Source organism: Schistocerca nitens, chromosome 10 (genome assembly GCF_023898315.1).
Source record: "Schistocerca nitens isolate TAMUIC-IGC-003100 chromosome 10, iqSchNite1.1, whole genome shotgun sequence".
Lineage (NCBI taxonomy): Eukaryota > Metazoa > Arthropoda > Insecta > Orthoptera > Acrididae > Schistocerca > Schistocerca nitens.
Window position 1 is genome coordinate 36629540 of NC_064623.1, and position 840910 is coordinate 37470449.

Genomic DNA, 840910 nt, shown 5'->3' on the forward strand with positions numbered 1-840910 from the left:
GGTGACGTGGGGGCCGACAGACCACGGTCGTCGCGTAGCAGCAGACCTTTGGCGTGGAAGGTGCCGGGAAGGGGCATCCCGGGAGAGGCGCCCTTGACCAGCAGACGCCGAATGAGTAGGACACTTCTCCGGCTGGGAAGGGGGAGCAGCGCCCAGAGAAGGTGAGGGAGCCGCAGGGGAGGGGGGGAAGACAGGGGTCCGGGATTGGGGTAAGGAAGGGGGAGGAAGGGGTGAAGATGTAACTAAAGCATAACTAGATGTCATGGACACAGGGTGAAGACGTGTATACTTCTTATGAGCTTCTCTGTAGGTTGAACAATCAAGGGACTTACTCCTGTTTCTTCTTTTCCTTCTTATATACTGGCCCATCTGGTGAACATGGAGAATGATTGCCATGACAATTAACACATACAGGAGAGGGAACACAAGGACTCCCCTCTGGACTCCCCTCATGGAGTGGACGTCCACAGTCACTACAGATAGGGGCCTGCGAACAGCTGGAAGACATGTCCAAAACGCAAGCACTTAAAACACCTCATAGGAAGTGGGATGTACGGCTTCACATCACATCGATAGACCATAATCTTTACTTTCTCAGGGAGGGTATCCCCTTCAAAGGCCGGCCAGGATAAAGGCACCAGTATCAATGCAATTGTCCTTAGGACCCTTCTGAACACGCCGAACTAAGTTAACACCCTGCCGTCCGATATTGTCCCAAAGTTCCTCATCAGTTTGAAAGATGAGGTCCCTGTAAAAAATCACACCTTTAACCATATTTAGAGACTGGTGGGGGGTAATGGACACAGGAATTGTGCCAAGATGGGTACACGCACAAAGGGCCACAGACTGGGCAGCTGAAGCAGTTTTGATCAGCAACTAACATGACCACATCTTGCTCAGGGAGTCCACTTTGCCAAACATGTCTTGAATGTGTTCCACAAAGAATAAACGTTTGGTATTGGTGAAAGTATCCACCTCAGTCCTGGTGCAAACCAGATATCGGGGGAAAGGTTTCGCCCCTACCCGACAGGCCAGACCCTCTTCCCAGGGGGTAGCCATGGAAGGGAAGGCCGAAGGGGCAAAAGAAGCAGCACTCTAAGAATCAGTTCCATGCCAACAGACGACCGCAGAAGAATGGCCAGAGTTCTGGACCTGTATGCGTTTCATTTGCATAGCGTCCGCCCTGATATCACCCACTCCGATCAGGGGCTCTCCTCACGGGCGCCACCCAGGTACAGGAAGGGCCGTCTGGCACGGCGGCCATTGCCAGGAGTTCCGATGATCAAGGATGATGAGCAACCATTCCAAGGCTTTCATGAGCAGGTCACAGCTCAGGTATCAGAAGTGTGATCCCTGTGTGTTCAGGGGGCTCAACCATAAGGGTACATGGCAACCTCACCACACGGGGTGGCTACCGTGCTGGCTATGCACCCTAGCACCAGACAACGACGTGAAAGAAAAGTTGGAATGTACTAGGAGGGCACACGTCCTCTTCCCCAAATGGCTCACACTACGGAAGATAAATTTAGTGATGTAGGTCAAATCCCAGAGGGGGACCAGGGATTGCCAAAAGAAGGAGGTGATTACGCAACAAAGCCAAATTGTAAAACCAACAGAACCAGGAGGATAGTGGGGGGCCAACATAAGCAAGGACACCAAGAGAGAGAGAGAGAGAGAGAGAGAGAGAGAGAGAGAGAGAGAGAGAGAGAGAGAGAGAGGGTGAAGGAGCAAATGGTGAAGGGGAAGGAAATGCAGCCCTGGAAAGAAGGAAAGCTGCAATTGCTCGGGCCCTGTGTTCCCCACACACGTATCCACAAAAGAGTTGTGGATCCCCAGGGGGTGCTGAAGGGCATGGAAATAAAGTTACAAAGTCAGGTAATGAAAATCAGCAGGGGAAACTGAAGGTTTATGGTTGTAATGGACAAGTTATTGAAGTACGTGCTTTCGAATATCTACAAAGCAAGCAAACCAGGATAGGAAACCACATAGAAAAAATTTCAGACAGGGTAGAAAAATGGTCATAATTTTGTTTAGTGTGTATCAGGCAAATAACTACAATGAAAATCATAGTATACAAATATTGTCTACCAATTTTGATCTGTGGATCAGAATACTGCTTCAGGACAAATAAAGATCTGAGTCAAATACAAGTGACATATGCACTTTTTATGAGGGATTCTAGCTAAGATGAGTTGGGACAAAATAAGAAGTCTAAGTATGGAACTTCAGATTAATCTCAAAGAAAACAGAGAAATGGGCTGAAATGGTTTGGTCATCTTAAAAGAATGGCAAAACAAATGCTACCATGAGCAGCTCCGGAATGGACAAAATGTGGATGAAGACCAATTGCAAGAGCATAAACAAGACAGAGCAGGTGAAGGATGAATAAGGAGAGAGGACTACAATGAGCGTAAATGCTGAAGAATATACTCTTTAACAAGATAGGAGGCTTTGGAAATGAGTGGCACACGCACAAAAAATTCAGGAAGAACAATACAGCTAACATGCATTTTACCTGCAATTCTCATGTGCATCAGCACAACTATGACCCTTAAAAATTTTTGGTTAACTGTAAGAGTAAAATTATTACCAGCAGAAATACACAGCTATAAATGCTGTAAGAAATACAGTACAAACCACACAATGTTTTCAAAATAGCCTTTAGTTACTCTCAACAAACATTCCATCCAAACACTAATCACATTCAGTCTAGTTACACGGACAGATTATTCAACAGTTCACCCAATACTACTTCGACACACTAACAGCAATCAGCCACAGAACACAGGCAATGTCTGAGCTAAGATGTCAGCTACTGCACAATGGTGAGCAAAAATATGGAAGCATAGAAGTTAGGTTCACCATTTCACAGCACACCACAAACACCCTTGCAACATGGGACAAGACTGTACCTGCATTTTCCACACATATCACAAGTGTCCCAGTCTGAGCTGACAGGCAGACAGAAATGGGATGTCCTCATGGCAGTGCAGTTTGGTTGTATTGCACTGTGGTGCAAAACCTGAAACGAAAACCTCTGTCACCTCACAAGAGCTCCAAGCTAACTTAAGAGGTAACAGTTACTACAGCATGAAGCGCAAATTGGATATTCTAATATTTATACCTGGCAAGTAAACTACATAATTAACATTAACAACATGCTTTAAGTGGGTATCCATACATTTTTAAGTGTCATTGCAGATTCTTTTTACATCACCTCCAATGAGAGTGACCTTTCCAATTTGGTCCAGTGAGCATATCTTATCTATTCTTTGAACTCGCCATTCTGTATCACTACATTGGAACTTTTTCTGGTTAAAGTCCATGAATGTGAGAACAGAGTTCTTTGCCAATAAGTACTGTCAGCATGGCCAGGTCAATTTCCCCACTGGTGGATGCTGCAATATACATGTGGGAGTGATAAGTCTACAGTCGACAGGACACAAACATTCTCCTTGCGAGTGAGGTTCTTTGGAGGAGACAGTCAGTGTTCGTTTCCTGCGTTAACGTATGTGGTTTCCCTTTATGTAGTGAAATTACCCCGTAACTAAGTAGTGTGACAGTAGAAAAGTTTCTTTAGCTATTTTCCGCACTGTCTCGTATTGACATGTCATCTGCACACAACCTCTTCCGCAACATCGATGGCATCATCCAGAATATCAAGAAGGAGCTCGACACAATGCAGCAAATCGTTCAGTTCACAGTGCCACAGATTCCTACATCGACTTCGTCCACGACATTACGTTTCCAACTGCGCCGCGCGTACCAGCAGTTCCTGGATATTGCCTCTGACTACCAGCCCGCAGGACATGCCAATATCAGACCAAATGTGCTCCCATTTTCATCACCCGCGTCGGTGTGCCCCACCTACGAGTTTAAAACTTTCCGTTCGCCGGCTCTCGTGGCCCACCCGCGTTGCGGTTACAAATTCGGCCCCCACCTTTTGTTCCCCAACATCCAGAAATTTGGTTCGCTATTATGGAGAACATTTTCGTGCAGCAACAAATAGTCGATTTTGAACAGTTCACGCTAGTGATATGCAACCTGGATCACCATGCTTCGTCAGTGGTATCAGATATAATTATGCAACAACCCTCAAGATGGCGTTAATTTCGCATTTCACAAAACCTGTGGACTGGCAGATAACACAGCTCCTGTACCACGAGAAACATGGTGACAGGTCGCCTTCAGACTTTTACCGGCATTTACATGCTATGGTGGACCGTTCCGTGTTGTCAGACACATTACTTGTGCACATCTGGTAACAGCAGTTACCTCCGCAGGTGTCCTTAACTGCTTTTGAGGGCTGGCCATTAAGCGAGTTGCTGCAAGTGGCCGATAGTGCGCACTCCCTGCTCGACTTGCACAGCACAGTGGCCGCCGCCGCAAAAACTTCGGCCAACGACACCAGCTGAGAACGGCTGGAGCCAATTGATACGGCGCCTCCAGCTTGTGCTGCCACGACTGCATGACGAGCGCCGGACGTGACCAAAGATTTATGATCTCTCCGCACACACACACACACACACACACACACACACACACACACACAGTCACACACACACAGTCACCACCAGCCGACGTGCCCGCTGCATCACCCAAACAATGGCACCGGTTATTGCTGGTTCCACCAGCGTCTCGGCCCGCAAGCTATGAAGTGTTTGGCGCTGTGCTCGCAGCCAAACTCATCCCATGGCCTGCTTTAGGCACAGCCAACCATGACAACAAACAACTGCGCCTAAACTCAGACGCATGGGAGGAGAACACCCCTGTTTCAGCACGAGCCGCCTACATTATGCGGATCATCTTCTCCCACAGCTGTAGGGTACGCAGCTTAACTAAGACTTTTCGTTCCTTATAGCTCTACAGGATGGATGTTTTTGGTCGACACCGGCTCAGATGTCAGCACTCTGCCTGTAAATTTCTTCCCTTCAGACAAACGTGCCGAAGAGACCACTTTGAAAGCAGTCAACAATTCAATCATCCACAAATATGGACAGAAAACATTGGCAGTGGACATTGGGCTACCAGAAAAATGCAATTGGACCTTCGTTATGGCCGATATCGACCAACCTGTACTAGCTCCCGATTTCCTGGCAAAGCATGCACTGTCCGTGGATGTACGCAAGTCACAACTCGTCCATTCTGTCAATGGATGGGTTATCCCGGGAATACAAGAACGTCCAACCTCTCATGCATGCCCAAGGGTAGATATCAGCACACCCATCTTGGAGGACACCATAGCAACAAAGGAATCTGACATGCAGATGGCTCAAATGACATAACAGTTGAAGGCGCAACAGGCTCCTGCTCTTTCAACCGCAAAGGCGACACCCAAGCCACAACATGGAACAAGAAAGAACAGGGCGAAGCACGAGACGGTGCACCACATCCGTACAACTCCAGGCCCACCAGTCTCCTCACACGTTCACAGGCTTGCACCTGATCGCTTGCGGGAAACCGAGACAATTTTCAACGAGATGCTACAAGAAGTAACTATACAGCCATCCAACAGTCCGTGGTCCTCTCCTCTGCACCTCACCCGTAAAAAGAATGGGTCATGGCACCCGTGCGGTGATTATAGAGCTTTGAATGCCCTAACTGTTCCGGAAAGGTACCGTGTGCCACATATACAGGATTTCACCCATTCACTGGCTGGGGCGATCATATTCAGTGTTTTAGACTGCCGTAAGGCTTATAATCAGGTCCCAATGGCAGAGCAGGACATACCAAAGACTGCAGTGACAACCACATTCGGGCAGTTTGAATTTTTGGTGATGCCATTTGGCCTGAAAAATTCTGCCCAAACATGGCAATGGTTTCTGGACAGTGCGCTAAGAGGGCTACCATATTGTTTCGCCTATTTAGACGATATTCTGGTGTTTTCGGGGAATGTTTCTCACCATCAGAAACGTGTAAACGAGGTGCAAAGCAGGCTTAGTGCTCATGAAATTACACTTAACGAGGACAAGTGCATGTTTGCAGATCCCATGGTGACCTTCCTGGGTTGTAAATTATCAGCTCAGGGCATTTGGAGTAGTTGTGTACCCTACCCCGGCCTCAAAACTACCACGATCTCCGACGATTCCTAGGAATGATAAATTTCTATCGTCGCCACCTCCCTGGAACGGCAGCAATCCAGACGCCACTGAACAATGCCTTGGCCGGACACTCCCATGGACACCTGAGATGGATTCTGCTTTCAAGGCACTGCAAAACAGCCTTCACAACACAGTGGGGCTTGCACACCCTGCGCCAGGAGCTCAGCTAACAGTAGTAGTGGACGCAAGCCAAGTTGCAATCGGTGCAGCACTGCACCAGAGAGTGAAGGGTCATTGTCAGCCACTATGTTTTCTCACAAAACCTACAGACGAGTCAAACTAAGTGCATACAACAGGGAACTCCTCGCAATACATGAAAGTGTCAGGCACTTCCGCCCTTTCGTTGAGGGCAGGCAATTCACCATATACACCAACCATAAACCTCTCGTGGCAGCTTTCTACAAAATCATCGATTCATGTTCCCCCCGCTAGGCCCACCATATGGAGTTTACATGCCAGTTTTCGTTCAACAGACGTGCCTCACATCCATGGTGCCGACAACATTGTGGCAGACTATTTCTCGCACATTAACGGGATAAGTCCATTGTTGGATTATTATGAATTGGCAAGGGCACAGGCTTCAGACCACACAAGATGGCGTCGAGTGAACATTTTTCGTGTAGTAATGTCTCAATTTCTTTAGAAATTGATAGTGAGGTTTGTAAAATTTGCGTGAAGATGGTCAAAAGAGGTATCCTGCGTGCCGACTGCGAGTACTGGTACCACGATAAATGCGTCAAAGTCAATTTGAAATATATAAAAGACGAACATGACTGGACATGCTGACAGTGCTTCTTAAGTGCCGCAGAAAATGAAATAACGAACACGCTAAAGACACAATAAAAAATAATAAGCACGTTAACAGATGATTTAGTGTCAATACAAAATATCAAGAATTTCTGAGGAAATATCAAGAGTTGGAAACTAAATATAAAGCAGTGCATCGGAATTATCGCCTAACTCAAGACAACGCCGTTGTTAATAGTCATTCCGCGCAGATAATGTGGCGTGTGCCGAAAAAAAAAAAAAAAACAAGCAAGAATTACATGTAAGTACAGCCCCAGTGATACCATTATCAAACAAATTCTCGGTACTAGTATCAGATTGCGGTAATGGAACGGACATGAACGAACCAGAAAGTAATCGCAAAACTCTCAGTAAAGAACCAAAAAAGAACTTTCCAACCTTATGATGCACCAAAGAGCTGCTTCTGTATGCCAACAGTAATGAAAAATATCTATCCAAACATTTCCGCGAAAGTAAGCATTCAAAGCATTCAGTTTTCGCGAAAATCAAGCCTGGTGCAATGTTAAATGCAGTGGTGGAGAGTATTACAACAGAAACAAGTCACTTGAACAAAGATGTTCACGTTGTGATTACTGGCAGCAGCAACGAGGTATACAAAAATGAAACCAAGACAGCCCTGCGAAGCTTCCGTAACATTACCAAAACTATATCAAACGAACATTGTCATCACAAACGTGCCAGTGCGGCATGATTTACCACTGTGGTCGTGTGTAAACAAGGAGATTCGACATTACAATTCCGAGCTAAAGAAACTGTGTGATAAATTTAGCCATGTACATTAGATAGACTTAAGTAAGATGAGTCGTGATGAACATACAAAACACGGATTCCACTTAAATAGGAAAGGGAAGGACAAGCTAGTTTCCTCGCATAAGCAAAGTGTGCAAGAAAGACAGTGTGGAGAAAGCTCCAATTGCTCTGGGCTACAACCACGAGGCTTTTTTTAGAATAAAGGACCATAATAGTTTTCAGGGATGTATTTCAGATATTACTGAGTCCCGTTCGTGCAAAGAAAACTCAGGCTGTGAAATAAGTGATCAGTCATTGCAGGTCAGTTCTAAAAAACCATTCTGTAAAATGTTGTAAAAAGTGTAACTCAATTTTGATTCACGCAAGATGGTTAATAAACAAGAAGGGATAACACCCTTAAAGTTAATGCACTTAAATGTGCAATATCTCACAAACAAACTAGACATTCTACAAATATTCATAGAGGAACACTTGCCACATGTACTAGTAATAACGCAACATGGTCTAAAATGCAGTGAAGTAATTTATTATAGATTAGAAGGTTACATACTAGCAACTAGTTATTGTAGGCAAACCCATAAAGGTGGTGGTGTGGCAGTTTATGTTAATAAGGACATAGAAGCTAAAGAATTTCCTTTCTTGATCACCACACCAAAGAAGGATCAATTGTACTCTGCAGTAATGATCTTAAGTTACCAAAGCATGAAGTGATTGGAGTATATAGGCCACCAAATGCTGATGTAATGCTGTTTATGGGTAACCTTTGTAGTGTTATTGGTCAGGCTGGTTCTAATGACCTTACTTATATTAGGTGACTAATATAAATGCAAACTCAGTGATGTACTGACCTCATACAATCTTGTAAATATAGTGAACTCTGACACTAGAGTGACGGACACATGTTCCACTAGAATACATTATGCTATAATCAACAAAGATGTTTTAGATAAGGTAAGTTACAGTAACTTAGATTTTCTTTATTCTGACCACTTCTGTCAGGTGATAAAATACAACTATAAAGTTGTGCCTAAAATAACAAAAATTGTGCTACATAAACGAATGCTGAATACCTCAAATATTAATGCTCTTAAAGACAAACTAGCGAATGAGAAATGGGATTCTGTGTACCAGGTAAAAGGGTCAGATGAGAAATGGAATGAATTCTACTCAACCCCACTGCATCATTATGAATATAGTTGTCCAGTCAGAGAAATCCAGAAGGTAGTTAAACACCGTCAAAATGGAAGTAATCCTAGACTAAAACGCCCAACAAATCTGATTATGCTCTGGCAGCAAGTACATGATCTAAACCAGCTTTATGAAGCTACTGCTAGGCAGGTTTTCAAGGAAACATACAACAGGGCTAAGCAAACTTTTAAAACTTAAATTGTCCACCTAAGAAAGCAGATTAACAGCAAAACAATAGAACAGTCTGACAACATAAGCAAAGCATCTTGGAAACTGATTGACAAATACCGAAAAGGTCCCAACAAGATGAACATGGAACCACTCAGCATAAGACATGATGGTAACATTATACAAGACCCAGATACTATATAATATTGTTAATAACTACTACATTTCTGGTGAACAGTCAACCCATATTATAAATTAACAGGTAGAGACCCAATGCCATCTCACCCAGTGTATCGAATTTGAAATTGTGGAAGTGAACGAGCAGGAGATTCGAGGGCAATATACATGCTAAAGAAAAATTTTCATCTGGATGGGATGGTGTATCCAGTGCTATTACTAAAGCGTGCTTAAAAGGAATCTCTAAGCCTCTTACACACCTGATTAATTGCAGCATTAAAGAAAACATGTATCCAATGGTTCTAAAAATGAGCAGTGAAACCAGTGTATAAAAAGGGAAGTAAGGAAGACATCTCCAACTATAGACCAATATCATTAATTCCCACTATTAGTAAGATATTCGAAAGCATTATCCTCTCTCAGCTAAGCTGCCTTTTTCACAAAACAAACTGCTTGTAGATTCGCAGCATGGCTTCAGAAAAGAGCTAATTACAACCACAGCAGTTACACAGTTCATCCATGAAGTTTACTGTCTGTTGGACCAAAAGATGCAGACTGCAGGTATATTTTTGGACCTGACAAGAGCATTTGATACAGTGAACGATAGGGTACTTCTTAAAAAGCTAAAATCTTATGGTATTGGGGATCAAGCCATGAATCTTCTAACCACATACCTGCTGAATCTTATTGTCATACAAGCTAGATAATAAAATGATGAACTCCCAGTCCACCAGTGAACCTGTATTACCAGGTGTACAACAGGCCTCAATCCTTCGACCCTTTCTCTTATTTATATTAACGACATTGCACAACCCATTAACTCCCATATTGTAAGCTATGCAGATGACACAACCTCCTTCTATGGGAGTGAATCTAATGAGCTAGAATCTCTTACTACTAGTGGTGTAACAGAAGTAACAAAATACTTCAGTGAGCAGGGACTCAAGATGAATGTCACCAAATCTCAACTACTGACATTTAAAACGGGCAGTTCTCACCACAACAATATGAATAGTGTGTGTAATATCTCTGCAACAGAAAATGGTCACTGTAAATTCCTGGATATGTATGTTGATGAAAATTTGCGGAGGACGTACCACATTAATTTCGTATGCAGAAAAGTCAGTAGTGCCATATATCTCCTCAGCCAGCTCGCAAAGATAATTCCTAGCCAAGCACTGAAATTAGTATATTATGGAAAACTTTACCCCTTTCTCAATTACGGAATTGAACTGTGGGGCTGTGCAACTGATGTAGATCTAAAAAGAATACTACTACTACTACTACTACAGAAAAGAGCAATAAGACATACACATGGGATGGGACAGAGATTCATGTCATGAAATGTTTGTACAGCACAAATATCTGACAATATATTCTCTGTACATCTTCAAAATAGTTGAATTTTTTGTAAGTCAACTAACAGCAGCTATCAAGAGCAGTGATGTACATGATCAAAACACTAGAAAAAAGTAACTATTTCCGTAACAGAGCAACGTTAAAAATGACTGATAGAAGTCCATATATCAGTGGTTTGATTTGGTATAACAAGCTACCAAACTCTCTAAGAACGTACACGGGAAATGTTTTTAAAATAAAATTAAAATCTTTCCTAATAGACAAATGTTTATATTTTTCAACAAATTTTAAGATAGTGATTGTAACATGAGGCATTAGTGTATCAGTTGTAATGTGATAAATGTAAAAAAATTGACATTAGAAGCAACAGCTACAGAATATAGTGTATTTTATAAGTGTTAATATAACCATAGTATTAAGTCTGGCGTTTGCAAAAGCCATCATTACGATGGCTCCATATAAAGAAAATGTAAATAAATAAATAAATAGATGCACGGCTGCAGTCCTTGTTGGTGGACTCCTCCACTGGCCCACATTTACAACTTGCAGACAACCCCTGCAGCTGATTTAAAATATGGTGCGACACCTCCATGATTAGATCACGCCCATACATGACTCCCCAGTTCCGACGAAACATATTCGACAGCATCCACAACCTGGCACACCCAGAAACCAATGCCTCAGTGAAGTTAGTGACGGACCATTTTGTGTGGCCTTCAATCAAGAAAGATACACGGGAGTGGGCCCGCAGCTGCTATCAGTGTCAACATAGCCAAGTGGGATGCCATGTTCACACTCCAGTAGGACAATTCCCAACCCCAACAGCACATTTTGGGCATTTACACATTGACTTGGTTGGACCCCTCCCCCCTTTGGAAGGTTACAGGTACTTGCTTACTGCAGTGGATCGTTGCACACGGTGGGCAGAGGCTACACCAATCAGGGACATTTCTGCCAAGACTACTGCACGGGCATTCTTGGAAACTTGGGTAGCTCGTTCTGGGTGCCCATTTTTCGTTACCACCGACCAAGGATGCCAATTCAAGTCGACACTGTTCCTACAACTGTGGAAACTATGCGGCTTCTGAAGAAACCGGACAACTAGCTATCACCTGGCCAGCAACTGTTTGGTGGAAAGGTGGCACCAGACTTCAAAGGCTGCCCTGATGTGCCACGAGGACCCATGGACTCGTGTTGCCATTGGTTTTGCTGGAGTTACAGACCGCATTAAAAACAGACATCAGTTGTTCCTCAGCAGAGTTCGTATATGGAGAACCACTACGTGTTCCAGCAGAATTCCTCACACCAGTTCCTCTCCCAGATGAGACAACTACCCCACACCTCTTGCAACAAATGAGGAAGCAGGCAGAGATGTTACGTGCAGTCCCAATGTCTCAGCATGGCATGCACCCAGTGTTCATACACAAGTCCTTCGATACTTGTTCCCACATCATGCTCCGCACAGACCTGGTACGTCATTCTTTACAGCCACCGTACACTGGACCATACCAAGTGCTAGGACGGGGCACACACACACAATGGATATCCTCCTCCAAGTAAAGTTGACCAAGGTTTCCACTGAGTGTGTAAAACCCGCTTGGACAATGACACAGCCGACTGCAATCTCACAGACAACTTCAGACACAACTCGCAACGAACTCACACCTTCCGCAGAGCCAGACAGCTGTGACACACCGGAGCTCCACACCAGGGGACCTAATGCAGCCGCGGAATCATCAAGCAGCACCCACACCCGCACTATCTGCACTTGGGCAAGCTGAGAGGTGAAGTTTAAGTACCCCACCATACCAGGGAGGGGGGGCTGTGTGGGAGTGACAGGTCAATAGTCGACATGACACAAACATTTTCTTTGCGAGTCAGGTTCTTTGGAGGAAACAGTGTTAGTTTCCCACATTAACGTATGTATGTATTCCATTCATGTGGTACAATAAAAGTGATTATTCCCAGTATAAAATCCATGCAAGTGTTTACCTTTATATGATGAAATTACACCTACGTACATCTGAACTGAACTTGACATCTGGCTATGCTCCACATCAGTGTCACTACTATTATGTATCAAACTGCAATAGCCACCAGTTTACATATTTTATTTTCCCTCTGCTTCATGATCAACTGCTGATTAACACCAAATCGGGTATCAGAATGAAAACCCTGTACCAAACCACATTTATCTCGCAATATCATGTTTCCCAACAATCACAATAACTCATATTAGAAAATGTGCTTTGGAAAGAGGTTTTATGCTGTGTATATTTTTTGCATTTTCAGTTATAAACCCAAGATATTTAATGTGCTGTTTTGTGTTCAATCTGCAGGAATTATGAGCTTGCCTAATGGAACAGTGATGTGTCCAGATTCATGGGTCTTGTGCTAGGATTGTGGTTATTGGATGAATAGTTAATTATTAGATCAAGCAGTGACAAAAACCTTCACTGGCTTGTACTATGTGGCATGCTCACAGAAAAACTCACTCCCCATCAAGAGCTCTTATATTTGTGCAACATCTAACATGACACATATTTGTATGAAATTAGGAATGAGCTCTCAAAATCTTTTTACATTATGTATCCCACTATGTTCCTACAACAAATTGTACCAGTGATGACATTTTCAGGAGATCTTCAAAGTCTTGGGGCTCTACAGCATTTATAGATAGATCTTTTTCTGAGACAGACAACAGCTACTGTGAAATCACTAGCGACTCTGTTGTATCTTTAAGAAACTCAATATTATAGAAAAACAGACTTAACAAAATATAGGCCTACCACTCATTCAACTTAGTTGAACTTCACTATTTTAACAAACTGCTTGCTTTATTGAAAAAAGTCTTCAATACTTTGGCCTAATATTAGTGTCTCAACAGAAAAGTGCATTCAATATCTAATGTCAAAGCATTTGATTTGTGAAGATGCCTAATGTTTCTTGGGTTAACCATTTCTGAGCAGTTTCTTGTACCTTTAACAGTAACTGAAATGTGCTTGTGTGCAGTAACACTTTGATCAGTAACAGACATTAAGGTACAGCTGCATGAATAAGTGGCATACTGCTGTTTAACAAAAAACAGCAACTCCAAGGCACACACGAAAATGACAGGCATTAATGACTAAACTAACATGCCTTCAGCACAAGATGTGCTCATTTAACATGCAGATACATTACCGGTACATCGTCTGTATCTCGTCTGAGAAATGTTGACAGCATGGACAATCTGGAAGGGAAAAAAGCACAGATCATTACATTGCCACTAATGTTTGAACAGAAGGTAAAATCAATTAATCTTACCGACACTTTTAGCAGTTACATGCACAACTGCACAAAACATTCTTACATACAACATTTATTTCCACTGTGTAGCCATAATATTCATGGAATCTACTGAACAGGACCTGTGCCCAACTATTCATGCAGTCCTACTACCCAATTGTGAATTATTTAGAATAAATCAAGTACCAGTACATTTTAATTAAAGCCATTATTTGTCAAGAGACTGGATCAGCAGTTACTCTTATTGCACTGTATCAAAAGCTTTAATTCACTATGGTGTAGTTCACTAACGCTACTTTTGAGACATTGTTTACAGTATTTATAAATAATCCATTGAAACAGTTCCTGGTCAATGGAAGCCTAATACAACGTACATCCCTCTGACTAAATACTGTTCCTGATTTATATCAATGACAGTTTGCAACAAGGTGTTACTGTTTTCTGTGGACACTACCCTTTCTGTCAAAGGAAAAAAGTGCTCCACAAGCTGCAGCAGCAACAGAGGTGCTCTTTGGAAACAATGAAGAGTGGTAGATCAAAATTAAAATTTTCAGAGTAAAGACATGATCTTATATGCTGCTTCAGCAACACTGAATGCCAGGATAAAATGAAGGCTGTCAGACAGCTGAGCTTCACATTTCACAGCGAAGTATCAATGACATTTTGGAAAGTGCTGCTGTTTTGGTGGCCCTCCTATTGATAGACACAAATTAATGCTACAAAAAGGTGGTCAGGATCATATCAAAAGAATGGAGCACCTCCTAGGGAAATGATCAATTTATTCATGCTTCATCAATGTTGGAGAAACGAGACTTTCAGCAAGAAGCTGATGACATCCCATGGAAAGAGCAGCACTGAAATGCTAAGTCTGAAACACACCTACAGTGAAAGCAAAATATATATGAAGGAAAGTCCGCTGAACTCAATGCATACAAAAGGAACTTGGCAGGAACAATACCATGTCAGTTCTCACATCAAAAATAGCCAGACTGACCCCAAATTTTACAACCATTACATGAGAACAGAGGAAAGTACTGCAACCTGCAAAATGCTTATAGACTACATCACTGAAAGCAGGTAACGCAAGCAAAGCTATCTCAAACAAGAGACAGCAAAAGTTGGAAAAAACAAACTGGAAACAGCACAGATGCAGATCTGCAACTCAAAGGAACCAGAAATTTTCATGAATGAATACTTTACTTCACACTGCTAGGGAATGGCAAGAGAAATCTCCAGGTGTTTTACACCACATGGACTAGCCACCACTCACAATTGGGCCGTCTCCAAGAAAAGAAAATATGTAATTTACACAAAAAATCCACAGGCTTACACGATATCACAGTCAATGTCCTTAAATGCATACAAATAAAAACCCATCAACAGTTGTAATTAATGAACCTTACAATCTGATTGCTTTCCTGCGTACATGAAAGAAGCAGAAGTAATACCAATACTAAATTTTGGTGATGCAAAAAATTTAGAAAAACCACACACCAATTTCTTCATTATCTAGCATTTCTGAAGCTATAGAAATGATAATGAAAACTTGCCTAATTACGCACCTACATAAATACAACCTTCCCAGCAATCAACAATTCGCTTGCAGGACTGCAAGAGGTACAGTGTCATCTATAGTGCAGTTTATTGGAATTGCACCCTAAGCACTAGACAAGGGCAAGAAAGTAACAGGCATGTTTTTGGAACCCTTACTGATACTTTTAATTTGTGAAATAAAATTCAGTGCTACGTTGAACTGGTTAAGTCATTATTAGCAAACCAGATGTAAAGAGTTGAAATCTCGCACTTCTGAAAAACTAGTAGTAAAGCATTTATCTGATCCAAAGCATAGTAAGCATAAACATAATAATGGTGTCACCCAGAGAAGTGTATTAGGCCCAATCCACTTCTAAAATGTCAGGTATTGAGAAGAAATACCATTTGCTGATGGCAGTACCACAGTACCTACAGACAAACATTCAACAATTAACAATCTTCCAATAAAGCTCTTAGAGACTTCCACAACTGGTCGTTGGAAAAGGCAGCAACTTGTAATGCAGAAAAGGAATGCTCGCATTGGTGTGCAACATTTCTTGCTGCGAAGTAGCCCTATGATACACGCAGTCAATCCTCAGTTACAGGCTATTGTTTAGGGAACAAGTGCTGGGAACATACAAACTATTTTCAAGGTGCAAAAAAAGAAAAAAAAAAAACTGTACGAATAGGAACCAATAGTAGTAGTAACATAGCACTCTCAAAAATTATTCAAAACGCTAGTAATTCAGACAGTTCTGTGTCAACACATCAATCGCAACACAATGTATACAAGAAACAAGTCTTCATCTGTACACCACAGACAGTAAAGTGTATGGCCATGGAACCTAACCCACTGTTTACAACCGAACAAAAGAAACAATTCAAAAACCACCAACATTGTATTATACCATGGAATAAAATTGTACAATAGGTTGCCACAAGAAGTAAGAGATGTGAATGATCCGCATACCTTTTGCAGAAGACTAGAAAAGTATTACATTCTACTGTTCAACAATTTATGACACGATACCAGACAAGTATGGTTAAGTATATTTTAGATACCGTAATAGGCATGATTATTTTACTAAGAAATATTTGGCGACATTCAAACAGTATATATTGCTCTGCGGATGAATGTACCAACAAGAAAAGAAAAATCAACTGAAGACAGTATTCCAACGACTGCTCTACAAATTTTGAACAACTGCAACCGAATGTGCAGTGTCTGCCGTCAGGATTATTCAACTGAGAAAATTGCAACACGTTTCCAACAGCGCCCATAACACTCGGGAATTTTTCGAACAGGGACAAAACAGATCGGATCAATTTGTTTTTTTTCTGTTATATGAAAAACAATACTACTATTACGGCTATACATATCGGAATGTACTTTTGACATCTAGTAATATAGCAATACTGACGGAAGTTGCAACACATTCTGCAAAATTATCTACCGGTATGCAACTTTCTGATGACATCTACAGCCATCCTCACAAAACTTATATAATAGCATATGGAGACAAAACGGTGAGTCAGATACCGTACAGAACATTTGCGAATCTTACAACCTATACCCAAACATGCGACCAGCATTATTATTATTATAATAAAGTAAGTAACGAGAGAGACTTCACCAGATTCAAGAACACGTATGGTATCAACTATCAACAGTAAAATATGGACGGCGTTCTACTGCACACCAACTTACAAATTACCCACACTTTGTATACCATTTCTCTGAAGAAGAAAACTTGCAGAGCAGTACGTGGATAAAATCGTGCAGATGCTTACACTATTATTACAATACGGTTGAAGTATAATTATGAAATGAATGTGACGTAGGCTTTACAACGTTAAACATCGGCGCCCATTTCGATTTATTCACTTTTTCTAACTCAATTGAGGCTAACATAATTTATACATCTAGTAGTTAACACATGAACTCTATTTGCTATGGAATAAATATATATATATGCAACGCAGAATTACTTAAAATCTCCGTAATGGGTGAACAAAACAAAGCACAGCAGTACCGGAAAGTGTACAACTACAACCAATCCGAACTAAAACGCTATGAGTACACTATTTTCCTATTTCAGCCAATCGTCCTCTCTTTTTACTTACTGCCAATTCTTCGGTTCACCAAGTTGTAGTAACTCAACCATGATCCCTCGTTCACACTACGCACTGGCGGAGAACAAGACAGAATGAAACGTCGCGCTCCGCCTTGGCTGAAATCAGTGACTTAACTTTGCTTCAATGTTGCCAACCCTGTCGCCATTAAGCTCTGACTAGGGTGGTATGGGTCTGCTTTTCAGGGAGGCCACACAGGGACATGGGTTACAACAACGTATTTGGCTTTTTTTTAATAAAAATGTCATCTTATTTTCCTGGTAAAATTTTATTTATGACAGCGTCGGCGAAACGTGCTGATGTTGGCAACGACTGGTCGTGAAACAAATCATTAATGCTGATCCTGCTCATTGACTGACATATTATTGTGTGTATTTTCGTCTGCACAATTAATTAATTGATTGATTTTCCCCATAAAGCGAAAATTTCGTAACAAAACGTTTGCATTCATACGAACGTCACATAATTCCCAGCTATCAATGGTCGTTGCCAATTCCTGCACACTACGCTGCCGCAGTCTTATAATGCAACCAAGTTACGTGAGAGCACCAGGTTCGAACTGAATGTCAGGATTTCCAGCAACAAAAAATAGTAGCATAATGTGACACTATATTTTTCTGCCTAATTTTCGTCATGATGAACTTCATTCACAGTGACAGGGATGGGTTTTGTAGTTTTCTACTTACTACCACTTCAGCAAGGTCAAACAGTTTGTATTGCTGCCAGTATCTGTAGCGTACTATTGATCATTTCGAATCCTCGCAAATATAAAGGGTAACCCATATTATGTCGCAAAATATCATTGGTACAAGGAAAATTAAAAGATGCAAAACAAACACCCTATTTCCGAAGAAGTTTTTGTGACAGTTTTAAAGAATTTAGCGCTAACAACCATCTGCCAGTACAACAACCACGACTTTTAAAGTAGCAACGTTTTCATCTGTAACGGTTTTTTTACAACACAGCATTCAGAGTGTCTAATTTAGTCTCATTTATTATCAAGGTACAATCAAAGTTTATTACCATATAGGCCTACAATGACGTAATATTAATGTACCATATTTTTGGCAAAGAATTTTTGGGTCAACACTGTAATGTGGGACACAAGTGCATTATGCATAATAGTACGTCGTTAACTGTAGCCTTGTTACATGTAAATAACCAAAGCAGGAAGACTTCCTAGTATACTTGCTTGACAACTCTATCTTCCCTGCATTTTGATAAAATGTCATTTATGTTTTTCATTTGAAACTGCTAGATCATGAACTGACATAGAAACATATAACACTGTCCAAAGATCAGTACTGTTTACCGAAAATTACTCGTACTTTTTAAAGACTGTATTTCTACTGACACACTATAATTCTGCAGATTTTGACCCGATTGTTTCTTCCCAATTTATGAAAGAATATACTCATTAACAAAGCTAATTTGTAATGAAGTAATGTATATGTTTCCCGTACCAAGCGACGTACTGATAGTTACAAATACTTTTGGGACCGGAGAGCAAAAATATAAAAGGAAAGCAAAACAAGCAAGGAACGAAGGTGGTGGTGAATCACAACACACAAAAGAGTGTACACAGGCACTTTTTGTCCTTGTATCTACTTGACTGCTTACATTTGTTTATTACTACCAGCAAGTGCCATAGTTGGACCTCTGGATGTCAAGAGACAAAACAAGTTACGAACATCCTTTAAGAGCTATACTGTGATCAAAGCATTCCTCAGAAGTTTCCCTGTCTTGAAAGCATATTCAATGGCAGGAGCAGTCTGAATGTTAATCAGAAGTAACCAAACCATCTCTCATTCTGCCACAGTAGCTTCCAATAACATTTTGGGGAAGGAAGACTGATTTCCCACTGACAAAGTGGTTTCTCAAACATTTAAAAATGTGTTGGATCAGCTAGCAAAATAAGCTTCCTCTTATCATCAGGATGCTACCCAGAGTATATTAATTTCATAAACCTATCTACAGTAGTTTAGAACTCTAGCCATAGAGCTTGATTTTGCCCACACATATCAGATACCACATGATGAATTTTTCATACCGAATGCATCCCATTCGTTTACAAGTGCAAGAATTGTGTTTGTGTCATATGAACTTTGAAAAGAAGGCCAAGTATAATTGCAGCCTATTGCATGCTTCCATCTTGTAAAACAACCCAGCATAAAAACTAATGCATGAGGCTACATTTTCTGAACAAAATTTTGCAGGTGGTATACTAACATTACAAATGATGCAGCCAATGCTCGGTTATTACTCCAATGATGGAGTCAAACTAAACTCACTATCATAAGAATTGCATGTTTTACTTTTGGTAACATCAGATGCAGTTTGATCTTGAGGGAACCAATGTGTTCTCTCAGTACACCAGATCAAAACTTCACATTCTGTATTGTACACCTGGGGGTTCTGTCTGAAGAGAAAGGTCATTTGTTTTCTAGCACGACTTTGTACCCTGTTTTTCCACACGTTAGTCTAACTTTAGAGCTTCGTGCAATGTTTCATTTGATGACTTGCTACACTTGCAGGTCCCCATTGCTACAACTGAATTGGTATGCACCAAAAAAATAATGTAGAACGAAAAAGAACTTGTCATTTTCAGCAAAAACCTTTCTCTCCCTTTTCTGAGAGAGGGTCAAGTGTCTCTTCTAAACTTGTTTCATCCTGCACCTGATGTACAAAGTTCTTTGAGATTGTAACCTTATTGGCTGTTGTGGCCAAGTCACCTAGAGTAATACTGATCCTATGCTCTACTGAAACTGCTTCAGTTTATCAGACAAATGGGTAAAACATTGCCGTTTGCAAAAATAAAATGGTTTTAATCATATACTAAGTTTTGGTACTGTTGCATTAGCCACTAATTATTTCTCATTATACTGAAATAGACAAGTTACAGGTGAAGAGATCTCATAAAATCTGCAATTCATTATTTTAAATGACAAACAAAACCTTGGTAAGACAAATAATATTCCAACACTGTTGTAATTAAGAAGGGGGAAATTCTTGCTGTTATAGCCTTTGCCATTACTGTTAAGCCCCATGTGTGTAAGGCATGCTGTAATAATGCTGATTCTCAGGTTTAATTTAGGGACAGTTACTTAATGGCACAAGTTCACATAATAACTGAAAGATTGTTAGCAGATTATATGCTTTGTTGGTGCTACACAGTTTCATTATTTTGATCGAGATGAACTTGCCAAGTGAAAAACCCGTGCAATACAGACATTTATTTACATATAAAAGCCGGCTTTTAAGTTCTGTATTTGCATGTGTTACTGTTTGCTTCACTTCTCCTGTGTAATCCTTCACTGACTGTATCGATAGCAGTTTGTTTTATGATATATTGTGAAATTTCGAGCATCCGCAAGCTCTGCGATAAACTAGTGTTGTTATTGTCAATTGTAGGCTTAAGTTAGATTGTGCTCTTTAAAAATTTTTAAGGACAGTTGTTCAAAACAACCTTTCTCTAATTCATTGTCCAATTACGTGAGAAATAGGTCACTTTCAGACTGTTCAGACGCTTACAATACTATATTTTCGTAAGTCAGTGGTACGAGCGTTTTGGATATGTATTTTAATTCGTAGCACATCAGCATGTGTGGGTCAGAGTTCAGCCAAAGTATACATCGCACATGTATTTCATTGTGTATTAACGCAAATAAATGTGCGTTTTCGAAAATTTTTGGTAGGCCTAGCTACAATTCTCCTTTGTGTAATCAATGAGCAATTGGGGTTTTAATTACTGTAGCAGATATTCTAATTAACATTTTGTGTTATATCTCATTTTCCCTTAAAGAAGAGTAGTCATATATATTATCTGCATTTATCATAAATTAAATCTGTTTTCCAGTTTGCTAACAACTGTAATTAACATAAACACATTTTAGGAAACTAGAGAATTCTATAACATCTTTGTGTTGTCTCAACAGAAATCTCTTTTTGCGTATCTGCTTCAGTCTTTTTAGCTCAGATTAAGAAATAATCAGCAGGTTTAATTTATAGCCCTTTGTTCACTGACCTCCAATACACTGCAACAGCCAAAATGCAGCTCCACTGTGATTACTGTTACCAGACATGGGGTGAGTTGGTTGACATTTGTAAGCAGCTGGAAACCCCCCCGACTACTGTAAAACGATTGTCAGCTGTGGTGAATCAGTGTGTTGGAAGAGCTGCCGAGAGTTGTGTACCTATGGTAACTGTACCAGAGGTACATTAAGTACACTCCGCTGGTGTATATCTTGTCTCCTCTGCAGACAGAACTGCATCTGTCATTACTTGTCCACTTTCCTGCGAGAAACGTGTTAATGGAGGCTCTAGGCATCCTGTACAGGGTGGACATGGGTCAGAGAGGACTCAATGTGTTATATCAATCCCCATAACTAACAAGTTTAAAGTGCTGTCTTTCACTTAAACAAACTGAGCCAGTGGGACTCACTTCACCTGTTTTGGGAAAACACGAAAGGGTATGGGTCTATAAATCATTGGCAATCCAAATGTTTGGTGAATGATTGTATCCCTTCGGGAAATGCCAGCGAGGGACAGGAAAGAACACCAGGTGCACTCAGTGTGAGGCTATTCGAGCAGCCATTTAGGGAACAGAGTGCAACAAACTGCAGATTGCGGCACACATTGGAACACATGATGCCTTTCGTCTGGGCACTGTAGTGACTCTTGGGTCATTCCAGCGACTGGCAGAGAAATTTGAGGAGAACAGCCTTGTGCATTAAGTCTCAATGAAGCTCACAATATGCAGTACTGTCTCCTGAACTGATCGTGGCCATTCGGTTGTGAGTTGAATGTAAGGACTGAACCAGTGAGGCTGCAACTTCCTGAACCTGTGCCATGGCATTGTGAACTGCAGGGTCCCCATAAATAGGTCAGATGTGCACTACACAACAGAGGCTGCTACTCAGGTTACTGACTGTGCGGTGCACCCAAGAGGTTTTTTTTTTTTTTTTTTTTTAGATTAGACGGCTCTCCATCCAGAGGCTGTAGGAAACCCAGAAGTAAAAGTGCAAGACTAAAAGAAATGCCTCCCACAGGTGAGAGGTGGTAAACTGCCGAAGCATTCCTAACAAAGTGCCAGAGTTTGAGGTGCTCGTGAAAAGCAATGAAACTCAATGAAAGCTGCTTGAAACAAGAAATTGACAACAGTGAGATTTTTGAGGAAAAATTAAATGTATATCAAAACGATAGGCAAATGGGAAATGGAATCGGTGTGTTTGTCACTGTAGACAAAAAACTCAGATCCACTGAGGTAGAAACTGAAACTGCATGTGAGCCTGACTGGACAAGACTCAGTATCAGAGGTGGGTATAAAATGATAATTGGATCCTTCTCTTGCCCACCAGACTCGTCTCCTCATGCAACCGCAAAGTTCTGAGAAAACCTCAGTTCACTTGTACCCAAGTTCCCCAAGCACACTGTTATCATTGGTGGAGACTTAAATCATCCAACAATTAATTGGGGAAATTACAATGTTGTTAGTGGTTGGTGTGGTAAGCCATCCTGCGAAATTGTACTAAAAGCCTTCACTGAAAGCTACCGAGAACAGATATTTAGGGAACCCAGTCACAATAGAAATATATTTGATCTAATTGCTTCAAATAGACCTGACATCTTTGAGGATGTCCACAGCGACACAGGTATCAGTGACCATGACACGGTTGTAGGAACAATAATTACCTAAGGACATAGGACAAGTAAAACAAGTAGAAAGGTGGATGTGTTCAGTAAACTAGATAAATAAATCAGTTTGTATCTCAAAGAGGATCTTCGAACTTTCAGCATAGGGCAGGAGCATGTAGAGGAAGTCTGGCTCAAATTAGAAGAATAATTGACCACATGTTGCATGGATAAGTATTTAGTAGAGCAATTCACAATGTGAGGGAACCTCCATGGAATACAGTCACTGAAAGAAACTTCTAAAGAAACAGATTATTGTATAATAGGGGTGAAAAAAATTGTAGGGCTATCGACAGAGAGATACTGCATGAATCACAAATGGCTGTCAAGAGAGCAATACGCGATGCCTTAAATGACTACTGTAGCAGAATATTATCAAATGACATTTCACAAAATCCTAAGAAATTCTGGTCATATGCAAAGACTGTTAGTGGCACCCAAGTTAGTATCCTGTCTTTGGTGAATGAGACAGCAACTGAAATTGAGGGTAACAAAGCACAAGCTGAAATGCTTGACTCTGTAAATGTTCATTTACAAAGGAAAACCCAAGTGAATTGCCGCAATTAATCCTTGTACCATTGAAAAGATGAATGAAATAAGTATTTGTGTCAGTGGTTTTGAGAAACAGCTGATATCGCTAAAACTGAACAAAGCTCCAGAGCACGATGGAATCCCTGTCAGATTCTATACCGAATTTGTGTATGAATTAGCCCCTCTTCTCACTATAATCTGTCATAGATCCCTCAAATAAAAAACCATGCGCAGTTCTTGGAAAAAGGCACTGGTCACACATGTCTACAAGAAGAGTAGTAGAAGCGATCTACAACACTACCATCCAGTATCTATGATGATTTCTTGTAGAACCTTAGAACATATTCTGAGCTCAAACCTAATGAGGTATTTTGAACAGAATGGTGTCCTCAGTGCCAGCTAACAGGGTTTTCTAAAACATTGATCATGTGAAACCCAACTTGCTCTTTTCTCATATCACATATTGAAAGCCTTGGATCAAGGCAACCAGGTAGATGCAGTGTGTTTTGATTTCGAAGAAGCATTTGTCTCAGTACCGCAACTACACTTATTGTCAAAAATACAATCATATGGGGTATCAAGTGAAATTTGTGACTGAATTGAGAACTTTTTGGTAGGGAGGACACAGCATTTTATCTTAGATGGAGAGTCATAATCAGATTTATAAGTGTGCTCCAGGGAAGTGTGTTGGACCCTTGCTTTTAGTATTGTATATTAATGACCTTGCAGACCATATTAATAGTAAAATCAAGCTTTTTGCAAATGATGCAGTTATGTATAACGAAGTACTGTCTGAGACAAGCTGCATAAATATTCAGTCACCTCTTGATAAGGTTGCAATATGGGGCAGAGATTGGCAACTTATTCTAAATGTTCAGAAATGTCGAACTGTGCACTTCAAAAAAGGAAAAATATGTAGTATCCTATGTCTATAATATCAATGAGTCACTGTTGGAATCCACCAACTCATACAAATACCTGGGTTTAACGCTTTGTGGGTATATGAAATGGAATGATCGCATTGGTTCAATCGTGGGTAAAGCAGGTAGCAGACTTCGGTTGATTGGTAGAATACTGCGGAAGTGCAGTCAGTCTACAAAAGAGACTGCTTATTAATCAGTCATGCGATCCATCTTAGAATATTGCTTACATGTGTCTGAGCTGTACCAGATAGGACTAACAGGGGATATTGTATGTATACAAGGAGGGGCAGCACAAATTGTTACAGGTTTGTTTATTCCATAGAAGAGTGTCACAGAGACATTGGGGGAACTGACATGGTAGACCCTTTAAGACAAGTCTGCTCCGAACCATGGCTGGTAACCTCTGGTGGCACTTCTAACAGGAGGTGTATCAGCAAACTGTTTATATACAGTATGGTCCCCGTAACATGTGATGTACTTGTGGTAATAATGAACAGCCCCCAGAGGAGAGGTGCCTGCACGCTAAGGGTAAGCAACTCTGACAGTGAAGACGATGTACTGGCAGAATATATACTCGGCCTGCAGCTGATATACAATACCTGTTCCTCCTTGGACAGTGGGATTCGGCATCAGCGCACCCTGCTGGGCAACATGAGGGGACCAATGAGATGGGAAGAGTAGAGCAACTGTCACTCGATCCAAAGAAACTGTGGCTAAGGTTGTGAAGTGGCTGTTCATGGCCATGATTAGTGATTGCAGCAGTGGTACTGGAGGCACCTGACAAAGCTGCAAGGGCGAACTTTTGTGTTTGACTGAATGCTCTTTAAGGGGCATAACAGTAGTGTTAAGTGATGCTCCTGCTTTTGGACTGCCATGTAGTAGTTACTAATATTTCAGTTTGAATGTTTGTGCAGTTACGCCAAAAAACTAAGATTGAGTGCAGTAAGTGCTCTGTCATTATATTTTATCATTCTTAAAAATTGATCCGTATCTTAATTTCACGTGTAATTTATTTTTCACAAAGCAATTTCTTTAATATGAACATTAACTACAAACTCCGTCATTTGTCAGCGAGAGCTCCATTAGGCAACAGTGACGTTTTGCCTGAAGCACATTTTTATTCATTCTACTAAAATCAATGAATGTAATACAATTTCAGGTATAACGACCAGCATTTTAAACAGTTTCAACTGTTGTTGTTGTGGTCTTCAGTCCTGAGACTGGTTTGATGCAGTTCTCCATGCTACTCTATCCTGTGCAAGCTTCTTCATCTCCCAGTACCTACTGCAACCTACATCCTTCTGAATCTGCTTAGTGTATGCATCTCTTGGTCTCCCCCTACGATTTTTACCCTCCACGCTGCCCTCCAATACTAAATTGGTGATCCCTTGATGCCTCAGAACATGTCCTACCAACCGATCCCTTCTTCTGGTCAAGTTGTGCCACAAACTCCTCCCCAATCCTATTCAGTACCTCCTCATTAGTTATGTGATCTACCCGTCTAATCTTCAGCATTCTTCTGTAGCACCACATTTCGAAAGCTTCTATTCTCTTCTTGTCCAAAGTATTTATCGTCCATGTTTCACTTCCATACATGGCTACACTCCATACAAATACTTTCAGAAAAGACTTCCTGACACTTAAATCTATACTCGATGTTAACAAATTTCTCTTCTTCAGAAACGCTTTCCTTGCCATTGCCAGTCTACATTTTATATCCTCTCTACTTCGACCATCATCAGTTATTTTGCTCCCCAAATAGCAAAACTCCTTTACTACTTTAAGTGTCTCATTTTCTAATCTAATTCCCTCAGCATCACCTGATTTAATTCGACTACATTCCATTATCCTCGTTTTGCTTTTGTTGATGTTCATCTTATATCCTCGTTTCAAGAGACTATCCATTCCGTTCAACTGCTCTTCCAAGTCCTTTGCTGTCTCTGACAGAATTACAATGTCATCGGCGAACCTCAAAGTTTTTATTTCTTCTCCATGGATTTTAATACCTACTCCGAATTTTTCTTTTGTTTCCTTTACTGCTTGCTCAATATACAGATTGAATAACATCGGGGAGAGGCTACAACCCTGTCTTACTCCCTTCCCAACCACTGCTTCCCTTTCATGCCCCTCGACTCTTATAACTGCCATCTGGTTTCTGTACAAATTGTAAATAGCCTTTCGCTCCCTGTATTTTACCCCTGCCACCTTTAGAATTTAAAAGAGAGTATTCCAGTCAACATTGTCAAAAGCTTTCTCTAAGTCTACAAATGCTAGAAACGTAGGTTTGCCTTTCCTTAATCTTTCTTCTAAGATAAGTCGTAAGGTCAGTATTGCCTCACGTGTTCCAGTATTTCTACGGAATCCAAACTGATCTTCCCCGAGGTCGGCTTCTACTAGTTTTTCCATTCGTCTGTAAAGAATTCGTGTTAGTATTTTGCAGCTGTGGCTTATTAAACTGATTGTTCGGTAATTCTCACATCTGTCAACACCTGCTTTCTTTGGGATTGGAATTATTATATTCTTCTTGAAGTCTGAGGGTATTTCGCCTGTTTCATACATCTTGCTCACCAGATGGTAGAGTTTTGTGAGGACTGGCTCTCCCAAGGCCGTCAGTAGTTCCAATGGAATGTTGTCTACTCCGGGGGCCTTGTTTCGACTCAGGTCTTTCAGTGCTCTGTCAAACTCTTCACGCAGTATCGTATCTCCCATTTCATCTTCATCTACATCCTCTTCCATTTCCATAATATTGTCCTCAAGTACATCGCCCTTGTATAGACCCTCTATATACTCCTTCCACCTTTCTGCTTTCCCTTCTTTGCTTAGAACTGGGTTTCCATCTGAGCTCTTGATGTTCATACAAGTGGTTCTCTTATCGCCAAAGGTCTCTTTAATTTTCCTGTAGGCAGTATCTATCTTACCCCTAGTGAGATAAGCCTCTACATCCTTACATTTGTCCTCTAGCCATCCCTGCTTAGCCATTTTGCACTTCCTGTCGATCTCATTTTTGAGACATTTGTATTCCTTTTTGCCTGCTTCATTTACTGCATTTTTATATTTTCTCCTTTCATCAATTAAATTCAATATTTCTTCTGTTACCCAAGGATTTCTACTACCCCTCGTCTTTTTACCTACTTGATCCTCTGCTGCCTTCACTACTTCATCCCTCAAAGCTACCCATTCCTCTTCTACTGTATTTCTTTCCCCCATTCCTGTCAATTGTTCCCTTATGCTCTCCCTGAAACTCTGTACAACCTCTGGTTCTTTCAGTTTATCCAGGTCCCATCTCCTTAATTTCCCACCTTTTTGCAGTTTCTTCAGTTTTAATCTACAGGTCATAACCAATAGATTGTGGTCAGAGTCCACATCTGCCCCTGGAAATGTCTTACAATTTAAAACCTGGTTCCTAAATCTCTGTCTTACCATTATATAATCTATCTGATACCTTTTAGTATCTCCAGGATTCTTCCAGGTATACAACGCGGGTAAGCTACTACAAACAGCTTAGTGAACGCATTATTGAAGATAGATACGAAGCCCACACCTACTACAGTAGTACAAGTTTATATGCCAACTAGCTCTGCAGATGACGAAGAAATTGAAGAAATGTATGATGAAATAAAAGAAATTATTCAGATAGTGAAGGGAGACGAAAATTTAGTAGTCATGGGTGACTGGAATTCGAGTGTAGGAAAAGGGAGAGAAGGAAACGTAGTAGGTGAATATGGATTGGGGCTAAGAAATGAAAGAGGAAGCCGCCTTGTAGAATTTTGCAGAGCATAACTTAATCATAGCTAACACTTGGTTCAAGAATCATAAAAGAAGTTTCAACTACAAAAGAGAATAATTGCACTTACATTCTTCTATCACCTTTGAAGTGAATCCTTTTGTTTGAGAGATTATAATACTTATAATCTGCAATATTAATCAGTTTATACAAATAGAACCATTTTATAGTTAATTTGACGTAAAGTAAACAAAGTGTCTGTTCAGAAAAAGTGAGCAATAAGAACCATATTTGCTACAAAGCTACATGACAGGGAATTATGTACTAGAAACAGGACTCAGTATTTACACATGCAAAAATATTATAATCGAAAAATGCAATTGTAATCAAGTGAATATAAAGTTACCACAATAATAGAAATCAAACAGCTGCTATATACTAAAACGAAGGAGGCAGCAACTGGTATGAAAGTAGCAGTTTCCTTGCCAATCAATTACATTTATGTGGTATAAGCAGGTCTGGCTCCAGGATTGGGAAGGGGGAGGGCTGTCGCATGGAACCCAATATGCCACCACCCCCAAGGGGGCAGGTTTTTGGAGCAGTAAAATCTTGAATTTTAATATTGTTCTGAACAGGTGAATTAAACGATGCAATGAAAGAGTTGTGTAACTCCACGAAGTTGTGAGTATAAATTGAATATACAAATCATTCATAAAATATAGTGTCGTACTGGACCGAATTAACGATCTTGTGCCCAGAAAAAGTATTTTTAAGTTTACAGCCTAGTATCAGGCCATGTCTAATGCTTGTATCTTTTCAAGCCTTAGGTTATCATGGGTACATCTTGTGGGCCAGTTTGACATTGTAGACAATGTTCCATGTTCTGGACCATAGTTGCATTTGTTTGCATCATGTTCGAGGACCCACATAAGTAGAATTGTTTTGCACAGTCTTCCATGCATTCTGATGCAATTCAGTGTTCACCAAATGCTCCAGCTTGATTTATAGCACGGTGGTTTTTCAGGTCTCATCATTAGAAATTTCAACAGAGATGTACAGAAGTTTTCGGATGAAAAAGCAAACAAATATCTGCAATATAAGCTCTACGTCTACATCCACACCATTCATGTAGGTTTCATAAACTGACATACTTCCCTTCCAGATCCGCATCCAGCAACGTCTGTGGGTGGAGGATGACAGGGCGGCCGGTCGGTACCGGTAGGCCTTCAGGGAGAAGGTTTTAATGCCTGTGTGTTTGTGCTGTAATTATTCTAATCTTGTCCTCATTCCCTATGTGAGCAATATGTAGGGGGAGGGGGGGGGGAGAGTGTATTCTTTGAGTCATCATTTAAAGCTGGTTCATGAAAGTTTGTTAATAGACTTTTTCGGAATAGTTTGTGTGTCTTCAAGTGTCTGCCACTCTCGCACAGGTCAAATGGACCTATATCCATTTGTGCTGCCCTTCTCTGTACACGCTCACTATCCCTTGTTAGTGCTATTTTGCACTGGTCCCACACGTTTGAGAAATATTTTACAACTGGTCAAACGAGTGATTTGTAAGCCATGTCCTATGTAGACTGATTGCACTTCCCCGGTATTGGACTAACAAGAAGTCTACCATCTGCTTGAACCACAACTGAGCCTATATGATCATTGCTTTTCATATACTATTAAGTGTTACACCTGGATATTTGTACGAGTTAACCCATTTCAACTGTGAGTCACTGATATCATGGTCACAGGATAGTACTTTTTTTCGTTTTGTGAAGTGCACTATTTTACATTTCTCAACATTTAAAGCAAGTTACCAACCTTTGCAATACTTTGAAATCTTATTAAGATCTAATTGAATATTCATTAACGACAACTGCATTACCTGCAAAAGGACTGAGGTTACTAATAATATTGTTACGAGGTCATTAATATACAACATGAACAGCAATGGTCCCAAAACACTTGCCTGGGGCACATCCAAAGTTACTTTGACATTTGATGATAACTGTACATCCCAGGTAACATGCTGTGTCCTCCCTACCACAAAGTCCTCAATCCATTCACAAATTTCACTTGCTATCCCATATGATCAAACTATTGACATTAAGTGTAGGAGTGGTACTGAGTGAAATGCTTTTCTGAAATCAACGAATACTGTATCTACCTGGCTGCCTTGATCCAATGCTGTAAGTGTGTCAGTTGAGGAAAGTGCGACTTGGGTTTCACACGATCGATTGTTTCAGAACCCATGCTACTTGGCATGGAGAAAGTCATTCCATTCAACATACCTGCTTATGTTTCAACTCTAAATATATTCTACAACAAATCGGTGTTAAAGATATTAGACAACAGTTTTGTGGATCGTGTCTATTGCCCTTTTTATAGATGGGGTTATCTGTGCTTACTTCCCACAACTGGGAACGGTTTTTTTGTTTAAGGGATCTATAATACATTATAGTTAGAAAAGGGGCTAACTAGGCCACAAATTCAATATAGAATCTATTATGGATTCCAACAGGCCTTTGAGCTTTGTTCAGTTTTAAAGATTGCAGCTGTTTCTCAACCCCACTGAAATTAATATTTGTATCACTTATCTTTACAGTGGCATGGGGATTAAATTGGGGCAAGTCTCCAGGTTTTTCTTTTATAAAGGAGCATTTACAAACAGATTTAAGGATTGCAAGTTTTGCTTTGCTACCCACAATTTCAGGTCCTGTCTCATTCACTAGGGACAAGACACTAACATTGGTGCCACCAACAGCCTTTACATACGACCAGAATTGCTTTGGATTTTGTGACATGTCATTTGACAATACTCTGCTACAGTAGTTACCAAAGGCTCGACACATTAGTCTCGAAAGCCTAATGTCTTACATTCCGCATCTATGTATAGTCCTAAGCTTTGTTTTGTGCCTATTCTACAGCACTGTTCGTTTCTTTACAAGTGTCCTTATGGTGACTGAATACCATGGGGAGTCCCTCCCAGTATGAATTGTTCTACAGGGCACGTACATCCAGTGCATGGTCAACTATTCTTTTGAACTGTAGCCATAGTTCCTTTACGTGCTTCTGCCCTGTGCTGAAAGTTTCAAGTTCGTTATTGAAATATGACACTGGTCATTTATCTACTCTACTGAATATTGACATCTCTCTGCTTGTTTTAGTTGCCCTTTGTACTTTGCTAATTATTGTTGCCATAACCACACCATGAGCATTAATAACAGGTTCAATGTGGACATTCTCAAGGAGGTCCGGTCTGTTTGTTGCAATTACAGCCAATAAATTTCCATCGTGAGTGGGTTCCTAACTATCTGTTCCTGGTAGTTTTTAGGGAAGGCCATTAGTAAATTTTCACAGGTGGTGTCATCACACCCACCACAAACAGAACTATAATTTTCACAATTGGTGGTTGGATGACTAGTGTCTCCACTGACAATTATAGTGTATCCGGGGAACTGATGTACAAGCAGACTGAGGTTTCCTCTAATTTTTCAGTTACATCAAGACATGAATCTGTGGGTAATAGAAGGATCCAATTATTTTGTGCCCATCTCTGATACAGTGTCTTGCCCAAACACTTTCAGATGTATCTTCCATTTGTTTCTTGTCTACTGGAACAAATACACCACCTCCATTTCCCATTAGCCTTTCCTTTTGATATACACTTAAATTTTCCCAAAAAATCTCGCTGCTGTCAGTTTCAAGTCTAAACTAGCTTTCTGTACCTAGCATGATATGGGCTTCAGTGCTTTTCGGAAGTGATTTGAGCTCTGAATGTGTAAGCATATGTTTCTCATTAATTTTAGTTTGGATTTATTTGTTGTGTGATTCTTTTTCATTCCTTTACCGAATACAGATTTTTTGTATGGTAGTAATAGATTTACAATAAAATAGGTTGCCAAATGTTACTTGCCTGTTCGAAACCATTGGTTGTGATACTGTTTTACCCATTACAGTCTCTTGTTCCTCAAGACCCAAAGTTCAGCTATAAATCATTGACATAGTTCACATCATTTACATGCCTTTTGCTTTCTGCCAACATACCCCTTTACCACTGTTTATCACTGCTTTGAATGGCTCTTCAGTGCACAATGAACAGGTGTGCATTTCTTTCCTCATCTCTGTGGCGTGCTTTGATCATATAACACACATTAATATAAATGTCTAGGTAAGTATGGGTTTTCACGACAGCTGTCTCTCCTGTACATAATTTATACTACAGCAAGCCCTCAGTACAAAGTGCAAACCAACAGTGTTGGAAGTGCTACGACATCTCTGCTAGTCTCTACTCCGTGCTTGTTAGTGTCTCCCGAATGGTCACAGTGCTTCTTACTTTCATATCAAGAAGATGTAAAGTATGGTGTCTGTAAATAAGATGTCGTGTGTGAATGACATTGTGAAAAAGGTCAACCATTTCTGAAAACGCAAGTGCAAGAATGAAATGCAGGATGGAGTGGGAAGCCCTTGAAATTTTCACATAAGTTAGAAAAATCACCGGAGTTGGCACTGAGCAAAAGCATGAATAACTTCAAGCAATATATTTATTGCTTATTGTTAATACAGTATAGGGCTGCAGATTATGTTTTCTTCACATGCACCATCAATCAGGTGTACTCCATACCAGATGCCCGTCTGTTCTAGTCTGTCACCACGTAGATGGTACTCACAAATATGTACGTGTTCTTGCTTCAGCCACAAGACCAAAGAATGTCCATTCCACCTGCCTATAGTTATGTTGGCTGCCACAGATACTTAAACCAGAAACTACTTTCTGCTTCTGCGAAGTGCAAGATTATGCTGCACTTTGCAACAAATGCACACACATACCCACTGACCCATTTCACACACTTGCAGTCCATCACAAGCAACAGCTGCCTAGAGTTCTAACCAACTAGCTACATAAAGATAGACAGGTCAAGATGCTACCATATTTGAAACCAAGCCACCAAGTTCTGCACCATCATGTTGAGTGATACTAATTGTCTGCTAGCATGGAATCAGGTTGGTTCGTTATACAATAATATTTGCTGCTGCCACTGAATTTTTTGTTGCACACTGGAGGCAAGCTGCTACATTATTCTGGCCATTTTACTAAAATTAAACATGCACATTTGTGTAATTACTGATGCATCTTAACTTAGAAGTACTGATGGATTTATTTGTAACTTTTACTTACTTACTTACAGCTGTTACACTTCTGACTAATGACATTTCATGGGCTTTATACTACAAAATTCAGTCCTACATAGTATCAAAGAGGCTCTTGGTATTTATAGAGAACCTAAACCATAGAAGGTATAACCAAATATTTTAATACATTTTTTGAAATCTTCTTTATTGTTGCTTCTGAGGAGAATTTCAGATATGTGGGCTAGAGGGTTTTGACCTGGGTGCCATGCTTTGTGTATTGCTTTCAGCAATTCTGACTGAAGATAGGACTGTCATGTTCATGTCATATTGCATCAGGATTTTTGTTTCTCAGGAAAGAGCAATTGAAAGAACTACCAGGAAGGAAATTGGAAGTCTAACTATATTGAGCAGGCTGTGTCATGTTCCCACACTGTACTGGTTACCCATCATTTTAGGTCCTTGTTTTTCAAAGGAATTCTGCACAAAATAAAGAAAAAACAGAAGGCTAGCTTAGTGTTTGTAGACATACATAACACATACCTCTGGTATAGTTTACACATAAAATGTATCTTATTACTGACAGTGTATTGTCAATACATTGAGAGACACTAGAAAGGTTTGGCCAGACAGTGCTCCATGACTGCTCTGGCCACACTCCTGTGTAGTGCTTTGAGTGCAGCAGAGTGTGGACTGTACTGCTGGTGTTGATGTTGAGGATGAGTGGATGGAAGGCTGCAGTACTGGAAACTGCTAGAGCAATGCAGTTGCCTTGCATCATGCCAAGCAGTTTGATAGCAGAGCTGCTTGTGTTAAATTAGTGTTCTGCAGTAGGAATACTATGGTATCTATGCACTTGTCCTAAAAACTAAGAAACAGACAAGCCACATCATTCAGTGTGGAATGGAAATTGTTTTACTTGTCATATCACTTCAAGGCCTTGCAGAGTCCTTAATATACCATCACACCACTAGTGTGAAGTGGAAAAACACTGATTGGAACCTCATTACAACTCAGTCACAAAGAAGATAAAATGCACCGTACTTCTGATGAATACTTGCTGAATGAATGCTTGCTGAATTGAAGGTAGCCATTCGTGGAAGAACTCAGTCAAGAGTAAGTAGAGTAGTAACAAAATTTTTTTATGGTCAGCATTACCAATTTGAATACATTACTACTTATAATGGAAGGGAAGAATAATTTGGTAGCATACATGGAATACAAGATGGTTGCTATCAAACTAACATTGATCATGTGGGAACATGAAGTTCATGATATGGAACGTCCCCTGGAGCTCTAGATAGTCATTTGTGGACCAAATGTGATCATTTCTATTTTTGAAACATTTCACCATTAGTTCTCTAAGAGATTCCAGAATGCTACATGAATGAAGACATTTTCATTTAGTTGTCCGACTTCTCACTTTTCACTGCCGCTGTATCTCTACAATTCCAGCTTTAACTGATACACATACAGTGTAACAGTAGGTCAAGTGATCCATTTGCCCTAGCCAGGAATTTACAATACTTGTATAAAATGTTAGCGCAGGAGAAATCTCCTTGACTGCACAGAAAAGCCACTAAAGTTAATTCAGTGTGTGGTTAACATGTGTCCGAACACTTTATCCAATATAAAACAGAGGGCCACCAATGTTCAAGTAACAGATTTTAATCTGTTGAACTTTATACATTTGACCATAACATGAACCACAATTCCAGATGTATTATGTATTCTAAAACTGAAATGTATATAAATTTATAGAAACATCTCCATGTTACATACCTGAACACAAAGCTTTTAATTCTGCTCACCACTGTAGCACCATCTAATGTACTTACTACATCAAGTAATAAAATCATTGCTTTGACAGTTTAAGCGAGTTGAAAATAAATGATTTTTATGGCCTAGCAGGGAGTACATACAGATGCACAATACTTCTGAACACGTTAATTAAATTTCGTTTTCTGAAAACAAGTCTTGAGCAGCTAGCTTGGCAGCTCGCACATTTATTCCTATGTTGACCAGTCAGGTGTGGCAGCTGAAGATAGCAAAATGAAAGACAAAGTTTTAGTATATGTAAGTTCCAGTGTACAAGAAGAAAAAGAATGCACCCACAAAATTACAACCAATCTCTGTAACTTTTATTTTCTGCAGACTTCTTGAACATACTCTCAGTTTGAATACAATAAACTTTCTTGAGAATGAGAAGCTTAAGTGCATGAATCAGTGTGGTAAGTCAAATCTGTAATGCAGTTTCTCGGCAGCACTTCTGTGCATAATGTGTAATATTAATGGTCGGCATATGGCCAACAAATGACGTGCATGATCGGTCCACTCTACAGTTTCAAAGCAGGTTACACAAAATCTCTAATTATTAATTTTCTCTCTTAGTGGTAAATACATGTGTGCCCTACGATAATTTAAACCTATTTTTTAGTTTGCTGCTCCTTTTAATTAACAGCACTCCAGTTAATATTCTCTCATCAAAATGTATTTTTCTGTTACCACTACAGAGTGCCATACAAAATAGGGAAGATTTCCTTTTTTTAAATAATAATTCAGGTGGCACCGAGCGTGGGGGCTCAAACTAAAATTCATTAAGGTACATATCTCTTGTTTGTTTTACTGTTCATGAACCAACTGAAGCAGTGGAGTACTGAGGAAATAGATGTGGAAGTGGAAAATAGATACCTGTCAGAGACGATGAGCTTCACCTCCGCTCCACGCTGCACTTCTGCATAAAAGCTACGGTCGCCTGATTGTTGCAATCGCAGTATACTGAAGTAGTTTTACCCTGCACAGACACATCATTTTGTGCTCAGTAGAATTATTTTATTGTGCTTTCAGCATATAATAGTGTAGCTATTGTTGCACTGCGGCATAGAATTAGATATATCGCTAAGCCGCGTGCCAGCTGCAAGCACATTTCCACTTGTTACATTGAAATTATCTTGTTAATCTGCCAGTTAGGTAATTTCATTGTTGTTTCTATAAAGTTTTTTTTTAGTTACTCAGGTTATTGTGAAATAACCGAAATGAGTAAATTTGCAAACATGGACAATGTACAAGAAACTATTAACTAAGATGTTGCCGATGTTAGCAATGTTGCAGCTGACTTGTAGCAATTTGAAGTGGGCCAGATAATACAGCATGCCAATGGCCTTGCCGTAGTGATACCTTGTGAGGCAAACTGAGGAGCTACTTGATTGAGAAGTAGCGGCTCCGGTGCCAGCTATGAAAGTATTATGGAAGAAGTCTCAGCAATGCGAAAGGTCACTAAAAACCTGTTCGAAACAGTAACTAAATTAATGTGTGATGGCAGTGCTGTGCAAGACGCACAGAAAACCACTGAAAAGGTGATAGAATCAGTGCAAAGGGCACAAAAGAAGACGGACGAGTCCATTGCGCAATTAGCGCAGGCAGTAAATAGTTTCTATCTCGAACCAGATCCAGCTGCTACAACTAAAATAGCTGATCAAAGTGAGACTATAAATAAAAAATTCACAACTGGCTGAGAGAAACGGCTGATAACTCAGACGGCAAACCCTAGCGGGAATGTTAACGGTTAAAAATGGGCATTCCGTCAGGAAGTGGCGTACAGTTAAAACTAGGGCGCAAAGTGTACAAAGTGGTGGGGGAGCTCCACTTTTCAAATTACGGTCGCTAAAAAGTCAGTGCCAAATAGGTAACCTCGTTAAAATGACCTCCTCCCAGTGGGAGGGCCGACAGGGGTCTTCCAAGCCACTGGGGGAGGCTTAATAATCCTGAGCTTATTCCATGAAGGGAGGACCAATGGTGATGCCAAAGGGACACCACCTCCTGACAGACGGCAACACAGAGATCAGACGGAATATAGGTACTCGTGGGCTGAGGTACGAGGACTGCAGCCTCGGCAGCAGCGTCAACAGTCTCGTTTCCTGACAGACCGCCATGACCAGAAACCCACATAAACATCACAGTGGCTCCACCAAGAGTGAGCAAGTGACAGATTTTCTGGAGCCATTGCAGTACGGGATGGGCAGCGTACAGCACATATAGACTTTGAAGGCTGCTGAGAGAGAGTAAGCACAGAACACAATTGAAGAGTTGGTGTCACTGGATGTACTCTGTGGCCTGATACAGGCTGAAGAGCTAGACTGTAAATACTGAGCAGTGTGCTGAAAGCTGCTATTGAAAGCCACAGGTGCCGATGACGAAGGTATGCCCAACACCACCAACAGTCTGAGAGCCATCAGTCTACACAAACGTACTTTAGCAAAATTCCCATGCAAAGGTAGTGAAACTGAAGGCGATAGAGTGAGGCTGGAGTAGCGTCCTTAGGAAGCGAATGAAGGCCAAGGTTAACACGGGCCAATTCACAAAGCCAAGGTGGTCAAGTGTTCCCACCCACCGGGAAAGTTGGAGGTAGTGTGAAGTTAAGCCACCGGATCAAGTGCTGAAGGCAGACTCCAGGAGGTAACAGAAGAAGGACGCGCCTATACCTGGCGATCAAAGGAATCATCGAAGATTGGGGCATAGAATGGGTGGCCACTAGTGGCAGACAAACGGAATGCATACCTGCTGAGTACACAGTCACGGTGGTAGGACAGTGGTAGTTCAGCATACAGACTCTCAACCACGCTAGTGTAAAAGGAGATGGGGACAAACGGATGCCACAATGGTGGTCGATGTTGAGACGGCATAAGGACAGATGTGCAGACGCATAAACAAATCACCCATAGTCGAGTTTCGAATGGACAATGGACCGGTATAAACAGAGGAGGGTGGTTCGATCTGCACCCGAGGAAGTACCATTGAGGACATGTACGACACTGAGGGACCGCGTACAGCAGACTGCTAGGTAAGGTGCATGGGAGAACCGTGAGAGCTTCCTATTGAGCATGAACCCCAGGAATTTCGTACCGAATGAACGGAAGAGCAACAGGCCCAAGATGTAGAGGTGGTGGGAAAAACCAACTGCGCCGCCAGAAATTCATACAGACAGTTTTGTCTGTGGAAAAACGAAAGCCATTGTCGATGCTCCAGGAGTAAAGACGATCAAGACATCGCTGAAGACACTGCTCAGTGAGACTGGTCAATGGATAACTGCAGTATATGGCAAAGTCGTCAATAGAAAGGGAGCCTCAGATGCCCGGTGGGAGACAGGCCACTATAGGGTTAATGGCGACAGCAAAGAGGACGACGCTCAGGACGGAACCCTGAGGAACACCGTTTTCCTGGATAAAGGTGTCCAACAAGGCAGAATCCACACGCACCTTGAAAACCGGTCTTCTAAAAATTCCTGAAGAAACAGAGTAGGAGGCAACAGAAGCTCCACGTAAAGAGGATACTGAGCCGTGTGGCTCGATCAGCGATATTCCCGCCGCCGGTGTGGGCCATCTTTACGGCGGTGTGCGCAGAGCGCGCGCTGGCGCCACCTACCGGGCCGATCGGGAGCGAGAGGAAAAGCTGAGGAAGAGGGAGCGATTTTACTTTGGGACGTCGAGCAGTAACGGCATTTTGGGAAATGTGGCGGGCAGCTAATGTCCGGTGTCAGCCAGCAAGCAGGGCTGTTTACTCGGGTGACGGCGCCGTGACAAATATTGCCAGCGTGGAAAGAGACCTTACTGGGAAGCCGTTGGTGTTGTTTTCCGCTTGCTTCATGTCTCCTTTCATTGGGATCTGCAGCGACTGGCTTCGTAGAACAAGCAAGAGGGTAAGGGCCTTGCTTGTCCTGTAAATTGTGGTCGGAATCCGTTACTGGGCTCTGTGCGGTTGACTGTATTTTCATGGGCAGCCATCGCTACTCCTGCTGAGTGTGGCTTACAATATCTTGATTTTAATCGGTTTAATACGTAATGTTTAAAGGTATATGTGGTGTGACCATTAACATTTACGATGGCCTGGAGTGCTGAGACATTCCATTGTCGGTCCTTACTGTCAAGGTTTTACCGCCATTCAAAACAGTTTGCTGGTCCTTGTTCAAGTACCGCCTGGTTATTGTATTTATATCACACCACGGAGTTAAGATGGCCAGTCGTCATTGATATATATACTCCTGGAAATTGAAATAAGAACACCGTGAATTCATTGTCCCAGGAAGGGGAAACTTTATTGACACATTCCTGGGGTCAGATACATCACATGATCACACTGACAGAACCACAGGCACATAGACACAGGCAACAGAGCATGCACAATGTCGGCACTAGTACAGTGTATATCCATCTTTCGCAGCAATGCAGGCTGCTATTCTCCCATGGAGACGATCGTAGAGATGCTGGATGTAGTCCTGTGGAACGGCTTGCCATGCCATTTCCACCTGGCGCCTCAGTTGGACCAGCGTTCGTGCTGGACGTGCAGACCGCGTGAGACGACGCTTCATCCAGTCCCAAACATGCTCAATGGGGGACAGATCCGGAGATCTTGCTGGCCAGAGTAGTTGACTTACACCTTCTAGAGCACGTTGGGTGGCACGGGATACATGCGGAAGTGCACTGTCCTGTTGGAACAGCAAGTTCCCTTGCCGGTCTAGGAATGGTAGAACGATGGGTTCGATGACGGTTTGGATGTACCGTGCACTATTCAGTGTCCCCTCGACGATCACCAGTGGTGTACGGCCAGTGTAGGAGATCGCTCCCCACACCATGATGCCGGGTGTTGGCCCTGTGTGCCTCGGTCGTATGCAGTCCTGATTGTGGCGCTCACCTGCACGGCGCCAAACACGCATACGACCATCATTGGCACCAAGGCAGAAGCGACTCTCATCGCTGAAGACGACACGTCTCCATTCGTCCCTCCATTCACGCCTGTCGCGACACCACTGGAGGCGGGCTGCACGATGTTGGGGCGTGAGCGGAAGACGGCCTAACGGTGTGCGGGACCGTAGCCCAGCTTCATGGAGACGGTTGCGAATGGTCCTCGCCGATACCCCAGGAGCAACAGTGTCCCCAATTTGCTGGGAAGTGGCGGTGCGGTCCCCTACGGCACTGCGTAGGATCCTACGGTCTTGGCGTGCATCCGTGCGTCGCTGCGGTCCGGTCCCAGGTCGACGGGCACGTGCACCTTCCGCCGACCACTGGCGACAACATCGATGTACTGTGGAGACCTCACGCCCCACGTGTTGAGCAATTCGGCGGTACGTCCACCCGGCCTCCCGCATGCCCACTATACGCCCTCGCTCAAAGTCCGTCAACTGCACATACGGTTCACGTCCACGCTGTCGCGGCATGCTACCAGTGTTAAAGACTGCGATGGAGCTCCGTATGCCACGCAAACTGGGTGACACTGACGGCGGCGGTGCACAAATGCTGCGCAGCTAGCGCCATTCGACGGCCAACACCGCGGTTCCTGGTGTGTCCGCTGTGCCGTGCGTGTGATCATTGCTTGTACAGCCCTCTCGCAGTGTCCGGAGCAAGTATGGTGGGTCTGACACACCGGTGTCAATGTGTTCTTTTTTCCATTTCCAGGAGTATATATATATATATATATATATATATATATATATATATATATATATATATATATATATATATATATATATATATATATATTCACGTGCCCATTCGTGACTGTTGCTGCTCCCATCTGGGGATCCATGTCGAGCCTGTATTGGAAACAGCAGAACGAGCGGGCGTCCGTTTTCTGACCGTAGTTGTGCAATCTCACGAGCTTGTTTGCTCACATGAAATTTTATGTTATATGCTAAATTAACTGAATTATTTTGGTTATAACAATCACTGTCGTAATGAAAGAGTACATAGTTAAAAAATTTAACTCATTTCAGTAAATGTGTAATAGGCCATAAGTGCCGCGTTTTTATGAATGTTTAAAATTGAATTGTTTTCACCTGAATGGTAAATTTTAAAGATGTGTGGTAGTTTTAAACATTTGATGGTTTTATTTGTCAAGTTCTCTTGTTTAAAGGTACCAAATAAAATGTTAGGAGCAACTGTCGATGGGTGATTGCCTGATGTTACTTTGGTCCAGTTCTACCACCCTGCAGCCTATTGTGGTGAGTTTGTGTCGTTGCGTAAAAGGTGTAATTACTTGTTGTCTCGATAATTCAGATACCAGTTCTCCAACAGATGTCGTAGTCCTTTTCCAGATCGGAAAACACGACCACAGTCTATGTAACAAGATGGTCAACTGCAGAACGCTGCTCACAAAATCCACACTGTGCAGGTGTTGGTAAATTGTGAGACTCGAGTCACCATTTCAGCTGGCCATGAATCGTACGTTCCATCACGTTGCAAACACAGCTGGTGAGAGAGATGGGGCAGTAGCCAGATGGAAGATTTTTGTTCTGACCGGGCTTAGATATAGGTATGACAGAGGTTTCACACTAACGTCCGGGAAATGTGCCCTCTGCCCAGATGCAGCTGTATGTGTTAAGCAGAAAGTGCTTGCCCACAAGAGACAGATGCTGCAACATCTGAATGTGGACAGCGTCTGGGCCTGGGGTGGAGGATTGGGATGAACTGAGAGCATGCTATAGCTCCCTCATAGTAAAGGTGGTATTGTAGCACTCACAGTTCTGAGAAGAGAAGGGTATCGCCCAAGCCTCCTCTGCTCGTTTCCGATGGAGGAAGGCAGGGTGATAGTGGGAAGAGCTCGAAATTTGCGCAAAATGTTGGCCTAAGATGTTGGAGATAGCAATAAAGTCCTCAACGACATCTTCCGCTACTGTCAGGCTGCATATTGGCGAACGGATCTTGGTCCCATAGAGACGTCGGGAGTCGGCCCACACGACGGAGGAAGGGGTGAAACTGTTAAAAGAACTAGTGAATGAAATACAGCTAGCTTTTTAGCTATCCCGAAGAACGTGACAACACTTTGGAAGCATCGGTTTATAACGAATGCAGTTTGCCATCATAGGATAACGGTTAAAAACGAGCAGAGCACCTCTTCGTGCGTGAATGGCGTCGCAGCATTCCTCAGTCCACCAAGAGACCGGGACATGGCCTGGAAAAGACGAAGTGCGAGAAACGGAACATTCTGCAGCAGTAAGAGATATTCCACCTGGTCATCACAACTGGGGAAATCCTGTTCTTCCAAGTCGCCAGGGAGGAGTGAAGACGCCAGTCAGCCTTAGTAAGCTGCCATTTGGGTGTGCACACAGGTTGGGTAGGAGTCACATGGCAAATGGTCGCTCGAGTAGATATCAGAAAGAACGGACCACTCAAGACGATGGACAAGCTTGGCAGTGCAGAAGGATAGTTCCAAGTAGGTGATCGAGGAGTTGGACAGGAATGAAGGTGCTCCAGTTAAGGCAGAAGAGATTGAGTTGATTAAGGAGATCATCCGAGAGGGCACCTCTCTGACAGATTCTGTGAGAACCTCAAAGGGGATGATGTGCATTAAAGTAACCGAGTAGCAGAAATGTGGGAGGTAGCTGCCCAATAAGCTGAAGGAAGTCTGCCCTGGTGACAACGAATGACAGAGGGACATAAATGGTACAGAGGGAGAAAGTCAGGTGGGGAAGGAAAAGTTGAACTGCAACAGCTTGAAGTAGGGGAGATGCGTTGACTACGAACATCAAACCGTATGAACAGCATGATGCCCCCATGAGATGGAATGCTGACCTCAGGGTGAAGGTCAAAACAAAACGAGAAGAAATGTGAAATATCAAAGCAGTCGTGAGAACACAATTTTGTTTCCTGAAGGCAGAGTACAAGGGGATGCTGCGATGCTAAAAGCAGCCGTAAATCCTCTTTGTGGGACGGAAGGCCGCAAACGTTCCACTGGACGAGAGTCATGATGAGAAAGAGATGAAGGGGTGCCACCTTGGTGGCTGCCGAATGGCACCCTGCCAAGAGTCACTGCTACATGGCAGAAGCAGCAGGATGATCCTGTTCCATGGGGTACACGGAAGAAGCATCGACTTGCTTGTGCTGTCAGTCTGTGGAGTCCAACGCAGATAAACGGTTGGCGGTGTGCACCGGCGACACGGAGGCTGGCCGGGCTAAGGGATCACGTGACAACACCGTCAAAGAGGGTCTCCGAGTCGGCGAAGGAGAAGACCATTTGCCTTTGGTGGACTTCTTCGAGCCTTTATGGTTAGCAGAGGAAGACTTGGGTGGTGTTAGGCTGGAGAGAGCGAGGAAGTCTTCATGGGAGTACCCCTTCTGTCCTTTCTGGCCTACTGGTTGTGTAACTTGTGGCTTCATCCCTTGAGGCGAGAGCTTGATGGCTTGTTACACAGCTGGACTGGGAGATGGTGATGCTACCTTGACACAACCTCAGAGCTGAATTTGAGGTCGCGTGTCTGCGTGGCAATATCCTTCATGGAGCGAGGGGATAACAAGAACTATAGGTGCCAGACAGGATAACACAGGAATTTGCGACTAGCCAATAACTTACTAGCGACTGAGTAAGGAACTTTTTCCTTTACCTGGTTATCTTGGACAGTTCACTCATCAAGATACTAGGGACATTCCCGAGAAGAGGCGGCCTTCCCGCCATTGCAGTTGATACAACGGGAGAAGGAAGCAGACAGTCGCCCTCGTGCACATCTGAACCACAGGTTACACATTTTGTGGGTTTGGTTGAAACGATGACATTGGTAGCAGGGCATCGGGTTCAGAATGTACGGTCAGACTGCAATAATTTCATAACCTGCTTTGATCTTGGATGGAAGCACCACTCTATCAAAGGTGATAAAAAGAGTGCGGGCGGGCACTAACGAGGAATCTACCTTTTTCATCACCCAATGGACGGCAATGTCAGCTAAATCAGAGAGGTAATATTGTATTTCGGCCTCAGTCAGGCCGTCGAGCAGCCTAGTGTAATTAACTCCACAGGAAGAATCCAGAGTTCTATGGGCCTCGACACGAACACGGTAGCTGTGGAGAAGCAAGGCAGCAAGCAGTTGTATTGCTGGAGTACCGTAAGTACTATCCAAAAGCAAACTACCATTCCGTAAACGAGAGCAGGATTTCACAGGGCTGGCAACAGCATCAACACCTTTCTGAATAATAAACGTACTTACTGTGGCGAAGGACTAACCATCTTCAGCACGTGAGACCACAAGGATCCATGGTGCAGCAGGAAGGGTCTTTGAATCGTAAGCCTCATTACATATACATTTCGTAGACGATGTTTGTGAAGATGATTGACTCTTTGCGAGAAAATCCCCCATGATTGCCAGCATCTCCGATGGCATGCTTCTTCCAACTGGGGACCCCCTTCACAAGGGTGCGCACCTATCTTAGGTGATTATTCACACCTCAGGTCACACTTCCTGAACACCTGACAGAGGAACCAATTGGCAATTTGGGATGGTTGCAGCTCAGGTAATCACCCCTCCCTGGGCGTGGCCTGGACCAGGGGGTACGTGCGAACCCTACCTGTCGACGCGGAGCTGGGAATTACGCGTTACCCAGCCGAATTGCTTTGATTTACCATCAGTTTGCGAGCACCAAGAATTTATTGTGAGCACACAAACATGTCTTGAGTAGCCATGAAATTTTTTCTGCTTCGAAAAATGTATCCAATTTAGAAAAAAAATTCCTTGTTGCTGCCATTGTACACAAAAATCAGCTCTGTTTACTGTTTTTTTTTTGAGAAAAAATAAAGCTAGCATGAGCTATTATAAGTTTCTTAAATTCAGTTTCAACACCCCATAGCAAAGCAGATGACGCCAAGAGCACTCATACCTGGAGGCCGCGTTCGAACCTGCAGGCTTTCAAAAAAATAAATGAAATGTTGATGGTGATGGCCCTCAACTACGTACCCTCAGACTCAGAGTTGAAATATTAAAAGTTTTGTCTGGTTTCGTTGTCTTGGGGCTGCGATTCTTAGTTGCCGCAATACAGGCCAAATACTGCTGAGTCTACAGTATACGGTAAGAATACACACATGAATCGAATGGTCGAAGGTTTCTATCACTTGGTAATTGCGAATTATGAATGTAACATCGACGTTTATAATTGAAAGACTGCAATTAAATAAAATCTGTAGGTACTATCTTAACGACTTTAAATGATGAGTACGATATTAGTAGTACTTCTGAAAATGTGGTATATTTCTACAAAACATTTATTGCTGTCGATGGTCCAGCAATGGAATAAAATATAAATTGAATAACAGGGAAACAATAGATTCCTATTGCACATAATTAGTTATCAACGACAACATAGCTCGCGAGTTATTTACTTCTAAACGCGTACTACGTCCTCATTGCAGAAAACATGAAAATCTCACAAGTACCACAAGTCGGCACTACGAAATGTTTCTATCTCTCGCGACCACGCACAAACTGCTCCACTCCAAGTCTTTCCCGTGACCGTACGTCTGTTGCGCCGTCGCGTCCAGCACTTCCCGTGTCCTGTGCGACTCTCCACCACTGCCGCACGGCTCAGAACTCTCACGTGTCCTCTCCGGAAATGATGCTCCTTCCCAACCTCCATACGTTTCTCTTAGTAACGAGCGCTGTGTTTGGCTAGAGCGCTCCCGCCATTTCTCCAAGCCAGCATACACTAACAAACATATTGAAACACGTACGAAGTACTGGATTTACATTTAAATAACTCGAAATTAAATAAATATTCCTACGGCTGGACCATAAACACGCTCTAACACACATTATTAAACACATAAACAAATTAAATAAACATATATCAAAGGAAAAGCAACAAAATGTAAGCCAGTAGCCTAATGTCTTTGTGCTTTCTAAAACGCAGTAAATATTTAACCGATTTCTTCATGAATAGTATATATTGGATATAAACAAAGACTCCATTGCACCGCACTGTTCAGAACGTCCCCGTATCCTCTCTGGAAAATGATGCTCCTCCCCAACCTCCATACATCTCTCCAAGTGTCTTTTTGGAAAACGATCGCAGTGATTGGCCAGAGCGCTCCCACCATGTCTTCAAGCCAACGCACACTCACAAACATATTGAAACACATTCTAAAGACTGGATTTACATTTAAATAATTTGAAATTAAATAAATATTCCTATGGCGGGACCACGCTCTAACACGCATTGTTAGATACATAAACAAGCTCTCTGACAAAAATGTGAGGGGGGAAAAATCATAATGTGTATCAAGAAATGTCGCAGTCTATAATAGCTTTATAAATTCCTATTTATGCAACACCCTTGCACTCACTGTGGCTAAGATCTTTGACAATAACCTACAAGTTTCTGTATGAGCAACATCTTTACATCTGCTACATCTAAGTTCTTTGACCACAGCCCACATGTTTGTATGTAAACATAGTGTATTTCACGAGTGCACATATAGTGTAATATGAAGCCATATTTGGCAAAACTGAAATATGGACGTGCAAAAGACCATAAGTGTGTAACTAAGTGGCAAAACTATCGCCACAGCATAACTGTAATAATGGTGCTTCATCTTTATGTAAGTACAGATATATTTTCGTCAAATGCTGCCTTACCACTTACAATTGTCCCACTTGTATCAGTATAGTCACCAGCAAATAATTTTTTTGTATTTATACAGTGCTCTCCAAAAGGACAAACATGTACATGAATGTATAGACACCTGAAGATGGGCGCAAGCCTGAAACCGGTCATGTGAAAATAAATAACCTTTTATTGTGACTGGTAGCAGATAATTTTCTACACCTCATAAAGGAACAGTCACGGAGTTCGACAGCATCCACTATGGATAAAATCCATTAAATAAACATATATCAAAGGAATAGAAACAAAGGTAGGCCAGTATCCTAATGTCTCTGTGCTTTCTAAGACACAGTAAATATTTAACCAATTCATGAATAGAATATATCGGATATAAACAAAGACATAGACGAATAAATATATTTATACGCATGCTGCCCCCGTTTTTAGTGTCGCTGTGGGATACATATGGCCTGATGCGATTAATGGTAATCGGCCACTTTGACCTCCAAAAAAAAAAAAAAAATGATCGTATGGCATTGTTGGCCGGGAGGCCCCTTGCGGGGAAGTTCGGCCGCCGTATCGCAAGTCCTTTCTAGTTGACGCCACTTCGGCGACTTGCACGTCAATGATGATGAAATGATGATGATGAACACACAACACCCAGTCATCACGAGGTAAAGAAAATCTCTGACCCCGCCGGGAATCGAACCCGGGACCCCGTGCGCAGGAAGCGAGAACGCTACCGCAAGACCATTTACTGTTCAAGTTACATGCCTCTATTTCATCTACATCCATACTCCGCTAGCCACCTGACGGTGTGTGGCGGAGGGTGCCTCGAGTACCTCTATCAGTTCTCCCTTCTATTCCAGTCTCGTATTGTTCGTGGAAAGAAGGGTTGTCGGTATGCCTCTGTGTGGGCTCTAATCTCTCTGATTTTATCCTCATGGTCTCTTCGCGAGATATACGTAGGAGGGAGCAATATAATGCTTGACTCCTCGGTGAAGGTATGTTCCCGAAACTTCAACAAAAGCCCGTACCGAGCTACTGAGCGTCTCTCCTGCAGAGTCTGCCACTGGAGTTTATCTATCATCTCCGTAACACTTTCGCGATTACAAAATGATCCTGTAACGAAGCACGCTGCTCTCCGTTGGATTTTCTCTACCTCTTCTATCGACCCTATCTGGTACGGTTCCCACACTGCTGAGCAGTATTCAAGCAGTGGGCGAACAAGTGTAGTGTAACCTACTTCCTTTGTTTTCGGATTGCATTTCCTTAGGATTCTTCCAATGAATCTCAGTCTGGCATCTGCTTTACCAACGATCAACTTTATATGTTCATTCCATTTTAAATCACTCCTAATGCGTACTCCCAGATACTTTGTGGAATTAACTGCTTCCAGTTGCTGACCTGCTATATTGTAGCTAAATGATAAGGGATCTTTCTTTCTATGTATTCGCAGCACATTACACTTGTTTACATTGAGATTCAATTGCCATTCCCTGCAGCATGCGTCAATTCGCTGCAGATGCTCCTGCATTGCAGTACAATTTTCCATTGTTACAACCTCTCGATATACCACAGCATCATCCGCAAAAAGCCTCAGTGAACTTTCCAATTTAGGTTTACACTATTAGCTTTCTAAGACATGTAGATCGACAAAATCGGATGAACCGTTTAGATTTTGGAAATTCGTTGCTAGGTGTTACTATAAACTAATAAAGATATTGAAAATCGGATGGTCAGAACCATCGTGCAAATAATGGTAGTGTACATGTTTCTTTTTGAGGTATAATGATTCATCTGGCTACTATTAATTTCTATACGAACTTGAACTTGAAATATCGGCCATTAAGGTTTCACAAAGTCCGCCATCTTTGGTACTCCTGGCATGTCTCCTTCATCGACACAGCGTCACCATGGAATTCCCAGCCACACGGTTGGCCTGGGGCCCGGCTAAAGTTCGGCACCACGCGGCCACTGACGAACGATGGCCCACCGAAAGGCCCCAGTGTGGCCACGCCAACTCCGAACTTAGAATATTTTCAGGGCGCCACAACTCGCCCATTACCTCACAGTACTCTCAAATCTAGACCCCTTCCTCCCAACAACCTATCGTACGGACGAAAATCTTTTGATTGTCTTGTCTCTTTCCCAAGCTTTAGAGGTGCGACTTCTTAAGTAACAGAACCCAGTACGTTGTCCTCGATGGTGAGTGTTCATCGGAGGTGAGGGTATCGTCTGGAGTGCCCCAGGGAAGTGTGGTAGGTCCGCTGTTGTTTTCGATCTACATAAATGATCTTTTGGATAGGGTGGATAGCAATGTGCGGCTGTTTGCTGATGACGCTGTGGCGTACGGGAAGGTGTAGTCGTTGAGTGACTGTCGGAGGATACAAGATGACTTGGACAGGATTTGTGATTGGTGTAAAGAATGGCAGCTAACTCTAAATATAGATAAATGTAAATTAATGCAGATGAATAGGAAAAAGAATCCTGTAATGTTTGAATACTCCATTAGTAGTGTAGCGCTTGACACAGTCACGTCGATTAAATATTTGGGCGTAACATTGCAGAGCGATATGAAGTGGGACAAGCATGTAATGGCAGTTGTGGGGAAGGCGGATAGTCGTCTTCGGTTCATTGGTAGAATTTTGGGAAGATGTGGTTCATCTGTAAAGGAGACCGCTTATAAAACACTAATACGATCTATTCTTGAGTACTGCTCGAGCGTTTGGGATCCCTATCAGGTCGGATTGAGGGAGGACATACACTCCTGGAAATTGAAATAAGAACACCGTGAATTCATTGTCCCAGGAAGGGGAAACTTTATTGACACATTCCTGGGGTCAGATACATCACATGATCATACTGACAGAACCACAGGCACATAGACACAGGCAACAGAGCATGCACAATGTCGGCACTAGTACAGTGTATATCCACCTTTCGCAGCAATGCAGGCTGCTACTCTCCCATGGAGACGATCGTAGAGATGCTGGATGTAGTCCTGTGGAACGGCTTGCCATGCCATTTCCACCTGGCGCCTCAGTTGGACCAGCGTTCGTGCTGGACGTGCAGACCGCGTGAGACGACGCTTCATCCAGTCCCAAACATGCTCAATGGGGGACAGATCCGGAGATCTTGCTGGCCAGGGTAGTTGACTTACACCTTCTAGAGCATGTTGGGTGGCACGGGATACATGCGGACGTGCATTGTCCTGTTGGAACAGCAAGTTCCCTTGCCGGTCTAGGAATGGTAGAACGATGGGTTCGATGACGGTTTGGATGTACCGTGCACTATTCAGTGTCCCCTCGACGATCACCAGTGGTGTACGGCCAGTGTAGGAGATCGCTCCCCACACCATGATGCCGGGTGTTGGCCCTGTGTGCCTCGGTCGTATGCAGTCCTGATTGTGGCGCTCACCTGCACGGCGCCAAACACGCATACGACCATCATTGGCACCAAGGCAGAAGCGACTCTCATCGCTGAAGACGACACGTCTCCATTCGTCCCTCCATTCACGCCTGTCGCGACACCACTGGAGGCGGGCTGCACGATGTTGGGGCGTGAGCGGAAGACGGCCTAACGGTGTGCGGGACCGTAGCCCAGCTTCATGGAGACGGTTGCGAATGGTCCTCGCCGATACCCCAGGAGCAACAGTGTCCCTAATTTGCTGGGAAGTGGCGGTGCGGTCCCCTACGGCACTGCGTAGGATCCTACGGTCTTGGCGTGCATCCGTGCGTCGCTGCGGTCCGGTCCCAGGTCGACGGGCACGTGCACCTTCCGCCGACCACTGGCGACAACATCGATGTACTGTGGAGACCTCACGCCCCACGTGTTGAGCAATTCGGCGGTACGTCCACCCGGCCTCCCGCATGCCCACTATACGCCCTCGCTCAAAGTCCGTCAACTGCACATACGGTTCACGTCCACGCTGTCACGGCATGCTACCAGTGTTAAAGACTGCGATGGAGCTCCGTACGCCACGGCAAACTGGCTGACACTGACGGCGGCGGTGCACAAATGCTGCGCAGCTAGCGCCATTCGACGGCCAACACCGCGGTTCCTGGTGTGTCCGCTGTGCCGTGCGTGTGATCATTGCTTGTACAGCCCTCTCGCAGTGTCCGGAGCAAGTATGGTGGGTCTGACACACCGGTGTCAATGTGTTCTTTTTTCCATTTCCAGGAGTGTAGAAGCAATTCAGAGGCGGGCTGCTAGATTTGTTACTGGTAGGTCTGATCATCACACGAGTGTTACGGAAATTCTTCAGGAACTCGGGTGGGAGTCTCTAGAGGAAAGGATGCGTTCTTTTCGTGAATCGCTACTGAGGAAATTTAGAGAACCAGCACTTGAGGCTGACTGCAGTACAATTTTACTGCCACCAACTTTCATTTCGCGGAAAGATCACAAAGATAAGAGAGATTAGGGCTCGTACAGAGGCATATAGGCAGTCATTTTTCCTCTTTCTGTTTGGGAGTGGAACAGGGAGAGAAGATGCTAGTTGTGGTACGAGGTACCCTCCGCCACGCACCGTATGGTGGATTGCGGAGTATGTATGTAGTTGTAGATGTACTTCGGCTTTTCACCAAACCTGCGGAAATTTCAATTCTGAAATACAGTTATTCATAAGATTTAATATCCACTGTTTTGTAGCAGATCCAAATATTTTAATTTGTTCTGTTCATAGTTCATCTAGGACAATAGCTTTATCGTTCTTCATGGACTTGAATACTGTAGCCAGTTTTTGAAAGGCGTGGCGAGGTAGCCTTTCTCATCAGCATATCTCAGGAGTTTGAAGTTTTTAGATCTCCTTTTGGCAGTAACTGATGGGCAATTTGGTCAGGAGTTATCTCCGAGATATTAAGAGGAGCAGTGTCTGGGTCGTTGTTGAGGGCTTTCATTAATTTCAGTGCCCTCCGGCTGCTCTGTTTAATGTCTGTTCATCAAGTCCTGAGATACATTTCGTTCTGCATCCTCTTGCAGTATACATTTGTGTAAGATGACTTGGACTAATTTGACAAATTCAGCGATGGAATATTATTCTCAATGAGAAGAATGAGATTTCAGACGATCAAACGTATCCTGGGCAATGTTAGGAGGAATCCTAGCGGCCGATCCTTCCACTATGAGAACAAATAGGACAATAGTTTTTTTTTTTTTTTTTTGAAGCCATGCCTTAAACAGTATCAGTTAATATTGAAGCTTTTTCACTATACAGTAACTGATCGAAGGGATCCAGACGTAAAATGCGGCATATCCACCCTTTGCCTTTATGACACGTTGAAGTCTGCTAGGGACATTTTCAGTGAGGTGTCTGACTGTCACTAGCGTAAAGACGGTCCACAAGAGCTGAAACTGGAAAAGGTAATGATACTGGACGCTGAGGTCTGCAGCAGAGTCGAGGTTGTAACTCATCCGAAAGGTGTTCCATTGCGTTCAGGTCGGGACTCGGGGGGGGGGGGGGGGGGGGGAGGCCAGTCCATCATTCTCCATGAACCATTGCCTCACATACGCTCCTTTATGACAAGGTGCGTTGCCTGGCTAATATAATTATACTTTTGATCAGGTAGTGTATACTGCTTCAGGGCCGCAACATAACCTTAGTCAATTAAATGTTACATTACAGAATAATGGAGTAGCCTGTAACTAGATTCAGAACTTCCTTCCTAGCTGATAGAACTCAATATGTCGGTCTTACCTGGGAGAAATCGCCAGATGAGAAAAGTAAGTTCGAGAATACCGTATAGTATGCCATTCCAAACGTTTCAATCACTTCATTCAAACCTCACTTTCGCACTTCGATGAAGATTAGATTAGTTTAGATTAGATTAGATTAGTACTTGTTCCATAGATCATGAATACGACACTTTGTAATGATGTGGAACGTGTCAGGTTATCAAAAGGTATCTACACAAGATTTTACATTACACAAAATATTACATGACACTCAATATTTTTAATTTTTTTTCTTTTTTTTGTGGGGTTGGGGAAATTACCCACTTACTATACCCAAAAATTCATCTAATGAATAGAAGGAGTTGCCATTAAGAAATTCTTTTAATTTGCTTTTAAATGCTATATGGCTATCTGTCAGACTTTTGATGCTATTAGGTAAGTGACCAAAGACTTTTGTGCCAGCATAATTTACCCCATTCTGAGCCAAAGTTAGATTTAACCTTGAGTAGTGAAGATAATCCTTTCTCCTGGTGTTGTAGCTATGTACACTGCTATTACTTTTGAATTCGTTCGGATTGTTAACGACAAATTTTAGAAGTGAATATATATATATTGTGAGGCTACAGTGAAGATCTCTAGCTCTTTAAATAAGTGTCTGCGAGATGATCTTGGATGAGCTCCAGCAATTATTCAGATTACACGCTTTTGTGCAATGAATACTCTTTTACTCAATGATGAGTTACCCTAGAATATGATGCCATACGAAAACAGAGAATGAAAATAGGCGTGGTAAGCTAATTTACTCAGATGTATATCGCCAAAATTTGCAATGACCCTAATAGCATAAGTAGCTGAACTCAAAACGTTTCAGCAGATCATCAGTGTATTTTTTCCAGTTCAACCCCTCATCAGTGCATACACCTAGAAATTTTGAATATTCTACCTTAGCTACAGATTTCTGCTCGAAGTCTATACTTATTAATGGTGTCATTCCATTTACTGTGTGGAACTGTATATACTGTCTTTTGTCAAAGTTTAATGAGAGCTCATTTGCAGAGAACCACTTAATGATTTTCTGAAAAACATCGTTTACAATTTCATTAGTTAATTCTTGTCTGCTGGGTGTGATAGCTATACTTGTATCATCGGCAAAAAGTACCAGCTTTGCATCTTCGTGAATATAGAATGGCAAGTCATTAATATATATTAAGAACAGCAGAGGACCCAAGACCGAACCTTGCGGCATCCCATTCTTGATTGTTCCCCAGTTTCAGAAATCACCAGTTTTTTGCATATTATGTGAACTGTTTATTTCAACTTTCTGCACTCTTCCAGTTAGGTATGATTTAAACCATTTGAGCACTGTCCTATTCATACCACAGTACTTGAGCTTATCTAGAAGTATTCCATGATTTACACAATCAAAAGCCTTTGATAGATCACAAAAAATCCCAACGGGTGACTTCCGTAAGAACACACCTCGATACTGGTCTCATCATCCTTCATTTCATGATTGTAATCGAGACAGTGCTCGACGATAGCTGATCTACTTGGTTGTTTTAATCGGGTGTGTCACTGATGACCCTAGCATCTGCTCCACAGAGACATGCCACATTCTCATGGAATACGATACACATCTGGCTTCCAGAGATCTATGTCGACTTTAACACTACGAAGAAAGCTTTTTATCTTAGTTGAAGGGAGCAATATACACTATGTTTCCATTGGAGTCTACCAATCTTTCCGAATATTGGGTAAGCATAAAGTAGATAGGTAGTAGCTTTTGGTTTCTCTTGTTCAGTCTCAGTCTCAACCTCATTCTCAAGCGTTCTTGTTTGTGACTGCAGCGCCCTTTGCAGAATTATTGGTTTCCTGTCTTATTCGATTTGCTTATTGTGCGAGAGAAAAATGATTAACTATCTGCCAGTGTACATGACCTAATCTCTCTCATCTCATTCTCCTGGTCCCTACCACAGATAACTGATAGAGGCAACAGCATGTTAGCTCGGCATCTCTCAAATACTAGTTCTCTAACTGTATACACAACTACATGGAATGCCTTTTTTCCAAGGTTTCCCTTTACTGTCGACAAGCACGTTAGTTATGACTTCACATAAACCAAAAGCAAAAGCAAAAGCTGTCATGCCCACTTGGTAAAGACTCGAAACACTATACCATTAAAAAGTTGTTATAAATGACTGAAGCGATGTCATAAATTCACTGTTGTTGTTGTTGTGGTCTTCAGTCCTGAGACTGGTTTGATGGAGCTCTCCATGCTACTCTATCCTGTGCAAGCCTCTTCATCTCCCAGTACCTACTGCAACCTACATCCTTCTGAATCTGCTTAGTGTATTCATCTCTTGGTCTCCCTCTACGATTTTTACCCTCCATGCTGCCCTCCAATGCTGAATTTGTGATCCCTTGATGCTTCAGAACATGTCCTACCTACCTACAAACTGATAGTTCGGTAATTTTCACATCTGTCAACACCTGTTTTCTTTGGGATTGGAATTATTATATTCTTCTTGAAGTCTGAGGGTATTTCGCCTGTCTCGTACATCTTGCTCACCAGATGGTAGAGTTTTGTCAGGACTGGCTCTCCCAAGGCCGTCGGTAATTCTAATGGAATGTTGTCTACACCCGGAGCCTTGTTTCGACTCAGGTTTTTCAGTGCTCTGTCAAACTCTTCACGCAGTATCGTATCTCCCATTTCATCTTCATCTACATCCTCTTCCATTTCCATAATATTGCCCTCAAGTACATCGCCCTTGTATTGACCCTCTATATACTCCTTCCACCTTTCTGCTTTCCCTTCTTTGCTTAGAACTGGGTTTCCATCTGAGCTCTTGATATTCATACAAGTGGTTCTCTTCTCTCCAAAGGTCTCTTTAATTTTCCTGTAGGCAGTATCTATCTTACCCCTCGTGAGATAAGCCTCTATATCCTTACATTTGTCCTCTAGCCATGCCTGCTTAGCCATTTTGCGCTTCCTGTCGATCTCATTCACTGTATCTACACTAATTGTCACAAAACTCAGCACTGATGTAGAAAACTCAAGAAGTTTTGTACTGTTGCAGCCGCACTTCAGATTTCAGCCACGAGAGCGCAGCAGTGAGCAGTTAGGCAAGATGGCGACAGGTGACGAGAAAGGGTATGTTGTGTTTTGAAATGCATTCACATCAATCTGTGTAAAAGTGCAACACTTCAGAGCGAAATTACACAAGATCCACCAACTGCGAGCTCCATTCGTCGATGGTATGTGCAGTTTAAAATTTTAGGATGGCTCTGCAAGGGGAAATCAGTGGGTCGGCCTCCAGTGAGTCAGTGAGTGGAGAAACAGTTGACTACATGTGGGCGAGTTTCGCACGTAGCCCACAGAGCGAGCAGAGAGCTGAACAGACCATACCGATCGTTTGGAAGATCTTTGGCAAGTGACAGAAGCTGAAGCCTTACCGCTTGGAATTTGCTTCAAGCCCTGATTCCTGATGACAAAGTCAGACTTTAAATTTTCGGCACAGTTGCAATAGTTTATGGGAGAGGAAGTGTTTTGTGAGAAAGTAATCTTCAATGATAAAGCAAAATTTTTTGCGAATGGCACAGTGAACAGGCTCAGTGAGCGAATCTGGGGAACAGAGGATCCCCACACTGTCGTGCAGCACATTCCTGATCATCAGAAGTTAATTTGTTCTGTGCCGTCTCAAAGTTTAAAGTCTACAGTCCCTTTTCCTAAAAGGACCATTACAGGACAAGTGTATCTGGACATGCTGGAAAATTGGCTCATGCCACAAGTGGAGACCAACGGTGTGGACTTCATCTACCTACAGGTGACCCACTCCATCTTCATCATGATATTCGTGAATTCTTATTTTATTATCTTTCAACATGCTGACTATTTCGTCTCTCCTTGCAGCAGCTCAAACACGCTACCAGAACTGACATTTGGTAGCAAATGAGTAACGAACACATTCATCTCCTCATTGTAGTCGACAGTTTTTTTGACAGGAACTACATCATAGCACTGGGCATAAAACCGTTCATAGAGCCAGCATGAACTATGATCAGTCGCCCTCCTTTACCAGTTGGCACACTCATAGTTCTGTAACGCATGTCGTCTGTCCATATGACGGAATGTGCATGATGCACGTTGACCCATGTTTCGTCAATCCATATTACATTTTCCGGATTCACTGCAAGCAACTCACACAGGTAATGACATCTCCATGCTACAATGCCTCTGCGTTCCATTAGTACCTTTCGTCCTGAGAACTTTTTCCAACGGAAGCCAATTTTTTCAAAACAATGAAGAGCAAACCACTATCCGATAGTGATGCCATCAACTTTTTAAGTGTCGTATACTCCTTCCTGCTGTAGTACACGTATATGTGTTGCCTGATAGCACTTTCATCAAAGTTTTCTGTTTCACACAATCTCTTCCTTGACTTTCCAGACGTCACAATAACAGGGCTCGCAGCTGAAGTGGCAGCCTCTTTATGATTTGTGACTCTGTTCACTGTTGCTGTAGAGATGTACAATGCTTCTGCCACTCTGCCAACCACTTTACTCACTGATATCGGTAATTTCCAAGAATGATTGCCTATCGAAGTCGTGGGGTCCAAAGATACATATCGAACGTTCGATCGTAAATCGATCATGCGACTCCGGCGGGTGTTGTGATCAATTATTTGTGATCGTCATTTTTATGTTTTCCGTCGTTCCCTTAGTTGCTCCAAATTACATGTCTCCGCAAATTGTTTGTGTATTGTTAGGGAAACCCAGACGATTTATGTCGTTAGTGAGTGGGATGTCTGGTGTTCTTGACGTTTCTTCGGAGGATTCTCTCACACGGAAAAATCTAATTCCATGTTCATCCATCATAGAAAATTGTTCGACTTTTTTTCGCAAATATGGAGTACCACCAGACGGGGAAAGAAGGGACTGTGTAAACTGTCGTGTTTCGAAGTGTGTAAAACTTCGTAAGAACAGTTTCGATACTGAAATACCGATACAATTTCACTGCCGACTGTGAGGAAAACGAACGAGTATCAGGAAGAATACATGGTTCGACTCTTCCAAATTACCCATCCAGACCACCTTACTGGACTTTCACATGACGACAACACCGACGACGGGTGAGGTAAGTTGTCTCTTTTGCAATTACAAGTATTTTTGTAACGTTATTCGTTTGTCATTGCTGTGATGACCACTGTAAACATATTCACAACACCCGCCAGCGGAGTCGCATGATCGACTTACGATCGCACGTTTGATATGTATCGTTTGGACCCCGCGACTTCGATAGGCATTCTTGGAAATCACCGATATCAAAGACCTACCATTGTCCTTTCCCTTTCAAAGTAAACTCGCAATCTGTATATAAATTCGCGTCCTTGGGATTTCAGCGTAGCTCCTTTCCCAAAATCCCTCTTCTCTGCACTACAGGCAGCAATTTTCCACTTATACACACTTTTCCACTTATAAACATGGCAAGAAACTCACAGAAGTAATGGAATGCACCCGTATACACACGTACTTGAACGTAGCACGTGGCGCAACTGCCTGAAAGCAGCAACACTGGGGCGTTACCACGGTAACGTGAACAAAAGCTCACGATTTGATTGCCCGTCGTGGACGCGTGAAGGACGTGCGCCAAGGCTGCATCAACTGTCAGAGCTCTTCTCTCGCCGTATGGAGTATATAGCTCGTACGGCAGAGAGGTAAGCCAGCCCCAATTGAATGCGCTTGACGGTTGCACATCTGTCGGCTGCTACATTAGACACTCTCGTTGCGGTTTTGAGGCGGTTTCCCGCGCTCGTTTTGGCAAATGCTAGGCTGGTCCCCAAATTCTGCCTCAGAGAATACGGCTCACACACACAGTTAAAATACGAAAACACTTAGAATAAAGTTTACATGATCATAGGCATACGGTGCACAAGACTTCCCTTGACGACAATGCCATCTGGACAGGCAGCCTGCGAAATAGATAAATAATAATAATAATAAAGGTCTGGGAAGAGACAACAAAAATATTGGAATAAACTCTCTCGAATTTGCAGATGACTTCGCTATACTTTCTGAAAATGCGATGTCTGCTGTAACACAAATTTATCTGTTAGAAGAAATAAACAGTAAGACCAGCTTTAGAATGTCTGCAGAAAACAAATCTTTTATTAACCTTAAAAACATACCCAAGTTTCTGAAAACGTATGTTGGCTAAATTGAAAAGGTAAAAAAAATTTAAATATCTTGGGGAGACAATCCAAGAACATGGTTTGGAAAAATCTGTTATAGAGGAAAGGACACATGAAATGGGTATTGTTTTACAACAAAAAATATCCATTTAAAAATATAAAAATATGGCATCACAATATGTTAGTGAAGCCAGACTGTCTATTCTGAAGCGAATGTCTAGCAATAAATCACAATTTAGATAAATCAGAAATACTAAAAAAGCAAATCATTAGTAAAATATTAGGTCTACTGTAGTATAGTTTGTAAAGGTATGTATAGTTTGAATAATTTACGACTGCACGCAAGCCGTGCCCCCAGAGTATTTACCGGCCACCGCCGGTGCGAAACAATGTTATAGATTAATGTTTTGCTTTTGTATGGAGCCACAGTCACATAAAAGATTCTGAAAGATATAATCGCCATTTGACTAGAGCAGATCTACAGGTAAATGGCGGTTATATATATTTCAGAAAATGTTATAGATGTAATACGGACTGCAACAAGGCTTTACTCCTGGGATGTTAAAGGAGAGAAAGGATTCTTTCTGGAGATTCTCCTTGGAGAGGGGTCGCATTACATGAATTTGTATTTGTAAGAGACACAATTAGAGCAATTTTGTAATTGTGGACATATTTTTCGGACTGTGGATGAGACTGCGTATTAATGTTACAGTCAGTAGTAGGGAAAGCTATTTACAAACTATGACAATACAACTCATATCTGTTAAAAGGTAATTTTGCGGTATTATTCTTCAATATTCATGATTTTGTCTTCAATCGTATTTTCGGCGTTTTGTAGATACAAGGAATCAGTGGAAAGCCTACTCGTGGAACGAACCTGCACTTCAGAACTAGCCCTGTTTGGGGAAGTTTTGATATCAATGTACAATACAACAGCTATCATCCATTAGTCACTATGAGTGACACTCTTGCACAACATGTGGACTTCGTTCCGTCCATAAACTTGCAAAGTGTTTCCAAGACCAACTTGTACTTAGCTAAAGAACTGATCTTTACTACGTGATATTGTTACAACTTGGGAGGAATCCACTTTTGGGCCGATCGCATTCAGACAGAATACGTAAGTTAATAATTATAACAGCACAATAAGTCACATTCAAGACTTACTATCAAAGAGCAGTAACGTCTATTAAAAACCAACCATAACTAAGTTATCTCGTACTTTGCTATTTAATCAAATTCCAGTACTTGATTCCAGTACTTTGTCTATTCAGTGATTCTAAAACACGAAAAACTATGGAAGGTTGGAAATTACGTACTAATGGTGAAACTTATCAAATAATAGAGAACACATGAACAATAATGACATTTATATTGAATGCAAGACAGTAGATTAACCAAGGAGATCTTCAAATATTCGACAAGGTCAACGAGATGTTGGCTCCATGAAGCAAAAGAGGAGTTACAAAAAATAGTATAAAAGCTGAAGAAACAACTGACAGAGAAATGTTTAGTGAGAGAGAATTATATGTGGAAGGATTACAAGTTAAAAGAGTTGAAAGAAACTGGTCTGGAGTGTTCAGAAGACAGAAATAAGAAACATAGTGAACAAACGAAAGAGTACAGGAAGGAAAGAGGACAACAACGAATCAGGAAATGAAACTGGCGTGTGGTTCTTGGTTGTTCCATCCGAGAAGAAAAGAGAAGTTCAAAATCCTGAAAAAGCGGACCCTGTGCTAGATATGATAAATGCTAGGGGAAAGAAAGGTGATGCTGATCGTCCCGTTTCATATCGCTTCGCACAAGGAAGTATCTGATCTCGAACGCTCAGATGAACCTCCTCTTAGGGAGACCTTGTAACGGGACATCCCCCTCTAGCATTAGTTTTCCTCAACAGTAGTTGTCGATACCAGTATTGTTTTTCGAATTTTGGTTAGGTTACTACTATCTCATTTGATTTTCTGAAAACTTTCATGTAATTTTATACACAGTATGTAATATTTCAAGCTAAAATTTATGAAAAGGAATTACTTCATAAAATATTTTAGTTTCGATTTTATAATCAATAAGTACTAGTTCTGAATGTACAATTAAAATTATTTTTTTTAGAAACATTTGAAATTAAAAATTATTTGCACACGTAAAATTTCTATTATAAATTACACAATCCTATACTGTTTACTACGTTTATTTCTGGATTCATTTATGAAATAATAATCGAAATTAATAATGTATTGAAAACTAGTAGGAATTCATTTGTTAAGAAAAATTCTAAACCCTTTGGAGAATCGTAAGTTTGCCTCTGATGTGATCGGACGTATTGTTGTATAATCGGTGTGAACATTTGTTCATGTGAAAAATCAAAGTACTGTGTGATATACTAAAATGTGAGAAAGTCAGTGGAAAATATATTCACGCAAAAGTTCTGCAACAACAATATTCCAATTTATTTAGTTCAAACCATCTGTGAGGACCTGATGCTAAATTTTCAGCTTCAAGTATTAGACCCTTAGACAAGAACTGGTGCCATCTCAATATGACAAGCTAAGTAAACTTGAAAGTTTATTGTAATCTTCGCTCCTCTCAGATCTTCATAAAAGACTTTGCTTATTAATTACTTGGACCGGGCATTGTTTAATGTGGACAATAGATGGAAGAAGGAAGGAGGGGGGAGATTACAACTTGCAGTTTCAAAACCTGACGAAATTGTTGAACGTGTGCATGCTCTTGTGAGATTAGAGCAACATTTAACAATAAAGATAAAGGTGTGATCCGTTGAACTTAAACACTTCTAGAATACATCAAATTTTGACCGACGTTTTGATACACATGCGAAAGGTCTGTGACAAAATTGTGCCGAAAAGCACTGATCAGAAGGACAATCGAAGAAACATGTGCACTGATATTGAGAGGACTGCCAGTAAACACGAATTGTTCAGTCATGTGATCACATGTAATGAATCCCGGATTTTTTAGCATGATCCTGAGACAAAGTGGCGAAATAAGGAGTGGCACACTGAGACATCTCCTCGACCGAAAGAGGTCGAACGAGCAAATCAAGGATTAAAACAATGCTGATTTTCTGTTTTCAGAGTAGAGGTATCAAATATAAATAATTTGTCCATCCAGGATAAGCTTTCAGTCAAGTGTCTTACAGACATGTACTTGAAAGGCTTAGCAACAAGGTAAATCGAGTGAGACTGGACATTGCAGACAAGTGGATGTTGCACCATGACGACACCCCATCTCACGTGACCACTCCTGTCATGGAATGTTTGACCTCAAAAGACATTCCTGATGTTCCACAGCTCCCTTTTCATCTGATCTGACTCCTTGTGACTTTTTTCTTTTCCCGAAATTGTAAAATGTCTTAAAAGAACTTCTCTGCCGGTGTATAGCTGCCAAAGGGAACTTCTTTGAAGGGGACAATACTGTTGTTTGAAAGAAATGAAAACTTTGATTGATAAAAAATCAATCTCATTCCCATTCTCACACACCTCATACTTATTGGATACTCAGTTGTCTGACCTTGTGTGGGTACTCTTCTTGGCATCTTACTGCAGCATTATTGAAGTGTCACTCTATAGTGATTTCGAGGCTCAGCTGTGGTACTGTTTCCAACGACTCCACACTTGACTGATTTGTCTGATTCCTAGAAATTACTCATTTGAACTAATGGAACTGACTGTCTCGGCCTAGTGCGCTAGCCGCTTGTATACTGTTTTTTCAGGGACTTTTGTGCAACTTGTTCCCCTATAGATATTTTCACTTGACTCTTCCAAATGTCTTCCTAAGGATTCTTACACAACATTCTAGAAGGTCCATGAACATTTTGGTTGTACGCTAGCGTCCGCTAGTCACCTTGGTGCCGAGGTTGTTATCCTGATTCAGCCATTACAGGAATCTTGGCAGGCTGCGAGCAACCCTGGCTTCATATGGAACACTGCCCGCCCCTGGTAGCTGAGTGGTCAGCACGACGACATGTCATACCTAACGGTCCGGGTTCGATTCCCGGCTGGGTCGGAGATTTTCTCTGCTCAGGGACTGGGTGTTGTGTTGTCCTTATCATCATCATTTCATCCCCCTCGAGACGCAAGTCTCCAAAGTGGAGTCAACTCGAAAGACTTGCACCAGGCGAATGGTCTACCTGACGGGAGGCCCCAGCCACACAGCATTTCCATTTTTATGGAACACTGTTCCACTTTCTGACCTCTTCCTGCCACCATGTCTTGAGTATTATCTCAGCATTACATGACGTGCATTCGCACTTGCAAATATGGTCAACCATCAGCTGTATAATGGAATGACGCCTATGTTGATCTATCATGGACTAGGGACATCAGCTGGTTAAGTAATGGTCAATATTGGTGAAATTCTGCAACAGCTGTGTAGCTAAGATTTTATTTTATTTTGACGACAGCTGACAGGCCGTTGCTAACAAGTCTTCGAGTGAAGCACTTGTGAAACGTTTTGAATTCACAAAACCCAGGAAAATATGGCATTGTATGGCATTATAATTTATTTTGAGAGGTGCATATGGGGCTTGAAGATGGCACACTAGAATGCCGAAACTGGTTGTCGTCAAAATAAAATAATATCTTAGCCACACGGCTGTTGGGGAATTTTATTAATATTGAAAATGAAAATCTGTCTCGGATCGGGTCTTGAACCCGGATTTCCTGCTTATTGCAAGCGGCCACTTTGCCATTAGACTATCCCAGCTCCATTCACAGCCAGACCCAAACTTCCGTTTGACGTCAACCATATGTCTATAACCTTCACAGGCACATCAATTATTATATTGCTGTTCAGGGGCGACATTTTAACAGAAAGTCAGTTGCCTGGTATTGGCGGATGAGTGCGATATTGCAGTGTATGTGTTGTTCAGAAGTACGATGTAAAGTTTCTCCAGACTTCAGGCATGTCCGAAGGAACAGACACTGTGGCGATCACAGTCATTAAGAAATGGATTTGTCAATATGGACAACCATCAGCGGCATAATGAAAGACGACAATGAGAATTTGTGCCAGGTCAGTAGCTTATGATAAAGCACGTCCTCAGTACAAATTTACTTGCATTGTTCTAAAACCCATACCATTTCTCGTTTTACTAAATATCGATGACCTTCAAAAATTACATTCTTTCATCGAAAAAAATCAATAGTTGGTGGAGTTACACAGTAGATAATTAAGTTTAGCTTCATAACCATGCGAGAAAATACTCTCCTCTTTGTGTGCTATCATTTGCTCAAAATTTTTATGAATGTTGTGAATATGTCACTCTGGCTTTATTGCTAGCATGGTGCGATGGCAAATGAGATCTATTTTCTGGAGATTGGTGACATATAGAGATCTCCACCCAAGTCTAAAGAAAAATGCAGTATGTTAGCTAAATTTCATATGCAGAAACATATTATGCAATATGCACCAAACACAAAATCATAGTGATCCCTAGTTTTCATTGCAAACTTTTTCGAATTTCACGCTGTGCCTTACTTCCACATTGACTATTACCATTAACGAAATGGTGGGCTCATAATTAGGAACCTGACATATAAAGCTATAAATTACACAAAAATGAAACTTTTTTACCAAATGGTTTCTGTGAAATCGTTTGAGAAAGATTGCAGGGCTTACATCTCGATTCTGTTATCACCAACTGGCCGAAAGGTGGCAAACACTGACGGCCAGTAGTGGGACAAAGTAGACACCACACCACTTTCCATTGTTGCCAAATTATTCAAGGTGGCGGCGATGACGTCATCCACAATGACGGTCTGTAGACTTGACAACAGCGCATGACGTAATCCAAGATAGCAGCCATGATGTCAGCTGATGATGCAAGTACTGTTATCCAAGATGGCGGCTTTTGGTGGGAAAGTGTCATGCCCCCTGGTGGGAAGTTAGAATTTTGGAGGGAAGATATGTCAATTGGGCTATCACTACTAACCTAAGAAAATGGCAGGAAAACAGGTCACTTTGGCTACCTCCACTAACCTAAGTCATCCGACAGCCACCTCTTCCTAGGAACTGCTGGGAAGTTCAAATACCATCACGACAGTGCAATACACCATGGCTACATCCACTAACCTATGAAAATGAAGGGGAAAAAGGGTACTTTGACTACCTCCAATAACAAAAGTCATCCGACCACCATGTCCTCCTAGGAATTGGCTGGAAAAGGACTCGACCTGTGCGGGACATAATGCATGCACTAGTTATTCAAACAATTAGAGGCAGAACCGCCATCAAGTGTGTTCACCCCAAGGTCCAGAGTCCGACTGACCTAGTACACAGTACTGCCACCAGAGGCCGCTGTCATCCATTCTGTGAACTAATCCAAGATGGCGGTCTGTGGTGGGGGGAAATGGTAGGAAACAGTGTGGTCGCCATGGGGTTCGAAGTCCAAATGACCTAGTGCACAGTACTGCCACCATAGGGCGCTGTCATCCGCTCTGTGACATAACCCAAAATGACTGTCTGGAGGGGGAAATGACTCAGCCTGCATTGGGCTGCTGGAGAGAGGAGGAGTGTACTTTATTTATTTTGGAACAATTTATTTAGGGATGGATTTGAGATAGAATATTTATCACACTGACACAAAACACACGCTCTGACATCCTTGGGGCCATCCCACACAGCCTAAAGACCTGTAAACTGCTCGTAAATTACCGAAATAACGCTCTGCAGGCACACAAACAACTCCTAAATTACCGAAATAACTTCAGTACACAGCACACAGACATGTAAAGTGTTGTGTCTTGTTCATACAGCATAGACACAATGAGGTAGCTAGGTGCACGCTAAACTAACGCAGACGGGCTTGAAGTTCTGGAACATGAGACTTATTAATGAATAAGAGGAAAAGTACGTAGATGCGTTTAATACTTATCTTTATTCTCTTGTTGGAATACATCTCTCTTGAATATTAGTACGCTATTAGCACTGATACAATTGGCGCCTTGCTAGGTAGTAGCTATGGACTAAGCTGAAGGCTATTCGATTTGTCTCTCGGCAAATGAGAGGAAGACTTGGTACGTCTGGTCACAAGCTATGTCGTCCGTACAACTGGGGCGAGGTCTAGTCCGTGTCTTGTGACCTGCCATGTGGTGGCGCTAGGTTTGCGATTACACAGTGGCGACACGCGGGTCCGACATGTACTACAGGACCGCGGGCGATTTAAGTTACCACCTAGCAAGTGTGGTGTCTAGCGGTGACACCACATAAAGTCCTCCTAAATAATGCAGAACACTGATGTGCAGACATGAAATCAACTCGTAAACACAGCCTACAGACCTGCTCGCAAAATAATGCAACAGACACACAAAGAACGTGTGCAGGTACCGCCCACCGTCCCCTGTCCACTGCAACGCACAGGAGGCTACCGCCATGCTACCAGAAGTCATTATGCACCGGCAGCCCCCACGAAGTGACACAGCCACCAGCTGCTAAGCCACGCACAGGTGCCTCTTCGGGTCCCTCAAGCATGAGGCAGCGGCATCTCTTTCATACTTGACCCCTGAGAAATTTCTCTCCAAATATGTGATCACCTAGGTACCATTGCCAAATGCGACCAAATGGGAGCGAAGATCTATTTGTAAAGCGCACACAATCCAAGGCTGCACGCACGTTGACACCTCTGCAAGCCATTGCCAGACATAAGCCAGCATGAGTCTTCACTCTCACACCACTGCCGACAGCATGTCAAAGTCATCTCTACAGTTAAAGTTATTCAAGCGTTATACTGACATCACGTGCCTATCTAAATAAGCCCTTAGTCATCCTCTGGGCTTCACATGCATGTGTTCATTGCTGCTGGTGTGATCCCTCTGTGTACCTGCAGTCCAGCGAAGATCTAATTGCCGAGCGACTCACCCTCACAGGTGCTGCAGAAATCCGTTCCAGAATAGCACAGGGTGCATTGTTGCTCGTGATCCTAATGGGACATGGGTGACGTGCATACTGACATCTCAGATCGTGCAATGGAAATCTCTTCGACTGCTCAAGATTGTAATGGGACATGCATGATGTGTGGCTGATGTATCGCTGCACGTAGCAGTATGCCATTGCAAGTGCAGCCGTCTGAATGGAGAGGCCTGTTAGAGTGTAGGAATATAACTAACTTAACCGTGTTGTCCTCTAGACGATCAAATAGCGAACTAATACTTAATATGTGTTGGACAGCTTTCGTGATCAAGTGGAAATTTGAAAAGATTCGATATGGATGTGTGTTTGCACTGGGCCATTATTCCTACCCATGTAAATTGTTCGCTTGACTGCATCTTTGCATTTGACTTTTTTACTTAGTTGAGAGAAGATTGATTGTGGTTTGCACATCTAGCAGGTGGAAGACACGTTTGCCTGTTCTCTAGACATGAGAAACACCTTAGTTGCCTTTGTAAATTATAGGGATGATTTGGAATGTTCTAGATCACCGACATTGGTGTTCGTGAGTGGAAATATCAGTTTCCTCTATTTTTTCGAGTGTCCACATAAATGTTTTTGCAGACGTGACAAGTTTCTAGTAAGTCAGTGGTATACAGCATGCCCCCCCCCCCCCCCCCCCAAGTGAAGTTTTGGGTTTGTAGAGAAATAATTTCCAGTCTATATCTTTGGAATTATGTTGCACGAGTGATCGGTAGGATACTGCTGTGTGCCTGATATCGAGAAGTATCGCGAAAATGGTATAATATTATGGCAAACCATTTGCAAATACATGTGTTCTTGAAATCCCAGGGTCTCTAGATGGATGTAGAAAAGCAAGCAAGAAGGTCTGGACCAGAAACAGTAACACGTTTGTGCCGAGGATGAGCAAGCCCGAGTTTGTAGAACAGTTCGGAGAGTGACTTCTGTCCATTGAGGGCGCTCTGGTCACCCGTGGGCAATGTATGACCGCCGACCTCACAGGGAAATATCTAGTGCTGTGAGGAGTGTATACAGTGCTGTTTGTCTTCGTGGTATATGTAAATGATGTAAAAGGGCTGATTTTATATGGTGCAGGATATGAATTGTTTGTTTACTACATCGACACGGTACATGGTGATATAGTGCTGGGTTGGCGATCGGTTTTGCGCTCTAATATTGAAGCTCCTGTCCTCGGTGGGAGAACAGTGTAATTGAGTGAGAGTTTTTCAGTATTTGACGATATGTAGGGGAACTATACAAGGTTTAATTGTTGGTGCAATATGGTGATCTGTGTAAACTAGTTTTTTGGCACTGAAAGCGTTGTCCGCAGAATGAAAAAAAAGGCGGACAGTGCTTCCACACTGCCAACATGAGTAATTCGGCGGGTAAATTCGATAAGAGCCAATCGTAATGCGCAATTCATTCACAAGCCATCCTTGGTGCTGGGTATAGGAATCTCTACATAGCAGTGAGAACATTTGCATATGTTGAAAGCAGGAAGGGTAACAACACATGATGGACGGGGTGCCACATTAGGACCACGAGGAAGTATGCATTCGATGTTATTCTGCACTATTTTAGTCTACAGATTCTGTTAGGGCAAGAATTTCCATGCATTCAAGCCAAGACGTAATGAAAGCTCCTACAGAAGGGTACATAAAGTATTTCTGGAACACTATAGAATTTTCGAGAGTTCGACTTGGTTCTTATTTTAGATAGCCATGTGACTTCAGTATAACATCGAGAACATTGCTAGATGCACTTGCAATGGTATATAGCTATCCGCAGCAATGCGTCAGCCACACGTCACGCATGTCCCATTAGAGTCACGAGTGGCTGAACAGAATTCTATTGCATGATCTGTGACGTCAGTATGCGCCTCACTTATGTCCCATTGGGATTGCGAAGAACAATGCACCCTATGCTATTCTGGAATTGATTTCTGCAGCATCTGCGAGTGTGAGTCACTCAGCAATTAGGTCTTCCCTGGACCGGAGGTAGAGAGAGGGATCACACCAGCAGCAGTGAACACATGCGCACATGGCTCAGAGGATGACTTGGGGCTTATTTAGATAGATATGTGATGTGAGTATAACACTCGAAGAACTTTAACTGTAGAGGCGACTTTGACATGCTGTCAGCAGTGGCATGAGAGTGATGGCTCACGCTGGCTTGCATCTGGTGGTGGACAGCGGCGGTGTCGATGCGCACACGGCCTTGGAGCATCTGCCCTCTGCAAATAGGTCTTCACTCCCATCTGGTCGCGACAGCAACGGTGCCTAGGTGGTCACGTATTTCGAGAGGAATTTCACAAGTGTCAGGTATGAAAGGCATGCCGCTGCCTCATGCTTGAGGGACATGAATGGGCACCTGTGCATGGCTTGGCAGCTTACTGCCACGTCACTTTGTGGGAGCTGCCGGTGGAACCTGACTGCTGGGAGCGTGTGCAGTAGCCTCCTGTGCGGTCCAGTGGATAGGGGGTGGCAGGTGGTGCCTACACACATTGTTTGCGTGTTTGTTGACTATTTTGCGACCAGGTCTGTAGACTGTGCTATCCGACATTTGGGCAGTTTACGAGTTGATTTCATGTCTGCACATCAGTGTACTGCATTATTTAGGAGGAGTTTACACGTCTGTGTGCTGTGTACTGAAGTTGTTTCGTAATTTAGGAGTTGTTTGCGTGTCTGCAGAGCATTAATTTGGTAATTTACGAGTAGTTTACGTGTCAGAGCGTGTGTTTTGTATCGGTGTGATAAATGTTCTATCTCAAATCCATCCCTAAATAAATTGTTCCAAAACAAATTAAGTACACTCCTTCCTCACTCCAGCAGCCCAGCGCAGGGTGTGTTATTTTCTCCTCCAGACAGAAATCTTGGGTTACGTCACAGAACAGACGACAGCGCCCTGTGGTGGCGGTACTGTGTACTAGGTCTGGACACCCTGGTGAACACACTGTTTCCCCCCATTTTTCCCCACCCCAGACCACCATCTTGGATTATGTCACAGAATGGATGACAGTGCCCTCTTGTGGCTGTACTGTGTACTAGGTCAGTTGGACTCTGGACCTTAGGGTGTACACACTTGATTGCAGTACTGCCTCTAATTGTTTAAATAAATAGTGCGTGCAAAATAAAGACTTAATTCCAGCACAGGTCGAACTCTTTTCCAGCCAATTCCTAGGAGGTGGTGGCGGTCAGATGTCTTTTGTTATTGGAGGTAGTCAAAGTGCTCTTTTTGCCCTTCTTTTCTTAGGTTATTGGAGGTAGCTGTGGTGTGTTACATTGTCGTGATGGAATTTGAACTTCCAGCCAGTTTCTAGGAAGAGGTGGCGGTTGGATGACTTAGATTATTGGAGGTACTCAAAGTGCCTTTTTTCCCACCATTTTCTTAGGTTAGTGGAGTTAGCCGTGGTGTGTTGGATTGTCCTGATGGAATTTGAACTCTCTACCAGTTCCTGTTAAGAGTTGGCGTTCGGGTGATTTAGGTTAGTGGAGGTAGCTCATCTGCCCTTTCTTTCCCGCCATTTTCTTAAGTTAGTTGAGATAGCCCAATTGACTTATCTTCCCTCCAAAATTCAAAATTCCCGCCACTTCCTAGGAAGAGGTGGTGGTGGGATGGATTAGGTTAGTGGAGGTAGCCCAAGTGACTTATTTTCCCGCCATTTTCTTAGGTTAGTAGAGATAGCACAATTGATCTATCTTCCCTCCAAAATTCCACTTCCCGCCAGGGAGGCATGGAATGGGGGCGTGGCACTTTCCTGCCTAAAGCTGCCATCTTGGATATCGGTAATTGCGTCATCAGTTGACATCACGGCCGCCATCTTGGATGACGTCATGCACTGTTGCAAAGTCTACCAGTCGCTATCTTGGATGATAATATTGCCACCATCTTGAATAAAGTTGGCAACAATGGAGAGTGGGGTTTTGTCTGCTTTGTCCCACGACTACGGCTTCCTCTTCCAAACAAATGAATGAACTTGTCCAGCATTTTGTATGAGAACTGGTCACTGCACATCAGCCACCATATCCTGCACAGACTTCACGTGCCACTCTTTACCAGAGCCATGAGAGAACTTATTCACCGACTGAAAGCGATCATAAGATGATTAAGCACTCGTTGACAAATACAACTGATGTTATCTACAACATTCTTTCCAAATTGCTATGGAATAGACACAAATACGGTTCAAGACATGACAAAATTCGTTATATTTCATATAACTACCGCAAAAAAGCGAAAATTGATGCAATGTTCCAAATATATATTTTTTGTGCACCAATAACGTACAAGTAAAGACAACAACATACAGCAGTACTGCGGGTACATCATGCACTCCACTTAGCCTTATGGATCTGCTTACCCTCTGCCATCCTCATGCTCTACCAACTTATCAAATTTCCCAGGCTACTCTTTCTTCTTGAACACCTCTGAATATCCTATGTTACCCGTAAACTCAGCCCTACCCACCCCCTAGTTTTCCCACTGCTTACTGATCCTGGTACTCTGCTGCTTCTCTGCCACCATATTCCCCCAATACTACACATCCAAACGCTCCACATCCTGTCCCAACAAAACTCCAATTTTTTCCATTACCTGACCTCAAAGTCCCCCATGATATATACCTGTCCTAGCAGATCTAGGAGATCCTTACCACCCACTCCGCATCAGGACTACCTTCCCCTCCAATCCTCTCCACTCACTCCCTAAGTCTTGGTTCAGAACCATGTCCCTCTCTACTCTTCCCCCACCCCTTCTCCAAACATCCACTTACACAACCCTCCTCCAACATACAGGGTTTGTGTAAAAAGTAATGAGACTGAGCTTGTAAATCACAATTTATTGTAGGTTTCGCTATAACCACTAACAAGGGAACCTCCCCATCGCACTCCCCTCAGATTTAGTTATAAGTTGGCACAGTGGATAGGCCTTGCAAAACTGAACACAGGTCAATCGAGAAAGCAGGAAGAAGTTGTGTGGAACTATGAAAAAAAAGCAAAATATACAAACTGTAGTCCATGTGCAAGATAGGCAACATCAAGGACAAATATAGCTCAGGAGCGCCGTGGTCCCTTGGTTAGCGTGAGAATGTGCGGAACGAGAGGTCCTTGGTTCAAGTCTACCCTCAGGTGAGAAGTTTAATTTTTTGTTTTCAGACAATTATCTAAGTTCAGGCACTCACACATAATTAACTTCGCTCTCCAAAATTCCAGGACATGTTCAGATTTGCTTGGACATATGCAGGATTTGACGGTCTACACACGGAAAAATTTGAAAACGTTAAAAACATGTGTTTTGACAGAGCACAGGGAAAACTATACGACTGTGAAACTGTTGCATTCATTTGTTGCAGTTTATGTGACAAACTCTTATGTTTTCATCACTCTTTTGGGAGTGATTATCACATCCACAAGAAAACCTAAATCGGGCAAGGTAGAAGAATCTTTTTAGCCATTCGCCAAGTGTACAAGTTAGGTGGGTCGACAACATATTCCTGTCATGTGAAGCACATGCCGTCACCAGTGTCGTATAGAATATATCACACGTGTTTTCCTGTGGAGGAATCGGTTGATTTATGACCTTGTGATCAAATGTTTTCCGTTCCCATTGGAGAGGCACGTCCTTTCGTCTACTAATCGCACGGTTTTGCGGTGTGGTCGCAAAACACAAACGCTAAACTTATTACAGTGAACAGAGACGTCAATGAACGAACGGACAGATCATAAGTTTGCGAAAATAAAGAAATTAAAATTTTCACTTGAGGGAAGGCTTGAACCAAGGACCTCTCGTTCCGAAGGTGCTGACGTTAACCACGAGACCACGGCACTCCTGAGTTATAATTGTCCTTGATATTGCTTATCTTGCGCATGGACTACTCAGTTTGTATATTTTGCTTTTTTTTTCATAGTTCCACACAACTCCTTCCTGCTTTCTCGATTGACCTGTGTTCAGTTTTTCAAGGCCTATCCACTGTGCAAACTTATAACAAAATCTGAGGGGGGGTGCGATGGGGAGGTTCCCTTGTAAGTATTCTTCAATGTACGAGGGCGGTTCAGAAAGTAACCTCCGATTGGTCACAGTGCGGGTTTGGGGGGGAGTAGCGACGCCATCTGTGCGTTCACGCACTCAACAGGTCAGTCGGCAGCAAGCCGTGGTCGAGTGAACGTCGTACCTGCGCTAGTTTAGTTTTTGTGGCAGTTTGAAATGTGTGCTGCAATAGAAAACCCCGCCAAATGTGAAGTGCATGCTGTCATAAGGTTTTTTACAGCCAAAGGATATTCTGCAGCAGCTATTCATCGTGAGCTTTGTGCCGTGTACGGACCAAGAGTTATGAGTGAAGGAGTTGTCCGTGAATGGGTACGTTTATTTAAAAGTGGACGAGAAAACGTTCATGATGAAGAGAGGAGTGGTAGACCATCATTGGTGACTGACGAACTCGTTCAGACAGTTGATGCAAAAGTTCGTGAAAATCGACGTTTCTCAATGTCGGAGTTGTCTACTGGTTTTCCACAGATTTCTAAGTCTCTCTTGTACGAGATAGTGACAGCAAGATTGGGTTACCGTAAGTTCTGTGCACGATGGGTGCCCAAAGTTCTTACCGACCACCACAAAACTCAAAGAATGGCCTCTGCATTAGACTTTCTGTCACGTTATGAGGACGAAGGAGAACCATTGTTAAACAGAATCGTGACCGGTGACGAAACCTGGATTAAGTACGTGAACCCTGAGACAAAAGAACAATCAAAGATGTGGGCACATTCAAATTCGCCTACCAAACCAAGAAAAGCCTCGCAAGATTTTTCTGCCAGAAAACTGATGGCAACGGTGTTTTGGGATGCCAAAGGGGTGTTGTTGGTTGAATTCATCGAACGTGGTACGACCATTAATCAAGACGTGTACTGTGAAACAATAAAAAAGTTACGACGGGCTATACAGAACAAACGCCGTGGTATGCTGACTTCCGGTATCGTTTTGTTGCACGATAACGCCCGTCCTCACTCTGCTCGCAGAACAACGGCCCTTCTTGAGTCCTTCAAGTGGGACATTATCAACCATCCACCTTACAGCCCAGACCTGGCGCCAAGTGATTATCACCTCTTCATGCATTTGAAGAAATGGCTCGGGTCACAGCGGTTTGATGACGACGAAGAGCTCAAAGATGCGGTCACAGGCTGGCTCCAGGCACAAGCGGGTGATTTTTATGCAGAAGGAATTTCAAAGCTTGTGAACAGATACGATAAGTGCCTCAATCGCTATGGAGACTATGTAGAAAAATAGTGCAAAGATGTAGTTGTAAGATGTATATATTAAAATATTTTTATATAACTTGGTGTATTTTTTTAAATCAACCGGAGGTTACTTTCTGAACGGCCCTCGTATGATCCATGAGAGTCAATAACCCGCTACGTGCGAGATTTCCACATTTGAAATGCAGCCACGAATGCTGAGTCCAGCATGGTCTTCAAAGCCCTCGTCGTCGCGACATGGACCTCCTCCAGGGTCTCATGACGGTGTCGTTTCAGGGGAGTTTTTAGTTTGTGGAACAAAACAAAGTCTGACAGGGCCACATTGGGACTGTAGGGGGGCTGGGGAATCGTTGGAATCCCCTTCTTGGCGAGGTAGCTGGCCACCACGAAGCAGATGTGACTCAGTACGTTGTCATGCTGAAGCTTACAATGATCGGCGACGGCTGGCCTCACACGGTGGACCCCGGCTTTGTGTCTCTCGAGCACTTCGCAATAAAGAGCACCGTTGACAGTTTGGCCTCGGGCCACAAACTCGTGATGAACCGTGCCCCTGACGTTGAAAAACACAATCAGCGTTGCTTTCACCTTCAATTTGCTCATGTGAGTCTTTTTTGGATACGGGGATGTTGCAATGTGCCATTCGGCACTCGTGCACTTTGTCTCCGGGTTGTACTGAAACACTCAGTTTCTGTGTCTGGTGATGACGTTATCTAAAAATTGCGGATCAGCTTCAAGGCTCTGGAGATTGCCTTGGCAGGCGTCCACACGTGCTAGCTTTTGAACATTTGGCAAAATCTTTGGGACCAACTTGGCGCAGATCTTCAAAAAAGGGCTCTGAGCACTATGGGACTCAACTTTTAAGGTCATTAGTCCCCTAGAACTTAAAACTACTTAAACCTAACTAACCTAAGGACATCACACACATCCATGCCCGAGGCAGGATTCGAACCTGCGACCGTAGCGGTCTCGCGGTTCCAGACTGCAGCGCCAGAACCGCACGGCCACTTCGGCCGGCTGCGCAGATCTTCCTCATCGGCAATTCTTTGGTGATGATGTTGTGTGCTGTCATTTTGTCAAGTCCAAGGTCGTCTGCTGTCATCCTGACACTCGTCCGACGGTCGGTGTTCAATAAAACGCATACAAGGTCGATGTTTTCGTCAGTTTTGCTGGTTGACGGGCCCTCTTTAAAGCTCTTCACCCACCTGAAAAACTGGGTCTTTGACGGGCAGTCATCGCCGTAGTGTTGCCGACACATATCCTACGTTTCCGTATCCGATTTTCCTAGTTTCACACAAAAGTTGATGCCCTAACGTTGCTCGATACTTGGCTGCATGTTGCGTCACGAGCGACGACTACGCGACGTGAGCACTCAACGCACGATGCTGCCGAGGCAAGAGCCAAGAGCCAGCAGGCCACTGGCACGTCGCGCGTTTTCGGCCAGACACCCCCCACCACCTATCCCCCCCCCCTCCCCGCGCGCGCTGCGAAGTACAGTCCCGTCAGCAAAAAATCACTCTAATTACTTTTTATACAAACGCTGTACTACCTTTAAATGCTACATTACCATGTACCCTTCTCCCTGGTACCCTATTTCCACCCATCTCTTCTCTCATCCATATATCTCTTTTAATAAGTCACATATGGGCCTTTCCATTTTACCTTATGCAACTGTCTCAGTTACATCTTCATGTGTGACATTCATTTTCTATATATATACTAAGATGGTATCTGTTCTTTCGAACATGTCCGAAAGGACAGATACCATTTTATAGTTAAGGCTCACCGGCCACTTGACCAACTTCTTCTTCTGCACAAACAGTGCCCGAGCTCTTACGGGAACCGGCAACGCGCCGCGAGTAATGAGTATAATGGGCGGGGGCACTACGACTGTAGTGCGGGACAATACGTTGAGAATGTGGGTTTCGCGGGAGGCGTGCCAGAGATAAAGCCCTGCAGTCGCGCAATGCTCTGTGTCCTCGGTGGCTCAGATGGATCGCCGGCACGGTAGCTCAGCGTGTTCGGTCAGAGAGCCGCTTGGCCTCTGTATAAAAAAAAAAATGAGTGGAAGGATCAACCACCGACCTTGAACAGGATGTCTTGCGACGTCCGCTACGACCCAAACACAACGATCAATAACGAACAAAATGCAAAAATAAATAAATAAAAAATAAAAACAAAAATAAAAAATAAAATGTATAGAGAGTCTGCCATGTAAGCTGGAGATCCCGGGTTCGAGTCCCCGTCGGGGCACACATTTTCATCTGTCCCCGTTGACGTATGTCAACGCATGTAAGCAGTTAAGGGTGTTCATTTCATTGTAATTTCATTCATTTTCTGTTCATCTGTGTCTATATTTTAATTAATCACAGAATAAAGCTTTTGTATTTTAACTAATGACATTGACGATCTGTCTTTTTATTGTACAAAACGCTCGTTTTCGTCGAACACCACGTCCAATTTTCAAATTATGTTTCTTTTTTTTGTTTCATGTGTCTGAAGAGCGTCAAATTGTACCCGCTGACAACACAACGCGCTGCCCGGGAGATGAAATAACAACGAAGAAAAGTGAAACCCTACGAGTCACAGACGTTATTAGACGTCCTTAGACAAAGTTGGACCGGTCTTGGAAATGAATCAGGCCTAATATCAGAATATTTCGAGGAGTGCTACACACATTTAAATCAAATTTTGAAACTGTGGAAAAGAAAACTGAGAATGTACTACTGATTGCAACTTGGGAATATTGGCACTGTGGTAGACTGGAAATTGCAATGATCCGCACACAATAATTTTCTCTGTTAGTTTCGTGTAAAATGCCTTCCACTGCCGGAAAAATTCTCCGTCTTAAGGCTGAATTACGTTCGTCGTGCCGGGTGGAATCTGACGTATCTCTACTTCTTTGTCAGGGTGAGCTCGAAGTACAGCGTTTAATGAAACAGAACTTTTGTATGACCTGACCACGAATCTAGAATGAGAAGAGATTTCTTCCCGCAGAACGGAAGAAAAGTATGACGCATGACAACTGTAACGTTTAATTTCACATTTTTCCCGCACTCGATACGCGTACCAAAAGAATGTCTGTGTACGGCATTGTTCTTTTGACACTTGGTCCAAAACGTCCGGCTGATCCTTGAAGACATAGCTGACGCAGCAATGGACCATCCAGACTAATTATGGGCATTATAGTGTATGAATGTGACTGCATTCGTGGACTGCGCAGTCGCCGGTGTATGTTTTTCTCCTTTAAATGACAGTGTTATTACTTTTTGAAAACCGGACTGATCTGCATTGTAAACGTAAGATTCACTAAAACTAGCGATCTTATGCTTTGCATTCGTTGTGAAAGCTTCTATCATTTCGGTTTAAGGCTCTTCATTTTCCGACCTGTTCCTCGATACAATATTTTTTTCTTACCACATTTTTAGGTAAACTTTTGAAGCAACTAATCCAACTTTGAGAAGCTGTAAATTCTTTAGCGGCTATCGTGTTGGCAGTAGCTAACTACCAACCACGTAAAGTTGTATAGCTGACGCTAAACAGCTTTTGTCGGGCTTCGGTAAAAAGCTCAAAAAGTCGCAAATTTAACTCCGTCGTAATTTTCAGTCGACTCCTACGTAGTCCAGTGACTTCCTTTTTCGATCTGTAGAATTCAGTTCGAAATGGACAAAGCAATATTTACACTGAAAAGCCAGAGAAACTGATACAGCTGCCTAGTATCGCAGAAGTGCCGCAACACGACGTGACATGGACTCGACTAGTGTCTGAAGTAGTGCTGGAGGGAACTGCCACCACGAATTCTGCAGGACTGTCCGTAAATCCGAAAGAGTACGAAGGGATGGAGATCTCTTCTAAACAGCACGTTGCAAGACATGAGATATGTTCAATAATGTTCATGTCTGGGGAGTTTGGTGGTCAGCGGAAGTGTTTAAACTCAGAAAAGTTTTCCTGGAGACACTCTGTAGCAATTCTGGACGTGTGGGGTGTCGCATTGCCGTGCTGGAATTGCTCAAGTCCGAGGTAATGCACAATGGACACGAATAGATGCAGGTTATCAGACAGGATGCTTACGTACGTTGAAAGGTGGCTACACTGGGCCACAGCGCCAGAGATCGCGCTAGAGAGTATTGTTTCGCCGCCTCCACTGGCAGTGATTATTGAGATGTCGTAGTGGGCAGTGCTTGTCGAGGTCTCGAAGTAGTCAGTTCGTGTTGAGATGTGCTAGTGGGCAGTGCTTGTCGAGATGTTGTAGTAAGGAGTGCTTGTTCCATGTTTTATGCAGTTGTTTGATAGGATAGACAGCAGATGGTTCGAAGGAAATACTGTAATGATCAGAGTGCTTTTCGTCAGTATATATGAAGGTAAAATATTCTGTGTTTTTTTTTCATTATTTCAGTGTCTTAAATAATGCGTCATTACAGGTTCAGTCAACAAAGCATCTGGCTTGTGTTCTTGGATTAGAGTGTAATTCTAGTTTTCTTGAGTAATTATGGTATTTCTATTTTCTTTAATTAATTCAGTATAAATGATATTTAAAAATTCTTGTGTTGTTGAAGAAGAACCGTGCCAGATGCGTACGTTGAGTCATACTTCCACACACAGAACAGTTATACTTGTGCTTTGGTTTCGTAGGTTTTATAGTTGCTGGGGACTTAATTAATTAATTGTGTTAACGAAAATTTTCATTTCATTCTTTCTTGTTGTTCTATGCAGTCAGATAGCGTAATAATACTAGTCAGGGCCAACCGTATACGAGACTTCGTAATCAGACAGACAGCTACTAAATCAAAAAATTAAAATTATTTGCATTCATATTATAATTAAGCCCCCATGCATGTGGCGACCCTGCCAGGATCGTCCCTTGGAATTCTTCTGATTGTAAAAATAGTAGACAGTAGTATTGTTGTAGTAATTTGTAGTTTAGTAATTGTAGTCTGTATTGCATGTGTAGATTTGGTAATTGTCATTCTTCTAATGGTATTTTTTTTTCAGAATTTAATTTTGTTGTCTACGAGTTTGACAATTTAGTGCAATTATTTCAATTGTTCGTTAATCGTGTTTGAGGGAAACATTTCGTGTGAATGATATTGTTGGAGATAAAGAGTCATTGTGTGTAATTTTCGTACAGTGACGAGTTTTGTATATTTTGTAAATGATTACGCGATCAATGAAAAAGGCAAAAATGATGGATAGTCAGAATGACGAAATTGTTGACACGGCGAACTCGCCAACAGAGGAAAACAGTATCATGAATAATGAAGTGGAAAACAATTTAATAAGTCGGGAAAATAGTCCGGAACCATTTCAAAATTTTTCTCAATCAGAAAATTCACAGAATCCGAGATTAACGACAGAAGATTCTGGAATAGTATCGAACACAGATAGCTTTATGGCTATGCAGAAGGAAGTTAGTTTTGCGGGAAATGTTAGGGGCGAAATAATTTTGAACCATTTAATATGGAGCAGTTGATGGGTGCAATATTAAATTTGGGATCTCGGTTAGACTCACAAATGGGAACAATGGAAACACGGTTTGACTCACTGGGATCTGAATTAAAAAGAGAGATGGGAACTTTACGATCTGAATTAAAAACTGATATGGGAACAATGGAAACACGGTTCGGATCTGAATTAAAAACAGAGATGGGAACTTTGGAAACACGGTTAGATTCACGAATAGGGACATGTTTCAAAAATATGAAAGACGAATTAAAGAAAGAAATCAGAGAAGAAGTACAACCGATTTTGAATTCTCACAATAATAGATTAATTGTAGTAGAGATTAGACAAAGGGAACAGGATAGAGAACAGGAAGAAAGAGATCGCGTGATAGTACAAAAATTTTCAGAGTTAAATTTACAACGTGCACACGATAAGGAAGAAATATTTGACAGAATCGAGGAATCCGTACCAAATGACAATAAATAATCTAACACAACAATATGAACAGTTAACTAATAAATGTGTCAATACTGAAACCCGAGTCGCGACACTTACAGAAGACGTAAATAAACAGAAAGAACAAATAGGTGATTTATCGGAAAGAGTTGAGGAGATTTCAGATAAATTGACAAGTCTTAGTTTAAATGGGGACAGAGATTCAGATGATACAGCACCATTGCCATTTGCAGAAACCGAAGAGTACCAGAACATAAATAAGCATGTTGAAAATCAGGGAAAATTTAATGAACGTGTCAAAAGGGAATTTGAGGCATTACGAAAGCAAGTCAAACAAATTGAAGGCGAAATCGTAGGAAAGGACCGCAGAAGAAATTTAGTATCACAGATAGCAGAGGGCTTTGAAGAAAATAATTTGTTTCATTTACGGGATGCAACAAGAGAGCGCCAGGCGCGCGAACTTGACAATAATCGACATTCGGAGTGGGACAGACGCGGTAGGTCTTTGTCGCCACGAGGCGAAAACTTTGACTATAAACACTTTTTGACTGTTCGGAAATTTAAGATCTTCCGCAATTCTAAGAATGACATACATCCATGTGCATGGTTAGATCAATTTATGTATGCACTCCCACCAAATTGGCCACTAAGTCACAAACTGGAATTTATGTGTGGATATTTAGAAAACGAACCGGCGACGCGGATGCGTGCACTCATTAGAGATTGTAATAATCTGAATGATTTTTATCATGCATTTCTATCGGCATATTGGTCCGAAAACACACAAGACAGAGTCAAACATAGTCTGATTATGCAGCGTAATTTTAAACAGTCTGAGTTCCGCACGCCGGCAGAATACTTTGAAGACATGATTCGAAAGAATCAGTTCCTGTCCAACCCTTATAGCCCGACTGAATTAATTCGCATTTGTTTAACTAAGCTGCCACAATCCATAAGACAAATTGCTTTAGCTGGAAGATGTAAAGACGACATTGAGACTTTTAAGACTTTGTTACAAGAACTTGAGTATGACAACGACGACGGGACTTCTTGTAACTTTTTCAGTAACAGTAATTACGATAGATTTTCAGAGAAAAGGGATAGTGATCGGAACGGGCGTTATATGGGTAATTTTGAGAATGACAGACGTAACAGACAGGACAATAGATACCAGCCTTATGACAATAACAGACGTTCTAACAGAAATTACACAGACAATTATAATAACGGTAATTCGTACCGGAATGATCAATCATACGGAAACAGTAATCGGTATCATCAAGACAGAAATTATCCATACAGTAATAGAAATTCTTACTACAGAAATAACCAGGGTAGTAGGTCTAACAGTAATTTCAGAAGTGACAGTCGAAATTATACAAGAAGTAGTTATGCAGACAGACAGGAAAACAGAAATTTTAATAACAGACACAACCAAGAATTTGCATCTAACAGACAGGAAGGACCTAATTGGCATCCTCCGCGTGACAGAAATTCAGAGAGACAAGTGGAAATAGTAGAAATTGATCCGCGAAATGACGGGAATAATCAAAGACGTGACGCAAACAATCGACCATGACTTGCAGCTTCGGCTTCTGGCAGCAATATAGACGGTTCAGAAAGTAATGACACTACAACTTTACACTACGTACGCCTGGAAGATATGAGAGACATTTTGCTAGGCGAAAAGTAAAATAATGTAGACGCATTTTTACATCCTGTTATTGAAGTATGTGTGGGTAAGAATAAGTTCACTGCAGTTTTAGATTCGGGGAGCCCATTGAACGTCATTAGTGAATCAGTTTTTCGTATATGTGAAAGAACTATTGCCTGTCCTGTGTTACCTATTTCTAAAACTACAATTCGAGGAGCGATTTCTGGAAAAGGTGTGGAAGTTAAACAACAGACCAACCTAAATTTTATTTGTCAAGGATACGAATTGTCTGCTAATTTTATTATTGTTCCATTACTCAGTACGCAGATTATATTAGGTATGGAGTTTCTTAACACACATAAGGCAATTTTGAACTTTAAAGAAAGAAGTGTGAATTTGACTGTTGCCGGAATGCCGAAATGTTTGAAATTTTTCGAGTGTTTAGCAAGATCTGAATCAGATACAAAATGTTTAAGGTTTCTTACTTCTGATGTTTTCGTTGAGCATTATGACGACAGTGTGTTTATTCATGACAATGACAATAGATACAGAGACGCGATGGAGGATATAATTAGTAGCGAAGAATTAATTAATGAAAAGGTTAAAAAAGCTGAAGTGCCAGATGACGTTGCAAGAGAAGAGCTGCACCATATTTTGACTTCACATGCTACAGTGTTTAGTCATCACACAGGAACTATACAAGGTTTACAATATTTATTTAAAGTAAAAGAACACACACCATTTCGCGGGAAAACGTACGCTATTCCTTTGGCTTACTGAGACAAGGTTAAGAATGAACTTCAATACATGTTAGATCAGGGCGTTATTGAGCCAGCAGTCAGTCCTTATACGAGCCCATTACATGTCGTTCTTAAAAAGGATGGGTCAATTCGTTTGGTTCTGGACTCCAGACAGATAAATAATATTATTATTCCTGAAACTGACCGTCCACAAAATTTAGATGAACTTCTTCAACCATTCCATGGAATTAAAGTTTTATCCACGATTGATATGCGCGCAAGTTTTTGGCAAATAGAACTCCACCCTGATTGTAGAAAATATACTGCCTTTTTAGCCTTTGGTAACTGTTACCAGTTTCGGAAATTACCGTTTGGACTTACTGTATCTTCTGCAGCATTTATTCGTAGTTTAAATGAAATTTTACCTGTTTATCTTCGTGACAATATTACTTCATATGTTGACGATATTCTTATTGCTAAACGTTCTTGGAGTGAGCATAACAAAATTTTGGATTCATTATTACGTATTTTTGCACGAGTTGGCATGACAGTGAACTTGGAAAAATCTGAATTTGGTCGTTCTCAGGTGAAATTTCTCGGTCACATTATTTCTACAGAAGGTATTCTTCCTGATTCAGAGAAACTAGACGCTATTCGTAATTATGCTGTTCCTACCACAAAACGTGATGTTCGTAGTTTCCTTGGTGTCTGTAATTTTCTTAGACGCTTTGTTAGATTGGACAATTTGGCCACACCTCGTTTATGTGAACTATCTGGAAAAAATTCTAATTGGTGTTGGGATGAGGAAGCTCAGTCAGAATTTGAACAACTTCGTGATGCTTTAGTTGCTGCTCCACTTCTTTCACATCCGGATTTATCTAAAGATTTTTGTTTGGCGACGGACTCATCATACAAAGGCCTAGGTGCACATTTATTTCAATAGATAGAAGAAAACGGCGTTGTAGTACAGAAGACTATTGCATTTGGAAGTCGTGTTCTTTCTAAATCCGAAAAGAATTATTCGATTACGGAACTTGAAGCTTTGGCTGTTGTTTGGGCTTTCACAAAATTTCGCACATTTTTGTTCGGTGGACATACTAAGGTTTACACTGATCATCGAGCTTTGGAATTTCTTATGTCGACAAAATTAACTCATGGCAGATTGTCACGATGGGCGTTGTACCTACAGGAATTTGATTTTAGTATTGTTTACATACAGGGATCTTCAAATATTGTTGCTGATGCTTTATCACGTGCACCTATGGGTTTGAAACAAAGTGCTGAAGAGGACTGCAAAGAAAACCATTATTGTTTGATGTACATTCAAGGTGTTGCGTTCGAGAACTTTATTTCGTCTTCGCTCCAGGACATCGCTAAGGAGCAAAATAAGGATCCAATCTGGAAGGACATTAAGGAGAAGTGGAGGAGAAAGGAAAGCGTAGCGATTAGACAGCATTATTTAGTTCGCAATGACATTCTTTTTAAACGAAAATCGGTCGACAACTCTGTTTGGTTAGTTTGTATTCCTGATGAGTGGGTCAATAAATTGATTTGGTACACACATTTCAGTTATGCGCACTTTGGTCCCAGAAAATGCTTTCATAAATTACGAGAAAATTGCTACTTCAGTAATATGAAAAAACGTATTCGTTCTGTTCTTGCCAAATGCAAATTATGTCAACAGGCTAAGCCGCCAACTGTTTCTTACAGAGCACCGTTGTTTCCTATCATTCCAGCGAAATTAAAGGACATGGCTGCAGTCGATTTGTTCGGTCCAGTGGTTCGTTCTACTAATGGTTTTGCGTACATTTTCGTAGCAGTGGAATTGACATCAAAATATGTGTGTTTTACACCTTTACGCAAGGCAACAGCTCGTTCAGTATCTAACGCTTTCATCAAAAATTTTCTTAAAGAAGTTGGTCATGTTGACAAGGTTATATCAGATAATGGATCACAGTTTCGCTCTAAAATTTGGCTTCGTACTCTACGGCGTCGTAAGATTAAACCAATTTTTATTTCACTTTTTCACCCTCAATCTAATGCTTCAGAGAGATGGATGAAGGAAATCAATAAATTGTGCCGTCTTTATTGTCATCAGAATCACAGAACTTGGGATCGGTATCTTCATATTTTTCAAAACATTCTGAATGAACTTCCTAATGACTCAACTTCTTTACCGCCTCTATTGATATTAAAAAATAAAGTACCAACAAATCGCATTTCTGAAATCGTTCCTTTTCCGCCTTCACGGAAACTGTGGCATTCTGAAGTTGTCAACCTGGCTCTACGAAATATTGCGTCTGCGGCTGCAAGAAGAGAGAAATCAGCTAAACGTCCTGGTCGTTTAAAAATCTTGTCAGTTGGTCAAAAGGTGTTAATTAAGTCCCATCGTTTGTCTCACAAAGGGAAAGGCTTATGTCGCAAATTTTTTCTGCTTTATAACGGTCCATATAGAATTCGGAAAATTATTCATGATAACACTGTTGAAGTAGAAACTCTTAAATCTCGACGCTCTAAGGGAATACATCATATATCTAACGTTAAAATTTTTGTGGAATGACATACTTTTGAAAAAATTTTGTGGAATACATACTTTTGAGAAACTAACAGTTATACGTAAATACACGGAGAGTACAAGGCTACCGCGCCGTGTTCCGGCGGCGGCACGTACTCAAGGAACAGTCAAGTCTGCGCGGCGCACAAGGCAGTCGTTGACCGCAAACAATCACTTTCCACGTCACGCGCCTACAGCTGATCGAGCGCTCAGTGCGAATGCACTGACAGACGTAAACAAATACACAGTCTAATTTCTCCGACTAAATTCTGTATAAAGCTATGGTGACTTTATAAATTATGTTATTAACGTTCAGTATTTTTCAGAATACGGTTGTATAAAATATTTAAGACCTTCAGGTAAATTCTGTGTGTGTCCGACGTTAAGACGACTTGCTATGGAGAAAATTTCAGGAAGAATGTAATTTCGAAGAAAAAAAAAGTAATAAATTAAAAGGGGTAACTATTAATTGAGTTTATTTTTCAGGTAACATATTTCCACTTAGGTACGTACTTTAGACGTAATTTGCTGCTCGCGATTACGTGATTCATACTCTGTGCTAAATTTCATGTTCTATGAATTTACCTGTGAAGCGACGTGCTTGCGTACATTTACTGATTTTGACAATGTTTTATTAATGAACAGTGTTATTACTTGCGTATATTATGCATCGCTTGGCTGCTATGCTTTTTCACTGACGTCATATTTTTTATTATGTGCCTGCTGTGCTTATTTATTTAAATTGTAATTGTCAACTGATTAATTGTGCTGATATGGTTATGTATGTAAGTTATACTTTGTGATTTATCTGCTTGCGCCTTCATGTTTACTTATTAAGATGACACACGAACATTTATTTGCTTATGCTGATATGATGCTAATGACCTGTTTATTGTGTAAGATATATATTTGCTGCTTTGCGTATGGATTGCATATTTACACATTTCTGTTTTGTTGTCATAACTACTCTTCAATTTAGAATATAGCAATGCTGATGTACAGTGTACGAACATAGAGTTTAGGTCACACTATGGTATTAATTATAGATTGTTCACTTGGCAGAGCCTCGTTGTAGGGATTGTGCTGCATCCACCTGTTGACATTCTGTTCTCTACTGGTATATTTACTCGCTATTGCATGTTTTGCTTATGCTCAGTGCCTTATATTTTTAAGATAAGAAAATGAACTGCTATAATTCTACGAACGACATTGGTACAAGAAACTGCATAGAAGTCACATGAGCTGGAGGTTTTATGGAAGCTGTATAAATTTATGCTAATAGGAAGGAAGCTAACGACATGACATACCAACACTAGGTTAGACCATTGACAGTTATTACACTGCATTTTTCGTGAGTAATTGAAATAGGAAGTGACACTTGACACAAGAAATACTCCACATGTTTGCTTCTGTTTGCCATGATTCTTGAAGTGGTGTACACACTGTGAAATATTATGATCATTAACACTTCGTAATCGTACTTAATTACTGAGAGTTATTCGAACTAAGTCTGTTAGAGGTCATGTATGCATTTCTTTTATTTAAGGATGGACAAGGAACCAAAATGTATCTTATAATTTATAATGAGTAGAAAATTTGGGTCAGATGGATTACACAGAGGTTGTGTGTGGACACTGTGTCTTCGGATTGTATGGGATGATGAATTGAAGTTGCACTAGGATTTTGTCTGTACTTGTTCGAGGAGACTGACTAGAGGAAAGAGTTGTTATGGAAGTGAAATGATATTGGTGCTGAGGTTTATACGTATCGACGTATTGAAGAGGTATTATTGAAGTATTAAGATTAAGTGATGATTATTGGAGTTTTCGTGGACAAGAGGTAAAGTAAATGATATTGATGATAAGGTTTATATGTATCGACGTATTGAAGAGGTATTATTGAAGATATTGATGAAAGGTTTATATGTATCGACGTAAGAGGTATTATTGAAGTATTGAGATTATGTGGTGCTGATGATTATTGGAGTTCTGGTGGATAAGAGGTGAAGTAAGTGAGGAGCATATTTTTTTTGTTGGTCTATATGGAACAAGGAGGATGAAGATGGCAGACTAGAACACTCAAGTAGAAAGAAGATTGTCTACACACACACTTTATTAAATCACTAAGCAGTATATACTTTTTTTTTTTTGAGAGAGGAAGCATTTGCATATCTTGGCTCACTGACAGTTGTTCAGCAACCGTACAATTTGATCTGGCTTGGCAAACATTGGTCTTGACATGATGACTATGACGTTGACTAACTATTATTGACTGTTATACATTGCTGCCACTACTACTTGATACACATGATGAACATAAAATTTTGACAGAATTGCATTTACACAGTTAACACTATTCAATTACACAGTAGCACTAATGTGGATGAAAGATGAGTGAGTGTGTTTTCCTTTTCCTATCCCAAATTGGTACCAACCTATCTCCTAAATATTATTTTACTTGTTTGTTGTGGCTTGCACTGACACCCATAAATATTATAGGTTTACTGCTATTTGTGTATTGTAATAGTTAATATGACAACTACCTGATATCATTTGTGTGTTTATTATTATTTGTATGATGAACTGTCTAATTAGTGATAATGAATATTATGGACTGTTACCTGCACTTATTCAACATGGTGGATGCCACCTGGACATGTTTAATTTCTGCTGATGAACTGTGTGATTAGTGATAGGGAATATTATGGACTGTTATTTGCACTTTTCCTACATGATTGGTGCCACTAGCACATGTTTAATTTCTGCTGATGAACAGTGTGATTAGTGAAAGTGAATATTATGGACTGCGGTCAGCACCTGTTCAACATTGCTGGGTGCCACTGGTGGACTGCTTCTACTGAAATGATGTCACTTGTTGATGTCTGCACCTGCTCAACATTGCTGGGTGCCACTGATGGACTGCTTCTACCGAAATGATGTCACTTGTTGGTGTCGGCACCTGCTCAACATTGCTGGGTGCCACTGATGGACTGCTTCTACTGAAAAGATGTCACCTGTTGCTGTGTGCACCTGCTCAACATTGCTGGTGCCACTAATGGAACTGCTTATACTGAAATGGTGTTACTTGTTGGTGTCTGCACCTATTCAACATTACTGGGTGTCACTGATGGACTGTTTCTACTGAAAAAATGTCACTTGTTGGTTTTTGCACCTGTTGACCATTGCTGGGTGCTACTGCTGGAACTGTCAACTACTTGTTTCTTGGGCTATGGAAAGCGTTTATGTGAATATTTGTATAAACTGATTTTTTGTGTATTACTGTTTGTGAAAAGTTATGAGACTCTTACCTGCACATATTCGTCATTGCTGACGCTATTGATTGATCTGTTTAACCACATAATACTTGTGTAAACTTATGTAAAATCACATGTATGAAAGAATTTGTATTGCTTACTGTATTTTATATATTAGGTTATTGAAAGGTCAGTGCAAAGCCAAAATTTTATCTAGTTATATGATATTTACGCATTAATATTATCTTTTATTTTTGTATGTATTTTTTTGACGAATTTGGTGGTATTTTTACCACCAATGCTGGCAAAAATACCATCAAATTCTAGCCCGTGGAGGAAGGGCATATGAAAGGTGGCTACACTGAGCCACAGCGCCAGAGATCGCGCTAGAGAGCATTGTTCCGCCGCCTCCACTGGCAGTGATTATTGAGATGTCGTAGTGGGCAGTGCTTGTCGAGGACTCGTAGTAGTCAGTTCGTGTTGAGATGTGCTAGTGGGCAAGGCTTGTCGAGATGTTGTAGTAAGGAGTGCTTGTTCCATGTTTTATGCAGTTGTTTGATGGGATAGACAGCAGATGGTTCGAATGGAAATACTGTAATGATCAGAGTGCTTTTCGTCAATATATATGAAGGTAAAATATTCTGTGTTTTTTTTTTTCATTATTTCAGTGTCTTAAATAATGCGTCATTACAGGTTCAGTCAACAAAGCATCTGGCTTGTGTTCTTGGATTAGAGTGTAATTCTAGTTTTCTTGAGTAATTATGGTATTTCTATTTTCTTTAATTAATTCAGTATAAATGATATTTAAAAATTCTTGTGTTGTTGAAGAAGAACCGTGCCAGATGCGTACGTTGAGTCATACTTCCACACACAGAACAGTTATACTTGTGCTTTGGTTTCGTAGGTTTTATAGTTGCTGGGGACTTAATTAATGAATTGTGTTAACGAAAATTTTCATTTCATTCTTTCTTGTTGTTCTATGCAGTCAGATAGCGTAATAATACTAGTCAGGGCCAACCGTTTACGAGACTTCGTAATCGGACAGACAGCTACTAAATCAAAAAATTAAAATTATTTGCATTCATATTATAATTAAGCCCCCATGCAACGTATCACCTGTCAGAGTCGCATCTAGACTTATCAGGGGTCCCGTATCACTCCAACTGCACACACCCACACCGTTACACAGCCTTCACCACCCTGAACAGTCCCCTGATGACATTCAGGGTCCATGGATTCATGAGGCTGTCTCCATACCCGTACGCGACCATCCGCCCGATACAATCTGAAACGAGACTCATCCGAGCACGCAACATGTTTCCAGTCAGCAGTCCAATGTCGGTGTTGACGAGCTCAGGCGAGGGATAAAGCTTTGTGTCATGAAGTCATCAAGGATACACGAGAGGGTCTTCGGCTCCGAAAGCGCATATCGATGATGTTTCGTTGAATGGTTCACACGCTGACATTTGCTGATGATCCAACATTGAAATCTGGAGCTATTTGCAGAAGGGTTGCACTTCTGTCACGTTGAACTATTCTCTCCCATCGTCGTTGATCCTGTTATTGCAGGATTTTTTTTCTGACCGCGGCGATGTCGGAGATTTGATGTTCTTCCGGATTCCTGATATTCATGGTACACTCGTGAAATGGTCTTGTATAGGCGTTGTCTACCGCAGCGCCGTATTCTGCCTGTTTATATATCTCCATATTTGAATACGCTAGCCTATACCAGTTTCTTTGGCGCCTCAGTGTATTTAGATCCGTACTGACACGTAGGCGTTTCTTACCACTTTCGTTCAACCAGGGCATCGCCGCTTTTCTTTATCTGATAAGGTAATTTTAGTTCTGGTTTTGCTTTCGGAGATAAATGATGACTGTACGTGGCACTATCACCCGAAGAGTCTTCATGAGTACAACTTTCTTCACTTTCTTTGCCGTCTGTGGATTCGCAGACTGCAATATAAAGTGTTTCAGTCGTTTCTAGCCACATGTCTGCGCTATTTAATTGTACAAGCTCGTCTAGAGCTGTAGCTTCCATTTCGCTCATCACATAGCCTTCACACGTGTTTTCTGTTGATGACTTCATTTGGCGTCTGTTTGTATATGTGCACAGGAAGCAGCGAAATATTTAAAGGGTTCGCTATCATCTGTGAGGGGAGAACGAATGTTCTGTGTAAAGTGGCTTGAGGAGTATAGATGTAGAGGTACAGTAGATCTCTCACAACTCGAACTAGCGTCAGGACGATATATTTCTAAATATGTATCAGAAATTGAAAGGAGTTGCACCCCAAAAAACGAATATTAGTTCACCATTTTCACCAAAACCTTGTACCGATTTTCCCCTTTCGTGAACATTGCGACATGACTGCCGCATTTCCCGGCCATGAGCGCACAGGGGGTGGTCAGCTTTCTCTGCACAAAAAAAAAAAAAAAAAAAAAAAAAAACCACAGTCGTTTTCGTGATTTCGTTCAGGCGACTTCCGGTTCATTTCAGCAGCTACAATTTATTTTACGTGCTATTAACAATGGTATAAAAAAATCAGTACGTGTTTCGGCATAAGTCTGACCATTCCCATGTTAGACAAAATTTCTAGTTAGTGTGATGAATGGCAGCTAGCTCTAAACGTATAAAAATGCAAGTTAATGCAGATGAGTAGGAAAACCAAATCCGTGATGTTCGAATACAGCATTATTAGTTGTGTTGCTTGACATAATTACATCGGTTAAATATCGGACCATAACACTGGATAGTGATTTGAAATGGAACGGGCGTTATGGTGGTAGTAAGGAAAGCGAATTGTTGACTTCGGTTAAATGGGAGAATTTCACGGAAGTGTAGCTCATCTATAAAGGAAACCACATATGAAAAAGTAGTGCGACCCATCCTTGAGTACTGCGCGAGTGTTTGGGAGCCCCACCAGGTCGGATTAAAGAAAGACACAAACGGGACTCTCTGGAGGACAGACGCGAAACGCTGTCGAGCAAAGTTAGGGAACTGCCAATTGAAACTGACTGCAGAACAATTCTACAGCAGCCAATGTTCCTCTCGTGTAAGGACTTCGAAGGCGAGATAAGCAAAATTATGGCTCATGTGGAGGAATAAATATAGTACACTACTGGCCATTAAAATTGCTACACCAAGAAGAAATGCAGATGATAAACGGGTATTCATTGGACAGATATATTTTACTAGAACTGACAATGTGATTACATTTTCACGCAATTTGGATGCACAGATCCTGAGAAATCAGTACCCAGAACAACCACCTCTGGCCGTAATAACGGCCTTGTTACGTCTGGGCATTGAGTCGAACAGAGCTTGGATGGCGTGTACAGGTACAGCTGCCCATGCAGCTTCAACACGATACCAAAGTTCATCAAGAGTAGTGACTGACGTATTGTGACGAGCCAGTTGCTCGGCCACTATTGAACAGACGTTTTCAATTGGTGAGAGATCTGGAGAATGTGCTGGCCAGGGCAGCAGTCAAACTTTTTCTGTATCCAGAAAGGCCCGTACAGGACCTGCAACATGTGGTCGTACATTATCCTGCTGAAATGTAGGGTTTCGCAGGGATCGAATGAAGGGTAGAGCCACGGGTCGTAACACATCTGAAATGTAAAGTCCACTGTTCACAGTGCCGTCAATGCGAACAAGAGCTGACCGAGACGTGTAACCAATGGCACCCCATACCATCACGCCGGGTGATACGCCACTATGGCGATGACGAATACACGATTCCAATGTGCATTCACCACGATGTCGCCAAACACGGATGCGACCATAATGATGCTGTAAACAGAACCTGGGTTCATCTGAAAAAATGACGTTTTGCCATTCGTGCACACCGGTTCGTCGTTGAGTACACCATCGCAGGCGCTCCTGTCTGTGATGCAGCGTCAAGGGTAACCGCAGCCATAGTCTCCGAGCTGATAGTCCATGCTGCTGCAAACGTCGTCGAACTGTTCGTGCAGATGGTTGTTGTCTTGCAAACGTCCCCATGTGTTGACTCAGGGATCGAGACGTGGCTGCATGATGCGTTACAGCCGTGCGGATAAGATGTCTGTCATCTCGACTGCTAGTGATACGAGGCCGTTGGGATCCAGCACGGCGATCCGTATTACCCTCCTGAACCCACCGATTCCATATTCTGCTAACAGTCATTGGATCTCGACCAACGCGAGCAGTAATGTCGCGATACGATAAACCGCAATCGCGATAGGCTACAATCCGACCTTTATCAAAGTCGGAAACGTGATGGTACGCATTTCTCCTCCTTACACGAGGCATCACAACAACGTTTCACCAGACAACGCCGGTCAACTGCTGTTTGTGTATGAAAATCGGTTGGAAACTTTCCTCATGTGAGCACGTTGTAGGTGTCGCCACCGGCTCCAACCTTGTGTGAATGTTCTGAAAAGCTAATCATTTGCATATCACAGCATCTTCTTCCTGTCGGTTAAATTTCGCGACTGTAGCACGTCGTCTTCTTGGTGTAGCAATTTTAATGGCCAGTAGTGTAGGTTTTCCCTCGCTCTGTTTTTGGGTGGAGCAGGAGAGGAAATGACTAGTAGTGGTGCAGGGTACCCTCCACCAGGCACCATACGTTGGCTTGCAAAGTATGCAGATGTAGAAGTGGAAACGCGAAGGACCAATCGTAGCTAAATGAGGACGAAGCAGACTCGTACTGACGGACACGTAACGTGGGTGGTTGCAAAAAATCGCATCAAATCAGCGGAAGGAATGACTCGTTGGTGATGATGATGATTGCTTTGTAGGGCGCTCAACTGCGCGGTCATCAGAGCTAGTACGAAGTCCCAATTTCGACACAGTCCAATTTTTACACAGTCCAGTCTAGCTACTGTCACGAATGATGATGATGATGATAATGATGATGATGATGGCATGACGAGGACCACACCCGTCCCCGGGCAGAGAAAATTCCCAACCCGGCCGGGATTTGAACCCGGGACCGCCTGATCCAGAGAATCAATCGTGAGTTTCAAAGTCTCACCAGCAGTCCAGATAGCCAGTGACTGTGCATAGGGAGTTAAAAAGAATGGGATGCAATCGTAGAACTTATAATTGCTCTTCCTTTCAAACAAAAGGTTGTAAGATGTGTATATTTCTTTTGTCTATTGTCAACCCACAATTTATGAAAGATGTTTATATTTTATTAATAGGATTAAGTAGTAATAATTAATATTTGTCATGTTGGAAATAATTGTGGTAGCAGGGAATGTCTGCACCAAAGTATTGTTGGCAAGAGAGACAGCAAATTGATATAATTTTAAAAAGGGCGGGAGAGACAGCGTATGGATACATTTTAAGAAAAGAGCTGGAAAGATCGCGCATTGATACATTTTGTAATGGTAGCAGAGATTATCTGCACCAGAAAGCATTGTTGGCAGGAGAGACCGCACTTTAGCGTTCGTAGGAAGTCAGTAGTAAGCGAGATGTGAAGCGAGTCGGTAGCAGGTCTGAAGCGAGATGTTGAGAGGAGCGGTGTGCCTGCCAGCCACCAGCTATGATTTACAAGAGATTATAAACGGATGTACAGAGGCATCAACTAACTATTATCATAAGAGGAACTAATATTATTGAGTTGTTTTCTTTGCGAAACTCAATACTACTGAAGGTATGTTTGCACAATGCTAGCTGTAAGATTACCGTAAAAAGTAAGTCCCATTTGAACGTTTGTAAAATCATTTCATTACCAGCAGTAAATATTTGAAGAAACTTTCAGAATATAATTAATTTTTGCCAGCAATGTTGCATTACTGATTATAATCCATCCCAAAAACCATCAACGTAAAACTTTGCAAAAGTTTTATTGTTGTCAAGAAAAAGTGTAACTATGAATTACGTAACTTCAGTCAAATTAATTAACGAATAACGTCAGCTTTGCTATTAAAGAATAACGTCAGCTTTGGTAATAAATACAGCCACGTATTATGACAGCCCACCAGCAGTTAATAGAGTATAGTAAACCAGAGTAAGTATATTCATGTCGCAGTTCGATGTAGCAGTCAGATGGCGATCCAGTAACAGTAAAAAAAGTAAGGAACAGTTTTGGTTTATTGCAGATAACGACTGAGGGCCACGACGACGACGACCGATTCTATGTTTCGTCGAAATACTCAGAAAATAACTTTAAATAAGCAGCAATTAAATTTGTATGCGAAGATTGAGAAAGAGAATAAATTTCAAAGGGAAGATTTCATTTGTTATTATTAAGCAAGAGATAGGAATCCTTAGGAAAGGTTTCATAGGTTATTGTAGAAGGAAAAAAGAGAGATATAGAGGAGACGGGAAGGTTTCTCCACTATTCACATTATTTTGTATGTCCGCTGTAACTCTAATGGGAACAAACGAACCTGGCATCTATGAGGATGATCACATCTAAATTGGCTTCAATGACCACGAGGTAACTGTGCAGCAGTGATTACCAAAGTATAAAGGGAAACTAAGACAAGTACAAAGATTTATATGTTCTGCAAACTAGACATAGAAGAGATAGTGTCACACACCAACGGGGCACTTCAAACATTTATCTCTGGACAGGAACGTGTAGAATAACTGTGGCTCATGATTAAAAGAATAATTGACAATAAAGCAGATACACTATGTGATCGTAGGTATCCGGACGCCTGGCTGGCGTCCTCCATCGGTAATGCTGGAATTCAATATAGTGTTGGCCCACCCTTAGCCTTGATGACAGCGTTCACTCTCGCAGGCCTACGTTCAATCAGGTGCTGGAAAGTTTCATGGGGAATGGCAGCCCATTTTTCACGGAGTGCTGCACTGAGGAGATGTACCGATGTCGCTCCGTGAGGCCTAGCACGAAGTCGGCGTTCCAAAACATCCAAAAGGTGTTCTATAGGATTCAGGACAGGACTCTGTGCAGGCCAGTCCGTGGGAGGGATGTTATTGTCCTGTAACCACGCCAACACAGGCCGTGCGTTATGAACAGGTGCTCGATCGTGTTGAAAGATGCAATCGCCATCCCCGAATTGCTCTTCAACAGAGGGAAGCAATAAAGTGCTTAAAACATTAATCATTAATTAAAACTTCCGGGCTGAATTGCCGTGGTCCATATATAAAACTTCTTCTCCTTCCTGACGTTTCGTTGCCGGCTGCGGACAACATCTTCTGAGGTGAGTCGGCGACTGGCTGCTGGGCGCTGGAGGTCCCGCTTATATAGAGCGCTTAGATGGCGCCACCACTCGTCACGTGCTTCCGACTTTTAAACTATCTCTGGCTAGTGCCATCTCTCTCCATTACAGGGAATCGATTTTTTTTTCTTCCATTTATTCGTAACATCACGGATCGTATTGATAAAGTTTTGGCCAAGTGGAGACAATCTTTCGATCTACCAAGAAAATTAGTGAAAGTTTAAGATCGGTGAAAAACGCACGACACCCCTTAGCTACCCCAGGTTTGTATAAAATTCCGTGTAGCTGTGGCATGGTTTACATTGGAACAACTAAAAGGAGTGTTAATACCCGCCTAACGGAACACAAAAGGAACTGTAGATTGGGATAGACTGACAAATCAGCTGTAGCGGAACACGTTTTCAAAGACGGTGATCATGAAATAAAATTTAGTGAGACAAACGTGATAGCTAGGACCTCACATTATTATACCAGCATGTATAGAGAAGCTATAGAGATCTACAATCATGGAAATAAGTTTAATAAAAAGGAAGAAGGATTAAAACTAGACAAGATATGGCGGTCGACTCTGTACCAACGAAGTGACAATCGATTACCTGTAATCGAGAGAGATGGCACTAGCCAGAGATAGTTTTTAAGTCGAAAGCACGTGATGAGTGGTGGCGCTATCTAAGCGCTCTATATAAGCGGGACCTCCTGCGCCTAGCAGCCAGTCGCCGACTCACCTCAGAAGATGTTGCCCGCAGTAGGCAAGGAAACGTCAGGAAGGAGAAGCAGTTTTATATATGGACCACGGCAATTCAGCCAGGAAGTTTTAATGAAGACGCCGGCCTTGATAGCTTACATGCTGTGATAAAACATTCATGTTCGCCTGTGCTGTGAAAGTGCCACGCAAAACAACAAGGGCTGCAAGCCCCCTCCATGAAAAACACGACCACACCATAACACCACCGCCTCCAAATTTTACTGTTGGCACTACCCACGCTGGCAGATGACGTTCACTGGGCATTCGCCATACCCACACCTTACCATCGGATCGCCACATTGTGTACCGTGATTCTTCACACAACGTTTTTCTACTGTTCAGTCATCCAATGTTTACGCTCCTTACACCAACCAAGACGCCGTTTGGCACTTACCGGAGTGATGTGTGGGTTGTGAGCAGCCGCTCGACCATGAAATCCAAGTTTTCTCACTTCCCGCTAACTGTCATAGTACTTGCAGTGGATCCTGACGCAGTCTGGAATTCCTGTGCGATGATCTGGATAGATGTCTACCTATTAGACATTACGACCCTCTTCAACTGTCGGCGGTCTCTGTCAGTCAACAGACGAGGTTGGCTTGTACGCTTTTGTGCTGTACGTGTCCCTTCACGTTTCGATTTCATTATCACACCGGAAACAGTGGTCCTAGAGATGTTTAGGAGTGTGGAAATCTCGCGTACAGACGAATGACACAAGTGACACTCAATCATCTGACCACGTTTGAACTCCGTGAGTTCTGCGGAGCACCCCATTCTGCTCTATCATGGTGTGTTATGGCTACTGGGTTGCTGATATGGAGTACCTGGCAATAGGCGGCAGCAAAATGCACCTTATATGAAAAACGTATGTTTTTTCGGGTGGCCGGATACTTTTGATCACATACTTACGTAAATACCTTGCAGGACATTTCACTATGGAAAGGATGCCCCATGGTATGCAGTCAGTGCAAAAAATCTTGGACGGATGCCCCATGGTATACAGTCAACGTAAAAACTCTAAAGAAAAACAGAGACAAATACATAGTAGGTGCATAACAAAATATAGGGATGTAAGAGGTTCGTTCCAAAAGTAGTTTCGTCATTATTTTTTAAAGAGTCTATCGTACACCTGGTGGCACAAACAAACATATGAATCCACACCCGTTGCTGCTTCAACATCGGAATGGGCATCAGCGGAAGAGGAATGATGCATGCGCAGAGCGCCAAAGAAGAGAAATTAGCAGCAGACCAACGCGCACGAGGTTACTAAAGTACAAGGAACGGCAGCAGGCGAACGTGTACTGACAACGTGGTCGCTATTGAAACTGTTTGCTGTTGTTTGAATCAGCATGTGGGACTAGTATGTCCATCATCCAAGAACGCCTACAGAATGTGTGTGGTGAAGAGGTCATATCTCGTCAAATGGTTGGTCACTGGTGTTGCATGTTCAGAGAAGGAAGACTGAGTGTGCAGGATGAAGATCAAAGTGGTCGTCCCTTCACATCCACGAAAGAAAGCATCAGTGTTAGAGTACAGAACATGGCGTTAGTGGACAGGCACGTAACAGTGTAAGACATGGCGTCCACACTCCGGGCTTAGGGCCATCACATGCTCCATGAAGTGTTGGGTTAGCGAAAAGTGCCTGCAAGAAAGCTGACCCCAGATCACAAAGAGTTCAAGAATGGGTATCAGCAACGATAACCTGATGTGGTACGTGCCATAGGTAAATGAGTTCCTGATCAGAATCATTGTAAGACGTCGTGGTCTCCTGACCTTCATTGCTTACATATTCCGCTCTCATAATCATATTCCACACATCAAGACGCTTCATTCGAACCCAAACTCGATAAGATAAAGTCAATGTTGTATGAATTCATGTAAACGATATGCAAATAACTAATAAATCGCAAGTGCGCACCATGGTTGAAATAATCGAGGCTGGAGTACACACACACATTCCAGACACGACGGTCACAGGAGCTTTTAGTTCGAGAGAGGCAACCGCACGCCAGGAGGCCAGTCCCAACCCATCTACGTCGGCCGGTGGACGCCCATGGAGCAGACAGCGTTCGACCGAGGGAAAGGAGGAACGACCCCATGTTCGGCTTAAAAGCTAATTCCGCTACACTGTGAGGGAGCGGCCACTCTACGCATTCTTTACACATAGCACACAGTTTCAGAGATTTTCACAGGGAGACGGCAAACGCCAAACGCCAATACTACAGATTTCCGGATTGGTCGCCTTAAACGAAACGTCGTTCTCCCGTTTTAGAAGAGCAATGCTAATTGGCAGACGATATTTCTGACGCCTTGAGCTGAAGGAGTAATGGAAGAGACCGAAAGATATACCCCTTCACGTCTGGCGTGGAGAGGGGCCATTCCGTTGTCGCTCTTGGAGCGAGAACACGTAACGAGATCGTGCGCGCTCGTACGTGCACTCAAAGAGCGAAAAACAAGTCTCTCCTCAGTACTTCACTGGGAGAGCACCTCTGTCGAGAGCGAGTCAGAGTGTGACTCAATATTGAGTCCTTGCGATTAAGCGTTGTTCACTGTGTTGACCACCACACTTATTGTGCGGTGTGAACGGAGAAGGTTATAGTTAAATGCCTGCGAGCGAATTTTTGAGTGGCATCGCGGTGGACTGGTTATCTGACCGGTGTACCACGCCAATAGTTAGACTAGGGGCGAATAGGAATCCTTGACTTCATAAAGGCGTAGGGAGAGTTTGATTGGCGAAGGTCAATCCAGATAGAACGAGAGTTATCTTATTTGTCAGCAGCGAGCGGCGGAGACAGCAGTCACCGCAGCTTACGGTTTTGTGCGCTACAGATCTTGCGAGACCCATATTTCCTCCACAACAGTACACTTCACTGCATTTCATACGCGACAGCCTCGACCGTACCCAGCAACATTCTAATGGATAATTATTCAAGTTGAGTAGGCGTGGCTCTCAGCCATTCTGCCATGTCAATAACAATCTTAAACTTTGTATAGAAATTTCATTAGCGAATCTTATCCTTGAGAGGTAACTTCACATTCCGAAAAGAACCAGGAAATAACGTGTTCAGTTCGTAACTAAAAGTGCCATTGTGATTTCTCAGAATTTTTGCAAAATAAATAATAATTTTCGTTAGTTTCATGTTTTTCTTACACTAACTAGCACTACTCCAGTACCCAAGTATCCCACAAGTTACGTAAGAAATTTTGTGAATTTTTGTGTCATTTCCTTACAGCGGACGACTCCAGAAGATATTTATTGCTGAAAGTTTTTCAGGCATTTCTCTTTAGAACGTTAGGAGCGTCTGTCTGACTTCTGTAGTAGTGTGTGGGTGGAAATTGCACCTTGCAGGAGCCACATCTCAGTTTAATCCGTTGCGCAGAATGACAGAATAGCAGATCAATCCCACACTCACATCATCATAGGCGATGAGACATGGATTCACCACTCTACACCAGAATCCAAGGTCGCCTCGGTGACGTGATAGCATCCCAATTCAAATGAGGAAAAAATTGGAAGGGTCACACTCTACAGGACAGTTTATGATCACTGCATTTTGTGATGCGAAAAGTGTGATTCTCCCTCATTTCCTCCAGCATGGGACCATCGATGTGCCACGGTACTGTGACACACTCAACAACCTCAAGTATGCCATCTGATGAAAGAGATCAGTGTTCTTGACTGAAGGTGTTGTGGTCTTGGATGACAATGCAAAACCACACACAGGAAGACTCACACAGGATCAGATTCGTCACTTCGGATATAGAGGGTTTATCACCCAGCCTACAGCACCAATCTTGTCCCATCAGACTTTCACCTGTTCCGTGCATAGAAAGCTGCACTCTCCCGACGTCGCTTCCAAACCAGTGCTGAGCTGGAGCTGACTGTGAGACAATTCTTTCCATCGCAGTGCACCAAGTTTTACCAGAGTGGTTTGGTTGGTTGGTTGATAAGGGGCAGGGGACCAAACAGCGAGGTCATCAATCCCACTGGATTAGGGAAGTATGGGAAAGGTAGGCAGCTGTGCCCTTTCAAAGGAACCATCCTGGCATTTATCTGAAGCGATGTAGGGAAATCCTGGAAAAACTAAATCAGGATGGCTGGACGTGGGTTTGAACTGCTGTTCTCCTGAATGCGAGTCCATTGTGCTAACCACTGTGCCACCTCCCTCGGTCAGACTGGTTTCTTCAAACTGATTTCACGTTATGACAAATGTCTCAATGTCGGCGTTGACTATGTAGAAAAGCATTGCAAGGTGTGTAGTTCATGATGCCATGGTGTATTTGTTTTTGGCAACAAAGTTTCCATGTGAAAAACAGTAACGAAACTTTCTTTCGGAACATCCATCACAGATAGACACTGAAGGAAACACGCATGGCTGTCAAGAGGATAATGTTTGAAAACTTCAACCACTACCTTGTGTATTGTGTATTGAACCGAGGACCTAGAAACGACAGAGAGGCTTCGACCCGCCGTAGCCCTTAGTGGTTCACAACCCCACAACAGGCCACAGCAGTCCACTCACCCCACCACTGCCCCTCACCGAACCCAGGGTTATTGTGCAGTTCGGTCCCCAGTGGACCCCCCCCCCCCCCCTGCCCCCCCCCCCCTGCCCCCCCCTGGGAACGTATCGTACCAGACGAGTTCAAATGGCTCTGAGCACTATGGGACTTAACTTCTGAGGTCATCAGTCTCCTATAACTTAGAACTACTTAAACCTTACTAACCTAAGGACATCACACTCATCCATGCCAGAGGCAGGATTCGAACCTGCGACCGCAGCGGTCCCGCGGTTCCAGGCTGAAGCGCCTAGAACCGCTCGGCCACACCGGCTGGCATACCAGGGTTTTTATTCTGAGAAGTATACCTTCGTATGTATCCCTAATTAACAGGGATAGGTATTTCCTCGCAAACTTCCCGCGCTGGATGACAAAAGACTAAAATATGGTTGTTCGGCGTTCGGGAGAATCTGTAGAGAGGGAGAATATTCCGTGATTTCGAGAATATGATTCACTTTCTGCAGTTACGAGGGAGGGGAGCTAAGCTTTGCTGGGAAGCCAGTGGTGGAGAGAAGATGGTCTTCCGTTTTGAGCGCCCGTGTTGACAGTCGCTCAGTATCAGCTTTTGTTGTCTTTGCTCTCAGCAGATTTTATTGTTAGAACGGTAAGGCATTGTACTGTTGCGAACTTATACGATTCTGGACTTCGCCTATGGGTAGGGAGTCGTCGTTGAGTACGCAGCGTTCAGTCATTGAGAGCACTTCTGCCTATACTCACATTGAGGCATTATCTGAGGTCTGTCCTTGTGGCTGGGAGTTCGCGTTTCTCGTCTGTAGAACACAGAGAGGAGAAGACAGTATAAGAGTATACTAGTCAAATGACCGTCTTCTGCCGTACTAGTGTCTGAATGAGGTTTTTTTTTTTTTTTTTAATATTTTGTGGCTGGAGCTCTTCCGTCGTCGCAGACATGTACGAGAACCATCACTCCGACGCAGTACATACGGTGATATTGCTAATTGCCTCGGCTTATTAAGGCTATAAAGCTAAACAGCTGTGATCACGTAAATTTTATTTCCACTGAGGTTGCGCACCACTCTAGATCATCTTTGAAAGTAGTGTCTTCTAGAGTTTGGTACATAGATGGTTCAAATGGTTCAAATGGCTCTGAGCACTATGGGACTCAACTGCTGAGGTCATAAGTCCCCTAGAACTTAGAACTACTTAAACCTAACTAACCTAAGGACAACACACACATCCATGCCCGAGGCAGGATTCGAACCTGCGACCGTAGCGGTCGCGCGGTTCCGGACTGTAGCGCCAGAACCGCTCGGCCACCAGCGGCCGGCGGTACACAGATGATGTCAGTCATCTCGCGTTATTTATATTAGATAGCGTAGCCATAAAAAGGGGCAGATTTGGGCAACTGATCAATCGTATTAGTTAGGAAATTCATTTGTATCTCTTTATGTCCATTGGACATTGATATATAAACATTTGTAACAGATAAAGGGGTTTTAATCTACAATAAATGCATAAGCAGAAACTGCATTTATAATTTTGCAGTCACTAGTTCCCTTAATCATTCATTTATGTTTATGTTGTAATTTATATGTTAAAGAGCAAGTAGGAGGAGATAATTCACCATTAAGAGATTCTAAGATTTGCTTCAGAGGGTAGTGAAACAGGGCTAAATCTTCATTTTCGCATTCAGTATTTTCCGTTGCGCACATTCATTTTACACCCGCCTGGAGTAGCATCTTGGAAGTAGATTAAAAAACAGTATTTGATGAGACAACATCAAGAGGTATTGAACATGTAAAGTAATACAAGTACCAGTTAAAAGGAAGATTTCACAATTGTAACTACAGTCTATATGGATTACATTGACAATTTCAATAAAATAACAGAACTTAACGAATATAGGAAAATGGGGGAATATGTAGGGACAGACAATATAGGAACTAATGAAAAACAGAGAGGTTTATGCGAAGTTCAAGAGAGGGGAAGTATTAAGCTGTGTCTGGTCGTTTAAGATTATGTATGGACTGTGAGGTATATGTTTGTTAATTTCCAACACCTCCAGCCGGTTCAGCTTTAGGCCTTTGTTTGCTAAGTGAAAGACCTGAGACTCCGACCAACAGCTGTGGCCCTCACTCAGTAAGTGCACAGCAAATGTAGAGTCAGAATTCTGCAACCTCCTGCTGCGCTCATGTTCAGCCATCCTAGTTGCTATGTCTCTGTCTGACTGACCAATGTAAAACTTGTCACAATCAGAACAGGTAATTTTGTTTACACCACTGTTGGCTAATAACTGGATTTTATATTTGCTATTGCAAATACATTGGGCTGTGCTATTCTTAACATAGTAGGAAAGCATATCGTTTAATCGACGATGGGACATGATGTCTGCTGTGAATACGTAGCATGGGACATGTTGTTGCCTTCAGTCCTGAGACTGGTTTGATGGAGCTCTCCATGCTACTCTATCCTGTGCAAGCTTCTTCATCTCCCAGTACCTACTGCAACCTACATCCTTCTGAATCTGCTTAGTGTATTCATCTCTTGGTCTCCCTCTACGATTTTTACCCTCCACGCTGCCCTCCAATACTAAATTTGTGATCCCATGATGCCTCAGAACATGTCCAACCAACCGATCCCTTCTTCTAGTCAAGTTGTGCAACAAACTTCTCTTCTCCCCAAACATATTCAATACTTCCTCATTATTTATGTGATGTACTCATATAATCTTCAGCATTCTTCTATAGCACCACATTTCGAAAGCTTCTATTCTCTTCTTGTCCAAACTATTTATCGTCCATATTTCACTTCCATACATGGCTACACTCCATACAAATACTTTCAGAAATGACTTCCTGACACTTAAATCTATACTCGATATTAACAAATTTCTCTTCTTCAGAAACGATTTCCTTCCCATTGCCAGTCTACATTTAATATCCTCTCTACTTCGACCATCATCAGTTATTTTGCTCCGCAAATAGCAAAACTCCTTTACTACTTTAAGTGTCTCATTTCCTAATCTAATTTCCTCAGCATCACCCGACTTAATTCGACTACATTCCATTATCCTCGTTTTGTTTTTGTTGATGTTCATCTTATATCCTCCTTTCAAGCCACTATTCATTCCGTTCAACTGCTCTTCCAAGTGCTTTGATGTCTCTGACAGAATTACAATGTCATCGGTGAACCTCATCGTTTTTATTTCTTCTCCATGGATTTTAAAACGTACTCCGAATTTTTCTTTTGTTTCCTTCACTGCTTGCTCAATATAGAGATTGAATAACATCGGGGAGACGCTACAACCCTGTCTCACTCCCTTCCCTACCACTGCTTCCCTTTCATGTCCCTCGACTCTTATAACTGCCATTTGGTTTCTGTACAACTTGTAAATAGCCTTTCGCTCCCTGTATTTGACCCTGCCACCTTCAGAATTTGAAAGAGAGTATTCCAGTCAGCATTGTCCAAAGCTTTATCTAAGTCTACAAATGCTAGAAACGTAGGTTTGCCTTTCCTTTATCTAGCTTCTAAGATAAGTCGTAGGGTCAGTATTGCCTCACGTGTTCCGATATTTCTACGGAATCCAAACTGATCTTCCCCGAGGTCGGCTTCTACTAGTTTTTCCATTCGTCTGTAAAGTATTCGCGTTAGTATTTTGCAGCCGTGACTTATTAAACTGATAGTTTGGTAATTTTCACATCTGTCAACACCTGCTTTCTTTGGGATTGGAATTATTATATTCTTCTTGAAGTCTGAGGGAATTTCACCTGTCTCATACATCGTCGGCACTCAAAAGACAGAGTCCAAGGCAATGAGACACGAAACTCCCGTAGCTTTTCTACATCTTCGCTTTGGCTGCGCTTCCAAGCTTCTATAAACACACTGGAAAACGATGTGATGTGGAGAAGCACGTTCATATGAAGCTTTATTTTGGAGCTTATGTGGCGCTATAAATTGTAGCAATCATCAGAAGTGTAAGCCAGAAATATCATTTTTTTGTTTCCAAATGCTGCTGAGAGGCAAGTGAATAATTCTATGAATAACGAATGCTCTCTTTAGGAAGTTTTGGGAATTTGAGATGATGTTTAACATTTCTATTCATTCTTCGTATCTTCAGAATTTCTGTCCTTGTTGGTGCTACTTGTAGGGACTGGAGAATGTATGGTGGACTGGAGTGACCTTACCTGTCTCCACGTCTGCGGATGAAGTATTGCACAGCACTGTTTCCGTGACACGCAGAGAGAATCACTCACCTGCTGGACTTGCTGTCCCTAGACCGTGAAGGCATCCGTCTTCATCACGTACTGTACGTGTTCCTCACCGAGGTAATAAAATAATTAACAGAACAGAGATAGGGGGAAAGCTACAGTAAGTGGAAGACAATAAATAAAGCTTACTGTTGTGAGCTCCACTGCAAAATTCGATTGTTTTTAGTTTACTCCACCGAGCGGTTCTAGGCGCTTCAGTTTGTAACCGCGCGACTGCTACGGTCGCAGGTTCGAATCCTGCCTCGGGCATGGAGGTGTGTGATGTCCTTAGGTTACTTAGGTTTAAGTAGTTCTAAGTTCTAGGGGACTGATGATCTCAGATGCTAAGTCTCATAGTGCTCAGGGCCATTTTAACCATTTTTTGTTTTGTTTGCTCCACTGTGGAGAAAGTTAGTTTGTTTTGGTGAACGTTCCAGTCTAACATTCGCTTTCTTTTGCTCATCAAGCTTCTCTTCAATATATCAGCCTATCAAGACCGAAATATCACCCATTCAGTGAGATAAAGCTTCAACAGTTTCCTTGATTTTGGTCTGTTCGTTAGATGAGCTATGCCCTCATAATTTCTCTTTCTTCTTTTTTTTTCAGATTTCGACTGTATCGTATTCTTAGCGATAGGAACTACTGGATTAATCTTTGTCTCAATGTTAGACTGCTCAGCGTCATACGAATTCGCTTTTTGGCAGTCGAATTTAGTGAATGAGACCTTTTTCTTCGGGAATAGAGTCGATTGGGTTAACATTTCGCGCATTGCGGGATTGTTCTTGACACATGCGAGTCCCAATACCTTCAATGCACTCTAATTCTGATAACATATCAGTCATTATTTTGATTGGTAACCTGTAAAGGCCACCCGGAGTGGCCGAGCGGTTCTAGGTACAGTCTGGAATCGCGAAACCGCTACGGTCGCAGGTTCGAATCCTGCCTCGGACATGGATGTGTGTGATGTCGTTAGGTTTAAGTAGTTCTAAGTTCTAGGGGCTGATGATCTCAGAAGTTAAGTCCCATAATGCTCAGAGCCATTTGAACCATTTAACCTGTAAAGTTGTGCTTCTGGAATCAGGAGCCGGTTGAAATGGTACTTGAATTACGTAACCATTACGGCACCTCACCTCAACCTCTCGATAGCAGCAATATTCTACTGTGTTTCTGTAAAATAGTTAACATATTTCTGTGACAACATTCAGATTTGATTTCATTAATGTAGAGGTACTTCGATACATCGATATGCATATGTTGCAACGATATTATTATGTGTATTCCTTCTTTTGGCACTATGATCATTGACGTATTTGTAACTCTGATTTTTGGGCGCGTAAGCGGTTGTTAGAGAGTCAAGCTTTTTTGGTCGTCATGTTAGAAAGACGCAAATTGTAGTCAGTTTATGAAATGTGAACTTTAACAGTGAGGAAGATATTTTCAAGTATGTTTTATATTGTGAAGTGATGTTTTGGAGCGAGTTACGTGATATTGCAACAAAAGTAATAAAAAAGAAGTGTAACTTAAATTCAGAGTGCTGATTACTTTTTACATCACCATTGTCTTATCTTGCAAAAGTTTAATCTTCAAGAATGGTTTGTGAAGCGCATCTACAAAACTTTTGAATATCGCAGAATAACATCTAGGCCTCTTTGCATCCGAGCTTGGAATCATCACCACCTAGATTTTCGAGGATTGAGCCATGATTTCACAACGAGACCAGCGTGGGAAACACGAAAAGATGAGTGCCTAGTTTATCCATTATTTCATGAAATGACTTTATTAACTGTGCTCTAATGACACCTGCCACATAATATAACTTTGTTGTTACCCGAAAATGTTATATTTAGCAGCGTGAGCTACACTACAATCATAATTAATTTTTGACCTTTGTTGTGGTATGGTTGTTAGACGGTGAACCCACGTCATCTGGCCTAGACCCAAAGCGGCTAGGTAAATCCATCGTAAACATTGATATAGTCTTTAAATCATAAATAATTAAAAATAATCGCTCTCGGTTATTTAATGCAGTTAATGATCCTAAACGCTGCAAGACTAGCCCTCAACGCATGCAACATTGGCCGATCAGTTCAGTAAAACAGTCTCGTAGCACTTCCGGCAGCAATCCAACGTATAGGCTGTGCTCTCGAAGTAGCCTCCCTAAACCCACAACAAAAATTCAAATTAATGCTGATGCTAAAATTCTGAAAGCTACTGCTGTTGCTCGAAGTCATTATACTTATAGGAAAATTTCTATTGTTAATACTCAGTGCAGAATTTGCTACTGTGAAGTTTATAACAGCCGGCCGGAGTGGCCGAGCGGTTCTAGGCGCTGCAGTCTGGAACCACGCGACCGCTACGGACGCAGGTTCGAATCCTGGCTCGGGCATGGATGTGTGTGATGTCCTTAGGTTAGTTAGGTTTAAGTAGTTCTAAGTTCTAGGAGACTGATGACCTCAGAAGTTAAGTCCCATAGTGCTCAGAGCCATTTTTGAAGTTTAGAACAGAGATAAAAATTTTGTCAATTTTTATGTCAAATCCGGGCGAATAGGTTTCTGAATATGGCTATTTCCGTGCAGGTTTTTGTATCCCTGCTCCACGTCCGGATCCGCCTTGCACATGCAACAAAATTCAAAAAACAGATTCATTATTTCCTCCCAAATAAAATATGTATGATAAACATACTAAATTTTACAACAGTTCTTTAATTTTAGCTTGAAGGTTCGTTGGAAAAAACGTTCCAGTGTTCTTTGCACGATGTTGCCACTTCTCACGACTTGAAGGTATTGATTAAATCTGGGGGATCTATAAACGAATATTAATTTTTCTACATGACTCTACCGAGCGAGATGGCGCAGTGGTTAGCACATTGGACTCGCATTCTGGAGGACGACGGTTCAGTGCCGCGTCTGGCCATCCTGATTTACGTTTTCCGTGATCTCCCTAAATCACTCCAGGCAAATGCCGGGATGGTTCCTTTGAAAGGTGAAACGTCTCCTTAGAATAATTAATGAATTACTGTGCTGGTAAACCCCTTACGCCGGCCGCGGTGGCCGAGCGGTTCTTGGCGCTTCAGTCCGGAACTGCGAGACCACTACAGTCGCAGGTTCGAATCCTGCCTCGGGCATGGATGTGTGTGATGTCCTTAGGTTAGTTAGATTTAAGTAGTTCTAAGTTCTAGGGGACTGATGACCTCAGATGTTATGTCCCATAGTGCTCAGAGCCATTTGAACCAAACCCCTTACGTTATTTGATTTTCAAACAGCTGAGCAAAACTGAACGCACTCAAACATTTCTCTCTATACGTATTCTGATCATCACTAAACTGACACAATATTTTTAGCACAACGCAATCTGGCTTTCAATAATCCCTACAAAAGAAAGGTGGTGACTAACAATAACCTATACCTTTCATGAATCACTTACCTCACAAAAATCTTCGTTACTCGAACTACTACAATACAGAGATCGCCAATACTGCCAGCTAAATAAAAGATTCTAACTACTGGAGAAACTAACTACTGATAGGCACAGTTAGCAAATGAAAGATTTTGATACAGAACAAACAATGTATTTACCTCAATAGTGTTCAAAAGTCGTAATATATATATCAGTTCGTGACATCCAGTCTTACAAGTTTACTCTCTCTAATGGACACACTTCCAGATCATCCGCTCTCACAACTCCGCCATCTCACTCCCCACATCCACCACTGCTGGCGGCTCACCTCCAACTGCGCAACGCTACGCGCTGTTCACATCCAACTGCCTAACGCTACAATAGCGACTATTCCAACAATGCCAACCAGCCACAGACTTCACACAGCACAGTCAGTGATTTTCATATAGAGCGCTACGTGGCGTTACCAACATAAAAAACTAAACTGCCTACTTACAAAGGGCACGGCCGACATCCTTCCCCGTCCTTCCCTAATCCGATGAGACCGATGACCTCGCTGTTTGGTCTCTTCCCCCAAACAATCCAATGCAATCCATACACGACTTTGAATAAGATAAAATATTGTTCCCTGGGCGTCAGAACATTGACCGTTTCACTGTTGCTGCTGCTTATCAGTGTATTCTGTGAACATAAACGTGATGGAAATTCGTTGAGACGGATAATTAACAGCTGAAAATATATTATCTACCTTCTGTTTTGTTCTGAGCACAGCATTTATCGCTTGACCCGCATACAATAAACAATAGTCTGAATATGTTTGTGTTTTTCTTATGCCGCAGTAACTATACGTTGAATTACACTTCTTTAAAATGGCGGTTAGATACCTGCGACAGAACTTTACTGAGAAGCGTCTAGATTAATGTTTCGATAAACCTGAACTGGTATTTCGCTAGTCCATGTCCCCGTAGAGAGAAAGATAATTGAAAAACCAAAGTGAAACAAAAATACTATACAGGGTATAAATTTTCAGTTGACAAACCAGAATAACTCGAAAAATAAGCTTCACACGAAAACATGTGTAGAATCCAAAGTTGGTTATTTTCGAGGGGCACATCTGCTGGTGCTAAAATTATCCCGCTACCCCAGTCCCCTCGGGAGTGTGGTGGGAGGCAACTCTAAAATTTCAAACGGAAACCCCCATTTTTTATTGCAGTATCAGATTCTACATAAAAAAAAGCTACATACATTTTGTCTTAAACATTTGTTTTGATTCTTGGTAGTTGGCGCTATAATTCAAGAAAATCCATGTTCTCATTTTTGCAAGGAAAGTAGTTACGGATGAATAAAAAATATTTATTTACTTCGTAAATTTTGATTCGCTAAAACTAAAACTCTCCCTCTCTCCCCATAGGGTGGGGTTCGAGAGAGAGGAATTAGAGTTTTACAAATGTTGGGCAAATCCGAATCTGCGGGAAAAATTAATATTTGGGTCAGCATTTGTAAGACTAATTCCTATCTCCCAAACCCCACCCTACGGGGAGAGAGCGAGAGTTTTAGTATTAGCGAATCAAATTTTAAGAAGTAAATAAGTATTTTTTATCTATCCGTAACCATTTTCCACGCAAAAATGAGAACAAGGATATTCCTGAATTACAGCGCCAACTACCAAGAATCAAAACAAACGTTTAAGACAAAATGTACGTAGTTTTTATGTAGAATCTGATTCTGCAATAAAAAATGGGGGTTTCCATTTGAAATTTTAAAGTTGCCTCCCGCCCCACCCCTAGGGGGCTGGGGTGGCGGGCTAATTTTAGCACCAGCAGATGTGCCCCTCGAAAATAATCAACTTTGGATTCTACACATGTTTTCGTATGAAGCTTATTTTTCGAGTTATTCTGTTTGCCAACATAAAATTTACACCCTGTACGAGGTGCATTCAAGTTCTAAGGCCTCCGATTTTTTTTTCTAATTAACTACTCACCCGAAATCGATGAAACTGGCGTTACTTCTCGACGTAATCGCCCTGCAGACGTACACATTTTTCACAATGCTGACGCCATGATTCCATGGCAGCGGCGAAGGCTTCTTTCGGAGTCTGTTTTGACCACTGGAAAATCGCTGAGGCAATAGCAGCACAGCTAGTGAAGGTGCGGTCACGGAGAGTGTCCTACAAAATTCAAAGTTTAAAAACATGGAATTAAAATGAATTAATAAAATGGGTATGTAGTTAGATAAAGTTACCACTGGGAGAGCAACATAAAGTGAAATAGATTCGTTTGCCGCGTGGGGTAGCCCCGCGGTCTTGGGCGCCTTGTCGCGGTTAGGGCGGCTTCCGCGTCGGGGGTTCGAGTCCTCCTTCGGGCATGTGTGTGTGTTGTCCTTAGCGTAAGTTAGTTTAAGTTAGAGTTACTTTTGAATGCATTATGGGAACAGCAGTGATCAATGTCTTATAAATAATTACTATTAAAAACAGTCTTGATCACGATTTATTTAACAAGGTGACCGGTTTCGACCACTACTGTGGTCATCTTCAGACCATTGAGTAGGAACCTCTTTCTGTTGGAGAATCACTACAGTGATTGTCCAACAGAAAGAGGTTCCTACTCAATGGTCTGAAGATGACCACAGTAGTGGTCGAAACCGGTCACCTTGTTAAATAAATCGTGATCAAGACTGTTTTTAGTAGTAATTAAGTTAGAGTAACTAGTGTGTAAGCCTAGGGACCGATGACCTCAGCAGTTTGATCCCATAGGATCTTACCACAAATTTCCAATTTCCAGACTCGTATGGCTGCAGCATGCAGTGGTATGCAGGAAGAAGAAAAGATCAGATAAAAAACAGAAATTAAGAATAGGGCATTAATAGGCAATAAAGAGACATTGGGGAGAAAACAGCGTAATGTTGATGCATTAAGTTGTTCTGAGCGTGGTGCTGATATTCAAGACAATAAAAGCGGGTTAAAAGCTGTGAGCTATCTGGGGAAGTTAACCTTGCATTACTGAGCAACTGTTTCACCAGGTATCCAGTCTAGCTTACCAAATTCCCAACCAGACTAACATTAATTATAATCTTTTAATGATCATCTTACGACAACCGGTGATATATATATATATTAAATAAAAAGAAATAAATCAGTTTATATTTGGACATTTATTTTAACATTGATCATTGTTCCATTAAAATTTCAGCATATTAAACTTGATTCATAACTAAACTGGTGCCTTATTTAGGATTGTGAAAATGTGAGTTTGTAATCTTACGGAACACACCAAATATGGCGCCAAGATTGGGAGACTGCATACAACACCGCATTCATAAAAAAAACACACGAAGAACGTTGAAACATATGCAAGAGGAAATTAACCACAAACAACCGATTCAATTTTCACCCAAAGAAGTTATGTTCGTAGCGCAATCCTGTCCATCATGAAATTACCACACACTGGTATACTAAATTCATACTAACTCTCTGTGAAATCTTCCTGAAAAGAATAGCTGAGGGCTACTTTGATGATTACACCACATGCTTCACGTGGTCAACTTGGTTTACACAAAGAGTGTAACTGCACAATAATTTTGATAATTAAAATAAATTACATCGAAACGCAATTTACAAAAGAAAAATCTCGAACTGGTTACTATCGTCTTACTATTAACCTGATGGGTCAAACAATTGTATAAGCACGTGGTACTGGTCTCACAAAGTGCACCTCACGTGGGTTGAACATAAAGAAAAGTTGCTATATTGGAAAGTATTGTCAAGACGAGACGTTATAATCTCACACACATTCGCATTTAAGATTGATGATCTTAGTTAGAGTTACGGATCATCAACACGTGGTTCCACTTTACTCACAAAGTAGTGACAAATCAACTACTGGAGGTTATTCTGAACTTCACACTCGAATTACACTGTGTTGCAATTTAAGATAACATAAGATATTTTAGATCTAAACCCAAAATAAAGGTGATTAAATTTTCAGTTACACTGAACTTAAGAAATCCATTGTCCTACAGACTTAGCAGAGACGCGCTTAGCTGGAGATCTTACTACTTCAGACGCTCGCCGCAGACAGACTGGCGTGGGCCCCTACCGAGGGTGCTTCCCAGATACAAACGGAAGTGACCAGAGAGGCAGCTTCCTATACCAACATGATAAGGGACGAACAGGATTATACTAAGAATAGAAACCTCTTTGCTTCTAGAAAGCGTAGCTACCTGTTCCGACGTTGGTCCTACTGTTCTCTAGGAGACAGGCTTGTCTGCTACCATCAAGCATGCAACTAGAAATACATTTGCTCATTCATCCTTTCACACAGAAGGGAAGGGGGATGACAGTATCTTATCATATACAGTATATAAAAGAAAGTGGATGTAGGCTTCGTATGAGACTGTGTGACATGAATTACATATAAGCTGTGTTTTAAAGTGTAGTAGTGTGACAGATCGTCCTTGTTTACGTGTAAAAGTAACACGTTCCACTGATCAGTCTCCTCTCAGATAGTCAGAAACACCACAGTAAATTTAGAAGTGGAATGTATGCCGTAAATGACAACAGTTTTCAGAAATTAACATGAAAGGAATCCAACAGAGGCCTTTCAACAGGTGTGGAGAAACAGACTAAGCAAAAGAAGCTGAAAAATGGAAGAAGGACTGTATTAACGAACTACCAGATTGCGATATTCAGTACTCATGTAGCCGGAACAAATACAGGTGAGACTCAATGGAACACTGAGTGCAGGGGGCAAAGAACCAGCTTGGGAGGCCAGCGCGTACAGATTAGGTAATAAGCGACACCACACGAGGGTAACAGAAGCAATAAGTGTTACGAATTAATGGGACAGAGAAAGCTGGGTGGCGTCCTTACGTAACTGATTAATACAAAGGTGGCAAAATGCAATAAAAAATAAAGTGTATCAGCTACGGACACAGTCGTAAGCTTAGAATAATTATGAAAACTCTTAGTTTAAGAAACTGAGAGGTGTACCTCTCTTCTTGAGATCCTCTTCACATATTTCAGTTCTCTTATCTATCATTTACTACAGCACTTTGTAACTTAGGGTATAGATAATACTGTTTATTTTATTATTTTCCCCATTTTTCTACTCGGGTGTATACTTGAGGATGCAGCCATAAGCTCCGAAATCGGTCGTTTTAAATAAAGGATCATTTAAAGGGCTTATTACAATAGTGGTACAAGTCCATTTTTGTTCATTCCGAGATACAGAGTCCAAAAGTTAAATGAGCGCTGAAAACTCTGCAGTTGATACCAGGAATATTCAAACATATGGCTTCCTACTAGAGATGAACCTTTCTTTCTGTCTGTTTCGACCATTAATGTCAGAAGCATTATAGACAGAAAAGTGGAGGTAATGGACTTGTACCACTATTGCAATAAGCCCTTCATTTAACAGCTGTTGCGGTTCTTCGTTTATCAAGATGTATTTTCACAGCTGTGGCTGCTCACAATGTAAAGTTGTGACCTCCCCTTTGGGCCCTCTGTTCCGTTTCTTCTCTCTCTCTTCTCCTCTTCCTTCTTCCTTCGTCGTACCGCGGTTATTATCTCAGGGTTTTCAACACAAAAAGGGAGGTAGAAAGGGGGCACATGTGTGTTGTTGATCACGATGACGTAATGCTATATGTGAGTGTCACCCGTATCTCCGTTTTGAGAAGATTGATGACTGAAACAGAAACATTCCTCTGTGCTCTCTTTTTGAAAAAAAGGTAAATAGTAGTGTGGACTGTATATCGTTCTACCAAACTGGAGGAACACGACACAGTTTGTAAAGTTTCAACTTCGGATGCAGCTTATTGATCCCAAGGAGCTGAAACAAAACTCATCCGTTCCAAATGTCATTCACAACAAGAGTACTTGGTTTTCTCGTGTGTGTGTAGTTGTCACTAATGACTGAAATGATCGGTCTGATATTTCTATCACAATCTGTTTATGGGTTGCTAAGCAACGTATCAATTACACTACTGGCCATTAAAATTGCTACACCAAGAAGAAATGCAGATGATAAATGGGTATTCATTGGACAAATATATTATACTAGAACTGACATGTGATTACATTTTCACGCAAGTTGGGTGCATAGGTCACGAGAAACCAGTACCCAGAACAACGACCTCTGCCCGTAATAATGGTCTTGATACGCCTCGGCATTGAGTCAAACACAGCTTGGATGGCGTGTACAGGTACAGCTGCCCATGCAGCTTCAACACGATACCACAGTTCATCAAGAGTAGTGACTGGCGTATTGTGACGAGCCAGTTGCTCGGCCACCATTGACCAGACGTTTTCAGTTGGTGAGAGATCTGAAGAATGTGCTGGCCAGGGCAGCAGTCGAACATTTTCTGTATCCAGAAAGGCCCGTACAGGACCTGCAACGTGCGGTCGTGCATTATCCTGCTGAAATGTAGGGTTTTGCAGAGATCGAATGAAGGGTAGAGCCACGGGTCGTAGCACATCTGAAATGTAACGTCCACTGTTCAAAGTGCTGTCAATGCGAACAAGAGGTGACCGAGACGTATAACCAATGGCACCCCATACCATCACGCCAGGTGATATTCCAGTATGGCGATGACGAATACACGCTTCGAATGTGCGTTTACCGCGATGTCGCCCAACACGGATGCGACCATCATGATGCTGTAAACAGAACCTGGATTCATCCGAAAAAATGACGTCTTGCCATTCGTGCACCCGGGTTCGTCGTCGAGTATACCATCGCAGGTGCTCCTGTCTGTGATGCAACGTCAAGGGTAACCGCAGCCACGCTCTCCCAGCTGATAGTCGATGCTGCTGCAAACGTTGTCGAACTGTTCGTGCAGATGGTTGTTGTCTTGCAAACGTCCCCATCTGTTGACTCAGGGATCGAGACGTGGCTGCACGATCTGTTACAGCCATGCGGATAAGATGCCTGTCATCTCGACTGCTAGTGATACGAGGCCATTGGGATCCAGCACGGCGTTCCGTATTACCCTCCTAAACTCACTGATTCCATACTCTGCTAATAGTCATTGGATCTCGACCAACGCGAGCAGCAAGGTCGCGATACGATAAACCGCAATCGCTATAGGCTACAATCCGACCTTTATCATAGTCAGAAACGTGGTGGTACGCATTTCTCCTCCTTACACGAAGCATCACAGCAACGTTTCACCAGGCAACGCCGGTCAACTGCCGTTTGTGTACGAGAAATCTGTTGGAAACATTCCTCATGTCATAACGTTGTAGGTGTCTCCACCGGCGCCAACCTTGTGTGAATGCTCTGAAAAGCTAATCATTTGCATATCACAGCATCTTCTTCCTGTCTGTTAAATTTCGCGTCTGTAGCACGTCATCTTCGTGGTGTAGCAGTTTTAATGGCCAGTAGTGTAGCTGACTATTCCGTGATTAATATCTGTCCTATTCAAACAGTAAATCAACTCATACTTGCTCTAAGCATCATGAACGCTTTCTATCCCTTGCGATAATTCTTTGATAATTATTATTAAGTTAATAACACACGGTCAGTGTCACGTAATCCTTCACGCGATTATAACGCGCGATAGCCTATCACGTATCTCAAACTTCGCGCCGATATTTCAAAGTCAGCCAGCGATTTGTTTGTAACAAAGTTTGGCCGTGGTTCCCTAGAATATTTTCCAAACCAACTCCGGGCTGCGAATTGTCAGTTCTATGTCCACCCATAAAAACTGCAGAGGGCCCGCACTCCATTACGACTTGTCCGCGCACTCGAGCAACTCAGAAGTTATCATTCTTCTCAAAGAGAAAAAATATCACGCATAACGCAGCATTGGGATCTGCTACGCCAAAACACATTTACGAGGGCAGTTCAATAAGTAATGCAACACATTTTTTTCTGAAACAGGGGTTGTTTTATTCAGCATTGAAATACACCAGGTTATTCCCCAATCTTTTAGCTACACAACACTATTTTTCAACGTAATCTCCATTCAATGCTACGGCCTTACGCCACCTTGAAATGAGGGCCTGTATGCCTGCATGGTACCATTCCACTGGTCGATGTCGGAGCCAACGTCGTACTGCATCAATAACTTCTTCATCATCCGCGTAGTGCGTCCCACGGATTGCGTCCTTCATTGGGCCAAACATATGGAAATCCGACGGTGCGAGATCGGGGCTGTAGGGTGCATGAGGAAGAACAGTCCACTGAAGTTTTGTGAGCTCCTCTCGGGTGCGAAGACTTGTGTGAGGTCTTGCGTTGTCATGAAGAAGGAGAAGTTCGTTCTGATTTTTGTGCCTACGAACACGCTGAAGTCGTTTCTTCAATTTCTGAAGAGTAGCACAATACACTTCAGAGTTGATCGTTTGACCATGGGAAAGGACATCGAACAGAATAACCCCTTCAGCGTCCCAGAAGGCTGTAACCGTGACTTTACCGGCTGAGGGTATGGCTTTAAACTTTTTCTTGGTAGGGGAGTGGGTGTGTCGCCACTCCATTGATTGCCGTTTTGTTTCAGGTTCGAAGTGATGAACCCATGTTTCATCGCCTGTAACAATTTTTGACAAGAAATTGTCGCCCCCAGCCACATGACGAGCAAGCAATTCCGCACAGATGGTTCTCCTTTGCTCTTTATGGTGTTCGGTTAGACAACGAGGGACCCAGCGGGAACAAACCTTTGAATATCCCAACTGGTGAACAATTGTGACAGCACTACCAACAGAGATGTCAAGTTGAGCACTGAGTTGTTTGATGGTGATCCGTCGATCATCTCGAACGAGTGTGTTCGCACGCTCCGCCATTGCAGGAGTCACAGCTGTGCACGGCCGGCCCGCACGCGGGAGATCAGACAGTCTTGCTTGACCTTGCGGCGATGATGACACACGCTTTGCCCAACGACTCACCGTGATTTTGTCCACTGCCAGATCACCGTAGACATTCTGTAAGCGCCTATGAATATCTGAGATGCCCTGGTTTTCCGCCAAAAGAAACTCGATCACTGCCTGTTGTTTGCAACGCGCATCCGTTACAGACGCCATTTTAACAGCTCCGTACAGGGCTGCCACCTGTCGGAAGTCAATGAAACTATACGAGACGAAGCGGGAATGTTTGAAAATATTCCACAAGAAATTTCCGGTTTTTTCAACCAAAATTGGCCGAGAAAAAAAATGTGTTGCATTACTTATTGAACTGCCCTCGTATATCCATCTCATAAAGACTCATTACCTATTGATCCTAAAACATATTGTACTTAATTAAATTCTTTAATCCATAAGTAACTAGTAAAATTTAGAAATGATTTACATGTGTACTGGGTCAATCACTCAGCAAAGATTTCACAACAAAAAAATCTCGAGAAGACGTCACGGGTTAGTACCTGTTTTGACTCTCCTACTCACACGTGACACAAGGTATAACCGACTGTAATGAACATCCGCACAATGTTGTTGTTGTTGTTGTGGTCTTCAGTCCTGAGACTGGTTTGATGCAGCTCTCCATGCTGCTCTATCCTGTGCAAGCTTCTTCATCTCCCAGTACCTACTGCAACCTACATCTTTCTGAATCTGCTTAGTGTATTCATCTCTTGGTCTCCCTCTACGATTTTTACCCTCCACACTGGCCTCCAATACTGAATTGGTGATCCCTTGATGCCTCAGAACATGTCCTACCAACCGATCCCTTTTTCTAGTCAAGTTGTGCCACAAACTCCTCTTCTCCCCAATTCTATTCAATACCTCCTCATTAGTTACGTGATCTACCCACCTAATCTTCAGCATTCTTCTGTAGCACCACATTTCGAAAGCTTCTATTCTCTTCTTGTCCAAACTATTTATTGTCCATGTTTCACTTCCATACATGGCTACACTCCATACAAATACTTTCAGAAACGACTTCCTGACACTTAAATCTATACTCGATGTTAACAAATTTCTCTTCTTCAGAAACGCTTTCCTTGCCATTGCCAGTCTACATTTTATATCCTCTCTACTTCGACCATCATCAGTTATTTTGCTCCCCAAAACTCCTTTACTACTGTGTCTCATTCCCTAATCTAATTCCCTTAGCATCACCCGACTTAATTCGACTACATTCCATTATCCTCGTTTTGCTTTTGTTGATGTTCATCTTATATCTTCCTTTCAAGCCACTATTCATTCCGTTCAACTGCTCTTCCAAGTCCTTTGCTGTCTCTGACAGAATTACAATGTCATCGGCGAACCTCAAAGTTTTTATTTCTTCTCTTTAATACCTGCTCCTACTCCACAATATTATTTCTTAAAGATTTCGAGCGCTATACGGACAATTACCCGTGTAATGCTACAAAATGTTTTGTTATCTTGTATCGTTCCTTGTCCATGGTTCCAGGTCCACTGCTCCATATAAATGTTTGAGACGATCTTTTACCGTTGTAAATAACAAATAAACTCTTAGAATAATCTTCGTTTATTATTATGCTGTTCATGAAAAACGCAAGATCGATGCACTGAATGACGGAAGCGCCTTGCTGCCTCAGCGAGTCAGTGTTGTCATCTTCACCGTAGGCAATAACAAATTAGCGCCATCTTGGAAACATACACACATCTGTCGTCTGCTCGAGTCACTGCCAGGACTCTCGGCACAACAAACGGCCACGCCAAGTGCTGTTGTCAATCAAAGAGCTTCCGCGGAGGCTCCAGCCTTTGTGCTAGTGGCCAGTAACTTCATTCCCTAGGCGTCAGACAGACCCTGCGTCAGAACTACAACTTCTCTCTCGCCTTAAATATTGTGTATACTGTTCAGTTGTACATAGCTTCTCCCGTTCCTAGCATATGTGTGCATATCCTCCAGATGTGACATAAAACATGAAAACAATTTCTCTTAGCTATAATAATACACTCCTCGAAATTGAAATAAGAACACCGTGAATTCATTGTCCCAGGAAGGGGAAACTTTATTGACACATTCCTGGGGTCAGATACATCACATGATCACACTGACAGAACCACAGGCACATAGACACAGGCAACAGAGCATTCACAATGTCGGCACTAGTACAGTGTATATCCACCTTTCGCAGCAATGCAGGCTGCTATTCTCCCATGGAGACGATCGTAGAGATGCTGGATGTAGTCCTGTGGAACGGCTTGCCATGCCATTTCCACCTGGCGCCTCAGTTGGACCAGCGTTCGTGCTGGACGTGCAGACCGCGTGAGACGACGCTTCATCCAGTCCCAAACATGCTCAATGGGGGACAGATCCGGAGATCTTGCTGGCCAGGGTAGTTGACTTACACCTTCTAGAGCACGTTGGGTGGCACGGGATACATGCGGACGTGCATTGTCCTGTTGGAACAGCAAGTTCCCTTGCCGGTCTAGGAATGGTAGAACGATGGGTTCGATGACGGTTTGGATGTACCGTGCACTATTCAGTGTCCCCTCGACGATCACCAGTGGTGTACGGCCAGTGTAGGAAATCGCTCCCCACACCATGATGCCGGGTATTGGCCCTGTGTGCCTCGGTCGTATGCAGTCCTGATTGTGGCGCTCACCTGCACGGCGCCAAACACGCATACGACCATCATTGGCACCAAGGCAGAAGCGACTCTCATCGCTGAAGACGACACGTCTCCATTCGTCCCTCCATTCACGCCTGTCGCGACACCACTGGAGGCGGGCTGCACGATGTTGGGGCGTGAGCGGAAGACGGCCTAACGGTGTGCGGGACCGTAGCCCAGCTTCATGGAGACGGTTGCGAATGGTCCTCGCCGATACCCCAGGAGCAACAGTGTCCCTAATTTGCTGGGAAGTGGCGGTGCGGTCCCCTACGGCACTGCGTAGGATCCTACGGTCTTGGCGTGCATCCGTGCGTCGCTGCGGTCCGGTCCCAGGTGGACGGGCACGTGCACCTTCCGCCGACCACTGGCGACAACATCGATGTACTGTGGAGACCTCACGCCCCACGTGTTGAGCAATTCGGCGGTACGTCCACCCGGCCTCCCGCATGCCCACTATACGCCCTCGCTCAAAGTCCGTCAACTGCACATACGGTTCACGTCCACGCTGTCGCGGCATGCTACTTGTGTTAAAGACTGCGATGGAGCTCCGTATGCCACGGCAAACTGGCTGACACTGACGGCGGCGGTGCACAAATGCTGCGCAGCTAGCGCCATTCGACGGCCAACACCGCGGTTCCTGGTGTGTCCGCTGTGCCGTGCGTGTGATCATTGCTTTTACAGCCCTCTCGCAGTGTCCGGAGCAAGTATGGTGGGTCTGACACACCGGTGTCAATGTGATCTTTTTTCCATTTCCAGGAGTGTAATTCTACATCTACATCCATACTGAGCAAAACACTGTGAAGTGCATGACAGAGGGTATTTCCACTGCACCAGTTGTCATGGTTTCTTTCAGTTCCATTCACGTACGCAGCGAGGAAATAAAGGTAGACTAAACTTCTCAGTCGCCGCTGTAATTAGTCTGAAATGTCCACGCTATCCCCACGGGACCGATACATAGCGCGTTGTAGTACAGTCGTAGATTCATAATCTGAAGCTGGTTCTTGAAACGTGCTAACTAGGCTTTCATGGAACAGTTTGCTTCCATGTTTAGGCGCCTGCCAGTTAAATTTCATCAGCATCGCCGTCACAATCCTCCACCATTGTAAAAACCTGTGACCATTAGCACTGCCTTTGTCTGTTTCGTTGAATATCCCTAGTTACTTCAATTTGGTTCGCCTCCCACACACTTTAGCAATGTTCTAGGATGGGTCGCATGAGTGTTTTATATGCAATCTCCTTCGCAGAGTGCATTTCCCTAGCATCCCAGCAATGAACACAAGTCTGCTCCTGCCTTACCTGCGACTGAGCCTACGTGACCTTTCCATTTCGTATCTGCACTACTGGACATTACAGTTGCTGCACCACGAAGATGACGTGCTACAGACGCGAAATTTAACCGACAGGAAGAAGATGCTGTGATATGCAAATGATTAGCTTTTCAGAGCATTCAAACAAGGTTGGCGCCGCTGGCGACACCTACTACATGCTGACATGAGGAAAGTTTCCATCCGATTTCTCATACACAAACAGCAGTTGACTGGCGTTGCCTGGTGAAACGTTGTTCTGATGTAAGGAGGAGAAATGCGTACCAACACGTTTCCGACTTTGATAAAGGTCAGATTGTAGCCTATCGCGATTGCGGTTTATCGTATCACGACATTGCTGCTCGCGTTGGTCGAGATCCAATGACTGTTAGCAGAATATGGATTCGATGGGTTCACGAGGGTAATACGGAACGCCTCGCTGGATCCCAACGGCCTCGTATCACTAGCAGTCGAGATGACAGGCATCTTATCCGCATGGCTGTAACGGATCGTGCAGCCACGTCTCGATCCCTGAGTTAACAGATGGGGACGTTTGCAAGACAACAACCATCAGCACGAACAGTTCGACGACGTTTGCAGCAGCATGGACTATCAGCTCGAAGACCGTGGCTGCGGTTTCACTTGACGCTGCATCACAGACAGGAGCGCCTGCGATGGTGTACTCAACGACCAACCTGGGTGCACGAATGGCAAAACGTCATTTTTTCGGATGAATCCAGGTTCTGTTTACAGCATCATGATGGTCGGATCCGTGTGTGGCGACATCGCGGTGAACGCACATTGGAAACGTGTATTCGTCTTCGCCATAGTGGCGTATCATCCGGCGTGATGGTATGGGGTGCCATTGGTTACACGTCTCGTTGTTCGCATTGACGACACTTTGAACAGTGGACGTTACATTTCAGATGTAACCCTTCATTCGATCCCTGAGAAACCCTACATGTTGCAGGTCCTGTACGGGCCTTTCTGGATACAGAAAATGTTCGACTGCTGCTTTGGCCAGCACATTCTCCAGATCTCTCACCAATTGAAAACGTCTGGTCAATGGTGGCCGAGCAACTGGCTCGTCACGATACGCCAGTCACTACTCTTGATGAACTATGGTCTCGTGTTGAAGCTGTATGGGCAGCTGTACCTGTACACGCCATCCAAGCTCTGTTTGACTCAATGCCCAGGCGTATCAAGGCCGTTATTACGGCCAGAGGTGGTTGTTCTGGGTACTAATTTCTCAGGATCTATGCACCCAAATTGAGTGAAAATGTAATCACATGTCAGTTCTAGTATAATATATTTGTCCAATGAATACCCGTTTATCATCTGCATTTCTTCATGGTGTAGCAATTTTAATGGCCAGTAGTGTAGACTGAGGCGACGAAAGTAATTGTATAGAGACAAGCACATATACAGATGGCGGTAGCATCGCGTACACAAGGTGTATTAGGAAAGTGCCCTGGTGGAGCTGTCGTCTGTACTCAAGTTATTCATGTGAAAAGATTCCCGACGTGACTGCGGCCGCACAACGGGAATTAACAGACTTTGAACGCGGAATTGGAGGTAGACGCATGAGACATTCCATTTCGAAAATCGTTAGGTAATTCAACATTCCGAGAGCCACAGTGCCGTGCGTGCGCCGAGAATACCAGATTTCAGGGATTACCTCGTACCACTGACTACGCACGGGCCGACGGCTTTCACTTAACGACCGAGAGCAGCAGCGTTTGCGTGGAGTTGGGAGTGCTACCAGACAAGCAACACTGCGTGAAATAACCGGAGGAATCAATGTGGGACATACGACGAAGGTATCCGTTATGCGAAATCTGGCGCTAATGGGCTATGGCAACAGATGGCCGGTGCAAGTGCCTTTGCTAACAGCACGACATCCCCTGCAGCGCCTCTCCTGGGCTCGGGACCATATCGATTGCACCCTAGAGGACTGTGTAAGTAGGCTGTTTAGGTTTTTATGTTGGTAACGCCACGTAGCGCTGTGTATGAAAATCACTGACTGCGCTGTGTGCAGTCTGTGGCTGGTTGGACTCATTGTTGGAATATTCGCTTGTGTAGTGTTGGGCAGTTGGATGTGAACATCGCGTAGCGTTGTGCAGTTGGAGGTGAGCCGCCAGCAGTGGTGGATGTGGAGAGAGAGATACCAGAGTTTTGAGAGGTTACTATACGTGGCCGATCTGGACGTTTGTCCGCCAGGAAAAGGAAATTTGTAAAGATAGATGTCATGAATTGATAGATATATATATGATGACTTTTGAACATTATTAAGGTAAATACATTGTTTGTTCTCTATCAAAATTTTTCATTTGCTAACTATGCCTCTGAGTAGTTAGTGCCTTCAGTACTTAGAATCTTTTACTTAGCTGGCAGTATTGGCGCTCGCTGTATTGCAGTAATTCGACTAACGAAGATTTCTGTGAGGTAAGTGATTCATGAAAGGTATGGGTTATTGTTAGTCAGGGCCATTCTTTTGTAGGGATTATTGAAAGTCTGATTGCGTTGTGCTGAAAAAATATTGTGTGTCAGTTTAGTGATGATCAGAGTAAGTAAAGAGAGAACTGTCTGAGTGCGTTCAGTTTTACTCAGCTGTCTCTGTATCAAATAACATAGAAGTTTACCAGCACAGTAATTCATAATTTTTCCAAAGAGGACGTTTCAACTGGAAGACCGTGAGCTGGTCAGATGAGTCCCGATCTCAGTTGGTAAGAGCTGATGGTAGGGTTTGAGTGTGGCGCAGACACCACGAAGTCATCTACCCAAGTTGTGAACAGTGCACTGTGCTAGCTGTTGATAGCTCCGTAATGGCGTGTGCAGTGTTTACATGGAATGAACTGGGTTCTCTGGTTCAACCGAACCCATCTTAGTGGCAATGGTTATGTTCGGCTACTTGGAGACCATTTTCAGCCATTCATGGACTTCATGTTCCCAAACATCGATGGAAAATTTATGGATGACCACGCGCAATGTCACCAAGCCAGAATTATTCGTGATTGGTTTGAAGAACATACTGGACAACACGTTGCTTGACATGAATCCCATTGAACATTTGTGGGACATAGCAGAGAAGTCAGATCGTGCACAAAATCCTGGACCGGAAACACTTTCGCAATTATGGAAGCTTTAGAGGTGGCTTGTCTCAATATTTCTGCAGGGAACTTCCAACGACTTGTTGAGTTCATGCCACGTCGAGTTGCTGACCTACATTGGCAGTAGGAGGCCCGACGGGATGTTAGGAGACATGGACAGTACAGATAGTCTGCAAAAACCAGCAGAGTCCTCTATGTCTGGGGAGGTAATAAGAATGGCGTCCCACAGGGTTCAGTCTTGGGTCCCGTATTGTTCTTAATATATATTAGCGACTTGTCACTCTATATTCATGAAGATGCAAAGCTAGTTCTTTTTGCTGATACAGGTACGGTAATCACACCCAACAAGCAAGAATCAGCTGAGTAAATTGCAAATAATGTCTTTCAGAAAATTATTAACTGGTTTTCTGCAAAAGGACTTTCACTAACATTTGAGAAAACACAATTTATACAATTCTGTACAGTAAATGGCATAACACCATTGATAAATATAGACTATGAACAGAAGTCGGTTGCTAAGGCAGAATACTCAAAATTTCTGGGTGTGTGCATTGATGAGAAATAGAATTGGAAGAAACACGTCGATGATCTGCTGAAACGGTTAGGTTCAGCTACTTATGCTATTAGGGTTATTGCAAATTTTGGAGAGAAACATATCAGTAAATTAGTCTACTATGCCTATTTTCATTCACTGCTTTCATATGGCATCATATTTTGGGGCAATTGGTCATTAAGAGAGAAAGTATTCATTGCACAAAAGCGTGTAATCAGAATAATAGCTGGAGTCCATCCAAGATAACCTTGCAGACATTTATTTAAGCAACTCTGGATATTCACGGTACCTTCGCAATACGTATATTCACTTATGGAATTTGTTATTAATAGCCCATTCTAATTCAAGAGTAACAGCGGAGTGCGTAGCTACAACACCAGAAGAAAGGATGATATTCACTATTCTGGATTAAATCTCACTTTGGCACAGAAAGGGGTGAATTATGCTGCCACAAAAATCTTTGGTTATTTGCCAAATAGTATTAAAAGTCTGACAGACAGCCAACCAACATTTAAAAGCAAATTAAAAGAATTTCTGAATGACAACTCCCTCTACTCAATAGATGAATTCTTAGATATGAAGTACTAACCGTAAAAAAAGAAATATTAATTATTTTGTGTAAAGAAAACTTATGTTAAAGTGACACGTTCCACATCATTACGAAATGTCGCATTCATGATCTATGGAACAAGGATTAATGTATGTATGTCTATGACTTTTGTCACCGCGATGAAGATAACATCATCTGCGAAAAGTCTGCGTAGGTCATTACTATACAATACTAACAACAGGGGTCCCAGCACATTTCCCTGGGACACACTCAAAGTTACTTCCACATTTGTCGATGACTCTCCATCCACGATAACTAGCTGCATCCTCTCTACCAATCGTAATTTTCGCTGTACCCCATACGACCGCACTTTTGATAGTAAGAGTAGATGTGGTTCGGAGTCAAACGCTTTTCGGATATGGAGAAATATTACGTCTACCTGACTGGCTCGATCAATGTCTTTCAGGAAGGGACGAGAAAAAACTGCAAGTTGGGTTTCACGTGGTTTATGTTTTCGGAATCTATGCTGTTTGACATTGAGGAGATACTGCATTACGTTTGAGATCAGAATAAGTTTTAAGATTCGACAACAAATGGATGTTAAGGATATTGGACGTTAATTTTATGGTTCACTTCTGATACACTTCTTGTGTATGGGTGTGACATATGCTTTCTTCCAACCAATGGCTACCGTTTTGTGTTCCAGGGACCTATGACAGATTATGGTTAAAAAGGTACTAACTCAGACGAAAATCTGGTATATAATCTGACAGGGATTCCATAGGGTGCTGAATTTTTGTTAAATTTAAGCGGTTTCGGCTGTTCGTCAACATTACTGAGTCTAATATTTGTATCATTTCTCTTTGCAGTGGTGCGAGAATTATGTTGGACCAATACTCCTAGATAATTCTCCCGATCATTATTGTTATTGTTAAGTCGACGATACATGATCATTACGAAATTCTATACTAAGTAAGACGCTCTAAAAGAACAGAGTATTCATCGCAACTTACGTAACTTCATAACTTATGCAACAAAAGAACAAAAATTTTTCAGGCTGACAAAGCATGAAGATTTTTTATGTTAGGACAGAGTACGCACGGAAATGTTACTGACGCCAGTGGCACTTAAGGGGCGTTCCTAAATTCGGTTTTCCGAAATTCCTTCATCAATAAGATGAAGCAAATAATCCAGAATTCGAACCCAGAACTGCTGCCAACATGGCTAACTTCGAAGTAGTTATCCTTGGTGTAGCGAAGCAACTCAAATAACTTAATAAAAGAAAGTTTTCCCGTCCAGATTGTCGACGAATTAGGTTCGATTCAGAGTATGCTGACGTAATAGCTCCTTACTTAGAGATTATATATAACCGCTCGCACGATGAAAACAAGAACGGGAAAGTTGCACAGGTCACACCAAATAAACGAAATAGGAGTTCCATTGAATTACAGACGTTGATTTACTGTAGGATTTTGGTACATAATTATCAATTAACTCCAAGAAAACGATCCATTGACACACATAACGGACTCAGTATAATCTTTCTCGTGCAGCACAATTAGGTCTTTATTCTCACGAAGTATGGGTGCTATTGACAGGGTATCTCAAATTCAGTCCATATTTCTAAGTTTCCAGAAGGCTTCCCACGAGCGACTTCTAATCAGATTGCGTGCCTATGGCGTATTGTGTCAGTTGTGCGAATGTATTCGTAATTTCCTGTCAGAAGGATCAAATTTCGTAGTAACTGACGAAAACTGTCGTTCCGCAGGGAAGTTTTATAGGCATTCTGCTTTTCCTAATCTACATAAATGATTTAGGAGACAATCTGAGCAGACCTCTTAGATTGTTTGCAACGATGCTATTATTTATCGTATAGTAAATCCATCAGAACTAATTGCGAAATGATTTAGCCGAAATATCGGTGTGGCGCAAAAAGTGGCAATTGACTCTAAACAATGAAAAGTGTGGGTCGTCCAGATGAGTACTAAAAGGAATCCGTTAAATTTCGGTTCCACGATAAATCACATAAATCTGAAGGCTGTCAGTTCAACTAAGTATCTAGGGATAGGAGTTACTAATTAATTTAATTGCAACTATCACACATATAATCTTATGTGGAAGGAAAACCAAATATAGTGTTTTCTTACCAGAAAAGAAGATGAAACGGGTCTACTAAAGAGACGCCCTACATACGTCTGTCCGTCCTGTGCTAGAATATTGCTGTGTGGTATGGAATCCGTACCAGATAGGACTGACGGAGGATATCGAAAAAGTCCAAAGAAGGGTGGCTCGTTTTGTAGTATCGCGAAACATGGGAGTCACGGGGATTAGACGCGAGTTGGGGTGGTTATCATTAAAAGAAAGACGTTCTTCGTTGGGGCGAGTCCTCTTAATGAAAATTCAGGCTACAACATTCTTCCTCTCTTGCGAAAACGTTTTGTCGAGAAATGATCATCACAATAAAAGAAATCAAAGCTCGGGTGCAAACCTTAGGTGTTCATCCGCACGCTATTCGAGAAAGGAACGGTGGAGACATACTGTGAAAATGGTTCGATGATCCCTCTGCCAGACACTTAAAATGACTACAGAATGTCATATATACATTATTGGCCATTAAAATTGCTACTCCACGAAGATGACGTGCTACAGACGCGAAATTTAACCGACAGGAAGAAGATGCTGTGATATGCAAATGATTAGCTTTTCAGAGCATTTACACAAGGTTGGCACCGATGGCGACACCTACAACGTGCTGACATGAGGAAAGTTTCCAACCGATTTCTCATACACAAACAGCAGTTGGCCGGCGTTGCCTGGAGAAACGTTGTTGTGATGCCTCGTGTAAGGAGGAGAGATGCGTACCATCACGTTTCCGACTTTGATAAAGGTCGAATTGTATCCTATCGCGATTGCGGTTTATCGTATCGCGCCATTGCTGCTCGCGTTGGTCGAGATCCAATGACTGTTAGCAGAATATGGAATCGGAGGGTTCAGGAGGGTAATACGGAACGCCGTGCTGGATCCCAACGGCCTCGTATCACTAGCAGTCGAGATGACAGGCATCTTATCCGCATGGCTGTAACGGACCGTGCAGCCACTTCTCGATCCCTGAGTCAACAGATGGAGACGAACAGTTGGACGACGTTTGCAGCAGCATGGACTATCAGCTCGGAGACCATGGCTGCGGTTACACGTGACGCTGCATCACAGACAGGAATGCCTGCGATGGTGAACGCAACGACGAAACCTGGGTGCACGAATGGCAAAACGTCATTTTTTCGGATGAATCCAGGTTCTGTTTACAGCATCACGATGGTCGGATACGTGTCTGGCGACATCGCGGTAAACGCACATTGGAAGCGTGTATTCGTCATCGCCATAGTGGCGTATCACCCGGCGTGATGGTATTGGGTGCCATTGGTTACACGTCTCGGTCACCTCTTGTTCGCAATGACGGCACTTTGAACTGTGGACGTTACATTTCAGATGTGTTACGACCCGTGGCTCTACCCTTCATTCGATCCCTGCGAAATCCTACATTTCAGCAGGTTAATGCACGACCGCATGTTGCAGGTCCTGTACGGGCCTTTCTGGATACAGAAAATGTTCGACTGCTGCCCTGGCCGGCACATTCTCCAGATCTCTCACCAATTGAAAACGTCTGGTCAATGGTGGCCGAGCAACTGGCTCGTCACAATACGCCAGTCACTACTCTTGATGAACTGTGGTATCGTGCTGAAGCTGTATGGGCAGCTGTACCTGTACACGCCATCCAAGCTCTGTTTGACTCAATGCCCAGGCGTATCAAGGCCGTTATTACGGCCAGAGGTGGTTGTTTTGGGTACTAATTTCTCAGGATCTATGCACCCAAATTGAGTGAAAATGTAATCACATGTCAGTTCTAGTATAATATATTTGTCCAATGAATACCCTTTTATCATCTGCATTTCTTCTTGGCGTAGCAATTTTAATGGCCAGTAGTGTATGTAGTAGGATATAAGCCTTAAAACAAGTGGAACCAGTCTCATAGACGTATGTCTGGGCGAGTATCGTTATATCAACGATTGGTGGCGCACTTGCGGTACTTTCGGCAATAGGATAGGTTGTTCACGTTGTTCTTTTGCATGACAACGTTGACGTAGTTCGAATAGTACTTACATAATAACGACAAAACCAGCAGCTGTATTTGAATCTAACGACATTTATTCTTTCTACAACGTGCTACTAGTTTCGACATTACGTGGTCTAATCTTCAGGCTCCGAACGTAACCTGCCATGTGCAATGAACAGAATCGTATGCAGGGTGCCAAAATTAACTGGGTTTCGTACCTCCCGTGGCAATGACAAGCCTAGCATGGTCAGACGACAACGACTAAGTTGTCGTAGGATTGTAGATTGCAGGTTACGTTCAGGGCCTGAAGATGACACCATGTGGTGTCGAAACTGGTAGCATGTTTAAAAAAGAATAACCGACGTTAGATTCAAATACAGACGCTGGTTTTGTCATTATTAATGAAGTGCTATGTGTACGGCTGCAGTCCACTTGATATATTACCAGGGACTCAGCTCAGATTGGGCTGCGCAGCACCCCACTGCGGCCAGTTGGAGGGTGTGGGCGAGGTCTCGGGGAGCAGTGAGCAGGTAGTTCCAGGTAAACTGGGTGCAAATTTTACAGATTCCTGGTTGCTTGCTAACTTCACCGTGTGCAATTTTCATATATTCGTTATTTTCTGCAGCTTTGAAAGTTTCTAACTGACTCGCGCAACATACACTATGTGATCAAAAGTATTCGGACACCTGGCTGAAAATTACTTACAAGTTCGTGGCGCACTCCATCGGTAATGCTGGAATTCAATATGGTGTCACCCACCCTTAGTTCTGATGACAGCTTCCACACTCGCAGGCGTACATTCAATCAGGTGCTGGAAGGTTTCTTGGGGAATGACAGCCCATTCTTCACGGAGTGCTGCACTGAGGAGAGGTATCGATGTCGGTCGGTGAGACCTGGCGCGAAGTCGGAGTTCCAAAACATCCAAAAGGTGTTCTATAGGATTCTGGGCAGGACTCTGTGCAGGCCAGTCCATTACAGGGATGTTATTGTCGTGTAACCACTCCGCCACAGGGCGTGCATTATGAACAGGTGCTCCATCGTGTTGAAAGATGCAATTGCCATCCCGAATTGCTCTTCAACAGTGGGAAGAAAGAAGGTGCTTAAAACATCATTGTAGCCCTGTGATCTGATAGTGCCACGCAAAACAACACGGGGTGCAAGCCCCCTCCATGAAAAACTCGACCACACCATAACACCACCGCCTCCGAATTTTACTGTTGGCATTACACATACTGGTAGTTGACGTTCACCGTGCATTCGCCATACCCACACCCTGCCATCGGATCGCCACATTGTGTACCGTGATTCGTCACTCCACACAACGTTTTTACACTGTTCATCCGTCCAATGTTTACGCTCCTTACACCAAGCGAGGCGTCGTTTGGTATTTACCTGCGTGATGTGTGGCTTATGAGCAGCCGCTTGACCATGAAATCCAAGTTTTCTCACCTCCCGCCCAACTTTCATAGTACTTGCAGTGGAGCCTGATGTAGTTTGGAATTCCTGTGGGATGGTCTGGATAGATGTCTGCCTATTACACATTACGACCCTCTTCATCTGTCGGCGGTCTCTGTCAGTCTACAGACGAGGTCAGCTGTACACTTTTGTGCTCTATATGTCCCTTCACGTTTCCATTTCACTATCACGTTGGAAACAGTGGACCTACGGATGTTTAGGAGTGTGGAAATGTCGCCTGTAGACGTATGAAACAAGTGACACTCAGTCATCTGACCACGTTCGAAGTCTGTGAGTTTCGCAGATCGCCCCATTGTGTTCTTTCTCAATGTCTAATGACTACTGAGGTCTCTGATATGGAGTACCTGGCAGTAAGTGGCAGCACAATGCACCTAATATGAAAAAGTATGTTTTTGGTGGTTTCCGTATACTTTTGATCACAAAGCGTAGAAGTTTATTTAACAGGGCCACGAGGGATCATATACATCCTCCAGAGCAGGTGCAGAATTTGATTCGTCCTATCTCAGAGCAGCAGGCGATTGGGACGGCCTATCTGGTGTAAAACTCTACTGTGCAAGAGTGAGAAGGAATCCTTTTGGACAGACAACATGTGAAGCCAGGTGTAGCCACCAGAATAGTTAAGTTCAGACTGGCCAGATCTCTGTGCTTACGTCACAAAAGGATGTTCGTTTAAATTGCTAGTGTCACGAACCTCGAACTCATCAGAGGTGAGAAAGTAGCAACTCAGAAACTATTCCAAAGTCGCAACTAGGGGCTGTCACCCAGAACCAACTGGAATGTTGCAACATCATTTGAACTGGTATTTCCAAACGTCCGACCTCCCGGCATAAAGTGACAATCAAAATGTAGGGAGACAAGGGTTGTGTAGATGACTAAAGTCATGCCGTACACAGACATCAGAGGAGATGTTCTAAAATGCTTCTTTATATTGTATGTTCCAAGAAAACGACCTTTGTGAACAATATACACTGCGAGAAAAAAATAACTATAACACCCTTTCAGAGGTTTCCATTCACTTAAGATTTATTGTTGCAACAGTGCATGTGGAGTACATGGCATATACATGTCCACCATGTGTAAATTGCGAAAAATTTCCAGTATTTTGCTGCAAAAACTACGATCATTACAGAATGACATCATTATTTCGAAACCATCGTCGGAGTAAAGAAAAAGCTAGAGTTTAAAATATAAAGAAAAACATCTATGTTAAGTAATTTCTTTCGGCTTGATGGACAAATTACATGGCCTGAGATCATCTTTCATGTTCAAATCAGTGTTTCTAAATAATCTGCCATGCATGTATGTATTACAAACATTTAAGACATGTGAAATAACATTACGGACTGCAGTCCTTCAAACAATTTGCTAATATGTCGGAAAAAACACAGTCATTTTACGTTCGACAAGAACAAGCTATAATTCAAGACGACTATGGCAGGTCACGTTTTAGCAATGCGACAAAATGTCGTACTGGCATTTACGAAAGCAATCGTGAGAGACTGTCTTGTAATGAGACTTTACCTGGTCTCTCTCTTCTGATATGTCAAAACCAAATACTGTCTGCTCGCTTATGTTTCAAATTATTGCTCCATAACTCCCCTCCACCTTCCTGTCTGTAAAGTTTCTATCATGCAGCAGACAATCATTCGCAATAGCACAGATTCTGGTGCTCTAGATTTGTAAGCAATTTGATCATTACTGCCTGTTTCACGCAGTCTACTCACATGTTGGGAAGAAAGTATCATTTCGAGGTTCCACAGTGAACTATAATTCAAGTTGTGTCTACTATGTAAATAGAGGTCATGAAGCATGAAATAACATAGGACTTGCAGTGACACCTATTTTTAAACACGCAATCATGATGATAGTAATAAAAACAGTCATGATTCCGCTCCATTAGAGCTGGTGGTTAGTGGATGAAGTCGCTTGCACAGACCTGTGTAAAGTTAAGTTGACTGCACTGGAGGAAGACCACATCCAAGAGACTATCAATCAGAAGAGAGGGTTCCTGTATTGTTCCCCCATAACCAGTTTAATACATTGTTTTTTGGCTTTAACATATCCAAGCAGTGTACGACTACAGCTTTGTACACTGCCATACACTTCGTTTTTCTATCATGACTTCGAGGTCTCTGACAGGTGCTAAGCCGACATTAATGCATTTCGATCTCACAGGAAGCTAAACATCGCATGGTGTAAACTATGCAGCTCGCACAACATACAGATTGTTAGAAATAAGACACAGAGCTACATTTAACATTGACAGAAGTGTGGAAGACACCACAACATGTGGATGTTGAACAATTTTTGGTATTGTAGAGCGTTTCCAACAACTATTCGAAGATGGTAAACTATACAGTTACTCTCATATTCCGTAGCAATGGGGTAGTGGAAGCCTCAGTGTTCTGATTTGAAGAGCATTGTTTCCTCATTTTGCAGTGATGTCCATGATTAATGTTCTGGTGCTGACCATCATTTGAAGGTGCTGTTCACAACATGTGCAAGATAGTAGAAATAAAAAGAGGTACTATTGTCCAATTGGTGTGATTAAAAAGAAACATGTGGAGGGCATCACAGCGTATGGAAAGAGGATGAGTCTGCAGCATTGAGAAATTCTTCCGAACAACTGTCTGAAGGTGATGTCCTCTACATTTAATCCCATGCTCCCCAGTTAGAAAGAGCAGATGCCCAGTGCTCCGCCAAGGCTCTCTCCATCTCAACCAAGTAGTATCAGTCAATCATTATGTGGCAATCAACAACGTACCAATGGATGATGGGATAGGAAAGATACCGTTGATATGGGATGATGTACTGTAATACCCACCACAGTTGATAGCGTGATCATTTGTAGCAATTTTATCACTTGTTTCGTAGTTTCACTGCCAGCTGATGACGCAGCACATTGCTTCCCAGTTTCTGCATTACCGCTAAATCACCCCTCCACTACTTCGTAAGTACCATATACTAGGTTGTAAATGCAGATAGATGACTGGAGTACTTCCATATCGCCACATACACCAAAATGTACCAGCTGCTTCGTAATTTCAATGTCAGTCAGTGACACATTAGAATGCTTTCCATTTTCTTTATCATCACTAAATCTCCCTCCACTATTTTGCAAGTACCCTACGCTAGATTGTGAGTGCAGATATATGACTGTGCAGTATGTCAATTTGGTCATACACATCAAAGTATACCAGTTGTTCCATAATATCTATGACAGCCAATGACACAGCAGAATGCTTCCCAATTTCTGTATCATCGCTAAAACACCTCTCTACTACTTTGCAAGTACCATATATTAGATTGCGAATGAATATAGATGACTGTGCAGTACGTCCACTCAGCCATATACACCAAAGTATACGACACAACCTCCTGTAGTGATGCAGCCGGCCGTAGTGGCCGAGCGTTTCTAGGCGCTACAGTCCGGAACCGCGCGACCGCTACGGTCGCAGGTTCGAATCCTGCCTCGGCCATGGATGTGTGTGATGTCCTTAGGTTAGTTAGGTTTAAGTAGTTCTAAGTTCTAGGGCAGGGCTTCACAGCATACGTGCTCGCGGAGCAAGCTGTGAGCAGCAAGGCGCGAGCACGGAGCAGCGTGAGCATGCTATCCCCACTACCGGACCAGAGCGGAGAGTGGGGAGAGTCACGTGGGGTACACAACAGCTGCCGCCAGTCGATGTAAATCCGCGGCCACCTGCAGGGATATCACTCACGAATTATTACTGCAACAAATGAAACAAATAAAGGAGAATGTACACGTGCCACATAATTTTATTAGCTTAGTGTATGCCTCTACCATCTGTAGACACTGAAACTAAAGAATTCCACGACAATCCTATATTTTCAACACTTTCTTCAACACTACTTAAAATATCACCTCCGGTTGTAGTGTTCTTCATGGCTACTACATCGAGGAGCTCCTCCCTCACCTGAAGATCTCTATTAACACCTCTAATAAATATGAAAAGCTGCGCTGTTCCAGTGATATCAACACTTTCGTCCAGAGCTAGAGAATACGCCATAAAATCTTTACAGATATTTGCAAGCTGGCTCTGGACGTCGTCTGCCATGTCCTGTGTGCGACGCATAATGGTCATGTTAGATAATGGCACAATCCGAAACTGTTCAACTTGAGATGGACACAAGTGTTCCACTGCAACTACCAAACATTCTTTTATTAAATCGCCATCAGTGAAGGGGCACTGGGATTTTGCTAAAAGCAAAGCAATTTTGTAACCCACTCTGAGAGCTGCCTCACTTGATTTTTCTTCGTCGTCCAGATCTTCTTCGGATAGCTTCCTTTTAAGTTTAATAACTTCCTGTCCACGATCTGGTCAATCACATTTTTTACGTCCGTAGTCTTTCGCGTGGTACGACATATAATGTCGCTGCAAATTAAATTTCGTAAAAGAATTCAGCGTTTTGTGACATACTAAACATTTTGCAACACCATCTTTTTCAGTAAACAGATACAATTCCTCCCAATGGGGGTTGAACTGCGAAAGCATGGTTGGGGTTACACAACGGCGACTTCACATGATTCTTAACCAGCGAAGTGACCAGCGAAGTGACTGTCAAGAGCTGATCATAGTACTTTAAACGTTACACAGTCGGTGCGAATTCAATAGGCACGCTGCGGCCCTATTCAAAGTGCGCGCGCAGTTCCCCTCCCTCCCCACCCTCCCTACTCCGCGACCTTGCAGCTGCTCGCGAGCACGTGCCTGAGCAGACGCGAGTACTCGTGCTCAAAACCGGCCAGTTGTTAAGCCCTGTTCTAGGGGAATGATGACCCCAGAAGTTAAGTCTCATAGTGCTCAGAGCCATTTGAACCTTTTTTGTAGTGATGCAGCTAAGTTACCTACATATTTCCAGCACATCAATCATAGCGCAGAATTTACGATTACGACTGGCCATATTTCGCTGTATGGATGGGCATCACAAAGTATTCTTGCAGAACCGTGCAGCCATTGAAGTGTGAGTTTATACTCTACGATCACTTCTCTCATTCTAGTACCTTCCTGGTACTGAGTCCAGACAGTGGAATAATACTTGAGAATTGATAGCACAGCTGATTTACGTGAAATATTTCAAACTCAAATATGGTTCAAATGGCTCTGAGGTCATCAGTCCCCTAGAACTTAGAACTACTGTAACCTAAGTAACCTAAGGACATCACACACATCCATGGCCGAGACAGGATTCGAACCTGCGACCGTAGCGGTCGCGCAGTTCCAGACTGAAGCGCCTAGAACCGCTCAGTCACACAGGCTGGCTATTTCAAACTCCATCCATCTGGAGTTCCATCATGTATAAACCACATGTTTCTTCTTAGCCATCTGTTATAGCAGATGCTACTGGCGAGTGTGTTGTATGGAGGATTGTGTCAGATACAATGTGGGAGAGATCTGTCACTCTCCAACTTTATCCTACCAATGAGAGAATGTTCTGTGACGCCCATTTACACAGAGAAAGATGGCCGGTTGTAATCGTAAATTCTGCACTATCGGTATAGGTACTTCGGTGTATATCGCCAAATGGACGTACTGCACAGTCATCTAACTGCATTCGCAATCTAGTATATTGTACTTGCAAAGTAAAATTGCTAAAAATGACCATGCTGTCAACTGCTGTGGGTATTACAGCACATCATCCCATATCAATACGTCTTTCCCATCCCATCCATATACTAGTATGCTGTTGATGACCACACAACGATTGACTGACACCACTTGTTTGAGATGGAGAGAGCTTGGCGGTACACTGGACATCTGCTACTTGTCTGTGGGGAGCAAATGTAGGGGTCATTACCTTCAGGCAATTGTTTAGAATTCTTCCTCAATATTACAGACTTGGCCTATTTCCATATACTGCGATGCCCTCCACATGTTTCTTTTTCTTTTTCACCAATAAGACAACAGTACCTCTTTTTACTTATACTACCTCACGCCTGTAGTGAACAGCAGCTTCCAGTGATGGTCAACACTGGAACAGTATTCAGGGACACGACTGCAAGATGAGGAAACACTGCACTCCAAAGCAGAACACTGAGACATCCGCAATGACATACGCTACCACGTCGCTGTGGAAGACGAGATTAACTGTAGAGGTCATCACCTTCGAACAGCAGTTGGAAATGCTCTACAATGGAACAAACTCTTCAGCATCAATATGTTGCGATGTCTTCCACACTTTTGCCAATGTGAAATATTGCCTCTGTGCTTTATTTCTACCAACCTGTGTATTGTGGAAGATGCATAGTTTACACATACAATGTTCAGCTTCCGGTGACAGCCAATGGTTCGAAATGTGCCAATGTTGTTCTATCACCTGACACAGACATTGGAGTCATGATAGAAAAACGGAGTGTATGGTGTTGTACAAAGCTGTAATCGTGCACTTCCTGGATGTGTTACAGCCAAAAAAAGCAATGTATTAAACTGCCTATCGAGGAACAATACAAGTATCCTCTCTTTTGATTGATAGTCTCTTGAATATGGTCTTCCTCCTGTACAGTCAACTAAACTTTACGTAGGTCTGTGCAAGCGACTTCAACCACTGACAACCAGTTCCAATCGAGTGATACATGTATGTGTAATACACTCCTGGAAATGGAAAAAAGAACACATTGACACCGGTGTGTCAGACCCACCATACTTGCTCCGGACACTGCGAGAGGGCTGTACAAGCAATGATCACACGCACGGCACAGCGGACACACCAGGAACCGCGGTGTTGGCCGTCGAATGGCGCTAGCTGCGCAGCATTTGTGCACCGCCGCCGTCAGTGTCAGCCAGTTTGCCGTGGCATACGGAGCTCCATCGCAGTCTTTAACACTGGTAGCATGCCGCGACAGCGTGGACGTGAACCGTATGTGCAGTTGACGGACTTTGAGCGAGGGCGTATAGTGGGCATGCGGGAGGCCGGGTGGTCGTACCGCCGAATTGCTCAACACGTGGGGCGTGAGGTCTCCACAGTACATCGATGTTGTCGCCAGTGGTCGGCGGAAGGTGCACGTGCCCGTCGACCTGGGACCGGACCGCAGCGACGCACGGATGCACGCCAAGACCGTAGGATCCTACGCAGTGCCGTAGGGGACCGCACCGCCACTTCCCAGCAAATTAGGGACACTGTTGCTCCTGGGGTATCGGCGAGGACCATTCGCAACCGTCTCCATGAAGCTGGGCTACGGTCCCGCACACCGTTAGGCCGTCTTCCGCTCACGCCCCAACATCGTGCAGCCCGCCTCCAGTGGTGTCGCGACAGGCGTGAATGGAGGGACGAATGTAGACGTGTCGTCTTCAGCGATGAGAGTCGCTTCTGCCTTGGTGCCAATGATGGTCGTATGCGTGTTTGGCGCCGTGCAGGTGAGCGCCACAATCAGGACTGCATACGACCGAGGCACACAGGGCCAACACCCGGCATCATGGTGTGGGGAGCGATCTCCTACACTGGCCGTACACCACTGGTGATCGTCGAGGGGACACTGAATAGTGCACGGTACATCCAAACCGTCATCGAACCCATCGTTCTACCATTCCTAGACCGGCAAGGGAACTTGCTGTTCCAACAGGACAATGCACGTCCGCATGTATCCCGTGCCACCCAACGTGCTCTAGAAGGTGTAAGTCAACTACCCTGGCCAGCAAGATCTCCGGATCTGTCCCCCATTGAGCATGTTTGGGACTGGATGAAGCGTCGTCTCACGCGGTCTGCACGTCCAGCACGAACGCTGGTCCAACTGAGGCGCCAGGTGGAAATGGCATGGCAAGCCGTTCCACAGGACTACATCCAGCATCTCTACGATCGTCTCCATGGGAGAATAGCAGCTTGCATTGCTGCGAAAGGTGGATATACACTGTACTAGTGCCGACATTGTGCATGCTCTGTTGCCTGTGTCTATGTGCCTGTGGTTCTGACAGTGTGATCATGTGATGTATCTGACCCCAGGAATGTGTCAATAAAGTTTCCCCTTCCTGGGACAATGAATTCACGGTGTTCTTATTTCAATTTCCAGGAGTGTATGTTCAATGTCAACACGGAAATGATATTTGTTTTTCGATACATCGGAAGAGAGAGGCACATGGTAAAATCTCATAGGCAGTTCTGTTATTAAGTGTGGTGTAACTGGTTAAAGTCTGAATGCATATAGTTCTCTCAAAACTACACCGATTTTGCTCACAAAACTAACAGAAATCATCTGCATCTATCCTCACGGAATCATGACTGTTTTTGTTATTATCATCAGGATTGCGTGTTTAAAAATAGGTGCTACCGCAATTCCTATGTTATTTCATACTTCATTACCTCAATTTAAAAAGTAAACTCCACTTGAATTATAGCTCATTGTGTAACCTCGAAATGATGCTTTCTTCCCGACATGTGTGTAGATTGCGTGAAACAGGCTGTAATAATCAAATTGCTTGCAAACGTAGAATGCAAGAATCTGTGCCATTGCTAATGATTGTGTGCTGCATGATTGGAACTTAACAGACAGGTCGGTGGAGAGGAGTTACGGAGAAAAAATTTGAAACATAAGCAAGGAGACAGTATTTGGTTTTGACATATCGGAAGAGAGAGACGTGGTAAACTCTTATAGGAGGTTCTATTACAAGACACTAGAGTGATGTAGCATCACATTGATAGAATGGAACTTCCATAGTCTACAAAACAGCAACATCCTTTTCAATTATATTATTTCACCTGTCTGAAATGTTTGCAATATACACGTACATGACAGATTATTTACAGACACTGATTTGAACACGAATGATACTCTCAGGTCATACAATTTGTCCATCAAGCTGAAAGAATTGCTTAACATAGACGTTTTCTCTTCAGAGTTTAAATTCTTGCTTTTTCTTTACTCTGATGATAGTTTCGATGCATCAAGAACATTCTGCTGCGATCAGTAGTTTTCACAGCAAAAGAGTGAAGGTTTTTATTTCCCAATTTACGCATGGTGGACATGTATAGGCCTCTGCAGTCTGGTCATCTGTAATCGGCGGCGACGCTGTATTTTTTCTTTTCACTTCGTTAGACGTCGCAAAATAATGAGATGTTCATTGTATCCTGCAGCTGAACATAAAAACTATACCGATTTTGTCATAAAACTAAAAGAAAATGGGTTGCATCTGTTTTCGTGGAAAGAGGACATTTATCATCGTCACAATTGTGTTTCCTTTTTAATAAATGTTCGCTTATAATAGATGCGCTGACGTTAAATACAATTGTTACAGTGAAGTGTTTTCACATTCAAAATGGTGGGCATTTGTTGGTGTGGGCCTTCTGTGTGTGAGGTCAGTGACACAGATGTGCCCTGACCAGGGGGCAGCGTATCATGCAGTGTGGGGGGCAGGGCAGTGCCGTTGAATTTTAGACAAACAAATGAGTTGTACTTGGGACAGCTCTCATTTATGTCATATTGTTTAGCTGGCTTTACATCCTTTCATGTTGGTGAACGGATGACGCCTGGACCATCGCTTCAAGGTGTGTGTGGTCAGTGACCGCTGGGAGATAGCGGTGTGCCGCAGAGAAATGCGTGGCATGCGGTAGCAGTTGACCATTTGAAAAAGATTGTATCCCACATAGGTGGAGGGAGTGAGGGAGGGATGAGGGAAGGTGGAAGTGGCTATAATTTCACTAGTTCCCAGACTTACATTGAGGAGAATGCATGTTGAACTGCTGGCTCCTCTGCAATCTTTTTGGACAATGTTTTTCCGCCGTACATGTGTGGCATTATGACCCATTGATTAGGAGTGCTGGTTTTTTTCATGACAATTTTTGTGTTTGATTAGAAAAGTGAAGCATTTTCCATCTGTTGTGGTAGCGTATATTGGCTTCGATTACTGGAGTTCCAGGGTGAAAGTCGAGTATGCATCTGTAGCAAACTGTGATGTCACACAGCGATAGATACAGCCCTCAGCTGTATGCTTACAGGTAATACACTTTTCAAACTCCTCTCTGTGCAACACTAGCATCTAGTCAGTTGAACTTATTTCCCACTAAAATAATAAAGACAGTACCTCCCACTCCATCCTTTTCTCACAGCAGATTGCAGTCAAGGGTATGATTTGAATGTGTCTGCCACTAGTTTTGAGGGAAATTGTGAAATTTTTCCCCAGCAGGATAACACCAGTTGTATGGCATTGTCAATTTTTGAGCTATATTGAGATTTTAGGCACTCCTTGTGTAGTGCTATGCATATAGTTATGTAATTAGGACCATTCTTTGTGATTAATTATGTAATTAATTTAATTAGGACTGATCTTTACTTGTTCCCCAACTGAACTAGATACACTAACCTAAGCTTCCTGTTCTGTATCTGAACAATTTCCTGAAGTTGGGGAGGGGGGGGGGGAGGGTGCACTTGCGCTTTCAGTCGAGAAGGACCAAGTCCCACAAAGTGGATCGCCATATTTAATTTCCCATCAATTCCCTGTGGCGGTGGGTGGGATATGAGCACAGCCTTGGGACAAAGAAATTCCCACCAAAATTCGAAATTCCCTCCAAAATTCCATATTGCCGCCAACAGGATAGGGGTGGCGGTGTAGGGGGTGAGACCCATGTGAAAGCTGAGAAAAACGTGTGACATCATGTGGGGGTGGGGGGTGGTAGGGAGGTGGGATGGGAGTAATTAATTCATCAATTTAATTAATTGGAATAGCTATTTGACATCGAAAGTGTCCTGGGAGCCCCATTACCCTACTACTCATTCACCATTGCTAATTATAATTCTGAGGAATAGTTAGCTGGCTTGTATTGACACATACTCAGAGTTAGCTAATGTGGACTTAGCCTGAAGTAGTGCCTAGAGTAGAGTTTCATTATCATTTCGTTCTGACTTTCATTTCTATCCTACTTCCTAGAGATTTATACTGAGTTCCGTACATTGAAATACTTTCAGACTTAAGCTGAGGCACTTTTGGAAACAAGCAGCCCACATTAATTACTCATCGGTTGTGTGGACTGAGATAAGATCCCATCTTCCGTAAGGTCCTATTCTATCTCTGACTCGGGACACAACACTAGTAATGGACAATATGAATGGTTCAGAATAATTAATTCTGTAGAAGGCTCACATTCCCACAGTTGTGTATAGTTAAGATCTTTAATTTGTGTCAGGGTTAGAAATCTGGCATAGCGATGGAGAAACTTTGTGCCATCCTGCCCATGCCAGACTGTTTGTTTAATTTATTTACTAAATTATTATTGGTTGGTTCAAATGGCTCTGAGCACTATGCGACTTAACTTCTGAGGTCATCAGTCGCCTAGAACTTAGAACTAATTAAACCTAACTAACCTAAGGACATCACACACATCCATGCCCGAGGCAGGATTCGAACCTGCGACAGTAGCGGTCACTCGGCTCCAGACTGTAGCGCCTAGAACTGCACGGCCACTCCGGCCGGCAATTATTATTGGTCAGAACTCATCATGTCTGTTGCGGTCGGTAGGAGAGATTAGTTGAGTGGCAGAAACAGGTTAGTTGGAAGATTGTTGGATGTGAGGTCCGCCAGTTATGCAAAACACCTTTTTCTTAATATCCAAACATGTTTCGGAACCACTGTGCCATCATCAGTGGGTTTTTAATTTATTCTATACATTTGGTGTGCATAAATTTTCTGTATCACTTGTGTGTTAATTAATACAGCTAGCTTGTCATGTTTTCGTGGGGCAAGCACTTCCATTCTCCACATCATGCTGAGGTGTTATGATGCAAACATAACTATAACAAGTATTTTCCACACCTCAGCATGATGCAGAAAATGGAAGTGTGGGGGCAGCGCAGGTATTGTGATGCAAACGTAACTACGAGTATAACAAGTATTTTCCACACCTCAACATGATGCTGAGAATGGAAATGCTTGCCACACGAAAACATGACAAGCTAGCTGTATTAATTAATAACACACAAGTGATCCAGAAAATTGATGCATACCAAATGTAAAGAATAAATAAAAACGAAAACCCACTGATGATGGCACAGTGGTGCTGAAACACGTTTGGGTACAGAGAATAAACGGTGTTTTGCATAACTGGCGGACCTCACATCCAACAATTTTAACTGCAAACACAGCCAATACAAGGAGCTGCAAAACAAGATGATGAATGTTAGTTAGAAGAGTCTACTCAGACAACACTTGCTGTTAGGCTACCGATCAGACGAGACTTGCTGCCAGACATTGGAGGAGAGTATATGTGTGCTGCCAAGCGATCATGCAGAAGGATATCTGCACATTAGAACTTAGCACAGGGGGTGAGCTGGACTCAGAATTTCACCCGTTACTGCAGCCATCTTCCACACTTGCACTGTATAGAAGTAGTAAGAATAAGCCAGCAAAGCAGTAACCGATTTGAAGGGGCTGTGAAGTTAGTGAACTTTGATCAGGGTTTAATTGCACAGTTTTAACATTCTCAGCCAGCTATATGGTTCTCTCAATCACCTTCACGATTCTACTCACTACTCATGTTCATACTTATTTTTCTAGGTTATTTCTTTAAACCAATAACCATTCTCACAGTCGTTGACTATATTACTGCGATTTAGTTTCATGTGCCCACCCATCTGTGCTAAGACCTGATTTCATAACCTACTGGCCATTAAAACTGCTACACCAAGAAGAAATGCAGATGATAAACAGGTATTCATTGGACAAATACACTCCTGGAAATGGAAAAAAGAACACATTGACACCGGTGTGTCAGACCCACCATACTTGCTCCGGACACTGCGAGAGGGCTGTACAAGCAATGATCACACGCACGGCACAGCGGACACACCAGGAACCGCGGTGTTGGCCGTCGAATGGCGCTAGCTGCGCAGCATTTGTGCACCGCCGCCGTCAGTGTCAGCCAGTTTGCCGTGGCATACGGAGCTCCATCGCAGTCTTTAACACTGGTAGCATGCCGCGACAGCGTGGACGTGAACCGTATGTGCAGTTGACGGACTTTGAGCGAGGGCGTATAGTGGGCATGCGGGAGGCCGGGTGGACGTACCGCCGAATTGCTCAACACGTGGGGCGTGAGGTCTCCACAGTAAATCGATGTTGTCGCCAGTGGTCGGCGGAAGGTGCACGTGCCCGTCGACCTGAGACCGGACCGCAGCGACGCACGGATGCACGCCAAGACCGTAGGATCCTACGCAGTGCCGTAGGGGACCGCACCGCCACTTCCCAGCAAATTAGGGACACTGTTGCTCCTGGGGTATCGGCGAGGACCATTCGCAACCGTCTCCATGAAACTGGGCTACGGTCCCGCACACCGTTAGGCCGTCTTCCGCTCACGCCCCAACATCGTGCAGCCCGCCTCCAGTGGTGTCGCGACAGGCGTGAATGGAGGGACGAATGGAGACGTGTCGTCTTCAGCGATGAGAGTCGCTTCTGCCTTGGTGTCAATGATGGTCGTATGCGTGTTTGGCGCCGTGCAGGTGAGCGCCACAATCAGGACAGCATACAACCGAGGCACACAGGGCCAACACCCGGCATCGTGGTGTGGGGAGCGATCTCCTACACTGGCCGTACACCACTGGTGATCGTCGAGGGGACACTGAATAGTGCACGGTACATCCAAACCGTCATCGAACCCATCGTTCTACCATTCCTAGACCGGCAAGGGAACTTGCTGTTCCAACAGGACAATGCACGTCCGCATGTATCCCGTGCCACCCAACGTGCTCTAGAAGGTGTAAGTCAACTACCCTGGCCAGCAAGATCTCCGGATCTGTCCCCCATTGAGCATGTTTGGGACTGGATGAAGCGTCGTCTCACGCGGTCTGCACGTCCAGCACGAACGCTGGTCCAACTGAGGCGCCAGGTGGAAATGGCATGGCAAGCCGTTCCACAGGACTACATCCAGCATCTCTACGATCGTCTCCATGGGAGAATAGCAGCCTGCATTGCTGCGAAAGGTGGATATACACTGTACTAGTGCCGACATTGTGCATGCTCTGTTGCCTGTGTCTATGTGCCTGTGGTTCTGTCAGTGTGATCATGTGATGTATCTGACCCCAGGAATGTGTCAATAAAGTTTCCCCTTCCTGGGACAACGAATTCACGGTGTTCTTATTTCAGTTTCCAGGAGTGTATACTATACTAGGACTGAGATGTGATTACATTTTCACGGAATTTGGGTGCATAGATCCAGAGAAATCAGCACCCAGAATAACCACCTCTGGCCGTAATAACGGCCTTGACACGCTTGGGCATTGAGTCAAACAGAGCTTGGATGGCGTGTACAGGTACAGCTGTCCATGCAGCTTCAACACTATACCATAGTTCATCAAGAGTAGTGACTGGCGTATTGTGACGAGCCAGTTGCTCGGCCACCATTGACCAGACGTTTTCAATTGCTGAGTGATCTGGAGAATGTGCTGGCCAGGGCAGCAGTCGAACATTTTCTGTATCCAGAAAGGCCCGTACAGGACCTGCAACATGCGGTCGTGCATTAACCTGCTGAAATGTAGGATTTCGCAGGGATCGAATGAAGGATGGAGCCACGGGTCGTAACACATCTGAAATGTAACGTCCACTGTTCAAAGTGCCGTCAATGCGAACAAGAGGTGACCGAGACGTGTAACCAATGGCACCCCATACCATCACGCCGAGTGATACGCCAGTATGGCAATGACGAATACACGCTTCCAATGTGCGTTAACCGCGATGTGGCCAAACACGGATGCGACCATCATGATGCTGTAAACAGAACCTGGATTCATCCGAAAAAATGACGTTTTGCCATTCATGTACCCAGGTTCGTCATCGAGTACACCATCGTGATGCAGCGTCAAGATTAACCGCAGCCAGGGTCTCCGAGCTGATAGTCCATGCTTCTGCAAACGTCGTCGAACTGCTCGTGCTGATGGTTGTCGTCTTGCAAACGTCCCCATTTGTTGACTCAGGGGTCGAGACGTGGCTGCACGATCCGTTACAGCCATGCGGATAAGATGCCTGTCATCTCGTCTGCTAGCGATATGAGGCCGTTGGGATCCACCACGGCGTTCTGTATTAATCTCCTGAACCCACTGATTCCATATTCTGCTCACAGTCATTGGATCTCGACCAACGCGAGCAGCAATGTCGCGATACGATAATCCACAATCGCGCTAGGCTACAATCCGACCTTTATCAAAGTCGGAAACGTGATGGTACGCATTTCTCCTCCTTACACGAGGCATCACAACAACGTTTCACCAGGCAATGCCGGCCAACTGCTGTTTGTGTATGAGAAATCGGTTGGAAACTTTCCTCATGTCAGCACGTTGTAGGTGTCGCCACCGGCGCCAACCTTGTGTAACTGCTCTGGAAAGCTAATCATTTGCATATAACAGCATCTTCTACCTGTCTGTAGTACGCAACTTCGTGGTGTAGCAATTTTAATAGCCAGTAGAGTACATTAATGTAACATGACGCTACAAAACTTTGCTACCAGTCAGTGTCTTACATGTGTAAGTAGGCTGTTTAGGTTTTTATGTTGGTAATGCCACGTAGCGCTCTGTATGAAAATCACTGGCTGTGCTGTGTGCAGTCTGTGGCTGGTTAGGAGTGTTGGAATATTCGCTATTGTAGTGTTGGGCAGTTGGCTGTTAACAGCACGTAGCATTGCGCAGTTGGAAGTGAGCCGCCAGCAGTGGTGGATGTGGGGAGAGAGATGGCGGAGTTTTTAGAGCGGATGAACTGGAAGTGTGTCCATTAGAGAGAGTAAACTTGTAAGACTGGATGTCACGAACTGATATATATATTACGACTTTTGAGCACTATTGAGGTAAATACATTGTTTGTTCTCTATAAAAATCTTTCATTTGCTAACTATGCCTATCAGTAGTTAGTGACTTCAGTAGTTAGAATCTTTTATTTATTTGGCAGTATTGGCACTCGCTGTATTGCAGTAGTTTGGCTCAAATGGGGTCAAATGGCTCTGAGCACTATGGGACTCAACTGCTGAGGTCATTAGTCCCCTAGAACTTAGAACTAGTTAAACCTAACTAACCTAAGGACATCACAAACATCCATGCCCGAGGCAGGATTCGAACCTGCGACCGTAGCGGTCTTGCGGTTCCAGACTGCAGCGCCTTTAACCGCACGGCCACTTCGGCCGGCAGTAGTTTGAGTAACGAAGATTTTTGTGAGGTAAGTGATTCATGAAAGGTATGGGTTATTGTTAGTCAGGGCCATTCTTTTGTAGGGATTATTAAAAGTCAGATTGCGTTGCGCTAAAAAATATTGTGTGTCAGTTTAATGTTGATCACAATAAGTAAAGAGAGTAATGTCTGAGTACGTTCAATTTTGCTCAGCTGTTTGAAAAGCAAATAACGTAAGAGGTTTTCCAGCACAGTCATTCATTAAGTTTTCTAAGGGGACGTTACATATGGCGACGCTGCCAGGATACCTCACTGGAATCTTCTGATTTTTTCTTGTAGTTTGTGTAATTAGTGTAGCTTTTGTTTATTGCTAGTGTGCAATTGTAGAGAGAATCTCCTTTGTAGTTGCAGTCTTTCATTGCTGTACAGTAAAACAGTTGCGGCATGCATGCACCAAGTATTTCGCACGTGCGCTTGCAATTAACTAGATATTATTTTCAGTGCTATGTTAATGTGTTTTCTTATTTTTGCTCTTAAAATTGTGCTTTTCTGTGTTATCGTGTGAAATATTGTGAGAATTATGGCATGTGAAAAACGTAGTACTAGGCTCCAAAGTAAACTGAGAAATGACAGTGAAGACAAAATCAGTGTGTTAGCGCCATCGTGTAATGAATTAACTAATGTTCAACATAGTTATTTAGTAATTGTGCGTAGGGAAATGGAGCAGGACAGTGAAACAATTAGTGAGCAGGGAAGCATTATCGATCGATCGGTCGGCAACAGCTCGCCTCAGGAATCCGAAATGACAGGACACAATCTTGCAAATACTGCAGATTCAGGTTTTGGGTCCTCACCATTTTCTTAAATGAGTCAAGACACATTTTCTGCTTGTCAAAATGTGAATGTTGCCGGTGAAAATGCACTGCCAAAAAGCATAGAGAAACAGATTCCAGACATTAGTATTGCAATTAATGCAACAAATGAAACAAAATCAGAGACAAACACAGCAAAAGTTAGACACAATGGAACAAAATCTTCTAAAGTTAGATACAATGGAACAACACCAGAGACAAAGACAGCAACAGCTTCAAAAGTTAAACTCAATGGAACAAACGCTTGAACAAACACGTGAAGATTTGACTGCAGAGTTACTCAAAATCGAATATAAATGTCGAAAAGTTTGTAATGACGTAAAAACACAAATTTGTGAGCATTTTCAACCTATTTTTTCGCTTCATGAAAATGCATTACAGAATCACGAAGCAGCCACAAAAGAACTGCAAACTATTGTTCATGAAAATCACGACACCTTGCAACCTAAAATTGACTCAGTTGCATCTACCGATTCGGTTACGCAACTTGCAAAAACTCAGGAAAACTTAAAGGACACAGTAGATACGATTTCAACACAAATGGACACTCTGAAACTTGGTTAAGAAAAACACACTGAGGAAATCAGTTCACTATCGGAGAAAGTAGCCGAAGTTTCGGATCAGTTCAGTAACTTATCTACAAAGGTAGATGATGATCTGAATGACACAAGACCCGTAGCCTTCACTGACTCAGAAGAGTATGAACAAATTAGAAAATTCAAACAAAATCAAAATCAAATCAATACACAGTACAAAAGAGAAATCCGGGAAGTTCAAAATCAGCTGACACAGGAAATACAAGAATTACATATTTCAGAGGACACTCGCGCTCCAATACGGGAAGAGGTACATAGAAATACGGAACAGCCACAAAATAATAACACAGGGCACTTCGGAAATTATGGAAGAAATTGGCAAGGTACACCGAATTTTGAGATGGAACCGCCGAAAAGAAGTAACAATGACCGATGTGCGAATCGCCGACATGATGATTTTGACTGTAAGCTGTTCATTACTACACGTAAATTCAAAACATTTAAGAATTCTGGCAACGACATTCATCCACAAGCATGGCTCCATCAATTCTCTCATTGTTTTCCTCCCAACTGGTCGTTAGAACACAGATTAGAATTTGTGTGGCTACTTAGAGAATGAAACAGCTGTAAGAATGCGATCGGTCATTCACGATTGCCACAGTGAAGGAGAATTGTAACATGCCTTCCTCTCAGCATATTGGTCTCAAGCCACACAAGACCGAGTGAAACATAGTATCATAATGATGAAACATTTCGAACAATCTGAATTTTCCAGTCTTGTGAAATATTTTGAAGCCATGTTGCACAAGAATCAGTACCTGTCAAACCCACACAGCCCCTCAGAACTCGTCCGCATTTGCTTAATCAAACTACCTGAACATTTACGACATATTATTTTGGCAGGACGTTGCAAAGACGACATTGAAGCTTTTCAGGGACTCTTACAAGAATTAGAAATTGACACTGACAATCGCGGAACGCGAAAACAGGAACACAACAATTACAGGTCACATCCGTCACAATTCCGCGATGACAGAAATAATAAATGGACACCACAAGGCTATTCTTACAACGTAAATCGTGACCAAAAGAGACACCACCCATATGACAACCGTTGGCAGGGTAGTAATAATTGCAGGGAAAGATCACCTCTCCGGAGTAATGACTATCATAGAGACAATCAGAGAAACAGCCAATATGGGAACCAAAATAATTATTATCAAGGGAGACAGAATAACTTCAGATGCAACGGTCCACCGCGCAGTTACGATTCCAGGAGAAATTCTCCACCACATGACTGACAAAAAAGAAACTATGTAAACTACCTTGTGCCCTAAAGTCCCATCTGCACGTTTAATAACCAATACATCCAAAAAAATTTTTGGTGCACATAAACAGCTTCACTCCAAAGATACAATTCACCGTGGAGAAAGAGAGTAATGGACAACTAAATTTTTTGGATGTATTGGTTATTAAACGGGCAGATGGGACTTTAGGGCACAAGGTATATAGGAAAGACACACACACCGATCGTTACCTACATAAGGATTCGAATCATCATCCTAGGCAGAAGACAGGAGTCATAAAAACTTCAGTGGACAGGGCTAATAACATCTGTGAACCAATTTATTTGCAAGATGAATTAAGCCATTTGCGAACGGCTTTCAAGAGAAATGGGTACACTGACAACGAAATAGATTGAGCACTCCACCCCAGATGAAAAGTGTCCGAAAATACACGACAATAACAACCGTCGGCTGGAAAAAGTTTTTCTTACATTTATTCATAACATCACAGACCGTATTGGGGAAGTTTTGGCCAAGTTTCAGGTGGAGACAATCTTTCTACCTACCAAGAAAATTAGTGAAAGTTTAAGATCGGTGAAAGACGCACGACACCCATTAGCTACCCCAGGCGTGTATAAAATTCCGTGTGTCTGTGGCATGGTTTATATTGGAACAACTAACAGGAGTGTTAATACCCGCCTAACGGAGCACAAAAGGAACTGTAGATTGGGACAGATTGACAAATCAGCTGTAGCGGAACACGTTTTCAAAGACGGTGATCACGAAATAAAATTTAGTGAGACAAACGTGATAGCTAGGACCTCACATTATTATACCCGCATGTATATCGAAGCTATAGAGATCTACAAGCGCGAAAATAATTTTAATAAAAAAGAAGAAGGATTACAACTAGACAAGATATGGCGGTCGACTCTGCACCAACGAAGTGACAATCGATTACCTGTAATCGAGAGAGTTGGCACTAGCCAGAGATAGTTTTAAAGTCGAAAGCATGTGATGAGTGGTGGCGCCATCTAAGCGCTCTATATAAGTGGGACCTCCAGCGCCTACGTTAATCAGACGCCATTACTGGATATCCAGCTGAAATATACTGCCGAATAACTGGCACCACACAGGGAAGCCGTACCGTACACTGCATGCAAACAAGCTCCACACATCCCCCACACAGTGAGACGATCTATGACCGATCTCCCACTACTGTATAACGATCTTGATTGTTCCAGGAATGTAGCAGCTGCAGCCACTGGGACACATCGCCATCGCTTGTCACGGTAATGATGCATGATACCCATACTAACAAATCCAACCTTGCATGAGCTATCGCAGCTAGTAAGCCACTACTGCTCTTACTACCCATCCCACTGTCGCAGAGGTTTTTTTCCCACGGCACGAGCCATGGCACTTTTTTCCCTCTGCTCTTCAAATCGCTACCCTCACTCGCGTTTCGTCCACTATCTATCACCTGATGGACCGTGTTAATGCGTAGCCTTACCCAGACGCACGGACAACATCACAGCCCAGCATCCTGTGATCCACTTACTAGATAACTAACATGTTTTACGGAGGTGACAGTAGAACTTTTGGTTTGGTCACCACGTTGGTGCGGACGTGGAGGGGCCCCATCTCTATTGTTGCCTAGCGGCCAGTCGCCGACTCACCTCAGAAGATGTTGCACGCAGTAGACAACGAAACGTCAGGAAGGAGAAGTAGTTTCATTTATGGACCATGGCAATTCAGCCCGGAAGTTTTAATTAATGAAGACGCCGGCCGTGAAAGCTTACATGTTATGACCATAAAGATTGCTGGGCGTTGCAATATTACCTACACTAGGGATTAATTGTGTAAAACAAAGTGTTACATCCGAAACCGGTTAATAAAGAAATATTATTCCGATCTCGACTGTTCATTTATAAATATAGAAACGCTGCCCCCCATGATCTATGGTGCCAAAATTTATGAAAATGCTACAGACCACGCAAAATAAGGTGGGTAATGCGCAGTGACCAATTTTCGTCCAAAGCGCAGGGCGAGTTCATTTGTTCGTTTGGGAGGGGAGGCCAGCTCGGTCTGGTACCTTTCGGTCGGTCGGCGCTCTGCAGTCTTTCTCCGACGATTTTGCAGAAACTATTCGGCAAAAAGAAATTCATTTTTTCCTTAATTATAGCTTTATAGGTCAGGTTCATGATGATGTGCACATAATTTCGTTAATGGTCGTAGTTATTGTGATGTTTATGTGGAAGTTAGAAACTGCATGAAATTCCAGTGCGTTTGAAATGGAAAGCATGGGTCGCTATGATTTTGCGTTCTGTGTATATTACACAATATGTTGCTGCACTTGAAATTTAGCTAACATATTGAATATTTCTTTAGACTTGGGTGGATGTCTCTATCTGACACCAGTCTCGAGAGAACTGAACTGACGTAGCACACTAATTTGCGATCGCGCTACGTCGGCAATAAAGCCACAGTGAAAAATCTACAACGTTACTTATATTGGTTGGTTTGTTTGGGGAAGGAGACCAGACAGCGAGGTCATCGGTCGCATTGGATTAGGGAAGGACGGGGAAGGAAGTCGGCCGTGCCCTTTCAAAAGAACCATCCCGGCATTTGCCTGGGGTGATTTAGGGAAATCACGGAAAACCTAAATCAGGATGGCCGGACGCGGGATTGAACCGTCGTCCTCCCGAATGCGAGTCCAGTGTGCTAGCCACCTCGCTCGGTGGTGTTAGTCATATTCAAAAACTGTTTGAGATATCGAAATGAGATTTTAGCAAATGATAGCTCGCAAAGGGAAGAAAATTTTTCAGTGTGGTTGTTATGCAAAACGTCGTTATCTACCGTGTTATTCCACTAACTACAGACTTTTTCGATGAAAGAATGTAATTTTTAAGGGCCATCAATACCTCGTGGAACTAGAAATGCTATGAGTTTTCGAATAAGATAAATGAAGACATTACACGTTTATTTTGTACCGTGGATGTTGTACCCCTCCTTCCTACTTCCATCTATTGTCCACATTAAGCAATAAGCAAAGTCTTTTCTGAAGATTTGAGAGGAGCGAAGATTACAATAAACTTTCTAGTTTACTTAGCTTGTCATGTTGACTTGGCTCCAGTTTTCTTGTCTAGGGGTCTGATTCTTGGAGCTGAAAATTTCACATTTTAGGTCTCCACAGTTGGATTGAACTAAATAAATTTGAAGATTGTTGTTGCAGAACTTTTGTTTTTACTTAAATATGTTTTCTCACATTTTAGTATATCATACAGTCTTTTGATTTTTCACATTAACATAGTCGAAATAACATTGTTTGCTCAAAAATAAAAAGTATGTCCGATCACCGCAGAGGCATGCTTAACACTCTCACACTCTGCAGAAGTAACAGTATTCCAAAGGGTTCACAATTTTTCTTAACAAATCAATTTCTACTAGCTTTACTTTCGCTTATTATTTCATAAATGATTCCAGAAATAAACATGGTAAACAGAACTGGATTATGTAATTAATAATAGAAATTTTAAGTGTGCAACTATTTCGTAATTTCAAATGTTTCTGAAAAAGATAATTTTATCTGTACATTCTGAACTAGTACTCATCGATTATAACATCGAGACTCAAATATTTTATAAAGTAATTTCTTTTCATAAATTATAGCTCGAAATATAACATACTATGTTAAGATTATATGAGAGTTTCCAGAAAAGCAACTGAGATAATACTGTCCCGTCAAAAATAGGAAAAATAATACTGGTATCGACAAATACTGTTGACGAAATGTAAAGCTAGAGGAGGATGTCCTGCTACAATGTGTTTTTCACAAGATACTCACCTTTCTTTTCCTCAGTTCCTCACTTAATAAACATAACAAACGACAGTTTCAGAAGTCTCTTGCAATTGCATCTACACAGCATGTTAGAGAGGTGAAACCGTGTAAACACCACTGTGTTTTGACAAAAGAAGCAAATTTTAACATGGCAACAGGAGAAATGTGCAGATCTTACTCAAAATTCGTCAGTTGTGATACTCCTCTGAAAGTTACAAATGGTTAACAACTCGCAAGAAAAGAAATCGTTGCATTTTCGGCGGAATTCTTTTTAAATACTAACCCAAGCAGAGGTTTCAGACCATTTTGAATGGAGGGGCCCCGTTTAATATTTTAAAAAAAATGTGAGTACAGGCTTCAGTTTAGAATGGCACTTCCCCTCCAGCACTCAGCATTTCCCCTACATTGTCTGCCCACAGCCCCCACCACTACCCCTCTCCCCACACATACCCTGCCGTCTGTGCCTCTACCAGCCAATGTATTCTGCCTAGACTCTATCTGTCATTATAATGTATATAATCTGAATTAAAAAGTTGATGTGAGATTTTCATTGCATGTCAGTAAATATATATATAAATGTATAAATCGTATAAATACATAAACCATAGAACTAAAAGGATGAATGTGAAAAGACACGCATAATTTCAAGCAATATTGCGTATTAGCCGAAATTGTCAGGTATGTTACATCAGAAGCAACTTTTAGGTTATCAAAGCGGTTTTCACATGAAGCAATCGATTTGGAATATATCGTCTGATCATGAATGATCTCTCATTGATGAACTGTGAGACAATCAGTCTGTCCGGTTGGGCAAATCTCCTGTGCCAGGGTGGTATAGTGGTTAGCGCATCTGCGTAGTGTTCGAATCCTGGCGTTGGTTCAAATTTTGATTTGTCACTTCAGTCTGCATATATATTGAAAGGGTCCTGTAGCCACCTTTCATTAGTCCAGTAGCCCATTTTCACTAGTATTTCTCTTTCCTTTCTTGTTTCTCTTTTCTCATAATTATCATAGTGGTGTGATTGAATGAATGTGGTTGTGTGTCACGTTGCTAGACGGTGGCGTAGTCTGCTGCAGAAAATCTGCGATAGTCGTACAGATTCAGCAGGAGTGTACAGAATAGCCAACTCTCATAGTGGTCAAGTAGGCAAAGAGGTTTTCGCTACTTGTGAGAAATCCACCTGCGTTTGGTTGGTGGCGGAAATGGCATCTTTGGGTTTTCCGGTCCACGCGGAGCGTGGAGGAGGCTGGAGAGGAAAAAGGGAGGCAGTCTGCCGCCGGTACGGGAAGCGTCCACAGCTGTGCTCCAGTCGAAGAAGGGTGAGTTAGACTGACCGCGTGGCGCGTTGTTACTTGCCGAGGGGAGAGCTGTTAGCTTTTGGTCTCGCTTTTCAAATCTGGAAGATTGCTTTGCCTTGTCACAGCAAGGAATGCAAAACTTTGGCAGATTTTTCTTTTAGCAAATTTCTGTAGCAGACTTGGATCCCCCGGAAGAGAGCCACACAAAGTTGTCGATAAGAAGTGAGCACTCGCTTCTGTATGAATGTCTGTTCGCCTTCAGCTGTGCCTGCATAAGCTTTCACCTTTCTAAATATTTAGAGCTTTGCCTTCTCGTAAATTTTCCTTGCTTTATGTGTCTTTCGTCCGTGGGGAGCCAACCACGTGGTAGAACATTATAGTTGTTGGGCTACCGGCATCACTAACTGTCCGATCGCATGTTTGTTTTAGATAATGTTAACATGATTGTGTGATGTGATATTGTTGGAATTTGGCACTATACCTAGAAATTGTGTCTCCACAAACCACGTGTTATCAGGAATCGTGTACATGCCTCACATCCTTATCTTAGGAATAAATGATTTTATCTACAATTTTCTATTGTGTTCCGAGATTACGTTTTTGCACTTAAGCCACTCACCTCGTAGCTTTCCCGTTAGCACATCAAATGCGTTTCCTTATGCACAGGTCCAGTGATTAGTCTCCCCTTGTATTTTATAACAAATGCTTCAGATTAAGTCTTATTTTCAGGTGTGTTGCTGGGAGCTGATCTCCTGCACAGTGTTCTTGTATGTGCTATTTTATTTTAAATGTTTGATTGTCGTGAACAGTGCACGGGGAACACTATTAATTACATCGTATCCCCTATGAGCGACATCACAACGTATGCATTTTCGTGAGTTTTTGGTCTGTGATCAAATTAATTTATTTCCGACTCGACCAAATCTTTGAATAGTTGTATGGTTAGAGTCGGTGGCGACCCTACTCTTCTCACGTTAATTTCATAAGCAATAAGTATTTCCATTCCCAATAATAAGGAATAACCCGTAGTAACAGGTTAGTTACAATATGTCATAGATGCCTGAGATTTGAACAGGTCTCTGGAAAGTAGTTTCATTTGATTGAAGCATTTACGCCTGGATTTCAGGTAGGATCCCCCATTCCCTCCGCAATGATGTTCAAGTTTAAGGGGGATACCAAGCGAACTGAGGTACGAATGGGAACTTGTATTGAGAAGGGAGGCACGCTAGGGTAGTTTGCGGAATTGTGCAAAGCCACTGTGCCAGCGGGCCCTAGGGGTTGACACATCTGCCTAGTAAGCAGAAGAACCGGGTTCGAATCCCGGCCTCAGTAAAAATTTTCATTCGTCACTTCAGTCTTCAAGGCGGAGGGGGGGGGGGAGGATTTGAAGCAATTTTGTGTACTGCCCGAAACTGACTGTTATGTTACATCACAAGCAACTTTTTTTATGTAGAATTTAGGTCATCGGAGCTGTTTTCATGTGAAGCAGTCGATTTTTTTTTAAAATTCTTTATTAACACAATACAATCAAAACAATATGAAGATACAAAACCTACCACCTCAATAATTAGTGGGTCTACATATTATACTAAAATTTACAGCATTGTTACATTTCATTTTTCTATGACTGGCATAACTATGAGCAAGGTTAATCTGTTAGGCTATCCTACTTCTACTAGTTTATTCTGCAGAGATTACATGTGTGCCAGTTGATGTATAAACCTACTATTAAAGGCATGCTCACTGAGCTAAACCCATGTGAGCGTGCCCCTGGCACTGTGCTGGCCAAGTCTGTATTGTCGCTGCAGTCCCTACTTGTTAGTGTTCTAATCTACTACTACTACTAACTATTAAGTTGTATATCTTAAGTAGAGTACAGTCGCCATTGCGTGGGAGGTGATGCACCCGCTGGCCTGGTCCAGTAGTGCGGCGGATTCCAGTCGTCGAGAGACTGGCCTGTTCCGCGCTCGGCGGTGTGGCCAGCACGTCTCAGTCTAATCCAGGTTTGATGTTATCCATCTTGGTTTCTTAGGAAGTCTAATGGTTCAAATGGCTCTGAGCACTATGGGACTCAACTGTTGTGGTCATCAGTCCCCTAGAACTTAGAACTACTTAAACCTAACTAACCTAAGGACATCACACACATCCATGCCCGAGGCAGGATTCGAACCTGCGACCGTAGCAGTCGCACGGTTCCGGACTGCGCGCCTAGAACCACGAGACAACCGCGGCCGGCTTTAGGAAGTCTCCCAAGATCTTTTGTGATACCTCGTTTGCCAGAATGTTAAGGATGCTGAAGGTATCGGCATGTCGTATTAGGGCATAGGTGTCGTTGTTGGGTAATTGTGCTCTTAAATCATGCACCACATCATCACATAACAAACAGTCATAGATGATGTGCTCAGGTGTACCGTCTTGAGCGCCACAGTCACACGCTGGTGTAGCTCTTTTCCCAAACCGATATAGGTATGTTGGGTACGGCCCATGTCCCGTGAGAAAGTGCAGTAATCCCCTACTTGGCTCGAAATTGGTTATCTCAAGTCGCTCTTTGATGTTAGGTAGCAGTTGAAAGACCCTTCTACCAGTTTCTTCGTTTTCCCATGATGTTTGCCACAACTCCTCCCCCCTTCTTTTGATAGCAAGTTTATCTCCTACCTGAACCCCCAAGATGTCCCTGGTCTTGTCTACCTTTCCTTTAGAGATCCAGTACCATGCTGCCTGTTCTCTTATTTTTATGTCCAATGGACATAATCCCATCAGCACCAGTAAAGCGCCCCCCCCCAGGAGTCGTTATGTAGGCCCCTACAGATCGCATTATCATGTTTCTTTGCACCCTTCTCACGGCCATGGCTGTCATCACCCTCGTGAGCCTGTGCGCCCAGACCCCACATGCATAACCTACTACTGATGATAGGATGCTGTTATAGTTTGATCAGAGCGGGTGGCAGATGTAATCTTTTATGACCTATGTTGATCAGATTGTTCAGAGTTTCTATGGCACGTAATGTTATGGTTTCGATGTGAGATGTGTAGCTCCATTTTTCATCAATGATTACTCCTAGATTTAGTGCTTCGCGACACCGGAGAACTGGTGTTCCATCTATTCTAACTGTGGGGTTTCTGGCCAGACTGCCTTTTAGAAGAAGGTATGTTGACTTGTTCGGTGCGACCTTCATTTTTGATTGTTGGCACCACTCAGTTATATTGTTATTGCCCTTTCTACCTTTGGCTCTAGGTCTTCTCGGCTACAGCCGCCGACCAACAGGAGGAGGTCGTCAGCGTAGGCTATCACGTCTAGCACGTCCTCGCTGAGTTGTAGTTTTTGCAACAGCGGCTCTACATTTACGTCCCAAAAGAGTGGCCTCAGTACGGAGCCCTGGGGACACCCTTTCGTGATGATTTTGCTTATTTTGTCGCTAGTTCATGATAACCAAACCTCCCTGTCCATGCAATAGCTCCTGAGACAGCCATAGAGGGCCCTGGACACTCCTTCTCACACAGGCGGAAGAAGAGCGAGGGCCACCACAGGTTGTCAAAGGCGCCACTGATGTCCACCATGATGCCGATCATGTATTTGTACAGGGCTGAGCTGCAGACCTCAGCTGCTAGGGCGATTGCGTCAGAAGCCGATCGCCCCGGCCGGAAGCCGAACTGTCTGTCGCTCATCCCGCACAAAATCCGGTATGCAGTCAGTCTGTCAGCCAATAGCTTCTCTAATAATTTCCCCATGATGCCTATGAGACATATTGGTCTGTAAGACTTTGGCTCCATGGGATCTTTGTCCTTGCCCTTTTTTATGATGACCATGTTTGCTCTTTTCCAGATCTTCGGGAATTTGCCAGTCCTGAGACATTCGTTGAATAACCCTGTAAGACGTGCTATTAGCTGTGGGGCGAGGAACTACCACCTCCGCTACTATACCGTCCGGCCCTGGTGCTTTTCCCCTTTTTAGTGACTTTATTCGTGCAGCAACTTCTTCGTCAGAGAACGGGTACACCCTGGTGTCATTGGTGTAATGCTGCTGGTCTGCCCTGCGAATTTGCTGTTGGGTCTCTGTTTCTCCATTTTCCTCCTCGTCTGGCAGCAGAGTCCGCAGGAGGACCTCGGCGGTCTCTCACCAGGACTCTGTTGTTCTGCCATCCTCTCTGACAGTGGAGAGGACCGCTGGAGACCTTATCTTTTCCCTGGCCAACTTGAAGGGAACTCCCCACGGGTCAGTTTCAAGTTGTCTCAGTACGTAGGCCTCCCAGCTCTTGATCCTTACCTCTTTTAGTTGTTTTTGGAATGTGTCCTTCGCGTCTCTGTATTGCTGCAGCCAATGTTGTTTATCTGGCCAGACAGCACTTCGCTGGTAGTACTTCTTCGCCTGTCAGACAGACTGGCGCAAACGTTCGGGGTCAGCGGTCCATGGTGATGGGGAGGCCGCTACGGCCCTTCTCCTAGTTGGGACAGCAGCTTTTACCGACCTAATTACCGACCCCACCAGTTCTTCGACGTACCTATCCACGTCCAGGTCACCTTCGGGCAATGGAGGAACGTCACATTCTCGAGCCAGGCGTTCCTAATTTGTCTTGTTGAAGTTGTATTGGATTTCCCACCCCAGGTCCCAGTGGCACTCTTCGTGACTGAGGTGAAAGACAATCAGGTTGTGATTGCTTGTAGTAACTTGATCTTTTACTACCCAGCTTTTGATGTTGCTGCTTATGTTAGGTGTGGCCAAGGTGACGTCAATGTTAGTTCCTAACCCACTTCCGCCTGTGTAGGTGGGGGGATTTCCTGGTTTGTTGGCCACAACAAGCTGTTGGGCCATAATCAGCTCTTCAGCCTTTTTGCCGTTTGCGTCTCTGGTGCCGCTGTACCATAGGGGGGATTTCGCATTCATATCTGCTGTAATGATGACCCTTTTCCCCTGCAACGCCGTGGTGGTTCTTGCAAGATGGTCTAAGTGATCTTCAAAATTCCCTCCGTGCTGGAAGTACATACAGGGTGTTTCAAAAATGACCGGTATATTTGAAACGGCAATAAAAACTAAACGGGCAGCGATAGAAATACACCGTTTGTTGCAATATGCTTGGGACAACAGTACATTTTCAGGCGGACAAACTTTCGAAATTACAGTAGTTACAATTTGCAACAACAGATGGCGCTGCAAGTGATGTGAACGATATAGAAGACAACGCAGTCTGTGGGTGCGCCATTCTGTACGTCGTCTTTCTGCTGTAAGCGTGTGCTGTTCACAACGTGCAAGTGTGCTGTAGACAACATGGTTTATTCCTTAGAACAGAGGATTTTTCTGGTGTTGGAATTCCACCGCCTAGAACACAGTGTTGTTGCAACAAGACGAAGTTTTCAATGGAGGTTTAATGTAACCAAAGGACCGAAAAGCGATACAATAAAGGATCTGTTTGAAAAATTTCAACGGACTGGGAACGTGACGGATGAACGTGCTGGAAAGGTAGGGCGACCGCGTACGGCAACCACAGAGGGCAACGCGCAGCTAGTGCAGCAGGTGATCCAACAGCGGCCTCGGGTTTCCGTTCGCCGTGTTGCAGCTGCGGTCCAAATGACGCCAACGTCCACGTATCGTCTCATGCGCCAGAGTTTACACCTCTATCCATACAAAATTCAAATGCGGCAACCCCTCAGCGCCGCTACCATTGCTGCACGAGAGACATTCGCTAACGATATAGTACACAGGATTGATGACGGCGATATGCATGTGGGCAGCATTTGGTTTACTGACGAAGCTTATTTTTACCTGGACGGCTTCGTCAATAAACAGAACTGGCGCATATGGGGAACCGAAAAGCCCCATGTTGCAGTCCCATCGTCCCTGCATCCTCAAAAAGTACTGGTCTGGGCCGCCATTTCTTCCAAAGGAATCATCGGCCCATTTTTCAGATCCGAAACGATTACTGCATCACGCTATCTGGACATTCTTCGTGAATTTGTGGCGGTATAAACTGCCTTAGACGACACTGCGAACACCTCGTGGTTTATGCAAGATGGTGCCCGGCCACATCGCACGGCCGACGTCTTTAATTTCCTGAATGAATATTTCGATGATCGTGTGATTGCTTTGGGCCATCCGAAACATACAGGAGGCGGCGTGGATTGGCCTCCCTATTCGCCAGACATGAACCCCTGTGACTTCTTTCCGTGGGGACACTTGAAAGACCAGGTGTACCGCCAGAAATCAGAAACAATTGAACAGCTGAAGCAGTACATCTCATCTGCATGTGAAGCCATTCCGCCAGACACGTTGTCAAAGGTTTCGGGTAATTTCATTCAGAGACTACGCCATATTATTGCTACGCATGGTGGATATGTGGAAAATATCGTACTATAGAGTTTCCCAGACCGCAGCGCCATCTGTTGTTGAAAATTGTAACTACCGTAATTTCGAAAGTTTGTCTGCCTGAAAACGTACTGTTGACCCAAGCATATTGCAACAAACGGTGTATTTCTATCGCTGCTCGTTTAGTTTTTATTGCCGTTTCAAATATACCGGTCAGTTTTGAAACACCCTGTATTTACAATATACAGGGTGTTACAAAAAGGTACGGCCAAACTTTCAGGAAACATTCCTCACACACAAATAAAGAAAAGATGCTATGTGGACATGTGTCCGGAAACGCTTAATTTCCATGATAGAGCTCATTTTAGTTTCGTCAGTATGTACTGTACTTCCTAGATTCACCGCCATGATTTCATACGGGATACTCTACCTGTGCTGCTAGAACATGTGCATTTACAAGTATCACACAACATGTGGTTCATGCACGATGGAGCTCCTGCACATTTCAGTCGATGAGTTCGTACGTTTCTCAACAACACATTCGGTGACCGATGGATTGGTAGAGGCGGACCAATTCCGTGGCCACCACGCTCTCCTGACCTCAACCCTCTTGACTTTCATTTATGGGGGCATTTGAAAGCTCTTGTTTACGCAACCCCGGTACCAAATGTAGAGACTCTTCGTGCTCGTATTGTGGACGGCTGTGATACAATACGCCATTCTCCAGGGCTGCATCAGCGCACCAGGGATTCCATGCGACGGAGGGTGGATGCATGTATCCTCGCTAACGGAGGACATTTTGAACATTTCCTGTAACAAAGTGTTTGAAGTCACGCTGGTACGTTCTGTTGTGTTGCTGTGTTTTCCATTCCACGATTAATGTGATTTGAAGAGAAGTAATAAAATGAGCTCTAACATGGAAAGTAAGCGTTTCCGGACACATGTCCACATAACATATTTTCTTTCTTGCTGTGCGAGGAATAATTCCTGAAAGTTTGGCCGTACCTTTTTGTAACACCCTGTATACCAAGCCAAGAGGCGTCTGTAGCTCCACGACGTTACAGTGGCTGTTTGACAACTGCGTTATTGTTGTTGCCCTTAGCCCCTTATTTGTTATGATCGTGACTGCCTGAGGTTCTTCCCCGGTGGAGATTACTTGCCAGGAGGCTGACATGAAAGGGTTGTCCAGCTCGAGTCGATTTGGAATATATCGATTGTTCGCGATTGATCTCGATTTTATGACAAGAGCTGCTGAATAGTGCTATATCACAAGATAACGCGACGGTCGCGGCGCACGACGATATCAGCGCCGCGTCGACGCAGATGTTGGCCATACGGGTAGTAGCGTCGGGGCGGTGTGGCGCTACCTGTTGCGGGCGGACGTTTTCTGCGCGGGCAGTAGCAGCGGCTACCTGTTGGCAGCGGGCGGGGGGCCCGGCTCGGTTCGGCTCGCCGGCTGCCTAATATTCCGTAGGCGAGCCGCGAGCGCGAACGGACGTTCGCAGCGCCTGACGCAGCGCGGCAAAACCAGTTTGTACTCCCGGCGCAGCACTCCCATTCGCCTTGTCAGTCGCCAGCAAGCTTCGGCCGAGTGCGGTGCTGTTCCGCTTCGCCTTGACGCGTGTTTTCCACCTGCCGACGTGGCAAGCCGCGCGATAACCCGTCCGTGTGTTTACTATACGTCTGCCGTCGAAACAGCACGGGCAGCGATTTGGCCAGTGCGCTGACTCGCGAAACTAACTAAAACCAAAGCGTGTGCGTCCCGCGAGTGCCAGTAGCTCCAGGATCGAGCTTTTGCCGTCGCGTTCATGGATTAAACAGCCGAGATACCGTAGAAGAGTCGACACCTGGCGTCCGAGATAAACCTCTTTAAGGTGAGTGGTTTAAATGCCTCCTAATCGTGTGTGACGCGGTGCAGATAAACACACGCTCCGAACTTCCTCTAGGAATGGTCAGTTTCCTCGACGATTAAAGTAGCCAGTACTGAAACCGCTTCGTGAAAAACCGCATAAATACTAGTAGGACTCTCGTTCCGACCTAATTATGTACATAAATAATTCCTCTATACGTTTTGATGAGTGAGTTTGCGAATGTCAAAATGTATAGCATAAATGGTCGTATCTTTTGATTGCATTGAGTTAGAAGCTTCAACTTTTTACACCGCCAAGGGACGGTGGACCTTAGTATTTGACGTATATTTGAACTTGCTACCTGTACTTGTTACTGAGAAAAAATGGCCCTCTGGACAGACAGTCCTTTTCTACCGATCGCGGTACCGGACCCTCAAAAATAACTTTAGACCCTAATGAGATTTTCACTCTGCAACGGATTGTGCGCTGATATGAAACTTCCTGGCAGATTAAAACTGTGTGCCGGACCGAGACTCGAGACCGAGACCCGAGTTCGAGTCTCGGTCTGGCACACAGTTTTAATCTGCCAGGAAGATTCAACTTTAGACCTATTTCTATGCAATCTCTGTTCGTAGAAGTTATTGAAAAGGCTTTGTATATAATGGCAATTGATTACTCGAATTTACATAATTTGCTGTCAAAGGCACAGTTCGAATTTGTAATTTTTTTTAAACAAGTGATAACTCTTTTCTGTGTGAGGCACTGGATGCATTAAGGAAAATGTTGCGAACGTTAGGCGTCTTTGCGGAAATTGGCGTAATGTCCTTGGAGATAAAATCGGTATCACTGGTTTTAAAACTGAATAATTATCCGTCTTGATTGAATTAACTTTTTTTAAAAACGACCGGGTTCGGCTCGACACGAACCTTCCTCAAATCTGAAGAGAACAGTAAAACGACTTCTCAGCAAAATACGCTACAAAATACAAAGTTATCGTGTCATGATAAAACCAAACATCAAATGCACTAGGACGCACCTGATTGCATAGGTTACAAGGTTAACCAGTCCAGCTATTAGCGAAATTTACGTCCTACGTCACTTAATAAAATATTGGTTTGGTGGACTCCACGTTATTAATGTAATCCACAAGACCGCAACCATAAGGTGGCAGTCTGGTACATTTGTCACATTTGAATAAAACACATACACCAACACCATAAATAATATTTTTTGTATGTTTGATGAAAATACTGTTCTTGGAGGTACTTAATTAAAATCTGTGGCTTCTCAAGATGAAAACACATTGTTTGTTATATTTTATTTTGTTATATAGACACCATGCCTATTTTAAATTACAACATTTTTTTATGATGTTTATAATGTCTTTTAATCTTGACAAGCCGCAGATTTTAATTAAGTACCTCCGAGAACAGTATTCTCACAAAAAAAGTCATTGCATGTGTTTTATAAGATGTGATTAACGTACTAGGTGCTATATGTTGGTAGTAGCCTTATAGACTATATAAATAATGTAGGTTCTACCAAACCTCTATTTTTGTATTTGACGTAGCATGTAAATTTTGCCGATAGTTGGGCGGGTTGCGCTTGTAACCAATACAACCAGGTACCTTCTGAAGCATTTGATGTTTGATGTTGAGGTAGTATGAAAACTTTTATATTTCGTGGCATACAGTGTTTCCTAATTAGTTATTTTGCTGTTGTCTGCAAATCTAAGGATGGTTCGTTTCGAACCGAAGCTAATCAATTAAAAAAATTAATTCAACAATCAAGATGGATAATAAATCAATTTTACTATGCATCTTCTTCCCAATTTAATTAAGCATCTGATTGCGTTTCACAAAATACTCGTATTACCGCTACTGCAGAGGTTGGTTCATTATGGACTAAGAGAAGTAGCTCACAATTGTTTCTTCTCATACTTTAAAAACAGACAGCAAAAGGTTATTCAATACAGTAACGAGAACGGCACTGTTAAGTGGCATTGCCTCAGGGGTCAGTTCTGTGACAGCTATTGATTATTATATTATAAAAGATATGCTTTTTAAAATGACAGGTGATTGTAAAGTATTTCTCTTTCCTCATGACACTCACTTGATAGTGCAGGATGTTGAGTGCAACACAGGCAATGTATTAAATAGTGCACTTCAAGAAATAAGTTCATGACTTGCAGAAAATAAATTGATGCTAAATCACAGTTAGACTCAGTTTTTACAGTTTCTAATGCGCATTTCAGCTGAAATTGACATTTTGATTACAGAGAATGGCTGTATGATTAGTGAGTCGAAGCAATCAAAATTCAAAATAGTGCGTAAGCTGTCATGGAAAGCCCACGTTAAGGATCTTGTTGAAAAACTGTATGCTGCTGTATTTAATATTAGAACCTATTCGCAGCAAGTGATATTCCGAGACGAAAATTAGTCTTTGCTTATTTTCATTCACATACGACAAATAGAGTTATATTCTGGGGTAACTTTTCTCAATTCACAAAAGGTACTTTCGGATCAGAGGCATGTAGTTCAAACGATGTATGTGGAGTTTGCGAACCTCTTGTCGACCCCTCTTCAAGAACCTGGGAATTGTGACATTGGCCTCTCAGTATATATTTTTTTTATTTAGTGCCGTTTGTTGTTAATAATATGAGCTTATTCCTAAGAATTAACAGCTTTATCTCAGTTAATACTAGGCAGAAATCCGATCTACATTTGGATCGCGACTCCTTGACTCTAATGCGGAAAGGCGTGCAGTATTCTGCTGCATCCATTCTCAGTGAGTTCCTCGCACTTCCAATTCCAAGTTGAAGAAACTGCCTATGGGTCACCCCCTCTGCTCGTCAGGGAGTTCCTGGAAAAAAAATTAAGCAAATGCCCGTGTTATGTTGTTGATCACGCTACTCAGCAGCTTTTCGTCTGTGTAGAATTCGCGTAAATTTTATTTTGATTGTTATCAACTTATTTTGGTGTTAATTTCATGTAATGACTCGTTCCTTGACCGTAGAGACTGTGCTCCTCAATTTGATCCTAAGGAAGTAGACGTGTAAATAAATAAATAATTTTTTTTAAAAAAAGTTGGACATCTCTTGATTGGTCTATAGAAGAGGGATGCTATTTGTGGTATGTAGACGATACCGAAAAGAAATTTGGTAGAAGAAATTTTGAGCTTTTTCTCGTGATATTGTAATCCTGTCAGAGACATCGGAGATTTAGGAAGAACATTTTATCGCAATTTGTAGTGTCTTGGAAAGAGATTATAAGATAAAAGCCAATGGAAGTAAAAGAAGGGTAATGGAGTGCCGTCAAGTTATTGTAAATCAGTCTATGCTCAAGGGCGATAGATTACGAAATTTGACACTAGAAGGAGCACATGACTTTTGTTATTAGGGCAGCAAAATTAATGACAGTGGTCGAAGTAGAGACTGGCAATAACAGTACAGTACGGAAGTGAAACGTGGGTTGATGAACAACAGTTCAAACACAAAGAGACACGTGTGGTCATACAGGAGAATATTGAAGGTAAAATGGGTAGATCAGTTAAAAAATGAGAAAATACTGAATCGAATTGGATACAAGAGAAATTTAGCGCACAAAATGAGTAAAAGAAGTGGTTGACATGAAGTGTCTTGAGGCACGAAGGAATTGTCAGTTTGAAGATAGTGGGAAGCGTGTGTGTGTGTGTGTGTGTGTGTGTGGTGGGGGAGGGGGGTAAAATTATTTGTCCGAGCACGGAGCTCACAACCCGAACCACACGCCACTGTTAAGCACTAATGAAGGACTGGGTCTGTTACTTCGATTGCACATAATTCATTAAGGTCAATCCAACACATTTATTTCAAATAACATAAATGAAGTTACATTTGAATCTGTCTGACATTAAACAGGAATTTAAAAAAAACTCAATATCAGCTGATTTAGTGCGTGAAGCGCGAGTTAAGCCAATAACCAGGTAAACTAAATTTGAATCTGTCTGGCACTAAACAGGAATAAAAAAAACGATTTTTTTATTTGTTTAATATTAAGGAATTCCAAATCTTTCCCTATTCTAGGCGGAGGCTGGGCCAGAAACACAGAATGCCACAAAAACAGTTTTGCTGTGAAATCTTACAGGACACCCGGAAGCAGTAACGGATAAGGGGTAGGCATCCACAAATAACACAGCCTAAGAGTCAGGCTGGGAGCACATCCTACGAGAACTTGTTCACACTATGCTCACCACAAACTGCAGACATTCCGGCCGAACATCCGCTTGCGGTGGCTGCCAGAAGGACGAAGCAACCGACAGGCCCACGCCGTGCTTCTCACACAGGCACCTCAGTTTGTACAAACATCTCGGCCAACACCAACTCTGGACTCCCCTGTCATTGCCAGGCGTGGCACATTTTATATGAAATGCCTTCCAGGCAACCAGTAACCGCCGCGGGAGTTTCACGATTAGCAAACAGCTCTAAGCGTAACAGACATCACACATGTGCTTACGCCCGAACCACAACTCCGCCAGTCTCACCGCTCGCTCCAATCCGACTGCCTCTCGCCGTCCCGCGCGTCCCAGCCGGAAACGCAAAGATGCTCATGCCCGGGGACGCGCCAAAGATAACAAACCGATCGCTGATGATCGACCAGCGATCTGGCTCAATTATAAAGGGAGACGAAGGCTTGAACACAATAAGATGGTTCGTACTAGTATGGAGAGCTGCGCCATAACAACGAGATGCACGGTCCAGCCATATTAATGCGGCCACTGCCTATGTTTGACAGCAACTTGCAATAACCTCTCACAGACAGCATGTAACAGCACTACCTGTGGAGGGTACATGAAGTGTGTGCGGGAGGAGAGCGGGAGGAGGGGTTGAAAATAGCACAGTCATTGTAGTAATGCTGAAATGGAATGATTTATATGACATCCAAAAGGAGATGATCATTAGTTTTTGGACCAAGGGTGGAAGGATTTCCGAAACGGATTAGTTTGTAAACAGTTCACATGCTGCTTGTGTTTAAAGTATGTTGTTGTTCACAGAATGAGATTTTAACTCTGCAGCGAAGTGTGCGCTGATATGAAACTTCCTAGCAGATTAAAACCATGTGCCGGGCCGAGACTCGAACTCGGGACCTTTGCCTTTCGTGGGCAAGACCAACTGAGCTACCCAAGCACGACTCACGCCCCGTCCTCCAGCTTTACTTCTGCCAGTACCTCGTCTCCTACCTTCAAAACTTTTATGTTGTTGTTGTTGTTGTGGTCTTCAGTCCTGAGACTGGTTTGATGCAGCTCTCCATGCTACTCTATCCTGTGCAAGCTTCTTCATCTCCCAGTACCTACTGCAGCCTACATCCTTCTGAATCTGCTTAGTGTATTCATCTCTTGGTCTCCCTGTACGATTTTACCCTCCACGCTGCCCTCCAGTACCAAATTGGTGATCCCTTGCTGCCTCAGAACATGTCCTACTAACCGATCCCTTCTTCTAGTCAAGTTGTGCCACAAACTCCTCATCTCCCCAATTCTATTCAATACCTCCTCATTAGTTATGTGATCTACCCATCTAACCTTCAGCATTCTTCTGTAGCACCACATTTCGAAAGCTTCTATTCTCATCTTGTCCAAACTATTTATCGTCCATGTTTCACTTCCATTCATGGCTACACTCCATACAAATACTTTCAGTAACGACTTCCTGACACTTAAATCAATACTCGATGTTAACAAATTTCTCTTCTTCAAAAACGCTTTCCTTGTCATTGTCAGTCTACATTTTATATCCTCTCTACTTCGACCATCGTCAGTTATTTTGCTCCCCCAAATAGCAAAACTCATTTACTACTTTAAGTGTCTCATTTCCTAATCTAATTCCCTCAGCATCATCCGACTTAACTCGACTACATTCCATTATCCTCGTTTTGCTTTTGTTGGTGTTCATCTTATATCCTCCTTTCAAGACACTGTCCAACTGCTCTATTCGAAACCAGCTCCAAGGCAACTGTGGTACACGACGGGCCATAGACGACACAGGTATACGATGGCTGCGGAGATGTGTACAGGCGAATAGATGTGGACCTACTGAGGATCTGACCACGCAGATGAACCACAGGGCTACCAACAGTGGGTTCTCAATGATCGTTCAGCAAACGTCATTTCATACAAACCTCCACAACAGGAGCTTCGTTCATGCACCCATGCAGACTGCTTCTCATTGGTGACGAAGGCTGAAATTTGCACGCCATTGCCACTACTATATTTACACTGAGTGGCGACAGAAGGCCTTGTCAGATGATCATACAGGGTGAAAAGTATTTAAACCGACAAACTCTGCGAGGTTGTAGGGGACATCAAAACAAATATTTTTCCCTAATGTCATTTTCTCGTATGAGGAGTATTTAAACCGGTGGAGGCCGTACTACGCTCGTCAGTTGTTAGAGGCCGTATTACGATCTTCAGTTGTTAGAGGCCGTATTACGATCTTCAGTTGTTAGAGGCCGTATTACGATCTTCAGTTGTTAGAGGCCGTATTACGATCTTCAGTTGTTAATGGCCGTATTACGCTCTTCAGTTGTACGCAACTGCTGTCCACCAGTCGACCAGTAATGGCCGCTATCGACAGGGGATCTCAAGTTGATTCCGTATTTCTAGATTTCCGGAAAGCTTTTCACACCGTTCCTCACAAGCGACTTCTAATCAAGCTGCGGGCCTATGGGGTATCGTCTCAGTTGTGCGACTGGATTCGTGATTTCCTGTCAGGAAGGTCGCAGTTCGTAGTAATAGACGGCAAATCATCGAGTAAAACTGAAGTGATATCAGGTGTTCCCCATGGAAGCGTCCTGGGACCTCTGCTGTTCCTGATCTATATAAATGACCTGGGTGACAATCTGAGCAGCTCTCTTACGTTGTTCGCAGATGATGCTGTAATTTACCGTCTAGTAAGGTCATCCGAAGACCAGTATCAGTTGCAAAGCGATTTAGAAAAGATTGCTGTATGGTGTGGCAGGTGGCAGTTGAGGCTAAATAACGAAAAGTTGTAAGGTGATCCACATGAGTTCCAAAAGAAATCCGTAGGAATTCGATTACTCGATAAATAGTACAATTCTCAAGGCTGTCAATTCAACTAAGTACCTGGGTGTAAAAATTACGAACAACTTCAGTTGGAAAGACCACATAGATAATATTGTGGGGAAGGCGAGCCAAAGGTTGCGTTTCATTGGCAGGACACTTAGAAGATGCAACAAGTCCACTAAAGAGACAACTTACACTACACTCGTTCGTCCTGTGTTAGAATACTGCTGCGCGGTGTGGGATCCTTATCAGGTGGGATGGACGGAAGACATCGAAAGGGTGCAAAAAACGGCAGCTCGTTTTGTATTATCACGTAATAGGGGAGAGAGTGTGGCAGATATGATACGCGAGTTGGGATGGAAGTCATTAAAGCCAAGACGTTTTTCGTCGCGGCGAGATCTATTTACGAAATTTCAGTCACCAACTTTCTCTTCCTAATGCGAAAATATTTTGTTGAACCCAACCTACATAGGTAGGAATGATAATCAAAATAAAATAAGAGAAATCAGAGCTCGAACAGAAAGGTTTAGGTGTTCGTTTTTCCCGCGCGCTGTTCGGGAGTGGAATGGTAGGAAGATAGTATGATTGTGGTTCGATGAACCCTCTGCCAAGCACTTAAATGTGAATTGCAGAGTAATCATGTAGATGTAGTAGTGCATTGCCTCTGTTTACTAATTGAGCGATACACCTGGAGTGAGTACACTGATATGGTTGGTGTGTACTACGTAGCGCACCACGAAGGACGAGCTGCACAGCGGGTTTATCAACAACAATATCCTAATCGCCGTATCCCGCCTCATACGACCTTTGCTGCTGTGTACCAACGTCTGCGTGAGACCGGGTCATTTAGCAGATTACCTGGACAGGGACGCTGTCGCACGGTAAGAACGCTGCAATTTCAGGAAGCTGTCTTGCAGCATGTGGAGCAGGATCCTTCAATGAGTGCGGTTCTTCGTTAATGTGTGGCTCGGTGTTGTTGGGGACTGTTTAGTTGGGCCGTATCTGCTACCTAGGCCATTAGATGGCAGGCACTATTACAATTTTCTCGCCAGAGCTTTGCCAGAATTGCTGGAAGACGTTCCGCTCCCTACAAGACTTCGCATGTGGTTCCAACATGACGGGGCGCCGGCACATTTCGGTCGTCGTGCGCGTCGATTCCTGGACCGACGAATCCCAGAAACGTGCATTGGCAGAGGTGGTCCTGTACCGTGGCCTGCTCGATCCCTAGGTACGTCCCCTCTGGACTTTTTTGTGTGGGGAGAGATGCGCAACCCTGTTTATGCAACTCCTGTTGCATCAGAAGAGGATCTGGTTGCCCGGATAGTAGCAGCAGCAGGAACAATTCAGGATACTCTTGGGGTTTTTGTCCGTGTCAGACAGAACATGATCCGACGGTGTAACCTTTGTTTACGTGTAAATGGAGACATTTTTGAAAATCTACTGTAATTGAAATTGGGTTGTGTTAATGTGTTGTCTCTTGGTCATAAAAAAATGGAAAAGTGTTTGTTGGTTTCATTAATTTGCGACCAGAGAAATCTTCCTCTACCGGTTTAAATATTCCTCGTAGGAAAAAATGACACTAGGGAAAAATATTTGTTTTGATGTCCCCTACAACCTCCCAGAGTTTGTCGGTTTAAATATTTTTTACCCTGTATTTTATGCTCCATCGGACAAATGGCCCTTGGGTCATTGGAAGGGTCCAGGCCGAAGGAGAGGGCGTTACGGTATGGGGGAAAGTTTTTATGGCTTTTCCTGAGTGATCTCGTCATTCTGGAAGATACAGTAAATGAACAAAAGCATGCATCTATCCTTGGGAACCACGTCCATCCTTAAATACAGTTTGCTTTCCCTTGGCACGATGCCATCTACCAGCCGGACACGCAATGTGTCACAGCTCGCACAGTATGTGTGTGGTTTGAAGACTACTGTACCCAGTTTACCACCAAACTCCCTGGATTTAAACCCAATCGAGAATCTGTGGAACCACCTCGATCAGGCTGTTCACACCATGGACCCTCAACTGATAAACCTGTCGCAAGTTGCCACGGCACTGGCCTCGGCATGGGTCCGTATCCATGTCAGTACCTGCCAGAGCCTTATTGATCTCCTGCATGCCATGCAGTGGTCTGCCCTGCAAAAAGTGGTTGTTCAGGTGGCCACATCAATGTGACTGGACAGTGTATGCAATAACCACCCGCCAGGTTAGCCGAGCGCGCTAACGCGCTGCTTCCTGGACTCGGGTAGGCGCGTCGGCCCCGGATCGAATCCGCCTGGCGGATTAACGACGAGGGCCGGTGTGCTGGCCAGCCTGGATGTGGTTTTTAGGCGGTTCTCCACATCCCCCTAGGTGAATACCGGGCTGGTCCCCACGTCCCGCCTCAGTTACACGGCTCGCAGACATCTGAACACTTTCGCGCTATTCCATGGTTTACACTAGTTGCAGACTAGGACACTAAATCCTTCTCGGGGTGTACGGGGTGGCAGCAGGAAGGGCATCCGGCCACCCCTTCAACTAACATTGCCACATCCGATTAACCATGGTGACCCTGCGTATCCGCGGGAAAAACGGCACAAGCAAAAGAAAAGAAAAGTGAAGAAAAAGTGTATGCAATAACCATACAAACGGTACAGTGAATTTTTGGAAAAAACACATTAATAATAAAATCGTATACAGCAGTACAGTACTAGAAAACCGACACAATGAAAATATACAGGTACCAATAATATTAACAATTGGAGTTAAGGAGCTTGAGGAGAAAATATCATTTCTATCACAGGCTTTAAATTTTAATATAGGGAGAATTCTTTTTGCTTAAGCCATTTTTGAGTAGAGCAGTTGAAAGCATTCTGTGACACATCTTGTGCTCGCAGAGATATCGTGTTAAGTAATAGTATCCCTATACACAATGAAGAGCCAAAGAAACTGGTACACTTGCATAATATCGTTAGGGCCCCCGCGAGCACGCAGAAGTGCCGCAACAAGACGTGGCATGGACTCGACTAATGTTTGAAGTAGTGTTGGAGGGAGCTGACACCATGAATCCTGCAGAGCTGTCCATAAATTCGTCAGACTACCAGGGGATTAAGATCTCTTATGAACAGCAGGTTGCAAGGCATCCCAGATATGCTCATTAATGATCACGTCTGGGGAGTTTGGTCGCCAGAGGAAGTGTTTAAACTCAGAAAAGTAGCAATTCAGGACATGTAGGGTGTCGCAATGTCCTGCTGGAATTGCCCAAGTCCGTCGGAATTCAGAATGGATACAGGTGATCAGACGAGATGCATATACAGGGTGTTACAAAAAGGTACGGACAAACTTTCAGGAAACATTCCTCACACACAAATAAAGAAAAGATGTTATCTGGACATGTATCCGGAAACGCTTAATTTCCATGTTAGAGCTCATTTTAGTTTCGTCAGTATGGACTGTACTTCCTCGATTCACCGCCAGTTGGCCCAATTGAAGGAAGATAATGTTGACTTCTGTGCTTGTGTTGACATGCGACTCATTGCTCTACAGTGCTAGCATCAAGCGCATCAGTAAGTACCATCAACAGGTCAGTGTTCATCACGAACGTGGTTTTGCAGTCAGTGCAATGTTTACAAATGCGGAGTTGGCAGATGCCCATTTGATGTATGGATTAGCACGGGGCAATAGCCGTGGCGTGGTACGTTCGTATCGAGACAGGTTTCCAGATCGAAGGTGTCCCGACAGGAAGACACTCGAAGCAATTGATCGGCGTCTTAGGGAGCACGGAACATTCCAGCCTATGACTCGCGACTGGGGAAGACCAAGAACGACGAGGACACCTGCAATGGACGAGGCAATTCTTCTTGCAGTTGACGATAACCCTAATGTCAGCGTCAGAGAAGTTGCTGCTGTACAAGGTAACGTTGACCACGTCACTGTATGGAGAGTGCCACGGGAGAACCAGTTGTTTCCGTACCATGAACAGCGTGTGCAGGCACTATCAGCAGCTGATTGGCCTCTAAGGGTACACTTCTGCGAATGGTTCATCCAGCAACGTGTCAATCCTCATTTCATTGCAAATGTTCTCTTTACGGATGAGGCTTCATTCCAACGTGATCAAATTGTAAATTTTCACAATCAACATGTATGGGCTGACGAGAATCCGCACGCAATTGTGCAATCAGGTCATCAACACAGATTTTCTGTGAACGTTTGGGCAGGCATTGTTGGTGATGTCTTGATTGGGCCCCATGTTCTTCCACCTACGCTCAATGGAGCACTTTATCATGATTTCATACGGGATACTCTACCTGTGCTGCTAGAGCATGTACCTTTACAAGTACGACACAACATGTGGCTCATGCACGATGGAGCTCCTGCACATTTCAGTCGAAGTGTTCGTACGCTTCTCAACAACAGATTCTGTGGCCGATGGATTGGTAGAGGCGGACCAATTCCATGGCCTCCACGCTCTCCTGACCTCAACCCTCTTGACTTTCATTTATGGGGGAATTTGAAAGCTCTTGTTTACGCAACACCGGTACCAAATGTAGAGACTCTACGTGCTCGTATTGTGGACGGCTGTGATACAATACGCCATTCTCCAGGGCTGCATCAGCGCATCAGGGATTCCATGCGACAGAGGGTGGATGCATGCATCCTCGCTAACGGAGGACATTTTGAACATTTCCTGTAACAAAGTGTTTGAAGACACGCTGGTACGTTCTGTTGCTGTGTGTTTCCATTCCATGATTAATGTGATTTGAAGAGAAGTAATAAAATGAGCTCTAACATGGAAAGTAAGCGTTTCCAGGCATATGTCCACATAACATATTTTCTTTCTTTGTGTGTGAGGAATGTTTCCTGAAAGTTTGGCCCTACCTTTTTGTATCACTCTGTATACGTGCTACCAGCCAGTCGTATCTAGACATACGAGGGGTCTCATATCCCTCCCACTGCACACAACCCGCACCATTAAAGAGCCTCCACCAGCTTGAACAGTCCCCTGTCTAAATGCAGGGTCCGTGGATTCGTGAGATTGTCTCCATACCAGCACACGTCCATCTGCTCGATACACTTTGAAACTAGACTCGTCCGACCAGGCAACATGTTTCCAGTCATCAACAGTCCATTGTCGGTGCTGACGGGGCCGGCCAGGCGTAAAGCTTTGTGTTGTGCAGTCATTTAAGGGTACACGAGTGGGCCTTCGGCGGCGAAAGCCCATATCGACGTTTCGTTGAATGTTTCGCACGCTGACACTTGTTGATGGCTCAGCATTGAAATCTGCAGCAATTTGCGAAGGGTTGCACTTCTGTCACATTGAGCGATTCTCTTCAGTTGTCGTTGATCCCGTTCTTGCGGGAAATCCCCACTTCATCGCTACCTCGGAGATGCTGTGTGCCACCGCTCGTGCGCCGACTACAACACCACGTTCAAACTCACTTAAACCTTGATAACCTGCCATTGTAGCAGCAGTAACCGTTCTAACAACCGCACCAGACACTTGTCTTATATAGGCGTTGACGATCGTAGCACCGTATTCTTCCTTTTTACATATATCTGTATTTGAATACGCATGCCTATACCAGTTTCTTTGGCGCTTCAGTGTGGTATAATCATTGGCTCCTGGAATCTGGTGGTAGAGGGCGGTATGAACTTCACATTCATTACTTTTTTTTTTGCTATGGTTTTCGGGCGCAAGACTGCTACGGTCATTAGCGCCCGGTCTGTGACTTAGGAAAAGCTAAAAAAACGAAACTGGAAACCAGCAGCAATGGGGACGAAACTCAAAAAAGTGGGGAAACCAAAAACACTATAGAAGGGAGGTTATTTGTCCCCCAAAAGAGCTTCTGATTACTGACGTCATCTCACTGGCACTAATGAACACGAGAACGAGATCGGCTGATCGCGTGTCATCTGCTAAAATGGAAGATATATCAGGCGACAGCTGTAGACGGGCGCGTAACGGAGTAAAACAGGGGCACTCAAATAAAAGGTGTCTCACCGTCCACAGTTGAGAGCAGTGGGGACAGAGTGGGGCCGGATCGCCGCTTAAAAGATGGTTCAAATGGTTCTGAGCACTATGCGACTTCTGAGGTCATCAGTCGCCTAGAACTTAGAACTAATTGAACCTAACTAACCTAAGGACATCACACACATCAATGCCCGAGGCAGGATTCGAACCTGCGACCGTAGCAGTCGCGCGGTTCCGGACTGCAGCGCCTAAACCGCGTGGCCACCGCGGTCGGCTACTCTGTAGGAATCAGCATGGGTTTCGAAAAAGACGATCGTGTGAAACCCAGCTCGCGCTATTCGTCCACGAGACTCAGAGGGCCAAAGACACGGGTTCCCAGATCGATGCCGTGTTTCTTGACTTCCGCAAGGCGTTTGATACAGGTCCCCTCAGCTGTTTAGTAAACAAAGTAAGAGCATATGGACTAGCAGACAAATTGTGTGATTGGATTGCAGAGTTACTAGATAACAGAACGCAGCATGTCATTCTCAGTGGAGAGGAGTCTTCCGAAGTAAGAGTGATTTCAGGTGTGCCGCAGGGGAGTGTCGTAGGACCGTTGCTATTCGCAATATATATAAATGACCTTGTGGATAACATCGGAAGTTCACTGAGGTTTTTTGCGAATGATGCTGTAGTATATCGAGAGGTTGTAACAATGGAAAATTGTACTGAAATGCAGGAGGATCTGCAGCGAATTGACGCATGGTGCTGGGAGTGGCAATTGAATCTCAATGTAGACAAGTGTAATGTGCTGCGAATACATAGAAAGAAAGATCCTTTATCATTTAGCTACAATATAGCAGGTCAGCAACTGGAAGCAGTTAATTCCATAAATTATCTGGGAGTAGGCATTAGGAATGATTTAAAATGGAATGACCATATAAAATTAATCGTCGGTAAAGCAGATGCCACACTGAGATTCATTGGAAGAATCCTGAGGAAATGCAGTCTGAAAACAAAGGAAGTAGGTTACAGTAGACTTGTTCGCCCACTGCTTGAATACTGCTCACCGGTGTGGGATCCGTACCAGATGGGTTTGATAGAAGAGATAGAGAAGATCCAACGGAGAGCAGCGCGCTTCGTTACAGGATCATTTAGTAATCGCGAAAGCGTTACGGAGATGATAGATAAACTCCAGTGGAAGACTCTGCAGGAGAGACGCTCAGTAGCTCGGTACGGGCTTTCGTTGAAGTTTCGAGAACATACCTTCACCGAGGAGTCAAGCAGTATATTGTTCCCTCGCACTTACATCTCGCGCTGAGACCATGAGGATGAAATCAGAGAGATCAGAGCCCACGCAGAGGCATACCGACAACCTTTCTTTCCACGAACAATACGAGACTGGAATAGAAGGGAGAACCGATAGAGTTACTCAAGGTACCCTCCGCCACACACCGTCAGGTGGCTTACAGAGTATGGATGTAGTTGTAGATATCTTGAAAGTAGGTCCTTATTTTCCGAATCATGTCACGATTATGTTCAGGCTGGCTATAATCAAAATTAAGCTACTCGAGGCAATGCAGACGGAAAACTGTTTATCGTATGGGTAGCCAACTTTATACGAAATGTGATCAGACTGTTCGCTGCAGGATGAGTGTTGTTGGTAGTGTTAGTGTCATGACTTGCCGCTAGGCTCCGCTACTGGTTCAGCGACGTAGGATGGAAACGAAAGCACCTGTGCGCATTACAGTTGCAGAAAGTCTACATGGGTCTGGATACGGTGAGCAGGCTTTTATTCGTAAAGCTGTTTCATCAAAACGACAGTAATGGTGCTGGTGCTCTTCGCAAATATCGACGCGTTAACGCATTATCCCTTTTGAGTCTCAACAATATACGAATCTAAGTCAGTTATTATCCACCAAAGTAGTTATAAAATTTTATTGTAATCAAACAGGAAACTTGCAAGAACATCATTTTTCGACATAGTCTCCTTGCGTTTCAACGCACTTGGTCAATCGTTGTGCAAGCTTCCTGATGCCCTCATAAAGGAATGTCCTTGGTTGAGCTGCGAGCCAGGAATGCACCGCTTCTTCCACTGCTTCGTCCGAGGCAAATCGACGGCCCCTTAATGCCTGTTTGAGTGGACCAAGCAAGTGATAGTCAGAAGGGGGCAAGATCGGGACAAAATGAGGATGATCCAGTACTTCAAATTTGAGTTTCTGGAGCGTTTCAGCAGTGTGGGCAGCAGTCGTGCAACAACACAACACCTTTTGGCAGCAATCCTCGACATTTGCTTCGAATTGCAGGCTTTAGCCTTGCAGTAACCATCTCACTGTAACGTACACTGTTTATTGTTGTACTCCTTTCCCTATAATGTTCCAGTACTGGACCTCGTGCGTCCCAAAAAACCGTAAGCATCAGTTTTCCTGCGGACGGTTGGGTCTTGAACTTTTTCTTGCACGGTGAATTTGGATGTTTCCATTCCATACTCTGCCGTTTACTCTCCGGCTCGTAATGATGGATCCATGTTTCGTCACCAGTAATGATCCTGTCTAAGAAGTTGGCCCTTCGTTACCACAGCGATCCAAATGTTTTTTGCAGATGTCCAAGCTCTTTTGTTTATGCAACTGTGAGAGTTGATTTGGGACCCATCTTGCACAAACTTTGTGAAACCCAAGTCTGTTGTGGATGATTTCGTAGACAGAAGCGTGACTAATTTGCAGACGATGTGCCACTTCGTCAATAGTTAATCGTCTAAGAGAATCATTTCATTTGAACGCTCAATGGTTTCTTCACTTGTGACGGTAAGCGGTCGTCCGGCTCCTTCATAGTGCGTAACACTTGTGCAACCATTTCGGAATTTTTCAATCCATTAGTAGACACTCCGTTGTGGCAAAACACTGTTCCCGTACTGTATCGAAAGTCTTCGATGAATTTCGACCCCTGATACGTCTTCCGACCACAAAAAACGGATCACTGAACGTTGGTGTTCTTTGGTGCAAATAGACAGCGGAGCAGCCATCGTTAACAGCACGGCAGCGATAACGAAAGTAACCTAGCAGCTTGAAAATTGCAAAGATATAACAACAAATAAACAAAGCATGTGTAGTCAACGTAAAACGACAGTAGTAATAAAATAAACAAAAATATAACTAAATTGCGCATAATGAGCGACTTACCCTCGTAGATAATGTATCGATATTTTCGAAGAGCACCAGCACCATATAAACGGTGTACATAAAATCCCGGAACACTTTCAATTATTTATTGCACAAGAACCAAATGTTGTACAGACGTCACAAGTATGTCATTCCGAAGAGAAACCCTGAAATTTCTTTTTTTTTTTTTCGTATATACTGCCACAGCGTAGTTCGGTAATCCGTAGTTCGGTAATTTGCCGATAGCGCTAGTCGTAAACATGGCGGGTTCAGGTGCGGAGCGAGCTTTCGACAAAAACAAGTGAGCTACAGCTGTACAACGAATGTTTAGAACCAAGTACGGTAAGAAGACACCAACAAGGAAGGCCATTTACCACTGGCACAACAAATTCGTTACGACGGGTTGCTTGGGCCCGGCAAAAAGGAGCGGACGTCCCAGTGTGAGTGAAGTGAATGTGGAGCGCGTACGCGATACATTCATCAGGAGTTCAAAGAAATTGATGTGTCGTTCATATCAAAAGTTTGTAAAAATAAAAAAAGAAATAAAAAAAACTTTCAGAGCTTCTCTTCAAAATGCAATATGTGACATCTGTATAATGTTTATTTCTTGTGCAATAAATAACTGAGAGTGTTCGCGGAATTTATCTACGCCATATACAGGGTGGTCCATTGACAGTGACCGGGCCAAATATCTGACGAAATAAGCATCAAACGAAAAAACTACAAAGAACGAAACTCGTCTAGCTTGAAGGGGGAAACCAGATGGCGCTATGGTTGGCCCGCTAGATGGCGCTGCCATAGGTCAAACGGATTATTACATATTCGTGTAGTACGTTAAGAAATATGAATGTTTTAGTTGGACCACTGTTTTAGCTTTGTGATAGATGGCGCTGTAATAGTTACAAACGTATAAGTAAGTACGTGGTATCACGTAACATTCCGCCAGTGCGGACGGTATTTGCTTCGAGATACATTACCCGTGTTAAAATGGACCGTTTACCAATTGCGGAAAAGGTCGATATCGTGTTGATATATGGCTATTGTGATCAAAATGCCCAACGGGCGTGTGCTATGTATGCTGCTTGGTATCGTGGACGACATCATCCAAGTGTCCGGACCGTTCGCCGGATAGTTACGTTATTTAAGGAAACAGGAAGTGTTCAGCCACATGTGAAATGTCAACCACGACCTGCAACAAATGACGATGCCCAAGTAGGTGTTTTAGCTGCTGTCGCGGCTAATCCGCACATCAGTAACAGACAAATTGCGTGAGAATCTGGAATCTCAAAAACGTCGGTGTTGAGAATGCTACATCTACATCTACATCTATACTCCGCGAGCCACCTTACGGTGTGTGGCGGAGGGTACTTATTGTACCACTATCTGATCCCCCCTTCCCTGTTCCATTCACGAATTGTGCGTGGGAAGAACGACTGCTTGTAAGTCTCCGTATTTGCTCTAATTTCTCGGATCTTTTCGTTGTGATCATTACGCGAGATATATGTGGGCGGTAGTAATATGTTGCCCATCTCTTCCCGGAATGTGCTCTCTCGTAATTTCGATAATAAACCTCTCCGTATTGCGTAACGCCTTTCTTGAAGTGTCCGCCACTGGAGCTTGTTCAGCATCTCCGTAACGCTCTCGCGCTGAGTAAATGTCCCCATGACGAATCGCGCTGCTTTTCGCTGGATCATGTCTATCTCTTCTATTAATCCAACCTGGTAAGGGTCCCATACTGATGAGCAATACTCAAGAATCGGACGAACAAGCGTTTTGTAAGCTACTTCTTTCGTCGATGAGTCACATTTTCTTAGAATTCTTCCTATGAATCTCAACCTGGCGCCTGCTTTTCCCACTATTTGTTTTATGTGATCATTCCACTTCAGATCGCTCCGGATAGTAACTCCTAAGTATTTTACGGTCGTTACCGCTTCCAATGATTTACCACCTATGGCATAATCGTACTGGAATGGATTTCTGCCCCTATGTATGCGCATTATATTACATTTATCTACGTTTAGGGAAAGCTGCCAGCTGTCGCACCATTCATTAATCCTCTGCAGGTCTTCCTGGAGTACGTACGAGTCTTCTGATGTTGCTACTTTCTTGTAGACAACCGTGTCATCTGCAAATAGCCTCACGGAGCTACCGATGTTGTCAACTAAGTCATTTATGTATATTGTAAACAATAAAGGTCCTATCACGCTTCCTTGCGGTACTCCCGAAATTACCTCTACATCTGCAGATTTTGAACCGTTAAGAATGACATGTTGTGTTCTTTCTTCTAGGAAATCCTGAATCCAATCACAAACCTGGTCCGATATTCCGTAAGCTCGTATTTTTTTCACTAAACGTAAGTGTGGAACCGTATCAAATGCCTTCCTGAAGTCCAGGAATACGGCATCAATCTGCTCGCCAGTGTCTACGGCACTGTGAATTTCTTGGGCAAATAGGGCGAGCTGAGTTTCACATGATCTCTGTTTGCGGAATCCATGTTGGTTATGATGAAGGAGATTTGTATTATCTAAGAACGTCATAATACGAGAACACAAAACATGTTCCATTATTCTACAACAGATTGACGTAAGCGAAATAGGCCTATAATTATTCGCATCTGATTTATGACCCTTCTTGAAAATGGGAACGACCTGCGCTTTCAACATCGATTGCACCCGTACCATATTTCTATGCACCAAGAATTGCATGGCGACGACTTTGAACGTCGTGTACAGTTCTGCCACTGGGTACAAGAGAAATTACGGGACTATGACAGATTTTTTGCACGCGTTCTATTTAGCGACGAAGCGTCATTCACCAACAGCGGTAACGTAAACCGGCATAATATACACTATTGGGCAACGGAAAATCCACAATGGCTGCGACAAGTGGAACATCAGCGACCTTAGCGAGTTAATGTATGGTGCGGCATTATGGGAGGAAGGATAATTGGCTCCCATTTTATTGATGGCAATCTAAATGGTGCGATGTATGCTGATTTCCTACGTAATGTTCTACCGATGTTACTACAAGATGTTCCACTACATGACAGAATGGCGATGTACTTCCAACATGATGGATGTCCGGCACATAGCTCGCGTGCGGTTGAAGCGGTATTGAATAGCATATTTCATGACAGGTGGATTGGTCGTCGCATCACCATACCATGGCCCGCACGTTCACCGGATCTGACGTCCCCGGATTTCTTTCTGTGGGGAAAGTTGAAGGATATTTGCTATCGTGATCGTTTGACGCTTATTTCGTGAGATATTGGGCCCGGTCACGATCAATGGACCACCCTGTATATACACACGAGCTATACCCGGCGAACGTCGTTCCGCCTCTGAAAATCTTTATATGTTATACTGACCCGGCAAACGTTGTTTTGCCATATAAATTATCTCTAGTCTATTAAGAATAATGTATACTTGTGACACAATAGCCGTTGTTGGCGGGAGCTCGTGGCACAATAATAATGGCCGAAAACTGTGTAGGGAGTGAGAAAAGGCTTAGGGGGATGTCCGGCATTATCGGCCACTATTAGTTCTAGCGTTTCTACGGTAGATCGCGCGGATTTAACAATTGCAGCTGATACACGGCTGATCCATGAGCATACAAACAGTGGCAATTTCGTGTCGAAACGTGTTCGCCAGCATTATATGAATAAGGCCAAGGCCACACGCATCGATTTTTATCATACGTAAAAATATTGTACTATTAAATTCTTTTAGAGGAACAAAGGAGAGCATAGGAACTTCTTTCTTACACTAAAAGAATTTGATCGTACGATATATTTCCGTACGTTAAAAATCGATGCGTGTGCGCTAGGCTTAAATGTCTGTTTGGCGAATAACGCATGCTACCTAGTTAAATTTCTCGGTCTAGTTACATAGATCCAAAGAGGGATATTCGAGTCGTTGCTTTTGATACGTTTTCTTCAACTACCTATCTGTCGAATAGTGAAAGACTATCACCAGTAGACACCTGGGGGTGATAACTGATCAAGTGATAATTGATCAGTTTTTGAGCGGGGTTGAAAATTATTAAATTACTAAAATCGCTATTAAAAATAGGGGTTGGTGGTAGAAGGATGTAAATTTAGGGTTGTGTGTATTTTTTAATACCACATCATAAAAAATAAAATGTTCTGTCCAAAAAATAAGAAATAAGTTTTTGGGGTGGACCACCCTTATCACTTAGGGGTATGAAAAATAGATTACGACCGATTCTCAGACCTAGCGAATATACATGTAAAATTTAATCAGAATCGATCGAGCCCTTTCGGAGGAGTATGGCAACTAACAATGTGACAAATTGACCTTTATCATCAACGTAAGCAACGACTAGAAGAAGAAATTGGCAAAAAGTGAAGATTAATTTATTTTAAGGTTTTGGTTTCAGTTAGGAATACAATTTTACAGTTTTTCACAAAATTAACCTCCACTACCATAGTAAACAACGAATACAAGAAGAAGTTGGCAAAACGTAAGCAATAATTGTTTTGAAATACTGGTTTCACTTTGGATCCATTGAGGCATACACCTTTCAACCACCCATCGTTTCATGAGATATATCTGAAAAGAATTTCGAATTTTTCATAGACACAATCCCACATCTAGACACACCCAAAAACTCATAATACCTAAAATAAATTATAATCCTAAATAAGAAACAAAAATGGGCTTAAAATTTAATAAAATTATATCAAAAGCGCATACTGCAGCAGTGGTTTCATTCCTAAGCTACTCATAACAGCAGTAGTACAAACTCAAATTTGCGTTACTTGCTTTCACCGTGAATGATCGCAGAACGATCTCAAAAAAAGGCAAAGTCTCCCACAATGACGTAACACAATCTCTGCGCCGGCTGTTGCTTTGAACGCTGTTAAGTGACTGCACTACATCCGTAGAATTACCTCAGTGTACAACCAGATGTCTCTGTCACTCAATAGCATCGGCTATTCATACGCAAGGTACTGGTAGTTCAAAAAGAAATTAATGAAATGGTGGTTTCAGGCAGTAATCACTCGTAATCAAAGTTTTAAAGGAATACGGAGAGGTGCTCTCTCTACTCGAGGCTGAAGAAAACGATTCGGAAGTTTGAATTAACTGGTGATTTGGGAATTGCTCCTGGGAGAGGCCGACGGCCGATTGCGCCATAAATTGTTGAAAACTTTACTGTTACCATGACTGACAATTCTGGACGCAATGCGCGATTTTCAAGTAGTGCACGAGCTGTGTCACTACTGGTCTACTTTCCATGGTGCACCATTCGAAAATTGCTGCGAACAGTTGTGAAATGGAATTTCTGGTGCGGTTCCAGGCTGTTGTTGATTTAGAAAGTCGTCACATTGAGCAACATTTGTAACCCGGAACGCAAACATAGTACACAGTTAACTAATGTCACCCTCTCCTGCAGAAATTAAAATGTGTTTCTTTCGACGGTGTGTTCGTTATTTCTCTTCCGTATGTCCATACAAATGTTTCCATAAAGTTTCACTGTCATATGATCATTCTATTTCACGAGGATCTTCTCAAGTATCGAAAGTTTAATTGTAATCACCCTCTAGTTCGTGGCTGTCACGCTCTCTTTACTTCCTGTTTTCGTTGATGGGACCCGGCCGGATTGCTGCAAAATGGAGTTGTTCGTTGTAAGTCTCTGACACATACAGAGCCTTCGGTATAGTAACAGTGCCGTAGTGTCTAATTTTGGCGTTCAAGGATGTATATCTGTCATTGTAGATGCCTTTAGGTAGCTGGTAGGCCATTTCCATTTTGTTAGTGCGTGACAGGAAGGTTTATTTAGCCGACCGGTGTGGCCGAGCGGTTCTAGGCGCTTCAGTCCGGAACCGCGCTGCTGCTACGGTCGCAGGTTCGAATCCTGCTTCTGGCATGGATCTGTGCGATGGAAAAGCTTGATTTTCTTCCTGCATTCCATGTTCGCTGCACACTCAGTCTTCAACTTTCTCTTGATACAAACAACAATGTCATAAGGAAGATGGTCTCGATAGCAGGAAACATCTTTTAGCAACACTGAAAACCAATAGATTGATAAATTAACATAATTATCATTGTGTTAAGTTTTTGATGCTCAGAACTCATTAGTACTTTTTGGAGCTGCAGGTCCCAAAATTTAAAAAAACCTTCCAGCATAACAAGTAGCCCTGGGCACAACTACTATATATGCACAAAAAATGAATTCATATGTTGAAAATATTAAATGAATGATTTGTTACCTGTCCACGACATTCGTTTGCTGTATTATCTCGAACGTAAATTCTACAGAAAGAAAGCTGCCATAACACCAACCGTCAACAGCAAAGAAAAAGTATTCTAATGTTACATTTTGTCAAGTATTAGAAGTTATACAGCAAGTGTTACAATCATTTATTAAACATCTGGTGCAGCTTATATTTGGCACATATGACACAATAAATAATGGAAAAAAATGCAACACATTGCAATGTCTGTGATGTGAATACATGATGTCGAAGTTCGAATAAAATGAACTTTGCGGAACTGCTCTGAACATACAGCACTATCTATATTTTGTAGGTTCTGCTTCTTTTCGTTACAATGACTTGATTCAGAAGCTTTTCCTTACACTGTCCTTCATGAACCTTCATACTGTAAACTTAAAAGTTTGAAGCAGTATGAGTGAAATCAATGAAACAAATAGTTCACATTTCAAGTAAAAGTGTAAGTTTGCTAAAGCACTTCCTTATAGAAAGTAACAGCTGACTTATCACTTCTATTTGTACATCTGTATTATGACATGTCCTTTCAAAAACAATTACATTTCCAGTGACGTATCCACTTTTCGGATATTCGTCGTTTTTGATAAAGTTGAAAGTAATCATGCCCACTTTGAGAAATTATAAATCTGGTACTTACCTGGTTGTCTGTTGGTTATGTTGTTTTCTTCGCCTTGTCTCGAGATTTTCCTGCACAAAGCAGTTTGGAAGTTTCCAGAATTGTAATAGTTCAGTGGGTGGTTGTAACTACTAAATAATAAAAGTTAATTGAATCTACCTTCTGTATATTTCTAGCACTCAAATAACTGCTTCTCGATAATAAGTCAGCTTCACCAGTAATAGAATTTCCATCCACTTATTTTAGCTACAAAATTCCTTCTAATTGCTAAGTCTGCACAAATATGTATGTCTTTTTGATACTGTCTTTGTGCCAAGGTTGAGAGATCAGAGAAATTACAATTGCAGGATAATAATTCAAGTAATTACAGTATTGCCAACGAAAGTATTTAAATTGATTTTACACATTTCTTTACTTCAATAAAACATAATTTAGTGAAAACGTTGTAAAGAACTGTATAAAATTTACATAGTCTAGTTTCCTGTTAAATAACTTCGAAATTATTCTATTCATATAGAATGATAGCAGTAGTTTATATCGTCTACATAGAAATCGGTTTATACAGTATGATAATTGTTTATAAATGAGGTCTTAAAGACACATCTTTATCGAAGGATTGCTAATGTGCATTAAGCTTGATCGCATCACAGTAGGGAACCATTTGTAGACACATTTACGTTCTCATTTACATAAATAACGCTACAATACATGAAGTCCACACACAGTGGTGTGAACTCAAGAACATCCTGCAGAAGCCTGTTTAGGGAACTAGGGATACTAACTACAGCTTCCCAATATATTTATTCTTTAATGAAATTGGTCATTAAAAATATATCACTTTTTCAAAGCAACAGCTCAATTCATGGAATCAATACTAGAAATGAGAATAATCTTCACAAGGATTTAAAGTCTCTTAGTCTTGTGCAAAAAGGTGTGCATTATTCAGGAACACACTTTTTCAATAACTTGCCAGCAGCCATAAAAAGCTTAAAACCAATGAAATTCAGTTTAAGAGAAGCCTAAAGGATTTATTGGTGTCCAACTCCTTCTACTCCATCGATGAATTTCTCAGTAGAACCAGCTGATATATATATAACTTCTACACTATTTCAGTGCAGTAATGTGTTCAATGTAAATGTGTGTAAGTACAATCTAACTTCTGCACCATTTCAGTGCAGTAATGTGTTCATTGTAAATAAGTACTATAGTAGTTGTATTACACGTTTATTACCTTATAAATAAATAAAAAAACTTTTTTTTATTTTAAATTCAGTGCATTAGTATTTGTAAAATGATTCTTTCATATAGTGTTCATTAAAAAATGACGATCATTCCACTTGGGACCTGTGGAATGGTTCATTAGCTTATTTGTTTGAGTTGTAAATATTTGTCATGTATTGTTGTTTTTCTGACATGTTCTACATCCTGGAGGACCTCCTCACTACGGATCAATTGGAATGAAAGTAAATCTAATCTAATCAAAACAGTGTTTTGGCATCTTTAAAATGGCGGAGTGCAGGCGCCGCTAGTTTCACGGTTACTGAAGTCAGGGAGTCTCCAAAGATTCTAAACCTCCTTGGTGTGTGGGGGTCTTTCAAATTCGTGGCTTGATATTGCTACAGGTTGGGAGAGCATCTTCGCAGGCGATATGCTTTGGCATGCGCGCTGTGTTCTCTGCGTGCCTGCGAATTGGCTCGCGCGCGCCCTTCCTTTTTTTTAATGCGCGGACCGTTAGGCGCGCCGGCTGTGATCTGCATCTAGAATTCTCGCCGCACAGCCTTCCCGCGCGCGTTCGGAAGGTAACAATCCAGTTACCCAACCGACTGCGGCGGGCGGTTGGGCTTTGCGACCTGGTTCCCGGCCAGCGCGCGATAATGGCTGTCACATATGGTGGCGTGGAAGCCCGCAAAGCGAACTAATCGCGTTAGTTAACTCGCCGCTTCGTACGGCGTTTCTTTTAAGGACGCTGCCTTGTTACTCTGACAGTTTTATGCTTCCTGGCGGTGTTATAGTGTGTCAGGTGGCTGGTAATCGCAGTATATCGCCTGTTCCGTTTAAACGTCCTGACACTCTGTCTACGAAATTTTATTACGTCCGTGTGAGATCATTTTTGGAAAACGTCTTTAAATACCCGTCTCATCAATAGGTCACAGACCAAGATGGCTGACACACATGCTTGTCCAAGGTTAGCAGGTTTTCTCTGCTGGACATTTACTTGATTCATAACCCAGTGTCCCCAATAGTATCTCTAACGTTACACTGCCTGAAAGAAAAGTGAGATGGTCGAATGGCAGTACAACTTTGCACAAATAAACACCATCGGCGGATATGTAAATGATTAGAGATCCAGTTCTCTGTGAGAGATAGAACGTCGACAAGAGTCCGTTAATGTTTTACTTGTTTAACGTTGTTAGGAGGCCCGGTAGGGTATACTAGGATTGTAAACACTGTCAGGTCTTGAGTGATTACTGTGGAGGACAAGCAGATGACATATACTCGTGTAGACAATGTTATCAGCACCTTACAGACTTTGAAAGCGGGCTCACGTAGGTTTCCTCCATTTGACCAGCTGATGGAATCGTGAAATGTCCAAGTTTGTTGGGCATTGAGATGTGACAGTGGCTCTTTGTTGGACTGTATGGGGACGTGATGGCAAGTGAAATTGTCTAGTTTCCGGTTGACTACGTCTGACCACCACAGGAGAAGATCGCCCCGTTTTGCATCAAGTACACCGCAAGTCCTTCATATAGCTCGCCTCCGTGCCCGAGGTTGCTAAGGCATGGTTGTGTAGTGGCATTCGCCCAAGAGGTAAGCCGGTGCGAATCCGGCTGGTGAAAAAAAATTTTCACTGCTAGTTTTTGGCTAGCAAGGGGAGAAATGGTGGCGTAAAGTACCAGATCACCAGATAACTTGCCAGTGTCCTTGTTTAAATACCAAACCTCTCCGCAGTCTCTCATGAAGTGAGGGCCCTGACACAGTTGACAGTGATCCATCCCATGGATGGGGATGTTGAGCTTAGCGGCCCACTTGGTGCTATTCGCAAGGAGTAGATTATCTCCCTCCTCTCATCTTCATCATACTACACAAACATTACACACACACACACACAAATACATACATGTAGTATGACAAATACTGTAATGGAGCATGTGTTGTTGTTGTTGTTGTTGTGGTCTTCAGTCCTGAGACTGGTTTGATGCAGCTCTCCATGCTACTCTATCCTGTGCGAGCTTCTTCATCTCCCAGTACCTACTGCAACCTACATCCTTCTGAATCTGCTTAGTGTATTCATCTCTTGGTCTCCCTCTACCATTTTTACCGTCCACGGTGCCCTCCAGTACTAAATTGGTGAATCCTTGATGCCTCACAACATGTCCTACCAACCGATCCCTTCTTCTAGTCAAGTTGTGCCACAAACATCTCTTCTGCCCAATCCTATTCAATACCTGATTAGTTATGTGATCTACCCATCTAATCTTCAGCATTCTTCTGTAGCACCATACTTCGAAAGCTCCTATTCTCTTCTTGTCTAAACTATATATCGTCCATGTTTCACTTCAATACATGGCTACACTTCATACAAATACTTCCAGAAAAGAATTTGACACTTAAATCTATACTCGATGTTAACAAATTTCTCTTCTTCAGAAACGCTTTCCTTGCCATTGCCAGTCTACATTTTATATCCTCTCTGCTTCGACCATCATCAGTTATTTTGATCCCCAAATAGCGAAACTCCTTTACTACTTTAATTGTCTCATTTCCTAATCTAATTCCCTCAGCATCGCCCGACTTAATTCGACTACATCCCATTATCCTCGTTTTGCTTTTGTTGATGTTCATCTTATATCCTCCTTTCAAGACACTGTCCGTTCCGTTCAACTGATGTTCCAAATCATTTGCTGTCTGACAGAATTACAATGTCATCGGCGAACCTCAGTTTTTATTTCTTCTCCATGGATTTTAATACCTACTCCGAATTTTTCTTTTGTTTCCTTCACTGCTTGCTCAATATAGAGATTGAATAACATTGGGGAGAGCCTACAACCCTGTCTCACTCCCTTCCCAACCACTGCTTCCCTTTCGTGCCCCTCGACTCTTATAACTGCCATCTGGTTACTGTACAAATTGTGAATAGCCTTTCGCTTCCTGTATTTTACACCTGCCACCTTCAGAATTTGAAAGAGAGTATTCCAGTCAACATTGTCAAAAGCTGTCTCTAAGTCTACAAATGCTAGAAACGTAGGTTTGCCTTTCCTTAATCTTTCTTCTAAGGTAAGTCGTAAGGTCAGTATTGCCTCACGTGTTCCAACATTTCTACGGAATCCAAACTGATCTTCCCCGAGGTCGGCTTCTACCAGTTTTTCCATTCGTCTGTAAAGAATTCGCGTTAGTATTTTGCAGCTGTGACTTATTAAACTGATAGTTCGGTAATTTTCACATCTGTCAACACCTACTTTCTTTGGGATTGGAATGGAGCATGTTAAACATAAATTTAAAAAAATACCCTTTCACATTTGCGCCTGCCATTGGAGAACAAATATTGGCCTACTTGCAACATTCCATGTCATCTCGCACTAATGGTCGCAGACTAGGAAGGGCCAGACTAGGCAGTTACTGTTACATACTGAGCCTGCTGGAAACACGACACAAACAGCTGTGATTCGATTCGTCGCGTGCCCATGTGTATGCTGCCATTAACAACACAACACAAACGCCTGAGTTTGGAGTGGTTCTGCGACTGAAAAGCACGATTGGTGCCGAATTGTGTCCAGCGATGAATCGTGGGTCTGTACTATTCCAGATGACCACCGTTGGCGTGTATGGCGGTGATACAGGGTGAGTTACCATTCTTGCAATGTTACTATTGGCGTCTGACGTGAGGTCACTGTTGGTGGTGATTGAGGGAACTCCGGCAGCGCAACAGTACGTCACGTACGCCTAGCGTCCTATCGCGGTGCCAGTCTTCAAGAGGGCAATGCTCGACCACATGCGTCTATGAGCTGAGGTACTCCCGTGTCCACGCCGTATCGCTAGATCTGTCCCCTGTAGAACATGTATGGGATTAGCTCGGACGTTATCGCCATCCAGGTGCCAGTATCCATAATATCAAGGGCCAGTTACAACAGTTGGGCCACAACTTCGTGTTTAAAAGATCGCGCCTGAGAAGCAGTCAGGCCGCGATTTTCCCGACGTGCGAACCACCTATTGCTCGAAAACTTAGTATTGTTCAGACCGATGTTACGTGTGAAGATCTCTCGAAATTTTACTCTGTCTGTTTGAAAACATACTTCATTTTAAAATTATTGTCTTGGAATATCATTTCATATGAATAGTTACTCTCCCCATCCCACTCTTCAAAGAAGCGTTATCGTCGCGTATTACTACATTGCATCATATGGTATGCAACAGATTGAATATTCCAGAATGAGATTTTCACTCTGCAGCGGAGTGTGCGCTGATATGAAACTTCCTGGCAGATTAAAACTGTGTGCCCGACCGAGACTCGAACTCGGGACCTAAGCCATGTCTCCGCTATATCCTTTCTTTCAGGAGTGCTAGTTCTGCAAGGTTCGCAGGAGAACTTCTGTAAAGTTTGGAAGGTAGGAGACGAGATACTGGCAGAAGTAAAGCTGTGAGTACCGGGCGTGAGTCCTGCCTCGGTAGCTCAGATGGTAGAGCACTTGCGCGCGAAAGGCAAAGGTCCCGAGTTCGAGTCTCGGTCGGGCATACAGTTTTAATCTGCCAGGAAGTTTCAGATGGAATATTGTTTGGAAATTTTATTAAAAACTAGAAATTTAGCTTAGCCGTTGAATGCTTACTGTTTGCTGTTGTGCTTTCGAGTAATCTACGAAAATGTTTTAAAGAGTGGAAATTTTGATTATGACCAAATAAATGATTGTACTTAATGTAAAGACAAGTTGAATTCAGACCAGCTACAGTTCAGTTAAAACTAGATTCTGTTAAGTCAAAGGTTAGCATAAGAGTTTAAGGGGAGTCAGAACGGAAAAAAATTTTCACATTTCCGATTTTTATGTCACTACATAATTTGCAATTTTCGAAATAAAATTATATATATACCAAAAACGAATACAAAAGTCTCAAAAATGAGATGGACAGGAAGTGCAAAATGGCTAAGCAGGCATGGCTAGAGGACAAATGTAAGGATGCAGAGGCTTATCTCACTAAAGGTAAGATAGATACTGCCTACAGGAAAATTAAAGAGACGTTTGGAGAGAAGAGAACCACTTGTATGAACATCAAGAGCTCAGATGGAAACCCAGTTCTAAGCAAAGAAGGGAAAGCAGAAAGGTGGAAGGAGTATATAGAGGGTCTATACAAGGGCAATGTTCTTGAGGACAATATTATAGAAATGGAAGAGAATGTAGATGAAGATGAAATGGGAGATATGATACTGCGCGAAGAATTTAATAGAGCACTGAAAGACGTAAGTCAAAATAAGGCCCCGGGAGTAGACAACATTCCATTAGAGCTAGTGGTAGCCTTGGGAGAGCCAATCCTGACAAAACTCTACCATCTGGTGAGCAAGATGTATGAGACAGGCGAAATACCCTCAGACTTCAAGAAGAATATAATAATTCCAATCCCAAAGAAAGCAGGTGTTGAAAGATGTGAAAAACTGGTAGAAGCCGATCTCGGGGAAGACCAGTTTGGATTCCGTAGAAATGTTGGAAGACGTGAGGCAATACTGACTTTACGACGTATCTTAGAGAATAGATTAAGGAAAGGTGAACCTACGTTTCTAGCATTTGTAGACTTAGAGAAAGCTTTTGACAATGTTGACTCGAATACTCTATTTCAAATTCTGAAGGTGGCAGGGGTAAAATACAGGGAGCGAAAGGCTATTTACAATTTGTACAGAAACCAGATGGCAGTTATAAGAGTCGAGGGGTATGAAAGGGAAGCAGTGGTTGGGAAGGGAGTGAGACAGGGTTGTAGCTTCTCCCCAATGTCATTCAATCTGTATATTGAGCAAGCAGTAAAGGAAACAAAAGAAAAATTCGGGGTAGGTATTAAAATCCATGGAGAAGAAATAAAAACTTTGAGGTTTGCCGATGACATTGTAATTCTGTCAGAGACAGCAAAGGACCTGGAAGAGCAGCTGAATGGAATGGATATGGTCTTGAAAGGAGGATATAAGATGAACATCAACAAAAGCAAAACGAGGATAATGAAATGTAGTCGAATTAAATTGGGTGATGCTGCGGGAATTAGATTAGGAAATGAGACGCTTAAAGTAGTAAATGAGTTTTGCTATTTGGGGAGCAAAATAACTGATGATGGTCGAAGTAGAGAGGATATAAAATGTAGACTGGCAATGCAGGAAAAGCGTTTCTGAAGAAGAGAAATTTGTTAACATCGAGTATAGATTTAAATGTCAGGAAGTCGTTTCTGAAAGTATTCGTGTGGAAGTGAAACGTGGACGATAAGTAGCTTAGACAAGAAGAGAATAGAGTCTTTCGAAATGTGCTGTTACAGAAGAATGCTGAAGGTTTTATTGGTAGATCAGGTAACTAATGAGGAGGTACAGAACAGAATTGGGGAAAAGAAGAATTAGTGGCACAACTTGACTATAAGAAGGAATCGGTTGGTATGAGACGTTCTGAGGCATGAAGGGATCAGCTATTTAGTATTGGAGGGAAGCGTGGAGGGTAAAAATCGTAGAGGAAGACCAAGAGATGAATACACTGGGCATATTCAGAAGGATGTAGGATGCAGTAGTTAGTCGGAGATGAAGAAGCCTGCACAGGATAGAGTAGGATAGAGAGCTGCATGAAACCAGTCTCTGGACTAGGACGACAACAACATCAAAATTTTCCAAGGCCAAAGGCTTTGCTGCAGTTCCCGTCAGATTACCGAAGTTAAGCACCATCGGGCTTGGCTAGTACTTGGATGGGTGACCGTCTAGACCTTCCTAGCACTGTTGGCAAACGGGTTGCACTCAGCCCACTTGTGAGATCAGTTGAGGAGCTACGTGACTGAGAACTAGCGGCTCCGGTCTCGAGAACTGACAATGGCTGGGAGAGCGGTGTGCTGACCACATGTCCCCGCATCTTGTGACGCCAGTCGGCTGAGGATGACACGGCGGTCGGACGGTCCCGTCGGACCTTCTGGAGGCCTGTTCGGACGGAGTACTTTCTGAAGTCCCTACGTACTGTCGGGGTCAGTAATTTCGCAGAGCCAGCAGTGGTTGGCGCCACATGAACTGTGCTGGTTGATGCACGCCCAGACGCAGCTGTCGGCGTTTGTCGTGGCGAGGTCACGCATCCCTGGTAGCACAGCCGGGAGCGGCGGCAGGCGGGGTCACATTGTTTGCAAATGCCCGTCCCGTCCCAGCTGAGGTGCTTTGCTTTGTCTGCGAGCGCTGTCGCGATGACGCAATCTGCAGACGTGGGTTGACTTCCTCGATCCCCAACGATATACCGTTCCTCTCCGCTGGCGTACGATTCTTTATTTCAGCTCCGTACGGCCTCACGGCTCACTTGTAGAGTTGTAAGACTACCGTACGTTGCCATAAGTAAGCGTAGAGTACTCTAGTTTTCCTAGTAGCTTTGGTCAGTTAAGGTCGTACCCGCATTACCTGTACGTAGGGTGTGTTGCATACTATCTGGTGTGACCTCATAACGACCGCTTTCTTCACGCATGCGATCAACGTCTTGCTTGATTCCCCTAAATATCGGAGGTGGTGAACCGTCTAGAGACTGAGTGAAGCTACATAAAGGCCCGGGTAATTTACGGAACATATTCGTTCTATATAGTTGTTCTCCTGTCTGTTACTTAAGAATAAACAATATTTACAAAAAAACTGAAATATTTGATGTTTAATTCGGATGTTATACGAAAGTTGTTGATTTGTAGCGTGAAACGGAGGGATGTTACAGAAAAAAATAAATAAAACTAACTAGGACAGGACAGAAGGACAGCTAGACCCACAGCTGGGAGAGTATCAAGGAGGTTTCAGGAAGGGGCGATCATGCGTCGAACTGATAACGAACCTCAAATCTATCCTTTCGTATCTGAAGCTCTGGAATAAAAATTTTGTTGTAACCTTTGTGGATTTCAAAAAGGCATACGACTCGATTGATCGTAAAACCTTGATAAGAATTCTAGAAGAACTTGGCCTAGACAAGAAGACCAAAGCGATAATCCAGAAAACACTAACCAACACAGCCTCAAAAGTGAAATTTGCAGGAGAATCATCAGAAAATTTTGAAATAAAGACTGGAGTGAGGCAACGAGATGGGCTCTCACCTCTGATCTTCAACTGTGCCCTCGAGAAGGTGATTCGTGAGTGGCGCAAAGAACTGGAGAACCAAGGAACTAAAAATGGTGTCAGGCTGGGTTACAAGAAACAAAATCTTGAAATCGATTGTCTCGCTTTTGCGGATGATCTTGCAATTTTTTCTTATTCCATAGAAACAGCTGAGACAGATTAATGAGCTTAACGTACACTGGCCTTCAAATTTCATTTGAGAAAATCGAGTTTATAACGAATATAAATTCATCACCAAGGGAGCTTGCAGTGGCTCAAGGCAAAATTAAGCGAGTTGAAAAGTTTAAATATCTCGGAGAATGGACAACAGCCACCTTATCAGAGAAAGAAGCCTTCATATCACTCACGAACAAAATGGAAATGGCATTCCATGTAACCAAAAACATCTACAGCAAAAGATCAGTATCGTTCAATGCAAAGTTAAGGTATTACTGCAGTATTATCCGTCCGGAGGTCTTGTATGCTTCTGGATGCCTAGTAATGAACAAAAACAGGCCTAATCGAAAAACTGGAGGCCAAGGAAAGGAAGATTTTGAGAAGGATCTTAGGTCCCATCAAAGAGAATGAGGATTAGAAGAGAGGTCATAATTATGCACTGTATTCCCATATAGAGAAGATAACTGACACCATCCGGGAAAGAAGGATTGTGTTTTATGGACATAAGACCCGAATGAGCCCTGGAAGACTTACCAATCGTATGATCAACTACTTTCAGGAGAAGAAAACAAAATGGGCCTGGTTCACAGAGGTGGAGAAAGATCTTAAATAAGTGGGTATCGCCCATGATGACGTCTTGGAGCGTGTCCCACTCAAGGAGAAACTTATGGCGTGGCAGGGTTTCCAAGAAAAGCCAAAAATAAAAACAAGAAAGGCTTGGACCCGGGAGAGGAAGGAGCAACACCGAGAACGAATGCGGGAGCACTGGGCAAACATGTCCCCATTGACGTATGTCAACACCTGTAAGCAGCTAAGGGTTTTCATTTCATTGTAAACAAATGTATTAGTTGTAATGGAGAGTATTTTGAAAGGGATGAGGTTGTTTTGTAAACAATTTCAAAATATACCGCTTTTAAAAAATAATTCAGTTTTTTGTGGTTTCCTCGTTTCTATGAATGTGTAATATTTAGTTATATAAATGAAACTATATGGTTCCAGGGATTTTTTTATGTCTCAGACATGTATGATGTGTATATAAAGACTGAACCATATGTAGATCATAGATGTTTGAGACATGGAAAGGTCTCTGGAACTATATAGTTTCATCTGATTGAAGCACCTGTGTCTGGGTTTCAGTCAGGTGCTTGATGCTGAGGTGCTATTCCAATATAGTTGGAGAGCATCTACAATGCTGTTCGAGTTTAGAAGGAATACCAAGTGGTCTGAGGCATGAATGGAGGTTTGGATTGAGGAGGGAGGCATGCTGGGGTAGTCTGCGCAGTTGTGCAGAGCCAATGTGCCAGTTGTTAGTGCGTCTGCCAAGACCCAGGTTCAAATACCGACTTTGGTACAAACTTTCATTCGTCGCTTAAGCCTGCATATGTACACTACTGGCCATTAAAATTGCTACACCACGAAGATGACGTGCTACAGACGCGAAATTTAACCGACAGGAAGAAGATGCTGTGATATGCAAATGATTAGCTTTTCAGAGCATTCACACAAGGTTGGCACCAGTGGTGACACCTACAACGTGCTGACATTAGGAAAGTTTCCAACCAATTTCTCATACACAAACAGCAGTTGACCGGCGTTGCCTGGTGAAAAGTTGTTGTCATGCCTCGTGTAAGGAGGAGAAATGCATGCCATCATGTTTCCGACTTTGATAAAGGTCGGATTGTAGCCTATCGTATCGCGACACTGCTGCTCGCGTTGGTCGAGATCCAATGACTGTTAGCAGAATATGGAATCGGTGGGTTCAGGAGGGTAATACGGAACGCTGTGCTGGATCCCAACAGCCTCGTATCACTAGCAGTAGAGATGACAGGCATTTTATCTGCATGGCTGTAACGGATCGTGCAGCCACGTCTTGATCCCCGAGTCAACAGCTGGGGACGTTTGCAATACAACAACCATCTGCACGAACAGTTCGACGACGTTTGCGGCAGCATGGACTATCAGCTCGGGGACCATGGCTGTGGTTATCCTTGATGCTGCATCACAGACAGGAGCGCCTGCGATGGTGTACTCAACGACAAACCTGGGTGCGCGAATGGCAAAACGTCACTTTTTTGGATGAATCCAGGTTCTGTTTACACCATCATGATGGTCGCATCCGTGTTTGGCGACATCGCGGTGAACGTACATTGGAAGTGTGTATTCGTCATTGCCATACTGGCGTATCATCCAGCGTGATGGTATGGGGTGCCATTGGTTACCCGTCTCGTTTAACTCTTGTTTGCTTTGAAGGCACTTTGAACAATGGACGTTACATTTCAGATGTGTTACGACCAGTGGCTCTACTGTTCATTCGATCCCTGCGGAACCGTACATTTCAGCAGGATAATACACGACCGCATGTTGCAGGTCCTGCACGGGCCTTTCTGGATACAGAAAATGTTCGACTGCTGCCCTGGCCAGCACATTCTCCAGATCTCTCACGAATTGAAAACGTCTGGTCAATGGTGGCCGAGCAACTGGCTTGTCACAATACACCAGTCACTACTCTTGATGAACTGTGGTATCGTGTTGAACCTGTACACGCCATCCAAGCTCTGTTTGACTCCATGCCCAGGCGTATCAAGGCCGTTATTACGGCCAGAGGTGGTTGTTCTGGGTACTGATTTCTCAGGATCTATGCACCCAAATTGCGTGAAAATGTAATCACATGTCAGTTCTAGTATAATATATTTGTCCAATGAATACCCCCTTATCATCTGCATTTCTTCTTGGTGTAGCAATTTTAATGGCCAGTAGTGTAGATAGTATTTAGATGTAATATATATATATATATATATAAGATTATAAATGCTGTTTTTCAAATAGGGTGTACTGTATTGTATTGTATGTTAACCGGGGGCGTAGAAACGACGGAGAGGCTCCGTCCCCGCTGCAGCCGCAGTGGTCCACAACCCCACGACGACTACCGCAGTCCACTTTACCCCTCCACCGCCCCACACCAAACCACTCTTTCAGGGTTAGGGAACGTCTCACACCAGACGAGTATAACCCCAATGTTTGCGTGGTAGAGTAATGGTGGTGTACGCGTACGTGGAGAACTTGTTTGCGCAGGAATCGCCGACATGTGTAGCTGAGGCGGAATACGGGGAACCAACCCGCATTCGCCGAGGCAGATGGAAAACCGCCTAAAAACCATCCAAAGACTGGCCTGCCCACCGGACCTCGACACATGTCCGCCAGGCGGATTCGTGCTGGGGACCAGGCGCTCCTTCCCAATCTGGAGAGCCATGCGTTAGACCGCACAGCTAACCCGGTGGGCTCAAACAGGATGTACCATCGTTTTGTTATATTTGTATACAGTCTGTATATTATCGATCTATGTGTCAGAGATATACTATGTTTTTAAATTTTTATCTTTGATGAAAATTGATTTGGGAATTTAAGATTGACTTTTGTTCTAAATTTCTTGTCAGCAATAAGAATTTTGTTGAAGTTCTCAATATATGTTCTTTTAATTTTGGAGTTCTTTTTGTTTGTTTAGGATAGTACCTGGATTTTTTCCAAATGGCCGTGTAGCAATCTATAGGGAAAAGGTAAAAAGCAGCTCTTTTTTATAATATTAAAGCATGATGTCCAGTACTTAGGTGTAAGAATCCTTGTACTCCACCATTGTTTAAAATTAAACTATGAACTAGTCAGTTGTAACACTAAAACTTGGGTCTATGTTTATACATTCATCTCTACTTTGTCATGTTGTTGGTTTGTTATTACATACATGGTGAATAGTTCTCCCACTATTATGATATTATGTTAGTTATGCAAAATATTTAGTTTGTTGTGTGAAGGGCACCTGCGTTGAAACCCTGCAAAAGAAAATAAATAAAAAATACAATTGTTTTCAGTTAGACGTTGGCGGCAAAATTGCTTGTTCGTGATTGCTTCCTCTCTGCAGTGAGTCTTTGACGCTTGAGCGATTAAAGTGAGGGGGGCTGTCCTCCTTACAAAAAGTCGAAATATAACAACAGAAAAAGGAACTAGCAGAAACAATTGAGTTTATTAATGATCAAAGCAAAATTAATACCGGATGCTTTTGACAAAAATCGCACGGAAAATTCTCCAAATTGCTGTCAACTGAAAGAGACGAACGAAAGTGTTGTTGAAGCATTTTTGAATACCAACATTCCTTTGCTCGTGAAAACTTAATATAGTACCTTCTTTCTGTATCCTGCGTGTCTTCTTTCTTTTGAAGTACCAGGTAATACCAAAAACAATTTTCAGTAGAGCTAACTTATATCGTTTAAACACCTCTCATTACAAGACTTTTTCATCTATTTACCTACTTTTTTTGCACAATGTACGCGTTTTCTTCGTTCAAGTGTTGTGAAATGTACATTCCTTTTTGCTGCCAAGAATTTGGTATTTCTATAAAATTGTAAAGGGTTTCGTGACCAGTTGTTTGGTGTCTCTCGCGGGAGAACCATCGGAAGAAAAATAATTCTCCTCTATCCCTTGCAACATGTCTTTTTACAAAAGAATATTCTAGAATGCGAAAGTTTCTGTCATCAATAACTTTTCAAATTGATTATGTTTTGAAAAAAAGAAAATTGGTTTTTCAAAAGTGGGGAGAGTAGGTTTAAATTGAAGTATATCAAAGCCAACACAAGTAACTTTCACCTGTTTAGAAATTTTGGGCAATACATACTTTGTGGGTATCGTAGTTTTATCATATTTCTTTAAACGTAATGTTTTATTGAAACTAACTGCAGTATTACAATCAGGAAACTGATAACTAAATAAAAACTGAATAGCAAAGTATTGTCTTCAACACCTTAATAAAAATTTCAATGATATCTGGTCCATGTTGATTAGTTCGTATGGCTCTGAGCACTATGGGACTTAACTTCTGAGGTCATCAGTCCCCTAGAACTTAGAACTACTTAAACCTAACTAACCAAAGGACATCACACACATCCATGCCCAAGGCAGGATTTGAATCTGCGACCGTAGCGGTCGCGCGGTTCCAGACTGTAGCGCCTAGAACCGCTTGGCGACTCCGGCCGGCTTCATGTTGATTAGTCATTACTTATTTAGTAGACAGTGTAAAAGAGATATTAAGTGTTATTTGGATCATTAATTCCCCCTTGGTTTTTGATTTCTTCTTTTATTTAAAAAAGTATTTGAAGACGAACTTTTAATACTGTATGTTGCACTTGACTGTAGCCAAAAATAAGTTCTTTTATTAGTTACAGCCCTTCTGAATGAAATAATTGCTTGTATGTGAACACATGTGTCCCATAATTCAAATATAAGTATCCAGTATAGTAAGGGAAATTCCCCCACCTCCCCATCCCCCTCTCTCCGATACATTTCAGCTTCCACACTCTTCACGGTTGTTCGACTTGTTTTTGTTCAGTTCACTGGTAAACATATGGTCATGATAAGAATTGGCTCCCCGTGGGAGAAACGCCAATTTGATAAATTTGAAGAGTGCTAACTCAGTGTCACTGACAGTCGTCAGAAAAGGAAGAAGTTCGGCGTTCTATTGTTCGTGTACAACAGTTGTATTTGATAATTTAATACGCCTCCTTTCGATTTCGCGTATATAAATCAAGCAGAAGCGCACGCCGAAAAAATCTAGGTTTGGAATAATAAAGACGCCTTCAAAGACGTGAGATTGTGACTGAGAGAAGCTTGCATGCGAAACACGTTAACAGATGACCAATCTGGGTTTACTGCAGTTCTGTCGGTGTGGCGTCAAGGCCGCTTACGTAATGAGCCAGTGGGAGCCATCTGGGGAAAGGTGATTCCTGCATCTCAGCTTCGAGAAAGTGTGCCTTCCTCAGGTTGAGACTGACCGCTGTTAGACACTTCTTTACGAAAGGTGAGAAGAGAGAAGTCAATAACTACCGACTTGTTTCATTGCTGACATCATTTTCCAAACTTTTTAAGATTTTGATGCATTCTAGAATAGTATCTCACCTTAACAACAATAATATTCTCAGCAGTTCTGCTGTACTGAGACTGGCATTAACATGTTAACTCGCCGTATTTTGCAAGCATTAAATAATAAAGTAGCGGCGGTTTCTATTTTCTGCGATCTGTCTAAGGTATTTGGATGACTAATTGAACTGAATAAGACTAATTTGAATAAGACTAATCATTTGAATAAGACTAATCAGAATGACAATGACAGAGACAAAAGCAAAAGTAAAGGTCCTTAGCAGAACAAGTGAAAGCTTTGACTTTAATAAAGGTGTGAAACAAGGGGATAGTCTCTCCACTGTCCTATTCAATATAGCCCTGCACAGTGTAGTAAATAAAATCAACAAAAGAGGCACCATATTTATGAATACTAGCCAGATATGTGCATACGCTGATCACATTGCTATAGTAGGAAGAAATACCAATACACTCCTAGAAACATACCGGGCAATGGAAACAGAAGCCTTAAAAATTGGCCTCATAGTAAATGAAAACAAAACAAAATATATGGTAATGTCACAATCTGAGGACAGAAGAACCCCTAAAAACCTAAACATCAATGGGAAATGCTTCAATGGAGTGTCCTCTTTTAACTGCTTGGGAGCCCTAATAACAAATGATAACAGTATCGGAAAGGCCGTAAGGGAAAGAATACAAGCAAGAAACAGAGCTTCCTTTGCAAATATGCAACTTTTCAAAAAAGCATTGTTACAAGAAAAACTAAACTGCTAATATATAATTCCCTAGTCCGCCCAGTTATCACATACTGCTCAGAGGTATGGACGTTGACAGAACACGATAAAAATGCACTAAGAACTATTGAGCGGAAAATACTACCCAAAATCTACGGGCCAATAAGGGAGGAAGAAGGCTGGAGAATACGCTACAATGCCGAATTACGAGATATAATACAAGGCAGGGACGTGGTAAAATTTGTGAAATCACAGCGAATACGATGGCTAGGACACTTGGAAAGAATGGCAGAGGATAGAATTCCAAAGAAAATGATAAAAGGTATGACCCATTCAGTTAGGCGAAAAGGAAGACCTAGAAGAAGATGGATCGACGAGGTAATAATGGATATCACCAGTATGGGAGTCCGGCGGTGAAAAAGAGCAGCAAATAAATGAGGAGTGTGGAGGAAGATTGTCGAAGAAGAAAAGGCTCACCAAGGGCTGTAGCGCTACTGAAGAAGAAGAAGAAGAAGAAGAAGAAGAAGATGTATGTAAACGATGTTCCGTCTAATATGCGACCAGCATAATTAGTTCTTTTTGCAGATAACGCTAGTTTTATAACCAATCCAAACATACAATAGAAACAGAAGAAATGATAAACAGGTAGATAAGAGACGAGGTACTGGCAGAAGTAAGGCTGTGAGGACGGGGCGTGAGTCGTGCTTGGGTAGCTCAGATGGTAGAGCACTTGCTCGCGAAAGGCAAAGATCCCGAGTTCTAGTCTCGGTCCGGCACACAGTTTTAATCTGCCAGGAAGTTTGATAAACAGTTGTTAATAAGTATCATTGACTGGTTTTCTACGAATTGTCTCGCCCTCAATTTTAAAAAAGACACACAATATTCGGTTCTGCGCCTCTAGGGGTATTACACTAGTGATAAGTGGAACTCGTGAGGAAATAATAAATAGGGTGGAAACTTCAAAATTATTAGGTGTCCATATCGATGAGAATTTAAAGTGGAGGAAGCACATTTTGGAATTGCTAAAACAATTTAGTTCCGCCACATTTGCACTTAGACACACCGCAAATCAGTACGTTGACATATTTTGCATATTGTAAGAAAGAAAGTCTTCATTGCTCAAAAACGTGCTGTAAGAATATATGTGGTGCTCACCCATGACCATCTTGTAGACATCTGTTAATGAGTTGGGCATTCTGACTACTGCTTCACAGTATATTTTATTCCCTACTGAAGTTTGTTGTAAACAACCCACTACAGTTCAAAAGGAACAATTACGTGCATAATTACAATACCAGAAGGGCAAATGACATTCATTTCTCGACATTAAGGTTGCCTTTAGCACAAAAAAGGGTGCACATTGCTGTAAGAAATGTTTTTGATCATTTATCCAGCTATATACAATTTCTGACAGAAAGCAAAGTAAAATCTGAAAGCAAACCGAGGAAGTTTCTCCTTGACAACTTCGTCTGTCCCTTAGAAAATTTTCTGTTATTGTAATGTGTAAATTCACATTTACATATCTTTTTCCTTTATGAAAGAATAAGCTTAGAAATGCTCAGAATGTGACCATATACACAACTTAATTTGCGATGTGAATATAAACGACCCGTTCCCTGTCGTTAAGATTTATCGTGCAAAATGATCTGTGGAAAATGAAACCCTCAACCTTCGGGAAGCTTAGATGACTCTCAGGCGTTCTATCAGGAGTATGTCTCAGGTGTGGTTATGTACGAAAGAAGAAACCATAATATGATTTCTTTGCCCCCTTCCCTCTTACCCACCGTCTACCCCACGCCTCCCATGCAGTCCCCCTCCCAGCTCCCTCCCCCGCAACCATATACGACTCATTCATTGCTCACCTTTACAACTGCAATACAAGAGTGAAAGCAGCACACACCAAACGTCAAATTCTCAGGAACACTATCAGTCTTATGAACACTGGCTACAAACTATACCCAAAGATAGACATAAACTGCATGAAGGGTATCATTTTATTTCTGTGGATAAAATGGATTCATATTAGGTCGTTCGTGCACGTAAAATGTGTTGTAATTAAGGACATTACAGAAAGACAGATAATTTAATCCAGAAAGCCATATGGCTTTTATAGAATCAGTCTGGATATCCATAACACATAAAAGGTTAACTAAAAGTCTTTATAAACTACACGTGTTGTAGTATACACGGTAGGAATCAATTAGAAGAAATAGTTATCAACCAACGCGTAAGACAAGGATGTGAACTATGACCTACACTTTTTAGTACACACATCAAAAAAAGTTTTGGATCACCCCGGTGCCCAGAACTACTGACGATAGGCGTTGGCTGTGGATATTGCAACACAGACACAGTCCTTTTGACAGTTCAGAGACGTCACTAAACCCGCCCATAGATGTAAACAACCATGCATGAGGAGCGTCTATTATACGGAGGGGGTCCGACAGCCGATCAGTTCCAGTCATTCCTCCAGGAAGGAGGTATACGGCTCGTGTTGTCTGTAGTTCAACCGTGCCTAGACTGTCAGTACCACGGTTCGATCGCGTCCGCATTGTTACTTTGGGCCAAGAATGGCTCTAAAGCGTCTTGGAGTGAACCAAAGCGAGTTCTTCGGGCATGGAGGAGATAGAGAGACAGCAACTGCCTTGTTCAGGCCGCCCAAGGGCTACTACTGCAGTGGATGACCGCTACCTACGGATTATGGCTCGAGAAACCCTGACAGCAACGCCACCATTTTGAATAATGCTTTTCATACAGTCACAGGACATCGTGGAGACCTCATGAGAATGCCAGCCCATAGAATTCACCGAACTATTCTGAGCTGTAAGCAGAATCGGAAAGGATATATTGGAAGATCTCTAAGAAGATGCGAATGGTTTTCTCTGAATGTTCGGAACAGGCAAAAGGCAGATAGCTGTGTTGGCACACGGTGCAGGAAAGGGGACGTAAATATGGAGAATGTGGTGGGACCTTTGAGGACAGTAGGTTACTTACAGGCTGTACACCCCCACCAACCCCCCCCCCCCCCCCTCCGCCAACAATTTCCGCCCCCTTTGTTCTAATGCCTCCTCCCTGCTTGTGCCCTCATGGTGGGCCGCCCCTGCCAACACACCCACTCACCTTTCCCCTCGCCATCTGCCCTCCCTGCCGTAGGATGCTGCACCTGGCAGTCTCCACGCCTCCCTCTAGCGCTTACCTGCTTCCTTGAAAGGAAGGCGACGATGATGACGGCATATCTATATACACTACTGGCCATTATAATTGCTACACCAAGAAGAAATGCAGACGATAAACGGTTATTCATTGGACAAATATATTATACTAGAACTGACATGTGATTACATTTTCAGGCAGTTTGGGTGCATAGATCCTGAGAAATCAGTACCCAGAACGACGACCTCTGGCCGTAATAACGGCTTTGATACGCCTGGGCATTGAGTCAGAGCTTGGCGTGTACAGGTACAGCTGCCCATGCAGCTTCAACACGATACCACACTTCATCAAGAGTAGTGACTGGCGTATTGTGACAAGCCAGTTGCTCGGCCACCATTGACCAGACGTTTGCAGTTGGTGAGAGATCTGGAGAATGTGCATATGGATAAATGATGATGGCGTCGTCTTGGGTAAAATATTCCGGAGGTAAAATAGTCCCCCATTCGGATCTCCGGGCGGGGACTACTCAGGAGGACGTCATTATCAGGAGAAAGAAAACTGGCGTTCTACGGATCGGAGCGTGGAATGTCAGATCCCTTAATTGGGCAGGTAGGTTAGAAAATTTTAAAAGGGAAATGGATAGGTTAAAGTTAGATATAGTGGGAATTAGTGAAGTTCGGTGGCAGGAGGAACAAGATTTTTGGTCAGGTGATTACAGGATTATAAATACAAAATCAAATAGGGGTAATGCAGGAGTAGGTTTAATAATGAATAAAAAAATAGGAGTGCGGGTTAGCTACTACAAACAGCATAGTGAACGCATTATTGTGGCCAAGATAGACACAAAGCCCATGCCTACTATAGTAGTACAAGTTTATATGCCAACTAGCTCTGCAGATGATGAAGAAATTGATGAAATGTATGACGAGATAAAAGAAATTATTCAGGTAGTGAAGGGAGACGAAAATTTAATAGTCATGGGTGACTGGAATTCGTCAGTAGGAAAAGGGAGAGAAGGAAACATAGTAGGTGAATATGGATTGGGGGGAAGAAATGAAAGAGGAAGCCGCCTTGTAGAATTTTGCACAGAGCATAACTTAATCATAGCTAACACTTGGTTCAAGAATCATAAAAGAAGGTTGTATACCTGGAAGAATCCTGGAGATACTAATAGGTATCAGATAGATTATATAATGGTAAGACAGAGATTTAGGAACCAGGTTTTAAATTGTAAGACATTTCCAGGGGCAGATGTGGATTCTGACCACAATCTATTGGTTATGAACTGCAGATTGAAACTGAAGAAACTGCAAAAAGGTGGGAATTTAAGGAGATGGGACCTGGACAAATTGAAAGAACCAGAGGTTGTAGAGAGTTTCAGGGAGAGCATAAGGGAACAATTGACAGGAATGGGGGAAAGAAATACAGTAGAAGAAGAATGGGTAGCTCTGAGGGATGAAGTAGTGAAGGCAGCAGAGGATCAAGTAGGTAAAAAGACGAGGGCTAATAGAAATCCTTGGGTAACAGAAGAAATATTGAATTTAATTGATGAAAGGAGAAAATATAAAAATTTAGTAAATGAAGCAGGCAAAAGGGAATACAAACGTCTCAAAAATGAGATCGACAGAAAGTGCAAAATGGCTAAGCAGCGATGGCTAGAGGACAAATGTAAGGATGTAGAGGCTTGTCTCACTAGGGGTAAGATAGATACTGCCTACAGGAAAATTAAAGAGACCTTTGGAGAGAAGAGAACCACTTGTATGAATATCAAGAGCTCAGATGGAAACCCAGTTCAAAGCAAAGAAGGGAAAGCAGAAAGGTGGAAGGAGTATATACAGGGTCTATACAAGGGCGATGTACTTGAGGACAATATTATGGAAATGGAAGAGGATGTAGATGAAGATGAAATGGGAGATACGATACTGCGTGAAGAGTTTGACGGAGCACTGAAAGACCTGAGTCAAAATAAGGCCCCGGGAGTAGACAACAATCCACTAGAACTACTGACAGCCTTGGGAGAGCCAGTCCTGACAAAACTCTACCATCTGGTGAGCAAGATGTATGAGGCAGGCGAAATACCCTCAGACTTCAAGAAGAATATAATAATTCCAATCCCAAAGAAAGCAGGTGTTGACAGATGTGAAAATTACTGAACTATCAGTTTAATAAGCCACTGTTGCAAAATACTAACACGAATTCTTTACAGACGAATGGAAAAACTGGTAGAAGCCGACCTCAGGGAAGATCAGTTTGGATTCCGTAGAAATGTTGGAACATGTGAGCCAAAGCTGACCCTACGACTTATCTTAGAACAAAGATTAAGGAAAGGCAAACCTACGTTTGTAGCATTTGTAGACTTAGAGAAAGCTTTTACAATGTTGACTGGAATGCTCTCTTTCAAATTCTGAATGTGGCAGGGGTAAAATACAGGGAGCGAAAGGCTATTTACAATTTGACCAGAAACCAGATGGCAGTTATAAGAGTTGAGGGGCATAAAAGGGAAGCAGCGGTTGGGAAGGGAGTGAGATAGGGTTGTAGCCTCTCCCCGATGTTATTCAATCTGTATATTGAGCAAGCAGTAAAGGTAACAAAAGAAAAATTCGGAGTAGGTATTAAAATCCATGGAGAAGAAATAAAAACGATGTGGTTCGCCGATGACATTGTAATTCTGTCAGAGACAGCAAAGGATTTGGAACATCAGTTGAACGGAATGTACAGTGTCTTGAAAGGAGGATATAAGATGAACATCAACAAAAGCAAAACGAGGATAATGGGATGTAGTCGAATTAAGTCGGGTGATGCTGAGGGAATTAGATTAGGAAATGAGACACTTAAAGTAGTAAAGGAGTTTTGCTATTTGGGGAGCAAAGTAACTGATGATGGTCGAAGTAGAGAAGATATAAAATGTAGACTGGCAATGGCATGTTGCAGGTCCTGTACGAGCCTTTCTGGATACAGAAAATGTTCGACTCCTGCCCTGGACAGCACATTCTCCAGGTCTCTCACCAATTGAAAACGTCTGGTCAATGGTAGCCGAGCAACGGGCTCGTCACAATACGCCAATCATTACTCTTGATGAAGCTGCATGGCCAGCTGCACCTGTACACGCCATCCAAGCTCTGTTTGACGCAATGCCCAGGCGTATCAAGGCCGTTATTATGGCCAGAGGTGGGTACTGATTTCTCAGGATGTATGCACCCAAATTGTGTAAAAATGTAATCACATGTCAGTTTTAGTATAATATATTTGTCCAATGAATACCCGTTTATCATCTGCATTTCTTTTTGGTGTAGCAATTTTAGCGGCCAAGTTTTACTTCTGATGCACTCATACTAGTGCCTAAAGAGTTCTTTTTTGCAACCGAGGGCTGTTATTGTTTTAATTTTACTTTGTAAATGGTCGCTGACCAGGCAGCCATGTTCAAAACTTTAAGCATGTGTTAGATCAACTTTTCGCACTTGCAGGGAACCGAACACCTTACACCTGACATAAATTTGAACTTGATGCCTCTACTCGTTACTGAGAAAAAGGGGTCTTAACAGGCGGACTAGAAAGTGGTCCTGTAACAATCAACAAAGTGATTCTATGAGGGTGCGGTTTTTACCGATGGAGGAAGCGAACGATAGCCACGCCACTCGAATGCGCGCCTCGTCTAATAAAGCTGAAACGGGCGTTATGATGACCCTTGCGACACACTGCATGCTGACTGAGAGGCACTTGAGCCGCCTCGGACAAACGCAAGCCTGCTGTCCCCTGTGTGGGAGTGGCGGCGCGGCGGGGGAGGAGGAAGAGGCCAAAGAGGCGTGAGGTGGTTTTGCTTTTGCTTTTGCTTCTACTTTCCCTTTCCCTTCCCGTGCGGTGTTTGCGGACGGCCCGAGTACACAGGGGACGGGCAGGTGCGACCGCTGGGAAATGTCAAGCGCTAAGGTTGGCGGCCTCCGGCCGTGGGCGGCTGTTTGCACGGTTGCTGTGGCTGGCTGCGGACACGGGCTACGACTTAGCTGCTCGTCAAACAAGCCAGCCTGGGGCATCCCACGCTGCGCGCCTCTCCTGGATTTGTAAGAAGGTCGTTCCGAAAGTAATGCATTCTACTTTTATTCGTGGAAACTACAGGAGATATATACACTCAAGAGCCAAAGAAACTCGTACTCCTGCCTCACATCTCGTAGGGCCCCCGCGAGCACGCAGAAGTGTCATAAGACGACGTGGGATGGACTCGACTAATGACTGAAGTAGTGCTGGAGGGAACTGACACCATGAATCCTGCAGGGTTGTCCATAAATCCGTTGGTCCTACTGAACTGATCACTGACTGGACATTATATTCGGCTACTTGCAGACCATTTGCAACCATCCGTGGACTTTATGTTCTCTAACCTGTCACCAGGTAAGAGTTGTTCGCGATTAGTTCGAAGAACATTCTGGACAGTTCGAGCGAGCGATTTGGCCACGCAGATCGCCCGACGTGAATTCCATCGAACATTTATGGGACTTAATCGAGTGGTCAGTTCGTGCACAAAATCCTGCACACACTTCAGCGGTTATGGACGGCTGTAGAGGCAGCCTGGATCAATATTTCTGCAGGGGACTTCCAACGACTAGAGTCCATGCCAGGTCAAGTTGCTGCACTACACCGAGCAATAGGAGGTCCGACACGATATTAGGTTGTATCCCATGACTTTTGTCACCCCAGTGTGCAGATGGAAAGCGTGCGAGGGGAGTTTCATTTCTAATGTTTACATAAGATATTAGAGGGTGTCCAGGAAGTAGGGACTAATATTAAAGTGCTAAAGAACACAGAAAATTTATTGAAAATGTAATTAAGTAGCTACTCCCATTTATGTATGAAAAATTATATCCTCCACATGACCACCCAAGGCCGCGCGGGACGAGCAACGCGTTCATTGAAGTTCTGGATGACGTCATTGATAGCCCATTAAATTTCATTCTTCAGTTCGTGTATTGTTTCTGGTTCGTTGACGTACACTTTGGATTTCACAAATACCCACAACAAAAAGTCGCAAGGCGTAGCATCGCATGATCTGGCAATTCACTTATTGGGAGGTTTACTATCTTTTGGTTCAAAAAATCTATTTTTAAACTGTATTTTTGGATCCATGTAACTGTTTATAATCCACCCCTGAAACGGGTTTCCCGGATACGGAATGGAAATCTTTGTTATTCGCGGTTGGACAAAAAAATGCACCTGCCTGAAATCGGCCTTTTTCACGCACCAATATTTTTCTTTCGGAGGACGAGTTATTGTACCGGTGCTTGGGAGGAAACACACAAAATTCAAATGAAAGTTTGAACGCGTGTGTTTGGAAGTTAGCCACCAAGCATTTGCATTCTGGTGCGAAGACTGTGGAGAGTGCGACTTTCCTGACAGTGAGCTGTCTCAGCGAGGGGTGTTCAGCAATTCTGAAGACCGTGACAACGATGGACGTCACCCTGGGACTCTATTCGACGCAGTTCGCCAAGCATTCGGACGACCACCAGATTCAAGCGGCCGAAAACCGCTTGTCACCGGCCGTACGAGTGGCTCTGGAGCAGCGCAGGATGGCCCAGATCGAACAGAACGCCCTCTATGAGGAAGAGGAAGTCCCGCGAGACTTTCACTGTTTTTGTAGTAACTTTTTATCACTTGGATACGTTGCTCAGTTGTCGTCTGATCGATGACAAAAATAAACAACAAACCATAATCCTCACTGTAATGGGTAATTTGGAGTTCTATTTAATGTTGACGTCGTCGTGTGTAGGTGTTATTATAAAACATATGAAAATGTAGCAGCAAGAATAATAGTATTATTTGAAAGAAATAAATAAACTCTGATAATTCTTATTTATGTGCTGTTGAGACCAACCATATCGAGTTTCAATAATTCCATGCTTGACATTAAAATGTATGCACCAAATAACTTATATACCACACCACCACCTCTGCCCGTAACAACACTGGTGTCGTAAATATTTCTATTTAAAGTCATTGATGAATTAGTTTTGGAAAAATTAATCTTACGCACTAGCCATAAAATTATTTCATTACGTAAAATCTAAGATTGTTCTACTGAATGTTATTTCCACTTTTACAATACAAAAATAATAAATTCCTGTGGGTTCTTGTCCTCGGAGTTCAAATATTGTAATATCGATCGAAAGAATTAGTGTCTGATTATGTATACAGTTTGAAATTGCCGCTCCGTACGCTCACGTAATGGCGGCAAACAAAGCACAGTCTGGATTGCTGCGGACACAAAACTTAACACATTCATAGTTGGTTATTTAGTTACAAATAAAAGTCCGTACACTAGAATTCCATTTTGTAAATTTTACGTTATATTTTTTCCTTTGACCACTTACGACTATTTTTTACAATATTTAAAGGAACAGACCTCAGCTTATCTTCGATCTCATCCGCTTCATACAACATAGAGAAGAAGAACGTCAGAAGGAAGAATTCCACAGACAATACAAAGACAATACACTCTTAAAGTGGTATTACTTTTTGTTATGTGCTTATTCTTTGTAGGAAACTGGTTATAAAATACAGGGTGTCCGAAAAGTCTTTCCCTGACTACATAAATTGATAACTGAGGCTATAAGTAAGATACAAATATGAAACTGGTGTCTAATTGTTTACAAACTATCAAAGTTTTTTTCACGCATCAGTAAACTTCCACATGAGCACCCTTGGTAGCACGTAGCACATCTAGGCGATATTCAATTTCCGTCCACACATTAGCCAACATAACTGGAGGGATCGATTCAACGACTGTAGTTATCCATTGCCGCAGGGTTTCAAGATCTGGTACACGTGTTCGGTAGACCTCGTCCTTGACATAACCCCATAAAAAGAAGTCTAATGGGGTTACGTCAGGAGAGCGTGGAGGCCAAACCGTTGGCCCATCACCACCAATCCATCGCCCAGGAAAGGTCATATCGAGATAGGCACGGACGTCCAAACCCCAATGAGACGGTGCACCGTCTTGCTGAAACAAGACATCGGGGGTGATACTGAAGTAGCTGAGGAACAGCATACAGTTGCAACATGTCCAGATACACTGCAGATGTGATGGCAGCCTCAGCGAAGAAGAATGGCCCGATAATTCGATCGTGCAATAGCGCACACCAAACATTCACCTTTGGACTGCCTCTGGTGCACTCCATGACCTCGCCAGGGGGTTGTGAACCCCAAATGCGCACATTATGGCGATTCACTTCTCCACTGACAAAAAAGGTCGCTTCGTCGGAAAAGGTAATTCGTCTGAGATAACCATCATCGTCCTCAATACGTGATAGCATTTCGACCGCAAAGTCGTATCGACGTGTACTGTCATTGGGCAACAAGGCCTGAACGATTTGCACTTTGTATGCACGAAACAATAAACGTTTGTGTAAAATGTCATGGAGAGAGCTTTTTGGCATCTGTAATTCACGTGAAGCCCTGCGCACCGATTTCTTCGGACTTCGCAGAAAAAACTTCCTTACATCTTCCACCCTGTCTGCTGAGCTTCTTGGTCGACCAGACCTCGGAAGGTCAGCAACCGATCCTGTGTTCTAGAACTTCTCATACCAGGCATTAATGCTCTTGACATCAGGTGGATTCCTTCCAAATGTTGTCTGGAAGTGTCTCTGCACTGTGGTTGGTGATCGTGTCTCATGGTACCACAGGACACACTGTGCATTCTCCTGATTGGTTAACATGGCCTCTTGGGCACTGCACCTCATCCACTACTTACGTACTGCGAACCTAAAACAGAAAATAACTTTGATAGTTGTAAACAATTCGAGACAAGTTTCATATTTGTATCTTACTTCTAGCCTGAGTTATCAATTTATGTAATCATGGAAAGTCTTTTCGGACACCCTGTAATACAACATATTGCCGTTATTTCAAATTATAATAATAATTGACAGCAAAATAATAAGTATTTTCTCAGTTAAGTCATTTCTGGAAAAACACTCGTTAATTCACAAGTCCCGAGCACTGTCCCACACACTGGCGACACAAAATATTCGCGTTGACGTTACATCACCACACAAAAGCCAACGAAATGGCGCAAAATTAAAATTCGTCCTTATTTCCCGGACACGCTTTAGAAAGCTGTCGGAAGGGAAACTGTTACCTTAGAATTTAGACAATTAAAGCACAGAGCTACCTGTAAAGACAAACTAAAGGCAGAGAGGCAGGTGGCGCGCACAGGAGCGAAGCTCGGCGCGCTCCCAGGCGACGCGGATAATTGCCCGGGAACGCCTCTGCCTGGTCTCGAACGCCGGCCCACACGGAGCGACCACGCAACCACTCCCAGCTGCCGCACCACCTCCAGATATATAAGGAGCGGCCAGGCGGCGCACGGCGCTGCATGCGGAGCAGAGCGCGTAGCGAGACACTTGGTTTCCGCGGCCGGTGTCAATTTCATTCAAATCCTCCTCCATGTACCGACACGTCGTCTTGAAGGTCTAAACTAAAGCGACGTTTCGACCAGTTGCAGCCGCATTCCCAGAGTAAAGACTTAGTTTTTTTTCTGTATTGTAATTTAAATTCCCGCGTTGGGGCTAGCACGCAGCCGATAAAACCGATCTTCAGTCAAAGGTTACACATATAGCGCCCGGCAAGAACAGTGACACAAGTAAAATAATAAAATAAGTTTCCTTTAATTTACGTCTATGGTCACAAACATTTTGTCAAGAGATTACAGGTTTCGGTCGATAATGACCATCATCAGATCTGCAGCAAAAAATGGGAAAAACATAAATATACTCGCAGATTGTCTACAGCATTAAAACCAATACATACACCATAATGAAAAGTACTACTGACAAATATATGCATTTGTGCGCTTTTAAGTATGAAGAGGCATATCTGTTTTATAAAAACAAAATTCTAATGTACTGCGGCCATGGTGGCATCGTCAAATGATAAATGCAGACTCAGCGCCAGCATCGTCAAATATATACAAATAACATCATATGCACGAGTCATGTTGTCAGTAACACTACTGTTCAAAACAAACTGCCGTACAGTAGTCGCAAGCTGTTTGTGTTGTAAGTTCACCAGATATCGCTAATGTCGGCGTACACTAGTTTTCAATAATTAATTGCAAAGCGAATCTAAAGGGGGATACAATAGTTGATGTCTGTAATGAGCTTATACCGTATATAAGACACTACAGTAATAAAAAGCAATGAAAAAGAACACGACAAAAGTAAGATTGTTAAAAAGAGGAAGAGTTAAGAAACATTAGTTGACATATGCTCTAGTGCCAATGTTCTAGATAATGATATAAATAATAAACACCTTTGATAGTGCACCGGATAATGTAAAACAACGATACAACAATCGCTAAAGAAGGCACAATGAAAGAAAACATAGTGCTGCACATAATCAGCGCCCTCTGTTAGCGCTAACACCAGAATTCCGCACAGGCGGAAAGTGGTTGGGGGAACGTGACCACCAGAGAGCCCCTTGTGAAATAACAAAATACTTGAGAAAACTTGACTTTAAGTATTGTTCAAATGTGTGTGAAGTCTTATGGGACTTAACTGCTAAGGTCATCAGTCCGTAAGCTTACACACTACTTAACCTAAATTATCCTAAGGTAGGGTGTCCATTTCATTTTCATTGAAAAAGGGGACATTTAAAATAAATTAGAGAGAAACCTGGGACAATGAAGAAAAAAACGGGACATAAATATTGTATGGACTAAATTTAATACACATACAAGTTTACCTTTACAACATACACTCAGATGATCACAAATAACTTTTTACAATTATTCTGCCACACTATCACCGTACTTTTTACTTTTATGTACTTTATCAAGAAGCGCATTTTCGTTTGAAATTGTATCATAAAAGTCAGTACACGATACACCATGAAAGTGTGTTTTGACAATGAGCAAGGCCCTCACTGTTTCAACTTTCATTCTGTTTTTTTCATCTGACCACAAAGAGTTCACTAACGAAAACACACGTTCCACAGCAGCATTTGACCCAGGAATTGCCAGACAAAACTCCACCAAATGAATCATGTTTTTCATGTTAATGTTTTTACTTCTGAAATAAGCACATATTTTACACCACGTTGCACTAACACTTTCTTTGTCTCCTTCCTCACTTTTTATGAAGTTCTGTGCACATGAAAATTCATCGAACAGTTCGTGTTCGACAACAGGAAAATTTGGTACAATAATTTTAACAAAAACACAACAGTCCTGAATATCCTCCCACTGTAGCTGCTCCTTTTCAGTATTAACCCAGTCAAATGCTTTAAAAGGTGTGACAAATGGTAAGCACCATTCTTTAATATACTCAATGCAAGAGTCATAGAAGATGTCAGCATAAATATGAAATTGTTCTACAGTAATTTCACTCTCTTAGTCCAGCTTTCTTAGAGTCTCATGTACAAAGGATGTGAGAAATCTTTCAGATTTTCTACATTGTAATTTGCCCAATAATTTGTTTATTTCTTGATAAACTTCCATTATTGTGGTTTCTTGTTTCTCAATACATTTAATTGTTGTGGAGAAAGGTTTTAGCTGGCTAACAAGAAAATGTAATAGACACAGGGTTATCAAAGAATTGTTTAAGGGTAACATGACACTTATCAAGGGAAATGAAATACGATTTCAAAGCAGGAAATATCTCTACAGTTCTTTCCAATGCTGGTAGCAGAGATCGCCGTCTTGTCTTGCTGTGCCCAAGTACAGTTTTGTATTCAGTTTCAGTAAACTTACAGAATGACTTCAGAGACTCAACCCTTACTGTGTATATGTGGAAATGCTGGTAGATTTTGTTTACAATTAATTGGCAGTCGATGGGTAGGCAATCTGAGCCAGTTTGTAAGGAATTGTGCACCACATGTGCTGGACAGCCAACACCTACTATATTATTCATTGTGTTCTGTTGCAGTTTATAGAACAAATTGTTTTTTTCTTTCCTCTGCTTACCACCAAAACTGGCGTTAGTGTTGTCTGCAGAAACTGCAATCACCTTTCCCTCAAGATAATATTTCTTTAAAACCTCCAGCACATAATTCTGAAGTAAATCTGAAATTTCTCCAGCTAAATTAACCAAGTCGAGCACTTTCACCGTGATGCCATTTTCAGGGTGAAAAAATACCTGATAAGGAGAGGAACCAACTTCAAATCCAGATGATTCGATGTATTAATCATTACAGAAATGAATCGAGCACTTTTCAGTTCATTTAAAACCTGCTGAGCTGTATACGGTGCAATAACATTTGAAATTATTGCATTACATTTTGTGTGTCCATATGTGAATTTAGGATTGAAAAGTTTTTTAACAACTGCTGCAGTATATTCCATTGACTTAAAGCTATGGTTATGCATTGCACTGTGGTATGCAAACTGCTGCCAACTGCCTATCCGTTTCTGTTACTGATTTTAAGTTTACACAGTAGTCACCCACGCATTTATATGCTCTTTTCGTTTGATCACTCATGCGATGTTTCTTCGTCTTAATGTGATTCACAATGTCAGACCTTTCACCATGACCAATAGCAAATTTTGATCTGCACAACGTACATTCTACAGTTTCCCCACTACCAGTGATAAAAGGAAACTCGCTTTTTATATTGCTGTTACAATTACACTTTGGTTTTGGCATAATGAAACAGTGATTGCACAGTGCAAAACATTAACAGTGTGGTGACGGAAGCCAGAGAGCAAGTATCAGTGGTGTAGAGTGTCTCTGGACCGAGAGGACGGATTCAGTGGATCGATTTAGAAGAGAAGAATCTTCGTTGTTATTCGTAACCTATAGTGCGTTTAAAATGATTTGCGATTTTTGACAGTTCGGTGCATGTTTGGGGTATGCTGAAAGTCATCACACGCTTCCTAGTGTAAATAATTGCGCAGTTAATAGCAAGTCAAACAACCAGTAGCGCAAAATACTCTAGCCAAGCGGAGTCATAAAAAACGGGACATTTGAGCGTCCCCAAAAAAACTTTCGGGACAGCGGGACATTTTGGTAGAAAACGTGACTGTCCCGGGAAAAACGGGACGAATGGACACCCTATCCTAAGGACAAAGACAGACAGCCATGCCCGAGGGAGGACTCGAACCTCCGCCGGGACCAGCCGCACAGTCATGACTGCAGCGCCTGAGACCGCTCGGCTAATCCCGCGCGCCGACTTTAAGTAGTCTATGAAACTTATTTTGAAATTCAGATTGTATCAAAGAGAATCACCCGAATTAAAAAAAAAGAAACATAACTATGTTATTTGAGATATGTGCCTGAACAAAGTCTGTTGGAAAGAGCAAGTGTCGAGTTTTACATGGTTCCCCCTAGGTAGCAGCAATGTGCTCCCACTTCAGTTCTAGTAAAAATGGTGATGGGACAACAGAAAGATTTTTGTGTTCTACGTTTTGCGCGGTGCGGGTCAGCAGTAACTGTTCGGTGTGACTTTCATACCATGGTGTGGATCCTCCTACAGCACAGAGCATTAGGCGATGGCATGGACAGTTCTGAGATACAGGCCGTCTGTGTAAAGGCAAATCGCCGAGCCGTTCCCGAGTGCCGGACACAGACGTCGAACGCATCCGCCATAGTTTCACAGGGAGTCCGCTTGAGAACTTTCTTTTCCCACAGTTGGAGACTGATTCGAACGACTCATTTACCAACAGGATGGGACACCGCCGCACTGGCATCTGGAAGTGCGGGAATTTTTAAATCGAAGGATTACTGAACGATGGATGGGTCGCATTTTACCAAATGATTCAGCCTTGCATTACTGGCCTCCAAGGTGGGGGTTTCTAAAAGACTCTGTTTATGTGCCTCCGTTACCAACAACAATGAATGATCTGAGACATCGCATAATAGCAGCTGTTGAAGCTGTGCATACCCGCTGCAGTGGGGGAACAAATTGAACACCGCTTTGACATATGCCGTGCATCTCAAGGTGTCATTTTGAACACCTATGAAGAGGTATGAAAAAAAAAAACTTTTTGAGTTCCCCATTCATCAAAAAACAAAATTCATTGTATATGTTTATTAGTTTCAGAAATATAGACGTGCCAATTCGGATGATTCTTTTTGATACACCCTGTAGTATAAGCGCCTTTTAAATTTTCCTGTAAATTCCATTATACTTTATATGACAGTAAAGTGAACGTATATTTCTGTACTCGTCGTATGTGAGGTGTTATTAGGTAATTATTAATTCTTTGTATTGTCTCACTTTTGTTGATTTTCTAAAAACTTCTTTGTTTTTGTTATGGCCCCTTGTGTAATACTTTTACCACATTTTCCCCCAAATATTTTTTTTTACTCACTGGAACATAATACTTCGTTCGAACCTCCATCAGGCAAAATTAATACTTAAGTAAAAATAAAAAATAAAAACAAGTCGATTTGTTGTATTAGAAAAATACAAAATTCAAAATTGTAATTATGAAAATTAATACAATTTAATAAGGAACATCAGTTAGGTACAATTAGAAAATAATAATTTACAGAAACACAGAATTATAAATGGGCTTACATAAGGTAGGAATACTTTACGCCGAGAAAAAGGAAGGAGTATTGAGTTTAACGTCCCGTCGACATCGAGGTCATTAGAGATGGAGCACAAGCTCGGATTGTGTCAGGGAGCCCCAATATGGTGAAAGTTATGGTGATCTCGTGTAAGACTGTGATAGTGTTAATCTAACGCATTACGTTCCTCCACAGCAGACCGTCAATGCACAGTATTACTGTGCGTTTTTGGGGCATCACCTGCCACCAGCTTTGCGAAAGAAGCGGCGACACTTCCGCGGAACCCATCCATCATTTTGCACGACAATGCGCGGGCGCATACAGCGCAAGCTGTGGCTGCTCTGTTCGGTCGATGGGACTGGGAAGTACTGTACCATCCACCATACTCCCTGGACTTAAGTCCTTGTGACTTTGATTTGATTCCGAAGATGAAGGAACCACTTCATGCTATTCGCTTCAGAACTGTTCCAGACATTCGACAGGCAGTAGACCGCTCCATTAGCACCATCAACAGAACAGGCTCTGCTAACGGTATACTACACCTTCCACATCGCTGGCAACGGGTTCTACACAACGCTGGTGACTGCTTTGAAGGACAGTAACAGGGGCAAACATGTAACTCTTTTGTATCGGCTGTGAATAAATAGTTGCCACTAACTCTTCAGGCTTTCCCGGCGATCTAATGACATCTTGGGTTGTCGGGTGTTCTGCCGGATATCAGCGTCGTACTTGCACGATATTTCGGTCACGTAGCTCGTAACCTCGAGCGGCAACGCTGCAACAGGTCGTGGCGAGCGGGAGCGGACCGCAGGGGGAACGCTTGGTACCCCAGACCGTAGATGAAACCCCCAGGAGCGGGTTTGGTGGGCGCGGACCGCAGAGGGAACACCTAGAACCGCAGCGGACGGAAAACGGAGCAGCAACGCTCCAGCAGGTCGCAGGGAATGGGCGCGGACCACAGAGGAAGCGCCTGCAGCCGTTGGTGGAGGGGGAAGGCCATAGGCATAAATACTGGACCAGGTCCACTCGAGCGATCCACACCTACAAGACGTACATCAGACCAGTGATAGAATATGCAGCAGCCCCCTTAGGAGGCTTGCACAAAGCGGTAGCCGAACAACTTTACTCGACCGAAAGACGACTTTTACGCAGCATCTGTAGACTGCCAAGGCTCACGCCCAGTGACGACGTATATGACATCACAGGCGTGGAGCCGCTACAAAACAGACTGACCAAACTCAGAGCGAACTACGGTAGACACATATTAACGAAACGCCCAGACATGGAAGACATTTTGACAACAAGACCGCGAGTGAACAGACGACCAAAATTTAAGTATACGCAATCAGCGCGTACAGTAGCACAAAACACCAGCCAAGAATACCCAGACCTCGCCCCCACCATGGAACCACTAACACAAGGCATCCAACTTCCCCCACACAGAAACTGACCCCAGAATATGCACACAAACGCGCACGCGCCTGCGCGCACACGCACACACAAAACATACACAAGAACTGTAGACCTAAGCTACATCTAAAAAGTAGCATAGAAATAACAAATTAAACAATAAAAGTAGCATACACACTAAAACTATGGTACTACTATCGTATGCTACAACCTCCATACACACTAAAGCATTCAAAGAAAATAAAGAGAATAATCATAACGGAAAATACTGTATAATTTATAAACAAACACTATATCACAACATGACTTAAAATATTTAATATTTAAACCTCATTTTATGTAATATTTTTGTACCTATTTAATATCCTTGTACCTACCTTATATTGTGTTTTATTTTGTATTATTGTATTATTTTATATTTCTGCATCTTTATATATACTATATTTTTGTATACTCAATATGATCAAATGCACTTTTGCAAGAAATATTGAACTAATAAATAAATGAATGTACGTGTAATGTACAGCAAATGGCTGAAAAGGGCAATGCAAGCCCTCCAACAGCCCGCCCATCCCCATCAGGGGTGGGAATGAAAAAAAAAAAAAAAAACTCGAGGAGCAGTCTCAGGTCGGACCTGACGAAGGTTACGAGCTACGTGACCGAAATATCGTGCAAGTACGACGCTGATATCCGGCAGAACACCCGACAACCCAAGATGTCAATAGTTGCCACTACTTTAAGTTCCAACCCTCGTATTTTGCAGTGGCAGAAACTAAAAATTGGCGTTTTTTGACTTACCACTTTTCTTGTCGAGGTGCGATTTGTAAAATATGTTTGTAAAATACATAAAACGGATGACAGCAAATAAAAAAAAGCACGTTGGCGGACGATATTTACGATTTTTAAAACTTTTTGATTATTTTATATAACAGTTAAAACATAATCACTGATGATTTTTTAACGGTGCTATGGTATAATGGTGATCCTTGTGGTGCACGAAAATGAACATTCTCATGATGGACGTGGAATGATGAGTGTGGCCACGGGTCCATGAGAACTAAAGGTCAATGAGAGGGAGGAAGGGCGAAGTAGGGAAATGGAAGGATGGTGTGATGAGTTTAGATCCTTGTGCGATTGGACTCATACATAAATTGTGGTGTCACTGCCAGACACCACACTTGCTAGGTGGTAGCTTAAATCGGCCGCGGTCCATTAGTACATGTCGGACCCGCGTGTCGCCACTGTCAGGATCGCAGACCGAGCGCCACCACAAGGCAGGTCTCGAGAGACGTACTAGCACTCGCCCCAGTTGTACGACGACGTTGCTAGCGACTACACTGACGAAGCCTTTCTCTCATTTGCCGAGAGACAGTTAGAATAGCCTTCAGCTAAGTTAATGACTACGACGTAGCAAGGCGCCATTAACCATTTGTAACGTTGCATGTACCTCAAGATAGAGTCTTACTTGTATCATCCAGAATGCTGTATACCAAAGGACAATATAAAAGTTAAGTGTTCTAGTAGCTACGTTCTTTTCTTTATCACATTCATTACGAATCCTGTTCCAGACTTAACGCCAGACGGCGTGAGTTGACGCGTGCCCTTTCGGCTACTTCACTGTGGACTGGTTGCCTTGTCAGTCCACTACATAAATCCCTCATCTGCTCCATCCTTACATCAAGCCGCTCGTAGTAGCCGCGCTGTCGGGGGCGCCTTGTCACGGCTCGCGTGGCTTACCCCCCGTCAGAGGTTCGAATCCTCCCTCGGGCATGGGTGTGTGTGTTGTTCTTAGCATAAGGTAGTTTAAGTTAGATTATGTAGTGTGTAAGCTTAGGGACCGATGACCTCAGCAGTTTGGTCCCATAAGACCTTACCACAAAGTTCCAATGTTTCCTTACATCAACGTTGCCTGGATCTCTGCATCCACTAATTTCTACAAGTCTCATGAAATCCTGAAAAGGGATTCACTCTGCCTCGTCTTCCGCACCCGCGTACCTTCGCCAACCCGAGTTCATGCCAACTCAGCCACTTCCGAAACCTACTTCTCTTCCTACAGCACCTTCGGGTCGGATACAGTAATCGCAAAACCCAATCGTGACACCCGGTATCCCTACCTAACGTCTCTCGCCGGAATTTCAGCCAGAGCCACTCCTCAACGGCGAAATGCGTGGAGCATTATGACCACGGTTTGAAAAAGAGGTATGTTTTGGGACAAATTTTATTGTTGACGAGTGGCGGCTGGCTACAATTCCGTCAGGAGAGGTTGGATAAGGCATGAATGCGCGTGGAAGGTGGAATATGGATGTAGTGCCGCAGCAGAGTGTGTGAGGGGATGGGATATTGGGTGTCGCGACTGGGTTTTGCGATTAATGTTTTCGATCCGAAGGTTCTCTAGGAACAGAAGTAGGTATGGCAAGTGGTTGATTTGGTATGGTGAAGGTAGGCGGATACGGAAGGCGAAGCAGAGTGAATGTCTTTCCAGGACTTCGCGGCACTTGTAGAACTTAGCGGAAGCCGAAATCCAGGCAGCGTTTGTGTAAGAGTGGGGGTCAGATGAGGAATTTGTAGATGAGGATAATCCTAGAAGGATCTAAATCCCAGTTGCAGCCTGTTCTAATTCCGTCCTTTTCGGGCATTGAATTTGATGTTGAAGGAGGTTTTACCTGGGAAGTGCGTACTTCAGTACAGGGCGATTCCGTGATAGATACAATGTTTCAGGGATGATGAAGAAATGTAAATTCGAGGTAAGGGACCCCTGTCAGGAAACGACTGAGTCGAAAGTTATAACTGAAAACCGTTCTCATACCTCTGACAGTGGAATACATGTACTGGTAGAGCTGTTGTTAAGACTGCAGGGAAGCAACTTCCAGAAGTGATAGTATTGACTGAAACAAGAAGAAAAAAAGGTAGTAGAAACTGGCTCTACAATCGCATAGCTAAAAACCTATAGCCGTCCGGAGTTGCCGAGTGGTTCTAGGCGCTTCAGTCTGGAACCGCGGGACCGCTACGGTCGCAGGTTCGAATCCTGCCTTGGGCATAGATGTGTGTGCTGTCCTTAGGATAAGTTAGATTTAAGTAGTTCTAAGTCTAGGGGACTGATGACAGCAGCTGTTAAGTCCCATAGTGCAAAGAGCCATTTTTAAAAACCTATAAGCAATTATCTTCGATAAGGACATCTTTTCTGCTGCAAACTCGTTTGTTTCCATTTTTTGGAGGAGGTGGTACGAAGTAAAGCAAGAAATAAATTTCCAGTAAATATAGACTCTAAAACACATACCTTAAGAAGTACAGGCACTTGTCCAGCAGAAGAAACGTTTCATAGTATCGAAGGTGAACAAGTACTCATAGCTTTTAAGGTATGCATTTTCGTGCCCGTGTTTATTAGATATTTGTTACCTTTTTTTTTGTCCATACTACCGCCTCTGAAAGTTACCTACCCTACAATCTTAGCAACAACAGTACCGCTACATGTATTGCACTATCGGAGATAGCAGAACGATTTCCGCTGGTAACTTTCGACTCTGTTGTTTCCAGATCGGGGTTCCTAGCGTCAAATTGATACATTTACCCTTCTCCATCACCCCTCAAAGTTTGTAACATCATCACGGAATCATCGTGTAGACAGCTGTAAGAGCTTGGACATAAAAACAACTTACTCCATTCTTGGACACTGTTAACCATGAGAGTCTCTAAATTTCTGGCCAGTCTTTTCTCTACAAGCCACTTTGCAATTGATATTGTCTGTTCATGATTTTCCAGCATAGAACACACATTGTTATTCTTCGTCTACAATCAGTGATTCGATTCTCACCTTCATAATTTTTCCATATAATATACAGACTGAATTTATTACACTTACTCCTCTATAATTTGATTAAAATGTTCAAACGTGTTTGAAATCTTATGGGACTTAACTGCTAAGGTCATCAGTCCCTAAGCTTACACACTACTTAACCTAAATTATCCTAAGGACAAAGACACACACCCATGCCCGAGGGAGGACTCGAACCCCTGCTGGGACCAGCTGGAAAGTCCATGACTGTAGCGCCTTAGACCACTCGACTAATCCTGCGCGGCTAATTTGATTATTTTTTCCTGTCACCCGTTTTACGTATTCCTCTGTTTCTATTTTATTGGCCCTGTAACAACACTGGTCGTTGTTCAGGTACTTTTAGATGGCCCATAAAAATTGCATATTGTACACTCATGTTTAGAAAAATAACAGAACACTGTCGACAAGTAGAGATAGGAAGTTCATATTCACAGGACTTGTACATTAGTATGTTCTGCAGAAATGATTAGCATTTGAACCATGTCGGCTGGAGGTTCATGGTCACCATATGCTATGCTGTACAACACCAGCTACGGGTAAAATATGCCTGCGGCTCTCGTTGTCCCTGTAAACCGAAGGTTATGTATCAGTGTGACTTGAGCAGGTGTGCAGAATGCCTCGCAGACGTATGCGTGAAATGAACCGTCGAATCAGTGAGTTTGAAAAAGGGCACATATTTGGCATGAGAGAGTGTAAAGCATCCATCCGGGAAATTATGGTTCGTATGGGACAAAGTGTTTCGGAAGTGCAATGGGTGTGTGCAGAATGGTTCACAGAAGGCCGTAGGACACAACGACATGGGTAAGATCACTCCCCTAGAAGATCGACACCTCATCAGAGTGGCATTGTGAGACAGATGTACATCGTCCTCGGCTCTGGCGCAACAGTGTAACACGTATTATATGAGATGCGACAATAGAGTAATGAGACTGATTTTCTTTGCAAGATGTGGCAACCCTGTAGGTTTGCGTAGCCACAATATCTTTGACCTTGGTCTGTAAGCTGCTTCTAGTCCAAGCGGCACATCGATGAAACTGCTCCGTCGTGAGTTGTGCTGTAATAAGTTAACATGTGTTTGTGTCTCTCATCACGGAAATGGAACTTCATAATATTGCGCAATGGTATGCCGTTTCTTTTTGTTTTAAATTGTGTGAAAACGCGACAACAATTACGGTAAGCTTCAGAAGGCTTTTGGAGAGGAGGTTATGTCAAGAGCTCAAGTTTTTCGTTGGCATAAAATGTTTAGTGAAGGCAGAACGAATGTTGAAGATGAAGACTACAGTGGACGACCATCAACCTCACGGACGGATGTCAACTTGGCCAGGGTGCGTGAACTCGTATGATCTGATCGAAGATTATCTGTGAAAATGATTGCAGAAGAACTGAACATCAATCGAGAAACTGTTCATCTAATAATAACTGAAGACCTTGGTATGAGAAAGATTTGTGCAAAAATGGTCCCCAAAAATCTCACACCACAACAGCGAGTAACACGGAAAAATGTGGCAGCCGATCTGTTAGAGCAAACGGAAATCAATCCAGAATTGTTGAGACGTGTTATCACTGGTGATGAAAGTTGGTTTTTTTCAGTGCGATCCAGAGACAAAACGCCGAAGTTCGCAATGGTGCTCAAAGGGATCACCCAGACCAAAAAAAGCTCGCATGTCAAAGTCAAAAGTGAAAGGCATGCTTGTGTGCTTGTTTGATTCCAAGAGAATTGTTTATAAAGAGTGGGTGCCTCCTGGACAAACAGTTAACCAATATTACTATAAAGTAATTTTAGAAAGACTTCATAAAAGAGTTCTCCGTGTCGATGCCAACAGTGCTGATAATTGGATTCTGCATCACGATAATGCGCCATCCCATACTGCTGTGTCAGTACAGCCATTTTTAACCTCAGAACAAATTTCAGTACTACCCAGCCACCTTATTCACCAGATATCGCTCCGTGTGAGTTTTTCTATTTCCAAGAGTCAAAACGGCGGTCAAGGGCACCATTTTCAAACAACACAAGGTGTCCAAAAAGCTGTGACGAGAGTCTTGGAGGATATTACAGAAGATGAGTTCCAGAACTGTTATCATCAATGGCAGAAGCGCTGGAAAAAGTGTGTGCAATCAGAAGGGAACTACTTTGAAGGAGACAACACTAAACTTGATTAAAACGGTAAGACACATTTTTTCCCACATCAGTCTCACTAATTTATTGTCACACCTCGGGGGTGACAGTCCATCGCCATTTATTAAGGCACGGGTTACTTCTCCGGCACCTTTGACGAACATGCAGAAATACGCTTGACGGCAATGGTGTATGGAACGACGTCAGTGGGGACGAAAGTGGCACCAAATAGTGTTTTCGGTCGAATCCAGGTTCTGTTTGTTTGAAAATGATGGCTGCATTTTGGTTCACCCCAGTTTGCATAACACCCCAGATGCCGTACTTCAGTAATACAATGCATAACCACATGTTGCTGCACGAAGTCCTGCCATCATGGTGTCACAGAATATAAGTCTCTTGTCCTAGCCCTCCAGGTCACCATCTTGTCGCCAATCTAAAATGTGTGGGATATGGTGAAACGACAGGTGCAGCACTGTGACCCAATACCGACCACCACAGATGAACTTCGGAACCAACATGAGTGGCTACACCACGGGACACCATTCGCGTCTTACACGCGTCGATGCCATCACGCGTGGAACAAGTTATCAGGGCCCATAGTGGACCCCGTGCCTGCTAGGCAACAGGACATAAATAAGAAAGAAGAAGAGAAATCGGGCTTTGTGGACGCGTTCTTGATTAAGTGTTTGTACTTCAGGAAGTTTAATAGTGGACTGATACTTCATACATACCTGTTTCAGAAATGCTCCAGAATGTCGAGACACGAATTTAAATATGCCCTACAAGCAACTAATCTGAGAACTGATGAAACCTATAGAAATATTGTCACAATCCGATTAGCGAACTCGCTTCGGTTTTTAGCTATTGGTAGTTCGTACAGAAGTTTAATGTACCTCTTTGAAGTTCGCTATTCGTTAGTAAGCCTCATGGCACTAGAAGTATGCAATTTATAAACGTCATAGTTCTCTTGTTTGTCATCTTTTCCACTGTTGTACACAACAAACTCGCAGCAAATTACGAAACATGTCGCTACATTTACGCTCATATTTTGAAACAAAAGGGTTTTTGCGCAGACACGTGAATGCAGCGGTGTAGGTGAAACAAGCTGGAACAAAGGTGTGAGCGAGAGAGAAGCAATTACAGAGAGATAGTTACACGAAACATTCTACACCCTTGGTGGACAACACCGGCAACCCCTCGGCAGTACGTCGGCAACTGCCTGCAACATCAGCAATATCGTCCAGCCGTTCAGCAAAATTTCCGTCTGCTGCAGCCAAATTGCAGGCGCAGGAGAGGAATCCGTGGCAAATAGCATGAAACCAGTCAGACGAATGATGAATCAAATAAATGCATTAAATTTTGTAATGAAAGTAATAAATACTGTTTGGAAAATTCGAAGCGTAATTAAAAGGAGATCTGTCGGATCTGTTGGTGATGATTGCCGCAGTTTTTGTATCCAGATTTCGAATATTTGATTTTGCAATAGACACGATATGTTCGAAACTTGCATACGACTTTCTGAGAAAGTTTCAATGTAGGCGAAGTCTTCTAATTTTAGTTCATTCAATAGTGTTCCTTAAGAGCTGAAATGCGCGTCTGCATCCATTTCTTCAACCTAATATTTCTTTCTTTCTTAACTTTTTGTTCAAATGTGTGTGAATTCCTAAGGGACCAAACTTCTGAGATCGTCAGTCCCTAGGCTTACACACTACGTAACCTAACTTAAACTAACTCATGCTAGGAACAACACACACACACCCATGCCCGAGGGAGGACTCGAACTTCCGGCGTGAGGGTAACTTTTTGTTTTTAGTGACGATTTTTCTTCAATAATAATAATAATCGACCAATATTGACCTATTCATTTGGAGTAGTGAAATGGAGTAACACAGAACTAGAAGCACCCAATACACTTACACGATCACAATGCCACAAATATAGAATACATCACATACATTCAGCAACAGAACGATTTACATTAAGCAGAAAGGAAGGAGGAAGGGGATTTATCGACATACGAGTAAAAAACCTACATTATGGATAGGTAGACAATTCAAGAAAATTCTTTACAGAACGAGCAGAAATTAGCAAAATACACAAAGCAATCACTCATATAAATACATCGGCTACACCATTGCAATATCATAACCACTTCTACAACCCTTTAGATCACACAACATCAACAGATACGAAGAAAGTAAATTGGAAAAAGAAAACACTACATGGCAAGCACCCGTATCATCTAACACAGCCACACTTCCATCAAGACGCATCCAACACATGGCTAAGAAAAGGCAATATATACAGTGAAACGGAAGGATTCATGATTGCAATACAGGATCAAACAATAAACACCAGATATTACAGCAAGCATATTATTAAAGATCCCAATACAACAACAGATAAGTGCAGAATTTGCAAACAACAAATAGAAACAGTAGATCACATCACAAGCGGATGTACAATACTAGCAAATACAGAATACCCCAGAAGACATGACAATGTAGCAAAACTAATACATCAACAACTTGCCATACAACATAAACTAATAAAACAACACGTTCCCACATACAAGTATGCACCACAAAATGTACTGGAGAATGATGAATACAAATTATACTGGAACAGAACCATTATAACAGATAAGACAACACCACATAACAAACCTGACATCATACTCACCAATAAAAAGAAGAAATTAACACAACTAATCGAAATATCCATACCCAATACAACAAATATACAGAAGAGAACAAGAGAAAAAATTGAAAAATACATCCAACTGGCTGAGGAAGTCAAGGACATGTGGCAGCAGGATAAAGTTGACATTATACCAATTATACTATCAACTACAGGAGTCATACCACACAATATCCACCAGCATATCAACGCAATACAGCTACATCCAAACGTATATATACAACTACAGAAATCTGTAATTCTTGATACATGTTCAATTACCCGAAAGTTCCTAAATGCAATGTAACATATACCGTACAGTTAAAAGGAAGTCACGCTTGATCAAGGTCCGCGTCACTTTCCATTTTTAACCAGACATAACGTCTGAGAAAGGAAAGAAATAATAATAATAATAATAATAATAATAATGCGACAGTGGTGGCGGCTGCTCGGTTTCTAAGCACGACACTGTAAACTACCATTGACCTCACGACGCGATTCTAGTGTAAACACTTCTGCAAATGCTTGCGGGGAAAGTCCTGAGCAAGTTTTTGTTCTAATGTAAACACTCCAGCTAGTTCTTGCACAACCTGCTTGTGGTAGGTACTTGCTAATGGATACACGCTTTAACAGAGCTACCGGTTTCCACAATGTAGGTGGCACCCGACTCGACGCTGTATCTTGTGCGACGTTGAGGGCTTTTAATGCATCTCTTAAGTGGATCCCACCAAATCCTAGATCCTGTGGCGACTTTATAAAATTGGTTTGGCGCCTCCTCTGCGAAGCACCTTGCCCACTCGATCAGTGACCTTGACCTAAGGTAAGCGGACCAATGGCAGATTTTATTTCATTTTCTGTATCTGACTTCCTACTGAACTTGAGAGCCCTTCTTTTATTGTCGTAAGCGTTGGCGCGGATGGAATTAAGCAGCTCTTTTAATTCCAGCTAGTAAATGTGACGTCGGTATTGTGGTGACTCCGCTAGATAAGACGTCATCCACTCCTCAGCTATTTAGTCTTTGCCCTGAGGAAGGCTGATAGAGCTCGGCCGAAACGTCGGTTTGTTTTATTGTTAACAGTTTGTTCCACGTACGATGCAATTACTATACCAGTACTACCAAACAGACCTTGGTACCATGGATTCACGTATACATGGAAATTTGCGGTTACCGTCTTGCGGCTAAATGGGGAATGGGTGATTCGTCATCGACTTGCATATGTGGTGGTAGATATTAATCCACCCCCAAACATCAGTGCATTTGATGTTAAGCGATGAATTTAAAAACAGCATAAAGAGCATCACACAAATACAGTAGATCCCCAGTAATTCGAGACCCGGTAGTTCGAGGTTCCGCGTAATTCGAGCTGGTCTTAAAAAAATTAAAATTTTCCATAAAACTAGAGAAAAAAAACCGTTTTTATATGCTGTCTATATGTACACTTTACGCACTTTCTAATGTGTTACATTTTGAACTTTCATTCAATTTTCCATGTACAATACAGGTAAAACTGTCCTACTTAAGGTTTTCGTTCGTAATGCACAGCCGGCCGGTGTGGCCGTGCGGTTAAAGGCGTTTCAGTCTGGAACCGCGTGACCGCTACGGTCGCAGGTTCGAATCCTGCCTCGGGCATGGATGTGTGTGATGTCCTTAGGTTAGTTAGGTTTAATTAGTTCTAAGTTCTAGGCGACTGATGACCTCAGAAGTTAAGTCGCATAGTGCTCAGAGCCATTTCGTAATGCACAAAAATAACCATGGCCACAGTCTGCTAATGCATTTCTATTACAGATGGACAGCTACCATTAGATTTCTAGGACTGCACTTGCTCTTTCTTTGTCCACCCTTCACTAACTGGGAACGCCTGACAATCAATTGTACACTGCATACCATTCCTATTGTTTCCCCTATTGTTGTGCATACTCAGCAACAGTGGCCATTAGATTACAGTACGCCAAGGTAACAACACAGTACATGTTTTACAACATTGGCTGACCATTTTAGTATATACTGTAGCTGATTGTGTAGTAACATTTCTGCTGTAGTTAGTGCCCTGTATATATGCAACTGTGTGTTTCTCAATGTTTCAGTTCACACATTATGTCGTGGTAGGAGTAAGACAGAATTTCTGTTGTTGGATGTGAAACTGGAGGCTTTGAAAAGACCAGGCAAAGGAGAAATATTAAAACTTGCTGCTGAGTATGGAGTCGGTGAAATGACAGTTGGAGATTGGCGTAGAAACAGAGACAAAATTGAGAATGTTTCATCAAACAAGTGTTCTATTACGTCATTTGAACGAAAGTCATTGAAGGAATGTGAGTACGAAAAAACGAGTGAAGCTTTGTTCGCTTGGTTCACTCAACGAAGACAAAAAGGAAATCCAATATCAGGGCATATTCTGCAAGAAAAAGCTGTACATTTATAAATGAGTTAGAGGAAGGTGACGACGATTTTACAACAAGTTCAGAATGTTCAGATAGGTGGAAGAAGCAATACGGTTTAAGGTAGCTTGAAATCTGCGGTGAAAAACTTCCTCCGGATTGTCAAACTGCTACACAATTTTGTGAGAAATTACACTACTGGCCATTAAAATTTCTACACCAAGAAGAAATGCAGATGATAAACTGGAATTCATTGGACAAATATATTATACTAGAACTGACAGGTGATTACATTTTCACGCAATTTGCGTGCATAGATCCTGAGAAACCAGTACCCAGAATAACCACCTCTGGCCGTAATAACGGCCTTGATACGCCTGGGCATTGAGTCAAACAGAGCTTGGATGGCGTGTACATGTGCAGCTGCCGATGCAGCTTCAACACGATACCACAATTCATCGAGAGTAGTGACTGGCGTATTGTGACGAGACAGTTGCTCGGCTACCATTGACCAGACGTTTCCAATTGGTGAGAGATCTGGAGAATGTGCTGCCCAGGGCAGCAGTCGAACATCTTCTGTATCCAGAAAGGCCAGTACATGACCTGCAACGTGCGGTCGTGCAATATCCTGCTGAAATGTAGGGTTTCGCAGGGACCGAATGAAGGGTAGAGCCATGGGTCGTAACACATCTGAAATGTGACGTCCACTGTTCAAAGTGGTCAATGCGAACAAGAGGTGACCGAGAAGTGTAACCAATGGCACCCCATACCATCACGCCAGGTGATACGCCAGTATGGCAATGACGAATACACGCTTCCAATGTGCGTTCACCGCGATGTCGCCAAACACGGATCTGACCATCATGATGCTGTAAACATATCCTGGATTCATCCGAAAAAAATGACGTTTTGCCATTCGCGCACCCAGGTTCGTCTTTGAGTACACCATCGCAGGCGCTCCTGTTTGTGATGCAGCGTCAAGGGTAACCGCAGCCATGGTCTCCGAGCTGATAGTCCATGCTGCTGCAAACGTCGCCGAACTGTTCGTGCAGATGGTTGTTGTCTTGCAAAAGGTCCCCATCTGTTGACTCAGGGATCGAGACGTGGCTGCACGATCCGTTACAGCGATGCGGATAAGATGCCTGTCATCTCGACTGCTAGTAATACGAGGCCGTTAGGATCCAGCACGGCGTTCCGTATTACCCTCCTGAACCAACCGATTCCATATTCTGCTAACAGTGATTGAATCTCGACCAACGCGGGCAGCAATGTCGCGATACGATAAACCGCAATCGCGATAGGCTACAATCCGACTTTATCATAGTCGGAAACGTGATGGTACGCATTTCTCCTCCTTACACGAGGCATCACAACAACGTTTCACCAGGTACGCCGGTCAACTGCTGTTTGTGTATGAGATATCGGTTGGAAACTTTCCTCATGTCAGCACGTAGGAGGTGTCGCCACCGGCGCCAACCTCTTGTGAATGCTCTGAAAAGCTAGTCATTTGCATATCACAGCATCTTCTTCCTGTCGGTTAAAATTCGCGTCTGTAGCACGTCATCTTCGTGGTGTAGCAATTTTAATGGCCAGTAGTGTACGAAAGATTATACAATAATAAAATCTTTCCTCTGATCACTGTATCACTGTGGTGAAACAAGGCTAAATTATAAAATGCTTCCATTTAAAACTCTAGCCTCAAAAGAAGAAAAGGCTGTCCTGGGCTACAGAAAACATAAAGAGAGATTAACAGTTACTGGTGCATCGAATGCAAATGGGGAACATAAACTGAAGCTGCTGGTAATGGGGAAGTCTGGAAAACCCAAACCTTAGAAAATATCACTGCTTCTGCACTGCCTGTTTCTCATGTCCACCAAAAATCTGGCTTGGATGGACAGAAATATTTTTAAGAAGTGGGTTTTCGAAGATCTTGTTCCAGAGACCAAAAGATACCTAAAGAAAAAGTGCTTACCTTCCAACATCATCTTAACTCCTGACGATGCTGGTTCACACCCTGATCAGGAAAAATTACGGTGTGGCAGTATTCGTGCATTGTTCTTACATTTCAGCGTAGCGAGTTTAATGCAGCTTATGGGCCACGACATCTTACAATGCTTGAAAAAATGTATCGTCGCCGTTTGCTTCAGCTGCTTCTACAAACAACAAAAAGTAAAGGTACCATCAAGAAATTTCTTTAAAAAATGATAAAAGACGTAGTTTACTGAATAGTTGATTCGTGGTCGGAAATAAAGGTGGGGGACACTATAAATGCCTTTGAATCAGATTTTACGGAATGAGACTGATACCTACAGTACAGATGATGATGACCTACCGTTGGTATGAAAATGCGAATGCAAGCGATGTTTCAGAATGGATGGTCAGTGATAAACATCTTGCATTGACGGATACTGCAATTGTTGAAATAATTAGTGAACCTTCTGAAGAGAGTGATGACGAGGAATTGCCTGAAGAAATTGTGTTAGTGATCACTCACAGTTATGGTTTGACAGTGCTAGATGTTGCGTTGCGTTATACCGAGCAGCAAGCAGAAGCTACTCCAATTGTCAGTATGTTTCTTAGAAGATGACGCGACATTGCTGATAAAAAAACGAGGTATTTGATAACAAAGGACTATGGACTATTTCGATAAAATATAACGTACATTTTTACAACTTGGAAATATGTGCCCATATATGTACATATACCATAGGTATGTAATATATTACTTTTTCTTTTTTAATCATTGTTGCGATCATTAATCATTTATTCATGATTTACCCATTGGTTTAGTGATATTTCTGTATTATCAGTGTTTTTTTGTTATTTGAGGTAGCCTCAGCCCCAATTAACTCAAATAACCGGAGCCCTACTGTAACTCTAATACTAATTGCTTGAAGGGTTTGACAATGTTAGTGGTAGAGGATGACGGGATGCCCTTCCTGGCGCCACCCCCCCCCCTCCCCCACCTCTCTACCTGGAATGCAATTATTTGTGCACCCTATCAATTTGCAATGCTGCCAACAGCCTTGCCGCAGTGGTAACACAGGTTCCCGCCGGATCACCAATCACCAAAGTTAAGTTCTGTTGGGGTGGGAGGTCACAGTCTGGGTCTGCCAAGTGCAGTTGGCAAGTGGGATGCAGAGGACATAGGGACAGACAAGCAAAGACGAAGAGAGCGTTCCTAGGCAAGAGCAGTCTGCTAGTGTCAAACGTAAGCCTCAACCTCAGGACGCCACTGCACTGTTTGGTAGTGGGCCATGGACTGTGGGGAAAAGAAGACAATCGAGGTGTTTCAGATGGGGTGCTGTTGCATCTCAAACGTGTTGACGGGGATTGAGCAAAAGGGGCTCGCTAAATGGTTGGCCTACATGAGGGGGAGTCTTGACCTAGCTGTTCTCCTTGCAAAACAGGATGAGAACCGCAGAATAGCTTGAAATGATCTCCACAACAAGTGCATTAAAACTCCTAATTTATTTCCTAAAATGGTTTCTCTTCTGCTGCTCTTGACGGTTCGGCTCAGTACCCACAAAGAGCAAGTCTTTGTGCAGAGACGGTGATTGGATGGCACTGTTCTGTCTGCACTGAATATCACTGTTAACCAATACTGTCCCCACTCTGCGACTCGCGGAGTTCCTGACTCTCAGCCTCGCTGTCTCTACGAGGGTCGTTCAGAAAGTAATGCCTCCTATTTTAATGCATGCAAACTACAGGAGATACATAACTCACAGCAGGACAGCCAGCTACAAACTGTAATTTTTCCACATAGTCACCACCACTAGTTATGCGCTTTTACCAGTGCTCCAGCAGAGCCTGCATGCCGCGCTTGTAAAAATCGTAACCAGCTGAGGCTAACCACTTCCTTGCAGCTCTGTCAACAGCATCCGAGTCTTGAAAATGTTCGCCACGCCTTTCAGAGGCGCAAAGAAATGGCACTCTGAAGCCGATAAATCGGGACTCTACAGTGGATGTGGTAAGACAGTCCAGACGAATTTTGCAGTGAGTTGCTTGGTCGCAAAACTGGTGTGGCTACTGATGTTATCCTGTTGCAAGACAAAGCTGGTCTTCTTCTCTGTTCTTACTTTGGAAATCCGGGCTTTCAGCCTAGTCAGTGTCGTCTTGTAGCGTGCTGAATTGATAGTTTCTCCAGACTCCAGGACATCCAAAAAAAACCACACCGTAGCTATCCTAGAAGAGTGCGCGCATCACTTTGCCTGCAGACGGCTGTGTCTTGAAATAGCATGTCGCAATTCCATGGACTGTCTTTTGGATTCCGGCTGGTACTGGTAAAACCATGTTTTATCTCCGGCGACGATGCTATTCAGAAAATTGTCACCCTCAGTTTCATATTAGCCCAGCAGGTCACGACAAATTTCCATTCGATAAATTTTATTTTTATTTTTATTTTTTTTTCTGTAGGCATCCGCGGGACCTATCTCTCACAGACTTTGCAAATAACCAAGGTGTTCCAACATCGTTTCCAAGGCGTTACAGCCGACTTTGAGCTTTGCACACAATTCTGTTGTTATCCGCCGATCAGCGCGGATGGGTTAGTCAAGACGCTATTCATTGCGGCCGGCCGTTGTGGCCGAGCGGTTCTAGGCGCTTCAGTCTGGAACCGCGCGACCGCTACGATCGCAGGTTCGACCGTGATGTGTGTGATGTCCTTAGGTTAGTTAGGTTTAAGTAGATCTAAGTTCTAGTGGACTGATGACCTCAGATGTTAAGCCCCATAGTGCTCAGAGCCATTTGAGCCATTTATTCATTGCGAGGGGCTTGCCAAGCACACCCTTTTCACCAACTTGAACTGCCCATGTCTATTGTACCGTCTCCATACATCTTCAGCAAGCGTCGTTGGATTTCAGTCGGCGCAATTTCTTCGTCAGTGAGGAATTCAATCACACTTCGCTGTTATATACGGGCGTCCATATCAAACTCCATTTTGGAACACTCCTCTGCTGGCGCCAAATACTGCAGAACAACGGAACCACCTGGAAATGAAGGAGGAACGTTCGAGCACTAGCACTACACCAAAGACATCTGACACGAACGTGCAAAGTCACCACAAAAAAAAAAAACTTTACTTTCGGAAGGACCCTCATGTTTGTCTCAGACTCTCTCGAGCAGAGCCTTGCTCCCTAGTTTTGTTCAGCCTTTCCCCTTCATCCACATCTAAGATGATTGGTACTGAAGGCGTGTTGCCTTTTCATTGGCTACATAGAATGGGGGACGAGTCTGTATTTATACTATATTTCTAGCCTGTCATTGGCTACGGAAGACATACAGGTTCCCTTTTCAGACCACTTCTCTCTGTCCTCTTCTAGTCCTGTGCTAGCAGTTACTTTGGAGAACTTTCCGTTCCCTTCTTTTGACCCTGAAATCTACTGAGTATACCTAGCGAGGATGCAGTGTAATGCTGCTCTGTTCGCACCCAATCCAGTGGTCGCCGCCATCGTGACGTCCGCAGTGTTCTCGCCTAGAGATGGACAAACTCGTTCATTCTTGGCAACTAGTTCACTGGTGATCGCTCTCTTTTGAGAACCGTTTATTTTTACTCGGTCACCGTTCATTTGTGCATGGTATACAGTTCTTATGAAAAGTTGAAAATTAGTGGCGTAGGTGATTGAAGATGGAAGGCGCCTTCCTCTAGAGTACAGATTTTTTTTCATTACAAAATTCTCAAACACTTGTAGAAGTAATTTTCGTGATTCTGCGAAACCTTTCGTTTAGCCAACTGTAGCGTTATGTGGCTAATCGCAGTGGAATACGAGTAATGCAAGGTGGAGCATGAAAAACTGGCCCCAAGTACAGACTGCTCGCCAGTTACGCACGATCTGTTGACCGCTACGAGCAGAATAGAAAAACATGTAGTCATTAGGCAGTCAAGAAATAACAAATAAGCTAATGAGAACAACTACTTTGTAGCAGTGGATGACGATTAGTGGGCAACAATGAGCAGTCTAGTACTCGGGGCCGATTTTTCGTGCGCCACCCTGTACCACTGAAATAATATTGCAAAAATTACCATATTCTCTTTACAAAATGTGACACTACGCTGTCGATTACGGAGCCTGGGCTTCATTCGGTTGTTAAGTCGGTCTGCCTTCCATAACAATGAACATGCTGTTTTACCTTGTATCAAAAAAAGACGGAAAATGGCGACTCGTGTGTGCCGTGCCAACTTCCTTTACATGTGTAATAACAAAAAATGTTGCATTTTTACAAGTATATCTTCTGCTATTTATCGAAAAATTGAAGTAAGCTGATATTCTGTTTCGTTACCTGAAAAGATTTATGTGTTACATATCACGTAATTTTTAATGTAATTTACGTAATTATAAAATACGTTGTAATTACCGGTCTTGGAAGCTGAATATGAAAAAAAAACCAGAAGTCCAGAGTTCGAAAAAGGTTTGAAACAAATCTAGAACGGTTGTGCGCAGCGAACGAAACGAACAACACCTCGATACTGAACTAACCACGAGCAGTCGGCAGTGGAACTGCGACGAGTGGCCACGCGAAGAAGGGCGACTCCGGCCGATGGAGACCGAGACAGATGGGAACGGGACCGAGGCTGGAACGAGACCGGCCGACGTGCCGTTGCGGGAACGAAACCGACCGTTTCCCTTTCACAGGAACTATAAGTAGTTTGACAACGCATCAACCTGTGTTCAATGTGCGCCGCCTTTAGCATCTGAAGATGGTCATTGTATGGCCACAACCTGTTATGACTGTGTCATAAACATGTGATTGTGTCTATAAATAAACATCATCATGATCATTTAAGACTGATTATGCCTTTCAGCGTTCAGTCTGGAGCATAATCCCCCTTATAAAATTCCTCCATGATCCCCTGTTCAGTGCTAACATTGGTGCCTCTTCTGATGTTAAGCCTATTACTTCAAAATCATTCTTAACCGAATCCAGGTACCTTCTCCTTGGTGTACCCCGACTCCTCCTACCCTCTACTGCTGAACCCATGAGTCTCTTGGGTAACCTTGCTTCTCCCATGCGTGTAACATGACCCCACCATCTAAGCCTGTTCGCCCCGACTGCTACATCTATAGAGTTCATCCCCAGTTTTTCTTTGATTTCCTCATTGTGGACACCCTCCTGCCATTGTTCCCATCTACTAGTACCTGCAATCATCCTAGCTACTTTCATATCCGTAACCTCAACCTTATTGATAAGGTAACCTGAGTCCACCCAGCTTTCGCTCCCATACAACAAAGTTGGTCGATAGATTGAACGGTGCACAGCTAACTTAGTCTTGGTACTGACTTCCTTCTTGCAGAAGAGAGTAGATCGTAGCTGAGCGCTCACTGCATTAGCTTTGTTACACCTCGCTTCCAGTTCTTTCACTATGTTGCCATCCTGTGAGAATATGCATCCTAAGTACTTGAAACCGTCCACCTGTTCTAACTTTGTTCCTCCTATTTGGCACTCGATCCGTTTATATCTCTTTCCCACTGACATTACTTTCGTTTTGGAGATGCTAATCTTCATACCATAGTCCTTACATTTCTGATCTAGCTCTGAAATATTACTTTGCAAACTTTCAATCGAATCTGCCATCACAACTAAGTCATCTGCATATGCGAGACTGCTTATTTTGTGTTCACATATGTTAATCTCACCCAGCCAGTCTATTGTTTTCAACATATGATCCATAAACAATATGAACAACAGTGGAGACAGGTTGCAGCTTTGTCTTACCCCTGAGACTACTCTGAACCATGAACTCAATTTACCGTCAACTCTAACTGCTGCCTGACTATCTACGTAAAGACCTTTAATTGCTTGCAAAAGTTTGCCTCCTATTCCATAATCTCGTCGAACAGACAATAACTTCCTCCTACGAGATTATAAATAAACAAAAGAAATTTTTACAAAAGAATTAATCACGCACTCCATAGAAAATGTCGTTTTTTCCAGTATAAGTAGAAAGCCGCGACCGAAGTGAACTATGAAAGACCGTTCCCTAGAATTCGTTCCTTCCGTACATCTTGGTGAACCGTTCCTTTGGATCGGCTAGTTCGCGAACGACCCAATTTTATTCTCGCCGTCGCATGACACCTGGCATCCTGGCGATTCTCCACACTGTATTGAATCCCACTTACAAGACTTGGCCTTTTTTTCTGTGTGGGTACGACAGTGCTATAGAAAACTGTTGAAGATTAGGCAAACGAGGAGGATGGCCTATGGAGGTTGGGCGAAGGAAACAACACGGAAAACTCGAGAATGGGGGGGGGGGGGGGGGGTATTAGAATATGTTTTAAGACGTCAGGGAATACTTCCACGCTAGCAGAGGGAGCTACAAAGGGTAAAATATTTAAGGGTATACAGAGATTGGAATATTGTAATGTTGATGCATTAAATTGTTCTGAAAGCGGTGCTGATATTCAATACAATAAAAGCGGGTTAAAAGCTGTGAGCTATTTGGGGAAGTTAGCCTTGCATTACTGAGCAACTGTTTCACCAGGTATCCAATCTAGCTTACCAAATTCCCAACCAGACTAACATTAATTATAATCTTTTAATAGTCGTCTTACGACAACCGGTGATATATATATATATATATATATATATATATATATATATATATATATATATATATATATATAAAGAGAATTGAAATAAATCAGTTTATATTTGGACGTTTATTTTAACATTGATCATTGTTCCGTTAAAATTTCAGCATATTAAACTTGATTCATAACTAAATGGGTGCCTTATTTAGGATTGTGAAAATGTGAGTTTGTAATCTTATGGAACACATCAAATTTGGAGCCAGGTTGGTTGGTTGGTTTGTTGGGGGAAGGAGACCAGACAGCGAGGTCATCGGTCTCATCAGATTAGGGAAGGATGGGGAAGGAAGTCGGCCGTGCCCTTTGAAAGGAACCATCCCGGCATTTGCCTGGAGCGATTTAGGGAAATCACGGAAAACCTAAATCAGGATGGCCGGACGCGGGATTGAACCGTCGTCCTCCCGAATGCGAGTCCAGTGTCTAACCACTGCGCCACCTCGCTCGGTTGGGGAGCCAGGATTGGGAGACTGCATACAACACTGGATTCATAAAATAACACACGAAGAACGTTGAAACATATGCAAGAGGAAGTTAAGCACAACCAACCGATTCAATTTTCACCCAAAGAAGTTACGTTCGTAGTGCAATCCTGTCTCTCATGAAATTACCACACACTGGTATACTAAATTCATACTAACTCTCTGTGAAATCTTCCCGAAAAGAATAGCTGAGGGCTACTTTGATGATTACACCACATGCTTCACGTGGTCAACTTGGTTTACACAAAGAGTGTAATTCCACAATAATTTTGATAATTAAAATAAATTACATCGAAACGCAATTTACAAAAGAAAAACCTCGAACTGGTTACTATCGTCTTACTATTAACCTGATGGGTCAAACAATTGTATAAGCACGTGGTACTGGTCTCACAAAGTACACCCCACGTGGGTTAAACATAAAGAAAAGTTGCTATATTGAAAAATTTTGTCAAGAAGAGGTTATATTCTCACGCACATTCGCATTTAAGATTGATGATCTTAGTTAGAGTTACAGATCCTCAACATGTGGTTCCACTTTACTCACAAAGTAGTGACAAAGCTACTACTGGAAGATATTCTGAACTTCACACTCGAATTACATTGCGTTGCAATTTAAGATAACATATTTTAGATCTAAACCTGAAATAAAGGTGATTAAATTTTCAGTTAGGCTGAACTTAAGAAATCCATTGCCCTACAGACTTAGCACAGACGCACTTATCCGGAGATCTTACCACTTCAGACGCTCGCCGCAGACAGACTGGCGTGGGCCCCTACCGAGGGTGTCTCACAGATACAAACGGAAGTGACCAGAGAGGCAGCTTCCTATACCAACATGACAAGGGACAGACAGGACTATACTAAGAATAGAAACTCGTTGCTTTTAGGAAGTGTAGCTACCTGTTCCGACGTTGGTCCTACTGTTCTCTAGCAGACAGGCTTGTCTGCTACCATCAATCATGCAACTAGAAGTACATTTGCTCATTCATCCTTTCACACAGAATGGAAGGGGGATGACAGTATCTTATCATATACGGTATATGAAAGAGAGTGCATGTAGGTTCCATATGAGACTGGGTGACATGAATTACAAATAAACTGTGTTTTGAAGTGTAGTAGTGTGACAGATCGTTCTTGTTTACGTGTAAAAGTAACACGTTCCACTGCTCAGTCTCCTCCCAGATAGAGTCAGAAACACCACAGTAAATTTAGAAGTGGAATTTATGCCGTAAATGACAACAGATTTAAGAAATTAACATGAAAGGAATCCAACAGAGACCTTTCAATATATCGAACAAATAATTGACGCCTTGGAGTGCAAGAACTACTCTGAGGTTGACACAAGAGAGGAATTCGTGGTGGGTCACATGAAACCAGTCAGAAACTGATGACAAAAAATAAGATGAACGATGATGGGTCCTGTAATGCGCCTTTGTCCAAGTAACTGCGGCGTGGCGTCCACTTCTGTCCGACAGAAGTCCCTGTAAAGTTGGCTGTTCGGTGGTTCAGTAATGAGTCGTGCTTACAGAAGAACCGCCATTGTACTGTGCCTTTGTTTTCGGTAGCTGTCGCTATACATACTCGTCGGTGTTGTGTCGTTCTAATAAGTTGTCCTGAGAGAAATGGCCTGCCACGCCTTCGCGCTGCAGCTCTTTTCTTTCTGTTGCTGGCTGTCACGTGTGGTAGGACAGGGGAGTTGGCGGTTAATGGAGGCTTCTGGTCTCGTGCTGAGCAGCTGCACAGTAGACCGGAGTGTAGAGTGTAGGGTGTAGAGTGTAGACCGGCTGCAGGGGACTGCGACCCCAAGGTCAGCCCAGCTGCCGCTTTCGCAATACTGTCGCGTCCCACCGCCTCCACGAGCCTGTGCATGCCCGGCTACACAGCGGTACTCTTAAGAATAACTCTGATGTAAACATTACATGTATTCTTCCGTGTTTGCTGGGACCACATTGGATTTCGTTTCACGTGGGGCGGAAGCCAAGCTGTACAGTCAGGGAAGCCGTTTTAAAGGCGGTGAAAACGGAGAAGATACGATTTTCATTTTTTCTGACGCTATTGTGATTATCGATTATTTTCAATTTAGAATGAAATTTCCACTCTACAGCGGAGTGTGCGCTGATATGAAACTACCTGGCAGATTAAAACTGTGTGCCGGACCGAGACTAGAACTCGGAACCTTTGCCTTTCGCGGGCAAGTGCTCTACCAACTGAGCTACCTCTCCTGCGAACCAGAAGGTTCTGTAAAGTGTGGAAGGTAGGCGACGAGGTACTAGCAGAAGTAGAGCTTTGAGGACGGGGCGTGAGTCGTGCTTGGGGAGCAAAATAACGAATGATAGCCGAAGTAGAGAGCATATAAAATGTAGACTGGCAATGGCAAGGAAAGCGTTTCTGAAGAAGAGAAATTTGTTAACATTGAGTATAGATGTGTCAGGAAGTCGTTTCTGAAAGTATTTGTATGGAGTGTAGCCATGTATGGAAGTGAAACATGGACGATAAATAGTTTGGACAAGAAGAGAATAGAATCTTTCGAAATGTGGTGCTACAGAAGAATGCTGAAGATTAGGTGGGTAGATCACATAACTAATGAGGAGGTGTTGAATAGAATTGGGGAGAAGAGGAGTTTGTGGCACAACTTGACTAGAAGAAGGGATCGGTTGGTAGGACATGTTATGAGGCATCAAGGGATCACCAATTTAGTATTGGAGGGCGGCGCAGAGGGTAAAAATCGTAGAGGGAGATCAAGAGGTGAATACACTAAGCAGATACAGAAGGATGTAGGCTGCAGTAGGTACTGGGAGATGAAGAAGCTTGCACAGGATAGAGTAGCATGGAGAGCTGCATCAAACCAGTCTCAGGACTGAAGACTACAACAACAACAACCGTGTTGTGGTCTTCAGTGTTAAGACTGGTTCGGTGTAGTCCTCCATGCTACTCTACCGTGTGTGAGCGTCATCTCTGAGTAACTGTCCGCCTGCTTAGCTGAATGGTAATGTGTTTGCCTACCATGCAGCAGGCCCAGGTTCGATTCCAGGCCGGGTTGGGGATTTCCACGCCTGAGGTCTAGGTGTTGGGTTGTCCTCACCATTCTTTCATTATCATCACCGACGTGCAAGTCGCCCATGTCGTTTCACCTACAATAAGACTTGCAACCCGTCGGCCGAACTTACCCGGATGAGGCCTCACGGCCAACAATGCCACACGATCATTTCATTTTGTTTTTGCGAATAACTACGGCAGCCTACATCCTTCAGAACCTGCTTACTACATTCAGCTCTTGGTCTCCTCCTACGAATTTTTACCACCCACTTTCCTCTCCAGTACTAAACTGGTGTTTCCTTAATGTCTCAGAATGTGCCCTATCAACCGATCGCCTCATTCGGTGAAATTGTGGCGCAAATTTCTTGTCTCTCCAATTTTATTCAGCACGTCATTAGTTATGTGATCGACCCATCTTTTCTTCAAATTCTTCCGTAGCGCCATATTTCAAAAGCTTTTACTCTCTTCTTGTCGGAACTGTTTATCGTCCATGTTTCACTTCCATACTCTACATCGCTACACATCATACAAATACTTTCAGAAAAGACTTCCTGATATTTAACTCTGTACTCGATGTTAACAAATTCTTCAGAATCGCCTTTCTTGCCATTGCCAGTCTTCATTTTATATCCTCTCTACTTTGGCCGTCATTGTTATGTTGTTCCGCAAAAAGCAAAACTCATTTACTACTTTGTGTGTCTCGTTTCCTAATCTACTTCCCTCAGCATCACCTGACTTAATTGGACTGCATTCCATATTCTCCTTCCACGACACTGTCCATTCCGTTCAGCTGTTCTTCCAGGTCCTTTGCTGTCTCTGGCAAAATTACAATGTCAACAGCAAACCTTAAAAATTTTATTTCTTTTCCCTGAACCATAATTCTTACTCCAAATTTTTCCTTGCTTTCCTTTACTGTACAGATTGAATAACATCGGGGATGCGCTACAACCCTGTCTCACTCCCTTCTCAGTCACTGCTTTCCTTTCATGCCCCTCGACTATTATAACTGCCGTCTGGTTTCTGTACAAGTTTTAAATAGCCTTTCGCTCTCTCTATTTTTCCCCTGCTACCCTTAGAATTTCAAAGAGATTATTCGAGTCAACATTGACAAAAATTTTCTCTGTGTCTACAAATTCTATAAACGTAGGTTTGCCTTTCCTTAACCTATCTTCTAAGATAAGTCGTAGGGTTAGTATTACCTCACATCCAACATTTCTCCGGAATCTAAACTGGACTTTCCTTTTGCAAAGAATTCGTGTTAGTTTTTTGCAGTCATGACTTATTCAACTCATAGTTGGGTAATTTTCACACCTGTCAGCTTTTCCCTTCTTTGCTTAGGACTGGTTTTCCATTTGAGCACTTGGTATTCATACATTTACTTCAATTTTCCCCAAAAGGCCTCTTTAATTTTGCTGTAGGCGGTATCTATCTTTCACACAGTGAAATAACCTTATATTTGTCTTCTAGCCATTCCTGCTTAGCCATTTTGCCCTTCCTGTCAATCTCCTTTTGTAAACGCTTGTATTGCCGTTCGCCTGATTCATTTGTTGCATTTTTATATTTTCTCCTTTCCTGAATTAAATTCAATATCTCTTGTGTTATTCAAGGATTTCTACTACGCTTTGTCTTTTTACCTATTTGATCCTCTACTGCCTTCTCTATTTCATCTGTTTTGCTACCCATCTGTCTTCTACTGTATTCCTTTTCCTGTTCTAGTCAACTGTTTCCTAACGCTCGCTTTGAATCTCCAGGCAACCTCTGGTTATTTCATATGATCCAAGTCCCATCTACTTAATTTCCTGCGTTTTTCCAAATTCTTCAGTTTTAGTGTGCAGTTCATAACCAATAAATTGTGCCAGAGTCCACATCTGCTTCTATAAATGTGCTACGATTTGAAATCTGGTTCCTAAATCACTGTCTTACCATTACATAATCAATTTGTACCCTTCCGGTGCTTCCAGGAATCTTCCACGTATACAACGTTCTCGTATGATTCTTAAACCATGTGTTAGCGATGACTAAATTATGCTCTGTGCAAAATTCTACCAGTCGGCTTTTATTCCTTAACCCGAGTCCGTATTCATCAACTATTTTTCCTTCTCTTCCTCTTCCTATTACCGAATTCCAGCCCCCATCACAATTAAATTTTCATCTCCTGTAAGTATCTGAATAATTTCTTTGATCTCATGATATATATTTCTTTAATCTCTTCATCATATGCGGTGATGGTCGCCTTCTACTCTGGTAGGCGAGGGCTTCATATCTATCTTGGCTACGATAATGCGTTCACTATGCTGTTCATAGTAGCTTACCCGCGCTCCTATTTCTTATTAATTACTAAATTCACTCCTGCATTACCTCTATTTCATTTTGTATTTAGAACCTCATAGTCATCTGGCCAGATGTTCTGTTTCTCCTGCCACAGAACTTGATTAATAGCCACTGTATCTAACTTTGACTTTTCCATTTCCTCTTTTAAATTTTTTAATCGACCTGCCCGATAAACGAATCAAACAGTCCACGCTTCGATCCGCAGAACGCCATTTTGTTTCTCCTGAGTAGTCTCTGCCCAGAGATCCGATTCTGGGGGGGGGGGGGGGGGGAGGTGTTGATATTTTACCTCCAGAGTATTTTACCCAAGAGGACACCCACTAACGGCAAGGTCCATGGTTCATGAGGAGCTGGATTTACCACCTAAAAAATAATTGAATTCAAGCCTAAATGGTCTCTTTTGATTGACGTCGCATTCGATGACGTAATTAATATTCTTACAAATAGTTACTTTGTAATAAGTTAATTGTATTTCGTATAAAGATGCAGGTTCCACTTCCAAAAGATAAAATAACTAACGACAGCGCGCTTACGGCACTCGATCGCTGCGCCACCGAGCAAGTCACTTCAAGCTTAAATTAAGTGACCGAACATCATCTGCTGCATACAGTTAATACAGGAGAACTGAAAGTTTGATCGTTTCACAAAATAAAGCACATTTTCGAAAGAGAACTGTCCAACTATTGTTGGCACAAAGTTTACAACGAAGGCACTTCGATCTGTATCGTGCCGCTGCCAGAAGCGGCACAAGGAATCAGTTCACCCTGGTCCATCGGCTGTAGAAGTGGTGTAACATTCGGTACCAAACCTTCGCCACAATTTCTCCATCACATGAATCCTCTGTGCTGGGGTGAGACGGCGCGTTATCAATCAAAAGGATTGCACGAGGAGACAAATGATTTTCCTTAGAAAACCGTCGAACAGAGGGAACAAACTGGACGTGAAGGCATTATCTGAACATTTCTTTAAAGTCAGTACCGCCATTAGACAGTTGTTTATTTGCAGTTTTACATTTACATTTACACTATCATGATTTCGGCTATTAGACAATGTCTAATAGTGTAATTTAAATACTAGAGTATGCCATCTTAGGCACTGTATAACACTTAAAACACTTTATAATGGCACTTTGAAGCCGAACTCATGATAGTGTAAATGTAAAACTGCAAATAAACAACAGTCTAATGGCGGTACAGACTTCAAAGAAATATATTATGACTGTGGCCCCGCATTATGAAAAAATTATTATTTGAACAGCTTTCCATCCATCCACGCTTTTTTCTGGTTGCGATAATATAGGGCAGGGACTTAATGTTGCAGTTTGTAAAAGCTCTGAGCCTAGCAGATTTCCGATCAGCTTTAAAGGCAGTTTGTGATTACCACCAGCGTTGTTGCACGCTAATAAAGTGACATGATCTTTGCACATTTTACAACCATGAGTACGGTCTTCTGCTTTTGACGCCAGGCTTTTTGTTGGTAATGCCCTAAAATTAAGTCCAGTCTCGTCAGCGTTATAAATTTGTTACGGAGAATACTTTCCCTCTCTTATCATTTTTTCAAACTCACCCAAGTATTCCTTCGCAGCATCACGGCCAGAAGAAAGCTTCTCTTGAGTAATTGTTAGCTGACGGATTCCATGACGTATTTTTGAATCTGTCCAACCAACCCGTACTCCCACTAAAAGACTCACCACCATTCATTAACTTGTTCGGGTAAACAGACTTCTCCTGAACCAGTGCTCCACTCAGAGGAGTTCCCCTTTCTCTTTCCTGCGTAAACCAAAGGAAGAGAGCTTCATGCACTTGATCGTACTGGGACTGTTTCAAAGTCTTCCGAATTTCGAGTGTTTTTCTCGAAGACGTTGCACAGGACTGCTCAAGCTTCACTCGGGTCTTCTTCCAATCACGAATCGTTGCTTTACCAACACCCAGCTCCGTTGCCAGTTTCGATGCATTCTCGCCATTGTCTATCCGCTTCAGGACATTCAGTTTTTCTTTGAGAGTTAACTTTGTATGTTTCCGGTTACTCATGACGAAAATACGTACACCACTACACCTGAACAAATACAATACAACTGTTACGCGTGCCAGCGATCGGTAACTAACATAGCCGGCCGGAGTGGCCGAGCGTTTCTAGGCGCTACAGTCTGGAACCGCACGACCGCTACGGTCGCAGGTTCGAATCCTGCCTCGGGCATGGATGTGTGTGATGTCCTTAGGTTAGTTAGGTTTAAGTAGTTCTAAGTTCTAGGGGACTGATGACCTCAGAAGTTAAGTCCCACAGTGCTCAGAGCCATTTGAACCATTTGATAACTAACATAACCGAGCGCTTTGCGAGCCAACTGGCAGTGCACTGACCTCTAGACACTACAAAGATCTCAACAATGCACAACAACAAGGGCAGGGAGTGAAAGTGAGCCATTGTTCCCACACTTGTTCCCATTAGTTACCATGGTGTACCTACTTATCTGCTTGGTGTACTTCATTCTAGTAACACGTCACCGTAATTCCGGCTACTCCATATACATCGATTATCCGAACAAGGTCCGATCCCACTTAGTTCGGATTAACGGGACTCTACTGTACTGCGTTCTCATTGCCATTACAGAAGCAGTAACACCAGAAGTGTTCGCTCAATAGACTTCAGATTTTTGCAATGTGAAGTAGTCACTGGATGTCACCTGAGTAACACATCCATCAGCCACATTTCAGATCTTGTAAAGCTGTCCAAATCAACTGCTGGTGATGTGACTGTGAAGTGGAAACGTGAACGAGCAGTAACTGCTAAACGAAACGTTTGAGTGGTGAGAATAGAGCAAGGGGGCCGGCCACGGTGGCCGAGCGGTTCTAGGCGCTTCAGTCTGGAACCGCGCTGCTGCTACGGTCACAGGTTCGCATCCTGCCTCGGGTATGGATGTGTGTGATGTCCTTAGGTTAGTTAGTTTTAAGTAGTTCTAAGTGTCAGGGACTGATGACCTCAGATGTTAAGTCCCATAGTGCTTAGAGCAGTTTGAACCATTTTTGAGTGTCTACATCTACATCTACATGATTACTCTGCAATTCACATTTAAGTGCTTGGCAGAGGGTTCATCGAACCACAATCATACTGTCTCACTACCATTCCACTCCCGAACAGCGCGCGGGAAAAACGAACACCTAAACCTTTCTGTTCGAGCTCTGATTTCTCTTATTTTATTTTGATGATCATTCCTACCTATGTAGGCTGGGCTCAACAAAATATTTTCGCATTCGGAAGAGAAAGTTGGTGACCGAAATTTCGTAAATAGATCTCGCCGCGACCGAAACGTCTTTGCTTTAATGACTTCCATCCCAACTCGTGTATCATATCTGTCATACTCTCTCCCCTATTACGTGATAATACAAAACGAGCTGCCCTTTTTTTGCACCCTTTCGATGTCCTCCGTCAATCCCACTTGGTAAGGATCCCACACCGCGCAGCAATATTCTAACAGAGGACGAACGAGTGTAGTGTAAGCTGTCTCTTTAGTGGACTTGTTGCATCTTCTAAGTGTCCTGCCAATGAAACGCAACCTGTGGCTCGCCTTCCCAACAATATTATCTATGTGGTCTTTCCAACTGAAGTTGTTCGTAATTTTTACACCCAGGTACTTAGTTGAATCGACAGCCTTGAGAATTGTACTACTTATCGATTAATCGAATTCCAACGGATTTCTTTTGGAACTCATGTGGATCACCTCACACTTTTCGTTATTTAGCGTCAACTGCCACCTGCCACACCATACAGCAATCTTTTCTAAATCGCTTTGCAACTAATACTGGTCTTCGGATGACCTTACTAGATGGTAAATTACAGCATCATCTGCGAACAACCTAAGAGAACTGCTCAGATTGTCACCCAGGTCATTTATATAGATCAGGAACAGCAGAGGTCCCAGGACGCTTCCCTGGGGAACACCTGATATCACTTCAGTTTTACTCGATGATTTGCCGTCTATTACTACGAACTGCGACCTTCCTGACGGGGAATCACGAATCCAGTCGCACAACTGAGACCATACCCCATAGGCCCGCAGCTTGATTAGAAGTCGCTTGTGAGGAACGGTGTCAAAAGCTTTCCGGAAATCTAGGAATACGGAATCAACTTGAGATCTCCTGTCGATAGCGGCCATTACTTCGTGCGAATAAAGAACGATGTTTTCTGAAACCATGCTGATTACGTATCAATAGATCGTTCCCTTCGAGGTGATTCATAATATTTGAATACAGTATATGCTCCAAAACCCTACTGCAAACCGACGTCAATGATATAGGTCTGTAGTTCGATGGATTACTCCTACTACCCTTCTTAAACACTAGTGCGACCTGCGCAATTTTCCAATCTATAGGTACAGATCTATCAGTGAGCGAGCGGTTGTATATGATTGCTAAATAGGGAGCTATTGTATCAGCGTAATCTGAAAGGAACCTAATCGGTATACAATCTGGACCTGAAGACTTGCCCGTATCAAGCGATTTCAGTTGCTTCCTAACTACTTCTAAGAAACTCATGCTAGCAGCTGTTCGTGTTTCAAATTCTGGAATATTCCATTCGTCTTCCTTGGTGAAGGAATTTCGGAAAACTGCGTTAATAACTCCGCTTCAGCGGCACAGTCGTCGGTAACAGTACCATCGGCACTGCGCAGCGAAGGTATTGACTGCGTCTTGCCGCTTGTGTACTTTACATACGACCAGAATTTCTTCGGATTTTCTACCAAATTTCGAGACAATGTTTCGTTGTGGAACCTATTAAAGGCATCTCGCATTGAAGTCCGTGCCAAATTTCGCGCGTCTGTAAATTTTAGCCAATCTTCGGGATTTCGGGTTCTTCTGAACTTCGCATGCTTTCTCCGTTGCCTCTACAACAGCGTTCGGACCTGTTTTGTGTACCACGGGGGATCAGTTCCATCTCTTACCAATTTATGAGGTATGAATCTCTCAATTGCTGTTGCTACTATATCTTTGAATTTGAGCCACATCTCGTCTACATTTGCATAGTCAGTTCGGAAGGAATGGAGATTGTCTCTTAGGAAGGCTTCTAGTGACACTTTATCCGCTTTTATAAATAAAATTATTTTGCGTTTGTTTCTGGTGGATTTGGAAGAAACGGTATTGAGCCTAGCTACAACGACCTTGTGATTACTAATCCCTGTATCAGTCATGATGCTCTCTATTAGCTCTGGATTGTTTGTGGCTAAGAGGTCAAGTGTGTTTTCGTAACCATTTACAATTCGCGTGGGTTCGTGGACTAACTGCTCGAAATAATTTTCGGAGAAAGCATTTAGGACAATCTCGGAAGATGTTTTCTGCCTACCACCGGTTTTGAACAAGTATTTTTCCCAACATATCGAGGGAAGGTTGAAGTCCCCACCAACTATAACCGCATGAGTGGGTGGGGTATTTATTTGTTACGAGACTCAAATTTTCTCTGAACTGTTCAGCAACTATATCATAGGAGTCTGGGAGTCGGTAGAAGGAGCCAATTATTAACTTAGTGCGGCTGTTAAGTATAACCTCCAACCATGCCAATTCGCACGGAGTATCTACTTCGACTTCACTACAAGATAAACCACTACTGACAGACACAAACACTCGATCACCAATTCTGCCTAATCTATCTTTCCTGAACACCGTCTGAGACTTCGTAAAAATTTCTGCAGAACTTATTTCAGGCTTTAGCCAGCTTTCTGTACCTATAACGATTTCAGCTTCTGTGCTTTCTATTAGCGCTTGAAGCTCAGGGACTTTCCCAGCACAACTACAACAATGGGGTAGTAGATAACCTGCAATTGCACTCGGGTGTAGTGGTCTAAGAAAGGTAGAAAACCACTACCGTAAAGGCAAGTCAGCCACCGAGTATGACGCAAGCGGGATAAAGCGTCACTTGCTTGGTACTCCTTTCCCGCCGTCGGTAGGGGCGGTTGACCGCCCGTGCCTTGCGGTGAGGTGTGGGTGGGTGGGGAGGGGGGGGGGGACATGTTGGCGGCGTCCCGGCTTTGTCTGCCGCTCGAACTCCCCTCCCTCCTACGCAATTACCGCCCCCCACCATCGCCACCGCCGCAGGTATCCGCAGGCGAGGACAATGCGCGCCAGATAAGATGAGGCTACAGTCGTGTCGCGCGAACCACTGGCGGAGTTCCGGCCACCGCGGTCATCCTCAGTGCACGTCCGCCCCCTCAAGGTCCCGGGACTGCTTTCACTCCAAGACCAGGGCGGGCAGCGTGCCCAACTTCTCGGTGTAACTACTCAGTTCTTTAATGCTTGTTTTTGCGTGGCCATCTTCCGCAGGAGCTATTTCAGTCAGTTATTATACGGGGTGCGACAATAAAGTGATGAGACTGATGTAAAAAAAAAGTTGCTTGCCTTTTAGTCAGGTTTAGTGTTGTCCCTTTCAAAGTAGTTCCCTTCTGATTGCACACACTTTTTCCCAGCGTTTCTACCATTGATGGTAACATTTCTGGAACTCATCTTCTGTAATATCTTCAAAGACCCTCATCACAGCTTTTTGGACATCTTGTGTTGTTTGAAAATGGTGTCCCTGGACCGCCGTTTTGACTCTTGGGAATAGAAAAAAGTCGCAACGGAGCGATATCTGGTGAATAAGGTGGCTGTGGTAATACTGAAATTTGTTTTGAGGTTAAAAATTGCTGTACTGACAGAGCAGTATGGGATGATGCAGAATCTAAGTATCAGCAACGTTGGCACCGTCACGAAGAACTCTTTTTACGAAGTCTTTCTAAAATTTCTTTGTAGTAATGTTGGTTAACTGTTTGTCCAGGAGGCACCCACTCTTTATGAACAATTCCCTTGGAATCAAACAAGCACACAAGCATGCATTTCACTTTTGACTTTGACATGCGAGCTTTTTTTGGTCTGGGTGGTCCTTTGAGCACCATTGCAAACTTTGGCATTTTGTCTCTGGATCGTACTCAAAAAACCAACTTTCATCACCAGTGATAAGACGCCTCAACAATTTTGGATTGATTTCTGTTTGCCCTAACATATCGGCTGCCACATTTTTCCGTGTTTCTCGCTGTTGTGGTGTGAGATTTTTGGGGACCATTTTTGCACAAATCTTTCTCATACCGAGATCTTCAGTTATTATTAGACGAACAGTTTCTCGATTGATGTTCAGTTCTTCTGCAACCATTTTTACAGATAATCTTCGATCAGATCATACGAGTTCACGCACCCTGGTCGAGTTGACATCCGTCATTGAGGTTGATGGTCGTCCACTGCGGTCTTCACCTTCAACATTCGTTCTTCCTTCACTAAACATTTTATGCCAACGAAAAACTTGAGCTCTTGACATAACCTCCTCTCCAAAAGCCTTCATAAGCTTACTGTAAGTTGTTGTCGCCTTTTCACCCAATTTAACGCAAAAAGAAATGGCACACCGTTGCGCAATATTATGCTGTTCCATTTCCGTGACGAGAGACACAAACACGTGTTAACATATTACAGCACAACTCACGACTGAGCAGTTTCATCAATGTGCTGCTTGGACTAGAAGCAGCTTATAGACCAAGGTCAAACATATTGTACCTACGCAAGCCTGCAGGGTTGCCACATCTTGCAAAGAAAATCAATCTCATTATTTTATTGTTGCACCTCATAGTTTTCCCTGTCTTAGGTTTGCTTACGGTTGCCACCTGTACTTCATTATGAAGTTCGTTATTTCAGCAAATTGTTCTACATACGTTATGAAAACACTTCATTTCACACTGTTTTGCTTTTTCTAGGATTCATTTTACATAAATCATTAAAATACCAAAAAAGTTGATCCTCATTTTGCGTATAATGGATCAGCTGAGTAAATGAACCGTGATCAAAGTACTGGTTCTCGTTTTTGAACGCAGAGTGACATCAAATGCCAATATTACTAATAAAATTAAAAGTCATTGTGAGATTTTTGTCCATCTCGTTAGCGTAGTTGAAAATTTAAAGCTGCAGAAACTCAGTTTAGATATGGATGATCTTTATGGAGAAGTTGCACCTTTACACCAATTGTGTGTTCAAATATATACGATCGTCGTTCAATACGCAATGATCAACATTTTTCTAAAAAGCCATTAACATACATAGACAAACGTCCTTGTTGGTGCTTCAGACTTGATGTTTGTTCTGTGCGCCGGTGTATTTTCGAACAGTTCCTTCAGACGTGAGAGTCGTAGTACAGCGTCAAAATGGCGTCTACATACGACACCTTACAAGCAGCGTGCTGTTATTGAATTCTTGTGTGCAGAAAAAGAAACCGTAGAGAACATCCATAAACGTTTGTATGTAGTGTATGGTGATGCCGCAGTTGATAGGAGTACAGTCGGGCTATGGGTAAAGAAAGTTACTTCATTAGGAAATGCAGAAACAGAGCTCCATGATCAGCCATGCTCGGGACGTCCTGTCACAGTGAAACTTCCCCTTTGAATGTAATGAATGAAATGCTGGAAAAACTCTTACGTTATTTGATTTTCAAACAGCTGAGAAAAACTCAACATACTCAGACATTTCTCTCTTTTCTTATTCTGATCATCACTAAACTGACACACAATAATTTTAAGCGCAACGCAATCTGACATTAAAAAATCCCTACAAAATAATGGCCCTGACTAACAATAACCTATACCTTTCATGAATCACTTACCTCACAAAAATCTTCGTTACTCGAACTACTGCAATACAGCGAGCACCAATACTGCAAGCTAAATAAAAGATTCTAACTACTGAAGGCACTAACTACTGATGGGCGTATAGTTAGCAAATAAAAGATTTTGATGGAGAACAAACAATGTATTTACCTGAATAGTGTTTAAAATTCACAATAATCAGTTCATGACATCCAGTCTTACAAATTTCCTTTTTCCGACGGACACACGTCCAGATCGTCCGCTCTCAAAACTCCGCCATCTCTCTCTCCCCCCACATCCACCACTGCTGGCGGCTCACCTCCAACTGCGCAACGCTACGCGCTGTTCACATCCAACTGCCCAACACCACAGTAGCGAATATTACAACAATGCCAACCAGCCATAGCTTGCACACAGCCCAGTCAGCGACTTTTGAAAATTATTAAGGTAAATACATTGTTTGTTCTCTATCAAAATCTTTCATTTGCTAACTATGCCTATCAGTAGTTAGTGCCTTCAGTAGTTAGAATCTTTTATTTAGCTGGCAGTATTGGTGCTCGCTGTATTGCAGTAGTTCAGGTAACGAAGATTTTTGTAAGTTAAGTGATTCATGAAAGGTATAGGTTATTGTTAGGCAGGGCCATTCTTTCGTATGGATTGTTGAAAGTAAGACTGCGTTGCGCTAAAAGTATTGTGTATCATTTTATTGATGATCAGAATAAGTAACGAGAAAACTGTCTGGGTACGTTGAGTTTTGCTCAGCTGTTTGAAAATCAAATAACGTAAGAGTTTTTGCAGGACTGTCATTCATTACATTTAAAAGGGAAGTTTCAACAGCCACTGCTCCAAATATGCTTAATCGAGTGGATGCCATTATTCGTGCTGACTGGCGCATCACAAATCGACAATTCGCTCTACCGTTGTCGGTCAGCGTTGGAAGTGCGTCTCCAATGATCGAGACTCTCGGATATTCAAAGAGGTGGTCACGATGGTTTCCACGAATGCTCACAGCGGACCACAAGATTCAAACAAAGGCCATTTCATCTGAACTGTTATAGCTTAAAGCTTCTCTACGGGTAACGCACTTTGAAGATGACTAGAGTATCGGCCACGCAGTGAAAACATTGCTATGCCGACAGGACAAGACCTTTTACCGGCAGAGAATACATGCTCTTCCACAACCTTGCCTTGCGACCATAGAGCGTGATGCACACTACGTAGAAAAATAGGAAATGGACAAGACATGTTGATGTTTATTGTCATCAAATTCGACGCTTAACAATAAATACGTTCTGAGAAAAAAATGTGGAGCATTACTTGTTGAACGACCCTCATACTTGTGAAGGTTTTGCAGAATCATCCACTGCACAAAAGAAGCAACAAATGTTTAATAGGACAAATTATTTTGCAGATTTGTGCAAATTAATTTCATTTCTGCTCTCGGCAGTCCTCGGGTAAAGAAAATCCCAGACCTGGCCGCGATTCGAACCTGGGACCCGCGATCAAGAGGCAGCAACGCTAGCCACTAGACCGCTAGCTGCGGCTTTTCACAGGTACAGGAACACTAAGAAGTGTAGCAGTTAGAGCACACTAAGAAGTGTAGCAGTTAGAGCACACTAAGAAGTGTATCAGTTGCAGGAACACTAAGAAGTGGAGCAGTTACAGGACAGTAAGAAGAGTCGCAGTTACAGGAACACTAAGAAGTGTATCACTTACAGGAACACTAAGAAGTGTATCACTTACAGGAACACTAAGAAGTGTATCACTTACAGGACAGTAAGAAGAGTCGCAGTTACAGGAACACTAAGAAGTGTATCACTTACAGGAACACTAAGAAGTGTATCACTTACAGGAACACTAAGAAGTGTAGCAGTTACAGGACAGTAAGAAGTGTAGCAGTTACAGGAACACTAAGAAGTGTAGCAGTTACAGGAACACTAAGAAGTGTAGCAGTTACAGGAACACTAAGAAGTGTAGCAGTTACGGGACAGCTGCTCGTGCGAGCTGGCCCACGCTCGTATCACAGCAGTGAGCAACCGTGTATCGCTTCAGGGTGGCTCATTAACACCCCTCGTGGCAGATTTATTTGTGAGACTATTGCATTAATGAGAACTGACAATGAAATTAAACATAATGAGAACTGACAGAGAAATTCATCACCTCTTTTTTGATGATGCAAAGAATGGAGGGCATCTAAGTAAGAAACATAGCATTTCTTACGACTGTTGCATCGTAATGACAACTGCCATTTTAGGACGAAGTTTACATTGATAAATTCATATTTCTTTTCCATTTTATTTAAAACAAAAAATGTCAATGAATAATACTTATTTTACTTTTGACTGAAGGATTAATATCTGAGAACGCTTTCCGGGTAATGGTAATTGGAAGGCAAGCTCTTAAGTTGAAGCCTGTGAGTGAGCTTCTGTCCATGGATTTCGTTCTCTTTGTTGCGTAAAAAAAAAGCTGCATCTGCATTTTAACTGTAAACATCGACTAGTCGTAGCTGTAGACTTGAAAGGCCGTGAGAATTTACATTGAGGAAACAGATGTCTAAGAGACTAATTTTGCAATGGAACTGATCATGCAAACGTCACACTGCAGGTGTTTAAGTTCCAGCTGTAGCTGCAGATATCCTGCTTCTGGAGCAGCCTGTCCACTACCGACAGTGTCCTGGGCTTCGTACGAATGTCAACACATTTCCTCTCCGTACAAATATCACTCGGAACAAGCGTCACAAACTCATCTGCAAGAGCCTGCTCCACTAGAAAAAAATGGTTCAAATGGCTCTGAGCACTATGGGACTCAACTTCTGAGGTCATTAGTCCCCTAGAACGTAGAACTAGTTAAACCTAACTAACCTAAGGACATCACACACATCCATGCCCGAGGCAGGATTCGAACCTGCGACCGTTGCGCTCTCGCGGTTCCAGACTGCAGCGCCTAGAACCGCACGGCCACTTCGGCCGGCCACTAGAAATATTGCTCGGCCACACTGCAGTATTGCCGTACATTGCATCCATGTTTCAGAAATGTCGGCAATAGCATTGTAGCGGCATCCACCTTTTCGAAGAACGGGTTAATTGAATCGCCTCATCCGCCTGCTAGAGAGCCTGTTGTCGTTTTCCGCCTTTCTAATGTTACAGTGGCAACCGGGGGCAGAACTGCGTACAGGCCGGAACGAAGCACGCGCCACGGCTCCGCCCTTGACGTCACTTCCGCTGCCGCCGGAAACGAGCGCTGCCACCTGGCGCACGCCCCGAGGAGCAAAAACCGTTTGTCCGTTGTTTCCTAACGTCCGCCGCGAAAGAACAGCGCCGTGTTCGCTCCCCCGTTCTCTGCTCTAGCTGCTGCTAGCTTAGCGCAGCTATTCTACACCGGCGCTTCTAGTCTTGGAATTCCTGTACATACGCTGGTGAACCAGAAGCACCTGCCACACAGCAGTCACTCTTCGTAGCATGGATTCGACAAGTCCTCCGTAGGTTTCCAAACATGTGGCACAGGAGGGTTTGGAACACTTGTGCGGAATATTGTGGTTAGTACTTAGTACGCGCTCATTTCCACTTCATAGGCTCACGCATTCTCCTTGGCACTTTGGCGTGGATTTCACCAGAGATTCTGTTGTCTGCACTGTAATTTTGCGCCATTCCACTAGTAGAGCGTTCTGTACATCATCTCTAGGAGGGTGTTTCTGCTAGATATAGCAGATAAGCAGTTATTAGCATCTCACATAGACAGTGAACTAGCATCACTGTATATGATGCAGATCTAAGCTGTTGGATGTACAGGAATTATGGGCGAAAGTGTAAACTGTAAATCGTGGTCGGGAGAGTTATGGACCTACTAACTGGATAAAGGATGGAAAAGACCCACCATGGATTAATAACGAAATTTGGAGGATGCTGAGGAATCAGAGGTTGTCGCACTCGCGGTTCGAAAGGGAACGCACAAATGGCGGCAAGCGAACCTTAGAAGAGATTCGTGCGTCTGTGAAAAGATCTATGCGCGCAGTATACAACTAATACCACCGTCAAACCTCAGCAAAATATCGGGTATAGAAGGCGAGGAAATTCTGGTCTTCTACACTACTGGCCTTTAAAATTGCTACTCCACGAAGATGACTTGCTACAGACGCGAAATTTAACCGACAGGAAGAAGATGCTGTGATATGCAAATGATTAGCTTTTCAGAGCATTCACACAAGGTTGGCGCCGGTGGCGACACCTACAACGTGCTGACACGAGGAAAGTTTCCAACCGATTTCTCATACACACACAGCAGTTGACCGGCGTTGCCTGGTGAAACGTTGTTGTGATGCCTCGTGTAAGGAGGAGAAATGCGTACCATCACGTTTCCGACTTTGATAAAGGTCGGATTGTAGCCTATCGCGATTGCGGTTTATTGTATCGCGACATTGCTGCTCGCGTTGGTCGAGATCCAATGGCTGTAGGCAGAATATGGAATCGGTGGGTTCAGGAGGGTAATACGGAACGCCGTGCTGGATCCCAAACGCCTCGTATTACTAGCAGTTGAGACGACAGGCGCGACAGGCATCTTATCCGCATGTATGTAACGGATCGTGCAGCCACGTTTCGATCCCTGAGTCAACAGCTGGGGACGTTTGCAAGACAACAGCCATCTGCACGAACATTTCGACGACGTTTGCAGCAGCATGGACTATCAGCTCGGATACCATGGCTGCGGTTACCCTTGGCGCTGCATCACAGACAGGAGCGCCTGCGATGGTGTACTCGACGACGAACCTGGGTGCACGAATGGCAAAACGTCATTTTTTTTCGGATGAATCCAAGTTCTGTTTACAGCATCATAATGGTCGTATCCGTGTTTGGCGACATCGCGGTGAACGCACATTGGAAGCGTGTATTCGTCATCGCCACACTGGCGTATCACCCGGCGTGATGGTATGGGGTGCCATTGGTTACACGTCTCGGTCACCTCTTGTTCGCATTGACGGCACTTTGAAAAGTGGACGTTACATTTCAGATGTGTTACGACCCGTGGCTCTACCCTTCATTCGATCTCTGCGAAACCCTACATTTCAGCAGGATAATGCACGACCGCATGTTGCAGGTCCTGTACGAGCCTTTCTGGATACAGAAAATGTTTGACTGCTGCCCTGGCCAGCACATTCTCCAGATCTCTCATCAACTGAAAACGTGTGGTCAATGGTGGCCGAGAAACTGGCTCGTCACAATACGCCAGTCACTACTCTTGAACTGTGGTACCGTGTTGAAGCAGCATGTGCAGCTGTACCCTTACACTCCAGCCAAGCTCTGTTTGACTCAATGCACAGGCGTATCAAGATCGTTATTACGGTGAGAGGTGGTTGTTCTGGGTACTGGTTTCTCGAGATCTATGCACACAAATTGCGTGAAAATGTAATCACATGTCGGTTCTAATATAATATATTTGTCCAATGAATACCCATTTATCATCTGCATTTCTTCTTGGTGTAGCAATTTTAATGGCCAGTAGTGTAGATCTTGCATATGTAAGATGTTGGACGTACAGGAATTATGGGCAGAAGTTTAAACTGTAAATTGTGGTCGGGAGCGTTATGGACGTATTAAGTGGATAAAGGATGGAAAAGACCCACCATGGTTTAATAACGAAATTCGGAGGATGCTGAGGAATCAGAGGTTGTCGCACTCGCGGTTCAAAAGGGAACGCACAAATGGCGGCAAGCGAACCTTAGAAGAGATTCGTGCGTCTGTGAAAAGATCTATGCGCGCAGTATACAACTAATACCACCGTCAAATCTCAGCAAAAGATCGGGCATAGAAGCTGAGGAAATTCTGGTGTTCTACAAAATCGCTGACCCGGCCTACGCCTTCCATTCAGTCCCTTGTTGACCAGTTTTGTGCGTGCGCCAGTTGAAGACAGCAAAATGAAAGCTAAAGTTTTAAACTTCACGTTCAAGAAATCGTTCGCACAGAAGAATCGTACAAACATACTATCATTTGACCGTCGGACAGACTCTCGTAATAAGTATCCATGCCGTAGAGAAACAACTAAAAGATTTGTAAACAATTAAACCACCAGGTCCGGCTATTGCTATTTGCGGTCGAAGGCTACCAGCCAGGTATCGGCAAATAACTATCACAGGCACACCGGTTCCATGGACGGAAACAGCTAAATACCTGGGCCTGACATTGGATAAAAGTCTGACATGGAAACCACACATCGAGGCAATACGCTCCAAAGCACTGGGAAGACTAAGGCAACTCTACCCAGTCCTGAACCAGAATTCATCTCTACCACCACGGCTGGGGGTCGTGCTCTACCTCACCCTGGTGAGACCAGTCCTCGAGTACGCCGCGGTCGTGTGGGGTAATGCGGCCATCACCCACACAAGGAGACTACAACGGGTGCAAAACCGCACTCTCCGACGAGCCCTACACCTGCCAGCGGACTTCCCGACAGCCGAGCTGCACCACCTCGCGCAAGTCCAGCCGCTACAAGAGAGAATCCGCCAGTCAGCACTAATAAGAAACCTAGGCCACAGAATACACAGATTGGCCACTACAAGATGGCCAGATCTACTGAGAAACTGAAAAAAGACAACACCCCAAACTTGTCAACTAAACTAAAAATCAGTCTGTAATTAACAAACGAACCTTCAATTACATGTATCACACTGAAAACATAAACAATTACAAAGTAAGCAAGCATAATAGAACACCACATAACATAATGTTTAGCTAAGTATCCCCCAGAGCGAAATAAAAATTGTATCGAAGGAAATAACCTACACAGTACTGTACTGTACAGTTAAGAATTTTTAAAAAAATAATAATAATAAAAGAAATTAATTACAAAACACACACACACACACACACACACACACACACACATATATATATATATATATATATATATATATATATATATATATATATATAACTCAGCTATCAGATGTAGCGAAGAAATGTAACACTAAGAATAGGCTTAGCACTATAAAAAATATTTACGAAACTACACCATAATAACCCAGAGCATCCAAGTATTTGTCTCTCTACCTACTTAATCATAGACGTAGCACTTTTGGGGGAACTAGCACACATGGGCAATATGATTGTAAATGTACCACCAATAACTCATCTGTATTTGTCTCTGTCTCTCTCTCTATCTCCATAATCATCTCAAGCATCTCCACTTCCCATCAAACACCAACTCACACGCATGCACATCATCATCATTCTTTCTATCTCGTCTCCAACTATACTTCATAAAAAAAAAACCATTACTGTAGTTAATATACATGACACCCTTAACAGATATGTATCACAAAACTTTCCGGTACAAGCCAAGCTCGAAGGCGAAGCCAACAGGCTAATACTTCGATCACAGCAGGAAACCAGGAATTTCCAGCCATCAGACTGCTGCGCGCACCAGGTCCGGATGGAATCCCAGTTCGATTTTGCAAAGAGTACTCTACGGCTTTGGCCCCTTACCTAGCCTCTATTTATCGTGAATCTATCGCCCAGCACAAACTACCAAGCGGCTGGAAAAAGGCGCAGGTGACTCCAGTGCATAAGAACTGTAAAAGAACGGACCCGCAAAATTACAGACCAATATCCCTGACTTCTGTTTGCTGCGGAATACTTGAACACATTCTCAGTTCGAATACAATAAACTTTCGTGAGACTGAGATGCTTATGACCACGAAGCAGCATGGTTTTAGAAGGCATCGCTACTGCGAAACTCAACTTGCCCTTTTCTGACAAGATATACTGCGAACTATGGATGAAGGGCAACAGCCAGATTCCATACTCCTAGATTTCCGGAAGGTATTTGACAATGTGCCCCATTGCAGGCTGTTAACGAAGGTCCGAGCATATGGAATAAGATCGCAGATATGTAAGTGGCTCGAAGACTTCTTAAGTAACAGAACCCAGTGTGTTGTCCTCCAAGGACAGGGGATCGTCAGGAGTGCCCCAGGGGAGCGTGATAGGACCCCTGTTGCTCTCTATGCACGTAAATGCTTTGTCGGACAGGGCGGGCAGCAATCTGCACTTGTTTGCTGGTGATACTGTGGTGTACAGTAACGTGTCGAAGTTGAGTGACTGTAGGAAGATACAAAAATTTTCATTTGCTGTGGTGAATGGCAGCTAGCACTAAATGTGGAAAAATGTAAGTTAATGCAGATGAGTAGGAAAGTCAAACCTTTAATGTTCGGATACAGTATTACTAGTTTCCTGCTTGACACAGTCAAGTCGTTTAAATATCTGGGCTGAACACAGTAAAGCGATATGAAATTGTACGAGCATATGGGAAGTGTGGTAGGGAAGGTGAATGGCCGACTTCGGTTTTTTGGGAGAATTTTAGGAAAGAGAGATTCACGTGTAAAGGAGACCGCATATAGGACGCTGGTGCAACCTATTCTTGACTACTGCTCGAATGTTTGCTATCTGTGCCAGTTCACACTGAAGGAAGACATCGAAGCAGTTCAGAGGCGGGTTGCTAGATTTGTTACCGCTAGGTTTGAACAACACGTAAGTTTGCGAATGGAACAAGAAATAAAATGACAAGCAGTGGTACAGGGTACTCTCCGCCACGCACCGTTCGGTAGCTTGCGGGGTATCTATGTAGATGTAAATATCTGTGTGAAAATATAATCCTCAGAAACACACACATTATTCATAGTTCTGGATAGATGAGATTTAGTATGTTTATGTAACCCTTGTGGTCCTGAATTCCATCAATTAAACACAAATCCTCCACACTATTTGCACTGATGCAGTGCCAGACAAGTACCAGATCTCCTGCACGTTTAACTGAGGCTGTTGTATTTCACCCTTCAAATTCTCCACATTGTCACACCCCATTTGACTTAAACAGCTCAAATAGACTCTAGCCGACAGTGTTCTTACAGAAATCAAATCCATCGGTTTCATTTTCTCTAGCTGATGAAACTCGCTTCCTTTTGTTGATTTTACTGACGTATGGTTTACTACGGACTGTTTCGTCTCCATTCCCAGCTTCATAAAGCAAATTTTTTACAGTGTGTACTGAATCAGACTTTCCCGGTTGCACTATCAATAGGCAGAAAGATCCGTTATTGTATGATTACACGATTAAATAACAATCACTGGAAGCACTCACACGCATAAAATACCTGGGTGTTTCCATACGGAGCGATTTGAAATTGAGTGATCACAGGTAAGGCAGTTGCGAGACCGAGATTCATTGGAAGAAACCTCAGAAACTGTAGTTCAGCCACAAGGGAGCTAGCTTATAGTCTAGGATTCGATAGGTTTGCTAGAGGGAATGTGGAAGTTCCAAAGAAGAGCAGCGCATTTTGTCAAAGCTTCGTTTAGGAAGCGCGATAGCGTCACGGAGATGTTCAAACAACTTCAGTGGCAGACGGTGCAAAGCGGTATGGTTTACTGTTAGATGTTCGAGTAGCTTACCAGTTATTGCTTCCTCCCAAGTATACACAGCGAAAAAGACATCGTGATAAGATCTCCTCCGTCCTGCCTCTGTCCATCCCCTCCTTCCTTTTCTCTGTCCATTTCCACCGCTCTCTCTCTCTCTCTCTCTCTCTCTCTCTCTCTGTGTCCATATCCTCCCATTCCCTTTCTTTGTCCAGTTCCTCCCCTCTCTCTGTTCAGCTTCTTTTCCCCCTCTCTGCTTATCTTTTCGTCCTCCTGTCTTTGCTCCTCTCTTCCTTTTTCCTTTCTCTGCCCAGCTCCGGCTTCCATCTTCCCCCTATCTGTGTCCATCCTTTAATTCCCCATTTCTGTCTGTCCATCTCCTTCTACCACCTCCTCTCTGTATACGTTATCACCTCCACCTCCTCTCTCCATGTTATCACCTCCACATCAACAGGAGGCTGGTGGTTCTTATCGCCACAGTATTTCTCTCCGGATCGTGATTAATACACACATAAAAAAGTTTTGCATCACCCCAGTTCCCTTAACTCCTGAAGATAGACGTAGACTCTGGATGTTTTACAGACACAGTCCCTTTGACTGTTCAGAGATGTCACTGAACCCACCCAAAGAGTAAACAACCATGCATGAGCAGCGCCTAATAGACGGAGGGGGTCCGACAGCCGATCAGTTACAGTCATTCCACCAGAAAGGAAGTACACAGCTTCTGTTGTCTGTAGTTCAACCATGGTTAGACGGTCAATACCTCGGTTCGATCACATTCGCGTTGTTACTTTGTGCCAGGAAAAGCTCTCAACAACGGAAATGTCCAGGCGTCTCGGAGTCAACCAAAGCGATGTTGATCGGAAATGGAGGAGATACAGAGAGACAGGAACTGTCGACGACATGCCTCGCTCAGGACGCCCAAGGGCTACTACTGCAGTGGATCAACGCTAGCTGCGGATTATGGCTGGGAAGAACCCACCATGTTGAATAACGCTTTTCGTACAGCCACAGGACGCCGTATTACGACTCAAACTGTGCGCAATAGGCTGCATGATGCGGAACTTCGCTCCCAACGTCCATGGCAAGGTCCATCTTTGCAACCACGACACCACGCAGCGCGGTGCAGATGGGCCCCAACAACATGCCGAATGGTCCGCTCAGGATTGGCATCACGTTCTCTTCAGCAGACAATCGTCGGAGTCGTGTTTGGAGGCAACTCGGTCAGGCTGAACGCCTTAGACACACTGTTCAGAAAGTGCAGAAAGGTGGACGTTCCCTAATGTTTTGGGGTGGCATTATGTGGGGCCGACGTACGCCGCTGGTGGTCATGGAAGGCGCCGTAACGGCTGTACGATACGTGAATGCCGTCCTTCGACCGATAGTGCAACCATATCGGCAGCTTATTGGCGTGACATTTGTCTTCATGCACAACAATTCGCGTCCCCATCGTGCACATCTTGTGAATGACTTCCTTGAGGATAACGACATCGCTTGACTAGAGTGGCCAGCATGTTTTCCCGACATGAACCCTATCGAACATGCCTGGAATGTATTGAAAAGGGCTGTTTATGGACGACGTGACCCACCAACCACTCTGATGGATCTACGCCGAATCTCCGTTGAGGAGTGGAACAATCTGGACCAACAGTGCCTCGATGAACTTGTGGATAGTATGCTACGACGAATACAGGCATGCCGGCCAGTGTGGCCAAGCGGTTCTAGGCGCTTCAGTCTGGAACCGGGCGACTGCTACGGTTACAGGTTCGAATCCTGCCTCGGGCATGGATGTGTTTGATGTCCTTACGTTAGTTAGGTTTAAGTAGTTCTAAGTTCTAGGTGACTGATGACCTCAGATGTTAAGTCCCATAGTGCTCAGAGCCATTTGAACCATTTGAATACAGGCATGCATCAGTGCAAGAGGACGTGCTACTAAGTATTAGAGGTTACCGATGTGAACAGCAATCTGGACCACCTCTGAAGGTCTCGCTGTATCGTGGTACAACATGCAATGTGTGGTTTTCATGAGCAATAAAAAGGGCGGAAATGAAGCTTATGTTGATCTCTATTCCAATTTTCTGTACAGGATCCGGAACTCTCGGAACCAAGGTCATGCAAAAATTTTTTTGATATGTGTTTGTGTGCCAAATTTGGTTGAAATATTTTTAGGCGTTGAGATGAGCTTTTTATTTTTGGCTTTGCCCACGTACCCGGATGTCACACGTATTTGTACACATACCTGTATTTTACCTGTATATCTTGGGAATTTCGCTCTGGAATTTTTTTCACACAGCTTAACGTTTGTGACGTCGTATCTTGTGGACTACTTGCTTTACAGTGACATAAATTTGCAGGTACATCGAGTGGTATATGTGCCTACTATCTGCGTAATTTGTCAGGAATACAGTTAGTAGTAAAGAAGTGATAAATTTAAACATCAAGTTTCATGTGGCAGTTTTAATACATGGACAGCGAAAATGTGTAAAGTGATAAACTTTTATCCTTTCATCATTGTGTGGGAACTGTAAGCGTGAAAACGTTTCATGAAGATTGGTTATTACGTGTAAAGTTTGTTGCAAGTCAGAAAATGTCCTCATTCTCAAATGTTGTTGTGGTCTTCAGTCCAGAGATTGGTTTCATGCAGCTCTCCATGCTACTCTATCCCTTGCAAGCTTCTTCATCTCCCAGTACCTACTGCAACCTAAATCCTTCTGAATCTGCTTAGTGTATTCATCTCTTGGTCTCCCTCTAGGAATTTTACGTTCCACGCTGCCCTCCAGTACTAAATTGGGGATCCCTTGATGCCTCAGAACATGTCCTACCAACCGATCCCTTCTTCTTATCAAGTTGTGCCACAAACTCCTCTTCTCCCCAATTCTATTCAGTACCTCCTCATTAGTTATGTGATCTACCCATCTAATCTTCAGCATTCTTCTGTAGCACCACATTTCGAAAGCTTCTATTCTCGTCTTGTCCAAACTATTTATCGTCCATGTTTCACTTCCATGCATGGCTACACTCCATACAAATACTTTCAGAAATGACGTCCTGACATTTAAATCTATACTCGATGTTAACAAATTTCTCTTCTTCAGAAACGCTTTCCTTGCTATTGCCAGTCTACATTTTATATCCTCTCTACGTCGATCATCATCAGTTATTCTGCTCGTTAAATAGCAAAACTCATCAATTACTTCAAGTGTCTCATTTCCTAATCTATTTCCCTCAGTATTACCCGATTTAATTCGACCACATTGCACTATCATCGTTCTGGTTTTATTGATGTTCATCTTATATCGGCCTTTCAACACACTGTCCATTCCGTTCAACTGCTCTTCCATGTCCTTTGCTGTCTCTCACAGAATTACAATATCATCGGCAAACCTCAAAGTTTTTATTTGCTCTCCATGGATTTTAATTCCTAATTCAAAGTTTTCTTTTGTTTCCTTTACTGCTCGCTCAATATGCAAATTGTATAAGAGCGGTGATAGGCTACAACCTTGTTTCACTCCCTTCACAACCACTGATTCCCTTTCATGCCCGTCAACTCTTGTAACTGCCGTCTGGTGTCTGTACAAATTGTAAATATCCTTTCGCTCCCTGTATTGTACCTCTGCCACCTTCAGAATTTGAAAGAAAGTATTCGAGTCAACATTGTCAAAAGTCTACAAATGCTTGAAACGTAGCATTGCCTTTCCTTAATCCGTCTTCTAAGATAAGTCGTAAAGTCAGTATTGCCTCACGTGTTCCAACATTTCTACGGAATCCAAACTGATCCCCAGGGTCGGCTTCCACCAGTTTTTCCATTCGTCTGTAAGGAATTCGTGTTAGTATTTTGCAGCCGTGACTTATTAAACTAATAGTTCGTAATTTTCACACCTCCCAAAACCTGCTTTCTTTGGGATTGGAATTATTATATTCTTCTTGAAGTATAAGGGTATTTCGCCTCTCTCATACATCTTGCTTACCAGATGGTAGTTTTGTCATGGCTGGCTCTCCCAAGGCTAGTAATAGCTATAATGGAATGTTGTTTACTCCCAGGGCCTTGTTTCGACTTAGATCTTTCAGTGCTCTGTCAAACTCTTCCCGCAGTATCACATCCCCCATTTCATCTTCATCTACGTCCCCTTCCATTTTGATAATATTGCCCTCAAGGACGTCGCCCTTGTATAGACCCCTTCCATCTTTCTACCTTCCCTTCTTTGCTTTGAACTGGTTTTCCACCTGAGCTCTTGATATTCATAGCGGTTCTCTTTTCTCCAAAGGTCTCTTAAATTTTCCTGTAGCCAGTAGCTATCTTACCCATAGTGATATATGCCTCTACATCCTTACATTTGTCCTCTAGCTATACCTGCTTAGCCATTTTCACTTCCTGTCGATCTCATTTTTGAGGCGTTTGTATTCCTTTTTTCCTGCTTCATTTACTGCATTTTTATATGTTCTCCTTTCATCAGTTACATTCAATATATCTTCTGTTACCCGGTCTCTTCGTTTTCAAATACTGGGCGAACAAAGTACGGGTATCCGCGAGTTATGGCCTACGCTTCTTTTCCACCTCCACCCCCATTCCTTTGATGGATATGTATATGTAAGGTAGCCTGCATGTGAATTCAGGGTATAAGCTGTCTCCATTCCGAATTTCATCGAAAACTCTCTAGTAGCCACAGCCGTTTCAGAGTGAAGCAATAACGAATGTACTCCACACACACACACACACACACACACACACACACACACACACACACAGAACTTTCCCCTTCCTAATATATAAGAATATTTGCGGTATCTGAATACTCATTTTACTGTCCCATTTGCTTTTTCAATCAATCCCCTTCCTGTTTCTCGGCGTGAACAGACTATGCTGCCACTCTGTTCAGATCCCCAATTTGTTTCCCCTGGTAACAATGATGTGCTTCTCACAATATTTAGTATAATCCTGGTATCAAGCGACTGAGCCCCTAGAATTTTCAGCCGTTCCTGGCCAGGATCGTTTTCTTCACTGCTGCACAGTGAGTCGAGAGAAATCGCTTTCTTTCCGTCGTGCGTAGTGTCTCGCTGACCTGCGCGCTATATCCCACGGCGTGACACAGTTCCCACGGAGCGACCCATTTCGTGTCTCACAGGAGGCCGCCCTCCCGTTCACGAGGACAGCTTTGTCCTGAAGACGTGCCCAGTAGTCGCGTGAGACCCGAAACATCACGCGCGTTTTCTTGACGAGTAATGCAGGATTTTCGCTCTGGGTGAAGGCTTTTTCCTTTCTTTAGCGACCGTCTTCTGACTGGTCAGAAGCGGCTTGCACAGAATTCCTCTCCTGCGGTATCTTCTTCAGCTCACAAAGAAACATCGCCAACTCGACCGCATAATTTAAGGCGAAAAAAGTACACCTGCAAGATAACAGCCCCAAAAAACGATTCCGCACGAAAATTTGGTCCATAATTGTGTTGCTACGCAATTACGACCTTCTGAAAGTACGGCTTTTAAACATCTTCTCGCATCCATCCTTTGTCATTCGCTCCGCCCCATTGCACCTGCCTAATGCCCGAACGCGAGGTGCCGCACGGTGGAGTAATAACCAGAGACCTCCTATTCTCCGGATGTTGAAGGGGGGGGGGGGGGGGGGGAAGAAGAGAGGGAGATGGACACATCTTCTAAATGTGTTACGAAATCTTGCCCGAGGACACACAAAAAATTGGTGAGTTATATGAGTACAGTACAGTATGTGTTGTTGTTGTTTGTTGTGGTCTTCAGTCCTGAGATTGGTTTGATGCAGCTCTCCATGCTACTCTATCCTGTGGAAGCGTCTTCATCTCCCAGTACCTACTGCAACCTACATCCTTCTGAATCTGCTCAGTGTATTCGTCTCTTGGTCTCCCTCTACGATTTTTACCCTCCACGCTGCCGCCCAATACTAAATTGGTGATCCCTTGATGTCTCAGAACATGTCCTACCAAGCGATCCCTTCTTCTAAGCAAGTTTTGCCACAAACTTCTCTTCTCTCGAATCCTATTCAATACCTCCTCATTAATTACGAGATCTACCCATCTAATCTTCAGCATTCTTCTGTGGCACCACATTTCGAAAGCTTCTATTCTCTTCTTGTCCAAACTATTTATCGTCCATGTTTCACTTCCATACATGGCTACGCTCCGTACAAATACTTTCAGAAACGACTTCCTGACACTTAAATCTATACTCGATGTTAACAAATTTCTCTTCTTCGGAAACGCTTTCCTTTCCATTGCCAGTCTACATTTTATATCCTCTCTACTTCGACCATCATCAGCTATTTTGCTTCCCAAATAGCAAAACTCCTTTACTACTTGAAGCGTCTCATTTCCTAATCTAATTCCCTCAGCATCACCCGACTTAATTCGACTACATTCCATTATCCTCGTTTTGCTGTTTTTGATGTTCATCTTATATCCTCTTTTCAAGACACTATCTATTCTGTTCAACTGCTCTTCCAGGTCTTTTGCTGCCTCTGACAGAATTACAATGTCATCGACGAACCTCAAAGTTTTTATTTCTTCTCCATGGATTTTAATACCTACTCCGAATTTTTCTTTTCTTACCTTCACTGCTTGCTCAATATACAGATTGAATAACATTGGGGAGAGTCTACACCCCTGTCTCACTCCCTTCCCAACCACTGCTTTCCTTTCATGTCCCTCGACTCTTGTAACTGCCATCTGGTTTCTGTACAAATTGTAAATAGCCTTTCGCTCCCTGTATTTTACCCCTGCCACCTTCAGAATTTGAAAGAGAGTATTCCAGTCAACATTGTCAAAAGCTTTCTCTAAGTCTACAAATGCTAGAAACGTAGGTTCACCTTTCCTTAATCGATTGTCTAAGATAAGTCGTAGGGTCAGTATTGCCTCACGTGTTCCAACGTTTCTACGGAATCTAAACTGATCTTCCCCGATGTCGGCTTCTATCAGTTTTTCCATTCGTCTGTAAAGAATTCGCGTTAGTATTTTGTAGCCGTCGCTTATTATGTGTTAACCTTACGAATATACAAGGTGATTCAACTCACCCTGCCAGTGGGTTTTATGCGACCCACAATGCCTTCAAATACGACGAGAAAGACTTTGGTAGTTTCTTTCTCGCTACAAGCAATTTGTTAGCCCCACAGAAACAAGAAGAGGACTTTTTTTGTAGGAAATTTAATGTAATGTTTGCACTGGGATACATTTTCACTAGAGGCTATGGTTTTCGAATTATCAAGAAAAACGTAGAAAAGTGACCTTCAAACGCGTTTTTCTTGAATAACTCGAAAACTGTGGTCTACAATGACAAGGCATTCCCATACAAAATTTAACTACGTTAAATTTCCTACAAAAAGGTTGCACTCCTTTTTTCTCTACGACTAATAATTTGCACGTAGTGAGCGAGAGAATATGAAAATCTTCCACATGGTTCTTTAAGGTGCAGGTGTTGCATAAATCCCATAGGCAGCTGTATATTCGGTATTCGTCGTCTTCTTTTGCCTTTATCCCGTACCTACACGCGATTAATCCTAACGTTAGGAGGTGGCTGGATGCTCTTCTTGTCGCCATACCTTAACCCCCCTTCCGTATTCTGTACTCAGCAGATTGTTCTTTCCATTCAACTAATCTCGCAGTTTTTGCTCACTTTCGCTGATGATAGCAATGTCGTTAGCAAATCCGATCATTGATATTCTTCCACATCGAATTCTAATTCCACCTCTAAGCCTTTCTTTTGTTTCTGTCTTTGCTTCTTCCACATGTTAATTGAACACACTGAATTTTAATTCCACTTCTAAGGCTTTCCTTTATTTCTGTGTTTGCTTCTTCCACATGCTGGTTGAACAGTATTTTGAGTTCGATTACTTCGTTCTAGGTCCTCCACTCACATATTTCTCTCTTGGTTCTTTTATGTTTATACTACTACACAAGTTGATTCAGCTGCCGCTAGCACAGGGCTTTATGCAGCCTAGATATCACTCAGAATTTTCCTATTCCCTCGCTCGCTTGTGCAGACTATTAGTCCTACAGAAAAATGAAAAGGACCTTTTTGTATGGAATTTAATGTAGTTAAATTTTGTACTGCATACATTTTCGCTAGAGAGCACGGTTTTCGAATTATTCAAGGAAAACGGGTTTGAAAGTCATTTCCGTACGTTTCTCTTGAATAATTCGCCCAACAATGGCCTCTGGCGAAAACGCATCCTAGTACAAAATTTAATAACATTGTTAAAGGTGCAATGGTAATTCAACTGTTAGTGCAGAGGAGAGAGGGAGCAGATGAAAAGAGTTCATTGAAGGCCTCTTTGAGGAGTAGAACGTTTTTGATGATGTGATAGAAGGAGGACAGGAGTCGACAGCGAAACCAGCGTTAGGATCAGAATTTAAAAGATTCTGGAAAATTTAATGTGAAATAATGCAGAAGGGATAAATAATATTCCATCGGAATTTCTAAAATCATTGGGGGAAGTGGCTACAAAGCAACTAGTCACGTTGATGTGTAGAATATCAGACTGGCGATGTACCAATAGACTTTCGAAGAAATGTCATGAACACAATTCCGAAGACAGCGAGAACCGATAAGTGCGATAATTATCACTTTACCAGGTTAACAGCTCATGCATCGAAGTTGCTGACAAGAATATTATACAGAAGAACGGAAAAGAAAATTGAGGATGTGCTAGGTGAAGATCAGACTGGCTTTAGGAAAGACAAAGGCACCAGAGAGGCAGTTCCGACGTTGCGCTTGATAATGGATGCAAGACTAAAGAAAGATCAAGACACGTTCATAGCATTCGTCGACTGGAAAAAGTGTTCGACAGTGTACAATGGTGTGAGATATTCGAAATCCTCAGAAAATAGGAGTAACCAGTAGGAAAAGAAGGATAATATAAAATGGGTATAAGAATGAAGAGAGAAGAATAAGAATGGAAGACCAAGAATGGAGTGCTTCGCATTGGGAAGGTTATAAGACAGGGATGAAAATATTCATTCTACACATCGACAAGCAGGACGTAAATGAATCAAAAGTTGAGGGAGTGGGATTAAAATTCAGGCTGAAAAGATATGATACTAAAATGTAAACTTTCACGGCCGGAAATATCATGTCCATTATAATTATCCGGGCTGTTATGCCGTGGTCGGTTGATGAATTCCGTATTGTTTCCCAACCGACCACGGCATAACAGCCCGGATAATTATAATGGACATGATATTTCCGGCCGTGAAAGTTTACATTTTAGTATCAGACGCCTCTACGGGGAGGAGAAGTCAAGAGAAGTGCGACGCCTGGAAGGACTCCAGAAGAAGAGAGTGCAGCTTTTGTGTTCCCTCACATTCCTGTCTCGTTGCAGAGCTGTCGGCGTTATACCGAAGTTTCTGAAGATAAAGCGACTGTTCTATTCGTGAAAGGTACAACGCATTTTCAAACGGACTGAGGAGGCCTTACTACGAGAGCGCATTCAGCAGACCCGACGGGACTTGGCAAGCACAAACTGTAAGTTAATGTCTCTCCATATTACGATCAGTAATAAACTGTGCAGCGGTGACTGGGATAAAATTGATAGACTACTGCATGATACTATGGGGAAGCGTATGTTGACGACGTCTAGTAGACAGAAGAAGAAGTTTGATAATTTGCTACCTAATCAGACTGTTCGGCATTTAGACGTTTCCCGGACCGTTATCAATTTGTCCAAACGTTCGTTATCTGACGATGAGACATCTGTGCTTGCCAAGGGAGGAAATTTTGCTGTTAGTCCGCGTTTTGTGCCCACGGAACAAATTATAGCCAATGTAGAAGCATGAATTCGCAGTTTAGATTCTGTAACAGCTGAAGAAATCCGTATAGAAACAGTGAGAATATTAGCCAATGCAAAACCGCCGAAAAGTAATATAACTGTGGGTGAGAGAAGAGCTTTAAAACTCCTGAATGACGACGATAGTATTTTGGTTCTCCCAGCTGACAAAGGAAGCGCAACGGTGGTTATGGATGTGGCCGACTATCAGAGAAAAATTACGGATCTACTGGATCCGCAAGCATATAGGAGGCTGAATAAGGACCCCACTAGCAACGTTCTCAGAACTGTGTCGCGGTTAATAAAAAAGTCCTCCATTGAAGAGAGTGTACAGAAAGGTCTCTGCAGTTCGGTTGCGCTACCACCGAGGCTTTATGGATTGCCCAAAATTCATAAAGAAAATGTTCCTTTAAGACCGATACTAAGTGCCATTGGTTCGCCCACCTACTCGTTAGCCAAGTTTTTGACTACGCTGTTAAAACCACATGTGGGCCGTTCGGACTCTTATATAAAGAATTCGACACATTTCATCAGCAGATTGAATGGCGTAGTGGTCCAGCCGGAGGACATATTGGTCAGCTTCGATGTGGTATCGCTGTTTACCATGGTTCCACTTAATGATGTATTGGAACAGCTGGATCGAATTTTTCCTGCCGATATTTTAGAGCTGTTTAAGTGTTGTTTGACGACCACATACTTCAAGTGGAATGAACAGTTTTATGAGCAAACGGATGGCGTGGCTATGGGAAGCCCCCTAAGTCCCGTAATTGCAAACTGCTTTATGGAGAAATTCGAAGAACAGGCCTTAGGTACTGCCAGCAAGAAACCAAATGTATGGTTCCGATACGTGGATGACACGTTTGTGTTGTGGAGACATGGTAGGGAGGAACTAAGCCGGTTCCACGAACATCTGAACAGTATAAACTCAAGAATTCAGTTTACAATGGAGGAGGAGGTAGACGGCAAACTACATTTCCTCGATGTGCTTGTGTTTAGAAACGAAAATGGTAGTTTGGGCCACTCAGTGTACCGCAAACCCACGCACACGGACCGTTATTTGCACCGGGATTCGAACCACCACCCACAACAGAAGCGGGGTGTTATCAAGACGTTAGCGGACAGAGCTAGAAATATTTGTGAACCTGAGTTGCTCGACGCTGAGATGGAACATCTCCACAATGCACTAACGAAGAACGGATATTCGTCCGCCGAAATAAAACGTGCGTTGAGGCAGCCACGCAGAAATCATACTGACGTACAGGCTACTGCAAAATCTAAGGTTCTCCTGCCGTTTGTTAAAAATGTAACCGAAAGAATAGGGAGGATCTTGACGAAGCGGAATATTACCGTAATTTACAAACCCACCAGGAAGATACAGGAATACCTTAGGCCTGCCAAGGACGCTCGCAAACCATTGGAAAAATCTGGAGTGTATAGGATCCCATGCAGCTGTGGTGATGTTTATGTGGGTACTACCAAAAGAACTGTTTCTAAACGTTTGGAAGAGCACAAGGGAAATTGTAGAAGAGGAGAAACGGAACGATCAGCTGTTGCGGAGCATGCTTTCCAGCCAGGGAACCACAATATTCGTTTCGAGGAGACGCAAGTACTAGCGGTCACGAGCGGATACTACGAAAGGCTCTACACGGAGGCAATCGAAATCGCTAAACACCCAAATAATTTCAACCGAAAGGAGGAGGGCGTCAAATTAAACGGTATATGGATGCCGGTGTTAAAGAAGATGTGTACCACTCGTCCACTACTGGGTGATGGCAACGGCGATCGACGGCGACGGACAGCGGCCAATTGCACTGACGTTTTCAAAACACGTGACGTCACGCCGCGGCGCGGGGGCGCGCGGACACGGAATTTAGCGGCAGTCAGTAGCGAGCCAGCGTGTGTATTGGACCTTCCATCAAGCTACGGACCCCCTTGAAGATGTCTCCCGCAGTCGGAGACGAAACGTTGGGAAACAATACGGAATTCATCAACCGACCACGGCATAACAGCCCGGATAATTATAATGGACATGAAAAGATATGATTCGCTGATGACGTTGCTATCCTCGGTGGGAGTGAAAGAGAATTAAAAGATTTGTTGAATGGAATGAACAGTCTAATGAGAACTGTCTTTATACTGAGGTCAACCGAAGAAAAACGAAGTTAATGAAGATTGGCAGAAATGAGATTAGCTATAAAGTTAACGTCAAAATTGAGGAGCACAAAGTAGGCAGAATGAAGGAATTCTGCTACCTTGGAAGCAAAGTAACAAATGACAGACGAAGCAAGGAGAACACAAGAAACAGTCTAGCATAGGCAAAGAGCCGATTTCTGGCCAAAAGAAGTCTGCTAGACTCAAATATCGGACTTAAATTCAGGAAGAAGTGTCTGAGAATGTGCGTTAGGAGCACAGCATTGTATTCAAGTGAGTCATGGACTTTAGGAAAATCAAAAAATAAGAGAATGGAAGTGTTTGAGATATGGTGCTACAGAAAGATGTGGTATATTAAGTGAATGAATAATATAAGAAATTAGGAGATTCTCCAGAGAATCGGTGGGGAGAGGAACATGTGGAAAACATTGACAATAAGAAGCAATTTGATAGTACGTGTGTAAGACATGGGGAAGTAACTACCGTGGAACTTGAGTCTGTAGTCGGTGACAAGAGCAGGGGAAGACAAGAGTTGGTGTACTTGCAGCAAGTAATTGAGGATGTGGGGTGCAAATTCTACTCTGGGATGAAGAGATTGACAGAAGAGGGGCATCAAACCACTCAGAAGACTGATGACAAAAAAATCCAAAACGTTCTGTGTACATAAAGTTACACGCCGGGCGGAGTGGTCGCGCGGTCTTGGGCGCCATGTTACGGATTGCACGGCCCCTCTCGCCGGAGGTTCGAGTCCTCGCTCGGGCACGGGTGTTTGTGTTGTCTTTAGCGTAGGTTAGTTTAAGTAGTGTGTAAGTCTAGGGACCGATGACCTCAACAGTTTGGTCCCTTAGAAATTCACACACACACACACACACACACACACACACACACACACACACACACACACACACACACACACACACACACACACACACACACACGCGCGCGCGCGCGCGCGCGCGCGCACACACACGCACAAAGTTATGAAAAATTGATTATTTTCAGTTCGAAATTACCGTGACACGGTGCTATTTTCTCATTGGTCAATCCAATGCCATCATTAACACTGCTGCCAGTGCTATTCTTGACCCCCCCCCCCCCCCCCCCCCCAAGAGTCTCGTGCTAATGACCGGCCAATCCGTCAGACGCGATGGTGAGTTGTATTACGGCTACTCCAGTTGCAACTGTGAAACTAGAGATTTAGAGGCAGGGTGAAATACGGAGCCATTCTTTTTGATTTGCTGCAACATTTTGATAACGGATGTCAAGATTTTCGATGAAGTAATGTAATTTTTTGTTTTTATGCGACACCTTTTACAAACAATGTAGATACGTTGCCAGAAAATTTTTCAGGTGGTATGCATACGAGTAGAGTTACAGCCTGAGGTCAGCTAAAAGAAAAATTTGATCGCGTACCTCTGTTGGACTACTACAAAATCATAACTGCCCAGAGACGAATATCCCTTGCTACACAGTCATGTGTTATTTATGTCACATTTATATGGAGGCACGTACGTTTGAGAACAGTTATTTTCAGGAGTAAAGCACACAAAGAGTAGCCGGCCGGAGTAGGCGGTACAGTCAGGAACCGAGCGACCGCTACGGTCGCAGGTTCGAATCCTGCTCGGGCATGGATGTGTGTGATGTCTTTAGGTTAGTTAGGTTTAAGTAGTTCTAAGTTCTAGGCGACTGATGACCTCAGAAGTTTAGTCGCATAGTGCTCAGAGCCATTTGAACCACACAAATAGTAAAAACAGGGTCAAAATCACAGATGACACCTTGAGAATACCCCGAGAATTGCGATCACTTCGATTGACCCTGATACTGATACATTAGTTTCCCAAACTTAGAGTCAAATTTCGTATTACTTCTATGATTTCTAATTACTTTTATAGAAAATCATTAGAGAAATCTCATATATAAGATGTCAAATTAATGCCATCTTGTTTTTTTAAATAAAAATCGCAAACTAGTAAATTCTAAATTACACTACCGGCCATTAAAACTGCTACACCATGAAGATGACGGCCTACAGACGCGAAATTTAACCGACAGGAAGAAGATGCTGTGATATGCAAATGATTAGCTTTTCAGAGCATTCACAAGAGGTTGGCGCCGGTGGCGACTCCTACAACGTGCTGGCATGAGGAAAGTTTACAACCGATTTCTCATACACCAACTGCAGTTGACCGGCGTTACCAAGTGAAAAGTTATTGTGATGCCTCGTGTAAGGAGGAGAAATGCGTACCATCACGTTTCCGACTGTGATAAAGGTCGGATTGTAGCCTATCGCGATTGCGGTTTATCGTATCGCGACATTGCTGCTCGCGTTGGTCGAGATCCAATGACTGTTAGCAGAATATGGAATCGGTGGGTTCAGGAGGGTAATACGGAACGCCTTGTTGGATCCCAACAGCCTCGTATCACTAGCAGTCGAGATGACAGGCATCTTATCCACATGGCTGTAACGGTTCGTGCAGCCACGTGTCGATCCCTGAGTCAACGGATGGGGACGTTTAGAAACAACAAGCATCTGCACGAACAGTTCGACGACGTTTGCAGCAGCATGGACTATCGGCTCGGAGACCATGGCTGCGGTTACCCTTGACGCTGCATCACAGACAGGAGTGGCTGTGATGGTGTACCCAACGACGAACCTGGGTGCACGAATGGCAAAACGTCATTTTTCCGGATGAATCCATGTTCTGTTTACAGCATCATGATGGTCGCATCCGTGTTTGGCGACATCGCGGTGAACGCACATCGGAAGCATGTATTCGTCATCGCCATATTGGCCTATCACCCGTCGTGATGGTATGGGGTGCCACTGGTTACACGTCTCGGTCACATCTGACTCGCATTGACGGCACTTTGAACAGTGGACGTTACATTTCACATGTGTTACGATCCGTGGCTCTACCCTTCATTCGATCCGTGCGAAACCCTATAATTCAGCAGGATAATACACGACCGCATGTTGCAGGTCCTGTACGGGCCTTTTTGGATACAGAAAATGTTCGACTGCTGCCCTGGCCAGCACATTCTCCATATCACTCAGCAATTGAAAACGTCTGGTCAATGGTGGCCGAGCAACTGGCTCTTCGCAATACGCCAATCACTATTCTTGATGAAATGTGGTATCGTGTTGAAGCTTCATGGGCAGCTGTACCCTTATACTCCAGCCAAGCTCTGTTTGACTCAATGCCCAGGCGTATCAAGGTCGTTATTACGGCCAGAGGTGGTTGTTCTGGGTACTGACTTCTCAGGATCTATGCACCCAAATTGCGTGAAAATGTAATCACATGTCAGTTCTAGTATAATATATTTGTCCAATGAATACCCGTCAATCATCTGCATTTCTTCTTGGTGTAGCAATTTTAATGGCCAGTAGTATACTTAAATGTGTTAACTGTATACCTATTTTTTTCTCAGTAGCTGTTTTTAAGTATATTACATGCGACCCAAAAATACTCATCGTCTTGCAGTGTGGCCTAGGCAAGCTAAAAGGTCGGACATGCGTGGTATAAGAGTTCCGTTTTTACGGATTGAGGTATAGGGCCATAAAAAGAAAAGAAAAAGGCTGGAGCCGACTTGCCATCACTTTGGTCCCTACTCCTCCACAGAACGACACTACGTTAGTTGCAAAGCTGTCAAACTTAGCATGAATCAAAGCAACAAGTAATTCTGAGAATCGAGAACAAATTGGCCGAACATGTCGTACTCGTAAATGTGGAAGAGGAACGTATCTGCGTTCTTGAAGGCTACGGAGAGAGGACTTTCTAATTGCTGAGGACGAAAGGTCGGTGAAGGCGGAAGAAAGTCGACGCAGGAATGCCGCCGTCGTTGTACGAGGAGCGAGAGTCGCGGAAGGAAGCTCCGCTAATTAAGGTCAGTGTCGCGAGGACCGGCTGTAGGAACGGGATAGGTGCGCAGGAAACTGTTTCTGGCTCACAGACGGGCAGAGAGAGAGAGAGAGAGAGAGAGAGAGAGAGAGAGAGAGAGAGAGAGCCGTTTGCTGCTGGTATCGATACGGCTGAACCCTCACACCAGCAGAATATTTTTTGAATCATCAATCATTCTGCCAGCTTGATGATGTCTTCCTCCAACTACTTGTATCTTCTGCTAAACTTTTCATCTGTATGTAAATGGTACACATAGCATCCTCTGTTATCCATTTTGCGCGTTCTGGTCCTTCATTCTACAGATTTTCCAAACATATTGTTATCTAGGATGAAATTTTCACTCTACAGCGGAGTGTGCGCTGATATGAAACTTCCTGGCAGATTAAAACTATGTGCCGGACCGAGACTCGAACTCGGGACCTTTGCCTTTCGCGGGCAAGTGCTCTACCACTGAGTTACCCAAGCACGACTCACGCCCCGTCCTCACACCTTTAATTCCGCCAGTACCTCGTCTCCTACCTTCCAAACTTCACAGAAGATGAGATGGTAGAGAACTTGCTCGCCAAAGGCAAAGGTCCCGAGTTCGAGTCTCGGTCCGCCACACAGTTTTAACCTGCCAGGAAGTTTCATATCAGCGTACACTTCGCTGCAGAGTGAAAATCTCATTCTAGAAACATCCCCCAGGCTGTGGCTAAGCCGTGTCTCCGCAATATCCTTTCTTCCAGGAGTGCTGGTTCTGCAAGGTCCGCAGGAGAGCTTCTGTGCAGTTTGGAAGGTAGGAGACGAGGCACTGGCGGAATTAAAGGTGTGAGGAGGGGGTGTGAGTCGTGCTTGGGTAGCTCAGTCGTAGAGCACTCGCCCGCGAAAGGCAAAGGTCCCGAGTTCGAGTCTCGGTCCGGCACACAGTTTTAATCTGCCAGGAAGTTTCATATAGTCATCTGTTTGTGGTTGTCATAGCAGAAGTCTCGCACACCCATCTTCTGGCCAGGGTATTCCATTATCTCATGATTTTGTACATTATTCTGTCTACCTAATGAATTAGTCTCTTTTCATAAGCCAAAGAGGCACATACACCTTGTATCACAGTCACTGCTTCCAAGTTAAAAGGTAATTCTACATCTACATTGTACTCCGCAAGCCACCTAATGGTGTGTGGTGGAGGTCACTTTTGGTATCACTATCTGATCCCTCCAACCCTGTTCCACTCGCGAATAGTGCGTGGGAAGAATGATTGCCGGTGAGCCTCTGTATTGGCTCTAATTTCTCGAATTTTATCCTTGTGATCAATACGCGAGATGTATGTGGGGGGGAAGTAATATGTTGTCCGACTCCTCCTGAAAAGTGCTGTCCCGAAATTTCAATAGTAAATCTCTCCCAGACGCATAGCGCCTGTCTTGTAACATCTGCCAGAGGACTTTGTTTAGCATCCCCGTAACGCTCTCTCGCCAGCTAAACGATCCCGTGACGAAATGCGCCGCTCTTGGTTGGATCTTCTCTATCTCCTGTATCAGTCCTACCTGATAGGAATCCCACATAGATGAGCAGTACTCAAGAATCTGGCAAACAAGCGCCTTATAGGCCAGTTCTTTCGTGGATTCTTCCGATGAATCTGAGTAGGTACACTATGTGATCAAAGTACCCGGACACCTGGCTGAAAATGACTTACAAGTCTGTGGCGCCCTCCATCGGTAATGCTGGAATTCAATATGGTGTTGCCCCCCCCCCCCCCCCCCCTAGCCTTGACGACTGCTTCCACTGTCGCAGGCATACGTTGAATCAGATGCTGGAAGGTTTCCTGTGGAATGGCAGCCCATTCTTCACGGAGTACTGCACTGAGGAGAGGTATCGATGTCGGCCGGTGGGGCCCCTCACGAAGTCGGCGTTCCAAAACATCCCAAAAGTGTGCTATAGGATTCCGGTCAGGACTCTGTGCAGGCCAGTCCATCAGGAATGTTATTGTCGTATAACCACTCCAGCACAGGCCGCACATTATGAACAGGTGCTATAAAAAGAACCTGGATTCATCCGAAAAAATGACGTTTTGCCATTCGTGCACCCAGGTTCGTCGCTGAGTACACCATCGCAGGCGCTCCTGTCTGTGATGCAGCGTCAAGGGTAACCGCAACCACGGTCTCCGAGCTGATAGTCCATGCTGCTGCAAACGTCGCCGAACTGTTCGTGCAGATGGTTGTTGTCTTACAAACGTCCCCATCTGTAGGCTCAGGGATCGAGACGTGGCTGCACGATCCATTACAGCCATGCGGATAAGATGCCTGTCATCTCGACTGCTAGTGATACGAGGCCGTTGGGATCCAGCACGGCGTTCCGTATTACCCTCCTGAACCCACCGAATCTATATTCTGCTAACAGTCAATGGATCTCGACCAACGCGAGCAGCAATGTCGCGATACGATAAACCGCAATCGCGATAGGCTACAATCCGACCTTTATCAAAGTCGGAAACGTGATGGTACGCATTTCTTCTCCTTACACGAGGCATCAAAACAACTTTTCACCAGGCAACTGCTGTTTGTGTATGAGAAATCGGTTGGAAACTTTCCTCGTGTCAGCACGTTGTAGGTGTCGCCTGCGGCGCCAACCTTGCATGAATGCTCTGAAAAGCCTGTCGGTTAAATTTCGCGTGTGTAGCACGTTATCTTCGTGGTGTTCCAATTTTAATGGCCAGTAGTGTAAATGCCACTGCAAAAATTATTTTTGGAGGTGGGCCACTCGTGACCCCCGTGGCCTCTCCACAGTCCCGCGCCTGGTCTTATTTCCCTCCGCCCCACTCTCCTCGATCCATACTGAATCGCGTAAAGCCGTCGGCACACGGACCGTGCCTCCGAACGTTGAGCGTTGAGCGTGCCGAGTTTCTGACGTCACAGCAAGGAATAGCACACTCGGGAGTCTTTCCAAACGTGCAGAGCAATATCTGGCATGTCAGATATTCTGAGCGTTGACCAATGAGATGGCACAGCGCCACTTACGTCACACGCACGCCCTCTCCCTTCAGTACAGAGTTGTGAGGCGCCATATTGGCATTCATTTCAAGCCTATATGTATATATGCCGTTCCGAGCACCAGCAAATTGAGAATCACTGCAAAACCCGTTGTTAACTATGTGATTCTTTCCAATAAAATAATGAGAAACATCATATTTGTGGCAAAAGAATTATTGTAACTTGCGTATAATGAGAGTAGGCTATTTGAAGGCAGCGACACACTGAAGATCCACCCAAAACGCTACGTTCTTGGTACAATGTGTTATAATTAAATTTCAGTTAGTAAAATATCTACGATTAAGGTTTTTAGGAAGACGTAAGACAATATAATTCAGTACCAAAGGTAGAAGTTGGTTTAGCGTAATGAATAGCGTCACTGTTCATTAATGAGTTTTTTTGTTGGGGCGGTGGTTTGCGTCCTGACACAACCATTTTTTTTCCTAACATTCACGTTTATATTAGGTTCAAAAACTTTATAAATCGTTTAATATAAGTATAGACTATAATATTTGATGTTTAAATACAAGTTCACCTGTTTTTGAGAGGTGACTGTTCGATTGGCTTAAACTAAAGGACAGCTTACACTACTTGTATAAAGATATTTTGCTCCTTCTTCTTTTACGCTTCGTAATTCACATGTTGCAAAGATTCTGCTACCGGATAGGAACAGTGATCAAGTAAGACTGACCTTGGGGTTTTACTGAAATGTGGGAATGATGAAATAATGTTTCTCTTATGCGGAGAAGTATTCCAAATTTGTAACGCACTGTTTGTAATGGAACTTTTATAAGCCTGTGTCCTTATTGATTGGACATGGTGCTTTCCTTTTCGTGGACGATGGAAGAAATGTGCGTTTTAATAGAGCTAACGTGGGAATTTTACGCGCGCCCGTTGAGTAAACAGTGTGATTAACGAACTAGAAACATCCCTCAAATGTCGCTGGAGTGCGTTGCGATCGCGTATACCACGTTGGGGCCCACGTACCGTGTGCACGAGTCGCATCGTTCCTGAGCGTTCAGCAGCACGTTGAACTTGGCACGCTCAACGTTAACGTTCGGCAGCACGGTCCGTGTGCAGACGGCTTAAGTTCGCGAACGCAGACAGTGGCTTTCCGGCTCGTGGTGGATACCGAGGTTGTGGAGAAACCGCTGCACGTCTCGCCTGGGGCTGTCGACGCGCATGCGCGCTCGATCGAGATGAATGGCCGAGAGAGAGACTGCGGCCCAGTTCCAGCGGAGAGAGCTCAAGGTCGGGGCTCCAGGCGAAGAAGAACTGGACTGGACTGGACGGCGCGGCTAGCGAAAGGAGAACACGCCGCAGGGATGGCGCTGCTTTAGTCCGGAGTGAATGGAAGCGGACACACGCGAACGAGCTTTAGTACACAATCGGGCAGTGCTCACTGCCACTCGCTGGTACTTGGAAACGATCGTTCACTCTAGCCTGTTAAAACTGCCGTAGGGTACCTCGGATTATCATAAGAAAGCGCAGACTGCGGTAGTCATAGTGAGTTATGTCATACCCGCATTACCTGTACGTTAAATGTGTTGCATACCTAACGGGCGTTACCTCAAATCGATCTGTTTGTTTAGGTGTGCGATCAGTCTTACTAGGTTCACCCCGAAACCGGAAGCGGTGAATCGTCTAGAAACTGACTGCGGATATGCGCTGATTGGTTCAAATGGCTCTGAGCACTATGGGACTTAACATCTGAGGCCATTAGTCCCCTAGAACTTAGAACTACTTAAACCTAACTAACCTACGGACATCACACACATCCATGCCCGAGGCAGGATTCGAACCTGCGACCCTAGCAGCCGCGCGGTTCCGGACTGAAGCGACTAGAACCGCTCGGTCACCGCGGCCAGCCGTTATGCGCTGCAGCGCCGAAGAAACTGACATAGGCAGATGCATTCAAATAAAGAGATATGTACACAGGCAGAATATGGCACTGCGACCGGTTACGTCTACATAAGACAAATGTCTAGCGCAGTTATTAGATCGATTACTGCAGCTACAACAGCAGTTCATCAAAATTTACCCGAGTTTGAAAGTGATGTTATAGTCGGCGCACGAGCAATGAGACACTGTATCTCCGAAGTAGCGGTTTTCCCACACGACTATTTCACAAGTGTACTGTGAATATAAGGAATCAGGTAGAACATCAGATCTTCGAGATCGCTGTGACCGGAAAAAGATCCTGCACGAACAGGACCAACGACGACTGAAGAGAATCGTTGAATGTGACAGGAGTGCAATACTTCCGCAAATTGCTGCAAAATTCAATGCTGGGCCATCAACAAATGTCAGCGTGGGAACCATTCAACAAAACATCATCGGTATGGGGTTTCGGAGCCGAATGCCCACTCTTGTACCCTTGATGGCTGCGCAACACAGTCTTAACGCCCCGCCTGGGCACGTCAACACCGACATTGGACTGTTGATGACTGGAAACATGTTGCCTGGTCGGACGATGGACGTGTACGGGCATGGAGACAACCTCATTAATCCATAGACGCTGCATGTCAGTAGGCGGCTGTTCAGGCTGGTGAAGGCTCAATAAAGGGGTGGGGCGTGTGCAGTTGGAGTGATATGGAACCCCTGATACGTCTAGATACGACCCTGACAGGTGACACGTACGTAAGCATCCTATCTGATCACCTGCATGCATTCATGTCTACTGTGCAATCCGACGGACTTGGGGAATTCCAGCAGGACAATGCGACACCAAACACGTCCAGAATTGCTCCAGAGTAGTTCCAGGAACACTCTCCTGAGTTTAAACTCTTCCGCTGGCCCCCAAACTCCCCAGGCATGAACATTATTGAGCATATCTCGGATGCCTTGCAACGTGCTGTTCAGAAGAGATCTCCACCCCCTCGTACTCTTACGAATTTATGGACAGCTCTGCAGGATTCATGGTGTAAATTTCCTCCAACACTACTTCAGATATTTGTTTAGTGCATGCCCCGTCGTGTTGCGGTACTTCTGCGTGCTCGCGGGTTCCCTACACGATAGTAGGCAGGTTGCCAGTTTCTTTGGCTATGCGGTGTATTAGTTGCTGTTTGAACAGACGCTACCTAGGCCCAAATTTTCAGAGTTAATAACGTTTAAAAATGTAACCAAACATTAATTTTATCCATACTGGAAGAGAGGTCGTGGTTGTGAAATGTCAATGTTCAAAAATATATCGGCTCAACCACTTGTTTATAGTGTAAAACACTAAGATTGACGCGTTTCGAAAGTCAAGCTTCCATCATCAGAATAATTAAAAAGTAAAAGAACCTGTTAAAACTCGCTTTACAACGGTAGAGAAGAGAGCCATGTGGTTAGATGTTGAACACCGTAGTTGACACCATTTTAGAGTTTTTTATATTTTGACGACTATGTGGAGATGCACCTTGGAAGACACGGCTGCAACAAGGGAAGTAGCCACTTGACCAGAAGAAGGGATCGGTTGGTAGGACATGTTCTGAGGCATCAAGGGATCACCAATTTAGTATTGGAGGGCAGCGTGGAGGGTAAAAATCGTAGGGGGAGACCAAGAGATGCATACACTAAGCAGATTCAGAAGGATGTAGGTTGCAGTAGGTACTGGGAGATGAAGAAGTTTGCACAGGATAGAGTAGCATGGAGAGCTGCATCAAACCAGTCTCAGGACTGAAGACCACAACAACAACAATTATATTGTGCCTGGTGCATGTTCCATTTTAGCGAGTTTTAACAGGTTCTTTTACTACTTAATTATTCTGATGATGGAAGCTTGACTTCCGAAACGCGTCAATCTTAGTGTTTTGCACTATAAACAAGTGGTTGAGCCGATATATTTTTGAGCACTAACCAAACAATTTCAGTATAACACGAATTCTCTCGTAACAAACGAAATACTAATTCATTCTTCTGTCATTAAATGTTACATCAGTATGAAACCAGCGGTAACAGCACAAAACTGTGTAGGGAGCGGCTACACAGAGTAACGTTCTGCGAAGCTGATTGGTTGGAAGACTTGACGTCATCAGTTAGAACGCGACAGATAAGACTGTGTGACGCCACATCTTTCAGTCAGTCACCGGGTATGGCGTTCGTTGCGCGTCCTTTGAAGCGTATCGCGCGACTGCTACGGCCGCAGGTTCGAATCCTGCCTCGGGCGTAGATGTGTGTGATGTCCTTAGGTTAGTTAGGTTTAAGTAGTTCTAAGTTATAGGGGACTGATGACCACAGATGTTAAGTCCCATAGTGCTCAGAGCCATTTGAACCATTTTTTGAAGCGTATCAGTAAACAGTTGTTACTACGGTATTACAACATACCAGCAAATTTTGGGAGTGCGACTTGCTTGTAATGCGATAAAACGTGTTCGAAGGAAAAGTATTTGAGGGAAGAGTGCACACATTGACCGAGATGTATACAAGAGTTAAGTTTAATATAAAACTGACAACATTACTTCGACTAACATTGTTGGCCATCAGTTTTAAACGTTTATTTGCAAATTTTTGCTGAATTTTTTATTACATATTGCAGTTATAGTCGCTAATTTAGTGAGTGTTTTGTGCGGTTTTAAAGCTTACGAAGTCTGAAATTTGTTTATTATAGAGTTTGAGGAATGTAAAGCTGCAGAACAACCGTGGTTCACGTCTTTTTGTCTACAGTGCACTGCAGCAAATTCGACTTGCTTAGTTAAAAGAAGTGTCATAGATCGAAAAATTTGTAACCACTTCTACTGAAATCGGAATGTTAATAGCCAAGATCCTTGCAAGACCAACGGTTTGCACTGAACACACTTCCTGTGAACCCATGAGTTAATAGCGAAGATCCAAAATGTCTTTTTGACAAAGATGATTTTTTTTTTAATTTTCCTTATGATTCGAGTTCAGAGAGATAGTTGTATGTGTGTAGATTCTACAAAAGGCAACCTGGGTGTGATTTTCAGTTAACAACTGATTTAGTTACAGATTAATTGGTGCTGGCTTTTCTGTTTGTTTGTGTTGAAGCTTTAGAATTGACTGGACTACCATGTCTTCGTTTTTCAACACTATTAAAGGGAGTGTTAGGACTATGCATGTGAGGTTTTCATGCCAGACACTGCACCTTCTTACATTAATGAATCGAGTGCTGTGGTGGAAAATACTGGGCATCATTTACTGTATGGATAGCATGTTGATCTTGGAAGAAAAATCTGTCGTAGGTTGCTGGCGATACAATAAAACAGTGGCTGATGGAGCTGTAACAACAGTGTTGCATGAGCTATACTGACACACACCAGTATGTTAGCGGAGCAGAGAAGAATGGTGAATGATTATAGTGCCAGTAAGGGTAACAAATGGGGAAATCCATTGGCAAAAGACACTTTCACAGCCTGTTATGGCCCAGTACATGGGAACGCGAATCTTGGAAACGGTGAAACTGGTGGACTATGGCGTGCTATTGTCGCGAGCATCTTTGGAAGGTGGTTGAAGTACCGTGCAGCCACCTCTCATCACTGAATGTAGAGATCAGTGTCTTGTGCGCTGTCTACAAAAGGATAGACAGCGATACGGGGAAGGTCTGACAGCAGAGTACAATGCTAGCGGAGGCATAACTGTTTCGAAGCACACCGTTCATCGCACACTGTTGAACATGGGGCTCTGCAGCAAACGACCCGTACATGTTTTCATGTTGACACAGTGAAATTTTCTATTATGATTCAAATGGTTCTGAGCACTATGGGACTCAACATCTTAGGTCATGAGTCCCCTAGAACTTAGAACTACTTAAACCTAACTAACCTAAGGACATCACACACACCCATGCCGGAGGCAGGATTCGAACCTGCGACCGTAGCAGTCCCGCGGTTCCGGACTGCAGCGCCAGAACCGCTAGACATATTATGATTACAACTTGGTAATCAAATGAAACATGTAAAAATATTTAAACAAATGTTAAAAGCACAAACTGTTATAGTAACTGACACAGCAGGTCTAAAACAACGTATAATAACTGTAGGCGCCCCGGTGGTCCCGGTCGCCTACGGTGGACTGGAAGCCGAGCGGTGACCTCTCCAGTTGTCAGGATGCTAGGAAATGACTGTGGACGCGTCAGAAACGCCAAAGAAACATTATTAATTCATGACACTTTTATTCCTGCCGAGTACAATGTGGCCCGCGTAACACAGGCTGGCTGAGCTCGGTGATATCAACGACCTTCCCCGAGTCCTCGTTGACTCGGAGCGATGACACCAGCTCCGGGTCGCACCAGTCTTGCTAGCGCAGCGCCGCGTGTTGTGACGTAGCGGTGGAATGCCCTTACTTCATACTTCGGCCGCACATGGCTGGTGGCGCCCGGCTGACCGGCAGACAGCAGGCCACTGCGTGTAGGAGGCTCCGGTTTGGAGTCCCGGCACTGTCGGCACGAGAAGCGTTCTCGTAGTGTGGACTGTACTCTATCCCACCCCGTCTTCTACCCTGCTTCTCCTGATGGCTCGTCCGCGGTGGACGGCGGAACGGGCTGCTGTCCCCCAGCGTCGACGGCTCACCCGGTTGTGACGGTGGATGCACAGGGCCTAGGCCCCACACCATCTCGACGACGGCTCACCGATGTGGTCAGCATTGGCGGCGAGCGAGTCTGCCGCGATGTCTGCTAATCCTGGGTTGACGATTGACAGCGGCAGCAGAGAGGACCAGAGCTGGTACTGTCCCCTCACGTCTGCTGCTGGATGGGCCGCCCTTACTGCAACGTCTCCTTAATAAAGATTAACATGTCGATCACCGAGCTGAGCGCTACGCAGCGCCCCAGTACACATCCAACTGCAAGTCTAACAGCGAGTGCCTTGTTGCTATCAAAGCTGGCGTATTTAAAGGAAGCACGAGCGACGTCCTGACGTCATGCTCGTTTGTAATGAACGCATTCGTTCCACTTATGCTGCTGATTTATCTGTCGTACTCGCCCCTCAGGTGTTCTTGTGACAGAGTTACGTGTTGTTACGGCGGACTTACGCAAAGTTACAAAATGCAATACAGCTGACGCTATACCTCTGTCTTACACTCTACGAAAGTCTCTGTCCAACACAAACCCGCGTGCTAAGCAATTCTCTCTCATCTGTTGTGTGTAACCAGGCCACTGCCCCTGCGTGATGACACATTCCGATACGTGTGCAATCCTCTTACCTCTTGGCTAACCTACTGCCTCTGGCTCTCGGCATAGGCAACGAAACTTCGACAATATTCCACGTTTCCAACTCTACTATTCCACGACACTAAATAATAAATATAAGGGACGGTAAAAAATTTTCCGTTCAAAACCTGTGCAGTGCAGGATCGGTATGCCAATCATGCAAAATTGCTGTAAGCGTGGAGGCAGTGATCCCACCGAAGCACCAGGTTGAATACACGCCTGTGGTAAAGCACCGTGCCCTTCTGCGTGAAGAGGTCTGCAACTGGCTGCTGCACATCGGCGTCCGACAGGAATTTGCGAGCCTTAAAGGTCTTTTTTAAGAGACCCAGGGCTCGATAATCGCAGGGGGAGTGATCGAGACTATAGGGTGGATGCTCGAGCACCTCCCACTTGCGTTGGCGTAACTTCTGCATTACGACATTTGCCCCACGGGGACGTGCCTTATCATGAAGGATCACCACTCTTTGTCGCAGTTTTCCCCGGGCGTTTCGCCTCAATTGCATACACATTCTTCATTCTCCGATGGATGTCTGCCGTGTTTATCCTTCGGCGCCAAGAAAAGAGTAACAGCGCTATGGTCCTGTTTGGGCTCATTTGCTAATAACGTCGACGTAGTTCACGTTTCCATATTTGCCGCACGTACCTCGGAGAGGCACGGATGCTACACTAACGCCACACTGTAATTTGTGATCAAAATAAAGAAATCAGGAAAAAAGGAAAGACGGGCTGTGATCGAGATGTTAGGAAAAAGACCAACTGTATATTTGCAGTAAGAAGTGTAGAAGTACAAGAAAAACGTTACAGATGAAGTTCGAGAAAGGAAACTCATGTTAGAAGAGCTCATCCCAAGGGTGAGTCGTAGCATAATAACATTCTGGAAAATTAGGAGGCAAAACCTAATTGGGTTAAGAAAATGCATGAAGTAATAAATTGATATAAATAAGCATGTAATTGGAGATAGAACAATACAGAGAAGCAAAAATTAAGGTATCATAGGCTTTGCAGGAAAAACTATCCCCAGGAGGCAGGCACGAAACAGGACAACAGAAGAGAGGAAAAACAAATCTGACAAGATCGAATATTGAAGAAAGCGTAAAGCTAACTTTACGGCTTATGCAAGAGTAATTCGAAATATGTGCCAATCACCTAGTTAGATGCACGAAATGTTTTCGTGGTGCAATTTTTGCTAGTGCAATACATGCACAAAAAATAATTCATGAATTATTGAGAATATGTAGTGGTCCCTGTGTCCTGATCATCTCCTGCTACAGAATTAATTCCAAAATTTGAGTCCAAATGGAGGTAAAAACTTAAGTGAAAATTAAAAGTCGACTTTCTAAGTCATTATAGACATGAGTTGGGCAAGGAAGAAGATAAAGTGGATTTGAACTCAGTTCCTTCAAGGAGCGAAGTCAGCTTTTTACCCTGCTTATCCCTCTGTTGGTATGTATTTTAATCGATTAAAAACGAATTGTTACTAACCACTGTAATTTTCATTGTGTGTTTCTATGTTACGAGTTCGTCATTAAGTCTGATAAAACAAAGTGGGACGTCGTTACTCTGCTGGTTGTAGAGTGTTCTTTTTATATTTACTTATCTATCTCTACACACACACACACACACACAGTGTGTACACACACACACACACACACACACACACACACACACAGTGTGTATGTTTGATATACATAATAGAGTGAATGTAAGTCATGTATCTCCCCCCCCCCCTCCCCCAAACCCCTGGATCTATTTCAATGGGAAAAAGCACTGTATGGTTTATAACCTCCTAGTTCCAATAGGAGAAGAGATATGGACAAAAAGGTGTTTCTTTGCCAGCTCCTGGTGTATAGGCTGTCTGCATGACAGGATTGTTGTGTGAGAGCAGTATTGGCCTGCCAAATCAACCCGCTTTGCATGGCGAACTATACATTAGGTGCAAACACATGATTTTCACGCCCCTGATATGTAGCCTGCCCTGCATGACAGGTGTGTTGTGGGAGTAGTAATGGTCTGCATTATTGAACTGTGTTTCAAGTGGCTACACATACTGATGATCATGGTCAGGGACAGGTTAAGATGGACGGAAGAGGAGATGGACAGAGCAAGGTGAAGGAGGAAATGGACAGAGAGAGAGAAGGAGGGGAAGATGTTTGAGGCAGGTGGAAGGTGTGGAGGGGTAGTGGGCAGGTCGAAAAGGAAGAGGCAGAGGAGAATACGATCAGAGAGAGGGTGTGGTGGAATGGACAAAGAGGGGGTGAGGAGGAGATGAAGAGGCAGAGTAGGGAGAAAGAGAGAGACAGAGAGGGGTGGGAGAGTGGTGTGGACAGACAGAGGCATGAATTTATGGAGACACGAAGGGAGAGGAGGAAGTGTCTGCAATATAAGTGTCGAGTGCATGTACAGGTGCAACTGTGAGGAAAAGTCCTGTAATCACTAAATATGGCCTTTGCTTCTAGCAGTGCTTTGCATATGATAGAAAAGGGAAGCTTTAGAATGGTTTGGTAACGTATCATTGACTGAGATTGTACAAATGGAATATCCTTGTGTGAACTAATATGAATTAATCATCTGTTGCACACTTCTTGAAAAGTTTTGACATTGGTGAATATTATGTGGGACAGTAACGGAAACTATGTTCTAAAGCATACACCAAATTAATATTGTTTCAAAATATTTGTATGCTACATATCCATGCTTTCCTGATAAACCTTCTCTTTATTTAATAATAATTTCTTTCTTTCAGGTAACAACAACTCTTAAGTTGATCAATACGTAACTCCAAATCCAAACACCAAGTAAGCCAGAAGTTTTTTTTATCGTTGCAGCCAAATGTTAACGAAGCAAACTTTGAAACACAACAGAGGTTAAATCATTAATTTATCACTATTTTCAATATATCACTCTCGAAATTTTTCTTTCTTCTTTCTGCTTTTGTAAATAAGAACTCAATCAGCATGTACTGAAAAATGTATTCCATAAACATTACAGCTACAGCAGATTATTTTCAGCTATCACAATCAAATATCTGATAAGTCACAGACGATGCTCCGCTATGATATTCTGCCATTTACCATTATTTTGTGCTCAGTGTATTACTAAATCTGTCAATAGAGCTGTGATTTGAAATTCAATCTGTAATTTGAAAAGTGTGCCATTATACCATACATGAATTGATAACCAATGGGTACATCACTTTTAAAAAGAAAATGCAAAATTATGTCAATGCCCACCGGCCAGCCTCTTCTGTGAATCACGAGAGAGGAAAAAGAATAATTGATTTCTGTAATAAATTTCAGCTAATAATTGCGAATACTCTGTTCAAGAATCACAAGAGGAGGAGGTATACTTGGAAAAGACCGGGTGATGCAGGGAGATTTCAGTTAAATTACATCATGGTCAGAAAGAGATTCCGAAATGAGATACTATATTGTAAGGCGTACCCAGGAGCAGACATAGACTCAGATCACAATACAGTAGTGATGAAGAGTAGGCTGAAGTTTAAGACATTAGTCAGGAAGAATCAATACGCAAAGAAGTGGGATACAAAAGTACTAAGTAATGACGAGATGCGCTTGAAGTTCTCTAAGGCTATAGATACAGCAATAAGGAGTAGCTCAGTAAGCAGCACAGTTGAAGAGGAATGGACATCTCTAAAAAGGGCCATCACAGAAGTTGGAAAGAAAACCATAGCCACAAAAAACGTAACTGCGAAAAAACCTGGGGTAACAAAACAGATACTTCAGTTGACCGATGAAATGAGGAAGTACAAAAATGTTCCGGGAAACTCAGGAATACAGCAATACAAGCCGCTGAGGAGTGAAATAAACAGGAATTGCGGGGAAGCTAAGAGGAAATGGCTGCATGGAAAAGAAGAAATGGAAGAAGAAATTATTGTCGGAAGGACAAACTCAGCGTACAGAAAAGTCAAAACAAAGTTGGGTGACATTAAAAGTAAGGGTGGTAACATTAAGAGTGCAATGGGAATTTCACTGTTAAGTGAAGAGGAGAGAGCGGATAGGTGGAAAGAGTACATCGAAAGCCTCTATGAGGAGGAAGACTTGTCTCTTCTAAATCGGGTCCTGTTTCTTCTTCTATAACGAGCCGATTTAGAAGAGACAGAGGATTCAGTGCTAGAATCAGAATTTAAAAGAGCCTTGGGGGACTTAAGGTCAAATAAGGGAGAAGGAATAGATGAGAATCCATCAGAATGTCTAAAATCATTGGGGAAAGTGGCAGGAAAAAGACTACGTTGGCCTGTAGAATGTATGAGTCTGGCGACATACCATCTGACTTTCGGAAAAATATCATCCACACAATTTCAAAGACTGTGAGAGCTGACAAGGGCTAGAATCAGCCTAACAAGTGCTAGAATCAGCCTAACAACCCATGCATCTATGTTCCTGACAAGAATAATATACAGAAGAATGCAAAAGGAAATTGAGGATGTGCTAGATGACGATGAGTTTGGCTTTAAAAAAGGTAAAGACACGAGAGAAGCAATTCTGACGTTGCGGTTGATAACGGAAACAAGACTAAAGTAAAATCAAGACACTTTCATAGGATTTGTCGACCTGGAAAACGCGTTCGACGTGTAAAATGGTGCAAGAAGTTCGAAATTCTGAGAAAAATATTGGTAAGCTATAGGGAAAGCCTGATAATAATATACTTTTGCAGGAGCCAAGAGGAAATAATGACACTGGAGAACCAAGAACGAAGTGCTCGGATTAAAAAGGATGTAAGACAGAGATGTAGTTTTTTGCCCCTACTCTTCAATCTGTACATCGAAGAAGCAATAATGGGAATAAAAGAAAGGTTTAGGAGTGGAATTAAAATTAAAAGTGAAAGGATATCAATTCGCTGATGACATTGAGTGAAAGTAAAGAAGAATTAGTTGATCTGCTGATTCGAATGAACAATCTAATGAGTATAGAGTAATGAATGAGAGTAAATCGAAGAAAGACGAAACTAATGAGAGGTAGGAGAAGTGAGAACATCAAGAAACTTAACATCAGGTTGATGGTCACGAAGTTCATGAAATTAAGGATTTCTGCTACCTAGAACTAGCTGAAAATGACAAGTTCGTGGCGCCCTCGAACAGTAATGCTGGAATTCAGTATGGTGTTGGCCCACCCATAGCCTTGATGACAGCTTCCGCTCTTGCAGCCATACGTTCAATCAGGTGCTGGAAGGTTTCTTGGAGAATGGCAGCCCATTCTTCGCGGAGTGCTGCACTGAAGGCGTTCTATAGGATTCAGGTCAGGACTCTGTGCAGGGCGGTCCATTACAGGGATGTTATTGTCATGTAACCACTCCGCCACAGACCGTGCATTATGAACAGGTGCTCGATAGTGCTGAAAGATGCAATCGCCATCCTCGAATTGCTCTTCAAGAAGGTGCTTAAAACATCAGTGTAGGCATGTGCTGTGACAGCGCCACGCAAAACAACAAGGGGTGTAAGATCCCTCCGTGAAAAACACGACCACACCATGACACCATCACCTCCGAATTTCACTGTTGGCACTACACACGCTGGCAGATGACGTTCACCGGGCATTCGCCATACCCACACCCTACCATCAGATCGCCACATTGTCTACCGTGATTCGTCACTCCACACAACGTTTTTCCACTGTTAAATCATCCAATGTTTACGCTCCTTACACCAAGCGAGGCGTCGTTTGGCATTTACCGGCGTGATGTGTGACTTATGAGCAGCCGCTCGGCCGTGAAATCCAAGTTTTCTCACCTCCCGCCTAACTGCCAAAGTACTTGCAGTGGATCCTGATGCAGTTGGGAATTTCCGTGTGATGGTCTGGGTACATGTCTACCTATTACACATTACTACTGTCTTCAACTGTCGACAGTCGCTGTCGGTCAACATACGAGATCGTCCTGTACGCTTTTGTTCTGTACGTGTCACTTCACGTTTCCACTTCAGTATCACATCGGAAACAGTGGACTTAGAATGTTTAGGAGTGTAGAAATCTCGCGTACAGACGTAAGACACAAGTGATACCCAATCACATGACCACGTTCGAAGTCTGTGATTTCCGCGGAGCGCACATTTTGCTCCCTCACGATGTCTAATGACTAGTGAGGTTGTTGATATGGAGTACCTGGCAGTAGGTGGCAGCACAATGCACTTAATATGAAAAACTTATGTTTTTGCTGGTGTCCGGATACTTTTGATCATGTAGTGTACCTTCTTTGGAAGGGGAACTATTACGTTCTTCGTCAAGTCTGAGAGTACTTCATCTGTCTTGTAAATGTTGCACACCACGTGGAATAATTTTGTCATGGCTAGCCATCCCAAGGGCCACAATAATTCTGAGAGAAAGTAACCTACTACAGGACTCTTCTCCACTGAGGTCTTCCAGTACTGTTTAAAATCATTCTCGCAGTATCATTCTCCTAGCTCGTCTTCACGCACCTCCTTTTCACTTTCTACTGTATTATCATTAAATTTGTTCATTTTATGTGGACTCTGTATTCCTTCCTTCTACCTTTCAGCTTATCCTTATTTACTTAATATTCGTTGGACATCCGAGCTCTTGATACTCACACAGCTGTTCGTCTTTTGTCCAGTCTCTTTAATATTCCCAAAGGCAGCGTTTGTCTTTCACCTTGTTACGCATCCTTCAACAGCCTTGCTCTTGTCCTCTAACCATTCTTGCTTCTCCATTTTGCAGTTTATATATATAATTTTTTAAACGTCTGTATTCCCTTTCGTCTAATTTATATGCTGCATTTTTACATTTTTTCCCTTCATGAGTTAAATTGAATATGTCCTCTGTGTTATCCAGGGACTGCTGTTAGTCCTAGTCTTTTTACCAATGTGACCTTCTGATGCATTCCGTATATCATCTCTCGAACCTACCCACTTGTCTAATGTCATATTCATTTGCCTTGTTGCAGTCCAACGTTGCCTGATAGTCCCTATAAAACTCTCAACAATCTATCGTTCCTCCGAGCTACCCAAGTTCCATATCCTTACATCTGTATTTACATTAGTCTTCAATTCACACCGAAGTGCCTGGCAGAGGGTTCATCGAACCACTTTCACACTAAAACCTTAAACAGGATGGCCGGACGTGGGATTGAACAGTCACCCTCCCGAATACGAGTCAAGTGTGCCTACCAATGCGCAAACTGTAGTCTAGGTTTGCCTTCCCCACAGCATCGATCCAAGTTAAGTTGTTCATAATTCTAATTCCCAGATGTTTTGCATTGGAAGCCTCTAGATTTGTGAGATTCATGGTGAAACCGAAATTTAACGGATTCCTTTTAGTGCTCATCATTTAGGGTCCGTTGCCACTTCTTCCACCATACAGATACCCTGTCTACATCATTCTCCAAATGGTAACATCGTCTCCAGACAGTCTAAGAGGGCCGCTCAGATTGTCCCCCAAGTCGTTTATTTAAATTAGGAACAGTAGAGGGCCTATAACATTTCTCTCGAGAAGGCAAGATATCACTTCTGTTTTCCTCCGTAACTACCCGGCAGTCTCTACGAACTGTGACCTTCTTGACAGAAAATCACGAATCCACTGGTACAATTGAGGCGGTGCTCCAGAGGCACGCAATTTGATAAGAATTCGCTTCTGAGGAACGGTATCCTTAACTTCCTACCGTTCCGCAATTTCTCGACTTTCAATCTGCAATTTATAAGCAATGAATCATGGTGAGAGTGCACATCTGCCTCTGCGAATGTACCGGCTGGAGTGGCCGAGCGGTTCTAGGCGCTTCAGTCTGGAACCGCGCGGCCGCTACGGTCGCAGGTTCGAATCCTGCCTCGGGTATGGGTTCAAATGGCTCTGAGCACTATGCGACTTAACTTCTGAGGTCAGCAGTCGCCTAGAACTTAGAACTAATTAAACCTAACTAACCTAAGGACATCACACATATCCATGCCCGAGGCAGGATTCGAACCTGCGACCGGAGCAGTCGCTCGGCTCCAGACTGTAGCGCCTAGGAGGGCATGGGCGTGTGTGATGTCCTTAGGTTAGTTAGGTTTAATTAGTTCTAAGTTCAAGGCGACTGATGACCTCAGAAGTTAAGTCGCATAGTGCTCAGAGCCATTTGAACCGCTGCGAATGTCTTAAGAGTTTAAAATGAGTTTCGGCTGCTACGCGAGAAAATACGTGTAAAGGGAGAGGGGGGGAGGAGGAGAAGGAGGTGGAGGAGAAGAAGAAGAAGAAGAAGAAGAGAGAAGGGAGGGAGAAGAAGATGGAGGAACGAGAGAGAGAGAGAGAGAGAGAGAGAGAGAGAGAGAGAGAGAGAGAGAGAGAGATAGAGAGAGAGACACTCAGTCGCAAAAGTATTCGGACAGCACGTAACGACGCATAGTTTGCCGCATGAACAAATACAGAAATACAGAAATTGCACTTTGTAATGTATTTGGGACTCTAGGTACAATGTCGCAACGTGAAACACGCGTCAAATACGAAGAATTGTTGTTGGGCATGTGTCTGTTACGTAATATTTCCTGAAAACGCCATGGGAAGGTGCAACAAAAGTATTCGGACAACGGCGGACAACGTGAGAGAACATTCCGAGACGCACAGAGGGCGAACCGACTGCAGTGTGTCTGACATTTCCGCGAGACGATAGCGATGATTAGTAAACACGTATCGCGAGCCTGTGCAGGTCGACGATGGGACGCAGAGGGAAGTGTTCTACGTTCGAGCAAAGGCAGCTTGTCGTTTATCATCACGCGAAGGGGAAAACCTGCAGGGAAATTGCCGCAATAGTGAACATGACGAAAAGTACTGTTCACGACATTATTAAACTGTTCGAGAAAGAAGACCGATTGGAATTCCGTTGCAGTACAGGACTGCCACGGACATTTTCACAGAGAGATGAAAGTGTGATTGTGCGAAAGGTACAACAGAATCCAAAAATATCTGCCACACGAATTGCAAGTAAGGTGGAGGGAGACCTTGGTATAAACTTTCATCCAGAAACCGTGCGGAGAGTACTACGACGATCGCAGTACCATGGTCGAGTGGCACGGCGAAAGCCATTCATAAATGCAGTGAACCAGAAGAAACGTATGCAGTTTGCGAGGGAATACTCCGAATACCATCAGGCTTGGTAGAATCGGGTGATATTTTGCGACGAATGTAACTTTACATTATGGCAAAGCGACGGAAAGGCAAACGTGTGGCGAAAGACCAATGAAGAGCTGAATCCCAGACTTTTCTGAAGACTACTACTCTGTGGGGATCAGCATGGGTTTCGAAAAAGACGATCGTGTGAAACTCAGACACGGGTTCCCAGGTAGATGCCGTGTTTCTTGACTTTCGCAAGGCGTTCGATACAGTTCCCCACAGTCGTTTAATGAACAAAGTAAGAGCATATGGACTATCAGACCAATTGTGTTATTGGATTGAAGAGTTCGTAGATAACAGAACGCAGCATGTCATTCTCAATGGAGAGAAGTCTTCCGAAGTAAGAGTGATTTCAGGTGTGCCGCAGGGGAGTGTCGTAGGACCGTTGCTATTCACAATATACATAAATGACCTTGTGGATGACATCGGAAGTTCACTGAGGCTTTTTGCAGATGATGCTGTGGTGTATCGAGAGGTTGTAACAGTGGAAAATTGTACTGAAATGCAGGAGGATCTGCAGCGAATTGACGCATGGTGCAGGAAAAGGCAATTGAATCTCAATGTAGACAAGTTTAATGTGCTGCGAATACATTGAAAGAAAGATCCCTTATCATTTAGCTACAATTTAGCAGGTCAGCACCTGGAAGAAGTTAATTCCATAAATTATCTGGGAGTAGGCATTAGGAGTGATTTAAAATGAAATGATCATATAAAGTTGATCGTCGGTAAAGCAGATGCCAGATGAGATTCATTGGAAGAATCCTAAGGAAATGCAATCCGAAAACAAAGGAAGTAGGTTACAGTAAGCTTGTTCGTCCACTGCTTGAATACTGCTCAGCAGTGTGGGATCCGTACCAGTTGGGGTTGATAGAAGAGATAGAGAAGATCCAACGGAGAGCAGCGCGCTTCGTTACAGGATCATTTAATAATCGTGAAAGCGTTACGGAGATGATAGACAAACTCCAGTGGAAGACTCTGCAGGAGAGACGCTCAGTAGCTCGATACGGACTTTTGTTGAAGTTTCGAGAACATACCTTCACCGAGGAGTCAAGCAGTATATTGCTCCCTCCTACGTATATCTCGCGAAGAGACCATGAGGATAAAATCAGAGAGGTTTGAGCCCACACAGAGGCATACCGACAATCCTTCTTTCCACGAATACGAGACTGGAATAGAAGGGAGAACCGATAGAGGTACTCAAGGTACCCTCCGCCACACACCGTCAGATGGCTTGCGGAGTATGGATGTAGATGTAGAACCTCAAACCAACAGTAAAGTTTGGAGGTGGAAGCATCATGGTGTGGGGATGCATGTCCGGCAATGGGTGGGTGATTTAGTGTTCAATGATGATACAATGAACAAGGAAGCGTATTTGAATATACTGTGAGGACATTTGAAGCAGAGTGCACGACATCTAGGTATTGCGAACAACTTTCATTTTTATCGGGATAATGATCCCAAGCATACCGCGCATATTGTACAAATGTGGTTGCTCTTCAATTGCCAGGAAGTATTGCACCCCCCCCCCTCCCCAATCACCAGACCTTAACCCAATCGAACATTTGTGGGATAAATTGAAACGGACCCTCCGCGCGGACAGCATCTATACGAAGGAGACTTTGAAAGATAAACTGCGCCAAGAATGGGAAAATATAGGCCCAGATTTCACGAAAAAACTCGTGGAAAGTATGCCTAGTAGATTGGAGGAGGTATTGAAAATGGAAGGTGGACCCAAAAGGTATTGACATTTTCGTCGTACAGCTTATGAACATTTATTGGGCAGTGTCCGAATACTTTTGTAGCAGCAGGGTGTGCAGGATGTTTCGTTTTTGTTGTTGATTTTTCTGTTATTTATGTTTTTGAAACGAAATAATACAATAATTCTTTTGTAATTAATGTTGTTACGCAGATATATTGCTAATAAATATGTTTGGGCTTCATAGTCAGTGTTTATCGAGTACTCATTGTGAAACTTCTCACTGTCCGAATACTTTTGCGACTGAGTGTAGGTAGGCTGGTAGGTAGGTACTGGAATTTGCACCGCTCCTTAACCGGCCTGCCTTATACACAGGATCGCTGCGATCCGCCGTTTGTAGGTCGGCACGCACGACGACGTGTTTACAGGGCTCTCGGCAGCTTGCGTGCTCGGTACGTTTGTTCCAGTGATGTTCTCCAGCAGCTGCACTTAACTGGAGGCAGCACTGTATGCCTCCGGCCGCTGTGCGAACTGTCGTAATCACGTGGCCAAGTAGAGACACATGTGATCTGAGATACACTGCTATCCAGGAACACTATGAAGACTGCATTCAGTGAAAGTCGATTAGGCATGAAGTGCCCTACATTTGGGTATGGAAATTATCAGCATTTCAGCATAACCGCACAAAGTAGGTTGTAATTGTGGTGTTCAGTATGAAGCCTGATTTGATTCAGCTCCCCATGCTATTCTGTCCTGTGCGAACCTCTTCATCTCCGAAAAACTACCACAACCTACATCCTTCGGAATTTGTTTACTGCATTTGTCTATTGGTCTCCCTCTACGATGTTTACCCTTCGCGCTTCCCTCCAATACCAAATCGATGATCTCTTGATGTTTCAGAATGTGTCCTATCAACCGATCCCTTGTTCTATTCACTTTCCTTTCCTCCCCAGTTCTTTCAGTACCTCCTCATAAGTTAAGTGATCTACCTCTCTAATCTTCAGCATTCTGTACCACCACATTTCAAAAGCTTCTATTCTTTTGTTGTCTAAACTGTTTATCGTCCATGTTTCACTTCCATATGAGGCTACACTTCACGCAAATACCTTCAGAGAAGGCTTCCTAAAACACTACTGGCCATTAAAATTGCTACACCAAGAAGAAATGCAGATGATAAACGGGTATTCATTGGACAAGTATATTATACTAGAACTGACATGTGATTACATTTTCACGCAATTTGAGTACATAGATCCTGAGAAATCAGTACCCAGAATAACCACCTCTGGCCGTAATAACGGCCTTGATACGCCTGGGCATTCGAACAGAGCTTGGATGGCGTGTACAGGTACAGCTGCCCATGCAGCTTCAACACGATACCACAGTTCATCAAGAGTAGTGACTGGCGTATTGTGACGAGCCAATTGCTCGGCCACCATTGACCAGAGGTTTTCAAGTGGTGAGAGATCTGGAGAATGTTCTGGCCAGGGCAGCAGTCGAACATTTTCTGTATCCAGAAAGGCCCTTATAGAACCTGCAACATGCGGTCGTGCGTTATCCTGCTGAAATGTAGGGTTTCGCTGGAATCGAATCAAGGGTAGAGCCACGGGTCGTAACACATCTGAAATGTAACGTCCACTGTTCAAAGTACCGTCAATGCGAACAAGAGGTGACCGAGACGTGTAACCAGTGGCACCCCATACCATCACGCTGGGTGATGACGAATACTCCTTTCCAACGTGCGTTCACCACGATGTCGCCAAACACGGATGCTGTAAACAGAACCTGGATTCACCCGGAAAAATGACGTTTTGCCAAATGGTTCAAATGGCTCTGAGCACTATGGGACTCAACTGCTGAGGTCATTAGTCCCCTAGAACTTAGAACTAGTTAAACCTAACTAACCTAAGGACATCACAACCATCCATGCCCGAGGCAGGATTCGAACCTGCGACCGTAGCGGTCTTGCGGTTCCAGACTGCAGCGCCTTTAACCGCACGGCCACTTCGGCCGGCACGTTTTGCCATTCGTGCACCCAGGTTCGTCGTCGAGTACACCATCGCAGGCGCTCCTGTCTGTAATGCAGCGTCAAGGGTAATCGCAGCCGTGGTCTCCGAGCTGATAGGCCATGCTGCTGCAAACGTCGTCGAACTGTTCGTGCAGATGGTTGTTATCTTCCAAACGTCCCCATCTGTTGACTCAGGGATCGAGACGTGGCTGCACGATCCGTTACAGCCATGCGGATAAGATGCCTGTCATTTCGACTGCTAGTGATACGAGGCCGTTGGGATCCAGCACGGCGTTCCGTATTACCCTCCTGAACCCACCGATTCCATATTCTGCTAACAGTCATTGGATCTCGACCAACACTAGCAGCAATGTCGCGATACGATAAACCGCAGTCGCGATAGGCTACGATCCGACCTTTATCAAAGTCGGGAACGTGATGGTACGCATTTCTCCTCCTTACACGAGGCATCACCTCCACGTTTCACCAGGCAACGCCGGTCAACTGCTGTTTATGTATGAGAAATCGGTTGGAAACATTCCTCATGTCATCACGTTGTAGGTGTCGCCACCGGCGCCAACCTTGCATGAATGCTCTGAAAAGCTAATCATTTGCATATCACAGCATCTTCTTCCCGTTGGTTAAATTTCGCGTCTGTAGCACGTCATCTTCGTGGTGGAGCAATTTTAATGGCCATTATTCGATGTTAACAAATTTATCTTTTTCAGAAAAGCTTTACTTTCCATTGCCAGTCTGCATTTTATATACTCTCCACGTCGGCTATTATCAGTTACTTTGCTGCCCAAACAGCAAAACCAATCTACTACTTTAAGTGTCCCGTTTTCTAATCTAATTCCCTCAGCATCAGATGACTTAATTCGACTACATTCTATTATCTTTGTTTTGCTTTTGTTGATATCTATCTTATATCCTCCTTTCAAGACACTGTCCATTCCGTTCAACTGCTCTTCCAAGTCCTTTGCTGTATCTAACAGAATTAGAATCTTATCAGCAAAAACTCAAACCTCTTTATTTCTTCTTCCTGAAGTATAATCCCTACTCCAAAATTTTCTTTGGTTTTGCTTCACTCCTCGCTCAGTGTATGGATTAAATAACGTCGAACATACGCTGCAACCCTGTTTCACTCCCTTAACCACTGCATCCCTGTCATGCCTCTCAACTCATATAACTGCCGTCTGGTTTCTGCAGAATTTGTAAATAGTCATTCGCTTTCTGTATTTTACCACTGACACCTTCAGAATTTCAGAGACAGTGTTCCACTCAATATTGTCAAAAGCTTTCTCTAATGCTATAATCGTAGGTTTGCTTTTCCTTAACCTATCATCCGGGATAAGTCGTAGGGTCAGACTGCCTCATGTGTTCCTACCCAAACTGACCTTCCTCGAGGTCAGCTTCCACTAGTTTTTCCATTCTTCTGTACAGAACTAGTGTTTGTATTTTGCGATGATGACATATGAAACTGATAGTTTGGTAATATTCAAATCTGTCAGCACCTGCTTTCTTTAGAATTGGAGTTATTACATTTTTCTTGAGGTCTGGGGATATTTCCCCTGTCGCATACATCTTGTACATCAGTTGGCATCTGTAGTTTTGTCATGGCTGTCTCTCTCAAGCCTATCAGTATTTCCAGCGGAACGTAGTCTAGTCCAGGAACCTGGTTTCGACTTCCGTCTTTGAGACCTCTGTCAAATTCTTTTCATAATATCATATCTCATATTTCATCTTCATCTAGTTTCTCTTCTATTTCTATAATACTGTCTTCACTTTTATCTTCCTTGTATAGATCTTCCAGCTTGCTGTGATTTACATCGCACTGGTTTTCCTTCTGAGCTCGATATTCATACAGGTGCTTCTCTTTTCTGCAAAGGCCTTTTTAATTTTCCAATAGGCAGTATCACCATTTAACTAGTGAAAAATGCTTCTAAATCCTTATACACACATCAAATAAAGTTTAGCATCCCGGTTCCCATAACTCCTGAAGACAGACGTTGTATCACAGAAACAGTCCTTTCACAATTCAGGGATGTCACTAAACACGCCCAAAAATGTAGACAACCACGCATGAGCAGCGCCTATTAGACGGAGGGGATCCGACAGCCGATAGTTCCAGTCATTCCACCAAGAAGGAAGTACACGGTTCGTGTTGTCTGCAGTTCAACCGTGCCTAGACGGTCGATACCGCGGTTCGATCACGTCCGCATTGTTACTTTGTGCCAGGAAGGGCTCTCAACAAGGGAAACGTCCAGGTGTTTCGGAGTGAACCAAAGCGATGATGATCGAAGTGGAGGAGATACAGCGAGACAGGAACTGTCGATGACATGCCTCGCTCAGGCCGCCCAATGGCTACTACTGCAGTGGATGACCACTACCTTCGGATTATGGCTCGGAGGAACCCTGACAGCAACGCCACCATGTTGAATAATGATTTTCGTGCAGGCACAGTACGTCGTGTTACGACTCAAACTGTGCGCAATAGACGGCATGATGCACAAATTCGGTACCGACGTCGATGGCGAGGTCCATGTTTGCAACCACGAGACCATGCAGCGCGGTACAGATGGGCCCAACAACATGCCGAATTGACCGCTCAGGATTGGCATCACGTTCTCTTCACCGGGGAGTGGCGCATATGCCTTCAACTAGAGAATTGTCGGACACGTGTTTGGAGGCAACCCGGCCGGGCTGAACGCCTTAGACACACTGTCCAGCGAGTACAGCGAGGTGGAGGCTCCCTGGTGTTTTGGGGTGGCATTATGTGCGGCCGACATACGACGACGGTGGTCATGGAAGGCGCCGTAACGGCTGTACGATACGTGAATGCCATCATCCGACCGATAGTGCAACCATATCGGCAGCATATTGGCGAGGCATTCGTCTTCATGGACGACAATTCGCGCCCCCATCGTACACATCTTGTGAATGGCTTCCTTCAGGATAATGACATAAAAAAATGGTTCAAATGGCTCTGAGAACTATGGGACTTAACAGCTGAGGTCATCAGCCCCCTAGAACTTAGAACTACTTAAACCTAACTAACCTAAGGACATCACACACATCCATGCCCGAGGCAGGATTCGAACCTGCGACCGTAGCGGTCGCGCGGTTCCAGACTGAAGCGCCTAGAACCGCTTGGCCACAGCTGCCGGCTATAACGACATCGCTCGACTAAAGTAGCCAGAACGTTCTCCAGACATGAACCATATCGAACATGCCTGGGATAGATTGAAAAGGGCTGTTTGTGGAAGACGTGACCCACCAACCACTCTGAGGAATCTACGCCGAATCTCCGTTGAGGATTGGGACAATCTGGACCAACAGTGCCTTGATGAACTTGTGGATAGTTTGCCACGACGAATACAGGCATGCATCAGTGCAAGGAATGTGCTACTGGGTATTAGAGGTTCCGGTGTGCACAGCAATCTGGACCACCACCTCTGAAGGCCTCGCTGTATGGTGGTACAACATGCAATATGTGCTTTTCAGGAGCAATGAAAAGGGCGGAAATGATTATGTTGATCTCTATTCCAATTTTCTATACAGGTTCCAGAGCTCTCGGAACCGAGGTTATCGAATTTTTTTTTTATGTGTGTGCAATAGCAAGAACGATGATGAACTGGAGCTGCAACTGTATGGAATCCCGTACTGAAGTGACTCCTATTGCCAGTGGTGTGAGCGACTGCCGCTGGACTTCCTTACTGTGGTGGCAGAGGTCGATCGTAGTCTAGAGCTGCTAGAGGTATGGCTCAGCGGGCGCGCTGCATCGGGTCCACCAAAACCTGTACGACGGCTTTCAGCGTCTCACGGAAACTAGCTGTTCCACCTCCGACTTGATAGGCCGCCAGGGTGGTATCGATAAATGATACGACATAGTGTTCCACCATCAACGGAGATTTGTCATAAATTTGTAGGCTGGGATTATTCACTGCCATCTGACTGTGCCATATCTTCTGCCTAAAACGCTCAGTCGAGGAAACTGCTGTACCTTTCTCCGTGAAGTAGTACTGTAAATGTTGGACAGTGTCCCACTAGAAGTCAGGCAACGATTACGGTTGCAGTATGATGGGGCACCACCACACTTTGCCGCTGATACCAGGGATCGTTTAGATAAAGTTTGCGCTAGTTGTTGGATTGGGAAGAGAGGCCATGATCGTGGTCATCGCGTTCGCCGCACCTATGGATTTTCTTTCTTTTTTCTGTCTTAGTTTTGGTGAGGTTAGATGAATAGTTTGGTGTTAGAGCATTGATGGCCGGCCGGGGTGGCCATGCGGTTCTAGGCGCTACAGTCTGGAACCGCGCGACCGCTACGGACGCAGGTTCGAATCCTGCCTCGGGCATGGATGTGTGTGTTGTCCTTACGTTAGTAAGGTGTAAGTAGTTCTAAGTTCCAGGGAACTGATGACCTCAGAAATTAAGTCCCATAGTGCTCAGAGCCATCTGAACCAAGAGACATTGATGGACACTCCTGAAGAGATGGCTGCCCGTTTGGCTGAAGCTGCGGCCACTATTCGTGAAACACCTGGTTGTTTTGAGTGTGTTAGATAATGACTAGTGTGCAGATGTCAGTTGTGCGGTGATGTAAACGGAGGACATTTACAGCACTACGTATTGGGCCTACAACTCTACTTCTGCCGTTATTTCTCGAATTTCGAGTCTGTGTTGTGAAAAACTCGCAAAGAGTTTACTATAGGAAGTACTGACAATCGGTGACCACTACTTTCTCCCTGCTTTCGGGCAGCATACGAATCCCGCGGCGGATGAAAAGGACGATTCGATCGAATTTTGCAGGTGCTGGTGATCCAGGCCGTGTTCTATACATCGAAGAAGGTGGTGGCTTGAAGACTTCTCATTCCAAAGTTTCCAGGTATGTTTTGCGACGTGGGGGCGGGCATTGTCATGCCTCAAAATCATCTTTTCACGTCTATCGCTGTACTCTGTCCGCTTGTGTTTTAGTGCTCGGCTCAGACACATCAGTTGCTTTCGATAACGATCTCCTGCGATTGTTTCCGTCTGTTTCAGTAGCCCTGAAAAACATCTCTCTTTCATTTTATGACGATCTTCGACGTCAAAATCAAGAGGTTGAAAGAGCCAGCCAGCTCCAAACCAAAGGTTTATTTAGCCCTTTACCCACGTTTCGATAAAAAAAAAAATTTCTTCAGGCCGAGCAGGCATTGTTACATTATAGTGTGGTAAATTACATGTACAATGCCCACTGCTTCTGAAGCAGATATTTTTATAAATATCAAAACCTATGTCAACGCTTGCCGGAGTGGCCGAGCGGTTCTAGACGATACAGCCTGGAACCGCGCGACCGCTACGGTCGCAGGTTCGAATCCTGCCTCGGGCATGGATGTGTGTGATGTCCTTAGGTTGGTTAGGTTTAAGTAGTTCTAAGATGTTAAGTCCCGTAGTACTCAGAGACATTTGAACCAATGTCAACGGTGAAATAAACCTTTGGTTTGCGGCTGGTTGGCAGATTTTTTTTTTTTTTTTGCAGCCTCTTCAAATTTATACAGTTGCTGAATTGCAGCCATGTTTAAGATTTTGATTGAAAAGTAACTGTACACACTTGGTAGGTGTATTGTATACATCAAAATAAGACTAAAACTTTAAGTAAAGTTTTGTCTGAAATTTCTTGATTTCGGAGTTCTGCAGTAGAGTATAGATCACAAATGCAACACAAACAACACAAAGTTAATTCTTGTCAGATAGCAACGACTTGAAGGGACCCGAAATTCACCACCACTACGTTCTGTAGGACTCCAGGACAGGTTCAAAAGAATACCCAAGGATAGGAAGACATTGAAATTCTGGACGTCTTGGCGCGCTCGGAATAGTGCAGACTCCGTTTATCTCATTCTGAATAACGGTCCACACCCCAGTCAAGTAAACAAAGGCGTTTCATTTCAGAACTAACCGAGGAGTGTAGAGGGGTGTACGAAGCAACATCAGTCGATGCGAACACGACACGCTATAAACATGTACAGGTCTATGCTGTAATGCCTGCCGCAAAAGACATTATACATCATAGCTCGGAAATAAAACAGTTTCAGACAAAATTATATTTCACATTTTACTCTTATTTTGACCGATACACTACACCCATGGAGTGTGTATAGTTACTTCAAATAGTTCAAATGGCTCTGAGCACTATGGGACTTAACATCTTTGGTCAACAGTCCCCTAGAACTTAGAACTATTTAAACCTAACTAACCTAAGGACATCACACTCATCCATGCCCGAGGCAGGATCCGAACCTGCGACCGTAGCAGTCCCGCGGTTCCGGACTGCAGCGCCTAGAACCGCACGGCCACCGCGGCCGGCGTATAGTTACTCTTGAATCACTAAGTATATGAGTAGATATTTAAGACAATTCTCATTGTCTTGTCCACTCAGAACGCCAGATGGTTTGCTGATGCAATTACTTAGATCTGAAGGTGATCCAGAGTGATCCAAACATATAATCGAATTAAAAATGTGTCCAACTGAGACGGAACAAAAAACGAGAATTGTCTTAAATATCCATTTCCTGTACGTTCTTTCATTAAGAAGTACCTCACCATAGGTCCTACCTAGCATTTTATGAGCCTGAGTCGCAGATTTCTTCATGTTAAAGCAGGAAAGCTTTCCGCAAATGACGAGAATATATTCAGTCGAGAATAATTTATTTTTTAATAAATGAAAAGCACCAGTTTCCTTTTCTTCTACAACATTACTTTTATTGTAAGCCGACAACCGGTTAACAATAAAAGTAATATTGTAGAACAAAAGCAAACTGGTGCTTTTCATTTATTACAATGTTCTTCTACCAAGAACCGACAAAGACTCTGTTAACATTTTTTTAAATTTAATTTTATCCATATTTAGCAGCTTCAAACGTGACTTTGTTCAGTACACTGGAAGTATGAATCAAAAAACGCCTTCAATCCCAAATTTTCGTCTTTTGTTAAATAAACGATGACTTTCGGACCCTGTAGGTCCATCATCAGATGTATCTTCATTTAATATATGGTTTCTTTTTGCTCTTGAATGAGGTGAAATGTGTTTGTAAAATGTGTATGCAAATTTACCTCTTGAGTGAAGCGATGTGTATGAATAGAATGGAGAAAAGAATATACGATAGTGTTAAAATGTTAAAACCACTTTTCTTGGATTATGTGGAATATGCATTTCACGTCATACAAGAGTAAAAAGAAGTCATGTATTAAATCAAGTTACACTTTATGATGTATTATATATTTAATAAAATACGAAAATTTGTGACTGAATGCGTTTTTAATACATACTTCCAGTGTAGAGAACAGTTTTATGATGCAATCACAAATCGACTAATATTTTAATGGAACTATGTTTACAAAACCCTAAGCTTACTCTACAATACTTACGACCCACCACACGCGCCACCACTTGCCGCCACTGCCATCTAGTGCAAAATAGTGGAAGCCAAGTTGTACACCTAACATAAAAAACATTATTCGTCACACGGCAGTTTGGACACCGTCTCTGAACGTCAAAACCTTCGTGGAGCCCTTGTAGGGAAACGCTCACCTATTACATTTTCGTCACGCAAAAAATGTTTCTTATCCTCTAAATTTTGTATACGTAAAATCTTATGTATCCTATAATGTGTCCCATACGTCGCGGATATATCGTGACAGCGAATCGTTTATGACAGGCGATAGCACGCAAAGGAGAAAATATTTTCATGTTCTGTACTCTCAAATCTTTTATCTACCGTGTTATCAAACTAATTATTACATTTTAGTAGCAACGACGTACGTGTTTTAAAAGGTAGTTGACACATCGTGATAAGGAGGATATGGTTATGTAACGGTTGCTAACGTTTCAAGTGAAACCAAAAGTGGCTGCAGAGGGCCAAGGCTTTGAATCGAAGCGTATCAGTCGATATTTACTTCTCAAGAGAATAAAAAGTGCGCTGTGTCGTCAGCCATGGTCGAAACATTTGGCACATTACGTGGATTTCTTGTTATCACAAATTTAATTGTAGATACGGTAAAAGCCTTACATTTCATAGTTTTTTCAGTATCACAGATGATAAAATATTTAAATCTCGTCAAAGACCACTATCCAACTCGAAGAAGAATTGCAAGAATGAGGAATGAAAATTAACACATGGAAATCTACAGTGATGACAGAACCTGAAAAAACAAGATACGAAAGCATACGATAGAATACAACAAACTGAACAGGTTTCACAGAACAGATAGCTGGGAAGCACGCTAATTGGTTACTTTGCGAGTGAAGAAGACATAAGATAAATAACTGCAATGGCAAAGCAATATTTTTAGGAGAAGAAACTTATTATGCAGAAAACTGGAGTTGGAGTGAAGGAAAAGGTTCGTTAAATTCTTTGCGGGGAGTATTCTTCCTGTAATCCGTTTTTGCCTATCGGGCTCAGCTTTCGTGATACAATACCCCCTATCTATAAAACAACTTGAAAATTGGTTGTTTGGTATTTTTTAAGTACTGTTGTTTTTTTGTGGAAGTAATTGCTGTTAAACGTTCGAAATACATACAAGGAATTCCATACGTGATCCTCAATTCTGACATTCACCGCCAGGACACGAAAGTGGCCGATGGGTCTTGCTCACGCTGGATCGCATCTCGTTGTTTTTGTTACACCAGTCTCACTACTGAGAGTGCTCTGACCCTGTGAAGTGAGTTACTGCAGGATCGTGAAGGTTCGTGTTTTCTGTGAACTCAGAAGAAGAAATGCTTTGACCCTGTATAAATAACAAATATTCTTTCTGTTATATCTATGGTAAGTTAATTCTGAAATCGCAAAGACTAAAACTTAATCCTCTTGTAACAAAAAATACCATGAACTTCATTTTGGCTGTAAGGTTGGCGGGCAAGACAAAAGAGTGGCTCACCACGAAAACTGTTTGACATGTGTTACACTCCTGACAGGCTGGTTCAAAGGTTCATGCCCCCATTATTTGAAGGGAACTAACGGATCACACAACAGATTGCTGTTTCTGTGTACCAAAAACAGCTAGAGTCGCCTCTAAAACAAAGAAAACTGTGTAATATCCAAATTTACTGCAATTTTGTCAGACTTTTTATTTTATTTATTTATTTACATGTCAAGTTCCGTAGGACCAAATTGAGGAGAAAATCTCCAAGGTCATGGAACGTGTCAGTACATAAACTTACAACATAAAAGTAATAACACATAATAATAAATGTTCATGAACCTGAAAGAAAATCAGTCCATAAGTTTAAGCAAACGCTATCAGCATTACAATGAGAATCAGCTTAATTTTTCAAGGAACTCCTCGACAGAGTAGAAGGAGTGACCCATGAGGAAACTCTTCAGTTTCGAATTGAAAGCTCGTGGATTACTGCTAAGATTTTTGAATTCGAGTGGCAGCTTATTGAAAATGGATGCAGCAGTTTACTGCAAACCTTTTGGCACAGGAGTTAAGGAAGTCCGATCCAAATGGAGGTTTGATTTCTGCCGAGTATTAACCGAGTGAAAGCTGCTTATTGTTGGAAATAAACTAATATTGGTAACAAGAAACGACAATAAGAAATATACATATTGAGAGACCAATGTGAAAATACCCGGACTCGTGAACAGAGGTCGACAAGAGGTTCGTGAACTCACACCACTTATTGCCAGAACCGCCCGTTTCTGAGCCAAAAATATCCTTCTAGAATGGGAAGAGTTACCCCAAAACATAATACCATACGACATAAGTGAATGAAAACATGCAAAGTAGACTAATTTACGTGTCGAAGTATCACTCACTTTCGATACCGTTCGAATAGTGAAAATGGCAGTATTAAGTCTTTGAACAAGATCCTGAACGTGGGCTTTCCACGACAGCTTACTATCTATCTGAACACCTAGGAATTTGAACTGTTCAGTTGCACTAATCATATGCCCGCTCTGTGAGATTAAAACGTCGGGTTTTGTTGAATTGTGTGTTAGAAACTGTAAAAACTGAGTCTTACTGTGATTTAATGTTAGTTTATTTTCTACAATCCATGAACTGAGGTCATGTACTGCACTACTTGAAACCGAGTCAATGTTGCACACAACATCCTTTACTACCAAGCTAGTGTCATCAGCAAACAGAAATATTTTAGAGTTACCCATAATACTAAAGGGCATATCACTTATATAAATAAGGAACAGGAGCGGCCCCAACACTGATCCCTGGTGCACCCCCCCCCACTTGACAGTACCCCACTCAGATCCCACATCACAGCCGTTATCAACACTGTGAATAATGACCTTTTGCTGCCTGTAGCTAAAGTAAGAGGTGAACCAATTGTGAGCTACTCCCCTTATTCCGTAATGGTCCAACTTCTGGAGCAATATTGTGAGATCAACACAGTCAAATGCCTTTGTTAAATCAAAATTACGCCAAGCGTTGGAAACTTTTTATTTAGCCCATCCAGTACCTCACAGAGAAAAGAAAATACAGCATTTTCAGTTGTCAAACGACTTCTAAAGCCGAACTGTACATTTGATAGCAAATCGTGTGATATAAAATGATCAATTAACCTTACATACACAGCCTTTTCGATAACTTTTGCAAACACTGATGGCATAGAAATAGGTCTAAAATTATCTACATTATCCCTTTCTCCCTTTTTATAAAGCGGCTTTACTACTGAGTACTTTAATCGCTAAGGAAACTGACCATTCCTAAAGGAAAAATTACAAATATGGCTAAATACAGGGCTAACATGTGCAGCACAGTACTTTAATATTCTACTAGACACTCAATCATAACCATGAGAATCCTTAGTCTTCAGTGATTTAATTATTGACTCAAACTCCCTCTTGTCTGTATCACAGAGGAGTATTTCAGACGTCAATCTCAGAAAGGGATTTGCTAAGAAATTCATATGATTTCCTGTAGAAACTAAATTTTTTTTTAATTCACCAGCAATGCTCAGAAAATGGTTGTTAAATACTGTACATATATCTGATTTATCAGCAACAGAAATATTATTACTGCGAACTGACTTTATATCATCAACCTTGTGCTGCTGACCAGACACTTCCTTCACAACTGACCATATGGCTTTAATTTTATCCTGTGAATTAGATATTCTATTTGCATACCACATACTTTTTGCCTTGCTAATAACATTTTTAAGCATCTTACAATACTGTTTGTAATGGGCTACTGTAACTTGATTGTGACTACTTCTAACATTTTGATATAATTCCCGCTTTGTTCTACATGATATCCTTATCCCACTAGTCAGCCAACCGGGCTGTCCATTGCTGCTAGTACCCCGTTTACAATGTTCTAATGGAAAGCAACTCTCAAAGAGCATGAGAAATGTGTTATGGAAAGCATTGTATATATCATCTATATTATCGGCACTGTAAACATCTTGCCACCCTTGTTCCTTGACAAGTTTTGAAAAACTCTCTATTGTTGTTGGATTAACTTTCCTACGTGGTTTGTAATTAAATACGACGTTGGTTTGAGTACAAAAATCTTTTAATTTGTGCATCATGGTCTGAAAGGCCATTGACCCTTTTACTAACGGAATGCCCATCTAGTAATGAAGAACGAATAAAAATATTGTCTATGACTGTGCTAATATTCCCCTGCACCCTAGTTGGAAAAAACACAGTTTGCATCAGATCATATGAATTTAGGAGATCTACCAACATCCTTTTCCTTGCACAATCATGTACAAAATTAATATTGAAGTCACCACATATAACTACTTTCTGGTACTTTCTACAAAGTGAATCAAGAACCCTCTCTAGCTTAAGCAAAAATGCTCTGAAGTCGGAGTTAGGGGACCTATAAACAACAGCAATTAGAAGTTTAGTTCCACTAAATTCAACTAATGCTGCACAACTTTCAAATATCTGTTCAGTACAGTGTCGTGATACGTCTATGTACTCAAATGAAATACTGTTTTTTACGTACAGAGCCACTCCCCACCCCGCAAGGAACTCCTTGAGAAACAGCCAGCTAATCTGTAGCCTGGTAAAGGAAGCCTCTGAATTATCAAATTATTTAAGTGGTGCTCTGATATACCAATAATTTCAGAGTTAACATCTATTAGCAGTTCACTAACTTTAACTCTAATACCTCTTATATTTTGATGAAATATGCTAATTCCTTCTCTTGAGCCCTTAGTTAGAGGCACTTCCTTTAAGCAGGTATACCTATCAGCTGACTTCAGTCTAAAAAAGGTGCAGCTCTAACACCAACTACTACAGGAATTTTTCCGTGAGTGATACCATGGACCTTACGAAGGGACGTTCCTGAGACAAAGTATCGTAGGAAATAAGGAAGAAAATATCATTACCTATGTTTATTCACTTTTCTTTACTCTTATGTTGGTCATTTCTTTATACATATGTGTACTTACGCAGGTTTTTTGTTTTTCATTTCTTTTTCTTTTTTTGCCAGGCACGCACAATGCTATAATCATTAGACACAAGGGTACCGTCAGGAGTGCCTCAGGGAAGTGTGATAGGACCGTTGTTGTTCTCGATATACTTAAATGATTTGACGGATAGGGTGAGCAGCAATCTGGGGTTGTTTCCTGATGATGCCGTGGTGTGCAGTAAGGTCGAAGTTGAGTGACTGTGGGAAGACACAAAATTTCCAGTTCGTAAAAAAACGACTGGTTAAAGTAATATCAAGAAACCTTTATTCATCACAGTGGCAGTGTTCCTCATCCATAATGGACAAAAGTTTTATTCTAGTTGGTGCGACGAATGGTAGGTAGCCCTAAATGTGGAAAAATGTAAGTCAATGCAGAGGAGTAGGGAGATCAAGCCTGTAATGTTCGAATACAGTATTACTAGCGTCCTGCTAACCACAGTCAAGTCGCTTAAATATCCGGGTGTAACGTTGCAAGGCGACATGAGGTGGAACGGGCATGTGAAGACTGTGGTAGGGAAGACGGTTGGTCGACTTCAGTTTATTGGGAAAATTGTAGGAAAGAGTGGATCGCCTGTCAAGGAGACCGCATATAGGACGGTGGTGCGACCTGTTCTTGAGTACTGCTCGAGCGTTTGGGATCCGTACCAGATCGGATTGAAGGGAGTCATCGAAGCAGTTCAGAGGCGGGCTGCTAGGTTTGTTGCCGGTAGGTTCGAACAACACACAAGTGTTACGGAGATGCTTTGGGAACTCAAATGTGAGTCCCTGGAGGGAAGGCGACGTTCTTTCTTAGACACACTATCGAAAAAATTTAGAGGACCGGCATTTGAAGCTGACTGCCGAACGATTCTACTGCCGCCAGCATACGTTGCGCCTGAGGACTATGAAGATAAGATAGGTGAAATTGGGGCCCATACGGAGGTGCATAGACCGTAGTTTTTTTCCCCGTTCTATTTGAATGTGGAACAGGAAATGTACGGTGGGTCGCGGAGTATCTATGTAGTTGTAAATGTACATAGACTGACGTAAGCATTTCCAAAAGCCAGTACCACATGGAAACAGAGGCCGATACAGAAATTTTGTAATTAGATCTGGATTTAGGGATGAATTTGTATCCATAAATAGTGTGTTTTTTTGTACTTACTTACTTTCCGTGTCCGGAACTAGACTTCAGATTTCCAAAAATCAGCAGCTAATATGGCCTTGTCATTTGCCTCCCATAAGCCATCCATTGTGCAGGGCTGGTCTAAATATGGACAGATAAGCAGGTGTTGAGGATCCTGGACAGAACCACACAGACAGAGAGTGTTCTCATTCTCTTTTAGGAAACCCCATTGCTGCAGGTTTGTCTTGCACTTTGGCACTTCCTACCCTCATACGGTTTAGGGTTCTCCAGACTGTGTATGGTAGGTCTCCACCAGGCGCCAGTTCTTCTTTTACATCTTTATGGGGGTTTCTCAGGTCGATTTCCCACCTTTTCAAACGATTCTCTGCAGCCGACCCTTCCAGGGCTCGGGTACGTGACAGGAAACTCTTCCTCGAACAAAGCCGTTGGTCAGCAGGCTGGTGTCATATAAAGGGTGACGCATGTGCTTTCCTTGCTTGCTTTTCTTTGTTTTTTTTTTTTTTTTTTTTTGTGACTGAATATTTTTGTTTACCAGTGAAATTGGACACTGAGGAGGAGAGAAATAGATGAAACTGAACCATTAGAAGGTGGTGCTGGGGGGGGGGGGGGGGGGGTTTGGAGCGGAATGGAGAAAATACAGGGTAGTCAGAAACAATCTAAAAAAACTTTTAAGGATATTGCTGGGTAGGTTGTGCTGAGAAATAATTGTTCAGAAAAATTAGATACGTTACGCCGCTTCCGAGATAATTTCCATTGAAGATGACCAATGATGCCACTGCGCGCGCCAGTTCAAGCAGCCCGCCAGATACAGTTACCCCATTGGCCATTAAAACTGCAACACCACGAAGATGAGGTGCTACGGACGCGAAATTTAACCGACAGGAAGAAGATGCTGTGATATGCAAATGATTAGTTTTTCAGAGCATTCACACAAGGTTGGTGCCGCTGGCGACACCTACAACGTGCTGACATGAGGAAAGTTTCCAACCGATTTCTCATACACAAACAGCAGTTGACCGGCGTTGCCTGGTGAAACGTTGTTGTGATGCCTCGTGGAAGGAGGAGAAATGCGTACCATCACGTTTCCGACTTTGATAAAGGTCGGATTCTAGCCTATAGCGACTGCGGTTTATCGTATCGCGACATTGCTGCTCGCGTTGGTCGAGATACAATGACTGTTAGCAGAATATGGAATCGGTGGGTTCAGGAGGGTAATACCTTGAACAGTGGAAGTTACATTTCAGATGTGTTACGACCCGTGCCTCTACCCTTCATTCGATCCCTGCGAAACCCTACATTTCACCAGGATAATGCACGACCGCATGTTGCAGGTCCTGTACGGGCCTTTCTGGATACAGAAAATGTTCGACTGCTGCCCTGGCCAGCATATTCTCCAGATCTCTCACCAATTGAAAATGTCTTGTCAATGGTGGCCGAGCAACTGGCTCGTCACAATACGCCAGTCACAACTCTTGATGTACTGTGGTATCGTGTTGAAGGTGCATGGGCAGCTGTACCTGTACACGCCATCCAAGCTCTGTTTGGCTCAATGCCCAGGCGTATCAAGGCCGTTATTACGGCCAGAGGTGGTTGTTCTGGGTACTGATTTCTCAGGACCTATGCACCCAAACTGCGTGAAAATGTAATCACATGTCAGTTCTAGTATAGTATATTTGTCCAATTAATACCCGTTTATCGTCTGCATTTCTTTTTGTGTAGCAATTTTAATGGCCAGTAGTGTAGTTTAGTTGTTATCATAGCGTAAATGGCGGCGGTCGACGATGGTCAGCCCCTGGCTGGGGTTTTGTCCTGACTACCGTCCGACGTCCAGTTCTTGTATCGCTCTCTTGTTCAGCTTTAGGAAAGCAAACGGAGAACACTTTTGGCGACACCGTCTCTGGCGTGCGCTACTGCTGGATTGGCTAAATTCAGAGCTAATTAACTCAGAAATGTCGCAACCTATCGAATTTCTGTCTTAAAAATCTGCCCTGCAAGTCCCTTACAAGCTATTCAGACTCTTTCTGAGCATCCCGATTAATGGGTGTTAGGAGTATTGCTATCTGCGATGTCTTGACGTAGCGATGTTGTACTCCTTACTCGTCACTGGCTCATGGAATTTTCGAAGTTGAGCACCCTTTTTCTCTGACGGAACAAGTGTCTTTCTTTCAATGTCGACGATGATTAAGCGCTTTGTAGTCTTGTGCTGGATTTGCAGGTATGGCTACGTAAGGACCGGTTGCGAGCAGCTGCCTCGGGCATAAGCTGTCTGAAGAATGTGTAAGAGAATGTATGATTATAAGTTGACAGTATGACGTCGAATCGTAGGGTAAACGCATTTGTCTTTGTTAATCAGTAGCTGCCGCAGAAGAAACACGTTGCTATTAGGACATACATGAGACCGCTTCCGTGACCAATGATTACCTGTTAAACAAAGTAATGGTTGTGACTACGAAGGCTTTCCCGGCGTAATAATTGATAATATTCTTCTCGGGTATGCAGCCGGATCATAACGTCTTCATGACACAATATTTCCGCGGTCCAACTGGCCGCCATCTTCAGGTGAGAGCGCTGGTGCGCAATCTCGCCGGAACTGACTTCCCAGCGCTTTTTTTTTTCCTTTATTGTAATTTTAAACACCTATAAAGGCGGGCTGTCAGCAGCATAGTACGCTGCTCTTCAGCCTTAAGTGGAACAATAACATGACATAGAGGTGATACAGACAATACAAAAAACGGCGGGCAAAAAATGGAGATACAAAAAACAATAAACAAGAAGCCGTTCACGTTGGACGACAAAAACACTAACACTGGTAGACACGGCGCACAAAACACGGAGAACGGCGACAGCACATGTGAACAGTTGAGTTGTAACTGCACAAAACACAAAACGATGCACACACACTAGACACTGATGGCGATGATCTCCGGCGCGCGAATGTTCACTGAGCGTGTACGAGTCCGGGGACCTGCCAAGAGAGGAGGTGGAGGAGGAGGAAGGGGAAATGGGAGAGGGGAGAGCAGAGATGCCATGGGCAAAGGAGAGAGGGGGAGGGAGGAAGGGGGAGGGGAAGCCCGGGGGAGAGGGTAGGAGGGAGGGGGGAAAGGAAAGAGAAGGGAAGGGAAAGGGGGGAGGGAGGGTGCCTAAAGGAAAGGACACAGGAGGTCGGGGGGGGAGGATCAAAGTTGATAGGAGGGGTAGATGCAGGGGAGGAGGACATCATCAGGGAGGGGGAGCTGGCGGAAGCCACCTTGGGAGAGCGTAAGGAGGGTGGAGAGATGGAGACCGGGTGGGACGTAGGAATACAGGCGCGGTAGCGGGCAGGGGTGGGTGAGGATCGGGGAGACGAGCAGGTGAGGAGGGTCGAGTTTACGGGAGGTGTACAGGATCCGTATCCTTTCAAGGAAAAGGAGGAGGTGGGGGAAGGGGATGAGATCATACAGGATCCACGTGGGGGAGGGGAGACGGATGCGATAGGCGAGGCGGAGAGCATGGCGTTCAAGGATTTGGAGGGATTTATAAAAGGGAGGGGGGGTGGAGATCCAAGCCGGATGGGCATAACAAAGGATAGGGCGGATGAGGGATTTATAGGTGTGGAGGATGGTGGAGGGGTCCAGACCCCACGTACGGCCGGAGAGGAGCTTGAGGAGACTGAGTCGGGAGCGTGCCTTGGCTTGGATTGTCCGGAGGTGGGGAGTCCAGGAGAGGCGACGGTCGAGGGTGACACCAAGGTACTTAAGGGTGGGAGTGAGGGCGATAGGACGGCCATAGATGGTGATGTAGAAATCAAGAAGGCGGAAGGAAGGGGTGGTTTTGCCTACAATGATCGCCTGGGTTTTGGAGGGATTGACCTTGAGCAGCCACTGGTTGCACCAAGCGGTGAACCGGTCAAGATGGGATTGGAGAAGGTGTTGGGAGCGCTGTAGGGTGGGGGCAAGGGCAAGGAAGGCGGTGTCATCGGCAATCTGGAGAAGGTGGACGGGGGTTGACGGCGGCGGCATGTCCGCCGTGTACAAAAGGTACAGAAGGGGGGAGAGGACGGAGCCTTGGGGCACACCGGCAGAGGGGAAAAAGGTGTAGGAATCTGTGTTATGGACGGTGACATAGGAAGGACGGCGGGAGAGAAAGGAGCCGATCAGACGGACGTAGTTAATGGGAAGGGCGAAGGTTTGGAGCTTGAAGAGGAGACCGGAATGCCATACGCGGTCATAGGCACGTTCGAGGTCCAGGGAGAGGAAGATTGCGGAGCGACGGGAATTAAGCTGTTCGGAAAGGAGATGAGTGAGGTGAAGGAGAAGGTCGTCGGAAGAGAAGGACGGCCGAAAGCCACACTGGGTGACGGGAAGGAGGCGGTGCTGGCGGAGATGCTGGTGGATGCGGCGGGTGGGGATAGATTCCAGGACCTTGCTAAAGACCGAGGTAAGGCTGATGGGGCGGTAGGAGGAGACGGCGGACGGCGGTTTGCCGGGTTTAAGGAACATGAGGATACGGGAGGTTTTCCACAGGTCGGGGTAGTAACCGGTGGACAGGACTACATTGTAGAGCCTGGCCAGGGTGGAGAGGAAAGAGACAGGAGCTTCACGAAGGTGACGGTAGGTGACACGATCGTGAGCAGGAGCGGTGTTGCGTTTTGTGCGGAGTGTAGCAATGAGATCCTGTGTAGTGATAGGGGCATTGAGTTCCGTGTGTGCAATGTTGTCCAAGTACTGGAAACCAGGAGCGAGGGGAGGGACAGAGGTGTCAGTTCGATCGCGGATATCCAGGAAGAGGGAGTAATCGAACTGGGGATCATCGGGGATGGAAAATACATCGGAGAGGTAGGAGGCAAAGTGATTGGACTTACTAAGGGAGTCAGGGAAAGGGTGATCATCATGGAGAAGAGGATAATAGGGGGAGGGTTTAGTTCCGGTAAAGCGACGGAAGGCCGACCAGAACTTGGACGAGGTGATTGGTAGGGTAGCATTTAAACGGGTGCATGTCTGTCGCCAGTCCCGGCGTTTCTTAGCCGCGAGCAAATTACGAATGTGTTGCTGGAGTTGCCGGTGGCGTCGTAGTGTGTCCGGATCACGCGTGCGGAGGAAGGCACGGTAGAGACGATGGGATTCACGGAGGAGGAGGACGGCCTGTGGGGGTAAGGTAGGACGGTGAGAGTGGACGGCGACAGTAGGGACGTGGGCCTCCACGGCCTCAGACAAGGTCTGCTGGAGAAAGGGGGCGGCATGGGTGACATCGTCAGGGTGGTGGTAGGTGAAGGGGTGGCTATCGACCTGGGCGGAGATGGTATCCCGGCAGGCATTCCAGTTGGCACGGGAATAATCATGGACGTACTTGGGGGGAGGGTCATGACGGGGGTCGGGGCGGGGGCGACGACCGTCTGAAATGGTGAGGAGGACAGGGAGATGGTCGCTAACAATAGGCTCCAGGACATCCACCGTTATGTGGCCAAAGAGGTTGGGGGAGGAGAGGATAACATCGGGAGTGGAGTTGGATTCGGGACGGGTGTGCTGGGGGATGGGAATGAGGTCGCCTTGAAGGGAGGAGAGGAACCGATGCCACCGCCGTAACTGGGCAGCGGAACGACTATGGATGTTGAGGTCGGTGGCGATCACGTAGGAGGAGAAGGTACGCTCGACGTGGGAGAGGAAGTCGAAGGGAATAGGGGCGTTGGGGCGGACATAGATGGTGGCGCAGGTAACGGTAAGGCCAGGGAAGAAGAGATTAAGGATCAGGTGTTCGGTGGGGTTGGGAAGGAGAGGTTGGAGCCGAACGGGGATCTGGCGATGGTGCCCAATGGCAACTCCGCCACGCGCAATTGGGAGGGGATTATCGGAGCGGTGGAGGAGGTAGGGCGAAGTGTGGACGGTGTGGTGGGGTTGGAGGAAGGTTTCATTAAGGAGGAAGGCGTCCACGCGGTGGGTGGCAAGGGTATGGAGGAAGAGGTTCTTGTTGGCGGGAAGGGAGTGGATGTTGCTGAAAAGGATACGTTGCTGTCGCGCCATGACAGGCATTTAAACGAGGGTGTCAAGACGGGAGAAGGTGAAATGGGCCTGGTTGTTGGAGTAGGTGGCGTACGTTTTTAGGTGGAAAACGGATCGGGTGGCGAGGGAGATCTGTTGGAGGGTGTGTGGGTGCTGAAAAGGATGTACATTCTGCAGGACAATGGTGAGGAATTGGATGATGTCCTCAGCGGTAGGGGGTGGGCGAAGGGAGTTGCCGGGAGGGGTGGGGGCGTCCAGAGGGCGGACAGGAACGGTGAGTTCAGGAGTGGTAGGAGGGGGTCGGGCCTTACACTTCTGGGAGTAGGTGGGATGAGGGAGGTTACAGGTATTACAGGAGGGGGAGGGGGGGACTGGAGATTGGGGCACTGCCGTAAAAAGTGGGCTTGCCTACAGTGCGGGCAGGTGGGGGCCTCGCGGCACTCAGATGTTGGGTGCGCATTATATCGCAAGCACCTTTGGCAGCAGCGGGATTGAGGAGGGGAACGGGAGGGGTCAACTTTATAACGCTGGTTATAAAGGAGGGCACCCTCCTTCAGGAGACGGTCTATGGAGGGGGCGTGCTCAGAAAAAACTCGCATAAGGCGGGTGGGGCCGGCAGCGTTATGGATCCCTTCCCAGCGCAAGCGGCAGCCCCTATATAGGCCGCAGAAGACCCACAACGCGTGCGCGAGAAGGTGCCGTAACTGCCCTCTAGCGCAGTAAACATGCCGCGCCGCCAGTGGTGGAAAGACGCGAAATCGAGATATCGCTGTCAAAAATAAAAGAAAAAATTTTTTATTCCGACGATTGAAACACAGACCGTTGTTTTTTAATGTCAGATAACACCGGGTCCCAAGTCTTAATTAAAAGATAACCCTTGTCTCTATTAATAAGATTGTCAGATAAACGAATCTCTATGGATTCTTTTAAAACACAGCCCCAATAGCGAGATGCATGGGCAACCATTTGTGTCGCATCATATAGCATTCTGTGTCCCTCGGTGAGACAGTGCTCCGCCACTGCGGATTTCTCAGGTTGAAGCAGCCGTGTGTGCCGCTGGTGTTCAACACATCGGTCCTGAATGGTCCGGATTGTCTGACCAATATAAGCCTTCCCACAGTGGCAAGGGATCTCGTACACACCGGCCTTCCTCAAACCCAAGTCATCCTTAACAGAGCCAAGAAGCGCTCTAATCTTGACTGGCGGACGAAAAATACTTTTGATATGATATCTTTTTAGAATTCTTCCTATCTTCGAGGAAATGCTCCCAGCAAAAGGCAGAAAAGCCACCGATTTGCAGGTATCTTCTGGTGGTTCAGGCGATGGTCCAAACTGGAAAGCACGACGGATCTGTTTATCTGTATAGCCATTCTGCTTTAACACAACCTTAAGGTGGTCCAGTTCTTGTGTCAAGCTTTCTCCATCTGAAATGGCATAAGCTCTTCTCGCCAACGTCCGTAGGACCCCTGTACGCTGGAACGATGGATGACAGCTAGAAGCAGGCAGGTAACGGTCCGTGTGCGTAGGCTTTCGATAAACACGGTGTCCCAGTGTCCCATCATCCTTTTTGTACACCAGAACATCCAGAAACGGAAGCTTTCCATCACTTTCCACCTCCATGGTAAACTTGATGCTAGGATGCAGGGAATTAAAATGATCTAGGAGACGGTCAAGAGCTTCTCTCCCATGAGGCCACACCATAAACGTGTCGTCAACGTACCTCCAGAAACAGGTTGGTTTTAAGGACGCCGTCTTCAGCGCCATGTCCCCCAAATCTTCCATAAAAAGGTTGGCGACTATTGGGGACAATGGGCTCCCCATAGCCACTCCGTCAGTCTGTTCAAAATATTTGTCATTGAATAAAAAGTACGTCGACGTCAGCACGTGGCGACAAAGCCTGGTTGTTTCCTCGCTCCAAGAGCGACAACGGAACGGCGCCTCTCCACGCCAGATCCAGATGTGAAGGGGTATATCTTTCGGTCTCTTCCATTACTCCTTCAGCTCGAGGTGTCAGAAATATCATCTGCCAATCAGCATTGTTCTTCTAAAATGGGAGAATGACGTTTCGTTTAAGGCGACCAATCCGGAAACCTGTAGCACTGGCGTTTGGCGTTTGCTGTCTCCCTGTGAAAATCTCTGAAACTGTGTGCTATGCGTAAAGAATGCATAGGCTGGCCACTCCCACACAATGTAGCGGATTATACTGATTCTGTCCCGGGGGGGGGGGGGGGGGGGGGGTAGAGGGTGGCGGCAGGAAGGGCATCCAGCCACCCCTTAAAACTAACTAAATCTGTTGTAACCACGCCGACCCTGTGATCGCTGCGGGACTAAGGCGTAAGCGAAAGAAGAAGAAGAAGACTTTTCAGTACGCCCTCTTAAAAGAATTGTGCGAATCGGACTAAAACAAAACGTGATATGACAAAATTATCGCTAATTTATGAAAGCATCTCTTATAGTGTCAGCTCTAGGGAGGGCTTCTTGACAATAAGCGGCGAAAAACAGTAAAAGCAAATATCGCTATAAACAAAAATATTAATTTTCGAGAACGGTTTTCAACGATCTACATTCACGTCTACGTGGATACTCTTCAAATCACGCTTGAGGGCCTGGCAGAGGATTTATCGAAGCTCTTTCACACGGTTTCTCTATTATTCGACTCTCGAGCGGCCCACGGAAAAGATGAACACCTATATCTTTCCGTGCAAGTTCATATTTCCCTTATTTTGCAGTGATGATCGTTTCTCGCTATGTAGGTCGGCATCAACAAAATATTTTCGCATTCGGAGGAGAAAGTTGCTGATCGAAATTTCTGAGAAGATCCCACCACAACGAAAAACGCCGTTGTGTCTATTATTTCCACTCCAAATCCTGTATCACGTCCGTGACAATCTCTTCTCTGTTTTCGATAACACTAAACGTGCTGCCCTTCGTTGAACTTCCTCAATGTTCTCTGTTAATCCCATCTGGTAAGGATCGCCCTATCCGAAACGACGACGCCATTCAAATGACCAGCAACGTCAACAAACCAGCTGCTTGACGAGAACAAGAACAAAAGCATCACCAGTGGTCGGCATAATGTTCTACGATATGCCCTCTTACATACGCACATTTCACTGGTTCTAGTAGTTTTGACATCTGAATTCTGCTTTTCTTTCTTTTACGATACAGTCTGTCCGAATATGATTAAACCATGTTAAACACTGCCACATTAAAAATATTTCATAACAAAAACAGTTTCGGTTGCGAAATTATTTAATGTCGCGTTTCAACTTTTTGGGACATCATCAGAGTGTGTAAAAGTAGCTGGGTACGTGACCCATCAGTCATAAGACCACATATAATGTAAACTAGTCAGCAAGCAACAGCAAATAAAATTCGTCATGTATAATTTTACCCATTCGTGACGCGTGCCGTCGTCAACTGTAAGTAGGCTGTTTAGGTTTTTATGTTGGTAACGTCACGTAGCGCTGTGTATGAAAATCACTGACTGTGCTGTGTGCAGACTGTGGCTAGTTTGCATAGTTGGAATATTTGCTATTGTAGTGTTGGGCAGTTGGATGTGAACAGCGCGTAGCGTTGCGCAGTTGGAGGTGAGCCGCCAGCAGTGGCGGATGTGGGGAGAGAGATGGCGGAGTTTTGAGAGCGAATGATCTGGACGTGTGTCCATCAGAAAGAGTAAATTTGTAAGACTGTATGTCATGAACTGATATATATATGACTTTTGAACACTATTAAGGTAAATACATTGCTTGTTCTCTATCAAAATCTTTCATTTGCTAACTAATCCTATGAGTAGTTAGTGCCTTCAATAGTTAGAATCTTTTATTTAGCTGGCAGTATTGGCGCTCGCTGTATTGCAGTAGTTCGAGTAACGAAGATTTTTTTGAGGTAAGTGATTCATGAAAGGTATAGCTTATTGTTAGTCAGGGCCATTCTTTTGTAGGGATTATTAAAAGTCAGATTGCGTTGCGCTAAAAATATTGTATGTCAGTTTAGTGATGATCAGAATAAGTAAAGAGAGAAAACCTTGCAGAACTAGCTCTCCTGAAAGAAAGGATATTGCGGAGACATGACAGTTTTAATCTGCCAGGAAGTTTCATATCAACGCACAATCCGCTGCAGAGTGAAAATCTCATTCTGGAAACATCCCCCAAGCTGTGGCTCAGCCATGTCTCCGCAATATCCTTTCTTTCAGGAGCGCTAGTTCTGCAAGCTTCGCAGGAGAGCTTCTGTGAAGTTTGGAAGGTAGGAGACGAGGTACTGGCAGAAGTAAAGCTGTGAGGACGGGGCTTGAGTCGTGCTTGTGTAGCTCAGTTGGTAGAGCACTTGCCCGCGAAACGCAAAGGTCCCGAGTTCGAGTCTCGGTCCGGCACGAAGTTTTAATGTGCCAAGAAGTTTCATATCAGCGCACACTCCACTGCAGAGTGAAAATCTCATTCATGTCCCATTAATATTCGATAGGAATAATGTCGGGCGATCTGGATAGCCAAATCATCTTCTCGAATTGTCTAGAATGTTGTTGTAACAAATGGCGAACGACAGTGGCCAGGCGACACGGCGCGTTGTCATCCATAAAAATTCTATGGTTCATTGGGACCTGAAGTCCATGAATGGCTACAGATGGTCTCCAAGTAGCCGAACACAGCCATTTCCAGTCGATGATCGGTTCAGTTGGACCAGAGGATCCAGTTTGTTCCATGTAAACACAGCCCACACCATTACTGAGACACCACCAACTTTCGCAGTGCCTTGTTGCCAACTTTGGTCCATGACATCATGGGATCTGCGCCACACTCTAAACCTGCTATCAGCTCTTACCAACTGACGGCTGTCCAGTCGTCCAGGGTCCAACCGACATGGTCACGAGCCCAGGAGAGGCGATGCAGGCGACGTCGTAGTGTTGACAAAGGCACTCGCGTCGGTCGTCTGCTGCCAGATTTCACCGCACCGTCTTAACGGATACGTTCGTCGTTCGCCCCACAAAGATTTCTGCAGTTATAATCCGCTGAATTACAGGCCTATATCACTAATGTCGATTTGCAGTAGTGTTTTGGAACATGTACTGTTGTTGTTGTTGTTGTGGTCTTCAGTCCTGAGACTGGTTTGATGCAGCTCTCCATGCCACTCTATCCCGTGCAAGCTTCTTCATCTCCCAGTACCTACTACAACCTACATCCTTTTGAATCTCCTTAGTGTATCCATCTCTTGGTCTCCCTCTACGATTTTTACCCACCACACTGCCCTCCAATACTAAATTGGTCATCCCTTGATGCCTCAGAACATGTCCTATCAACTGATCCCTTCTTCTAGTCAAGTTGTGCCACAAAATTCTCTTCTCCCCAACCCTACTCAATACCTCCTCATTAGTTATGTGATCTACCCATCTAAACATTCTTCTGTAGCACCACATTTCGAAAGCTTCTACTCTCTTCTTGTCCAAACTATTTATCGTCCATGTTTCACTTCCATACATGGCCACACTCCATACAAATACTTTCAGAAATGACTTCCTGACACAAATCTATATTCGATGTTAACAAATTTCTCTTCTTCAGAAACGCTTTCCTTGCCATTGCCAGCCTACATTTTATATCCTCTGTACTTCGACCATAATCAGTTATTTTGCTCCCCAAATAGCAAAACTCCTTTACTACTTTAAGTGTCTCATTTCCTAATCTAATTCCCTCAGCATCACCCGAATTAATTCGACCAGGTCCTCTTGAGTAGTCCCCGCCCGGAGATCCTAATGGGGGACTATTTTACTTCAGGAATATTTTACCCAAGAGGACGCCATCATCATTTAACCATACAGTAAAGCTGCATGCCCTCAGGAAAAATTACGGCTGTAGTTTCCTCTTGCTTTCAGCCGTTCGCAGTACCAGCACAGTTAGTGTTACAAAGCCAGATCAGTCAATCAACCAGACTGTTGCCCCTGCAACTACTGTAAAGGCTGCTGCCCCTCTTCAGGAACCACGCGTTTGTCTGGCCTCTCAACAGATACCCCTCCGTTGTGGTTGCAACTGCGGTACGGCTATCTGTATCGCTGAGGCACGCAAGCCTCCCCACCAACGGCAAGGTCCATGGTTCACGGGGGGGACATATACTGTATTCGAACATTATGAAGTACCTCGAAGAAAACGATTTATCGACACATAGTCAGCACGGTTTCAGAAAATATCGTTCTTGTGAAACACAACTAGCTCTTTGTACTCATGAAGTAATGAGTGCTATCGACAGCGGATGTCAAATTGATTCCATATTTTTAGACTTCCAGAAGGCTTTTGAAACCGTTCCTCACAAGCGTCTTCTAATCAAACTGTGTGCCTACGGAGTATCTCCTCGGTTGTGCGACTGGATTCGTGATTTCCTGTCAGAAAGGTCACACTTCGTAGTAATAGACGGAAAGTCATCGAGTAAAACAGAAGCAATATCCGGCGTTCCCCAAGGAAGCGATACAGGCCCTCTATTTTTCCTGATCTATATTAACGACATATGAGACAACCGCACTAGCCGTCTTAGATTGTTTGCCGATGATGCTGTCATTTACCGTCTTGTAAAGTCATCAGATGATCAAAACGACTTGCAAAATTGATTTAGATAAGATATCTGTATGGTGCGAAAAGTGGCAATTGACCCTGAATAAAGAAAAGTGTGAAGTTGTTCACATGTGTACTAAAGGAAATGCCGCACGGGATTAGCCGAGCGGTCTCAGGCGCTGCAGTCATGGAGTGTGCGGCTGATCCCGGCGGAGGTTCGAGTCCTCCCTCGGGCATGGGTGTGTGTGTTTGTCCTTAGGATAATTTAGGTTAAGTAGTGTGTAAGCTTAGGGACTGATGACCTTAGTAGTTAAGTCCCATAAGATTTCACACACATTTGAACATTTTGAACTAAAAGAAATCACATAAATTTTGATTACGCGATAAGTCACACAAATCTCAAGGCTGTAAATTTGACTAAATACTTAGGGATTACATTTACAAATAACCTAAATTGGAATGATCACATAGATAAAACTGTGGGTAGAGCAAACCAAAGACTGCCATTCATTGGCACAATACTTAGAAGGTGCAACAGGTCTACTAAAGAGACTGCTTACACCACGCTTGTCCGCCCTATTCTGGAGTATTGCTCTGCGCTGTGGGATCGGCATCAGGTGGGACTGACGGATGCCACCGAAAAAAGTACAAAGAAGGGCAGCTCGTTTTGTATTATCGCGAAGTGGGGGAGATAGTGTCACAGACATGATACGTGAATTGGAGTGGCAATCATTAAAACAAAGCCGTTTTTCGTTGCGACGGGATCTTCTCATGACATTTCAATCACCAGAATTCTCCTCCGATTGCGAAAACATTCTGTTGGCACCCACTTACATGGGGAGAAATAATCATCTTGATAAAATAAGAGAAATCAGGCCTCACACAGAAAAATTTAATGCTCGTTTTCCCGCGTGCCGATAGCGAGTGGAGCGGTAGAGAGACAACTTGAAGGTGTTTCATTGAACCCTCTGCCAGGCACTTTATTGTGAATAGCAGAGTAATCGCGTATATGTGGATGTATTTCACGCATTGTTGCTTGTATGTTAACACTGACAACTCTACGCAAACGCGGGCGCTCTCGGTCGTTAAGTGAAGGCCGTCGGGCTCTGAGTTTTCCGTGGTGAGAGGTGATGCCTGAGATTTGGTGTTCTCGGCACACTGTGGATCTCAGAATACTGGATTCCCTAACGATTTCCGGAATGGAATGTCCCATGCCTCTACCATTCCGCGTACAAAGTCTGTTGATTTCCATCATGCGGCGATAATCATCTTTTCACATGAATCACCTGTGTAAGTACGACAGCTGCGCCAATGCACTGCCCTTTTGTAACTTGTTTACGCAATAATACTGCCATCTGTATAATGTATACTGCCATCCCATGACTTTCGGTTAGAGGCGCCATGCCACGAATTGCGCGGCCCCTCCCGCCGGAGGCTCGAGTCCTCCCTCGGGCGTGGGTGTGTGTGTTGTCTTTAGCGTCAGTTAGCTTAAGTGGTGTGTAAGTCTAGGGACCGATGATCTCAGCAGTTTGGCCCCTTAGGAATTCGCACACATTTGATTTTCATCACTGTGTACACACCTTTTAGTTATCACGACAATGCACATCTTCTATATTACGTGTTCTGTACGATCGTCACGGGTGTGGACCCTATTTTAAATTGCGTGTTCCCTGTGAAGTACATGGTGTTCAGAAAAGAATGTCCCGCTTATAAATATTAATGGAATCGAATGTAAGCGATGCAAAGTGTTGGTTCAACTTCATAATTGAAGATTAACTCAAAAAGCTTTTAGGTACGTGCATGCGTGAGTACTTCTTTGGTGTTTTCCTCCATGCTGCGGTACATACGTAAAATGACGATTCCTGATCCTAAAGCGTTTTGTTTTCTGCCGTTTGCTAAGAGTGGGTCTCTACACCTATATCTACATCCATACTCCGCAAGCCACCTGACGGTGTGTGGCGGAGGGTTCTTTGAGTACCTCTATCGGTTCTCCCTTCTATTCCAGTCTAATATTGTTCGTGGACAGAAAGACTGTCGGTATGCCTCTGTGTGGGCTCTAATCTCTCTGATTTTATCCTCATGGTCTCTTCGCGAGATATACGTAGGAGGGAGCAATATACTGCTTGACTCCTCGGTGGAGGTATGTTCTCGAAACTTCAACAAAAGCCCGTACCGAGCTACTGAACGTCTCTCATGCCGAGTCTTCCACTGGAGTTTATCTATCATCTCCGTAACGCTTTCGCGATTACTAAATGATCCACTTACGAAGCGCGCTGTTCTCTGTTGGATTTTCTCTCTCTCTTCTATCAACCCTGTCCGGTACGGATCCCACACTGGTGGAATTAACTGCTTCCAGTTGCTGACCTGCTATGTTGCAGCTAAATGATAGAGGACCTTTCTTTCTATGTATTCGCAGCACATTACGCTTGTCTACACTGAGATTCAATTGCCATTCCCTGCACCATGTGTCAATTCGTTGTAAATCTTCCTGCATTTCAGTACAATTTTCCATTGTTACAACCTCTCGATATACTACTTTAGTTCAACGTAGTCCGCCCCGGTAGCTGAGTGGTCAGCGCGACACTGTCAATCTAAAGGGCCCGGGTTCGACTCCCGGCTGGGTCGGAGGTTTTCTCCGCTTCGGGACTGGGTGTTTTGTCCTAATCATCATCATTTCATCCCATTGACGCGCAAGTCGCTGAAGTGACGTCAAATCGAAAGACTTGCACTAGGCGAACGGTCTACCCGACGGGAGGCCCTCGTCACACGACATTTATTTTTTAGTTCAACGTACATTTCATTTAAAGTTTAATTTTGAACGCCATCAGGAAGAAACAGCCACACATGGTACAGACAGTTCGAAACGACCGGATGTGTGTGTAGTGCGAGAAGCACAGGACGACCAAAAGTGTCAGAAGAAGAGGTTGGCCGTGTCAGTGTCATACTTCGTAGTCCTAAGAAGACTGTTCCGAAAGAAAGTCTTCACCTTCAGCTGCCAAAGGCAACAGTGTGGAAGGTTTTACGAAAACGTTTACACATGCGTTCGCATCGGTTTCTGTTGATACATTAAACTTCCTGGCAGATGAAAACTGTGTGCCGGACGGAAACTCAAATACAGAGCCTTTGCAATTCACGGGCAAGTGCTCAAGTAAAGTTGTGAGAAAGGGTCGTGAGACATGATTGGGTACCACAGTCAGCAGTGAACATGCCAGCGAAAGGCAAACGTCCCGAGTTCGAATCTCGGTCGGGCACAGAGTTTTAATCTGCCAGGAGGGTTCACATCAGCACACATTCCGCTCCAGAAATCATTCTTAAAGCATCGCCCAGTCTGTGGCTAAACCATGTCTCCGCAATATTCTTTCTTCCACGAGCGCTAGTCCGGAAAGTTTCGCGAGAGAACTTCTGTGAAGTTTGGAAGGTGGGAGGTGGGATCCTGGCGAAATGAAACTGTGGGGAGGGTGGTGAGCGGTGCTGGGGTTGCTCTGTCGGTAGAGCAATTGGCCGCGAAAGGCAAAGGTTGAGAGTTCGAGTCTCGGTCCGCCACACAATTTTTATCTGACAGGAAGTTTTATATCAGTGGACACTCCGCTACAGAGTGAAAAAATCATTCTACAGTTGATATATGTTTTAAAACAAGATTACTATGGTATTAATAATAAATGAAAAGCACCAGTTTGCTTTTGTTCTACAGTATTATTTTTATTGCTAACCGGTTTTCGGCTTACAAGGCCATCTTCAGGCATTTACTGAGTATTATCACCAAAGAAGTTAAATGTTAGCAGACAACATTGGAAGAGAAGTAACACATCTAGAGTGAAGTAGAAACATACAGTGAGTAACATCTTTGTAATGAAATAGTAAAAACTGAACAGTAGATAAATAACCATGGAGTTGACAGGAAAACCTTTAGCACAAAATAAGAATAGCGATTTTTTCTTATGGGGGTATGTTAAGGATATGGTGTTTCGGCCACCTCTCCCAGCCACCATTGATGATTTGAAACGAGAAATAACAGCAGCTATCCAAACTGTTACGCCTGATATGCTACAGAGAGTGTGGAACGAGTTGGAGTATCGGGTTGATATTGCTCGAGTGTCTGGAGGGGGCCATATTGAACATCACTGAACTTGTTTTGAGTGAAAAAAAAAACCTTTTTAAATACTCTTTGTAACGATGTATAACAGAAGGTTATATTATGTTTCTTTCATTAAATACACATTTTTAAAGTTGTGGTATTCTTTTCGAATCACCCTGTATATTACATTTATTCACGTTCAGCGTCAACTGCCAGGGCCTGCACCATTCACCAATCCTCCGCAAGTCTTCTGCAAATCTGTGTTGTCTAGTGGCATTGCTACTTTCTTGTAGGCAGCCAAGTGATCTGCGAACAGTTTCCCGCACTTTCTGCTAGATCATTCGTATACGCTGTAAACAGTAACGGTCCTATCGCACTTCCTTGGGGTCTCCGGAAATTACCATCCATCGTTTTTGTTCTGTTAAGTGCGACGTGTTGAGTGCTATTCACAACGAAGTCTCGAATCGAGTAGCAAATCTGGTCCGATACTCGGTCAGCTCGTTATTTTTTTTTCACTAATCGGCGTTGCGGTACGGTGCCAAATGCCTTCGTGAAGTCAAGGAACAATGCATCAGCACGAGCGCCGTTGTCTACGGTGCTGTGGATCACATGGAGTAAGAGAGTGAGCAGACTTTCGCAACATAGATCTCTGTTTGCAGAATCAATGTTGATTTTTATTGAAATGACTTCCATGTTCCATAATTGTGCAACAAATTGACGTGAACGGAAGAGGCCTTTAATTATGTGCCACTGTCCTATGACCTTCCTTGAAAATGGGTATGCCCTGCACTTTTTTCCTGTCGCTATAAAAGAAAGATTCAGGAGTGGAATTAAAATTCAGAGTGAAAGGATATCAACGATACAATTCGTTGATGACATTTCTATCCTCAGAGAAAGTGAAGAAGAATTACATGATCTTCTGAATGGTGTGAACAGTCCAATGAGTACAGAATATTGACTGAGAGTACATCGACGTAATTAGAAAAAAATGGCTCTGAGCACTATGGGACTCAACTGCTGTGGTCATAAGTCCCCTAGAACTTAGAACTACTTAAACCAAACCTAAGGACATCACACACATCCATGCCCGAGGCAGGATTCGAACCTGCGACCGTAGCAGTCACACGGTTCCGGACTGCGCGCCTAGAACCGCGAGACCACCGCGGCCGCCACGTAATTAGAAGCGAGAAAGTTAACATCTACAACGGCCGGCGAGATTTCGAACCGTCTATTAGCGTTATGTCTTGGGCTGGCTCTTGTTTTGCCCAGTGCCCTTAGAAATAGGAAGGTAGCATCAGCTGGTGCACGTCCTCACAGCTAGTGTTGTTATTTGAGTCAGGAGTGGATCATTGCCACGCAATCAGTGGTTTTCTGACGGTATTTGTTACGGTGCGGCATCTTCAGTAGGTTCCTAAGCAGCCGAGAGGCCCAGGTGTGTGTGCGTACACACGCAGACAACGCCCAGCTGTTTGCGTCAGCAGCGACAGTCTCCGTTGCCTCAGAGCCCACAATCGCCTGCTGCTGACGTCACAATTTCTGATTCATATCGGACAGCGGCGCCCGATCTCCGGGTAGGTACGCGAGCCACATCCACACAGCTGACGTCGCGGAGTTCGTCTCTTATCTCATTCATTAACGACGACTTCCACACATCTACATCTGCATCTGCATCCATACTCCGCAAGGCACCTGACGGTGTGTGGCGGAGGGTACCTTGAGTACCTCTATCGGTTCTCCCTTATATTCCAGTCTCGTATTGTTCGTGAAAACAAAGGTTGTCGTTATGCCTCTGTGTGGGCTCTAATCTCTCTGATTTTATCCTCATGGTCCCTTCGCGAGATATACGTAGGAGGGAGCAATATACTGCTTGACTCCTCGGTGAAGGTATGTTCTAGAAACTTCAACAAAAGCCCGTACCGAGCTACTGTGCGTCTCTTCTGCAGAGTCTTCCACTGGAGTTTATCTATCATCTCCGTAACGCTTTCGCGATTACTAAATGATCCTGTAACGAAGCGCGCTGCTCTCCGTTGGATCTTCTCTATCTCTTCTATCAACCCTATCTGGTACGGATCCCACACCGGTGAGCAGTATTCGAGCAGTGGGCGAACAAGTGTACTGTAACCTACTTCCTTTGTTTTCAGACTGCATTCCTTCAGGTTCTTCCAATGAATCTCAGCCTGGCATCTGTTTTACCGACGATTAATTTTATATGGTCATTCCATTTTAAATCATTCCTAATGCCTACTCCCAGATAATTTATGGAATTAACTGCTTCCAGTTGCTGACCTGCTATATTGTAGCTAAATGATAAGGGATCTTTCTTTCTGTGTATTCGCAGCACATTACACTTGTCTACATTGAGATTTAATTTCCATTCCCTGCACCATGCGTCACTTCGTTGCAGGTACTCCTGTATTTCAATACAATTTTCCATTGTTACAACATCTCGATACACTACGGCATCATCCGCAAAAAGCCTCAGTGAACTTCCGATGTTATCCACACGGTCATTTATGTATATCGTGAATAGCAACGGTCCTACGACACTCCTCTGCGGTACACCTGAAATCACTCTTACTTCGGAAGACTTCTTTCCATTGAGAATAGCATGCTGCGTTCTGTTATCTAGGAAGTCTTCAATCCAATCACACAATTGGTCTGATAGTCCATATGCTCTTACTTTGTTCATTAAACGACTGTGGGGAACTGTACCCAACGCCTTGCGGAAGTCAAGAAACACGGCATCTACCTGAGAACCCGTGTCTATGGCCCTCTGAGTCTCGTGGACGAATAGCGCGAGCTGGGTTTCACACGATCGTCTTTTTCGAAACCCATGCTGATTCCTACAGAGTAGATTTCTAGTCTCCAGAAAAGTCATTATACTCGAACGTATAGTCTTGATTAAAACGCCGCGTGTCACAACTGTGTCCTGGAATCTGCCCCCAGTGAAATTTGCGCCCTGAAGAGGTCGAGGAAAGGTTCACCAATCCCCCTGCACGGACTCCGCAACTTGGACGGCGATTAGAAGTGTAGTGGACTGTTAAGGCAGCCAGTCCACAGTGACGGGTAGCCGAAAGGCACACGTACACACACGCCGACTGGCGTGAAGTCTGAAACAGGATACGTGATGAAAGCTATAAAGAAAAGAACGGAGCTTCTCGTATACTTAACTTTAATTTCTTGTTGTACATTGCTCTTGATAATACAAGTGAGACTCTCTCCAGATATGGTTAATGGCGCCTTGCTAGGTCGTAGCCATGGACTTAGCTGAAGGCTTTTCTAACTGTCTCTCGGCAAATGAGAGAAAGGCTTCGTACGTGTAGTCGCTAGCAATGTCGTCCGTACAACTGGGGCGAGTGCTAGTACGTCTCTCTAGACCTGCCGTGTGGTGGCGCTCGGTCTGCGATCACACAGTGGCGACACGCGGGTCCGACATGTAGTAATGGACCGCGGCCGATTTAAAGCTACCACCTAGCAAGTGTGGTGTCTAGCGGTGACACCACAAGAAGAGCCAAAGCCTCGTATGTGGTATACTCATCAAGAGGACAAGTGATGCTCGTGAGCGAACCGTAGTGCGAGAATTTTCACAATAGAAAATTTATTGTATGTCTGACGCAATCACAACATTTTAAACAATTTTTGCTTGTGTCCGAATCTCCAGCAAATATAATGGAAAACATGAAAAACAAACTAAAAACAAGGAATTTAAGAGCCGTTTCTCTTATACTTCACAAAGTACACAGGATGTCCATAAAAGAATGTGCCAGCTTCAATGGTGTATTACAACAGTTTAATTTAGACTATTCACAACAAATCATACCTCAGACTGAAGTCATATTAATCTAGCTCTCCTGCGAGAGCTTCTGTAAAGTTTGGAAGGTAGGAGACGAGGTACTGGCAGAAGTAAAGCTGTGAGTACCGGGCGTGAGTCGTGCTTCGGTAGCTCAGTTGGTAGAGCACTTGCCCGCGAAAGGCAAAGGTCCCGAGTTCGAGTCTCGGTCGGGCACACAGTTTTAATCTGCCAGGAAGTTTCATAAGAAAACATATGTTCGAAGCAAAAATGAAGTGAGATATGGAAACAAAGCACTTCAGAAATAACAACTGTGTTTGTATCTTTACTCTTCATGCAATACCCTTTTATACATTTCTCGTGCTTCACTGTTTAAAATGAACTTTTTCTTTATTTTCAGGTAATAACAACCATAGGGTGATGTACCATTTCCAACCTGCTCGGAAAGTAAGTTAAGAATGGTTCATTCACTACCATCAAATGTAAGGAATCAAATTTATTCCCGTTGTACAGTACAATGGGAATATTATTGGTTGCCTCGTGTAGGGTAACAACGAATGGAGTCCCTCGGAGAGAGAGAAATTTTTGGCGACCTGTACATGGTCCGGACAATGCCTCGGCACCTATCCCTCTGTGATGATGTGTTTTCTGAAATCGTGGCTTAGTGGAGACGTGGCTTAGCCACAGCCTGGGAGAGCACTTGCCCACGAAAGGCAAAGGTCCCAAGTTCGAGTCTCGGTCCGGCACACAGTTTTAATCTGCCAGGAAATTTCAATGACAATAAATACACAGAAAAGATTAAGAACTTTTTAAATGTTAAATATTCTATGTTCAACATTATACATTAAACATTAAACTTTTAACACAAGAACATTAAATTCAAAAATGTTTAACTTAAACCCATTGGACTTAAGGGCATTGAACTTAAAGATGATGAACTTAAAGGTACTGAAGTTAAAGACATTGAACACAAATGATAAATGTAAATTTAAAAAATGATTATTGTATTTCATCCTTAATAAATGTTTTCAAAATGCAACCCAGAAGTTGTTCAAGAATCTAACCGAAATAGAAAAGTAAAAGAACTAAAACAAGAGTTTAAAAAAATGGTAAAAACAACCAGGAACAGACTATGAAAAATTTAAAAAAGATCAACTAGTTATTGATGCAGTTGCACAAGTTAAACAGGGAATTGCTGGTTTAGGTGATAATGATATGAAACCTACTGAAAAAATAGACCAGTTGAAAAACAAATGCTTCCTTATAATCAACATTATTTAGATGAATTTAACAATATTCGATGAATTAAACGATATTATAGTGATATAAGATATTAAATAATAAGCAAATCAGAAATACAGACGTTGAAAAAATAATTACAAGTGAAAGAATGTTAAAATTTATCAGTCTTAGTGGATTAAGACCTGTTGGCAATTTCATATGTATTGCTAAATATCCAATTGAATTTAATGTCGATATGTTAAAAATTGGTGAAAAATAATATGAAGCTATTGATGGATTAATGAATCTGTTAACTAAAAAACAATTCACTTTGGATGATTTAGGTAAAGACTCTGATTTTTTACTAACATTATATTCCAGAATTTGACTCAACTGCTGATAATTTGATAATAATCGAAATAAAATTAAATCAGATAGAGGAAATAAATATAATAATTTGATAAAAATAGTAGTTGAAGAATACATTCCTTGTTTTTCAGACAGAAATATTAATGATTCATTTCAAAAGTTGGTGAAGGTTTAGTAAAAAATATTCAGAAAAACCAGTAGACTATATTTGGATGATTGATGTTCATCATTTAATAGATACATTACAAGTAATACAAGGAGAAGAATTAGCTCGAAATAAAAATTACTATAATGAAAAGTTGGAATAACAAAAAACTGTTACAGATAAATTTAATTATTTTATAATTACCAGTCTGAAAGAAATTCCATATTTTATTAGAATTTTTAATAACTTACTGCATTCATATTGTGAACAAGAATATGGAATAGGTTTAGTTAATGAAGCAATTAATAATTTACCATTTGAAATGTATTTACATGGTTATAACTGGTTTGGCCCAAGGACTGCAATAAAGTTAAGCACATGGTGATAAAGGAATAAATCCTTTAGATGAAGCATGTAAAGAACATGTTATTTTTTTCAGAGATGATATCGAATTACATGACAGACCTGAAGCTGATAAACCTCAACTAGCAGGAAAAAGAAAAAAATGTGTTCTTCAGATGCTTCAATTGGTGAAAAATTAGGTGTTACTGCAGTTACAGGAACAATGCATGGTAAATGAAAATTAGGACTTGGATAAAATGTTCATGAAAATGGATGAGGTTTATACAAAAATTCTTCATTGATTTTTGACCTATATAAATGTATAGCTGTAGCATAGGTTATACTAAACTATGAAATGATGAAATAAAACCAAAATCAATTAAAGTTAAGTAATGAACAATAAATTAGTATTGAACACTTTTAACTTATGTACAAAAAGGAAAAAGGGCTGTGAAAATTTGCTTTATGCATTTGGTATTCCTGTTGTGAAAAAAATTATTGAATATTTAATGTACAAAACTGAAACAAAACAATGAGGTGCATTTATACCATTATTATGGTCAGGTTTGCCATTTTAATTTGGCACTACTTGAGCAGCTGTATCTATTGAAAATACAGTTACAAACAAGAAAATAAATGATAAAGAATTAGAACGAATAAAGGCAATCAAAAATAAAGTAAAAGGTTTGAAAAAAGTAAAAACAATTCAGAGAAATGATTGCAAAATATAATAATTTTTTTTCATAGAAGAATTAGTTAAACAAATATTTTTTTGGTAGTTTATGATTGCTGAATTACCTGATAAACCAAAAAAATAAAATGTGGAGCAGTAAATTTAGACACCTCTGTAACGTTGTTACTCCTTGGAATGTATTACCCTAGGAATAAAGGTATACAATTTGTTTTTGATTCATTTAGATGAAATATACCAAAACAGCTAGTAAATTATGGAAGAAAAATTACTTATAACACCGAAAGGATACAAAATTTAATAACTTTATTTGCAGGTATTTGTGTCTATTTGTTTTAAAATATATATAAAATGTAACTTTCATGATATTTTAAAATTAATAAAATCATAATTTTGGAGTTAAGTTGTATGTCAAACACAATAAATCATTCTGTCATAAAAACAAAAAAATTAATGATAAATTAATTTCAAAACTTGAAGATTTTGATTAAAACATCAAAGATTGTCAATCAAAATTAAAAAATAAGCCATCATCAATAGATCCAAAAATAAAAACTTCATCAGACTGTTAAAACAAAATAATTAAAATATTCAATCACCAACAGAGGAAAAAAAACCTCACTAGAGCCATTAGAAGGTATTCAAAGGTTTCAATCATCAGTAAATCCAAAAATAAGTAGTGTAATCCTACTCATTTTTATATAGTAAAGCTCATATTGGTTTTAAAGATAGAAGATTAGCAAACATAAGATATCCAATTGACAAAAAGTATCTAGTGGACAAACAATATTTTCAAAAGGAAATAGTTAATCTTGTAACTAAATTTGAACAGGCAAATATTTTAACACATTTGTATAATTATGTTAATATAATGTATTTCAGTAAACTTAATAAAACTAATCTAATTACTTTACAAAAAAGGAAATAGAAAACGTTATTCAGATACCTTATCAAAAACAGATTTAACTCCATACTTCACTCATTTAAGTAACCTTAAAGTATATAATAAACAAATAATTGAATTTACTTTTATTATTGGAGTTGAGGAAAAAATGCACAACTTCTATGAATAAGATTTTATTCTTAAAAAGGTTGTTGTTGTTGGTAAATATATAAACAGAGATTTGACACTTAATGATTGTCATCTTTTGAAGAGTGGTTTTGACAAACTTTACAATTTAACTCTTAATATTCTATCAATAAAAATAGTATACAAATCATATTTTCTAATGGTAGGATTGAAAGATTCTGTTAAAACTGTTCCAGTTGATATAAAGTTATTTATATTTGGTAAAATAATTTAATTATTTTTATTCTATGTAAATGGATAATCATAATCTCTTCTACAGTTCTAAGTGTAATATATTCACTGAAACACATAATTCTCATTGATTAAAAACTAAAAAAGGAAAATAAAGCATTGATGGTATTTGTTCAGTTTGCAAAACTAGAAAAAGTAAATATGTTGAAATTGTAGTTAATGGTTTAAATATTTGTGAAAAATTATTAATAGATTACAAAAACCAATGAAAAACCTTATTAAAAGAAGCAATGTAATTTATTTTGGAATTGAAGATTTATACCAAGTTGATATAGTCTAAATTGTAACTGGAAAATTAAAAAGAACTTTAAAAATAAATAAAGGATGTAAATATTTATTCACTGTTATAGATGTGTTTTCAAAAGTTACCTTTGCTATTCCAGTTAAAGATAAGACAGATAAAAATTAGTTGAATCTTTTGAAAACTATTTACATCGAGAAAACAAATAAAATTTAGAAACAGATAATAATAACGAATTTTTCATAAATAATTTCAAGAATTAATGAAAAAATTTAATACTACACATTATTCAACTTCAAGTGAATTAAAAGCACCTGTTACTGAATGGCTTAATATAACAATAAAAATATACAGAAAATTGTCACTTAAAAGAACATTATAAATTGGTTGAACTAGTTTGGAAATTAGTTGATAAATATAATAAAACAAAACATTCAACAATAAAAATAAAACCAATAGATGTAGAGAAGGAGAATGAAAAATATTTATTGAAAACAAATTAGTTCGATTCTAATGCTAAATATAAAATTGATGATAAAGTAAAAATATGTAAATTAAAAGTAATTTTTGGAAAGTTATATTCAGCAAACAGAAATTTTTACAACTGAAGATGAAGGTGTTATTCTTTCTAACTCAATCCATATAAACTGAAAGAGTTGAATGGTGAAAAATAAAAAGAATTTTTTTGAACAAGAACTATTGATAACGAATTTTCCAGATGTTTTAAATGAGAAAAGAAATAAAGCATATTTAATATTGTTAGGTTTTGATAATTCACACAATCGTTGGGTAAACAAAAGTAACGCAACTTTTTAAAATATTAATAATTTTTTATATAAATGGAATTACTTATTAAAAATTTAAAAATGTTGGTATTGAATATGATATTTATTAAGGTTATTGTTCTATTAAAGAACATACATAATAATTTGATAGGCAAACAAAGGCTAACAAAAATAATTGAATGTTGGAATTATTTGAAATTTTAAAAATTAATTAATGGACTCAAGTGGTTTTAATGAATTTTGTTCATTAGATGTTTAAAAAATTGTTATGAATGTTATTTAATACCTAATTATGAAACAGTATTTGGAAATTTAATTTTACATTTAGAGAAACACTTGCTAGATTAGTAATACCATCATCCAACTGTTCTCGTGAATGTTTATTCAAAGTATCGAAATAATTTCGGCAACTAATAATTCTTGAATTATTTTCATTCATTGATATAAATTTACTGAATTTGATACATAATTAATTCTTAAAACTCTTCACTATTGGGATGTTTACTTCTGACAATATAATTATGTTCATATATCATAATAATCATAATTAAAATTATCATCATTCAATCTGAAAGTAACTGTTTTCATTAGTTCATTCAGGAACAGCATGTGGTAATAAACTTGTTATATGTTCATTTATTTCACATTAAATTTCTATAGTTCTTTAATATCTCTTATCTTATTTTTTATATAACTATCTATAATGTTATTTAGATCATTTAAACGAGTTACATTATCTTCATCGACTTGTTTTACATTAGTCGGTATTTTATGTTCTCCATTTTTTCGGATTGTTGTATAATATCATGACTAATCCAGTTTTAAAGTTGTTTTGCTTCTTCTTTTTTAGATTTTAAAATTAGAGAATAAAGATCTTCTTCATTGATGAAAATAGTTGAGCTATTATTTCGTTTCAGTACCTCCACACTTTTCTCTTGTAATAGTGTTTTCATTGACAGAATGTTTGAAGGATTTGTCTATATTTTTATATACTAAATGTTTAGCCACATTTGTGGCTTTAAACTATGGATTCTTATTTTAATCAATAATCATCAACACTATTTTATCATTATATATAATCTTGTTATTTTTTAAATATTATAATGTTTTTCTTCATAGGAAGTGAAAATAAAATGGTCTGTAAATTACGCACACAAGAATAAGACATTCATAGAGATATAAAAATTACAAATGAGAATACACCTTGAAAAATGAATTGTTGTGATTGTATAAAATAGAAATAAAACAATATACAGAAAATAAATATGAAAATTTAAAAATATTTTTTATAACTATTATAAAAAATAATTTACTTTTGAAAATTGTAAAAAGTAAATTAAAAATTCTATAATATATTTATAGCAGTAGCTACAATCAAAAATATAGCGAAAGATATTTCGAAAAAGGTTAATGTTTTATGGATAATTTGTTTGTAAAATATATCTGTAGATACATGAATAATTTCCATATCATGAAAAATATTAGAAACTGATTAATTTTTATTTTAATATTTGTTATATTTAGTCTTCTCTTTCAAATTCATGGAATAAATCATTGTTATAATTTATTATTTTATATAAGTTTCATTTATGGCCAAGTAGTAAAGTTATATAATATGTTTATCATGATCAGAACTTAAAACAGTTTTAGTACATTCAACTGTGTAGAATTTCTTCTAATCTTCTAATTAAATTTATTTTTTTATATTGATTTATTTTGTCATTTTTTTATAATGATCAATGGTATTTTCATTTTTATAACAGATTTCTTAACTTTTTTAGTTATTAATTTCCTTTATCTTCTACCTTATGTGCATAATTTCTGCTCTTAGCCTAATGCAGTCTTGTGTAATTTTTACACAAATATCATGTTTCATTTTTCCTAAAACTTTGTTGTTTACTTGTGCAATTTCATAATTATAATTTTCGAATAATTGTCTGTGTCAAATCCGTTTATCATCGATTTCCTATTTTTATATAAATATTCAGTTTGTAAATTGTAAATAAGAGAATCTGTGTCCATATAATATGCATCAGTAGTTTCGCCATATTTTGGTTTCATAACATACAACGAAAATCATAAATTTTTTTTTCAAATATCCAGATCTTTCATTCCAATATAAATTGCTATGTTGAATTTTACTATTTTTTTTCACATGAACTAAAACTAGGGTTTTTGAAAATATAGTAGTAGGTTAATAATTTTGTTTTGAAAATTATTCATATATTTTTCTGGATCTGTTATTACTTTAATATTTTGTGCATTCTAGTATTTTCCATTGTCTTTCAAAATACTTAATTAATCATAAATTTATAGAAAATTTTTCAAAATCATTTTTCTTATGTGTTTGTTCGAATGATATTATGCTATGATTTTTCTGTAATCTTCAACCAAGATTTTAACACTGTTCAAGACATCTATAATGCGAATGTATCTTTATTTATTATTTAATGTTCTTAATAATTTATTTCCTCCTTCTATTGCTAATGATAAAGCTTTCCATAAATCGTTTAGGTTTTTTGGATATTGTATGTAGACTTCCTAAATATTACCATATATATTATTGTGTGGTATTTTAAGTATTTTTCAGAATTAAGACATTTTGGATTTAACCCACTGAAATCGCTAAATAGTAAACTATAAGACACTGCTCAACTATATAAAATGTTTGCATTTATGCAGGTAATTTGATTGTTTTGCTGGCTCAAAGTTTTTCCTATATTTCATATTTGATCAGCATATTTTTTTGATACTTTGTGAAATTACACCTCAGAGTTTTTCTTCAAGAAGTAAAATCGTATCATAACCCTTTAATAAATGTGATTAAACTTTTTTCATTTTGAACATAGAAACCGAAGATAAAACAGGTTCTATAAAATAACAAGATGGATAGAGTTTATAGTTTTTATGTAAGTATCGCTAAAATTGTCAAAAATATCAGCTTGTGTTAAAAATCAGCTTTATTATATAATTTCGTGTATTCATCTCAAAATTTATTACTTAATTTTGCGCAAACTAGTTTTGCAAGATTCTAATCTTCATCAAATGTAGAATAAAAATATTATTCATTAGGTTATATTGTCTTTTTTAATTTTTTTTGCAATTCATATATTCAGAAAGATGAACTACTTTTTTAATCATGAAATCTAATTGTTCATATTTAAAATATTTTCCTTCTTATCTAAATTGTACTTTTGGAAGTTTTTTATATAATTTATCACTAGTTACGGCTATAAATTTAAACATATCTAAAAATCTTAATGTTAACTATCTTCATCACCTTAACTACAAGGAGTATAGTTTACCTCATTATTCGGATTAGCATTATTATCTAGATTATCTATTGCTAATTCTTTGATAATCAAATAAGTAATGTTATTTCCTAAATGATGGATATAAGTGGAATAAAATAATGTTTTGATAATTAGCATTAATATCTATATTTACAGATCCATAATATTTTCCTGTTAAGTGATAATGAACTGTTACTTTTTCCCTTTAGTAAATTCTTTTTAAGAAATAAAATAAATTTTTGAATTTATAAAATTTATTCTGGTTTTTATTTATCTATTTTTACTTCCTTATGTTCTTTACAATAATTTTCGTGATTGTCTAATTTTTCTTGAAAATAAAATTATCTAAAAAATCTATCAAAATGATACATTTGATGTCCATTTTTAGTTCATTGATAACAAATTAAACTAGATAATTCTTATCCAACAATAATGAGAGTAATTTTCTTCTCAAATTAAAAGGTTAATGTTTTTCTTGTTTATTTTTTGTATGGTAAAGAGGAAATGCAAGAATGAACATTAATTAGAATACTTGGCTTCCTTTCAAATTTTGGAATATCTATTAACTGGACAGGAATAATCATTTTCTCTTTTTCAAAAATTGCATGTAAGTCTAATCCCACATTTCTATCATTATTAACTATTTCAACATGATAATTTGCTGGATGTAAAGCTGATTTTATTGATTAAAAAACATTTTATTAGAGGTTTTTAATTAATTTCTTTTGGTAAATAGATATTAACATTAAATAGAGACAACCCGTTTTTTTCTTTACATTTCTTCCGTTTCAGTTAATAGGTTATTAGTTGATTTTTCATAAGAATGTTCTAAACCAGTTCTTAATAAAACTTGATAACTTTTTACAATTCATTCTTTTATTTCGTCTTGTCCTTTAAAATTACAACATAATATCATATTAGCTTTAATCAATCTTCTCTATATTAAAATATTCTTAAATTTAGTCATTACTTCTCATTTAATTTAATAAAAAAATTCTTGTGGCTCAATCATATTATAGACATTATTAATGTTATAAGTTGTTATTCTAGATTTAAAAGCAGATTTTCTGTTAATTCGTTTAGGAGATTTTAAAAAATCGTCTTCAGCTAAATTGTTATCTGAAAAATTTGCAGATAGTTTTTTCTTTAAGAGCTTGATATTTATCTACTAGAATCTTTTGAAAATAAATCTCACTATCGATATTATTCATATTACCCTCAGATCTATTGATAAGATTGATTCCATTTATTAAGTTTAGAATAATTTTTTTTGTTTTTTCATTTTACAGATTTTATGAAGATCCTTTAAAGATTTGTTTTCAGTTCATTATCAGTATTATTAATATTGTCCTCAGATTTTATTATAAGATCGATTAATTGTTGTTTATTAAGTTTTGAATTTTCTTTAAACTTTTTATTCACAGATTTCATAAATTTCCCTTAATGATTAATTATTATTATTAGTATTGTCAACAGTGTTTAGAATCAAGATAGTTTAGTTTTTCTTTATTAAATTTTTGATACTCTCATTCTACAAATTGTTCAGAGTTCTCTTGAAATATCTCAGCTTTCGAGTACGTATTGTTTTGCTTTTATTTATATATAAAAAATTTAACATTTTTAAAAATTATAATGTTTGCGATAGAAATGTACCTTTATGTTTAAAAATGACATTTCAATCGATGGTGTAGATAGATGTGTTTAAACACATTAGATTTTTATTTTTTAAGGAAATAAAAATTCTTTTGTGTATTTAGATAAACACAATCTTAGAGAACCTATTTGTAATGAAAAAATTTATTATATTTTTTATCTAATAAATAAATGAAAATGTGGTTTTATATAAATTTTTAGATGGGAAAAACAACTAAACTAAAATCTTGGTTTTAAATCTGAGCATTTTTAATAAATACACTCTTTGGTCCAGATTAAGCTTACATATACTACTGTGTCGCTCTCTTATAAGAACATGAAGACTTCAGAAGATCTACAAGTGATGTTATGAGGAAGAATCATTGCAGTCTCATTGTTATTGGTATTTTTATCATCATCATCATTGTCATCATCATCATTATTATTATTATCATTATTATTAGTAGTAGTAGCAGTAATAGTAGTCATAGCATCACTGCATTTCAAGTTTTCACCTATAAATGGCCATTTTCAGAGCATTTGAGTGACCTTTAATCCAAAACACTCCTAAAAGTAGATGACTTCACCGGTGTGTAGGTGGAAGAAAACTGAGGTTGTAAACAACAATTCCAGTTTGCTTCTGCCTATACACCACTCAAGTCATTGATTAACATGTACTGCCGCGAGTTTGCTTGATTATAATTCACTCAACTGCACTGAAAATGCCTTATATATAGCTGAAATGTGGGTATTCAAAAAGAATAAAAAATCAGTGGGATAGTGACTGATGACAGTGTTCCTTTCCATTCTTAAAATAGTCTACAGCTTCTGTGCACAACAGCTCCTTATGGAATCAAAGTTGGTTACTTGTGGTAATATAGTAGGGACTGATTACTACTCATCTTACAGTGGAGATGCTGAGTCACAGACAGGCTCAACGGAAAGTCTGCTACACAAGTAAGCTTTTGGCCAGAAGGTCTTCTTCTGAATTAGACAATCTACACGTACACACACACATATTCACGAAAATGCAACTCACACATCCATGACCATTGTCCCTTTCTACTGGGACCAGGGTGTGACCAACTGCACATGATGGGAGAAGGGAAGCAATGTGGATGCTGTGGGGGAGGGGGAGGAGGAGGCTGGCGCAGGGAGGGATGGAGATCTTATAGTAGGGATGGGGGATGTCAAAGTGCTGCTTGTGAGAGCATACAGGAATAGAGTGGAGAGAGGGTAAGGCAGCTAGGTGCATTTGGGGGGTTAGGAGGAGAGTGGGGCGAGGGGTAGCGGAAAAGGAGAGAAGTAAAAAGACTGTGAATGCATTGGTGGTATAGAAGGCTATGTACTTCTGGAGTGGAAACGGCAAAGGGGGTAGGTCAGTGAATGACAACAACAAAAAAATGCTTCAAATGGCTCTGAGCACTATGGAACTTAACATCGGAGGTCCTCAGTCCCCTAGAACTTAGAACTACTTAACCCTAACTAACCTAAGGACATCTCACACACCCATGTCCGAGGCAGGATTCGAACCTGCGACTGTAGCGGTCGCGCGCTTCCAGACTGAAGTGCCTAGGACCACTCGGCCATATGGGCCGGCTGACAATGACTAATTAAGGTTGAGGCTAGGAGGGTTACGGTAACGTAGGACATATTGCAGAGAGAGTTCCCACTTGTGTAATTCGGAAAAGCTGATGTTGATGTGGAGGAATCATATGGCACAGGCTGTGAAGCTGGCATTAAAACAAAGAATACTTTGTTGGGCAGCATGCTCAGCAACTGGGTGGTTCAGTTGTTTCTTGTCCACAGTTCGTCTGTGGCCATTCATGTGGATAGACATGCCCACATAGAACACAGCAAAATGATTGTAGCTTAGCTTGTAGATCGCATGTCTGCCTTCACAGGTGATGCTTTTGACCGGACAGGAATATGTGTTGGAAGGAAGTATGGGACAGGTCTTACATCTAGGTCTATTACAGGGATTTGGGCCCTGAGACAAGGGATTAGAATCAGGGATTGTGTTGAGATGGTGGGGGTGAAATATCACTGTGGGAGAGCTGGGGAGGATAGTGGGTAGGACATTCCTCATTTCAGGACACAACGAGAGGTAATCGAAAACTTGATGTGAAAATGTCCTCCAATTCTTGGTGGGGGAATTCCCCTCTGTGGGTAGGTGGTGCGAGTTTGGGAGGTGGTGGGTGCAGAGAGAGAAGGCATGAGAGATCTGTTTCTGTACACAGTTGGGAGGGTAATTACAGTCTGCGAAGGCCTCAGTGAGACCCTTGGTACATTTAAAGAGGGTCTGCTTGTGACTATACAGGTGATGAGAACAGGGGCTAGGTTTTGTGGAAGGGACTTGTTCGCGTCAAATGGGTGGCAGTTTTCGAAGTGGAAATATTGCTGATGGATGGTACATTTGATATGGGGGTGGATCATGGTCGGATGGAGAAGTGAAGTGAGTCAGACAGGGTTCAACATTGGTCTCCGGTTCAGTCTGATTGGTGCCGAAAAAGTGTTTCCACTGTATGGATCAGGAGGAGGAGAGAAGGTTTTTATCAACTCCAGCATTAATGAATTTTGGAGTGGGGCAAACGGGTAAGGCCTCTGGAAAGGACTGATACTTCTGTGCAGCTAAGGCTTTTGTAGATGTAGGTTCATGACTGTATTTTTGGTCTGTTTAGGTTATGGGTTCTGTATGATTGTGGTAGGTATTGAGGGTGGAGTAAATGAAGGAGATCTATGAGGTAAGATTTGTCAGCTAGGAGGAGCTGTGCGGTGGTTTGGAGGTTGTTATAGGGGTGGTGGACAGCGGTAGTCCAAGGCGGGAGAAGAAGTGAACAGGTTGGAGCGTTTTTTGAGTGGCACTGTGCATGCTGCTCTATTTCGTAGAGGGTAAGCGTTTCATTACGTGAGATGGCATCCAGGAATTTGGAACAGCACAACAGAAGAATTTTACGAGTGGGGAGAAGGTACTGAAAGGAAGTTGTCTCCTTAAAATATGAGGTCGAGTTGATGATGTTTCCTTGTAAGTTGGCAAGTTAATTACAAGCCGAGTTACATGACACTCAAGTTGTAGTGTATTTTTGAGACACCCTGTGCATATTTTTCAACGATTGGCAGACTCGTTTCCTATTCTTTCAGTTTTTACGAGTTGTTGTTGTTGTTGTTATTGTGGTCTTCAGTCCTGAGACTGGTTTGATGCAGCTCTCCATGCTACTCTATCCTGTGCAAGCTTCTTCATCTCCCAGTACCTACTGCAACCTACATCCTTCTGAATCTGCTTAGCGTATTGATCTCTTGGTCTCCCTCTACGATTTTTACCCTCCACGCTGCCCTCCAATGCTAAATTTGTGATCCCTTGATGCCTCAAAACATGTCCTACCAACCGATCCCTTCTTCTAGTCAAGTTGTGCCACAAACTTCTCTTCTCCCCAATCCTATTCAATACCTCCTCATTAGTTACGTGATCTACCCATCTTATCTTCAGCATTCTTCTGTAGCACCACATTTCGAAAGCTTCTATTCTCTTCTTGTCCAAACTGGTTATCGTCCATGTTTCACTTCCATACAAATACTTTCAGAAACGACTTCCTGACACTTAAATCTATACTCGATGTTAACAAATTTCTCTTCTTCAGAAACGATTTCCTTGCCATTGCCATTCTACATTTTATATCCTCTCTACTTCGACCATCATCAGTTATTTTACTCCCTAAATAACAAAACTCCTTTACTACTTTAAGTGTCTCATTTCCTAATCTAATCCCCTCAGCATCACCCGATTTAATTTGACTACATTCCATTATCCTCGTTTTGCTTTTGTTGATGTTCATCTTATATACTCCTTTCAAGACACTGTCCATTCCGTTCAACTGCTCTTCCATGTCCTTTGCTGTCTCTGACAGAATTACAATGTCATCGGCGAACCTCAAAGTTTTTACATCTTCTCCATGAATTTTAATACCTACTCCGAATTTTTCTTTTGTTTCTTTCCTGCTTGCTCAATATACAGATTGAATAACATCGGGGAGAGGCTACAACCCTGTCTCACTCCTTTCCCATCCACTGCTTCCCTTTCATGCCCCTCGACTCTTATAACTGCCATCTGGTTTCTGTACAAATTGTAAATAGCCTTTCGCTCCCTGTATTGTACCTCTGCCACCTTCAGAATTTGAAAGAGAGTATTCCAGTTAACGTTGTCAAAAGCTTTCTCTAAGTCTACAAATGCTAGAAACGTAGGTTTGCCTTTTCTTAACCTTTCTTCTAAGATAAGTCGTAAGGTTACGAGTGTCAGGAATTTATCATGAGACCTTCGTCAAGAACTTCCACTATGAATATTGCTTCGGCCAAAACAAACTTCATTTCGTTGCTGGCTCCTACATTCCGTTACTACACTACTGGCCATTAATATTCCTACTCCACGAAGATGACGTGCTACACACGCGATATTTAACCGACAGGAAGAAAATGCTGTCATATGCAAATGATTAGCTTTTCAGAGCATTCACACAAGATTGGCGCCGGTGGCGACACCTACAATGTGCTGACATGAGGAAAGTTTCCAACCGATTTCTCATACACAAACAGCAGTTCACCGGCGCTGCCTGGTGAAACGTTGTTGTGATGCCTGGTGTAAGGAGGAGAAATGCGTACCATCACGTTTCCGACTTTGATAAAGATCGGATCGTAGCCTATCGCGATAGCGGTTCATCGTATCACGACATTGCTGCTCGCGTTGGTCGATATCCAATGACTTTTAGCAGAATATGGAATCGGTGGGTGCAGGAGGGTAATACGGAACGACGTGCTGGATCCCAACGGCATCGTATCCCTGGCAGTCGAGATGACAGGCTTCTTATCCGCGTGGCTGTAACGGATCGTGCAGCCACGTCTCGATCCCTGAGTGAACAGGTGGGGACGTTTGCAAGACAACAGCTATCTGCACGAACAGTTCGACGACGTTTGCAGCAGCATGGACTATCAGCTCGGACCCCGTGGCTGCCGTTACCCCTGACAGACAGGAGCGCCTGCGATGGTGTACTCAACGACGGACCTGGGTGCACGAATGGCAAACCGTCATGTTTTCGGATGAATCCAGGTTCTGTTTACAGCATCACGATGGTTTCATCCGTGTTTGGCGAAATCGCGGTGAACGCACATTGGAAGCGTGTGTTCGTCATCGCCATACTGGCGTATCACTCGGCATGATGGTACGGGGTACCATTGGTTACACGTCTCGGTCACCTCTTGTTCGCATTGACGGCACTTTGAACAGTGCACGTTACATTTCAGATGTGTTACGACCCGTGGCTCTACCCTTCATTCGATCCCTGCGATACCCTACATTTCAGCAGGATAATGCACGTCCGCATGTTGCAGGTCCTGTACGGGCCTTTCTGGATACAGAAAATGTTCGACTACTGCCCTGGCCAGCATATTCTCCAGGTCTCTCACCGATTGAAAACGACTGGTCAATGTTGGCCGAGCAACTGGCTCGTCACACTACGCCAGTCACTACTCTTGATGAACTGTGGTATCGTGTTGAAGCTGCATGGGCAGCTGTACCTGTACACGCCATCCAAGCTCTGTTTGACTCAATGCCCATGTGTATCAAGGCTGTTATTTCGGCCAGAGGTGGTTGTTCTGGGTTCTGATTTCTCACGATCTATGCACCCAAATGCGTGAAAATGTAAACACATGTCAGTTCTAGTATAATATATTTGTCCAATGAATACCCGTCTATCATCTGCATTTCTTCTTGGTGTAGCAATTTTAATGGCCAGTAGTGTACATTTCGATTTTTTGTAAAAAGGATAGTCCTTCATAATCTCACTTTCGCCGTTCAGATGGCGAACACAACAGACAGTGCTCACAACACTTGATATTTCTGTCGAAGATGTGTAGATGAACCCACTCGTGACAGGTGAGACTCATTATGAAAATAAAACGCAACATCCACTGCAGTACACTCACTTTCGACTATAGTTCAATTCTTTTATCTTGGCGGTTCGCGCATGCCCGCCCAGACGCGGGAGATTGCTGCGTTGCCAGTTGCACGTGCCAAGAGAAGCAGCGCCGTAGTATAGTATAGTTCGTAAACTTACGTTTAGGGGGGAGCGCACAGTTTATGAAGTAAAGCCAGCACGGCCGCATTAACCCTTTCGCTGCTGCAGAGACGTGCTCCCCGCATTCCGCGCTGTGCGCGATTTTGTCATCACTGCACTGCTCGCCTGAGCAGACACATGGTGTTTCGACTGCTCTGACACACGTTATCATTCGATCTCACAAAAACTATTTGGCCCAAAAATTTGATTTTTACTCATCATCTTGACTGATACCTTCCCCCCCATAATGACTTAATTTTGTTTCGATGTTCAACGTAATTATTGTGCAGCATTAGATGTAGTAAAGCATTGCACGAAATTTTGAAGAGTTTGCAGAGGTAAAAGTCCATAGCGTGTACTTTCCGTATGGTCGATTTTAGTTGCCACTAGAAATTTCAAAAACTTACATTTAAACGAATAAAATTCATGGAGTAAGACACTTCGATATTCTTTTAAAATGAAGAAAATATTAAGCACCGAATAAGGTTTGAACTTAGAACCTTTCATTTAGCATCCAAACACTTTAACCACTACACTAACACAGCTCGGCATTCGGTGACACTCCCGGAGGACTTTAAAATATCGGGCAAAATACCGACAAACACTGTTACCGCTGTTCTTTATTGCGAAAAAAACGGTTAGTGAGAATGATACAACCACCTTTCCTTGCTCTCGCCTGAATTAGGAGGCTTATTGCTTGTTTGGTTTAATTAATTAATAGAATATGAAGCAACTGGTATAAAGGATGCTTTTTCCAAACTTATTATAAAAGAAAGTCTGCTATCAAGACATTGCTTTTGTTCAATTACTTTATTTATGACTGAACGTTTTTAAAACTGAAGACACTCGTCCGTGCTCTGCACTGCAGTCGAGCTCCGGCAACGTCGTTCTCTGTTGATTGGCTGACTGTGTTTTGTGACGTCAGATGCGCAGGACGAACCTAAACTCGGCCGCCGTCGTAAATGACGCGCACTTTAGTAGTCAAAAATGGTTCAAATGGCTCTGAGTACTATGGGACTTAACATCTGTGGTCATCAGTCCCCTAGAACTTAGAACTACTTAAACCTAACTAACCTAAGGACATCACACACATCCATGCCCGAGGCAGGATTCGAACCTGAGACCGTAGCAGTCGCGGCACTTTAGTAGTCGATCGAGACGAGCAAGTCGCTTAAATGAGCACTTGGGAAGAGCAGAAGGTCCTGTGACTGCTTTCATACTCTACTCTGCACTGGGCCACCACCTCGTTCATAAGCTACGCCGCCCAGTGTGCCGGCTGCCCTGGCAGCGGGACTCGTCGGTGGCCAACGCTCCGCACTCCTGTGGCATTCCTCGCCTTGCCACGCGTCGGCCGCTTTCTCTCCTGGGCTGGGCGTGGTCTAGGCAGGGCGCGTGTTGCGTGTCGCGAGCACGCGTCGATAGCCGCGCCGCCAGTGCAGGTCGCGTAGCGCAGATCACTCCTCCGGCGACACGGGGACGCCTCCACGGCATCTGCACCGTCCGTGGGTAGCGGCAGGGCCACACCTGCACTGCAGGGCCTCTGTGCGACTACAGCCGTTATGAAATACACTGAATGTATTCGCAGTTACGAATACAGCTAATGCTCATACATATTCGCAATTGCGAATACATTTAATGTACAAGGTGACAGTTACTGAACTTTATGAAATAGAATCGTCATAACTTCTGAACAGTTTGTGTTTGGACGTTCACTTAGCGTGGTTAGCTGCGGGGTATGATGGGAATTACACAACTGGCCATTAAAATTGCTACACCAAGAAGAAATGCAGATGATAAACGGGTATTCATTGGACAAATATATTATACTAGAACTCACACGTGATTATATTTTCACGCAGTTTGGATGCAAAGATCCCGAGAAATCAGTACCGAGAACAACCACCTCCGGCCGTAATAACGGCCTTCATACGGCTAGGCATTGGGTCAAACGGAGCTTGGATGGCGTGTACAGGTACAGCTGCCCATGCAGCTTCAACACGATACCACAGATGATCAAGAGTAGTGACTGGCGCATTGTGACGAGCCAGTTGCTCGTCCACCATTCACCAGACGTTTCCAATTGGTGAGAGATCTGGAGAATGTGCTGGCCAGGGCAGCAGTCGAACATTTTCTTTATCAAGAAAGCCCTGTACAGGACCTGCAACATGCCGTCGTGCATTATCCTGCTGAAATGTGGGGTTTCAAAGGGATCGAATGAAGGGTAGAGCCACGGGTCGTAACACATCTGAAATGTAACGTCCACTGTTCAAAGTCCCGTCAATGCGAACAAGAGGTGACCGAGACGTGTAACCAATGCCACCCCATACCATCACGCTGGGTGTGGCCGGCTGGCGTGGCCGAGCGGTTCTAGGCGCTACAGTCCGGAGCCGCGCCACCGCTACGGTCGCAGGTTCGAATCCTGGCTTGGGCATGAATGTGTGTGATGTCCTTAGGTTATTTAGGTTTAAGTAGTTCTAAGTTCTAGGGGACTGATGACCTCGGCAATTAAGTCCCATAGTGCTCACAGCAATTTGAACGCTGGGTGATACGCCAATATGGCGATGACGAATACACGCTTCCAATGTGCGTTCACCGCGATGTCGCCATACACGGATGCGACCATCATGATGCTGTAAACAGAACCTGGATTCATCCGAAAAAATGACGTTTTGCCATTCGTGCACCCAGGTTCGTCTTTGAGTACACCATCGCAGGCGCTCCTGTCTGTGATGCAGCGTCAAGGGTAACCGCAGCCACGGTCTCCGAGCTGATAGTCCGTACTGCTGCAAACCTCGTCGAACTGTTCGTGCAGATGGTTGTTGTCTTCTAAACGTTCCCATCTGTTGACTCAGGGATCGAGACTTGGCTCCACGATCCGTTACAGCCATGCGGATAAGATGCCTGTCACCTCGACTGCTAGTGATACGAGGCCGTTGGGATCCAGCACGGCGTATCGTATTACCCTCCTGAACCCACCGATTCCTTATTCTGCTAAAAGTCATTGGATCTCGACCAACGCGAGCAGCAATGTCGCGATACGATAAACCGCAATCGCAATAGGCTATAATCCGACCTTTATCAAAGTCGGAACCGTGATGGTACGCATTTCTTCTCCTTACACGAGGCATCACAACAAGGTTTCACCAGGCAACGCTGGTCAACTGCTGTTTGTGTATGAGAAATCGGTTGGAAACTTTCCTTATGTCAGCACGTTGTAGGTGTCGCCACCGGCGCCAACCTTGTCTTAATGCTTTGAAAAGCTAATCATTTGCATATCACAGCATCCTCTTGCTGTTGGTTCAATTTAGCGTCTGTAGCACGTCATTTTCATGGTGTAGCAATTTTAATGGCTAGTAGTGTAGTATGCCCATGCATGGTTTAGTTTAGCGAAGAAGCCCACTTTCATTTGGATGGCTTCACCAATAAGCAAAATTGGCGCTTTTGGGGGACTGAGAATCCTTGTTTCGCGATCGAGGAGTCTCTTCACCCTCAATGGGTGACTGTATGGTGTGCAAAGCCCAGTCACGGAATAATCGGTGCGATATTCCTTGATGACACAGTGACTACCGAACTGTACATGAAGGTTTTGGAAGATGATATCATCCACATTATCCAAAGTGACGCAGATTTCGACGGGATGTGGTTCGTGCAAGACGGAGCTCGACCCCATCGAAGCAGGAGAGTCATGTCCTAGAGGAGCACTTTGGGGACCACATTCTGGCTGTAGGGTACCCAGACTCCACTGGAGTTGGTCTCGATTGAGCGCCATATTCTCAGGATCAGAACACAGATGTCCCATAGTGCTCAGAGCCATTTGGCCTTTTTTTTTTCCAAGTTGGTACCACCGCGTACGTATAAATATTGCGACGCGGCTGCTGGAGTGAACAGTTGACGTGCCAAGTCTCTGAGGTTATCGTCCAGTCTTATACGCTTCGTTCTGCGAGACAAGGTGTACAGCAATAACCGCAAAACCATTGCTGAGCTAAAAAAAGCCTTTCAGGAGATCATTGACAGCATCGATGGTCCAACACTTCAGCGAGTCATACAGAATTTAGCTATTCGTCTGCGCCACATCATCGCCATTGACGGCAGGCATATTGGACATGTCATAACCTAAATCCTAGCGACGTTTACATGTTCAGTTAAGTGTGTGTACGCCGTAGTCTGTAACTAACTTACGTTCTTTTCATATGGTTCAATAATCCAGCGTCCGGCCATTCTGATGTAGGTTTTCCGTGATTTCCCTAAATCGCTCCAGGCAAATGCCAGGATGGTTCCTCTGAAAGGGCACGGCCGACTTCCTTCCCTAATCCGATGAGACCGATGACCTCGCTTTCTGGTCTACTCCCTCAAACAACCTAACCCAATCAACAGTTGTGACCCTGTGTTTCGTAGCGGGTGTAGTCGCCGCAGTGCCTGCATGTCCAAAGGAACTTTGCATCGTAATTCGGAATAACACAGGCACTGCAATATCATATTTATCCGCTGACACCGGACAAGTGACTTCCAAGTAAAATGTCTCACCTCTACGGCACTATACATAATGAATGTATGAGTACGGGTTGTAGACGCGCGGTTGACGGCATATGGAAGTCTGGGTCAGGCAGTGAGATGTTCCTCTACCTTTATGATGTACTTACACAGAAAATAATATGAAAAACCATACAGTGTAGTACGTCTTGTTGCAAGTTGGCTGGCCTTGCGGCCGAGCGGTTCTAGGCGCTTCAGTCCGGAACGGAGCTGCTGCTACGGTCGCAGGTTCGAATCCTGCCTCGGGCATGGATGTGTGTGATGTCCTAAGGTTAGTTAGGTTTAAGTAGTTCTAAGACCGATGACCTCAGATGTTATGTCCCATAGTGCTCAGAGCCATTTGAACTTTTTTTTTTTTTTCGAGTTGGTTCCACCGCGTACGTATAAATACTGCGACGCGGCTGCTGGAGTGAACAGTTGACGTGCCAAGTCTCTGAGGTTATCTTCCAGTCTTATACGCTTCGTTCTGCGACAGTTAAGACAAGTGATCAGCGAAATGTGTAATCACTTAGACTTCGAAAAAGGGCTGGTGTACGGTTAGCGGGAGCATATGTGACGAAAACGGCTGAATTGTTTAACGTTTCAAGGGCGACAATATCGACAACAATGTTAGCATACACAAAACGTGGCAAAACATCAATAATGAAGAGGAATAGAGGGCGAAAACAAGTTAACTGCCAGAGGCAGACAAGCATTAAAAAGGACTGTGACCAGACAACATATAACAACCGCGGCAAAAGTGACTGTAGAATTCAGCACTCACTTGTGTACTTTTGGCAATAAAGACAATACGCCGGTAGCTTCAGAAGGCTAACATCATGGAAGGTGAAACTGCGAAACCCTTAATAACGGAACCCAGTGAAAAACTGCGAAAGAAGCGGTGCCACTATCATATAACCTGGATTGTCGATGACTGGAAGAATGTGGTATGAATCATCGTTTACACTGTTTCCTGCAAACGACCGTGTTAACGTATGGAGAATCCCAAAAGAACCTCATAATCCGGCCTGTCTGCTTTTTACAGTCATACTTTGGGAGGTTCCGTTATATCCGTTGGCGGATGTATCGTGGTATTCAGGTGGTCCTGTCATTACCCTCACAGGCCGGAATACTGCGAATATCTGGACATCCTCGACAATGTTGTGCTTACTATGACTAGTATATTGCTGCCAAACACTTCCATATTTCAAGATGATACTGCGCCAGTACACGCACATACAACCAAAAAGATTCGGCATCAGCACCAGAATGTGGAGCATCAGAATATTATCAAGCATCTTCGCCAGACCTCAACGTCACTATCAGAGAGTGAGGAGCAGATTTCCAGCACCCAACATTGTTGGCAGAAGTAAAGCTGTGAGTACCGGGCGTGAGTCGTGCTTCGGTAGCTCAGTTGGTAGAGCACTTGCCCGCGAAAGGCAAAGGTCCCGAGTTCGAGTCTCGGTCGGGCACACAGTTTTAATCTGCCAGGAAGTTTCATATCAGCGCACACTCCGCTGCAGAGTGAAAATCTCATTCTGGATTGTTGAAGTAACTGGCGGATGTTTTCGAAGAAGAATGGGGGAATAATCCGTTGAAAACTATTTAGACACTATTCGAACCTATTCCGTGAAGAGATGCAGCTGATCTCAAAGCCAATGGCGTTCCAACTTCTTATTAATAAATACATGTCGTGTATACGGTAGGTGGCCATATTATTTTGTCCAACCACAGTATGTCAGCGAATAACAGTTTCCAAAATTCGGGTTTCTTCTTCCGCAAGCCACGTCGCGTGTAAACAAAATGGTTCAAATGGCTCTAAGCACTATGGGACTTAACATCTGAGGTCATGAGTCCCCTAGACTTAGAACTGCTTGTTGTGTTGTTGTGGTCTTCAGTCCTGAGACTGGTTTGATGCATATCTCCATGCTACTCTATCCTCTGCAAGTCTCTTCATCTCCCAGTACCTATTGCAACCTACATCCTTCTAAATGTGTTCAGTGTATTCATCTCTTGGTGTCCCTCTACGATTTTTACCCTCCATGCTGCCCTCCAATACTAAACTGGTGATCCCTTGATGCCTCAGAATATGTCCTACCAACCGATCCTTTCTCCTAATCACGTTGTGCCACAAATTTCTCTTCTCCCCAATTCTATTCAATACCTCCTCATCAGTTATGTGATCTACCCATCTAATCTTCAGCATTCTTCTGTAGCACCACATTTCGAAAGCTTCTATTCTCTTCTTGTCTAAACTATTTATCGTCCATGTTTCACTTCCATACATGGCTACACGCCATACAAATACTTTCAGAAATGACTTCCTGACACTTAAATCTATACTCGATGTTAACAAATTTCTCTTCTTCAGTAACGCTTTCGTTGCCATTGCCAGTCTACATTTTATATCCTCTGTACTTCGACCATAATCAGTTATTTTGCTCCCCAAATAGCAAAACTCGTTTACTACTTTAAGTGTCTCATTTCCTAATCTAATTCCCTCAGCATCACCCGACTTAATTCGACTACATTCCATTATCCTCGTTTTGCTTTTGTTGATGTTTATCTTATATCCTCCTTTCAAGACACTATCCATTCTGTTAAACTGCTCTTCCAAATCCTTTGTTGTCTCTGACAGAATGACCAATGTCGTCGGCGAACCTCAAAGTTTTTATTTCTTCTCCATGGATTTTAATACCTGCTCCGAATTTTTCTTTTGTTTCCTTTACTGCTTGCTCAATATACAGATTGAATAACATCGGGGATATGCTACAAACCCTTTCTCACTCCCTTCAAAACTACTGTTTCCCTTTCATGCCCCTCGACTCTTATAAGAGCCATCTGGTTTCTGTACAAAATGTAAATAGCCTTTCGCTCCCTGTATTTTAACCCTTCCACCTTTATAATTTGAAAGAGAGTATTCCAGTCAACATTGTCAAAAGCTTTCTCTAAGTCTACAAATACTAGAACCGTAGGTTTGTCTTTCCTTAATCTTTCTTCTAAGATAAGTCGTAGGGTCAGTATTGCCTCACGTGTTCCAACATTTCTACGGAATCCAAACTGATCTTCCCCGAGGTCGGCTTCTATCACTTTTTCCATTCGTCTGTAAAGAATTCGTGTTAGTATTTTGCAACCGTGGCTTATTAAACTGATCGTAATTTTCACTTCTGTCAACACTTTCTTCCTTTGGGATTGGAATTATTATATTCTTCTTGAAGTCTAAGGGTATTTCGCCTGCCTGATACATCTTGCTCACCAGATGGTAGAGTTTTGTCAGGGCTGGCTCTCCTAAGGCTATCAGTAGTTCTAACGGAATGTGTGCTCTGTCAAACTCTTCACGCAGCATCATTTTACTGCCGCCAACTTATTTTTCGAGGAAAGACCACAAAGAGAGATTAGGGCTCGTACAGAGGCATATAGGCAGCCATTTTTCCCTCGTTCTGATTGGGAGTGGAACAGGGAGACAAGGTGCTAGTTGTGGTACGAAGTACCCTCCGCCACGCACCGTATGGTGGATTTCGGAGTATGTATGTAGATGTAGATGTAGATATCTCCCATTTCATCTTCATCTACATCCTCTTTACTTCCATAATATTGTTCTCAAGAACATCGCCCTTGTATAGACCCTCTATATACTCCTTCCACCTTTTTGCTTTCCCTTCTTTGTTTAGAACCGGGTTTCCATCTGAGTGCTTGATATTCATGCAAGTGGTTCGCTTTCCTCAAAGATCTCTCTCAGTTTCCTGTAGGCAGTATCTATCTTACCCCTAGTGATATACGCCTCTACATCCTTACATTTGTCTCTTAGCCATCCCTGCTTATCCATTTTGAACTTCCTGTCGATCTCATTTTTGAGACGTTTGTATTCCTTTTTGCCTGCTTCATTTACTGCATTTTTGTATTTTCTCCTTCCATAAATTAAATTCAATATCTCTTCTGTTACCCAAGGATTTCTATTAGCCCTCGTCTTTTTACCTACTTGATCCTCTGCTGCTTTCAGTATTTCATCCCTCAAAGCTACCCACTCTTTTTCTACTGTATTTCTTTCCCTCATTCTTGTTAATCGTTCCCCAATGCTCTCCCTGAAACTCTCCACAACCTCTGGTTCTGTCAGTTTATCCTAACTAACCTAAGGACATCACACACATCCATGCCCTAGGTAGGACGCGAATCTGCGACCGTAGCAGCATCGCGGTTGCGGACTGAAGCACCTAGAAGCGCTCCTCCACAGCGGCCGGCCACGTCACACACACACACACACACACACACACACACACACACACACACACACACACACACACACAGAGAGAGAGAGAGAGAGAGAGAGAGAGAGAGAGAGAGAGAGATGTGTTGGTGAGCAGCAGCGAGTCCTCTCCCAGCTCCGCCTGTGGAGCAGGCTAGAGCAGCCAAACGGCAAAGTGCGTGGGCGTTGGCGCGCGCGATGCGTCACGCAAGGGCGGATGCGTGAAGCGTGACGCTGCCTGCGCAACTTCCGCGCCAGCAGGTGCCGCTCGGGCAGAGACTGTGCGCCGACAAAACCGTGTCACCAGGGCTACGGCTGTTTACCAGGGCTACAGCTGTTTACAGCTGACGGGGCGCAAGCTGGCTACTCTGTTTTGGACTCTTCCGCTCCCCTTCAGCAAATATCGTCCGTACAAAACTTTACATTGCTATTGCGCTCTTCAGCCCGGAGACGGGTTTGCTGTAGTTCTCCGCACTAGTCTATTCTCTGTATGCTACAGAGTCTGCATACGGAGAAAGAGTGCTCGTTGGTTGATCGGGTGCGATACTTTTTTTTTTTTTTTTTTTCCCCTCACGGGCTGGAGCAAGGATCACTTCTCTCCCACTTGTTGTTGAACATTTATTTTGAAAATTTGTTTTAATTTCCTATGGGACCAAACTGCTGAGGTCATCGATCCCTAGTCTTACACATTACTTAATCTAACTTAAACTAACGTACGCTAAGGACAACACGCACACACACACACACACACACACACACACACACACACACACGAGGGAAGACTCGAACCTCCGACGGGAGGAGCCGCGCGAACCGTGACAAGGCACCTGAGACCACGCGGCAGTTTAACATTTATACCTGTGACCTATGTCTATCTTGTCACATACACGGTGCGTCAAAAAACTGTATGCACACTTTGAAGCGTCATAGAAAATTTATTTCCCATTCTACAATGTTAAATTTCTGGAAATGGAAAGCTTAAAGTCCAATTGGAAAAATAAATGTACTTTGCAAATGTGATTAATGTTCAAACTGGTGGCCTTCAGCATCAATACATTTCTGAGTACGAGTCACCACTGATTCCGTACATCGTACCAAAGTGTCCAATGAGATTTCTGCGCACACCGCCTGAATCTCATTCCATAGTGTGTCCAGGTTACGTGGTTTACTTTTGTACACCTCATCTTTTACTCTGCCCCATAAGAAAAAATCCAGCGGCGTGAGGTCTGGAGAGCGTGCAGGAAACTCGATTGGTCCCCTGCGTCCTATCCACTGGCCTGGGACATTGTGATCCAGGTATGCTCGTACGTCCCTATGATAGTGCGGCGTGGCGCCATCTTGGAAATGAAACTCATCATTACCGTATAATACACGAATGGCAGGGAATATGGAGTCAGCAAGCATTGTTAGGTACGTTTCTCCAGTAACAGTACCTTAAAAGCGGAAAGGCTCAATGAGTCCCCTTGTAGACAAACCACACCACACATTTACACCAGGCAAATTCACAGCCTTTTCAACTTTAATGTGAGGATTATCTTCAGCCCAGTACACACAATTGTGCCTATTGACAGTTCCATTGAGTTTGGATTGGGCTTCATCCGACCAAATTTTGCTACCCATAAATCCCTGTTCAAGTCTCACCATCTCCTGAACCCATTCACAAAATTCTAACCTTCGATCTGGATCGTCGTCACTTAGCTGTTGCACCAGCCTTGGAATGTACACACGAAACTTGCCTTTCTTCAGAATGCGTAGCACACTACTAGCACTTACATTACTCTCACGTGCCGCTTGCCTTGAAGATTTTTGAGGCGAACGCTGAAACAGTTCCAAGACCGCAGTTGTGGAATCATCACTTGTAGCTGTAGGAGGTCGCCCTGATCGACCTTTATGCACATCACACACTGTTCCATGAATTTCGAATTTGTCTCGTAGACGTGTAATTGTTAACGTGGAAGGTGGTTCTGTACCATTCTCACTTCTCCACTGTCTTCGAACCACAGCTACATTCTCAAACTTCCAGTACCACTTAATTACCTGCTTCCGCGCTTCGAAGCTCAAACGCACGTCCGCCATGTTGCAATTACTTCCTTGCCACTGCTGCCACCTGTTAAAGAAACATAACATTACTTTCTCACAGATATTTAACCTTGTAGAACGGGAAATAAATTGTCTATGACAGTTCAAAGTGTGTATACATTTTTTTGACACACCCTGTAGAATTAGCACACTCCAATATGCTGACGATCTGCGTATTTATGCTACTGATGCTTTCTTGGAGGCTGTTAAAAATAACTTGCGCGGAACACTACGTCACTTTGGACACTGATTACAGGAGAACAGATTTACCATTTCACCCAGTATACCCGGCAGACAGTATATACTCATGACACAGACTGAAAACGATTGAAGCCGTATAACTAGGTGAGCTCCAGATTGCCTTTAAAGGATGCATCAGATGTCTGGCCCTTCGTACAGAAAATTAACTTCAGTGGTCCCATCACGTAAACCACGTTACGGCGTAAAGTCAAGCGCAGACACGCCAGACAGGAACGATAGAACTGAGACGGCTATGAGAAGACGTCAGCCAATTGCACACTGACCGACCCCTCTCCAGGACGACAACGCTACAGCAGCGGCTCCTATGCGAAGAGGACATAAGCGCCGCGCCCGACGGGTCACACACCATTTCTGCAGCAGCTTCAAGCCTTGAATAGAAGCTTCAGCTCTAATACCTTGCTTGCATTGTCTATGTAACACGGACTTGGGAATTGTTATACTGAAGACATTTCTTTCTTTTTCTGTAGTCCTCTGCTTGCGACACAGCTGTCGAACACAAAGATAATATCGTAATCTTTTCTTTTTGGAATAAAACTGATTAATATGATTTGTTTGAACGCTGTCTAGCGATCTGAGAAATCAGATTTCCTACACACCACATATTCGAAGACTAGACTGGATTTAAGAATCCACGTCAAAGGCAAGCGTAAAAAGTTCTGCATATACACTATTGGCCATGAAAATTGCTACACCAAGAAGAAATGCAGATGATAAATGTGTATTCATTGGACAAATATATTGTACTAGAACTGTCATGTGATTACATTTTCACGCAATTTGGGTGCATAGATCCTGTGAAAGCAGTACCCAGAACAACCACCTCTGGCCCTAATAACGGCCTTCATATGCCTGCGCATTGAGTCAAACAGAGCTTGGATGGCGTGTACAGGAACAGCTGCCCATACAGCTTCTACACGATACCACAGTTCATCAAGAGTAGTGACTGGCGTATTGTGTTGAGCCAGTTGCTCGGCCACCATTGACCAGACGTTTTCAATTGGTGAGAGATCTGGAGAATGTGCTGGCCAGGGCAGCAGCAGTCGAACATTTTCTGTATCCAGAAAGGCCCGTACAGGACCTGCAACATACGGTCGTGCATTATCCTGTTGAAATCTAGGGATTCGGAGGGATCGAATGAAGGGTAGAGCCACGGGTCGTAACACATCTGAAATGTAACGTCCACTGCTCAAAGTGCCTTCAATGGGAGCAAGAGGTGACTGAGACGTGTAACCAATGGCACCCCACACCATCACGCCGGGTGATACGCCAGTATGTCGATGACGAATACACGCTTCCAATGTGCGTCCACCGCGATGTCGCCAAACACGGATGCGACCATCATGATGCTGTAAACAGAACCTGGATTCATCCGAAAAAATGACGTTTTGCCATTCGTGCACCCAGGTTCGTCGTTGAGTAAACCATCGCAGGCGCTCCTGTCTCTGAAGCAGCGTCAAGGGTAGCCGCAGCCACGATCTCCGAGCTGATAGTCCACGCTGCTGCAAACGTCGTCGAACTGTTCGTGCAGATGGTTGTTGTCTTGCAAACGTCCCCATCTGTTGACTCAGGGATCGAGACGTGGCTGCACGATCCGTTACAGCCATGCGGACAGGATGCCTGTCATCTCGACTGCTAGAGATACGAGGCCGGTGGGATCCAGCACGGCGTTCCGTATTACCCTCCTGAACCCACCGATTCCATATTCTGCTAACAATCATTGGATCTCTTCCAACGCGAGCAGCAATGTCGCGATACGATAAACCGCAATCGCGATAGGCTAGAATCCGACCTTTATCAAAGTCGGAAACGTGATGGTACGCATTTCTCCTCCTTACACGAGGCATCACAACAACGTTTCACCAGGCAACGCCGGTTAACTGCCGTTTGTGTATGAGAAATCGGTTGGAATCTTTGCTCATGTCAGCACGTTGTAGGTGTCGTCACCGGCTCCAACCTTGTGTGAATGCTCTGAAAAGCTAATCATTTGCATATCACAGCATCTTCTTCCTGCAGCACGTCATATTTGTGGTGTAGCAATTTTAATGGCCAGTAGTGTACTTCGTGCCAGGACGGGAAACACATAGGATAGAGATCTTGTGACAGATGTTCGTAGTATGTATCGCTTGCTGCTGAGCCAACAATAGAAAGCTCTATGACTATGGATAGGAACTCTTAGATTCCTGCCAACGAACACGTCATTAGTGGAAACAATGGAAGCATTCTTATCAGTATGTCGTTAATATTTCAGTAGAAAATTTATCATGAAACACCTACACCATTTGGGGAATGTGCTGAGAAACAAAATTTACGACCCTACAGTACGCTGGTGCACTAGTCATTATTTTATTCATAAAACACCACCACGTTTAGAGGCATTTTCAATGCTCAGCAAGTACCAAAACATCATTCAAAGAACACGACTACTATCCTAATTGGAGCAAGCGTACGATCATATCAACCAGATATCAGATACGCATTACATCTGCATCTACATGGATACTCTGCAAATCACATTTAAGTGCCTGGCAGAGGGTTCGTCGAGCCACCTTCACAATTCTCTATTATTCCAATCTCGTACAGGGCGAGGAAGAATGAACACCTGTATCTTTTCGTACGAGCTCTGATTTCCCTTATTTTATCTTGCTGATCGTTCCTATGTAGGTCGGTGTCAACAAAATATTTTCATAGTCGGAGGAGAAAGAGAATATAATATAGATTACTCTGAGAATCTAGTAATCAATAACAGTAACCTCGAATAATGACCAGGTGCCCCGCGTATAAAACACAAGCCGGTGAAACGTAGCATTCAACATTCCCGCCATTCGGTAGCTCCAACGGGATCTGACGCTGCAGCTGGATATGATGTGCCTAAAGAACGTTGTTGTCTGTCTGCCTCGCCGAATGATCTCTCCTGGCGCTGACGTAATTTTTTTGTTCGGTGAGGTTACGTCACGCACTAGACCATCTCCACACGTAGGAGTCCGTGTACCTCACAGCCAACGTAGCTCGCTGACATCGGCGTCGCCGCACACCGATGTCTGCAGCTTTTCACACGAGAAACCTCACACCCTGAGGAGGCCCTCACTTTCGTCACCCTTTTGTCTAGTTTTAGTTTGAGGAGCATTAGTTTGAGCAGCAAATAGTTGAGGACGTAGGTCGCAAGAGCTACTCTGAGATGAAGAGGTGGGCCCAGGAGAGGAATTCGTTGGCGGGCCGCATCAAACCAGTCAGAAGACTGATGACTCAGAAAAAAAGTTTGAGGGACCATAAATGGTGAAGGGCAGAAGTCGCGTCTAAACGTTTGTGACAACACACGCCCACTTCACGTCTTAGATACGTAAGTGGTGGGACCATTACGTACTTTAAAAAACCGAGCATGCAGTAACGGAAACCAACGAGATATTCAAGGAGAAAAAAAAATACATTGAAGTTTGCTCATGACACTGTAATTCTAGTAAAGGACTAGGAAGAGCAGTTCATCGGAATGAATAGCGTCCTGAAAAGAAATTGGAAGATGAATATCAACAACAGTAAATAAAGGGTATAGGAGTCTTCTCGAACTAAGTCAGGCGATGTTGAGGAACGGAATCAGTAAAGATGTAAAATGCAAGCTGGCAGTAGTAGTAAGAACTTTTCTGAAAAGGAGAAATTCTTTAACAGTGAAATTAAACTTAAATGGTACGAAGTCTTTCCTGTAAGTGTTTCTGTAACGTTCAGTCTTGCGAGAAAGTGAAACTAGGGTAACAGTTCAATTAAAAAGAGAGTAGAAGTATCTAAATTTTCCTGGTAAAGAAAAACCCGTAATAAATGAAAAGCGCTAGTTTGCTTTTGTTCTACAGTATTATTTTCATTGTGTTAACCGGTTTTCGGTTGACAAAGCCATCTTCAGACATCTACTGAGTATTGTCACCAAAGAAGTTACAATGTTTGTAAATAACACGTCTAAACTTAGTCAAATAACATCTTTACAACGTGATGGTAAAGCAATGTAAAAAGTAAAAAATGTTCAAATGTGTGTGAAATCTTATGGAACTTAACTGCTAAGGTCATCAGTCCCTAAGCTTACACACTACTTAACCTAAATTATCTTAAGGACAAACGCACACACCCATGCCCGAGGGAGGACTCGAACCTCCGCAGGGACCAGCCGCACAGTCCAGGACTGCAGCGCCTGAGACCGCTCGGCTAATCCTGCGCGGGTGTAAAAAGTAAAAAACTCAACAGTAAATAAATAAAAACGAAGTAAGCAGGAAAAACTTGACACAAAACAGTAACAACAACCCTACATAAGTTTACATTAATAAACAAAACCAATGAAATAAAATAAAATTAATACTGACAAGGCTACTTCAGGAGATATACAACATGGAGAGTGATACGCAAACCAATTTATAGAAGAAATTATTAGCAATGCAACTACAGGATATGTAATGAACTTAAGCAGTATCAATAGATAAACAGAAATGAATAAATGCAGGAAAGTGGAGGAGTGTGAGGGAACATACAGTAAATGAAATCTTTTAGAGTGTGATGGTACTGCATTTTAAAAGGTAAAAAAAGGGGCTAAACAATGCATAAATACAAGAGGCGCAATCGGAAAAAACATTACCATTGTACTGAAAACTGTGACTATGTAACAGTTTGCACTAGATGAATGAACGAAGTAAATTAAAAACAATACTTGGTGAGACAACTACGAGAGGTATTAAACAGGGAAAGTAACAAAAGTACCAGTTAGAAGAAAGCCTTAAGAATTGAAACTGCAGTCCATATGGATTACATAGACAATTTCAATAAAATAAAAGAACTTAATGAATACAGGTAAATGGGAATATGTAGGAACACACAGTGTGGGAAGTAATGAAAAACAGAGAGGATTATGTGAAGTGTTAAGCTGTGTCTGGTCGTTGTTAACATACATCTAGCTCACAGTGCAGGTCCGATCCTAAATAACCCTCTACTAAACTTCACACAATCCTCTGTGTTTTTCATTACTTCCCATATTGTCTCTTCCTACACATTCCCATTTTCCTGTTTTCATTAAGTTCTTTTATTTTATTGAAATTGTCTATGTAATCCATATAGACTGTAGCTTCAATTGTTAAAGCTTTCTTTTAACTGGTGCTTGTACTACTTTCCTTGTTTAATACCACTTGTAGTTGTCTCATCAACTATTGTTTTTATTTTACTTGGTTCGTTATCTAATGCAAACTGTTACATAGTCACAGTTTTGAGTAAAATGTTAATTTTTTCCCCGTTTGCTCCTTTTGTATTTGTGTATTGTTCAGCCTCCTTTTTTAGCTTTTAAAATGCAGTACCACCACACTCTCAAAGATTTCATTTACTGTATGTTCCCTCACACTCCTCCACTTTCCTGCATTTATTCATTTATGTTTATCTATTGATATTGTTTAAGTTCATTACATATTCCGTAGGTGCACTGATAATTTTTTCTTGTTTTAATTTGTTTATGTATCACTCTCCATGTTGTATATCTCCTGAAATAGCCTTGTCAATACTAATTTTATTTTATTTTATTGGTTTTGTTTATTAATATAAACTGTTATTTGCGCTTGCTGTTCCTGTTTTGTGTCAAGTTTTTCCTGTTTAGTCCGTTTTCATTTATTTACTGTTCAATTTTTTTACTTTTTACTTTGCTTTACCACCACATTGTAAAGATGTTATTTACTGTACGTTTCTGCCCCAATCTAGACGCGTAACTTCTCTTCCAATGTTATTTACAAACATTGTAACTCCTTTGGTGACAATACTCAGTAGATGTGTGAAGATGGTTTTGTAATCCGAAAAACGGTTAATACAATGAAAGTAATACTGTAGAACAAAAGCAAACTAGCGCTTTTCAGTTATTATAATGTTGTACTACCAAGAACCGACCGAAGGTTCAGTTAACAAAAATCCTTAACATTAGATTGCAACGTCAGATAACCGGTGAAGAGAGAAGTGAATCGAAGTGAAAACACACATATTGCGCAACTTGATCAAGAGAAATGGCGAGTTGTTAGGGCACGTCGCGAGGCCTCAAGGAACTGTCATTTTGTTAATGGAAGAAAGTGGGAGAGGGGGGCGGCTAAAATTGTAGTGAGGGACCAAGTCTTGTGCACAGTAAGGAGATTCAAATGGAAATAGGTTGCGATAGTTACGCACAGTTGAAAAGGCTAGCGCAGGATAAGCTAGCGTGGAGATGCGCGTTAAGCCTGTCCTTGAATGTAGCAACAACAAGATGATGTTGGCTCGGGTTTCACGAAGACTCTTTCCAAAACCCTACATCATCTGACATAGCTTGCGTTGCAAAGTGCTTATAGCATGGAGATCGTATCTAGCATTTCTTTGCGAAATAAACGTCACGGTGAGAATCCCCTCTTTCGTAAAGAAGTATACACGTTCATAGGACTTGTCAATCTAGAAAAAACGTTAGACATTGTAAAATGATTCAAGATAATCGACATTTTCAGGAAAGAGATGTAAGCTTTAGAAAAGGCAGATAACACGCAACATCTACAAGAGCCAATGGGGAATAATAAGGCTCGAAGACCATCAACGAAACGCTTGTATTAAAAACGTAATACAGGGATGCAGTCTTTCGCCCCTACAGTTCAGTTCCTAAATCTAAGAGACAATGATGAAAATGAAAGAAAGTTTCGAGAGTGGAATTAGAACACATGGCGAAAGAATATCAATAATAAGATTCGCTGATGACATGGCTACTTTCAGTGAAACTGACGAAGAATTATAGGATATGTTGAATGGTACGGTGCAATAGCTGCAGAATATGGATTGAGAGTAAACTGAAGAATGACGCAAGTAATGAGGAGTAGCAGAAATGAAATCAGGAATAAATGTAGCATCAAAATTGATGATGCCAGAGTAAACGAAGCTAAGGAATTCTGCTACGTTGGAGGCAAAGTGGTACATGACGGACGAAGCAAGGACAACATGAAAACAGACCAGCATAGACAAAGATGGCATTCCTGGCCAAGAAAGATATACTAGTGTCCAACATTCGCCTAAATTTAAGGAAGAAGTTGCTGATAATGTACGTTTGGGGCATAGATTTGTATGGTAGAGAATCGCAGACAATGGGAAAACTGAAGTAGAAGAGAATCGAAGTATTTAAGATGTGGTGCTACATTGTAATGTTGAAATTTAGGTAGACTGATAATGCAAGGAACGAGGAGGTTCACCGCTCATAAAACATTCATTTCGTGCCAGGCATAGAAAACAGGCTGGCATAAACTACATCCCAAATATGGGTGGTAACTTGTCGCTCTAAAACTGGTAATAAGCAGCACGTGTTACTTTTTTCCTGTAAAATAAGTGACGCTTTGAGTATGTTACCCACAAATCCTAGCCACACATCCCTAGCAATACAAATATGATGCCTTGTATCCATCTCGCTGCCCACATTACCAGTAAAAAATGAGCAATGACCGTCAACACGAAGAGCACCTGCACCACTTACTATTGGCCGATGTCGACGTAAGTAACATGGGCTATATCGCAACTAGATTTTGTTCCAGACGTATGATTATAGGACTTTTTGTCTTATTTTCGCCGTGGGACACCTGTTTTCGACGCTGTATACATCTTTCAGATGCACGGGCAAGAATATACATTCATTCACTGTACACCGTGAAAAGACCCACGGTCTTACCGCTGGCTGATAAATAACCGAATGCAGGCTTGTAGAGCACCTCCTTAACTGTGTGTGTCAGGACATACAAGAGGAGCGACTGTACTGGAAAGACACGGAGACACGAGAAGATTCCAGATGGATTACAGATATTGGACTACAAGCGTACCAGGTGCAGACACAGACCTGAACCATTATTTAGTAATCGTGAAGAGCAGGCTGGAGCTCAGGAGAATCGCCCGTAAAGATCAACGTGGAAAGTAGTAAGACTACTGAACCGTACATGAATGATATGTACGAGGTTCTCTCAGACTGCACATTCTGCGTTAATGAAAACCGACACTGCCAATTCCGTTGAAGATGAAAGGACGCCTCTAAAAAGGGCAGCAACAAACATAGATATTAAGAAGGTGACTGTGAATAAACCTGGGGTAATAGAAAAAATACTTCAGTTCATGAACGACAAGGAAAGGAACTACGAGGGTCGACCAAAAAGTAATGCACCACATTTTTTTTCTTCAACAATTCTTGATTGAACATAATGAGAATTACACACACGAAAGAATGGTAGTTTATCTACACACCTTATTTTTCCACGTTTCCCGTTCTATGGCCTTCCTCCAGCGCGAAACCAGGGCGTGTATGCCATGTCGGTACCAATACTTGTCGTGGTGGTGTAGCCAGTGCTTCAATGTGCGAATCACCTCCTCGTCGTCCTCAAAATGTCTTTCACGAATGGCATCCTTTAACGGCCCAAACAGGTGGAAGACCGAGGGGGCTAGGTCAGGTGTGACAACCTTGGATGGTCTCCCAGACCGCTGCAAATCGTGGAGCTCCGCCGTACCGCCCACTGATGACCTCAGCCCCGTACTCAGCGACTAACAGCACTTCTGTCGACAGCAGATGCTGCGTTTTTGAATATTCCCCACAGTTTCTTTCTCTGCAGTGAGAAATTCAGTGATGGCACCTTGCTTGTAACGTACCTGGTGATCAAAAAGTCAGTATAAATTTGAAAACTGAATAAATCACGGAATAATGTAGATGGAGAGGTACAAATGGACACACATGCTTGGGATGACATGGGGTTTTATTAGAAGCAAAAAAAATTCAAAAGTTCAAAAAAATGTCAGACATATGGCACTTCATCTGATCAGAATAGCAATAATTAGCATAGGTTAGGTTAGTGTTGTTTAACGTCCCGTCAACAACGAGGTCATTAGAGACGGAGCTCATGCTCGGGTTACGGAAGGATGGGGAAGGAAATCGGCCGTGCCCTTTCAAAGGAACCATCCCGGCATTTGCCTGAAGCGATTTAGGGAAATCACGGAAAACCTAAATCAGGATGGCTGGAGACGGGATTGAACCGTCGTCCTCCCGAATGCGAGTCCAGTGTGCTAACCACTGCGCCACCTCGCTCGGTGAATTAGCATAACAAAGTCAGACAAAGCAAAGATGATGTTCTTTACAGGAAATGCTCAATACGTCCACCATCATTCCTCAACAATAGCTGTAGTCGAGGAATAATGTTGTGAACAGCACTGTAAAGCATGTCCGGAGTTATGGTGAGGCAATGGCGTCGAATGTTGTCTTTCAACATCCCTAGAGATGTCGGTCGAACACGATAAACTTGCGACTTCAAGTAACCAAAAAGCCAATAATCGCACGGACTGAGGTCTGGGGACCTGGGAGGCCAAGCATGACGAAAGTGGCGGCCAAGCACACGATCATCACCAAACGACGATCGCAAGAGATCTTTCACGCATCTAGCAATATGGGGTGGATCTAATAAAACCCCATGTCATTCCAAGCGTGTGTGTCAATTTATACCTCTCTATCTACATTATTCCGTGGTTTATTAAGTTTTCAAATTTATACTGACTTTTTGATCACCCGGTACATCACCTACAGACGCCATTTTGGAACTGTCCTGCAGCTACGCTATCTGTCGGAAGTGACGGAAACTTGGCGCGCTCACTCAGGGGACTTCAGATGATACATACGTAACGTTTCGCATTCGTATCATTGTTTTCGGCTGAGAAAAAAATTGGGGATGCATTACTTTCTGGGCAACCCTCGTACAAAAATTGCTGATCAAATGACAAATCTATATGAGTCACTTAGGAATTAAATTACTAGCACTTATCGTCTTTGAACAAACTCTCCTAGCACATAATTTCAAACATTCTCTCCCAGACGCCCCCCACGTAACAATGAAAGGAAAAAAGTTTATCGCTTCCTACACTCTCGCTGTTCACGCCGTAAAATTTTAAATGGAAGTATGGAAGTGAGTTTTTATGTTATTACCTCTTTACTACTAACTCTATTCGCAACACATTTTGCAGACAGTATCCACATATATATGTCACTGAAAATACCTACCGAATTTGAACTGCAGAAAATTTCAATATGCAGATGACCTGGAAATTTCATGTCAGAGTGAAGACCTTTCTGAATGTGAAGAACACCTAACGAACAGCCTTACTAAACTTTATGAGTATTTTGAGACATGGCGACTGAGACCAAATGTTTCTAAAACCGAGGTAAGCCTGTACCATCTCTCTAATCGCTTTTCATCAGCAAAGATCAGTCCACAGTTCGGCCCTCTTGGCACAGTCAGATGCAACGAAAGCCCAAAATACCTGGGAGTCACTCTGTACAGAACTTTAACATACAAAAAACACCTTTCCAACTTGGACAAGAAGATACAAACACGAGTGAACCTTGTGAGAAAGCTGGCAGGCAGTGCATGGGGAGCAACCACATCAGTCATCCCTTGCACTGGTATACTCTGCAGCAGAATACTGTGCACCAGTTTGGCTCCGAAGCGCCCACGTAGTGAAAGTAGACTTCCAACTGAACTCAGTTATGAGAGTAATTAGTGGTACAGTCCGGCCTACACCTACTTGCTGGCTACCAGTGCTTTCAAACATCTGTCCACCAGACCTACGTCAAAAGGCTGCTCTTTAAAACCTCTGTCAGCACGTTTCTGAAAACAACTCGATCCCTCTTCGTGACGATTTGCTATCACTGCCCACGAGACACCTCAAATCTAGAAGACCAGCATATGAAATGGGAGTCCAAATGCTATCCACAGGATTCGACCAGGACGCCGAGTGGAAACGTGAGTGGCAAGCTACAAGAACCCGAAACCACGAACTTGTAGACAGTACAACTGTTCCAGTTCCAGGCTTCCACCAACCAAGGGAGGTGTGGGTGCAGTTAAACAGATATCGGACTGAAGAGGGTAGGTGCAAATACAATATGCACAAGTGGGGCTTTTCAAGTGACAGTATGTGTGACAGCGGTGACACCCAAACAGTGAGCCACATTGTGAATGAATGTCCAATCAGACGCTTCCCTGGTGGCATTGAGAAGCTCCATCAAGCATCCCACGAGGCACTCCGCTGGATCGAGTCCATCAACATCGGGGTGTAATCTGAGCCGTTTTAAAACTTGTGTACTGTATATAATTTCACATGTTCATTTTTATATATATTTCTTTGTTTTGCTAAATGTGTATTACTGTAATTGATGCATATGATGATAATAATAATAATAATAATAATAATTGAGTAACACAGAACTAGAAGCACTCAGTACACTTACACGATCACAATGCCACAAATATAGAATAAATCACATACATTCAGCAACAGAAAGATTCACATTAAGCAGAAAGGAAGGAGGAAGGGGATTTATCGACATAAAAAACCTACATTATGGACAGGTAGATAATTTGAGAAAATTCATTATATAACGAGCAGAAACTAGCAAAATACACAAAGCAATCACTCATATAAATACATCGGCTACACCATTGCAATTCCATAACCACTTATACAACCCTTTAGATCACATAACATCAACAGATACGAAGAAAGTAAATTGGAAAAAGAAAACACTACATGGCAAGCACCTGTATCATCTAACATAGCCACACATCGATCAAGACGCATCCAACACATGGCTAAGAAAAGGCAGTATATACAGTGAGACGGAAGGATTCATGATTGCAATACAGGATCAAACAATAAACACCAGATATTACAGCAAGCATATTATTAAAGATCCCAATACAACAACAGATAAGTGCAGAATTTGCAAACAACAAATAGAAACAGTAGATCACATCACAAGCGGATGTACAATACTAGCAAATACAGAATACACCAGAAGACATGACAATGTAGCAAAAATAATACATCAACAACTTGCCATACAACATAAACTAATAAAACAACACGTTCCTACATACAAGTATGCACCACAAAATGTACTGGAGAATGATGAATACAAATTATACTGGAACAGAACCATTATAACAGATAAAACAACACCACATAACAAACCTGACATCATACTCACCAATAAAAAGAAGAAATTTACACAACTAATCGATATATCCATACCAAATACAACAAATATACAGAAGAAAAGAGGAGAAAAAATTGAAAAATACATCCAACTGGCTGAGGAAGTCAAGGACATGTGGCATCAGGATAAAATTGGCATTATAGCAATTATACTATCAACTACAGGAGTCATACCACACAATATCCACCAGTACATCAACGCAATACAGCTACATCCAGACGTATTTATACAACTTCAGAAATCTGTAATTCTTGATACATGTTCAATTACCCGAAAGTTCCTAAATGCAATGTAACATATACCGTACAGTTAAAAGGAAGCCACGCTTGATCAAGGTCCACGTCACTTTCCATTTTTAACCAGACATAACGTCTGAGAAAGGAAAGAAATAATAATAGTAATAATAATAATACCTGAATATACCTGGAAAATTGTACGATTGCAGAACATTCTGGAGATATGACGTCATTAACATTGACATGTGTGAACAACTAGCATTTCTTAGAGTGTACAAATCTGCATAAACTGTATCTCCCTCATCATCGTAGGTGTAAAGAAGAACAGAGGCGCCGCAGATATCTCAAAGCTTATTCATAAGATTTCGCCGAAGACCTGATTCCTCCAGATTCTCTCCCACAAGTCGTTAAGATCTCGCTATAAATTAAGCGCTAAAGCTGTGATGACGCCATAAAGCCAAGCAACGCGGATCGACTTAATCCCCAGGCTAACTCTTTAAGATACACAAGTACCACAGAATACCTCGCTGATGATGTCACAAGCGTACTTCTTTTCAGCGAAGAGGAAAGGGACAGTCTATTGCACGAAGCTGCCACACCACGACAAGTTGAAACGTTTCCTCAAAACAGTGCTATCCTACTTTCCCCTCCCCTGTTTATCAGGTCGACTGGTCATCATACTTTCGTTCCAGCTCCACTCATGTTCGACGGTTTCTTGTGAGGCGATGTTGTGGCTGTTAGATAAGTAAATGAGATGCTCAAGGTAGAAGACGTGTTTTGCTGTTGCGGCAGAAATCAGAAGTATAGGCAATTTGGCCCGTCCGGTTGGCCGTGTGGTCTAACGCACGGCTTTCCGGGCGGGAAGGAGCGCCTGGTCCCCGGTACGAATTGGCCCGGCGGATTTGTGTCGAGGTCCGGTGAACCGGCCAGTCTGTGGATGGTTTTTAGGTGGTTTTCCATCTGCCTCGGCGAATGCGGGCTGGTTCCTCTTATTCCGCCTCAGTTACACTATGTCGGCGATTGCTACGCAAACAAGTTCTCCACGTACGCGTACAGCACAATTAGTCTGCCACGTAAACATAAGGGTTACACTCGTCTGGTGTGAGACGTTCCCTGGGGGGTCCACCGAGGGCCGAACCGCACAATAACTCTGAAAGAGTGGTTCGGTTTGGGGCGGCGGAGGGCTGAAGTGGACTGCGGTAGTCGTCGTGGGGTTTTGGACCACTGCGGCTGCGGCGGAGACGGCGCCTCTCCGTCGTTTCTAGGTCCCCGGTTAACATACAATACAATAGGCAATTTACAATGCAGGCTGGCAATAGCAAGAAAATTCGTTGATATCAGGTTGGTACTTGATGGTGTAACCATTTCCATTCCGTCAATATAATTGATACCTGAGATGTGAAACGAGCGCTTGATCTGATGCTTCGAGAATATTATTGCGACCAGAGTTTGTGTGCAGCTGTTAGTATCTGTAATACACGTTATGAAATGATAATTAAATAGACACCCTAGCTGCAAACAGGCGTTGATATACTTCACTGGGGACATGTTGAAAATGTGTGCCCCAACCGGGACACGAACCCGGGATCTCCTGCTTACATGGCAGGCGCTCTATCCATCTGAGCCACCGAGGGCACAGAGGATAGTGCGTCTGCAGGGACTTATCCCTTGCACGCTCCCCGTGAGATCCACATTCCCAACATGTCCACACCACTACATTCGTAGTGCGCCTAATAGATGTTTGCCCATCATACTCATGAGTATCTATTAGGCGCACTACGAATGTAGTGGTGTGGACATGTTGGGAATGTGGATCTCACGGGGAGCGTGCAAGGGATAAGTCCCTGCAGACGCACTATCCTCTGTGCCCTCGGTGGCTCAGATGGATAGAGCGCCTGCCATGTAAGCAGGAGATCCCGGGTTCGAGTCCCGGTCGGGGCACACATTTTCAACATGTCCCCAGTGAAGTATATCAACGCCTGTTTGCAGCTAGGGTGTCTATTTAATTATCATTTCATTTCTAGCAAAGCTGCATGGTCATCCACGGTATGTGTTCTTTCGGGAACAGATACTACCGTCATATATAATACACGTTACATTTGTGAAACTTCCTGCCAGTTCAAATACTGTACCGGACTGGGACTCTAACCTGGGACCTTTTGCCTTTTGGGGGCTAGTACTCTACCGACTGAGCTATCCGATCAAAGGCTCGAGGTTCGAGTCCTGTCCAGCACATCGTTTTAATCGGCCATGAAGTTTCAAATCGGCGCACACTCCGCTGCAGACTGAAAATTGATCATGGGTTACATCTGTTACTCGCCAGGTTAGCCGAGAGCGCTAATGCGCTGCTTCCTGGACTCGGGTAGGTGTGCTGGCCGCGGATCGAATCCGCCCAATGGATTACCGACGTCGGCCGGTGACCCAGCCAGCCTGGATGTGGTTTTTAGGCGGTTTTCCACATCCCGCTAGGTGAATACCGGGCTGGTTCCCACGTTCCTTCTCAGTTACAAGACTCGCAGAAATCCGAACACGTCCGCACTCTTCCATGGATTACACTAGGCGCAGACAGTTCGGGTACAATCACTCCGTCCCGGGGAGTACAGGGTGGCAGCAGGAAGGACATCTGGCCACCCCTTAAAACTAACCTTGCCAAATCCGTTCCTAACCGTGCCGACCCTGTGAAACCATGGGACAAGGCACTAGCAAAAGAAGAAGAAGAAGTTACATCTGACTATTAGATCAGTATATAAGGGTGCGATGTTTCCGCTATAAGGCCGTACAATCTGGAATCGGTATGGTAATCACTCAGAATCACCACGGGCATTGAGGCACTCATCTTGCAGAGGCAGCAGGTTGAAGGTACTTGTCTGCTAGAACAAAATGTCCTGCTGCCTGAAGAGATCCGCAGCTACCTTCGGCACATCATCGTCCGGCAGTAATCGTCAGACCTTCAAGACCTATTTTAAGGGACCAAAGGTGTGATAATCGCGGGGGAGAGATCAGTACTATAGGGCGGGTGCTCGAGTATTTTCCACTTGACCTGGTAGTTCGTAACATCCGTGTTCTTTGACTTCCGAATCTCATTATTCATTCATTTGTTGTCTGAACGTCAGCTTGTGTAGTCGGTGCGACATGCATTACATTTTATGTAAACCCTGTTTAATCCCTCACGTGCCGCTGTGTCACGTTCTTCGTGTTCCCGGAATGCTTTATCACGATACTTTATACACATGATAGAGATTCTTTGTTGTATTTAGATAAGTTATGTTGATAGCATCCATGTTATGTAATTAGGCACCACACCCCATTACATCTAACCTCATTGAGATTATGTGTGCTTACCTGTATGCTTTCGAGATTCGGTGATGGTAACTTAGACTGCCGAAAGCGGTCATCACAGATAAAGTACAGGTAGCGATCTTGGTAGTTGAATGTTTTTCTTCTGTATTTCAGAATATAAATGTAAGTATGATATTGCAGTACCTTTATTACTCAGAAGCATCCATGTATGCATGTTCAAAGGAACATTGCATCGTAGGCCTACTTCTGAACTGCGTTGTCGTATTTATGAGCCGACACCGGGCAAGCGAATTTCAACTAACATGTATCCCGTGTACGAGAATATATATAACGGATGCAAAGGTTCAGATAGAACAACTAGAACGATTAGCGGCAAAGTCGGATTGCAAATTTCGTTTGAGAAAACAGAAATGATGCCCAGCTTCCCAGTTGACACATTCTATATCATACTCCATAATGGTCAAAAAATTGAAGTAGTAAAAAAGTTTAAATATCGTGGTGAGATTATTACATGGAATGTTAATGAAAGATCATCAACAGATAGTAGAACATTAAAACTTCAGCGAGCACAGCGAACCTCGTGGTCAACCTACAAAAAACGATCTCTCTCAATAAATGCTAAATTTCGACATTACTCCTCCGTCTTTAAACCGGAAGCAATATATGCAAGTGAAACACAGTTCAGACTAAATAATCAAGCAACAACTGGCAAATTACAGAAAATTGATAGAAGAATATTCCGAACAATTATCAGTAAGAAACACCAAGTTAATGGGCAGTGGAGACTCTTGCCCAATTCAGTAGTGTATAAAGAAAGTCGATGCATTATTGATACAATGCGGAAAAGAAGGATTGCATTTTTCGGCCACATATCTCGCCTACCAAATACTAGAGTCCTGAAGCAGCTTTTTGACTACTTCTGGAACAGCTGCGAGGACGGGGCGTGAGTCGTGCTAGGATGGCTCAGATGACAGAGCACTTGCCCGCGAAAGGCAAAGGTCCCGAGTTCGAGTCTCGGTTCGGCTCACAGTTTTCATCTGCCAGGAAGTTTCATTTCAGTGCACACTCTGCTGCAGAGTGAAAATCTCGTTCTGGAAACATCCCCCCGGCTGTGGCTAAGTCATGTCTCCGCAATATCCTTTCTTTCAGGAGTGCTAATTCTGCAAGGTTCGCAGGAGAACTTCTGTGAAGTACGAGGTACTGGCGGAACTAAAGCTGTGAGGACGGGGCGTGAGTCGTGCTTGGGTAGCTCAGATGGTAGAGCACTTGCCCGCGAAAGGCAAAGGTCCCGAGTTCGAGTCTCGGTCGGGCACACAGTTTTAATCTGCCAGGAAGTTTCATATCAGCGCACACTACGCTGCAGAGTGAAAATCTCATTACTTCTGGAACAGTAAAACCAAAAACATCTCGTTTAAAGAAGTACAAAGTGATCTGGATGAACTGAACATCACCACACACCAAATTCAACACAGAGAAGATAAACTGCTTCTGAAGAACAAATACACGCGGCTGACATTCGAACCGTCACAACGGAAGAAGTATGTCTTATATGCAGAAGAACGAGCAGCCAGATCACAGCGAATGAAAAAGTTTTGGGAAACGAAGAAATTGCTGACTGCTAAGATCTAAACTTAATCATTGTAGACTCTGTTGTATTACGTTTGATTTTAGTGCTCCATTGTGGGGGTAAACTATGTAAATAAATAAATAAATGGGTGTACGAGTGCCGGTTTTAGACACGTGGCTCGCGACATATGGGAGTCCGGGTTCTGGCCGTGAGGATACTGGTAAGTTTACCACAGCGGGAAATACCGGTTCGAGTCCTGATCGGGCACAAATTTTCGTTGTAGCCAGTCCACTATAGAGGTGATGGTTGTCCATATTCGCCGGCCGGTGTGGCCAAGCGGTTCTAGGCGCTTCAGTCTGGAACCGCGCAACCGCTACGGTCGCAGGTTCGAATCCTGTCTCGGGCATGGATGAGTGTGATGTCCTTAGGTTAATTAGGTTTATGTAGTTCTAAGTTCTAGGGGACTGATGACCTCGGAAGTTAAGCCCTATAGTGCTCAGAGCCATTTGAATCATTTGTCCATATTCGCAAATATATTTTATGTAATCAATTTGTCTCAGGAAGTCTTTTCTGAAGCTTTTTCTCTGGCGTGTGGCCATGTTCAGACGTAAAAAATGGACGATAAGCAGTTAAGTAAAGAACAGAACAGCACCTCTTGTCCCAGTCTTCCCAAACGGCTGTTTTCGACAAAAAAAAAAAATGGTTCAAATGACTCTGAGCAGTATGGGGCATAACTTCTGAGGTCATCAGTTGCCTAGAACTTAGAACTACTTAAACGTAACTAACCTAAGGAAATCACACACATCCATGCCCGAGGCAGGATTCGAACCTGCTACCGTAGCGGTCCCGTGGTTCCAAACTGTAGCGCCTAGAACTGCTCGGCCACACCGGCCGGCTTCCACAGAGATTCTGTCCCACACACATTCTTCATTCTCCGATGTTTGTCCTTGCGTAGACAAGAAAAGCAAGACAACATGATGTTCCGTTTTGGATGCATGCGGCAGTAACATCGCCATAGTTCCAGTTTCCCCATTTGTCGCGCGCACATCAGATGGACAAAAATGTCACAGTAATCCATTTCATTACATGTCGGTGCTTCTATACCCACACCGGAGTCGCGCGACGTTGCATATACGCCGCAGAAACACCCTCAAACGGAAACTTTGTGATAGCATCTCGTACAAGTTGCCGTTCTTACCCGCAGTTCTACATGTAGCTAAATACACTATTGGTCATTAACATTGCTACACCAAGGAGAAATGCAGATGATAAACGGGTATTCTTTACACAAATATACTAGAACTGATATGTGATTATATTTTCACGCAATTTGGGTGCATAGATCCTGAGGAATCATTACCCAGAACAACCACCTCTGGCCCTAAAAACGGCCTCGGCCTTGAGTCAAACAGAGCTTGGATGGCGTGTACAGGTACAGCTGCCTGTGCAGCTTCAACACGATACCACAGTTCGTCAAGAGTGCGTATTGTGACGAGCCAGTTGCTCGGCCACCATTGACCAGACGCTTTCTAATTGGTGAGAGATCTGGAGAATGTCCTGACCAGGGCAGCAGTCGAACATTTTCTGTATCCAGAAAGACTCGTACAGAACCTGCAACATGTGGTCGTGCATTATCCTGCTGGAATGTAGGGTTTCGCAGGGATCGAATGTAGACCCACGGTTCGTAACACATCTGAAATGTAACGTCCACTGTTCAGAGTGTCGTCAATCCGCACAAGAGGTGACAGAGACGTGTAACCTATGGCACCCCATACCGGGTGATACGACAGTATGGCGATGACGAATACACGCGATGTCGCCAAACACGGTTGCGACCATCATGAAGCTGTAAACAGAACCTGGATTCATCCGAAAAAATGACATTTTGCCATTCGTGCATCCAGGTTCGTCTTTGAGTACACCATCGCAGGCGCTCCTGTCTGTGATGCAGCGTCAAGGGTAACCACAACCACGGTCTCCGACCTGATAGTCTATGCTGCTGCAGACTCCGTCTAACTGTTCGTGCAGATGATTGTTGTCTTGCAAACGTCCACATCTGTTGACCCAGCGATCGAGACGTAGCTGCACGATCCGTTACAGCCATGCGGATAAGATGCCTGTCATCTCGACTGCTAGTGATACGAGGCCATTGGGATCCAGCACGACGTTCCGTATTACCCTCCTGAACCCACCGATTCCATATTCTGCTAACAGTCATTTCATCTCGACCAACGCGAGCAGCAATGTCGCGATACGATAAACCGCAATCGCGATAGGCTACAATCTGACCTTTATCAAAGTTGAAACGTGATGGCACGCATTTCTCCTCATTACACGAGCACCACATCAACGTTTCACCAGGCAACGCCGGTCAACTGTTGTTTGTGTATGAGACATCGGTTGGAAACTTTCCTCATGTTAGACGTTGTAGGTGTCGCCACCGGCGCCAATCTTGTGTGAATGCCCTGAAAAGCTAATCATTTGCATATCACAGCATCTTCTGCCTGTCGGTTAAATTTCGCGTCTGTAGCACATCATATTCGTGGTGTAGCAGTTTTAATGGCCAGTAGTGTAAATAGGTAAATGGACGTACGAGTGCCGGGTTTTAGACACGTGGCTCGCGACATATGGGAGTTCGGGTTCTGGCTGTGAGGCTACTGGTAAGTTTACCACAGCGGGAAATCCCGGTTCGAGTCCCGGCCCGGCACATATTTTCGTTGTAGTCAATCCAGTATAGAGCTGATGCTTGTCCATATTCGCAAATGCAAATATATTTCATCTAATAAATTAAAGTCTCAGGAAGTCTTTTCTGAAGCTTTTTGTCTGGCGTGTGGCCATGTTCAGACGTAAAAAATGGACGATAAGCAGTTAAGTAAAGAAGAGAACTGCACCTCTTGTCCCAGTCTTCCCGAACATTGGTTTTCGATAGACATACTGTCCCATGGGTAATGGAATGTAGTCGAATTAAGTCGGATGATGCTGAGAGAATTAGATTAGGAAATGAGACACTTAAAGTAGTAGATGAGTTTTGCTATTTGGGGAGTAAAATAACTGATGATGGTCGAAGTAGAGAGGATATAAAATGTAGACTGGCAATGGCAAGGAAAGCGTTTTTGAAGGAGAGAACTTTGTTAACATCGAGTATAGATTTAAGTGTCAGGACGTCGTTTCTGAAAGTATTTGTACGGAGTGTAGCCATGTATGGAAGTGAAACGTGGACGACAAATAGTTTGGACAAGAACAGAATAGAAGCTATCGAAATATGGTGCTACAGAAGAATGCTGAATATTTGATGGGTGGATCATGTAACTAATGAGGAGGTACTAAATGGAATTGGGGAGAAGAGGAGTTTGTGGCACAACTTGACTAGAAGAAGGGAGCGGTTGGTAGGACATGTTTTGAAGCGTCAAGGGATCTCGAATTTAGCATTGGAGGGCAGCGTGGAGGGTAAAAATCGTATAGGGAGACCAAGAGATGAATACACTAAGTAGATTCAGAAGGATGTAGGCTGTAGTAGGTACTGGGAGATGAAGAAGCTTGCACAGGATAGAGTAGCATGGAGAGCTGCATTAAACACGTCTCTAGAGTGAAGACCACAACAACAACACTGTTCCATACACATTCTTCATTCTCCGGTGGATGTCTACTGGTGTTTGTCCTTGGGCAGTCAGGAAAAGCATGACAACGCGGTGTTCCGGTTTGGATAGATTTGGTAATAACATCGCCATAGTTCACGTTTCCACATTTGTTGCGCGCGCGTCAGATGGACAAAAATGTCACAGTAATTTCTTTCATTACATGTCGGTGCTTCTATACCCGCACCGAGTCGCGCTACGTTGCATATACGCCGCGGAAACGCTCTGAAACGGAAACTTTGTGATAGCACCTCATACAAGTTCCATTTCTTGCCCGCAGTTCGACGTTTAGCTAAATACATCAGTGGTTCTCGATTTCACGTGCGCCGTGGGCTGAACGCGTAGCCATAGTGGTACAGATAGGGTGGGCGTAACCGGGACGCACTTCCTGCGTGCCCGCACTCGTATGGGGACAGCACAGCGTCACACGTTACGGTACGCACAACGGCTCGCTTCCTCGACCAGAAGCTGGCTGCTCCACCCCGCTATATAAGAGGACGCGGTAACGTGGCGACATGTTTCACACCGAGTGTAAACGAATTCCGCTGCGTTTCCGCCGTTTGATGTTCCTATAGTGTCCAGTCGAAAAGAAGCGTTGATGTAGCTCTCCACACTACTGTCCTCTGCAAGCCTCTTCACTTCCGAATAACTACTGCAAATTACATCATTTTTAACCTGCTAACTGTATTCATCTCTTGGTCTACAACTTTTATGATCCACATCTGCCCCCAGTAGTAAAGTTGTGATTCCTTCACATCTCAGGAGTATGTCCTAATAATAACGAATCCCTTATTTTAATGAAGTTGTCTCCCCAGTTCTGTTCACTACCTCCTCATTAGTTACGCGATCCACTGATCTAATCTTGAACATTCTCTTTCAGCACTATATTTCAAAAGCTTCCACGCTCTTCTTCTTTGAACTGCTTATCGTCCACGTTTCACTTTTGTAGAAGGCCCCAATCCAGACAAAACCTTCAGAAAAGACTTCCTGACACTAGAGTTTATGACACGAAATGTGCTCGCAGTCACGAATATGGACAAACATCAGTTGTTCATTGGATTGATCACAAAGAACATCTGTGCCGGACGTGCACTCGAACACGAATTTCCCGCTCATGGCGAGTGGGAACCTTATCATTAGCCTATCCCAGCACTGTGCAATGTGTAAGTAGAGGAACACTCTGGAGACAATCAGCATGACAATACATCCTCTCATGCGGCCGCAACTGTGAGCCAGTGGTCTGTGGACAACAACATTCCTGAAATGGACTGACATGCCCAGGGTCCCGAGCTGCAGCCACCACTGTGAGGCAACGGTCTCTGGACAACAACATTCCTGAAAAGGACTGGTGTGTACAGAGTCCCAAACTGCAGCACAACTGTGAGGCAATGGTCTGTGGACAACAACATTCCTGGAGTGGACTGATGTACCCAGAGTCTGGAGCTGCAGCCACAATTGTGAGGCAATCGTCTGTGGACAACAATTCCTGGAATCTGCTGATGTACCCAGAGTCTGGAGCTGCAGCCACAATTGTGAGGAAATGGTCTGTGGACAACATCATTCCTGGAATGGAATGATGAGGCCAGACTCCAGAGCTGCAGGCACAACTGTAAGGCAATGGTCTGTGGACAACAACATTCCTGGAATGGACTGATGTACCCAGTGTCTGGACCTGCAGCCACAATTGTGAGGCAATGGTCTGTGGACAAAAACATTCCTGGAATGGACTGATGTTCCCAGAGATTGGAGCTGCAGTCACAATTGTGAGGCAATGGTCTGTGGACAACAACATTCCTGAAATGGATTGACATGTCCAGAGTCCCAAGTTGCAGCCACGACTGTGAGCCAATGGTCTGTGGAGCACAACATTCCTGGAATCAACTGATGTGCCCAGACTCCAGAGCTGCAGGCACAACTGTAAGGCAATGGTCTGTGGACAACATCATTCCTGAAATGGATTGACATGTCCAAAGTCTCGAGTTGCAGCCACAACTGTGAGCCAATGGTCTGTGGAGAACAACATTCCTGGAATGGATTGATGTGCCCAGACTCCAGAGCTGCAGGCACAACTGTAAGGCAATGGTCTGTGGACAACAGCATTCCTGAAATGGATTGACATGTCCAGAGTCTCGAGTTTCAGCCACAACTGTGAGCCAATGGTCTGTGGAGAACAACATTCCTGCAATCAACTGATGTGCCCAGAGTCCAACATTCCTGCAATCAACTGATGTGCCCAGAGTCCAGAGCTGCAACCACATCTGTGAGGCAATGATCTGTGGGCAACAATATTCCTGAAATGGACTGACATACCCAGAGTGCCGAGCTGCAGCCACATTTGTGAGGCAACAGTGTGTGGACAACAACATTCCTGAAATGGACTGGTGTGTGCAGAGTCCCAAACTGCAGTCACAACTGTGAGGCAATGGTCTGTGGACAACAACATACCTGAAATGGACTGATGTGCCCAAGGTCAACCACATGGGACACCTTTGGGATGAGTCAGAGCGTAGACATCGCCCCAGACCTCAGCGTCCAAAATGACTGCACTCCCTGGTTTCGGCTCTTGAGGCAGAATGGGCTCCCATTCCTCCACAGACGTTCAGACATTTGATAGAAACTGTCCCCAGCAGAGTTCAAGCTGTCAGTAAGGCGGTGGGTGCACACACCACATTTAATGTCCGCTAACAGGTGTTCGGGTACCTTCGCTCAGATAGCGTATATATTATAATTGTTCGTCGAACAGCTGAATGCTGAGTGAGATATCACCCCTGTCCAAAAGCAGCTAAGTCGGGATTGGCTGGAAGGTCAAAGGTATTTGCGAGTGGGTCGCGAAGTACCCAGTGTCTCAGTTCACCAGAGAGCTCACGGTCCTTTGGTAAATATGAAAGTCGACATCTCGAAAGACTAGGCAGATCAGCGACGTATGAAGTTGACATAGAATTGGCCCAATTTTTCTGTATGTAGCCATTGTTGAATTTCCCTCTTGCCTACTTTCCGGGACACACGCTTCTTCCATATTCTACGAGGTTTTGAGACTACAACCGGAAGACATTGCTATCTTACTACATGTCGGCTGTCAACCCTACGCTTAACTTCAGATTTATTTTAGATAGTTAAAATTCATCTCATAATGGCAGCGTGATTGTCAGCCGAAATATCGCAGCAAGATGTCGTAGCCATCTGCCTGCAATCCCGAAACCTCATCAAATGATCTTTATGGTTGGTAAATCACGAGGTTCTTCCGTCTGCTGAATATGTTGTTCCGCCCATAAGGGAAGCTGTTACGGTCGTGTGAGCTTTTCACTTCCTTCCAGTTCATCGTCGATTCCCTCTCAGTCAGAACAGCAGCCTGGGATGTAACTGCACCACACAGCATCCAGTAGCCGCTCACTCTTTACAGCTGGTTTTAAAGTCGGGAGCAATGCAGCAGACGTTGGCGAGTGCCTGTGGCTCCAGAAGGTCAGGTATCGAGGCTGGTGGTCGATGAATTTTGTGGCTGCCTTGTCAAAGGATTTACTGGGAGGGATTTACGGCTCCCCAGACTTCACACAGCAAGGCGCGCCTCACTGGGGTCAGGCGGTGTTGATGAGCTAACCGGACGAAATGTTAGTCGCCTCTTTAAAAGAGCACCGTGGTGGGTGTGGAGCACTGCATACGCTGTAGGACTTGCACCAAGTGGCCACGTGACCTTTTTAACAAAGCGCTACAAACGGTAAGATAAATTTAAGTTAATTTTAACCTGCAATTTGCTTCAAAAGAAGTCGCGAGGCTTTTTACACTTTCTGATACAAATTGTATCAGATGTTTACTGCGTCAGTACTTCTGATTTCTTTGCGACTGTCATAATTGCTTCATCGCAGCAAATATCAACTGCGTTTTCAACTATTCGTGCGTGTAGGATTAAATTCGTGCACTCTAAAAATGACGAACACTGGTTTATATGTGTTTCGACGATGCATTGAAACAAAACTTTTCACGGCTTTCACGTAATAGGAGTCCACGCTTACACACACACAAAAAAAAAAAAAAAAAAATGTTTTGCATCACCGCGGTTCCGAGAGTTCCAGAACCTGTACAGAAAATTGGAATAAAGATCAACATAAACATCATTTCTGCCCCTTCTATTGCTCATGAAAACCACACATTGCATGTTGTACCACGATACAGTGAGACCTTCAGAGGTGGTGGTCCAGATAGCTGTACACACCAGTACCTCTAATACCCTCTTGCATTGATGCACGTCTGTATTCGTTGTGGCATACTATCCACAAGTTCATCAAGGCACTGTTGATCCATATTGTCCCACTCCTCAACGGCGATTCGTTGTAGATCCCTCAGAGTGGTTAGTGGGTCACATCGTCCATAAACAGCCCTTTTCAATCTATCCCATGCATGTTACGATAGGCTTCATGTCTGGAGAACATGTTGGCCACTCTAGTGGAGCGATGTAGTTGTCCTGAAAGAAGTCATTCACAAGATGTACACGATGGGAGCGCGAATTGTCGTCCATGAAGACGAATGCCTCGCCAATACGCTGCCGATATGGTTGCACTATCGGTCGGAGGAGGGCATTCACGTATCGTACAGCCGTTACGGCGCCTTGCATGACCACCGGCGTCGTATGTCGGCCGCACATAATGCCACCCCAAAACACCAGGGAACCTCCACCTCGCTGTACTCGCTGGACAGTGTGTCTATGGCGTTCAGCCTGGCCGGGTTGACTCCAAACACGTGTCCGACAATTCTCTAGTTGAAGGCATATGCGCCACTCCCCGGTGAAGAGAACGTGATGCCAATCCGGAGCGGTCAATTCGGCATGTTGTTGGGCCCATCTGTACCGCGCTGCATGGTGTAGTGGTTGCAAAGATGGACCTCGCCATGGACGTCGAGAGTGAAGTTGCGCATCATGCAGCGTATTGCGCACAGTTTGAGTCGTAACACGACGTACTGTGCCTGCACGAAAATCATTATTCAATATGGTGGCGTTGCTGTCAGGGTTCCTCCGAGCCATAATCCGAAGGTAGCGGTCATCCACTGCAGTAGTAGCCCTTGGGCGGCTTGAGCGAGGCATGTCATCGACAGTTCCTGTCTCTCTCTATCTCCTCCATATCGGAACAACATCACTTTGGTTGACTCCGAGACGCCTGGACACTTCCCTTGTTGAGAGCCCTTCCTGGCACAAAGTAACAATGCGGACGCGATCGAGCCGCAGTATTGGCTGTCAAGGCATGGCTGAACTACAGACAACACGAGCCGTTTACCTCCTTCCTGGTGGAATGACTGGAACTGATCGGCTGTCGGACTCCCTCCGTCTAGAATAGGCGTTGCTCATGCATGGTTGTTCACATCTTTGGGTGGGTTTAGTGACATCTCTGAACAGTCAAAGGGACTGTGTCCGTGATACAATGTCCACAGTCAACGTCTATCTTCAGGAGGTGATGCAAAACTGGTCTTGATGTGTGTATAATTTTTTAAGTCATCTCTCTTTGTTTCAGCTGTTAGTGTTGTACTGTACGATTGCAATGTCGGTATTATGCCATTTTCAGGCATCAACTAGATATAACAAAATGTAAAGAGAGAAATGTAAAGTGGGATTAACAGTAGATACAACAACTTTGGTGGTTTGTTGACTTTTTTTCAAATATTTAGAAGATTTTTGACATGTACGTTTACATTAGGTGGCGATAATGTAATATGCCCATCAAAGAACAACTAGTCAGCGGTAGCAGACATATCAGACAGAATGGCCAATAATTTTCGTAAAACTAATGTACGAATCGGGTTCCGCACAAAGAACAATGTAGGGGTAATAGACAGACACACAACACACAAAGCAAAACCGTTTGCACAGCCAGGTATTTATAAAATCAGATATGGTGAATGTGAATGTTTCTATGTGGGACAGACGGGAAGATGTTTCCTCACCAGAGTCAGAAAGAAAACAAGCATAAGCGATAACTGTAAATCTTCATTTAGTGCACATCTCCGAAACTACAGTCATAACAGCAGCAACTTTGAGAAATCTTTAAAGGTACTACATGAAGGTATAGAAACGTAGATTAATGAATGCTTTACAAGAAACTAAAATTAATAACGCCTTCAAAGAACAGCCGCAATACACACTCAACGAACAAACAGATCTCAGAAAAAATTTACTCCATTGTTTTAGACATTTACTCTAAAGTTTTATAAGTACACACTTTTAAATGTAACCTGTCCCAATGTAAAGAAATCCACTCCAAATTGCAGTACGTAAAATGAATACTTGTTAGCACCGCTGTGTAGTTCTTCTTCGAAGTGCGTATTGCGTTGTTCTCTCTGCCTGCCGTGAACCTACATGTCAGAATCTTGTAAGCATATAAAAAGGTCAACAAACCACAAAATTGGTTTACATTGCTCTCATAACGTTTTATTATGCTCTGCAGATAACTGACAATGGCATAACGCCGAAATTGCAACCACGAAATAAAACAATAACACCTGCAAGCAAGATGTACTCGTAATATGACATGCTGCCACTTTTATTTACTGATCTTGTTACAACATGGTGTTGACATCTGGCAGTTCGTGGGGAGCCAATATTTTTATTAATTTATGGCCAATTTTGAGCTTGATGTCCTACAATATACGTTAATGACATAAACTCAATCACTTGAAAATGGCGTAAAAGGCCGAGACCTGGGTAGTAATTAAATAAACAACAATACAGTCAGATGACGGTGTGTTCATTTAAAAATGCTCAGTAACATCAAAAACCGTCAACTTAGTGTAGGCAGTCACTTTAGTGCATCCGTTGCATCTTCTAAGTTTTTCGCCAATAAAACGTAGTCTTCGGTTTGCTTTCCCCAGAACATTATCTGTGTGATCGTTCCAATTTAAATTTTTTGTAATTGTAGTTCCTATATATTTAGTCGCATTGGCAGGCTTTAAATTTGTGTGATTTATCGTGTAATCAAAAGTTAACGGATTTCTTTTTGTACTCACGTGGATGACGTCACATTTTTCGTTATTGAGATACAACTTCCACTTTTCACGCCATACAGACATCATGTCTGAGTCTTTTCATGTTCTGACGACTTTACAGGACGCGTGGGACAAATCTTCAGCAAACAATCTTAAGAGGTTGCTCGTATTATCTCTTAAATCGTTTATGCAGATTAGGAACAACAGAGCAATTATAACACTTCCTGGGGAATGCCGGATTTCACTTCTGTCTTACTCGATGATTTTCCGTCGATTACTACGTACTGTGACATTTCTGAGACGCAGTCATGGATCCAGTCGCAGAACTGAAGCGATACTCCATTGGCACGCGATTTGATTAGGAGTCGTTTGTGAAGTATGTTGCCAAAAGTCTGGAAATCCAGAAAGATGGAATCAATTTGAGATCTCTTTCGATAGCACTCATTACTCTGTGCTTGTAGTGTTTCACAAGAACGATATTTTCTGAATCCATGCTGACTGTGTGGGAGTAGACCATTACCTTCGAGATAATTGATAATGTTCGAATTCAGTATAGGTTCCAGAATGCTAGTGCAAATCGATGTTAGTAAGAAGGGTCTGTAAGCCATCGGATTACTTGCGTTTCCTTTCTTGATCTGTGCAGCTTTCCAGTCTTTTGGCTCGGATCTTTCGGCTAGCGAGCGGTCGTGTATGATTGCTAAGTATGATGCTATAGTTTCTGCATACTCTGAGAGGAAACTGATAAGTTTCCTATCTTGACCAGAAGACTCGCCTTTATTAAGTGCTTTAAGCTGCTTCGCTACTCCGAGGATATCATCTACTAAGTTTCTTCGATGGCAGTTGTTCTCGATTCAAATTCTGAAATATTTACTTCGACTTCTTTGGTGAAAGAACTTCGGAAAACTGTGTTTAATAACTCCACTTTAGTGGCGCTGTCATCGATAATCAATCCAGTATCGGTCTCCATAGGCTGCTCCGCACTGTTGCGGGCTGCCGTAATGCCACGATGTGACCATGTGCGTGCACGCACCAGCGAGCTCGACCTTGGGCGATATCACATACCAGAGTCGTGGCAGCGCCCAGATAAGCCCCTGATAAGGCAGCGGGCGGCGCCTATCTCTACCCATCGCCAGTGCGACACGCCCATCCCCGGCATCTGTACGTAATCGTGTTTCGATAGCAAGATCCGAATAGCCTGAGTCGCGTAGCTAGTAAAGCAGGAGTCACCAGACCGGACCACAGGGAGCGTGGATCTCAATCCGTGTAAGCTCCGTTGGATAACATTTCAGTTGTTAAACGAGAAAACGCAAACATTTTCGATTAGGCTTTACCGTGACTGTCCCTGATATCGAATGAAACAACAGGTTTATTGTTACAAGGCACTGTTTGACAGCAGTCTCTCTCTCTCTCTCTCTCTCTCTTACACACACACACACACACACACACACACACATGCAACCTCCATCCTCACCTCCATATTTACGATAAATAACTAGTTAACCTATCATGAGACTTCACAAGAAAACAATGGAATGACCTCATTTACAAATACCACCAATACATCAAAACTTGTAACTCCTATCAGCGGCCGGCCGCGGTGGCCGAGAGGTTCTAGGCGCGTCAGTCCGGAACCGCGCGACTGCTACGGTCGCAGGTTCGAATCCTGCCTCGGGCATGGATGTGTGTGATGTCCTTAGGTTAGTTAGGTTTAAGTAGTTCTAAGTTCTAGGGGACTGATGACCTCAGCAGTTAAGTCCCATAGTGCTCAGAGCCATTTGAACCATTTCCCATCAGCGTGAGACTATATCTACATCAATTAATAACATAAATAGTATATCTGTCTGTATAGTTTAAAGCATAATCAGTGTATTACTCCAACATTTTCTTAGTTTTTCATCACTCTCCTGCAATCTCTCCTTTCATCCCCCCCCCCCCCCCCCCCATGTACCTATCTATCTATCTAATCTCTATCAATCATCTATCTACGTACCTACCCATATCTCTCTCTCTCTCTCTCTCTCTCTCTCTCTGTCCGCCCCATTAGCTGAACGGTCTGCGCGTTGGATTGCCACGCACGGGGGCCCGGGTTCGACTCCCCCCTCAGGGACTGGATGTTGTGCTGTCCTCATCACTTCATCCCCATTGTCGACGCGCAAGTCGCCCATCGTGGCGTCGCACTCAATAAGACCTGCACGTGGCTGCCCAAATTCCCGTCTGGGAACTGACGCCATACGATCATTTCCATTTTCTCTCTCGTTGGGGGTTGTTTTGGGGAAGGAGACCAGACAGCGAGGTCATGGGTCTCATCGGATTAGGGAAGGACGGGGAAGGAAGTCGGCCGTGCCCTTTCAGAGGAACCATCCCGGTATTTGCCTGGAGCGATTTAGGGAAATCACGGAAAACCTAAATCAGGATGGCCGGACGCGGGATTGAACCGTCGTCCTCTCGAATGCGAGTCCAGTGTCTAACCACTGCGCCACCTCGCTCGGTTTTCTCTCTCGCTCTGTGTCCTCATCCTCCCCTTGATATTTTCCAAGAATTAATTTAGCTTTTTGCCCGTTTCGTTTGATATTTTGTAAATGAACAGTAACATGCCTAACTCACAAAACTCAATATTACTGCTCAAATAAAGCCAACAGTTTGTACCCCGAGTCGCCCTGATATTGCATTTATCTGTTTGTATTATTAAGAATCTTTCACTCGGTATCAACCTATTGCTTCAGCATTTACTTAGTTATAACAGACACACAGCTTTAACAGAACCAGAACTTACTTCTCTTTCTCGCAGTCTTTTCATCCTCACTCTCTCAGAATTCCACCCGAAATTATTACATGTGTTTAATTTTGGCAACATAACTCATCCACTTCAGATTGTGACATGCCACCTGATTACATAAATGAGTACAGAAGTTAAGATGTATAAACTTTACAGAAAAGGACTCGTAAACTACTTGAAATATTTACTCTAAAGTAAGTATTTATCAACTCAACCGGAGATCTCCACAATGCTTTAAAACTTATTCTGAAATAATAGTGTTGTTTTGCTATATGTTCTTTGTGCTTCTAAATAATGTTTCTGGTTTTGCTATATGTTCTTTCCACCCGATATTCAAACACCATCTTCGTTTACAAAACGTATTAGTTTATACGTGATGTATTTCGACAGAGAAAGGAGCCTGTGTCCTTTGGAGACATTCTATTTTATCTACATCTATATCCATACTCCGAAAGCCACCTGACGGTGTGTGGCGGAGGGTACCTTGAGTACCTCTATCGGTTCTCTATTCCAGTGTCGTATTGTTCGTGGAGATTAGATTAGATTAGATTAGATTAGATTAGATTAGATTAGTTTTTCGTTCCATAGATCCGTGTTGCGGAGATCCTCGTGGATGTGGAACATGTCACTTTTTTTTTTAACTGAAATAACAATACTAATAGTATGAATATATACAATACGTCATTTGTTTCTATTAAAAAATTCGTCAATGGAGTGGAAGGAGTTGGCCACTAGTAAGTCTTTCAGGCTCCTTTGATCTTTATTTGTAACTAAATTTTTTATGTTTGCTGGCAAATTATTGAAGATGAGTGTTCCTGAGCAGTGGACCCCTTTTTTAACTAAAGTAAGTGCTTTTAAGTCCTTGTGCGGACCATTTTTGTTCCTGGCATTGTATGAATGAACTGAGCTGTTTATTGGAAAAAGAGATATATTATTTAGGACAAATTTCATTAAGGAGTAAATATACTGAGAGGCAGTAGTTAGTATACCCAGAAAGAAAGATTGTCGGTATGCCTCTGTGTAGGCTCTAATCTCTATAATTTTATCCTCATGGTCTTTTCGCGAGATATACGTAGAAGGGAGCAATATACTGCTTGACTCCTCGGTGAAGGTATGTTCTTGAAACTTCAACAAAAGCCCGTACCGAGCTACTGAGCGTCTGTCTTGCAGAGTCTTCCACTGGAGTGTATCTGTCATCTCCGTAACGCTTTCGCGATTACTAAATGATCCTGTAACGAAGCGCGCTGCTCTCCATTGGATCTTCTGTATCTCTTCTATCAACCCTATCAGGTGCGGATCTACACCGGTGAGCAGTATTCAAGCAGTGGGCGAACAAGTGAACTGTAACCTTGTTCCTTTGTTTTTGGACTGCATTTCCTTAGGATTCTTCCAATGAATCTCAGTCTGGCATCTGCTTTACCGACGATTATATGGTCATTCCATTTTAAATCACTCCTAATGCCTTCTCCCAGATAATTTATGGAATTAACTGCTGTATTGTAGCTAAATGATAAAGGATCTTTCTTTCCGTGTATTCGCAGCACATTAAAAGTGTCTACATTGAGATTCAATTGCCATTCTCTGCTTTATTTTTACGTTTACGGCTAGTTTCTATTCAGAAACCTCACCAAAACCATGTTCTGAAATACTGTTTTGTTTCTCCACTAGGCAGTGACACAGGTTATCCCAAAGTCGTAACACAACACACACGTCATATTAACACACAAATCCATATGATGACGGAGATTTAAACCTGTGAATCTCGTAGAGATGAATATAAAGCTTTTGACAATGTTGACTGGAACACACTCTTCGAAATTTTGAAGGTAGTAGGAATAAAATACAGCGAGCAATGTGTTACTTACAACTTGTAGAGAAACCAGGCTGCAGTTACAAGTTGAAGGAAAGGGAAGCAAACACAATCTGTACATTGAACAACCAATAAAGGAAACCAGCAATAAACTTTGATATTTGCCGATGACATGAGACAAAAAAGGACTTTGAGGAACAATTGAAGGGAATGGTCTCTGTTTTCAGAAGAGGTTCTGATTTTGTTCATCATGATCGATGTTTTTGGAAAGCCTTCAACTGTGTTATTCGTGATTTACATAATGAAAAACAGCACCCAGTTATTTATTTTTTCAAGCGTAGCACAACGCGTTTAAAGAATATATCCTCACTTTCAAGTGCAGTTGTTCACATAAATATTATTTGTGATGAAACTTCCTGGCAGATTAAAACTGTGTGCCCGACCGAGACTCAAACTCAGGACCTTTGCCTTTCGCGGGCAAGTGCTCTACCATCTGAGCTACCGAAGCACGACTCACGCCCGGTCATCACAGCTTTACTTCTGCCAGTATCTTGTCTCCTACCTCCCAAAATTTACAGAAGCTCTCCCGATTTAGAGGCTCGGTCGGGCACACAGTTTTAATCTGCCAGGAAGTTTCATATCAGCGCACACTCCGCTGCAGAGCATACCCCATGCTGTGGCTAAGCCATGTCTCCGCAGTATCCTTTCTTTCAGGAGTGCTAGTCCTGCAAGGTTTGCAGGAGAGCTTCGGTAAAGTTTGGAAGGTAGGAGACGAGATACTGGCAGAAGTAAAGCTGTGAGTACCGGGCGTGAGCCGTGCTTGAGTAGCTCAGTTGGTAGAGCACTTGCCCGCGAAAGGCAAAGGTCCCTAGTTCGAGTCTCGGTCCGGCACACAGTTTTAATCTTCCAGAAAGTTTCATATCAGCGCACACTCCGCTGCAGAGTGAAAATCTCATTCTCGTTATTTGTGATGCTTACATGTGTAATTTTTTGTCTCTCTTGTAGTGTAGTGGTCTTTCTGAGGTTATACTGCCATCGTAAAATGACACGAATGAGTCTTGGAATGTTTTTACACGCCAATGTAAGAGATAGTATTTTGGTTTTTCTGCCTGCAAGTATTGTGTCTCCTCCATTATGCAGAATATCACATAAACGCAAATCATCACTTATAGTGTTTGTTTTCGTAATCAAAATACGCTATAGAGATATTACGTCAGTATGGTCTTACAGAGGGCGACGGATACACCGGTTCCCGTCAGATCACCGACGTTAAGCACTGTCGAACATCATGGCCGGCACTTGGATGGGTGACCATCCGGGCCGCCATGCGCTGTTGCCATCTTTCGGGGTGCACTCAGGCTCGTGATACCAATTGAGGAGCTACTCGACCGAATAGTAGCGGCTCCGGTCAAAGAGAACCGTCATAACGACCGGGAGAGCGGTGTGCTGACCACAAGCCCCTCCTATCCGCATCCTCAGCTGAGGAAGATACGGCGGTCAGATGGTCCCGATGGGCCACTTGTGGCTTGAAGACGGAGTTCAGAAAAAAATGTTTTACAAACAGTTTCTATACAGTCAAGGGTGTTACATTTTCTAGGGATTAAATTATACACATAAACTTGCAAATTACAAAATTTATTTCATCATTATTCATAATAATGAATTATCGATTACGTTTCTATTTTGTTAGAGATGTTGAGTAGATTACGTGGGCTAGTGTACATACAGTATTTGTGGAAATTGCTACAGTTATGATATGCAGAAGAAACGATGGAAAAATATAGCTGATTCACCATCAGGTTACTCATTGAGAATTTTTTGTTCTTGCTTTTTATGGTGCACAAAAATTTCCAGCTCCTCCGTCAAATCCAATGTAAGAGATTTTTGGAAGTGATGGAGTATCTTAAGATCTTCTTCTATGTTTCTGAATGAGTTTCAGGTGTTTCTTATTGCTTTTCGTAAATTGGTTATGTGCGTGGTAGTTGATGTATTCTGTGTATCTAATCTGAAAGTTCCTGGCAGTCTGTCACATGTAATAGCATGAGTAACTTTTACATGTTATGTGACCTAAGTAGATTTGCTATTTTTTGAGAAATATTATCTACTTAAGGTAATGGTAAAATAAATTTTTATAATTGACTGCTCTATGTACATAATGTGATCTTCACGAAATTTAACACGTCAGACTGGATAAAAACTATCGGAACACGTGGTGTCTGGTCTTTCGGACATGGCCGAGAGAACAGACACTACGCATTCATATAACTGATTCGCTTCGATGGGCAACGAATCCTCATTCTTCGGTGAGGACACGTAAATACAGGGTGGTCGGAAATTCCCGTTACAGAATTCTAGCACTTGTAGAGGGGAGTGAGTACATTGTATTTTGAATAGGAAGCGATGTCCGGAAACGTCACCCAACGAGACTAGGCGTGGGCGTCTGTAAATGTACGTATATGCTGGGTGATTCCGTGATGATGTTACAGACTTTCTAGGATGATGGAGAACGATAAATGTATTAATTTGAAGTAAGGACCCTTGTGCCAGAAATGAACGAGTCGAGAGTTATAAACGAAAACCGTTCTGATACCTCTGACAGTTGAATACATGTACCGGTTCTTGTGTTGCGAAGAGTGTAGGGTAGGTGACCTGCAGAGGTGGTAGTGTGGACAAAAACGAGAAAAAATGTCCAGTAAACGTGGGCTCTAAATTGCACACCTGAGGCACTAAGACCATTCGTTCATCTTGACTAATTTGAAACACACTCCTCTATCGAAAAAGTGTTCATTGCTGTTAAGGTACGCACGGAATCTCCCCGTGTATACTTATATTTACAAACGCCCGCGCCTATAACTTTGACGCTCTGTAGTGTCGTTGGGTGACATTTCCGGACATGGATTCCTATTCAAAATACCATGTACTCTCTCCCCTCTACAAGTCCTAGAAGTCTGTAACGGGAATTTCGGACCACCCTGTATGTCCGACCTCCCGCGGGAATCTTAGTGTAGCAAGCATGGAAGCAACGGACAGGGAATGCAGACAGGCGGCGCTCGGTGGGAGTTTGAGTCGGCCAGGAGGCGTGCCGCACAGTTGCAATAAACACTGTGTTGGTTAACGCACCTGCCTAGTAAGCTGCGATTCCCAGGTTCAAATCCCAATCCGGTACACATTTTCACTCGGCGCCGCTAATTCTGCGTAAAGTCACGATGCAGCTGACATCACAAGTCCTTTACCTTTCTTCCCCCCTCCACCTTCAATTTACCTATCATGTGTACAAACTGTTTGTGTAACCATAATGTCTTAATATCTCTGTGGCATGTTTTGATTACAAGAGCAGTCCAAGCGACGATTAGCGTGTGAGCGATATACTTTGTAATGGAGGAGCCATAACACTTGTAAGTACGAAAACGAAAATGCTATCTGTAACATTAGCGTACAGAAAACATTCAAAAAGACAGCTGCAGTGCAAGAGAAGAATCACAAATGCAGACATCACAGAAAATATTTATGTAAACAAACGCACTTGAAAATGAGAATCCATTTTCGAAGCGCATTGTGCTACGCATGAAAAATACGACACTGGAGCTGTGTTTCATTATTTAAATCGTGAAACGGATAAGATGAACACCAACAAGAGTAAAAGAAGGCTCCTGGAGTGTGCTGTTGTGGTCTTGGGTCCGAAGACTGGTGCGATGCGGTTCTCAACGCTACTGTGTCCTCTGCAAGCCTCTTCGTCTCTGCGTAACTACAGCAAACTTCGTCCACTTGAACCTCCGAGCGGGGTGGTGCAATGGTTACATAAGAGTTAGGTTTTCCGTTATTTCCCTAAATCAATGCCGGCCGCTGTGGCCGAGCGGTTCTAGGCGCTTCAGTCCGGAACCGCGTGACTGCTACGGTCGCAGGTTCGAATCCTGCCTCGGGCATGGATGTGTGTGATGTCCTTAGGTTAGTTAGGTTTAAGTAGTTCTAAGTCTAGGGCGCTGATGATCTCAGATGTTAAGTCCCAAAGTGCTTAGAGCCATTTCAACCATTTGAACCCTAAATCGCTCCAGACAAATGCCGCCATGGTTCCTTTGAAAGGGCACGGCCGATTTCCTTCCCAATCCTTGACACAAGCCGAGCTTGTGCTCCGTCTCTAATGACCCCGATGTCGACAGTACGTTAAACGCAATCTTCCTTCTTTTTCTTTCCGTTTGAAGCTGTTTACTGTATCCAAGCCTTGCTCTCCCTCTACAAAGTTTCACGAGCCACACTTCTCTCCGTCACCAAATCGAAGATTTCTTGATGCATCGGGATGTGTCCTATCAATCGATCCCTCCTGTTGATCAGACTCTGTCATACATTTGTTTTCTCTCCAGCTGGGTTCAGTACCTCATCATTTGTTATTCAACGTACTTCAGCATGTTTCTGTACCACCACATTTGAAAATCTTCTCTTCTTGTCTGAACTGAATCTCTTGCGCACTAGGATACACTCCAGACTTCAGAACCATCTGCGAACTGCGTCATTGACCTTCCGCCGTTATCAAACATAACATTTATACAAATCGTTAACTGTAATGGGCGTGAATAGTCTCTTGTAATGGTCTTTTACAGTATTACTAGTGTCCCACTTGACACAGTCAAATCTTTTAAATATCTGGGAGTAACGGTGCAAAGCGGTATGAAATAGGGGAAGCATATGAGAACTGCACTAGGGAAGGCAAATGGTCGATGTAGCGTTGCTCCTGGGGGACGAAAAGAAAAAAGAATTGTTATTTTTTTTTAAATGTGCGCACTTAAAATAAAATCTATCACTTCAAGCATTTATATCTAATATGTATCTTGCTGCAGCTTGCTTACTACTCTTTGTTCATTTCTTAGACTAAGTCTAGTTTATGCATTACGCATTTGGGTATTAATTATCATTTGTATATATAAGCCTCTCACTAGAGTGTTGTTGTTTGCTGCTGTCGCGACCTGTGAAGCTTGGGCGAGATTCTTATTCTGTTTGCTGCTAGCTTGTAAATTTGCAGTATCGCTAATGCTCAATAGTACCGTGAAGTTGGCATAATAAACCATGTTACTCAGCTTGTTTATAGTCTGGACTCATCTTACTTTGCGTTATATAATAAACTTCCCTTTTATTCCATCACACTTTTACTTAAGGTTAACGTCAGGCCTTTTTAGAACAATTGCACTGCGTTATCAATCTGTTCATGCTTAATTCTAGGTATCTGTTTACTTCAAAGAGATGTTATTTCATCGCTGGCACAGCACTGTGCTGGAACTTGCAAGTTAAATCTACCGACTGTTTTGCGGTAACAGGTGGTGCCTTATTTACGTCACATTTTAAAATAGGGAATAATCTCATGGAATCGAATCTTTTCACACGACTTTCCTCTTTTGTCTGGACGTTTAAGTATTTCCTTTTAAAACAGGTCATTAATTTGCCCTCGATTAAATTTCACTTACTAATACTAAGCACATATAATCATCATTTTCATATCACTATTTAGCGAGAGAAGTGCATTATTCGCTCCTTCCTGCTCATTCTCAAATTACTATTTAGCGAGAGAAGTGCATTATTCGCTCCTTCCTCTTTCCTCATTTTAGTACCTCGGGGCTAATTAATACCTCTCGAGTACATCATTTTCTTCACATACTAACTTATAACTAAAATTGAAAATCGCCTCTAGGACATGTCCTCCTGTTTACATAAAGATTATTCATGTAAATACTTGTCTACAACTTATTCTGTATTTTATTTTCCAGACGCGTTGTTTTAATACACAAGGTTTCCTTTTAGCACCGGTTAACGTCCGTAGTCAGTTCAGTTCAGTTCTTCTTACTCATTGGTTAATCCTGATCTCCAATACCTTAGAATTTTTTTACAGCTTAAATTAACTTAATTCCTGGCGTTATAAAATTTTCTTAAATCATGATGGTGGAACAATCCTTTGATTTTATTCGTGGCAGGGTCAGATAACAAATAGTTACCAATGTGTGGTTTCCTCATTATCACAAAGGGACCTTCATAAATGTGTTGCCATTTACGATTCTTCTTTAACAACAGGGATGGTTTAAAGTGAGTCCTGACTAATACCTTTTCTCCTTCTTTGAAATCTGTAACTCTGTTTACCTTCTTATCAAATGCCTTTTTTTGGAGGTTAGCATACGTTGTCAATGATATGAGAACTTGCCTGATTTTTGCGTCTAGGTCCAATTCGTTGTCTTGTAACTTTGGAAGGGGGTCTATCCATTCATTCCTTTCTTTTGATCTTGACATCAACTCATGTGGCGTGAATCCGGTCGACAGATGACGAAGGTGGTTTACAATCTGTTCGAAAGGTGTTACGAAGTCTACCCAGTTAGATTGCTTATTCGGAATGTACGTTCTTATAAATCTGTTAAATTCTTTGAAGATTCTTTCTGTCGGATTCGATGGCGGTCGAAACAGGGATATCAAAATTTGTTTGATTCCATGGCGAGCAAGAAATGCACGCCACGGGCGTGATGTGAAATTTGAAGCATTATCGGACAAGATTGATTCTGGAACCCCGAATCGTGGGAAATAATCATTTTCAATGCAACGAATTATCGGATTTGCACAAGAAGATTTCACTGCGTACAGTCTTATGTGCTTAGAAAAATTGTCCAGGATTGCTACTAAGTATTTAGCGCCTCCCCTACTGGTGGGTAGTGGACCTGCCAAATCAATACTAAGAAGCTGGTTTGGGCTTTCAGCAATTATTGGATTTAGTGGGACTGAAGTGGAAATGTTTAAGGATTTTGCCTTTTGACAGATGACACAGTTTCTCAATAATTTATGGATTCTCTGATGTACATTCGGAACATAACAGTAAGTCGAGATTTTCCTTTTACATTTTTCTGGTCCGTAGTGACCCCATGAAATGTGAGTGTACCACAGAAGATGTTCAATGAAATTTCGAGGGATGCAAACACACCACCTCTCAGATGACTCAGACGTCTTATGAAATAGTACTTGGTTATGAACTTTACAAAACTTGGACAACTTGTAGGCTGGATTTTCGTGAAGAATTTGTCTAACCTTTTTCCATTTTGGATCTGTATTTTGAAGAATCTGAATCTGTCTACATAACTGAAGAAAATACTTTCTGTGAATTGGATCTTTCATTAACAAAACTTTATAATTAGACATTTGTTCCACCAGTTCGGTGGTTTCTGGTAAGCCCTCAGGTGAGCGAGAAAGTGCGTCTGCTATAACATTATCTTTACCTTTTATATATATAACATCAAAGTCATATTCCTGCAGGAATAAGCACCATCGAGTAAGACGGGGATGTTGCAACTTGCATGAAAGGAGAAATGATAAGGCTTGATGGTCTGAATAGACTTTAATTTTTCTTCCATAGATATAATAGTTGAATCGCCTAAATGCCCATACTACGGCGAGTGCCTCCAACTCCGTAACCCAATGACTTTTCACACTCAGATAACACTCGACTCGCAAAACTGATCACTTAGATTTGCTCGTGTCCATTTACTAATTGAATCTGGAAAAGACAAGCGCCAATACCCACAAAGGAAGCATCTGCAGTAATACAAAATTCCTTATCCATCTGAGGATGATGGAGACTGTTACTGTTAACCAGACTGTCTTTAATTTTCTGAAATCCATCTTGGCATTCCAGCGTACAATTCCAATGTGAATTCTTTTTTAAAAGGTTGTGAAGAGCGGGATTGTTCAATACCTGATTGGGAACAAAACGTCTGAAAAATGACGTAAGACCGATAAATCCTTTCAGTTGCCTTTTTGTAACAGGAGTTTGAAAGTTTTTTATAGCAGACAATTTTTCCGGGTCAGGTTTAATTCCTTCAGGGGTGATGGTGTGTCCTAAAAATTTAACTTCACTTCTTCCAAACTTGGATTTCTTAAGATTTGCTGTAACGCCATACTCTCTGAATCGTTGAAATACCTTTTGCAGAAGGGCCACATGATCTTCCCAATTTTTCGATGCTACAAGAACGTCATCCACATAGACTGTTACCTCATCTAAAAATTCCGGAACCCACATTTAGTATTGTACTTATTTTTTATTTACTGTTAGAGTACGTAGTGTGTTTATTTTTGAAACCGTTGTGGGGTTGGTACTGTCCGTCGCTGTGACGCGCTTTCGCTCGGCCACCATTGTTGCCTGCGTATTCTGTATTGTGCTGGCCGCCTGCACTGAAGTGGGCGTTGCCAACATCAACTCTAGCGTCCTCGTAAATCAGATCTAACGCGTCTAACACAGATAGGAAAGTGTCCGTATCGTCCTCAGACACTTTTCCTAACTTTTCTCTGATCGCAATCGGTAGCTTAGTTTTTAGAATCATAATAACGTCTGTGGCGGTGATCGGCGAATCCCAGAACTTGATTTTCGCTAAATACTTTTCAAAATATCTTCTCAAACTACCGCGCTTACTGTTAAACACTTCGGCGTTGTAAACCTCTTTTCTCAGGCGCTGCTGCACACCAGAACTCCAGAATTCAGCTAAAAACATCTGTTCAAACTCTTTGTAACTTTTACAAGAGTCGACCATTTCGGTTCCCCATAAGGCAGCATCGCCTACAATAAATCCAGTAACGAATTGAATACGCTGGCGGTCACTCCAGCTATTCGCGAAAATTCCTGAAAAATTTCAGCCGGCCGCGGTGGTCTCGCGGTTCTAGGCGCGCAGTCCGGAACCGTGCGACTGCTACGGTCGCAGGTTCGAATCCAGCCTCGGGCATGGATGTGTGTGATGTCCTTAGGTTCGTTAGGTTTAAGTAGTTCTAAGTTCTAGGGGACTTATCACCACAGCAGTTGAGTCCCATAGTGCTCAGAGCCATTTGAACCATTTGAACCTGAAAAATTTCGGAGGAACACTATAGGATGAATTTCTCTTTTCTGTGGGTGAAAGGTCGGAAAAACACGATGTTTGATCACGCTTTCCTCCTGCATCAAACTGAAAAAAGTGGGTGGGCTGGTACTCTGGTTAAATTGTACTTCTATAGAACTATGAGTTTGAGCGTTATCAAATGGTGAACGGTAATGTACCTGCTGTTCATTACATCGTGGTGAATTATTCCACTCTCCTGACACGGGAGGTGGGGAATTTTCAAAAATGGTTCAAATGCCTCTGAGCACTATGGGACTTAACATCTATGGTCATCAGTCCCCTAGAACTTAGAACTACTTAAACCTAACTAACCTAAGGACATCACACAACACCCAGTCATCACGAGGCAATTTTCAACTTGACATTTTAGTGTAAGAACTTCATCAACTATCTGTTGACGCCATTCAGGTAAATCTTGAGCTAACGTTCGTTTATCTGGCCTAATTCTGACATCACCGTGTCTCCTGTTTTTCCAGGGGCTGCCAATATTTCAAAGGTCACGTATTTGACAGTTTCCCTGAGTTCGTTCTTGACCTTGTTTTCTATGAATCCGTCTTTGTTTTTAATCCACTCTTGGTAGTGGTCGGACAATGCTTCAGCATGTGCCTTAACAGTATTCTTTATTTGATCCTCTACATTAAGAGTCTCAATCTGTTTGGAAAGATCATCAACAACATTCTCGATCGTGTCTACTGCGGTTTTAACTCCTTTGACCTCATCAGAGATTGAAGTACAATCTTCTTTTAAGGTCTCAGCTTTTTTTTTATATTCCATCACTTTTGAATTTATTTCTCCCTTGGCTGCTTCAATTTTTTCATCTAACCGTTTTGAAATATCCTCTATTTTTGACTCTACTTGTGTGTCAATTTCTAGCCTCATGGTCGTGATCTGACTACTGATTTTGCTTTGGACATTACCCAACAGGGTATTTAAATCAGCTGTTATGTCTGCCTTTAGTTCGGCCTTTACCGAATTTAACCGTGTATTTAGGTCATTTATCTCCGTTTGCAGATCTGTTTTTACTGAATTTATGTCTGCTTTTACTGAATTGCAGAGATTTGTAAGGACCTGATTTTTATTATGCCGTCTTTCGGCCTTCTCTTTTTCTTCGCGGGCCTTTTCATCTAATTTTTCCTGCTTTTCACGTTCCTGTCTTTGCGCTTCTCTCTGTCTTTGACTTTCGAACTTGCGTTCCATTATTGCTTCGATCATTACGACCAAGTCATTTTTTTCAAAAGCGGGAATAGTTTGCACACTAGGGCCGGCTTCCAAAACTTCGGTCGAGGCTGCTTCTGCCTCCGCTCGTGTACCTATCGCGCGTGATCGTAATGGATAGTGAGGTCCATTCGCATCACCGCTGTCGTCTGCTTTTGTTTGTGTCCGCTGTTTACCGTCAGCCATGTTCATGAATTATTTGTCAAACGTCAAAATGCTACAGATGTTGTTTGTCACTGCCATCAGTCGTTTGTCTGTGACGTAGTGCTATGGCTTACTGGGACCTAAGATGAAATTTTAACTCTGGGTAACAACTGACGTTCATGTACGCCAAGAAGACAAGATGTTTCCTACTAATTACAAACAAATGAAATATCTACACGTTTTACCAGTTTTGAGCGTAATTATCCGCCATATCGTAATTTTTTTATGCACTGACAACAATGATACACTTTCACTGAATTTAACTACATAAGAATGGACTATGGACAAATTGAAATAAAGCTGTTTCAAGGTAAGGAAAGACAGGTTTACGTTCTGGTCAACTCGAAAGATGCAACGTCACTACGAAAGCTTGGCTACTGCGTATAAAAATTTGACTTACTATGGCTGTTTTGATGGTGGTACGGCTGGATACTCGCGTTTTTTGGTAATTTCATCAATCGTTCTTCTGAATTAATTAAAAGGTTTTCCCACTTCTCTTTCTAGGTTGAATTGCATCCACATGAAAAAATGAAACAATTATTAGAACAAGCACTGAAAAATTTTTAAACACATACATGAAATGATTTTTGATCAAGTCCCTGTTCGGGCGCCAAGTGTAGCGTTGCTCTTGGGGGACGAAAAGAAAAAGAATTGTTATTTTATATTTTTTTTTTGAAAAATGTCGAAAAAGTGAATATTTTGTTGGGCCACTTGGCAACAGAATCAGGGATTGATTACACTATTATAATAACATACGTTGAGCATTAAATACCTGAATAAGAGCAGCATATTGATATATATATTTGAGATCGTTCGGAAGAAACATTATCATTTCTGTACATTTTTATAGTCGCGATGTAGTCATACCCGGGTCAACACTAAGGGACCAGAAGATTTATAGACTTTAAAAGAAATGCAACACTACACAATTAAAAAAGAGTTGGTTCAGAAATAATAGGAGAACGATAATGTTCCTTCTGCCTCATGCTGCGTTCGGCCCATCAGCGTGATCGCAATTTCTGGTGATGAAGTAACACAAAATAATTATAATTCAAGTAAATGAGGAGATGGAAATCATCAAGGTTAATTTACTAAAATAAGCACACTTATCTGTAACACACCTTTTTTTTAATGCTACGTACCTTTTCATATTAAATTACGATAGATGACCATTGTGGTTAAATACTTTATACATAACAGTCAAAATGTCCTCTTGATGCTGTCTCTTCGTAATCAGTTACAAGAAACTACATGTTTTCTGATTTAAAAAAAAACATTTAGCATATTCACTCAATATTTTCACATAGAATATAAAATACTGTTGAGGAACGCAGCAAGTCCGCGTCCGCCTTTCATAGAATACAAAACAGTAAAAGGTGAGGCGCCAAAAGCCTCATTTGTCTTGAAACAACAGAATTCTTTTTTTTATACCATTAATCGATACATGTACATAGAGATTTACGGGCACCGCGCAAGAACGGCAAATATAAAGAATAATTGACTCTGTCGCTGCTATGCGATGGTTCATTTCTTTTACTTTACAATTGTTCGATAACTTTAGGCCATCAGGCATTTACTATTGAGCGTATATTAATGTTTGTGAGGCGAAAATTACTAATATTACATCGACTTCGGTTTATAGGGAGAATATTAGGGAAGGATGGTTCACCTGTAAAGGAGACCGCATACATGGCGTTGGTGGGATCTATTCTTGAGTGCTGCTCGGTTGCTTGGGATCCGCACCAGGTCGGATTAAAGGAAAGCATCGAAGCAATTCAGAGGTGGGCTGCTAGGTTTGTTGCGGAGATGCTTCGGGAACTCAAATGCGAATCTCTGGATGGAAGGCGACGCTCTTTTCGAGAAACACTACTGAGCAAATTTAGAGTACCGGCATTTGAAGCTGACTGCCGAACGATTCTACTGCCGCCATCATACACTGCGCATAAGGAGCACAAATCCGAGAGAGTAGGGCTTACACAGAGGCGTGAAGGCAGTTGTTTTTTCCTCGCGAGTGGAAAAGGAAAGGACTAGTAGTGGTACAGGGTACCCTCATGCGATGATTTTTCCCCGCGAGGAGCGACGCGTTCATCTGTGTTTGCAAGAAAGTCCTGCGGTTAGAAATGTGGTCCGATACCTGTTACACTCACATTTTGTTCACTCCACTCCTTCCACAAGACAAGGAACATGGCATTAAGGGGAGGTTTACAATCTTTTGGTTCAAAAAATCGATTTTGTTTTAAAAATTGCATTTTTTGATCCATAAAAGTGTTTAGAAACCACCCCTGAAACGGTTTTTCCGAATACGGAACGGAAATGTTTGTGATTCGCCGTCGGACAAAAAAAATGCACCTACCTGAATTCGGCCTTTTTCACTCACCATTTTTTTTCTTTCGGAGGCCGAGTTCTGTGCCGGTGTTTGGGAGGAAAGACACAAAATTCAAATGAAAGTTTGAACGCTTGTGTTCGGAAGTTAGCCCCCAAGCATTTGCATTCTGGCGCGAAGACTGTGGAGTTTGCGACTTTCCTGGCACTGAGCAGCTTCAGCGATGGGTATTCAGCAATTCTGAAGACCATCACAACGATGGACGTCACCCTGGGACTCTATTCGACGCAGTTCGCCGAGCATTCGGGCGACCACCGGATTCAAGCGGCCGAAAACCGCTTGTCACTGGCCGTACGAGCGGCTCTGGAGCAGCGCAGGATGGCCCAGATCGAGCAGAACGCCCTTTATGACGAAGAGGAAGGACTAGTTTATGGACCCGGAATAGCAGATTGAACGTGCGTTGCATAAAATTGCATTTATATGTAGTCAAAACTTCAAACGCGTTTTTTTCGAAGTGACTATTTTTTATCGCTCAGTATGGTAACTTCAAATCTACTGAACCGATTGGCATGATTCTTGGTTTCCGACGTAGCTAACTAAATTGTCTAGGAGCTGTACCACTTTTATTACGATCCATCAACTATAAATATTTTTGCTTGGCCGACGAAGTCGAAAAATCGAAGAAAAAACCCCATTTTTTTCAAATGGCCGCTATTTTGTTTCCTATGGTCCAAATAAGCGAAGTACAACTCCTAAAGGATCTTATATACTTCGCTAACGTCAACTCAGTTTTGATTTCAGACGAGCCGGCTCACCTGTGACATACCGCGCGTGGCGGTCTACATCGAAATTTTGTTTCGTTCCGACGGCACTTCCGTCTTTGCTGTTCGACATTTCCGGTCGAAAAAAATTGCAGTTTGTAGAGGAAATATCAACAAACATTTTGAACAAATTTGACATTGAATTCTATAGCACATCCCGACAAAAAAAAAATCTCTAAGAACATGCTTCCCTTAACCCGGGCGCCAGTATGTACTGCTTTCTGGGTCTCGTTTCATTGCTGTTTGCTGAATCCACTATTCCACTATAATTTCGACGATGTTCTCGTTCTCAAAAAAAAAAAAAAAAGCAGCAGCTCGCGAGCCTAAAACGCGTCCCACAGTTCTGCAACAGACTGATGTCACTGATATGTGATTATAATTATGTCCAACTGCGCACGAGCCTTCTCGGAAATTGGTGTGATATGCTTAAATTCCAACCGCTTGGAGCCCTTCGTTGCTGCAGCGACCTCCGATAAATTGCTGTCAGATCTGGAACTATTTGTTACGTACAAACTGAATTGTATCGGTTCCTCATTAGGTCTATATACCTACCCGCTGCTGAGCGACTTTAGTACTTCTTTTTCCGACGTAGGCGCGATAATTCAAATGAAAGGCCCTTTTACGATCTTGCGAATTATGTATTTCAAACATTTTCCTGTTGTCTTCCGTAAGGCACGAATGTGGTCGGTCACTGAGAGACTGGATAGATGATCCCAGAATGAGATTTTCACTCTGCAGCGGAGTGTGCGCTGATATTAAACTTCGGGGCAGATTAAAACTGTGTGCCGGACCGAGACTCGAACTCGAGACCTTTGCCTTTCGCGGACAAGTGCTCTACCATCTCAGCTTCTGTGCAGTTAAGGAGGTAGGAGACGAGGTACTGGCAGAACTGAAGCTGTGAGGACGGGTCGTGAGTCGTGCTTGGGTAGCTCAGATGGTAGGGAACTTCCCCGCGAATGGATAGATGTTTACCTATATGTGGATGCCATAGTCGTAATAATACTGCCCGCAAACAAGAAAGCCCCGTATTGGGATCTCTGTGCAGTACGTTATTTTAATCTGCCATGAAGTTTTAAACAGCTCAAACTCTATTATCTAATGTCATCCTGTCAGCCACAAATCTCACATGTCGATACGTATACTAAGTATCAATTTACGAACGTCCAATTCTTTCAGTATACCCCTGCATGAGCTGTAATTTCCAAATATGAGATTACGAATACAGAATGAGGCAGGTGTACCATAAGGCTTTTGAAGCCGTAACGCTGAAGTCGCAGAACGGCATACGACGCAATAGCCGAGGCATTACCGCGCGAGCCGTTGCCAGCGAACTGTTTTGCGCAACCATCGCCTGTTGCGTCCACCGTCAGCTATTAATCTGACGACGGCGCGCTCCACAGGGATCAGTTGTAGGTCCCACGCAATCCGCAACGCGAACAAAGCAGAGCGGAAATCAGCTTCCTCCGTCGGCGAATCGTTATTGTTTAATTACGATTTCTATTACTGTTTACATCATATATTCAGTTCGAAGTCCGCTCCAGGTTGCACTCTCTGATTTAGATAATTATACAATAATTTCCGAAGGATGTATGGGTTTGAATGTAAGAATTAAGCTCAACGTAGTAGGCGAAGGAATTCTGCTGCCTCGGAAGCAAAATAACGCTTGGCTGTGTGAGAAGGAAAATATGTGAAACACACTACCACAGGCGAATCACAAACATTGTCCTTAATTTGGAAAAGAAACTTCTGAATCTGTACGTCGGGAGCACAGAATTGTATAGAGGACTGTGGGAAAACCGAAAAACAGGAGTATGACGCTACAGAAGGATGTTAACAATTAAATGCAGCTATAAAAAAAAGAGGTTCTCCACACAATCGACTAGGAAAGGAAAATGTGGAAAAGAAACGACAGCATAGTATCGCACCTCAAGAGACCCGGAGATAACTTCCATGGAACTTTGGGGAGCTGGGGAGTTCCACACTTGTAGGAGGAGACAGAGAGGAGAGGAAATGGTGGTGGACAGTATCTTATCAGCCAAAGCAGTTATGAAAAAATGTGCTCCAAGCACAGTTATTTGCTTCATTCTGGAATTTGAGACTTCTTCTGAGTGTACTATTAAGCTAGATGTAAAATACATAAAAATATCCTACGTTATAGTCGTGTTGGGGCTGCCTTCCCGGGATATGTTTCTAAAGGCTGCTCCAAAAGGAATAAATACACTCCTGGAAATTGAAATAAGAACACCGTGAATTCATTGTCCCAGGAAGGGGAAACTTTATTGACACATTCCTGGGGTCAGATACATCACATGATCACACTGACAGAACCACAGGCACATAGACACAGGCAACAGAGCATGCACAATGTCGGCACTAGTACAGTGTATATCCACCTTTCGCAGCAATGCAGGCTGCTATTCTCCCATGGAGACGATCGTAGAGATGCTGGATGTAGTCCTGTGGAACGGCTTGCCATGCCATTTCCACCTGGCGCCTCAGTTGGACCAGCGTTCGTGCCGGACGTGCAGACCGCGTGAGACGACGCTTCATCCAGTCCCAAACATGCTCAATGGGGGACAGATCCGGAGATCTTGCTGGCCAGGGTAGTTGACTTACACCTTCTAGAGCACGTTGGGTGGCACGGGATACATGCGGACGTGCATTGTCCTGTTGGAACAGCAAGTTCCCTTGCCGGTCTAGGAATGGTAGAACGATGGGTTCGATGACGGTTTGGATGTACCGTGCACTATTCAGTGTCCCCTCGACGATCACCAGTGGTGTACGGCCAGTGTAGGAGATCGCTCCCCACACCATGATGCCGGGTGTTGGCCCTGTGTGCCTCGGTCGTATGCAGTCCTGATTGTGGCGCTCACCTGCACGGCGCCAAACACGCATACGACCATCATTGGCACCAAGGCAGAAGCGACTCTCATCGCTGAAGACGACACGTCTCCATTCGTCCCTCCATTCACGCCTGTCGCGACACCACTGGAGGCGGGCTGCACGATGTTGGGGCGTGAGCGGAAGACGGCCTAACGGTGTGCGGGACCGTAGCCCAGCTTCATGGAGACGGTTGCGAATGGTCCTCGCCGATACCCCAGGTGCAACAGTGTCCCTAATTTGCTGGGAAGTGGCGGTGCGGTCCCCTACGGCACTGTGTAGGATCCTACGGTCTTGGCGTGCATCCGTGCGTCGCTGCGGTCCGGTCCCAGGTCGACGGGCACGTGCACCTTCCGCCGACCACTGGCGACAACATCGTTGTACTGTGGAGACCTCACGCCCCACGTGTTGAGCAATTCGGCGGTACGTCCACCCGGCCTCCCGCATGCCCACTATACGCCCTCGCTCAAAGTCCGTCAACTGCACATACGGTTCACGTCGACGCTGTCGCGGCATGCTACCAGTGTTAAAGACGGCGATGGAGCTCCGTATGCCACGGCAAACTGGCTGACACTGACGGCGGCGGTGCACAAATGCTGCGCAGCTAGCGCCATTCGACGGCCAACACCGCGGTTCCTGGTGTGTCCGCTGTGCCGTGCGTGTGATCATTGCTTGTACAGCCCTCTCGCAGTGTCCGGAGCAAGTATGGTGGGTCTGACACACCGATGTCAATGTGTTCTTTTTTCCATTTCCAGGAGTGTATTTCAGGAAGTGATAGCATAGTCAGAAAGGTTTACGAGTGGAATAAAAATACTGGGTGAAAGCATATCAGTGATACGATTCACTGATGACATTGCTATACTGAGTGAAGAAGAATTACATGATCTGCTGAATGGAATGAACAGTCTAATGAGTACAGAGCATGGACTGAGAGTAAATCGGAGAAAGATTCTAAAATGTAGCAGAAATGAGAACTGCGAGAAACTTAACATCAGGACTGAGGGCCACGAAGTAGATGATATTAAGGCAGCAAAATAACCAATGACGGACGGAGCAAGGAGAACATCAGAAGCAGATTAGCACTTTCAACAGGGGTATTCCTGGCCAAGTGAAGTCTACTAGTAACAAACATAGGCCTTAATTTTAGGGAGAAATGAAGAACGTACGTCTGGAGTACAGCATTGTATGGTAGTGAAACATGGACTGTGGGAAAACCGGAAGAGAATCGAAGCATTTGGGACGTGGTGTTACAAACGAAGGCAAGGAACGAGGAGATTCTGCGCAGAATAGGAAAGGAAAGGAATATGTGGAAGCAAGGAGAGGTGAAAGGATGATAGCATAAATGTTAAGACATCAGAGAAAACTTCCCTGATATTAGGTGCTGTAGAGAGTAAAAACTGTAGAAGAAGACAGAGATTGGAATAAATCCAGCAAAAATAACTGAGGACGTAGGACGCAAGAGCTGCTCTGAGGTGAAAAGGTTGGGACAGGAGAGGAATTCGTGACGGTCCGCATCAGAGCAGTCAGAAGACTGATGCCTCAAAAATTAGACAAGTCGAATAAAACAGTGCATGTAACAGATGTTCCTACTCACTGCACAATTTTTACATTCGTCAGTTCCGTACATTACCAAATAAGCTATTTCTTGATGTCTGAAGAAGAGTCCTTTGAACCTACACCTTCCTTTAGTCAAGTTCTGCCATAAATTACCGTTCTCCTTGATTCCATTCAGACACATGTCAATAGTTATCCCATCTCTCACCCAATCTTCAACGTCCTTCTCTAACACCATACTTCAGCAATCTTACAGTCCCTTCTTGCCTGTGCTGTACATTTGATACAGTTCCTTACTTTCGTTTAGCGTCCGCCCCCGGTAGCTGAATGGTCAGCGTGACGGATTGTCAATCCACTGGGCCCGGGTTCGATTCCCGGCTGGGTCACGGCATTTTCTCCACCCAGGGACTGGGTGTTGTGCTGTCCTCATCATCTTCCCAGCGTGACGGATTGTCAATCCACTGGGCCTGGGTTCGATTCCCGGCCGGGTCACGGAATTCTCTCCACCCAGGGACTGGGTGTTGTGCTGTCCTCATCATCATCCTATCATCATCATCATCGACTGCAGGTCGAAGAAGTGGCGTCAAATCGAAAGACCGGCGGGCGGCGAACGGCCTGCCCGACGGCGGGCCCTAGCCATACGAATAAATAAAAAAAGAAAACTGTCGTTTAGTGACCAAAACGCGAACTTAGAAAATATCCTATCAGCTATTAGGATAATTTCAGGAGTGCCCTCAGGAAGTGTGACAGATCGTCACTGTTTACGTTGTACAGGGTGTTTCTTTTAACTTGGAACAACAAAATATCTCGCAAAACCGCATCGTATGAAAAAAATGTTCTAGATATAAAGTTAATATGTTCAAAGGGGACATCTATCAGTGCTAAGACTGGCCACCCCATGACCACCCCCTCCACGCCGTTGGAGGTCAACTTTTTACTTTCATATAGAGTTCCGACCCACATTCCGTAAAAACGGAACTCTTGTACACTGCCCAGTCACATTAACGTGACCATCTGCTGTCTACAGCCTGAATAACCACCTTTTGCAGAGCTAATCGCTGCAAGATGTCCAGAAAGAGTGTCAGTGAGATTCTGGAAATTACCGACTAGGATGTTGGGGCCATACCGATTCCAGTTTTTCTGTTGAGGATCCTTGACGCGAATTCATCCTGGACAATTAAACTGCATCCTTGTGTTGATCAAGTGTGCCTTCCAGAACGACCCAGCGAACCCAACGAAAACGTTCGCCACACCGTAACGCTCCCTCCCCCGACGATGGTTGCAGGGTGTTTCGTTTCCGATGTTTCGCGCCGTACGCGGCAACGGCCCTCTGTCCGACGGAGCATAAAACGTAATCCACTCTTTATAAAATAGCCAATCAGTTGCAACAAAATTTTTCTTTTACAAGATTTCGACTACGACTATGGGTGTCTTCATCAGGAAATTCTGGATCACTTGTAGTAACTGACGACCGAATTTAACAGAAATGGAACTTTCAGAGCCCGGATCCCACTCGCACTTGGCTACATTTTTACTGCAGATCCCTATTCTAAGCTAAAAATAATTAGGGTCTATCTCAAGCAATTTTGTTTTTTGCCTTCGTGGCAGTTAGTGGTGTATTTGCCGCTAGAGTTACGGCGGTTGCACGGGAGAACACCCTGGAATCAGTCATTTCGGTGGTGAGATTAGAGGGGACTCACGAAAATCAAGCATTCTGATGGTGAGTGGACTCACCGAAACCAACCCCGAAAGGGACAGGTGGCGCTCTAACCAACTAAGAACCGACTCCTGTGACTCTACTTTAAATTTTCGAGAGCAGTGTAAACTTCTTTATTCTAAACAGTTGACATTATTGTTAAAAATTTAATTTAGTTCTGCAAATATGATTGTGTAGTAAAACTTTCAGGTACAGATATTTTTTTAAACTCTGGCAAATCAGCTCCGTGCAAGGTAACGTAGCTTACTGTTCCCTTCGGGCTTGATTTCGATGAGTCCTAACACCATCAGGGCGCTTGATTCCGGTGACAACCCCTCGAATCTCAACATCTGCCTGAATGATTTCGGTGCGTTCTTCCGCCCAAGGTAACGTAGCTTACTGTTCCCTTCGGGCTTGATTTCGATGAGTCCTAACACCATCAGGGCGCTTGATTCCGGTGACAACCCCTCGAATCTCAACATCTGCCTGAATGATTTCGGTGCGTTCTTCCGCCCAATCACCGTAACTTTTGCATCTAATATGGCACCATCTACTACGAATCGAAAAAATTGGTTTCAAATGAGCCCGAAGTTTTTTGGCACAGAATCCGACTCTGCAATAAAAAAGGCGGGTTCCAATCTGAAAATGAAAAGTCGACCCCTGTTAGGAGGGGGCGGGTAGTTGGATCTGGACATAAATGAATGTAACATATTGCACACAAATAGGCGAAGAAATCCATTCATGTAAGATTACACTATTTGCGATAAACCGCTGGAACAGCAGCTACCGTAAAATACGTAGAAACGACCGTGTTGAACAGCCTAATGTGAAGTTGTAGGAAAAGCCGTTTTCAGACTGCCATTGATTGCCAGAATGCTACGGAAATGTGATTCTCCCGCGAAAGAAGTGGCTTACAATACACTTGTAAGAGCGATTCTGGGGTATTGTTCTTCAGTCTGGCACCATTACCAATTTAAATTAGCAGAAGAGACAGGGAAGATACAAAGAAGAGCACCGTGTTTCCCCACTGATCCGTTTAGTCGGCGCAAAAGCGTTACGGACATGTTCAACAAATGTGTGCATCTCGGAGGGGTTTCCTGTTGAAATTCCGTGAGATTACGTTCCGGGAAGAGTCTACCAACATATTCCTTCCTCCCACATACGTCTCCAATATGATCCGCGAAGAAAAAGTGTGAGAAATTAGAGTCAATACGGTTTGCGTACAATTATTCTTCCCACGCGCCATTCGTGAATGGAACAGAGGAAGCGAGGATCAGCTGTATCAGAAGTACGCTCCGCTTGCGGATTGTTGACGTAGATGTACATACACCGTTTATCGTCCATATTTCAATCCCGTACAAAGCAATGCTGGAGACGAGTGCTACCAGAAAAGATTTCGCAACACATTTATGTTCAGTTAACAACTTCTCTAGCACAGTGTACGGACAGATTTGTCTGTCGCAGGTGTTATAAATTATATACACAACCTCTCTCTGCGAAAACCGCATAAAAAAATCCCTACAGCAATTCCAGAAATTAGCCTTCATATACAAATGGTTCAAATGACTCTGAGCACTATAGGACTTAACTTCTGAGGTCATCAGTCGCCTAGAACTTAGAACTAATTAAACCTAACTAACCTAAGGACATCACACACATCCATGCCCGAGGCAGGATTCGAACCTGCGACCGTAGCGGTCGCTCGGCTCCAGACTGTAGCGCCTAGAACCGCACGGCCACTCCGGCCGGCCTTCACACACAGACAGAAAATAATCTGTAATATGTTTACGTATAAATATACTTCTATTCAGAAAATCTTTGGCTAGTATTGCAAATGTTCACTTCGTATTCTTCAGTTTTGCTGAGTCAGTTATTTTTCTGTCCAGTTTCCAATCTACTACTCATGGTATTTGATACCCTAAACTACACTCATGCTCCTAAATTAAGGATAATGCTGATACATGATGAAACAAGGTTCTGGTCGGCGGTTTGCGGATTTAAATCACCTCGGGGTATGACCGTGCGGCGCATTTGATCTGCCGGTTGTCGCTCGGTGTCGCTGGCAGCAGTCAACATACGCAGAGGTGTGTTGGTGCATGTCAGAGTACGGTGCAGCGAGTAAGTGTGCAGACGTTTTCATCCGTGCTAATGGTGACTGTGCGTTTAAAATGGTTCAAAGAACACATATTGATGACGTTATGAGAGGTAGAATACTAGGGCGACTGGAGGCTGGTCAAACACAGCAGGTCGTAGCACGGGTCCTCCGTGTGCCACAAAGTGTGATCTCAAGATTATGGCAACGATTCCAGCAGACAAGAAACTATCCAGGCGCTACAGTACGGGGCGTCCACAGTGTACAACACCACAAGAAGATCGATATCTCACCATCAGTGTCCGCAGACGGCCACGGAGTACTGCGGGTAGCCTTGCTCGGGACCTTACCGCAGCCTCTGGAACAGTTGTCTCCAGACATACAGTCTACAGACGAGTGAAGAGACAAGGTTTATTCGCCCGGAGACCTGTTCAAAATGTTCAAATGTGTGTGAAACCTTATGGGACTCGAAACTTCCTGGCAGATTAAAACTGTGTGCCGGACCGAGACTCGAACTCAGGACCTAATTGCTAAGGTCATCAGTCCCTAAGCTTACACACTACTTAACCTAAATTATCCTAAGGACACACACACACCCTTGCCCGAGGGAGGACTCGAACCTCCGCCGGGACCAGCCGCACAGTCCACGACTGTAGAGCCTTAGATCGCTCGGCTAATCCCGCGCGGCCCGGAGACCTGCAAGGTGCATTCCACCTACCCCTGGTCACAGGAGAGCCCATAAAGCCTGGTGTCAAGAACACAGTACATGGTCATTGGAACAGTGGTCCCAGGTTATGTTCACGGACAAGTCCAGGTATAGTCTGAACTGTGATTCTCGCCGGGTTTTCATCTGGCGTGAACCAGGAACCAGATACCGAACCATTATTGTCCTTGAAAGGGACCTGTGTGGAAGTGTTGGTTTGGTGGTGTGGGTTCGGATTATGTATGATTGGTGCACGTACATCCCTGAATGTCTTGACAGAGGAACTGTAACAGGTCAGGTGTATCGGGACGTCATTTTGCACCAGTATGTCCACCTTTTCAGGGGTGCAGTGGGTCCCACCTTCCTCCTAATGGATGATAACGCACGGCCCCACCGAATTGCCATCGTGCAGGAGTACCTTGAAACAGAAGATGTCAGGCGAATGGAGTGCCTGCCTGTTCTCCAGATCTAAACCCCATCGAGGACGTCTGGGATGCTCTCGGTCGACGTATCGCTGCATGTCTTCAAACCCCTAGGACACTTCAGGAGCTCCGACAGGCACTGTTGCAAGAATGGAAGGCTATACCTCAGCAGCTCCTCGACCACCTGATCCACAGTATGCCAACCCGTTGTGCGGCCTGTGTACGTGTGCATGGTGATCATATCCCATATTGATGTCGGGGTACATGCGGAGGAAAAAGTGGCGTTTTGCAGCACTTGTGTGTCGGGACGGTTTTCTCAACTTAACAATAATACCGTGGACTTACACATCTGTGCCGTGTGTGTTCCCTATGTGCCTATGCTATTACCGCCAGTTTTGTGTAGTGCCACGTTGTGTGGCACCATAGTCTGCAATTATCATTGATTTATGAGAATAAGTATACATTACTGTTGTCTCTTTGGAATTTAGAAATTCTTATATGACGTGCTTTAGTAAGTTGTCGTCAAAACACTTTATGGTACGGGTTTTCATGGAAGAATGGAAATGGAAATTGAGGCAGGAAAACCTTGTACTGGATCCGGAATCGAATCCGTGACCTTTGCCTTTCAAGAGCACTGTTGCTACACGCTAAGCTATACACGAACGACTCTCGAAACACCGCATACTTGTACTTCCGCCAGTATCTCATGTCTTACAAATTGCACAGTTGTTCTCCTGCACACCTTGCGGGATTAGCACTCTTAAAAGAAAGGGTACGGCGGAGACGTGGCTTGACCACAGCCTGGGGGATGTTTACAGAATGAAATTTCCACTCCACAGCAAAGTATGCGCTGATTTTCAACTTTTTCCATCAGATTAAAAGGGTACCTTGCGACGTTACCAACACAATTTTATCTGTGACAAAGTTTCAAATCTGTGTAAACTCCGCTGCTGAGTGAATAATTCATTCTGTACTGATGGCCTCAGATGTTAAGTCCCATAGTGCTCAGAGCCATTTGAAATTTGAATTCATTCTGTTGGTAGCTAATTTGTTTTAATAAATGAACTTGTCTGTTAGGTATTTACGTACATCTACATTTACACTCCGCCAGCGATCTTACGGTGCGACACTTCCCTCTTTCCCTGTTCCAGTCCCAAATGGTTCGCGGGAAAAAAACTTTCTGATAAGGTGTTGCGTAATTGTGGCGAAACGAGTCGGACATGGATTCCTAATCAAAATAATATGGACCCATTCGTGCTCATTAAAAAACTAAACTCCGGCCGAACGGGTCATGGAGGTCCAACAGACCGACCGGCCGCCGTGTATTCCTCAGCACAGAAGCGTCACTGGATGCAGATACGGAGGGGCCTATGGTCAGCACACCGCTCTCCCGGACGTATTGTCAATTTACGAGACCGGAGCCGCTACTTCTCAACCAAGTATTCATGCTTATTACTCTCCATAATTTCTTTAAGGAACTGATCTCCTGAGCGTTTTATATTGTTTCATTCCCTATCCTGACCCTTCTCGTCTCACCGAAGATCCACGTAGAAAGCACTTCTCTGTTGTCTATATTCTGCTCGGTCTTCTTTGTCCAACATTCTGATCCATAGGTCAAAATTGGCAAATAATATGACTTCATGATTATTGCTTTGCATTGTTGTTGTTGTGATCCTCAGTCCTGAGACTGGTTTGATGCAACTCTCATGCTACCCTATCCTGTGCAAGCTTCTTCATCTCCCAATACTTACTGCAACATGCATCCTTATGAATCTGCTTAGTGTATTCATCTCTTGGTCACCCTCTACGATTTTTACCCTCCGCGCTGCTCTCTAATGCTAAATTTGTGATCCCTTGATGCCTCAGAACATGTCCTACTAACCAGTCCCTTCTTCTTGTCAAGTTGTGCCACAAACTCCTCTTCTCCCCAATTCTATTCAATACTTCATCACTAGTTATGTGACCTACCCATCTAATCTTCAGTATTCTTCTGTAGTACCACATTTGGAAAGCTTCTATTCTCTTCTTGTCCAAACTATTTATCGTCCATGTCTCACTTCCATACATGGCTACACTCCATACAAATACTTTCAGAAACGACTTCCTGACACTTAAATCTATACTCGATGTTAACAAACGTCTCTTTTTCAGAAACGCTTTCCTTGCCATTGCCAGTCTACATTTTATATCCTCTCTACTTCGACCATCATCAGTTATTTTGTTCCCCAAATAGCAAAATTCCTTTACTACTTTAAGCGTCTCATTTCCTAATCTAATTCCCGCAGCATCACCCAATTTAATTCGACTACATTTCATTATCCTCGTTTTGCTTTTGTTGATGTTCATCTTATATCCTCCTTTCAAGACACTGTCCATTCCATTCAACTGTTCTTCCACGTCCTTTGCTGTGTCTGACACAATTACAACGTCATCGGCGAACCTCAAAGTTTTTATTTCTTCTCCATGGATTTTAATACCTACTCCGAATTTTTCTTTTGTTTCCTTTACTGCTTGCTCAATATACAGATTGAATAACATCGGGGATAGGCTAAAACCCTGTCTCACTCCCTGCCCAACCACTGCTTCTCTTTCATGCCCCTCGACTCTTACAACTGCCATCTGGTTTCTGTACAAATTGTAAATAGCCTTTCGCTCCCTGTACTTTACCCCTGCCACCTTTATAATTTGAAAGAGAGTATTCCAGTCAACGTTGCCAAAACCTTTCTGTAAGTCTACAAATGCTATAAACGTAGATAAGTCGTAGGGTCAGTATTGCCTTACGTGTTCCAACATTTCTACGGAATCCAAACTGATCTTCCCCGAGGTCGGCTTCTACCAGTTTTTCCATTCGTCTGTAAAGAATTCGTGTTAGTATTTTGCAGCTGTGACTTATTAAACTGATAGTTCGGTAATTTTCACATCTGTCAACACCTGCTTTCTTTGGGATTGGAATTATTATATTCTTCTTGAAGTCTGAGGGAATTTCGCCTGTCTCATACTTGTCGCTCACCAGATGGTAGAGTTTTGTCAAGACTGGCTCTCCCAAGGCCATCAGTAGTTCTAATGGAATGTTGTCTACTCCCGGAGCCTTGTTTCGACTCAGGTCTTTCAGTGCTCTGTCAAACTCTTCACGTAGTATCGTATCTCCCATTTCATCTTCATCTACATCCTCTTCCATTTCCATATGCTTTCCAATTTATATTCCCGATACAAAATAATAAAATTTCGAAGAATTTCCTATTCTTTCCAAAATTTCGTCCTTGATATTCCTTTTCTTGGTTATTTCCTGTCTAGATACTTAAAGGCACCCATTTTTCTACTGCAAGTTACTTGCTTCATCTTTTTCATTTTTGCTGCCAATTTCGTTACTTCACTTTTTGTTAAGCTCATTTCCATACTTGGTTCTTCAGCTAATCTCCGCCAGGTTTTCAGCTGCTCTTCCAATTTCTGCCCATTTTCTTCCCAAATTATCATGTGCATATGCTATGATTTTCATATGATCTGCTATTGACTCTTGGTGAACTTACGATGCTGTCCACATTTTGACATATTGCTAGTATCGATATCGATCGGCGAAATTCTCCAGTCCAAAGATGGGACAACCTAAGTTTGTATGGAATCATCGGTGAGGGAGTTCTACTCGTACTTGCGCGTATTTTTTTACTTCTAGACGTAAATTCTACGTTCCGCTTTGACCGCCTAGTACCGAAATGGTGCCTGTCAGAGATGGTGGGGTCAGAAGGTCGCGAGTCGGCGACTGCACACGTGCGGACTGTCTGGCTGCTCCGTTGTGTAACGGCGCGGCCGGGTGGCGCCGCCAGCACGCTGACGGTGAAAGTCTCCGTGTTTTGGCGCCGCGTCCCGGCGGTGACGTCACACCCGGACAGGGTGCAGCGGTGACGTCACGGGTGCCCGAGGCCACATGGTGCAAGGCGAGACGGATCTGTGAGCTGGCGGTAGAATGGCAGCTGGAGACCTACTGGCTCAGACAGCGGACTGGTACCCCAGCGGCGTCTCTCTTAGAGATGGGTCGTTCGCGAACTAAGGGGTCCAAAGGAAGGGTTCACCAAGATGAACTAAAGGGGCGAGGAACGAATTCTAAGTAACGGTCTTTCATCACTTCTGTCGCGGCTTTCTACTTACATTGGAAAAAACGACGTTTTGTCCGTGGAGTGCGAGACTGATTCTTTTGTTTATTTATAGACACATCGCATTTTTATGACGCAGTCATAACCGGTTTGGGACATACAATGACAATCTTCAGATGCTAAAAGCGGCATACACTGAACACATATGGCTCTGAGCACTATGGGACTTAACATCTTAGGTCATCAGTCCCCTAGAACTTAGAACTACATAAACCTAACTAACCTAAGGACATTACACACATCCACGCCCGAGGCAGGATTCGAACCTGCGACCGTAGCGGTCGCGCGGTTCCAGACTGTAGCGCCTAGAACCGCTCGGCCACTTCGGCCGGCCACTGAACACAGGTTCATGCGTTGTCAAACTACTTATACGTCTACATGTAGATGGATACTCTGCAAACCACATTTAAGTGCCTGGCAGAGGGTTCATCGAACCACCTTCACAATTTTCTATTATTCCAATCTCGTATAGCGCGCGGAAAGAATTAATAGCTATATCTTTCCGTACGAGCTCTGATTTCCCTTATTTTATCATGCTGATCGTTCCGCGTTATGTAGGTCGGTGTCAACAAAATATTTTCGCATTCGGAGGAGAAAGTTGGTGACTGGAATTTCGTGAGAAGATTCCGTCGCGACGAAAAACGCCTTTCTTTTAATGATTTCCAGCCCAAATCCTGTATCATTTCTATGACACTCTCTCCAATATTTCGCGATAATACAAAACGTGCTGCCTTTCTTTGAGCTTTTTCTATGTACTCCGTCAGTCCTACCTGGTAAGGATCCCACACTGCGCAGCAGTATTCTAAAATAGGACGGACAAGCGTAGCGTAGGCAGTCTCCTTAGTAGGTCTCTTACATTTTCTAAGTGCCCTGCCAATAAAACGCAGTCTTTGGTTATCCTTCCCCACAACATTTTCTATGTTTTCCTTCCAATGTAAGTTGTTCGTAATTGTAATACCTAGGTATTTAGTTGAATTTACGGCTTTTAGATTAGACTGATTTATCGTGTAACCGAAGTTTAACGAATTCCTTTTAGCACTATCGTGGATGACTCACACTTTTCGTTATTTAAGGTCAACTGCCACATTTCGCACCATTCCGATATTTGTTATAAATCGTTTTGCAGTTTGTTTTGATCTTCTGATGACTTTATTAGTCGATAAACGACAGCGTCATCTGCAAACAACCGAAGACGGCTGCTCAGATTGTCTCCAAAATAGTTAATATAGATAAGGAATAGCAAAGGGCCTGTAACACTACCTTGGGGAACGCCAGAAATCACTTCTGTTTTACTCGATGGCTTTCCCTCAATTACTACGAACTGTGACCTCTCTGACAGGAAATCACATATCCAGTCACATAACTGAGACGATATTCCATAAGCACGCAGTTTCACTACGAGCCGCTTGTGTGGTACAGTGTCAAAAGCCTTCCCGGGAACGGGAAACGGTCGTTCTCGTTCCCGCAACGGCACGTCGGCCGGCCCGTTCCCCAGGCTCGGTCCCGTTCCGCCTGTCTCGGTCTCGGTCTCGGTCTCTCTCGGCCGGACTCGTCCTTCTTCGGCTGGCCTCTCGTCGCAGTTCCACTGCCGACTGCTCCTAGTTAGTTCAGTATCGAATTATTGTTCGTTTCGTTCGCTGCACACGCCCATTCTAGATCTGTGTCAAACCTTTTTTGAACTCTGGACTTTGGTTCTTTTCATATTCTGTTCGGAGGCCACGACCGGTAATTAAAATGTATTACATAAAAATTACGTGGTATATAGTACATATATCTTTTCAGGTAAGAAAAGGACAGGCCGGCAGGTATGGCCGAGCCGTTGTAGGCACTTCAGTCTGGAACCGCGCGACCATTTCCGTCGCAGGTTCGAATCCTGTCTCGGGCATGGATGTGTGTGTTGTCCTTAGGTTAGTTAGGTTTAAGTAGTTTCTAAGTTCTAGGGGACTGATGACCTCAGATGTTAAGTCCCATAGTGCTCAGAGCCATTTGAACCATTTGAACAAAATGACATATCAGCTTGCTTCACTGTTTCGATAAAAAACAGAAGACACACTTATACTTTGTTATTACACATGCAAAGGAAGTCGGCACGGCACACACGAGTGGCCATTTTCCGTCTTTTTTTTGATCGAAGGTAAAACAGCTGTTTATTGTTATGGAAGGCAGAGCGATTTACAACCGAATGAAGTCCGCGCTCCATTATCGAGTGTCTGGTATCACAATTTGTAAAGAGAATACTATAACTTCTACAATACTATTTCAGTCATACAGGGTGGTGCACGAACAATCCGCCCCGAGCACTAGACTGCTAATTGTTGCCCACCAATCGTCATTTATTGTTTCGAAGTAGTTCTTCGCATTAATTTGCCCCCCTTCTTGCAGCGGTGTACCGTAGGTCTCTAGAAGAGCGTAGCGTTCCAAAGGATTGGAAAAGGGTACAGGTCATCCCCGTTTTCAAGAAGGGACGTCGAACAGATGTGCAGAACTATAGAGCTATATCTCTAACGTCTATCAGTCGTAGAATTTTGGAACACGTATTATGTTCGAGTATAATGACTTTTCTGGAGACTACAAATCTACTCTGTAGGAATCAGCATGGATTTCGAAAAAGACGATCGTGTGAAACCCAGCTCGCACTATTCGTCCACGAGACTCAGAGAGCCATAGACACGGGTTCACAGGTAGATGCCGTGTTTCTTTCGCAAAGCGTTCGATACAGTTCCCCACAGTCGTTTAATGAACAAAGTAAGAGCATACGGACTATCAGACCAATTGTGTGATTGGATTGAAGAGTTTCTAGATAACAGAACGCAGTATATCATTCTCAGTGGAGAGAAGTCTTCCGAAGTAAGAGTGATTTCAGGTGTGCCGCAGGGGAATGTCGTAGGACCGTTGCTATTCACAATATATATATAAATGACCTGGTGGATGACATCTGAAGTTCAAAAAAATGGTTCAAATGGCTCTGAGCACTATGGGACTTAACATCTATGGTCATCAGTCCCCTAGAACTTAGAACTACTGAAACCTAACGAACCTAAGGACATCACACAACACCCAGTCATCACGAGGCAGAGGAAATCCCTGACCCCGCCGAGAATCGAACCCGGGAACCCGGGCGCGGGAAGCGAGAACGCTACCGCAGGACCACGAGCTGCGGACCTCGGAAGTTCACTGAGGCTTTTTGCGGATGATGTTGTGGTATATCGAGAGGTTGTAACAATGGAAAATTGTACTGAAATGCAGGAGGATCTGCAGCGAATTGACGCATGGTGCAGGGAATGGCAATTAAATCTCAATGTAGACAAGTGTAATGTGCTGCGAATACATAGAAAGAAAGATCCTTTATCATTTAGCTACAATATAGCAGGTCAGCAACTGGAAGCAGTTAATTCCATAAATTATCTGGGAGTAGGCATTAGGAGTGATTTAAAATGGAATGATCATATGAAGTTGATCGTCGATAAAGCAGATGCCAGACTGAGATTCATTGGAAGAACCCTAATCCGAAAACAAAGGAAGTAGGTTTCAGTACGCTTGTTCGTCCACTGCTTGAATACTGCTCAGCAGTGTGGGATCCGTACCAGATAGGATTGATAGAAGAGATAGAGAAGATCCAACGGAGAGCAGCGCACTTCGTTACAGGATCATTTGGTAATCGCGAAAGCGCTACGGAGATGATAGACGAACTCCAGTGGAAGACTCTGCAGGAGAGACGCTCAGTAGCTCGGTACGGGCTTTTGTTGAAGTTTCGAGAACATACCTTCACCGAGGAGTCAAGGAGTATATTGATCCCTCCTACGTATATCTCGGGAAAGGACCATGAGGATAAAATCAGAGAGATTAGAGCCCAGACAGAGGCATACCGACAATCCTTCTTTCCACGAACAATACGAGACTGGAATACAAGGGAGAACCGATAGAGGTACTCAAGGTACCCTCCGCCATACACCGTCAGGTGGCTTGCGGAGTATGGATGTAGATGTAGATGTAGAACTTATTTGTTATTTCTTTACAGCCTGATTATTAAATGTTTACCTGTTCAGCTCGCAGTGGTCAACAAATCGTGCGTAATTGCCGAGCAGTCTGTACTTGGGGCCGCTTTTTCGTGCGCCACCTTGTACTATTTCACTGCAATCAGCCACATAATGCTACAGTTGGCTAAACGAGAGGTTTTCCAAAATCACGAAAATTACTTCTACAACTGTGCGAGAATTCTGTAATGAATAAAAACTCTGTACTCCAGGGGGAGGCAACTGCCCCTCTTGCTGCCTTCCATCTTCAGTCACCTAAGCTACTAGTTTTCGGTTTTTCATAAGAACCATATACCGTGCACAAATGAACGGTGAACGAGTAAAAATGAACGGTTCCCAAAGAAGTCCGATCACCAGTGAACTAGTTCCCACGGATGAACGAGTTTGCCCGTCTGTACGCTCTCTCTCTCTTTCCAACGGAACGAATAAACTTTTACGTTTCTTTAAATGAACCGATTAATCAGGTCCGTTAATTGTTCTCCAATTAATTGTTATGTTAAGTCTTTATTTTTACGGCGACACATCACATCCCTGAAGTTATTTTTTGGTGGAAATAAGGTTCAGAGTGATGCTAGTCAACAAAACTTTCACAATGAAGAGTTGGTACACCTGCCTAATATCGTGTAAGGCCTCCGCGAGCACGCAGAAGTGTCGCAACACAACGTCGCATGGACTCGACTAAGGTCTGAAAATTGATGCCATGAATCCTGAAGAGCTGTCCATAAATGCGTAAGAGTACAGGGAAGGGGGGCGGGTGGAGATCTCTTCTGAATAGCACGTTGCAAGGCATCCCAGATATGCTCAATTATTTTCATGTGCGGGGAGCTTGGTGGCCAGCGGAAGTGTTTAAACTCACAAGAGTGTTCCTGGGACCAATCTGCAGCAATTGTCGACGTGTGGGGTGTCGCATTGTCAAGTCCATTGGAATGTGTGAAGGGGATCAGACAGGATGCTTACATACGTGTCACCTGTCAGAGTCGTATCTACACGTATCAGGGCTCCCATATCACTCCAACTGCACACGCCCCACACCATTACAGAGCCTCCGCCAGCTTGAACAGCCCTCTGCTGACATGCAGGGTCCATGCATTCATGAGGTTGTCTCCATAACTGTACACGTCCATCCGCTCGATACAATTTCAAACGAGACTTGTCCGACCAGGAAACATGTTTCCAGTCATCAACAGTCCAATGTCACTATTGACGGGCCCAGTGAAGGCGTAAAGTTTTGTGCCGTGGAGTCATCATGGGTACACGAGTGGGCTTTCTGCTCCGAAAGCCCATATCGATGATGTTTCGTTGAATTAGCTTAGTTCGTATGCTGACAGTTGTTGATGGCCAAGCATTGAAATGTGCAACAATTTGCGGAAGGGTTGCACTTCTGTCACTTTGAACGATCCTCTTCAGTCGTCGTTTCTCTCGTTCTTGCAGGATCTTTTTCCGGCCCAGCGATGTCAGAGATTCGACGTCTTACCGCTTTCCTGATATTCACGGTAAGCTCTTGAAATGGTCGTACGGGAAATCCTCCACTTGATCGCTGCCTCAGAGGTGTTGTGTCCCATCGCTCGAGGCCCGACAGTAACACCTCGTTCAAACTCACTTAAATCTTGATAACCTGCCATTGTAGCAGCAATAGCAGATCTAACAACTGCGCCAGACTCTTTCTGTCTTATATAGGTGTTGCTGACCACAGCACCGTATTCTGCCTATTTACATCTCTCTATATTTGAATGTTGTTGTTGTGGTCTTCAGTCCTGAGACTGGTTTGACGAAGCTCTCCATGCTACTCTATCCCGTGCAAGCTTCTTCATCTCGCAGTACCTACTGCACCCTACATCCTTCTGAATCTGGTTAGTGTATTCATCTCTTGGTCTCCCTCTACGATTTTTACCCTCCACGCTGCCCTCCAATACTAAATTGGTGATCCCTCGATGTCTCAGAACATGTCCTACCAACCAATCCCTTCCTCTAGTCAAGTTGTGCCACAAGCTCCCCTTCTCCCCAGTTCTATTCAATACCACCTCATTAGTTATGTCATCTACCCATCTAATCTTCAGCATTCTTCTGTAGCACCACATTTCGAAAGCTTCTATTCTCTTCTTGTCCAAACTATTTATCGTCCACGTTTCACTTCCATACATGGCTACACTCCATACAAACACTTTCAGAAACGACTTCCTGACATTTAAATCTATACTTGATATCAACAAATTTTTGTTCTTCAGAAACGCTTTCCTTGTCATTGTCAGTCTACATTTTATTTCCTCTCTACTTCGACCATCATCAGTTATTTTTCTCCCCAAATAGGAAAACTCCTTTACTACTTTAAGTGTCTCATTCCCTAATCTAATTCCCGCAGCATCGCCCGATTTTATTCGACTACATTCGATTATTCTCGTTTTGCTTTTGTTGATGTTCATTTATATCCTCCTTTCATGACCATGTCCATTCCGTTCAACTGCTCTTCCAAGTCCTTTGCTGTCTCTGACAGAATTACAATGTCATCGGCGAACCTCAAAGTTTTTATTTCTTCTCCATGGATTTTAATACCTACTCCGAACTTTTCTTTTGTTTCCTTCACTGCTTGCTCAATATACAGATTGAATGACATCGGGGATAGACTACAACCCTGTCTCAGTCCCTTCCCAACCACTGCTTCCGTTTCATACCCCTCGACCCTTATAATTGCCATCTGCTTTCTGTACAAATTGTAAATAGCCTTTCGCTCCCTGTATTTTACCCCTGCCACCTTCAGAATTTGAAAGAGAGTATTCCATTGTCAAAAGCTTTCTCTAAGTCTACAAATGCTGGAAACGTTGGTTTGCCTTTCCTTAATCTTTCTTCTAAGATAAGTCGTAGGGTCAGTGTTGCCTCACGTGTTCCAACATTTCTACGGAATCCAAACTGATCTTCCCCGAGGTCGGCTTCTACCAGTTTTTCCATTCGTCTGTAAAGAATTCGTGTTAGTATTTTGCAGCTGTGACTTATTAAACTGATAGTTCGGTAATTTTCACATCTGTCAACACCTGCTTTCTTTGGGATTGGAATTATTATATTCTTCTTGAAGTCTGAGGGTATTTCGCCTGTCCCATACATCTTGCTCACCAGATGGTAGAGTTTTGTCAGACTGGCTCTCCCAAGGCTGTCAGTAGTTCTAATGGAATGTTGTCTACTCCGGGGGCCTTGTTTGGACTCGGGTCTTTCAGTGCTCTGTCAAACTCTTTATGCAGTATCATATCTCCCATTTCATCTACATCCTCTTCCATTTCCATAAAATTGTCTTCAAGTACATCAACCTTGTATAGACCCTCTATATATTCCTTCCACCTTTCTGCTTTCCCTTCTTTGCTTAGAATTGTGTTTCCATAAAAGCTCTTGATATTCATATATTTCAATACGCATTCCTATACCAGTCTCCTTAGCGCTTCAGCGTATTTTCTATTTTGCGCTGGAAAGAATGAAGGATGTTTTACGACTTGTTCTGTAAAATGCATGAAATTTTAATTTTTTGTCTGCAAACATCCCTTCAGAGTTAGTGTATTCCAGCCGGGGTGTTCGCAGAGTTAGGGCGCCTGGGCGTAGTGTACGTGATTCGAGCTGATCACCGCCTGAGAACAGACTGTTCGGCCGGGCAGACTGTGGTTCAGGACGCCGAATCTCTGGCCAAAAGTCGAGAAATGAAGGTCGAAATATCGATGTGTATGGAATGGATTCTTGTAGTGGGGGTATGGGGCATTCAGATCGTATAAGCAGGGCTCACAATATTGTATACCTGCTTCCCTGCGACAGTCGTGGCCTCTCGTAGGAACAACGACGCGGCGCTTCAGTGCCCAGTTAAACAGTGCTTCAGAAAATCATACGGAATTTTACGACGACGCGTTCGATTCCTATTTTACAAAATGTAAAATGTTTGTGAACGTATGTAGAAACGTTGTATGTACTTCAATTTGCGAAAATGTTTGTTGTTATTTATGACACGTTATGTTAAAGGTAGTGATTATCATGTTGTTTCGCTTCTTTAAAAATATATATGAGTCGATACAAAAAAAATTAACACATTTTAACGCTGGCATTGACGGGAACATGTTTGTTGTACTATCTATTGATGAAATTTTCAAGAATTAGCTGCTCGAAATTGCCTAGTTTGAATAATAACGATTTTAGTGGTACCGTGCACGATGCCGTGCGCATTACGCACTGTGACTAATGGCCATATTCTCCCCCCAACTTTCTATACCTGAGGCTTGAAAGGTCCCAGGTATGAAGGGTTTCTCATAGATGTTTTCTGTCTCTTTCTGAAGTATTTTGGAGATAAGGACAGTATATTATTGCAACGGTGTAGCATTGTGAATAAAGATTTCAAATAATATTCCAACCGTAATGACCTTTATTATATTAATATCTAAATATGTTTACAAATATTATTTCAAACATTATTAATGGATAATAAACACAATTTGTAAAACATAGTAATATAGTTTTTTAATCGATTGTTCATGACTATAGGATTGCTTATAATACACTACTGGCCATTAAAATTGCTACATCAAGAAGAAATGCAGATGATAAACGGGTATTCATTGGACAAATATATTATACAAGAAATGACATGTGATTACATTTTCACGCAGTTTGAGTGCATAGATCCTTAGAAATCACTACACAGAACAACCACATCTGGCCGTAATAGCGGCCTTGATGCGCCTGGGCATTGAGTCAAACATAGCTTGGATGGCATGTACAGGTACAGCAGCCCATGTAGCTTCAACACGATACCACAGTTCATCAAGAGTAGTGACTGGCGTATTGTGACGAGCCAGTTGCTCGGCCACCATTGACCAGACGTATTCTATTGGTGAGAGATCTGAAGAATGTGCTGGCCAGGGCAGCAGTCGAACATTTTCTGTATCCAGAAAGGCCCGTACAGGACCTGCAACATGCGGTCGTGCATTATCCTGCTGAAATGTAGGGTTTCGCAGGGATCGAATGAACGGTAAAGCCACGGGTCGTAATACATTAGAAATGTAACGTGCACTGTTCAAAGTGCCGTCAATGCGAACAAGAGGTGACCGAGACGTGTAACAAATGGCACCCCATACCGTCACACCGGGTGATACGCCGGTATGGCGATGACGAATACACGCTTCCAATGTGCGTTCACCGCGATGTCGCCAAACACGGATGCGACCATCGTGATGCTGTAAACAGAACCTGGATTCATCCGAAAAAATGACGTTTTGCCACTCGTTCACCCAGGTTCGTCGTTGAGTACACCATCGCAGGCGCTCCTGTCTGTGTTGCAGCGTCAAGGGTAACCGCAGCCACGGTCTCCGAACTGATAGTCCATGCTGCTGGAAACTTCGTCGAACTGTTCGTGCAGATGGTTGTTGTCTTGCAAACGTCCCCATCTGTTGACTCAGGGATAGAGACGTGGCTGCACGATCCGTTACAGCCATGCGGATAAGATGCCTGTCATCTCGACTGCTAGTGATACGAGGCCGTTGGGATCCAGCACAGCGTTCCGTATTACGCTCCTGAACCCATCGATTCTATATTCTGCTAACAGTTATCGGATCTCGACCAACGCGAGCAGCAATGTCGCGATACGATAAACCGCAATCGCGATAGGCTACAATCCGACTTTTATCAAAGTGGGAAACGTGAAGGTACGCATTTCTCTTCCTTACACGAGGCATCACAACAACGTTTCACCTGACAACGCCGGTCAACTGCTGTTTGTGTATGAGAAATCGGTTGGAAACTTTCCTCATGTCAGCATGTTGTAGGTGTCGCCACCGGCGCCAACCTTGTGTGAATGCTCTGAAATGCTAATCATTTGCATATCACAGCATCGTCTTCCTGTCGGTTAAATTTCGCGTCTGTAGCACGTCATCTTCGTGGTGTAGCAATTTTAATGGCCGGTAGTGTATTTTTACGTTACGTACGATAAGTCCACCGTTTTGAGTTTCATAATTTTGATATCAAATTCGTAATCAGCGACCCCAAAAACCTAAAACTGAAAAATTTGGAATTATTACTCTCACTTTTCGACTTTTGGCCAGGGATTAGGCCGTTCTGAACCGCTTTGCGGCAGACAGAGTGTTGCTAACAGCCTCGGCGGCCAGTGAAGGAGGCGGCGGCCGCGCCCCGGTGTGGGGGCGGAGGCGACAGCTGCCGGCCGGCGTCCTTTGTCTCCGCTCGGCTGCCCTGCAAGTGTTTTACAGCGCCCGGGAAACCTGACCTCGGACCAGCCCGCGCCTCACGCAACCTGCGCCGGGACGCATATGGCGAACTCCTCGCTGCGGCCACGGTGTCGTGGGCTTCCGAACGTCGACTTGGCGGACCCGTCACGTCAACGAGTTGTTCCCCACCACAAATTCACTGGTGCGCAAAGCTTGACGACGAAAGTAACCTGACCCTGGTGTGTCAGTGCCAAGTAGCATACGAGGAACGTTTTTGTTACACTCTCATGGTTGGTAAGCTTTATTTTTGAAGGATCGTTTAAAGAACTTCAACCATGAACAGAGTACAATTCACTGCAGCCAATAGTGTAACGACGCGTATGACTCAATGATTCTTGTTTGAAATATGACCATGTGCGACTTCGTCACCTACGTCGTTCACAAAACACTTCAAAAGAATTTTTAAATTCTTTTAAAGTTCTCTATAAAAGATTCTTGAACGAAACTGTAAATAAAACACCTTCAGTTGAGTCGTTTGTGCAAAATTACGTCACTCACAAGGGGAGGCCACCAATTGTGAAATTCAGATTCGATTCATACTGCGCATAATAAAAGCTCATGGCCAGAGGTGTAATGTGGCAAAGCACCAAGATGCACTTCTCAGCCGTTGTCGAGAAAATCGACAGTTAAAAGAGACCGTTGCGGTGAAATACTCTCTACGATTAATAATTTTTTACAGCGTCGTGGTGCACCGGTAAGTGCTCGGGTTCGTAATCCGAAGGTCGCCGGATCGAACCTCGCGCCATGCAGCCTTTTTTTTAGTATTTGAATTCCCGGCAGTCAGTTGCAACAATTACGCATATAATAAGTTGTTGAAAGTCGTTTGTCGTGGAAAAACTGGCGACTTCCAACATCATTATGTTTTCCGCAAACAAAGTTGTATTTCACAAATGTTATTAATTGTCTTCATAATGTTAACCACGTGTAGTTAACGGAAGACGTAGAAACGATATTCCGAAAAGAATACGGATAGCGTAAGTCAAACGTTCGAATTAGAATAGAGACCCCACGAACACAAATTTGCTGTGGCAGGTATGAAATATAAGCTCCCTTACTCGCTCGTTACACTTGAAGGACAGATGTTGAATGGGCCGAAACGAGCCGCCGCATAACAGCGTAGTTGCCTGCTAACTTCGAAAGAAGGTAGATGCGGTCCCTAGCGCAACTTATAACATCGTCGAAAATCAGTGCGGACGGGAGAGCTTTGATACACCCTGTTAAACAAACGGAAAAATGGAGGCGGTACAATTGGAGAGCGATTCCCCTTCACCAACATCCATAAGCAATTCATTAAAAGTTATATATATATATATATATATATATATATATATATATATATATATATATTACAAAAAACTAATAATAAAAAAAAATTGCATGGCGCGAGATTCGATCCGGCGACCTTCGGATTACGAACCCGAGTGCTTACCGCTGCGCCACGACGCTGTAGAAAACCAATAATCGTAGAGAGTATTTCACCGCAACGGTTTCATTTAACTGTCGATTTTCTCGACAACGGCTGATAAGTGCAGCTTGGTGCTTTGCCACATTACACCTCTGGCCATGAGCTTTTATTATGAGCAGTATGAATCGAATTTGAATTTCACAATTGGCGGCCTCCCCTTGTCAGTCCAACTGGTTTGCGCAAACTTTTGAAATTTAGATGTCGTTTGTTTCTTCTTGGAAATTATATTCTTGCAAGTTATCCTATTTTTCCCATATTACAATCAGACTGTAAAACCTTTAATATTCAAAAATCGAAATCAAACTCTTCTGAAAATTAATATCTTGGAAAAATTCAGTAATAATTCTTCCTCAATATAACTCTTCATAATTAATTCTCGAACACGTATTTAAGCTTTAGAGCATACACTGTTTTATTGTCTTTGTATATGCTACATACAGATGTGAACATCAGACTCGACAAAACAGAACTGAACAAATAAACATTCTGTGACGTCATTACAATGGAAAATTACAAATTTTTATTTATTTGAATGTTGGAGGTTCGACGCAACAACCCGGTCACAAGATCTTCTGCTGCTCTTTGGTCGTTGACCCGCGACGTGTAGTGGCCAGCAGTTTTCTTTCTGTTTCCGGCAGTGAAGATGCTGTTTCCGAGAGTTGCGCTGCTCTCTCCAAACATGAAACATACAAAACAAAAATGCAAAACTTTAAATATTTTACAAACATAACAAAATATTACAAATACATAAACAAAACACTAAATTAAACTTAAATTTACATGCAAACTGAGCTGCTCCTTGTGGATGGGTGACGCTTTAATTTCGCGTCCCATTACACCAACTACACTGATGCTCATAAATTAAGGATAATTTCAGAATGTGGTGCCACACAACGTGACAAAACTGGCGCTAATAGCACAGGCACATAGGGAACACACAATACACAGATCTGTAAGTCCACGGTATTGGCGATAAGTTATAAAACGTCCCGAAACACATGTGCTACAAAACGCCACTCTTTACTCCGCATGTGCCCCGACATCAATACGGGATATCATCACTATGCACACATACACAGGCCGCACAACGGGTTGGCATACTTTGGATCAGGTGGTCGAGAAGCGGCTGGGGTATAGCCTCCCATTCTTGCACCAGTGCCTGTCGGAGAACTGGCCGGCCGGTGTGGCCGAGCGGTTCTAGGCGCTACAGTCTGGAAACGCGCGACCGCTACGGTCGCAGGTTCGAATCCTGCCTCGGGCATGGATGTGTGTGATGTCCTTAGCTTAGTTAGGTTTAAGTAGTTCTAAGTTCTAGAGGACTGATGACCTCAGAAATTAAGTCCCATAGTGCTCAGCGCCATTTGAACCATTTTCTCGAAGCACTTGAAGTGTCCTAGCGGTTTGAAGACGTGCAGCAATACGTCGACCGAGAGCATCCCAGACGTGCTCGATGGGGTTTAGGTGTGCAGAACAGTCAGGCCACTCCATTCGCCTGATATCTTCTGTTTCAAGGTACTTCTCCACGATGGCAGCTCGGTGGGGCCGTGCGTTATGATCCATCAGGACGAAGTTGGGTCCCACTGCACCCCTGAAAAGGCGGATATACTGGTGCAAAATGGCGTCCCGATACAGCTGACCTGTTAAAGTTCCTTTGTCAAAGACATGCTGGGGTTTACGTGCACCAATCATAATCCCACCCCACACCATCAAACCACGACCTCCATACAGGTCCCTTTCAAGGACATTAAGGGATTGGTATCTGGTTCCTGGTTCACGCCAGATGAAAACCCGGCGAGAATCACTGTTCAAATTATACCTGGACTCATCCGTGAACATAACCTGGGACCACTGCTCAAATGACCATGTACTGTGTTCTTGACACAATGATTTACAGGCTCTCCTGTGACCAGGGGTCAGTGGAATGCACCACGCAGATCTCCAGGCGAATAAACCGTGTCTTTTCAGTCGTCTGTAGACTGTGTGTCTGGAGACAAATGTTCCAGTGCCTGCGGTAAGGTCCCGAGCAAGGCTACCTGCAGTACTCCGTGGCCGTCTGCGGGCACTCATGGTGAGATAGCGGTTTTCTTGTGGTGTTATACACTGTGGACGTCCCGTACTGTAGCGCCTGGACACGTTTCCTGTCTGGTGGAATCGTTGTCATAATCTTGAGATCACACTTTGTGGCACACGGAGGACCCGTGCTACGACCTGCTGTGCTTGACCAGCCTCCAGTCGCCCTACTATTCTACCCCTCGTAACGTCATCAATATGTGTTCTTTGAGCCATTTTCAACACACAGACACCATTAGCACGTCTGAAAACGTCTGCACACTTACTCGCTGCACCCTACTGTGACATGCACCAACAGACCTCTGTGTATGTGGACTGCTGCCAGCGCCACCGTGCGACGACCGCAGGTCAAATGCAGCGCATAGTCACACCGCGAGGTGATTTAAACCCGCAAACCGCCCACCATAGCGTTGTTTAGCCATGTATCTGCATTATCCTTAATTTATGAGCATGAGTGTATCTTAGTTGGTCAGTGTGTCGCCTGCGACTGAACAATGGAGAAAACAGAGTTTCGTGCTGTTGTTAAACATTTTCATTTGAAGGGTTGGAACAGAAATGGAGATGCAGTTCAGGGCGCAGACACTGCACCATCGGCCTCTTACTTTTCGATTAATGAGCTTATACGTGGCGGACAAGCGCCGAGGAGAAGCGCGCTCCGGCAATCCTCCACTGTACAGCGTGCAGTTCATTGTTGACAGCTGTCTGAAGTGGTGTTATTGAACATTTACATATGAAAGGTTGGACTATCACACAAATCAAAACACAATTGAATGGAGTTCACGTGGATTCTGCACCATCTTTGAAGACCATTTATGTTTGGATTAAAGAATTAAAACGTGGTCAGACAGGCATCGATGACGAATCGGAGCCATTGACAATACCCGTGGTATGGTAATGGGCGATCGCCGAATAAATATTCTAGATTGCTAAGACATTAGGCATCTCAACTGAGCGAGTGTAAAAATATCCTGCACGGATAATTGGCTATGAAGAAGCTGTGTGCGAGGTGGTTGCCGCGGTTGCCCGCAGTTGACCAAAAAATGGTTCAAATGACTCTGAGCACTATGGGACTTAACGTCTGAGGTTATCAGTCCCCTAGACTTAGAACTACTTAAACCTATCTAACCTAAGGACAGCACACAGATCCGTACCCGAGGCACGATTCGAACCTGCGACCGTAGCAGCAGCGCGGTTCCGGACTGAAGCGCCTAGGACCGCTCCGCCACAGCGGCCGGCACTGTTGACCAAAGGCGCATCTGGCTCAGCATTTCAGCACAATGCCTGCCGATGTTTAGTCGCAATCCGCAAGACTTTTTGCGCAGATTTGTGGTTGTTGATGAAATATGGATCCGTCATTAAACAGCAGAGTTTAAACGGCGATCGAAACGATGAACAAAGGCTGGTGATATTGCACTGTACACGGCAAAAACCGTTTTGTCAGCTGGTAAAGTGATGGCACCTGTTTTTTTTCCCAAGGAATAATCCTCATAGATTACTTGGAAAAAGGCAGGATCATAACAGGGCCGTATTATACTTCACTGTTGAATCGCTTGAAACTTGCATTGCCTGAAAAAAGACCAAAGATGTCACGCAAGGAAGTGCTCCTTCACCAAGATGTGCACCAGCAATGGTGAAAGTGCATGAATTGGGCTTTCGATTGGTTCCTCATCAACAATACTTACCATACTTAACCATAAGTGTTTTCTTCCTGTTCCCGAACTTGAAATTTTGGCGTGCTGACAGAAATTTCCAACAAATAAGAAAGTGGTAATTGCAGAGTTTGACAGGACGTATTTTTTCGATGGGATGAAAAAGCTGGAGGATTGCTAGACCAGTTGTATATCCCTCAAAGGTGACTCTATTGAGAAGTAAGGTGAGCTGTTTAGGAAACAAACATTTCTTCTTGCTTTTCTACCAGACTTACCAAACCACTCTCGTAGCTCGATTTAACTAGGACCATACGTAGAAATAACCGCTACAGCAGGAATGGGCGGCCATCTGTGATCCTTGGGCCTGATTCACTCACTCACTCATGATCGTCGGCCGCCTCGTCACGCGAGGCGACAGCAGCGGTCCTAGAGCATGAACTCAAAACTATAACGTCCGTGACGTTACACTTTGTAACGAATAGCAACCCTTTCCTGTCACGCCACTCCAGCGAATTATGCCTCAAAGGATGCGGTTTTGAGAGTACATTCATTTTATGTTTAGGCCACCTTCAGATGTTTATATTTACTTACGCGTCGTCAACACTGTTTCTTTACAATAGCTGTCTTCAGAATTATCTCCGCGATTTTCTGCAACGCTGTTAGAAAAGAAACAACGTTTGCGTCACGTAAATAAATGTAAAGAATGATGGAGCGCCAGGCATCTTGAAAAGTCTTGGGAAAATAAACCCATAAAAATGCAACAAGATGTAGCTACATACACTACTGGCCATTAAAATTGCTACACCAAGAAAAAATGCAGATGATAAACGGGTACTCATTGGACAAATCTATTATACCAGAACAGACACGTGATTACATTTTCACGCAATTTGGGTGCATAGATCCTGAGAAATCAGTACCCACAACAACCACCTCTGGCCGTAATAACGGCCTTGATACGCCTGGGCATTGAGTCAAACTCAGCTTGGATGGCGTGTACGGGTACAGCTGCCCACTGCAGCTTCAACACGATACCACAGTTCATCAAGAGTAGTGACTGGCGTATTGTGACGAGCCAGTTGCTCGGCCACCATTGACCAGAAGTTTTCAGTTGGTGAGAGATCTAGAGAATGTGCAGGCCAGGGCAGCAGTCGAACATTTTCTGTATCCAGAAACGCACGTACAGGACCTGCAACATGCGGTCGTGCATTATCCTGCTGAAATGTAGGGTTTCGTACGGATCTAATGAAGGGTAGAGCTACGGGTCGTAACACATCTTAAATGTAACGTTCACTGTTCAAAGTGCCGTCAATGCGAATAAGAGGTGACCGAGACGTGTAACCAATGGCACCCCATACCATCACGCCGGATAATACGCCAGTATGGCGATGACGAATACACGCTTCCAATGTGCGTTCACCGCGATGTCGCCAAACATGGATGCGACCATCATGATGCTGTAAACAGAACCTGGATTCATCCGAAAAAATACCGTTTTGCCATTCGTGCATCCAGGTTCATCCTTGAGTACACCATCGCACGGGCTCCTGTCTGTGATGCAACGTCAAGGGTAACTGCAGTCATGGTCTCCGAGCTGATAGTCCATGATGCTGCATACGTCGTAGAACTGTTCGTGCAGATGGTTGTTGTCTTGCAAACGTCCCCATCTGTTGACTCAGGGATCGAGACGTGGCTGCACGATCCGTTACAGCCATGCGGATAAGATGCCTGTCATCTCGACTGCTAGTGATACGAGGACGCTGGCATCTAGCACGGCGTTTCGTATTACTCTCCTGAACCCACCGATTCCATATTCTGCTAACAGTCATTGGATCTGGACCAACGCGAGCAGCAATGTCGTGATACAAAAAACCGCAATCGCGATAGGCTACAATCCGACCTTTATCAAAGTCGGAAACGTGATGGTACGCATTTCTCCTCCTTACACGAGGCATCAGAACGTTTCACCAGGTAACGCCAGTCAACTGCTGTTTGTGTATGAGAAATCGGTTGGAAACTTTCCTCATGTCGGCACGTTGTAGGTGTCGCCACCGGCGGCAACCTTGTGTGAATGCTCTGAAAAGCTAATCATTTGCATATCACAGCAACTTCTTCCTGTCGGTTAAATTTGGCGTGTGTAGCACGCCATCTTCGTGGTGCGGAAATTTTAATGGCCAGTAGTGTATTACCTTTAGTTTCAACAGTTGCATTAGTCTTATACGTCCACAACGGACAAGGATTTTTTACACTAACGAAAAATTCGTAAGATCAAAAGATAATTAATGTAGAGTAATGAAAATTGGAGTATACAGTTGTGTAGTTAACATATTTAATTGAGTAATATTGCAAAGTTACAGGCAAGCGCGAAATGAGCGACTGAAAATGTGAAATGCTGTTATATTAATAGCAGATGTAGCCGCCAGAATGTTGAATGTAAGAGTGAAAACGTGGATGTATTGTGTTGTAGATATGCCGGATGCCAGTTTGTGGGATGGAGTTCCATACTCGTTGCATTTGATCGGTCAATACACGGCCGGTTAACGCTGGTTTTCTATGACGATGGTGTTCCCATACGGTGATCGCCCATTTTTGGTAGATTGGAGACAGATCTTGTGATCAAGCAGGTCAGGGCAACATGTCGACACTCTGTAGAGCATGTTGGGTTACAACAGCGGTATGCGGACGAGCGTTATTCTGCTGGAAAACACCCCCTAAAATCCTCTGCATTTATGGCACCACCACTGGTCGAATCACCAGATTGACGCACAAATTTCCACTCGAGGAGGGTGCTCCAGCTCTCACAAGAAATCGCACCGCAGACCGTAACTCCAGATGTACGTCCAGTGAGTCTAGCACGGAGACAGTCTGGTTGCAGGCCCTCAACTGGTCTCATTCTGAGCAACACAAGGCCATCACTGGCACCGAGGCAAAATCAGCTTTCATCAGAAAACACAACAGACCTCCACCCTGCCCTACAGTGATCACCCGTTTGTCACCACTGAATGTGCCAACGGCGATGGTTTTGGGTCAGTGGAATGGCAGCTACAGGTCGTTTGGTTCGGAGATGTTCTTGTAACAATTGACTGTGGTTCCAACTGCTGCTCAAATTGCTGCTGCAGACGCGGTTGTTACACACGAGCCATGTGCCGAACACTATGGTTTTCCCTTCGGTAGTGCGATGTGGCCGTCCGGAGCCCGGTCTCCTTGCGACCGACCATTCTCGAGATCAGCAATCTACATCTACATCTACAAGGACACTCTGCAAAAATGGTTCAAATGGCTCTGAGCACTATGGGACTCAACTGCTGAGGTCATTAGTCCCCTAGAACTTAGAACTGGTTAAACCTAACTAACCTAAGGACATCACAAACTTCCATGCCCGAGGCAGGATTCGAACCTGCGACCGTAGCGGTCTTGCGGTTCCAGACTGCAGCGCCTTTAACCGCACGGCCACTTCGGCCGGCTAAGGACACTCTGCAAATGACATTCAAGTGCCTGGCAGAGGGTTCATCGAACCACCTTCACAATCCTCTATTATTTCAATCTCGTACAATGCGCGGAAAGAATGAACACCTATATCTTTCCGTACGAGCTCTGATTTCCTTCATTTTATCGTGGTGATCGTTCCGCCCTATGTAGGTCGGTGTCAACAAAATACACTCCTGGAAATTGAAATAAGAACACCGTGAATTCATTGTCCCAGGAAGGGGAAACTTTATTGACACATTCCTGGGGTCAGATACATCACATGATCACACTGACAGAACCACAGGCACATAGACACAGGCAACAGAGCATGCACAATGTCGGCACTAGTACAGTGTATATCCACCTTTCGCAGCAATGCAGGCTGCTATTCTCCCATGGAGACGATCGTAGAGATGCTGGATGTAGTCCTGTGGAACGGCTTGCCATGCCATTTCCACCTGGCGCCTCAGTTGGACCAGCGTTCGTGCTGGACGTGCAGACCGCGTGAGACGACGCTTCATCCAGTCCCAAACATGCTCAATGGGGGACAGATCCGGAGATCTTGCTGGCCAGGGTAGTTGACTTACACCTTCTAGAGCACGTTGGGTGGCACGGGATACATGCGGACGTGCATTGTCCTGTTGGAACAGCAAGTTCCCTTGCCGGTCTAGGAATGGTAGAACGATGGGTTCGATGACGGTTTGGATGTACCGTGCACTATTCAGTGTCCCCTCGAAGATCACCAGTGGTGTACGGCCAGTGTAGGAGATCGCTCCCCACACCATGATGCCGGGTGTTGGCCCTGTGTGCCTCGGTCGTATGCAGTCCTGATTGTGGCGCTCACCTGCACGGCGCCAAACACGCATACGACCATCATTGGCACCAAGGCAGAAGCGACTCTCATCGCTGAAGACGACACGTCTCCATTCGTCCCTCCATTCACGCCTGTCGCGACACCACTGGAGGCGGGCTGCACGATGTTGGGGCGTGAGCGGAAGACGGCCTAACGGTGTGCGGGACCGTAGCGCAGCTTCATGGAGACGGTTGCGAATGGTCCTCGCCGATACCCCAGGAGCAACAGTGTCCCTAATTTGCTGGGAAGTGGCGGTGCGGTCCCCTACGCCACTGCGTAGGATCCTACGGTCTTGGTGTGCATCCGTGCGTTGCTGCGGTCCGGTCCCAGGTCGACGGGCACGTGCACCTTCCGCCGACCACTGGCGACAACATCGATGTACTGTGGAGACCCCACGCCCCACGTGTTGAGCAATTCGGCGGTACGTCCACCCGGCCTCCCGCATGCCCACTATACGCCCTCGCTCAAAGTCCGTCAATTGCACATACGGTTCACGTCCACGCTGTCGCGGCATGCTACCAGTGTTAAAGACTGCGATGGAGCTCCGTATGCCACGGCAAACTGGCTGACACTGACGGCGGCGGTGCACAAATGCTGCGCAGCTAGCGCCATTCGACGGCCAACACCGCGGTTCCTGGTGTGTCCGCTGTGCCGTGCGTGTGATCATTGCTTGTACAGCCCTCTCGCAGTGTCCGGAGCAAGTATGGTGGGTCTGACACACCGGTGTCAATGTGTTCTTTTTTCCATTTCCAGGAGTGTATTTTCGCATTGAGAGGAGAAGGTTGGTGATTGGAATTTCGTGAGAAGATTCCGTCGCAACGAAAAACGCCTTTCTTTTAATGATATCCAGCCCAAATCCTGTATCATTTCTGTGATACTCTCTTCCATATTTCGCGATAATACAAAACGTGCTGCCTTTCTTTGAACTTTTTCTATGTACTCCGTCAGTCCTACCTGGTAAGGATCCCACACCGCGCAACAGTATTCTAAAAGATGGACAAGCGTAGTGTAGGCAGTCTCCTTAGTAGGTCTCTTACGTTTTCTAAGTGTCCTGACAATAAAACGCAGTCTTTGATTAGCCTTCCCCACAACATTTTCTATGTATTCCTTCAAATTTTTGTCCGTAATATAATACCTAGGTATTTAGTTGAATTTACGGCTTTTAGATTAGACTGATTTATCGTGTAACCGAAGTTTAACCAGTTCCTTTTAGCACTCATGTGGATGACCTCACCCTTTTAGTTATTTAGGGTCAACTCCCATTTTCGCACCATTCAGATATCTTTTCTAAATCGTTTTGCAGTTTGTTTGGTCTTCTGATGACTTTATTAGTCGGTAAACGACAGCGTCATCTGCAAACAACCGAAGACGCCTGCTAAGATTGTCTCCCAAATCGTTTATATAGATAAGGAACATCGTAGGGCCTATAACTCTACCTTGGGGAACGCCAGAAATCACTTCTGTTTTACTCGATGACTTTCCGTCAATTACTACGAACTGTGACCTCTCTGACAGGAAATCACAAATCCAGTCACATAACTGAGACGATATTCCATAAGCACGCAATTTCACTACGAGACGCTTGTGTGGTACAGCGTCAAAAGCCTTCCGGAAATCCAGAAATACGGAATCGATCTGAAATCCCTTGTTCATAGCACTCAAAACTTCGTGTGAATAAAGAGCTAGTTGTGTTTCACAGGAACGTTGTTTTCTAAACTCATGTTGACTGTGTGTCAACAGACCGTTTTCTTCGAGGTAATTCATAATGTTCGAACACAATATACGTTCTACAATCCTGATGCATGTCGACGTTAACGATATGGGCCTGTAATTTAGTGGATTACTCCTACTACCTTTCTCCAATATTGGTGTGACCTGTGCAACTTTCCAGTCTTTGAGTACGGATCTCTCGGCGAGCGAACGGTTGTATATGGTTGTTAAATATGGAACTAATGCATCAGCATACTCCGAAAGGAACCTAATTAGTATACAGTCTGGACCTGAAGTCTTGCTTTTATTAAGTGATTTATGTTGCTTCACTACTCCGAGGGTATTTACTTCTACGTTGCTCATGTTGGCAGCTGTTCTCGATTCGAGTTCTGGAATAGTTTCTTCGTCTTCTTTTGTGAAGGCATTTCGGAAGCCTGTGTTTAGTAACTCTGGTTTGGCAGCACTGTCTTCGAAAGTATCTCCATTGCTATCGCGCAGAGAAGGCATTGATTGTTTCTTGCCGCTAACATACTTCACATACGACCAGAATCTCTTTGGATTTTCTGCCAGGTTTCGAGACACATTTTTGTTGTGGAAACTGTTATAGGCATCTCGCATTGAGGTCCGTGCTAAATTTCGAGCTTCTGTAAAAGATAGCCAATCTTGGGGATTTTGCGTCTGTTTAAATTTGGCATGTTTGTTTCGTTGTTTCTGCAACAGTGTTCTAACCCGATTTGTGTACCAAGGATAATCAGCTCCGTCGTTTGTTAATTTATTTGGTATAAATCTATAAATTTAAATTTAAGCCACATCTGGTCTACACTTATATTATTAATTTGAAATGAGTGGACGTTGTCTCTTAGGGAGGCGCCAAGTGAATTTTTATCTGCTTTTTTGAATAGGTATATTTTTCGCTCATTTTTCGAGGATTTGGTGATTGCAGTGTTCAGTCGCTCTACGACAACTCTGTGTTCACTAATCCCTGAATCCGTTTTGATGCTCGTAATTAACTCACGATTATTTGTTGCTAAGAAATGGCTGTGAACACTATGGGACTTAACATCTGAGTTCATCAGTCCCCTAGAACTTAGAACTACTTAAACATAACTAACCTAAGGACATCACACACACCCATGCCCGAGGCAGGATTGGAACCTGCGACCGTAGCGGTCGCGCGGTACCAGACTGAAGCGCCTAGAACCGCTCGGTCACCAGCGCCCGGCCTGTTGCTAAGAGGCCAAGTGTGTTTTCACAACCGTCTACTATTCGCGTGGGCTCATGAACTAACGGCTCGAAATAATTTTCAGTGAATGCGTTTAGCACCATTTCGGATGATATCATCAACCATGTGTAGTGGCTACATGCTTGCCAAATTATTCGGCAATATCGGACAAGGAACATCCAGGTTCTCGTTGCCCTATTACACAATCTTGTTCAAACTCACAAGGGGAGGCCGCCAATTGTGAAATTCAGATTCGATTCATACTGCGCATAATAAAAGCTAATGGCCAGAGGTGTAATGTGGCAAAGCACCAAGATGCACTTCTCAGCCGTTGTCGAGAAAATCGACAGTTAATAGAAACCGTTGCGGTGAAATACTCTCTACGATATACAACTTCCTATAGCGTTGTGGCGCAGCGGTAAGCGCTAGGGTTCGTAATCCAAAGGTCGCCGGATCGAATCTCGCGCCATGCAATTTTTTTTTAGTATTTGTTTTTTGTAATTCAAATATATATATATAATCATGGGGCCTCTAATTCGAACGTTTGACTTACGCTATACGTATTCGTTTCGGAATATCGTTTCTACGTCTTCCGTTAACTACACGTGTAAACATTATGAAGACAATTAATAACATTTGTGAAATACAACTTTGTTTGCAGAAAACATAATGATGTTCGAAGTCGCCAGTTTTTCCACGACAAACGACTTTCAACAACTTATTATATGCATAATTGTTGCAACTGATTGCCGAGAAATATATATATATATATATATATATATATATATATATATATATATATATATATCGAATCACGTGCCATGCAACTTTTTTTAGTATTTGTTATTTGTAATTAATATATATATATATATATATATATATATATATATATATATATATATATATATATATATATACTTTTTAATTACAAATAACAAATACTAAAAAAAAAGTTGCATGGCGCGAGATTCGATCCGGCGACCTTCGGATTACGAACGCGAGCGCTTACCGCTGCGCCACGACGCTGTAAGAAATTACAACTCGTAGAGAGTATTTCCCCTCAACGGTTTCTTTTAACTGTCGATTTTCTCGACAACGGCTGAGAAGTGCATCTTGGTGCTTTGCCACATTACACCTCTGGCTATGAGCTTTTATTATGCGCAATATGAATCGAATCTGAATTTCACAATTGGCGGCCTCCCCTTGTCAGTGAGGTGTTCATGATGGCGTCCTTGTCGCTTTAAAGGCATTCTTGACTAACATCAACCCAAATACGAGGATTGTCCAGAGAGTAAGTTCCGAACGGTCGCGATATGGAAACCACAGTGAAAACCAAAAACATTTTATTTGCAACCGTTAGGTACACCTTCCATCTATTTCTCTACATAGTCGCCGCTCCAACTTCGAGTGTTGTCGCAGTGTTGTATCAACTTTCCAATATCCTCGTCATAGAAAGCAGCCGCCTGTGCTTTCGGCTAGTTATCTGCACTGGTCTGCAGCTCGTTGTCTGTGGAAAAATTTTGTCTTCATAGCCAGCGGTTCTTGTGAGCAGAGTTGAGACACAGGGGGAGCCAATTACGGACTGTGTTGTGGGTGATCAGACACTTCTCATCGGAAAAAGCTGCAGGAGCGTCTTCATTGCCCCTGCACTGTGCGGCCGGGAATTGGCGTGAAGAAGGAACTGCTCGACAGTTGTGTTATGTGGGCTGCATGACACAGGCGAAATCTCTAACCAGGCCCTCATACTTGGCGGGAGACGCTATTCCTTACGCGTCTCTACGTGCTCACTGTTCACTCAAAACTGAAAAGAGCAACGCGACACGATCGACGAGCATACTAGAGACACTGCCCGACACATCTGCGCAAGGCTTTACCGGACTTTCATAGTGGTTTCCATTTCACGACCGATCGGAACTTACTTTCTGGACAATCCTCGTATATCACTTCCTTCTACATACTGCAACTTATTTTGGACACGCTTTTGTGTATCACATTTTTTAACATATACATTATATAAATTACATTCTTCTCAACTAGGTGGAAACAAATCATGTACAGCCCTTTTAACAATTGTTAAGCGTTCAATTCTCTGTAATCTTAGAGAAATTCTTATATATTATGTTATACATTATGTTATCATTTAAACAAGCATTACCAACTGTATATAAATAAGACTGCAATACTAAGTCTTCGCTGTTGGATTTACAAGCATCCAACCCACCTTGCATTTCTAGGCGGTGGGTTATTCTGTAAATGAAATAAATAAATAAATATGACCAGGTGACTGGATCTGTGATTTCCTGTCAGAGAGGTCACAGTTCGTAGTAATTGAGGGAAAGCCATCGAGTAAAACAGAAGTGATTTCTGGCGTTCCCCAAGGTAGTGTTACAGGCCCTTTGCTATTCCTTATCTATATTAACTATTTTGGAGACAATCTGAGCAGCCGTCTTCGGTTGTTGAGATGACGCTGTCGTTTATCGACCAGTAAAGTCATCAGAAGACCAAAAGAAACTGCAAAACGATTTAGATGAAATATCGAAAATGTGCGAAAAGTGGCAGTTGACCCTAAATAACTAAAAGTGTAAGGTCATCAACATGAGTGCTAAAAGGAATTCGTTAAACTTCGGTTACACGATAAATCAGTCTAATCTAAAAGCCGTAAATTCAACTAAATACCTAGGTATTACAATTACGAACAACTTACATTGGAAGGAAAACCTAGAAAATGTTGTGGGGAAGGATAACCAAAGACTGCGTTTTATTGGCAGGGCACTTAGAAAATCTAACAGACATACTAAGGAGACTGCCTACACTACGCTTGTCCATCTTTTAGAATACTGCTACGCGGTGTGGGATCCTTACTAGGTAGGACTGACGGAGTACATAGAAAAAGTTCAAAGAAAGGCAGCACGTTTTGTATTATCGCGAAATATTGGAGAGAGTGTCATAGAAATGATACAGGATTTGGGCTGGAAATCATTAAAAGAAAGGCGTTTTTCGTCGCGACGGAATCTTCTCACGAAATTCCAGTCACCAACTTTCTCCTCCGAATGCGAAAATATTTGGTTGACACCTCCCTACATAGGGAGGAACGGTCACCAAGATAAAATAAGGGAAATCAGAGCTCGTACGAAAAGATATAGGTGTTCATTCTCCCCTGCGCGCTATACGAGATTGGAATAATAGAGAATTGTGAAGATGTTTCGATGAACCCTCTGCCAGGCACTTAAATGTGATTTGCAGAGTATCCATGTAGATTTAGATGTAGATGTAGGTGCGGCAGACAGATAGGATCAAACATTGCGTGTGTGGCAACGTAAGTCATCTGGCGACGTCATATGTTCAACATTTGTCATCCACTTTTGGGGTATTTCCAGACATTTGCGACCTTATGTGTCTCATATTGAATTACTTGCCTCAGCGTCATCTAAGTCGCTTCGGAGTTAATAAGAATCATCCTGTGTAGAGATTTATGTCCTTATTAGTATACTTTGACATTTTAGTGTATCCTAACAGTTTATTTTTCACTGAACATGTGAGTCACTGTCCACCTACCATTCCTGCGTGTCTATTGACACACACTGGCGGGGAAGGACCTTTTTTTTCATTTAACTTACAGAGAAACCCACCGTCTAGTAGCTATGGTGGATTGTACTGCTACTACTATATGTAGCGTTAGTGGCACTCATGGTCTTTTAGCCGGTGTGAGAACTTTTAGATGATCATAGAAGTTCTCACACCGTTGCCCGTCCCTAGCCACGTGAAGGCGGACCAGATTTCTTGCACGGTGTGCCACTAACCTTCCTCTGTTTATTATTCCTTTTTTTGTATATATTGTTAATAGAAAGAAACTCTAAAATGAATTTAGAATGTTTGAAATTTGAGAAATATATAAAATCAAAGAAGAATAAAATTTACATACGATAATTTCTAAACTTAGGATCTACTTCTTTGCAGATGGACAAAACAAGAATGACTGTTTCCACAGTGAGCCACACCCGCATGAGGGCTCTGCAAATCTTCGAGCTTGTCCTAGTGGACGTAGCTTTCGTACATTTGAACTTCTATATATGTCGTTACTCTATTGCAAACAAGAAGCATAAAGCATTAGTAAGGGGAAGGACATATGAAGTAACTGTATGCGTCTGTTTGGTTGCAGGAGCGAGGCGTAAGACGGCGTTCAAGGTGGACCCCATGAGAATCAACGGTCGCCATGGCTCCGCGACTGGGAGCGCTGCCACAACCTCTGGTAAGTCCATCCTGCTCCCGTGGGAGGTTGCTTCAGTCCATTTCACATCATAGCCGGGGCTAGTCCAGTTCCGTCGGAGACCATATCTACCCCAGATTCCGTGGAAGACAGGGCTTCTCCACTTGCCTTGGAAGCCATGTGTAGTCCAGTTTCCGTGGAGGCCAGGACTAGTCCACTTTCCTTGGAACCCATGTCTAGTCCAGTTTCCGTGGAGGCCACGTCTAGTCCACTTGCCTTGGAAACCATGTCTAGTCCAGTTTCCATTGAGGCCAGGGCTAGTCCACTTGCCTTGGAAACCATGTCTAGTCCAGTTTCCATGGAGGCCAGGGCTAGTCCACTTGCCTTGGAAACCATGTCTAGTGCAGTTTCCATGGAAGCTAGTTATCGTCCAGTTATCACGAACGTCAGCTCTGTTCCATGTACCATAAAGCCATGTCCAAAGGAAGGCACTGCAATTTCGTATTTATTTGCTGACCGCAGGTAAACGACTTTCAATTAAAATGTTTGCACTGTATGGAAACATACATAATGGATATATGAGTACAAGTTGCAGGCAATGGGTGATGGCATAAGGAAATTTGGGTTTGGCCGTGAGTCGTGCTTGGATGAAGAAAGCAGGAAATTCGGGTTCGAGTCCCGGTCCAGCAAAAATTTTTTTCTGTCGCATTCCATCATACAGCTGATGGTTATCCATTTTCGCAACTACGAATATGTTTCATGTAGGTATTCCATCGACCCAGGCAATATTTATTTCATTGCAAATCTACTTACGACCCACAAATGTTAATCAAGTTATTACTTTCGGTCAATGTTGACTTCCTTCAGACCTGAGTAGATGCAGTGTACTAGACCTCCTCCCGAACAGGCCATGAAGGTTCAACGGCACCGATCGGCCGCCGTGTCATCCACAGCCCACAGGCGTCACTGGATGCGGATTGGAAGGGCATGTGCTCATCACATCACTCTCCCGGCCGTTTGTCAGTTTCCGAGAACAGAGGCGCTACTTCTCAGTCAAGTAGCTCCTCAGTTTGCCTCACAGGGGCTGAGTACACCCCGCTTGCCAACAGCGCTAGGCAGATCGGACGGTCACCCATCCAGGTGCTAGCCCAGCCCGACAGCGCTTAACTTCGGTGATCTGACGGGAACCGGTGTTACCACTGCGGCAAGGCCGTTGGCATACTAGACCTAATGTGTCATTATATAAATAGATAGTACAGTCATGGCTAATGGAAACCACAGTGAAAACCCGACGAAGCTTTGCACACATGTGTTGGACAGTGTTCAAGTATGCCCGTCCACTGCGTCACGTCGCTCTTTCCAGTTCTGGGTGCACAGTGACCACGTAAAGACGCCTAGAAAATAGTGTCTCCCGCCAAATATGAGTGTGAGAGATTTCAGCGGATTTCATGCAGACCACACATCGTACTGCCATACATTTCCTTCATCATCACCATTCTCAGCCGCACACTGCAGGAGCAATGAGGATGTTGCTGCAGGCATTTCCGATGGGAAGTTTTTTATCATACTCCTCGGACGTAGCTCCATCTCATTTTAATCTCTGCTCACATGAACCGCTGGCTGTGAAGACATTTTGGCACAGACAACAGGTTGCAGATCAGCGTAAAGAATTGACAGAAAGCACATCATGCTGCCTGCTATGTCAAGGTTATTAAAAAATGGCATTGAGCACTATGGGACTTAACTGCTGTGGTCATCAGTCCCCTAGAACTTAGAACTACTTAAACCTAACTGACCTAAGGACATCACACACATCCATGCCCGAGGCAGGATTCGAACCTGCGACCGCAGCGGTCGCGCAGTTGCAGACTGTAGCGCCTAGAACCGCTCGGCCACTCCCAAGGTTATTGGAAAGTTGGTACAACGCTACGAAAAATGTGTCAGTCAGAGCTGCGACTATGTAGAGAAGTAGCCGGAAGGTGTAGCTTACAGTTGCAAATATTTTTTTTTTTTTTTATATTTTCACTGTGATTTCATTCTACTATCGATAGGACCTTACTTTCCGAATGCCCTCGTATTACGTTTGTACTATCTGCATATGTAATCACACGATATGTTTAGTATACTGCATCTACTCAGAGCTGAAGATCCTCATCTTTGACCGAATCAATAATCAGATTGATAACCCTTTGTGATTTGTTAATGGATTTATATTAGAATAAATAATCAAGTTACCTTGGAAGACAAGTGTAGTCCAGTTCCTAAGACATTAACTACAAAAAGTTTTAACTTTGCTGTAGTTATACTACTTTTGTATATTTTTAGTGGCACTGAACTTCCCCTTTGTCACTAAAAAACGTGGAAGTCACGTCAACATTTCGTTGTGCCCTATCTTCAGAGTTCGTTGTAGATAGCGAAACCCCTGCGTACGCCGACGATGCTATCTGCTCTGGAGCTCTGTATTGCGGGCTGCCTGCATTCCAGGCTAGTGGCTGCTGACAGGAACTGCTGTTGCGCACATCACATACGACAAACTTGGTATTTCAAAATCAGTCAACGTTAATCCGGGACCTAGACACCAGCGACAGATCAATCTGATCTGTGTAGGCTGCAAAAATTGTGTCAACTATGCACGACACACGTTTCCATCGGAGTATTCGTATGTTGTACGGTATCTCGTATGAGAAGACGTATGAGAAAATGCACAGTTACATATAAGCTATTGTAACTTGAGAGATAATTCGACCAAATTTTGCTCGTCTTATCATTAAGCTGTAATCTGGATTTTTTTATTCTATTTTTGTCAAATAAATCGATCCGAGCGTTGGTAAATACTTTTAAAAAACCTATTACCACACGAGGAACTTTTTCTGAAAGGTTGCTTTGCTTACCACTTTCACAATACACAGGTTATTCTTGGTAATAAAATAAAAGAATCTTTGTACAAGTATTTTAATAACTGTTTTTGAATTTTTTAAATTTATGTGATTGTTACATAAATACTTTCAGTTCACAAAAATTTATATATGTTTGAAAGTAACGCACTACACTTTTGTAGAACAAGAAGTTGTTACAGTATGTAGACAATCCGTAGCAAATTTCACCTTTCTATCTGCAAAGCATCAGCAGAAAATGTTCCTTATGCACTGAAAAGTGAAAGAAGCAGAAATCACCAAAACAAGGTTTTATTAGCATGTTTGCCACAATCAATCACCTCGCTGTTAGCATAGCCATTCAGTTGGTCTTCTTGGTATTCGCGAAGCTCTCTTTCTCTAGTCATATCCTCCTGGCAATATCACTGACTGACATTTCAGAACTGGAAATATGCACATTATCTATCCTCTTCAGTAGGTCTTTAATGAAGCAACCTGCACCAATCCTAGTCTCGAGACGGTTCTGAATCTTTCAGTGTTACCATCGTTGAACATGAGGCAAGCATCATATTAGGTAATTTTGACAACAGTAGATAAGCAAAACATTGCCTTTGGATATCTCTTCTAAATGAGGTTATTAAATATTTCGTTCGGGTTTTGCGTGCCACCATGTGTGTATTTCTTTAATAAATCGGAATTAATGGCATCGTGAATGAGCTCATGGCCTTCTATACTCTTCAGATGCTTCCCTGACGGCAGGAGATAATAAAAGATCGCAAAGAAGGACAAAATGTGTGGAAAAGGGGGCGTGGCACTGCGCATTGGTTGAAACAAGACGGCTTCCACATCATTTGTAGCACGAATAAAGATCTGAAAATTGAGTCCAGTATCATTGTCAACTATTTCTTGTCCCATCGTCCCGAGTTGCGTGTAATATTATGTTGGTGATTATTACTTTAGATCCGTCTAGTCATAATTGAATAAAACAATGTTTTCCTGCCATACACTTTACGCCTTTGTTATTTGCAAGGTATCTACAGTGGCCTGGAATATATACATATTTGTGTTTAAACTATTTTGTTCTATATTTTGGACATTGAATATTGAGGTGATAAAGAGATATATTTTACACCACACTACTACTCTGTCTGATGGCAGCACACACGATAAACATTTAAAAAAGATGGTCCTGCTTCATGTGAGTAACTCAAACAATATGTTCAAAGGTGTTGCAGTGGTAAAGATGTTAGGTTAGCGTTTTTCTGAGATAGGTGGACGTACGTCTTTACCACTGCAACGGAATTAATTTAAAAATTTTAAAAGGGAATTACTGTTTTTACAATAATTTCTAGTATGCTGAATGGTTTGGATAACTCATACAATGAAACGTATAGAAACAGTGCCAAACACTGAGTACAGTACATAAACACAATAAAGTAACTTTTCTGTTCTAGCGATAAAGCTAAGTTTGAATATGGAATCTATAGTTGCATTTTATGTTGTAAATAGTAATGGTTTAATATACCAGTTTGTGAATATCATTTAAATGTGAATTATACGATAAAGGTACAGGTATTTTATACAATATTCATTGAAAAATTGTAAAAAATTTTCTTATGAAACAACTTTTAACGATCAGGAAGCTATAAAGTGAACTGTAACAATTGTCCAAAATTATACGTTGGGCAGACAACTCGAACTTCTGAAGCAAGGTGTAAGGGACACCCCGATTCCGGACTACTGAATTACTAAAGTAAATTAGCCTTTGCTGTCCATCTTTCAGAAAATGTTCACTCAAGACAATAAAGAAAACAACCTGCAGATCATACGCGTTACAGTTAAGGGTGGCGTAATGAATGTTCTGTTAAGAGACTGAGACTCATATACATACGTACAATGTTCCTAATCTCGTTCTGAATTAACAAACAGAATTTTCCAACAAATACTTCATAAATAATTTCCAAGAGGTTCTCTCATCGATTAAAGTTTAGGGAGACTCGTCCCTTTTCAGAGAATGTAAGACATTTTGTTTTTAAAAACAGACTCTATGTTTTCAGGTGAACCTTCCATGTTGTACGGTTGTGATCCAGGAAACTTTCCTTCCCGTAACGTTCCGTGCAGAGCTTCGTTGGGCATCTTCGGAGGTACTGCTTGTTCCGCTGGATGTCGCCCACTGACAGGTCGGACGTCGGAGAGTGATAGAAATACCATGAACAATGGAGTGATCGGCAATATAATCCTTGCTAAAGATAACGTACCTCTGGTCGGAACGTTAGGAACAATAACAACATGGGACAGGGTCATACAGCCCGGAAGATTGACAAGTAACCAAAACATACCGATTTCTCATCTGGGACAGTTATGACAATAACTGACATAGTTTTGCGAAACCGTTACAGAGGACTTCACTACATACCATTTAATCCACAAAGATGTGTGGTATATGTGATGCTATATGCTTACAATTTTTCATTATGATGCAACTAATGAGGTTGGTTAATAATGGCCAAGAAGGCGAAATCAGCTAATAGCTAAGTCATGAAATAAATTGGTTATTTCAAAACTAGAGCGGCCTGCCGATACGCAGGGAAACAACTTCCCTCAAGCAATCCACAGCGACTGTGAACCCCTAAAGTTCCAATTAAAGAAATGTAAAACCAATATGAAAGCTGCTGACTTTTTATATTAGCGGTTAACATTCTATGTAATTGTGACGTAGTCACGCCGGAGGAATTCGACAATATTGCAAATCAGTGGGAGTACCGAACAATTGCTGTATTGGTCACTAAATAAAAAGCCTCCAGCTGATAAATCAGTGACTTTATTTGACCCGTTTTTTTTGTAGAACCCATCATCAAATTGTCTGCAAATTAGAAATACATAGCAAATAACCAAAAACATACCTATACAAAGAATATACAAGAGAATGAAGCTACAAGTATTTTCAAAATTGAACAGCTGAAATATACACAATGAACATCTTGATCAGATATATTAAGACAGTACGTAACAAACAAAGCCGCCGAGGCAGACTAAGTGACTAACTACAACGCAATAACTGGAAACAGAGGGCTTTGATGAATACAAAAGTAGTGCCATGTAGCAGCAAAAGGATAAAAATTTTTTCATAGGGAATGTACTATATAAAAAATTAAAAATTTACAGAAGGAAACAAAGTGTGAATAACAAAATGGCTCTAGGCACTATGGGACTTAACTTCTAAAGTCATCAGTCCCCTAGACTTAGAACTACTTAAACCTAACTAACCTAAGGACAGCACACACATCCATGCCCGAGGCAGGATTCGAACCAGCAGCGCGGTTCCAGACTGAAGCGCTTAGAACCGCTCGGCCACAGTGGCCGGCAGTGTGAATAACAAAATGAAGGAAGAACACAAATTTAAAGTTGGATAAAAAATACCATCGACAAAAAACGTATATGTAAACTAACAGATAAACCGAATAAAAATTCCAGAACCCTTACATAAGTTCAAACCTTCGTACGGTACATTAATCTTTTATTCTGTTCATGTGTCAGTTTACATGTACGTCACTTGTGTCGGTAGTACTTTTGTGCAACCGTAAATTTTCATTCATTCATTCATTCATTTTATTATTCACACTTCATAAACTTTTGTGAATGTTTAATTTTGTGTACTAAAATATACTTCTTATGAGAAAGAAAAAAAAATCTGCTTTCTCGCTACGTGGCGCTACTTTCGTGTTTATCACCGCCTACTGGTGACTTAAAATATCTTCCTGGTTATTGCGTTCTAGTTAGTCAGTCTGCCATGACAATTTGTTTGTTACATTCTGACTTTATATATGATCAAGACGTTTATGGTGCGTATTTCACCTTCTTAATTTGGACGATATTTGTCGCTTCATGCTATTGTATATTCTTTGTACAGTTGCACTCTCCGTTAGTTGTTATGTATTTTTGTTCCGCAGACAATCTGATGGCGGGTTCTACTGGAAATGCCTCAACTAAAGTCACTGGTTTATCAGAAGGTGGCTTCTTATTCAGTCACCAGTATAGCAGTTGTGCAGTACTCCTGTTGATGACGATGTATATCCTTCAATTTAGCAGCACAAGCTGGACCAGTGCCTTGTTTTGAAAGGACTGCCTGTGCAGTTTGTGTTGAAACTGCTTGGAAAGCTTTTTTTAAGTATGGATACCCAAACAAAATAGACATTCACACTCACTGCTACGTTATATATTTTCTTTTGGGATTTGAACATCGCCCACTGCGTCACGACTACTTCTCAAGGGGAGCGTTTTTTTCTGCTTGACTAAAATCCTTCTTTTCTATCTGTAGGCGGGAAACTTTCGTTAGTGGTTCATCACTGACCATAGTGAGTATAGAGGACGCTGTTGCATTTGTTACGACTGAAGCTACAATTTTACCGAGTGACATGAAATGTTAGCTCGCGCTCTGCGGCCGCTATAAAGCTTGGGAGCTGCCAGCTAAAGGTTACCACCAGGCACATTGCCAGGACTGGCGAAGCGCTAGCGCCGGGAAATGCCGCTGACCCGCCGGGCAGCAGAGTTCTGCGGGTTGCTGCGTTGATGTTCGCAGGCGGTGCTTTTTCGCACAAATTGCACGGAAGAAACAGTGAGTGCAATACGGGAGACACGTAGCCGTATTTCACTTTGTGCTGAGTTGTACTCCCGACGTAATGCTAAGTGCTCTTCACGCAACAGAATACAAACTTTTACGCGAAAAGGGACCGCCGTCCGTTGTGTAACATCGCTGAAAGTCATGTTGTTCCGTGAATAAAACTCTTAACCCCGAACATCAGTCTCTTAGACCCATCGTTCATTTTAAAGATTGAATGGGTAGCAATGCAATAAATCACGTTCTCTCTTCGTAAGTATCTTGATCTTAATACCTGCCGTGTGTAAAGCAACAATAGACTATATGAATTCGTCAGTCTAGCGCTAAAGTATATTACACTACTGGCTATTAAAATTGCTGCACCAAGGAGAAATGCAGATGATAAACGGGTATTGATTGGACAAATATATTAAACTGGAACTGACATGTGATTACATTTTCAAACAATTTGAGTGCATACATCCTGAGAAATCAGTACCCAGAACAACCACCTCTGGGCGTAATAACGGCCTCGATACGCCTGGACATAGAGGCAGACAGAGCTTGGATGGCGTGTACAGGTACAGCTACGCATGCAGCTTCAACACGATACCACAGTTCATCAAGAGTGGTGACTGGCGTATTGTGACGAGCCAGTTGCTCGGCCACCGTTGACCAGACGTTTTCAATTGGTGAGAGATCTAGAGAATGTGCAGGCCAGGGCAACAGTCGAACATTGTCTGTATCCAGAAAGGCCCGTACAGGACCTGCAACATGCGGTCGTGCATTATCCTACTGAAATGTAGGGTTTCGCAGCGATCGAATGAAGGGTAGAGCCATGGGTCGTAAAACATCTGAAATGTAACGTCCACTGTTCAAAGTACCGTCAATGCGAACAAGAGGTGACCTAGACGTGTAACCAGTGGCACCCCATACCATCGCGCCAGGTGATACGCCAGTATGGCGATGACGAATGCATGCTTCCCATGTGCGTTCACCGCGATGTCGCAGAACGCGGATGCGACCATTATGATGCTGTAAATACAACCTGGATTCAACCGAAAAAATGACGTTTCGCCATTCGTGCACCCAGGTTCGTCGTTAAGTACACCACCGCAGGCGCTCCTGTCTGTGCTACAGCTTCAAGGGTAACCGCAGCCACGGTCTCCGAGCTCATAGTCCATGCTGCTGCAAACGTCGTCGAACTGTTCGTGCAGATGGTTGTTGTCTTGCAAAGATACCCATCTGTTGACTCAGGCATCGAGACGTGGCTGCACGATCCATTACAGCCATGCGGATAAGATGCCTGTCATATCGACTGTTAGTGATACGAGGCCGTTGGGATCCTGCACGGCGTTCCGTATTACTCTCCTGAACCCAGCGATTCCGTATTCTGCTAACAGTCATTCGATCTCGACCAACGCGAGCAGCAAAGCTCGCGATACGATAAACCGCAACCGCGATAGGCTACAATCCGACCTTTATCAAAGTCGGAAACGTGATGGTACGCATCTCTCCTCCTTATACGAAGCATCACAACAACATTTCACCAGGCAACGCCGGTCAACTGCTGTTTGTGTATGAGCAATCGGTGGGAAACTTTCCTCATGTCAGCACGTTGTAGGTGTCGCCACCTGCGCCAACCTTATGTGAATGCTCTGAAAAGCTAATCATTTGCACAGTACAGCATCTTATTCCTTTCGGTTAAATTTCGCGCCTGTAGCACGTCACCTTCGTGGTGTAGCAATTTTAATGGCCAGTAGTGTATTTAAAGCTGAGCGCGAAATTGGGTGTCTGGATTATCGCATGTTTCTATTACGTTTGATAATTAAGTAAATCCAGTAGACCACATGTATCAAATGGCTTTATATTGTGCTTTCAATTAGTTTTTTGGATTTTCTTATTTGACAGCACATTAGTATACAGCGTGAGGGAAATACAAGTGGTCTGGTGAACAGCGTTCCAGGGATCAAAGAAACACAACACAGAAAAGGAAATACAGTACTAACCCGATTATATCAGACGCTGAAATAGACCACCATTCATCGCTTGGCACTCTTGGGCCCTAGTCGGCAGACTGCTGAAGGCGGACCGAAGCTGGACGGCAGAAATTGCTGCAGTCTCATCTGAAATGTTTTGCCGCAGTTCATGAAGACTAAAGGGTTGTTGTGATTAACCCTAGACTGGAGAGCTCCTGACACAAAGTGTCGCACACTGACAAATCAGGAGAACGGGGTAGCCTCGACCAGGCTGACTTCTGCTAACAACTCTGTCAACTGTGGAGATTGTATAGGCGTGCTGCAAGGCTCGGCCGGCTGTATGGACAGTTGCTCCGTCACGGTGAGGTGTGGTTACGCGCATACATTCACGTTCAATCGTATTCACTCACCTGGCCCACTTTTATTTGCCCCACTCTGTATGTGTGAATCGTGTTACTTTGCAACTTTAACATGGAGCGATTTTCTAACAGGTGGAAAATGTCTGCTGAAGATCGATAGTTTGAAGCTTGGGTGCAAGAGCAGTTAAGTGATACAGGTGAAGAGGAATATGGGAACTATTACAACATGCTATTTTGTCGAAAACTGTCTGAGCCCTTGTCTGTGTGCAAAATATAGGTTGATTCTTACAAAGAAGACAGCAGAAACCAACTGTGGGTACTTGTCCTACTGCAGATACCCTGAGGCAAAATCCCTGCCTCGGCTGTACCATCCTGTACGGCCGAAGAAACAAAGTCTCTCTCCTCTCGGGCGGTAGTCACGTGGGGTCTTCTATGGGGTTGCCGACCTGAAGCCATCTATTCCATTTTCTCATGGCAGTCGTGGCACCCCGACCAGCCGTGTAAGGAAACGGAAAACCGCAGTCTCGAAGGCCCACGACACTGCCGACACGTTTCTCTTCTTACAGTAAGCGTGACATGGCATCCCCACAAACAACCACCGTTCAGTGCGAGTTCTGAATACCGGTTATGTAGTTTCCGTTATACATGGTGGTCCATTGATCATGACCAGGCCAAATACCTCACGAAATAAGCGTCAAACGAAAAGACTACAAAGAAAGAAACTCGTCTAGATTGAAGGGGGAAACCAGATGGCGCTATGGTTGTCCCGCTAGATGGCGCTGCCATAGGTCAAACGAATATCAACTGCGTTTCTATTAAAATAGGAACCCCCATTTTTTTATTACATATTCGTGTAGTACGTAAAGATATATGAATGTTTTAGTTGCACCACTTTTTTCGCTTTCTGATAGATGGCGCTGTAATACTCACAAACAGATGGCACACAATTTCAGACGAACAGTTGGTAACAGGTACGTTTTTTTTTAAATTAAAATACAGAACGTAGGTATGTTTGAACATTTTATTTCGGTTGTTCCAATGTTATACATGAACCTTTGTGAACTTATCACTTCTGAGAACGCATGATGTTAAGCATGATTACCTGTAAATACGACATTAATGCAATAAATGCTCAAAATAATGTCCGTCAACCTCAATGCATTTGGCAATACGTGTAACGACATTCCTTTCAACAGCGAGTAGTTCGCCTTCCGTAATGTTCGCACATGCATTGACAATGCGCTGACGCATGTTGTCAGGTGTTTTCGGTGAATCACGATAGCAAATATCCTTCAGCTTTCCCCACAGAAAGAAATCCTGGGACGTCAGACCCGGTGAACGTGCGGGCCATGGTAAGGTGCTTCGACGACCAATCCACCTGTCATGAAATATGCTATTCAATACCGTTTCAACCGCGCGCGAGCTATGTGCCGGACATCCATCATGTTGGAATTACATCGCCATTCTGTCATGCAGTGAAACTTCTTGTAGTAACATCGGTAGAACATTACGTAGGAAATCAGCATACACTGCACCATTTAGATTGCCATCGATAAAATGGGGCCCAGTTATCCTTCCTCCCATAATGCCGCACCATACATTAACCCGCCAACGTCGCTGATATTCCACTTGTCGCAGCCATCGTGGATTTTCCCTTGCCCAATAGTGCATATTATGCCGGTTTACGCTACCGCTGTTGGTGAATGACGCTTCGTCGCTAAATAGAACGTGCGCAAAAAGTCTATCATCGTCCCGTAATTTCTCTTGTGCGCAATGGCAGAACTGTACACGACGTTCAAAGTCGTCGTCATGCAATTCCTGGTGCACAGAAATATGGTACGGGCGCAATCGATGTTGATGTAGCATTCCCAACACCGACGTTTTTGAGATTCCCGATTCTCGCGCAATTTGTCTGCTACTTATGTGTGGATTAGCCGCGACAGCAGCTAAAACACTTACTTGGGCATCATCATTTGTTGCGGGTTGCCCGCATCTCGTGGTCGTGCGGTAGCGTTCTCGCTTCCCACGCCCGGGTTCCCTGGTTCGATTCCCGGCGGGGTCAGGGATTTTCTCTGCCTCGTGATGGCTGGGTGTTGTGTGCTGTCCTTAGGTTAGTTAGGTTTAAGTAGTTCTAAGTTCTAGGGGACTTATGACCACAGCAGTTGAGTCCCATAGTGCTCAGAGCCATTTGAACCATTTTTTTGTTGCGGGTTGTGGTTAACGTTTCACATGTGGCTGAACACTTCCTGTTCCCTTAAATAACATAACTATCCGGCGAACGGTCGGGACACTTGGATGATGTCGTCCAGGATACCGAGCAGCATACATAGGACGCCCGTTGGGCATTTTGATCACAATAGCCATACGTCAACACGATATCGACCTTTTCTGCAATTGGTAAACGGTCAATTTAACACGGGTAATGTATCACGAAGCAAATGTTACGTGATACCACGTACTTGTACGTTTATGACTATTGTTTCGCCATCTATCAAAAAGCTAAAAAAGTGGTCCAACTAAAACATTCGTATTTCTTTACGTACTACACGAATATGTAATAAAAAAATGGGGGTTCATATTTAAAAAAAAAACACAGTTGATATCCGTTTGACCTATGGCAGCGCCATCTAGCGGGTCAAGCAGAGCGCCATCTGGTTTACTCCTTCAAGCTAGACGAGTTTCGTTCTTTGTAGTTTTCTCGTTTGACGCTTATTTCGTGAGATATTTGGCCCGATCACTATCAATAGACCACCCTGTGTACAGAATGTAAACGGCGTCACCGGTACCTACTTCACGTGGCTGCGCTGAAATGTAGTCGTTTTCTTATCCAACCATGCAGTACTCGCCGTAGTGACGTGACCTCCATCTGCTGCACGCCGCCTACTTGGTGCTGCAGTCTGAATATCCAGCAGGGTAGCTGGCCCGCGGTGCGCTGCTGTGCGAACAACACACGCGCTACGCAGCAGCGTCCGCACGCGCCCGTCGACGCGGCGTCGTTATCGATCTGTTTATCTTGAGCCGGGTTGGAGGCCTCTCGTCTGGTCTGGCAGGCGCCAGCGCTCTGCCGCCGTCCTCACAGGCGGTCCGAGCACTCAACAGCCACGGCGGCGCAACCAGCTGCCGGCCCACAGGAGAAAAAGGCGACAAAGCCTCACGTCTAAAAAGGACACAGACTGACCCTTTTCGATTTTCTTCACTATTTTTGACGTGTCACCTGTAAAGAGCTTTCTCATACACTGTTGTTGTTGTGGTCTTCAGTCCTGAGACTGGTTTGATGCAGCTCTCCATGCTACTCTATCCTGTGCAAGCTTCTTCATCTCCCAGTACCTACTGCAACCTACATCCTTCTGAATCTGCTTAGTGTATTCATCTCTTGGTCTACCCCTATGATTTTTACCCTCCACACTGCCCTCCAATACTAAATTGGTGATCCCTTGATGCCTCAGAACATGCCCTACCAACCGATCCCTTCTTCTGGTCAAGTTGTGCCACAAACTTCTCTTCTCCCCAATCCTATTCAATACCTCCTCCTTAGTTATGTGATCTACCCATCTAATCTTCAGCATTCTTCTGTAGCACCACACTTCGAAAGCTTCTATTCTCTTCTTGTCCAAACTATTTACCGTCCATGTTTCACTTCCATACATGGCTACACTCCATACAAATACTTTCAGAAACGACTTCCTGACACTTAAATCTATACTCGATGTTAACAAATTTCTCTTCTTCATAAACGCTTTCCTTGCCATTGCCAGTCTACATTTTATATCCTCTCTACTTCGACCATCATCAGTTATTTTGTTCCCCAAATAGCAAAACTCCTTTACTACTTTAAGTGTCTCATTTCCTAATCTAATAACCTCAACATCACCCGACTTAATTCGACTACATTCCATTATCCTCGTTTTGCTTTTGTTGATGTTCATCTTATATCCTCTCTTCAAGACACCATCCATTCCGTTCAACTGCTCTTCCAAGTCCTTTGCTGTCTCTGACAGAATTACAATGTCATCGGCGAACCTCAAAGTTTTTATTTCTTCTCCATGGATTTTAATACCTACTCCGAATTTTTCTTTTGTTTCCTTTACTACTTTCATAAACTATGTGATCAAAAGTATCCGGACACCTAGCTGAAAATGCCTTCAAGTTTGTGGCGCCCTCCGTCCGTAATGCTGGAATTCAGTATGGTGTTAGCCGACCCTTAGCCTTGATAACTGCTTCTACTCGCGGAGGCATACGTTTAATCAGATGCTGGAAGGTTTCTTGGGAAATGGCAGCCCATTCTTCACGGAGTGCTGCACTGAGATCTATCGATGTCGGTCGTTGAGGCCTGGTACGAAGTCGGCGTTCCAAAACGCCCCAAAGATGTTGTATAGAACAGGACCCTGTGCAGGCCAGTCTATTACAGGGATGTTATTGTAGTCCAACAACTCCGCCACAGGCCGTGCATTATGAACTGGTGCTCCATCGTGTTGCAATCGCAATCCCCGAAGTGCTCGTCAACAGTGGGAAGCAAAAAGGTGCTTAAAACATCAATGTAGGCCTGTGCTGTTATAATGCCACCCAAAACAAGGGGTGCAAGCCCCCTCCACGAAAAACACGACCACACCATAACACCACCGCCTCCGAATTTTACCGTTGGCACTACACACGCTGGCAGATGACGTTCACCGGCCATTCGCCATACGCACAACCTGCCATCGGATCGCCACATTGTGTACCGTGATTCGTCACTCCACACAGCGTTTTTCCACCGTTCAATCGACCAATGTTTACGCTCCTTACATCAAGCGAGGTATCGTTCGGTATTTACCGGCGTGATGTGTGGCTTATGAGCAACCGCTCGACCATGAAATACAAATTTTCTCACCTCCCGCATAACTGTCATAATACTTGCAGTGGATCCTGATACAGTCTGGAATTCCTGTGTGGTGGTCTGGATAGATGTCTGCCTAGTACACATTACGACCCTCTTCAACTGTCGGCGGTCTCTGTCAGTCGAGGTCGGCCTGTACGCTTTTGTGCTGTACGTGTCCCTTCTTGTTTCGACTTTGCTATCACGTCGGAAACAGTGGACCTACGGATGTTTAGGAGTGTGGAAAACTCGCTTACAGACGTATGGCACAGGTGACACCCAACCACCCGATCACGTACGAAGTCCGTGAGTTGCGCGGAGCTATTCATTCTGCTCTCTAACGATGTCTAATGACTACTGAGATCGCTGATACGGAGAACGTGGCAGTAGGTGGCAGCATCGTGCACCTAATATGAAAAACGTATGTTTTTGCGGGTGTCCGGATACTTTCGATCACATAGTACACGTTCAGTATGTTTAAATTTATTCTTAATGGTCGTACCAACGGCCAAATAAAGGCAACTGATATCTGAAGGAGGCGGACGTCAAGTTATATGTCGCTCATGTGGAAAAATGTTGTCGAACCGGCACTGGTATGGAGAAAGCATGTATCAAGCAGTCGATGTCAGAGGGGCTACTTAGATAATGGTTTGTTATCATGTACCATGAATTACGAAATGAATGTACACTACTGGCCATTAAAATTGCAACACCACAATGATGACGTGCTACAGACGCGAAATTTAACCGACAGGAAGAAGATGCTGTGATATGCAAATGACTAGCTTTTCAGAGCATTCACACAAGGTTGGCGCCGGTGGCGACACCTACAACGTGCTGACATGAGGTAAGTTTCCAACCGATTTCTCATACACAAACAGCAGTTGACCTGCGTCGCCTGGTCAAACGTTGTTGTGATGCCTCGTGTAAGGAGGAGAAATGCGTACCATCACGTTTCCGACTTTGATAAAGGTCGGATTGTAGCCTATCGCGATTGCGGTTTATCGTATCGCGACATTGTTGCTCGGGTTGGTCGAGATGACTGTTAGCAGAATATGGAATCGGTGGGTTCAGGAGGGTAACACGCAACGCCGTGCTGGATCCCAACGGCCTCGTATCACTAGCAGTCGAGATGACAGGCATCTTATCCGCATGGCTGTAACGGATCGTGCAGCCACGTCTCTATCCCTGAGTCAACAGATGGGGACGTTTGCAAGACAACAACCATCTGCACGAACAGTTCGACGACGTTTGCAGCAGCATGGACTATCAGCTCGGAGACGATGGCTGCGGTGACCCTTGACGCTGCATCACAGACAGGAGCACCTGCGATGGTGTACTCAACGACGAACCTGGGTGCACGAGTGGCAAAACCTCATTTTTTCGGATGAATCCAGGTTCTGTTTACAGCATCGTGATGCTCGCATCCTTGTTTGGCGACATCGCGGTGAACGCACATTGGAAGCGTGTATTCGTCGTCGCCATACTGGCGTATCACCCGGCGTGATGGTATGGGGTGCCATTGGTTACACGTCTCGGTCACCTCTTGTTCGCATTGACTGCACTTTGAACAGTGGACGTTACATTTCAGATTTGGTACGATCCGTGGCTCTAGCCTTCATTCGATCCCTTCGAAACCCTACATTTCAGCAGCATAATGTACGACCGCATGTTGCAAGTCCTGTACGGGCCATTCTGGATACAGACAATCTTCGACTGTTGCCCTGGCCAGCACATTCTCCAGATCTGTCAGCAATTGAAAACGTGTGGTCAATGGTGGCCGAGCAACTGTCTCGTCACAATACGCCAGTCACTACTCTTGGTGAAATGTGGTATGGTGTTGAAGCTGTATGGGCAGCTGTACCTGTACATGCCATCCAAGCTATGTTTGACTCAATGCGCAGGCGTATCAAGGCCGTTATTACGGCCAGAGGTTGTTATTGTGGGTGCTGATTTCTCGGGATCTCTGCACCCAAACTGCGTGAAAATGTAATCCCATGTCAGTTCTGGTATAACATATTTGTTCAATGAATATCCGTTTATCATCTGTTTTTCTTCTTGGTGTAGCAATTTTAATGGTCAGTAGTGTAGTTTCTGCTTCAAATGTGGATCACTGAATTTGAACGCTGTGGTATTCAGCCAGGAAATGATATAATTTTAAACGTGAGCGGCGTCTCGTGTCGTAGTGACGTGACGCGCGACTTGCACGCGCGACGCTATTGGTTGTCATCACACGGTTATTGCGGAACGTGTCGTGGTACGGTTCTCAGGGAGAGACTTAACGGCGGAAGAGCCGTTGTGTGGCGTGACTCACATCCTCTGTGTGTGCTGCGTGTGTCCGGCAGCGAGTGCCGCAGCACCCGCCTCTGGTCAGTTGTCTTCTCTGCCCACATAGCAGGTCCCGCCGTGAGGTCGCAGCTGCGCCCGTGGCATTTCAGCGACTGCCCTTTCAGGAGCAGCAGGTGCTGTCGACACGCTTCTCTGCTTTTCTTACTGGTGTGTTTGAGAGAGAGAGAGAGAGAGAGAGAGAGAGAGAGAGAGAGAGAGAGAGAGAGAGGAGGGAGAGAGACCGCTAAACCACACCATTTTAACCTACACGACGCCGCGCGGGATTAGCCGAGCGGTCTGAGGCGCTGCAGTCATGGACTGTGCGGCTCGTCCCGGCGGAGGTTCGAGTCCTCCCTTGGGCATGGGTGTGTGTGTGTTTATCCTTAGGATAATTTAGGTTAAGTAGTGTGTAAGCTTAGGGACTGATGACCTTAGCAGTTAAGTCCCATAGGATTTCACACACATTTGAACATTTTTTTGAATCTACACGACTACTCTGCAGTTCAGATCCAGGTGCTGGGCAACACTAATCTGTAACAGCTCTATCGAATGGAGGGATATAATTCCGCTTTGAAATTCATTTTGTTTGCAACGGCAAACAAACCGATACGGCCGGCCAGGCTAGCCGTGCAGTTCTAGGCTCTACAGTCTGGAACCGCGCGACCGCTACGGTCGCAGGTTCGAATCCTGCCTCGGGCATGGATGTGTGTGATGTCCTTGGGTTAGTTAGGTTTAAGTAGTTCTAAGTTCGAGGGGACTGACGACCTTAGAAGTTAAGTCCCATAGTGCTCAGAGCCATTTGAACCATTTTTGAATCCGAGTGCGGAGGCATTTGAGCCAAACCGATACGTTCCAGTGACACCAGATGTTGTATGAAAGAAGTGATGAGCAGTATTTGCTTGGAGTGACTCCAGCTACAAATTGCAAAAACGGAATAGCAAATACCTCGAGAAACACCAGAGAAAATGAGGTTGACGACTCTTAAGAGATGATGATGGTGGTGATGATGATGATGATGATGATGATGATGATGTTTGGTTTGTAGGACGCTCAACTGCGCGTTCATCAGCGCCCGTACAAAGTCCCAATTTTTACACAGTTCAATTTTTTTACCCGGTCCAATCTAGCAACTGTCACGAATAATGATGATGAAATGACGAGGACAACGCAAACACCCAGTCCCCGGCAGAGTAAATCCTCAACTCAATCGGGAATCGAACCCGGCACCCCGTCATCCAGAGGCTCGCCACTAGACCACGAGCTGCGGACACTCTTAGGAGAAACAGTCTGTGCACCATCGAAACAATGTTGTTCAAAATTGCTCTGAGCACTATGGGACTTAACGTCTGAGGTCATCAGTCCCCTAGAACTTAGAACTACTTAAACCTAACTAACCTAAGGACATCACATACATCCATGCACGAGGCAGGAACCTGCGGCCGTAGCAGTCGCGCGGTTCCGGACTGAAGCGCCTAAAACCGCTCGGCGACCGCGGCCGGCTAGACAGTGTTGTTAACCGTACTGAATTGGTGAAGTGAATTCTTTCGCGCACTATGCGGCATGCCATTAGAAGTTGGTAGTGTTGAAGTCCAAAGCCTGCGTGATTACCAAGCATTCCTGCAGAGATTCTTTGGTTGTGACCAATACGTTCATGGGAAACTTCAAAAAAGAACCCATGAAATATACTGTGCCAAAATGCAGGAATATTTTCAGAGAATAGCCGACTGTTGAAGGAACTGATACTTCATCCTCGCCGGCCGCTGTGGCCGAGCGGTTCTAGGCGCTTCAGTCCGGAACCGCGCTGTTGCTATGGTCGCAGGTTCGGTTCCTGCCTCCGGCATGGGTGTGTGTGATGTCCTTAGGTTAGTTAGGTTTAAGTAGTTCTGAGTCTAGGGGACTGATGGCATCAGATGTTAAGTTCCATAGTGCTTAGAGCCATTCCAACCTTTTGAACTTGACCCTCAACGTAAATACCCTACATGATTAGAGAGCAGAGGTCATACCGGAGGTGATCTGGGGCCTCAACTTTATTTTTACTTTATTTATTTAATCGTGTCTGAGCTACATCTGTAATTAATTAATACGCTATATATGCTAGATTACAAATACAAGTAAATGATAGTTATTCATTCATATATACATTCATGATCTTCACGTATTGTAAGTCGTCATTATTGTCTAAAGCAAGGCTCATATCTCCCTCCAGTGTTCGGCACACTTCACTGCAGCGTCGTTGGCCAACCACAGGTCTTGGTAAGTGCATGGGGCCGGCAAAGATGGACAGGTCAGCAGGTGTGTCATGGTTTGTTTTTCTCCACATTGGCAGGGCTCTTCTTCGGCGTATCCCCACTTGATCAGATTATCCTGTGATCTTCCCATTTGACATCTAAGTCAATTTAGGCTCTTCCAGACTCTCCATTCCAATTGTGATCCAGCAGGAAGTTTTTCTTTAATGTTCCAACTTTTCAGACTGCCTTTATCCAATTTCTGTTTCCACATTGATTCTCTAGTTGTAGACTGACTTTCGGTTAGTGGACGTTCAACTTTTATGAAGTCTTTCCTAGATTTAAGTCTTGCCTCCGCTGGCTGATGTGCGTACAGGGGATGTCTTCTATCTTCGCACTGCCTGCTTCGTTCGGCCATCGCCAACGTTTGCCGTCTGATCTGTGGGGGGGGCTATTCCAGAACACATATAAAGGAGATCACGGTTTGTAGGCTTCAGGCATCCCGTGATTAATCGACATATGAGGCATTCAGTGCTGCGTCTAGCTTCTGAGCATGTGTCGATCTTCTCCAGACGGGGCATGCATATTCAGCTGGAGCAAAGCACAATGCCAGGGATGATGCACGTAGAATTTCAGGGTTTGCTCCCCAGTGTGAGTTGGTAAGTTTACGGATTATGCCGTTCCGTGTGTTGACTTTCGCTCTAGTTTTCTCTACGTGTTTCTTGTAAGACAATGTTCGATCTAACGTGACTCCAAGATAAACTGGGTTTGGGCAGTGTTGAAGTTTAACTGAGTTCCATTCCAATTGTAATTCCCTGTTTGCTTCCTTGTTGTTTAGATGAAATAAACAAGTCTGCTTCTTTGCTGGATTAGGTCGAAGCTGGTTCCCGTTGTAATATTCAGTTAGTTCTTCTAAGGCATCTGTTAGGTTTCTCTCAATCTGTTTGATTAATCTAGATTGGCATGCAATGGCTACATCATCAGCATAGATAAAGCTTCTTGTCGTCGGTCCAACTGGTTGGTCATTTGTATACAGATTAAAAAGTAGGGGGGACAAAACACTACCTTGTGGGAGCCCGTTCTTCTGGTTCCTCCAGCGACTTCTTTGTTCTTGAAATTCCACATAGTATCTTCTGTTGGAGATCAGTGATCTCACAACTTCAGTAAGGTGGTAGTTTCCCGTCATTTTGAAAATTTTTCCCAGGAGGATTTTGTGGTTTATCGTGTCGTAAGCTGCTGATAAGTCGACAAACACCACGCCAGTTTTTTCTCCCTTCTCAAAACCGTCCTCTATGTATTGTGTTAGGCAGAGGACCTGGGCAGTGCAAGATTTACCTGGTCTGAATCCTGCTTGTTGTGGAATGATTTGCCTTTCTAGTTGTGGTGCTATTTTATTCAAGATAAGACGTTCATATAGCTTGAAAGGGCAGCACAGCAGCGATATTGGACGATAGTTCTTAGCATCATCTCTTGGTTTACCTGGCTTTTGGATAGCTACTACCTTGGCCTTCAACCATAGCTTAGGTATCGTCTTGTTTGACCAGCAGAGATTATAGAGTTCTAAAAGCCATTCCTTAGCTATGGGCCCTAGGTTCTGTATAAATTCATTAATGACGTCGTCGGGACCCGCGGCCTTCCTGGGTTTCAAGGAACTGATAGCAGCTTCCAGTTCTCAGGTGGTATTTCAGTCACTTGTGGCCTCTTATATGAGGTGGCAGTCTTACTGTTCCTGGTCGGTTTACCATTCAAAAGGAGCTGATGTGCGATTTGGTTAGCTGTTACGGAAACCTGATCCTTGGGGGCTGCCGGGTCGCTGGACAATCGCTTTATGAGGTTCCAAGCTCTTCTGCTACTATGCTTCATGTCAAGACTCTCCAACGTATGTTTCCAGGACTCTTGTCTGTCTTTGCTTATAGTTTCAATTAGCTGATCCCCAAGTTTTATGGTTTCTTCACTGAAAGGGTCCATGCTGTACTGCTCCAGGTATTCGTTATATATTTGTTTCATGTCGTTGGAAACTCCAGGAATGTAGAGTGTTCTGCAGCCTCTAGGTATGCTGAGTCTTGCTGATCTTTTAACAGCTTGGACGAACTTTCCGTAGTTTTCAGTGTTTGATGGTAAATTTACGATTTCCATGTCTAAGGTGTCCGCAAATTTTTTCCAGTTGGCCCTTTTGAAGTTAAAACGTCTTTTAAAGGGTACTTTTTGTGGCAGTATTACTGGTCTAAACTTTAGCATGATTGGTCTGTGTTGGGTCTTTGGGATAGGGTTGAGAACGAATTTGTTGCATGACCCGGACAAGGTTTTGGAAACAAATATGAGGTCTGGGTTATACCCTCTCTTCCATCTTGCACTGTTGAATGACGCAGGCTGTTTCTGATCATGGATGAGATTCAGCTCGTGTTCTTCTGCCCAGCTTTCCAGTAGTTCTCCATCCTCATTTGTGTCTTGATAGCCCCACACTCTATTGTGACAGTTAAAGTCTCCCATTATTAGCTGTGGGTGACAGACATGTTGGCTGAAAGCAAACCTTTCCCCTGGCGGTTTATATATTGATGACACCGTAATGCTTCCGATAGTAACAGAAATGATTTCCGTGTTGTTAACGGTGTAAACTTGAATGTTGGATACTTTGATTCCAGGCCGAATAAACAGAGCACTTCCATATTGGTCGTGAGGGCACTCCTTCACCAAGGTCATCCCAGGAATATTTGGACGGCGTTGTGATGGCCCTCTATGTGTCTCCTGGAGGCACAGGACGTCGCAGGAATGAAGTTTACATGTGTTGGATATAAGTTCTTCTTTTTCAGATGATATGCCCTCGATGTTGAGAGATATGACTGTCAAACATGGCTCTGAAAAGGGCCTTTCCTTCGTTTTAGATTCTGAATACATTTCGTTTTAGACGTAGCTCAGTGTGTGGAAGGATCTGCCGGTATTTACCGTTGCCCAGGGGACGCCCGACTGTACTTGTACAATCTTCTGGGAGGCTCCTTCCTTGTCCCCCACTTTATTTTTACTAAAACAAATGTTTGGAGTGCCGCCATAACTCCCATTACGAAGTCTCCTTTATATATTGACGGTGATCAGTTTCGAACTTTTCGAACTTGCGTCCATTCCCTAACCATCCTATGGGAAGAGAATTACAGTAGATGTTATAATACAATCTAAGGCAAAAGAAGAAGACACACCAGAAGGATTTAACTGAATGGGACGGAAATCGGTAGACGTGATGTTCCTGTAGAGACAAACATATGATAAGTTTCGAAAAACCTGGGGTCGTGGAGTATCGTCGACGTATCGGTGCGCTGTAAGGGTGTCGCGGATGTCAAAAAAAGAAATGGCACCCCAGACCACCACTCCTGGAGCAGTATGGCTGGTGAGACTATTTTTTTCTTTAATTTGTGGTAATGTCTTATGAGACCAAACTGCTGAGGTGATCGGTCCCTAAGCCTACACACTACTTAATGTAGCTTACGCTACGGACAACAGACACACCCATGCGCAAGGAGGACTCCAACCTTCGCCGGGAGTGGGGAGAGTGCCGCGCGAACCGTGGCAAGACGCCCGAGACCGCACGGCTACCCCGCGCGGCGCTGCTGAGACTCAGGTTGGTGTCCCACCGCAGTCTGGTCATCGGGGCTCAGTTCAAAGCTGCACTCGTCACCCAATACAATTCTTTTCCAGTGAGATTCCAGGGCAAAAACATGTCTGGAGACGCCCTGTCTGGCATACGAACCTGTCTGTCACCCACCATTTGGCTCGACAACCAGGAGTCACGGCCTCGGGTGCCATTTCTTTTCGTAGCAGGACTTCTCTAGCTCCCATCCGCTGCACCACTACAGAACTGCGGTACGTCGACAACATTCTACGCCCCATACTGTTGCCCTCCATTGCAAGTCGCCCTCGGCTTACATTTCAACAAGATAATGCTCACCCGCAACACGGCGAAAGTTTCTGCTGCTCGTCTTCGCGCATGCCAAACTCTACATTGGCCATCAAGATCGCCGGATCTCTCCTCTGTCCAGCACGTTTGGAACATTATCAGCAGGGCCTTCCAACCAACTCAGGCTTTTGCCATCTAACGCACCAGTTGGACAGAATCTGGCACGATATCCCTCAGCAGTACATCCAACAATGCCAATCCGAATATCTGCTTGCATATGGGCCGGACATCGACGAATGAATTACATCTTCGTAAGTAATTGAATATACACTCCTGGAAATGGAAAAAAGAACACATTGATACGGGTGTGTCAGACCCACCATACTTGCTCCGGACACTGCGAGAGGGCTGTACAAGCAATGATCACACGCACGGCACAGCGGACACACCAGGAACCGCGGTGTTGGCCGTCGAATGGCGCTAGCTGCGCAGCATTTGTGCACCGCCGCCGTCAGTGTCAGCCAGTTTGCCGTGGCATACGGAGCTCCATCGCAGTCTTTAACACTGGTACCATGCCGCGACAGCGTGGACGTGAACCGTATGTGCAGTTGACGGACTTTGAGCGAGGGCGTATAGTGGGCATGCGGGAGGCTGGGTGGACGTACCGCCGAATTGCTCAACACGTGGGGCGTGAGGTCTCCACAGTACATCGATGTTGTCGCCAGTGGTCGGCGGAAGGTGCACGTGCCCGTCGACCTGGGACCGGACCGCAGCGACGCACGGATGCACGCAAAGACCGTAGGATCCTATGCAGTGCCGTAGGGGACCGCACCGCCACTTCCCAGCAAATTAGGGACACTGTTGCTCCTGGGGTATCGGCGAGGACCATTCGCAACCGTCTCCATGAAGCTGGGCTACGGTCCCGCACACCGTTAGGCCGTCTTCCGCTCACGCCCCAACATCGTGCAGCCCGCCTCCAGTGGTGTCGCGACAGGCGTGAATGGAGGGACGAATGGAGACCGTGTCGTCTTGAGCGATGAGATTCGCTTCTGCCTTGGTGCCAATGATGGTCGTATGCGTGTTTGGCGCCGTGCAGGTGAGCGCCACAATCAGGACTGCATACGACCGAGGCACACAGGGCCAACACCCGGCATCATGGTGTGGGGAGCGATCTCCTACACTGGCCGTACACCACTGGTGATCGTCGAGGGGACACTGAATAGTGCACGGTACATCCAAACCGTCATCGAACCCATCGTTCTACCATTCCTAGACCGGCAAGGGAACTTGCTGTTCCAACAGGACAATGCACGTCCGCATGCATCCCGTGCCACCCAACGTGCTCTAGAAGGTGTAAGTCAACTACCCTGGCCAGCAAGATCTCCGGATCTGTCCCCCATTGAGCATGTTTGGGACTGGATGAAGCGTCGTCTCACGCGGTCTGCACGTCCAGCACGAACGCTGGTCCAACTGAGGCGCCAGGTGGAAATGGCATGGCAAGCCGTTCCACAGGACTACATCCAGCATCTCTACGATCGTCTCCATGGGAGAATAGCAGCCTGCATTGCTGCGAAAGGTGGATATACACTGTACTAGTGCCGACATTGTGCATGCTCTGTTGCCTGTGTCTATGTGCCTGTGGTTCTGTCAGTGTGATCATGTGATGTATCTGACCCCAGGAATGTGTCAATAAAGTTTCCCCTTCCTGGGACAATGAATTCACGGTGTTCTTATTTCAATTTCCAGGAGTGTAGTTATGTATACAGGGTGTTACAAAAAGGTACCGCCAAACTTTCAGGAAACCTTCCTCACACACAAATAAAGAAAAGATTTTATGTGGACATGTGTCTGGAAACGCTTAATTTCCATGTTAGAGCTCATTTTAGTTCCGTCAGTATGTACTGTACTTCCTAGATTCACCGCCAGTTGCCCCAATTGAAGGAAGGTAATGTTGACTTCGGTGCTTGTGTTGACATGCGACTCATTGCTCTACAGTACTAGCATCAAGCACATCAGTACGTAGCATCAACAGGTTAGTGTTCATCACGAACGTGGTTTTGCAGTCAGTGCAATGCTTACAAATGCGGAGTTGGCAGATGCCCATTTGACGTATGGATTAGCACGGGGCAATAGCCGTGGCGCGGTACGTTTGTATCGAGACAGATTTCCAGAACGAAGGTGTCCCGACAGGAAGACGTTCGAAGCAATTGTTCGGTGTCTTAGGGAGCACGGAACATTCCAGCCTATGACTCGCGACTGGGGAAGACCTAAAACGACGAGGACACCTGCAATGGACGAGGCAATTCTTCGTGCAGTTGACGATAACCCTAATGTCAGCGTCAGAGAAGTTGCTGCTTACAACGTAACGTCGACCACGTCACTGTATGGAGAGTGCTACGGGAGAACCAGTTGTTTCCGTACCGTGTACAGCGTGTGCAGGCGCTATCAGCAGCTGATTGGCCTCCACTGGTACACTCCTGCGAATGGTTCATCCAACAATGTGTCAATCCTCATTTCAGTGCAAATGTTCTCTTTACGGATGAGGCTTCATTCCAACGTGATCAAATTGTAAATTTTCACAATCAACATGTGTGGGCTGACGAGAATCCGCATGCAATTGTGCAATCACGTCATCAACACAGATTTTCTGTGAACGTTTGGGCAGGCATTGTTGGTGATGTCTTGATTAGGCCCCCATGTTCTTCTACCTACGCTCAATGAAGCACGTTATCATGATTTCATACGGGATACTCTACCTGTGCTGCTAGAACATGTGCCTTTACAAGTACGACACAACATGTGGTTCATGCACGATGGAACTCCTGCACATTTCAGTCGAAGTGTTCGTACGCTTCTCAACAACAGATTCGGTGACCGATGGATTGGTAGAGGCGGACCAATTCCGTGGCCTCCACGCTCTCCTGACCTCAAGCCCCTTGACTTTCATTTATGGGGGCATTTGAAAGCTCTTGTCCCCGGTACCAAATGTAGAGACTCTTCGTGCTTCTATTGTGGACGGCTGTGATACAATACGCCATTCTCCAGGGCTGCATCAGCGCATCAGGGATTCCATGCGACGGAGGGTGGATGCATGTATTCTCGGTAACGGAGGACATCTTGAACATTTCCTGTAACAAAGTGTTTGAAGTCACGCTGGTACGTTCTGTTCTGTTGCTGTGTCTTTCCATTCCATGATTAATGTGATTTGAAGGAAAGTAAGCGTTTCCGGACACATGTCCACATAACATATTTTCTTTCTTTGTGTGTGAGGAATGTTTCCTGAAAGTTTGGCCGTACCTTTTTGTAACACCCTGTATATGCATGGAACAACCGGAGCAAATAATCCAAATGGAAGTATAGGTACTTAAGCATGTAGTAGACAAGGTACCATGAGCAGCGCGAAGAGAACTGATGCTGGAGCTCACCACTACTTACCAAGTTGTAGCACCAGAGCCAGTCACGGTGTGCGCATAGGACAATATGTTTATTATCTGACACGGTCCTAATACTGTCATTTTATGGTGAGAACGAAAACATGGTCCAAGTAGGCTGTAATCTGTTTACTACTCGGCACAATCGACCAGTTTCAACCGTAGGGCATTTTCAAGCATATATTTTAAGCTTTAAGCTTCATTTCATTGGATGCCAGCAAATGGACGTAATCAGACACACTGTTGTGCTGTTTCGTGCCACGACGTATTCCTGTCCACATGTACCAGCAATGTATTACATTGAAAATGTAAAATTGGCATATTTATTATTTTATAAATGACATAAGTACTGCCAGTCTTTCACGATGATTCCGTACTTATACCCTATCATATATAGGGTATATATAGGGTCTATATAGGGTCTATACAGTGCCGATGTTCTTGAGGACAACAGTATGGAAATGGAGGAGGATGTAGATGAAGATGAAATGGGAGATATGATACTGCGTGAAGAGTTTGACAGAGCACTGAAAGACCTAAGTCGAAACAAGGCCCCGGGAGTAGACAACATTCCATTAGAACTACTGACAGCCTTGGGAGAGCCAGTCCTGACAAAACTCTACCATCTGGTGAGCAAAATGTATGAGACAGGCGAAATACCCTCAGACTTCAAGAAGAATATAATAATTCCCATCCCAAAGAAAGCAGGTGTTGACAGATGTGAAAATTACCGAACTATCAGTTCAATAAGTCACAGCTGCAAAATACTAACGTGAATTCTTTACAGACGAATGGAAAAACTGGTAGAAGCCGACCTCGGGGAAGATCAGTTTAGATTCCGTAAAAATGTTGGAACACGTGAGGCAATACTGACCCTATGACTTATCTTAGAAGAAAGATTCAGGAAAGGCAAACCTACGTTTCTAGCATTTGTAGACTTAGAGAAAGCTTTTGACAATGTTGACTGGAATACTCCCTTTCAAATTCTGAAGGTGGCAGGGGTAAAATACAGGGAGCGAAAGGCTGTTTACAATTTGTATAGAAAGCAGATGGTAGTTATAAGAGTCGAGGGACAGGAAAGGGAAGCAGCGGTTGGGAAGGGAGTGAGACAGGGTTGTAGCCTCTCCCCGATGTTATTCAATCTGTATATTGAGGAAACAGTAAAGGAAACAAAAGAAAAGTTCGGAGTAGGAATTAAAATGCATGGAGAAGAAATAAAAACTGAGGTTCGCCGATGACATTGTACTTCTGTCAGAGTCAGCAAAAAACTTGCAAGAGCAGTTGAATGGAATAAACAGTGTCTTGAAAGGATGATATGAGATGAACATCAACAAAAGCAAAACGAGTATAATGGAGTGTAGACGAATTAAGTCGAGTGATGCTGAGGGAATTAGATTAGGAAATGAGACGCTTAAAGTAGTAAAGGAGTTTTGCTATTTGGGGAGCAAAATAACTGATGATGGTCGAAGTAAAGAGGATATAAAATGTAGACTAACAATGGCAAGGAAATCGTTTCTGAAGAAGAGAAATTTGTTAACATCGAGTATTGATTTAAGTGTCGGGAAGTCGTTCCTGAAAGTATTTGTATGGAGTGTAGCCATGTATGGAAGTGAAACATGGACGATAAATAGTTTGGACAAAAAGAGAATAGAAGCTTTCCAATGTGGTGCTACAGAAGAATGCGGATGATTAGATGGGTAGATCACATAACTAATGAGGAGGTACTGAATTGGGGAGAAGAGGAGCCTGTGGCACAACTTGACCAGAAGAAGGGATGGGTTGGTAGGACATGTTCTGAGGCATCAAGGGATCACCAATTTAGTACTGGAGGGCAGCGTGGAGGGTAAAAATCGTAGAGGGAGACCAAGAGATGAATACACTAAGCAGATTCAGAAGGATGTAGGCTGCAGTAGGTACTGGGAGATGAAGAAGCTTGCCCACATCTCGTGGTCGTGCGGTAGCGTTCTCGCTTCCCACGCCCGGCTTCCCGGGTTCGATTCCCGGCGGGGTCAGGGATTTTCTCTGCCTCGTGATGGCTGGGTGTTGTGTGATGTCCTTAGGTTAGTTAGGTTTAAGTAGTTCTAAGTTCTAGGGGACTGATGACCATAGCTGTTATGTCCCATAGTGCTCAGAGCCATTTGAACCATTTTTTAGATGAAAAAGCTTGCACAGGATAGAGTAGCAGGGAGAGCTGCATCAAACCAGTCTCAGCACTGAAGACCACAACAACAACAACAACAACCATATCATACGTTTTTGTCATAATTCTATGACCATGATATAGAATATAGACCATTCTTTGCTTTAAATTCTGAGGAAGACACTCCTATCAGTGTTGAAACCAGGTTAATTTGTTAAAAATAGTGACCGAGGGCTGTTTCTCTTTCAATTGTGACAAAATGTAAACTGAAATGGGTACAGTGACCTGCAAATAAAACAATGACAATCCAATGGCTGACTAAAAGTGTTAAGAACGTTTTCTTCTGATGTCTCCGACCTCTCATTAGCAGAGAACTTGGAAAGAGCCTATAAATGTGAACATGTGCCAATGTCTCACCCTTTACACTTTAGGGATTTTCACATTTGGCAAAATTTCAAAATACACGCAACGCTTGCTCTGAAACTGAGAGCCAGCCCCTGTCGACCCTCTGGCCTGCAGACGCGGGTCTCAAAGCTGATAAGCCTCAGGGTTAAGTGAGTCGTGACCCTGGCGACGTTCAACAGGACGCCATTTGGGTCTGGGAACGGAGCGGCGAGATCCGCGCTTGATTGGCACACGAGTTGCTTAATGGGCTCTCGGCCGGCAGCTCGAGGGGACAGATGGATGCGAGCCATCTCTTCAGCTGGGCTTGACCCAGCTCCAGTCAGTATCTACTTCCTGTACGCTGCGTAAGAGCTGAAAATCACCGGTATCTTCTGACATGGCAAGTATAAGGTCATTGCATATGACGTCCTAAAATAGAGCCCTGTGGTACACCACGTCTGATTCCTTTAGTACATCTACCATCCATATGAGACTGATACACTCCGTTTTCTCTTATTCATCTAAAGTGAAATCTGAGAAACAGCTGTGTCTACTGGTCTATAACATTTTAACCTTTGCGTGAGGGTATCGCCTCCTGTTTATTACAACTGAGCATTTGTCTACCATACTCATGAGATGCTTTGGGCTGTAACAAAGTATCCGCATCACACATACACTACTGGCCATTAAAATTGCTACACCACGAAGATGGCGTGCTACAGACGCGAAATTTAACCGACAGGAAGAAGATGCTATGATATGCAAATGATTAGCTTTTCAGAGCATTCACACAAGGTTGGCGCCAGTGGCAACACCTACAACGTGCTTACATGAGGAAAGTTTCCAACCGATTTCTCATACAGAAACAGCAGTTGACCGGCGTTGTCTGGTGAAACGTTGTTGTGATGCCTCGTGTAAGGAGGAGAAATGCCTACCATCACGTTTCAGACGTCGATAAAGGTCGGATTGTAGCCTATCGCGATTGCGGCTTATCGTATCGCGACATTGCTGCTCGCGTTGGTCGAGATCCAATGACTGTTAGCAGAATATGGAATCGATGGGTTCAGGAGGCTAATACGGAACGCCGTGCTGGATCCCAATGGCCTCGTATCACTAGCAGTCGAGATGACAGGCATCTTATCCGCATGGCTGTAACGGATCGTGCAGCCACGTCTCGATCCCTGAGTCAACAGATGGGGACGTTTGCAAGACAACAACCATCTGCACGAACAGTTCGACGACGTTTGCAGCAGCATGGACTATCAGCACGGAGACCATGGCTGCGGTTACCCTTGACGCTGCATCACAGACAGGAGCGCCTGCGATGGTGTACTCAACGACGAACCTGGGTGCACGAATGGCAAAACGTCATTTTTTCGGATGAATCCAGGTTCTGTTTACAGCATCATGATAGTCGCATACGTGTTTGGCGACATCGCGGTGAACGCACATTCGTCATCGCCATATTGGCGTATTATCCGGCGTGATGGTATGGGGTGCCATTGGTTACACGTCTCGGTCACCTCTTGTTCGCATTGACGGCACTTTGAACAGTCGACACTACATTTCAGATGTGTTACGACCCGTGCCTCCACCCTTTATTCGATCCCTGCGAAATCCTACATTTCAGCACGATAACGCACGACCGCATGTTGCAGGTCCTGTATGGGCCTTTCTGGATGCAGATAATGTTCGACTGCTGCCCTGGCCAGCAAATTCTCCAGATCTCTCACCAACTGAAAACGTCTGGTCAATGGTGGCCGAGCAACTGGCTCGTCACAATACGTCAGCCACTACTCTTGATGAACTGTGGTATCGTGTTGAAGCTGCATGGGCAGCTGTACCTGTACACGCCATCCAAGCTCTGTTCGACTCAATGCCCAGGCGTATCAAGGCCGTTATTACGGCCAGAGGTGGTTGTTCTCGGTACTGATTTCTCAGGATCTATGCACCGAAATTGCGTGAAAATGTAATCACATGTCAGTTCTAGTATAATATATGTGTTGAATGAATACCTGCATTTCTTCTTGGTGTAGCAATTTTAATGGCCAGTAGTGTATAAACAATACAAAGTTTACTTATTTTAATGATGATGCAAACGTGTGCTGTATATATTGCTGTAATCATACAGAGGAATTCTAAGATCATGTTATAAACGTTCATGGACGATGAAGAAGAGTGAATGAATCAATCTCAGGTAAGGGATCCAGGTCCGGAAATAACAGAGTCGAAAGTTAAAAGCGATAATCTTTCTTGTGACAGTGAACATTTTCCACTGTAAGCTCTTTGCTTTCCGAATTTTTGAAGGAGGTAATATGGACCAAAACAAAAAAAAAATTGTGTGGTAAACATACGTTAAGAGCTGTGAGCAGTTGTTAAGTAGAAGAAACGTGTTTCACAGTAGCGAAGATAAACATTTGCTCATAACTCTTATGGGAGAGACTTTAGAGCCAATGTTTACTGGACATTCTTTCTTGTTTTGGTTCATACCAACTCCTTCCCAAATATGAAAAACAAAAAGCTTGCAGTGGAAGACATCCGCTGTCAGAGATATTAGAACTACTTTCTCCGTAACGTTGGACTGCGTCTTTTCTAGACCAGGGGGCTTCACCTCAAATTGATACATTGACCCTTCTCCATGATTCCTGAAAGCTTGTAACATCATCGCAGGATCACCCGGTATATTTACTAGTGACACGCTTAGACTTCGCGCGGGTAGCACTTCGCAGTTCAACATCGTGACCGGCGCCATTGTCATACGTTGTCGCTCCATGTTGCACATGTTGATCTTGGACCACTCTCTGTTTCTATTTCTCCACAGTTCAGTACGCCTCCTTCCCTTCTTCATGCTTAATCTGTGTTCAGTTTTTGACGGGCTGTCCAAAGGACCACCTGATCACTAAATGTGTGTGGGGTGCGATGGGAGTTTCCCTTGTAAGTATCTGTGGCCGGGTGAATTGTCCGGAGCAGCGTTTGCACACCACTGCGTAGGCGTATAATTACGATTTAGAGAAAGCGTTAGACAGCTGAGTATTAACTCCAAATTCTAGCACAACTTCAACGATTTTAGCAGCGTGCTGCAGGAAAGTTCTCAGGAACCGCGACTTAATTGATGAACGTCATTATAGTACAACCACTGTGCGGGAAATGTTTATAAATTGTATACGCAAACCATCCTCGCGAAAAAGTCTATTATTGAAAACAGTATCAAAATCCCCGCAGTAGTTCCTGAGATTAACCTTCACATCCAGACAGAAAAACGGGGTGAGAGACCTGAATTTGTCATACGTAATGATGCTGTGTGTTTGTTAGATGTTCCGGAAGTGACCACTGATTCAAAATTTGCTTCTCGTGACGAAGGAATAGACTAGCTTACTATTGAATGAAAGATTCTAAGAAGGACTGGTTTCATACATCACAAAGTTTTTGGTGGATGTGGAACTAAGTAACCCTACTAAAGAGATAGTGATCCAGAGTATGGTTCAAATGGCTCTAAACACAATGGGACTTAGTATTTGACGTCATCAGTCCCCTAGACTTAGAACTACTTAACCCTAACTAACCTAAGGACATCACACACATTCATGCAAGAGGCAGGATTCGAACCTGCGATCGTAGCAGCAGCGCGGTTCCGGACTGAAGCGCCTAGAACCGCTCGGCCACACCGGCCTGTGTCATAGTAACATTTAGTTAAGACTGTGTGTACAAGTCAAGGTGTGTAGAAGTCAAGGTATCACTAAAGATTTAATGCTGCGATCACTTTACGTTTTCCTCGCAGATGGTTTACGTCACGTTCACCCCCCACCCCCCACCCCGCAGCGTATTTTACAACGCTTTACAGTGAGTGTTATATAAAGTGAAAGCCTGTAGATGAAAATGTCCTAGACGCATTTTAACTACAGTTGTCCTTCGTCTTTTGCAAAGGGCAGTTCGTTTTGCACTACAGCGAAATGGTTCGCGGATGTGAAATGCGAGTTAGGGTGACAGGCCTTAAAACACAAGCGTCTTTCGTTGCGGCGGGATCTCTTCACAAAATTTCGATCATTAGCTTCCTCTTCCAAGTAAGAATATATTTCATTGGCTCCCATCTACATAGAGATAAACTACCAGCGCAATAAAATAAATCAGAGATCGCACGGAAAACTTTAGGTGTTCATTGTTCCCAGCTGCTGTTCTTTAGCGGAACGGTAGGAAAACACTCCGGGAGTGGTTCGATGTACCCTCTGCCAGGCACTAAAGTGTGAATTACAGAGTAGACACAAACTAGTATTCTGATTGTTAGTGAGTACATTCTTACAGCGTTGTAGCTTTTAAACGTGCAACTCATCGCGCTAAAATTCCAATCAGTAACGCAAGAGGTGATAGGCCAGTGTCTATTAATACATCTTCTCGCCGCCATGCTAGCGCCAGAAAATTATGTCTTATTTCCTTTTTATGCTGCTATCGCACGACTTCTGGCATTTCAGAGTATAAGGGGTACTCATCTTTTAAATTGTTATAACTTGTTTACTCTACAAAACTGCAGCAGAAGTCCGCTGTAAGCTTTGGCATGAGGTCAATGATAGTGTTATCGGCGCCAAGGCAGCTCCGTAGAAGTTCTTACGTAAGGGAGCGTGGCATCTTTACACGGTGGCGTCTCTTTTGCTCAGCGTGAAACGTTGCCACTGTAGGAGCAGTACCGATTCTGCTGAATTATCGTTTACAGTAATATCCGAGAATTCTTCGATGATATTGTTCAAACTTATAAAGCGAGGAAAGGGAAACATCGTCAGTTCTCCACACACCAGAGTTACCTAGTAAGTCTACGCCGTCACTGTGAAGTGAGCTACAGAGGGAAGGTGTGACGTTCGGCTCCTGTCGCTGTCGATTAGGCTCTTGACAAGAGCCCTGTTCTTACACCGTATTACATAGCTGCAAGTGGTACACCATTCCTTGTAGCGACGTTGGACACGCCGCATTGATGTGCCAAGAAATTAGACAAGATTCTCGTCCTGACTGAATGCTTCAGGCGACCAACAGCGAATGTCATTAGCTTCCTAGCCACGCCCAGAATAGAGGCGGTGTACCGAATCCGTCTGCATAATGAGTATCAGGGGGTGCCCAAAAAAAAGCGAAATTATTTTCAAATTATTTACAAAACAACCTTACCCCCTTCAAAATACTCTCCATTAAACACATTTGTCCCAACCGTGCTTCCACTGTTCGAAACATTTTTTACGGTCATCTTTAGAAATGGTTGACAGTTCCTCTCTCGTTTTTTTCTTGCCTTCTTCAATGCTGTCAAATCGGTGTTCTTTCATTCCCCTTTTCATGTGTGGAAATAAGGAAAAGTCGCACGGAGCCAGGTCAGGCGAGTAAGGTGCGTGGGGCAGCAGAACTATGCCATTTTTAGCGAAAAACTGCCTAACAGAGATGGCTGTGTGTGCAGGTGCGTTGTGGAGGTGGAAGAACCAGTCTCCTGTCTGCCACAAATCTGGTCTATTTAGACGAACACGGTCGCACAACCTTCTTAAAACTTCCAAATAAAAGGTTTGATTGGCGGTCTGACCAAGGGGAACAAACTCTAAATGAACTACGCCATTGGCATCGAAAAAGCAAATCAGCATTGTTTTGATATTCGATCTGGCTTGACGAAATTTTTTTGGACGGGGTGACGATGACGTCTTCCATTGACTTGACTGTTGCTTTGTTTCTGGGTCGTAACCACAGCACCATGACTCATTACCAGTAATGACGTTTGACAGAAAATCTGGATCAGTTTCAAGCTGTTGTTTCAACGCCTGACATGTTACAACTCGACGTTCCTTTTGATTGCTAGTTAGAACCCAAAGCTCTCGAATTTTTTCAATATTTTCATCGATTCGGGCAGTTGTTGGGAGTCCAGAACGAGTTATGTCACCAGTACATGTTGCCATTTTTAAATGGAGCAAACCACTCGTACAACTGAGTTTTTCGCATAGCGTCAACTTCGTAAGCTCTGTTTCCGACATTAAAACAGTTTCAGCGGTATTTTTACCGAGCAGGAAACAAAATGTCACAGCTCCAATTTGTTCTCTTAAATTTGCCATAGTAAAAAATGAAAAAAGAACAAATCAGCGCCAGCAAAACAACCACTGCAGATGAACAGAATAAGCCAGATCAGCAACACAGGCGTCAGAGAGCTGTCAATGAGTTTCGCTGTACGCAACTAGCGGCAGAAATGAAAACTACACAAGCTCCGCCCACAGCAATGTTATTCCGTCTAAATGTTCGTGGAGCGTAAATCTGAGACGGGACTTGGGAACCAGCCCGGTGTTCACCTGTGGGATGTGGGAAGCGACCTAAAAGACTCAGACTGGCCGACACATCGACCCACTGTCGTTGATACGTTGGACAGGTTCGATCCGTGGCCCGTATGTTTCCTCGCCCTGGAAATGGACCGTTTAACACGATAGCTGCAAATGAGAGATCTCAATTCAATTTTAATGAAGTAGTCCGCCTGCATAGCTGGGCGGTAACGTGCTCGCCTCCTACGCAAGCGGGCCCGGGTTCGATTCCCGGCTTGGTTGGACATTTTCTCCGCTCAGGGACTGGGTGTTGCGCTGTCCTCGTCATCATTTCATCCCCATCACCGGCGCGCAAGGCGCCCAGTGTGGCGTCGAACGAATTACGACTTGCACTTGGCGGCTGAACTTCCCCGCGTAGGGGCCTCCCGGCCAGCGAGGCCATACGCTCATTTCCATTTAGTGAAGTAATCAATCTTGATCGCAAAATATTTTATACATGGTAACCAGCTTCAGTCTTTAAAGATATTCTTTACAGGCCATTAAAGTGTCTCCTTTACCGATCTGCTCGGTCGCAGTCGACTATAGTGCCTTCTGGTACATACACTCCTGGAAATTGAAATAAGAACACCGTGAATTCATTGTCCCAGGAAGGGGAAACTTTATTGACACATTCCTGGGGTCAGATACATCACATGATCACACTGACAGAACCACAGGCACATAGACACAGGCAACAGAGCATGCACAATGTCGGCACTAGTACAGTGTATATCCACCTTTCGCAGCAATGCAGGCTGCTATTCTCCCATGGAGACGATCGTAGAGATGCTGGATGTAGTCCTGTGGAACGGCTTGCCATGCCATTTCCACCTGGCGCCTCAGTTAGACCAGCGTTCGTGCTGGACGTGCAGACCGCGTGAGACGACGCTTCATCCAGTCCCAAACATGCTCAATGGGGGACAGATCCGGAGATCTTGCTGGCCAGGGTAGTTGACTTACACCTTCTAGAGCACGTTGGGTGGCACGGGATACATGCGGACGTGCATTGTCCTGTTGGAACAGCAAGTTCCCTTGCCGGTCTAGGAATGGTAGAACGATGGGTTCGATGACGGTTTGGATGTACCGTGCACTATTCAGTGTCCCCTCGACGATCACCAGTGGTGTACGGCCAGTGTAGGAGATCGCTCCCCACACCATGATGCCGGGTGTTGGCCCTGTGTGCCTCGGTCGTATGCAGTCCTGATTGTGGCGCTCACCTGCACGGCGCCAAACACGCATACGACCATCATTGGCACCAAGGCAGAAGCGACTCTCATCGCTGAAGACGACACGTCTCCATTCGTCCCTCCATTCACGCCTGTCGCGACACCACTGGAGGCGGGCTGCACGATGTTGGGGCGTGAGCGGAAGACGGCCTAACAGTGTGCGGGACCGTAGCCCAGCTTCATGGAGACGGTTGCGAATGGTCCTCGCCGATACCCCAGGAGCAACAGTGTCCCTAATTTGCTGGGAAGTGGCGGTGCGGTCCCCTACGGCACTGCGTAGGATCCTACGGTCTTGGCGTGCATCCGTGCGTCGCTGCGGTCCGGTCCCAGGTCGACGGGCACGTGCACCTTCCGCCGACCACTGGCGACAACATCGATGTACTGTGGAGACCTCACGCCCCACGTGTTGAGCAATTCGGCGGTACGTCCACCCGGCCTCCCGCATGCCCACTATACGCCCTCGCTCAAAGTCCGTCAACTGCACATACGGTTCACGTCCACGCTGTCGCGGCATGCTACCAGTGTTAAAGACTGCGATGGTGCTCCGTATGCCACGGCAAACTGGCTGACACTGACGGCGGCGGTGCACAAATGCTGCGCAGCTAGCGCCATTCGACGGCCAACACCGCGGTTTCTGGTGTGTCCGCTGTGCCGTGCGTGTGATCATTGCTTGTACAGCCCTCTCGCAGTGTCCGTAGCAAGTATGGTGGGTCTGACACACCGGTGTCAATGTGTTCTTTTTTCCATTTCCAGGAGTGTATTTGACTCAGCTTACTATTTGCACAGATCGCTAAAGGAGAAAATGGTCTTCGAAGATTGAAATCGGTTACACATGAATAAAATATTTTGCGATCAAGGCTGATACTGCGAACTATGGATAAAGGCCAACAGTCAGATTCCACATTTCTAGATTTCGAGAAGGCGTTTGACACGGTGCTCCTGTGCAAGCTGTTAAAAGAAGTTACGAACTTATGGAATAGGTTCACAGATATGTGAGTGGCTCGAAGACTTCTTAAGTAATAGAACCCAGTATGTTGTCCTCGACGGTGAGTGTTCATCAAAGACAAGGGTACCGTCAGAAGTGCCCCAGGGAAGTGTGGTAGGTCCGCTGTGGTTCTCTATATACATAAATGATTTGGCGGACAGGGTGGTTGTTTGCTGATGATGCCGTGGTGTACGGTTAAGCGTCGAAGTTGAGTGACTGTGGAAAGATACATAACGACTTAGACAAAATTTCCAATTTGCTTCACGAATAGCAGCTAGCCCTAAATGTGGAAAAATGGAAGTCAATGCGGATGAGTAGGAAGATCAAACTCGCAATGTTGGGATATAGTATTACTAGTGTGACGTAGTGAAGTCGTTTAAATATATGGGAGTAACGTTGCAAAGCGATATGAGATGGAACGAGCACGTGAGAACTGTGTCAAGGAAGGCGAATGGTCGACATCGGTTTATTGGGAGAATTTTAGGAAAGAGTGGTTCACGTGTAAAGGAGACAGCATATAGGACGCTGGCGCGACTTATGATCCGTACCTTGTCGGATCGAAGGAAGACATCGAAGCAATTCAGAGGCGACCTGTTAGATTTGTTACCGGTAGGTTCGAACAACACGTAAATGCTTCGGGAACTCAACTGGGACTCCCTGTAGGGAAGGCAACTTTCTTTTCCAGAATACTCAAAAAATTTAGAGAACCGGTATTTGAAGCTGACTGCCGAACGATTTATAGACGCCAGCATACAGGACGAGAAATTAGGGCTCATATGGAAGCAAATAGGCAGTCGTTTCTCGCTCACTGTATTTGCGAGAGGAACAAGAAACGAAATGATGTAAACGTAGATGAAGATTGTTGTGTACATAGTTCCGCGTAGTCAGCGCGTACACAACTTTCCCACTAGAGCGCGCCCCGCTAAGCACAACAGCGCAGGCGCAGCGCTCGTCCGTCTCCGCACTACGAGATGGCGCTGTCTTAGAGACGGACCAAATACTGCTTCCGCCGATCCGCGTATTAATACGTCACGCAGCCAATGAGATTGCTGCTAACGTAGAACCTTTTCTCCTCGCGGATCACACTCGCGCAGTGATACCTGAGGTATTATAACGTGTGTACAGACATCCGATTAGTCAGTCTGCATTTGTCTGCACCAGTCTGCAGTCAAGTTTCACTCTGCGCCTAATAAGATTATCATATTCCTGTACATAGCCATGAAGAGAAATGTATAGACACTTTGTCAAGTATCAGAGATATGTGAGAATAAGATTAGCATACCAAGACCAAAGGAACTTCAGATTTTCAATTGTAAATAGCATCCAGAACCAAGTTAAGTGATTTTATGCTTGTTATTATTTTAATAAATGTGTCTGAAAATTAATCAAGCTCTGTTTGAAGTTGGTCACCGTCAATCTGCTACTCTAAGCGTGCAAGTGGCATTTCTATCGTCTGACCTAACGGCAGAAGATAAACACGCCACGATAAGACCACGAGACATATTGCTGACACTCGCCTACTTCGTTAGAGCGACAAGTCAAATAATCTGATGCTGTGTGTACCGAAGGTCTTACAGTACGCACACCACAGATTTATAGACGTCAGCATGGAGGACGAGAAATTAGGGCTCATACGGACGCATATAGACAGTCGTTTCTCGCTCGCTCTATTTGCGAGAGGAACAAGAAACGAAATGATGTAAACGTAGATGAAGATGTAGACTACTTTATTAAAATATGATCCACTTGAGCAATAAAAAGAATGCGTTAAATTTCGGCTACACGATAATTCACACATTTAAAGGTTATGGATTCAACTAAATAGCTAGAATCCACAAGATCCGTCACAGAGAAAATGTTGTGGGGAAGGCGGACCAGAGACTGTCTTACTGCCAGGACACTTAGATGATTCAACAAATCTACCAGACTGCCTACAGTACGCTTGTCCGTTTCCTTGTGGAGTACTACTGCCCGGTACAGGATCCTTACCAGTTAGTGTTGGCTGAGGACATCGAGAAAGTGCAAAGAAGGGCAGCTCGTTTTGTATTATCGCGAATAGGAGAGAGAGTCTGACGGACAAGCGATTTATAGTGGCAAGCAGCAAAACAAGGCCCTTTTTTTTGCGACTAGATCTTTTCACGACATTTCAATCACCAACTTTCTCGACCGAATGCAACAATATTTCGTTGATTCTCATAAAGGGAAAAAGGCCATAGTGATAATAAGAACTGAAATCACAGCACGCACGGAAAGAAGCAGGTACTGGTTTTTCCCAAGTGCTGTTCGAGAGTGAAACGGTCGAGGAATAGTCTGAAACTGGTTCGATTAACGCTCTGCAAAACACAAGTGTGAAGTAGAGAGTAATCATGTAGACGTAAGTGCAGTTGCAGAGTTCGGGTTCTGGAGGTACGGGCGGTTTTGGACACGTAGAGGAATTCGTGCGCCACGCAGCAGGTGGGAGACCTCTGGTGAGCCGTCTGCTGCAGGCGGTGTCTGGACGTACGGGCGGTTTTGGACACGTAGAGGAATTCGTGCGCCACGCAGCAGGTGGCAGACCTCTGGTGAGCCATCTGCTGCAGGCGGTGTCTGGACGTACGGGCGGTTTTGGACATGTAGAGGAATTCGTGCGCCACGCAGCAGGTGGCAGACCTCTGGTGAGCCGTCTGCTGCAGGTGGTGTCTGGACGTACGGGCGGTTTTGGACACGTAGAGGAATTCGTGCGCCACGCAGCAGGTGGCAGACCTCGGGTGAGCCGTCTGCTGCAGGCGGTGTCTGGACGTATGGGCGGTTTTGGACACGTAGAGGAATTCGTGCACCACGCAGCAGGTGGCAGACCTCTGGTGAGCCGTCTGCTGCAGGCGGTGTCTGGACGTACGTGCGGTTTTGGACACGTAGAGGAATTCGTGCGCCATGCAGCAGGTGGCAGACCTCTGGTGAGCCGTCTGCTGCAGGCAGTGTCTGGACGTACGGGCGGTTTTGGACACGTAGAGGAATTCGTGCACCACGCAGCAGGTGGCAGACCTCTGGTGAGCCGTCTGCTGCAGGCGGTGTCTGGACGTACGGGCGGTTTTGGACACGTAGAGGAATTCATGCGCCACGCAGCAGGTGGCAGACCTCTGGTGAGCCGTCTGCTGCAGGCGGTGTCTGGACGTACGGGCGGTTTTGGACACGTAGAGGAGTTCGTGCGCCACGCAGCAGGTGGCAGACCTCTGGTGAGCCGTCTGCTGCAGGCGGTGTCTGGACGTACGGGCGGTTTTGGACACGTAGAGGAATTCGTGCGCCACGCAGCAGGTGGCAGACCTCGGGTGAGCCGTCTGCTGCAGGCGGTGTCTGGACGTACGGACGGTTTTGGACACGTAGAGGAATTCGTGCGCCATGCAGCAGGTGGCAGACCTCTGGTGAGCCGTCTGCTGCAGGCGGTGTCTGGACGTACGGGCGGTTTTGGACACGTAGAGGAATTCGAGCACCACGCAGCAGGTGGCCGACCTCTGGTGAGCCGTCTGCTGCAGGCGGTGTCTGGACGTACGGGCGGTTTTGGACACGTAGAGGAATTCATGCGCCACGCAGCAGGTGGCAGACCTCTGGTGAGCCGTCTGCTGCAGGCGGTGTCTGGACGTACGGGCGGTTTTGGACACGTAGAGGAGTTCGTGCGCCACGCAGCAGGTGGCAGACCTCTGGTGAGCCGTCTGCTGCAGGCGGTGTCTGGACGTACGGGCGGTTTTGGACACGTAGAGGAATTCGTGCGCCACGCAGCAGGTGGCAGACCTCGGGTGAGCCGTCTGCTGCAGGCGGTGTCTGGACGTACGGACGGTTTTGGACACGTAGAGGAATTCGTGCGCCATGCAGCAGGTGGCAGACCTCTGGTGAGCCGTCTGCTGCAGGCGGTGTCTGGACGTATGGGCGGTTTTGGACACGTAGAGGAATTCGTGCACCACGCAGCAGGTGGCAGACCTCTGGTGAGCCGTCTGCTGCAGGCGGTGTCTGGACGTACGGGCGGTTTTGGACACGTAGAGGAATTCGTGCGCCATGCAGCAGGTGGCAGACCTCTGGTGAGCCGTCTGCTGCAGGCAGTGTCTGGACGTACGGGCGGTTTTGGACACGTAGAGGAATTCGTGCACCACGCAGCAGGTGGCAGACCTCTGGTGAGCCGTCTGCTGCAGGCGGTGTCTGGACGTACGGGCGGTTTTGGACACGTAGAGGAATTCATGCGCCACGCAGCAGGTGGCAGACCTCTGGTGAGCCGTCTGCTGCAGGCGGTGTCTGGACGTACGGGCGGTTTTGGACACGTAGAGGAGTTCGTGCGCCACGCAGCAGGTGGCAGACCTCTGGTGAGCCGTCTGCTGCAGGCGGTGTCTGGACGTACGGGCGGTTTTGGACACGTAGAGGAATTCGTGCGCCACGCAGCAGGTGGCAGACCTCGGGTGAGCCGTCTGCTGCAGGCGGTGTCTGGACGTACGGACGGTTTTGGACACGTAGAGGAATTCGTGCGCCATGCAGCAGGTGGCAGACCTCTGGTGAGCCGTCTGCTGCAGGCGGTGTCTGGACGTACGGGCGGTTTTGGACACGTAGAGGAATTCGAGCACCACGCAGCAGGTGGCAGACCTCTGGTGAGCCGTCTGCTGCAGGCGGTGTCTGGACGTACGGGCGGTTTTGGACACGTAGAGGAATTCGTGCGCCACGCAGCAGGTGGCAGACCTCTGGTGAGCCGTCTGCTGCAGGCGGTGTCTGGACGTACGGGCGGTTTTGGACACGTAGAGGAATTCGTGCGCCACGCAGCAGGTGGCAGACCTCTGGTGAGCCGTCTGCTGCAGGCGGTGTCTGGACGTACGGGCGGTTTTGGACACGTAGAGGAATTCGTGCGTCACGCAGCAGGTGGCAGACCTCTGGTGAGCTGTCTGCTGCAGGCGGTGTCTGGACGTACGGGCGGTTTTGGACACGTAGAGGAATTCGTGCGTCACGCAGCAGGTGGCAGACCTCTGGTGAGCCGTCTGCTGCAGGCGGTGTAGCAACGGAACTCTAGCAGGGCCGCTCTAACGTGTGAGGTGGCGCATTGTCACGCCGCGATGTCGTAACGGCAAGTAGCGGTCCACCCGCTAGCAACCGTGTCTGGCCGAAATGAGGGCCGTGCGTGAGGCCTTCAACGGATGCGACAATCAAATTCTATTAACCTACCAGATAAAAGAATCTTAAGAAGTTTACGATTCTGTTCATAGCTGTAGTTCATCAGTTGCAGACTATTTCCACAAAGATAAAAAGTCAGACGTCAAACTCTAATCGTCACTGCCCTCTTATAACCCAAAATCAATTAATTAATTTTGAAGTAAGTTTAAATTTGGGCAACATGGTCACAGTTTCACAGCACTTGGGACCCTGAGATAGTGACACTCTGCAGAGAGAGGTAATAACGGTAGAATTTAAAAAAAAAAAAAACAGTTTTCATAGTACTCATTTGTGATTGTTCTTTGTTGCTGTCGAAAACTATAGGTTCTTAATACATGTCCATGCTAAATTCTGAAATGCAAATTTATATACTGATCTAGGGAGTGCTCGATTTCATAGATATATTTCTATTATTTCACTTCGCGGTACTATTACGTTCAACCTCCATGCTAACTCAACACATACATAAATCGTACTCCATACTCGTACTGAAGAAAATACTATTGTGTATCGATCTATTCATGCAAAATCATCTTTGGAGCATACATTACAAAAACAAAGTACAAATAATTGTTTATCATTGCCTATCTTTTTTTATGTAATCTAAATTGGAACGATCACGTAGATAATATTGTGGGTAGGGCAATCCAAAGACTGCGATTCATTGGAAGACAACTTAGAAGGTGCAACAGGTCTACTAAAGAGACTGCTTACACCACGCTTGTCCGCCCTGTTCTCGAGTATTGCAGTGCGGTGTGGGATCCGCATCAGATGGGACTGACGGATGATATCGAAAAAGTTCAAAGAAGGGCAGCTCGTTTTGTATTATCGGGAAATATGGAAGATAGCGAAACAGACACGATACGTGATTTGGAGTGGCAATCATTAAAACAAAGGCGTTCTTCGTTGCGATGAGATCTTCTCGTGAAAGCCGAGCGGTCCTAGCCGCTACAGTCCGGAATCCTGCCTCGGGGATGGGTGTGTGTGATGTCCTTAGGTTAGTTAGGTTTAAGTAGTTCTAAGTTCTACGGGTCTGATCACCTCAGAAGTCCCATAGTGCTCAGAGCCATTTGAACAATTTTCTCGTGAAATTTCAATCACCAGTTTTCTCCTCCGTTTGCGAAAACATTCTATTGGCGCTCACCTACATAGGGAGAAGTGATCAGCACGATAAAATAAGAGAAATCAGGGCTGGCACAGAAAAAATTAATGCTCGTTTTTCCCGCGCGCTGTTCGTGAGTGGAACAGTGGAGAGACTGCTTGAAGGTGGTTTATTGAACCCTCTGCCAGGCACTTTATTATGAATAGCAGAGTAATCACGTAGATGTAGAAGAAGTCCATAACAATCATAGTAAGTACATATAGTGTTTATATATGTTGACGTTTATAGATTTTCGTATAGCTGTTTGGTCGTAGAATTCTGGGATTTGAATCTTTAAGGTGGGAATCAGTCATTTCATATTATTCAAGATCGATTGATGCATTTATCTCACCATAATCAGTTTTATTACTTGTCTTGTTGACGTAGAACCATAAAATTTGGCAAGAAGCAAGGTTTCACAATATATGTAAAGAAAAATATCCGAAAAATATCCGTTCGTGATAATAATACGCGAAAAAAATATTTTCTTGTCATTTGGTGTCCGACTGTTTGTCTCTCTCATCTGTAAAGATCCCTTTTTCTCAGAACCAGGTGGGCGTAAATTGAATTCGTTGTCACATACTAAGATATATGGCCTCTTGGCCATGTAGAAAACTTAAGCTTCTCAGTCAATACAATCAAAAGAAACGCTCATTTGTGTCATATATTTTGACACTCGGAAACTCATTCATCAAAACCTGTAGAATCATGACATTTGGCAAGACGAATGGCTACATAGTACAAGTTAAGGGGAGAAACCGAAATTGTTGATTCGTAATCATACCGCAAAAAATCTTTTTTGGCATTTGTCATCCGATTGTGTAGTCGTCCGTCCGTGTGTTAAGATGCCGTTTTCTGCGAAACGGGACGGCGTATCGAGGTAAAATTTATATCGCCTACTAAGGCCCCTTGGCGGTGCAAAAATATTAAGCTTCTAAGTCAGTGCAGAAAAAGATATGGTCATTTATGTCATATGTTTTGATACTGCAAAATCACTTAGTAAAAACTATGGGGTACTTCACGTTGACCTAGAACCATGAAACTTGACAAGAAGCAAGGTTTCACAGTGCAAGGAAAGGAAAAAATTAGTAAATCGTTGATTTTTAATTAGATCACGCGAAAAAAGTGTTTCATTCATCTTTAGTTATCTGACATCAAAAATAATTTTAAAGCATTCGCACCACCGATATCTTGCTCTATCATTGTCGATAACAGGCAAAGATCGTGGAGATTGTGGACTCCTAGAATGGATGAAGTGTCTGTAATTAAGTTGCACGAAACCCCCAGAGCTAAGTCCTACTATACTCTGGCCAGTTTTTTCCCCATCTGTCTACTTTTTATTTGTGTGCCGCTTATAGACAACAGATAAGTGAACGCGGGATAGAAATTCAATTAAAATCATAGTCTTATCGATGTATCGCTATGCATTACATAGCTATAGCCTTCTGCAATCGCTTATTCATTTTCAGTTCCCTTCGTCTCGGGTGGCCTTTATCCAGTCAGTGTCGTGTTGTGGTAATGGTATGGCACTTCTCCAATTTCGAGAGATCCAACAATACGTGTACATAGGCTACTATTACATCTACATTTACAAGGATACTCTGCAAATCACATTCAAGTGCCTGGCAGGGGGTTCATCGAACCACCTTCACAATTCTCTATTATTCCAATCTCGTACAACGCGCGGAAAGAATGAACACCTATATCTTTCCGTATGAGGTCTGATTTCCCTTATTGTATCTTGGTGATCGTTCCTCCCTAAGTAGCTCGGTGTCAACAAAATATTTTCGCATTCAGAGGAGAAAGTTGGTGATTGTAATTTCGTGAGAAAATTCCGTCGCGACGAAAAACGCCTTTCTTTTAATGATATCCAGCCCAAATCCTGTATCATTTCTGTGACACTCTCTCCCATATTTCGCGATAATACAAAACGTGCTGCCTTTCTTTGAACTTTTTCTATGTACTCCGTCAGTCCTATCTGGTAAGGACCCCACACCGGTCAGCAGTATTCTAAAAGAGGGCGGACAAGCGTAGTGTAGGCAGTCTCCTTAGTAGATCTGTATTTTCTAAGTGTCCTGCCAGTAAAACGCAGTCTTTGGTTAGCCTTCCCCACAACATTTTCTATGTGTTCTTTCCAGTTTAAGTTGTTCGTAATTGTAATGCCTAGGTATTTAGTTGAATTTACGGCTTTTAGATTAGACTGCTTCATCGTGTAACCGAAGTTTAACGAGCTCCTTTTAGCACTCATGTGGATCACCTCACACTTTTCGTTATTTATGGTCAACTGCCACTTTTCGCACCATTCAGATATGTTTTCTAAATCGTTTTGCAGTTTTTTTTGGTCTTATGATGACTTTATTAGTCGATAAACGACATCGCCATCTGCAAACAACCGAAGACGGCTGCTCAGATTGTCTCCAAAATCGTCAATATAGATAAGGAACACCAAAGGGCCTATAACACTACCTTGGAGAATGCCAGAAATCACTTCTGTTTTATTCGATGACTTTCCCTCAATTACTACGAACTGTGACCTCTCTGACAGGAAATCACAAATCCCGTCACATAACTGAGACGATATTCCGTAAGCACGCAATTTCACTACGAGACGCTTGAGTGGTACAGTGTCAAAAGCCTTCCGGAAATCCAGAAATACGAATCGATCTGAAATCCCTTGTCAAAAGCACTCAACACTTCATGTGAATAAAGAGATAGTTGTGTTTCACAAGAATGATGTTTTCTAAACCCATGTTGACTAGGTGTCAGTAGACCGTTTCCTTCGAGGTAATTCATAATGTTCGAACACAATATATGTTCTAAAATCCTGCTGCATATCGACGTTAACGATATGAGCCCGTAATTTAGTGGATTACTCCCACTACCTATCTTGAATATTGATGTGACCTGTGCAACTTTCCAGTCTTTGGGTACGGATCTTTCGTCGAGCGAAAGGTTGTATATGATTGCTAAGTATGGAGCTAATGCATCAGCATACTCCGAAAGGAACCTAATTGGTATACAGTCTGGAGCAGAAGACATGCTTTTATTAAGTGATTTAAGTTTCTTCACTACTCCGAGGATATTTACTTCTACATTACTCATGTTGGCAGCTGTTCTCGATTCGAATTCTGGAATATTTACTCCGTCTTCTTTTGTGAAGGCATTTCGGAAGCCTGTGTTTAGTAACTCTGCTTTGGCAGCACCGTCTTCGATAGTATCTCCATTGCTATCGTGCAGAGAAGGCATTGATTGTTTCTTGCCGCTAACATACTTCACATACGACCAGAATATCTTTGGATTTTCAGCCAGGTTTCGAGACAAAGTTTCGTTGTGGAAACTGTTATAGCCATCTCGCTTTGATGTACGCGCTAAATTTCGAGCTTGTGTAAAAGATCGCCAATCTTGGGGATTTTGAGTCTGTTTAAATTTGGCAATACCAAGGCGTAGACAACGATACTGCGAATTCCTCCCCCCTCCCTCCGCCCCCACCCCTGCCATTGGGGGAGGAATTTCTGTACATTTTGCGTCTGCGTGTAGTGTGATCGCATGGTAAAATGTGACATCGTGGGACAAAACTTTTAGGCGTCGTGTATCTGAGGTGGGACGTAGGCACCAGCCATGCATTTGCCAAGGTGGATGTGGAAAACTGCCTAAAAACCACACCTCTTTGTCTCCCTCTTTAACGTGCGCGGCTGCCCTGGTGGGTACATTTCTAATTGCCCTGAATAGTATATTTTGACCCAGGAGTACGGGGTAATCTCGGATATATATTGGCCACGACATCTTTGTAGATGATTGTTGCAGCGTCTGTGTGTTTATGGGTTGCATTTTTTCATTTGACTTGTCAAGCCAATGGCAGCACGGCATCTCTTGCCGCAATTGTCACAAGTGTATCTGGCTGCTGAGGCAGGAGCAGTGGTAGCATTCCGAAGCTTTTTCTGCCTCAATCTGTCCAACAAGCCTTCATCGTGCTTCGACATTCCAGATGATATATCAACACGCCACTCTGGTCTCATGCTAGCCCGTGCCTCCCATCTGCTTGTGTCGATTCCAAAGCTCTCCATATCTCGTTTACAGGAGTGCTTGAACCTCAATACAGGACGTCCTACAGGTCATTTGGCTATAGAGATCTCTCCAAGCATCACCTCACGTGGTAATCTGTCAGGATCCATACGGTGGACGTGTCCCAGCCAGCGGAGTCGTCTCTGCTTCTAGACAGCTGAAATACTGTTGCAGTTAGTTTTAGATAGCACTGCTTCGTTGGTCACTCGGTCCTTCCATGTTACTCCGACGATGGATCTCAGGCACCGCACGTGGAAAGCATTAAGGCGACGTTCTTGTTTGGCATAGGTAGTGCATGTTTCCGGTGCATACAAAAGGATGCTGAGGACGCAAGTTTGATATACAAGAATTTTGGTGGTCAAAGAGAGTTTGTTGTTTTTCCAAACACGTGTAGAGAGCTTGCCAAAAGTTGTCGCAGCTCTTCCAATGCGAGCATCAATTTCCTTGTCAACAGACATGTTTCATTCTATAGTAGATCCAAGATAGCAGAAGTTATCTACGACTTGCAGAGTAGTTCCATAGTAGTGTGATGTTGGGCTTCGTGTTAGCACCCTGAACCATAATCTCTTACTGCTGTTTACACGCATCGAGAATAGGTGGCACGCGTGACTAAATCTTGATACTAGCTCTTGCAGCTCTTCTGCGGAGTTCGCAACAATTGCAGCATCATCAGCACACAGGAGTTCACGAGCGACTGTCTCGTAGCGTTTTCTCTTACTCTTCGGAAGACTGACATTGAAAAGCCTTCCATCTTTCCTAGTATGCAGATGTACTCCAACATTGCAATTCTCTTCTCGAAAGCCACTTGGAGCAGACCCGAGAGGAAAATTCCAAAAAGTGTAGGTGCCAACACACAGCATTGCCTTACGCCACAGTTCATACTGAATGCTTTAGATGTACTGCCGTCGAAGATTACAGAGCCACGCATATTGTCGTGAAAAGATCTTATTAAAGACAGCAAAGTTGGGGGACATCCAATGTTTTCGAATATGCTGTAGAGTCCCTCCCTACTGACGGTGTCAAAGGCTTTGTTGAGGTCAACAAAAGCCACATATAATGGACTTCTGTGTTCGCGGCACTTCTCTTGTAGGCGGCGCAAGGTGAATATCATGTCACTTGTGGATCTGCCAGTTCGAAATCCACACTGTGACTCAGGGTAGATCCGAGCAGCCAAGGTTTCCAGTCTCTTCAGGATTATCCTTGCATACGCCTTTCCAGCAATGCTCAAGAGAGATATTCCTTTATACAGGGTTATTACAAATGATTGAAGCGATTTCACAGCTCTACAATAACTTTATTGTTTGAGATATTTTGAAAATGCTTTGCACACACATACAAAAACTCAAAAATTTTTTTTAGGCATTCACAAATGTTCGATATGTGCCCCTTCAGTGATTCGGCAGACATCAAGCCGATAATCAAGTTCCTCCCACACTCGGCGCAGCATGTCCCCATCAATTAGTTCGAAAGCATCGTTGATGCGAGCTCGCAGTTCTGGCACGTTTCTTGGTAGAGGAGGTTTAAACACTGAATCTTTCACATAACCCCACAGAAAGAAATCGCATGGGCTTAAGTCGGGAGAGCGCGGAGGCCATGACATGAATTGCTGATCATGATCTCCACCACGACCGATCTATCGGTTTTCCAATCTCCTGTTTAAGAAATGCCGAACATCATGATGGAAGTGCGGTGGAGCACCATCCTGCTGAAGTCGGCGCTGTCGGTCTCCAGTTGTGGCATGAGCCAATTTTCCGTGGGCTACGCGTGAAACTTGCCCGCACGCGTTCAACCGTTTCTTCGCTCACTGCAGGCCGACCCGTTGATTTCCCCTTACAGAGGCATCCAGAAGCTTTAAACTGCACATACCATCGCCGAATGGAGTTAGCAGTTGGTGGATCTTTGTTGAACTTCGTCCTGAAGTGTCGTTGCACTGTTATGACTGACTGATGTGAGTGCATTTCAAGCACGACATACGCTTTCTCGGCTCCTGTCGCCATTTTGTCTCACTGCGCTCTCGAGCGCTCTGACGGCAGAAACCTGAAGTGCGGCTTCAGCCGAACAAAACTTAATGAGTTTTTCTACGTATCTGTAGTGTGTCGTGACCATATGTCAATGAATGGAGCGACAGTGCATTTATGAAATCGCTTCAATCATTTGTAATAGCCCTGTAGTTGTTACAATTACCTCTGTCGCCTTTTCCATTATACGAGGGCGGTTCAGAAAGTAACCTCCGATTGGTCACAGTGCGGGTTGTGGGGGGAGTAGCGACGCCATCTGTGCGTTCACGCACTCAACAGGTCAGTCGGCATCAAGCCGTGGTCGAGTGAACGTCGTACCTGCGCTAGTTTAGTTTTTGTGGCAGTTTGAAATGTGTGCTGCAATAGAAAACCCCGCCAAATGTGAAGTGCGTGCTGTCATAAGGTTTTTTACAGCCAAAGGATATTCTGCAGCAGCTATTCATCGAGAGCTTTGTGCCGTGTACGGACCAAGAGTTATGAGTGAAGGAGTTGTCCGTGAATGGGTACGTTTATTTAAAAGTGGACGAGAAAACGTTCATGATGAAGAGAGGAGTGGTAGACCATCATTGGTGACTGACGAACTCGTTCAGACAGTTGATGCAAAAGTTCGTGAAAATCGACGTTTCTCAATGTCGGAGTTGTCTACTGGTTTTCCACAGATTTCTAAGACTCTCTTGTACGAGATAGTGACAGCAAGATTGGGTTACCGTAAGTTCTGTGCACGATGGGTGCCCAAAATTCTTACCGACCACCACAAAACTCAAAGAATGGCCTCTGCATTAGACTTTCTGTCACGTTATTAGGACGAAGGAGAACCATTGTTAAACAGAATCGTGACCAGTGATGAAACCTGGATTAAGTACGTGAACCCTGAGACAAAAGAACAATCAAAGATGTGGGCACATTCAAATTCGCCTACCAAACCAAGAAAAGCCTCGCAAGATTTTTCTGCCAGAAAACTGATGGCAACGGTGTTTTGGGATGCCAAAGGGGTGTTGTTGGTTGAATTCATGGAACGTGGTACGACCATTAATCAAGACGTGTACTGTGAAACAATAAAAAAGTTACGTCGGGCTATACAGAACAAACGCCGTGGTATGCTGACTTCCGGTATCGTTTTTTTGCACGATAACGCCCGTCCTCACTCTGCTCGCAGAACAACGGCCCTTCTTGAGTCCTTCAAGTGGGACGTTATCAACCATCCACCTTACAGCCCAGACCTGGCGCCAAGTGATTATCACCTCTTCATGCATTTGAAGAAATGGCTCGGGTCACAGCGGTTTGATGACGATGAAGAGCTCAAAGATGCGGTCACAGGCTGGCTCCAGGCACAAGCGGGTGATTTTTATGCAGAAGGAATTTCAAAGCTTGTGAAGAGATACGATAAGTGCCTCAATCGCTATGGAGACTATGTAGAAAAATAGTGCAAAGATGTAGTTGTAAGATGTATATATTAAAATATTTTTATTTAACTTGGTGTATTTTTTTAAATCAACCGGAGGTTACTTTCTGAACGGCCCTCGTAGATTGTTACAATATTTGCATCTCGCATGTCTTGAGGTACTGTGCCTTCTTCCCAGCACTGCAGTAGGATTTGATACAATATCGGCAAAATGCAGTCAAGTTTGATGATTTCTGCTGGTAACTTATCACGGCCTGTACTCTTGCCTAGCTTTAAAGTGCGAGTTTTAATTCGTCAACGGTGGGAGGATCGTCAATCTCAGACATAACTGGGTAAGTTGGTAAAGTACCCAAAGCTTCTGAAGAAATGTTGACCTCTTCTGAGTATAGTTTAGCATAGTGCTGCACCCATCTATCTAGCTGCTGGTTTTTATTGTTGATTGGGTCTCCATTTATATCTTTTATTGCAGCGAACTTCCTGCTTGTTGGTCCAATGGCCTTTTTGATGCCTTGATACATGCCACTATAATCTCCTTTGTCTCGGCAGATCTGAATAGTTTTACAAAGGTTGGTCCAATATCTATTTGCGCAATGGCGAGAAACTCGTTGCAGGTCTGCTTTGCAGGCCTTGTATTCAGCTATTGCTCGTTGGTCTTTGGGATTATTCATAACCTATATATGAGCATTACGTTTATTTTTTATTTATAGACGCAACTCACTTTCACATTCTGTAAACCAGTCACTTTGAGTCCTACCCTGCATCCCAAATGCTCCGATAGCTGTCTGCATAATATTTTCTTTACCTAGATGCCACATATTTTCGGCGCTCTGTGCAGTTATAAATTGCTCAGGATTCAGTTTCATCTGAAATCTCGGTTACACTGTGGATTTCATTGTGACCTCGCGTCTAGGAGGGCTGAGTAGCTGAACTGCACTTCGCGTCAGCTGAGAGAGAAAATCGGGAAGACCGGGAGAAAGTGGTAGGCGAGAAAAGCGCGTTGCTAACAGCTGGCTTCCCGCCGCCGCAAGGGCACCCTTTGTGCTCCGCGACTAGGCGTTAAGAGAGCTCCAATTCCCGCCGATGTTCGTGCATGTCTTCTGCCTTCCCTCCGCCGCTTTTGTGCAGCGTGGCCCCCCGGCGTTTCATTCGGAGCCCCTCGGGCGCACGGCAGCCCCTCTGCGCATGCGCCGTCGTCCATCAATTGTCAAGCTCTCCCCCTCTGCGCGCTTCATTAGGTCATTCCTTTCAGTCGGGCCGCGGCCGCAGGCGAGTGAGGTTGTGTTCGAAGGGTCGGGGGAGTGCAAACCGCCACGCGTCTCCGTCGTCCTGGTGATCGACACCGCGACGCCATGGAAGCGTAGCAGCTGCAGCCGCCGTCTCCGTCGCACCTGTCACCTCGTGAGTGTTCACCCACAGTGCAGAACATCCTCTCGCAACCGTTGAAGATGCGACAGATGTTGTAGCATATGCTCGCTATGTTGTTCAACCGTGCGATGCGATATTGGAGGCTGCGTCGTGTCTGATAACGCCGGATTACGCCATATTGTTGTTTTTCGAATTGCAAGTGATTCAATCTATTACATTGTCGTGATAAACTGATAGTCTTAGAGATAAATGCAAATGCTGCCTAAGAGCGGGTTTGATTCGGTTAGTATATGTCAAATATTGGTGAAAATGTGGTGATATGCTCACCTCATACCGAAATGGTGAAGCTAACAAATATGACTACGAAGTAAACATCGTGGTGACTGACATCTGTAGCATAGCCCGATGTCTAGGTTCAATCCGTATTCAGTGCACTTATTCTTATGAATAACTAAAATTGATAGGTAAATTGTAAATTGCTGCGTTATATAAAACCACTAAGACTATTTCTCAAGTTTTTTCCCTCATTTGCGTTCACAATAATTAGTTTTAAATTTGTTGATTTTTCGAACCATTTCCTGAGATTTCTTTTAAGAATAGCCCTCATTTGATGACGTCATTTCATTACTACACTGTGAAATTATTTCATTAACATGAGAATGACTCAGGTAAGGGTTTGAAAATGAGCCAACACGTGTGAAACTAGTCGCTATGAACTCGAATGTAAACTTACAAGACAGGAAGTTTCCGGTTCTGGCAACGCGATGTTGGAATCCACATGAAGAATATGTTTGTATAGATTATGTACATAAATTATGAATTTTGTAACTAATAGGCTTGAATGTGGAACCATTATGGTGTACATCGCCAACATCGGGGACTTGGAAGAAATATGCATATTGCTGCGTTCGTATTGAATGCATCTTTTCATATCCATTGCGCATACGTTTTTATAATTTCTTCTCATTTCACGCCTCCCTCTCCCAATATTTCGCGCGATTATCACGTATACTTTTTGCCGATAATCATTACTGTTTCGCTGTGTGGTTGCTTATAGAAACACTGTACTGTCATGCTCTTTTTATAATACAACGCGCAATCCTTTTGAGGAATTTTACTGTTACGTGAGAGATAGAGAGAGAACAAATGCGAGAAGAAGAGCAAGCTGGAAACAATACAGTCTTCAGTTAGAATTTGCATACGCATTTCTCGTCATTCAAACGCGTAGCTACGTTTTCTGCTTCTGTCCAAGAAGTTCTCAGGAATATACAATCAGTCCGTCTGATTTTCCTTGTTTTGTTGTTAGAGTTAAGCCTGTAGCCCGTTTATATACAGGAAATTTTCCGATAACTGTCACAGTATTGATAAGGTTGTCTTGCAGCTTTTTCACACGAACTGAAGACGTTAATATTGAGTTGGTGGGGGGGATGCGAAATCCTTCGGAGTGTATTGAAAATCTCGATATCGCCATTTTGCTTCGACCATTGATGTCACTAACTTTTTTTGTGGAATCTGGAATGACAGAATCATGTGCAACGCAACATTATATCTTGATTATTTTGAAAGGGGATCGTTTGTTATGTTGGCGTGGCAAACGAATGTTTCATAACAGAAACTAATTTTTGAAAAAGTATATGGTGACTGCTCGCTCTGCCCAGCGTGTTCCACAGAGTCCATCACCAGGAGCGTGGAAGGAGTCAAGATATATGTTAGTAAAAGACTAGGAAATCCTAGAAACCTAACCTCTATTAACAATAAAACATCATCGTATTGCTTAATGCTATTCATGCTTATGCCAGCTAATCGTAAATGAGTAAATTAACAAAAACCGGTCATTTTGTATAAAATGCTTTTGCCTCCTCATTTACACTTTGTGTGTGTGTGTGGGGGGGGGGGGGGGGAGGGGGGTACCAACCTCTTCATGTTAAGAGTGTAACTTGCAACCTTCATCCTCAATTATTTGTTGAATATATTCCAATCTCTGTGTTCCTTTACAATCTTTACCATCTACGGCTTCCTCTAGTACCAAGGAAGTTATTCCCTGGTGTCTTAACACGTGTCCTATCATTTTTCAGTTCAATATTTTCCACGTATTCGGTTCCTCGCAGTTTCTGCGGAGAACCTACGTTCTTCTCTTATCAGTCTTAATGATTTTCTGGATTTCAAACGCTTAGATTCTCTTTTCTTCTGATTTACCCACAATCAAAGATTCACTTCCATACGATGCAGCGCTATACCATACAGCTGTTGTTTACCTAACATGATTACAGCATTTTTTTCCGAAGATAATATTTACCTATGTTGGTAATTACTGAGTTCTATTTACAGTACATTATTATTTACCACCCGTAGCTTTACAACAAACACTTGTACTTAGCATGTAGCTAAAAGAACATGTCAATCCTTGAGTCTAGATAATGAGATAACTTGTAGAAATAGTGGCTAATGAGGTATAATAAATGGAAAAACACCGTCTGGAGGACAGTTTCTTTTATAACCGATAACCGGTTGTGGGCGAACCTGTAGATCGTCAGGTCTGGCTACGCAAGGTGCAGTTTGTCAACGGCGGTATGAATTAGACAAACGTTTTTACGCGTTTTATCTCATTCGTACCAGAGTTGACAAATGTGTCTTGCAGATCCAGATCTGAAGATGATTTGCAGGGCACACCAAAAGCGGTAGACGGTTGTTAAAAAAAGTGGGCCAGACAGTGTTTTCCATTTATTATAACAGCTGATATCAAGGATCCTAAGACATGACGTAAATTATGTAATGAAATACGTGTTATTTTTTTCCAGATGAAATCAGAATTTCTGGCTTTCGTGTTGGTGGGAACTTACTGAGTAACTGCGACAATGTAGGACTACATTACTCCATTATGAACCCTTCTTCTTGATCTTTTATTGAATAAACAGCTGCTTCGGGTTTAATGCCGTAGAACATATTGTAAGACAACAGCGAGTGGAAACAAGCGACATAAGCCAGAGTCTTCTCTTTAGGTCAATACAAGGAAAGATGTGTCTACATCGATACGACTATTCAGCAGTTCATTCTTAAATGCTTGGCAGAGGATTCATTGAACCATTTTTACTATTTTCCTACCGTTCCATCGAATAGCCCGTGGAAAAGACGAAAAACTAAATATTTCCGTGCGAGATCTGATTTTTCGCATTTTATTACGATGGTCATTTCACCTTGTGTAGGTGGATGTCAACAACATATTTTCACACTCTGAGCATCCGCGACAGAACACTCTGGACGGAGCTTCTTGATTGGTTTATCTGTGCGATGACTCCAGTTTAGGTTGGTGATGTTCTTCACTTGTAATACGGAGCCTGTAGTCAGAATATATCGTTTTCTTCTTTTAGTCCAATGCCTATCGGAGCTCCAAAACTTTATTCAAGGGCTATATTGACGTTTTTTTTGTGAGACAAGATAAAGGAAACAGTATTATTAATGAAACTTCCTGGCAGATTAAAACTGTGTGCCCGACCGAGACTCGAACTCGGGACCTTTGCCTTTCGCGGGCAAGTGCTCTACCACTGAGCTACCGAAGCACGACTCACGACCGGTACTCACAGCTTTACTTCTGCCAGTACCTCGTCTTCTGTAAAGTTTGGAAGGTAGGAGACGAGGTACTGGCAGAAGTAAAGCTGTGAGTACCGGGCGTGAGTCGTGCTTCGGTAGCTCAGTGGTAGAGCACTTGCCCGCGACAGGCAAAGGTCCCGAGTTCGAGTCTCGGTCGGGCACACAGTTTTAATCTGCCAGGAAGTTTCATATCAGCGCACACTCCGCTGCAGAGTGAAAATCTCATTCTGGAAGTATTATTAATGGTTTCCTTCATACGGCGAAAAAATGTTCAACTTCTGCGTTGGTAAAAGACTGCTGCACATTCGCTTGCACTTCAAATAATGCAACATTTTTATGGCTTTACTACAGTATTCAGAGTAGTGCCAGTTAAAAATCAGGTTTACGTTCTTGAGTGTACTACGGCTGATTTGAAATGCTTATTACTGAAAAGCATGCCAAATCGTATGCAATGTAAAAATAATTGTTAACTATCATTACTATTAATTGTTTTATTTTATCTGTTTAAGTCAACGATAGTAATATGAGAATTGTTTGTTTAATACACCCTATATTCACAAATTTGTCATTTGGGTAGCGTAGTACAGCCTTAACCATTTTGCATTTTCCGAAGTTTAAGTGCAAATGTGGAAGGTTTTCATCAGTAAATAAGGTGAACGTGTCGTGATGAAATGGAGGAAACCGTCAATCGTCATTAATTTCGGCAGTGGCTATTCGCGTAAAACTAAGAACCACGTTGTTGCCTTACTGCTAGGTGATAACGTGATGCAGCTATAACGTCCCGAAAAATGTCGCATTGGACTAAACTACTACACTGAACACGATGGATTACTAGCACAAATATTCATGATGCAAAATTTGACGACGAGTGCACTTTCTTGTTGTGTAATGATGTGAAACCTGGCTATCCTGATAAAAAATTCTGTAGCGTAGCTTGAGGTGTAGGTTAGTTTGGAAGGAGAGAGTTTGTGAAGCCAACGAATGTGGTTAGGAAACGTAGGTTGTGATAAGACTAATTTATAGCATAACCCGACGTCTCCGTTCGCTCCACAAATAACTAAAGCTTATTAGTAAGACAAGAGAAGCTGTAATACACAATAGTCAAATCTCCGACTTTAACTGTTATATTTGTACATACATGATACGTCAATCACACGACACTTGCCCATAAATTTCTGCTTCGCTGTCTAGGCAGATGTTGTTAATTCTGGAATTTTATCTGACCGTAACTCGTATGAATTCGTTCAATGCAAGGGAGAATCGACTTGCGCTACAGTGTTTAAGCGGGTGTATGCAACGCGTTAGTTAGTACACATTTTGGTTTGTAAACACATCCCGGCTTGTATGCATTGTCACAGTATTTTTTAAGTTAAGCTCTTTGGCCGAATATTATATGCCCTTCACATTTGTGAAAGCAAAATTATTTTCTTTTTCACGTTTGGGGCATAAAAAGTTGTGATAAACATATCGAACTGTTTACACTCTCCTATACGCAATTACGTAATTTGTGATAGGTATTTATAGCGTGAAGTGTTAAGTTTGGACTGGTGATTCTAATCAGGTGCATGTTTACACTGTTATTTCAAGAGCGGGCAAATGCCTTTCAAGGTTGGAGCGTAGCGGCGCTACACACACAGTGCATGGTTTCGCTTTATGTCCACTGGAGGTACATCCATGAAGTAAGAGTTCTGGTTCTCATTTTAGCGTGGAAAATTGTTACGGATAAATAAAAAATACTTATTTACTTCGTACATGTTAATTAGTTACCTATTCAGATTATTTGTCTGACAATTCAAAGTTGTGTGGCCTCATGACCGTAAAAAAAACTTATCCAAATCTGCGGAAAAAAATTAATATTTGGGTCAACATTTGTGAAACTCGAATTCATCTCTCTCAAACCCCACCTTAAGGGGAGAGAGGGAGAGTTTTAATTTTAGCGAATCAAAATTTGCAAAGCAAACAAGTTTTTTTATTTATCCGTAACCATTTTCCACGCAAAAATGATAACATGGATTTTCTTGACTTACAACGCCAACAACCAAGAATCAAAACAAATCCCAGTGACCTTCGTTCCATTGCTGATTATTTTATTAATTTCTACCTCTGATTTTCCCTGCAACTCTAAAGTGGAGCCAAATAACAGAAAGTATTGACCACCTTAATTTTCTTTCCCTGTATGTATAAATCATATGAATCATTAGTGCGATATTCTGTTTTCCGGTAATTAATCTTAAATTCCCAGTTTCTATATTCCATTGCTAATTGGTTACACACATAATTTGCATCCTCCCCGTCTTATGCTATAACTACTTGATCATTAGCAAATAGTAGGTGATGTAAATAAACTCCATCTTTAATTTCTAGCCCCATTCACGAGACCATGTCTTAAGACTGATATCTATATAGATTTTAAATAATGTTGGTGACTGGGGCAGCCTTGTAACAGACCCTTACTTGTTATACATTTTTGTGAAATTGTACCACCAGTTTTCACTCGACATATGTTATCTTTATACATTTCCTGTATTATTTTAATTAAGACACACTTCATGTTTGCCAAATGTAATGCACTCCAACGTAGTTCTCTCGGGACAGTATCATATGCTTCGTCCTAAATCTATAAAAATTAATCCTATCTTTTTCTATTTTTCCCTATGTTTCTCTAAGATCTCTCGTAATGTGAAAATATGGACTACGCACGATTTACCAACTGTGAAGCCACATTGTTCTTCCTGGGTTTAAAAATTTATTTCCAGCTAATTTTTAAGTGTTTTCCCAAAAATTCTCAATAATCGAGAAGATAAATGTCGCAATAATTTTACACCGCTCTGTCGAATGGTCACGTAACATTCAGCTTGAAAAATGATTTTGTTTGTGAGAGGAAACAAACCGATGCTTTTCGTCGACACTGGAAGTCGCATTAAAGACGTGATCAGCACTGTTTGTTTGGGTTGACTCATGCTACACATTGGAAAAACGAAATTGCAAATACCTGCCGAAAAACCTGAGAAAATGCGCCTCGCTACAACCTGTATACAGGGCGATGTTGGTAAATGGAGACAAACTTCAGGAAACGCTTCCTGATAGGATAAGTAGCAAGAAAGATCACACGCATGTATTCTGAGAATATTTAGTACCATAGAAGATAACTCCTGCTGCATTCAAAGTTTTTCTTTATTTGTTCGTCGTGTATTGTATGGCAGAGTCCTACACTGGATGACTTGGTCTCATGCTATTGACAAAGCCATTATAGCACTTGACTGTTGAGTTTTGTATTGATTACGACGAAAAAGCGAATTAGGAGCCCTCAAAATGATTATTTCGCAGTAGATTATTCGTGATTTCGTCATAATCAATACAAAACTCAACAGTCAAGTATTATAGCAGCTTTATCAATAGCGTGAGACCCGGACTTCCAGTGCAGGACTCCGCCATACTGTACATATGCATATATGGCCAGAAATGGGTTCCAAGGGACGTACACCGACGTGAAGGTGTAGGTAAAGGATCTTTGACAGTGTATTTCTGAATGATAGAAAGCACACGTGATAACACACCTGGTAAGTGGGAATGTTGTGTCTGTGCTAGTGTTTTAGCTACGCACTCAAAAGGACGGTAATATTTCCATGACCAGAGTGAGTCGGCAATAACATTGAAGGCGGGTGCATCCCTGTACCGATATGCGAGCGCGCCGCCGTCGTCGACATTTGCCCTCTTGAGTGTGGATTTGGATTGGATTGTTTAGGGGAAGAGACCAAAGAGCGAGGTCATCGGTCGCATCGGATTAGGGAAGGATGTCGGCCGTGCCCTTTCAAAGGAACCATCCCAGCGTTTGCCTGGAGCGATTTAGGGAAATCACGGAAAACCTAAATCAGGATGGCCGGACGCGGGACTGAACCGTCGTCCTCCCGAATGCGAGTCCAGTGTCTTGAGCGTGGACCTAATATGCCAGTACATACAGAAAATTCCTACTCGCCTGGTGTGTTCTTTCATACGTGCTTTGTCACTGAAACCTACTCTATCGAAGCTCGTTTATCTACATCTTCAGATGGATGTACCTTCCTTGGAACGCATTTCCGACCACGACACCGTTTTGCCCTTGATTCTCTCGGGCACTGTTTCGTGTAGTTTGCTTCCATGTGACAAAAATCACCCAGTGTATGCGGCTGAACGTATACTCTCTGAGAATTATTCTTTGAATGGTTGTATTTTGAAAAACACTGTAATAGATTAGTTTTTCTTGAAATACTTAAGTTCCTCAACACAATATTCTTCAGAAATAGATCGTGATGAGAGAGAGACTGGAAAATTAAAACTGTGTTCCGATTCGCGGACAATGCTATTAAGGTACGGCCCGCCCTGTAAGGGCTGTAATTCCGCCAGTGCGATCCTCATGTGTTCTGAGCCTCGGAGAGGATCTGCTGCATACCTTGCGGGATTAGCTTTCTTGGGAGAAAGGATATTGCGGAGAAAGTTACTTAATAACATGATCCATACCTCATCTGACAATGTTGACTGGAATACTCTCTTTCAAATTCTGAAGGTGGCAGGGGTCAAATACGGGGAGCGACAGGTTAGCTAGAATTTGTACAGAGACTAGATGGCAGTTATAAGAGTCGAGGGGCTTGAAAGAGAAGCAGTGGTTGTAAAAGGAGTGAGAGAGGGTTGTCGCTTATCAGTATGTTGAGCAAGCAGTAAAAGAAACAAAAGGAAAATGCGGAGTAGGAATTAAAATCCACGGAGAAGAAATAAAAACTTTGAGGTTCGCCGATGACATCGTAATTCTGTCACAGACAGCAAAGGACATGGAAGAGCAGTTCAACGAAATGAAAAGTGTCTTGAAAGGGGGATATAAGATGAACATCAACAAAAGCAAATAATGCAATATAGTCGAATTAAATCGTGTGATGCTGCGAGAATTAGATTAGAAAATGAGACGCTTAAAGTAGTAAAGGAGTTTTGCTATTTGGGGAGAAAAATAACTGATAATGGTCGAAGTAGAGAGGACATAAAATGTAGACTGGCTATGGCAAGGAAAGCGTTTCTGAAGAAGAGAAATTTGTTAACATCGAGTATAGTTTTAAGTGTCAGGAAGTATTTTCTGAAAGTATTTGTATGGAGTGTAGCCATCCCGTCGCAACGAAAAACGACTTTGTTTTAATGATTGCCACTCCAATTCACGTATCATGTCTGTGACACTGTCTCCCCTATTTCGCTAATAATACAGAACGAGCTGCCCTTCTTTGTACTTTTTCGATGTCATCCGTCAGTCCCACCTGATGCGGATCCCACACCGCCCAGCAATACTGACGGTCGGTGGGCGTGAGATAGTCTGCGTAGTTGCGATACATTGTCCCCCGGATGGCACAGTCGTTACCGCACCTTTCCAGTTAACAGGAGATCCCAGGTTCGAGTCCCGACCCGGCACATGTTTTCCCTCTACGCCGCTGATTGCGCATAATGTCCGGAAGCACCTGACATCAGTAATCCCTTTCCCTTCCTTTCCTTTCTCCGCCCCCCTTCAGCTTCAGCTTAGGCGTAACATTTATTTATGTTCAGGATCAGCTATACCATTCATCAATCCTCCGCAGGTCGTTCTGCAGTCGATACTGCCTTCCGGCGTTTCTACACATAGACATACGCATCATCTGCGAAGAGTCTTAAACAGCTGCCGACGGTTTGTACTGGGTCACTTGTATACGTTGAAAATAGTAACGGCCCTATCACACTTACTTGGGTTACTCTGGAAATTACCTTCACATCTGTTGATTTCGTTCCGTTAAGAGCGGCGTTTTGAGTCCAAAATCTGGTCCCATACTCGGTAAGCTCGAATGTTTTTTCCACTACACATCAGTCATACGGACAGAAGCCCTGTATGCCACGGAATGTCTTTCTATGAACCAGAGAGGCCTGATTGAAAACTGGAAGCCAGAGTGAAGAGATTCCTCAGAAAGATCCTAGGCCTGGTAGAAGAAGCTGGGGACTTCAGAAGGCGACATAACTCAGAGCTCCAAGAACATATCGAGAAGCTCTCTGACTGTGCAAGGAAAAGAAGGATAGCTTTCTATAGCCATGTTGCAAGATTGCCTCCAAACAGATTGACCAACCGTCTATTCACCTTCTGGCAAAACAAGAAGGTTCGCACCACTTGGCTGACAGAAACCGAGAAGGACATTGAAGAACTGGGAATAACTGATCTCCAGAACAGACAATCTGTGAGACACACCCTGAAGCAAGTCCTTGGCTTTCAGGAAAAGCCCCGAAGAAAAGGTACCCCCAGGACAGAAGAAAGGAATAAGTTACACCTACATCTACATCTACATCCATACTCCGCAAAACCACCTGACGGTGTGTGGCGGAGGGTACCTTGAGTACCTCTATCGGTTCTCCCTTCTATTCCAGTCTCGTTTTGTTCGTGGAAAGAAAGATTGTCGGTATGCCTCTGTGTCGGCTCTAATCTCTCTGAATTTATCCTCATGGTCTCTTCGCGAGATATACGTACGAGGGAGCAATATACTGCTTGACTCCTCGGTGAAGGTATGTTCTCGAAACTTCAACAAAAGCCCGTATCGAGCTACTGAGCGTCTCTCCTGCAAAGTCTTCCACTGGAGTTTATCATCTCCGTAACACTTTCGTGATTACTAAATGATCCTGTAACGAAGCGCGCTGCTCTCCGTTGGATCTTCTCTATCTCTTCTATCAACCCTATCTGGTACGGGTTCCACACTGCTGAGCAGTATTCAAGCAGTGGGCGAACAAGCGTACTGTAACCTACTTCCTTTGTTTTCGGATTGCAATTCCTTAGGATTGTTCGAATGAATCTCAGTCTGGCATCTTCTTTACTGACGATCAACTTTATATGATCATTCCATTTTAAATCACTCCTAATGCGTACTCCCAGATAATTTATGGAATTAACTGCTTCCAGTTGCTGACCTGCTATATTGTAGCTAAATGATAAGGGATCTTTCTTTCTATGTATTCGCAGCGCATTTCACTTGTCTACATTGAGATTCAATTGCCATTCCCTGCACCATGCGTCAATTTGTTGCAGATCCTCCTGCATTTCAGTACAATTTTCCATTGTTACAACCTCTCGATATACCACAGCATCATCCGCAAAAAGCCTCAGTTAACTTCCGACGTCATGCAAAAGGTCATTTATGTATATTGTGAATAGCAACGGTCCTACGACACTCCCCTGCGGCACACCTGAAATCACTCTTACTTCGGAAGACTTCTCTCCATTGAGAATGACATGCTGCGTTCTGTTATCTAGGAACTCTTCAATCCAATCACACAATTTGTCTGATAGTCCATGCTCTTACTTTGTTCATTAAACGACCTACAGAGGATGCGACAGTACTGGGCAAAGATCAAAGCCCAATAGTTGAACAAGCGTGGTCCAAAGTAGGCCCATTCGAAACAAGAAGAAACTTTCTCAAGTCAAGAGACATGACATCTATAAAAGCGCCGTTATCTGCAGCGCTATGGAGGAAAAAGAGGGAGGTGTGTTTTGCAAGATCTCTTTTTGCGGAGTCCATGTTGACTTTTGTATGGGAGATTTTCGTTCTCCAAAAACGTCACAGTTCTTGAGCATAAAACTTGTTCGATAATTCTACAACAGATTGATATGAACGATAAAGGCCTAGAAGGGGGGAGGGGGGGGGGCAAATTCTTTCGCATAGGTATCTCATCTTGACCCTGATGCCTTTCCACTACTAAGCGATTGTGGTTGCTTTTCTATTCCGTGATCGGTTATCTCAATATCTACCAGTTTGAAGTTCGTAAGATGCGCGAGAGAAATTCTAGAAATTAGAGCCAATACATAGGCTTACCACCAATCAATCTTCTCACGCGCCATTCGCGAGTGGAACAGGGCAGGGGGGAGAGGGGAAAATCAGTTAATTGTACTAGAAGTACACCCGCCACACACATTTAAGTGGCTTGTGGAGTACGATTTAGATGAGCGTGTAGATGAACTACTGTCCGATATACAGCTGTTAATCATACTTTTCTAAGCGACATCGACGCGATGCTTTCTCGGCAGCATCCAGTACTTTTGAGAAGGGAAGCCGATTGTTCGACGTGCTTTCTCCGGGCGTTTGGAAAGGCAGCTTCCCGCCGTAGTATGGATGATTGCCACGCTGCCGGATGCTGCCTGCGTCCACCAGAGAGACCGGTCGCGGAGGAAGCTGCCGCCAGTCACAATCGGGCATTAGAAAGTATCGCTTCCGGTGCTCCGCGCTCGAATCACCACTCTGGTGCGTCACTCGACAAAGGCCGGTGCTTGAGCACCTGCAAACCGTTTCCTGCTGAAAGAGTTGGGTTAAACGTGCCGCTTAAGGGGGTGGTCTGATACTAAATGAAACATTTTCCTTAATTAATCAATTGGTCACAAATTTTAAACATGCAGTTTCTACATATTACTAAATATAACTACAAAGTCACTACTCGATCTGTCCAACAGTTTTTAAGAAATTATTATTTTATTTTGAAGAATTTTTTGAAAATTTTCTCTCATCTAATAAATTTACTTTAATGTTATTAAATAACATAGACTAACACTTTTGTGTAAGATTTTTTTTTATATATCTCTTAGGGCAACCTTAAAAATTTTCCGAAGTTACGGATATTTTTATATAAATAATCAAAATTTTCACATATCGACATTATTCCACGAATTAAAGATAAACGCAGTCAGTTACAGAACACAATCACTCACCGGTCCTTGCTCTAAAGTCCACCTGGGCTCCAAGTTGTTCTCTCTGTTCCTCAACTTGTATGGCTGTTGATCTGGATGCACGTCGTCTTTTTTTTTCCCCTCAAATTCTAGGCACCGTTTACCTGCCTGCTTCCTTCTGCTTTCCCCTCGAACTTCGCTCCTCCTCGTCCTTATTGTTGACAGTGGAGTGGCCTGTATTATTCTTGTTGCTTTTGTCAGACAGCACCCTTGGTTGAACTGTGAAACCGCTTTAGTCACGGCTGATTCTACTTTTTCTTTTGGATACAAATACATCTTGTAGGCACTTTGATCAGATTATGCTATGTCGACACTCATTTGCATTCTTTAGTCTTTCCAGCGGTGCGTTTGGAGCGAATTGTTTCTGATGTCAGCCTCTGATAACCAAATATCATTCTAACAACAACAGATTGTCTCAGAGCGTAATGGATATGTTTTATGTGATTCTGCTTGTTCTCCTTTGGCAACTGCACGATTAAAGAAACAAAGATTTGCGGTTTCTCATCACGTGCTGATGGAGTGGTGCACTGTTGCATACACCGCACTCCGCATTGCCTTAATACTTGGAGTATCGCCTGCAATGGCTTCTCTGTAATAATGAGTCAGCTTTACAATTGTTTCTTATTACAAACTTTTATGTGATTTCCCACCCAGAGTCACGTTTTGTGCCTGTTTGTGTATGAGGAATCGGTTGGAAACTTTCGTCATGTCAGCACGTTGTAGGTGTCGCCACCGGCGCCAACCTTGTGTGAATGCTGTGAAAAGCTAATCATTTGCATATCACAGCATCTTCTTCTTGTGGGTTAAATTTCGCGTCTTTAGCACGTCGTCTAAGTGGTGTAGCAATTTTAAGGCCGGTAGTGTAACTTATTGTGTTAAATGGTTATTCTGATACAAATTTCTATAATCAGGGCAAGATTTTGTGCCCACCCTGTATTTTTTCTACATTTTCCTTTCGTGGGCATTTGATGAAACGACGCGAACAGCCATTAACTCTGTGTTCCGATTTTATACAATAGCCACATACAATATCCGATCACGAGTATAGGAGCGTCTTTTAGTGGTCATTAATATGGCGTGTGACCCTGTCCGTTATCATGCTGATACAGACATCTTCTCCGAACTGATCAACTGCTAATAGTACACAGCGCCGTACAATATGTTTAATGTCCTCCCGTGTTTAGCGTTTTCTTGAGACCAGGAATGGAATGACACCATAAAGAACTGAACTATACCGTAACATCACTTCCTCCGTACTTCACTGTTGACGCTACACACAATGGCAGAGAGAAGTAGGGGGGGGGGGGGGGGAGTGGAGAAAAAATTCTGTTGAGTAACCACGGTTTGACCACAGTAAGATATGGCTTGCAGTAGTTACCCGAAGTGAAGAGACTTGTACACGACTGACAAGCGTGGACAACTGCTTCAAAACATACTTCGGACTGAGATGACCCAATAAAAATGTGACTCATATATAACCTTTCAAAAGACATCTCGTAATGTAACCTTTGAAACATTCCCTTAGGAAAATTAGTGCTGATAAACCTCTTACGTTATTTGATTTCCAAACAGCTGAGCAGAACTGAACGTACTCAGACATCTCTCTTTACTTATTCTGATCAACACTAAACTGATACACACTATTTTTAGCGCAACGCAATTTGAATTTCAATAATTCCTACAAAAGAATGGCCCTGACTAACAAGAACCTATACCTTTCGTGAATCTCTTACCTCACAAAAATCTTCGTTACTCGAACTACTGCAATACAACGAACGCCAATACTGCCACCTAATAAAAGATTCTAACTACTGAAGGCACTAACTACTGATAGGCATAGTCAGCAAATGAAAGATTTTGATAGAGAACAAACAATGTATTTACCTTAATAATATTCAAAAGTCATCCGCTCTCAAAACTCCGCCATCTATCGCCCCACATCCATAACTGCTGGCGGCTCGCCTCCAACTGCGCAACGCTACGCGCTGTTCACATCCAAATACCCAGCACTACAATAGCGAATATTGCAACCATGCCACCAGCCACAGACTGCACACAGCTCAGCCAGTGATTTTTCATAGAGAGCGCTACGTGGCGTTACCAATATAAAAACCTAAACAGCCTACTTACACCTTTCAATAATTAACTGACTGTGAATCTAAACTGGTAAATCTGGATCCGCAGCTCGTGTTCGTGCGGTAGCGTTCTCGCTTAGATGTCCCATAGTGCTCAGAGCCATTTGAACCATTTATTTTGGTAAATCTGGACGTCAGCAGTGCTGCGTCATGACCCAGAACAATCATTCTGAGTTAACTGAAAATTCTTACCTCAATGAAGTCGCCGGATAACGCGTATACATGTCTGCTCCTATAAGAAATATTTCTGGCACAGCCCAGTGCAATGCTGGCCACTACATTTTGTTATGTATAAAAAGAAACAACTGATTTTCTTTGCGATAATCGGCATGACTATGGATACGACAAATCAGTAAAAACTTTAAATTCAGATGAATGACTGTCAAAAGTCATCTTTATAACAAAGATTATTATTGAAAGATTTTTGAAAACATTTACATCGGACTTCGATATGACAATAGTACAAAAATCAGTTGTAGCAATCAACATATGCGCGCGGCAATAAAGAACAATAATAGTTAGCTTTTACCTTATACTACATCGTCCAGGCACCGCCATCGTACTCCATGACCGGCCTTCGTACACTACTGGCCATTAAAATTGCTACACCACGAATATGACGAGCTACTGACGCGAAATTTAACCGACAGGAAGCAGATGGTCTGATACGCAAATGATTAGCTTTCCAGAGCATTCACACAAGGTTGGCGCCGGTGGCGCCACCTACAACGTGCTGACATGAGGAAAGTTTCCAACCGATTTCTCATACACAAACAGCAGTTGACCGGCGTTGCCTGGTGAAATGTTGTTGTGATGCCTCGTGTAAGGAGGAGAAACGCGTACCATCACGTTTACGACTTTGATAAAAGTCGGATTGTAGCGTAATGCGATTGCGATTTATCTTATCGCGACATTGCTGCTCGCGTTGGTCGAGATCCAAAGACTGTTAGCAGAATATGGAATCGGTGGGTTCAGGAGGGTAATACGGAACGCCGTGCTGGATCCCTACAGCCTCGTATCACTAGCAGTCGAGATGACAGCCATCTTATCGGCATGGCTGTAACGGATCGTGCAGCCACGTCTCGATCCCTGAGTCAACAGATGGGGACGTTTGCAAGACAACAACCATCTGCACGAACACTTCGACGACGTTTGCAGCAGCATGGACTATCGGCTCGGAGACCATGACTGCGGTTACCATTGACGCTGCATCACAGGCAGGAGCGCCTGCGATGGTTTACTCAACGACGAACCTGGGTGCACGAATGGCAAAACGTCATTTCTTCGGATGAATCCGGCTTCTGTTTACAGCATCATGATGGTCGCATCCGTGTTTGGCGACATCGCGGTGAACGCACATTGGAAGCGTGTATTTCTCATCGCCATACTGGCGTATCACCCGGCGTGATGCTGTGGGGTGGCATTGGTTACACGTATTGGTCACCTCTCTTCCGCACTGACGGCACTTTGAAAAGTGGACGTCAAAGCTGAGATGTGTTACGATCCGTGGCTCTACACTTCATTCGATCCCTGCGAAACCCTTCATTTCAGCAGGATAATGCACGACCGCATGTTGCAGGTCCTGTACGGGTCTTTCTGGATACAGAAAATGTTCGACTGCTGCCCTGGCCAGCACATTCTCCAGATCTCTCACCAATTGAAAACGTATGGTCAGTGGTGGGCGAGCAACTGGCTCGTCACAATACGCCAGTCACTACCTTTGATGAACTGTGGTATCGTGTTGAAGCTGCATGGGCAGCTGTACCTATACACGCCATCCAAGCTCTGTTTGACTCAATGCGCAGGCGTATCAAGGCCGTATTACGGCCAGAGGAGGTTGTTGTGGGTACTGATTTCTGAGGATCTATGCACCCAAATTGCGTGAAAATGTAATCAGATGTCAGTTCTAGTATAATACATTTGTCCAATGAATACCAGTTTATCATCTGCATTTCTTCTTGGTGTAGCAATTTGAATGTCCAGTAGTGTAATTCCATAACTCTACTGCTCTTCTCGAGCTACAAACCATCACTACTGGACTGCATTGTCCGAACTCCAGGACACAAGTGCTCTCTGTGAGCTATACAACTCGACAGCTGCTCTCTAAGAGCGACCTGACTCAACCGCCCGACTGCGAGCTACTACTGCTACTGCTGCCGACACTGAGATTCTCTTATAGCTTACATATCGCAGGCAGCGCGTGAGCAATCCATCCAAGTTACATCTGCTCCAGTGCGCTAGCAATAAATTCCTTAGTCATGGACCTCCTACAATTTTGTTAGTGAAAACTCAAGTTTTTTTTAAAAATAAAACAAATCATTTACAGTCTACTTCTTTAATCTTCCTGCCCACATATTTGTTTCTCAACATACACTCCTGGAAATGGAAAAAAGAACACATTGACACCGGTGTGTCAGACCCACCATACTTGCTCCGGACACTGCGAGAGGGCTGTACAAGCAGTGATCACACGCACGGCACAGCGGACACACCAGGAACCGCGGTGTTGGCCGTCGAATGGCGCTAGCTGCGCAGCATTTGTGCACCGCCGCCGTCAGTGTCAGCCAGTTTGCCGTGGCATACGGAGCTCCATCGCAGTCTTTAACACTGGTAGCATGCCGCGACAGCGTGGGCGTGAACCGTATGTGCAGTTGACGGACTTTGAGCGAGGGCGTATAGTGGGCATGCGGGAGGCCGGGTGGACGTACCGCCGAATTGCTCAACACGTGGGGCGTGAGGTCTCCACAGTACATCGATGTTGTCGCCAGTGGTCGGCGGAAGGTGCACGTGCCCGTCGACCTGGGACCGGACCGCAGCGACGCACGGATGCACGCCAAGACCGTAGGATCCTACGCAGTGCCGTAGGGGACCGCACCGCCACTTCCCAGCAAATTAGGGACACTGTTGCTCCTGGGGTATCGGCGAGGACCATTCGCAACCGTCTCCATGAAGCTGGGCTACGGTCCCGCACACCGTTAGGCCGTCTTCCGCTCACGCCCCAACATCGTGCAGCCCGCCTCCAGTGGTGTCGCGACAGGCGTGAATGGAGGGACGAATGGAGACGTGTCGTCTTCAGCGATGAGAGTCGCTTCTGCCTTGGTGCCAATGATGGTCGTATGCGTGTTTGGCGCCGTGCAGGTGAGCGCCACAATCAGGACTGCATACGACCGAGGCACACAGGGCCAACACCCGGCATCATGGTGTGGGGAGCGATCTCCTACACTGGCCGTACACCACTGGTGATCGTCGAGGGGACACTGAATAGTGCACGGTACATCCAAACCGTCATCGAACCCATCGTTCTACCATTCCTAGACCGGCAAGGGAACTTGCTGTTCCAACAGGACAATGCACGTCCGCATGTATCCCGTGCCACCCAACGTGCTCTAGAAGGTGTAAGTCAACTACCCTGGCCAGCAAGATCTCCGGATCTGTCCCCCATTGAGCATGTTTGGGACTGGATGAAGCGTCGTCTCACGCGGTCTGCACGTCCGGCACGAACGCTGGTCCAACTGAGGCGCCAGGTGGAAATGGCATGGCAAGCCGTTCCACAGGACTACATCCAGCATCTCTACGATCGTCTCCATGGGAGAATAGCAGCCTGCATTGCTGCGAAAGGTGGATATACACTGTACTAGTGCCGACATTGTGCATGCTCTGTTGCCTGTGTCTATGTGCCTGTGGTTCTGTCAGTGTGATCATGTGATGTATCTGACCCCAGGAATGTGTCAATAAAGTTTCCCCTTCCTGGGACAATGAATTCACGGTGTTCTTATTTCAATTTCCAGGAGTGTAGTCACCCTGGTGACGAAAAGGTTTCACCTAGCTACAGACCAGTTTGCTGATACCGTGACTACCTTGATGGAGCCACAATCTCACCTCTGGTGAGACTGCTTCATCGTTGTCAATGTGAAGTCCTTGGAGTTGTTCTTTAAGTTTTGGAAACACACGTAAATCGGGTGGGGCCAAGTCTGGGCTGTAAGAATGTTTTTTATCGATGACAGTGAACCCAATGTTTTACGCTGAAGGAGAAAGTGCTACATGTCTGGACGAACTCTTCGAATTCGTGCTTTCAGTTTTCTGATGGTCTGTCACGCACCGACACACACTAAACACCAGTACGTTATATGCTTCAATTGGGAGCGCTCTAGCGGCAGAGAGCTGCAAATATGTAGACCTGAATAATAAAGGGATAGAATGTTAATGAAGTTTGTTTTATTTAGAAAAACTTTGAGAGTTTTCACATAAAAATTCGTGGGCGGTACCTTTCAGCATGCCTTTGTAATATCGAAAACGTCCGGCTGTAATAACACATTATCTCTCTCTCTCTCTCTCTCTCTCTCTCTCTCTCTCTCTCTCTCTCTCTCTGTGTGTGTGTGTGTGTGTGTGTGTGTGTGTGTGTGTGTGTGTGTTTGTCCTTGTCCCTGGTAACTGTCTTTATACTGACATTGACAACACTGTTATCCCGTTTCATGGTGATGGCGCAGAGTCATTTCTATACAGCTTAACATGCGATAGTACCTTAAGACATCCGAAACTGCTTGTGGATCATTACATGGATATATACGCAATGTTTGTACAATTTACACTGAAGTATTAACAAGCCGGCCGTTGTGGCCGATCGGTTCTAGGCACTTCAGTCCGGAACCGCGCTGCTGCTACGGTGGCAGGTTCGAATCCTGGCTCGGACATGGATGTGTGTGATGTCAGTAGGTTAGTTAGGTTTAAGTAGTTCTAAGTCTAGGGGACTGATGACCTCAGATGTTAAGTCTAATAGTTCTTAGAGCCATTGAACCATTTTTTATTTGAAGTATTAACAAGAAAATAAGAAACAAATAGGTCTGAATGACATTACATACAACGAAGGTTTGATGATGCGATCTGTGTTGATTTTCTACAAAACAAACGAACAGGAAGTGTTACAGACGTAAAAAACCTTCAATTTGCGTGGAATGGACCTTGTGCAACGAACAAGAGATCTAATTCAGTACAACCCATATTGAAAGGTACCGCCTTCCAATCGTGTTTCAATACATCTACATCTACATGGATACTCTGCAAAACACATCTAAGTGCCTGGCAGAGGGTTCATCGAACCACCATCACAATTCTCTATTATTCCAATCTCGTATAGCGCGCGGAAAGAATGAACACCTATATCTTTCCGTACGAGCTCTGATTTCCCTTATTTTATATTGGTGATCGTTCCTCCCTATGTAAGTCGGTGTCAACAAAATATTTTCGCATTCGGAGGAGAAAGTTGGCGATTGGAATTTCGTGAGAAGATTCCGTCGCAACGAAAAACGCCTTTCTTTTAATTATGTCCATCCCAAATCCTGTACCATTTCTGTGACACTCTCTCTCCCATATTTCGCGATAATACAAAACGTGCTGCCTTTCTTTGAACTGTTTCGATGTACTCCGTCAGTCCTATCTGGTAAGGATCCCACACCACGCAGCAGTATTCTAAAAGAGGAAGGACAAGCGTAGTGTAGGCAGTCTCCTTAGTAGGTCTTTTACATTTTCTAAGTGTTCTGCCAATAAAATGCAGTCTTTGGTTAGCCTTCCCCACAACATTTTCAGTGTGTTCCTTCCAATTTAAGCTGTTCGTAATTGTAATACCTAGGTGTTTAGTTGAGTTTACTGCTTTTAGATTAGATTAGATTAGAACATGATGGTTAGTAACGTACTAATGAGAAAAGGTTGGCTGTTATTTTGTAAGCGTATTGTAAGCGTTCGACAAGGAGTAACAATGTATTATCAATATCTTTAACGTGTGTAGAGTGGAAGGTGTGGTTGACTCTTTTATACTTAAGTCCACTCTGTTCGGCTGTTCGAAATTCGCTCGCTCGCTTTTCGACTACAGGGACTCGGACTGAACGCGGCCTCTGGGAAAACCGCAGGGTGACGAGCGCTAACTGCGAGGGATTTCACGCCCGACTCGGCGGCCGGTCTACCTGCAGAAACAGTTGGCTTCGGGCCAGCCGCTTCTTCTGCCCGTGGCGCGGGGTTTGCCGGCGTCCGGCCGTTCCCAAAGCGAGTCTCCTTCGCCTGTTTGCCCACTCGGATCTCCCTACACCCCCCTGTGAGTCACTCCCACAACACACCACCCTCCTGTCCGCGTCTCTGATGCGCTCTAAGTTGGGCATACAGACGGGGAGCCGAGTGTAGGAGGAAGGGCACGGTAATGCATTTCTTCCCCCTCGCTCCTCCCAAGTACGGGCGTGTTTCTTTAAGTAAGTACCGTTTTGAAATTAAAAAAAGACGTGCTAAGATATCTCAATAATTTTATTTTTACATGAAAGCCTATACCTCTTAATCTACTTTTCTTCATAATTTCCGTCAATATTGACGTTTTACCAGCTTTTGAATATCCTCCTCATAGAAGTCTGCCCTCTGACTTGTTAACCACTGCATCACCACTGTTTTGACTTGGTCATCGTCTTGAAGACGCTGACCGCCCATGTGTTTCTTCAAGTGCAGGAACAGATGGTAGTCACTGGGCGCAAGATCGGGGCTGAACGGAGGATGATCTAGAGTTTCCCATGGAAAAGATGTGATGAGATCTTTGGTCTGACTCGCCACATGCGGACGGGCAGTGTCTTGCAGCAAAACGATGCCCTTGCTCAGCTTCCATGGACTGTTGCTTTGATTCTGGTGTGACGTAGGCCACCCATTTCATCGCCCGTAACAGTTTGGCTTAAGAAATCATCGCCGGCCGTGGTGGTCTAGCGGTTCTAGGCGCCCAGTCCGGAACCGCGCGACTGCTACGGTCGCAGGTTCGAATCCTGCCTCGGGCATGGGTGTGTGTGATGTCCTTAGGTTAGTTAGGATTAAGTAGTTCTAAGTTCTAGGGGACTGATGACCACAGCTGTTAAGTCCCATAGTGCTCAGAGTCATTAAGAAATCATCACCGTCGTTGTGGTACCGCTCAAGGAAAGTCAGTGCACTGTCTAAACGTTTGGTTTTGTGCAGGTCCGTCAACATTTTCGGTACCCAACGTGCGCACAATTTTCGGTAATTCAAGTGCTCGGTCACAATTCCATACAAAACACTACGAGAAACATTAGGAAAGTCATCCCGCAAGGAGGAAATCGTAAAGCGTCTGTTTTCTCTCATCTTATTGTCCACTTCCTGCACCAAACTTTCATTAACGACCGAAGGACGCCAACTCCGTTGTTCATCATGCTCATTTGAGCGGCCATCTTTAAACGCTCTCGCCCATTTTCTTACCATTTCCTGACTCATAACGTTTTCTCCGTAAACTGCACAGATCTCACGATGAATATCGATCGCTTTTAGGCCTTTAGCACTAAGAAATCTTATAACAACCCGTACTGCACAGTCGGCGGTACTCATGATTATCGGAGGCATCTTAAACACTCAGTACGAAACGTAAACAAGGAAGAATCAGACTGTAATGGCGTCAGTGTGTAGATTAAGGTACAGGCTTTCGTGTAAAAATAAAATTATTGAGATATCTTAGCACGTCTTTCTTTAATTTCAAAACGGTACTTACTTTAAAAAAAACACGCATCGTACATTTTACTGCTGTGGTGCGCAAAAATTCAAAAGGAACTTGCCAAGTGACATAGCTCGATCTAACTTGGATCATAGAAAGAACTGCTACAGAATTGTACAGAAGGTAACTGAAAGAAATACGCAATGAGACGAGCAGAAATCACACTTCTACGGGGTGTATGAGAAAAACAACAATATTGCCCTCTTAAAAGTACGCTGAAGATCCAGAGAAACTGGTACACCTGTCTAACGTCGTGTAGCGCCCCCGCGAACACGCAGCCGTGCCGCAGAATGGTGTGCGCTGTGTTTACACGAAATGGACTGGGTTCTCCGCTGCAACTGAACCGATCATTGATTGAAAATGGTTGTGTTCGGTTACTTGGAGACCATTTGCAGCCATTCAACGATGGAATTTTTAGGGATGACTATGCGCTATGCAACCAGGTGACAATTGTTCGAGACTGTCTTGAAGAACATTCTGAAAAATCTGAGAGAACGATTTGGCCACCCATCGCACATTTATGGTACATAATCGAGACCCCAGTTTATGCATAAAATCCTACACCGGCAACACTTTCACAATAATGAACACCTCTAGAGGCAGCATGGCTCAGTATATCTTCAGGGGACTTGAGTCCATGCCATGTCGTATTTCTGTACTACAATGGGCAAAAGGGGATCCGACATGATATTGAGGGGTATCTCATGACTTCTGTCATCTCAGTGTATGTATGTTATTGAAAATGAGATTTTTTTGTTATTCTGGAAGCCGTTAGATAGACATCAGGCCGTTGGACCATTCATCATTTTAGGCCTTTTTTTAGTATGGATCCTTTCTTAAGATTAAGATTTAATTACAGTCATCATAGCCTATAATGAAGCGCACGGCTGAATTAATTGTAGTCACACAAATATTTTTATTTGCTCTCAAGATTGGATAGCGTGAACTAACAGTGTAGTGATGTTGTAAGTAGGCTGTTTAGGTTTTTATGTTTTTATGTTGGTAACGCCACGTAGTGCTTTGTATGAAAATCGCTGACTGCGCTGTGTGCAGCCTGTGGCTGGTTGGAATCATTGTTGGAATATTCGCTAGTATAGTGTTGGGCAGTTGGCTGTTAACAGCGCGTAGCGTTGCGCAGTTGGAGGTGAGCCGCCAGCAGTGCTGGATGTGGGGAGAGAGATGACAGAATTTTGTGAGCGGACGATCTGGACGTGTGTGCATCAGAAAAAAGGAAATTTGTAAGACTGGATGTCATGAACTGATATATATATATATATATATATATATATATATATATATATATATATATATACTGCTGGCCACCGTAAATGCAACATCAAGAAAGACAAGAGGTAGCACAAAAAAATTTATTTTGTAGATAACATGTTGACCAAGTATCAAATGATTACGTTTACAGACGTCTGTGACATGTGGTTCCTGCAGAATCAGTAGCCAGAGTAGCCGCCATTGTTGGAGATCACCGCTGCCACACGTCTCGGCATTGAGTCGAAGAGACGTTGGATATGTTCCTGGGGTACAGCAGCCCAAGTAGCTTCTACACGTTGCCAAAGATCATCTGGTGTGGCAGCTGGGGATGTAATCTGGGTCACTCGTTGAGCAACCATGGACCACATGTTTTCTATCGGCGAAAGATCCGGAGAGCGAGCCAGCCAGGGAAGCAATTCAATCTGGTTATTGACGAAGAACCTTTGGACAATGCGTGCCACGTGTGGTCGCGCATTATCCTGTTGAAATATGGCTGTGGCCGAGCCCTGAAGGTAAGGAAGGACAACTGGCTCCAGCACCTCGGATATGTAGCGCCGGCTATTTAAAGTACCGGCAATGCGTACTAGAGGCGTGCGAGAGTAATATCCAATACCGCCCCATACCATAATACCCGGTGCAAGACCAGTGTGGCGGTGCATAATGCAGCTGTCCAGCATCCACTCTCCACGGTGTCTCCACACTCGAATCCGACCATCGTGGTGCTGCAGACAGAAGCGTGCCTCGTCAGTAAAGACAACGTCATTCCATTCTGCCGTCCACATCCGTCTGTCATCACACCATTGGCGACGGAGACGTCTGTGGTTCTGCGTCAATGGTAGACGAAGCAATGGACGTCTTGCGGACAGACCACTCTGCTGTAAACGGCGTCGAATGGTACGCGCAGACACTGGATGAAGCGTTACAGACGCAATGTGATGTGCTATGGTTCGGGATGTTACTGAGCGATCCGTCACTGCCATGCGCACAATTTGCCTATCAGCACGTGCAGTGGTGCACCGAGGTGAATGCGATCGACCACGTCGGTCCGTCGTACCCTCCTGCATCGAACGGTCACATATCCGCATTACAGTTGTTTGGTTTCGTCCAACACGACTAGCGATTTCTCTGTATGATAATCCACAATCTCGGTAAGCCACTTTCATTCCTCTGTCGAACTCGGATACTTGATCAAACGATGTTCGCTGTTGTCTACGAGGCATAACTGATCGTCTTGTGAAACAACCACAAGGTAAACACACGTGTCGAACGTACACTCGTCGAAATCGCCAAGCCTTAAATGGCGCTATGAGGTGGCGCCACAGGCGCGCGTGATGTGCGTCTGCGCTGAAATTCTAATCAGTTGCATATCTCATCGCTGCAAACCCATGGTGTAAATTTCACTTGATTCGGATGCTTCCTTCAGGGTGTTGCATTTACGGTGGCCAGCAGTGTATATAATGACTTTTGAACACTATTAAGGTAAATACATTGTTTGTTCTCTATCAAAATGTTTTATTTGCTAACTATGCCTATCAGTAGTTAGTGCCTTCAAAAGAATATTTCATTTAGCTGGCAGTATTGGCACTCGCTCTATTGCAGTAGTTCCAGTAACGAAGATTTTTGTGAGGTAAGTGATTCATGAAAGGTATAGGTTATTGTTAGCCAGGGCCATTCTTTTGTAGGGACTACTGAAAGTCAGATTGCGTTGTATATATATATATATATATATATATATATATATATATATATATATATATATATATATATATATTGTGTGTGTGTCAGTTTAGTGATGATCAGAATAAGTAGAGAGAGAAATGTCTGAGTACATTCAGTTTTGCTCAGCTGTTTGAAAATCAAATAACGTAATAGGTTTACCAGCACAGTCATTAATAATTTTTCAAAGGGTACGTTTCAATGTAGTTGCGAGAACAGCTCAGCTTTGCATTCATTGGAGCCGTATATGATGCTCATATCGGTCAACTGTTCATTGGTAAACTTATTCATGCAGCTCGTTAGACACGGTCCAGTCACATTAATGGGACCCCTTGCCACAAGCTTGAATAGCCACCGAAACTTCCTGGCAGATTAAAACTGTGTGCCCGACCGAGACTCGAACTCGGGACCTTTGCCTTTCGCGGGCAAGTGCTCTACCACCTGAGCTACCGAAGCACGACTCACGCCCGGTACTCACAGCTTTACTTCTGCCAGTACCTCATTCTCATTCTGCCAGTACCTCATTCTCATTCTGGAAACATCCCCCAGGCTGTGGCTAACCCATGTCTCCGCAATATCCTTTCTTTCAGGAGTGCTAGTTCTGCAAGGTTCGCAGGAGAGCTTCTGTAAAGTTTGGAAGGTAGGAGACGAGGTACTGGCAGAAGTAAAGCTGTGAGGACGGGGCATGAGTCGTGCTTGGGTAGCTCAGTTGGTAGAGCACTTGCCTGCGAAAGGCAAATGTCCGGAGTTCGAGTCTCGGTCCGGCACACAGTTTTAATCTGCCAGGAAGTTTCATATCAGCGCACACTCCGCTGCAGAGTGAAAATCTCATTCTTGAATAGCCACCTTTTGCAGTGCAGAGTGCTGCAAGACATACGGGAAGAATGTCACTGAGGGTCTGGACAGTGATATGAAGCCATGCTGACTACAGTGCTATGGCCACTTGCATTAGGTTTCTCGATCGAGAATCCTTGGCACGAAAAGCTCAGTTCAGGTGGCCCAACAGATTCCCAACTGGGTTTAAATCGACAGAGTTTGGCGGGCAGGGTGTGGTATCACATTTCTATAAGACCCAATGGGTGTCAGAGTTGAACACTGAATTGCAAGTTTCCGTCAGACGCCGATAGTGGTCGTTCCGGACCCAGCAGAACTACTGGCGCATGACTGCTGAGCCACACCTCCAGTGGCTCTGCAGCACGAGCGTCGTCGGCCGCCGCTATATACTCTACCGACCATTAAAATTGCTACATCAAGAAGAAATGCAGATGATAAACGGGTATATATTGTACTAGAACTGACATGTGATTACATTTTCACGCAGTTTGGGTGCATAGATCCTGAGAAATCCGTACCCAGAACAACCACCTCTGGCCGGAATAACGGTCTTGCCTGAGCATTGAGTCAGAGCTTGGATGGCGTGTGCAGGTACAGCTACCCATGCAGCTTCAACACGATACCACAGTTCATCAAGAGTAGTGACTGGCGTATTGTGACGAGCCAGTTGCTCGGCCACCACTGACCATACGTTTTCAATTGGTGAGAGATCTGGAGAATGTGCTGGCCAGGGCAGCAGTCGAACATTTTCTGTATCCAGAAAGGCCCGTACAGGACCTGCAACGTGCGGTCGTGCATTATCCCGCTGAAATGTAGCGTTTCGCAAAGATCGAATGAAGGGTAGAGCCACGGATCGTAATACATCTGAAACGTAACGTCCACTGTTCAAAGTGTCGTCAGTGCGAACAAGAGGTGACAGAGACGTGTAACCAATGGCACCCCATACCATCACGCTGGGTGATACGCTAGTATGGCGATGACGAATACACGCTTCCAATGTGCATTCACCGCGATGTCGCCAAACACTGATGCGACCATCATGATGCTGTAAACAGAACGTGGATTGATCCGAAAAAATGTTTTGCCATTCGTGCACCCAGGTTCGTGGTTGAGTACACCATCGCAGGCGCTCCTGTCTGTGATGCAGCGTCAAAGGTAACCGCAGCCACGGCCTCAGAGCTGATAGTCCATGCTGCTGCAAACGTCGTCGAACTGTTCGTGCAGATTGTTGTTGTCTTGCAAACGTGCCCATCTGTTGACTCAGGGATCGAGATGTGGCTGCACGATCCGTTACAGCCGTGCGGATAAGATGCCTTTCATCTCGACTGCTAGTGATACGAGGCCGTTGGGATCCAGCACGGCGTTCCGTATTACCATCCTGAACCCACCGATTCCATATTCTTCTGACAGTCATCTGATCTCGACCAACGCGAACAGCAATGTCGCGATACGATAAACCGCAATCGCGATAGGCTACAATCGGACCTTTATCAAAGTCGGAAACGTGTTGGTACGCATTTCTCCTCCTTACGCGAGGCTTCACAACAACGTTTCGCCAGGCAACTCCGGTCAACTGCTGTTTGCGTATGAGAAATCGGTTGGAAACTTTCCTCATGTCATCACGTTGTAGGTGTCGCCACCGACGCCAACCTTCTGTGAATGCTCTGAAAAGCTAATCATTTGCGTATCACAGCATCTCCTTCCTGTCGGTTAAATTTTGCGTCTGTAGCACGTCATCTTCGTGGCGTAGCAATTTTAATGGCCAGTAGTGTAGGATGGCCGGCAGCAGCCGCACACCCACTCCACTCGCAGCCTATTCGCTACGTGTTGCTACGCAGGTGCTGCCTAGTCGTGGCTCCAACACTATTGTTCACACTTAGTTCACATAGCTTCATCCTTGTTGACATTGAGAGCTGCACTTACTTCTTGCTGCATTATTTGTAATGGAGAAATAAAAGTTCAGTAAATCTTCTGTTTAATGTGTTAGCTTGTTTACTAATCATCTCTGCTCCTTTCCAGCTGTCCTACAATGACAGCTGCAACACCACTCTGTAGCCTTACAGTTGCGTTCAGAACATAGGGGAGGTACAGTAAACTCATGCTGGTGCTCTTCAAACCATACTCGTGCACTGCGAGGGGATGTCATCTAGCTGAGCAAAAACGGCCTGTATGTGGAGGTGGACATGCTCAGCAAATATACACTCGTGCTCATAAATTAAGGATAATGCTGATACATTGTGAAATAACGTTCTGGTGGTTTGCGGGTATAAATCACCTCGGGGTAAGACCATGCGCTGCATCTGACCTGCGGTCGCCGCACGGTGGCGCTGGCAGCAGTCCACATACGCAGAGGTGTGTTGGTGTGTGTCAGAGTACGGTGCAGCGCGTAAGTGTGCAGACGTTTTCAGACTGATAATGCTGACTGTGTGTTGAAAATGGCTCAAAGAACACATATTGATGACGTTGTGAGGGGTAGAATACTAGGACGACTAGAGGCTGGTCAAACACAGCATTTCGTAGTACAGGCCCTCCGTGTGCCACAAAGTGTGATCTCAAGACTATGGAAACGATTCTAGCAGACAGGAAACGTGTTCAGGCGTTACAGTACGGGACGTCCACAGCGTACAAAACCACAAGAAGACCGATATCTCACCATGAGTGCCGGCAGACGGCCACGGAGTACTGCAGGTAGCCTTGCTCGGGGCCTTACTGCAGCAACTGGAACAGTTGTCTCCAGACACACAGTCTACATACGACTGAACAGACACGGTTTATTCGCCCGGAGACCTGCAAGGTGCATTCCACTGACCCCTGGTCACAGGAGAGCCCGAAAAGCCGGTATCAAGAACACAGTACATGGTCATTGGAACAGTGGTCCCATGTTATGTTCACGGACGAGTCCAGGTATAATCTGAACAGTGATTCTCGCCGGGTTTTCATCTGGCGTGAACCAGGAACCAGATACCGACCTCTTAATGTCCTTGAAAGGGACCTGTGTGGAGGTCGTGGTTTGATGGTGTGGGGTGGGATTATGATTGGTGCACGTACACCCCTGCATTTCTTTGACAGAGGAACTGTAACAGGTCAGGTGTATCTGGACGTTATTTTGCACCAGTATGTCCGCATTTTCAGGGGTGCAGTGGATCCCACGTTCCTCCTGATGGATGATAACGCAAGGCCCCACATAGCTACCATCGTGGAGGAGTACCTTGAAACAGAAGATATCAGGCGAATGAAGTGGCCTGCCCGTTCTCCAGACCTAAACCCCATCGAGCACATCTGCGATGCTCTCGGTCGACGTATCACTGCACGTCTTCAAACCCCTACGACACTTCAGGAGCTCCGACAGGCGCTGGTGCAAGAATGGGAGGCTGTACCCCAGCAGCTGCTCGACCACCTGATCCAGAGTGTGCCAACCCGTTGTGCGGCCTGTGTACCTGTGCATGGTGATCAAAATGGTTCAAATGGCTCTGAGCACTATGGGACTTAACATCTGTGGTCATCAGTCCCCTAGAACTTAGAACTACTTAAACCTAACTAACCTAAGGACATCACACACATCCATGCCCGAGGCAGGATTCGAACCTGCGACCGTAGCGGTCACGCGGTTCCAGACGGAAGCGCCTAGAGCCGCACGGCCACACCGGCCGGCCATGGTGATCATAGCCCATATTGATATCGGGGTACATGCGCAGGGAACAGTGGCGTTTTGTAACACATGTGTTTCGATACGGTTTTCTCAAGACACGTTGTGTGGCACCACATTCTGCATTTGTTCTTAATTTATGAGCATGAGAGTAGATGCGTGCTTGTAGTGATCCACTGTGTCGTCCAGAACGACGAGATCACCCAGGGAATGCTACGAAAACATTGCCCAGCCCATTATGCTCCTTCCTCCAGCCTGGATACTTCTGATGATTGTTGCAGGGCCATACATACCAACAGCCATCTGTCCGCTAGACCGTAAATTTGGCAAATTGACTAGCCTGCCCTTTCTCCCGATTTCAGTCTCGAACACGTGTGGGGTGCGTTGGTATACGGCAGCACGCCCACAGCCATTCAGCAGTTCTCAACAATTCTGGTGAAGGAATGAAACGCCCTACTACGAGAACTCCTTATCAACTTTGTGGTCTGCATGGGAGCAGTTAGCAAAGCATGCGATGCAGTCCGTGGTGATCACACCCCCTATTACGAACCGTATCCCGTCTTTTGTAATGTCCAGGGAACATCAAGAAAGACGGTCATATCAGTGTAGTTGCGAGGGTCGCTCCAAAAGAAATGCATCTTTTATTCTACATGTTTGAAGGTTTTACAGTGTGTAGATACATCCTTTAGGGGCAATATTTTCATTTCTCCACATAATTTCCATCCCTCTCAACTGCCTTACGCCATATTGGAACCAGCGCCTGTGAACCCGCACGGTAAAATTCTGGACCAACCTGTTGGAGCCACTGTTTGGCAGCGTGTGCACAAGGGAGTCATCATCTTCAAACCTTGTTCCACGAAGAGTGTCTTTCAGTTTCCTAAAGAGATTATAGACACATGGAGCCATGTCAGGACTGTAAGGTGGGTGTTTCAGTGTTGTCCATACGAGTTTTGTGATCGCTTCCATGGTGTTTTGACTGACATGTGGCCGTGCATTTTCGTGCAACAGCAAAACATCCTGCTTTCGTCGATGTGGTCGAACACGACTCAGTCGAGCTTGAAGTTTCATCACATATGCATCAGAATTTATGGTGGTTCCACTTGGCATGATGTACACAAGCAAGAGTCCTTCGGAATCGGAAAACACCGTTGCCGTAACTTTTCCAGCAGAAGGTATGGTTTTGAATTTTTTTTCTTCTTGGGTGAATTTGCATGATGCGACTGCATTGATTGCCTCTTCGTCTCTGGTGAGAAATGATGGAGCCATGTTTCATCACCTGTCACAATTCTTCCAAGAAATTCATCTCCACCATTCTCGTACTGTTCCAAAGGTACCGTTTTTCTGTTTCTTTGTGAGCCACTGTCTACATCCTGGGAACCCACCTGGCACGAACCTTTAACGCCAACACTGTGAGTAATCTGCAAACACTTCCTTCCCCTATCCCAACGTAGCGTGACAATTCGTTCACTGTGATGCGTCTGTCAGCAGTCACCAATTCGTTAACTCTCTGCACATTGTCTGGAGTGTGTGTGCATTAAGAGGCCTGCCGATGCGAGGACAATCCTCAATATTGCCGTGCCCGCGTTCATCACCTGCTTGCCCACCGACTAACTGTACTGCGATCGACAGCAGCATTTCAGTACACCTCTTTCAACCTCTTGTGGATGTTTCCCACTGTCTCAGTTTCACAGCACGGGAATTCTATGACAGCACGTTGCTTCTGACGAACGTCAAGTGTAGCAGCCATCTTGAAGACATGCTGTGACGACGCCACTCACGGGAAGAGGTTGAATTAAGTTTGAAAACAAGCGGGAAGGATGTATCTACACACTGTAAAACTTTCACATATGCAGAATGAAAACTCTATTTTTACAAAAATAGTGTGCATTTCTTTTGGAGTGACCCTCGTATTATCTTTGAATGAAAGTATTATTTCTGTTCGTCTCATTCTGTATTTCTTTTTGTTATCTTCTGTACTATAATTCAGCACTTTTTTCTATGTATTGCCCAGCTTTCAAGTTATGTTACTTGATAGTCACACATCATGCGAAAGTACTTTCTTTGCTAAGTTTTTTTCATCAGTGCAGATAGGGAAAACTTGAAAAATAACACTGTAAAAAAATTTTGCATCATTAAATCTCTCTACTGAACTGTTCGTGTGTATCCTGAAGTAGTGTAGGCTCGTATTTTACTTCCTGTCACTCTGAGTTTCATTTCGGCGAAACGTTCCATAGGACTCGCCGTATCGAATTACTTCCTCGGCTTGCTCGTCGGGCTATTGATCCTGTTCGGGCCACATTCCGACGGAACTACAACAGCCAACCACTCGCCTGGTCTTAGAAACAGACACGGGACAACAGAAGGCATCTTTAAGCTGCTGCTTTTAGCAAAATTGGCTATGCGCTTAGCCCCGCTTCAAAAGTCGCACGTGTCCCCGGAAGACGTGACTGTTTACCAAGGATCAAACGCGAAGTGTAACTAGATCGTGGTTCAACATTTACGTGTGGAGGATAATCTGTCTCAGTTCTTTGGAATAGATTCCCTTTTTTTTTCTTTTTTTCTTTCTGACCGAAAGACTTCCATTTCGTTTGGGCATATTGAAAACAGCAGCTGATTATCTCAATTTAGTTTATCATATTAGATGATTCAGGAAAGCCTAGCCGGCATCTCTGGCCGAGCGGTTCTAGGCGCTTCAGTCTGGAACCGCACTGCTGCTACGGTCGCAGGTTCGAATCCTGCGTCGGGCATGGATGTGTGTTATGTCCTTAGGTTAGTTAGGTTTAAGTAGTTCTAAGTTCTAGGGGACTGATGACCTCAGAAGTTAAGTCCCATAGTGTTCAGAGCCATTTGAACCATTTATTGTACCTTCCAGAACGACTAGATCACCCAGGGAGTGCAACAAAAATATCCCTCAGACCATAAAACTCCCACCTCTGGTCTGCACCCTTCCGACCATTGTTGCAGATTATTTGCTTTCCGACGTTTCGCGCCGATAGAGCATAAAACGTGAGTCATCTGAGAAGGCAAGCGGCCGCCACTCACAAGCGTACCTTCCATACTGTAAATCGCGGATTTTGATGCGCTTCAAATATATTGTAGAAGCACTTACGCCGACTGCTTGGCTATACGGTTTTTTAGCGACGGGCCTTGGTTTTTGAGAAAACCGATTTTGAAGTTCATTGCGCACATTGTATACCGTTAACATTACATGTGTTTCGCGGAAGCTAGCGTAGCGCAGTGGTTAAAGTTTACGGTTATCACGCTGGAGGTGCTGAGTTCGAATCCTGCTCGTGTACCTTTCTTTTTTCAAAATCGACCGAGTTTTTCAATTTTATTTCAAAGAATATCAACAAACAGCGTAACTTGTGCGAAATTATAAACATATATTCAGTTATTAATTTTTTCAAATATTCATTGCGTTTGTGGTTCGCGTCATATTCTCCCAATTCATCTTCTTCGCTGAAATCTCTATCAGTTAATCATCAATAATGATCTGTCTTTCGGCCAAGAGATTCTGTATTGCGATACATATCTCATTGCCAATTGCAACGGAATTGGCAGAGATCACGCTAGCCGGTGTATTCGTTACGAGATTCAAATCGCGGAGTAGATTTTCGGCGCATTTAACAGCATTTGTGATTTCGCCTTTTGATTCTTCGTTCAACTCCTCTACTTGTGGATCTTCTTCTGGCTGCTCTCCTGCAGAAACACTTGGGTCTTCCATTTCACAGAATTTTTCCAACACGTGGCACTAGAGACAGTTTGCGAGCAACTGACGCTGTAGTTAGATGCGAACGTAAAGGAGTGCAACTCGCATCCTCATTGGCCTAGGAGCTGGGGTTCCCTTTACGGCTAATGGTATTTATGGGAGAGGGGACGATAATGGGCGGAGATCGATTTCAGGTAATACAAGAAGCGACCGTTGTACGAATATTTGGAATTCAAAGTGCGAACCACAAACGGAATGAATATTTGAAAAAATTAATAACTAAATATATCTTTATAATTTCGCACACCTTACACTAACTTTTGAAATTCTTTCAAATAAAATTGAGAAATTGGGTCGATTGAAAAAAAAAAATACAGGAGCAGGATTCGAACACAGCACCCTCAGTGCGATAACTGTAAACTTTTTCTTTCTTTTAATTCCACAAAAACAGTAACAAAAATGGCTACAATGAAAAGACACAAATAAGGTGAAAGATAATTGCAGTCATAAATTACAGCATTCAAAGAATGAGTCTTTAGCAGCAGCACACATTTAGCACCTCCACTGTCACCTTCAACTGGTGGCAGATCAGCAAGCACATTTTCTTCTTCTGCAGCCGGTTCCTCATCATCATTTCCCAGACCCACATTAATCATCCAGTAAATCCTTGATGTGTGTTCCTTCCAGGGTAAATTACATGGACAGAAGAGCAGTCCCGAACAGCGACATCGCAAAATACTTCACTGCCTTGTTATTTTTGTTAGTACCAGCATTCTAAACGCATCCATAGGGAGTTCAAGATCTTCCTTTGTATCAAACACCAGATGTTTGCCGTCGTATTCTTGTATCTGCTGTACTACTGATTTATTTTTCATGTGTGACTTGCAGGTGAGGTTAGCGTGGGGAACGTGACCCAACCCATTTCCTCTCTACTAGGAATCCAGTTCCTAACCTATACCCACTCTGTTGAAGACAATTCGGAGCATGTTACCAAATTTCTTATTGTGATTCTGATATTTAAGTATTTTCTCGAATTCATTTTCCATATACATCTTGTATTCAATATGTTCAGAGGGTCCCAATATTGTTAAAAACCTAACTTTTATATTTTCCCATTAACCAAATCGCTACGTTATTTTTTGCCTGAGGGTAGTAACTTTCCTCTGGTCTGAAGAAAATGTTAGTCGGTACATTGTTTGCTGAAGTTCTTGTTATTTGAGCAATTTTCTCCCTGGTCCACCTCCAGTTGATAATCCGATCTCCACATGTGTAACGATGAGGCACACTATCAACGAGGTTGCATTTGCTGCAGAGGTTTGTGTTACTTAAACCGATGGAAAAGAGACGCTCATTAGTGCTGATGATGTTATTGACTACCTTGTACCACGCTGTTATCACGTCAGACGAAAGAACATCACTACTGATATTTTTCCAGACCACATTCCATGCTATTCCAGCATATTTAGTTTCTATGTTATTTTTCCTTTCATGTTTCCGTCTTTCAGCCAAAATCGCGTTTGCTGTAACGTTTTTGGAGTTTAAAAGCTTTTTGCTGAGATAACTTAGTTCAAGATAATACTCCCTAATGTGTTTTAGCTTAAAAATTATTTTTTTTATATTTATCGGCGGCTCTACACTTTCTGGCCAGTCAATATCGTATAGTTTTGCTGTAATGCACCCTGGATCATTGCACATTATGCTCCATGTTCGTTTGACATACAATGCCATCGCCTTAGACTTTTTGTCGATTAGACCCATTCCTCCATTGCTTGGATCCAAAACTGCTGTCTTCACCGTCTAACAACCCTACCACAACAAAGGTCAGAATGTAATAACGATTATGGTGTTGCTCACGCTGCTAAATACTGCATTTTCGGGCAACAACAGTCAAATTATGTGGCAGGTGTCATTAGAGCACAGTTAATAAAGTAATTTGGTGTAATAATCAAAAAACTAGGCACTCATCTTTTTGTGTTTCCCATGCTGGTCTCGTATTATCATGGCTCAATCGTTGAAAATCTAGGTGATTATGATTCCAAGCTCGGATGCAAAGAGGCCTAGATTTTATTCTGCTATATTCAAAAGTTATGTAGATGCGCTTCACAAACCATCCTTGAAGATTACACTTTTGCTGGACAATGGTGATGTAAAAAAAATAATCAGCACTCCGAAATTAAGTTACACTTCCTTTTAATTGCTTTTATTGCAATATCACGTAAACACAAAACGTCACTTCACAATACAAAACATACTTGAAAACATCTTCCTCACATTTTATAAGCCAACTGTAATATGCGTCTTTCCAACATGACTTCCAAGACTTGACTTTCTCAAGGTCCGACTCTCTAACAAGTTAACAACCAACTAACAATCACTTACGCGCCCAAAAATCAACGTTACAAGTACGTCAAAGATCATAGTGACAAAAGAAAGAATACAGATAAGAATAATATCATTGCAATATAAACATATCGATGTATCACAAATGAAATCAAATCTGAATGTTGTCTCAGAAATATGTTAAGAAGTTAACAGAAAAACAGTAGAATATTACTGGTATCGAGAGGTTCAGGTGAGGTGCCGTAATGGCTACGTAATTCAAGTACCATTACAACCGGCACTCGAAACAATTCCCCTTTCCACAAGAACTTTGTTAAGGTGGACATGATCGTCTTCGCCACCATTGATGGGAGAACCTGTGCTATGTAGTAGGCCTTGGATAAAATATACATGTTGATAAACAGTAGCTGGCCGCGGTGGTCTCGCGGTTCTAGGCGCGCAGTCCGGAACCGCGCGACTGCTACGGTCGCAGGTTCGAATCCTGCCTCGGGCATGGATGTGTGTGATGTCCTTAGGTTAGTTAGGTTTAAGTAGTTCTAAGTTCTAGGGGACTGATGACCACAGCTGTTAAGTCATATATTGCTCAGAGCCATTTGAACCTTTTTTTTTTTTTTTTTTTTTTTGATAAACAGTATTCTCTGGAACTGGTCTACGCTACGTTGACAGTTTTCAATCAAAGCTCCCTTGATTTTTCTTGCCACCTCCTTCCAATTTATTGCTATCATTTTTAAAAGGGAAGTTGTGAATGCCATTCCAAGAGTTTTGTAAACTTTAACCGCTGCGCTACGCTAACTTCCTCCAAACTCATGTAATGTTGCGGGTATACAAAACGCACAATGAACTTCAAAATAGGTTTTCTCAGAAACCAAGGCCCGTCGCTAAAAAACCGGATAGCCAGGTACTCAGGGTAAGTGCCTCTACAACATATTTGAAGAACATGAAACTCCGTGATTTACAGTATGGAGGGTCCCCTTGTCAGTGGACGCCCGGTTGCGGCAACGGCGTGGAAACTCCAGCCTTTGTCGCCGATGAGCAGCAGTCAGCACGGGTGCGTGATCCAGGCTCCTGCTGCCCGAGGCCCATACACGACAGTGGTCGCTGAGGGAAGACTGCTGGCAGGCCGTTGGCTCATCTGGGCGGCCAGTTACTCAAAAATTGGGGGTCTATTCGCCGGCATCCGTCTCCGAAGACGTCGTTCGTCCTTGCCATCTATGGCCTGTGCTGCACAACAGTGACCTCGGTGCTGGTTTTGGATAGTACCGTGTTGCCACGCACGGCGTACTTTCACCAAGACGGCACGCGAACAACTTACAAACTTTTATTTGTTTCGGAGGTGCTTCCACCTCTGCCCCAAGGCCAGTGACCATGCCCATTTGGACGTCAGAAAAATTTTCCACATTACGGAGACAACTGCAGTATTATCCGTGTCACCACGGACCACTTTATATACCATCCACTGCTGGTGCTGCCACCTGCTGTCTGTGAGTAGTTATTGCACGCTGACGTTTAACATACAGTACTGGCTTTTAAAATTGCTACACCAAGAAGAAAACCAGATGATAAATGGGTATTGATTGGACAAATATGCTATACTAGAACTGACATGTGACTACATTTTCACGTAATTTGGGTGCATAGATCCTGAGAAATCGGTACCCGAAACAACCACCTCTGGCCGTAATAACGGCCTTGATATGCCTGGGCATTGAGTCAAACAGAGCTTGGATGGCGTGTACGGGTACTGCTGACCATGCAGCTTCAACACGATACCACAGTTCATTAAGAGTAGTGACTGGCGTATTGTGACGAGCCGTTTGCTCGGCCACCATTGACCAGACGTTTTCAATTGGTGAGAGATCTGGAGAATGTGCTGGCCAGGGCAGCAGTTTAACATTTTCTGTATCCAGAAAGGCCCGTACAGGACCTGCAACATGCGGTCGTGCATTATCGTTCTGAAATGTAGGGTTTCGCAGAGATCCCATGAAGGGTAGAGCCACGGGTCGTAACACATCTGAAATGTAACGTCCACTTTTCAAAGTGCCGTCAATGCGAACAAGAGGTGACCGAGACGTGTAACCAATGGCACCCCATACCATCACGCCGGGTGATACGCCACTATAGCGATGACGAATACACGCATCCAAGGTGCGTTCACCGCGATGTCGCCAAACACGGATGCGACCGTCATGATGCTGTAAACAGAACCTGGATTCATCCGAGAAAATGACGTTTTGCCTTTCGTGCACCCAGGTTCGTCGTAGAGTACACCACCACAGATGCTCCTGTCTGTGATGCAGCGTCAAGGGTAACGGTAGCCATAGTCTCCGAGCTGATAGTCCATGCTGCTGCTAACGTCGTCGAACTGTTCGTGCAGATGGTTTTTGTCTTGGAAACGTCCCCATCTGTTGTCTCAGGGATCGAGACGTGGCTGCACGATCCGTTACAGCCATGCGGATAAGAAATATCGTGGATGGAATGGAAGCTAACGACGACCGGCTGCAAGCCCGAAATCTTTTTGATTATGCGGATAAGATGCCTGTCATCTCGACTGCTAGTGAAACGAGGCCGTTGGGATACAGCGCGGCGTTCCGTATTACCCTCCTGAACCCATCGATTCCATATTCTGCTAAGTCATTGGATCTCTACCAACGCGAGCAGCAATGTCGCTATACGACAAACCGCAATCGTGATAGGGTACAATCCGCCCTTTATCAGAGTAGGAAACGTGATGGTACGCATTTCTCCTCCTTACACATCACAACAACGTTTCACCAGACAACGCCGGTCAGCTGCTGTTTGTGTATGAGAAATCGGTTGGAAACTTTCCTCATGTCAGCACGTTGTAAGTGTCGCCACCGACGCCAACCTTGTGTGAATGCTCTGAAAAGCTAATCATTGGCATATCACAGCATCTTCTTCCTGTCGGTTAAATTTCGCGTCTGTAGCACGTCATCTTCGTGGTGCAGCAATTTTAATGGCCACTAGTGTAGATGATCACATTAATGGACCGTATCTCTATAGGTTGGTAGGAAAGAAGGTATTTATGTAGGACAGACGCCGTCCAGACCGCGTTGGTTCCATTGTGGAAGTATCACAATTTTCAAAGTACGACCAATGTTCACCTAGACATTATTTTAAAATTCGGTGATACGACGGATGTTTCGAATATTCTGCTTTGACTCAGCAGCACAGTACGGCCGTTCTGTGTGACTCACTTATTCTGTCACAGGCCACCCTGGAAGTCACAGGCACTTAACCTACGCCCCACAAGCATTTATTACAGCGTCATCCTTGGAGCAGCCGAATTCAAGCCGAAAATCTGTTTAAGACGGCGGTCGCAGGTTCGAATCCTGCCTCGGGCATGGATGTTTGTGATGTCCTTAGGTTAGTTAGGTTTAACTAGTTCTAAGTTCTAGGGGACTAATGACCTCAGCAGTTGAGTCCCATAGTGCTCAGAGCCATTTGAACCATTTTTGTTTAAGACGGAAGCCATGCTACGCCGTCTCCCTGGAAACGGTGCGACAGGGCATTCTGACTTAAGTTGCCGAAAGTCAGGCTTGTTTATTTCTGCTTCCTTTGTTGCCATTGTACGAATCAAATGGCTCCGAGCACTATGGGACTTAACATCTGTGGTCATTAGTCTCCTAGAACGTAGAACTACTTAAACCTAACTAACCTATGGACATCACACACATCCATGACCGAGGCAGGATTCGAACCTGCGACCGTAGCAGTCGCGCGGTTGCGGGCTGAAGCGCCTAGAACAGCTCGTCCACCGAGGCCGGTGAAATTGTTTAGTGTTGTGAGGAATAAAATAAGGTGAAGAAGCAAATATTAATACGAACAAGATGGGAACCCAGGCTCACATATTACCAGGTTCGGTCGTCAGCTACAGCCCCTCGGTCCTACATCGCTCTTGCCCTGCCCTGGCGCTGCAGACCACCTCGCTGCTCCCGTCCAAAGCCGAGCTGCCTGACACACACGACGACGCAGAATACTAGCCGTGGAACCAACGATAGTACCACAGTACTGGCTATCGATAACCGCTGCTGCTGCCACTCGGGGACAAACAACACTAGCAACTCAGTGGCACCATTAACACAAGAAGGAATCGAGACGCCACTGCCGTTATTACACGGCGTCAAGCTATGAACGGCAAGAGCGCGAGGCGCACATGGCTCATTTTTATCGCTTGACATTTATTTTATACGTGATATGCCAGTTTGAATGTTTTACTTCTGATGAAGAACTTAATTTTTGCGACCGAGGACTGTTATTGCTTTAATTTTACATTCACTTCACGTATGTGAAACATCAACACTAGAAATAAAGTAAAATGCGCTTTTGTCTGCAAATTAGGGGTATCTCACAAGTGGACGAAACAGCTTGAACATAGTTCGATGAACCCTCTGCTAGGCACTTAATTGTGAATTACGGAGTAGTCATGTAGATGTTTGTGTAGACTCGACACACATAAATTACAAAACTATTGGTTAATCTAGCAGGAGACACCTAGCACCCACGCAACGAACAGTCTTTAACAAATGACACCAGACCATATTTCTAGTTTACATGCGTAAGTTAACATGCACCTCTAAGTTTCTACCTTGTTTCATTTAGAAGATATCGTCTTGTATAATGAGACGAATCTTTCTGAAACACCTCACATAATAAATCGTCGAAGCACATTATGGTCCTCAACAGGAGAAGACACAGCACCAAGTGTATTTAGTAACCATCCGACGCAACACTCTTGCATCGACGTACAGTATAGAGGAAACGCAGGGTTGCCGTTCGGGTGTAATCTATGTTTATTTGACAGAAGTCAAAATTTGCAGGTAGTACGATAAAACTGGTCCATTCATACCAGACCATTAGCCCAGTCACCGAAGACTGACGGAAAAAAAATGCGTCTATTCGCAAATATTTGTACAGTGGTAGCGGAGGAGTGCATGAAAAACACTAAACATCCTGAGTGATGGGGTGTGCGCGAAGGGGCATGGGGTGAGAATGGGGGTTGGGGCACGTAAAGGTAAGTTTTTAGCCATTTTTTAATATTTCGAAAACTGAGGAATCTAGCGAAAATATTTCCCAAAACAAAATTAAACGACATTAAATTTCCTACAAAAATTGTTCTATTTTTTTTTCCTGAAGGAGTAATAGTTCCCACTATGCACGGGATATAAAAATCGCAGTTTATTAAAAATATTGTTCTAATGGCACAAAATTAATATTAATCTTGAAGAGGGTTAAAAACAAATTTTAAATGTGTGTACCACATCTAAGTGCAGTAGAGCAGTATTAAGGGGTAAATTGTATTATCGAACTGGTGATCCCCACTCTGTCTATGCCATTACGTGACAAGAAGCAACCACAGGGTGTTTCACAAAGTTGTACCTACTGTTCCGCAACTCGCCTTATGAGTCACTGACGATTCAGTGCGCGCACACTCCGGGAGGTGGGGCAAGGAGGTGAAGGACAGCGGTATTGTCCACAAAGGGTGATAACACTACATTGAATACAGATATGAGGTTCTAGTAATACAAACGCTGGGTGAGCACACGAACAGATTAGATTATTAGCACTGGTTAAATGCGCTATCATGTAAAACATGTATGCGATTTCCTGTCACAGGGGTCACAGTTCGTAGTAATTGACGGAAAGTCATCGAGTAAAACAGAAGTGATTTCAGGCGTTCCCCAAGGTAGTGTTATAGGCCCTTTGCTGTTCCTTATGTATATAGACAATTTGGGAGACAATCTGAGCAGCCATCTTCGGTTGTTTGCAGATGACGCTGTCGTTTATCAACTAATAAAGTCATCAGAAGATCAAAACAAACTGCAAAACGATTTAGAAAAAATATCTCAATGGTGCGAAAAGTGGCAGTTGACCCTAAGTAACGAAAAGTGTGACGTCATCCACATGAATGCTAAAAGGAACTCGTTAAACTTCGGTTACACGATAAATCAGTCTAATCTAAAAGCCGTAAATTCAGCTAAATACCTAGGTATTACAATTACGAACAACTTAAATTGGAAAGAACACACAGAAAATGTTGTGGGGAAGGCTAACCAAAGGCTGCGTTTTATTGGCAGGACACTTAGAAAATGTAACAGACCTACTAAGGAGACTGCCTACACTACGTTCGTCTGTCTTCCTTTAGAATACTGCTGCGCGGTGCCTTGCCAGATACGACTGACGGAGTACATCAAAAACGTTCAGATAAGTGCAGCAGGTTTTGTATTATCGCGAAATATGGGAGAGAGTGTCACAGAAATTATACAGGATTTGGGCTGGAAATCATTAAAAGAAAGGCGTTTTTCGTTCTGACGGAATCTTCTCACGAAACTCCAATCACCAACTTTCTCCTCCGAATGCGAAAATATTTTGTTGACACCGACCTACATAGGGAGGAAAGATCACCACGGTAAAATAAGGGAAATCAGAGCTCGTACGGAAAGATATAGGTGTTCATTCTTTGCGCGTGCTATACGAGATTCGAATAATAGAGAATTGTGAAGGTGGTTCGATGAACCCTCTGCCAGGCACTTAAATGTTATTTGCAGAGTATCGATGTAGATAGATGTTATTCATTACACTCCCCCGTCCCCAACCACTGTCCAAAAATTTACGGGCGGACATCTCCCCAGCCGGCCACTGTGGCCGAGCGGTTTTAGGCGCTTCAGTCTGGAACCGCGATGCTGTTACAGTCGCAGGTTCGAATCCTGCCTTGGGCGTGGATGTGTGTGATGTCCTTAGGTTAGTTAGGTTTAAGTAGTTCTAAGTTATTGGGGACTGATGACCCCAGATGTTAAGTCCCATAGTGCTTAGAACCATTTGAGACATTTTGACATCTCTTCAGCAGTTTTTGTCCAGTTCTCTTATGTAAGTAGCCAAAAATGAAGGTTTGCTCGGATAGCCAGAGTTGTTAAGGTGACCCCTCGCGTAAAGTGGTAAATCTGGGTTCGAGTCCCAGGCCAGCACAGATTTATAGGTCACCAATAAACTGTACAGCTGGAGTCTCTATCGTATTCGCAATTGTGAAAATTTTCCCCAGTAACTTCCCTTCGTTGAATGCAGTAGCGTCGAGCGAAGCAAACTAGGCGTGCGCTAGGTACTGTGTAGCCGCAGCCCAAATTAGTCTTCACTTCGTGCGTTAGTTACCTGTGCCACACGGGACGTGGTCTCGAATTTGCAGAGAAAAGAAATTTATAGTACAGCTGAGGCATAGAGGTAATGGAATTTAGTGTGCGGGTAAAAACTGTAGGAAACAGAGACTTCGATAGGGCAAGCAGGTTCAAGTGGGTGTAGGCGTCACTCGCTAGGTGTGTTTGCGTGTCCGCCGCTGCCTCGAATGTTTGACACAGCCGTCTGTGGCACAAGGCCAACTACTGGCTTCTTCACCGCAAGAAACGTGATAGTCTGGTATTAAGAGCTATCGCAATTGCTTTCAAGCGTTCGGAGAGCATTCTATCTGACATTCTCACAATACAGAGCTCATTTCAGCGTTACTGTTTTGTTGAGACCGAAGACTGATAGTCTACTACACAAGGCTATTCTTCCGCTTAGCTACTGCATATACGTTCTTTAGAACCTGTTTACTAACAAGGGGAGCCACGACATTTTCATCACGGATTTACTTCAAACTTTGTACACTTTTAGTAGTCCATTAGAACAACATAATGTGCAAGTGTCTTGAAAGGAGGGTATAAGATGAACAAAAGCAAAACGAGGATAATGGAATGTAGTCGAATTAAATCGGGTGATGCTGAGGGAATTAGATTAGGAAATGAGACACTTAAAGTAGTAAAGGAGTTTTGCTATTTGGGGAGCAAAATAACTGATGATGGTCGAAGTAGAGAGGATATAAAATGTAGACTGGCAATGGCAAGGAAAGCGTTTCTGAAGAAGAAAAATTTGTTAACATCGAGTATAGATTTAAATGTCAGGAAGTCGTTTCTGAAAGTATTTGTATGGAGTGTAGTCATGTGTGGAAGTGAAACATGGACGATAAATAGTTTAGACAAGAAGAAAATAGCTTTCGAAATGTGGTGCTACAGAAGAATGCTGAAGATTAGATGGGTAGATCACATAACTATTGAATAGAATTGGGGAGAAGAGGAGGTTGTGGCACAACTTGACTAGAAGAAGGGATCGGTTGGTAGGACATGTTCTGAGGCATCAAGGGATCACCAATTTAGTACTGGAGGGCAGCATGGAGGGTAAAAATCGTAGAGGGAGACCAAGAGATGAATACACTAAGCAGATTCAGAAGGATGTAGGTTGGGAGATGAAGAAGCTTGCACAGGATAGAGTAGCATGGAGAGCTGCATCAAACTAGTCTCAGGACTGAAGACAACAACAACAACAACAACAATAATGTGCAAGTATTTCGAGAAAATCGCAGGTGAGATTTTGAGCGTCACTGATGTACCGAGGCGGTGTGGCTCTGACAAGGGAAACTCCCATCACATCCCCCCGCACATTTAGTGGTAAAATGGTGCAGTGGGTAGCCCGTCGAAAACTGAATACAGATCAAGCACAGAAACACGAAGGAGGTGTACTGAACTGTGAAAAAAGAAGCTAAACCGAAACAGTGGATGGTCCAAGCGCAATATCGAGCGAATTGCGAGAATCACGGTGACGTGGTTATGTGGTCAGGGTGTTGAAATACAGAGCGGGAGGTCCGTCTTCAACCCTCCCTCGTGCCCCAACTTCTTTTACGCAATATTATGAACCTTCTGTCAGGTCATTAACGTGCCTGTTTTCCTTCTGCAGCCTTGGCAGTCGTTATACTATACATTGGTTATAGAATATGAGTCGTGCGGGAAGAATGCACACTATTTTTGTAAAAATACAGTTTTCATTCTGCGTGTGTGAAAGTTCTACAGTGTGTAGATACACACCTGTTCCCGTGGGTGGCGCCGTCACAGCATGTCTTCAAGATGGCTGCTACACTTGACGTTAGTCAGAAGCAACGTGCTGTCATAGAATTCCTGTGCTGTGAAAACTAGACGGTGGGAAACATCCACAACAGATTGAGAAAGGTGTACGGAGATGCTGCTGTCGATCGCGGTACAGTTAGTCGGTGGGCAAGCAGGTTACGTGATGAAAGTGGGCACTGCAATATTGAGGATTGTCCTCGCAGCGGCAGGCCTCGTACTGCACACACTCCAGAGAGAGTGCAGAGACTTAACGTATTGGTGACTGCTGACAGACGCATCACGGTGAACGAATTGTCACGCTACGTTGGCATAGGGGAAGGAAGTGTTTGCAGAATACTGAAAGTGTTGGCGTTAAAGGTTTGTGCCAGTTGGATTCCCAGGATGTTGAAAGTGGCTCACAAAGAAACAAGAAAAACGGTATGCAGTGAACTTTTGGAACAGTACGAGAATGGTGGAGATGGATTTCTTGGAAGAATTGTGACAGGTGATGAAACGTGGCTCCATCATTTTTCACCAGAGACGAAGAGGCAATCAGTGGAGTGGCATCATGCAAATTCACACAAGGAAAAAAAAAAAATTCAAAACCACAGCTTCTGCTGGAAAAGTTATGGCTACGGTGTTTTTCGATTCCGAAAGACTCTTGCTTGTGGACATCATGCCAAGTGGAACCACCATAAATTCTGATGCTTATGTGACGACACCGAAGGAGCTTAAAGCTCGATGTTTTGCTGTTGCACGACAATGCACGGCCACATGTCAGTCAAAAAACCATGGAAGCGATCACAAAGCTCGGATGGACAACACTGAAACAGCCGCCTTACAGTCCTGACCTGGCTCCATGTGACTATCATCTCTTTGGGAAACTGAAAGACACTCTTCGTGGAACAAGGTTTGAAGGTGATGACTCCCTTGTGCACGCTGCCAAACAGTGGCTCCATAAGGTTGGTCCAGAATTTCACCGTGCGGGTGTACAGGCGCTGGTTCCAAGATGGCGTAAGGCAGTTGAGAGGGATGGAAATTATGTGGAGAAATGAAAATGTTGTTCCTGTAAAACTTTCAAACATGTAGAATAAAAGATGGATTTAAAAAAAATAGTGTGCATTTCTTTTGGAGTGACCCTCGTATTACGGTCACAATTAAATGTGATGAATAGTGAACAGGTGAGATGCCGCATAGACCTCTCACAGCAATGAAAACAACGAGTTAACGGGTGTCTACTGTGTTACAACAAAGTAATTCAAGAGTCAGAACTTCCAATACAGAACGCAAGTTCATCACATGTGATACTTGTGTAGAACAAATAGGAGGTACGTACGTCTGGGGGTCCCTTTCTTACACGTCGCTGTTGCATACGCTTTTTACACCGCGACACAGACACAAACTTAAATACAGCGAGCAGACATGTCAGTGACCGGACGGACAGTTCATAATTTTGTGGATAAAAAATAGGCACGGGGAAGATGTGAACACGGATCTTCCTGTTCGCAGTCCGTGACGACATAACCAGGACGCCGTAACTATTCTAATCGCTCGTTGTTGCACATTTTGAGCTCGGACCATTCGTTGTTTCGATTTTGCTTCTTTTTTTCTCAGTTCAATACACTTTGTTCCTGTCTTCAAGCTTTGCCTGTATTCAGTTTATGAAGGGTTGTCCATTAGGCCATCTTACCACTGAAACTGAGGAGGATGCAATGAGGAGTTTCCCTTGTGAGCACGAGAAAGCGGCGGTCAAGTGGATAGCGTTCAAGCTCCGTAATCGCCATACCACTATATCGAGTCCCGCTCAGTTATGTTCGGTTTTTTTTAATGCACATTTCTTCAACATTGGTCACATTATTTCATATATATGACTTTCAAAATGCGATATAATGAAAAAATACGTATATTTGCATGACTTTTTGTACCATACTCTGTGATGGTGATTCTCACAAAATTCGCAAGTACACTATTCGTTCTTACTAGACTAGAATTGTCGCACCGCTATGCAAGTTAACTGTCGAATGGGTCCTGTCTCTACGTATGCAGATCAAAGCGTCCATGCAAAAGCAGGTCTGGGTACCTTATCCGATTACAGGTGTATGGGATTTCGCAAATCACGTACTGGCAAACTTAATGTGTTTAGTCGTTTACTTGTCATTACTGAAATGCATGTTGCATGGGGGCTTAATTAAATGTAATGAAAATGATTTTGATTTCTTGCTTTAGCAGCTGTCTGTCCGATTACGAAGTCTCGTACCGGTTGGCCCTGACTAGTATTATTACGCAATCTGACTGCTTAGAACAATAACAAAGAATGAAATGGAAATTTTCATTAACACAATTAATTAATTAAGTCCCCAGCAACTATAAAACCTACGAAACCAAAGCACAAGTGTAACTGTTCTGTGTGTGGAAGTATGACTCAACGTACGCATCTGGCACGGTTCTTCTTCAATAACACAAGTATTTATAAATATCATTTATACTGAATTAATTAAAGAAAATAAGAATACCATAATTACTCAAGAAAACCAGAATTACACTCTAATACAAGAACACAAGCCAGATGCTTTGTTGACTGAACCTGTAATGACGCATTATTTAAAACATGGAAATAATGAAAAATAAATCAAGTTTCGTTACCTTCATATATTGACCAAAATCACTCTAATCATTACAATATATCTCCACACCGACTCGCTATTACCACATCTCAACAAGAACCTTTCAGTATCACATCTCAGCAAGCACTCTCTACTAGCACATCTGAACACGAACTGACTACTACGAGTCCTGGACAAGCACTGACTTCTAGCACATCTCAATAATGACTGTGCCAGTGGAGGCGGCGGAACAATGCTCTCTAGCGATCTCTGGCGCTGTGGCTCAGTGTAGCCACCTTTCAATGTTTGTTGTAATAATTAAAATTAGTAAACATACAAATAGCGTGGAAACTCGAGAAAGGTTCATGCATATGTGTTGAAAAAACCATAATTAAAGAAGAGAAGGATGGGTGGGATTGGATTACAGCCGCCACCTCATTATACGAGTCGCAGTGCACTGGTACATATTAGACACGTAAAGCTTCTCTTGCCATTTTCTCGAAATTGCCTAAGAAGTATTACTTGTACATCCTGTTGTCCTAGTGGACTACTGAAAGTGTACAAAGTTCGAAGTAAATCCGCGATCCGAACGTCGTGGCACCCCACTGTGAGTTCAAGCCTTGGTCTCCCTCCACCCCCACCCCCTACACACACTTTGTTCCATTACTGTCAATCTATCCCTCCTGTAATCACGTTGTGTCACAAAGATATTTTGTCCTCGATTTTATTCACAATCAGTATCTCTTCACTAGTTACCTGATACATCCGCCTATTCTTCAGCGATCTTCTCTAGTACCACATGTAACAAGCTTCTCTTCTTGTATACAACGATATTCTGCTGTCCCTACCGATGTCGTATTATGCAACCCGCAATGTTACAAGTGGCATTTTTATATTCTCTCGCATCGCTATGCGCGAACTGTTAGTTCTACAGAAAAAAACGAACAAACTTTTCTGTATGAAGTTTAATGTAGTTATACTTGGATATGTTATCGCTGGAGGCCATAGTTTTCGACTTCTTCAATAAAAACCCACAAAAGTGACCTTCGAATGCACCCCTACTCCCACACTCGGCCCCCACCAGTCGTTCATGGCACTTCCTCCTAGCTCTGTCCAAAGTTTGCGACTGCAATAATTCTTTCCCACATTCCTCCCTTTTTGGTCTTCATTGACTGGCCTTATTAGCCACTCTCTTAGTTAAGTACATACAAATTGTAAAACTGACATTTGCGTAAATTTTATCTATCAAATTTCTGATCGTTAAGAACATAAAATAAACAACTACGTCGTATTCATCAGGCTTTCTAACCACGAAACTACTGTGCGTGTAAGAGTTACGTTAGGAATGGTCAACATAATCAGTTTTAGCATAATGTATACAAAAATCGTTTTTCTTTCATTATCCTCATGGGCACATCTTGATTCATAATGTTAACAAAATAGCTGACTACGCTGATGACGTAATAGACCGATCAGTACACATATCAGGAAAAGTTATTGTAGATGCAAGTTTTTGTACAGTGGTAGGATTGAGTGCCACGAACAACATGCTAGAAATCCTGACTGGTGAGGGATGAGTGTGGGGGTGGAGGTGCGTTTGAAGGTCACTCCTGCATGTTTTTATTGAATAACTCGGAAAACGTTGTCTCCAGTGAGAACGCATCCCAGTACAAAACTTAACTACATCAAATATCTTACAAAAATGTCCTGTTGACTTTTTCTGTAGGACTAAGAATTAGCGCGAGCGAGCGACAAAATATGAAAATTTTGCGCTTTTTTGGAAAATCTCGCGGGTGTTCTTGAAGGCCACATATAACATTACAGGTTGCATAAAACATCGGTAGGTACAAAAACGTTTCTTGCTATAGCTTGTCTGCATTTTGTATCCTTTCTGCTTTTGCCGTTCGTCAGTTATTTTTCTACCCAAACAGCAAAAAGCATGTACTACTTCTAGTGTTTCGTATCATAATCTAATTCCCTCAGCTTCACTCATTTCATTAGACTACATTCCCTTACTCATGCTGAAGATTTGCAGATTTCATCTTGTGAGCAGTTCTCAAGCCAAGGTCCCCTTTCCTCACTTGGCTACCTGGGGTAGGTTTCGGACACCCAAGGCGCCTAAGTGGCGTCCCATTGAAAGACTTGCACCCGCCCTTGAACAGAACAAAATTTTAGAAATTATCGATTCCATATATGGTGGATGTTCCTGAGAAGGGAAACTCCCCATCGCGCAGCAACCCTCCCCCCTTTTCCCTGAGATTTAATGGTAAAATGTCACAGTGCATAGCCCGTCAAAAAGTGAACACAGATCAAGCATGAAAACAAGGAGGTGGTGTACTGAACTGTGAAAAAAGGAGCAAAATAGAAACAGTGAACCGTCCAAGCTTAATCGAGCGACTTGCAAGAACCACGGCGTCGTGGTTCTGTGGTCACGGTGTTGGACTGCAAAGCGGGAGATCCGTGTTCGAACCTCCGTCATGCTCCATTTTTTTTCCACAAATTTATGAACTGACCTTCCGGTCATTGACGTGTCTGTTGTCCTTCTGTAGTCTTGGCAGTGGTACTATACATTGCTTATAATATATATTAATCATGTGACCAGAATATACGTGTATTACCGTCGCAAGTAAATGTGATGAGTAGCGAGAGCAGGCGAGATTCCACATAAACTTCTCACTGAAACGAAAACAACAAATAAATGGGTGTCAACTATGTTACAACGAACGTTTATTTAGTTTGGTTTCTAATTCTTGAACTGCTTCATCTACACGAAATTTCTTATGTTCTTGATGATCAGTGTAAACTTTCTATCGGGACACTGAGTGACATCTTACTGATGTGGTATTAGTTTTAATTTTTTGGTCCCATTATAGATTTTTCCGTTGCTGCCTGCTCTTTATACAGGCTCAATAATATGGAGCACATGGTGCAACCCTTCCTGCGTTTCATGTCACTCGAAAATACATCTCCGAACTGCAAAAATTCCTTCGCCCTAATGCAATAATTATGGAATAGAACAAATCTTATTTTCTCACCAGACTCGGCCTTCTTTGCCTTTGCCTTTTCTTTACGATCCCCCGACCTATCATTGCTTAATTAAAAGTTGGCGCGTTTGGCGTGCCTCGGCGAAATTGGCTGTAAAAAGTTACACCCCGTTCGGGGCTCCGCTATGCTGGTATTTAATTGCTGGGCAGTTACCCAGTTCGGCGCCGAAGCCACCCTCCGCCATGCAATTAGCGTTGCACGAATCCAGCGCCGTTGTGGCGGCTGAGCTGAGGTGTGAGAGATTTGCAAACTAGTTTACAAAAAGTATTTAAATTCAAAATTCAAACACCTGGTTATTTTTTCTATTTCAGATGTAGACTGATAGGCCAAAACATTTTGATAACCTGCAGACGATTAATTCCAGCCAGCCGGAGTGGCCAGACGGTCCTAGGCGCTACAGTCTGGAACCGCGCGACCGCTCCGGTCGCAGTTTCGAATCCTGCCTCGGACATGTGTGTGTGTGATGTCCTTAGGTTAGTTAGGTTTAAGCAGTTCTAAGTTCTAGGGGACTGATGACCTCAGAAGTTAAGTCCCATAGTGCTCAGAGCCATTTGAACCATTTTGATCAATTCCAATTACAAAATGATCTACAGAGAATTTCTGTGTGGTGCGAAACATGGCAATTGGCACTAAACAAAGAAAATTGCGAGGTCATCCACATGGGTACTAAAAGAAATCGGATAAATTTAGGGTATACGATAAACCGCACAAATCTAAGGGCTGTCAATTCGACTAAATATCTAGGAATTACAATTACGAGCAACTTAAATTGCAAAGACCACATAGGTAATATAATGGGGAAGGCGAAAAAAAGACTGCGCTTTGTTGTCAGAACACCTAGAAGATGCGACAAACCCACTAAAGAGACAGCCTACATTACACTTGTCCGTCCTCTGCTGGAATATTGGTGCGCGGTACGGGATCCTCACCAGGTAGCATTGACGGAGGACATCGAAAAAGGGAAAAGAGGGGCAGCTCGTTTCGTGTTATCGCGCAACAGGGGTGAGAGTGTCACCGATATGATACGCGAGCTGGGGTGTCTTCTTTGCGGCGAGATCTATTTACGAAATTTCAATCACCAACTTTCTCTTCCGAATGCGAAAATATTTTGTTGACACCCACCTACGTAGGGACAAATGATCATAATAATAAAATACGAGAAATCAGAGCTCGAACGGAAAGATTTAGGTGTTCCTTTTTCCCACGCGCCATTAGAGAGTGGAATGTTAGAGAAGTAGTATGAAACTGGTTCGATGAACCCTCTGCCATACACTTAACTGTGAATTGCAGAGTAACAATGTAGATGTAGAGAGCAAAAGTTGAGTACGCGCTGCAGTCCAAGGGGGTGCGATCAAGTTCAGTGGGGATGGAGACACACATTGTCTTTAAAGAATGGTTGAAACGTTCGTGAATGTCAGCAGCATCAGTGACTGTGAAGAATGTCTTCTTGTTGATATCGCACTGTGCAACTGTCGTTTTAAACCGCGAAACGTGTGAGAGTAAACGCTCCAGGAAAAGGGGTGGTTTCACTGAAGCCCTTTATGCCGCTCCATGAGACCTGTTTGTGTAGATTTTTAGCGGCGATGTGCCTGAAATGTTTTCTTCGGCCACCCATAAGAAACAGCGTTATTCAATGCTGGGTGCTGTGGTTTTGACCTCCATCGCAGAGACGTCAGAAGAACGGGTGGATTACGGGTAAGAGGGGATGTGATGATGTACTCGTCATGTGACATGTCGGTGGTGACGTTGGACAGATTTGTGGTGAAATTTGGTGCCAATGTGAAATCATTAACCCAACTTGCTGCTCACATGAACTTTTGAGCTGTGGCCTTTTTTTCGCATGTGTCAATGTCTCGCTGTTTGAAGCATTGCGAAGACTGAGGGCGACATCGCAGGTTGCCACACTGTTGCAGCATTAGAGAGGAAGGTTGTAGGTATCTTTAAGCAAATCTTGTGCATTGCAGTGGGAGAGAACTACAGTCTTTCGAAAAAGTGATCCTTTATTTCTGTTGCACAGTGAGTAAGACACTGACACCATACGGTAACTAAGGGGGTCAAAATGAAGTAACCCCTGATAGGTATGCAACACGCCTAACATGCAGGTAATGCGGTTACAATCTTAACTGACTGAGGCTACTAGGAAAACTACCGTAATTTGTGGCAGCCTACGGTAGTTTTATAACTCTGCATGATTCCCTCACTGCCCACAATACCACCGAGCGGCATTCACTCTGATGTAGGGCGGTGGTCACGATGTTTTGGCTCATGATTGGTGTATTGCGTTGTTGCTGACGTTGAGTAGCAGCCAATGCAAACCGAATCGTGTAGACTGATTGCCAGTTCAGGTCGAGATACTCCACAAAACCATTTTTCTACCATCATACACTGACTTGTTGCATCACATGCCTCTCACCTGACCTGCGAGAGCTAGCTGCTTCAGTGCACTTTCTCTTGAGCAGCTTCCCTCCTGGAGCAATGTTCGGGCCGACGATCTTACAGACGACCGTTGAGAATGCTTCAGCTATACTGTTGGACAAAAAATAAATTTTTCTTCACTGTCAGAAAAGTATGAAATGTATTGGAAATTGCCCCTGTGCCAGATATGTAAGCCCTTTTGCATTTTTGGAATAATTGGATGAGTGAATTACAATGAAACTGAAGCTTTCTGGCAGATTAAAGCTCTGCGCCAGACCGAAACTGGTACCTTTTCCTTTGTGGGCAAGTGCTCTACTGACTGAGCTACCCAAGCAGGACTCAAGACCTGTCCTGATAGCTTTACTTCTGCCAGTACAGCTACTTTACTAGCGCCAGTACGGCTACTACCTTCTAAAACTCACAGAACCTCTCCTGTGAAACTTGAAAGACTAGCACTCCTGGAAGTAAGGATACTGTGAAGAAATGGCTTAGCCACAGCATGGAGGATTGTCTCCAGAATGAATTTTTACTCTGCTGCAGAATTAAAATTCATTATGGATACAATAAAACTGCTTCATGGTCAAAACACAGAAATAGCGAAAAAATATATAAATAAATAAGAAACAAGGTTCAAATTATTTAGTAACAGTTCAAGTATTTGGGGAACGTTATTCAAGAAACTGTTTATAAAAGCATACTTTAGAGGAAAGCATGCACAAGATGGAAAAAGTGTATGGCATAACTAAGAATATGTAAAAAAAAAAAAAAAAAAAAAAAACTTGAAGCACAACAACACAGTAGTGAAACCAGAATGCCCATATGCTGGCGAGTGTCAAATATTAAATTATAAACATGATAAATTAGGTTCTAAGGAAAATGCTAAATTTTTGGAAATAAAGAAGTCACAATGGAATTCATCAGAAACAGTAAGGAAGAAGAGATTACTACTTTTTGGACATATTTATGGATTGGATGACAGTAGACTTACCAAGCAAATATGCAAATGCCGTATCTTGAGGAAAAGAATTAACAACAACCTGAATTTAAGAGAATTGGAAAGACTTTGAAACGAATAACTCCAAAAGAAATAGTAGTATTGGAAAGAGTTATTTTTAGGAAAAATGTTTTAAAACTTGAAGAACGTCAGGGCAACAGTAAAATAAAACTGGCGCAAAATGGTTTGAAGGACGAAAAAGAAACATCATGAAACAACAAACGATAAAAAATTGCAGTTAGAATGTGGCTCCTATAAAGACCTCAACGCGAGGAGGAGGAGGAGAAGGAGAGAAAACCAAACAAATCATTTCAATATGATTAATTACAGTTTAAAAAAGTGTTCAAACTTATATGATAGCTTCAACTAACTGTTACCAACTTCTGACACACTGCGAAAAACACACAACACCGGAAATATGGACACAAAAAAGTAAAACTGAACAGAACGGTAATATCCATATTGTTATAGGTCTTCCAAATAATAATTAATTGGTTTCTGTAGAAACTTTTAGCTCTTCGAAGGCTGCTAGATTTGTCATTATTGAAGGAAAATTCGTTACGCAGCTTCATGAAACCTTCAAAAAAAGTTATAGCCTGAAGTTTTCTTGGTCCTGTGGCAACTAGTAATATTCCACTAAATCATAAACTGATTTTAATAATTCTCTCACGGCTTCCCCCATCAGAAGTTCGAGTCCTCTCTCGGGCATGGGTGTGTGTTTTGTCCATAGCGTAAGTTTAGTAATGTGTAAGCTTAGGGTCCGATGTCGTAAGCAATATGGTCCCATAAGATCTTACCACAAATTTACAAAAAATAATTCTGTTTGGGTTTGGGGCAAAAAACAATTGTTTTGATGTTTAAGATATTCGATCTGTAGTGAAGCAATGAATGAAACTGTGCACACTATGCCTGAACCATTGTCTAACTGCTACATCTTTTCATATCCTCAGCATAGTGGTCCAAATGGCTCTGAGCACTATGGGACTTAACAGCTTGGTCATCAGTCCCCTAGAACTTAGAACTACTTAAGCCTAACTAACCTAAGGACATCACACAACACCCAGTCATCACGAGGCAGAGAAAATCCCCGACCCCGCCGGGAATCGAATCCGGGAATCCGGGCGTGGGAAGCGAGAACGCTACCGCACGACCACGAGCTGCGGACGTCAGCATAGTGTTGAGAATATCTTCAACAAGGAACTTACATGTGTATCCCACTTTAAGTTCCTCTCATACTATAGACCCAACAATTTTGTAACACTATCTTTTTCTACTTCTTTCTTTTAATTTTGCTTGGATTTGTTTTTGATAAGATTGATAAGTTGCCACATAAGGCTTTTTCTGGTTTTACATCTGTGTTGTACTACTGTAAAGGTGGTGGTACAGAGTTTTGTACTGTTTAATTGCAAACTTCCTATGAATGAAGCCTACTGCAATTACTTGTACCATCAGTAAAAAAAACACATTTTTGGCGCTTGTATGTTCAATGATGTTATCCACACAAATAAGAAAGAGTAATGGGTCCAGGGCTGAGCCCTGAGGAACACCGTCTTTTATGGGCTATTTATCGCAAAAAACGATTTTAGAAATCATTTGGAACTTGGACCTCACACTCAAGTGATCCGTTCTGTCTGTGTTTTCGTAGATAAGAACACAACCAGCTGTGCAGCACACTTCTTACACCCCATCTTGCTACTTTTTCAAGAAGGATTTTGAGGTCAACGACCTTCAAGGTTTTTTATGCAGTGAATTCTCGTTGGTCAAGGCTGTTTGAAAGCACGACATACCGTCTAGTGTAACGACAGCACCATTCGATTATAGCGTGGCCTTTAGTTTCACAGAAGAGTCACAGATCGGCGCGGGATCGCGGTTCCCGTCGCGGGAGTTGGCCTACTGCTGGTGACGTCACCCACTGTGCCCCCAGGTCGCGCATCCGGCCGCGACGGTGGCGCCGCGCCCAAGGACGCGGCCTCCAGCGGCAACAAGAGGCCCGCCCACCGCCAGGCGATACAGCACGGATAACAAAAAATCCAGCCACGCAAAAACGCCGCGCTCTGGCCAACACACATACACAGCTCAAACATGTGGCCGGCTGTTGCTAAATGTTAGCATCTGGCACATCAGAGCCTCTTTCACGGGCGGCAACTCGCAGCCAGAGGTCTGGTGGATACTGCTGTTCATGTCTCCAGGAAGTTGAAGATTTTCACGAAATTTGGAGAGAGACTTTTGGTAGTCGGCACCTGGTGCATAGACTGATGGCTGTGTTCACACTTGCAGGGGCTGTAGAGAGGACTTCGTAGATAACGTTTTGATAAAGAATATCCGGAAATGAACCGTTTCCATGTAAAATAATCAGAATAGCACGCGCTGCATTCTAAAAGACTGTCACCATAACCTTCCCAAATGATTCAAATGGCTCTGAGCACTATGGGACAACATCTGAGGTCATCAGTCCCCTAGAACTTAGAACTACTTAAACCTAACTAACCTAAGGACATCACACACATCCATGCCAGAGGCAGGATTCGAACCTGCGACCGTAGCGGTCACGCGGTTCCAGACTGTAGCGCCTAGAACCGCTCGGCCACCCCGGCCGGCCATAACCTTCCCAGAAAAGGACTTCTTTTGTATTTGATCCACGGTTCTTTCCTCGAAGTTCGAGCCTTTATTGAGAAAATTTAAGATTCATAAAAGAAGACGAAGTAAATATTCCAGAATTCGAATCGAGAACAGCTGCCAACGTGGGTAACGTAGAAGTAAATATCCTCGGAGTAGTGAAGCAACTTCTCACTTAATAAAAGCACGTCTTCTGGTCCAGACTGCATACCAATTAGGTTCCTTTACGAGTATGCTGATGGATTAGCTCCATACTTAACAATCATATACAACCGTTCGCTCGGCGAAAGATCCGTACCCAAAGACTGGAAAGTTGCACAGGTCACACCAATATTCAAGAAAGGTAATAGGAGTAATCCACTAAATTACAGGCCCATATCGGTAACGTCGATATGCAGCAGGATTTTAGAACATATAATGTGTTCCAACATTATGAATTACCTCGAAGGAAACGGTCTATTGACACACAGTCAACATGGGTTCAGAAAACAACGTTCCTGTGAAACACAGCTAGCTCTTTATTCACATGAAGTGGTGCTGAGTGATATTGAAAAGGGATTTCAGATCGATTCCGTATTTCTGGATTTCCGGAAGGCTTTTGATACTGTACCACACAAGCGGCTCGTAGTGAAATTGCGTGGTTATGGAATATCGTCTCAGTTATGTGACTGGATTTGCGATTTCCTGTCAGACAGGTCACAGTTCGTAGTAATTAACGGAAAGTCATCGAGTAAAACAGAAGTGATTTCAGGCGTTCCCAAAGGTAGTGTTAATGGGCCTTTGCTGTTCCTTATCTATATAAACGATTTGAGAGACAATCTGAGCAGCTGTCTTCGGTTGTTTGCAGATGACGCTGTCGTTTATCGACCAATAAAGTCATCAGAAGACCAATACAAACGGCAAAACGAGTTAGAAAAGATATCTGAATGGTGCTAAAAGTGGCAGTTGACTCTAAATAACGAAAAGTGTGAGGTCATCCACTTGAGCGCTAAAAGGAACTCGTTAAAAGTTCGGTTACACGATAAATCAGTCTAATCTAAAAGCCGTAAATTCAACTAAATACCTAGGTATTACAATTACGAACAACTTAAATTCGAAAGAACACACAGAAAACGTTGTAGGGGAAGGCTAACCAAAGGCTGCGTTTTATTGGCAGGACACTTAGAAAATGTAACAGACCTACTAAGGAGACTGCCTACACTACGCTTGTCCGTCCTCTTTCAGAATACTGCTACGCGGTGTGGGATCCTTACCAGATAGGACTGACGAAGTACATCGAAAAAGTTCAAAGAAAGGCAGCACGTTTTGTATTACCGTGAAATATAGGAGAGAGTGTCGCAGAAATGATACAGGATTGGGGCTGGAAATCATTATAAGAGGTTTTTGGTTGCGACGGGTTCTTCTCACGAAATTACAATCACCAACTTTCTCCTCCGAATGCCAAAATATTTAGTTGGCATCGACCTACATAGGGAGGAACCATCACCGCGATAAAGTAAGGCCGGCCGCGATGCCCGTGTGGTTATAGGCGCTTCAGTCCGGAACTGCGTGACCGCTACGGTCGCAGGTTCGGATCCTGCCTCGGGCATGGATGTGTGTGATGTCCTTAGTTAGGTTCAAGTAGTTCTAAGTTCTAGGGGACTGATGACCTCAGAAGTTAAGTCCCATAGTGCTCAGAGCCATTTGAACTATTTGATAAAATAAGGCAAATCAGAGCTCGTATGGAAAGATACACGTGTTCATTCTTTCCACGCGCTATACGAGATTGTGAGAGAATTGTGAAGATGGTTCGATGAACCCTCTGCCAGGCACTTAAATGTGATTTGCAGAGTATCCATGAAGATGTGGATGTAGAAAGTACTGGTCATCGATGGCCAGTGAGTTCTTCGACATTTCGGGCAGCATACGGATGCCACGATGGAAAAAGTGGGCCTGTTTTGAGGAGATCCATGGATCGATCCGATTTTGTACTTGTTTATATGACGGGAACAGCTGGTCATCCAGGCCCCGTGCCATTGACATTGGCAATCAGGGGGAGAAATGAAACTTGCTGGCATATTAAAACTGTGCCGGACCGAGACTCGAACTCAGGACCTTTGCCTTCCGCGGGCAAGTGCTCTACCAACTGAGCTACCCAAGCACGATTCACGCCCCGTCCTCACAGCTTTACTGCTACCAGTACCTCGTCTCCTACCTTCCAAACTTTACAGAATCTAGGAGACGACGTACTGGCAGAAGTAAAGGTCTGAGGGCGGGGCGTGAGTCGTGCTTGGGTAGCTCAGTTGGTAGAGCACTTGCCCGCGGAAGGCAAAGGTTCCGAGTTCGAGTCTCGGTCCGTCACACAGTTTTGATCTGCCAGGAAGTTTCATATCAGCGCACACTCCGCTGCAGAGTGAAAATCTCATTCAGGGGGAGAAATGTCTTGAGATTATGGCGGGAGGGACACGACTTCCCATTTCAACGTTTCCAAGTGAGTTTTGACGTGTTTTGAGACATGGGGTCGAGCGCTATCGTGCTGCAAAATCGTGTTTTCATGTCTACCGCTGTACGACGCTCCAGGTACACTGCGAAGAAAGCGATTGAAGTTCCAGTCCGCGTAGGGATCCGGATGGGATTGGTGGCCCTCCGGGAGGCTGGTGGTCCGGTCGCCCCGCCATTGAGAAGTGCTGACGGCTGACTGGTCTGCGTTCCCGTGTGTAACGCGAGCCGTGCGAGAGACACCGCCGGCGCGGCGCCAGAACCCGACACCTCAGCTCTGCGCTGCGGACAGCCGATACCCCGGCCACCCTACACGACGCGCTGGCGAGATTCGCACACACGATAGACCCGATCACCTGTTGACGGCTGTCTGACCCTGAGAGGTGGTCCCCCAAGTGGCCCTACTTTAACCCGTCCCGTCGTCTCTGTTACTTTGCTGTTTCTGATCTCATGTTTCCTATTTGTCTGTTGGCGCGCGGGCGCACTGGCAGTGGCACGTGGGAGGAGACAAGTGAGGTTGGTTGGTTGGCCATACTCGCAACCTACACAGAAAAAGAAATGAACACACATGAACACTGAGTTGATTGAGGAGCACTTGAAACTGCCCCACTATTCCTCGTGGAATGACAGCGATGGCTAGAGGACAAATGTAAGGATGTAGAGGGTTATCTCACTAGGGGTAAGATAGACACTGCCTACAGGAAAATTAAAGAGACCTTTGGAGGACAGAGAACCACTTGTATGAATATCAAGAGCTCAGATGGAATCCTAAGAGGGGAAAGCAGGAAGGTGGAGGGAGTATATAGAGGGCCTATACAAGGGCAATGTACTTGAGGACAATATTATGGAAATGGAAGAGAATGTAGATGGTGATGAAATGGGAGATATGATACTGCGTGAAGAGTTTGACAGAGCACTGAAAGACCTGAGTCGAAACAAAGCCCCGGGAGTAGACAACATTCCTTTAGAACTACTGACGGCCATGGGAGAGCCAGTCCTGACAAAACTCTACCATCTGGTGAGCAAGATGTATGAGACAGGCGAAATACCCACAGACTTCAAGAAGAATATAATAATTCCAATCCCAAAGAAAGCAGGTGTTGACAGATGTGAAAATTACCGAATAATCAGTCTAATAAGTCGCGGATGCAAAATACTAACGCGTATTCTCTACAGACGAATGGAAAAACTGGTAGAAGCCGACCTCTGGGAAGATCACTTTGGATTCCGTAGAAATGTTGGAACACGTTAGGCAATACTGACCCTACGGCTTATCTTAGAAGCTAGATTAAGGAAAGGCAAACCTACGTTCCTAGCATTTGTAGACTTAGAGAAAGCTTTTGACAATGTTGACTGGAATACTCTCTTTCAAATTCTGAAGGTAGCGGGGGTAAAATACAGGGAGCGAAATGCTATTTCCAATTTGTACAGAAAGCAGATGGCAGTTACAAGAGTCGAGGGACACGAAAGGAAAGCAGTGGTTGGGAAGGGTGTGAGACAGTGTTGTAGCCTATGCCCGATGTTATTCAATCTGTATATTGAGCAAGCAGTGAAGGAAACAAAAGAAAAGTTCGGAGTAGTTATTAAAATCCATGGAGAAGAAATAAAAACTTTGAGGTTCGCCGATGACATTGTAATTCTGTCAGAGACAGAAAAAGGACTTGGAAGGGCAGTCGAACGGAATGGACAGTGTCTTGAAAGGAGGATATAAGATGAACATCAACAAAAGCAAAACGAGGATAATGGAATGTAGTCGAATTAAATCGTGTGATGCTGAGGGAATTAGATTAGGAAATGAGAGTTTTGCTATTTGGGGAGCAAAATAACTGATGATGGTCGAAGTAGAGAGGATATCAAATGTAGAGTAGCAATGGCAAGGAAAGCGTTTCTGAAGAATAGAAATTTGTTAACATCGAGTATAGATTTAAGTGTTAGGAAGTCGTTTCTGAAAGTACTTGTATGGAGTGTAGCCATGTATGGAAGTGAAACATGGGCGATAAATAGTTTAGACAAGAAGAGAATAGAAGCTTTCGAAATGTGGTGCTACAGAAGAATGCTGAAGATTAGATGGGTAGATCATATAATTAATGAGGAGGTACTGAACAGGATTGGGGAGAAGTTTGTGGCACAACTTGACTAGAAGAAGGGATCGGTTGGTTGGACATGTTTTGAGGCATCAAGGGATCACAAATTTAGCATTGGAGGGCAGTGTGGAGGGTAAAAATCGTAGAGGGAGATGAAGAGGTGAATACACTAAACAGATTCAGAAGGATGTAGGTTGCAGTAGGTACTGGGAGATGAAGCTTGCACAGGATATAGTAGCATGGAGAGCTGCATCAAACCAGTCTCAGGACTGAAGACCACAACAACAACAACAACATTCCTCGTGATAAGTTTACAACACTGAGATTCAGTTGAAAAAAACCGGACATGTCCGAATAGGACTCGCACTCTGTAGGTTCCGTACAAACTTAATTATGTGTTCGAATAACCTCGACACACAAAAGGAAATATCTTGACCGACTCATCATCAACCAGCCCAAACCGGTAAGAAATGAAATTTGAAATTTGCAAAATGTGTTGATCTTATACCGTAGGCATAGTTGAAGAATGTGCTAGATGACGGTCAGTTTTGGACTTAGAAAAGGTAAAGGCACGAGAGAGGCAATTCTGACGTTGCGGTTGATAATGGAAGCAAGACTAAAGGAAAATCAAGACACGTTCATAGGATTTGTCGACCTGGAAAAAGCCTTCGACAACGTAAAATGGTGCCGGCCGCTGTGGCCGAGCGGTTCTAGGCGCTTCAGTCCGGAACCGCGCTGCTGCTACGGTCGCAGGTTCGAATCCTGCCTCGGGCATGGATTTGTGTGTTGTCCTTTAAGTTAGGGTTACGTAGTTCTAAGTTCTAGGGGACCTCAAATGTTAAGCCTCATAGTGCTCAGAGCCACTGAACCATTTGAATGTAAAATGGTGCAAGATGTTCGAAGGCCTGAGAAAAATAAGGGCAAGCTATAGGAAGAGTCGAGTGATATACAATATGTAAAAGAGCCAAGAGGGAATAATAAGACAGGACGACGAAGAACGCAGTGTTCTGATTGAAAAGGGTGTAAGACAAGAATGTAGTCTTTCCCCCCTACTGTTCAATCTGTAAATCGAAGAAGGAATGATGGAAATAAAAGAAAGGTTCAGGAGTGGAATTAAAATTCAAGGTGAAAGGATGTTAATGATATCCTGAGTGAAAGTGGAGAAGAATTACATGATGTGTTGAACGGAATGAACAATCTAATTAGTATAGAATATGGACTGAGAGTAAATCGAGAAAGACGAAGTAATGAGAAGTAGCAGAAATGAGAAGAGCTAGACACTTGACATCAGGATTGATGGTCACAAAGTAGATGAACGCTTCCCACGCCCGGGTTCCCGGGTTCGATTCCCGGCGGGGTCAGGGATTTTCTCTGCCTCGTGATGGCTGGGTGTTGTGTGCTGTCCTTAGGTTAGTTAGGTTTAAGTAGTTCTAAGTTCTAGGGGACTTATGACCACAGCAGTTGAGTCCCATAGTGCTCAGAGCCAAAGTAGATGAAACTAAGAAATTCTGCTACCTAGGCAGCAAAATAACCAATGACGGACGGAGCAATGAGGACATCAAAAGCAGAGTAGCAATGGCAAAAAGGGCATTCCTGGCCAAGAAAGTCTACTAGTATCAAAAATAGGCCTCAATTTGAGGAAGAAATTTTTTAGAATGTACGTCTTGAGTACAGCATTGTATGGTAGTGAAACACGGACTGTGGGAAAGCCGGAACAGGAGAGAATCGAAGCATTTGAGACGTGGTGCTACAGACGAATGTTGAAAATTAGGTGGACTGATAAGGTAAGGTATGAGGAGGATCTGCGCAGGGTCGGAGAGGAAAGAATATGTGGAAAACACTGATAAGGAGAAGGGACGGGATGATAGGACATCTGTTAAGACATGAGGGAATGACTTCCACGGTACTAGAGGGAGCTGTAGAGGGCAAAAACTGTACAGGAAGACACAGACTGGAATACATTCAGCAAATAATTGAGGGTCCGCAGCTCGTGGTCGTGCGGTAGCGTTCTCGCTTCCCACGCCCGGGTTTCCGGGTTCGATTCCCGGCGGGGTCAGGGATTTTCCCTGCCTCGTGATGACTGGGTGTTGTGTGCTGTCCTTAGGTTAGTTAGGTTTAAGTAGTTCTAAGTCCCAGGGGACTGATGACCTTAGATGTTAAGTCCCATAGTGCTCAGAACCATTTTTTGAAATAATTGAGGACGTAGGTTGCAAGTGCTACTCTGAGATGAAGAGGTTGGCACAGGAGAGGAATCCTTGGCGGGCTGCATCAAACCAGTCAGAAGACTGATGACCCGCAGAAAAAATTTGAAGAAGGAATTTTTTCGATGTTCCATCCTTAGGGGGGGTGAAATAGGGATGAGCGACATTCGTGAAAAATTGGCGTTATTAAGGCAATTTTGGAGGTAGAACTACGAAAATTCCTGTTTGGTTTGTCGGACGGAAATAAAGAAATACATGTTTCAGCGTTTTCAGTATTTTAACACCTTGGGGGAGAAATAGTGGGTGAAATTTTTTTACGTACGGCGTTATTGTAGAACAACTAAGGCATTTTTAAAGCTACATCTACGAAAATTATTTGATTTCTCGGATGGAAATACAAAAATACGTCTTTCAGTGTTTGTGGAAAACTCAACCCCTAGTGGGGTAGAATAGGGGATGATAATTTTTATGGAAATATTTCATTAGGAAATCATTTTTAAGATGAGTCTTTCAGTCCATGTTTGGTTTTCTGGTCAGAAATAAAAAAGTTCTGTTTGAGGCTTTCTTGACGAAATAATTAGAAATTCAACCGCTAAGTGAGCGAAATAGGGTATTAAAATATTTATGAAAAAAATATTCTATTAAAAAAGTTTTCAAAGCTAAATTTACGAAAATTATTTGACTTATCGGTTAAAAGTAAAGAAAAATATGTTATAAAATGAAAGATTCTATGGAAATATCACAGCAAAACTCAAAATGTAGGATTAAAATGACCTCAGACTCCGCCTGACAGATTCGCTTTTTGGTCAGAAATACATGCGAAAAAGACGATGCCTCTGTGGCTTGAAAAGTTTAGATGGTGATGCAGTTTGTGACTGATTCGGGGGAGGGGCCGAACAGCGAGGTCATCGGTCCCTGCTTTGTGTGAACGAAATAAAAATTTTATTAAAGAAAAACAAAAAGAAAGTGCAGATCGTACAGTCTACGCAGGCGAAGCAACGGGCGCTTCCGGCCATTCTGATTTAGGTTTTGTGATTTCCCTAAATCGCTAAGGCAAATGCTGGGATGGTTCCTTTGAAAGGGCACGGCCGACTTCCTTCCCCGCCCCTCCCTAATCCGATGAGACCGATGACCTCGCTGTCTGGTCTCCTTCCCCAAACAACCCAACCCAACTGGCGCAAAGCTAGTGATAATAATTGTTGTGGTGAGTGTCCTCTTGCAAGCCTCTCTATCTGCACGCCACTTCTGCGAGTGGCGTGTCCCTAACGTACCCCATTTATCCAACATGGGGAAGTGAAGCTACCGTTTAACTTGGAATTGGAATCACGAGAGCTTTCTGGCTATACTTTATATCGTTGAGAGTTTAGTGCTAGATCAAAACGAAACTGAAAAATCAGTGCTAGGACTGAGAGTCGATCCCTCAGTCTCTCCAGGTACGAGCTTTCGTGCTGTACCACTAGGTCCAACAAGTACGCTACATAGACACTTTATCTCCGGGTTTTGATGAGTGAGTTTGCGAGTATTAGTTATGTGTTGAGTATATTGCAATCTCTGTCTTCCTCAATAGTTTTTACCCTCTACAACTCCTTCTAGTACAGTTGTTCCCAACCTGGGGGTAATTACCCCTGAGGGATAAAATGAAATTTTCTGAGGGGTAAAAACTAAACGAATCGATTGTGTTTCAATAGCTCATTACTATTATCACAATTTCGTAAGATTCTAATACTGATTACGTAAAGTACCAATAATTACTTTTCCTCAGTTATTCACATGAGTACTAAAAGAAATAAGCTAAATTTCGATTATGCGATAAGTCACAGAAATCTGAGGGCTGTAAATTCAACTAAATACTTAGTGATTAAAATTACAAACAACCTAAGTTGGAGCGATCCCCTAGATAATATTGTGGGTAGAGCAAACCAAAGACTGCGATTCATTGGTGGAACACTTAGAAGGTGCAATAGGTCTACAAAAGAGACTGCTTACTCCACGCTTGTCCGCCCTGTTATGGAGTACTGCTCTAGAGGTGTGCATTCAAGGGAAATCATTTTAATTATCCACGATGGCAATCTTTCACCTTGAAAAATCCCGTCGTACAATTAAGGATTTGTCGTCCCCACGAGTCAATTAACGGAACAAAATCGTTCTGCTGGACGCAGCGCTTTATCAGAGCAGTCAAAACATTTTTTTGTATCAGTGTATTTTAAGTTCCTCAGATTTGGAAGATTTCTTTATTTTTCGACGTATTCACCCATCGGTTTTTGAATCCTCGCTATAAAAGAGCCATTATTCTCTCGAAAGCATACGTAGACTGTCGGTAACAGTTTTGCAGAAACGGTTATATCATACTGCACTGTATAGATGTGGGTTACTCTGTTCATATTTCGGTTTATTTTCAGTGAAGTAACGTAATAACTGAAAAAAAAATTCCACACAAGGACTCGAACCGATGATCCTCAGTGTTTCGTTTCGTACTCTTCCCGCTACGCCAACCGCTGCCTATAAAATACTTAAACATGAATGGTTTTCTCCTCCGATTGCGAAAACATTCTGTTGGCACCCACCTACATAGGGAGAAATGATCATCACGATAAAATAAATTAGGGCTCGCACGGAAAAATTTAAGAGCTCGTTTTTCCTGCGTGCCGTTCGAGAGGGGAACGGTAGAGAGACAGTATGAAGGTGGTTCATTGAACCCTCTGCCAGGCACTTTATTGTGAATAGCTGAGTAATCACGTAGACGTAGACGTGATGCATGCCAGACATGTGAAACGAGTTGCATAAATAATTCTAGCACCAGTTGGAGGTGGTACGTCGACGTTTTTCAGTTTTTTTTTTTAGTAGGGTGAGGCAGAATAGAACTGCAATCGGCGTCAGCCGTAGCAGGCGCGGGTCCGCGTCTGAGCTAGGATGCTCTAGGCTGGGCTAGGGAATCGCGGTCAGTGCGCCTGTGTTCGCCAAGGCCGCCTAAAAGCGTCGCCTGTGTGTGTCTGTGTACCTGGCCTGTCGCCACAGGTTGCGCGTTGCCTCAGCGACCGGACGCGAGCGGCCGCCGGCGGTTATAGCTCTGCACATCCACCGCCCACGGCTTATCAAGGCCCCTTTACCCGGGAGTCAATACAAGCGGCCGCGCACTCGCAGGCAGTTCGCCAGTGTTCATTACTATTCGCTTCTACATCTACATGGTTACTCAGCAATTCACACTTAAGTGCCTGGCAGAAGGTTCATCAAACCATTTTCATACCACTTCTCTACTATTCCACTCTCGAATGGCGCGTGGGAAAATGTAACACCTAAATCTTTCCGTTCGAGCTCTGATTTCTATTTTATTATGATGATCATTTCTCCCTATGTAGGTGGGTGTCAACAAAATAATTTCGCATTCCGAAGAGAGAGTTGGCGATGAAGTTTCGTAAATAGATCTACATCTACATCTATACTCCGCGAGCCACCTTACGGTGTGTGGCGGAGGGTACTTATTGTACCACTATCTGATCTCCCCTTCCCTGTTCCATTCACGAATTGTGCGTGGGAAGAACGACTGCTTGTAAGTCTCCGTATTTGCTCTAATTTCTCGGATCTTTTCGTTGTGATCATTACGCGAGATATATGTGGGCGGTAGTAATATGTTGCCCATCTCTTCCCGGAATGTGCTCTCTCGTAATTTCGATAATAAACCTCTCCGTATTGCGTAACGCCTTTCTTGAAGTGTCCGCCACTGGAGCTTGTTCAGCATCTCCGTAACGCTCTCGCGCTGACTAAATGTCCCTATGACGAATCGCGCTGCTTTTCGCTGGATCATGTCTATCTCTTCTATTAATCCAACCTGGTAAGGGTCCCATACTGATGAGCAATACTCAAGAATCGGACGAACAAGCGTTTTGTAAGCTACTTCTTTCGTCGATGAGTCACATTTTCTTAGAATTCTTCCTATGAATCTCAACCTGGCGCCTGCTTTTCCCACTATTTGTTTTATGTGATCATTCCACTTCAGATCGCTCCGGATAGTAACTCCTAAGTATTTTACGGTCGTTACCGCTTCCAATGATTTACCACCTATGGCATAATCGTACTGGAATGGATTTCTGCCCCTATGTATGCGCATTATATTACATTTATCTACGTTTAGGGAAAGCTGCCAGCTGTCGCACCATTCATTAATCCTCTGCAGGTCTTCCTGGAGTACGTACGAGTCTTCTGATGTTGCTACTTTCTTGTAGACAACCGTGTCATCTGCAAATAGCCTCACGGAGCTACCGATGTTGTCAACTAAGTCATTTATGTATATTGTAAACAATAAAGGTCCTATCACGCTTCCTTGCGGTACTCCCGAAATTACCTCTACATCTGCAGATTTTGAACCGTTAAGAATGACATGTTGTGTTCTTTCTTCTAGGAAATCCTGAATCCAATCACAAACCTGGTCCGATATTCCGTAAGCTCGTATTTTTTTCACTAAACGTAAGTGCGGAACCGTATCAAATGCCTTCCTGAAGTCCAGGAATACGGCATCAATCTGCTCGCCAGTGTCTACGGCACTGTGAATTTCTTGGACAAATAGGGCGAGCTGAGTTTCACATGATCTCTGTTTGCGGAATCCATGTTGGTTATGATGAAGGAGATTTGTATTATCTAAGAACGTCATAATACGAGAACATAAAACATGTTCCATTATTCTACAACAGATTGACGTAAGCGAAATAGGCCTATAATTATTCGCATCTGATTTATGACCCTTCTTGAAAATGGGAACGACCTGCGCTTTCTTCCAGTCGCTAGGTACTTTACGTTCTTCCAGAGATCTACGATAAATTGCTGATAGAAAGGGGGCAAGTTCTTTAGCATAATCACTGTAGAATCTTACGGGTATCTCGTCTGGTCCGGATGCTTTTCCGCTACTAAGTGATAGCAGTTGTTTTTCAATTCCGATATCGTTTATTTCAATATTTTCCATTTTGGCGTCCGTGCGACGGCTGAAGTCAGGGACCGTGTTACGATTTTCCGCAGTGAAACAGTTTCGGAACACTGAATTCAGTATTTCTGCCTTTCTTCGGTCGTCCTCTGTTTCGGTGCCATCGTGGTCAACGAGTGACTGAATAGGGGATTTAGATCCGCTTACCAATTTTACATATGACCAAAACTTTTTAGGGTTCTTGTTTAGATTGTTTGCCAATGTTTTATGTTCGAATTCGTTGAATGCTTCTCTCATTGCTCTCTTTACGCTCTTTTTCGCTTCGTTCAGCTTTTCCTTATCGGCTATGATTCGACTACTCTTAAACCTATGATGAAGCTTTCTTTGTTTCCGTAGTACCTTTCGTACATGATTGTTATACCACGGTGGATCTTTCCCCTCGCTTTGGACCTTAGTCGGTACGAACTTATCTAAGGCGTACTGGACGATGTTTCTGAATTTTTTCCATTTTTGTTCCACATCCTCTTCCTCAGAAATGAACGTTTGATGGTGGTCACTCAGGTATTCTGCGATTTGTGCCCTATCACTCTTGTTAAGCAAATATATTTTCCTTCCTTTCTTGGCATTTCTTATTACACTTGTAGTCATTGATGCAACCACTGACTTATGATCACCGATACCCTCTTCTACATTCACGGAGTCGAAAAGTTCCGGTCTATTTGTTGCTATGAGGTCTAAAACGTTAGCTTCACGAGTTGGTTCTCTAACTATCTGCTCGAAGTAATTCTCGGACAAGGCAGTCAGGATAATGTCACAAGAGTCTCTGTCCCTGGCTCCAGTTCTGATTGTGTGACTATCCCATCCTATACCTGGTAGATTGAAGTCTCCCCCTATTACAATAGTATGATCACGAAACTTCTTCACGACGTTCTGCAGGTTCTCTCTGAGGCGCTCAACTACTACGGTTGCTGATGCAGGTGGTCTATAGAAGCATCCGACTATCATATCTGACCCACCTTTGATACTTAACTTAACCCAGATTATTTCACATTCGCATTCGCTAATAACTTCACTGGATATTATTGAATTCTTTACTGCTATAAATACTCCTCCACCATTGGCGTTTATCCTATCCTTGCGGTATATATTCCATTCTGTGTCTAGGATTTCGTTACTGTTCACTTCCGGTTTTAACCAACTTTCCGTTCCTAATACTATATGCGCACTATTTCCTTCAATAAGCGATACTAATTCAGGAACCTTGCCCTGGATCTCACCCCAAAGAAAACCGCCTTTGTTTCAGTGACTGCTACCCCAACTCGCATATCATTTGCGCGATAACACGAAACGAGCTGCCCTTGTTTGCACTTCCACGTCAGTCCTACCTGGCAAGGATCCCATACTGCACAGCAATATTCCAGCAGAGGACGGAGAAGTGTAATGTAAAACTTCCTGGCAGATTAAAACTGTGTGCCAGACAGAGACTCGAACTCGGGACCTCTGCCTTTCACGGGCAAGTGCTCTACTTCGTGCTTGGGTAGCTCAGTTGGTAGAGCACTTGCCCGTGAAAGGCAAAGGTCCCTAGTTCGAGTCTCCGTCTGGCACACAGTTTTAATCTGCCAGGAAGTTTCATATCAGTGCACACTCCGCTGCAGAGTGAAAATCTTATTCTGGAAGTGTAATGTAGGCCGTCTCTTTAGTGGGTTTCTCGCATCTTCTAAGTGTTCTGCCAACAGAGCGCAGTCTTTATTTCGCCTTCCGCACAATATTATCTATGTGGTGTTTCCAATTTAAGTTGATTGTAATTGTAATTCCTAGGTATTTAGTCGAATTGAGAGCCCTCAGATTTGTGCGATTTGTCGTATACCCTAAATGTGTTGGATTTTTTTTTAGTACACATGTGGATGACCTCGCTTGTACCAGGTTGTTATAATTAAAGTGCAACTACTCACAGAGCTCCGTTGTGGGCTGTAATTATCGAACGGCAGCGGAACTTGGTATATATTCTAAGCCCTTAATGCGGAACCGATTTACGCGAGAAAAACAATTAGTTCCAATTTTGGCCACCAGATGCAAATCTGGCATTGTGAATGGAACAAGAACGTATAGAAATGTTTCTACGAGGGTCACTCCAAAAGAAATGCACACTATTTTTGTAAAAATACAGTTTTCATTCTGCATGTGTGAAAGTTTTACAGTGTGTAGATACATCCTTCCCGCTTGTTTTCAAACTTAGTTCAACCTGTTCCCGTGAGTGGCGCCGTCGCAGCATTTCAAGATGGCTGCTACATTTGACGTTCGTCAGAAGCAACGTGCTGTCATAGAATTCCTGTGTTTTGAGAACGAACCAGTGGGAAACATCCACAAGAGGTTGAAAAAGGTGTATGGAGATGCTGCTGTCGATCGCAGTGCAGTTAGTCGGTGGGCAAGCAGGTTATGTGATGATAGCGAGCGCAGCACTATTCAGGATTGTCCTCGCAGCGGCAGGCCTCGTAATGCACACACTCCAGACAATGTGCAGAGAGTTAACGAATTGGTGACTGCTGACAGACGCATCACAGTGAACGAATTGCCACGCTACGTTGGGATAGGGGAAGGAAGTGTTGGCAGAATCCTGAAAGTGTTGGCGTTAATAAAGGTTTGTGCCAGGTGGGTTCCCAGGATGACAGTGGCTCACAAAGAAACAAGAAAAACGGTGTGCAGCAAACATTTGGAACAGTACGAGAATGGTGGAAATGAATTCCTTGGAAGAATTGTGACTGGTGATGACACATGGCTCCATCATTTTTCACCAGAGACGAAGAGGCAATCAGTGGAGTATAATTCAATGGAGCATAATGCAAATTCACCCAAGGAAAAAAAAATCAAAACCACACCTTCTGCTGGAAAAGTTATGGCTACGGTGTTTTTCGATTCCGAAGGACTCTTGCTTGTGGACATCATGCCAAGTGGAACCACCATAAATTCTGATGCACATGTGACGACACTTAAGAAACTTTAAGCTCGACTGAGTCGTGTTTGACCACATCGGCAAAAGCAGGATGTTTTGCTGTTGCACGACAATGACGGCCACATGTCAGTCAAAAAACCGTTGAAGCGATCACGAATGGTTCAAATGGCTCTGAGCACTATGGGACTCAACTGCCGAGGTCATAAGTCCCCTAGAACGTAGAACTACTTAAACCTAACCTAAGGACAACACACACATCCATGCCCGAGGCAGGATTCGAACCTGCGAACGTAGCGGTCGCGCGGTTCCAGACTGTAGCGCCAGAAACGCTCGGCCACCAGCGGCCGGCGAAGCGATCACAAAACTCGGATGGACAACTCTGAAAGACCTACCTTACAGTCCTGACCTGGCTCCATGTGACTTTCATCTCTTTGGGAAACTGAAAGACTCTCTTCGTGGAACAAGGTTTGAAGATGACTCCCCCCTTGTGCACGCTGCCAAACAGTGGCTCCAACGGGTTGGTCCTGAATTTCACCGTGTGGGTATACAGGCGCTGGTTCCAAGATGGCGCAAGGCAGTTGAGAGGGATGGAAATTATGTGGAGAAATGAAAATATTGTTCCTAAAGGATGTATCTACACAATGTAAAACTTCCAAACTTGCAGAATAAAAGATGGATTAAAAAAATAGTAGTGTGCATTTCTTTTGTAGCGACCCTCGTAGATGTAATGGATTAGGAACAGGACGTGGGCAGAAAAGGTCGAACAAGTGAGAAAACCAAAATGTTGGTTTTACTATTTACCGTCGCTTACGCAGTTCGTTCAGTAATAGCGCTGGAGGTGTCGACGAGATGCTGCATCCGCCTGCAGTGTAATACGGACCACAAAACATTCCGTACTGTTGCCATGAGATGGACAGTTCCCGTGATACTGTGCGAGCACTAGGGCTACCCGGAGCACATGCTGCATGGTCAGTTACAGCAACAGCAACCTCGTCAGTAACGTCATCTACACCTATACTCCGCAAGCCAGCCAATGGTGTGTGGCGGAGGGCACTTTACATGCCACTGTTCTTACCTCCCTTTCCTATTCTAGTCGCGTATGGTTCGCGGGAAGAATGACTGCCGGAAAGCCTTCGTGCGCTCTCGAATCTCTCTGATTTTACATTCGTGATCTCCCCAGGAGGTATAAGTAGGGGAAAGCAGTATAATTGATACCTCATCCAGAAACGCACCCTCTCGAAACCTGGACTCCAAGCTACACCGCGATGCAGAGCGCCTCTCTTGCAGAGTCTGCCACTTGAGTTTGCTAAAGATCACGGTAACGCTATCACGCTTACCAAATAACCCTGTGACGAAACGCGCCGCTCTTCTTTCGATCTCCTCCATTTCCTCTGTCAACCCGACCTGGTACGGATCGCACACTGATGAGCAATACTCAAGTATAGGTCGAACGAGTGTTTTGTAAGCCACCTCCTTTGTTGGTGGACTACATTTTCTAAGGACTCTCCCAATGAGTCTCAACTTGGCACCCGCCTTACCAACAATTAATTTTGTATGATCATTCCACTTCAAATCGTTCCGTACGCATACTCCCAGATATTTTACAGAAGTAACTGCTACCAGTGTTTGTTCCGCTATCATATAATCATACAATAAAGGATCCTTCTTTCTATGTATTCACAATACATTACATTTGTCTATGTTAAGGGTCAGTTGCCACTCCCTGCACCAAGTGCCTATCCGCTGCAGATCTTCCTGCATTTCCAAATGCTGCAACTTCTCTGTATACTACAGCATCATCCGCGAAAAGCCGCATGGAACTTCAGACACTATCCACTAGGTCATTTATATATATATTTTGTGAAAAGCAATGGTCCCATAACACTCCCCTGTGGCACGCCAGAGCTTACTTTAACGTCTGTAGACGTCTCTCCATTGAGAACAACATGCTGTGTTCTGTTTGCTAAAAACTCTTCAATCCAGCCATACGGCTGGTGTGATATTGCGTAGGCTCTTATTTTATCAGCCGACAGTGCGCAACTGTATCGAAAGCCTTCCGGAAGTGAAGGAAAATGGCATCTACCTGGGAGCCTGTATCTAATTCTTTCTGGGTCTCGTGAACCAATAAAGCGAGTTGGGTCTCACAGGATCGGTGTTTCCGGAATCCATGTTGATTCCTACAGAGTACGAGGTGTGGCTAGAAAAAAACCGGACTAGTACTGGTGAAACAATAAAACGAATGCAATAAGGCTGAAAGTCGCGTGGCCTGTCACGTGACTCTCGCTCCGCCTACTGTCGAGTTTCATCTGCCTCCTGCACTCAGTCTGCCCGTGGCGTCTGTTTTAAGTAGTTGACGTTTTGTCTGTGCGTCGGAAAATGTTGAGTGTACAGGAAGAACAGCGTGTTAACATCAAATTTTGTTTCAAACTAGGAAAATCTGCAAGTGAAACGTTTGTAATGTTACAACAAGTGTACGGCGATGATTGTTTATCGCGAACACAAGTGTTTGAGTGGTTTAAACGATTTAAAGATGGCCGCGAAGACACCAGTGATGACACTCGCACTGGCAGACCATTGTCAGCAAAAACTGATGCAAACATTGAAAAAATCGGTAAACTTGTTCGACAAGATCGCCGTTTAACAATCAGAGCAGTGTCTGAGTTAACAGGAGTTGACAAGGAAAGTGTTAGGCAGATTCTTCATGAAAGTTTCAACATGAACAAAGTGTGTTCAAAAATGGTTCCAAAGTGTCTCAGAATTGAACAGAAGGAACGCCGAAGAATGATTTCTTCTGACATCCTGGAAAACATTGAAAGTGATCCCACCTTCTTACAAAATGTTATTACTTGCGATGAATCGTGGTTTTTTACTTACGATCCCGAAACTAAACGCCAATCGATGCATTGGAAAACTCCTGGTTCTCCACAACAAAAAAAGCACGAATGTCAAAATCGAAATTCAAGGCAATGATGATTGTTTTTTTTTGACATCAAAGGGATTGTGCACATTGATTGGGTACCAGAGGGACAAACAGTGAATCAGCATTACTACATTAGCGTCCTGGCTACCCTACGTGAGCGAGTACGGAGAAAACGGAACGATTTGTGGAGAAAAAAGTCATGGATCCTTCACCAAGACAATGCCCCAGCTCACAGTGCGTTGTCAGTGAAGACGTTTTTGGCAAAACACAACATTCCCATCTTAGATCATCCACCCTACTCACCTGATTTGGCCCCCTGTGACTTTTTTCTTTTCCCTAAAGTCAAGTCAGCTTTGAAAGGAACTAGATTTGAGACTGTTGAAGTAGTAAAAGAAAAAGCGACGGAAGTAATGTATGGACTTACCGAAAATGATCTGCAGCATTGCTATGAACAGTGGAAAATTCGTATGGAGCGGTGTAGAGACCGAGGAGGAGAGTACATTGAAGGAGATAACATGAAATTGTAAATAATTGTAAATAAATGTTTTTTCCAGCATCAGTCCGGTTTTTTTCTAGCCGCACCTCGTATATTCTGGGTTTCCAGAAACGACATGATACGCGAGCATAAAACGTGTTCTAAAATTCTACAACAGATTGATGTCAGAGATATAGGCCTATAGCTTTGCACATCTGCTCGACGACCCTTCTTGAAGACTGGGACTACCTGTGCCCTTTTCCAATCATTTGGAACCTTCCGTTCCTGTAGAGACTTGCAGCACACGGCTGTTAGAAGGGGGGCAGGTTCTCTCGCGTACTCTGTGCAGAACTTCCAGCGCGGTAGGGCGCCTTTCCCGACCACGTGCAACACTAAGATCAAATCTGTTTTCGAATTTCATTTATCATCTTCCTTAGACCATTTAACGACATCGGACACCAGGACCTTTCAGCCGTTGATGCTCTCTCAGGGCAGCGCTGTAATTCCTTCCGTTCACGTAAAGCAGATTCACCAACAACGCATCGTCTCTTCGCTATAGCCAAACTGTCAGCTCAGGTTTTTGCTTGTCAAATGATAGAGTGGATGTCATACAGTCATCCAAACGGTATACAGCGCCAGATGTGCATCTGGCGTCCAAAATTGGAACTAATTTTCTCCAGCTTATATCGGTTCCACATGATCCCATTAGCACGTCGACCAAGTTTCGCTGCGATGCTATAATTGCAGCCCTCACTGGATCTCAGTGAGTAGCTACACGGGGGCTGTTGTTAAGGGCCGGTCGCGTTTGGCCGAGCGGTTCTAGGCGCTTCCGACCGGAACCGCGCGCGGCTACTACGGTCGCAGGTTCGAATCCAAATGGTCCAGATGAGTGTGAAATCTTATGGTGATCACTCCCTAAGCTCACACACTACTTAACCTAAATTATCCTAAGGACAAACACACACACACCCCCATGCCCGAGGGAGGACTCGAACCTCCGTCGGGACCAGCCGCACTGTCCATGACTGCAGCGCCCAGACCGCTCGGCTAACCCAGCGCGGTTGGTTCGATTCCTGCCTCGGGCATGGATGTGCGTGATGTCCTTAGGTTAGTTAGGTTTAAGTAGTTCTAAGTCTAGGGAACTGATGACCTCAGATGTTAAGTCCCATAGTGCTCAGAGCCATTTGAACCACTTCTTGTGAAGGACGACGACCGAAGGAACAGGCAGTGCAGCGACTACACGCGTCATGAAATACATGAAATGATTCGCAGTTGCGAAAAAGGACAACCATCAATTGCATAATGAAGTGACTGTGAAAGTCTAAAGATGCAAAAGTGGGGCAGAAGTTGCGAAGGGAGTTTGATAGGGTTGAGCCTATCCCCAACATGATTCAACCCCTATATTAATGAAACAGTAAAGCGGACTAAGGAGAAATTTGGAAACAAAATTGTGGTTCAGGGAGAAGAAATAAAAACTATTACGTTGATCGATGATATTATATTGTCAGATACTACGAAGGATTTGAAAGAGCATTTGAACGAAACCGGTAGCGTCTTGAAATAATGTTACGGGATGATCAGCTACAAGGATAATGGAATGTAGTCGAATATAATGAGTTGGTGCTGAGGGAATTAGACTAGGAATTAACACACTAAAATATTTAGGTTAAGTTTGCAATTCGGGCAGCAAAATAAGAGATAATCGCTGCAGAGTAGAAGATATAAAATGCAGACTGGCAATACCAAGAAAAACGTTTCTGAAAAAGAGAAATTTGTTAACATCGAACGTAAATTAGTTCAGAAGTCTTTTACGCAATTATTTGTCTTGAGTATAGCCTTATCTGAAAGTGAAACGTGGACTATAAACAGTTCAGACAGGAAGAGAACAGAAGCTTTTTTTAATGCGGTGCTACAGAAAAATGTTGAACAGATGGGCAGACGTAGATGGAGAGGTACTCCATCGAATTGGGCTGAAAAGTTATTAGTTGTGAAAGGTATGCTTAAGATACGTAAGCAGGAAAAAGGGATAGGTGGATGCGGAATTTTTAATATGGAGAGAGAGAGAGAGAGAGAGAGAGAGAGAGAGAGGGGGGGGGGGGAGGCAAATAATGCACAGCGGACGTGACCATTAAATGGTGGAGTGTTCGCACTAGAGAGAACGTAAACACAACTTCGCTTCGATTAGCGAGGTGAAATAGGGGTTACGAGACGGTAGTGCACGATACAAAAAATGTCGGAATATAGTATCAGAATTAAAGAAGTAGTAATGACAGTAGAGTTTGTTAATGGCCAGAGCATCATTCGTAACATACATTCTTCACAGAAGTTATATGCGAAATGCTGAGAAGTGATTATATAGAAAAAGTCCAGACAGTTGAGGTCATCGACATTTTTTTGTCATAAAACAGTATACATTCAAACGTATCAAATACCGCTTCGCTCGCATAGACTGTATGGCCCGCAGTGATTTTTTTTTTTTCGTTTTTATTTAATCGAATTTTTATGCTCACAAATTGCAACACCTTCTAAGCTTTTCACGCTGCTCAGGGCCATATCAGCATGGTCTTTTTCGAATGTACTTCTGTCCAAAAAGCGATTCTGACAGCTGTAGTCCAAATTTTTGTTAATTATGCCCTTTGCGTTCTCGTGGACGTATTTCCATAACAACTTTCATCCCGAAACAAATATTTCTTTAGATCTACCTGAGAAGTGAACCACCAGTTTTCATAAGCATACCTTTAAAACTTTTGTAACGTAACGAAATACTTTCTGAAAAATTTTCGTCCCCTATTGCACTCCCTTAGGGGCTGAATTACGACCCCCATAAGGTTATATTTCCAAACATGCTGACCGAGAAACCAAGTACCATCCCTTGTTTCACCCCCCTCAGGGCTGGAACTTCGAAAAACCCCTTCTTAAACGACGCCTATAGTAAAGATCCACACCTTCTCCAAATTCCAATTTTTTATATGTAGCGGTTTTGGCTGGGCGATCATCAGTCACTCAGTGAGTAGCGACATGGCCTTTCGTATAAATGATGATGATGATGATCATGATGGTATTTGGTTTGTGGGGCGCTCAACTGCGCAGTCATCAGCGCTCGTACAAAATCGCAATCTTTACACAATCGAATCTATCCACTTTTACGAGTGATAATGAGAGAAACACAAACACCAAGTACTCGGGTGGAGAAAATCCCCAGTCCGGCCGGGAATCGAACCCGGGACCCCGTGATTCAGAGGCAGCAATGCTAGCCACTAGATCACGATCTACGGCCATTCATTATACAGAATATTTAGAGGGTGAGACAGGGATGTCTTCCATCTTATCCACTGTCGTTCTTTCTAAGTACCAAATAACAAAAACTACTACTTTCTCCTTCGATGGAACTGACCTTTTCGCTGTTAAAATTTTTTTTAATGCAAACTGTTTACTCCATTTCTTATTTATGCACAATGTATATCTACATCTACAACAGCATTCCATAATCCACTCTACGGTGTTTGTCGGAGGGAACTTGGTGTACCAGAGTCAGTCCGCCCTTTCCTGCTCCACTCGCTAATGGTTAGCAAGAAGAGCGATTGGTGGTAATCTCTGTGCGAGGTCGAATGTCTCTAATTTTACCTTACTCGTCTCTAAGCGAGGTATACGTAGGAGCAAGCAATATATTCATAGACTCCTCTACAAACGTACGCTGTGTTTATACGGTAAACCTCAGAGTGATAAACAACGCCTCTCTTGTAGTGTCTGCCACTGGCGTTGCGTGAGCATTCCCGTAACGCTTTCGTGCTTCGTAAGTGAACCGGTAACTTCTGCAACCCTGTTTGGTAAAGATCCGACACTGACGAACAGTGTCCAAGGATTAATCGGACGAGATTATTGTAAGATACATCCTTTGTGCGTGGATTACATTTGCTGATGGTTCTCCCAATAAATCTCTATCTACGTCTGCCTTACCGGCGATTACTCTTACGCTATGTGATCAAAAGTATACGGACACGAGGCTGAAAATGACTTACAAGTTCGTGGGGCCTTGCACCGATAATGCTGGAATTCAGTAGGGTTGGGCCCACCCTTAGATTTGATGATAGCTTACAATCTCGCAGGCATACGTTCAATCAGTTGCTGGAAGGTTTCTTGGGGAATGGTAGCAGTCTATTCTTCGCGGATTGTTGCACTGAGGAGACGTATCTATGTCGGTCGGTGTGACCTGTCACGAAGTCAGCGTTCCAAAACATCCCAGAGGTGTTCTATAGGATTCAGGGCAGGACTCTGTGCAGGCCAGTCCATTACAGAGATGCTATTGTCGTGTAACTACCCCGCCACAGTCCGTGCATTATGAACAGGTGTTGAAAGATGCAATCACCGTCCCCGATTTGCTCTTCAACAGTGGGAAGCAATAAGGTGCTTAAAACATCAATCTAGACCTGTGCTGTGATAGTGCCACGCAAAACAACAAGGGGTGCAAGCGCCCCTTCATGAAAAACACGACCGCACCATAACACCACCGCCTCCGAATTTTACTGTTGGCGCTACACATGCTGGCAGATGACGTCCACCGAGCATTCGCCACACCCACAGACTGCCATCGGATCGCCACATTGTGCACCGTGATTCGTCACTCCACACAACGTTTTTCCACAGTTCAATAGTCGAATATTTACATTCCTTACACCAAGCGAGGCGTCGATTGGCATTTACCGGCGAGATGTGTGGCTTATGAGCAGCCGCTCGACCATGAAGTCAAAGTTTTCTCACGTCCCACCTAACTGTCATAGTATCTCCAGTGAATCCTGATGCAGTTTGGAATTCCAGTGTGATGGTCTGGATAGATGTCTGCCTACTACACATTACGACCCTCTTCAACGGTGGGCAATCTCTGTCAGTGAACAGACGCGGTGGCCTGTACGCTTTTGTGATATACGTGTCCCTTCACGTTTCCACTTCACTATCACATCGGAAACAGTGGACCTAGGAATGTTTAGGAATGTGGAAATCTCGCATTCAGGCGTATGACACTAGTGACACCCAGCCACCCGATCACGTACGAAGTCCGTGAGTTGCGCGGAGCTATCCATTCTGCTCTCTAACGGTCTAATGACTACTGAGGTCGCTGATATGGAGTACCTAGCAGTAGGTGGCAGCATCGTGCACCTAATATGAAAAACGTATGTTTTTGGGAATGTGCGGATACTTTTGATCAGTGTGTGTGGTCGCTACCCTTCAGATCGCTCAGTTAGTGTACTCCTAGATATTTATGGAATTAACTGTTTCTGCAACAGTGTAATCGTACAATTAAGTGCCTGGCTGTCGATGTATTCATAATACGTTACATTTGTGTACGTTCAGGGTCACCTGCGAATCCCTTCTCCAAGCGTCGAGTTCGCAGCTCGTGGTCTCGCGGTCGCGTTCTCGCTTCCCGAGCACGTGGTCCCGGGTTCCATTCCCGGCGGGGTCAGGGATTTTCACCTCCCTCGAGATGACTGGGTGTTTGTGTTGTCCTCATCATTTCATCATCATTCCTGAATGTGGCGAGTTTGGACTGAGCAAAGGTTGGGAATTTGTACGGGCACTGATAACCGCCCAGTTGGGCGCCCCACAAACCAATCATCATCATCATCATCATCCAAGCGTCGATCCTTTGCAGCGTTTCGTGCATTTCGCTAAAATTTTCTAGCTTTGCGACTTAGATGTATACAACAGAATTATCCGCAAAATGCCTCACCGAACTTCCAACGTCATCTACTGTCATTTACGTACACACTGACAAAAAAAAAAAAAAAAACGATGCACCACGAAGAATTCATCGGTATGGGACACAAAGTGGTAGATGTGATGTACATGTACAGAAAAACAAATGCTTACAGTTTCAGAAAACTTAAATGATTCAATGAAGGGAAAAAGCTTCACAAATTCAGCAAGTTAATAAAGCGTTACAGAGCGAGATGGCGCAGTGAATATCACACTGGACTCGTATTCGGGAGGACGACGGTTCAAGCCCGCGTCGGGCCATCCTGATTTAGGTTTCCCGTGATTTCCCTAAATTGCTTCAGGAAAATGCCGGGATGGTTTCTTTGATAGGGCACGGGATGACTTCGCTGTTTGTTCCCCTCTCCAAAATTCCCCTCTCCAAAATCAACCAACCAATAAAGCGTTGGTCTCCCTCTGGCCGCTATGCACGCAGTTATTCGGTTTGGCATTCATTGACAGAATTGTTGAATGGAGTGCTGAGGGATAACGTGCCAAATTCTGTCCAATTGGCGCTTCGATCATCAAAATCCTGAGCAGGATGGAGGGCCCTGCCGTAATGCTTCCACCGTTTTCAGTTGAGTAGAGTTCCGGGGACCTTGCTGGCCAACACAGGGTTAGGCAAGCACGAAGACGAGCAGCAGAAACTCTCGCTCTTTGCGGACGGGCATTATCTTGCTGAAGTGTAAACCCAGAATGGCTTGCCGTGAAGGCAACAAAACGGGACGTAGAATATAGTCGACTTATCACTGTGCCTGCTTGTCTTCGCGCTTGCCAAACCCTATCTTGGCCAGCAAAAACTCCGGATCTCTCTCACCTATTGAGAAAATTTGGGGCGTTATGGACAGCATCATCCGACCTTCTCTAGATTTCAATAATTTAACTGGGCAGAAATGTCAGTTGGACAGAATTTAGTACGATATCCCTCGGGAGGATAGCCAATACTTCATCAATCAACGCCGAGCCGGATGACTGCTTGTATAAGGGCCAGAGGCGGACCAACGGGCTATTGAGTTGCTGAACTTGTGCACCTCTTTCCGTTGAATAAGGCACCCATTTTTTCTAGAAATTGTAACCACGTGTTTGCATGTACATGGATATCATTATCTGTAAAGAATGTACACATTTTTTCGTCCAGTTATTGCAAAACTTAAATCATTTTTCTGTTCAAAATATGAGGGGCGTTCAGTAAGTAATACAACACACCTTTTTCTCGGCCAGTTTCGGTTGAAAAATGCGGATTTTTATGTGGGACATTTTGAAATATTCGCGCTTGAGCCCCTATAGTTATATGTTCTGAGAGGTGACCGTGCTATATGTAGCCTTCAGAAAACGGAGCTGCGTACCAAGCAGAGAGCTGTCATTGAGTTTCTTTTGGCGGAAAATCATCGCAGATATTTATAGGCGAATGCAAAATATCTTCGGAGACCTGGACGACAGCACGGCTAGGCGTCTGCCATCACCGCAACAAGGTCGCACAGACCTGTCCGATCTCCCGCGTTCCGGCCGGCCGCACACCACTGCGTTGCGATATTGGAACGTGCGGACACTCTCATTCGAGGTGATCGGTAGATCACAATGTAACGCCTCTTTTTCCATGACAACGCAAGACGTCACACAGGTCTGCGCACCCGAAAGGAGCTCGCAAAACTTTATTGGGCTGTTCTTCCTCATCCACCCTACAATCTGGATCTCGCATCTTCCAAATTCCATGTTCGGCCCGGTGAAGGATACACTCCACGGGAAGCAGTATGCGAATGGTGCGGAGGTTATTCATGTAGCAGAACGGTGGCTTCGACGTAGACTAGTACAACGGTACCATGCAGGCATACAGGCCCTCCCAGTAAGGTGGAGTAAGGCCGTCGCATTGAACAGAGATCACGTTGAAAAATAGGATCTTGTAGCCGAAAGAATCGGAAGTAATGTGTAATGGGAACCTGAATAAAACCAACCTACTTTCACAAAAAAAGAGTTGGAATACTTATTGAACGCTCCTCGTATTTGGTCTCTCTTATGGAAGAACACTCACCCGTTAGAAAAATATTCAAATCCGGAAGTGTGTCAGGAAGATAAAGCGGACAATTACAGATTAAGAAGACGCAAAATAACGATATCCACTACTATGACATTTAGTAACTGGAGAGTGAGCAGGTTAGCAGTTTTAGCAGGCGACGAAACTCGCTCTCTTCCCACTAACGGTAATGTCAAAACTTTCTTCCCGCGAAATCTTAGTTTCTTTCTGTTGATGGCCTGTCCGCCATTTCGAGTACTATGTGCAGTGTTTTGATATTTTCTTTCCTCTCGTCAGTTCTGAATCGGTCGTTAGAAGCTTCCTCGTGCCGAAGAGCGAACGCCTGTAAGTCGCTTCTTGTTGATGTAACCCACCGTACGGTCTGATTCTGTCAGCAGTCTGGGCGAAGACCGAACGGTATCTGCGGACGCAGCGAAAGCTACGCCGCGAATTCCTCGGCATTCCACGAAGCTATTTAAGGCAGGAAGGTGGTCAGACAGAGAACAGCAGCAACGGCACACAGGGATGACACAGCCGTTAAGATTCAAACTTGAGGCGGTTCAGCTGCCCTATTTTACGACAATGTGTGGCCGTTGTGTTGTTCCCGTCAACATTGCCGCAATATGGGTGCAATAGACGGCAGTACTGGTGCACGGCCTGACAGTATTGCTGGTGGAGCAGGCTGTTGTCAATAATTCTCGAGGTATGGCCAGGTGTTGCCGAAGTTGTTTACCAACTGGTACGGAAATACTCAGAAAGTATCCCTGAATTACTTCCTAAACTTTGCTGTGGCAATTCGGATTCACCCAGTACGTGCTTCACGATCTTCGATGTACGACCTCCTGATACAGTTCCTCCTCCGCTCTTCTGCAGACCCGCGATTCCTTGTGCTATTCTAATAGTCGTCTTGTGTTTCGGCTCTGCACATTATGTAATACGGCCTTCGATGTCAGCGTGGAAGTGGTGGTGGGGGAGGGGGGAGGGCGTATCGCGTGACCGGCTGTATCGAATCAAGCACCTTGGCGGGGTCTCCAGAGGCTACGAGCCACTCGCAATGGCGAAAGAGACGCGCCTTGCTCTTCAAACCGTTCATGTCTGAGCACGTGACGTCGTACAAGTGTCTAGGAATATGTATTTACGGGTTAAGACAATGACCAGATCCTAGTTGCGGGTTGCCCATGTAACAGCTTCCAGGGGAAACAGGAGGCGGCGAAGGAGATGAGTGTTTAACGTCCCGTCGACGACAACGTCATTAGGGACGGAGCGCAACCTAGGATTAGGGAAGGATGGGGACAGAAATCGGCCGTGCCTCGTCAAAGGAACCACTCTGCCATTTGCCTGAAGCGATTTAGGAAAATCACTGAGAACCTAAACCTAGGTGGCCGGACGCGGACTTGAACTGTCGGCCTCACGCTTGCGAGTCCAGTGTGCTAACCACCGCGCCACCTCGCTCGGTGGGGGAAACAACTTGACTTTCAGTATTCGTATAATAATCGATTGTATTTAAAAATTTTAAAATGCGTCCTAATCTCATTGCGGGAGGACGTATGAGAAAACATACGGGTACGTTTAAGCTAATGCAACTTTCATTGCTCGAGAGCTAATCGAACCAAATTTTGCCGTGTTGTCATTATATTATTGGTATAATGAGGATTTATTTACAGTTTGATCAGATTGTTGCTGGATACTTTCAGAACACCTACACTGAAGTGTAAGAGAAACTGGTACATATCGTTTAGGGTCCCCACGAGCACGCAGAAGTGCCGCAACACGACGTGCCAAGGACTCGACTAATGTCTGACGTAATGCTGAAAGGAACTGACGCCAGGAATCCTGCAGGGCTGTCCATAAATCCGTTAGAATACAAGGGGGTGGAGATCTCTTCTGAACAGCACGTTACAACGCATCCCAGATATACCCAATAATGTTCATGTCTGGGGAATTTGGTGGCCAGCGGAAGTGTTTAAACTCAGAATGTTCCTGGAGCCACTCTCTAGTAATTCTGGACAATTGGGGTGTCGCATTGTCCTTCTGGAATTTGACCAGTCTGTCGGAAAGCACGATGGACAAGAATGGATGCAGGTGACCAGACAGTATGCTTAGATACGTGTCACCTGTCAGAATCGTATCTAGGCGTCCCATATCACTCCAGCTGCACACGCCCCACACCATTACAGAGCCTCCACCAGATTAAACAGCCCCCTGCTGACATCCAGGGTCCATGGATTCATCAGGTTGTCTGTATAACTGTACTCGTCCATCCGATCGATACAATTCCCAAAGGAGACTCATCCTGCCAGGCAACACGTTTCCAGTTATCAACAGTCCAATGTCGGTGTTGACGGGCCCATTCGAGGCGTACAGCTTTGTGTCGTGCGTCATCAAGGGTAGTCCCCTGGAGAAATTCGGAGTCACGGTGCTTCCACAGCCATACATAACTGCGAATGTGTTGCTGGTGCAGGATTCTGTGCACGAACTGACCTCTCGATTAAGTCCAATAAATGTTCGATGGGATTCATGTCGGACGATCAGAGTTGCCAGATCATTCGCTCGAATTGTCCACAATGTTTTTTTTCAAATCAATCGTGAACAGTTGTGACCCATTGACATGGCACATTGTCATCCATAAAAGTTGCACTGTTGACTGTGAACTTGTAGTTCGTGAATGACTGCAAATTGTCTCCAGGAGTTTCAGTTGGACCAGAGGACCCAATCTATTCCATGTAAACACAGCCCACACCATTATGGAACCACCATTAACTAGCACAGTGTCTCGTTGACAACTCGGGCGGCGCCACACACTAACGTACAATCAGTTCTCACCAACTGAAATCAGGACTCATCTGACCAGGCCACGGTTTCCCAGTCGTCGAGAGTCCAACTGATATGCTCACGAGCCCAGGAGAGGCGCCCGTAGGCTATGTTGTGCTGTTAGCAAGCGCACTGGCGTTGATCGTCTGCAGCCATAGCCCATTAACGGCAAATTTCACCGCACTGTCCTAAAGCCGTCGGCACACCGACCGTGCATCCGAACGTTGAGCGTTGAGCGTGCCCAGTTTCTGACGTCATAGCGTGGAATAGCACGCTCGGGAGTCTTTCCGAACGTGCAGAGCAATATCTAGCATGTCAGATATTCTGAGCGTGCGTCTGAGCGTTGACCAATGAGATGGCACAACGCCACTTACGTCACACGCACGCCATCTCCCTTCAGCACAGAGTTGTGAGGCGCCATATTGGCATTCATTTCGAGTCTATACATGTATATGCCGTTTCTGAGCACCAGCGAAGTGAGAATAACTGGGAACCCCGTTGTTAACTGTGTGATTCGTTCCAAAAAAATAATGAGAAACATCATAGTCGTGGCAAAAGAATTATTGTAACGAGCGTATTATGAGAGTAGGCTATTTGAAGGCAGCGACACACTGAATATCCATCCAAAACGCATTGTTCTTCGTACAATTTGTTATAATTAAATTTCAATTAGTAACATAATTATCTACTATTAACGTTTCTAGCAACGGGTAATCCAATATGATGAAAAAAGATGATTGTGTTGTATGTTTAGCGTAATGAGTAGCGTCTGAGTCTAGTAATGAACTTTTGTTGGGGCGGTGGTTCGCGTCTGAACAGTTCCAAATTTTGTTTCCCAACCTTCCCGTTTTTGTTAGGTTCTGATACTTTATTATTAGTTTAATATAAGAATATGCTACAATATTTGATGTTATGTAAATATAAGTTCACCTTTTTATGAGGGGTGACTTTGTTGGATTGGCTTAATCTACAGGACAGCTTGCGCTACTTGTATAAAGATATTTTGCTCCTTTTTCTTTTACGCTTCGTAATTCACATGTTGCAGAGATTCTGCTGCTGGATAGGAACAGTGATCAAGTAAGACTGACCTTGGGGTTTTACTAAAATGTGGGAATGATGAAATAATGTTTAACTTATTCGGAGAAGTATTCTAAATTTGTACTGCACTGTTTGCAATGGAACTTTTATAAGCCTTTCCTTTTCGTGGACGATGCAGGAGATGTGCGTTTTAATAGAGCTAACGTGGGAATTTTACGCGCGCCCGTTGAGTAAACAGTGTGATTTACGGACTAGAAACATCCCTCAAACTGCCGGTGGAGTGCGTTGCGATCGGGTATACCACGTTGGGACCCACCTACCGTATGCACAAGTCGCATCGTTCCTAAGCGTTCAGCAGCACGTTGATCTTCGCACGCTCAACGTTAACGTTCGACAGCACGGTCCGTGTGCCGACGGCTTAAGGATACGTTCGTCGAGGTGTGCGGACATTTGCCACGCCGGACAGCTGCCACAATTTTACCTGCTCCGAAAGGTTGCGTCCCTTCTCTCCTCCTCCTCCTCCTCCTCCTCCTCACCCGCCACCCGACCCATGGAACTGCATTTAGTAACTCCACTTTAGTGGTACTGTCATCGGCTACGTGGGGTTTCCTACCGCGGGGTTTCCTACAAGGGTGCAGCAGGTGGCGAAGCTGTCCAGAGCAACCGGTTCCCTAACGAGGTGTTTGCAAAATGAGCCTCCCCCACTGCTTGTCCACCCCAATCACTGACACTCAGTGCAGGTGTTGTCACCGTTTCTCAGACAGTGTCGTCATCGATCAGCATCAATAATTTCGCAAAGCTAACTTGCCGATTCTGGAGTTTCGTCATATATGTCATACGAAACTAATTGTGTTTGGCGGATCTCATTCACAGAAGTACGCTTTAAACGGCATTTCTAAAGTTCTAATAAACAATCTGCTATTTATCGAATTTTTATCTCAACAAAACTGAAATTTTACTTGGTAAATTTCTTGCATAACATGGTCGCTCGTCCTGTGGGGCTTCCAGAATTTTTGGTGAGGAAGGTGGAATGAGGACTCAGACAGCTGGTTGCCCACTTTTCTGTCAGAGACTTTTAAACACGATCGTATTTGCCTTTATTGTGCTCCAACAGGAGCATTTTTCAGCTGATTATTATGTAGTTCATTTTATAAAGATGAAATTCCAACTAGATGAACTTTGGTGGAGTCATCTATATTAAGCAACGAATTTTATCATCTGTAGACATCAAGAACAACACTCTAGTTCTCGAGACTTTATACGCCACATCTAACCATAGGGAGATATTCTGTAATTTCTTTCAGATGAACACGCCCATTGTCGCGTAAGTTATCTAATTACTAACTGTAAACCCGGCGTTACCCGTATATTTATCCATCCCAGTTTTATGCCAGTTCATCCCCTCTTGCCTCATCTCTCGTCTCTCTATCCACTTCCTACTTCCACCCATCCGTCTCTCTTTCCATCTCCTCCATCTGCCCCCCCCCCCCCTCTCTCGCATCACTTCCTCGTCCTCTCCATCCTTCTCTCCGTCTCCATCCATCTTCCCGTCTCTATCCATCTCCTCCGTTTTTTTAATAGTACATCAAATTCACAATAACAGTCCTAATTTATGTATTTATTACAGTGTTCCATTAGTCATTCATCACCTTCCCCCTTTCTCTGTTTGCCTGCTGTTCCCTCTCTGTTTTATCTGCTTGTCTCACTTCTCTGGATGCACCTCCTCCCCCTTCTCCGCCCCTATCACGTTCTCCTCTCTCCGTATATCTCCTCCTCCGCCTCCGTCATGCCATCTCCTCTTTCCCCGTCTATGAAGAAATATATCTGCCAACTTTCATGCTGATTGACGAGACGATGTTGAATTTATTTAAAGGTGGGCCAACCATCCACCATCCAGCACACGTTGGCTTTTGTAAATGCCTTCACCACGAAAACATACATACATGAGCCATCTCCCAAGTTGATCAGTCAAATGGTGTGTAATTCTGTTGTAAGGCACCCTCCGCCATACACCGTACGAAATTTCACGTAGACGGTGAGGTGCCCCTTATTTTGAAGATCAAATGTTCAAAATTTCATCAGGATCGGAGGAACACTGTGGCTTTTGTTGAAATCCGTAAGTGCCCTCCACCATGCACTGAACGAAGTTTTATGTAGACAGTGACCTTCCTCTTGGTTTGGGAAATAGGAATTCATTTTTATACACCCCGCTCGCTCATGATCATGTAGTGATTTCTGTCGTATAAGGGGCAACATAGCTATTAAATAGTAGTACCGAGATTACGAGAGCAGTCACTTTCAGTGTTACGTAAAATAACGTTATACCTTGTAAATTATCACGACACAAAATGAAGATGATAAGCAACGTGGGACTTCCTTCCGTTTGCGTTTGAAACGCTCGGAGAAATCCTGTGTGGTGAGGAGGGTGGGAGGGGGCAGCAAGGGGAGCCTCGTTTTGTTTTGCCGGCCCGGTCCTCTCACAGGTTTAGTGTGCCACTGCTCCTAGGAAACCACACGGTAGGAAACCCCACGCCACCCTATCATCAGTAACATTACCGTCGCTGTCGCGCAGTAAAGGTACGTACTGAGCCTTTCCGCCGGTTCACTTAACATAGGTCCAGAGTCTCTTTGGATTTGCCGCCATTCTATAGAGTGTTTCATTATGGTAAGTATTAAATGCATATCGCATTGAAATCCGCACCAAATTTCGAGCCTCAGTAAAACTTCGCCAGTCTTGGAGATTTTGCGTTCGTCTAAATTATATGTGCCTTTTTTGGTGCTGCTGCAGCAGCTTTGGTCGTGTGTTGTGTATCACGTGGGATCAGTTCCGTATCTTATTAATGTATTTGGTATGAATTTCTCGAGTGCGTTGATACTATTTCTTCGAAGCCACATATGGTCTTCACTTACATAGTTTGGAAGGATTGGAGACTGTCTCTTAGAAAGAGTCCACCGAATTTTTACTTGCTTTTATAAATATATATATTTTGCGTTTAGTTTTGGTGAATTTCTTTGTTACGGAATTGAACCTCGCTATGACTGTGTGTTCACTAATTCCTGTACCCGTCGTGATTCTCAGGATTATTTGTGGCTAAGAGGTCAAGTGTGTTTTCGTAACCATTTACAATTTGAATGGCCGCGTGAACTAATTATTCAAAATAGTTTTTAAAAATGCATTTAGAACAATGACGGAAGTTTTTTTCTATCTACAACAGGATCTGAAAAATGTATTTTTGTCAACATATGGAAGGTAGATTGAAGTCACTGCCGACTATAATTGTATGAGTAGGGTACCTATTTGTGATGAGACTCAAGTTTACTTTGAGCTGTTCAGCAACTGTTTCATCTGAGACTGGGGGTCGGTAAAAGGAACCAGTTGCTGATTTATTCCGGTTGTCGAATATAACCTCTGCCCATACTAAGTCACAGGAACCATCTGCTTCAATGTCGCTTGTAAGCAGGAACACACATTACATTATTTTTCCTTAAGTTGTGCTTCTTGTTTCTGCTGTAGTGCAGATCATCACAATTACGGCTTTTCCCTCCAAAACCTAGGATGCTTTCTGTGTGACCCTGTAAATACCAGAGCTAAACAATGTAGAACAACAACGTACATTACAAGCATAGCAGTCTCTATTACTTCATTTCCTTATTTCTAACATTTTAAAATTGTACGTCGACTTTAGATGACATTTCAATCACAGATATTCTTTATTTAGTGAACGTATTTTCAGTCATGTTTTGAACATTGTCCCACTACACTTTATTAACTGGTGTTTCGCCGCAAGGGATATCGGATTTTAGAGAATAAATTAATATGGAGTATGTCGTTCTTCTTTTCAAACATTCGCATACCCATTTCTTTTTTCCTTATTGTCTTTGGGGCATGCAGTTGCAGTAATTAAAGAAAGCACAAGTGCAGTGATCAAAAAGAAATGATTAGCGTACATTCTCTTTATATAGTTCCTTTCTTGTTGCACTCATGGCGATGGACTGTTTCTATCGCAATCAGTAAGCGTGAAAGGAAGCTACCGTACAGGCAGAGGAATCTATATTTATACTTGGCAGAACTAATTACATACTGGCATAATCTTCAGTATTGCTTTCCTTTCCCAAAAGTTATAAATATTTCGATGTCGGGAAAGAAGCTCTGTATTTCGCCAAGATGTCGAAGGAGGTCCTAGTTGTATCGAGTAAGATGTGGAGACAGCGGTTTGAAAGAATGCCGGACATTTGCCACTCCGGACATTTGCCACACTTGCCCCTTCGCCAGGTAGCTTGAGTAGCGATGCCTCAGGTAAGGGACGCCCTTCCCCGCACTACCTCTGTCCGCTTTCAAACAGCCGTCTCTACATCTTACTCGATACAACCAGTACGTAAGGGACTTTCTTCTTCGACATATTGGCCATATACAGAGCTTCTTTTCCGAAATCGAAATATATCTTTTGGGAAACGAAAGCAATTCCGACGATTATATCAGTATGTAATTAGTTCTGCCAAGTATAAATATAGATCCCTTTGTCTGTATGGTAGCTTCCTTTCACGCTTACTGATTGCGATAGAAACAGTCCATCATCATGAGAGCAACAAGAAACGAACGATGTAAAGAGAATGCGAATGTGCGCTAAACATTTCTTTTTGTTCACTGCATTTGTGTCTACTTTAGTTACTACAACTGCATGCCCAAAAGACAATGACAGAAGAAATGGGTATGCGAATGTTTGAAAAGAAGAACGACATACTCCATATTAATTTACTCTCTAAAATCCGATATCCCTTGCTGCGTAACATCATGTTCAAAACATGACTGAATATACGTTCATAAACAGAGATAAGAACATCTATGATTGACATGTCATCTGAAGTCGACGTACAGTTTTAAAATGTTAGAAATAAGGAAATGAAGTAATACAGAATGCTATGCTTGTAACGTACGTTGTTGTTCTACATTGTTTAGCTCTGTTATTTGCGGGGTCACAGAGAAAGCATCCTACGTTTTGGAGGGAAAAGCCGTAATTGTAATGATCTGCACTAACATTTCAAAGAAAACTCGAGTCTCATCGCAAATGGGTATCCTACTCATACAATTATAGTTGACGCTGACTTCAGTCTACCTTCCGTATATTCACAAAAATACATTTTCAGACCCCATTATAGATAGAAAACAACTTCCGTAATTGTTCTAATGCTTTTTTTAAAATTATTTTGAGCAATTAGTTCATGAGGCCATTCAAACTGTAAATGGTTACGAAAACACACTTGACCTCTTAGCCACAAATAATCCTGAGCACCACGACGTATACAGGGATTAGTGAACACACAGTTGTAGCGAGGCTCAATTCTGTAGCAAAGAAATTCACTAAAACTAAACGCGAAATATATCTATTTATAGAAGCAACGAAAAATTCGGTTGACGTCTTTCTAGGATACATTCTTCAATCCTTCCAAACTACGTTAAGTGAAGACCATATGTGGGTTAAGTTCAGAGAAATAGTATCAACAGTACTCGAGAGATTCATACCAAATAAATTAATAAGAGACGGAACTGATCCCCCATGGAACACAAAACACGACAGAAAGCTGCTGCAGGAGCACCGAAGAAGGTACGTATAATTTATACCAATGTAAAATGTCTAAGATTGGCGAAGAGTTACTGACAATGGAACCTCCCCATCGCACCCCCCCTCAGATTTAGTTACAAGTTGCCACAGTGGATAGGCCTTGAAAAACTGAACACAGATCAATTGAGAAAACAGGAAGAAGTTGTGTGGAACTGTGAAAAAATAAGCAAAATATACAGAGTAGTCCATGGGCCACATAGGCAACATGATGGAGTATGTGAGCTCAGGAGCGCCGTGGTCCCATGGTAGCGTGAGCAGCTGCAGAACGAGAGGTCCTTGGTTCAAGTCTTCCCTCGAGTGAAAATTTTACTTTCTTTATTTTTGCATAGTTATTATCTGTCCGTTCGTTCACTGTAATAAGTTTAGTGTCTGTGTTTTGCGACCGCATCGCAAAACCGTGCGATTAGTAAGACGAAAGGACGTGCCTCTCCAATAGGAACCGAAAACATTTGATCGCAAGGTCATAGGTCAACCGATTCCTCCACAGGAAAACACATCTGATATATTCTATACGACACTGGTGACGGCATGTGCGTCACATGACACGAATATGTTGTCGACCCAACTAACTTGTACACTTGGCGAATGGGTAAAAAGATTCTTCTACCTTGCCCGATTTAGGTTTTCTTGTGGATGTGATAATCACTCCCAAAAAAGTGATGAAAACATAAGAGTTTGTCACATATACTGAAAATAAAAAAGTAAACTTTTCGCTCGAGGGAAGACTTGAACCTGGGACCTCTCGTTCCGTAGCTGCTCTCGCTAACCACGGGACCACGGCGCTCCTTGAGTCCCATTGTCCTTGATGTTGCCTATCTTCGCGTGGACTACTCAGTTTGTATATTTTACTAATTTTTTTTATAGTTCCTCACAACTTCTTCCTGTTTTCTCGATTGATCTGTGTTCAGTTTTTCAAGGCCTATCCACTGTGCCAACTTATAACTAAATCTGAGGGGGGTGCGATGGGGAGGTTCCCTTGTGAGGCTCGAAATTTGGTGCGGATTTCCATGCGAGATGCATTTAATAGCTTCCACAACGAAACTCTTTCTAGAAATGTGGCGGAAAATCCATAGAGATTCTGGTTCCATGTTAAGTAAACCAGCAGAAAGGCTCAGTAAGCACCTTTACTGCGGGTCGGGCGGCGGGTGAGGAGGATGGGGGGGGGGGGGGAGGGAGGGGCAGAGGGAGAGAAGGGACCCAACCCTTCGGAACAGGTAAAATCGTGGCAAATGTCCGGCGTGGCAAACGTTTGAAAACGGACAGAAGTAGTACGAGGAAGGGCGTCCCTTACCTGAGGGATCGCTACTCAAACTACCTGGCGAAGGGGCAAGTGTGGCAAATGTCCGGCATTCGTTCGTCGCACGTCCCACATTGATTTCTGCTGCAGTTTCACACAGTGTCGCTTGTCTGTTAGCACTGACAACTCTTCGCAGATGCCGGTGCCCTCGGTCGTTAAGTGAAGACCGTCGGCCACTTCATCGTCCTCAGTCAGAGATAATGGCTGAAATTTAGTTTTCCTGACACACCCTTGACACCGTGGATCTTGGAATGTTGAGTTCCCTAATGGTTTCCGAAACGTAATGTACCATGCGCCTAGCTCCAACTACCGTTCCGCGTTGAAAGTCTCTTAATTCCGTCGTGCGGCCATAATCACGACGGGAACCTTTTCACATGAATCACCTGTGTACAAATTAAAGCCTCGCCAGTTCACTTCCCTTTTTTCACCTTGTGTATGCGATACCAGCGCCATCCGTATGTGTGCATCTCCCCATCCCATGACTTCTTTGTGTGTATATACCAGCCGCGCCATCAGGACCAGTGTCTGTTCTGTCGACCATGTCCGACAAAACAGACACCACTCAAATATGTATAAATAAGACTATATTCTCAGTACATTAACTTTGATGTTTTGCCTTCGTATGGACTACAGTAACCTACCTCACAGAGCTGCCATCATTATTACTCACAAGGGAACATCCACATCGCACCCCCCTCAGATTTAGTTGGCACAGTGGTTAGGCCTTGAAAAACTGAACACAGATCAATCGAGAAAACAGGAAGAAGTTGTGTGGAACTATGAAAAAATAAGCAAAATATACAGACATAGTAGTCCATGCGAAACGTAGGCAACATCAAGGATAATGTGAGCTCAGGAGCGCCATGGTCCCGTGGTTAGCGTGAGCAGCTACGAAGGGAAAGGTCCTGGGTTCAAGTCTTCTCTCGAGTGAAAAGTTTAATTTTTTGTTTTCAGGCACTCACATAATCAACTTCGCTCTCCAAAATTCCAGGACATATGCAGGATTTGACGGTCTACACACGGAAAAATTTGAAAACGTTAAAAACATATGTTTTGACAGAGCACAGGGAAAACTGTGCGACTGTCAAACTGTTGCATTCATTTGTTGCAGTTTATGTGACAAACTCTTATCTTTTAATCACTTTTTTGGGAGAGATTATCACATCCACAAGAAAACCTAAATTGGGCAAGGTAGAAGAATCTTTTCACCCATTCGCCAAGTGTACAAGTTAGGTGGGTCGACAACATATTCCTGTCATGTGAAGCACATGCCGTCACCAGTGTCGTATAGAATATATCAGACGTGTTTTCCTGTGGAGGAATCGGTTGACCTATGACCTTGCGATCAAATGTTTTCGGTTCCCATTGCAGAGGCACGTCATTTCGTCTACTAATCGCACAGTTTTGCGATGCGGTCGCAAAACACAGACACTAAAGTTATTACAGTGAACAGAGACGTCAATGAACGAACGGACAGATCATAACTTTGCGAAAATAAAGAAAGTAAAATTTTTAGTCGAGGGATGACTTCAACCAAGGACCTCTCACTCCGCAGCTGCTCACGCTAACCACAGGACCACAGCGCTCCTGACCTCATATTTTCCTTGATGTTGCATATCTTACGCATGGACTACTCAGTTTGTATATTTTGCGTATTTTTTCCATAGTTCCAATCCCAAAGAAAGCAGGTGTTGACAGATGTGAAAATTACCGATCAGTTTAATAAGCCATAGCTGTGAAATACTAACTCGAATTCCTTACAGACGAATGGAAAAACTGATAGAAGCCGACCTCGGGGAAGATCAGTTTGGATTCCGTAGAAATGTTGGAACACGTGAGGCAATACTGACCCTACGACTTATCTTAGCATTTGTAGACTTAGAGAATTCTTTTGAAAATGTTGACTGGAATACTGTCTCTCAAATTCTGAAGGTGGCAGAGGTAAAATATAGGGAGCGAAAGGCTATTTACAATTTGTACAGAAAGCAGATGGCAGTTACAAGAGTCGAGGGACATGAAAGGGAATCAGTGGTTGGGAAGGGAGTGAGACAGGATTGTAGCCTCTCCCCGATGCTATTCAATCTGTATATTGAGCAAGCAGTAAAGGAAACAAAAGAAAAGTTCGGAGTAGGTATTAAAATCCATGGAGAAGAAATAAAAACTTTGAGGTTCACCGATGACATTGTAATTCTGTCAGAGACAGCAAAGGACTTGGAAGAGCAGTTGAACGGAATGGACAGTGTCTTGAAAGGAGGATATAAGATGAACATCAACAAAAGCAAAACGAGGATAATGGAATGTAGTCGAATTAAGTCGGGTGATGCTGAGGGAATTAGATTAGGAAATGAGACACATAAAGTAGTAAAAGAGTTTTGCTATTTGGGGAGGAAAATAACTGATGGTGGTCAAAGTAGAGAGGATATAAAATGTAGACTGGGAATGGCAAGGAAAGCGTTTCTGAAGAAGAGAAATTTGTTAACATCGAGCGTTGATTTAAGTGTCAGGAAATCGTTTCTAAAAGTATTTGTATGTAGTGTAGCCATGTATGGAAGTGAAACATGGACGATAAATAGTTTAAACAAGAAGAGAAGCTTTCGAAATGTGGTGCTACAGAAGAATGCTGAAGATTAGATGGGTAGATCACATAACTAATGAGGAGGTATTGAATAGAATTAGGAGTTTGTGGCACAACTTGACTAGAAGAAGGGATCGGTTGGTTGGACATGTTCTGAGGCATCAAGGGTTCACCTATTTAGTATTGGAGGGCAGTGTGGAGGGTAAAAATCGTAGAGGTAGACCAAGAGATGAATACACTACGCAGATTCAGAAGGATGTAGGTTGCAGTAGGTACTGGGAGATGAAGAAGCTTGCACAGGATAAAGTAGCATGGAGAGCTGCATCAAACTAGTCCCAGAACTGAAGACAACAACAACGACAGGTCAACACAACTTCTTCCTGTTTTCTCGATTGACCTTGTGTTCAGTTTTTCAAGGCCTATCCACTGTGCCACCTTGTAACTAAATCTGAGGGGGCTGCGATGGGGAGGTTCCCTTGTCAGTAGATCGTTCCGTGTCGGTTGCGTTGCGGCAAGAACAACAGGGAAGTTGCGGTGACGAAATGCGCGGCCGATCCCACGCTTGTATTGCCTGGCTACGGGACAGCAGCGCCCCAGGTGTGCCTTTGTACCTTGTGCTGTGGCCGGGCTATGAGCCAGCTGTTGTGAGGTGGACCCTCACAGGGCAGGCCGCGGTTTCTCTTTCACAAGCGGGGCAGCCCCCCCATTTCCCCCTCCCCCTCCCCCTCTCGACTGAATCGCCGGCAGTTGTTTCCTGGGCCCGCCATTGTTCCCGTCTCTACTGCAGTGGTCTTCCTGCCACTGATTGAGCCACCAGCGACATGCAGCCACTAGCACTGCGTCACTCGCCAATCACACACTGCGTGACGAAGGGAGCCGAACCCCGCAACCAATGGCGGGAAGGAAACGAAACTGCGCCCACGGTGATTGTATCGATCAATCAGGCCGGCCACTTAATGGGCGCAGTTCGTATTGGGTTAGAGCGTAAATACGTAGCGTTTTTCCGCAAGTTTAAAAATCACAATAGACACACACAACAGAGACTTGAGTCATCAATAGGGTGACCAGATGCAATTGTTTAAAAAGGAGGACAAACGAAGAAAAAAGAGGACACATCAAACAGGTCAACTGCAGACTTGGATACCACCCGTCAGCTTTGGACAAGTCACGTGACTGCCGGGAATTACCGGTAAAATTAGTAGTTAATTCATCAGGTTGCCCTCCATGGGGTGGGTGCACGCAACGACTGTGGTTATGTTGGGTTACATAGAGAAGCAATCAGTCGTAGATTTAAGTTGCTTTAATATGACATTTATAGTCACAACGCAGATCAGATTTCGACCTGTGTCAGGTCATTAGCAATGCTAAAACAAATACAAGAGTATATATTATAATGTGATTTACAAAAGTTATAAGTCCATCACATCGTTGTCTTTTAATGTTAACATTACATATCAGTGCGGAATTGTAGCAGTTGTTCGTGCTTAAGTGAATGCTTACACAGTTCAACCATTCCTGTCGTAAAATTGTATGTTGGTTTCACAGTACACATCGGTTATGCGTATGGCGCCCTCTATGAGTTTCGCCTGAAGTTTACAGTTTTGACGACATTTTTTTGTAATATTTATGTTGTATAGTAACTAAGTAGTAACATAAAATTATTATGAGTAAAACTATGTAAAATTACAATTCTTACTTTTTTTCATGTCTGTATTGTGCTAGATGCTTAAAGTTACTATAGCACCTAACAATGACAGTTTACGCCTCATGGGCTAAAATTAATTATAAAACTGATATGGCTATGTAAAGTACATTATAGGAAGTATTGCATATTTTGTCGTGTTGGGACCTGTCTTAACTTAATTAGTTGTTACTTGACAAAAGATATAACGTGAACTTTACTTAAAAAATGCACTTTGTTGGCGCTAGTAGCGCTTGTGAGCATCATTTCAATATGTCGCACTTAGTGGCCGAGAAATAAGAACAATATGATAAAGCGTGATCTTTTGAACACTTATTTTGAAAAATGACAGTTTTACGTATTAATTGTTGCTAATAGTTACCCTCATGAGTTTGTGTGTTATTCTAATGCAATAACTTATGTAAATATAGTGTTATGAAAGTGGTACTCGTTTAGATGTTAAGCAAGTGGCTGCTACATAATGGCGTGAGGTTGCGACTGATTTGCGTTGTCTTTAAAATGTCATATTAAAGCAACTTAATTCTACGACTGATTGCTGCTCTATCTAACCCAATAGTAGTTAATAGCTACTGATAGTCAAGTGGTGGTTAACTGAGCAATATAAAAAAATTAAAAGCATTGATTGTGGCTACAGAGTGGCGTCAATTGTTTTGTTATATCAACAACACGGAATTGTTTACAAAGCGAAAAACGTAAGACCATTCACCTCCCTTCATTTGACGCACCGCTACCAACATCTACAATTCAAGCAGCAGCTGACGACATGTAAACTGCACTTTAACCTTCCGAACACAAATACATTGAATGACTATGAAACAATGAAATAAAACCATGACAGTTACTCTGTCGAGTTGTTTCTTACATTTATTGGCCACTGAGACGTACGTTCCAGCTCGACATGTCTTACATTCCGCTTCAAATTCATTTCTCCCTTTCTTGAAAGCTGGATATTTGCGGGAAAGGACATCAGAAAATGTACACTTTCGTTTAGGGCATAGCCAAATATTTTACGTAACTCACAAATCACACGTGCACTACAGGAAGCCAAACCAATACAAAGCGAAGATACGAAACGAAAATTTTAAATAATCGATATTTGCATTCGCTTATAGGTCGATGAACGATGTCATCGACGATCCTGCTGCCACCTACTAACACTGCCGTCGTGCGTGTTTATCACGAAGGCAGTGCCAATATTTAAAGTATTTAAGAAAAGAACAATATAACGGGACGAATTGTATATTTAACTGTATTACGCTCAACTTCGCGAAAAAACCGGACACTGTAAAAATCCGCCCGGACCTCGGACAAAGAGCTAAAAAGGAGGACATGTCCGGATTAATCCGGACGTGTGGGCACCCTAGTCATCAACAATATACAGGGCTATTCTAAATTATACAGGGTGATTCAAAAAGAATACCACAACTTTAAAAATGTGTATTTAATGAAAGAAACATAATATAACCTTCTGTTATACATCATTACAAAGAGTATTTAAAAAGTTTTTTTTTCACTCAAAAACAAGTTCAGAGATGTTCAATGTGGCCCCCTCCAGACACACGAGCAATATTAACCCGATACTCCAACTCGTTCCACATATCAGGCGTAACAGTTTGGATAGCTGCTGTTATTTCTCGTTTCAAATCATCAATGGTGGCTGGGAGAGGTGGCCGAAATACCATATCCTTAACATACCCCCATAAGAAAAAATCGCAGGGGGTAAGATCAGGGCTTCTTGGAGGCCAGTGATGAAGTGCCCAGTCACGGGCTGCCTGGCGGCCGATCCATCGCCTCGGGTAGTTGACGTTCAGGTTTCATAACTAACCTTTTTCGTAGGACTCTCCATACAGTTGATTGTGGAATTTGCAGCTCTGTGCTAGCTCTGCGAGTCGATTTTCCTGGGCTGCGAACAAATGCTTGCTGGATGCGTGCTACATTTTCATCACTCGTTCTCGGCCGTCCAGAACTTTTCCCTTTGCACAAACACCCATTCTCTGTAAACTGTTTATACCAACGTTTAATACACCACCTATCAGGAGGTTTAACACCATACTTCGTTCGAAATGCACACTGAACAACTGTCGTCGATTCACTTCTGCCGTACTCAATAACACAAAAAGCTTTCTGTTGAGCGGTCGCCATCTTAGCACCAACTGACGCTGACGCCTAGTCAACAGCGCCTCAAGCGAACAAATGTACAACTAAATGAAACTTTATAGCTCCCTTAATTCGCCGACAGATAGTGCTTAGCTCTGCCTTTTGTCGTTGCAGAGTTTTAAATTCCTAAAGTTGTGGTATTCTTTTTGAATCACCCTGTATATTAATAATTATTTGATAATTAGAAATGTGATAAATGATCAATGTGTCCAACGATGGCTGCACGGCACACATCGACGCGGTAGCCAAACTCGTCCCACACACGCGAAAGCCTATCTGCTGTTTCTGGATGCACGGCAGCAGTGATCCGGATCTGCAGATCGTTCAGAGTGGTCGGTAGAGGCGAGACCCAAACATAATCCCATAAGAAATAGTCAAATGTTCAAATGTGTGTGAATTCCTAAGGGAGCAAACGGTTGAGGTCATCGGCCCGTACATTAACACACTACTTAAACTAACTTATGCTAACAACACACCCACACACACAACACCCGTGCCCGAGGGAGGACTCGAATCCGTGATTGGCGCCTTAAATCCATAGAGTAAATATCTCTGGAGTGAACATTCACATGCGCAGGACAGATTTTGTGTTGTGAACATACATTTCCGGCCTGGTCACGTTTTCTCGGGACGTCGTGTGTTTGTCCGTATAGCGCCCTGTATGTTTAGAATGTCACTACATCCCTAGTACAGACGGATTCTTTTCGTACGTGTCGTGGATTATTTATATATGTTGCGTAGACATTTTAACAGGATCCATTTGATACCGGGAATAAACCAGTTACTTAACTTTTAAGGGCAAGTGATATTACATCCTGCTTCTTTGCGATAGGTGTCACAGTTCAGATGAACTCGAATTTTGGTAGTTTTCGGCATGATACAGCACTTTATAGTATTACAGAGCCTGACGTACATTTTTGCAGTGATAGTCTTGCAAAACGACTTGACAGTACGCTAGTGCTTTTGCAAGTGTCCGAAAAAAAACCGAATTTGCCACACATTAGCGATTATATCCCTGCTAATTCGTCCTTTTTTCTGCTATTCCTGCGTATTTATTTCCTCGTTTTTGCGACCTAAAGCACAATTTTTCTTACTGGTGACACTTTGAAGTATTTATTTCACGCATTTTACGTATTTGCTCCCACTTTATTAAACAAATAGTAGACTGAGTAATCTATATACACAATCGTCAAGTCACTCATAAATGCATGGAGGATAGTATTTGCTGAAACAACTAACCATTCCCTTTCCTGTTCCACTAGCAGATTTACGATAGGAAGCGATTGTTTGTACGAGCCGTAATATCTATTATATAGTCATAAAATCGTAAAAAAAAGGTCTACAGAATCAAGCCTTAATTATAATGCATCTCGAAATTTTTAAAAATATACAGTGTCTCTTACTAATATAACTATAATTAGAACTACATGGTATGTACCCATGAAAAGGTACTATCCCTCCTTTCACATATTGTTCTTTCCATCCGTAGCAACAACAGTAATTCACCATCGCAATTACACTATCAACAAACGGTGAAATACAACAAAAACACTTGATATTATAAACTTCAAACGCTGCGCAAAGCACCCACGCACAGCGAAATCCCGAAAACACGTGACAATCCTGGTGTAATGTTGACAACACGCGCAGAACGCAATGCTCACTCCAGAGATATTTACTCTATGCTTAAACCACGCGGCCACCCAGTCCGGCCAAGAAATAGTCGCTGGGTGTGAGATCAGGAGATCTCGGTGGCCAGAAGTCCACTGCTCGTGCTCTCCCGGTCGCATTCTCACTTCCGAGCACGGGGTCCCGGGTTCGATTCCCGGTGGGTCAAGATTTTCACCTGCTACGAGATGAATGGGTATTCGTGTTGTCCTCATCATTTCATCACCATTAATCAAATTGGCGAGATTGGGATGAGCAAAGGTTGGGAATTTGTACGGGCGCCGGGTAACCGCGCAGTTGAGCGCCCCACAAACCAATCATAATCATCATCACGTCGGTGGGCAGAAATGCAGAGCCAGGTCCCAAGGACCCCTGCGACCGATACACCGCTGAGCAAGGGAGTCATTCATAAAGTCTCGTACATCACGGTCCCAATAGAGTGTAGCTCCATCATGTTCGAAAATAAAGTCCTGGGAATCTTCCATAACAGCCATTGTTCCAACATGTCCAGGTACGTGATTCCCGTTACACTTCTTTCCGCAAAGAAAAATAGTCCGTAAACCTTTGTGCGGGATACGGCACAGAACACGTTGATCTTCCGTGAGTCTCCTCCGTGTCGAAATGGTGGATGTGGATTTTCCAAACCCCATATGCGAACATTGTGTCTGTTGACTACTAAGGTGAAACGTCGTTTCGTCGCTAAAAATTACACGCTGTGGAAATGCGTCACTCTCCATCTTTGCTAGCACATAACAAAATGCGGGACGCTTGTCTTTGTTATTGGGGCTGAGAGCTTGCACAAGTTGTAATCGGCAGGCCTTGTACAGCAAACGCCGTCTCAGAACTTTCCATACAGTTGGCTGGCATATTTAAAGTTCTCGACTGGCTCTGTTGGTAGACTTACTGGGACTGCGCACAAAACTATCGCCGGCCGGAGTAGCCGAGCGGTTCTAGGCGCTTCAGTCTGGAACCGCGCCACCACTACGTTCGCAGGTTCGAATCCTGCCTCGGGCATGGATGTGTGTGATGTCCTTATGTTAGTTAGGTTTAAGTAGTTCTAAGTCTAGGGGACTGATGACCTCAGACGTTAAAGTTATTGGCGTGATTTCCTTCATAGATGTCGCTGAAACGGAAAGCAATTCATTGCTTTGGATCAACTGTATACACGATGAAGCGAAATTCGCGCACTCGGGCTTCGCAGCGCAACTCCTCACATGCCAGCATTAAAAAAAATGTCTCTCGCAAAATATCGTCCGGCAAGTACATCCGGCAGAAAAAGGACGCTAAAGAGTGGCAATCTGGCAACACTGTAACCACTACCTCTGTCAGCACACATTCCTTGTACTGTACACTTGGTGCAATGGGTTAGCTTGCAGCAGTTCGATGGTTCGATTCTGGGTTGAGGCCTATGTTTTTAATTTGGTAAATGTAGTGTAGGTAGTACGGTATCTGGCATCTTAATCGTCAACAGCGATTGCAGCGGGTCCTCTAGGAAACACGTGCACTTATTATTATTATTATTATTATTATTATTATTATATCCATTGGATTGTGGAAATATCACGTCTGTTACCGTTAGGGACACAGTGTAATTCGAATCGGAACATTTCACAATTAGCGATGTTGGTATGAATCATGCAGAACAATATCTGTAACAGGGGTAATGCGCATTATACATGGAACAGGCGCATCTTTAGCATCTCGAAATTGATATTGTTTTTGTAGTTATTCTGTCCTAAGACAGGTCGTTTGCTTCAACTGTATTTCTTATTTGTCTAAACACCTACTTTTTACGTTCAGAGTAAAAAAGAAATGTTTTAAATTTAGAATACATTTGACGTAAGAAACGGCGCATATTACAGTATGAAATGTCAGAACGAAATTAGCAAATAAAAAAATCGCGCCCCAATCTGGGATCGAACACACGACCTCCTGCATGCGGACCCAGAACTCTATCCTCTGCACCAACTGAACAGCACATACGAGATGATCTTACAAAGGTACTTAACCGGCATATGAGTACAGTGTTGCCGGATTGCCACTCTTTAACGTCTTTTTTTCTGCCGGGTGTACTCGCTTGACGAAATTTTGCGAGAGACTTTTTTTATCGCTGGCGCGCTGCGAAGCCCGAGTGCGCAATTTTGGCTTCACCCTGTATGCACGAGGTCGTATTGAAAAGTAATGCCTCCGAATTTGTATATGAAAACGCTTAAAGCTTTTTAAATACCACTACCGTTATTAACATGTTATATCTTTATTCTTCATGTGTACATTCTTATTTCTGAAAATAGTCACCCTGGCGACGAACACATTTCTCGCAACGAGAGACCAGTTTGTTGATACCGTCACTGTAGAATCTTTGACATTGTTAACGGAGCCACAACCTCTTCTCTGTTTGCACCGCCTCATCGCTGTCAAACTGAAGTCCTCCAAGTTGTTATTTACGTTCTGGAGAAAGTTGAAAATCGAAAGGGGCCAAGTCGAGACTGTACGGAGGATGAATGATCACAGTGAACACAAGGAGTCGAATTGTTGCAGATGTCGCAGCCCCCATGTGTGTTCTGGTATTGTCGTGCTGAAAGAGAGTGTGCTCCATGTGTGGACGAAATCTCAGAATTCGAAACTTTATTACAACAATCTGTTTCTCACGCACTGACTAAGCTGCGTTACACACAGCACGTTACATCTACAATTCGGCGCCCTCTGTCGGCACAGGGCTGCAAATATACAGACGAGAAGAATAAAAATGTATAATACTAACAACGTTTGTTTTATTTAAAAAGCTTTGACAGTTTTCTCATTAAAAATTCGAAGGCATTACTTGTCAATACGCTGTAATTTTTTAAAAAACAGTTGCTATTCTTACCAACAGCAGCTATCACCGAAATTTTAATGCGAATGGGAAAAAAGTAAGTAAATACTTAATTTTTCGCTGTATCCTGACTCTTCGGTAAGGAATACTGTCGCCATATTTCATCTGTTGCAGAATCTTAGAATTTCGTCTGAGATCAAACATATTGAGATATCATCTCCTCCACGGATTCCACAATCGTCGTCTATTTGAAACCTAACTCCTACTTGAAGCCATTTTGACTATTTTTCGACCGTGACTGTCTCAAGAAATATGTAAAGGTTTTCTAAATTACCGCTACCAGTCACAAACGTCTATGACTATTGTATTACTTATTTATTTAGCGACATGTTACGAGGGAATACCTCATCTTCAGGCTAAATGGCATTACTAAAACAGTTTTACAATAAGGTCATACTGATGTTACATAGGTTTTTCGTAAATGCCGTGGTTATCCTGTGGAAGAAGAGAGAACTCAGTAAGAGGCGATGTCACTTTGGAACCTGGACTGGTGTTTGCATGAAAATGTTTTGTAACAGTCACTCACTTTGTTCTTCTGGCGTGGCAGTCTCGTTGTGATGCGCTGAGGTGTTTCCATTTCCGTGGTTCTCTTGACTTTCTTGGTCACTGTTCTCAAATTTTCACTAACGGAACAGTAACTTGGAAACACGGTCACAAAAACCATTCTGTAGTGCAGTTGACAAGATCTTGGAAGAAATGGAAATATTCATCCAGGGCCACACGGGGAATAACGAAATCCTGAATGAAATGATAGACTTCAAAAATTCACATTTATTTTCCAATTTCACTATAAGAATAAAAGCTACATAACAAGACATTCGTTTGACCCTAGCCCCAGCAATAGCTTAGAAATATGTAAAATAAATAGTTTATATCATGATGTGTACAATAATATTGTAACAGGTGCTCAATTTGTAATGTATTTTGTCAACCTATATCTGTTATACGATAACAAAACGTGCAGAAGACATGTAAACATCTGACACCACATACACTCCTGGAAATTGAAATAAGAACACCGTGAATTCATTGTCCCAGGAAGGGGAAACTTTATTGACACATTCCTGGGGTCAGATACGTCACATGATCACACTGACAGAACCACAGGCACATAGACACAGGCAACAGAGCATGCACAATGTCGGCACTAGTACAGTGTATATCCACCTTTCGCAGCAATGCAGGCTGCTATTCTCCCATGGAGACGATCGTAGAGATGCTGGATGTAGTCCTGTGGAACGGCTTGCCATGCCATTTCCACCTGGCGCCTCAGTTGGACCAGCGTTCGTGCTGGACGTGCAGACCGCGTGAGACGACGCTTCATCCAGTCCCAAACATGCTCAATGGGGGACAGATCCGGAGATCTTGCTGGCCAGGGTAGTTGACTTACACCTTCTAGAGCACGTTGGGTGGCACGGGATACATGCGGACGTGCATTGTCCTGTTGGAACAGCAAGTTCCCTTGCCGGTCTAGGAATGGTAGAACGATGGGTTCGATGACGGTTTGGATGTACCGTGCACTATTCAGTGTCCCCTCGACGATCACCAGTGTTGTACGGCCAGTGTAGGAGATCGCTCCCCACACCATGATGCCGGGTGTTGGCCCTGTGTGCCTCGGTCGTATGCAGTCCTGATTGTGGCGCTCACCTGCACGGCGCCAAACACGCATACGACCATCATTGGCACCAAGGCAGAAGCGACTCTCATCGCTGAAGACGACACGTCTCCATTCGTCCCTCCATTCACGCCTGTCGCGACACCACTGGAGGCGGGCTGCACGATGTTGGGGCGTGAGCGGAAGACGGCCTAACGGTGTGCGGGACCGTAGCCCAGCTTCATGGAGACGGTTGCGAATGGTCCTCGCCGATACCCCAGGAGCAACAGTGTCCCTAATTTGCTGGGAAGTGGCGGTGCGGTCCCCTACGGCACTGCGTAGCATCCTACGGTCTTGGCGTGCATCCGTGCGTCGCTGCGGTCCGGTCCCAGGTCGACGGGCACGTGCACCTTCCGCCGACCACTGGCGACAACATCGATGTACTGTGGAGACCTCACGCCCCACGTGTTGAGAAATTCGGCGGTACGTCCACCCGGCCTCCCGCATGCCCACTATACGCCCTCGCTCAAAGTCCGTCAACTGCACATACGGTTCACGTCCACGCTGTCGCGGCATGCTACCAGTGTTAAAGACTGCGATGGAGCTCCGTATGCCACGGCAAACTGGCTGACACTGACGGCGGCGGTGCACAAATGCTGCGCAGCTAGCGCCATTCGACGGCCAACACCGCGGTTCCTGGTGTGTCCGCTGTGCCGTGCGTGTGATCATTGCTTGTACAGCCCTCTCGCAGTGTCCGGAGCAAGTATGGTGGGTCTGACACACCGGTGTCAATGTGTTCTTTTTTCCATTTCCAGGAGTGTAGATCGACAAATCGATAATCAAATCGAAACCAGCTGTATTTCGACCGCCATCTTGTCCACTGCACTACAGAACTGTTTGTGGTCGTGTTTCCAAGTTATTGATATGTTAGTGACAATTTGTGAACAGTGACTAGGAGAGCCATGGAAATGGAGGCACCCCAACGAATCACAATGAGACTGCCACGCCAGACGAACAGAGTGAGTGACCTTCCCAAAACATTTTCATGCAAACATCAGTCCAGCTTCCACAGTGACATCGCCTCTTACTAAGCTTTCTCTTCTTCCACAGGATAACCACAGCATTTACGAGAAAACTATGTAACATCAGTATGACCTTATTGTAAAATTCTTTGCCATTTAGCCCGAAGATGAGGTGTTGCCTCGAAACATGTCGCTCAATAAGTAATACTATAGTCATAAAAGTTTGTGACTGGTAGCGGTAATTTAAAAAAAAAAACCCTTACCAACTCCTATTTTTCTCATATGACATCCTGAAGTACACGGATCATGACTGTCAGATGGATCCAATATTCGAGAATGTGAACAGTGTTCGCTAGTGGTAGTCAACAAAATGGTTCAAATGGCTCTGAGCACTGTGGGACTTAACATCTGAGGTCATCAGTCCCCTGGACTAACACATCCATGCCCGAGGCAGGATTCGAACTTGCGACCGCAGAAGCAGCGCGGTTCCGACTAAAGCGCCTAGAGTAGTCAATAAGGTCCCTGTGCCCACTAGTGGACGTCCTCAGTTCACAAATCACTATTAATTTGGAACCGGTGAACGGTTAGAAAATTTTACTACTAACAGAGATAACAAAAGTCGGTTGTAGGTAAAAAGGTTGACTACCCCTGGTATACACCATCAATTATAATTTTTTTTTTATTTTCTGATTTCATGATGTATTTGCGGGCAATGTTATAATTTTTCGAATAAAATTTTGTACAAAGAAAAATATTCTGTAACAATACAGACTACGAAGACGAATGTTCAGAGTTCTAGTCCGTTTTAATTTGTCAGAAGTTTCAAGATTAGTAGTAGCTTCATTTCTGTAATGGATATTTTTCCGGAAATACACGACGCAGCCTCCAAAATCCGCGGACGCCACGGTCAAGAGACGTGTGACAAGTGTTCACTTCTTGAGGAAGGACTTTCTCCGCCAGATAAGCTGCGAGGCTGCTCAGAAGACTGCCCGACGCGTCCCAGCTGGTGGCCCGCGGCTCCATCCTCTTCTTCTTCCTTACTGGGAAGACTGGGCGACCTTGGCTCCTCTTGGCATCTCGTCTTCCTCCTCCACACCCGCACTGCCTGCATCTTGTTTATTTTCCCGCGGCTCGCCACGTGGGATCGCCCGGGGCGGCGTGTTTGTGTGGAAGGAGCAGCATGCCGCCGCTGTGAGAGCCACCTGTCGGCGCGCGGCCGCACCACGACCACCTGATGTACCTGTCGCGGATATCGGAGGGCGCCACGGGCGCGCCTCTCAAGTCGCCGGCCGCCGACGTCAACGATGACGTCATGGAGGCGTGGAGTAAGTAGCGCGCAGACGTGGTTGTTGTGTCGGTACGGAATGTGTCCACTTCCGGAAGTCATTTGCAGCATTTAGCCCCTCTCTTAATAACTGTCGCAATGGCCGGCATACTCTGCAGGCAAACAAGCTTCTTGGTCTTCGACAGGGTATGACACAGTAGCCTCCAGGCTGGTGATAAATATGTAAGCAAAGCATTTCCAAGTTCTAAACAGAGAATCGAAGTATTTCCATATTCTGTTAGGATTAGTTGAGATAAGTCACGTAAGGAATCTACCTCTACAATTTTTTACTTTTTCTTTCTTTGTGTAACTTTCCCATCCCCCATAAAAGGAGAATACGTCAATATCAGAATAGATAACATTGTTTCTTCTTAGTTACTTCATCCATAGATCATATGAATGAGTCTTTTATCCATTTATGTATACATGATCAGTGTTTATTTTATTTTTTAATTTAATCGTATGGCTAGGGCCATCCGTCGGGCAGACCGTTCGCCGGATGCCGGTCTTTCAATTTGACGCCACTTCGGCGACCTGCAATCGATGAAGATGATAGGATGATGATGATGATGATGATGATGACAGCTCAACACCCAGTCCCTGGGCGGAGAAAAGTCCGCGTCCCAGCCGGGATTCGAACCCGGGCCCAGAGGATTTACAATCCGTCATGTTGACCATTCAGCTACCGGGGGCGGACATGATCAGTGTTAACATCAATGAACATAATTTCAGCCCCACTCACGCAGCTAGGCTTAAAAAAACAAGCATCTGCTACCTATCAGACATTTTAAGTTATTTGGCAAATGATCAAAGATTTTTGTTGCTGCATATTGAACTCCTTTCTGAGCTACTTAAAGCTTTGATAATTAATGATGGTCATTTTTCCCTCTCGTCGTGTTGGTATGGACACATCACCTTTCTTCTTAAATTGTGATGCATTACTTGTGGCGAATTTCATTAGCGAATGTGTGAATTGCGAAGGCGCAGTTAAAACTCCTAGCTCCTTAAAAAGTTTCTTACTTGATGTCTGTGGGTGAACACCACATATCACTTTTTCTATTCGCTTTTGTGCACTTAAGACCACAACAACAACACATTATTGAATGGAAATATGCAAAATATGTCAGGAGGTTGATTCGTTTGTTTCTAAGATTAGCAAGTATAGGAAGAGCAAAAGAGTTGAACTTAATTGCTTAAGAAGCTCCGCATTACGTTACTTCATGTTGTCATCGATATGTACACCCAAAAATTTTTGAGCATTCTACCCTACTTTCTGGCTTCTGCTCATGTGCCTCATCAATTGTTAGTACGACCCTGTCTGTTGTACAGAATTGAATATAGTGTGTTTTTCAAAATTTAGGAAGAGTCCATTTTTAGAGAACCACTTTATAATTCTTTGGAAAATAGAACTTACCAACTGTTTTGTTGCTTTCTCTCTAATGGGATTTATGATAACACCAGTATCATCTGTAAAAGTACCAATTCTACTTGTTGAATGTTAAGTGGACGGTCATTCACATATGTAAGGAATAGGACTGGACCCAAAATTAAACCCTGTGGTCCTCCCTTTGTGATTTCTCCCCGGTCACTTAAATTTTATAGCCTTCGAACATTGTTTCACTTATTCAGCACAACCTTTCGCATTATGTTTGTTAACTGTGTTTGTTTAGCGTGTGTAAAGGGGTAAGTTCCACAGAACGTCAGGTATTCTAACACTCAAACGCCTTGTAAAGATCACAGAATATACCAACTGCCGATGTGTTTCTAGCTACAGCTTGTACTGTTTGATGAGAGACTGTATAAGTAGCATTCTCCGTCGAGCAAGGTGGCGCAGTGGTTAGCACACTGGACTCGCATTCGGGAGGACGACGGTTCAATCCCGTCTCCGGCCATCCTGATTTAGGTTTTCCGTGATTTCCCTAAATCGCTTCAGGCAAATGCCGGGATGGTTCCTTTGAAAGGGCACGGCCGATTTCCTTCCCCATCCTTCCCTCACCCGAGCTTGCGCTCCGTCTCTAATGACCTCGTTGTCGACGGGACGTTAAACACTAATCTCCTCCTCCTCCCGTCGAGCAACCCTTCTGGAATCGAAAACTATGGTATGCTAAGTACATTGTTTCCACTTAAATTTGAGGCTACATTTGAGTATATTACTTGTTCGAATATTTTGACTCAAACATCGTCCTGTCTGGAATTATACTTAAGAAATCTGATTCCTGGCTCCAGCCGTGGATAAATTATAACATTCCACGCGCGATACGTTTGGTGTCTTCCTTTCACACTAGTCTTCTAGACTCAGTCACTCCAATTACGAACAGACCGTGTTTAACCAGCTGGAAAAATAGAAGCACTAATTCGTTTTAATTTACTGGACTACCGAAGAGCATAGTAAGTCTCTCGTCGCCTTGGGTCTATAACATTACTGTGCTGTGATTCACCTCACCATACCGTTTCACCAGCTATGTGTGTAACTGTTTGTAGAAAACAAAGACTCAGCTGAAGTTGGAAGTGTAATGACCATTTAAGGGGAGGTTTACTATCTTTGGCCCGAAAAAAGCAAGTTCTTTGAGAATTTTTTTTCTCATGATGTGTTACAGATATCAATGTCAAATTTGTAAAATGTTTATTGATATTTCCTCTACAAACTGGAACTTTTTCGACCGAAAATTCGAAGAGTAAAGGCGTAAGTGCCGTCGGAACGAAACAAAATTTCGATGTAGACCTCCACGCGCGGGATGTCACACGTCAGCTGGCTAGTCTGAAATCATAATTGAGTTGAGGTTAGCGAAGTATATAAGATTCTTTAGGAGTTGTACCTCGCTTAAGTTATTTGGACCATAGGAAACAAAGTGGGGGAATTTTTTTCATAGATTTCGTCGGCCAAGTAAAAATATTTATAGTTGATGGATCGGAATGAAAGTGGTACAACTCCTAGACAATTTAGTTAGCTTCGTCGAAAACAAAGAATCATGCCAATCGGTTCAGTAGATATGAAGTTACCATACCGCGCGATTAAAAAAAAAAAGTCATTTCGAGAAAAAACGCGTTTGAAGCTTTGACTACATGTAAATGCAATCTTATGCAACGTAAGTTAATCTGCTATTCCGGGTCCATAAACTATTCCTTCCTCTTCCTCATAAAGGGCGTTCTGCTCGATCTGGGCCATCCTGCGCTGCTCCAGAGCCGCTCGTACGGCCAAGGGACAAGCGGTTTTCGGCCGCTTGAATCCGGTGGTCGCCCGAATGCTTGGCGAACTGCATCGAATAGAGTCCCAGGGTGACGTCCATCGTTGTCATGGTCTTCATAATTGCTGAATACCCTTCGTTGAAGCTGCTCAATGCCAGGAAAGTCGCAATCTCCAGTCTTCGCACCACAATGCAAATGCATGGGGGCTAACTTCCGAACACCGCGTTCAAACTTTCCTTTGAGTTTTGTGTGTTTCCTCCCAAGCACTGGTGCAATAACTCGTCCTCCGAAAGAAAGAAAAACTGGTGCGTGAAAAAGGCCGATTTCAGGCAGGTGCATTTTTTTGTTTAACCGCGAATAAAAAACCTTTCCGTTCCGTATTCGGAAAAACCGTTTCATGGGTGGATTCTAAACACTTTTATGAATTCAGAAATGCAATTTTAAAAAAATCGGTTTTCTGAACCAAAAGATAGTAAACCTCCCCTTAATTATATTTTTTGGTGCGTCGCTGTTGTATGAGACCTGATTTTAGTAAGGCACTGGTAAATACTTGCCCATGAACACTTGCAGAAGGCAGCAATAGTTGTCATTGTCTGTTAGTGTTCCCCTCTCAATACCTGCTCGTTACAGTAACTCCCTGGAGCCAACGGCGGTAAGTATTCTTCACTCGCCCGCCCGGTTGGCCGTGCGGTCTAACGCACGGCTTTCCGGACGGGAAGGAGCGCCCGGTCACCATCACGAATCCACCCGGCAGATTTGTGTCGAGGTCCGGTGAACCGGCCAGTCTGTGGATGGTTTTTAGGAGGTTTTCCATCTACCTCGGCGAATGCGGGGTGGTTCCCCTTAATTCCGCCTCAGTTACACTATGTCGGCGATTGCTGCTCAAACAAGTTCTCCACGTACGCGTACACCACCATTACTCTACCAAGCAAACATAGGGGCTACACTCGTATGGTATGAGACGTTCCCTGGGGGGTCCACCAGGGGCCGAACGGCACAATAGCTCTGGAATCGGTGTGAGGCGGCTGAGGGGTGAAGTGGACTGCGGTAGCCGTCGCGGGGTTGTGGACCACTACGGCTGCGGCGGGAACGGAGCCTCTCCGTCGTTTCTAGGTCCCCGGTTAACATACAATACAATACAATACATACAATACAATACATACAGTACTCTCCATTCCCTGTCCTGTCCTCTTAAAACTGCTTTGACAGTGGGTTTCAAGAAGGTTCAGCCCTGCACAAAGCCCAAGTATTTTGGCCAAGATGATGTATGGTTCTTGAACGTAACGGAAACAACGCAGGGTCGTTTTTTTTTTTTCATTTTTTCCTGTCTGGTAAATTTAACGAACTATGGGATGAAACGGAAATGGCAGTAAACTGACAGGAAGCAAGAACTTAGAACAAGCAGGTGCTGCTTCAATCATTGGTGTGATTACGTATTACTCTAAACAAAAGCGCAGAGGGGATACTAAATGGAGGGGAGCACCCGAGAGACCGTCAGTCCGATTTCGGCCAGTCTGCGGAATCTACCGTCGCTTAATCATCATAGATGTTTGCATTCATCTGAGCTAACTGGTAATCCTCGAGAGTACTTCAGGATACCAAAGGGCTGACTGTCGAGTCGCCTTAATGTGATCACACGTGTCAGGTGCCTGGGTAATCACCTTTTGCAGCACAGACGTGTAGGAAGGGTGTCAGTGAGGTTCTGGAAGCTACCGACGAGGATGTGGCCACCTGCCATAGGTTTCTCGGTTAGTGACGCGAACAGCCCGATTGAGGTGGTCCCACATCTTCTCCCGATTGGGTTTAAATCTGGGAAGTTCGGTGGCCAGCGGTGGTAAACTCATTCTCGTGCTCTCCGGACTATGCACGTACACTGCGAGCTGTGTGACACGTTGCATTATCCTGCTGGTAGATGTCATCGTGCCGAGGAAAAAGATCTGTGTATAGGGGTGGACTTAATCCCCAAGGATGAATAAATACCTTTGTTGATATAATGCTTTCCAGAATGACGAGATCACCCATGTATTGCCACGAAAACTTTCCCCAGACCAAAATGCTCCCTCTTTCGGCCTGGACCCTTCCGACTATTGTTGCAGGGGCGTACACGCCAACGGTCATCTGTCCGATGGAGCATAAAATATTGAACCGTGGTACAACTCAGTTCTTTAGAAAATAAAAAATTACAATCCCTCCACAGTTATTTAAAGGAAATAGGAAGACCGGGATCACTGGTGATGGTCAAGCTTGTGATTGTTTTACAATTTTTATTCCACTCAAAAGAGACTTTATAATAAACTTCATTTCGGACATTTGCCCTCTTACTGATGCAATATACAAATGTTCACTTTAATTGAATTACATAAACACGAATAAGAATCATATTTTGCGTCCGCAACCAAAATCATAGATAGTAGGCACGGTGAATAATCAATCATAAACAATCGTTCTTGTTTAACCATATCTCAAAAGACTAGTAACACTATACACTTCCAACCCAAAGTTACGCAGCCACATAATACCACAACTTCATTAGAAAACAAAGATCTTAAACCTTAATGAAAGTGAACTGCCCACATAAAGGTCCACAGTGAAACATGCTTGTACTAAAAATGTAAAGTGGACCAACCAAGGTCGCAAAACTGGCACACAGTAAAAATAACAGGTTGCACGTTCATTATACACAAATGGTTAACATAGCCGGCCGGTGTGGCCGTGCGGTTCTAGGCGCTTCAGTCTGGAACCGCGTGACCGCTACGGTCGCAGGTTCGAATCCTGCCTCGGGCATGGATGTGTGTGATGTCCTTGGGTTAGTTACGTTTACGTAGTTCGAAGTTCTAGGGGACTGATGACCAAAGATGTTAAGTCCCATAGTGCTCAGAGCCATTTGAACCATTTTTTTTTATTAACATAAGTGTTAAATAAGAAATGCTAGTAATAACTCAACCAGTAAAATAACTTACAGAAACGCTAATATTAACAAAGTGGCCTCGCGTAACTTTAGAGAACAGCGTTAAGGCCCAAAGCATTATTTGGAAGCAGTAACGCTACGGCCGGCAGGCAACACGAGCGTTCACTCCCCACGGCTTGTGCACAGGCTCACTAGCAGGCTGTATATATTTATATATGGTCAGACCGGCCTCAAAATGCGCGGTCCTGACAAGAATCCATAACCACACCGACGCCACGAAACGAGCAGACTTAACAAATGGCCTGCAGCACAAATAGATTGCAATGAAAACAAGGTCAAATCACAGCCACACTGGAATATATAATAAGCATGACCCCAAATTCTTACGGAGCAATACTCTAACATCACCCGTCTACCAGTAAATTAGCAGGAAACTTAGAGATCACTTCCAGTTGACTTAAAGCACTTTCAACATTAAACATACCAAATGCCGCCGTGACAAATGATTAAACCATTAACTCTACGACTGCCGGGCGCGTACACAACGGCAACCAGTCCCCAAGCGGTCAATATGTCCTAAAACAACTTAAAACTTGCTTGAAAACCACTTAAAACACACACTCCACAAATGATGAGAAACGAAATGAGGAACACAACCTCCTTAAAGTAGCCACTGTAGAACCAAGTTCAGAACCATCTCCCGCAGCTATCCATGCCACAATAAGTTTCAACAATCTTTTAGTTAAACACAGAATAAAAGTCATACGTAACTTGGAGCTTGCAAATTACGAGCTGAGAGGCTGTTCTACATGTACATCCATACTCCGCAAGCCACCTGACGGTGTGTGGCGGAGGGTACCTTGAGTACCTCTATCGGTTCTCCCTTCTATCCCAGTCTCGTATTGTTCGCGGAAAGAAGGATTGTCGGTATGCTTCTGTGTGGGCTCTAATCTCTCTGATTTTATCCTCATGGTCTCTTCGCGAGATATACGTAGGAGGGAGCAATATACTGCTTGACTCCTCGGTGAAGGTATGTTCTCGAAACTAGAACAAAAGCCCGTACCGAGCTACTGAGCATCTCTCCTGCAGAGTCTTCCACTGGAGTTTGTCATCTCCGTAACGCTTTCGCGATTACTAAATGATCCTGTAACGAAGCGCGCTGCTCTCCGCTGGATCTTCTCTATCTCTTCTATCAACCATATCTGGTACGGATCCCACACTGCTGAGCAGTATTCAAGCAGTGGGCGAACAAGCGTACTGTAACCTCCTTCCTTTGTTTTCAGATTGCATTTCCTAAGGATTCTTCCAATGAATCTGTCTGGCATCTGCTTTACCGGCGATCAACTTTATATGATCATTCCATTTTAAATCACTCCTAATGCATACTCCCAGATAATTTATGGAATTAACTGCTTCCAGTTGCTGACCTGCTATTTTGTAGCTAAATGATAAGGGATTTATCTTTCTATGTATTTGCAGTACATTACACTTGTCTACATTGAGATTGAATTGCCATTCCCTGCACCATGCGTCAATTAGCTGCAGATCCTCCTGCATTTCAGTAAAATTTTCCATTATGACGGCAGATAAATCGCTCCGTTTCCACTTATGTGGACAGGAGTCTTGGATTCCAATCCCGGCCTTGGTACAAATTTTCATTCATTGCTCAAGTATGAATATATAAAAACAGTAACATGTTTTGTTTTCCACAAATTAGTGTGGAGGAAACTCCATGCAATGGTACCTCTAGTAAAGGTCGCTTACTAAAGTAGTTGTGGTGGGCAAAACATAGATATGAATTTCGTGGATAAAATAATAAAATGCGACCATCATGCGTATCTTTGACGTCGTACCAGTGTCACCCACACTAAACTCGTTGGTTCACGTTTAAAATAAAACTGCAGATCACATGATCAACGTCTAAAAATCAAATGGCATGGCGACAAAGACCCGCATTAGGGTTGCATTTTATATACACAATTCACATCTACGTTGTGCCCGTTACGACTACATTCATAAGCAACATTTATTATAGGTACCATTAGATGGAGCTTCCTCCACACTAATTTCTTGAAAATAAGAAACTTGATTACACTTCTTCACTGTGACCGAAGTAGCTTGAAAATACCCGAGGAGGCGAAATCAGCTAATAGTGCAAAATCATGACAAAGCGAAATTTCCAGACAGATTAAAACTGTGTGCCGGACAAAGACTCGAACTCGCAACCCTTACCTTTCACTTGCAAGTTTCGCAGGAGAACTTCTGTGAAGTTTGTAAGGTAGGAGATAAGATACTGACGGAAGTAAAGCTGCGAGGACGGGTCGTGAGTCGTGCTTGGGTAGCTCAGCCGTTGGTGCACTTGCTCGCGATTGGGAAACGTCCCGAGTTCGAGCCTCTGTCCGGCACACAGTTTTAATCTGCCTGGAAGTTTCATATCAGTGCATACTCCGGTGCAGAGCGAAAAAAATGTTTATTTAAAAAAACAGCGTATGCAGGGTAATGACGCCCCGAAAAAATCTGCAGCGGCTGTGCACCTATATATAAAGAGGAGTCAGCCCTTCAAAACTATGGTTCTGTAGTTTTGGTACAGTACATACTGAAGTAGTAAATGGTAGGATTACCAGCAGTTTTAGTAAAATTGGTATGGAAAGAACCATAAATGAATGTGTGTGAGAGAAACAGACAGCTGACGACTTTGGTTGTTTGTTTTGCACGTAATTAGAACAGCAAATTATTCAGTGGTAGTGCATTATACTCTTACTCAATGTAACTTGAGTTTTATCAGTAATAAAAATTTGTTGATGACATAATTTCTGCCCTTTTATATAACCAAAGCATTTAATTTCGATGGAAGTACCTTACATGGGCAAACATGAAAAAAAATATATAATTTATTATTGTTATTTTGTACTCAATAGAACGTTCATCATGATGAAAGGCAGGAGTTACCTCTCATCATTGATAAATGCGAAAATTGTTATGAATAACAGAAATAGGTTTCGTGTAACTTCGACGAAGTATTGAAGCTATGTTTGATATATTTTTGTTTTGAGAATTTTTTATGTTACCATTTTGTTGAGGAAATTGTGTTTCCTAGGGTTATATGATAAATCTGCATCGTTTTCTTTGTTTTTACGACGACATCCCTCTGTTCCACGTTACAAATCAACAACTTTCGAATAAAACCTGAATTAAACTATGACAATTGCAGTTTGCTATAAATACTGTATATTCTTAAGTAACAGACAGGAGCATAACTAAGTGGAACAAAGATGTTCTTCAGATTACCTGGCCCTTTATATACCCTCACTCGGTTTCTAGACGTTTCACTGCCACAGCATTTTTGGGGAATCAAGCAAGACACTCACGACATACGTAATCAAAGGGAACGTTATGCGGTAGCGCCCAATAGGTATGCAACATACCTGACGTACAGGTAATGTGGGTACGATCTTAACCGATCAAGGCTACTAGGGAAATACCGTAGTGTGCGCTTACTTACGGAAGTGTACGGTAGTGTGTGGTAGTTTTAAAGGTCTACATAAGACTATAACTTCTGCAAGTCATTGATACAAGTTTTCAAAGTTGAGGTCTTTGTAGAAACGCTCTGTACGTTTCGGAGGTGATGCGGTGGGCCAGAAAGATAGTACCGGCGCCTGTTGTTGCGCTGTCCTCACGTCACGTCACATCACATTACGTGACGTGACGTCACGGCGTGTTTTCCTGCTGGCCATTAGAGAGGGGCAATTAGGTGACGGCTGAGTCGGCGTTTAGCGGCCGAGGCGCAACGCAACACAGCGGACTCTGCACGTTGCTACGAGACTATACGCGCCAGCACACAGCACACATTATTTCCAGCAAAACGTAACACACTATATCCTGACTGGCATCTGCTGTCAGCAGCACAAAATAAGATATTCGGCAACTTACGAGATAATTTACACACCGCTAAAACCCGTCTTATCCTCTGTCTTTCTGTGGAACGCTAGATCAGAAACTTCGCTCATGACAGAACAATTAACAGAAACTTTAATGGTACCGAAGTACGCTTCCTAAAACTATTAAACTGTTGTCCCAGCTATTTCTGTTTCGATTTTTCTGTCCTTCCCGGCGGATCTGTCGCACAGGGACTTCACGGTTTTGCCGGCATAGGTGCAAGCGCCACAATATTTCATCGAAACAACTTTTCGGCGTCTTCAGGTGGCGGTTTCAGCTGCAAGACGCGACTGGTAATCTACGCCGCCAGGAGCACGAATAACGAATGGACGGTGAGCGACTCACAGTTGGGTGAAAGTAGCGCTCGTATAGTGCCCTCTGCCTTTCGCTAGAGTGCATTGGGCTGTTACTATCCTGCCGTACGCAAATCTCCGACAAACAAATGACCAGGGCCCGATGGCTTACCGACAGAATTTTATAGGATTTACAGGGAAGGTATCAGCAATACTGTGACGCAGATAGTGAAAATAGTACAGAGGAGGGCGAAACTATCGAAAGAGTTCGAGGATGGCAAAACAGTACTCACTCGACGCACTGTGGATCCGTGGAGCTGCTTGCTGATAAAGGCGAGTAACATTCTGTAATCCTCATGGTCAATTGTTTCATTGTCTACCTGCCCTCCTTACTATTTTCTGGTTTGTGCCCGACCCTCAGAGTTTTACTCGGTCGGCTCTTTGGTCGTAAATATAGGCCGTAGTATGGCTAAGACAGTAGTTGTGGTTTGAAAATTTGTCCCGCTGTTATATTGCCTTTCCTTTCTGGTTTGTACCCGATCGTTATTGTTCTAATGAATCAGCTCCTGATCGTAAGTACAGCCGAACAATTGTACTAAGGCACAGAGTGCCGTTAAACAAAGAGGGATCTTGTAGTTGGATTTAGATGTCAACCGGTTCAATTGTTTGATTATAATTGCATTTCTCAGTCATTTGTTGTAATCTGAGTAACCTTTTGTACTAAGCTGTTCGTTGCTGTGTTTGAAAGACCGGGTCATTATTGGTATATTTTGGCTGCATCTTGTGGTTCCGCCGAGTGAGTTATCTTGTAATAAGTGTTCACAAGTAATGTTTTAAGACGTTCCTTCAGAGCGGTCTTAATAACTTACTATCGGTTTAACCTTGAAAATATTAACAGCCAACTGTCACCTGGGCTTTAGTGGAAATAGGGTTATCAGAAGGGACATGTTGGGATCCAGCCGCATCTTGGTTGCCGATTGAAATTAGGGGGTTGGTTGCTTTGAAGTAAGCCTTATCATTGTCATATTGTTTCCTAATCTGTTTAACCTTTAAGCACAGGTGCGCATCTTAACCCCGAACCTTTCGACATACAGCTTTCAAATTAAAAGTTACGTCATTTGTTTTGAGTCTTGTCATCAATGGTGCTTACGGGTTTTCATGTGTTGCAGAAGAGAGCATTTAATAACACAGACAGTGTCCAGCGTGGCAGTAAACACAGCTGTTTCACCCGATAACGGACGGGTTTAATAACACAGACAGTGTCCAGCGTGGCAGTAAACACAGCTGTTTCACCCGATAACGGACGGGTTGCAGGTCCGGCCGTCTTGTAATCATTGTCATATTGTTTGCTGTTTTGATTTTTTTGCAAAAGCTTATTCAACTTAAGGCTTAAGATCAAAATAATTTTGCAAATTGTCCATTTTGTTACAAAAACTATGGTTAGGGTAAGGTGGGGTAAATCCGACCTAGTAATTTCTTGTGGCTATAAAACACTTATCCGAGGTCGGACCTTAACGTTATATAAATTAAATTATATGTAATATAAAGGAGCAACTGTTTGAGAAATATTTTTGTTAGACCATCAATGGTTTTTGAGATATCCGTATTTTAAGAAACGTCCAATTTTGCCATTTGCAAAAATGGTGGGGTAAATCCGACTCCCTATTTGTTTGGCTGATTTTGCACAGAAACAGTTCTAAATGAACGATATTTTTGGGAAATAATTATAAGCAATTATGTTTTTTACATAAATGAATAAAATGTATTCAAAAAATAACAATGTTTTGAGTACTAAATGTACTGAAAGTTAAATGAATGTAAATTTTATTTGAAAAAAGATGATTTCATTGCACGGCGGTGCAACAGCAATGTCGATCTCGGAATGTTAAAATCACAAGCGAAAATTCGTAAAGACATATCTATTTGCATTGCAGCAACTGCGCGGCGAATATCGTTTTGATTGCGTTTTGTCGTTTGTAATTTCGTACCATTTTACTAAAAATAAACAAAAATTCACTTTGTTTTAATAAATAATTCCATACACATAAACCATAAAAATTATGCGGTCAGATTTACCCCACCATGCCATTTTGCATTTACCACTCACAGAAATAATTCATATGAAATTTCCAACAAAAGCGATACATACACTGAATAGGTCACTAAATCCACTACAAAATCACTTACCGTTTGTTTTGCGACTGTTTTATTTAATAAGGTAAATCTAGTGATGCAATTTGCACAAGAATTAAATTGAAACAATCGAAAACACACTTGTTGTCTTTTGGGTGTCCAAATGTCAAATGCGGCAAAGCAGTCAAGGTGATATTTTCGTTATTTAGAATGCTCTATACGGTAACAGTAATGCGAAATCTCTCCTTATGCTCTATATGGTAACAGTAATGCGAAATCGCTCCGCTTTGCCGTTTCTCACAAATAGAGGGCGGTCGGGTTTACCCACCCGGTCGGATTTACCTCACCTTACGCTATATATTCATAAATAAACAGATTGTGTGAAAAGAAAGTTATATTGGTGGGTCCTCCCTTCCATGTTTTCCTTAGTTCCAGTAAGTACCATGTACCACACTGGGGTCTCATACACAAGTGACTGTAGATACCCTAGATATCATCATAGGAAAATAGTGAAGGGGATTGAGGTCAGCCGACCGCTGTGGCCGTGCGGTTCTAGGTTCTTCAGTCCGGAACCACGCTGCTGCTGCGGTCGCAGGTTCGAATCCTGCCTCGGGCATGGGTGTGTGTGATGTCCTTAGGTTAGTTAGGTTTAAGTAGTTCTAAGTTCTAGGGAACTGACGACCTCAGATGTTAAGTCCCGTAATGCTCAGAGTCATTTGAACCATTTTGAACCTCGCAGGCCATGACATAGGACCTCCCCTTCCAACCCAGCGACCAGGAAATACAGCACTGAGATGGTTGCGGACATCAACACTGAAGTGAGGCGGTGCACCGCCATGGTGTATCCACATCCTCTCACGAACAGCCAAGGCCACTTCTTCAACAACTCAGTAGAAGCCCTTGCACCAACCGCAAGTACAGGTGGCTATTCGGACGACCAGGTAAAAGATACGGCCCAGTGAGATTGTGGCCTACAATGCCGGCCCAGATATTCACAGTAAAACGTACTTGATGGTGTGACTCTACAACAGCGTGAGGGCTCTCCTTATCCCACTCGTGGCTGTTCCTGCTGTTCGAAATACCATCACGATCACATGAGGTTTCGTCAGTAAACAGCACATCATCATCAGTGTTCTGCCAAAAGGCAGATTTTCCCATGCTAGCTCTCCAGGCTGTCCGATGTTCTGCCATCTTCTTCAGGTCTGCATAATTTCCTCTTCCCTTTATGTCGTCTATCATCTTGTATCTCCTTCTTCCTCTCAGTCTTCTCCCACAAACCAATCCTTCCAAAGCATCTACTAGCAAGCACTCCCTTCTCAATGAATGTCCCAACCAGTTATTTTTCCTTTCTCTTACAACCTTCAGCAGACATCTTCTCTCACCAACCCTTTCCAATACTCTTTCATTACTCACTCTTTCTATCCAGCTTATTCTCTCCATTCTCCTCCACATCCACATCTCAAATGCTTCTAACCTTTTTTCATCCTCTCGTGTCAGCGTCCATGTTTCTGCCCCTGTGCCACACTCCAGACAAAACACGCCGGCCGGAGTGGGCGTGCGGTTCTAGGCGCTACAGTCTGGAACCGCGCGACTGCTACGGTCGCAGGTTCGAATCCTGCCTCGGGCATTGATGTGTGTGATGTCCTTAGGTTAGTTAGGTTTAATTAGTTCTAAGTTCTACGCGACTGATGACCTCAGAAGTTAAGACGCATAGTGCTCAGAGCCACAAAACATTTGACAAGCCTTTTCCTTAGCCTTTTGTCTAATTTGCCACAAGTCTCCTCTTTCTGTTGAATGCCTCCTTCGCTATGGCAATTCGAGTTTTCACGTCCTGGTGACACTCAAGTCTCCAGTTATTGTGCTTCCAAGATATTTAAATGCACTTACTTGGCTAATGGTAGATTATCCTATTTTAATATTGGACAGTCTGCGTCTTGTACTGATGACCATACTCTGTTTTTGCTGTGTTTATTTACATCCCATATTTCACACAAGCTTCATTCAGATCTTTCAGCATGTTATTCACTGTCCGCTCACTTTCTGTCAATAATACCATATCATCAGTAAATCTTATAATTCCCTTTCCACCAATACATGTTCCTCTTTTCCCATCTAAGCTTTTCGCAATAGCCTCTTCACGGTATACGTTAAACAACAGCGGGGAAAGGCAAGATTCCGGAGCAAACAGCACGATTTTGAGCAAATCAGGTCGATCAATACATTTTTGGAGAACTACTGATCCAGTGCGACACTTGATCCAAAGTCAGTCACAAGTATTGCATGTATTCATTGTGGGTGATACAGGTGGAGTACTCTACACATGCTGGTGTTGCAGCGCCCATGTCTCGTGCAGTACGACGAGTACTTGTAGTGGGGTGCGCTGCAGCACATTTGAGCACCTGGTCTTCAAAATCGGGTGTGCGAGTGGTCCTCAAGTTGCCAGGTCCCACGCTTCTTCTTTCCGATGAACCAGTCTCCCGCATTCGTCAGTCGAGAGAAATAACAGGGTGTATACGTCCCAGGACAACTGGGAGATCCGGGAAAAACCCGGGAATTTTTTCATCCGGGAGAAAACCGGGAAAAACCCGGGAATTTTTTAGAATTCCGGGAATTTTCCATTGTTTTTGTTATCAGTTAATTTTTTGTAATTTTGACTGGTAAGAACTGATACTCAACAAAGGATATTACTAATCATTATTTTCATTTTGTGGTGCAGTTCTTCTTGTTGCCTCCGTGCTTGCTAAGATATTACTGTATCCCGTGTGAGAATGTACGATGAATTTCTTAAATGACAGAGCGTTTGACTCTAATTTAAAAATCGACTCTTTGATAACGAGCCATTTAGATGAACTTCGAGCCCAGATGATCAGACATTTCTGTCGTCATTAAAAATTTTACTGGCTCATCTGTGTGATATATCTTAAAGTGTAATACGCGCATAAAACACCAACATTATATGCGAAAGCTTAGCTTCTCTTGCAGCGTATTAATCTTATAGACCAATATTATATGTGAAAGCTCTGCGTTTCGTGTAGCAACACTATGTATATTAATTTAAACCATTATCTTTCTCTGTTTGTTTGTTCGCGCTACTTAACAGTGATGTTGCTATTGGCTGACTACATCATGTGTCCTAAGCTCTGAGTACCCGCTGTCATCAGCTGGCGAGATCACGTGACATGAGCTATGACTGGCTTACAAAAGCGCATCGCAATCTCGATTTCAATTCTTCGGAAAGTAACATGTGGTGTTTGGTGGAATTCGGATTTATACTTTCGTAATACGAAAATATGCAGCGTACATGTTGCTGCACATCAAAGATCTTTCCAAAACGCGTTTTTTTCCCTGTGTTTAGTTTTCTAAAGCGCCGGGAAATTCTACGCCCGTGTATAAAACCATAATCATTTAAAGGACTGATAAGTTATACAGTTCCGAGAGAAAATATCCTGTCAGTTAACAGGGAAAAAGTATGTTTTCACCCGGGAGAAAGTGTATTTTTAACCCGTGAAGCCGGGAGAAACCCCGGAATTTTTTTTCCTTGTCTACGTAGACACCCTGAATAAACACTCATCGTGACGGACGATCCCTGTTAGGAAATCGTTCCCTGTACAGCCTTTCAGCAGAGAGAGCATTGCAAAGTACTTCCCCACACACAAGGTGCATGTCAATGAGTTCCTCGAAACTGTACCAGTACTGATCCATTGTACTGTACTGTACGTAGTGACTGTTGCCCTATCTTTGGGGCGACGTCGTTGTTTTTCCGTGTCGTATGAGTGTGAAGTTCAGTTGGGGACTCGGGAGGAGCCAGGTCCGCACAGTGCGAGAACACGCCGGGACCGCTGGTGGCGCGCATGGACTGCCGGATCGAAGGGCTGTGGTAACGAGGGTGCACGACCTCGTCGTAAACCGGATACTGCAAGCTTTAAGATTAGTGCATTTGAATTCAAGTAGAGAAACCTCCACCACTGTGATATCCCGCGATTCTTCAGTGACTTGGATTCGTGTTGCTGCTCTAAGTGTCGCCGAGGTGAAGAGCAGCGAGTGGAGTGTTTGGGGAAGGAGGATCTGATTAGCTTTCCTCGACGTCTTATACTATTTACTGCGTTCAGTTTGTTACAATTTGTTAAGTTCAACCAGCGGTATTTTTCCTGCCTGCTGGCCGCTAACCCCCCAGTTACCTGCCTTGGGGGTTGGTGTATGTAACGGTAGTGTACGTTTCCTCGCCTTGCCGCTGCTGTCCGCAAGGCGTGTAGTTTTGACAGCTTTCTTGATTGTAGGCTGGCTGGTGATTTTTTCCTACTCTGGTGGTAGTGAGTCCTTTCACATTCTGGGCACTCTAAACACAGTATTCTGGGGACATGGTGCAGACTGGCGGTTCCGGCTTCGGCGTATTGTTCCATTGTTGCATTTGGTTTGTCGGACGTCAGGTAGCTTCAGCAAGATTATCATTAGTCATTCGTTAGACTGCCACTAGACTGAGTTACCATCTTGTGAAGTGAATGCAAGTCTTGGCTGCCTATCTCATCGCTCGCGGAAGTGTTTGTCCTCGGAGGTCGATTTCTGGAACACCATCTGTGACTGGTCCTTCTGTTTTATTATCATACACTACTAGCCATTAAAATTGCTACACCACGAAGATGACGTACTACAGATGCGGAATTTAACCGACAGGAAGAAGATGCTGTGATATGCAAATGATTAGCTATTCAGAGTATTCACACAAGGTTGGCGCCGGTGGCGACACCTACAACGTGCTGACATGAGGAAAGTTTCCAACGGATTTCTCATACACAAACAGCAGTTGACCGGCGTTGCCTGGTCAAACGCTGTTCTGATGCCTCGTGTAAGCAGGAGAAATGCGTACCATCACGTTTCCGACTTTGATAAAGGTCGGATTGTAGCCTATCGCGATTGCGGTTCATCGTGTCGCGACATTGCTGCTCGCGTTGGTCGAGATCCAAAGACTGTTAGCAGAATGTGGAATCGGTGGCTTCAGGAGGGTAATACGGAACGCCGTGCTGCATCTCAACGGCCTCGTATCACTAGCAGTCGAGCTGACAGGCATGTTATCCGCATGGCTGTAACGGACCGTGCAGACACGTCTCGATCCCTGAGTGAACAGATGGGGACGTTTACAAGACAACAACCATCTGCACGAACAGTTCGACGACGTTTGCAGCAGCATGGACTATCAGCTCGGAGACCGTGGCTGCGGTTACCCTTGACGCTGTATCACAGACAGGAGCGCCTGCAATGGTGTACTCAACGACGAATCTGGGTGCACGAATGGCAAAATGTCATATTTTCGGATGAATCCAGGTTCTGTTTACAGCATCATGATGGTCGCGTCCGTGTTTGGCGACATAGCGGTCAACGCACATTGGAAGCTTGTATTTGTCATCGCCATACTGGCCTATCACCCGGCGTGATGGTATGGGGTGCCATTGGTTACACGTCTCGGTCACCTGTTGTTCGCACTGACCGCACTTTGAACAGTGGACGTTACATTTCAGATGTGTTACGACCCGTGGCTCTACCCTCTATTCGATCCCTGCGAAACCCTACATTTCAGGAGGATAATGCACGATCGCATGTTGCAGATCCTGTACAGGCCTTTCTGGATACAGAAAATGTTCGACTGCTGCCCTGGCCAGCACATTCTCCAGATCTCTCACCTACTGAAAACGTCTTGTCAATGGTGGCCAAGCAACTGGCTCGTAACAATACGCCAGTCACTACTCTTGATGAACTGTGGTATCGTGTTGAAGCTGCATGGGCAGCTGTACTTGTACACGCCATCCAAGCTCTGTTTGACTCAATGCCTAGGCGTATGAAGGCCGTTATTACGGTCAGAGGTGGTTGTTCTGGGTACTGATATCTCAGATCTATGCACCCAAATTGCGTGAAAATGTAATCACATGTCAGTTCTAGTATAATATATTTGTCCACTAAATACCCGTTTATCATCTGCATTTCTTCTTGGCGTAGCAATTTTAATGGCCAGTAGTGTATTACTTATTATAATGCCTTGTAACGCCTACATTAAAGGTTATGTATGCCTAGTTAATAGTTCTGGTCGCCTTCTGGAATAAAGTTACTACTGTAAGACGCGAATGTCAACTTGCTGGTGGTGTTTGCACGGTAAAGGACGTGCGGGAGTGTGTTCTGCAAGCGACTTGCGGGAGTTCACTCGCTAGTTGATACGCGCCTCTACACCTTCCAGCTCGGAGTTGTTCCCTTGACGGCGCACAACACGCGGCTGCCCTCTGTCTGTCTGCCTTCCGTGTTGTCCCGCTGACCCACCGACCTCGACCTTATCCCGGCAGAGCGAATGAACTCGCCGGTTATCGAACCACGCCCCTCTGCCGTGATAAACGCCCTCCCTCCCTCCAACACTCCAGATAATGGCCTTTGCGGGGGCGTACTGCGGCGCTTCCCGGCCCACAGCTGTCCGTCTCTCACGAAACCACTGCCGGCACTCCACGCCGCGTTAGACACCGTCCTATAACGAAGCGCGCCACACGAAAAATTAACGCCAGGTTCTCATTCAAATGAGCAAATCAGAGTCAAGACAATGAAAAGACATACAAAGGCTCTGTTTGGGCATTATGATAAAGCATACTTTCAACTTTATTTTTGATCTTCGATACGAAAAAAACAAAATGGCGCCCGTAATTATGGTTTCATCAAGGGCCTGCGAGTTTGAAGTATGCAGACTGCGTGCAGTGTTGCCTCTCAGGAGGTATCTGAAAAAAGGATAACATCAAACGATACCACACTAATTTGTGGGGGGCTTACACCGAACCACAATTAAATAAATGCGAATATTTTAGGTTAGGCTTTACCGTGACTGTTATTGACATTAAATGAAACAACAAGTTTCCTGTTATCAGTCACAGTTTTATTTATTTCCACCACGCGTTTCAAAGGTTTAAACCTCCATCATCGGGTGGATTTAAATTAGTTAGTATGACATTTTTGTGTGTGTGTGTGTGTGTGTGTGTGTGTGTGTGTGTGTGTGTGTGTGTTGTGTTACGACAGCGAATGGAACCTGTGAACACTGGAGGTACTCTATTTTACTTATTTTGTGTTCACCATTAGATACCAGTTTAATTTTATATCAGAAGAAATCGAAAACCATGTTCTGAAATAGCGTCTTGTTTCTCCACTAGGCAGTGCCACAAGTTCCTCCAAAAAATCGTCACACACACACACACACACACACACACACACACACACGCAATTGTCATACTAACTAATGTAAATCCACCCGATGATGGAGGTTTAAACATTTGAAACCCGTCGCGGAAAGAAATAAAACGGTGACTGGTAACAGTAAACTCGTTGTTTCATTTAACAAGTAAATGACCTTAAATTTAACAGTATAGTGCTAACTCGAACTTTGAGTTCGATTTTTGGGTTTTTCACTCTTCATGAAATTTTGAAATTTGTGGTGAGGTCTTATGGGACCAAACTGCTGAGGTCATCGGTCAGTAGGCTTACACACTACTTAATCTAACTAACATAGGCTAAGGACACACACACACACACACACACACACACAGAGACAGACAGACAGACACACACACACATAGACACACACACACACACACACACACACACACACACACACACACACACACACACACACACCAATGCCCGAGGGGGGACTCGAACCTCCGACCGGGGGGCGGGGGGGGGGGGGGAGGGGGGGGAGTCGCGCGGACCGTGGCAAGGTGACCTATACCGCTCAGCTACCCCAGCGGGACACTACTAATGGCTTTACAAAAAATAGTTAATATTAACAAATTAATATATTATAGGTATAAGCTCCCAAGAAAAGTGTTTGCTTTTCGGGGGACAAATGCAGGAGTTAATGGGAGGGTAATCCCAAAAGTAAGGTCTCCTATTTTTTTTATAAGTACAGAACTCTGTTTGTGTGGCAGTTGGTCACACTGTTACGAAGAGTGCTTCAGGCACTGTGTGTAAACATGCGCACGCCGCGCTGTGGCGCTGTCTTGGCTTGGCTCCCGTTGGATGTTACCGCCAAGTGCGAATTGCGCGTAGTCATTCGGTTTTTGAACGCAAAGGCCACTGCGCCGATTGAAATCCACCGCCAACTGACGGAAGTGTATGGTGAGTCGTGTTTGGATGTCACAAATCTTCGTAAGTGGGGTAGAGTGTTTGCAGCTGGTCAGACAGAAAATCACGGCGAACAAAGGAGCGGGAGACCGTCAATTTCTGAGGAGAAAGTGTTGAAGGTTGAGCAAAGCATCAAGGGCGGATCAACCTGGATGATCTCTGCACGCTGGTTCCTGAGGTTTCCCGAATCACCGTCCACAGAATTTTAACGGAAACATTGAACTACCGGAAGGTGTGCGCAAGATGGGTGGCACGCATGCTGACTGAGGACCACATGCGGCAACGAGTTGATGCTTCCCGCGCATTTCTTCACCGCCTTGCAGCCGAACAGGACAACTTTCTGGACTCGATTGTCACGGGTGACGAAACCTGGGCATACCACTTTACACCTGAGACCAAGCAACAATCACGCCAGTGGCGGCATCCTTCTTCGCCAAAGCCGCGGAAATTCAAACAAACACAGTCTGCCGGTAAAGTCATGGCAACCGTTTTTTGGGATCGGAAAGGGGTATTGGTCGACTTTATGCCCACTAGGACCACAATTAACGCTGACAGGTACTGTGAGACTCTGAAAAAACTCAAACGGGCAATTCAGAACCGGAGAAGACGAATGTTAAGCAAGGGCGCACACATTCTCCATGACAACGCTCGCCCACACATCGCTCGGCAAACCGTTGCTCTCCTGTAACAGTTTCAGTGGAACATAATCAGCAACCCACCCTATAGTCCTGACTTGGCGCCCAGTGACTATACCTGTACCCTAGGTTAAAAGACATTTGGCCGGAAAGCGATTCAGCTCCGACGACGAGGTGAAAGAAGAGGTTCATAACTTTCTGAAAAGCATGGCGGCGAACTGATATGACATGGGCATACAAAAACTGCCACAGCGTCTACAAAAATGCATCGGCAGAAATGGTGATTATGTCGAAAAATAGTTAAATGTTCAAGCTGTAAACTGACGTAAACTATTGTAGAAATAAACTGGTCTATGTACTTATAAAAAAAATAGGAGACCTTACTTTCGGGATTACCCTCGTAGGTTGCAATACTTTTTTATTTTATGCTGCAATTACCTGTCTAAACTTTATAAAACTTTTTATATGTATTTTTAGTTCAACCTGCATAAGACATGTTGTATTTTTGATGTCGCTGAACACAAATACGAAGTTGTATATTCAGTATGACTAATGCAATATGAAGAACAAAAAATTGTTTTTACCAAAATTAGACCAAAAAAGTGTGTTTTCGTTCCTTACGTTTGGTCTGCAATTCCAGGACCGTACAGCAACTCTTCTCCTAGTCAATTGTTACTGGAGAGCAATTCCCTCGCGCTTCTTGGGAAGAAAAGCCGAAGTGTCTGAGCTGGATATGCAGTGTTCGGCTACCTGCACACGTTGTTCGTAAGCCTTAAGTCAAATATGTTGGCATGCACACTGCAATACAATTCATTTTGTGAACGTGCGTCACAGCTCGACAAGTTTTCTACCTGAGCCGGGCGTCCCACGGCGGCCGAGGCGCTACTCGGAACAATGAGCTGTCGAAACTTTAGTAACGCACGGATTAAAAACCTCTTCGTCCCAACGTTCTAGACACACATAACTTTGCAAAAAAGCAGTAGAGAATCTAATCCTTGGCCATTGTGAAGTCAACGACGGGGTCAAGGCCGATGTAGAGAAGTCTGGACATCAATTTTGCCTACATCTACATCCATACTCCGCAAGCCACCTGACGGTGTGTGGCGGAGGGTACCTTGAGTGCCTCTATCGGTTCTCCCTTGTATTCCAGTCTCGTATTCTTCGTGGAAAGAAAGACTGTCGGAATGCCGCTGTGTGGGCCCTGAACTCTATGATTTTATCCTCATGGTCTCTTCGCGAGATATACGTAGGAGGAAGCAATATACTGCTTGACTCCTCGGTGAAGGTATGTTCTCGAAACTTTACCAAAAGCCCGTACCGAGCTGCTGAGCGTCTCTCTTGCAGAGTCTTCCACTGGAGTTTATCCATCATCTCCGTAACGCTTTCGCGAATACTAAATGTTCCTTTAACGAAGCGCGCTGCTCTCCGTTGGATCTTTCTCTATCTCTTCTATCAACCCTATCTAATACGGATCCCACACCGGTGAGCAGTAGTCAAGCAGTGGGCGAACAAGTGTACTGTAACCTACTTCATTTGTTTTCGGACTGCATTTCCTTAGGATTCTTCCAATGAATCTGTATGGCATTTGCTTTACCGACTATCAACTTTACATGACAATTCCATTTTAAATCACTCCTAATGCCTACTCCCAGACAATTTATGGAATTAATTACTTCCAATTGCTTACCTGCTATATTGTAGCTAAATGATAAAGGATCTTTCTTTCTATGTATTCGTAGCGCATTACACTGGTCTATATTGAGAATCAATTGCCATTCCCTGCACCATGCGTCAAATCGTTGCAGATCCTCCTGCATTTCAGTACAATTTTCCATTGTTACAACCTCTCGATATACTACAGCATCATCCGCAAAAAGCCTCAGTGAACTTCCGATGTCATCCACAAGGTCATTTATGTATATTGTGAATAGCAACGGTCCTACGATACTCCCCTGCGGCACACCTGAAATCACTCTTACTTCGGAAGACTTCTCTCCATTGAGAATGACATGCTGCGTTCCGTTATCTAGGAACTCTTCAAATCAATCACACAATTGGTCTGATAGTCCATATGCTCTTACTTTGTTCATCTGGGGAACTGTATCAAACGCTTTGCGAAAGTCAAGAAACACGGCATCTACCTGGAAACCCGTGTCTATGGCCCTCTGAGTCTCGTGGACGAATAGCGCGAACTGGGTTTCACACGATCGTCTTTTTTGAAACCTACGCTGATTCCTACAGAGTAGATTTCTAGTCTCTGCTATGGTGGGGTTGAAGTAGACGACACAGTGTAACCTCGTTAACAGAGAATACCCTTACTTTCGGCAGTAACTGGCGCTTTGTGTGTATTTCCGAACCGCAAACTGCATTGTTATGTTTAAAAATAAATCATTTAGGGGAGACCAGGGCACGATTACGCACATGACTTTTCTCGCAAACCAGTGTTGCTAGAGCACTACCAACAATGGAGCATTAATACTGCTTCCAGCTGAGGCCTCCCACAAACTTCACGGCACCAGGTGAGTCGACGTCTCACCGCGGATGACGTATTTGTGTTTTTGTGCTAGGTGACTAAATTTTGTTACTCAGATATCGAAGCTCTGAGGAAGCATACCTCGTACAATTGAGAACAGATGAATATATGTGCGTTTACAGCTTATTCTGCTTCGCAAGATAAATTTGTATAATTTGAAAACCCGGAAGTTGTTACTGCAGTTGCAGACTAACACAGACATGGCGATGGAGCTCGTTTGCGTATATTTTTCATTGCCATCCTATATGAATCCCCAGTCAACGGAACTTTGCAATTGGAAACACACTATGAAGGCACAGGAGAATCAAAGGTAGAAATTGCTTAAAAGGGGTATACGATTCTAATTAAAGAATTAATTTTGTGAGAGCAGGGACTGATAAGGGTACGAAATTCTTAAAAGCAAGATCAAGGAAAAATGTGTACAGGCCTGCTTCTGATGTCGTCATTAGTGTTCCGCGCAAAGGAATGTTTCCACATGATAGTTCTCCATGCTCTACAGTTTTCTGTCATCCGCTGCAGGCCCGCGTAATGTATTATCTTGTATCTCCTCCTTCCTCTCGATCTCCTCTCAGAAACAAATCCTCCCAAAGGTGCACTCTCGTTTCAACAAATGTCCCACCCACGTCTGCTTCCTTTCTCTTTTAACCTACAGTATTCTTATGAAGAGGACGAAAATTATTTTTGTATTTGCTGCTTAAAACGATACAACCAACCAATCAATCAAACAAAATCAAGAATGGGCTCAATGACTGATGTAAAAGGTGGGCTCACTACGATTGAGCCGCAAAAACACATTACTTTGTGTGTGTGTGTGTGTGTGTGTGTGTGTGTGTGTGTGTGTGTGTGTGTGTGTGTGTGTGTGTCCTCTCGGACAGGGATAATGATAAGTCCTTTAATTGACCTTTAAATGACATTCAAACTACTCTATATCCCATACCATACTAGTAGGTGGAAGTTCGCCAAAAAAATGGTTTACTGCCAGCAAAATTGTTGTTTTATCATGTTAATGTAAGAAACACGGTAATTTTGAAAATTTTACTGATGTGTTTTGTTTACTCATTGTTGTGTTCTACGGTACTCCTAAACGTGTCCCCATTGGTCCACAAACTTGCTCCATATACGGGGCTCGTTTACGTATTGCGTTTAGGCCTGTACAAAATTATTTTGCCCTCTGAAATGTAATGTTGAGTTAGAAGTATTTTACAGAGTTATACCTTAATAACTGTGCTATACCTTAATAACTGTGCTATACCTTAATAACTGTGCTATACCTTAATAACTGTGCTATACCTTAATAACTGTGCTATACCTTAATAACTGTGCTATACCTTAATAACTGTGCTATACCTTAATAACTGTGCTATACCTTAATAACCGTGCTCTACTCTGACAACCGTGCTCTACTCTGACAACCGTGCTCTACTCTGACAACCGTGCTCTACTCTGACAACTGTGCTCTACTCTGAGGTGAAAAGGTGGACACAAAACGGGAATAGGAATTCGTGGCGGGCCGCATAAAAGACCTATCACCAAAACAATAAATACATAGAGTTCATGTCCTTACTATTATATACTGCATGCTGCTCCTTCCCCCCCCCCCACCCCCACCCCCACCCACCCACACACACACACACACACTTTTTTCGTTTTATATTTAACTAGTATTCTAACAGCTATTACAAAAACTAAGTTCAAAGTTTCAGAACTGTTTGTATGCTGCTAGAATAAATTATTTTACACTTTTTACACTGCTTTAGAAACGTATTATATTAAAAACTTTTTATTGAAATATTTATTCACTTCCAAAAACTGATTTAAGTGAAACACAGTCGTCATCAGTGGGTTTCTTTCTTCTAAAAAATGTAAATATCATTATTACAATACATTACGAAAAAAGTTCATTACTTCTGTACTGTTTGGTTACAGATACTGCATGAACAATTTTATAACACCTTTAAATAAAAACTCATTGCGTAATTTTTGTGTGTGTTGCCGTGTTTTCAGCATACATCATGTCATCTGCAGTATTGTTGTTGTTGTTGTTTGGTCTTCAGTCCAGAGACTGGTTTGACGCAGTTCTCCATGCTACTCTATCCTACGCAAGCCTCTTCATCTCCCAGTACCTACTGCAACCTACATCCTTGTGAATCTGCTCAATCTCTTGGTCTCCCTCCACGATTTTTACCCTCCATGGTGCCCTCCAGTACTAAATTGGTGATCCCTTGATGCCTCAGAATATGTCCTACCAACCGATCGCTTCTTCTTGTCAAGTTGTGCCACAAACTCCTCCTCTCCCAAATTCTATTCAATACCTCCTCATTAGTTATGTGATCCACCCATCTAATCTTCAGCATTCTTCTGTAACACCACATTTCGCAAACTTCTATTCTCTTCGTGTCCAAACTATTTATCGTCGTAGTTTCACTTCCGTACATGGCTACACTGCATACAAATACTTTTAGAAACGACTTCTTGACACTTAAATGAACACTCGATGTTAACAAATTTCAGAAACAGCTTCCTGACACTTAAATCTAGATGTTAGCAAATTTCTCTTTTTCAGAAGCGCTTTCCTTGCCATTGTCAGTCTACATTTTATATCATCTCTACTTCGACCATCCTCAGTTATTTTGCTCCCCAAATAGGAAAACTCTTTTACTACTTTAAGCGTCTCATTTCCTAATCTGATTCCCTCAGCATCATCCGACTTAATTCGACTAAATTCCATTATCCTAGTTTTGCTTTTGTTGATGTTCATCTTATACCCTCCTTTCAAGACACTGTTCATTCCGTTCAACTGCTCTTCAAGGTCCTTTGGTCTCTCTGGCAGTATTACAATGACATCGGAGAACCTCAATTTTTGTATTTCTTCTCCGTGGATTTTAATTCCTACTCCGAATTTTCCTTTTATTTCCTTTACTGCTTGCTCAATACACAGATTGAATAACATCGGGGATTGGCCAGAACACTGTCTCACTCCGTTCCTAACTACTCATAATGAATAAGAAAACGTGGACTTAAAAACTTTAGTGTTATTATAATTGGAATTTGCGGTTGTATTGTGTTACAGTTTTGGTGGGTACTAGGTCGTAGAATTGGGGAGAAGAGAAGTTTGTGGCACAACTTGAAGAAGGGATCGGTTGGTAGGACATGTTTTGAGGCATCAAGGGATCACAAATTTAGCATTGGAGGGCAGCGTGGAGGGTAAAAATCGTAGAGGGAGACCAAGAGATCAATACACTAAGCAGATTCAGAAGGATGTAGGTTGCAGTAGGTACTGGGAGATGAAGAAGCTTGCACAGGATAGAGTAGCATGGAGAGCTGCATCAAACCAGTCTCAGGACTGAAGACCACAACAACAACAACAACAACAACAACAACAACAGGTCGTAGCGTAAACTGCCAGGTACTCGCGGTAGTCGGTTGCTTTGAAAACACGGAACAGAGCATAGCTCTTCTTCGTAGCAGTAATTCAAAATTACGCCATCTTACTGTTGACAAGCGTAGAGAGATATATCGCGAGAAGATTTTAAAATCTGTAGCGGGAATTATGAAGGCTTCTGTTCCTCATTTACGTCTCTGAGTGGGATGGAGGTAGGTTGGGAGTGGTGTGTGTGTGTGTGTGTGTGTGTGTGTGTGTGTGTGTGTGTGTGTGTGTGTGTGTGTGTGTGTGATTTCTGTTCTGTGTCCTGTGTTACGTTTCTTAAAGAAGCGAAGAGAGTGTTCAAATGGCTCTGAGCACTATGGGACTTAACTTCTATGGTCATCAGTCCCCTAGAACTTAGAACTACTTCAACCTAACTAAGGACATCACACACATCCATGCCCGAGGCAGGATTCGAACCTGCGACCGTAGCGGTCGGGCGGGTTCCAGACTGTAGCGCCTAGAACCGCTCGGCCACTCCGGCCGGCGGAGAGAGTGTTGTTGTAGTGTGTGCTGTTTTTTGATTTATTATGCTGTTGCCTTCGACTGAACCCTTGCGCATATACCGGGCTGAATCGCTATCGAGGCAGGCGATAGTATTTACCTAGTTTTGTATTGAGCCGGAGTTTCAGTAAGTTTCGTTTAATATTTGGTGTGGTACGAGTCAGCAGAGATAATGGTGTTCGTTATCAGTCGACAGTGATTGATGTGATATCCACAAATGTTGCTGATTTTTGGTTTTTCGGAAATCAGTAAATGAGATTTTCCGACAGTCTGAGTTGTAATGCTTTCGCAGAACAGCTTCCCAGGACTTAGCGTTTTAACGCAGAGTCATGTCGCAATTCGAGCTTATCTTCTCCAGGAACATCACGAGGAAAACGGACAAGGAAGTGGCCTGAATCCACCTACGCTTGATTCGACAAAACGCAACCCACGTAGTGAGCAAGCACAGCGAATTTTCCAGGGCCGAGATTTAAGCCAGCAAACGTTTACAGCGCCTGGAGCCCTACCGATGGGTTAGGTGTGTAAAGACAGTATAAATAGAGAGTCGTTTCAAACTGAAACTGGTCTGCATTTCTCAAGGCGTTTCACTATACGTTTTCATACCACCACGTTAGCGTACTTACGGAGTACGAAAGTATAGTATAAATACCGAGGTTGGGGTGAGGGTGGGGGGCGGGAGAGGGGGGGGGGGTTCGATCTCTGGTCGGTCCTAGAGATCATTTTGGCAGTTTTGGTGAAACATTGTTGATTTGGACTTGTTGACTCCAAAAGCTATGTTTTGATCACGTGTTTGTATGTGTCCAAAACATAGAAAGTGGGGAAAACCGAAATGGGACGATTAGAGGACACTGAAATGAAATGTTGCGTGAAATGTGGTTTGATCGACCAATGAAATTAGACATCTTGCAGTGGGAAGGAACGTAGTGAACTGAGGAGAGAGAACAGTTTGGCACACAATACAATACGAGTCGTTTGTGAAAATAATAACGGGAGGTTTTTGGATGGTTTTCAGCTGCTATGTTGTTGATCTGAAGTGGCCGAGCGGTTCTAGGCGCTTCAGTCTGGAACTGCGTGACCGCTACGGTCGCAGGTTCGAATCCTGCCTAGGGCATGGATGTGTGTGATGACCTTAGGTTTGTTAGGTTTAAGTAGTTCGAAGTTCTAGGGGACTGATGACCTCAGCTGTTGTCCCATAGTGCTCAGTCATTTGAACCATTTGTTGATCTGAGTTCATTCGCACGGTCCTTTACTTAAGCACACGCACTCCACGTTTGAAATGGCCAGTGAAGATAACACTACCTAGCTTGGTTTGCGCATCTACGTCACGCATACTCCGACAGCCAATCAGGATTCAGTAGTGTCCTGAGTACTCTGTTCTGAATGCCGTAGCTAATGCGAGCATTAAACGTGGTCGTAGCGAGTTGTTCAGTGAATTTAGCTTTCATTTTTTGCGAGTTGTCATTGCTGATGGTGGTGGCAAGCGATAAACTCTGCATAAGCAAGCGAGAGACATACAGTAATTACGCTTCCTTCAAACGGAAATCACGTGCAAGGCGTACCGTGGGGATCGTCAGCAGTGGCATTCCCGTCCGTGGATCGGCCTATAGCGTCGCTTTGGTTGCATTCGCGTGTCCGTGCTGGTGAAGAAGAACATGCGAGTGATGCCAGTGATTTTCAAACAACTGTATGTCGAATACAGTTAAGAAAAGGGCCTATGTCCACTTGAAGTTTTTTGTTCAGAATGTCCAATCCCTCAAAGCACTTATCTTTCCTACTGACATCCTGTATTCTGGGCAATTTCCGCTCCGTTTGAAGCAAAAGCTAGCATTTCATGTATCTCTATGTTCGTGACGACATGTCTTCTGAACTGTAGGTCGTATAACGATATAATTTTGCCAGGTACTTCAGAGGTATATGTGGATATTCGCCTCGAATACGATTCGCATTAAAGAAGTAGGGGCTAATAAATTGAAACGTCATGCATGTTTCTGAAGTTTTACTCCGTGACAGCGAAAATCTAATAAGCGGTAAACATGTTTTTCCTTTCATTGTTTTGTGCTGGATGCTGGCGAGAAAAAAAAATCGTGGATGTTTCAAATTACCTGTGAAGTTTGTTGATAGTCGGTTAGTGTTCTCCATTCTCATATACTGGATGGATATAGTCTGGGTGATTTGCGCGCCATGAGTTATGCTCGCTGAGACATAATACAGTTTCTAACTTTATTACTTAACTTACTTTGTTAAGCCTTTACCGTAAGACGATACCTCGTAATGAGTAGACTAAGAGCATTGTGAATTTTTATATGAAATATTCCAAACCTAATTTTTGTTCCCATGAAAGCAGTTACATAGGCAACCTACAACTGGGATTGGCTGACTGCTGTAGCCTTTCAGTAATACAATTAGCCAGACTTGCTACCTACCGTTATTATTTTGAGAAACGACTCGCACTCTACTATGTGCCAAACTGTCCTCTCTCCTCAGTTCACTATGTTCTTTCCCACTGCAAGATGTCTAATTTCATTGCTCGATCAAACCACATTTCACGCCACATTTCAGTGTCCTCTAATCATTCCACTTCAGTTTTCCCCACTGTCCCTTCCCCTCTTTTCCCGCCCCCCCCCCATTCCCCCTCTTTCCCCCCCATTCCCCCCTTCTCATCTAGTTGGTGTGATGAATGGCTAGCCAGCTGGTGTGGCCGTGCAGTTCTAGGCACTTCAATCTGTAACTGCGTGACCGCTACGGTCGCAGGTTCGAATCCTGCCTCGGGCATGGATGTGTCTGATGTCCTTAGGTTAGTTAGGTTTAAGTAGTTCTAAGTTCTAGGCGACTGATGACCACAGATGTTAAGTGCCATACTCGCTCAGAGCCATTTGATAAATGGCAGGTGGCTGTAAACGTAGAAAAATGTAGGTTAATGCGGATGAGTAGAAAAAGAAACCCATAATATTCGGATACTGTATTAGTAGTCTTCTACTTGACACAGTCATTTCGTTCAAATATCTGGCGGTAACGCTGCAAGGCGATATGAAATGGAACTAGTATGCGAGGATTGTGGTAGGGCAAGTGACTAGTCGTCTTGGTTTTATTGGGAGAATTTTGGGAAAGTGTCATTCGTCTGTAAAAGAGATCGCATATGGGATGCTGGTGCGACCCGCTGTTGAATACTGCTCGAGTGTTTGGGATCCGCACCAGACCAGATTGGAGGAAGACACCGAAGCTGTTGAGAGGCGGGCTGTTAGATTTGTTGCCGGTAGGGTCGAACAACATCCAACCCCGGGACTGCGATATTTCCGAACCGAGGCATAAAACATACAAGTTGGGGAAGTGTAAGACATGTTAAGACATGTTAATCGGTATTACGTGTGCCAAAGCGCAGCATTATTCCATCGCACGTCACTGTATTTCGCTCTGTGGAATTCAAACGTGAATCTTTTGTGATGGAAGCCATCGAACCCATATTCAGGACAGTGGAGGTTAAAATGTTCTGTGGTACCTCTTCTGCTCCCAGTGGGCCAGGTTTACTTCCTGCCGTCATAAAAAACTCACAATTAGTACTGGATAGGAATATTTGTGACTGGGAGAATAAGAACTCTTCAGTAAATATGCACTCTTTATTGCTTATTAGCTAATAACTTTTACTTTTGTATCAGAGTGACTGATTTTGGTTTTTCTTTCCATCCAACCCCAGTAACTTTCGCGCTGGCCGCTACACGGCTACCGGCGGAATACAGACCACAACAGCTGTAATTGTGTAAAACGTCTATGAGGTGATAGTGACAGGCGCACCTGCCGTGAATACTCACCGAAATGGGAAAATACTACTATTACATCCACGTCGCTGTTTATGGATGACGCTAAACGTATTTTTCAACCAGACATTGAGCGGCTAACCGTATTGTACTGTACAGTCAAATTTGCAACACTTAATTTCGAACATAAATATCGACAGTTAAAACACGAAGGTTTACATTTACATCGCGAATGAAATTCAGAATCAGGTGCGTCGGTTGTTAATTGCAATAACGGGCACACTAGATATTTGTCGATTACAGCGACATCTACCGCGAATGGAAAACAATGGTTTCAGTAAACCGTACGTAAGTTGGCTTAGAATCAGAGCACGCAATAGAAATGGGCGGTTCCCATTTCAAACACCGCCCATGCAGGAGGGGTGGTTAGGTGGTGACTAGTCGCAGTAGAGAAAGATGCCCCACTTTGATAGTATTAACTTTTCACCCAGAACTTTTTTTGTTTTCGTACAATGCTTCGTTTTCCCGATATTTAGTTTCCTCAAGTTAAGGCGAGGTTTACTATCTATGGCCCGAAAAAAAGCATGTTCTTTGAGAACTTTTTTCTCGGGATGTGTTGTAGATATCAATGTCAAATTTGGTCAAAGTGTTTATCGATATCTCCTCTACAAACTGGAATTTTTTCGACCGGAAATTCGAAGAGTAAAGGCGGAATTGCCGTCGGAACGAAACAAAATTTCGATGTAAACCTCCGCGCAGTATGTCACGGGTCAGCCGGCTTGTCTGAAATCAAAACTGAGTTGACGTTAGCGAAGTATATAAGATTCTTTAGGAGTTGTACCTCGCTTAAGTTATTTGGACCGTAGGAAACAAAATAGCGGCCATTTGAAAAAATAGGGTTTTTTCATCAATTTTTCGACGTCTGCTAAGTGCAAATATTTGTAGTTGATGGATCGGAATAAAAGTGGTACAACTCCTAGACAATTTAGTTAGCTTCGTCGGAAACTAAGAGTCATGCAAATCGGTTCAGTAGATTTGAAGGTACCATACAGCACGATAAAAAATAAGTCATTTCGAGAAACACGCGTTTGTAGTTTTGACTACATATAAATGCAGTATTATACAACGTACGTTCAGTCTGCTATTCTGGGTCCATAAACTAGTCCTTCCTCTTCCTCACAGAGGGCGTTCTGCTCGATCTGGACCATCCTAGCTGCTCCAGAGCCGCTCGTACGGCCGGTGAAAAGTGGTTTTCGGCCGCTTGAATCCGGTGGTCGTCCGAATGCTTGGCGAACTGCGTCGAATAGAGCCCCAGGGTGACGTCCATCGTTTTCATGGTCTTCAGAATTACTGAATACCATTCGTTGAAGCTGCTCACTGCCAGGAAAGTCGCAATCTCCACAGCCTTCGCACCAGAATGCAGATCCTTGGGGGGGGGGGGGGGGGGGGGGGGGCTGGCTAACTTCCAAACAACGCGTCGAAACTTTCATTTGAATTTTGTTTGTTTCCTCCCAAGCACCGGTACAATAAAGTGTTCTCCGAAACAAATAACTGGTGCGTGAAAAAGGCCGATTTCAGGCAGGTGCATTTTTTTGTTCAACCCCTAATGACAAACATTTCCCTTTTCGGAAAAACCGTTCTAGGGGAGGATTCTAAACACTTTCATGGATCCAAAAATGCAATTTAAAAAAATCGATTTTTTTGAACCAAAAGATAGTAAACCTCCCCTTAAAACAAACCTCGTGTATTTTGATTTTATCCATACTGGATGAGAGGTCGTGGTTGTGAATGTCATGTTAAATAATATATCGGCTCAACCACTTGTTTATAGTGTAAAACAGTAAGACTGACGCGTTTCGGAAGTCAAGCTTCCATCATCAGAATAATAAAAAGTAAAAGAACCTGTTAAAACTCGCTAAAATGTAACATGCACCAGGCACAATAAAACTGATAATAAAATTAAAACATCGTGGCTTCTTCCCTTGTTGCACCCGTGTCTTCCAAGGTGCATCTCCACATAGTCGTCAGAATATAAAAAAGTCTAAAATGGTGTTTGGCAACGTGGTGTGTGGTATCAACGAAGACGCACGGGCGGTTTACGACGATAGAGGAGAGAGCCATGTGGTTAGATGTTGAACGCCATAGGCGACACCATTTTAGAGTGCGTCAATCTTAGTGTTTTACACTATAAACAAGTGGTTGAGCCGATATATTTTTTAACATTAACCTCGTGTACACTCTGCCAACAAATCCATTGTTGAGAACAAGGTGTCAGATTGAAGGGTGAATTTGTACGGAAAGATTAATACCGTCAAGTTCCGTTCTCGGAGCTTGATTGTTTTCGAGTTGCTGATTATAACTTGGTAAGCGAGACGCCCGGTATGACGTAGCAGGCCTGGCAGAATGGCCGCAGCGCCGTGAGTCGGCAAGTCTGCCGCGCTGGTCGATGAGACGAGTCGTAGCCGCCGGACGGTCGAACAACATTAATAACTGACGCACGGGGCCCAGGAGCCACGTGTAGACCACGTGTACAGCACTGAAGGTTCGTGGGACTCTGGAAACAAGTGCCCCGATCTTACCTCTAAAAAACTGCATCTCGCGACATACAGCAGGAAGAGAAGATTGAATTTTGTGGACATACCGACAGATTTACCACAGGGTTCACTCACAGAATTGTGTCGTGTATTTGATTATTTTGTTTGTTTGTTTGTTTGTTTTCCATATAGCAATCAGTTTTCGGACATGGTCATAGATTGCAGTTCACATATACAAACGTTTAGTTAACATAGCATCAAGTGCACACATTGTCGCAAAAACAAATTTATGCTACGCACACTTTTTTACAGAGAGACTTTACAGTTTGAAATACGGGTGTATGGAAAAGAATCATCCGATTTGGCATGTCTATATTTCTGAAACTAATAAACATACGCAATAAATATCGTTTTTTGGTGAACTCGAAACTCAAAACTTTACGTATACATACCTTTTCATGGGTGTTCAGTATGCCCCGCTTGAGAAGCACGGTGTATGTCTACATCTACATTTATACTCCGCAAGCCACCCAACGGTGTGTGGCGGAGGGCACTTTACGTGCCACTGTCATTACCTCCCTTTCCTGTTCCAGTCGCGTATGGTTCGCGGGAAGAACGACTGCCGGAAAGCCTCCGTGCGCGCTCCAATCTCTCTGATTTTACGTTCGTGATCTCCTCGGGAGGTATAAGTAGGGGGAAGCAATATATTCGATACCTCATCCAGAAACGCACCCTCTCGAATCCTGGACAGCAAGCTACACCGCGATGCAGAGCGCCTCTCTTGCAGAGTCTGCCACTTGAGTTTGCTAAACATCTCCGTAACGCTATCACGCTTACCAAATAACCCCGTGACGAAAAGAGCCGCTCTTCTTTGGATCTTCTCTGTCAATCCGACCTGGTACGGATCCCACACTGATGAGCAATACTCAAGTGTAGGTCGAACGAGTGTATTGTAAGACACCTCCTTTGTTGATGGACTACATTTTCTAAGGACTCTCCCAATGAATCTCAACCTGGCACCCGCCTTAACAACAATTAATTTTATATGATCATTCCACTTCAAATCGTTCCGCACGCATACTCCCAGATATTTTACAGAAGTAACTGCTACCAGTGTTTGTTCCGCTATCATATAATCATACAATAAAGGATCCTTCTTTCTATGTCAATGCGATATTCAAATTGTTCTCACACTGCGGCGAGCATGTCTTTGAGTTGCACCTTCCCCATCTGCTGTTATGCGATGTGTCGGTTCATTCATTGTTGTTGGTAACGGAGGCACATAAAGTCTTTTACAAACCCGCACAAGAAATAATCACATACAGTCAGGTCCTGTGACCTTTTGAGGCCAGTAATGTGAGGCTGAATGGTTTGGTCCAGTGCGACCGATCCATCGTTCAGTAAGCCTTTGATTTAAAACTTCCCTCACTTTCAGATGCCAGTGCTGGTACCTAGCGAGAACCATGTAAAAGTTGAGAGTTTACTCTTTCCAATAGTACGTTGTTCACGGACATATCTCAATAAACATAGTAGTTACAATTTTTCTAAATCGTATGACTCTTTTTGATAGACCCTGTGTGAACGCATACATTGGTATAGCGTGTGAAGATCAGAAATTATCATTTTTGTGTTGCAAAAACAAACTCGCGCTATATACACTGTTTTACAAAGCGATATTACAACTTGAAATCCTCTACTGAATAACAGCTTTTCCTTATTAATATATGCTTTAGTTTATTCTTTGAAGTGTTTAAATTACCTTTCTTGTGGTCAGATGGAAGATTGTTGTAAAAGGTGTTTCCTATTGTATGCGGACTATGGACTGCAGCCTTTTTTTACTTGCAAATCTGTGGAAGTTTTCCATTCCCCGTGTATTGTACCTATGTACATTACTATTTGTTACATTATATTCTGGATTTTGTTTCACAAATATTGTTTTCTGCAGGATGTACGTAGAGTAGGTCGTGAAAAGGCCGCGCGGGGTAGCCGCGCGGTCTTAGGCGTCTTGCCACGGTCTGCACGGCTCACCCCGTCTGAGGTTAGAGTCCTCCCTCGGGCATGGGTGTGTTTTGTCCTTAGTGTAAATTAGTTTGTTAGATTAAGTAGTGTGTAAGCTTAGGGACCGATGACCTAAGCAGTTTGGTCCCATATGATCCTACCATAAATTTCCAATTCGTTAGTATTTTATATTTTCTGAAGAATCTCTGTTTACCTTCGCTACCACTGTTACTGCCTTTACTTGTAGTCTGAAGCGCCTGTCTGTATAGACAGCTAGTGCCCCACCCCATATCTCAATACCATACTGAAGATACGGTCGTATCACTCCGAAGTATATTTGTTTCAAGCTAGCATGGTCAATGAAGGCTGAGACCCGTTTTCGAAAATATACATTCGTACTGATTTCTTACAAATGTGGTCCATATGTTCTTTCCATGACAACTATTCGTCAATAATTACACCCAAAACTTTGTGTTTGTGTAGCTAAGTGCCGATGGAGGTGTTCTGTTTACGTTCATATTGTAGCTAGATCGTACATATAAAGGACAATCAAAAACTTTCCGCTGGAAGACCGTACAGTCCAGAATAGGTATGCCAATCAGGCGAAATCGTCGTGAGCATTGAGCAAATCACCCCATTGTGTGCAGACAGAACTATATTCCCTCCTATATTCAAAGCTACAATCGATGAATTTTATATATCAGAAATGTATTAAGTTATTTAAGGAATAATGCATTCAAGTAGCAATGAACTATATTCTATTTCTTCTAACAAATTACAGAAGTAAGTGTATTTCTCATGTAAAGGTAAAATTCGTGTATTCCATGTGTGAAGTGCTCAATCAGTATTTAACACACATCAGCACAATCAATTTCAGATGAGAATACATCGAGGTTGTGCCGAGGCCTTCTCATCTGAAATACGTAGAAATAGCCCATTATTAACCAGCACGCTACTTAGACTGTATTACACATGCAAATACAGCATATCACTTCCCTCTATATGCTACAAATTATTTTCACCACGCTTATTGTGTTACATTTTTTTTCTTTGACATTTGCATTATATAAATTACATTTTCATCAGCTAGGTAGTAACAAATTATGGGGAACCATTTTAACAGTTGTTAAGCACTCAATTCGCTCTAACCTCAGAAATCTTTATGTATTATGTTCCTTATATTATTAAAAAAGGATTAACATCTGTATACCAATAAGATTGTAACAATGAGAAGTCTTTGCTATTAGATTCAGAAGCATTCCACCCACTTTACATTTCAAGGCGCTGGGTTACTCTGTACTGTTAATGAAATTAAAAAAAAATGAAACCCACCGAGGCACCAGGTTGAACATACCAATTTGATAAAACACTGTGACCTGCTTCGTGAAGAAGTCCGTAACTGCCTGCTACGCATGCACGTCCGACGGGAATCGTCAACCCTTCAAGGTCCTTTATAAGGGACCGAAAGCTTAGTAATCGCATCAGGACTACTATAGGCAGGGTGCTCAAGTGTTTCCCAATTTAGTCAGTGGAACTTGTGCGTTACGGCATTTGCGATATGGGGACGTGCGCTATCATGAAGCAGCACGGAACTTGGGTACCAACGACAACGATGGTTTTCGACCAACATGCTGCCCCCATACATATTCTTCATTCTCGGATGGCTGTCAGCCGGTTTTCGTCCTTCGGCAGCCAAGAACAAATGACAGCCCATTGGTCATGGTTGGACACGTTTGTTAATAATGTCGCCATAGTTCTCGTTTCGGCATTTACGGCACCCACTTCGGAAACACATCACCACAGTAATACCTTGCCTACAAGTCGGTGCTTATATACCCGCATATGAGTCGCGCTACAGAACAACTCAAAACCAAGTCCTGGAACCAGCAGGTGACGAAGAATTTGGAAAATGTTCATATAAGTGCAACAGACATTTGCAATGGAGACTCGCGGAGACAAAAAATTAGCAAATGGCAATCAAACCAGGGAAACCCCTAATATTGGAACTTAATAGATTTAAGCTATGCAGTAGGGTCGAATCGCACCTAATCATATATGTACTGAAACTTCGTGGCAGATTTAAACTGAGTGCCGGCTCAGCGTTCGAACTCGAGACCTTTGCCTTTCAAGTGACCTACCAGCTGAGCTACCCAAGCACGACCGACCACCCTTCCCCACAGTTCTACGTCCACCAGTACCTCGTCTTCTGCCTTCTAACTTCGCAGTAGTTCTTCTGCGAGACTTGCGAGATTAGCAATTCAGGAAGAAAGCACTTCTGGGAACACCCACCATGCTGCGCCTAAGCTATTTCCTCGCATGTGCGTTGCATCTAACCTATTTACGTCGCATTCGGATAATTTTATCGTGGCGCATCGATCCTTTTTTTTCCCTTTTTTGTCTTAGATGTATTTAAGCTGCCAGCCCAATACAATGAAGCGCCAAAGAAACTGGCATAGGCTTACGTATTCAAATACAGAGATATGTAAACAGACCGAAGACGAGACTACGGTCGGCAACATCTGTATAAGACAAGCGTCTGGCGCAGTGGATCTGCTACTGCTGCTACAATGGCAAGTCATCAAGATTTCTGCTACGGTCGCAGGTTCGAATCCTGCCTCGGGCATGGATGTGTTTGATGTTCTCAGGTTAGTTAGGTTTAAGTAGTTCTAAGTCTAGGGAACTGATGACCTCAGATGTTAAGTCCCATAGTCCTTAGAGCCATCTGAACCACCAAGGTTTCAGTGAATCTGAACGTAGCGTTATAGGCGGCGCACGGGCGATGGGACACATCATTTCCGAGGTAGCGATGAAGTGCAGATTTTCACTTACGACCATTTCACGAGAGTACCGTGAATATCAGGAATCCCGTAAAACATCAAATCTCCAACATCGCTGCGACCGAAAAAGGATCCTGCAAAAAGGGACCGACGACGACTATAGAGAGTCGTTCAACGTGACAGAAGCGCAACCTTTCCGCAAATTGCTGCAGATTTAAATGCTGGCCCATCAACAAATGTCAGCGTGCCAATCATTCAACGAAACAACATCGATGTGGGCTTTCGGAGACGAAGGCCGTCTCGTGTACCCATGATGACTCCACGACACAAAGGTTTACCCGCCTGCGCCCTTGAACACCAACACTGGACTACTGATAACTGGAAACATGTTGCGTGGTCGGACGAGCCTCGTTTCAAATTGTATCAACCGCATGGACTTGGACATGTACGGGTATGGAGACAACCTCACGAATCCATGTACCGTGCATGTCAGCAGGGGCCTGTACAAGCTGCTGGAGGCTCTGTAATGGTGTGGGGCGTGTGCAGTTGGAGTGATATGGAACCCTGAACGTCTAGATACGACTCTGACAGGTGAATCGTACCTAAGCATCCTGTCTGATCACATGCATCTATTCGTGTCCATGTGCGTTCCGACAGACTTGGGCAATTAAAGCAGGACAATTCGACACCCCCACACGTCCAGAATTGCTACAGAGTGGCTCCAGGGACGCTCTTCTGAGATTGAACACTTCCGCTGGGCACCAAACTCCCCAGATAAGGACATTATTGATCTTATCTGGGATGCCTTGCTGCGTGCTGTTCAGAAGAGATCTCCATCCCCTCATACTCTCAGAGATTTATGGACAGCCCTGCAGGATTCATTGTGACAGTTCTCTCCGGTACCACTTCAGACATTAGTTGAGTCCATGCGACGTGGCGATGCGGCATTTTTACGTGCTCGCCGGGCCCCCACACGACATTAAGTAGGTGTACCAGTTTCTTTGGCTGTTCAGTGTATATGTATAGTGGTTCCAGTGGTAATATTGGTTCGGTCCATCCGTCTTCGCGCCTTTCTCCTTTTCGACACTGACATTTTCATACTGTTACTGAGCACACAAAACTTGTACAGATTTGAGAAAAACTTGCAGCAACTGCCAAGTACGAGTCTCCCAGCAAGATGCAAGAAACTGGTTCGACCGACTTGCGGAAGTTGTTTGTGGATGGTGCCGAAACCTGCGTAAGTCAACTTGGTGCCGGTGTTTCCACGTCAAAGGGGCTTCTGCAAGCGACTCGAGGAAGTTTACTTTTATAGTGGAGACACGCCTTTACACCTGTGGATACAACTGAAGGCGGCAGTCCTTCTTTTACTGGCAGTAAAATTTTTCTTGCTTTCAGTATTGTGGCGGCAAAAGGAAATACACCGGCAGAAAATAACGCTGTTGACACACACTCACCTAGCAGCTGCAACAGTAAAAGTCTGTCGTTAAAACAATAGGGTTCACTTCCTGATGCGTGCCCTGCAGGTCATCGGGTGATAATGGTGACCGGGAGGCAGATTTACTGCCACATGAAAGAATGTAGAGCTCGTACTGCATTTCTGAAAGGCTTTGACACGGAACCGATTCGTCGATTAAGAACAAAGAGAATAACGTACGGAGAAGCTTGACAGATGTGCTGGATTTTTACACTATTATAGGTGCAAACAAATGAAGCGAGCAGAGGACAAGGAATCGTAATAAACACCGGTTTGGAAAGCAACGGCTTCCCCGATACGGCGTATGACTACTGACAAGGGGACGTCACCTACTTGCCTTCATCGATTTCCTCCAAATTTGTGGTGTATGTTGGTCTTGGCCAGAAATGAAAGTGATAGAAGTAGGAGCAACAGATCGACAAACATTTGGAAGAAATAGCATTTCTGGCGCGGTTGGAGGAGATATTTACATCTACGTGATTACTCTGCTATTCTCAATAAAGTGCCTGGCAGAGGGTTCAATGAACCACCTTCATGCTGTCTCTCTACCGTTCAAGCGAGAAAAACGAGCACTTAAATTTTTCTGTGTCATCCCTGATGTCTCTTATTTTATCGTGATGATCATTTCTCCCTATGTAGGTGGGTGCCAACAGAATGTTTTCGCAATCGGAGGAGAAAACCATTTATGTTTAAGTATTTTATAGGCAGCGATTGGCGTAGCGGGAAGAGTACGAAACGAAACACTGAGGATCATCGGTTCGAGTCCTTGTGTGGAATCTTTTATTTTTTATTTTCAGTTATTACGTTACTTCACTGCAAAGAAACCGAAATATGAACAGAGTAACCCACATCTATACAGCGCAGTATGATATAACCGTTTCTGCAAAATTGTTGCCGACAGTGTACGTATGCTTACGAGAGAATAATGGCTCTTTTTCTAGCGAGGATTCAAAAACCGATGGATGAGTACGTGCAAAAATAAAGAAATCTTATTACTTTGTCCAAATCTGAGGAACTTAAAATAGGACCGATACAGAAAAATGTTTTGACTGCTCTGATAAATCGTTGCGTCCATCAGAACGAATTTGTTCCGTTAATTGACTCGTGGGGACGACAAATCCTTAGTTGTACGACGGGATTTTTCAAAATGAAAGATTCCCTTCGTGGAGAATTAAAATGATTTCCCTTGAATGCACACTTCTACAGCAACCGTGCGGTGACTATTGTTATCGGCAGGAAAAGAATTTGATCAAAAAACTTAAAAACTGCTGTCTCAACGAGAGAAAAACTGAAATGACATTACACTGAGGTTACAAATCATGAGATAGCGATATGCATATATGCAGATGGCTGTAGTACAGCGCACTCAAGGTAGAAAAGGGCAGTGCATTGGCGAAGCTGTCATTTGTACTCAGGTGATTCGCGTGAAAAGGGTTCCGACCTGGTTACGGCAGCACGGTGGAGTTAACAGATTTTGAAGGCGGAATAGTACTTGGAGCAAGACGCATGGGACATTCCATTTCGGAAATCGGTGAGGAATTCAATATTCGGAGATCCACAGTGTGATGAATGTCAGAACACCAAATTTTAAGGGTTACCTCCCACCATGGACAATGCAGTGCCCGATGGCCTACACTTAACGACCGAGAGCATCGACGTTTGCATAGTGTTGTCAGTGCTAACATACAAGCAACATGGCGTGAAATAACCTCAAAAATCAGTGTAGGACTTACGACGTTTGCATCCGTCAGGACAGTACGGCGAAATTTGGCGCTGATGGGCTGTGGCAGCAGACGACCGACACGGGTTCCTTTGCTAACAGCACGACAAAAGGAGGTCCGACCGATTTTAGGAGGTATCCAATGACTTCAGTCACCTTAGTGAATACCTGTGAATTTTACTTCCATAGGTGCGTCGTACAAAGTACAACGTATGTGTGTACAAGAGGGACTATGGAAGGACTAAGATGCTCATACATTCGTTTCACAAGCTATAACCTCCACCACGTTGTACTACGCATTAGTGCTGGTATTTAAATAAGATTCCAGCAAGTGCGAGAAGGACTCGCTTACTGAGTGTTCCGTACAAACTTACACTCCTGGAAATGGAAAAAAGAACACATTGACACCGGTGTGTCAGACCCACCATACTTGCTCCGGACACTGCGAGAGGGCTGTACAAGCAATGATCACACGCACGGCACAGCGGACACACCAGGAACCGCGGTGTTGGCCGTCGAATGGCGCTAGCTGCGCAGCATTTGTGCACCGCCGCCGTCAGTGTCAGCCAGTTTGCCGTGGCATACGGAGCTCCATCGCAGTCTTTAACACTGGTAGCATGCCGCGACAGCGTGGACGTGAACCGTATGTGCAGTTGACGGACTTCGAGCGAGGGCGTATAGTGGGCATGCGGGAGGCCGGGTGGACGTACCGCCGAATTGCTCAACACGTGGGGCGTGAGGTCTCCACAGTACATCGATGTTGTCGCCAGTGGTCGGCGGAAGGTGCACGTGCCCGTCGACCTGGGACCGGACCGCAGCGACGCACGGATGCACGCAAAGACCGTAGGATCCTACGCAGTGCCGTAGGGGACCGCACCGCCACTTCCCAGCAAATTAGGGACACTGTTGCTCCTGGGGTATCGGCGAGGACCATTCGCAACCGTCTCCATGAAGCTGGGCTACGGTCCCGCACACCGTTAGGCCGTCTTCCGCTCACGCCCCAACATCGTGCAGCCCGCCTCCAGTGGTGTCGCGACAGGCGTGAATGGAGGGACGAATGGAGACGTGTCGTCTTCAGCGATGAGAGTCGCTTCTGCCTTGGTGCCAATGATGGTCGTATGCGTGTTTGGCGCCGTGCAGGTGAGCGCCACAATCAGGACTGCATACGACCGAGGCACACAGGGCCAACACCCGGCATCATGGTGTGGGGAGCGATCTCCTACACTGGCCGTACACCACTGGTGATCGTCGAGGGGACACTGAATAGTGCACGGTACATCCAAACCGTCATCGAACCCATCGTTCTACCATTCCTAGACCGGCAAGGGAACTTGATGTTCCAACAGGACAATGCACGTCCGCATGTATCCCGTGCCACCCAACGTGCTCTAGAAGGTGTCAGTCAACTACCCTGGCCAGCAAGATCTCCGGATCTGTCCCCCATTGAGCATGTTTGGGACTGGATGAAGCGTCGTCTCACGCGGTCTGCACGTCCAGCACGAACGCTGGTCCAACTGAGGCGCCAGGTGGAAATGGCATGGCAAGCCGTTCCACAGGACTACATCCAGCATATCTACGATCGTCTCCATGGGAGAATAGCAGCCTGCATTGCTGCGAAAGGTGGATATACACTGTACTAGTGCCGACATTGTGCATGCTCTGTTGCCTGTGTCTATGTGCCTGTGGTTCTGTCAGTGTGATCATGTGATGTATCTGACCCCAGGAATGTGTCAATAAAGTTTCCCCTTCCTGGGACAATGAATTCACGGTGTTCTTATTTCAATTTCCAGGAGTGTAGTTACATTTCTAGATAGTTTATCCATCCTGGGAATCATTCTCGACTTTTTTTGCTTGTTACGAAAATGAATACTGGCAAGATAAGCGTCTACCCTTTTCTGGGAAAAAGGGGTCTTAACAGACGAACAGAGAAAGTCGGATAGCAAATGACAAAAAAATATTTCTTTAGTGTGATATAAATTGAAGCGCAAAAGAAACTGGTATAGGGGTGCGTATGTAAACAGGCAGAATACGCCGCTGCGGTCGGCAAAGCCTATATAAGACAACAATGGCAGGCTATCAAGATTTGAGTGAGTTTTAACGTGATGTTATAGTCGGGTCGGCGTACGAGCGATGGGACACAACGTTTCCGAAGTAGCGACGAAGTGAGGATTTTGACATGCGACCGTTTCACGAGTGTACCGTGCATATCAGGAATCTGGTAAAACAACAAATATCCGACATGTCTGCGGCCGGAAAAATATCCTGCAAAAACGGGACCAACGACGACTGAAATTGCTGCAGACTTCAGTGCTCGGTCATCAACAAGTGTAAGCGTGCGAACCGTTCAACGAAACATCATCGTTATGCGCTTTCGGAGCCGAAGGCCCACTCGTGTACGCTTGAGGACTTCACGACACATTTACACCCCGCCCGGGCTCGTCAACACCGACATTGGTCTGTTGATGACTGGAAACGTGTTACCTGGCCGGACCAGTCTCGTTTCAAATTGTATCTATCGGATGGACGTGTACGGGTAAGAAGACAACCTCATGAATCTATGGATCCTGCATGTCAGCTGGGGACTATTCAAGCTGGTGGAGGCTGTGTAACGGCGTGTGTGCGGGTTTAGTGATATGGGTCACCTGATACGTCGAGATACGACAATGACAGGTGACACGTACGTAAGCATCCTGTCTGATCACCTGCATCCATTCGTGTCCATTGTGCGTTCCAACAGACTTGGGCCATTAAAGCAAGACAACACGTTCAGAATTCCTACCGAGTGTCTCGAGGAACACTCTTCTGAGTTTAAAAAACTTCCGCTGGCCAACAGATTCCCCAGACATGAGCATTATTAAACTTATCTGGCATGCCTTGCAATTTGCTGTTCACAAGAGATCTTCACCCCTTCGTACTCCTACAGATTTATGGATAGACCTGCAGTATTTATGGTGTCAGTTCCCTCCAGCACCAGTTCAGACATTAGTCGAGTTCATGCCACCTCATGTTGCGGCACTTCTTCGTGCTCGCGGAGTCCCTGCACGATATTAGGCAGCTGTACCAGTTTCTTCGACTCTTCAGTGTCATTAAAAATTAACAATTTTCGGATTTTTTTCGTTTGCTTGTGTTGTGAAACGTCTCTTCTTGCCAGATTCCGAGATTATAGGTGAACATCAATGACCCTTTGCATTTTAACGAGTGATTTTGGGAGTATCAAAGTATGTGACATAATAATGTTTTAGGTGCATTAACTTAAGAGGCTTAAATTTGTTCACCCCCATGGAACCTTAGACCTTAATGTTTGGCCTAAATTTGAATTATATACGTCTACACGTTACTGAGGAAAGGAGGTATTAACAGTCGGAGGGGCAGACAGATGGGAATGTGGATCGGCTCTGCAAGACCAACGGAATTATATTGACTTCCGGAGGGCGTTCGATACGGTTCCGCACTGTCGCCTGATAAAGTAAGAGCCTACGGAATATCAGACCAGCTGTGTGGCTGGATTGAAGAGTTTTTTGCAAACAGAAAACAGCATGTTGTTCTCAATGGAGAGAAGTCTACAGACGTTAAGGTAACCTCTGGCGTGCCACAGGGCAGTGTTATGGGACCACTGATTTTCACAATATATATAAATGACCTAGTAGATAGTGTCGGAAGTTCCGTGCGGCTTTTCACAGATGATGCTGTAGTATACAGAGAAGTTGCAGCATTAGAAAATTGCAGCGAAATGCAGGAAGATCTGCAGCGGATAGGCACTTGGTGCTGGGAGTGACAACTGACCCTTAACATAGACAAATGTAATGTATTGCGAATACATAGAAGGATCCTTCATTGTATGATTATATGATAGCGGAACAAACACCGGTAGCAGTTACTTCTGTAAAATATGTGGGAGTATGCGTACGGAACGATTTGAAGGGGAATGATCATATAAAATTAATTGTTGGTAAGGTGGGTGCCAGGTTGAGATTCATTGGGAGAGTCCTTAGAAAATGTGGTCCATCAACAAAGGAGGTTGTAATGGTACTTGAATTATGTAACCATTACGGCACCTCACCTCAACCTGTCGATACCAGCAATATTCTACTGTGTTTCTGTAAAATAGTTAACATATTTCTGTGACAACATTCACATTTGATTTCATTAATGTAGAGGTACTTCGATACATCGATATGTATATATTGCAATGATATTATTCTTATGTGTATTCTTTCTTTTGTCACTATGATCATTTACGTACTTGTAAATCAGACTTTTGGGCGTGTAAGAGTGTCAAGTCTTGGTCGTCATGTTAAAAAGACGCAAATTGTAGTCAGTTTATGAAATGTGAACGTTAACAGTGAGGAAGATATTTTCAAATATGTTTTATATTGTGAAGTGTTGTTTTGGAACGAGTTACGTGATATTGCAACAAAAGTAATAAAAAACAAGTGTAACTTAAATTCGGAATGCTGATTACTTTCTTACATCACCATTGTCCTAACTTGCAAAAGTTTAATCTTGAAGAATGGTTTATGAAACACATCTATAAAACTTTTGAATATCGCAGAATAACATCTAGGCCTCTTTTCATCCGAGCTTGGAATCATCACCACCTATATTTCCGACGATTGAGCCATGAGTTCATAACGAGACCAACGTGGGAAACACGAAAAGATGAGTGCCTAGTGTATCCATTATTTCAAGAAATGACTTTATTAACTGTGCTCGAATGACACCTGCCACATAATATAACTTTGCTGTTGCACGAAAATGCAATATTTAGCAGCGTGATCAACACTACAATCATAATTAATTTTTGACCTTTGTTGTGGTAGGGTTGTTAGAAGGTGGCTTACAATACACTCGTTCGACCTAAACTTGAGTATTGCTCATCAGTGTGGGATCCGTACCAGGTCGGGTTGACAGAGGAGATAAAGAAGATCTAAAGAAGAGCGGCGCGTTTCGTCACAGGGTTATTTGGTAAGAGTGATAGCGTTACGGAGATATTCAGCAAAGTGGCAGACTCTGCCATGAGGGGCGTTCTGCATCGCGGTGTAGCTTGCTGTCCAGGTTTCGAGAGGGTGCGTTTCTGGATGAGGTATCGAATATATTGCTTCCCCCTACTTATACCTCCCGAGGAGATCACGAATGTAAAATTAGAGAGATTCGAGCGCGCACGGACGCTTTCCGGCAGTCGTTCTTCCCGCGAACCAAACGCGACTGGAACAGGAAAGGGAGGTAATGACAGTGACACGTAAAGTGCCCTCCGCCACACACCGTGGAGTGGCTTGCGCAGTATAAATGTAGATGTAGAATGTGTGGTGTCTGTTCTTTCGCAGAGTTTCGTTATATGTTTTTGAAATGAAATGCTTCACGGCAATAGTCCTTTTATTTTATAGCCACACATCGTATGTGAGAGCTGGCCGAGAAATGTGCACATCGCACGTCTAGTTTGTTAAAGCGTGGGGTGAGACTGGTTTAACCACTGGCGCCCCTGTCCCTCTGATACTCTCGGCCGTATTGTAACAGAGCAGAGCAGAGCAGAGCAAAGCAGGGCAGTGCAGTGAAGTGCGAACAGTGGGCACACCACGCAGCTGTCACGCGTTTATCGCAGGGTCGATAGCGCGAGCGGTTTGCGTGCCGCGGTTTTGCGAGTCGTGCTTCGGTTACGCCGCCAGAGAGGCAGGAGACACCTCAGACCATTAAAATGACAACACCAGCAAGGGTATCAAGTAACGACTGTTTGCTCGTTGTCCGCGTACAGTATATTAGCAAGAATACATGGTACAATTTGTAGTTCATTTGACTATATTCAGCCGTCCGTGGTGGTCTCGTGGTTCTAGGCGCACAGTCCGGAACCGTGCGACTGCTACGGTCGCAGGTTCGAATCCTGCCTTGGGCATGGATGTGTGTGATGTCCTTAGGTTAGTTAGGTTTAAGTAGTTCTAAGTTCTAGGGGACTGATGACCACAGCAGTTGAGCCCCATAGTGCTCAGAGCCATTTTTGACTATATTCGCGGTGTGAAATGCAGTATGCATTTGTTACTTGTGTCTTTTCATATGAAATTTGCAGCAGCATCTTTCGGTCTACGTCATAAGCCTTTTGTGGCATCATCTTCTTCTTGTCTTCCTTTGACTTGGCTTAACTACATTACCACCGAAAGCTTGCTGTCTCCGCAACTGCATTAAAAAGTATTTGTGAAAGTTCGTTACTTCTTCTCACGCCTGTCTCGACCTCAAAGGGATCTGTTACTTCCCTGGAATCGTTTTTTAGACTTAGTGTTCTTACACTTTCCTCCGGTGAGTCAGTCAGTCAGTCAGACTGACTAAATATCTAGGCGTAACGTTGCAATGCGATAGGAAATGGAACGAGCATCAAATGATTGTAGTTTGGTTGGCGAATGGTCGCTCTTCTGCGTCGACATCTACGTCATTAATCTGGAATTGACAGTCAAGTGCCTGGCAGAAGGTTTAACGAACCACCTTCAAGACACACACATCAAAAAATGTTTTGCATCTTCCCGGTTCCCAGAACTCCTGAAGGTACACATTGACTGTGGGTATTGTATCACAGACACAGTCCCTTTGTTCAGATATGTCACTAAACCCGCCCAAAGATGTAAACAACCAAGCATGAGCAGCGCCTTTTACACGGAGAGGGTCCGATAGCCGATCATTTCCAGTCATTCCACCAGGAAGGAGGTAGACGGCTCGTGTTGTCTGTATTTCAGCCATGCCTAGACGTAATACCGCGGTTCGATCGCGTCCGCTTTGTTACTTTGCGCCAGGAAGGGCTCTCAACAAGGGAAGTGTCCAGGCGTCTCGGAGTGAATCAATGTTGTTCGGACATGGAGGAGATACAGAGAGACAGGAATTGTCGATGACACGCCGCGCTCCGGCTGCCCAAGGGCTACTACTGCAGTGGATGACCACTACCTACAGATTACGGCTCGAAGGAACCCTGACAGCAACGCCACCATGTCGAATAATGCTAGTCGTACAGCCACAGGACGTCGTGTTACGACTGAAACTGTTTGCAGTAGGCTGCATAGGACGCAACTTCACTCCCGATGTCCATGGCGAGGTCCATCTTTGGAACCACAATATCATGCAGCGCGGTACAGATGGACCAAACAACATGGCGAATGCACGTGACATCACGTTCTTTTCACCGATGAGTGTCGCATATGCCTTCAACCAAACAATCGTCGGAGACGTGATTGGAGTCAACCCGGTCAGGCTGAAGGCCTTAGACACACTGTCCAGCGAGTGCAGCAAGGTTAAAATTCCCCGATGTTTTGGGGTGGCATTATGTGGGGCCGACGTACGCCGCTGGTGGTCTTGGGAGGCGTGGTAACGGCTGTACGATACGTGAATGCCATCCTCCGACCTATAGTGCAACTATATCGGCAGCGTATTGGCGAGGCATTCGTCTTCATGGACGACAATTCGCGCCCCCATCTTGCAAATCTTGTGAATAACTTTCTTCAGTGTATCGACATCGCACGACTAGAGTGGCCAGCATGTTCTCCGGACATGAACCCTATCGAACGTGCTTGGGATAGATTCAAAATGGCTGTTTATGGACGACGTGACTCACCAACGACTCTGAGGGATCTACGCCGAATCACCGTTTAGGATTGGGACAATATGTATCAGCAGTGCCTTGATGAACTTGTGGATAGTATGCTACGACGAATACAGGCAAGCATCAATGTAAGAGGACGTGCTACTGGGTATTAGAGATACCGGTGTGTACAGCAATCTGGACCACCACATCTGAAGGTCTCGCTGTATGGTGGTACAACATGCAGAGAGTGATTTTCATGAGAAATAAAAAGGGCGGAAATTATGTTTATGTTGATCTCTATTGCAGTTTTCTGTACAGGTTCCGGAACTCTCGGAACCGAGGTGATGCAGAAATATTTTTGATGTGTATATTTATTTACTGTTGCCCTTTCGAACAGCTCGTGGGAAAAACGAACACTTAAATCTTTCCGTGCGAGTTCTGACTTCTCTTATTATATGATGATGATCATTTCTCCCCATGTAGGAGTGCGCCAAAAAATATTTTCACTCTCTTGGGAGGAAGATGGCGATTGAAATTTCATGAGAAGATCCTGTAGCAGCGAGAAACGCTTTTGTTTTAATGATTGCGATCCCAATTCATGCATCATATTCGTGGCACACTCTGCCTTATTTCTCGATAGTGGAACGAGCTGTCCTTCCTTGAACTTTTTCGATGTCCTCTGTCTCTTCCGATGCGGATCCCACACCGCAAAGCAGTACTCCAAAAGAGGGCGGACAATCGTGGTGTAAGGAGTCTCTTTAGAGTAGCCCTGTTACTTTTTCTAAGTGTTCTGCCAATGAAACGCAGTCTTCGGTTTGCTTCTCCTACAACATTATCTAAGTGATAGTTCCAATTTAAGTTATTCATAATTGTAATCCCTAAGTATTTAGTTGAGTTTACAGCTTTTAGATTTGTGTGCTTTATCGTGTAACTGAAATTTAGCGGATTTCTTTCAGTGCTTATGTGGATAATTTCACGCTTTTCATGATTTAGAGTCAATTGCCACTCTTTGCACCATACAGACATTGTGTCTAAATCTTTTGCATTTCATTTGTCACGTGATCACAATATATGAAAATAAAGGACAAAATCATCTACAAACAATCGAAGAGGGGTGCACAGATTGTCTCCTAAATCGTTTATGCAGTTCAGAAACAGCAAAAGGGCCTAAAACACTTCCTTGAGGACATATTACTTCCGTTTTACTCGATGACTTTCCGTCAGTTGCTGCGAACTTCTGTTTACTGGGGGAGATAAAGTGTGGTTCATCTGTAAAGGAGACCGCATATAGGACGCTAGTGCAACCCATTCTAGAGTACTGCTCTAGTGCTTAGGACCCCACCAGATCGGACTAAAGGAAGACATCGACAGAATTCAGAGGTGGGCTGCTAGATTTTTTACTGGTGGGTTCGATCAAAAAATTAGTACTATCGAGATGCTTCTGGAACACAAGTGGGAGTCCCTGGAGGAAAGACGACGTTGTTTTCTAAGAACAGTTTTGAGAAATAGTAACGCAATATTACATAGAACAGTCTTGACCGCATAAAAACCCTTTTATTGGTAATTGGTATCCGGTTTCGCAGCGATGTGGATCAACTTCGGACCATGCTGCTTTGATGACGTGTGGAGATGAGGCATAGACTAGGAATTAAGGACACCACCCAGTAATTACAGCAAAATGGAGAGGATACGGTGGAATTCAGAGTTCCATCACACTCCAATTGCAGTCCTAGGCAATCGTGTCAGTGTAACTTGGGCTTCTCATCGTTTGCTCTGCTTAAGAAAGAACTGTCCATAAATCATAGTTTCGGTCATCCCTAGCCATACATAAAGTTCCGCGGTGTTTCTCCCATTGTTGCAACTCGTGTGGATTATTGTCGGCCGTGCCGGCCGGTATGGCCGAGCGGTTCTAGGCGCGTCAGTCTGGAACCGCGCGACCGCTACGGTCGCAGGTTCGAATCCTGCCTCGGGCATGGATGTGTGTGATGTCCTTAGGTTAGGTTTAAGTAGTTCTAGGTTCTAGGGGGCTGATGACCTCAGATGTTAAGTCCCATAGTGCTCACAGTCATTTGAACCATTTTTTTGTCGCCCGTATCCGGCAGTTGTGTCGGTTCACAAACCGACGTGGGTTGCTTGAGGTCTCGTCTGAGTACAGGTGATTACCTCACGAGTTTTTATTTTCTACGGCGGCCAGAGTGTCAGCACTAGAGTTGTAAAACTACCACAGGCTTCTATAAACTACCAGCAGTAAGCGTAGACCACGGTAGCTTCCCTGGTAGTTCGGGTCGGGTCGGGTCGGGTCGGGTCGGGTCGGGTCGGGTCGGGTCGGGTCGGGTCGGGTCGGGTCGGGTCGGGTCGGGTCGGGTCGGGTCGGGTCGGGTCGGGTCGGGTCGGGTCGGGTCGGGTCGGGTCGGGTCGGGTCGGGTCGGGTCGGGTCGGGTCGGGTCGGGTCGGGTCGGGTCGGGTCGGGTCGGGTCGGGTCGGGTCGGGTCGGGTCGGGTCGGGTCGGGTCGGGTCGGGTCGGGTCGGGTCGGGTCGGGTCGGGTCGGGTCGGGTCGGGTCGGGTCGGGTCGGGTCGGGTCGGGTCGGGTCGGGTCGGGTCGGGTCGGGTCGGGTCGGGTCGGGTCGGGTCGGGTCGGGTCGGGTCGGGTCGGGTCGGGTCGGGTCGGGTCGGGTCGGGTCGGGTCGGGTCGGGTCGGGTCGGGTCGGGTCGGGTCGGGTCGGGTCGGGTCGGGTCGGGTCGGGTCGGGTCGGGTCGGGTCGGGTCGGGTCGGGTCGGGTCGGGTCGGGTCGGGTCGGGTCGGGTCGGGTCGGGTCGGGTCGGGTCGGGTCGGGTCGGGTCGGGTCGGGTCGGGTCGGGTCGGGTCGGGTCGGGTCTCATAAGTATTTCTTTACGTATGCTGGCATTGTCTTACTAGCTCCATCTAAAGACTGCAAGTGCTGAACCGTCTAGAAACTGAGGATATATAAAGGACGGGGAAACCCACGTAACATTTTATTCGCATAGTTACTCTCCTGTCTGTTACTTAAAAATAAGTACGATTTGTAGCAGAACTGAAGCATTGTCAATATTTAACACAGGTTTTATTCGAAGATTGTTGATTTGTAACGCGAAACAGAGGTATGTTGTAGTAAAAATAAAGAAAACAGCAGAGATTTATCATATATCGCTAGAAAACACAATTCGCACAAGTGAAGGTAAAAAAAAGAAACGCAAATTAAAAATATCATTACTTCGTCGAACTTACATAACACTTGTTTCTGTTATTCATAAACAGCTTCTGCATTTATCAATAACTACAGGAAACTGTTCTCTCTGATCATTGTGAAGAACTTTCTGTTGAGCAGAAAATAACAATAATTATATAACTTTTATGTTTCATCATGAGTTTCACCTCCTTCCTATCATTAGGCCATGTTATCATTTGTTCCGGTCTCTATCATCCATGCATCCATCTCTTACGAAGTCTGCCTAGTTCTGTCGTTCCAGTCGTCTGGTAATTCATTAACTTTTTTGGCAATCTTTTTTTCTGCCAGTCTATCATCATGACCAATTTCCTTCTATTCTCTTCTATCCTGCCATTAACTGAAAAGATTTTAGAATCTGATCTTATTGTTTCATCGCTTATATCAAACAGGAAGGAAGGTAGGTTGGGGTTAACGTCATTTCGACTTCGAGGTCATTAGAAAAGGATCACAAGATCGGATTTTGTCAAGGATGAGGAAGGAAATCGGCCGTAACTTTTCAAAGGAACAATCCCGGCATTTGCATGGAGCGATTTAGGGAAATCACGGAAAACCTAAGGGTTTGAACCATCGTCTTCTGAGCTTCATCTCTGCTGCTTGTGTACGTGGTTTTTCTTTTTTTGTTGCTATGCATGATTCGGAACCATATACAAGAGTAGGTACAAAAAATAGCTTGTAGAATCTCATTTGTGTTTCTTTTTCTTATTTTTCTTCCCAAAGTTCTTCCAATTCTTTCCCAGATAAGTTAATATTTACTATCCCTCTTTTCAATGTCTTCGTTATAATTATAAATGTCTCATCCTAGATAATCGGATGATTGGTCTAAAATTTTCTCATTTATTATTTTCGGTCTGATTGGCTTCTTTCCTTTGAAACCCATTATCTTTGTCTAATTTGCAGAAATAATTAAGTTTGTTTGTGTTGTAAACAGTACTTACATCGAAAGTAACTGCTGTGGTTACATGAAAGCGCAGAAGTTATGCAATCAGATAATCTTTATTACTTACAAAATGCAATTTACGTTCTGTAAGGATATAAATTCATAATGAATTAACACTGAATGATGTGCGGTTCTAATTATGTGCAAAACAAACAATCAAACAAACAAAAAACAAAGGGAAGGCGTCGGTTCCCATTTTCTATCTTAAACATTCATTTATGTTGCTTTTACTATACCAATTCTACCAATACTACAGGTAATCCTGCCGTTTACTGTGGTGTCACCGCCAGACACCACACTTGCTGGGTGGTAGCCTTTAAATTGGCCGCGGTCCGTTAGTATACGTCGGACCCGCGTGTCGCCACTATCAGTGATTGCAGACCGAGCGCCGCCATACGGCAGGTCTAGTCTAGAGAGACTCCCTAGCACTCGCCCCAGTTGTACAGCCGACTTTGTTAGCGATGGTTCACTGTCTACATACGCTCTGATTTGCAGAGACGACAGTTTAGCATAGTCTTCAGCTACGTCATAGTAAGCCGCCATATTCAGTTACTGTAAGTACTATCTTCAAGAATGTCTCCTGAGCAGATAATATTGTGACTCATGTACCGTCAAGAGCGACGTTCACCATTAATGGATTAAAGTTAAGTATCAAACTAATTATGTCAGCTTTCTGAATTCTCATTCCTTGCCATGTTCCAGAACTCACGTCAGTATAGTTCTTCCCTCCTCACGCCAGCCTGCTTGAGATAAAACGTGTGCATTTCGGCCTCCACTCGTAACACGGTGTTGGCTCTTCTGCTAACACAAAATTTACTGCGTCATTTATGTAGTGTACCAGAACTACCGAACCGCGTTTTTGGTGGAGCCTAACCCGTAGTCAGCACACATTTTCACAAAGGGCGGCATAATCCTTCTTGGGATGATGCTCTATCTGGACGCGGTATGCCGTCTTCTTCGGTGTGAAGCGAAGAGTACGCCAGATGGTGGATGGCGGAATGTTTAACTCACGGCTCTGCCGACGAACGGAAGCGCGTGGGCTCCATGTTCCGGACTGCACCGTCAGATGTTGATAGTCTTCCAGGGCCTCCTCAGAAGCCTAATAGTGGCGGCTCTTCTCCGTGTCTTCGACGGTACACCTCGCGCATTCCCTATGCTTCACCGCCTGTTTCCAGGAATCAGTGGCTATTGTTTCTTCGACAAAGAGCGTATCAGAGATCTGCGAAAGAAAAATTGAGGCACTGAGAACCGTAAGAGCCGAAAGAACAAAGTTTAGAAAAAAATAAAGATTTGTAAAAGTCAAATTTGTACGCAACCTGCAGCTCATAGGTTTGACTTGCTTTTTACCAAAGTCTCAACATTCTATACGCCCTATTAAAAAATAAGGTATCACTTCATGTTCTGAAATTGTAACACAGGCCAACGATGGAAAAAAGTTTCTGCTGAAAATACCTTATTCTTATGTTTTTTAGGGTGAGAAATACAAATAGGATACTTACAAAACTGTATCACCCACCATTTCTTCACATTTTCAGTTAAATTTATTAAATTAACGATTTTTAAAGAATTTAACAGCTTTTATGTAGTTAAAATAATTTAAAAAAGAGGTGTAATGAATGTAAATGACGTTGGTAGCACTGCTGAAAAACATTAGCTGGCAAATAAAGGTCTGCTCTATTTTTATGTTAACAGATGGTGATACGGTCAACCTAACCTCACTTTCGCGTTTCCTGTACATGTGCTCAGTACAATGCCTAATCGTGGTTGTAAAAGCTCTGCTGACAGTTTTTGTTATATTTGTGGTGAATTTGTGATTAAAAAACACCAAAGAAACATTACGGATTTCGTGAAAAAGGTTTCTCTATCATACTTGGGATCTAAACTTGGTGATGAAGGTAAATCTTGGGCGCCAGATAAGGTATTTTATGCGTGTGTTGAAGATCTGAGAAAATGGTCCAAAAAGGAAAAAGAAGAAGCCTTTAGATTTGCTGCCCCTATGATATGCTGGGAGCCAAGAAATCATTCCTATGATTGCTACTTTTTCAGTGTTGATATTACTGGTCATAATTCGAAAAACAAGAAGGTAATAAGCTAACCTACCCTTCCGTCCGCCATCCGACCAGTAGGGCATGGTGCAGATTTGCCGGTTCCTGAACCACCAGATGATTTAAATTCTATTCGAACAGAAGTATTTTCTGATGTACAATCTGATTCTGATGAACCAGATGATGATGGATTCCATTGTAATACAGAAAGTCTAGAGCCCAAATGTTTTACTCAGACCGAGCTTAACGATTTGGTTAGGGATCTGGGATTAACAAAAGAAAAAAACTGAATTGCTTGGCTCTAGATCAAAAGAAAAAAACTTATTGTCAGTTGGAACCAGCATATACATGTATAGAGAGAGAGAGCGCAACAATTCTCCAAGTTTATTCAACAAGAATATGATTTAGGGTACTGCTCAGACATTCCCGATCTGGAAACTGTTTATTGATTCATCCAAAACTAGTGATGAGAAAACGCTACCAAGGCCGCTGGAACACCAACATGATGGGGGGCCTACCGTTGGTTACTTCACCCAGAAGTTCAGCAAGCGACTCATCGTAGAAAAAGCTACACAAGAAGTTTCGAAGAAAGAAAGAGAAAGAAAATACAAACCGCCTACAGCTGTGGTCGAGCGGGTCTAAGCGCTTCAGTCCGGAACCGCGCTGCTGCTACGGTCGCAGGTTCGAATCCTGCCTCGGGCATGGATGTGTGTGATGTCCTTAGGTAGGTTTACGTAGTTGTAAGTCTAGGGGACTGATGACCTCAGATGTTAAGTCCCATAGTGCTCAGAGCCAAAATACAAACCAATTCCAGCTGACAAGTGAAACCTCTATTAACACACATCATTGTTTTAAGAAGCTTACTGTAAATACAAACGATGCTTACGTTGTAACAAAGCGTTTCATTAATTTCCCCGTTTACCGTACAGCATAGGATATTTATCCTACATAATAAGCAGCATATTGCACGAAAACTATGGGCGAAACAAAAAAACTAAGGCTAGATTTGGATTCAGCTCATAAAAATCTATAAAGATCAGGTATCAAAGTACAAAAAATTTTCAAAAAAATCTTCGTTGGCCTGTGTAATTAATATTTAGGATTTTTTATTATTAATGTAATGATAGGGAAGCAGTGGTTGGGAAGGGAGTGAGGCAGGGTTGTAGCCTCTCCCCGATGCTATTCAATCTGTATACAGAGCAAGCAGTAAAGGAAACAAAAGAAAAGTTCGGAGTAGGTATTAAAATCCATGGAGAAGGAATCAAAACTTTGAGGTTCGCAGATGACGTTTGTAATTCTGTCAGACACAGCAAAGGACTTGGAAGAGCAGTTGAACGGAATGGGCAGTGTCATGAAAGGAGGGTATAAGATGAACATCAACAAAAGCAAAACGTGGATAATGGAATGTAGTCGAATTAAGTCGGGTGATGCTGAAGAATTTAGAAGACACAAAGTAGTAGATGAGTTTTGCTATTTGGGGATCAAAATACTGATGATGGTCGAAGTAGAGAGGATATAAAATGTAGACTGGCAATGGCAAGGAAAACGTTTCTGAAGAATAGAATTTTGTTAACATGGACTATTGATTTAAGTGTCAAGAAGTCGTTTCTAAAAGTATTTGTATGGAGTGTAGCCATGTATGGAAGTGAAACATGGACGATAAATAGTTTGGACAAGGAGAGAATAGAAGCTTTCGAAATGTGGTGCTACAGAAGAATGCTGAAGATTAGATGGGTAGATCACATAACTAATGAGGAGGTATTGAATAGAATTGGGGAGAAGAGGAGTTTGTGGCACAACTTGACTAGAAAAAGGGATCGGTTGGTAGGACCAAGACAACAACAATGTTAATTTGCAAAATGTTCATATCTAGGCTAGTAGCAATAGTTTGTGACTGTTGTTGTGTTTGTAATTTACGTGAAACTAGGATCATAACATAAAGAACAGACACACTGATACGCTAAAACCTTATGACTACCTGCTTAATAGGCTGTATATCCGTCTTTGGAAGGAAAGACATCACGATTGTGTGTATCAGCGATCCGACAGTTTATTGGTAGGTTTATGGAGGTATGCGGCATTATATGTCTACGCACAAGTCATGTTATTCGCGTAAATAACGGGCAGCTGATTTGCGTACGCGGTGATGGCACCCGATAGCGACCGAGATAGGTTCCTTAGGAAGTTCAGGCGAACTTGGACGCCGAGACATTAACGTGAGTTCCCTGTACGCTCCTCAAACCAATGTAGCACGGTCATGGCTCCGAGACACGGACAGTTACACTGTTGAAAGACGACAACGCCGTCGGGGAAGACATGAAGCATGGCGGGACGCAGGTGTTTCGCAGCTGTCAGCGTGCCTTCGATTGCTACCACAGGTCCCATCCAAGCACAGGAGCATGTCTCCCTTAGCAGAATACTGCTCCCACCAGTGGGGCGCAGCACGTTTCTAGCAGCTGTTTGTAACGTCCCCCTTACTAATTGGCCTGTCCTGCTTGCGATATAAAATCGCATGTATGCCTGATGGATTTTCACTAATTGGATAAGGCTATCTTTCCCGAAGAAATAAGACCGATAATTAGGAGAAGAGCGTACAACAGGCCCTTCTGACAGAAAAGTCTACTAAAAATAAAAAAGTAATTAAACCAAACGGGGTTATAATTTGGAAAAATTAAGGGGGGTAAGACGTCAAACGGGTCGACTTGGAGCAGGAGAGGCACCACAGGACATTTCATTTTCTATGTCTATACTTTTACAAATAAATTCATAAAACTATATCAGCATGACCAGGAAGGATTCGGGATTCACACTCATAGCAGTGGAAGTTCAAAAACATAACAAAATAATTTTTTTTACATGTGAAAATTCATCATTTTTTCGCTTACTATTGGTTGCATTTGTTGCTATAGGTACATTTTTCTTAACAAGGAAGAGAGATTCTTTGATAAATTTTGCACAGCATACAAACCACACTTACAGGTGTATGAAACTCTATAGAATTTTCCAAATCTATTAAAAACTGTGGTAAAAATTGAGATAATTAACTACAAAATTTGATTTTTTTCTAAACATAAAGTTTACAACGTAACAGCTCATTCATTTTTTCATAAATTAAATAGATTCTAGAGATTCAGACACCTGTAAGTATGGTTTGTAGGCTGTGCAAAATTCATCGAACAGTCTCCCTTACTTATGAAGAAAAGTGTACCTATAGCAACAAATGCAGCCAATGGTAAGTGAAAAAATAATTTCACGTGTAAAAATATTTTGTTATGTTTTTGAACTTCCGCTGCTACGAGTGTGAATTCTGAATCCTTCCTGGTCATGCTGACAAAGTTTCATGAATTTACTTGTAAAAGTATAGACAGTGGAAATTAAAATGTCCTGTGGTGCCTCTCCTGCTCCAAGTCGGCCCGTTTGACGTCCTACCCACCTTAAAGTTATTTTGTGCGTTCACTCTCCCTATATACGCCGGTGCCAACAGAATGTTTTCGCAATCGGAGGAGAAAACTGGTGATTGAAATTTCATGAGAAGATCCCGTCGCAACGAAAAACGCCTTTGTTTTAATGATTGCCACTCCAATTCACTGTGATACTATCTCCCCTGTTTCGCGATAATACAAAACGAGGTGGCCCCCTTTGTACTTTTTCGATGTCATCCGTCAGTCCCACCTGATGAGGATCCCACACCTCAGAGCAATACTCCAGAATAGGTCGGACAAAAGTGGTGTAAGCAGTCTCTTTAGTAGGCCTGTTGCACCTTCTAAGTGTTCTGTCAATGAATCGCAGTCTTTGGTTTGCTCTACCCAAAGTATTATCTATGTGGTCGTTCCAATTTAGGTTATTTGTAATTGTAATCCCTAAGTATTTAGTTGAATTTACAGCCTTCAGATTTGTATGACTTATCGCGTAATCGAAATTTAGCTGATTTCTTTTAGTACTCATGTGAATAACGCCACACTCATTCAGGGTCAATTGCCACTTTTCGCACCATACAGATATCTTATCTAAATCATTTCGCAGTTCGATTCGATCTTCTTATGACCTTACAAGGCGGTAAATGACAGCATGATCCGTAAGCAATGTAAGACGGCTACTCAAATTGTCCCCTATGTCATTAATATAGATCAGGAACATTAGAGGGCCTATAACACTTCCTTGTGGAACGCTCTGTTTTCCTCGATGACTTTCCGTTTATTACTACCAACTGTGACCTTTCTGACAGGAAATCACGAACCCAGTCGCACAACTGAGGCGATACTCCGTAGGCACGCAGTTTGGTTAGAAGACGCTTGTCAGGAATGGTGTCGAAAGCCTTCTGGAAATCTAAGAATATGGAATCAATTTGACATCCCCTGTCGATGGCATTCATTACTTCGTGAGTGTAAAGAGCTAGTTGTGTTTCACGAGAACGATATTTTCTGAATCCGTGCTGACTGTGTGTAAATAAATGGTATTTTTTCAAGATAATTTATGATGTTCGAACACAGCACATGGTCCAAAATCCTACCGATAATCGGTTAGTGATATGGGTTTGTCGTAAGATAAACAGATGTCAGGGACATGCATACATGCTGCAATCTCAACATCAATGACAGCGTCTTTTTGGCCCTTACAGTTCTCAGTGCCTCAGTTGATTGCATTGTTTTCATGAAAATTAATCTTTACTTTCGGGACACGCTGTACATTCTGGACGCACGTCGTATCTTACAAGGGAACCTCCCCATCGCACTCCCCTCAGATTTAGTTATAAGTTAGTACAGTGGATAGGCCTTGAAAAACTGAACACAGATCAATCGAGAAAAGAGGAAGAAGTTGTGTGGAACTATAAAAAAAATTAGTAAAATATACAAACTGAGTAGTCCACGCGAAGATAGGCAACATCAAGGACAATGGGACTCGAGGAGCGCCGTGGTCCCGTGGTTAGCGAGAGCAGCTACGGAACGAGAGGTCCCAGGTTCAAGTCTTCCCTCGAGTGAAAAGTTTACTTTTTTATTTTCAGTATATGTGACAAACTCTTATGTTTGATCACTTTTTTGGAGTGATTATCACATCCACAAGAAAACCTAAATCGGGCAAGGTAGAAGAATCTTTTTACCAATTCGCCAAGTGTACAAGTTAGGTGGGTCGACAACATATTCCTGTCATGTGACGCACATGCCGTCACCAGTGTCGTATAGAATACATCAGAAGTGTTTTCCTGTGGAGGAATCGGTTGACCTATGACCTTGCGATCAAATGTTTTCGGTTCCCATTGCAGAGGTACGTCCTTTCGTCTACTAATCGCACGGTTTTGCGGTGCGGTCTCAAAACACAGACACTAAACTTATTGCAGTGAACAGAGACGTTAATGAACGAACGGACAGATCATAACTTTGCGAAAATAAAGAAAGTAAAATTTTTATTCGAGGGATGACTTGAACCAAGGACCTCTCACTCCGCAGCTGCTCACGCTAACCACGGGACCACGGTGCTCCCGACCTCACAATCTCCTTGATGTTGCCTATCTTGCGCATGGACTACTCAGTTTGTATATTTTACTAATTTTTTTCATACAATTTCTTCCTGTTTTCTCCATTGACCTGTGTTCAGGTTTTCAAGACCTATCCACTGTGCCAACTTATAACTAAATCTGAGGGGGGTGCGATGGGGAGGTTCCCTTGTTAGTTGGCAGGTTAGATACCGCCCGGCCATAGTGCAAACAGTGTTGTCATGCAAGGCCTCGACGCGACCCTGGTAGCATCGTACAGTGTGAGAGGACGCAGCAGTCGGAGCAACTGTGGTCGCATTAGAGCAGACCACGACCCGAGCAATTACGGGGGGGAACAGCTAGGACTAGAGCCAGGTGGCGTGAGGCGCGGACAGAGCGGCTGTGTGCACGCGATGGTCAGGCCGCCGACTCCACACGTGGCGGACGGGCTGAAGGTCTGGGCCGCGGAGAATCGCTCACAGCTGCAACGGGCTTAAACGATCACATTCACGACTGCACCTAAGTTCCGGTCTGCCGGTACAGGCGTGTCCGCGCGCGCCAGAAAATGCTACCTTGGCTGACACTTCCGGGGAAGAAGCGGAACTGGATTCTTTACACAGGTGTCAACTGAGGAATTCGCTGAATTTTATAAAGCAAAGCCGTGTTTACCGAAAATGGAAAGTGAGGTGTACCATGATGGAGGAAAGTGAGAAGCTGCTTACAGCCAGCTGACGGAAGAAAGCTACCAACAAGCCTGCAGCATCTCCATCGTCGTTTACATACATAACCGGGAAAGCTCCAAATGGGATGTACCACTTTTCCTGATCCGCTCGCAAATGGAGCGAGAGAAAACCAACTGTCTAGTGTCTCCACAAGAGACTTGATTTCTCTCGTGTTCTCGGTCCTTCACGTGAAATGGGCGGGAGTAGAATCGTTCTGCAGTCAGCCGCAAATACCCGTTCTCTAAACTTTACTCACTAGTGTTCTCGAAAAGAACGTCACCTTCGCTCCACGGATTCCCGTTTGAGTTCACGGAACATTTCAGTAGCACCAGCGTGGTGATACAACCTACCGCTAATAAACCTAGCACTACGCCTCTGAAGAGCTTCGATGTCTTCCTTTAATCCCATCTGGTGCCGATCCCAAACACTCGAGCATTACTCAAGAATGGGTCACATTAGTGTTCTGTAGTACACTCCTTTAGAGATCAGCTGCACTTTTCTCTAACTGCCAAAGTCGACCACTAGCCTTCCCTACGACCGATCGTACTGCTCGTTCCTTTTCATAACGCTTCGCAATAATACATCTAGATATTTAATCGGCCTGACTTTTGTACCCCGCCTGGATAGGCAGCGCGTGATCTGTTCCTGTGAACTGCTGCTGCAAAATAGGCCAAGAGTGAAGGACGCGAGTAGGAGCAGGAAAAGGCGAAGTACTTCGGTGCTGAAAGCAAAGTTAAAGCACCTTTACTGGTGTATAAATATACACAAACAAATTACTTAACTTTTGGTACAGATGAGCACGTAGGTACGAAGCCATTCATGTATCGAAGCTGACAGTTACTAGAAGTTAAAAAGCCATAGTCTATAATGGCTAGACCCCCCCCCCACAAGTAGAAGCTAAGTTACTAGGTTGTCTGCTCTTCATCAAATGGGCTGAATGTGGAGTGGCGCTCCACAGCGTCGGCTAGAGGGCGCTGTGGTCGGCGTTGTTCGTCTGCTCTCGTAGTGCCAACCTACCAGAGCGCACCTACGTTGTGGCATCGTAGCTATCGATACCATACCGACTGTGTAAAACAGAACAGTTACTAATGCTGTATTCGAAAAATTACAGGATTGTTTTTCCTACTCAGCAGCACCAAGCTACAACTTTCTACATATGGAGCTACCTCCCATTCATCACACGAACTAAAATTTTTGTCTAAGTCATTTTGTATCTTCCAACACTCACTCAATGACGACACCTTCCCGTAAACCCTCGATTCTAGGATTGTATCACAACTGCCAACAATGTACCAACCATGGATTCTCTGCTCGTACGCACGTTCGAGTTCCGTATTGTGGAAGGACAGCTTTTACCCTTTGCTTACTACACTCCTGGAAATGGAAAAAAGAACACATTGACACCGGTGTGTCAGACCCACCATACTTGCTCCGGACACTGCGAGAGGGCTGTACAAGCAATGATCACACGCACGGCACAGCGGACACACCAGGAACCGCGGTGTTGGCCGTCGAATGGCGCTAGCTGCGCAGCATTTGTGCACCGCCGTCGTCAGTGTCAGCCAGTTTGCCGTGGCATACGGAGCTCCATCGCAGTCTTTAACACTGGTAGCATGCCGCGACAGCGTGGACGCGAACCGTATGTGCAGTTGACGGACTTTGAGCGAGGGCGTATAGTGGGCATGCGGGAGGCCGGGTGGACGTACCGCCGAATTGCTCAACACGTGGGGCGTGAGGTCTCCACAGTACATCGATGTTGTCGCCAGTGGTCGGCGGAAGGTGCACGTGCCCGTCGACCTGGGACCGGACCGCAGCGACGCACGGATGCACGCCAAGACCGTAGGATCCTACGCAGTGCCGTAGGGGACCGCACCGCCACTTCCCAGCAAATTAGGGACACTGTTGCTCCTGGGGTATCGGCGAGGACCATTCGCAACCGTCTCAATGAAGCTGGGCTACGGTCCCGCACACCGTTAGGCCGTCTTCCGCTCACGCCCCAACATCGTGCAGCCCGCCTCCAGTGGTGTCGCGACAGGCGTGAATGGAGGGACGAATGGAGACGTGTCGTCTTCAGCGATGAGAGTCGCTTCTGCCTTGGTGCCAATGATGGTCGTATGCGTGTTTGGCGCCGTGCAGGTGAGCGCCACAATCAGGACTGCATACGACCGAGGCACACAGGGCCAACACCCGGCATCATGGTGTGGGGAGCGATCTCCTACACTGGCCGTACACCACTGGTGATCGTCGAGGGGACACTGAATAGTGCACGGTACATCCAAACCGTCATCGAACCCATCGTTCTACCATTCCTAGACCGGCAAGGGAACTTGCTGTTCCAACAGGACAATGCACGTCCGCATGTATCCCGTGCCACCCAACGTGCTCTAGAAGGTGTACGTCAACTACCCTGGCCAGCAAGATCTCCGGATCTGTCCCCCATTGAGCATGTTTGGGACTAGATGAAGCGTCGTCTCACGCGGTCTGCACGTCCAGCACGAACGCTGGTCCAACTGAGGCGCCAGGTGGAAATGGCATGGCAAGCCGTTCCACAGGACTACATCCAGCATCTCTACGATCGTCTCCATGGGAGAATAGCAGCCTGCATTGCTGCGAAAGGTGGATATACACTGTACTAGTGCCGACATTGTGCATGCTCTGTTGCCTGTGTCTATGTGCCTGTGGTTCTGTCAGTGTGATCATGTGATGTATCTGACCCCAGGAATGTGTCAATAAAGTTTCCCCTTCCTGGGACAATGAATTCACGGTGTTCTTATTTCAATTTCCAGGAGTGTATTTATGACGGACAGTTTCCACAATAGGCAATCGGAGAACTGGTGGGAATTTTCTGCGTGATATTGCCATGTACCAGTGTCCCACAGGTAAATAGAAGCCGCCTAGTGATTTACAGAATTCTTATAATACAGATTGCACCTGCAGGTTATGCTGTCTTCGAGTTTCATTGTTAACTGTCCGTTCCGTACTGTCCCATCGAGTTAGCCGGCTCCTGCAGACAGCCAACCCAGTGAACGGATTTGCAAAGTTTTCAGACTATTCGTATCGATGAATTACACGCACGTATTGACCTTTCCAGTTTTTTCTCACTTTATTATGATCATTTCTCTATGTAGGTGAGCGCCAACAAAATATTTTTACACTCAGAGGAGAAAGTTGGTGACCAAAATTTAATAAGGAGATCGTACAGCAATGAAAACGCCTTGGTTTTAATCGTTACCACCCGAATGTGCTTATCATATCTGTGGCACTCTCTCCCCTATTTGGCGATAACACGCAACCAGCTGCAGCTCTCTGGAGTTTTTCGATGTCCTCCGTCAATCCTATTAGATGCGGATCCGTCATCTAGTACGAACGGTGACCTCTCTGACAGGAAATCACAAATGCAGGTGCACAACTGGGACAATGCCCCACAGGCACGCGATTTGATCAGAAGTCGCTTGTGAGGAACGGTGTCAAAAGCATTCTGGAAAATATAAAAATATGGAAACAGTCCGACATCCCCTGTCAATAGTACTCATTACTTCATGAGAAGAGTTAGTCGTGATTCACGAAATTTTCTGAATCCGTGTTGGTTACTTCTCAGTCGTTTCCTTCGTTGTAATTCACAATGTTCGAAGAGAACATATCCTCCAAAATAGACTTCCGTACTGTCCCATCGAGTTAGCTGGCGCCTGCAGACAGCCAACCAAGTCTGGCGTAGTAGTTCAGCGGATTACACCCATTTCCTTTCTTGGGTATTGGCGTGAATTCTGCAACTCTCATTCTTTAGGTACGAATCCTATGTCGAGAGAGCGGTTGAATATGATTGCTAGGTATGGAGCTATTGTATCATCATACTCTGAAAGGAACCTGACTGGTATGCTATCTGGACCGGAGACCATGCTTTTATGAAATTATTTAAGCTGCTTCGCTACGCCTAGGATATCTACTTCTACGTTACTAATGTGAGCAATTCTTCTTCATTCGCATTGTGGAATATTTACTTCGTCTTCTTTGGTGAAGGAATTTTGGAAAACCGTTTTTAGTAACTCCGCTTTAGTGGCCCTGTCATCAATATCATCATTATTGCTGTCTCACAGTAAAGTTATTGATTGCTACTGGTGTATTTTACATACGACTAATCTCTTTGGGATTTCTGTCAGATTTCGAGACAGAGTTCCGTTGTGGAAACAATTAAAAGCATATCGCATTGAAGTTTGCGCTGAATTTCGAGCTTCTCTAATACTTCGCCAATCTTGGCGGTTTTGCGTTCTTCTAAATTTGGCATGCTTTTCTTCGTTTCTTCTGCAACAATGTTGTGGCCTGTTTTGTGTAAAGTGGTGGATCAGTACGATTTCTTAATAGTTTATTTTGTATACGTACAAGGCGTGTGAGAAATGTAGTGAGAAAAACAATACTGCAAGCGATATAGCAACGCTGTGTTGTTCTGCTTCTGTGGACCGGTGAGTTCATCCCTTCCAGCTGTCCAGTCCGAGTTTCAGCTCCGTACAGCCATCATGTGACATCTGAGAGCACCGTAAGTGAAGTTGTGTTTACATTGTGTGCTACGAAAATGGAACAGCGGAATTTAGAGCAACATTATGCCATCAAGTTTTGTGTTAAACTTGGGGAATCCACGAGTGTGACCTTTCAAAAGTTGGAACAGAGCTATGGGAGACATTCCTTATCAAGAGCACAAGTTTTTCGCTGGCACAAATCATTTTTGGTAGGCTGAGAACACATTGAAGATGAACCCCGCTCAGCGAGACCTTCAGCTTCAAAACCCAATGAAAATGTAGAGTCCGCAGCTTGTGTGTGGTCCAGTGGCTAGCGTTACTCCCTCTGGATCACAGCATGCTGGGTTCGATTTCCAGCTGGGTTGGGGATTTTCTCCATCCAGTGACTGTGTGTTTGTATTGTCCTCTTCATTTCATCATCATGATTTGTGACAGTGACTATATTGGACTGTGTAAAAAAATTGGACTGTGTAAAAAAATTGGACTGTGTAAAAAAATTGGACTGTGTAAAAAAATTGGACTGTGTAAAAAAATTGGACTGTGTAAAAAAATTGGACTGTGTAAAAAAATTGGACTGTGTAAAAATGGACTGTGTAAAAAATGGACTGTGTAAAAAATGGACTGTGTAAAAAAATGGACTGTGTAAAAAAATGGACTGGACTGTGTAAAAAAAATGGACTGGACTGTGTAAAAAAATGGACTGGACTGTGTAAAAAATGGACTGGACTGTGTAAAAAATGGACTGGACTGTGTAAAAAATGGACTGGACTGTGTAAAAAATGGACTGGACTGTGTAAAAAATGGACTGGACTGTGTAAAAAATGGACTGGACTGTGTAAAAAATGGACTGGACTGTGTAAAAAATGGACTGGACTGTGTAAAAAATGGACTGGACTGTGTAAAAAATGGACTGGACTGTGTAAAAAATGGACTGGACTGTGTAAAAAATGGACTGGACTGTGTAAAAAATGGACTGGACTGTGTAAAAAATGGACTGGACTGTGTAAAAAATGGACTGGACTGTGTAAAAAATGGACTGGACTGTGTAAAAAAATGGACTGGACTGTGTAAAAAAATGGACTGGACTGTGTAAAAAAATGGACTGGACTGTGTAAAAAAATGGACTGGACTGTGTACGGGTGCTGAAGACCGTGCAGTTGAGTGCTCCACAAATCAAACATCATCAAACAGGTCGATTGTATGCGTGCTCTTGAGAGATTTTTCCTCCAGGGCAAACTGAGTGTTCAACAAATATTTCGCTGAAAGGGTCAGGAAAAGGGTGCCTCGAGTGAGACCGGATATTGCAGACATGTGGGTTCAGCATTGTGACAACGCCCCATGTCACACAGTCACTTCCATCATGGAATTTTTGATCTCACAAGGCATTTCTGTTGTTCCAAAGCCCTCATACTTACCTGATATGAGTCTGTGTGACTTTTTCCTTTCTTGAAAGTGGAAAAAGTCTTAAAAGGACGTCATTTTGGGACTCTGGAAAACTTTCAAAAGACTGAAATTTTAAAGGACCATACCAGTTGGAGCCTACTACAAAGACTAGGCCAGTGTATAGCAGTGTACAGTTGCCGAAGGGAACTGCTTCAAAGGCGACAATATTGTTGTTTGAAAAATAATATACCTTTGGTAGGTGAAAAATGAGAGATATTACTTTCATCGCACATCTTGTTCTTACGAATGACACTGCACATCCCATCCTCCTAGCGTTGGAAAACTAAACGGCAGGAAATGTTTTCTTTGATGTTGTTGCTTCTGACTACGACAATTAAAATACCCATCCCCTGATGTCTTTCACTCCGAAAAAAATAGTGAATGTGATGAGGAGACGAGGCTGTGCCATGCTGTGACGTAAGAGGTGTGTAGTGTACTGCAGTGCTGGTGTTGTGTGTTGCAGGCGACATGATGGAGGCGGACGGCGAGTCCCTGCGGGAGCGCGTCTCGCAGCTGGAGCGACGCGCGCTGTCGCAGGCGGACGAACTGGTCTGCCTCCGCGCCACGCTGGCGGACGCGCTGCGCAGGTTGGCAGCCCTGGAGGCCCGCACTGGCCAGCCTGCACCCTCCGCCTCGCCGGCCATCACCACCTCCTCCTCCAGCGGCAGCCAACAGCACCACGGCACCCTCACCAGGAACGGCGTGCGCGGTCAGTCCCCATTATTTACTCACTAGCCAACTAGCCATTGCTTCGCAGTTGCTAAATGCGATGGTTATTTGTAAAGTTCTACGCAGTGTAAGATAATTTTACAAACTATTTTTACATGCTTTCAATACACAGAGGTGGCAAAAGTCATGGGATACCTCGTAATATCATCTGGGACCTCCTTTTGCCCGGTGTAGTGCAGCAAAGCGATGTGGCATGGGCTCAGTAAATCATTTAAAGTCGCCTGCAGAGAATATTGAGCCATGCTGCCTCTGTAACCGTCCATAATTGCGCAATTGTTGCCGGTGCAGGATTTTGTACATGAACAAACCTCCCAGTTATGTCCTATAAATACACCAGTAACCGGAGACCTGGCTGAAAATTATTTACAAGTTCGTGGCGCGGTAATGCTGGAATTCAATATGGTGTTGACCCACTCCAAGCCTTAATGACAGCTTCCACTCTCGCAGGCATACGTTCAAGCGGGGAATGGTAGCCAATTCTTCGCGGAGTGCTGCACTAACGACAGGTATCGATAACAGTTGCCGAGGCGTGACACGAAGTCGCCGTTCCAAAAGATCCCAAAGGTGTTCTACAGGATTCAGGGCAGGACACTGTGCAGGCCAGTCCATTATATGAATGTTATTGTCGTGTAACCATTCCGCCACAAGCCGTGCATTATGAAGAGGTGCTCGATCGTGTTGAAAGATGCAATCGCCATCCCCGAATTCAACAGCGGGAATTCAACAGCGGGAAGCAAAATGGTGCTTAAAACATCAGTGTAGGCCTGTGCTGTAATAGTCCCACGCAAAACAATGAGGGGTGCAAGCTCCCTCCATGGAAAAACACGACCACACCATAACACCACCACCACCACCTCCGAATTTTACTGTTGGCACTACACGCGCTGGCAGATGACGTTCACGGGACATTCGCCATTATCTACATCCTGCCATCATATCGCCCCGTTGCGTACCGTGATTCTTCACTCCACAACGAGGCGTCGTTTGGCATTTACCGACGTGATGTCCGCCTGCTTAGCTCGGTGGTAACATGCTCGTCTCCCATGCTAACGGGCCCGGGTTCGATTCCCGACCGGGTTGGAGATTTTCTCCGCTCGGGACTGGGCGTTGTGTTGTCCTCATAATCATCTCATCCTCATCACCGGCGCGCAGGTCGCCCAGTGTGGCGTCGAATGAAATGAGACTTGCACTCGGCGGCCTAACTTCCCCGAATAGGGGCCTCTGGCGAACGGTGCCATATGCTCATTTCCATTTTTTACCAACGTGATGCGTGAGTTACGAGCAGCCGCTCGACCATGAAATCCAAGTTTTCTCATCTCCCGCCTATCTGTCATAGTACTTGCAGTGGATCCTGGTGCAGTTTGGAATTCCTGTGTGATGGTCTGGATAGACGTCTGCCTGTTATACATTACGACTCTCTTCAACTGTCGGCGGTCTCTGTCAGTAAACAGACGAGTTCGGCCTGTACGTTTTTGTGCTGTACATGTCCCTCGACGTCTCAACTTCACTATCACACAGTGGACCTAGGGATGTTTAGGAGTGTGGAAATATCGGGTGCAGACGTATGACACAAGTGACACCCAGTCACCTGACCACGTTCGAAGTTCGCGAGTTCCGCAGAGCACCCCATTATCACCTCTCGCGATGTCTAATGACTACCGAGGTCGCTGATATGGAGTACCTGACAGTACGTGGCAGCACAATGCACCTAATATGATAAACATATAATTAAATGTTTCCCTGAGACATTTTTTTATTATCTACGATGATAATCGAAGCAGACGAAATGAATTAAAATTTTCGCTGCAGACGGGACTCGAACCCCCGTCTTCTTGTTTGCTACGCAGAAATGCTAACCATTACACCACCATAGTACGATGGTCAACATTGCTGCACGAACTACCTTAGCTGAGTGCCCTCCCCAACACAAACTTCAATTCATTTTTCCCTTACATATCGTCACTACTCCCAGGGCTCTCCGATATTGGCAAGCATCCCAGCATTGGACATATTGGCGTACTGGGACGTCCTTGTACCATTGGTGATCTTATAGATCTTATAGTTAAATGTTTCCCTGAGATATGTAAGTCTCTTTTTATCATCTACGATAATGATTGTCTGCTTGCTGCACAACCAATGAAGTGTGGCTGAACACCCACATGTTATGTATGTATTTATGTATGTATTTACGTATGTATTAAACCAGGGACCAAGAAACGACAGGAGGCTGCACCCCGCCGTAGCCCTCCTCCGTGGTTCACAACCTCACAACAGGCCACAGTAGTCTACCCAATCCATCGCCGCCCCACACTGAAGCCAGGGTTATTGTTCAGTTCGGTTCCAAGCAGACGACAACCACCCCCACCCCCCCCACACACACACAAGAAACGCCTCATACCAGGCAAGTGTAACCCCAAATGTTGGCGTGGTAGAAGGTACTATGGTGTACGCATATATGGAAATGGTGTTTGCGGCAGCAGTCACCGACGCAGTGTAACTGAGGCGGAATAAGGTGGACCAGCCCACATTCACAGAGGTAGATGGAAAACAACCTTAAAAACTGTCCATAGACTGCCCAACACACCGGACCTCCCTCCCAGGGGGTCCACAACTCTTTTGTGGACACGTGCGTTGCGAGCACGGGACCCCGAGCTAATGTGGCCCTCCTTACTTTCCGGGCTGCATACCTTCCCTTTCCGCATCCTTCCCCATCCCCCATCTTCGCCCCCCCCTCACCTCCGCCTCTTTCCTTCCCTTTCTCCCCCTCTGGGAGTATGTTTTGTGCCTACGTCCAGAGACGGACGCTCGAAAATATAACACATTCTTTGCTTTCTCTGCTTGCAAGTCTTCGTCCTTTCTTTGTCCTTCTCTTTTCCTTACCTCTTCTCTTTGCCCTTTTCTCCGCTGTGGCGTTTGAGACCTCTCTTCTTTCCTTTCCCTTTGTTTTTTCCCTTTCTCTTTTTTCCTCCCTGTGCGTGTCTGAAGGCCGACTCGCGCATTTCCATTCGTAGCCGGTGACGGGGTAACGCGTAATTCCCCGCCCCGGGTAGACAGGTAGGACACGTACGCACCCCCTGGTAACGGCCAGGCCCAGGGAGGGGTGATTACCCGAGCTGATACCTTCCGAAAGTGCCGATTGGTCCCTCCGTCCGTTTCTCAGGAGGTGTGACCTGAGGTTCAAATGGTTCAAATGGCTCTGAGCACTATGCGACTCAACTTCTGAGGTCATCAGTCGCCTAGAACTTAGAACTAATTAAACCTAACTAACCTAAGGACATCACACACATCCATGCCCGAGGCAGGATTCGAACCTGCGACCGGAGCAGTCACGCGGTTCCAGACTGAAGCGCCTAGACCGCACGGCCACACCGGCCGGCTGTGACCTGAGGTGTGAACAATCACCTAAAGCGGGAGTGCCCTCAGAGAGGGCCCCCACAAGGAAGGAACGCGCCATTGGAGACGCCGGTAATCATGGGGGATACTTTCGCAATGGTTTCCTCAACTTCTACTATGTCTGCTCACAAGTGTAAGTTCAATGAGTTTCAGCCACAGACAGTCCTTCCATCGTTGCCACAGTTCCTTGTTGTTTCTCGGTCTGACGAAGGTCACGACTTCTCCACGGTCAACCCTTTCATTATTCAGAAAGGTGTCGACGCAATTGCAGGTCCTGTAAAGTCTTGTTCCAGATTACGAAATGGCAACTTATTGCTAGAAACAGTCAGTGCCCTCCAGGCACAAAAATTGCTGCGAACTTTACTGCTACACACCCTCCCTGTCTGGGTGGAAGCTCACCGCACTTGAAATTCATCACGTGGGGTTGTTTATACACGCTCCCTCGACGGATTGTCCGACGAGGAAATTCAACACTACCTGTCTGACCAGGGCGTAACGGCTGTTCATAGAGTCATGAAAAAGGTTGACACGAACATCATTCCAACCCGTACTGTCTTCTTGACATTTGACAAAGTTCACCTCCCATCGAAAATCAAAGCGGGCTATGAGATAATTTCCGTTCGCCCTTACGTCCCAAACCCTACGCGTTGCTATCGGTGTCAGCGGTTCAATCACACCAGCCAGTCCTGTTCCAATCCGGCCAAATGTGTTGTGTGGCAAGGATGCCCACGAGGGTGCTTGTCCACCTCCATCCCCTCGCTGCATCAACTGTATGGGTGACCACGCTGCTTCCTCTCGAGATTGCCCCGTTTTTAAGGACAAAAAGCTCATCCAGGAAATAAGAGTGAAGGAAAAGGTGCCGACCTTTGCTGCTCGAAAATTATTCGCCAGTCGAAAGCCCACTGTACCTCAGACAGGAAAATACAGCACTGTCCTTGCCTCTCCTCGGCCAACAAAGGAGGCGGCCATGCAGACTTGTGATCTCACCTTTAGTGCCACGGTCGTCAGATCGGCCAGCGCAAAGATCGCCGATTCAACCTCCCCACTTTCGCCTGCTCACTCTATGGCTCACCCTTCATCGGGTTCTGCTAAATCTCGAGCCCAAAAGTCAGACACCAAGACTTCGAAAAAAGAGCATACTCGTGAAGATGTTTTACGTACCCCAACTTCACAACCATCGGTTCCTCCTTCATCTAAACATCATATTTCCAAGAAGGCTACAGTTCATCTCCTTCTCCGCCAAGGCGTGTCCCATCTACAGCACCACCTGGCGGAAATCGCCCTCGGCCGTCTTCTGTGTCGCCGAGGCGCACTGCTGGCACCCGATCAACCGGCCGATCGCTGGTGGCAGGAGCTGCTCCTGAACAACCTATGGATCAGGATCTTCTGCCTTCGGCTGAATACCGTTTCATGCTGTCGGTCGCAAGCTCTGAGCAGTCGTTGAGTTGACAGCAACCTTAGTCACATTCCTCCATTTTCTGTTTACCCTATGTCCATTATCCACTGGAATATCCACGGCATTCGAGCCAATCGGGATGAATTGTCGATCCTCTTACGATCCTACTCGCCGGTCTTCAGGAAACAAAGCTACGTCCCCGCGACTGCTTTGTTCTCCCCCATTTTCAGTCCGCCCGATTTGATCTCCCCTCTGTTGAAGGCACTCCAGCACATGGTGGACTCATGATTCTTCTCCATGATACTCTCCATTATCACCCAATCCCCTTAAACACTTCCTTCCCAGCTGTCGCTGTCCGTCTTTCCCTTTCTGGATACACCTTCTCTCTTTGTACTGTATACATTCCGTCGTCCACACCAATGGCACGAGCTGATCTCCTTCATCTTCTTGGTCAGCTTCCACCCCTCTATTTGCTGGTTGGGGACTTCAATGCCCACCACCCGCTTTGGGGATCTCCACATCCTCGTCCGCGTGGCTCACTATTGCTAGACGTCTTCCACCAAGCGGATCTTGTTTGCTCGACACTGGGGACCCTACATTTTTGTCTGCCTCCACGACACATTTATCTCATTTGGACCTTTCGGTCGGTACTGTTCCGCTAGCTCGGCGCTTCGAATGGTTCGCCCTTGATGATACACACTCGAGTGACCACTTTCCATGTTTCCTTAGACTGCAGCCTCACCTGCCATATATGCGCCCGCGACGCTGGAAGTTTGCCCAAGCCGATTGGACACTTTTTTCGTCTCTAGCGACATTCGATGACCGTCACTTTCCTAGCGTCGACGATGAGGTCACACATATTACAGACGTTATTCTTAAAGCTGCGGAACGTTCAATACCACGCACCTCCGAATTGCCCCGGCGCCCCCCAGTTCCTTGGTGGAACGAGGCATGCCGTGACGCAATACGTGAGCGGCGACGTGCTCTTCGCGTTTTCCGCCACCATCCTACTTTGGACAACTGTATCCGCTATAAGCAGTTTCGTGCGCGATGCCGTCGCGTCATCCGCGATAGAAAGAAGGCAAGCTGGAATTTCTTTACTAGCTCATTTAACACCTTCACACCCTCCTCGGAAGTTTGGAGTCGGATTCGACGGTTATCGGGCGCGCCTAGTTTCTCCCCGGTCTCTGGGCTCACTGTCGCGTATGATACGTTAGTGGACCCCATCGCAATTTGTAACTCCTTGAGTAAACACTTTGCTGATATTTCGAGCTCTTCAAATTACCCGCCAGCGTTTCTCCCGAAGAAACGTGCAGCGGAAATGCAACCTCTTGCTTTCTCCTCTCAAAATCGCGAAAGCTATAATACTGTTTTCTCCATGCGGGAACTCCAACATGCACTCTCTTCTTCTCGCTCCTCCGCCCCAGGACCGGATGGTATCCACATCCAAATGTTGCTGCATTTATCAACCCATAGTCTGCGTTACCTCCTTCGCCTTTATAATCGAATTTGGACCGACAGTACTTTTCCCAGACGATGGCGGGAAGCTATCGTCGTTCCTGTTCCGAAACCTGGAAAGGACAAACATCTCCCCTCCAGCTATCGCCCCATTTCTCTCACGAGTAGTGTATGTAAGGTTTTGGAGCGTATGGTGAATTGCCGTTTAGCTTGGTGGCTGGAATCCCGCAGTCTTTTAACAGCTGCCCAATGCGGTTTCCGAAAGCATCGTTCTGCAGTTGACCATCTTGTTGCTCTCTCCACTTATATTATGAACAATTTTCTCCGGAAACGCCAAACGGTAGCAATATTTTTTGATCTGGAGAGAGCATACGATACCTGTTGGAGGACAGGCATCCTCCGCACACTGTTCTCTTGGTGCTTTCGAGGTCGGCTGCCACTATTTCTTCGCGAATTTATGGCAGAGCGCACATTTAGAGTGCGGGTGAACACTACTCTCTCCCGTACTTTCTCCCAAGAAAACGGAGTACCCCAGGGCTCCGTGCTAAGTGTTGTACTGTTTGCCATTGCCATAAATCCAATTATGGACTGTCTCCTTCCCGATGTCTCAGGCTCCCTCTTTGTGGACGATTTTGCGATCTACTACAGCTCTCAACGGACCAGCCTTCTTGAACGACGCCTTCAAGGATGTCTCGATCGCCTCGACTCTTGGAGCATTGAAACCGGCTTCCGCTTTTCTCCCGGTAAGACCTTGTGTGTTAATTTTTGGCGTCGTAAGGAGTTCCTTCCACCTTCCTTACATCTAGGACCTGTCAACCTTCCATTTTCGGACGTCGCAAAATTCTTGGGTCTTATGTTTGACAGAAAACTGTGCTGGTCCTCCCACGTTTCCTGTCTTTCGGCTCGCTGTCTGCGATCCCTCAACACCCTCTGTGTCTTGAATGGTACCTCCTGGGGAGCGGACCGAGTAGTCCTTCTCCGCCTCTATCGCGCCTTAGTGCGCTCGAAATTGGACTATGGCAGCATAGTTTATTCCTCTGCTCGGCCGTCTATTCTTCGGCGTCTCGACTCTATCCACCACCGTGGATTACGTTTATTGTCTGGAGCTTTTTACACCAGCCCTATGGAAAGCCTTTATGCTGAGACTGCTGAACCTCCGCTGTCCAATCGGCGAGCAGTCCTTCTGAGTCGTTATGCTAGCCATCTGTCTTCCAGCCTGCTAATCCGGCCCACGACATTTCTTTCGACGCCTCCTTGGATGTAGGGTATGCAGGCCGCCCTTCCTTACTACCACCACCGGGAGTCCGCTTCCGTCAACTGCTCCATTCTCTTTCCTTCCGCTTTCCTAAAACCTTCTTGACAACTTGGGGTACAGCACCGCCTTGGCTCCGTCCCCGGACCTGCCTGCTCCGTGACCTTTGTCAATTTCCCAAGGATGGTACCCCTTCACTTGTTTATGGTCGGGCATTTGCTGCTCTATGTGCACAAATGAAGGAAGCCACATTTATTTACACTGATAGCTCGAAAACATCGTTAGGTGTAGGGAGTGCCTATATTACAAAATTGTTGAGGCTTTCGTGGCCACTTGTTGACAAACTGCCTATTGGCTTCTGTCTCGGGTTCTTCGGCCGACGTTCATCTAATGATTTTTCTGACGTTTCGCCAGCACGAGTGGCTGGCATTGTCAAAGCTTCACCCTCCATTGCCGGTGGTGAACTGGAGCCGAGCTCGCGGGCGCAGACTATATGTACCTGGCGCGCCAACGTCCGAGGGCTTCTCCGCGGTCATTTCCGGTGCGGTTCTCCTCTTGCTACCTGCGACGGTCGTTCGCTGCAGTACGGGAAGCCAGGATCCGTTGACCTTAAGGCTTTCTTCTTTCTTGTTCAAACTGTTCGCGTGTTTCTGTATTTCTACAGCTTCTCTGAACAAGCGCGTGTGATAGTGGTTCTCTACAGCCAGAACTTCCGTGTCGGCGAATTTTATTACGTGGTCGGTCTCATTCAGTGCGTGTTCTGCCACGGCCGATTTCTCCACCTGCCCCAACCTGCAATGTCGCTTATGCTCCTTGATCCTGGTGTTAATGGATCGTCCAGTCATCCCGACATAAACTTTTCCGCATGTGCATGGTATGCGGTATATTCCCGACATAGAAAGTGGGTCTCTTTTCTCCTTCGCCGATCTAAGACACTCTTTGATCTTCCTTGTCGGTTTGAAGATCGTCTTTACGCCATGTTTGCGCAATATACGGCCGATTCTGTCCGTCACTCTGGGAATGTATGGCAGAAAGGCCGTACCCGACATTTCTTTTTCTGGTTCCTTACTTCGCCGAGTGTTTGGCTCAGTTACACTTCTAATATAATTTGTGGAGTACCCATTGCTCCTCAGGACTGTTTCCAGGTGTTGCATTTCTCGTTTGAGGTGTTGCGGCTCACATATTCGTCCTGCTCTCGTTACGAGCGTACTAATCATGCCCCTTTTCTGGCTCGGGTGGTGGTTTGACAGTTTGTGCAGGTATCGGTCCGTGTGAGTCGGTTTTCGATACACGCTGTGTCCCAGGTTTTCGCCGTCCCTTGTGACCAGCACATCTAGAAATGGCAGTTTCTTGTCCTTTTCTACTTCCATGGTAAATGTTATGTTGGCATGGAGGCTGTTCAAGTGTCTTAGGAAGTCACCGAGCTGTTCTTCACCATGGCTCCACACCACGAAAGTATCATCGACGTACCTGTACCACACCTTAGGTTTGCAAGTGGCCGAGTCCAGTGCCTGTGCTTCGAATTGTTCCATGAAGAAGTTGGCCACCACTGGACTGAGAGGACTACCCATGGCGACGCCTTCCAGCTGTTCGTAGAAGTCGCCATTCCACGTGAAATAGCTCGTGGTGAGACATGCATGGAAGAGCTTTCTGATGTCTAGCGGGAAAATGGAACCGATGTGCTCCAGAGCGTCACTGAGTGGCACTTTCGTAAATAACGAAACAACATCAAAGCTGACCAGGATGTCGTTTGGTGCAAGTTTCAGTTTCTTCAGCTTCTCAATGAAATGTCCTGAGTCCTTAATGTATGTGTCGGTCTTCCCCACGTGTGGTTGGAGCAGAGAGGCCAAGTGTTTTGCCAGCTTAGCGCTCCTGGATCACCGACATATAAGCTGGCAAAACACTTGGCCTCTCTGCTCCAACCACACGTGGGGAAGACCGACACATACATTAAGGACTCAGGACATTTCATTGAGAAGCTGAAGAAACTGAAACTTGCACCAAACGACATCCTGGTCAGCTTTGATGTTGTTTCGTTATTTACGAAAGTGCCACTCAGTGACGCTCTGGAGCACATCGGTTCCATTTTCCCGCTAGACATCAGAAAGCTCTTCCATGCATGTCTCACCACGAGCTATTTCACGTGGAATGGCGACTTCTACGAACAGCTGGAAGGCGTCGCCATGGGTAGTCCTCTCAGTCCAGTGGTGGCCAACTTCTTCATGGAACAATTCGAAGCACAGGCACTGGACTCGGCCACTTGCAAACCTAAGGTGTGGTACAGGTACGTCGATGATACTTTCGTGGTGTGGAGCCATGGTGAAGAACAGCTCGGTGACTTCCTAAGACACTTGAACAGCCTCCATGCCAACATAACATTTACCATGGAAGTAGAAAAGGACAAGAAACTGCCATTTCTAGATGTGCTGGTCACAAGGGACGGCGAAAACCTGGGACACAGCGTGTATCGAAAACCGACTCACACGGACCGATACCTGCACAAACTGTCAAACCACCACCCGAGCCAGAAAAGGGGCATGATTAGTACGCTCGTAACGAGAGCAGGACGAATATGTGAGCCGCAACACCTCAAACGAGAAATGCAACACCTGGAAACAGTCCTGAGGAGCAATGGGTACTCCACAAATTATATTAGAAGTGTAACTGAGCCAAACACTCGGCGAAGTAAGGAACCAGAAAAAGAAATGTCGGGTACGGCCTTTCTGCCATACATTCCCAGAGTGACGGACAGAATCGGCCGTATATTGCGCAAACATGGCGTAAAGACGATCTTCAAACCGACAAGGAAGATCAAAGAGTGTCTTAGATCGGCGAAGGAGAAAAGAGACCCACTTTCTATGTCGGGAATATACCGCATACCATGCACATGCGGAAAAGTTTATGTCGGGATGACTGGACGATCCATTAACACCAGGATCAAGGAGCATAAGCGACATTGCAGGTTGGGGCAGGTGGAGAAATCGGCCGTGGCAGAACACGCACTGAATGAGACCGACCACGTAATAAAATTCGCCGACACGGAAGTTCTGGCTGTAGAGAACCACTATCACACGCGCTTGTTCAGAGAAGCTGTAGAAATACAGAAACACGCGAACAGTTTGAACAAGAAAGAAGAAAGCCTTAAGGTCAACGGATCCTGGCTTCCCGTACTGCAGCGAACGACCGTCGCAGGTAGCAAGAGGAGAACCGCACCGGAAATGACCGCGGAGAAGCCCTCGGACGTTGGCGCGCCAGGTACATATAGTCTGCGCCCGCGAGCTCGGCTCCAGTTCACCACCGGCAATGGAGGGTGAAGCTTTGACAATGCCAGCCACTCGTGCTGGCGAAACGTCAGAAAAATCATTAGATGAACGTCGGCCGAAGAACCCGAGACAGAAGCCAATAGGCAGTGCCTATATTGTTGGCGACACCCCAAATCGATTTCGGCTTCCCGACCAGAGTTCGGTTTATACTGCGGAGCTTTACGCTGTTCTCCAGGCTGTCCAATACATCCGTCGCCATCAGCGGATAGAGTATGTTATTTGTTCAGATTCTCTCAGCTCTCTCCTCAGTCTCCAAGCTCTCTACCCTGTCCACCCTCTGGTCCACCGGATTCAGGACTGCCTCCACTTGCTCCACTTGGGGGGGCGTCTCTGTGGCGTTCCTCTGGGTCCCAGGACACGTTGGTATCTGTGGAAATGAGGCGGCCGATATAGCGGCCAAGGATGCAGTCTCTCTTCTTCATCCAGCTATTCGCACGATTCCCTTCGCCGATCTACGGAGTGTTTTATGTCGTCGTGTTACTCTTTTATGGCACGCACATTGGTCGACACTTCCCTATAATAAATTGCGGGACGTGAAAGCTCTTCCCTGTGCTTGGACCTCTTGGGTACATTTTATGTAGCTAGTTTTAAAAATATATAGAATTTTAACCACCATAAAACTCTGAGGAATTAATAATATCCTCCAAATAGCTTTAATATTAATATAAAGCTTCAATGAACTTCACGAGTATCAGTGCTGTGATGTTTCTAACCACCTAGCGTCGGTAGGATGGGTATATGGGCAAAAATAACTTTTTTGCAGTGCAGCCTACGTGTATTGGGCAAGAAGCAGTTTTCCTGGACATGTAGGCTGCCCAGCACGATAGGTGTGTTGTGGGACGTAGTATCACACTGCCTGATCGACCTGTTGTGTAGGAGCTACACGTGCGGCTGGGGAGGGCCTTGGAGTAAGGTGGACAGATGGGATGGACGGATAGAGGGGCAGGAGGGCACGGATAGGGGAGAGAAGGGAGGAGGGGCGGCGGTATGTAGAGAGGAGCAGGAGAGAACAATTAGGGATAGGGCAGAGGCTTAGGTAGCAAAGTGAATGGGGAGGAGAAGATTGAAAGATATGTGAAGAGGCATGTGGTGCGGGTAGTATCTGCATGTCTTGCATGGCTGAACAGAGGAAAGGGGAATGAGATGAACAGTGAGAGAGGGGGGGATGACATGGACAGAGGAAAGAGTGAGGAGGAGGTCGACAGTCTGAGAGTGGGGAGGAGGGTAGGGACAGGGAGGTGGAAGATGAGATGGATGTAGAGTGTGGAGGAGAGTGAAATTGGAAGAGAGAGGCGGCAGAAGAGATGGGGCGGGGAGGGGGAGAGGGAGAGAGAGAGAGAGAGAGAGAGAGAGAGAGAGAGAGAGAGAGAGAGAGAGAGAGAGAGAGAAATGAGGAGCAGATGTTCAGTGTGAGAGGGGGAGGATGAGATGGACGGACATGGGTTAGATGGGGAGATGTAGGAATCAGATGCAGATGGAAGGTGTTGGGGGAGGGGGGAAGTGGGCTGGTGGAAAAGGAAGAAGGGGGGAATGGAAGATATGTTTGAAGAAAGGGGGTGGTGGAGATAAGCAAAGTGAGGCGAGGAGGAGGTGGACATATGGAGGTGGGACGATGAGGTGGATAGAGATGGCAGATGGAAGAGGTGAGTACATGGTGGGGGAGGGCACCTGTAGGTTAGTAGGAGGTGTGTGAAACAATGATCAGGAAACGTCGTGTTCCCAGGTACATTAGTCTCCAGGTACAATACTCTCCCCTAATCGTTGTTAACAAGTAAAATAAATTCATAATAAAGGTTGGTTGGTTGATTCGGGGGTAGGGACCAAACATTGAGGTCATAGGCCCCATCGGTTTAGGGAGGGGAAGGACGTCGGCCGTGCCCTGTCAAAGAACCATCCCAGCATTTGCCTGAAGCGATTTAGGGAAATCACGGAAAACCTCAGTCCGGATGGCCGTATGCGGGATTGAGCCGTCGTCCTCCAGAATGCGAGTTCAGTGTGCTTACCACTGCGCCACCTCGCTCGGTCATAATAAAACTTTTTAAATAAATAATATGCATAATTCATCATGAAATGTCTTCTTCGGCTGGTTCAGCCAAATAAGCAAGACATAACAAACGAGCTTAGATTCACACGTTTGAAGAAACAAGTTTCCATTGAAAAGCACACAGGCCAAAGAATATGCACAAAGCTTCCAATAAATAATCCTGCAAATGCAGAGTCCTCAAAACAGCATACTTCAGAACAGTAATTAATTAGCTTCATTTTGCATTCAAAGTGATATCTCAAACTGGGGAGGGCCTATTTACGAAGGTGGGAATACAGTGGAATGTCCTAACACAAAGTATTATGCAAGCAGCAAACAGAGCAGCAGCTGTGCAATGAAGCCCAAGAGCAGTGGTTCAGCAAATGCACCTTGCAGTCTGTGGTGCTTAACCGTGCTTCTTTTCATAAAAAAAGTTGTACGTATATTTTCTTTCGTATCTTAATGACCGGAGTGATATTAAAGGCTAAAATATTGAAAGTTACTTCAATTTTAATTTTCAGATTCTGTTTGCAATAAAATAAATTTTCAGCATTAAATAATGTAGTAACATACAAAGCAATACAAATATTCTTGTATCAGTGGTCTCTCTTCTTTCGGACATGTCCAAAAGAACAGACACCACTCATATGGATATAGAGAGAGTGGCAAATAGTAATGTCCCGGACGAGTGGGTAAAATTGGACGAGAATGTACGCATATGGCCGGCCGGGGTGGCCGAGCGGTTCTAGGCACTACAGTCCGGAGCCGCGCGACCGCTACGGTCGCAGGTTCGAATCTTGCCTCGGCCATGGATGTGTGTGATGTCCTTAGGTTAGTTAGGCTCAGGTAGTTCTAAGTTATAGGGGACTGATGACCTCAGAAGTTAAGTCCCATAGTGCTCAGAGCCATTTGAACCATTTTTTTTGTACACATATGTCACACCCATGACGCGCACACCACGTGTACGCCCGCAATGTGATCCGTCAGTGTGAGTGGAGCAATGCAAAGGGAACGATGGTACTGAGAGGGGAGCAGCGGGTGTTCGTTGTGGAAAGTTATGTGACAACAGAGTTGTTTGCTGAGAAGTTTAATGGTGTCAAAGTGGCAGCAAAGGGTGCCACGTAACGTTTAGTCCGAAAATGGCATCAGACTGGATCTGTTTTCTGACTTTTCAAAACATTCTGAAATGTGCCCGCACACCAGAAAACGTTTCTTCAGTTCACCAGAAAATGCTTCAGAGTCCTGCCCAATCAACCAGACGCCTGTCTCCACAGACCGGCATATCACTTCGATCATGCGGACGAATACTGCCCTCAACCTGGACGTGTCTCCCTACCGAGTGTCTGTTGATCATGCATTAAAACCAGCAGATGTTCCTCAGCGTCTCCAGTTTTGTGAGTGGCTGTTCACTGAAATAACAGTGAATGACTTAGGTGTGGATTCGCTCCTTATGTCTGATGAAAGTTTCACCTCAGTGGTTATGTTAACTCACAGGTTCTGGCCAGCGAAGAATCCGCCCAACTTCCACGAAATACCATTGCTTGATCAGAAGGCTCGGGTGTGGTGTGCAGTGTCCGCTGGCCACACCTCGCATTATTGGTCCTTTCTTCTTTCATCAGACGCTGACTTCGGCACTTCACTTTGCCAACATTTTGAAACCATTTGCGACGGCATTAATGGAGGAAGAAAAGACTGACAGTTGCTTCCAACAGGATGGAGCAACTGCCCATACAGCTGACCGAACCTTGGAGCATTTTTACCCAATCATCACGACAGTTATTAGCAGAGCTCAGTCTGGTTCCGGAACTAGGTCACCTGATCTCTGATTGTGCGATTACTTTGTGTGGGGATCCCTCAAATCTAAGCCGTATCGCAACAACCCCAACTGCAGCAGAACATTTCGGATGAAACTGCAACAATTCCAGTCGTCCAGCTTCGATCCGCGTGCAGCAACTTATTGACCAGGGCCGAAAAGTGCCAAGAGATGAATGGTGGTCACTTTCAACATCTGCTATGGTAGTACTGTATTTCCATTGCTCTGCTGTGTTTCTTCGTAGCTTAGAACTCCGTTCTCCTGGCCAGTTTTATTTTCCGTATCCTGTAGATGTGCCCAGAAGACTAATACGATCATTCAGTGCAGAGCACTCTTCTCCCTATCTGGAGCAGGACTACGCGTGATGCGACGAAAAAAAGTGGAAAAAAGGGCTACGAGATGCTACTTCGGTAGTGTGCAGCAAGTGGGGATTTGGTTTGAGGTAGGAAGCGTGCTTGGGTAGTACATGCAGTTGTGTCCAACCAGATAGATGGTTAACGCAACTGCTTTGTAAGCAGGAGACCCGGGGTCGACTCCCGGCCTTGGCGCAGATTTTCATTTGTCGCCGATGAATTCTTCATTGCCTGAATGCGGCAGGGATCGTAATTTCTCCTTACTGAACAAATACTTTTTTCAATCACTTAATCATTGGAGCCTGCTTCTCAACGGGGTATAGAACAATTATTTCCCGTGTACTCTGAGATTCATTTTCGTCTTAGATCATCATCCTGAATGTAAATGCAGTAACTGACCGTAGCCACTCCAACTGGTAGAATTCGTAGTGTACGACTACAGTAGACGTGCGAAAACATGACCGATCGTCGCAAGTCGGCCTGATTCAGGACACATCATGCCAACTGTCATCTGTAGAGGATTTCTCACAGCTTCAACGATATAGTAATTGTTGTCGGTAGTGGCTTTGTTTCTAACAAGGGAACCTCCCCATCGCACCCCCCTCAGATTTAGTTATAAGTTGGCTCAGTGGATAGGCCTTGAAAAACTGTACACAGATCAATCGACAAAACAGGAAGAAGTTGTGTGGAACTATATAAAAATAAGCAAAATATACAAACTGAGTAGTCTACAAGCAAGATATGCAACATCAAGGACATTGTGACCTCACGAGCGCCGTGGTCCCGTGGTTAGCGTGAGGAGCTGGCGAACGAGAGGTCCCGGGTTCAAGTCTTCCCTCGAGTAAAAAATTTACTTCTTTTATTTTCGCAAAGTTATGATCTGTCCGTTCGTTCATTGACGTCTCTGTTCACTGTAATAAGTTTAGTGTCTGTGTTTTGCGACCGCACCGCAAAACCGTGCGACTAGTAGACGAAAGGACGTGCCTCTCCAATGGGAACCGAAAACATCTGATCGCAAGGTCATAGGTCAACCGAATCCTCCACAGGAAAACACGTCTGATATATTCTATACGACACTGGTGATGGCATGTGCGTCACATGACAGGAATATGTTGTTGAACCACCTAACTTGTACACTTGGCGCATGGGTAAAACAATTCTTCTACCTTGCCCGATTTAGATTTTCTTGTGGATGTAATAATCACTCCCAAAAAAGTGATGAAAACATAAGCGTTTGTCACATAAACTGCAACAAATGAATGCAACAGTTTCACAGTCGCACAGTTTTCCCTGTGCTCTGTAAAAACATATGTTTTTCATACAACGTCCACTTACTACGGCGCAGTTACCTCGCATCGGACGAACAGACAATAATTGTCTGAAAATAAAAAATTAAACTTTTCACTCGAGGGGCGACTTGAACCAAGGTCCTCTCGTTCAGCAGCTCCTCACGCTAACCTCGAGACCACGACACTCTGGGTTTCGGATTCCCCTAGATGTTGCCTATGTTGGGCATGCACTACTCAGTTTGTATATTTTGCTAATTTTTTTCATAGTTCCACGCAACTTCTTCCTGTTTTCTCGATTGATCTGTGTTCAATTTTTCAAGGCCTATCCACTGTGCCAACTTATACCTAAATCTGAGGGGGGTGCGATGGGGAGGTTCCCTTGTAAGCAGCGTTGGCCCTCGAGTTGTTAGAATCGATCAAGCAAGCAGTTTAGTCGTTTATAGTTTGACGTGAAAGTGAACTTTCGACTTGTGAAACTGTTTTTTAAGGTGTTTCTTTCTTTACTTCCTCATGAATTTGTCGAAGGAACGCAAGTACAGTGAAGATTACATTAAGTACGGTTTCGTTCCTCTACAAAATACTGGTGTCGATCAGCCGCAATGTGTTGCTGTTATGAAGTGTTGAGCAGTGATGCCATTGACATCTTCTCGGCTCGAACGATATTTGTGGAACAGTTATTCGTTTAAAGCAACGATGCCATGAGACCTTATCGTCTCTAACGGCATTTGTCGACTAAACATAGCCCTTTAAAAGGTAAGCCTATGGTGTTTTTTGCTGCTAAATGTGCTAGTTTGAAACGTATAAAGTTATATAGTACTGGATCCATTGCACAGCCTTCTGAGAAAGCGATCCTAGGTTCCGATGACCTATCACTACTCATCGGTAAGGCTAAGAGAAGTCATATTGTCGGAGAAACACTTGTCAAACCCTGTTTGTTGAAAGTAGCTGATATTGTTCTTGGACAGGAAAGTAAACAAAAATTTTCACAAAGACCACATTCTGACAACACTGTGAAACGTCGGTTTGAGGATATGGCCGAACACATAAGAAGTCAGGTAGTGCAGGCCGTGAAAGATTTAGAATTTTTCGCAATACACTTAGACGAGAGTACAGAGATTGCAAATTGTTGTCAACTGTTAGTTTTCGTTAAAACGAAGCGATTAAAAACTAGGTGCTGTTTTATATAGAGCTAATGACTACTTCAAAAGCTATATACAGCGATATATGAATTCTTTTGCAAATATGAACTATCGTGACAAAAACTGATCGGCGATTCCCCGTCAATGCTTGGACCTCGCTCAGAATGCGTGCGGATGGTCAAAGAAAAGAATCCCAATGTTATTTCAATTCACTGGAGTGGCGGATACAGAAAAACCTGAAGGAGGGGGGCTAAAGATATGTTGGGCTACCTTTACTTTTCGGTAATAAAAAATGAGTCACATGCAAAGTTTAAGTTTTATTTAAACTGATTATACACATATACAAGACAATGCCATCTTATGATATAAAAGAGCTACAATTGTGGCTCTCTCCCTTAAATGATGAATTCCATACGACTATTCTTCCAGTCAAATTGGTAAATTACATCGTGAATTTCACTGTTTTATACGCCGTCAGGCCTTGGCAACTAAGACACTTCCAAACGAACTCTTAAAATTGTGTATCAAAATTGTGAATCATGTTGAAAAGAGTGCGTTAAATACTCGCCTTTTAACGCCCCTTTACGAATATTTGGGAACATAACAAAAAAAAAATTGCTATTTCCTACGGAAGTACGCTGGTTCTCAAAAGGAATAGATGAAGTGATTCAGTTCTTGGAAATTCAAAACCAAACAGTTGTGTGTGGAACTACGAAAGCCAAGTGTTAAAGTTCTATTGGCTTACCTATCAAATATTTTCGATTCATTGAACTCTCTGAGCTTGAAATAGCAAGGTGGAAATTCTTTTATCGAGATGCCATCACAGCTTATACTAGTAAGTTGCATCTCTGGAAACGTAAAATTGTAGCCTGCAAGTATTCCTGTTTTGCCAAATTATTTGGAATCCTGGAAGAACCACTCCTTATGGAGGTCTTTAAGCAACCTGATACCGAATAAAGCATCAAATCACTTTCAGCATCTAACTGACGAATTCAAACACTACTTCCCTAGTTCATGTGATGATAATAATATTGGCAGATTGGCAACAGATGCTTTGCACGTTGACACAGATGTGCTGTCGGAAACACTGCAAGAATAAGCATTCGAAATTAAAAACGATTCTGCAGTCACGTATGACTTTGAGAAGACGGATAAGTCATTATTTTGGGTAAAATCCCAGCATAGCAAAGCAAACACCTGCACTGAACTTATCATTTTCAAACACTTATTTGTGCGAAAAGGGGTTACAGTAGTCGCAGCAATGAAAACGAATTACAGAAGCAAACTCAATATTGCTAGTGATTTAAGTTGTGCACTTTCTCGTACGCAACCAAGAATTGAAAATCTTTGCAAAAATATGCAAGACACACTACTTAATGTAATGTAAACTAACTTACGCTAAGGACGACACACACACACACACACACACACACACACACACACACACACACACGCCCGAGGGAGGACTCGAACCTCCGACGGGGGAGCCACGCGGACCATGACAAGACGCCTCAAGGAGGCAAATCGTATATGTCTGCAATTAAATGTTTATAATACAAAGTTAATGATCTTTTTTTTCTGTTATTACCCTTAGCCGCGCGTTTAGTTGCGACAGACCGTAGTTCGGTAGTCCAGTATCGCCCCTATTCGAAACAGTTTGTCTGAGCTGTTTCAGACCGCTCGTAGCCTCACCGACCTATCAGCAGTCGCCATTTTTTCTGTTAATTGCGATGTATTCCGATAGACTTACTTATTTTCACAATATTTGCTACTAATCAAACGCCGTATTAGAAAGTGACCATCTCGGTAATGAGTAGAGCCCGAATGTCCGTGCAAATACCTGTATTGACCGATTTAGGGAATAAATGCATATGTCGAAGAATTTTTTATTTAATTTCTTATGTTTAGTGGAGATATTGCATAGGCATAATGGGTACTCTTTTTTCTCACGTTAATTATGACCAAATTGAAGATTATGTAAAATTTATGAAAATTTGGTTGAACTAATTATTTTAGAACCGAAAAACTTTCGCAATTTTTGGAAGGCTTTGTTTCAAAGACGTGTGTGAAATACAACACAATAGTTCTAAAACATTTTCTTCCAGTGTCTATGCTACGACGACAGTCGACAAAGCAAACATGTTTTCTTGTCACCCACAGAGGAAAGTGGTCGAGTGAAGCAAATTTTACAGTGTGTACATGTTTAGTTGTTCTTCCCGTGGCATTTCAGAACAAGTCGGAACGGTAACAATTGCACTTATATAAGGTTATCTGACATCACCTGAAATGCTCAAGACGTTTTTGAAATGTAGTTTTTCTCTGCTACGTAATTGCTTAGTGTTACAACACCTTTAAAACGGTTTCAGGTTCCTTCGTAGATGTAACACATTTGAAGACGACCGTCTTTGTATAACGCGCAATCTCAGATTTGTGTTTCTTCCGTGTCAAATTTATACCACTGCAGCTTTTTGGTACGATGCACGTAGACTCTTCGCTTGGCAGTTCCGAACCAAAGACAGATAAATGTTCCTCTCTCACGACGCCCCTCACCGTAGCGACAGTGGTACTCTCTCGATCTCTGTACGCCCTTGAGATGAAACACGAACTTGAATTGTTCGTACTGTAACACACTGCCGCACACGTTCCAATGGACGCGTGAACATCAGCATAAATTTGTGTAGAACTGTGAAGTGGACTCATCGCACTTACCACTGTTGCAAGATGAGACCTAGCCCCAAAATGAAGACAGGAAACAATTTTTAAGAACGGACATTGTTGTTGTAAACGCAATTTTACTTAGTGGCTTACCTTAAATGCATGCGGATTAGGTTTCTTACTAGGGACACCATTTATTTTCATAAATTGGGGCAGCGGTGTAAACTTTTGAGGGTGTTTACGCGCTGATTTAGGTCCTTTAGGAACTCACTCCTGGTATGAGTGTGTTTTCTCGTTGTTGATTTTTGTTGAGCATGGTTTACTCGTCCCTTAAGGTTGCTATGGGAACTCTGTGCCATGTTGCTGGTTCAACTGTTGCTAGGTCTTGTAGTTTTTTCGGAGTAGGTCCGAGCCGGTCTACCTTGTCGAAAAGTCGTCTCGATGATTTGGCATTCCACATTGGGCATTTAGAGTTCTGCGTGAATGAGGTGTGTGATTGTCCACCATGGCGTGTTTAGGACGAGTTTTGGACATCGTTTTTATAGTACTTGCAGCGGTCTTTTATTTGATTTACTCGTGATTCACCGTGGTATGGTATGGAACTGGGGACCTAGAAATGACGGAGATTCCCCATGATGAGCATCCATACAACATGGGTTGGATGATAGTTTTGTATACACTATATGATCAAAAGTATCCGGACACCCCAAAAAACATACGTTTTCCATAATAAGTGCATTGTGCTGCCAGGTATTCCGTATCAGCGACCTCAGTAGTCATTAGACATCGTGAGAGAGCAGAATGGGGCGCCCCGCGGAACTCACGGATTTCGTACGTGGTCAGGTGATTGGTTGTCACTTGTGTCATACGACTGCACACGGGATTTCCACACTCCTAAACATCCCTAGGTCCTCTGTTTCCGATCTCATAGTGAATTGGAAACGTGAAGGGGCACGAACAGCACAAAAGCGAACAGACCGACCTCGTCTGTCGACTGACAAAGACCGCCGACACTTGAAGAGGGTCGTAATGTGTAATCTCTGTCCAGACTATCACACATGAATTCCAAACTGCATCAGGATCCACTGCAAGTACTATGACAGGCAGGAGGTGAGAAAACTTGGCTTTCGTGGTCGAGCGGCTGCTCATAAGCCACAAATAACGCCGGTAAATGCCAAACGATGCCTTGCTTGGTGTAAGAAGCGTAAACATTGGACGATTGAGTAGTGGAAAAACGTTGTGTGGAGAGACGAATCACAGTACACAATGTGGCGATCCGATGTCAGGGTGTCGCTATGGAGAATGCCCGGTGAACGTCATCTGCCAGCTTGTGTAGTGCCAACAGCAAAATTCGGAGGCGGTGGTGTTATGGTGTGGTCGTGCTTTTCGTGGAGGGGGCTTACATCCCTTGTTATTTTGCGTGGCACTATGACAGCACAGGTCGACATTGATGTTTTAAGGACCTTCTTGCTTCCCTCTGTTGAAGAACAATTCGGGGATGGCAATTGCATCTTTCAACTCGATCGCTCACCTGTTCATAATGCACGGCCTTTGGCGGATTGGTTACACGACAATAACATTCCTGTAATGGACTGGCCTGCACAGAGTCATGATCTAAATCCTACAGAACACCTTGGGGATGTTTTGGAATGCCAAATTCGTGCCAGGCCTCACCGACCGACATCGATACCTCTCCTCAGTGCAGCAGTCCGTGGAGAATGGGTTGCTATTCCCCGAGAAACCTTCCAGCACCTGATTGAATGTATGCCCCTGAGAGTGGAAGTTGTCAACACCATATTGAATTCCAGCATTACCGATGGGGGGCGCCACGAACTTGTAAGTTATTTTCAGCCAGGTGTCCGGATACTTTTGATCACATAGTGTGTATGGAGTTCGGTATGGTGGTTCGTGAGAGGGGGAATGTTGACTCGGCTCCACATCGGTGCTGCCAAACCACAGCTGCGCGCACTTCTTACTGAAGAGAATTGGTGCCAGTCCGTCAACGTTAAGCTAAAAAGTATGTGCCAAAGTGAAGTTTATATAAAACTGAAACTGAATTTTGATATTGCATATTTTTATTGTTTTTTTGCGTCATAGTGCAATTTTGGTCTTGTGGTAGTTCATGAATGCACGCATGTGTAAGATGTGATAGTGCATGTAAGTTGGGGTTCTAATAATGAGTCTTCACCAATCCATGTTACTTCCCTGTGGTATTTACATCGTAGTGGAGGATCGGGACAAAGCGCACAAGCCGCCTTTACGTTGGCAGTGCCGAGAGAGAAATTAATACATAAGCATTTCCCCTTTCAAGATCACTTTTCCTCACCAAGTCCTTACTATTTTCCCTGTTAACCCCTTCCTACCCGTCCTCCTCTCAAGACAATGAGATGATGTGCTTGCTGTAGATGATACAGTAGTATTATTGTGAAGGGGGCCACGCAGTTTCCACTTTCGACGACAAAAGTTTGGGAACCCATGCGTTAGATACATGGTTTCTACCAATTATTTTCTTTCTGTTTACATACAATTTTAAACAATTGTGTGCCCTACAGTGTGCCGTTTGCTTCCCCGCAGACAGTCTTAATAGAAAACGGGAAAGTAGTATTTATGACTTATCATGTAATTATTAGAATACTACTGCGGAATGTGAATCACCCGAACATTGTAATCGTACCTGTCTGCACATTACAACTATGCGAAACAATGACGTTGTAACTACTACCCTCCCGGATCCGGCAGCTGGAGGTCTCTCTCTCTCATACTCCGTATACCAACCGGCTTACCAAGTCATTTTAAGCGACTTCAACTCCCAAACAAGGTTTCGTTCACATTAACAATAAACGAGGCTGAAGTTCGGAAGGATGGCGGGAGGGGGGGGCGGGGTAGTAGGAGCGAGGTGAAAGGAGGAAATGGACGGGGGTGTGGGGGAGGAGATGAAGAGGCAGGGCAGAAGGAAATTAGGGCGTACATCCAATTTCTATACATACTTACCAACTGCAAAGAGTTCCTAGTTTCAATGAAATGAAATGCCGTGTGGCTAGGGCCTCCTGTCGGGTAGACAGGTCGCCTGGTGCAAGTACTCCACTTCGGCGACTTGCATGTCGATAGGATATGATGATGATGATGATGATGATGATGATGATGATGATGATGATGATGATGATGACAACACAACATCCAGTCCCTGAGCGGAGAAAATCTCCAACCCAGCCGGGAATCGAACCCGGGCCCCTTTGCGTGGCATTTCGTCGCGCTGATCACTCAGCTACCGAGGTGGACTCAAGTCGCACTAGTTGCTTATAGAGTCTTTACAACGCAGCTGCTAAATCGCATGAAACAGTCCCTATCAATGTTGCTTCGTCTCTCGACAGTCTATTCTTGATTATAAGGGGCGTTCAAAAAGAAACGACCCGGAGGCATCAGTAGCTGTATGTTAGAAGTATTGACCCTGGCTGTTGAGACACTTTTCTCACTGTGACACAACGTGGTTAATGGCTGTCTCATAAAATTCCTGGGGCTGCGATGTAAACCAGTTCCGCACGTACAGCTGGACGTCGTCGTCCTAGGTGAATCGTTGGCCCCTATGCTGACGTTCTTCTTGGACCAAGATGGCCCCATTCTGATTCACTTCCTGCAGCACGGGCAACAGTGAATGCCCAGCGTTACTCGCAAACCTTGACCACCCTTCGCCAAGCGATCAAATCAAAACGACCAGGCAATCTCACCCGTGGGATCATTCTGCTCCGCGGCAATGCAAAGTCCCATACGGCCAACACAGTCGCGGCCCTCCTTCAGAGATTCAAATGGGAGGTTCTCGGCCTCCCTCTATACAGTCCAGACCTCTCTCCCTTTGATTATGCCATTTTTGGCCCCCTTAAAAAGGTTCTGAGGGCCAAACGATTCACTTCGGACGACGACGTCCAGCCGTACGTGCGGACTGGTTAACATCGCAGCCCCGGGAATTTTATGAGACAACCATTCACCGCCTTGTGTCACAGTGCGACAAGTGTCTCAACAGCCATGGTCAATACTTCTAATATATTTACTGGTTTCTGTAATAAGCCTCCGGCTTTTTTTTTTTTTTTTTCGTATCTACCTTGAGGCAGATAATAAAAACTTTTACGAGTTCGGTCGGGAATTAACACCTCATAGTCATTGGCTTTCTACAAGTTTATCACAACATATACTTTCCATGTTATGGGAAATGACAGACGAATATGAAATCCCATCAAAATACATTCGACTAATTGCACGTTGCTACTGTCAATTTGTCAAGTACAGTTCGGCAACCAACTAACGCCACCGATCGAGGTGGCGCAGTGGTTAGCACACTGGACTCGCATTCGGGAGGACGACAATTCAATCCCGTCTCCGGCCATCCTGATTTAGGTTTTCCGTGATTTCCCTAAATCGTTTCAGGCAAATGCCGGGATGGTTCCTTTGAAAGGGCACGGCCGATTTCCTTCCCAATCCTTCCCCAACCCGAGCTTGCGCTCCGTCTCTAATGACCTCGTTGTCGACGGGACGTTAAACACTAACCACCACCACCCTAACGCCACCATTCAGTATTCGAATTGGACTGACACAAGGCGATCCATTCGCGACAACACTATTCAGTCGAAAATGAAAAGATTGTCGGAAGGACTGACTCAGCATATAGGAAAGGCAAAACAACCTTCGGTGAAATTAAAAGCAAGTGTGGTAACATTAAGAGTGCACCAGGAATTCCACTGTTAAATGCAGAGGAGAGAGCAGATAGGTGGAAAGAGTACATTGAAGGCCTCTATGAGAGTGAACATTAGTATGATGTGATAGAAGAAGAAGAAACAGAAGTCGATTTAGAAGACATAGGAGATCTAGTATTAGAATCAAAATTTAAAAGAGCTTTGGAGGACTAAAGATCAAATAAGGCAGTAGGGATAGATAACATTCCACCAGATATTCTAAAATCATTGGGGGAATTGGCAACAAAACGACTATTCACGTTGATGTGTAGAATCTATGCGGCTGGCGACATATCATCGGACTTTCATCCACACAATTCCGAAGACTGCAAGAGCTGACAAGTGCGATAATTCTCGCACAATCAGCGTAACAGCTCATGTATACAAGTTGCTAACAAGAATAATATACAGAAGAATGGAAAAGAAAATTGCGGATGTGTTAGATTACGATCAGTTTGGTTTTAGGAAAGACAACGGCGCCAGAGGGACATTTCTGACGTTGCGGTTAATAATGTAGGCAAGACTAAGGAAAAATCAAGACGCGTTCATAGGATTTGTGGACCTGGAAAAAGCGTTCGGCAATGTAAAATGGTGCAAGATGTTCGAGATTCTGAGAAAAATAGTGGTAAACTATAGGGGGTAATGGCTAACATACAATATGTACAAGAGCCAAGACGGAATAATAAGAGTGTACGACCAAGAACGAGGTGCTCGGATTAAAAACGGTGTAAGACAAGGATGTAGTCTTTTGGACCCACTGTTCAATCTGTACGTCGAAGAAGCAATGATGGAAATATAAGAAGGGTTGAGGGATGTGATCAAAATTCAAGGTGAAAGGATTTCAATGACACGATTCGCTCATGACCTTGCTATCCTGAGCGAAAGTGAAGAAGAATTACATCATCTGCTGCATGAAATGACCAATGTAGCGATTACAGAATATGGATGAGGGTAAATCGAAGAAAGACGAAAGTAATGAGAAGTCTCAGAAATGAGAACAGCGAGAAGCTTAACATCAAGGTTGATAGTCACGAAGTAGATGTTCAGGAATTGTGCGACCTAGGAAGCAAACTAACCAATGACAGATGGAGCAAGGAGGATATCAAAGGCAGACTAGCAATGGCGGAAAGTTATTTCCTGGCAAAAAGATGTCTATCAGTATCAAACATAGGCCTTAATTCGAGGAAGAAATTTTTGAGAATGTACGTCTGGAGTACAGCATTGTATGGTAGTGAAACATGGACTGTAGGAAAACCGAAAGAGAAGAGGATCGAAGCGTTTGAGACGTGGTACTACAGACGAATCTTGAAAATTAGGTGGGTTGATAAGGTAAGGAATGAAGGGGTTCTGCGCAGAATTTGAAAGGAATATGTGGAAAACACTGATATGGAGAAGGGATAGGATGATAGGACGTTAGGACATGAGAGAATGACTTCCGTAGTACTAGATCGAGCTGTAGAGGGCAAAAACTGTAGACGAAGACAGAGATTGGAATACATCCAGCAAATAATTGAAGACGTAGGTTGCAATTGCTACTCTGAGATGAAGAAGTTGGCACAAAAGAGGAATTCGTGGTGGTCTGCAGCAAACCAGTCAGAAGACTGATGATTAAAAAAAACTATTCAATTTTGGAAAAAGTAAGCTGTGACATTCGTGGAGATGGTGGGAGTAGACAATCCTGATATTTGCTGGCGATGTGTTTCTTGGCGACGCCTTACAGCAAGCACACGCTGATCCTTCCCGAGTTCTCCATACTGCAAAGAAAATTGGGCTGGTGGTTGTTTCTCGGAAAGATTTGAAAGCAAATAAATCACTTGGTCCGAATGGAATCCCAGTTCGATTTTACAAAGAGTATTCTACGCCATTGGTCCCTTACGTAGCCTGCATTTGTTTATCTTACCCGGCACAAAATCCCAAGCGACTGGAAAAGGCGTAGGTGAGCCTAGTATATAAGAAAGGTAAAAGAATGGGCCTGCAGAATTACAGCCCAGTAATCCTAACTTTGGTTTTGCTGCAGACTCTTTGAACATATTCTCAGTTCGAATACAATGGTCATAGTTTCAGAAAGCATCGCTCACGCGAAACTCAGCTTGCCCTTTTCTCACATGATATACTGCGAACAATGGATGAGCGGCAACAGGTAGATTTCACGTTTCTTGATTTCAGAAAGCATTTGACACGGTGCCCCATTGCAGGCTGTTTACGAAGGTACGAGCGTATGGAATAAGTTGACAGATATGTGAGTGGCTCGAAGACTTCTTAAATAATAGAACCGTGTACGTTGTCCTCGACGGTGAGTGTTCATCAAAGACAAGGGTACCGTCAGAAGTGCCCCCGGAAATTGTGACAGGGCCGCTGTTGTTCCGTATACGAGGTGTGGCTAGAAAAAAACCGGACTAGTGCTGGTGAAACAATAAAACGAATGCAATAAGGCTGAAAGTCGCGTGGCCTGTCACGTGACTCTCGCTCCGCCTACTGCTCGAGTTTCATCTGCCTCCTGCACTCAGTCTGCCCGTGGCGTCTGTTTTAAGTAGTTGACGTTTTGTCTGTGCGTCGGAAAATGTTGAGTGTACAGAAAGAACAGCGTGTTAACATCAAATTTTGTTTCAAACTAGGAAAATCTGCAAGTGAAACGTTTGTAATGTTACGAGGGCTATTCGGAAAGTAAGGTCCGATAGGTTGCGAAATGGAAACCACGGTAAAAATCAAAAATGTTTTATTTGCAACAGTTAGATACACCTTGCAGCTACTTATCTCCATAGTCGCCGATCCGACTTAGACGTGTATCGTAGCGTTGTACCAACTTTCCAATACCCTCGCTATAGAAGGCAGCCGCCAGTGCTCTCCGCCAATTCTCTACGCTGGCCTACGGCTCGTTGTCTTGTGCGAAAATCTTGTCTTCATAGCCAGCGGTTCGTGTGAGCAGAGATGAAACTCAGAGGGAGACAATTACGGGCTGTATTGTGGGTAACCAAACATTTCCAATTGAAACGATGCAGGAGCATCTTCATTGCCCCTGCAGAATGAGGCTGAGAATTGTCTTGAAGAAGAAACAGCACGACAGTTATGTAATGTTAGCTGCATAGCTTCAGGCGAAATTTCTCACCAGGCCCTCGTACTTGGCGGCAGACACTATTTTCTAGACATCTTTACGCACTCACTGCGAGCTCAGAAATGAGAAGAGCGACGTGATGCTAACTGGGGTTATACTAGAGACACTACCCAACACATCTGTGCAAAGCTTTATCGGATTTTCATAGTCGTTTCCATTTCGCGACCGATCGGACCTTACTTTCCGAATAGCCCTCGTACAACAAGTGTACGGCGATGATTGTTTATCGCGAACACAAGTGTTTGAGTGGTTTAAACGATTTAAAGATGGCCGCGAAGACACCAGTGATGACACTCGCACTAGCAGACCATTGTCAGCAAAGACTGATGCAAACATTGAAAAAATCGGTAAACTTGTCAACTCCTGTTAACTCAGACACTGCTCTGATTGTTAAACTGCGATCTTGTCGAACAAGTTTACCGATTTTTTCAATGTTTGCATCACTTTTTGCTGACAATGGTCTGCCAGTGCGAGTGTCATCACTGGTGTCTTCGCGGCCATCTTTAAATCGTTTAAACCACTCAAACACTGGTGTTCGCGATAAACAATCATCGCCGTACACTTGTTGTAACATTACAAACGTTTCACTTGCAGATTTTCCTAGTTTGAAACAAAATTTGATGTTAACACGCTGTTCTTTCTGTACACTCAACATTTTCCGACGCACAGACAAAACGTCAACTACTTAAAACAGACGCCACGGGCAGACTGAGTGCAGGAGGCAGATGAAACTAGAGCAGTAGGCGGAGCGAGAGTCACGTGACAGGCCACGCGACTTTCAGCCTTATTGCATTCGTTTTATTGTTTCACCAGTACTAGTCCGGTTTTCTTCTAGCCACACCTCGTATACAAAAATAATTAGGTTGACAGGACAGGGTGGGCAGCAATCTGAGGTGGCTTGCTGATGATGCCGTGGTGTACGGTAAGGCGTCGAAGATGAGTGACTGTTGAAAGATGCAAGACGACTTAGACAAAATTTCCAGTTGGTGTGGTGAATGGCAGCTAGCTCTAAATGTGGAAAAATTTAAGTTAATATGGATGAGTACGAAGAACAAACCTGTAATGTTCAGATACAATATTAGTAGTGTCCTGTTTGTCACAGTCAAGTCGTTTAAATAGCTGGGCGTAACACGGCAAACCGATATGGAATGGAACGAGCGTGTGAGCACTGTGGTAGGGAAGACGAATGGCCGACTTCGGTTCATTGGGAGAATTTTAGGAAAGAGTGGTTCACCTGTAAAGGAGACCACATATAGGACGCTGGTGTGACCTCTTCTTGAGTACTGCTCGACTGTTTGGGACCCGTAACACATCGGATTAAAGGAAGTCATCGAAGCAGTTCAGAGGGGCGGGCTGCTAGATTCGTTACCGATAGCTCGAACAACACCCTAGTGTTACGGAGATGTTTCGGGAACTCAAATGGAAATCCCTGGAGGGAAGGCGACATTCTTTCCGAGAAACACTATTGGGAAAATTTACGGGATCAGCATTTGAAGCTGACTGCCGAACGATTCTACTGCCGCCACTTGCGTGTAATGACCACGAAGATAAGATACGAAAAATTAGGGTTCATACGGAGGCATATGCATCTATATCTACATCATTACTCTGCTATTCACAATAAAGTGCCTGGCAGAGGGTTCAATAAACCACCTTCCAGCTGACACTCTACCGTTCCACTCTCGAACGGCACGCGGGAAAAACGAGCACTTAAATTTCTCTGTGCGAGCCCTAATTTATCTTATTTTATCGTGATGATCATTTCTCCCTATGTAGGCAACATAATGTTTTCGCAATCGGAGGAGGAAACTGGTAATTGAAATTTCATGAGAAGATCCCGTCGCAACGAAAAACGCTTTTGTTTTAATGATTGCCACTCCAATTCACGTATCATGTCTGTGACACTATCTCCCCTATTTCGCGATAATCAAAACGAGCTGCCCTCCTTTGTACTTGTTCGATGTCATCCGTCAGTCCCACCTGATGCGGATCCCACACCGCACAGCAGTACTCCAGAATACGGCGGACAAGCGTAGTGTAAGCAGTCTCTTTAGTAGACCTGTTGCACCTTCTAAGTGTTCTGCCAATGAATCGCAGTCTTTGATTGGCTCTGCATACAATATTATCTACGTGACCGTTCCAATTTAGCTTATTTGCAATTGTAATCCCTAAGTATTTACTTGAATTTACAGCCTTCAGATTTGTGTCACTTACCGCATAATCGAAAATTTAGCTGATTTCTTTTAGTATTCACGTGAATAAATCACACTTATCTTTCTTCAAGGTCAATTGCCACTTTTCGCACCATACAGAATGTTATCTAAATCATTTTGCAAGTCGTTTTGATCATCTGATGACTTTACAGGACGGTAAATGACAGCAACATCTTCAAACAATCTAAGACTGCTACTCAGATTGTCTCCTATGACGTTAATATAGATCAGGAACAATAGAGGACCTATAACACATCCTTGGGGAACGCCAGATGTTACTTCTGGTTTACTCGATGAGTTTCCGTCTATTACTACGAACTGTGACCTTTCTGACAGGAAATCACGAATCCAGTCGCACAACTGAGGCGATACTCCATAGGCACGCAGTTTAGTTAGAAGACGCTTGTGAGGAGCGGTGTCGAAAGCCTTCTGGAAATCTAAAAATATGGAATCAATTTGACATCCCCTGTCGATAGCGCTTATTACTTCATGAGTATAAAGAGCTAGTTGTGTTCACAAGAACGATATTTTCTGAATCCGTGCTGACTGTGTGTCAATAAAGCGTTTCCTTCGAGGTACTTCGTAGACGGTCGTCTTTCCCTCCCTCTATTTGCGGGTGGAACGGGCAAGGAAACGGTTAGCAATGGTGCAAGATACCCTCCGCTTCGCACCGTACGTTTGGTTGCGGAGTAACGATGTAGATATAGAAAGAATCACTCTTGAGTTTCGAAGTGCTACTAACAGTCCATCTAGCACAATGACTGTGCGTAGCGGGTTAAACAGAGTAGGGTGTAATGATGGAGCAGATCCTCGTATGGCAAACATTTCTATAGTCAATCGTAAGTGACGTTTGAAGTGGTGTAAAGAGCAGTGGATGACTGGAAAGGTGTGATATGGTCGTTGGATGAGGGCCTTGGATGTATGGAGTTAAGTGTGGTTGAAAAGTCGATGATTTGGCTTTCCACAATTGACATTTCGAGGTCTGCGTGGATGAGGTCTGTGCTTGTCCACCATGATGCTATATCCTGTAGCAATCTGACTGAAGGTTTCGGCTTTGGCGAATGCCTGTAGAACATTGCATGCCATCTTGATTAGCGTCAATAGTGAAGTACAGAGGAGGAAGTTTCAGCAACATGGGGGTGTTTTTCCTGTTTAGTGTGTGGGTCCTCTTACTGCATTCAAGGACGCGGTGAATGCAGAATGGGATGATGATGATGATGATGATGATGATGATGATGATGATGATGATGATTGATTATATCAGCATGACAGTGCAACCAGCCATAAAGCAGCAAGAAAGGTGATAGGAGTAATCCACTAAATTACAGGCCCATATCGTTAACGTCTATATGCAGCAGAATGTTAGAACATTAATTGTGTTCGAACATAATGAATTACCTCGAAGGAAACGTCTATTGACACACAGTCAACATGGGTTTAGAAAACGTTCCTGTGAAACACAACTAGCTCTTCATTCACATAAAGTGCTGAGTGCTATTGACAAGGGATTTCAGATCGATTCTGTATTCCTGGATTTCCGGAAGGCTTTTGAGACTGTAAGACACAAGCGGCTCGTAGTAAAATTGCGTGCTTCTGGAATATCGTCTGATTGACGGGAAGTCATGGAGTAAAAGAGAAGTGATGTCAGGCGTTCCCCAAGGTAGTGTTATAGGCCCTTTGCTGTTCCTTATCTATATAAACGATTTGGGAGACAATCTGAGCAGCCGTCTTCGATTGTTTGCAGATGAGACTGTCGTTTATCGATTAATAAAGTCATCAGAAGATCAAAACAAACTGCAAAACGATTTAGAAGAAATATCGGGCCGGCAGGTGCGGCCGAGCGGTTCTAGACGCTAAAGTCTGGAACCCCGCGACCGCTACGGTCGCAGGTTCGAATCCTGCCTCGGGCATGCATGTGTGTGATGTCCTTAGGTTAATTAGGTTTGAGTAGTTTTAAGTTCTAGGGGACTGACGACCTCAGAGGTTGAGTCCCATAGTGCTCAGAGCCATTTGAAGAAATATCGGAATGGTGCGAAAAGTGGCAGTTGACCCTAAATAACGAAAAGTGTGACGTCATCCACGTGAGTGCTAAAAGTAACTCGTTAAACTTCGGTTACACAATAAATCAGTCTAATCTAAAAGCCGTAAATTCAACTAAATACCTAGGTATTACAATTACGAACAACTTAAATAGGAAGGAACACACAGAAAATGTTGTGGGGAAGGCAAACCAAAGACAGCGTTTTATTGGAAGGACACTTAGAAAATGTAACAGACGTACTAAGGAGTCTGCCTACGCTACGCTTGTCCGTCCTATTTTAGAATACTGCTGCGCAGTGTGGGATCCTTACCAGATAGGACTGACGGAGTATATCGAAAAAGTTCAAAGAAAGGCAGCACGTTTTGTATTATCGCGAAATATGGGAGAAAGTGTCACAGAAATGATACAGGATTTGGGATGGAAATCATTAAAAGAAAGGCGTTTTTCGTTACGACGGAATTTTCTCACAAAATTTCATCATAAAATTTCTCCTCCGAATGCGAAAATATTTTGTTGACACCGACTTACATAGGGAGGAACAACCACCAAGACAAAATAAGGGAAATCAGAGCTCGTACTGAAAGATACAGGTGTTCATTCTTTCCGCGCGCTATAGGAGATTGGAATAATAGAGAATTGTGAAGGTGGTTCGATGAACCCTCTGCCAGGCACTTAAATGTGATTTGCAGAGTATACATGTAGATGTAGGTTTGTGGACAACAAAATTCCTGAAATGGACTAGCTTGCCCAGAGACCCATGCTGAACCCAATGGAACACCTTTCGGATGAATTAGAACGTTGGCTTCATCCAGACCCTGGTTTCAGCCCTCTAAAAAGAAAGGGCTGCCATTTTCCCGCAGACATTCATTGAAAGTGAACCCGTCATGAAGGCAAAGGGTGTACACACTCCATATTAATGTCCACTAATTGGTGTCCGACCGATGGCCTTTGTAGTCTGGTGCCTTCAACCCCACAAACCAACCACTTGATGTCCAAATACTTTTGATCAGTGCACGCTTAAAATCGTCCATACAAAATAATACCCTATAGATACTTGTCAGACATCTTCAGCAACACAACAAAGATAAAAATGGTTCAAATGGCTCTGAGCACTATGGGACTTAACTTCTGAGGTCATCAGTCCCCTACAACTTAGAACTACTTAAACCTAACTAACCTAAGGACATCACACACATCCATGCCCGAGGCAGGATTCGAACCTGCGACCGTAGCGGTCGCGCGGTTCCAGACTGTAGAGCTTAGAACCACTCGGCCACTCCGGCCGGTCAACAAAGAAAAACCTGCGTGACTCGGACTGACACGACACGCAAAATTACACAAACGCCGCAACTTTTCATTCACAGGTTGGATTCCCAGGTAGAAAGTGCTGTTTGTGCAGCAGTTATCAAGGCTCGTGGTGAGTCGGGCGTGTATTTGATGTTTCAGGAGCGTCGAACCACGTGGGTTCAGCGACGACGCCGCGCCTGCGCCAGCCACAGTACCAGAACCAGGGGGACGCGGGTTCGAGCTCGGTCAGCAGCAGCCGCGACGCCGTGCGGCGAGCCTCCAGCTACGCGCCGTCCTCGCTGCCGCAGAGGTCAGTCAGCCACTGTGACGTCACAGCCGCCCGCTGATGTACTAATGAAGTATACTTAGCTTTGAGGTGTTGCATCACCTCGGTTCCGTACATTCTGGACACTGAGGTAGAATGTGTTTATATTGCATCAGCAACACAGTCCCTTAGAATTTAGATTGTTCAGCCAACAGCATTTCCGCAGTGGTAACACCGGTGGAAATGGAAGAGGATGTAGATGAGGATGACAGGGGAGATAAGATACTGCGTGAAGAATTTGACAGAGCACTGAAAGACCTGAGTCGAAACAAGGCCCCGGGAGTAGCGACATTCCATTACAACTACTGACGGCCTTGGGAGAGCCAGTCCTGACAAAACTCTACCATCTGGTGAGCAAGATGTATGAGACAGCCGAAATACCCTCAGACTTCAAGAAGAATAATAATTCCAATCCCAAAGAAATCAGGTGTTGACAGATGTGAAAATTACCGAACTAACAGTTTTATAAGTCACAGCTGCAAAATACTAACTCGAATTCTGTACAGGCGAATGGAAAAACTGGTAGAAGCCGACCTCTGGGAAGATAAGTTTGGATTCCGTAGAAATGTTGGAACACGTGAGACAATATTGATTTTGACAAACTGCCTATTGGCTTCTGTCTCGGGTTCTTCGGCCGACGTTCATCTAATGATTTTTCTGACGTTTCGCCAGCACGAGTGGCTGGCATTGTCAAAGCTTCACCCTCCATTGCCGGTGGTGAACTGGAGGCGAGCTCGCGGCCGCAGACTATATGTACCTGGCGCGCCAACGTCCGAGGGCTTCTCAGCGGTCATTTCCGGTGCGGTTCTCCTCTTGCTACCTGCGACGGTCGTTCGCTGCAGTACGGGAAGCCAGGATCCGTTTACCTTAAGGCTTTCCTCTTTCTTGTTGAAACTGTTCGCGTGTTTTTGGATTTCTACAGCTTCTCTGAACAAGCGCGTGTGATAGTGCTTCTCTACAGCCAGAACTTCCGTGTCGGCGAATTTTATTACGTGGTCGGTCTCATTCAGTGCGTGTTCTGCCACGGCCGATTTCTCCACCTGCCCCAACCTGCAATGTCGCTTATGCTCTTTGATCCTGGTGTTAATGGATCGTCCAGTCATTCCGACATAAACTTTTCCGCATGTGCAAGGTATACGGTATATTCCCGACATTGCAAGTGGGTCTCTTTTCTCCTTCGCCGATCTAAGACACTCTTTGATCTTCCTTGTCGGTTTGAAAATCGTCTTTACGCCGTGTTTGCGCAATATACGGCCGATTCTGTCCGTCACTCTGGGAATGTATGGCAGAAAGGCCGTACCCGACATTTCTTTTTCTGGTTCCTTACTTCGCCGAGTGTTTGGCTCTGTTACACTTCTAATGTAATTTGTGGAGTACCCATTGCTCCTCAGAACAGTTTCCAGGTGTTGCATTTCTCGTTTGAGGTGTTGAGGCTCACATATTCGTCCTGCTCTCGTTACGAGCGTACTAATCATGCCTCTTTTCTGGCTCGGGTGGTGGTTTGACAGTTTGTGGAGGTATCGGTCCGTGTGTGTCGGTTTTCGATACACGCTGTGTCCCAGGTTTTCGCCGTCCCTTGTGACCAGCACATCTAGAAATGGCAGTTTCCTGTCCTTTTCTACCTCCATGGTAAATGTTATGTTGGCATGGAGGCTGTTCAAGTGTCTCAGGAATTCACCGAGCTGTTCTTCACCATGGCTCCACACCACGAAAGTATCATCGACGTACCTGTACCACACCTTAGGTTTGCAAGTCGCCGAGTCCAGTGCCTGTGCTTCGAATTGTTCCATGAAGAAGTTGGCCACCACTGGACTGAGAGGACTACCCATGGCGACGCCTTCCAGCTGTTCGTAGAAATCGCCATTCCACGTGAAATAGCTCGTGGTGAGACATGCATGGAAGAGCTTTTTGATGTCTTGCGGGAACATGGAACCGATGTGCTCCAGAGCGTCGCTGAGTGGCACTTTCGTAAATAACGAAACAACATCAAAACTGACCAGGATGTCGTTTGGCGCAAGTTTCAGTTTCTTCAGCTTCTCAATGAAATGTCCTGAGTCCTTAATGTATGTGTCGGTCTTTCCCACGTGTGGCTGTAGCAGAGAGGCCAAGTGTTTCGCCAGTTTATACGTTGGTGAGCCAGGAGCGCTAACGATCGGTCTCAGTGGAACGTTGTTCTTATGGATCTTGGGTAATCCATACAGCCGAGGTGGTAGGGCTTCTGTGTTGCGCAGGTTTCTCTGTATGTCCGCCGGCAGAGAAGACGCCTTGATTAATCGATTCGTATTCCGAGTGATACGCTGCGTCGGATCTGCGCTTAGTTTTCGGTACGTCGTCGGATCTAATAGGTCTCGGATCTTTTGCTCATAATCTTCGGTCTTCATTACGACGGTCGCATTCCCCTTATCGGCAGGCAGTACCAATATACTCTTGTCGGCGTTGAGATTCTTAATGGCTTGTTCCTCTTCTTTCTTCAGGTTGCAAGCTGGTGGTTTTGCTCGGCGCAGTATCCTGGCTGTTTCAGTGCGTATTTCCTCTGCCCTTTCACAAGGAAGGGTCCGAATGGCTGCTTCGGTGTTGGCAATGATGTCCTCCATAGGTATAGTTCTCGGGATGATAGCGAAATTCCCTCCTTTTTGAAGGACTGACACTTCCTCTTCGGTCAATTGTCGTTCAGTGAGGTTGACCACTGTGTGTGACATGTCGGGAATCGCCTTGTCGGTCTGCTTCCGGCATCTTTCGTGGTGTGGAGCCATGGTGAAGAACAGCTCGGTGAATTCCTGAGACACTTGAACAGCCTCCATGCCAACATAACATTTACCATGGAGGTAGAAAAGGACAGGAAACTGCCATTTCTAGATGTGCTGGTCACAAGGGACGGCGAAAACCTGGGACACAGCGTGTATCGAAAACCGACACACACGGACCGATACCTCCACAAACTGTCAAACCACCACCCGAGCCAGAAAAGAGGCATGATTAGTACGCTCGTAACGAGAGCAGGACGAATATGTGAGCCTCAACACCTCAAACGAGAAATGCAACACCTGGAAACTGTTCTGAGGAGCAATGGGTACTCCACAAATTACATTAGAAGTGTAACAGAGCCAAACACTCGGCGAAGTAAGGAACCAGAAAAAGAAATGTCGGGTACGGCCTTTCTGCCATACATTCCCAGAGTGACGGACAGAATCGGCCGTATATTGCGCAAACACGGCGTAAAGACGATTTTCAAACCGACAAGGAAGATCAAAGAGTGTCTTAGATCGGCGAAGGAGAAAAGAGACCCACTTGCAATGTCGGGAATATACCGTATACCTTGCACATGCGGAAAAGTTTATGTCGGAATGACTGGACGATCCATTAACACCAGGATCAAAGAGCATAAGCGACATTGCAGGTTGGGGCAGGTGGAGAAATCGGCCGTGGCAGAACACGCACTGAATGAGACCGACCACGTAATAAAATTCGCCGACACGGAAGTTCTGGCTGTAGAGAAGCACTACCACACGCGCTTGTTCAGAGAAGCTGTAGAAATCCAAAAACACGCGAACAGTTTCAACAAGAAAGAGGAAAGCCTTAAGGTAAACGGATCCTGGCTTCCCGTACTGCAGCGAACGACCGTCGCAGGTAGCAAGAGGAGAACCGCACCGGAAATGACCGCTGAGAAGCCCTCGGACGTTGGCGCGCCAGGTACATATAGTCTGCGGCCGCGAGCTCGCCTCCAGTTCACCACCGGCAATGGAGGGTGAAGCTTTGACAATGCCAGCCACTCGTGCTGGCGAAACGTCAGAAAAATCATTAGATGAACGTCGGCCGAAGAACCCGAGACAGAATCCAATAGGCAGTTTGTCAACAAGTGGCCACGAAAGCCTTAACAATTTTGTAATATTGATTTTACGACTTATCTTAGAAGAAAGATTAAGGAAAGGCAAACCTACGTTTCTAGCATTTGTAGACTTGGAGAAAGCTTTCGACAATGTTGACTGGAATACTCTCTTTCAAATTCTGAAGGTGGCAGGGGTAAAATACAGGCTATTTACAATTTGTACAGAAATCAGATGGCAGTTATAAGAATCGAGGGACATCAAAGGGAAGCAGTGGTTGGGAAGGGAGTGACACAGGGTTGTAGCCTATCCCCGATGTTATTCAATATGTATATTGAGCAAGCAGTAAAGGAAACAAAAGAAAAGTTCGGAGTAGGTATTAAAATCCATGGAGAACAAATAAAAACTTTGAGGTTTGCCGATGACATTGTAATTCTGCCAGAGACAGCAAAGGACTTGGAGGAGCAGTTGAACGGAATGGATAGTGTCTTGAAAGGAGGGTATAAGATGAACATCAACAAAAGCAAAACGAGGATAATGAAATGTAGTCGAATTAAGTCGGATGATGCTGAGGGAATTAGATTAGGAAATGAGATGCTTAAAGTAGTAAAGGAGTTTTGCTATTTGGCTAGCAAAATAACTGATGATGGTCGAAGTAGTGAGGACATAAAATGTAGACTGGCAATGGCAAGGAAAGCGTTTCTGAAGAAGAGTATAGATTTGTCAGAAAGTCGTTTCTGAAAGTATTTGTAAGGAGTGTAGCCATGTATGGAAGTGAAACATGGACGATAAATAGTTTGGACAAGAATAGAATTGAAGCTTTCGAAATGTGGTGCTACGGAAGAATGCTGAAGATTAGATGGGTAGATCACATAACTAATGGGGAGGTATTGAATAGAATTGGGGAGAAGGAGTTTGTGGTACAATTTGACTAGAAGAAGGGATCGGTTGGTAGGACATGTTCCGAGGCATCAAGGCATCACGAATTTAGTATTGGAGGGCAGCGTGGATGGTAAAAATCGTAGAGGGAGACCAAGAGGTGAATACACTAAGCAGATTCAGAAGGATGTAGGTTGCAGTAAGTAGTGGGAGGTGAAGACGCTTGCACAGGATAGAGTAGCATGGAGAGCTGCATCAAACCAGTCTCAGGACTGAATGAAGACCATAACAACGGTGCGTGACTATTGCAGAAGAAATGAAATAACTGTGCTGCCTCATCCTAAGTACTCTCCCAGACTTTCGTTTATTTTCAAAGTTGAAAACCTTGTTCAAAGGACGAAGATTTCGACGACAGACGAGATAAAAGAAAATTCACAGGCGTACCAAGATTGCTTCTGGAAGTAGAAATGGCATTGGGAGCAGTGGATAAATTATGGAGAGTATTTCGAAGGAGACCATGCACAATAAGTGAAAGGTAAGCACAGAAAAATTTTGTGGACAAAGTTCCGGAACATTTTTGAATAGATCTCATATTTCGTGTTCAGCAGCTGGGCGAGAAGTAGTTTCGATAAGGTTTGAAATAGCCTTTGATGTTTAAATGCTCTCATCATCGAACACCGGATGATTATAGCGTAGGTAATTTGCACCCCATTTCAAGCAAAAACTGTCTTTTCACGTGTCTCATTTGTTAAGGATGTAAAATCTCATGAAAAATACGTCATAGAATGATACAATTTTTGGAGTACGATCAGTGGTATATGTAGATACAATCTGCAGAATGTGTTGTGAACAGATTTGATGGTAAAGAAGTAATAAATAAAAACCTCATGTCTGATGCTGAAGTTTGCACAAACATAAATTTGTGGGGAGTGTCATCGTGAAAGGTGTTGTAAAGATTTGAAGTTCTTTCCAAAATTTGTTGGGAGTCACTAAGTGCGCTCATTCTCAAACAAAGCATGACTATGGTCTTGGTAATTTCCACGCTAAGAGTTAGGTTGCATCACAACATACAGAGTAATATCATGATAACATTTCAAAGTGGTACAAGATTGGCTGCGGAAGGCAAAGATCCCAAGTTTGAGTCTCAGTCCGGCACACAGTTTTAATCTGCCCGGAAGTTTCATATCAGCGTACACTCCGCTGCAGAGTGAAAATCTCATTCTGGGAACATCCCTCAGGCTGTGGCTAAGCCATGTCTCCGCAATTTCATTTCTTTCAGGAGTGCTAGTTCTGCAAGGTTCGCAGGAGAGTTTCTGTAAAGTTTGGAAGGTAGGAGACGAGATACTGGCAGAAGTAAAGCTGTGAGGACGGGGCATGAGTCGTGCTTGGGTAGCTCAGTTGGTAGAGCACTTGCCCACAAAAGGCAAATGTCCCGAGTTCGAGTCTCGATCCGGCACACAGTTTTAATCTGCCAGGAAGTTTCATATCAGCGCACACTCCACTGCAGAGTGAAAATCTCATTTTGGATTGGTAACTTGCTCTCAGTGTTTAGAATTGAAAAATTGTGCTCTTCACAAAACTAAAAAATGTGGTATCCTATGATCATAATATCAATAAGTACTTTTGAAATCAGTGAACGCGTACAATAATGGGTGTAACGCTTTGTAGGCATACGAAATGGAATGATCACATAGGCTCGGTCTTGGGTAAAGCAGGTGGTAGACTTTGGTTTATTGGTAGAATACTGGGGAAATGCAATCAGTCTGCAAAGGAGATGGCTTACAAATCACTCTTGCGACCCATCGTTGCATATTGCTCAAGTATGTGGAACCTATACCAAACAGGACTAACAGTGGTATTGAACATATATATTGAACATATTCAAAGAAGGGTAGCACAAATGGTCACAGGTTTGTTTAATCTGTGGGAGAGTGTTGCAGAAATACTGAAGGAACTGAACTGGCAGACTCGTGAAGACACGTACAGTGTCCCTAGAAAGTCTGTTAACCAGCTATAAATGACTCTTAGGTATATACTACAACCCCCTATCTATTGCTCACAAGGGGATTCTGAGGATAAGGTTAGAATAATTGCCACACACACACACACACACACACACACACACACACACACACACACACACACACACACACACACACACACACACACACAGAGAGAGAGAGAGAGAGAGAGAGAGAGAGAGAGAGAGAGAGAGAGAGAGATCAATCTTCTTGCACTTCATATGTGAGTGTAACAAGAAGAAGCCCTAATAACTGGTCCAATGTGATGTGCTCTCTGCCATGCACCTCACTGTGGTTTAAAGAGTATAAATATAGATGTAGACAAACAGTTTCTAACTGTATTACTGGATTTATTGTGTTAAATCTTTGACATAACTTTATTCTTCGTAATAAGCATTTCAATTTTTTTAATTCGGTCAGTAAATATATGAAATATTTAAAATCAAATTTTTGTTGCTCATGGTAGCCATTAGAAGGCAACCTGCAACTGGCACTGCGCTGTGTGCACCATGTTAGCCATTTATTAGTATAAGTAACTAGAGAAACTACATGAAAAAGTGGCAAAAACTGGGCCCCAAATGTTATATGCAAAGATGGACTATGTGGAACAATGATATGTCCTCCACCCCCATATGAAAGTTTTGAAGAGGGGAGGGGGACAGTGAGATACGGATTCTGCTACCCCAAATTCACTAGAGATGTTCATTTTCCATATGCAGAACCAGCATTAAAAATTATGCTGTATGTCAGCAGAAATACAATTAGTATTCTAGTTGACAGCAATTACTGCTTATGGGTGAATCAAACTGTTGCATCCTTGAAGCTACTACTTGTCAGACAATGTTAAACATTGTGTCACTCCAAGTTCATTCTGTCCTGTCCTGCTCTGTCACAAATTTCTGTGAAGGAATGGAATCTCTCGTAAATTGGAATGGTTTCTGTCTTATCCATGGCTACTTATAAAGAAAAGGGTGACAGTGTTTTCTGCTACTACTGCATTAGGTCTGTCCAAACAGTCAGCAAAGTAAGACTACAGAAAGAAACTGCTTTTAAAAAAGGCTTCTGTGACTGCAAAAAAAGTTACAGTAAGGTTCAAAATAAATGCAAAAGTCTTTTTTATAGAGAGTTTCACAATAATTCAGTAACAAGAAAATTGCACTTCTGTGATAGACCACTTCACGTGATGTCTGCTGTCTGATCAGTAGAAAGCTGAAAGCACTTTCTAGTAATTATCAGTTCACTCTGGTTGCTGCATCAAGGAGGAAACACAGTGAAAGGTCATGAAATAATCACGGGAATCTTCGTGTGACTTCTCGATGAGAGGACTCGTCAAGTTGATTGCTTTTGCACTCAAATATAACAGCAGATCATCAACGTACATGGTAATATAGTGTGACAGGATTGATAACCCATCATTGACACAAACTGGGAAGAGTATGGGACTTAATATTGAACTCTGGTAGGCACCCAATTCTACCTGTCTCTGTTGCGACTTTGTGATCACGGGCATGGTGCATTGTTGGTAGGATTTCAGCTACAAGTGAAACCGTATGTATTGTTTTGGTTCCCCAATATCTTTCACCCTCTCTGTACCAAACAAAGTGGTGCAGTGGTTAGGCGTACTGGACTCGTTTTTGGGAAGATGGCATTTCTCTGTCCACAGGCGTGCAGTGCACTACCAGTCGACGGGCTCCCTGCACTCTGACAGCCCCAGCTCGAGCAGTGCTTCGCCAGTGCCCACGTCTCCACCCCCGCAGCAGGTGCCTCCGCCACAGCAGCCTCAACCGCCCCCGCGGGGGCGCGCGTCACCCACTGCGTCCGGCCTGGCACTGTCCAAGCGCTGGAGCTCCACAGGGGACTTTGGTCACGCGGGCATCGTGCAGTCGGCCACACCCCAGCACCAGCCACAGTATCACCACGGCATCGCCTCCAGGTACTGCAAGGGCCAACACGTGCACTCGAGTGCTGACGACTCGCAAATGAGAATCAAATTTTTGTATAATTCACACACCACATTCTTCTCTCTCATCAGTGTCATCTTGCCTCAAATTTCCTCATTCTATGAACTTTTCTTGTTTTCAGAGCACTCAGAAAGTTCTTGTTGGTGTCACTTTCAAGCTCCAAGGCCGGTTTGACAAAGCTGTCCACACTAATCTATCGTATGCAAATGTCATCTGTGTTTAACTACCTGAGTCTACAACCATTTTTAAGTCTTGATGTCCTAAAATTCCCCCCCCCCCCCCCAAATAAAACACACACACACACACACACACACAGTATGCTGCAGACAAATACCTTCAGAAAAGATTTTGTAGCACACAAATTTATATTAGATATTAAAAAATTTCTCTTTTTCGAAACCACTTTTCTTGCTATTGCCAGTGTGTATTTCGTATCTCCTCTACTTCAGCAATTGTCACTTATTCTGCTGTCCTAATAGCAAAACTTATCTACTATTTTTAGTATCTCACTTCCTATAGTCAGCTATCGCACTTCCTGTAGTCACCATTGTGTGACTGCTGCATTTAATTTGACTACATTCCATTACACTGGTTTTACGTTTGTTGAAGTTCATATTATACACTCCTATCAAGACACTATCTGTTCCATTCAGCTGTTCTTACAAATGCTTTACCATCCTTGACATTAGCATAATGCCAATGGCAAGTCTGAAAGTTTCTCTTTCTTCCATCTTGATCTTTAATTCCCTTTCCAAATAAAATCTTAATTTCTTTACTGCTGCCCAATTAACAGATTGAATACCATTGGTGACAGGCTACAACAGTGCTTCCCTCGTTTCTGAGTTACTGCTTCTCTTTTACATCCTTTGACTCTCATAATTGCAGTATGTTCTTCGTGCAGATTGTAAATAACTTTGTTGCTCCTCATACCTTATCCCTTTTACCTTCAGAATTTGAGTGAGTCACAAAGCAAGTTTTATGTAATCACTGAGGCTGTCTTGGGCATTTATTGACGTCTTGCCTGACAGCATCTGTTTTAGGTTCTTTCTCTGACGACTGTTCGATTCAAAATTTCACATTTCATCAGCAATGGTTATCTCAAAGATGTTATCCTCCTTTGCCTGTGGCGGACTGAAGTCACTCGGAGTGTGGAAGCCTAGCAGTTCCTTCTCGCAAATAAGACACTAGTTTCTGTGAGATTTTTGCAGTGTTCTGCATCACTGAAGTTATGCTCATCCACAGCCAATTTCTCAATCTGCCCCTTGCGTGTAAATTCATTTGTGTTCCTCGAGTCTAGTGTTAGATGATCGTCCTGTAATTGCATTATACTATTTGCCATGAATGCGTAATATTCTGTAAATTCTGCTGTTAATGGATCCCTTTCCCTCTTTGGCCAATTTGAGATACTGAATTCAAGAAGAAAATTCAGAGGCTATGAGCTACATGCTTTAGAAACACAGTATAAAGACGGTATACAGACCAGCCAAAAAAATCAGTGAGACTACAGATCTGTGATGGACAAACAGGATCATTAACAGCAGAAGGAATTTACTGAATACTGTGCACTTTTGCACTTTATAGCTTAATCCAATTGCATATTTAAACAGAGTTAACTTGCAGGTGATTTTTCTTGGCAAGATAACCCAAATGTGTCACCATATGGCAGGAAGGAAATGGATACTGTTAGAACACTAATAAATTACACTTTACATAACTTTGATGCAGGATAACTGGTCCAAGATCATTGTCACAAATAAGTAACCTGACACACATTTCTGATCACATCCTTTTAATTTTTTGTTCAGGCACAAGACAAGACTACAAATGTATTCACAGTTAGCACTTTCTACTCACTTATAAACTTATACACAATACAGAGCTCAGCCAATTCTGCCATTCCAATATTGTTTAAAATAAAAACTGTTCATCCATTATTTGCCAACAGCATGAGATATTTGCAAAATTTTTAGTAGTACAAAACCATATTCCATTGTTGAGATGCTTAAATATGATTAAAGCCATTAATTTACAAACAGTTACCAAATTTTCTGGTATTTTTGAATGATTAAATCTGGGTCTTAATGTTTTCAATGCACAACTGTTCATGAATTTTGAAATATAACTAATGAAATATATTATGGTTTGTCAATCGCAGCATCGTATTGAAAGGTGATTCTTAGCATTGTAGTTCAAACTAAACTGATGAGCATTTACTTTGAATATGTCACTTTTCCTTTCTGCGTTTTCAAAACCAACAAGCATGTAATATTCATAAAGTTGAACTTCCACTTCTTTATTTGTCCAATTGCTGCAGCTTTAGTTTTTGATAGAAAAATCCACTTAACAAGAGTAACATAAATTAAGTAGCAACCCAGGATGGTTGTTCATATAGGCCATGAGTGAGCATGCATAGCATGATGCAAAACAGTGTATAAAATTCACTGAATCTCAAGGACTATTTAGTATACCCACTTTTTCCAAAAAGCCATCAAGATCTAAGAGCATGGCAATTACTTCAAAAAGTAAGTGGGAAACCTGAGGTTAAATGGATGTTGGATTCCTATATTATAGAGAACAATGGTTGAAGGTATGAGATGGGAAGGTAAGACATTAACTTCAGTCCACATAAACAGTAAAAGATAATTCTTTGAGAATGCCAGCCACTCCTACTGGTGAAATATCAGATACTAAGACAGCCAGACATTGACTGAGAGACATGAAATCTATGCCTTCAGGCAATGTATTAGAGTTAGTTTTGGCAAACATTCATAGCCTCTACACCCTTTTTCCTTAGTGTGCACCTTCACAACCCTTGCCCACAATGTCTGCATCACTGGGAACTTACAGTTTTTGACGGGGCAGACAATTATACTGCAATCTATACACTCTCTCAACTTGTTTTTTAGCAGCCCTTGTGCTCTCATGAAAATGTTCCCCAATGCTGTATATGTACTCAAAAAAATTTTGGCACATTCCGTGTGTCCTTACTAATATTTTTCTCAAAGTCTCTCTTTCCACACAATGCTTTCTTACAGTATTTGCACCCATTCTGTTCTTTCACAGTACCTGCATGTTCGTATTCCTTTCCTAAAATCTAATTTCCCTCATTAACCTGTTTACCATAATATTGCACACTCTCTTCTCTCGTCCAATCAGTATTACTCCCCATATAAGCCTAAAAAGAAATGCCTTGTTAGCCTCTGTTTTCAACAGTTAATTTCATAGTAATTTACAAGACAAAATAACTATGAACATTACTAGACACTAGAATTCTCTCTTCATTTTGTGGTAGGTCTAAGATATCAGGAGACTGCTTTTCTTTGGATAGATAAAACACAGATGTAAAAATCTTCTAATGATTGTATGGAAACAGACTGATACTGCTAAGCACTCTTTGCTTTAGCTGTAAGCAAGAGGAGAGGAATGAAGGAAATGAGACATCCAAATGATTGAGCAAATAAATCACTCAGAGTCACCTGCTGTGGTCTGAATATCTTGAAAGTGTGTCTGCTTACTTAATAGTAATGACGTGGGACCACAGGGTGCCACATTTTTGTTTTCTCAACCCAAATGTAATCTGTAACACAAACTGTTATCAGTTACTGTGCTAGCACGTCTCCAAACGTCCCTTTGAAATAAATGTAAATCTTCTGATCTAGGGTTTTCACAACATGCACAAATATCTAATACCATTGCACCATCTCAAAAACTGGGTGCCTAAGACATAAAAACACAACATGCATTTCAGATAATTGTTGTAGCATGATTTCACACGCACTGTCTCATTCTGCTACACTTAGCATAGTTTAGTGGTGGGTAGTTAGAAATCCAGCTGTCAGACATTTGTTTAGTCTGCTGTAGAAAATTTCTGTGACAGTCTCTGTGAAATCGTATCTTAAAATGCACAGTGATATTTTACTGGGTGCAGCATGAACATAATGTGGATGAAAATTTTCAATTTTTAGATATCGGCTGTTGGAGGACAATTTGAAATACATGGTTGAAACAATCACAGAATTTGCAAGACCTACAAATTTCTTTAAATATATTGTAAGTGGTTTTTATATGCTAAGACTTGTTAAATTAATTTCCCTCTTAAAAGTTGAAAATTGAACATTTTGTGTGTTTTTTAAGCTTACCTGCATCTAACTCTCATTTAAAGTGTTACCAGAATACACAATACACTCACTTATGGTATGGGTTCCTGGAGACAGTCACATACATGCATTCAAAAGCATATACAGGCCAACTTTGCTAAATGAGAGGATTGTGGGGCAAAGAAAGTTGTTTGGACATATGGCCAGAAATGTGGTACACCATGAGGTGCAGCCACTTGCAGCTGGAGATAAAAGATGTTTGACAGTGTAGGTTTGAGTGATGGAAAGCACACTTGAGGACACACCAGGCAAGTGGGAATGTGCTGTCTGCGCTAGTGTTTTCCTGGTATGTTGGCGGAGAACCATCAGCACTGTTTCATCCTCAGTGTGTGTTTGGGGATTACTGGTGACCACCCGTAACACCAGTCATTGTTCCAAGTCTCACAAAAAAGGCGTATCGGCGTTCGTGCAGGAAACCCTACTTCTGCAGCTGGAAGGAGGCAACCCTACCTCTGCAGCTGGAAGACACGTGTTCTGTGGTATGAATGGTAATGTGGCTATTACATGATGATGCTCCAGGTAACTCTCGTATTACCCTGTGGAGGCATCTAAATAACATATACTATGACCACACATTGCGGCTGAAATGGTGCTGATAGTTCACTGCCACTGGATCACTAAAACATTAGTACAGACAGAACAATATCACTTACAATACATATATGATTTCGACTATTGAAACCTACGCTATCAAAGATCTTTATCTCTACCTTCAAGTTGGTGTAACTTCACTTAGAATGTGTGTCAGGCTACAGGTCCATGTGACCTTTTTTGCACCTCATCCTTTAAGGGACCGTTTCCTGCAGTTTGTTTGCATTTTGCAACAGCACCATGTATATTTTTTATTGGGCAGCACAGCCACATCCGCAACAACAACAACAACTTGAGACTAAGTTTCCCTTGCAGTCAGTCTGATTACCACACACTTTCCTTCCCTTCTACATGCATAATGCATAAATAGCATTTTCTTGAGAAACAGTGGTAACAGAAACTTGCAGAGTGCCTTGTCTTGACAGTTGACAGACAGATTAGTTGAAAAGAATAAAATTTCTGTACCAGTACTAGAAATTTTTAAGGTTGGTCAGCATATTCTCTACCTTTAAATTAAATTATTTAAAAAAATTTAATTATCTGTAAACAATTGATAATTGAAATGTACATGATTAAATTACAATAAATGAATGTGTACATTAAAAGCAAAGCAATGATGTATATTAACACAATGCTTTGTTTTAATGATAAATAGTCTATAGAAGCATACATAAAGATGCATGTACTTAAATCCATTTGTGACTGTGACATTTGCAAATTAGAAATATGACTTCAAAAATGCTGAGTGGCCAAAAGTCTTTGGAAGGCACTGTGATAAGTCAGTCATCAGCTGCCTGAAAGAGTTCCAGGTGCCAAAACCATAAAAATCTGTGATATGGATTTCTTTTATATCAAATTAAATCAGTAACTGTTCTTTTCTCTTTCACCTTTTCAATAATAAACTGTTATTATACATAGTTACAGAGTTCTGGACTGAATGGATGTAAAATCTACTCTCATTCAGATTATACACAACTTTTCATTGTAAATGTTAGCCATTATTATTATACTTGTTCATTGGTGGATCATATTGTGTCATATTCTGAGGCTTCCCTTATGCAATCTGTGCAGTGTCGGTAGCTCCATGCCATACTTGCTGTGATGTAAGGGAGTCTGCTGTACGCCACCCCAAGAGTACCTCAAACAAAAAATACAATACATTACAAGACAAAACACCTATTTGAACTAACACAAAATATGCTATACCTAAAAATGATGTTCTTTTTTCATACTTAAACCTCATCACTATTGTAATGAAATTGATTAAAAAGACACTTACTCATTCATGGATGGTGGGGATACAGAACAGTCTGCACCATTTAATATTTTCGGGGAAAAAAGTACCATAACACCATATTTGGCAAAAAGTGACACCGAATTTGGCAAAAAATAGCACCAAAAAGGGCAATACATAACACCAAAATTGACAAACAAAAAATAACAATGCAACTGGCAAACTAATGCCTAATTTGATAAAAAATAGTACCAAAATTGGCCAAAAATCACACTGAAATTACAAACAATACAGAGTGTTGCAAAAAAAAAAAAAAAAAAAAAAAAAAAAATCAACACTGAAACTGGTAAGAAAAACCAACACCAAAACTAGTGAAAAATAAAATTGAAATGGCAGAAGATACTCCTGAATTTGTTAAAAAAGAGAATATCACCAATTTAAAAATGAGAATTGCAGAAGATAACACCACACATGATGTGACTTACCGAACGAAAGCGCTGGCAGATCGATAGACACACAAACACACACACAAAATTCAAGCTTTCGCAACAAACTGTTGCCTCATCAGGAAAGAGGGAAGGAGAGGGAAAGACGAAAGGATGTGGGTTTTAAGGGAGAGGGTAAGGAGTCATTCCAATCCCGGGAGCGGAAAGACTTACCTTAGGGGGAAAAAAGGACAGGTATACACTTGCGCACACACACACATATCCATCCACACATATACAGACACAAGCAGACATATTTAAAGACAAAGAGTTTGGGCAGAGATGTCAGTCGAGGCGGAAGTGAAGAGGCAAAGATGATGTTGAATGACAGGTGAGGTATGAGTGGCGGCAACTTGAAATTAGCGGAGATAGAGGCCTGGTGGGTAACGGGAAGATAGGATATATTGAAGAGCAAGTTCCCATCTCCGGAGTTCGGATAGGTTGGTGTTGGTGGGAAGTATCCAGATAACCCGGACGGTGTAACACTGTGCCAAGATGTGCTGGCCGTGCACCAAGGCATGTTTAGCCACAGGGTGATACTCATTACCAACAAACACTGTCTGCCTGTGTCCATTCATGCGAATGGACAGTTTGTTGCTGCTAAAAAAAAAAAAGAATGTCACTGAATTCACCAAATTATCCACATTCATAAAATAATATTTACCAAAGACACACATACTCTCCATGAAAGCCTATATTCAACTTCTGGCAGGTTAAAACTGTGTGCCAGACCAAGACTCTAACTCAGAACTTAAGATCAGGAGGTAGGAGACGAGGTATTAGTGGACTTTCAACTGTAAGGACAGGTCATGAGTCGTGCTCGAGTAGCTCAGTCAGTAGAGCAATCACCCACAAAAGGCGTAGATCCTGAGTTTGAGTCTCGGTCTGGCACACAATTTTAATCTGCAAGGAACTTTCAAATCGGTGCACACTCTGCTGTAGAGTGAAAATTTCATTCCGGAAAACATATTGGATATAGGATATAGATGGATATTCATCACACACTTATGCTTGTCCTGTGCAGGGGTTTACGAGTGTGCTAACAGCTACAATATTAAAGACACATCATAGACACTATTGAGCTGTGAGAGCCGAATTCTTATGTTATCTCGTATGTGTTATGACCACTCGTGTGTGCAGCACAGTTTATCTCTCCATGTTCACATTCCACTCACAATGTTCTGCCATGTTTGCTGCATGCCTGTCTGTAACAGACTGCTCAAGTATTGTGTCTGTATACACGCCATGTGCCACTTTTAGCCACAACATTCACACGTCGTGTGTCTTCAAATGGGATAGCCCTTCCTGTGACATTTGGCCACTCTGCTTATGTCTGTTGTCAATTTCATATGCTTGTCTGTAAACAGCACCTTGTGGCATGTTGCACTAGAATATTTCACTTAGCCACCATAGCTTTAAATCAGCATTCTGTAAATAGAAATCGTTCATGCTGTTTCTTACATGATGCTTTTAAAGATGTTGACTGTTACAGTGAAAAGGCACCGAGTCAGTAGAGTGCTATGTGATAGTGTTGCACCGCTGGCAGAGGAGTTGCATGCCTGCATGCTGCATGTTTTGTTCTGGTCTCTTGTTCTAGACTTGCGACCAAGTCTCTGTTTAATCTGCACCTGCGCTCTCAAATGCAGGGACAGCACCAGCTAAAGCACGGGTATGCACCATCTCAGTCTTTGTCTCTGCTTCTCTTTTTGCACACATTTCACTTTGCAATCACTGTAGCAGACCACGTTTTTGCTGTACCACTAATTTAAGGATATGTTTTATATTTAAAGAATGTTTTATAGTGTGTTTGAAGTTAAGAAAGCAATTGTTTTATCTCAACATAATTTGAAAAACACACACGCACATTCACAGACAGTACATGTTGTCTGGATTAAACTGTTTTATTCTACCTTTTTTATTTACTTTTATTTGAGCCTCTGTGGACTATGTGTTAACAATAAGTATCATTTTTAGTGTCTACGTCTAGTTCTTCTACCAATATGGTAATAGCAGGTCCACCTTGATGATGAGAATACTTTTTGAAGATTGGACACACTCATCACAGGGAGTTATCCGTGATATTTACTTATACAAAATAGGCCTACATTCTGTCCATTAATTTCTGTTTTTATTTTGAAATGACCAGTTTCAGGCAATGTCGCCCATCTTTAGATCTGTTAAACAGTAAAAATAAATTGCAGTTGTTCTAATCTTGTGTTTACATTATTTCAAAGCTAAAAATAAGTTGTATCTAATTATAACACAAAAATAGTATAACATGCCATACTTTGTAGTTATAAAAGAACCATTCTTAATGGAACTTTCAGCCTTGCCACAATGGTAACACTAGTTCCTGTCAGATCACTGAAGTTAAGCGCCGTCAGCGAAGGCTATCATTCGGATGGGGGACCGTCTGGATCTGCAGGGTGCTGTTGGCAAGCGGGGTGCACTGGTGCTCGTGAGATCAATTGAGAATCTGCTTGATTGAGAAGTAGTGGCTGCAGTCATGAAAACTGACAACAGCCTGGTGAACGGTGTGCTGACCACATGCCCCTCCATGTCCGTATCCAGTGATGACTTGGGACTGAGTATGACACACTGGTCCATCAGTAACATTGAGCCTGCAAGGCCTGTTAAGAAGGGCGGGGGGGGGGGGGGGGGGGGGAGAGAGAGAGAGAGAGAGAGTAGAAGGTACACTTTAACACTACAGGCATTTTACCCCATTCAGATTACTTTTAATATTCCACATCACCCCCTAAACAACTTGTCTGATTTCAACCAGAATTGGTACACATATCACTTAGTGTCTGGAAATGATCACTGTGGTGTGGGGGTAAGAACCACCGACCTATCGAAGGGATGGGGGGGGGGGGGGGGAGGAGGCTTTAAAAGCAGTGTAACCCATGACAGGAGAATATCTGTAGTACAGCCACCCAGTATCTGAGAATGAGGGCCCTTACTGACATTGGAACAAACTTTGCACGTAATTTCAACCTTTACCAAACTTTTTCTCAGTGACAATCCTTACAAAATGATGAAACGAAAAAGTTGATTACTTACTAAATTTTTGCTATTCATGCTTTAAAATTGCTGCATGTAGCATGTTTTAATTTATTACTGCTTTACTACTAATTCTATTCACAGTATATTTCACAGACGGTAGCGACATATACCGAAGGATGTGCCTGCAAAGTTATGTCATTGTACACCACATTGTTCAGGAGTATACGACGACATAAACATTAAGTTGTATGAAAATGAAAGTGCAGGGAGAGATGCACTACACACACAAGTGAAATATAGCAACAAGTATGTGTGAAATATTTTAAATGCACGAGAAATATATTTGACATGTGTGTAAGTGTTAAAGCCATGGATAAAACGCTCATTCTAAACACGTGGAACAACTTCAACCAAATTTTGAACACTATGTTAGTTATGGTCTGAAAACAAATACTGTGGGGTAAGCCCCACCAGCCTCCTATTGAGGTGAGTATGATAACATGGCGAGAGAAGGGAGATGGAGACATTTGGGAGGGACAAGATGGTCAGAGAAAGGGGGAGGGGCAAATGGGCAGGAACAGGGGAAGGAGGAGATCGGCAGAGAAAGGAAAGAGGAAGAGATGGACAGAGAGAGGGGGCAAAGAGAGATCCAGAGAGAGGGAGAAGAGGAAATGTACAGAGAAAGCGAAGAGGAAATTAACAGAGAGGGGGGAAGGAGAAGATGGCCTAATAAAAGAGTACAATAAATACATACCTGGGCCACGCCAGGTACTCAGTTAGTTTTAATAGGAAGTGAACAGAATGCAAGTGTGGTTTTATCACATTGCAGTGAAACTCATAGTTCCACTAAGACTGGTTACTCTGTAACCACGAGATATGGTATATAATACAACTTGTGTATTGTAGTTAGATAGACAAAGTTTTTAGCTTTGTAGCATTGTAAGCTCAGGATTAGAATCCAATTATAATTTATATTTAGTGTTTAACAAATCTTGCAATAGGCAACATTGCCCAAAGCCAGTGACTTTGAAATAAAAACAGCAATCAACAGATAGAAAATAGTCTATTTTTAAAACATTTTGTTTTATGGGGTGTATTTTCTGGCCACAACTTGCCTTCAGTTGACAAAATATTTAATGCTGGTGATAGAGACATAGAAGAGAAAGTACACAACACTGTCCTACCTTTCAGAACTAATAGTTCCTTCCCTGGGAAAGAGAGGGGGGGGATAAATCTCATCCCTTACATCCTGGGGTCTGAGCGACCTGCCTTTCCTTTTTAAAATTCCCCAACTTATCATTCTTAGAGGAAGGGACTAATAGTTCCAAAAGCTAGGGCAGTGTTGTGTAGTTTCACTTTTCTACATTTGTGTATCAGCAGCACTAAATATTTTGCCTGGTGTAAGTAAGGCCTGGCTATAAATTCTGTCTTATAATTTTATAGTTTCCTTGACTGAATTTTACTTTTTATATGAAAACTTTCTTTGTTTATAACCAAACTCAATTCAACAATAACTCTGCAGTATCAGTGGGTTTCACATTGTTTCACTTTCTCTGTTCCTTACATGTCATTCGGGAGGACGACGGTTCAATCCCGTCTCCAGCCATCCTGATTTAGGTTTTCCATGATTTCCCTAAATCGCTTCAGGCAAATGCCGGGATGGTTCCTTTGAAAGGGCACGGCCGATTTCCTTCCCAATCCTTCCCTAACCCGAGCATGAGCTCCGTCTCTAATGACCTTGTTGTCGACGGGACGTTAAACACTAACCACCACCACTTACATGTCACTACAAAAATTACCTGTTTTATTTCCGTGTACACAATGTCCTGGTTTGGCCTCGATTTGATTAGTAACTATTTAAAAAAAACTTCATCTTTATGTGTACACAAGCAGCTATTTAGTCTTTTGTAACTATGTAGTATTATAGAGAACTGAGTTGGCCTTGGTGAAGTGTGAACCTGCAGACCGTAAGGTCCCAGGAACAAATTGTGGTCATCTTTTCAATCTGCCTTTAACCTAACATTAACCTCTTAATGAGGTGAAGATATGTCAGGAACCAACAAGTGGTCCAGATTCCATCTTAAAGTAACAGTCGACTTTCCCTGAAAAGATTACTGGGGTAGCTTAAGGATATGCAAGTCAGTGGAGTGATGTCCAATGAAAAGAACTTGCAAATGAGCAACTGAATGTTGCTTTTGAGAGTCTCCCAGCCAATCATGCCATATGATTTTGCTTTATAGAGGACTGAACAGGTGCTCATTTAGACATAAATATCTTGCTTTTAAAGTGGATACCTAGTAAAAAGGGGTCAACATCTGACATTTTATATGAGGGGCAGCCATAAAGTTTTAATAGCCAGATTGAAAAAATATGATTATGTAGTTAATGTTTTGTTTGCTTGTGGGTACATGTCTACATTCCTCATGCACACTGAAATATCTGTGCCGCAGTATTGTAGCATTCTACTACTACTAAAAAAAAAAGGGTTCCAGGCACATTTTTAAAGTGGAGTATCATGTGGGAGTTACACCGCATACAAATTATTTCACCAAGCTAGGTGGCACAGTGGTTGGCACACTGGACTCCCATTCAAGAGGGTGACAGTTCAAATCGCTCTCTGACCGTCCTCACTTACGTTTCGCTAAATTTCTCTGGGCAAACACTGGAACGGTTCCTTAGAAAGAGCAAGGTCGATTTCCTTCCCCATTCTTGAAATAATCTGAGCTTGTGCTCCATCTCTGATGGCCTTGTTGTCAACAAGACATTGAATCTTAATCATCCTTCTTTCTTTCAAATTACTACTTTAGTTATCTGCATTGGCCTGACACAGCTGCAACATTTCTGCTGACACCGAGAATAAATTTCTGTATTATACAATTACCACACAACACTCAAGTTTTTTCAGTGTAACTATACCATTTTGTTTCCATTCCCCAAGCACAGTGCTGTGATACTGTGGATTGGAGATCTCAGTGTGCACAAGGACTACAGGCATGTACCTGCAGACAAAGAAAGTTTTTAAAATTTTGTTCCTGTGGAGGTCCACTGCTTCTAAATGCTTAACAAAAGAAAACATGGTCCTTGGTAGGCTGTAATGTAGACGATCTTCATTTCAGTTTTGCGATTAGCTGACTTCGACGACTTGTTATTTTCAAGCACTTGTGTAGTATTATGTATTACAGGTCATAACTGTGAATTATTTTTCTCTACACATAAAAAGTAGACATTATCTTCTATCCGTACATTGTGAGTGGATTCACAGTACTGTGACAACTTTAAACATCATAATTATGTTTAAAGCTGTCACAGCATTATGCTGTATAAAATGTGACTTGCTTACTTTTTTATTTCGTCTTTTTGATGAATTTGTTAATACTAATTATAATAATTGTGAAATCAGCTGCTGGACAAATATGCAAACAATTGCTTGTTAAGTGTATGAAGGCATGTTGTTCACTTTTGTAACGTAAATATCTGTGGTCTTTTATGTAGTAAGGCAAAATCCTAGGCGAAATATAATTAGTCGTATGGAAAAAGCAAAACACCATATTTTAAAAAAATGGTGGTTGATTAATTAGCACACAGATAAGATCTGATGTATAAATTGCAAATGCTGATCACCAAATTGGTGTACAAGAAAATCTTGCAGTGCCATAAAAAGTATAATGTCCCGAATGCAAAAAATCTGTGTTGCTCTCTGTTCAAAAGGTTTAGTAGAGTCTGCAGCTGAGAATATCAGAATTGTTAAGAGAGTGTAGCACCTTTCCTTAGTTGGCTCACATGTAGGTGATGTGCGAGCACACCATCTCACATTCAGAAGTCCGAATTCTCCTTCATAGGTACTTCACCTACAGTTTTGTAGTAGGAGAAGCAATAAGGAGAAAGGAAGCATGGAAGCAAGAAAAAGCTTATCTGTGAAATGAACGTCTGGTATTCAGAGTATCTCTCTTCATATGATATAGATGTCTGAGAAACATTTCAGTTTGAGGAAACTGCTAAATGTTGTTTATTCTTGTCTGAAGTATTGCTAGGAATGCCTTGTGCCATTCAGAAGGGTACAGAGGCACACAAGACCTATCAGTTAACTCATTGTAAGTTTACAGAGTAAAATAACTTACTGCACTGTACATATCCAAATGGTGGTATCCGTGAAGGGACCTCTGCAGGTCATTTAATTCTCAACTTCACACTATATTCTTGCTGTTTTCTTTTTGAGCATTTGTTAGTTAATGGGCATTAGCTGCATTGCTCCATACAATAACAGGGAGTGAATGTACACATAATATTATAGCAATTTATATCTGAGCAGCAAGATAATGGGAAATGCTTCTTGGTGCACAGCAAATGGAAAAGTCATTTCTTGATAAGCTTATTACTGTGTTTATTCCATGTACAACTGTTGTTGTCTTACCACAGAAGGAAATTTTGTATACGGTATTCCACATATCAGGTGACCAACATCACATATTCATGGTATGTGCAATTCTTTATTGTTACGCTTGCGCTTCATAATTAGTGTGCACCTATTTATTTCAGTTTTTTGCTTATCCTTTGGGTCATGTACACCTCAGTTATTATGGCCAGCATGTTAAATATAATAATAATTATTAGTAGTAGTAGTATTATTAATGCCACATGGCGATAGCCTGGTGAAAGTATTTCAGTTGGATGCCACTATGGCAATCTTCAACTGTCTGAGCCAACAGCATGCAGCACACCCATCCAAGTACTAACCTGACCCAATGTTGTGTAAATTTGGTAATCAGGTGAGAACCAGTGTCTTCAGCAAACCAAGGCCGTTGCTGCTCTTCATACTTAATGAAGGATAGGGCATCTTACAGAGTGATATTGTGGAGAATAACTTAGTAACAGTGTATGGTTCGTTTCAAGATTGTATTTTTCACTCTTCAGTGGAGTGTGCCCTGTCACTGAACCTTCTGTCAGATTGAATCTCTGCCCTAGATCAGCACTCGAGCCCATCAAGTTGCAATTCATGAACATTAAGTTTGTAGAGTTTCGAAAATATGAGAGATGTACGGTCAGAATCTCAGCTGCATAGGGGGAAAAGTATCATGCCCAGAGAGTTCGGCAGGTAGGAGAAATGCCTGCATTAAGTGACAAGTTTGAAACTTGAAATAACAGAAAATTTTATGATAAGAGTTAGTCGTTTTGAGTGTTCAATTATATATATCATGATCTGTTATGTAAATCTTGTATGGAGTAATGGAGATAACATATAGATATGACGGTGTTTCAGAATAACTTACTTACTTCTTGAATCCTTCTGACTACTGGATAAAGGATCAAGTGGATAAAGGACCATTGATTTTAAGGCCATATATTTCACTTGTGAAACAGGGCAGCTGAAAACAAATTTGTAACTCAGAAAGTGTTGGTATTGCATGTTCTGAAGGTATTAATATTTCCTCATTTTGGTGGTATAGCGATGTGGAAATAACATAATTCTTTACATTGTAGTACTGTGTGTGGATTGTGCCTAGCATAATGAATTTTTTGTTGTAGGCAAGTTCTTGTAGAATATGTAAATACTTTAGGATTAAATGAGACTACTTACCAAAAAGCATAAGTATTGCATCGTCTCTAGCCACACACAAAAGAAGGAAGACTTGGTAGCTTTTGGAATTACCCTTTAATGAGGAAGGGGGGCGGGGAAAGGTCTATGCTCCTACATGGTGTCAGCTTGTTGGTTTCTCTAGCCAGCACCATGATGGAGCGTAGGCGTGTGTGTGTGTGTGTGTGTGTGTGTGTGTGTGTGTGTGTGTGTGTGTGTCTGTCTGTCTGTCTGTCTGTCTGTCTGTTTGGGTATTTCACAGTAGCTCTTCAAAGGATAATTCTGAAAGCTAGCAAGTTTTCCATCTTTTGTGTATGGCTATTGAGAAGTCAACACTTCTACTTTTTAGTGAATGGCCTCCTTTAATCCTAAAATATTGATAATGAACTTTTGGTTAGTTACGAGGTATGCCCAGAAAGTAAGTACAGTTTTGGAAAAGAATTCATAACAACACTTTTTCAAACTATAATTTATTTTTTCAAGAAAGAGCATATCTTAAACTATTTTTCTATATGGTTGCTACCATTGATCAGACATTTTTCATAGCAGGAAACCAACTTTTCTATGCCCTCTTCATAGAAAGATGCTTCCAGTGATAAGGACCACTTCTGAACACTGTTTTTTGTGTTGCCATCACTGTCAAAGTGCCTTCCTCCAAAATCTCACTTAAAGTTAAAAATCAAGTGGTAGGCAGAAGGAGTGAGATCAGGACTACACAGCAGGTGATCAGACTGCACGAAATTGCTGAATAAGGTTTGAAATGGCACAAGCAGAATGGGGACATGCATTATCATGAAGCAACACAATGCCTTAACTGACCATCCCATGCCTTTTGTTTTGAATTACACACCTTGAAGTTGTCGCTCTGGGAAGGAACTCAACAATCGTATGTCCCAGAGCACAGTGCACATGATTGTTTGTGCTGACAATGTTGTTTTTTGAATTTTCTTTTGGGGGTGGGGATTGTGAGTGTCTCCACTCCATTGGCTGTTGTTTTGATTCTGGAGTAACATGACAAACCCAAATTCCATCACCGGTCACAATTCTGTTTAAGAATTCATGTCTCTCATCACTTTGTTCAGAAAGAAATGTCAAAGCACTGGCCATGCTGCTTCATTTTGTGTACATCTGTAGGCATTTTCAGAACGCAACAAGAATTGATATTGTACATTTGGTGTCTGTTCTTTCGGACATGTCTGAAAGAACAGACACAATTTTCATCCAAGAGCCACTATGAATGAAGACACAAAGATATAACAGACATTGTCTGTGAGTGGGCATTGGCTTAACTCAATGGGGAAACTTGAAAATTTGTGCTGGAATGTGATTTGAACCTGTCTCTCCTGCTTACTAGGCAGATGCTCTGTCCACTGACTCGAACCCATGTCTCCTACCTAGTAAGTAGGAGATGTGCATTGAAATCTTTGTCCAGCTCAGATTTTCAATTTTCCCCATTGATTTAAATCAATGTCCACTCACAGCCAGTGTCTGTAATACCTTTGTATCTTAAGAATTTATTTGTGAAAATTTAAGTGATTTGTGACAATCTGATGCAAAACAGTTTTATGAAATTTGTGGAAACTGATCACAGAGCATTATTATTGTGAACTGTCCGTTTTCACCAAAAAACGGAGGTGTGCATTAATGTAAGAAACGACATCATAGAAACCTAATCTTTCTACTGTACTAACAGTAAACTATCAGTATAATGCTTAGAGCGATTCACACTGGTGCCATCTAAATTTAATTGAGTGTATTAGTGATAAAGCTGCTACTTCGAAAAAGCTGCTGCCTCCTCAATTTTACTTGGTAGCTGTTGTTTTTCTGCTAATAGTTGCTTAATATTTACTTGATCACAATGATACTATTCAAAGAAAATATTGTTCACATCTATAAATACTGAGCACTATTTATAGTTCACCATTACTTGTCATACAGCTTTATAATGAACATTGCTATGTTCCATGTAGCTAAGAAATGGTTTCAATAATTGAATCCAGATATACTGATACTTTTTAGAGTGTGGTTAACAATAATAATTCTGTGTGGCACATTAGCATGTTGCAAGTCTTTCAACTGGACGCTACTCGAGCAACTTGCGTGTCCCTAACCAACCGCATTTATTCAACCACGGAAAGGAGGCCTACAATATAACACTGAATCTAAACCATGTGACATTTCTGGTTAATTCTCTTATCACTGAAGGCTAAGTGCAAAGTGCACTAAAAAAAATCTGTGCTCCAAGCAGGATTTGATCCACAACTTTTCAGTTTCCAGGTATGCACTTTGCCGCAAATGTGTGGCTGTGCGTATGAATGTGTGTACTTTTACCAGAAAAAGAGCTAGTATGAAAAGTGTTTCCTCTTATGTGTTTGCATGTTCCACATATCAATCGGCTATAAGTGAGTGTTTGCCTATCCCATATTTTGCACATTGTTCTGTCCAGGAATTTCCATGTTTGTTATACTGTATAACAAATGAATCAATTTACATTTATAATACTGCCTCAAGGTGAAAATATGGCAACTTGCTGATAATTTGATAATTTACATGAATGCCCTTCACATTAATCTTAAGAACTCCTCTATTTTCTAAAGGTTCTTTGCATTACTCAGTCTGTGGTCACAGATTTTTGTTGCTGAAGTCTTACTGCTTTCTGTGGCACACTAAAGTGTAGGGATTCGTTTGACATGGTGAATGGACAGCACCTGCTATTTACATTGTGAATTAGCTTTTTTGCAAGAATGTATAATGAAAACAGCATTGTACACTGGGTAAAACAAATGATTTTGTTGTTAACAAGTGTCTATTTATTAGTGAAGATGGAGACTCCAATCTCTGTCCTGATTTAGATTTTCCATGTTTTCTCTAAACTGCCTCGGGCAAATGCCAATTGCTTCTCCTATTCTTGTCAAAGTAGACCTGTAAGTGCTTAAATGCGTGTTTACATTATTTTTGCTTTTTGCTCTTAAAGTACTACTACTAAAGTTGGGTGATAGCCAGTGCAAGGTATTTATCTTAGTATGATATTTATGAATGTTACTGTTGTTGTCTAAACACAATCCATTGTTTTGACTTTTTATTGGTCCAGTTTTACTATACATCACAAATTGCACAATTAATATTGGACAGGTCAAAATGAGGATACAATTTTATTATTCAGTGTCAGCCAAAAAGTGAAAGTAAGTAGGTGTAATCTAAGTTTATTAGTAACTTTTTAAGAACAGGTCAAAAAAAGATTAATAATACATAGTATCAGCAAAATAGTACTTACATTAAAATTAGGTACCTATTCTTAAAATATATATTTTTTAAAATAACATTTATTTTACATCCTCAGAAATTCTTTCACTGAAAAAACAGTGCTTTATTAGAAATACCTTAAGTTTCATTTCAAATATTTGACTTCCTCTGGTATCATATCGTGAAGTATCACACCATTGTTAATTATACACCTCAGATAGGATGCTACTCTGGAATATGTTTGGTACATTTTTGATTTCCCTATGGTATAGTAATTTTGTACATGCTTGTACTGTAGTAGTTTGCCTGTTATCAAGGGGTAGTTCCTGGTGAACAAGATAGTTTCACAAATGAAAGTTCCTGGTGAACAAGATAGTTTCACAAATGAATACACATGGGATATTCAGGACACTGAGCTCTGTAGAGTGGAATTTACGACTCAATCTTTTTACGCCCACAGTTATTCTCAGAGCTTTTTTCTCTTTTTTTCTAAAAACATCTGTGCATTATGTGGAACTTTGCACAATATGCCTGCAGTACTCTTATTTTGATTGTAAACAACAAACTTAATAGTGGATTAAATGAATTATTAGGCCGCTGTCATTGTGCCTAATTGTTTACAGGACAGTTTTTGTAGAGTGCTTTGTGTTCTCGGTACTTCATATAAATGTGTTGTGTTGATTATGCTTGGTGTGATAGTTGTCAGTGGATATCTTTTGAAGCATTACATTTAAAGTCAGAACAACAAGTGTCTTGAGAACTGAGTTTCCCTTTGAATGCTTTGCAGTCCACCCGTGGGAAAGCATGGCTGACCTGGGAATGGGAAGTCCCTTGACCTTGAGCATGCTGCTTGGTTGCTGGTGCATTTACTATGACTGTACCAGTGGTAGGAGTAGGGGGAAGTGAAGCAGGAGTTGTGGTGGGGGCAGGTGGCAGTATGGAGAGTGTTGGAAGGGGAAGGGAGGGGATGGGGCAGTGGAGGGGAGTTTTGAGAGGAGGGGGAAGGTGACGTCATGCGTGGCTGTGTCAGTGGTCTGTGTGGGTACAACAGGTTGCACCAGTCTACTGTACACTGCAGTGACAGCAGCAGCGATGGACACAGAGTGAGTCACGTCTCAGTTTGAGCTGATGTGTTCTTCCCCCCAGCATTTAATATGCTTTAGGCCTACTTTCTGCCCCAGATGTTACTTTTTTCACTATTGTTGAGAAATTTTCAGTCCAGCAGTATTGTGTAATTACCTGTGTGTTTGTAAGCAAAAACTTCTCAGTTTACACTTCTTAGAACTTTGAAAGTTACTTCAGTATTTGATTTCATATTTTAATCTAACCATAGCAACTTTCTTCTTCATTCTGTTTGTCAACAGTTTTTGCAGAGTGCTTTTTTTTAAATGTGCCCATGTGGCAGCTTGGAAGTGCAAAGTTACTAGTGTCAAATATGTGACAGTTGATTTTGTAATGTAAAGAAAGATGATTATTTTTGTTAATATATTACAGCTGATTTTGTTGAGGAAACAGGAATAGTATCAGCTTTGAGTTATTTCTCTCTGCCCTTATTACATTATTGTTTTCCGACAGTCATTTCTATAATCATTATTTTCCTATTTTTCAACAAGACAGGTTTTCCATTTAACCCATCTCCTAATATTGACTTCATTACTACACACCGTTTTATGTAATTTGTATAGCATTCTTTCTCTTTGAGAAGCAATATTAAATAAACATAGTTGTTTTTGAGTGAAGGTTAAGTAAATTTAACATGATAAATTTTGAAGTGTAGGAAAGCTGGAAATCCAATCAGGCTTTGGCAGAGGAAGTGTAAAAATGTCCTCCCCCCTTGTCTCTCTCTCTCTCTCTCTCTCTCTCTCTCTCTCTCTCTCTCTCTCTCTCTTCCCTTATCTCTCAGAGAGAGAGAGAGAGAGAGAGCAGTAATTGGCATATTTAGGTCGGAGAGCCCATAGGAAGTGCTGTATCAGTGCGGGCAGGAAGTGCCAGGTGGCAGTGATAATTAGCTCTGTGTTTACTGGACTGTGCAGGTGCACTTGTTGTGGCCGGCACTGCCTTTTTCAAACTGAGGGCTTGGTTCACAAGTCTGATAATCAGTTATAGTTCAATAGGAAACAATAGTCATTTTAATTGAGTCTCCTACATATAGTAGGCTACATAAGAAATTATATTGTTCAATAGTAATCCAACTTACTCCATAATTTTAAGTGTGTCATCTACAAATAATGATGTTATTGTAACATTTGATTTTTGAAAATAATCTTTGTCCAATAATGCAAGCTGTTAAAAGACCAGAATATAGTAGGACATGTGCCTTTGGCAAGGAACATGAGTGACGTGTCTTTAATGACTTTTGTGACAGTGGACAACATAGGCACTTCATAGTTTCATGTTTGTGATATTGTAACCCATTCCATATCTTTGAGTTTTCCCACCTTGTAGAGAATGGAGTGTGAAAGAATGAATACATTATTTAGCCACGCCAATCACTTCTCAGCGGGTCATTCTCCTTATCAATGAATTTGGCTTCGATTATGCTGGGCCTGGTCTCCGGATCACTCACTCACTCACTCACTCACTCACTCCTGACCTTCAGGAAAGCAGACACTCCCCTTTCTCACTGACTTGTCAGACACCCTGTCACCCCTCATACATTGCCACTATCCAACAATGAATATCAACCAGTTTAACCTCTTCAGCAGTCAGAAATATGATAACATCTCGCTGCTCCTCAATTGTTGAATTTTGCAGTGTGAATGCCACAATGTCCTCGCATGCAATCCCATGTCAGATGGATGGGATATAAAACTTTCTGTTTCTCTCTTTCATCATGTGCCCACACAAGCACATGACAATGCCAGACACTTCATTTGGGTTCCTAGATGTCCCGCTACATTACCAGCATTTCCAAACTTCGAACGATTTGGTTGTTAGAACATTTTGTACCTTTCAATTTCAACACTCCTTATAAATATGCTGTCAACTCTTCAAGAACAGTAATTGTACATTCCCTGATACAGATAAGTGAAGTGCCAGAAGGCAATGAGGAAACAAAATTAAATTTCATGGGTTGTGAGATTGATGTTATTTCAGTGATACCACTGTCAAGTCAAATTTATGAAGAATATGACAGTATGAACCCATTTACCAATATAACACTGCACACACTCTGGCCTGGACGCATGCACAGGTTTGCTCAGGACAGGTGTTGAGGCAAGGTGGCCTACTACTGTTGTAACTGGTGAATCTACATTTACACTCTGCAAGCCACCCAACGGTGTGTGGCGGAGGGCACTTTACGTGCCACTGTCATTCTGTCATTACCTCCCTTTCCTCTTCCAGTTGCATATGGTTCGTAGGAAGAATGACTGCTAGAAAGCCTCCATGCATGCTCGAATCTCTCTAATTTTACATTCGTGATCTCCTCGGGAGGTATAAGTAGGGGGAAGCAATATATTCGATACTTCATGCAGAAACGCACCCTCTCGAAACCTGGACAGCAAGCTACACCGCGATGCAGAGCGCCTCTCTTGCAGAGTCTGCCACTTGAGTTTGCTAAGCATCTCCGTAATGCTATCACGCTTACCAAATAACCCTGTGACGAAACGCACCGCTCTTCTTTGGATCTTCTCTACCTCCTCTGTCAACCCGATCTGGTACGGATCCCACACTGATGAGCAATACTCAAGTATAGATCGAACGAGTGTTTTGTAAGCCACTTCCTTTGTTGATGGACTACATTTTCTAAGGACTCTTCCAATGAATCTCAACCTGGTACCCGCCTTACCAACAATTAATTTTATATGATCATTCCACTTCAAATCGTCCTGCACGCATACTCCCAGATATTTTACAGAAGTAACAGCTACCAGTGTTTTTTCCACTATCATATAATCATACAATAAAGAATCCTTCTTTCTATGTATTCGCAATACACACGATCACTGTTTCCGGAATCCATGTTGATTCCTACAGAGTAGATTCTGGGTTTCCAGAAACGACATGATACACGAGCAAAAAACATGTTCTAAAATTCTACAACAGATCGACATCAGAGATATAGGTCTATAGTTTTGCACATCTGCTCGATGACCTTTCTCGAAGACTGAGACTACCTGTGCTTTTTTCCAATCAGTCGGAACCTTCCGTTCCTCTAGAGACCTGCGGTACATGGCTGTTAGAAGGAGGGGCAAGTTCTTTCGCGTACTCTGTGTAGAATTGAATTGGTATCCCGTCAGGTCCAGTGGACTTTCCTCTGTTGAGTGATTCCAGTTGCTTTTCTATTCCTTGGACACTTATTTCGATGTCAGCTATTTTCTCGTTTGTGCGAGGATTTAGGGAACGAACTGCAGTGCGGTATTCCTCTGTGAAACAGCTTTGGAAAAAGGTGTTTAGTATTTCAACTTTACGAGTGTCATCCTCTGTTTCAATGCCCTCAATACTGGCACTGGTAAAAAGTTGACGTCCATTCTGTTCTGGCACATTATATCACGGACAGATATGGAGATTTTGCGGGGTACGGAAGAGCTTGAACATCACTCAGTTCATACACAAAAGTTGCGTGGACAGGCATTGTGCTAATGAAAAAAGACACCATGGTACTATCACTTGAGAGGTAACACGAGGACACAACATGTCCGTGACATACCGTTCTGCCTTTAGAATTCCCTCGATTGCTAGCAGCCATGACCTAAAGTCACACCCATTGGCTCCCCACATCATGACAGTACTGTGTCTCTCCAGAACACTGGAAGAATGGGACCTCTTCCCAGGTCACAGCCATACTCGCAGACTGTAGATCTCCTAGGATAGTGCAGAATTGCAACTCATTACTGAACACAATGTGATGCCATTCGTTAATGGTCCATGCTTCCTAGTCATCCCACCTCTGCAAATGCAGCCATGCTGTGCTGTTAACAGTACCATACACACAAGACAGCTATTCCCTAGAGTAGGTACTGCTTGTCTCTGACTATTGGTGTGGCATGACACTAAGTTGCGTGGTGTCCATTACTCATTCTGGGGTGGCAACTGTGGATGTGAAAGGATTATAATGTGTTTTGTACATTTAACGGGGATCCAGTCCTGTGGTGGTCAGAAGTGATTAACTGCAACAAGTGATTGATGACAAGTATGCCAGCCGAGGATTCACATGCAGGCCGACACTGGGCCAGTGTCACATCCAAATGTCCCTCAGCTCTGGATATCACACAGTTTTACGGGTTGCCATAATTGAGTCCTCCAATGAGGTCCTTCCAAACTCTGTCATATGCTGCAAACTCTCTTTTACAAGTACACAGCATCTCTGCATCCTTCAGTGATCACTCAGCATGTGACACTGTTCATGCCACTCATTACACTACCAGGCCTAGTAACAACACTAAACATGAACAACACTAAATCACTCTGTTCTACCTCTCGCAGAGAAGTGCAACTCATGATAATTTCTGTACTTGCTGATGGTGTGTACATATATGAAGTTATATTGATATCTGACCACATCTTTTGGGTTGTACATCTTTTTTATGAGACAGTGTATATTTCACGAGGGATCTGTTTGTAATGAAGATTGTTTCCTAAAGTGCCAACAGAAATTTACAAACTCAGTTTCCAAATGTTGAGGCACTTTATAGAAGGGCTAATGAAATAGCTTTTAATTTAGTTTTGAATATAATTATTCATTCCTGGTTTCCTGCTATAGTCTTTGATCAGTTTGTTTAAACAAAACAAGAAATGGACCTGAATAACGAATTTCTCTTTTTTATCTACACAGGAATCCAGAATTCAGGTGAAAATACTTTTAAATCTGGTGTTGTGGTAATATCTACAACAGTTCACAGAAATTTGACTGTTATTGTCAAGAATAATATAAAAAAATATATACTCTTAATACCCTGCCATCTAAAAGTAACATTTAAGAATTTATAAGCAGCTTGTACAATAGTTTCAGTTAGAAACTTTACATATCATCTTATCTACATTACACCAAAAGGTTATTAACAAGATAGCAAGGAAGCAACTATGCAAAATAAGATGACATTTTTGTTGGGTTGTTAAGGCAACTATACAAACTGAAGATCAAAGCTGTATGGACAGTGTATTTCAAGCAGCTTATCACTGAGCTTATTCTGTTTTAAATCTAGACATGAAGGTACATCTAGAAAGTTACTTATAATGTATTATATTTCTAGCTCTTGTAAATGGGCTACAGTTAAGAGTTCAGCAAAAAGCTTTTGTACAAGCAGAAACAGTGATAGACCTTTGAAACATGCAAAATTCGCTCTCTTGGAGATCAGATAACTGCAGTGCATACTGTCATGGGATCAGCATTAACAGCTTGATCCTGTGAGCTGAACTGCAGCTGATAAGATATGTTTGTTTACAAACTGACTCAGCCTGGGTCCTGAGTCAGTTGCTGCAGAGACCCCCAAGCAAGCAGTGGGAATGTTTTCCAGAAAGCCCTACAGGTTTTTCTTTTGTACCTAATGATACACTTAAGTGTTTAGAATTGCTTATTAATTATGTTATGTTTTGGAAATATTTCTGCTGCTAATGAAACATAGAATCTGATGGTGAGCCCCACTCACACATCTGTCTAAAGGTTACCACATGTATCTCTATTACTTTACAAAATACCTTATAATGAAGGAAGGAGTGTCATTTCAGTACACTCATATATATTTTACACAGTTTATTGTTGGAAAAAAGTTACCTTCCTGCCGTCCTTAAATGCACACTTCATACAAATAAGGAGCACAGTTATATACTATGTTTATGGCATGTATAGCTCTTGACTTGGCTCTAAGGGAGCTTAAATCAGAGTACAGTGTTAACATTTATAGTATACATATTTCATGTTTTTTAAACTTTGCCATGACTGGTTCAATAATTTAATCATACTATCTGTAAAATTAATTTTAAGTGATTTATCTTCTTTAGAGCCTGGGATGTACTTTATACTTACAAGTCAGAGCTTTCATTGAAGCAATATGTAGCACACTTTCAATAAGTAAGTCTGACGTATCAGATGGCCAAAGAATTTGAATGACTTATTCAGTGTAATACAATTTGATATTTTTTTCATTACACTGATGTGTAGTGGATGTTGTTATAGTTTTCTTCAACTTGAAATAGCAAAATTTCACATATTATTTTAGCTTCTACAATGAGTAATAGCAAACAATTATGATCCAGTATTTTTACACTTATTTTATCAGATTTCATATAATATTAATGTACTTAATTTCTCAAGTTCTACAGTTTTGGAGATCTAGTGACATATGCGAAGTTGCATTTATGCAAAAGTCACATGCATAGCTTGAGCACCAACTTATAGGAGCATAAATACTTCTGAGGATAAATGATGGCAAATTGCTGATTCTGAGAGAATGTTCTCCTTGTACACCACCTTGGGAGCATTTATGAAAATCTACAATGGACGAGAGAAATTTGTCTTCTGTATCAGTTTATGGATGAGAAATTTCTTCAGACCCTCAGTGTATTTCTTTCTGTATAAGAATAGAACCATTAGCAATCATTATAATGTTGAATTGCTGCAGCAGATGTCTAAAAAAGTTTTGCATTCATCTTTAGATGAGGATTTTCTACTGTGTGAGTTTGAACACTATGCTTGCAGTATTTATGGGAAATGTAAGTAAATACACTGAATTTCATATGGAAAGATGTTGCTGCTTTCAGAATAAGCATACTTTCAATCTGTTTTGATTCCAATAACTGGAAGCTTCCAGATAAAGAATATCACATTCAAAAAAGTAATATTCAAACAGTTATGAACTAACAAAAAATCATTATTAATAGGCATAGGTAACAGAAACATGCCTTTCCAATAAATTATTACAGTAGTGAATTATATTGGTTTTATTATGAAACAATGTGTAGCTTGTAGTCATATAGCATAGAAGTGTCACTGTAGACAGAGTTGAAACTCAGCTATCCCAAGCACAATCAAAGTGATGAGTGAACAGGTCTAGATTATAGCAAATGTTTCTAGCCTTAGTGGTACAGAAGCTCACACTTGACTGATTCAGACAAATATAAGTAACCTCTACTGACCTGAAATAGATATTAATGGCTCTGCATTAAAAGAAGCTACAATTTAAATTCCAGTAAACATAATAGAGCAGCTTAGGTAGACATGTTTCATGCTTAGAAATATCAATAATGGTCTTGACTTGAAGATAAAACGCACAAGCTTATACTTCAACTTATTATTGTCTTATTAAGTTATACCCTGGGACAATGTAGTAGTAGTAGTAGTAGTAGTAGTAGTAGTAGTAGTAGTAATTGAAGTAGTAATAGAGCAAAATTTAGCAAAGTTGGTAACTTCCCTTGCATAGACATCCTAACTTTCTGTGTGCAGGGTGCAACGAAAAGGTATGACCAAATCTCAAGGAAACCTTCCTCAATTGAGGCTGATTGAGAGAATACGAGGCCCTAACAAACAAATCATCAAGAATGCCAGCCTAAAGGCTAACAGAAAATGGTGCACAAATTCTCGACAGCCCATAAAAACTGATTGTAAGTTTTCACATCAGATCTTGTTGAAATGAAGCTCATCCATGAACAGCACATTTTCACTAAAGTGAGAGTTGACACATTGTTGACACATTGGTTGCTGATAGTGCCTGCACACACACAGTGCACGGTATGGATACAATTCTCATGCAGCACCCTGTCAACATTACTTGTTGTAGCTGATCGTCTTACGCTGACACTAGGGTTGCCATCAGCAGCATGAAGAACTTCCTCTTCCAGCTGAGGTGCTGTCATCCTATTAGGCCTCCCCAAGTCTTGAGTAGTAGGCTTAAATTTCCATTGCTCCCCAAGATGACAATCAGTTGCTTCTAATGTTCTCCTGTCAGGCACCGGCATTTTAAAAATCTCTCCCAGTACAAACATTGAGTGTCATGGCTATTGCCATCTGCTAATCCATACAGCAAACAGCATCTACCAACTCTGGCTTTGTGCACACTTCTACTGCACATCACCAGAAGTTAAGTCAGAGATGAACAATGAACAGTTGATGCTACATGCTTGATGCTAGTTGAGCAATGAAATTAATCACATGTGAAACAAGCAGTGAAGTGAGTTACATGTCAACATTACCTTTATTCTATTGAGACAACAAACACTGGTTGTGCCCTAAGAATTAAAACTTACAGTTTACCAGACATAAACAAGAGGGTATTTTGAATATTTTATGTGAGGAAATGTTTCACATAATGCTGGTAGTTTCTCTCCCCCCCCCCCCCCCCCCCTCCATGATTTTTGTGATTATGAATAGGAGTAGAAAGTGACCTCTAACATGGAAATAGTGTTTGCGGACAACACTTTATTCCTCTAAGTGTGAGGAATGTTTCCTGAAGTTAGCCTATACATTTTTGTCACACATCGTAACATTAATGATCTTTGTGAGTAATAATAAAATTCTGTTTGTTGGATGGCTCCTACAATACAAGACTGAAGAATAATTTTTTTGTCTATGCTTCATAGTAGGGTTTTGAATTTGAGAATGATCTTCAACAAATCAATCACGTTGTTGTTGTTGTTGTTGTGGTCTTCAGTCCTGAGACTGGTTTGATGCAGCTCTCAATGCTACTCTATCCTGTGCAAGCTTCTTCATCTCCCAGTACCTACTGCAACCTACATCGTTCTGAATCTGCTTAGTGTATTCATCTCTTGGTCTCCCTCTATGATTTTTACCCTCCACGCTGCCCTCCAATAGTAAACTGGTGATCCCTTAGTGTCTCAGAACATGTCCTACCAACCGATCCCTTCTTCTAGTCAAGTTGTGCCACAAACTTCTCTTCTCCCCAATCCTATTCAATACTTCCTCATTAGTTATGTGATCTACCCATCTAATCTTCAGCATTCTTCTGTAGCACCACATTTCGAAAGCTTCTATTCTCTTCTTGTCCAAACTATTTATTGTCCGTATTTCACTTCCATACATGGCTACACTCCATACAAATACTTTCAGAAACGACTTCCTGACACCTAAACCTATACTCGTTGTTAACAAATTTCTCTTCTTCAGAAACGCTTTCCTTGCCATTGCCAGTCTACATTTTATATCCTCTCTACTTCGACCATCATCAGTTATTTTGCTCCCCAAATAGCAAAACTCCTTTACTGCTTTAAGTGTCTCATTTCCTAATCTAATTCCCTCAGCATCACCCAACTTAATTCGACTACATTCCATTACCCTCATTTTGCTTTTGTTGATGTTCATCTTATATCCTCCTTTCAAGACACTGTCCATTCCGTTCAACTGCTCTTGCAAGTCCTTTGCTGTCTCTGACAGAATTACAATGTCATCGGCGAACCTCAAAGTTTTTATTGCTTCTCCAACACGTAGATTCAGTATTTCTTGACTTCCAAAAAGCTTTTGACTCAGTACTGCACTGATATGTATTAGGGAAAGTACATTCATCAGGAGTATCAAACAAAAATATGTGACTGACCAAGAAAATAATCAATTTTTGGCAGTATAATGAAATTGTATGGATAAAAAATATACTCACAAAGTGATGGCAGGAGACCACATACATAAAAAAAAAAAAGAGTTTAGCTTTTGGAACCAGTGGCTTCTTCTTTCAGAAGAGGTGTTGAAGGGGAAGGAAGAGGGGTGAAGGGAAAGGAAATGAAGAGGTTTAGGAAAGGGGGTAGAGTTCAGAAAAGTCACCCAGAACCCCGGGTCAGGGGAGACTTGTCAGACAGGATGAGAAGGAGAGACTGATTATTTCCTGAAAGTTAGGCCATGTATTTTTGTATATGATTGAATTGTGGATTTGTTGGTGAAGGGTATGCAGCATGGTATCTCAGATGGAGTATTCAGGCCCTAGGGAAGGGCATTGGTCTCTTGCTGATGGTATTGTGTATTAATGACTTGGTGAATAATGTTATGAGTAACCTCAGAATTTTACAGCTGATGCAATTATCAGCAATGAAATGACATCTAAAAAAAATCCATGCACAAGTATTCAGTCACTTTTGGTAAGATTGGTGTAAAGTTTGGCAACTTATTTTAAATGTGTAGAAATGTAAAGTTGTGCTTGTCACAAAATGGGGAAAAATGCTGTTCTGTGACTACAATATCAGTGATCACAGCTGGATTCATGCAGTTCATACAAATCCTTGGGTGTAAAATTGTTTTATATGAAATGCAATGACCACAAAAGCTCATTCCAAGGCAAAGCAGGTGGCAGACTCCCGTTCGTTGCTACATTACTGGGAAAGTACAGTCATTATATAAAGAAGTCTGATTACAAAGCACTTGTGCGTCCTATCTTAGAATATTACTCACGTGTGTCAGACCCATACCAAATTATATCAGCAGAAGATTCTAAACACATGCAAAGGAGGGCAGCATGAATTGTGACACGTTTGTTTGACTGTGGTGTGTGAGTAATGCAAATTGTGAATGATTTGAATGGCAGATGCCTGACTGTAGGTACCACCTATCCCGCAAAAATATGTTTAAACAGGTTTGAGGACCAGTGTTGTGAGAAACCTAGGAATATACTTCAGGCACACAAATATGGTTCTCAAAGGTTTCACAAAGATGAGACCAGATAATATTACATTAACCACAGTGTACATGGAACCATTAAACATAGGGATGACTGAGAATTCGACACACAACCTGTGCTCTGTCTCGCTTGCTGTAGCTATCTCACCTGGCTGCACACTTCTCCAGAGCCAGGCCATGTTAAGGGTAAAGAGGAGAAGAGAGGAAACTGTGAATGCATCATATTTAAGTGGCATTGCATACTACTTGGTTCCATATTTCTCAATTATTTTTTGCACACTTGAAGACCTAATTTTCATCTGGTTCAAATTCTCAGCATACAGATAGACATAGACAATTTCACAGCTTTTCGCACTCAAGTTACCTCATAATTGTGACTTGTGTGATTGGATTTTTTTATTATTATTATGAAAATAAATATGTTGTTCAAAATATTTTATCATGTTTGCAACCTTGTTATGGAAATATGAAACTCTTTTGCAGGGAAACAATGTAGACCTCCTGGACAGTTTTAACATAAAAGAAATTGTCAGGGAATTACGTTGCAGGTCAATCACTTCCATCTGCCACGTGCATGCGATTGCCTTCAACTTAAAAGGCAATTTGTCTCATAACAGATGTAAGATTCATAGTTCCTCATGTTTAAAAAAATTATCATTGTAATTCTTTCAAGGCCACTATGAATTCTTCAAACCTCATGGTCTCTTTAATGCCAGTTAGTTTAGGGAAATGGATGGCACTTTTGGGTGACTTTGTCCCTTCCACAATGTGGTTTTCTATTTAAATGCTTCTCCATCATAGCATAGATAAGTTGTTCCTCACCTTGCAATTTCTTACTTTGGTCAGTCTGCAGTAAGGTCCACTTAGTCAGAGGTCTGCAATCCATTTTGGATGTTCTAATTTTCGTTCCTGCACTCCTTTTCCCTTCATAAATTCAGCAATAGTGGGTTTTAAATTGACATAACTTACCAGACATGCACCTTCACTTAACAAATGTACTTTGCAGTAATGTATAAAGTCTCCGTACTCTTCGTTCAGTTGCAGCTGACAGTGGAATAATGTACATGACTTCAGAAAGTTTACAATTCATACCATTAATTTTATCACTTGTTTTGTGCCTGCAAATTTAACACAAAGTGCTTCTTGATGTACAGAACAATGAATCCCATGTGTTGATCACAGTAATTTTTTGCACTTTTGTCATCAACCAAATGTTTTCAGTTCTTTATGCATTATGTTGCAATGTCATTTAATATCAAATTTTCAGTACCTCTCGATTATGCGTCTGCGTAATAGACATTGAGAATTCTCATCCTCCTCATCTTTCATTCCCATTGATTTTTAAAGTCTTGTGACATTGGATCACTCTACTGTCTCTTTTTGAGCAAATAGCCACTGTACCTAAGAATTTCCTCTATACCTTGAACAGATAGTGAAGGGTAAACAGTGCTGACAGCACAGTTCTGCCAAGCTAAAGAGGGTTGTGATGATGGAAAAATGCCACACCGTAATACTAAATGAAACGTCACACTGTACTGAGTACATCATAATAGTACAGAGCAAAGCCAAGACCGGTGGAGTGCAGGCCACATGTGTCCTCCACGCAGTGCTCATGTGCAGTTTGGCATGATATGGCTGACTCTGATTTAAGCTGTCATTTTTTCTGTGCTTCATGTGTGAATGGAATGGGAAGAATCCCTAATATACAGTAGTATGGGGAGTACCCTCTGTCACACACTTCATGGTGGTTTATCAGAGTATGAATGTTGACTTAGACACCTGCTGTTACAAGAAACTGTTTAGAACTGCAAATCAAAAGAAAAAGAAAAATGGTTTCTATATTGGCATTTAATACTAGGTGTTTCATAATTCCTGTTACAGACTTCTAAGGGTTGCATGGAGGATTTAGTAAATAATGGTTTGATAAGGAAGCCATGTCTGGAAATGTACAATTTGGAAATAGAATAAGTTTGAAGGTCAGGCCACTCTTAAATCTCCTGCTTCACAGTACAAGCACAAAATTAGAATAGAGAATCATTGTCAGTCCCTGTTGTAATTATGACATCACATTTGGCTGACTTCTATGGCTGCAACAGACTGGTACATTTGCAACTAGGAGGGTTGACTGTAGAGCTTCAGGCACACTGCAGTCTTGACATTGAAGCAGATGTCCTTCATCGTGTAGAAGAGAACCCGACTCAAATATTCAAAATATGTGATGAAATTAAATAAATTCTGACATCAACCACAACTGGGCATCAAAATAAATTCAGTGGCAGCTACTTACATAGAACCTTCTGTCCACCATACTCATTTGCTCACTGCATTATGCTGGATTCCCACAAGATTTCATGAGAGAAATTGCACCTGCAGACACCACACATGTAAAGTACTTGAAACATTGCCATGCCATGGGCTCCTGTAGAGCACACAGGTCAGAATTCATTGTCTCCACTGTGCGTTTATTGTAAAGTGGGAGATTTGAGTGTGACCCAGTCTTCACACTTAGTTTACATCCCGATTTTACATTTCCAGACATGGGTTCCTCATAAAAACTTGCCAGTGTGCCTGAAGCTCTACAGTCAACCCTTCTAGTTGCAAATGTATAAGTCTGTTGCAGCCGTAGCTTTAGTCAGCCAAATGTGATGTCATAATTACAACAGGGACTGACAATGATGCTCTATTCTAATTTCGTGTTTGTACTATGAAGCAGGAGATTTAATAGGAGCCTGACGTTCAAACTTATTTTATTTTGAAACACTCTGTATAGACCGAGGACTGAAAAGTGCTATTAGCAACATGAAAATTAAGTGTCCTATGTAAATGTTTGTTCTTTACAAGTGAGTGAGATATCATGGTGATTAAGAAGAGAGATTCATGCTCAGACCAGCCATTTGGATTCGTGTTTTCTGTATTTCTGAAGATAATGTCAGTACGATGGTAAAACCTAGTCTTTCTTCTAATATGTATGTATGTTCAGGAAATTTCTCATACAGTCACAAAAACATTTAACAAGTGATAGAAGTTTAGGGGAATACCAGGTGAGCTGAGGTGTGAATCGAAATTTAGGCTGAGGAGTGAGGTTTGCTAGGTTAGTCAGTGCAGTTGAGCAAAGCCACTGTGATGTAGTAGTTAACACATCTGTGCAGTTATCTGGAGACATGGCTTCAAATCTTGGCCTTGGTACAAATTTTCATTCATTGTTTCAGTCTATATATATATAATCTCATAAATCTTTCAGATTTGCTAAGGTCTCTGGAACCATAGAGTTTAATTTGGTCAAACACAAAGATTTAATGAATAATACTATCATATCTAGGGTTCAGAGTGGAGTTAAGAACTCTGGTACAAAAGTATTTAATAACTTTTCACAGAAGATAAAAAAATTGGAAATTCCTACCTGTTCAAAAGAAAATATATAAACTTTTTTCATTAACCATTCTTTCTACAAATTATATGAATATCTAGATCTAGTTATTAAAAAGTTCTGTTGGTTGCATGGCACATTGCAGTGTTCATTGTAAAGTTAAAGGACAAGTAACAATGTACCACAAAGAGGAATCAATATTTATAGATGAATGTAATTATTTTCATTCAAGAAATAACATTTTAATGAAGTAAACATTAAGGTACCAACAGTTGCTAAACAGCAACTATTTAGTATAACTGAGGAGACAGTATGTTTTAAGGTAGCAGCCTTATTTTCTCATTTTTTCAATTAAGTTTATCTGGCATAAGCATGAATAGCATTAAAGACTATAATGAAGTTTTATTGTTAATGCGGTACAAAGACTGAGACCTTAACATATTAATTTTTTTTTTTACAAATTATGCCCCAAAAATTGTATTTTTATTAATTAAAATGCCATATAATGAATGATATTATACACAGACATATAAAGATAGTTTTTAAAGTTCAAAATAAAGAGTTACAAATTTTTGAAGGTCACCATCAATAAAATCATGAGTGTACTCATGTACTGGCCTTTGACTTAAATATCCTGAAACTTAGTAGTTTTTTTAGTTTCCGTGTACCTAATGAAGTTGAACCATGTATTTCAGAATGGTTTACTGTGAACAGAAATCTTGGTGGAGCTGGTTATGGCACAGTGGGCATTTTTTCTCATACTGCTCATGAGCACTCATCAGTCATCTGACAAGTTGTCGTTATTTTCAAACTCCAATGAAGTGTAGTATCTCATTTTTCTTTGCTTTCCAAGGCATTAAATTCAATTTCAAACTTAGGATCACTATAGCCATCTATTTTTGGAAACACTACCTAAACAATAGTATCGAACAGGGGCTAAGAGCTCGCATTTTTTGTCAGCTGTCCAAAGCTACACACAGTAAAGACAATATCTATTGGCAGTCACCTCAAACAAAAGATGACAGCTAGGCTACAAATGTAGGACTGGATGCTCTTCAATGAACAAACATTTAACCATTAGTGCTGAAATGGATATAAATGAAGTTTTATTTTCATGAAATGTCTTTCTTAAGTTTTCAGAGTATATGTGGGATTTTAAGTTTCTGTCAAAATAGTAAGAATGAGATAACTTTGGACTGTATGTTAAGGGGTAGAATAAAATATAAGTGAGAGAATAACTTGATAAATAGGCAGAGGTTCAAGTCCCGGTCCAGCAACTGGTTTTAGGCTGTCAGGAAATTTCAAATCAGTGCACAGTCTGCTGCATAGTGGAGTATTGGTTCTAAACACAGCCCTATAGTGGTGGCTAAGACATTTCTCCTCAGTATAATTTCTTCCATGAGTCATAGGCCCATAGGTGTTCAGGAGAACTTTCATAAATTTGCTATTTGAGGCTCTGTTGTCTAATCTCCACAATGTTTCCATGAGGCAGCTGTTCATAATAATATTAAGATGCGAGTGAGTCAATCACATCTGGAGATGATGAACAGCTGCTTCTTGAAAGTAACATGTGGTTTAGACAATATGATTTAGTGAGTGCTATGTCTAAGAATCTTTGAGCAATGTACGTGAAGTTTATAAGTTAGGATGATAAAATTTAGACCTAAGACTGTGCAGTGGATAAAAGTCCTGTACACAATTTTGAATTATAAGGTCAGTTAATTAAATGGCAGTTGACAGTATCACTTGACAAGTTTTTGTGCTCATTGCTGTGTGTTGTGACCCCATGAACCAAGTGTCTTCATCCTGGATGGTTACCAGTTTCTCTGACCTGAAAAGGTAGACCAGAGATCTTGATGTGATCTATCCACCTGCTCAAGGCTCTTCTCCGCAGTCTCTTGCCCTTCATCTTCTCTTCCATGATCATTCTCTTTAGGTTTTCTCCATCTCTTCTCACAATATGGCCAAAGAACTGGAGAATTTTTGTTTAACATGAAAAGAAATGGCCATGGAGACATTGATTTGGTCAATAATGGGTATATTTGTTGTTCTTTCAGTCAATTTTATCCACAGCATACTGCTCCAGCAGCAAAGCTCAAATGCGTCAACACACTGCTTGTCTCTCGCAACCATAAAGGAGATGGAAAATACGAGTGTTTCAACAAGCTGGACCATTCTGATGTTCATTATTGCTTTGTTTTGTCAGATCTTGGTGAGAGGCCTCTAGCCACTCACCTTGGCATGATCCATCTTCATGGCATCTTCACACCTTCTCCCATGTTGCTGATTGGTGGCTGACCACGTTAGAGTGAGGAAGCCTGCAGGGCCTGATGAGATAGCTGCAGAACTAATCAAGTTGTTCCATAGTGTTTAGGAGGAGAGTAGTATCCCAGAGGAATGGAAGAAGAATATAATCATAACACTGCATAAGTCATGACTGCCTATCATCAGTAGTCTATAAATTCTGTACTTGAGTATTGTAAATGCAGCTGAGAAGGGGATATGAGGAACTGGAGGAGGAGCAGGCACAGGGTGCTAGTAAGCCAGTGTGGAAAACACGGAACCACATCTACATTATAAGAACAGTCATTGAGAAGAGCATAGCCAAGAACTGGGACATTTGTCTCACATTTCTCAATGTTAAAGCTGAATTTTGACTCTGTGCCAAGGGAATAAATGTGGGAAGCACTGGTAGCAAAGAGAGTACGAGTGAAATATACGAATTCCTTGAAGTGTGTGTATGAACAACCAGTGGGACTGGTTCATATTGATGTTGAAATGTCATAATAATTCCGAATGGAGAATGGAATTGAGCAAGTTTCTAATGAAGTAACAAAAATGTGTGAGTGGTGAACCCAAAATACAAAGCTTGAAATATGAAGACAGCAACCAGTCTATCTGAAAACATTGATGTATGGAGGTGCTATTGTATTGGTGGCTGACACACCAGAAAGACTTAAGCAGGCCATATTGGAATGGTATGAAGAACTGAAGAGGAATGGGACAATAGTGTATGGAGATAAAAGCAAAGTACTTTGGGTTTCTAAACAGAACAGACAGGAAGAACAACTCTATATACTTTGTAACGGAAAGCCTCTTGAAGAAGTAGACAATTTTGAATGTGGTGGTGGAATAGAACAAGACATTCTGAATAGAAGTAAGAAAGCAGCTTTAGCCTCCCATCAGATGAATAACATGATAGGGAAGAAAGATATAAGTAAGGAACTAAAATGCAAATTTACACTGCAATTATGTCACCAATTACAGCATATGGTATGAAGAGTTTGGCACTACAAGAGAAGCACGTAAGTAGAATTACTGTCACTGAAATAATGCTTATGAGGAGAGCTGTAGGAAAGACCAGAAAAAATATTTAGAAATGAAGGAATTTGAGAAGAGAATAGGCAGAAGAAAGCAATTTGTGTGGTGGTTGAGGGGCATCAGTTGAGGTGGTATGGGCATTTAAGAGAACGGGAAAGGAAAGAAAAGCTAAACTAGTATTTGAAATGTGTGCGCAGGGAGGAGCTGGACGAGGAAAATCTCGCATTACGCCAAAGGACAAGGTCAAAAAACTTGGGCAGAGGCATGGAAAAATAATTAGGGAAATGGGGAGATAGTGTGAGAATAGTGTGGAATGGAAGAAGTGTGTAGTGGGGCTACACTGGTGCTTGAAAGTGTAAGAGATGGAGAAGGAAGAAGAAGAAGAAGAAGAAGAAGAAGAAGAAGAAGAAGAAGAAGAAGAAGAACAATTACTGGCTACAGGTTACAGGAAGCTTTTGAGAGCCAGGAGGGCCCTGGTTTTACGTTTGTGGCACACTAACAGCCACTGTGCAGGAAGCGGCAGTCACACTCGAGTGAGAGGCAATTAGTGGTGGTCTGCTGAACCTGCCTCACCTTGCTGAGGTAATGCCACCGCACTGGCTCCATTGTGCTGCCAGCTCATGCCTCTCGCAGTTGCAACACAGCTGTGAGGCCACAGAAGAGAGGAAAAAACTGTTAAGGTCACAGGAAGTGCTCAAGTCCTCCATTTCATTATGTTTTTAGCTGTCAGGAAATTGAGGCAATTTATTTTCATGTCAATTCTTTACAGATAGGTTCTTAGTCCTTAGTGTGATTCATAGTACTTCTCTTTCCAATATAAAAACGTTTCCTTTTCTTGTACACATTGTGTATATAAACACTGGTGATGTTTTGTATACAATGCATGTACAGAAAATAAGTGTCATTTTGGAAAAAGACTTATAAAAACATGTTTTCAAACCAAAATTTATATTACAAGAAGAACATTTTTAAACTATTTTTCTATGTAGTTACCACCATTGTTCAGACATTTATCATGGTGGGAAACCAACTTTTCTATGCCCTCTTCATAGAAAGATGCCACCAGTGAAGGCAGCCACTGCTGAACATATTTTTTGCTTCATTTTCTGCTAGAGTTCCATCCCATAGGTGAAACTGTCAATGTGATATGATGCTATGAAACACTGAGAAAACATTGGTGCAAAATCCAAAACAGAAGGCATGGGGAGCTCAATCAAAGCATAGTGTTTCTTCATGACAATGCACGTCCCGTCCCCATTCTGCTGGTTTCACTCAAAACCTTATTCGGCAATTCTGTTGGGAGCAATTGTCACCCACCAAACAGCCCTGATCTCTCACCTTCTGACTACCACTTGTTCTTGAGCTTTAAGCATGGTTTTGGAGTAATGTGCTACTGTGATGATGATGATGATCCAAAAAATGGTGTTCAGCGGTGGCTGTCTTATTAAAAATAAAGAAGCAGCATATTCCATGAAGGAAAAAACAGCAGACAGTTTTATAGTCACTTATGTAGAATGGGCAAGAACAGACTCACAAGGAATATTCTAAATTTAGCCCATTCAATGAAAAAAACCGTAACATAACAGTAAAGCAAGTAAAACATTATATTGAGGCAACTGTAGCATCACATAATCAACCATGATAAGATCCTGGGACAGCTACTAATGTGTCAGAACTGTACACATTTCTTTGCAGATCTGAAGAAGACAGGTGCTGTAAACTGTCCATACACTGCCACTTGCCCCTGGTATGGCTGATAGTGTGAGACTTCACATAGCAACACAGTGGCACGATGTGAAAAATGGTTCCTTGTAATGAAAGCAGTACTCTTACTTGTCGTCCCTGTGTGTATGCGAGGGACATGGTGGGTTTGGGGGGGGGGGGGGGGGTTGGATTTTTCATCTTTAATGTGAGAATTAAATTAATTGTATAATTTCAAGAAAAATGATAGCCTTGATACTTGCCAATGGAGTGAGAGAGAGAGAGAGAGAGAGTGAGTGAGTGGCTCTGAGCACTATGGGACTTAACTGCTGTGGTCATCAGTCCCCTAGAACTTAGGTTTAAGTAGTTCTAACTAACCTAAGGACATCACACACATCCATGCCTGAGGCAGGATTAGAACCTGCGACTGTAGCGGTCACGCGGCTCCAGACTGTAGTGCCTAGAACCGCACGGCCACTCCGGCGGGCAAAGAGAGAGAGAGAGAGAGAGAGAGAGAGAGAGAAGGGGGGGAGGGGGGGGGGTTACAAGAGCTATTGAAAATGAAATTCGCACAAAAGCAGAATATACTCCCATTGATGAAATAAGAAAGGAGAACATCAGGAAGAAAGTAAGGGTATTTGATACAAATGAAAAGATAGAACAAAACTATAAATAGCATTAGCACCTCTAAGGAATGTAAAATGGAAGTTGCACAATAAATGCTTTTCTTAATGAACTGATTAGTCGGAGAGATGTAGAACACTTGCAGAATCAATGGGAAGATGATGTCAAACTTACATTTGAGTGAAATGGACTATATTGTTGATGTTTATTATTATTATTATTATTATTATTACAACAGAATTAGGATACAGTGGTGAAAAAGTATGGTTAATGTATTTGAACCATTTATCTGATATGTTAATATATTGAAGTGTTCTTTCATAATATCAATTATTATACCTGTGACCCAGGAATGAAGCAACAAACTGAACTTTGCAGTGTGTTGTTATTCCTGTTATGTTCTCCATACCGGTCTGGTTTCATCTTTCATGCAGTTGTGATTGACTTGTGCTTATTTCTGGACAGTTTCAATCTTCTCGCAGAAGTTTTGCATTGGTGTGGTATTTATTGCAGGACGAGAGATGCGAGCTACAATGAGGAGGAGGGCACGGTGCGGTTCTTCTTGCGGGGGCGGCCCATCATCCTGCACGCACCTTCTCCTCTCATTGAGGGCTTCGACCTCAGCAAGGTCAACCCGGCGCCTCACACCAGGCTGAAGCTTGAGTGGGTGTATCCTTTACCAGTCATTGTTTCTTCGAGGAAAGAAGTGTGAAATAATTCTGGAAATAACAGGTTCTATGTATTTCATGATGTCTAATTTAAATTCCCTATCCACTTTCATTAACATTAGATGACATTAGTAAAGAATAGTAAGCTTCTGTTCATATCCTTGTTTGTAAACCCTGATTTTTCTAATACTGCAACAAGGTGGTGTGGGTTATGAGCATGTAACAGAACAATTTGCACTTCATCGATGGCACTCAACTTTCTGCTGGATTTTCTGATGGATACGAAAGGCAGAGCAGTAATTTCCTGGACGCCACTTGAGACAGAACTTTGTGTAGATGTCTTCATCAAACATCAGTGTAGCTTTGGTTTATTTTACAGAGTCTTTAGAAGAAATGTGTTTGACCCTGATACAACTTTATCAACAGCAACCAACATTTTTGTAAGTGAAGCCTTCTGCAGCTGTTGTCACTGTCAATAAAATTCTTCAGGGTCTGTGACCACATTGTCAATACATAAAACTCTCCAAAGTTTTGGCCACTGTTACAAACAACCTTCATCAGTGTGTTGAGCTAACAGCTAACTTTTTCTCACTAAGCAGCCAGCTCAATGTCCTGAGGAAGGCCATATACAACAGTTGCTGAAATGTTGGAGAATTTTGCATATTAACAATGTGGACTCATATGCTGAAGAATTTTGCTGGCAGAAACCAATATTGCTGGATACTGAGCATCCAGATTATGGGAAAGAAACCTTAAGAGGTGACAGTTTGAAATGGGGAGAGTAATGGGTACAACAGCAAACCTTTTCAAAAACAATGCTAGTGCTGCTGTCAGGATTTCATAGAGAAAGGGATTAGAAACTGGATTAAGTATGGTAATTATGGTATAGTACTGTTACCATCAGAGAATTCTTAATTATTTAAAACTGGTGTGATTAATCGATGTGTGTCACTTGTGCGTCTTCAAACTATGGTAGGGTGGTTCAACTTTTGAACTGTACCAAAGTTGTTCTTGAAGCTATTGGTGAGAAGGGCACTGACAATTTTGTGTAGTACTAAACTAAACCACATCTGAACAGGCCTCAGGAGGCCCATCGGTACTGATGGATCACCTTGTCATTCTCAGTCGAGAGGCGTCACTAGATACAGATATGGAGGAGTATGTGGTGAGCACACTGCTCTACCAAACATTGTCAGGTTTTGTGGCCAGTGCTACTACTCCTCAGTCAAGTAGCTCCTCAGTTGGTGTCAAGAGGGCAGCATGTACCTCATTTGCCAATAGTGCTTGGCAGAACTGGATGGTCATCCATCGCAGTTACCTTCGGTGCCCTGCCGGAACTGGTGTTCCCACTGTGGCAAGGCTGTTGGACAATCTTCTGCAGTACATTGCACTAAAATTAAGCCACACTTGCCAGTATTTCCAGTAAGTTCACTGGAAGTTTGGACACATGCTGTGAGGTTGTGCTTGTTTGCTGCAATGACCACACTCTTCCATGGAAGCAGACATCAATTAGTGAAGGGTGCCCCATGTCTGAAACACAGAACATGAAGTAGTCATTTTGATGGTGCCAGAGGTTTTCTTTTAATTGGCAGTGGTCTATGGGGTGGATTTGGTGAGAACAATCATAGCACTGAAATCTTTGCATAACTCTCTCTCTTCCCTGCCTACCTATTCATGACAAATTCTACTACTGTTTCTACATTTCTGCTGCTGTTGGTATTACTCTGTATTCTTCAGAACAAAAATCCTTCTTCTTCCCATTTCACTTCACTGACTTAATAGTATTTAGATTGAGTCTTTGCATTTCTTTTTCCAGATTTTCCACCCTCCCTACCCATGTTCAGTCTCCTGAAATTCCTTGCTCCAACTAATAGAATGTTACCCCCCCCCCCTCCCCCCCCCCCCACACACACAAACACAACACACACACACAAACACAACACACACACACACACACACACACACTTTTTTAAGTGCTCCTGGTGGACAGAATATTCCATCATCTTTAGAGTGTGCATCCAGGAGTATCATTTCTTTTTCTGATATTTTGACTGGTAACCTTAGTAAGGAACAGAAAATGTTGTAATTACAGTAGGATTTGTCATGAAGGTAGAGCAGAGTGTGAGGTACTGTGACCAGTTTAGTGACAATAATATCCTCATAAGTACTGACAGTGAGCACCCCCTCCCACCCACACAACCTCCCCCACTTAATGGAAAAAAAGAGGAATTATCCAATTGGGGTGGAAATCGATAGATGTGATGTACATGTACACAGAAACAAATTATTACAGTTTTAGAAAAATTGAACAATTTATTCAAGAGAAAGAGCTTTACAAATTCATCAAGTCAATATCATACTGATCCACCTCTGGCCTCTATGCAAGCAGTTATTCGGCTTGATGTTAACTGATAGTTGTTGGATGTCGTCCTGAGGGATATTGAACATAATTCTTTCCAACTGGCACATTAGATCAACAAAATTCCAAACTGATTGGACAATCCTACCCATAACATTCCAAACTTTCTGAATTGGATGAGATCCAGTGACGCTGGCGACAAAGATAGGGTTTGGCAAGCATGAAGACAAGCAGTAGAAACCCTCGCCTTGTGCAGGTGGGCATTATCTAGCTGAAATGTAAGGCCAGGGTGGCCTTATATCGTTGACATAACACTGTGGTTCAATGGTGCTGTGGATGGCAATCAAAAGGAATGACACCTCAGACCATCACTCATGGTTGGGGCAATATGGCAGGTGACAATCTGTTTGGTATCCTACTGCTGCCTGAGGCATCGCCAAACATGTCTCCAAACACGTCTTCGCTGGTCGCCAAGACCTATTAATCTCATTGACTGTAGTTGAATTGTCTTCAGTGATGAGTCCAACTGCAAATTTAGCCCTCATGAATAGTGAAGCAATGTCTGGAGACATCCTGGACAGTGGTGGGAAACCCACCTGACTAGCACCCCCTATGGCCTGACAACCTGGAGTGATTGTCGGGGTGCAATTTCTTTTTTTAGCAGCATCCCTTGGGTTGTTGTCCGCAGAACCCTTACAGCACAGTGTACGTTGACAGTATCCTAGACCTCGTTTTGTTCCCTCTCGTGGCAAGCTATCCTGCATTTATATTTCAGCAAGATAATGACTGCCTGCACACGGCGAGAGTTTCTACTGCTGTTCTTCGTGCTTGCCAAACCATACCTCAGCCAGCAAGATCACAGGACCTGTCCTCAATTGAGAATGTTTGGAGCATTGTGGGCGGGCCTCTCTAACCAGCACAGGATTTTGATGATATAACACATCAGTTGCACAGAATTTGGCATGATACCACTCAGGATGACATCCAACAACTCTGTCAATCGAAGCCAAGCCAAATAACAGTTTGCATAATGGCCAGAGGTGGGCCAGCATATTATTGATTTGCTGAAGTTTTGAAGCTCTTTCTCTTGAACAAATCTTGCAGTTTTTCTGAAACTGTAATCATTTGTTTGGCTATACATGTACGCCCCTTCTACCAATTTCCCATCCCATTCAGGTAATTGTGTTGTATACACACACACACACAGGGTGTTACAAAAAGGTACGGTCAAACTTTCAGGAAACATTCCTCACACCCTCACACACAAATAAAGAAAAGATGTTATGTGGACATGTGTGTGGAAACGCTTAATTTCCATGTTAGAGCTCATTTTAGTTTCGTCAGTATGTACTGTACTGTACTTCCTCGATTCACCACCAGTTGGCCCAATTGAAGGAAGGTAATGTTGACTTCGGTGCTTGTGTTGACATGCGACTCATTTCTCTACAGTACTAGCATCAAGCACATCAGTACATACCATGAACAGGTTAGTGTTCATCACGAACGTGGTTTTGCAGTCAGTGCAATGTTTACAAATGTGGAGTTGGCAGATGCCCATTTGATGTATGGATTAGCATGGGGCAATAGCCGTGGCTCGGTACGTTTGTATCGAGACAGATTTCCAGGATGAAGGTGTCCCGACAGGAAGATGTTCGAAGCAATTGATCGGCATCTTAGGGAGCACGGAACATTCCAGCCTATGACTCGCGACTGGGGAAGACCTAGAACGACGAGGACACCTGCAATGGACGATGCAATTCTTCGTGCAGTTGACAATAACCCTAATGTCAGCGTCAGAGAAGTTGCTGCTGTACAAGGTAACGTTGACCACGTCACTGTATGGAGAGTGCTACAGGAGAACCAGTTGTTTCCGTACCATGTACAGCGTGTGCAGGCACTATCAGCAGCTGATTGGCCTCCACGGGTACACTTCTGCGAATGGTTCATCCAGCAATGTGTCGATCCTCATTTCAGTGCAAATGTTCTCTTTACAGATGAGGCTTCATTCCAAAGTGATCAAATTGTAAATTTTCACAATCAACATGTGTGGGCTGATGATAATCCGCACGCAATTGTGCAATCACGTCATCAACACATATTTTCTGTGAACGTTTGGGCAGGCATTGTTGGTGATGTCTCGATTGGGCCCCATGTTCTTCCACCTACGCTCAATGGAGCACATTATCATGATTTCATACGGGATACTCTACCTGTGCTGCTAGAACATGTGCCTTTACAAGTACGACACAACATGCTGTTCATGCACGATGGAGCTGCTGCACATTTCAGTCGAAGTGTTCGTACGCTTCTCAACAGATTCAGTGACTGATGGATTGATAGAGGCAGACCAATTCCATGGCCTCCACGCTCTCCTGACCTCAACCCTCTTGACTTTCATTTATGGGGGCATTTGAAAGCTCTTGTCTACGCAACCCCGGTACCAAAAGTAGATACTCTTCGTGCTCGTATTGTGGACGGCTGTGATACAATGCGCCATTCTCCAGGGCTGCGTCAGCACATCAGGGATTCCATGCGACAGAGGGTGGATGCACGTATCCTTGCTAACGGAGGACATTTTGAACATTTCCTGTAACAAAGTGTTTGAAGTCACGCTGGTACGTTCTGTTGCTGTGTGTTTCCATTCCATGATTAATGTGATTTGAAGAGAAGCAATAAAATGAGCTCTAACATGGAAAGTAAGCATTTCCGGACACATGTCCACATAACATATTTTCTTTCTTTGTGTGTGAGGAATGTTTCCTGAAAGTTTGGCCGTACCTTTTTTTTTTTTTTTTCAAGCATGTAATACTACCCCTGATGCATGCCGGAAAGAAGATAGGATATGTTTACCTTTGTTGGTTACTCAGTATTTTTCTCATTGTTACCTCCTCCTTGTTACCACTGCTAAAACAAAATGTGGGGAAGTCCTTGACGAACAACAGGTACGGCTACCGAGGGCGGGACTGTCGCTACAACCTGCAGCTGTTGCCAACTGGTGAGATGGTGTACTTCGTGGCGGCAGTGGTGGTGCTGCACAACGTGGAGGAGCAGAGCCAGCGGCACTACCTGGGACACACTGACGACGTCAAGAGGTGAGTGCTGCCACCTGACTGCAACCACTTTGTAGAGACCTACTGCTGTCCTTTAACATACCACAAGCAGGTTGGTGCTTCCAGAAGGAAATTTGTTTCTTGGTTGTTGTTGTCATTGTTGTTGTTTTTCCAGAATGAAACTTCTGGTTATTATTGTCATCTTCACTGTGAAGATTGTTTAGATGCAGCTCTCTATACTAGTCTATACTGTACAGGTCTCTTCATTTCTGGACAACTCCTGCAATCTGCTTACTGCTAAATATGTGAGCTGTTAGCCAAAAGGCCTTCTTCTAAAGTAGAACACACACACACACACACACACACACACACACACACACACACACAAGCGTGCGCGCGCTAGCACATCTCTCGTGCATTCTGGCCTCAGTGAGCAGAGGCAGAGACAATGGTTGCACGCACATGTGCGTGTGTGTCAGACCAAAAGGCTCACTTGTTTAATAGTTTTTTGGTATGCTTCTCTGTGTCTCAGAATATCCACTCTGGGTTGAGTAGCAGTCTATCCTTTGCATAATATTGTCATTATTCATTATTCCATACTGGATTTTTCATTGTTGAGAGTCTAAGTTAATGTGGGTGAGCAGGAAAAAGAAATCCGTAATGTTTGGATACAGCATTAGCAGTGTCCTGCTCGATACATTCACGTCATTTAAATATCTGGATGTTATGTTGAAAAGTGATATGAAGTGGAACAATTATGTGAGAATTGTTGTAAAGACATTGAAGCAAATCAGAGGTGGGGTGCTAGGGTTGTTACCGGTAGGTTCAAACAAGACACAAGTTTTAGGGAATCCCTGGAGGGAAGGCGATGTTCTTTTTGATAAATACTATTGAGAAAATTTAGAGAATGATATTTGAATCTGACTGCAGAAAGATTCTTTCCTCCCAACATACATTTTGCGTAAGAACCATGAACCTACGAGAAATTAGAGCTCATACGGAGGCATATAGACAGTCATTTTTCCCTCGCCCTATTTGCAAGTGGATCAGGAAAGGATCAGACAAATACCATAAGTAAACACTTCTGTCAACACTTGACATTAATTAATGGATAAATTGTTGGCCAGGGTGTTGCAGAGTCTTTGCGTCAGATGTCTATTTGTGATACAGCCCATCACAGGGAACAAATTTCGTTAGAGGCAAAAGTTCGCTGGCGCTTTCCAGTGACAGTAGATGTCCTTTTCCACTTGCTTATGCCCCAGATGAGTGGTAGGCATGTGGCGTGGGTATGCCTTGTGTGTTGCCTATAATTCATTCGTCTACTCCATACAAAAAGGGGTGGCTCACCAAAATTGAAGTTCCTGATTTGCTTCTAAAATATCTTGTTCCACATACACACGCACTCATTCTTAAGGTTTTTTTCTTAAAATTACCCTATAAATTTTGTAGGGAAGGTCTTATGCAGCACACCTGGTTAGTATATCACTGCTAGTGCAGTGAAATCTCATTGTCCCACAGGTAGCAAATACTAAGGGGCACCTAGTGTCCCCAGGAAGTTTCAGCAAACATTTTGTTCCCAATCTCTCTCTCTCTCTCTCTCTCTCTCTCTCTCTCTCTCTCTCTCTCTGACTCCATCTGTTCCCCCTCTCCCCCACTGCCAGACTGTTTTCTGCTGACAGGACTAAAGATTGTCCAAAAGTTTGCATGTCCCCTTAATATATGCTCACAACACTTAAATTTTTCTTTTCAGCCTGTGTGTCCATCCAAACAAGTTGCTGGTAGCAACAGGTCAGACAGCTGGGCACGACCGCCGAGAAGGCAGGGTGAGTAAATGTTTTAAGAAGATGGTACTCATTTGTAGTTTTCCATGCTCTATATAAGTATGTAGACTGGTGCTGAAAATAGTGTTTAATGGATATCAGCATTGCTGCCATTAAACTATAGTTAACATGGTATGTATGAATGGATGTGTCCAATCTACTTACACACACACACACACACACACACACACACACACATCAATGATAGTAGTGTATCCGCACTAAACCAAATGTCGTGGAGCTGTCATGCTATCACAGAAATGTGTGTGGCATCTGTTCTGTTATACGTGTCCAGCAGAACAATTTGTGTGTGTGTGTGTGTGTGTGTGTGTGTGTGTGTGTGTTACGCTGATGGGCATCAAAAGTGCAACACCACGAAGTCAACACATGACAAACATCAAAGCCACACGGACAATGCTACAACGTTGACTGTTGGTAAGGCAGCCATTGTTGCAGCTTCCCCTGATGTGTGAACAGAGAGATGCAGTGATAGTGGTGTGCTCCAGAGTCATTACTGAGTACTGAGTAATACCACATACACGAACTGATGATGTGACCAGTACTGTTGTTGGGTGTAAAACTGTCAGTGCCCTTTCTCTGTTGCCATGTCAGAGAAAACTGCGACAGCGGTTACCATTTTGACAGTCCGTGGTGCTCCAGCTATCGCTGCACAGTCTATGTGATGACTTGTCTTGCTACAGACAAGCACATTTCCTAACTCTTTGTGAATTACACAGCTGCACAGATGAGTGAACAGTATGTCTGTCCTTTGATGCACTATTCACATGAGACTTCTTAAGACCCTGCACAAAACAGAATATGGTCTTCTAGAGCCCACTGATTTCCTTTTCAAATTATGGTTCTGTGATCATGATCAATGCAGGCAGGAATGTAGTGGAAATAAATCATAATCTTGCTAGGCCACAATCTCAGCTCTTTCAAAGCCTGACGTGCTGGTATAAGGGGCAATCAAATGAAAACAAACAGCAATCAGAAGAGGACTGTGGAATGGTTCCATTCGAAAGTAATCACCATAGGTATTACTACATTTATTCCACTTAGAGACGATATGATCAATGGCTGTTTCATAGAATGTGGGTGGTTGGTTGTTGACAGAGCCACAACTGCACCCACTCCAGCACTTCCTTGTCCATCTGAAACTAATGTCAACACACGTTTTTCTTTAGATCGCCAAAGATGTGACAATTACACCATAAAACTTCCAGGCTGTGCAGAGGGTGTTGCAGCATTCCCCAACCAAGCTGCTGTAGCATAGCCTTCGTCTGATTGGCAGAGCAGTGGGAGGGGGGGGGGGGGGGCTATATCTTGCAACATGATGATTCCCTCTGATGGCATTCGTGGGCATTCTGACTTTATGGTGCATTGCTGTCTCTGTAAGGAGTCTTCATAGTGCTGCGCATTGATAGTCGTTCCATGCACAAGGAACTCAACCATCACAGGGTCTCTGCAGTCGAAGGAGGTCATCGTAATCTTACTGGTTCTTGTGTGAATAGCTTTGTTTCTTTTGGCAGGGGAGATGTGGAGTATTTGCACTAGTGGCTTGATCGTTTTCTGTCGGAATGGTGTCAGGCGGAATTGTCCTGTTGCGTGAAAATGCCCGCCTCCACACTGCTGATTGGACGAAGGCTATGCTTCAGTGATTTGGTTGGGAAACACAGCAACACCCTCCATACAGTCCAGATCTTTCACTGTGGTATGTGATATTTCACATATTTGGTGACGTGAAGAAAGATGTGTATGGATGTCAGTTTCAGTTAGACAAGCAAGTGCAAGAGTGAGTGCGGCTGTCGATCCATTAGCAGCCAACTGTGCTCTACAAAACAGGAATTGATTCCCACCTTCCAGTAGGTAAATGTCTTAACATATGTGGTGATTACTTTCGAATGGAACCATTCCATGGACCTGTTGTAATGGGCGTTCAGATTTCATTTGACTGCTCCTCATACACATTTCTCCTTCTTGGTAGAATCTTCCCATGAACACCATTTTAAATAGTGATTTGGGTGTTAGAAGCCATCTACATATTTTCTTAACTAAAGAATGCAGATAGCACTGCTTTACTTCATGTGGTTGTGTTGAAATGCTAATAACTACCATATCGCTCACATTTAACTTTTGTTACAGGAGTTCCAGTTTAAGTGACTAGCAATATATGTGTTCTGTAGTAAATAACTTTCCTTGGACTTTCTTTTGTGTCCATTCCTTATCAAGTATATTGTGACAGTCATTGGCTCACAGTGACATCCAAAGCTGTTCTTGACATAAGATACCCAGTACTATCTAGGAACACACTAGTAAGTTTTCAGTATTTGTGAAGCAATAAATCATAAAAATGTGTGTAGTTATTTGTACAAATAAGTCAGATCTAAATATCCTCCAATTTTGGCGGTCTACATTAAGAGCGGCTATGTTCAGATTAACAGCCCACATTAGGTAAGCTCGTATGATATGTTCTATTATCAGTACTTTCTAAATTAGAATAAGAACCAACCTTTCTTATTCATCAAAAACACAATAACAATACATGGTAGTGAGTTATATTTCTGTGCAATTACATATTAGTTGATGTGACTCATTGGCAGCCATCAGAACAAGAAGTTAAGTTTAATGCAATTAAACAATTCATGAATTCAACATGTAATGGAAAATGCTGGCATACACAAAGATTACACAGCTGATTGTTACTTAAAAGTGTTGTATTTATACTTTTTTCAGATGGAACAAGTTAAACAATGAAATTTTGTGGCAAATTAAAAGTGTGTGCCAGACAGAGACTCAAACCTGGACCCTTTACCTTTCACGGGTAAATACTCTACCCAAATGAGTTATCTAGGCATTACTCATAACCTGTCATCAGAGCTTTACTTTTGTTTTTGTCTCCTCTCCTGCCTTCCAAAATTCACAGAAGTTCTTTTGTATATCATGTAGGACCAGCACTCCTGGAAGGTGGGAGCTGAGATACTGGTAGAAGTGAAACTGTGAGGGGAGGTTATGAATCTTGCCCAGGTACCTCAGTCAGTAAGAGCATTTGCCTGTGAAGGCAAAGGTTCTGGGTTCAATTCCCAGTCAGGTGGCACCACCACCACCACCACCACCACCACCACCACCACCACCACCACCACCTCCTCCTTCTTCTTTCTTAATGTATGCCCTGTTCATTTCTTTTCTTTCTTTTTATCACATTCATTTTTGCTCTTCTTCTCTTCTCAGTACCTATTTATTTTTCATTCTTCTCATCCATCTTATCCTTTCCATCCTCTGCCATGTCCACACCTCAAAAGCCTCCAGCCTTTATCTGCCTTCCTTCCTCATTGCCCATATTTCAGCACCATACAGCAGGACACTCCATACATATTGCTGCAAAAAATTCTCCTTTGCTATCTTGTTTTTAATTTCTGTGCTACTCTTCATTGGTTTGTATCTTGTTTTGGACATGTTCTAATATTTCTCCATTGAGCATTATCTACAATCTTTTACTTCCTCTTTTGCGTCCTCCATGCAGATTTTTATTCCTTTAATCATGCAGTTAGCTTAAATGGTATCCACTATATCCTGAACTTTTTTTCGCCTGTTGCTAGAAGGATCATGTCATCTGCAAACGTCAAACACTACATTCTTCTTCCTTTTGTTTTTACACCTTTATCATCTACTGGGCAGTGATTAGTCATATTTTCTACAAGGGTAGGAGACACAGGAGTCTTTTCTTAGTACTTTTCCTAGTTCTACCCAGTTGGTAATTTCTCCTCTCCATTTCACTGATAGTTTTTTATTTAAATATAATTTGTAAGAGATCTGATTTCCTAATCCGCTTTCTTCTCCCAGTCTGGCAAACAGATTTAATCTGCCAGGAAGTTAAAACTCGGTACACAGGCAGCTGCAGTGTGCAAATTCTTTCTGGGCATCTATGTTTTGCAGCATTTCTGAAAAGACATCCCCTCATATATCTTTAATCCCATTATAGTGGTCTATTTTAGTTGTATATATTAACATAAAAATTCATTGTTTGTATTGGAGGATGTGGATTATGCTGTCAAAATGTTTGGAAATGAAAATAAATGAATAAATGTATGTATGTATGTATGTATGTATGTACGTGCAAGCAGCATGGAGTATGAAAGCTGTGAAGTAAGAGTTATGACAATGAAAGGAGTTTTCTCTCTGTTGTTATGCTATAGTCATGGAGACTGAATCCACCGCCTGACAGAAATGCTCCGGAGGCGGAGATGTGGGTACGTCAGTATGTTACTGCCTGAGGAATGCCCTGTCCTGTCTTATGTGTCTTCCTCCTACTGCCTTGGCTGTTTTGTGTCTCTTCCCTGAAATTTTGTGTTACTAGTTCTGGATGTTCACCTTACATCTTAAGGAATGACTGGGCTTTATGGAAATCTTTCTCGCTTTTAATGTATTGCTCCTACTCCACTGTGTCTCTGTTAATCAAGCACTTTTGTTTTCGGAGGAATGAGGGCTAGGAAGGGAGGAGCGGGGGTGGGGGGAAGAATTTCTACTGACATCAATGATGTACATCACTTTCTTATAATTTGTAGTTAATTATCTCTTGTTTTTTAGATGCATCTGACAGAAGAGAATTTATATCACTTTCAGGTTTCTTTCCTGCACCTTGCATTTTTCTAAACGTAAGGATAGAGTTTGATCAAACACAGCAGGCTTTCACCAATGGTATTTGTATCTTTGTTTTATGGGCATTAGGCATAGTATAAAGCATGTTTCTGTGCATAACATCTCATTTACAAATACAGGAGACATCATCTGAAACTATAAAGACATAGCTCATTAATTTTAAGAGGTAAACTTACTTAACAAGACAAAAAAGTTTGGTAGTCGATACTTGCTAAAGAATTATACATTCAAAAGTTATCTTGGTGTTAATATCTTCTGATGATGTCTACTGTAGTTAGAGGTCAAACATTAAGGACAGATACATGCTGTAGACCATGGCCTAATGCCCATAAAATTGTCACCAATGGAAAAATATTTTGTTTTCCCTGCGGCTCCTGTAGTTTTGATCCTGCTTGATTCTTAATCTAATGAATTTTCTGAAAACTAAAAATTCAGGAGTTCTCTATTTATATTTTTTATTTTATTTGTGTCACACCAGTGTTGCTTCAGGTGTTTGTTTCGGGTGCTGGCCTTTTGTCCAAAGTATTTTTAAACGCAAGAAACAAAATTGTACTGGTACACAGTGCACTAGTGATGTTCCGCATATGTTAGGTGTTTTATTTATTTTAAGAGACTGTGTAATTAATTATATGGATGTATCACCATTGGAGAGAAAGGTCTTGATAGCAAATCTGAGTTTAAGCTGGCATTGTTCTTTGTCTGTCAAATAACACAGCAGGACTCACACACTCTCATCACTGGCATAAGTTAACTGAACAATTCTACAATATTTTCATATTACTGAATAATAACATATTTATCTGGAGGTGTGAGGAACTACATGTGTACTCAAATTAATAAAAAAATTAACTATAATTTAAATTAAAATCAAACCACTCAATGTGTGTTCATAAAAATTTTAACATTTATTATGTAAGCTAAGGAGGTCTGGTCTGTGTGATGGGGCAACTGACTTTGTGTTAAAGAAATCAACTAAATTAATTTAAAAAAAATAATTCTGACTATGCAATTAACAGGTACTTCTAAGAGCTTTATGTTAAATAAATATCTAATGTTATTTTTATCGTTTCAGTAACACACATAAATAACATGTCAAGATATAAATTATGAGAATAGTAATTCAGTTTGTAGATTTTTATGAAAGATACACATCGTGAGTGTATGTAAAGCAGTGTGTGAACATAAGAAAAACATGTGATAGCTGCGGTTAAAACATATTTAATATTAATGTGAATTTTTTTTTATTTCTGTGTTACAAAATACCTTAAAATGGTTGGCTATAAACTATTGAAATAATTATTTTCTTATTCTTAGTTTGGAGTTCTGTTTCATATTATGTACAGAGTTAGGTAACAGAAAAAACAGCCACACCTGACAGCCACTTATCTCTCTTAACCTTAATTACATCTCCACATACCATTCTCATCCAGAATCTGGTAAAATAAAATAATGTATTTCTTTAACTGATGGAAGCTTTTCCCGACACAGCCTCACATCCGGATCTGGAATTCGGTGAGCCTGGCCACTGTCGCAGTGATTGGCATAGGCGAGTTTGAGCGCTCCATCTGCTGTCTGACATTCTCCAAAGCAGTGAGTAATTTACCAATACAGTAATCATAAAAAGAGTTTTTATTTGTTGTTAAATACAAGAATTTTCAAATGTGGCTGGGATTCATGTGGATCGGTGCAAGATTTTTGTGCTGAGCAGTTCAAAATGTCTTGTTTTATTCTACAGGACAGTCATTACATATTGAAGTGTCCTGTTTTTCCAATGTAGATGCTTCTAAGAATCAAATATTCTCCTGAATAGAATATATGAACCAATGGCCACCCAGTTATTCTGAACACAACAGCCGAGAGAGATGCAATACAAGAAGTGAATTTGTATCGCAGACACCCAACTGTTTTGCAAGAGGTGCACACTTTCTTGTTCTCAAAACACAATTATTTTACGAACACACCTTATACAAAACTTCTTCTGTTTCTTAAAGTTGTTCACATATTTCCTGAAGATTTTCCTCTGAATCTTTATGTTCCTGATTTTTCATTACTAAATACAGCATATGTAATAATGAAATTTATCCACTGAGGTGCTTGCTGTAGGATCTGAAAACAGCTGTGTACACTTCATTGTTATGTGACCATGTGCTCATATACTGTGAGCACCATATTTCATGTAGCTACATATCTAAATATATAGTTGTGCTATATCTATTATCTCTGCAGTCTCATGTTCTTGTTGGGAATGTTTGTTATTAGTATCCAGGTACTAATATAGTTTTCTTGCTAACACAAAATCAACAGTATCAGATTGTTATTCCATTTCGTTGCTGTAGCAACAACCAGAGATAATTTTTTTGCTAGTTTGTTGCTACATCGTAAACTGGAGACGTATTTTCCACAAGACATTTGAGATATTACTCAACTTCTACATACCTTCAATTATTTTGTGTTTTATTTATATCTTCAGAAATTATGTATCATTCCTTTCTTTCTTTCACCTAAACTTTTTTACCCTTTGTAATTAACTTTCCAACACAAGTGGATAAAGCCAATAGGACCGTAATAGACAAATTTCTTTTTGATAAAGCTCAAATCAAGAAAATAACTGTACACACAGTAACAAATGCTCACTTTGGTCCTGATGCAGAGTTAATTAGAATAACCAAGATAATACCTTACAGTATTGATACTCCTCAGTAGGAATCAATTAGAATAATTACTGATTCCATGACAATGTTTTTATAAATGGTTTACAAGAGGAGTGGGAGGAAATTTGTAATGAACCAAATGCTGATGTTAAATTTAATCTTTCCCATGATAAATTCATATCATTATTTGAAAATAGCTTTCCACATAAGCTAATCAGAAAGGCCATTAAAGAGCCATGTAAAAGACCATGGAGCACTAGAGAGATTAAAGTATCTTGTGAAAGAAAGAGAGAAATGTATCCATTGGCAAGAACAAGTAGATATCCTGTAGTTGTTGCACACTACAAAAACTACCTAAAATTAATAACGAAAGTTATTAAAAAATCAGGACACATGAACATTGTCAGAAATCAGTAATTCCAACAACAGACTTAAAGTTATGTGAAATGTAGCGAATCTAGAGACAGGACAACTGGGCAAAAAATAGGATAACATTATTACTAAATTAACATTCAAGTGTTAAACGTGGAGAAATCCTTATGTATGAAATGTTTTCTTTTATTATGCCATTCTTTAAAATGCACACTTTAGTTATGTATCAAATGTGTTCATTTATTATGTATGTTCTTTTAAAATGTATACTTTAGCTTTGTGTGATACCTCACAATAGTTATATTTCTTAAGATTTAAATTGTACATTACTCATGACGACATCGATTGCATGTAAATGCTTAAAGATGGATCAATAAATAAATGGAAGGGCTACAAACAAGTCATCACAGGTAGCAAATGTTTTTAATAATCATTTCTTAAATGTAGAAGAAAATATAGGGGCAAACAGTTAAAGAGAAAAAGTGCAGCAGTATGTTCAAAAAACACCTTTCATAAAATTCAGTTACATGAAAGTATCAAAAAATACTCCCTCTGAAATTTAAAATATATAACTAAATAAATACTGTTTTTAGCCTTGTATCACAATTTTTTTAATGTTACTGCACAACCAGGGTTTCAGGTTATAAGCGCATTTTCAAGTACATTACTGATTCCCAAAGATGATAGTGCACAGATAAACATGATGACAAGGCAAAGATAACCATCTCAACTTCTTTAAGGTAGCTTAAAGTACAATTATGTCAATGACCATTTTTACCAAATTACATATATTATTACACATTCACCAATTACGCTACAATGACCGGACTAAAGATATGCATCAGCGAAGATATTTTTAACTATGATGGACTGGGGCCCAAAGTTTTGCTTCTATCCTGGGGTTGTGATCTCATCTAAAAGAGAGGTTTGCTGGATGAATAGTAGGTGTGGAGATAAACATATCAGTTTTTTAATTTCTAAAATTTCTAATTGGTTGAGTTCTGTCAGTACTACCAGATTTAATTCAACTAAAATTGGTTACTGTTGTCTGACATTCAATTACGTTCCCCTTGTAAGCTATTTTCAAGACATTATCTGCTGCCCTAGTCCTTTGCCATCTTTGACAGCATTGCAATGTCACTGGCAAATGTCAAAGTTTTAATTTCAATATGTAATTTGCTTTCCAGATTTCTCCTTGGTTTCTTTCACTGCTTGCTCAATGTACAGATCAAATAACATTGTGAAAGACTACAACCCTGTCACATTCTCTTCTTAACAACTCGTTTCCTTTCACATTCTTACTCTTTCTTACAACTGCAGTCTGGTTTCCATAGATATTGTAGGTAACTTTTTGCACCCTGTATTTCATACCTGCTATCTTCAGAATTTCAAATAGTGTGTGCCAGTCAACATTGTCAAAATCTTCCTCTAAATCTACAAATGTTATAAACATTGGCTTGCCTTTCTTCAACATATATTCTAAGATAAGTCATACAGTCAGATCTGTCTTGCATGTTATGAGTACGTCTCTGGAACCCAAACTGATTTTCTTCAAGGGCAGCTTTTACCAGTTTTTTCATTTCTCTGTAACTAATTTGCATTGTTATTTTACACCTGTGTCTTATTTTGCTGATGGTTAGGTAATATTCATGCCTGTTGGCACTTGCCTTCTTTTGAACAGAAATTACTATATTCTTCTTGGAGTTGGAGGGTATTTCACCTGTTCCATACATCTTAGTTAACAGAAGCAAATAACTTGAAGTTTGGAATTAAATAATTAAAGAGGCAATGGTAAATGACACTAAACTGTCTAATACTTCAGTATAAATACATGACCACAAGGAACCAAAAAAAGAATAGCTCACACAGATATATACCAAAGGTTGGAATTATTTACTGCATTTATTTTAATCCATTGAACTCCTGGTAGTTTGTCTAGGCAGTGGCACTATATGTTGGGTGTGCAGTTACTCAGTTAAAGGGTATTTTTTGTGCCCTCATTTATGCACTGTTCAGAGATGCGCTGAGTGTGTGTACTGTGTTTTTACAGGATGGAGGGACCCTGCTGTGTGCAGTGGATGAAGCCCCTGACCACAACATCTCCATCTGGGACTGGCAGAAGAGCCACAGGATCACAGAGACCAAGGTGAGGATTTTCAAGCCAGTTTTCAGAACAGTGTTCATTATGAATAGTAATTGTGGAAAGAAGTGTTGTAAATGATGCCAAGTGTTGATCATGGTGGAAGTAACATAGCAAGACAAGATCCTTCATAAAATACTCACTGTATTTGTGGGAAAAAAAGGCACTGATGAATCACAGCTGACACAGATGCCCTGTTTGTTTTAATACCCATAGTGGAGGTGATGGAGAACAGGGAGAGAGACGAATTGGGGGTCATAAATGCTGAGTTCAGCAACCTGGACGTGTGAGTTCAGCAACCTGGACGTGTGAGTTCAGCAACCTGGACGTGTGAGTTCAGCAACCTGGACGTGTGAGTTCAGCAACCTGGACGTGTGAGTTCAGCAACCTGGACGTGTGAGTTCAGCAACCTGGACGTGTGAGTTCAGCAACCTGGACGTGTGAGTTCAGCAACCTGGACGTGTGAGTTCAGCAACCTGGACGTGTGAGTTCAGCAACCTGGATGTGTGAGTTCAGCAACCTGGACGTGTGAGTGGAAATTACTTGCAGAGGGATTTCTGGCTGAAGCTCTCTCACAAATATCTCGATCCTCATTAATACCTCTCTAGTACTTTCAGCCACAGGCGTTAACAGTGCTGCAGCTCACGGTTGTACAATTTCTCTCTTAAACTCCTTAGTTTCTGAGAATTGCCCAGCTACCACCTTTCTTGTGCCTTTCATAGTTCAGTCTTGTCTGTTTGAATATATTCTGATGTACTGTATTCAGGAACAGTATTGATTGTCAATCTTTCAAATTCAAACACTGAGTCTTGAAGGATATGCTCAGTCAGAATCACGGTAACATCGGCCATTTCCGGCTAGTGAGATCTTACCAGCTGGCGACATGTTAAGTCGCCCAACAGCCAGTGCACCTACCACATCACACATAAACTGAGCTTGCCTGCTGGATGTGTGGAGAGAGGCATTGGCCCTTCAATGACAGGAGTGCAGTTAGGGGTGAAATCATTTTGTGAAGTGCTGAAAATATGCTTTTCGTGCAGATCGTGTTCGCATTTAAAGATCATGTGCTACAGGTATTGAACTATGGTTTTTATGATAGCACATTACAAAGATTTTCTTTTTCGTATCTGGCATGATACAGTTGCAATCTTGATATGAAAAGTTCTGTTGATGGTATACATGCAATAGCTATTATGTATCCTTCATCGTCTGTAGAAGCAACTGTTTCCCACTGAAAACAGGCTCACTTAAGAATGAAATTTTAATGACTGTATCACACAGGTACTGATATACTGAGGTATGTTTGGTGGCAACACTTTCTATTCCTGTTGCATGTATAATTGTTCTTTGCATCACACCCTGTAGATTGTAAAGATCGGCAGCAGTGGTAGAAGGTATGAAGTGAAACTGTAGTGCCTGAGCTTTCTTCTAAATTTAAATTTTACAATACAGAAATTCATCTAATAAGCTTGTAATGTCAATCGGGAAAGTAAACTCATTTTTTCACATTTCTTTCTCCAAGGAGAAGGAAACCACACACTCCACATTGGATTTAAACGCCTTTCACCATACTTCACACTTTTCAGTTTAATTCACCATGTTCGACAATTTTTGCTTTTTTCTGAACACAAAGGAGAAATCTCTCAAAAATTATAGCATGTTGGAAAATCGCTCAATTATCTTGCATCCAGATACCAGTTTCAGTTTTACGAGTATTTACTTGCTGTTAAAAATCTGTGATTTTTTAAAGAACTGATGAAATTCATTACAATAAATTAGTGTATAAATATTGTATTGTACATTTAATTTCCTTCACTGATCCAAATTTTATACAATCTATGGAGAGGGTTACAATTTTTTATCATATATGCCAGTTACATAAGTTTCTGCATGTATTTTGGGAGTTTTAACATTTTCCTCAATTTTGCATTTTTTTAAGTCTGTACCACACACAAACATAAAACGGTGTTTAACTGAACATGCTGGCGAGCATTCAGCCTTCTTTCAACGATTACCAAATCAGTCTTGCTGCCATATCCAACAGTTCCCCATTCCATCATTCCAGAAGTTGGAGACTTAAACACGCCACCCACAGTCACTTCCTCTGACCTTTCGCAATATTGTGTATGCACACACTGAAGTTGATCTGACTGTTGCAAACTGAAGCAAGACTCATTGCTGAACATCACAGATTGTCCCAGTTGACTCTGGGCATATACCATGCAACTCTTTGTGTTACAGTGTCAGTCATAAACAATGCAAGACAACTCAAGATCTTGACACAGCTTCCAGTAACCTGTTCCTGACAGTTCATGTAACCTCTGCCTCTGTATTCTTGTAAGGGGATACAGGATAACTTAGAACTGCTCTTTGGTTTTGTGTAAGGTTGCTTGCTCTAAATGTAGAAAAATGTAAGTTAATGCAAATGAGTAAGGAAAACAATCCTGCAATGTTAAGGTACTGTTTTTTGGTGTGCTGCTTTACATAGTCCCGTCGATTAAATATCTAGGCATAATGTTGGAAGGCAATATGAAATGGAATGAGCATGCAAGGATCAAAGTAGGGAAGCCAAATGATCAGCTTCAGTTTATTAGAATAGGTAGCTCATCTGTAAAGGAGACCATGTATAGATAGTTGGTGTGACACATTATTGAGTATTGCTAGGGTGTTCAGGATGCCCACCAGACTGCATTAAAGGACTACATCGAAGCAGTTCAGAGGTTTGCTTTTAGATTTGTTTCTGGTAGGTTTGATCAACATGCTAGCATTATGGAGTTGCTTTATTTACTCCAGTGGGAATCCCTAGAGGGAAGACATTCTTTTTGTGAAAAGCTATTGAGAAAAATTTGAGAACCAGCATTTGCAGCTGACTGCAGAATGATTCTACTGCCATCAACATAAGCTTTGCATAAGAACTGCAGCAGCAAGATGAGAGAAGTTAGAGCTTGTACGGAGTCACGTATACAGCCATTTTCGCTCACTCCACTCATAAGTGGAACAGGAAAGGAAATGTCAAGTGGTGATTCAAGGCACGCTCTGCCATGCACTGTGAGGCGACTTGCAGAAAAAGTATGTAGACATAGATGCACAGATTTTGGTTGTTGTCATCACTCGATTCATCAGAACGTCAATCAGTCTTACGTTTGTTGTGGAGGACTTATGCTTGTTTTTCTTGCCACAGTGTGCCGAGACTGTGTGATCTTTTGCTGTGATGCTACCATATACCTCATATCAATGATATGACCTTTCTCAAAGTCCAGAAGATGGTGATAAGTGTATGTGATGTGCTCTATGAAAAGGTCTGTTGATGGTAGACACACAGTAGCTATGTACCCTTCTTCATCTTTAGGAGTGACTGTTTCCCTCCTGAAAATATGCTCACTGAAGAATGAAATTTTAATCAATATATCTGACAGCATGGATAGACTGTGGGGTATGTTTGGTGGCATCCAGTCAAGGAGTCACACTTTCTATCTTTGTGAGTGTATGATTGTATCAAGAGGAAAATACACTTTGGAAAACTGTAAAACTACAATCAGACACAAAGGCTAATAAGTGTTGCTAAGTACAGCCAATAGACACAGTTAAAAGTAGAAGAGACTATTCCTACTTCTCAGGCTGCTAGCTCCTTCCCAAGGGAGCGAAGATGAGAAGTTTGCGAAGGACTGGTCAGTTGCTGAGATCTCTGATTGAGAGAGACCCACTTACTGTGAGGCTGAAGGCAGACATCAGCCAGAGTTGGTGGTCAAAGATAAGTCCACATCTGAAATGAGATTGTCTCTTCCTAACGTCCTACTCACATCACCCACAGTCACTTTCTGTTGCTGACCTAACCTCCTTAGCACCCTGTTCATAGCATATGACATTCCCAGACTATTGTGTATACCCTAGGGTTCTCTCCTGTGCGGTCTTCGACCTTTTACTCTATCCAACACCTCCTTATTCGTCTGTCTCTCTCAATCTCGCAACAAATTGGTTACTCTCAGCCACCAAAATACATCACCACAAGCAATGAAATGGCTATTGTTAGAACACAATGATGTGCTATTCTTAACTTTGAAACAGATAATTCAAAACTGTCTTTGCATAACTTTTCCTTTATTTTTTTTTTCAGAAGCAAGAGATAGTTAACATGTTTCCAGTCACCAACTCAGACTTGAATATAAATTACCATCTGAACTGCATCATCTATGTACTATGTAAAATCATGAAGTACCACCAACCAAATACTGCCCTGAACAGAGTCACACAGTTGCAGCCATTTAATCTATACGGCATTGAAAATGAATTTAAATTTTCTTCTTCGTTACAACTTATGACATAGTTGGATTTTCAAAATTCATCTTATTTCATAACAGATTTCTTATTAGAGATAGCTTGACCTTTTTAATTAGTCATAATTTTGATTAATTTCTCCTTTTTACTGATGAAATTACAAAGTTTTTGAGTTCTTGTTTTATTTCTTCTAATTTAATGATTCCTTTAAATTTTACACACAAAAATTCAGATGTTTACTAATGTATTAACTCTTTCAGTATATCAGACTTTTAGAAAACTGACTTCTTTTTATGAAAATATTGAGATTTTAGTAATATGAAAAATACCCTGTTCCATACATAACTTTTAATTGATTGACATTATTTTTGTTTTTACAGTTACTCAGTAGAAGTTATAAATAAGAGATCTCTGAAAAATAATCAAAACAGAGAAGTCAATATAAAGACTGAAGAGAGAGAGAGAGAGAATATGAACATGAAATATATTTATGTATCAGATTGTATGCTAGTTGTGCATATTATATTCTTCTATATTTCACCTTGGCATTTACTTTATAACAGAAGAGTTCTGAAAGCCCCATACAGTATTTTCTACATTTTAGTTATTCTGGCAGAATGTAAATACATTTGGAGCAATGGAGACCAGTCACTGAATATCTGAAGTGAGTCACTGTCAGGATCACAAAAGAGAATGAAAACTCTGCTAGCTTCACACACACACACACACACACACACACACACACACACACACACAGCCATTCAGTGCATGGACTCCTTTACCCCTAAACTATCTACTTTTAAGTCAGTGCTGCTTGGAATTTTGCCTCTTAAAGGAAAGTACTGTCCTGCCATTTTAGCTCCTTACAACTTGGCAGTTTTATTTTTCAAACATGCTGACAGATTAAAACAGTGTTCCTGATCGGAGCTTGAACCTAGAACTTTGCCTTTCATCATCCTGACCTTATTCCCTGAGCTACAGGTGGAAGTAATGCTGTGAGGGCATGTCATGCCTGGATAGTTGGCTGGAAGTACATGGCTGTGAAAGATGAGGTCTGGGCTCGAGTCCTTGTCCAGCTCACAGTTTTAATGTGCCATGAAGTTACAAACTGGTGCACAGTCCACTGCTGAGGGGAAGACTCATTCTAGAAATAAGCCATTTCTCTGCATTGACTCATTCAGTTTTATTTTCTTATTTCTATAGTAGCCATTTACCCACAGCTTTGTCCATGTGTATGTAGGGAACATATTTTGCACACATCTCCTCCCCATCATCTCTGTCCATCTCCTCCTCCTTCACACACTGTCCATCTGCTCTTCCACCCCTCACTATCCATCTCCCCACCCTCACCCCCTCCTTTCCTCTTTCTTTGCTCAGCCCTGCGTATCCACATGTATACCCCCAGCATGTATACCGATACACCGGTTGTGCAGGCAGCCTACCGACCATTTTCTGGGGAATGTGTATGTATCTGTGCTTGTGGTAGAATGTTTCATACCTCATTAAGTATGTGTAAAATTGTTGTGTACTAACCGAATGTGGTCGTCACGAACAGTGTTCTGCAGACACGGTTGTCGCAGCAGAGTTCCACCCCCTGGACAAGAACAGCATTGTCACATGCGGCAAGTCGCATATCAACTTCTGGACACTCGACGCTGGTGGAACCCTCTACAAACGGATGGGTATCTTCGAGAACAGGGATAAACCAAAGTATGTCACTTGCCTCGCTTTCACCGGCCAGGGTGATGTCGTCTCTGGAGACTCCAATGGGAACGTCATTGTCTGGGGAAGAGGTTAGTATTCACTTGCATCAATTTCTTGGTCACAGTTCTCCTTCTCTCAAGTCACTGTTTGTTCACATTCATAGCACTTACTTATGCACACTTTGAAATTCTGAAGGCAGCAGGGATAAATTACAGGGAGTGAAAAGTTACTTACAACTTACACAGAAACCAGACTGCAGTAATAAGACTCTTAAGGACATGAAAGGAAACGGTAGTTCAAAAGGATGTAAGATGAGGTTCTAGCTCATCTCTATGATAGTCTGTGCACTAACAAAGTGCCAAGGCAATTAAGAAGTCTGGAAAGGACATTTAAGTTCAGATAGAAGAAGTTAAAACCTCAAGGTTTACCAGTGACATCATAATTTTGTAATAAGTGGCAAAGGGCCTGCAAGATTAGTTGAAAGGAATAGGTAGCAGTTTGAAAAGAGATTATAAGATAAACATTGACAGAAGAAGACAAAGATAATAGTCTATAGTCAAACTGAATCAGGCGATGCTGATAGAATTAGATTAAGAAATTAGGTAATTAAAGTAGTATACTTTCGGTAGCAAAATAACTTAAAAAGGGCAGACTGCAGCTGCAAGAAAAGCGTTTCTGTAAAAGAGAAATTTGTTGATCTTGAACTTAAAGTGTTCAGAACTTTTTATGAAGATATTTGTCTGTATTGTAATCTTATGTGGAAGTGAAATGTTGATAGTTACTTCATACAGAAGAGAACAGAAGCATTTAGACAAGGATGTTGGCTTCTTTTGCATATTTTCACTGACTGTTCTGTTAGGGAAGTATCTTCTGATGCAAAGGCACCCAAAGCAAATAAAGTATTTGTTCATCACAAGTGAATGGTAAGAATATTGTGTGAAATGAGTAACCACACATCTTTAAGAGTGCTCTTTAAGAATCACTGAACAAGCTGACAGTGTGGTATGACGCTGGACTCCTCACTGGGAAAAAAATGGTTCTGAACTCTGATGTAGGGTTTCCATAATTTCCTGCATTTGCCTAAGGTGAATGGGGGCAGGGGGTTCTTTTGGTACAGTCAAGACATAACAAGCCAAAACATCTTTATTTTTTATAAGTAAAAATGTAAGTACCACATACAAACTGTTCAAAAAGAGAGATTAACTCTATACAGCATCTTGACAGACTGGAATATAAAGTGATAAATTGTGAATTGCTACCAATTTAAAAGAAAATGGAGAGATGTTCCTTTTACAAATTATCTGAATAATTAGATAAAAGTTTGAAAGTTTGTGTTGGCCACATTTACAGTAAGTGTTCATGGTAAAGTGAAACTAACTGTGAATGGTTGTCTAATGTAAGGATGACTCAGTGTTTAGGGAAGTAAATAAGTATTTCCTTGTTGAAATATTTTTGTAATGAAATAAATATTTTGCTACCAATAGCACATAAAAGGTAAATACATGGTAAAAAAAGAAGATGCAGAAGTAGTTGCTTCCCTTCTACTTAATTACCATATACATGCAAACAATCCACACATACTTTTTCCCAAATTTAATGATGAAAAACTTAATTGCAATAATGTTGGTACTGCCCTGACTCCAAAAATAGATCCCATTATACTATAGCATTTCTGCAGCCTGTGATGTATCAGTAGTGTATTAGAAGTGAAGTATTAACTGCATGTTAAATTGTTAATTATGGCTACAAGCTTTAGTTATCACTCATACATGACTAAAGAAAAACTTAAAATTATTGAAGAAGCAGAAACTGGATAGTGGGAAGAAAGTGTGATGTGTGAGGGGGTTGTATTCGTGACTGGCAAAAAAAAACAAAGTGTGGATTAAAGAAATGAACGGTAATCATCGGGCATTTTGGAGCCAAAAATCAAATCATATAGACCTCAAAAAAGGGCTCTGTGATTATAAAGATGAGAAGCAACATTATGGATGTGCAGTGACCAGTAAAATGTGCCAACTCAAAGCACTAGCTTAAGCTAAAGAATTAGAATTGCATAGGCTTCCGCAGCCAGTCAATCAGCATAAAAGTTTTCTGGGTGTGGTACTGCATCATAATGTATAAAACTACTGCTGCTGGAGAAAAACCAATGGTTCGGCCACGGTTGAAGTAACCTTCTTCTGGGTCTACTGGTGCATTCTAGCTGCAACCATGGCCAAAATGTTGTTTTTCTCCAGCAGCAGTAGTTTTGTACAATATGACACAGTACCACACCCAGAAAACTTTTATGCCCAAAGAATTAGACATCACGAGTTTCAAGCTAGCCAGGGCTGGCTATCAAAATTTTTCGAATGAAAATCAGGTTTTGATTAAAAATGTAAATTCACCGGCTTGCACTGTACTTTTCCCCTTTCCTTTATGACTGAGCTTTAAGCAGCATACAACACAAATGGCGTGTAATATTGGTATGTTTGTACACAGCCATCTTACTTTTCTGGGGGAGTTCATTTTTCTATATCAATCATCTCACAAAGCTGTCAGCTTGCCTTACATGTTTGTCATTTGTTGTAGGTCTATCCTCATTCCTTATTGTAACTGTGATCTCACACTTCTATCACGACAGGTGTTAATTGTTAATGCAGTTTAAGATTCAGGGATTTGCTCAACTTTTATTAGTGTATACTTTGAGTTTTTCCACACATGTGGAAGTTACTCTTCTAGAGTCCAACTTGTTACAGGGACCAACACAATCTCAAAGTTTGTCCGAGGAGTTCACGAAGGCTCAGTGTTCAGCATTTGTGCACTGAAGGAGGGCAGCATCGTGACCGGAGGCGGGAAGGACGGCCGGCTCGTGCAGCTGGATGCGAGCATGAACCCGACGGGAGTCGAAGCTCAGGTATGCTGAGTAGTGATTTGCTTTGGGCAGTTTGCTATTCTCTTATGCGCTTGGTCACTAATACTCTACTGGTGATTTTCTTATAAAGTTACTTGTTTGCCTACAACAGTGCCTGTCAAAAAAAGTGTGAAGCACCCAGGAGACATGGTTGGATGTTGGTGCAATTTTGTGAATGTACACACCATCGGAGTTGGTCTTTAGTGTTGTTAACAGGTGTGGTAGGGTTTATAAAGAGCACAAATAGTGTCAGACATTTAGTGATCACCATGAAAAATATGGAGATGTTGCACAGTTGTATGAGACAGTGTTACCAGTACCTGACAGTTTGAAATGAGCTTCATAGTGGGTCTCCATGTCGTATAATATCCTGATTTTTGGGGCATTTGAATGTGACACTGGCCTAGTGTTGTAGTATATAGGAACATGAAGGCAGATATACTTGTCATCAAGGCTTTGGTCAACCACGTCTGACCATCAGAAGTGAGGATCACTGTATTGTCCACTGAGCACATTATATCCCATTTACATCTGCAATCTGAGAACAAGTGACGGACTCGGTATAACATTCTGTGCCAGCCTGCACTATTATTCAGAGACTCGCAGCAGCTGGACTGGAGAATTACTGTCCCATGTGTAGCCACAGTGACTTCAATATTAATTTTGTACATGATTGTGCAAGAAAAAGGATGTTGGTAGGTCTCCTAAATTCATATGATCTGATGCAAACTGTGTTTTTTCCAACTAGGGTGAAGGGGAACGGTAGCACAGTCATAGACAATATTTTTATTCATTCTTCATTACTAGATGGGCATTCTGTTAGTAAAAGGGTCAATGGCCTTTCAGACCATGATGCACAAATTTTAACACTAAAAGGTTTTTGTACTCAAACCAATGTCGTATTTAATTACAAACTACGTAGGAAAGTTAATGCAACAGCAATAGAGAGTTTTTCAAAACTTGTCAAGGAACAAGAGTGGCAAGATGTTTTTAGTGTCGATAATATAGATGATAAATACATTGCTTTCCATAACACATTTCTCATGCTCTTTGAGAGTTGCTTTCCATTAGAACATTCTAAACGGGGTACTAGCAGTAATGGACAGCCCGGTTGGCTGACTAGTGGGATAAGGATATCATGTAGAACAAAGCGGGAATTATATCAAAATGTTAGAAGTAGTCACAATCAAGTTACAGTAGCCCATTACAAACAGTATTGTAAGGTGCTTAAAAATGTTATTAGCAAGGCAAAAAGTATGTGGTATGCAAATAGAATATCTAATTCACAGGATAAAATTAAAGCCATATGGTCAGTTGTGAAGGAAGTGTCTGGTCAGCAGCACAAGGTTGATGATATAAAGTCAGTTCGCAGTAATAATATTTCTGTTGCTGATAAATCAGATATATGTACAGTATTTAACAACCATTTTCTGAGCATTGCTGGTGAATTAAATAAAAATTTAGTTTCTACAGGAAATCATATGAATTTCTTAGCAAATCCCTTTCTGAGATTGACGTCTGAAATACTCCTCTGTGATACAGACAAGAGGGAGTTTGAGTCAATAATTAAATCACTGAAGACTAAGGATTCTCATGGTTATGATGGAGTGTCTAGTAGAATATTAAAGTACTGCGCTGCACATGTTAGCCCTGTATTTAGCCATATTTGTAATTTTTCCTTTAGGAATGGTCAGTTTCCTGAGAGATTAAAGTACTCAGTAGTAAAGCCGCTTTATAAAAAGGGAGAAAGGGATAATGTAGATAATTTTAGACCTATTTCTATGCCATCAGTGTTTGCAAAAGTTATCGAAAAGGCTGTGTATGTAAGGTTAATTGATCATTTTATATCACACGATTTGCTATCAAATGTACAGTTCGGCTTTAGAAGTCATTTGACAACTGAAAATGTTATATTCTCTTTTCTCTGTGAGGTACTGGATGGGCTAAACAAAAAGTTTCGAATACTTGGCGTATTTTTTGATTTAACAAAGGCATTTGACTGTGTTGATCTCACAATATTGCTCCAGAAGTTGGACCATAACGGAATAAAGGGAGTAGCTCACAATTGGTTCACCTCTTACTTTAGCAACAGGCAGCAAAAGGTCATTATTCCAATGTTGATAACGGCTGTGATGTGCGATCTGAGTGGGGTACTGTCAAGTGGCGGGGGGGGGGGGGGGGGGGGGGTGCACCAGGGATCAGTTTTGGGGCCGCTCCTGTTCCTTACTTATATAAATGATATGCCCTTTAGTATTATGGGTAACTCTAAAATATTTCTGTTTGCTGATGACACTAGCTTGGTAGTGAAGGATGTTGTGTGCAACATTGACTCTGTTTCATGTAGTGCAGTACATGACCTCAGTTCATGGCTTATAGAAAATAAACTAACGTTAAATCACAGTAAGACTCAGTTTTTACAGTTTCTAACACACAATTCAACAAAACCTGTCGTTTTAATCTCACAGAATGGGCATATGATTAGTGAAACTGAACAGTTCAAATTCCTAGGTGTTCAGATAGATAGTAAGCTGTCGTGGAAAGCCCACATTCAGGATCTTGTTCAAAGATTTAATTCTGCCATTTTCACTATTCGAACGGTATCGAAAGTGAGTGATACTTCGACACGTAAATTAGTCTACTTTTCTTATTTTCATTCACTAATGTCGTATGGTATTATGTTTTGGGGTAACTCTTCCCACTCTAGAAGGATATTTTTGGCTCAGAAACGGGCGGTTCGGCCAATAAGTGGTGTGAGTTCACGAACCTCTTGTCGACCTCTGTTCACGAGTAGTGGGTATTTTGACATTGGCCTCTCAATATGTATATTCCTCATTGTCATTTCTTGTTACCAATATTAATTTATTTCCAACAATAAGCAGCTTTCACTCGGTTAATACTCAGCAGAAATCAAACCTCCATTTGGATCGGACTTCCTTAACTCTTGTGCAAAAAGGTGTGCAGTATACTGCTGCATCCATTTTCAATAAGCTGCCACTCAAATTCAAAAATCTTAGCAGTAATCCACGCGCTTTCAAATCGAAACTGAAGAGTTTCCTGATGGGTCACTCCTCCTATTCTGTCGAGGAGTTCCTTGAAAAATTAAGATGTTTCTCATTGTATTGCTGATAGCGTTTGCTTAAACTTATGGACTGATTTTCTTTCAGGTTCATGAGCATTTATTTTTATCTGTTATTACTTTTATGTTGTAAGTTCATCTACTGACATGTTCCATGACCTTGGAGATTTTCTCCTCAATTTGGTCCTATGGAACTTGACACACAAATAAAAAAATAAAAAATAAACCATGAGACAAATGGCTGCGTTTGGAGTGGTGACACGAGCACGAAGCATGGACTGCTAATGAATGGCACTGCATTGTTTCAGTGAAGAATTCGGGTTCTGCAGTACCCCAGATGAACATTGTCAGGGATTATCAAAGTGACTTGGGGAGAGCTCCCTTTATACCACCACTTTGGAGAGCAACAGCAGTATTAGTCATGGCATTGTGGTGTAGAGATGTCTGGTAAGATTTCAGGTCGTAGCTGGTAGAGACTGAGAGAACTGTAATGGTCCAACATCCTGCATGCTTAAGAATTATCTCTCACGTAACAATAGTAAGGTGCCATTTTTCCAAAGGACAATGCTCCTCCAATTGCAGAAAATGTGTGTATGAATTGTTCGTGTGATGTTAAGATACTCATGTGGCCAGAAAGATTCCAAATCTGTGCCCAGTAGAATGAGCGTGGACCAGCTGCGACATCAAATCTGACCCAGTGCCAGTATCCAGGAAATCGAGGACTAGGTACGACAGTTGTGGGCCAGCTAGACTTAAATTAGGATACAGTAGCATTATGACGCCCCTCCCGACTGTATCGTGCATCCGGGCCTGAGTGGGTACATTGTGATAGTGACAAGTGAGCTTATACTGCTTTGTAAATTTGACTCAGTTTCACAATCACTGCAATGACATCACATACCCTGTCAGTCATTGAAATTTTATTTATGTTATCCTTTCCATCATCTGAGTGTTTCACTTATTTTCTCAGGCAGTGCCTACCTATAAAAAAACATTTTGAACTTGGCCTTCTTTCACTAGGTTCTACTGAAATAACCTTGGCTGAGCATTGTGATTGAAATCACACATTGCAATAACAACTGTTTATTTATTAACCACGACTAAACTCGGTACACATTAGGGGACAAAGTTCCATATTCGAGTACACCTGAAAGTCCATCATGATTATGTGTACTGGGTGCTCACTCTGATGATGATAGTTGTTAGTGATGATGAGTCAGGAGGTGCTGTGGATGATGAGCAGTGCTGCACCGTGAGGCTGGCAGCCACTGGTAGCCAACTGAAGACGTCTAACCTGGTGGCCCAATGGTAAACTGATGCAGCAGATGGTGGTGTTGCCCAAGGTGATGAGCCATGGACAGATGACTGGAGAATGGCACTGGACAAAGCTGCTCAGGGCAGGAAAGACTTCAGCTCATACCTCAGACCGTGAGGCAGTGACAGAATCTGTGGCTGGCAGTCTCGCAGACATGGGGGCAAAGTGAAGGCGACCCGAAGGCTAGGACATCAGGCTGCATTGATAAAAGTTGCTTAAGAGGAGTTGGCAATGTCACAACACAGATGGACACGTGGCAGCTACTAGTGCATAGCCCATTCATATTGATGACCTGCTTGGCCGGCCTGCCAGTTTATACAATGTGTGATCAACAGTAACTGGAATCTTTTTAAATTTTGTGGGCTTTTTAAATCTGATTTTCAATATTTCTTATTTTTATTATTTTTTTAGATGGTGTTGGTATGCATGTTCCTACTGTGTGTTCGCATTTTCAACTGTTTTGAATATTTGGCTTATTGTTGACAGTCAAAAACATTGTACATATTTTCAAAAGCTCACCAAACTTTTTCTTTGGAAAAAAAATGATTTAAACAGTATGCATTAAATTTTACTTGAAAAATGGAATAAAGTGCAGCACTGCATTCAGATGTTGCCTGTGGCTTTGGAAAATTGTCTATGAGTAAGTTAAGACTTCATTAGTAGTATAAATGTTTCAAAGAGGGTTGAGAAGACATTGAAGTCAATGACCACCGTGGACATCCTAGCACATCAGTTAATGATGATGTCAGGAAAGTAAAGAGAATGTTTCTGGAAAATTGCTGAATCACCATCAGAGAGGGTGCTGATAATATCTGTATATCCTTTGGCCTATGCCAAACTTTTTTTTTTTTTTCATATTTTATCTGCAGATTCTATAATTAACCCCAAAAAATTTTAGCTTGCTGACAGTATGGATAATGTAACTGATGATGATAAACCGAAGGCTGAAATTCTAAACCTAGCTTTCAAAAACTTATAACCGGCCGGAGTGGCCGTTCGGTTCTAGGTGCTACTGTCTGGAACCGAGTGACAGCTACGATCGCAGGTTCGAATTCTACCTCAGACATGGATGTGCATGATGTCCTTAGGTTAGTTAGGTTTAATTAGTTCTAAGTTCTAGGCAACTGATGACCTCAGAAGTTAAGTCACATAGTGTTCAGAGCCATTTCTCAAAAACTTATTTCCAGTAGAGGATTGCAGCACCATTCCCCCTTCATATTATCGAACAAACACAAGGATGGCTGACATAGTGTTTAGTGTGTCTAGGATTGTAAAACAGTTAAGATCCTTAGACACCAGGAAGGCATCTGGCCCAGACGGTATCTCCGTAAGATTATATGTTGACTACATTACAAATATAACACCATTCTTATCCATCATCTATCAGAGATCATTGGAACAGCTGAAAGTTCCACGGGTCTAGAAGAAGGCCCAGGTCATAGCAATCTATAAAAAGGGTAGAAAATCGGATGACAAAATTACCGGCCAGTTTCAATGACATCGATTTGTTGTAGAATCATGGAACATATTTTGTGTTCAGACATAATGACCTTTCTAGACTCTGAGAAGCTCATCTGCAGAAACCACCATGGTTTTAGGAAACAGCAGTCATGCGAGACACGGCTGGCCCTCTTTGTGCATGATATACAACAGGCTCTAGATACCAGCTCCCAGGTTGATGCCATATTTTTAGACTTTCGAAAGGTGTTCGACTCATTTCTGCACTGTTGCTTGCTCCAAAAAGTGCACATTTACAGTCTATCCGATGACATATGTGGTTGGATAGAAAGTTTTCTAAAAGACAGGGAGCAGTATGTCGCCCCTGAACAGGGTGACTTCCACAGAAACAAGCGTAACTTCATGTGTGCCCTAGGGCAGTGTAACAGGTTCACTGCTTTTTTACAATTTACATAAATGATCTGGTTGATGGTATTGACAGCAGCATTAGACTGTTTGCCGATGATGCTGTAGTCTACAGGAAAGTAGTATCACATGAAAGTTGTGAACAAATCAATGGGGGTTTGCAGAAAATTAATGCATATAACAAGGCGAAAATCCCCGTTAATGTAAGAGTACAAAATAAATGCCCAGTCTTAGGAAGTGGTAACATCCATCAAGTATCTGGGTGTGACTATTCGAAATGATCTCAAATGGAATGATCAGATTACACAAGTAACGATTAAGGCAAACTCTAGATTGCAGTTTATTGGTAGAATCCTGAAGCGCTGCAGTCCTTCAAGAATGGAAATAGCTTACAATACGTTAGTTCGTCCAGTCTTAGAGTATTGTTCGTCTGTATGGGACCCTTACCAGTTGGGCCGGAATCAAGAGATTGAGAAGGTCCAAAGAAGAGTGGCAAGATTCATGACTGGTACATTTAGCCATTGCGAGAGCATTACAGATCTCATAGAAAGTTTGAAGGGGGACACAATTGCAGATAGATGGCGCCCTAAACAGAAAGGGCTGCTCACTAAATTCCGAAATCTGTTCACCGAGTATGTAGAGCATATATTATTACCACCAACTTTCAAATCACGTAATGATCACCATTCGGAGATAAGGGAAATTGGAGCTTGTACTGAGGTGTTGAGTCAGTCGTTTTTCCCTCGCATGCTCTGCGTGTGGAACAGGGATGGGAGTGGGGGGGAATATGACTTTGGTATGAACTGTGCCCTCTGCCACACACCAATTGGTGGCTAGTGGAGCATATATGTAGATGTAGATGTAGAAACATGTAGCAGCTAAGTTTGTTTTGAAATTGTAGAATTTTGACCAAAAACAACATTACGTACACATTGCTCAGAAATTGATGAATGAAGTCGCCAACTATATAGAACTTCTTTAGAGGGATGTAACAGGTGACAAAACATGGGTAGATGAGTATAATGTCGAAAGCAAGGCCCAGTCATTCCAATGGAAACTGTCTGAAGAGCCAAGACCGAGAAAAATTAGAGAAGCTCAATCATTTGTGAAGGTTCTTCCCACTGTTTTCTTGGATTACAGAGGGATGATGTATCATGAGTTCCTGCCGTAGTGTTGTGCAGTCAATAAGGAATACTATCTGTCAGTTAGGTGCTGTTTTTGTGAAGCAAGCCAAAGAAAATGACCAGAATTGTGGCAAAACATTCATATAAATTGCATCACAATAATACTCCTGCTCAACTCCAACTCAGTGTTTGTTCTTGATTTTTTTTTTTTTGGAAAGGAACAAAACCATTATGCTAATTCAGATACCATATTCACCAAACATGACTCCATGTTCCCAAGACGAAAGAGAACCACGAAAGGATGTCATTTTGCCATCATTGGTGAGATAAAAACAGAATTGCTGAAGGAGCTGAACACCAGAAAGAAAAGTTAATTCCAGAAGTGCTTCCAAAATTGGAAAAAGTGCTAGCACACGTGTATTATATCAGAGGAGAATTACTTTGATGGGGATGATGGTGATGGTGATGGTGATGATGATGATGATGATGATGATGATGAATAAATATTCTTTCAGGAAAACCAAAATACCCATTACTTTTTAATAACACATTGTATATGGCCAAACGGGGCTTTTTAATATGGAAGATGAGTACTTCTGCACACTTCAGCACCATTGAAACTTCCTGGAGAACTGGGACACTGTCAAGGTCACTGCCAGGTATGGCACTGGGCTCCTGTCTCAGCCCCTGTCGTTACATTATAGTCAAGCTTTATCCGGTAAACTTCGTAGAAAATTTGCACCTAGCATAACCCGTGGACAAGAAATTAAAGTTTGCTTAGATTTGACTGTTCAGCTGTAAACATTGTCTTCAGCTTATTTATAATTGTACTCTTTATTGTAATGTGTATTAGCGGGTCAGTTTAAATGCAGTTTCACTGACTGGCTTTGTTTTAAGGCTGTAACTCAACAATTGTGCAATTCTGATCTGTTTGGAAAATTTGCTTGATTTGATGTCCCTTACCCTGCTCTGACATTGTCAGATTATTTTTCTCCACTTGGTACTCAGTTCAGATAGACAATACAAGTAGCACAAAGAATACAGGAGAATAGTGAAGAAAAAAGTTGCAATTACCCTTGTTACAAGGCCATAATGTTACAGTAATTAGGTCTTTCACAAAAAACCATACAGCAGTGTAGAAAGCAAGACATTTGAAAGTGACAATACTACTTGTGATTCAAGTACAATTAGTTGGGGTGTGCAAATGCTAGTACCTCTGAGGAGTGTTATGGCCAACACTGCAGCCTTGCAACACCATCTGTTCTTAGGCCTGACACTCTTTACCAGTCTGCCACACGATGTGCTTTACCACAGTTACTGCTTTACAACCTGTGCCACCTGGATTCTTACTATGAACACCAGTCTTTCTGAATTGTTGCTACAATGTATCCTTGTAACTCCCCTGACTTCAACTTTTGCTAGTCCTACCAAGCGAGGTAGCACAGTGGTTAGCACATTTAACTCTCATTTGGGAGGATGACGGTTCAAACCTGCGTCCGGCCATCCAGATTTAAGTTTTCCACGATTTCTCTAAATCGCTCCTGGAAAATGCCAGGATGGCTCCTTTAAAAGGGCATGGCCGGTTTGCTTCCCCAGCTTTTCCTAATCCGAACTTGTGCTCCATCCCTAACGATCATGTTGTCGACGGGACGCTAAACACTAATCTCCTCATTCACTAGTGCCTGTCGTCCACCTACCTGTCCATTTCTCACCTCCCTCTCCAGCACTGCACACACTTCTACTATCCCATCAACACACCTGCTAGTCTTCTCCCCTGCTTTATTTCTCTTCTCTCCTTTCCCCCTCCTCCCCCTTCCCCCCATTCCCCTAGCACAGCCTTCCAACGCTGCACCTACTAACTGTCCACAACATCCCTACAAGCCTACAGGCAGTACAGCATCTTCCCCACCGCTACCCTTCTGTCCTTCCCTATCCATACCCCATTATTCCATGTTTCCTGCTAAGCCCTCCACCACTCACTCCCAGCAGATTGCTGCTCACATCGGTTGCAATCGAGCCCTAGCTCCGGGAGACAGTGGTCTTTTGTGTGTGTGTGTAACAGAATACTTGATATTCATTCAGTCGCAATGAGAGTTGTATTGTAAAACTTCCTGGCAGATTAAAACTGTGCGCCGGACCGAGACTCGAACACGGGACCTTTGCCTTTCGCGGGCAAGTGGTAGAGCACTTCCCCGCGAAAGGCAAAGGTCCCGTGTTCTAGTCTTGGCCCGGGACACAGTTTTAATCTTCCAGGAAGTTTCGTATCAGCGCACACTCTGCTGCAGAGTGAAAATCTCATTCAAGAGTTGTATTGATTTATACAACACAAAATACAACAAAACACACTTCATTCAATCAAAATTATGTGTAACATTCCCCAAAAATTACTCATTACCATAGATGAAAATACAACCAATTCCCCCCCCCCCCAATACTTACACACACACACACACACACACACACACACACACACACACACACACACACACACACACACACCTTGCATGTTTCTGTCTTACGGAATTACTAGTTCCTTTGTGAGAGTGATGAAGAAATTAAGTGGGTTGTCACTTACAATGCTCAATAAGTGTCTGGTCATGAACTTCAAAATTGGTAATTGTTTAACTCCATATTATCAGTAATGTTCAGAAAATTAATTTAGTTACAAATAAGTGCCAGGAAAATTAAAAGAATGTAAGAAACTTTCACTGTTATGTTAATTACCATTGTATTTTTGTGTAATAGTAATTTACTGTTTTTAGTGTTTAACATCCATAAATATGATAAGATTTAATGTTCAAAAGTTAAATTTAGCTTCAGTTTACTTCCATCAGAAACACAACCACACATGAAACCAAATTATAAAACTCTAATCACAATTCTGATTCCATGTGCATCCCTTCCAACCAACAGCTCCACACTACTCCTACTCTCTCAACAGTACAGTCTCTTCTCAATAGCAAAAAAGCTAATCATTTTTAGTTTGTCATCTGATGCAGCACCCACCCCCTCCCCCCTCCTCCCCCCTGCTCGCAACATAAATGGGAATCTGTATACTGTATCAATATTTATTCCCTTTTAGCACAATCACAGAAACAAAAGTAATAAGAGTAGCAAACTGAATAATTCATGATTACATCATTACTCTACAACAAGCCCAGGAGAGCTTGGACATCTCACACCAAACCAAAATATGAGAGTATGGGATGAACCTTTTTTTAGTGCTTTTGATGAAGACATAAATTGGCTCAAAATGTTAGTTATAAATTGGATTTTACTCTATAACTAAATGAGATATTTTGCAAGTCATAGAAGTTTTAGAGCAGGAGACAAAACTTTTACTGTCTATACTTATCTGGAAAAAGTAAAGGGCAGTGGTGATTGTTCATCTTGATTGTCCATCACTCTTGCGAGCCACAGAAAATATTTGGGTCACTCTCTTGGAATATGTTGCATCTGTACATCATCAGTAATAATTTTCTCATAACCAGTTTGTTTGGAATTCTTAAATTATATAGCTTATTCACTTCTCCATTGCAACACTAATTGCTCTGAGTAACAATTGCCACTATTTAGAATCTGTAACTAACTTTTACAGCTACTGAAATGCTTTAGCCTAAGAATCGCCCTTAAATAGGTTTCACACAACATACTTTCAGTGTTATTACAATTAGTGTTTTATATATTTTACAAGGAAAAATATTAATAAAAATAATTTCACATGTGACACAAAAGTCTGCAGAGAACAGAAATATAATGTCATTTAGCTGTGATGTGACTGAAAGTTTTTCATGCTAAATTTTGTAAAATAAATCTCCTTAACAATTAATATTATGATACGTAAGTTTTCATAAAAAATAGTTATTTTTATTGTCTGTTATGGTGGTGACTCTAATGGTAAAGTTTTATCATTTTCTACAAAACATGCTGCTCTCGCAGTGGTTAGCACACTGGACTCGCATTCGGGAGGATGACGGTTCAATCCCGCGTCTGGCCATCCTGATTTAGGTTTTCCGTGATTTCCCTAAATCGCTCCAGGCAAATGCTGGGATGGTTCCTTTGAAAGGGCACAGCCGACTTCCTTCCCTAAACTGATGAGACCAATGACCTTGCAGTTTGGTCTCTTCCCCCAAAACAACCCAACCGACCCATGTTGGTCTAATGCATACTAAAGACTAGTAAATTGAAGATTGTTTATGTTATGTACAAGTAATTTTATCATTTAATAAAACTGTGTAAAGTGACTTTCCTTTGCTGTCTGATAACTAATCTTTCTGCTATTATACAATGACAAGTATGAGTTGTAATTTACAACATATACATATGTTTAAGTACTGAAATTATCAAGTATCACAATGTTTAGTAGTCAAATGGATCATGTAGTTTAATAAGTGGAACTGTCTTTTATAGTACAATGTGCATGCACATCCTCCCTCCCTCCCCCCCCTTCCCCCCTCCCCTCTCCTTTCAAAAAAGCTGCTTCCTCTTACACTGCTCAGATGCTGTTTTCATCCACAGCTTTATTTTTAAACAGGTTGATGTGACTTGAAACCATAGCTATTTTGTGAATTTCAATATGGTCACTGCCCATGTTAAAATTGCCAGATCAGTGAGTATTATGGTTTAGTTACGTATTTCTTTTTTGGGACGACCAGGTACCGGAGCACCTGGGCGGCGTGCGGTGCATATCGGAGGGCCGCGGCAGCCTGCTGGTGGGCACGACGCGGTCGGCGGTGCTGACGGGCGCCCTGGAGCTGGGGTTGTCGGCGGCGGTGTGGGGCCACGCGGACGAGCTGTGGGGGCTGGCGCGGCACCCCACACTGCCGCAGTTCGCCACCGCCGGCTTCGACCGCCTGCTGCACGTCTGGGACTCCATGAGCCACTCCACCGTCTGGAGCAAGGACCTGGCAGTGCGTAACGTGTAGCTCACCCTGCAGTAACTCTGCTATGAAACTGATTGCGAGGAGGCCTTAGGACTGGGCTTGTTCAATTTTCTTAATACTTGCAGAATTTGAAAAATGTTGCCTGAATGTCAGTTTGCTGTAACAGTATAACACAGTTCTCAAAATAAATAAATGCAATAAAAATAAAAATTTAAAAAAAATAAAAATACATAAGCTCCTTTGAAGATTAAAAGATTTCAGAGCAAAACATGAAACTGATGTCTGTGCACTGACCTTCAAATTCTACAAATGTGTAAAAAGTTGAAGAGACCATGTCTGTAGGTTGCCTTTTGAGTCATGCACCTGAAGGTGCTATCACTCTTGTGATATAGATCAATGTAAGGTTCTTATGTCTTTATATATGAAAGTTGTGAAAACTTTGTAAAATTTCCATTAAATGAAAATGTCACAGCTTTCTTGAGATGACTTTGTCTAATCTACTATAAACAAATGTTTGTAACTTTCATATGGCTCCATTATCTCTGATTTAGCTCCTGGGAGAAAATACAGTGGAATCAATTTCCCAAAATTATGAATTAATAAATGGGATAATATTAGAGCAAGTAAGATATTTTACAATGTTCTGCCTTACAGATACATTTTTTAGGTGGAAGTGCCCACCAGTAACTGTTCCCAGTCCTCTGAATTACTATGCAATTTATTTGTTGGTATGTTGCTGTGCAGAGCTTGTATGAATATGTTATGTAGTGTTATGCTACAGTTTTATGTATGTGTGCACTTCTGCAGGAACCCTTGCAGAGTGCGGGCTTCTCCCCTGACGGCTCACTGTTGGTAGTGGGCTGCGTGTCTGGTCGCTGGCTGTCACTGGATGTGGAGACGAGGGAGGTGCTCACATCCTACACGGACGGCAATGAGCCAATACAGGTAGGGGCTCTGTCTGACTGGGAGCAGATTCGGGAGAGAGAGGATTAGTGAGATTTTGTGGGCACACAGAAAATGCCGTAGGCTCACCATTGAGCAGGTTAGGAAAGCTAGTCATGATTCTTATTTATTTAATCTTGAACTGTTAGTCCACAAAGCATATCATAGACCTGGCCATAATGGGAACTAATTTGATCATGTGACTAGTGTAAGGTAATTTTACTTCATCTGAACGTTACAAAAAATTAGATATTTTCATAAAATTAATTCAGCAGTTGACGTGCCAGAGGTGAAGTGGACATTGTAGAAAATTAATAATTACTCATCACACTTAAGTATGGGGGCACAATTAACTATTTCTGTGGTCTTCCTTAGTAGTAGTAGTAGTAGTAGTAGTAGTAGTGGTAGTTGTTGTAGTAGTAGTAGTAATAATAATAATAATAATAATAATAATCTGACACACTTCTCTTAAATCTTCGTCTTATTTTCCTCCCCCCTCTCTCTCCCCCCTCTCCCTCCTCTCCCCCCCTCTCCCCTCCTCCCCTCTCCCCCCTCCCCCCTCCTCCCCTCTCCCCCCTCTCCCCCCTCCCCCCTCCCCCCTCTCCCCTCTCCTCCTCCCTTTTTTAAAAAAGCAAAATTGCACACACAAAAAAACAAAAAACAAAAAACAAAAAACAGAAAAATTGCAATTACCGAGACAAATTACAAATAAGAAATATACATATATATGTATTGTACACATCTTACATGTATCATTTTCTTCAATACTGCTTGACATTGGGAGTTACATTACACTAGGGACTGCTACGTTCCAATTCAACATGGTTCATGATGATACCTTCAGTGCAGTCTAGGAAAAAACCATCGCAGACAGAGTCAACAGCGCACTGCTGATGCCATTAAATTTATTCATGATCAGGAGGAGAAGAAATGTTACTGCTGACAGAATATACAAGCAAACTATTAAAGTTGAGTAAGTTGTTGCTGTGCAAATGATGTCAGCAGAAAATGATGCTGAACAGAATAGTACTAGAGTTTCCAGAGGCAAACTGCACACGGCAAATATGCCATTAACATTATTAACAACAAATTTTTTCGAGAGCAGTTTCTGTGAGGTTATGAACAATGCACACACTGACTTTAGCAAAACTTGAACAGCTTTTTTTAGTCACCACCAACTTCAACACTAACAGGGAGACTCTAAGAAAAATTATTCAATATATGAGATTTGAGTTTCAGAAAATGCCAGAATTAATTATTTAAACAGTTGAAAATCCAGGATGGAATGTAACAATACTATGAGAAGGAAAATTGCTACTCACCATATAGTGGGAGATGCTGAGTTGCAGATAGGTGCAACAAAAGACTCTCACATAATTGTGTGAGTAGCAAATTTCCTTCTCATAACTAGAATTAATGATTTGTTGTGCTAGCAAGAGTCGAGGGGCATGAAAGGTGAGCAGTGGTTGAGAAGGGAATGAGACAGGGTTGTATCCCACCTCTGATGTTATTCAATCTGTATATTGAGCAAGCAGTAAAGGAAACAAAAGAAAAATTTGGAGAAGAAATAAAAGCCTTGAGGTTTTCTGACAGCACTGTAATTCTGTGAGGCAGCAAAGGACCTGGAAGAGCAGTTGAATGGCATGGACACTACCTTGAAAGGAGAATATAAGATGAACATCAACAAAAGTAAAATGAGGATAAAGGAATGTAGTCAAATTAAATCAGGTGGTGCTGAGGGAATTAGATTCAGAAGTGAGACACTTACAGTAGTAGCTGTGTTTTGCCATTTGGGGAGCAAAATAACTGATGATGGTTGAAGTAGAGAGGATATAAAATGTAGACTGGCAATGGCAAGGAAAGCATTTCTGAAGAAGAGAAAACTGTTAACATCGAGTATAGATTTAAGTGGCAGGAAGCCGTTTCTGAAAGTATTTGTATGGAGTGTAGCCATGTATGGAAGTGAAACCTGGACAATAAATAGTTTCAACAAGAAGAGAAGAAAAGCTTTCAAAATGTGGTGCCATAGAAGAATGCTGAAGATTAGATGGGTAGATCATGTAACTAATGAGGAGGTACTGAATAGAACTGGGGAGAAGAGGAATTTGTGGCACAACTTGACTAGAAGAAGGGATCTGTTGGTAGGACACATTTTGAGGCATCAGGGGATCATCAATTTAGTATTGGAGGGAAGCGCAGAGGGTAAAAATCATAGAGGGAGACCAAGAGATGAATACACTAAAAAGATTCAGAAGGATGTAGGTTGCAATAGTTCCTTGGCGATGTAGCTTGCACAGGATAGAGTAGCATGGAGAACTGCATCAAACCAGTCTCTGGACTGAAGACCACAACAACAACATGCTAGCAAATGATAAACATAGTTTCAATGATGGCATACTATATTAAATCTTTACAAATTAATGGAACACCAGAATTAAAGCCGTGAATGATTTATTCGGACGAAACATGGATTCATGCTCTTTACACTATGAACAAATCTTGTCAAAGTGTCGGAGAAGGACGGTCAAATGAAAATTCTCATCAATGTTTACCGTATTTACTCAAATCTAAGCCGCACTTTTTCTTCCAGTTTTTGTAATCCAAAAAACCACCTGCAACTTAGAATCGAGTGCAAAGTAAGCGGAAGTTCTGAAAAATGTTACTGGTGCCGCCACAACTAACTTCTGCCATTGAATATATGTAGTGCTACACAGGCATGCTTTGCAGGCACAAAGATAAATACTGGTGCCAAAACCTCTGTGTCAGTAAATAAATTAAAAAAAAAAAGGTGGAAGACGAGCTTTTTTCTCTGTCTCGAGTTTCGACCACTGCATTTTCATATATTATCCAACCAAGTAAATACAAATTCTGTATTGTTCATCTTCAAATGTAGCAGCATTTCAACGTACTATGAAAGTCCAACTAGCAAGACTGGGATGTTTGTCAATATGGCCAACTCTACGTTCTGAATCTTTTACCTACCTGTGACAAGAGAAGGTTGCTAATAGGAACTTTTATGAAATGTGAATCACATGCAGTATTCTCTTCACCATAAGAATAATATGAATATAAACATTTTGCCATGTATTCTTTCGTGTTTGCTGTTATCTCATTTAAATCCTGTCTGCCTAATAAACTACGAAACTAGAGCGCGACAACAGCAAACGTGGAAGAATATACATATCATGTCATATTTATATTCGTATTATTCTTATGCCTAATAGTGATACAGTCAGAAATAAAGCATGGCAATTGACTAGATTTTTAAATCTAAGAAGACTCTAATTTCTGTGCAGAATGTATGAGGTGTCAGCAACGATTTTCAAACGGAGAAAAATTTTCACTTAACTCTCATTCAGAACATCTTCTATCATACACAGTCTATTATTTGGTTCTTGTTGATCATTATCAAAGAAAGCAGCAGTGTAAGTAACAACAAATAGCAGTCTCTTGCCATTGTTTTGCTAATGATACAATTCCCCCCCCCCTCTCTCTCTCTCTCCTTTTTTTTTTTTTTTTTTTTTTTTTTTTTTTTTTTTTTTTTTTTTTTTTTTGCGCACACAAAAGCGAGCCATGCTGCAAGCGGTGACAGGCCGTAAACGCTCATTATCAAAATGCGACAAACAATGCAGGACACAGTACAGTAATGCATTTTCAGCTTCGGTTATGTAAACACCTATAACAAAGAGAACGCCACTTATCAGATCAAAGAAAAATAAGCAATCAATTCAAACCAGACGAAGCCTGTGACAAAGGACCAAGTGCCTGACACATAGCAATGGCTACCTGGTAAAGCTTAAACTGCTAAGCGTACGACTTGAGCCAAACTACTGTAGCTGCATCGTCATTCATTCGACCTAAATTGTGCCTCATATTACAATGGACCAACTTTGTTTCGATTTGGAGGTGTGGCCTAAAACTTTTCTCTCCCCTTGAATTTAGAGTCTCAAATTTCAGGTGCGGCTTAGATTCGGGAATTTTTTTTTTCTTGATTTAGAGTCTCATTTTCCAGGTGCGGCTTAGATTTGAGTGCGGCTTAGATTCGAGTAAATATGGTAATGGTTGTGCCATGCATAACATGTAATGTGTTACAGTGTTACACTTCAAAGAATGTTGCAATCTATGCTGTTTCTTGGCTATGAACAAGATGGTGGTTTGGCCTATTGAATTGGGGCAGCTTTAGTGCTGCTGTGAGCAATGGCCTTTCATAAGGTACTCCACTCCAGATGTCCACTAAATACAGTTTACTTCACGTGTTTGACTGGAAATTGGTCGAGACTGACCTGCAATTTTTGTAACATTTGACATCTGTTGTCGTTAACAAGGTGTGACACTTCTCTCCATACTTGTCTATTAGAATATATTATCTACTGTTTTCTGTTGCTGGTAAACCTTTAGGGGTATGAGGTTGTGGCCCACAAAGCTGTTCTGTTCGCAGTGTTTCATCCAGAACTGTGTTGGGCATCTTCAGAGGCATTGCACCTCCATTCAGTCCTGCTAATGATGTCATTATTAGCAGCACTGGAGAAGTGTTCTTCACACGAGTAGTATGCTCTACAACACCATCTCCTGCTGTTACTGAGGAGTAAATATGACTTGATGATGATCCTATAAGAAATTAAAATGGGTCACCAAACTAAATAAATAACTTACATGCAATCAAGACTGTATCTATTGAAATAATTTGACTAATATTTTCTGGTAATATTATCTAAATATATGACTGTCTTCAGATTTTTATTTCACAACCAAAACAAGCCCTCCAGAGCAATACTTGTGATTTTATCAATTGAAGAAACATAAAAAACTCTTTGGCAATACAACAATATGAAAAGGATAGAGCACTACTCAACACAGAGGACACAGTGAGTTACAGACAGTCGCAGTGAAAACATAGCACCTGTCTACAACTCAACTCCATTGTGTAGTGAGTAGCAGTATATGCTTTTCATATTTTTGTTATTCCATCCTTGACTTTTCATTGTTTGATAGATTGTACAGCAGCAACTGTATCATCGAACATGAAATGGAGTGGAAGGAACCTGAACAGGCTAAATATTTAGTTCATTTTTTGCCACAGTCTCTCTCTCACAGACTATCATGGTGATTCCGCATGTCTCCAGGTGGTGCAATTCTCCCCCAATGGCCAGCTGCTGGCCCTGGGTTCGCGAGACAACAACATCTACATTTACCAGGTGGCAGATGATGGGAGAAAGTTCTCAAGAGTTGGCCGGTGTTCGGTAAGTTGCCACTTCATGAAGATGTGTTCTGATGTTACTGTCTCGTAAGATTTGTTGCCTAGCGAGTATGATCATCTTAATCTGTTGTTGTGAAATGTGTTCTTTGTATTAAAAATGTCTACAGTGTGTGAAGGATATAACTTATCTGGTAGGAGGAGCAATGTCCAGATATTTTCATACATGAGTAAAAAATAGTGAAATAGTGTCACAGACTGGCACAGAAAAGGATATTCCATGCATCATGGTTACTCAAAAAGCACTGAAAACAGGAGAGGTAGGAAATGGAAGGTCGTGGTCTAGAAATACAAAATGAATTATGAAAGAAGTAAAGTGGGCATGATGGGGATATTTAAAAAAAGTGTTGATGAAAGTAACTAAATGACAGATTAAAGTATGTATCAAAGATAGATATGTGGGAAGAGTGGAGATTGGGAGGGAGGGGGGTTTCCCACAATGTTTCTTAGTTGTTGGGAACATAAACTAAGTAGAAAGAAATAAACAAATTTTTCTGCTGCTAAGCATTGGGCTCATGTCTGTAAAATGTGGCTGCAGTGTATGTGCCCATTATCCATTCTTAATTTCCAAAAAGATGACCCCTCTTCCTTCTCCACCACAACTTATTCATGTTATTGTAAATAAAGGGTTGTCTTGAAGTGGTGATTGCAGTTGACAGTTTCACAAAATATTAGTGCCAAGGACGGTGTTCAGAGCATGTTTATAAAATGTGTCAGACCATAGACATAGCATACATTAAAGTCTCCAGGAGAAACACAAGTATTGTGTACTTTCATGTTACAAAAAATGGAGTAACATCAGAGATGATGATATATTGACTATGCTGTTTTTATTTTCAGGTTAGCTGTAACCCAATAATGGAACTTCCATATTTTCCTTGTGTGCTACCTTATCTGGCCACCATTGCATGATTTAAACCAGTAGCATTAGCTCCCTCCCTCTTCACCAATATGGTTTCTCAATTAATTCCAATGAAGTAATTGGGAAACTGTTAGCTCTCATTGTGTTTACTTGTAACCCAACTTGCAGAAGATAAAAATTGGATTTCAGAAAATCTATTTTTGCAGTTTTTGACAATGTTCAGTAAAGCCACCTTGAATGCAGTTCAGTGTCATACTGAAATCACTGGCACACCAAAGAAAAGACACAATTTCCTGATTGAAGAAGGGACATGTGCCAACCCCCCTCCCTCCCGCCCCCCTTCCTTGCCCACTCACAGGCTCACAGACACCTACAAAGAGGAATGAGGAGGAGGAGGTTGTTGTTGTTCAATAAAAATGTTCTAGAATCTTATTCACCTCAACTGGCAAACATGAAACTCTTGATCATGCATGTTGTGGGGGAAAAAAGTATGTATAGTTTGAAAACTTTTGAATCAATGAAGTACCCATTCTTGTTCACGGAATGAGTAAGTCGCTTGTTGCCAGGCATTAGTGTAAGAGAGAATTTTCAACTACAGGATAGAGGGTATAGCAGTTCACAACTTAACTAGCTGGGGGGGAGGGGAATGAAATGAAATGATCGTATGGCGTTCTTGGCCAGGAGGCCCCATTCGGGGGAGTTCGGCCACCATATTGCAAGTCCTTTTTAGGTGACGCCATATTGGCAACTTCCGAGTCAATGATGGTGAAAATCATAATGAAGGACACAAAACACCCAGTCCCTTGCCGGGAATCGCTACTCGCAGTATATGGAAAGAATGTGTAGAAGAAGTGTACAAGAAAAATTAAGATAAAGGCAATGTTATAGAAAGGGAAGCATTAGTAGGTAAGATGATATTACACATGAGATACTGTGAGAATAATTTGACGGAGCCCTGAAAAAGTTAAGTTGAAACAAGTCCGCTGGAGTATGTGATATTCCCCAGAATTATTGAGATCCATGGAAATGCCAGCCAAGACCACATTATTCTTTCTGCTATAAGAGGGATACACTTCCCAAAAGAATAAGTTTTGGTATCTGCCATATTCCATTGAGCAATTATTGAGAACGGTTTGTGTTCCCTAATTATGCTTTTATCTTTCACAAATAAAATACAAAACAAAGCATTGTAGTTTCCATAAAAAGAACTGAAATATCAGACAGAAAACAGAATGGAAACAGTCATTCTTCCTGTCATCCTGGGTGCTTTTCATTGGACTTTGAGAGCTTCCACAACACACATGCCCTCAGTGAGCATTTATCACTGCCTGAAACCTGTGTGGCATATTCCGTATAAGTCTACAAAGATCATCCTATGGTATCCGTTCCCATTGTTCAGTGATGGTCGATGAGAGTTCTTGGAGAGTCTGTGGTGGAACAGGACTACCATCAACACGTCTGTTGAGCATGTCCCACATAGGTTTAGGTTTGGACTCACTGCCTCTTCAATGTCTAGGCTCCATAAGACATCCCTGCACACACCCACCACATAGGCCATAGTATTAGAAGGAATTCACCACCACCACCACCACCACATGCAGCAGCCGTCACACCATCGAACAGGATCTGTTCAATGTACTGTCTGTGGGTAAGGCAACTGTGGACAAAAAGTTCTGTATGGCTGTCAACAATGAAGATTCCTCACATCATCACAGAACCTTGGAAACTGTTGATTTGCTGGATAACATTTGGCAGACACCACTCGCCACAGTCTTCACACACAAGCTTGGCCATCACCTTGTGGCAGATGATATCTGGACTCATTTGTGAATAACACATTTTGCCAGTGACGAAGTCGCCACAATATGTCTTGTCAAGTTGGGCACTCAAATAGGATGTCTGGGTTGTAAGTGCTTTCTCATAACTTGTTCATTAGTCTGATCAGACACAGCGGCTCTAGTGGCCCTTCTGAGATCATCTTGCAGTGCTCTGGCAGTATCTGTATGATGCTGCAACAGAGAGATGGCCAGATATCAATCCTTACATGGGGTCATAATGTGTTGGCGACCTTGTCCAACTCACCTCGTTTACTGACCAGTCTCTTTGTAGTGTGTCCACAACCTATGGATGACACATCAAGAGGTGTTGCAGCAACATGGCCGAAAGTCAATCCTTTTTGGATCAAATGGACTGCCCTCTCAACTTGCACTGCATTAAAATGTCACATTGCATGTGCTTGGTTGAATACAACATCCACAAATGACAACTTCCATCTGTGTACCTCACTAGAAAACAATGGGACATAAGTACTCACTTCCTTCGAAGGGTCACCTGATGCTGTAATACATAACACAGCCGATAGATGGCAAATGATTTTTAAGTTATGCCAACATTGAAAGTTAAAATCTCGAGCCATGCAATAAGACTAGAGGTACAGCCTGTATCAAAACATATTTAACATACTGGACATGATCACTTAATTCCTTTGAACAGTGTATATGAGCCAGGTGGGATACATTCAGACTTAAAGAATAATTCAAATTCCAAAGAAGGCAGGTGCTGACGGGTGTGAATTTGACCAAATCATCTGTTTCATAAGTCACGGTTGCAAAATAGATGTGAATTATTTGCAGAAGAATGGAAAAACTGGTGGAGGTTGACCTCAGGGAGGATCAGTTTTTGTTCCAGGGAAACGTAGGAACACGTAAGGCAAGACCTGGACAGAAAGATAAAAGAAGGGCAAACCTACATTTATAGCATTTGTAGGTTTGTCTAGAATACACTAGTTGAAATTCTGTCAGCAGCAAGAATAAAATACAGGGAGTGGAAGGCTATCTGCCACTTGCACATAAAGCAGCTGCAGAGCAATATGAAAAGATAGGAGTCAAGAAGTGAGACAAGGTTGCAGCCTCTTCCCAATGTTGTTCAGTCTATATATTGAGGAAGCAGTAAAGGAAACCAAGAAAAATTTTGAACCAGAATTTAAAGCTCAGAGAGAAGAAGTGACTTGACATTTTGCTGATGGCATTGTAATTCTGTCAGAGATGGCAAAATATTTAGGTCAGTTGAATGTTTGGATGATGTCTTGAAAACAGGTTATAAGATGAAATCAACAAAAGTAAAACGTAAGTGATGGAATGTAGTTGAATTAAATCAGGTGGTGCTGAAGTATTTGATTAAGAAATGAGATCTAAGAGTAACTGTTTTGGTATTTGGCAGCAATATAAGCCAAAGTAGAGGGAATATAAAATGTAGACTGACTGTGACACAAAGAGCTTTTCTGAAAAAAGAGAAATTTATTAATATCTAATATAAAATGAAATGTTGGGAAGTGTTTTGTGAAGGTATTTACCTGGAGCATAGCCTTGTACAGGAATGAAATATAGATGATAAAAAAATTCAGGCAAGGAGATACTAGAAGCTTTTGAAATTTGGTGCTATGGAATAATGCTGAAGATTAGATGTGTAGATTAACTGCAGTGGAGGTACTGAAACAGATAGTGGAAAAAAGAAATTTATAGCATAACTTAACGACTTAAGACAGTGGTGAATAAGGCACATTCTAAGGCATGTAGGAGTCATCATTTTGGTAATGGAGGGAAATATGAGAAGTGAAAACTGTAGCAGAAAGCAGGTTCAAATGAATGTATGTTGCAGTAGTAATTCAGAGATGAAGGGGCTTGCACAGGATAGAGTAGCATCAAGATCTACGACAATGGATGTTGAGTCTTTTACGAGCAGAAATATGTGATACTGAGCAAGTAATTTACACCAGTTTTTTCCCAAATATAGATTACAGTAACATGAGTATTATTCCAACCTGCTATCACTGAATACACTCTCCAAACAGTTTTATGTGGACTCACAGTAAGACTTGAGAAAGAGTGACACTTTGTCTAATCCTTGACTAGCTAAACAGCTTTTCCACTGACAGTTTACAACATGCAGCTGCCCAGGGAATCAGCTGTCGAAAGATTCTGTACTAATGCAAGCAGTTCGTCAGTGTTTCTGAGACAGTGGCAACTATGGGCGTCCATACAAGTTGCTGTGTGTATGCTTTTAGTCCTTCACTCATTTCAGTAAAAAAAAAAAAAATAAATAAAAATAAAAAACCACCATTAAGAAGGTGGCTTCTCTGGTTTCATTCTGGGCACAGACAGGAATTCTTTGTGGCTGTCAGTGAGCACAGCAGCACGAGGCACAGTTGAACTTTATGTATTATTAATTTTTATGAAGAGCTATGATGAAATGTTGCTAGCACAATGTCATGTCTTTCCACTTGATGCTTCTTATTACTTTAATCATGCCTCATATAGTGTCCCTTTTATTTTGCCAAATACTGCTTATGTCTTTTGTATTGATGAATGTTAATTTAAATCTGGCAATTTCCACTTTAGCTTTTTTTTCTGTAGTTTACTTTATGTATCTCACAGAATGTTGTGTATCAGATGTGTGCTTTTTTCCACTTTCTCCCCTTATGAATTTCTTGGACAGCCGGAAAGGAGACAACGAAGAACCAGCTCTCTGTCTTCCCTGCTGGTATGTCCTGTTTGCTAAATATGCATGTCTCCTGACTGTTTCATGTGATGCGTGTTGCATTTTGAAGCTGTTTTCACAGCACTGGGGTTTGTTTTGCTGTCATTTGTGTGTGTGTGTGTGTGTGTGTGTGTGTGTGTGTGTGTGTGAGACAGTCCATTATAGTGTATGTACATTTTGTGCCTGTGTTTACTGTAAATATTTTGTACAGTCTGCATTCGTCTTCATTGTAAATCAATTGTATGTCAAGTGTGTAGCTTCATTGTAAATTGTAAGCATTTTATGTTGATTTAAAAGCACAGGTATGCCTTCTGGATTGTATTTTGCTCGTTTTAAGAAAAAATTATGTTGCCATGATTCTTGCATGGAAATAAAAAATCAAGCAGTTAAATAACCTTTTATGCCAGAGTTAGATGTTGATAATACGAGTCATGTATTGTCTTACGTCACTAATGTTACTTGCACTGGTAGCTGTAAGGCATGCATAATTAGCTCAAGATTCCCCCCTCCCCCCTTAATTTTAAAAAGTATTGTTTACATTTTTTTCTCAGAGGAAACTAGCATAACAAAACTGTAATATGATTTTCTATTTAAAAGCAGCTTTGGTGGGTAATTTCAGTTTTATTGTAGCTTATGAAATTATAACAGTGAGAAATTTTAAAATGATTCTACTGTAAAAACAAATGTCAACAAAATGAATTCTTTTAATGTTCACATAGTACACATTCCATCTCTTCACTAGTGTGTTGTGTGGAAGAAGTATTTATTTCAGAAAGTAATGTAGATAGTGAAACATTTCTTGTTAGTTTCAGCTGACATCCATTATGTTATACTAATCAGCTTTTATTTTTTAATTGATCATAGTGGCATGAAAATGTGATGATAAATTTTACAAATTCTGTTTTCCAGCAAATAGTAATGGCTAATTTAAAGCATGAAAAAGTGTAAAGGGGTACTATTTTGAACATTACTTTCACAGTTGAGTTGTCAGTATTGTTGTTTGTTTGACATCACTGTTGACCAGCATGCAAGATTACGTAGTTTGGAACAGCATCTTACCTTTCAGATGTTCAGTTTGAGGATATACATAGGTGGGCTCACATTTTTGTCACTCGTGGCTGTTAGTTACATATTTAGAAAACTTGTGGACTTGCTGCCAGAAAGAGAATGAGTATGTCATTCATATTTTACATTTCCCAGTGTTCAGCCAGAGCGATGCTTCCATTTTTACTTATGGAGCAGCTCCCTGGACATTGTTAGTGGTGTTCAAGGCCTTGTTTGAATCAAACCTGAACACCCAAGAACATAACATAGATCTGTCAACCCAGTACATGTGTTTACTAACACAACTGAGCATATGATTTTGTTTCTAAATTCAGGAAAATAAGTGTATGTGGTCAGAGTGGTCTAACATTGCCCTAACATTATACTTCATTCTTTAATTTTACAAATATTTTGGCAGCTCTTTGTAATATATGAATTTAAAGTGTGCCATGATTTGCCTGTACAGCTTAAACAATTACCTTGAGTTACTGAACCAGGAACTGTGCAGTTTAACACAACAAGTATTAATTGGAGTAATTGCATGTGCATTTCCATGTTTGTCATTGATTGGATGCCATTTTGTGGCCGTAGCTCTGCAACAGTGCATTTCTCACCTGTTGGTATCGAGCAAGTTTTGCACAATGCATCATCATCTATCCCACTATGACCTTATTGTCAGGTCACGTATTCATGTATGTGAGTAAATGGACTCCCCTAAAGTGCTTCAACTCTTGCCGTTTAAGAGCACATGCCTGGAGAGAGAGAGAGAGAGAGAGAGAGAGAGAGAGAGAGAGAGAGATTGTTGTTGCCTATTGTGATGTTATACATTACTATATAGAAGCATGAGCATTGTAGAAGTTGGTTGCTTCATGTGTCTTGTTACAGTGAGTGCTTCGTGACTTCGTGAGAGGCAATGACCTGGAGGGTTGCATGAAAACTATGAAAACTGTATTTGTAAGGGTCTGTGTAGTTTGTCGGCAGGACAGATGTTGTACTGTGATTCCATTTTCAGGGCCACTCAAGCTACATCACACATCTGGACTGGTCAGAAGACAGCCAGCACATCAGGAGTAACTCAGGAGACTATGAACTCTTATACTGTAAGTTTCATATTTACATCTCTTGTTACATATGGTAGTTCGCAGCACTTGGTAATATTACCATGTAGCCTACAATACCCAAACTATTACAGCTAAATCCGTGTTAAAATTAATAACTCTTTGTTAGTGTGCTCACAGAGATGAACTGTTTTTAGGAAGATAATGATTCAAGCCTATAGTTGTCTTTCTTAAGAATCCTGAAGAACTTGAAGGAAATAGGAGGGCAGCTTCTTTTGAAAGGCTACAATAGTATACTTTGAGTAATGCTCCACACAGCTGAAATGTTAACTCTAAAAACTAAAGAATTTTTTAAATTCATTGTTTAAGTAAGCAGGGGAAAATGACTTTCCCAATCGTGATTGAGAGATCCAAAACAGAGATGAATGTAAAAAGAAACAGCAAAGTATTTATCAAAACTGTATTACTGATATTATTATTATTATTATTATTATTATTATTATTATTATTATATTCTCAGGTCACTTGACCATTTCAATTTCTTGTTTTTTGTAGTTTCCTTTTCTTCAGTACACTTTCATATGTTCTGTTTTTTCTTCCTGTCCCTTGGCCACTTTATACTGGCCTTTTTCACTCTCGTACCCTGGAATCCTTTCATATTCAGTACTTTTCCCTGAACACTTTTGTCCATTGTTTCTTCAGCTTTTATATTATTTTTTCTACATTCTTTTTTACTTTGTGGATCCAACTTGTTGGCTTCTTATCGCATGAACATTTGAAGACATTTTGGTTAATCTACTGACTTCCATTAGATATAAATGTCCAAGAGATACTAGTCTTCTTTTTCTCATAACTTTGATACATTTTAATAAATTTCCTTGTTACTTCATAACTTCCAGTCTTCCATAGGTTTTCAAGAGTCTAATATGTTCCTAATGATTTGTCTTTGTAGTGTTTCTAATTTATCTAAAATGTAGTGTAATGCTAGACATGTACTTGCATATAGAATTCTGGTTTCACTACTGTATGGTAAGGCCTTATCTTTGCATTTTTAGACAGGCATTATTTTGTTGTAAGTCTTCAGTTACACCACATGCCCTTCCCATTTTATGTATCTCTTCTTCTATAGCAGCTGTTTCCAAACCGTTTTCTTGGATTATCGCCTCAAAATATTTAATTTCCTTAACCTTCTCTATTTGGCCAATACCTGTATTCAGAAATTTTGGTGTATTTTTAAGACTTGTTCAAAATTTTTCATCTGTAGAGACTCTTAAGCGGGTTCTGTGGGCTATTTCTTTTAAAAGATTAATTTGTGTTGCAGCAAATGTCTCATTTTACTATCATCAACATAATTTATTTAATGACCTTTATTGATCACTTTGCTCAATCATACAAAGAGGTGATGTTATTCAATAATAAAATTCAGTCCAATAATAATTCAATAAGATAATTGAGTAATGCATTGGCTATTGAAGGATTATTGCAGTATGTTATATAAAGGGTGTTTTGCTCTTCTGACTGCCCAATATTTCTTCATTCTTTCAGATATTTTCTTTCTTTCTCCATCTGAGATTGTTTTTCCTGTAGTCCTTTCATTGGTCTTAATCTCTAGTCCAACATGCGTGTCTTGCAGTGTTTTGGTTTCCTCCATTTAGTTTTCTAAGCCATCTACTGTAATTTGGAGTGCTCTTATATCTTCCTTAATTTCTGTGGTGCATTTAATGTTGCTCTTACTATTCTGAATTTTTTTATTATTCTCTAATTCCATTTTCTGTAAGTAAAGTGTTTATTATTTCAAAAGTAATTGCCATAACTGTTAATACATTTATCCCATTGTGAAACAATATGGACAGTGCCTTCACAGAAAAGAGTATGCAGCAGGTTACAGAACTATGACTGTACCCAGCCATCCACCTCCTTGTCTGAAGTAAATCGACAGCCACAAATTTCTTTTTTCTGAACTCCAAAAATACGGAAATCGAATAGGGGCAGATCAGGACTGTATGGAGGATTTGTAAGGGCTTTCCTGTGAAACTTCTACAGTGTGGTAAAATCAGACTTCTCAACATGTGAGAGTGTTCTTACACACCTTCCATACAGTCCCGATTTCTCCCCATGCGAATTCTGTATTTTTGGTACACTGAAATAGACATTTGTTGCTGTCAATTTGCTTTGAACGAAGAGATGCATGCCTGGGTACAACCGTGATTCCATAGGCAATTGAAAACATTTTTCCATGAAGGTATAGCTGCCATGTTTAACACAGGAATAAATATATTATCATTGATGGTGTTTACTTTTTAAATAAGGAACAGTTTATGAACTTTTTCCCCTCTGCCGCCTCTTCATTTGACTGCCCCTAATATTATTATTTCTCTTTGATGCAGTATTTATGTTTTTGATTCACACAAAAATAATTTTCACATCGATACTGTCTTCTTGCCCAGGATGGTTATATGCTCTGATGCAAAGATATTCACCAAGTTCACATCTGACATAAATAAAAGATACGAAATCCTGACTAACTGAAAAGAAAATTAAGAACATTCCTGATAAGCATCCTTGCAAATTATTTTGATATTTAGGACCAGGGATTGAAAATTCCTATTGAATACATGACAAATAACAGTGTTAATTGTGCACCTGCATGGCAAGTAGCAGTTCATAGTATAAATATGTCATCATATCGTAGAAGATTAACAGCTGCTACTTAATATACACTGCCTGACAAAAAGTTGAACACTCAGGTGAGGTCATAGGTTAATGTAACTATGCACTTGTTCACACAATCAGTGGGAATCTAAATAATTGGTTGCAATTCTCTGTGAGAAGTAGAACAGACACCGGAGTGCATTATTTTTGTTCATTTTTAGTGTCTTTACCAGGTCTGGAAGTGTACATGAGGGGCACAAACAGCATCAGCTGTTGAGTGATTACTGTGAAGAGTACAGACATGGTGTGTTATCATGTGAGGCAGTATTATCAGCACCTGACAGAGTTTGAAAGGGTCTTCTGGTTGAGTTGTGTAGTATCAAGATCTGTGGAGCATTCTGATTTGAAAGTGGCCTAATATTGACCTGTACGGGTAAGTGGGTGTGGGCATACTCTTAGTTGACGTTTTGGTCGACAACTTATGATCAGCACAATAGGGGTAGCTGTTCTGTGCATCAAACACATCCATGCAAGTAATGGACCAACTGCAATGTTCCGTGTCAGTGTGCACCATTGGTTCAGGAATTAGTAGCAGCCAGGCTATGGAATTACTATCCAATGTGTAGGCTGCTGTTAACACCACAATTTAATTAATTAGATAATAAATTAGAGGCTGTGACCTGTCAAAAGCCTTGACTGTGTGAACCACACTTTTTTGTTAAGTAAATTAGAATATTACAATGTCACTGGCAGTGCTGCGAAATGATTTGAGTCCTATCTAACTAATGGGAAGCAGAGGGTGTCATTGAGAAGTACCTGTGCAGTAAGCAGTCAGTCTTTATATGATTTGGAATTAGTTACATGTGGTGTGTTCCTCAAGGTTTCATCTTGGGTCCATTGCTTTTTCTTGTGTACATTAATGGCCTCTCGTCTGTTACATTACCAGATGTTTGCAGGTGATACAAACATTGCAATAAGTAGAAAGTCAAGTACTGATTTAGAAATAGCTGCTAATTAAATTGCCACTGTTATTAATAAATGGTTTAAAGCTAATTCACTGTAAATAAACTTTGAAAAGACCTACTATATGTAGTTCAGAACCTGTAGGAGATTTCCTTCCAGCATGTGTATAGCGTATAAGACATGCAGATCGAAGAGGTTGACAATGTTGAATTTCTGAAATTACAACTCGATAATAAATTCGGTTGGGAAAGGCATACCACAGAATTGCTTAAGAGCCTAACCAAGTCTGTATTTGCAGTGAGAATGATGTCAAATGTAGGAGATAGAAATATAAAAAAACTTGCATACTTTGCTTACTTTCATTATATTATATCATATTCTCGTGTAACTCACAAAACCGAGCAAAAATTTTTAGTGTGCAAAAGCGTATAATAAGAATTGTTTTTGGTGTAAATTCAAGAGTGTCATGTAGAAACCTGTTCAAGGAACTTTGTATTCTAAGCACTGCTTCTCAGTACATTTTTTCCTTGATGAAATTTATTGCAAGTAATATATCTCTAGGATATTCGGGAATCCAGCCGGATGTTCGCGTCGTTCTCGCACGATATTTCAACAGGGTGCCTCGCTGTCTTCTTCAGGTGCTACCTGAGACCGGTCTCAGGTAGCACCTGAAGAAGACAGCGAGGCACGCTGTTGAAATATCGTGCGAGAATGACGCGAACATCCGGCTGGATTCCTGAATATCCAAGAAGTCAACAGATCACCGGGAAAGCATGAAGAATTACAATATATCTCTATTTCCAACCAAAAGCTCAATACATAGTATCAATACTAGGAATAAGAAAAATGTACATAAAGACCTAAAATCACTTACCTTGGTCCAAAAAGGGGTCCAATATTCAGGAACACACATTTTTAATAAATTTCCAGCAACCATTAAGAACTTGGTTTCAGATAAAACACTGTTTGAACAGAGTTTGAAAGACTTTTTGATAGACAACTCCTACCCTATATATGAATATCTTAACAGAGACTGTTAGGCCAGATTAAGTAAAAATGTCTGTTAGATTTCAGTGTTGAAAGCACTTCGTCACAACAATCAAGATTAGGTATTTTGTGTATGATAAATTTATTAATAGTGCATAACAATGATTCATTCTGACAGAGTACCAATTCTGTAAATTTAGCTGTTCCAGTTTACTGTATTGTATTCATCTAGTTTGACAATCTTATGACAAATGATCAGGTTAGTAAGTATTATATTCAAATTTTTAGGTTTTTTATGTTATACTTTCCAAAATGTTCCACACCCATGAGAATCATCTCATTTTTTGAGTCTATGGAACGAAACATGAATCTAATGTAATCACAAATGGCTGAGTTTGGAATGATACCATGACTTAGTTGCATGGACTTCTGATGAATGGCATGTGTTCAGTGGTGAATCACAGTTCAGCACTACCTCAGATGAACATTGTTGGCAACCTAGTGGGAGGTCTCATTCTTCCAATGTTTTGAAAGAGGTCACCATGTGGGGACCCAAGGGTTGTGACTTCAGATAACTCTGATGGCACAGTTTAACAAACATAAATATTACCAAACAGTGTAGTAATAATTTGTTAATACTGTGAATAGATTGTGTTCCTATGACTTGCTTCTCTCTCTCTTTTCTCCTGCTCCATAACATCTACAGGATGTGATGAATGACTACGTGAATGGAAGAGAATTAAGATGAAGTATTTAGCATTATGAAGAGATGGTATGCCATAAGATATGCGTGATTCTGACAGCATACGTACTTGACAGATTCTCTTCATGAGAAGAATAATCATCCTACCCTATTTTGGCAGTCTTTATTTGAAGATTGGCGGACTTCTTAAAAAACAATTATATTAAATGCAATTTTGAGCCTTTCTCGCAGATTTTGGCTTCTGTTCAGAACAATCTTGTTGCTTTACTGTGAGGTATTTCTAAGATTTCTACACCAGTGTGAGTAATGCTATATTTATCGGTCTTAACTTTACAGTAAGGGTAGAGAGGACAGCATACACTATGATAGTGACTACGAAAGTTGAGGTTTACCAAGCAGTATCTCTGTACGAGATGGACGGTTATCTAAAAATGAGGTCCTTGCTACTGCTTTCCCTTTAGAGTGCAGCATTATTAAAGAAGCTGTTGACATCTGCTTAAATCATTATGTAAGTATCTTGACAAGATACAGGATCTGGTACTAACTCCGTTAAACTTGTTTTGAATATTCACACAGATTTGACAAAAAGGACAGAAAGTCGACTGCTAGACGCATTTACAGTGAGGTGATAAAAATCGTGGGATACCTTCTAATATCATGTCAGATCTTCATTTGCCCAGCATAGTACGGCAACTTATCTCGGTACGGACTCGACAGGCCTCTGATGTCCCCTGTAGAAATGCAGAGGCGTGCTGCACTATAGCCGACCGTAATTGTGCAAGTGTTGCCGGTGTGGTATTTTGTGCACGAACTGACCTCTCAATGATGTCCCATGTTGGACAATATGGGTGGCCAAACCATTTGCTCAAATTGTTCACAATGTTCTTTAAACCAATCACAAACAATTGTGGTACGATGACACTGAACACTATCATCCATAAAAATTCAGTCATTGTGTTCGGGAACCTGAAGCCCGTGGGTGGCAGCAAAAGGTCTCAAAGTAGCCAGGCGTGACCATTTCCAGTCAACAATTGGTTCTGTCGGACCAGAGGGCACAGTCCATTCCGTATGAACACGGCCCAAATCAGCTTGCACAGTGCCTTGTTGACAACTCGAGTCCATCGGTTTCATGTGGTCTGCACCCCTCTCGAACTCTGCCATCAGCTCCTACCAATCAAATTCAGGACTCATCTGACCAGGCCATGGTTACGAGTCATCTAGGGGCCAACCGACGCGGTCACGAGCCCAGGAGAGGCACTACAAGCAACATTGTGCTGTCAGAAAAGGCACTTGCATAGGTCATTTGCTGCCACAGCCTATTAACACCAAATTTTGCCACACTGTCCTGCCTTACACCATCCCACATTGATTTCTGCCATTATTTCACACAGTATTGCTTATCTGTTAGCTCTGACAGCTCTACACAAATGCCACTGCTGTCCGTCATTAAGTGAAGGCTGTCGGACACTGCATTGTCTGTGGTGAGAGTAATGTCTCAAATTTAGTATTCTCAGCACACTCTTGACACTCTCTAATATTGGAATATTGAATTCCCTTAAGATTTCCAAAACGGAATATCCCGTGCGTCTAGCTGCAATTACCATTCTGTCAGTTAATGCCTGTTGTGTGACCATACGAGGTGCGGCTAGAAAAAAACCGGACTGATGCTGGAAAAAACATTTATTTACAATTATTTACAATTTCATGTTATCTCCTTCAATGTACTCTCCTCCTCGGTCTCTACACCGCTCCATACGAATTTTCCACTGTTCATAGCAATGCTGCAGATCATTTTCGGTAAGTCCATACATTACTTCCGTCGCTTTTTCTTTTACTGCTTCAACAGTCTCAAATCTAGTTCCTTTCAAAGCTGACTTGACTTTAGGGAAAAGAAAAAAGTCACAGGGGGCCAAATCAGGTGAGTAGGGTGGATGATCTAAGATGGGAATGTTGTGTTTTGCCAAAAAGTCTTCACTGACAACGCACTGTGAGCCGGGGCATTGTCTTGGTGAAGGATCCATGACTTTTTTCTCCACAAATCGTTCCGTTTTCTCCGTACTCGCTCACGTAGGGTAGCCAGGACGCTAATGTAGTAATGCTGATTCACTGTTTGTCCCTCTGGTACCCAATCAATGTGCACAGTCCCTTTGACGTCAAAAAAAAACAATCATCATTGCCTTGAATTTCGATTTTGACATTCGTGCTTTTTTTTTGTCGTGGAGAACCAGGAGTTTTCCAATGCATCGATTGGCGTTTAGTTTCGGGATCGTAAGTAAAAAACCACGATTCATCGCAAGTAATAACATTTTGTAAGAAGGTGGGATCACTTTCAATGTTTTCCAGGATGTCAGAACAAATCATTCTTCGGCGTTCCTTCTGTTCAATTGTGGGACACTTTGGAACCATTTTTGAACACACTTTGTTCATGTTGAAACTTTCATGAAGAATCTGCCTAACACTTTCCTTGTCAACTCCTGTTAACTCAGACACTGCTCTGATTGTTAAACGGCAATCTTGTCGAACAAGTTTACCGATTTTTTCAATGTTTGCATCAGTTTTTGCTGACAATGGTCTGCCAGTGTGAGTGTCATCACTCATGTCTTCGCGGCCATCTTTAAATCGTTTAAACCACTCAAACACTTGTGTTCGTGATAAACAATCATCGCCGTACACTTGTTGTAACATTACAAACGGTTCAATGCAGATTTTCCTAGTTTGAAACAAAATTTGATGTTAACACGCTGTTCTTTCTGTACACTCAACATTTTCCGACGCACAGACAAAACGTCAACTACTTAAAACAGACGCCACGGGCAGACTGAGTGCAGGAGGCAGATGAAACTCGAGCAGTAGGCGGAGCGAGAGTCACGTGACAGGCCACGCGACTTTCAGCCTTATTGCATTCGTTTTATTGTTTCACCAGTACTAGTCCGGTTTTTTTCTAGCCACACCTCGTAATCACATCAGAAACCTTTTCACACAAATCACCTTAGTCAAATGAGAGCCCCACCAGTGCACTGCCCTTTTACATGTTGTGTAGATGATACTAGCACCATCTGTATTTGTGCATATTGCAATCCCCTGACTTTTGTCACCTCAGTGTATACACAGCAAATATGGTGATCGATTTTCTTTGCATTCTGTTACTAGGTGGTGGTGCTGAAGTGAGTTATTTCAGCATATCCATTATTTCCTGCTGTTCTTCATATTTTTTGTGTCTGTGTTGCACCACGATTTAAGTAGATCCCTGTTAGTTTGTTCCACCAGTAACTTGAAAATAACAGGCGTACACTCAGTTGAAACACTGTGAAGTATCAACAGCATTATTAAATTGTATTTTGATGAATGTACTGAAGTGTCCTGTGACAGTATGGCATTGTTTCAGTGGCCCTATAGAATCAAAAAATGAAATGGAACTGCTGTTAAGGAGCTTAAAATAATAATTTTTTGTGCTTTGGGTGATACTTCACACACAAGGTCCTAAAAAAGGTTGTTCTCAGGCCAGGCATGAGATATCAATATTAACCCAATGGAAAATATATTTATAAAGAAATTCCCTGATAGTGTAGTTACAAACAAATAAAAGTGAAAGAAAACTTTCACAGCAACTTGAATTGGAGTTAGCCGATGCCATAGAATTTGAAACTATGATTGGCTTCATCTAACTTAAGAGGAAAGAAGTGCTGGCTCTGGCCAAAATTTAATGTATCAAGCTGCGCATTTTTTTTTCCCTTCAGTAAACTAAATTTTTACTTGTCATTTGCAAAATATTGTTTCAGGGTCTTCAGCAAGTCAGTAATGAAAACTGTTCAAAATCTGGCAGTTGAATTTTTGTAAATGAATAGGATGTCTTTCTCATCATTTAATTTTGAATAATTATCGTGAAGTATTTGTTGTGATCTTTCCTTTCATTCACGTCTCACATTTCTTCAGAAGCATTGTTCTGTTACTACACTGTTCTCCCTCTGCCTACAGGGAATGCCGGTCTGTGTAGGCAGATACAGCAGTCCTCTTCGATGAGAGACATCACGTGGGCAACAACCAACTGCACCATCACTTTCGACACAGTCGGCATCTGGCCGGAGGGTGCTGATGGCACGGACGTAAATGGCTGCTGTCGAGCCCACGAGGCTTCGCTGCTCGCCACGGCTGACGATTTTGGCAAAGTCAAGCTGTACACATTCCCTGCCTCACAGCCTAAGGTGTGAACCTTGTGTGTGTGTGTGTGTGTGTGTGTGTGAGAGAGAGAGAGAGAGAGAGAGAGAGAGAGAGAGAGAGAGGTGAGTGAGTGAGTGAGTGAGTTTGGAATGTGTTGTTGTATATATATATATATATATATATATATATATATATATATATATATATATATATATATATATATATCCTCTGTAGGATCACTAGTATTGCCTTCATGTACTCCTTTTTTCCCCTTCAAGCCCCACAAGTTCTCCATACTTTCTCCTCTTAAATCCTCAGAGTACCTCCTGCTAGACTGATGATTGTCCTTCCTTTTCATGTATCCTGTCTATGATCATGGGCATACTTTGTTGATATTCATCTTATAACTTCTTTTCATTATACTATTCATTCTGTTCAACTGATCTTCCAGTTCTTTTGCCATCTCTGGTAGAAATGCAATGTCACCTCCTAATTGTAATTTTTTATCCCTGAACTTTAACTCCCATTCTGAATTTCTCCTTGTTTTCCTTTATTGTTCACTCAGTGTACAGATTCAGTAACATTGGGAATCGGCTACCAACCTGTCCCCTTCCATCTCAATTGGTGCTTCCCTTCCATGTCCTTAGACTCATAACTGCAGTCTGTTTTCTGTACAAGCTCTGTGAATAACCTATTGTTCTCTGTAGCTACTATAATTTGAAAGTGTGTATACCGGTCAGCATTGTCAAAGGCTTTCTCTGAATCTACAAATGTTACAAATATAACTTTTGTGTAACTCTCTTTAACCATTATCTTACAACAAGGAGAGGTCCCCAGTGCTTGGATTGGTTTTCTGAAACCATCTGTACAGTTATGCACATTAAGGTCCAAGGTATTACACCTTACAGCCATTCACACTGGTGGATCCTCATTTGCAAGTAACGGATGGGAAAATTTTTTTGATTTTTGCATCATGCTCTACAGCTTTAAAAATAATAATTATATACACACTGCTTGGGTAATATAATGGTTAACATAAAGTCCTCACATGCAAAAGGTTGTAGGTTCAAATCTTGTCAGGTGCATTAAAATTTATTTTTAAATCCATATTGAAATAACTTTATTATTTTTATGCAGTTAATTGATTGCCATGTCACTTGGTTCAAGAATCATAAAAGAAGGTTGTATACCTGGAAGAATCCTGGAGATACTAATAGGTATCAGATAGATTATATAATGGTAAGACAGAGATTTAGGAACCAGGTTTTAAATTGTAAGACATTTCCAGGGGCAGATGTGGATTCTGACCACAATCTATTGGTTATGAACTGCAGATTGAAACTGAAGAAACTGCAAAAAGGTGGGAATTTAAGGAGATGGGACCTGGATAAACTGAAAGAACCAGAGGTTGTAGAGAGTTTCAGGGAGAGCATAAGGGAACAATTGACAGGAATGGGGGAAAGAAATACAGTAGAAGAAGAATGGGTAGCTCTGAGGGATGAAGTAGTGAAGGCAGCAGACGATCAAGTAGGTAAAAAGACGAGGGCTAATAGAAATCCTTGGGTAACAGAAGAAATATTGAATTTAATTGATGAAAGGAGAAAATATAAAATGCAGTAAATGAAGCAGGCAAAAGGGAATACAAACGTCTCAAAAATGAGATCGACAGGAAGTGCAAAATAGCTAAGCAGGGATGGCTAGAGGACAAATGTAAGGATGTAAAGGCTTGTCTCACTAGGGTAAGATAGATACTGCCTACAGGAAAATTAAAGAGACTTTTGGAGAGAAGAGAACCACTTGTATGAATATCAAGAGCTCAGATGGCAACCCAGTTCTAAGCAAAGAAGGGAAGGCCGAAAGGTGGAAGGAGTATATAGAGGATCTATACAAGGGCGATGTACTTGAGGACAATATTATGGAAATGGAAGAGGATGTAGATGAAGATGAAATGGGAGATAAGATACTGCGTGAAGAGTTTGACAGAGCACTGAAAGACCTGAGTCGAAACAAGGCCCCGGGAGTAGACAACATTCCATTAGAACTACTGACGGCCTTGGGAGAGCCAGTCATGACAAAACTCTACCATCTGGTGAGCAAGATGTACGAGACAGGCGAAATACCCACAGACTTCAAGAAGAATATAATAATTCCAATACCAAAGAAAGCAGGTGTTGACAGATGTGAAAATTACCGAACTATCAGTTTAATAAGTCACAGCTGCAAAATACTAACGCGAATTCTTTACAGACGAATGGAAAAACTGGTAGAAGCGGACCTTGGGGAAGATCAGTTTGGATTCCGTAGAAATGTTGGAACACGTGAGGCAATACTAACCTTACGACTTATCTTAGAAGAAAGATTAAGAAAAGGCAAACCTACGTTTCTAGCATTTGTAGACTTGGAGAAAGCTTTTGACAACGTTAACTGGAATACTCTTTTTCAAATTCTGAAGGTGGCAGGGGTAAAATACAGGGAGCGAAAGGCCATTTACAATTTGTACAGAAACCAGATGGCAGTTATAAGAGTCGAGGGGCATGAAAGGGAAGCAGTGGTTGGGAAAGGAGTGAGACAGGGTTGTAGCCTCTCCCCGATGTTATTCAATCTGTATATTGAGCAAGCAGTAAAGGAAACAAAAGAAAAATTCGGAGTAGGTATTAAAATTCATGGAGAAGAAGTAAAAACTTTGAGGTTCGCCGATGACATTGTAATTCTGTCAGAGACAGCAAAGGACTTGGAAGAGCAGTTGAACAGAATGGACAGTGTCTTGAAAGGAGGATATAAGATGAACATCAACAAAAGCAAAACGAGGATAATGGAATGTAGTCAAATTAAATCGGGTGATGCTGAGGGGATTAGATTAGGAAATGAGACACTTAAAGTAGTAAAGGAGTTTTGCTATTTAGGGAGTAAAATAACTGATGATGGTCGAAGTAGAGAGGATATAAAATGTAGACTGGCAATGGCAAGGAAAGCGTTTCTGAAGAAGAGAAATTTGTTAACATCGAATATAGATTTAAGTGTCAGGAAGTCGTTTCTGAAAGTATTTGTATGGAGTGTAGCCATGTATGGAAGTGAAACACGGATGATAACCAGTTTGGACAAGAAGAGAATAGAAGCTTTCGAAATGTGGTGCTACAGAAGAATGCTGAAGATAAGGTGGGTAGATCACGTAACTAATGAGGAGGTATTGAATAGGATTGGGGAGAAGAGAAGTTTGTGGCACAACTTGACTAGAAGAAGGGATCGGTTGGTAGGACATGTTTTGAGGCATCAAGGGATCACAAATTTAGCATTGGAGGGCAGCGTGGAGGGTAAAAATCGTAGAGGGAGACCAAGAGATCAATACACTAAGCAGATTCAGAAGGATGTAGGTTGCAGTAGGTACTGGGAGGTGAAGACGCTTGCACAGGATAGAGTAGCATGGAGAGCTGCATCAAACCAGTCTCAGGACTGAAGACCACAACAACAACAACATGTCATATTAATCATCGCATTAACTATTTCATTTACCCTTATTTTAACTTTGTCATTCTTTTTCATTTGAAATATTTGTGCATATGATTTTTCATTATTTTTATTTACCTATTGCAATATTTTAAACATTTGAAAATGCCATTGATTAAAAAATGAAAGACAAAATATCTATTTATATTGTGTCAAAATTATTATTTTGCCACAAGGTGTACCCTTTTTGGGTGGTAATCATCATACAAACATTTAAAACATAAATTCTTATTGCACTATGGACAAGGTAATAGAGATAAAGGTTTAAACAGAAGAAGAGATTGTTAGTGAAACAAAATTCAAGCAAAATGAAGAAAAATAATAATAAATGCAATAACATGAACGAAAATATAAGATGATAAAATAGAAGACATTATATTGAAGTCAATAAATGGCAATATGTAAAAGATTTCTAGTGGAAAAAGAATGATTGGAAGAAAAGTGAGAGCAAATGAAAAAGTTAACATCATGATTAATCTGGTGTAACATGGGAACAGAAATTAAAAAAAAAAAAATACTTTTAAATCAAATCATTTAATAAAAATAATGATGTCATTTTGATAAAGATTTAAAATAAAAAAATTCATGTGACCAGAGAAGATTGGAACCCACAATCTTTTGCATGTGAGAACTAAACCATAACTGTTACACTGCTTAGTGCTTCTTTCTCCAAAGGTCTCTTTAATTTTCTTAAATGTGCCAGCTATTTTTCCCCTAGTTACCCTGTGGATTCTTACTGAATATGTAAATTTTTCTTTTAGTCACTTTGCCACATTTACGGCGGTCACAGCAGCCACGTGACATCTGTGGCATTCCTGCACGATGACTCGCGACTCGTCTCGACAGGTGGGCGTGACACGAGTGTCATGCAGTGGGCACTGGTCTGATTCGGCTGATGAAGTCACATTGTCAGTGAATTATTTATTCCTATAGTGAACGGAATGCAAAACAAGACGTGTTCTTCCCACTGTAACAAACAGATGATTGTGTGTTTATTTTTTTTTATAAAAATGAGCTACAGGCACTGTGTCAGTGGATAAAATGTGCGATTATAATAGTTCTGATGTATTCTGTCAGTAAGTGCTTGAGAATCTGATATTTGGAATTTTTTAGGGTGTGTCTACTAGAATATAATCACATTCTGCTGGGACAGTTGATAGAATGGAAATTTCAGTTACAATACAACAGATTTCTGAGTAAAGTTATCAGAATATTGTAATAATTGGAAGTTTTGATTAGGTGTTATTTTTTGTGCATTTTACAGATTGTCTGACTCAGGTTCAGAGGTCCTCTACCTGGGATATTATGAAACAAGTGCTCTTTCTCTTCCTCTCAGGGATAACAAAAATATGCCTATTATTTATTGGCTCATAGGCCTTTTGGAAATGTTTGTCTGCAGATTATAGTAGAACATTAAGAGCTGTCTTCAAATACTTGATAAGAAACTAGATCTTGCATTTTTTTTACTCCATTTTACTGGTGAGGACAAAGTAGAAAGCTGTTGGCACCAGCAACAGATGTATATCATTTATGCTTGAGTAAGAAAGAGTATTTCTGCTATGCATAACTGGAAAATGATGTGCCTTCTGCAATTCTTAACTGCTGTGCAGCTGCAAATGCATTAAAACTGTGCTAAGTTTGTGAATATACACTACAATTATGTTGAAATTTTGTACAGTTTATTACACTGAGTTTATGATGTATTTCATGAAATGTATTGTGCTAAACTTAATAATTTATTAATTAATGTAGTACTGTACAGTAAAATGTCCATAAAGCCACTGTTAATGAACTAGACTGTTCATATGTCCATTGTATTGTTTTACTAATACACATGAAATTTAACAGCAAAAAGTATGAATGTTTAATCAATTTCGCTTTTCCCACTGGTTTTTAAGTACCACGTGAGCACTGTCTTTGTCTTAATCACTTCTGTATAAACTTTTTTATGAACTGAAATGAGCACTGTCAGACCATCATCATCATCATCATCATCATCATCATCATCATAATCTTAGACCTGCTGGTGACAAATAGATCCAAATATTTTGACTCATTGTGGAACAGGGATTCAGTGATCATAAGGCCATTAGAGAATTACTAAATGTGGCTGTAAATAGGAATACAAAGGAAGGTAGGAAGACTTAGCAAGAGTGACAGATTTCGTATTACCTGACAGGTCAACATACAAATTTCTTCTGCAGCACTGATAATTTTAAGCATCAATGTACAAAAATCACAAGCATCGTACAATATGCTTTTAGACCTGTATGGTTGAAGCAAAATTGCGAGAGATGGAGAAGGCCCACTGTCGTTAGACAACCACATTAGGAAGCTGCTACAAAATCAAAGTGAGCTTCACTGCCAGTTTAACTGTCAAAGCCTCACAAACAAATAAAAGCTTAACAAAACTAAAATTATCATAAGAAGGGCAGTGCATGAAGCATTCATCAAATCTGAAAGCAAATTCTGTCGGCCAACTTAACAGAAATCTTAAAAATTTTGGTTCTTACAATCAATCGGCAAATGGATCGAAGCCATCTGTCCAGGTGCTCTGTGACCATGATGGCACTGAAACTGAGGAAGACACAGAAAATCCAAACATCTCATTCCAAAACTGTTTCACGGAAGATTGCTCTGAAAATGACAGATATCGAAATAAGTAACCACGAGATAGGAAAGCAACTAAAATCACTAAACAAGGGAAAGGCCACTGGACCTGACAGGATACCATTTTGATTCTACAGAGAACTCCAAAACTCCATGTCTTCTAGCACCCAAGTGCTGTAGGTCTCTAGCAGAATGAAGCATTCCTAATAATTAGGTAAAAGCACAGTTCATTACAGTTTTCAAGAAGGATCAGAAAACATGCCCACAGAACTATAATCCTATATCTCTGATGTCAGTCTGTTGTAGGCTGTGGGGACATGTTTTATGCTTATGTTTTATGACATTTCTGGAGACCAAAAATCTCCTCTGTAAGAATTGACATGGGTTTTGAAAACAATAATCGTGTGGAATCCAGTTTGCTCTGTTCACATGAAAACAGTAGATACAGATGCCCAGGCAGATTCTGTGTTCAATACAGTTCAGCACTACCACCTACTGAACAAAATACAAGTGGAATATCAGATCAACTGTGTGACTGGATTGAAGAGTTTGTACCAAATGGAACACAGCATGGCATTCTAAAGAGAGAGAAGTCTTTAGACATAAATGCAGCTTCAGGGATGCACCAAGGAAATGTTACAGGACCATTACTTCTCACAATATACAAAGTGGAGAAAAATTGTGTCATGAAATTTTAACCCTGGATAGCTGATGCCAGTAGGAACTAAAATTACTAACAATGTGTAGGTCGAAAACGCATCACTTTTAAACTACAGAAACTTGGCACCACGTGCTCAGATTGGCTGTGGGATTGCCCTGTTGCCATTCGTCGATTGACGGGCAGTGCTATGGTTGTCGGTTCACACATACAAACATCCTTCGTCCTGTCACTGCCCCAACGTGATACACACACGTGTAGAATAGGTCTTGCTGTTTGTCTCCACCTCACATCAGAGGCATTCACATGTAAGCTTCACTTTGGAGTGCACACGTCACCTGAGATTTAGTCATACCGTAAGCATGACGGCACAGTATTGATTTGAAGAACGAGATATGGTTTTTGTTTATGGACTAGCCGATGGTAATGTGCATGAAGCTCGATGGTTGTATGGAGAACGGTACCCAGCAAGACGCCACCCACACCCATAAATGTTTACAGTAATTCACTAGCAACTTAGCAAAACAAGCTCGTTAGCAGGATATCAGGGTGATGCTGGAAGACCTTGAAAGCGACTTGAAGAGACTGTTCTCCTGCGCTTCAAGGAAGCACCCATGACAATTACTCGAGTGGTTGGACAAGACATGGGGCTCACTCATCGGTTAATGTGAGAGATTTTGAGGGATGACATCCAGCATCCATTTAGTTTCCACCCTGTCAAAGACCTAAATCCTGTGGTGGACTATGAGCACAGGCAAGGGTTTTGCCATTGGTTTCTGCAGCATGTTACACAAGATCCCGACTTCCCTGCCATTGTGTTGTTTACCGACAAATACACCTTCCATCAGGATAGCCTTTACAACACTTGAAACATTCACTACTGGACGAGGGGAAAACCTCATATGATGTATGTCCATGGACACCAGGAATGATTTTCGTTCAGCATTTGGCAGGCATTGTGGATGACCACCTGACTGGGCCAGTCTGTCTACCTCCTTGACTTACTGGGGCAAATTAGCTTCACTTTTTGCAAGAAACTCTATCCGGCCTGGGGGAAGATGTTCCCCTGGACATATGGCTACACATGTGGTTGCAGCATGATGGAGCGCCCGAACATAACAGTTTTAAATGAACTTTTCAACAGCCAGGTAATTGGCAGAGGGGCTCATAGGACACGGCAGACGCGATCACCAGACCTCACACCACTGGACTTTTCCCTGTGGGTATTCTTCAAGGCTCTAGTTCACCCACCCGGACGCGAACCACCTAGAAACAGAGGAATTAATGGATCGCATTCAACATGCCGCCAATCACATCAGGGCAATGCCAGGAATCTTTGAAAGAGTTCAGCAAACACCGTTCGACGTTATCAAGCTTGTGCAGCATCAGAGGGTCGCCAGTTCGAACAGCTGCTTTAAGTAAACAATGTCCTAGTTACAAAAAAGGCCCTGTTGATGGTATGTCTTATCATGAAACTAAAATGGATGTGTCAGGACCCCAGCAGATTCACCCCCAGAGTGGAAGGCTGGCGCACTACCACGGAGCGTGCGGGTCGCCTCGGATACATTGCAGTCTCCAGTAGGCAAACCATTCACGGTCATGTGTTGTCCAGAGCATCCAGAAAAAGGGCAATCCCGCGGCCAACCTGAGCATGTGACATCAAATTTCCATATTTTAAAAATAGTGCGTTGTCAACCTACACAACATTAGCAATTTTCATTTCTACTGGCATCAGCTATCCTGGGTTAAAATTTTTTGACAAAATTTTTCTCCACCCTGTATATAAATAGCATAGAATATGCCAGAATTTTCATGAGGCTGTTTGGATGATTCTGTTGTTCAGAGAGAAGTCACAATGCTAGAAAATTGTAGCAAAATATGGGGAGACAAGCAGAGAACCAATACTGGGTTAAAGGAGTGCAACTGGCCCTCAACATAAGCAGGTGTAATATATTCCAAATACATACACAGAAAGATCCTTTACAGTATGAGTATACGATTTCAGAATTACTGGAAGCAGTTAGTTACATAAAATATCTAGGAGTGTGCGCACAGAGAGATTTGAAGTAGGACAATCACATAAAATTAACTGCACATAAGGCAGATCCCGGATTGATATCGATTGGAAGAAACCTCAGGAAATGTAGTACGTCAACAATGGAAATGTCTTACAAAACACTTGTTTGACCAATACTTAAATATTACTTGTAAAGTGCAGAATCTGCACTAGATAAGATTGATAGAGCAGCATGTTTCATCACAGGTTCATTTAGTAAGTGCAAAAAGTCTCTTGGAGATGGTGAGCCAACTCCAACAGCAGACACTGCAAGACACATTCTGCAGCATGGTGTGGTCTGCTGGTAAAAGTCTGAGAGCGAACATTCCGAGGAGAGTCAACAAATATATTGCTGCCTACTTCATATATCCTGCAAAAGACCACAAAGATAAAATCAGAGAGATACAAGGTCGAAGGGAGGCTCACCAGCAGTTGTTCTTCCTGCGAACCGTATGCAGTTGGAGCAGGAGAAGGGAAAGTGACAGTGGTACACAGGTAACCTCTGCCACACACCGTATGGTGGCTTGTAGAGTAAAGATGTAGGTGTAAAACTAAATCGATATCCATGCTCAGTAAACCACTTCAAAGGGTGTGGAAGAGGTTGTCCGGCATCACGTATTTAGGATTTCTTCCCAAATGTGATGCAGGAAGTATGTTTAAATGCCGCTTGCATTCCATGATCCATCTGCTGTCTGTGTGGACCTTACAGGAGTGATGTGTATGGGGCTGTAGTATAATTTTGAGTTCTCATTTAATACTGGTTCCTGAAACATTAAGTAGGCTTTTGTGGGATAGTTTCATTGAATTTTCAGGCATCTGCCTATTCAAATTTTTCCGCATTTCCGTGCTGCCCTCCCAGGAGTCAAACAAATCTATGACCATTTGTGCCTGTCCTCCTTTGTATATATCCTCTGTTAGCCCAAACTGGTGTGGGCCATGAACTACAGCTGTATTCTAGAAATGACACGCAATTAGCGATCAAAGCTTCTCAGAATGGCCACATATGAGGACAATTCCCCCACCTCCCCCCAAGCCCCCAATGTTTGATCGTTCAAATAATCCAATAAAGCTTTAAGCAACGTCTCTAGCAAGCCCACTGATTGCATCACATTAAACTTGTTAGTTCTCAGCATGCAGTAAACAAACGTGCCTAGAACAACAGTCTCCTGCAAAGTATGAAGTGCATGTTGCCACTCAATTTCTTTGTGCTGAGAGGTGTGATGCAGCCAAAGTTCATCAACGAATGAATAATGTGTATGGCAAAATTTCACGAGTGACAGGAAAGTGTGGCTATGGTGCAGGATGCACAGGTTTTCATGAAACAGGCAGTCAGGGAAGGAAGCAAGTATGAACCAGTTCTTTTGTTCAAGTGCTCTGTACGATTATGAGTGAGAGACTTCATAGTCAGGATGTGCAAGATGGGTTGCCAAGATGCTGTCCATCACAAAACACAGCAATGAGCTCTGCCTTATTTTTCCAGTGCAACTGTGATAGAGGCAATTATTTTTGGAACAAAATTGTCATAGGGGACGAGACATAGCTCTTTCTCAAAAATGAAGAAACAAAAGAGCAATCCGAGCAATAGATGCATTCTGATTCCCTCCCAAAAAAAGCAAAGACATGCAAACAAACCACCTCCTTCAGAAAATGAATAGCTACTGTGTTCTGGTGGAATTTGTGGAACATTGCAGCCTCAAATAGTGTGACACTTCAATGTCTATGAAGGGCAACTCAGAACAAGAAAAAAGAAATATTGTCATTGGCCATTGCCCATCTTCAGAAAAATGCTTAGCCAAACACTGCTGCTGCTGCAAAAAAAGGTGCTCCTGCTACGCTTTTGTTGGGAAGTGTTGGCTCATCCACCAAACAGCCCAACTTGGCTCCCTCTGATTATCGTCTCACTGCTCAAACGAAATACTGGCTAAAAGGTAACGCACGGAAGTGAGCTCTCGATGGTGAGAAAAAACAGAAAAATGTGCTGAATTGTTTACATTAGTACAATAACACAGCCCCCACCAGAGCAAACACAGCCACAATCTCTGGCAGCATAATGTTCACTGAGCAGTAGCAACTGGCTACGGTTACCATAACAGCAGCCAAGACAGTCTATTGGTCCTGACAAAAATCGTGGAGAATTTTGTCAAAAACTCAGAATTTCACTCAATTTCATGTGACAAACTGAGAACATGTTCTACAAGAATATATGATTAAACCAGCTTCCTTTGTAGAGTGACAGGATTTTCCCAGTATCCTGCTAATGATGCCACCTGCTGTACTTACGAGCTCATGTGATCATTCCATTCCATATACCTACAAATTATTATTGGGTATTTGTTGCCTGAGTACAATCATGACTCATCAGTGTTGTAATCAGGACACTACTTTTTTGCACTTCGTGAAGTGCACAGTTGTACATTTCTGAAAATTTAAAGCAAGTTATTTACCTTTGCACTGCTTTGAAACCTTATCAACATCTGACTGGAAATTTGTTTAACTTTCCCTAGATAGTATTTTATTACAGATGACTGCATTATCTTCAGAAAGTATAAAGAACTATAAATATTGTCTGCCAGGTCACCACTGTACAACATGAACAGCTTCCCTGTGGCACAGGTGAAGCTACTTCTACGTATGTTAATGACTCTCTGACGAAGATAATGTGCTGAATCCTCCCTACCGAGACATCCACAATCCAGCCACACATTTCATTTAATATCCTATTTGTTAATGCTTATGTTAATAAATACTGGTGTGGTACCAAGCCAAATATTTTTCAAAAGTCGAAATATACTGTGTCTTCCTGATGTGTTGATCCATGCCCTTCATTGTGTCGTGATAAAAAAGCACAAGTTAGGTTTCACAAGACCAATGTTTTCTGAATTCATGTTGGTTCACATAAATGAGGTCATGCTATTTCAGATACCTCATTATGTTTGAGCTTAGAACTGTGGCTCCCAGCCTGAGGGTATTACTGCCTGGAGGGTAAAATGAAATTAAGAGTTCAGTTCTGCCTTGGTCATTAAACTAAATTATTTTTAAAATATCAGTATTTTTAATACTTATTACATAAGTTACCTGTTATTAGATTATTTTTATTTCAAATACTAGAATACACAGGCAGCACAATATCGTGGAGGCTATAGCTTGCAAAATAATTATATGAACATGGCCCTCAAATAGTCCGTCCACTACAAACATACTTTGTACTTTCTACCACATATCTATGACAGTAAAACTGAGACCTGAACTTCTCATATATTCACTGTTTTTCTTATTTTCTCTTCTATCCATTTCTTTCTTGTTTTCTTCTCTAAGAGTGTTGGCTGAAATTTCTGTTTTCAAATTTTTTTTGTCTGTAAATTTCCCTGTCTGTCTTGTCTTCTGTGAAGATGTTCCGTTTCTTGAGGTTTTCCGTGGTTTTCTGCATCCCGTTGATTTTCACTTTATTAGTCATCACTATGTTAAAAATTTTCTTGATAAATCTATTTTCATTCATCCTATATATGTGTCTGTATAACTTTGCCCTTCTTTTCCTGGTGTTTTTTGTAATTGTCTGTCCATACAGTTCCTTTGTCGGTCTCTTTATCCAGATATCCTGTGTCTGAACCGACTTGTATATCCTTCTCAGTGTTTTCCTCTCTTCTTTTTCCGTCTCCTTGATTACTGTTGTTTCTGAGGAGGCATACAAGGCCTCTGGTGAGTCTATAATACAGCAGTGTGTCTGGCATCGATGGAAATCCTTCTTTTGTTGTAATGGTTCTTGTAGGTCTGTGTGCTTTCTTTGATCCTTTCTTCACTGGATGTAGAGTTCAGTTCTGTTTTCTGTATAATCTCTATCAAATATTTGAAACTTTTTACTTGTGTTATTTTTCTATGTTTTATTACCAGTTGGTATCTGTGAATTTTGTGTCCACGTACTGTGTTTCTTCCATACACAGGACATTTGCAGTCCTGTTTTGGCTGAGGTTTTGTGCAGTGTCTCTAGAGCTTCTTTGGCTTCTCTTCTGTTATGATGGCCACATATTTTATGTCGATGGTTCTATCCTTGTCTCTCCCCATCTTTAATCCATTGACTGCTTTGTCCTGAGTCTTGATTATTTTCTCCAGAACTGAATTAAATAGAATGTGTGACAGGTCATCTCCATGCCATCTTGATTTCAAATGATTCCAAGATCTCTCCCATAAACTTCACTTTGGATGTTCCTGGATTAACTTTCTGATCTAGTTGTCCATGCTCACTTCTTCCAGAGTTTGAAGACTGTTTCTCTATTATGGAGTTGTAGGCCTTCTTAAAGTTGACAAATGTTGTTATTGTGGTGTTTGTGGACTTTCTTGTTGTTAATATTATTCTCAGGCACCAGATCTGTTTACTGCAGGATCTTCCCTGTTTGAAACATCCTTGGAATTCTCATATCTGTGGATTTGTTTGATGCTCTAGCTGATTTAACAGCACTTTGGATATAATTTTTTTGTCAAAGGCAACTGTGAAATTCCTCTTAGTTATTAGGATCTGTTTCATCTCCTTTCTTGTGGAGGGGACATATTGGTAATGACTCTTCTGGTACCTTTTCTGTCTCCCAGATGCTTTTGATGATTCTATGTATTTTAGACCTGCACATTAGTGGCACTGGCCAGAGACAAGGCATTGGAAACCTGTAGTCTTCCCACGTGCACCATTTCAAAAGTGAGGAGTTGAGCACTCAAGTGAGCTACAAAAGTGTAAGTATAGTGCACACATTTCAACTTGGTTGATTTTAAATGGGGACAAAGGGTGTGGGTGAAGTGAGCATTGATAGGAAAAGTAGTGGTGCATAAGAAACACATTTTGTAACACATGTCTACCCTTTAGTTTTCTTTTCTGAGATGGAGTTGAAACTATCACACATGATGCACTGAGATCTGCATCACTGTATAGAATAAGGTTGTTAATAATAAACAGTACCAAATGCCTCCTGACTCATTAGTTTGTAAGTTAATAAAATACCTACAAAAACAAAGTACTGTGTACATTTCATCATTTTAAAAATAAAAGTATTGAAAGAAAATTATTTTCTTTCTAAAGTTTAGTTAGGTGCTAATAAAGGGGGTTGGCTGAGAAGCTAGCTAATATCAGATTTCACTCTGGGGTATAGGTTTCAGAAAGGCTGGGGACAACTGGCTTAGAACATACTCTAAAATTCTACAACAGATGAAATGTGTTCATATTGGGTGGCAATTTGTGGATGACTTTGCTACTGTTTCTGAAGACAGGTGTGACATGTGCTCTCTTCCAGCCTTTGTGCACAGTTTTTCATTTGAGGAACCTACAATATATTTGGTTAAAAGAGATCAGTAGCTATTGCCACAGTGGTCCAGGTCAGGCATTGTTACAACTGTTGGAGTTTATTCACATAAGAGCAAAACTAGGACAGAATTGCACTAAGGTGATTACGAAATAGTGAAAATTGTCCATTATAAATGTGATTTCTGTAACTGAGAGCACACTGAATTTCTGGACTGTGGCATAGTTTAGTGATGTAAGAAATTCAGTGTGTGTATAATTCATCTTAGTACGTACTAATTTAGCGTACCATAATTTCTGCCATTTGCAGACAAATTTATCACATTTTTGTTTGCAAATGAAGTGACACAATGGCTCAACTCCATTAACTCCATAACTTCATATCTGAGTAATTCCACTAAAAGTGCCTCCTAATAAAATTAGGATGGATACATTCAGTTCTCATTTTCTCAATCTTTTTATTCCGACAATTGGTGTTTAATTTGGACTCTGATGTCTGAATGCCCTTTCATTAGAAAATAATTGAGGCCTGCACTTTTTGTTCTCTTTCAAATTAATTGCAGGACTTCGGTAGATACATATTGCAAAAACTAAACCAGAAATTGTTTTAATGCTGATTGAAACAGTCAACAGAAACTACATTGTTCAATGAAACAGAAATGTAGATAGATATGATTAATCATTTACGTAAGACTACTTTCACGTTCATGAACTAGTTTTTTAAGCCTTCCGATGAGAACTGGAACCTTAAGGATTTATCTGACGGCCAACTCCTCCTCCTCCACTGACAAGTTTCTTAGAAACTACTGAAGTACACATTATTAATTATATGAGGGGCATTCATTAAGTAATGGCACACGCATTATTTTTCTTGGCCAATTTCAGTTGAAAAAATGCAGAATTTATTGAGCGACATCATGGAATACTCCTGCTTCAGACCCTATAGTATCATGAAAGTTCCGATACATGGCAGTGCTATATGCAGCCTTCAAAATGGCATCTGTAAGGGAGGTGTGTTCCAAGCAGAGAAATGTCATTGAGTTTCTTCTGGTAGAAAACCAGAGCGTCACAGAGATTTGTAGGTGTTTGCAGAATGTCTGCAGAGACTTGGCAGTGAACAAAAGCACAATGAGTCATTGGGCAAGGTGTCTGTCATCACAAGGTCACGCAAATCTGTCCGATCTCCTGCAAGCCGGCTGACTGCATACAACTGTGAGACTTGCAATGTTGGAACGTGTTGACACACTCATTCGAGGTGATCGACATATCGCAAACACCTTGCTGCTGAACTAGATGTCGCTGTTGGTAGTGCTGCCATACTCGTCCACCAGTTGGGGTACTCAAACGAGTGTGCCCACTGGTTCCTGACTACCTAACAGAATATCATAAATCATCGCAGACTTCAAACCAGAAATGTGGCAATCCATGGAGTGAGGCCACACCACCTCTCCTCCAACAATAAAGTTCAAAACGGCACCCTAAGCTGGTAAAGCCATGGTGACTGACAGTCTTCTTGGATGCTGAAAGGGTTATTTTGTTTGATGTCCTCAGTTGTGACAACATAGAGGTGCCAATTGTGAAATAGGAGGCAGTCAATTTTGGCAGCTGTGCCATCTAATAGTAGTAATGGTGATTCAGCATTGTGTAACACCAACAATGTCTTCTCATTTCAATCCCCAGTGCAAAGAATTTTTATTTTAACACAAAGTGATGGGTTCACTAAATATTTAGTGTGCTACCTGAGAAACCTGGCATTGCCCATGTCACAATATATGGCATGGGAGAAGGCATGAGTACCATTTCAGATCTGAGATGCACACAGACATATTACAAATGCAGTTATCCTGTTAGCAAGGCAGTTTGGTCACGGTGGGTGGCAGTAGGTGAGTGTGGTGGGCAAAAATCCATGAAACATGGAGATAAAGCTAAATAATACATAAAAAATTTGGGATGTAATGTAACAATATAATGAAAAGTTAAGTTGCTGCTCACCATACAGCTGAGATGCTGAGTCACAGATAGGCACAACAAAAAGACTGTCACAAGCTAAGTTTTCGGCCATCAAGGACTTTGTCAAACATATAAGACAGACTCACAAACAAACAAACATGCAAATGCAACTGACGCCCACATGACTGCAGCCTCTGGCAGCTGAAGCCGAACTGCGAGCAACAGCAGCAATGCGTGAAGGGAGTGGAAAATGGGTGGGGTAAGGAGATGGCTGGGGCAGGGAAGGGAAGGGATAGCAGGGTAGGGGCAGGGGACTGAAGTACTGCTGGGGAGCTCGCAAGGACGAGGTGGAGAGAGGGAAGGGCAGCTAGGTGCAGTTGGGAGGTTAGATGGAGAGCAGGGCAGAGGTGGGGGAGGGTTACGGAAAAGGAGAGAAGTACAAAGGCAGTGTAGCGCTGGAAAGGGAACAGAGACTCGATGGATGAGAAAAATGACTAACAAAGGTTGAGGCCAGGAGGGCTACGGGAACGTAGGATATATTGCAGGGAGAGTTCCCACATTTGTAATTCAGAGAAGCTGGTGTTGGTGGGAAGGATCCATACGGCACAGGCTGTGAAGTAGTCACTGAAATGAAAGATGTTGTGTTGGGCAGCGCACTCAGCAACAGGGTGGTCCACTTGTTTCTTGGCCACAGTTTGTCGATGGCCACTCATGCGAACAGATAGCTTGTTGGTTGTCAAGCCCACATAGAATGAAGCACAGTGGTTGCAGCTTAGCATGTGGATTACATGACTGGTTTCACAGGTAGCCCTGCCTTTGATGGGGTAGGTGACGTTTGTGACTGGACTGGAGTAGGTGGTGGTGAGAGGATGTATGGGACAGGTCTTGTATAGGTCTATTAGAGGGATATGAGCCGTGAGATAAGGGGTTGGGAGCATGTGTTGCATAAGGATGGACGAGTATATTGTGTAGGTTCAGTGGACGGCGGAATATTTCTGTAGGAATGGTGGGAAGGATAGTGGGCAGGACATTTCTCACTTCAGGGCACGGCGAGAGGTAGTCAAAATCCGGGTGGAGAATGTAATTCAGTTGGTCCAGTCCTGGGTGGTACAGAGTCATGAGGGGAACGCTCCTGTGTGGCCAGATGGTGAGGTTTTGGGAGAATGGAAAGATAAGGCACGGGAAATTTGTTTTTGTACAAGGTTGGGAGGATAATTATAGTCTGTGAAGGCCTCAGTGAGACCCTCAGTATATTTTGAGAGGGATTGCTTGTCACTGCAGATGCGACTACCACTAGTGGTTAGGCAGTATGGAAGAGACTTCTTGGTAAGGAACAGGTGGCTGCTGTCAAAGTGGATGTATTGCATGTGGTTAGTAGGTGTGATATGGACAGAGGTACTGATGTAGCCATCTTTGAGGTGGAGGTCAACAACTAGGAAGGTGGTTTGTTGGGTTGAGTAGGACCAGGTGAAGGAAATGGGGGAGAAGCTGTTAAGGTTCTGGAGGAATATGGATAGGATGTCCTCACTCTTGATTCAGATCGTAAAGATGTCATCAGTGAATCTGAACCAGGTGAGGGGTTTAGGAAGGATTCCTCTAGATGGCCCATGAACAGGTTGGCATGGGATGGTGCCATGCAGGTGCCCATAGCCATACTCCAGATTTGTTTGTAGGTAATGCCTTCGAAGGAGATGTAACTGTGGGTGAGGATATAGTTGGTCATGGCAACTAGGAAGGAGGTTGTTGGTTTGGAATCCATCGGGCTGTGGGAAAGATAGTGTTCAACAGGGTAACGCCATAGGCATTAGGGATGCTAGTGTAAAGGGAGTTGCTATCAATAACGATGAGCAGAGCACCACGTAGGAATGGGACAGGAACTGTGGAGTTGGTGGAGGACATGGTTGGTATCTTTTATATAGAAGGGTAGGTTCCGGGTAACAGGCTGAAGGTATTGGGGACGAGAGCAGAGACTCTTAGTGGGGGCACAGTGGGAGCGGTTCCTCTTGAAATATACTGAGGATGTCACTGAGGCCTCCACAGACTATAATTATGCTCCCAACCTTGTACAAAAACAAATCTCCCATGCCTTATCTTTCCAGTCTCCCACAGCCTCCAAAAGTCTCACTGTCCGGCCACACAGGGGCATTCCCCTCGTAAAGGCAGTTGAGCAACTGAATTACACTCTCCGCCAGGGTTTTGACTACCTCTCATTGTGCCCTGAAATGAGAAATGACCTCATCACTATCCTTCCCACCCCTCCACTGAACCTAGACAATATACTTGTCCATCCCTACACAAACCCTGCTCACAAAATTTTACCTCAGGGCTCATATTCCTCTAATAGACCTAGATGCAAGACTTGTCCCATTCATCTTCCCACCACCACCTACTCCAGTCCTGTCACAAACTCCTCGCCCATCAAAGGCAGTGCTACCTGGGCACCAGTCATGTAAACCACCAGCTAAGCTGCAACTACTGCGCTGCATTCCATGTGGGCATGACAACCAACAAGCTGTCTGTCCACATGAAAGGCTAATGACAAACTGTGGCCAAGAAACAAGTGGACCACCCTGTTGCTGAGCACGCTGCCCAACACATCATCTTCCATTTCAATGACTACTTCACAGCCTGTGCCATATGGATCCTTACCACCAACACCAGCTTTTCTGAATTCCGCAGGTGGGAACTCTCCCTATAATATATCCTATGTTCCCATAACTCTCCTGGCCTCAACCTTCGTTAGTCATTTTTCTCATCCATCGAGCCTCTTCTCTGTTCCCATTCCAACACTACACAGCCTTCATTCCACCAATGCACCCAGTCCTTCAGTCCTTTTACTTCTCTGCCCCCCCCCCCTCCCCCCCCCCCCCGCCTCCACACCAAACTCTGCCCTGCCCTCCTCTCCCGACTGCACCTAGCTGCCCTACCCTCTCTCCACCTTATCCTTGCGCACTCCCCAGCAGAACTTCACTGTCCCCCGCCCCTACCCAGCTATCCCTCTCCCTCACCATCCCAACTTCCTCCTTACCCCACCCAGTTGCCACTCCCATTATGCACTACTGCTGTTGCTTGCAGTGTGCCTTCAGGTGCCAGAGGTTGCAGTCATGTGTTTGAGTTGTTTCTGCTTGTGTGTCTGTCATCTATTTTCAACAAAGACCTTGATGGCTGAAAGCT

The 840910-nt window shown here is 43.1% G+C and overlaps 1 protein-coding gene, 2 non-coding genes and 1 pseudogene across 9 annotated transcripts; 2 read left to right on the plus strand and 2 right to left on the minus strand.

Annotated features, from left to right (window-relative positions):
• Positions 1–100617: 100617 nt before the first annotated feature.
• On the minus strand, positions 100618–100701 carry Trnas-gga (transfer RNA serine (anticodon GGA)). The gene is given in 2 exon segments: positions 100618–100652; positions 100662–100701. It is a non-coding gene; the product is annotated as a tRNA-Ser (tRNA).
• Positions 100702–162350: 61649 nt separating this feature from the next.
• On the plus strand, positions 162351–826985 carry LOC126210649 (echinoderm microtubule-associated protein-like 2). 7 transcript variants are annotated; one of them, XM_049939974.1, is made up of 21 exons: positions 162351–162724; positions 449402–449491; positions 678071–678316; positions 711967–712117; positions 720520–720789; positions 728882–728953; positions 760183–760338; positions 765639–765788; positions 767497–767569; positions 771763–771816; positions 773714–773815; positions 777299–777394; positions 783219–783456; positions 786103–786260; positions 798291–798545; positions 799326–799463; positions 804584–804700; positions 810071–810115; positions 812169–812256; positions 821495–821721; positions 825943–826985. In XM_049939974.1, exons 2-21 carry the CDS (start codon positions 449437–449439, stop codon positions 826066–826068), a joined length of 2817 nt encoding a protein of 938 aa, XP_049795931.1. In that variant the 5' UTR covers positions 162351–162724; positions 449402–449436; the 3' UTR covers positions 826069–826985. The 7 variants fall into 7 exon arrangements, with proteins under 7 accessions (XP_049795931.1, XP_049795930.1, XP_049795933.1 ...); XM_049939973.1 differs by lacking the exons at positions 162351–162724; positions 449402–449491 and adding exons at positions 502068–502203; positions 609363–609727; XM_049939976.1 differs by lacking the exons at positions 162351–162724; positions 449402–449491; positions 771763–771816 and adding exons at positions 502068–502203; positions 609363–609727.
• Positions 377402–377476, plus strand: Trnat-ugu (transfer RNA threonine (anticodon UGU)). The gene has a single exon. It is a non-coding gene; the product is annotated as a tRNA-Thr (tRNA).
• On the minus strand, positions 450550–450667 carry LOC126210695 (5S ribosomal RNA; annotated as a pseudogene).
• Positions 826986–840910: the final 13925 nt, after the last annotated feature.

What these genes read in the sequence shown, in the direction of transcription:
- LOC126210649 (XM_049939973.1), top strand. Translation starts at nt 609,637, where the DNA reads ATGTACCTGTCGCGGATATCGGAGGGCGCCACGGGCGCGCCTCTCAAG. An exon ending in CAGCACCAGCTAAAGCACGG is followed by an intron (nt 728,954 to 760,182) that starts GTATGCACCATC and finishes TATTTATTGCAG; the next exon opens with GACGAGAGATGCGAGCTACA. An exon ending in CTCCGGAGGCGGAGATGTGG is followed by an intron (nt 771,817 to 773,713) that starts GTACGTCAGTAT and finishes TTCCCGACACAG; the next exon opens with CCTCACATCCGGATCTGGAA.